General features: G+C 38.5%; 2 protein-coding genes and 1 pseudogene across 8 annotated transcripts; all 3 read right to left on the bottom strand.

The window, feature by feature from the left end:
* Positions 1-237: 237 nt before the first annotated feature.
* GABRG3 (gamma-aminobutyric acid type A receptor subunit gamma3) lies at positions 238-596,350 on the bottom strand. Its single transcript, XM_070620833.1, has 10 exons — positions 596,002-596,350; positions 590,883-591,031; positions 561,621-561,688; positions 254,327-254,547; positions 252,203-252,285; positions 82,478-82,615; positions 25,081-25,233; positions 21,614-21,810; positions 21,252-21,311; positions 238-7,306 (listed from the first exon to the last, which is right to left on the bottom strand). Exons 1-10 carry the CDS (start codon positions 596,052-596,054, stop codon positions 7,025-7,027), a joined length of 1,404 nt encoding a protein of 467 aa, XP_070476934.1. The 5' UTR covers positions 596,055-596,350; the 3' UTR covers positions 238-7,024.
* LOC103543554 (glia-derived nexin-like) lies at positions 240,102-246,578 on the bottom strand (annotated as a pseudogene).
* Positions 596,351-612,459: 16,109 nt separating the features above from the next.
* Positions 612,460-685,177, bottom strand: GABRA5 (gamma-aminobutyric acid type A receptor subunit alpha5). Of its 7 annotated transcripts, none has more exons than XM_008539870.2 (11): positions 684,509-685,177; positions 682,850-682,909; positions 682,305-682,464; positions 668,609-668,730; positions 667,353-667,420; positions 666,965-667,185; positions 641,712-641,794; positions 622,387-622,530; positions 619,551-619,703; positions 616,662-616,873; positions 612,460-613,706 (listed from the first exon to the last, which is right to left on the bottom strand). In XM_008539870.2, exons 3-11 carry the CDS (start codon positions 682,388-682,390, stop codon positions 613,404-613,406), a joined length of 1,392 nt encoding a protein of 463 aa, XP_008538092.1. In that variant the 5' UTR covers positions 682,391-682,464; positions 682,850-682,909; positions 684,509-685,177; the 3' UTR covers positions 612,460-613,403. The 7 variants fall into 7 exon arrangements, with proteins under 7 accessions (XP_008538092.1, XP_070476885.1, XP_070476874.1 ...); XM_070620784.1 differs by having other exon boundaries at positions 684,188-684,887; XM_070620773.1 differs by having other exon boundaries at positions 684,221-684,524.
* Positions 685,178-846,796: the final 161,619 nt, after the last annotated feature.

Here is an 846,796-nt window from a genome sequence, read left to right as displayed (position 1 = left end):
CACATGTTACTGCATGTAAACACAAGATGGCCCCTTGCTCCTCACAAGACAATCCAGGCCCAATCCCTGAAAATTGTAACTCTCCTAGAATCTTCCATAGAAAATGCACTTGTGAGGAATGAACCTTTGCTCAGTCCAGGAGCTACTTGTAAAGAAAAATATATCACATAGTTGTACAAACGTATGCATGTAAACATTGTACACTAGCACAAAATTAGTCATTTTGAAGGTCCAGAATAATTTAAAGTGTCTTTTAAAGTGTTTTAATAGTTATTCTAAACATAGATAATACAATAGTAAAGACTATAAAGTTCATCAATATATTTTGCCTGTGTCTATTTCTATCCAAAAGTAAAAATCCCAAGATAAATTGGAGGAATCAAAGCCTAGACCCAAATTGTATAATAAGAAGCATATTGATTATCCTTTTGGGCTAACAAAATCTGCTATGTCCACGGATGCATCCATTGTATAGAAAAGAGAGAGTTCTTAGCCAATTCAAATGTTATCTTCATGACAAGGAATAAAAAAGCCACGTGAGGTAAAAACTAAACAAAACATAAGCAAGCAACAAACAAAAACTAGGTAGAGTGTTCTCCTAAGGAATAATTTCAAATTCTGATTGAGGCAGAGCAGACAGATAAGACTGCTGGGACAAAGAGCACTTCTGGAAAGGTTTTAAGCAAGCAAAATTTCGAACTATGATATGCGTATTTAATATTTAAACTAAAATGAACCTTTTCCATTTTCTCCTTAATTTAAGTTCTAATTTTGCTATAGTTTGGAAAAGACACTAAACGTTTGTGTTGAATCAATAGCTAAAGACTAGTATGGAATATGAAAAAGGATATAGATGATGATGGAAATGAGAGTGATGATGATGATGGTGAGGATGATGATGATGGTGATGATGATGATGGTGGTGATGATAGTGATGATGGTGTTGATGGTGACAATAGTAATAATGATGATGATGTGATGATGATGATGATTGTGGTGATGGTGATGAAGCATAGTTTATTTCTACTAAAATCCTATCATCATATCCAGCTTGCAATTTGAAAATTTTAGTCAGCAAGTGATGTGAATTTTCTATCATTACTTATCTTTTAATTACATTGAAAGTCACTTCAGAATGCAGGGTTTTTTCTTTTTTCTTTCTGTCCTTTTTTTTTTTAACCTCTCTATAGTTTCCAGGGCCACCCTGCACTAGCCAGTGCTGGACTCAATGAAAGGGGTAGGTTATCTGATTGGTAGATGGGTTGACTTGGACTGCCACTGCTAGCTAGAGGATGGGGTGGTCTGATCTCCCTATCAAAGTAACTGAAGTGCTGCTTTGTGCAGTGGGAGGTCTTCACTCATTGAAAAAACTGACCCAGAAAAATCCTTCCTGTTAGAAACATGAACAATATATGATCAAAGCCTGTTACAATAAATACCAACCAAATCAAAGCACATTTCTTCCTGAAAGTCAGAGTCTGACAGTGAGTTGACTTCTACTTTTTAACAGAAATGGGAACTTTAATACTTTTGTGAAAAAGTATTTAGTGGGACAAACAAAGAAGGAGCCCCAAAGAACTTGAAAAGAAGAAAATATAGCAGTTACCTTCTCAGTCTGGGGGATTTCATGACTGTCAATCAGTCTTCACTGTTCTTTCCAAACTGTTCCACTTAAACATTTCAGCAGATACAGAGGACACTCCTTCCCTGCAGGAGCCGTCATCACCTCCACACTGTGGAGCCCTCCCACTGGGCTTGGAAAACTTTGTGTTGTGTGTACAAACCAAAAAATGAAGTGGTGAAAGTAGTGATTATCTGAATAATTCAAGCAAGCAATTTACATTTCCCTCAATTACCTGAACGCTGCATTCAAATAGTATTTGCTCTGTGTGTGTGTGTGCATGTGAGTGTGTGTGTGTGCTTCTATGCATGCTCAAGTGTTATGTCTTCCTAACTATTTTCTAGCTATGCTCCTATGATACTATCTGAAAAACCCACTTGGTTAACTCAAAACATTGAAAACTTGTGACTGTTTAGTTTTTTAGCACTGATTTAAACTGGTCTAAAATTTTGTTTTTATGTGAGAAGAGTAATGAGATTTAAGGCATTTCACTGACAGCATTAAAAACCAAAGCATCATTTAACTGGAAGACGTTTTGAAAAAAAAGTAAGAAACGTTCTCTCTTTTGACCATAATAGAACTAGACTAGGCTCATATCCTGGAATTGCTAACTTGTAATCAGAAGAAATTTTAAAAGAAAGAATGGAAATGCCCTAGTCTCTAGTTGCAAAACCATCAGACATTAAAAAAAGAGTCAAATTTTTATTCTTCCAGAGATATGAATGGCTGAGTTGTTATCCAATTATCTCAACATATACATGTTTTCTCCCTATAACGATAGGAATCTATTTTTTTATAGTAAAAAGTAAGTCCACAAGGAATACAAGAAAAGTTCTGTCATTCAGCCTGAACTGTTATTTTTTGGTTCTTTGGATGTGATTGTACAATCTGGAAGTACTGCTAAACTTTGTGGACCCGAATGTTTACTACAGGAAAATTTGAGGAAAAAGCATGTACAGATTACACACTGCCTCAGTTTTGGGCAATTTGAATGAGCCCCAACAGGACTGTGAATTTCACATTTACAATGTATCCACAATCTGGTTCTTTCCCCCTTATTTTCAGACACCTTTCTGAATGTTTTAAAAATGATAGTGTTCTGAAGCCCAAGACTGATAGTAAACATTTCGATGTATATTTACATCCAATATATTTATCCCAAGTCATTCACTAACTTTTTTTTACAGAAATTGACGATGAAATTTCATATATGTATAGTTATAAACTCTCAGAAAAAGCACTCAGCTGCAAGATAGTGGAGAGAATTCAAAGTGCTTTGTGTCTTGAGAGCACTAATCTGATATATAAGTATATATAAGTAAAACGGTTGGAGATCAGCTATAGTTCTCCAAATCGGCAAAGGAAATCACGGAAAGTTTTCAGTTACTGGCAGCCAAGATAAAAATGACCAAGGAAGGGGCCAGCCGGTGGTTCAGCGGTTAAGTTTGCACGTTCCGCTTCGGCAGCCTAGGGTTCGCGGGTTTGGATCCCGGGTGCGGACATGGCACTGCTTGGCGAGCCATGCTGTGGCAGGTGTACCACATATAAAGTAGAGGAAGATGGGCATGGATGTTAGCTCAGGGCCAGTCTTCCTCAGCAAAAAGAGGAGGATTGGCAGCAGGTGTTAGCTCAGGGCTAGTCTTCCTAAAAAAACAAATGATCAAGGAAGAAAACATTTGATTTGGCTTGTTTTCTAGCCCTTTGGGTAGAGTGCCCACTGCTTCCTAGCTGTGGCAAGCATTTGTCAGTGCAAAATGGGGTTATAGATTTGCGCCCTTTTGCTTTGAGAGTGTGATATTTTGCAGAGCAGCAAAACATATGCCTAAACATTTTTACAGCAACAAGCTAAGGCCAGGTAAAATTATGCGGTGTGAAGATTCTACGTGGACACTCCCATCCCATTACAAGCACTATGTCGGTGACTTTTACATTGGACCCAATTTCCCAAATGTAGCCTGAAAATGCTTTGCTATGTAGGACAAGCATTTCTTCAATTGAAGAACCCACAAAAACTTTGTTCTTAACTGATTTGTTATAAAATTAAGGATAAGACAGTTTGGCGTGTAAAGAAATGAAGTCTTGTCTCCATCAGTTCATAAAAGATAAATAAAACCTAGCATGAAATATAGCTGATCACAGGAAATGAAAAATATACAAGATGTGTATTATTTGAGCTTTATGTGTTATTTTAAGGCATATATTGGGTAAATTTGGGGCAGTATTGGCTGGGTCCAGAGAAAATTATAGCAACATCGTCCTTCTCTGTTCAGTATCTGAGTCTCTGTTCTGGTCAGTGACAGTGAGACTTTGCAGAAACAGAAACTTTCTAGGCTCTGAAGACACTTTTCCCTCTAATTCCATTAAAGTGAAATGCCTTTTCTTCTCTCTCCCTTTCTGTCTGGATGCAGCTTAAAAGAGAGACAGTCACAGCTGTAAGTATGATCAATAATGGTCAGAAATTTGGAATCCTTGCCAAAATGTGGAACGTCATCTCCTCAATTTAGAGTTATTTCTGAAAATGAGGAACACAGTAGCACCTTTGGCATGCAGATCACTCAGGCAACTTCCCTGCAGTTGCCACACAATCACCAAAAATATTTCCTAATTCTACATGCAAAGCAAGCTGGGCAGAGCTGTAATGGTGCAGGGTCTGTGTGGAACAGCCTCACACCCGTGTACCCCACACATATGCCTACTAACCAAGCATACTGGTGAAAGACAGTCTTTCGATTAAAGAGTGATGCGTTTCCCTCACCCTGTCTCTGTGCTCCTCCCCTTCCTTCTTCCAAAAAGTAACCTCAAACATACTTCACAAGCCCCTGAGCTCTACACCCGTATGAGGTGCACATGACTCTTCTTTACTGTGGACTGAAAAAGCTCATCTCAGGAGCTGAGGCTGATGAGAACATGAATAGGCAAGCCTGCAGAGAAACAGGCATTGGCATGCTTTTGGGGATGCTTTAGTTCTGTTTAGTCAGGCCCAATGGTGGGGAGATTGTTCTATGTGCAAGAATCTATTTTATGCTCTAGGAATGAACATCTGTTAGACTTTGTTGAGTGAAGGTTCTCCTTCATGAAAAGGGAGCCATGAACTAGCACGTATAGGTCAGCAGGACAACTGAGCTTGAAGAGAAGAGAATGGTTGGATGCAGAAAACAGAGGTTATAGCTATATACATCCTATACATATAATTTCATGAGAGTTGCTAATGATGCCCAAATATTTCGTGGCTTTGAAACAAGAGGCATCAGTAAAAAAATTTTAAGGTAAAATTGGACCAAATCTATATCATAAAAATACTTTTAGGTTATTTTCCTCCCAAGAAGAATTTCATTGAAAATTTAGCTCCATCCAGAACTTCTTTTAAGACATATTGAAATTCTTCATATTGTTAGAGATTATAAATTCATGAAGCTGGAAATTGTGTTTGAAGAAGACCAACCTTGGGCCACCTTCCCTGGGTGCTCAGTGCTCTGGTGTGACATGGTGGGATTCTCTTGGTCAGGGTGCCTTCAGACTGCCTCTCCCAAGCGTGGGAGGGCAGTTTACGCATAAGAGACAAAACGAGGCTGCAAGAAGGTGAAATTCTCCAATACAGCAGAAATTTCATTTAAGCCAATAGGTTCAAACTGTTTTGCCACAAATATTTATCATTATTTTATTTTTAAAATTGAATTTGCTAAACAGAAGCCAATTGGCTTGTGGCCTATCTAACAACTGTCAAACCAAAGGCAGGGAGCTGACAGCAAAAAGAGCAATGGGCTTAAATATCTCACACTATATAGACTCAATCCTTGAAAATTGGGTCACAGCATACACTTGATATGTAATGATGTTCATAAAAATAAACAGACTCATCTGATTTCAACTTTTTTGGCCTCTTGCAATCCCATCCCCTTCTGTGTCTGGTCTGCGTGCAGTAAATTGTGTGAAATTAGCACTTGTATATACTTTCTCTGCATAATGTTTTATCTTTTTTCTGAGTGATAATACGTAGAATAGATAATTAAAATAAAATTTTATGGTTTCCAGTAAAATTAATTCAAGTTTTTGAGTCAGACAGGTGAGAAGCACAGAGATTCTGGTACCAAAATTTTACTACAAAATTTCTAATAATGCCAAAGCATTATTAACCAACTAGTAGGACATTATTTTCCTATCGATGGCAGGAAGCTTCTGAAAAGTCTTGTGAAGTACATACTGGCATCCAGTTATAACAAATAACTAACATCAAGAAGCAAGTTGGTTTTGTGTTATAAAAATATCAAAAGAGTAATAACTTCAGGGATTTTTTTTCTTTGGGGTTTTCTATGTATTCCTATTTCAAAGTATAAAATAATTTCTGTTCATCAAAATATATCATGATATGATAGCCATTACCTTTTTTTTAATCTAAAGTTGATTTGACTTGAAAGCTAATATTCATTAAGAAATTTTAAAACTCTATCTACATTTCTTTCACACTCTGGAAAACATTTTCAAGACAAAGACTTGTGAATGCTCTATACCTTTCTTTGCAAGATGAAGATAATAATTGAACCCATAATACCATAATATACTCTGGGGTTGCACCTTGGTTGAATAAAACACAACTCTGAAGGTAAAGTGTTGAACTCAAGCTGAACTAGTCCAAGAACCTAAAGTTCAAATGCTGATTTTCAGTAGTTTGGAATAAAGTAATAACCATCTGATGTTCAGAGATAGTCAACATAGTTGACTTCAACAACACAAGAATTTTGAAATCACAGGTTTTCCTCAATCAGAAACTTGTGGATGATGCATGCACACCCTCCTGAGCCAAGGGTCAGGTTATCAGATAAAGTAATGCTAGCTAACGACAGTGGTGCCAGAGCAAAAGAGGCCACAGCAAGAGGAAACTGGATCTAAACTCACTGAAGTTCACACTTGAACTCAGGCTGCTAAGTACCACAGGGCTGAAGTCAGTATGAGAGTCTTGGACATTGCACACATGGACAATGACTCTGCACACATGGGCACTGGTGCTGCTGAGGGCTGCAAAGGAAAGATACAGAAGAGGTCTGGGCCCAAGAGAGCTTCTCAGATATTTGCTTGCATGTTTTGTAGATTTCTTTGCAAGCATAATGGGCAGGTGCTTCCAATATCCAAAAACCATTCATAAATATCACCAAGCTATAGATTCAGTAAGGGATTAACAAGAATATCACTTTAAAACTCAATTAACTTGTGTGTTTGCATGTGCACGCGTGTGTGTGAGTGTGAAATACATGATAGAAATATTTGCCAAATACTCCTGCGCTGCTCAAAGATAATGTATAAACTTCAGATAAACTGAGCAGTGTCCTCCACTTGGTCACTACTGGTCTGGGGAGAGTGGAAGGTAAAGAGGAGAATTTTTAGCTTTTCACTCATCAGGAACAACATTTAGAGATACAGGTATCCAACCCAATAGACCAAGTTGAAGAGCAGGAATGATGTAGGGAAAAAGACCCGGGAATATGAGTCCAGCTCCAAGATGTCTATGTGAATACGCCCTTTTCTCCATGATCCTGATTTGCATTCTTCATAGCAGCAGAAGAAGCTTTGACAGTCTTTGCCGTCCAGACACTCATAGACACAGGTATCCTCAAAATCTTGCCAGTACACGGAATTGTTTAAAGTGATCATCGCAGGTGGTGGTGGCCTCATGTCGAGGAGAGAATAGTTCTGCAGGCAACAAAAACAATACAACAATCATCTTGAAATGCAGTAAGAACAGGCCGAGGTGCATAAAGTAATAGGCACAGCCTAAGTCTGTCCACGAGATAAAGAGGACAATGCCGTGCCCTTCCTCTGTACCTCCCTACACTGGAGTATCCACTGGGTCCATTTTTGCAAATACAATGCAAGAAACAGTACAGTGCAGTTTTCAAAACTTGCATCTCTCAGATTATTGGTCAGGGAGACTGAAGCACATTTTCAAATGTGTATTAACCATTTCAAGTCCCTGTTCTGCCCACTTTTCTGTTGATTTGGAGTAAGTATGTACATATTAAATATTATCCCTTAAATGTTAAACAGTACATATATTGATGTGTGGAGAGATAAGTTTCATATTTTTTCCAGTTGGAAAATAGTAAAAAAATAGAAATGATGAGAGAATCTTCTTGTTCCATGTCATTCAATGAAAAAATAAGCTTTTAATGTGTGGCAGCCGGATGAAGCTTGTTATCTCAAGAGGCATAACCAACCACGTGTACGATTGGAATGTTTTATTTTCTATTTCCCAAGTTCTCCTTTTGATGTGGAAAAGTCAATGTGAGGTAAACAAAGGAGAGAGGACAACTCATGTTCACTCATGTGAGGGGAATCATTCTCAACCCTGAGAAGTGGCCTCAAGTAGACTTGTCAATTCTTCAGGTAGCAGTGCTTGGAGAGAGGCCTTCCATAATTCATTAGAAAGCATCATGAGTACCCTTTACATATTTACCAAAAACTATTCTTACAAGGAAACATGGCACTCCTTTTCCTTCTACTTTTGGATGTTAGTTTGAGTAATTTAATATGTTCAGAGCTATGTTAAAAAGGGGACAAGAGACCCCAAATGGAGTCACCTGTGCCAAACCCCACATTAGCAAACCAAGACTTTGACGAATAAAATTGGCAAGCAATAGGATATATTGGAGTATATGAGGAAACCATTTGGTATAAACCTAATTTGAGCTGACTTTGTTTTTTCCAAAAGGGCCTGACCATGGCCATTGAGTGCGCATTGCATATCTGCTTTAAAACATTTCCTATGGCAAGAACAAAGGCCCTTGAGACAAAGCTGCAACTTCCCCCCCACATTGGCATTTCCTTAAGGATAAGAATCTTTCCTTAGGCTAGGAACTGATTGCTGTGCTCACCTGTGACCACCCAGCTCGAGACAACAGACCTGCCACCCTACCGTGTTCATCGAGACAGCAGACCTACCTGCTATGTCCATCAATCGCTGTACCGACAGAGCAGTCTCATGACTATTGTAAAAGGGACATTTCAATCATATGTGAAACATCCTGTTTGGGGGTATATAACCACTCTGTGCACCCCACTTCTTCGGTGCCCTTTCTTCCTTCGGGAAGAAAGGCCCCGGGCCATGGTCCTCAGATTTTAGCTCAGAATAAACTCTCCCAAATTTTCATTTATAGATTGGTTATGGATTATTTTCGTCGACAACTTAATACCTAACCCAGCTGCAGTTTCAGCTTCCCAGGAATGTGACTTTTAACCAGTCAACATGGAATTACCGAGTCAGCACTAGTGAGACAATCCACACAATAGGCACTTCCATTCCCCTTAGGTGGGCAACCTTGCCTGAAACAACAGCATTATTTGCTAATAATTTCCTTTTTTTCCACCCCTCTCTGACTTTAAAAACTTTCCCTTTTCTGTAGCTCTTTGGAACTCCTTTCTATTTGCTAGATGGCATGCTGCCTGATTTGTGAATCATCGAATAAAGCCAATTTGATCTTTAAATTTATTCAGTTGAATTTTGTTTTTTAACAGATTTGGTGGCAGCAGCAGGACTGAAAGAGATGTCCAACAGCTTTAGGCACAATGAGCAACACAGGTGTGGTACCCGCAAATCCTTTTTTGGAGTTCATTGTCTTTCTCACTGTTTCTGAGGGCTGTGGGTAAGTTTCCTTGGTTCAGAGCTCCACTCTCTTTGTGTTGCACTCCTGATCTAATTGGCCTTCCAGTCCAGGGCTTAGCGTTGTGGCTCAGCTTGAGCTGACAGATGGTCCCATCTGGAATGTGAGTCCCTAAGCCTTGCTTCAGTCCACAATTCCCCAGGTTTTTGGAATCCCTTTCCCCAGTTCCAGTCCACAGTCCCCATTTACTGGGGTTTGCTGGTTTAATCCTTTCCCCAGTCCCAGTCCACTGTCCCCAATCACTGGGGTTTGCTAGTTTAGTCCATACTGGGAATTGCTTGTGGTGCACATGACCTTCTCTTGGCTAGTCCACAGTAACATCTCTTGGTTACTGCTGGAGTGATAAGGTGCACGTGTTTGTCTGTCCTGTTTTGTGTAGATAAAGGCTATCGCTGATGAGGATCTCAGCTGTCAAAAAAGAAAAAAAAAGCCACACAAAAAAATTGGTGGGCACAGGTCACACATTTAAAGGCTGTTAGAGCACTCACCACCTAACTCAAAGACTCTCATGTTAGGATAAGTTGGTCATGGAATGGATTAGATTGACTCTAGGTCACCTGTCAACCTCAAGAAAATTTCTGTGCAATGAAGTACACTGTAAAACACCACACAACTCCCAACTGAGTGATGCATCCCTTTCAGGTATTAGTTCAGCTCCAAGAGACCTAATGTCTTGGCTAATGGGATCCTTAAACTCTAAAGAGTCAAGTGCACCACCTTCCAGCACACCTGCTTATTTTATGTTTAAAAACTACAGTCCCAGAAGCTATAAACATTTACAAAAATGGCAAAATTTTACTAAAAACAGTATAGAACTGCAACAGTCATTAATGGGAACATTCTAATTAGACAAGGATCACCCATTTAAGAAATGCACTTGAAAGCAAGAGTTCCTGAATTAAACGAACAGAATGGGATACCTATTTTAATGGGTATGCATGAGCTTTCAAAAGGCTTCAAGATTCCAAAATAGTTTCAATGAAAGACTTGTTACAGAAGGCTAATGAAAAATTAAAGACATAAGAGATACCTAAAACAGAAGACAGTAGGACTGACATAACTCCTATTCCTCCCCTCTATCCTTCTTTAGTAGAGTAGAGTATTCACACTCTACTCATTTTCTGTCTGAACTGCCTTTCCACTCTGAAGAGACTATTAAATAGTTACCTTTTAAAACAAAACCACTGAAGTTTGCAAGTGATGCTCCTCAGATATTTTTACTCCTTGGTCAAAGACTGAACGAAGGGCCATAGTTAAGGAATTTCCTAAACCCAGGGAAGATCCCCAAAAGTTTTTAAAAAAATTTAGAATCCTTATCAGGACCTGTGACCCTGGGCTGTCAGATCTTCATCAGCTTGTGCATGTGTTGGCAGGACCTGGGGAAGACCATAGATGAATCTGGATGCAGAATGGTATAATCTTGAAGATGATATTTGAGTTCCTGAATCTCCAACATGGTCTTCTTATGGACCAGAAAACTTGTAAAATAGCAGTTGACCTTAAAAGCCATTCCTAGAGTCTTCCCTGCCTACACGGATAGGTCTGTTATTCAAACATGCAAACAAAATAAAGATGAATCCATGGCCGACTTTAAAGCTCATTTGGAAGCACTCTTCTTATGGCATTCTGGATTCCATAAAGTAAATGAGGTCACCTAACCTGCTCTAGCTGCCCTATTTGTAAATAAATTATCCCCTGAGATAGCCAGTTGATAAAAAGGCATAAAATAGGATGAGAGGCACTGGCCTCACTGAACTCATGACCATAGCTTAACACTTTTAAAGACTTTAGACCAAGATCATAAACAAAGGTCTGCCAAACTAATGACCTTACAGCTTCAAGGCGAGAGACCTAAAATAGCACCTGGGCCTCCCACATGACACTCCTGCTAGGGGTCCATCATCAAAGGCTGGCCCAGGGGTCGATGTCTCATTTGTAATCAGTTGGGAACACAAAAATATTGTCTTCAAAATTCCTCAACCTTCCGTGGAATGCCCTCAAGGGAGGGTCCCCAAATGGGCCCCTCCCCAAACTGACAGGGCTCCAAGGGACCCTTGGATAAACTGCTACCAGTAACCCCCTTAAACAGCCAAGGGGAAACTAAACTTAGAACTAATGGGAAATCTTGCCAAATTCTGGTAGATAACAGGCTATGATTTCTACACTACACCCCACTCTCATAGGACAACAAATCTATCATAGTGAAAAAAGTTTCCATTGTGGGGATATCTAATAACTTTCAGGTAAAATTTCTTTCTCAATCAGTACAAATGAATTTGGGACCTTTTAATGAAAAATGTCCTTTTTTGCCACGTGAGACAACCCCAGTCAATCTATTAGGTAGAGATCTCCTTTCTAAATTAAAAGGGCTAATACATTTTGCCTCCAACAGAGATCTCACCTTAGAATTCCTGACCAAACTTGACCTGATCTTTCTTTTTGGTGAGGAAGATTGGCCCTGAGCTAACATCTGTTGCAGTCTTCCTCTATTTTGTATGTGGGACGACATCACAGCATGGCTTGATGAGGAGTGCATAGGTCTGCACCACAGATCTGCGAACCCCAGGCTGCCTACACAGAGTGCACGAACTTAACTACTACACCACCAGGCCAGCCCCTCAACCTGATCTTTTATGTTCCCTACAATCTGTCCCTGACATGGAAGAGAAGGGATTCTAACCAAGTTCCCCTAATTCAACCAACATGCCCCCAAATCTGTGGGCTACTTCTAATACTGACATTGGGAGAATACAAAGCGCAGAGCCTATAAAAATTCTAAAACTATCTCCTTCTCAAACTGACTCAGTATCCATTCAACCTAAGGTCATACAAGGCCTCACACCCATAGTAGAAGACTCAATTGCCTAGGGGCTGATCTTTCCCCGTACCATCCCCAGTAACACGCTGATCTTGCCAGTCTGGAAACCTAACCGGAGGGGATGGCGATTTGTCCAGGACTGGAGGGCTATTAACAAAATAGTTATTTCTTATTCCCCAGTTTTTCAGAACCAAATTACCTTTTTACCACTAGTCCCACCTGACTTCAAACAGTTCCCTGTTGTAAACTGTTTTTCAACCTTTATCGCTCCCTATAGACCCCAACAGCCAAAGCTACTTGCCTTTACTTAGACCAATCAACCACACACCTGGACAGTAAAGAGTTCACTGAGGCCTCTTCTTATTTCTCCCAAGCACCCCACCAAGATTTAAGCACCCTCCAGTCCCCTGGGAAGTTGATTCTTTTACAATAAGGAGATGACTTCTTGCTATACTCAGTTACCAAAGAGGTGTCAATAAAACATTTTATTTATTTGCCACAACAATTCGCTGAAAAAGAACATAAAGTCTCTAAGGAGAAATTACAATTATCTCTGGACACTGTTTATTACCTAGGTTATAATCTAAGTGCTGAAGGAATCCAGTTATCTCTGAAAAGAATTAAGATAATCCAAGAATTTCCTAGCCCACAACTAAGAGACAGCTTGGGGATGCCTAGGCCTGGCTGGCTATTGCAGACAATGGGTCCCTAATTTTTCTCTATTGTATTCCTAACTCTGTGAACTTACTAAAATTTCAGTCCCTGAGCCCTTTCCTTGGGAAGATAAACATGAGCACTCCTGTATAAGACGAAACAAGCACTGCAGGAACTGCCTGCCTCAGAGCTACCTAACTGTTGAAAATCTTTTACTTTATTTGTGCATGGAAGAAATAACCAAGCCCTGGGAACACTCATGAAACAATGTGGTAATACACACAGATCTTTTGCCTATTATAGCATACCACTTGATTCAGTTGCTTGTGCCTATGCCTGCTGTCTTAAGGCTATAGCCACAGCTGCAAAGTCAGTAGAAGCCTCAGTGGATTGAACCCTAGGAAATGACATTTATTTACAAACTCCAAATGCTGTCCAAAGTTTTCTTAATTCTGAATTGACTCAGCATTTCTCCTGTCAGATCCTTGTGCTCTCACCACCTAACCTGCACCTTAAAGGGTTGTAACATTTTTAATCCCATTACATTTCTACTTCTGCCTGATGAAAGCGAGCCTCATGATGGTGAGGTAATAACATCCCATTTCATGACACCACTCCCTGATTTACAAGTCATTCTTCTGACTAATCCTGATCTAATTTGTTTTATTGATGGGTCAAAAATGAAAAAGAGAATTTCCAAACTGATTACGCTGTTACTACCCAATGTGAAGTACTTGAGAAGGGAAACCTCCCACAAGCAAAATCAACCCAAGAAGTAGAGCTCCACTCCCTTACCTGAGCATGCTAGATATTAAAGAGTAAATTGTTAATATTCATACTAATCACCAATATGCCTTTGGAGTCATCCGTGATTTGGGGACTCTGTGGAAACAAAGGGGTTTTCTTAAGTCCACTGGGAACCCAATCAAAAATGGACAACAAATAAACAATATTTTTGCTGCTATTCTCTTACTTTCCAAAATTTCTGTCATCAAAATTGAGGCTCATACTTAAAGGCCTGAACCTGAGTATCAGGAAAATGCCCTCACTGACTTTCATGCAAAAGCAGCAGCAACAGCATCAGTAAAGTGTGTAGCACATGTGGATGAAGTCCATTCTGCTTCTGCAAAAATTGACCCCTTGTTGCCGGAGTTTTGTCATCCTGATGTTCTTGTGACATGGTAACAGCCTGCTCCCAAATCAGAGAATTGAAGATGGGCAAACGATGGTTGTAAATTCATTAAAGAGTCAGGGCTATAGGAAACCTAAGAAGGCCACTTGGTTCTTCCCAGCTCCCTGGCAAACTCCATTTTTTGATTTTTACATTCCTTCACCCACTACGGTACATTTAAGATGACTCAAATTATAAATAAACATTGGTGAGCAGACTTTCATAAAATTGCAAAACTAGTTTACCATCAATGTCTGATCTGCCAGGTCCATAATCCTGGAAAAACGATTTTTGTCCGCAGAGGCCTCAAACCTCCTGCCTCTGTACCCTTTGAACTCCTGCAACTGGACTTCATTCAATTGCCACTTGGTATGGGTTATCAATATGTTCTTGTTATTGTATGTATGTTTTCTGGATGAGTTGAAGCCTTCCCCTGCCACAAGGCTGATGCTCTCATACTGACAAATAAACTGTTACAAAATGTGTTTCCCACTCGGGGTATAGCTTTCATAATTTCCAGTGATTGAGGCAACCACTTCACTGGGAAATCACACAAGCCTTAATAAAAGCCTTGCAAACCTCTTGAAATTATCACTGTCTCTATCACCCTCAATCATTAGGCAAGGTCCAGAGAACTAATGAGATCCTCAAACTTAAAATCTCTATATTTGCTGAAACTACTGGACTCCCTTGGCCTAAGGTGTTGCCTCTGGCCTTACTGACTATTTACAGAACCAGCTTTGGGAAACATAAACTAACTCCACATGAGATAGTCACCAGTAGATGAATGTCCATCAGAATACAACTTTCTGCAGATTCCTTGTTATCCCATGTTAGTATGACCAGTTACTGTAAATCTTTAATGTCTTATGCTAAAGTCTATCATAAATAGGTTAAAGAAGCTCCCCAGATTTCCAATCCAAAGGATCCTGTTGGTCATAGTCTGGAGACTGGTGATTGGGTATTCTGGAAGTGTCATCAGAGAAAAACAGCCTTCAAGCCCCATGGGAAAGAAACTTATCAAGTGCTCCTGACCACTGACACTGCTGCAAAACTAGAAGGCATTGAGTCTTGGGAACACATCTTACAGCTGAAGAAGCCTCTACCTGACATCTGATCCTATGCACATGCTAGAGACCACCAAATCAAACTGATGAGGAAGAGAAATAGCTGACCTTAGGGTAGCATGCTTCCATCCAAAACTCTGGATCAAGACTTCATACTTTAACTAAAATGAAACTCTTTCTTCTTTTCTTTCTTTCCTTTACTTTGGCATTGGCCTGGAAAGATAACGCCATCATCTGTGTCTCCCAGGCCATTGCTAAGGGGGTAACCTTTCTGACTGCCGGATTTGTCATCAAAGAGTCCAATCTATCCTTGATGCTAGAGACCTCCTGGTGCTCCTTATGACCAATTTCTCTTCTATTCCCAATGCCACTGCAAACTACAACCAACTCCCCCTTAAAAGTCTCTGACCAAGTTCAACTTTTACAGCCAGAACAACCTGAGCCTTGTTTCTACCTTTCTCTGTTTATAATTGTACATGCCTAATTAAACACAAATACCTAGGCAAATCTTAGTACACTTGCACCCCCACATTCCCATGATTATCTAGATCAGATCCGCCCCCAACTCAATAAGAGATCTCTTTATTTCATGTTAGGAGATTTACTTTCTGAATGCACCAAAAATATAACTGACCCCTGGCTTGAATGGGTAAACTCAGCAATCCCAACAAATGAATCTATTATCTGTACCATCTTAGTGGAAATAGTTTTTGCCTGGCAGGGCTTGTCATTTTCTGTGGTGGTTATCACTCTCCTTGGGCCTGGATAGCTGGTGCATAGCTGGGCAATCCCTCTTAGGTTATCTAACTGTGCCCCTAACTTTCCACAAATGATGTAAGATACCTCATTTGTTGACTCCTCTGGATTTACAACATTGAGTTAGAAAGGGATTACTAGCAGGCATTCATGACTCAGGATTAACTTCTTTTGGGCAGGGCCATACTTCCCTGGTTAGAGTAATCGTAAATGAGAATATGGTCAGGAACCTCTCCTTAAACTCTTCAAAGTATTTCAGAATCTGGTGCTAAAGCAGTAGTTACCTAACAAAGCTCCTTAGACTCTCTGGCCAAAGTTGTTCTTGGTAATAGGATAGCCTTTGATTATCCTTTACCTGAATAAGGAGGCTTATGTGCTGTGATTGACATCATCTGCTGCACCTGGATAAACACTTCTTGGGAGATTAAAACTCAGTTACACAGGATCCCTTAGCAAGCCACTTGGCTTAGAAAGGTAACTCTTTCAACCAGGTCTTTATTTGGTGTAATGATTTTGATTGGTTTGGGTCTTGGAGACCTTGGCTCTGAGGGGCAGTCTAAACATTGGAAATTACCCTGCTTATTATAATCATAATAATCCCCCTGGTGGATTGTATCCTCCCAAAAGTTTTAAATGCATGTTGATAGCTGCTAACCCCTAAGCAAATGAGCTCCCTAAGACTGGAACATCAGAAAAGGAACAAAGAGAATGACTAACTTCAAAATTATGAACCTGAAGTCATGGCCTGTGAATATCACACAGATTAAGCAAAAAACATTATGCCCTGTGAACACCATACAATCGGTCAACAAAAGCTGTGGCACCTTCAGAGCAGTAGCTGGGAGTGGCACTAATACCTTCAATCTGATCACATCTCTCAATTAGGCTGAAAGTCTGATCAAAAGGAGAAGTTGTGAAAAAGGAGACAGCAGGCCCAAAATGGAGTCACCTGTGCCAAGCCAACATCTAGCAGACCAAGACTTAATACCTACTCTACTTACAGTTTCAGCTTCCCAGGGATGTGACCTTTAACCAGTCAACACAGAATTACCAGGTCAGCCCTAGTGAGAAAATCCACCTAATAGGCCCTTCCGTTCCCCTTAGGTGGGCAACCTTGCCTGAAACAATGCATTCTGTGCTAATAATTTCCTTTCTTCTGCTCCCTACCTGCCTTTGAAAGCTTTTCATTTTCTGTAGATCTTTGAAGCTCCTTTCTATTTACTAGATGGTATGCTGCCTGCTTCATGAATCACTGAAGAAAGCCAATTTGACTTGTATTTACCCAGTTGAATTTTCTTTTTTAACAGCTTTGTGGAGTCATAAACCAGAAAGAAGCAGGTAGAAGTGCTCACTCCAAGTCACTACTGGTAATCTTTTGGGGCATTCTTTTAAATGGGAAGCATCTGTGTGTGAGGACCCACCTAAAGCGAGATGTCCTGGACCATGTGTTCACTAACCATTTCCTCCTCTGCACATGCCAATGGCCAGTCAGGGGCATCATGGTAGAGCCATCTACCTTCCTCCACAGTTCTGGACAATGGCAAAAATGAAAGTCTTGATGTCCTTGTGGCTTTAATGTGGACACATCTCTTGGGTTAATGGTTCTTAGACCTGAGTAGATATAAAAATCACCAGTGGGGTTTGATAAAAAAAAGTAGATTCCTGCCTCTACTCCAGTGCACTTGAGGAATCTGCATCTTTTTGACAAGCTCTAACTGGAAAAATCTACCTTTATTAACTAATAATTGCATGTGTATTTTAACAATGTTCAACCTGATATTCATCTGTTCATTTCTTCAATCCTGTGTACCTGTGTAGTGCCACACAGAACAGCAGACTGGCCATTACAGGCATGGCAGACCCAAAGGCAGCTGCACACTCAGGATGGGCATCAGAAGGCTCTGCAGGGATGAGGACAGTTCACTAGCCATCTAAAGGGTGAGTTGAGGAGCCCACAGGCAAAGACGCAGTAAAATTTCTGGGGGCAAGACAAATCTCCATTTCACTTCTTCATTTAGAGAAATAAAAACTCATAATGATTGAAACACATATAAACCTGATACAACAATTGAGAGCTCTACTTACGTCTCTATAGCTCACTGTTTTGAAATGAAACTAATTCTATTTTACAATATTGAAATAAAACTTAGGATGTTAAAAGCCCTAAACAGCCATACACTGTATTGCTTTTAAACAATATTTCTTTAAATATTTAAGGAATATTTAAATATTAAATATTTCAATATTTAAATACTTCTTTAAATGCATCCCTCTCATTTTCATGCAAATTTCAAACTGTGCCTGCAATGGAGATTTTAATTAATGAATCTCCAAGGCTATCTTCAGCCAAGCTGACTCACTCCTGCTTTGCCTGTGTGTATAACGCAGCCCCAGGACATCCCTGAAACCGCTGTGCTTCCCGGGTGGTAGGCATTACTTAACATGTGAGGTGGATTAGCCTCACTTTGTTTGGGTTAGGAAACTGAGGCACAGCCCAAAGCCTACATATGCGATCGTTAGCGGGGCCTGGCTCCTGCCCTCCTTGCTCTGAGGCTGCTCATTTTTGTTTCTTCTTGGTAATAGTGGCCCCTTAACTAGCCCAACACTGTGGATCCTTCAGAATAGAGTTGAAGCTGTTGACAATTATCATCCAGGCTTTGAAACACTCTGCTTCTTTGTCTACCTTATGTACTCTTGTGGAATATCTCTGATTGTGTCTTTTCACTTGGCCTGGCACCCTTTCTGTCTGTGAATTATTTTTCTCCATACTTTTCCCAAGGTCATTACTTTAAAAAAAATTGGGGGGCCGGCCCTGTGGCCGAGTGTTTAAGTTTGCGTGCTCAGCTTCGGTGGCCCAGGGTTTCGCCGGTTCTGATCCTGGGCGCGGACATGGCACCGCTCATCAGGCCATGCTGAGGCAGCATCCCACATAGCACAACCAGAGGCACTCACAACTAGAATATACAACTATGTACTGGGGGCCTTTGGGGAGAAGAAGAAAAAAAAAGATTGGCAACAGATGTTAGTGCAGGTGCCAATCTTTAAAATAAACAAACAGGGGCCAGCTCCGTCGCCGAGCGGTTAAGTTCCTGTGCTCCACTGCAGAGGCCCAGGGTTCGGACCATGGGCGCGGACATGGCACCGCTCGTCAGGCCACATTGAGGCGGAGTCCCACATCCCACAATTAGAAGGACCTGCAACTAAGATATACAACTATGTACAGGGGAGTTCTGGGGAGATAAAGCAGAAAAAAGAAAAAAAAAAGATTGGCAACAGTTGTTAGCCCAGGTGCCAATCTTTAAAAAAAAAAAGGAAGATTGGCAACAGTTGTTAGCCCAAGTGCCAATCTTTAAGAAAAACAAACAAACAAACAAATTTCTTCTGGTTTTGTGGAAATTTCTTTTTTCTCTCTGTTGAAGGATTCTTTCTTTCTTTTGGCAGTTTCATTTCTATACCAAAAGTGTCAATATTTCTTCCTCGACTCCCAGCCCCCTGGCTGTGTGTGATAATGTGCTCTCTGGGTCTCAGGCTATCCATTCTGACTTGTCTCTGTTATTCAGCACCCTCACCCCTCACCCTTTCCCATTACTTTTCAGTCTGTTGCTATTTGGAAACATTTCCTGGCAAAATTTGTGTGTTCACTGTGGCTTCCCACAATTGTAAAAGTCGCTGCACCACTTGCCTTCTGTCAGAACTGCCATGATACACATTTGCAGAGTATACATAACCAAGCAGTCTCCTTATGAAAAAGGGCTGAAATGCACTAAACATAAAGTGCTGACTTGCAGTTAGAAAACCACCTATGGTGTAGGGGCAGGCATAAAACTCTGTGTAATTAGTGAATTGATATGTATAAAGGAATATAAGTAATGACTACATACCAAAATTGTTATATGATAAAAGAGGTAGTTCACATCAGTGATGTAAAGACATTTTTCAATTTTTCGGTAAAGTTAGATTCTAACCTCAAGCCATGTATGACAAATTCAGATGCATTAATAATTAAACGTAACAATTTTTTTTTAAAAAAATTGTCAAACCTTGGTCAATATCGTTAGGTCTTAATTTCTCCAGATTTCAGTTTCCTTATCTGTAGAATGGCTATTGTAAGGGATAAAATGATTTAATACACCAAAGTACTTAGAACATAGTGTCCAACAGAATAAGTGCTTAAAAGAAAGTGAAGGGGAGTTAGGTCATTCTGAGGGTGGAGAAGACTTTCCCAAGTGGAACATAGGAAGCAGAGACCACAAAAGGAAAGGCTGATAGGTTGGACAACAGGAGACTTGAAACAATGCATGTGGAAAAAGGCACAAGAAATGACAGTGACAATGTTGCCAATGAAAGCTGAAGTAAAAATTACATAACAAAAAATGGATTAATATGCCTAATATATTCTACATGGGACTATATAAATTTTGTGTTATATAACATGCAATATACATAACATATAACATAAAAAATTGTCAGATTGCTGGGGCCGGCCTGGTGGTGTGGTGGTTAAGTTCAAGCACGCCGCTTCGGTGGCCTGGGGTTCACAGGGTTGAATCTTGGACAGGGACATATGCATGGCTCATCAAGCCATGCTATCGCATCATCCCACATAGAAAATAGAGGAAGATTGGCACAGATGTTAGCTCAGCAACAATCTTCCTCAAGCAAAAAAGGGGAAGATTGGCAACAGATGTTAGCTCAGGGCCAATCAAAAAAAAAAAAACTGTCAGATTGCTACTTTAAAAAAGCTAAAACACATAAAAATGTTATAAAAGTTATGTATACATAAAACTTTTATAAAAGTTAGAAGACATAAAAAGTAATTCACAAAAACAGAAATGAAAATCAAAAGTAAACATGTGGAAAATATTAAGCTTTGTCAACAAAGAACTGCCAATGGGAACAGTTTGCAAGAGCCGTTTTTCTGTTTGGCTATCAAACTGAATGTAGGGAGAGTTCTGAGAGGGGAGTTCCCACACTGCTAACGGAGCTGGTGGAATATGATTTGACAAAGATCTTGCAACTCCTTTGACCCAGGCATTCTGCTTCTAGGAATTTATACTAAGTAGTCACAGGTGTATAGAAAACTGTAGTGATAAGAATATGTATAGAGGGGAAAATGTGTGGATTATCCCAGTGTCCAGACAAGATTGTCTGTGCATTGATCTTGAACATATGATGCAATCATTAAAATGATCCTACAAAATAATATTTATGATACAGAAACTTATTCATAGCATATTTTTGAGTTACAAAACTCATAACATATTTTTGAGCTACAAAACAGAAATATGTAACCTATACACTAATACCGGGGTAGAAAGATTATGACTATTTTTTTTCATTTATTTTCTAAATTTTCTAAGTTGAATATTAAAAAAATGTAAACACATTTTTGAAGGGAGTACATGCATTACTCATTGTTATTCAGTACATGCATAATAAACAATAACATATCTTTCAATCTTAGTTTAGTAAGAGTTCTCAGAAACATTTGCACCTGCAATGCTATACATACAGAGGGAGCTTGTAGGCTTATTCGCTCATGAATCCATCTTGAGGATTCTGGACGTAATAACTGCAAGAAAAGAAAAAAAACGAAAAAAATTAGAAAATAGCTACTAAAATCTTCATCACAATCCCTTAGTTAAGAAAAATCTTTAAGGTATGATTACATCAATCCACGTCACTGGTAGGTGAAGCTGAAGAGGTGCTTGGGGGTCACATTCATATGTTAAGAATACCTGTCTTGTCTTTTGAAAGTCATGATGAATTAGTTATTTATATCATGTTGTATAAAGTCCTTAGGACTAAGCATCATTTATTTCAAACTATCCTCCCACTAAACTTCCCCAGAAAATCTTTGCTACTGCAACTCACTGATGTTTTCTTCTTAGTGGTGGTTGGTTTTCTACAACTTGAATAATAGTTGAGGGTAGCATACTCCATGAGAGCAGCAAAGACAAATAAGAAGCACACAGTCACGAAGAGGTCCATGGCAGTCACATAGGACACACGGGGCAAGGACTTCCTGGCTATGGTGCTGAGCGTGGTCATGGTCAACACTGTGGTGATGCCTGCACAGGGAACAGGTATCAAGTTGTAAAAGGAGCCACAAAGAATCCCTCTACTCCAACACAAAATGTTTTACTTTTACATGAATCCTTCTTGACATTGCAGAAATGTAATAATACTTTTCATTTTAATGTCTATACAATTTTGTAAGCAATGTTTCCATAAAAGTTGTTATCAAAGTCTTCACAATAACCTTAAATTACCTGAATTAAGTTGACACCTTTCAGGTCATTCAGTAATTCTCTCGTTGTTTGAGATTTTGTCTTTTAAATATTCTTAATGAAGGTACAGTTTGCACTCCCCCTATACATTCTATGCTGTTCCACATCTCATACTTTTCTTCTTCACAGATAAACTCTTTTCCTTCTTACTTCTCCCTCCCTATGCAATTTGTAAACGCATACCTTTCTTCAGGATTCAGCTGAACCATCACTCTGTTTGAGGTGCCTTCACATATGGCACCCCAGGCAGAATTGATAACGTGCACATCTGCACTAGCCCTGTACCTTCTAGGCACCTTGTTTTTTCATTATCACTGTGAATTGCATATGTTTTGGCAGTCTTTGCATGCCTGTATCCTTGAATTAATTGTGTTATATTTAAGAGCAAAACTGTATCTTGCTCATCTGTGATAGCCTGTCAACATCTTGCCTAGCACATTTTAGGCATTTCAATGAATGTTTGCACTGAATGCATTAATTCACTTATTAACTATTTACTAATAATATTGAGTGTTGGTATGACTTTTACTAATTCATATACATGGGTTAATACTAAAGATTTAATCAAAGATTGTGGAAAATATTTAGAAAAGAGACCTATGTGAAGGATAGTTTAACAGGAAAATCAACTAAAAATAGGAATGGAATCTACTGAACATGAAGGGGAACAAAATGACTAGATGCTTATCATATGAAATGAGATAAGGCTGACCCTCCCCTGGATGAGCTCCTGGAGAATCAGAACCTATTAGAGTTGCTGGACAGGTAGGCTAATGCCACGAAATCTCAGAATCATAGGAATCTGGAATTTAATGACTCACTACCTCTGTGATTCAAAGGGAATAAAATAAGATATCTGCTTGGCAGTACTACTCAAGGATTAAGTGGACACTCCAGATGAATGCACATTAGTTCTCACCTTTGCTGGAGCATCACCATTCCTGTTTAGTTCCTCTCTGTAACTGCGCAGGGTGATCAGTCAGGGCCAGGTGTAAAGGATGTTGACCGGGAAGTCAAAACCCTCAGCCTTGCTCTGGGCCTTCTGAAGTATTTGGTCATGTGATGCCACTTACCTTCTTTGAATGGGTTTCTTTAACAATACAGTGAAACAAGAATACCAGACTCTCCTCACTGTAGGTAGGAGAGTGGTGAAACTTCATGTAAAAATGCTATGTAAATTGAGAACATCTACACTGATGTCAGGTGCATTTTCATGACAATAGATTTTGTAATGAATATCCAATTTAGCTTTTAAGAAACTGTGGTGACCATAGTGTCATGTCTACAGAATCTGTAGATAGGTATTTTTCACTAAATTTGGGGATTTTAACCTATTTCTTCACAAAACTTTTTTAATTCATTATGTTTTCTGTTTCATTCTGGAACCTCAGTTACAGTTATGTTATACCTCTTCATATTGTCACACAGATCATTGAGGCTCTGTTCATTCTTTTAAATCTTTTTATCCCTCTCTTCTTCAGATTAGATACATTTTACATGATGGTCTTCAATTATACATGACCTTTTTTTACTGCCATCTTCAATCTGCTCTTAAGCCCATTTAGTGACTATTTCAATTCAGCTCTTATGTATTTCATTCTAGAATTTCGCTTTTAATATACTCAATCTGCTGAGATTATCCATCTGTTCACTCATTCTCATCATATTTTCCTTTAAGTCCTTGGACATTATTATAATAGCTGCTTTAATGCACATGTCTGCTGATTTAACATCAGAGTTGTCTTTTTATATTGACTCTTTTTTTGCTTGATCATGGGTCACATTTTCCTGCTTCTTAGAATTTCTAGTAGTATTTTATTGTATACTCAGTCTTGTGGATGATAGACTGTAAAGAGTCTGGGCTATGGTATCTTTTTTAAAAGCATGTTGAATGTTTTCTTAGGACAGACAGTTAATTTGCTGGAGGTTCTAGATCTTGTCAAGGTTGGGTTTGAGCTTTATTTAGAGGAAGTCTAGAGTACCCCTTTTATTTCTGGGCATAGCCTATCTGGTGTCTCAACAAAATATCCTGGTGTTAATGACATTTCCCCACTCTTCTGTGCTGTAAATCTAACTGCCATCACTGTGTATATCTAGTATCATTGTCCTCTTAATCCCACAACAGCTACTCTTTGATAGGACTTTCATAGTCTCAAGTTGTGGAAACATAAGTACATATTATATTGTTTTGAAGCTGATCTTTAAAGTCAGGCTCACTATGATATCCAGAATTTGAATTGTGAGGTCATAACCCCAAGAATAGTTACTAAATTTGGGTTATATCTTTGCTTGCTGATTTACCAATTCCATCTTGTATTTAGAGAAAGCATGATGTAATATGAGAGGCTTTGCAGGGATTTTGAAATTGAGACAACTTCCTCTTTTCTGAAAGAAACTTTTGGGAAAAACAACCTCTATATTCAGTTGTATACATTACCTATCTTCACAAATCAAAACACTGAAAATTAGGCAAAATTCATATCTTAAAGAAAAACTGATATAAAACATGTTGCACAATTCTAAAACCACTGAATTTTAATGTTTTATTAAGAGGACTTTGGGCATCAGAGGAAAATTCATGAAAAGACTTTGAGCTTACTGAGTAGATCATTCTGAAGAGAATGATTATTTTCTTGTTTTCTGATAAAGTTGATATACACAAGCAGAACTTCTTTTATTGAGAGACTATTTTACCAATATTGTGTTTTCAGTTCTCAAAGTTGTGTGCTAAGTTCTGTTTCCTTCTACTGACATAATGAGATTTTGAGTATGGTAGGTTCTGGGACATGACTACATTTTTATGATCACATTATCCTTAGAGGATAGTATCAGATGACACATTTGATTCATCCTGGATACTTAATCCCATCTTAATTTAAGTGGTACATGAGATTCTATTGTCAGAAAGAACAATCTAACTTGGCTACTTAAGAATATCTAAGCATGGTTCAATTAGCCCTCAGATTAAATCAATTACAACATTTAACTCTCTTTCACTGAAGATATTTTTATGCATACTTGAAATAGTGGGAGAGTTACTTTGAAACTCACCTAATGCTGTTCTGGCCGGTGTAGCATCTTTTTTGATCCAAAAGGAGACCCAAGACAAAACCACAGTCAGAATACAGGGGATGTATGTTTGAATAGTGAAGTATCCCATTCTTCTACTCAATTCAAAATATATAGTCATGACAACATAATCTCCTGTAATAAAAGATTGTCAAAATTGAGACAACTTTCTTGGGTTAAAAAATAATTCAGGGAAATCATTTATAATTTGTTTTGTTAAATGGATGACTTGGAACAAAATGTACAACTATAACAATACCAAACTGGGGACAGGATCAAAATGTTGTTTTTCTTAAACTTAATTTTTATAGTATCCATGGCTGTGCAAGGCATTTTACTGTTCACAGTAAAGAACACATAAACATATTAATTTATAGAGGAGATAGACATGCACATCGATTCCATGACAGACCATTACTTAATGAGCTATTATTGCTTGAGTCTCTCTGTATGTTGCATGTTTAAAATCAAGGGTAAAAGGTAATAAACTCAATCCTCCAACAGATTCATAGTCATTTTATTTTTTCAATAATAATAGTTATACATAAGCTTTCATACATGCACTTGTGTAATTATTTTATATTTTTATTTTGTTATAGCATGAATTTTAGCTTATTAACCTTGTAGTTTGTTTTATTTAATATATATATTATTTGTCTTTGCCATCTGAAGTTTATTTTTAGTTTTCTAATTTTTATTTTTTTTAGTCTTTTTTTATTTCAGTAACATTTGATTATAACATTATATAGCTTTCAGATGTACGCCATAATATATTTTGAATTCTGTGTAGATTACATCATGTTCACCACCCGAAAACTAATTATAGTCCATCACCTCACGTGTGAACCTAATCACCCCTTTTTCCCACTCCCCTGTCCCCTTCCCCTGTGGTAACCACCAATCCAATTTCTGTCGCTAAAAGGAAACCATGAACAAAACAAAGACAACCTAACAATTGGGATAAGATATTTGCAAACCGTATATCAGATAAGGGGTTAATATCCAAAATACACAGAGAACTCATACATCTCAACAACAAAAAAACTAACAACCCAGTTAAAAAATGGGCAAAAGATCTGAACAGAGATTTCTCCAAAGAAGATATACGGATGGCCAACAGGCATATGAAAAGATGTTCAACAACATTAGTTATCAGGGAAATGGAAATCAAAACTACAAGAAGATATCACATCACTCCAGTCAGAATGGCTGTAATTAATGACAGGAAACAAGTGTTGGAGAGGATGTGGAGAGAAGGGAACCCTGGTACACTGCTGGTGGGAGTGCAAACTGGTGCAGCCACTATGAAAAGTAGGATGGAGTAGCCTCAGAAAATTAAGAATAGATCTATCATATGATCCAGCTATCCCACTGCTGGGTATTTATCCAAAGAACTTGAAAACACAAATGCATAAAGATACATGCACCTTTATGTTCATTGCAGCATTATTGACAATAGCCAAGACTTGAAAGTAACCTAGGTGCCCATCAAGGGCCAAACAGATAAATAAGATGTGGTATATATACACAATGGAATACTACTCATCCATAAGAAATGATGAAATCCGGCCATTTGTGACAACATGGATGGACCCTGAGGGTATTATGCTAAGTGAAATAAGTCAGAAGGAGAAAGTCAAATACCATATGAGCTCACTCATAAGTAGAAAATAAAAATAATGACAAACACATAGCAATAGAGATTGGATTGGTGTTTTATTTAATATTTCTATATTTATCTTATCCTTTCATAACTCTGGCACTTAGGCTGTGCCAACCTAGAAACAAGCAGAAGTAATCATTTTATGATATTCTGCTCCTACTACTAAAGAAAACCACATCATACATGATTTGAGAGCAATATAGATGTTACTAGCCAGCCCTGCTGGTCTAGTGGTTAAGATTTGCACTCTCACTGCTACTGCCTGTGTTTGTTTCTCAGTTAGGGAACACCACCACCCATCTATCAGTTGTCATACTGTGGTGGCTGCTTGTTGCTGTGATGGTGAAAGCTATACCACTGCTATTTCAAATACCAGTGGGGTCACCCATAATGAACAGGTTTCAGCAGAACTTCCAGGCTAGACAGACTAAGAAGAAGGACCTGGCCACCCACTTCCAAAAAAACTGGCCATGAAAGCCCTATGAAAAGCAGCAAAGCATTGTGTGATACAGTGCCAGAAGATGAGAGGATGGCACAAAAAGACCGGGCAGAGTTCCCTTTGCTGTACACAGGGTTGCTGGGAGCTGGAATCAACTTGATGGCACTAACAAAAACAAATAGACATTACTAGAGATTCTGTAAGATTTCCTGGGGGATTAGGAAAGGGCACAAGTACACTCTACATTTTATTCCAGAATTATCTCTATTCATGTCTTTTCTAGGTGATCGCCTGAGAATATGTCTTTCCCCATCTTCCCATTTGACCTCCACCCTTAAGCCTGCTGGATTCAGCCTTCTGGATGATAGTCTAGAATTGAACTGTCATCTCCACCACACTGATTCCTGCTGTTCATTCAGGTCCTTCTCTCACTTCCTCCTGGCAGAAACCCAGGAACCATGTCTGACTTCTCCTTTTCCCTTCTTCAATTCCTGCATCCTTCTTAACTCTTTTCTCCAACAAGCCCAAGCACCATCATTTATCATGAGGGTAGCTTGTCACATTCTGACAACCACTTGTCTACTCCATTCTATGTCCTGCCACCAAAACGATCTTTCTAAAGCATAAATATCATTATATCACTCTCCTTATAACCCTTCATCAGCATCTTGCTGTCATTGTACAATTGTTACATTTTTATTAAGGTTGACACCATTCTACATGAAATGCCCCTTGCCCTGTACTCTCTGCACTCTGGGCACTGGGGTCTCCCCAGGTCCTCAGACATGCCATATCCTTCTCTAGAGGCCACCGAATCCCTCCCCTTCTTCCTAGGATGCTCTTCTCTTCCTTTCTCTGACATCCCGATAGTACCCACTCATCTCTGAATCTCAGCTTAGAAATCACTTAGTTCCCCAAGAAGTCCTCCCAACAACTGTAATTAACTTGTTTCTATAATTACTAATATAACATCTGTCTTCAAACCAATAAACTGGTTGGCTTATATAATATTTCTCTGTTGTTCAGCAGTGCTGTTTAATGATAAGCAATCAGTTAGTATTTGTTGAATAAAAAGATCGTCATGAAAAAGACTCAGCAAATATCAAAAAGATATTTGCTGAATAAAAGATTAAGATCATTTTACTTAAAAGATTGACAAGGAGACTATATTGAGTCTACATGAAAACTATGCCTTCAATAAATTAGAATTTCTTTTGAAGGATGTGGTGTTCTGTTATAGCAATATTGAGGATGGTTGATAGAAACAACAATTTTGAAATCATTTCCCAAGACACATTTAAAATTTTAAGCAAATTAGCACTGCAGTACAAAGGAATCAGAACGACTAACCTGAAGCAATCAAAGAACACAAAAATATCTTTCTAAGTAACATGAATGACAAGTTACATAATTTTCTGGGGAAATATTGAATTATGTGTGATATTTAATTGCCTATTAATTTTTACATAAAATTTAAATTAAAAAAACAAGCAGAAAACCAAACAGCAAACAGAAGAATAAAACATAATAAATCACCCCAGCAGTTATGAACACAGCTCAAATAGAATATCCAAAGAGTTGAATAATTTCTTCAACCTCCAATGTAGGTTCCTGAGTAAGACAAACAGAGGAGCAACTCGAGAATACAATCATTTAAGCAGATCCATCTGCTTTCTCCCAGCCTGAAGTGATGGGCTCCCCACACCTGTGCTCAGCATGTCCCTTTGCCTAACTTGGAGGTCTGCCCAGAGGTCCTCATCAGGTGTGAAAGTGAGGTGAGCTGTCAGGGCCACATTCTGGCACCTGATTCTGTAACTGAGCTGGCTTTTGGTGAGGTTCTAAGACACACCCCAAGAAGTGGTTCCAGAGAGCGCTATGGTTCTCATTTTCCCGCTTCCACAGGGAGTAAACAGCTGGTGAAGCAGTGGCAGGATAAATTGTAGGTTCCAGCTCCACTGCCCCACATAGGAAGACCAACGCATAGCCAATGTGCCATTAATCCTAAATTGAAAAGAAGAGACCATGGGGTACTCATTTTCAGATGCATCACATATTTATGTAGGCCAGAGGTAAAACAAGTCCTCATAGAAGGCAAAAGCCCTTTCTGTTTCTGAAAACACATGACCCAAAAGTTTCTCAGACAGTCCAAGCCCATGCCTAGATTACATTTTCCATTAGTTCTAGGACTCTTGACCGAAAACGAAGTGTTATTGCTTTCTATCTGCTCCCCCTCTGCAAGTATACACATACCCACACACAGACATACATCCACACACACAGACACTCACACCCTTGTGGACCTGGCCAGCTCCAATTTGGGTGTGAGGTCTCAGCTCCAGGTGCTTGCTTCTTGGAGGTTCTTCCTTCCCTCCTTGAGGTCTTTTAGCTCTTCACCCTGATCGATGGGCAGCTTTTCCTAATGTAGTTCACAAACTGGACTGGTTTGGATTTTCTGTGGTCAGTGCTTTCCAAACCAGAGAGACCTGGGATTCTAGTTCACTCTTATGGCAGGTAACAGGGATCAGTGATTCTGGAATCCATAGACGCCATCAGAGTCCACCTTTGAAAGTGACTGATGCCCACTTCCCAGGGGAAAGACGGAATGGAAACAGTTGAGGAGGCAATGAGAAGCTTCTCTTTGATCCATTAAGGTAGAAAAGTCATCTTGGGCCTAGTGAAATTGTAAGAACAAGTTGCTTTTTGCCAATTATTCATTTTTGTGATTTTTTTTTCCTGAGCCAATGTAAAAAAAAGATATATGAAAGCACTGAAGACTTTTTAGAAGAGCAATGTGTAGTACTACTTTTTAACATAATGGCACAGAGTAAGCAGTCAATAAATATTTATGAAATAAAAATCTCATTTATTGAATGAAGTAAAATTTCATTTCATTTAGCTGATACTAAGTTCCATGAAGTTGGGACTAACAGGTTAATAAGATCCAGAAAGTTCCCTCAGGGTTAAAGACTAGCACATATTCCATAATGTACCCCAGTATTGTTCCCAGGGAATACTATTATAAGTTATTATTTACTCCATGTCATAGATACCTTCATTTCTTTATTGTTCCTCAGGTACCAAAAACTTTCTTTGAATCTCCTTTAAACATTATTGTTATTTCCCCAGATTTCTTCTCATTCTGATGGCCATCTCTTTTCTCCCCGTCACAGAGGTAACTGCACTTGATCTCCTTTCAAAATATTCTGAGGTTAATACTCTTCAAAAACCAACCAAGTCCTGGTAATTAGTAAGCAATGCTCAGCACAGCAAAAGCCTAATCTTCTCCATCCTATTCTTCAAGTTTTCCCTGGAACACTTGTCCTTTTATTGTCTTTAGGACATCCATTCATGAAAAGGAGTTCTTCATTTTAAGAAAATTAAATTTATCAACGTTTTATTTTATTGTTGGTGCTGTTCATGTCATCTTTGAGAATTTGTTTCCTAACCTATGGTCATAAAGATATTGTACTGTTTTTTTCTATGAGTTTTGCTTTTCTACCCCACATAATTTTATATGCAGGTTATTTTTCTTCAGATTAAGTTTTTAAAGGTGATAAGCTGTCTCAACATCATTTATTGCCACCCCTAGTCATCTGCAATGCCACCTCACTTATCCATATTTGTATGGATCTATTTTATTCATTTGACTCTGTGTACATGGATCTATTTCTGCATGTCAATTCCTGCCCAAGTACCAGACTATCTTAATCATTAAAACTGGCAGAGACATCCTAAAATGATTCCCAATTGTACAATTCTCTCCTCTTAAGTGTGGGAAGAACCTATGATTTGTTTTTAACCAACAGAAAATAACCTACCACTTCCTTGATTAGGTTACTTTATATGGCAAAGGTGAATGGATTTTGAAGATCTGTTGATTTGAAGTTAATCCAGAGAGAGATTATCATGGATGGGCCTGACATAATCAGGTGAAAACCCTTAAAAGAAGGATTGGGCTTTCATGAAAAGAGATTCTCCTTCTTGTCTTGAAGAAGTAAGCCACCATTAGCTTTACAGCTATAAATAATAAGTTCTGCCAACAAGCTAATGAGTTTAGAAGTAGATTCTTCCCTAGTTAAGCTCTTGGATGAGAATGAAGCTCAGCCAATACCTCAATTTCAGCCTTATGAAAGCCTGAACAAAGAAAGTACCTAAGCCATACCCATACTCTTTACTCACAGAAAGTGTTGGATTATAAATGCATGTTTTGTTTTTAGCCACTAAATTTGTGGTAGTTTGTTACACAGAAATGGAAAAATAAAGGAGAGTGACATTAGCAAGATGGCCAAATAAGACATCCCTTGGATTCTTCCTTCAACAACACCAATTTGGCATCTAACCATGAACAAAAGTGCCTTTGTGGGAGCTGTGGGATCCAGGTAGGACATTGTGAAACCCTGATGCAGTCCAAGAATGAAGTGAGCCATTTTGAGGAAACAGACCTGTACCCAGGTGGCTGACTCATCAACTATGGTCCAAGCAGCATACTTGAAAACAGCTGTTTGCCTGAAGACTTTTGTTCTGTCACCAGCACCATGTGCCAAGAGACTCATGAGGAGTCATACCTACTGTGTGTCAGGTAATAGACATAAAGAACTTTGTCCCAGTTGTGGACCATGAAGTGGCCATGGATCAGCTCCAGCCCCTCTTGGACATGATCTGGGAGCCCCTGAAGAACACAGATTAGACAATCACTCATGGAGGGAAGAGACTTTGTGGAAGTTCAGGAGTCAAGTGGACAAGTTAAAGCACACCACTAGAGGAAAGAAATCTGAGGTTGGACCCATTGAAGAGGGTGAGAGGAACAATTTGACTTTAGCTACATCCAGCATCCCCTAAGGCAGCACAGCTCAGTGCCAAGAGAGGTCTTCTTGGCTTGTACTTTCTCCCATGGGGGAAAGTGAGTATGTTGGTGAGTATTTGGATTCCTCAACTCTGTGGGATGTTGTCAATGAGGCCCATTTCTCTTTCTCCTTACCTGGAGCACTGAGTCCTGAGCTGAATGCCTGGGTTGTAGTGAGCACTGGAGAGCAGCAGCCAGAGCTTGTAATGGAACTTAACAAAGAGACACAGATCCTACTAACTGCCTCATGGACTCAATCAGGAGGTCTGCCCTCAAGTTGCTGGGGCCACCTCACCTGTGGATCTTCCCACTGGCCCACAGGTACTTCCAGCACTCTGCATGCTGCAATGTTGCTCCCCTCCCCTCCACCCAACAAATCTGGGGCTGGCTCCCTATGCGTGCTCCCAATGGTGGTGAGAGAAAGCCTTAGCAGATGGCTAGTGAGCACACACAGAAAGCTGGCCTAAATCTGTGGGCTTGGGAGAAACCACTTGAGCATTCAGCAAAGCTGTAGGGAAAGCAAAAGAAAGGATGTCAGTACCCACTATGGCTTTGCAGGATTGAGAGAAGGAATACAACTTTAATTATTCTTCTATAAGAGGGAACAAGAAGTGGAGCAGGAGTTTCCATAGAAAGGTCTGAGAAAGCCTCAAAATCCCTATCGGGGCTGCTGGAAGGTATTTCTCTGCAAAAGTCAATATGTAAAGACTGGAGGAGCTGACTGATACTTCAAATACAGCAATGCAAGACTTCAAGGAATATGAAAAATCAAGGAAATATGACAAAAGAACACAATAATTTTCCAGTAACCAACCCCAAAGGGAAATCTGTGATTTACCCAATAAAAGTTCAAAACAGCTTTTTAAAGAAGCTTAGTGAGCTATAAGAAAAGAGAAAGACAATTCAATGAAATCACAAAACCAAGATACAAAAAAATAAGATTTACAAAGAGACAGAAATCACAAAAGAACCCACAAAATATCTAGAGATGAAGAATACAATGAATGAAATGGAAAAAAAAAAAAAACAGCAATAGAAAGCATCAACAGCAGACTAGATCAAGGAGACGAAAGAATTTGTGAAGTAGAAGAATAAGACTTCTGAAATTATTCAGCTGAAGGAGAGAATGGAAAAAGGAAAAAGAGTGAAGAAGAGCACAGAAAGCCTGTGAGAACTATGGGATATTATTCATAGGAACAATCTGCAAATTATTGGAGTCCCAGAAAGAGAAGAGAGACAGAAGGGGGCAGAAAGCTTATGTAAAGTGACAAAGGCTGAGAATTTCCCAAATCTACAGAAAGATTTGGACATCCAGGATCGTGAAGCTAAAAGGTAATCCCCAAATTTCTATCTAAAATGATCTTCTCCAAAATACAGTATAATAGAACTGACTAAAATATAATACAAAAAGAGAAGACTGAAAGCAGCAAGAGTAAAAATATCTCTTATACAAGGGAACTCCCACAAGGCAATCAGCATATTTCTCAGCAGAGACCTTGCAGGCCAGGAGACAGTGGGATGATATATTCAAAGTACTGAAGAAGAAAAATCTGCCACCAAGAATACTTTACCCAGAAAAGTTGTCCTACAGAAATGAAGGCAAGATAAAGACTTTATCAAACAAACAAAAGCTGAGGAAGTTAATCACTACTAGACCCACCTTACAAGAAATCGTGAAAGGAGTTCAAGCTGAAACAAAGGGTGTGATTAGCAATATGAAAATATACAATGCACTGGTAGAGATAAGTATATACTCAAATTCATAATACTCCAATACTGTAATATGATGTGTGTTAACCAATTAACTCTAGTATAAAAGTTAAAGGAAAAAAGTATTAAAAATAATTATAGCTTGAGGCCGGCCCCACGGCCGAGTGGTTGGATCCGCGTGCTCCGCTGTGGCGGCCTGGGGTTTTGCCAGTTTGGATCCTGGGCGCAGACATGGCGTTGCTCGTGGGGCTACATTGAGGAGGCATCCCATGTGACACAGCTGGAAGGATGTGCAACTAAGATATACAACTATGTACGGGGGGGATTTGGGGAGATAAAGCAGAAAAAAATAATAATTATAGCTACAACAATTTGTTAATGGATACAAAATATAAAAAGAGGTAAATTATGACTTCAAAACATAAAAAAGGGGACATAAAAGGATAGCACCTTTTGTGGAATAGAAGTTAAATTGTTAACAGAGTAAAATAGACTGTTATATCTACATGATGTTTTGTTTAAGCCTCATGGTAACCACAAAGCAAAAACTTACAGTAGACACACAAAAGATAAAAAGAAGGAAATGGAAGCATCCCACTATGGAAAATCATCCATTTACAGAGCAAGACAGCAAGAGAGGAAGAAAAGAAACAGGGAAGTACAAAACAGCCAGAAAACAATGAATAAGATGACATTAGTACATCCATACTTATCAATAATTACTTTAAATGTAAATAGATTAAATTCTCCAATCCAAAGTCATAGAGTGGCTGAATGGACTTAAAAAAAAAAAGACCCACCTATATCCTGCCTACAGAAGACTCACTTCAGCTTTAAAGACACACATGGGCTCAAAGTGAAGGGGTAAAAGAATACATTCCTTGCAACTGGAAACCAAAAGAGAGCAGGAGTACTTTTGTTAGAAAAATTAGACTTTTAAGGCAAAAGGTGTAACCAGAGGGGCCAGCCCGGTGGCATACTGGTTAAGTTCACAAACTCTGCATCAGCAGCCCAGGGTTCATGGGTTCAGATCCCAGGCACAGACCTACAAACTGCCCATCAAGCTATGCTGTAGTAGCATCTCACATACAAAATAGAGGAAGATTGGCACAGATGTTAGCTCAGCAACCATCTTCCTCAAGCAAAAAGAGGAAGATTGGCAACAGGTGTTAGCTCAGGGCTAATCTTCCTCATCAAAAAAAAAAAGTGTAACAAGAGACAAAGAAGGCCATTATATAATGACAAAGAGGTCAGTTCATATATCTTCTTGATGAATAAGTGTACTTATCATATATTAAGCAGATACTAACATGTCTGAAGAGAGAAATTAAACAATAATATAAATGGAGTAGGAGCCTTCAACACTCCACTTTCAACAAGAGAGAGATAATTCAGAGAATCAATAGGGAAATATTGGACTTGAACTATACATATGACCAAATGGACCTAAAAGATATATTCAGAATAATCCATCAAACAGCAGCAAGAATACACTTTCTTCTCAAGTACACAGAGAACATACTCCAGTATAGAACATATGTTAGGTCACAAAACAAGTCTTAACAAGTTTAAGAATATTGAAATCATATCAAGAATCTTTCCCAAACACAATGGTATAAAACCAGCAATCAACAACAGAAAAAAAGGGGAAAATTCACGAATATGTGGAAACTAAACAAAACATTCATGAACAACCAATGGTCAAAGAAGAAATCAAAAGCAAAATAAAAAATTCTTGAAACAAATAAAAATAGAAAAATAATATACCAAAACCAATGGGATGCAGCAAAAGCTATTCTAAGAGAGAGCTTTATAGCAAAAATTGCCTACATCAAGAAAAAAGAAACATTTCAAATAAACAAAGTAACTCACAGCTCAAGGAACTAGAAAAAGAACAAACTAAGCCCAGAGTTACCAGGAGAAAGGAAATAAAGATCAGAGAAAAAATAAATGAAATAGAGACCAGAAAAACAACAGAAAAACTCAATAAAAGTTTGAGCTGTTTTTTAAAAAAGAAACCTTTAGCTACATTAACTAAGAAAAAAAGAGAGACGACTCAAATAAATAAGATTAGCAATGAAAGAGAAGACATTACAACTGATACTGCCAAAGTACAAAGGATAATAAGAGAATAACATGAATGATTATGTGCCAAGAAACTGGATAACCTAGAAGAAATAGATAAATGTCTAGAAACATACAATCTACCAAGACTGAAACATGAATAAGTAGAAAATCTGAATGGATCAGTAATAGGTAAGGAGATTGAATCAGTAATTAAAATCCTCCCAATGAATAAAAGCTCAATATTAAATGGTTTCACTGATGAATTCTATCAAACATTTAAAAATGAATTAATGCCAATTCTTCTCAAACTCTTTCCAAAAACTGAAGAGGAAGGAATACTCTCAAACTCATTTTACAAGGCCAGCTGATACCAAAGCTGGATAAGAACAATGCAAGACAAGACAATTACAGGCCCATATCTCTGATGAATATAGATGCAAGTATTCTCAACAAAACACTAGCAAACCAAATTCAATGCACATTAAAAGAATGATACACCATGATCACGTATTGTTTATCTGTGGGATGCAAGAATGGTTCAACATATGCAAATTAATAAATGTGATATACCACATTAATAGAGTAAAAGCTAAAAATCACAATCATCTCAATAGATTCAGAAAAAGCATTTAACAAAACCCAACGTCATTTCATAATAAAAAACTGGGTATAGAAGAAAGGTACCTCAACATAATGAACACTGTATATGACAAGGGGAAAGCTAACATCATACTCAGTGGCAAAAGGTTGAAAACTTTCCCCTAAGATCAAGCACAAAACAAGGGAGTCCACTCTCACCACTCTTATTCAGCATAATAGTGGAAGTCCTAGCCAGGGCAATTAAGCAAGAAAAAGAAATAAAAGGCAAGCAAATTGGAAAGGAAGAAGTAAAATTTTCTCTGTTTGCAGGCAATATGATCTTATATGTAGAAAATCCTAAAGACTCCACCAAAAAACTATTAGTGCTAATAAATGAATTCAGTAAAGTTGCAGGATAAAAAAAAAATCAACATTCAGAAATCAGCTGCATTTCTATACAAGAATGAATTATCTGAAAAAATACAGATAAAACAATTCCATTTACAATAGCAACAAAAAATACTTAGGAATAAATTTAACCAAGGAGGTGAAAAATCTGTACACTGAAAACTACGAGCTATTGATGAAAGAAATGGAAGAAGATACAGTGTTCATGGATTGGGAAAATTAATATTGTTAAGATGTCCATATTACCCAAAGCAATCTGTAGTTTCAATGCAATCTCTATCAAAATTCCAATGGCATTTTTCACAGAAATAGAAAAAAATTCTAACATTTATATGGTACCACAAAAGACCCCAAACAGCCAAAGAAATCTTGAAGAATAAAAGCTGGAGGCATCACACTTCCTGATTTCAAATTATATTACAAACCTATAGAAATCAAAACAGTGTGGTACTGGCATAAAAACAGATACATAGACAAATGGTACAGAATAGAGAGCCCAGGCATAAGCCCTCACATATATGGTCAACCAGTATTTAACAAGAAAGCCAAGAATATTCAATGAGGGAGATGATAGTTTCCTCAATGAATGGGAAAGCTGGATAACCACATGCAAAGAATAAACTTGGACCCCTATCTTACACCACTCACAAAAATTAACTCGAAGTGGATTAAAGACTTAAATGTAGTCTCCTACAATATAAAACACCTAGAAAAAAATAGGAAAAAAAGTTCCCTGACACTGGTCTGGGCAACAATTTTTTTGGATACGACTCCAGAAGCACAAGTGACAAAAGAAAAAATAAACAAGTAGGACTACATCAAACTAAGAAGTGTCTGCACAGCAAAAGAAACAATTAGCAAATGAAAATGTGACCGACAGAATGAGAGAAAATATTTGCAAACCATATATGTGATAACAAGTTAATATCCAAAATGTATAAGGAACTTTAGAACTCAATAGCAAAAGAGAAAAAAATGATTAAAAATGGGCTGAGGACCAAAATAGATATTTTCCCAAAGAAGACATACAAATGACCAAAAGGTAGATGAAAAGATGCTCAAGATCACTAACATCAGGGAAATGCAAAGCAAAACATAACATCACCTCACACCTGTTAGAATAGCTAACATCAAAATGACAAGAGATAAAATTATTGGTGAGGACATAGAGAAAAAAAGAAACTTTGTGCACTCTTGGTGAGACTATAAGTTGGTACAGCCACTATGGTAAACACTATGGAAGTTTCTTAGAAAATTGAAAATAGAACTACCATAATATCCAGAAATCCCACTTCTGGGTATATATCCAAAGGAAATAAAATCAGTATCTCAAAGAGATATCTGTATCCTATGTTCACTGCAGCATTATTCACAATAGCCAAGATACAGAAACAACCAAAGCGTCCATCTACAGATGAATGGATAAAGAAGATGTGAGATATATACACACACACACGGAATGGAATATTGGAATATTCCGATACAACACTCTTCAGCCATGAGTAAAAAGGAAATCCTGACACTTGCAACAAAGTGAATGGACCTTGAGGGCATTATTCTGAGTGAAATAAGTCAGACTCTCTTATAAATGGAGTCTAAAAATGCAAAACTCACAGGAGCAGAGGGTAGAATGGTGGTTGCCAGGGGCAGAGGTGAGGAGGATGAGGGAAATGGGGAGATGTCGGTCAAAGGTTACAAACTTCCAGTTATAAGAATAATAAGTTCTGGGGATCTAATGTACAGCAGCATGGCGACTATAGTTAGTACCGTAGTATATACTTGAAAGTTGCTAAAAGTGTAGATGTTAAATGTTCTCACCATAAAAAAGGATAACTGTATAAGGTGACAGAGGTGTTAACTAACCCTATTGTGGTAATCATTTTGCAATATATACATTTATCACCACGTTGTACACCTTAAATTTACACAATGTTATATGTCAATTATATTTCAATAAAACTTGAAAAAAGAGAAATAGAAAACTAATATGATAGCATTGTTCACTAATACAATATATTGGACAAAAGTCTCCAGTCTTAGTATTCTTCTCCAAGCATGTCTAGGCTAGTCTTGGGTCTTTATATTTCCATATAAATTATACAATCAGTTTGAAAAGTTCCTCAACAAGCACTTTTGGTATTTTGATTGGAATAAATCAATAAATCAATGTATCTTCATTTGTCTGGCCATCTGAATGTAGAGCTCTTAAGAAAACAAAATTTGTTCCCTCGTAAAGTGTTAGTTATTTCAATTTGAACCTCCTTCAATAAACTATTGGATTTCTTCCCTAGAGCATTGGCATGTGTTTTGTTACATTTAGTTCTTGATGGATTTATATTTCTGTTATCATGGACAATGATATACCTAAATTAAATATAAACTATATTTCCATCTAAATTACATTATATGATTCTTTATTGCTGGTATACAGAAATGAAAATTTTTTACTATTGATCTTATATATAACTATGTTTTAAAATCTTATTAATTTTAATAATATTTTTCTATAGATCCTTTTGGGTTTTCTATGTAGAATATCTTAACTTTATACTGTCAAGGACCTCTAGTAATATATTGAATAGAAGGAATCATCTTGAGTATGCTTTCCTTGTTTTAATTTTTTTCTTTCTTCCTGATTCATTGTAACTTTATTGACATGTTTCATATCCTGTTTTCTGGGGAACTAGTCTCCAGATTCATGTCTTCTTTCATTTAGGGATTTTTTTCAATATTATCTTTAAATGTTTTATTTTATTTGCTTTGTTCTTTTCTCTTCCTCAGGAACATCAATTACGTGTTTATGAATAATCTTTGTTTGATTTACATACCTATTATCTTCTTCTCACTAACTTTTCCCTCTTTTGGTGTACTCCTCAGTATTTCTAAATCTGTTTTTCATGTCCCTGACAATGTTACTGGCAGATTAGCTTCTATTATTGTACTTCTAAAGTGGCTTTCATTTATTATAATCTTATTTCCTCTTCTGTTTTTTTCCCTGACCTCTCTCACTCTGCTTTATATTTCCTCTCTTGTCTTATTTCTTTCCAGTTTTCTTTTATCTCCCTTTGGGCTATTTTAATTTTGAGCTCAAAATTTTTTTAAATTATTCTAAGATCTTAAGGAAGTATTTATTTGGAATATCCTTAGGATACCTATCCGACATCTGCATTTGTAGTGTTTTATGTTTTGTCTTGTTCTCCGATATGTTGGTATAGGTCCCATTTGTACTTCTAACTCGACATTGATTGGAGATACTTCTTTGGGGGTTAGCCCTACTGGAAGAATAATGCCACCAAGGGTCAACTTAACATAAGTAGTTGTCTCTGCATCCTTCAGAAGCCCTCAACTGCCTACTCTCCCCATCGCTCTGTCCTTGAGCAGTGTCTATATTTCTCTCTATCTCTCTGCAACCTCTGTATGCGAGCACGCCCAAGCTCAGCCCTAAGATTTCCCTCCTATTCTTTATTTTTCTAGAGGATGTCATTCAATTTCAGGAGTTTAAATACTATCAACATCTCACACAGTCTTGTACACTTTCTGGAACTACAGACACATATATCCTAATATCATCTTAATATGTCCATGCAGATGTTTAAAAAGCTTTTCAAACGCAGTGTGCCTCTGACTTCTGTTTCTTTTGCTTCCTACCCTGGAATAAGCAGTTCTGTCTGCAGTATACCCACCTTAGAAATGTCAACTGTGTCCTTGTTTGTTGCTCAGTCCTAAAACATCAGTGTCATCCTTGATTTCTCCCTTCCCATCACACTATATGTTCAATCCATTAAAAAAATCCACAAAAATATACTCAGATTCCAACGACGTATTACCACCTTCAATGTACCAGTCATATTCCATCTGATTATTATAATAGTTGCCTAACTTGCCTTTCTACAGACTATTCTTCATGCAACATCAACACAATTGTTTTAAAATAGGGAACAGATCAAGCCTTGGCCAAGCTCCATCCAGTAACTCTTCATCTCATTCAGAATAACATTAAGATCTTGGGTTGGGCTACAAAGTCCTCCATGGTTTGAGCTCCCTCTCCATTACTGACCCCATGCCTGCCATGCTGACCCCTGTATTATCCCTCAAACAGCCCAGTCTTGCTCCCCTTGCTCTTGCATTTCCAATTCCCAGACTGCTCTTCCTGTAGATATCTGTGTTGCTTACCTCCTCACCGCCTTCAGATTTTGCCCAAATATTATCCTATTAGGTCCTTGACTACTCGGTATAAGATAAGAATGGTTTGCCATAAACAGTAGAAATCCATTCCTCCTCTGTTTTATTTCTCTCTATAGCACTTATCACCATCAAATATATGAGATGTCTATATGTTTGTTTACCATCTATTCCTCCCACCCCCTGTAATGCAAGGTCTATAAGAGCAAACACTTTGTCTATTTTCCTTGCTTCCTGAGCTCTTCTAGGCCCTCCATGTTTGTTGAATGATCAATTAATCTTTTCAGCATTATGCATCCCATGATTTTTCATTGAGCAGCTTATCAGTGGGGAATTCTAAAAGGTCTTTGTAAGACATGAGGCTAGGTGCAGTGATTTAGGGTTTCTCTTTTGTTAGCAGTATGGCTGCTCTCTTTTTTACTGATATATCAATAGTCTGTTCCATAGAACATGGCCTGTCTCTATGAGGCCTTCTTCAGTGTCACCACCTTCACTCTCAGTCTGAACCATGTTCAGGGATGCATCTCCAGACTGCTACCTCCTTACCCCAACTGATTCACACACACATACACACAGTATTGGTCCAAGTCAGAAGTTTCTGGCCTGCAAATTTTTGCAAAACTCTGAACCTTAAAAAAGAATTGTAGATATGTACATGTTCTTTTGGTGTTCTAATTTCATCACCATTTCACTATAGCTTCTTTTCTTTCTGGTGTTGGCAGACTTACTGTTGCTTCCTACTTTTCATGATTTTTAAAAAATTTTTGCTTTTCCCTTAACATCCCATTGCTTCCAAAGAGGAATGAGTGCTAAAAATATCTTTACTTTCCCATATTACGTCATTTTTAAAAGTAGGATCACACATAGATTTCTATTTAAATGAGTTAAATTCATACCCATATTCTTATAATTCACTGTTCATGATCACTGAAATAAAAATGTTTGTAAGTATTACATATTCTACAACAGAAATACATGGTCTTTTTTTGATTAAAATTAGTTTTTACTTCGCATCCATTGCCACGTTTAATCATTGAGTAATGAACAATTTTTAGAACAAGCAAGTTTTGCAAAATTTGATGTATACTAATTCCGTAAAAAGGTAATCTGTTAATATAATTGTCTGCAAATGAAGTGCTGGGGAAATCTTTGGAATAATTACCTTATGTAGGTCACTAAACTCTGAAAAATGAAAAATACAATTCAATATTTTAAATGTAAATAGAGTATTTTCCTTCATATGCATCCCTATATAGTCCATGTAGATTGATCCAGTTAATTGCATTCTTAACTTTCAGTTTTTTCCTCTTAGCATTGAATTTTTAGTAGGTACACATCTCCCATTGGTTCCTAATCAGGTGAAGAATCAGGAGCATGGGCAAGACAGTATATGAAAACAGCATAGACTTTTGGTTTCAGCTTCAAAATATAAAGAACTAGGAAGTTGTTACTCTTGTCTTTACAACAAAAAGAGACATACAAACTAAAAATTATCTTTTTTCACCCAATAGAGAAATGAGGTCACAGGGCAAACCATAATCCAAGAATCTGGAGAATCAGGTGTATCCAGAGAGATATAACACACAGAATTTTCTTACGTGGAACAGAAGTTGATGGATGCCATAAGCCAGCAGAAAAACTAAAATGGTAATTTTGACAAATTTCTTGAAGTTGAATGTACACTAGCATGAAAGTGAAGAGCCCTTCAGAGCTGCAGACACAGGGGTTCGCCAGGACATTTGCAGACTTTTCCTCCAACTACCCCCTAGGTTCTCATGAGGAGAATCTGAGAAAATTCCCAAAGTGGCCCTAGCAGGAGCAGAAGAATGTAGCTAACATGAAATCTTCCAAGACCTTTGGCCTAACAAAGGCCTGAATTCCAGGCTGAAAGGACTTCACCAGATGGCAATTCTGAAACCTTACTCCAGATGAGGGAAGGGAAATCCACCCTATTCCAGTCTGCTCCAGCTTTCCTATCTCATCTACAGGGGAAAAAAATTCATAGTCAACAGGGACAGGGATTCAAGGAAGCAGACTGGAAAAGCTATAGCCAGAGATAAAATAAAATCATATAAACTGCTCAGTTAGAGCCAAAGAAGGTAGAAAAAAGGGGGGAAAAGAAACAAAAATACAACAAACAGAAAAGAATTACAAAGATAGTAAATTCAATCTAGCTATACCAATAATTACTTTAAATGTGAATGGTCTAACCATACTAGTTAAAAGATAGAGACTGTAAGAATGGATTAGAAGAAAAGAAAACAAACAAACTTCAACCACACACTTTCTACAAGAGAACCACTTTAAATATAAAGATTCAAGTGAAATAAAGGGATAGAAAAAATACCATCCTAACATTAATTGAAAGGAAGCTGGAGTAGCTTTATTAATTTGAGACAAATCAGACTTCAAAACAACGAAGAATACCTGGGATAAAGAGAGATATCACACAAAGGAAAAGATGTCAATTCTACAAAAAGTTCTAACTAGTTCAGTAAGACAAGAAAAAGAGATAAAAGATATACAGATAGGAAAGGAAGAAATAATTTCTCTTTATTCACAAATAACATGATTGTCCATGAAGAGTCTACAAATAAATGTCCTGTAGGTAAGAAGTAGGTTTAGCAAGGTCACAGGATACCAGACTTTTATACAAAATTAACTGCTTTCCTATATATTAGCAATGAACACTTGGAATTTTAAATAAATAAAAACCAATACCATTTATAATAAATAGCACTCCCCAAAATTAAGTAGTTAGGTTGCACACCTAACAATATATATACAGGATCTGTATGTGGAAAACAACAAAGTACTGATGAAAGAAATCAAATAATATCTAAATAAAAGCAGAGCTATTCCACGTTCACTGATTGGAAGGTTCAGCATTGGTAAGATGTCAGTTCTTCCCAATTTGTTCTATAGATTCAATATAATATCAATCCAATTGCCAGTATTTTTTGGAGATATGACAATCTGATTCTAAAATTAATATAAAAAAGCAAAGGAATAAGAATAACTAAAATGACTTGATAAAGAAGCATAAAATCAGAGGACACACATTACCTGATTTCAGGACTTGCTGTAAAGCTACACTAATTCCAGACAGTGTGGCATTGCCTAAAGAATAGATATGTAGAGGAAGAAAACAGAATAGGAAACCCACACTATATAATGAAGAAGTAAATCCACATTACTACAGTCAACTGATTTTTACAAATGTGGAAAGGCAAGTCAAAATATAAAGAATAGTCTTTTCAACAAATGATGCTGAAAATATTTGAAGTCCACACGCAAAAAATTGGATCCAGACACAGATATAACACTTTGAACAAAAATTAAGTCAAAATGAATCATAGAATCAACTAGGAGAGCAAGGGATTCCAAGATGGAATGCAAAATGTGACAAACTAACTACATGAAAAGTGTGTGACATAACTTTACTAAAGGAGGTGAGGAAAATTAGGTCTTGATCTAAGTGATTTTGGTAATAACTGGTCATTGTAAGAGAAAATCCCAAAAGAAATATAAATAGCACTGTAGTTGGCACAATTGTTTCTCCTGATGATTTAGGTTAACAATTCTGAAACCAATGCATGTGTATACTGGAATTGAACAAAAAAATAAATGATGGCAATGGTGGAAGCCAGGTTTCTCATTGCTGGAATGACAGATAACAATTCAACAAAGTGGAAGGCTAGAGTGAACCATATGCTGTAAGATTAGTGCTATAGACATCAATAGGTTTAGCTTAATATAGATGGATGGAGTGTATATGGATGGGGTGTATTTATATACACATTAATAGATTGTGTGCATTCAAATGTTAGTATACATACATATACTTCCTTACTCTGTGGAGAAGGCCGATGAGTAACGATACTCCACTAGCAATGAGCTAACCCAGCACCAAGATCTTAGTTTATAATACTATTCTCCAAGGAAAGGAACCAGGGCTCCTTGAAGAAATCTCTGATTCTTTGGTTAGGGCAAGAAATATATAAGATGAACTTGGAGCATCTATAGTGACCAAAGTAAAGATGTGTTAAAGAAAATCAAATGATAAAGGAGTATATCAAAGGGAAATAGGGCCAACTCAAAGAGCTCCTTAATGCTCAAAGCTGGAACAATTTGAGAAGCAAAATAAATAGAACGGTATTGAATTATGACCTAAGTATAAACTAAATATCCATGAATCCATCCTGATATAAATAAATGATTGATTAAATAAATAAATGCTAGATAAGGGACAAATCTCCCATGAAAAATATTACCAAATAATTTATGTAGATACTTTCTCCTCAAGGAGGTCAAACATACCTTCCCATCCCGAAGGTAAGTGCTGTACTTAATAACTTGCTTCCAAAAAGTACACTACAAAAAGAGGGAGAGGAAGTAATTTTACAGTGAGGATACTTAGCACACACTATCTTATCTTCAGCAACAAGTAATGTTGATGTACCCTTAATGTGATGTGTTGAGAATGACATCTCATCTCTATAGTCTTTCTCCCAAAACTCCTAATACCAGTCTAACTATGAGAAAAACATCAGAGAAATGCAAATTCAGACACATTTTATAAAATGACTGAATAGTACTCTCAAAACTGTCAAATTTACTAAAAACAAAGAAAGTCTGAGAAACTTTCGCAGCCAAGAAAACCTCAGGAGATATGATGACTAAATGTAATGTGGTATCCTGGATGGGATCCTTGAATAGAAAAATGATATTATGGAAAAAAAACTAATGAATCTGAATACTTGGAGTTCACTTAATAATAAGGTATCAATATTGGTTCATTTGTTTTGACTAATGTACTATATAAATTGAAAGAGCTGTTAACAGAGAGACCTGGGTGTGGAGTGTACAGGAACTGTCTATATTGTCTTGGTAACTTAAAACTATTCTAAAATAAAATGTTTATTTAACTTTTAAAAATAACATGATTCAGAGACAAGCAATCAGGTTTATGTTAAATGTACTGAAGTAAATATTTTTATAATTTATCAAGGTATGAATAAAGCATTTATTGTAGTGGAGGTATATGGTTTTTCTATCTCTCATTCTGTCGTATGGGAAACTGCTCTCTCTCACTTCATTCAGTCCTGGTGAGGCTGTTAATTATTGTCTTTGGCCCTCTCCTACAATGATTATGTAATCCACTCCTGGCCAATTGGGGCAATCTATTCCTTTGTCTGTAGTGATTGCAAACTAATAACTTTTATTGAAGCTATCTAAGATATAAGGTTTCAGGGCAAATGAGTAGTCAAAAATTTGGAGAAACACAGGCACTGGTAGGCATTTGCTTATTCAAGCATCTGCTTACTTGAGACAGACACCAGCAAACACTATCTAAGCCAGCAAGACTATTCAGCAAGAAATGTTTGCCAAATTGCTAAGTGCTAAATGTGGGGTAGCATGAAAGTTTGAAGTGTCTGGGGGCTACAGATATAAGATCTTCTCATCCTCCTGCAGGTTTTTTCATCCAGGAACTCCACCAGGCTTTCAAAGAGAAGATCAGGAAGAATCCTGAGAAAGCCTCTCTGGTGGTGCAACCTGTGGGGGGGCATCAGTATCCACTTCCAAAACTCTACCCAGGCCCATATTGCTAGGTACCCTATAAAACAAATGCATTGGTATACAGGGAGAAGGGCAACAACAGCTGTTAGATTAGGCCACCTGTGGAAACTACTGCATCTGTGGGAGGGGAACTGGAAAATAACAAAAGCTCTACCACTAAGAGAGAGGCAGGAATACTGGCTAGGCCCACCACTACATCTGGAGGAAGCACAGGAACACTTGTGAAGGTCACGTCTGAAGAACTAATTTCACAAACTCTGCCTAAGACTGGGTCTTAGTCAAAACATCAGATAACACTCCACCCTTCCCTGTTTCAACCATCAACATACTAATAAGCACTGAGTAAGAACAATAGTGTAATCCAGGTGGAGCTGCAAGAGGCAGATTATCCCTAGGCAGAGTGAAAAGGGAAGACCCAAAGCCAAATCATAAGACTCAAAGTCTAGCAGGAAGAAAATTTCAAACCTGGCCCAACTTCCAACTAGATAAGCAAAAACTCTCACCCTAAAGGCCTAGGAGGATGAAAGGCAAGCTCATGTCCAAGTATACAAAACATTTACCTTAGTTTCTACTATTATATACAATGTTTGGCTTCCAAATAAAATGGCAAGTCTTATAATAAACTAAGAATAGCAGTCTGAAGAGACAAAACAGTCATTAGAAAGAGAACCAGAGATGAAAGAGGGTGTTTAAAATAATCATTTATATTTTAAATTCTGTAATGGAGAAGGTAGACAACATGCAAGACCAGATAGGTGATTTCAGTGAATCACTGGAAACTATAAGAATGAATCTTGCACAACCAGAAGGACCTACAACTAGAATATACAACTATGTGCTTGGGGGCTTTGGGGAGAAGAAAAGGAAGAAGGAAAAAAAAGAAGATTGGCAACAGATGTTAGCTCAGGTGCTAATCTTAAAAAAAAATTCCTTTAAAAAAAAAGAATGAATCTAATAGAAATGCAAGAAATCGAAAGCCCAGTAGGAGAGAAGAAGCATGTCTTTGATGGGTATATCATTAAATTCATCACAGCCAAAGAAAGAACCAGTGAGCTTGACAACAGGTGAACAGAAATTATCCAATCTGAAACACAGAGAAAAGTGAGTTAAAAAATTAGAACAGAGAAACCAAGAGCTGTGGAACAATAACACACTGTCTAACATTTGCCATATTGCCAATTCTGTATTCAAGCCAGCAAAAGCATGTCAAATCCTTCTAGTGTCTCAAATCTCTGAATTCCCCTTTTAGAACCAGCCAGAGAAAACTCTCCACTTTTAAAAGCCTCATGTGATTACAAAGGCCCACTCAGATAACTTCCATATTTTAAATTCAACTGTGCCATATAAAATAACCTAGTCATGGGAGTAAAATACATCAGATTCATGGTGCGGAAGATTATGTAGAGGGTGGAAAATTTTGGAGGCCATCATAGACTTCTCCCTACCACAACTGAAAAAACTCTCATGGGCTGGTGAAGGAAAAGGATACGACACAAACAATCAAATCAGGAATAAAAGAGGGGCACAACATTACTTGGTGATAAAAGAATTAAATCAAAAATGCTATGCCAATAATTCTACAACTTAGGTGAAATGAACATATTCCATGAAAAACAAAAACTACCAAAACTTACTCAAAAAGAAATAGATAACCTGAATAAACTTGTATGTATTAAAGAAGTTAAATTTTTATTTAAAGACCTTCTGAAAATATAACTCTAATCACAGTTTCACCACCAAATTCTATCAGGCATCTAAGAAAGAAACAGCACCGATTCTAAACAAACTTTTCCAAAAAATAGAACAAAAGGAAACTTTTCCCAACTCATTCTATGAGGCCTGACTTACCAATAGCAAAACCAGACATAGATTTTAGAAGAAAAGAAAAGAAAGCTAATGAAGGCTAGTATCCCTTATTAATGTTACACAAAAATCGTCAACAAAATAAGAGCAAATTTAATTCAGCAAAAAACACATATAAAACACACAAGAGGACAAGAAGCAGTCATTCCAAGAATGCAAGGTTGGTTCACATTCAAAAATCGATGTACTTCAGCATATTAACAGGCTAAACAGAAAAAAATATATGATCATTTAGGAAATGTAGAAAAATAATTTGATGAAAGAAAACGTCCATTTATGATAACAACTTCCAGAAAACTAGGGATAGAAGGGAACTTCATTAATCTATAAAGGACATCTACAAAAAAAACCACACACACACACGAACACAACTGCTAACATAATTCCCTCTAATTGAACATAGGCTATTCTTAATGACTTCTAATGGGTAGAAAATTGAAAGGGATAAATTTGTAACTTTACAGTGGAGAAATCTGCCAGAAAGCACCCTAACCAAGTGAAGAAGGTTAACATCCCCTGTAATAAGTAATGTTGATATCATGTAATCCCTGATGTTACGTGATGAAAAATGTCTAATTTCATCATGAGAAAACGTCAGGAACAGCTAAGCTGATGACATTAGACAAAGTATTTTACAAGTAGTGTTAAAAAGTGTCAAGGTCAATCTGTTTTTCATAAAGCAAATTGTCACAGATTGGAAGAGACTAAGGAGACATGAAAACTAAATGTGACATGATGTCTTGGACTGGGTCTTAGAATAGGAAAAAGACATTAATGGAAAAATTGGTGAAATCTTAATAAAGGCTCTAGTTTAGCTAACAGAGTTTTGCCTATGTAAATGTCTTAGTTTTAATAACCTTGCCATAGCTATGTAGGATGTTAACAGTAAGGGAGAGTGAGCAAAAGGTAAATGAGATGTTTCCATATTAACTTTACAATTCTTTTGTAAACCTCAAAGTTTTTCAAATGAGAAATAAAAAAACAAAACCCCTGTGAATTTATAATCCCATACCTGCAAAAATAGCTTCCAAGAGTAAAGGCAAAATACTTCCTCAGACATATAAAAGAATTCATCACCCACAGACTTGCACTACAAGAAATGTTAGAGAAAATCTTTCACACAGAAAATTAATAAAAGATAATAAATGGACACACGGGTTTACACAAATTAAATGGCCAGCCCTGGAAACGGAAACCATATAGGTAAACGTAAGATTTATTTGCTTGGTATTTAAATCTCTTTAAACAAAAAAAAAATAATAATGTAGTATACGGTATACAACAGATGTAAAAGTAAAATGTATGACAACAATAGCACAAAGTATTGGAGTGGAGAAATAGAAGTATACATTTGTAAGATTCTTATACTGTACATAAAGTGTTGAAACATCATTTAAAGATAGCCTGTGATAAATTCAAGATGTATACTATAAGCCCTAAAATAAACTTCTAAAGCAAGTCAAAGAGTTATATCTAGAAAGTTAACAATGGAGATAAAATAGAATCACAAAATATGTTCAATTAATACAAAAGAAGGCAGAAGAAGAGAAAAATAATGAACAAAAATAGATTGGACAAATGGAATAAAAGAGCAAAATGATAAATTTAAAACTAAACATGTCAACAATCACACTCAATGTGAATGGTATAAATACACCAATTAAGGCAGACTTGAATAATTATCTTGAAATCGAAAAGATAATTAAAAACACTATCAAAGAATAAATCAAAAAATAAATTAGAAAGTATTTTAACTGAATTAAAATTATATTGAATATAAATGTTGAATGAAAATGAACTTAGCGAAAATTATCAATGGTTCAGATTCAGACTTTGTGCTAAATTTGATGAACTTCATTTATCAAAACTATCTGATTTTTATTAAATACAAGTCATATGCTGGCCCAACCTTGAGCTTGGCCTTTGTTTTAGAGTGCTCTGTTGCTGGTGCTTGTGCACCAGACCCATGCTACCTCACCTTGTTACTACTGGGCTCCTATGGATCCGTGTCGTCTAAAGTCAATGCCTCAGAGTGCTTCAGCATGGGCAAGAATGTGGGTAGTAAAATCATCTTCTAAAAATGTCATCTTTGTCATCTTCTAAAAGTGGGCATTTTCTCAACATACCATCACACTCGATTCTCTTACTTGTAGGTGACTCAGTATAGTAAATCAGAGATATAACTAAAATTAAAACTTCTAGTTTCTCATTCCCAGGTCTTCCAAGATACTTTCACATTGCCAATCAATACAGAGCTTGGGAACAGCTACAAAGCCTGAAGAATGCAGATGAGGAGAGTTGAGCTGGGATATTTCATAAGTATATTTTACTTTGCATAAAATCTTTTCAAAGCCTGTGTCCTAAAAGGCTTTGGGAATTTTCACAGCTGATGGAATCCCTTCAAATTCAGTGTCAGAGAAGAATTATCAGTTAGGAAGCCTGATTTAAATATATCACAGAAGAATGAGCCTCTTTTGGGATAGAACTCATTACATCTGTGATGAGGGTTTAAAATGGATTTGAGGTGACTGATTTTGAGACTCTAAAAAGCAGCCTCAAGGAATAGCCTCATGAGCAGTCCATAACAGTCTGCAGGGAATATTTAGGGAGGATTTCTGGGACTTGCTTTGAATAAGAGAATCTCTGTTCCTGGCACATCATTGTAGTTGTTGTCTGCACTTTTCAGAGACAAACATGCTATCATCCCTTTCAACATTTAGAAACAGGCGTCGATTCTTATTTTGATCAGACAGCTTCCCCAAACTAAATCTAAGGTCCCATTTTACATTTTCAACCTAATGTATTATAATATTTTAATTTTTTAATAGCAAATACGAATGAAGGCTGCAAGTTATCAAAAATGATGGACAGGGTGATATTATTAATGCAGACAATCAGACTGTGGTACTGAACTCCATAGATTTTGCACACTATTACCTTAGCTTGATAAAACAAATGAATGTATTGTAAAATAAAAATAAATGAGATCATGGAGTAAGCTGGGAAGATTCTTAGGATTTCAACTGACAGGTGAGACTTAACAGAGAAGATGCTTCCAGGAAGGGCAGATTTTAGGGAGTTGGAATTTAAGGAGCTCTTTATTTAACACATGTTTATGTTATATCTGTGCTGGCCCTTGGGCCTCTGTCCACAGATCTACTAATGGCTGAGTAGGTTAACCAAGTTACTTCCCTGGTAGGAACTGTTGTGGACTCTGTTCCTCCCCTGCCTCGCTTACTTTTTTGGTCATATTCTCAACACCTGCCAACTTTGTGATGTACTTTTTAACAGTTTTGTTCTCTGTGCTTATCAGAATTGCTGGTATATTTACTCATCCATCATCAGAACTCTTACTTTGTAGAGAAGTAGTATAGCATGATATTTAAGAGCACAGCCACAGAAACTGTACCGCCTGGATTTTGGCTAGGTGGCTCATCTCTCTGTGCCTTATTTTCCTTATCTGTGAAATGGGAATAATAATGGTATCTATCTCTTATGGTTGTTGGGAGGATTAAATAAGTTAATAATTGTAAAGCACTCAGAACAGGGCCTAGCAGAAGGAAGCTGTCAGCACATGTCAGCTGAGTTTCTAAAGTATGATGATGTTGTAGACACTATGTGTCATTTTTGGTCTTTTTCAGAATAAAGGTGGAGGGAAATTCATAATTTTTATCTAATTTCTTCAATAAAGGTTACAAGCTTAATTGATGCTAACACTCACTACTTTTCAAAAGTCTAAGAAGACTTACCACTTCTTACATGGAAATAAACATTTCCATTAAAACAAAATTTTATATCAAAAGGGAATTAGCTTTTGAAAACAAATGTAAGACTAATCCTCAGATTGGAGCTGAACATTTTTTTGTTTCTGTGTGTGAGTGTGCTACTCATCAATGACCATGGTGTTTATAGTCAGTGACTTATATTTAGAATTAGAGCTATGGTTTCAATACCGGAGGATATGAAGACAAAATTGAGTATTAGGGAGCCAATCTCCCCTGTGGTCTGTATCTTGTTTCCTGAGACTCCTTCTCAGGAATTTTCTATCTGTGATCAATTAGTGCTTAAAATGGGAACAAGCAACGACTTCATCAAATCTGGGTTCTCAATATTTTAGAATTATTCTTATATCTTGGTATCAAATTAAATCCTGAAAATTCTAAAAATTGTCATAATGTGCAATTATAGATATGAAAAAAGTATATTTCAAGCCATATGAGGCTAGTAATCTTGGGATGATGAAAGCATTGTGCTCAGTACCATTATAACTGACCAGACTTGTTTGATAATATAGGGGAAAAGGGATAATTTCACCGGCCCTTCCCTCTGATTCTTATGGCTGGTCAAATAATTAAAAAGTCAGGTTAGCTGGAGAAAATAAAATAAAGTTTACTAACATGTATACATGGGAGAAACCCAGGAACACTGAACAACTCACCACAATGGCCAAAGTTGCTGCCGTAAATATCATATTCAGCTAAAGACAAAGGAGGATACTGAGGGTAGTGGTTTGGGACTTCAAAGGGGAGGAAGGCAATTCACATAGAGATGTAAAAGCAAATATTTGTTAGATAACTTCTACTGAGTCACCTGTAGAGAATGTAACCCAAGGGACAGAATTTTGAGAAGATGGGTTTTGGTGCCTTTCTTATCACACCTATTTTACATTTTACTATAGTTATCTTGTGATATTACCTCCTTCCTGGATCAGGCATTCTATGTTAAATTCCTATAGACAATTTGGAGGAAGGCCAAATTTTCTCCTGAGTCTTCTGAGCCTTCATAGTCTTCAGCACGAAATAATCCGCATATCAGAGTGGCACATCTTGGGGTGGCCTGACTTGAACCCCATCAATAAGAAAGTCCTAATGGGCAGATATCATTTTCCTAAATGATAATCAAAGGCTAGACCAAGCCCAGCCATATCTCAAAAAGGTGATGATGCCTGTCATATGAACCAGTAGACAAGTCAGGTGGATGGAATACTGGAAATCCATAATGATCCCATGAAAACTATAAGGCTGCCATCTTTCTGATACTGTATATGCTTCTAAGGGAAAAGCATTAGATTGCTCTTAGATTTCTCCAAAGCAACAGTTAAGGGCATAAGACAATGGAACAGTGACTACAACGTTCTGAGGGAAAGAAACTGTGACTCAGCCAAGATAAAATTAAAGAATAAAGGTATGGTCAAACATTCTTAAACATGAAAGAAATCAAGAAATACAGAACTCATGGGTCTTTCATGGAAGAAATAACTTAAAAATAAAATCCACTCAATTAAGAATTGGCTCAAATTAAGAACTCAGGGAGGAAGGGAATATTATATCATGGAGCTTGGTAATCACTGAATTTACTTCAATATAGAAATGCAAAACAACTTTGGAAAATATCATTCAACAAGATAAGTTGAAATGTATAGACTCTAACAGTGTAAAAAATCACAATGTAAGCAATGTGTATCCAATATGGGATATTAATGAGAGGAGATCTTAGAATGATAGTGTCTCTGAGAAAGAGAAAAACAGTCTCTGACTTTTGGGAGCTGGCCTGGTACTACTGGCCAGGGCTTGGTGTTGCCAGGAGCTGGCCTGACACTCACAGATGGGCATATGGTAGCATCCAAATCAGAGCCAAGCTCTACTCCCTCAAACCTTCCCCCAAACTCTTAGATCCTATAATAATTCCTTTATCTCCTTTTTACTGAGACGTACCATGGTTCCCATAGTGTGTGTTTTTCCTCACTACAATGGGTAATAACCACAACTGTTCAACTGTAGTTGTGTCTTGATGACCTCTGGATGGAGAGTATTGACACCAGCTCGTTTATCATAGTGTCAGGCCTATTGATTCTATCTAACATTGGAGCATATAGCTAATAATTAGTCTAACTCTGAAACTTTAACAAAAATATTTTTCTTAATTCTAGAGAGACATTTTAGAAAATAATATATTTGGTAATGAAAAAGCATTTATTTGAAGTTTTAATTTCTCTGTGTCCTCTTTGATAAATAAATGACAAGCAATAGGATATATTGGAGTAGATGAGGAAGCCATTTGGTGTAAAACTAATTTGGCCTGAATTTGTTTTTCCAAAAGGGCCTGACGTGGCCATTGAGCATGCATTGTATATCTGCTTTAAGTATTTACTGTGTCTCAAAGACAAGAACAATGACCCTAAAGATAAAGATGTAACTTTCTCTGCATCTGCATTTCCTTAAAGATAAACATCTCTCCCTAGGCTAGGGGCTGATTGCTGACCTGCTGTGTTCATAGAATTGAAGAAATGTGTGACTGTTGTAAAAGGGACAGTCCAATCATATATGATACATGTTCTTTGATGGTATATAACCACTCTGTGCACTCCCACTTCTTTGGAGTGCTCCATTCATTTATGAAAGCACCTTCTTGGGCTGTATGGACCTCAGATCCAGCTCATAATTAACTCACTCCAATTTTGATTTATAGATTGGTTATGGATTATTTGCATCAACATCTCTAATTACCTATTTTCTACTAGAATCAAGGAAAATTAAATTACTACTTAATTTTGAAAATAGAATTGAGACTATAAAATTGTTATAAAACATATCTACATTTCTATGTCCACATATTGGTCTACTAATCTACCTGTGTGATTCATCAAACACTGCTTTGGAAGACATCTACTTAATATTAGCCATGGCTTTTACTAGGAGATAAAACTGAATTTTTAAAGAAACTCTCTTCTTTGTACTTTTCTTCAATTTTGAGGACTTTTAAAAAATATGACAACAAATTTACAGATGAAAAGAATATGTCTTATGTTAAAAAAAAACCCTAAAAAATCTGGAAACACACTTAACAAAATATTAACAATTGGTGGAGGATGGAGATTTATTCCTTTATTTTACATATTTTCCTGTGTTTTTTAAGTTATTTAAAATAACAATATTTTAAAACGTGTGGAACATGCACAAATAACTTAAGAAGAAAAGGAAAATATGCTAATAATGAGAGCAAAACCACCATTATGATTTTGTTATATCTGATTTCAGAACACATCCATGCCCCAACAAACACATGAGGGGTCACAGAGGATTTTATACAATTATTTTTGCCTATCATTTTATTGTAAGCAATTTTACATATTCAAAATACTAATTGTTCAAAATACTTATACAATACAAATAACTCTTTCTCTTTGGAGCCATTGAACAGTTTGTGAATAGAAGACACAGAATCTCATTGATATCAGACACTTCAAATAGCAGGTGTGGTGCCAAAGGCCAGTCTTTATACGAAAAAATTAAATGCAGACATATTTTTGCCAGTGGTCCCTTCATCAACACAAAGAACAATATAAGTATCCATCTTAAACAAATAGCTGTTCTACTTTAGCAAAACACATTTCTTTATAAAGCAAACAATATCATTCCATTGAATCTGTGGGGGATCAGAATTGGCCACCTCAAAATGTGTCTCTTTGGCTTCATTATTTTTAAGAACAAAGACCCTGAAACAAACTTTGATCTTCCCCCTAACTGCCTAAAACAAATTTAAGATAAAAGGCCTCTCCCCAGGACAGGCCATCACCATAGATAACTCTGGGTATTGGTAGACTGTGAGGGTCCTTGCTAAGCCCATTCTTATCTACCAAACATTTGCTTTTCCATCTCCATGTGAATTGCCGTTCTCTCCTTTGAAACCACAAACCGCTATCCCAACACCTTCTTTTGTGTTTAGCTGAAGATAATATTTAACGGAATAGCCTCTGCCATTTTGGTGAGTTGCTCAGTTTTCCTGGGTTTCTCCCACGTGTACATGTTATAAAGTTTTGTTTGACTTTTCTCTTGTTATTCTGTCTCATGCCAATTTAATTCATAGCCCAGCCAGAGGACCTAGAGTGGGTAGAGGAAATATTTTTTCTCCCCTAAGTTTGATGACTTGGATGGGATAAAACTTCATTGGCTGGATGCTGCTTGCTCCTAGACTACTGCAGCTGAGAGATCCTGGACCCCTGACAAGAGCTGGCAGGAGGTAAGAGTTCTTACCACATCAGTCTCCCAGATCTCTGCCTGCAGGGTCCACTAGAAGGGGAAGTGGTGAGTTTTTTTGCTTTTCTAAATTTGGATTAGCAGGAGGAAATGTTGGTGAAGCTAGCATCTTGGACTCAGTGACTCTAGGATTTGGTTGAGTACTCATTTTTTATTGATCCTTTTACTCCCAGAGACGGTCACTATTTTTCCTTGTCTCTGTCTTTCTGTCATTTGTCATAAAAAGGAAAAATCATAGGGCAAGATGCAGGCATCTCTATAAGCCTGTTGTCTCTATAAGCCAGTGAAGTTTTATCCCATCCAAGTCATCAAACTGTAGGGGAGAAAAATCATTTCCCCTACAGGTCCCCTAGGTCCCTCTGGCTGGGCTATGAATTAAATTGGCATGAGAGAGAATAACAGCCAGTTTGTGGGTTATGAGGTTTTTTCTTTTGTCTTGTTCTGTGTCTTGAGAGCTTGGCTTTGTGGCCTTTCTGGTCTCTGCTATCTGGAGAATGCGTGTACCAGCACACATCTTGGCAGGCAGTCAAGTAGACTGTGGTTCTGGGACACACTCTTTGTCAGTCTGTGTCAGCTCTCAGGAGAGTTTGTCATAAGGGGTCCCAATTGCTTTCATAAGAGGTCTGTGTCATCTTAACCTTCATTGCCTGTTGTGAAGTGAAGGCCTTTGCTTTCCTTGACTATTTTCGGGAGTGAACTTTCTGGATCTCTTTTGGGGATGCCTCTTGCATTAAGATTCTACTCATCAATGTGGCTAGATGATGGACTATTTAAATTTGAAAAACTTCTAGGCCGGGGAAAAATTTTGTGAGAACTTTCATCATAATTTTTATTGGGGTCTATGAAAAGGCCACAGTAAAAAGGAATACATGAAAATAATGACTAGCCTTAAGTCCCTGACTCAGGTTACAATTAAATTGAGAAAATACAAAAGTATAAATGTTGATAAGATCATAAAATTTGGAATGTTTGAGCTGATTTTATATAAAGAGTTTATATAGACTGTTACTGTACCAGTTCATTTTTGCTCACTGCTTGAAAGTCAATCAATGAGACAATGAGATTGCAGTAGAGAAAGGGTTTTAATCACAAGGCAGCCATGCAAGGAAGCAAGAGCATGAGTCTCAAATTTGCTTCCCCAAAAATGGGGACTCAGGGATATTTATGGGGTAGGGGGACAACGTGGTCTGAAATGTGGAGATAGATGATTGGAGGTCATGGCTCTTCATAGAATGAATGCTCACAAAATGGTGATGTTAGTACAACCTGAGGGTGGGTTTTTTGGCCTCTTGTGGTCAAAAGGTTGCTTATCATACGTCTGCTGGGCCCAGTTGATGAGTTGGTTGTCTCAACTGGCCTGGAGTGGACAAAGGGGTTTTAATTCCTGAAATGGTAATGGTGACCCAGGCTCCATGGAGAGGTTGTTTATAGGAACCTAGTAGGAGTCAGACAGCATATTGCATAATCAGCACAGTTAACAATGAGTGGGTTAAACAGCTAAAAGCTATAATCAGTAACTGCAAAAAGGAAAAAACACTTTAGTTCCTAGCTACTTAATCATCAATGGCTAACTGTTTTCAGGTTTCAATCCCCCTATCCCTTGGTCATTCCTTATTCTTGAGGGATTTGGGGGTGGTAACCAATCTAGCTACTTCCTGCTAAACTGGGGCATAGATCTGTTTTAGAGGAATGAAACCGTTCAGCACTCATTTGGAAATATTCTCTTGTTCCTGGATTCAGGTTGACATTTTCATTATTAGAATTTGTACCTTGCTCAACAGTTTTGGAACAACATCAAAGGTGTATTTTATAATCAAGTATCTGATCAGAAGGATGAGAAGTACAGACAACCCAAATTTTAACAGTCCTTGAAAAATAGACCTAATCCCAGTGGGGCCTCCATCTGATCTCCAGGTCAGGGCAGACATCTGGTCTTAGTTTATGATAGTCTTTTGTTTTACTGGACATGCATCAGAGACCAGAGCAATGCCCTATATCCTGACCTTTCAGTTGTCATTGATGATGGCTATCAGCATAGACTCTCTGCCTAGGGGTCATCACAATCCTAAGGAACTCAAAAGAACTAAGTTATCAACTTACAGCAGCTGGGAGGAGCCATAAAATTTACAGAGCACGTCTGAGTTAGTTAATCAGAGATCATTCAAAGTTACAGTTTGGTTTCTTTTCTACAAAAATGTCTGGCTGAGAATGCTTTCCCTATGCAAAATTACAAGACAAAGACCTATCGATAAATTCCTAATGAAAGCTATGATTAGAAGTGTAAGAGTTGATGGAATTCAGATGAAATTTTGTAAAAAAAACTTGATATATTTTTGGGCTTTATGTGAAGTGATTGCATCTCTCTTTGCATGAATGTATCGTAGATTCTATTGTAGGGATAAACATTATGACCTATTGGGGAATGTTTTTCCCCTGCCTGACTGTAAGACAACATATGTCTCCCCTTCAGACAGTGTTAATTAAACTTACAAAAGGCGAATCAATACAGGTGCCTGAGCCCCCATAGTGTGAGATTAAAAACTAGAGGCTAATGTCAGGTACTAAGAAAAAGGATAGTAAAAACTCCCTCCCAAAAGGTAAATTGGTCTGAGGTTAAATTGTACACTTAGAAAGAAAAGGACCTTTGTTAAATTCTTTGGGCAGAATTTTAAAGGTGTGATACATTGTCCTGAAAGTTTTAGAACTTACGAATCTTTGATTCATCTCTAAAGTTAAAAAATTCCCTGATATAAAGAAACAATTGGATGGGTGTAACTGGAGGGATGAGTCAGCTTTTTGGTCAAACTGTAATCCAGTTCTTTGGGGAACTGGAGGCAACCTTTTTTGTCTTGCAAATCTCTACAAGGCTGTAGGTATGGCTCTGGAAGCAGTTCAAAGTTCACCTGTTTTATGCCAATCCAAAAGCCTCCCCTCTTCCTCAAAATGCTCCTAGATATTGATTGAGACAAATATTGAGACATTAGAAACAGATAAGCCAAATATGCACCAGAAATTCCATCTTGAAGAAAACTTAACTGCTTTCTCTGTGCCTTTATGAGGTAGATTTTCTACTCCCATCTTCTCTAGGACCTAAGAGCCATTCTTTGAAATGCAAATGTTTCTCAGATACTAGTGAGTTTTGTATTGCATCTCATTCATAACAAAAAATTTAATGTCTCTGTCTGTGTCTACCTGTGTGTTTATTTGTGTCTATATGTATGTTACATATACATACATATATGTGTAACATTTTACCTCCAGATGGTGTGCCCAAAATTAAGAATTCTGTTTAATTGACTTAAAGTAAGTGCTTACACATCTTTCAAGTTAACGTAATATGAGATAATCTTTGGTAAGTGAAAAGCTTGTTTAAGTTTATTGGTTTGATTAAAATAGTCATGTCCTCAGGATTATCAACATTAGATATGATGCAGACATGCAGCCTGGGTTTAGTAGTTAAATAAGCTCATGTTGTCCCTGTTACAAATTTGTCAGCATAATAACTTAAAATGATTTAATAACTTCCAAAATCTCTTTGGTAATTTGAAACTTTGAAGTTTTGCTAGGTTAATTTAAATGATAAAAATTCATTGATTATTTAGATCATTTTAAAATAAGATAAGATATTAGACATTAATTACTAAATATAAGTTTATCTACCTTTGGCTTCTTATTACAGAAAAACTGAAAGGTGTTTTGGATTTATTGGTATACATGTCTTGTGTTTTATTAAAGGATTGTACTATAAAGTAACATGTTTCTTGCTGGGAGCCGTGGCTACATCATTTGATCGGCTGTTTGACAGGGTCCAGCCCATTAACGCCGAGGGGTGCAGGGTCACCCCTTGGTGAAGAATAACTGGCCAGCCCCTCACATAGTTCTGAAACCTGTGCTGCTTCTAATTGCCCTTCATTTCTTTTCCTTTCTTAACCTCCAGTTTTCACTCCTTTGGGTGGCTGCTTGGGAGGGACTACCTCCCGGGAAAATTAAATATAGTAAGAGAATGTGACCACCTACAGGTAACTTTCAAGATATTTTTCAGTTAATTAATGGAGGAGCACACAGTCCCATTTGAGACAATCAGAAAGGAATCCTGCCCAGATAAGATGTCGAATTAGGTTTATGGCCTCCATCTGGTTAATGTTTCCTTCTCCCTCCAGTTCTTTGTCTAAATATATATATATGCATCGTCCTTCTAAGTTTGGTGGTTAATTGGATGATCAAGAAGTATCTATATATTATTCTTGACCTTCTGCTTTCTGTTAAAATGTTATAGAGGTTTTCTCCTAAAAGCAATAAATAATAAATAATTGATGAGTAGAAGGGCCGAGGGGTGCAGGGATGCCCCTCGGTGAAGAATGGCCAGCCGACACCCCTGATATTTTCTGAATTATATGCATGCTTTCTAGCAAGGTTATGTCTATACTTATTTCTGTTTTTCATTCTTGAAGATATATAGTTTAGCTTAGCTTTTCAGCCCTTTACTTTACTAACAAAGTGATACTTTCTCCGGCAGTGTACTTAAGGGACTGTTAGCTCTACAATCTAAAAGACAAAGGAATGCTTCCACCCCCTAAAGGGCGTGAAAAAGTAAAGATGTTTAACTGCCCGCTGAGAATGCAGATAGCCCTGGGGATAAGACACCCTGGAGTCGCCTTTTGTTCCCATTAACCATCTACACTAATGGCGTAAATGATTGAGGGAGGCAGGGATGGCTCCACCAGGATGTAACCAGACAGACTGCTGTCCTGTCCGGAGGCCTGGACCTTCTCTCTTTGATTTAACTTTACCATGAATTACAACAGATGCCTAGGTACCTATCTCCTTTAGCTTAGAGACAACAAACACTAGTTAATTGCAGAGAAGACTACCATTAACCTTATGCTCTATAGAACAGAATGCTAATAAATATTCTTGTGCTCGTTTTTTACTTCCTTATCTCTCTGAGAATATTTGTAGAACTATTTCTGTATTAATCCTGAAAAATATATAAACGACACTTGTGCACGGTAAAGTCGGACTTGCTAACACCAACCCAAGTCTCACGTCCCCTTTATTTCCCCCTCAGTCATCGCACCATGCCGTCCATCCCTCAGGAACCTGGACTCCGACCGGGGCGGGACCCTGGCAGTTTCTAAAATTATAAAAAGTATTTATAAGTTTGTCAAGCCACAGAATGGCAATGTAAAAGAAAGTATATAATTGCTTACTTAGTTTTTACTTAGAAATTAAGGTTTCTAAGGGTTAAAAATTCTAATATGTGATTAAAGCTACTAAAACTTGAGGAAAACATGTTTGTATTCAAGGAAAGTGAGATATATTTTCAGTAAAGAAGTTTATATCTTTGTTTTGTTAAGAAAGATAAATTTGTCCTGAAGTGCTAGGAAAAAAAGGAGGCATGGGACAAATTCTGAAGATAAAAACAAACTTATAGAAGGTTTTGGAAAGAGAAATTCTGAAATGAGTTTTGTGCATGCTCAAGCTGGCAAAAATTAAAATTAATTTAATTAAGTAAATAAGTTTTAATATCAGAAGTAAGCTGATGCAAAATTAGTCTTTTCCCCCTCTCTTAACAGGATAATTTTCTTGAACTTTTAGTCTGCTTTTGGTAAAGAGATTATGAAAGGTTTTTTCTTTGAGTAGTCTACCAGAAGGGTAGGGATTTTGTTTTTATTCAAAATAAATTTTCTATATTATTTTAATCAGTTCTTTAATAGCAGGTGCTAAGGTTTTTCTTACAGCTATTTAATTCTCTATGTTCACCTAAAATTTTTTAACTGCCATCACGATTAAATGGATAAGTAAGCATTGTTTTATAGGGACCTATGATATTGTGTGGGTAAATTTTATTGATGTAAGTGTGTTAAAAATTATGACATTCCAAAAAAGTCTAATCTGTCCTGATTGTTGGTCATACTTCTAGTTATTGTCTTGAAGTGTTTTATGTCACAGAATTAACCAAATTGTCATTTTTAAGTCTTTTATAATTTTCAGACTGATATTGTTTTACTCTGATGCTTTTGAAAATATGTCTCATCTTCAGAGAGATCCATGGAAAGTACCCTGATATTTACTCTAGAATACAGGCTTCTGATAAACTTTCCAATTATAAAACTTAATTAGTAAGAAATTACAGAACTCTAGCAGAGAAAGTGATGACCTCATAAAACTCCTAACAGAAGATTAAGATCAAGAATCAATTATATGGGACTGAGTGAACTGATGAAGATGATTACAAATTTTATGACTTTCATTTGAAATATTGCTGATTTTTAAAAATGTTTTGTTTTTTCATCTTTAAGGAAAACTTTTTCTCTTAAGCTAACTATGACTTATAGCAATTTGGTAAATTATATTTTTGTAAACATAATTGAAATATTTATCTTTTTCTCCCTGCCTGATCCCTCCAGAATTTGGAAACTCTTCATCAGTGAGTATTATTATTTTCATGGCAATATAGCTATTTACATAAGTTCAATAGGAATCTGTTCTCTTCATAATAGGACACAATTGGAAACATTGGTTATATTACCAAAGTTTTGACTGGAATGTCATATTTGAGAGAAACATGAATAGACTCTCATATGACCAGACAGCTTTTGAGAAACAAAGATCAGACCTTATGAAATAGAGCTGCTTGGGAATATTGGCCTGGTACCTTGTTTACAGGGTTCCCAGAAACCTTACTGGGTAAGTAAATAAGATCACTTATCTGACAGGTGCAAGTAACCTCAATATTTTGGGGAACCTCAAAAGAGGAGAGGAATTCGCCCAAATCTGTAGGTATTGCAGGCAAAGTGTACTGACAAAGTCCTTGGCCTGGCTTTTCTGGCCTCAATAGGCCTTTAAAATTCAATCAGAGATTCCTTATAAAAAGTTCCAGCAAAGCAGATTTAAAAGATTTAAAATCAATGGCTATTCTTGTTGTGCTCACATAAATAATTGGGCCAAGATTACTGGCAAACCAGTTAGTCTTAATTTGGCTGTCTTTTACAAGAACTGAGGGTGATTTTAGACAGAAAAATTATGTTTCAATAGAAACTATAGTACACATTCATGGATATTAGGTACTCGTTCTGACAATTGCCTTTGAGATTTTGTTTTATATCTCTTAAGTTAACTGGATCCTGAATACGTCTAGTCTCCTGAAATATCTGGCTATAAATCTCCAAACTAATGTTTTCATTTTTTTTCCATCATTTTCATTTGGAATCATTGAGAATTGAACTTGCCCTTTTTTCCTGAAGCCTTGCAAACTGTAGCTGGACAACTTGATATAAGCTTGAGAGATTCACGTCTGTTGCTGTGTAAGCCACTCAGAAAGATACCTGAACACCTGATGACATCAACAGGGACATTTCAAACCAAAAAAGATACTTTGACCCTGACATCTAGAAATCTTTTCCTTTTTTTTTTTTAAGATTGGCACCTGGGTAACAACTGTTGCCAATCTTTTTTTTCCTGCTTTTTCTCCCCAAACCCCCCCTGTACACAGATGTATATCTTAGTTGCAGGTCCTTCTAGTTGTGGGATGTGGGATGCCACCTCAACATTGCCTGATGAGTGGTGCCATGTCCGCACCCAGGATCTGAACCCTGGGCTGCCACAGTGGAGCCCGCGAACTTAACCACTTGGCCATGGAGCTGGCCCCTAGAAATCTTTACTGAGTGGCTCCTGGACTCAGAAACTAGTTTATAATTTGCTCCAACCATTAACCTTGTTTCTCTTTTTGTTTCCATAGGAATACTTATTAAACACCTGATTGCTTGTTCCCACAGTGTAGGCCTAGCTTTGGGGGCCAAACTGCATCCCTGCCTCCTAAAATGAATTTAACAAGACTGATCTATTACCAGGACTAAGAAACATGTTCAGTGAGATGGAATAATCTACCAATTCAGCTTCTGCACTATGAAACTTCTTGAAGTTTCAAAAGGACTGAAGAACTTCTTAAAGTTTCAAAGGCAGGACTGTGGGGGATAAGAATTGGCCACCTCAAAATGTATCTCTTTGGCTTGATCATTTTTAAGAAGAAAAGACTCTGAAAAAACTTTCACCTTCCCCCTTTCTGATTAACAAGAAATTTAAGACAAAAGCCCTCTCCCCAAGACAAGCCATCACCATAGATAACCCTGGGTATTAGTAGACTGTGAGGGTCTTTGCTAAGCCCATTCTTATCTACCAAACATTTGCTTTTCCATCTCCACTTGAATTACCTATTTCTTCTTTGAAGCCCCAAGCCACTACCTGCAACATCCTCCTTTGTTTTTAGCTGGAGATAGTGTTCAAGGGAACAGTCTCTGCCATTTTGGAGAGTTGCTCAGTTTTCCTGGATTTCTCCAATGTATACACAATACAAAGCTGTGTTTGATTTTTCTCCTGTTATTCTGTCTCATGTCAATTTAATTTATAGCCAAGCCAGAAGGACCTACAGTGGGTAGAGGAAAAGTTCTTCCTCCCCTACACTTCCAGGTGTTACTTTGAAGATTCACTCCCTAGAAAATATTCTGGCTTTCAGTAATAAAAATGGCATAAAGAAAAAAGAAACCCTGCGCTAGGAAGGAGCTGGGATGGGACATCTGAGACAACAAATCTGTCTATTCCAGACTTACTCTTCACCCCACTAACTAGCCTTAATATTTCCGATTTGTTCAGGGATTCAACTTGGGCCACAGGGTTAACAACTTTATGATGTTCTAGGAGCCAGTAACGTTAATTTCAAACCATCCTCAAGTCCTTTTGAAGTGAAACTTAAACCAAGACCAAAGCAGGTTTTTTTTTTTTCACTTCTTTTATCTATGACTTTATTACAGAAGAAATAAAAAGCTCTGGGAATGCGACATATCCTTTTACTTAAGATATATTTGGGAAGTGATGATGAATTCTTAGCCAAGTCTGCATCTTTAAGTCCTCACTAAAATTTTGGGCTTGCTACCTACTTTTTGAAAAAGAGACTTTATTCTAACTTCAGTGTAATTAGGCCTGACAAAGGGATTAGTCACAACACTGCAATTCTGGGTAAAGTCCAAACCTCTGGAGTTTTATTTATTGATAAAACAAAGACTTTCAGTATAAAGACAATAAATTACCCCAGGATGGTCTGATAGCAATGTTTTGACACACAAAATTACAGAAATCATATGAGATATAATTTTAAAAATTAATAAAAAAGGAAACAATGATAACATTGGTGTATATATAAGTAATGGATAAGAAAATTTAGAGGTATGCAAACTGGCAACTTTGTCCATTCATTTGACATAAGAACACAGGGAGTAACAGAGTAATTTCTAAATGTCTATGTAATTATTACTTCATGTAAGCTTTTCCTCAGGCTGTGTAGCTTCTTAAATCGTGTTCGTTACTTTCTTAGGAAGAGTAAGCTACCTGAGGTTGACTAAATAACAGTTTTCATGCTCTCTAAGATGACTGACAGCAGGTCATCAATGAATCAATGGCATGGGCTACATTGAGGAGCTGATGCTGATGTGTCTCCCAGAACAGAGTGGGACTGGGTTCACATGAATTATCTGCCTAGACCAGTGAGGGTATCTAGGCAGCAGAGCACAGCATAGAGGGTATGAGAAGGGCACTGCGGAGGACCAGACAGTCAGAAAACCACTGCAATACTGCTGAAACTGTATAGTGTTCTGATAAGTTAAATGTCTCCCCTTGGTTTAGAGCAAATCAAAGGATAAGGTGGACTACTAAATCCAAAGGAGCATGACTCTGACCTCAGACCTCTTCAATGGCCATGGAGACAGATATAGGGATGAGACAAGGGCCACATGAAGAGGGCCACATGACAGGGAGGGGTGATAGGGAAAGTGGTGCCACAGCAAGCATTCTCATTCTCCTCTCTCAATAAGTTGTGGAGAGTAGAGTGGGGAAAAAAAAACAACATCCGAAGAACAGGGTTATTGTCTGGGGATGTTGGGATCTGTAAGGAACTACTTCTTGCACTGAAGTGTTGGTTCAGTGACAACTAGTACAAATAGAACTAGTAATAAAAGTGTCACTGGACAGAAGAAATGCTGCCCAGGTTAGCTAATTGATGGCCTATTTTGCTAATAACATCTCATCATGGTGAAGAAAGATTGACTCTGGCAGGCAAACCTCTAGTTGTCTTGGGAAACAGCCCTGTATTTCCCCAGATTCTATGCTGATTAAGTCCGAAAATGAAAGTCAGACCAAAATCTTCAGATGACTTAGATGTATTATCTTCTGGATGGACATTAACAACTGAAGCTCCTTACTCTCTAAGGGACTCCTAATTAAGGAATTAATTCCCCACCTAGGAAGCCAGCCTCCAGAGAGGTCCCAGGCCATAAGCAGTGTAGACTTCTTAAATTTGAATCCTTAAATAAATCTGTTAAGATTAAATCTCTGAATGCCAAAAGCATTCAGGGTTTTCATGGAAAATGAAACTGTGGTAAACCACATGCTTGAGTGGGTCTGTAAACATATATATCAAAGAATTAAATAAATGAATCTGCTATATCCCTTTTACAAATTTCAGTTCAGATATTTGTATCCATACACCAAAGTAAGTGTTATCTTTAAAGTGCAAATTAGATAAAAGTGTCCCTTAAGTCAATTTTAAATCATGAAACTACGAACAAGAGTGAAGTATACTACTAAAATTTCAAAACGCATTTCTAATACCATATCACCTTAATGTTCCAACGTCAATATTTCTAAGATGACAACTAAATGTTTGCAAAGTGGACTATTTATCTTTTTGACTTGTTTGCTAAACAAATTAATGATTATTTTCTCTTCCAAACATTCACATATCTATCAAGTACTTTCATTGAGCTAATTACATTGCTAGATCCCTAGGATACAAACAGATCAATCTAATGAGAAACACACATAAAATTAATGCTAGGCAATAATTACTGGCTGCTTTCAAGCTCATCTAATGCTCACAAGATCCTTATCTATGAAGCAGGCACTAGGACTGTCCTCCCCATTTTACAGATGAGAAGACTGAGTCTCAGAGATGTAAGATAACTGTCCAAGATGACACACTTGTAAGTATAGGCCTGGAATTTAAACCCACTCAGAATGACTCCAAAGTTCTTCTTCTCAACTATGTCTCATATTTCCTCTTTGGTACAATCACAATACAATGTGACGTGATAAGTGTTACTCTGGCAAGATCAGGACATTGTGGAAGTAAATAGCTGTCCTACTTTACCTGGTCTTTGAGAGATTCTTAACAATGGCTTCCTTCTGGAAGATATTGATGCTTAAGAATATAGGAATGATTGAAGTTAACCAGACTGTTGTGGGAGGGAATAGGAAGGAGAGTGGTCTGAAGTGCTTGCTAGGACATAAACAGGAAAAGTATTCCAGGTGGATTTAGCACAGGACTAGGAGAGTTGTTTGACTTCTATTCTGAGCAGGACTCTCCCAGCACTTTCTAGAGTAATGCATTCAACAGAAGCACTCAAGAGCTCTCTTGAGGCTAGAACCAGGATGGCTTGCCATTGGTTTTCATGAAGAAAGTCACTTTTAAGACTTTAAGACACTTTTTAGGCTACCACCCGTATAATGGGGATAATAACATAATTACCTTAAAGGGTTATTGTAGCATCAAAAAAAGCATATAAAACAGTAAATGTTATTTAGCATTTTAAACATAGGAATATACTAGAGCATTCTCTGCCAGAGTTCTAAATTTCAACAATAATGCAATTATTTTTTAATTTTTTTCCTACCCATATCCCCCTAGTACACAGCTGTATATTTTAGTTGTGGGTCCCCCTAGTTGTGATATGTGGGACACCATCTCAGTGTGGCCTGACCAGTGGTGCCTTGTCTGTGCCAGGATCTGAACTAGAGAAACCCCCAGCTGCCAAAGCGGAGTGCACGAACTTAACCACTGGACCATGAGGACAGCCCCAATGCAATTATTTTTATAGATAATTTCAAATTATCATGCTTTCTTATGCCAGTGTACAGATTTAAGACTTTTCTTCTGATCAAATGACTGGAAGCAGTAATGTAACTCCATATTGGCAAAAAAGGTATATAATACCCATGCCAGAGAATATTCCAAACAATGATGCTTAACCCAATGCTGGACCAGAAAAAACAAAAGATTCTGAAAACCAAGAGTTACAGGGAGTAAAGTTGCCTCTTTGTAGCAGTGATATCATGGAAAAGCCACTGGCCTCACAGTGAGAGAGTCTAGCATTAGCTGGAGCACATATTGGGTGCATTGCTCTTGGCCATCCCTGCTCTTTCTGAGATTCAGTCCCTCATCTGTTAATCAAGATATTGGCACTTGTCCTACCTCCCTCAAAGAGCAAGACAAGAGGCAAATGGAAACCTTATAATGCTACATGTATAATTACCACCTTCACCATTTATTAATGCTATGATTTGTTCAAGTCTTATGGAAAGATAATTTTGTTTTTAAGGAGTAATAAAATCTGGTTTTAAAAGAATAGACATAGTTATATTGGGTTTTGATACCAGTTTAACACAAGGTTGACATAGGGAAGCCATATTGTAGAAAAGAAACCATATTGTAACTTTGAATGACTTCTGATTAACTAGCCCAGACATACTCTGTAGATTTTATAGCCCCTCCTAGCTGCTTTAAGTTGACAACTTTGTTCTTTTGAGTTCCTTAGGAATGTGAACACCTCCAGGCAGAGTGTCTATGCTGATAGCCATCATCAATGACAACTGAAAGATCAGGGTATAGGGCATTGCTTCAGTCTCTGATGCATATCGAGTAAAACAAAAAACTATCAAAAACTAAGACCAGATGTCTGCCCCAACTGGGAAACCAGCTGCCTCCCTGACCCAGAGACCAGCCCCCTATATAACTGGTCTGTAGTCTTTGTTCTGTAAGATGGTTCTTTTGGACATTAATAGTGTGGGGGACTGGTATTGCCCACCCCAAGATATGTCTCTTTGGCATGAGGATTATTTGGGGCTGGTTACTTTTGAAAACTGCAGACAGGAAAGAGACTCTGAAAAGTGGAATTTACTTACCCTTTGTTAAGAGGCATTTACATTGTAAAGTAAATCTCCATCTGTAAAGGTGTCTCCTTCTCTGTACCAGGAAGAAGGGGGGATAAATTTATCTCTAGAAACTCTTAATCAATGCAGAAGACAAGGACTTAAATCTGCATCTTGTTTACTGTACTTGTCTGGTAACCTCCTGTAACTGACTCCCCCCACCGCCAACATCCTCCTTTGTCTTTAGCTGAAGATGATATTTAAGGTGGTAGCTTTGGCTATTTTGAGGAGTTGCTCAGGTTGCCTGAGCCTCTCCCACGTATCCATGTTATAAAGCTTTGTTTCATTTTCTCCTGTTATTCTGTCTCATGTGAATTTAATTTGTTTTCCAGCCAGAAGAACTCAGAGAGGATAGAGGAAATGTCTTCCTCCCCAACATAGGCCATCTTCCCTCTTGCTAGCAAGCTATAATAAAAAACCTTCTCTCCTACCACCTTGCCTCTTGGCTACTGGCATGTCTTGTGGCAGGCAGTTGACTCCTCTCGGGTGCTAACAATTTATACCATAGAATTTCACTTTTCTTAGTGGATAAGCAGTTGGTTCAACCAAGCAGAGCTTTTTCCTCATTTCCTCTCTAAATCAGAGTTGGAGGGTGAGCACAGTGGGCTTGAAAGATTTTTCACTTAATCTCGTGAACAAAGACTGTTGCTATTTTTGAAATTCTGACTCTGAAACTCAGACTGATTTATTACTCAGATTGCACTCAGACAAAAATGACAAAAAGCCAAAAGATACTACTTTTAGAATTTCTTCTGCAGGAGCTATTTTAAACATATATTCCTATTTGCATTCAAGATACAATTCTCACTATAGGGCCCTGGTAAAGCATGTCTCATTAAATAAAATGCTAACAGCTGACAACGGACTATTTATTAAATAAAGTGAATGTGTGAACCTCACAGGAAGTACATTAAGGCAATAATAACACATAATGTTTATAAAGACGCATGGCAATTATGCACTTTATATATGTTAGTCTACTGAAATTCACAACAGCACTATAAAAGAGAAGGCAATTTCCTTCTCATTTATGAGAGGTGCACATGGAGGGGTCACAGAAGTTGTCCAAGGTCAGACAGCAGGTGAGCGGTGCTGCTGCATTCACACCTAGGCAGTCTGACTCCAGCACTTCTAACCACTGTGCTCGCTCTTTGCCACTGGCACTGTTGGAGAAAACATTTTTAAAAAATAAGCTGGAGCATAAGCTACATATTGAACACTGAAAATATATAAAACTTCATATACCAAAGAATTTTTTTGGAGTTTGGAGAATTACTTACAGAAGCTGCTAAACTTAAAGTTTGAATAAACTTCAAAAAGATCAGATATTCACATCAAGCTATGTTGCTTTTGCCGTAGTCATGGAAGAGCAGCTCTTTCTCATGGTTACTTTGACTATAAAAACTTTATTCCCTTGGGGGGGCCTATTTGGGGCTTTGTAATAAAACAGGTACTAGGGGAAAAGCTACTAGTGCAATTAATTTGGGGGCCCCAGGTTTCTGACTTGATCTTCCCCTTTGATGTCATGGGGCCTTTGCTAGGGCTGCCTCAACTACAAAGCTACTTCTAAGCCTGCTCTGAGCATGCCTTAAGCTTTCCAGTAAGTATGCCCACTACAGATCATGTTTCACATTTCTGGCCCATTTCACAAAGCTTACTGTAGATGCCTTCATATGCACAATAAAAAGTACTGTGTGTCCTGCCAAGTGATTTTAGACAACTGGACTTAGGTTCAAATGGACATTATGGGTAGCCTTGATGTGGCAAAGAAATGAATTAGCATACAAATATCTGAAAGGTTTCACACAAGAGAGAGGAGCAGCAGCTTGCTGCAGAGATCACAAAATCAAACTCTTTTCCTCCCTATTTTCCCTTAGACTGAAAACATTATTTTGCCTTTATTTTTATTGGCTATTTCGTTGGCTATAAAATTCCCTGTCTCTTTTCACACTTCAAAGTCCATTGTGTTTTGGTTGCCATGACTTCTGGTGAAGAGTCAGACATCTGTGTTAATTTTGCTTCTTTGAAACTAAGGTGTCTTTTTTCCTCTAGACACTTAAAGACACACTTTCTGCCTTTGGTCTTTCGCAGATCAGGGTTTCCTTTGATTACCCATCCTTAATCAAGTATTCTTGAGTGCGTGATTTCACCTATCTAGGTTAATTCTAAGCCACTATTTCTTCAGATATTGCTTCTAACCCATTTTCTATGGCCTACATTTCTGAGATTCCAATGACACTTAGTTTTTAATTTTTTTCTTTACCAATTCCACTTATGTTAGAACTTTATATCATATCCCACACATTTATTGCACTCTTAACTTTTTCATTATGTTTTCCTCTGTATTTTCTTCAGTTTTGCTATTTTCCATTGATCTATTCTATAGTTAATTGATTATATATTTTCCTTCATCAAATAATTTGTTATTAAATTTATCTTTTGTGTTTGTAATTAAAATTCTTGAATTTTCTTTTTAAAATTTCCATGTGAATGTTTGGCTTTTTACAAATTCCTGTTCTCTGGTGAAATTATCCATCTTTTCATTAATTTTCTCTCTTCCTCTGTCCTCTTAAAAATATTAGTTCTATCCAAACTAAAGTCTTGCTGGCTAGCTCTGGTATCTGAACCAGCTGTGCATCTGTGTCTATCCTCTATTATTTTTCCTTTCAGTTGTGTTCATTTGGTAACAGCACACACTTTATATGGAAATTTGTATGACAATTTTTGTTATCCTTCAAAGAGAGTTCATCATTTTCATTTTTGCTCAGTAAATTTGGGGCTCATCACTTTAATACAACCAGGGGCTGGGGTAACTCAGGCTGAGTTGTAATTTGATGAGTTCTTTCCTATCTATTGCACACGTGCTCTAGGGATTCTAACTCAGAGCTTGGTGTGCTCATCGTGGCCTCTCCTCCTGGTGCATCCTCAGCGATAATTCTTGTCTTCCCAACACTGAAGGGCTTTTAGACATTACTCTGCTTCTCAGAGGCTTTTCCCTTGCCTTCTTAACCTCCATTTCTTCACAGTTTCAGAAAATTTCTAGGGCATGGAGTTCACTTCCTTTTTCTACCTGTTTCCCTGGGATTCTGGCCTGTGGGGCCTTTAATTATTGAATCTTACTGATGCTCCAGTCCAAGGAGATATATTTTCATAGCAACTTTCTTTCCAGGGTCTTTACTTAGATTCATTGATTACATTCTATTTCCTGATGCTCAGAAAATGTCCTGAAGGATAATGCCACAGCAGAATTTGGGTTTACCTCTCTGTGTGGTGTCTGCTTCTCCAAGATTTTGTTCCCTCAAGTCATGGTTGCTTCAGCACCTACCTGATGTCCTCAAACAGATTTCAATGCTATTTTATCCATTTTTATCCCAGTCTATCTCAGTGAGATTGTTGGTATATGGCAAGCCACTCAATAATAATTGGGAGCAGAAGTTCACCATTATGATTCAGTTTCTTTTTTTTTAAATAAGGTTTTTATCTTAGAACACTTTTAGATTTACAGAAAAATTGAGCAGAGAGTACATGAGTTCCCATATTTCCTAACTCCCATTTCCCCTATTATTATCATATTACATTGCTATGGTTCATTTGCTACAATTACTGAGCCAATATTGATATATCATTATTAACTAAAGTCTATATTTTATTCAGATTTCCTTAGTTTTTTCCTGATGTCCTTTTTCTGTTCCAGGATCCCAATCAGGACACTATACTGACTTTAAGTGGTTGTGACAGTTTCTCAGGCTTCCCTTGTTTGTGAGGATCTTAACACTTTTAAGGAGTTCTAGTAAGGTGTTTTATAGAATATCTCTCGACTGTGACTTGTCTGTTTTCCTCCTTATTATACTGGAGTTACGTGATTTGGAGAGGAAGACACCAGAAGTCCAGTAACATTTTCATCATATCATATCAAGGGTCATGCCACCAACATTATATGACTATTGATCTCCCGGCTCAGGCAGTGTTTGTCAGATGTCTGCTCTGTAAAATTATTCTTTTTCCTTCCTTTCCACACTGTACTCTTTGGAAGGAAGCCACTGTGTGTAGCTCACACTTGAGGAATAGGAGTTAGACTCCACCTCTTTGAGGCATAATGTCTAAGTAAATTACTTGGAATTCTTATGTACAAAGGATTAGTCTATTTTCTCCTATTTATTTATTCAATCAGTTTTTTACATCAGTGGACACTCATGGATACTTAGTTTATCTATGTGTTATAATCCAATATTACTTCATATGGTTGCTCAAATGTTTCAGCTTTGACAATTGTGACATCTTTTAGTTGACTCTGTGTCCCTCTGATGTATCCCCATCATTGTGTGTGTGTGTGTGTGTGTGTGTGTGTGTGTGTGTGTGTTTTAACATTTTCTTTCTTTTCAGCACAACAAGATGCTCCAGGCTCATCTTGTACCTCTTCTGCCCCAGTCCTACAACCAGCCATTTTCCCAAGGAGCCCTGGATCCTTTCACTGGAGAATGGCATTAGAAACCAAGACCTGGGCTCATTGATACCGGGCTGTTGTTGTTTATAGGCCCCCTAAGCTGACAGAGCAAGGCAATACATGTGTGCCTACTAACTTGTGCATGTACACATATCTATAAATATTTGGCTTCTTTTGGATTAATAAAATTTATTGAAAACTCAAGCCAAATATCTTGCCACTGATCTAATTCCAAAATATATTTCCTTGAATTCCATGCAGGTTTTTCTCATTGAAGTTATTGAGATACCATTTTAAATTGTCAGAATGACAATCTAGTAGGCTTATTTCTTCTACATTTGGTAGATTTTATATATATATATAGACATGCAGTTTCTGATTTTCTATATGCAAGGTGGCTTTTAGCTAATACAGATGAAAAGATCTGCTGCAGCCATCCTTGGAGGAATAGTTGAGGAAGGGGTAAAGAGTGTATTAAACTGTTGAATAGCATCAGTAACCTCAAGAATAAAGCATACTGTTGAGCCAGTCAGAAGGCATAGAGAGAGATTATTCTTCATTGGCTGTGATTCCACAGGAATACAGTTTTTATACCATCTACAAACTATAGTCTGTACAGGCCCACCTGTTGTATACCAAACTTCAATATTATCAGAGTCACTTGTAGAAGTTGTGAAATGCAGAGTCTTGGGCTCCTCCCTGAAAGATTCTCATCCAGAATGTTTGAGGTGAGGTCCAGGAATTTCAGTTTCTTACTAGCTCCCAGGTGATGCCAAGGTTGCCAGTTAGCAGGCCACACACATGCTAAGTGTCCTGGCCTATGGTCTGTTTTCTTTACAGTAAAGTCAGGCAGTCCACTTGGGAGGGGACACTGACCATGAAAGGCACTAGCGAACCCAAGTATAAAGAACGCATCTGGGACAATGAGAAAGTCTCACTTCCAAATGCTGTCAGAACACTAATCCTCAGAGTGTGTGATACTTTCTGGGTTACTGTTATGGGTTGGATTGTGTTCCCCAAAAGATACTGAAGTCCTAACACCCGGTACCTCAGACTGTGACCTTATTTGGAAATATGGTCATTGCAGATTTAACTAGTTAAGATGAGGTCAAATTGAAGTAGAGTGGACCCCTAACTAATATGACTGATGTCTTTCTACAAAAGGAGAAATTTGGACACAGAGACAGACACACACAGAGGGAATTCGATATGAAGACACAGAGAGAACACCATCTACAAGCCATGGAGAGAGGCCTGAGATAGAGCCTTCCCTTGTGGCCCTCAGAAGGAGCCAATCCCGGTAACACCTTGATTTTGGACTTCCCACTTTCAGAACTGTGAGATAATAAATTTCTGTTGTTTAACCATCCAGTTTGTGGTATTGTTACTGCAGCCCAGAATTTAATACAGTCACTCATGCTCTTGAAGAGTCTTTAGGAGTGTTAAACAAACATTTCCCCTATATTACATCAAAGTCTCAGAGTGATATAAGTAATATTTTTGATATTCTTATTATCCCAGCAGAGAGAAGTAGGACCAGTCAAATAAAAGTGGCTGTCCAGGACATGCCCCAAGGATGTCATTGTTAGAGTGAGGACAGTGCTTACACAGGTTCTGTAATGATGCTGTGAGGCATAGTGAAGATAGTCCACCTCAAAGTACCCGCTCTTGGCAACACACTTAGAGGCTGGACGGCTGGCCTCATGATTCTGAGAGTTTTCAATGTTTTCCATAGTTTTATAATAGAATTATTTACATGTTTAAAAACATGGAATAATAATATCCATCCTCTTCACAATGGTTTGTGAATACTGGTTAGATATGCTTTAATCTCCTTGTGAGTACTGGTTAGAAATGCTTTGATCTTTAAGTGCTTTAATCTTCTGGGAAAAAAGCAATTATGTAAGTACATATTATTGCCATCATCATTTTGAGTTGGGAGATTGAAAGCAAGGATAACGTTTGTCTATAAAAGGACGTTTATCTAACAAGGATCCTCTAAAATGCCATCGGAACACTCTGTGTGACCCTCCACATTGCAAAATGCCAGCCATACTTAGTACTCAATTGTGTTTCATGAATATTCATTAAACTGTATTAACTGTTGACATCTAAATTCATGCTGGATGTGGCCAGAAAAACACGTACAGAACAACACAACTCAGTGTGCAGGCATGGCATGGTTTCTCATCTTGGAGGCTCCAGCTATCACTCTTCCATCTCACTTTACCTTGAGTCCACAGCAATGCTGTACAGTTATATATAGGAAATAGTCTCATTGATCCCTGCTGTACTTTCCTGCAAGCCTTAATTGTGACCAGAGGTTTAACTTTCCCCTCTTCAAATTGGGCTTTAGATAAATGAACAACTATAATAAAAATGTTTTATTTACTTTAAAAGGATTATGAAACAGCTCATCAACAAGGCAAAGTTGGACATTTGTCATAATGCTGCTTTAGGGCTTCAAGGGGCTCATAGTACTTCTTTTTCAGATCCGTCAGGTCTGGTCACAAGTTTTATTAACCTTGAGTTTCTACACAGAGAGGAATTCCCTCAGTAAGAAGCTGGGCATCACGTCAGATCTCTCCACACTGATATTTTTAAGGCCACTCTGGGGATCCTATAAAGATGATGTGAAGCTAAGAATGGTGTGGAGAAACATACTGAATGACATGAAACCCACTTGGACTATGTTGATCTTAAGAGTTTAAAAGCCAAATATTTCTTATCAGTAGATGAACTCCCATAGGAACAGGTTTTTTTTTTTTTGTTCTTGTCTTTGTTTTCAGACTTGGAGACATTACAACATAAGAATGTGATCACTAAATAAAGAAATACCTAAAAGAGTTCTTTTTATATTTTACTTTATTTATTTTATAAGCACACATTGTGCTAATGAATCTATTTCTTGGTTCGTGTAATCAGGATACTGCCAATAATCAACAACTATTTGCTTGTGAAAATTGTGTGGATGTTGTGATTAATGCCCATCAGTGGCTACCAGTTCATACAAAGATTATTAATTAGGGAACATATGGTTTGTTTTTTTTTTTATCATCCAAAGGATGGTTTCCTTACAAGTGTAATTATATAAAAGATTGACAATGGTTGTAAAACTTTTAAAAAGTGTGAACTCAGATACTTTCTAATTTTCTTATGGGTCATAGTATTGGTAGGACTAGATCAATTCACTTGAAGGAAATTATTATTCTCCATAATAAGAATTTAAATAAGAAATAAATCTGTAAACTTCTCTGTGGCAGAATGCAATTCTTCTTTTCCTCTATCACAGTACTTGTGAGAGGCATATGTAAATGTTTGATATTTGTCCAAGAAATAGGCTTAATTATTGATGAGCATGCTGATTTTGTGGGGTATTTTTTGGTGCGCATTTTGCCTCAAACAGGGCACTTAATACTCAACGTCTTCTAAATCTAGAAAACAATATTATTATACATACGTAACACCCAGAGTAATGTTTTGCAGACTAATAATGCCAACCAGAATGTTATTGGATATTCCACAAGTAAGTATTTTTTAGTGCAAAGAATTTAAGAAGTGCTGGATTAAACACAGACTGATTTATTTAACACATTTTTTCCTTGTGTTTGACACATTAGGCATCTTCAGGAGGAGAATGAAGTATGTAGTGTTTCCTGATTGATTGCTGTGGTTAGGAAACAATTCTGCGAACACTGACATTGATATCTCGTAGAATACTGGTGACCTCTATGAAACAGTGGGGAGATGCTGAGACCCCTGACCACACGTGAACTCTTCCCTGAAGTGGCAACAATGAGGCCTTGCCTCACCTCTTCGCTCTTGCAGCAGTTGGTGGGACACATTTATATGGATGAGTCTCTCACTAAATTCTAATTCCTTGCATTCCCTTCTAGCCTGGAGATTACTTAAGATCAAGAAATGTCCATATTCCAGCTTTTCTGAAAACTCTTTTGCAAGTAAATGATTTAATAGATGATTGAATCTAAGACCAGTGGTTGAAAGTACTTTTGAGGGCATAGCAAAGTTTGTATAGAAAATACTAAAAAAAAATCAGTACATCATGAGCATTTCCACAACTTCTTAAATATTTTAGATTGCTCTATCATGGCATTTTAACAAAAATTCACTTTGCTCATATTTAACATCCTTTAGCAACATAATCCTTCCATGTCCATAAGCTTAACTTGGGTTCTATGACAAAGGTAGTCTGAGGAGAGCAGGCTTCAGAGCACTCCAGTTTCACCAATAACTTGCATTGGGCACATTACTTTACCTTGATGAGCTTTGAGTGTCCTAACACCAATCATGTGTGGGCATTGTGAAGTTTAAATGAGTTTGTTCATGTAAAACATTTAAAACAGCAACTGGCATATTATACATTAGCTGGAATTACTGTAGTCAAGGTCATCCAGCTCACGGTGCTGAATTTGAGATGGCATAATCACCAAAGAGCTTTACAGATTTTGGGGAAAGTATTTTACTCACAGCCCCACAGCTAGCTGCCTGAATGGATCTTGCATAATCTAAGATCCTAGGACTCTCCCTGGAAATGCAGGTGAACTTCAGTAGCTGGATCCCCTTCAGGCAAAGAACTTCACAGGTCTAGGACAATCAGGAGAGGGATCCAATCTCAGGAAGGTATTCCAAACACTGTCTTACCTAGGTTTGTTCTTGTGGGTCTCACCTTCTGGGCACATCTGGCCGTAGGGACCCTGCCAGCATGATTCTACTGCAGGAGCATGGATATCAACTTGTTCAGCCCCAATGTTACAGCTGGTAGATGGATACAGCTGTGTTAGTTTCCTGTTGCTGTTATAACAAATGACCACAAACTTAGTGGTTTAAAACAACAAAAAATTATTATCTTACAGTTCCTTAAATTAGAAGTCTGGCATGTATCTTGCTTGGCTAAAATCAAGGTATCAGTAGGGCTGTGTTCCTTTTGAGGGTCAAAAGGCTGTACCTTTTGAGAGACTCTAGAATTAATTTCCTTGCTCTTTATAATGTCTAAAGCCACTGAATTCCTTGGCTGGTGGCCCCCTTCCACCATCTTCAAAGCCAGCAATGTTGCACCTCTCTGTGCCTTTCTTCTGGAGTCACATCTCCTTATGACTCTCTTCTTCTGCCTCCCTTTTCCACATTGTGCCCACCTAGATAATCCAGGATAATCTCTCTATCTGAAGGTCAGCTGACAAGCAACTTTAATTCTACCTACAAGCTGAATTTCCCTTTACCATGTAACATGATGTACTCACAAGTTCTGGGAATTAGAACATGGACATTTTTGGGGGCCATTAGTCTGCCTAACACAATGACTTATTGCAATATGCCCTAAGAACTGCCAGCAGGATTGTAAATATTTTCTTCTCTATATTAATTTCTTCTTAATTACCTAGTTTGTGTGTGCCCTTTGTTGCCTGCTGGAAACCTGACTGAAATAATCTTTTTTTTTCTTTGAAGATCAGGGAAATAACAACTAGTTTTTAAGTTGATGGCTATAATGATCCAGTAGAAATTAATTAAAAAAATATGGTGTAAGAGAGAGGGTGATGTGCTGAAGAAATCCCCGTGTAGTGGAGAACAAACAGGACATAGAGCACACATGGATAAGCAATAGGAGTTCACCTGCAATACTATGGGACAGCAATTGCAAGAGGTGAGAAAACGTGTTGGAAGTTTTCTGATTGCTTCAGCATTCTAGGGATGGTGAGGAGCAAGGTCCCCAGTGGAAAGTCAGGGAGAAGGTGGAGCTGTCAGAGGTTGAGACTGAGAACAAAATAGGAACTAGCCATCTAGGAGAGAGGGAGAATAAATAGACTAGAATGCGCATTTTAATGGAAGTCATATTGCCTCTAACAGGTTAAAAATGTGTTTTTGGTGGGAAGGTGAAAAATCTTGGATATTACCATGTGTAGCCCTCCAAAAGGCCATGGTACATGAGAAAATATACAAGCATATCTGTAGCATCACTATTTCAAGGCAAGGTGACAATGAAAAAAAATATCCAAAAAGACTCCTTAGCAGAGGTGATAATGAATAAAAGGTTGAGAAATATTGGGCTAGCACAACATAGTATGTTTACTTTAAGGCTCACCTGAAATTCATGGCCAAGGACTTCAAATGAGACCAGTGATGGAAGTTGTGTGTTTTTATTTATTTATTTGTTTGTTTGCTTATTTGCCTCATAATGCTGCATGAGTGCAGTGTGTACTGGGTAGTGGGCTAGATTTAATAAGGTTAGGTTTTGTGCAAAAGAAAGGGGAAAGGGAGCTGAAGGAGTATGCAAAAGAGTGATCATGGTGATGGCTCAAGTCCTCTCCACTGGAGAACAGGATCTAGGGCACTCTGGCCTGTTGCAGACAGGTATGGGGCAGTGGTGACCACCTTGAACCCCTGGAAGCACTAGAAACAAAGAGTGAAAATCCATCATTTACATCTCAGTCCTGTCTTCAAACAGCATCTGATTTCTTGGAAGCAAGTGAGTTCAATTTCTTTAATGCAGATTTACTTCTTTAGAATATATTTTTTGCTTATTTTCTAGAGAAGCCACAGTGATTTATAAGATTCAATATGATGTGAAGTTTCATATATAAATAGGAGAAGCCATATAAGAAGAGCAGATAGAGAACATCCTTCCATCAATGCCAATACATTCACTGACTTCACGGAATGATGTCTTTGCCTTGAACGAGAAAACAAATTTCAGGGAAAGTCAGTTCTTGTTGGTAATAGACTGCCCTCAACTTTGCTTCTGTCTTCCGTAAAGTTGAGCATGATATATCTATTTGTTATGCTGGTGTATAAATTCCTAGTTTGTTCATTAATCTCTCTTGTCTACCATGCTTTCCTAGTGAGACTGAGAGCTCCTTGCTGCCAGTGAATATTTTTCATACTTTTTTTTTTTTTTACCACAATAACACTTAACACAATAATTGCTGAGACCATTCCTTCTACTCCACATCTCCCTACATTTGCCACTTCCCTGGGCTCCTCTTCTCCTACCATCAATTTCAAACCCCCTGAGCCAGTGTGTTCAACTCGCCTTTGTGTTTCCTTTCCTTTAACATCTTCTGAAGAACTCCAGGAAAGGAAAAGCTTGTCATGTCTGACATTTAAATGCTAGAACTATCCTCCCTGTTTGATGAGCCCCCCTTTGGGCTGCCTTACACACTAAAGGTCTGCTAGCTCATTTCAACAATCAGAGAGCAGAATTACATATTAATGGAGGTGACTCATAATTGAGAAAATCATTTTCCTTTATGCCGCCTCCACAGTTCATTTAAATAACTTAAAATCTCCCATTCCTTTAACTTTATTCCTGTTTGATATTTAAACACAGATGCCATTTCTCACCTTTACCACCAGGAACCTATAGGGAAGTTTTGCTTTTCTCCATTGATCAAATAGCTTTTAAGACCTTTCTTAACATGTAAATAGTCCTCTATTTTACAATTCTATCAAGAATTTGACCCATTCTTTAAAGATATTTACCGCTAACTATGAAACTTTACATCTTAATTCAATCATCCATGAAACAAATTATTATGGAGTTTTTAAGAGCCAATAAATCATTTATATCAACAAATAATAAGATCAATAGAAAAGCTGATTCCAATCTCATCTGCACCCCATATCCTGCCAGAAGAAAACCAGTTGCAAAATAGTGGATTGTAGGTATAAGTAAATACCAAAAAACAAACAAGAAACCTATTAAAATAAAAAAAAATTCAAAGACATTAATAGGTAAAGCATCTCTTTTAACTTAATTATATGCTTTATAATAGGCATATAATAATCACTTAATAAAATCAAATTGGTGGATAATTACTATCTTCAATATATTCTAAAAGAAACTCTAAATTTAAAATAGAGTTGCTAGCAAAGGAAAGGAGGAAGCTAGAAATTAAAATTCAAAAGACATTTCACACCAGTTTCTTTTATTTGTGGATTCTCAGTAATTTGTGTGTATGTGTGAGGAAGATTAGCGCTGAGCTAACATCTGTGCCCATCCTTCTCTATTTTATCTGTGGGATGCCATCACAGCGTAGGTCCGCGCCCAGGATCCCAACTAGCGTCCCCTGGGCCGCCGAAGAGGAACGCACGAACTTAACCACTATGCAGCTAGGCTGGCCTAGATTCTCCACAATATTTGATGCTTATTATGTGTGTGGAAAGTTGTAGAACTCTCATTAGAAAACTGTTATATAAATATGGTCAGTAGTGACTAATCTTAGTTGGGTTTACAGACATAGTACAAACAATCTCAATTCAAAAACATAAGGCAATTCTAATCACCCTTTTCCCATCCCAACTAAAACATTTTTAAAAAAACATTTTCACTTTTGAATCAGTTGTTTTACCTCAAATATTACTTACAAATCAGTTGCCTGAATATAATTGGTTAAAAACAAACACATGAAGGAATTCTACATGAAAGGTATGACTATACAGAGCCTTAGGCATCAGTGGAAAAAAAGTTGGATTTTTTTTTTTGAGAGGTACACTTCCTTGAGTTAATTCCTACCTGCAGATGTTGTCACAATTTCTGTGGTGTTTTTGAGGCCCATGAAGTCAAACTGATAAAGTCGCCAGGATTTCTGATCAGCGGCTTCAACTGAATTTTTTCTCCATCTATAAATCATTTCTTCTTTGGGGTAGCCATCTAAAATATAGAATAAATATTAACACTTAATGATGTAGGTTTATAAAACGTTAATGTCAAAATTATAATTCTGATCACTTAGGAGTTAAAATTTTAGGTCATATTTATTGTCCAAATTTTCCTCAAACACACAGAACTCCAAAAATAAATAGGCAAAGGCCACCTAACCCAGAAGGTTTCTGTTGCAGATCTTCATGATCAGCAGGAGATTCCTAGCCACAAGCCTCACCATTGTCTGTGTGGACACAGCACATGGGGAGGCAGTGGTCTTTATTTCTTTCGTCTTGGAGAGCCACAGCTGTAATCAACCTTCATAGAGTAGAGATGCTCGTCAGAGTCTCACTAGCACCCAGACACCGAGATCTAACTGCCTGGCCCATTCCTATCACACCTTCCACCCTTCCTCAGAACTTAGTCCATCCAGAACTCAGGAAAGATGAATTTAATAAGGCAATCACTCTAGGATTCCATAGGTCAACTGACTCTTAGTCTGACATTATCTGCGAATTTTGGTCTTTTCCAGAGACCATTTCCCATCTGGTTAATTACTCCAGGAAGCAAGATGCTTTAGTGTTTCTGCTGCCTTAGGCCCAGTGTTGGCAACCTGCCCAGAGCCAAGTGTCATGGATAGGGGCTCTGCCCCACTCCTGCTGGTGCTGTTACCAGGGGTCTGTGGGCTCCGTGAGCCCAAGCCAGAGATTGACCTGATGCTTGCTTCTCCACTCCTGGATCCCCTCTTCTGAACAGTGCTTGGGACCATATCATTAACTCTGAGCTGGAGCTCCCTGGGCTGGTAGAAGGGCAGACCTGGAACCCTTGCTTTCTGTGGTTCTGTCCCGTCTCCAGGCCCTGCAGTGAGGTGTACCCCACGGGGCATACCATACTCAAGAGCAGGACTAGATCTCATTTTGTCACTCAACACATGACAGCATTGGCATTATTAGCCCTTTACTGACTCACAGCAGACACAGGCATGACTCTGGAAGGAGGAAACATATGCACCACCTTGATGAGTTATAGTGAGTACAAAAAGCACTGAACTGACAAACATATACTTTTGCAAATATGTTAATAAAGTGGTTGAAAATTGCTAATTAAACATTTAGATCAGCTTGCAAAAACTCATAGACAATCCGCCTTCTCCATTTTTTTCCTTTTTGCCCATCATTGCTAGCTTGGCTCATTTTTTCAAAGACGAAAATAGAGGGGCCAGCCTGGTGGCTGAGTTCTGTGTGCTCTGCTTTAGTAGCCCAGGTTTGTGGGTTTGGATCCCGGGTGAGGACTTACTCTACTCAGCAGTCATGCTGTGGTGGCAGCCCACATACAAAATAGAGTAAGACTGGCAAAGACGTTAGCTCAAGGCTAATCTTCCTGGAGCAAAAAGAGCAAGATTGCCTATGATTTTAGCCCAGGGCTGATCTTCCTTATCAAAAAAAAAAGAAAGAAAAGAAAGAAAGACTGAAATAGAGGAGAGGTGTGCCTCCTGCTTTCTGATTGTGGATTGCTCTGTGAAATTACTGTCAACATCGCAGGGACACTTGCTCTCTGCTAACTTGACAACGTTGATGTTAAGGCACTTAGACTCAGCCTGAACAGACCAAACATATTACTTGGCCATTAGCTGCTGTCTCAATTGCCTCATCTCCTTGTTAGACTGTCATAATTAGAAAAGGTACATTATTTTATAATTCTTTCTTTTTAACTTTGTTTTGCTAAACAGTTTTATTGCGATATAAAACTTACTTAATATGCACAGTTTAGTGGTTTTTAGTATATTCTCAGAGTTGTGCAACTGTCACCATGATCTACTTTTAGAAAATTTTCAACATCTCAAAATGAAATCCCACAGTCATCAGCAGTCATTCCCCATTCTCCCTCCTTGCATGCACCACCTGTATTATTCAGTCCTAGGCAGCCACTAATATATTTTCTGTCTATTGTTTGCCTATTCTGGGCATTTCATATAAACAGAATCATGCAACATATCTTTTATAACTGTCTACCTTTACTTAGCATAATTTGTTTAAGGTTCACTCATTGTAGCTCATGTCAATACTTCATTCCCATTTATTGCTCAATAATATTCCATTGTATGGATATACTATATTTTGTTTAGCTGTTTGTCATTTGATAGACATTTTGGTTGAGTCTACTTTTATACTATTATGGATAATGTGATAATGAACATTTGTGTACAAGATCTTGTGTCAACCTATGTTTTCTATTTTGGGGGGTATATACCTAGGAGTGGAATTGTTGAGTCATGGGGTAACTCCATGTTTAATATCCTGAGGAATTGCCAGATTCTTTTCCAAAGTGGCTAGACCTTAAAGTCCCACCAGCAAAGTATGAGGGTTCCAATTTCTCCAGATTTTCTCGATATTTGTGAGTGTCTGACTTTTTAGTTATAATAGTCGTAGTGGGTATGAGTGGTATCTTTTTTTTTTTTGAGGAAGATTATCCCCGAGCTAACTGCTGCCAATATTCTTCTTTTTGCTAAGGAAGACTGGCCCTGAGCCAACATTTGTGCCCATCTTCCTCTACTTTATATGTGAGACGCCTGCCACAGCATGGCATGCCAAGCAGTGCCATGTCCGCACCTGGGATCTGAACCTGCGAACCCCAGGCCACCAAAGCCAAACTTGTGCACTTAACCGCTGTGCCACCAGGCTGGTCCAGTATCTTACTGTTTTAATTTGCATTTCCCAAATGACTAATGATATTCAGCATCTTTTCATGGATTTATTGGCCATATATATGTCTTGTTTGGTGAGGTGCCCATTCAGATCTTTTGCTCACTTTTCAATTGGGTTGTTTTCACATTGTTGAGTTTTAAGAGTTATTTACACATTTTGGGTGCAAGTCCTTTATCAAACATATATATTTTACAAACATTTTCTGCCATTCTGTGACTTGTCTTGATTCTCTCTGCTTCATTTTTCAAGGAGAGTTTTGCTAGTTATAGAATTATTGATTGACAGTCTTTTTCCTTCAGAACTTTGAAGATGTCACCTAATCGTCTTCTGCACTTCATGATTTCTGGTGATAAATCTGTTATTAAATGTATTGAAACTTACTTTAAAATGTTACATTGTTTTTCTCTTTCTGCTTTCAAAACCTTCCCTTCTCTTTCTCTTTGACTTTTCTCAGTTTGATTATGATGTGATAGGAGTGGATCTCTGAGTTTGTTGGAGTTGGCTGATCATCTTGGATGTATAGACTAATGTGGGTTTTTTTGGTCACTTTTTTGGCTGTTATTTCTTCAAATAGTTTTGGCTCTATTTATTTACTCTTCTCCTCTGGGACTCCCATTAAGTGTGTGCTGGTAATCTTCATGATGTGCCACAGGTCTATGCATTTCAGTATGTTTTTCTCCATCCATTTTTCATTTTGTTCTTCTCACTGGATAAACTCTATTGGCCTTTCATCAAGTTTTCTGATCCTTTGTTCTGTCTACTCAAATCTATGGTTGTAGCTGACTACCGATTTTTTAATTTATGTCATTGTCCTTTTCAACTTCAGAATTTTTATTGGGTTCTTTTTAGTAATTTCGATCTTTTCACTTCTATTCTCTATTTGGAGAGATCTAGTTGTCACACTTTCCTTTAATTCTTTGGACATGGTTTACTTTAATTCTCTGAATGTATTTAAAATAGCTGAATTCAACTCTTTGTCTAGTACATCCAGCATCTGGGATTCTTCAAGGGTAATTTCTACTGATGGCTTTTGTTCCTGTATATGTGTCATGGTTTCCCGTTTCTTTGCAGGTTTTATAATTTTTTCTTGGAAACCAGACATTTTAGATAATATATTGTAACAACTCTGGTACCAGAACCCTCTGTCTACTCCAGGGTTTGTTGTTGTTTCTGGTCTTTTTGGCTTTGTTGTTGTTTTTCTTCTTTCTGCTTATTTGTTAGTGACACTTCTGAACTAATTTAGTAGATCTATATTCCCTACAATGTTTGACCACTGAGTTCTCTGTTAGCTTTTTGTTATTGTTGCTTTTATGCTCTTGTTTTTATTTTAAACCCTTGCCTTCTGGGATTCACCTTTGGTTCATTAAAATTTAGTGGTCAGTCAATCATCTGTCAGACTATTTCCTTACATGCCTTACCTGTATTTCCTCCTATGTTTTCCAAGGGGAACAGTGTGTGAAGGCATGACTTCAAACTTCAAACAGTTTATGAGATGGGCTTAGCTATAATTTCCAGCTTGCATATATCCTCAAGACCAGAGGTAAGTGACTTGGGCCTTCTCCTTTCCCTAGTCTTTCCTTGGCATGCACACAGCTCTGCACATGTGTACAGCATTCTTCTGGATCTCCAGGAATTCACCGATACTTTTCGAACTTCTCTGTGATCACCTAGTTCTCTAGGACTTCCTTTTACTTTTTTCTTTTCTTTTTTTTTTTTGCCTGGACCCTTGTTTGCACCAATTGATATTACAATCTTAGGCAGATGCAATTTTTCCAGAAGATTTCTATTTTTTTCTATGATTCCCTGGGGATACTGCTCTTTTTGCTGAGCTGAGCTCTTAGTTAAATCAAATAGCCACAACATCCTGGGAATGGAGATTTCCCAAGTACTGCTAGTTTTGACAAAATATTGACTGTGCTCTGAACAGAGTTCTTAACAGAGTCCCAAAAGAGGTCAATCTTCTACTTTCATTATGAGACTGCAGGTCTTTCACAGCTACCATGTCACTGAGCTGGGGAGGCAAGGAGAAAGGGAATAGCCCCAAGTTGACATACACAGGTTCCACTGACTTTCTGAGGTCCAGAAATTTTTCCTGGATAGGTAACTTTCAGTCTTATTGGTGACTTTGGTTAATTCATTAGCATTCTGAAATGGTTGATTTTAGTTTCTTTGTCAGTATTTTCACTGCTTTTGTGGGAAAGTGGTCTTTGAGGTTTTCACACCACCATTCCAAGATCAATCTCCCTATGCCATAATTCTAATAATAATAATAACAATAGCAAATGATGGCTACTACTTATTGAGAACCAATAGGCTCAATAGAATTTTTACCTGCATTTTCTATTTAATCTTCTTATCCTTTTCTAGACTGATCTGAGCACTGTAATGTTAAATAACTTACCCAGTGCCAAACAGCTCAAAATTGACAAAATTGCATAACAAAACTGGGTCTGTGCAAACCCAAAAGCTTCTCTCAACTTCATCCTACCTGACTTCTCCTTTTATAAAACCTCCATTCCTTTTTTAGCTTGTGAGGACTCCCTTTGCATCTTCCTTTCCACAAAAAAAATCAATACTAATGTCCTAATAAATTAATATGCAACATTTTCTTTAAAACATATTTAAATTTGAATTAACTGTAGTCCTCTGAAGATGCATGCATTAACTTAAAAGAAAAATTATAGTTGAGATTTCAGAGACAAGGTTAATGGGGAGGAGAATTTCAGTACCTTACTTAGCCACTGAATTCTAAGTCTCCTCTTCCTACTCATCACCACCATCATCCCCCATCACCATCACCACCACCATCATCATCATCATATTGCTCTCACATGTAACTGTAATCATGTGCTAAGCAATGTTCAGGGCCTTTGTGTATAGTCAGTCCCATAGTGATCCTAATGATGTAAATATTGCTCTACCCATTTTGCAGATGAGAAAGCTGAGGCACAGAGACACTGAGTAATGCACCTAATGTAGAGCTAGAGAACAAACCAAGATCATCTGGCTTTAAAGTCCATGCCTTCACTCACTGTACTACAGTGGTCTCCACTTGTTCTGATTGTCCACATTCCCCAAATCCAAGTTCCTCAACTTATAAGAGTTCCCTCAAAAATACATACTGTAGGGGCTGGCCTGGTTGCATAGTGGTTAAGTTCATGTGCTCCACTTCGGTGGCCTAGGGTTCACAGTTACAGATCCCAGGTGTGGACCTACACACCGCTCATCAAGCCATGCTGGGGCAGCATCCCACATACAAAACAGAGGAAGATTTGCACAGATGTTAGCTCAGGGACAATCTTCCTCAAGCAAAAGAGGAAGATTGGCAACAGATGTTGTCTCAGGGCCAAGCTTCCTCATCAAAAAAAAAAAAAAAATACTCTATCATGGAAAACACCAGCCACCCTTTTAACAAATCCACTTTTCTCGAGTAGAAAGGTGATTGCTTTCCAAACTACTTGCTGCCTTGATCTTTGTGGAGATGCAGATAGTGATGGTTCTTTCATAAAAACATCAGTAAGAATTATCAACACTTTAAACAACAACCTATCAGCTGCAATTTTCCCAAAGACCTGATATTAACATCCCTGTTCTTTGGGGGGCATTTTATTAAACACTTCCTACCCTTGAGAAGGCTTCACAGCCATTGATGAGCCCCACCACCATGGTAGCGGTAGTGAATGACTTGAGCAGAGGTAGATGATGAGCCATGATGCTAACAGGAGTGGAACCATGGGGCCCCCACTTGCAGGGGCCCACCCAAATCTTAGCAAGCTTACAACGACCTTTTTGAGATGTAATTTTGAATTATTTGCAGAAGGCCTCCTACTCCCTCTTGTTTCCTCTCTTTTAATATTTTTGTTATAAGTTTGACATACTGAACTTAACAATTTTTCATTTTTAAATCCATCAGTCATTTCTATATTTACTTTTATATTGATATTTAAGTAATCCTTCCTTAAACCATGCTCAGATAACTATTTCCAAAATTTGATTATAATCATTTTATAGTTTTATTTTTATATCTAATTTATTAGTCATTCTAAATTATTTTGGTCAGTGCCTGTCTACTTGAGTGTCAGTTCTCTGTGTTTGTGTGACATATTAACAAATACTAGTTTATGTCAATTTTTTAAGGAAAAATGCCCTATGGTTATAAAAATGAAGTTTTCATATCAGCAAAGTTAATTCCTAATCTTGTACATCAATCTGTCTATCTGGTCTCATGTTGTGGCGATGTCACTGAAGTTCGCACCATGAGGCATGGCCATGGTAGATGAGCCTGCTCTCCACGCTCATTCCTTGGCTGCCATGATAAAGAAGCCCCTCTTCAGGCCTTCTGCGTGGAACCTATGAAACAATGTAGTTTCTAATTTTTGAAGCTAGAAAACAATATTAAGAAAACTCTGAGACATACACGACAAAATCTTTAAGCTTTACAAGCTTTTTCTGCTAACTTAGTGGTTGTCTTGTTCTTTCATTAAAATGAAGATACTTTGTTTTCAGCTATCATTTCTTACACATACCTCAAGAGATCCAGCCTAAGACCTATATTATCAGTTTGGGTATAGTATTCACTACAGTATCCTAAAAAAATCACAAGCCTAGCCATAATGATATATTCCTTTGGAAACCAAATCTGATCAATCTCATTCATTTCTCACCGGACATGTTTTATCTACCTATGGTGAAAACATGAAAATCATTTTTTTCTTAAACAATAATAAAATATACAAAATTAGGCACTTGAAAGAAGAAAAGTAAAAACTGATCAATCAACTTATTATATTGAATAGTTCATTTGTTAAATAAAAATATCAATAATTCATGGACCAGATATTTACAACATCAGTGGCTGGTCAAATTTGTCATGATTGTTTCTAGCACAATCAAATGTTAACAAACAACAATATTTCCCAACTAGATAGCATTTTCCTCTGTAAAAATTTCAGGTTATGAGAGTGCTAATTGTCCTTAGATTGTTAAATATTATAAAAACTATACTAAATACGATTTTGCATTTGTGCATGACTGGCCAAGGGGACAGGATAGATGCGAATTCCCTTGGATTAGTATATGATAAAGGCAGCAACTTAAAGTAGCAGAGGGGAGAATGAGTATATGATCTGTGTAAGCCGTATAAGAAAAAGACAAATTTGGATCCACTTCTGTACCATACACCAGAGTAAATTCCAATAGTTCTGAAATGTAAACATGAAAAAGAAACAAGGAAACCACAGAAGTACTAGCATAGGAGAAATATGAATGAAATCCTTTATAACTTTGGATTTGGGGAAATTTTCCTAATGATGACTCAAAATCCAGAAGCAGTTAAAAAAACCTCACACATTTCTAAAATTGGCAACATGAAAAACATTATTTAAAAAGTGTTATCACAAAAAAGTACTCTTTAAGGAAAGTAAAAATGACAAATGCCAAATTGGGGAAAATATAGTTAATATATTACAGAATAAGACTAATTACACTAATAAACAAAAAACATATGGGCTGGCCCCATAGCCTAGTGGTTAAGCTCAGTGCACTCCATTTTGGTGGCCCAGGTTCAGTTCCCAGGCGTGGACTTATACCATTCATTGGTGGCCATGCTGTGGCGGCAACCCACGCACAAAATAGAGGAAGATTGGCACAGATGTTAGCTCAGGGCAAATGTTCCTCAGCCCAAAAAAAAACAAAAAGGAGAGAGAGTGAGAAAGGTATAAAAGTGAGAAAAAGACCAAAAATACAATAGTAAAAACTGGATAAACAGTTAACAATAAAAATGGACCTTAAATTGATAAAAAGACACCAAGCCTCACCAACAATGAGAGAAAGAACTAGAAGGCATTGGGCACCAACATATTATACTGAAATTTATAGCATTTGTCCTGACCGTCCTATACAGACTGAATTTCAGGCTAAATAAATATTGATTATGGAAGGTTCTTTTCTGTAGGTAAAACACAGCTAACAAACACAGGAGAAAAGATATAATTATAATATGCCCCTCTGCAGCCTCTGAGGGATGTGGAAGTCCATCTTATCATTGCTAAAGCAGGACAACCAGACATTATGTTCCTTCTGTGGTGATGTGCTCAGAATTCCACAAGACTGTCTAAGAAGTATTCTTCTCAGAAGAGTTGAACCTGAAGCTAACCAAAGCTTGAGAGCTAACTGCAAGTTTACGGGAAATGTGAAGAATGCATGACACCATGAGAATATAATCAGCCAAATCTAGGATGTGTAAAATTTGACAGGCAATATGGCCTAGTTTCCATCCGGATAACTAGAGGAAAGTTTTATTGATTAAAAGAGACTTAAGAGAAACATTAACCAAATGTGATGTGTAGACCTTGATTGATACTGATTTGAACAAGCAGTCTGTAAAAAAGACAACTGGAGAAACTGGTCATGAGTGGAGTGTCCTCTGTTATGAATGGATCAATATTAACCTTGTGTGATAACGACCTTGGATTAACAGAGGTGCATGTCTGTTAGAAGCACCTAATGAGGTATTTGTAGGAAAAGCCATATGATGTCTAACATCTACTTTAAAGTATTCTTTAACAAATATAGAGAGGAGGTACCCAAAGCCAAAATAACAAAAAGTCGATGTGGGTAACTGGCACATGGGGTTTCATTGCACTTTTTAATCTATAAAAAAATTAAAATACTGGTAAAATGTTCATACAGTTTGCAAATTAAAGCCCATATTTAGCTGATAAAATAGCTATTTTAAAGCTCAAAAGGCTTATCAAAATAAAAGCATATAATGTCCAAAACAGCAGTACCAACAACCGTAGGGTCTGGATTCAGACTCTGCCATTTACACACTCTAACACTTTGATCCCAGGAAGTAATTAAAATGCTTTTCAGGTCTCAGACTCCTAATGTGTGAAACGTGGATGGGAATCTTACTTCCTAATGGTGTAGTGGCACCAAAGGTTGCACACAATTGTATGTTCCGGACTGAATCGCCCCCTTCCCACGAGTCCAAATGTTGAAGCCCTAGCTCCCAGTGTTTCGGCATCTGGAGGTGGGGCCTTTGGAAAGCAAGTAGGTCACGAAGGTGGAGCCCTCATTATGGGATTAGTGTCCTTATAAGAAGAGACATGAAAGAGATAATTTCTCTTTCCACCAGGTGAGGACATAGCAAGAAGTTCTGCGGTCCTGGAAGAGGACCCTAGCTAGATGCCGAACCTGCCAGCACCTTCATCTTGAACTTCCAACCTCCAGAACTGTGAGAAATAAATGTTCGCTTTTTAAGCCAGCCAGTCTGTGGTATTTTGTTATAGCAGCCCACACTGGTTAAGACATGATATACTGTGCTTGGCAGTGTTCCAGGCCACAGTAATTGCTGAGTTAATGTTAACTGTAATTTTTATTGTAGTACCAAAAAAATATAAAATTACATGCCTCACTCAAAATACTGGATTGAAAAGTTCTTCCCTCTTTGAGCCGGGCTCTCTGGATGGCTCTCCTCTGTGGGCTCCCAGTCCCTTGGAGCTAAAAGCACGGAGCGGGAGGGAGGCTCACTGCCACTGTCAACACGAATGACTTTGGAGGATCCTCTCCTGCACACTGTTCTGCACACCCTGTCTTTTCAGCTTAGGATACAACAGGTCCAGAGGCAGCAGCCTTAAGAGAAGAATTACACTCTGTGCAGTGATTTGTCTAGAGAAAAGTGGTATTTGTTTTGAATGAGAGTTAAGCTCCTTGTCTGTTGCCTTTGACCTACTTGTTTAGAGGAAAAAGAGGAAAGTGGAGAGCATTGATTTAAAAGATGCAGTACGAAGCTGTTTCCAAATGTATTCTTGTTTCTATGCAAGAAAAAGTAAATGCTGCTTTGGTAACTGTGATCAGTTTGTTGTCTGCAGTTGTTAATGTGCCCAAGTATAATAATAATTTTCCTGATTTTATCAGAAAAGTTATGTTCTCAATGCAAATGTGACACAAATGCCCCAGAGCTTGTGAGCAGCTTCAGGCATCAATGACAAATTATCATTGTTGGGGTAGGAGGCCACAGTGTTTAAGAGATATTGTAGAGTCTACAGGACATTGTAGGGGTTACTCGATACTGTAGGAGCTCCTGGATATTGCAGGGTCTACTGCCAGGTCACAAAATCTTTGTTCACTGTTTAGAAACCATGCCAGTGTCTTCCTTAAAATTCTTTACTCAGCGATTTCTCAACTCAATGTAGTACAGCATTCAATGGTCCTTTATTATTAAATAAAGGCCCCTGAATAGGAGCCTACTGGTTGTTGCTTAGTTTTAACACATTGGTTACCTGGTTTCTAGATAGTAGAAAGCCTCTCTTGGGACTTTATCTTTTTAAATAAGATGGGGTGGTCTAGAACAATGTTTTTAAAACACTGGGTCTTTGGAATCAATGTAGTGGATCATATCCAGGATTTTAAAATAAAATACAAAAGAATAAAAAAGAAAATATCAGAAAGCATCATACACAGTCCAAGTAAATATTATTTTGTATTATTTTCAGTATGCGCATATACGTATATGTGTCCTGATTCTGGAATGGGAAATGTATTTCCCGAGGAGACTTAGTGTGAGAAATTTGAAAGCTACCATCTAGAGGTGAATTTGAGAATTCAGTGCCTTCAGGAACAGGGAAGACAAATGAGAGAGGCCAGGGGATGAACTGGAATGAGGGGGATAAAGGTGAAAATGACCTGCAGCACATAGCCTTGTCCACAGCAGTGTCCCCCACCCCCGCAAGAATCTGCCCAGTCACCAAATACTTTGGCCTTTCCAAAAATGGCAGAAATGGAATTTTGTGTAAAATTTCCTTTTATTTATTTATTTTTTGTGAGGAAGATTGGCCCTGACTTAACATCTGTTGCCAATCTTCTTCTTTCTGCTTGAAGAAGATTGTTACTGAGCTAACATTTGTGCCAATCTTCCTCTATTTTATGGCTTGACAAGCGGTGTTAGGTCTGTGCCCAGGATCTGAACCAGCAAACCCTGGGCCACTGAAGTGGAGCACGTCAACTTAACCACTACATTATCGGGCCAACCCCCTAAAATTTCCTTTTAAATGTTGATAGCTAACTCAACTTATTTTTTTTAACAAGCAAAGTATGCCCATACGACAGATTCCACTGTAGGGCATCTGTTGGTACAAGGTGAAGGTTTAAAATTGTGATTCCCTTGGGCAACAGCAGTCAGATTGGTAGGAAGGTAGGAGTCAACCAGAGATCTTTGGCCTAAGTTTACTTTTGAGTTACCTTTCAGGGTATCACAGCTTTAAAAAAGGTGAAAACACAAGCCTAGATGTGATTACATCTTATTCTCTTTAGTAACTCTAAGAAGAGTATCCTCGATTCTTGATCCCACCAAGTGGAAGAAAAATGAGACTAGTTGAGGCAAGTAAAGGCTAGCATGGCAGCTTGAGGTTGGCACCTCGCTCACCAAGTGCCTGAGACATCATCCTCTGGTCATCCTTGCTTAGTGCAGTCTGGGAGGACACTCACAGTCTCGGTGCTTGGGCATGTGTGTGTGTGTGTGGCTTCCTAAGTCTTCTGAGGTTTAATCTCCTTACTAGTTATAAAAATTAAACTATCCACAAAGAATGACCCATTCATAAATTTGAAATCATTAGCTTTGTACAATTTTAATAACCGAGATTTAAAAATTTTTAAATGAAAATTTAAGAGTGCTGGCATGGCATGGGAGAAAATATTTGCAAATTGTGAACCTGATAGGAGAATTTTATCTAGACTATGTAAGAACTTTTACATCTCAACAATAAAAAGGGAAGTAATCCAATTAAAAATAGGCAAAGGATTTGAACAGATGCTTTTTCAAGGAACATATACATATGGCTAATAAGTACATGAAAAGATGCTCAATGTTATTAGTCATTGGAAACATACAAATCAAAACTGAAATGATATACCACTTCATTCCCACTAGGATGGCCAGAATTAAAAAAAAAAAAAAGAAAATAGTAAACATTTGAGAGGACATGGAAAAAATCCTCATAAACTATTGGTGGGAATATAAAATAGGATAGTCACTTTGGAAAGCAGTTTGGCAGTTCCCCAAAATGCTAAACATATATACCACTCTTAGGTATATACCCAAGAGAAAAGAAAACATACATTCACACCAAAACTTGAATACTAAGGTTTATAGCAGCAATAGTCATAATAGCCAAAAAGTAGAAACAACCCAATGTGTACCAACTGATGAACAGAAAAACAAAACCATTTATTGTATGACTCCATTTATATGAAATATCCAGAAAGGGAAAATCTAGAGAGACAGAAAATAGATTAGTGGTTGCCTAGGGCTAGGGGCAGGGGTATGGGGAGTGACTGCTTAATGGGTACAGGGTTTCATGTTGAGGTGATGAAAACGTTATAAAATTAGATTGTGATGAGGCATGATTCTATGAATACACTAAAGACCACTGAAATGTACACTTCAAACTGGTGAATTTTATAGTATGTGAAATGTACCTCAATAAGGTGGTTTAAAAAAAATCCTAGAGTACGGTAAAAATACAGTGTGCTGGTAACCCCAATAGCTGTTTGAGGGGCAACAATGAGCGCGTGAAACTGGCCCCCTTTCTCACTTACAGGTAGCTGGTTGTACTGCACACGCGTGATGTGAACAAAAGCACACAGCTCTCAAGTCCTCCATATGGGGAGGGGTCCCTGGATTTGGTGATCCTGTCAAAACTGAGCCCTATCCCTGAGAGAAGGGATGGGAGAGGGCAGTTTGAGCGATGTAGTGAGCACCTAGCTTTTCAGGAGCAGTGGAGCTGTCAGCTATTACTCTCAACTTTTCATCTCACTTCCCTGCACAGAGCTTCTAAGGTGCAAAGCCGCCCCTAGCAACCCCAAGAAGAAGTTCAGGAGCAGTGCATAAAATTGGCAGCACGTCTCAAGAAGATCACACAGGGGTGATGACAGAAACCTCTGACCTCTGTCAATTTCCCCAGCTGCTGTCTAAAAGTGGCCACCACCTTGCCCAATGCCCCCTCCAAAGTGCTGGGGAAGCAAAGCGGAAAGTGGCAGGCATGGTCACGTAGCATGGTTTAAATACCTTACTTTTGCACATTTTCCCAGGACCTCTTCCAGGAGCTTCAAAGGAGCCTGTGCAAATGAGGGCCAGGCAGTTGAAGCTTATCGTCTTCGCAGTAATCTGCCTCTGGCTCATTGTTAAAATTAAGATTTGTTCTCCAGTTATAGTAGTAATTAACACAAATAATTATACAGAAAAACTCACACCATTTGAATTCTGATTGAAATATCTTAATTTTCAAATTAATTATGGAAGGACCAACATCTTTGCAATGTCGCATCTTTCCTTTTAGGAACATATGCATGTCTTGAAGGACTTGTTTTAAGTTCTTCAATAGAATTTTAATAATTTTCTTCATATATGTATTATACCTTTAATGGTAAAAATATTCCTAGAGTGTATGTTTTCTTTTGCTTTCATTTTTTTTGTCTAATGTAAAGAGGTATTTTTCATTTACAGTTTTACACAGATATTGATAATGTTAATAAAAGCTATTAAACCTTACGTATTTATTTTGTATTAAGCTCATTTCAAAACATATTATTTTAATCATTCCAGGTGAATGCATTATTTTTTTAAAATATATGATCATATCATCTGGAAATAATGAGAATAACAACTTTTCCAATATTCCTGATGCTTATTTTTATTTCCATCATACAATTCCCTGAAGTGATGATAATATCCCTGATGCTTGTTTTGTGTGTGGCATCTAGTATTTCTTCCTTTAACACATGCTCAGTGTTTTTACTGAAATATGCTACTGAATCATGTTTTTAAAACTTTAATATGTTCATTTAATGAATTATTTTCAAAGATATTCTAATGTTGCACCAGCATCACATTTCTGGAGTAAATTCTAATCAGTTGTATTGCTCCATTTTTTAAATAAATTGCTGAAGTAGGTTTGCCAGTATATTATTTAGAGTCTTTGCAGGTTTAGTAAGATGTTAAATTGTGGTATGCCATGATTTCAACATTTTAGCACAAAGATTACTTAAAAACTGTCTCTATTGTGTGATAGCAGAAGTAACATTGGAATAAAACACATTATTCCAACAGTACGATTTTAATTAGAATAATGAACATTGGTTTCTTGAAAGTTTTATAGACTTCATCTCTAATACTATATATAAGACTAGGGTCTTAAAATAACATTTTATTGAAGTAAACTAATATACAGAGAAGAACACATCAAAAATTCTCAGTCTGATGGATTTACAAAATTTAATATGCCCATATTCCCAGTGCTCTAATCAGGAGACAGAATATTGCAGATCCCAAAAGCCCCTAATGACAACCTCATCCCAAGGGAAACCAAAATCTTTATTCCCACCACATTAACTACCTAATCACAGCTCTACTCCAACACTGACACCCCAATTTATAATCCATTGCCTACCCTTTCACAGCACAAACATGGTAGGCCCTCAGGGCTTCCTCTGTCTCCATTTAATTGTTCCCTTGTTTAAATTGTAGCCAACAGCATGACTTCTGACAGGAGCAATTAATTTCCCCTGCTTTTGCAACTTACGTAAAAAGAATTAGTCAGTGCATTCACCTTGTGGCTTCTTTTTAACACTTAAAAATAGTAGCTCTTTATGAATCACTTGATTTACTTTTCTTCAGTTATTAGTCCTTTAGTGTTTTCTGAGTCTTGAATCAATTTTTGGCATTTATTTTTTGCTAGAAAATTATGCATGGTTCCTCCATTTTCAAATATATGTTCTAAATTTCTCATACATTTCTTTCAGAGTTTTAAAGTAAGTTATCATTTCTGTTTTCCTCCATAGTTTTAGATATTTTTGTTTTATTTTTTTCTGTATCAAATCTGTTGGGATTTGTCTCTTTTATTTAGTTTTCTTCCAAACTCAGTTTTGGTTTACTTGTTGATTCTACTCTAAGTGCTGCAGAAACAACAGGGAATGTGGCAAAGGCCCTGCTCTCCCAGGCTTATATTCCCTGAGGGATGAGACCTCAACCAGATGGAGGTAGGTTTAGTGAGAGGAAAGGAAGGTGAGGGGATTGGGAGTGCTAGGCGGACTTGGGATGAGAGCTCATCAGGAAGTTCTCTTTTCTAAGACACCTGAAGCGGGGAAGGAGGAGGCTGGGGGATTTGTGGGGCAGCCAGTGTCAAGACTGTGAGGACAGGCTTGGTGTGCTTCAGAAAGAACAAGAAAGACAGCAGGAGAAGGACAGATCAGGGAGGGGAGAGGAATAGGGGAAGTGGTTGGGGGAGCAGTGACTGGCCAGTAAACATGGCAGAAGATGATCAGTTCACCAAGACTTAGGGAAATAAAAATAGAAACAATTGAGATTTTCTTTTCTCATGAGATAGGCAAGATATATTTTTTAAAAAGCAACTCAGTACAACAGGTATCATAACATCCAGTGCTGGCAGAGGTGGTGAAGAAGAGGTCACTTATGCACTATTAAGTAATATGATATCATAGAATGAATGTGGCACTATTTGTTAACGTAGTAAATGTTCATAATTTTTGGCTTGTGAGTTTATTTGACAGAAATACAGTGCCAGCAAAAAAAAATAGTAATAAAATAAAAACAAAATAGACACACACAAATGTTTATGTCCATGCTATTTTTTAAACAACTTGAATGGTGGAGGAAATTATGTTCCATCCACATTCTTGATTACAATGCAGCCATTAAAAAGAATGAAGTAGCACAATACATACCGAATTGTAAGTAAGCTTGCAGCACTTTATAAAATGCGACATCCAGAATGGTATGTTGATATGTTTATTTTAGCAAAAACCCCAAAATGTTCATGTGTGTGTGCCTGAACGTGTGCTTGCGTATGTTTGCATAGAAAACACAAATGTATGGGACAAGCACAAAATGTGCCAACTGTGGTTCAGCGTTAGTAGGGATAGGGTGCCACGAGGAGGGATGAAATGACTTTTACTTTATTCTAGACATTGTTTGAATTGTTGTAGGATGCAACTTATCACCAAAAAGTCAACCTTGAAATATTGTTTTTTTGTGTGTGTTTGCCTAAGAGTATAATATGAAAACCAGAAACTAAAAATAAATAAAAGAAAATATTCTCTGAGGAAATTGTGGGCAAAAATATTAGCAAGAGTAATACATTTGACTTTTCTGGTTGTAATAATATTACAATTCCCTAATTTATCTGATACTCTTTTTTTTTTTTTTTTTTTGAGGAAGATTAGCCCTGAGCTAACTACTGCCAGTCCTCCTCTCTTTTGCTGAGGAGGCCTGGCCCTGAGCCAACATCCGTGTCCATCTTCCTCTACTCCACACGTGAGATGCCTACCACAGCATGGTGTGCCAAGCGGTGCCATGTCTGCACCTGGGATCTGAACCTGTGAACCCCGGGCCGCCGAGAAGCGGAATGTGCGAACTCAACCACTGCGCCACTGGGCCGGCCCCTCCAATACTCTTATAATACCTAAATTTATCCAATTCTATTATAATACCTAAATTTATCCAAAGGTCACTCAGTTAGTAAGCTCAAACCTTTTTGGACACAGCTATGACTCGAGAGGTATGGTTTCTGAGTGACTACAAAAACAGTAACATGGTCTAATTCCATAGAATAGACTCTGATTCAGAGATTTTTAGACTCCCCAGGATTCAGCCAGCCATAGTCACATTGCCCTCACTCCCCACAAATCAGAAACAACAAATTAGAAATAAATGCAGAAATATGCAAGCATCAGTCTTGAATAATAACAGAAAATTACACCTGATATCAAGAAAGGAAAGAGAAAATCTCTGAAAATTGGCACAAAAGAAAATAAGTATCAGTATGAGGAATGTAATTACGGTTTCAAGGAAACTTGAATCCATGAAATTGCAAAGGACTGTCCAGAGTACCACGTTCAGATCATCACCCTGATTGTTCACGTTTCATTATGCTAATTGTAATTTGTTTTCCAGTATCTTTTTGTGGAAGATGACATCTTTTGTTTGACAACACTCTTGAAAGGGGTTTTCTCTTCCTTTTGGAAATCTCCCATTTTGTCACCTGTGTCATATGAGGCACACCAGCAGGTCACGTGCACTCACGTTGATGTTCTAGGGACTCACATCAGATACGAGGATGCAGGACCAAGGCAAAAGGAGAACAAACCACTACTGTGTAGGCACCAACTTTGAAGGTGCCTTTGTTTCACCAGGAGAACAGCATTTTCTGAAAGAGAATAGTCTTCTCTTTCATATTTTCACATTGACACATTTTCAGTGATTATCACATGCTACATCTAAAAACTGTTGAGACAGAGGACCAGAAACAGCAGCTTTTGAGATTTGTGAATGTGTTCAAGGGTGGGGTATAGGTTTGGTAAGTGGTAGACAAGGAAGAAAAGTCTTACAGGAGAGGACGTTGGTGGAATCAAGCAATGAGACTATGAAGAGGATGGGTATAGGGCCCTGGATCCAGACAGAAGGAACAGAAACATGTCAGAGATAGGACAGTCAAAAAGGATGAGGTCCTGGGGAAGTGACATTTTCTGCTTCCTCCTGGAGAGCCACTCATTCATGCCTGGTGCCACACAAACCAAGAGCTCCTCTGAAAGACTATGAGCCTGGTCACTGCATCCTCTGTTGTAGGTGACCTGCCATAATTTTCACCCATTTAGCTCACAAAAAAATAACCTCTGAGAGAGACAAATACCCTTTGATCTCTCTTATGTGTGGAATCTAAACAAAATAAAATTTAAAAATAAAAAACAAGCTCATAGATAGAGAGAATAGACTGGTGGTTTCCAGAGGTGGGGGTGGCAGGTGGAAGAAATGGATAAAAGGAGTCAAGAGGTTAAAATGAAAGAAAAAAAAAAGAAACGACCTTGGGAAAATAAGTCTGGATTGTTTTCCTTTTGGTTATTTTTTGTCAGAGGCAAAAGGAGAAAGTGAGCCCTGCTAAGATCATAGAGACTCCCTTGAGAGGCACATTTTATTGCCACGCAGTCTCTCATCCAAGGAACCACAACGCGTTGATTGCCTCTCAGCCAGATAATGAGATTGAGCTTACATTTCTTCAAATCATGAGACAGCTGTGGAACACCTCTTAAGACTTGATGAGTATGTGAATGGGGATACAATCTCAGGGAAAAATTACATTCCCAGTAACCAAGCCTGTATTAAATTACACAATTTCAACTATTTTAATCAGGGTGAGAATTGGCCAGACAAAGTCACATCACCAGTCAAAAAGTACTATTAGTAAATGGCCCTGTAGTGTTTTCCCCCAAATTGTAATGGAGATAAAAGCATGAATGTCAATGTGATTCACAAGAATGGCAAATTATAATATTATGAGTCATTTAGTTGCATTTGAAGAATAAGGGAAACTTTTCTTCTAAAACCTGCCTTCCAGTGGACTTGTGACCTGCATTCACTTGTCCTGAAAATGCCTGCACTGTACTCTTTGGGTGCCTCAGGCTGAGCACATGGGCCAGTGTCCAGTATGTGCCAGCAAAATAAGTGTAGCAATGCACCCATGCTCTTGGAATTCGCTAGTCTTCCCATGTTCCTTGCCATCCTGCAGCAACTGGCTTGATAGAATGGTGGAATGACCTTTTGAAGACTCAGGGGCAGTGCCAACTAGGTGGCAATACCTTGTAGGGCTAAAGCAAGGTTCTCTAGGAGGTTGTATATGCTCTGAATCAGCATTCGGTAAATGGTGCTGTTTCTCTGATAGCCAGGATTTAAGACTTTGGGAATCAAGGGATGAAAATAGCAGTGGTGCCACTCACTATTACCCCTAGTGACCCACTAGCAAAATCTCCGCTTCCCGTTTTCAAGACTTTATGCTCTACTGGCCTAGAAGTCTTTGTTTCAAAAGGAGGAATGCTTCTACCAGGAGACACACAATGATTCCATTGAACTGGAAGTTAGAACTGTCACTGGCTACTTTGGGTTCCCCATGCCTCTGAATCAACAGGCAAGGAAGGAAGTTACTGTGCTGGCTGGGGAAATTGGTCCTGACTATCAAGGGTAAATTGGATGATACTACTCCACAAGATAGTCAAGGAGGAGTGTGTCTGGAAGACAGGCAATCCCTTAAGATATCTCTTAGTATTACCATGCCCTGTGGTTAAGGTCAATAGAAAACTATAACAATCCAATTCAGACAGGACTACTAATGGACCAGAAGCTTCAGGAATGAAAGTTTGGATCACCCCACCAGCTAAAGAACATGAACAGTTGAGGCACTTGCTGAAGGCAAAGGGAATATGGAAGGTGCAGTGGAAGAAGGTAGTTATAAATACCAGCTATGAATACATGAATAGTTACAGAAACCAGGACTGTAATTGTCATGAGTATTCTTCCTTATTTTGTTATGAATATGTTTGTGTGTGTGTGTATAGCAAATATCTTTTTATCCTTACTTCTTTTATTCCCTTATATAACATAAGATGTATTGACTTTACATAGAGGTATTTAAGTTACAGAATATCAAGGAGAAGAGTAAACATCATTCAAGAACTTTACCTCTTCTTCTAGGAAAGAAGTCGTCAATGTGTTTTTGGTTGCACGCAGTATAGTTTTATCATGTTAGGCAGAATTATGATCTCATTATTGTCTTTATTTGGAGATTAAGTATGGTTTAAGGCGATGTGTATAGGTGTCAAGTTCTCAAGAAGATTCGTGATGCTTAATTTTATGTGTCAACTTGACTAAGTTAAACGATGCCCAGAGAAAACATTATTTCTAGATGTGTCTGCGAGGAATGTCTTCAGGTGAGATTAGCATTTGAATCAGTGGACTCAGTCAAGAAGATAGCCTTCCCCAATGTGGGTGGGCATCATCCAATCCATTAGGGGTCTGAATAGAACAAAAAGGTAGAGGAAGGGGGAATTTGTTGCTTTTTTCCTGCCTCGTTGCTTGTGCTGGGACATGTCACTTCATCTTCTCCTGTCCTCAGATTGTGATTTGCATCATCAGCTCCCCTGGTTCTCAGGGCTTTGTACTCAGACTGAATTTCACCACCAGGAAATTGCCTCCATAACCATGTGACCCAATTCCTATAACAAATTTCCTTTATTCTGTTGGTTCTGTTTCCCTGGAGATCCCTGGCTGATACAGATGGAGATTGAGATGCAGTGGGGTATCAAAAGGCAAGGACCCTGGAGAGTGGATTTGGATATTATTTCTGCACTTTCCTGGAAGTGCATGATAGAGGGAAAAGCACCTTGTCATCAGCCCTGCTTCTGCCTCTTCCGCCAAGCTACACCTAATAATGTCCTATGAGAGAGCCCCAAAGCTCTGGAGCTTGGAAGCTTTGCTTAGTGGTCTGGAATCAAAGTACTCAGCACCTTCAGATTAGTTTCACACACAAAGACACACACACACAATGTGCACATACTGACATATACATCACACATACAAGCCTCCACCCACACGTATACCACCAGACACATAGTCACATGCATACACTCACACATACACATACAAGAATGTTCTTTAGCTACTTACACTGATTTGCTTCCTTGGTCTGTTTATCAGCTCCATATTCTGCCAGCTCAAATAATGGGGATAACCAGGAATATTAGCAGGATATCACCTTATAAGATCTTAAAAATTTAAGATTCCAGTAAGGGAGAAAGGTTCCAGTGAAAAGCAAAATTCTCTTTGGATGGTTTCAGGCTTCAGGCAGTGCATTATTAAGATGATGATGGAAAATGTTTACTGAACTACCATGAGATATTGCGGTAGATGGAAATGATGCCTATGTTTATTGAAGTGAAAGAAAATACGTTTAATGCTAACTGCCTGAAGGGAGAAAGACAAGATTAATAATGACCATGTAACATTCCAGGTATCGCCATTTATACACGATTTAGTGTAGAATTGGATGAACTCATTATTACTTCCTGCAAGATGTACTGCTTGCAATTTTCCACTTTGTGAATATATGTATATGTTGATACAAAAGCTGCTTTGCAAGAGGCAGAAATGAGCACTTTTCTAATTGTGGACAAAGATGATTTGCTAAGGACTGTAGCACATGAATGGAGGAATGTAATACAGATCATAATACAATAGCCACTTTGCCACTATGATCTGAACGCTCCAGGCAGATAAGCAACAGAATCTGATGCGTGGGTTTCATCTTTCTGTGTTCTCCTAGCATGAAAGAAATACGATTACATTAGCAGCACTACGTGTCAGGATGGTGGCAGCATTACCACCAGGAGCCTTGGGCCCTCGGACCGTGTCATTCCCTCTATTTGAGAAACATTAACACCAATAGCACAAGTGTGATCAATTACCCTTCTGAAAAGTTCTTCAACTTAGAAACAAAGTTATTAGAAATCCATTACTCAACTTTCATGTGTTTAGATACCTAGTAAAACATTCTCAGGAAAGCTTTGCAAATGTCTAGATAAGACATGCACTGACAAGGCAGCATGCTCTTTCTCCCATTTCTGTGCAGGCACAGGCACAGATCACAGACTCTGTTTATGCGCATGCCATACTACATGTGTTTAATTTTTCTAAGGTGCTCAAGGAAGTGGTGTGTTGTTCTTGTGAAAACATTAAAGCTCAAAATGTTAAAACTCAAAAACGCGTCTTCAATATAGACATCCTAGAGTTGCATAAACAAAGGTACATCCTCAAATTGACCTTGTACAAGATTTTTTTCTCTAGCTTCTGCTCGAGCTTGTTCAGCATGGCAGTACCTCCATGGACGTATCGCTTCCAAAATAGACTTTGAATAGACTGCAGAACTCTTGACCCTTAAAAACAGGACCATAGGGGGAAGTACACAGACACATGCAAGAAACAGAGGTCACATATGTTGTTGGAAAAGGAAGACTAGAAGCAAATGACATGCAGGACAAAGGAAGGAGTAGGGGAAGCTTAAGAATAAGATCAGTATCTCTAAAAAAAAAGACATCCAAATGACCAAGAGGTACATGAAAATGTGCTCATCATCAATAATCATCAGGAAAATGCAAATCAAAACCACAACGAGATATCACCTCACATCTGATAGAATGGCTATTATCAAGAAAACAAGAGATAACAAGTGTTGAAGAGGATATGGAGAAAAGTGAACTCTCCTGCATTGTTGGTGGGAATGTAAATTGGTGCGGCCACTATGGAAAAAAGTATGGAGTTTCCTCAAAAAATTATAAATAGAACTTTCATATGATCTAGCAGTACCAATTCTGGGTATGTATTCAAAGGAAATGAAGTCAGGATCTCAAAGAGATATCTGACCCCCGTGTTCATTACAGCATTATTTGCAATAGCCAAAATATCCTAACAACCTGTGTCCATCAACAGATGAATGGATAAAGAAGATATGATATATATACACAATGGACTATTATTCAGCTATGAGAAAGAAGGAAATTCTCCATTTGTGAGAACGTGAGTAGATGTGGAGGGTACTATGGTAAGAGAAATAAGCCAGACAGGGAAAGACAAATACTGTATGAGATCATTTCTATATGGAATTAAAAAAAATGGTCAAACTTCTAGAAGTAGAAAATAGAATGGTGGTTACCAGGGGCTGGCAGGGTAGGGGAAATGAGGAGATGGTGGTGAAAGGGTACAAAGTTTCAGGAAAAAAGAGATCATTGCCATTATGCATTTAAAATGGTTTGAGAGATTTTTGTGAGATTTCAAAGGTTACTGATATGATTAAATGACTATCTCCTACTCTTGGGTATGCGAATAACTTACATTATTTTGAGGCAGCATATGTAGCGGATTAAAACTGAAAAGAATGCCAGAAGGAGAGGAAGTTGCAAAAGATATATTTTTGGCAAGCCTATGAAAATCTACACTCAAATGTGTATGTCTGCCAGAAAATAGCTTTGGTCTTCTCATGGGGCAGGAAAAATTTTTCCAGAATCTCCATTTATGGACCAGACATCCATTTAGGCTATCTCCAGTGCAAAATGTCTCATAGCAGGGTGAATTTGCAAAATCATGTTTCAAATGTTTTGAGTATTTTAAAAGACTTACATATATACAGTGATAGACGAAGTACAAAATCAAAGTCACCAGCACCTTCACATACCTCAGGAGAGCACCTCACTTCCTACTGAGAGAGTCTGGCAAGCATTTGAGGACATTCAATTCTTTCAAATGGAACTTCACACAAACTTAAAATTAAGTTGATGATTACAGCACAACTCACTATGCAGGTGTTTAAACATTCTTAGTGTCAGCTCTTATTGTCATAACTCTTGTGACACCCCAGCAAAGTGTAGGTACCTTTACCTGTATGACCCACACAAATGGACTCATTCTCTTAGAGTTGGAGCCCACAGAGCCAATTACATAGTTCTTATTTTGTTTTTCACTATTTTAAACCAGATTATCTGATTTCCTTTAGGAAAAATGTAGGAATCTCAAAGTAACAAAACTATTTCCTTTTTATGTAATAGCAAGAAATATAAACATTCTGCATTTTACTATTTTCATGGATTTATCATCTTAACTTTTCAAAATCAATTTTTTTATAGATCAGATCTCATTGTTACAGACTTTTAGGATGGTTTGTCTCGAATTTGGTAAGATGATAAGAAAGTCTTCTTTTGCAGAGCTGGGCTCTTGCTGATTCAGTTCTGTGAGCTCCTCCAGCCTTCCTGAGTAACCACAGGGAAGGAATGCTGCTGGGGAGGTGCCTGAACATGGGAGGTGGCCCAGCCTGAGCTTGAGGACATCTGGGGAGCTGTAGTATTCCAATAAATGTATGCAGAGGCAGAGCTCTGTTTGAAAGGTTACAGCTCCCATAACCTTCCTTTCCTTCACCTTCTGGTGCAGGAGACACCTGTTGGAGAAGATCAGGGCAAGGATGAAGGATTAGCACAAAAAGGAAGCCAGATCATCACGTGTCTGTCACAGAAACATTGGGCATGGCACACAGTCTTCTCCCCTCTTGGAGATGATGAACGCATTAGAGGTTCTTAAAAGGTTGATGTTAAACATACTGAGTTCTTTTCTCAGAGATTTCCTGAGTCTGTCTGAAAGAACCTCAAAAGACACACAGTTTGAAAAACCCCTGGCCTAGACCATACATGATAGCAACTGCTTTTAGAGAATTTTTGTTTTCTAATAGTTTTGCAAGTGTGTGTGCATGTGGGCATGTGTGCACGTGAGTATGTGTGTGTGTTTGAGTGGGCATAGCACACCTGTGTGAAGTCTTGCATTTTTCTGAAATTGTGTAGGCTTTTGAGGACAATAATTTCAACCAAAATTTTTTCCTGAAAACCTACCGTATGGAATCTACGCATATGGGACACATCAGTGAACCTAACAGAGATCCCTCTTTTTCTTTGTACTTCTTTCCCCGATAGGGATTGTGTAGTGTGCATTCATCATAGCTTCCCAAACTGATTTGAATCAGTGTTCTTTGAAGCATATGAGAGTATAATCAAATCCTAGTGCTAAGAAAGTGTGCTCAAACTATATTTTCAGGCATAATTATGTAGATAATTATGTCATAACTGGCATTCAAATGAAAATGAGCTGCATTTACAAGCGAGACTCCTACATGCTCCTCCCCCTTCCCTGCTGACATCTTCCACTTCCCAAGAATTGTTGCCTTCCAGATCTATACTCCAGCCCCATTCACCTGAATTCCAGGTGGATTTGTGCTGTCTATTTCCATTCCTATGTCAATGTGTCTAAAACCAAATTCATTCTCTTTTACAATAAATTTCCATTTCTTCTCACTATCCCTTTCCTTGGATAAAAGATATTACAATTTCCCCAGACATGCAGGCAAAAGACTATCAGAGTCATTTCCCATTTGTCCTTTATTTAATCATCAGGAGGTATAGTCTGTGTTAGTCTGTTCCCATGTGCTCAACCAGAGCAGAACTTTTCCACTTGAATCCTTCAGCCACAAAGATTCCAGAGTGATTTTGTTCTGTCCTTTTAACCTTCAGTGACTCCCCATTTCCCATGGCATAAAAGTCCCCTGGAAAGTGGAGCCCCCCCACACCCACCACAGTCTCCCTGACCTACACTTCCAGTCTTGTACAAGCTCCACTCCCTTCGCTGGGTGCCACAGATGTGTTCCCTGCTCTTGGAGTGCACTTTTCTCTTATGATTCTTGTTTTGCCCATGATTTGCTCTCTGCTTAGAATGGGAACCTTCTTCCCAAGGCCTTCCTTTAATCCTCCACATGGAATTAATTGTTTTTCTCTCTATTGCTATTGTATTTTGCACACATCTAGATTATGGCCCTTGTCAAGTGCAATTTAACATTTTATAGATGTGTCTTCCCATGCAGGTTTTTGCTTTTTATGAGGGCGGGAATGTGTGTCTGATTCATTTCTATCACCTCAATGCACAGCATTGTCTCTAGTGCATAAGAGGAACAACATCTATGTTTGTTGAAGAAGAAAGGAATCTCCTCTGCCTAGTTGGAGGTATAGGAAGCTCACTGGCCCCAGAATGCTTAACAACCTGGGTACTATCTATGAGCAGAGCGAACCCCCCCACCATTGGTAATGAGTCTTAGGTGAGGATGTACTTTTAACAACATGCTTCCTTGACACATCCAGGAGTGTGACAAGGACCTAAGGACAGTGCAAAGGCAAAAATGTCATAGTCTCAGTAAGCAGGGCATAACACAAACCCTCATACACACATACACATGTAACATATACGCTCAAACACTATATGCACGCCATAGTCACTCATACACTCACACACACCACACACACTCACATATACATACAGACTGATACACATACACACACCACTCACATACACATACACACATGCCACACTCATACACATATACCACACTCATTCATACACACACACACACACACATATGCTACGGTGGTTTCTAGGAATAAGCAAAGCACAAGATGAAAGCCAACCCCAATCATGGATTTTGATTCCACCTTCTGCATTTTCATGTCCATAATTAGCAATAACTAGAATGACAACTCAGAGTTGCACCCTGATAAACAAGTGAATTTTAAGCATTGACGGATTTTAAGCATTACTCCCTTCTGCAGCCATAACAATAAAAGTGTCAAGAAGTTGGCAATAACTTCTTCTTCTCCTATTAAAATATTATGACTTTGACAACAGTAAAAAAATTGTTTCACTGTGCCCCAATACAGTTTCAGACAGAGCCCCGTAGTCTCAAAGTTCTGAACTTTACTCCAGCAATAGATGGTGGTTCTCAGTGCAGGCAGGCATCTCAAGAAGATGTCTAGAAATGTGTGGTGGTCCCAAGGGTGGGGGCACCAGTGTTATTTATTAGGAGAAAGAAGGATTGCTAGGCATTCTTCAGTCCCGGGTACAATTGTCCAGCCTCCTGCACAACTTTCACACGCTCCCAGGCCACTCAGGTAAGTTAAAAAAAAAACGCAAAAGTGTTTGTCTAACATTCAAATGTCTAGTCTACACATTCAAAAAAGTTCTTTCTGCACATTGATAATATACATTGACTTTCTCAGAAATATGGCTGATGTATAAACAGGGGAAGATTTTACTACAACCTGTTTTGAAATTAACCAAGAATTATTCACCATTTTGATAAGTCGCATCACTGAGTAAAAGTTGCTTGTGGGTCTGAGCCACCAGGTCAGCACACGTGAATCACTGTGTTTGTCCCTATTGTTTTCACAGAGATCTAGCTAGATAAATGTGTCTCTTCCCTGTGTCTTCTCATGAAGCCTAAATGTATACAAAGTGAAATACCTATTATTTTATTTTAAATTACTTTCTTTTTCCTTGATGTGACAAAGCATTATGCTAATTTTGGGGAAAATTTTGTGTGTAAGTAGGTTAAATTACTTACAGTTTTTATTTCAGGAAAGTAAGAGACATTATCAAGTGTTTGTTGTAAAAAAAAGAGGCATGGGTATTACAGTCGCTGTGGGTTGAATTGTTTCCTCAAAAATTTCATAAGTTGAGATGCTAACCCCCAGTGTCTGTGAATGTGACCTCATTTGGAAGTAGAGTCTTTACAGAGGTAATCAAGTCAAAATGAGGTCATTAGGGTAGGCCTTAATCCAATATGACTTATTAAAAGGGAAATTCGGACACAGAGACATACATAGGAGGAAGACAATATGAAGAGACAGAGGGAGAAGATGGCCACCTGCAAGCCAAGGAGAGAAACTTCCCTTATGGCCCTGAGAAGGAGCTTTCCTTGCCGACACCTTGATTTGGGGCTTCCAGCCTCCAGAACTGTGAGTCAGTAAATTTTTGTGATTTGAGCCACCAAGTCTGTGGTACTTTGTTATGACAGCCTGTCTTAGTCTGTTTGGGCTGCTGTAACAAATGCCACAGACTGGGTAGCTTTTAAACAACAGAAATTTATTGCTCACAGTTCTAGAGGTTCAAAAGTCCACAATTAAGATGCCAGTATGGGCACCTTTCTAGTGACAGTCCCCTTCCTGGTTCATAGTGAGAGCCTTCTCACTGTGTCCTCGCATGGTAGGCTAGGGGTATCTCAGAGCCTTTTGTATAAAGCGCTAATCCCATTCATGAGGGTTCCACCCTCATGATTTAAGCACCACCCAAAGACTCCACCTACTAATACCATCACCTTTGAGGGTTAGGATTTCAACACATGAACTTTAGGAACACAAATATTCAGGCCATAGCACAGCTTTAGCAAATACAATGGGAATTTTACAATAATACAATGGCACTGCAAATCATAGACCTACACTAACTGCTATGGATTGAACTGTGTCCTCATCAAATTCATATGTGGAAGTTGTAACCCCCAATGTGGTTGTATTTGGAAATGGGGTCTTCAGGAAATAATTAGGTTTAGATGAGGTCATGAGAACAGGGCATCATGATGGGGTTACGCCCTTGTAAGAGGAGATACCAGAGAGCTTGCTCTCTCTCTCTGTCATGTGAGGACATAGCGAGAAGGTGGCCATCTGCAAGCAAGGAAGAGAGTCCTCGCCAGAAACAGAATTGGTCAGCACCATTATCTTGGACATTCTAGCCTCCAGAACTGTGAGAAATTAACTTTCTGTTATTTAAATACCCAGTTTATGATATTTTGTTATAACAGCCTGAGCAGACAAAGATACCAATCTGTATCTAGAAACATTTCACCGGATGAGGATATTTCTGCTCACATTGGAAAAGAGGTGGTCTAACTGCCTTTCGCCATGTCATCCATCTCTCAGAGAGAGTTCCGTCTGTCATATTGTGGTAAGATTACAACGCGGGGAGACCTCTTCTCTGACCACGCTGGGGAGCCACTCAATGGACAACTCAGTGGACCCCTGGCTTTTATGCAATATTTCAAATACTAGACTAAATGCACATCATGTCTTAGCAATGAAGAATGTTCTGTGAAGTTTTAAATATGCCCAGGCCTCATCTGTACTAACTGAAAAAAAATAAACCAAGTACTGTTAGATTCAAATGAATGTACTGCTGCTCTGTTGAAAACTAAGACACTTGAGAGTGGAGTAACACTTAAGCACACACACACACACACTACCCCACTGACACAAGTCGCAAAGCTTCACATTTTCTAGTTAAATATTCAAAACCATCACCATGAGCTGTAAAAGAAGATAGAATGAGAACAAGGAGAACTTCACATTCATGCCAGGATTGTGGTTTGACTGCTTTGTTGGTGCCATATTACAAGTTTCCCACATTTCTCCCTGAAACATCAAGATGGAACAGTTCTCTAACTTAAAGTCACACACAGCTCACGTGACAGCATTGCATGCAGAACGTATTTCAAGAGTCCATGCTGCACAGCATGACCATTCCACCCACATTTCCTCCATCTTTACATCTGCCCTAAACACGTCTGTTCATTTTAGCGGACCAATGACCAGCAAGAGGAATATTCAGAGTGTGTTGAGGTCTTCACTCTATCACTCAGAAAATCAATCTAGCAGGAATAACAGCAGGGTGCAAGAGAATGAGCTTTAGGTCTAGGAATACCTGTTCTGCAGATCATAAGACCATGGAGGAAAGGCAGCCTGGGCATAGGAGGAGGTGAGGCATCCGTAATAGGTATGCACCAGAATTTAGCAGCATGTTGCTTGCAGTGACCATCAATGCCTTTTGTGACATTATGAAGAAAGTGGTTGCCCTTCTTGTGTAATCCATAGACTCTATCCCCAGCATTTTCATTTAAGCACTTCCTTTTCCCTAGCAGTTATTATAGTTTTTCCGGACAGCTTGCTTCTGAGTACCAATTAATATTTCTTAAGTGTCTACTACAGAAAAAAGCGATTGTGCTGAAAAATAGCATTCTTTAAGATGAAACAAAGAAAGATATGTCCATCCAGGCATGGAGGCTACGGGAACGGGAAGGGGAGGAATGACATAAGCAAAAGTCAAAAAACATATGGGAGGGATAGGTCCTATTAATGTTTTCCTCTCTTCTTTCCAAGCTGACGTTTGGCGTTGGCACAGCCAAACGAGCTTCTAAATTGTTGAAATCCTTCCATATCAGTTAGTAAGTTATTGCTCCTGGAATAACCAACTCGCCAAGTCCCTGTGCCCTTCTACCACCCTAGATATTTTAATTCCCTCCCAAGGACTCTGTGGACTTCATGGTGATTCAGTAATCATGAAGCCACCCCTGGCATGAGAAGGACTGTGGATCCACTCAAGTACTACTAACTGGCATCTTTGAAACACCAGTTGTTCAGTCTTGTGAAAACCACTTCATGCCTGTGATCTTGTGGTGGATTTCTATCTTGGAGGGAAAGTCTCACTGATAAATGATATTCCTCCTTTAATGGCTGTCAACTTTGCAGAAGTAGAGATACATGCCCCTAGTTAAAGAGATTCCCCCAGTGGCCCTTTTGAGGTGCCTTAGTAGTTGAGTATATAACAGCCTGCAGCCTTGAGAGAAGCGGCAGGTGCCTGAGGCATCTGGTCTGAATGTTCAGACCACAGAGGGCACAGCAGTGGTGTGGCAGTGTGGAGTCCAGTGAGGTCAAATCCACCTCGCCTTTGTACTAAGAGATAACTACATGGCTAACTCACTGCCAGACAAGCCCCTTGGCACTGTGGAAGGAAAAGAGAGATGAAATAAGCAAGCTTGAATTCAAGCTATCAGAAAATGAATTTTTTGGCTTTGACACAGGTGTGAAAGCTTTGAAATATTTCCCACATTCACTGCAATTGTGAAGGGAATAAATAAACAAGCACCAAAATCTCTGTGGAACTCAGACTATTTTGCATTATTTATTAATTAATTACCTGCCCTGGGAACCTCACTTGAAATTAATGCAATCCCACTAAGGCTCTTTAGAATTCTAGCTCCTCTGTACTTTCAAAGGGCTATAAGGTAAAAGATTTGGGGATTCTTGCTGATCCCACTGGACAAGTGAGCTCAGGCATGGCTAAGACCATCTTCCTGGGGAGAGAAAGACCCTCTGAATCCCAGGGAATCAGTGGATCTACACTGGGGCTCAGTTAGAAAATGTACAGAGAAAGCTAGAAGTGAAGCATTGTGTGGGACCATATGGGTTTATTCCTTAGTTTTATTACCCGATGTAACTTTCAAGATGTTCTATGAGTACTGTTTCTTTGAACCTACCAAGAGAGGTGTCATAGAATTCTAAGATGGGACCCATGATCTCTATATCTATTGTTAACTCCCATGATGATGCTACTTTACATGGAAAAGGGAGTTTGAAGATATAATTAAGATTACTAATCAGTTGATCTTAAAATAGGGAGATTATTGGGTGGATTTAACCTAATCATACAAGCCCTTTGAAAGTACGTTTTTTTTCTAACCGATCACAGATTTTAGTCAGAGGTATTACAATTGGAGAGAAAATTGACATGAGGAAGGCTCTCTGTCCTTGGCTTTAACATGGAGGTGGTCATGGAGCAAGAACCTGAGAGCCACATCTATGAGTTTAGAGATATCTCCAGCTGACAGCCAGGAAGAAAATAGGACTTCAGTCCTACAACCACAAGAAACTGAATTCTGTCAACAACAGGCATCAGCTTGGAAGAGGACCCCAAGCTCCAGATGAGTACATAATTGGCTGACTCCTTGATTTCAACCTGAGCACATAACCCAGCCACACTATGTCAAATGTTGGCCTACAGAGTTCTGAGCTAATAAATAGGTGCAATTATCCACTAAGTGTGTGATAATTTATTATGCACTGACAGAAAAATAATATAAGAAATTTTAGCAAAGTCCCTTCTATGAGTCTGTTTTTTCTTGGTGCTGACAGCTTGACACAGGGGTTGAGAACCAGTAACATTAATGACAGTGATGATAATGATGACAATACCATTCATGGACTCCTTGAATATGCAATGTGTCTCAACAAGTGGTTTACCCACAGTAATTCATTTATTCAGCCTGTCACAAAGTGGCAGATACGAATCAAGACTTCCACATGAGTTTGACAAGTGAAGAGGTCTAAAGTATTCCCAACTTTGTCTTGCCCAATGAATGCCAAAAGAAATGGAAAAAACAATCTCTCTGGAGTAAAACATCTGGACTCTCAAAATTTCACAGGAAAAGATTAAGCAAATATTAGTTCACAATCAAAAAGCACACAAAACACAAGGAAATAAGCCACCCAGGAAAAAATACTCTCAAGGAAAACCAGAAGGTAGTACAAAAGGGGGATTAGGTAGGAAACGAGGCAAAAGAGGTGTGAGGTACCAGGCAAAATCCCACATAAAGCGACTCTGTCAATCCTGAAGAAATAAATGTGATTAAAAGTCAGCACCCTGGGGTCAGCCCAGTGGTGCAGCAGATAAGTTCACATTTTCTTCTTCCCCTGCCCCAGGGTTGGCTGGTTTGGACCCTGGGTGCAGATCTACACACTGCTTGTCAAGCCATGCTGTGGCAGGCATCCCACATATAAAGTAGAGGAAGATGGGCACGGATGTTAGCTCAGGGCCAGTCTTTCTCAGCAAAAAGAGGAAGATTGATGGTGGATGTTAGCTCAGGGCTAATCTTCCTCAAAAAAACAAAGACAGACAGAAGCCCTTGTAGGCACTGAAGACCACCTGCAAATCATCTCATGCCCCCAGATGCCTGCAAAAAGCAAATTTAACTGACTCTGACGAATGAACTATATCTGTGGGTGAACATTATCTCAAGAAATTTTTATATACAATATCCAGTACATACTAAAAACATCAGAAATTATTTGCAATGATAATTGCACAAGAAGAGAGGAGAAGAAATAGAGGAATATAGAAGTAATATTTCTATATCACTCTGGAGTTAACTTAGAGATGAATGAAAAATAGGGAACAATTTAACAAAACTTACAGGATGCAACTAAAGTAGTGCTTAGAGAAAAATTTATAGTAGCATACATCCATATTATAAAAGAGAAGAAATATAAAAGAAATAACCTAACGTTCCACCTTAAGACACTGGAATAATAAAAACGAATTAAACCTAAAGTAAGTAGAAGTAAGAAAACTAAAGATTAGGGCATAAATTAGTTAAATAAAAAATTGAAGATATGAAGAAAATTAAAAAGTTAAAAGATAGCTTTTTGAAATGATCAACAAAATTGACAAACCTTCATAGACTTTCCAAGAAAAAATAGAAAAGACTCAAACTACTAAAATTAGTTATGAAAGAAGGGATATTGCTGTGAAACTTACACAGAAATAAAAAGGATGATAGGGGAATAATATGAACAACTGCATGTCCACAAATTAGATTACTTAGATTAAATAGAAAAACTACTAGAAAGATACAAACTACCAAAACTGAAACAAAGAAGAAATATAAAATCTGAATAGATCTATAAAAAATTAAGTTACTGAGGGTCTGGCCCCGTGGCCGAGTGGTTAAGTTCGCGCACTCCGCTGCAGGCGGCCCAGTGTTTCGTTGGTTCGAATCCTGGGCGCGGACATGGCACTGCTCATCAGACCACGCTGAGGCAGCGTCCCACATACCACAACTAGAAGAACCCACAACGAAGAATATACAACTATGTACCGGGGGGCTTTGGGGAGAAAAAGGAAATAATAAAAAAAAAAATCTTTAAAAAAAAAAAATTAAGTTACTGAATCAGTATTTTGAAACTTCCCACAAAGAAAACTCCAGGCCCATGTGCATCCACTGGCAAATTCTACCAAACATTTAAAAGTGTGTTCATACCAGTCCTTTAGGAACTCTTCCATAAATAAAAGAGAAGGAAACACTGCCTAACTTATTCTGAGGTCAGTATTACCTGGATACTAAACCCAGATAGCACATCATTAGTTAAGAAACTCCAGAAAAGTATCTCTTAAGAAATAGATGAAAATATCATCAATAAAATACTAGCAAACCAAATCCAGCAACATATAACAGTGGATTATATAACATAACTAAGTGGTATTTATCCTGGGTATGCAAGGACAATTTTAACCTCCAAATTTCAATTAAGGTAATACACCATATTAATATGATAAAGGACAAGAAACAGATGATCCTTTCAATAGATGCAGAAAAAGAATTTCACAAAAACCCACATCACTGCATGATAAAAAAAAAAACACTCTAAAAAACAAAAACAAAAAGGAGCTTCCTCATAAAACTCAACACCAAAAAAACCAAAGAATTCCAGTTAAAAAATGGGCAACGGATCTGAATAGACATTTTTCCAAAAAGACATACAGCTTGCCAATAGGTACATGAAAGATGCTCAACATCACTACTCAGCAGGGAAATGCAAATCAAAACTACAATGAGATTACATTTCACACCTGTTAGAATGGCTATTATCAAAACCTTTGTGTACTGTTGGTGGGAATGAAAATTGGCACCACCACTATGGAACAGTCAGACAGAAAATGATAAATATCATACGATCTCACTTATACGTGGAATCTAAAAACAAACAAACAAATGAAAAAATCAAACAGGTTGGTGTTTGTCTGAGGTGGGGGGTGGTGGTGGGAAAAATGGGTGAAGGGAGTCAAAAGGCACAAATTTGCAGTTATAAAATGAGTAAGTCATGGAAATGTAATGTACAGCATGGTGATTACAGTTAAAAATACTGTATCGTATATTTGAAAGTAGCTAGGAGAGTGGATCTTGAAAGTTCACATCACAAGAAAAAAAACGTGTAACTAGGTATGGTGACAGACGTTAACTAGACTTATTGTGGTGATCATCTTGCAATATACACAAATATCAAATCATTACATGGTACACCTGAAACTAATATAATGATATGTTAATTATATCGAAAAAAAGAAAGGAACTTCCTCAAGGTGATAAAGAGCACTTATGAAAAACCCATGGCTAACATCATACTTTCAGGTGAAAGACTGAATACCTTTCCTGTAGGATTAGTAAGAAGACCAGTATGGCCAATCTTACCAGTTCTATTCAATATTGTGCTGGAGGTTGAAAGCATGTAATTAGAAAAGAAAATGAAATAAATGGGACCTAGATTGGAAAGAAATATGTAAAACCAACTCTGTTTGAAGAGAAATGATCACGTTCATAGAAAATACTAAGAAATTCAAAGGAAAAAAATTATTCAAAGTAATAAAGTCTAGTAAAGTTGCAGAATATGAGATCAATATACAAAAATAAATTATATTACCATCTACTAATAATGAACACTCTGGAAATGAAATTAAGAAAATAATTCCAGTTACAATAGCATCAAAAATAATAAAATACTTAGAAATAAATTTAACAAAATAAGTGTAAAACATAGTCTCTGAAAACTAGAAAATATTGTCAAAAGAAATTAAAGAAGACCTAAGTAAATGGAAAGACATCCCATGTCCATGGGCCAGGAGATTTAATATTGTTAAGATGACAATACTCCCAAAATTGGTCTGTAGATACAATGCAATCCCTATCAAAATATTAGCTGGCTCTATTGCCTAAATGGACAAGGTAATTCTAAAATTCATATGGAAATTCAAGATACCCAGAATACCCACAACAGTCTTGAAAAATAAAAGCAAAGTTGGAGGACTGACACTTCTCCTATTTCCAAAGTCATAATAATCCAGAAAACGTCATAGTGGAATAAAAATAGAAATATAGATCAATGGAATAAAATTATGAGTCCACAAATAAATTCTCATATTTACTATCAATTAGCTTTTGACCAAACAATGGGGAAAGAAAGATACTTTCCAACAAATAGTGCTCGCATAACTGGATATCCACATGCAAAAAAATGAAGTTGGATGACTCTCTCTCTCACCATACACAAACATTAACTCAAAATAGAACATAGCTAAAGTTATCAAATTCTTATAAGAAAACCTAGGAGTAAATCTTGGGTTAGGAAAACCTTCTTTGATATGACAACAAAAGTATAAGTCAAAAAGGAAAAATAGATTTCATCAAATTTAAAACTTTTGCATCTTAAAACTTACCTTTATGTAAGTAAAATTACAATGTACAGAAAGGAAGCAAATGTTTGCTGATCTTATAATCTGGTAAGGCATTTATAGCTAGAATAGATTTTTAAAAACTACAACTTAATAATAAAAAACAAACTGATTGAAAAACGGATAACAGATCTGAAGACATTTCTCTAAAGAAAATATACAAATGGCCAATAAAAACATGAGAACATGCTCCACATCAATGAAGGAAATTTAAATCAAAACCACAATGTGACATTACTTCACACTTAGTGGGATGCCTATAATAAAAAAGACAGACAACAAAAAGTGTTAGGGAGGATGTAGAAAAACAGCTGGTGGTTATGTAAAATGGTATCGCTCCTTAGAAAAAGGTCTGGCAGTTCTTCAAAAAGTTAAACAAAATGGTACTATATGACCCAGCAATTTCATTCCTAACTATATACCAAAGTGAAATGAAAACATTTATGCAAAATTTTGTATATGAATGTTCATAGCAGCATTATTCATAATAGAATAAAAACTGGGCTGGGAAATGTATATCAACTGATAAATATATAATCAAAAGTGGTATATCGGCACAATGTAATATTACTTGTCAATGAAATGGCATACAATACTAAAACAGGCTACAACATGGATGAACCTTGAAAACACGCTAAGTGGAAGAAGCCAATCGCAAAAGACCACATATTGTATAATTACATTTATGTGAATGTTCAGAAGACGTAAATTTATAGAGACAGAAATAGACTAGTGTTTGTCTAGGGATGGACTAGAGAGTTGGGGGTAATGGGAAGTGACTGCTCATAAGTTGGAGTTTTGGGGAGAATGATGAGATTTTTCTAAAATTGGTCATGGTGACGGTTGCCCAATTCTCTGAACATGCTAAACATCATAGAATTGTTCACATTAAATGGGCAAACTGTGTGGCATATAAATTATATCTTGATAATGCTATTATATAAAAATAAATTATCAGATACATGTGGAGAAAAAATGCTAATGAAATCAAAATACTTAGCAGACAATAGACAGACATCACAGGATCTAAATAATGGGACTCTCAGACATAGATGCTTATACTTATCTTTAATATATTTAAGAAGATAGACAATAAGAACAATTTTGGTAAAACACTGGAAATCATGTACAAAAAATGCTAGAACCAAAATATACAAAATCAAAATTAAGAACTCGGTGGATGGATTTGATAGCCAATTGTACAACGGTCAAATAACACAATAATGAATGGTAAGATAGCTCAGGAAAAAGATATCCAGAATTAGTCATTGGGAACCAAAGGGAGCTAGAACTAACAAAGAAATGGGAGCTACAGTGGAAAAGTTTAACAGGTATGTATTTGGAGCCAAAGAAGAAAAGCAGAAGGATGGGGAAGAATCAATACTTGCCAGAGTAATGGCTAAGTATTTTCTAAAACTAAAGAAATGTACAAAGCCATGGATTTAATAAGCTGTATGAGCCACAGGTAAAATTGATAAATAAATATACACGCAAACCACACATCATAACATCCCTGTTGAAAACAAACGACAGAGAAAACCTTAAAAGCAGTGAGAGAAAATGACTGATGTTTTCAAATCAGCAACAACTAGACTGACAGCTGTCTTCTTGACAGAAAAATGAAAATCACAACAAAACTGTAAAATCTTCAAAGTGATGGAAGAAAATATTTATAAACCTAGAATTTTATACTGAGCAAAATATCCTACAAAAATAAAGACTTTTCAGACAAACAGAAACCAAGAAAATTTATCTGTGTATCTGAACAATAATATTCTTGGATAGGCAGAAAGAAATTATCCTAGAGGGAAGCATTGAAATGCAGCTAAGATCTTGCTAAAGGGTAAATATGTTGCTGATACTGACCATATAAAATAACAATAATGCACTATGGTAATTCAAGTATATGCAGAATTAAAGTGCACAACTACAGTACCAAATAAAGTAAATGGGAATAAATGAGGTTAAAGTGTTCTAAAGTCTTTATTATCTGGAAATAATGAAAGCATACATAGCAAGCATCATTAATTCTTATGAGACAGTGAAACTGGTAGCAATTCATAAGATAGATTCTAAAACAACAAAAAATAGCGTATACTCACCAAGATAACAGAAAGGGGAAGTAGTATGATGAAATATAATTCATTAAAAAAAATATAAGAAGAAGAGAATAAAGAGGGAGGGAATGCAAATGTGGGCTAATTAAAAATTAAACAATAAGTGGGTGGATTCAATCAAACATATCATGATTTATATAATAAAGAACTAACAACTACACTTAAAAGACAATAAGATTGGACTTTAAGAAATCCTGAAAATCAACTGTATACTATTTTCAACAAACATATCTAAAACATAAAGATACAGAAAGTTGCAAATCAAGTGATACTAAATAATATATCATGAAATCATTAACCAAAATAAAGCATGTGTAGCCATATTAGCATTAGAATATGTAGACCTTAAGATAAAATGAGGAACATTTAAAAGTGGTAAAAATTCCAGTTTGGGAGAGGTATAACAATTCTAAATTTGCATAAACCTAATAATATAGCCTCATGAGGTTCAAAGCCTCAATGGACAGAACCAGATGTAAAAATGGAGGAATTCTCAATCATTTGGAAGATTTTAATATAACTGTGGTGGTTTATTGGTTCTGTTTCTCTGGAAAACCACAACTAGTAAGTGACTAATGGACAAAAAAATTCAGTAAGTAGTAAGAAGATTTGGACAACATGGTGACAAAGCTGATCTAATTTGTTAAGAATTTAGAGAAAGAACAGTAATTCTTTCACAAGGTAAATATGAAAAAAGTCTATTGTTCCCAACTCTTTTTATGAGGCCAGCTTTACACTGATACTCCTGATAATACCAAAACTAAAAATATTTCAAGAAAAGAAGTTGGACATGGACACTTGAACAAAATATTAGCTATTTGAATCTAGCAATATATAAAAAGGATAACATATCATGATCAAGCGGAGTTTCTTCCAGAAATACAAAATTACTTTTTCATTTGAATATCAATTAGTGCACTGTCATATTAATAGAAGATAAAACAATATGATCATTTCAATGGATGAAGTAAAGACATTTAATATAATTCAACACCAATTCATGATAAAAGAATACATATATCATAAATGAATTCATGATAAAGCCTCCCAGAAAATTTGAATAGAAGGAATTCCTTCAGCTTGATAAATGGCATCTACAAAAAATCTACAGCTAACACAAGACTTAATGGTGAAGGACTAACAACTTTCCTTCTAAGATCTGGAACAAGAGAAGGACATATTTTCTTGCCACTCCTATTCATTGTGGTTCTGGACATTCTAGCAGGTGCAATCAGATAAGCAGGAAAAATTAAAATCATGCTAATTGTAGAATAAGAAAGAAAACATGATTCTGTATGGAAAAAAATACTAATGAATCTACAAAAAAAATCTATTTAAACTTATATGTCCATTTAGCAAAGTCATGGGTACAATAACAAGAAACAAAAATAAATTGCACTTCTATATGAGCAATAAACAATTAAAAATGAAATTTAAAATATAATACCGGACTAGCCTTAGTGACCTAGTGGTTAAGTTTAGCATGCTCCACTTTGATGGCCTGGATTCACTTCCTGGGCATGGACCTACACCACTTGTTAGTGGCCATGCTGTGTTGGCAGCTCACATACCAAACAGAGGAAGATTGGGAACAGATCTTAGCTCAGGGCAAATCTTCCTCAGCAAAAATAAATAAATAAATAAAATAGAATAAAATAGAATACCACTTATAATTGCATTAAAATATGAGACCCTTATGAATAGTTTTAACAAAATATGTGGTACAATATGTGGTGTGAGAGATCAGAGAAGACCAAAGTGAAGAGATATACCAACTTAATGCACTGAAGGACTCATTGCTCTTAAAAAGTTAGTTACCAGGGCCAGCTCCATGGCTGAGTGGTTAAAATTCCATGCACTCCACTTCAGTGGCCTGGGTTCACAGGTTCGGATCCTGGAGTGGACCTACACCACTCATCAGCCATCCTGTGGAGGCATCCCACATATAAAGTAGAGGAAGATTGGCACAGATGTTAGCTCAGGGCTAATCTTACTCAGGCAAAAAAAAAAGAGGAGGATTGGCAATGGATATTAGCTCAGGGTGAATCTTCCTCACACACACACAAAAAGTTAATTACCTGAAAATTTATCTGTAGATTTAACACCATCCCTATCAAAATCCTAGCAGGCATTTTTATAGAAATTGACAAGCTAATTCCAAAATTACATGGAATTCAATGGACCTGGAACAGCCAAAACAATTTTTGAAAAGATCAAAGTTCTATTTCAAGTCTTACTGTAAATCTAGAGTAATAAAGACCTGGAGTAAGGATAGAAAAATTGATCAGTAGAACACAAGAGAATCAAGAAATAGACTCACACTGATTTTTAACTAAAGGGGCAAAGACAATTCAATAGGAAATGGATAGTCTTTTCAACAAAAGTAATGCTCAGTCTTTATCTCACACCACATATAAAATTTAACTAGAAAATTTTTAATGTAATTTAATGTAGATTTGAATGTAAAAGCGAAAGAGATAAATCTCCAGGAAGAAAATACAGGAGAAATTTTCACCAACTTGAAGCAGGTCAAGATTACTTATCACAGAACACAAAAATCAACAATCATCAATGAAAAATTTGACAAATTGGACTTTCCCAGATTAATAACTTCTACTCTGAAAGGAACTGGTAAAAAAATTGAGAAAGCAAGCCACTACATATCTACTTGAATGTCTATAATTTAAAAGACATACAATGTCAAGTGGAGCGACTTGAACTTTCATACATTCCTGGTGGAATGAAAAATAGTACAGTCATTTTACAAAACTATACCCTTACAAATGACCAAATAATTTCACTCTCAGCTATTTAACAAAGAGAACTGTGAAGTTGTGTCCATGCAAACACTTGCACATGCATGCTCACAGTAGCATTGTTCCTCATGGCACAAAACTGGAAACAAGCCAGTCTCCATTAACCAGTGAATGGATCAACAAATTGTGGTACATCTATACTAGAGAATATTATTCAGTAAGAAAAAGGGAATGGGTTAATTTCCCATGCAATAACATGGTAAATTTAATAAAACATTAACCTGAGTGATAAAAGCCAAGTTCAAAATAGTCTACACTTACTGTTCCATTTGTGTAAAATTCTAGAACAGGCAGAATTAATATGGAGAGACAGAAGTGAATAAAATTGATAATAAATAAATAAACAAAACTTTTCTTTTTAAAGAGAAACAACCTATTAGCTTTTCATGTATTAATAGTCAATAATTTGGGGAAAAACTTTAAAGATATTTCCAATATAATCAAAAAGGTAAACTTTTTATTACTAAATTAATGAACGCTGTTCAAAAAGAGTATACAGAAACATATGGAGAGGGAATAAAAAGAATTTAATCATTCCACATTCCATATTCCATATCCATGTATGGGAAAGCCACTTTGTTTTTTTTGTGTGTGTGTGTGTGTGTGTGTGTGTGTTTTGGTTTTTTTGCTGGGGAAGATTGCCCTGAGCTAACATCTGTTACCAATATTCTTCTTTTAGTTTATATGATTCGCCACCACAGCATGGCCACTGACAGACAAGTGGTATGGTTCCATGCCTGGGAACTGAACCAGGTCGTGGAAGCAGAAGGTGTCAAACTTCAACCACTAGGCCATTGAGGCTGGCCCAGGGAGGTCACTTTTGTGCAGACATCAATTGTAGTTATCTGTTGGTACCTCCCTCATGTTCCCTCACCCCACCACTTTAGGACATGTGGCCTAATCTTCTGATGCCTGCTCATTTCCTTGAACTATTTTTTTGGTGGCCAGAGGTTTAGGAGATTATTGTCCCCTGGGGGACAGCTCTCAAGCCATAACTGTGGATTGCTGTATGAATGCTGCAGTGGGATACTTCTGAGGCATGTGAGCTGTGCTGGTTCTCAGAGTTTCCCTGCAAGATTGGAGACTCACTTAATTATACACCTCTGTTAGCTGCATCCTTCCCTTCGCAATAGTGTTCCTTTACTAGTGTTTCTTTCACCTCTCAAATTACTGTTTGCACTTGTCTTAGGTTTGCTGCTGGGTAAACCTAATCTAAAACATAAATTCCCACCAAATTTATCTATAAACTCAATGTCATTCTAAATAAGATGCCAATTTTGTGTGTGTGAATAAACTGACAAAATGACAGTGTAAGATGCCTTGTCCTAGGCTGTTCAGCAGCAAGCAGACCCTCGGACAAGTATTGAAGCAGAAATGACGTCTTAGGAAGTGTTGCTGGAGAACTGGCAGGGATGGGGTGGGGAACAGGGCTCAAGTAGGGAAGGGGTCTAAGAGAGAGTCATTGTGGACCACTCAGAGTTGCCCCATCAGGCAAAGGGGCAGAACTGGTATAATTCCATAGCAGTCAGTCCATGGAAGGGGTGGCACTTGAAGGACACACACTTCCTGTTACTCTGGACCTCCACGTGAGCAGACAGCATGGGTACTGGTAGCCCCTCATTAAATGTGCTGGCAGTCAGAGTGAAAGTACGCCTGAAGGAGGTGCCCCGGAATATCAGTGGTATCTGAGAGCAGCTGGGGAGCACAGAGAGCATGCACTGCTTTCAGAACATTTAGAGGAGACAAAAGCATCCTCCCTGAGAGCCGCCACTGACTGAAGACCCAGTGGTGATACCAGAAACTCTTGGCTGGCAAAGCTACTGTCAAGACATCACCACCACAAAGTACACAGCTATCAGGAGGGACTTCTGATAGAGGATATGTTTCTAGAAGATAATGCTGTCTCTTAGAACTGCTGCCATAAACAATTGCTGATGGACGCCTCTCTTGGGAGCTTCCCTGGCTAGCACATCAAATGTCCTATCAAGCTACAAATGCTCTGATTTATCAGAGGCCTTAGTGTCACTGTGAGTGTCCCTTGGCATTTTTGTGAAATTGCAATCTGTCAGTGTTTCTGGCTCTGAACCATGGGCACATCACTAACCAAACTAAGGCTTAATTGGTTTTCAGGTAGGAGGATAATAATATCTTCATCAAAAGTTGTTCATGAGGGTTAAAAGAGGTAATATTTAATTGTCTATCAGAGTCCTCCAATCTCGTGCATTCTCAACAAATATTTCTTAAAGCTTATTTGTAGAATAGCTAGATTTCTCACTGAAGCAAGAGAATAAATTCCCCCTTGGGAATATGGGTGGTTTAATTGCAGAATTCTCATCAACTGGCTGATGATTGTGAGTTCAGTGGGCAAGGCCTGAGGAAAGAGGGTGACTGCAGTTCACCTCACCATAGTCCAAATGCCACCTGTATTAGGTGAGCCTCAAGAACAACTGAGCACTCACTCAGTCTCCTCCCCAAACTGCCTGGCTTTAAAAAACAGTAAGAAATAGGAAAGAAAAAAGCTGACAATTTTTATTTTGTGTAAGGAAGATTGTCCCTGAGCTAACATCTGTGTCAATCTTCCTCTATTTTGTATGTGGGATGCCGCCACAGTTTGTCTTTATGAGTGGTGTATTGGTCTGTGCCCAGGATCCAACCTGAAAACCCCTGGCAGCTAAAGTGGAGTGCACAAACTTAACCACTATGCCACCAGACCAGTCCCCAAAACTGACAAATTTTTTAACAAATTCTAGCCAGCTTAGTTGAAAAAGTTTTCTGATTTCATAACTAAGATTTATATGGTTATGACTAAAACTTTGTTCCTATTTCATAGTTATTTAGAAAGCAAATAAATGAAAATACGTCAGTTCAGAGTAATTTCATTTTACTCTAAATTTTCTGGGGGGATGTGAATTGAAAGTGAAATGAAAGCATGAGCAATCCTACCTAACACAGAAAAGGTTACCAAAGGCAGCAGTGATTAAAAACTAAAAACTGAGGGGATCCAGAATGTCATGTGTCACAGTCACTCCACTGGATGCTCTACAGAAAGGACATTGTATGAGTTTGCTTGGGCTGCCATAACGAAGTACCACAGACCGAGTGGTTTAAACAACAGAAATTAGTACATCGTTTCACAGTTCTTGAGGCTGGAAGCCTGACATCAAGTTCTCAGCAGATTGTTTCTTCTGAAGCCTCGATCCTAAGCTTGCAGATGGTCATCTTCTCCCTGTGTCCTCACATGGTCATCCCTCTATGTGTGTCTGTGTTCTAATCTCCTCTTCTTACAAGGACACCAGCCCACCCTATTGACCTCATTTTACATTAAGCACCTCTTTAAAGACCCTGTCTTTAAACACAGTCACATTCTGAGGTAGTGGGAGTTAGGATGCCAACTAATGAATTTCAGGGGGACACAATTCAGCCCATAGCAGACTTCATCTAGTGAGGGCCAGGTTCTGGCTTGCTGGGAGAGCACTGTCTACTCTGGCAACATGCAGGGCAGCCTTACTAGAGAGAAACATTCTTCATGCCTTTGATGTTTGACAACTCTAATTTGCTTTGAGGAGCTGATCCCTCTGACTTCGTTCAGTTTACCACTTGGAAGAAAACAATTGCATTTATAGAATAATTCCCTATATTTCTCTCTCTGAGATATAAAAATGTTAGGATTTACAGCCTTACCAGTTCAACTTTCCTATATAAAAAGGCACAATGTTGTGGAAAAATAAGTTGAAGAAATTATTCTGGAGTTCCTTGTGGGAGGTTGAAAACTAGAACCCAACGCAGAACATACACACGAGCTCTCAACTGGCTTCCAAAGTGCATTTTGTATAAAGGACCTATCTGTATGGTCTAGCTTCCAGGGTGTCTGAGTGTGTCTGAGGTGGCTTGTTTACACAGACACCTTAATTAAGAAACACGTGTGTTGGCTTCCCTTAGTGAATTCCTTCTCCCAGTGGTTTTGCCAGGAGGAGAAGCTGAGCTGTGGCGTACTCATTTGTGCATGTTACAAAGTGGACGTGTGCACATGAGTGCAGTCCATTGCTCATTTGGTCCGTCTTCCTACCACCACCTACTCAGCACTGCCTATGCATTGGCCACTGTTCTGAGGCTGTAGTTACAGAGAAGGTCACTGTTCTGGTGCACTCACAGAATAGTGATGACTATAAATCACTATGAGATGAAGGGAAGCTCTGGCAGCAGAGAGAGGGGATCTGACTGAATCCATGTTTTGGGGAGCAAAGGACTGCAGGAGGCTAAGATCAAGAGGCCTGCCTAGTGCTTCAGCTGTGAGTTCTTCCAAGGCTGGGAGAGGAGTCACTCTGCCCTCCTGGGAGCTCTATGGAGGGACAATTAGTGGAGAGCAGGTTTCTCTGGGCCTGACCTTGCTGCTGCAGGACTCACACTTTGGCCCACGATTTCCCCTAATGTAAGCTCAACTGCCGCTTCTTTGAAAAATAGGTTTGTGGCAAAATAATTTGGTAAATGCTACATATCATGCTCTTTTTGATATTCACAATTGATGGGAGTAGAATCCTGTAGAAGTAAACCTCATTGAAATGTGTTTAATTAAGTGGGTTCCAAACATGAAACAAACTTTTCTGTTTAATAACCTTAAATCTATGAATTTAAGAATTAATCTCTGGGAACGGCTGCTCTAGAATTTGTGGGCATAGCTGTTTCTTCCCAGGATATCATAGGCACAGAGAAAGAGACACAAGGAGAGGGGGCTCAATGATAGCTCCTGACTGGCTTGGTTCATGAACAAGGGATTGCAAAATGTTCATGAACAAGGGATATCTTTCCACTTATTCGTGTCTTCTTCAATTTCTTCCATCAATATCTTACAGTTTTTGATATACAGATCTTTCACTACTTTGATTAAATTTATTTATGAGTATTTTACAGTTTGTGATGCTATTGTAAATGGGATTGTTTTATTTCATTTTCACATAGTTAACTGTTACTGTATAGAAATGCAACTGATATTTGTATGTTGATTTCGTTTCCTGAAACTTTACTAAATTCATTTATTAGTTCTAACAGTTTTTTGGTGGAGTCTTTAGAATTCTCCATTTACAAAATTACGTCATCAGCAAAAAGAGACAATTGTACTTCTTCCTTACTGATTTGGATATTTTATTTCTTTTTCTTGCCTAATTCCTCCAATGAGGACTTCCAGTACTATGATGAATAGGAACGGTGAGAGTGGACATGCTTATCCTGTTCCTGATCTTAGTAGAGAGAAAGCTTTCAACATTTCATCGAGTATGATGTTAGCTGTGGGCTTGTCATACATGGAAATTATTATGTTGAACTATATTCTTCCTATAACCAAGTTATTGAGAGTGTTTTTTAATAAAGGATGTTGAATTTTGTCAAATGCTTTTGCTTCATCTATTGAGATGATCATACGATTTTTGTCTTTTATTCTATTAATGTGATGGATCATATTTATTAATTTGTGTAGGTTAAACCATCCTTGTATCCAAGGTATAAATCCCACTTGGTCATGGTATATGATGTACTTTTGAACTCAGTTTTGCTAATATTTTCTTGAGAACTTTTGCAAATATACTAGGCCTGTAGTTTTCTTTTATTGTATTATCTTTATTTGGCTTCTGTATCAGGGTAATGCTTCAGTTTTTTGGAAGAGTTTGTGAAGGAATGGCATTAATTCCTCCTTAAATTTTTGATAGAATTAACCCATGAAGCCATCTTGTTCTGGGCTTTTCTTTGTTGGGAGGTTTTCGAATACTGATTTGATCTCCTACTTGTTATTGGTCTGTTCATATTTTCTATTTCTTTATGATTCAGACTTGGTATGCTGCATGTTTCTAGCAATAATCTCCTTCTAGATTATTCAATTTATTGGCCTATAATTGTTTAAGTAGTCTCTTATGATCCTTTGCATATCTGTGATATCGGTTTTAATGTCTCTTCTTCCTTTACAATTTTATTTATTTGAGTACTCTCTTTTTCTTAGTAAGTCTAAATAAAGGTTTGTCAATTTTATTAGCTTATTAAAAATAGTCAACTCAGTTTCACTGATCTTTTCTATTATCTTTCTGATCTCAATTTCATTTACTTCTGCTCAATCTTTATTATCTCCTTTTTTTTTTCTTGCTAACTTTGGCTTTACTTTGTTCTTCTTTTGTCAGTTCCTTGAGGTAAAAATTTGCATTCATTATTGGAGATAGTTCCTTTTCTCTAATGTAGACATTTATCATTATAAACTTCCTTCTTAGCACTGCTTCTGCAGCATCCCATAGGTTTTGGTGTGTTTTGTTTCCATTTTTGTTTGTTTCAAAATTTTCTTAATTTCCCTTTTGGTTTCTTCTTTGACCCATTGGTTGTTCAAGAGTGTGTGGTCAGGGCCAGCCAAGTGGTGCAGCAGTTAAGTGCACACATTCCACTTCGGTGGCCTGGGGTTCACCGGTTCAGATCCCAGGTGCAGACATGGCACTACTTGTCAAGCCATGCTGTGGCAGGCGTCCCACATATAAAGTAGAGGAAGATGGGCATGGATGTTAGCTCAGGGCAAGTCTTCCTCAGAAAAAAGAGGAAGATTGGCAGCAGATGTTAGCTTAGGGCTAATCTTCCTCAAAGAAAAAAAAAAGCATGTGTTGTCTAATTTCCACATATTTGTGAATCTTCCAGTTATCCTCCTGTTACTGATTTCTATTTTCATACGATTGTGGATAGAAAAGATACTTGGTACAATTTCAATCTTCTTACATTTGTTAGGTTTGTTTTGTAACTGAAGATATGATCAATCCTGGAGAATGTTTCATGTGCATGTGTGAAGAACGTGTATTCTGCTGCTGTTATATGGAAGGTTCTGTATATGTCTGTTACGTCCATTTGGTCTAATGTGTAGTTCAAGTCCAATGTTTTCTTCTTGATTTTCTGGCTGTATGATATAGTCAATGTTGAAAGCAGGACATTAAAGTCCTCTATTATTATTGTATTGTCTATTGCTGTCTTAAGATTTGCTAGTATTTGTTTAATATATTTAGGTACTCCCCCATGTTGGGATATATATTTTCAATTGTTATAACCTCTTGATGAGTTGACCATTCATCATTATGTAATGACTTTTTTTGTCTTTTGTTGCTGTTTTTGACTTATAGTCCACTTTACATGATACAAGTATAGCTACTGTTGCCAGCTCTTAGTTAATATCAGCTGTGATACTGGTTCCCCTAGCATATATGGGTTAATACTAAAGGCACACATTTCCAGTTCCCTGGTTCTTTAGTTACACTCGTATGTGTATGTTTATTTCTTTAACCTCTGACTTCCTGAACTATAGAGCCAAATAGAGGTTACAAATTGTTAAAGTCCAGATGACCTCACTCTGGGCTCCCACTAAAGTTGTGGGTAATCACAGGACCTTGAGGTTCTTTTACAGAGACACTACTGTCCAGAGAATATCAGGAAACTGAACCTTCCCAGGCCCAACTCCTTGGGTTCCTGACATCAGAGTCTACCTTCCACCATGGAGATAAACAGCCAAGGACACTCATCTGACAAATCCTTTGTCTCTTCTGCTGCAAGCAGCCCCAGACACAGGCCAAAGGGAAAATGCTGACCAAGAAGTCCATGCCCCCCTCCCCTGCCTAAAACCCCAGATAAACACAATTACCCATTTCTTAACAGAAAGCAAGCAATTTGGGGGGCACTGGCCCTTGCTTAGCTCCCTCTGCCTGGCAAAGTAAAGCTTTCCTTTTTCAACCAATACTCTGTTCTCGTTATGTGGATTGGCATTGGCATCAGAGATCGAACTTTCAGTAACACTACCTCTGCTCTTCTTTGGCTTCCATTTGCATGGAGTATCTTTCCCCTTACCTTCACTTTGAGCCCATGTGTGTTCTTGCAGCTCAGTTGAGTCTCTCGTAGGAAGCGTACAGTTGGGTATTGTTATTTTATCCATTCAGCCACTCTGTGCCTTTTTATTGGAGAATTTAATCTATTTACTTTTAAAGTAATTATTGATAGGAAAGGAATTACTATTACCATCTTGTTAATTATTTTCTGACTGTTTTGTTCTTTTCTCCCTCTTTTGCTATCTTCCTTTGTGAATTGATGATTTTCTTTAATGGTATGATTTGATTCACTTCTCTTTATCTTGTGTGTATCAACTATAGGTTTTTGTTTTGTTGTTATCCTGAAGCTTATTGAAAAGACTTATAGACATAAAAGTCTATTTTAAGCTAACAACTTAACTTCAATCACATACAAATCTCTATGTTTTTACTCTTCCTCCCAGATTTTATGGAGTTTTTGGGAGTTTTCAGGTGTGTTTTTGTTTTTTAGATTTTATGTTTGTGATGTCACAACTTACATCTTTTTCTATTGTGCATACATTAACAAATTATTGTAGCTATGGAGAGTGCTATTTATAAGAAATTATTTTTGATACTTCTGTCCTTTAATCTTTACACGAGAGTTAAGTGGTTAACACACCACGTATTACCCTATTGCGGTATTCTGAATCTGACAGTAGACTTACTTTTACCAGTGTGTTATATATTTTCATGTTACTAATTAGTATCCCTTTATTTCAGCTTTAAAAACTCCTTTCAGCATTTCTTTTAAGGCACGGTGGTGATAAACTCCCTCAGCTTTTGTTTGGTAGAGACAGCCTTTATATCACCTTCATATCTGAAAAACTACTTTGCTGGTTAAAGTATTCCTGATTGGCAGGGTTTTTTCTTTTAGTATTTTGAATATATTATATCATTCTCTCCTGACTTGCAAAGTTTCTGCTGAGATATTCATTGACAGACTTATGGGGTTTCTCTTGTGTGAGAGAATTTTTATTCTCTTCGTGCTTTTAAATTCTCTCTTCATCTTTTGATTTTAGACAGTTTTATTATAATGTATCTTGAAGAAGATTATTTGGATTGAAATTTTGAGATGACCTATTAGCTTCATGAAATAGTTCTCAGCCATTATCTTTAAAAATAAGTTTTCTGCCCCTTTCTCCCTCTCTTCTCCTTCTGGGACTCCAATGATGCATAGATTATTTCTTTTAATAGTGCCCCATAAGTCCTATAGGCTTTCATCATTCCTTTTCATTCCTTTTTGTTTTTGTTCCTCTGACTGGATAATTTCAAATGATCTGTGTTTGAGCTCAATGATTCTTTCTTCTGCTTGGTCCAGTCTGTTGTTGAAGCTCTCTATTGAATTCTTCAGTTCAGTCATTGTATTATTCAGCTCAAAATTTCTGTTTGGTTCTTTTTTATGTTTTCTATCTCTTTATTCAACTTCTCATGTTGTTCTTGTATTATTTTCCTGATTTTATTAACTAGTTTATCTGTGTTCTCCTGTAGCTCTCTAAGCCTCTTTAGAACAATTGTCTCTAATTATTTGTCAGGCAATTCATGTAGCTCTGTTTCTTTGGAGTCAGTTACTGGAAGTTTATTGTGTTCCTTTGTTGGTGTCATTTTTCCCTGATTCTTCATGATCCCTGTAGCCTTTCATAAATGTTTGTGTCTTTGAAAAAACAGTCACCTCTTCCAGACGTTATGGACTGACTTTAGTAAGGAAAGATCTTCACCTGTGGATGGTGGCCTGCTGGATCATGCTATGACCCTGGGTCTAGTGTGGCAGGCATCCAAGTGTGGGTCCAGAAAGGCATGATGTCTCCATAGCTCATGCCACTGGGGGCTACAACATCAACAACTGCATGGTGTTTGGCAAGTGCTACAGGGATCTGAAGAAGTTGCAAGGGTTGTTGGAATCCTCAATGGTGCCTCCAGGTCCAGCTGCTAGAGACCAGGGCAGGCAGCGGTGGTGGCTAGAGCTGGTGGCATGAATAATTCGGGGGCAAGCTGCAAGTGCCTGTGTGTGGCTGATTGCAGACACGCACAAAGTCATGAGGGCCAGAGCATGTAGCAAGGGCTGTGGCCAACTGTGGGTGCACTTACAAAAACTAACTCAAAGTTGATTAAGGACTTGGACATAAGACTTGAAACCATACAATTCCTAGAAAAAAATTTAGGGAAAACCTCCTTTACATTGTTCTTGGCAATGATTTTTTGGTTAGGATACCAAAAGCACAAGCGTCAAAAGCAAAAATCAAGTTTCACTACATCAAACTAAAAAGCTTCTGCATAGCAAAAGAAACATTCAACAAAATGAAAAGGTAACCTATGAAATGGGAGAAACTTTTTTTTTCTACCTTTATTGAGATGTAATTGATGTATAATTTTGTGTTAAGATTAGCTTTGCTCACACGAAGGGGCACTTCATAAATCACATCCAGCCGCCCAAGGATTTTCACATGGAGTTCTTGGTGATTTGGAACACCTGGTGGTTTGTGGAGAGCTTCACCCTTCTACTCCCCCAGCAAGGCTGCTCTCACTCACTGACAGAATCCACAACTCCCACGTTATGATCTCAGGAGCTCCAACAGATATGCTCCCCACCTCTACCCCCACTCTTCCTTTTGGAAAGAAAAAAGAAGTTCCTTTACACAAGTACAGGGATATCTAATCTCAGGCCCTCATGACAGTAAACTCTATGGTTTACTCCATGGTTATGCTATTTACATTATCACTTATCTTCCATTTTATGATAGCTTCAAGTAATTGAATAATTAGGTAAATAATATTATAATAGTCTATTTTTAAGCATGTTACATTTATATTTCCTTTAAAGAGTAGCTCTTGGTCCACAGCTTGCCTTGGACAAAATACTGAATCTCTCATCTCTGCTTCCTTAATGGTAAAATGGGGACTAAATGTTAAAAATGCCTATTTCATGGTTCTGATGTGTTAAGTGTGCTTTCCAGTGCCTGGCACAGGAAAAACCCTGCATCAACATTAGTTTTTATATTAATACAGATTAACAGGAATCTCTTAATATCCAGCAAAGAGAAGTGATGTCGACAGATGGATTTTGCTATTCCTGATGGAACCAAGTATATTGCAATGCAGATGCTATAGCTAGGGATGAACATTACTGTAAAGGAATAATTTTGGAGCCAGAAGGCAAGAATAGTTCACCAAATTTCTGGCCTGATGGAAAAAATATATATATTAATGAATATCTCGAACACACACATAAGACTCTCAGAGGCCATAAAATTGTTGTCTGAGCAGGTATTGATTCTTAAAAATAAAGGATCAAAATGGCTCAGAAATATCTTCTACTATTTATTTGTTTTTGTTTATAGTGATGAAAGGTCTTTTGTGGTTAGCTTTTCAGATAAGACAGGGCATTGCTCTGCCAGGGAATGACCAGAGAAATTCTTGAAATAATTTTGGAATGGCAGAAAGGCTGGGTAGAGCAGGTGTCTGAAAAGATCTCAGCTTGGAGCAGTGCAGCGTGCTGACACCCAAGATGGGGCATGGATCCTGAGAGAAGTGGGAGGAGGAGACAAAGTTCACAAAATTCACAATTTAGTGAGGTTCACATAGGCTGCAGACATGCACAATTCATATACAGCCAAGATCTCACACCTATGCTATCACCACATGCAGCTGGAAATGTTGAAATGTAGGAAATATAAAAGGATCCCTGGTGTCCATCATAAACATTAATAACTTGGAAATAAGATTATGCCTGGGGGTTAAACTAGTGCAAACTCCACCTAAATGAAGAGATTTATTGCCTGAAGTGACACCCCAAGGATTGGCCTGGAAATAAGAATTAGAGAACCCCAAACTAGGCAGCAATATCAGAGAAGCAAAGAATGGAATGTGATACCAACTATGAGGCTGAGCTCTTGTTGAGTGTTGTGTGTGCTGTCTTGAGGAGGACCACGCTGAAACACTGCAGTCAGTGGAAGGTATGAGTCCTAGAGGAAGAGTCTCCCATTGTCTACCCAACACTTCCTAGGCTCTGAGATGATCATGAGCCACGAGTATGAGCAACTAGCCGGTGCAATCACTATTTTCAGTGCAAATTCATAAAAACACATTATTCTGTTATATATGCTCTAACAGGCTGGAAGTGCTTGTCTGGAAGGCTGTGGAGGCAGTGTTTGGGCTCAGTGGGCTAGGTTACCAACATTAATTTGTGGTAATATTACTTACATTTTAATTTCTTATTTCAAATAGTACTGGGAAATGACAGTTTATACTTTAGCCATTAATCGTGTAATTGACTATTTTCAATGATACTTTCTCCACCACCATCCACCTACACTCATCTCTCCTTTGTCTAGTTTTGCTTGTAAATCACAAAATGTAGGTTTTTTTCCTCAGACTGTCATAAGCCTATCCTCCAGCTGTTCCACAACCTGACATGGAGAGGATTGTGCTTCATTCCTTATTTGAATGTATCTTGGTTAGCACTGAGATCAACCTGAGAGGAAATGGAAGCAGCTGCTTCTGATCATGGAGGGTAATTTCATTAGGTGATGCTGGGAAAAGGAGGAGGGAGTTAAAATCTATAAATAAGGCTTTTCCTGTTTGCTTTTTACCCCCAGTATATTTAGATCTTCCTGGATTTTCTCCACATGATTCTGTGTGCATTCTGAACATGTTCTCAGCACTCAGTCTTTAATTCTAGCTCTCAGCTGGTGAGGGCAGTGTGGGCGGCCACCAGGGAGAGCACAGACACATGAAAGCTGCCTAGTAGACTGAGGATCTCATCCTAGCTGAGCATCATGTTCTACTAGTTATAGAAAACTGTAACATGCCAATGATAATTTCTAATGTTCTATAGTGAATCTCTTGAAGAAAAATGTAGGTCTCTGCTTATGGTGATTCATCTTCCAGAAGTTGATAATCAGGCAGTAAAAAGATATTTCCAAGGCATGTGATCACCTGGAGTGAGCAAGAGGTGGCCTCCTTGGGTAGCCTCCTGCTCTGAGGATGTTTTCACAAATGTAAGCCCTGGGCAGTCAGTGGTGCTCCCCCTGCATTCCACTAGAGATATGGAGCAACCGTTCCAAATCTGGACACATTTCACGGGATTCCGGTGTATTCTGACTTTGTAGGCAATGCTGGTCTTAATGTATTGTCTTTGGAAAGCAAGCCCAGGATTTCAAGTATTATGTATTTTTTATAAAATGTCTTCATAAAAATGTGATATACAAGTAAAATTAGTAGAAAGCAGCTTTACATTTAGCTAAGCTATTGAGGAAACACTGAATAGGTCTCCAGTGCATGATACATTTATTGGAAGTGAAAAAATCTAATGTCAGTTAAACAGTCACCGTTATTTTCAATTAATAGACTCTGGATGATTTTTGACTTAACATACTAAACTGAGTAATGTCTTATTCACACAGGAGGCCCATCTTGGGTCTGATGAGCTCTTCCTCTCTCCTTGCTTCTCTGCCCCAATGAGAATGCTCACCGCAGATACATTAGCACCCAGGCTTCTTCTGGTTCTGTTCTTAGCTTAAGCATCATTTCCATAGGGAGCCTCCCAGGCCAGCTTCCTGAGGCAGAGCCTCCCCTTGATTGTAGCAGATGTATCCTGCCTGCTCTGTTAGATGTGGATACTGTACTCATTTCTGCATTTTCCCTGGAATGGTAAGCTTCACTGGGAGGCTGCCAGGTCTCCTTTTCCTCCACTGAATGTCAAGTTTTTGTTGAGGGTCTGGACATAGTGGGAGTTCTACAAATATTTGCAGAATGAGGGATGAGAGGAAGAAAATGCCTCCACTCAAGTAAAAAGTGGGGTGAGGAGTAGAGGGAAGTTGAGAGTATAAAAAGATTTTCAGAGAAAGGGGCGGAGCAAAATGGCGGGGTGAGCTGACCCGGGATTCTCTCCCCTCGGAAATACAACAAAGGATTGGAAAAACTGAATTTCAGAGAATAAATCTAATGCCAACGCATTAGAGACCTACAATACCAAGAAGGTGGAGATCATAAACCCTACTCATGGCCTCAGAGGTGCTGGAACGGTAGGAGAGAACATCGCTCCATCCCCTAGAGTCTGTAATCGCTGCTTGTGGGTCAGGAAGGGTCGGGGGAGGGGCCACGTGACCAGGGGATCATCCAGGACTCCTGCCGCTGGTTCAATGGAAACCCACTGATGGGGGGAAAGCTTCCGTGCACGGGTACCCCATAAACCCAGGGCCTTGGGAGACCAGAGAACAGAACTGATCTGAATCCAGATCGGCACGTGAGAATAGCAGCCCCTCCCTCCTGGCAAAGCCACTGGGCGCAGCCATCTTGCCCAAAGGCGGAGAGCTCATAACACGGGGCTCTCAACCCCCATCTAGTGGCGACAGGCTGTAACTGCAACTGAATTCTACCACCATGCGAAAAAACCGCTTCTCTACTATCCAGCAATTTATAAAAGCCCCAGACCAGAAGGAAAACAATAAAAACACAGAATTAAGTCCTGAGGACTTGGAATTAGGTAAACTAAGTGATAATGAGTTCAGAGCAGCTATAATCAAAAAACTCAATGAGGTAGAGAGAAAGAGAAACAAGCTGAGTTCTGGAGTTACTTCACAAAAGAGATTGAAATCATAAAGAAGAATCAAACAGAATTACTAGAGATGAAAAACACAATGGACCAGATAAAACAGAATACGGATTCCCTGAATGCCCGTGTAGACACCATAGAGGAGAAAATCAGCATAATCGAGGACAGACAGGCTGAATGGCGCCAGACAGAGGTAGAAAGAGAACTAAGAATTAAAAAAAAACGAGGAAAATCTCCAAGAGATAGTGGATTCAATGAGGAGTAAGAACATAAGGATCATAGGAATTCCTGAGAATGTGGAAAAGGAAAATGGAGCAGAAAGTGTACTTAACGAAATTATTGAAGTGAACTTCCCAAATCCAGGGATTGACGGAGAAATGTGTGTAGAGGAAGGTTTCAGATCTCCTAGATTTGTCAATGTAAAAAGACCTACTGCAAGGCACAACAGTAGTAAAATTGGCAAGAAGGAAAGATAAGGAAACAATACTCAGGGAAGTAAGAAAAAAGAAGAGAATAACCTATAAAGGAGCCCCTATCAGACTGTCAGCAGATTTCTCTACAGAAACCTTACAAGCTAGGAGAGAATGGAGTGGCATATTCAAAGCTTTAAAAGATAAAAATCTTCAGCCAAGAATACTCTATCCAGCAAGAATTTTCTTCAGATATGAGGGAGAAATTAAATATTTTCCAGACAAACAAAAGTTAAGGGAATTTGTAACTCAAAGCCCTCCACTACAAGAAATCCTCAAGAAGGCTCTCATACCTGAAAAAAGAAAAAAGAGAGAAAGGGGTCACAACCCACAGACTAGGGAGACCGATGGATAGAACCAGAATAGGATAGCAAATATTCAACTATAGCATTAGGGTAAAGGTAAGGAAACTACCAAAGCAAGGATGATCTTATCACTCTAACTATAAATTCATAACACGAGTTGGAATAAGAAATGAAAATAATTATTTAGGAGGGGAAGAGCAAAGGGTCTAAATCAGTATTGGTCAAGTAAGTAAGAGACCACCAGAGAATAGACTATCTTATACATGAGATTCTAAATACAAACCTTAAGGTAGACACTAAAATAAAGTACAGAACAGAGTCACAAATCATAAATAAGGAAAAATCTAAGAAACCTAGCATAAGAAATTGCAGTATTAAATGGGTAGTCTAAAGCACACAGGAAAAGAAACACAGGAAAACAAGATAATGAGAGACAGATTGACAGCATTAAGTCCACATGCATCAATAATCACTCTCAACGTAAACGGATTGAACTCTCCAATAAAAAGAAACAGAGTGGCAAAATGGATTAAAGAACAAGATCCAACAATTTGTTGCCTCCAGGAAACACACCTCAGCCCCAAGGACAAACACAGACTCAGGGTGAAGGGGTGGAGGACAATACTTCAAGCTAATAGCAAGGAAAAAAAGGAAGGTGTTGCAATTCTTATATCAGACCAAGTGGATTTCAAAATAAAACAGGTAAAGAGAGACACAGAGGGACAATATATAATGATCAAAGCGACACTTCATCAAGAAGAAATAATGCTTATAAATATCTATGCACCCAACGCAGGAGCACCAAGATTCATAAAGCAACTATTAACAGACCTAAAGGAAGATGTTAAAAACAACACAATAATAGTAGGGGACCTCAACACCCCACTCACATCAATTGACAGATCATCCAGACAGAAAATCAACAAGGAAATAATGGAGCTGAATGAAAAACTAAAACAATTGGACTTAATAGACATATATAGATCACTCCACCCTAAAAGAGCTGAATACACATTCTTCTCAAGTGCACATGGAACATTCTCAAGGATAGACCATATGTTGGGAAACAAGGCAAGCCTCTACAAATTTTAAAAAATTGAAATAGTAACAAGCATCTTCTCTGATCATAGTGCTATAAGGCTAGAAATTAATTACAAGTAAAAAGCTGAGAAAGGCACAAAGATGTGGAGACTAAACAATACACTACTGAACAAGCAATGAATCATTGAAGAAATTAAAGAAGAAATAAAAAAATACCTGGAAACAAATGAAAATGATAGCATGCCATACCAACTCATATGGGATACAGCAAAAGCTGTATTAAGAGGAAAATTCATCACAATACAGGCACATCTTAACAAACAAGAAAAATCCCAAATAAGCAATCTTAAAGTACACCTAACTGAACTAGAGAAAAAAGAACAAATAAAGCCCAAAGTCAGCAGAAGGAGAGAAATAATAAAAATCAGAGCAGAAATAAATACTATTGAAACAAAAAAGGCAGTCGAAAGGATCAATGAAACAAAGAGCTGTTTTTTTGAGAAGATAAATAAAATTGACAAACCACTAGCCAGACTTACAAAGAAAAAAAAGGAGAAAGCTCAAATAAACAAAATCAGAAATGAGAGAGGAGAAATAACAACAGACTCTGCAGAAATACAACGGATTATAAGAGAATACTACAAAAAACTATATGCCAACAGAATGGATAACCTAGAGGAAATGGATAAATTCTTGGACTCCTACAATCTCCCAAAGCTCACTCAAGAAGAGGCAGACAATTTGAACAGACTAATCACAAGGAAAGAGATTGAAACAGCAATCAAAAACATCCCAAAGAATAAAACCCCAGGCCCAGATGGCTTTCCTGGGGAATTATGCCAAACTTTCAGAGAGGATTAATACTTATCCTTTTCAAGCTATTCCAAAAAATTAGGGAAGATGGAACACTTCCTAACACATTCTATAAGGCCAACATCACGCTGATACCAAAACCAGACAAGTACACCACGAAAAAAGAGAACTACAGGCCAATATCACTGATGAACATAGATGCAAAAATTCTAAACAAAATTTTGGCAACCACAATTCAGCAATTCATCAAAAGAATCATACATCAGGATCAGGGGGGATTCATACCAGGGACACAGGGATGGTTCAACATCCAAAAATCAATCAACGTGATACACCACATCAACAAACTGAGGAATAAAAACCACAAGATCATCTCAATAGATGCTGAGAAGGCATTTGACAAGATCCAACAGCCATTTATGATAAAAACTCTGAACAAAATGGGCATAGAAGGAAACTACCTCAACATAATAAGGGCCATATATGACAAGCCCACAGCCAACATCATACTCAATGGGCAAAAACTGAGCACCATCCCCCTGAAAACAGAAACGAGACAAGGATGCCCTCTATCACCACTCTTATTTAACATAGTACTGGAGGTCCTGGCCAGAGCAATCAGGCAAGAAAAAGGAATAAAAGGAATCCAAATAGGGAGGGAAGAAGTGAAACTCTTGCTGTTTGCAGACGACATGATCTTATATGTAGAAAACCCCAAAGAATCCATTGGAAAACTCTTAGAAGTAATCAACAACTACAGCAAAGTTGCAGGGTACAAAATCAATTTGCATAAATCAGTAGCATTTCTATACTCCAATAACGAACTAACAGAAAAAGAACTCAAGAACACAATACCATTCACAAGTGCAACAAAAAGAATAAAATACCTTGGGGTAAATTTAACTAAGGAAGTGAAGGACCTATATAATGAAAATTACAAGGCCTTTCTGAGAGAATTGGATGACAACATAAGGAGGTGGAAAGACATTCCATGTACATGGATTGGAAGAATAAACATAGTTAAAATGGCCGTTCTACCTAAAGTAATCTACAGATTCAATGCCAACCCAATCAGAATCCCAATGACATTCTTTACAGAATTAGAACAAAGAATCCTAAAATTCATATGGGGCAACAGAAGACCCCGAATTTCTAAAGCAATCCTGAGAAAAAAGAACAAAATGGGAGGCATCACAATCCCTGACTTCAAAACATACTACAAAGCTACAGTAATCAAAACAGCATGGTACTGGTACAGAAACAGGTGCACAGATCAATGGAACAGAATTGAAAGCCCAGAAATAAAACCACACATCTATGGACAGCTTATCTTTGACAAAGGAGCTGAGGGCATGCAATGGAGAAAAGAAAGTCTTTTCAACAAACGGTGCTGGGAAAACTGGAAAGCCACATGTAAAAGAATGAAAATTGACCATTCTTTTTCACCATTCACCAAAATAAACTCAAAATGGATCAAAGACCTAAAGGTGAGACCTGAAACCATAAGGCTTCTAGAAGAAAACGTAGGCAGCACACTCTTTGACATCAGTATTAAAAGGATCTTTTCGGACACCATGCCTTCTCAGAGAAGGGAAACAATAGAAAGAATAAACAAATGGGACTTCAGCAGACTAAAGAGCTTCGTCAAGGTAAATGAAAACAGGATTGAAACAAAAAAACAACCCACTAACTGGGAAAAAATATTTGCAAGTCATATACCTGACAAAGGCTTAATATCCTTAATATATAAAGAACTCTCACAACTCAACAACAAAAAATCAAACAACCCGATCAAAAAATGGGCTGGAGACATGAACAGACATTTCTCCAAAGAAGATATACTGATGGCCAATAGGCACATGAAAAGATGCTCATCATCGCTGATCATCAGGGAAATGCAAATCAAAACTACACTAAGATATCACCTTACACCCGTTAGAATGACAAAAATATCTAAAACTAATAGTAACAAATGTTGGAGAGGTTGTTGAGAAAAAGGAACCCTCATACACTGCTGGTGGGAATGCAAACTGGTGCAGCCACTATGGAAAACAGTATGGAGATTCCTCAAAAAATTAAAAATAGAACTACCATACGACCCAGCTATCCCACTACTGGGTATTTATCCAAAGAGCTTGAAGTCAGCAATCCCAAAAGTACTATGCACTCCAATGTTCATTGCAGCATTATTTACAATAGCCAAGACATGGAAGCAACCTAAGTGCCCATCAACAGATGAATGGATAAAGAAGATGTGGTACATATATACAATGGAATACTACTCAGCTTTAAAACAGGACAAAATCATTCCATTTGCAATAACATGGATGGACCTTGAGGGAATTATGTTAAGTGAAATAAGCCAGTGAGAGAAGGATAATCTATCTATGACTCCACTCATATGAGGAATTTAAAATTATGGACTAAGAACAGTTTAGTGGATACCAGGGGAAAGGTGGGGTGGGGGGTGGGCACAAAGGGTGAAGTGGTGCACCTACAACACGAATGACAAACATTAATGTACAACTGAAATTTCACAAGATTGTAACCTATCATTAACTCAATAAAAAAAAAAAGGAAAAAAAAGATTTGCAAAAAAGCCATTTTCTTCTAAGTCAGGTAGAATTCCAACTAATCTATTTCCCAGATAATAAAGAAAATTTCTATTTCTACCAAAAATCCAATATAAAATAAAATTTAATTATACTCCATTTGTTAACCAGGGACACAGTTAGAGTTTCTGTGTTCAGTAAGCCTACAACTTGCAACCTCTTCGCTTTATATGCTGAATAAATTGCATCATGTCAGCAGTTTGTCTGAAAAGTTTTGATGTTTTTTTCAATCTTTCTAGGAAGCCACAATTTTAGAACAGTCTGGCATGTGTGTAACAAATTAAAAAATGATTGATGATAATCAACATTATCAAAGCTAAGCAAATAGAACATAGAAGCCAATAAATATCATTGCTGACATTCTGATGAGGTTGTGTACTGCCCCCTGGTTTTTCTCCTAACCCCCTGGAAGTTCTTGCTGTCCTTTTCATGTTCATTACCCCTCTTTCTGGTCAGTCTAGGCTGAGGAGCCGAGCCCTCAGTCCTGGACCACTGATCTATGCTTTCTCTCTAGAGGACTGATGAGGATTATTTTAGACTGGTTACTTTTAAAAACTGCAGACGGGAAAGAGGCTCTGAGGAGTGGAATTTGCTTGCCCTTTGATGAGAGACATTTGCATTTGTCAAGGAAGTCTCCAACTGTAGGGGTGTCTCCCTCTCTCCACCAGGAGGAAGAGGGGATGACCTTATCTCTAGAAACTCTTAATCAATGCCAAAGGCAAGGACTTACATCCGCATCTTGTTTACTGTACTTGTGTGGTAATCTCCCATGATCACTCCCCCTCCGTCCCCCAACATCCAACTTTGTCTGTAGCTAAAAATAATATTTAAGGTGGTGGCTTCAGCTATTTACTTAATCTGGTTTGATTCTTATCTAAAGTTATAGGACCGCCCAGTAACCAGACCCCACCTGCACTGATACCATTTTAATAACATTTTTTACATATTCTTTCCTTTGTCTTGTAAAGAGATAACTCACATACCTATGCCTTAAATTTAGCCCTACCCTCAACCCATGTTTGCAGCAGCAGCTCTTACTGCCCATGGGTCCTGTCCCCATGCTATTCCACACTATTCTCTAAACAAAAGATCATTACTGCCAGACCTTGAGAGTCCAAGAAACCTTTCTTTTGACTCCTCAGCTCATCAACCCTGCATCAGGACCACATTCAGTCCCATGACTTTAAATACAAAGGACATGCAGACAATTGTCACATTTATATCTCAGGGAGTTCAGACTCTCCCTGCCTTCAAGGCTCATCTACCAAGTGAACAACTCAGAATTTCTACTTGAATTTTTAACAAGAATCCCAATTGTATCTTTCCATGTCCAAAATGCTTCAGATTGCCCCCAAACCTATTCCTCAGCTCAGTGAATGGTAACTCCACATGCTCAGTGTTTAAGCCTAAAATTAAGGTGAAGTATTTTATTCATTCCTTCTGTAATGTCCTCATCCTATTAATCAGCAATTGCCATTAGCATTAATCCCCACACATATCTTGAATATATTACTTCTCTCCACCTTCACTGCAATGTGCCATCATCTGTAGTGGGAACCCCTGTCATGGCCTCTCCCAGCCCACGCCCATTACCAGAGCTCATAGGAATTGGGCAGTCAGAGGGCATGCTGGATTCTGCTCTCCCTGAATCATACCTGATATATAGGAGGTGTCAAAGGACTATTTATGGAATGTTTGCTAAATGATTAAAGAATGGCAAGTGGACAACTGGTTTAGAGCTATGAAGTCTATGAACTCTGGACTCTGGCTCATCTTCAGGTTTAGACATTTTACTTTAGTAGGACTTGGTGGTGATTCTAATACTACAAAGAAATTATTCAACAGAGATGATAAGAAAAGAAGAGACTAGCATCAACCATTCAATGTTTCAGGTATACTCTCTTCATTCCTTTACATTCAGTATATTTATTGAACACATATTCTGGCGGCGAGAGACTGATAATAAATAAGCAACATTTGTCCAGTGGTACAAAGTGCTACCTCTGGAGCAGAGGCTGGCATAGTATGGCTGCAGGCAATATCTGGCCCCCAACTATTTTTGTAAATAAAGCTTTACTGAAGCACAATAACACGGATTTACTTACATATTGTCTATGTGCCATAATGGCAAAGTTGAGTAGTTGCAAGACAGATCATATGTCACCAAAAGCCTAAAATATTTACTATTTTGCCCTTTATAGATGAAATTTGCTAGCGAGAATAAAGCTAGAGAGAACTCTGCTAGAGAGAATAATGGAGCAGTGTCAAGGGGGAAGAGAAAATAGGGGTGGGGTCATGACAGGATATCAATATATTATATAGGCTGGGAAGGCCCTTAGGACAAGGAAACTTTTTAACAGAGACCTAAAAATGTGAGATCACAGACCCTGCACATGCATGAGAAGAGTGTGCAAGCAGAGTGGGAAGTGTGTACAAAAGACCAACACAGAACAGAGCTTGGCATTTGGAGGGCCAGCCTAGGACCTGGGCTGGGTGACCTGGGAGGAGTGGAAACAGATAAGGGCAGAAAGAAAACTAAAATAAATGCACAAATGGACACACAGCTGACACTGAATTGGCTCCAGATGTTCCCCAAACAGGGATCTGGTAGGGCAGGAGGCAGGAAGATTTCCCTTCACCTGTTGGACATCAGAGCGATACCTTCCAAACCAACACCACTGGAAAGGAGTGACTCTCCCCTGTGGTCTCCCCTGGAGCCTGTCCTACTATCTGGTCTGGTGTCCACTGTCCTCAGCAACAAGTGACACTGGCTCTGATGGTGTACGAGAGAACTGTTGTCATTTCTACAGACTTACACTTTAGTTGCGTTAGGCTATAGTATGTATTATCATTTGTTTTAACTTTAGGAGGTATTCAACATGAATAAGATTACTTCTCCATTTTGGATTTGGCAGTTATACATATAATACAAATTACATAATAATTTATCTGAGTTATTTCATGTAAAGAAATGGATTTTTTTCAAATCTGTCACTGTTCACTACCTATTATAAAAGTGATAAAAGATGACAAGATGGGACCCAGGTCACATATACTACCTATACTGTACTATTCTATCTATCTATCTATCTATCTATCTATCTTCTATCTATTCTGTCTGTATCTTATCTATCCATCCATCCATTCATGTATTTATCTTTCGGTCTGTCTCTATACAAATCACCCTGTATAATTTAAATGTTTCTTTTTATCTGTGCTTGAATTCTATTGTTATTCAAAGGAGAAGTTATTTCTTATCATTTTATTTGACAAAATGATTATTCATAAGTGCTCATTGTCCTCATATTTTTCATAGACACAAACGCAAATTTAAATCATTCTAAATGAATCTGTCATTAACATCTGCATAAATATGCCATAAATTATTCTGGGCTGCTTATAATGTGTGCAACCTATATTGTCACGCTACCATTTTTCATGTTTATCAAAAAGCTTATTCAAGCCAAAAATCAATGGTCTTCAATTTGCTATACAAATATGTTTTCTGGGTCAGATCAAAGGCTTCACATAGTTGCATTGACATGGATAACTAACGAAGAAAAATGCTATAAATAAAAAGGCTCGAGTAAAGCCCGTAAGAATTATTTTGCCTAAACCTTTAGTGGGAAATAAACATTTGGCAGAAAATCATTAACCTTATCTTTTTAGTGTTTGTGCAGAAGACAGAAGTTGAGCTTGAAATTTACATTTTTCAGGACATTTGAGAATTTGGTCACTGACTTATGATCTTTGTTCCCAGAAAGTTCTGAATTAGCATCTACCAAAGCAGGGAGCTCTTGAGGATTTGCATACACACTGCATTGTCCTATTAAGCAGCTGCTTTCAATACTGATGAAGGAAACTTTTGCCATGTGAACTACACCCAAACACATGTAATGGCACCTCTAAAACGAAGAAGGGCTACACAGCATATGTTGATCTGGGGCTGCTAAAATAATTAATGAAGTCATTTTGATAAACTAATTGATTAGACTTAAAATAGCCACCAAAGAGGAAACTCTTCCAGAATGATAGAGTAAGGACTTCTGCAAAGCCACTCCTCCATGAAAGCGAGCAGAACATTAGCAAAATACTATCAAAACAAACCTTTTCAGAACTCAGGAAATTAACCAAAACCTTGCAATAACCCAAGGAGAATTGATTCAGACAAATGCTGGGAGTTCAGTAAGAACAGAGAGCTTTGCGGTGTTGTAACTTGCCCAATTCATCTCCCCATATCTGTAGTGACTTTGAAAACCAAAAGCTTCTCAACCACAGTAGCTGAGAAAACCAGCAGCTCAGAAGCCACAGAAAGGGTCAAAATATTTTGCGAGTTCCTCAGTATGGCTTAAAGCCATAGAATTTTCACTGTTTAACCCATTTGGCAGTGTCAGTAAAATGAATAATGGTCCCCAAAGATGCCCACGTCCTAAATTCCCAGAACTTGTGCATAGGTTACTTTACATGGCAAAAGGGCTTTATAGATGTGATTAAGGATCTTGAGGTGGGAAGAATATCTTGCACTGTTCAGGTGTGCTCAATGTAAACAACAATCCTCATTAGAAAGAAGCAAGAGGACCAGACTCAAAGAAAGATGTGATGATGGAAGTAAAGGTTGGAGGATGCAGCCAAGAAGAAAGGGATGTGGATAGCCTTAAGAAGCTGGGAAAGGGAGGAAATGGAATCTCCTAGAGCCTGTGGAAGCAAGACATAGATGCTGACACTTTGATTTTAGTCCTATAACATCTATTTTAGAATTCTGACTACCAGAACTGCAAGATAAATTTATGTTGTTTTAAGCCACTAAATTTATAGTAACTTGTTACAGCAGCAATAGGAAACTAAGGCAGATTCTGGTACTTGGGAGTAGGGTCCTGGCTTTTGGCAGTGGGCAGTGGGCAGTGCGCAATGGACAGAGGCTAGAATCATTATAAGGGCCATGATAGAAAAAGCCTAGATTGCCTTGAAAAGATTGTTAGTACAAACGTGGATATTAACAACTCTGCTAGTGAGGATTCAGAGGAATTGAAGACCATGGTAGAGAAAATCTTTATCACATTAGAGAATATGTAAATCACCATAAACACTGTTGATAGAAATCTTGATATTAAGGATACTACGGGTGAGAGCTCAGAAGGAAATGAGGAACTTGCTATTGGAGGAAAGGGGTTTCCTGTTATACAGCAGAAGAAAGTTGAGCAGAATTGTGTTCTACAATTATGTGGAATGCAGAACTTGTAAATAGTAAGTTATATATTTAGTTGAAGAAATTTCCAAGAAAAGTGTTGAAGGTACAACCTGGTTTCTTCTTTCTGCCTATAGTAAGATATGATAGGAAAGAGATAAATTGTTAAGCATAAAAGGACCAGGATTTCATGACATGAGAAATTCTCAGCCTATCCAGATTGCTAAAGATGCTAAATTTAGGAATTCACTGTCTGGAAAGTGTATTCTGAAGAAAAAGCCAAGAGTGTGGCTAGACTATCTTTTATTCCTTCTAAGGATCAAAAGGAGGACTATTCAATCACATGGAATGCTTTTTGAAGAGATTAGGCATGTGAATCTTGGATCCACTTAGCCATCTCAGCAAATGGAAGAACACTAGACAATAAGTCAAATCCACACAGAACACCAAAGAAATTAACTACATTTGTAAATATGAAAGACAATATAAATGCAATTTGTTTATAACACTTTTCTTCTTCTGTCTAACTTAGAAGACAGCTATATAAATCAATAGGTATATAAATGTGTTAATGGGCTAATAATGTATAGATAAGTAATTTTGATATAATTAATAGCACAAAGGTGGGGTGAAAGAAAATTGCTATATTGGAACAGAGCTTTTATACACTATTGAAAATTGTCAGTATCAACCTAACCTTTATTAAGTTGTTAATTAAACTAAGAGACATCTATAGAAATCTCTACCAAACAGTACTAACAGAATACACATTCTTCTCAAGTATACATGCAATATTTTCCAAGATAAACTATAGACTAGGCCACAAAACAAACCTCAAAAAATTTAAAATTATTGAAACCATCCAAAGTATGTTATCCAACCACAATGGAATAAAGTTAGAAAACAATAACATGAACAAATTTGGGAAATCCCCAAATATTTGGAAATGACACAACACATGTCTAAGTAATGAAAAGATCAAAGAAGAGATCACAAGGGAAATGATAAAATACTTTGAGATGAGTGCAGGAATGCAAAGTTAGTTCAATATAGAAAAATCCACCAATATAATACACATTATTAATAGAATAAAGGACAAAAATATCATGATGGTCTCAAGAGATCCAGAAAAGAACATTTACCAAACCAATACTCTTTCATGATAAGAGCAGTCCACAAACATAGAGAAAATCCCAAGAAATCCACAGAAGAACTATTAGACATAATGAAGATCATTGAACTTGCTGTTTGCAAGATCCATATACAAAAATAAATGTGTTTCTATACACTAGCAATGAACAATCCAGAAGGAAATTCCAAAAATAATTCAATTTTAAAAACTTCCAGATGGCATTTTCCAGAAATTTACAACTTGATCCCAAAATTCATATGGAAGGTCAAAGGACCTAGAATATCTAAAATAATCTTGGAAAAGAAGAACACAGTTGAAGGGCTCACCTATCCCTATTTCAAAACCTACTATAAAGCTTCAGGAATCAAGACAATGTGATACTGTCATAAAGATATACATTAAGACCAATGAAACAGAATTGAAAGTCCAGAAAGAAACCTCCATATATATGGTCAATTAATTTTTGACAAAGGTGGTAAGACAAATCATTGAGTGAAAGAACAGTCTTTTGAACACATCGTGGTGGGACAACCAGATATGCACGTGCAAAAGAATAAAGTTAGATTCCTTCTTCTCGCCATATACAAAAATTAATTCAAAGTGGATCATTGGCCTAGATGTCAGAGCTAATTTTATAAAACACTTAGAAGAAAATTTAGAAATAAAACTTCATGACCTTCATTAGGCAATTTTTTTTAGATATTACACCAAAAACACAAGCAAGAAAAGAAAAAAAAGAATAAATTAGATTTAATCAAAACAATTTTTGTGTTTCAAAGGATACTATTAAATAAGTGGAAAGACAACCCACAGAATGCAAGAAGATATCTGCATGGCATGTAACATGATAAGGGACTTATATTCAGAATATTTAAAGGAATCTCATAATTCAACAATAAAAAGACAAATAATTCAATTGAAAAATGGCAGAAGAATTGAGTAGAAATATCTTCAAAGCAGATATACAAATGACCAATAAGCACCTGAACAGATGCTCAACATCATCAATCATTAGAGAAATGGAATCAAATCACCATGAAATATCCCTTCACACACACTAGGATAACTAAAATAAAAAAAGACAGACAATATCAAAGTGTTTGTGAGAATGTGGAGAATTGGAATGCTCTTACATTGCTAGTGGGATTGTAAACTGGTGAAGTCACTGTGGAAAACTGTTTGGCAATTCCTAAAAATGTAAACATAGAGTTACCATCCGACACAGCAATTCCACTCCTAGGTACATGCCAAGGGTATTGAAAATGTAAGTCAAAACTTATTCATGAATTTTAAAAGAAGAATTATTCATATAGCCAAAACGTAGAAATAACCCAAATGTCTATCAGCCAAAGACTGGATCATCAATTTGTGGTACATCCACGGTGGACTATGACTCAGCAACCAAAAAGAATGCAGTACTAATACATGCTACAATATAGACAAACCATGAAAATGTTATTCTGAATGAAAGAAGCCAGTCACAGATAGCCACATATCATATCATATCATCCATTTACATGAAATATCCCGAATAAAAAAATCCAGGTACAGAAAGTGGTTGCCAGGAGCTGAGGGAAAGAGAAAATGGGAAGTGATTGCTAATGTGTACAGGGTTTACTTTGGGGTTGATGAAAATATTCTAAAATTAGATAGTGGTGACAGTTGCACAATTCTGTGAATATACTAAAAAACTATTGAATTGCATACTTTAAAAGAAGAAATTTAAGGTATGTGGATTATATTTCATTAAAGTTGTTATTTAAAAATTAGCCATCAGAGCATTAGGTTATAGGAGACTTGAGTCCAAGTCTAGCTCTGCTGCTAACTGTAGGATTCACTACAATGGCGGCAACCCAAAGTCAAACATGGGTAAATCATCTTCATCTAGAAAATGAAAAAGTTGGACAAAGTGCTCTCTATTCCTTCCGTTTCTCAATAATATGATGACACGAATGATTTAGCTCCAAATCCAGTTTTGTTTCGAAAATGTTAACGTGATCAAATAAATCTCAAGTCTAGATTTCAATTTCTAGATAATCAAAGCAAACACATTAGGAGACTCAGTGAGATCTGTCATTCTGGATTGCAAAACTCTTGCTGAACCTCATCTAAGTTTGAAAGTGAAACTATATATCTTTTTCTGTCCATGAAAATGTTTTCTGAACTTTGTAGAAAGAGTAGCTTCACAGATTCACATTCAATTTTCCTCCCTAAATTGTTGTAAGCTTTGAGAGATTTAGACAAAAAGTCTGCAAGTAGCCATTTTAGTTTTAGGAAATCCGTTTGTGAACTGACACAAAATTTAAATGATTATTTTTTTCTTCAGTTTCAGATTCTTTGCTTGTTTGTTTGTTTGCTTATTCAGTCAAAACACCTAAAATCACAAGCCATCGCTCTTCCTTGTCCAGGAGTATTAAGTGGAATATGGTAAAGCAAGACTTTCTACCGTTAAATTTGTCTCTGGTTGCTTCATTCATGTCTGGTGACCAATTCGGAAAGAGTAGGCTAAATAGGTAGATCCAACTCACATAAAAATGAACAAGAAAGATTCAGGTTCATGTACATTTTATTTTTGAAAATTATACAAATCCCCAAAACAACAACAAAGAGTCACCAGATTGGCAGAAGACAATGCATTGTCTCATTTTAAAGTCCCTCCTCCTTCTGCTCTCCCCTTAATTATAATTCCTTGGAAAACAGATGGGGGCTAAGCCTCAACTTAGATTTTGTTAAATCATCCCAGACAGGAAAATAATACACCCAGAGTGAAAATAACCCTTGGCAACATATCTCTGGTGTGAATTACATAGCAGTACACTTAATCTTACATCTCAGCTGTATTTTCATGCTTAGTGGGAGCAACACATAATATATTGTCACATTCCTGGTAGTAGTCTTCAAATTGAAGCCCTACTCACCATCCTAAAATTCACATTTTAAGGATTTATTTGCTCATCTTTTAAATTTCAGAGAAGTTGAATGTAACAAGCCACTACAGGGGATGGAATAGATATATCTTTACTTAGGAAGATATTCAGGGATACATTTATATATAAAGATTAGAAAAGGAGGGAATCAAAAGCAAATGAGTGGAATCAAATTACTCTTCCATCTATACAAGAAAAAAGATTAAATTTAATTAACTACTGAGTCACTGTGCGTGGTCCCAATTTGTTCATGCAAGAACCTGTTTTTTTAACAAACGATGAAATGAGAATTAGATATAAAGCTAGGGTTTTGAATCAAAATCTTGTAAATGACAATTGTTGGATACAGATCTGGGGCCAGTCACTTACCACATGCCTAGTAATAATAATGAAATAACATAAATATAACATTATTATGTACTTCCTCTGTCTCAAGCCTACATAAAGCTTATTATATGCTTGACTTTGCTTAAACTACAACACAGCCCTAAGAAGGAGGCAGTATAATTATTCTCATTTTACAATTGAGGAAACAGGCTTAGAAGAGTGAAATATCTGGCCCAAATGGGGTAGACAGGACTTGAACACAGGCTATCTGATAGCAAACTCTTGGCCACTATGCTGCACTGCCCATTGCTAATCTCACTAAACTTTAGTTTCCTTATCTGAGAAATGGATTGGAAAATACATGTCTCAAATTATTTACATAAGGATCAGGTAAGATTGTGTATATGTAAATTACTTGAATGTGGATAAATTAAGATAAGGCATTTAAAACTATGACACATTAAATATTAAGAGATTAAAAATCACTATGCACCACAATTATAAAATGATACTGTTTTAAACATCATCATAAATCTTATATAAAAGAACATATGTAGTAACACATATTTGGATCATTTCCCAGAAAAAAGAGTGTTGAAATAACAGAATTTTATTGGGTAAAGCCCAAACATCAGATGTTTGGTTGTCATTCAGAGTTTCTTCGAGAACATGATACTCCTAAGGCTAATATGACAGGCCTGATTCCAGATGGCCCTGGAAAATCTATGGGACCAAAAGCACTACTAGCACAAGTCACAGCCAGAGGAGCAGCAGGGGAATTCTCAAGGAAGACTTTCTTTTGCTGTCTTTTCAAGACCTAGACGTAGCTCACGCATGTTTTGCACCTCATTTTAGTTGAGTCCGTGACTGCATTCCCATCAGCACTAACCCAGCAAAAGTCCTTGACTCGAATACAGGCTCCTCAAGGGCTACATCTGTCAAGTGTTGAAATATCTCTTTTTCTGCTTCATGTCCTTCTGTACGGGCAAACCAAGCCATTCACATTTATTAGGTATGCAGGGCCAAAGGAGATGGCTTATCTCTTTTCTTCCAATCCTCATTTTCAATTATCATCTGCTTTTCCTCTGGGAAGGATGTACTTAGCAAGAGAGTCTCCATCTTGGATCATAACTCAGATGTCCCTAGTCCTTTGCAGAAACTCTAAAGTTTTTACTCTAGGAGAGGAGTCATCAGGTTTACCTGAGTATTTGAATTTAGTATTCAAGTGGCTACAAACTCAGCCTGAGGTAAAGGGTGATTATTTTAATAATATCCTCCATTACTGCTGTTGCCAGAGTGAGAGTTTACTTATCACAGATCTATTAACTTCTTCAGATAAAGAAGTGAGCCACTTCCTTATTTGTTTAGCAAATCAAAGTTTCAAAAATTGAATAAAAGAAGAAAATTAAGAGCCATTTCACTTTACCTGAGTAATCTAACTGAAAGGCTATTTAGAAGAAAACTGAGAATGGATTTGAGAGAAGGAATATTCTAAACGAAAATGAATTTACAGGGAGGTGTCCACCATCTATTGAAGTACTTCATTGAAGTAGTGTACTATTATTTCTTTTCTGAAAATGAAAGTTTTCAAGGGTAGGAAACCTTGCTTGGCATTCTGTACCACCTCGGCTATTATATTCAGAATGATAACACTCCAACGTTTAGGTTAACTGAAAAATTGATTATCTTCAAGAATTTTCTTAAAAAATCAAATACTTAAAATGTATGACTCTTGGAGTGTTTTAAATACATCAAGGAAACTTTGTTCTTCAAGTCTATCCCATAAATTTTTGTCAGCAAGTTTCCAACTTATTTGTCAGAAAAGCAACATGACATGTTGCAATTCTAAACACCAGTGATCAAAGCCCCTCTTCTGCAATGCAGCTGTGATATGGGGTGAAATCTTGCTGACTCTCTGCCAACCGTCTCTTCTTACCTTAAAGCTGCATTTTCCCCTTTAGTGCAGATAACTCTGGGCCAGGCAGGCGAGGATGAAGGGCACAGGATATAGAGACCATGTTGAACCATTTATTCCTTAGTGTTCATAACAGTAAAGCATATACTAGATAACTGAGAAAGCCTGAATGGAATAAGGTACAGAGAGATGAACGTCAGAAGAAGCAAAGGTCAAAGTGTTGATAGGCCTGAGGTCAGGTGGATGTGAAAGCTTAGTGAGTGCTAAGCTGTGAGGCTCTGGAAAGTAGGGAGCTTGTCAAGCATCAGGATCCTGGAAGCAAAGGAGAAGGCACATGGGACATTGTCAGCCCAGAGCTGGGCGATGAGGACATTGCAATGGCACCTCATGTTTAGGCAAAAGGCAAATCAGCCTGTGATTAATCAAGGCATTTTTCATTTCCAACGAGGAAGGCTCACCATACTGATGGGCTGGTGAAAAGCTAATGACAACATAATGAGAGATATGTGCATTATGAGAAGTGTAGTTTCTGTGTGTTTAGAATCTGAAGTGCATGTGTAACATTTGTGTCCATAGAGGTGTCTCATGCAACAGCCCCTTGGACCTGAGCTGGAGCCTGGCTTCTGGAACAGCCCCAAATTGTCATGGCAACTGCTTCCCTGAGCACTGACATCCATGTCTATTGTCCATGGGCTCTGTCTTAAATGGTTTGATTTTTTCTTTTAACATAAATTGATAGTGCAATAAAACTTAAAGACTGCTGCAATCTGTTTCATAGTTATTCTGGAAGTTTCTCCCTCTAGGTTGAAAAAGGAAAAATGTTTTATTTTAGGTAAAAGCCATGTTTTTAAAAAATTATCATTTGTGTGTTTATTCACTTATTCCTTAATGTACTCCTTCTCAAAGTCTACTAGGGGCCCAGGACTCTTTGGGGCTCACTCTGACTTGAGGCTAAAGACCGTCCAGTGGGGACCCTCAGAGTGTTCTTGGTGGCCAGAGGGTGGCTCTGCCACATAGGGGCATGGTGCAGTGGGAGCTGGTTGTATCCACTGCATCCTGGAGTCAGGGCTGGGTGCCTGTCTCTGCAGAAAGCATACTTTCTGCTTTCTTGCTTTTAGGTAACTCTCTCTCACTGTGGATGGACAAGCTCTGCAGCAAAGTGTCAAGGAAAAGCCCTTGTGTCCAGGCTTGCTTCCTGAGGCTTTGTCTTTTCCTCTGGACTGCTGCTTTCTGCACTCTGTCTTTTGGTGTAAAATTGGTTTCCAGGAGATTGCTCCTTCGATTTCAATTTTTCCCTTACTAGATCAGAGAAAACCCATAAAAACACCACCATCTTCCAGCTCTACCAAGGTGGCCTGGAAGTGCCTCATGAGGGAGCCAGAGATGGGCTCAGAGGGTCTCCAACCTCAGGATCTCCTCCTTGCACATCTGTGGGGTGGGGAGGCTGTCACACTTCCTCCACCTGTTTTGTGAGTGTGCAATGCTTTGTAGCAAAGAAAGCTATTTTTGCTCACAAACTTGATCTGTCTTCATTTGGGAGCAATCCACATGATCTCAGGATAAAATTACTTAGAAGTTATTTCATGAGTTAATTACTGCCTCCTCCCCCTGGCACCAAGGGCCTTGTCCTTCTTGTCAAGCCATTGTCACTGTGCCACTTGACTTCAGGTTGAGCTAGAGATGCTGATATTTAGCGCCAGACACCTTGCTTAAACTTACCATGGCTCCAAAGAGGTGTACTTTGTAGTATCCCATTTTGCATATGAGAACGGATATTAAGAGAAGAAAGGGAAGAGGCAGGATTGGAACTCACATTGACCAAGTGTCAAAGCGGCTCCTCATTGCTGCCTTCTACAGCACTTTGCAAGTTTTGGTGAGCCAACGCTCCTTTTAGAAGGTAAATGACAGCACAGTGGAGGAAGGGAAATGAGGGCAGCAAGGAGTTGAAGAGGCTCTTCCTAGGAATTATAAACAGTTGGTGCCACAACAACGCATTTTCTCCCCAACTATTTAAGCCCTTCCTCTTCAAGAGTATCACCTATAGCTAGCGATACTGTTTTCTTTTAGAAGGGGCACTACTATCGCAGCAGAGCATACCAAAAAGAGGGATCCGTGACGGGTTGCTGTGATTTGAAGTCCATTGTCTGAGAAAAGAAACAAAGAAGGTTCCTTCTGGAAAGAAAAATGACCTCAAAGTAAAGGAAGTGCACCTGTAGCCTGCTGAGACTCACCAGATTGTGAGGAGCAGTAAGGAATGAAGTGGCAGACTGAGCAGGAGGGAGGGTGTTCTGTTCATCTTCTGTGTGCCTGAGTATGAAGACCTTTCACATTCACTGTATCGTCTCATCCTCTTGAAGCCCTACAGGAAATTGAACAACTTGAAATTGTAGGCAAGGGAGTTAAAGAACGAGCCCAGGAGCAAACATCTAGGAAATGGGGAGACAGATTTTGCTTTATGCCCACTGCTTGTCAAGCTCATGCCTGGCTCACCAGTCACACTGCTTCAGTGACAAACACCAGTGGAGTCTGACAGGAGAGGAAACCTCTACCCAGTCCTTGGCGATTGAGAAGAAGAAAAAAGGCCACTTTTTTTAGTGAGAGGACAGAGGTAGTAGGTCCATTGGAGACAGTGGCAGTAACAGTAGTGAATGAGAGCTCCAGGAAGCTACAGGCACCGGTGGGAAATGGGAATGGAGAAAGAAGGAAGGGATGGCCCAGGAACAAGACTGTTGATGTTTATGATAAGTTGAATGTGAATAGATGAAAATGAAAGAGAAGGGAGAAACCCTATGAAGTTCAGCGAGCCTGTGGAATTAAAGGGCTGGGTCTTAATGTGATGGAAAATTGTACATGAGGAGAACAAGAACTGGCTTTTAGGGATAGAAAACACTACCCACTAAAAGAACATTCCATCCAGCCCAAGCTTTAGAGCTCAAGAAACATAATCAGGGGCAAGAATAGTGGATTTGGGGGCTATCAGTGAACTAAAGATCATTGAAAATGTATATGAGAGGTGCTGTCTACTTTCAGAGGGCTAGGTGTCTCCTCAAGGAGAATTTCAATTCAGGAGAAGTTTCCTGATGGGTCCAGAAATCTCAACTTTAGGATGTTTAGCAGCATCCCTGGCCTCTACCCACTAAGTATGAGTAGTACTACCCTCCTAGCTGTGACAATCAAAATGTCTCCAGACATTTCCAAATGTCCTCTGGGAGAGCAATATCACCTCCAGATGAGAACCACTGCAGTAGAGAATTCCATTAAATGGCTGAACTATTATTTTATTGAACAACCACATTTATAGCTCATCGAAGTCATTTCCAATATTTCTCTGTGGTTAGCAGGTTTGACTATACATACCTCTTATTATTTAGACAAATTCCTAGAAGGGAAATTGCTGTTATTTTGAAGACTTTGAAACTCTTTTCCAAACAGCAAGGAAGGAAGGGTTCAGTTGGAGAGGATGCCCAAGTGTCTGAAAAACACAAGGCAGGAAAATGATTTGAAAGTAAAGGAATTTTGTGAGCTCAAGAATGTCACAGCCCTTATAGTGAATAGTTGGTCAAAGTCTCTGAGGTGGGATGTAACTACTCAAGAGAGTTGTCTCTGTGATGCTGATAACTGGGTCACAGTTATCCAGGCATGAGATGCTGTGGAGAACAAGTCAATGGATTCAAGGTATTAATGGGATGAAACGGATGCTTTATCTTCTGAGTAATAATTCCTCTCTAGTCCCTAGATTTCCTTATCTCTAAGTGTTTGTTTTGTTTGTTTAAAACAAATGGCAGGACCCTGCTCTTTAAAGCATCACAGTAAGTGTAAACTTGTCCTCTTCCAGACTTGGAAGGAGCACTTCTTCAGATGAAACTCCTCTGAGATTTCAAACTTTAGGCTGCTTGAAAATAAAAATTTAGTTCAGTATAGGCTACACAGCATTTAAATCACTGAATTCCACATAAGCACTGAAATAACTACCATTCTTTACAATTAACAAGAAGATTCTGAGCATTAATATTTCTCTTTAAAAAAAAAAAATTGGTACCTGAGCTAACAACTGTGGCCAATCGTTTTTGTTTTTTGGGTTTTTTTTTTCTACTTTATCTCCCTAAATCCACCCCGGACATAGTTGTATATCTTAGTTGCAGGTCCTTCTAATTGTGGCATGTGGGACGCCGCCTCAATGTGGCCTGACTAGTTGTGCCATGCCGGCGCCCAGGATCTGAACCAGTGAAACCCTGGGCCGCCGCAGCTGAGCGCGCGAACTTAACCACTCGGCCACGGGCCGGCCCCTGAGCATTAATATTTCTAAGCCAATCCACCTTGCACATTTTATCCATGTAAATTTAATTTCCTAGAATAAATCAGAGAACTGGAAGATGCTTGGTAGAAGTGTTATTCAAATTAGTCCTTTTAAACATGAACATTAAGTGAAAATATTGAGGAGAAATATAGAAAAATTGGCATCTCATTCTTTCTTTCCACTCCCCAGAAACGGTTATGGGAAAGATGAAAAGGGGACATCTTTAGTTAAGCATGAGTGCAAAATTATAGCCGTTGGATAAAGAAATAATTTTATTCTGTCTGCAAGCTTCAGCAATTGGGTCCACATTCTCAACTCCCTCTGTAATTCTCCATCTTAAAATCAACCACAACCTATCCACATTGATCTGAATGAACTTTTAAAGATAAGGGTCCAATAGATATGAAAGTGAGCATTTAAATTATCTATTCAAATGTGATTTAAACCCTAACCACAACTTGAAGATAAGGATTTCCTTGTGCCACATAAAGCACAGGTGAGAGCTTATTTCCAATGTTAGCACAAAGGTTAATTGCTTTGTCTTTTTAAAAAAATAAGTTTTTCCTTCACAACTGTGCATTCTTCATATTAATTGTAAATCCCTGTATAAAATCTTTAAACTGCAAGAAAGTTGGCTATTCCCTACTGACTTTATTAATTTCAGCCAAGGTCTGCTTCTATATTTTTTTGCTTTAATTAATAAAGGTATAGGATTAACATAAAAATTATATGGCAAACTTGTAATTATTTCACTCACAAGACTTTAAACATGAATTATGGTAAACACAAATCTCCTGTAAGTGTACAGTATTATCTACAAAACTGTTTTTTTCTAAACATTGCCAAAATGGATGTTATGATTTATTAGCTATTTATTGGCTCATTTACTGTTTGTTCTCAAGGAGTTTATGCATCCTTTAACTTTGTTTGGATGCTTTGACTTGAAAGGAATAATGCAAAACAAATTTAGATAAAACATTAAAAATAACTTTACAATTAATAATATTCATTTTCATAATGACTTGCAATAAACAGGAAACAAGGAATAATTATCCTACTGTAAGGTTTTTCTTAAAAGCAAATATATCATTTGTAACTGGACATGTAAGATTGAATTTAGAGTAATAAACACTGAACAAAAGACCACTTTAATTTTTATTTCCTTAAAGAGTCATAATATTTGCTTTTTCCTTCAAAGAAATGATTTGTGATACAAAGTCCTACTCCTTAACTGAACCAGTGCATGGGGAAAGATGAAAGCTTACATCAGTTCACAGTGATGCAGAACGGCACTGTGTCACAATGCTCAACAAATGGACCAAAGCCCATTCCTTTCTCTTCCATGTTCTAGTGTATGAGAGGTTCAAAGAACATCAAATTTCTGCTTCTCTTTTTTCCTACCCACCTCAAATTCGTGAATTTAGTTCTTTGACATGTTATGTGAATGGATAATACAGTATAAACATGCTTTATTTGATAAGGACACAGCCCTGCAACAAACTGGATGTATTTCAGAGAAGTATGCTGATTGATAAAAAGCCAATCCAAAAAGGTTACACCCTGTATGATACCATTTATATAAACTTGAAATGACAAAATTATACAGAGAACAATTATTGATTGCCAGGGGTTAAGGATGGGAGGAAAGTGAATGTGGCTATAAAAGAGCTGCATGATGGATCCTTATGAGGATAGAAATGATTTGTATCTTGACTGCATCAAATGCAATATCCTGGTTTTGGCATTGTACCATACTTTTACAAGATTTACTATTGGAGGAAAATGGCTAAACGGTCCATGGAGACTTTCTACATTATTTCTTACAACTGCATGTGAATCTACACTTATCTCAAAATAAAAAAATTAATTAAAAGATTTAGTATGACAGAGAAAATGAAGGAGAAATAAAGAAATAAGAAACACACTCTTAACATAGAGGCTTAGATAGATTAAAAATAAAAAGATGGGGAGACAGTTCTGCAAGGCTGAGTAAGAAATTCCAAAATTCTGTTTGTCCATAAAAGCAATAAGAATATTGGCCAAAAAAAAATCACAATCAAATTTTCCAGAACTCTGACAATAAACTCAAGGTTTGCAAAAATCTATGCCATGTTTATTCAAGAAAAAAGGTAACACAAGCAAACTATGTGGCATTTTAACTTGGCAAGTTCCCTTCCCACACTCCTGCTCTCACTAGTAGGTTTGAAATCAAGCAGCTTTGGAATTACAGTAACTGTGAAAAACAACACCTGGTGGCAAGTAGAAGGGGCAGAATGGGCTAGGAGATCCACAGAATTGCCTGGTCTTTTTAATCTGTCAGACACCTGTATGGAATACCCCATTCATAAAGTTTGTATTTATTTGACCTAACTTAGAGCTTGCTCAGGCAAGAAAGCCCTATGTGTACAGTGTTTGTCTGAAACTATTAGCCACAATTGTTTAACATCCAAGCTGCCTAGGTGGTAATACCAGTTGTAGAAAAAAGAAGCTGACAAAAATCCTTAAAAGAAAAATATAGAGAATGAGATATTCACACAGTTCTTTGAAAAGCTCTAACATATCCCTGGGGATCTAAAGAACATGCTTATGTGCAGGACTGTGGGCATGCCCAGGGAAGACCTGAGAAGATCCTAATGTCTCACCTCTGGCTAACCTTCAAGCTATGTGCAAGCAGGAAGTAAAGACTGAAGATTAGGCAGAGTTGTAAACTTTTGAAGCATTAAAAGCACACACAAACACACACACACCCTCTCTCTCTCTCTCTCTCTCTCTCACACACAGAGCTGCTCAGCAAATGCTAGGATACTTATTGGTTGAAGGCATTAAGGAGATCTTGAACTATTTGACCACTAGCCTAACCAAATGGAGACTTCATAGGCTGCACATGACAAATAATACAGACCTTATAGAATTAGTCTAGGAAATTCATTAAACAAACAAACAGCAGAAGAGGCAACAACACACCCTGGAAGTCAGGATGTGGAGGGATCTGATATTCCAAGATACCACATTAAATTATGAAAATATAAGAAATGTAAAGAAATAGGAAATTAAGGGCTACACATAAGGGGAAAAAAGTCAATAGGAACTATCCTTGATGGAGCCCAGATAGTGATCCCACTAGAAAAGACTTTTAACAAGCTGTTATAAATACGTTCCAAAAACCTGAAAGAAATCATGCCTAAAGATTAAAGGAAAGTATGACAAAAATGTCTCACTAAATAGAGGATATCAATAAAAGTATATAAATAATTAAAAAAGAAAGAGAGACAGAGAGAGAACCAAATAGAAATTCTGATCTGAAAAGTACAAACTGCTGTGAAAAAATCACCATGGGGGCATTAGAGAAGATTTGAGCTTGCAGAAGAAATAACTAGTGAACTTGGTGATAAATTTATTAAATTTTTCCAAGATGGAGAAGAAAAAAAATAGAACAAAGAAAAGTGAACAGAGCTCAGAGGCCTGTGGGATACCATTAAGCATATCAACATATGCATAATTAGAGTCCCCAAAGTAGAAGAGATAGAGAAAGGGGCAGTAAGATCATGTGAAAAAATAACGGTCAAAAATTTCCCTGATTTGAAGAAAAATCTTAATTGACACATCCAAGAAGCACAATGAATGTCAAGTAGGATGAGCAAAACTCATGTATGATAAAATCAAAGAAATCCACAACTAGACACATTATAGTTAAAATGGTAAAAGCTAAAGACCAACAGAGAATCTTGGAAGCAGCAAGAAAAAAGCAACTCATCATGAACAAGAGATTCTAAACAAGATTCACAGCCAACTTCTCATGAGAAACCACAGAGGCCAGAATGACATGAGATGACATATTCAAAGTGCTGAAGGAAAAAGACTGCCAACTAAGAATTCTATATCCAGCAAAAATATCCTTGAAAAAATAAAGAAGAAATTAAGAAATTCCAGAGAAACTCAAACTGAGAGAGTGAGTCATTGGCAAACCTGTCCTGCAAGAAATAATAAAGTTTAAAATAAAAGGATACTAGAGAGTAACTCAGATCCACAAAAAGAGAGAAACTGTGAGAAGTCACCCAGTATAAAATAGGTAATCTGAATAGTGCTATAACTATTACAGAAATTAAATCCATAACTTTAAAATTTTCTGGAACAGAAAACTCCATGCACTAATGGCTTTAATGAAGATTTTACCAAATATTACCACCAATTATATACAATATCTTTTGAAAATTGAGCATGAAATAGTTTCCAGATGATTTTATGAGGCCAATATCACCTACATCCCAAAACCCATAAAAAAGCAAAATACAGAAGAATATTCTTACAAGCTGAGATGCAAAAGTGATTAAAAAGTAATAGCAAGGATGTGGAGAAATTAAAACTCTTGTGCACTGGTTGGTGAAAATGTAAAAAGGTGCAGTTGCCCTGGAAAACAGTATGAGTTGTTGTTTAACGGGTATAGAGTTTAGTTTCTTAAGATGAAGAGAGTTGTGGAGATTGGTTGGACAACAATGTGAATGTACTTAATGCCACTGAACTGCACACTTAAAAATGATTAACATGGTAAATTTTATGTCATGTATATTTTACCACAATTTTTTAAAATAGCAAATTAAACAATAATTTATGCAAAAATGACTATAATAGTTCAACATTTGAAAACCAACCAATGTAATCCATCATATCAACAGGCTAAAGAAGAAAAATCACGTGATCATATCGACACAGAAAAACATATCTACTTGACAGCTAAAAGAAAAATGGTGATATTATCAAATATTAGCCAGGTTGTGGAGAACCTGGATCTCTCATACATTGCTGGTAGGCATCTAAAATGGTATAGACACTCTGGAAACTAATAGAAGTTTTTTATAAAAGTAAATACATATTTTTCAACAAATCGTCCTGGGACAACAGGTTAGCCACAAACAAAAAGAATGAAGTTGGATGCTTACCTCACATCATATACAAAATTTAACTCAAAATAGATCAGTGAACCAAAACTATAAAATTGTTAAAATGTCATAGCAGAAAATCTTCATGACCTTGGATGTGGCAAAGATTCTTAGATATGACACTGATCGTTTTGTTGGTTAACAAAATAAAATATACGTAAATTGGACTTCATTAAAATAATTTTTTTTAAAGTTTGTGATTTAAAGGACACCATCAAAAACTGTACAAAGGCAACCCATAGAATGGCAGAAAATATTTACAAATCATATCTACAATGAGGCTTGTGTCTAGAATATTTAAAGAACTGCTAAAACTTAATAATAAAAATGCAAATATTCCAATTAAAATGTAGAAATAATCTCAATAGACATTTCTCCAAGGAAGATATACAAAAGACCATTAAGTAAACGAAGGAAGATAAATACCATTGCTCATCAAAGAAATGCAAACCAAAACTAAAATGAGACACCACTTCACATCCACTAGGATGGCTAGAATAAAAAAGTGAGATAATGACAAGTGTTGACAAGGATGTGGAGATAACGGAAATCTCATACACTACTGGCAGAAATGTAAAATGATGCAGCTGCTTTGGAAAACAGTTTGGCAGTTCCACAGATGATTAGAGTTATAATAAACATATGATCCATCCATTTCACTTTTAAGTATATACCCAAGAAAATTGAAAACAGGTGTCCACAAAAAAAATATTTATAGCAGCATTATTCATAATAGCAAAAAAGTGAACACAATCTAAATATCAATTAACAGGTAAATTGATAAACAAAAGTGAGTTCCTTTGAAGAGCTGGAACACTTTTATATCCTGAGTGTGGTAGAGGTTACATATATCTGTGTATGTGACCAAATTGCATAGAAATACACAAACACACACACAAGTGAGTTGATAAAAAAGGTGAAAACTGAATAAGTTTGTAGTCTAGTTACCAATATTGCATTTTTCTGATTTGGTTATTTTACTATAGTTACATGAGATGTCACCTCAGGGGCAACTGTGGGAAGACTACATGGGAATCTATGTGGAATTTTTAAAATATATAATCATTTCAAAGTACAAAATTTAAAATATGGGATGAGGAACAATCCATACTTGTAGTAGTTGCTTCAACTCAATGCCTGCCTACCTGTGACTTGCCTTCCCTTTGTCCCACTCCATGTGGCACCATGTGTGTCCAACATTTTGTAGCTCATGTTTCCTTCTAGCGCATTAGCAGACTGCTGCCAGTTTTCCACTCTTCCCTGCCCCATGCCCTACACTTTTAGAATTTTGTTTCTGTGCTTTTTAATTATAATTCTGTGTTTTCTGGGACAGTGTGCTGAGGTGTCTTGCCCTGAGGATCAACCCAATGGGAGACAGGGTGTCTAGTTCCTCTGTCCTACACCTTTTGATTTGCTTTCATGGTCTCCTTGAGCCTCAGATCTGTCAGATAAAACTGAAAATACTTGAATTACCTAAACAAAGAGGCTGCACTCTAACAAATGAGAATGAAAGAGGAGAAATTGAGTGGTTTCACTTTTTCCTATAGTAAAATGCATGCCATGTTTTAAGATTTGTTTGAAGTAGAGACTTTCTCTTTTCTCATTATTCCCAGAAATAAACACCCTATTCTCTATTGGCTGAAAGAAATGAACGTAGTCCAATAAGATAAAAGCTAGTGGGAGGGAGTTTGAGGACAGGCAGAGGACTTCCGATATCCTCAAGTCTTTATATAGAGAGTTGCTAACTTTACCTGGTGTAAGGTCCTGGACGCAGTTCTCTCTAAATTATTAATTTACTACAGAAGAAGATTCTGCATTTTAAGGTAGAACTTGATTCAGAGCAGTGGCTATATCCAGAAATAGTCAAATTAAACAAAATGGCTCAGATAGAGACCAACGGTAAATTTTTCTCAGCCTCTGTGCTCCCTATTTGCAGAAGCTGGATGAAGGCTACATGGGAATCTGGGTAGCACCTTCACATTTAGAATGGAAATTGGGAGACAGCAAACAGACTAGAGTCTTGAAATATAGATGTTGAGTCAATAGCCTTGCTGACAGAATATTGAACATCACAGCTTAGCAAAGATCACTCCATTACCCAGGGATCATAGCTGCCATTCCTAAGGTCACCATATTTCAAAATTGAGGAGGAAGATAAAAGTGTGCTGACAAGATTTGGAGAGGAATCATGGCACCAGAAGATGATGGTAGAAAGCCATTAAACCATGAAAACTTCTCATAAAAGGACGTGGGCTTGTCACGTTATCAACATAGCTAAGTCAAAGGGCATAGTTTTAAAAGTTGGGGGGGAAAAATCATAGAATTGTGGGACTTGTAGATATCATAAGGTAATCTAAGAGGAGAAAGGCAAAAATCAGGTTAACAAATCATTTGCTTGTAATAAAGTTTGTTTTTTTAAAAAATGCTGTCTTGGCTCAATTTTCAGGTCCTGATTAGAAGCCAGTCAGTTCCCTTTCTTGAAGAGCTGATGAAGTACACACCCTAAACACTTACCGTAACAAGACATCACAAGCAGAGCCACTATGCACCCACCATAATCGCCCCAGGGCCAGACAACTAGGGATAGCCCTATACTTTGGTGTCTGAAAAATTATTCAAATTAGCCAATCCACAGGGAGCCCACCAAACCTAGCCAACCCTACCCCACTTGTCATGCACAAGCACCCCCTAGAATCCAGTTTGCTGTTACCCTGTCTCAGGTGCAATCCCACATTTGACCCTGCCTGGCAGCCTTCTCTTGTTTGAAACTATAAGTTATAAAAAAAAAAAAAAAGTTCTGCTTTTCATCCAAGTGTCACTGTGTTGTGTCCTACCATCAAAACAATCTGTAAAATTATAAAACATTGCCCAAAGCTATATTCTGATTCAAACAATGATATTAGTTAATGACCGAGCAGTGCCAAGACTCTAATGTAAGGTACACATTCCTCTCACCATCCACAAAGCCTGCAGGCCCTGTGAGGCAGAAGCACCTCAGTGGTTAACTTTCTGATGGTTAGATTTGTCTCCTTGAGAGCAAGAGAACAGCCATTTTTAATCCCATTGCCTAATATGGTGCCTGCAATTTTGTATATGCTTACCTAGTGCTTTTCTCATAAAATAAATGAATAATTAGATGAATAAATGTTATTCGGTAATGTTGTATGAAATTAAATAGCAAGATATTTAATACCAAATGTTTTAGATTAGATTGTCCCTAGACAAAAACTGTAAGGCATAAGGTTTTATCTTCTAAGCTTTCCCATGCCTTTGCTGTTCCTCCAAGCCTAAACTTTCCTATACACAATTTTCCTGTACACAAATACTCTCAGCTCAAACAAATACTCCCAGTGTTGCAGCAGAGAAAAGAAATTTCCATGTAAAATCCATAAGGTTTGATAACCATCTGGATGAAGGTACAGATAGCATCCCCACTGCAATGAAAAGCAGAGAAGGAGCAGTTTTGGAATGCGGGATGCAAACCTGGTGGGTAATGATGAGTGAGACTTGCAGCATGTTGACTTTGAAGCACACGGTATCCTGTGGTAGTGGACGAATCCATCTGTAGCTGGGATAGAAGTTTTGGTAGGAGGTAGGTGTATGGAATGCATTAATATAAAGAGAGTAATAGAAAACATGATGGTGGCTCTTCCAGAATCTTAACACTAAAAAAAGAAGAATTTCCAACTGGGACACCAACAGCTCCAGGATAGAAAGATAAAGAGAAGAGAGCTGGAGAAAGGGCTAAGAAGTAACTCAAGCTGCAGGTGCAGTGGGTGACAGATAATTCAGAGAGCTAATCTGGAAGCCAAGGGAGAAACAAATTTGAAGAAGGGGAGAGTAAACCTTGCCCAATGTTGCAGAAAGAATGTTCTATCTGGAGGCAGATCCAGAAAAGTTTCTATTGTGTGGAAATTCATTTAATTGTCTCAATATTTTGAGTTGTTTCTGAAAAGCTGTATAACGCACACTGTACAAGATGATTTACAGAACCTTGAACTACCTTCCATCTTGACCACAGGAAAAAATCACTGCATGACTCACGGTCTCAAAATGTGTTACCAAGAGAAGCTGAAAAGAAAGCCATGGTTCCAGCTTCCTGTCTGATTGGAGTATTTATCTTATACTACGTGGAGGTAAAGAGACTTAGTGACACCTGAAAGTCAGAAAACAATTAGAGCCCAGCAGGTGCTATGATGAGGAAAAATGCCTTCCTCAGCTGTCATCCTGAAGTAGAATAATGCCACACTGGAATTCTCAGAAACTTTTCAAAATGTGGCAGGCACTGTGGCTCTCACAGCTGTTACTGCTTCATTTCTTACCTTCCACCCTCCTGGGCACCAGGTTGTCTTGTATTAATCTTCAGTTTAACAGTGATAATAGAATGCATAAACCCTTTAATGTTCATAAATCATTTCAGAACTATGAAGCAGCCATTTGTGACTCTCCTAGGGAATTCGGAGACCTGATTTCTAGTTGTAGCTCAGTAATCAAATAGCTATGTAACCACTGGTCATTCATTGGCTACAGGGACATTCTCAACTATATTCTTATTTATGCATGCCACTAATATCAGACTAACTTGGTGCTCTTGTTAAAATACAGATTCCAGGGTCCTAGCCCAGATCTCTTAGAATCTCTGTAACTGGAGCAATGGAATCAGCATTTCGTAATCTTCTAGGTGTTTCTGATGCTTACTCTAGTTACAGAACCACGGATCTAGAAGTTCCATCCAAACCTACCAGCCTGTGATTTTTTTTTTTAATTCTTCTTCTCCTCAAAGCCCCACAGTACATGGTTGTATATTCTAGTTGTAGATCCTTCTGGTTTTGCTATGTGGCATGCAGCCTCAGCATGGCTTGATGAGTGGTGCCATGTCTGCACCCGAGATCAGAACTGGCAGAACCTCAGGCTGCCAAAGTGGAGTGCGAGAACTTTACTTGGCCATGAGGCCAGCCCCAGCCTATGATTTTTAAATAAACATTTACTTTAGAATAATTTTAGGATATTTTACAGAAAATTTCAAAGATAGAACAGAGAGTTCCTGTATACCTTTCACTCATTTTCCCTATTGTTCATCTTATATGACCATGGTGCACTGACAAAACTAAGAAAGTGCATTGGTCTACGACTGTTTACTAACTCCAGACTTATTTATTCATTGTCTAACCATGCGTTTGAAGGATCTTTGAAGTGTCCAGGCGTCAACTTTCCTGTTCAGGCCCAGGAAACATCTCTCTGAGTTCTTTATTGTCAAATTTCCCATTCTTAACTAATTTCTTATCTCCCACCAGAAGAAAAATGTGGGAACACTCTAATTACTCACAAAGGCATAGCTCTTTGGAACCTGTTTGTATAGAAACAGAACATATCTTCTTGTCTCTTGCAGCTCCCTAATACTATTGATCTGTTGTTGGTTACATCATTACTCATGATTCTGTTTCATCCATTGGGTTGCCTGTATGTATGGTTCCTAATGACCCTTTCAGAGGTGTTTTTTGTTTCTTTTATAATGGTCACAAATATGTCTCAATTAGAATATACATGAAAAAATGTTAATTCATGTTCAGGTCATATTAAATTTACTATTTGGAATTTTACAGCATTAAGCAAAGAGCAACACATTCTCCGGTCATGTCTTTTCTTGAACTTTTAGGTCATAATAACCAAATTCCTAGAATATGATCTGTTTTGATGTGGACCTGACCCCTGACCTCCAAGAACACTTCCAGTGGGAAGGATGGAAAAGCTGAGCAAGAACAGCCATACCATTTACACAAAGGATGAGCATCGCTCACCCAACATGGCTGATACAGACCCAAAAGCACAATGACACCTTGTTAATCACAATCAAGAGAGGAAATTGATGGGGAGAGTTGGTTGCTTTTGCTGAGCAACAATCCCCCAAGCCTTCATAGAAGACGGGTGTGGCCACCCTTGGATGACTGACTGTCACGTGGTGCAGAGTGAAGTGATTATCCAGAGGGCCAGTGGTAGTCGGTGCATAGAGTGAAGAATGCCTACTGCTATCCCTGCTGCCCTTGGTTATTGTAAACTGGAGGCAGCACTGTAGTCAGAACACAGCTGGGACTCATGTCATGCTTGTTAATAACTCACAAAGATCTCTGAATGCTTCTTGTGTCCAACATGAGTGAGAGTCACCAAACATCAGCACATCAGCACCATTCTTGTGGCCCAAGCTCACATCCATGAGCAGGAGCGATTCATTGACTAGGCTGCCCTCCCAGCCCCAGGCCTTGCCACTGGACCCCAAGATGATCCCATAAGAACAAGTTCCAAAGCTACATGCAGCCGTTGGTTGACCTCATGTGTAGAACAGGGTAGTCAGAAAGCACCCTAAAGGAAAGAAACAAGAACAAGGGCTAGATGTGTGTGACTTGGGCTCAGGTTGCCAAACCAACCGGTCAACCCCACTGGTCACAGCTACCACAGGGGAAGTTAGACAATTTCAAGCTAGGCAACTCCAGCAACTGAGATCCATGGAGGACCTAGTCTCTGCTGGAGGTGCCCTGCCTGGATGCACCGGCAGCCCTGGCTATCTCAAGCACAACAGAGACTTAAAAGTTTTTAAGGAATGTAGTCCAAAGTAGGGGTACCCCTGAAGCGAAGACCCTGATGTCAGTTATTTTTTTAAAGTATTTTGAGGAGTTCACTCTATTGTCTTCTGAATTCCATCTTCTCAATTGAGAAGTCAACTTTCAATCTAACGAATGCACCTTTGTATAAAGTGAGTGCTTTTTAAGATTTTTCTGTTTGGTCTGATTTGTAGCTGATTATCTTGATGTGTTTAAGTATTTTTTTAATCACTTTCTTATTCATCCTGATTGGAGTTTATAGGAGATTTTGAATTTTCGATTTGATATCTTCCATCAGTTTTGAAAATTTCTTAGCTCTTATTATTCAAATATTGCCTCTGTCTCATTTTCTTTCTCTTCTTTTGTTAGGACTCTAATTATATACATGTGTTTGGCTTTTTACTGCATTACATAGTCTCTATTTCTGCTTATGTATTTTGCATCCTTTAGTTTATCAACATTTTCTTTTGGTAGTTTTATTCTGACATATATTCTAGTTTACTAATTCTCTCCTCAGAGTTCTTAAATTTCACTTATGATGCATTTTTTTCTTTTAGAACTTACTTTCTCGTTATTGTTTTTAGTTCATTGAAATTACACATATTTTATTTTAATTCTTGAACATTATATGGAGAGCTCTTTGGTAGTCTGTTTGAGATGTGCATTATTCAAAACCCCTACTGAGTCTATTTTCTGCTTTCCTCTTGTTTGTCGTTTATTGTATATTTTCTCCTTCAATGACTGTTCATTTCTTATTAACTCCAGATATTACATATGAACATTTATAAACACAACTTGAGACCTGAGACAAGAGTACTTTGGACAGGGTTTGTATTTGATTCTGGAAGATAAGCAGGAGCACAGCAATCCTGGATCCACTTAATCCGATTTTAGGATTGACATGATTTGGTGCTGGGCTTCAGATTCCAGAAGGGACAGACTATATTTAGTTTTTACTTACTCCTAGCATATGTTTTTTTGGGATCCATATCCAAAATAAAGAGTATTTACCAGGCTGACCCCTTGATGGGCTTAGACTCATTTTGTCTTTAGACTCATGAGACTGTAAAAAGATCTCCTTTGCTTCTAAACCTCTCAGATGCTTCTTCAAAAACTTCTGATATCCATAGAAGAATAGCCCCAAAAGACCATCTTTCTGGGTTTGTCCCTTACCCTGAACTTGGCCTCTGAAGTCGTCAATCTCTTGTTAGCGCCCCAAAATGTTCAAGCAATTTTTTTTTAGTTTGTCTTCAGAGAAATTCATCTGAATTATATTGTCCACCATTACCACATTCAGAAATCCCAACATATCTACAATGTTTCTTTGGTTAGATGGTGGTAAATAGACTGGAAGAGAAATTAGCTTTAATATTATTATTTCAATAGTAAGCACTTAATTTAATGACAAATTCCCCCACTGCATTTTTTTCCTTCTTTCTTAAGCATTGCCCTTTATCTGTACTACTATTTTAAAATAGAATTGCTAGTGTAATAATGAGATTATTAGCTATTTTTTAAAATCCCTGACATTGCCAACATTCTTCCTTCTCAGTGTTTGGGCTTGTGGCCAATTGTTTGAGTTAAGGCAGACACAGATATTTTGGGAGTTCATTCAAGGGAATGAATGCAATCTGTGGACAAGACACAATTCTCTTATTTAGTTTTAAAAAATACTCAATTACCTTTTGTTTATTTGTTGGTCATTTATGAGCACAAAATAATGGGCATTATTTGTAAAATTCATATTGACTGCTTCCTCACATTAAGCTTTATGTATCTTGGCATTGTATAGCTCTTTGTAGAACATAATTAATCTACGGTCCAGCTGAGCAGTCCTGAAATGGCTGCTAGAGCAATGAAGAAGGGCAAGATGTGGATCTAGCATTACTTACAAAGAGATATAAAATAAGAAGATAGGAATATCATGGGGTGAGTGGAGGGAGATCTGCAGGAGAGGGAGAGATTTAAGCATCCACATAATTATCTGTAAACTGATCAGATTGCCAAAGAACCCCTAGTTTTTAAAGGAATAATATAAAATAATATGGTTATAAGGAAACCAATTATATTGATGATATTAGTAATAAACTCCAATCTAGCAACGTACGTACCTCTCCAGTAACGCGTTAAATAACGAGATCTAGCAGTGAGTCCAATATCTACAGCAATTCTGATGTAGTGAGGAGTGAAAATGCCTTTCTGAGATTCTTGTAGTCAGTGTACTGTGATGTGAGAATCTCTATGAATTTTATTAATGAATTACTGTAGCTTATGCCTTCACTCCAAATTGAAAGACATTACATTTCAATTGAAGGCAGTGGAAATAAAGATGAAATTCTTTCTCTATTCACATTCAAAGATCTTACCAAATTCTGTGCATGGATTACTTGTGGAAGAGGGGATCCATGAATCCCAGGAAAGAAATCTCTGTTTTAGAGGGATAGATGCAGAATGTTCCATGATCAATGAAAGTCCTTACTCGGAGCCAAGATGGCTAAAGTAGGACCAGTGCTGCTAGAACAGAGTAGGGTAAGCATGATGAATGCTCCTTGGGCTTCCCTGAAGTGTGTGCCAGCTGCTGGTGAGACTGGCAAGGATCCATGAGAGGTGAATTTGGCCATGATACAGGATGAAACGGACAGCAATCATATCATTTGGGCAAAATTAAAGTAGTTCGTCATGCTTACAGGCCTGGGAAAGCAGAACAGGAAGTTTATAGAATGCTCTTTCTCCAGCATGAATGAAAATGCAGCGTGTATGAAAGATTTCATGTTATGAATTGATTTAGATCCATGTGTTTCATTATAACGTAGTGAATCCAAGAATTTTGTTCATGTGGTTGTTCATCTGAAAACAAATTGATAACTATTCTAAAGCCACAGATTTCAAGCTTGATAAATAAACTCTCCTTCCATGGTACCTAGGAGTAAAGTTTAATGTATCCTTTAAAAATTGTAAACTCCTCTGCAAAGACTGGGTGTTTATAATGCTCTTTTTAAAAATATACTCTCAGCAGTATTTGTCTGATTCTACTAGGAGCTGAAAAGATAAGATATGTTAATTAAAATAAAACAACCTAACAAGGACAAGAGTATTCTAGAAGAACGGATGAGAACCCTGTGGCAACAAAGAGACAGAGAGAAGATAGGAGGTCAGATCTGCAGAATATAAACAGATGTGTCTCCACAAGAAGAAACTGGTCAGTGCATGCACAAGGACAGCAGGGGGTGGCTGATGATGATAACGACTTTCTGTCCTCACAATCCCAACCCAGGTTTTCTGATGAGCCAAAGGTCTCTCCAGTGTCTCTTGCACAACTGCTTCCTAGGGAGTAGATGGCACCTGTCAGCCTCCTGCCCTCCTGAGCAGGGAGAGGTCAGTGATTCAGCTCGAATGGACAGGTGGACCAAAATTTTTGGTGTTATCAAACAACGGTTCAATCTCCACATCATCCATTTTTTCATGTTTTCCTGTTTTTTTCCATCCAACAATTTGTCAGTGACTGACAGCTCCTTCAATCAACAATCCCCTTCAGGTGATTACCTTTCAGCAACCCCTTGCTGGGTGTCTCACATGGGCATGGTACGGTGTAACCTCTGAGAAGGAACCACAATATTTGAGTTTTGAGGTCAATAAGGAAATATGTAAACTTGGTAGGGTTGCACTTCCAATTTTTATCACAATAAAAAATCACCAAAAATCTTCTGTGAATGAACACACTTCTGTGTTTGGGAGGGTTTGAAAAACTGGAGAGAGAAAGAAAATCTTTAATTTCCCTTTGGACATTGTGATTTTCCCAGGGATGTACCTCTAATGAGAAAGATGAAAGACAAAAGGACTATCTTGTCTGTGATTATCCATTCTGTAGGTGGGTTAGCCAGCTCTGACACCAAATCCACCTTCTCGGCTTACTGCTTACAAAACACACCTTTCTACACTAAATGCACTTTGAACCAACCATAGACTGAAGTAAAATGACAACAATCCTAATGAAATTTAGGAAAAGAAGTTTTCTTTGAGCCAACTGATTTCTTCTGAGTCTAATAAGCTCATCTTGGATTTGGAATATTTCAAAAGAGAACTACTTCAAGAGAGAATAAAATTTGCACATTCTTATCTAATGATAAGAAATATAGAGTTTAAAGTTATATATACATTTAAAATTATGGATTTGTTTGCCCTACATGATTTAGTTCTAAGAAAATCAAGTGCTTTCCTAATTACCATTTAAAACAAGTAAACAAACGTGAATGGAAGAAGAATAAAGCAAAAGGAACTAATCAATTGTTATTATGCAAAAACATCAAATAATATCATCTTAGTAATGGGTAAGGAAGGCAGCATTTTAGTTACTTTGAGATAATATTTTAAAGTAGAAAAATTAGGTGCTGGCCCCATGGCCGAGTGGTTAAGTTCACGCACTCCGCTGCAGGCAGCCCAGTGTTTCGTTGGTTCGAATCCTGGGCGCGGATGTGGCACTGCTTATCAAACCACGCTGAGGCAGTGTCCCACATGCCACAACTAGAAGGACCCACAATGAAGAATATACAGCTATGTACCGGGGGGCTTTGGGGAGAAAAAGGAAAAAAAAATACCTTTTTAAAGTTGAAAAATTAATTTGAAAAATTCCTAATTAATTGCAGAATGCTTTGCAAAATCACAACAAAATAAACATAAATGTGAGGTATCTTGTTAAAAATCTTAAATTGGAAAAGTCCAAAATAAACTTATTTATTTCCAAAGTATAGTTTAAGGAAAAAGAATTTGAAAAGATATTTTAAAAATATGATGGTGACTATTCATTTTAGTGTTTCAACAACTACCAATTGTTTAGAGGAGGAGAAATAAGTGTTAAAACTCTAAATATCTGGCTTTATAAAAAAGGGAAAACATCATCTAAGAAACAGATATTTGCTTTAAAAAAACTCTGACAACAAATTGAAAAAGATTTAAATTTTATTTGTAACCTTGAAAATATGGAATAAAAATTTTAAAAAGCACGTAATAGACACAAGCTTTAATTATCTGCATAGAGTGTTATATATATACTTGGAGATCTGCTTATATTTCACCAAGAAACAAATCCAAATGCTTCTGTTCTTTTCCTGAGTATCCAAAGAGCATGTTAGTAAAATGAAGATATTTAACTTCTGATTCAGCTTTGACCTTTTTTGTCTTTGTGTGAAGATCTGAGTCTACTGTCATCAGTCAGAGGAATTAAGTTTAATTGTTCTGAGGTAGAAAATTGAAGATATTTTAACAAAATGGACCAAACACTCAGAGTCAGCCATTCAAATTGCAAGTACAGATAATTCTTTAAGTTGAATCTAAAATAAAACTCTGTCCTTCCTCCACTAAGGGTGGTGAGGTCAAGCACAGGAGTGAGTCTCTTTAGATAAAATACTTCCATGTCAAAGGTTTCACGTCAAATACTTTCAGAGTCAAATGTCAAAGCTTAAACTAGTGCCTTTTGATACACTAATTGAAAATACACTATGGTTCAAATAAAGGTTACTAGGTGTGTCTAGGGAAAGCAAAAGGGTTACAAAGAAACTGTTGCTATGTAATGAAACAAGGCACTTGAATATTAATTAACTGCAGAGATTGGAAACTATTGTTAAGCATCTTAAGCACAGGTCTGAGTCTGACAGAGTGCTTGTTCATCTATGCAGCAACTACCTAGAGAACCCTTTCTCTCCTGTTTCGATGGACAGAATTGACATGCATTTATTTGTCCATTTTTGGTTTAACTATTCAATCCTGTTTGTAGGCTCTTCTCAAAGTTTCTGAATGGACTCAGAGGAAGTCTGCAGTAGAGTCTATGATTACTAAACTAACTTCCTGAAATTTTAGGTAATAAATAACAAATTTTAGCTAAACAGAGACTATGTCATTCTTTTAGCTTTTTAAGCAATTCTGTTCTCATACGGATTTGTAAATAGGAGGAAAGACCTCATTTTACATGTTCAAAGTTAAGACTAAAACTCATGAATGACTGCTTTGATGATAGGAAGGTTCTGCTCATGATGCAGAAAACAAATCCCTGCCTTGCTGTCAGGTGTCCAAACATGCCCAGCTCTTGCACATTCTAACCCCACCTTCATGCTTTACTTTCCCTGCTGGAACTGGCTTTCTTGTGCACGTCTGACAATGCAGATTTTATCTGTGGTTCAAGAACTACTGTATTCTCTCTTCTGAAAAATTCAGCCAATAGTTGGGTCCCTGTTGGCCTCTCAGAAAGCCCTTTCCTAAGCTCAAATATTATTTAATTATACAGTGCCTTCCACTGTGCTATGATTTGGATGTGTGTGTATGTGAGTCATTTTCCCAAAAAAATGGCAAAACTTCTTTGAATTCTGGAGTCTTTATCTTATAGATTTCTACTACACCATACTGGCAGGAAATCAGTAAGTATTTGTAATTTCCAGATCAATTTTTTTTTAAACAAGTTAGATATAAATGAATATTTCCTTCACAACTCTTACCATAATTTGCATACACGCACTCACAAACACATGTACACATGAATGCATATAAATACATACATTCATAATGGCAATTGCCCAATAGATATTTAGAAAGTTAAAAATGTATACATCATATAAGAGAGAAAATAATTCAATTTAGTGAGTATGATTTTGAGAATGGCAGTAAAATTTTACCTATTCCTTCATCTCCACATTCCAAAAACTTACAACACTAGAAGTCCATGCAACCCCAAACATATCACCTTAAGATAAAAAAAAAATCATCTTAAATATCAGGTACTAAGAAAGGCCTTGCCATCTGGAAACTTCTTTTCCTGCAAAGGTGTGATACTGCAACCACCAAGAACAAATACCTGCACATAAAAAACCCTCTATTTGTAAAGGCTACATGTAGTCATGGTCAGTTTGAGTAGGAGGTTGGAGAGAGTGTAGGAATGAGCTTGGAAAGGACATACAGAAGCAGAGGATGCGAAAAAATTAAAAGCAAGGAGCATTGAAAAATCAGAGGGAAATATGTCCTCTACATGGCAGGGGAAGTGTGCTGTGGTATGTAAGGGGGCCAACATGAGTGCAATGAGAGAGGAAGGTTACCAGGGAGTTTGAAAGAGATGAACTACTTAGGAGGGACCTCATGGAGATGCATATTGCCTGAAAGCCAGGTGGAGAACTTTGGGCATGATAAAACAGAAAATATGGAAAAATTACATAATAATGAATTGTGAAAGCATTTAACATTAGTTTTCATTTCCTTATACACTGGGATTGGAATTATAGAGGCTAAGGAAATAAACATGATAGTCAAAATTAAAATTGCAGTTTTTTTTACCTTTAGCCTCATAGGATCATGTCAAAACCTCATGACATGTGTCAGCTCCCCCACCGCTTTCAGTGCGGTGAAGTGACATATTGCACTTGCGATGCATTTGTCAGAGCATGAATTTCATCTTTGCTCCCCTATCCTCCTGGTTTTTAAAAATGTGTATACAGTAACAATTTACTTTTGTTGGAGCACAATTCTACTGAATTCTACAAATGCATAGCCTTATGCTCACCACCACAATTCTATCACTCCCCAAATTTCCTCATGCCACCTCTTTATTCACAATACCTTCCCCGACTCCCTAACCCTAGGCAACCACCAAATCTTTTTCCTTCTATAAATTTGCTTTACTCAGAGTAATATAAACGATATCACACAACATGCAGCCTTAAAGACTGACTTCTTTCACTTTAAGATTTGTCTATATTACTGCATGAATCAATAGTTTACCTGTTTTCTAAAAACAATCCTGAGTAGTATCTCATTATACAGTTGTATAGCAGCTTGTTTATCAATTAACCAGTTGAAGGAAATCAGAGTTGTCTTCAAATTTTGTTAATTATGGATAAAGCAGTTATAAATTTTCATGTACAGGTTATGTGGGTGGTGTGTGAATATTTTTTCCATTTCCTAGAAGTGAAAATGCTGATAATAACATGGTAGGTGTATGTTTAACTTTATGTAAACCAATAATCTATTTTCTAAAGTAGCTGTACCAGTTTGCTTTCCAGAGGAAATGTGTAAGAGTCCTGGTAGCTCCACATCCTCACCAGCACTTAGTATGCCGTTTTTAAAAACACATTCTAATAGGTATGTATCCATCTTTCAACATAGTTTTCTTCTCTTATTGAGGTAAAATTGGTTTATAACATTATATAAATTTCAGTTGTACATCATTATATTTTGACTTCTGTAAGCCAAATAAATCAGATGAGAAAGACAAATACCATATGATTTCACTCATGTGGAAGATAAAAGAAAACAAACACAGATACAGAGAGTAGATTAACAGTTATCAATGCAGTTTTAATTTATAATTCTGTAATTATTAGTGATATTGAACATCTTTTCATATACACAATTGATGTCATATACCTTTTTTTGGTGAAGTGTTTGTTTAAATATTTTATCTATTTTTATTGGGCTGCTTGTTTTCTTATTGTTCACTTTTGAGTGTTCTTCATATATTCTAGATATCAGCCCTTTGTTCAAACGTGATTTGTAAATATCTTCTCTCAGTTCGTAGCTTGTCTTTTCATTCTTTTAATCGTATCTAATTGCAGACCAATGTATTTTAAGTCCAATTTGTCCATTGTTTTTTTTTCTTTTATAGGCCATGCTTTTGATGTAGTATCTAAGAAACACTTTTGGCTAACCCCAAATGAGGCAAAATTTATCCCATGCTTTCTCCTAGAAATATTCAAGTTTTACATTTTACATTTACATCAATGATCCATTTTAGTTACTTTTGTGTAAGGTGTTAGGTGTGTGTCTAGGTTCATTATTTTGCTTATGGATGTCCAATTTTTCCAGCAGTATTTAAAAGATAATCCAGATTAACTTTTCTCTTGCACTTTTGTCAAAATTCAGTTGACTACGCTAGTGTGGATTTATTTCTAGACTCAATTGTGTTCCATAGATCTATGTGTCTATACAGTAGTCCCCCTTATCTGCGGTTTCAGATTCTACAGTTTCAGTTACCCATGGTCAACCGTGATCTGAAAATATTAAATGGAAAATTCCAAAATTATGTGCCATTTTGAGTATCATGATGAAATCTCAGACCATCCTGCTCTATCCCACTTGGGATATGAATCATCACTTTGTCCGTTGTAGCTGCATTATATACACTATCTGGCTGTTAGTCACTTAATAACCATCTCAGTTATCAGGTCGACTGTTGAGGCATCACAGTGCTTGTGTCCAGGTAACCCTTATTTTACTTAAAAATAGCCCCAAAGTGCAAGAGTGATGCTCATAATTCAGACATGCCAAAGAGATGTCATGAAGTGATTCCTTAAAGTGAAAAGGTGAAAGTTCTCAACTTAATAAGGAAAGAAAAAAATAACATGCTGAGGTTGCTAAGATCTATGGTAAGAATGAATCTTCTATCTGTGAAATTATGAAGAAGGAAAAAGAAATTCATGCTAGTTTTGCTGTTGTACCTCAAACTGCAAAGGTTACGGCCACAGTGTGTGATAAGTACTTAGTATAGGAGTAAACACAGTATATTTTGGTGGGTACGATCTGTGGTTTCAGGCATCCAGTGGGGGTTTGGAGCATACCCCCCATGGATAAGGGGGTACTACTGAACTTTTGACAATAACTCTGTTTTTGTTTCTTTTTGTGTGTGTAGATTGGCACCTGAGCTAACACTGATTGCCAATCTTCTTTTTTTTCCCCTTCTTCTTCTCCCCAAAGCCCCCCCAGTACATGGCTGCATATTCTAGTTGTGAATGCCTCTGGTTGTGCTATGTGGGATGCTGCCTTAGCATGGCTTGATGAGCAGTGCCATATCTGTGCCCTGGATCTGAACCCATGAAACCCTGGGCCGCCAAAGCAGAATGTGCAAACTTAACCACTCAGGCATGAGGCAAGCCCCAATAACTCTGTTTTGGTTGCTATAGCTTTATAGTAATATACAATGTCAGACAATGTAACTTTCAAACTTTGTTCTTTTCCAAAATTGATTAGATATTACTGTTCCTTTCCTTTTTCATCTAAATTTTAGAATTAGCTTATCAATATCTACAAGTCCTTAAGTTTCACCAAATATAGAATAACAATAAAGAGAAAGAAATGACATACAAGAACAAAATAGACATTCTGGGATTGAAAAGTACAATAAGGAAAATAAAAAACACACTAAAGAGACTCAACAGCAGATTTGAGGTGGTGACAGAAAGAACCAGGAAACTTTAAGATAAGTCAATTGAGATTATCCAGTCTGAGAAACTGAAAAATAAAATCAAGGAAAATGAACAGAGCCTCAGAGACTAAGAGATGCCATCAAATGTATCAACACATGCATAGTGGGAGCCTCTGAAGGAAAGGGCAGAGGGAAAGGGACAAAAAGCTAATCTGAAGAAGTAATTTCCTCAAACTCTCCAAATTTAATTTAAAACGTTAATCTATGTATCCAAGAAGCTCAATAAATTCCAAATAGAATAAACTCAATGAGTTCCACATCTAAATATATTATAGTCAAATTGACAAAAGACAATGACAAAGAGATAATCTCAGAAACAACAAGAGGAGAATATCTCATGGTGTACAAGGAATAGCCAATAAGATTAAAAGATGATTTCCATGAGAATTAATAGAGATCAGAAGGCAGTGGGATGACATATTTGACATTGATGTAGGAAATAGATTATCAACCAGGATTCTATATTCAGTAAAACTATCCTTAAAAAATTAAGGAGAAAATAAGACAGTCCTAGATTTTAAAAAATTGAGAGGATCAGTTGTTAGCATATGTGCCTTACAAGAAATTCTAAAGGGACTTCAAGGCTGAAATGAAAAGATAAAACAAACAAGCCATACAAAGAGTGGTGGTAAATGTAACTACATAGGTAAATGTAAAAGGCAGTATCAATCTGTTTTTATAAAAGCTTTCCATTCCCATATAATCTGAAACACAACTGTATAAATCAAGAGTTACTAAACTGTGTTCATGGGCTTATAATGTACAAACATGTAATTTATATGACCACAACAGTAACAATGAGGGGGAGACAAAGGAGCTATATATTATAGAAACTTTAAAGCAAAATTTCTGTAAAGTATTAAACTTAAGTTAGTATTAATTTGAACTAGATTGTTTTAAAGTTAAGATGTCAATTGTAATCTCCAGGGAAAACACTAAGGACATAACTTTTGAAACTGCAGAAAAGGAGGGAATTAAAGTGGTATACCTGAAAATGCACATTTAACACAAAAGACGGCAGTAGTGAAGAAATAGAGGAACAAAAAACACATTAGACATATAGAGAACAAATAGAAAATGCCAACTGTAAATCCTACCTTATCAGTAATTACATTAAACGTCAAAATCACTAAACAATCCAATTAAAAGGCAGAAATTGACAGAATGGATTAAAGAGGAAAAAAAAAAATACGTGATCCAATCATTTGCTGTCTCTTGAATATAGGCCAGGATTGGGATTGCCAAGTCATAGGGGAGGTGCATATTTAAGTTTAGGATATAGCTTTAAACAGTTTTCTAAGATAGTTGAGTCATTCAGTTGTGGGTGTATCTGCATTTCTAATATTTCCTAGAAGATATCATTTCCTCCACATTGCTCATTTTCTCCATTGAGAAAACCAAAGTATTACATAATTAAGTATCAATACTGACAAACTAGTTTTCCCCTTCAGGTCCCTGTTTTTCAGCATCATGTGATAAAATTAGAGCCAGTGAGAGGGAACCTAAAATTCAAATTGTTCAAATAAATTTTAGGCCAAACAAAAAACACTTAAATGCTTTCAATAAAACTCCTCAATTGGTAAGCTCTAGAAGTATGGTTAACAAAACAGGAGTGAGTGAAACTCCAACCCAGCATAGTAATAGATTCTCAAGCCTGAGCAAGAGCTACTCCCTGTCTCTTTTTTATTTTTATTCTCAATAAATCTAGGTTTGTGTTTAATTTTTGAGAATGATAATCATGTATGCAGAAAATAATGCCTTCATACATTAATTTATATTAATTCTTCTAACTGGATAGTTCGTTAGTTTTTTTGTTGTTATTGTTTGATATACAATAATGCAAAATATCTCCAGAGCTAAATAGGCATTGTCAAACAGTATTCCTTGTAAAAGTAATGTTGTGGTTCCAGCAAGATAAGTCATGTTATAACAATGATTTGGGGCATGCATGTTATCTCATTACCTTTTCTTCCATTGACCAAAAACAAGCACAGGTAGTTACAAACCTAAAACATGTATTTAAACATTAGCCTCTCCTCAGGCAATTAGGTTTTCCTCCTTCTTATGCCCTCCTCCAACTCTAGAGATCTCAGGATTTCAGACAGAAAAATCATTTGGTGGTGGTGTCATGTGCTGGGGAGATGCTGCTGCTCAGCATTGTAGCTTCTGTGTTATGCTCCCACTTGATATGGTTACTGGGAACAAAGTCCTCTACACCAGTTAACTTTCCCAGACATCATTTCCTTTAAAAACCTGCCCATTTCTCAAACCATTGATATTTCTGAGAAGGAGGCCAGCATCTTTTCCTCATAGTATCTTTGATAAACACTGTGAGTATCCTCAGCATTCAAATTTGGGTGACATTCTCAAGAATGTATGTATTTGGCTCCATTTCCCAGAAGCTTGGCAAAAAGTCTGACTGTTAAGTTTAGGAAAAAATGATCAACTGTTTTAAACTATAGAGAAACAATTCAGATGCAAACTTTCCCTGCTGTACTGAACGTAGTTCTTAGATTCAAGAAAGTTTCATATGCCTGCTACATACCAACTTGCTGCTCAGGAATGACTGAAACAGAGGAGAGCACCTGGATCAATAAAATATAAAAGTCACAGAACACAAAGAAAAGAATTCATTAGAAGGAGACGAAATCTGCAATTGCATAGGGAAATTACGAGTTATCATTTTGTATTCAATAAAATCAGAAAACTTGCTGGACAATAAATAGAAATGGTTTGGCTCTTTTGGCAAGTCTGGTTATCAGCGCAAAAGCAAGTGATTCAGTTCTGTTAAGTGACATCGGAGGTACTTTTCAACAAAGCTTAGCTGCCATACACATTGAGAGAACTGATGACAACTCGTAGTACGTTAATCAGAGAACCTTTACACCAACCTCAAGAAAGTTCTCACCAAGTTTTTTCTAACCAAATTAAGAGTGTGATTCTGCTAATATATACACACAAAAGCATAATGGAAGTGGAGGGCATGAATATCTTTGTTATTTTTCATGCTCTTTGCACTGTATGACTGAAATGTACAGATTTCTAGAGGACAGAAATGTATTTCATTTTCAGCACTAGGCACGTGGTTAAATGTTTAATGTAAAATGTGAATATGTTGTCACTTTAGAGGACCCATGTGCAAAAATGAAAATATATGGGTGCAGACCTATAAATTACACATACATTCTTATATACTTATTCTATGTTCATAGTCCATTCAAATTAGAGACACTATTCAAGATTTCTTTGATAAGAAATGTCACTAAGGTAACTTATGCACTTCCTCTGGACTCCTCATTAAATGGATGAAATAAAAGCATAAATGAATGAAATAAATTAGGGCATCTTTCTCATTCAAAACAAAAACAGCTTCAATTCTGAATGTGAAGGGTAAACAAACGTAACTCAAAATGCATAAAAAATAGCTCCATCAAGCACAATTTAGTTGTTGTCATTGATTTCTTCTATGTATGCCATCACCTCCACTAGGATTGGAAGCAGAGATGGGAAAAACATTAACCGTTCTTTCATATTCTTGGCAGTTCTTGATTTCCTGATCTCTCTCTCTCTCCATAGAGCTCTCTAAAGAAAAATATGAGGCTTTACTCAGGGTTTCTATGCTCCATAGACTGAGTGCATTCTACCAAGTACACTGAAATAAAGTAAACAATTTTATTTCCTTTAGAAAATGTATCCTATATCTAAAATAAATAACCATAGAAGCTTCCAAGAAAAACTGCCAAATTTCCAAGAAAAATTTTGGGAGAAACTTTATTTAGTATTAGATTCATATACTTATCTTTCTCTGAGTAAATAGGACTTTTTGTTTCCTCAAGCTTCTCTTTAATTTGGAAATGAAAGGCATCAATCAGATCAATGACAAAAGGCAAAGAGAGTAGCTGACGGTCCTGGGCTCCAAGTCACACGTGTTCATAATTGATTTACATTGCAAGCAGCCATGGTATTTCTTGAGAATCTCCCTTGTCTAACAGATCTATGGCTATCTCAAACCTGCTGCTGCTTTTTAATAGAAATAAAGGTGAGAAGCCAAAACCAAGTAAAGCAATCCCCAAATTTACTGAACAGGAAGCTCAAGGAACATAACCTGATTTTATTCCCTATCTGCATCAGTTTCATTGGATCATTCTTTTTTTTAAACTTTTTTTCTTTTCTTTCTTTCTTTCTTTTTTTTCTTTTGAGGAAGATTAGCCCTGAGCTAACTGCTGCCAATCCTCCTCTTTTTGCTGAGGAAGAATGGCCCTGAGCTAACATCCATGCCCATCTGCCTCTACTTTATATGTGGGACACCTAAGACAGCATGGCTTGCCAAGCAGTGCCATATCTGAACTGGCGAACCACGGGCCGCCAAAGTGGAACATGAGCACTTAACCAGTGAACCACCGGGTGGCCCCTGGCTCATTCTTATAGTGATCAAATCTAGAGATGTGGATAACGTCCTTCCAGAGGAAAGTAAGGAAATCCAGAACATTCATTGCTTTATTTGCAAGGATGGTATATTCTTCACAGACATAAATCTATCCAAGGATTATAAAATAGCTTTCTCCTTAAAAAATAAAAAGAAAGAAAACAAACACATCTGACTATAGTCCTAAAAACACATATAATAGAAGGAATCTGCATTTTTATCAGATTTGAAACACACTATTCAGGACATGTACTGTCATGGGGGAGTCTATTTTTCTGACTGAATATCATTAAAATGCCTTCACTCTCTTCTTCCATTAAGTGTAGAAATATGAAAAATAAAAATCAAAGATGTGTTTCTGTAGAAACTTCCCACCACAATTGAGTCTTTTTCTTTGCTTTTGCTCTGAGCAATTCTTTTTTTCTGTATAAAACTATTTATAATATTTGAGGTACATGTGATGTGTCTACAATATGGAGAAAAGATTCGGTTGCTTGGAAAACACTACCTGGCCATGACTATCGCATTCCCTGCCCCAGATGCCTGTTTCCCTAGTGGGTCAACTGGCAGGCCAGCCCCTTCAATGCCCCTCCTGAGGAAGGGCACTGACTCTACCATTGCCCACCATAGGGACCTTCTGTCGGTGTCTGGTGTCCTCATTCCTAAACAGGGTTAGCACAGGAAATGTTCATGACTACTATTCTTCACAGCTACCTTCCCTGTTATATTCCTGTAGAGACTTGATGTGTATTTTGGGAATGTGCATATATTCTGGCCAAATGTACTAATACACTAATATGAAAACTCATTCTAGGCATTGTCAAATAAAAATGGCAAGTAATAGGATATATTGGAATATATGAGGAAGCCATTTTGGTGTAAACCTAATTCGGCCTGACCTTGTCTTTCCAAAAGGGCCTGACCGAGGCCATTGAGCATGCATTGTATATCTGCTTTAGAGATTCCCTATGGCAAGAGCAAAAGGCCCTTGAGATAAAGGTGCAACTTCCCTCCCCCTCCCAACATTGGTGTCTCCTTAAGGATTAAGCATCTTTCCTTAGGCTAGAAACTGATTGCTGCGCTCACCTGTGACCGCCCAGCTCGAGACAATAGACGTGCCTCCTGCTACGCCCACGAAGATAGCAGACCCACTACTTGCTGTGTCCATCAAGTGCTGTGCCGACAGGGCAATCTTGTGACTATTGTGGGAGGGACATTTCAATCATATGTGAAACACCCTCTTTGAGGGTATATAACCGCCCTATGTACCCCCACTTCTTTGGAGTGCTCTGTTCCTTTGTGGAAAGACTCTCCCGGGTTATAATCCTCGGATTTCGGCTCAGAGTAAACTCACCCAAATTTTCATTTACAGATTGGTTATGGATTATTTTCGTCGACAGCATCTTCACTTTAAATGTGATGAATCTAGGTTTAATCAAACAACTCAGGAAGAATGTACCAAGTCACTGTTTAAAATATATGTCTTTCCTAAACACCACTTCTCTGTTTATTCCCCAAACCTAAAATAATACAAGTTAGGGCCCTCCTCATTGCCCAGGCTGATGGAGGGAGCATATTTACTCATGAATCTTCTTTTATACAGCCTTTTGATTGACACACAGCATATATGCAGAAAGTAGATGTGGTTATAACATCCCTCATCTATTTGTTGGCGGCAATCATTAGCATGCCAATTCTCATTCAGCTATAAAGGACTGAATGTGGACATAGTTTGCAAGGGGGTTCGGAGTGAAGACCCAAGCACTGTATAAATAAAACTTTTATTTAAAAAAATAAGAAAATTTCTTTCCCTTAAATATTAACTGTTGCAGTCCAATACATAAAGAACTTGGAATTTGACACTCCAGTCTATATAACAGGAAAAAGCAGGACAAACTGAAAATCAATGACCTTTTTTGGACCCATCAGAGAATTGAAGTTGCTGGGCAAACCCCGGGGGATCCTGAAATCTGGAGAGACAGGTACATCCAAGGGAAAAACGCTGAGATCGGTTTACCTGGAGCAGAAGCTGCTAGAGCCATAAAATAGTAGGAACACTTAAATGGTGATTTTGAGGAAATGCTAGAGGCCAAGTTGGGATAGAGTAAAAGTTGGAAGTCACAGCCCAGTATTAGGGGAGTCCAGCACTTTGTGGGGTTCACCTCCGGGAGCTCATAAAGTTCTCACAGTGAACATCCAAGAAGATACCCTCTAGATTTTGGGGCAGGAAGTGGTGAGTTGGGGAGGTACCATGAAGTAGGGTGTAGTAATCATTGTGAAATATGCACAGAATCTTCTCCATAACAAAGACCAACAATGCAGGACAAAAAGGTGTGCTTAGAGCCTTATCCCAGTTGGGAAAAGGGCATTCCTCTCATTCCAGCCACCTCTTGCCTTCTCATTTCACCTAAGAAGGCATGGGAAGAGAGTCAACAGGGTCAGGGCTTCAAGGAGATAGATGGGGACATTGCAGCCAGGGAAGGAATAGAGGTCAGGAAGTAGAAAAGCTGTACCAACACTTGTGAAGGTCACAGTTCTGAGACACAATCCCACTGAAAGACTGAGGTTTAGTCAGAAGATTACAGGAAGGCCTTCTTCATCCATAGTTTACCACCTCCCAAACAGAACTCCAATATAATTACAATGTATTGTAGCTTTAACTGCTATAAGAAACAGACTGTCTCTCAGGAGCAGTAAATAAGGAAATCCAGAATCAAGAGGGGAGACAAAAACAAGGCCATTTCAGGAATCTGAAGCATCCTGCACATACAGCTACAAAGAACAAGAAACACAGCTTGACTCCTAGCCAGATTAACATAAATATTCATACCAAGGCCTAGTTAACTCAGTTCCCATGATCTCATACAACACTCAGCTTTCCACAAAAAATGATCAGGCAGGTCAAAAGGCAAGAAAAAAACATAGTCTGAAGAGAGAAAGCAATCATCAGAACCCAGACCCAGATATGAAACAAATGTTGGAGTTATCAGAAAAGAAATGAAATTTAAAGCAACTATTATTAATATTTGAAGGATCTAAAACAAAAAAGTAGAAAACATGTAAGAACAGATGGGTAATGCAAGCAGAGAGAAGGAAACTCTAAGACAGTATCGAAAGGAAATGCTAGAAGTCCAAACCATGGTAACATAAAGAAGAATGCCTTCAATGGGCTCATCAGTGGACTTGACATGGCCAAGGAAAGAATCAATGAACTTGAAAATGGGTCAATAGAAACTTCCCAAACTGAAATGCAAAGAGAAAAAAGAACTTAAAAATAAACACGACAGAACATCCAAGAATTATGAAATAATTTCAAAAGGTGTAACAGATATAATTGGAATACTAGGAAAAGATGAAAGAGAGAACAGACCAGAAGCAAGATTTGAAGTGATAATGTATAAGAGCTTTCTCCTTATTGATGTACAGCAAACAACAGATCCAGGAAACTCAGAGTTGTGCAGGATAAACAGAAATAGACAGACAAACAAACAATCCTGCACATAGGCATATCATATTCAAACTGCAGAAAATCAAAGTGAGAGTGAAAATCTTGAAAGAAGCTGGGGTTGTGGAACACCTTATCTACAAAGAAACAAGTATAAGATTTACAGTGGATAAACCATGCAAACAATAAGAGAGTGGAGTGAAACATTTAAAGTATTGGAAGAAAAAACCCACTAACTTAGAATTCTAAGTGCAGAGAAATTATCCTTCAAAAGGGAAGAATGAAGATTTTCTCAGAAGAGCAAATACTAAGGGATTTCATTGCCAGGAGACCTGTTTTGCAAGAAAGGCTTAAAAAAAGTTCTTCAGGGAGAAGGAAAATGATAAAGTCAGAAACTTAGATCTACAAAATGAAAAAGAGCACATCAGAGTAGGAAAAAGTGAAAGCAAAATAAATTCTTTCATTTTTCTAATTGTCAAAAATCCAAAAGAAAAATTTATGTAAAGTAATAACAGTAATTATTTGGTGGGTGATTATAACATATGGATAAGTGAAATGTAGGATAGCAATCTCACAGGGATGAAAGTGTGGAACTTACTTGAAATGGTGTACTCTTATTTGAAGGCGTACTTAGCTTACTTAAAAATGTACATTGAAAAACTGGGCCAGCCCCTGTGGCCTAGTGGTTAAGTTCAGCATGCTCCACTTTGGCACCCCAGGTTCAGTTCCTGGGCGCAAACCTCCACCACTTGTCTGTCAGGGGCCATGATATGGTGGCAGCTCACATACAAAAAGAGGAAGATCAGCAACAAATGTCAGCTCAGGGTGAATCCTCCCCAGGAAAAAATAAAAAGGTATATTGCAAACTCTAAGGCTACCATTCAAATTTTTAAAGAATCATAATGGCATACAAATAGAACAGTTAATACGGAATCATATAAATTGCTAAATTAAAATCAGAGAAGGTAGAAAATGAGGATGGGAGAGGAACAAAAAATAAAGGCATTGAAAAGAGAGCAGTTACAGTATATTAAATAGTAATCCAACTATACCAATAATCACTTTAATAGTGAGTAGTCTAAATGCATCAAATATCAAATAGAGATTGTTCGAGTAGAACAAGAAACTCTAAACATAAAGACTCAGATAGGTTAAAAGCAAGGAGATGGAGAAAGATACTACGTCTTAACAGTAACAAAAATTAGCTGGAATGTCTTTATTAATTTTTAGAGAAATCATATTTCAGAAGAAGGAAATTTATCAGGCATAAAGAGAGGCGTTACATAAGGATAAAGAGATGGATTCTCCAAGAAGAATAAGAATCCTAAACATGCATGCACCTTCAAAGAAAGCATCAAAATACATGCGGCAAAAACTGAAAGAAGAAAAAAGTCTTCTATTACAGTTGGAGACTTTGACACCCCTCTGTTAAGTAATTGATACATCAGGCAGGACATCAGCATGCAAATGTTTATAGCAGCTTAATCATAATTGCCAAAAACTGGTAGCAACCAAGATATACTTCAATAAGTGAGTCAGTAAATAATGGTAATCCATATAGTAGAATACTTTTCAATGATAAGAAAGAATAAACTATCAAGCCTCATAAAGGCATAGATGAATCTTAAATGCATATTGCTAAGTCAAAAAAGCTCATCTAGAAAAGGCTACATATTGGATGATTCTATTTATATGACATTCTGGAAAAAGGCCAAACTACAGAGATGTAGAGAGATCAGTGATAACCAAGTATTCAGCGGGAGGGAGTTGAATAAGTAAAACATAGGTGATTTTTTAGGGTGGTGAAATTATTCTGTGTGATACTGTAGGGTACATGCATTATGTGTTTGTGAAAATCGACAGAAGTTTCAGTACAAGGAGTGAACTTTAACGCCTGCAAATTTTTGAAGAATCATTTAGGAGCTTAAGGGGATCCCAGAAAGGAATACAGAATATGACAAAAGAATCTTTGTTACAAATGTATGCAACAACTTCACTGATGGTGATTGAGGGATAAATGCGTCGACTTAAGTAACTTGGGATATTGGTGGAGTCTGCAAGTCTAAAGAAAAAAAGAAACTGTACTTAAGTACTGTGCTCTAGTTAACGAGGTTGTTTCCATATGGGTATGGGTTATCAATTCTAAAACCACTACACATGCGTACTGGAATTGAGGAATTAAGCGAATGGATGGTGGATGGGAAGCCAAGATTCTAACTGTTGAAATGAGAGTTTACAGATAAGCTAGGGGAGAAGGCTAGAATGGTTCATGTTGTAATTGATTAGAACTGGAGACCTCAGTATGAACTCCTGTTTAGCCATATATATATATATGTAGGTATATATTTATGTACAGAAACATTTATAGATATGTGTATACACATTTTTCCAGAATGCCATGTAAACGGAATCACACAGTATGTAACTTTTTATAGATGAGCTTCTTTTATTTAACAATATGCACTTAAGATTAATCTATTCATCTAGTTATCATACATACATAAGTTTTCTTGTTCTATCAGCTGAGAGGACATAGAGCTGAAAGGACCCCAGTACAAAAGAGCACATCTCACACCCAGATCTTGATTTCTATTACTATTCTCTAATAAAAGGAACCAGGGCTTTTTGAGAAGTGGCTAATTTTAGGACTTCAGCAAGAAATATACAAGATGAGCCTGGAGCATCTTGTAGTGTCAAGAAGTAAGAAAGAAAGAGTTAAAAAAAATAATAGTAATGCTGGGTATGTCAAAGGGACGAAGGAGCTAACTGAAAGAGCTCCCAATGGCCAAAGCTGTAGCAATTTGTGTAGCAAAATAAAGTAATATTGGGTTATAACCCAAAGTACAAAATCAATATCCATGAGGCTAAACTGATATAAATAAATGATTGAATCAATCAGTAAATAGGAGAATAAACTTCTCTTGCAGGAGAATTCCATATAATATATGTAGATACTCTGCCTTCAAGGAGATATAGCTTAATTCCACACTTCTTACTCCACACACTTGTGTGTGTGAGCTGCACATGGTGACTTCCTTCCAACAAGGACAGAGTACCATATGAAAAGCTGGGGAATTACCTTTACAGTGGAGAAAACTACCGACAGCAGAGGGCACCACCTCAGCCAGGTGATCAAGGTTAAAATCAACAGTGAAAAGTCATGTTGACAGTACAACATGATGAGAATTGTACTTTACCTCTGTGGTCCTCCTCTCGTAAACCCATAACCCTAGTCTAACCATGAGAGAACATCATACAATTTGCAATTGAGGGACCATTCTAAAAAAAATCCTTGACCGATACTCCCTGAAAATGTCAAGGACATCAAAAACAATGAAAGTCTGAGAAAACTGTCACAGGCAAACAGAGCCTAAGGAGACATGATAACTAAATGAAAGATGGCATTCTGGCTGAACTCCTAGAACAGAGGAAAGATAGTAGGTAAGTAAAATCCAAGGAAATCTGAATAAACTGTGGACGTTAGTTAATAATACATCAATATTGGCTTATTAATTTTGATAAATGTATGGTGTTAATAATAGGGATACTGGGGATTGGGTATTGGGGACTATCTGTACTATCTTCACAATTTTTCTGTAAATCTAAAACTATCCTAAAATAAAAACCTTGTTTGAAAGAAATAAAAAAGCAATAGTATACCTCACAGTGTATGTACTAGGACTGGGAATTAACTGTTACACCAGATTTTAGCATGTTATTCTTATCTAAGCTTGTATAGTTATGTGGAGCAAATACTTGGACAATGTCTTACCATTTGCCTGTTCCTTCCCCAGGGCCACTCTGGTCTAGCTACCTGATTAATGCACAACATTGCCAAACAAATAGGCTGAGATTTTATCAGTACATTTTAAACAAAGATTTAAAAACAATTCCTGTGGGCATGAAAACAGGGGTCATTTTCCTCTTTTACAAAGGCTGATGATTTGTTCTCTGTTTCTATGAGTTTGTTTCTGGTTTTTTTTGTTTGTTCTTTTGTGTTTTTTTTTAGATTCCACATATAAGTGAAATCATATGATATTCTTCTTGCTCTGTCTGGCTTTTTTCACTTAGCATAATGCCCTCTAGATCCATCCACGTTGTCACAAATGGGAGAAGTTCATTTGTTTTATTGCTGAATAATATTCCATTGTATAATAATGTGTATATATATATATAACACACACACCACATCTTTTTTATCCATTCATCTACTGATGGATAATTAGGTTGCTTCCATACCTGGGCTATTAAAAAAATGCTGCAATTAACATAGGGCTGCATATATCTTTTTGAGTTAGTGTTTTTATTTTCTTTGGATAAATACCCTGAAGTGGTATTGCTGGATCACATGGTCATTCTATCTTTAATTTTTTGGAGGGATGGGAGGAAGGGCTAAATAAGTGAAGGGGATAAGAGGTACAAACTTCCAGTCATAAAATAAATAAGCCTAGGATGTAACATACAGAATAGGGAATATAGTCAACAATATTGTAATAACTTTGTATGATGACACATGGTTACTAGTCCTATCAGGGTGATGATTTTGCAATGTAAATAAATGTCAAATCACTATGTTGTATCCCTGGAACTAATGCAATAAACAAAAGAAGACTTCAAAAAAAAAGAAGACTGTTGATAAGTTGTGTGAACATTTGGTCCCCACCCTGTGTTAGGTGCTGATTTTTACCTGAGGGGTTTTTGATTGCATCATCTGATCAGAACACTATGGACTTTCTGGAAGTGGAGAGAAACTCCAGACAGACCCTAAAGACCCAACATAGGAATACTTTAGGTCTACTTCTTGACTTAGCCAGAAGGCAAAAGATGGAGTGAACCCCTAGTTCTGACCTGACTCACTGTGGGTCACCAGCATATATGAGCAGGGATGGGAGTGAAGACAACAGGTGCCCTGGGGGCATCAGGGTTCATTGGTGCCAGTACAAGGATGATGAGAAGGGAGGTGACTTCCCTTCACAAGGACCATGAAATGTACTTGTATTTTGGGCACTTTGGGTTTATTGGACATCCTGGTGTGTATCATATCGCTAAATACAAATCTGATAAGTTCATGCTTATGACATTAAAATTAATAAAATCATGTTAACAGTTTGAAATCTACAGCTTCAAAGAGAAAAACTATCAAACTTTATTTTTCAGTTTGTTCATTCTTAACTTGTATATTGTAAAGTACAAGCTGTTCACAATTTATAATCTATTTCTGGTGAAGTCAAATCTAATTTGTAAGGAGCAAATAATGTTAACAACAAACAGTAGTGGTTTGTTTTATCAATTTCCAATTGGGGTAACCTATCAAAGAAGCAAAATCAATTTGTGGTATTATTTGTGAAGCATTATTAATTAAAGGATTTATTGCTCTATATTTTTTTCTATCTGATTTTACCACGATGTGTATTTGATTTCTAAAAGTTTACAGTAATAAAAATAGCAAACACCTCACTTGGAGCATCATGTGAAATTTAAACTTTTAACAATGACATTTATGTTTTTATACATTCTTTAGAATATTCCCACCACAGAATAAGTTAGCATAAGAGGTGAGATAGATTACATTCTTCGTCCTTAAATAATTATTTGCCTATTTCCTTTACTTTACGACAGTTTTATACCCTGCAGGCAGTTTTATGCCTGGATATTTTGCACTGCTTTTACATTTAACTATAAAGAAGGATACATCACAACACGTTCTTTTTGATTATTTTATTTTACTTTTTATGTTTACTAAAGGAAATGTGGAAACCAAATATTTGGTCAGTTGTTAAGCATTTTACCAAATTACATTTGACTTTTCAGCCTGAGAGAGAATTTGGATAGCATGTTCTGAGTAGGTGTGTCTGTAGGGTGCTACTCTGTATATTTTACCAATCAGAGTTGGATTGTGGGATGAGGTAAAAGCAAGAAGACATTACTTTAAAAGGTCAGGAGTATATGTTGAGTGATGAAATGTAGGTGGTAGACACCATTGATCTGAGGAGTACACATAAACCAATACTATATATTATTTATCAAAATAACCCATGTACCTTAAATCCATTTGACTTCAGACAATGGTAGTCAGATTGGCACAAAATTTGGCTGAATAGGCTTTCACTTACATGAGCATCTGGCCTGTTCTCTGTGGTACAGGGAGCATTCTCCCACTTAGAAGTGGGATTGCAGGTTTAAATGAAACCTGCATTGAACATCAAGTTACTTTGAAGATGATTGTATTGATTTATGCTATAAATCTTCTCTTTTCCACACATACTCACCATTAGACACTTTCAAACAGCTTAATTTGTGTTAATCTCATAGTTTAAAATGGCAACTCATAGTTGTTTTCATTTATTTTCTATTTTATGTTATGGCAATTATTTTTTGTGTTAAATTGCTATTTGCAATTTTTCCTTTGTGAATTTCCTGTTTATATCTTATGCACACTTTTCTATTGCATTGTGGGTCTTATTTATTTATGTTTTGGTAGTGATTTATGGGACTGCTCCATTTAAGAAGGATATATATTTTTAAGATTTTATTTTTTCCTTTTTCTCCCCAAAGCCCCCGCAGTACATAGTTGTATATTCTTTGTTGTGGGTCCTTCTAGTTGTGGCATGTGGGATGCTGCCTCAGCGTGGTTTGATGAGCAGTGCCATGTCTGCACCCAGGATTCGAACCAACAAAACACTGGGCTGCCTGCAGCAGAGCACACACACTTAACCACTCGGCCACAGGGCCAGCCCCTAGGAAGGATATTATACAACTCAAGATTCTTTCAGTTGCAAGTCATAAAGTCAAATGCAAAGTAACTTAAGGAAAAAAGTAATTTACTGGATGTGTAACTGGAAACAATGGAGCCAGTTATGGTTTAAGAAAAGGATGAATGTAGGTACCCAAAAAATGCATAAGCATCAGGAATCAATCAATTTTATGGCATTTTTCTCACCCTTGTCCCACCCCTGACTGGTGGGGTGTGGTGTAGTTGAGAAGAAGGAGACCAATTTCTCGTTCTTTCCCTTGGAATGGAAAGAGCAGAGTGGAAATTATTTGCAATGTCCTAATCTGTCTGCGGGCTGCCCAAGGGACTGATATCTGTCTCACCTGACTTCAAGCTCAGACAGAAATGGGAGTATAGTTTGGACCTCAGGCTGAAAGCCAAGGAAGGCAGTGGCAAACACAGTGGTGTATGAAAACTACAGGGGAGTGAAGACTTGTGGATGCCTGGGGACAAGAGATTATAGGCAGAGAAATACAACAGAACACCTAAGTTCCATAGAAGAAACTGAGATGAATTTTTTTTTTTTTTTTGGAAATTAAGGCATTTTAAAGCAGTGAGACAAAATTGGAGGGGGAGGGGAACACACACACACACACACACAGATGGGACACATACCCATATAAGATCTGAGATCACCTTAAGCCTTCACCTTCAGCTGATCTCTAGGCTCAGAAACCTGCTAATTAGTAAAAATCTTCCACACTGGTCTGCAAAGATGCAGACTATGGCTTTATTTTCCAATGCCTAACTTTCAACAAAAGATCACATACAAAGAAACAGGAAAATGTGACACATTTAAAAGAACAAAATAAATCTCCAGGAACAGTCTCTGAAGGAAGCAGATGCACTGGATTTACTATACAAAGACCTTAAAACAACTATCTTAAATATACTCAAAGAACTAAAGGAAAACCTGGATAGAGAACTAAAGGAAATTATGAAAATAACCTGTGAACAAAATGAGGATAGAAACATAGATAGAAATTATACAATAAAACCAAACAGAAATTTTAGAGCTGAAAATCATAACTGAATCAAAGAATATTCACTAGAGGGGTTAACATCAGACTCTAACAGGAAGAAGAAAGAATCAGTGAACATGGAGATATGTCATGAAATTATCAAGTCTGAAGAGTAAGAAGAAAAACAAATGAAGAAAAGTGAACAGAGCCTAACGGACTTATGTGATATCATAAAACTGACCAATATGTGTATTATGGGAGTCTCAGAAGGGGAAGAGAGAGAAAAAAGTTCACGGAAGTTATTTGAAGAAATAATGGCTGAAAATTTCTCAAATTTGATTAAAAAAAGACATGGGTATACAAATACAAGACAATCAATGAACTCCAAGTAGGATAAATCAAGAAGATAAACACAGAGATAAATAAACTGTTGAAAGCCAAATACAAAGACAGAATCTTGAAAGAAACAAAAGAAAAGCAACTTGTCACATACAAACACTCACAAATAGAAAATCATTGGATTTCTCAGCAGAAACCTTGCAGGCCAGAAGGCAGCGTCCTTTTATTGCTTAGATGAGTAAGGTTTCTGTTAATATAAACAATTTTGGTTCACCTATTTCCCTGTGAAATATGTAAAAATTCCTTTCATTCTTGGATTTTATAAATGTTATCATTATGCACTGGCTGTGGGTTTTGGGTGGGAGACAAAAGAATAGACTTAAAGGCACTGAGAAGACATCTATGAAGATCATCTGCTTAAAGATGATTTCTCCTAGTTTTTTTATTTTAAAATTATTATTTCCCTGCTAAACTCTATTGTCTTTCCCTTTCCTTTCTCTCTCCCTCTCTTCTACTCTCTTTTTATTTCTTTCTCAATCCCTTTTTTCTGTAATTTCAGTTTTTATTTCCTGTAGGTAACTCTGTCATTGGTGTTGCTTTTTTCCCCTATATTTTGTAATAATTTTTCAGCTTCATTTACCAGATCATAGTGTTGTCTAATTACTATTCTGTCTTTTTAATGAATCTTAATTCTGGAAAGTTTAGCATTCATGTATTTAATTCTCCAGAAATCTGCTGCCTTCTTTTTTTATACAGTATTTACTATTGCTTTAGAGATGTAACAACCTCTCAAGTCTCTAAGAGATTATTAATTATTCTAAGCCTTTCTATTTTTGCCTTAATTCTGTTTTCTTAGAGTCCATAATATCCAATTGGTGCACTCTCCACTGAGTCAGTCAAGACTCCACACTTACTCAGCTCACTTCTACTGCAGATACTATATTTACAGATGTGTTTTCATAGTGTTATGTGGAATAAGGACACCACAGACAACAACCTAAGACTGAAGTATTATTGCAACCCCCCCAGAGCCCTTCAAGTCATTTCCCCTAAACATTGCCAAGGACTGGTCCTGCTCTTGCACAGTGCTAGGAAGAGTACTGAGGCTTTTCTAAGACCTTGTTGGAAATGAGTCATCTTAGCCTTGCCTGTGCTGAAGATCTCTCAACAATGCTTGAATCACAGTTAACACAATCTCATCTGTGATTACTTTTTATCCCTTCCTTCCTCCCTCTCTTTCTTCTTTATTTATTTCTCTTAAGGATCTTGGGTGCGTATAATTGGATGAGTCATAGTGCTTATTTTATGATATACAGTTACCATTGGTCCATTCAAAGCCTCTTTTTATTCATTTACTCAACTAGATATTTTTAACAGCATAATAAACTGTTACACTGAAAAACTACGACCTGAAGTAAAAGTTAAGACTTTGATAACAATTCACATCTACATAGGCAGTCTCTCCAAAACCCACTCATTTGCATACCTACAATGGAATAATCTTGGTGTTCAATCTTCCCTAGACTTCCTTTTGTATAGTTTTACTGCATCTATATGTATTCATATATAGACATTATATTTATGATTTGTTTTTTTCACTTTCTATAAAGGTTATCATTATGCAAACAATCTACAATGCAAATAATTTTCTGAGACTTTACTGGATGTCACCGTAGTTCAATTATCTTTACTAGTGTATACTTTTCCAGTGACTTATTCTCCATATATTCTTCAATAGTCTATTCTAATGATGATACCCTGCCTGAATTTTTTGTGACTCTATGAAATTATTTTATTTTTGTATGTTTTCTGTAATGTTAGTAGAATTATGGGATGGAAAAGAAGGAAGTGCTATGTTTAGTCAGCTATTTGGAACTAAAAGTACCATTGTTTTATCAAAACTGATGTTACTTTCTATAATCCAGATCTGAAACTTCAAAAGCTCAAGGAAAAAACCCTATTATCCAGCATCATTTGATTATTCTCACTTAAGTAAAAATATATATTCCCTGTGACCCAATATTTCCATTTATCTAAGAGAAATAAAAATATATGCTTGAAAAATTAAACAAAAGTGTTTATGGCAGTCTTTTAATAGCATAAAAATCATTGAAAACAACCTAAATGTCCATTTACAAGAGAAGGGAGAACAAATTTTGGAATATTCATACAAGAGAATAATACCCATCAAAAAAAATCCAGATAAGATGGAGTAAGCACATTCTACCCTGCCCCTCCTGCTGATTACAACTCAAAACCCTGAAACAGTATGTATGAAGGAACTATTAGAAGACTCTGGCAGGTGGAGAAAAGAAGGTAGAATGGCTAGGGACTTTGAGACTCAGCAGAAGACATGGTGGTAATTTTCCAGAGATTTTGTATTAATATTTCTTTATGGGAAAATGAACAGCCTGCAAATTGAAAATGCCAATGACACAAATACACACATGTCCATGTATTTACACACACACACACACAAGAAAACCCCACTCAAGAGAAAAAGAAGAGGGTGGCCCTGCAAAATGAAAACCCTTGGGATATGCTGCCTTACTCGAGGTGAAAACCATGAAAAAAAGCCGTGCTCTTCACTCTCCACCAAGTGGTGTAGTGATTGTGGGGTGGAGCACTGTAAAGTCCACCAAGTGCACTATCATGAGCAGAGGTAATGCTCATTCAACTCCCCAAGGGGGTCTGTGGAGACTGGGAAATAGAGATCTGCCAGCCATCCCCACTATGCACTAAGAAAACAACAGTAAAGATTTGGCTTCCCATCTCCTCCACCAAAAGAGAAGAAAGCTGGAAAAGTACTTTATATCCATGTATTAAGTTCTGGTCACACACTAAATTGGTGCATGAATGAAATCAACCAGAATTAACAGAGAAAAAGCTTTAAGAAATGAACTAGAATATGATATATGTGATTACAAATGGCTTCTGGATAGTACAAAGTAAGGCAGGCCAGAATAGTGCTGAATAAGCTTTGAAAATAAAATTAATGTTCAAATGACAGCCCACAAATGTGAGGCACAGCGTGCACTTGGAAACCAACTGATTTATTTGTTCCTAAACTAATAGATTTAAATAGGTACAGGAATCTCATAGTTTCATACTCAAAATGTCCAGAATATAATCTAAAATTACTCATCATATCAAAAATAGTGAAATCAAAATTGGAATGAGAAAAGAATCACCAGATATCAAAATGAAGAGAACACATGTGGTGGACTTATCTGAGAAGGATTTTAAAGCAGTGCTCAAAATAATGCTTCAATAAATAGAAGCAATAAGTGCTTCAATAAATAGAGCCCTCTTCAAACTTATGGGAGGAGAGAAAATCTAAGCAAATAAATACATACATACAAAAGAACTAAATGAAAATTTTAGAACTGAGAAATGCAGTAACTAAAATAAAACACTTAGATGGGCTCAAAGTGGAATAGATATGACAGAGAAAGAATTGGTGGATTGAAAATAGAAGGATAGAAACTTTCCAATCTGAACAAGAAAATGAAAATCAATTATAAAAATAGAAGAGCCTCAGCCTATGAAATATAACAAGAGAACGAATATCTGTTTTATGGATGTTCCAGAAGGAGAGAAGTAAAAGTGTAGTGTGGAAAAAATGTTTGAAGAAATAATGGGTGAAATCTTCCCAATATTGGGGAAAGACATAAACCTACAGATTTAACAAACTAAGAAAATCCCAAAAATATAAACCCAAAGAAATCCACACCTAGACACATCATAATTAAATTTCTGAAAACTTAAAAAAAAAAAAAGAAGAAAACCTTGAATGCACGCAGAGAGACATGGAGCATTACCTACAGTGGAACAGCTATTCAGACAACAGATTTTTCATCAGATATCATGGAGGTCAAAAGGAAGTGGCATAAAATTTGCTACTTGCTGAGAGAAAATTGTCAACCCAGAATTATATATCTAGGAAAAATATCCTTCAAGGATGAAGGTGAAAAAAACATTCTTAGATGAAGGAAAACTAAGAGAACTTGTTGCTCTCAGACCCACTCTAAAGGCATTGCTAAAGGAAGTGATTCATACAGAAAGAAATGACAACAGAAGGAAACATGAAATATCAGGAATTAAGAAAAAACAATGGAAATGGTAAATACCTGAGTTATTATAATACACTATTCTTCTCTAGAGTTTTAAAAAATTATATTTTACTTTTTAATAAAAAATAACATTGTCTAATTTAGTTCTCAATATTGTAGCAGAAATATGTAAGACAATTATATCATAAAAGACAGAGGGATAGGTCAAGGAATATAAGTGCTTGTGAGGTTTCTAGAGTCCACTTAAAGTGGTAAAATGTTCACATTGTCAGACTATGTTAAATATGTATACTGTAATTCCTGGAGCAATCACTGACACTATACCATTCCAATCAAAATCCCAAGAGGATTTTTTGGTAATTATAGAAGAGCTGTTTCAAAATCTTATTTATAGAGGAAAAGGTAGTAGAATAGGTAAAACAATTTTGAAAAAGAGTAATAAAGTTGGAGGAATCACACTACCTAATTTAAAGACTTACTATATGGATACAAGATAAATATAGTGTGGAATTAGTACATGAATAAGCTGAGATCAATGAAATAAAATAGAGAGTCTGGAAACAGACCCACACAAGTATAGCCAACTAACTTTTTACAAAGATGCAAATGCAAAAGTAATTCAATAGAGAGTTGACAATATTTTCAGCACATGGTGTTAAAACAACAATAGGCCAAACTGAAATTTAACCTATACCTTATACTGTATATGATGCAAATATTAACTCAAAATGGATCATAGACGCATATGTAAAACAAAATTATAATATTTTCAGAGAAGAACATAGGAAAAACATTCATGATCTAGGATTAACTGAAAAGTTCTTAGATGTGACATAAAATTAAGATCCATGAAAGAAGAACTGGATATCTCTTACACTGCTGGTGAGAATGTGGAATGATATAGCCACTCTAAAAACTATTTTGGCAGTTTCTTATAATGTTTAAACATAATACTAAACTAAAATTAAACTTACCCTTTCCACGTGATTTATCTATCCTACACCTGGTTATTTACCCTACAAAAATAAAAAGTTACGTTCACAAATTTTGTGCACAAATTTTCACTGTAGTTTTCTTTGTAAGAGCTAAAAATTAGAAACAATCCACATGTCATTCAATGAGTGGATACATATACAAACTATACTAAATCCATACAATAGAACACTACCCAGCAATAAAGGAAGAAACTATTGATGCATGCAACAATTTGGATGGCATTATTCCTAGTGAAAAAAGTCTCAAAATGTTTAATATTCTATGGTTCTACTTGTATAACATTCTTGAAATGATAAAATTAATCATGGAGAACAGATCAGCGGTTGTGACTGGTTAGATTTAGGTAGAGGACAAATTCTAAATGGGACAGATGGTTGGGAAACAAGTATAAATCAGATTTGCTTTGGGCAGCTAGATGAATGGTCACTTTCAGCTAGGGAAACTGAGGGATAAATAATTTGCCCAACCATCTGTCCCACTTAGAATTTGTCCAATTTTTTTTCATTTTTCAATGAAATACAACATTATATGAAATATTTCTAGACACCCTGTCAACTATGCCAAGTAAGCCAGGATACAAGGTTATCCAGTATATATGAGAGGAAGAAACAACATCTGAAGGAGAAGTGACTCTTGCCTTATAAAATCTCACTGAATGTGAAGCACTATACAAATGTGCATATTATTCTCTTCATCATTTATTTTTATTTTATTTATTTAATTTAATTTAATTTAATTAATTTTGCTTACCCTAAGTAAGATTTCCTTCACAAGTAAGGTGTACTCTCACTGGTAGCTTTGTTCTTGCCAAATGCCTGACTATCTATTAGTCACTGTTGGTCTTCATTATCTAACAGATGGCCCAGGAAAACTGGCCAAATCTAGCCACATCATATCTGTGCCTCGTGCAGCCCATGTCAGGAGCTGAGGAGGAGATTGAGGGCTTTGGGGAAGCTTGGTAAGGGAGAGATGGTCAGTTGTTTAAAAGGAAGTAGAAGAACACCAGACAACTTCCCTACCTCATAACATTTGCTTGGAGCCTATGATCATATTATGACTTCAGTAGAACAGTTCATTTTTTAGGAAGAGATATCACATGTGGTACAAGAGCTTACCACTCGCCAACTGGGTATTTTGGGGCAAGTTACTCAATCATCTGTAAAGTTAAGGGGTACATTAAATGGTTTCCAAGGCCCCTTTCCTAACTCCTTACACTGGTCAAGATTATATAATCATTTAATTGCTATTTGAATTCTCCACAACTTGTTTTACCACAAAAAGTCTCAAAAAGGATTTCAGAACTGGTAAAGGCCAACTACATTTTGGTTGAACGAGACATTAAAAACCGATACTAGATAGTACATCAAAGACTCCATAGATAAGCTTTACAAAAAGCTGTGTTCACCCAAGGCTCTTTTAATGACATGTCCATGGGGATGATGTTGGCCCCTTTGGCACTCACAGCTCCAGTAAGTGTCCTACAGCAGCTCCTGCAACTCTCCACCTGAAAGCTTACTCCAACCTTAGACAAGTGACAGGATCTTAGCCAGTGATGAATGAAGTTGGAGGATAAACCCCTAGCTTCCTCACTCACAGTCAGGACAACTCTTGAGGTATGTTCCATCCCAGGCACCCACAGTGATAACTTGCTCCACAAACACCTTTGATTGGCCGCCTTGATCTCTGCACCCCCTACCAGAGCTTCATGAGGTCTCTCCCAAATACACCGCTGGTCCTAAGTGCTCCTTAGAGGCTCTGCTTTGGGGCAGACCCACCCTGAGGCAATAGAAGTACACAGCCAACACAACGAGGTTGTATGGATAAAGAATTTGTTAGTGAATAACAGGAACAAACTTGAAAATAGACTAAATATTAGATGGATTCCTAAACTTCAAAATGCACATATATTAATAGAAAATTATAGGATACATAAGGCTGAACTCCTTTTGACAAAAATAATTTAAATGACATTTATGAAATCTAAGGAATTCAAGAAGGCTTTGGCATCCCCACTCAGGTGAGAAAGTAAATAACAAAATAAAGACATATGAAGAAGATATTAGATAGTAACATATTAATATTACACTGGACTGTGGCCAGCACATGATAGTGATTCAAGAAACCAAAAGTGGGGCCAGCCCAGTGGCACAGCAAAGTTCGCACATTCCGCTTCTCGGCAGCCCGGAGTTCACCGGTTCGAATCCTGGGTGTGGACATGGCACTGCTTGGCAAAAGGCATCCCTCTTATAAAGTAGAGGAAGATGGGCATGGACGTTAGCTCAAGGCCAGTCTTCCTCAGAAGAAAGAGGAGGATTGGCAGTAGTTAGCTCAGGGCTAATCTTCCTCAAAAAAAAAAAGAAACCAAAATAAATCAGGTGACCTGATCAGGAGAGGGAACTAGTGAAGAGTCTCTATCACTGATGTGTTCATTATTATTGAGTGTTTATAAATAAAATTATCCATGTTTTAATCATAAATTCTTAGGAGAGAAAAATTATTTTCCTGTAATACTGAGGGTTATCAGAAACAAACAGTAAAGTTACTATCAGCAGCTGAGAAAGCTATTATTTCCAAAGCAAACTTTTTAGTAACTGTGAATTACCACTAATATAATTAAATATTATTAATATTGATTCATAAAATTTTAGAATTGCAAGAGTCCTTTTAATGAACATTGTCAAGATTATTGGTTAAATGCCCTAGTCATACTGAAATTGCTAACTTGCAGGTTCTTGTTCAGGAGAGATGCAAATACTAATTTCTCCCTGGTAGAAAAAATAACCTAAAGATTATGGTTTATTTCCTTGCAGGAATTTACTAGTTCGGTATCTAGCATGACGATCTTTTTTCTAACATTTCTTTAACAAATTGCCTATAAATATCTAGAATCTCTAGTACTCTTTAACTGGTGTCAACATCTTATTGATTTCCTCATTTATTAATGAATTGATTAAAACGTTGGACGTGTTCATTTTATATCTGTAAGTCATCTTTTTAACTTTTTGAAAGTTATACTTTAGCAGTATACAGTTCAAATTATTCATTTCATAGGTAGAGACACGGAGAAAGATTAAGCAAATTTTCCTGACTCAGAATTGAAACCCAGGGCCTGCCCATGGCCGAGTGGTTAAGTTTGTGCACTCCGCTTCAGTGGCCTGGGATTTGCCTGGTTCAGATCCTGGGCGCAGACCTACACATCGCTCATCAGGCCATGCTGTGGTGGCATCCCACATAGAAGAACTAGAATAACTTATGCACAGCTATGTACTGGGTCTTTGGGAGAGGAAAAAAAAAAGAGGAAGATTGGCAATAGATGTTAGCTCAGGATCAATCTTCCTCACCAAAAAAGCATACTTAAAAAAAAAAAGAATTGAAACCCAGCCATCCTAAATTCCAGACGGGGCCCTTTCTGGTATAGCTCATCTGTCTCCTGCTATATTTTACCTGACATCTGTATGTCCCTTCACTTTTACAGTACTATAAGTTAGGAAGGTTATTCACCAGCATTTTGTAGATGGAGAAAACTGAACCCAGCTGGGATAATATCTTGCTTGAGGCCACAAACCTAAACACCGTCAGATCAATATATGGCTGATGCCTCCAATGAGTTCTCAGTTACTGCAAGGACCACTCAAGGTAGAATGACTTGGGACCCACAGACGTCCGGCTCAGTGAATGTTGTTGGGGCTGGAAGGGAGGGAATCGGGTATGGAGAGGCAGTGAAGGATTCAAAGAGCAGGCAGCCTTTGAGCTGAACCATTTGAACAGGCTCAATGATGGCAGAATTTTACGTTTAGTGGTGGACTTAAACTTTAAGACCTAGACTAATGCTGTAAGGAGCTCTTTCTTATGCATAAAGTGTGGTGGTTGATCAAACTAGGCTATAATAATAAAACTGAGGGAAAAAAACATAAAAACATCATCAGAAAATCAGCCCCCAGCTCAGATTCTGACATTTTAGCTATTGCTTTTTCCTAAAATAAGAATCAATCCTAATAACAATGACATATATCCTATAAAGTGGGCACAGATAAAAGCTTGAAGCTGAGTTAATATTTGAATATAATTTTATGCAATATCGTAGTTTTTTATTAACTTAATAAAATATAACTAACTATATCCTAAGTCAATTAAAACTGAACAGTATGTGCTTAAAAGCCATTAAGGCACACATTACAGTGGTGTTTATTAAGACTATTTTTTGCTATTAAAAAAAAGATCCAGAATATTTTTTGATCTTAGTCAATCAAAATGAATTAGCATTACTAAACTGCATGTTCCCCATCACATTTATGTTCTATTCTAAGATATTAATATAATACTTTGATATATTTAGCATTATTTACTTTTTCTAAAGTATATGAAGTAAAATATTAATATTGGTGGGATGAGAAATTCATTAAAATTAGCTTCACAGAACTGAGATTTAGGGAAATAGATCCTCTCTCTCTAATTCTTTTTCTTTTCCTCACATATACAAGGGCTTGTTGGATATAAATAAAAGAGAGTCCAAAGCCATAGAAACATGTTGTGTTTACAGGTTGCCTCTGGCACCTGTTCATCAACAGCCTTGGAAATCATTGAACGTAACTGTAAATAGTGCTCTTGTATTGTGATTTGCATTATTAACTAGCTATCACCAACATTATTATCTTAAACTACAAGGAAAGAGATAAGCAGTAATAAAAGTGTCAGATTTTCCTTCTAACAGAGCAGATTCCTGTTTCTAAATTATTTTCCTTTTGTAGAAAACTATCAGGAATCTCCTTAATGAGTCTACTTGCATTTTCCGACCTAAGCTGAAAGAGATTAGTGTTTAATTCACAAGTGGGGAATTGCAGGCATGTTTGTAAAACATCCCAAAATGTTCAGTTTCAGGAAAAAGAGAGGCAGAAAAATGTTGACATAATTCTATCAATGGTTAATCAGTAATCTAGCCCCTGGGCAAACATGTTCAAAGGACATGGTCTAAATAGTGTATATTTTCTCACAAAACGCTTTCTGTTTCCAATTGCATTGGGAGTTTCAGACAATGGCACTGGGTGCACTGGCCTCAAAAGCTGGTTAATATGGGATGATCATGTAATTGCACAGATAAATGAAGGCACCTGAGTCACTTCAGAGCTCAATAGCAGACATACTGTGCTTTTATATTTGTTTTTTCCTATTATCTTGACCTCGTAAATGAGACAGAACACAGGGAGCAGTGAGTGTCACAGATGTGCAGTGCAGAACCAATGACACGTTTGTCAGTATAGATAACGTATACATGGGTTTGCACCCATTTTTGAACACTGCTGGAATAACAACTAATACCTTTCTAGTAGCCACTGGTAGCATCTTCATGCATGGGAAACCCAGATATTTGCTATATTAAATATAGCAGGGGAGTAACGTGCCAGACTGCTCACTTCATTTTGCCGTTCCTAGTTATTTTCCACAGAATTAAAATTTGTTGTGAGCTTGTGTCATTGAAATGTAACTGATGAGGAAAAGACCCTGCAATTGCTTTAAACAAGCAGCTAATGAAGCAGGAGGCACCTGTTTCTCTTCTGAAGTGGCCTCTTGAGATTTCAGGGCAAAAACAAGTCCATGTCACAATGCGTGAAGTCAGCTGGACAAAGAACAATGGGTGGTCCCAGACTCTGCTGCTCAGATCCTAAATGGAGTGACAGAAATGCTTTGCCAAGTAATCTCGAGATTTTCCAAACATGTAGGATACTGGTAACTTTAGGTTGCCTGATGTTGACACCAAAAATAAAGCAAGGAAAAGCTGCAAAATGTTTACTGCAGGCTTTGTTTGAGCAGGATAAGTAGCTAGCTGGCATCTGGTTAGCAATTCTTTCCTGGTGACCTGTATATTGCATTGTTCTCCTCAGATTCCTTTATACTCTGTAAAATGCCTAACACAATCCTCATGATTGTTAAGGCTGAAGATCCTCAAGATTACCCAGGCAAATACCTCATTTAACAGATGTGGAAACTGAGGCCTTCAGATGATGAGTGACTATCCCAATGTTTAGTTCCACTTAAGCACGTTGTTTTCAATTCATTGCCTGCTGACTTCCATTAAAGGCATATTTTAAAGAACGGCTTTGTTTTTCAAGAACTGAAGGTTTACTTGATCAGGATGTGCCAAAGGAGTGTGCAGTCAGCATCCAAGGGTTGTTATTATGCTTCCACATTGGAATCGATGGGCCACATACGCGTATCTGAAGAATAAGGAGGCAGAGGGAACATCCCACGCTCGACCTTCACGTGATGAAAGAAGAGGACCAGTGAGATTTTGTCCATACCCACATCTGAAAGGTTTTTCTTGTGTACTATAACTTCATAACGGTAGGATCTATGTTCATACACCAAAGATATTCCTAGAATCTCATCCAACTTTTAGGCAGAATAGCTGTACCATTTCATGTTGAGGCAGCACCGTCTATACTGGTGTTGTCTGCATGCTTATTCAACCATCATTCCCAGCAGAGCTTTTTGGCCAGGCAATTTTCCTCCATTTCCATTAATTGAAAGATCTTACAAATGACATCTGGCCTGGGGTATCTCCTTATTTCTGTATTATTTCACCATTAAGTTATCTTGCTGAACATATGGGTTATCTAGAACTTTCTGCTGACTGGCACTCCGCACATCTATGGTGTAATGCCTCCTGATGTCAGATAACATGACTTCTGAGGCTTTATAAAATTTAGAAATCATTCCAATCATCAATATAAGATTAAGTTGTTTAGTACATTTTTAGTATTAACATAAGCAAGGTAAAATACAATTAAAAAGCATAATTACTAGAATGGATGTCAAACATAAAACCTTTTAAAATAATGAAAGAAAAAAAGACGAATTAAAGTTAAGTCTGAGAAAATGTAGACAGTTTATTATCTGACCCTTGCCTGACTATCCAGGATCATTTCAAGATGTTGGGCTCCTCCAACTTTGAGCTTCATCAGTAGAGAACTTAGTTCATAAATTTTCCATCAAGCCTTTCCACCATGCTGGCTTCTGTTGATGCATTTCCTCCTATAGCCTTTCCACCCAGAAAATCTCCATTCACTCAGTGTCTCTACTCTGAAGACTCCCAGACTCCTAAGCTGATGTATTTTTCCTTCTCCAGTGTTTCTACTTTTCATTTTCAGTAACTGAGGGAGTATGCACCAGTTCAGAGTGTTTTTGGGATTGACCTCGTGTGACCTCAGTGAGTAACTCTATATCCCTGTGCTTCACATTCTATAAAATTGGAGTAAGTGGTAACAAATCCATCCTAAACAGTGTTGTAAGGGTTAAATGAGACACTGCCATATAGCACTGGGACAATGATGGGGACAGTGGCAGTGACAGTATGCATGTTGGATAGGGTCACCATTATTGTTAGTATCATCATAATTATTTGTGTTATGCAATAATCTTATTGAAATGTCATTGTTTTCTGAGAGAGACAGTAGGTATTGTGAGGACAGTCCATGTCCCTTTTCATATTCCTCATATCTAGACCTACTACACTGCCACATTTTTGACCACCCATCCTAGCATACCGTGTGTGCAGGGGCATCCATCAGGTTCCCTGGTGCTAAGCCTTATGAATGAGTTTAAACCTAGACGAGAGGTGGCCAAAGTGTCTCCTTGTTTCCAGGCCCTGAAACTCACACCATAATCTAAGTCATTGAGCTTTGAGCTTACTCCACTATGGAAGGAATTAAATGAAGAAAAGGAAGAGTCCTTCTCTCCAAGCGCTAAAGCTGAGTGGCTCATCCCTTCAGTCCTTTTCCTATCTCATTCCTGGCCATGCTGGGGCCTGGGGAGATGGTGGAGTCTAGAACCCAATGAGATGAAAGGGAGGGAGGCAGGACAGTGTGCTAAGAAAAGGAAGAAACAGAGAAGAGAGAGATCTAGGAGAAGGACCTCGCATTTACCCTAATCTCTTTCCACTTCTCCTCCTATGAAAATATTCCTTATTACAGTGTTCTTATTTCCCTTATCCTACACCTGGATTTCTTTTGTCTGGTAAACAGCAGGAAAACAGAAGCAACTCATGAAGGTTAATCAGTGGAGACTACGTGGCATAGAGTAGTGCTACGTAGTATGTAGTACATAGAATAGTACTACATAGTAGGTACTACGATTAATGTATGACTAGGTGACTAAAGGTCAAATGACAAACAAGCCTCATACAGTTTATAAAAGATGCCACATGTGTTGTGCATAAAATGATTCAATTTTGCTATAATATTTACAGATACCCCTACTGTATTTGAAGTATTTCAAAAGTTGTTTGAAAGTACAGTTTTTTCCCAATTCCGTCTCTTTCTCTTTTTCTGTCTCTCTTTCTCTGTCTCTCTCTCACTCTCTCTCATCATGCATCTGTAGTTGCTGCAGGTATGGATTTGCAGAGATGCGGGATGCACAGAAACAGTGAGTGTCGTTAGTGAGGACCTGGGTGCCAGGCTCTATTCTGGCAGAGAGCAGAATACAGGTATTAGCAGCCACGCAGATCAGAAGTGGATACAGGAGGAGCCTTGTGATGAGGTGAGAAAAGGGTAATGGCTACAGAGATGAGAAAAGATCTTGTGTTCCAGGACCTGCATGAGGACTAGGATGTGCAGATACACCTTAGCTAGGAGAACAGGGCTGGGAGAAGAATCTTGAAAGACTGAGCATTTAACTCAAGACAGCTAGCTAAGGCAGAACAAGATGGCTGAACAAGTACACCAGAGGCGGCTTACTTTTAATTGGTAAGTCTGAGGCCTGTTCCCAACACAAAAGAATCAATGGGACTGATCCCAGAAGGAAAGGGGATCATTACACTTTCCTGTTTTCATTTTCTCCTTATTCTCTGATGCTACTGAAAGGGGAATCTTCTTCCGTTTAGGACTACAAAAACTCAAACTCTATTATTTTAGTAAATTTGATGAATAACAACAGACCTCATAAATCAGTACAAAATAAAACTTTTTAAAATTTTATGCTCTTTTTGTTCATAACAGAGTGAAAAGAACTTAAACTTTGGCATGAGACCTGGATCTGTATCCCCAACAGAATACGTGGCTTGGACAAGTTACATAGCTTCTGAGCCTCTGACTCTTTATTTTCAGTTACAGTGATCATTCCATCCTCACAGGAATGTTTTGCAGACAGCCTTCATAGGAATAATTAATTTCAGAGAGAAAAATAACTTTGTAGGGAGGAAATCTGGCAACCAGTCTTAACAAGTAATCAAAGTTAACGTCACCAGTTATATAATGACAAAAATTCAGTTTCTTAAATGTTTAGTGGGGTCACCATAAACATGATTTTCATGCACAGTTATCCACACATGATACCTTGTGCTTGGGTAGTGACCAGTCTGTCACTATTTCTCTCTTTTTTGGTGCAAACATTAGTTCCATGCTAATCTAAAGGAAAGTCCATTTGGTTATTTAGACCTCATATATGTACCCATGAGATCCCACACTCTGTGCCCAAACAGAAGGGCTCCAGAAGGCAGGCCATGTGTCAGAACGACACAGGCTGTCCCCCTGCCAGAGAGATGTTCAAGCACCAATGCAACCTTGCTGTTCCTCTTCATTGTCTCATATCTAAATTTCACAGGTGGTTCAACTCTTTCCATTTTAGTCTAGGTCAGAGCTTTAAAAGCTGATATCCCTTAGAAGAATGAATGATAACTCACACATTGTGATTGATTTGAGAACTGGATAGGTGCAGAAATGGCAGAGAGGAGAGGGGAAAACACCTCAAGAGGTGGGAAATCAATGGAGAAAGGTAAAGTGCAATTGCTTCACTGATGGATGGTGGGTTTACGTCAAACAAAGAGGATAGTCGCAACTGACAACATGCTTGTCTTCAAATGACACAGTCCCTACTGTGTGGCCATACTCAATTGGCATGTCCAGGAATGAGAAGCATTCCCACTGCAGGGGAGAGAGGCAGGTGTGTACCTTCCCTACTGGCTCAGGACCTCTGCCAGAAGCAACTCAAGTCTTCAGACCTGATCAGAATCCGGACTGAGTCCTGGAGGATGAGAAATACTATAAACATGTCTCACCTCTGATATTCACATGGCCTTGTAGCCCTCCCCCTCTCCCTTTCCTGAGATGTCATTTTGGCTTCCTCCCTTACTGCCTCCATCTTGTCTCACTCCCCATCTATCCTGCCTTTACAGCATTGATGAAGAGGTTCCCCTCAGCTAGAAAAAAATGCACCCTAGCACTATTCCAAGTTTCCAATCCTTCTGTATTATTCTCAACCCTGAACACACTTCAGAAAGAGAATGTAATCCATCTTGTTATATCATTGCTTTAGCGATGACCGACCTCAGGTTTGCAACACCAGCCTGCTTTTGTGTCGCTACATCTCCAGAGTAGGTCCCATAACCTTCTTCTCTCCTAGTTTGGGTGTCTCTGCTTTTATTCTACAGCTTCTTCAAAGTACATCCTCATCTGCATCCTAAGTGTTTGTGGTCATTCTTAAAGACAGTTATTAGGGGCTTCCTAAAGCATCCAGAAGGGGGTGCCCCCCAAGGGGACCCTCCATGAATAATGCTTCTGGTTGTCTTTGGCCATCTTTGTCTGGCCTGGTTGGCTCTTCTAATCAGAACATCTGCTTCAACACAACCAGTGCCCATAGGAAGCATGGCTTTCTCCATCCCGGTCATTGCCCTGTAGATTGGCTGGTGTAGAAAAATAGGTACAGGCCCTGGGAGCAGAGGATGACGAAGACCTGTGAGTGGCCATCCTGCTCTCACAGGCCTGTCTAAAATAAAGGAACTATGTGGTGGTACTCAGAGACGTACTAACACTTAGTAAGACTCTAAGTCCACCAGTTTAGAGAATGTTTGTCCCCATTCCTCTAACTTGGTTGATGATTTTTTCTTTGAACAGAACTAGCTTCCTTAAAGTCACCCAACCACTGAGCCAAAGGTCCTCAATTCAGTGACTTGACAATTTGCTCCATCTTGTCCAGCCTAATATCTGGAACACTCATCCCCAGGTCTTCACACAGGTCCCTCTTTCGTACTTTCAGGTCAGCTCATTTGTCACCACCTCAAAGAAGTCTCCCTTTGTCACCAAGAGTCACATAACCCCACACCAGGCATTACCTGAGTTTCGTCATAGTACTTCTCTTGTCCTAAAAGTTTAAATTTTCTAAACCAATTTTCCTATGTGCTTCCCTGATTGCTGGTGGCCTGCCTCTCTTTACTGGAATGCTATGATCGTGAGGTCAGGCTCTGCATCAGCCATGCTTATCTCAGTTTCCCCCATACCGAGAGCCTTGACATGTGCATGATCAGCACTTAGTAAATATCTACTGAATGAATGACTCTACTCATGCCTTTCACACTCTCTTACTCTTGGTTTCCAGAGTAGATATCCTGCTACTCCATCCCAGATCTCCTCTTCATGGTGGATGTGCTGGAACCCCAGCTGCTGAGAACATCAGCTCACAGCTGCACCTTTCACTGAGAATCACCCACAAGTGCAAGGGCTGCTGCAACCAAGGTTATGCCCCCTCTTTGGGGTACCTATGGCCAATGACTTGCCAATATGGAGATACAAAGACTTGGCCAAATTGCCACAATTTTGGACCCATTTGAAGGGCTATCACAGCTCCAGAACTTGCAGTGGCAAACATATTGTCAATTTTTCCCCTTTCCTAGTCCTGCCTTCCTCACTTCCCTAAAGGGGCTACTCCAGAGAGGACTCCCCAGCCACCTTCTGTGTGGAGCTCTTCAACTCTGTTTTCAGGGAATTCAATCTAACTCAACTCTGTCTCTCTGGCTGTACCACGTCTTTTTTGCATCTACTTTTGATCTGAATTCTCTTTATTTGCTCTGTACTCTAGTTTTAAGATTTGGGTGATGTCTTGTGCCCAGCTGGATCTGGAATCCTATGGGGTAGAACTTCCTGGTGGAAGGGACCGGCCTTCCTCCACATTTTTCACCCCTTAAGATGTAGAAATCTTCTCAGGGTACACAAGGAGAAATTCTGCATACTCCTGCTGATTTTATCTTGCAAGAAGGAGGGGAGATTCCTTTATGCTAAGTGGAAATGTGAAGGAAGTCTGAAATATGGAGATGTGGAGTCTTCTCCCCCCAAACAAAGACAATCTTTGGTGGTGGCCAGAAAGATTACGAAAAAATGAAGAGGACGTAAATTGTTAATGAATTATGTACCAGTTTTATAAGCCCTTAGAATTGGAGTTGCTGAAAATGTTTCTAAAATTTGTAACAATACATGATGTCATATTACTTTCACAAGCTGTGGCTTATCAATATAATTACCTGTTTTACTCTTACATACTTTCTGGTCCCTGAAAGTCCTGAAGAACAAAGTGTTACATCTAGCATTTTAACAGCTTCTGGTGCATCAGAAGATGCACCATTCTTTGGAGAGATGCTCATTTAAAATACCAATGCCTGGCTCTCAAATCTGAGACGGACTGGTAAGCCCTAGCTAGTTGGAAGCAGTGACAATAACCTAGAGCTGAACATGAAGTTGGCATCAAATAAGGCATCTAGCTGAATGTCAACACATACAGAACAATGTCCTTTCAGCAAAACTCCCATTTCCTGTTATACAGTGAAATCACAAAAAGGGAAACATTTTCACCATGCGTCTGTTTTTCATCTTTTAAATACTAGATCTAAATGCTACGTCAAAGGGCTCTGAATATGTACTGAAAAACAAAAACCAGAAAACAATTTAACAATTGAAATAGGCATTAGTCAGTTTTTAGTACTTCCTTAGCCAATAAGCAGTCCTTTGAAAACCTCTACTTTTGCAGAATTAAAGGTCACAATATTTTTGCTTTTCATTCTTGACTTCTTCCAAAGAGCATCTTCACACATCTTTAACATTATCTTCAATTCTAAGACTGAGCCTCACAGATTAATCCCCCTGGGGCACTTGCTGTGTGCAAAAGTCTCCCCTGGTGGAACCTACTATCTATATTTTACATTTTAGCCTAATTCTGCCATTGAAGTGAAACCAGCTTCTGGGCATTCCTGATAAAGAGCAAAACAGAAAGATGATAGTAGAAGGTGTCGTTTTGACACTTGTGTTTCTGTCCTTTTTAATATTCCATAAGTTCATTTAATTGAACCAGTTTGAACTCTTGAAAGACCTTCAACAGCTTGGAAGAGCATCCAATCTAACACTAAGTACATGTGAGCAAATAGCAAATCATTTTGGATGATCAACATTTGTGGTCATCGTTAAATACAAGGAGTCCAGAGGCAGGCAAATAATGTAAGTGTATGCGTGTGTGTGTGTGTGTGTGTGTATAAAATATACATTTGTACAAAAGTAAATAAAACGGGGGTTATTGGAGTATCCTCAAAGGGGTTATTGAACATCAGCTAAATAAGTCTTAATATTTAAAGATGCGTGATAACAATCATTTGGGAAATGATGAAATCACAGATTGAATGGGAAATCTTGTAATTTGACTTAATTGATACATCATCTTCTGTTAGCCTGTCTCCAGGTGATGTCTAATTTCAGGAACATAACAGAAAGCGAGCAACATATATATAAGAACAGATTAGCCTGGAAGAGCAGCCCACCCTTTCATCCTCTCAGTCTGTTGATCCCTTACTCTCATTAAAGGCTGTGTGCTTGTGCCCAATTGTAGGAAAATCCTTTGGGATTCTCACCTAGGAGGAGAGGTCTCCTATCTTCTCCTGCCAGAGAGTTCATGAGGGTGATAAGCAGACCAAACAGCTCACACCTCTGGTGGTTGCTAGATTCAATTTCATGGAAGTTTATCCAGGAAAATGCTATTCCCTCCATCCTTTCCTCCAGAACAGAATGGTGTTGAGGGAAAGCACCAATCCAGTCCTTAGTATCATCCTCAGAACCAGTTAATTCAGAGCCCAGCACATTGCATTGGCCTTTTCCAGCCTCTAGGGTACCATTTAGTTAAGCAGACTTCAGCATCCAAGACCCAGAAATGGGCTGTTCTGGGAAAAGGTGAGGACCCCTGGGGAAGGTTTCTTAGAGTGCCATGCTGGATCACGCTACAAGTCCAAGTGTTCTGCTGAACCCCCTAGCTCAACATGCCACACAGACATGCTCCTTCAGAGCCCTGGAGCCCTAGTCAATGAGAAGAAGAGACTGCTCTCCTGTGCCCTCACCTTGGGAGAGAGGCCACAGTCATAACAGACCATGAGTATTGGTTTGCTCTTTGCCAGGCACAATGCTACAGCGTTTACATAGGTGACTATTTCACCCTCACCAGGTCACATTGAGATAAATTATTTATCATCTCTCTTTCCCAGTTGAGGAGACTGAGGGCTTTAGTCTGTCCAAGCTAAGGAGAGGTGGAGCTTGGCTCTGAATGCATGAGCTGGACTCCAGAGTCACCTGACTCATGGCCACCCAGCACCATCTGGAAGCATGAAGGGCACCGTATCACACGGATGGAGGGAGTATCCCACACACTCCACTGGGAGTCAGAGAAACTTGGGCTCCTCATCCTAGAAGAGACAAGAGTTTAGCATTGTCATAGCAACCTTTGAATATCTGAGGGGTCATCTTTGCAGCAGGGGAGTCTGGTTTTGGCAGAAAGGGGCTCCACCTTGCAGGGCTTATGGAGTAACTGCAGGCGGAGTGAGCAGGCAGGAGGGGCTTATCCAAGGGCAGAATGGGTAGGTCCTCATCCAGGTCACATGCCAGGACTGGACACTGCTCCTGGGGTCTCAGACTGCCATGGCTTTTCAATTAAGAATTATTCTTCACTGGTATTTCATGTTAATAAAATCTCCTTTTGGTACATTCTCACAGAAGGAAACACACATTCTGAGGAAAGTGTTTCCCAGGTAAAATATTTTCCAATTGACTTAAGAGGTCTTTGTCCAGAGCAGGTTAACATCCAGACAAAGGAATGCTGGTTCCCTTGCCCTGGGGCTCTCTGACACAAGCCAGGATCATGTCCCATTAGACACCAGTCCTCGAGTCCTCCTTTCTATTCATTCTCAGAATCGTACTCTCCAGGCAGGGCAGGGCTACCAGAGAGGCTGCCTGAGGAAAAGCATCAGGGTTTGGATCTAAGTCTGTTTTCACCCCTCACAGTCACTGGAGAAACATGTGTATCCCACCATGGTTGCCACCCAAGACATCAACTCCTCCAGTTAGGTTAGAAATGTCTGGTGATCTCCTAAGTATTTGCTCCCCTTGCACAGCACTCTTGACACCACGCATCGTGGTCTGGAAATGCTCCAGGTCTCAGTTCCAACAGGTAGGGAGGCAGGTTCCCTCTGTCTCCAGACCCTACGATAGAGTCCAGCGTGTGGTCAGCATTCAAAAACTACGTGACAAACTGAGGAATGAAGTAGACAAGCTTACAGAAAAAAAAAAAAAAAAAACCAAGAAGAAAAACACATGCGAACATATTTGTATTGGAACTAAATCAGAGAGCTTGAAGGTTTCAGAAAGATATTCAGATAATCTTGGCATGACTGCTCTGGCTTACATAAGCTCTGCTTCAAATCTGTCTTACAGAAAGGAAAGGTCTGGATGACAGCTTAAGATAAACAGGCACAGAAATAGCAGAAATTATCTACTAAATGTTCAGAAAATGCAACGTATCATTTGTCTATAGTGACTTCATAGAAAGGTTTACAAAAAATGTAGATGGGAGTGCTTATAAGGAGTATGTCCAGCCATAAAGACTCTTCCCCGTTTATTCTATATTTTATTATGTTTTTAACCTTGGGGGATAGATCGCAAATGCTTGTTTCCTCGGCTTCACAGGGGAGTTTATAACAACTTGGTTGATATATAATTATATTAATTATCCCAGCTTTTGTTTTATATTTAATTTGATTATCTGCAAAAATAAATAGCCAAATAAATATGACTCTTCTCATAAAATTAACTTTTAATTACAAGCCACTGTAGAAAATATTAAAATCTGATTAAAATTGAACATACCAAAGAAAAAAGGCGGAGAGGGAGGTATAATAATAAAAAGGAATATACTTTACTTTTGATTATGTAACATTTTAAACAAAGCATCTCTGACTGTGAGGGAGCTGAGGGAGTAGACAGACACAGACAGTTGTCTCTGCTGGGCTACTGAGCACCCCACAAGCCAATTCAACCTCAGGCAGGCTCAGCTCATGCTGTATTTGGGGCTCCTCCTTGAAGTGAGGTTAGCCTGTGGCCTGGAGGCCTCTGGGATGTCCTGGATGGGAGGAGTGAGGGCCAGGACATCTCGGGCCTCCCTCCTGCCCCCTGTGCCTCTGTACCACTTCACCCCCAAACTTCAGCGTCTGTAAAAGGAGCCTGCAGTGCATCGTAGACATCAGAAGGTGTCACTGCGGTTCTTGGCTCTAAGAACGTGTCCGCCCTCCCAAAGCACAGCCCAGTGCAGAAATCGCCAGACATTCTGACCAGGGACACCTTGGAGAAGTAGCCGTCTGCACTGCATAACTCTGTGAACTAGGGCTGAGACTTAGCCATTCACGGAGCTTCTGAGAGCACAGACCAACTAGCTCCCAGGGCATGCGGCAACCAGGGCCTCCTGCGTTTCTGAGTGCTTCAAAAGAAAAACAAAAAGAACCCTTGCCTTTTTTTTTTTTAATTGAGGTCATAATAGTTTATAACACCGTGAAATTTCAGGTGTACATTATTATTTGTCAGTTACCACATAAATGTGCCCCTTTATCCCTTGCGCCCACCCCCAAACCCCTTCCCTTCTGGGAACCAGTAAACTCTTCTTTTTGTCCATGTGTTAGTTTATCTTCCACATATGCATGAAATCACATGACAACCCTTGCTTTTTGATTGCTCATTTACCTGATATATGTGTTTGAATATGGAATAAATCTTTTTTATGCATACTTTCTTTTTGCATTCTTTAAATGTTTCTCCAGTGTCTCATTTATCACATGTCCTGTGCTCCTATACTGTTTTCCTTTTCTGATTTCAGTGGACCCCTGCAGGGATAACAGAATAAAGAGCTTCAGGCAGACCTGAGAGCTCAAGGGCAGCTTCCCACTGGGGAGGCCCATGGAGGGTGTCACTTCTTACCTTAGCCTTGAATGATTTACTGATTGCTTTGCTACCAACATGGCACTTCTCTACCTTCCCTGCCCCATCTCCACTCAGCTTGATTTGCACAGGACTACCATTTCCTAGATCTGGGAAGGCGATCTCTTCCTTATAAAGCAGCTCTCAGAAAGGATTTAAAATGAATCTACAATATTCATCTACAATCAACCTTAAATCCAGGGTGCTGAAGGCAAAACTTTTCTCATGAAATGGCATTTTTACTTGTAAGAACAACTGGCAGACAAATTATGGTTATTTTCAGACTTGGGTGTTTGGTAGACATTTTCTTGAAAATGAATGAAAGGAGTCTGTCACTTCTAGGAAAACATTGACAATATTTGTTGCCAAATATTGAGCATAAAATTTGAGATTTCAAGTGGAAATTAGAATTTGGGAAAACTTGTATACATCATCATGAAGTTGACAGCTTTCTGATACTTGCATATTGTTCTAATGAGATTGGAGAGAATATTGACCAATGTGATCTTAGTGATATTGCGTCAACATCTGGGTGATCTGCATAACTCTGTGAACCAAAAACTTCTAAAGAACTAATGCATGATGTTACAAAATCATGCATAGGTAAAGGATATATGCAAAGTGCAAGACAGACCAATGGATTGTAAGTTTTCAGAGAAGGAATAGTTTATTGATACTGTATCAGGTTCCACATTGTAACCAAACCCTAAGAAATCACTATTCATTGAATTTTGTGATATCAAGGAAGAATATCCACGATTATCTGAAACGTCTAATAAAATACTCATCCATTTTAGAACTACAAATATGATCTCGTCAAGATGGCGGTGTGAGCAGATGTTGAACTCGTCTCCTCCTATGAACACAACCAGGTTACAAATATTTGTGGAAAAATTACCCTGGCTTGAAAACTGAAAACTGGATAAAAAGAACCCCTACAACAAGGGACAGTCCTGACGAAGGCAGAGGATGCAGAAATTCCTGCTGGAGAGGAAAAAAGCCACCTTTGAGAGCAGCAGAGCTTCTCAACTGGCCAGGCGGGAGCCACCATAAGGTACGCAACCCTTCCTGGAGGAGTGAGGTCCAGAGCAGGGGCCAATACTGCTATAAGAATCCTTTGGACTCAGCCCAACTGAGACAGGGGTCTTACTGTCTGCCTTTGCTGACCATTAACTGCAGCGAGGATACACTCAGAAAAGCTATCAGCTGAAAGCCGAAAAGACCCAGGTCTTGGAGGGCCCACGCACAAACTCACTCACTGCAGCAAACTAAAATCACTAGAGAGAAGGCTGACAGTCCTTTGGTCAAACAAGACTCACCTGGTGGCTCTGGGGGCACCTTGGTGAGAGGAGGCACCTCTCCAGAGACTGAGACATTGGTGGTGGCCATTGTTCTGCACTGGTCCAGGCATGCTGACACGATCCTGGTGGGTGCCATTGAGGTTCATCCCTTGGCCTGTTAGCCCAGGGGTCTGCCTCGCCCACCAGAGCACAGATTTAATCCAGTTCAGCTGGAGCAGGCAGCCCCCCTAGGGACTGGGCCCACCTAACAGCAAGCCTTCAGGCTACTTTTCAGCCTGCATTGACTGGGTGTCTTGATCCTCTACAGGCAGGCAAGGGTGTCTGCCTCTGTCGGGCAGGGGCTGTGTGAGGACCAGGTGAACTGTGGGGGTCATTGGTGGAGAGGTGGGGGCCTCTGCAGTGAGGCATCGGGGTCAACTCCAGGGGGTTGAGAAGTGTGCACAGACCAGGACTGTGTTGACAGTGTATGTGGTCCTGTAGGGGATGAGGCTAATCAGAAGTAGAAGACCTGTGCTACACAAATAGCCATGAAAAGGATCAGCCCCACCTTCCAAAGCCTGCAACAATTGAGTGCCCCCGGGCCAAGGGTCAGCCCCACTCAGCAGCACTCCTAAGAGAACTGACAACAGCCTTGTGGGCCTGAGACCTATCTCAAGCCTAGCAACCTGAGTTTAGCAACCAGCAACTCTGGGTACCAACCCAGTTAAGGGGAAAACTGCAATAGGAGTGTGCTGACAGACTGTAGCCAACAGTGCTGAGGCTCCCCAATCAGATTTACAAACAGCTGGCCAGGGAAGGAAAGACTAGACTCCCTGGGTACCTGCAGTGGGAGCAACCCTGCCACAGCAGGATGACACAAGTAGCTCACAAAGAGGTCACTCCTGGTTCCTATGGACTGGTGATGAGAGGGAAGCACACTGCTGGGCATCATAAGGCATCTCATACATAAGGCCACTTCTCCAAGATGAGGAGACATAGCAGACTCACCTAATACATAGGAACAAGCACAGAGAAAGAGGCATAATGAGGAGACAAAGGAATACTTTCCAAGCAAGGGAACAGTACAAAACCCCAGAAAAAGGACTAAATGAAACAGAAACAAGCGACCTACTTGACAAAGAGTTCAAACAAAATATCATGAGGATGCTCACAGATATGAGGAGAAGAATGGATGAACACAGTGAGCAAATCAGCAAAGAACTGGAAAATATTAAAAAAAATCAGAAATGAAGAATACAATATTGGAAATGAGAAATTCACTAGAGGGATTCAATAGCAGAGTAGAGAAGGCAGAAGAACAGATCAGTGAGCTAGAGGAAAGACTAGAGGAAATCACCCAAGCAGAAAAGAAAAGAGAAAAAGAATTAGACAGGATGAGAACAGTCTAAGGGAACTCTGGGACAATATCAAACATGCTAACATCCTCACTATAGGTGTCCCAGAAGGAGAAGAGAGAGACAAAGGGGCAGAAAATTTATTTGTAGAAATAGTAGATGAAGATTTTCGTAACTGGAGGAAGGAAACAGATATCCAAGTTCAGGAAGCACAGAGAGCTCCAAACAAGAGAAGCCCAAAGAGGCCCACACAAACACATATTACAATTAAAATGTCCAAAATTAAAGACAAAGAGATAATCCTAAAAGCAGCAAGAGAAAGGCCACAAGTGACATATAAAGGAAAGCCCACCAAGCTATTGGCAGACTTCTCAGCTGAGACCCAGGCAAGAAGAGAATGGCATGATGTATTTAAAGTGCTAAAAGGAAAAAACCCACAGCCAAGGATACTCTGTCCATCTGACATCAAGGTTGTCATTCAGAATGGAAGGAGACACAAAGAGCTTCCTAGACAAGCGAAAATTAAAGGAGTTTATCAGCAAGAAACCAGTTCTGCAAGAAATGCTGAAGGGACTTATTTTAGTGGGAAAATGATGAACACAAATAGAGTAAAAATATATATATCAAAAAACAAAACAACAACAACAAAAACCAGGCAATAAAATCACTTGTAAGGTAAAAACATAGTAAAGGTTGCAGATCAACTACCTGTGAAGATAATATGTAGCTTAAACGACAAATGTACTAAAATATCCTATTTCAATTATAAGAGGGTAATGGATAGACACACACTAAGGAAGAGACTATATATGATTTGAAAAACATATAATGTGGGAGGAGGGGAGTGATGAAGTAGAGCTTTTAGAAAGAGGTCAAGCTAAAGAGTCTATCAACTCAATATAGACTGTTACATGCATACTATATTAAATAGGATCCCCATGGTAATCACAAATAAGAAAACTATAACAAGCAAGAAAAATAGTAAGAGAGAAGAAATCAAACATATTACTAAAGATAGCCATCAAACTACAAGGGAAGAGAGCAAGAGAAAAAGAAAGGAACAAAAAAGAAATACTAAAACACCCAGGAAAAAAAAAGGGACAAAATGGCAATAAATGCATATTTATCAATAGCTACTTTAAATGTCAATGGACTAAATGCTCCAATCAAATGTCACAGGGTGGCCAACTGGATAAAAAAAAAACAAGATCCATGTATATGCTGCATACAAGAGACACACTTCAGTTCTAAAGACACTCACAAACTGAAAATGAAAGGATGGAAAAAGATATTCCATGCAAATGGCAAAGAAATGAAAGCAGGGGTAGCAATACTTATATGAGACAAAATAGACTTTAAAACAAAAACTGTAACAAGAGACAAAGACGGGCAATACATAATGATAAAGGGAACACTCCAACAGGAAAATATAACACTTTAAATATTTATGCACCCCACACAGGAGCGCCTAAATATACAAAGCAAGTCTTAACAGACATAAAAGGAGAAATAGACAGTAACACAATAGTAGTAGGGGACTTTAACACTCCACTTAGGCCAATGGATAGATCATCCAAACAGAAGTTGAATAAGGAAACACTGGGCTTAAAGGACACATTAGACCAGATGGACTTAGTAGATATATACAGAACATTCCATCCCAAACCACAGAATACACATTCTTTTCAAATGCCCATGGAACATTCCCCAGGATTGATCACATATTAGGTCACAAGACAAGTCTCAATAAATTTAAGAAGATAGAAATAATACCATGCATCTTTTCTGACCACAAAGGTATGAAACTGGAAATGAACTACAGGAAGAAAACCAGAAAAGCCACAAAAATGTGGAGATTAAACAAAACGCTACTGAACAACGATTGGGTCAATGAAGAAATCAAAAAATTCCTGGAGACAAATGAAAATGAAAACACGACATGCCAAAATCTGTGGGATACAGCAAAAGCGGTTGTAAGAGGGAAGTTTATAGCAATTCTGGCCTATGGCCTACCTCAACAAAGAAGAAAAATCCAAAATAGACAATCTAAAAGCTCATCTAAAGGTACTGGAAAAAGAACAACAAACAAAGCCCAAAATCAGCAGAAGGAAGGAAATAATAAAAATCAGAGTAGAAATAAATGATATAAAGACTAAAAAAAAAAGTAGAAAAAAATAATGAAACCAAGAGCTGGTTCTTTGAAAAGATAAACAAAATTGACAAACTCTTAGCTGGACTCACCAGGAATAAAAGAGAGAAGACTCAAATAAATAAAATCAGAACTGAACGAGGAGAGATTACAATGGACGCCTCAGAAATACAAAAGATAATAAGAGAATACTATGCCGAGCTATATGCCAACAAATTGGATAATCTAGCAGAACTGGATAAATTCTTAGAAACATACAACCTTCCAAAACTGCACCAAGAAGAAGTAGAAAATTTGAATAGACCGATCACCAGTAAGCAGATCAAAACAGCAATCAAAAACCTCCCAAGAAATACAAGTCCAGGACCAGAGGGCTTCCCTGGTGAATTCTACCAAAAATTCAAAGACTTAATACCTACCCATCTCAAACTCTTCCAAAAAATTGAAGAGGCGGGGAGGCTTCCTAACTCATTCTACAAAGCCAACATTATCCTGCTACCAAAAGCAGACAAGGACAACACAAAAAAAGAAAATTACAGGCCAAGATCACTCATGAACATCGATGCAAAAATCCTCAACAAAATACTAGCAAATCGAATACCACAATACATTAAAAAGATCATACATCATGATCAAGTGGGTTTCATTCCAGGGATGCAGGGATGGTTCAACATCCACAAATCTATAAACGTGATACACCACATTAACAAAATGAAGAATAAAAATCACATGATCATCTCAATAGATGCAGAGAAACCATTTGACAAGATACAGCATCCATTTATGATAAAACCTCTAAATAAAATGGGTATAGAAGGAAAATACCTCAACGTAATAAAGGCCATATACAACAAACCCACAGCAAATATCATTCTCAATGGAGAAAAACTGAAAGCTATCCCTCTAGGAACAGGAACAAGACAAGGATGCCCACTGTCACCACTCTTATTTAAAACAGTATTGGAAGTCCTAGCCAGAGTAATCAGGCAAGACAAAGAAATAAAAGGGATCCACATTGGAAAAGAAGAAGTGAAACTGTCACTCTTTGCAGATGACATGATTTTATATCTAGAAAACCCTAAAAATTCCACTAAAAAAGCTTTAGAAACAATAAAGGAATACAGTCAAGTCGCGGGATACAAAATCAACGTACAAAAATCGGTTGCGTTTCTATACACTAACAACGAAGTAGCAGAAAGAGAAATTAAGAATACAATCCCATTTACAATTGCAACAGAAAGAATAAAATACCTAGGAATAAACTTAACCAAAGAGGTGAAAAATCTGTACACTGAAAACTATAAAACATTGTTGAAAGAAATCGAAGAAGACACAAAGAAATGGAAAGATATTCCATGCCTTTGGGTTGGAAGAATTAACACCGTTAAAATGTCCATACTTCCTAAAGCAATCTATAGATTCAATGCAATCCCTATCAAAGTTCCAACAACAGTTTTCACAGGAATAGAACAAACAATCCTAAAATTTATATGGAACAAGAAAAGACCCCGAATAGCCAAAGGATTTCTGAGAAATAAGGACAAAGCTGGAGGTATCACACTCCCCGATTTCAAAATATACTACAAAGCCATAGTAACCAAAACAGCATGGTACTGGCACAAATACAGACACACAGGTCAATGGAACAGAATTGAGAGCCAAGAAGTAAACCCACACATTTATGGACGGCTAATATTTGACAAGGGAGCCAAGAGCATACGATGGTGAAAGGAGAGTCTCTTTAATAAATGGTGTTTGGAAAACTGGACAGCCACATGCAAAATAATGAAAGTAGACCATTCCCTTACACATGCACAAAAATCAACTCAAAATGGATTAAAGACTTGACTGTAAGACCCAAAACCATGAAGCTTCTAGAAGAATACATAGGCAGTATGCTCTTTGACATTGGTCTGAGAAGCATATTTTCAAGTCCCATGTCTGACTGGGCAAGGGAAACAAAAGAAAAAATGAACACATGGGACTACATCATTCTAAAAAGCTTCTGCACAGCAAAGGAAACCATCAACAAAACAAAAAGACAACCTAACAGTTGGGAGAAGATATTTGCAAACCATATATCAGATAAGGGGTTAATATCCAAAATATGCAAAGAACTAATACAGCTCAACAACAAAAAAACCAACAATCCATTTAAAAAATGGGCAAAAGATCTGAACAGAGATTTCTCCAAAGAAGATATACAGATGGCCAACAGGCGTATGAAAAGATGCTCAACATCGTTAGCTATCAGGGAATTGCAAATCAAAACTACAATGAGGTATCACCTCACTCTGGTCAGAATGGCTATAATTAACAAGACAGGAAACAATAAGTGTTGGAGAGGATGAGGAGAGAAGGGAACCCTTGTTCACTGCTGGTGCGAGTACAAACTGGTGCAACCACTATGGACAGCAGTATGGATATCCTCAGAAAATTAAGGATAGATTTACCATATGATCCAGCTATCCCACTGGTGGGTATTTATCCAAAGAATTTGAAAACACAAAGGCATAAAGATACTTGCACCCCTATGTTCATTGCAGCGTTATACACAATAGCCAAGACTTGGAAGCAACCTAGGTGCCCATCAAGGGAAGAATGGATAAAGAAGATGTGGTACTTATACATGATGGACTGCTACTCAGCCATAAGAAATGATGAAATCTGGCCATTTATGACAACATGGATGGACCTTGAGGGTATTATGCTGAGTGAAATAAGTCAGAGGAAGAAAGCCAAATACCATACGATCTCACTCATAAGTAGAAGATAAAAACAGCGACAAACAAACACATAGCATTGGAGATTGGATTGGTGGTTACCATAGGGGAGGGCGGGGAGGGCAAAAGGGGTGATTAGGCTCACACGTGAGGGGATGGACTATAATTAGTTTTCGGGTGTTGAACATGATGTAATCTACACAGAATTCAAAATATATTATGATGTACATCTGAAAATAAATTAATTTAAAAAAGAAATAATTATATACAAAAAAAAGAACTATAAATCTCTCTCAGACTGGATTTTCTTCAATCAAAATTACACATCATGAAAGACTGAAGGCAGAAGCAGATATAAAAATCATCTAGCTTTCATTAAGCCAGGCATTATAGAGATTTGCAAAAATGTATAACAATGTCACTGTCCTCCCTAAATTCTGTGGTTTGAAAAACATAGTTTTATAGAAATATGTTACTTATGTGGGCTTTTTTTGTTATTTTTAAATGAATTCATAAATGCATATGTTAAAATGCCTCAGTTTTCATTTCTAATACAGTAAACATTAATAGAGATAATCCATATCAATAAAAGTATTTTGGGTTCTTCAATAATTTTTTAGAGTTTTTCATAAAACTGAGAGCACCTTTGCTGTATTAGTGTGCCCATGGACTGGTAGTTTTATATCTTATGCTATGTCAGTTTATGCATTTAAATTTCATGGCTGCTGACATAGGTTCCACTGAGATTCGGCGGATCTTAAGAGATTCAAGTTACTCATTAGGAATGATTTCATAGGCAGAATGGGAAGAATGCTCATGAAGGGCGAGTCTCTGCTCAGTATTAGGGAAGATGGAATGAGAGGATGGAGGTTAAACACAATGAAGACTCTCCTGACTGCAAGGGAAATTTTTACGTTGGAGTACATCTCTGTGCAATCCTTAGAAGTCTAAAAAGCTGGATAAATGTCCTACTCTGGAGGATAATTTATTCTTATTATGAAAATTTCAAACATAGAAAAAACTGAAAGGATTTTAAAATGAATATCCATATATCTACCAAGATTCTACAATTAACATTACACTATACTTAGTTTCACACTTATCTGTATACATTAAATAAATCCATGGGGTTATAGGACTCCTTCTGTGGTCTAAATGCATTTATCACTCAACATGATATTAGGAAATTCCTTCCATGTTGATGACTTCAAAGCCTTAGCATCATGTTCAAAGTGTGCAGCCTGTTCTTGTACAGACATGCCGTGTTGAATATAGCAGGCATAGCCACTGACTTCTGCGAGTTTTCACAGAGTTAATGAGAGTCTTAGGTAAAACTGTGATAGAGTTTGAGATTGTGGGAACTGAATCATGCTTTAATGCATGTGAGACATTCACCCATGTAACAGAACCCTGCAGTGAACGTTAACAATGTCATTTCTCAGTAGTTTCCTTGGTTGCAGCATACTGCTACTGCAACCCACAAAATATAAAAAAGTGAATTAGCATTTCTTAGAGTCTTCTTCTGGTACTTCCCCACACAGTGAAGCATTCCTGCCCTTCCTCTGGCACCTGATGAGTGCTGAGCCATAAGGCACCCATCTACGTGGGGTGGGTGGAACCATAAACAGTCCTTATTGGTGTGGGTAGTGTTGTGATTTCATTGCAGTGTGAGGTGTGGCCCAAGATATATTCATTAATGGTAGTCAAAATACTGGACAAGGATATGCTTTTGTTAATTAGAAAAGATTCAAGGTTATGGCAATAATGGCTCTCCACTGAATTCCATCCAGCTCTTATGAGGAGAGAAAGAGATGGGCAGGGACTTGCATTATTCTCATGCTGAATAAATTCACAAATGATAACTTGCACCTGCTGTTGGCTTTCTTGTCACCAAGAGCTAAGCTCACCATTCTACACAGTTATCTGACTTCATCCTCCTATTATTACCATAATTTTTCAGACTGTGAAACTAAGGCTTAGAAAGATACAGTAATTGCTAAGGTCATCCAGCTTATCAGTGCAAGCTTGGATTTGAGCCAAAGCAATCTGACTGCCGAGTTAGCCAGCTACCTGATCAACCTTTTCTTTCTTCTTTCCTCCAAAAACACTTGAGTCCTTACAATGCTAAGTGCTGCCTTAAGGGCTAGAGGTGCATGAGAAAGCAGAGCAAACTCTTGCACTTCAGATGCTCACTGGGGTGGGAGAGGCAGGCGACACAGAAACAAGAACATGCATGTGTCTCAGAGAAAATGAAACAGAATCTGAGGGTGGTGCTGGGTACTGCTATACAGAGGAGAATCTGGGAGGGTTTCTTCAATATGGTGAGCTTTACACCAAGACCTGGAGAAAGTAAGAAAAAAAACTACGCACATGTCTATGGGAAGAGGATTCTCATCTGAGAGAAGAGACAATGCAGGGTTCTGAAGCAGGTGTGCCTGGTATGTGGAGGACACAGGTGTCCAATGTGGCTGAGCCCCTGGAGGAGCCAGCAGAGTGTCTGGGTGGGAGTTGGAGAAGCCTTTGGAACATGGCGAGGACCTGGCCTTTATTCTGAGTGAGTTGGAGAGTGATTGTAATGACACAGCTGACCAGTCTGGCTGCTCTGACAGGACAGAGGGTAAGTGCCCAGGTGGTGACAAAAGGCATCTGCCAGCATCTCCACAGAGAATGCCTCTGGGCCAGGTGGAAGCTTCACAGATGCTGAGAGTGGATTATAGACCCTCAGAGCTGTGGTAACTGGGTGTGAGGGAGAGAGAGAAGTCAAGGACGACTCCAAGGTCTGCCAAAATGGAAACCACACATTCATGGTGGTTCGTAGATGTTACATTTGAAATACCTGATGGACATCCAACCATCAGACTGTCCACCACCTTGCAAAGCCTCTTTGAAGACAATAGTAAAATTAAATAAGAAGATACAGATGTTGATTACTTACCAAGTGAGTATGTGTTGGGGCCTTTCCTGGGCATGTTGCATAGGTGGTTTACTATATTTTATCCCCACAATCCTGTGAGTTAGGTGTCGTTATCCCCAGGTCGTCTACTGGACCCTACGACTTCCACCATGTCACCCCATTTCCATGTCATGCATGGGGCAGGTGGAAGACACTGAGAATGTGGCTTGGCCTTGATTCTCAAGCTCAACTATAGTGATTAAGGGCTGACCTGATTTTGACCTGTGGCCTATGGCCTGTGGCCTTGAGCAAGTCACACTTGTAGCCTGCATGCCCCCATCCCCTGGCAGAGTGGGATGGTGTGAGCACTTGCTGCATGGGCCAGTGAGAAATACAATACATGGTGTAGTCCCTAATCCAAATTGCATTCCTTGTTACTGGTACTCTCATTCTTAGAATTTAATGCCCCAATATTTTTAGCCCTAATTTGAAAACTATCAACCTGTTTGGTTCGCCTTGGGTTTACGTCTTGTGGGATTTTCTGTGTTATTTTTCCTAGTTTTTAGTTAAATGAAAAAGAGAAATTGGCAAAGCTCCCCCCACCTCCGCCTTTGGTGTAAGAGGGCTGAATGCACTCTCCCTTGGTCCTCTACCTCTCAGTGTTGGTCTTGATTTATTAGGTAAAGAGTGACAGTGAGTTGGATATTAAATGGCTGAATGGTTTGACAGAATCCCTATGTGTCATGCAGTCTTAAAGTATCTAAGATGACAAAAAAACAAAACAAAACAAACTCACTCACAAGGAGGATAAGGATACCCGGCTTGTCTAGACCTTGTGTTTCAGCTGCAAAGGAATGAACATGAGATCTCTTATGGAAACTCTGCGACCTCCCAAAGCCACACAGCCTAGATCTTCCCTCTTAGCACTGGTCACAGGCCAATCCCAGGTGTTGGCATGATCTAGGGCTCCTTTCTCCATCCTAAAAAGGCTTCTGGAGCCTTCCTCACCAGTCTTCCTCCTTTTGTTGGGCCCATTGGCAGCATCTGTCCTCCAGTTCTGGCTGTGGTGGTACTGACAAGCTGAGCTGACCTAGGTCCCTCCAGGCTCCCTGAACATAAGGATCAACGGAGTTTCTACAATTCATTTGGTAATCAATTGGTAACCTCTCTCTTATGTTGATCTCATCTGCCCTACCTCCAACTATACTGCATGATAAGTGCTCTTAAGTGCTAGCTACTATTTTTACCTCTTAGTTAGATACATGACACTCTCGACATCCTGTTGGTCTTTGAAGGCAAGGACCAAGCATCTTGAATGCTTCATTGCACCAGCACTGAGATTCTTATAAACTCCAACAATGAAGGGAGGGTATGACATTTATTTAACTCTGCAATCTTTCATTTCAAGTTTTAATGTAGCAGTCTTTAAAATTCTTGGCTCTTAAGCATTAACAGTAACCAAAATAGCACATGGAGGGACTTCTGGATTCAGCTCCAATGTGAAAAGAGCTTGGAAGTCATTATACTCGTCTTTACAATGAGAGAAAGATGGACTAACTGAAACTCAATGACTTTTCTTGGACTCATCAGAGAACTGAGATCACAGGGCAACCACCACCAGGAATCTAGAGAGACCAATGAATATAGAGAGTTATGGTGGAGGTCTGTTTATCTGGAGGAAAAGTCATTGAAGCTGTAAACCGGTAGGAATACTTAAATAATAATTTTGGTTATTGCTGGAGGCTTATTGTGAACTAGTATGAGACCAAGAATCTTCTGGGTGCAACAACCTCAGGGGGTCCTCCAATGCTTTCCTGTGCCTTACCTCCTTCAATCCTATAAGGTTCTCAAAGTGAAGATCCAAGAAGGATCCCCTTTTTCTCTCTGGCAGAGGAAGATTAGTCATTATGAAATACACCCAGAGCATTTGCCATAACAAAGACATACTCTAGAGAGGAAAAGATTTTACCAGAGCCTATCCCAGTTCGAAGAAGGGCATTCCTCTCACTCCAGGACCCTCTAGCCTTCCTGACTCACCTAAGAGGATAAGGCACAGTTAACAGGGACTAGGAAATAGACTGGGAACATTGTAGCCAGGGAAGGGAGTAGGTGTAGGAGGAAAAACCTATGCCACCAAAGAAGCATTCATGAAGGTCACAGCCAGAAACTCAGGCCTACTTAAAGACTGAGATGTAAATAAGATTATAGAAAGCTCTCCTCCCCAACCTCTCTCCACAAACCAACAGGGCTCTAGTATAAGAAGAGTGGATTAGAGCTGAGAGAGCTGCAAGGTGCAGACTCTCTCTGAGGAGGCATACCCAGGAAGCCCAAATTAAGAGGGAGATAAACACAAGGACACTGGGGGATTTTTAGCTTCCAGTACCTACCAGCCCAACTCCTTGCCAGATAAAGATAAATGGTCACACAAAGGCCTGTTTAACAGAACCTATTAACCAATACAACTTGCCTGGCTTTCAAAAAAAATTATAAGGCATGTATAAAGGCAACAAACAAAAGAATCTGAGACACAAAGCCATCAACAGAACCACATGCACAGATGCCATGCATTTTGGAGTTGTCAGACAAGAAATTTAAAATATCTATGTTTAATACATTAAGGGTTCTATTGAAAAAATAGACAACATGTAAGAACAGTTGGCTTATATAAGCAGAAAGCTGAAAACACTGAGAAAGAATTAAAAGAAAATGTTATAAACCAAAACCACTGTAACAGAAATGAAGAATTTCTGGGCTCATCAATAGGCTTGACATAGATGAGGAAATAATCAATGAGCTTGAAGCTAGGTCAATAGAAACTTCTACCACAACTGAAAAGAAAGAAAAGGGGGTTGGCCCTGTGGCTGTGTGGTTAAGTTTGTGCACTTGACTTCAGTGGCCCAGGGTTTCTCTGGTTTGGATCCTGGGCATGGACCTAGCACTGCTCATCAAGCCATGCTGAGGTGTCATCCCACACAGCAGAATTAGAAGGACCTACAGCTAGAATATACAACTAGGTACTGGGGGTCTTTGGGGAGAAGAAGAAGAAAAAAAAGAAAAGATTTGCCACAGATATTAGCTCAGGGCAAAAGAAAAGGAATAAATGAAGGAAGGAAGGAACGAAGGGAGGGAGGAAGGAAGGAAAGGAGAATAATAATAAAAGACCATAGCATCAAAGAACTGTGGGGCAATTACAAAAGGTTTAACATATATGTAATTGAAATACCAAAAGGATGCAAAAGAGAGAAAGGAGGAGATGAAATATATGAAGTAATAAAATAATGACTAAGAACTTTCCGATATTGACAGACACCAAACCACAGATCCAAGAAACTCAGGGAACACCAAGGAGGATTAAAAAAACCAACAAAAAACCCCATCACCTAGACATACCATATTCAAACTGCAGAAAACCAAAGACAAACAGTAAATTTTGGAAAAAGCCAAGAGTTTGGTGACAGGCTGGGAGGGGGTTTGAAAATCCTAACATTAGAGAAACAGGGATAAGAATTCCAGTGCACTTATCAGAAACCATGTCGGTACATACACCTTGGAAAACAGTTTGTCAGCTTCTTACAAAACTAAACATAATCTAACTATACAGTTCAGCAAGCACAATCTTTGGTTTTTACCCAAAGTACTGAAAACTTAGGTCCACACAAAAACCTGCACACAGATTCCTACAGCAGCTTTATTCCTAACTGCCAAACTTGCAAGCAACCAAGGTGTCCTTCAGTAGATGAACGCATAAATAAACTGTGGTGCAGCCAGACTGTGGAATGTTATCCAGCACTAAAAAGAAATGAGTTATCAAGCCATGAAAAAAAAAATGGATGAACCTTAAATCCATATTACTAAATGAAAAAAGCCAATCTGAAGAGGCTATAGACTGTATTATGCCAACTGTATGACATTCTAGGAAAGGCAAAACTATGGAAACAGTGAGAAGATCAGTGGTTGCCATGAGTTGAGGGCAGGGTGTAGGGATGAATAGGCTGAGCACAGAGTTTCAGGGCAGTGAAGGCATTCTGTATGACATGATAATTGTGAATATATATCATTATACATTTTTCTAAACCCATAGAATATACAACACCAAGAGTGAACTCTGATGTAAACTATGACAGTTTGATTCTGATGTGTCAATGTAGGTTCATCAATTGTAACAAATGTACCACTCTGGTGGGAAATGTTGATAATGGGGGAGGCTCTGTATGTGTGGGAGCAGGAAGTATATGAGAAATATCTGTACCTTCCTCTCAGTTTTGCTGTGAACCTTATAATAAAGTCTTAAAAAAAGAGAAAGAAATCATGCAAGCAAGAGACTGGAGTTAGGATTTAAAATGTTAAAAGAAAGAATAAAACACCAACCTGGAATCCAACATCCGGATAAATTATCCTTCAAAAATTAAGGAAAATAGATTCATACATACAAACAAACTAAACTACAAACAAAAACTAAGAGAATTTGTCAACAGCAGACTTGCCTTGCAAGAAATGTTAAAATATAATAATCAGGCAGAAGAAAAATTATCTAAGTCAGAAACTCGGATCTACATAAAGAAAGAATTAGAGGAAAAAATAAAGAGGAAATAAAATATTTTACTTATTTTTAATTGATGTAAAATATAATTACTTAAAGTAATAATACTAACACTGTAGTCACAGCATATGGATAAGTGAAATGAAGGACAGCAATGTCATAGGAATAGAAAAAAGAAAACAGGAATTCTCTATGAAGGAACCTGAACTACACACAAAGCAATATCATATTTTTTGACATTAGACTTGGATTTATTAAAAATGTAAACTGTAAACTTAAAGGCAATTAACAAAAATTTTTTAAAGGAAGTATAATTGATATGCTAACAGAGTTAAATGGATTCACATAAACTCACATGGAATGCTCAGTTAAAACCAGAGAAGGTAGAAGAAAGGGGAGGAGAACCAAAGAACAAATGTGAGGAATAGAAAACAATTATAAACATGGTAGATATTAACCCAGTTATATCAATGTTCATTTTAAATGTAAATGCTCTAAATACCTGGAGTAAAAAACAGAGATTGTCAGAGCAGATTTTAAAAAGTCTCATATGTTGTCCATAAGAAACCCACTTTAAAAATAAAGACTCAGTCAGGTTAATAATAAAAGGATGGAGAAAGATATACTAACATTAATCAAATTTCAAACAAGGCTGACACCAGAACAAGGAAGCTAATCACGAGTAAAAACTATGTTACGTAATGATAGAAGTGTTAACTTTCCAAGGAGACAAAGCAATCCTCTATGTGTATGTGCTAACAAGACCAACATCAAAATACATGAGGCAGAACCGAAAAAACTGAAAGGAGAAATACATAAATGCTCTGTTTAGTTAGAGACTTCAACACCTCTTTCTCAGTGAACACAGAAATTTAAGTGCTAGAGATAAGACTCAAATCTAAATCAAAAACAATGTTTTATCAATTGGTAATTTTCTAGTTAGTTCATAAACCTATGATCAAAGATAGCACCAATTTATGGCTTGACATGTTTTAATAAATGTTTACAGAATTTGAAATAAAATTTTATCATAAAAATTACATTGCCTTTCAAAGGTTAACAGTATTTAATTCAGCTAAATTGAGAATGTTTCAGATACTCAATTCTGTCCAATATTAACTTTTCACTATGAGACTTTAATCAAAATTCTTTAGAAAGACTAGTAATGGAATAAGCTCTGTGGAGATACACACTAAGATACACACTAAGTAGCAAAATATATTTGCATTGACATTCATAGTCTGCATCCGATCTGTAAGAATAAAAATAAATTATCACCTAACATTGCTAAGGCATTAAGATTATTAAGGAAATCCATCATCAACACCAGAGAGTCTGCCCCATGTTTCATGCATGCAAATACAAAAATGTGCGTTAGATCAGAACAAGCCTAGTAAGTTGAGAACAGACATGATGCTCTGCACTCCCAGTCCCCTCAGAGCAGATCACATTATTCCAAAGACGATGACCTAAGATCCCTAAGTTCTCATGAAATAACACTCAATATAAGCTATGTGTCAAACACAATAATAGAATCCTGAGACAAGATATTCCCCTTTATCCACAACTGTTTTTCACTTTATTCAAGCTCAAAGGATGTGCATCGTCCTCAAATCCACAACTTCTGCATGGTGGGCATGGCTCCAACAAAATGGATGAAAAAGTATATAGAGTTACCTGATTTTCTCCAGCTTTTGGTCACCCAAAGATAGGAAAGGTGTCTAAAAGTATAGAATGTAGTCCACCTGGTACTTAAACATTATCCAAATCTGCTGTTCATGCTACCATAAAGAATAACTGGATTGTTTTGGCTATATTCCAGATAATGAAAATCAATCAAGAATGAAATTCTACTTTCATTTCTCTCTCTTTCCTGTTTTCCTGCCTTCTTTCTTTCTCATCTTTTCTTCTTTTCTTTCTTCCTTCCTTTCGTTTTTTTTTTGTTTGTTTTTGCTGCATAAATAAATTTTAAGTTTATTTATGAACAATGAGTGATGTTTAAAGACTTTTAAAGAAGAAGAGTGATTCAGAATTCTTGGTTAGGTAGGTCCTTCAGTTGAATCAGTGCAGAACAGACTTTAAATCTGGGTGGTAGTGAAAGTTTAAAGAATAACAATGATAGAGGAAAGGGTAATACACAAATTCAAGATATACTTAAAACAATATGCATTTGACAGTTATTCTCACTTAGAAATGTAATGCCTCACACCTCCAAATTCACCCTTTATTACCTATTCTGTGATAATAAAGGTAGACCCTTGTCAATATTTCTCCTTTATAGCTGGCCTCATGGTAAGCGGTGTCAGTAGAGGGCATAGGAAGGAAACTGAAAAAGGATGAGACTTCTCTTCCTAGTTTGAGTGTGCTTACCTTGGGTTTTCTTCCTCTTGCCGTACAGCTGCACACCTGGTGCATGCAGTCCCTTGGTAAGTTCGTAGCCTCAGTTCTGACCTGCTTACCTCACCACAGTGCTCCCAATAGGAACACTGTGCACCCCAGGTCTTGTGCTACCTGTTCAGTGAGCGACTCCTGATACTTTGACTCCCTCTATGCACCATCCATGTGCCTTAGTCTAGCTGCACCCCATAGGTGTGTCAAGAAACGCCTGACACAGATACCACACACCTCAGCCCTCATACCACCCAGCCACTTAGCAGCACCTCCCTCTTTGGTCTTTCCCACTGGGCTTGGTCACCTACACCCAGAGGGTTGCTTCCTGCTTGAAAATCCTAGCCAAGATTTTTACTCATCTGGACTCTGGCTAGGTATTTCCTGCTTGCCTGCCAACTGTAAACCAGCACTGGCCCAGTTCAACCCAGAGAGTTTTCTCCACCCTCTGGTGAGGTGCCACCACATCTGCTCCAACAAGGTCTCAATGCAATTCTTGGGAAGACGTTCTGCTTCCAGTTTGTTTCTTCCTTGGATATTCTCCCTCAGCCCTAGGTTGCTTTTTAATAGATTTCATTTTTTTGGAGCAGTTTTAGATTCATAGCAAAAATGAGCAGAAAGTACAGAGATTCCCACGTTTTTCTTTGAGATGCAATTTTAGAATTTGTTGGCGGACAATGTTCTTGAATAAGAACAGCATATATTCTCATTAATGAGCTAAGCACCCACTTACTCAAATGGCATTCCCCAAAATGAGGCAGTACATAAGCTGCATTATCTTGAGCTGTTCATACAAATGGTCCGCCTTAGGCAGCCATCTATAAATAATAAATATCTACTAAGCACCTACTGTGAACTGGCATAAGGAACCCATAGAAGATATGTTCCCTAACCTCCAAAAATCAACAGGCCCAAACTTTTTTGAAAATATTAAGTGTACAGAAAGAGCAATTTATAATCAAAATGCATTGATAGACTTTCTTCCCAATTATATTATGGCTTCATTGGCCCAGCAAGGAAATTATTTGGTTTATAGATGTCTTATTTTCATCGTTTCACGCTGCTAAGGTAAGAACAAGGCACATATACCAGATGTTCTTTTGGTTCATCACTGAAGAACACAGGGTCTTTTGCACCCCATGACCTTCTTACACTAATTAAACAGGTCCATCAGCAGACAAGCGCAGCTTCTAAATAACGGAAAGGCTAAGCTCTCAGTCCACATTTCTCCTTCCTTTCTCGTATCCATCCCTGAATAGATATCAGGTAAGCCAGGGACACCAAGCAATACTGTCGTTGGGCAGCTGAGAGGGGCAGTGGAGCTTAAAGTGGGAAATAGATAACTTTTATAGTAGACAGGCAGGGTCTTTAAAATACTTTCGGTAGAATTTCTGTGTTCACAGACAATTTACTATATTTTGCTGTTGCTTGCTAAGTGTACCCACCTTAGCATTGCTCACACAGTCCTGGAACCATCCCCATACTCTTGCTGAGATGTGCTTTAACCTCTGAGTAGAGTGAGGAACAATGTGAAGCTTCCTAAGAACCCAGACAACAGGCCAGAGGCATGTGAGTCAGAAACATTTCTCTGTGACCAGGTCCTCTCTAGTTCAGTCAGAACCCTCTGAATCAGGATCCAGGAGGCAAGCTTTCCCCTTCTCCTTGGTTCATTCAATGGAACAAATGCAAAGCACAGGGAAGAGAAACTCCAAGATTTCCTAGTGTCGTTTAATAAGCTGTTTACAAATGATGTCCACAATGCTTTGATGAAGATTGAGGCAGGTTCTCCCCTTAAAGATGCATCCTCTCTTTAGTAATCTCTTGAGAATTGGCATTTCCAAGTTTCTTTTCCATCTGGAAGGTTTGGGGGAAGAGAAGCAGTAGCTCTGTCCTGTTCTGTATGTAGGTCCATGCTTTAATTTAATTGTTCATCTAGGAGGCAGTGGTCAGAGAATAGATGGAAGTGATGGAGAAAACATTTCTAGAATGCCCTATAAGGGGTAATTTGGCTTGACATTGGCTCTCTTTAGTTAATAACTGCCAAGATAAAGGCTGGTGTGGTAGAGAAAATGTTGGACTTGGAGAAGCAAGAGCTGAGTTCACATTGTCTACCATGCACTAGTTGTGTGACCTTGCACTGGTGTTTGCATTCTTCCTCTAAGACTCAGTTTTCTCATCTGTAAAAGGGGGATGGTAGGTGGGAATAAGGGTCAGAATGTGTTTCTCTGCACATTGACAGGAACACACACACAGACAAGGGACCCTCAGTGGTCTCTGGCCCCCGCTGGTGCTGGGTGTGGTCTCAGTCCAGAGGGAGAACCAGTGGGCCCTTGGGACTGCTGTAACTTTGCAGAGGCAGGACTCAGATGTGCTGACACTGAGATTTACTAACTGGCACTTATTCCTCTTCCAAATTAATTATCCTAGAAGAATGGAGCATTGCCTTTTAAAATTCTGAAAATGAGCCAACATTCTCAGACACCTTTGACATCACTGTAACAGCACTGATATTTCCCTAATAATTTCTCCAGTTCCAGGCAGTTACAGCTGGCACAGGTGTCAAAGATAAAGAGCACCATGTGGGTTTTTCTTTTCCACCTTCAGTGGTTTACTTGGGCGGAGAGCTAGGCTGCAGCAAAGTACATCTAATATATTATGGGCTGAGCATCTCTTTTCACTCCAACTGTCCTCCTCCAACAACAGTAAAAATGATAGTGATAACAATAATCAAAAGCACAGACCCAAAAGCCATCCTTCTTGGTGCAAACCAGTTGTCCTTGCTTCCTGGAGTGATGTGGGCAGATGACCTCACCACTACACTCTGGGGTCCCCAGCTGTGAAAGACGTTGAGAAAAACCTGGCCTTCCAAGGTCGTCATAAAAATCAAATGGGTTGGGGCTGGCCCCGTGGCTGAGTGGTTAAGTTCGCGCACTCTGCTGCAGGCGGCCCAGTGTTTCGTTGGTTCGAATCCTGGGCGCGGACATGGCACTGCTCATCAAGCCACGCTGAGGCAGCGTCCCACATGCCACAACTGGGGGGACCCACAACGAAGAATATACAACTATGTACTGGGGGGCCTTGGGGAGAAAAAGGAAAAAAATAAAAATCTTAAAAAAAAAAAAATCAAGTGGGTTGATGATTGCAAGTGCTCAGGAAGGTGCCACGTACTAAATACCTCTATGTAACCGTTAGAAGGAAGCTGAGGATTTCCAGATTCTGGCACTGAGCCCTGTGCTTAACATTAAACCCCAGCTCTCTGCCACCACACAAATACACCTCCAGCCTGTGAGTAGGTCTGAGCAGGGAGGGGGCTGTCTGAGGGCCTCCCGGCCACTCAGCATAGTTCACACTTTATTTTTAAAGTTCCAAAAAGTTTTTAAACTTTATTTTAGTGAATGTATGTGTTATATAAAACAACAACAAAAACACACAAAAAGGCTAGAGATTTCACTATTTCTACTCCCCAATATAGTGTTTACTATCAAGACTTTGGATGGGAGAAAATAATCAAAAAGGCAAATAACACTTTTTTCCATAAAAAATGAAAGTGATCATTAAATGCCCCCCCACACACACACACACATCACACTGATTCAATTTCTTCTGGAAAACCACTCAGAAAAACAAAACAAAACAAAACAAAAAGCCTACACTGGACAGTAAATACTCAAGTGGATTGTTAGCCTAGGTAACATTTGGTAGTTTAAAGAATCATTTAGGCATTTTGAAGTCTTCCTCTTCATTTCTTAGTATGGTGTTCCAGCCATCCTGCCCTTCTTTCTCTCCAAACAAATCCCAGAGCAGATATGCTTCTATCACTGAGTCTCTGTTTCTAAGAACTAGTTTTCAAAAAGAAAATACTGCATAAAAATATGTAACAGAACTATGAAAAGGTAGGGAAGGAGTCTTTCCTTCATGGCCAATCTGTCTTTGCTTTGCATGGTTTCTTTTGTAGATTCTTCAGAGTTTGTCTGCCCCTGAGTAAGACAGCACTTGTGGGATTATGTAGGATGAAAGATAAAAAAGTTCTGTCTTCTATAAACCAAGGTGATGCTCTTGTGATTAGATTCCTAGTTGTTGCTGCTGAAGCTTTGGTTCTGTCTACATTGACTTCAACCTTTGCTTTCTGCAAGACATGAGAAACATGAAGGTTTTCTGACCTTGTTATCTTTGCAAAATTTGCCTTTGATAGATTAAGTATCTCAGTAACACCAAGAACTTTCAGCGGCTCCTTCAAATCAGTTTGTTCTATGGCTGTGAACTTGGGCAGGATCAGCTGTGTGCTCTTGGTGCCATGGTGCTCACGTCAGTGGTCTATGGTTTGCATGCTGATGTGGCGGGTGATGGCCGACAGTGGAGTGGAGGTGGGTAGCAGAATCAGCATACTGATATTTTCCCCACGGTAGGGCATTCAATGAAGTTGTACCATAAATCATCAGGGGTGCTTGCTGCCCCCCACCAGAACATGCAGAGCTGAACTAGCATCAGCACTGATAGGATTTTCTATCAGCTGTCAAAAACGTATATTTCTTTGTGTTCTCAGGTTGAAACTTTGATTTCTCTAAACCTTTAAAATGCACTGCACTGACAAGGACCAGTCCAGTGAACACACCATTGATAAGATCCAGGGAAAGGAGATTGTTAATCAAATCCCTGTTTCATTTTTAACATAGTCAAAGAGCCTGTGTGTGCAAGCAATCCTTATCCAGAAGTATGTACATTGTTGGTTCCTCTAAGTGGGTGAGGTTAAGCCCAGTATGAAAGGCCAAGGGCTAGTGAGGGTTTGGCTGTTTTCTCTTCCCTAGGAGATCTTCCCTATGCAAAGTGTGTTTACCATTCCTTGGGGAATCCAAGAGCAAAAGAGAAACTGTGGAAATAGTCCCCACACCTGCTCCTGCCACCCCATTCTCATTGACATCTGCATCCTTAGCTAAATCAACTAAAAATTTATAAAGGGTGTGTTTCTAGTCCCTTCCATCATTTTGTAACTTGCTTCCAATTCCACCTTGTAGAATAGGGGGAGGAAGATTTGGAGGAATTTCAAGAGGTGAAGAAAGTTTCCTGATGTACTATAGTGAATAAAGAGGCAGCTGGGACTCCAGTCAGGAAGCCTTTCTTCATGGCCTCAGTTTCCCCATGCAGACTACCCCTCCCAACACTCTCTGCAGCAGCAGGGTTATTCACAGTAGTGACAATCAAATGACTCCTTTTTGATCATTAAATGCACATTCTTTCATTTAATTTAATCTTCATAGTGACAGATGAGGTGGGTATTATTATCCTCATTTCATGGATGAGAAAACTAAGGCTCAGAGAGGTTCAACAATATGCAAACACCTACACAGTGATAAAGTTGTGGTAGCAGGATGAGATCCCACTCCTGTTTCACTCCAGACCCTCTGACACTTCTTCTTGCTTGTTTTTAGTTTTCAGGCTTGTTTTCATTCCCTCCAGTGCAAGAGTTGCAAATCACACCCTTATCCTTGTGACCCAGCCTTCAACACAAGCACATCCACAAGTCCACTTGCTGCATAGCCTCTCAATGGCAAGAGTAGGGGTCTTGCTATTATGTGATAAGAGATGAGAGATGCCAAAAAAATTGCCTTCTCCAGCACCTCCTGATATTCCTGCCACTGCACTGACCTACCTCCCCCACTTGCTGTTGGATGTTTGAGAAAGGGGCATGATACCTGCAGAGATCCACCATGACAGAGCACCCAGGGTCACCTAGCTAAAGTGAGACTACATCAAACAAAAGGTTTCTGCACAGCAAAGAAAGAAATCAACAAAATTAAAAGACAATCTACAGAATGGGAGAAAATATTTGCAAACTATATATCTGATAAGAGATTAATATCCAAAATACATAAAGAACTCAGACAACTCAATAGCAAAAAACCAAATAATTAATTATTAATAATTAATAAAGGATTAATAAATGGTCAAAGGATCTGAATAGACAATTTTCCAAAAAAGACATACAGATGGCCAACAGGTATTCAACATCACTGATTATCAGGGAAATGCAAATCAAAACCACAATGAGATATCACCTCATACCTTTTTGAATGGCTATCATCAAAAAGGCAAGAGATGATAACAAGTGTTGGCGAGGATATGCAGAAAAGGGAAGCACTACTGCTGGGATTGCGAATTGGTACAGCCACTATGGAAAACAGTATGGAGGTTCTTTAAAAAATTAAAAATAAAACTACTATATGATCCTGCCCTTTCACTTCTGGGTATGTATCCAAAGGAAACAAAATAACATCTCAAAAAGATATTTGCACCCCCACATCCATTGCAGCATTATTCATAATAGCCAAGACATGAAAACTATCTAAATGCCCATTAATGGATGAATGTATAAAAAAGATGTGGTATATATATATATATACATATATACAATGGAATATTATACAGTCTTAAAAAAGGGGAAATCCTGCCATTTGAAACAACACAGATGAACCCTGAAGACATCATGCTAAGTGAAATAAGCCTATCGCAGGGAGACAAATACTGCATGATCTCACTTACATGTGGAATCTGAAATAGTCAAACACAAAGCAGAGAGTACAACTGTGGCTGCCAGGGTCTGGAGGCAGGGAGGATAGGGAGGTGATGGTCAAAGGGTACAAAGTTTCAGTTATACAAGATAAATAAGTTCTGGAGATCCACTATACAGCATAGTGACTGTAGCTAACAATACCGTACTGTATATTCAAAACTTGCTAAGAAGGTAGATTGTACACTGTGTTGTTACTACAACAGAAAAATAATAATAATAACAAAGGAAGCAAGAGGGAACTTTGGGAGGTGATGGATGTGTTTATGGCCTTGATGGTGATGATGGTTTCATGGGTGTATACTTATCCCCAAACTCATTCCCCAATGTGTGCATGTCTACAGTAATGGTAAGTCAGGGACAGGGCAGAGCTGAAGAGGCCAGAAATCTAGGAATATGTGGGAAGACAACTTAGCCAGCAGATGAGGTGTGAACACCTTGAAGAGTGTGGAACAGGCAAAGAGAGGAGTGCAAAGTCCACCTCATCCACTGCACTGGTCTGCCTGGTGTGGTCCCTGATGGGAAACATGATTCCCATGCAACCAACTCGATTTTCACTCAAAGGTCTCAGCTGCTAGATTCTACTGTGTCTCCCAGACATGCCAGAAGCTCCCTCCAGCTGCATTCAAAGCAGATGGATTCAAGCAGATGCTGGAGCACCTAGGACCTTATTGTCCACATCTCTGGTAGGTTGGGAGGGTGGGAAATTCCCTGCCTGTGTTAGTCAGGGTTCTCCAGAGAAGTAGAGCCAATAGAAGAGATATATATAGAGAGATGATAGGAATAGAGACAGAGATAGAGAGAAAGATAGAGAGATGGAGATACAAGAGATTTATTACAGGAGTTGCTTCATGCAATTATGGAGGCTGAGAAGTCCCATGATCTGATATCTGCAAGCTGGAAACCCAGGAAAACTAGAGGTGTAATTCAGTCCAAGTTCAAAGGCCCAAGAATTGGGAGGGCCATATTGAAAGTCCTGGTCCAAGTCCGAAGGCCTGAGACCCAGGAGCACCAACATCTGAGGGCAGGAGAACACAGATGCCCCAGCTGACGCAAAGAGAGAAAATTCTTCTTTCCTTCACCTTTTTCTTGTTGGGGTGGGCCCTGAATGGTTTCCATGATGCCTGTCTGCATTGATGAGGGTGATCTTCTTTACTCAGTCTACTGATTCAAATGCTAATCTCTTTTGGAGACAGTCTCACAGACACACTCAGAAATAATGTTTTACTGGCTATCAGGGGCATCCTTAGCCCAGTCACGTTGACACATAAAAATTACCATTGCACTCCCCTTGGATGACAGGCTTCCTTTTGTAAGTCTTACACCTGAGCATTGGGTTCAGAGGACACAGGGCCACTGCTGGCATTTCACAGCATCTGCTATTTGGTGATTAACTCCTCCAACAGAGAGAAAAGGACTTTCAAGGAGCTGTGTGATTCCTTTCCTGCCAAAGCAAAAGGCATGGGAGAGAGGATCTGCCTGGCAGGATGCTCCACCTGGCAAAAGGCCCGCTTCATTAATGCACTTGGGCAGCAGGCCAGGAATAGGCAATTTTGACTCAGCTTATTTTAAGACATGCACCAGTTATGAAGCATCTGGATGAACCAAGAGTACTCAGTTGCCTCTCTAGGTCAACAAGGATTTAGACTGAAATATATATGGCTGTACTCTGCATGCACACACAGAAAGAAAGGAGGTATTAGTGGCTCCTAAAAAAAAAATCTTTCTGGTTTGTTTGTACCTCTGCACGGTCAGATGTTGCTGGAGCCTGATAGTGATGACGCTAAATGCAGCCTTCCAATCCTGTTCAGCCTGCCTCCTGCCTTGAGGGGGCAAAACTCAACTTACCATGAGGCACAGATGGTGCCCTTCCTCTGGGCACTGAGCACCTATCTTGCAGCATGAGCCTCCTGGAATGCCTTGAGAAACTTCTTCCAAGTCCGGATTTGTCAGAGACCCTGTGGCCACGAAGGGATGTGAACACACTGAATTGGTATCCAAATCAAATTCAGTAGCAATGACTCTAACCTCAGAGTCACAGAACTGCTACAGCTGGAGAATTTGATCAGCTTAAGTGGTTTCCATTGCCCTTTGATTTTCTGGCATCTTAGCACGGCAGGAATGTTTTAAAAGGAAGATAGAAAGGATGCTTAGGGGCATCACTGAAGGGTAATGAGCAACAAGCAAAGCTCTTTCCACCATGTTCCTGGTTAACTGCATGTCCACAAGAATTGTGTTAAGTGAATAATATTCTATGGTACCAGTATCAAAAGCAACAACAGGTGATGCTGACATCTATTCACATTCCTGGAGACAGGCAGGGCTCATTCTCAGATGACCTCCTTGAGGGCAGCCTGCAGCTGGCTCTATGATCATGAGCAGCACACACAGGGAGTAGGTATGTGGAGTAGTCTCAGAATCTCCCCAAAGAGAGCGAAAATAGGAAATGAATGACTAGTATTTCTTAGTTTTAAGACTTTTCCGACTATATTTTAGTGCTGAATTTTTGGTGACCACTGTGTCTGATCCCTAGTAGAGATTAGTATCTAATGGTCATTGAAAGTATAATATGTCAATTTTCATGATATTCACAGAGAACACCATCACATTCATACATGGTTGCATTTGAACCTATTTTCTTCCACTCCTTTAGCAAGTATCCCCAACAGTGAATGCATAGACTGGGGCTTAGCAAAGGCATTTGGGTGATTCAGAGCTACTTGAATCATGAGACTTATTTTTCTGAGTGTGAGATTTTAGATTGTGTATACACACATACATGCATATTTGCACAGGGTTTTTGGAATTTCTACGTTATTCAAAACCAATATGTTTGGATTTCAAATCTAGAATTGAGAGAGTAAAGCACATAGACGATGTATCAAAAACTGATGGAAATAAACAGGGAACAAAGTTTGGGGAAAGGGGAATTGAGAACATCACTGATATTTAACAAAACGCACAGTTTTAAAGGAGATGAACAGCTGGTTTGAAGACCTCTGAAAGTGACTAAGACTGCTTTCCAACAACAGTTGGCTATGAGCCGTGGGTAAGCTGCTGAGCACTCGAATTGTGGCTATGCCAAATTGAGATATGCTGTTAGCATAAAATACACACTGAATGTCACAGACAGTATGAAATTAACCCACACTAATTTATTAAAACATCTCCTTAATAATTTTTCATATTGATTACATTTTAAAATGATAATACCTTAGTTTGTGTTAAAATATAGTAATAAAGTTAATTTCACTCATTTCTTCAACTTTTTAAAATGTGAATCCTAGAAAATTTAAATTATACCTGTGGTTTGTATTATATTTATACTGGACAGCACTTCTAAAGGTAGAGTAAAAGAAGAACAAGAAGTGTCAAGTGGAAAATGAAGACTTTTGGAAATGAAGAGACTACAATGCTACTCGAAACATTTGTATGGTTTGAAAGAAAAGTAAAACAGAGGAAGACTACTACAGAGATTGTGCTGCTGTATATGGATTGAAACCAGCTCATGGGCGTGTTTTATCTCACCGGTATAATCTTGATCTTCAAAATGTTTTATTTATATATTCAAGTGTATATTAATTTGTTGTCAACTTATAAAAATACTTGAAGTTTTCATATAAAAATTCAAATCTCCTGCCTCTCTTGAAAAATAAAAATATCTAGCAAAAACTTTCCTGTGTTCCATCAAAGCAGGATATGGTCAGCATTGAGAAGCAGCTGCTTCGCAGATGCTACATGTAGTTTGCCTCAGTCCTCACCATGCCCTGTTGTCTCCTGGAGCCTGAAATTAAATGGTGGCTGCTGTTTACTACCATCAAGCATGCAGTCATGCTTCTTGTTGTATACTTATGAGGAAAAAAAAATACAAACGACAGCAAGAGTCATTCAATGAATGTCTCTGTGACTCTTTTGGTCATTAGAGTTTGCAGAACTAAGAAGCACTAAGAGTAAATCTTATCATTTATGTAAAATAAAAGTTTATGGGAGTTAGTGTGAGCACTAGATAAGGACAAATAGAGACAGAAGACTTTCTGTCATATCAGACTAGAACGGGGAAAACAATACTGAAGGATGATAAAAAATGACTATTTCTCTGGGTCCGAAAGTATCTTTTTGGTTTGTCTTCATAAAAGCAATTTACAAATAATCCATAAACCAGAAATAGAAACCAAAATCCCTCATAATATGATAGGACAAAGGTTCTAGATATTAAAAGAGATGTGGGAAGAGGTATCAGATCTCAACATCAGACAGAAGCAGAGCATATCAGCAGGTGGAAGCTCATGGAAATTGGAGGGGTTGGTTTGAAGGCCATTTTGGTACATGTGAGGTAACCGTTATTGAGTAGATAACCAAATTCTTGGCAAAACAATGGGTTAGTGTACCCTCTTCTTCATAGAAACTTCTCATGAAACTGAATAAAGTTGGAGCACAACAGACATTAGCCACCAGATGTCATTTCTCACCAGGCACACAGCTGTCCTGCCATTGAGGGGCTCACAGTGTGATGGGAGAGCTAGCACACATCCCTCCTCATCAAGTGCCCAGAGAAGAGTATGGAGGATGATACTATGGTGGGGATGAGTATAAATTTCTCTAGATTCCTGCATTCTGCTCACAGCGACTATGTTTTACTCCTTTCATATGTGTTATCCTACTTCTGGAATATCACTAAACATATAACTAAAAACTGTACCATAAACTATTTTTAGTAGGGTATATGCATTTAAAATGGTATGAGTAAAATCCCTAAATAATAGCTGTGTTTGAACTGATGTATACACAAACTACTGAAGATATCTTTAGTTTATAATTTGAGTGATAAAATGAAAATATGAAAGACATAAGTTAGTGTTGTCTAGACCTATATTTTGAGTGAAAAAGAGGAAAACATCCACAAAAGAAACAATAAGGCATGCACTTTCAAGAGAGAGAGTGGAAAGAGATGAAGTTGGAGAGGGAGGAAGGGTTCTCGTAGGCTATGGTAAAACATTCAAGGTTGATGTTAATCACCAGGGGAAAGAATTTATGAATGATTATAAGCATAGGATTGAAAGACAGATATATAATATATTTTAGTAAGCCAATGACAGGATATATGTATATAATGGACTTGAAAAGATAAGAGTGGGAGCAGGAAATCCTAACAGGTGGAAACAGTAAGCAGTGAACAAGTTCAGGGACATATTTTGGGGGCAGAGTAGCTGGCTTGATCCAGCAGAAGAAGCACTTTCTAGGAGTCATAAGATCCTACAATGGCAGCATCTGTTTCTGTTTCCTCACCTACAAAATGAGTGAGATAGACTAGATGAGGAGTTTTTAAACTCTGGGCTACAGATCATGTAGCTGTCAGATGCAAAATACCATGTGAAAGTGTCAAAGTGTGCAAATGAGTGACCCTAGCTTTGTTCAGACTTTCAAAGTGGTATGTGAGCCCAAAATATATAAGAACCATTGCAGGAGATTATCTATCACTGAGACCTCTAAGCTGGATCTTTTGGCCGAGGATCTCCAGAAATTTCCACATAGTAACTTAGAGGTTTATTTACTTGAATTGAATGAAGAGGCATGGGTTTCTTGATCTGAGATTTTCACCTGATTATTTCACTTGAAGCCTAGATATATTTATTTATGAGAAACTTGGGCTAATTTTGTATGTAAATTGGGAACTATGAAATTACTCATAGTTCTATCTTTAAAAAAGTAAAGTTTTTAATTTAGGATAAGTTTAGATGTACAGAAAAATTGTAAAGATTTTACAGAGAGTTCCCAATACATCACACCCAGTTTCACCCTATTATTTATAGCTTATATTAATATGGTACATTTGTCACAATTAATGAACCAACATATTGATGCATTATTATTAACTAGTGTTCATACTTCTTTTTATAGATTTCATCAGTTTTCTCCTAATGCTCTTTTTCTGTTCCAGGATGCTATCCAGGATAACACATTGGCTATGACGGTTTCACAGACATTCCTCATTCTCAATAGCATTGACAGTTCTGAGGAGCACTGGTTAGGTTTTTGTAGAATGTACTTCAGTTGGGATTTGTCTGGTGTTTTTCTCATGGCTCCACAGGGGTTATGGATTTTCAGGAGGGAGACCGCAGAGGTAAAGCGCCATCTTCATCACATCATATCAAGAGTACATACTATCAACATGACTTATCACTGTTTATGTTGACCTTGGTCACCTGGCTGAAGTGGTGTTTGCCAGGTTTCTTCACTATAAAGTAGCTCTTTCTTCACCCTTCCTATAATATAATTTTTGGAATGCAGTCACTTGACTGCTCAGCCTTGACTTGAGGGGTGGGGAGTTATGCTCTACCTCTTTAGGGGAGAAATAGCTACATAAATTATTTGAAATTCTTCTGCATCGGAGATTTTCCTTTTCTCTCCATTAATTAAGGCAAAATGATATTCTGTTCTTTGACTATACCACATTTAGTTTATCTATTCATCATTTGGGCTATTTCTACTTTTTCGGTACTATAAATAATGATACTATGTACAGTCATGTAAAAATGATTTCAATTTTCTTGGGTATATATCTAAGAATAGAATTACGGGGTCATATGGCAACTTTATATTTAACTTTTGAGGAATTGTCAAACTCTTTTCCATACCAGCTGCACCATTTTACATTCTCACCAACAATTTATGAGTGTCCTAATTTCTCTACGTCCTTGCCAATAGTTATTATTGCCTGTTTTTTTTTTAAATAGCCATCCTAGTGGGTGTGAAATGGTATTTAATTGTGATTTTGATTTGCATTTCCCTAATGGGCTAAATATGTTGAGAATTTTTCATGCACGTCTTGGCCGTTTGTATATCTTCTTTCAAGAAATGCCCTTTGTCTATTTTTAAAATTGGGTTGTCTTTTTATTGTTGATTTATAAGAATTATTTATACATTCTGGATACTAGACCCTTATGCAAATATGATTTACATTTTCTCCCATTCTAGGTATTGTCTTTCACTCTCTTTTTTCTTTCTATTTTTTTTTTTGAGGAAGATTAGCCTGAGCTAACATCTGCTGCCAATCCTCCTCTATTTTGCTTAGGAAGACTGGCCCTGAGCTGACATCCATGCCCATCTTCCTCTACTTTATCTGTGGGACACCTACTGCAGCATGGCGTGCCAAGCAATGTCATGTCTGCACTCAGGATCTGAATTGGTGAACCCCAGGCCGCCGAAGCAGAACATGCGAACTTAATCGCTGCACCACCAGGCCCGCCCTGTCTTTCACTCTCTTAATAGTGTCCTTTAAAGTACAAAAGTTTTTCATTTTGATAATGTCCAGTTTATTTTTTTTATTGTTGTTGCTTGTGCTTTTGGTGTAATATCTAAGAAACTATGAACTAACCCAAGGTCACAAGAATGTACACATACCATCTTCAAAATGTTTTATAATTTAGCCCTTGTATATATGTCTTTCATTCATTTTGAGTTAATTTTTGTATATAGTGTGACATAGAAGTGTAACTTCGTTCTTTTGTATATGGATATCTTGTTGTCTCAACACCATTTGTTGAAAAGACTATTCTTTCCAACTGAATTATTTTGGCACACTTGTCAAAGATCAATTGAGTACAAATGTATGGGTTTGTTTTTGGAATTTCAATTTTATTCCATTGATCTATATGTCTATCTTTATAGCAGCACCATACCACCCTGTCTTGTTTATTGTAGCTTAGTAGTACATTTTGAAATCAGAAGTGTGAGCTCATTAAACTTGTTCTTCGTTCAAGACTGTTGTCGCTATTCTGGATTTCTTGAATTTCCATATAAATTTTAGGATTAGCTTGTCAATTTCTGGAAAAAAAGGACAGCTGAGGCTTTGATAGGGATTGCATTGAATCTGTATATCACTTTAGAGTGTGTTGCCATCTTGACCATGTTAAGTTTTTCAGTTCATGAATACAGGATGCCCATCTATTTCTTTAGGTGTTCTTTCATTCCTTTTAACAATGTTTTCGTGGTTTTCAGTGTGCAGATCTTGCACTTCTTTTGCTAAATTCATTCTTAAGTATTATATTCTTTTTGATACTATTGTAATTGCAATTGCTTTGTAAATTCTATTTTTAGATTTTTCATTTCCAGTGTATAGAAATACAAAGGATTTTTGTATATTGATTTTGTATCCTGCAAGCTTATTTAAGTCCTTTTAAATTTATTGACTTGTTTCCTGGCCAAACATTGGCTTACTGAAAAGGAAAGTAAGCAAATTACCATGAGACTGAGTAAAATGAAACAAATTCTGCAAATTATTCCCAGAAAGATATCAGAATGTTCAGGAAATTTAATCAAATAGAAGATGACATTGAACATTTGGTGAATAAATAACAGGTTGTCAAAACTGTGTAAGAAATTTTCAAAAAGAAACAACATAGAAATGTCTAATAATGAGAAATAACCAATGAAATTATAAACACAATGCTTGAGTTAACAGCATATCAGACCATTGTAAGGATCAATATAACCACAGTGGGTTCACTGGGAAGACTAATAAACAGTGAAATGCACAAATCACTAGGAAAAAGTATATACGTATATACCAAACTGATTCACAAGGAGCCAGACAATTTGAACACTTCTCTAACTTTCAAAGTAATTAAATAAACAAAGAACGACAGGCCCAAATGAATCTACAGACAAGTTTACCAGACATTCACAGACATTAGCCATCTACTTTCTAGGTTTTGAAAATTTAATGGTTTCTTGGCATGTACTAAGTTTATAGAAAACCAATAAAGTTAATTGAATTCTTACGAGTCATACTTGAATAGTGTGGGCAATGCCATGAAAATGAACCTTCATAAATTCTACAGCTATATTTCTATATTGACCTTTACTTAAAAACTTTACTTTATAAATAAGCAAATAAATTTGCTATTTCCTTTTATATATATGAATTTTTACTTAGCATTAGTTGTCTTTAAGAATTTGTAAATGATTACTTGTTGGCTATAATATCAATCATAAGTAAAATATTAGAAGATAAACTATTGTGAAAAATTACATCCTACTATAGCACGAGACAAATATAAGTACATTTAAATAAAAATTTATATCTTTCTATTTAGAAGACAAATCACCTTTAAAAAATATCACAAATTAATTGTGTATATTTCCAAATAATATGCACAGCTCATTAGCAATGAGAGTCTTTGGCAAGTCGACTGTTCATCAATTTTGGGATCGTTCAGTATTATAAGGAATGGCTGAGTTGCTAACACTTTTATCAAAGCTACCTATTCTGTAACATGAGTCCTATGTAATAAAATCTAGGTGAAAAAACCCAGGTGTCCAATACTAAAAGCGTTCTCTGGTTCTACAGTGATTCTGTAATCAATCACATGACTGTTTGACCATTTAGCAAAAGTCAGCAGAGGCTAGACATCCCTTTACACAGCATTCATACCACTTATGGTACTCACAGCTGGAGAAAATCAGCGGGCAAGAGTGTTCATCCATGGGGAAGTTGTGTAGCTGCAGCTGGCACTCTGCATTTATGGTGAGCCTGTGGGAGAGCCAAGCATCACTCTTGAGGTCAGCCAGTAACAACCCAGCAAAATCTCCAGGCAAGGCCAGGGGGTGCCCATGTTACCACAATGTGGTTGGAGGTAGGGGGAATGACCACTGGCATAGCACATGTAACTCACTCTTGGTGGTGGCACCATTCATTCAGTGGCACCATTTGTAGCTCTTGTGTTGTGTTATTTTGTTTTGCTTTTGACTACCATTAGCAGGGAAAATTTAAAGTTAGTAAAATTCCAAACTATGTCTAGAAAAAAAAGCCAAGTTAGAAAGGAGACAAAAATAACTGTTCTTTTATATATCCTTGTTTTCAATCTTTTTGACTGAATTAAATCCTTCCTCCATTTTGAAACTGGTGTATTCGTCTAAATGGGTAAAATGTCAAATCAATCCACTTGGAGGGGGATTTCATATTTGGACAAGTCTCCCATTTTGACCAGGTAGGTGGTGGCTGCATCTTTCCAGAGCAGACGGCCCTGGAGTCAGAGTTTCTATAAAGGATCCCAGGACCGGCCATGTCTCTGCTCTGTTTTGTTGAGGCTCACCTTCACTTCAGAGTCTCATTCACATTTCTTTAAGATTGATGAGGAAACAGCTAGTACAAACTCCAACTCTCTAACTGTAACTTGTCAGCAGAATTCCCTGCTGTGGCTTTTCTGTTGTTCTTTCCAGCCTGCCAAAATTATAATTTTCCTGAAACTTTAAAATTCTCTAATCTTCTGCTTATTTTGATGTTAACCTGTGCCTTTATTTATGCTACGAATACTTGTTCACCATATGAGTTACAGATTTCTCTTTTGTGGCCTCAAATCACCTGCAATTAGAAGCTCATGATACTGGATGAGAGAGGAGGGAGGAGGAGCACTCAGGGGCTGGTGATGGAGTTCACTGAGCCGGGAGGATGCAGGGACATAGGTCAGAGGAACTAGAGAAGTCACCTTCCCCAGAGGCACGCTGAATTTGAGATGCCTTTTAGACTTTGAGGAAGCAATATCACACAGGCAGGTGGCTCCAAGAATCTGGAGTCCAGGAAGGAAGTTCTGGGTTGGAAATAGGCACATGGGATTCCTCAGCATAGATATGCCTTTTAAAGTGGTGGGAATGAATGAGCTAAGCCAGCAGGAAAGTGGAAAGTGAGTAAAGTGATGGGAAAGTCTTGTGGCAGTAGGAGCAGAACAAGGAGAGGCAGCATCAGGAGCAGGGCAGGAGGCACAGAAAGGAGCCGCAGTGCTGCAAACCCAGTGAGAGAGAGTGTGCTGGAACAGGGTAGGTGCATCCAGTCCTCCCAAGAGGTCATGGATGATGGAAAGGCCATTCTTCAAGGGTACTGTCCAGATCCTAATGTGAGACAAGCAGAAAAGCTGGCTGAGGCACAGGGCATTGCTATGGTATGTTGCAGCCTTGTGTTCAAGTACACTCAGACCACTCTAGTAGAGATTTTTGGAGAGATTTTTGAGAGACACCAACCCAGGCTCAAACTCTTGTAACACTAGTTCCTACTGGAGTCTTTGGGCAGGTCGGTTCAATGGTTCACTTCTTTGAAACACAGTTTCTTTTACCTTACTGGACTTCTGTGAGTACTGCCCAGACCCCAGGAGGGCTCATTACACAGTAGCTGCCACTTCCATTAGAGATGCTTCGGAGATGCCCTCTGTGCTCTTTTTCCCCTCGTGGTCTCAAATTTGGCTATAATTACATTTGTTAATTAGTATGCCAAGACATCTTTATTTTCCTAGCTGAGTGGACCTGTAGGCTAAATATATAAAAGATAATTTCCACAGACCACTTCCAGCAGAAATGGACTCTGATTAAAGAATGAGTTTACATTCATTGCAGATTGTTTGTATGTCTTTATTTTTACACACGTGGCATAAGGAAGAACTCTTTCAGGTATCATGCAGTAGCATGTCAAACATGAGAAGCAATAGAACTTAGCAAAGAAAATAGGCTTCCATCCCTATGATGATCTAAGTTAAGGACCCCAGATTAGACCATCAGCGATCAAAGATCTACCAGCATCTTACCTTAAGGTGTAAAGGATTTTCCCATCATTCCAAATTCTGAGGAGCTGATTGGGGGTGGTAATCCAGTGAGCCTCTGCAGTTTTAGAATTGCGGAAGATTGTATCTGGAATCCATATTAATCCCACCATGTTGCTATTCAAAGTAAGTATTTTCATTGTGCTGTTGAATCGAAGACGACTGTCTGTCCAGGTCTGAGCAAAAAATATATCAATTTGGTATTCCTGAAACAGAGCAAAAAGAGAGGCAAAGCAATTTTATTAGTGAGTGTTCTGTATGCATCATTTTCTTTGTCAAAACCTTTGATTTCCTCCATGTGTACATCCTTATCTCTCCACTTCCCTTTCTGTTAGTGCTTAATATAGTACCTGGCTCAACATGGTAAACACTCAACAAATGATAATCAATATTATTAGTCAATAGTGTGATAACATATGTGAAAATGCTCTGTAAACTTTAAATTGCAATAAACACATAAAGTATGATGAGGGGTCAAGAGTTGGCACAATATGATTCAGAGCAGGGATGCAGACTCTGCACTCAAAAGTCTAAGCTTGACAGGTGGCATGACCCATGGCAGCCCCCACTCTCTGATTTGTAAAGTGGGGAAAAGTAGTGCCCACCTCATAAAGGGTCAGAAAGAGGAAAGGAAATGATCAAATGAGAAACTCTTAGTGCCTGACATAGAACAAGTGATCCATAAGTATTAGTTTACATAAGAACTGTTATCTTACTCAAGAGTCTTCTCAAACAACACAACCCAAATAAAAAAGAAAAGTAAGAAAAAAGCAGCAACACAGATCTATAGAACTGAGAGCAACCCAAGCCAAAGGCTGATTCCAATAAGAAGGCTGACAGGGTGCAAAATACAGAGGCAAAGCCCCAGCATTGGAAGCCATTCCAGTGTTCACAGCACAGAGCAAGACTTTCTGTGACCATGAGATATTAGGACAGGACTGATACCACCATTACACCTAAAGAAGTCTCAAGACTGGATCACTTCAGAGGCCCTTCCCCTAATAAAAGTTTAAAAGATTATCATCAGGTCCTTAGTAAGGAGGATCTGAAGGCTGACTATTAGAGATTTTTATATTTTTCATAGTTTCCTTTATGTATTATATTATATTATAAATGTATTACTTTTGCAGAGTGTGAATTCAGTAATTATCAACAAATCCTATATTTATCATTTCCATTGAGTTTCCAGTTAAAGAACCATCCTGGGATTGGTCATTCAACTGACCGGACTCTGCCTTTTATTAATTAATCCATTCATTTATCTTCTTTTTGTTGGACTGTGCCAAGTTCTGCAAACAACTGAAGACCCAGTACTGTGCCACTGTGCCAATATAACTCTCTGCCCCTGTGGAGCTTATATTCTAGTCAGGGAAGACCAGCTTAAACAAAGAACTAAGGTGAAAAAACACAGCATGCCTAATTGTCACATATACGACGTAGAAAAATAAGGTCAGTGTGTTACTTAGGATTCTAGCTAGGAAAAAACAAAAGGGACCCAAGTATTCAACACAGGAAGAATTATTATGTACAGGAAATTTGAGTCTTGCACAAGCATTTGGGCAGTGGGGGGAGCAAATGCCAGAGAGACAGCAGCTGGGGGCAGGTACCATAGGAGCTTCCAGAGCTGTGTGACATCTCAGCATTCAGAATCCCACTTGCTCTGTCTGCCTCAACTGGTCTCTTGGGAGTCATAGCCTCTGCCTCTTTTCCACCTTCCAAAACTTGTGCACATGTCTCCCAGTGACAGAGTCTAAACCTAGAGCACAGAGAGTGTCAGAAGTTTGTGTGCATGTGTGTGTTATTCCCTGTCTTATAACCTAGTGCATACTGACAGATATAAAAATGGGTTTCATTCAGTACTGAAACAAGTGAAATAAATCAGACATAAAAAGACAAATACTATATAACCACACTTGTATGTGGAATCTAGAAACAAACTGAACTCACAGATACAGAGAATAAATTGGTGATTGCCAGAGGCAGGGGGTAAAGGTGGGGAAAACTGGGTGAAGGCGGTCAAAAAGTACAAACTTCCAGCTGTCAGATGTCTAAGTCCCGGGGATTTAATACACAGCATGGTGACTGTAGTTTACACTGCTGTGTTTGAAAGTTGCTAAGAGAGGAGATCTTAAAAGTTCTCATCACAAGAAAAAATACTGGTAACTATGTGAGGTGATGGATGTTAACTAGACTTATTATGGTGATCATTTCACAATATATACATATATCAAATCATCATCATGTTGTACACTTAAGCTAATCTAATGTTATATGTCGATTATATCTCAGTAAAAAATAAAATTTAAAAAAGGAAATCAATCAGTATAATCCAAAAAAAAAGTGTGCTGAAACAAAACTAAAACAGGTAGTGTTGGCTTAGGAGTCAAGAATGTGAGACTGGAGGCTGGGAGCAAGGTGGCTCATGTCACGCATGGGTGAAATGTTTGGCAAAATTGACACTTGTGGAAGACAGAGCATGTCTAATGAGTGAGTGGGTGCCCTCTCTGGGCGGAGGTTTCTGCACTGACTGTGCGGGTAAGTTAACACAAGAAATTATGTCAGAGGATAATTGGCCAGTTTGAAAGCAATTACAAAGAGAAAAGAAAGATAAAGCAAATGCAGGGTTTTTCTGGGGTTGGAGGAGGCAAATGATTCTCATCCCCATCAGTAAATCATAAAATTGAGAAATTCTTTGAGTGTCAAAAGCCTATTGAAACTCAGCTTTGCAGAAATAATCAGACGAAAGGCTAAAAACCTCTAAATGGATTAAGTTGTTACCAGATTTTAATTAATGATTAAAATGTTTAATTGTCCAAACATGGCTCCAGGATAAGAGACTAAGGTATGAGTCTTCCACTGAAGGCTGAGAGGGCCAAGGTACCTGTACTTAATTTAAGAAACAGTGAGTGAGAGGGAAAGCAAGGGATAGGGAGAGGCAGTGGGTTGCAAAAGCAAAGGCACGTGGTGGATCTCAGAGTTGTGCTGACAAAAGATCTGTGAATGTGGCTAGGCACGCATGAAACTGACCTAATAAGTAAGACGCTAGCTAGGTTTTAAGTCAGAATGAAAAGTCTGTGACTATTTAAGACCTAGATAGACTTTTGCATTTCTGTCTATAATGGGCAGGTTGTGGTCTGGAAAAACTGATTGGACTCCAAAGGAGGCTTACTCTCCAATGCCTACTTTCCTGTGGCCAAAACAGTTCATGGGAAAGGAATAAACTCCCAGTCAGTGGAGTCAAGAGCTGAGGAGAAGAGTGCTTGGGAGCCATACCCTATGAACACAATCAGAGCTTAGTCACAGAAGACCCCCTCCTCCCAGGGAACAAAGCCCACTTGGAATCTGCCCAGTGGAGTCTCAGAATTGCTGCTCCAGTGAGCTGACTGTGACTATCTTGCCCTTCTCTATCCTTATATATATATATTGCTTATGTGGGGGTGGGTTAGATATCTTTTCTTTTTAGTTTAGAGGTTGGCGGACCAAAACAGCCATGTACAGACTTGATGTGAAGACTGCACGCATACACTCAACCTTGACCTTGGGGCTGGGGCTGGGTTGACCTTTTCAGCTGCTTCAACTAAAGAAGGGAGGAGTGTATCTTCCCTGATGAGGGAGAGACAGACAAAATATTTGTCAGATCATGGTGGTCATTGGTGCTATTCACCAAATATTGCAACTTCCCTTCCTGTGGGCACATGGCAGAATTGCACCCCTACTCTCACTGGGGAGCTGTGTGTGAACACCTCATTTGTGGTAAAATATGGCCAGAGTGGTGTATGCCATTCCTGGGAGGGTGTTTGAAGAGGCTCTTCACACACCCCCTTCTCAGGCCCTGCTAGACTGTGTAGAGCAGAGCCCCTATTCATTCAGGCTAGGCATGTACTGTGGGTGCAAAATTACCCAGAGCAGTTTGTAAGAGTAGCAATCCCAGCCACTCCCAACTAGTACCACGGAGAAGGCGGTAAGGGAGTGGGATGCAGGGTGAGGGGCTGTGTTCCTCACTGTGAAGTTGACTTACAGCCAAGACCACGGCGAGGAGCAGGAGTGAGCCACACAGAGAGAGAGAGCAGGAGAGCTGTGAGTGGAGAGAGCAGCAAGTTCAAAATCACGACTGCTGAGACAGTAACAAGTCTGCTGTGCAGAACAGACTGGATGAGGCAGGCAGCCCTCTTCCCTCCTTGATGGCAGGATTTGGGCCTAACAATGATGATTTTGGACTGAATTTGTAAAAGGCCAGATTTGCACAGAGAAGACACTCAGTATTTCAAAATAAAACAGTATGTGAGAATTCAGTGTGGCACACACAGATACACGTGTCTGTCACTTCTTTTTTTCCTTTAACATTGATTTATTTGATAAAAGAATGAGGATAGAAGGATGAAAATATTCTCCAGCAGGGCCAAGGGCTACCAGTGTGGAGAAGGATGTCAAATAAAGAATGCTCTCTATAGAGGCCCAAGTGTATTCTGGAAACAACCTAAAATCATCCAAAATTATTTAATCTCAATATTATATCAGGGATATTGAAACTAAGAAAACTTGAACACTTTTGCCAATATTACTCAATGTGTCAAAATTAATTTGAATTCTGGGACCCCAAGCAAGAATTTCCAAGTGGGTCATTTATCGTGTAATAATGGCAAAGCAAAAGTTCTCCTGCGGATGGGGCCCTCCTCTCTGCCGTTTCTCTCCTTAACTTCTCTGCCTTCCATCTTGTTAATGCACAGATCATGTACCTTCACAATAAAACATCTTAAATGCAGATTTGAAATCAGTAGATCCTAGAGGAGTGACTTTAGGTAATGCCATCTATCTTGCTTTACCTAAAGTCGCTCCTACAAGGCACAGATGCTTCTGTACCTACCAGGCACTGGTGATTGAGACAGATAATTTGACTCTTCCTTCCGGGGGTAAACTGAGGCCTAAGAGATTAAGAAACTTTCATCAAGTCACATAGCTGCTAAGTACCAACTGTTCTAAACTATACAGACACAATCTGCTCCCCTGGGTGTGACTGAGAGCCTTGTGGCAGCTGAAATCTGGTTGTTAGATGTAGAAACCACCATGACATGTGACAGAGAGAACCTCCACATCTGCCCTATTTATAAACCATGTGGAGTCATTTACCTTCCTTGGCCTCAGTTTCCTTACTTGTAAAATGGGATAGGTGGGTTAGGTTAAATATAATGACTCTTCCAGCTCCAACATTTTATGTTTCCATATTCCTTTCCTTCACTATTGAATGTAATTTTCTGTTTCACTCATTTCTGTCTTACTTTTGCAATAAAGTTGTGATACAATCACTTCTTCACATGTTCCATCTTCCTCCCCCGGAAGGAACTTTTCTATGTTTGAATTCTGCGTGAAATATTCAGACACCATTGTGAGGCAGCAGCTTGTAGAGTGAGGCATGAATTCCTTCCCCCACCACAACACGATTTCCTGTAAGGAAAGGGAGCATGCTAGGATGTCCTGGGGTGAGGGTGGGGTTTGGGAGGGTGATGCTATTCTTTATTCTGAAGTTTTGCCACAAACTCCAACTCAAGAGGACGCAATGTGAATGGTGTGCCCTGTGCATGGTGTGGACGTTTTATTATGTCTACATTTGACTAAATGTTGGAGAAACACTTCCCACCACAGAGAAATATTTTTATGTCTCTCATAAACTTTCTTTGTAAAGGAATTAATCATCTTTCCTTTCTGCAGAGGGAAAAAATCATTCTTACAATGTCTATCTAAAAATAAATGACATTTTATATAATTCATAGATAGCTGTGGGATTAATGTGTCTGAAATACTAATAAATGTACCAGGTGAAAAATGTGCAGAATCCCTCAATTTAAGCCATCATGCAAGTGGAGACCCTCTGTTCATAACTTGTTTTTATAATTGGAGAACTTAATGATTCCTAAATATGCCAGTAATTACTGCAGCATGTTCAGCATTTTGACAAAACAGAAGAAAAATTGTTTCTTAATGATATCCACCTGAAACTTCTGAAAAATTAGACCCAGCACTTGTCTCCTTTTCTTTACCAAAGAAAAGGGCCAAATGGAAAGATGATTGATTAATAAAGGACAGGGACTTGGAGACGCGGGTTGCTAGAGACACACATTCCCGGGAGGCAGAGGCTCTCTGCTGTCAGCTTCCCAGCACGTTAGCACATTGTCTAGAGCGCAATGGCTAAGTACTTGGTTAAGGGAAGTCACTGGCAGTTTTCTTCATGAAACGGTAATCACAGACCCATGCAGGTAGAAGACTGCTCAATGTCTCATCTAAAAATGTATAATACGTAGTGATGATTAGAATAAAACCATTTTTATTTCTTCCTTATCAAGTATGGGAGCATAAGAGAAATATATCTCTTTTTGGTGCTATTTTCTGAAATTGGTCTTGGGGAACATGGCTGCACAGTCAGCCTCCATTTCTTCCCCAGAGACCCGTGGACCCCTGCCTCCAGACCTGCTGCCTCCAGATTTGCTGTCCTCAGACCTACTGCCTCCAGGGGCCATGCCTGCCCCCTCACAGCACTGGGTTTCCCTGTGGCAGGACCTCCTGCCCTAAACACTCTCCCTGCCTACCAGGCTCCTCCAGCTGTTGAGAACAATTTACCCACTCCACCATTTGAGTCCTACTCAGTGCTGGGCACAGATGCAACCCTCTGCCTCCAGGAGCTTGGGTCCACAGCACGTGGAGAGGGGTGTGATGCCACATCTGGAACTCATACAAGGTGAGGTCAGGCCCTCAGAAGACAGCGAGGCTGGCCTGGGCACTGCAGGGGGCTCTTCACAGGCCAGGGTCTCCATCTAGTCCTCAGATCACCAGGCAGAAGGTGGACAGGAAAAGAGGTGTATCAATCAGGGAGGACTGTATCCAAACTGAGAGGAGCAAGACCACTTTAGGTGCTGTCACCAGCTACCTACCCCAAGTTGCTTAAAGAGTTACTCAGCCTTAAAGAGTTGCTTAGTTGCTTAAAAAAGAAAAGTCCCATCAACAGTTAGTAGTTCCCCAAAGTAGTTGGGAAGGCCTTAAAACAACTTTCTATACCTAGAACTTCATTTTGAAGTTAAGCTTGCTAACAGGAACTAAGGCAGCACAGTGAAACAGAACATTGTCAGATGGCCAAACCAAAGAACCAGCTCAAACCAGAAAGATCCAAGATGGCGATGGGGTGCCAAGTGCAAAAGGAGACATGTGCAGAAGCTGCCGCATGCAAGAAGGGAGATCTGCACATACCCCAAGATAAAGCTTCCTCTATGCATATCCCCTACCCCAAATAAAAGGCACCCACTCTCCTTGTTTGGGGAGCCATAGCTTTGTGAAATTATTCCCTATAGTCTCCATTTTATTTTCTGCATACTGTAAATAAAATTTATGCTTTGTGTGACAGCTACTTCTGGTGTAGTTTAATCACCACACCAAGGAGAGGACTCATTTTGGTCTGTTGACAGTGTGACAAGTTGTAAAGGATTAGTTACAAGGCCTGCCCCTAGGGGCAGTAGAAAAATGGGTGACCCCCAGAAGCAATGGGGTGACACTGTGCTCTCCTGAGCAGGTCCAGGATTTGTCACCTGATGTTAATACAGCCCAGGGCCGTTTTTACAAAAAGAACATAAATATGTAACTACAAATATAAATTTTTGAATGAGAAAAAACACATTATAAACATTCAAAAACTGCAAATACCACAAAAATAACAAAATCCAGAAAAAATAGAACTTCTTTTTATTAATTTGCTAACTGGCCCACCTTCATTACACTCACGTGTTCTACATCTTTTGGCTGCTGGCCTTTTGATCACACATTTCCTTGACACGGATTTTATGACATTATTCTTTTGTAAGAGAGAATAAAAATATATTATTTCCTCTGGTATGGCAAAACAAAATGTTTCATTAAAATATTTTTTAAAGTTTATTTTGCCTCATAACTGATTATTAGAAATAGCATGTGCACATTTGGGAGTCTGATAAATTGGGGAAACCCTCAAGTTTCTTACATATAAAACATGGGGATTCCACATGTGAACTTGGGGCCTAGGTTTCTCTTGCACACCACCCACACTTTGGGAGCCTGGGACCTTGAGAAACAATCACATCAGGATAGAGACCGGGTCCTGCCCATCCAGTGAATTTCATCATATATGGAGATGACGGTGAACCCTATCCATTAACCACAGTCTTAAAACTCCCCCAACCCCACCTCCTCCTAACTGGGTCTGCAATTGCCTGCACCCAATCAGAGGAACTTGTGATGGGAAATCAGAGGAGAAAGACACTCAGTCTTGTTAAAATGCTTTGCACCTGCAAATTTCACACACTGCTATGATCTTCACCAGGTTATGGGAAGGAGCTTCTGTTAGTGAGGCGTCTTGAGGTTTAAGTTTTACAAGCTTAATGGTAAATTTTCCTCTGGTTGGGAGGACCCAGAGACCACCTGGTGTTTGTGGATCTGGACCAGGATTTACTGGTGGGCCCATCCAGGATGAGCAAGAGTGTGGAAGAAACAGAATCACTACTGGAGACGATGCTAAACATCCAGAGAAAAGGAGGGAAATGCCCTGGGATCTCCTTCCACCCTACCCTTCATTTTCCCAAGTACCTAAATTGGCTGAACCCAGGAGGCCAGCTGACCAGGGATCTGGAAAGGCAGGCTGTGAGGTCAGTCCAGTGAAGGGGAATAGTGCAAGGGGAGGATGGAAAATGGATGGAGGGCCAGCAGGATTATGAGAGGTTTGGGAACGGCATGCAGCAGGAAGGAGGCTCCCCTCTTACACTCCTGTGCACATTTTCCTCATCCCCCTGCTCACCTTCCAATATCCCCTCCCTTGAACAGCTGTTTTGTCTCTGGTACCCAGCTTCTCATCTCCTGCTTTCAGATTAAATTATTTAAAGCATTCCACTGGATATTAAATGCTCTAACTACTGTTACTCAAAAACGTATAATGGTCACTCAAAGTCCACAGAATTAAGTTTAAACTCCTTTGCACAATACTCAAGGCTCTTTTCTTTATAATCCAAGTTCACCCACACTGGGCCATGCTGTGGAACAACACCCCTGCACACACCTCCTTCCTCCCTGTCCCACTTGTGCTGTCCCCACACCTGGATGCCCTCTTATCATCTTCCCTCACCTTGTCTTCTCAGTCCCCCCATCTCCCATCTTCCTGAGGCACGGATCCGCAGCTTTAAATATTTGGCTGTAGACGGCCCCTTCTTATAGTGTTACTCATCATTTTATTTTCTTCCTTATGTCAATGTCCTATTTCTTTAATTCGTATATCTCATCACTATCTGCATCTGCAGCATATAGGACTGTCACATGACCCTAAAGTCCCTTTCTGAGGCACTAACACTCTCTTCCCACCACTGAGAAAGCAGTGTTGTTTAAGGGCACTTTATTTCCTTGGCCACTGATTAGTGAAGATCCAGGCCTTAGTTACAAAGCTTCCTGTTAAACTGTGACCATAATTTTACAGCTGTGCTGGGAGCTAATGCCACTCACGAGATGGAAAAGAGTGATTTGCTGTGTGCTTTTAAATGAGAGGTGCCTGGGGAGCTCAGCCCCTAAATGCCTGAGCCCTCTCAGTGAGTGCCCATCCCAACTGCACTGACTTGGTCCCCAAACAGAGAGAGCTCCCTGCCCTCCCTCCTCTCTCCAGAGTGACCTAGAGTAACAAGACACTGCCTGGCCAGTGTCCCCCAAGGGCACCTGGTGAGAGTCTCCTGCCCAGCAGACCAGGACAAATCCAGTCCCTCTGGATGTAGCAAGCTCCTAGGACTCCACTCCTCCTCTGCTCCCAGATGATGTGCTCACTTTAGCCAGCAAACCTGCTCATTCTAATCCTTCCACCTCTGGAGGGTAGGAGGCCACAGCGAACCTTGCTTTTGCTTCTCTCATGCTACTGAAATCTAGACCCTTTATGTGACTACTCCCACATTCAAAGGGAAAAATCTATGTTCCTGGTTCCTTTCCAAGCAGGCAGGAGCCCATCATAGAGGTGTACACAGAGGTTGCTATGGAAAACTCAAGGAGACTCTTATGGGCTGAATTGTGTCACCCCAAAATTTGTGTACTGACGCTCTCAACCCCAGTACATCAGGATGGGACTGTATTTGGAGAAAGGGCCTTTCAAGAAGTAATTAACATAAAATGAGGTCATATATGTGGACCCTAATCTAATCTGACTGGTGTCCTTTTAAGAAGAGGAGATCAGGACACACATATGCACAGAGGGACAACCATGTGAAGACATAGCAAGAAATCAGCCATAGACAAGCCAAGGAGAGAGGCCTCAGAAGGAACCAACCCTGCCAGCACCAAGATCTTGGACTTCCAGCCTCCAGAACTGTGAGAAAGTACGTTTCTGTTGTTTCAGCGACCTGTTCTGTGGTACTTTGCTATGGTAACCCTTGCCAAGTAATGTAGAGACACGGTGGAAACTAAGGAGAACTATAACACTAATTAGAGATTAACTTGTAGACATTAACGAATTAGAGATTAACTTGTAGACACTAATGAATTAGAGATTAACTTGTAGACACTTTGAAGTCTCTGCCCATATGCAATTATATGAAAGAGAGCCATGCTAACATGGCTATTTGTAAGAGGCTATATTTACCTCATATTCTTACTCTATCCATGGCCAGGCATGCTTTTTCATAAATTAGTATACAGATACAATAGCTTTATATATTTGTTAGTTATGTATGTATTTAACATACATTTGTGTTAATTGTATTTTGTATATATAATAAACTTCCAAGTAGTTTTTTAGGATGTTATGAAGATGACTAAATAATATTTCCTAAGGACAAATAGCCCTAATGAAAAGTGTTACTTGTATAATAAATGTATTTTATAAAAATGGTAAATATCACCAAAGTTATTTTAAAATACAAGATTTCACAGGACAAAAGGATTTCTGTGCATAAAAGTAATATTGCTTGTACCTGTCATCAGAAGAGGAAGAGAAAGAATGTTTTTGATGAGAATGCTTGGTATTCAGATTCCAATTTGCCAATAACCCAAGACTAGTAGGAACATTTCTGTGTAACAGATTTTGCTGAAATGTCTCCAAACACACCAATATGTTTGGAAGCAGCTCCTCCTACAGTAGTATTTACTTTTGCATAAAAGGTAAGATATTTCAAAAACTGCAATGAGTCTTCCAGATCTGTAGTTCTGTATTAAGTATGTATATTTTAACCTGCTCAGAAGTGTTCTGACTTGTCTTATTGCTAAAGGTATTGCATATTTAATCTGTGATTCATCTAGACACTGAAAAATAAGCATTTGCCACAATTTTGAAATAGTTCATTAAAATTCTTTTCTATTGTAGGCTGATGTCTACTGTAGCTTATAGGTGTTGCATATAATTTCACCTGTGCTGTAGGTTGCCTGTCACTCTCTTAATTCTCTTTTTGATAAAAGACATTCTCAATTTTAACAAAGTCCAATTTCCCATTCACTTTATAAGTAGTGTTTTTTAAGTCCTATTAAATTCTTTTTATCTCTAATATCATAGCAGTATCCCCATTTATTTATGTTCACAAGTTTTATTGAAATCTGTAATTTACCAGAATTGGTTTTTGTGTGAGGCAGAGGTCAAGTTTTCTTCTCTTCTCATGCGGGCATACAATTATGCCAACACTACTGATTGAGAGGGCTGCCAAACATGTCATAAAATTAATGTCCGTATCTACTGTGGCATTTTTCTAGACTCTCGATCTGTTCCACCGACCTATTAGTGTACCTCTGCACAAATACCACTATCCTAATTATTATAGCTCTCTAATAAATAATGCTCCAGTGGAGCAAGTCCTTCAAACTTGTTCTTTTTATTCCAAAGTATATTGGCCTTTTCTGGTCATGTGCATATTATATACATTTTAGAATCAGCTTGTAAATTTTCACAAAAATAAAAACTAGTGGGGTTTTGATAGGGATGGTATTGACTCTACAGATTAATTTATAGACAATTGCCTTGTTTCCAATATCTTTTGTTAGGATTTGCTTAGGTATTTGACATTTTTGATGTGATTGAAGACAGTCTTTTAAATTTTATTTCTACATTATCAATGAATAACTTTTTTCTGTGCGTGTGCAGTTCCTTGAAATTTAAACACATGTATATTATTTGCGTAACCATCAACATAATCAGGATACAGAAAACTTCTATAACCCTAAAATCTCCTTTCTGCTACCCTTTTGTGGTCACCTCCTCCCCAACCCATAAATCCTAATCAGTTCTCCATCTCTATAATTTTGGTTTTTTGAGAATGAGATATAAATACAGTATCTAACATTTTGAGTCTGGCTTCTATCACTCAGCATAATGCCTTTGAGATTTATCCAACCTGTTACATGTATCAAAGGTTCCTTCTTTTTTTATAAATATTACCCCCTTATAAGGATGTACCACACTTTGGTCATCCATTCACCAATTGAAGGACATTTGGGTGGTATCCAGTTTTTAGAAATTTTTTAAATTTTATTTTTAATTGTTTGTAACTTTTTATTGAGATTATGATAGTTTACAACCTTGTGAAATTTCAGTTGTACATTATTGTTTGTCAATCGTGTTGTAGGTGCACCACTTCATCCTTTGTGCCCACCCCCCACCCCCCTTTCCCCTGGTAACCACTAATCTGTGCTCTTTGTCTACATGTTTAACTTCCACATATGAGTGGAGTTGTACAGAGATTGTCTTTCTCTATCTGGCTTATTTCACTTAACATAATACCTTCAAGGTTCATCCATGTTGTTGTGAATGGGACGATTTTATACTTTTTTATGGCTGAGTAGTATTCCATTGTGTTATATATATATATATATATATATACACCATATCTTCTTTATCCATTCATCTGTTGATCTGTTGATGGGCACTTAGGTTGATTCCACGTCTTGGCTATTGTAAACAATGCAGCAATGAACATAGTGGTGCATGGGACTTTTGGAATTGCTGATTTCAAGTTCTTTGGATAGATACCCAGTAGTGGGATGGCTGGGTCATAAGGTATTTCTATTTTTAATTTTTTGAGAAATCTCCATACTGTTTTCCATAGTGGCTGCACAAGTTTGCATTCCCACCAGCAGTATATGGGGATTCCTTTTTCTCCACAACCTCTCCAACATTTATTACTTTTTGCTTTGGTTATTTTTGCCATTCTAACGGGTGTAAGGTGATATCTTAGTGTAGTTTTGATTTGCATTTCCCTGATGATCAGTGATGATGAACGTCTTTTCATGTGCCTATTGGCCATCCATATATCTTCTTTGGAGAAATGTCTGTTCATGTCCCCTGCCCATTTTTTGATCAGGTTGTTTGATTTTTTGTTGTTGAATTGTGTGAGTTCTTTATACAGTATGGAGATTAACCCTTTGTTGGATATATGACCTGCAAATATTTTTTCCCAATTGGTGGGCTGTTTTTTTTTCAATCCTGTTTTCCCTTGCCTTGAAGAAGCTCTTTAGTCTGATGAAGTCCCATTTGTTTATTCTTTCTATTGTTTCCCTTGTCTGAGAAGACATGGTGTCCAAAAAGATCCTTTGATACTGATGTCAAAGAGTGTACTGCCTATATTTTCTTCTAGAAGCCTTATGGTTTCAGGTCTTACCTTTAGGTCTTTGATCCATTTTGAGTTTAGTCTTGTGAATGGTGAAAAAGAATGGTCAATTTTCATTCTTTTACATGTGGCTTTTCAGTTTTCCCAGCACCATTTATTTAAGAGACTTTCTTTTCTACATTGTATGCCCTCAGCTCCTTTGTTGAAGATTAGCTGTCCATAGATGTGTGGTTTTATTTCTGGGCTTTCAATTCTGTTCCATTGGTCTGTGCATCTGTTTTTGTACCAGTACCATGTTGGTTTGATTACTGTAGCTTTGTAGTATGTTTTGAAGTCAGGGATTGTGATGCTTCCAGCTTTGTTCTTTTTTCTCAGGATTGCTTTAGCAATTTGGGGTCTTTTGTTGCCCCATATGAATTTTAGGATTCTTTGTTCTATGTCTGTAAAGAATGTAATTGGGATTCTTATTGGAATTGCATTGAATCTGTAGATTGTTTTAGGTAGTATGGCCATTTTAACTATGTTTATTCTTCCAATCCATGTGCATGGAATGTCTTTCCATCTCTTTACGTCATCATCAATTTCTTTCAGGAAAGTCTTGTAGTTTTGGTTGTATAGGTCTTTTATTTGCTTGGTTAAATTTACCCCAAGGTATTTTGGTATATTGTTGCAATTGTGAATGGTATTGTGTTCTTGAGTTCTTTTTCTGTTAGTTCATTATTAGAATATAGAATTGCTACTGATTTATGTAAGTTGAGTTCATACCCTGCAACTTTGCTGTAGTTGTTGATTACTTCTAATAGTTTTCCGATGGATTCTTTGGGGGTTTTCTATATATAAGACCATGTCATCTGCAAACAGCAAGAGTTTCACTTCTTCTTTGCCTATTTAGATTCCTTTTATTTCTTTTTCCTGCCAAATTGCTCTAGCCAAAACCTCCAGTGCTATGTTGAATAAGAGTGGTGAGAGTGGGCACCCCTGTCTTGTTCCTGTTCTCAGAGGGATGGCTTTCAGTCTTTGCCCATTGAGTGTGATGTTGGCTGTGGGCTTGTCATACACGGCCTTTATTATGTTGAGGTATTTTCCTTCTATACCCGTTTTATTGATAGTTTTCATCATAAATGGATCTTGTTGAATGCTTTCTCTGCGTCTGTTGAGATGATCATGAGTTTTTTTACCCCATTTTGTGTGGTGTATCACGTTGATTGACTTGCGGATGTTGAACCATCCCTGTGTCCCTGGTATAAATCCCACTTGAGCATGGTGTATGATCTTTTAATGTATTGCTGTATTCAGTTTACCAATATTTTGTTGAGGATTTTTGCATCTATGCTCATCAGTGATATTGGTCTGTAGTTTTCCTTCTTTGTGTTGTCCTTGTCTGGTTTTGGGATCAGGGTGACGTTGGCTTCATAGAATGTGTTAGAAAGTGCTCCTTCTTCCTCAGTTTTCTGGAATAGTTGGATAAGGATCAGTATTAAATCTTCTTGGAATGTTTGGTAGAATTCTCCAGAGAAGCTGGTCCTGGACTTTTCTTTGTGGGGAGGTTTTTGATTACCATTTCAATTTCTTCACTTGCCATTGGTCTATTCAGATTCTCTATTTCTTCCTGATTTAGTTTTGGGAGGTTGTAAGAGTCTAAGAATTTATCCATTTCTTCTAGGTTGTCCAATTTGTTGCCATATATTTTTTCATAGTATTCTCTTATAATCTTTTGTATTTCCGTGGTATCCATTTTTATTTCTCCTCTTTCATTTCTAATTTTATTTATTTGAGTCTTCTCTATTTTTTTCTTAGTGAGCCTGGCTAAGGTTTGTCAATTGTGTTTATTTTCTCAAAGAACCAACTCTTTGTTTCATTGATCTTTTCTGCTGTCGTTTTTGTTTCAATTTCACTTATTTCTGTTCTAATTTTTATTAATTCCCTCCTTTACTGACTTTGGGGTTTGTTTGTTCTTCTTTTTCTAATTCTGTTAGGTGTAGTTTGAGATTGCTTATCTGAGATTTTTCTTGTTTATTGATGTGAGCCGGTATTGCAATTAATTTCCCTCTTAGGACTGCCTTTGCTGCATCCCAAATGAGTTGCTATGGCATGTTTTCATTTTCATTTGTCACCACCTAATATTTGATTACTCCTCCAATTTCTTCAGTGATCCATTGGTTGTTCTGTAGCATGTTGTCTAATCTCCAAATTTTTGCCCCTTTCCCAGGTTTATTCTTGTAGTTGATTTCTAGTTTCATAGCATTATGGTCAGAAAAGATGCTTGATATTATTTCAATCCTCTTGAATCTGTTGAGGCTTGCTTTGTCTCCCTACATATGGGCTATGCTTGAGAATATTCCATGCACACTTGAGAAGAATGTGTAACCTGCTGTTTTTGGATGGAGTGTTCTATATATGTCTATTAAGTCCATCTGGTCTAGTTTTTCATTTAATTCTACAATTTCCCTGTTGACTTTCTGTCTGGATGATCTACCCATTGGTGTTAGTGGGGTGTTGCAGTCCCCTACTATTATTTCATTGTTGTTGATATCTCCTTTTAGTTTTGTTAATAGTTGCTTTATGTACTTTGGTGCTCCTGTGTTGAGTGCATATATATTTATAAGTTTTATGTCTTCTTGGTGGAGTATCCGTTTTATCATTATAAACTGCCCCCCTTTGTCTCTCTTTACCTGTTTTGCTTTGAAGTCTACTTTGTCTGATATAAGTATGGCAACACCTGCTTTCTTATGTTCATCATTAGCTTGGAGTATCTTCTTCCATCCCTTCACTCTGAGTCTGTGTTTGTCTTTAGGGCTGAGGTGTGTTTCCTGGAGGCAGCATATTTTGGGTCTTGTTCTTTAATCCATCCTGCCACTCAGTGTCTTTTTATTCAGAGGTCAATCCATTTACATTTAGAGTGATTATTGAAATGTGGGGGCCTAATGCTGCCATTTTATTGCTTGTTTTCTGGTTCTCCTGCATTTCCTTTGTTTCTCATCCCATGATTTTTGGACTACCAATTCAGGTAGGTAGTTTTCTATTTTGGCTTTCTTCTTATTTGTAATTTGTGTCTCTATTCTTGTCATTTGTTTAGTGGTTACAATGCTGTTTGTATAAAACATCTCATAGATGAGATAGTCCATTGTCTGATAGCCTCTTATTTCCTTAGATTAAGCTATTCCATCCTTTTCCTCTTCCTCTTCTAGGTTGTTATGGCTGTATCTTTTTTTTTTTTTTTTTTTGCTTCCTTCTTGTGTTGTGAGTTTGTGGTTAAAATGACAAGATTATACTTATCCTTGGTTTTTCCCTTCCTTTTATCTTTAATGTTATATTTAGCATTTGCTAACCTGTACCGATGGAGAGCTGCAATTTTCTGATTTTGTCTTTCTACTTATCTCCTTTGCTCTGGCTTGTGTAACCCCTTTCCTTTTTCAGATATGAGGGCCTTCCTGAGCATTTCTTATAGGAAGGGTCTTGTGGCAATGAACTCCCATAATTTTTGTTTATCTGGGAAAGTTTTTATTTCTCCATCATATTTGAAGGATATTTTTGCTGGATAGAGTATTCTTGGCTGCAAGTTTTAGACTCACAGCTCTGCTACCATCAGGTCCAGGAGGATCTCACTTGTCCACTAAGGGCTGCAGCAGAGCGATGGGTATCTAATGCAGCCTGTGGTTAGCTCACCTAGCCATGCCACTTCTGCCCCAGGGCCTCCCAGCCTTTGTGTTTGCTGGGCAGGGCTTCTCCACTAAGGCCAAGTAGAGTAGAGGCTTTCCCTGTGGGTGCTGTGGGATGCGGATTTTCCCCATGGACCAAGGAGCAGTCATGCTGGGGCTCCAGATTGTCACCGCCCACTCATGGGGTCCTGCTGTGTCTCCCTTACCCCCTCGGGGAGTCAGCAGGGCTGTGTGTGTTAAATAGGGCTGGCAGGTTGCTCAACAGGCCAAGCCCCCTTTGCCCCAGGGCGTCCCAGCCTTGTGATTGCTGGGTGGGGCCTCTCAGCTAAGACTGAGTAGAGGCTTTCCCTGTGGCTGCTGTGGGACTGTGGATTATCCCCCTGGACTGAGAAGCAGTCACCCTAGGGCTCAGAATTATCACTGCCCGCTCACATGGTCCCACTGGGTCTCTGTTGCCCCCTCAGGGCCACAGCATGGCTGTGTGCTAAATGCAGCCCACAGGTTGCTGAGCTGGCTGAGCCCCTTTGGACCCAGGGCCTCCCAGCCTTGTGATTGCTGGGCGGGGCCTCTCTGCTAAGGTCGAGTAGAGATTTGCCCTGCAGCTGCTGTGGGACTGTGGATTTTCCCACTGGCCTAAGGAGCAATCACGGGGGCTTAGGGCTGTAGTCATCTGTTTCCACAGTCACGCTGCCAATGTGTGCACATGCCCACCCTCAGTGCTGTGATGAAGCTATGAGCATGTTAGCCTGGAGAGAGTCACTTGCAGGTACTGGGTTGTCTTGGATTTGGGGAATTTTCACCTATCATCTCCACCTCCTCCCAGGGGGAAGTCCGTCCACCTTCTGAGGTACAGCAGCATGGGTCTCTCAGGCATCCTGAGGTGCTGTGTGGATATCCTTTGTAGAATGAGGAATGTCCAATTAGTTGTAGTTCAAAGAGGGAGAGACAAAGAAAACTGCTTACTCTCCATGTTGCTGACATCATTCCTCAGCTTTTAGCAATTTTTAATAAAGCTGCTATAAATATTAATATATGGGTTTTTATATGGAAGTAAAATTTCACCACTCTAGCATGAATAGCCAGAAGTGGACTGCTGGGTTACATTACAGAACATAAGAAACTGCCAAAATATTTCCCAGAGTAGCTGTACAATTTTCTATTTACATCAGCAATTTACAAAAGTTTCAATTACTCCATGTTCCCCACAGTCCTGGCTGTTGTCCTCACTTTTTATTTTAACCATTCTATAGTTGAGTTAAAATAGGTGTGCAGCAGTGTCTCATCATAGTTTTAATTTAATTTCCCTAATACCTAAGGACATTGAACATCTTTTAATGTGCCTATTTGCCTTCTTTATATTCTCTTTGGTGAAGTGTCTGTTCCTATCTTTTACCCATTTTTAAATTGAAGTTTTTCTTTTTCTTACACTTTGAAGAATTCTTAAATACTCAATACAAGTCTTTTGACAGATGGGTTGTTAACATATACTCTCTCCCAGTCTGTAGCTTGTCTTCTCATTTTTTATTTTATGCATCATACTTTTGGTACCACATTTAACAACTCATTACCAAACCCTAGATCTTGCAGATTTTCTCCTGTATTTTCATTACAAAATTATATAGTTTGTTATTTCACATGATGATCTATGATCCACTTTGACTTATTTTATGTTTAAGGTACTCATGACATCTCATTTTTTACATATGGATGTCCAGTTGTTCCAACACTACCATCCTTTCTCCAGCAAATTGCTTTTGCACATTTGACAAAAATAAATTGGCTACAGTTGTGTTTTTTTTTTCTGGACTCTCTAGTCATTTCCTTGGATCCATCTGTCTATCACTTCACCACCACCACACTGTACTGATAACTGTAGCATTGTAGTACACCTTAAAACTGAGCAATGTGATTACTAAAATGTCATCTTTCTTTTTCAAAGTTGTTTTGGATAGTCTAGTTCTTCCACCTTTCCAAATAAATTGTAGAATCACTTTTCCATATCTACAAAAGTTCTTCTGGGATTTGGATTGGTTTTAAACTAAATCTACACATCAATTTGCAGAGAATTTTCCTGTTTCCTATTTGAGTCTTCCACTCCATGAGCGATTTCCTGTGTCCTCTTTCATTTGCTATAAGTATTTTTAGTTTTCTGCAGATTGACACTGTACATATTTTGTTACATTTATACCTAAGTATTTCAAACTTAGGACTTTGTGTAGACTTGTGAATTTTATGTAGACAGTCGTATCTTCTGCAAATGGAGTGTTTTATTTCTTCTATTCCAATTGATATATTTTTTTCCTTGTTTTTTACACTGACTTCTACAGTGATATTGAATAGGAGTGCTGAAATCTTCTTCCTAAGCTTAAAGGGAAAGCATTCAGTCTTTCATAATTAAATGTGATCTCAGCTATAGATTTTTCCTAGAGGCTGCCCTTGAGTTGAGGAAGTTCCCTTCTATCCTAGTTTGCTTTGAGATTTTATCATGAATGTATACTGTATTTTTGTCTAATATTTTTCTGTATATATTTCTATGATCAAGTAGCTTTTCTTATTTAGATTGTTAATATGGTAAATTGCATTGATTAATTTCAGGATATTAAACCTACCTTGGATTCCTAATATAAATCCCACTGGTGTTTTATATTATTATTTTACATATTGCTTGAATCTAGTAATATTTTGGTAGGTATATTTGCATTTATATTGTAGCCACCTCTGACACAGGAAGGGTTACTAATCACTGGAAAAGGCTTGCCAACAAACTGTGACCCAGAGGTGAGAAGGTCGGTTAGTAAGAGCTCCAGGGGGAGGCAACCTAAGCCAGGCACAGTCGCCCAGGGGCACAGATGGAGACACGATATTGAGAGCAGGACAAGCCATTGCCTAGGAGGCCTTGCATGCTCTGAGAAAAAAATATATGAGCACAGCAAAAACATAATATCAAAACAGAGGGCGAGGGAGGGCTCCTTGAGAAATCACTAAGAATTCTTGGCATCTGCTAATTACATTGTCCAGAACACCTGTGTATGTTTAACAGATGTAAGCTATGTATATATTGAAATGCTGATTATAATAAACTCAGAGTGGCCATCAGCCCTCTCCGCATCTATCCTGGTGTGTACATTGGATCGCGACACCGACATATATCCATGGAAGATAGCATGTAATTTTCTTTTCAGGTTTTGGTATAAGATTAATGCTGGCTTCATAAAGTGAGTTGGGATCTATTCCTCTTTCTTTGACTTTCTGGAAGAGGGTATATAGAATTGGTTAATTTCTTCTTTAAATGTCTGGTAGAAGTCACTAGAGAAACTATTTGGGTCTCGAGATTTCTTTTTCACAGTTTTTTCCATGTTTTTAAACTATAAAATCAATTGCTTTAACATTTATAAGACCATTCTGGTTCTCTGTTTCATCTTGGGTAGGTTTTAAGTTTGTATTTTTGGAAGAATTGTTCTGTTACATCTAAGTTGTTAAAATCATACCCATAGACTTGTTTCTCATATTCATTTATTTTCCTGAGATTCTTATGGTCCCCATTTCATTTCAATTCCTGATATTGGTAATTTGCATTTCCTCTATTTGTACTTTGTCAGTCTTGCTAAAAGTTTATGAATTTTATCAATATTTCCAAAGAGTTAGCTTTTGGCTTAATTGATTTCTTCTATTTTCCGTTTTCAATTTCATTGATTACTCTTATCATTTTTATATCCTTTATTTGGCTTTCTTTGGGTTTGTTTTGCTCCTTGTTCTCCGTTCTTCAACTGGAAGCTTAGATTAATGATTTGAGGGTTTTCTTCTTTTCTAATATAAATTTCCTCTAAGCCTTGTTTTAGCTGACTCCAACAAATTTTATTATGTCATAATTTTATTTTTACTCAGGTAAAAACATTTTCTACGGGCTAGCCCTGTGGCCAAGTGGTTAAAGTTCTGTGCACTCTGCTTTGGTAGCCTGCGTTCATGGGTTTGGATCTCAGCACGGAACTGCTCCACTTGTCAGCCATTCTGTGGAGGCATCCCACATACAAAATAGAGGAAGACTGGCATAGATGTTAGCCCACGGCTGGTCTTCCTCAATCAAAAAATAAAGAGAAAGATTATTAACTGACGTTAGCTCAGGGTGAATCTTCCTCACACACACACAAAAAATTTTCTAATTTCCCTTGAGACTTCCTTTTTGATCCATGGCATATTTAAAGGTATGATGTTTAATTTCCAAGGATTTGGACAATTTCCTGTTATCTTTGTGATATTGATTTGTAGTTTAATTGCATTATAGTTTGAGGATATACTTCAAATACTTTCAAATGTTTTAAACTGTTGCTCTTCCTTCATTCCTGATGTTTCATGTTTCCTTCTGGTATAATTCCCTTTCCACCATAATAACTTATTTTAGTAATGTTTTTAAAGAGCAGGTCTATTGGCAACAAATTTCTAATTTTCCTTCATTTGAGAATGTCTTTGTTTCTGAAAGGTATTCTCACTAGATATAGGATTCTAGGTTGACAATTCCATTCTTTCAACATTTGAAAATTTCATCACTTTTCTTTCTGGACTCCGTGGTTTCTCATAAGAAACTCATTGTGATTGAATCATTGTTCCCCTATAGGCAATATGTCATTTTTATCTGGCTGCTTTCAAATGTCTGTGTCTTTAGTGTTTAGCAGTTTGATATTGATGTACCTGTGCATGTATTTCTCTGGGGTTGCCATGTTAAGGTTTGCTCAGCTTCTTAAATCTAGAGGTTTATATCATTTGCCAAAGTTGGGAAGTTGGTAGTCATTATTTATTCAGTCATTTTTAGCATCAGATTCTTTCTTCTCTGATTCCTCAATGACAAGAATTTTACATTCATTTTCGCATAGATCCATCTATCTCCATTGTTTTTTCATCATTTTTTTCTTCCCTGTTGTTAATTTTGGATAATTTCTACTGATCTATCTGAAAGTTGACTCATTTTATCATCTGTCATCTCCATCCAGCCATAAAAGTCATCCAGTGAAGGTTTTTTTTTTTTTTTTTTTTGGTGCTAGTTGTTGTTGTTATTGTATTTCTCAGTTCTAAAATTCCCAGTTGAGGGGCTGGCCCTGTGACCAAGTGGTTGAGTTCATGCACTCTGTGTCAGCGTCTTAGGGTTTCACCAGTTTGAATCCTGGGTACTGACATTGCACCACTCATTAAGGCATCCCACATACCACAACTAGAAGGACCCACAACTAAAAATACACAACTGTGTACTGGGAGGCTTTGGGAGAAAAAGGAAAAGTAAAATCTTTAAAATTCACAGTTGATTCTTCTCTTTATCTTCTAATTATGCTGGTCACTTTTATTTTAACATGTGTTAAAAGACTAATCATATTGCTTCTTTGAGTGTTAAAAAAAATACCTGCTTTAGTCATTGTAAGATAGATTCAACATCTATTTCATAGTGGCATGAGTGTCTGTTGATTGTCTTTCTTGTAGGAGGTGAAACGTTCATGGTTCTTCATACACCAAGTAATTTTGGACTGTATTATTTATATTTTAAATTTTATGTTGATACTCTACATCTTTCTTGAATTCTATAGAAAACGTTGATATTTTTGTTTTTAGCAAACAACTGACCTGGCTCAGGCTACAAGTTCCAAGTGGTTCTCTGTGTTGTGTGATTCCAACACAAATAGTATGTAAGAGTTTTAAGCCTTTATAATGCTCTTCAGAACTACTCCACATGTGTCTGGAACCTAGGTAGTGGTATATCAATTAGTTCGGTTCTCAAAGTCTGTGATATGCTAATTATGACCAGATCCATGCATACAGAGGTCAAGATAAGTCCTGGAATATATAAATAATTTTATGGGGTGCCATTTTCTTGACCATTTCACACCCTACAATCTATTCAATACTTTTTGAGTCTCTGGAGTTCTCTTTTTGTGCCTTTGCCCAGAAACTTGGGGGTCTAGTTACCCTTTTCTATCATACACTTCTATGTCCTTTCCTAAGTTGAGAGAGAATAGGGAGAAGAGAAAGTGGGACACGGATCTAGGAATGCAGCTCCATCACATGGAGAGGAAGGTCTCTCTCTGTCAGAGTTTTGGTTCTTCTGGGTTCCAAAAGCTGTCACAGTCATTACTTAAGTGGAATTTCTGTAGGGCTCAAATGTGAGAGATTGGAAAAATAGGGGAGCAAATGGGATATTTCTATTGTCTCTAAGAACTAGGACTTCTTTTCCAACTCCTCAAGGCAGAACTGGAAGGCTGATTTTAGCACTCTCATTGTCTGCAAAACAGTGCTGACTTCCAGATTTCGAGTGCTGAATTCAAGTTGAGAGATCCTGAAGGAAAAAGAATGGTAAATTCCTTGACCCTCTGATAGTATCTCAAATTCTGGCATTCGTTCCCAATTCACTTGCTACTATTTAATTTTCAATGTTTTTAAATAACTACTCCAGGCATTCTGCTCATGTTTTATGCCTTCATGTACTGAGAGAGAAAGTGTGAATCCTGTTTACCTCATCTAACCCAGAACATTAATTTATAAGTGGTTTCTTTATAACAATTTTAATTTTAATTCATTTTTTACTGGTAGATAAAAAACAGCTGATTTTGCAATATTGACCTCATGGCCAGGAGCCATGGAAAACTCACACATTACTTTTAAAAAGTAGATTATATTGGATTTTCTATGTATACAATTATTAATTTCTAATTTAAGTCTATTGTATTTGAAGATTATGCATTACATGATTTCAATTCTTTTAAATTTATTGATGCAGTCCAGCACTTGGTTTTTTCTGAAGAACGGTGCATGGGGACATGAAAAGAATGGGCATTTTGCTGTTGTTGAATGAGGGTTCTGGAGATAACTGTTAGGTTTAATTGGTTTATAATGTTGTTCAAGTCTCCTTTTGCCCTGTTGATTTCTGTTTATTCTATCCATTATTGAAAGTGAGCACTGAAATCTCTAAATATTAGTGTTGAATTGTCTATTTCTCCTTTTAATTTCCTCGGTTTCTGCTTCACATATTTTGAGGCTGTGTTCTTGGGTTCATGTATTTCTATATCCTCCTGATGGGTAAACCCTTTTATCATGAATAGTATCCTTATTTATCTACAACATTTGTTTTTCTTAAAATCAATTTTGTCTGATATTAGTACAGTCACTTCAGCTCTCTAATGTTGGCTATTTGCATGGTATATCATTTTCCATCTTTTTACTTTCAACCTATTTGTATCCCTGAATCTAAAGTGTGTCTTCAGTGTACAACATAGAGAAGAGTCTTTTTCTTTTTATCCAATTTGACAATCTCCACCTTTGGTTGGACTGTTTAATCACATTTAACGTTATTGATATGATTGGATTTACATCTGCTATTTGTTTTTTATATCACGTCACTTTATTCTTTTGTTCCTTGTATATTTACTTCTTTTGTATTAAGCAGATGTTTTCTAATGTAACACTTGATTTTCTGTAATGATTTTTAATTGTATTTTAAAAGTTATATTCTTGGTTGTTCTTAGGCTTACAATATACATCTTAACTTATTAAAATATATTTCAGATTTATGCTAACTTATTTCAGTGAAATATAGAAACCTTGCTCATACATAGTTCTATTTCCTCCCCCAGTTTTTTATGCTATTATTGTTATGTATATATGACACTAATATATGCTAGAACTCAACACATTGCTATAATTATTATTTTATAAAACCTTAAACATTTTATGCAGGCTGAAAGATGAAAGAAGAGCAGGTATATATTTATAATTATAGGGTTTGTTATATTAATCATCTTATTTATCATTTCTGATTCTTTTCATTGTTTCCTGTGAATTCAAGTTAGCATCTGGTGTCAATAACCTTCCTCTAATACAGTTTTGTGCCCACTCACCTCCTTTGTGCTATTATTGTTAAGGAATTACATTTATATATGCTGTAAGCACAATAATGCTATTTTATATATATATATATATATATATAGCTTCATGAAATTGCTTTTTAAATCAGTTAAGAGAAGAAATATGAGTGGTTCCAGTTCAAGATGGTGATGTAGGAAGATCCTGAACCCCCCTCCTCCCAATACAGCAAATCTACAGCTATATATGGAACAATTTCCCCTGAAAAAAACTTAAAAAACTGGCAGAGAGACCCCTTCACATTAGGCAAATGAGAGGGAAACCACATCCAAGTGTTTACTGCAAGGGACACCTCTACATTGCCTGGCTTTAGTGACTAGCTTATTTTCATGGATCCCATAGGACTGTTACTAATGGAGCAAGAGTTCTTAAACAGCTACCACTCCCAGGGCACAGCAAGAGGCATAAGTCTTAGGATCTCAATCTTTCTGTGAAAAAGAACTATTAGCTCATCATCACAGCTGGAGCTTGAGGGTCAAGCTTCTAATTAAACACTCATCTAAGGGCAGAGTGTAAATCTTTCCTGAGACCTTGGAGAGAGGGCATTATCTTCATGCTATCCCTTTGCCATGCTCCAGGGCACCAGTACCTTTGGAAAGGAGTTCTTAAATATGTCTGGTACCCCTGTTTTTATATCTGGTGCCCTGGCTTTTGCAACTGATGCCCAGAGGATACCTCTTGATTGCCTGGCTGTGGTGGCCAGAGGTCTTGTGTTCCTGCATCTCATGGGACTGTAACAATCAGACAGACAATTCTTGGCAGACTACCACTCCTAGGGCACTGCCCAGACAGCAGACTAAAATACACCCCCACCCTTTCTGTGAAAGAGGCCTACTTGCTTGTCCTGGAGCTTTGGACATAGAGGTAGGCTTCAGGGTTGGCACACATTTAGAGGCTAAGGAGGAGCTCTCAGGGAACATAAGCCAGTAGATGCATTTTTTTGTGTTCTTGCTCTACCTCGCTACAGCTTTCTGTTATGTCCCAGAAAAGGAGCTTATACACTCATCTGGAGCCCTGTTTTTGCAACTGCCACACAGGGTACACCTACAAATTGTGTGGCTCTGGTGGCCAGTGGGGCTTATGCTTGAGATCCCAAAGGACTATATATATTTGCATTATTAAAGGCTGCTGCTTGAAGGTCTGGCTTCAAATCAGCTTACATGTAGGTACTGACTGAGATCCTCCCCTTTGGGACATTGATTGGTCTTGGCACACCCTCGACTACTGGAAATATTAAAAATAAAATAGGCTGCTTGAACAATCACAACAATTTGAGATACAACCAAGATCCAGAGCAGAGTTGAACAATAAGCTTCATCTCCTAAGTAAGGCCAACAATTCAAGACTGGGAGAGGAGACTGTTTCATCTAAGGCATAGAGACTAATACTGAGATTCAAACAAAATGAAGAAACTAAGGAATATGTTCCAAATCTAAAAACAAGATGAAACCTTAATGAAACAAAGACAAATAATTTACCTGATAAAAAGTTCAAAGTAATGGTCAAAAAGATGCTCAATGATCTAGGGAGAAGAAGTGATGAACACAGTGAGAATGTCAATAAAGAGAGAGAAAATATAAGAACGTGCCAAACAAAAGTCACAGAGCTGAAGAATACAATAATTGACTGAAAAAAATACACTAGAGGGGCTCAACAGTAGACTAGATAAAGCAGAAGGAAGGATCAGTGAACTTGAAGACAGGGCAGAGGAACTCACCTAAAGAGAGCACTGAAAAGAAAACATAATGAAGAAAAAAGTGAAGATAGCGTAAAGGACTTATAGGACAACATTAAAAGGACTAACACTCACATTAAAGATGTGTAAAAAGGAGAAAAGAGTGAAAAAGGGGCAGAAAATTTATTTGAAGAAATAGTGGTGGAAAACTCCCCTAGCCTGGGGCATGAAAATCACATTCAGATCCAGGAAGCCTGAGAGAGTTCCAAATAAGATGAAACCAAAGAGAACCACACCAAAACATATTATAATTAAAATGTCAAAAGTTAAAAACAAGGAAAGAAGCTTAAAAGCAGCAAGAGAAAAAGAACTTGTTATGTACAACAGAACCCCCATAAGATTATCAGCAGAATTTTGAACACAACATTTGCAGGACAGAAGGGAGTGGCATGATATATTCAAAGTGCTGAAAGGAAAAAAATCTTCCAACGAAGACTATTCTACCTGGGAAAGTTATCATTCAGAATTGAAAGAGAGAACAAGAGTTTTCCAAAGAAGCAAGAGCTAAAGGAATTCCTTACCCCTAAACCTTACAAGAAATGTTAAAAGAATTTCTTTAAGCTGAAAAGAAAGGGAAAAATTAGTAAGAAGAAAACATGAAAATGTAAATCTCATTGGTAAAGGGAAATATATAGTAAAGATAATGGATTAATCACTTTAAAGCTAGTGTGAAAGTTAAAAGACAAAAGTAGTAAAAGCAACTGTAACTATAATAATTAGTTAAGGGGTACACAAAATAAAAAGATGCAAAATGTGACATCAAAACATAGAACATCAGGAAAGAGTAAAAATGTAGAGTTTAAGAATGCATCCAAACTTAAGTTATTATCAACTTAAAGTAGATTGTTATAAATATAAGTTGTTATATGTAAGCCTCATGGTAACCAACAAAGAAAACTCTACACCATATATACAAAAGATAATAAGAAAGTAAACTAAGCATACTGCTAAAAAATGTCATCAAACCACAAAGGGAGAGAGCAAGAGAAGAAATAAGGAACAGAGGAAATACAAAATAGCCAGAAAACAATGAACAAAAATACAAGCACATACCCATCAAAAATTACTTTAAATGTAAGTGCATTAAATTCTCCAATCAAAAGACATAGAGTGGCTGAATGTATTTAAAGAGAAAAGATCCTCTATATACTGCCTACAAGAGACTCACTTCAGACATAAGGACACATACAGATTGAAAGTGAAGGGTTAGAAAAAGATGTTCCATGCAAATAGAAACTAAAAGAAAGTTGAGGTAGCTATACTTACATCAGATAAAATAGACTTTAAGACAAAGACTATAATAAGAGACAAACATGATCCTTACATAATGATAAAGGGGTCAATTCAACAAGATATAACATTTGTAAATATTATGCACCTAATAGAGAAGCTTGTAAATATATAAAGCAAAGATTAGCAGACCTTAAGAAATAAATAGCAATACAATAATAGTAGAGGACATTAATACCCCACCTACCTCAAAGGATAGGTCATCCAGACAAAAAAATCTGTAAGAAAACATTCACCTTAAATGACATGTTAGACCAGATGAACCTAACAATATATACAGAACATTCCATCCCAAAGCAACAGAACACATTCTTCCCAAGTGCACATGGAACATTCTCCATGATAGATCATAAGTAAGGCTACAAAACAAGTCTTAAACTTAAGAATACTGAAATAATATCAAGCATCTTTTCAAGCCACAATGGTGTGAAAGTAGAAATCAATTGAAGAAAACAGAAATATTAATGGATATGTGGAGATTAAACAACATGTTGCTAAAGGACCAATGGGTCAATGAAGACATCTAAAGATAAATCAGAAAACATCTTGAGACAAATGAAAATGGAAAGACAACATACCAAAACTTATGAGATGCAGCTAAAGCAGTTCTAAGATGAAACTCGATAGCAATAAATGTCTATCTCAAGAAATAAGAAAAGTCTCAAATAACCTAACTTTGCAGCTCAAGGAAGTAGGAAAAGGAGGACAGATGAAGCTCAAAGTTAGTAGAAGGAAGGAAATAAAGATCAGAGCAGAAATAAATTAAACAGAGACTAAAAAGATAATAGAAAAGATCAACAAAACCAAAAGCTTTTCTTTGAAAAGATAAACAAAATTGACAAGCGTTTATTTAGATTCATCAAGATAAAAAGAGAGAGGACTCAAATAAATAAAATTAGAAATGAAAGAGGAGACAATACGACTGATATCACAGAAATACAGAAGACTATAAACGACTATTCAAACAATTATACACCAACAAATTGAACAACCTAGAAAAAATAGATAAATTCCTAGAAACATATAACTTATCAAGAGTAAATTATGAAGAAATAGAAAATCTGAACAAGGGGGCTGGCCCAGTGGCGCAGTGGTTGAGTGTGCACGTTCTGCTTTGGCATCCCCCTATTCACCAGTTTGGATCCCGGGTGTGGACATGGCACTGCTTGGCACGCCATGCTGTGGTATGCATCCCACATACAAAGTAGAGGAAGATGGGCATGGATGTTAGCTCAGGGCCAGTCTTCCTCAGCGAAAAGAGGAGGATTTGTGGCGGATGTTATCTCAGGGCTAATCTTGCTCAAAAAGAATAGTAAAAAATTCAGCATCCATTTATGATGAAAACTCTCAACAAAGTTGATATCGAGGGAACATATCTCAACATAATAAAGGTCATATATGACAAGCCCATAGCTAACATCATACTCAGTGGTGAAAAGCTGCAAGCTTTCCCTCTAAGATCAGAAACAAGACAAGGATGCTCACTCTCACCATGTTTACTTGACAGAGTGCTAGAAGTCCTAGCCAGAGCAATTAGGCAAAAAAAAGAAATAAAGGCCTTCAAATGGGAAAGGAAGAAGTAAAACTGTCACTATTTGTAGATGACATATTATACATATAAAACCCTAAAGACTCCACCAAATCCTCTTAGAACTAATCAATGAGTTTGGTAAAGTTGAAGGATACAAAATCAATATACAGAAATCTGCTGTGTTTCTATACATGAATAATGAACTATCAGAAAGAGAAATGAAGAAAACAATTCCATTTACAATTGCATCAAAAAGAATAAAATACCTAGGAATAAATTTAACCAAAGAGGTGAAAGGGCTGTACACTGAAAACTATAAGAGATTAATGAAAATAATCGAGGAAGGTGCAAATCAATGGAAAAATATTCTGTGCTCATGAACTGGAAGATATTGTTAAAATGTCCATACTACCCAAAGCAATCTACAGATTCAATACAATCCCTATCAAAATTCCAATGTCATTTTCACAGAAATAGAACAAAGAATCCTAAGATTTGTAAGAAACCACAAAAGGCCCCAAATAGCCAAAGAAATCTTGAGAAAGAAGAACAAAGCTAAAGTCATCAAGTCCCCTGATATCAGACTATATTACAGAGCTGCAGTAATCAAAACAGTATGATTTTGGCATAAAAGCAGACAAACGAAACAATTAAACAGAACAGAAAGAGCCCAGAAATAAATCCACATATATATTGTCAATTAACTTATGACAAAGGAGCCAAGAAAATACGCTGGGGAAAGGACAGTCACTACAAGAAATGATGAAAAAACTGAACAGCCACATGCAAAAGAATGAAACTGGATCACTATCTTACACCATACACAAAAATTCACTCAAAATGGATTAAAGACTTGAAAGTAAGACTTGAAACCATAAAATCCCTAAAAGAAAACATAGGTGGTCAGTTCCTTGACATTGGTCTTGCCAATTTGACACCAAAAGCAAATGCAACAAAAGCAAAAATAAACAAGTGGAACTACATCAAATCAAAAGCTTCTGCACAGCAAAGGAAGCCATCAACCAAACGAAAAGGTGATCTACTGAATGGAAGAAAATATTTGCAAATCATATATTTGATAAGGGGTTAATATCCAAAATATATAAAGAATTCATACAACTCAATAGCAAAAAAACAAATATACTGATTAAAAAATGGGCAGAGTATCTGAATAGACATCTTTCCAAAGAAGACATACAGATAGCCAACAGGTACATGAAAGGGTGCTCAACATCACTAATCATCAGGGAAATGCAAATCAAAACCAGAATGAGATATCACCTCACACTTGTTAGAATGGCTATTATCAAAAGGACAAGAAATAAAGTGTTGGTGAGGATGTGGAGAAAAGGGAATCCTAGTGCACTCTTGGTGGGAATGTAAATTGGTGTACCCTCCATGGGAAACAGCATGGAGGTTCCTCAAAAAATTTAAACTAGAACTACCATATGATCCAACAATTCCACTTCTAGGTATTTATCCAAAGAAAATGAAAACACTAACTCAGAAAGATATCTGCACACCCATGTTCATTTCAGCATTATATACAATAGTCAAGATATGGAAACAACTTAAATGTCCATTCATAGATGAATGGATAAAGAACATGTGGTACACAAGGGAAAAAAAAGAGAAAATAAACAAATTAGAGTTGGGGTTCAACTTGGTTCAAAACCTAATGAATACTAAGGATATTTTAGACAAGTTAAAGTGAGAGGAGTAGAAAGATACAAGGCATCCATGTACTTACCTATCTCAAGTTGGAGTGTGTTCTAATAGTAAGTAATGGAAAGGAAGAAAAAATAACAAAATTTAATTGAAAATTTACCCTGCCCCCTATTTGGGTGAAAATTGACCCAACAGTGACTTTATTTATTTATTTATTTTTTTGGCTGAGGAAGGTTTGCACTGAGCTAACATCTGTTGCCAATCTTCCTCTTTTTGCTTGAGGAAGTTTCACCCTGGGCTAAGATCTGTGCTCATCTTCCTCTATTTTGTATGTAGGATGCTGCCACAGCATGGCTGCTGACAAGTGGTGTATGTCTACACCTGGGAACCAAACCTGAGGTGCCAAAGTGGAGTGTGCTGAATTTAACCACTAGGCCACGAGGCCAGCTCTAACCCAACAGTGACTTTTGATGGGTTCCTCTTTCCAGGGGCACTTTGCTTTAAGATTGGTTCTAGAAAATCCTTTCTCTCTCCATGAATGGGACTCCTTTCACCCAGAATTTCCTCAAGATTGGGTGAGCTGGTGCCCAGAACCTGGCTGTCCCTACATTTATCCTTTTTTAGGATAGTGCCAGGCCAGCCCATCACTTTTGGACATCCATTCTTTCCTCACTGAGTTCTGATTGGGGTTCATTGAAGGTATGGCTTCTCCATTATGGAACAACTAGTGTTGAACATTCCCTTCTTACAAAAACCAAACTGGGGTAAAGGAAGGCTGGAATAGTGGTTGATAAATTGGGACTCATTTATGAAAGATATCACAGACCCCAGAGTCAGAAGTGAGAGAGGTCACTGAAGAGGATGTGCAATGATGTATAAAGTGGCTGTCAGAGTTATCTGAGAGGCTTGTTATGACACAAACTGCTGAGCCCTACCTCCAGAGTGTTTGATTCAATATGTCTTTGGGTGGAGCCTGAGAATGTGCATTTCTAACAAGCTTTTAGCTGATGCTGATGCTGCTGGTCCAAGGACAACCCTTTGAGAACCGCTGCATTAGAATAACTGAACAGGAAATTATATTGGTGGACAATTGTTTAAGATGGAGGAACAGAGAAGACAACGGGATACAGAGGACAAGGCACTGAGTTCTGGTCCTGACCTGCCATTATCTGAGCTGTAATATGGTCAAGATGGTCCTCTTCTTTCTAACTGGGATGCTTTTCTTTAAGAGAGAACTAATTCCCTCAAATGTTGCCTACTCAATGAGGCCAACCCTGGTACTCCATCTTGAATGGTAATTTCACCCTCATCCTGCTCATTTTGCTTTACTTTATAGTATTTGTCATACACACAGACACACATGCATGCCCACGCACACAATTTCTCATTTATTATCCTTATTTTTTATTGTCTATGTTTTCCCTTGAGAATGTAGCTCACGAAGACAGAGCTTCTTGTCTGTTTAAATCAGTGATGGACTCCAAGTACTCAAAATAGTATCTGGTGTATGATAGAGGCTCAATAAACATGTGCATGAATGAGTGCCTTTTAACATTTCATCTGCAAATTGAGTGTGCATAACCCTAAAGTGCTTTCCAGCTCTTGAAATCTCGTCTTTCCTCTCTCCAGCAATAAGTACTCTCATGTTGCTATAGCAACTACATTTTTCTCTTTTTTATCAAATCTTTGCTAAGTAAGGTTTCAATTCTACTCAGATTTTGTCCACACATTCTAAATCTAATTCTATTGACATCGTTTTTCTAATGTCTACTTATTCTATATCTTGTACCCATTCCCCTCACACAGTCTTTGGTACAAATATATTAAGGAAATTTTCTCTGAATTTTGTAGGAAAAAATGACATTAGTAGCAGTCAGTAATCCCTTAGCTTCCATAAGTGTCAGTCAATGAAAGCAGTTTCTGTATATTATGCTTTAGGTCATTAGCTCAGGATCAAGGTTTTCTATATTTCTATTCCTGTAGAATTAGTAATGACTAATATCAATATTATTAGTTACAGAAAAGTATAATCCACGCATATCAGTAGATCTCTCTGTTGCTATGGAAATAGCCTCGTTTGTTTTTCCTTTGTCTCTTATCTGAAAGCACTTGTTTGCAGCTGTTATAGAAATAGTCTGCATCCTGGTAGCTATAGTAACAGCTTGCCTAAAGTTGCTTTTCATATCTTTTCTTCTCTCCCATCTTTGCACACCAAGACACAGTCCTTATTTCAGCTAATTGACATGGATTGTTATGTAGGAAACAATTAGGGTCAGATAATCTGTTCTAGTCTCAGTGTGCTGATGCTTCAACGACACTCAAAGTGTCAGTTACATGGGAGGCAGCACCACACCTCTCTCTCTCTCTCACACACACACACACACACACACACACATCTAATGCATACCAAATTTATGAGACATATAAAGAGGACAATGGAAAAGAAAGAGCACAGGTTCTTCTCTCTATTGGAGTGCTGTCCCCACAGTACACAGATCTGTTTGTGTGTAGTGGAATGAAGTGAGGTCACAATTTCAACTCTGTCCCCAAACATGTATTTGTTTGTTCTTAAGTTCACCTAAAAGGAGTTCAATGATTTTGACAAAATTTGGAATACTACAAAGGGACAAGATATTCATTTTCCATAGAATGTTTGCATCAAGTAAGAAACTTCTGGAATGGACTGCATAATTCAGTTTTTCATCTTTAAATTAAATGGACTCTGGTGTTTTAAAATAACATCATCCACTGCCATGTTGATGGATTTCACTGGGATTCAATTATATGGGTAAAGATCATAGAAGAGAATGATTTTAATGATTGATGGTGAGCACAAAAGCCAAGGTTAAGCTAGTATGTCATCCAGGTATAGCACAGATATTAACATATAAAGCATTAAGATTCCTAACAACCTACAACGAAGTTAAGATAACATGAAAATATAAATGATATCTAAAATTATATGGAAAGCAATACTGATGCTGGAATCCAAAGCCATTAATCATGGATCTACTTTCATAAGTATGGATAATGGCTAACCTTAGAATAATCAATTATGGAAGGTTGCCAAATACCTTGAGGATTTTAGTACAAACAGCTTGTCAACAAATACTGTGTGCGTATACATACATATGTGTATATATATATACACACACACACACACATACATATTTATGTATATATATTTCTAGAAACACCTATAAAACTTACAGATTCCCTGTGAATATCATTCTTTCTATAATTACTGAGAAAAGTGCTATAAGAAAATAAGGGAACTTCTGTTGTTATTGGGGCGCCTATAATTTACTGTACAATTCAACAAACTATAAATGTACTTTTTCATGTTTTATTATTTATTTACCTAGTAATTTTTTGGGGGGGAGGACAATTAGCCCTGAACTAACTACTGCCAGTCCTCCTCTTTTTTGCTGAGGAAGACTGGCCCTGAGTTAACATCCGTGCCCATCTTCCTTTACTTTATATGTGGGACACCTACCACAGCATGGTGTGCCAAGCGGTGCCATGTCCGCACCCAGGATCTGAACCGGCAAACCCCAGGCCTCTGAGAAGCAGAACATGCAAACTTAACCGCTGCACCACCAGGCCAGCCCCTGCCTAGTAATTTTTAATTTAAGGACAGTTTTAAACTTACAGAAAAACTGCAAATGCAGTACAAAGTTCTCATACACCCTTAACTGAGTTTTTCCTATTATTACCATATTCCATTAGTATGGGATATTTGTTAGAATTAATGGACCAATATTGATATGTAATTGTTAACTAAAGTCCATATTTATTTATATTTCCTTAGTGTTTAGCTGGTATCCCTTTTTTTATTCCAGGATGCCATCCAGGGTACCACATCACTTTTAGTCATCACATCTTCTTAGGCTCCTCTTGGTTGTGACAGTTACAGACTTCCCTTGCTTTTGATGACCTTGACAATTTTGAGGAGTGCTAGTTAGGAATTGTGTGGAATGTTTTTTCAGTTGTGACTTGTCTCATGTTTCTTTCATGATTACACTTGGGTTATAGTTTTTGGAAGGAAGATCACAGAGGTATAGTTCTCTTCTCAATACATCATATTAAGGGTACATGCTATCAACATGGCTTACCACTGGTGATGTTGACCTTGATCACCTGGATGACGTCATATTTGTCAGGTTTCTTCACGGTGAAGTTACTTTTTTGCCCTCTTTCCATATTCTATTTTTTGGAAGAAAATCATTAAGCCCAGCTCACAGTTAGCAGGTGGGAGGAGGGTTGAGCTCTACCTCCTACTGGGGAATGTCTACATAAATTATTTGGAATTCTTCTGTAAGGAAAGTTTTTCTCTTCTTCCACATTTATTTATTTCTTCAGTCTTTCACTTATATCATTGTGGGCTCACAGATATTTATTTTATACTTTAGTTTATAATCCAGTTCCACTTTAGGTATTTTTGGCTCAAATTCTTCCAGTTTGGGCCATGGGGAGCTCTTTCAGTTGGCTCATGTGCATTTCTCACATACCTCCGTCAATGTGTGTTTTATTTTAGAAGTTCCTTGCTTTCTGGCACTAGAAGGTATACTCAGAACTCATTTACATATTTACTTCCCAAGTCCTAGAATCAGCCATTTTTCCAAGAAGCCCTGATTTGGAGCCTTTGTATTAGAGATTGGTGTCAGAAATCACTATCTCGATACTAGCGATGTTGGTTCCTACTGGGGTGTCATCTTTGCTAAACAAGGGAAATATGTTTGTGTACCAGTCTATGTATACACACTTATCTATAAATATTTCTATACGTAACCATCTGTGTCCATATGAAAATAAACATGAGTTCCTCCTGAGCTAAATCATCACCAACTCTAAATCATTGCCACATAGATCATTCCAGCCTCCTCCCTGTGCTTATCTGTAAACTCTCACTCCAACCATGAGAAACCTGACACCACTATCTGCCATCCATTTACTTAATTGTTCAATTCTAGTACACTACAGAGTGGTATCAGAATTTTAAACCACACTCTCTTAGGACACAATTTTATCTAGTTCCGTGCTTTATCTAGTACAATGCTATGCATAGTTTTTTTGCCTTTAGTCTTACAGTCTACTCATTTACAAAGTCAGTTAGGTCAGTAGGTTTTTCCCCTGCCCCTTTCATTTCATGCATTTGTAATGTAGTTACGTTGTTTTTTCATACTATGCATTCAACTTTGTTGTTACTGCTGCTGAGTCAATTCTGACTCCCAACCACCCTGTGTCGATGGAACCATGCTTGGTCTTTCTGCACCATCCTCTCACCTTCCGATGCTATATCAGATGATGCTTCACTGCTATTCTTTCAGAAGTGGGTGGTCTAGTCCTTCTTCCTAGTTTGTCTCAGACTGGAAGCTCTGTAGAAACCTGTCAACCATGGATGACTCTGCTGCTATTTGAAATACTGGTGGCATAGCTTTCAGCATCACAGCAACATGCAACCACCACAGTGTGATAACTGACAGACGAATGGTATGGTTCCCTAACCAGGAAACAATCCTGGGCTGTGGAGGTGAGAATGCTGAATCTTAACCACTATACCACCAGGGCTGGCTCCGCCTTCAATACAGGGTGTTAAGTCCATCACTGGATGAACTGAACAGAATAATACAGATGACAGAGAAAAGCACCAGTGGATGCAAAGATAGATTATCCAGACTGAAAAATAAAGAAAATAATTTAAAATAAAAACATATAAAGATTTAGGGACTTGTTAGATTCCAACATTTGTATAATTTGAGTCTCAGAAACAAAAAAGGAGAGAGGTAGAATGGGCAGAAAAAATTTAAAGAAATAATATACAAATAGCCGAACTGGACAAAAGAAAAAAATACATTCTTAAGATGCATAGGAAACTCCAAGCGTGATAAATATGAAAAAGGTCTTGTGTAGGTACATCAGAATCAAACGGGTAAAAGCTGCAGATAAAGAAAAAATCTTGAGCATTGTAAGAAATAAAAGACATTACAGTCATACATTTCTTAACGACAGGGATACATTCTGAGAAATGTGTCATTAGATGATTTCATCACTGTGTGAACATCACAGAGTGTACTAACACACACCTAGATGGTAAAGCCCAAAACACACCTAGGCTCTATTGTACTAATCTTATGGGACCATGGTTGTATATGTGGTCTGTCATTGACTGAAATGTCATTGAGTGGCACATGGCTGTATATACAGGGGAACAATGATTTCACTGAATGCTGATTTCACCTCAAAACTATGGTGGCAAGAGAATAGCAGAACATCTTTCAAGTACTGCAAGAAAACTGTTAACCAAGAATTCTATATAAGAGAAAATAGCCTTCAGAAACTAATCTAAAGTAAAGACATTTTCAGATAAAGAAAACTGAAAGAATTAATTGCCAACAGATCTGCACTACAAGATATGATAATGGAAGTTCTTCAGGCTCAAGAAAAACCATATTATATGAAAACTTGGAAGAGCTTCAGAAATGTTACACATCTTTGTAAATAAAAACAATGATGTTTTACATTTTTCCTCTTAATGTCTTTATAAAACATATGACAGTTTTGAGTGAAAATTATGCCTTCCCATGTATAATATATGCAGATATAATACATATAACTATTGTAGCATAAAGTACAGGGGAGGGAAGTAAACAGACTTATACAGTCTTGAGATTTCTACATTTTGTGTGTAGAACAAATTTAATTATAAATAGATTGTGAGAAATTTAAGGATGCTTATTTTAACTTCTAGAGCAAACACTAAAATATCCCGCAAAATATTATACATGAAACAATCTAAAAACTAAAGTGTTGCTTTTTTTTTTGATTGGCACCTGAGCTAACATCTGTTGCCAATCTTCGTTTTTTTCTTTCTTCTTCTCCCCAAACTGCCCCAGTACATAGTTGTATATTTTAGTTGTGAGTGCCTCTGGTTGTGCTATGTGGGGTGCTGCCTCTGCATGGCTTGATGAGCGGTGCCATGTCTGTGCCCAGAATCTGAACTGGTGAAACCCTGCGCCACCGAAGTGAACTTAACCACTCAGCCATGGGCTGGCCTCTAAAGTGTATTTTCTATTATTATTATTAAATTATTTAAATTTTAAATTGAAATTAAATTTTTAAAATTTTTTTAAAATTTAAAATTATTTTAAAAGTATTTAAAATTTAAATTATTTAAATTATGAAATTATTTAATATTATTAAAATAATCCAGAAAAGATAGGAAGGGAGAAATAGAAGAACAAAAATCAGAAGGAGTAATAAGAAAAATAATAAAATTGTAGACAAACTCAGACTTATCAAAGATGTTCAAAGTCATTATTTATCAGGGGAAAAGAAAATCAAACCTCCATAAGATCCGCCATGCACCTACTAGAATGGCTATAACTAAAGAGAATCAGAAAAGTAAGTGTTGCTGAAGATGAGAAGTAACTAGAAATCTTCTCTATTACTTGCGTCAACACTAAATGGTATAGTCACTTTGGAAAATAATTTGTCAGCATCTTATAAAGTTAAGCATGCACTTATCATTCAAACTCAGGAGGCCTATACCTCAGAATTTACCCAAAAGAAATGAAAACATATATCTATATAAAGACTACATTGCATGCAGTGATCAGAGAGGCATTATTCACAATAGCCAAATACTGGAAACTACCCAAATGTATATCAAATGGTGAATGGATAAACACATTACAGTATGTCTATGTTATAAAGTATTAATTACAAAGAAAAGTAAATTATTGACATACACAACAATGTGAATAAACCTTAAAAGCATGACATGAAGTAAAAGCTGCAAGTATAAATGACTACATGTTGTATCATTCTATTTATATAAATTTTTAGGCTAGGCGAAACTAGGAAGCATCAGTGATTGCTTGGGGCTAGGGGTCAATGGAGCAGATTGATTGTAGAGGACACATGGCAGTAATGGAAATGTTCAACATCTTGCTTGTAGTAAAAGTTATATGACTGCATACAATTGTTAAATACCAATAAACTGAATACTTAGAATTACCAAATTTTACTGTCTGTAAATTATACCTGAATAGAGCTAGAAAAAAAGAGACACAAAAAAAATTAAAGAAGAGCCTGAATAAAATTAAAATAACTTCAAGAGGATTAATTTAGAGAAGAAAAGAAAGCATGGATAAAAACTATTATGAATAAAAGAAAGAGTATAATCACAAATGTAGCATATGTTTTAAGAATAACAAAAGAATACTACAAGCAACGTAGTGTGAGTAAATTGTAGATGAGACAGAAAACTCTCTACAAAATTCTTAATTATCAAAATTGACGTAAGAAAAAACTGAAAACATGATGTCATCCTTTGCAATTAAGGGAACTGAAATTATTTTAAAACATCTTGCCCATGCCTTCCCCCGCTTCCCACCCAGACACAAAATATCCATGGCCCAGGTAGTTTCAAAGACATTCTTTATCAAATCTTGAATTGAATGGATGATTTCTCTCTTTTTCAAACTGATTCAAAGAATTCAAAAAAAACTCGAAAAGCTATTTAACTGATTTTATGAAGCAAAAATAAGCTTGATAATAAACAAAACAAAGAAAATACAAGAAAAATATCAATCCAGTGAAAGAAATTGTATTAGTTTCTTATTGCTGTAGCACGTTGCCACAAACACAGTGACACAAATCGCAGCCCTGCTGTTCTGGTGGCTGGAAGTCTGAAATGGGATGCAGGGCTGCATCTCTCTGTGGAGGCTCCAGGGGAGAATCATTTCCTTGCCTTTTCCAGTTTCTACAGGCTGCAGCATTCCTTGGCTCTTGTTTGGCATCACTTTGACGGCTGCCTCCTTGTCAAGCCTCCTTTTCTGACTTGTGTTCTGCCTCCCTCTCATGGGGACCCTCGTGATTAGACTGGGCACACCAGATACCAGAAGAATCTCCCCGTCTCAAGATTCCTAATCACATCTGCACAGTCCTTTTCTTATGTAAGGCAACATTCACAAGTTCCGGGTATTCTGATGCTGCTGATATCTTTTGGGGCTATTATTCTGCTTCCCCAAATGAAGGTACAAAAATTCTAAATAAAATACTTGTATCAAAACTAACAGTGCATGAAAAAAAATTCATCTTGAACAAACAGATGTTATGCCAGGAACACAAGGTTGGCTCAACATCAGAATTACATTATAAAGGAGAAAAGCTGTAGGATTGAATCAATAGTTGAAGAAAAATCTTCCTTGATTCATAGTAAATATTCATGCATAATAAGAAATCTTTTAATAATTGAGAGGCATAACTGTAAATGTGTACATATTTAGTTCATTTCAAAATGAATAACTACTATAAAATTATTCTGCAAAGTAATTTAACGATTTTAACTTCCTTCAGAAAGATACAGGAGTTCCTGTTTTGGCACATCCTCACTGATATCTGGTATTGTCTGACTTTTTAAGATTTGCAGTCTAAAGAATGCAAATATGATTTCACTGTTTACCTTTGAATGTTCCTGCTTACTAAGGTATTTCTTTACCTCTTTCTTTTTTGTAAATTGGTAATTGTTGATTCAAGTTCTCTCTCCTGCAAATTTCCCATTCATAGCTTTGGTCTGTTTTCCTAGTGTGTTGTCCTTTTGTTTTCCTGGTTGATGTACAGTTATTTATGTTTTCTGAATGATAATCCTCATTATGCAAGTTGTACGTGAATTCTCTAGAAATTGCGTCATACATGAGAATGGGAAACATGGATGAGATTGTTCACTGATGCATTATTTTAATCCTGAAACTGGAAAGTTGAAAAGTACCTAATTGATCTGTGATTCAGGCAAACAGTAGAATACTGCACAGCAGTTAAATGAATGAAGGAAACCTATACATATCGACATGGCTAGCTTTCAGAAACATAAAGGTGAGTGTGACAGTTGCAAGTTAAAAGGCCTCACGGACTATCATATCATTTGTGTAAATTTGAAGACATACCAAGTAAAACTAAAGGTTTTATGGATAATAGCGCTAGTTAATGGAAGCAAAAATGTAGTGCTTGGAAGAAGACACACCAAATTCACGAGTGGGGTTGATTCTGGGTGGAGCTGTGTAGATAGGTATTAGGAGGCAAACAAAAGTGATTTTAGTTTTAAGTATTCTATTTGTCATTGTTTAAAGAAAACATAAATTAATAAAAAGAAACAAATACCTCTCACCTCATTAACAGCCCTATCAACAACTTAAAGGTTCTTGAAATGACTGACATATTTCATTCCTAAAGACCTTTCCAAAAATAAAACAAAATTTTCATAATTAACCAAATTAAAAACCTAAGTAGATAGGCTTTGACCCAGGGTATCATTGGAAATAAACATACAAGAGAGCTATTTTCAAGGTCCAAGAAATATATTTCTTATTAGCAACATTTCAGCTCCATATAACAGAAAAGGTTATAGAGATTACACACACATACAAACATATTCACCATTCGTGACAAAGCCCATAGAGACCTGGGCGAAAAAGGGGTTCTTTCAGTGTTGTTCCGTATTAATATTTTCTTTCTCTATTTCCTATGTCATAGATCAAGCTTCCTCCTGTTTTGAAAAACTATTTGGAAAGAGGTCCCTATTTGAGCAGGCTGCACTTTTCAAGTCTGCCAGAAAATGAAGGCACGTAAAGAAGTGACACTCGTACCACAACCAACTCACCTTTCCTTCTCTGTATTATAAAACACTACTGTTTATCAAAAACACTGTTTAACTTGAGGCCTTTTAAAATATTCTTCATTTAGCTGAGGAAACGTCAGCAATTTTTTAAATGATCCTTTTTTTCACTTCCAACAGATAATGAATAAATATAGGGTGATGGCCAAAGATGTTGATGAACATAACACTCATTAAATGATTGAGAAGTTGTTAACATTGAACAGCTGCTCCTCATGATACTGAAAAAAATAAAATGAGGACCTGTTGGAGAATTTTATTAAGGTTATCATTGTTGAATTTCAGAAGGAAATAAATAAAAAAGTTGTGAAGTCTGTTTATCAAATCAAAGCAGTTAAGATGGTAGATTGTTCAGGGCTGGCCTGGGGGTGCAGCGGTTAAGATCACACGTTCCGCTTCTCGGCAGCCTGGGGTTCACCGGTTCGAATCCAGGGAGTGGACATGGCACCGCTTGGCACGCCATGCTGTGGTAGGCATCCCACATATAAAGTAGAGGAAGATGGGTGCGGATGTTAGCTCAGGGCCAGTCTTCCCCAGCAAAAAAGAGGAGGACTGGCAGTAGTTAGTTCTGGGCTAATCTTCCTCAAAAAAAAAAAAAAAAAAGACGGTAGATTGTTCAAAAGTGAGGAAAGAATTGATAAATGCACTTCATAAGAAAGAGTAAATAATTTCTAACATTACTCAAATACACCTGAAAGTTCATATTTGTTCACATTTAATTGGAACTTGACATTCAATAGGGAGTATAATATCTAAAGACTTCAATTAGCCCCTCATCTGCTAATGTAAATCCTCAGGGCTGAAAACAACTGAGAGACCTATCCTAGTGTCCCATGTGATGTAGTACTTTTATAATATGTATTCTAGACTTAAATCTATTACAAGATAAGGTAAATCCCTTACTCTTAGCCTGTCTCTTGCAATCATGGTCATTGCTACCTAGCTTCATGTAGATTCTCCCTTCTCTAACGATTGTCTTAACCCCCAAATTGTGCTAAATGTTTGCATATTTAAATACATCACTGACTCAGACATTGCTTTCTGGCTGATCAAGTCCTTGTGTCTAATTGTGCTGACTCAATAATTCTAATTTTACTGTTAACATATGAGACACATTTTTTGCAAACATGTCCAGTGCATATGATCTAAGCAAGACTTTCATTCCATTCTTAATATGATAAATCTCCCAAGAGAGGCGACTTGTAATGGATCAGTGTATTCCAGAGGTAGAATTAAAATATTTACTGTTCCCAGAAGAAATAAGTCATTTGAATTCTCAAATTCAAGAGATTTAGTCATTAAATACTACGAATTTCCTTACAGGAGTTGGCTCTGTGTGCAGTTACTGATAGAACAACACAACAGCTGTTGATTTATAGTTTGTGTCCAATCTAAGCCACTATCTTTCAAACAGAATTAACTTTAAGATTAAAATTAAAACTACAAACCACTTGTAAGTGCTCTTAAAAACAGATTTTACTGATTCCAATTTTATTACTTATTTGTCTTTTAGTTGCAGTAGAATTTTTTCTTTTTTCAATTTTGCAAGGGATAAAATCGTTTTATTCTCCTAACAAGTTTTTCAACATACTCTTTCAGAATTCAATTCTTTCTATCCTTTTCTATTATTTCATTTATCATAGTTTCTCAATCCACAGAATGGTAAATTCTTCATATTATTAACAATATTACTTTAAAGAGATAATAAAAATACAATAAAAATTAAATGATGTTCCCCTTGTATGTTTTCCTAGGAGACATCTTGTGGGGCTAAGATGCCCCAGCCCATCCACCCTTAGGTAGCATTCTCAGTCAGCTCTCCTCGCTGGGCACCAGCTCCACCTGTACAAAATTAGAGGCTGGAAAAGACAACCTCAAAGATTCCTTCCAGACCTATCATTCTCTAATTCTGTAATTGATTAGCTCCCAGATAATTAGCTGTCGATGATGTGACAGTCACTCATTTTACTACTTTTAGTGTGAATGCTGACAATACACAATATGGAATACAGCTTATGATGAAAATATCTTGATTCCTTGAAGGCAACACAAATTCATTAACCTTTAATCCATTAAATACTGAATACATTTTTCTTGAAGCACTGATGCCAAAAAGAAAAATGCAATTATTGACAAACAAAATATGCATTTTGTTAAATTAAACCTTCATATTTAAAAGTCAGTTTTAATTTAGTTCCTGATTAAAAGAGATCTGTTTGTTTGTTTATTGGTCAACTTGCTGAAACCAATTTTACTCATGGTTTTACATCAAAGCTTTTAGATTTTTTGGAATGTGTAACTTCCAGACATGCTATAATAGTTCTTAAGGAGAATAACTGTGTGTAAAGCAAGAAAGGAAAACGCCATCCCATGGATTACTTCATTTGCTCACTCAGTCCATATTTGCTCAGGCCACACCAGGCCAGGATTTAAATTACAGTTACTAAGAATAATGTCTCATGTTTTTATCTCTTGTGTCCACTCTTGTAAGATTTCCAGCTCCCTACAAGATCCCCTCCTCTGTATTGTCTCTTTCTTGGGAGAGGAATAGTTTTCTGTACAAACAAACTCGTGGGTACTGTCAGTTATCCTATGAAATCAGCTTTTCTCTTTCTCCTCTCTCCTGGCCTCAAATCATGACACCAACTGCGGTAAGTGACACCACAGCATGATGCAGCCCTGGGGCCTCACTGAGCTAGGGACACAACCACACCACCTTCCTGAAGGAGTGAGGAACAGAGCTCCTTATACAGTGAATCAGAGAGATTTAGAAAGGATCATTCTTTAACAATGGATAAAATAGATTTAAGAGCAAAGATAATTATCAGGAACAAAGAAGCATATTACATAATGGTAAAAAAGATAAATCTACCAAGAAGACAGTGATCCTAAACATACATGTAACAAAATACATGCAACGAAAGAGCTAAAGGGATAAATTCACAAATCCACAATTACAGTTGTGGGCTTCAACACCCCACTCTCAAGAACTGATAGAACTAGTAGGCAGAAAAATGAAGAAGATGTAGAATAACTGAATACTACCATCAACCAAAAAGATTTAATTGATATTTATAGGACACTCCACTCAACAACAGTAGAATACAATGCTATGGAGTTCTATATCATGGAGCCATTGATAATTTTAGCTACAAATTACATGCCTAGTTCTAGAATGACAGTGAGCAATAGTCTGACAGGAGAGAGCATTACTCCCTATTATGCTATTCTACTTCCAGACAAACCAGTCAGCTGCAGAAGAAAATGTTCCAGAGTCAGAAGCTTCAACCAGGCAGAACCATCACTGGTTTTGTCCTTGGGAGGAGTGACTATTTCATTTGACTTTGTATATCCTAAAGCAAGTATAACAGTGCCCCGCGTATAAGAGGTAGATGTCCCATATATATCAGGTTAACTCAATGGAAGATTTTAGTAAATGCTTGATGAGTGAATGAAAGTTGAATGCAAAGATCATTTTGTTTGCACTTTAACCTGATGTGTAAAGAATAAGATTAGTTTTGTGTTCTATGATCTCTTATGACTGCCTATTTTTAAAATGGGTGATTTATAAGCAAAGTAGTTTCCCAAATGAATTTATTAATTTATCAGGTATTTATCAACATACTACCATGTGCCAACTAAAGTGTAGTTGACACAAATTCTCAGCCATCTGCGAGCTTCAGTCTAATGCCAGAAGCAGACCATGAAAAATAATTAGAAGACTGTGTATGAATGCAGTGATACAGAAAGGTAGGAAATGCCGCTAGAGAAGAAATATGGCAGGAGGTTTACTGATGTAAAAACTGACCTCTTGCCAAATATGAGCCAATATGTCTTGAGGCAAACACAGTGGAATCCATTCTCCCCTCAAACTCCTTCACTCTATTGAAGAAGATGAAGATTCTGTAGCTAGAAATAGAACCAGAAAAGAAAAAGCCTGAATGTCTGTTCATTCTCCAACTGCATCACCTCTGTTGTCATAATATTAATAGCTTATGCTAATTAGTAAACTATATATCTAAATTACATGTTACTAAATGTCTTATATTTTTTATGTAGTAATAACTAATATATTTATCTTTCTATTTGTTCTAATTTTTAAGTTGCATATCTTTGGGAATTCAAATCATGATTTAGAATTTCAGATATTTTAAAAAACACAATAAACTCTGACAAAATTTTTGTCAGGAAAATTAGCCCATTTCTCTGGTGAAATAGTGAGGTCCAGGGAAATTAAATGAGTTTTCCTCTCTCTGTTATTGGTTACAGAGCCTGTCTTCTACTTCCCCCTTGCATACTATACTACAGGTAACACACACACACACACACACACACACACACACACAAACACACACGCCCCCCAAAAAAGCTCAGCAAACTGCAGCTACCACATTATAGAAAACACATTATAGAAAAATTTTAGTCTCTAAAATTCTTGAATTAAATATCTACAGAGCTAGGTAGGGAGGAACAGTTTGACCTGCTCTGACATTTACATGTAGCAAAATCTCCAAGGCAACTACAACTCATAGTTCTTTATGGATTAGTGGAAACAGTCTTTATTGTACACAAAAAAAATAAGTCATCAGGGAAAATTTAAGGATCAAACGCAGAAGTTAAAACAAAGTCCTGAGATTCTTCACTAACCAAATGTAGTCTCTGCTTTCAACAGGTTGAAAAGTCACCTACTAAAGAGGAAAACAGACACATACAATTTCTGTAATAAATTGATTTCTTTCCTGAGCAGTCTCTCTTCTCAAAGACATCAGAACTGAAAGTATAAGTGCTTTTGTTTTCATTGTCATGGACAGTAGCAAAGCAGAGGAAGGACACAGCAGTGCTTTCTGGGTAGATCACTAGTCAAATAATCTGGAGTCTGTAGTCTAGTGATGAGTTACAGTCTGTCTCCATGGAAACTCCAGTCACACTTGATTATCCCAAGTATGTGAGGATTTTCAGATTTTTCCAATGTCCACAGTGTTCTCCTCTGTCTATCCTGCTTAGTTCCAGGTTCTCCCAGGAAGAAAAAGAGTGAGGATGCTGCTTCCTCTGGCACTACAGATTCGGTGTGTGTGTGAGGGGTGTGTGTGTGTGTGATAGAGAAAGAGAAAAAGAGAGAGAAAGAGAGAGAGAGATGTCACACATAGAGAGAGTCCTGGTATCTGTTCTTAAATACATAGATGATATTTTATTTATTTTTCTTATCTATCATATCTTACAGAGTTTCTTACATATCATATCCTATATCTTATAGATAAGAAAAATTGACCATAAGTCTATTTTGTCATGACTTGGATTTCAAGAGTCACTTGGAAAATATTTGGAGAATTTTTTGATGAATCCTAGAGTTTTGCAAACAAGGTTAATTCCCATAGAAGCAGGTCCTGAACTTGCTTCTAAATACATATTTACATAATTCATGACATTGAATAAGATGACTGACTTTTTATGATAAACCCCAATTGTTAATAACAAGGAAGAGAATACTTGTGGATCTATTCATGTATACTGCTTAGTTTGTCCTCTGATTTTCTGAGACCACAAAAATGACTTGACTGAGAACTTTTAGTTCTGAAAAAGATGAACTAGACTTAGAGACTTATTTATTTTTATCTCCCTTACTGAATACAGCTAAAAACCTTGGAATGAGTATATATATACACACACATATACATATACTCATATATATATTATATATATATGAGTATACTCAGAGTATATATGTCAGTATATTCAGAGTATATACTCTGAAAGGTAGGGAGAAGAAAGTAGGTCAGCTAGGGATCCCAAGACTCAAGAACTAGCATGTTGGTGAATTTTGCGAGTTTCTTTTGCTTCATATATCCCAAACAGGATGCTTCAAAAACCTGCATCCTGGAAATGCCAATGGGCATAGACAAAAATACCCCTAAGAAAAGCCTCCTCCCTTTTGCCAAAAGAACAGGGAAAGGAGTAGCCTAGTAAGATAGAAACCTTTTTGATAAGAAACATCCTGCTCCATCAAAACGCTAGGGAAAAATTCATGCCCTGCTCCTAACCCTATCAACAAACCTCTAGTAACAACGAAGTGTGTCAACTCCTCTAAGGTGCTAGCAGAGGCCAAGTGAGAATCCTGGACCTCCTCCCCTACCCAGAAGGAGGTGCAGCCCATCTGCCTCCCCAACAGGATGATATTGGTGGAGGCTAAATGGCCTCCAAGGGACTTCCACTGCAACTCAATCATACAAAGCTCCCCCCCGCCCCCCCACCCAGCTCCCTGACTGAGGTATTGGAGGGAGCCATACAGGCAGCCTAGACTTTCACTGCCACCCACTGATAACAAAGTGACTCTGCCCACCAGGGGGTCAGTGAAGATGAGTGTAGAGCCTGATTTCCATCCCCACCCATCCATGTTCCCTTTTGCCTGATGCATGGTTTCAGTGAAGGACTGATAAAAGAAAGGATCCAGAGTTTCATAACATAATTAATAAGTAGGATAAAACTGAGAATCACTCATAATACCAAGAACAAGAAAACATTTCAACTTGAATGGGAAAAGACAATAGAAACCAGCAACCAGATGACAAGATGTTGGAATTATCTGACAAAAATTTGGATGCAGCCATCATAAAAATGCTTCTATGAGCAATTAAGAACACAGTCAACACAAATTAAAAAAATAGAAAATCACAAAACAAGAAATAGATGATAAAAATAGAACCAAATGGAAATTTTAGAACTAAAAAATATAATAAATAATATAGAAAACTCATTGGTAGGGCTTAATAGATGAATAGAGATGACAGAGTAAGGAATCAGTAAACTTGAAGATAGATCACCAGAAATTACCTGATCTGAACAACAGAGAGAATGCATTGAAAAAGAGGAACAGGGCCTTGGGGACATGTGTACTATAACAAAAGATGTGACATTCATGTTATTAGAGTCAGGAAAGGAGAGAAGAAAGAGAACAGGGCAGAAAAATTACCAAAACAAATAATGAATCAAACTTCCTAAATTAGGCAAATGTCATTAACTTACAAATTAAAGAAGCTGAGCAATCCCAAACAGGATAAATCCAAAGTAATCCATACTGAGACAAATTATAACTAAACTTTTGACAACCAAAGTCAAAGAAGAAAAATGAAAGCAGCTAGCGAGAAAAGAGCATTATGTATACCAGCAATGATCTGAATGACAGTAGATTTCTCATCAGAAACTTGAAAGCCAGAAGGAAAAGGCAAAGTATTTTCAAGACATATCATGCAAACATTAATCAAAAGAAAGCATTAGATAAAGTAGACTTCAAAGCAAAGAAAATTACCAGGGACAAAGAGAGACATTACCTAATAATAAAATGACCAACTTCCCAAGAAGACATAGTGATCTAAATGTGTATGCACAGCAAACACAGATTCAAAATACATAAAACAAAAACTGAAAGGAGAAATAGACACATTCACCGCTATAATTGGAGACTTCAACAACCCTCTCTCAGTGTTAATAGACACTAGTCAAAAAATTAGTATGGATATAAAAAGATAGAACAACACCATCAATCAACAGTACTGAACTGGCATTTGCAGAACTCACCACCACCGTCAACAAAATACATATTCTTTCCAAGTAGCCATCAAACATTCACCTTCATAGGTCATATCCTGAACCACAAAATGAACCTCAACAAATTTAAAAGGTCTTAAATATAGAATTTTTCTGACCACAATGGACTCAAACTAAAATGTAATAACAGAAAGACAATAGGAAAGTCTCCAAACGTTTGGAAATTATGTAATATACTTCTATATAATCCATGGGTCAGAGAGGAAGTCACAAGAGAAATAAAATATACATTCAAGTGAGTGAAAGTAGAAATAAAATATATCAAAATTTGTAGGATGCTGCTAAAGCAGAGCTAAGAGGGAAATTTATAGCATGAAATGTTTACATTAAAAAAGAGGAAAGGTCTCAAATCAATAACCTAAACTCTCACCTTAAGAAATTTGAAAAACTACAGCAAAATATTCCCAAAGATAGCATAAAGAAAGGAAAAAATAAAAACAATAGCTGAAATCAATGAAATTAAAAGAGAAAATCAATACAGAAAATTGATTTAAAAAATTTGTTCTTTGAAAAGATCAACAAAGTTGACAAACACCTAGAAAAACTGACAAAGAAAAGAAGAAAGAAGGCACAAATTAGCATTTGTGAGATGAAAAAGTGACCACCATTACAGATCCCCAGATATTAAGGGGATAATAAGGGACTACTATAAACTTGACACAGAAATTCAATAGCCATACAAATGGATCATTTCCTCAAAAAGCAAAAAATACCAAAAATCAACTAATACTAAATAGATAACTTAAATATCCTTATAACTGTTAAAGCCAATCAAATTTGTAGTTTAAAATCTCCTGAGGAAAAAAAACTCCATGCCTCTATGGTTTCAGTGGTAAATTCTACCAAATATTTAAAGAATTAAGCTCAGACTACCCAATCTCTTATAGATAACAGAAGAGTATGGAACACTTCATAAATCATGTTTTATCTAATATAAAAACCACACGAAGAGTATAAACACAAAGGGAAAATACCAATATCCTTCATGATCATAAATGCAATAATCCTCAACAAAATATTAGGAAATCAAACCTAGCAATATATAAAAAGAATTATATATCACAACCAAGCAAATTTTATTTCAGGGATGCAGTGTAAATTAAAAACACATTACAATTTATAATCACTAAAAATGAAATACATAGGTATAAATCTAACAAAACCTATCTGGGACTTGCACGTTGAAAAGCACAAAACACTGATGGAAGAAATCAAAGATCTGAATAAATTAAGAGACATACTGCATTCGTGCATGAGAAGATTTTCTATTTTCAGATGTCAATTCCCTCCAAATTGATCTGTAAGTTTAATATAATTTCTATCAAAATCCAATAGGTACAGTAAACTTTATTCTAAGTTTATATGGAAAGGCAAAGACACCAGAATATTTAAAGCATTTTTAAAAATGAAGAAGAATGGTCGGAATCACTCTACCTGATTTCAAGTCTTACTATACAGCTACAGTAATCAAGGCAGTGTGGTACCGGCAGAAAAACAGAAACACAGATCAAGGGAACAGATTAGAGAACCCAGAAACAACCCCACAAATGTATGACCAACTGATTCTTTTTACAAAAGTACATAAGCAATTCATTTGAGGAAGGATAATCTTTTCCATTTACAGTCCTGGAGTAATTAGATATCTATAAGAAAGAAAAACAAAAACCTAAAGCAAAGTCTCACACTTTATACAAAAATTAATTGAAACATGATCATGGATTTAAAAACAAAACTACAAAGCTATTAGAAAAAAACGTAAGAGAAAATCTTCAAGACCTATACCAAGGTGAAGAGTTCTTAGACATGACACCAAAAGCACAATCCACAAAAGAAAAAAAAATTAATAAATTGGACTTCACCAAAATATAAAACTTTTGTTCTGCAAAACCCTATTAAGAGGATGGAAAGGCAATCTACAGACTTAGAGAAAATATTGTCAAACTACATATCTGACAGAGGACTTCTATCTAGAATATATGAAGAACTCTCAAAACAACAGTACAAAACAATCCAATTAGAAAATAAGCAAAAGACACTGACAGACATTTCACTGAAGAAGATATACACATGGCAAATGAGCATATGAAAAGATGTTCATCATTATTAACCAGTAGGGAAAAGAAAATTAATGCCATGATAATATATGAACGCACCTATTAAAATAGCTAAAATTACACTTAAAAACATAGTAACAACACCAAATGCTGGAGAAGATGCAGAGAAACTAGATCTCTCGTACATTCCCCATGGGCTTGTAAAATGGTACAGCCACACTGGGAAATAGTTTAGTGGCTTCTTTAAAAAACAAATTAATTAAACATACCCTTACCATATGATCCAGAAATCGCATTAATAGGCTTTCATCTCAGAGGAATGAAAACTTAGGCTCATGTACATAACTGTACAAGAATGTCCATGGCAGCTCCCTTTCTAATAGTCAAAAATTGGAAATAATCCAAATATCTTTCAATGAGTCCATGGTCAAACTCTAGTACATTCATACCATGAAATACTAGTCATGAATAAAAAGACCAAACTATTGATACAAACAAGTTGGATGAATCTCAAGAGAAATATGCTGAGTGAAAAAAAGACAATCATTCCATTCCATTCCATATTATCTCATTCATAAAACATTCCATATGGTTACATTCCATACGATCCCATTCATAAAACATTCTTGGAGAACATATTAGTGCTTTCCAGGGGTTACAATGAGAGAGGGATGGGTGTGGTTATCAAGGAGAAGCAAGAGGAGATCTCCTCATGATATCTTTGTGGTTATGGAACAGTCCTGTATCTTCACTGTGGTGGTAATTACAGACACCTACACATGTAACAAAATTGCTTAAAACTATACACAGACACACACAAATTAGTGCCTGTTGATCTGGTGAAATCTGAACAAGATCTATGGGTTGTACCAATGTCAATGTCCTGGTCTTGCTATTGCCCTATGGTTATGCGTAATGTTTCCCCTGGGAGAAATGGGGTAAAGGGTACCCAGGCCTTTCTGTTCTATTTCTGTGATTTCCTCTTAATCTAAAACAATCTCAAAATAAAAAGAAAAAATAAATTAAAACAATGGCTTAATTGCCTTTACATTTCTTCTTTTTCATTGTTTAACAATAGTAAATTTAGATTGCAATTACACAAAATTATAGTAGTTAAGATGGAAGCATTTCGTAATCATTATAACTAGTGTTGTGAAGCAGAAAATAAGGAGAAAAAGCAGAGAAAAGGCTAAATGCATTACAGAAACCAATGTCAAGTTATCAATAGATCATTATATAACTAGGAGTTTATATGTCCTGGAACAATGAAAGTCCAGGAATATTTTTGTACTTATTCCTCTAATTACGCCATCAATCTCTTCCAGTTAGGCACCAGGACTGAGTCTCAGAGTCAACAAGGAATTTATAGTGACTAATTACAATTTCTGTCTTCATAATTATACTATAGGAACTAATTTGCACTCAAATGTCCATACCCTGCAATATTACACAGTGATTAGGAAAAAATAAAAACAGTGAACAATGGGGACGAGGGCAAGAAGGTTTTAAAACAACAGGTGGTCCATCTGTCATACTTTTATATAACTACGCGTAGACAGCTTCTTCTGAAAGCATTTCATTTACTCTGCCTCCTTCTCAAAGAATGGCCTTTCTGGACTTCACCAAGGGAAAAAAAAAAAAAAAGAAATTGCAGAGCATCTCTGATTTTTTGCTGGTCTGAACCTTGACCCACTGTTTTTCCCAACCCTCATCAAAGGAGTTGCCTCCTTCCCTGCTACAGTCAACGATGTCAACCCTGGGCCTCAGAGACTCATCTCACCCTGACTTTCCCTTTCTTGAGCATCTTATTTGCCAGGTTCTGATTTTTTCTTCCTTCTCTTTCATCTAAACAAACTACAAACTTCTCCCAGACAGCCAGTCAACCAAACAAACTTCTGTTTCTATTTTACCTGGGGAAAAAAATAGTATAGAATAGAACAACCCAAGTAACACTAATACAACCCCAGCAAAAGACGTTATTCCAATTACATGGAGTGACATCTACACAGGGATGTATAAAATATATGTCTCACAATCTGAATTCAGAGCCTGCTTTGTCTTTCCTGTTCTGAGATGCTACAACCAAGATGGCAATGCAGGCCTGCATCACACCACATTTGTTCACTGTAGAACGAAATTCCTAAAACAAAATTTGCATCATTCCCATATTCAAGTCTCTTGGTAATTAAGCTCAGCCTTATTTCTTAATATTTAAAAATCATAATATGATCCACTGAAGCTTTAATGCACATGAGGTGATATGCTGGGAGCTTGATGACATCTCACTTAATCCATGCAATAGCACATTCTGAAAGACTGAACCTACAGATGGACAATGGTCGGATGACATATGACAATGGAGCTCTACCTCACAATCTCTGCAGCCAACAGTCCAGAAAGCTAAACTCAACCTTTGCAACCATTGGCTAAGAATGGTCAAGACTTGGTGGGTAACTGCCAGCTTCCTTAATTTTTGCCCCTACTTCTAATTCAGGGGAAAGCCAAATATGCTCCCTAAACCAATCACGTACAGTGCCTAACTTTAATTAGCCCACTTCCAGCTTCTCCATGCCATCAACTTCCAATCAGGGCACACCTGAAGCCATCCCTTTTTCCACCATAAAATTCTCCCACTGCCCTGCCTGCTTTTGAGTCTCTGCCAAACTCAAGTGACTGTGGCTGACTCCCTGGCTATAGCAAGCTCTGAATAAACAGCTTTGCTTGTCCGTGTTTGAGTGGTCTTATTTATTTCCACAAGTTCTGCAATCCAGCAGGATCATCTGCATCATTTGCAGACACAGAGAGCATGACCTGGAGTGGACAGAAGCTTGCCGAATGTCATTATTGCCTAACTTGATGCCCAACCATTCTAGTCTCAGAGCCCCTTACTTTCTCTGACATCTCTGTGCTCATTATCACTTGCTCTCACTATTAAATGATACCATGAGACTTCTTGTCAGCCCTGCAATCACAGAAATCAGTGGCTAATTACTACATTTCTATTAACGACCTAATTTAAATGTTCAGAGTTTTTCTGTTTGTCATAAGAAAAGTTATACCAAAACCTGGCCACAAACTGAGGACAACTGACCATTTGCCTAGTGGCATTTGTAAGAAGGTAACATTCTCTTTTACATCTCAACAAGGAGAGCAAGAGTGATGAGCACTGGGAACTATCAGAAATTGAAGCCAATCCCATTGGGAGCAGACCTGGCTGGTCTGGTTGTTGTCGTTTGAGGCAATTTCCCAATGAGGGCTGTACTTTCCTGGACATTGCTCGTAAAACACCATTTCTTCATGCAGTTCACAAAGGTTATTTGATTCAATAGGACCACTTACAAAGCTCCATCTCAACACAATGTTTACGATACTAAAAATCTTGTTATTTTAGGATATTTAAAATATTTGTTATATGCAAAGCTGGTCCTACCACCCAGGGTGGGGGTGGGGCTGCATGTATAGCTCAAAGGGATAATAGGTAGATTTAGAAAGAGCTGTAAGATTTTAACAGTAACACTCAAGTATAAGACAAAAGCTCAAGGTTACTTGCTGACAACCTTAAAATGCATGACTGCACACTTCCCTAACATCTCTGATTGTAACAAGCATGGTTGAGTTCACTAGTACACTTATCGAGGTGGGACTCCTTAAGTTTTTCTGCTGCTGTAACTCAGAGGTCACAGATGCACAGACTCATCGTGCTGCTGCAGCACACCGTGGCCCAAGTTCAGGAAATGTTGAGCTTACTACAGGCCTTACCCTGTCCTCTTGCCCTTGTTAGACTTCAGTTCCTAACACTTGGCATTTCTATGGCTTTTGCCTTCACATCTACCACAAACATTTTAGTAATTCAAGGACTTGTAGGGGAATGTACAATATTTAGATAAAAGATTAAAAGTTGGGGCATTTAAGACTAATTTATTCTTTCATGAAAATGATATTACTTGTCATGACTAACTGCAATGTTGTTTTAGATAGGATGATATAATAGTTGTTCAGGCACTAAAAGTAAGAAAAACACCATCCATACATAAGATCTATGCTTTATAAGAAGGCAGGATGGCAAACAGGATTAGGTGATTTGCTTCCCTGGATGAGGAGGTGAGTCTTTGAGGACCAACACCACACTCTTTGGGTAGTTAACCAGCATGACAAGTAGATGTACCACGTAATGCACATGAATTGTCACTTCAGATAATTACTCTATCCTTGACACTATACACAGTCAGGGCTGTGTCCTCTCAGAGTATTCATGTATCTTTCTCCAGAGCTGTTTTTCTCTGAATCTTATTCCATAAAATAATTTCTATGAAATGATAACACAAGTTCCATGAAAAATGTGTCTATTGTCTAATAACTTTGGGCTACAATGCCCACCAGATGCTCCAACCCCACCAAGATTCACAGGAATTTTGGTATATCAAAGACTCCACGGAGTCGTGAGATTACAAAACAAACAAGAAGTTTTACTTTGTTTAATTCAGTGCTTCACAAATATCTCCACATGCAAACTTTTCTCATAGACCACATGTTTATGTGGACCACTCATTGCATGGCACTAGCATGTCTCAGAAGGTGTTCTAGACACGATGCCAATGTGTGATATATGGTGCTTTCTGGCATTGGACGAGAAGCAGTAGGCAGATATCAGAACGGCCCCTATTGATCGTTGTCTTTTATTATTCACAGCCTTGTAAAGTCCCCTCCCACATTCTACCAGGGCTGGTCTGTGTGACCAACAGAATACATCACAAGTATCACACTATAAAAGGCTGTGGCTCTCATATTAGACTTGCCCTTTCTTGGATCTCTTGCTCTGAGGCAAATTGGCTACGACGTTGTGAGGAAGCTCAGGAAGCCTATGGAAGCGTTCGTCCACTCAGTGAGGAGCCAAGGCCTCATGTCAACAGCCATGTGAGAGAATTTGGAAGGTGATCCTCCTTTAGTTAAACCTTCAGATTGCTTGGTTGTAACGTCTTGAGAGACCTTGAACTGGAACTTCCAAGCTAAGCCTCTCATGAATTCTTGATCCTCAGAAATTATGATCCTAAATGTTTGTTCTTTTAAGCTGCTGAATTTGGGGGCAATTTGTCATGGAGCAATAGATATCTAATATACCAGATGATTAAGAAAGGCTGAGGAATATTTTTAGGGTTCTACCACGGGGGAAGGGGCATGCTCATTCATTCAAATCAAACGTGTATTACCCTAACACCAGGAGCCAGGCACTGCTCCAGCACTGAAATACAGCAATGAATTAAGCAGACAATCCCTTCCTATATCTTACAATCAGGTGTCCCTTTACTTACAGATATCATTAGTTGTCCTTCAGAATCTCTCAGTTCTGCAGTACTTGCACTCCTAGTTGCTGGGGCCCAGCTGATCCCACTTCCCTGTCTCCCATGCAGCACAGTGTGGAGGGGCGACTGATTCACCAGTGAACTGGAAGCAGCCCATGCAACTTTTGTGTCTTGGGCCATCAGCTCCCTCCTCTATGCTTCCTTTTTTCTTTCTACCAACTGAAACTCAGACAGACAAGTAAAGCAATAACAATGCCCTTGGATATGATGAATCGAAACATGGAAGGACCCCGGGTCCCTGAATGATTGCGTGGAACAGAGTCACCCCACTGACCCGATGGCTCAAGTCAAAGCCATTACATGAAAGAGGAATAAAAATAAACCTCTATGCTTTTTAAGCTCCCAACTATTTGATTTCTTTGTTATAGCAGTACAGATTGCACTTTATTGATACAATTTATGATCACAAAGTATAGAGTATTAATCACATAATTGAGCTAAACCGTATATAAAGAAATGTGCTCCAAGTATCACACAGCATTCCAAGAAAACACTATCTTGGGTTTAGGAGACACATTTCTCTTTCTGTCATTCTCCCTTGCTCACTTCTTGTCTATTTTTTATGAGGGTAAAGCAAGGGTTAAGGGTCAGCAAACTTTGGCCTGTGGCCAAATCTAGCCCATCTGAAGTTTTACTGGAACACAGCCACGCCCCTTTGTTTACCCCTAGTCCATGGCTGCTTTTGCACTACAAATGCAGGGGTACATAGTTTGGACAGATCATCTGACCTCCTGGCCTAAAATATTTACTCTCTGGTGCTTTACACAAAAAGTCTTTCAATCTCTATGGTAGAGTATATGGTTAGTTAAATACTTTGTTGAAAACATTACACTATTAACATATTATTAAAAACCGCAATGTCTAAAATTTCACTTGCCTTGATTCCATTTTGGATCTCCAAGCAGCCAGTTTCTTCTGTTAGTTTTTTAAGGGAGAAAAACAAAATGTGCAATGTTTTTCTGAAGCACCTTCTTCCTGAATGAGACTGAAGCAAGACCCCCTCTGGTGCTCAGCGGCTGTCACAGAAGTCACTGGATGCTGCACTGTGGGCCACAGCTGCTCTAATTCATCTCCTTCCCCAGTCTTGAGATGCACGATTCAGCCCTGACTCAGCAGTCAGACTTTTTAAAAAGAGCTTAGAGTAGGTACAATCATAGATCTATCTCTTTGCAGAGGTGTTGGAAAATATACAAAAAGGATCCTTATGTAAATTGAGCTATATCCATTAAGATTAGAGGGAAATTTCAAAGCTAGTTATTATGATGAAAAAGGCAGGCTTTACTGGCAAAGCTTACATGAGCGTTATTCTTCAAGACCTCCCTGGAGCCTGCACATATGTCCTCTGCCCTCTCTCTCTTAGCTCTTGATCTCCTACGATGCTGCACGTGGCTGCATCACATCCTACGAAGGTGCATCACTCAGGTGGGCTCCCCGGCCACCTACACATCCCCACTTCAATACATTGTTACTAACAGAGGATTACAGAGTGTCTTGTTTTCTTACCATGTTTGTGACTGACATGCTTGGTCACCTGCCACCCAACCCTCTTGGTGGCAGCCTCCCCAAGGGTGAGGCCTGGGCCTCATTTACCCCCATGTCCAGTGCCTGGCACATGGCATGCCACAGCTCCCAGCTTATGACCCATGCGAACAGTGAGCACATGGGAGCCTGGGTGATGGCAGTGAGAGGCTCATATAGGGAGGCATTTCTGGTGGAAAAGCCAAACACATCTCAAAGGGCTGCCTAGTCTGTTTGGAGAACTGGGCTCAGATGTCAGGACCAGTAATTTTAATGGGTAGGGCTACAGGGAGAGCACTAAACCTGTGGAAGAGCCCTTCTCCTCTGTCCTCTCATCTACTCCTTGGTGTCTTGAGGACCTCACTGGCATGGAAGGAGGGACATAGAGATGAACTTCTATAGGTTCAGTGTTTCCCCTCTCTGCTCAAGCTCTATCTCAGTATTCACAGCATTTATTATAACGATATATAGTTATATAATATATATATTATAAAACATAGATAATATGTAATAACAAATTATAACTATAATATATATTATAAATATTTTATATATACTTTAATAAATTATAAATATAATAAAATAGCAACAAATAACCATCCTCATCACCCAGCACCTTGAATTCACCCTTTGAATTTCCTTTGCAGCTTCCTCCTGGGACAGTTCCCGGCCACCCATCTCCCCAAAAGAACAGCCAAGTTAATCCATTCCCCTTACACATTTTGGTATTGGATAATGACTTCATGGTACATCATCTGTAAGTGGCATTTTGCCTCTCCAACCACCTGGCTATGGTTTCTGTGTTGAAGAAGCAGAGCTGCACGACCAGGTGCCAACAGACTCTGCTAAACAAAACTGGGGGGGCCAAGCACCATGCCCACACTAGCACCTGTGTTCTAAAAACATAAGACAAAACTCAATTAGTAGGTATCTGCATACATCCTTTGTATAGCTCTTCCCTCTTGTAATAGATATGTTTACAGATCTTAGCCTAAATGCAGTCATTCATAATATTAACAGAGGCAAAATGGATTCATTTTTTCTGAGTGGTCTGTTTTCATTTTTTTAATACTGTTCTATACCACTGCTATTTTGGATTCTATCTGGAATATTCATTATTTGTCCCTGACAATAGCTCCCTTTTAGGTAATGGATTTTTGAATTTCTATAAATTTTGAGTGTTACAGGAGTGACTTTTATAAAAGAGGTAGTAGTGGAAGTATTCAAATTTAAATGTTTAAGAACCATTCTCCCTTGGCTTTCAGGCTATAGTTAATATTATAACTAACATTAGTTAGTATTAGTAACACATTTTTCAACATACTTAAATACGCATGTATCGTTATAACAGATATATTAATCAGGAAATAAATAAAAAAGGATCACTTAATTGCCCTTCACCAGACCTTCAGAGGTGTCTTATGATACATCGTCCTCAGGCTGATTTCAGGCTGAATCATTCTTTCAGTCTATAAGCATATCTATCACCTCTTAGTGTCAGGACTATGCAAGTCCTGGAACACAAAAAAGGAAATACAATTGGTAAAGCTGTACCTTCAAGAGTTTTAGAGACTTGCAGTAAGACAGATATGCAAAACTTCGTTTAAAATATGATGCTTGCCTGGGGTGAGGTTGTACAAAATGCTGTAGAAGCATAAGAGGGAGAACACCCAAGTTAGTGGGAGTGGAGGTGCTGGTTATTAGAAGATGCGACTTCAGGCTGATGCTTGAAATAAGAGCAGGAATTTTCTGGAGAAACCTAGAGACAGAAGGCATGCCAGGAAAACAACAGCATGTACAAGAGAACAAGGTTATAAGAACCACATGTGGCTTAGAATTGTTAAATCGGGCAAGGGTGTGCAGGGCAAGGGAGCCTAAGCGGGGAGCAGGATGAAGCATGCTAGCAGGAAGATCAAGAAAGCTGTTGGCTCCAAATTAAAGATGCTTAGATTTTACACTGAAATCATGGAGGAGACCATTGAGGAACTCTGGGTGAGAGAAGCTGTTCTGGCAGAGGATGAAAGATCAGGGAAGCAGAAGAATGGGCATTGCAGTAGCCCAGTTGAGAGACTATGAGCAATGGAAGGTGGTAGAAGTGAGGACACACTCACTTCCAGTGTTTGAAAGACACTGGGCATCAGCGAATGAAGTTTAGTGATCCCTGAGAAAGGGAATCAAAAGAGATGACTCCTATGGTTGTCCTAAATGACTGCCTTAGAAGATTTTCCAGGCCTTGGGGCAAGGAAGGGAAACCTTGAGTTGAGGAGATTCAGCTGAGAGTCTGGAAGACTCAGCTGGCTAGAGTTTGCAGGACAGAGTTCTAGAAGAGAGAATTGCACAGGGAGAACATATTTAAAATGAATAAAAATGAAAACACAACATAGCAAAACATGTGGGATGTACCTAAAACAGAACTGGATTTTATTATTTATTGCACTAAGTGTATTGCACTAAAGGCAATATTAGAAGAGAGATGTCAAACCAATCACCTTAGCTTTCCCCTTAAGAAACTGGTAAAGGAATAGCAAATTAACATCCTCTCCCCGACAAAAAAATAGAATAAAAAAAATTATAAAGTTCAGGGTGGAAATCAATGAAATAAAAAACAGAGAAACAATGAGAAAATCAACTGAACCAAAAGCTGGTTCTTGGAGAAGATTAATAAAATTGACAAACTTGTAGTCAGACTGATCAGGAAAGAGAGAAGACACAAATTATCAGTATCAAAAATGAGAGGGGTGATATCATCACATATTTTCTTTAACATTATTTATGTTAAAAGGGAAATAAGAGAAGATTAAAAACAACTTTGCGCCAATAAATTGACATCTGAGATGAAATGGGAAAATTCCTTAAAATTTTAAAATTCAATTTTCAGTTAAATCCTTCCCAGAAAAAAACTCCAGGGCCCTGCTCCATGGCCTAGTGGCTAAGTTCAGTGCTCTCTGCTTCAGCAACCTGGGTTCAGTTCCTGGGCATGGACCTACACTACTTGTTGGCAGCCATGCTGTGGCAGCAACCCACATGACAAAATAGAAGATTGGCACAGATGGTAGCTCAGGGCAAATCTTCCTCAGCAAAAAATAAAATAAAACCTCCAAGCCCAGATGGCTTCACTGGTGAATTTACTCAACATAAAAATAAAAAATAAACTACCTATAGAATTGGTTTTACACACACACACACACACACAATATATATATGTACATATATACACCTTCCAAGAAAACTTCAGAGAAGGGAATACTTCCCAATTCATTATACAAGGCCAGAATTATCCTGATATCAAAACCAGAAAAAGACATTACAAGAAAAGAAAATTACACAGCGATATTTCTCATGGAAATAGACACAAAAATTTTAAACACATTTTTAGCACATTGAATCCAATAATACATAAAAAGGAAAATGAAGCATGATCAAATGGTGTTTAATCTAGAAATGTAATGTTGGTTTAACATCAGGAAGTCAATTAATGCAATTCACCATATTAACAAACTAAACAATAGCATAGTTATATCAGCAAATGCAGAAAAAGAGTTTGTCAAAATCCACTTATTCCTGACTTAAAAAAAAAGCTCTCAGTAAACTAGAAATAGAACTTCCTTAATTTGATAAACAACATATATAAATCCTTGAGTTAACATCATACTAATTAAGAAAGACTAGATGCTTTCTCCCTAAGACCTTGAACAGCATAAGGATATCTGCTACCACCATTTCCATTGAACTTCATACTGGGGGTTCTAGCCAGTGCAATAACACAGACCCAGTAGATAAATAGAAGACACACAGACTGGGTAAGAAGAAGTAAAAGTGTCATTATTTATAGATAACATAATTATCTATGGAAGATTATACAAAAGCATATTAGCAAGGTTGCAAGATACAAGATCAATGTCCAAAAATAAATTGCATTTTTACACACTAGCTACAATTGAAAATTCAAATAAAAACAATGTCATTTACAATACCATCAAAAATATGAAATAAATGGTCATAAATCTGACAAAAAAATGTGAAATACATGTATATTGAAAACCACAAAGCAATACTGGGAGAAATTAGAGAAGACTTGAATAACTGAAGAAATACATTGTGTTTATGCCTCAGAAGACTCCATATTAAGATGTTAATTCTCCCAATGGGTCTTTTGGATGCAAATTGACTTGATGCATTCGTAATCAAAATCCAGGAGGATATATCTATATGTTTTTTTCCCCAAAATTGACAAACTATTTCTAAAGTTCATTTGGGAATACAAAGCACCTATAACAGCCAATATAACTTTGAAAGAGAAGAACAAAGGTGCAAGATTAAGATGCGATTTCAGGTTTATTTTCAAGCTATAGTAATCGAGACAGTGTGATAAAGACAAATAGACTGATCGAGGGAACAGGACAGAGAGTCCAGATATAGACTCATACGTATATTGATAACTGATTTTTTGGTAAACATAAAAAGACAATGCAGTAGATAATCTTTTTCAGCAAATGATGGGGGAAAGTCAGATATTCATAAGCAAAAAAAAACTAATCATAATAATGCCAATTCATACTTCACATCACTTAAAAACATAACCTCAAAATGGATCGTTCACCTAAATATAGCACCTAAACCTCTGCAACTTCTACAAGAAATCATAGGAGAAAACCCGCATGACCTTGGATTTGGTGATGTGTTTTTAGATAAAACACAGAAAGCACCATCTGTGAAAGAAAAAATTAAATAAACTGGATTTTATCAAAATTAAAAACATCTGCTCTTCACAAGACACTGTTAAGAAAATGAATGACAAGCCACAGGGAGAAACACTTGCAATGCACATATTTTATAAATGGCATGTACCTAGAATTAAAGTGCTTTTATTCTCTCAAATCTTTTCTCCTAATTGGGGACAGAATGGTCCCTTTAAAATGCATATCTGTTCATGTAATGCCCCTGCCTAATGCCTCCAACATTTCCCTTTGCTCTGGGCATAAAGCCTGAACTCCTGGTGGTTCCCGAGCTCTGGGTGCCTTGGTTGTCATCCAGCTGTTACTCCTGTTATGTCTCAGGTGCTCACCCTTTACTCTCTAACCATTAGGCTTTGCTGGCTTTTCTCAGTTTTTCCAAAGGTCCTGTGTCTCTGTTTTTCCACACCTCTAGATCCTCCTTCCACTGTCACCTCCAAATAGAATGCTGCCCCCGTCTGTACTCCTCCCTTGCCCAATGGCTTATTCACCTCTCAGCCCACAGCTCAGACTTTACTCCCCACAAGAGATCCTTGTTAATCCTTTACTGGACCAGGACATGGGTTCTCACAGCATGCTGTGCTTCTCTTTTCCAGTACTTGTTACCATTGTAATATATGAAGCAACAGTATGTTCAGTGTTTGTGTACTCAACGTGCAGACCATGTTCACTGTCTCAGCATGTAGCATGGCCCAACATATAAAAAGAATTAATACGTATTTGTTTAAGAAAATCATAACCGAACACTATTAACTTGGCAGAAATGAATCCTAGGCATAGAATTTTTGGTTTATAAATTTAAAACAAAAATAATTCCCACAGATAGAAAGAAAATGAATGTTTTAAGTATTTCATTTTCCATCTATTCATCAGATGTTCCATATACTCCTAAAATGGCAAACAACAGGCTTCAGTGGCTTGTTTGAAAAAGTGTTTGACAAGTTCAAATCTCTTAATGTGGGGAAATATCTGACTATGAGTCACAGTAGCATTTCTGTCATAGACTGAATGGCTACCGGAAGTTAGGACCTGGTAGCTTAAGCAGAATAGCATCACACATTTTAGGTTAATTTTCTTGGGACTTAATACAGCCTACAGATGACTGACCCCTGGGATTGAGATCAATGTCTCACTAAACTCAAGGAAACAAGATTCTGGCTATGACCCCACATTTCCATTTCTCTGTATAAGCCTTAGTAGTACATTTCTCAATGACGCTCTCTTTCAGGAAAGTGTATGGTCACTGCCAATCTGGTCCTCACCACTGAGGCACCACTGGCATTCTGCACCATCTGGGAGAGGCCCTAGCTTTGATGTGAGCAGGATCTGATGATTCCATTTCCAAAGAGCAGTTCACTTAATATGTATCCACGGCTATGATGGAATGAGAGCCCAGTTGACTCAAAACTAGTAGCTCTCACCTGTGCCAAACTGATACAATAATCAACTGAGGAACTGTATGTTTCTTTTGTGTAGAAAATAGCACTAGGCATAGTGAAGAAAGAGAGAAAAGACATAATTTGGTGGACTCTTTTTTCTCAAAATTATTTACTAATTTTAAAAGGAAGAAATACCTGTCTCTTTTGTGTAGAAAATAGTACTAGGCAGAATGCAGGAATAGAGAAAAGACAAATAATTTAGTGGACTCTATATTTTCTCAAAATTATTTGCTAATTTTAAAAAGACTGCTCAATAAATTAATTTCTTAGTAAGTCACTTAACTGTCTATTGGTTCTACATGTGCACCCCTAGAAAATTCCCAAATTGTTGAAGACAATGCTTAAATCAGGTAAGGATATTTGTCCCACCTTGAATAATTAAGAATGACAAACATGTGAGTAAAACTCAAAAACTTCCCCAATACTCGGTTGAGTGTATATGATGGGGGTGGGGAAAGGAGGATACGTAGATGTCATCTCCCTGACAAGGCAGAACTAGAGCCTAAAAAGAAATCATTCATTTAATGGGGGATGTGGAGATCTGGAAAAGATCCATTATGGATCTACAAATCCCCTTGCATCCTTGCTTTGAAAATAGTCTTCTTATAAGCAAGAGATATGTTGATGGCTCTGGTTAAAGGCACCCAGCATCACCGGAAAGAAGATTCCACCAACTACCTCCAGCTCTGACCTCAAAAGAGAAAACAGATGACAACATTGGAAGGGTCCCCTGAAACTCTGAGATGCTCAGCTCTCTCACTTGGCACACATTAGCTTTTCCCTTGCTCAAAAGACACACAGGTCTCTTGCCGCTGCCTAAGTGGGATGCACATATATGGGACTTTGATCATTGACTGCTACTGTAATGTGGGAAGTTTGGAAAGGAAAGAATTTGAGAGAGAATGGCTGGCTATACAGGTGGTCTCAAAAATGAATTTCGATTTGTTGTATTTTCATAGAATAGAAAGGCAAGATGTACTCTGGTACGGGATTTGTTGGAAAGGAGGGAGAAAGCAACAATCAAGAGCAAAGCCATTTAGTAAAGAGACTCTAAATATAAGACAGAAGAGGTGGGACCTAGAAGGTCACAGGGAAAAGTAAGGGAAGAAATGATAATATTATTGGCCTCAACTCTGAATACGTAAATTTAGAGAATGAAAAAACGTGGACTCCAAAAGGTAGTCACTCATAGAATGAAGGCTTTTTTATTTAGATAGAAAGGTGACAATTTAATAGCATGCCTTGTTGAAGTGAAGTAAATTTTTCAATAATTTTGCAAGTTAAGAAGATGCTCCCAACAGACAGAAATACACTGGAGAAGGTTTGTATAAAGAGGAAAGGAAAGGAAAGGGTAGTTTCTACTTATAAGTCTCTGTTAATTAAATGTCAATGTGATAAACATCAAATATATTTAATCACATGCATTCTATATACTTATTTAATTAAATACATATATATTAAAAAATAGAATGGGGCAAGTGACGGGGTGGGGAGAGATTAGTTCTTTCAGTCTTTCTCACTCTCTTTGTTAATTCCAGCTCTCTAGATAATGCTTTTGCCACTGAAGCTTCTATTGCTTTATCAAATTTAGACTCCAATATATGAAAACTAATTCTTCCAATATAGCTCTAAGACTTACTGATTCCCATATTAGTTACCATTGTAGCTTTAAATCATCTGCTTCCACTGTTTCCTTCCTCCACAGGTAAGACATCTGGATTTGCAGTGCCATAGAATAAGTTTACATCTCAGCTCTCAGCTCCTAATTTCTGCCATCTAAGAACATAATTAAAGTTTTCAGGTGATTCTAAAAGATGAAAGTCAATAAGGAATTCTTAGTACTTTGACTATTCAATATGTACTTTCTTCTTTTTTTTTTTTGCCAGAGAGATAGGTAAGTATTATGTCCTTTTAATTATGCACATCTCATGGTTTTCCTCATGATTATTTTTCTTTCATCCTTGTGTTCTTGGCCCATGTTACATCATTCAGTGCACACCTACTTTGTCCCAGTGCCCTTGCTCCTGACCCTCTGCTACCTCAGTCCATTTGGACTGGTGCTTTCAATACAGCATCACCCTGGAACCCCTTTCACCCATCTCCCATATTGGGCCCCCTATTTCCTGGATCCAGTATCTTTCTTGACATTTATTTTACCCTTTTTCTGGAAAGAGGCAAAGTGACATATATAAATGCCTTTATTTTACATCACACATGTCAAGGACTAAACTATGTTCCTCCAAAATTCATATATTGAAGCCCCAACCCCCAATGTGACTGTTCTTAGAGATAGGGCCTTTAAAGAAATAATTAAAGTTAAATGAGGTCATAGGATGGGGTGTCAATCTAAGTGGACTGGCATCCTTATAAGAAGGAGAGACACTAAGGATGCACCTGCACACAGAGAAAAGGCCATGTGAGGACACAGCTAGAAGGCAGACAGCTGTAAGCCAAGGAGAGAGGCCTCAGGAGAAGTCAAACCTGCCCACACCTTGATCTTGGACTTTCAGCCTCCAGACTGTGAGCAAATAAATGCCGGTTGTTTGTCACCCAGCCTGTGGTACTTTGTTATGGCAGCCCAAGCAGACTGAATACATCACAGATAGAGGAGTGCTCAGTACAAAAATTAAGAAAAATCGGCCTCTTCACCTGAGCGCCCTTCAGGCAAAGCTGAGGAGGCTCCGCCACTGCCTCCTCCGCCTTGCTCGCCACCAAGAGACTCTTTTAAAGAGGCCGTTAGTAAATCTCAGACAAATTTTGAACAAACGTCCTCAGACGATGACGATTTACCACTCCCCCCTCCTTTGGAGAGGCGTTTCGCCTTCAAGAACCCTCCTGCCTTGCCTACTGCTCCTCCTTGTACTCCACCAGTCCCGTATGCTAATTCCAGGCAGTATAGTGTGGTTCATAATTGCCTTCGGGGAAGGATTAAATCGTGGAGATCCTGATGTTTTTTTCCTGTGCCTTCCCCGTAGTGGTCAATCATGGGCGAAGAGAACATGAATCCCTTCCTTTTGAGGTGTTTAAGGAGCTGAAAAAGAGCATTAGAGAGAACGGAGTGCAGTCACCTTTCACTGTGGGGATGATAGAGGCACTGAGAGCCAGTTATCGTATGCTACCCTGTGATTGGCTTTTGCTCGCAAAGACTCTTTTGTCGCATGCTGAATATACTCTTTTCAGGTCTGAGTATAACCAGATATCTGTATCCTGATCTATGGATAATCTATCTTTAAACCCCCCTCTCCCAATCAGTGCCGACATGTTACAGGGGGTCGGACAATATGCGACGCCTCAAGCACAGGCTGAGGCAAATGGAATGTTGCCTAGACAATGTTCAGAGGTGGCATTAGCAGCCTAGAAGGCAATTCCTCCTTCAGAGCAGACAGAGCCACCAATTCCTTTGTGAATGTCCGACAAGGGCCAAACGAGCCAAGCATAGAATTTATTGACTGTCTCCAGCAGGCAATTGAGAGACAAATAGCTCATCCTGAAGCGGCTCAAATTATCCTGTTGAAAATAGCCTTTGAAAATGCTAATGCTGATTGCCAGTCTGCTATGTCTCACCTTAAAGGGCGAATTCATACTTTAGGGGATATGCTGCCAGCCTGTCAGGAAGTAGGAACTCATAGTCATGTGGTCAAAGTAACAGCAGCAGCGTTTTCACAGCTGCCCAAAGGTGCTTTTGATAATGCCTGTTTTAAGTGCAGAAAACCTGGACACCATGCAAAACAATGCAAGTCCGGTCCAAAAGATATGCCTGGTAAAGGAGGGCCAGCCGATATTAAAAGGCCACCTTCTAAACCATGTCCTCTGTGCCGAAGGGGATTCCATTGGGCAAATCAATGTCGCTCTAAAACTGATGTAGATGGTAACCTAATCAACTGTGACTTGGCATCGGGAAACTCGAAACAGGGTACACTCCCCAGTGCCCCGAAAAATCAAGTTTGGGGAGCCCTCAATCAGCAGGCTGACTCTACGTGAATGGTTTAGTGGCAGCCTCGTCAGGAAGTACCGGAGTGGATTTCATGGCATCAGAGACATTCGTCATAGATTGTGCTGACGAAACTTTTCTTGTTCCTACCAAAGTATGGGGACCTTCACAAATCAGGATATTTTGGGTTATTAATGGGACCCTCTAATTCAGCTTTGAAGGGCTTAAACATCATTCCCGGGGTAATTGATGCTGACTATCTAGGTGAAATAAAAATCGTGGTCCGTTCATCTAGTTATTATGTGATAGAAGCTTTTACGAGGATAGCTCAGTTGATATTAATACCTTACTTGTCCCCTGCTCACGCCTCTGCTGCCAAGAGGGGGGCCAGTGGCTTCAGCCACACTGGTGACAGTGCTTTCTGGATACAGTCATTAACATTAAATCGGCCCATTCTTACAGTATACATACAGGAGATTCCCTTTGAAGGGCTCCTGGATACTGGGGCTGATAAAACCATTACAGCCCCGTCCACTTGGCCTCCCCATTGGCCTAAAAAACAAACCTCTGCATCTGTACAAGGTGTAGGGGGGCTTATGACGCCTGAGGTAAGTGATCACTTAGTCAAAGTCAGAGGACCTGAAAACAGAATTGCCTTAATTACACCCTACATTCTTCCAATTCCATACTCCCTATGGGGGCGAGATTTGCTCTCTCAGTGGAAACTATCTCTAAACATTAAGCCTTTTTCCTAGGGGCCGCTGATGTTATTAACATTCCTCCCATACCTATTCAATGGAAAACTACCATGCCTGTATGGATAGATCAATGGCCCCTTCCAAAAGAACAATTACACGCTTTAAAGATGCTAATACAGGAACAACTAAAATTAGGCCATATTGAACCCTCAACTAGTCCCTGGAACACCCCAGTATTTGTGACAAAAAGGAAATCTGTAAAACGGAGATTACTCCAGGACTTGAGGGCAATTAATGCTGTCATGCAGCCTATGGGGGCTTTGCAGAAGGGATTGCCAAACCCTTCTTTAATACCTGAGAATTGGCAAATTGTTGTTATTGACATTAAAGACTGTTTCTTTTCTCTACCTTTGTGCGCCGCTGATAGGGAAAAGCTCGCATTCACTGTCCCAGTTTATAACCATCAAGAGGTCCCCCAGAGATATCAGTGGAAGGTCTTGCCTAAGGGCATGAAAAACGGTCCTACCATATGCCAACAATTAGCAGGAGATGTGTTATTAACTTTTCGAAGCAAATACCCTACTATACAACTTTACCATTATATGGATGATATTTTATTAGTGGCGCCAACTAAAAATTTATCATTAACAGCATACCAACAATTAATTGAATTGCTAAAAGGCAAAGGCCTGCTTGTGGTGCAAGATAAGGTACAGTTTACCTCCCCCTGGAAATTTCTAGGATTAACATTGATAGACATCTGGTAAAGCCATGCATTCCCTCTATTTCCATATCCAATACTTTAACGTTAGTTACATTGCAACAGCTTTTAGGAAATATCAATTGGATACGTCCTTTTCTTGGCATCCCGACACATTCTCTGAGTCACTTGCTTTCCTGCTACATGGTGACTCTTCCCCCTCTTCTACGCGCACTCTTACCCCTGAGGCAAAACAAGAGGCAAAACAAGAACTAAGCCTAGTAAACAAGGCTCTAACCTCCCAATTTTTAAATCCCTTTGATCCGGAAATTCCCTTCTGCCTTTACGTGATAAACACACCTAAAAGTCCTACTGGTATCGTCTTTCAAAAAGCGGGCAAGGTTATAAAATGCTTGCAGTGGATATACTTGCCCCACACACCAGCTAAGGTACTCTATACACATTTTGATGGAATAGCGGAGGTTATTCAAAGGGGATGTTTATGGTATTTACAATTGCGAGGAGCTGACCCTCAGACCATTTTTTTACCTTGCACATCTTCTCAATTTGATCATGTTATGATGATCAGTTCACAAATACAAATGGGTTTGCAATCTTATATGGGCGAGATTTCTTTTATATCCCTGTCCCATCTGCTCTTTCAACCTATTCCTGATGCCTTAACCGTGTTCACTGATGGCTCCGGATAAACCGGAAAAGCCGATATAGCTTGGTTTGCTAATAACGACTGGCAGACCAAAGTCTCTCACAGACATTCAACTACTCAAATTGCAGAATTGGCAGCTGTGTGTCTAGCCATGTGCACCTTTCCTTCTGTTCCTTTGAATATTCTTACGGATCCCGCTTATGTAGCTAATACTGTCCCACTTTTGCCCTCCGTTTTAAACTTTCGTCCATAAAACTGGCATCCCCTATAATTCTATGAGACAAGCTATTACTGAGCGATATCATAGAATGCTAAAGGCTGCTTTACGAAAAATGAAAGGGGGAAATGAGTATTATAACAATCATCTGCAAGGTATTCTCAACCATGCCTTATTTACTTTAAATTTTTTTAATCTAGCGGAAGATGGCATATCCGCTGCAGAAAGATATATGGGTCAAACTCAGAACCATGTGGCCCAACAAAGGCCAGCATTACACACATCTGTTTCGACACAAATTCTTGGCAAAGTGTGGATTAAAACGTCCTTATATGGATATCTGGGAGGGCCGTTTTATGGTTAAATGTGGGAAGAGAGGAGCTCTTTGTGTTTTGACAGACAAAGGCATTGAGTGGATTCCATCAAAACGCGCATGGCCTGTTCTGGAATTACCGGAAAATGGACAAACGGATAAGTAAATCAGTTTTTTTCTTTTTCCTCTTTTCTTCTCTAATGCATGTTGAGGTGATTTCAGAGCATGAAAATCTCATATATTGGGCCTTTATTCCTAATCCTCCTCACTTTACTCTGGTTACTTGGTGGCATGCCGATCCCCCTTTGTCCTCTAACGATTCTGATTGGACAGGCGGAACCGGGGTACCCCCACAACAACATACAGGGCTGCACTAAAAGGGAGAAGAACCTCTGGTGATGTATGCTAATGATTTACCTTTTTGTATGATTTATCAAAACAAAAGCACAACATGTGTCACCTTTCAGGAACAAATATATTTGTATTACCAACCTAAGAAAGGACAACAGGCAGCCAATGTGACATACATTACTGCTATATCAACATCTTTTGAAGACAAAAGTAATGTCACACAAGTTCGTTCCGTCCCAATTTAACGTCCAAAAACTGATTGGCATTACAAACATTACTCAGTACAGTGGTCCCCTTGCCGTACAGCATATCCAAGGCGGAGCAACATCTTTGGGGCCAATGTGCTGGATTGGGGACCTCACGGACATCTTTTGAGTGACAATCACACTTGGGCCTTCAACAGATCAAGTCAGAAACCTATAACATGGAGCGAACACAGCCTGTCTGGACCCCTTTCACAACTATCTCACAATGAGACAGTGTTCAGCTGCCTCACAAAGGAATATGGAGGGTCGGGTTGCCTTTTATATCATGACAATTGTCCCATGGCAAGTATGGGAATGAAACTGGCGATTATTTACTAACATTGGTCAAAAATGTTTCTGATACCTTTATGATTTGTACCACCCATCCTTATGTGTTATTATGGGAAACAGTGTCCCTGCTATCCAAGAATCTTCTGGTATGTATGTGGTTAATATTTCTCCCCCTTACTGGTATTCTGATTGTTTAACACATTATAATGTAACTTCATTGAATGTGACCTATGTAATGGTGTGAAAAACAAGAGCACATATTTGGTTACCTGTTTCTCTAAATCAGACATGGTACAAAGAGCATGCTCTACATATCCTCCTTGAGTCCATGAGAAAATTACTCCCTAAGCGGTTTTCGGTTGCACTAATCACGTTCATTGTGTCTGTGGTCATTATCATTGCATCAGCCACTACAGCTACTACTGCCTTGGTTAACAGTGTTCAAACAGCCCATCAGGTGGAGTCCGTCTTGGTAAATGTCACTCAAGAATTACAGACACAGGCAGATATTGATAAAGGGCTAATGTCACGATTGCAGGCATTAGAGGCAGCAGTAGAGTGGCTGGAGAGCAGCAAAATGCATTAAATATGCATAGGAAACTAAAATGTGACTGGCAATTTACCATGCAATGCGTTAACCCCCTACTGTATAATAGTTTGCTGACATCTTGGCAAGAAATAAAAAAAACATTTACAGGGGCCATTTAATACCTCCCTGGCCAATGACATCACTGGGCTACAAGCTCGGTTAGAGAGACAGTTACAAGAAGTACATAAGGTGTTCTCTCAACAAATATTTCAAGACATTGAAAATGGGTTACACTGGCTAGAGCCCTCCAATTGGTTCTCGGGCCTCAATTTACGCATATTTGTGATTTTGATATTATCCACGTTAATAGTTTATGTTTTACGTCTGCTGTGCTCCCTGAAAAAACAACAAAGGCAACAAGAGCAAGCATTGGTTATGATGGGCATTCTGGCCTCAGCACAACATGAAACCTTCCTTGCTTTAAAAAACAAAAAAGGGGGAAATGTAACTGCCCCTGATGCAGGAAGGGTTAATTATCACTGGAAAAGGCTTGCCAACAAACTGTGACCTGGAGGTGAGAAGGCTGGTTAGCCAAAGACGGGTAAGATCTCCAGTGGGAGGCAACCTAAGCCAGGCATGGCTGCCCAGGAGCACAGATGGAGACACGATATCAGGAGCAGGAGGGCCGTTGCCTAGGAGGACTTGCATGCTCTGAGATAAAAATATATGAGCACAGCAATAACATGATAATATCAAAACAGAGGCTGAGGGAGGGCTCCTTGAGAAATCACTAAGAATTCTTGGCATCTGCTAACTACATTGTCTGGAACACCTGTGTATGTTTAACAGATGTAAGCTATGTATATATTGAAACGCTGGTTATAATAAACTCAGAGTGGCCATCAGCCCTGTCCGCATCTATCCTGGTGTGTACATTGGATCGCGACACCGACATCTGTGTCCTTACCTACACTTACATTTACTATCCCTTCATGTTCTATTTTTTAGGAAATTTCCTCTACCCTGTCTCCCAATTTTTTTACCAAATTTTATTCCCTTAACATAAAGAGCTCTATACTATTCCCTAGTTTTGACTCCATCATAAGATCCTGTTTTGTTTTATTTTTTCACATTTGCCTCACCTAAAATCTCTTTCTATCAGTGTTGGGTTTTTTTTTTTTAAGATTTTATTCTTTTCCTTTTTCTCCCCAAAGCCCCCCAGTACATAGTTGTATATTCTTCATTGTGGTCCTTCTAGTTGTGGCATGTGGAACGCTGCCTCAGCACGGTTTGATGAGCAGTGCCATGTCCGCACCCAGGATTCGAACCAACGAAACACTGGGCCGCCTGCAGCAGAGTGCACGAACTTAACCACTCAGGCATGTGGCCAGCCCCAGTGTTGGCTTTTTTTAATGGTATCATCTGTTTCCTGAATTCTCTTCTCTGAACTATTATATAATGTTTTGTGTGTGCGTGTTTGTGTGTGTGTGTTTATCAAGGTCTTTCCCACTTATGTTTCAGGTCTCCTTTACCGTGTGGTGACGTGGTTGGTTGTCCATTCATACTTACACGTGAAGCAACAGAAAAGAGGACCATGAGCCTAAGTAGGTGGCAAGGCTTGTAGACAGGGAAGGTAAACTCTAGGGTAAGCAGACTGAACCCCAAGTAGAAAAATGCCCAGGACCCACCTCTCACGACCTGCCTCATTAACTCCTATAGTGTGTTCAGCTCTCTTGGAAAACAGCTTTTGGGTGTTCGCTAGTGGCAGACATCTCACTTCTAGTGTGATGCTCCTAGGGACAGGAAAAGTCATGCTCTATTTACGCAGCTTGATGGCTGCTGTTTCCAGCTCCACACATCCAAGGCCCAGCCTCTCCTGGTTCTGCGGGACAGAGCAGGCCCCTTTGTCTGCAGCCTCTGGGTGGGTTCTGTGCCACAGCTCCCCACTAAGATTCTCCATTCCTCCACTTGCTTTCCTTCTTCCAAGATATTTGACATCACCAGCAATGAAGAAGCTCCTCCTCTTGTCTTCTTTGTAAATGTGTGTCATTTTATTCCTCACAGTTATGGAAATTGGTGGTTCCCACCCTGTCCCAGGGAAGGAGACTTACTGACAAGTTAACCCAGGAAGGCAGGTGGAGAAGCTTCTCTGAACTTCTCTCTTACTACCAACAGGCAGGATTTGAGGGGTGGGAACTTGAGGAGAGTAGGAGCATGCTGTCTTAGAACTCTTGAAAGGAAAGAAAAGAGTCTTTGTGTCTTAGGCGGACACATTCCTATGGTCTGGGGACACTAGAAGACTTTAAGAAAGTTAAGGACTGACTATAACAAATAGAAAAATAAGGCTCTGCAGAAAGCCATCTGCTGTGTTTACCGTATCCAAGGACACACTGGAATAGAGGAAGGAGCTTAACAGCATTGAGGCTGATAGCACCATGGGACTGAGAGGGGAGTGGGAGGTGTCAGAAAGCCAAAACCTCCAAGAGACTAAGATATTCAGGAATGCTAAGGAATAGAAAAGGGGCCTCCTCTGGGAGTGGCACCAGGGCCATCCATACTGGGCACGTGGGCATGGCACTCCTGGAGATGGCCAGCAGGGGATGTGCAGCACACCAAGGGTGCAGAACCTCTGGAAAATTATCTCTAGCACAGCCTGGGGTCACTCAGAGCTTGGGGTTATAAAGGAGCCATTTCTCAGGCTATGGACACAGTGATCCAGGAGATGGCAGAGAAAGAGAGAGAGAGGTGGATGGTGCAACTGCTTTTTAAGAGGTCATACTTTGGTGGACATTTAGGTTGTTTCCATGTCTTGGCTATTGTGAATAATGCTGCAATGAGCATGGGAGTGCAGATATCTCTTTGATATCTTGTTTTAATTTCCTTTGGGTCAGGGTTTAACAGATAAAGAAAATGTGACCTATGGGGAAATTAGGGAGATGTTGGTCAAAGGGTATTGACAAGAGATTTTCACATATTGAGGTATATGGGGTAAATATTCAAGTTCAAAACTGATTCAGCTTGAACTGAAAAGCGTGACTTCTGGCCTATCAAACATACATTGCACATCTGCTTAACCATTAAAGTAAATCATGTACTCTCTTAAGATAAGAAGGCTTACTTCCCCTCCTACTCCCTATTGGTAACGCACAGATTAGTCCCTTTCCTGGCATCATGGTCACGTTGACCTGCTAATTTGCAACTGAATACCTTTTTGAAAATGTATCCTTGGTGTGTTTAATGTATCTTCTTTGTTCTAAGAAGACATAAGTCTGTACTGAAACCCATGCTTCTCTGGAATGTCTTCTAAGTCCTTGCCAGGTTACAATCCTCACTCTGGCTCATAATAAACTCACCTCAGTTTTGATTTGTAGGTTGGTTATGGATTATTTGCATCGACATTTCTTGACATAGTCTTAGCAGGATTTCAGAGAAACCCACCGGAGACCACCTGGAATCTACACTGAACCAGCATTTGGTACCAACAGGGGCCTATTGAGCCCTCCTGGATCACTGCATTCTTCAGGTGACCCTGGTGAGTTTTCCTAAAACCGAGAGAACCTTATTTTAAGTCAATGGTCCAGAGTTTATATAAGCTGTTTCAAACCTTAAGACTAGGTGTCTAAAATGGATACCGGTACACACCCTAGGTAAGAAGAACCTAGGGGGAATTTCCTAGGCCAGGGAATTTCCTAGGAGCCTAGAGGGAACTTTGGAGTGAATGATTCAGGCTGGCCTTTTAAATTGTAAAGAATTGTGTTTATATAAAGTCTGATCAAACTACTTCGTAGAAAAATGAGAGACTGAATGCGTTCAGCTCCAAAGAAAAGGGACATTGCTCCTCCTGGCCAAAATGCATTCTCAGGTGACTGAGGACCTAAGCAGGAGTGTTGGAGGATCCAATGCCTCAGGATGTGTAGCAGTCCCGTAGGGAACTACACTCTCTTTCATGTTAATTAATTAAAGGCTCATCCAGGGAAGCTCATATAAGGGTTGGCCACCAGAGCTCCTAGTGCCCACAGTGGTTTTAGGCTGCTGGCAGGAGAAACCGAGGTATGTAAGAGAGTATTTATGACCTTTCTTTAGGGAGTAACACTCACAAGCAGTACACTTCCGACCCACGACACTATCCATAGGAATTGTTCAGACTTTATAGCAAAAGAAAACTAAAATAAAAACAGGAAATCGAGCTTCTAAAAGCCCACCAGTTCCCAAATGGGCAGCCTCACCTCTGAACTCCAGCTGGCTTCATGCTGTGACTTGCAAGTGCTTAACAAAATAAGGATAGCTGTAAATGACTGGCAAGACAACCTGGGATAATTTGAAATTACAGTGGCCACTGTGGGGCACCTTTTTAAGAGCCAGGTAACAGACAAATTTTTTTTTTCTTTCCACCCACTTCCCCCAGTAACCACTAATTTGTTCTCTTTGTCTGTAAGTTTGTCTTCCACATATGAGTGAAATCACATGGTGTTTGTCTTTCTCTGTCTGGCTTATTTCACTTAACTTGATGCCTTCAAGGTCTATGCAGGTGGTTGTGTATGGGACAATTTCATCTTTATTTATGGTGAGTAGTATTCCATTGTATTTATATACCACATCTTTATCCAATCATCAGTCGATGGGCACTTGGGTTGCTGTCATGTCTTGGCTATTGTGCATAATGCTGCAATGAACATAGGGGTGCATAAGTCTCTTTGAATTGTTGATTTCAAGTTCTTTGGGTAAATACCCTGTAGTGAGATAGCCAGGTTATATGGTATTTCTATTTTTAATTTTTTGATAAATCTCCATACTGTTTTCCACAGTGGCTGCACCAGTTTGCATTCCCACCAGCCGTGTATGCATTCCCTTTTCTCCACATCCTCTCCAACATTGGTTGGTTTTTGTCTTGGTGATTATAGCCATTCTAATGGGTGTAAGTTGATATGTAAGTGTAGTTTTGATTTGCATTTCCATGATGATTAGTGATGTGGAACATCTTTTCATATGCCTATTGGCCATCTTTGTATCATCTTTGGAAAAATGTCTATTCATATCTTCTGCCCACTTTTTGATTGGGTTATTCATTTTTTTTTGTAGTTCACTTGTGTGAGTTCTTTGTTATTATTATATGAGTTACTATGGAGATTAACCCCTTATCAGATATATGATTTGCAAATATTTTCTCCCAGTTGGTGGGTTGTTTTTTCATTTTGTTCTTGGTTTCCTTTGCCTTCCAGAAGCTCTTTAATCTGATGAAGTCCCACTTGTTTATTTTTTCTTTTGTTTCCCTTGTCTGAGTAGACATGGTATTCGAAAAGAACCTTTTAAGTCTGACGTCAAAGAGTGTACTGCCTATACTCTCTTCCAAAAGTTTTATGGTTTCAGGTCTACGTTCAAGCCTTTGGTCCATTTTGAGTCTATTTTTATGTAATGGGGAAAGATAATGGTCTGCTGTCATTCTTTTTCATGTGGCTGTCTAGTTTTCATAGCACCATTTATTGAAGAGGATTTCCTTTCTCCATTGTGTGTTCTTGGCTCCTTTATCGAAGACTAGCTGTACATAGATGTGTGGTTTTATCTCTGGGCTTTCATTTCTGTTTTATTGATCTGTGTGTCTGTTCTTGTACTAGTACCATGCTGTTTTGATTACCATCGTTTTGTAATATATTTTGAAGTCAGGGATTGTGATGCCACCAACTTTGTTCTTATCTTCCAGTATTGCTTTGGCTATTTGGGGTCTTTTGTTGCCCCATATGAATTTTAAGATTCTTTGTTCTATTTCTGTAAAGAATGTCATTGGGATTCTGATTGGGATTGTGTTGAATCTGTAGATTGTTTTAGGTAGTATGGACATTTTAACTATGTTTATTCTTCCAATCCATGTGCATGGAATGTCTTTCCATCTCTTTATGTCATTATTGATTTCTTTCAGTAATGTCTTGTAGTTTTCTTTGTATAGGTCTTTCACCTCCTTGGTTAAATTTATTCCTAGATATTTTATTCTTTTTGTTGCAATTGTAGATTGGATTGCATTCTTGAGTTCTTGTTCTGTTAGTTCATTATTAGAGTATAGAAATGCCACTGATTTTTGAAAGTTGACTTTGTAACCTGCAACTTTGCTGTCATTGTTGATTATTTCTAATAACTTTTCTGATGGATTCTTTAGGGTTTTCTATATATAAAATCATGTCATCTGCAAACAGCAAGATTTTCAATTCTTCATTGCCTATTTGGATTCCTTTTATTTCTCTTTCTTGCTTAATTGCTCTGGATAAAATCTCTAGTACTGTGTTGAATAAGGGTGGTGACAGTGGGCACCCTTGTCTTGTTCCTCTTCTCAGATGGATGGCTTTCAGTTTTTCCCCATTGAGTATTATGTTGGCTGTGGGTTTGTCATATATGGCCTTTATCATGTTGAGGCACTTTCCTTCTATAGCCATTTTATTGATAGTTTTTATCATGAATAGATGTTGAATCTTGTCAAATGCTTTCTCTGCATCTATGGAGGTTATCATGTGGTTTTTGTTCCTCATTTTGTTAATGTGGTGTATCACGTTGATTGATTTATGAATGTTGAACCATCCCTGTGTGCCTGGTATGAATCCCACTTGATCATGGTGTATGATCTTTTTAATGTATTGCTGTATTTGGCTTGCCAATATTTTGTTGAGGATTTTTGCATCTATATTCATCAGTGATATTGTCCTGTGATTTTCCTTCTTTGTGTTGCCCTTATCTGGTTTGGGTAATCAGGGTGATTTTGGCCTTGTAGAATGTGTTAGGAATATTTCCGTCTTGCTCAACTTTTTGGAATAGTTTGAGAAGAATATGTAATGAATCTTCTTTCAATGTTTGGTAGAATTCTCCTGAAAAGCCATCTTGTCCTGGAATTTGGTTTTTGGGGAGGTTTTTGATAACTGTTTCAATCTTTTTACTCAGATTGTCTATTTATTCTTGATTCAGTTTTGGGAGGTTTCAGAGTTTAAGAATTTACCCATTTCTTCTAGATTGTCCCATTTTTTGGCATATAGTTTTTCATAATATTCTCTTATGATCTTTTGTATTTCTGTGGTATCAGTTGTAATTTCTCCTCTTTCATTTCTAATTTTATATATTTGAGCCTTCCTTCTTTTTTTCTTAGTGAGTCTAGTTAAGGGTGTGTCAATTTTGTTTATCTTCTCAAAGAACAAGCTCCTCGTTTCCTTGATCCTTTATACAATCTTTTTTTTTGTTTCCATTTCATTTATTTCTGCTCTAATTTTTATTATTTCCTGGCTTCTGCTGACTTTGGGCTTTGGTTGTTCTTCTTTTTCTAATTCTGTTAGGTGTAGTTTAAGATTGTTTATTTGAGCTTTCTCTTGTTTGCTAATGTGGGCCTGTATTGCTGTTAACTGCCCTCTTAGGACTGCTTTTGCTGCGTTCCATGTGAGTTGGTGTGGTGTGTTTTCGTTCTCATTTGTCTCCAAATATTTTTTGAGTTCTTTTGTTTCTTTGACTACTTAATTTTATTAATGTTCAGTAGCATGTTGTTTAGTCTCCACATTTTTGTTCCTTTCCCTGATTTTTTCTTGTAGTTGATTTTTAGTTTCATAGCATTATGGTCAGAGATGATAGTAGACAGAATTTTAATCTTCTTAAATTTATTGAGGTTTGCCTTGTTTCCCAGTATATGGCCTAACCTTGAGAATGTTCCATGTGTGCTTGAGAAGAATGTATGCTCGGCTGTTTTGGGATGGAATACTCTCTATATATCTATTAAGTTCATCTGGTCTAGTTTTCCATTTAATTCCACTATCTCTTCATAGACTTTTTGTCTGGATGATCTATCCATTGAAGTAAGTGGGGTGTTAAGGTCCCCTACTATTTTTGTGTTGTTGGTAATATCTCCTTTTAGGTTTGGTAACAGTTGCTTTATGTACTTTGGTGCTCCTCTGTTGGATGCATAGGTGTTTATAAGTGTTATGTCTTCTTGGTGGAAAGTCCATTTTATCATTATATACTGACCCTCTATGTCTCTCTTTACCTGTTTTATTTTGAAGTCCACTTTGTCTGATATAAGTATGGCAATGCCTGCTTTCTTTTTTGTTTGCATGAGCTAGGAGTATCGTCTTCTATCCCTTCACTCTGAGCCTGTGTTTGTCTTTAGAGCTGAGATGTGTTTCCTGGAGGTAGCATATTGTTCTTTAATCCATCCTGCCATTCTGTGTCTTTTGATTGGAGAATTCAGTCTATTTACATTTACAGTGATTATTGATAGGTTAGGGCTTAATGCTGCCATCCTATCACACGTTTTCCAGTTCTTCTGCATATCCTTTGTTTCTTGTCCCAGGTATATCGGACTACCGATTTGATTAGGTAGTTTTCTATGTTGGTTTTCTTCATTTTCTCCTTGTTTATTGTATATGTCTCTGTTATAACTATTTGTTTAGGGGTTACCATCAGGTTCATATAAAAAGTCTTGTAGATGAGATAGTCCATTTCCTGATTGCCTGTTATTTCCTTAGACTATACTGGTTTCATCCCTTTCCTCTTCCCTCTAAGTTATTTTTGTCATATCTTATTCCATCTTGTGTTGTGAGTTTGTGTTTAAGGTGATGATATAATTTTTACTTTGGTGTTTTCCTTTTCTTTATCCTTGATGTAAGAGTTAAGTGTTTACCAACCTGATCTGATACAGAGATGCCATTTTCTGATTATTGCTTATCTACTCATCTCTTTGCTCAGGGCTTTATAGCCCCTTTCCTGTTTTTTTTTTTTTTTTCTTCCTTTCAGGTATGAGGGCCTTCTTAAGGAATTCTTGTGTGTGTGTGTTGGGGGGGGGGGGTCTTGTGGCAATGAACTCCCTTAGCTTTTGTTTATCTGGGAAAATTTCCATTTCTCTGTCATATCTGAAGGAGATTTTCACTGGATAGAGTATTCTTGGCTGGAAGTTTTTGTCTTTCAGGACTTTGAATATATCATTCCACTCTCTCCTAGCCTGCAAGGTTTCTGCTGAGAAATCTACTGTAAGCCTGATAGGGGTTCCTTTGTAGGTTATTTTCTTCTGCCTTGCTGCCCTTAATATTTTTTCTTTGTCATTGACTTTTTCCAGCTTTATTACCACATGCCTTGCAGTAGTTCTTTTTACATTAATACAGTTGGGAATTCTGATAGCCTAATTCACAAGGATTTCCATCTCCTTCCCCAGGTTTTGGAAATTCTCTGCTATTATTTCTTTGAACAAGCTTTCTGCTCCATTCCCCTTCCCTTCTCCCTCTGGAATACCTATAATCCTTATATCACATTTTCTGATTGAGTCAGATATTTCTCTGAGAGCCTCTTCATTTCTTTTTAGTCTTAGGTCTCTCTTCTCCCTTTGAAGCATTTCTATAGTATTGTCTTCTAAATTACTAATTCATTCTTCCAAATTGTCAGTTTTGATGTTTAGGGAGTCCAGATTTTTTAAAACATCATCCATTGTGTTTTTCATCTCCAACAATTCTGATTGGCTGTTCTTTAAAGTTTCAATCTCTTTTGTAAAGAAGCTCCTGAATTTGTTAATTTGCCTGTCTGTGTTTTCTTGTAACTCATTGAGCTTTTTTATGATAGGTATTTTGAATTCTTTGTCATTTAGGTTATGGTTTTTTGAGTCTTCAGGGTTGGTTTCTGGGTACTTGTCATTTTCCTTCTGGTCTGGAGATTTAATATACTTTCTCATACTGCTTGATTGTGTGGACTTTTGCCTCCACATGGTGTTATTATCTGCTTGTTGCTCCCATGTTCCTCTACTAGGTGAGGATCAGGTGCTGTGTACTTTGGGCCCAGCATGATCCAGGGTTCCACAGCTCTGGCCACTGACCACTTTTCTCACTGTGGGATGCTCTGGCTGATGGCAGATCTGGAGTACTTGGGCAGGTGGAGGGATGCTCTCCTTCCCCTTTGCTACCCCCAGCCTCAGCTTCTCTTTCTGTGTGGAGCTCTGGGCAATCACAGGACGGGAGTGCCAGTCAGGGGAAGGGGCACTTTCTTATACCTGTGTGCCTCTCTCAACTGCTGCCTTTCTGCATGGTGCTCTGGGCACTCACGGGACTCCACCTGCCACTGCTTCTCTCTCTATGCTGTGATCCTAGCAATCCTGGGGCTGGACTGAGGGGCTGGAGCACCAGGCAGGACCGGGGTGCCTCTCCCCAGCTGTTCACATCCTCCAGCCGATCTCTCCCTCACTGTGCTGCTCTCCAGGTGAATGTGGGTCTAGAGTGCAGGGCTGGAGAACTGGGTGGGAATGGAGCACCTCTCCCAGACTGTGCACCTCCCCTAGCTGGCCCCTCTCTCACTGCACTGCTCTCCCGGTGAACGTGGGGCTAGAGTGCTGGACAGGGATGGGGTGCCTCTCCTCAGCTGCTCACCTCCTTCAGCTGTGGCCCCTCTCTCGCTGCAGAGCTCCTACCAATCAGCCTCAACTTCCTCTGGAGGATCCAGTCCCACCACCACCTTCACGTATATGGCTGTATGGGTCTCCTGTGTTGTGTATATGTACTTTGTTGGTGTTTGAATGTCCTTTTGGCTGTATTTTAGAAGGGAGAGCCTGAGGGAAGAGCTCACTCCACCATGACGCTGATGTCACCTCCCAGGGAAATTTTTAAAGAGTTGAGCTCACCAACTTCCAGCACAATTGCTTAAACTAAAGGTTCTGGAAGCTGTAAATATTTACAAAGAATAGCAAAAAATATTTTACCAAGCTTATTTCATGTCCTGACGGCTTGGATTAATACTTGTCAGGTTAGAGGTCCAGATAAATGGTCAAACAAAATGTGATTACATGCCAGATAGTCAGAGAGAAATGTGGATTGCACTCCATTCGTGGCTAGGGGTCCTACCACCTACTATGCTAAAGATTAATGGAACTGTAACACTGCCAGGTACTTACTCTTTGTCCTGGCTGAAACCAACAAGGTATTTGAAAGGATTTAAGCAACATAGGATCAGAAATTTGGCCAAACTGGAAGCTGATATTCCAAGTCTGATAGGAATTTTCTTTCCAGGCCCTCTTCCCTAAGTTAAATTAAAACTAAGCACCCAGAGGGGAAAAAAGCAAATTAGAGTGATGGAGTTGGACACGTGTCCTCAACTCACAAATCCCTGTAAGACTGAAAAAGCGGTTCTAGAGGCAGTTCAGATTCCAGCTAGTTCCTTTATCTCAAAAAGAATTACGGCCTCACCTCTCTGGGAACTATTTCCTAGCTCATCACCAATTCCTAGAACTAAAGAAAAAAAAGAGAAAAGGCCAGAAAAACAGCCATAAGAGAGCAGCCTCACACAAAATCTAGCATCTTTAGTGTCTTCTCCACAAATATCAATAAAAAGGCTTAAAAACAAAATTGGATTCATAACTAGTGAGCTTTATATTACTGTACCTGGTTCATGGTAGTAATTTTAAAACAATAACTATGGAGACTCTGTGTGTCTATATGTTTGTATATTTTGTATATATATGTCTATATGTGTGAAATTTTACCTCTGGATGGTATGGATAAAACTAAGAGCTCTATTTAATTGGCTTAAAGTAAGCACTTACAAAAATTCTAAATGTAATAGAAATTAACCCAAATGTCTTTCATGTTAACATGAGATAAACTAATCTTTGGTAAATGAAAGCTTGTTTTAAGTTTGTTGGTTTGATTAAAATGAACGTGTTTTCAGAAGTATCAGCATTGGATATGATGCAGACATGCAGCCTTTATTCTATGTCTGTTGGTCAAATAAGCTGATGATATCTCTATTACAAAACTGGTTAACAAAAATAGTAACTTAAAATGATGGCTAATTTTGTCAAATGTCTCATGAAGTATTGTGGGCAATCTGAATAAATGAGAATGAATAAACGAAATAGATGTAAAATGATAAAAAGTGTTGGGTGAACTTTTCAAAATACGTGTTATGGCATGTATATTTAAAATAATTTCAAAACCTTTTGGTGACTTGAAACTTTAGAGTTTTATTAAATTAGTTCAAATGATAGAAATTTATTGATCACCTAGGTTATTTTCAAATAAGATATAATGATAAAATGTTATCAATAAACATGTATAAGTTTATTCACTTTGGCTCCTTATTACAGAGAAACCAAAAGGTTTTTGGGTCTATTAGTAAACATGTCTTCTATTTTATTGAAAAAGATTGTACTACAAAGGTAACATGTTTCTGGAAATTATAAAAGGTATTTATAAATTTACCCCAAAATGTTAATGTAAAAGAAAGTTTATAATTGCTTACTTAGTTTTTACTTAGAAACTAAGGTCTGTAAGGGTTAAAAGTTCTAACTGATATATGTAATTAAAGCTACTAAAAATTAATAAGGAAAACAGCTCTGTATACAAGGAAGGCAAAATATGTTTTCAGTAAAGAAGGTATAAAGAATGGAAGTATTTTTCTTTGTTGGGTTAAGAAAGATAGATAAATTTGTCCTAAGGTACTAGAAGGGAAGAACAAAAGCATGGGACAAATTCTAAATGTAAAAAGAAGGTTATAGAAGGTTCATTAAAAAGAAAGTCTGAGAGTTTTATGCCTGCTCAAGTTGGCTAAAAGTAAACTAAATCCAACTAAGTAAATGAGTTTTAATACAAAAAGTTAGCTGGTACAAGAATTAGAATTTGGCTTTCTCTCTCAAAAGGGAGATGCTCTGTTTGCCCGTGACTGTTTCACAGCAGACACTTGATCTTGTTTGACCAAGTGTTTTAAAATCTTTTGATATTTTTGACAAGCTCCTCCTCCCCCCAAAAAATATTCAAATCCTGAATAAAGGCTTTCTTTTGACCTGGAAGAAGGAAGAGAATTTCTCTGAGGATTTTCAGAGGGCCCCGAGACTTCTTAAAGAAATTTGTTCTCTCTTCCCATAAAGGGGGGGATATTAATTAGGCTTCTTTGGTATGCTTAATTGCATGGGAAGCATTGTCAAGTAAATGATGACAAACATTCTTAGGTTATATTGTGTAGGTAAAGATTATTCACTATTTTAACCTTGCTACCTTGCTTCCGACATCAAAAGGGAAAAAAACCATGACTGCACTCTATTATTTAATTGATTTACAGATGGGTCTTGCTTAAACCATAAGCAAGGATGTTATCAAGCTAGATATGCTGTCCAGTCTCAAGAATGCCTGCTACTTTCTATTAACTCTGATAATCCAGTAAAAGGTTTCCTTCTATAGGCTCAAGAAATCACCATGGAAGAAAAGATATAAAGGTGGCAACAAAAGAGGGAAAGCAATACTTTTGGGAACTTTCTCCCACAGCAGCTCATAAGTCCTATATTCATCGTGCTATATGCCCAAAATATAATCTAGGGAAATGATTTCATGAGTCACAAGGCCACTTTCCCCTCCCTAAGGGACCCTTTGAGGTATGAAAATTTTACTTTGTCCAAATGCTACCATCTCCAGGATAAGTATATCTTGTAATGATCTGTACATTCTCATGTTGGGTTGAGGCCTTTCCTTCAGAAGAGCAACCGCTTTAGATAAATTGTTATTGAAAAGGATAATTTGTGTTTGAAGAATTCCTGCTGAGTTACACAGTGACTGGGGAAGTCATTTCACCAGACAAATAATTAAATTTACTTGTAACATTTGGCCAACAAGGCAGCATTTCCACTGCACTCACTACCCCTGATCCTCAGGATTGGTGGAAAGAACTAACAGCATAATAAAAATTTAATTGGCAAAGCTTTCAGAAGTACTTAATCTCTCATGGCCAAAAGCTCTTCAGTCTTGTATCTACACCTTTTGGTAAGCATTGGCTGTCTCCTTTAGAGATAATAACTGGATGCCCTATGCAATTAGACAAGGGAATATTTGCTTAAGGCAGATATTACATTGTTATCAGCGTCCCATTGAGATGCTTAAATGAAAGGTTGGTAGCTGATTCTTTTCACAGAGCTCCCAGACCTTAAGGATCAGGGACTATAATTTATTTATCAGAAGAGGCATCAAATAAAAGATTCTTTGCAGCCCTGTTGGAATGGACCACATGAGGTATTTTTAGTGAACTCATGTGTTGCAGAATCAAAAGGCCTAGACTCATGGATTCACATTTCTTCTTCAAGAAAAAGGCCCTCTCCACTTGAGTCTGTTTCAGCCCCTATTCCTGATACCTGACTTTAACTGACCAAGACAAGCATCTCCAAACCAGGAGAAGAAGACAGTATCTGCTGTAGACAGCTGTCCCAAGACTCCAGACCAGGCCTGTATTTGCAACATGTATCTTCACATTTAAACCTTTGTTATGCTTAAACTGTATACCTATTTTATATTGATCGATTTAATCTTTCAAAATCCTGTCATACTTGAAGAAAGTGACTGATTTGGAACAGAGTCATCTCAAAGACCAGGCATTTATCAGGTGGCTGCTAATGGAACTCAGTGGTTATGTGAAACAAATCTCTGGCCTTGGCTACTGCCTGGATGGCTAAAACATTGCACCCTGAGTTTCCCTTGGATGCAGGAAGGATTCAGACTGAGCTAACACCTGTTGCCAACCTCCCTCTCTTTAAGGCCAGATGGGCTCATTCAGTGTTCCACTGGTATGATCAGTGAGCAGCTAGCTATATTGTTCCTTCTTTGGTGCTAGAGGATGTCATATCACATACAGAAGCCCTTAACAGTAGTCAAGCATGAATAGCCTCATTAGATACTAAAATGTCTTTAATGAGAAAGTCTGTCCTTGAAAATAGAATGGGCTTAGATGGTCTGACAGCATCCCAAGGTGGTACATATATATCATTCAAACTGAATGCTGTGTTTTTATATCTAAGTCCTCTAATGTATCACTTCTGCTAAAGCACATGAAAAAAAAAGTGCAAGTGAATGCGTTAAGCAATCCTATACCTAGTCTTGATTTGTTTAGTTGGTTCCCTTCCAGTCTTGGCTTCCATTTGTGACCTGAATTCCTATTCCTATTTCTATTACTCCTTGGAATTCTTCTATTAGTCATAATATTAAAACTAATTACTGTTTTCTCAGTGTTGTATGACTGGCATGCAAGCTAGAGTAATGATTTCTCAGCCACTTGAGATGGTTGCTGGATCCTACAACCCTGAATGAATCCCTTTTTATTAAGACTATGGCTAGGAATTCATTTTTAAGCTAATCATTTCAATTATTGGATTATCTGTCCTATAATTGTTATAAACACAGTAACTATAGGAAGTCATGTAAAAGTAAGCATATGTACAATGTTTGTGTGATAATCTAAAAATAATTGCCTAGTTACACAGCCTATGAAACACTTCCCCTGTTAATATACCTCTGAGGTAGTCCACTATATTTATTTTCCCCCAATGTGGATAACTGGGCAAATCAATAAAATAAAACCTTAGCACTGAGAAACATGATGGACCCAGGGCAGGCAGCAACCACTCTAGCACCAAAGGACAATATTTTGATCAGCAATGCTTTCTATAGAAAGACTATTGATCAAAAGGGGAAAATGACAAGAGATTTTCACATATTGAGGTATATGGGGTAACTATTTGAGTTCAAAACTGATTCATCTTGAACTGAAAAGCCTGACTTCTGGCCTATCAAACATACATTGCACATCTGCTTAACCATTAAAGTAAAGCATGTACTCTCTTAAGATAAGAAGGCATACTTCCCCTCCTACTCCCTATTGGTAACACCCTATTGGTAAAGCCCAGATTAGTCCCTTTCCTGGCATCATAGTCATGTTGACCTGCTAATTTGCAACTGAATACCTCTTTGAAAATGTATCCTGGGTGTGTTTAATGTATCTTCTTTATTCTAAGAAGATATAAGAAAGACTGTACTGAAACCCATGCTTCTCTGGAATGCCTTCTAAGGCCTTCCTGGGTTTTAATCCTCACTCTGGCTTATAATAAACTCACCTCAATTTTGATTTCTAGGTTGGTTATGGAGTATTTGTGTCAATAGCATAAACTTGCAAGTAGAACACGAATAAGTTCTGGGGATCTAATGCACAGCATAGTGATTATAGTCCACAATACTGTATTGTGACTCATATGATGACATGGGGCATACCCAGATAATCCAGGATCATGTCCCCATCTTAAGGCCCTTAACTTAATCATAGCTGCAAAGTCCCTTTTGCATTTTAACATAACATATTCAAGGTTCCAGGAATTAGGACCCAGACATATTTGGTGGAGGGAAGGGGGCCATTATGCTGCCTTCCCCACTCACTAATAACCCACAAAAAGTAACCAAATATGTTTCAGTTTCTTGGGAGTTTCAACATCTTCAAAGCCAATTTAGGAGAAAGGGTGCTGTGAAGCCCCCAGAACCCATCACCTTGAAGGCAACAGACCTGAACCCCAGCCTGGTCTGATCCTTAGCACATGTTGGCTCAGTCACGGAACCCCTCAAGGTCCAGGAAGATTAATGAGATAAACATGTGAACTGCTCCAAGGAGCCTAATTCATGATACTGAATGATACTACTTGTAATAGGATTTGACAGAGTGAGGTACAATAGAGCTATAATACATTTCCAAAGATAAAAACATGCAAATGGAATAAAAATTTCAGTTTGAAAGGACTTTATGTCCTCTCCATCACCTAAGGTGTGGTCTGAAGTGGAATGGTAATGTGTGAGACCAGGAGACACGCCAGTGCTCATTTAGTTCAGTGTTATACATAAATTAACTAATAGCTTGTTAAAGTAAAGTAGGAAATGGAGACCAAATTTGATAATTCCCTGAACAGATAAAGCCATTTAAGCCAGGTAAGCAAAAATTAATCTAGCCTATTTCATTGACATAGACAAATCTTGACAGTTTCTTGCAAATGGCTCTGATAATTATGAAACTTAAGTCATCTTCCTAAAAATGCCGTAATCACTTTTAACCAATCCCCTGCAACCTGGAATCCTCCACCGCAATACGCAATCATCACAAAGCTTGAATAACTTCCCCATTTTCACTTTATAAGCCATCCTGGAATATCATGCCTATGAGCTTCATATCAGTTTTGGATTTGAAGGATCCCAGTTCATGAACTGTTTTTATGTACAAATGAAACTCTTACTAATTACTATTTTACTAATCTGGTGGTTTTAATTTTGCTATTTCCAGATTTTTGACATGACAAACAAGACATGAGTAGCCTGAAGTCTCTGAATTGCTCGTTGCTGTGGTCTGACTTCTCCAACAGCTGCATGCAGCAAAAGTGACGATGAGCTACTGACCTATTAGAGAGTAACCTGAGGGAACAAGGAGGGGACAGACAGAGCATGCTGACAGAGATTGCCAACCACAGATTGGTGCCCGCAGCCCCGGAGTCTTGATTTCACAGCACATTTCCAAAGAGGAAGCCTAGCTAGCAGGGAAGAGGCAAAGGGTGGATCTGCAGGCTCATGCTGATCAAAAGCTTGCCCAGAGGACAAGCCATTGTGGGAGGAATGCTACCTTCCCCTGCTCAGCATCAATAGAGAAGTCAGGCAGGACACTGGCACTTGGGGCAGCCTGGGGAGCTGGTAAGAGCATGCACAGAGCTGGTCCGTGCATATGCTGGGCCTGGACAAGCCACCAAAAGCCAGAGCAGAGGGTTGGAGGCCCAGAGTGGCCGTGAGCAGTGTCTGGCCCAGGAGGGACCAGGACCAGTGCTTGTGTGCCTCCTGCCCTGTGTTAGTGGCAGCCAGGGAGCTCACCTCTCATTCCACCTCTCTCCTTTCCATCTCTCTCTCCACAAGAGCATTGGATTACTTCTTCCTGTGACCTGGGTTCCGCTCTTGTCCTACTGCGATCTAATCCCATAGAGAGGAGTGGCCATGGAGAAGATCCCTAAATCAAAACCAGACAATGTAATTTCCTTGATTAAAATGACATGGAGGCTTACTTAGAAAAACATTTGAGAATCCTCCATGAGATGTGTTTCATCCTATAGCATCTCTCCACTGTGCTCAGGCTGCCCTGCCTTCTCATGGGTCCCACGCTGCTGCTGAGCACCTTTCTGCTTCAAACACTTGCCTTTGCTCTACCCATAGGGTCTGCATGCAAACCCCTCCCTTCATGTGATCTCTGCTTGAATGTGGCCTCTCAGAGAGACCCTTCTTCCCCTCTTGCATCCCCTCGCCCTGCTCCTTCCTTCCTAGGCCTTTATCTCCACCTAACGCCATTCCCTTAGGTACCTGTTAGTGAGTTCCTGGCATGTCTCTGCAGTTATTAGAAGGATCAGAGAACTCAGAAAAACAAGTTCCCCACAGAAACCTGAAGATTCTTCAAAGCAAGATGATTATAGTCAGCAATTTGGAAAATTAATTTCAAGCGTTGGACTGGGTCACATCTCTCATTATAGGGGAAAAAAGTAAATTGGAAAATGACACAGCCTCTGAGAATGATTCTATTTAAAGCAGGAAATTTAAACCATTAGCAGCCGGTCACTTATTCCTCTCCCCAAAGTGAAACTGAGCTACCTGGAGAAGTTGGAAATAAAAGAACAATAACTCAGCCGAAGGTAGAATGGGAATTATTCCTTCCCATTATATGACAAAAGACAACCCTGATACACAGTGGCAGATTGAGTCCTGGGCCCGAGGCTTGTCAAGGACATTAGAAAGAGGGCTTCTGCCTTTCTCGCCAGAGGTGAGCTCCTGAAGTACTGCAAAGGTAGGCGTGGGCGCCTGGGCTCACTGAACCTCAAAGGGTCACTCTCCTGTTCTCCATCCCTTGTGATGCTGAGCACGATGCCAGGTGTCAGGGTCCTTCATGGTCTTCTCAGAGGAAGCTTCCACCAGAGGGAGGCTCCTGACTTTAAAAATGCATTTTTCTAACCACAACAAAAGGAATCAGTGCACACAGGGACAGGAAACCCTTGGGTAAGTTTCACCTTGTGTGGATTCCTCCCATGGTCAGATTTTCAAAGCCTACAGCACGACAATGGTGGAGAAGTCTGAGGGAGGAAAGATCATGAGCTATCCCTGGGGGTAGGAGAGCATTGGCCAGGACAGGCTCAGAGGGCTCCAGTGCAATCACCTCTCTTTGCCCTCTCCAGCACCCAGGAGAGCATTGCTCTGGGCTTTCTCAACAGAAATCAATCACTTCGCTAAATGTCAAACCCATCCATTTAGAAAATACAGTAATCTATGTTTTGAATTGTGCTGCCCTTGCAATGCCTCCTTCCCAGGGGTCCTTTCTTGACACTCTGTCACACACTCTGTGAGTGGGCCCAAAGCCCTATGAATAGATCAGAGACCCCAGAAGTATTTCATGTTAGTTCAGTGAATCTGCCATAGCCAGCATTTGGTGTGTATTGTCTACATGTGTAAGGTAAAGCGTCAAGGAAATAACTCGATAACATGACCTCGAATCATCCAAGCCCCAAAGCCAGTGTCAGGGCCCAAGCTCTTATTCAGCACAACAAAAGGACCTCAATGCAAAAGCAAATGTCACAGTCCTTGAAGACACATGACCAGGTGTCAGAGACGAACAAATGATTACAGATGAAAATTTCAAGTTGCTAGGCAGTGTTCTGTGATATTATTTATAATGAAATCCTCTGAACATGGATCTTTCAGATTCTGAGTTTCTTTATCCAGAAGATGATGAGATTAAATTATCTCAGAAATCTCTTCTAGATTTAATATTCCATCTGCACTGTCTGGTGTGAGTTCTGCAGGAGGGGAGGGTCCTCTGTTATAGAGTCAAATTTTCACATCCAAAAGAACCTGCCCCATGTACCCTGCTGACGTCTTTAATTTCCACTATTGAACAGAGTCCTGAGGCTTAAGAAAGTGGGACACATTCCTCAGAGACCCAAAGGGTTTGCCCAAGAAACAGAAGGCACCAGTTTCCCCTGGTAGGGGAAGGGAAGTAGGCAGATCAGTTCTGCCAGTTGGGGGTAATCTCATCTGTGTTGAGTGCTCAGTACCTATAGGACAAGCGCTCGTCTTCTGAGGTCCACATATAGGAGAGGATGGTCCTGCTTGGAGCTGGGGAATTAGTGTTGTGTTGACACAGAGCTGGGGCTGGTGAGGACCCAGGGGAGATGGGGCTGGGCTGGCCTGTCCTGACCAAGAGTGTGGGACCCAGTTCTTAGGGGGCTCTGGAGCCATCTGGCCAGATCAATGGAAACCAGAGCGTGTGAAGGATGGACTGACAGAGGAGACCAAGGAGAAGGTCTGTCAAGGCATCCACTCTCTGATCTCTCAATAATCATCTCCCACGTTCACCAATGGAACAAACAGCCGGTTATATTACCCATGACAGGGTAAAGGGGTGGGGGTCAGGGGCTCACTAGAGAAGAGGAGGGAAGACAGCAAGTGAGGAGGGAGACAGCAAGTCTCACTTTAGCAATGATAAATTTCCTCAGCACATGTCTTCTTCAAGAAGACTCATCTGTATTGGGTTGGCAGGCATCATTTCAACCCTCAAAGCCCTGGCAGGGTGCAGTGCACCCAGGCTCTCATAGGCTTATACTGAGCAGCCTTTCACTGGCAGCCCCATCTGTCAGTGACAAGACAGACACTGACTTGCCGGTGGGGTAAGTGATGGCAGAGGGAGGGGGTGATGGGATACAGCAAAAAATAACCTGCAGCCAACTCTGTCCCCCAGTTTTGCTTTTTACCTGAGCCCTTGTCTTCCTCTCAGTCATCCTGGACTAGACTTCCATAGAGAATCACCTCTATGTGTGAACTAGAGAAAAGGAATATAGTTACCTTCTTAGAATAAATCGAAACCTCACACAAATGCTTGAGTTATGGAAAAAAAAAAGCCCATACAAATGATCTTAAGTAATATTTAATATTTTAAATATTGATATTAAAATATTTCAGATTTTATTAGGATTTTTTTAAAAACACTGTAATTTACATGTAGGTTTCAAATCAAAATGTTACTACTTTTTTTAATTTGTATTTTTAAATTCTCTTTTTAAATAGTATACAGCGAAAAATAAATATGCCTTCTCATCTACCAGTCAAGATTGGTCCTCCCTCTGCAGGGGATCTTGTCACCTCCTTACAGACATGCCTCTGGTTCCAAAACCTCCCCATGACCTCCCCCAAACCTGTCCCCCTTACTCTCCCTGTCTTCCACAGTGATGAGGCCTCAGAAATGGCAGTGAACCTCCCTGAACTGTCAAATCTGAGTGGGGCAAAGAGCACTCCCACCAACAAGCAGAGAATGGGGATGTTCAGAGATGAATTAGGTGGAAGTGAAGTTACGGGCACTCTTGGAATTCGGGAACTTCAGGTTGCTAAAGCCCATAGAAAGAGCTTAGTCATGCGCTTCTGATCCCAGGGAGGATGAAAGGACAGTGACTCATATCACATAACTCAACCTTCATATCTCAGACCATGGGCTCAGAACATGGGGCTCTGGGTAGAAAAACAAAATGCTACTACTTATGTTTATTATGAATACAATTTTTTAAATCAAACAACCAATGAAAGAAAACAAATATACAAACACATGAAAAGATTTTATTCTCCAAATATTCCATTTTCCAAGTTTCCCTTATTCTCTTTGCTTTGAGGAGGATGCCAGGTGGGAGTGTGGCACTGTCTCCTGAGGAGCGCTCCCCTTCTTTTAACCTTTCTAGAGAAACCATCCCTGACTGTCACCTTGGCAATAAGAAATACAAAACTGTCCAGAGCAGGACTTTCTGCAATGCTAGAAATGTTCATATAAAATGGAGGACTGTTTAGCACTTGAAATGTGGCTAGTGCCACTGAGGAAGTGAATTTTTAACTTTATTTACATTTCAGATTTAAATGTCAACAGCCTCCTGTGACCAGTGGCTATGGTACCAGACAGCAGTGTTCTGAAGGTAACCAGAAGTTATGCTGCAAGGCAGGGAGCAGACCAGCTTTGAGGGGAAAAGCAGACAGATGATCCTCCATGGGCTGAAGATGGTGAAGTGTGGCCAGGTGCACAGAGAGATGCCCTGTGTCCAGTGACACAGGCATCCCTGTTCTTAAACTCAGAGTTGGCCAACCAGGCCAATGAAGTGATGGAGATGTGGTGGAGGTGGGGGTTGGGTTAGATCAGTGTGGAAGGAGCAGAGAGGAGGATGGAGAGGAGGACAGAAAGATGAGGAAACTGTGTGTGCACTGGTGACACTCCCCACCCCACCCCCCACCTTGGGCAGTCTGTGCCAGGCCATTATCTGCCCCCACCCTATGGACAGCAGCATATTCACCACCCTGGACTGACAGTCAGATCTGAGGATTCCAGGTCTCCCTTGTCCCTTGACACTCAATCTGCTCAGTTTCCACAAACTATGAAAATGTCGTAATTTAAAGCACCAAATAGAATTATGCAGAAACCTTTTTCTGCATGGCTTGCTAAATGAAGCATCATTTCTTTCTTTTTGCCACTCCTTCCCACAGCACCTGGGAAAAGGCTTTGAAGCTTGGGTTGAAAGAGTTGAATAATTAATCGTGTTAGTATCCTTTAAAGTCACATTCTTTAATTAATACACATACTCACTCATCCAACACAGGCCATTGAAATCACACTGTTACACAGTTGAAGGTGCTTGGGGCCAGCAGTTCCCACTTACATCCATGCACAAGCCCTAGGCATTTTCCACTTCACTGCCCTCCTTGCACTACCTATTGATCCCAAAGTGCCCCTGGGCATTGATCACCACATTCCTACCTGTGTACATGTACATAAGAATAGATACCCTAGGAAGGGGCACCTACCCACTTAATGGGCCACGTGTGCTCTCTGAAAATCTAAGAAGATGCTTTATCTTCATCAATGCAAGAGAGATAGTCTCATTTGAGATTCTGTGGTCCTGCACAATACCAAATTGCACTTTCCTCTGACTGCAGGGAACAAGAAGAAAACTGGCTATTGTACCATCAGGAAAAAATAAATGCCTCACATCTTTGCTGGTATGAGCTGCCTTTGTCATTTGACTGCTGCCCACCATAAACCAGATATTTCAGCTTCTTCATTATCTGCTGAGAACATTTGCTCCACGTGTCGAGCTTGGCTCTATATACCAATTCACACCTGTTGGCACTCAAAGGGTAGGCCCTGCTTTCTGGCAGGAAACTTCTGACAGTAATAGAGTTTGTACAGCCATGCTGAGTTGGCACAAGGTAATAATGCAGGTTTGGACAGTTAGACTCCCTGTGATGCTGTGGCCCAGAGGGCAGGGCAGGGCTCTGGGATGGGTTCAGGGAAGTCCTGAGCAGGTGCACATGGTAGGGTTTGAAGGGGAAATGTGGGAGCTTCTGCCCTGATGAATGAGTAACATGTGACTGAGCCAAGGCCCTGAGCCCTGATTTTGTATGACAACTGTCTAGTTTTGGTCCAAGGGTGTGTTTTTGACCACATCAGGAAGAAACTTCCGAGGAGCATTGCACAGGACTCTGAGAAACCCTAACAGTTATGGAAGCTGCCTGTAGACCAGGACATTCAGGTTCAATCATTTCTCCTAACCTTCTTCGCAAATGTGTCTACTTGAAGAATTTGGAGGTCATGTCTCTTTTACAACCCACCTCACACCTGTCATGTGCCCCAAGTAGACTTCCTTATGGGTTGTCCCTGGTTATTCCAATCATTTAATTGCATTCTACTTTGTCACTCCTTGCAGGCAAACAGCATATGTCCTTTGCTCGATGTACCACCCAGGTGGAAGACTTGTCTGTCAATCCTCAAAGTTACCATGCTTCACTCTTTCACTAATGTGCTCCCTAACTATTGAGACACAGGGCCTCTGGGGTTCCAACAGCCCTTCCTTTCTCCAAGATCTGCAGAAGCCATTCGCCTTTTTTTCTTCTTTCACACTTAAAGCTCTTCTGTTCTTACCTGTCATTACTGAGATATCAAAAATACTTTACTCATCACTGATTTGAATATTTTAACTTGTTCTTGGTGCTGACAATGTGACTAGAACCATATGCCAGAACTTTATGTGGCAATACAGCTCGGGTACAGAAATTGAGACAGGATTTGTACCAATATTGGGAAATACTCATGTTTTCTTTCTTGGATATATATGTAATTTTCTGGAATTATACTTTAGTTCTTTGTCTTGCCTTGTGATATCAGTGGGATAAGTAATAACTCAATCACTGCACAATGTTGATTTAATTCTAACACATGATAGACAGTACTGGGTGGGAAACTAAAGGCCGGTTAGCCTGTCTACCTAGAGACCACACCAGATTCCGTGGTTACCAATAGACAACGACAGCAGGACCTCACCAAAACAGAGTCATGGAACCTGTTCCTAATAGCATGGGATTTTTTTTAAAGCAGTGAGATTGAAAAAGAATTTTGAGAAGCAGCTTTGCCTGGTGAGGGAAACTGTAGACAACACAGGACACCTATCTGGAGTACTTCAATGATGATGACCAAGAAAATAAGGAGGCGGAAACTGCTTTTCCAAATACATGAAGAACTATTCTGCATAGTTAATAGGAAGAAAAATAAGTATAAATGCATACAAATGACAGGGGAGTCCCTCCTGTCTGTGTTCTGTCTGTGTTTCAGACTTTGTTAGTGATCATCTGCTTACAGGTAGCCATGTGAGAGTTGGGGAAGGGGTTCTTTTCTACCTCTTAAAATACACAGCTCTTTCTTTCATGGCAAGGTTGGGCTAGTATTTTAAGAAAACTTCTCAGAAATAAGAATGAAAGTCAAGGGTTTTCAGTATCAGATGGCATTTGGAAATGGTACAGAGGCTAGTAAGGCTGAAGCCATATCAGGTCAAGACTGTGGTTCTTGGAGGTTGGGAGTGAGAAAACCCAATCAGTGGTGGAAGACTGAGATTTGTTCAAGGTGTACCTCTGCTGTGGGGATGAATGGTCTGATGGAGGTGACAGGAGCAGTAAGATCAAGAATTAGAGGAGGACAGTGGAGGATTTTACTGAGCGATGCATGCTCCAGGGCTCATGAGAAGAGCTTTATATAAAATAATGTAAAAGACATGAGTGTGTATGTGTATATATTTATTTGTATGTAAGTACACACACACAACATGCAATCAGCAAGCCAAAGAAACATCTGTAAATCTCAATGCTACTTCACATCATCTTGTATTTGGGCTACACTGCTTTTGTCACCCTGCTGCCTTTCAGTCTGTATAAAACCAGAAGAAACGTACTTTCATGGTAGGTCTTTGCAAATTGCTGCTTATTAATCAGATCATGGTAACCACAATATTTGTCTAATTAGGTCTGTTATTCTACTTCAAGGCAATTAATGATGCTAGATTTGGAATCCTATTGCTTTGAGCCAGAGTTATGCCCTAATTAGAACATTTACCCAAATTTAATATTACTTAAAGCCAATTTAAAAATAAAAAAGCTAAGACAGCCTTGCTAGGTAGTTTCCTTAAAATAAAAGTTTTATAGATAATATTTTACTTTTTTTAATTTTATTTAATTTTATTATTATTTTTTTTTAAGATTAGCACCTGAGCTAACAACTGTTGCAATTTTTTTTTTCTGCTTTATCTCCCCAAACCCCGCTGTGCATAGTTGTATATCTTAGTTGTGGCTCCTTCTAGTTGTGGCATGTGGGACGCCGCCTGAATGTGATCTGACAAGCGGTGCCTTGTCCGTGCCCAGGATCCAAACCCTGGGCCGCCGCAGCGGAGCGGGCAAACTTAACCACTCAGCCACAGGGCCAGCCCCTAGATAATATTTTATTAATATTAATGTCTTCTACACTTATAACCAAATGATACCCAAACTTTGGGGAATGACAACTACCTTATCCCAGATATATCTGCTTATCTCTGTACATTGATCTGTTTATAAACAAAACAAGTACATATTTAGAAAATAATTATTCATAAAGTGATTACATGATTCAGCTACATTCATCTATTCTAGTTCATTTTCATTGCGTAAAGAGTATGCTGTATCATTTTGGAATTAAACTTTCCTAAATATATTAACATTGATATATTTATTTTAAAGAAAAAAAGAGAGACTGCATCCACACTGAATCAGATTCTTGAATATCCAAGGCATATTTTGGCAGCCTTTTGAAGATAGCTTTTAGGAAAATCTAATTTTTAGCTAAATGATTCTCAATAACTTCAACAACTTATTAAAATATTTGCTCACATATAAGCAATAGTCATTGAGAGTTAATTAAGTGCTAGACAATTGGGTTACAATATTATCTATGTTATTTCATTTAAGTCACACTATCCCATGAGGTCTTTCACAAGTAAGGAGATAGGCCTCTTGAAAAATATGTCATTTACAAATGGTTGGGATGTTTCAAGCAGATTAAGAACTTATGTCTTCTATTTCCTCTGAATTTCTCCACAGTGACCAGAAACCAGCCCTCATATGTTCCATACTCAATCAGTATTTTAAGCTCTTTTCTTTCCAACTTCCTTAGCCCCCTATCGATTTCAGATTCGACAAAGCCAAAAGAAATAAACACATAGAGACAACGAACAGCAAGCGTTGGTACTTTGTTTTCCTGGAAAATCCATTTGTTTAACTGGGTTATCTTTACTTATGGGGTTCTATGGCCCTAAACATGAATGCACTTTCAACAGTAAACTCCAGTATATGTATTTAATAAAATCTACTTGACAGCTTCTGAAACACATGCCCTAAGGACACACATATAAGCTTCTGAAAAACTTCCATTAAATAAAACCATGATTTGGAGTTCTTTTTTTTTTTTTGCCTTAAAATGTTCTGTCATATTTAAGAGGATGGCCTTTAAGACTTATTAGTATTAACTGATGTTGAATTGGTATTACTAGACTAAATAAGCAATGGACAATGATCAGACCATATTTAAAAATAGAACTCTGAGCCATAACCTTTGCAATAACCACCCCAGGAAACCAAACAGCAGCAACTTGCCCAAAATGTTCTCAATTTGGTCAACAGCTACCAGCTTCCCTAATTTTTGTCCCTGCTTCCAACTTAAGAACAACCAGAGAAAATGCACCCCTAACCAATTACAAAGGATGTCCCTGCTTTCAGTTAACCCACCTCCAGTCTCCCAAGGCCAATAGCCTCCAATCAGGGTACCCGTGAAGCTTTCCCTTTTTCTACTATAAAGTTCTTCCACTGCCCTGCCTGATTTCGAGTCTCTCCCAATTGCAAGCGATGGTGGCTGAGTCCCTCACTATAGCAAGATCTAAATAAAAACAGCCTTCACTTGTTCTCTTTTGGGTAGTCTTGTTTATTTCCACAGTATTAATGATGGTAGAATTAGAGTGTCTTCCTTCTTGTATCTGAATGGAAAGCATGCACCCTGCTTCTTCCAAGTATTTATCCTTCTAGTTATTAGAAGAAGGAAATTGTATTATGAATATTTCTTATCACAGTGGAAGAGTATCTGGTAGGGATCCAGAAAACATCTGGAAAATTGACATGATTGGCTCCTGAAGTCTGTAATCCCTAACAGACTTCAACATGCTGTAGCTCACAATAATTTACGGTGATTCTCACCATTCCATCTTCTCCTTGAATTGATGCAGCTGCAATGTCTCTTATTTCTTAATGGATGTTGAGAAGAAGTAGGAATCAATCTTAAGTGCCTCGATTCATTTATTTATTCTCTCAAAGAAATATTTATAATCTAGCTAATGCTTATGTGCCAAGCTATCTGAGAGACACGTAAAATAAGATTGCTCATTTTGAATTATTGAGAATAATCTGATAGTTAACAAACAGCAAATTACCCCAAATTAAATACTTATCATCCATACATTTTTCTGTTGAGGGTTTTTCTTCAGTCCTTAGCAAATACTGGCCCAAACTGCCATTGCTGTTAATTTTATTCTGTTGAATGAAGACCTAATATATACCAACTCTCAGTTCCAACTAAATAGAAGTAATTTGAGCATAGGTTTGATAAATACATTGAAATCTTCAAGTATCTTTCAAGCAAATTGGGGATTGCTAGCAACAAAACATTTCAAAGGAAATGAGATGTAGAGCTCATATTTTTAACCAAAGCAATATGACTAAATTTTAATTTCTATGTACATTAGAGTCCACTTAGTCAGGATCTAACTGGATTGTCCCTAGTTAATTAATAATTAAGACTGTCTTAATTACAAATACTCAAAGATTTAAAAAATGACTATTCTAGGCCCAAAGAAATACTAACATTGCAATATCATGGAGATATGCAGTTGTCTGCTGTTGACCCTTGTCCTCTCTAGTCCCTACAAAAGAAACTTGGGAAATGTGTCCAGCTTAAAGAGCAACATTTCTAGCCTCTCTTGCAGCTCAGTGTAGTCACAAGTATAGGTTTTAGCTAAAAAGATTGTGCGTTATACAGGACTTGTTCAAGTCATTTTCACACCTTCTCTCATTCCTGAAATGCTAGAGCAGCATTTGGTCCAGGCAAGCCATCCATTATGTGCCTGAAGGATGAAAGCAACCCAGGATGGAGCAGAGCCAAGAGGGAGGAGCCTGGGTGCCTGGAGATTTTATGAAGCCACAAAATCAGCTCTGGATTGCCTACCTCCAGAATAATCCCTCTTATGCTTAACCCATTGATGTTGAGGCTGCATTACTATTAGTCAAACTCAGTTCCTAACTGATATGTAGAATTGCTGATATAATATGGAATCCCGTTTTAACTTTTGTCCAAAATGGATCCTCGTGAGGAAAAACTAACCAAAAAACATTCAAACTCTGTAATGCCATTCACTTCAGAGGAAGTGACATATTAAAAGAAGAAATCTGGCTCACTTTGATTAATTACCTTGGAAAAGACAGATATTCAATTTAATTTACAATGCTCACAGACTGTTAACTAAGCACTAAGATAGGTAGTAGTCAATGTGACAAGAATCAAATAGTGCGAGAACGAGAACATTTAAGAGGAGATTTAAAAAGTGAGATTTTTAGATGCAGCATCCAAACATTCTCAAATAAAACACAGTCCTGTCACCAAATATCCAATGGGCATGCTAAAAGGGAAGATGTGCTGGAAACCATAAAGTGCCACCTGCTACTCTAGAGGTGTGACTTGCAGTTGCAGAAACAGTGTACTTATTAAAAAGTATCCCATTCTTTTACCCAAAATTAGGATGGAAATAAGGTCTTGATGGCTGTAAATCATTTACTACCTTCTATATCATTTCTAGTAAGTATTATCAAATGTCTAAACTTGACAAATATAGAAGGAATCAAAGGAGATAATGCTGCCACCAACTTTCCTTCTATGTAAAAGAGTAAGAAATCCCACTCACTCACTCTAACTGCTGACACAAAGCCTCCTAAGAAATAACCTGTAGTGACTTCAAGTATCCCATAATATGCATGAAGTCTTTGATCCTGAAATGACTTTAAAAAGCACGGTTCATATTTGCCTCACCAGGAAGACTGAATCCAATTATTGTAGTGTGTATTAAAATAGTTACTCTGACACCATTCCCAGTAGATTCCTGGGACATCTGGAGCTACCTCAGGGGTTACCTGGGCTGGCGGGGAGGCAGAGCTTGATGGACATGGAAGGGCTTGGTCTTGCCCCAACTTCAGAAAGAGCATCTCAGCTTTTATCAGGATTCCTTATAAAATTTTATTTGATGAAAAGTTTCAAGGCCTAAAGTAAATAAATAAAAAACAAAGAAACACTCTTTTCCTGGTCATTTACAGTGGTAAAAAAATGCTACTTAACCATGTTCAGTGCAGCATTGAAATCAACATTTTTACACATAATTTTATCATGATAGGAAATATAACTATGCTGAAGTCTGCATAAAAGTAATTCATAAGACCTAAAACAAAAATTAAAAATTTCAGGGCTCTATTTGAAAATATCTGTTACCTAAGCTTGGACTCATCTTAATGCCTTTGAATAGATGTTTTGTTGTTCTTTGTCAATACAATTTAGTCATAATTCCCACTTACTTCCTAAAACATTAAGAATATTGTCAGGAATATTAGAAATTATCTGTTTAGATAATCCAAAGGGAAGTAAAAACATTCAGTTATTCATGTGCACATTTTTTGAAATGGTATAAGATTCTTAACGCATTAACTGATTATGAAGTAACTTCCCAAAATCACGTAATTAGTCATGGGCAGACATCCTCACCTACAGAACTCACTGTCTTACCTTGTTAGGAAACAAGCTCCTACCTTCTATGACTAGTCTTCCCACTTAGTGAAGGAGGGTCTCTCAGCATCTGTATGTACACTGGCCCTGCTCTTTGCTCTGAGGGCTCTGCTGGCTGCTTTCACCACCTCGTTAGCAAGATGATTAGCTGTGTCCAGCTCATTCTTTTTTAAGAACAGAATGATATACATAACAAAATGTAGAGGGCTCAGAAAGTCAAAGATGACAAAATCATAGAGCAAGTGGGAGATCCCAGTGGGTTTGTATGGGCTGCCACTCTGAAGTTTAATTTCAGAAAAATTACTAAGTAATTCATAGCACTAATTCATTAGGAGTTTTCATAAAGGTTTCAAAGCATCAATACTAAATGATTGAATTTAACATCGATTGAACAACTAATCATTATAAGTATTATAATAAGTATATGGTAATTTATCACAATACAACTAGCTGAAAGTCCAAGTATACACATTAGTACTACTTTATAATGTTAAGAGATCTTCGACAACTTCTGCAAAAGCTTGGGACAATGAGAATTTTTATATAAGAGCAATTTATGAATGACTAAAGACTATCATTTAGTTTTGAAGATATCTGAGAAAACATTTTTAGATAATATGTGGAAACCGATATACTTAAGCTGATGGGGAAATTGTTCATCTTTTAGAACTAAATGCATTTCTATACAACTTAGGCAAAATTTTTATCAATAAGATACATTATTTCTGAAGTCTCATGAACTTTAATATACGTTTATCGTTTAAATAAAGGCCCTAAGTTTAGTATTAGAAAAAGAAATATTTAAAATTAGCTCACCAAATTCAAGCATATCTTTTCCCTTGAAAATATAGAGGTGTTCAGATGTACAAGGCTAGAAAAATGCAAAGGTGTCAAATTTCATAAAGTACTTTTATTTGTAAAGAGCTTATGCTCTTTTTGAAAGAATCATTATTTAACAAATATTGTTCTAAATTTAGAATTTTAGTTTTTGTTTGTGTGACCACGGGGGTGCATGTGAAGCGATCCTAACCTCTCCAGGTTAATACAGTCCACGCCGTGCTCGTTGTTCTTTGGATCTTCAGATGAATTAAACCCACATTCATTGAACCTCCTAACTCTAGGTGACCTTACTTGGCCTTGTCATGGCAAACAAATTCTTTTAGTGTTAAAAAAATCCAAAAATTCTCAACTTATTTGCCAACAAAGAGGAGAATATATATAACATAAACAATAAGTATTATTCAGTTCAATTATGTGTAATACATGGAGGTTGGGGCTTTAATCTATGCTTACTTTCCTCATACTACAGTTTAGAGAAGGAAGAAAATGGCAAAACAATTTAATAAAATTCTCATCCAGATCTTTGTAACTTTATGATATCATTTCACGTCTTCCTACGTTGTTGCCCTGATGTGAAGTAACACGTGTGATGATGAAATATTCTCCCCTGGGTCTCCCTCAGGCAGCACTGAGTGGAAGGAAGGTGGAGAGCAGACAGGCGGAAGCTTCACTCCTCCTGCAATGGTTGTTCTGAAGAGCCGTCTTAGAGAACGCTGTCTCTCCCAGCTTTTATTAATTTAAGCGCATTAAACAAATGTAAATTTTGTTACCGCCTCTCTATGAAGTGTAAGTGCTGCAGTTCCTGAGGTCTCCTTTACCACATATCTAATAAGCAACAAAAACAAAAGAAAAAAGAAGAGGCAAATCCACCACCACTGCTGTGTTCTGGGCATGGAGCCCACATTACTAGATGTAAGGTGATCCACCCATCCTGAGGATCGAGTGCCTCTCCTCCCAAACCGTAACTGATGCAGGGTCTGAGTTCACTCTTCTTTCACTCTCTCCTTCCTTCCTCCCTCCCTCCCTTCCTCCAGGTATAATAACAATGTTCTAGTGTTCACTAGGAGCACACACAGTTTATGCACACAGTATAAAGGAAATTAAATACACACAGACTCACATAATTCACCTACTCCTCCCAGAGACTCTCTAAATTAGGGGCATTGTTACCCTTGCTTTACTGATGAGGAATCTACTTGCCCAGTTCAAACAGTCAGTTGAATGGGCTGTGATATCTGCCTTAGTCCATTCAGGCTGCTGTAACAAAATACCACAGACTGGATGGTCTATAAACAACAGAAATTTTTTTTCTCTCAGTTCTAGAGGCTGGAAGTCTGAGATCAGAGTTCCAGCCTGGTTGGCTTCTGATGATGGCTCTCTTGCTGGTTGGCTACCTTCTCATTGTATCCTCACATGGGTCTTCACCTGTGTGTGTGTGTGTGTGTGTGTGTGTGTGTGCAGAGAAAGGCAGATCTCTCTCTCTCTCTCTCTTCCTCTTCTTTAAGGCCACTAGTCATAGCAGATTAAGAGCACTCCCCTACCTTATGACCTCATTTAACCTTAATTACTTCCTGAAAGTCCTATCTCCAAATAAGGCTAGTTGTGCTAAAATCTATTAGATAAACAACACAACAGTCACATTGTGGGCTAGGGTCTCAACACAGGAATTGGGGTCGACACAATTCACTCCATTGCACACCTCCTGTGTGAACATGAGAGCATCAACTAGACATCAACTAGCCTTCAGAAGGACTGAGCTCATTCATGCGGCTCAGTACATCAGAGTCCCCATAGGAATTAGCGAGTTTTCTGTTGTGATGCTTATGCTTCCATGCACACTAAAGCAACTGATGGGGTTCAGGGCAGGCTGAAGACAACAAAAGCTCAGAAGACTCAGGAAGAACATTTGACCTTCCTTCAAACTGCCTAAAAGAATTTAACATAGAAGGCCTGTTCCAGAAAGGAGCTAAAACCATAAGATAGCTATAGTATAATGTAAAATAGGTGTGATAAAAAGGCACCAACAAGTCCATTTTTGGCCCAGTAAAAGTTGTTCAACAAGCATTTGCATTTCGACTTCCATGTAAATTTTCTTCCCCCGCTCTGAAATCCCAAACCACTACCCCCAACATCCTCCTTTGCCTTTAGCTGAAGATAATATTTAAGGTGACAGCTTTGGCCATTCTGGTGAGTTGCTCAGTTTTCCTGGGTTTCTCGCATGTATACATGTTAGAAAGCTTTGTTTGATTTTCTCCTGTTATTCTGTCTCATGTGAATTTAATTTGTAGCCCAGCCAGAAGGAGCTAGAGGGTAGAGGATTTGTCTCCCTCCCCTACACATCTTACAAACAAGTTTTCTGAGTCTCTGCCATGGATCTTTATAAACATGTTACAATGCCATTCTTCAGGCATTGTGAACAAACCGTCACATCTAGAACAGGGATGGGGCTGTGTTCATTCAAATGCTGCCGCTTTACACTCAGTTCTGTGAGTAGGAAGTTGTCAGCTTTGTCACTGCCACAAGTTACTTCCAATTTATTTCATAGACTCAATTTCATCTGAGTGTATCATTAATTCTCCTGAATTATATCAGTTTATAAGTCTTTTTAATAGCCTAGAAAGATCATTCAATTCAGCAATTATTCAATCTAATAAGTACCTTCGACATGCTTAGAAGCTAGTTGTGCTAAAATCTGTTAGATAACACAAATATTTGATCCAATGTCAGTTCTCACTGAACTTATAATTTTAATGGGAAGATATGATAGGAAAACCAGTAAGAACAGATTCCCTCTGCATATAGCAGCTTCTTTCATTCTCCCATTTATAACAATCCCTAGTAAGGGAAGAGAAGCAGTGCACCTCTGTGGGAGCAAGACAGATAGGGATCAATTGGCAGCCTCTGAGGGTCCCAGCAGACCCTAGAAACCATGTATTAGAGAATCAGGGACTGCAGCCATTAATATTTTCGGAACTCTGAAATAATCATTTGACTTAAAACCATTTATCTACCTTCTTTTAGAAATGTTATAATTATGTAATGAAATGGGGGAGGAGATTCTATACATTACCTTGTAGATATTTCAATTCAAACACATCAAATGAATTGGTTGATTTTCACCAACAGAAATACGTGGGCACAGTCATTGGTGATGAGGATTTTTAGGCTCGTGAATTTTAAAACGGTTTATGATGAGGATTTTTAGCCTGGTTAATTTTAAAACTACAGATGAGAAGCAGGCTCCTAGGAGTGGAATTTGCTTGTTCCTGTGTTGGGAAACATTTACATTTCTAAGGCAAACCTCTATCTGTAAAGATGCCTCCCTCTCTGTGCCAGGAAGAAGGGGGATGGCCTTATCTCTAGAAACTCTTAATCAATGCCAGAGGCAAGGACTTCAGTTGTTTACTGTCCGGCAACCTCATGTAACTGACCACCGCCCCCCCCCCCACAAATCCTCCTTTGTCTTTAGCTGAGGATAATATTCAAGTGGTTACTTCTGCCATTTACTCAATCCAGTTTGATTCTTATCTAAAAGTTGTGGGACCACCAAATGGCTGGACCCTATGGGCACTGATACCATTTTAACTGTTTTACATATTCCTTTGTCTTGTAAAGAGATAACTCACATACCTATGCCTTAAATTTAACTCTAACCATCAACTTGGGGCAGCAGAAGCGGCAGCAGCAACATGCCAGCAGCAGCTCTGCCTGCCCATGGGTCCTGTCCCCATGGCAGCAGCAGAAGCTCTGACTGCCCATGGGTCCTGTCCCCATGCTATTCTATTCTCTAAATAAAAGAGCACTACTGCCAGATCTTAAGAGTCTAAGAAATCTTTCTTTCGACTCCTTGGCTCACCTACCCCGCATCAATTGGGACTCAATGATTTTGAGGTTTTTAGTTAATTTACTTTTAATTTGGTGCAACTCCTGCAAATCACTAACCAGCGAGCAGGGAGACAAGAAGGTACGTAATTCCCATTCCAAATGCAGAACATGTAGAAGCCATAGAACAGTGATAAATCCTGGGGGGCTGCCTGGATACTAGTGTGGAATGGTAGATGGGTGTGAAGGAATTCAGTTACTTTAATTGTTTTAGTAAAAAGTAAAATAAAATAAAAATTTTAACCTGGAAATACCAACAACCTAAAACATTTAAATCCTTGCAATTCTGTGGTAGGATTGAGCTGTAGCCAAGGAGAGAAGCAAGCTGCCAGGCAGATTTCCCAAACATTGTCATACAAACAGCCTCTGAGCTCAGCCTTCTCTTAAATTTTTCTCCTTACAATGGCATTTTCACATCTCTTGTCTCTTATCAGCCATTTGTCTGTTAACAGAAGTAATTCACCAAAAACTAGAGCCCTAATTCCTGACCTCTGAGTTCGCCTTTGAAAAGAAAGCAGAGCTCCATGGCATTAGGGAAGAGCACAGGAAGAGAGGAAGGCAGATTAATTGCTTTTCAACTAATCCTAACTGTTTGCTGCTAAACATTTTGTTTATCTTTTCACATTAAGAACAACGTGGATAACTGTGTTATTAAGGAAACATGAAAATGTTCCTGATGCCATCGAAACCCTGTGTTCAACAGAATGACAGAGGACATGCCCAGAATATGAACTCTCTCTGCAGGTCTCAATAATCGCCCTGAAATACACATACAAAGTGACCAATTTTCCAAAGTCGTTCACCTTGGGGTGCATTTGGTGAACTACGACAACTTCAAAGTCAAATACGCAGTCATTAGGAAGGAGAAAAAAAATGTAGGGGAACGGGGGAGGGCTGGGGAAGGGATTAACCTTCTCTTACATAAAAGGTTTTCTTTGAACGTTAGTTTGTTAGCACTGGATAGCAGAATTTTTTTTTCAGCAAAAATCTTAAATACCACCAATCAAGCCTCTGACTAAGGCATCCCATCTTATTTAAAAAAATAAAAGGTAGAACAGAATTTGAAAATAAAATGAAGTCAAAAGTAAATAAATCACCCACATGCATCCTCTTTCTCCCTTGTAGCCACTTACTGCTCTCCAGGATGATACAGGTGTCACTAGCCCCCACCTGCATTTCCCCTAGAGCTCTGAAATGTGTCCCAACTGTATCCCATGACAGGTTAATCAGGACTCTCCTCTGCACTTTCTTACTGCATTTCCAATCACCTAGAATCCTGTATTCCTATTTGCTTCTAATCCACATTAAGAGAACATCAACTCGACTTCTTATATGCTTCTCTTCCACTTTCGTCCTTTCTAAATGTCTAGTACAGTTTTTCAAGGAGTTTGTGGACTCTCTGGTGGAACTAACACAAATGTAAGATACCTTACATTAGTACAAGTGACAGAGACTCTCTTTGATCAAACTTTACTCAGGCTCCTCTGAGCCCTCTTCTCAACTATACCTCTACCTTGGCCTTCTGTGTCCCTCCTGTCCTTACTGGGCCTGCCAACCCAGTTTTAGCAAGAATTCTAAATCAGTTTTTCGAGAATCCCCTCACCCTTCCTATCTGATCACCTTTGATATCTGGTCAAGCTCCTCATCCCCACCTCAGAAGTCTTGACTTGCCATCAGCAGAAATCCTGTTAGGTCAGTTTAGTGAGAATCTCACCACCCTTGATACCTAACCAAGTTCCTCTTAGTAATTTCCCATCCACTGACCCCCTCACTGCCTATTGGCAACAAATCTCCACTTGTCCCTGTTACGTTAGGATTTGAGTTCAGTTTCTCCCACGTATTGCAATAGTTTTGAATAAAATCTGTCTTGCAATTTTTAACAAATGCCTGGTGAGCAATTTCTCTTTAATATGTCACAGATTGCTCTACTGTACCATAAAATTGTTGAACTGTAGCATGGCTTCCAATTTGGGTTACCCACTCCCCATGGTTTAGGGTGGTAACTTGGACCAATTGGGGGTAGGGTAGAATGAGCATATTTGAAGAGGGCTCTGGGACTCTCATCCTTGCTTTCACCTGCTTTATATTATGAGTTTTTGCTGTAGATCTCACTTAAGAAAAAAACCCCTAAAAGTATTGAAAATTGCTGCATGAGTGATATCCAAACCCACTGCTGGATTATTAGAATCACTCAGAGTATGAGTTTATGCTGTTAATTTTATTTTCATTGTTAAAATTACTTAGAGAGTAGTATATGTATGTGACAGAAATAAAATAAGCCAAATACAAGTCACAACATTCATCCTTCTCCCTGTAGCCCCAAATCCAACTTCCCGAGGCTTTCAGAGATACTAACCTGTGGTGTCCCCTCTCATGGGTTTCTCCATCTACCTGCCATGTTAGCAAGTGATGTTGCCAGTTTTTTTGATGATTTTTTAATAGCCTCCTATAACACATATGACTCTAGAATTCACTTTTTGTTTTCCAATTTTAAATTGTGAATACAACATGCACTCAAAAGAATGTATAAAATAGGTTGAATGTAGCAGTTCTCTTTAATGCAAACCCCTCATAACTGCTCCCCACCCCCAGGTTAAGAAGTAGAATGTTGCAGGAGCCCCAAGCCCTTGTGTGCTCAGCTGTCTTCTCTAGGGGCATTCCCTGCTCTGAGTTTATGCTAATAGTTCTCTTATATTTCATTGTACGCTTATCACCTATCTATGCCATTCTAAATAATGAAGTTTAGTCTTGTCTATTTTACTTAGCAGTCCCCCAATTTCTCATGAGGTTGAGCATCTTTCAAATGTTTACTGACTATTTGGATTTCTTTTCTGTGAACTTTTTAAAGCATTTTGCCCACCTTTCTCATGGGTTGTTTGCCTTTTTCCATTTTATAGGCATCTTTTACACTGCTTTTTGTTAAGTTTGTACCTTTTGACCACCTTCACCCATTTCACCCACCATCCCACCACCCCCAGCTCTGGTAATCACCAATCTATTCTCTGTATCTATGAGTTCAGTTTTTCTTGTTTGTTTGTTTAGATTCCACGTGAAATGAGATCACACAGTATTTGTCTGTGTGATCAGACTATCTCTGTCTGACATATATCACTTAGCATAATGTCCTCAAGGTCCATCCATGTTGTTGCAAATGACAAGATATCCTTCCTTTTCTATGGCTAAATAATATTCCATTGTATATATATATATACAAATAATATTCCATTATATATATATATATATATAATATAAATATGAATGCCACATCTTTTTTATCCCTTCCTAAACCACAATGAGATACCCCTTCACACCCACTAGGATGCCTATAAACTTTTTTAAAAATGTAAAATAACAAGTGTTGATGATGATGTGGAGAAATTGGAACTCTCATATGTTGGCTGGTGGAAATGTAAAACGGTGTAGCCCTTGTAGGAAACAGTTTGGCAGTTCCTTAATAACTTAAAGAGAGTTGCCATATTTCCAAGCAATTTCTCTCTGGGGTATATATCCAAATGAACTGAAAACAGATGCTCAACCAAATACTTTACACAAATATTCATAGTAGTAATCTTTATTATAGTCAAAAACTGGAAACAATCCAAATGCACATCAACAGATGAATGGATAAACAAAATGTGGCATATCCATACAATGCAACATTATCCAGCTTAAAAAGGAATGAAGCACATCCAGTTCATGAGCACGGAATATCTCTCAATTTATTTGTGTCTTCTTCACTTTCTTTCATCAATGTTTTATGGTTTTTAGTGTAAAGGTGTTTCATCTCCTTGGTTAAATTTATCCCTAGGTATTTTATTCTTTTTGATGCAATTGTAAATGGGACTGTTTTCTTAATTTCTCTTTCTGATAGTTTGTTATTAGAATACAGAAATGCAACAGATTTTTTATATTGATTTTGTATCCTGCAACTTTATTGAATTTGTTTATTCTGAGACTTTTTGGTGGAGTTAGGGTTTTCTATATATAATATCTTGTCTGCTGCACATAGTATTACTTCTTCCTTTTGATTTGGATGTCTTTTATGTCTTTTTCTTGCCTAATTGTTTTGGCTAGGACTTTGAATACTATGTGGAATAAAAATGGTAAGAGTGAGCATCCTTGTCTTGTTCCTGATGTTAGAGAAAAAGCTTTTGACTTTTCACCATTGAGTATGATATTAGCTGTGGGCTTGTTATATGGTCTTTATTATGTTGAAGTACATTCCCTCTACATGCACTTTGTTGAGAATTTTTTGTCATAAATGGATGTTGAATTTTGTCAAATGCTTTTTCTGCATCTATTGAGATGATCACATGATTTTTATCCTTCATTTTGTGAGTGTGGTTTATCACATCAACAGATTTGTGTATGTTGAACCATCCTTGCATCCCTGAAATAAATCCCAGTTGATCATGGTGCATGATCCTTTCCAGGTGCTGTTGAATTTGCCTTGCTAATATTTTATTGAGGATTTTTGCCTCTATGTTCATCAGGGATATTGACCTGTAATTTTCTTTTCTTGTGGTGTCCTTATCTGGTTTTGCTATCAGGGTAATGCTGGCCTTGTAAAATGAGTTTGAAAGTGTTCCCCCCATGTTCTATTTTTTGGAAGGACTGATACTAATTCTTCTCTAAATATTTGGTAGAATTCAGCATTGAAGCCATCTGGTTCTGGACTGTTGTTTGTTTGGAGGTCTTTGTTTTATTTATATTTATATATTCTATTTATCTATTCATCCTTTTGTTTGACTTAGAATCTACAGTATCAACCTTGCAGAGGAGTAAAACTTTAAACGTAGAATATAAAGTGCCATGCCAACAGGAATTGCGGTTGATAGAAAAGCAAAGCTAAAAAGTATATAATTACAAACACCTTTAAGACTTGTATTTATAGAGTTTTCACAGAGAAAAATGTCCCAGCGGCAGTACCTAAAGGTTAAATATGACTGGGTCATGGTTTGATAACCTCACTAATCCAGGTAACGGCCATTTCACCATGCTGGGGAGCAGAGAACAGGAAGCCACAGGTGACACACTGTTTGCAGAATAAGCCCATTTGAATCCTAGGCAGCCGTGGATTTTCCACATGACCAGTGAGATGTGAGCTTCAGCCCTTCACTCCCATCCACCACTTCCGACAGCCTGAAGGACCACTGCAGTGTGTCTGCATGCACTTGTGTTCTATGAAATTTGTCTTAGTTTTCCTGAGGTGGGGGCATGCCTGACATAACCGGGATCACACCCTGAACCTAGGATATGTCTTTATGGTCCAAGTGAAGCTGAAAAGTGATTCATAACAAATGTGAACCTGGAGTGAGAGACACAATGGAAAATGTCACAAAATAATACAAAGAAGAGTCATTTGGGAGGCTGTGACTGCCACCACATTTTCCACCTACTAGGGGGAGTTCTCACCTCAGTAGAAATACAACACATCAGAGGATGTGAGGTGCAGGAATTGCTTGTAGAAATTGTTTTTCAAAGGGATAAAGTATCAAAATATCAAGTTCTATCTCTGTGTGCTAAATAAGAACCAACCTGCCTGTTCTCCGTTGACTTTATATCTTAATCTGAATTAACATAGAACTTATAAATATCTCCTCTCTGTCATGTACTTTTGCCACATACAATTCATTTACTATGTTCATATAACAAAAAGAAACTGGTGGGTCTTTTTTTTTCTAAACCCAGTCCCAGGAAGACTAAATTCCCACCAGTACCTCAGCTTTCCACATGCCAGTTTGAAGACACAACTGTAAACTGAACTATGATTTATAAGGATAAGAACATAATCTCACAAATATGCTGAGTCAGGTGGAGAAAATTCAAGTGACAAAGAGATAATCCAGTCATCAGCCCGGTTAGAAAAACTTCAGCATTGATGGGCTATGGGGGATGGTCCAGGAAGGGCTGTCAATTCGTGTCTCTCAAAGGCAAGCCTCACCTGCTGTGCAGGACCAAGGACAATAACTAGACCTGATTCTGGAGCATGATTTTGAAAGATTTGGAGACATTTATTTCATTCAACAAATGTGAAAGCAGTTTAAACTAGAATTTAAAAATTTTACAAGTTTCTAAGATAAAACAAAAAAACTTCAAGAATATCTATAACTTCCAGAGGGGGCCTCTTTGAGTAACAACAACTAGACTCTCCGGGTGAACAAAGACCACTTTCTCTGCTATCATACGAGGAGAGAGGAGACCAAAACATGCTCCCACCAAGCAAACAGGCTGGAAATGTGGCTGTCTGGAGAGTGTGCCTGGTCACAGAAGGACATTTTATCCACCTCCCTGCTGATCCAATGATGCCCTCTTTCCCTCACGCTGGTCACCTTGGTGCTTCTTCGTAGGATTATGGCTGAGGGCAGGGTTTATGACTGCTCTCAAAGAGGACCTACACATTCCAGCAGCTGGAGTCAAGGGAATCTCTCTCAAGGTTCCGGAAGCAGGAGTTAATAATGCAAGCATTCTTTGGAATGGGTCACTTTGTTTCTTTTTTTTTTTTTTAAGATTTTATTTATTTTTTTTTCCTTTTTCTCCCCAAAGCCCCTCAGTACATAGTTGTATATTCTTTGTTGTGGGTCCTTCTAGTTGTGGCATGTGGGATGCTGCCTCAGCGTGGTTTGATGAGCAGTGCCATGTCTGCGCCCAGGATTCGAACCAACGAAACACTGGGCCGCCTGCAGCGGAGCGCGCGACACTTAACCACTCGGCCACGGGGCCAGCCCCGGGTCGCTTTGTTTCTTAATTGTTACATTACTCACAAGAGAGGTCCACTGTACATGGGTCAGGATTTTTATTCATCAATAAGATAAGCTGAAAAGCCTCAACATAAAGACTTCAGGAAAGACCAAACGAAAAATTCTCTGAAAGAGACACCACTTAGTAACTACAAATGATTACCCTAGAACACATTATCCTAGCACCATGACCCAATGGCTTGGTGGCCCAGAATTCAGTGAGCTCCAGAACCAAGGATGGATGCCCTCCTTCCCCTCTGTAATGCATGAGGAAGAGGAGGAGCACAAAGCACATGCACACAGCCTGCTTGTTATGGAGCAGGCAGGGAGTTAAGTTTGACATGCGCTAATACATCTAATCCTCATAGCCACCCTAGGAAGAAAGTATTCCCATTTTACAAATGAGAAGACTGAAGCCCAGAGAAGCTAAACTCATGTCCAAATGTCATACAGCAAGGATATGGCGGGTCTGGGATGAGGGCCCCCAGACATGTGGCTGCAGAGCCATGCCCTTGTCCACATACAATGGCCATGAGGCTGGGGAGCCTCCTCTGGGAGAATGTGGCATTAGTTCCTGTGGGTTCCAAAGCTTATTTTTGTTTTTTACATAATTATAGGCTTTCTCAGCCCATTATTCCATCAACCAAATGTCACAGGACAAGACAGCATAGAAGAGAATGGAATTAGAATAGAAGTAGCTGGTTCTAAATAATCTTTGGTTTCTTTTTTCACATAACTATAGAATTTTATTCCTTATTTTTTAATTGCTTATATTAACAGGGAAAAAAAGGAAAGAAGACATAAGGATATTCCTCTCTAAAGCTCTGTGGTCTGGAGGTGTTTCTCTAAATTACAAAAGTTTGTTTCATGGTATGTAAAGACAGGAAAAAAAGTCACATTGTAAATTGAAATAAATTTACCCATTTAATTGAGTATAAAAAAATAATTTACATAGAACATATGCATATTTCATACTATGTCTAACAACTTCACAATTTATATGAAACTGAATGGGGGCATAATTTAACCCTATTTTCTATCAACAGCCCGGGTCAGGCTCCTTAGTGGTTTGTGTAGGTGTCTGGTGTATTTTGTGGAAAAATGTTAGTGAAGTGAGTTCACTTATTCACGTATCCGGCTATGGACTGAATGACTGTGTCCTTCCAAAATTCCTATGTTGACATTCCAACCCCCAGTGGGATGGTATTTGGACGTAAGCCCTTTGAGATATCATTAGGGTTAGATGAGGTCATAAGGTGGGGCCCCAGAAAGGGATTAGTGCCCATATAAAAAGAGGAAGAGAAATGAGATCTCTCTCTGCTATGTGAAGACACAGAGAGCCAGGTGACTGCCTGTAAACCAGGAAGAGTGCTCTCACCAGAACCCGACCACGCTGGCACCCCGGTCCCAGACTTCCAGTCTCCAGAATTGTGAGAAACAAACAGCTGTCATTAAAGCCAGCCTGTCTACAGTATTTTGTTATAGCAGCATGAGCCAACTGAGTCACATACCCTATTCTGCTTCTCTGTGCTTGCTCGCAAGGCTCAGCTAAATAAAACAGCCAGGAATTTAAAGAAAAGAGAAGCCTAACAACCAGGTTTGTGGGTATAAAGCAGAAGTTAAACACTGCCCATCAACCAGCAGCCCTATCTCCTCGACACAGACAGAAATGAAAGGCTGTCACATTCCCAGGCATGCTACCCAGTGGGATGGGTGCAGCTTCCAGAACAACTGATTGCTTCTCTTCAACCCAGGCTCCCATCTCTCCCCCTCCAGGGACAAGAGATGCTGCTACAGGGGCAGAGCATCATTTAAATGGACTGATGCTCACAGAGGAGTGTCTGCTTCCAGCTGTGCTTTCCCTGCAGGACAGATGGCCCAGGACAGATGGCCCCTCCTGACTGACACAGGCCCCTCTTGAGGCCACTGCATCAGAAGTGAGGAAGCTGGCTTCTTATCATCTAATTTCTTCTAGACATGAAGTAGAAGAGAGTGAGCCCAACCACTATGGACCTAACTATTCTATCTTATTTGGGGAGGAACATTTAATATTATGTCATTTTTCCACTGAAAATGTTTATTAGCAGAAAATGATTTGGACTCATAATGTATTCTGTGTTAAAACATATTCATCAAACAAGAGAGAATAATGGGCCTTCCTTTTTCATCTATGTCTCTTTGCCTTCTGCCCCCAAGTCAAGGTTGAATGATAAACAGAATTTTCGGGAATATCCTCTACAAGTCTCAGCACTGAGAACATGGCTTAGCAGGAGAAGAGCTGCCACAATTTGTTCCCAAGGCAGCCAGTCACCACTTGTATACTCTGGATCTCGTCCTTTGTCCACCACATTGCCAATCCATCCTTTTATTCCCCACTCACAGCCTGCCGAGGTTCATGATCCTATCCAGTAATTGGCCATGTCCTAATTCTGTCCAGGAAGACCTCGGTTCTTGAAAGAGGCAAGAAAGAGGCTCCAGCTGAACCCAGATGAAATGACAACTGCTTGGACCACACTCACCTCTATTGCATTTCAGGCCAAAGGCATGAAGAAGACAATGGGTTAAGTATTTATTGAATTCAATATAAATCAGATTCACTCTCTATTAATTTATTGAGCTATTTTAAGTTTGAAGAATCTGCCCTCAATTCATATTCTAGATGGTTAAACACCATTTTCAAGCTCAAAGTCAGACTGAATTATGACATACAGTTTACCGCAAATAAATTGGATTTTACTCCATTTAACAGCACAATTATTATCATAAAGCATCTGATGTTTCCATTTTTCCTCAGAAAACTAAAATGGTTTTACTTCTTATAGATCATTTTCACATATTAAAAACTTATTTTTACCTGAATTGTAAGAGGCCTAATACGATTTACTGGGCAGTCAGCTTTATTATTTACTAGCATAATAATTGGATTTTTGTATGAGAAACTCTTATGAACCTCAGGTAAACAAGAGTAGCATTACAGTTTGCCCATCTACTATTTAGATCAGTTGATGAAGCAGAAAAAAACTCTTTGTTAAGTTAAAAAAAAATTTTAATATGTTTTTTGCAAAGTTTAGATAATTGGATCATTCTTTCCTTTATGTAACTGTGGAAGAGTCAATACAATTTAGATATTCTCTCCTTACCGAACAAAACATAAAAGTGTTACCATGTCAACCAAATGAATTAATAAAAAAGACAGTGACAATAAGCTTAAATGTCTATTTTCACTTCCACAGCTGGGATAGTGGGGAGGGTTCTAGGATGGCAGCCATGCCCAGCCCCTGCTTCTCTTCTCAAAAAGATATTTTCTAAAAGAAAAGTCACCAAATTTGGGTTTTCAGCCCCACATTCATGAATTATAGCAGATAAACCTATGACATTTAGAAATTGACAGCTGATTTCATTCAAGTCTAAAATCTCCTTGAAATAGGACCCAGCCTTCCTCTTCTCCTGCCTCTGAAGTCCTCTTCTCCCATCCCATTTCACAACACCATTCACAGATGAACCTCAAGGAACATTCTAAAATCAAAGAAAAAGTTACTGCTCAAGCAGCCTCCGAAGAACGGCTGGTCAGGAGAGACACGGCCCCATTGTAGCAAGAAAGTGTCCTGGCCTTAGGGTTCCATGGGACTCTGGCTAAGTCTTTCCTTTTCTATTTTTTTGTTTGGAATCTAGTTATCGCTAGTTTAATTATAATTATATTGCTCCATTGAGCACATATCACTGAACGTACAAGATTTTTTTTCATATAGGATTTAAAAAAATTTAGATGTTTGGAAAAATATCCCTTTAGTCATACAAATACATGTAGCAGCAGTATGTATGTAACATGGGTTTGAGACTTGATATTTGATAATTCATGTACAATGTTTAAGTGTATTAAAGGGCTCTCTATTTCTTTTAATCTTAAGAAGAAAGTAGACGCACACAAAAAGATGTTATGATGTTTTAAATTTGGTCCAATCACTTAAAATACAGTTCCCTATTCAAAGAACCAAAACAATGACCCAGAGTTTAGCTGCTGTACTGCCTCCTGAGAAGTACTTTATAGTCAGTTGTTAATGACAGGCTACAACAGCATGGTACATTCAGGTCTATAATTTGAAAAATTTATTTTTAGGACATTTTAAAAAATTTTCAGCACCAAGTCATTTAACCGCTTAATACCAAAAGCAAAAATAAATAAATAAGAAGACCACTAAAAAAGTGTTTCTAATTTTATTTCTGTTTCTTTGAAAGAACTTTTTTTTTTAAGATTGGCACCTAAACTAACATCTGCTGCCAATCTTTCTTTTTTTCTTTCTTCTTCTTCTTCTCCTCAAAGCCCCCAGCACATAGTTGTATATTCTAGTGGTGAGTGCCTCTGAGTGTACTATGTGGGACGCTGCCTCAGCATGGCCTGATGAGCGGTGCCATGTCTGCACCCAGGATCCGAACCAGCGAAACCCTGGGCCGCCGCAGCGGCGAATCAGTGCCACATTCTAATGGAGGCCTTCTCCGAAAAGATCCAGAGCAGATACAGCCAGCCTGTTGAAGTGCAATGGGTAATTCCAGATGCATTTACCAGATAGGCTGTAGACTCCATCATGCTGTTTCTGAAGGCTTAGTACTGGAACATGGCAGTCCTCAACAAAGCGGTGTTAGTTGGAGGATGATGGTTCCCATACTTTAATCTTCATCCCTCTGGATGGGACACAGGTTGCAAGGGTGGAGGGAATCTTGACAACCCACAAGCCCAGTATTTTGGTTTAGTTTATTCTTCCTCAGTCAGGAATGAAAAACAGAAATTTTTTAATGAATCTTCATCTACAAGTAACGTATTCAGACTTTAGAAGTAAAATCGTAGACTGAAGAATTGGGTAGTGGGGAAAGGCCAGACTCCCACAAAGCCAGAGAAACCTGCTTGGAGTCCACTTCCAAAATGCTCTGCCCATCCTCCAGGTGGGGGGCGGTGATTCTGTCACCTGCAGGGCAGTGTCCAGGGGGCCCAAGTGCCTGCGCTGTCAGTTATGGGCACTGTCAGGAAGGACAGTAAGAGGGGACTTTCAGGTACATCTTTTGTCTCTAGCTCAAAGTATAAAAAGCCTATAAGCTAAAATGTGATTGTTTTAACACAATGGAATTAAGACAATAGAATTAGGAAGAATAAAACATTTGATTCTGAATGACTAGATAAATGTGCTGGTGACCATACCCTGGAGGAAGAAAGGAAAAGCCTTAGTCTTTGTGAAAGCAGTGGAGTGGGGGGTCAGGAGCAGGGGCGAGAGAACCGTCTTCCTCATCCCCACAGGAGCAGTTCACACGGGGGAGCATGGCCATTCCCACCTACTGAAGGAGAATGCTCTACTCCTCGATGAGAAGGAAACTTATGATCACATTGAATAATGCTTCCTACAAAGATGGCTATGAAATCTTTGCTTTGTGAATGGAAAAGGAGCTCCATTAAGTTCATGAATAACACTGCTAAAACAATATATGGAATTCACAAAAACCACTCCTAAATCCACAGCATGAGTGAATTTTACACTTGTAGGGACATAGAAATAATCTAGTCTGTTACTTCTTAACCTTTTCTTTACACCTTAAATACCTTGGAGATAGAACACATTCTCATCATAACGAGAGTAAAGTAGTGGTTGCCACGGGCTGGAAATGGAAAAAATGGGAAGATTTTGGTCAAAGGGCACAAATTTCCAGTTAGAAGATGAATAAGTTCTGGGGATCTAATGGTGATTAGTTAATAATATTGTATTATATACACGAAAGTTGCTAAGAGTGTAGATCTTAAATGTTCTCACCACAGAGAAAAAATAGTAGTTATGTGATGAGATGGAGGTGTTAGCTAACACTATGGTGGCAATCATATCACAATATATACGTGTATCGAATCAATGCATTGTGCACCTTAAACTTACACAATGTATGTCAACTACATCTCAATTAAGCTGGGAAAATATACATTCTCATCAATTACTTTTGCAGTGAATCTTTGTGAGGGAAGGGCATTGCAATTACTGTTGATGTCTAGGCCACTCACATTCAGATGAGGAAACTGAGACACAGATGGGAAGCAGCGTCCTTGCATGGTGTCACCCCGGGCTTTAATACAGACAACTCAATGCTGCCCCCTTCAAAGAAAGGTCAGGCTCAGGTGAGGACCCACTTCCTAGCCTAGGGGGTAAAACTATTCACTAGTTAGCTTCTCTAAGAACTACTTTCGAAGCAGCTCTTAAGGTGGGGTAACGACCTAATATTACAGGGTTTCTAAGAAAATGATTCTGCAGTTAGAGGAACTAAAGTCCAATTTTGAATTTAATAGCTGGGCTGAAACATGATTTTTCTGAGTTTTACTTCTCTAGGTGCTGACAAAGTGGGGTGCAAACATGGCCCAGTACCAACCCCCTTCCCTAATTAAGGCACATGTTAACAACTAATCATTCTCCCTGGGCACTGGGGGTCCAGCAGTGCGAGGGTGAGCACACTCTGAGCTCTGACCCTCCATGCACCCTGTTCCAGATGCCTAGCCCCCTCCAGCAGGGGGTAAGGCAACAAAGGTGGAGCAGATTTAATATTTTAGGAAACATCCAATCTTAAACCCTCATAGGTTCTGGGAACTTATCTAAAAGAAGTGGTTCTAAATATAGAAAAAATTATATATAGAAGTGTTCTGTAACATGAAAAAGAGGGTAATCCACATGACCTGCAGTGAGGAATGGGCCTAGTGGATTTGGGGGCAGCCACTCACTGGAGTCGATTGAGCATTATCCAGCAGGGCAAGACTGCATGGCCCTCTGAGCATGCAGCAGAGAGCTGTGGGTAACATGTCTAAACGTCATTTTGTATCTATTCAGCTATCTAGCAATAGAGATGTGTGTGTAACATATGTATTTATGTATCCTGTCAACCTAAAAAGTAAATCAGCCAGTTGTTTTACCAGCAAAACGAATTCATTCAGGAACAGTTGAAAGAATTGAATTTCAGGATGTATATTCTATGACAGACCGTAGGCAAATCAGAGAAACAAAGGAAGGGGCTTGCTTTTACAGAGGAAAAGGAGGAGTAGGGAAGGGTTTGTTTTGTTTTGTTTTGTTTTCGCTGAGGAAGATCAGCCCTGAATTAACATCTATTGCTAATCTTCCTCTTCTTTTGCTTGAGGAAGATTACCTTGAGCTAACATCTATGCCCATCTTCCTCTACTTTATATGTAGGTTGCTGCCACAGCATGGCTGACAAATGGTGTAGGTCTGCACTTGGGATCCAAAGACACGAACCCCGGCCCCCAAAGTGGAGTGTGCCGAACTAAACCACTATGCCACAGGGCCCTGCCCCAGGGGCTGTTCTTAATGAAAGTTCATTGGAGGAAAGTAAGAGTTCAGCATGGCAACAGCTCCTCATTGGCTGAGCTGTGGCACTTTCATTGGCTGGGCTCCTGCTAGGCAGGAAGAGAAATCTTCCTTCCTTCTGCCATGTAGTAAAATAGTAAGTGCTTTCCTGTTGGAGATGCAAGAATACAAGAGTCTATCATCTCTTCCTGTTTGGAGTAACTGATGAGTATGATAGGGCGTGAGACCTCCCATGCAGGCCTTCCCAGACTCCAATTTGGTTGAGGTTTCTCTTACTCATTTCATAATACACATAATATTTAAAGATGTAATATCCATTTCTTTCTTTCTTTCCTTCTTACTCTATATATCCATCTATCTATTTATTTATCTAGTATTTTAAATATTAAAAAAAAATACTACCAAAATGCTAAAAGTGGCTGTGCTAGGGTGGTAGGATTGTGAATCTTTTTAAACATTTTTCTTCCTCTTCTGATGTCTTGGAATGCTTTTCTATTACTCTAGTAAGAAAAAGTCATTTAATTATAACCTGTTCTCAAATTTCTGCACAATAAAAAAAATACGTTTTAGTTGTTTATAAGAGAATTTTGTCAGGGCCCCCCATATCAATGTTGGATTGAAAATAAATGCTATAAAGATACAAACGGATGTTACATCTTTAAATTATTTGCAGCCTCCCACTTCTCTGCTTCTAAAGAGGATGAACCACAAATTTCAATTACTTCAAATATACCCTTAAGAAAGTAAATAAGAATCGAGCAGAAGAGGCAAACAAATGAAGAAAAACGGGATGATCTCTTAAGCTTGGCAGTGAATTGTTTTTAATTCCACTCTGGGTGCCCAAGTGTAGCAAGGACGCTGAAGCAAGACTACAGAGAATTAATGCAAGGCTCTCTCTGTGTGCTCTTGGCTGGAACTATTACCAGGACAGGGTAGCCACTGAAAAGTCCTAACTTTGGTCCATGGCTACCCAGGGCCATCACTGCAGCCACTGACAATCAGTCTCTGATCTGTAGGGGATGATGGGGTCATCTAATTGAACACAAGAATTTACTCTAATACCTCCCATGGGCCTTAAAATCCTGAACACATTTGGGCTTGGGGCACCCCTATCTTTCAGGGTAGTGAGTTCTGTCATTTAACACTTCTAATTCTTAGATCATTGTTTCCACCAAGAGACTCTATATTCAATATACACTCATATTGTACTCAAGGACTCCCAGATCCCCAAGTCCTGTCCTCACTAAGTTACCTTAGAAAATCAGGTCTTTGCTGTTGGATCTTTTGCTGGAAGTTCCAGCATGAAATCCAGGGAAAGAGGTGGGTATAATAGGAATCATATCAGTAATAATCACTGATAACACTTATTTGGCACAAATTATCTCCTGGGTTCTTTCCTAAGCACTGTGCACATGATCCTCAAACATCCCTGCAAACAAGTTTTTCCATTATCTCCATTTTACGTATGGGGGTACCCTACCTGAGATGACATCGCCCGTAAATGAGGGAGCCAGCACTCAAGCCTACACACCTGCCTGGACCTCTCGCACTACTGACTCTCAACATTGAAGGGGGTGGGCGGTTTGATTCCAACTAGGGGGGTAGTACTCAAAAATCAGAGAGCAGTTTGGGGAGTCTTCTGTTGAAGAATGTGCTGGAGTCTTAGGATTAGCTAAGGTTCCTCAGGAAGAGAATGAGAAAGGAAAAGAGAGAAGAATTGAGGCCAGAACTATAGGGAAATCTGCATTTGAAAGGCAGAAACAATATATTGAAAAGGATTTTTAAAAAAATGTAGAGCCAGCTCAGGAAAACAAAAAGCACCTGCTATCCTCCAACTAAATGGATTTCAATCATGTAACCCATTTGGGGGCAATCATAAAAATGCCCGGTGCATGGCTTTACTCATAAAAGAAGATATAAAACAACATCTTCATCATCTTTATTTGCCATCTGGACAGGCAAGGTCAGTTGGCTGACCTCAAATTTTGAGTAGCTGAGAAACAGAGGCAAGCAGCATTTTATGAAGCTAAAACAAGCTGCATTTATCCGGGAGAAATTAGGAAGAGCCATTTAGACATTCTTGAAAACAGTTATAATAAGATAAAAAATTACAGAGGCATCTGGAAATGTAATTTAGGTCAAAGGTGTGATGGATGACCCCGTGGGAGCCCACTGAAGCCTGCGTAAACATGGGAGGGACTCTCTTGCCCCCTAGGGCTTCTGAGAGGCCCCCTTGAAAACAGCATCACTTACAAAAGGCTCCTTTTCTGCTTTCTTTAAAACTAAAAATTAACATCCACTCAGTCACTCTGCCTCAATCTTGGCTTTTATTGTTTTTTTGTTTGTCTGTTTTTTTTTTATAACTTCCTCGACTCTTTTTCATACCATGTTGTCACTGATTTTGTGATTTAAGGTTGTAAAGTACAGTAACCTAAACTAATATTGCACCAGAAATTGATGGTCTTCCGACTCCTCTCCAAGCAAATGGGAAGAAAGGAGGCTTCCCTCTATAGCACGTATTGGAGGCACAGCAAGCGTCCAAAAACAAAGGTCACTGAAAAAAGGAGAAGAATCATGTTTCTGCAGTCCTCAGGAGACAGATTTCCCTCAAATATCTTATATGACTTTAATCATCTATTTCATAACAGGCTTCATCTATGTATAGTATGTTCTGATTCCCCTTAATTAATCCTGTAAGCCTGAGTGATTCTCTTCCCTGAGTGTGGCTCAGTACATGCACCTCAATATTTGTTGAGTGAAAGGAAAAAGAAAAGAAAAAATAACAATCCCAGGTTCAACCAACTGAATGGTTTAACAATGCCTTGCATATAAAGTATTGCCAATTTTAAAGACTGAAATGAATTCTTGATCTGTGATTTTTTGATTATGGATTAGCGAGAACAAGAAACACCCCGTACTGAGTAGTAAAATGAGCACTTTGCATGATTGCTGCTGGACATATAATCAGGAATAGTTCTTGGGGAAAAATAGTTGCACAAGTCATGGCAAACACAGACGTTGACCCAATGATTGCATTTCCGAAAATCTGTTTTAAATAAATCATATTAACTGTACGGAAATGTTTCATAAACAAAGCAGGGGAGGAACAGGCATTAAGTTTCCCCAGCTCTGTATCTGCTGTATCCTTTGGTGTTCCAGTCTCTTGTAGTGGAACCCAGCAGTGGCCAGCCAGCACGAGCCTTGAGAACGCAGTCTGCAAGGTGGGGCTGCTGTCTGCCTGCTGGGCACAGAGCTGCTGGGCAGAGGCCAGGAACATGGAGGGTGGGGGAGACAACCCTGTGCGGGGATCCCACACCTAGGCCTTCACGGCCACAAAATCCACAGATGTGAATGCCATGCCATCCGTCATCCTGCTCCTTCCCTGATTTGTCCCATCATCTGCTGTGGGAGTTGAGTGTGGGGTGGGGAGGGCAGAGCCATTGCAGGTGCTCTAGCTCCCCAGTTCAGAGGCCAGAAAGGGGACAGAAATTCTCTCATCCAAATCTTATGTGACTAATAATAGGGAAGAGGTTTCACCCAAATCAGACCCTTTCCTAGCCCTTGGGGCAATACTGCAGCCTGGGAGGAGAACCAGTCATTGTCTCAAACTGAAACGCATGCCCACCTCTAGGCCATGAGTGCTGTGTAGACAAACCAATGGCTGTACCCTATGGGTAGAGTGATGCCATCCACTTGAAATAGAAAAAGATTTGGCATAGGTTTCCCTTGGACTCCTGTGGTCCCTGAAGGGACTTAAAATCTAGGAGGAAAAATGATAAACAACCAGTGAAGGGGAGGCTCCAGGGCAGATTCCAAAATCTCAGAGAAGGGTGTTAGTACTTGGAATGCAACCAAAAGGAGAAGGCCCAGGTCAGAGCAGGCCAAAGGTAAATTGTGAGAATAGCAGAGAGAAGGCCCTGGAGTGGCCAGGGTCCTCACGGAGAGAGGAAACCACAGGGTTTGCATTCATTACTCATTACTCCAAGAATTAGAATAATGGTAGCTGGCTTTCTCTCTGTGTGTTAACGTGGATGGACATAGAATCTTTACCTTACTGTGGAGGTGGAGAAATGGAGTCTCATTTGGAAGCTGACCTGGCCAAGGTCACCCACCTGTTAGCATCAGTCCCAGCCTTCAAACACAATGATGTCTGATTGCTGAGTCCTATTCTAAACCCTGCTCCCTTCTGTGAAACACACAGGATATAAGATTTGCAGTGAAGGTAGGGATAAGACGTGAAAGTCACCCTCAGAGCTTGGCCTTAGAGTTGATAGAGGAGTTGAGAGAGTTGAGACGGGAGACATTTGGGCAGGACTGCCACACTCAGCCAAGTCAGACAGACAGAAACTGGGTGGTCATGTTGAGGAGCCTGAAACACTGGGAGTGGCAGCCTGGGGATGTAAGTGTTCATCATTGTTGAGTGAGGGGGATCAGAAGAACCCACCCTATAATACAGCACTTTGGCTATGGATTATTTTGAACTGAAAGTCATTGAGACTCAATAGATGCAGAACGAGTCTTCCTTAGAGCTTCCCTTATCTAAGAAGAGAAACTTCTGAGAAACAAGAACTGCCATAAATCCCCTCTCCTACGGGAGTTTTATGGCCACAAAGAACAGGGAAAGGCACCCCTGAGATGGGCTTGCACAAATTAACATGACTAAATAACACTTATCTTCCATGAGTTTCCCCATATACTTACTTTCTCACAATTTACCACCCCGGAAGCTCAAAATCCTTTTCCTTTGTCTTGTTACTTCTCCACAAACGTATTTCCCCTTGTCAAAATGGTATATTAACCTCTAGGTCTCACTGCTTCTTTGGGGTTTTCATTTGGTTTCTGCGAGCCCTGCCATATGCACAGGAAATAAACATTTTTAGCCTGTTAATCTGTCTTTTGTCAGTTCAATTTGCAGGGGCCCAAGCACTGAACCTAAGAGGATAGAGGAAAATTTTTGTTTCCCTTCTTGTCGTGAGGGAGAATTGGGGCTACTTTGCATGCCCTGGATGCCAGGAAGACAGAGAACCCCCAGAAGTCCAGAGGAATGGTGAGACTTCCAAGGTCCAGTCACTTCAGAGTGCTCAGACCCTCTGGCCCTGGTTCGTGTCTTCCTTCCCCACCCTGTCCCTGGGCTGCATATGTGGCTCATCCTCTTCCCCTCAGCGCCTGCCTCAGGGAGAGGCAGGAGAGCTCTGCCTCCTGGGAGGCAGTGTCTGTAGGTCACCTGGCCAGTCCAGACTACAAGGAGTGCCCTGTAGACCACCACGGAAGGAGAGAATGGCCCAGGCCCTCTTTCTGGTGTTACATGTGTCTATCTTAATAGCAGGATGTTTTGCTTTCCTTTGCGTCCCTCAGAACATGACACAGTGATTATCAGATTGTGAGTGGGTGTGTGATCACTTCTACACTTTATAGTTTACAAAACACTTCATGTGCACAAGCACCACATGAGGCACACAGGAGCGATCTGCAAAATTTTGAGACCTAGTGTAGCCACAACCTGCAGTAGCATCCTAGTGGATTTCTGCTGGCCTGAGTGGAGCCTTCCATTTCTGGAGCCTAGGGTACAGCGAAGGAGGCTGTTCCAGGAGGTCCCAGGTAGGGCTGAGAGGCCAGGGGAGAGGACCTCTAGGGAACTCAGGGCAGTGGGTATTACTCAGCTGTACAGCAGTCTCTCAGAACCAGGATACCCCCAGGTGGGTGAAAAGAAGCTGAGAAATGCTGAGCTCTCAGCCACATGCATGGAGCCGTGGCAGCTGGGCATTCACTTCTAATTCACTGACCATATTATTGTCAGCCATAGCAGACACTGAAACATCCTTTCATTGAAAGGAACTGGTCAAATGCAACGGCAAGTTTAAAGTTTGGAAGATCACACTGCAGAAATAGGAAATGCATCAGTCACGGCAGGAGCCCAGCTCCGAGTACAGTTGAGCATTGTTGCTTCATAAGTGATTCCCAGGAAGAGGTCTGGGAAATGTGCAGTGGATTCTCCTTGAAAACACACTGGTGGAGGTAAATGTCAGAATAAGTGATCCTCAGTAATAAAGTAGCTTTTGCCTCTGGAACTGCACCCAGCACAATGGTTGCTAGTGTGGCTGTGGAATGCCCACCAATCTGGGCTCTGGCTTGCTCTGCAGAAGAACCCTGCACTCCCAGGTGGCAGGACTGAGCTGGCAGCCCATCTCTAGTTTTCACTGTTTCCAAAGTTTTCTGCTTGTTGCAGAGCCTCCCTTTTTTCCTTCAGAATCTAGGTAAACTTTATCTTTGTGCATCATTAGATTGTATCACCGACTCCACGGTTTCATCTGCATTTCCAACCCGAGCGTGCAGAGATCTGCACCCATATTTCGTCCGCAATGTCCTCTCACTCCAGTCTCCACCTCCCCTAGTTTTTGCCATCTACAAGATGGCCAGCCTCTACTGGTCTTATTTGTAACATGCCGCAAATGAGCAAACAGCACATTAGAACATCAGTAAAGCAGAGATCCTCAGATAATCTTCATACAATGCAGGTTTATCCTAGCCAATTCTCTCAGTTCATTAAGCCGCATGTAAATGAGACTGAGGACACATTTTCATCTCTTCTGGGGCCAGTAAGCTCAGCTCAGGAAAAAAAAAAAAAATTCACATATAAATTATTTTTAATTTGCACCACTAATCCTAGATAATGACATGCAGATATTCACCAGCACATAGAAGAGGGACCAGGATAGGGAGGACGTGGCCCAGCAGAATCCATCCCCAGGACTAGAAAAGCCACAACAAACCACAGGTCCTCACAGAGGGTCACTGCCCACGTTCATCCATCATGGACCAGTCATTGCACGTGCACAGTCCTGACCCAACTGACTCAGAATACTCTGGTCTTCACCTGTGAGTCATGCCGGAGAAGTGGACCCCAATTCTCCCATACAGGTTTTGTAAATGTGTTTAATAATACGGGATCAGATAAGGAGAGGCAAACTCTGCCTTTGCCAGTTAATAATAATGAAAGGATCTGGGTCCTTGCCATGTGTGTGAGGAGGCTAGAAGAATCTGTTAAATTAGACTTAGGAGCTCGATGTGGTTAAAGCTGACAGAATGTTGAACTGTAGGGAAGCACAGGAAATGGCAAGAATGAGGTGCATCCAGGAGAGCTCCCTCCTTCTTTCTAATCCTGGCCCTTAACATACACAGTGCCGAAGCGCATGAGAAGGACTGGCCTTTATGAGGCTCAGGCAGGAGGAGACAGAGAGTAGAGAAGGCAGACAGATGACCTTCTGCCCTCAGGCTGAGAGCAGCCCCTCCCCACAGTGCCTTTTGGAATCTGACGCTGGGTGGGGTGCATCTCACATTCCTAACATGCTGAGTCCTGTCAGGCCTTGTCAAGGTGGCCTGGGGAGCTGCAGCACCTTTGTGTTTGCAAGACCAACACAGTCAGAGAGAGTGCCCAATAACAAACTAGGGAAAGAAAGTGAAGCCAAGGAGGTCAGAGGCCAAGGGGAGCATGCGAGCTCTGAATCACCTGCCAAGCAGCCTGGCTGAGGACTCTTCCTCTTTCAAGATTCTCAACCTATCATTGAAAGGAGTTACGTAAAACTGCTGGTTACTTCTTTTTAAAGGTATTCCTTGCCATTGAGTAAACTTTACATAGAGTAAACATTAGCTAGGAGAAAACTGGCAGACTTATCTAGGAAAAAAAATGGAGTAAATGGAATGAAAGGCAGAACACATATCTGAGACTTGCCATGCCATCAATGTGCATATATATCGACACGATACCTATGATGTAACTAAAATAGCTACGTTTAAATGTAACTCATTCTAATATCCAACCGCAGCATTTGGACTTGTTCTTGTGTTGTTAGAAGAGGCAGCAGGCACAGAGGGCACTTCACTCTGAAGCTCTCCTACTGACCAGCCCTTCCTTCCTCAGAGAGAAGGTGGGGCATCTCACCTTGCCTGCAAGGCCTGCACAAGCCTGTCATGCACACCTGATGGGATCCCAATGCCAGTGACCAGGGATTCCGAAGCCTTTTTTTTTTCTCTCTTTTTTTTTTTTGAGGAAGATTAGCCCTAACATATGCCAATCCTCCTCTTTTTCTGAGGAAGACTGGCCCTGAACTAACATCCATGCCCATCTTCCTCTGCTTTAAACATGGGATACCTACCACAGCATGGCTTTTGCCAAGCGGTGCCATGTCCTCACCCGGGATCCGAAGCGGCGAACCTCAGGCCGCTGAGAAGCAGAACCTGCGAACTTAACCGCTGAGCCACTGGGGCGGCCCCCTCGAAGGCTTTTTGATGAAACAAGGCAGGGGCCTCCCACCAAAAAATGTGGGTGTGAGTGTTTCAACTGGATTCAATGTTAAATCTGTTTGGAAAATTAAATTAAATCAAATCTGTTTGGACCAAATGAAGCTGTTTTAAAGGCTGAAAACTCTGTGTTTAATCTTCTAATTCATTTACCTAGAAAGTATACAAAATGTTTTTTTTCATTAAGATTTTTTTCTAGAGCATTGTAAGGTTCACAACAAAACTGAGAGGAAAGTACAGAGATTTCCCATATACCCCCTCCCCCACACATGCACAGCCTCCCCTATTATCAACATTCTCCATCACAGTGGTACATTTATTATAATTGATGAACCTACATTGACACAGAGTAATCACCCAAAGTCTGTAGTTCACATGAGGGTTCACTCTTGGTGTTCTACATTCTATGGGTTTGGACAAATGTGTAATGACATGTATTCACCATTATAGTATTATACAGAATAGTTTCAACATCCTAAAAATCCTCTATGCTCCATTCTCCATTCCTCCCCACCCTTCCCAATCCCTGGCAACTACTGATCTTTTTGCTGTCTCCATAGTTTAGCCTTTCCCAGAATGTCATAGTTGGTATCATACAGTGTGTAGCCTTTTCAGATTGGCTTGTTTCACTTACTAATATGCATTGAAGATTCCTCATGTCTTTTCATGGCTTGAGAGCTCATTTCATTTTAGCACTGAATCATTTCCCACTGTCTGGAAGCACCACAGTTTGTTTATCCATTCACCTACTGAAGGACATCTTGGCTGCTTCCTAGTTTTGGCAATCATGAATAAAGCTGCTATAAAAATCCATGTGCAGGTTTCTGTGTTTACATAAGTTTTCAGATCCTTTGGGTAAATATCAAGGAGCACAATTGCTGGACTGTATGGTAAGAATATGTTTAGTTTTGTAAGAAACCACCCAACCATCTTCCAAAGAGTCTATACCAATTTGCATTTCCATCATCAATGAATGAGAGTTCCTGATGCTCCACATCCTCATCAGCATTTGGTGTTATCAATGTTCCAGATTTTGGCCATTTTAATACATGTGTAGTGGTATCTCATTATCATTTTAATTTGCATTTCCCTGATGCCATATGATGTGGAGCATCTTTTCATAAGCTTATTTGCCACCTGTATATCTTCTTTGGCAAGGTGTCATTTAAGGTCCTTGGCCCATTTTTAAATTGGGTTGTTTTCTTATTGTTGAGTTTTAAGAGGTCTTTATATATTTTGGATAACAGTCCTTTATTAGATGGGTGTTTTGCAAATATTTTCTTCCAGTCTGTTATCTGTCTTCTCATTCTCTTGATGTTGTCTTTCATAAAGCAGAAGTTTTAATTTTAATGAAGTCTAGCTTATCAATTATTTCTTTCATGGATCGTGCCTTTGGTGTTGTATCTAAAAAGTCATTGCCATATCCCAGGTCATCTAGGTTTTCTCCTATGTTATCTTTTAGGAGTTTTTTGGTTTTGCAGTTTACATTTATGTCTGATCCATTTTGAGTTAATTTTTGTGAAGGGTGTAAGGTCTGTGTCTAGATTCATTCTTTTGCATATGGATGTCTAGTTATTCCAGAACATTTGCTGAAAAGATTATCTCTGCTCCATTGCATTGCCTTAGCTCCTCTGTCAAAGATCAGTTATATGTATGTAATTTATATATTTTGTATATAGTGTATATATAAGTACATAGAATATAATTTCTGGAATATTTATTCTGTTCCACTCATCTATTTGCTTATTTTTTCACCAATACCACACTGTCTTGATTACTGTAGCTTTATAATACATCTTGAAGTTGGGTAGCATCAGTCCTCCAACTTTGTTCTTCTTCAATATCATACTGGCTATGCTGGGTCTTTTGCCCCTTCATATAAACTTTAGAATCAGTTTGTCAATAGCCACAAACTAACTTTCTGGGATTTAGATTGAGATTGCATTGACTCTATGGATCAAGTTGGGAAGAACTGACATCTTGATTGTATTGAGTCTTTTTATCCATGAACATGGAATATCCCTCCATTTATTTATTTCATTCATCAGAGTTTTGTAGTTTTCCTTATATAGATATTGTACTTGTTTTGTTAGATTTATACCTAAATATGTCATTTTTGGGGGGGTGCTAATATACATGGTATTATGTGTTTAATTTCAAATTTCACTTATTTGCTGCTGGTATATAAGAAAAGAATTGGCTTTTGTATATTAACATTGTATCATTCAACCTTGCTACAATTACAAACTTCAAGAATGAAGTTTGAATATTTAAAGCTAAACTTTGCCCTTAGAAAAGGAGGTCAGGGCTCATCCCTGTCCCCTATGTCCTATGCCCCATCATGGTTACCTATGGGCACCGCCATCCGGATCATAATGGCCATATAGTTGAGTAACTAATCCTGAATATGCATCTTTCACTTAATTGGAATGTTCTTTAATTGATTATCATTTCACATCTCACAGTTAATATTACTACCTATTATGACTAATATCACTAGATAACTAGCACTGTCCACTTGTTTTACAAGCAATAACAATGCATTTAATCTTCACAGAAAACTTATAGGGTGTGTTCTTATATTTAGCCCATAGGAGATAAGTTGGTTCTGAGAGGTTAGGTGACTTCTCCAGATTGCCTCACTTGTTAAGTGATAGACTGATTCAAAAAAACACCTTAGTGACACCAAAGCCCATGTTTTTAACTGCTAAAAAATACTGCTGTATCTCACCAAATAAATGACCAGTAACAGACTGTCTCCTTAGAAAGCCATCAGTAAGCACTCAATAAATTGTGAAATAAACTGTGGAAACGGGGTTGGTCCCATGGCTGAGTGGTTAAGTTCGAATGCTCCACTGCAGGCGGCCCAGTGTTTTGTCGGTTCGAATCCTGGGCGCAATCATGGCACCACTGCCATGCTAAGGTGGCATCCCACATACCACAATTAGAAGAACCCACAACTAAGAATACACAACTATGTACCTGGGGGCTTTGGGGAGAAAAAAATAATAAAAAAAAAAACAACTGTGGAAACTTTGAGGTTCCACCTTGGTTGAAACTGTCTTCCATTCTATGTTAAAAACAAGCAAACAAACATCTCTGTATTCCTCTACTGCCAACACAGCTTGCACCATGAGTGTAGAAATAGATACTTACAGTAACTGAGTTTGAAGGTAGGCACTGTTGTGAAACATTACAAGATTGAGATGAAGTTTTAAAAGGTGCCCAAGGTTTGATCTTTGGAAATAGAACTTTATGGTATTGATTTCCTTAAGAATTTTTGTTCATAACCAGGAAGATGTACCCCAATAAAAAGAAGTTAAAATTACATGAAGCCTCTTACTAACTGTGGCCCATCATCATTATAGTGGTTGTTCTACTTCTCCTTCCCTTTGTTGAGGAAGTTTAGAAGCCTCCTCATGCTAAACAAATGACTTCATCAGACATTTGGTCTAAAATATTTTTCCTTATGTAATACTGACATTAAATGATGACATTAAATGGATTACATTGAAGTGAAGAGAGTGATAAAATTATAAGGGAATTAAAACACATGAATTAAAATGGGCAAGAGGAATCAAAGGAGGAATGGATAAACAAAATGTGTTAAATTGATACAACGCAATATTATTCAGTCTTAAAAAGGAAGGAAATTCTACACATATTACAACATGAATGAACCTTAAGGACGTTATGCTAAAAAAGATAAGCCAGTCACAAAAAGACAAATAGCATATGATTCCACTTATATGAAGTTCCTAAAGTAGTAAAATTCAGAGAGACAGAAAGTAGAACGTGGTTGCCAACAGCTGGAGGGAGGGCCAAATAGAGAGTTAGAGTTCCAGTTTGGGGAAGATGCAAATGTTCTAGAGATAGACGGTGGTGATGGTTGCCCAACAACGTGACTGTGCTTAACACTACTGAACTGTACACATGAAAGTGCTTAACATGTTCTTTAAAATTCCATTATGATAGCAGACAATAACACCTCAAAAGAAATGCTGCTATAAATATATTTTCTATAAGAAGAAACTCATCCTATAACTAGGATTCCAGTCATTTCTTTCCCCAAATTTTTAGTGGATATTCTGTAAACAAAGCTAATATTTTAACAAATCATTTCTGCTCACTTAAAGAGAGGTGAAGAGCTGAGGGAACCAGCCCAGAATTTCAGGTACCTGCTAATCTAAACAACTGACGACTAAGCTGAAACATTAGCTGAACAATGTCAAAGTACTCAATTCCAACTGGTATATACCATTATGCCATTTTGATGTCCCACTGGTTCCTCAGGTGGCTGTTGCTGCTGGAATTACTTTTCTTTCTCTCTGGGACCTTGGAAGGCAGGGTCTACAGAGTGGCATGGGTTTATTTTTTCTATAATTGACATTAGCTTGAGAAAAACTGCATTTTACAGATCAATTTTCCTCTCATCCCTTGGGTGTAGCCCCTAAAGCCTTCTGTTCTATTTTTCAAAAGAAACCCAGGGCCGAGACTGAAGGGATCTTCTGAGCCCAACAAGAAGTGCCACCTTTGCCACTGATGGGTCAGTCTCCAGGATCTTACAAAGACCTCTGAACAGTCTGTGATGATAAAAATGAATTAGCTTCTCATGGGTTTGCCATGGCAAATCATCCAGAAGAAAGTCCAATGCAGGCAGCCCTGTAGGAGAACATCCTCAGTGTGGTGGTTTAGGCAGATAGATGATAGATGCTTGCTTATGATCAGTGGGAGGCATGGAGCTTGGAAGACACAGGGCTGGGTTGGGTCCCTGTTCTGTGCTTACCGTTTATGTGACTAGACAAGTTCATTAAACTCACTAAGCCTCAATTTTCTTGTTTTTAGGATGGGTAAATAAACATCCCAATATCATAGGGTTGGTATGTGTATTTAACGAGAGAATTCATGCAAATTCATGAATAGTTATTAAGTCATTCAAATAAGTACAAAGGCAAATTTTAGATGGGAAAGCAGGAGAGGCTGGACAGTGGGGTGGAGTTGAATGTATCTAACTTGTATCATTCTGCACAGAAGGCATGGGGATATTTAACTGGTCGGTCTCACTAGTCTTACAGAAAAAATGTCACTCTAAATTGTACTCTCAACTCAATAATAAGAGGAAAAATATTTTAGGATAAGCTGTTAGTCATTTTTCAATGTGTCTGTGTATAGTTACAGAGCAATACCCTTCAGACTTGATTCAACATGACTACACTATGAAGAGATACATCTAAAGAATTGTATTCTAGTTTAGGAGTATCTAAACCCTTTGAAGTGTGTTTATTTTTAGGACAGGAGCTCCTTTTGCTTCATGCATTATTTGTTTCCTAAGCAGTATTTCTCTCTTACATCAAAAGGCTTATTTATCACACAGTAAATGACTTTCCAGCTACAGTTGAAGTGTCTCATTTTTATATTAATTTTTTGTAGGTTGTTAAATAATGAATCATGGCACCGCTTCTCTGATCTAGTAAGTGAGGGCGAAGAGCAGGGAATCTAGAGGCAGATTCACTCCTGGGAAGCCTCGGGACTCCCTTGAGCATGCGGAGCCTCAGTTTCCTACTCTGCAAGAACAGTTTCCTAATACTTCTCCCCTTGGAACTATTCCATGGATGTGGTCTGTGTGGCGCCGGCCGAATGGCCACTCATGTAAACCTCTGAGGAGCCAGATCTAAGCTGGAGATTCTGTGAACTTAAATTGCTCAAGTTTTGATTTAATTTAACTTTTGTTTTCTGAGTTTCAAACTCCTAGAAACTTAGAAACACCAAATAGAAATAGAGTTGCAATAGACAATATTGCCAATGGCATCAAAATGTTATGAGAGCGTAAGAGCAGGCAGCAGACAGAATGAGATAACAAGAAGATGCAAGACATCAGAGAGCTCCCACCTCGGGAGCCATTGGCACTGAGGCCAGCACCACAGCCATGCCGGAGGACCCTTCAGGCACCACAGGGCGCCACAGGGCACCACTTAGCCCCAACCAGCCCTCTGTTCAAGGACCACAGAGCAATTTATAGTCAATGATCTGTTTTTGAGAGGGCAGAATTGCAAAATACATTTTAGAAAGAGGGCTACCAAAAGGGTAGAATTAAATCTATCAATGTAGCTTGGAGACAATGTGTATTACAGTGTACTACCTGGTTCCTTGTGATTCTGGAGCTTGGCTCCATTCTTCCTTGGTTTCCGTGGAAGGCTCCGTGTTTCACAGATCTGGTGAAGAGCTGACAGAAGCAAGATGAGGCACTGACCATATGTATGTGATCAGACACTAAAGACGCAATATCTTTCCTCTCAGTGGGCTCATGTGCAGATTCGTGTGACTGGAAAATCCACATGCAGGCATGCCCGGCCTTGGTGTTCCCTCACTGGCTCACTTCCGTCTGTGTCCTTTTCTACCTCTGGCTTCCACAGTAACAAAAATATATTCCCTGACAGGCTCAGAGATGGCCTGGGGTACTTCTCCAACCCTTCTTTTATTTCTACTTTCTGGTACACAGGAAAATGGTCCCTAAGGAGATACTTTAATCATGGATCTTGGAGAGATCAGTGTGAGAGAAAATAGGGCATATTTACCTAGAAACCTGACCTTCTGGTCTGCTCTGATGAATGACCCTCATCAAACAAAGTGCTCAGGCCAGCGCTGTCTCCACCTAGGCCCTCCATGAATCCCTGGGGAGTGGGTGCAGGATCTGCATGGATCCTTTCTGGGCGGCAGGAGTCTCATTCCTCCTGATCTGCTGTCACTTGACTTCAAAAATGTCAAAATTTAAACTTTGAAGCCGAACCATGTTCTATTGCAATCATATTTTCTGAGAATGAGCAGTAAGTGTTAGTAATATTCTCTATTATGCTTACCTATTATCAAAGGAAATACAAGAGTGGCATCCTTCATAGGTGACAACTCATTAGAAGTGCAATTCTGCATCACCCTAGATTGTGAGTGTGAGAGTGAGCATATACTCGTGCCTGTGTTTGTGTGTGCAGGGGTGTGCATGTGATGGAAAAAGAATGCATACAACTGCAGGCAGCGCAAAGCTGGGAGGAATCCCTGGCTGGGAGAAGACAGGGAGATGTACCACTGAACGCTATGGGAACCAGAAAGTTTAAAGTCTCCTGTGTGGGGGAAAATGTGTTCAAGAATACTCTTCCTACTAAAATCTTTTTTTTTTTTTTTTTTTTTGGCATTCATGAAATAGAGACCATCTGTGTGGTCTGCAATTTGGAGAGAAAAGTTCAAAAAGAATTACAGGTGTTTCTGGAGGCTGAGGAGAGAAGGAGGAAACCTTTCCCTTGCTTTAGCTACCTGTCAACATTCACCTCAATTCTGGCTCCTTCCTGGGGCTCACGTGGCCTCTGTCTGGTGGCCTTCAAAGAGAGGCTCTCCTAGGCAGGTTTGGTCAGCCCATGGTCACCTGAGCCTGATGTCCAGCCCCTACAGAGGAACTTGGTGGAACCCACAGATTGGACCTTTTCCTTATCCTAAGAGTCATCCCTGACCAACGTTTCCAAGCCTCAAAGATGCAAAGTTACTTATATAGACCAAAACTGTCAAGAAGATACAGTTCCAAGTATTTAAAAACACTCTAACAAGTGCTGGTGATGATGTGGAGAAAAGGGAACCCTTGTGCACAGTTGATGGGAATGTAAATTGGAGCAGCCACTTTGGAAAACAGTACGGAAGTCCTTCAAGAAAATTAGAAATAGAACTACCATTCAGTCCAGCAATTTCACTCTTGGGTATTTACCTGAAGAAAAAAAATATTAATTCAAAAAGACATATGCACCCCTATGCTCATTGCAGCATTATTTACAGTAGCCAAGATATGGAAGTAACCTGTGTCCATTAATAGGAGAGTGGATAGAGAAGGTGTGGAGTATTATTACACAGCCATAAAAAGTGAAATCTTGCCTGAGGTTCTCGTCAAGATGGCGCTGTGAACAGCCGTTGAACTCGCCTCCTCCCACAAACACAACCAGGTTACAACAATTTTAGGAAGAATAACCCTGGATTGAAAACTGAAAACTGGATAAAAAGAACCCCCACAACAAGGGACAGTCCTGACAAAAGCAGAAGAGGCAGTAACTCCTGCCAGAGAGGAAAAAAGCCACCTTTGGGAGCAGTGGAGCTTCTCAGCTGGCCAGGCGGGAGCCAACCTAAGGTACGCAGCCCTCCCTGGAGGAGTGAGGTCCAGAGTGGGGGCAATACTGCTATAACCATCCTTCGGACTCAGCCCAACTGAGAGGGGGGTCTTACTGTCTGGCTTTGCTGGCTATTAACTGCAGCGAGGACACCGCAGAAAAGCTATTGGCCGAAAGCCAAAAAGATCCGGGTCTTAAAGGACCCACACACAAACTCACTCATTGCAACAACCTAGAATCACCAGAGAGAAGGCTGACTGTCCTTTGGTGAAACGAGACTCACCTGGTGGGCTCTGGGGGCATCTTGGTGAGAGGAGGATCCTCTCCTGAGATTGAGACATTGGTGGGGCCCGTTGTTCTGAGCTGGTCCAGGCGTGCTGATACGGACACAGGTGGGGGCTATTGAGGTGCGTCTCCTGGGCTGTTAGCCCAGGGGTCTGCCAAGCCCACTAGAGCACAGATTTAATCCAGTTCAGCCAGGGCAGGCAACCCGCCCTAGGGACTGGCCCCACCTAACAGCAAGCCCTCAGGCTACTTTTCAGCCTGCATTGACTGAGTGCCTTGATCCTCTACAGGCAGGCAAAGGTGTCTGCCTCTGTGGGGCAGCGCTTGTGTGAGGACCAGATGAACTGTGGGGGGCAGTGGGGCAGAGGTGGGGGCCTCTGCAGTGTGGTGGTGGGGTATGCTCCAGGGGGTTGAGAAGTGTGCACGGACCAGGACTGTGCTGACAGTGTATGTGGTCCAGTGGGGGGTGAGGCTTATCAGCGGCAGAAGACTTGTGTTTCACAAATAGCCATAAAAAGTATCAGCCCCACCTTCCAAAGCCTGAAACAACTGAGTGCCTCCATGCCAAGGGATAGCCCTACTCAGCTGCACTCCTAAGAGAACTGACATCAGCCTTGTTGGCCTGAGGCCTATCACAACTGTACGCCCCTGAGCCTAGCAACCAGCTACACTGGGTACCAACCCAATTAAGAGGACAATTGCAATAAGAGTGTGCTAATAGGCAGGACCAAGATGGCGGAGTGAGTGGTCTTCTTCGTCTCTCCCTCATCGAATCTACAACTAATTGGACATTCACCGATTAACAAAGGATATCCAGATAGCATCTCAAGACACCTAAGAGTCTCATGCTACTATACATCGGAAGGCGGATAGACTTCCCCCCAGGAGGAGGTGGAAATAGGTGAAAACTCTCCGACCACCAACCCCCGGACAGCCTAGTTCCTGCAGGAGGCTCTCTTCCAGCGGACTCCCCCATAGCATTGCCACACACCGAGGGTGGGAGTGTGCACTCACCAATGGAAAGACGGTGGAAACAGGTGACAACAGCCCTACTCAAGGCCCCCGCGATTACACCTAAGCCCAGGGGTATCCCCAGGGTCCCGCACCCACTGGCAGGGAAGGCCTCTGCTCGCCATTAGCAGGGAGGCTCCGCCCAGAATCCAGAACAAAGGGAAGCTCCCGTGGGCGGATTCCACGGCATGGCACCCGACCGGAAGCTGCTGCTGGGCCCACAGTCTCTGGCGCACGGGTCAGTGCAGGGGGCGTCCGGACTGCCTGTGGACATGCTTGGGGACATGGTTGGAGGTCCAGTGCCTGGCTCTGCAGCCTGGGGGAAGGCTCCAGGGTCCTGCACCTCCCCAGCAGGGAAAGCCTCTGCTCACCATTAGCAGGGAGGCTCCACCCAGAATCCAGAACAAAGGGAAGCTCCCGCTGGGCGGATTCCCTGGCACTGCACCAGACCGCCAGCTGCTGCTGGGCCCACGGTCTCTGGCGCACGGGTTGGGGCAGGTGGTTCCCGGACTTCCCGTGGATGTGCTTGGGGACTGGGGGGAGCTCCAACACCCGGCTCTGTGGCCCAGGGGGATGCTCCAGGGTCCCGCAACACCCAAGCAGGGAGGGCCTCTGCTCGCCATTGGCAGGGAGGTCCTGCCCAGCATTCGGAACACCAGGAAGCTCCCTAGAGCAGAATTCCCCACAAGGCAGCAGCTTACAAGCCACCGCGAGGCCCACAGACTCTGGCCATGTCCCAGATGAGGCAAGGGGCTCCCAGAGATCCCGTGAGAGTGGAGTGGGGCAGAGTGGAGCTCCGATGAAACAGCTACGTAGCCCAGGGGGGATCTCCAGGTTCCTACAGCAGCCTCAGCGAAAGCCTCTGCACAGCACTAGTGGAGAGGTCCCAACTGGCAATCGCAAGGTGGGAAGGCACTGGGGCAAAAGTAGCACAGCTAGGTGAGCTAACAACAGACTGCAGAAGATACCCATAGCTCTGCTGGGACCTATAGTGGACAAGTGTGTTCTTGTGGGCTCTGTTAGAGACAAAGCAGCGATTATAGGTGATCCTGCTCCTGGCTGCTGGGAAAGCCTACAACACTGCGGCAGACCACAAGGAGGGAGTGCGTCTAAGTGGGATGCAACAGTAGGCACCAGCAGCCTGAGGCCCCCTTGCGATTGCCGCCACAACCGACGAGGGACCCCACAGGACCACTGTGACAATGAGGAGGGGTCCAGGTCCAGTCAGTAACAGCTGACAGGGTTCCTTGTTGGTGCAGTCTAAACAGCCACCCCGCCACACACCACTCACAACAAGTGGAATCAGCGACTAAACTCTATCTCTATGCGGAGACACAAATCCACGCCATCAAGCAGTATGAAAAAATATATTAAATCTCCAGAGCAGAAGGAAAATGATAAGCACCCAGAAAACAATCCCAAAGACAATGAAATCTATAACCTAAATGATGATTTCAAAACTGCCATTACTAAAAAACTCAACAAGTTAAAACAGAATTCACATAGACAACTCAATGAGTTCAGGAGCTATGTCACAAAAGAGATTGATGCTATAAAGAAGAACCAATTAGAAATACTGGAGATGAAGAACAAAATGGAGGAGATTAAGAAAAATCTGGACTCTCTGAACAGCAGGGTCAATAATATGGAGGAGAGAATTAGCAATTTGGAGGATAGGAATATAGAAATGCTGCAGACAGAGGGGGAGAGAGAAGTAAGACTAAAAAGAAATGAAGAAACTCTCTGAGAATTATCTGACTAAATTAGGATATGCAACATAAGGATTATAGGTATACCAGAGGGAGAAGAGAAGGAGAAGGGGGCAGAAGGCCTGTTCAAAGAAATAATAGCTGAGAACTTTCCAAACTTGGGAAGAGAAATGGAACTCCATGTGACAGAAGCCAATAGATCTCCAAACTTTATTAATGCAAGAAGACCAACCCCAAGGCATATAGTAGTGAAACTAGCAAAAGTCAACAACAAAGAGAAAATACTAAGGGCAGCCAGGCAGAAGAAAATAGCTTACAAAGGAAACCCCATAAGGCTATCAGCAGATTTCTCAGGAGAGACCTTACAGGCTAGAAGAGATTGGAATGAAATATTCAAAACTCTGAAGGACAAAAATCTGCAGCCAAGAATACTCTACCCAGCGGAAATATCCTTCAAATATGATGGAAAAATAAAAACTTTCCCAATAAACAAAAGTTAAGGGAGTTCATCGCCACAAAACCTCCTCTCCAAGAAAAGCTCAGGAAGAACCTCATTCCTGAAAAATCAAAAAAAGGAAAGGGGTTACAAAATCCAGAGCAAAGGAGATAATCAGAAGGACAATAACACAAAGTAACAGCTCTCCATCAGGACAAAATGCAAAAGAACTGGAAAACAAGTGATGAAATGGCAACAGTAGGCCCCCACGTTTCAATAATCACTCTAAACGTGAATGGATTGAACTCTCCAATCAAAAGGCACAGAGTGGCACGATGGATCAAATAACAAGATCCAACAATATGCTGCCCCCAGGAAACACACCTCAGCCCAAAAGACAAACACAGACTCAAAGTGAAGGGATGGAAGACAATACTCTAATAATGATCAAAAGAAAGCAGGTGTTGCCATACTTATATCAGACAAAGTAGACTTCAAAGTAAAACAGATAAAGAAAGACAAAGAGGGGCAGTATATAGTGATAAAAGGGAAGCTCCACCAAGATGACATAACACTTATAAATATATACACACCTAACACAGGAGGACCAAAATTCGTAAAGAAACTATTAAAAAAACTAAAAGGAGACATCAACAGCAATACAATAATAGTAGGGGAACTCAACACCCCACTAACACCAATGGACAGATCATCCAGACAGAAAATCAACAAGGAAATTATAGAATTTAATGAAAAATTAGATCAGATGGACCTAATAGATATATATAAGACACTTCATCCAAAAACAACAGGTTACACATTCTTCTCAAGCGTGCATGGAACATTCTCAAGGATAGACCATATCTTGGGAAGCAAAGCAAGCATCAATAAGTTCAAGAGGGTTGAAATAATATCAACTATCTTTTCTGATCATAATGCTATGAAACTAGAAATCAACTACAAGAATAAAGCTGGGAGAGGGCCAAAAATGTGGAGACTAAACAACATGCTACTGAACAAACAATGGATGATTGAAGAAATTAAAGAAGAAATCAAATATTATCTGGAGACAAATGAAAATGAAAACACACCGTACCAAATCATTTGGGACGAGGCAAAGGCAGTCCTAAGAGGGAAATTCATTGCAATACAGGCTCACCTCAATAAGCAAGAAAAATCTTACATAAACAACCTCAAATGACACCTAACAGAATTAGAAAAAGAAGAACAAACAAAGCCCAAAGTCAGTAGAAAGAGAGAAACAATAAAAATTAGAGCAGAAATAAACGATATTGAAACAAAAAAGACAGTAGAAAGGATCAATGAAACAAAGAGTTTGTTCTTCAAAAAACTTAACAAAATTGACAAACCCTTAGCCAGACTCACTAAGAAAAAAAAGAGAGAAGTAAATAAATAAATAAATAAATAAATAAATAAATAAATAAATAAAATTAGAAACGAGAGAGGAGAAATCACAACAGATACCAAAGAAACAGAAAGGATCATAAGAGAATACTATGAAAAACTATATGCCAACAAATTGAACAACCTAGAAGAAATGGATAAATTCATAGACTCATACAACCTACCCAAACTGAATCAGGAAGAAATAGAGAATCTGAATAGACTAATCACAAGTAAAGAGATAGAAACAGTAATCAAAAACCTCCCCAAAAATAAGAGTCCAGGACCAGATGGCTTCTCTGGAGAATTCTACCAAACATTCAAAGAAGATTTAATACCTATCCTTCTCAAACTATTTCAGAAAATAGAGGAACATGGAGCACTCCCTAATACATTCTATGAAGCCAACATCACCCTGATCCCCAAACCTGAGAAGAACAACACAAAGAAGGAAAACTACAGGCCATTATCACTGATGAATATAGATGCAAAAATCCTCAACAAAACTTTGGCAAACCAAATACAACAATATATCAAAAAGATTATACACCATGATCAAGTGGGATTTATACCAGGGACACAGGGATGGTTCAACATCCACAAGTCAATCAACGTGATTCACTACATTAACAAAATGAGAAATAAAAACCACATGATCGTCTCAACAGATGCTGAGAAAGCATTCAACAAGATCCAACATCCATTTATGATAAAAACCCTCAATAAAATAGGTATAGAAGGAAAGTACCTCAACATAATAAAGGCCATATATGACAAATCCACAGCCAACATCATACTCAATGGACAAAAACTGAAACCCATCCCTCTCAGAACAGGAACAAGACAAGGGTGCCCACTTTCACCACTCTTATTCAACATAGTACTGGAGGTTTTGGCCAGAGCAATTCAGCAGGAAAAAGAAATAAAAGGAATCCAAATAGGCAATGAAGAAGTAAAACTCTTGCTGTTTGCAGACGACATGATCTTACATATAGAAAACCCCAAAGAATCCATCAAAAAACTATTAGAAACAATCAACAACTACAGCAAAGTTGCAGGGTATAAAATCAACATACATAAATCAGTAGCATTTCTATAGCCTAACAATGAACTAACAGAAAAAGATCTCAAGAACTCAATCCCATTCACGATCGCAACAAAAAGAATAAAATTCCTTGGGATAAATTTAACCAAGGGAGTGAAAGATCTATACAACAACAACTACAAGACCTTCTTGAAAGAAATCGATGACGACATAAAGAGATGGAAAGACATTCCATGCACATGGATTGGAAGAATAAACATAGTTAAAATGTCCATACTGCCTAAAGCAATCTACAGATTCAACGCTATCCCAATCAGAATTCCAATGTCATTCTTTAGAGAATCCTAAAATTCATATGGGGCAAGAAAAGACCCCGAATTGCTAAAGCAATCCTGAGAAAGAAGAACAAAGCTGGAGGCATCACAATCCCTGACTTCAAAACACACTACAAAGCTACAGTAATCAAAGCAGCATGGTACTGGTACAAAAACAGATGCACAGACCAATGGAACAGAATTGAAAGCCCAGAAATAAAACCACACATCTATGGACAGCTAATCTTTGACAAAGGAGCTGAGGGCCTACAATGGAGGAAAGAAAGTCTCTTCAACAAATGGTGCTGGGAAAACTGGACAGCCACATGTAAAAGAATGAAAGCCAACCATTCTTTTTCATCATTTACTAAAATAAACTCAAAATGGATCAAAGACCTAAAGATTAGGCCTGAAACAATAAGTCTTCTAGAAGAGAATATAGGCAGTACACTCTTTTACAGCAGCTTCAAAAGAATCTTTTCGGACACCATAACCCCTCACATGAGGGAAACAATAGAAAGAATAAACAAATGGGACTTCATCAGACTAAAGACCTTCTTCAAGGCAAGGGAAAACAGGATAGAAACAAAAAAAAAAGCCCACTAATTGGGAAAAAATATTCACAAGTTATTTATCCGACAAAGGGTTAATCTCCATAATATACAAAGAACTCACACAACTCAACAATAAAAACTCAAACAACCCAATTACAAAATGGGCAGGGGACATGAACAGACATTTCTCCAAAGAAGATATACGGATGGCCAACAGACACATGAAAAGATGCTCATCATCACTAATCATCAGGGAAATGCAAATCAAAACTACACTAAAATATCACCTTACACCTGTTAGAATGGCAAAAATATCCAAAACCAAGAGTGAGAAATGTTGGAGAGGCTGTGGAGAAAAGGGAACCCTCATACACTGTTGGTGGGAATGCAAACTGGTGCAGCCACTATGGAAAACAGTATGGAGATTCCTCAAAAAGTTAAGAATAGAAAATACCTTATGACCCAGCCATCCCACTACTGGGTATCTATCCTAAGAACCTGAAATCAACAATTCCAAAAGTTCCATGCACCCCTATGTTTATCACAGCATTATTCACAATAGCCAAGTCATGGAACTAACCTAAGTGCCCAGCAACTGATGATTGGATAAAGAAGATGTGGTATATATATACAATGGAATACTACTCAGCCATATAAAAGGACATGGTCGTCCCATTCACAACAACATGGATAGACCTTGAGGGTATTATGTTGAGCGAAATAAGTCAGACAGAGAAAGACGAACTCTGTATGACTCCACTCATAGGTGGTAGTTAACATATGGTCAAAGAGAGCTGATCGGTGGTTGCCATGGGAAAGAGGGGTGGGGGTAGGGCACTAGGAGTGAAGTGGTGTACGTACAACATGACTAATAATGATGTACAACTGTAATTTCATAAGGATGTTAACTTTCATAACCTTAATAAAAAAAAAAGTGAAATCTTGCCATTTGTGACAACACAGATGGACCTACCAGGTGTTATGCTAAGTGAAATAAGTCAGACAGAGAAAGACAAACGTAATATGATATCACTTATATGCAGAACCTAAAAAACAAAACAAACAAAAAAAGATACAAAACAGCACAGACACAGAGAAAAAATCGGAGATTGCTGGGGGCAGGTGGGGTGTGGGGATCAGATGAAACTTGTGAAGGGGATTAAGAGGTACAAACTTCCAGTTATAAAGTAAATAAACCAGGAGCCAGCCCAGTGGCATAATGGTTAAGTTCGCGCACTCGGCCTCGTTGGCCTGGAGTTCACAGGTTCCGATCCCAGGCACAGACCTAGCACCACTCGTCAAGCCACGCTGTGGCAGCATCCCACATAAAATGGAGGAAGATTGTCACAGATGTTAGCTCAGGGCCAATTTTCCTCACAATAAATAAAAATAAATAAATAAATAAATAAAATAAACCAAGGAGATATAATACACAGCACAGGGAAGATAGTCAACAATACTGTGACAAACTTAAAGGGGGACAGAGGGTAACTAGACTTATTGTGATGATCATTTTGTAATGTTTATAAATATCTCATCACTGTTGTATACCTGAAACTAACATAACGTTGTACGTCAATAATACTTCAATAAAATAAATACCTATAAATAAATAAATACATAAATAAAAACACTATGGCCCACTGTCCTGTGGCAGGTGGCCATCTGTTTGTTGATAAGAACAGCTGTTCTTTTTGTTTGGCCTAAATTTCTTTTTCTCTCTCTCTCCCTCCATCCTTCTCCCCACTGTCTTCCTTTCTCTATCACTCTCTCTTTTTTCTCTGTCCTACTTTCTGTGTTTCTTCTGTGTTGCTTCCTCCCTCTCTCTTCCCATCTCCCTTTCTCACTCACACACACACAAATACACATACACTAGCTGGTTAGATGCTCAACCCCTGTACTCCATTGACATCTTATATTGTGTTCTGTCAGCTGACCTCACTATGCCCGAGTCTGCCTGGGTGTTTGCTTGTCTAACTCTCTTCCTGACATGTCCACATTTATGGGTCAGTAGCCATGCCCTGCAGCTGTACATCCAAAGGACACAACACACTGCCAGAGACCCAACAGGTACTCAATAAGAACAATTTCTTTTTAATCTCTTCTTTAGAAATCAAAGCAGATGCAGTTAGCCAAGCAGCAGCCAGGAGCTAAAGACAAATATTCTGCTCTATTTCTCCTCTCCACTTTATATTTGTTTGGATTAGTGGGGATTATTCCAGGGGAGATGTGTAGAGATCGCTGGGTATATATACAGAATGTGGAAGATGCTGCTCTCTGTGTTTCATAAAGTATGGATGAGCTAAAAAGCTGGAGACAGTTAAAAGGAGTAGGAAATGTAGGCAACATCAATAAAAAATTTAAAATGAAGTAAATCTCCAAGCCCTAAATGAGGACTTTTGTGAGGAGTGATGGATATAGCCCAGGGGTAGCACACTAGGGCTCTCGGGTCAAGTACACCCTGAGGGCTATTTTTGTAAATAAAGTTTCACTGCGACACAGCCATGCCCACAATTTACACATGGTCCATGGCTGCTTTCACTACAAGGGCACAGATGAGCAGTGGCAACAGAGATCCAATGGTCTACAAATCCTAAAGCACTTACTGTCTGGACCTTTCCAGGAAACTTTTCTTACTCCCCCCTTTAAGAGGTAAAAAGGGTCACTCCTTTGCCTTCTCTTGCCAGAATGCAAGCTCCTTGAAGGAGGGGTCTGCATCTGCTGTGTTCAGTGATGTGTTTCGAGCTAGAGAAGTGATGCCACATATGAAGCACTTGACAGACAGCAGATACACTCTGAACACTTGATTAACATGCCACTGTCTGGAAATACATACATGATTTTCTCATTTGTTTCATGTAAAATTCCCAAAAGGGAGCATATATTTTAAGAGTGAAGAGTGATGAGACAGTGTTTCTAGTTTGGCTCATAGAATTCAACCTCATAGTATAGTCAGATGATTTATAGTGAGAGGGAAAGCCATACCAGCTCCATATGAATTAAATTTAAATGTAACATATCAATAGTCTCACACAGACCATGTCAGCCAATAAACCTTACTGAATTATATCTGCTCCAACTTCTTTGTTTTAGGGTCACAGAGAAGCTGGTAAACATTCGTCCCACTCTTCCTTTGCTTTGTTTTTGTTTGGGAGAGGTGGAGGAAATGCCCTAGGATTAGAGAGAATGAAAGAAAGATGTGAAGGAGAGAGGGAGGAGGGATTGAGGGAGGGAAGAAGAGAGAAAGAGAGGAAGGAAGGAAGAAAAAGAAGAAAGGAAAGAGGAAGGGAGGGAAGGAAGGGAGAAATAAAGGAGAAAAAACCAAAGTTGAAGTGGTGGGTATTTCAGTTGGGGCAGTAGTCTTCACTCTCCCAGTGGAAGACACATTCTCTTTCACTCAAGTACCATCAGAAGAGATTCAAGTTAATCTTGGCATTGACATCTGGCCTGGAAAATCTTGCTTTGTTGCAGTAAGAAAGAAATTCAGTTTAAAACAAAAGTGTATCACCTCCAGGACCAGACTAATATAATTGTTGTTGTAGGGGAGGGAGAACATTTCCTCTACTCTTCTTCTTGTTTTTTGTTTTTTTTTTTTGAGGAAGATTAGCCCTGAGCTAACTACTGCCAGTCTTCCTCTTTTTTGCTGAAGAAGCCTGGCCCTGAGCTAACATCCGTTCCCATCTTCCTCTACTTTATATGTGGGACACCTACCACAGCATGGCATGCCAAGGGGTGCCACGTCTGCACCCAGGATCTGAAGCGGTGAACCCTGGGCCACCGAGGAGCAGAATGTGCAAACTTAACCACTGCACCACTGGACCGCCCCATCTTCTACTCTTCTAAGTTTTTCTGGCTGGTCCAAGAATTAAATTGACATGAGACAGAATAACAGAAAAAAATCAAACAAAGTTTAATGACATGTACCTCCCATATACACGGTAGAAATGCAGGAAAATTAAGTAACTTTCCAAAATGACTGAAGCCAACACCTTAAATACCATCTTCAAGGAAAGACAAAGGAGGATGTTGAGGGTGTGGTTTGGGACTTTGAAGGGGAGGAAGGCAATTCACATGGAGAGGGAAAAGCAAATGTTTTGTAAACAAATGTCTGCCATGCCTTGTAGATACGATAGGATGTGGAGAGGACTCTGATCTCTAGGACCCGTTGAGTCTCTCCCCCACAACACTTAGACAATATTCTAAGACCACATCTCTGGTGATAGCTCTGTTCCTATTATAGACCATCTATCTAACTTATTCTTAGGCAATTAAGGGGAAGGTGAAAGAAAAACTTCCTGAGTCTTTTGTTTCTTAAAAATAATCATCCTAATACAATCCTCATGCTACAGAGACACATTTTGGGTGGCAATTTTGTTACCCTTCCCTGTCACTTTAACTACACAATTGAAAACCAAAGCAGTGGGTCAATACGTGGTGCTTTTGTTCTGATAAGCATTAGCTCCATCTATCCTTTCTTTTGAGACAGCTTCCATATGCATATGTGGCATTTAATTCTATGTGCTCTACTGGACACCAGCCTCAAGCATAAGCATGAACTTTGCTGCTCTGTTTCTTGACAGCATCACCTGTGAGGGTCTCTCCTTCCAGGGTATACTCAGCTGCCCCTTCATCTGAATCACCTTGAAGATCACGTAAATACTCACTTAAAGAAAATAACAATTAAAGAAAAGAAGTGGCTACTTATTTTGCTGAGAGTGGCATCAGTATTCTCTTCAACAAGCCCTCCTATAAATACCAACTTCTTCTTGCTTACATAATGGAACAAAGAGGCCAGTTTCACCATGAAAGCTGTTTGTGGTAGAAGCAGGTAGCTAACATTGAATTTTATGTGGAATGGATTTTTCATTCTTTCTGGAGTTTCATATAAGTAGATAACTTGAAGAAACCAAGAATATTCATTCCATCCACTCTTCCCACCCCATGCTTCCTATTGGAGAGACACCTGCCTTTTACCATGTAACAGCTGTGTGTTCTTGGGATACTCGTCTCATCTCACTTTAAAGAATAGCAATAACACTAAAACCAGCAACAACAATAGCTAAAACACTTATGGAATGCTCACTGTACTCAACACCTCATGCTGAGAGCTTTTGTGCATCACCTCCTTTAAGCTTCACAACAACCTTGAGAGTATTGCTCATATTTCATGGATGAAGTGCTACAGTCCAGAGGGTCAAGGACTAGGCTGAGCTGGGACTTGTACCCAGGGCTGACTCCTCCATAACTTTGGGGGTCTTCATCTCTTCATATGCCTGTTGCCTCTTTGGATTATTATGAGGATTAAATGAGATGATGCATTTTAGGACATAACGCAGAGCCTGGAACAGAGTAGCCAGGTAGACATTATTATTAAATTAAATAATAAGATCATCTTATGAACATACTGAACTGTGAGATTTTCAGTTTAGGAAGAGAGAAGGTGGAGAGGCAGTTTGGAGCACATTTCAGAAACAGGAGCCTTTAATTCCCTGGGGAGGAGGTTATACATAATTTGATAGACAAAAGGAAGACAATGAAGCATTTTGAGCAAAGAAATGGCAAGAAGGGCACTCTGCTTCCAGCAAGGAGCTGGCTGTGCTGGGAGCTTTTTATGGAGTAGAGTTTGAGCAGACAGCAGGTGGGCATGGCAGATGGGGCCTGGAGGAAGGAAAGTAGAAACAAGAGGGCTCTGGCCCAAGCAGGGGAAGTATGGCTTCGGCAATAGCTCAAACGTTAAGGGCCTTTACAACCGGTATAGCTAATAGGGTGCCATTTATAAGAAGAGGAAAATCAGACAAGAGAGCTGACCAGGAAGGTGTACACAAGGCTAGGAGAGAGCTAAAATCCCACTCCACCCATCTGCAATGAGGCATTTGGGTCAGCACTCTGCTTTTGCCAGCGTAGTGTCAGTGTGCCAAAGGGAAGCTAAACATACATTGCAACCTGGCTTTTGCACTACACCTCCACAGGGGAATGCTTGCTAAAAGAAATTAAACAGGCTACAGAGTTTCATAATGTAATATCCAAAGTTTCCAGACTATGACAAAAAATTACTCATCATACTAAGAACCAGAAAATCACAAGATGTATGAGAAAAGATGATCAACAAATGCCAACATTGAGATGAATCAGATGTTAGAATTATCTGATGAGGATTTTAAAGCAGTCATCATAAAAATGCTTCGACAAGCAATTATAAATTCTCTTGGAAGAAATTTTTTTAAAAAACAGAAAAGCTCAGTAAATAACCAAATGGAAATTATTATAAAATACAATAAACAAAATTTTAAAAATTTACTGAATGGGTTCAATAGTAGAGTGGAGATGACAGAAGGTAGACTCTGTATGACTGAGGAGAGATTAAAAAAAAATTACCAGTCTAAACAACAGAGAGAGGGAGAGAGAGAGAAAAGAGAACAGAGTCTCAGGGAACAATATGTTAATTACAAAGGCGTTAACAATCAGAGTCTCAGAAGAAGAAAGAGAGAGTGCACTGAAAAAAAGTAATGGAAGAGATAATGAGCGAAAACTTCCAAAATTTGAGGAAAAACATAAGCTTCCAGATTCAAGAGGCTGAGCAAATCCCAAATAAAATAAGTTCAAATAATCCATACCCAGATACATCATTATAAAATTAACGAAAATGAAAATAAAGAAAAAAAACTTGAAAGCAGCTAGAGAGAAACAACACATTACATGTAGGTAAACACCAAGGAAATAACAACACATTTATCATCTGAAACCATGGATGCTAGAAGGATCTTTCACAACATATTTCAAGTGCTGAAGAAAAGAACTATCTATCGTGACAGTTCTATATATGCAGTGAAAACACCACTATAAGGAGAGGATAGATAAAAACATTCTCAAACAAAAATTCAGCAAATTTGTCCCTAGCAAACCTCCCTTAAGGAATGGCTAAAGGAAGTTCTATAAACAGAAGGTAAATGATAATAAAAGAAGGCCTGGAACTTCAGAAAAGAAAGAGGAGCAGAAAAATGGGTAAAAGTAGTGATAAAAATATAATTAACAGTCTTTCTTCTTATGAGTTTCTTAAATAGTATTTGATGGTTGAATCAGAACACTATCTGATGTGGAGCTGAATGTATGAATAGGAAATCCCTAACACATTTATATTTAAAAGTAAGGAGAGAAGGGGCCAGCCTGGTGACATAGTGGTTACGTTCATATGTTGACCTACACATTGCTCACCAAGCCATGCTGTGGCAATGTCCCACATAAAAAATAGAGGAAGAGTGACACAGATGTTAGCTCAGTGAAAATTTTCCTCAAGCAAAAAACAGGAAGATTGGCAACATAAGTTAGCTCAGGGACATCTTCCTCACCAAAAACAAAAAGTAACAACAGTATAGGAAACTAAACAGAAGTAGGGTTTCTATACTTCATTCAATGTGGTCAAATACTGAGACTGTTATAACTTAATTATGTATGCTGTGATTCCAAGAATGACCATGAAGAAAACCATATAAAGCAATGTATTCAAAAACATTAAACAAGCATACCTTGGAGATATTGCAGGTTCACTTCCAGACCACCACAATAAAACGAATATTGCAATAAGGTGAGTCACACTAATCTTTTGGTTTCCCAGTGCATATAAAAGTTATGTTTACACTATATTGTAGTATATTAAGTGTGCAAGAGCATTATGTCTAAAAAAAAGTACATACCTTAATTAAAAAATACTTTATTGCTAAAAACTGCTAACCATCACCTGAGCCTTCAGCAAGTCATAATCTTTTTGCTGGTGGAAGGTCTTGCAAAAAAAATGCAATATCTCAAAGAGCAACAAAGTGAAGCATGCCTGTAAATAAGTCTGGGTGAAATTCTAAAAATTGTTCAAGTAACCCAAATGAAGACCATTAAAGAGAAACAAAAATGAGAGAAAAATGAAATGAAGGGATATAAAATATCACAACGGCAGACTTAAATACTAATATCTCCTAATATATCAATAATTTTCTGAAATGTAAATGGTTTTGACACAAAAATTAAAATGCAGAAACTGACAGAGTTGATTAAAAAAAGCAGGATCCAACTATATGCTGTCTACAAGAAATTCACTTCAAAATCAACAACAGCAGTAAGATGAAAGTAAAAATATGGGGAAAGATATACTGTGAAAACAGTAATTTTAAGAGAAAGCAGAAGCAGTCATATTAATATCTCATGAAGCAGATTTCAGAGAAAAGAAAATTACAGTAACACAAAGGGACATTAAATAATGATAAAAAGACCATCTCATCAGGAAAATATAACAATGTGTTATGTACAATACGTTATGAACATCAAATATGTATGAAGCAAACAACAATATCTTATGAGAATCAAAATACATGAAGCAAAAACTTTCAGATCTGAAGGAGAAGTACACAAATTCAGAACTATTATTGGGGACTTCAAAATCCCACCCAAATCATTGACAAGAATATCAGATATAAATCATCAAACTTAACAACTCAATCTATAAACAGATGCCAACTCACATATAAAGAAAACTCTACCCAAAACAGTAGAATACACATTTTTTTATCCAACACCTGTGAAGTATTTACCAAGATAGACCATATCCTAGGCCATAAAATAAACCTCAAGAAATTTCAAGTAACTGGAAACATCCAGAGTTGGTTCTATGACCACAATGAAATTAAAGTAGAAATAAAAAAGAGAAAGACAGCAGGAAAATCTTCAATCTTGTGGAAATTAAACAACATACTTCTAAATAGTTTATGGGTGAAGAATATAAGTGAAAGAAATTTTTTAAATGCATAAAATTGAATGAAAGTGAAAATACAACATATCAAAATATGTAGGATACAGCTAAAACAGTGCTGAGAGGACAATTTATAGCACTGAATGCTTACATTAGAAAAGAAGAAAGGTCTCAAAATCAAGACTCTAAAGTATTACCTCAAAAGACCTGGAAAAGAAGAGCAAAATAAACCCAAAGAAAGCAAAAGGAAAAAAATAATAAAGACAATAGTGGAAATTAATGAAACTGACAATAGGAAAACAATAGAGATAAATCAAAGAAACGAAAAGCTGGTTCTTCAAGTTAATAAAAGTGATAAACTTCTAGCAAGTATGACAAAGAAAAATAGAGAGAACACACAAATCATCAACATCAGGAGTGAAACAGAGGATATCCCTACAGACCATACAGTCATTAAGAAGACATGATGGAGACTATGGAAAACATTACGTTAATAAATTTGCCAATTAAGAAGAAGTGGACCAATTCCCCAAAATCCACAAACTGCCAAAATTCAACCCAGATTAGATAGACAACCTGGATAGTCCTATAACCATTAAATAAACTGGATTCATAATTTAAAAGTTCATCCAAAATAAATCTTCAGACCCAGATGGTTTCACTGGAGGATTTTTATCAACATTTCAAAACTAATTAACACCAATTTTATACGATCCCTTTCATTATTTCTGTTTGCTGCTTCCCGTTAAAAAATTTTCTGTCTCCTCCACTGTAGTGTAAGCTCTTTGAGAGCAGTGACCACATTTGTATTTCAGAAGCCAGCACCGTTCCTTGGCATAGAGTAAGTGATTAATATATAATGAGATGAATGAGTAATCGCAAATAGGAAAATCCCTTAGAGTACATTGTAGAATAATAGGTGTGCACACAGATGTACAAAATACATATATTAAACTTACATTTAAATCGTCTGATTGATATAACTTCAAACTATTAACTGAGCTTACCCTTAGGAATAGAAGAAGGATTATGTGATGAATGGTAGGTGGGAAAATCCTCTTTTTTGTATAACATACTTCTCTACTCTATACACTTATTTTCCAATTGAATGCATATGTTAACACATTGCTTTTGGAAAGCAAATATTTGTTTTTTGAATAAACCAAAGAATAAAATAATGCATGCTTCACTAGTCAAATAAAACATACTTCAGTTTTTTTAAGGAGAAAAGGGAATCCTTGTGCACTTTTGGTGGGAATGTAAACTGGGGTAGTCACTATGGACAAGAGTATACAAGTTCCTCCAAAAATTAAAAATTGAGCTGCAATATTATCCAGCAATTCCACTTCTGGCTATATATCTGAAGGAAATGAAATCACTATTTGAAGAAATATCTGCATGCCTATGTTCACTGCAGTATTATTCACAATAGGCAAGATACAGAAACAACCTAATGTCCACCAATGGATGAAAAGATAAAGAAAACGTGGCATATAAACACAATGGAATACTATTCAGCCATAAAAAAGAAGGAAATCCTGCCATTTTTGACAACATGGATGAACCTTGAGGGCATTATCCTAAGTGACATAAGTCAGACAGGGATGGACAAATACTGCTTGGTATCACTTATATGTGGAATCTACAAAAACAAACTCATAGATAGAACAGATTGCTGGTTGTCAGAGATGTGGAGTGGAAGTTGAGGGAAATGAGCAAAAGTGGTCAAAAGGTACAAATTTCCAGTTATAAGATTAATAAGATCTAGACATGTAATGTACAGTATGGTGACTACAGTTAACAACACCATACTGTATGTTTGAAAGTTGCTAAGAAAGTAGATCTCAAAAGTTCTCATCACAAGAAAAAAAATTGTAACCATATGAGGTGATAAATAACTAAACATTGGGTAATTATTTTGCTATATTATATATATATATATATATATAATATATATATATATATATATATCTCAAACCATCATGCTGTACATCTAAAACTAATATGATGTCATATGTCAGTTATATCTCAATAAAACTAGGGGAAAAAAAACACACTTTGACAGTTTTTTAAAGGCCCAGAGCCATTTCAATCATCTCTTCGCCTCCTTCAAAATAGCACTTTTGTTAATTAAATATTCCGTGTATCAGATATAATCAGGGAATTGGGAACCAAACTGTTGGCTTTCAATCCATCTCTCCCTCTCCTTAGCTGTGCACCCTCAGACACCTACTTCATCACTAGTTCTCATTGTCATCATCTCATGATCAGGAGATAAATTCGAGTTGCAAAGCCAAGTCTAACGTTTTGTTTTCTACTTTCCACTCTTTCTGTGGCCCCGCGGGAAGAGTAAAACGACTTTTTAAAAAATATTTTATCATTCAGAAATACAGCAACATGATCAGATACACATTAGAAAGAAAATGGAGCGCGTTTGTCACCCATGTTAAACATCAGCTGATTGTTTTACTGCTCATCAGCAGCAAAAATTGAAAAAAGAAAATCTGTCATCTATAAAACAATATTTCACAATGTAGAAATCAATGATTTGAAGAAAACCACCACCTAAGGCTCTTTCTTCTCTTTAAGATAAATTTATCAATCTTCATTGAAAACTAAAAATAAATCATAAAATCAGAAGTTTTAGTTTCTTGTTGGGACTTGGGACTTGACATGGGGCAGCACAGGTGTGTTGATTTTAGACTCCTTACAGACAATGCACCCCAAATTGCCCATGTGGTATGGGCAGCTCTCATGGCACTTGCCCTGTGGCACAGCCCTAAAGGATAAAGGCTGGTCTTAACAAACCATCCGTCCTGAGAGGTGCTTGCTTGCAATGTCTCCATCCTCAAATGTTGAGAGATAAGTAGATTGATCGTGAGATATGAAGGAGTTTATCTCTCAACATTTGAGGATGGAGACATGAAATAAATTGAGACACGGAATCTGAGTTGGAGTCAAGTTAACGAGGTAAGTCATTACGTGGTTGGAACACTGAGTTGAGCCTGAGGGCATGAAAGCAGTAGGGGTTGGCTAAGGGAAGTGTGGTGATGAGTGAATCATGAGAAGATGAATGCAAGGCATGGTGTAAAAGAAGAGTCTAGTGCATGACTAGGGAGGCACTGGTACACCTGAAGATGGAAATGCACCACTTAAAAGTAACTTACAATAATGATCCAGAAACCCTTACAGTTGCCCTTCTTGTTCAGTATCATTTTCTTTTCTTTCACTCAGGCCATTGGCCCGTCTAGTCTCAGTTGCTGTTGAAGTGTGTAAATCTACTCAGTCTTCTAAACCAACCCTTCCCAAACCTTTCCCTAGACAGTGCTGTGGTTCTTCAGAGAGAAGTGTATGTTCCTGATGGACATGCTCTATCTACCTCTGTCACCCCCAGGTTCCAGTGAACACCTTAGTGAGCTCTGTGAAAAGAAAACAAGTGCATGATGCCCATTATTTCCTGAGGAAAGCTGAGGACCCACAAATGTTCAACCAGGCAGTTTACACTTCCACACAAATGACCAGCATATAAAACACACTGCAAGACAGAAGCTTTCTGACACCTCAGAGCTGCCTTCAGTTACATCTAAAAGATGATGAACTTCCTGTGAACCAAGAGAACAATTTGGTAATGGAGAGAAAAAATAGATGAGTTGTTCTGAAGCTTATGAGGCTGAAGATGGAAAACTCCTTCCTTCTCACCTTAAATTATCACATTGTTTCCTTTTTCAAACACCCAGTGCTTCTTCTGGCCTCCATTTACTGTAGTGTTTAAAATTCATACCATGAAAAAATGAAGAACAGATGGCAACAAATAGGGAATCAAACTAACGTCCTGAAAACATAAAACAAATGGGTCCCAGACAGGGCAATAGAAGCTTAGGGTGCTGCGTTTCTTTGTATTTCGGAAATGGATGAATTCTGAACATTTCGAAACTGGAAACTGCTCACTTGGGTAGTTCTTTTTTTTATTGAGGTCACATTGGTTTATAATAGTATATAAATTTCACGTGCACATCATTATATTTCAATTTCTGTATAGACTGCATCATGTTCACCACCAAAAGTCTACTTGCCATCCTTCACGGTACACATGTGCCCCTTTTACCCCTTTTGCCCTCCCCCATCCTCCATCCCCTCTGGTAACCTCCAATCTTCTCTCGGTATCTATGTTTGTTTGTTTGTTTGTTTGTTTATCTTCTACATATGAGTGAAATCATATGGTAATTGACTTTCCCGTCTGACTTATTTTGCTTAGCATAATTCCCTCAGGGTCCATCCATGTTGTCACAAATGGCAAGATTTCATCTTTCTTTTTTTACAACTGAGTAGTATTCCATTGTGTATTTATGCCACATCTTCTTTACCCATTCACCTGTCTATGGGCATGTAGGTTGTTTCCAAGTCTTGGTTATTGTGAATAATGCCGCAATAAATGGTGCCGGGAAAATTGGACAGCCACATGCAAAAGAATGAAAGTAGACCACTATCTTATGCCACACACAAAAATTAACTCAAAATGAATTAAAGACTTGAATATAAGACCTGATACCATAAAACTCCTAGAAGAAAACACAGGTAGTACACTCTTTCACATCAGCTTTAGCAGTATCTTTTTAAATATCATGTCTCCCCAGGCAAGGGAAACAAAAGAAAAAACAAACAAATGAGACTAAATCAAACTAAAAAGCTTTTGCAGTTGGGTAGTTCTTCTTTAAAGTTCTTGTACTATAGCAGAATGGAAAATGATAAATTTCTTAGAGTCAGACAAAGCATAAAGCCATCAGGATTTCATCACAAAACTCAAAGGAACTGACACCAGCCATGGACTCCAAACTGCTTCTCTTGTCTTGCCTAACCTCTAAACTTTTTTCTTTTCTTGTTTCATCTGATTCTCTTGCCTTGTTGAAAGGTGCAGATGTTCCTTTCTCCAATGACTTTGGGGTCTTTGAGCTTATATACTTTCAGCTACTTTCCAGGAAGAAGCTCTAAGCTACAACCATCCTGGATCCAACCACTCTGAACCAGACCAGACTGGTCCAGACCATAAGCACAACTACAAGAATGACTGCATAAACAGGCAGAGACTTACACTAAAGTAACCTGCCCTCATTAACATCATAAATTCCCCCCTCTGGTAGGGGCAAAGCAGCCATTTTTAGATCATGTGATGTATGTAAAAACACAATTTCTAACCATTCAAGTGCAAGCTTATGCCTACCTCTACAAGTGATGATGAAACTTCCCCTTTGAATATTCATTCCCTACCCCAAGTAAAGGTACCCACCTCTCATGCTTGGGAAGCCATAGCTTTGTGCAATTATTCTCTATGGTTTCCTTTTTTTTTTTTTTTTTTTTTTTTGCTGCATGCTGCAAATAAAATTTCTGCTTTGTGTGACAACTACTTCTGGTGTAGTTTGATTAACTCGCCAAGAAGGGGACTCACATTTGGTCTGGTAACAGAATTTTTTATGCAGAAAAGTTATTAGACTGAAAGGAAGTAATTAAAACACTAGAGGCGTCATTATCAACAGAAATGGAAAAAGCATACCCTGCCTTGAAGGCGGCCAATGCACTATTATCTTGGACACATGATAAATGCACAGTGATCATGCAAGGGACATTGTTGCAACCTGCTCTTGGAGGGAAGACTGACAATACTGAATCACTAGATTGCTGAACTGGACATGTTTCAAAATGGGAAATTGTGGCATTTCATTGATGCTACTATTTTCATTTGAAAAATAAATAATATTTCTGATTCTGGCATTGATTTAAATTTCTGAAGAAGACTTTCACAATTTCTCACTTTTAGCTCATATGAGTTGCAGATTTTTTACCAAGACCAAGAATTAAACCAGTCAATAATACTTATCATCACTTTTGCAGGATCCATGAGACGTCAAGTATCATTTTCCATGGTTTGTTTAAGCTAGCACTTTTGGTAGCCATGAAAAGTTTTTTAAAGAGAATGAAATGCATGTTGGAACCCTTAAGGAACATCCCATTGCTAATAAACTGCAGAAATGAGATACACTCAGGTAGGTCTGACACACAGAAGCCAAACCACCAACTCTTTCACATGATACTCCATTAATCCAAGAGTCACAACCTGGGCACTGTCACTGATACTCTTTGCTATATTATTTAAAATCAGGCATTGAGTTCAGCATCTCTTTCCTAGCATTTTCAAAGCTTTTCCTCCTTCCAGTGGAAGAGCACACAATGGTAATTTGACATATCCAGTCTAGACATTCCCAACTCCTTCAGCTCTCCATCATACAAGTTCTCAGACTTGGACCCTCTAGCCACCTCTTCTGGGAAGCCTTCCTGGTTTTCTAAGGCAGAGTCAATCACCAGTGTTAAAGTAATTAAACAAGGAAGCCATTAGACTGAGGTGGCTCTTATGCCTTGGTAGTTAAGCAAGCAAACCAAACCATAGCCAGAGTTAATTCCTGTGAATGCAGTGATATCTCAGGAAATGAAATTTTAGAACAACCAATCACAAACAGGCTTTCCCAAATAAGGAAAAGGCTCAGCTACAGCCAATCAAATCATTTCCTTTCTTTGCTTCTGTGTCTTTTTATAAAAGCTTCTCCTTTCGCTCCTGTTGGTGGAGTGCTCCTAACCACTTGTGGCTTGGTGCTGTTCAATTAGAATCAACATTTGTTCAAACAACTCTTGAAAATTTTAATGTGCCTTGGTTTATCTTTTAACACTGGAAATGAACTAGAAGTGCTTAAAATAACAACTGAATTATTCTTAGCACAAAGATCACTTGCTCGTTTACTTACAGCACCTTACGCTCCGTAAATGTTGTTCTTGTCATGTTCTGTCCTAATGGTTTATTAACACCCTTGACTCCTGGAGAGCAGGAACCTAAGTGTAAGGTCCTTTGGCATAACTAGCATGACCCAGAACAACACCAAGCTATTCAGTAAACACTGGTTCATGAAATGAGTTGTTAAAGAATACATACTGTTACCTTTCTTAAGCCCACAGTACTTTTTGGCACTCATAGGCACTATAGCCCCTGCAGCCCCCATTCTGCAGCTGTGTTTCTTGGAAACACAGATTTAGAACAAGGTGGATCTGAACTGTAATAATATAATGAAAGGGCTGGTGGTCAGTTATCCTCAGAAATGCTGATTTCTAGCTCTTTCTTCAAGAAATTCATTATTATATGTACATATATTACATTAGCATACTGAAGGGTGTGTTGATCAATTAAAGGTAAAAAGATGGAAGAGATATAATTTTATTTAGCAATCAAATTTGAGCTACAGAATATATTTTTTGCTTGTTTGTTGTTTTTTCAGCATACTTATTTACATAGGCCAGCATAAGTTCCCCTAACACAGTACCAGCTTTGTGCACCATGCCCGTTCGACACAAGGTTGCTAAGAGGTGACTCTAAGCCTTTCTTGGTGCAGGACTGGCTCAGGCCTACTGCCCCAGACCACTCTGAGGGTGGTTCTGCGAGTGCGCTCAGAGGAAGGGACAACGGCTCCTTTCTTTCACTGTACCCAGCAGTGATCTAGAAATGTTAAGCAACAACTGAATTATTCTCACATAAAGATCAGGATGCATCCTGAGAAATGAAGGCTTCCCCTCTCTAGGACAGTCCTGAGGGTGTCTCACTCACAAGGAGCCCATCTGCCACACATTCTGGCATTGCTTTGTTTTACCTTCTCTACTGGAACACACTGGTAATTCTTCATAAGAGGCATATGTTTAGGTCATGTCTAATCACAGACTGATCTTAATTTAAAACATTATTGGGCAGTGGAATCAGGGTGCATGCATAGTTTCTGGATTTCTCCAGATTTACACTGCAAGCCAAACAGATCAAAAAGGATAACATATGAAAAACCCATGGACAATGTCTTTAAAACAAACAAACAGGTGTCAGGGAATGGCCTGAGCCCCAAATATTGGTAACGGATCACACTGGTAGGTAGGGTTACATTGGGACTCAGGGCCTCAGCATTGTGAATGATGTAAGGGGCACGTGAAGCCCACTGGATGCTCACAGCATCCACCCACCACAGAAGAGGATCTGGCTCTAGGTAGAAACCTAGGCAACTGGTTGGCAAACGATGACAAAAGTGGGAGAAGTCCTTGCCGGCCCCGAGTTGCAGGTGAGTGCAGAAACTGTGGCTGGAAGAGGGACCAAAGGATCACAAAGCACCAGAGAGCTCTGTGATGGTCACAAACAGGAAGGAAGATGCAGGAGCAGCATGTGGCTCCAGCAGGGCTCCTGGTGGTGGTGGTCGGGGGGATGGGGGGGTGCGGCAGAGGAAGCAGATCCCAAAGAGACAGAGGAACTGCAAAATCCACCATCCCCAGGGAAAGGCCCAGTGGAAGGCCAGTGAACATGTGGCTAGCCCTTGGTCCAGACTCCTTTCTTTAAACACTGTGTATTTCTTAGCTCTGAACAATGGCAGGTTCTAGAAACTGTGACAACCTAATAGTAATGCCCACCTCTAGGTGTCTGATGGTGTCTTCTAAGCCATTCCCCACTGAGAAGGGGCAGACCTTCATAGAGGAGTGGCTGATTCCAGGGCTTGGGAAAGAAATGTAAAAAGAGACCCTGGGAGGCTGTGTGACAACTGAGGAGGGTCATGTCAAAAGTTATAGAAGCCATCTTGCAAGGGCTTGCATTCACCGAAGATAAGAAAATGTGAGACTTGGAAAGAGTTATTACTATAATTGATTAAAATCCATCAAATATATAAGGATTTATGAGTTTATAATGATATTCAATAAAGTGCAAGAGAGAGAGAGAAAGGGTAAGAGAGGGAGAGACAAAAGGAGGGAGAGAAAGAGAGAGAGAGAGAGAGAGAGAAAGGGAGAGGGAGGGAGAAAGAGGAGAGCAGTCTGCTCAATACTAGACATGACTATAGTACCACCCACTCTGCATATTGGCAATTAAAGGGAAAGATCTCAGCGTTTACCTGCCTTTCCTGTGTGATGGTCCTTCCAGTAACCAAATAGCTCTAATTGATGAGGGAAAGTAGTTCTGTACTGAAGAATTCTAGCTATTAAAAGTAGAGGAAATTGCACTGTATGAAATGCAGAAGATGTGGGTAATAGGACAAGTTAAATGGCACCACGAGAAAGAAAGCAGCCAAATTTCTTCAAGAAATCAATGCTCTGGAAAAACAAGAAGTGGGGGTCCCACTGGAGAATGAAGGACATTCAACAGAGGTGTGGGTATTTCCAAATGTGGGCACTGGACAGTCTGATCCTGCTTTAAACAAGACAGCCACACAAGTATGTTTGAATGTGATACTGGGAATTTTCTTGGTAGTATAATAGGATTGTCATTAGTTTTTAAAAGTCAATATCTGTTAGCAATGAATTCTCAAGTATGCAGGGGCGAACGGATGAGAAGCCTTGTTTTGAATTCAAATATTTCACCATCAAAAATAACAAGAAGTGTGAGGAAATCTTGATAATTATTGAATTGGGTTTTGGGCATACAGAGTTTCATTATACTCTTATTTCTGGTTTTGTATATGTCTAAATATTTCATAAGAAAATTTTATTACATATGTTATTGTGAGAGAAAAGACCCACAAATATACATTTTTATAGTTAATTACAAGCAAAAGATAAAGTCTTACAGTATTTGGAGCAAGGGATGCTATTCAGAGTCTGCACACTAGGTTCCCTCCCCTCCCCTTGCCCTGCCCCGCACTCTCCCCACTCCCTCTCTCCCTCTCTCTCATAAAACCATACCAATCCATATCTAGATGTCCTGAAATTTCTAACCGAAGGAGCAGACGTAATGTGCATTTGTGTCTGGGTTATATTCTCAGCACTGCTAGAATGCAGACAATTCCCTGCTGAACTGCTAATGGGACCCTAACTGCATACAACATTTCCCTCTATCAATAAAAAGGATCACATCCAGAACATTTTGAAATGAAGCAGGTAGTTAAAATGAAAGAAGAAGAAATCTCTGACATGTCAACTTTAGAGCTGGCAAATGATTATAGACTTTTAGAATGGAGTGTTCTATGCCTCTGTCACGAGAGATGAGTCTAACGGTTTGATGGGGTGTTGCTCTCCTAATCTCGGAGTGAGGCTTGCAAGCAGGAGTGTTTCTTTAGGTGCATTCACAGATGGATGAGTAGATTCAGACCACCCAGATGACGACAGGGTACACATTGCTACTGGCAGCTTGACAAATCCCTCATCTGCATGGTGCACTCAGGGTTGCTAGATATTTTTCCCAGCATTTCCAGACTCGCCAGTTAATCCTGAGACCACAGCTTGCCCCAGAGGAACAAGTCTGCGCCTTCCAGGTGCAGAGACCTGGACTGTGAGGCTGTCTGCAGACTAGAAGTCCTGCTCCGAAGATCTGAGTACCATGGAAATCCCTGGATCCTTGGAGGGGGAGAGAGGCACCTGTCCAGGTACCTTGATGAATGAGATTAAACTGGGTGATGGGGCTTGCAGTCATATTTAACTTGACCAACAAGGATTCAACGGACATTTCTGCCTCACAGAGGTCTGGGACTGCAGGTGCACATCTGCTGCATGCATTAACTAAATGAAGTGACACTGAAGAAGTCAATGTCCAGGTCTGCCTGTCCTGCTGAACCATGGCAGCTAGAGAAGGACAGAGGGAATCCTGTGGAAGTGGTTATGAGAGTGTCAGAGAGGAATTCAATATGCAAAAGTGCAGGATAATGATTTTGGGATAAATTATCTAAGACATACATATCATGGCTCTGAGCCACGGGTTTCAAAGGAGGAAAGACACGTGAGGGTGAGTGTAGACCCAGCCCTGATGATCCCCAAAGAAACTCTAAAGCCAAGAAAGCCATCATGCTGAGAATTAAGGGATCTTCCATGATTTCACAGGGGCAACTCCAAGGACCTGAGGGAAGTTTCACTTCTCAGCACCAACACTTTCTCCCATATCGCTGTTCACACTGTCCTAGCCCCATTATGCTATAATTTTTGCTCTGCTTATACACGTTTCTCCTGTGAGCAGCTTGGAAGCTAAGATCACTCTTATTCATATTTCCTCCCTTGACCCAGAACAACACTGCCTGACACAGGTAGGCACCAGACACATGGATTTTGGTTGGCCTAGAATCTGTGTAACCTATCTAAGAATGTGCACGAACACTAGACAGAAACAGACACAAATTGTACTAGGTGCAAGAGGGAAACATTCTCTCTCTCTCCCTTTCTCTCCATATACTACACACACATACACACAATTTGGGGAGAAAGTGATGACATGGCAGGTACCTTTGGGTGCTTCCACCAGGAGTAATGACTTGAGAACATCTCTGTGCAGCATTGTTAGCTTATTTCTAGCTGCTACATTGGTAGGCCAAGGGAAAGAAAAACAATTTTCATTTAATATTAAAAGACATAGCTAACTCAAGTCAAGGAGTTTCATGATTTAAGATTTGATTCAGAATTTCAAAGCTATAACCTATTTCTTAATTTAGGGACACAGATTCTAAAATTTTATCAGTCCTACCAGAGTATGCATTATATTTTTAGGAGAAACGTTTAATGATCTGGCTCTAACATCAAACCCACCCAACCCACTGCTGAGCAGTGTCATCCACGCATCTACTGTCGGAGACTCTGGGCCTCTCTTCCAATCCCCTCCTCCCTCACCCCAGCACCAGACCATGCCCAGCTCCTGCTTTTTTGTCACCCGCTCTGGTGAACAGTCTGAGTCAGCTACAGAGAGACAGCTAAAAGACCAATTTGGAAGGGACAGACTTGAAAGTAGCAATTATATATTTTCAATTTGAAAATTGCTTGAGTTGAGAGATTCAAAATCTATTTGGGGAATGCATAAATAATATACTGATAATTGGCACATTTTTTACATCAGCCTTCCCATTTAAACACTCATTTAGGACAACTAGCAAAAACCAAATGCTAACAAAATAAAAATGAGATACTATTTCTTGTGCAAGTCTTACTTGTCACATTCTTTACATGATTCCACTGTCATAATTTCAAAATAATCAAGAACGCTAATACCAACATTGAAGAATGAACTTATTGGGTTATTAATTGGAGTATTTGGTGCATTTACATTTGATGTAATTATTGATATATTTCTGTTTGTCTTCCATCCTGCTATTTGTTTTCTATTTGTTCCATCTGTCCTTTTCTTCCTCGTGTTTTTCTTTTCTGTCTTCTTTTGGATCAACTAAGTGTTTTTTTTTGTATTCTCCTCATCTCTCTTTTGTTTTTAACCTACACCTTTTTGTGTTATTTATAATGGTGGTTCTATGGTTTACAATATGCATCTTTTAATTTATCAATGTCTACTATAAGTTAATATTATATTATTTATATATCATCTGATATAAGAAACTTATAAGAGTATATACTTCCAATTACCCTCTCTTCTGAGTCCTTTGTGCTATTATTTTCACATGTTATTTCCATATATGTTATAAACTTGACTATATATTGTTATTTTTGCTTTAAAAGGCCAATTGTCTGTTGAAGAAATTAATAAATGAGAAAAAGTGTTTTAAATTTGCCTACATATCTACATTTATCTGAGCTCTTCAATCCTTCAGTAGACCTCAGTTTCTGTCAGTATAATTTTCCTTCAACCTGAAGAAATTCCCTTAAAGTTTCTTGTGGTGCACCCCTGCTGGTGATTATTCTCTTACTCATTAATCATGTAATATCTTTCTTTCACTTTCACTTTTGAAGCATATTTCCCTTGGATATAGAATTTTTATAAGATTCTCTCTCTCTCATCAATACCTTAAAGATATTGGTCCATTTTTTTATTTTTTTTTTGGTTTATATTATTTCAAATGAGAAGTCAGCACATTTGATGAACATTCGCCTCTGTGTAATATGCCATTTATCCCTCTGGTTGCTTTTAAGTTTTTTTTACTTTATCTTTTGTTTCAGCAATTTGATAATGAATTATCTTGGTGTGAATTTTCAGCGTTGGGTTAGGTAAACTTCTTTTTTCTGTAGGTTTATATTTTTCATTAAATTTGGAAAAAACTCAGTCGTTCTTTTTTTTTCGTTTTTCATTTATTTATTTTTGGATGTACATCATAATATATTTCTAATTCTGTGTAGATTATATTATGTTCACCACCCGAAAACTAATTATAGTCCATCCCCTCACATGTGAGCCTAATCACCCCTTTTTCCCTCCATCCTCCCCCCTTCTCCTATGGTAACCACCAATCCAATCTCCAGTGCTATGTGTTTGTTTGTCGTTGTTATCTTCTACTTATGAGTGAAATCATATGGCATTTGGGGCTGGCCCCGTGGCCGAGTGGTTACGTTCGCGCGCTCCGCTGCAGGCGGCCCAGTGTTTCGTTAGTTCGAATCCTGGGCGCGGACATGGCCCTGCTCATCAGACCACGCTGAGGCAGCGTCCCACATGCCACAACTAGAAGAACCCACAACGAAGAATACACAACTATGTACTGGGGGGCTTTGGGGAGAAAAAGGAAAAAATAAAATCTTTAAAAAAAAAAAAAAAAAAAAAAATCATATGGCATTTGACTTTCTCCCTCTGACTTATTTCACTCAGCAAAATACCCTCAAGGTCCATCCATGTTGTCACAAATGGCCAGATTTCATCAATTCTTAGGGCTGAGTAGTAGTCCATTGTGTATAAATACCACATCTTCTTTATCCATTCTTCCCTTGATGGGCACCTAGGTTGCTTCCAAGTCTTGGCTATTGTGTATAACGCTGCAATGAACATAGGGGTGCAAGTATCTTTATGTCTTTGTGTTTTCAAGTTCTTTGGATAAATACCCACCAGTGGGATAGCTGGGTCATATGGTAGATCTATCCTTAATTTTCTGAGGATATCCATAATGCTTTCCATAGTGGTTGCACCAGTTTGTACTCGCACCAGCAGTGAACAAGGATTCCCTTCTCTCCACACTCTCTCCAACACTTGCTGTTTCCTGTCTTGTTAATTATAGCCATTCTGACCAGAGTGAGGTGATACCTCATTATAGTTTTGATTTGCAATTCCCTGATAGCTAACAATGTTGAGCATCTTTTCATATGCTTATTGGCCATCCGTGTATCTTTTTTGGAGAAAACTCTGTTCAGATCTTTTGCCCATTTTTTAATCGGATTGTTGGTTTTTTTTGTTGTTGAGCTGTGTTAGTTCTCTGCATATTTTGGATATTAACCCCTTATCTGATATATGGTTTGCAAATATCTTCTTCCAATTGTTAGGTTGTCTTTTCGTTTTGTTGATGGTTTCCTTTCCTATGCAGAAGCTTTTTAGTTTGATGTAGTCCCATTTGTTCATTTTTTCTTTTGTTTCCCTTGCCCAGTCAGACGTGGGACTTGAAAATATGCTGCTCAGACCGATGTCAAAGGGCGTACTGCCTATGTATTCTTCTAGAAGCTTCATGGTTTCGGGTCTTACATTCAAGTCTTTAATCCATTTTGATCTGATTTTTGTGCATGAGTAAGGGAATGGTCTACTTTCATTCTTTTGCACGTGGCTGTCCAGTTTTCCAAACACCATTTATTAAAGAGACTCTCCCTTGTCCATCATATGCTCTTGGCTTCCTTGTGGAATATTAGCTGTCCATAAATGTGTAGGTTTACTTCTGGGCTCTCAATTCTGTTTCATTGATTTGTGTGTCTGTTTTTGTGCCACTACCATGCTGTTTTGGTTACTATGTCTTTGTAGTATATTTTGAAATCAGGGAGTGTGATACCTCCAGCTTTGTTCTTCTTTCTCCGGAATCCTTTGGCTATTCGGGGTCTATTGTTGTTCCATATAAATTTTAGGATTGTTTGTTCTATTTCTGTGAAAAATGTTGGAACTTTGATAGGGATTTCTTTGAATCTGTAGATTGCTTTAGGAAGTATGGACATTTTAACGATTTTACTTCTTCCAAACCAAGAGCATGGAATCTCTTTCCATTTCTTGGTGTCTTCTTCGATTTCTTTCAACAATGTTGTATAGTTTTCGGTGTACAAATCTTTCACCTCTTTGGTTAATTTTATTTCTAGGTATTTTATTCTTTTTGTTGCAATTGTAAATGGGATTGTATTCTTAATTTCTCTTTCTGCTACTTCGTTGTTAGGGTATAGAAAGGCAACTGATTTTTGCACATTGATTTTGTATCCTGCAACTTTACTGCATTCCTTTATTGTTTCTAAAAGTTTTTTAGTGGAATATTTAGGGTTTTCTAGATATAAAATCATGTCATCTGCAAAGAGTGACAGTTTCACTTCTTCTTTTCCAATGTGGATCCCTTTTATTTCTTTTTCTTGCCTGATTGCTCTGGCTAGGACTTCCAATACTATGTTAAATAAGAGAGGTGAAAGTGGGCATCCTTGTCCAGTTCCTGTTCTTTAGAGGGATAGCTTTCATTGAGAATGATATTTGCTGTGAGTTTGTCATATATGGCCTTTATTATGTTGAGGTATTTTCCTTCTACACCCATTTTATTTAGAGTTTTTATCATAAATGGATGCTGTATCTTGTCAAATGCTTTTTCTGCATCTATTGAGATGATCATGTGATTTTTATTCTTCATTTTGTTACTGTGGTGTATCACATTGATAGATTTGTGGATGTTGAACCATCCCTGCATCCCCAGAATGAAACCCACTTGATCATGATGTATGATCTTTTTAATGTATGGTTGTATTTGATTTGCTAGAATTTTGTTGAGGAGTTTTGCATCAATGTTCATCAGTGATATTGGCCTGTAATTTTCTTTTTTTGCGTTGCCCTTGTCTGGTTTTGGTACCAGGATAATGTTGGCTTCGTAGAATGAGTTAGGAAGCCTCCCCTCCTCTTCAATTTTTTGGAAGAGTTTGAGAAGGATAGGTATTAAGTCTTCTTTGAATGTTTGGTAGAATTCACCAGGGAAGCCATCTTGTCCTGGACTCGTATTTTTTGGGAGGTTTTGATTGCTGTTTTGATCTCCTTACTGGTGATTGGTCTATTCCAATTTTCTACTTCTCCTTGGTCCAGTTTTGGAAGGTTGTATGTTTCTAAGAATTTATCCATTTCTGCTCGATTATCCAATTTGTTGGCATATAGCTTGGCATAGTATTCTCTTATTATCTTTTGTATTTCTGAGGTGTCCGTTGTAATCTCTACTCTTTCATTTCTGATTTTATTTATTTGAGCCTTCTCTCTTTTTTCCTGGTGAGTCAAGCTAAGCGTTTGTCAATTTTGTTTATCTTTTCAAAGAACCAGCTCTTGGTTTCATTAATTTTTCCTATTGTTTTTTTAGTCTCTCTATCATCTATTTCTGCTCTGATTTTTATTATTTCCTTCCTTCTGCTGATTTTGGGCTTTGTTTGTTGTTCTTTTTCCAGTATCTTTAGATGTGCTTTTAGCTTGTGTATTTGGGATTTTTCTTCTTTGTTGCGGTAGGCGTGAATTGCTATAAACTTCCCTCTTACAACCACTTTTGCTGTATCCCACAGATTATGGCATGTCGTGTTTTCACTTTCATTTGTCTCCACAAACTTTTTGATTTCTTCATTGAACCAATTGTTGTTCAGTAGCATTTTGTTTAATCTTCACATTTTTGTGGCTTTTCTGGTTTTCTTCTTGTAGTTTATTTTTAGTTTCATACCTTTGTGGTCAGACAAGATGCATGGTACTATTTCGATCTTAAATTTATTGAGACTTGTTTTGTGGTCTAATATGTGATCAATCCTGGAGAATGTTCCATGGGCATTTGAAAAGAATGTGTATTCTGTGTTTTTTGGATGGAATGTTCTGTATATATCTACTAAGTCCATCTGGTCTAATGTGTCCTTTAAGGCCAGTGTTTCCTTATGGATCTTCTGTTTGGATGATCTATCCTTTGGTGTAAGTGGAGTGTTAAAGTCCCCTACTATTATTGTGCTACTATTTCTCCTTTTATGCCTGTTAAGAATTGCTTTATATATTTAGGTGCTCCTATGTTGGGTGCATAGTTATTTAAAGTGTTATATTTTCTTGTTGGATTGTTCCCTTTATCATTATGTAGTGCACGTCTTTGTCTCTTGTTACAGCTTTTGTTTTAAAGTTTATTTTGTCTGATATAAGTATTGCTACCCCTGCTTTCTTTTCTTTGCCATTCACATGGAATATCTTTTTCCATCCTTTCACTTTCAGTTTGTGAGTGTCTTTAGGTCTGAAATGTGTCTCTTGTATGCAGCGTATACATGGGTCTTGGGTTTTTTATCCAATTGGCCACCCTATGGCATTTGATTGGAGCATTTAGTCCATTGACATTTAAAGTACCTATTGATAAATATGTATTTATTGCCATTTGTCACTTTTTTTCTGGGTGTTTTAGTAGTTCTTCTCTGTTCCTTTCTTTTTCTCTTGCTCTTTCCCCTTGTGGTTTGCTAGCTATCTTTAGTAATATGTTTGATTTCTTTTGTGTTACTTTGTTTCTTGCTTGTTATAGGGTTCTGATTTGTGATTACCCTGAGGATCCTATTTAATATACTATGCATATAACAGTCTATATTGAGTTGATAGACTCTTTAGCTTGACCTCTTTCTAAAAGCGCTACTTTTTCACTCCCCTCCTCCCACATTATGTTTTTCAAATCATACATATTCTCTTGTTTAGTGTGTGTCTATCCATTACCCACTTATCATTGAAATTGGTTATTTTAGTACATTTGTCTTTTAACCTTCATATTATCTTCACAGGTAGTTGATCTGCTGCCTTTACTATATTTTTACCTTACAAGTGATTTTATTGCCTGGTTTGTTGTTGTTGTTATTTTGGTTTTTTTCAATAATCGTTTTTTTAATCTCTATTTGTGATCATTGCTTTCCCACTTAAATAAGTCCCTTCAGCATTTCTTGCAGAGCTGGTTTCTTGGTGATAAACTACTTTAATTTTTGCTCGTCTGGAAACTACTTTATCTCTCCTTCCATTCTGAATGACAGCCTTGATGGATAGAGTATTCTTGGCTGTAGGTTTTTTCCTTTTAGCACTTTAAATATGTCGTGCCATTCTCTTCTCACCTGTAGGGTCTCGGCTGAGAAGTCTACTGATAGCCTGATGGGCTTCCCTTTATATGCCACTTGTGGCCTTTCTCTTGCTGCTTTTAGGATTCTCTCTTTGTCTTTAATTTTGAACATTTTAATTATAATATGTGTTGGTGTGGTCCTCTTTGGGCTTGTCTTGTTTGTAGCTCTCTGTGCTTCCTGAACTTGGATGTCCGTTTCCTTCCTCCAGTTAGGAAAATTTTCCTCTATTATTTCTACAAATAAATTTTCTGCCCCTTTGTCTCTCTCTTCTCCTTCTGGGACACCTATAATCTGAATGTTAGCATGCTTGATATTGTCCCAGAGTTCTCTTAGACTGTTCGCATTCTGTCTAATTCTTTTTTCTCTTTTCTGTTCTGCTAGGGTGATTTCCTCTACTCTTTCGTCTAGCTCACTGATCCATTCTTCTGCTTCCTCTACTCTGCTTTTGAGTCCATCTAGTGAATTTCTCATTTCCAGTATTGTATTCTTCATTTCTGATTGTTTTTTTCATATATTCCAGTTCTTTGCTGATGTGCTCACTGTGTTCACCCATTCTTCTCCCCATATCTGTGAGCATCCTCATGATATTTTGTTTGAACTCTTTGTCTAGTAGGTTGCTAGTTTCTGTTTCATTTAGTCCTTTTTCTGGGGTTTTGTCCTGTTCCCCTGCTTGGAAAGTATTACTTTGCTTCCTGATTATGCCTCTTTCTCTGTGCTTATTTCTATGTACTGGTGAGTCTGCTATATCTCCTGATCTTGGAGAATTGGCCTTTTGTATGAGATGCCTTATGAGGCCCAGAAGTGCGCCTCCCTCTCATCACCAGTCCATAAGAACCAGGGGTGACCCCTTTGTCTGCTACTTGTGTCCTCCTGCTGTGGCAGGGCTGCTCCCACTGCAGGTACCCATGGAGTCTAATCTTTCCTTCCCTGGACAGCTGTCTGTAAATCCAGTTTGAGGAGCCTCAGCACTGTTGGCTACAAAGTCTATCAGCACACTCCTATTGCAGTTTTCCTCTTAATTGGGTTGGTACCCGGTGTAGCTTGTTGCTAGGCTCAGGGACTTACATTTGTGATAGGCCTCAGGCCTACAAGGCTGTTGTCCATTCTCTTAGGAGTGCAGCTGAGTGGGGAAGGCTCTAGGCATGCGCTCACTCAACTGTTGCAGGCTTTGGAAGGTGGGGCTGATATTTTTATGGCTATTTGTGAAGCACAAGTCTTCTGCTGCTGATAAGCCTCACCCCCACAGGACCACATATATCGTCAACATAGTCTTGGTCCGTGCACACTTCTCAACCCCCTGGAGTATACCCTGATGCCGCACTGCAGGGGCCCTCACTTCTCCACCAACGCCCCCCACAGTTCACCTGGTCCTCACATAGGCCCTGCCACACAGAGGCAGACACCCTTGCCTGCCCTTAGAGGATCAAGGCACCCAGTCAATGGAGGCTGAAAAGTAGCCTGAGGGCTTGGTGTTAGGTGGGGCCGGACACTAGGGCCGGTTGCCTGCCCTGGCTGAACTGGATTAAATCTGTGCTCTAGTGGGCTTGGCAGACCCCTGGGCTAACAGGCCAAGGGAAGAACCTCAACAGCACCCACCTGGGTCCGTGTGAGCACTCCTGGACCAGCTCAGAACAATGGCCCCCACCAATCTCCCAGTCTCTGGAGAGGTCCCTCCTCTCACCAAGATGCCCCCAGAGCCCACCAGGTGAGTCTCATTTCACCAAAGGACAGTCAGCCTTCTCTCCGGTGATTTTAGATTGCTCCAATGAGTGAGTTTGTGCGTGTGCCCTTTAAGACCTGGGTCTTTTTGCCTTTGGCTGATAGCTTTTCTGGGGGTATCCTCACTGTAATTAATGACCAGCAAAGCCAGACAGTAAGACCCCCGTCTCAGTTGGGCTGAGTCTGATGGACGCTTATCGCAGTATTGCCCCCCCTTCAGACCTCACTCGTCCAGGGAGGGCTGCGTACCTTAGGGTGCTCCTGCCTGGCCAGCTGAGAAGCTCTGCTCCTCCCAAAGGTGGCTTTTTTATCCAGTTTTCAGTTTTCAATCTGGGATAATTTTTCCAAAAATTGTTGTAACTTGGTTGCGTTTGTGGGAGGAGGCAAGTTCAACGTCCGCTCACACCGCCGTCTTGACAAAATATCCCCAGTCATTCTTTCTTAAAGTATTGTCCCCTTACTTCTCTCTTTCCTCTCCTTCAGAGGCTGCTATTACACATTTGTCTCACAGGACACTGAGGTGCTTCTCATTCTTTTAGCCCTTTTCCCTCAGCAGTTTAGCTTAAATAGTTTCTATTATCTTGAAGTTCAATTATCTTTTCTTCTGTAATATATGCAATATTAAATCTCCTGTTGAGGCCATATATTAATTTTTTTAATTTTATATGTTCTCTTTTTTAGTTCTAGCATTATCGTTTGACTTTTCTGATAGTTTTCATTCTTTACTAGAATTCCACATCTCTTCTTTCATTTTTTCATGTTTTCCTTTAAGCCTTTACAATATTTATAATGACTCTGTTTGTGTCCTTGTCTACTATTTTCACCATTACTGTTATGTATGAGTCTTCTCCTTGGTGTCTGAATTTTCTCTTGGTTATAGTCACATTTTCCTGCCTATTTCCATATCTAGTAATTTTTTATTGCATTATGGACACTGTGGATGCTATCCTGTTTAGGGTCTAGATTTTGTTGTCTTCTTTCAAGGTATGTTGAATTTTGTTCTGGTGGTTAACTTATTTGTGCATCAGCTTGACCCTTTTGAAGCTTGTTTTTAATCTTTTTTAAGGCATGTCTAGACTAGTTCTTACTCTAATATCAGACTAGCCCTATCCATAAAGCATTGTTTTCCTCAGGTTTCCACTGAATCACTAGGGTCTCTCCACTTTGTCTAGTCTGATTTCCAATGTCTCTGAATCCTGTACAATTTCTAAAACTGCTATTGAACTCAGAGCTTCCCAGTAATTGTTACCTACCTGGCCTGGTGAGCATTGCCTCATAGAGGTACAGCTTTTTATTTGGTCAGAGGGGACTCCTGCACAGATTTCTGAAGCTCTTCTTCTGTATGTTCTGCCCTGCATCTTCCAGCCGCCTCAGCATTGCAGAACTCTGATGCCTATCTCTTCAGCTCAGTGAGACCAACGTGCTCTGTCTGGGCTCTATCTCACTGCACCACAGACCAGAAGGTGTGTTTAGACAGAAAGTCAGTGTGATAATGAGGCTTACCTCATGTGCTTGCTTTCTTTTGAAAAGTATGGTCCTATGCTCCCTGTTACCCATCATTTGAAAACAATTGTTTCACATATTTCATCCAATTACACAGTTATCTATAATAGAAGGGCCAGCTTGATACATAACTTCATCATGACTAAAAGAGGAAATCAGTACAGATTTTTGAAAGTCAAGACCATAAATTGTAGGAATAGAAGTTGGTTTTGGGGCCAGCCTGGTGGTGCAGCAGTTAAGTCACATGTTCTGCTTTGGTAGCCTGGGGTTCGCCAGTTCAGAACCGTGGTGTGGACCTATGCACCACTTGCCAAACACGCTGTGGCAGGCATCCCACATATAAAGTAGAAGCAGATGGGCATGGATGTTAGCTCAGGGCCAGCCTTCCTCAGCAAAACTGAGGAGGATTGGTGGCAGATGTTAGTTCAGAGATAATTTTCCTTGAAACAAAAAAACAGAAGTTGGTTTTAACAATCCTACCAAGGCACTGAACCAGCACCATGGTTGCTTCCTTTTCTGAGAAAGTAATGCAGTAAAAGTGACAAAATACCCTGATAGCTTTGAGAAACCCTGAGACTGAATTGAGCGGTGTGGATGGTGGTTTGAGCTAAGTGAAGAAGACAGACTAATTTAGCTGTGGAAGGGTGAAACCAGATGTGAACTGTAGGAGCTCTGCTTTTGGTGTGTCTCATCAGTAAGACGCCTGTGCTGACCACATCTGAGGCAACTCAGACCTTGGCCCAGGTGCTCTCAAAACTGAGAAAAACATTGAAACTAACTAACAAGGTGGCATTTTCTCTACCCCAAAACATAACTAAACCAAATGGGTGAACGATACAACCCTACAGTGTCCACTCAGGGGGACAAAGGATGAAGTCTGAATTATATTTTTGAGTGGAGAGTGATTGACAGGTCATTTTCTGGGGTCTGGGGTCTCTGTCCTAAGGTTCATCCTGCAAACCCCAAACCACCCTTGTGCACACTTTGGGGTTGTCATATAATGGGGTTTGGTCTTTCACTTAGACATTTCTTGAGAAAGTCATGCATACACATAGAAGAATATTACCTAATAGGCCAAAAAAACAACATATTGGATTACAGATTCTATAGAAGCAGACACATTAGAATAAATGAATTAAAAAATTTATACTGACCTGATAAACATACAAAAAACTAAGGAAATACATTATCAATATTTGATATGAAAAACATATTAAAATAAATAATGCATTAAATGGGATGAATAACAACAGATGCAGCTGAAGAACCACTTAAAATTCAAAGACTAGATTGAACAAATGCCAAGGAAGAAGAAAGGGTAAAGTCATAAAAAATATAAAAGTTAAGAAAGATATATGCAAGATACAGGCTGAAGTGCCACCATCCAGATAACAGGAATCCTAGAAAGAGACAAAGATTAAAACGGATTGGGAGAAATATGTAAGTAAAGAATGGTGATCAAAAAAATTTTAGATTCAGATATAGGTAATACGTACATGATAGGAGTAGAGGGGAGATGAAAAGATGTGAAAGCTTATGAAATTCTTGCCTTTTTTCAGTCTTACAGTCCATTTTACCTGAAATTAATACAGATGCTTCTGCTTTCTTTTGATAGTATTTGCCCTGTTATATTTTTCATCCTTTTATGGTCAACTTCTGCTTTCCCTGATGCTTTTATGTGTCAATCTTAAAGAGTAAATATTTGTACGTAGTTTTTTCGGTCTAAGCTGTTTTCTTCTACCTGGAGAATTTTATCTACTTACATTTTAAACTTCTGTATGTTTGGAACCATTTCTCCCTTCATATCCTAGTAGTTTGTCCTGCATTATCTATTTTTCTTTTTAGTCATGTCTTATCTTCTTTTTTATAATTGATGGATCTATCAATTCTGTAGAAAACAAGCATTTAGAATATTCTCACAATTGTCAGTAAGCCTTATTCTATGAATGAAGCACTGCTGTAGGTACTAGAGATAGAACAGTAAATGGGACTCAAGATCCTCCCTCAAGATGCTTAGTGTCAGACAACAAGCAATACAGAATCAGTTTCCATATTTCTGGTATAAAAGATGCCGCTAGCAAACTGGTGAATAGAGGCCTCTTCATAAGAAATAATTTTTAAAAAGAAAAAGAAAAAATAATAGTTGATATATTGATGGAAGGAAAGAAACAAAAGAATGTCAGATAATAAAAAAAATATATAACATTGACTATTGAAATTATTCTTTTATGCATTTTTTTCACAAAAGTATATGAAGTACCATGGCAGAGATATAACTTTTAAAAATGACAATTGAAAATTAGAATGCTCTTAATTCATGTGAGTTACTTCTGCATTATTACTGCTGCCATGTCTGTAACTGAGGATGAAGGTTGCCTTCCCAAATAGCAAGGTAACCATCAAAAAACTTTTAATCCAGTTGTCTTTCAAAAGTAATGACTCACAGGTTACTCATAAGAAGGAAAAAAGGATTTAGGAGGTCAACATTTTCCCACTAAGAGTCAAAAGAGATTTGGGAATCTGAGTTTCTATACTGACTTGACTTCTGGTTCCTAGTCAAGTCACATCACTTTTCACCTTTTCAGTCTGCTATCTACTAAAGTTTCAGAAGTCATGTGTGAAGAACACCTGGAATAACATCTATGAACCTATTTGAAAAACATAAATTTCTATTGCTTTACTTTATGGAATGGAAGACATTATAAGCAGAGAAATACTATGAGTTCTTCACCGCTATACCAGGCAGTATGTCTGTTAGCGTCATCAACAGGAAGCTAGCCCCTTCTGAAGGGATGGTATGTTAGAAAACAGAAGTGCTCAAACATTGTCACTGATTATTTAAAAGAGCAAAACAGATAGGCATTTCCAAGATCCACAGTCACATTTAAAACAATCCAACTAGAAAATGGGTAAAAAAAAACCCACAAGGAGACATTTTACCACAGAGGATATTTGGATGGAAAATAAGCATGTGAAAAGATGTTTAACATCAGAAGCCATTAAGGAAATGCAAATTAAGACCAAAATGAGCTGTCACTACACAACAATTAGAATGGCTAAAATAAAAAATAATGACAAATGCTGGTGAGGATGTGGAGAAACTGAATCTCTCACACATTGATGGTGGGAGAGTACAAAAGCACAGCTACTCTGGAAAACAGTTTGGCACCTTCTTAAAAAACTAAACATGTACTTCCATACAACCCAGCAATTACACTCTTAGGCATTTATCTCAGAGAAGTGAAAATTTACGACCACAAAAAAGTTGTACACTAATTGTTATGGACTGAATTATGTCCCTCCCAAATTCCTAACCTCCAATGACTGTATTTAGAGACAGGTCCCTTAAAGATGTAATTAAGATAAAATGAGGTCATACGGTTGGCCTTTATCCAATAGGACTAGTGTCATAAGAAGAGAAGGAGACACTGGAACGCTCGCTCACTCTCTATCTCTCTCTCTTCTGGAGTGTGCAAAGAGGAAAGGCCATGTGAGGACACAGAAAGAAGGCACAAATGAGGAAGAGAGTCCTTATCAGAAACCAACACTGACAGCACTCTGATCCGGCTCTTATGGCCTCCAGAACTGTGAGAAAATAAAATTTGCAATTGGAGTCACCCAGCCTGTGGTACTTTGTTATGGAGGCTCTAGTAGGCTAATACACTGATGTTCAATGCTCCAGTAATTGTAATAGCCAAAAACTGGAGACAACTAAAGTTTCTCTCAGTAAGTGAGTAGTTAAACAAACTGTGGTACACTCATACCATGGAACATTACTCAGCAGTAAAAAGGAATGAACTATTGGTTCACACCACAACTTGAATGGTTCTTAAGGACTTTATGCTGAACAAACAAAGCCAATCTCATAAGGTCACATACTGTGTGATTCCATTTACATAACATTTTCAAAAAGGAAAAAAAGTACAGAGATGGAAAACAGATTAGTAGTTGCTAGAGGTTAAGGATGTTGGGTGGGACTACAATAGGGCAGGGAGAGAAATCTTTGTGGAGATAGAACCGTTCTGTATCTTAATGGAGGTGGAGGTTACGGAAATCTAGATGTGTGATAAAATGGCATTGTACTATGTCCACACCCTATACCAACGTCAATTTGCCAGTTTTGATATCGCACTGTGGTTACATAAATTGTAACCATTGGGGAAACTGGGTGAGGGGCACAGGGGACTTCTCTATGCTACCTTTGTAATTTCCCACAATTATTTCAAAATAAATCTGTTTATTTTCCAAATAATTATTTATTTGAATAAATTTTATAATTATGTCAGAATAAAAAGTTTAAAAAATTCACGAAACAAAACTTCAAAATTATTGCTGCCCTGATGATTTTGAAGTTACCTCTCATAGCTCTAAAATTCATGAAAAAGCAGCAGTCTATCCTAAACACATCATGTTCATTTTAATATAAACTGACACTTTACATAACTTATGTTAGAGTAACATAAAAGCCCTGTGCCAATCCCAGGGTTTTCTGCTTTCTCAGCCACACTTCAGGATCCCCCAGTTTGATAAGGTTTAGATTCAGCCATCACTGTGTTGAAGCTGGGCTCTGTCACCTCTCAGTTATGTGACCCCCAAATAATAATCACTCTCAACCTCAGTTTCCTAATCTGAAAAACACAGACAAAATTTCTTGTGTTTGAAGGGTCAGATAGTCTGAGACATCTAGTAGGGCTCAAAAGTTGTAGCTAGGCACCCATAAAGTGGATACACAATAGATAGGTATGCATGCTATTTATTTCAAATCACATACAACATCACATAAAGACAATTTAACCAAAAACATTTTATTTCAGGGTAAAATATATTTTTCTACTCTTCCAAAAATGGAAATTCCTAATCAAAAGGAAAAGAAAAAAAGCAGCTCAAGTATCACAGAGAAGTAAAAAGTAACAAAGGATTGTGAATTCACTGTTTTTTTAAGAGACATGAAAATTTTCTTTAGTGTATAAAACATTTACAATAATATTCAAACTTATATCTTAATAATCAAAAGCAAGAGGAGACAAGAAGTAAAAAATGAGCAGGAAAAGAAAAGTTAAAGATGAAAAGAGTTTCCAAAGAAAAAAAAGAATGAGAGTGAAAATACCTGTGGAAGAAAAGAAAGGGAGACATGAGATGAGGTATAATGATGCAGAGAAAACACACGGATAAAGAGGAATTATTTAGACCTCCATAAAATTTTGAAAATGAAAAAATGTCCTTCTCACATGGTACCTTCCTTGGGCCAATGGACTTAGAAACTTTCGCCTCATCTTATGCTCTCTGAAATTCTCTATAAGCTCTCTAATCATTCCTCATGGTTCCTTACCTGTTTTCTATCTAAGAGATAGCATACAATCCACCTAATAGGAGAGTCATCACAAGAAAAAAAAAAAAACATTGTCTAGTTTCCTACAGTAAACCTAAGGAATATCTCACACAAACACACACACAGTGAAATAAAGCCAAAATCCAGAATTTCACCATCTCTAATTTAATTCCAGCCTTGGAAACAGCTGAAAAGAATTACCTGTCTCTAGCCATTAGGTTTCTACTTTCCAGAGTTTAATGCTATTTCAAATATTATTTATACCTTTTCTATCAAAAGGAATTATTTTGGATGGGAAAGGGTAGAATGATGATGATGAATAATGAATATCATTTGAGTGTTCACTACATGCCAATTTTGCTACGGACACTATGTATATTGTTCCATTTAATTATCATTTATAATAATGTACCAAATATCACTAGCATTTATTGAGAGCCAGATATGTTTCAGCATTCTTCTTTATTTACATGCATTATCTCACTTGACCTCTACTCTTTTACATGAAAAAAATTAAAATTGAGAGAGGTCAAGAGACTTCTTCAAGTTCACTTAGGTAGAAAGAGATAGTGCTGGGATCTGATTCATATTTCTTAGACCATTGTCAAGATTCCATCCATTCGATAATTCTTTTTTAACTGTCTGTAAGGCATTGTGCTAAGAAGATGTGAAAACCAGACTCCTGTAACTAACCATAAATAATTGTCCTTGGGTCATAGAACAAGTAAGTGGCTGAGCTGAGTCTCAAACCCAAGTCTGAGTGCAAAGCCACATTCTTTATCCTCCTGACACTGCCTTCAAATGTGCCATATGATCTAGGGAAATGTTGATAAAGGGCAGACTTCATTCACATGGAGGAGTTGAATAAATGTCACTAATGTGTCCTAAAGCCTGCATACCACTTCAAAACAACAATGACACTAGTTAATAGAACCAATCATCTCCTCTTTTCAATGAGATAACTGAGGCTCATTGGAATTGTTACAGTACTTAAAATAACAAACACATCAACCCCTAAACGAGGTATCCAAACACATGCATTTATGTAGCAAGTGTTAATCATATTCTGGACACTGTTTTCAGGACTCCCAGTCACTTTTTACAATCCTACTAATATTTGATAATGAGTATTTCCATTCTGTTGATAAGGGAAATGAGTTTCAGGCAGATGTCCGGGCTGAGAATCTGAACCCAAGCTTCTTGCTGCCTCCCTCACTTGGGCTTTTTCAGCACAACTTCACTGTCTGCATGGAGCCAATAAACAAAGCTGACCAGTAGAACGGCCATAGGAGAATACAGGTGAAAACGGAATTGAGTCATAAAGCTCAGTCCAACAACACCTAAAGAATGTGAAGTGAACAATGGAATGAAGATTTTAATGAGGATTTAATGCACTTTGGCCATGAAGGGGCAAGAAAGTAAGGGTTGATTCCACAGGAAATGGAGTCTTTGAAAGGTTTTGAAAAGGAAAGCACCAGGATAAAATTAGCACCTAGCAAAGTGGATCTACAGCAACATTGGGGACCAAAGGCAAGGGACAGGAGCAGGAGATGCTGGGAATGCCCCAGGCAAGAGGGCATGAGAATTTAATTAGATCATAGGGTTTAAAAGGAGGGTACAGCTGCCAGATAGGTAGTGGTAGCATTAGCAGGTCTTAGAACTTGGTTGGGTATAAAAGTAGAATCTAAAGATAGCAATACGTTTTAATGCTAAATGAAGCCCAGAAAAGCAAAAAGGTGCACTCTCAGAGGGAGGAGAATTTTGGAACAGGAGATGGTGCTCTCCAGTGAGCTTTAGAAAGAATGAGAGATCCAGGGGACGCTAATATCTGGCAAATGGAAGCATTAAAATGGACTTCCAGGAGGCTGGAGCTGTGAAAGGTGACATTAGTTGTTACAATTAAGTTTAAAGTTTCAGGTTCAGGTAAATTACCTCCCATATAGATGTGACTGCAAACTGCTGGAAGTGCAAAGAACATAGTGGTTATAGAGTGGAGGAAACTGGCACAGGATGTTACGATTTTCATAAGAAGGAAATGGTAGGATTAGGACAGACTAGTAAACCTGCCAATCTTTCCTCAAAGGCAAGGATAAATAATTACTGGGTAGTTGGTAAGCTTTTAGAAAAGGATACTCTAATCTCTAGGAGTTAAGATGAAATTAAAAATAAGTCTTGGCAAACAATGCCAAGTCCTTTCAAGAGAGAGCTATCAGAATTGCAGGTCAGGGGAATGCCAAGGAAACCCTGTACTGCCTTGATTTCCAGCAGGCGTCTGTGGACACTGGACACTGCAGTCAACACAGAGATGTGGAGACTGTATGCTGAGCAGTGCAGCAGGTTTAAACAGCACTGAGGAGCCACACTCAGGGAATAGAAGTTAATACCAGCTGAGAACATGCTTTGCAGCATTATAAAGATTTGTTCACATTTTAAAATGTGAGTGAAGATGTAGAAGATATCATGACATCATGAGCATTCCGTGTAATGAGGTAAATATCGTAGATGATATCAATACCCAAAATATTCTTTCCAGGTTATTGTGATCAATTTAAACTAAAAAGAACAATTTTAAAGCAATAAAAGTAAAAATTAGGTACATAAGAGCTGAATAAGGAGAGATCATTTAGCAGAAATTAATTTGAGAAAAGGAGTAAGAGTTTGGGTTGCAAACAAACTTTAAGCTAGCAAAAAAACCAAGTGTTATTACAACCTTACACTGCATAAATAGTGTATTTATCCCTATTAAGGGCAGCAAAGGTGGCCCAGCACTGGGCACTGAATTGACTACGTGTAGAGTTAATTCATGATTGGGAAACATATTCTTAAAAATTCATTTCTGAACTGAAAAATTTCCAGTAGAAATCAGCAGGGCTGAATATTCTGAGAAATGAGATGTCTAAAAACACTTAGGTCCAGTGGAGGACAACCAGGCCAAGGAAGGGAATCTCACTAGAAGAAGAGAACAGAGGAAGGATGTTAACCTTGAAAATGGAAGACTTATTGGTAATGGAATTATATTCTCAAATATCTTGATCATCACAGAGTTTTAGGTATTCCATGTAAAACCAAGAGGTAGAATTAGGAGTACTGGTTTGACACATCTTAATGAGTGTCTAGGAATATGCTAATGTGGGAGAAGTTTGAGCAAGAAGTATGAATTGAAGACTGTTCTGGCAAAAATACATCCATTCTTGGACACCCAGGCAAAGGTCAAGGCCAAAATAACACGCATTTATTCCACAAATATTTATTAAGCATTACAATGATCCACACACTAGATTTGGTGCTATAGATGAATTGGTAAACAAGAGAGACAGTCCCTGACCCATAAGTATGGGGGTAGTCATAGAGGTGACTTACGCAGGACTTTCCCACGGAGGTGACCTCTGGGAAGAAAGTGCTAGTTAAGAATCTGAACTGCTGAGACAAGACCTAGCTTGTAACCAAGGAAGGAAAAAGGCAGGGTGGGGTGTGGATTAGGGAGGCTGGGTGTTTGGTTAACCAAGATCCCATACAGACGAACTGAAGCAGAATAATTTTGCAACATCACTTTCACAGAGGACTGTTGGAGTTTTTCTTGACAGTCCTGGAGGCGGAGTGTTATGCACTGAATATTTGTGTCTCCCCAGAATTCAAATATTGAAGCTCTAACCCTACAATGTGACGATATTTGGAGGAGGGGTCTTTGAGAGGCAATTAGGGTTAGATGAGGTCATGAGGGTGGAGGCCTCATGATAGGATTAGGGTTCTTAGAAGAAGAGGAAGAGAGAACAGACGCGTGAGGACACAGAAAGAAGGCAGGGATCTGCAAGCCAGGAAGTGGGCCCTCATTTGGCAATTGCACTGGACAGACAGCACTTTGATCTTGGACTTCTCAGCCTTCAGAACTGCAAGAAAATAAATGTCTTTTTTAAGCAACCCAGTCTATGGTATTCTGTCATAGCAGCCTGAGCTAAGATAGAGAGGTGGGGGGAGCTGTTATCAAAGGCAGCTGAACTATCTAACTGGGTGGGGGAAGTACATGTTATTCTTGGTCACCCAGCAGCAGTTCCTCTTGAGCAGGAACCATCAAGTGAAAGGAAACTGTCACACAATCTTGATCACATTCCCATTACCACATCCTCCATTCCAATGGCTTTTCACAGCTCTTGGCATTTACAAGCCCTGGATGAGCTATCCTCAGCCCACTTCTCCAGGCCCATCCAGCAACATGCTCCTCTTCACCTCCTTCCTAGACTCACTGGCCTTTGACTGGTTCCTCCAATGGGCCATGCTACCTCCAGCTCTCATGCCCTTGTCATGTTATTCCCTCTGCATGACATGCTCTTCCATTCCCTTTCACATCCAGCACTTGTCCATCAAAATCTCCTCTGCCTTTCCTGATCAGATAAATTCTCCTATTGTACGTTTCATGACACTGTCTATAGCACTTACCAACATTTGTAAACATGTTTTATATGCATACGAGATTAATGGCTTTTCCTCCATTCTTTTCCCCTTACTCCACAAGGACAAAGGCCCCATGTCTACTTTGTTCACCATTGCATCCCCAATCATCAGCACAGTATTTGGCACATATCTAATGTGCACACAACTTATCTATTATTTTCTTTTTTTTATTGAGGTAACATTAGTTTATAACATTATATAAATTCCAGGTATACATCATTATATTTGGAATTCTGTGTAGACTACATCATGTTCACCACCCAAAGACTGATTATCATCCATTATCATACACATGTGCCCTATTACCCCTTTTGCCCTTCTTCCTCCCCTCTTCCCCTCTGGTAACCACCAATCTAATCTAATCTAATCTCTGTATCTATGTGTTTGTTTCTTGTTGTTTTTACCTTTTACTTATGAGTGAAGTTACATGATATTTGACTTTCTCCATCTGACTTATTTTGCTTAGCGAAAGACCCTAAAGTCTATCCATGTTGCCACAAATTACAAGAGTTCATCTTTTTTTAAATACCTAAGTAGTAGTCCATTGTGTATACATATGTGTGTGTGTGTGTATACCATGTCTTTATTCATTCATCCATTGATGGATACTTAGGCTTTTTCCAAGTCTTGGCTATTGCGAATAATGCTGCAACAAAGACAGGGGTGCAAATATTGTTACACATTCGTGTTCTTTGGATAAATACCCAGAAGTGGAATAGCTGGATCATATGGTAGCTCTATTCTTAATTATTTGAGGAATCTCCATACTCTTTTCCATAGTGGCTGCACCAGTTTGCATTCCCACGAACTGCATATGAGAGTTCCCTTTTCTCCACATCCTCTCCAACACATTTTATTAATTACAGCCATTCTGATGGGTATGAGGTGATATCTCTTGGTAGTTTTGATTTGCATTTCCCTGATAATCAGTGATGCTGAACATCTTTTCACATTCCTGTTGGCCGTCTGCATGTCTTCTTTGGAAAAATGTTTGTTCAGATCCTTTGCCCACTTTTTATTTAGGTTGTGTGTTTCTTTGTTGCTGAGTTGTATGAATTCTTTATATATTTTGGATATTAAGCCCTTATCAGATCTATCATTTGCAAATATCTTCTCCCAATTATTAGGTTGTTTTTTTGATTTACTGATGGTTTCTTTTGCTGTGAAGAAGCTTTTTAGCTTGATGTAGTCACATTTGTTTATTTTTTTTCTGTTGTTCCCCTTGCCTGGGGAGACATGGTATTTGAAAAGATGCTGCTAAGACTGCTGTCAGAGAACTTCTGCGTATGTTTTCTTCTAGGAGTTTTATGGTTTCAGGTCTTACATTCAAGTCTTTAATCCACCTTGAGTTAATTTTTGGGTATGGTGAAAGATAATGGTCTACTTTTATTATTTTGCATGTGGCTGTCCAGTTTTCAAAGCACAATTTATTGAAGAGACCTTCCTTTCTCCAGTGTATGTTCTTGGTTTCCTTGACGAAAGTAAGCTGTCCATAGATGTGTGGGCTTCTTTCTGGGCACTTGATTTGTTCCTTGATCTGTGTGTCTGTTTTTGTGCTAGTACCATGCTGTTTTGGTTACTATGTCTTTGTAGTATATTTTGAAATCAGGGAGTGTGATACCTCTTTGTTCTTTTTTCTCAACATTGCTTTGGCTATTCGGGGTCTTCTGTTGTTCCATATTAATGCTAGGATTCTTTGTTCTATTTCTGTGAAAAAAATGGTTGGGATTTTGATAGGGATTGCACTGAATCTGTAGATTCCTTTAGGTAGTATGGAGACTTTAACTGTTAATTCTTCCAAGCCATGAGCATGGAATATCTTTCTATTTCTTTGTGTCTTCAATTTCTTTCAACAATATTTTATAGTTTTCAGTGTACAGGTCTTTCATCTCTTTGTTTAAATTTATTCCTAGGTATTATGTTGTGATTGTAAAAGGGACTGAATTCTTAATTTCTCCTTCTGTTATTTTGTTGTTAGTGTATAGAAACATGACTGATTTTTGTATAATAATTTTGTACCCTGCAAGTTTACAGTATTCATTTACTATTTCTAATTGTTTTTTGGTGGATTTCTTAGAATTTTCTACATAGAAAATCATGCCATCTGTAAATAGCGACAGTTTCACATCTTCCTTTCCAATTTGGATCCATTTTACTTCTTTTTTCTCACCTAATTGCTTTGGGTAGGACTTCCAATACTATGTTAAACAGGAATAGCAAAAGAGGGCATCCATGTCTTGTTCCTGTCTGTAAAGAGATAGTTTTAAGTTTTTCACCATTGAGTATGGTATCAGCTGTGGGTTTGTCATATATAGCCTTTATTATGTTGAGGTACTTTCCTTTTATGCCCATTTAGAGTTTTTATCATAAATCGATACTGTATCTTGTCAAATGCTTTCTCTGCATCTATATTGAGATGATCATGTGACTTTTATTCTTCATTTTGTTAATGTAGTGTATCACACTGATTGCTTTGTGGTTGTTGAACCATCTCTATATCCCTGGAATAAATCCTACTTGGTCGAGGTGTATGATCTTTTTAATGTATTGTTGTATTTGATTTGCTAGTATTTTGTTGAGGACTTTTGCATCGATGTTCATCAGTGACATTGGCCTATAATTTTCTTTTTTTTGTGTTGTCCTCATCTGGTTTTGGTATCAGGGTACTGTTGGCCTCACAGAATGGGTTAGGAAGCTTCCTGTCCTCTTCGATTTTTTGGAAGAGTTTGAGAAGGATAGGTATTAAGTCTGAATGTTTGGTAGAATTCACCAGGGAAGCCGTCTGGTCCTGGACTTTTGTTTCTGGGGAGGTTTTGATTACTGTTTTGATCTCCTAACTGGTGACTGGTGTATTCAAATTCTTTATTTCTTCTTGATTCAGTTTTGGAAGCGTGTATGATTCTAAGAATTTATCCATTTCTTCTAGATTATCCAATTTTTTAGCATATAGCTTTTCATGGTATTCTCTTATAATCCTTTGTATTTCTGAGGTGTCCATTGCAATTTCTCCTCTTTCATTTCTGATTTTATTTATTTGAGCCTCCTCTCTTTTTTGATTTGTGAGTCTAGCTAAAGGTTCTCAATTTTGTTTACCTTTGCAAAGAACCAGCTCTTAGATTAACTAATTTTTCCTACTGATTTTTAATCTCTATTTCATTAATTTCCACTCTGATTTTTATTATTTCCTTCCTTCTACTGTTCTTTTTCTAGTTCCTTTAAGTACACTATTAGATTGTTTATTTGAGTTTTTCTTGTTTCTTGAGGTAGGCCTGTATGGCTATAAACTTCCGTCTTAGTATTGTTTATGCTGTATTTCATAAATTTTGGCATGTCATATTTTCATTTTCTCCAGGTATTTTCATTTGTCTCCAGGTATTTTTTGATTTATCATTTAATTTCTTCATTGACCCAATCGTTCAGTAGCATTTTGTTTAATTTCCAAATAGTTGTGGCTTTTCCAGTTTTCTTCTTGTAGTATATTTCTGGTTTCATTCTGCTGTGGTCAGAAAAGATGCTTGGTATTATTTCAGTCTTCCTAAATTTAGTGAGACTTGTTTTATGGCCTAATATGTGATCTATCCTGGAGAATGTTTGAAGTGCTTTCAAAAAGAACACTTAATTTGTGGTTTTTGGATGGAATGTTCTGCATGTATCCACAAAGCCCAACTGTCCATTGTGTCATTTAAGGCCAATGTTTCCTTATTAACCTTCTGTGGATGATCTATCCATTGATGTAAGCAGAGTGTTAAAGTCCCCTACAATTATTGTGTTACTGTCTATTTCTCCTTTCATGTCTATTAATAATTGCTTTAGATATTTAAGTGCTCCTATGTTGGGTGCATAGATATTTACAAGTGTTATGTCCTCTTGTTGGATTGTTCCCCATATCATTATGTAATGCCCTTCTTTGTCTCATTACAGTATTTGTTTCAAAGTCTATTGTCTCTGATATAAGTATCACTACCCAAGCTTTCTTTTCATTGCCATTTGCATGGAATATCTTTTTCCATCCCTTCACTTTCAGTTTGTGTCTATAGGTCTGAAGTGTGTCTCATGCATGCAGAATATATATATTGTTCTTTTTGCATCCATTCAGTAACCCTAAGTCTTTTGATTTGGGTACCCAGTTCATTAACATTTAAAGTAGCTATTGATAAATATGACCTATGCCGTTTTCTTACTTTTTTCCCTAGGTGTTTCAGTAGTTCTTCTCTGTTCCTTTCTTCTTCTCTTGCTCTCTTCCCTTTGGATTTGATGGCTTTCTTCAGTATTATGTTTGGGTTCTTTTCTCTTAATTTTTTTCATATATTAGTTATAGGTTTCTGGTTTGTGATTACCACAAGGTTCATATATATTTACCTATACAAATAGCAATCTATATTATGTTGATGGTGTCTTAAGTTTGACCTCTTACTAAAGGTCCCATACTTTTACTCCCCTTTTCCCGATATTTTATGTTTTTGACATCATATTTAACCTCTTTTGTGTGTGTGTATATCCTTTAACTTCTTACCATGGAGATAATTTTAGGACTTTCATCTTTTGACCTTCGTATTAGTTTTATAGGTGGTTGATCTGCTATTTTTACTGTGTATTTGCTTTTACCAGTGGTTTGTTTTTTCTTTGATAATTTTCATTCCTATTTGCGGTCTTTTCTTTTCCTCTTAAATAATTCCCTTTAACATTTCTTGTAAGGCTGATTTATTGGCAACAAATTCCTTTAGTTTTTGCTTGTCTTCAAAAGGCTTTATCTCCCCTCTCATGCTGAATCATAATCTTGCTGGGTAGAATATTCATGGGTTTATGTTTTTTCCTTTAAGCACTATGAATATATTGTGCCACTCCCTTCTAGCCTGTAAGGTTTCTGTTGAGAAGTCAGCTGATAACCTTATGGGATTTCCTTTGTAGGTAACTTGTTGCCTTTCTCTTGCAGCTTTTAGGATTCTCTCTTTATCTTTGATTTTAGTGATAAGGTGTCTTGTGCAGGCCTCTGGCTTCAACTTGTTTTGTCCTCTCTGTGCTTCCTGTACCTGGATGTCTGTTTCCTTCCTTAGGTTAGAAAAGTTTTCAGCTATTCTTTCTTCAGATAGTTCTATGCCCCTTTGTCTCTCTCTTATCCTTCTGGGAGACCTATAATATGGATGTCTGTAAGCTTGATGTTGTCCCAAAGGTCTCTCAGACTGTCTTCATTTTTATAAATTCTTTTTTCTTTCTTCTGTTCAGCTCAGGTGATTTCCTCTACTCTTTCATCCAGCTCGCTAATCTGTTCTTCCACATCTTTTACTCTGCTATTAATTCCCTCTAGTGAATTTTCATTTACATTATTGTATTCTTCAGTTCTGATTGGCTCTTTTTATCTTTTCCAATTCTTTGCTGAAGTTCTGTGTTCATCTATTCTTCTACCAAGATCAGTGAGCATCCTTATGACTATTAGTTTGTACTCAATCAGGTAGATTGTTTATCTCTGTTTTATTTAGTTATTTTTCTTAGGACTTGTCTTTTTCTCTTATTTGGAACATACTCCTTTGTCTCCTCATTTTGCCTACTTCTATGTGCTTACATCTATGTATTAGGTAAATCAGCCACACCTCTCAATCTTGGAAAAGTGGTGTTATGTAAGAGATGCCTTATGGGGCCCAGCAATGTTCCCCTCTTTTGCTGCCAGTTCCAAATGTTCCAGGAGTGTCCCCTGTGTGGGTTAATATTTCAAGAATAAGAAAGACGCTTTGGAAATTAAAAAAAAAGTCAGTAGATTAGCAATACAGGAATCTAGCCTGCAATGAATCAATGCTTGCACAACTCTGACAGGCAATTATTTCCAACCCAGGAGAGTGAAGGTAAAAGATTTCCAGATATTCAGGGTTTCCAAAAAGTTACCCTCCATGTAACATTCCTCAGGAAGTTCCTGGAGAATATGCTTCACCAAAGTAAGAGAATGCTTAAGACCAGGAAGATCTTATCTGGAGACATGGAAGTCAACACAGGGAAGAGAGGAAGAGGCTTCCTAGGATGAAAGTGCAGGGGGGGCTCCAGGTCTACAGCTGGCAGGTGGGCAGCTCCATGAGCAGATGGAGAGAGAGCAATCAGAAGGATATGGCCAAGAAAGATTGTCTGAAGCAGTCAAACCAATGGAGAAGATTTTATGGTTCTATCAGAGTTGCCGATAAAACACTGCAGTTCTAAGACATAAGACATTACATTTAAAAGAAGAAACTACCTCCTGCAAACAGAATTTACACCCCTCTCTCCCCCAAAAAGTAAGCAAATCACACTAGGACATTCTGCAAAGTTCAGTAATGACATGATTATAACATTTTAAGCAGGGAATGTGTATTTAAGAACATTTTGTTTTGTAACTGTTTTGGGGAGTAGAGTACACGTAGGGGAGGGTGAATAGTAGAAGAAAACTAAATTCTAGACTTCTCCAATAAGCATCAGTATGTATATCTTTACAATGACCAATCCATAAGTTTTCATGTAAGCATATTACCAGAAATCTGAAGGCAAGTAAAAGAAGCGATTCCTTAAAGAATGGAAAATGGACCCAAGTCAGGCAGGGTGGAGTGTAAGGCGGCTCTATTTTTCTGTTTGAAGTCGTTTAGTATTATTTTTATCTTTAAAGCATAAAAATTAAATTCCAGTAGTGAACATAAATTTTAAAATGAAGAAGATGACAAATAAGAATGAAAAGAAGAAGAAGAAGAGAAGGAAGCGGAGGAGGAGGGGACAAGAAGGAAGAGAAGGGAAGGGGGAGGAGGGGAAGTCAGAGGAGGAGGAGTAAAATGACACGAAAAAGAAAGTCCTTGGTAGGCACATAAGCAACGTGAGCAAACTTCACATGACGTCATTACTCAAATGACACACATAATGAAGGAAAGTATTATGGTGTGAACAGGTGGGTAGTGTGTGTGAAGGAGAGATGTACAGGTTATGAGGACGGGGGCTTTCAAACCAGAGAGAAACCAAAGACCATTATCAAAATAAATTAATATTCAGGTGATATTTCTACAAATGAAAAATTTTATTAGTAAAATATCCTCATCTAATAAAGGAGGTATTCCCCAAATGACATGGTTTATCAGGGAAATGATGAAGGTTTTATTTTCTTCTTTTTCTTCATATCTGACAAGAATGCCATGTACTTGTTATTAAATTTTTAATAGATAAATAGTGGTTATTCTAACCTTTGGCACATTATTTAAAAGGGAACTCAGCGCAGGTCAAGTCTAAGATAAAATAGTATATGACAGTCAGAATCCTTAGGGCAATAGGTATGAGGGTGTAATTCCTTTTTATTACTGCTATAAATAGACAAAACCTTTAATATAAAGCAAATTTAAACAGTATTTGTAGGTATAAATTGAAAGTAAATAAAAAATCACATTGAAGAGAGCAAGGAATAAAGGGAAATAAAGAGCCTTTAACAGTATTATTTCTTCATGAACTCCCAGGTGAAGGATCTACTGGGCTCTGCTTAATATGTGCTCAGCACCAAATTACAGGAATGAAATCCACTGTTACTGTGGGAGCTGTTCCCCCACTGCATCACAGCAACCTTCAATGTCGAATTTATGCTTTTATGTATATTTTCTCTTCCTATTTCTCTGTTCTCATGTAATTTACCCCAAATTAACCACACCATTTTCCATATGGGCTGTTAACCCAGGTCTTATTCCTCATAGCTGTATTCCCCATTCCACTTGCATTCCAGATGCTCCTGTCCACATGCAAATCTCACCTGACTCAACATGGCAGAGGAAAAGACCCGGAGAGCCAGCCTACAGGTCCGTTTCACTGCTTTATACCCAGGGGCCAGAGCCTGCTTGCACAAAGTAGATGCTCAGTAAGCACTTGTGAGCTAAGAACATAAGAATTCCACACACTTTATCCAGGAAAGTAGCAGGGATTCCAAGTAGTGTGGGTGAATAAAGATAGAGGAAGCAGGTAGTGATTCATACTCAGCAAGAGAGCTCTATGCACAGGAAATATGAGGAGCCATGATGAAACATGAGAAATTCTGACACTGAACACACAGTCTTATATATTCTGCTTAGTATGTTGTGATATCTTACTATAGTAATAGTTATAATGATCAGCAGAAATGCATGAGATATTGGAATATGCCTATATAAGAATTATTACTATTATAAGGCAGGTAATATTATTATCCCTAGTTTATAAGTAAGGAAGTAGAAAGGCAGTAAGACTAATAACTTACCCAAGCATCGCACAGGCAGTAATGGCCAAACTAGAGTTTGAGCCCAGGTCTGTCTGCTCAACTTCTAAGCGCAGGATTTACTTGAACACAGGAGCAAGGGTTTCAAGGGCTTTCAAAGTTCAGGTTGATGACAAAAACATGTGAAACCCAGAGGCACAGATATCAAGGGACATAGAAGTTATGATGCACCAGAAAATTCAGGATGAACCTAAAGGAACTCAAACCTATTATGTTTAATCCACTGTGCTATCAAATGAAAAACTCTTGCTGGTTTTTCTTCAGCTTATGATCCCTGTGTTCAAATCTCGAAAAACTTGCACTTGATATGCTAGTAACTCTTAGGGGGAAAACTGTCACAATGAAATAAAAATTTTAGTGCCATAAGGGTGAGATATTTTTTAACCCTGGATAAACCACATAATTTTACAAGCTATAATTCTTGAAAAGTATTTGTAATCTTTTTATCTAAAATATAAAATTGACCATCTTCCCCTCCAAGCACACAGCAATTGAATTCCAGTTATCATATTTCTGAAGTGGAACAGAAGCATATATTATTGGCAAAATTATTTTTTTAATAGTGCAGTATTTCCTAACCACAAGCACAAGTAAGTTTGCCAATAATATGCGCTTCTCTTCCACTTCAGAAATACGATTCTTTCTCTGTTGGAGTGGGGAATGGGGAAGTGAGATTTTGTCATCTCCTACAGCTTCTGCATTTGGAAAAGAATGTCATTCCACACATGAATAAGAGGCAGGTAGGAAAATGGTGAGATGGAATTACTTCTCAAGTATGGACTTTTTTCTTTTTTTTAAATTTTTAAATTTTATTATTTTTCATTGAGGTAACATTGGTTTATAACATTATATAAATGCAGGTGTATATTATTATATTTCAATTTCTGTGTAGATTACATCATGTTTACCACCGAAAGACTAATTACCATCCATAACTATACACACGTGCGAATCACCCCTTTCACCCTCCTCCCTTCCCACTTCCCCTCTGGTAACCAGCAGTTCAATCTCTGTCTCTATGTGTTTGTTTGTTGTTGTTTTTACCTTCTATTTATGCGTAAGATCATACGGTATTTGACTTTCTCCTTCTGATTTGTTTCACTTAGAATAATACCCTCAAGGTCCATCCACGTTGTTGCAAATGGTAAGAATTCATCTTTTTTTAATGGCTAAGTAGTAATCCATTGTGTATGTATACCACATCTCCTTTATCCATTTGTCCCTTGATGGGCACCTAGGTTGTTTCCAAGTCTCGGCTATTGTGAATAATGGCGCCATGAACATAGGGGTGCATATACCATTATGCATTCGTGTTTTCATGTTCTTTGGATAAATATCCAGAAGTGGAATAGTTGGATCATATGGTAGTTTTATTCTTAATTTTTTGAGGAATCTCCATAATCTCTTCCATAGTGGCTGCACCAGTTTGCACTCCTACCAGCAGCATATGAGAGTTCCCTTCTCTCCACATCCTTTCCAGCACTTGTTATTTCTTGTCTTGATAATTATAGCCATTCTGGCCGGTGTGAAGTAATATCTTATTGTAGTTTTGATTTGCATTTCCCTAATAATTACTGATGTTGAACATCTTTTCATGTGCCTGTTGGCCACGTGTACATCTTTGGAGAAATGTCTGTTCAGATCTTTTGCCCATTTTTTAATTGGGTTGTTAGATTTTTGTTGTTCAGAAGTATGAGTTCTTTATATATTTTGCATTACAACCCCTTATTGGGGGTTATATGGTTTGCAAATATGATTTCCCAATTATTAGGTTGTCTTTTCATTTTGTTGATGGTTTCCTTTGCTGTGTAGAAGCTTTTTAGTCTGATGTAGTCCCATTTGTTTATTTTTTCTATTGTTTAAGCATGGACTTATTTAATAGACAAACTACTTAAAGCTATAATAGGAAGGAAAACACCCCACACCTTAAAATTTTATCTGTAAGCCACAGTTTCAAATGCGTATAGTTCTACTCTTGCACAAAATTTTGACTTCTGGTCATAGACTAAAAGGAGAAAACAAATAAATTTTCTACCAAAACCAAAGCTTCTCTTGATGAGAAAAGAGTGGGCTGAGAAAAAAACTCCATCACAGAGATTTCACTTCTGGGAAGATGCAAGAGACATACTTATCCATATTTCTCTCACTAGGTACAACTAAAATTCATGGATATTATATATAAAACAAACATAATAAGACTGTGAAAAGTAGAGGGAATAAAGCAGATCCTCTGGAGATCAGGATCCAAGGAATGCCTTGGTGGTAAGTTCCTTGGATTGTCTTTTTGCTTCATATAGCCCACATTTGGAGCTGAAGAAGCCAGCAACTCAGAAACATCGAAAACACCTCAAACGCCTACTTCTTCTAGCTAAAGGAGCAGTAAAGGGGCAGCCTAGCAGGACAGAACAGTTTTTTTTTTTTTTTAACAGTAATTGCTCTGTTTTAGCCAAACACAGTAGGTAAAACTGCGGACCCAGTCTCAACCATGACAACAAAGATGAGTGGGTAGCCTTGACTTCCAACCTTGCCAGGCAAAAATATGGTACCTAAACCTTGACTTAAGGTGATTTCAGGGAAGGCTGACAGGGAGCCAGAACACTCATTCTTGTTGCACAGTAATGAGCCTCCCCTCCCAGTGATACGATTGGAGACCACATGGGGAGTAGGCACTCCTACCCCTCCAGCCAGTATCAGTAGACGTCTAGTAGGCAGCCAGAACTCCCACCCCTACCTTGCAGTAATTAGGAGACTCAGCCTTCAGGTGTCAAGAAATGCTGAGTAGGGAACCTAGACTTCTACCACCTGGAAGTAATGAGATGACATCCCAACACCTCCTTTGCTTAAGTGGTGTCCGAGAAAGCCAGCTAAAACAAAAAGTTTAATAAGATACACAGTTGCACAACACAATGCCTGAAATGTCTAGGTTTCAACTAAAAAACACTCATCATAGGGGCTGGCCCTGTGGAAGAGTGGTTGGGTTCAACACAGTCCACCTTGGCGGCACCCATTCATAGGTTCAGATCCCAGATGTGGACTTATACCACTCATCAGCCATGCTGTGGCAGCAACCCACATATAAAGTGGAGGAAGATTGGTACAGGTGTTAACTCGGAGCTGATCTTCCTCAAGCAAAAGAAGGAGATTGGCAACAGATGTTAGCTCAGAGTCAATCTTCCTTAGCAAAAAACAAACAAAGAAAACACTCATCACACCAAAGACCAGGAGGATGTCAAACTGAAATTTAAAAATATCAATAGATGCCAAAACCAAGAAGTCAGAGATGCTAAAATTACCTGACAAGTATTTAGTCAGATGAGAGCAGTCATCATAAAAATGCTTCATTGAGCAGTTATGAATATACCTGAGAAAAATGAAAACACCAAAAGGTTAAGCAAAGAGGGAGATGAAATAAAAGATATAAGGAAGACTCGAATAAAAATCTTAGAACTGAAAAATAAAATAGTTAAAATTTTTTAAAAACTCATTGATGGGTTCAACAACAGAATGGAGGAGAAAGAGGAAAGAATCACAAAATTGAATATAGTACAATAGAAATTGTGCAATCTGAAAAAAACAGAACCAGACAAAAAAAAAGATCAAATTTTCAGGACTTTCAAATTTGTAGTACTATAACAAATGATCTAGCATTCATGTCATTGGAGTCCAGGAAGTAGAGGAGAAATAGAGTGGAAACAAAACAGTATTCAAAAAAATATTGGCTGAAAACTTCTCAATTAGGCAAAACACATAAACTTACAGAATAAGAAGCTGAGCAAACCAAAAGCAGGATAAATGCAAAGAAATGCATACTAAGACACATCATAGTAAAATTTCTGAAAACTGAAGACACAAAAATCTTGAAAATAGTGAAAGAGAAATGATACTTCATCTATAGGGGGAAATCAATTTGAGTGACAGTGGATTTCTCATCAGATATCATGGAGGTCAGACATAAGTGGCACATGTTTTTCAAATGCTGAGTAAAACTAAGTATATAACTCTGTATTCAGTAAAAATTACCTTCAAGAATGAAGAAGAAATCAAGATATTTTCTGATGAAGAAATACTAAGAAAATTTGTCACCAGTAGACCTACCCTAAAACAAATGGCTGAAGGAAGATCTCTAAACAGAAAGAAAACTATAAAAGAAGAAATCTTAGAACACCAGGAAGAAAGGAAAGACATGGTTAAGAAAAATATGGAAAAATACAGTATATTTTCCTTTTCCTCATTAGTTTTCTAAACTATGTTTGATGGTGGATGCAAAAGTTATAATACCGTCTGATGTGGTTCTAAATGTGTAGAGGAAACATTCATAAAATTTTATTATAAACTTGGGAGAATAAAGGGATGTAAAGGAGGTATGATGGCTATACTTCATTTAAACTGGTAAAACAAAAGGAGTAAAGTGTAATAAGTTATGCATATAAAATGTAAGACTTAGAGCAACCGCTGGATACATACAAAAGCAATACATACAAACACTACAGATAAGTCAAAGTGGAATTCTAAAAAACTTCAAGTAACCTGCAGAAAGGGAGAAAACAGAAAAAACAAATAAAACGAAATGTAAAATGGCAGTCCTAAGCCTTAAAATATTAATTAATTACATGAAATGCAAATGGTCTAAAGATATTAATTAAAAGGTAAAGATTAGCAGAGTGCATTAAAAAACATGAACAATTACGTTTCACTTACAACAATTCGACAACACAGGTAGGTTGAAAAAATGATGGACAAGATACATCATGCAAAAGTTAATCAAACGAAAGCAGGAATGTCTAAATTAACATCAGATAGAGTTCACTTCAGAGTGAAGAAAATTATCAGAGGCAGGGTATGACATTATATAATGATATGTTTCAATCTACCAAGAAGACACAGCAATTTTAAATGTGAATGCACCAAACAACAGAGCTATAAAACATGTAAAGTAAAAACTAATAGAACTGAAAGGAGACATAAATAAAATCACTATTATAGTAGTGACTTCAACATCCCTCTCTCAAGTATTAATAAAATGCTAGGCAGAAAATCACCAAGGATATAGACAAACTCAACAATATCACCAATCAGCAAGATCTCATCAACATTAACATAACAAGCCACCCAATACAAGAAGGATGCACATTGTTTTCAAGTTCCCACAGAATATATGCCAAGAGACCAAATCCTGTTTGATAAAACAAACTCAACAAAGATAAAAGAATAGAAACTATGCAGAGTATGTTCTATAATCACAATAGAATCAAACCAGAAATCAATAAGAGAAAGATAATAGGAAAATCTCCACACATTTGGAAACTAAATAACACACATCTAAGTAATCCAGGAGTCAAAGAGGAAGTCTGAAGTGAAATAAAACAAAATACATAGGTATAAATAAAAATAAAAATACAATATCAAAATGTGTGAGATACAGTTAGACCATATCTAAGAGGAAATTTATACTATTAAATGCATCAATTACAAAATAGGAAAAGGTGATAAAATTGATTATCTACACTCCCAATTTAAAACCCTATAAAAAGAAGAAAAAGTAAGCATAAAACAAGCAGAAGGAAGAATATAGGAAAAGGAGCCGAAATCAATGGAATAGAACACATACACACACACACACACAAATAGATAAAATCAATTGAAATAAAGAGCTTTGTAAGGATAGCAAAATTGACAACCTCTAGCAAGGTTGATAAAGAAATCAAACACTAATTACAAAAATGGGGACAATCACTACAGACTCTGCAGACATCAAAAACATAATGACACTACTATGAACAACCCTTCATACATATATTTGACAACTTAGATAAATGGATAAATAGTTCAAAAAACACAAACAACTACAACTCACCCAATATGAAATCGATAAATTGAATAGCTCTGTAACTATTAAGAACATTGGATCCATGTTCAAATTTTTTCTCTGTATTTAAAAATATATTACTTTTATAATCAGAATAAAAAATAAATCCTATGATAAAACAATAAAGAGAGTTAATCTTACCTCAAGAGAAATCTAAATAATGGTGATATCACATCTGGACTCCCAAGGAAGAAGGAGTAAGGGGTAGTTATTGATTTTCAGACATTATCTCAGGTTACCCATGGAAGAAAGATATTATACTCACTTTACACATGACAAATAAAAATTCAAAGAGGTTAATTAACCTGTCCAAGATCACACAGCAGCAATAAAGATGTTAAATTCTGAGCCAAGTGTTTAAAAATTCCTTTTGAATACTTAGACCGCTCTGTGAGGTATTACCCCTGTTTGAAAGGAAACTAAAGCCCAGAATGAAGCCAAACTATTCTTTTCTCCATTGAATTATCTTGTAACCCTTGTCAAAAATCAATGACTGAAAATGTAAGAGGTCATTTCTGGATGCTTAGTTATACTTCATTTACGTGTACGTCTGTCCTTATACCAGTACCAGGTTGTCTTGATTAGTATAGTTTTGTAGTATATTCAGAAGTTGGGAACTGTCAGTCCTCCAAATTTGTTCTTCCTTTTCAAGATTATTTTTCGCTCTTCTGGGTTGCTTGCAATTTCAATATGAATTTTTGGAGCAGCTTATCAACTTCTGCAAAAAGGAGGCAGGAATTTTTATAGAGATTGTATTGAATCTGTAGATCAGTTTGGAGATATTGTCTTCTTAAAAATGTTAAGCCATCCAATTCATAAACATGAGTTATCTTCCCATTTATTTAAATTTGTAATTTTTTTAAAAAGGTTTTGTAGTTCACAGTATACAAGTCTGGCACTTATGTTGTTAAATTTATTTCCAAATATGTTATTCTTTTTGATACTACTGTAAATGGAATCATTTTCTTAATTTAATCTTCAGATTATTCATTACGAATGTATAATTTTCAATTGATTTTTGTATATTGATCATGTACCCTGTGACCTTCCTGAACTTGTGTATTAGTTCTAATAGGTTTTTTTTTTGGATTCGTTTGATTTTCTATAGACAAAAGCATTATCATCTACAAATAGAGATAGTTTTGTTTCTTTCTTTCCAGTAAGATGCCTTTTATTATTTTTATTATTCATAGATGGCTAACTGCTCTGGGTAGAACATCCAGTGCAATTTGAATACAAATTGTGAGAGTGAGCATCTTTGTCTTGTTCCTGCTCTTAGGGTGGAAGCTTTCAGTCTTTTATACTAAGGATGATGTTAGCTGTGAGTTGTTCATAGATTGCCTTTAATAAGTTGAAGAATATTTCTTCTATTCCTAGTTTGTTGAGTGTTTTCATCATGAAAGTATCCTTGAGTTTGACAAATGCCTTTTCTGCATCTATTCAGATGATCACGTGATTTTTTTGTCTATTCTAAAAATATGGAATATTACATTCAATGACTTTTCTATCTTGAACTATCCTTATATTCCCAGGATAAATGCTACTTGGTCACTGATATATAATCTAATTTAAATGTTATTAGATTCAGTTTGCTACTATTTTGTTGAGGATCTTTGTACAGATATTCATAAGGGATACTGATCTGTAGTTTTCATCATCTTGTGATGTCTTTGTCTGGTTTTGGTATCAAGATAATATTGTCCTCACAGAATGAATTTAGAAGTATTCCCTTCTATTTTACTCTTTTTTTTTTTTTGAGGAAGATTAGCCCTGAGCCAACTGCTGCCAATCCTCCTCTTTTTGCTTTGGAAGACTGGCCCTGAGCTAACATCCATGCCCATCTTCCTCTACTTTATACGTGGGACGCCTACCACAGCATGGCGTGCCCGGCAGTGCCATGTCCGCACCCGGGATCCAGGCCGGCAAATCCCAGGCCACTGAAGCAGAACGTGTGCACTTAACCGCTGCGCCACCGGGCCGGCCCCAGAAATATTCCCTTCTATTCAATGTTTTGAAGAGGTTGTGAAAGAATAGTGTTAATTCTTCTTTAAGTGTTTGATAGAATTCACTAGCAAAGCCATCCAGGTATACACTTTTCTTGATGGGAAGGCTTTTGATTACTAATTAAATCTCTACACGTTATAAGTCTATTCAGATTTTACCTTTTAAAAAAAAAGTTAGGGGCCAGCCCTGTGGCCGAGTGGTTATGTTTGAGCGCTCTGCTTCGGTGGCCCAGGGTTTCACTGGTTCAGATCCTGTTCGTGGACATGCCACCGCTCATCAAGCCATGCTGAGGCAGCATCCCACATGCCACAACTAGAAGGACTCACAACTTAAGAAAAAAAATACACAACTATGTGCTGGGGGGCTTTGGGGAGAAAAAGAAAAAATAAAATCTTTAAAAAAAGTTATTGATATGCATTCAATATACAAAAACTTTTACGTATTTAATGTATACATTTTGATGAGTTTGGACATATGCATGTATGTGTGATCGTACCATCACAAACAAGGTCATAAACATATCCATCACCTCCAAAATATTTCTTGTGTCCATTTGATTTTTTTTGGTGGTTAAAACACTCAGTATAAGATCTACCCTCTTAAATTTTTAAGTTCACAACACAGTATTGTTAACTATAGGCTCTATGTTGTACAGAGATCTCTAAACGTATTCATGTCGTATACCTGTAACTTTATACCCATTGAACAACTCCTCATTTTACCCTCCCCCCATCCTCTGGCAACCACCATTCTATTCTCTGCTTCTGTAAGTTTGACTATTTTGGATACCTCATATAAGTGGGATCACTGAGTATTTGTCCTTCTGTGTCTGACTTATTTCACTTAGCATAATGTCTTCCAGTCCATCTATGTTGTCACAAATGGTAGGATTTTCCCTCTTTTTTAAGGCTGAATAATATTCCAGTGTACATATATATATATATGTCTCACATTTTCTTTATCCATTTGTCCACAGGTGGGTGAATTCACATAGGTTATTGTGAATAATGCTTCAATAAATATAAGACTGTAGATATCTCCTTGAGATTCTGATTTCAATTCAATTTTGATATATACCCAGGAGTGGGATTGCTGGATCATATGATAGTTCCATTTTTAATTTTTTGAGGAACTTCCATACTGTTTTCCATAACAGCAGCACCATTTTACATTACCACTGCAGTGTGCATCCAGATCCTCGCCAATATATAGCTTTTTTTGTGGGGGGGGGGGGGGGGCAGATAATAGCCATCCTAACTGGTATGAATCTTTAGTCAGTTTTGGTCACTTGTCTTGCTAGGAATTTGTTTATTGCATCTAGGTTATTTAATTCATTGAAATACAATTGTTCATAGTATTTCTTTATAATCCTTTTTTTCCTAAGAGGTCAGTAGGAATGTCCTCTTTTGAATTCCCTAATTTGGTAATTTGCATGTTCTCTCTTTTTTTCCTTGGTCAATGTAGCTAAGAGTTTGTCAATTTTGTTCATCTTTTCAAAGAACTAACTTTTGGTTTTGTTAACTTTCTCTATTGCTTTTCAGTCCTTTTTTCATTTATTTTTGATGTAATATTTACAATTTCCTTTCTTCTTCTTTGTGATCATTTTCCTCTTCTTTCTTAACTTCATAAGATAAAAGGTTAAGTTATCTATTTGAGATATTTCTTCTTTTACAAAATAGGCATTTGCAGCTATCCATTTCCCTCCAAGCACTGTTGGTGCAGCATCTCACAAGATCTGGAATGTTGTGCCTCTGTTTCTTTATCTCAAAGTATTTTCCAATTTCCTTATGATTTCTTATTTGATCGATTTGTTATTTAGAAGTGTATTGTTTAAATTCCACGTATTTGTGATTACTCAAATTTCTTTCTGTTATTGATTTCCAATTTAATTCCATTATGAGGGGAGAATATACTTTGTATGATTTTGAATCTTTTAAAATTTTTTAAACTTATTCAATGAACCAACATGGTTTTTTTTCCCTGGAGAATGGAGAATGGTCCATGCGTACTTGAGGAAGAGTATGTATTCTGCTGTTGTTGAGTTCTATAGATGTCTGTTAGGTCTAGATGGTTTGGCGTGAAGTCTTCTATTTTCTTGTTAATCTTCTTTCTAGTTGTTTAATCCATTATGGAAAGCAAGACATTGAAGGCTCCAGCCATTATTGTTGAATTACGTATTTCTCCCTTCAATTCTGTCAATTTTTGCTTCGTATATTTTGGAACTCTCTTGACAGGTACATGTACACTTATAATTGTTATATCTTCTTGGTGAATTGACCCTCTTATCATCATAAAATGTCCTTTTTGCCTGTAATAATTTTTGTCTGGAAGTCTATTTTGTCTGATATTAACATAGCCACTTTAGCTCTTATTTCTTACTGTTTGCATGGTATATCTTATTTCCTTCCTTTCACTTACAATCTACTTGTGTCTTTGAATCTAAACTGTGTTTCTTATAGATGGCACCTATTTGGATAGTATTTTTTTAAACCTATTCCACAAATCTCTGCCTTTTGATTAGAGTGTTTAAACCACTTAGATTTAATCTAATTATTGATAAGGTAAAATTTGCGTGTGCCATTTTGCTGTTTGTTTATATATATATCTATCTATCTTGTCTTTTTGGTTCCTCTATTCTTCCAGTACTGTCTTTTTTGACGTTAAATTAGTTTCTAGTGTACCATTTTAATTCCCTTGTCCTTTCTTTTACTAGGTTTCTTGAGATATTTTCTTAGTCATTGCCCTGGGGACTACAATTGACAACTTACCTTATAATCATCTAGCTCATTCAATGCCAACTTGATTTCAATAATATATAAAAACTATGCACCTATATATACCTTTATTCCTTCCCCCCATTTGTGCTATTATTGTCATACTAATTGAATATTTTTACATTATTATATCCATTAACACAGATGTATTACTATTTTACACAGTTGCCTTTTAATTTAGATAGGAGAAAAATATTATAAAAAAGGATACATTTATATATTTTTTTGTATTTACCTATTTAGTTACCTTTAGCAGTACTCTTTATTTCTTCATCTGGATTTCAATTACTCTTTAGTGTTTTTTCATTTAAGCCCTGTATTATTTTTTATAGGCAGGTCTACTAATGATGAATTTTCTGTTTTTGTTTATCTGGGAATGTCTGAATTTCTCCTTCATTTTTAAGGATAATTTTGTTGGATATAAAATTCTTGTGTGACAGTCTTTTTTTCTCAGCACTTTCTATATATTTTTCCACTACCTTCTAACCTCCATGGTTTCTGAAGAGAAATTAACTGGTAAGCTTACTGAGGATCCCTTGTACAACATGAGTTGCTTCTTTTCACTGCTTTTAAGTTTCTTTCTCTTTGGCTTTAGTCGGATGGACTAAGTTGTGTCTGGTATGAAGCTCTGAGTTTTCCTACCTAGAATTCATTGAGCTTCCTGGATGTGTAGATTAATTGTTTTCATCAGATTTTGGAGGTCTTCAGCCATTAATTTTTCAAATATTCTTTCTCCTCCCCCTCCCTTTCTGGGACATCCGTAACGTATATGCTTATGCTAAGTAAATAGTGAGTCACGAATCTCTGAGGCTCTATTGATTTTTCCACACTTTCTAAAATTTCTGTTCTTCAGATTGAATAGTCTCAACTGAACTATCTTCATTCATTGATAACTTTCTTCTATCAATTTAAATCTGTTGTTGAATGCCCCTAGTGATTTTTTCATCTCAATTATAGTACTTTTCAACTAGAATTTTGCTTTAATTCATTTTTTTAAATAAACTGTATCTCCTTTTTTACATTCTCTATTTGGTGAAATATCTTTCTTACTTTCCTTTAATATGTTTTTTTTTTTTATTTAAGACTTTAGACCTGATTTCCTTTAGTTCTTTGAACATATATTTAAAATAAATAATTTAAAGCCCTTGTCTACTAAGTCCAATGACTGGACTTCTTCAGGGACAGTTTCCATTGACTACTTTTTTCCCTGAGTATGGTCCATTCTTTCTTGTTCCTTTCCATGTCTCATAATTTATTTGTTGGAAAAAGGACAGTTAAAATAACATAGCAATGTAAATCTGGAAATAAAATTCCATCTCCTTCTGAGGACTGTTGTTCCTGTTTCTTGTTGCTATATTTGTTATTGTATTCTTTATTGTATGTAGCCGCTAACATCTCTGTTCAGTTAGCTTAGTGGTCCAACTTAGGGGTTGGACAGAGATTTCCTTAAATGCCTAGAGATGATAAATATCCCAGTCTTTGCCAAAAGACTCTAGGTCTGTGTTGGGGTACGCCTTCTATGCTCAGGAAGACATATTAAAACTCTGCCTTACCCTTCATTTCCTGCTTATGCATAGCCTCAAGATGAGTCAGAGGTAAGACTTCAGGGCCTAGACTACGTATGCTCAAAGCCCTGCACATATGCCATACTTGTGCCCTTCTAGAGTCCCAGGAATATATTGGATCTTTTCAAAGTCCCCTATGAACATCTCATTCCTCAGCTTTTCCTTTAAATATTTGGTCAGCTTTGTTTGCCCCAACTTTTATTGTCATCTCAGGCAGGTGTCACAATAAACAGTTGTTTTCAACAAGTATCCCTGGAGAAAAGGCTATTTGCAACGACAGAACTCTGAGATCTAATAAACACAAATCCTGTGAATGATGGCTTCCTGGGAGTAGCCAGACAGTCTGAATAATGACAATTCTCCAAGAGTGTTGCTTTAGAGTAACTCCAAACCCATTTTGCTTTTTTCTAGTGGCCGCTAGGCTGCTGGTTTTCACTGAGATTTGGGGGCTGTTGTTTTACAAGGCTACCACAGAGCTGGGGCAGGGCACATGGGAATGGGGCAAGGTGAAATGCCACAAATTCACTCTTCCCATCAAGATGGAGCCATTTTACCTAAATAAATGCTATTCACACTATTTCAAGCCTTTGGTTAATTTCTGGATTTCTGATAAAGTTGATTTTCAGTATTCTTACTGCTTTCATAGAGGAGTGAATTGTTAGAGGTCCTGACTCCACCATTCCCTTTAACGTCACTTAGGGTTCATAATATTTCACAAGCTCTATTAAAGACAAGCATCTGGGCTGTGTTTAAGTGTCTTCAAAAAAGTAGTAAGACACTGTCTTGTATTTTCCTTAAAAAAATAGATTTGTCTTTTTGGTTACTTCCCTACACTATGAAAGTCTATTTATCTTCATCAAACCAAGGTTTCTGGCCAATAAATTTATGAATTGATCAAGATGGGGATAAACAAACATCCAAATCAGCTTTTTAAAAAAAGCCAATGCCAGTTGGCAAGCCAACTTATCTTTTAGACACAGTTATTTCAAAACAAGTCATCTAACACTTTACATTGTTATTTTGGTCACTCCTCCAAAAACATCCTTCCAGTATTAATAGAATGTCAGTCATTTCTCAGGTCTGTAGGAAAGATATACTCACAGCTTTCCACACCATTATCTCAAATGCTGCTGTGAAATCATGTCACTTCGGCCTTTCCTTTTACCGAGAATGCACAATTTTTCTTATTCTTATCTATTAGCCTGAAATATTCTTTAGTAAAATTCTCATTTGATAAATAAAATTCATTTCATCCTGTGAGAATAATCAACAAGAATTCATCAGACTAATGGGTTGAACTGGAGGTTCTCCTGCTGCTTCTTTTCCTGAGAAACCCAATAACCCTTCTTGGTGGTAATGAAGAGGTGGACTGAAGTGAGAAACAGACTGGTATGGAGGGAAAACTGGCTTATCCAAAACATTGACTATCTAGCCATGAGAATTTGATCAAGAGAGAAAAGACATGTACAATAGAAGCATTTAAGTGACCAAGATGTGACTTGTCTTAAATAGAATATTTACCAGTGTAAAATATAGTAAATGAATAAGTTATCAAAGGAAAAATAGCAAAATTATGTGTATTTTCTAGAATTAAGACAAATTCCATTGTGAAATTATAAATTGTAAAAGGCTGATTCAAATTAAAAAGAAGTAACTTGATAGTTTAAAAATCCAGGTGGAAGTGTAAAAGCATTTTCACTCACTTCTTTTTCAAAAAACATCAAAAAGGAAAATAAACAGGTTTATAAACTCTATATTTAACAAAACTAGAGATATTCAAAACCCATTCAATTATATGAAGACAGAAAGCAAGGGGACAAATGAGAGACAACTGAGCAGTGAGCAGAGAGACTAAACATAAGTCCATGAAAGGCAGTGGACTGGTGAAAACAAGTCTTAAAAAGAGGAAAATGGATCTATTCTGTAGTACCCCTGTTGGGTTTTTAATATTATCTTTATTAATTGTATCCTGAATGTGCACACATGTTGTTCAGCATCAAAGGAATGTTCCTTACTAAATGCTTCACAGTAAATAATAAGTGTGTACAGCTTGCCCCCTTTGTCCTAGGCCTTATCTTGAGTGATATGATTAGAGCCAAGTCAATTGTTCTATGCCAGTAGCTTCACCTTATAGGTGAATGACAAGGAAAAATGTTTTGTCTCTGCTTATGAAGGGGAAAGAAGCATCTTTTCCTTGCCCCTCCCTGCCAAGATCTCCTTGGAAAGGTAATGGGTATGAGTCCTAATTCCAAACTTTTGGTATGTCAAGAAAATCTCTCCAGAAGCCTGAGAGCCCTAGAGATATCTCCAAGGCTTACTCTTTCTCAAAATGTAAATGCCTAGGAAGATAGTCACTCCAGTGTTCCTGGAACCCAAGAGTTTAACCTGGTATCAGCTGTAACTATTTTGTCCTTTTGTGGAGGTAAGAGATGTTTTATTGCCCTTTCAGATCAAGAGCAATTAACTAGATAAATGGCTAGAGATCTAATTCTCAAGGTGTATGAGAGCTGGGGCTTAGAGGGCTAGGGCTTTTCATAGAAACAATAAGAATTCCAGGAGAGGTTTATTTTCCCGCAATTCCAAAGGCTGAATATGTCAGCTGTCAGAGGCTAAGCTAATATCCACTACTACTCTACCCCACAACACCCACTCCAAGGCAGGGCACACAAGCCTGCTTTTCTGGATGATAATCACAGAGAAATAATAACAACAACAAGAAATAATGCAAAAAATGCTGACAATTATTGGCCCCAAAGGAAAAATATGAGAGACCACCCAATAACCCTACAGTGAAGCTTTTTGGTCTATACATCCCACCTCACCTGCATGCACACACAGATATATTAATCAACTTTTAGTGCCTCACTCTTAAATATAAATGGCAGTCAAAAATCAGGGAACTAAAACTATGAAACAAACAACAAATTAAACAAATAATGCTGAAGAAAATATTGAAGTAACTATAATTAATATCCTCAGAGAGATAAAAAGTCACTCCATCCATAAAACAAAAATAAGATGCTTTTATAAAGGAACATTCAGAGAACAAGCACAATAAATCTTAGAAAATATATGATAAGATAATTTATAAAAATTCAATGGAAATTTGTAAATTAAAATTAGGGAAATTTCCAAGAAGGGAAAACAAAAAGATAAAGGTAAAGGAGTAATGAAAAGAATATTAGATGATTGGCCTAATGCTCAGTTAATATCAGTTCCAGAAGAGGAGGCCGAAGAAACAGTGGCAATAAATTTGTCAACTAAATACCACAAAACAAGAAATTTCAGAATGGAAAGAAAAATACCCAAGACTGAAAAGGTCCTCCCAAATTCTTAAGACAGGAAATGAAAAAAGATCCATTTCTAGTCATAACAGTAAAATTTCAGAACACCAGGAGTGAAAGGAATTTCCCAAAGCCCCCAAAGAGGAAAACTCCATTACAAAGCATAATTAATCAGAATGATATAGAACTCCTTACCAAGCAAAACTGAAAGACAGCAGAACAATGCCTTCAGAATCCTAAGAGATCATGATTTTCAACCCCACAGTAGACCTTAACCAAGGAAGAGAAAGGCCTGGGCTCCTTGAAAAGGGTATTCAATGCCAAAGGAAGGTGAAGTCCTTCAAATGATATTCAAGAAAGATCCTAGAATAAAAGGTGTCCGTCAGGGTTACAGCACTCCCAAGTCTACATGAAGGGCAAGGCTGGGGCTCTAAGAGGTGGGGAACAGGTAAATCATCAGACAGAACTGACTGCGTGGAAAACTCTTCTGAGAGGTATTTTACAAATTGTTGGTGAGTACAGGAAGATTTAGTGATATGTTCCAAGAAAATTGAGCCTACAGTAGGAAAAAAAGTCATTTTTTGATTCCAAGGAAAAACAAAGAGTTTGATGACAAAGCACATATAATTGCAGTAGCCCAAGAGTGTACAGAACATACGTGGTCAAAAGAATGAAAACTCTTTTCGTGTGTTTGCCCAGTTGAGCTGCAGTTACACAGGGAGGGCAGAGGTTGTGGAGAGGGTTATGAGTTACCCACAATCCTCAGCAGCCATTACAGGAAGTCAACAGCCTTTGTCTAAAATTGAATTGAAGAAGTAGAATATGCAGATTACTGTGAACTACAGAGATAAATATCAGAAAAAAACAGCTGAAAAATTTTAAAGTGGTTGCCTCTGGAAGATAGGATCAAGAAGGGAGACAAGATTTTTTGTTATGTTTTAAAGTATTTACAAACAATATAAGGCTAGGAATAACAATTCAATTAAATGAGCACAAACTGAAATTTAGAAAAGTAAAGACATCTTCAAAAGTGCTTTTGCACTGTCTCCTTGTACAGGGGCAGAAGCTGTTGCGTCAAATTCTAATGAAAGACTTCGTCACAGACCCTGGATCTGCAGATCAACAAATAGAAAGCAAAAGATGCATTTGTCTTAAACAAAAACAAAAGCAACCTTCTCTACCTCCCACTACCATAAAAAGGAGAGAAAGACAAGATGAAAAAGTAACCTAAGCACAGCTCACTTGTCACAGAATACCTATGGCTTTATAAAAGGGAAAACCATATGTGTGCTAGATGCAGTCACAAAGTCCTCCAAAAAGAGGAGATCAACTCCTGTGAACTCTGAAAAAAGAGAAAAACTGGGGAGTTTGTATTACAAAACGATTAGTCACAGGACTCTTCAGCTGTATTTGCCCCAGTATAGTATACATTAGGCCCAGAGACTATGCGAAAAGAGCCTTTAGAATACCTAATATTAAATGCACATTGATGTAATTATTAAGTCAACAGAAAAATCACATAACTTTGCTCTTATGCCAGTGAAGCTTTCGGTAATCACAACAGCATAACATGTTTCTTCAGCAACATCTCCTCTTTCAGCATGGGGAATCCTAAGAAAAACCACAGAGCAACAATGTGGTACTGGGGCCAGCCCAGTGGCCGAGTGATTAAGTTCGCTCGCTCCGCTTTGGTGGCCCAGGGTTTTGCCGGTTTGGATCATGGGCCCTAACATAGCACCACTCATCAAGCCATGCTGAGGTGGCATCCCACATAACACAACCAGAAGGATCTACAACTAGAATATACAACTATGTACTGGGGGGCTTTGGGAGAAGAAGAAGAAAAGAAAAGAAAAAAAAGATAGGCAATAGATGTTAGCTCAGGTGCAAATCTTTAAAAAAAAATAATAACAATGTGGTGCTGATTGTTGTTTTCTACTTAGCCTTCAGCCTTGTATTTATCTCCCCTTAGACCGTCCAGAATTCCATTTGGAGTTACTGAACTGAGTGAAACTTTGCTTTAATATTCCAAAATATGTGCTCCCAGGTATATTGTCGTTTAGGAAGGGGAATATTTTCAGGACAGAGCCTGGGGCTTTCCTCTCACCTCTGCTGCAGGGACCTGGCTCCTCATCTTCCCATGCTACTTCACTCCACATTCCTTCCCCCTGAATTCATTTGAACATTTTTGTCTTGGCATTTATTTGGAGACTTTCCATCAATTGCTTTGCTTCATCACAATCCTCTCATGAGTTTCCTCAAAATTTCCATCATAACAGGGAAAGGATCATTCATTTACCTACAAACCTTTATGTAGCACACAGTGGGCTAAGCAATGTGCCCTTGATTGGAAATAGCCATAGGAATGAATCTAGTTTATTGTCCACTGCAGGAGTTGGCAAAGGCAACTATTATAAACCAGTATAATAAATGCTATGAAAGATTTTTAAAAGACTAATCTTGGGTTGTGGGGCCAGAGCTCAGAATAGGATTCCTGGGTGTTGATTACTGAATCTGGGGGACCGTAGGCAGAAAGGCTGCCCAGACAGAGGCCAAGAATGTTAAGATAACAGAGAACCTTTTATAGACAGTTTTGTGTTTACCTGCACTGAGAGATGTTGCAGGGAGAATAGTAAGACCTGAGGCTCGATTCAGGGAATGGGGCATCTTGTACATCCCAGGAGGTCACTGGGCCTTTCTCTTAAAGAGGCAAGTGGGAGTCGTTGCAGTATTTTAATCAGAGGAGTGATACAGAGGAAACAGAGTCTAGAGTCAGCCCCATCGACAGTCATCCCAGAGAGAAACGGCAAGCGCCAGAACTGAGGGGAGGAAAGGTGGAATGTGGAGGGTGGTCTGCACTTGAGAGAATTCAGGTGATGCCAATTGGGAGACCTTGTGACCCAGTGACTGAGTTGGATGAACCTAGGATTAATTCACATTTTCTAGACTTGGAAATAAACTTAGAACATTATATCCAAGAGAACATATATGGAAAACGCCATTTTTTAATTTTTTAAAAGAATTTATGGGGCCGGCTCTGTGGCCGAGTGGTTAAGTTTGCAAACTCCGCTATGGTGGCCTGGGGTTTTGCTGGTTCGGATCCTGGGCACGGACATGGGACTGTTCATCAGGCCACGTTGAGGTGGTGTCCCACGTATCATAACTAGAAGGACCCACAACTAAAATCTACAACTATATACTGGGGGGGGTTGGGGAGAAAAAGCAGAAAAAAAAAAGAAGATTGGCAACAGTTGTTAGCTCAGGTGCCAATCTTGACCAAAAAAAAAAGAGAGAATTTAAACCAATTTCCACATAATAAGAGCATGAGGCAGCTAACCTATAATCACATTGTAAGAGATCATTTGACTGAGAAATGATCTCTATTATGTATGACTGATCCCATCCCTTTAACATCACTTCAATTTTCAAAATTTTAACCAGAAGCTGACAAAACACAGGAAAAACATGGATTAGCACAGCCACAGTCCAAGCCCTAAAGTTAAAAGCTACACTTTATCTGAAACTGTTTTCAATTCTACTCAAATATAATTCAGGAGCATTAGAACATATAGTTAAAAAATTTTCTCCTGAAAATCATTCTATCAAAACTTATATACGTCAATTTCACATTCCATATCTGCCATTATAAAATTCAATTCCAGATTTTCACTCTTTCAAGACTAATCTAAATGATTCCCTTACGCAGAATTCATTTTGTCAAATATAACTTCGCAGAGCCTTTCAAAGTATAAAATGTTTAATCATTATATTCATATTGAATTCATGATCATAGCATCCTTTTCACATACATGGCATGGCTAGAACTAAAAGGATGGAGCCTGCCATTTCTTTTGCTTCAGACATTATATGGCTGTGCATGCCACCTCGCACTGCCCCACTCCCTGCCCTGCCCCAGTGGTGCGGTCAGCTCTACATGACTCCGAGTTAGAGGGAAGAAAGGAAGGAACTGAGGCTTACTGAGCATCAACTCAGGGCTCAACACTGCACTTTCTCTTCTTTATCTCCTTTAGCTCTCATGAGAAACCTAAAGTCAGTGCTGGAATGTTTGACATTACTTGCCCTGGATCACACAATTAGCATGTGTGAGACATGGTTTTCCTGCTCCATCAAAATGATCTTCCTTGAATGTCTAGACCAAGTATGGACAGCTGGAGATACAGGGAAGGAGCTGCTAAACAAATTAAGACAGTGTACGGAATTTCCCTCATTGCTTACGAGAACAGACTGTCTTCAAGTACGTAAGAACAGCCACTTAGGAAAACAGCCCTTATCCAAACATTCAAAGAAGCTCTACCTGGCCACACATTCTGTTGCTGTCAAAGTTATTTAATGCTTTCCCTAATTAAGATCAGTTGTAATTTCATTGTTTATTTAAGTAGGAACATGCTCGCGTGCGCGCGCGCGCACACACACACACACACCACGTCTGGACAAGCTCAGAGATGTGAAATTGGCTTTTCCTTAGGTTGTGGGAGGTAAAAAGCAAAGTATTTAGTTATAGGGAGGCCTTAAGAATCAGAAACAAACAGTGCTATATAATAATTCCTTTGGTTCCTGAGTAAATAAATATTGACTTTCTGCAAATAAATGCTTAAAATGCAAGTAGCTTAAAGAATTTCAAATGTTTGGTATTTTGTGAGAACTTTTAAGCTGCTGAGGTAGATGGGCCTTGCTGAAAGTGAAATCTGGCAAATGTGTGCTATAAGATGAACCTGGATATTTACATTAACAAAAATCATTAATCATGTTCAAGTTAACAGCCCAATTGCATTTGCAGCTTTTAACAACTGGCTAACCAACTTTGCAGGTGACAGATTCAAATAATTCATCACAAATTGCTTGAGAAAGACTCCATTCTCCTAAGAATTAATAGAAAGCTCTCCCAAAGAGGTTTATTTTTGTATTTCTGAAAGCAAATTAAATACTTGGAATCAGAGAAATTAGCCTTTGTCGACATGAAAGCATTTCATTAGGAGTCTGTTCCAAGGGGAGAAGGCATTGAGAGGAGGGGAAAAATTCCTAACTTGGAATTGCGACATAAGCAATCTATAGGCTGTCCCAGGAGCCCCTTGTGCGATGACTACAAGAAGTGACCCTATGACTCTGAAACTGGGGGCACAACACCCCCCAGGGGCAGGAGTTTGCAGAAATAATCAATGGTCAACAAAAAAGGAGTTTAGCATGGAGAACCTTGGAATTTGTAGGCATTAATTCAGGATACACACTAAAAAATAATGAATTCATTATTTTAAAACATCTTAATTGCTCAACAGTCATGCAGAAAGGGTAGCATTTCCTAACAGAAAGCCAGTTTTATGTTAAGATTAAAGCATGGCCATAGTTACTCTTCTATTCTTCACAGCTTAGGGGAAGGCACCTCAACAATTGGAATGAAACTAGAAATCAGTAGAAGGAAACTTGGAACATTGACAAATACATATAAGTTAAATAATACACTCTTAACAACCAATAAGTCAAAGAAGAAATCAAAAGGGAAATTTTAAAATATCTTGAAACTAATGAAAATGCTAATATCACATACAAAAACCTACAGAATGCAGCCAAAGCAGGGCTGTGGGGGCAATTTAGAGCTATAAATGCTTATCTTAAAAAAAAGATTTCAAATCAGCAACTTAACTTTACACTTTAACAAACTAGATAAACAAAAACAAACTAAGCCCAATGCTGGCATAAGGAAGGAAATAAAGATTAGAGCAGAGATAAATAGAATAGAGAATAGAAAAACAATAAGGAAAATCAATAAAACCAGTAGTCAGTTCTTTGAAAAGATCAACAAAATTGGCAAACCTTTAGCTAGATTGACTAAGAAAAAAGTAAAGAAAACACAAATAACTAAAAAAAACAAGAAAAGAAAAAAAAAGGGGAGCTATTTTACTGAAATAAAAAGGATTACATGAAAGTACTATGAAAAATTGTATACCAACAAATTGGATAACCAAGATGAAATGAAAAAAATTCCTAGAAACACAACCTATGAGGACTAAATATTGAAGAAATAGAAACTCTGAACAGATCTATAACTATTAAGGAGATTAAATCAGTAATCTAAAATTCCCAACAAAGAAAAGCCCAGGACCACATGGCTTCACTGGAGTATTCTACCAAACATTTAATGAAGAATCAACACCAATCCTCCCCAGGCTCTTCCAAAAAATTGAAGAGGCGGGAACACTTCCAAACTCATTCTATGAGACCAGCACTGTCCTGATACCAAAACCAGATAAACACACTACAAGAAAAGAAAACTAAAGGCCAATACCCCTTATGAATATTGATACAAAAATCCTCAATGATATAGTATCAAACACGATTCAACAGCACATTAAAAGGACTATAGGGGCCAGCTCAGTGCCATAGTGGTTAAGTTCACATGCTCTGCGTTGGCAGCCTGGGCTTCACTGCTTTGGATCCTGGGTGTGGACCTGCACACTGCTTACCAAGCCATGCTGTGGAGGCATCCCACATACAAAATAGAGCAAGATCTGCACAGATATTAGCTCAGGGCCGCTCTCCTCAAGCAAAAAGAGGAAGATTGACAACAGGCGTTAGCTCAGGGCCAATCTTCCTCACAAAAAAAAAAAGAGAGAGAGAGAGAGGATTATAGACCATGACCAAGTGGGATTTATTCTGGGAAAACAAGGATGGTTCAACACATGAAAATCAATGTAACGCACTGTATTAACAGAATGAAGGAAAAAGAAAACACATGATCATCTAAACTGATGCGGAAAAAACATTTGACAAAATTCAACATCCTTTTATGAAAAAAACACTCAATAGACTAGGAATAGAAGGGAACTACCTCAACATAATAAAGGCTGTATATGTAAAGATCACAGACAACATCATTCTCAGTAATGAATGACTAAAATCTTTTCTTCTAAGATCAAGAACAAGACAAGGATGCCCACTTTACCACATCTATTTACTGCAGTACCAACAGTCCTAACCAGAGCAATTAGAAAAGAAAAAGAAATTTAAAGGCAGCCAAACTGGAAAGGAAAGAAGTAAAATTATCCCTGTTCACTGACATGATCTTATATGTAGAAAACCCTAAAGATTCCACAAAAAACTGTTAGAACTATAAATAAATTTAGCAAAGCTACAGGATACAAAATCAACACCCCCAAATCAGTTATGTTTCTATACACTAGCAATATACTATCTGAAATGGAAATTAAGAAAACAATTTCATTTACAATAGTATCAAAAAGGGCCAGGGCTAGGGCCAGGGTTAGGGGTTAGGGTTAGGGTTAGGGTTAGGGTTTAGGGTTTAGGGTTGGAAGGCTTATGGGGTGCCATTTTTCATCTAGGAAGTAAGATGATAATAATATATCTTATTTCACACTGTTGTTCTGATAAGCATACGGAGTACTATATATGAAGCACCTAATGCAGTATCCGGCACATAAATGTTTGTATCTATATTATTTATCCAAAGCAGATCTTATATACTATGCACTTTAGGATTATATATACTATAACAGTGGAATCAGACTGCCTGAATTCATACTTTGGCTCAACTATTTTCTAGCTTTGTGACCTTGGGCAAATTACATAACCTTCCTAAATATGTAAAGTGCTTAGAACAGTAGGTGGCACGGAATTTACCACAGTGCCCAGTATTACTGCGGTAATGGTTGGCTCAGCAGCTCCATGCTGCAGCTTCTACAATAGTCTCTTTCAGTCACATTAGCTGCACAACTCTGAAACCATTCAGTACTTATACATATAGTGTTGATTGAATAACTTAGGTACCAGCTGCGCAAAGGGAAATTAGAGATGATGGAACCAGGATGGGTATCACCAAAGGGAAGCTGAGCCAGTGTTTAAGATTCTGACTTCTTGAAGCTGTGAGATACAAATCTGAGTATTCTCCACGGGCAACGACATCTGTAGTCTATGAGCATCTTCTTTAAAGCAATCATGAATATCTCAGTTCAGCTCCAAACACTGAACCAAAATGCAAGCTCCATTTTACTGCAGAGAAAGTTAACCAGCTTCCAGAATAAGTAGACATTTGGTTCCTTATGTAGTTGCCACCATGGGTCTGATGCTTGCAGTGCACCAGAAATGTAAGATACTCTGTAAGAGCATCATCCTCCTGTTGCCTCTAAGAATTGTGCTACTTAGAGATGATAAATGAGGTGAAAATGTAATACAAAACTGAAAAACCATCCTTCCACAAGGCAGTATATTCTCCGAATTCTAGGCTATGGATGACCTCAGACTATTTAATTTGTTTTTGATGGCCATCTGAGTGATCAGTTTGGCATAAGCTTGAGGGAAAACCAATTAAAAAAATGAGTAGAGCTTCCCACGAGTATTAATATATTGACAACTGGGGAGGTTAAACTGACATTTTTATGTCAATGAAGCTATAACCTAAGTTACCTTTGACCAAAGTGAATAGATATACTATGTGAGACACACTCAAAGAAGTTAGAGATTTTAAGAGGTTTCCTGCAAGTCAACATTCTGATAACAGCAAGATGTGGCTTCAGGATTTGACCTCAGCAAAGGAGTTTAGTTGGCAATGACAACCAGCAGTCTGAACACTGGGAATTGATAAGCACAAAGCCTATCAATGTTTAGAAATTGCTTTTCAGTGGTCAAAACTAGAATATCATGATTCCTATAATCTTTGGCATGAAATGATGGCCAGAATTCCACAAGTGGTGAGAGCAGTCAAAGAGTGCATGCATCCCTAAGGAATGAAAGAAGTAACATCACTTATTTAGACCAAGAGTTATAAAAACTCAAATGCCAACAGAGTCCAGCCAGGTAACACAAATAATTGAAGTGCCTAGATGTAAGAAATACAACCTCACAAGCATGATGAGAAACAGCAATATACAATAAGGAGAAGGGGAGACTGCGAGGAAAGGAGGAGCTATCCATCTGTTCAAAGAAAGTAGCTATTTCTCAGCTGACACTGACACTTGCCATGTAAAAACACACCAAGTATTAGGCTCCTTAAAATCTGGAAACACCTGATTTTTAATATATAATTTCTTAACATTTAAATGGTAGCAATGAATTTAGTCATTTAAAATTATGTGTCTCAGTCAGACTCGAGGTGTTCCCACCTCCTAGTGTTCACACCTTTGTTTAATCTCCTCTTCTTGAGTGTAAGCAGAGCCAATGACTTCTGTCTCACCAAGAAAACAGGGCAAGGTGATGGGGTGTCACCCTCATGATTCTGTCACGATGTACAAGACTCTGCTTTGTGAGTAGACTCACTCTAGAGACTCTCCTTGTTGATGGATGAAGTGAGCAGCCAAGTAGGAAAAGCCCATGTGCCAAGGAACTGCAGGTAGCCTCTAGGAACTGAAAGGTCAGAATAATGCACCAACTCTAATGATAGACACAATTTTAGGATTAAATTTAAAACTCTCATTTTAGGTTGAAAACCACAAACTACACACAGATTAAATGGGGTATATATGGTGGCAAAAATGGAAAGGGCTTATATCTTGGGCTGCATTTCTATTCTTTGTTAATTGAAAGAAATGCGCTATTAGTTAATGCCATCACTGTTACTGCATTTATTGTATAATACAGTCATACATCGCTTAACGACAGGGATAGCTTCTAAGAAATACGTCGTTAGACTAATCATTGTGCAGACATCACAGAGTGTACTTACACAAACCTAGATGGTATAGCCTACTCACACCTAGGCTCTATGGTACTAATCTTATGGGACCACCATTGTATATGCAGCCCGTTGTTGAACGAAAAGTCATCATGTGGTGCAAGACAGCATACGCACACACACAAGCTGTAGGCAATTCATTCCAGCTCAATTCCAAGTCTTGGAGAATCATGTTCAATTTTGACAAGTATCACCAACTAGAGCCCATTTAGAACAGTCAACCAAGCATGGCAGCAGGTGCCTCGTATATGGCTGACACCCAATAAATGTTTACTCAAAAACTACATTATGGATTAAGTGAATGAATAATCTGTAAACTAAAGCCATGAGAAACAGTTTGGAAAAATGAAGTGTTCAAACTAGTAGGAGAAGGTATAGTAGGGGTTTCAGTTTGTAATTTCAATTTGTAGGAGGTTCAGGACACATTACCCCAAAATATGTTACCTTGGCATATTTAGTATTTCAAGCTGAAGGAATTTGAGACATGGCATGTGCAGGAAGGACTTTGTGATCTTCCTCTGAAAGCAGGTCATAAAACCCTCATGTGAGAGGTCCCCTCCCTATACCAGGAGGTAAGGAGCATCCTTGCCTCTGAAGACAGAGGGACAGAGAGTGGAATCCGAATGAACAGGCCTTGCTGAGCTTCCCCCAGCTCTCACTACCCTTAGCTCACAGCCTTCTGTCCTATCATATCTTTCCATGCCACTCCACCCTTCATCAAATCTGGCACAAAAACACTCAGGTTTAATGATTTCTTTAGGTCTTCATTTCCTTACGAAGCCTCCATGTCAACAACAAGAAATTTTCACATATTGAGGTACATGGGGTAACTATTCTGACCTGAACTAAAGCCTGACTAATGGCCTATCAAACATACATTGTACATATGCTTCAACCATTAAAGTAAAGAATGTATTAAACATTATCTCTAAGCAAAAGAATGCACCGTTTGAAGATAAGAATGCATACTTCCTCTTTACAACGCCAGTATAACACCTGTATCAATACTCCTGAAGATAAGTTCCTTTTCCCTGACAGCAGGGTCATGTTTGCCTTATTTTTAATACTAAGATCTCTTCACGAGGAACTTAGGCCTTATTACTGTAACCTGCAGTGTATGTGGAAGCATGTTTTCCAACTGAGCCTGTGCAAGCAAATATCCACCTTTCTCTTTTGAATATTCATCCCCCATTTGAAATAAATATCCCTGCTTCCCTTTGTTCGGGGGCACCATGACTTCGGAAATGATTCCTCATGGTTTCCTATTTGCTGCAAATATACTTTACTTTGTGAGACAACTACTTCTGGCATAGAGTCTGATTTAACTCACAAGGAGGGAACCTACTTTGGTTTCGGTAACAGGAATATGTCTACTGAACCAGCAGAATATAAAATATCCTGACCAAGATTCAATTTTGAGCATCTAGACCCAAGGTGTTCTGTGCACGTGTCAGCAATTCCTGGTCTGAGACAATGAGTGTTTCCATATGGTGCCTGACCTCTCTGGATCTTCAAGGGGCCTTTGACTGGCACGTACATCCTTTCTTTCATGCTGCAGCTACACTGAACCCTTTTCCTACAATAAACAATAGCTTTGTAGGCATGGCCATTTTGGGTCCTGTGAACCTTCTTAGCAATCGAGCTCTGTCTGTCACTGTTAGTGAAAAAGTGTATCACACTTACAAAAAAAAAAGAAATTGTACAGAGGTAGCTCACTGCTTCTATTTATTTCCTTTTAATTTTTTTTTAAAGATTTTACTTTTTTCTTTTTCTCCCCAAAGCCCCCCGGTACATAGTTGTACATTCTTCATTGTGGGTCCTTGTAGTTGTGGCATGTGGGACACTGCCTCAGCGTGATTTGATGAGCAGTGTCATGTCCGCGCCCAGGATTCGAACCAACGAAACACTGGGCCGCCTGCAGCGGAGCGCACGAACTTAACCACTCGGCCACGGGGTCAGCCCCTCCTTTTAATTTTTTAAGTATGTCCTGGCTCTGATAATATGAAAGCAAACTAAAGACCAATTTTAAATTAGGGAAGCTATATACAGTTATCCAAAAATTAATATTCCTAGAATTCAAAAGATCAACATCTTTCTAGAGACTTATCCCATGTAATAACGATAACAAATTTCTTTGCAATGAAGCCTGTAAATGCTGATTACACCTGTGAGTTCAGTGTGAGAGTACATTTCCATGGGAAAACAGAATAATCCTTTTGGGTAAATATTCCCTTATTCTCTCAACAAATCTGTACCTTATATTATCTAGTCAATTAACATTATCTTCTATTTTCATTTTTAAATCATTATCTTCATTCATCAACTAAAACTATCCTGGAAACTTGTAGAATAATGTTTATTCATGCTCACTCAGCTACTTTCATAACCATATTTTTTAAATCAAAACATTTTTTGAGAAGAGTAGAACAAGGAGCCCTTAAAAATGTACTAATTCTCATTGTTGGTATTGTTGTGCTGGGACTGTTATGTATGTGTTGCAAAATAAAGCAAATGAAAAATTAAGTCAAGGAACTGAGATTTTCAACCTTTGGAGAGAGAATATAAGATTATAACTTTATAAGTTATATGATTGATGAAGTTAAGTAAAGTCATATAGTCCTAACTTTAAATTAAATGTATCAGTGTAAACCCATGCTATATTTTAGCTTAAAAAATACATATTTTCTAGATTGCTCCACTGAAAAAGCCTACAATGTCCAATCCAGTAGCAATAAGTACCCTTAGAAGCTGGATAGTAGTCTATAAATACTATTTAGTAATAAAAAGAACCAGGGCTCCAGGAAGAAATGGTTATTTTAGATTTGAGGCAGAAAATGTATAAGATAAGGCTAGAATATCTTGTTATAACAGAATACAAATAATCTGCTAAAGACTATTGAAAGTATATTCAAAGGAGTTAAGAGGAAATTCCAATATCTTCCCAGTGGCTAAAGAAAAGACTGTTTGAGTTTCACTAAGAATAATTACCATGGATTGAAATATATCAGATATGTTTATCTTGTCTTTAGAGAGATATTTTTAAAATTTAGTGTTCATTTTTGCAGAATAATGAGCTGGTTCCATAGCATCTTTCAAAACAATAAGTAAAGGTGAAAAAAATGAAGCACTTATCTGTCTTTTTCTGCACAAACTGCACCTCAGGGCATCCAGGCAATCAAATAGTTGATAAGAAGAAGTTTATTTTCATAGAATATCATATTCCCTGCTGCTGTTACACATATTTCATTCGTGTAGAAGGTTATATTCTAAATCATATTTCTAATTTTGACGAAACTAGTCTTTCCTGGAAGTCATACTAAACAGATCCACTTCTCAAGGAAGAAAGGAGAAATCTCTAGGTTTAAGGCTCAAAGGACTGATCAACTAAGAAGCTAGGGGCACACACTTCTGTGGAAATGCACTACGACTTTGATTGTCTAACCCACCCATGTCTGAATTCTCTGCCCAGATCTAGAAACTCAAGAAATATCTCCTCCAAATGCATGAACCCCACCTCCACCCCGCCAGATTACAGCCAGAACATCCCCCATCCTCCCCCTCCACCTTGGGCCGGTTAGGTACACACACTGGCCTGTGCTTACGCAATAAATCTCCCAATCACTCCCTGCCTCGTATTCTATGCAACAAAATGGTTTGGATCCATTTGTCACATGCTAATCTGGTCTATGAGCCGACAAGGAAGGGTCACTAGAGATTTTTTCAAAAAGCTAACACAAACATACAGAAATCAAAACAAACAAGAAGAAAAAGGAATTTGGAGGAAGCAGAAACAATGCACAGACAAATAACACACAATAAATTGACATTCATCTCAGAAAGAATTCTTGCATCCAGGAGACAAAAAGAAACACTTAGAGGTGTAGGCCCGGTGGCACAGTGGTTGAGTTTGGTGTGCTCCACTTCAGCAGCCTGGGTTTGTGGGTTCAGATCCTCAGTGTGGACCTATGCCACTCACCAAGCCACGCTGTGGCGGCAACCCACATATAAAATGGAGGAGGATGGGCATAGATGTTAGCTCAAGGCCACTCTTCCTCAAACAAAAAGAGGAAGATTGGAGACAGGTGTTAGCTCAGGGACACTCTTCTTTACAAAAAAAAAAAAAGAACGATTTAGAAAACAAAAAAGAACTCTTGGAAAAAAAAGATAGGCAGGTACACAAAGAAGGAATGGGAGATACAGTTGAGGCAATCTATGACCAAATATTAGAAAAACAAAGAGACGAAAAGAGCAGAAAAAATATGTACAAAATAGAGGATCACTCCAGAAGTTATCTAAATTGTAGGAATTCTAAAAGGTAAGGAGGAAATATATTAGAGGAAGTTATCAAAGAAATATTTCAAGACTTTATTCCTAGACCTGAAGGATAGAGTTTCCACATTGGAAAGGATTACTGACTATATATAAAATAGAATAGATGAAAAGGTCCCCAAATAAATCACATTGCTGTGAAGTAGCAAACTAGTTAGCTAATTACTCATAAGGGATTAGTTGACTAATTACTCACGTGTTCATACAATGGAAAATTAACACATCACAACATTGTGTTTCCAAAAAAAAAAATTAATGATGTAAGGGGCCGGCCCCATGGCACAGCAGTTAATTTTGTACATTCTGCTTCGGTAGCTCAGGCTTTGCCGGTTCAGATCCTGGGTGCAGACATGGCACCGCTTGTCAAGCCATGCTGTGGTAGGCGTCCCACATATAACGTAGAGGAAGATGGGAGCTCAGGGCCAGTCTTCCTCCACAAAAAGATGAGGATTGGCAGCAGATGTTGTTAGCTCAGGGCTAATCTTCCTCAAAAAATAAAAAAAAATAATAATGACACAAGAAAATGCTCAAGATACAGAGTGAAATGGGAAGAATTTTTTCAAAATAGGACATCCAGATTATTTCCTACATATACAGAGGGCTTAGAAGTTGTCACTCCTGCTTTAGGGCATGAAAAAGCTGGACAAATTGAAAATCAAGGACCTTTCTTGGATGCATCAGAGAACTGCCACTCCAAAATCTGGAGAGATGGGCACATTCTGAGAGATAAGCAATGGAGATCTTCTTGCTTGGGGCAGAAGCTACCAGAACGATAAAATGCTAGGAACGATGAAATGGTGACCCACTGGAGGCTGCCTGAGACAAGCATAACAGTGAGAAAATCCTGGACCCCATCTAAGGGACAGCCCACACTTTCCCAAACTTTTCTTCAGGAACTCCACTGGATTCTCTGATATTGTGATTTATAGTAAGATGCACATTTGGTCTTGGTCCCTGTCTTTGACACAGAGGTCCTAAAACTCTTGGAATTTCCTGAGTGCTAAGAGCAACTAAGGTGTCTTTTGTTATGTTAATGAGGCGACTATTTGACCCACCTACGGATGGGGGCTGGTTGCCAAGAGAACCAACCATGTGATTGGAGGGTTAAAACTTTCAGTCCCACCTGCCTGACCTTTGGGGAAGGGCTGGAAGTTGAATCAATCACCAAGGGCCAATGATTTAATCAATCACATCTACGTAATGAAGCCTTCATAAAAACCCCAAAGGACAGAGGGATTTGGAGTGCTTCCAGGTTGATGAACACATGGAGATGTGAGGACAGTGGCACTTAGAGACGGATGGAAGCTTTGTCCCCTTTTCCCATACCCTGGCTCTATGCATCTCTTCCATTTGGCTGTTACTGAGTTACACACTTTTATAATAAACCAGTGATCTAGTAAGCAAAATACTTCTCTGAGTTCTCTGAGCTGCTCTAGCAAATTAATTGATCCTGAGGAGAGGTTCTCTGGAACCCCTGATTTATAGCCAGGTGACAAACTGGACTTGTGATTGGCATCTGAAGTAGGGGGCAGTCTTGTGGGACCAAATCCTTACTTGTGGGATCTGATGCTATCTCCAGGTAGATAGTGTCAGAATAGAGTTGAATTGCAAGACATTCAACTGGTGTCAGGGAATTGCTTATTGGTACAGAACCACCCCCGTACTCCCACCACCCCCCCCCCCCCCCCACACACACACATACATTGGAATTGGTGATCAGAATCCTTAGATTTTCACGGTGAGAATCCAAAATAGATCCCCTCAAGGTTCTAATAGGGTAAAGGAGAGAGTAACTGTTATGAAATATTCATAGGCTCTTCTCCACAACAAAGGCCTACTCTCCAGGGGAAATAACTTTGCAAGAATAGAATTCTGAAACTTTATCTCACCTGGGGTAATAGGGATAGAGAGGATAAATTATATCACTGGAGTAGGGAAAGAAACACCTGTGAAGCCCAGAGCCCTGAGATACATGCCCATTAAAAGACAGCCTTCATCAGAAAAGCATAGAACACTCCTCTACCCCATATACAACCACCACACCAAGGATGCTCCAGTGTGATAACAGTAGGTTACAGCTGAAATAACTAGAAGACACAGACTCAGAGAATTCGCTGATTCTAGGGCTAGGGCATGGAATAAACAAGATGAGACTAGAGCACCTTGTAGTGCCACAAAGCACAAACAAACAAACAAATCCTGAATAGAGACATAACAACTAAATATTATGTGGTATCCTGAATGGAATCCTGGAACAGAAAAATGACATAGAACTCACTGTTCTATATATTTTATAAAGAAATATAAATTACAGACTTCAGTTAATAATAATATATCAATACTTGCTCATTACTTGTGACAAATGTGCCATATCGATGTAAGACACTAACAACAGTGGAAACCAGGTGTGGGATACGTGGGAACTCACTGTACTATCTCCATGACATTTGGGTAAATCTAAAACTGATCTAAAATTAAAACTTATTTTTTAACAAGGCATAAAAATTGGAGATAATATGACCCTAATTCTATTTTCTAAAAGAAATTGTGTAAAATTGAAGAGATTGTATGGAATTGCTTAGTGAAATCACCTGCACCAAGAGATTTATTTTGGGGAGCTCTGTAATTACAAATTAAATTCCTTTAATGGCTGTAGGGAAATTCAGATTGTCTATTTAATTCTACTTGAGTTTTGATAGTTTGTAGTTTTCCAGGTATTGGTCCATTTCTTAAAGTCGTTGAACTTATGAGCATAAAGTTGTTCACAGTATTTCCTTATTATCCCTTTAGCTGCAGGATCTGTAGTGCTATATCTCATTTCATTCCTTATAAAAGTGATCTGAATCATTTATCTTGTTCTTTTTGTAGGTCTTGCTTATCAATTTTATTGATTTATTTTTTTTAAGAATCAGCTCCTTATTTCATTGATTTCCTCTATTTCCCTACTTTCAATATCATTGATTTCTGCTCTTATGGTTAGTATTGTCTACTTTCTGCTCGCTTTAGGTTTATTTTGCTTTTCTTTTTCTGATTTCTTGTAGTAGAAATTTAGATTACTGATTTGAAATCTTTCCTCATTTCTAGTGTAAGTATTTCTTGTATGAACTTCCCACTCAGCATTGCTGTAGCTTCATCCCACATATTTTGAGATGTGTTTTCATATTCATTCAGTTTTACGTATTTTTTTCTTTGAAACTTTTTTGACAGAAGGATTATTTAGAAGTGTGTTATCATTTGCTTAAGAGATTTTCTTATTGTCTTTCTGTTGTTGGTATGTAGTCTGATTGCATTATAGTCACAGAACAAACTCCGTATAATTTCAATTCTCTTAAATTTTTTGAGGTTTGCTTTATGACCCAGTACATAGTTATCTTGGTAAAGGTCCCATAAGAACTTGAAAAAAATGTGTATTCTGTTGTTGGGTGGAGTGTTCAATAATATCAACCAGATTCTGTTAGCTGATTGTGTTGATCAGATCCACTATATACTTCCTGAAGTACTATACATACTTCTGAAGTATAGGCTACTATCTTCTTCCCAAGTATAACTGTGGATTTACATTTTTTCTTTCAACTTGATCAATTTGCTTCACGTATTTTGTGGTGCTACTGCTTGAGGCACACATCACTAGGATCATTCCATCTTCCTGGTGGATTAATTCTTTTATCATTATGTAACGTCTCTCTTTATCTGTCGTAGTTTTCTTGTTCTGAATTCTACTTCATCTGATATTAACATATCTCTCCTGCTTTTTATATTTTAATTTAATATTTGTGTGGTATAACTTTTTCCATTCTTTTACTTTCAGCCGTCTTGTATATGATTCTTGTAAGTCGCATTTAGTTGGATTGTTTAAATTAAAAAAAAAAATAATCCACTCTGCTATATCTGTCTTTTGATCGGTATATTTTGATCATTTACATTTAAGTTCATTATTGATATATTAGGGCATAAGCCTGCCATTTTATATTAAATCTTCTATTTATTTCTTCTGATTCTTCTAATTCTATTTTAAAAATTTAAATATTTTATATTTATACATTGATAACATTGGAAGGAAACTCACTGGTTTGTTACAATGACTTTCTCTTTACCGTGTGGTTCCAGTTAGCTGTATTTCAGCATATTGCATTTTCCATCTGCCATTCCACTGAGGAGATGGAGAGCACCTGGATGCTTGCTCCTACCTTGACAGACTGGCTCAAAGCATTTTGAGGCAGTGGAATGTTATGGGTGAGGCCCCTGCTGAGGCTAGTTTAACATCTCACAGGAAACATAAGCTGTGTCAAATTGGTGTGTATATAATGAATGTATAATACAGCACCAGGCGTATGGTCAGCTCTCAATATTTCCTCTGTGAGGGAATAAGTGAGTAAATGAGAAAAAAGACCCAATAGAACCATAAACAAAACTATGACAAACCCACAAATTTAAAAACTCTTAAAATTCACATACTCCTGAGACTGCCTGAGCAGCATCCAAATTCATACTCATCTTGGCCATTATTAGATCATGTTTGTGACCCTAGAAAAGCCGCTGGAAGGCAACAGCACCTGGCCAGATTGAATTAGTTTATTCTTGCTCACACATTTGATTGAGTCAAGTGCCATGGGAAAGAAGTTAGAAAATAAGATATCATATAGAAAGAAAACTACTGAAATCCTTGTTCTGAGGTAGAACAAACAGCTGAACACTCCACAAACAGGAGCTAACAATGGTTATTTTTCATGTGACTTCATGTTTCATTAGGAGTAGATTTTTTCCTTCCCCAAATACCATAAGGCAACGGACATTGCATTCTGAGACCTCTATAAGCAGGAAAGCTGCAGCGAAACCACCTCAACTTGGTAACTTCCACATACTGAGTGGCACAGTTCCATAGGCAAGGGAAACAAGAGAAAAAATAAACAAATGGGACTACATCAAATTAAAAAGCTTCTGCACAGTAAAGGAAACTATTAACAAAATGAAAAGACAACTTAACAACTGGGAGAAGATATTTGCAAACCATGTATCAGATAAGGCATTAATATCCAAAATATACAAAGAACTAATACATCTCAACAACAAAAAACTAACAACCAAATTAAAAGCTGGGCGAAAGAGCAAAACAGGATTTCTCCCAAAGGTGATATATGGATGGCCAACAGGCATATGAAAAGATGATCAACATCATTAGCTATCAGGGAAATGTAAATCAAAACTACAATGAGGTATCACTTCACTCCCATCAGAATAGCTAAAAATTAACAAGACTGGTAACAATAAGTGTTGGAGAGGATGTGGAGAGAAGGGAACACTGGTACACTGCTGACAGGAGTACAAACTGGTGCAGCCACTATGGAAAGCAGTGTGGAGTTATCTCAGAAAATTAAGAATAGATCTACCATATGATCCAGCTATTCCACTGCTGGGTATTTATCAAAAGAACTTGAAAACACAAATGCATAAAGATACACGCACCCCTATGTTCATTGCAGCATTATTCACAATAGGCAAGACTTGGAAGCAACCTACCTAGGTGCCTATCAAGGGACGAAAGGTAAAGAAGATGTGATATGTCGTATAAAGTAGAGGAAGATGGGGATGGATGTCAGTTCAGGGCCGTTTTCCTCAGCAAAAAGAGGATTGGCAGTAGTTAGCTCAGGGCTAATCTTCCTCAAAAAAAATTAAATAAATAAAAATGAATAAAATATAAAGTCTTAAAAAAAAAAAGATGTGGTAGGTATACACAATGGAATACTACTCAGCCATAAGAAATGATGAAATCTGGCCATTTGTGACAACCATGGATGGACCTTGAGGGTATTATGCTGAGTGAAATAAGTCAGAGGGAGAAAGTCAAATACAATATCATCTCATTCATAAGTAGAAGATAAAAACAACTACAAACAAGTAGCAACAGAGATTGGATTGGTGATTACCAGAGGGGAAGTAGGGAGGGAAGAGGGGGAAAGGGGTGATTAGGCACATGTTTGTGGGGATGGATTTGTAAGCAGTCTTTGGGTGGTGAACATGAGGTAATTCTACACAGAATTCAAAATATATGATGATGTACACCTGAAAGTTATACAATGTTATAAACCAATGTTACTGCAATAAAAAAAATAAATTAAAAAAAATCTTCTTTTTGCCACCTGTATATCTTCTTTGGTGAAATGTCTCTTCGTGTCTTGCTCATTTCCCAGTTGGATTGTTTGTTTGGTTGTTTTTTTAATTAGGTTTTGAGATTCTTTTATATGTCCTAGATACTAGTCTTCTGTTGGGTATGTGGTTTGCAAATATTTTCTCTCAGTCTGTAGCTTGTCATTTCACCTTCTTTAAAAGGTCTTTGGTAGGATCTTAATGTTAACAGGGTCAGTTTACCAATTTTTCCTTTTATGAACGTGGGTCAAGTCTAAGAATTATTTTGACTAGCTCTAGGTCCTAAGAATTTCTCCATTTTAAAAATAAGACCTTATAGTTTTATATTTTATTTTGAGTTAATTTTTATATAAAGTGTTGATTTAATGTTGAGATTTTGTTTTGTTTGCTTATTTGTCTGTTTGCCTACAGATGACCAACTTTGTCAAAAATCAGTTGAGCATAATTGTATGGGTCTATATCTGGATTCTCTGCTTTCTTCCGTTGACCTCTCTCTGTTCCCACGCTGTCTTAACTATTGTAGCTATATAAAAAGTCAGGAAATCAGGTAGATTAATTCCTCAAACTTTATTCCTCTTTTTCCAAATTGTTTCAGCTATTCTAGGGTCTGTTTCATTCCATAAAAATTTTTAAATAAGCTTGTCTGTAACCTCCAAAAACCCTGCTGGTATTTTGACAGGAATTACATTGAAACCATAGATCAAGTAGGAGAAAATTGATATCTTTATTATTTTGAGTCTTCCAATTCAGGAACAAAATATCTCTCTATTAGGATTTCTCTGACTTATTTCACCAGCATTTTGTAATTTTCAGCATATAGAATCTGTACATGTTTTGTTAGATTTATACATAATTATTTCTTTTTTTTTTGCAGCAACTGTAAATGTTATTGGTTTTTGTTTGTTTGTTTTCGCTTTTTCTCCCCAAATCCCCCCAGTAGATAATTGTATACTTTTTAGTGGTGGGTCCTTCTAGTTGTGGCATGTGGGATGCTGCCTCAACATGGATGGCCTGATGAGCGGTGCCATGTCTGCGCCCAGGATCAAAACTGGTGAAACCCTGGACTGCCCAAGAGGAGCGTGCGAACTTAGCCACTCGGCCACAGGGCCGGCCCCTGCTATTGTTTTTTTAATTTTGGTCTCCACATGTTCTTTGTTATTACAGTCAAATGTGTCTAAATTTGTGTGATGATCTGTTGTCCTAAGTCCTTGCCGACCTCATTAGTTCTAGGAGTATTTTGTAGATTCCTTGTGATTTTTACATAGACAATCAGGTTACCTATAAACTGGTACATTTTTATTTTACTCTTTCCAATCTGTATGCCTTTTATTTCTTATTCTTGCCAGACTGCAGTGGCTAGGACTTCCAGCATTATGGTGAATAAAACTAGTAAAAGCATACACCCTTGCCTTGTTCCTGATCTTCAATCTTTCACCTTCAAGTATGATGTTAGCTGCAGGTTCGTTGGTTGGTTTGAATTTTGTAGATGTTCTGTATTAAGTTGAGGAAGTTTCCCTCTATTCCTGGTTTGCTAAGAGTTTTCATCATGAATAGTTGTTGGGTTTTGTCACATACATTTTCTGCATCAAATGATATGATCATACGATTTTTTTCCTTTAGTCTACTGATTTACTGAATTGCATCATTTCTGAAAGTTGAACCAGCCTCTCATACCAGGTATAAATCCCACCTGATCATGGTGTATAATTCTTTATATTTCGTTGGATTCTACTTGCTAATATTTGTGGAAGATTTTTACATCTAAGTTCATAAAAGAAACTAGTGTGTAGTTTTCCTTTTTTGTACTGTCTTCATTTGGTTTTGCTGTCAGAAAACACTAGCTTCATAAAAAGAGTTAAGGAATGTTCCCTCCTTTTCTATTTTCTGAAAGAGTTTGTGTAAAACTGGTGTTAATTCTTCTTTAACTGTTTGGCAAAATTCTCCAGTATAATGATATGGACTCACGGTTTCTTTTTTGGGAGCTGTTAATTACTAATTCAGTTACTTAATGGTTATAAGAATATTCAAGTGTTCTATTTCATCTTGGTTTTGTTTTTGGTGGGTAGGTATTTTTTAAATGGTCCATTTATTCTAATTTTAGAATAATATCAAATTTATGAGTTTAAGGTTGATTACAGTATTACCTTTTTATCCCTTTAATGACTATAGGGATCTATAGTGATATAGTTTGCTTCGTTCCTAATATTGGTGATTTGTGGGGTTTTTTCTCGTTTTATTTTTCCTCTGTTTCTCATTCTTGTGTCTCTTTATTATCTTTCTAGGGGTTCTTGAACATTTTCAAGGATGCCTGCTTATTTAGTTCTTGGGTTTTTTTTTTTTTTTTTTAGTATATCACCTGTATAGTTTTCTCTGTAGTTGTTCTATTTATTACGATATGCATACACAACTATGATGGGCTAAATTATGTCCCATCTAAAATTTATATATTCATGTCCTAACCCCCAGTACTTCAGAATGTGACTGTGATTGAAGACAGAGCCTTTAAAGAGGTGATCGAGTTAAAATGAGGTCATTAGGGTGGGCCCTAATCCAATATGACTGATGCCCTTATAAGAAGAGGAGAATAGGACACAGACATGCACAGCGAGAAGCCCACATGAATACACATGAAGAAGACTGACGTCTCCAAGCCAAGGAGAGAGACCTCAGGAGAACCAAACCTGCAGACATTCTATCTTGGACTTCTACTCTCCAGAACTGTGAGAAAATCAATTTCTGTTGTTTAAGTCCCCCAGTCTGTGGCACTTTGTTGTGGCAGCTCCAGCAGGCTAATGCAGGAACTTACCACAGTCTACAGTCCATTGGTATTGACATGTTATCGCTTTGAGAGAAGCATAGAGATCTTATTCCATTTAGGTCCTTTTATGTTTCCCACTTTTAAAAAATAAGTGTCTAAGTATTTCCTCTACGTACTACATACTTTGCTGATAATTACAATATCTTATTTATCTCGGTGTTGACATCTGTTCATTTTCTCTTCTCATTCAAGTGGCGATTTTCCTGTTTCGCTGTATGATGAGTGAGTTTTGATTGTATCCAGGACATTCCTGACGTCATATTATGACACTGGGGCTAACTCACCGCTGTCTTGTTCATTAAGTCTTCAAGTCTCAAGGCTATTTGCCTTCTTCTTTCCATTTTTCAGTCTTCCTACATGTGTGTTTTGTGTGTGTTATATCCAGGGACTTTTAGTCCTAAGAAGAAGGACCTGAGAGTGATAGAGATACTCCATCTTGACTGGAACAGAAGTCTCTCTGATTATGTTTAAACATTTTGCCTAGTACATTGAAAGTTTCTACTTTTTGGTCATTTATTTTTGCCATTTTCCATATGGAAATTTGCCATATCTGAATTTCATAAGAATTTCTAATTTAATGAGTAGAGACTCTGCTTGTCCTATCAGACTTGGGAGAGTTTCAGTCCTAAATCTTAGAAACAGGCTTGGGAAATGCTCAAATTATTTAAAGAATAATATACATGATAATTATATCAAATCTCTTACTTAAAATCTAATAACGTACTTTCTCTTCCTGATGTCTGATTCAGGTGGCCAAAAAAAAATGGGAGGGTGTTTTCTAAGTAAGTCCCTGTGATATTAACATTCAGTTTTTTTTTTAAAAGACTCAATCTTCTGTTGTTTTGTTCTTAGAGCATATTTATAAAAATTCAACATGGTAAAATTGTGACAACTCCAAATTATTCAGGCCTAACACTACCTGTGTGTTATCCAGGACTTCATCCTTACTGTTTTGTTTTTTAATTCCAGTATCTCTTCTTGTAACATCTCTGACAACAAATAAAAATAGAGTTAAGAAAGAAAGAATTTTTAGCTAATAATGACAATAGGTTTGGAATATAATCGTGATGTCCTTTATTCACGATATCCTTATTCTCCAGGACAAGATTTCTTAAAATCTTGGCACTATTGACATTTGGGCCAGATAATTTTTTATTTAGGGTGGGGTGGGGGCTTTCTTGTGCATTGTAGGATATCTAGCAGCATGCCTGGCCTCTGCTCACTCAATGCCAGTAGCACAACCCCTACACACTGTACCAAAAAAAAGTCTCCAAACATTGCCAAATGTCCTGGGACTGGGGGAGCGGGGAGGAGGTAAAATCGCTTGGTTGAGCATCACTGTTGTAGAGTGAACAGACAATTTAGAGAATGTTAAAGTTAAAGCCAGAGCCCTGAAAGAAAGACAGATTTGGGAGAGGGAAAAGGAATGGAGGGAGAGAGGGAGAGAGGGAGGGACAAAGGGGAGAGAAAAAAGGCTCAAAATAACTGGAAATTTTTTTCTATGTCCTGGGAAAACTTGCGAACGAGGCAAGCTTTGTCTACAAGGAAGATGCTCTTTCCTCCTAACACTTTCCACCCATGTGGCTATGCCCCAGGTAAATAAGTCCTTCTTACTAAGCCCCATGTACCCAAGGCTCCCACTAGCCCACACCTCTTGCCTGAGACCACTTTGTCCCACTCATCCAAGGCTTTCTCTGTGCAGCTTTCCCCATCATTCATATTTCTTACGTGCCAGGCTGCAGGCCAGAGCCTCCAAGTATCTGGCCACCAGAGCTCAGACTCTAGTAGAAGGAACTGATGCAGATACACCAGCAAATGGTTCACAAATGTATTAAAATAGAGATGGACACAATACAGCAATAGAAAAACAAAAACAAACCCAAAAAGGAGGTGGACACCATGTTCTTTTTCTGATCCAGCTCAAATTTATGGATTATCTGGAAAGTGGTTCCAGATTTGAAAAATAAATTTACAAAGAGAAATTAATAATAACTCATGATTATTTGTCCTTTTCAGAAAACATATGAATGAAATGTGTGCACAGACCTTCTAACAAATGGAAGGTAAATGCTGGTTATAACTTCATGCTTTGTCTAGAGTTGACTATTCTTGTCTTAACACAGATAAGCTTGCAGCCCTGCAGCTCTTCCTTCAAAGTCCAAAGACCCAAGAACACTGAGCATGCAAGAGATGAGTCATTAATCCATCATCTCTCTGCTGAAAGATCCAATTTTTCCTGATCTCCAAAATACAACAGAGGCATATCTCATTGGTTTACCAGATGTTTGCATGCACATTTTAGCCACTCACTAGACTAGATACTCATGAAGGGAAGAGACTTTCTCTGACCAACCTCGGTACCCTCAACAACGCTGAGCCCAAGGCCTCTACACGGTTGTGCCCAATAAATATTTGTTAGACTGAATACTAAACATGAGGAAAAAACACATGGAAACCAGAACCCTGCTTTGTGTGATGGCATCTACTGTGAATCAGTGAAGGAGCAGTTTGTCATAATTTAGTATGAGCTGATAGTCTACATTTTGCTGGGAACTATACATGATGAATTGGAGCATTTCTGAATGCAAGAATCCACAGCCTGCCAGACTGACCATATGGTGGCTGATTATCAGATGTGATAATCCAGGTCAAGCTGAACTGCTGGAAAACGAAGGGCTGTTGTGGGCACAGAGGAAGGGAAGTGGGCCTCTGGGGAAACTCTGCAACCAGGAGGAATTCAGTCTCAAAATGCAGGAAAGATATCAATCAGGCATCTGTGTCCAAGGACTGGGGTGGTATGAAGAGTAAGGCAGGAGAGCAGAGAGATCCAGAGGAGTACGTGTCCTTTTTAGCTTCCAGTTGAGGTAGTGCAGAAGGAAGAGGTATATACACACACACATCCATACACATATACATATACATAATCCATTCTTACAATCTTATAAAATCCATACGCATTAGCCAAAACCACATTAATGCCCTCAATCAACAGAATCACTGACAGCCAGCTACACAGAGGCCTGAGCCAGAGACTGCTGATATCACGGCAACAAGAAAGGCTACTTTCCAGTCCTTGCAGAATTTGTTAAATGACATTTCATTTTTTCAGTAATTGACAATGGGAGAGATCAATGTGGCAGACAACCCAGCACAGGTATACCCTGTTTTATTGCACTTCACTTTATTGTGCTTTGCAGATATTACATTTTTTACAAATTGAAAGTTTGTAGCAACCTTGTGTCAAGCAAGTCTATAGGTGCCATTTTCCAAACAGCATTTGCTCACTTAGTGTCTGTATCATATTTTGGTATTTCTTGCAATATTTCAAAGTTTTTCATTATTATTATATTTTTTATGATCTGTGATCAGTTATCTTTGATGTTACTAACGTAATTGTTTTAAGGCACCAAGAACCATGCCCATATAAGATGGTGTACTTAAGAAATATTGTGTGTGTTCTGACTGCTCCATCAACCTCTGTTCCCCCATTTCTCTCCCTTTCCTTGGGCTTCCCTATTCCCTGAGATACAGCAGTATTGAAATTAGGCCAGTTAATAACCTCACAATGGCCTCTAAGTATTCAAGTCAAAGGAAGAGTCGCATGTCTCTCACTTTAAATCAAAAGCTAAAAATGATTAAACCTTGTGAGGAAGGAATGTTGAAAGCCAAGATAAGCAGAAAAGCTAGGCCTCTTGCACCAGACAATTAGCCATATTATGAATGCAAAGGAAAAGTTCTTGCAGGAAATTGAAAGTGTTACTCCAGTGAACAAAGAAATCATAAGGAAGCCAAATGATTTTATTGTTGATATGGAGAAAGTTTTAGTGGTCTGGATAGAGGCCACAATGTCTAATCTAGAGCAAGGCCCTAACTCTCTTCAATTCTGTGGAGGCTGAGAGGTGAGGAAGCTGCAGAAGAACAGTTGGAAACTAGCAGAGGTTGGTTCATGAGGTTTAAGGAAAGAAGCCATAATATAACAAAAAAGTGCAAGGTGAAGCAGCAAGTGCTGGTGCAGAAGCTGCAGCAAGTTCTCCAGAGGATCTAGCTAAGATATTAATGAAGGTGGCTACACTAAACAACAGACTTTCGATGTAGACAAAACAGCCTTACATTGGAAGAAGATGCCATCTAGGACCTTCATAGCTAGAGAGGAGAAGTCAATGCCTGGCTTCAAAGCTTCAAAGGACAAGCTAACTCTCTTGCTAGGGGCTAATGTAGCTGGTGACTTTAAGTTGAAGCCAATGTGCATTTACTATTCTGAAAATCCTAGGGCCATTAAGAATTTTGCTAAATCTACTCTGCTTGTGCTCTATACATGAAACAACAAAGCCTGGATGACAGCACATCTGTTTACAACATGGTTTGCTGAATATTTTAAGCCCACTGTCAAGACCGACTTTTCAGAAAAAAGATACCTTTCAAAACATTGCTGCTCATTGACAATGCATCTGGTCACCCAAGATCTCTGATAGAGATGTACAAGATTAATGCTGTTTTCACGCCTACTAACACAACATCCTTTCTGCAGTCCACAGATGAAGGGCTAATTTCAACTTTCAAGTCTTACTATTTAAGAAAAACATTTGATAAGACTAGTAACTCTTCTGATAGGTCTGGGCAAAGTAAATTAAAAACCTTCTAGAAAGGATTCGTCATTCTAGATGCCACTAGGGACATTCTTGATTCATGAAAAGGGATAAAAATATCAACATTAATAGGAGTTTGGAAAAAGTTGATTCCAACAATCATGGACGACTTTGAGGGGTTCAAGACTTCAGTGGAGGAAGTAACTGCATTGTGGTGGAAATAGCAAGAGAATTAGAATTAGATGTGGAGCCTAAAGATATAATTGCCTCAATCTCATGATTAAACTTTAATGGATAAAGAGTTACTTCTTATGGATGAGGAAGGAAAGTGGTTTCTTGAGATAAAATCTACTCTTAGTGAAGATGCTGTGAAGATTGTTGAAAGGGCAACAGAGGATTTAGAATATGACATGAACTTAGTTGATAGAGCAGCAGCAGGGTTTGAGAGGATTGGCTCCAATTTTGAAAGAAGTTCTACTGTGAGTAAAATGCTATCAAACACCATTGCATGCTACAGGGAAATTATCTGTGAAAGGAAGAGTCAATTGATGCAGGAAACTTCATTGTTGTCTTATTTTAAGAAATTGCCACAGACACTCCAAAATTCAGCAACCATCACCCTGATCAGTCAGCAGTCATCAACAAGGCAAGACCCTCCACCAACAAAAAGATTACGAATCACCGAAGCCTCAGATGATGCTTAGCATTTTTTAGTAACAAGTTTTTTTGTTTTTTGGGTTTTTTTTTTTTTTGAGGAAGTTTAGCCCTGAGCTAACATCTGCTGCCAATCCTCCTCTTTTGGCTGAGGAAGACTGGCCCTGAGCTAACATCCGTGCCCATCTTCCTTTACTTTATATGTGGGACGCCTGCCACAGCATGGCTTGCTGAGCAGTGCCATGTCCACACCCAGGATCCAAACAGGCAAACCCCAGGCCACCGAAGTGGAACGTGGGAACTTAACCTCTGCGCCACTGGGCCAGCCCATAGAAGTCTTTTTTAATTAAGATGTGTACATTATTTTTTCAAACCTAATGCTATTGTACACTTGACTACAGTATAGTGTAAACATAACTTTCATATGCACTGGGAAACCAAAAAATTTGTGTGACTCATTTTATTGCAAGATTTGTTTTACTGTGACGGTCTGGAACTGAACTCATAGAATCTCCAAGATATGCCTGTACCGTATTGTTCATTTGTAGAGATTCTGCCTCTCAGGGTGGAGAGTATATTAAGGTCATACACAGAGGTCAAAGTTTTCACTCATGGCTGTAATGAACCCTGGTGTGGAAGAAGTTAACTGCACAGCTACTTATGATGTGCTTTGTGTAAAAAGCCAGGCTGTAAAATGATACTTTCAGTATAAACTGTGTGGATGTATGTGTGTGTGTATGTTGTCATAATGTATATATTTGTAAAACTATATACTAAAATGTAAATGGTGATATTTAGGATTTTTTTCTTCTGTATGCTTCTCTATATTTTCAAATTTCAACAGTGAACATCTATTACTTTTGTGTAAAAGAAAAAGTCTTCATGGTACATTTTTTTAAATGACCACTTGTATGTAGAATAAACAACAGGGGATAAAAATGCTCTTAGGCCTTACTGCATCAAGATAAGCAGGCTTCTGACTCGCCTTGCTCACTGCAGAAGTACTACCATCTGCCTATGTGCTCTGGGTCCCTAGAATCTGGGCTTCCTCTTCCCAGGGCCAGAGGCTTTCCCTAGAACCCAGAAAGCGCAATCCTATCTGTATGGTCACAACCCAATCATCTATTTTCCTTGGTTGAGATTGGGAGACACTGCCTTCTGGACTAAGCAAGTTACTAATATGACGGCAGACAACTTTTCAAGAAGGTAGTCCGGTGCTGTGAAAAGTTTTAGACAGTCCTTATTTGGAATCCTATGTCCTCCCACATTTCTTGGGCAATGCTCTCAGAGTCTCTGCGCTCTGGTTTCCAAAGAAATAACAGGGAAATAACAGTAACCCTTGCAGTCTCTGAATACTTGATCACTCAATTGAAACGGGAAGAGTAAGTGCCTGAGTCCTTGGCTCAGAGTCCAGGGTGGGGCACATGGAGGCAGCCAGTTTAATAAAGGTCTCCTGAGTGTATTGAGTAAATGTTTGCAATCACTAATGCTAATTATATATGTTTACTATGTGCCAAGCACTTTGCGCTACATGAATTACATGCATAAAACCAATTCTGTTGTCAGAACACGGTTAGGAGGAATTTATTATTATTATGATCCTCAATTTTTAATGAGGAGGCCTGGTGTTCATGAAGTTATACAGTTGCTCATGATCCCACAGAATCGGCCTTGGAACCAAGTAATCTGACCAAACTTTGAGCCACTATGTTCTGCCGCATCCCTCCATGAAGGAAGACATCATGAACACATTAACACACTGAAGGGAACTCATATTTCAAAGGTGCAATAGTGTTGATACCATCTGGAGCTCCTTCTCTATGGCCCTTTGGGCCATTCTCTGACTTTTTGAGCCTCTGTAATATGGAAAATTTGATTTTATTTTCCATGTCCAAGCATTGTTGTCAAAACTGTGCAGCCTGGTATCTTTCTAAAATTAAAAAAAGATGTTCTAAAGGGCTTTCTTTTCACAAAAACTGGTATCAGCATATGTAATCTTTCTCTGCATCCAATAGAAAAGCCAAGAGTAGAGATGACGAGAAAGCACACAGGACAGGGCCTTGTGTGTAGTGAAATGCAGATTCCCTCTATCCGCCAGGGAACCACGGTGCTTAACACAAGTTTATGAACAGTAATTATGAGGCAATAACAGCTAACACTCAGAAAGTACTTAGTGTACTGTTATAAGCACTTGGTACATTTTTCTTATTAATCCATTCTATTATTATTATGCCCATTGTATGGTTGGGGAAACTGAGATGCAGAGCATGTAAGTGGTCTGCTCAAAGTCACACAGTAATAAGTGGGGAGGCAGGATTTGACCTGAGCCAGCCTGGCTGAGCCCCTCTCACTTTCCCACTGCTCTTCTGGCTCACCTATCTGACCACAATTGCCTTTGGTTTGATCCCCTTTTCACTTGCAAAGTCCTTTCCTTGCCTGCTTCAAGCGCCAGGTGCCAGGGTCTATTCCTCAAGCACTGATGCACTGAACTAACTGAATTAGTCACTCCTTCTGAGAAGACGCCCTCATTCATACCAACCACTACAGGTCTAGAGGAATGAACAGTGGTTGGATTTCAAGGACTAGGGAAAGATGCAAGGAAAACACATTAGGAGAAGAGGCACCTATGCAATTCCTTTTTATTGCACCACACAGGATCTGAAATTCCAGCTACTAGACCAGACTCAATGAAAACCTATGGAGACGGACCATCTAGATGAAGACACCAGCAATTGTGCAGCGCAGCAAGGGGTATGCTCTCCTGGGGTGGAGGGATCTGCTTGCTGATGGACTTTTGTGGATTCCATTCCCTAGTTTGTAAAGTGAAGACACTGAACAGATGATTTCAAAGGTCCCTTTCTCTTTTGAAAAATCTGTAATTCAACCTGCATACAAAGGAAATAAATATTTAATGAATACATCTTCTCTTTTTCAATGGCAGCCTGTCTGTTGTTTTCACCAGCAGTGAATCTTCAGAGATTGAGTACAACAAGCCCACATGGACCAGGAAACACTATGCTGAACCTCCAGAACATCATATGGTTGCTGGTGAAAACAAGAAAAACCATGAAGTGAGAGTGTTATGGATGCTTACACAGCAGCTATAGGCTAGTAACAGCTGTCAAAGGCAGGAGTGGCAAGACAGAATGAAAACTCAGAAAACGGAAGGGGAAAGCAGAGAGATGTACACGTACGTTCCAGGATCTGTAAAAATATGATAACAGAAACCAAATGAGAAAGACATTCCATGTTGCACTTGGACACAGAGAATTTGCATACACAAAAAAATATTCTTTATAAGACTCAAATCTGAGGGACCATGTCCCCTAAAGTAAAGATTCCCAATTTCTGTCAGAAAAGAAATGAAAAGCTAATAAACCAAGTCTCACAAAGATAAAATAGCTGGTTTGTTAGCTGATGTAATGTGACCCAGACACAAAAGCCATGGGTTAATGGATGTAATAGAGTGCTTCCAGCAGAGGGCGTATATAAGATAGCAAAATGATGAGAATGTTGACAATTCCAGATTAGGGGTTGGCCCGATGGCGTAGGGGTTGGGTTCACACTCTCCACTTCGGTGGCATGGGGTTCATGGGTTCAGATCTGGGGTGCAGATCTAGTACTGCTTGTCAAGCCACACTGTGGTGGCATCCCACATAAAATAGAGGAAGATTGGCACAGATGTTAGCTCAGTGACAATATTCCCCAAGCAAAAAGAGGAAGATTGCAGTAGATCTTAGCCCAGGGCCAATCTTCCTCACAAAAGAAAAAAAATTTCCAGATTAAAAAAACTGATGTTTGAGAAAACAGTGACTACATATCAAAAGTTTATTTGATAGTATCAACATCAGCAAAAATGGCAGAGTACAGACCTTTGCAATGTCCATCCCAAAAAACAGAAAAATTTGGCAAAAATTGTCAGAATCAACCTTATCAGAACTCATACAGCTAGTGAAAGGTTTATAGTAACCAAGTAAACTCTGAGCCAGGAGAAAGTCCATTGAAACAGGGTAGGAGAGTACTGTGACATTTTAACTTATCTAGGCTGACCCTCCTACGCAATGCAGCATCTTGAAGATAGTAGCCCACATTCCTCATGTAAGTATCTGGTTCCCGGAGACAGCAGAGCAGACCTTCTTCCCAGGAAACTGTGTTCGTTGATTTTGACCTGACAGAGGCTTCCCTAAAGGACTGATGAAGGGACTGATTCACCAAGAAAATAGAAAATCTGAATAGACCCATAACAAGTAAAGAGGTTGAATAAGCAATCAAAACCTCCCAGCAAAGAAAAGCCCGGGATCAGATGACTTCACTGGTGAATTCTGCTAAATCTTTAGAGAAGAATTAACACTAACTCTTTTTCGAACTTTTCCAAAAATAAAAGAGGAGGGAATACTTCCTAACTCATCCTATAAGGTCATCATTACAAAGCCAGACAAAGACATCATAAAAAACCAAAGAACAATATCCCTTATGAATATAATTCAAAAGTCCTTAACAAAATACTAGCAAACCAAATGCAGCAGCATATTAAAGGGATTATATCTCATGACCAACTTGGATTTATCACAGAAATGCAACAGAGGTCAACATACAAAAATTAATGTAATGCACCACATTAATAGAATGAAGAAGAAACCTACACAATCATCTCAAATGATGTAGCAAAAGCAATTGATAAAACACTCAATAAACTAGAAATAGAAGAGAACTTCCTCAAAGGTATAAAAGGCATATATTAAAAACTCACAGCTAACATCGAACTCAACGACAAAAGACTGAAAGCTTTCTCCTTAAGATCAAGAAGCAACAAGGATCAAGGATGCCCACTTTTGCCACGTCAATCAACACTGTAATGGAAGTTCTAGCTAGAGTAATTAAGCAAGAAAAATACATAAAAAGCCGTCCAAATTGGAAACAAAGAAGTAAAACTATCTCTATTTGCAGGTGATATGACCTTATATGTAGAAAATCCTAAAGAATACACATACACACGCACACACATAATGTTAGAGCCAATAAACAATTTCAGCAATGGTGCAGGATGCAAGATCAACTCATCAAAAATTAGTTGTATTTCTGTACAATAGCAGTGAACAATATGAAGAGGAAATTAAGAAAATAATTCTGTTTACAATAGCATCAAAAAGAATAAAATATTTAAGAATAGATTTAACCAAGGAATAAATTTAATCAAGGAGATCCAAGTCTTGTACACTGAAAACTATAAAACATTGCTGAAATAACTTACAGAAGACCCAGAAAAAATGGAAAGGCATCCCATGTTCACTTATTGGAACACTTAATATTGTTAAGATGGCAATACTATGCAAAACAACCTACAGATTCCATGCAATCCTTAACGAAATCCCAAGGGGCCTTTTTTGCAAAAACAGAAAATCTGATCCCCAAATGCATATGGAATTTCAAGGGACTCCAAATAGCCAAAACATTCATGTAAAAGAAGAACAAATTTGGAGTTCTCATGCTTCCTGATTTCAAAACTTACTACAAAGTACAATAATCAAGGGTGTAGTACTGGCTTGCATAAGGACAGATATATAGGTTAACAGAATAGAATCTAGAGTCCAAGAGTAAACCCATATATCTATCATCAATTGACTTTCAATAAGCATACCAAGACCACTCAATGGGGAATGAATAGTCTTCAACAAATGGTCCTGGGACAACTGAATAGACACATGTGCAGGAACAAAGTTGGACCCTTAACTCATATCTTATACAAAAATTAACTTAAAATGGATCAGATACAAAATTTAAGAGCTATAACTATCAAACCTCTAGAAGAAAAGACAGAAGTAAACCTTCATGACCCTGGATTTGGCAATAATTTCTTAAATATAACATCAAAAGCACAAACAACAAAATAAAAAATATGCATATAAATCTAGTTTTATCAAAACAAAAAACTTGTGCAGCAAAGGATGTTATCAAGAGAGTGAAAACACACGACACAGAATGGGAGAAAATATTTTCAAATCATGATTTTGATAAGGGTCTAGTATCCAGAATATATTTTTTAAAAAATTCTTACAACTCAACATTAAAAAGACAACCCAATTTAAAAAATGATTGAAGGATTTGAATAGATATTTCTCCGAAAAAGATATACAGATAGCCAACAAGCACCTGAAAAGATGCTCAATATCATCAGTCATTAAGAAAATACAAGTCGAAAACACAGTAAGAGAGGAGATTCTGGGAAGATGGAATAGTAGGAAGCACCAAGAATCTGTCTCCTCACATAGACAACAATTTCACTGTCAGAATCTGATGTGACTATTTTGGAACTCTAGGATATACTGATGGCTTGCAACTTCTAAGGGAAGAGTTGGATAGCAAATTTGGTTAATTTCAGTCAATTTCAGATGGGTAGCAGCTACCCATCCCTCACCCCAGCCTCACCTGTGCATATGCTTCTGGAGCAGCCTACACATAGCTTATGGGAACCAGGATGGAAAAAAAGGTTCTGTCTTCCAAATATTAGAGATCTGTGCAAACATTAGAGATCACCGATTGCTGTTCCTGATCACAGAAGTTCAAAGAAAGAGGTAGGCAGGCATTGTTGTGTAGAGAGATATCCTCCTCAGACTACTAGTTTGAATGAAAATTGGAACAGGCTGTTAAAATACTGGTTATCTAAAACAGGAGAAGATAAAAGCTTACTCGCCTTCATGAGTATGTGCTCACATGCAACATGGATCTGTTGCAACTCCCTCATTGTTGCAAGCCCTTCCCTCTCTGGCTGAAATGACTTCAAGGGGATTTAAAAGGCCAGCACTCTTTTTTCCCCACCTTCATGTTCTCATTTTCCCTTTTTGGAGAGCCAGATATTAAAGATTAGGACATTCAAAAACAACTGCATATACAAGGAAAATTTGAAAGTGATTGTGTATGTACAGGGAAAGGATCAGAAGAGACCTGAGAAGACCTGAAGTTTACACATTAGGCTGATCTTCACCATAGAGACAACCTAGAACAATAGAAAAAACAAGGACAGTAAACAAAACAATGACAAAAAGCAGCAAACCCTGGGGAAGGGGAAGAATCTGGTTTCCAGAGTAACTACATTATTATATTGAAATATCCAGTTTTCAACCAAGAAGTCACAGGAATACAAAGAAACAGAATAGTATAGTCCATTCAAAGGAAAAAAATAAATCAACAGAGACTGTCCCTGAAAAACCTCTGGCAGATATGCCAGACAAAACCTTTAAAACTATCATAAAGATGCTCAAAGAACTAAAGGAAATTGTGAAGAAAGTCAAGAAAACAATATGTGGGCAAAATGGAAATATAAATAAAGAGATAGAAAACCCAAAAAGAGTTACAAAATGTACACTGGAGCCAAAAAGTACATTAATTGAAATAAAACAGTAGTAGAGAAATTCAAAGGCAGATTTGAGCAAGCAGAGAAAGAAATATCAGAGTTGAAGACAGGACAACAGAAACTATTGTCTGAGGAACAGAAAGCTATTGGAGGAAAGGAAACAGAGCCTAAGAGACCTCTGGGACACCATCAAGTGGGGCATTATACACATTTTGGGCGTCCCAGAAGGAAAAGAGAGAGAGATTATATGAGGAAATAATGGCTGAAAACTTTCCAAATTTGGTGAAAGACAGAAATCTAAATATCAAAGAAGCTCAATGAACTCCAAGTAAGATCAACACAAAGAGACCCAAACTGTGACACATTATAATTGAACTTCCAAAATACAAAGACAAAGAAAGAATATTGAAAGCAGCAGGAGAGAAGTGAATCCTCACATATAAGAGACGTTCAATGAGATTAACAGCAGATATCTCATCAGAAACTTTGGAGGCCAGAAGGTTGTGTGCCAAGATATTCAAAGTGCTAAAAGAAAAAAAAATGTCAACCAAGAATTCTATATCTAGCAAAACTGTCCTTCAAAAATGAGGGAGCATACACCTAAAACTAATACAATATTATATGTGAGTTACATCTCAATAAAACTGAGAAAGAAAAGTGAGGGAGAAATTTAAACATTTTCACATAAACCAAATCTGAGGGAGGTCCTTACCACTAGACTTACCTGCAAGAAATACTCAAGACAATCCTGCAAGGTGAAATGAAATGACACTGTACAGCAACTCGAAGCTGTATGGAGAAATAAAGTTCTCAATAAAGGTAAATATACGGGCAATTATAGAAGCTAGTATTATTGTAACAATGGTCTGTAACTGCACTTTTGTTTTCCACATGATTTAAGAGATTAACACATTTAAAGAAAAGAAAAAACAATTATTAATCTAAAGGCTAGTCTCACTGTACCCTTGATTGGTAACTCCAAATCTTGTTTCCTACATAATTTAAGAGACTAATGAATTTAAAAGAATTAATAGTTTATGTTTTGGGACACACAACATATGAAGAGGCAGTTTTGCGACATCAACAACCAAAAGGTGTGGGAACAGAGCTGCAAAGGAGTAGAGTTTTTATGTTATTGACGTCAAGTTAATATAAATTCAAATTAGAGTTTTTATAACTTTAGGATGTTAAATGTAATCACCATGGTAACTACACAGAAAATAGCCTTAGAACATACACAAAAGGAAATGAGAAAGGAATTTAAACATTTTACTACAAAAAAATCAACTAAACACAAAAGAAGACTAATGAAGGAAACGAGGGTGAAAAGAGCTATAAAGCATAAAGAAAGCAAAGAGCAAAATGACAGGAGTCCCTCCTTATCAGCAATGACTTTAAATGCAAATAATTAAATTCTCCAATAAAAAGACAGAGACTGTCAGAATGGATAAAAACACATGATCTAACTCTTGCTGTCTAGATGAGACTCACTTTAGATCCAAAGATATTAATAGATTGAAAATGGAAAGATGGAAAAAGATATTCCAGGCAAATAGTAAACAAAAAAGAGTAGAAGTTGTTATACTATTACCAGACCAAAGAGACTTTATATCAAAATAGGTTACAAAAGACAAAGGACATTATATATTAATAAAAAGTTCAATAGAGCAAGATGATATAAAAATTATAACCATTTATGCAACTGAATAATTATCAAAATATATGAAAAAAACTGACAATTAAAGAGAGAGAGTTCTATAATAGCAATTTGAGACTCAGCCCCACTCACACGAATGAAAAGAACAATTTGACAGAAGATAAGTAATGAAACAGAGGACTTCAATAACACAATAAACCAGCTACATCAAACAGACACATACAGAACACTCTACACGACAGCAGCAGACACATCCTTCTTGAGCACACATAGGACATGTCCCAGGATAAACCTTATGTTAGGCCACAAATTAAGTCTCAATAGATTTTAAAAGTTAGATATCACACAAAGTATCATCTCCAACCACAATGGGATGAAGTTAAAAGTCAAGAACAGAAGGAAAACTGGAAAATTTACAAAATTGTGGAAATTAAACAACATACTTTTAAACAACCAATGGATCAAAGGAAAATCATGAAGGAAATTAGAAAATACTTAGAGACAAATAAAAACAAAAACACAACACACCAAAACTTATGGGACACAGTAAAAGCAGTGCTGAGGGGGAAAGTATAGCTATACACACTTACATTAAAAAATAATAAAGATCTCAAATCAACAACCTAACTTTACAACTTAAAGAGCTAGAAAAAGAAGAACAAATTAAAACCACAGCTAACATAAGGAAGGTAATAAGATTATAGCAGAGATAAATGAAAGAGAGAACAGAAAAACAATGGAGGAAGTCAATGAAGTCAAAATTTGGTCCCTTGAAAAGATTTTAAAAAATATTTAGCTAGATGAACAAAGAAAAAAAAAGACTCAAATTATTAAAATCAGAAATGAAAGTTGGGACCTTGTTACTGATTCTATAGAAATCAAAAAGATTATAAGAGAGTGCTATGAATAATTGTACAGGGACAAACTGGACAACCTAGATAAGATGGACAAATTCCTAGAAACACAAAGCCTATAAAGACTAAACATGAAGAATTAGAAAATCCAAACAACCTACGACTAGCAAGGAGATTTAATCAGTAGTCAAAAAAAATCTGACAAAGAAAAGCTTGGACCTGATGGCTTCACTGGTAAATTCTATAAAACATTTAAAGAAGAATTAACCCCAATCCCGCTCAAATTTTTCCAAAACATGCAAAATGAGTGAACATTTCCTAATTTACTTTATGAGGCCAGCATTATCCTGGTACCAACAAATTACAAACCAATATCCCTTATGAACATTGATGCAAAACTCATCAACAAAGTATTAGCAAACCAAATACAGCAGCATGGCAAAAGGATTACACATTGTGACCAGGGGGAATTCATTCCTGGAAAATAAGGATGATTCAACATGAGAACTTGGTCCATGTAAAACACTGTGTTAAGAGAATAAAGAAAAAAAGACACATGATCATCTCAATTGATGCATAAAAAGCATTTGACAAAATTCAACACCCTTTCATGACAAAAAATACCCAAAAAACTAGGAACAAAAGGAAAGTATCTCAATATAATAAAAGTCATATATAAAAAACCCACAGCAAACATCATACTCTTTGGTGAAAGAGAGAAAGCTTTTCCTCTGTGATCAGGAACAAGGCAAAGATGCCCACTTTCACTCCTTTTAACATCGTACTTGAAGTTCTAGCCAGAGCACTCAGGCAAGAAAAAGAAAGAAAAGGCATCCAAACTGGAAGGGAAGAAGTAAAATTGTTTCTGTTTGCAAATGATACGATCTTACGTGTAGAAAATCAGATTCCACAAAAAAACCTGTTAGAATTATCAAAGTAGCAAGATACTAAATCAACAGACAAAAATCAGTTCCAATTCTACATACTAAAAATGAACCATCTGAAAAGGAAATTTAGCAAACAATTCTATTTGCAGTAGCATCAAAAGGAATAAAATACTTAGTAATCACTTAACCAAGGAGGTGAAAGACTTATACACTGACACTACTACAAAACAGTACTGAAAGAAATTAAAGAACACACAAATAAATGGAAAGACATTGCATGCTTATGGATTGAAAGACTTAATATTGTTAAAATGTCCATGCTACTCAAAGTGGTCTACAGACCCAGTGCTATCCCTGTCAAAATCTCAATTGGCTATTTTTGCAGAAATAAAAAAACCCATCCTAAAATTCATATAGAATCTCAAGGGACCCTGAATAGCCAAAATCTTGAAAAGAAGAACAAAGTTGGAGGTTTCGCACATCCTGATTTCAAAACTTGCTATGAAGCTACAGTAATCAAAAATAGTGTTGTATTGGCAAAGAGATCAGTGGAATAGACATACACACAACAGACACATAGACCAATGAAATAGAGTAGAGACAGTAGAATAGAGTAAACCCACACATATATTGTCAAATGATTTTTGACAAAGGCGCCAAGACCATTAAATGAGGAAAAGGGTAGTGAACCAGCCTGAGACTGGCCCCCAACACAAGCCCTCTAGTCTGCTCATCAGCCTCCACTGCCTCGGACCCCTCCATGGTCTTTCCCTCCCTCCCTAGTGGAGGTCAGGGTCCCTCCCTTCACATCCCCCTTAATCACCTGCCCCTCTCTCTCTTCTTTGTCCTCAGCTACAGAATGCAACACTGCTTAATCGGAAGTTCCCAGCCTTCTCCTGCCTTGCACACTGCACCCGAGCGGTCAGAGGGAAACCCTCAGTCTGCAGAACCCCTACCCACCTGCCCACAGAGAGTTTTTCCTCATAGATGGTGCACAGCGTCTCTCCTCGCAGGTTTTCACCAGAGCCCTGGAGGCCCCCAAGATGAAGACCGCTCCTCTAACCACAGCTATCCTGCTCCTTTGCCCCTTTCCTCCACTCACACACGTCCCCTTGCTGTTCTGGAACACTCCAGGGTTCCTGCCTCAGAAACTTGTTCTCACCTGGAATGCCATTTCTCCAGAGTCACACAGCTGTCCCTCAGCCACGTCAGGTCTCTCTACACACACACACACACACACAAATACACTTACAAACACACAAACATACACACAAAGATACACACTCACAAACACCCACATACAAACACACACACAGACACATACAAACATATGCTCACATACATACACACACACCCGCCCCAGGCCTTCCTTATTCCCTTTCCCTGCTTTACTTTTCCCCATAGCATTTATCACCACTTGGCATATCATATATTTGCTACTTTTAAACTGCCTCATCACCTACCTTAGAATGTCTCTGTGAGTGCAATGAGCTCTGTGAGTGCAAAGATATTGTCAATTGCTTCATGTCCAGCACCCTGAGAAATGCATGGCACAACTAGGTTCCCAGTAAACATTTACTGAATAAAGCAGCTCAGGAAATAAAAGCATCCTGGACCTGGTCTGGAGTGCGGAGGTTGGGATTTGACTCAGGCATCCCTCTGTAGCCCACCTTGACCTCACCCTACAGAGCCCACCTCTCACTTCAGCAAGGTTTTCCTGCCCGGACTTTACTGAGAAGTGTTTGTTCCACTCTACCACATTGCAACTTCACCTGAGGTCAAATCTAGACGTGATCAGCTCAAACTGCATCACTCAGGTTGGGAGGAACCGCTGAGGTCACCTTAGCCATGTCTGCCTGCAGTCGAAACAATCCGTGAAGGGCAGCAGGGAACCAGAGCGCAACATGCTACTAGAGGATGCATTGCTCTGTCAAGTCATGCCCACAGCATATTTTAGGCACCAGCTGGTTTTCTATTGCCTGTGGAACCTTTCTGGGAACGGAAGTCCTTGCTTCCTGAAAGGGTGGAATGTTCCCAGGGCCTCCATTTGTCCTGGATACCTGGGTATGGACAGAGGTCTGCAGAGATGGCATGGGGACAAGAATGCCACCTAGCAGGGCTCTGAGAACCCAGCACAGACTTCCCAGACCCAGTCGCAAGAGCTCTAACACTGCAAATGGGAGATCGGCACAAAGATTACATTTTAAATATGTCAAACATAAATCAGCAAATCCAAACCAAACTGAAATATTTTTTTCATGCTTTACTTAGGAAGTAGCAATTTAAATCAATTGTCTATTGAAAAGGTATTTGTCCAACAAATCTGTTTATGTTAAAAAGTTGTCATATAATAGTACAGTTTTCAAGTTACCTTTCAAAGTTAAAACGTATTACAGTTTTAACACCCTTCTGCATGGGATTTTCCAATCTGAAACACGCTTTTACTCATATTATTCCTTGCATTTTCAGTAAATCCCAGTAAGGCAGGCCAGGTAATTATTGCCCTCCTCTTCAGAGGAAGAAGCTGGGACTTAAGCTCAGTAGTTTCCATGAGATATGTCTTCCAGCCCTCAGTCCAGTGCTCCATGCCCACGCCGCCTTCCAACCAGCTCAGTGACAGCTCACCCCAGGCCCCTCCCCAAACTGGAGAGGCAGCTTACAGGAAGGGGTCCTCCTTCCATAGCTGGCTCCCTCTCCTAGGGAACATTTAATAAAGCATTGCTTGGAGTGGTGACAGACATGTAGAGATCCACAAACATTCATTAATCTGATTCCCCACCCCCACGTGCTTTATGGAAGAAAGGGAATTGTCAAAATTCCAAAAAGTTCACTTTTTGAAAATTATATGTAATGTTTAATCTCAGCAATATTGTATTGCACACTTAAAATTCTGTAAGAGGGTAGATCTCATGAAGTGTTCTTACCACCATAAAATAAAAATTTAAAAGGGGAATGAAGGAAGATGAAGAAACTGGGAGAACAGTAAGCTGTTAGTGTGAGTTCTGCCATTTATAATATTCATTTGGAGTCAGTTTTAAGTTCTTTAATAAAATGTTTATTGTTGGTTACTATAAAGTACATGAGTCACTATCCTCCATCTAAAAAGCACCGTATGTTCAAATAGTACAAATTTTTATTTTAGATTTAGGAGAAGAGAGTAAAATCGTAAAGTTTACAACCTCATAGGAAGGTCTTACACTGTTAATATGCCCGGTATAAAAACTAGCTAAAGAACTTTAATATTTTTAAATTACCATTTCAATATTTTAAAGTTAACTGAGGCTTGCTGCCAGCCACCCCTAATGTACACATATATGCTACCTCACTTAATCTCTCCTTGGCAGACATCATTTTAAAAAATCATTACTAATCATTAGATTAGCAATTTTTAAGTTAAAATGGTTAAGACTCAGTGCTTCTGAGAGGGAAAAAAGCAACTTTGTACACTAATGGTGGTAATAATTTGGGACATCTTGAAATTTTTTCTAGTAAAATTTGGCAATAACTATACCAATTTAAGTGCAGAGATCTTGAAAACAGCAAGTGCATTTCTAGGTATGTATCCTACAGAAATACCCGACATGTATGTATGAGTAAATGTATAAACATACTTATTTCCAACTGATTTGTTTAGAGAAAAACTAGGCACACTGTCAATAGCATATTAGTTAACAGACCAGACCATGTATCCATACTATAGGATACTTTGCACCAATGAAACAGAACGTGGACAACCTGTTAAATTTATGTAGTTATGCACCTATGTACATATGTACCATATGTACCTTTATGTAAAAGGTAATCTGTTGTTTTAGAATGAAATGAGCCTTAAACATTATTTGATGAAAACATCTACAGCAAACAAAATTACAGCCTCAAGATGCGGCACCCCAAGGGGTCAGACCACACTCCTCTCCAACTTTCTCTTCAGGGTTCTCAGGATCATGTGATACTGACCACCCAAATCAGCCTCAAAATGCAGTCTCTATTTTCCCTCTTACACGGCACGCCCTGCTCGCGTTCAAAAATGCTCCTGCCAACCACGCAACAACCTTGAAACAGTTCTCGACAGATTCTAACACAAACCACTTACGTCACTTGGCTGTGATTAGAGAACCTCTTTCCTGTGAAAGAGGCTCCAAGTGCTGAACAGTCAAAGAGATGTTTAGAAAACACCAAAGTCAAAATAGGAAGCACATTTTTTGGTAATCCTATATGCTCAGGAAGCAAAGGAAGGAGCTCTTCAGAGAGGGTGACCCTCTCCTTGGAGACGCTCAGCCTTCGAGATTTCACCGGTGATGGACACGGTTGCTTACTGAGTCCAGTTGTAATGAGTTTAGTGTCTGCTTCATAAAACTGAGAATTTTTTGCCCATGTTCTATCCAAATTTGTTAACTAATTCTTTGGTTTCCATGATCTAAAACACACAATTCTTGATGAGCATTTATCAGGTTTACCTTAAATTTTCCAGAGGCTTCCCGGACTGTCACCGCCAGCCTTAGGCTAACCTAAAGAGGACTGCGTTCATCTTCATTGTTACGGGATGGTCCTGCCTTCTAAGTGTCTCCTCATTCTTCTCAATACAAAAGCTCCTTGGGTTAAAGACCAAGCTAAGTTCTATTATATGCGAATGTCCTAGCACACAGCCAGGACAGAACAGACACAGTTTCCGTTCTGAAGGGTCTGTAGAAGGCATCCTGCCAGGTGCGGTGGTGACATGGACATTCAGGATCCTTCCCTGAATTTCGTCCTATCCAGAGAATGAGAAACGTGCATGGGAAACTGAAAAAAAAAAAAAAAGGGGGGTGCAACAAAATATCTAAGGCAGGCACAAAGAACTGCAGGAATTCAGAGACATCTGGGGTAGTTCAGAAAGGCTCAAGGACAAGACAGCATTTGAATTTGAACTGAATGAGCCGTTTCAGGGAGATTGGTTTATTTGGACAGGTTTTCAGTGGGAGGGGGAAGTATCAATACAGCGGCTGAGGTCAGACAGGGGTGAATTACACAGATAAAACATGGTCCTACTGGGATCCAGGGTCCTCAGGGTGGGGGTCGGGGCAGAAAGTGACTTTCTCCACTGCATCCAGAAACCAAATCAGGCTCCCTCCACACCCTCTGCTGTGGACTATGTAATACACAAGTTATTAGTAAATGGATTTGTGATGGTGCAGACAGAAAAGGTTAGCAGTTTACTTTCATACCACGTTGAAAAACATGAGGCTTGTTGCATATATACAATGCAAAGTCTAGAAAACAAACATTTAAAACTCAGAAAGCACCCACACTCCACATACATGGTGAAACGATACTGCAGACAGGGTCTGCGGCCTGGAGCGCCATTTGGGAAAAACCCATATGTGGACTTTGCTGTGTGCTGGGGAGAGACTCCCCCTTACTGAAGCCCTGTTTGTTGGCATTTAACTGTATGCAGCGGAAAGTGATGAAACTTTCTCGAAAAACACTCAATGGTTCTTTTTTTCAGTAATTCAAATTCTGCCATCAGTTCAGATGCCTAAAATTTTCACATAGTTATGTAACTTTCTTTGTGAATAAAAGTCAGGAAAAATGATATTAGCCTTTGTTAAAGGGGATTAGCTTGCTTGCCTGCAAGTGCTATTTTAGTAATGAAAAGTGTCTTTTATTTTTCCCTGCCTTGTTTATGTAATGCTAACAAGCCCAGATTGTAAGTTACCATTAAAACCATGACAAATATATTTTACATAGGTTAGGCTGGTTTGATCTTTTCCTCATATTATAAGGTCATGATGATAAAACCTAAATTACACTACACATACACACAAAGGCTTTTTCAAGCATAGAAAATGGTTAATGGAGAAAATGCAGGAGGTGCAGAGATCCGGGGAGCGCAGCAGGACTCTGGTAGATGAGGCGCAAGGAACAGAGTGGGTGGAGCAGGTGCTGCAGGGAGTGGAGCTCCACCAAGCTCACCACCATTCCTAATGCTGTCCTAGCTGGTCTTTATTCACTAAGCCAGGGGTCTCCAGTGGCTTTTATTGCAGAGGACTTTAAAAGGCAAATAAATAAAAAGTTATTTCTCATCCTTCTGTTTGTAAGCTAAATAAGCTCCCTTTCTGTGTCTTTTCCACATAAATCACATTTTCTGCCAACTACTTAATGACACTATGGTTTCCCTTGATCTAAATTCTCTGTGACATCCTTATTCACTTGTGGGGATCAGAGGCAGGCCCAGCCATTGCATTAGTAATTTTGAATCAGGTTCCATTTATGGCAGTGCACCCATTCATCGTGATTCCTCTTAAAACAACATTTCTGATCTGGAAACTTGCCAATAGAAGTTTTTGTTTTGTTTTCGTTAACAGTCCTGATGAATGTCATACAAGCTCATGTATTCCCCCAGATAGATGAAAGGTTATACATTCAAGGCTGGATTCTTTCTTCTCTGGTTATAATTATACCTGCACCTTCACTTCCTTTGACTGAAAGCAGGATAGAGGTATCGACTTCATTTGAGAATTGTGCAGGTTGCTGGATCAGAAGCCAAATGCCCTGTGACTTACTTTCCAGAAGTCTTTTCCTGCCTGATACCATCCGCCATGGTGAGGAAGCAGACAGGATTGCTTTCATCATCCCGGGGGAGAACATTGCAGCAGGTGTAAGTATCCTATCTGGATACACCTCAACCAGAAGTGGACACAGGAAATCCTCATAATCAGAGAGAAAGACTGAGCTTTTCTTGAGGATAGCTAGATATTTTATTTGCAATGTGGTATAACTGTTTGCCTTGCCTCACAACTAAAAATTCCACCATGTATCCCGACATCCATTTGGGGACCAGCCCCCTCTGGTCCACGCATACTCTGAAGGTCCATTTAAAGCACAACTGTGGGGGCAAAGAATGCTAGTGAACGTATTTCTTGATAAATGATTACACTACTATTTTAATTTTAGAATCAACAAATGAGTGAATATTTAATGAATTTAAAATGAATTTTTTATAAAGGTACAGTAGTTAAAGAAACCACCAACTCTACCAGAATGTGTGTTCTAATTCATCAGTTTCCCAACCCAAAGCTGCCTGATGAAGTAAGAGAAGCCCTCAACGAAACATCAGAATAAGTAGGCCCTGGTTCTATCACTGTGCATCTAGCATTCTTCTGGGCCTCCGTTTCCTAATTTGCAAACTGTTTGTCAGGATTAGCATGTATATCTGTTAGTTTTTGCTATAACCAACACTTAATGGCTTAAAACAACAACTATTTATTATTGCCTATTAGTCCACTGGGTGGTCCTGCTGATGTGGGCCAGGCTTAGCTAATTTTGGCTGAGCCTACTCACGTGGGTTCCACTGGTCCCTAGAAGGGGCTGTCTCACCTAAAATGGCCTCAGCTGGGATGGCCCATCTCCACTCCACATCTTCTCTCACCCTCCAGCACGCTAGTATGCCTGGTTTTCATGATGGCTGGGAAGGCTTCCAAGTAAGTAAGTGGAAACCACAAGGCCTCTTGCCTCCCAGGCTTGGAACTGAGGGGTAACTTCTACCACCTTCTATGGCTCAAAGTAAGTCCCAAGACCAGGCCTGATGCAAAGGATGGAGAAAGAGACTCCATCTCTGATTGCAGACTTTGAAAAGTCACACTACAGAGGGAGACGGACGCAGAGTGGGGCATAAATATTCCCAGTGCTTATAAGCAATCATTCAAGGTGTCTATTGAGCTTTAAAATGCTGTCATTTTTCGTGCACTCCCCAGTGGGCTTTCCTATGGCTTTGGGGGTGGGATGACTCTAAAGTGGATGCGTCTTTTCTATAGAGATTACTTTCTTCCAAATAGACTCGATTCCTTTGAAATGCTGATATATCACCTCACTTTTCACCTGATCCTAGAGATTAACCTTAGCTAAAAGGCGGTCTCTCAAAAAATCAACCTCTGCATGCAGAGAGTGTACCAGGAATTATTTTGGGAGGATAACTTTCTGCCAAGAATATGATCAAGAGAAGAATAAACCTTAGAAGATGAGAATTGACTTTTGTTTAATTCTCCAACAACCCATCCTTTGCCATTAAAGTCTTGATGACACTGTGTCTGAGTCTGGCACAAGCCAGTTCTTGGAGCTGTTTTGGGACTGTGTTGGAGGAGGTATGTTCAACTTACCTTGCTCTCCAGCAAGGTGATGGAAGTGTTAGTTATTTTTTAATAACATTTATTAATAGTGAACCCTGGGCCTGGTCCCACTGGCTAAGAAAGCCAAGTTGCTGCCAAACTCCCACAAGGCCTCTTCATGAAACTGCTGAGCTGCCGTCTTGTTTCCTTTTATCCCAGCCACTTGACTGATTGTTGGCCCTTGCCAAGATTTAAATCCAGCTTCCAGTGAAATCTCACACACTCACAATACACCACCCTATGCAGCATCTTCTGAATTTACTCTATTTACAGGTTTCATTCTCATATTCTAATGAGGACTTGTTTTTCCAAACACCTATGCTTCCCTGCTCCCATTTTATTTTAAATTGCATTTCATTTTTAAAAGTATCATTCTAACTCAAAACAGTTCTTCAATTTTGTAGAACACGTTTTTTGTGCCTTTCTTGGTAATTTCTTATTGCCTCTCTATCCTTTGCCTTGGCATTTTCTTGTAGTAACTACCAGATCTTTGCTTAGGGATATTAATGAACATCTTTACCGTTCACCAGGCCTATCTCCCGAGGCGCCACAGCCATGAGCACACCTGGTCCTGCCTACAGTCTGAAATCAAGGTGTCAGCTGAGCCATGCACTCTTTGAATGCTCTAGAGGAGAATCATTTTTCAGCTTCTGGTGTTGCCAGCAATCCTTGGCATTCCTTGGCTTGTAGACACATCACTCCAATCTCTGCCTCCATCATCACATGGCGTTTTCCCTGTGTGTCTCTCCTCTTCTTATATGGACACCAGTCACATTGGATTAAGGGCCCCCTCTACGATTACAGTATGACCTTATCTTAACTAATTACATCTGCAACAACCCTATTTCCAAATAAGGTCATATTCTGAGGTTCCAAGAAAGACATGAATTGGGGGAGGGACACAATCCAACCTATTACAGGCCTCTTTATTTGAACAACTGATGTTTATTGAACCTGTAATAAGGTTGCCATGCAAAAGACATTTCAACATGGTTTCCTTTTATCCTGAAAATAATGGTTTCGGGAAGAGACTATGATAATTCCCACCTTACAGATGAGAAGACCCTGGGCAATGACCCAGTGATGCTGGTGTTACATCCTCCAGAAGCAGTATTTTCCCTTTTGCAACTTCCGTATTCTGTGTATGGATTGTGTTCCAGTTTTTCTACTGTAGTCTCATAAGATTTCTTAATGTGTTATGATTTCTATAATGTGTTATGGTTAAAGTATATTTTTCCTTCCATAAATATGGGTCTTAGTAAAGCACAGAGAATAGCTAAGAACTTGGTTTTCCAAAGTTATAAATATTGTGAGAAGAATGAATAAATGATCAAAGTCCCAAATGATAAGATAAAACAGGTGTATCAGGGTTATCCAGAGAAACAGAACCAATAGGACATATAAATAGTGAGATTTATTATAAGGAACTGACTCATGGGATTATGAAGGGTGGCAAGTCCCAAGATCTGCAGAGTGAGTCAGCAAGATGGAGACCAGGAGAGCCAGTCTTAGTCCAAAAACCTGAGAACCAGTAGAAACAATGAGTAGTTCTCATCTGAAGGCTGGCAGGCTCAAGGCATCACGACTCAATGTTTCAGTTTGAATCCAAAGGCAGGAAAAAAATTGATATTACAGTTTGAGGGCCACCAGGCAGGAAGAATTCTCTCTTACTCAGGGGAGGGTCAGCCTTTGTGTTCTATTCAGGTCTTCAACTGATTGGACGAGGCCCACCCACATTAGGAAGGGCAATCTGTTTTACTCAGTCTACCAATTCAAATGTTAACTTCATCCAAAAATTCCCTCACAGACACACCTAGAATAATGTTTGCCAAATATCTGGGCATCCCATGGCTCACTCAAGTTGACACATAAAATTAATCATCACACAAGGAAAAGCGACATTCTATGTGTTCAGCATCCCTGAGAGCCCCAGGGAAATATGAGCATGACACATGTTTAAAGTGTCTGATGTGACCTGACCTGAAAACTGGGCTGAGGAGGCCTTAGCCAGCTGCAGGGACCAAGGTATAGCCAGTGCTGCTAGGTTTACTGTACGAGTGTTTGCTGGGCTATTGTAATACTCAAAACTGGCCTCCAGAGTGATCCATTCTTAGCCTTCTCTTTCTCTCTGGTCCTCGCAGTCCTCAGCCTTAAACACTGGTTAGGACAAAAGAGAAAAGGCCCTTCCTTTGATTTCCAGAGTGATCTGCAGCTGAATAAGAGGAGACATCAGCTGATCATGACAAAGCCTAGAAAATCACTGGCCATCTCAGGAAATGGTTTCTCTCATCTATACTCAATTTCCTCAAAGTATTTCAGAAATTGACAGGACAACAGGGAAGGAGGCTTGTGGAGGATGTGAGGAGATGTTCATTTTCCTGCTGGCTGCCACTTTCCCACAAAGGTCAGTGCAGGAACAATCAATTAAGCCATAAGGGGCGTTTGCAAATTAGTCCCCATTTGTCCTGGTATTTCTAAAATTAATGCCACCCAGAATAGAACAGAATAGAAAAAAATAATAATGAGAGAATGAGAATCCAGCTGCTCTGGAAAATGCAGCAGGGCTGGAATGAATCTAACAAGCCAGTGTGTGGCTACATGGGCCCACAGGTGCATGTGGGGCTTTCAGTCCTAATCATCATTAGAAGAAAGCCCTTATGGAACAGAGAGATGAGAGCACATTTGAAACTGCACAGCTGATGGAACATACAACACACACAGTGACTGCCCAGCATGGTGGAAATCAGAGTGCTTTCGAGAAACTGTCTCTCTCCGGTGATACTGCTCCACTACCATCCAGTCACAATCCTGCTAACGATGCCCACTGTTCAGCCTCCTGGGATGGTCTGTTCTGGAAAACGGCAGAGGAAGACATACATGACAGGTTAGAAATCATGGCAGAATCACAGAATCCAAACTCAAAGAGCTGTGTATGGATTCACCAAGGGTAGGCCTGGGGTCAGAGCAGATCACCTGAAGTCTCCAAAATCAGTTGTTTCATCTGTCAATAAGGAAGCTTCCTGGGGCTGCCATAACAAAAGACCACACACTTGTTGGCTTAGAGCAACAGGAATTTTTCTCTCACACTCCCGGAGGTCAGAAGTCTGAAATCCAGGTGTTGGCAGGGCCTCACTCTCTCCAGAGGCCCTAGAGGAAAATCCTTCCTTGCCTCTTCCAGCTTCTGGTGGGTGCCACATTCTTTGGCTTGTGGCCACATCACTGCAATCTGCCTCTGCCTTCACACCCCCTTCTCCTCTTTTGTCTGTGTCTTCTTCCTTCTGTCTGTCTCAAATCTCCCTCTGCCTTTCTCTTATAAGGACACTTCTCATTGGATTTAGGACCCTCGCAGATAATGAGATGAACTCATCTCAAGATTGTGATTTAATCTCATCAGCAAAGGCCCTTTTCACAAATAAGACCACATTCACAGGTCTCAGGGATTTGATGTGGATATCTTTTGCAGAGCCATTCTTCAGCCTCTCGGAGAAAGGCTGGGTGAGATAATCTGTAAGACCCATGCAATTTTGACAGTCTGTGAAGCAATGAAAACAAAGTGATATGGTCCCAGCACTCTTGTGAAACCAAGACAGATGAAAAGGCATTCAGAGTCTGCAAGAAGGGTATCCAAGGGTTAAAGTCTAGCAAGCTCAGGAGTGTGAAGAAGCCCTGAAAGTAGAAACAAGTCTTCAACATTCAATGCAGAAACTCTACACGCTAAATAAATAGTAAGAGCACTTACTCTCTCTGAGTCTCATTTCATTCTTGAAGGGATAAGCAGATGGCAGATCAGACATACATAACATCGGGGTGGCAGTTCCCTGCATCAGGACCTTCATGCTGTGGTTCCTCTGGACTAGAATCCCTCATACCTCTCATTGTCTGACAGACAAGAGACTTATCCTTTCAGCACAAATATCATCTCCACTAGGAAGCCAACCTCGCTCTCCCAAGGAACATTAAGCTCTTCCTCAACAAAACGATTTGTAAATTCTTTGAATGGCGACGATCATATTTCCCTATCATGTGACTTAAAAAAATGTTCTAAGTTATATAACTTTGAACATCGTTTCTAGCTTGCCTTCTGTATTTCAAATTGTTTCACTCTTTCAGGTTCAATAAATTACTCAGAGGGCAGAATGGATTTCTTATACAAACACCATCAGAAGAGTTCTTTGCTGGCTGCCCATAGCTGTCAGCTCCTGGGAGCTGCCTTCATTTTTGCACTAGTTTGAGGATGAATTATATACCTCGTTTTTCTACAAACTGGCATTGGGCACCTGCTATGTTGTGGCAACTCTCCTTGGTGCTGGGTTGCCAAAATAAACAAGATTCAGTTTCTTTCCTCAAGAATCCATAGTGTAGTTCAATCAAGATAGAGCCTGCACACTTAACCATTTGCAAGTAAAATGTATGTTTTCAAACTTCTAATATGTCTTAAAGTTAACATAAAACTATCCCACTAACTACTTTGAGATATTTTCTCAATAAAAGAGGGGAGTCTTTCTGTTCAATACTTTTCACATAACCTCAAATACTAGTAATAGTCAGTGATAGTACTCCAAACAAATGAGAAGAAACAGTAACCAAAATAGCCAACCAAACTTTTAAAAAATCGTTTTAAAAATCATGTTTATACTTACCTTGAAGTTGATTATTTAAGATTCACATATGGGTATCAGTAAGAATTATCTTTTTCCACCATCAACTTTGAACATAAGCCTGAATATTGGGTGGCCAGAGGGGCAGGCTGCTGCAGGGAAGGCTGACCACCCACCAGAAGCCCATGTTTTCCACTCTGCAGGGTAAAACTCTTTCTGGGAATCAAGCCTGTCACCTGAGAGATATGACTATTTCTTAAAACTAACTGAATGGTCTACATACTCTCAATCCTTCAAACACAATGGTTCCTCCTAGAACTTCAGGATAAAGCGTCAGTATGACATTCAAGCTCTTTACAAACAAACCCCAACCTATCTTCTCAGCTTCACTTCCTTCCACTCACTTTCTACCTGTCACTTCCATTTATTCCATACACAAATGTACATGCTGTATGCGTGCACACACACACATTCACACATACACATGCACACACTCCTAAATGTTTTGCACTAAATACTAAAAATTGAACACTTGATACACTACTATCAGGTTACTAATTGATCTGAACTTCAATTGTCTTATATGTGAGATAAGGACAATGATAATTGCCTCAATTTTTGTTGTAAAAAGTAAATGCTATAGTATATACTCACAAATAGATTTTCAGTAAAGATTCTAAGATGGCCTGAAATTATACCCACCTCCTAGTCCTCAAGCCCTTGTGCAATTCCTTGGCCCTGAGTGTGGGCAGAATCTGTGACTTGCTTCTAACCAATCGCATGCAGTGACCAGATGACACTTCTATGATTGTGATTGCAATATCCATGCTTGCTAGGACGATCTCTCTCTGGCTGGCTCTGATGAAGTAAACAGCCATGTTGGGTGGACCCATGTGGCAGAGATTGAGGGTAGCCTCTGGCCACAGTCAGTAACAAACTGGAGCCCTCAGTTCATTCGCCCATGAGAACAATAACCACATGAGCTTGGGGTGAGAACACAGCTCTGGCCGACACCTTGATCTGCAAGCCATGGCTAGACTTTTCTGCCTCAGAATATGTGAAATAACAAGTATATGTTGTTCTAAGTCACTGAATTTGTGGTAATATAATTACACAGCAATAGCTAACTAGTTGACGTGGTATGAGCTCAATCAAATATTGGCTTGTGCAAAACCAGAAATAAATGGTAGAAGAGAAAGAGAATCTAGAAATTTGGGGCCTTTAGGGATGGTGAAATTGCTTCTAGAGTCAATGACATGAAGTAAAATTATACAATATGTTGAGCAGCAAAAGCCCATTAAGAATTCTCAGTCAATCCTGGTGACTGCACACTTCATAACCATCAGGTAATGCTGTCTTTAAACCAAGCTTGTTGCATATGGCGTCAGTGTGGCCACCACAAAGCGGAAGCAAACTGCACATGCTGTGCCGCCTCCAAGGAAGGCACCCTGCTGATGCCCACCTCACTTGAGGCCACAGAGGATTGTGGACAAGAGAGGACGTCCAGAAGGCAGAGCCAGTGCCAGGGTCTTCCTGCTCTGCCAGGGCAGAGATTCTGCTCAACATCTGCCAGGTGAGACTTCATGAGGTTGGATTACTGAAGGTTGCAAGCACCCTTTTCCTCTCTTCCTCAGAAGGAAGTTTTTATGACATAATTCTTTCTGTGCTTCCACACCATGTATTGAATAGGTGTACAGGGAACCAGACATCTTGCAGTTCAAAATCACTGGACAGAGGAATCACACCAGAGTGGACAGACTGACCCACACGTGTTGGTCATTTAACTGGACACAGTCCTGGACAGGAATGCAGCTATCTGCTGAGGACAGTGATGAATGTGATTGTTCTACATTTAAAAAATAGGGTGAGCCTGAATATTGGGTGGCCAGAGGGGCAGGCTGCTGCAGGGAAGGCTGACCACCCACCAGAAGCCCATGTTTTCCACTCTGCAGGGTAAAACTCTTTCTGGGAATCAAGCCTGTCACCTGAGAGATGTGATTTTTGGGCTGTTTTGAGTGCCTTCTAGAACCTTATAATAAGATGAATACCTGGGTGGTTGTGAATGAGTTTCCAAGAATAAGAAGAATGCTTCAAAGGGAAGGTGATAAGACACTAAACACAAACTTTATCCACTTGACAATATTAGAAAACGGACTGGGGCCACAGAGAGGAATTCCATTTATAAATGAAAAATAAATCATATCTTTCCTTGCAGGTAAGAGTCTTCAGATCATGAGAAGGCTTACATGGAGAGTGTCCAGCCTTTCAGGACCCAGAAGGATGGATAGGGAGCTGTTGCCGCAAACAGCACGATAGGAGGTGGGGCGTTGTAACAGGTTCTCATTTCTAAGGATAGGATGAGAAAAGCAGGGCTATATGAACTGAGGTCCAGCTTTGCAGGTGGCTTAAATATCGTCCTTATTTATTAGACTCGACTCAGATATCTTGTCCCTTCCCTGAGGCTGGCCAACTGGCAGAGAAGATTCTGTGAGGTTTCATTTGCATGAATAAGTACAGCCTGAGAGGAGGTGTCAAGACTATTTCTTCTTATTCTCACAACTGTGAAAGAGGAAAGTAATTAGTATTCCCCAGAAAATTTGTCCCAGAACTCCTGAACAAAATGTTCAAGCTCTAAGATACACTCTAAGAAGGTAACATCTTAACAACCAAAATTCAGAGTAAATACCCCTATCTGACTGCAAACATGACAATTTTGGCATCTCTGGAAAATAGGTCCTCAGCATATTTAGAGTGAGTTCTGCATCATCACTGAGAGAGGAAAACCCCACTCTCACCATACTAAACCCAGAGGAGAGAGACGCTAGCAAGGTTTAATGTGTTTGTCCTGGTATTCCCAAGTTTGCAGATTGCCCAATTAATGAACAGCAATCATGTTTTTGGAGATAGTACTGAAAGTCAGAGATTTATCAAGCTACAGCACCAAATCAGGTCTGGTAAATAGGCTTCCCTAATTAAGAATACTCAGGTTTGCAGTATCCTCAGTGTATTCACCAGCAAAGACAAAAAGCAGAGATTGGGCAGTATGTTAGTAACTGTGTAATTAGCACAGCACCTCCTTCTTTCTCCCTTCTTAGCAATTCTGTCCAAGCAGACCAGACTAAGAGAAAAAGAGGGGAGGAGAGGGTGGAGGTGGTAAAAGGATAGAAGTGTTCCTTCCTTGGCCTCTAAGCCCAATCCAGTACCTCCAAATGCTGCTGGCTACTGGCAGCTTTGACCCCAAAGGGTCAAAATGACACTAACAAGATGGTGACTATTAGTTGGGACTAGGGGTTGTGACAGAAACACACAGCAAGCCTCTCACTTTGGATTATCTCTGCTCCAAATGGTTGCCTAGGATACAAGGGAGCCCAGATTTTGAAAAACAACACAGACACTGAATGCAAGATCAGACATCTTTCAAACTAGTCAGATGGAAGAAAAATTAGAACACAGCAGCCAAGCTGATTCTCAATTCTCCCAGTGCCACAGGAGGTCGTTAAGTGGGAGAGGGCCTTGCAGTGCCTTTGCATTTGCAAAGCGGATCTGGTTTTCACCCGCCAGTGGGAGATTCTGAGTGACTATGTTTGAACACCAATAATCTAAATTGCGTAGTTCTCTTTTTCTAAACTCAGAATAAAATGTGGCCATTTATCATTGAGACATGTACTTCAATGCCTTACTTCAAAGATTCCTTTTAATAAATAAACACATCCTACCAGTTCACTCCATTTCTGACTTCCCAGGATGCCTCTACTGTCACAAGCTTGCTCAGGGCCAACCTGAAACAGGTTCCAGGTTCCTCATTTATACCAATTATTATGAGCCTTAGAAATCTCATCAAATTCACTACTTCAATCTCTAACACAAGGACAAGGATATGAACTGACAAACAACTCTTCAGACTGTTGGTACCAAGCATAATTCCATTCTTAAAGATGCAACAGAAGATATTTTGTTAATCTGAAATTTACGTTTACAAGACTTTTCTTTGAAACATGTTTCGCTCATGCTTGCGGATGCAGTCTGATTGTACAGAGGAAGAAAGTAGGACACAGTGACAGGTCATATGTGTCCACAGTCACCCTCAGGATGAAAAACAGATACTCACAATTTGACAGATGGGCATAACTACTTGATGCTGTTCCAGAACAGCCCCTGTGCCACATCAAATGTAGTGATATCTTATCAGTGGGAAGCAATACCCCAAAGCAATTCTCTCTTTTCACACTGGCACTAAAGATGCAAAGCAAGGTTTGAACTGCATTTAGGATGTTGAAATAACATTTTGTTTTACAGAGAAGATGGTATAAGAGGAAACTGGAGACCTCCCCCTTTCCTCAACTGGGAGACGATCTCCCTCCAGGGAGTCTGGACATCCACCCTCTGCCTCCTTGCTTTCTTGTTTCTCCAACACGCTTACAAAACTCTTCCTCTTTTCTAACTCGATTCTCTTTCTGCTTCTTCTGGGAAGTGCAGCTTGGATCATCTTCAAACAATGGAATTACCAGTGTGATCAGAAACAGTTGAGGATGTTCGAAAACGGGCTTCTGTCCAGCAGACAGAAGAGCATTTGGAGAGAGAAGCACAAATGCATAGGCACTGTCACAAGCTCACTGTTCTAACCCTCCAGTGAGTGCGGATTACAGAGGCATTTCATTTTTGCACACGTGTAACACTGGCATATGTCTTCTACAAAACGACGAGGTGAATATCACTTCTAGATAAGAGCTACTTTTCCTGATTACAACTGTGATGCATTGAGATCGTGTAACATTTGGAAGACTTGGTAAAGTAGGAAGAAGGAAATTTAAAGCATCTGTAATCCTACCTCTCGGATTAACAACAGTTACCATTGTAGTCTATACCCTACCAGTCTTTTCTTCATATATTCACATATGAACACACTCAGACACATGTACATACATGGAGAGAAGTGAAAGGGAAGAGACAGTTGGGAGTGCACAGTTTTGATTCCTGCACCAGTCTAAGAGAATATAACTCTTTGATACACAGTAGAACTGTAGAAGCACGTGATATGTTAGAGCCTTTAAATGCAACTCACTCATTTTATGGATGCAGCAACTGAGACAGGAGACCCTGAGTGGCTGTTCACAGTGACCCAGCTACGTATGGAGGGAGACAGCCTGCCTCTGAGTGCAGCAATCTCTCCACTATGCCATGAAAATCCAGGACAAATGTCTCACCCAGTGAAATCACAAGCACAAAAATCCAGAAATATTACACACTGTTAAAAAGCATCGAGCTGCTTAAGGGTTCTTTGAGCAGACCTACGGCTCAGCGGCACACTGCATCCCTTTAGCTGTTTCTGTGACATTCGAGGCACAGACCGCAAGTTTGTGAGCACAGGAACAGAAGCAAAATGATTTGATCCACAGACTGTGCAGGCTTCTTCTCGGTCATCTCTTTACCTTGGGATTTGGAGTCCCATTTGCCAGAGGGGAAAACAATGTCCTATTTAAAGTGAGGAGTTTCTGCAATAATGCCTGAACTATGTGCTTGCCGGAAAACAGTGAAATGTGGCACTCAGACCCCTTGGTATCATCTATCTCAGAAGATTCAGAGAGCCTAGCAGAGTGAGAGATTAGGCAGCTCCAATTAAATAAAATGCTCTTACTATAGTTCGGAGGTAAATGCTTTTCACTTTCCACTTTGAAAGGCTTATAATTCATCCTCTTCAGTGTCTTACCCTTTCACAATTCCACTGCATATTCACCACACACTCCCTAGCCAACCCATGACTAGGAAAAGAGTTCCTGCCAGTCAGTCTGGCATGTGAGGAAATAGGACGCTGTTCCAGTTGTTATCAATTTATTGCCTCTCAGTTTTGAATTTGTCCTTCATCGCCTGATTCATTGAAATGGATATGCACCCTATAAGTATGTTTCCTTGGCCAACTGCCAGAAAGTCTCGTCAGCAGGGCATGCTGAGCAAACAATGCAAAGAGTTTGCTTCTTTGTTCTGGAGTTTTCTGATCAGGCTCCTGCAGTGTGTGCTGCTTCTCCAGCATATAGCTCCTGCAACATGGTGGCATCTCCAGGGCACAGCTCTCGAAGCATGCATGACTCTTCCAGCTCCAGCCCCATGCAGCAGATACAGTTTCCCCAGTGCCCAGCTCCTGCAGTGTGGGTGGCTTCTCCAGCTCCTGGCTCCTCACTGTCCCCAGTAGAGTCAATGGCACCCAGTGCCAGCAGCCTCCCCAGCACCCACCTGGGGTGGTTTTGTAGTGGAGTGACTGCCTAGTTGGCCACCTCTCAGTAAACAGATTTTCCTAGCAACTTGGAGGGTGGATTTCTGGCAAGGTTCACTGGTGCAGGACCACAGTGACTCCTCTGTCATCCAGCAAGTCACAGCCACGCTCCTCCTACAATTCCATATCTCATCCCAGGGGCCTCTTCTTTGCATGTCTGTCTCCTTTTATCTGCTATTGTATTTTTCAGTGTTCTCTTTACTTCTTACTAACCAATCCCTCTTTACTCCAATCCTCTGTTAGGGTTAGTAAGTCTTTATATTAAGCTTTCCTTGTTGAAACCACTATGTAGCTTCTCTTTCCTGACCTGACCCTGACAGATACAGGCATCAAGCTGCTGGAGCTCTGCAGCTGTAAACACTATACAACAACTCTACCCAACTAAGAACAGAAAAGAGATTCGTGGAGGATATTTGGCAGTTTACAGAATGAATGGGACGCCTAGAGGCCAGTCTTGTGAAGGAGGGGATACTCAGGGTATCTAGGGTTCTACGTGCTAACGCTGGTGGGAAGTCCCTGACTTGGGTCAGTCTCCCTAAAAGAAGAGCTGAAATGAGGCTGTTTGGCAGGTGATATACTGAGAAAGTGCCCTCAGGAGCAGGAGAGTAAGGGAAGCAGGGTAAGGCAGGAAGAAAAAGACAAGAAAAGAGGTCTAAGTTGGAAGCAAGTTGGCCCCAAGGGAGTACTCTGGAGCATGGACCTTATTACAGAATTACTCCACCTGTGGCAAAGAAGCCAGCCTCTTGTACCAGTGTCAGTCACTGCCTGTCCTGGGGAGGGTAGTACAAAACCTCCCAGGGAGTGTGGCTCTCCTCAGCCAAGGAATGCTCTCTGGAAAGGGGCAGCTGTGAGCCATCAGTCAGCAACACAACAGCAGCTTCCTCCATGTGACATCATCAGAGAAGTAAGGAAAGAAATAGGAGCCTCAATTGGACAGGGACGGACATGTGAATGGGTACTTGGGCAAACTTTACCTAATTCACAACCCTGCCAACAGCCAGCCCTGAAGGGAAACATGAGATGTCAGGAGAATGCAAAGAGCTGAAACGCTTCCTAGCCTTCTTTCCTGCTTTCATCCAGATGAATCCAGGTCCATCCAACTCCAAAACACATCATATCTTCACTAATCAGATCCCCTTGTTTTGCAGGACCAGAGAATAGCATACTACAACATGCTCCCTTGATTTGGAAAGGGTAGCTGTTGGGAGGATAGTAGTGGGCTTATAATATGTTCTGATCTGTTTTTGGGATTTAGAAACCTAGGAATTTTTCATGTACATATATATCAATGCTTTCATTTTTCATGAGAGAAGATAGTCAAATTAGTCCCCCATTTCCCCTAAAGTCGAGAACTTATTGAAGATGTCTCTGTGTTGGTTCATTGCTTGTTTTTTATTTTGTTTGTTTCACTGACCCTTGATATGCTGTTACCTAACGTTTCAGCACAAAGTAGAAGTTTAGCTACGAAACATTTTAAAGAAACATTATCAATTTCTTCACTCCTAACTTGGAATGTAGAATTAACAGGATAAAATCAGGACAGGGATTATTCTGGAAACATGCACATGAAAATGATGCTATTTTCCCAAATGAAGTGGGGAGGGAATCCAGGAAAAGTGGACCAGGTGCCGTCTCTTGCCTCTCCCAGCTGTCACAGCTGCTCCTCTGTCTGTGACAGCTCTAATACCTACTCTGAGGTTAAGACGTCTTTCCTGTTTTTTTGATAAGGATTTTCTTCATTATGTTTTCCACACAGATAGAAGTTTTTTTTGATGAAAAAATGTCATAACAAAGACAATCTATAATTCAATCAGTAAAAAAATTTAGCTTTAAATGAGTCGAGTATTCTGTATTGAAGTTAAATTTCACAAACATTCAAGATTAGTGAATTTGGTAAGGAAAAAAAGACTAGCAGAAAGGAAAGAGACACCTTTTCAATTGACAGTAAATTATAATTTTTTTTTTAATTGCTTGGGGAAAACACACAGTATAGCCATCCAAGAAAAGGCATTTAAGGAGGACTTAAGTGCTTCAAGTTGAGTGGGTTTCAGACCGAAAACTATGGTAAAATTGCCAAGAAACTGAAGTCTTTCCAGGCAAGCGTGGACAACACTAAACTTTTCTGCAAGTCTTTCAGATGGCCTGGAGTCTACTTCTGAATGCTTCCATTTTGATGGCACCTGTCCTTCTTCTCCCAGGAACACCGCATCACAGAATAAAACATGTATTATCATCTCATCAAAAACATTCTCAGTTGTTCCAGAATGTCAGTGAGGTGCTTTATCTCGTCTAAAGTTTGAGCCCGCTGGTCCAGACAACATGGTGGCAAAGTTTAAGCAACACTATACCTCTAAAAGCCATAAACACAGAAAAAAGGCCACTAGGACGTCAAGAGTATGCAGAAAATAATGAAATAAATAAAACTGATGGTAACTTTGGTGATTAAAAGATATATAGTTAGTATTAGGCAAGGTTTGTGTGAACATCTATATATCGCCCCAAGACTTGCTAGCTCTGTCAGGGGTTAGAAAAAAAGGGAAATCTCAGGGAAGTCTGAAATATCATGACTATAAATGACCAAAGGATTTTTCCAGAAACCTAATTTTTAATCTTTGCAAACAGCCAGTGCCACTTTAGTTCATTTATTTCTGCTATCATTGAGCAACATAATAGAAGTACAATCACGCAAACTTCATCATTTTCTCAGAAGGCACACAGGAGGTAAATGCCATCTTCCCGCAGAGAAGGCTTTTCCCTTTAAAAGTATAAATCCAACTTGACATTTCTAAATTGACCAGGATTTTGTCTACATGAGAAAAGAAGTCCACATGATGCTATAGCTGTCTAGTTAAATTCCCCACAGAGGATTCCAGTGGAGATAAAAGCTGAAAGTAAGTTTGGGTTATTTTTCTATTGTTTCTCAAAAAGGAGTATGTGAAGTGCTGTGATCTTTCAGGTTGTATTCTGGCCCCAGCGACTTCCCAGCTCTTACTCAGCAGATAGCTCAGTTCTGTTTTGTCTTCTCTTTTCTCATTACTTCCCCAGAAAAAAAAAATCTCATCCTACATATGGAAACAACAAAAAGCAGGTAAAGATAATTTGAGATGACTCTCAATTTCCATGTAAAACCACTGGTCTAAACCCATGGATGTCACAGATGGGAGGAATAGACACCTCTCTGTTCTACAGAAAAGCTGCCAGGGGATCTACAGAAAAGAGCGAAGTTGGCTGCCTGTGTCCTTACCAGTAAAAAACATCACTGACCAACCAGAGGCAAACTCACACATTCCTGGAATTCCACCTCTAATTTTTCCTATTGTAATGAAACAACTGCATATCAAGTTTTCAGAAAAATAAATATAGGCATGTTTTCAGAAATATAGATCTATGTCTAGGAGCAGGTTTCTGATGAATCTAATCCCCACTCAGTTAACTGAAAGCCCCAGGCCAGAGACAATAGCAAAGACTCACTTAAGAATTCTCTTGTAAAATAAAATAAAGAATCAAATCCATGTATCCATTTATTCATTGAGTCGCACTGATTTGTTCATTTGTTGCTCCATTCAGTGTGCTAAGTGCAAGGTAAACAGCTAAATGAACCTTTCCTCACCGAGTGTTGGCAGGTGGAGTGGTAGGCACTAGGAAACACAGGCACCAATGATTGTAAACGACAGAAGAAACAATAGGAAGCCTCAGAGAAGCCATGCAGGAACCTACCCTAAACAACACGGTACGTAGACCTTCTCAGAAGAGATGACAATGCAAGCTTCTGTTATTGGTGACTCTTTTCAAGGAATCAAGTTTACTGGTTAAACTGATTAAAATTAGTGTCTCAATTTTACATTGATTAAAAATAGAAATATTGTTTGATAAACTTTTATGATCAACATAAAGAGAAGGTGGGAATGAGGACTGATTTGTAATGCGGCAGGCCCAGTGGCATAGTGGTTAAGTTCACATGCTTCACTTTGGCAGCCTGTGGTTCATGGGTTCAGATCCTGGGCACGGACCCACACACTGCTCATCAAGCCATGCTGTGGTGGCTTCCCACATACAAAATGGAGGAAGATTAGCACAGATGTTCACTCAGGGCCAGTCTTCTTCACCAAAAAATAAAAATAATTTCTTATGGTTAGAAAATCATATAATATTGCAACCATACCAAAATGGTGTACAGAGGTGATTATTTCTGGAATTGCCTTTGAACATTATGTTCTGGTGAGAAGGGCCAAAATGAAGGCCCCTGTTAGCCACATCCTCCACTTTCTGTTTTTAAAGAAGTGAGGTGAATGCTTTGAATTTCTAGCTGAAATGAAAAGAGAAGTGAATCGGGGATAATCAAAATAACCAGGAAGCAATGCCCTCCGTTATTTGGCACACTTTCCAAAACACTAGGGTGAAAGGACACTGCTGACCCGAGTCCTAGCTCATCCCAACAGGCCATGTGGCAGCTGGTCACCAAGACAGTCCACCAAGTCAGGCAAAAGCCAAAGACGAGTGCTCCCTTTCTCCCAGAAGCAGTGAGCTGGGGCTCCTGAGAATGGGGGCATTCATGGGTTAAGGAGAAGGATAAGAAAAGCTGTGTCAACCTACCAGTTTTAGACAAAGCCTCCAGAGAATGTGACTTGCATGACTGGACCCCTCAAACTTGATGGTCAAGTCAAAACCTAATTCATCGTACAAATTTCATTTTTATAAATAGCGAAACTTGATTAATGGCCACCTTCTTTTTGCAAAACTCACACTAGTCAAAACTGCAAGTGAGGAAATCTTGTTTTCATCACCTTTGCCTTCCATTTTAGAGAACATTTGCCTCCTCTATGCTTCCACCCTCCACTCCCTGACACACACACACTCCATGCATCTGATCCTTTCCATTTTTCTCTCCTGAAACCCAAGGCATCAATTGCCTCTTGAAGTAAACATATTAAACTGGTTTATTGTTTCTCCAAACGATACCTTGGTTGGTCACCTCTCTGATCAGGGACAGACAAGTTCTCTTATCTGTCAAAATGGCTTTTTGTCCCAAGAGAGCAGTCAAAGATAGAATCTGTGGGTTTCACATCAACCTGAAATTATACCCCTCGGTGGGAAAAAGGACGTAAAGAAGAAGGGGTGCAGAGAGGGAGACGAGCGGGCAGGGTGGCCAGTCCACACCCGCACATCTCCCCACCTTCCAGATCAGCTGAAATTTCATGAGGTCAGATCTGGAGGGCTGTCCATCGGGGTCGCCTCTGTGCTCATTAAAAGGAAAGCAATGACGCTGAGCCGCTCAGCAGCACCACCGAGGCTGTGCTCGCTGATTTCTGAAGCACTGCACAAGGTTTCCCAAAGGCCCCTGAATATTTGGGTTTCCCATCTGAAAAAGTATACTTTAAGACAACAACATGTTGTCTTTGCTGTTGCATAGACATTTGACAACATTTAAATACAAAACTTATTTTTTTAAGTTTCCATTTTGCCATGCTTTGCAACTTTGCCTCTGCCTTGCAACACTTGAGCCAGGCTTAGGGAAGTGACTAATTAAAAGAATATATTTCACCCTTTGAGTTTGCCCCTCATTAGGGAGGACGAAAGAGTAATGTGCCACCTGCTGTTTATATTTTGCAGTGCAAAATATGACTTCTCATGAGACTGAACTACAATATATGAATTCCTTTTAAATGTAAGTCATCAGCGAATATTAGAGCCGAAAGGGATCTCAGATACATTTCAGCTGAATCTACTTTAAAAATAAAATAATCTCAAAGAGTTTAATTTAAGTTTCTCTTTTAGGGTTTACTTTTTCTTTAAAAAAACCCTCCTCAGTTCAATAAATATTAATCAGCATTAACTAGTAAATAGTAACTGAACGTAACTGGTCCTCATGGGGCCTACAAATGAGTATAAAATATCTGACTAAACCATTTATACAAGTCTAGTCAAAAATATCTATTCTTACTCTCAAGCCAAAGACTGAAATATTCCTAGGTTTTTAAAAGTGGCCAAATTCAATCACAGGCACCCACACAATCACACACGAACATTTACACAGGCATTTTTCTTCCCCAGTGACTCCATGCTACTTGACTGGATCTGTGCGAAGAGACAAACTCATGCCTGTCCGGAGAAGACAGCAGGGTGGGAAACTCCCTCAGCTGACAGGGGGGAAGGAAGCTGAGGACGTGCAGGTGGGGCAGGGAGACTCAGGGAACAGGACTACTGCCTTCAAGGGTTTGAGATGCAGCCCATGGGTGATGGGTTAGATTTATTCTGTGACCCCAGAAGGCAAAATGAAGGGACAGTGGACAGAAGTAAAAAGGAAGCACATTTTAGCTTCATGAGAGGAATTTTTTAGGAATTAGAATTGTTCAAAAATGGAAGCGCCTCCTTCTCAACATGTTAGAGCAGAGGGTAGGTGATCCCTCTCAGGAAGACTTTCCTCCCAGGGAGGAGCATTGATTCTGAGGCTCCACCAGGTCCCAGCTACCCTATAAAAACAGGCTTGCTGCCGACAAGCAATTTACTCGAGGTTATGGACTAAGCTGTGGTCAGCGCTGGAGTTTCAGTCAGAAGGAGAAACCTTTTTTCTTTTAGGTGGGAGGGGGAGGCAGCAAGATAGAAGATAGGGAGACTGCTTCCATTCATCAATCTGAGCGTTTCCTCTGACACCAGTGCTGACCATAAATCTTTAGCTGCACCTGACTGGCCTGTAGGAACAGACTCATAAGCACCTGGATTAAATTTGGGAGAGCTATGGTCATAAGAGGTTTTATGCAGCTGAAAGTTTTTATGCAGCCTAACAGTTTATTTTCTAGCTAAATGGTAAAATCTGATGTTTAACAACAACAACAAGAGAGTAGTTACCTCAATGCAACATTGTTTTGATATCATAGTCTTATTAGATGGCCAGAGTTCAGAATCCCTCAGCCCAGTATGAGGTCAAATGATGTGGCGTTTTGCTGCAATTAACCATTCCAGGCTTCCTTGAGGGACCCAGGAAACCAAAGAGTTCATTGCACCAGCAATAGAAGATCATACGATGGGGCTGGCCCGGAGGCTGAGTGAGTAAAGCTCCATGTGCTCTGCTTCAGTGGCCCAGGATTCACAGGTTCGGATCCTGGAGCAGACCTACTCCACTCACCAGCCATGCTGTGGAGGCATCCCACATACAAAGTAGAGGAAGACTAGCACAGATGTTAGCTCAGGGGTAATCTTCCTCAAGCAAAAAAAAAAAAAGAGGAAGATCCACAACAGTTGTTAGCTCAGGGCGAATCTTCCTCACAAAAAAATAAAATAAGAACATATGTTTGGTGAAAGCTCCCATTATCATTCTCCACAAAGTGGCCTTTCATTTCTTGCCAACAGACAAATTTGTCCATATATTATTGACCTTTATTGGGAGAATAACATATTCAACACAGGAGAGCAATACCAAGTTGCAATACCAACACTCATTCCTAATATATTCCTACTTGTATCATGACTTTCTCATCTATTAAACTTGAAATGTCTTATTTACAGCTTCACTTTCTTTAATTGCATTGAGGCATTATCCATTGCCTTATTAAGTAAATTACAGAGTATTTAACAGCATTAAGTGGCTTCCCCAGAAACTCAAAGTCCTATTAGGACCACATAGGAGAAATAATGGAACTCTAGTCAGAACTGATAGAAGACAGAAGAGCTGAGGAGAGAAATACGAAAACAAGGCCCTCTACAGAGGGAGGAAGTTTTGGGGCTTTCAGGTCAGTCTATTTTCAAGTGCTGAGTAATCCATGAGATTGGCAGAGTGGAGCCCACAAAGGAAGAAACTTTCTCCTTTCTCACAACCTCACAGCCCAGTACACACAATTCTCATTAGCAAGAGCTGCTGCTGCCTCATCGCTCCGTGCTCCTTTTGGGCAGGCACTCACCAGGAATGGTCTTGGCATCATCCTCACCCCGCTTAACGCTGAACACAGACTAATTCCACAGAGCTCAATAAATTGCATTGCTTGTTAATGCACAGATCTGTTGGCATTCCAGAAATCTCAGGGATCTTCCGAAGATGAGTTGAACCTTTGTGGGCAGGGACTGTTTTGCAACATGTGGCAAGGACTCACTCAGCTCTAAGGCCTGCGGGGCTGCCAGCTGTTTGCTGAAGAGCAGTTTTCCAAAGCAGCATGCCATGACTTTGAAGAACCAGCAAAGTGGAGCTGCAGCCCTGCCCAGGGTCCCATCAGCCAATGAGCAAGCGCACCGAAAGGCCATGGGTGCCTTCAGATAGGTAACACCCCACCCCTCCTGGAGGGTTTATGTTTGAAGAAGGTTCAGATGGTCAGGTTCTCCTCTCATGAAAGTTCATGGCCACACTGGAAATTAGAAAAACCGCCTGGATTTTAAATTCTTCTTAATGCCAGGTAAATTGAAGTACACACTTAAAAAACATGTACTTTCTACTATTCTTCATCTCTTGGTTTATAACCACAATGCATTGTCAATATTCTAGCATTTAACTTTATATTATAATATTGACCAATTTTAATTAATATTACAATATTTGTTCACATATATTTTAGGGAAAAAACTAGAAGGAGGAACATTGTTCTTTCTCCAATAAGCTTTGACTGCGCAGAAGTACTAGGAATGACCAAATTTTGCTGCTGTGAAACACAGAGACTTAAGCAAAGAGCGAACCCTCGCCCTGATGATTGGTGTAGATATTTACGCTCTCTGTGGCGCTACCTGGTGGTTCAATAATCTAACTGCATCTTAGTACACAAACTGAGGGAATCATCCACAGGGGAGCTGAATGCTATGCATATGGTTGTAAATTCATAACATAGCTCACTTCCTGTTCAATAGTTTCTTAGAACTTAGTCAAATTGAGATATTAGATGACTCAGAGCTCTGCTAAATTTCTGACCCTAAGGAGTGCATCTAAAACTTAAAATGAAAAGCATACCCAAAAGTCTTTACCTTCATCCATAGTCAGTAAGATTCTGCCATCTGTAACTCCACGGAGCTGAGGACAGCTCTGCCGAGAGAGCTGGCTGTGCACTCTTGTCTGCTTCATTCTCAGAGGCGGGGTAACCCTGAATACGTGAAATTCCTGGGAGAAATTAGTATTTCTCTCCTTTTATTCTGGCATATTGAAGATCTGCGTGGTTTGATGTCTTATCATTGTGAGTCGTGGGAATTAAATAAGATAGAACTTGAAATGCAAAGGCTGTCTTTGCAGATAGAGGAGATTAGCACACTCTTCAACACAAGTCCACAGACTCACCATCCAATTGTTTGCAAAAATCTGCAAACCTCTTCAGCTTTGGGAAATATCCCTGAGATTCTTTGTCCCCAGGATTTCTTTTAGGGAAGTAAATCTGGCTTTTCCATGTTTAGATTAAATGGCAAATGTCCTGAACTACATTGTCTTACACCTACCAGCACTGTAAGTTTCCAAAGAACAAGTACATGATTGAGAATCCTCTAAAACAACACCACATTCTACATATGAAATTCATGAAGGGCATGCACAAAGGGAGCTCTGAGGATTAACCCGGTGACCAAGACTCACTTTCTCCATCACCAGTGCCTTCCACCTTCCCCAGTCTTTCTAGGCAGCACAGATGCATCTTGCAGAACTGTGCAGCCTGTAGATGTGCAAGGCACAGACAATTGAGCAAGCCTCAAATGACTCCATGACACAGCCTCTGGAATTCTTTTGTTTTAATAAATCTCAGACATTCTATTTATTTGTCATTTGCCATTTTCTCCTAAAAACCAAAGCATAAATAACCATAGTCATTGAAGCCTTCTAGTTAATTGGATTCAAAAAACATTCTCTACTGGAACTGCAAGAGCAGAAATGGTTTAACCCCATGAAAACCGTGTGCCTGAAGACTTGTTCTGATCCAGCTTGTGAAAAAGACCCAATTAGAAAACGTCTTTATTGAAGTTCTCAGTGGCTGGGGGGATCAGAAAGCTGCAGGGTTTCTCCTGGTTCAGCTGGGATCCGTGTGCTCCCAAGTAGGAAGGAAGAACTGCCCTTGGAAAGAATACCAGCTGAAAACCTCATGATCAAAAAAATGGAATCAACAACTGAATGCTTCAAGACAGGAGGGTTCCGGGCTTCTGGCCCCTTGCTGGAGGGTTTTATTTTTCCATCTGGACAATGGATAGAGAACAGTACTGTCTACTCTAAACTCTATTTAACCCTTTGAAATGCACAGGGAAGAGTACAGAGTATGGAAGAAGGGAGAAAATGGACATTTTATGACGTGTTTCTTTGAAGAAGTTTCGAGCATTTGTTGTATACATAGGAACTGGGTGACCTGCTGTTGCTTTTTCTTGATCAAAGTCTTGGGTCTTAGGAGGAATCAGTGAAGGAATCCAGAAAAAATGTGCTAGACTCATCCTTAAAAATCCACTGTAGAAATGAATTTCATTTATTGCAGAATAAATATGACAGATATAACAAAAAGAAACCTCATTGGCCCACCTCTGCCATGTTGCCTATCTATTGGTTTTCTGTTCACAGTGGGTGTTGCTGTGGTGGGGCTCAGGGCTTCCCACTTAGCCTGAGAGACATGCTAGCGGACATGACATGACATATGATGAGGATTATTTTGGGCTGGTTACTTTTAAAAACTGCAGACAGCAAGGAGGCTCTGAGGAGTGGAATTTGCTTGCCCTTTGTTGGGAGACATTTACATTTGTAAGGGAGATCTCCATCTGTCAGGGTGTCTCCCTCTCTGCACCAGGAGGAAGGGGGATGACCTTATCTCTAGAAACTCTTAATGGGGACGGCAAGAACCTAAGTCTGCATAGTGATCTCGCTCTTGTTTATTGTGCTTGTCTGGTAACCTCAGGTAGCTTACTCCGCCCCACCCCCACCAACATCCTCCAGGAAGCATAGGACATCCTGACTTAATCCGATCTGATTCTTATCTAAATTTATAGGACCACCCAGTAACCAGAACTCACCTGCATTGATACCATCTTAATGACTTTTTTTTTAACATATTCTTTCCTTTGTCTTGTAAAGAGATAACTCACATACCTATGCCTTAAATTTAGTCCTACCCTCAACCCATGTTTGCAACTCTTTACTGCCCATGGGTCCTGTCCCCATGCTATTCCATACCATTATCTGAATAAAAGAGCACTACTGCCAGACCTTGATAGTCCACGAAATCTTTCTTTCAACTCCTCGACTCACCGAGCCCACATCAACATACTTCCAGGCAGAGCTTCTTAAAACCGTGCTCCACAAGTCCCAGAAGTATTCTCCCATCAACACTAGGTGACACATCTCACCTCTCCCCAGAACCCATTCCAGGACTGCATTACCACCTTTGAGAATATCTTTGCCAATTCCCTCGGTGAATTTTTGGTGTTAATTTTTATTTCAGCAGCTAACACAATGCCTGACCCAGAGAAGGCACTCAAAATGTACTTGTTAAAACATCTGTTGCCAATCTTTTTTTTTCTCTCTTTCTTCTTCTTCTCCCCAAAGCCCCCCAGTACATAGTTGTACATTCTGGTTGTGCTATGTTGGACGCCCCTCAGCATGGCCTAATGAGAGCTGCCATGTCCATACCCAGGATCTGAACTGACGAAACCCTGGGCTGCTGAAGTGGAGCGCGTGCACTTAACCACTTGGCCATGGGGCTGGCCCCTTATTGACTTTTGAGAACTCATTTATCTTTGTTCTCAAACTTTTAATAATCTCTATCATTATCCAATATTTTCAATGTCTTTTTTCAGTTTCCTAAATATATAATCATATCTTTAGCAAATAATTTTAGAAAAAATTTCCCCAAGTTATGTCTCCTCTAGTTCATGTTACTCTTTGTACTGATTGATCTTAACATCCAAAAAAGTGTTATATTATAAAGATAGAGAGGTAGGGATGCCCCTAGAGCAGGCGTCAGCAAACTTTTTCTATAAAGGCCCAGAGAACAAAAATTTCAGGCTTTGTGGGACATGTTTTTCAGAAAAACCTGAATGTCAATCTGACATTGACATCAGACAATGTCAGAGCCATCTGACTTTGTTTGAAGGAAATTCTTTGACAACCTTCTATGTCACATATTTTTCTTTTTGGTGTGTGTGGGGGGTTGTTGTTTCTGCTGTTTTACAATCTTTTAAAAATGTAAAGATTTTTCTTAGCTGACGGGCCATTTAAAAAAGGCAACAGGGGCCGGCCCTGTGGCGCAGTGGTTAAGCGCACACATTCTGCTTCTTGGAGGCCCAGGGTTCGCCGGTTCGGATCCCGGGTGCAGACGTGGCACGGCTTGGCACACCATGCTGTGGTAGGCGTCCCACATATAAAGTAGAGGATTATGGGCACGGATGTTAGCTCAGGGCCAGGCTTCTTCAGCAAAAAGAGGAGGACTGGCAGTAGTTAGCTCAGGGCTAATCTTCCTCCAAAAAAAAAAGGCAACAAAAACAAGCCTTGGCCCCCACGTGGCCCAGGGGCTGTAATTTCCCGAACCTTGACCAGTTTTGTGCCTAGGTTTGATGCTCTTGCTTTAAGGCCAACACTCATCCCACCAGGGGTTCATCTCAGGGTCCACATGGAAAGGGGACAGTGTTTATCACTTGAGTTTTTGTAATTAGGCTGAATGATGACAAGTGTTTCCTTCTTGGTCTCACAGCTGTGATGTCTGCACAGCTGCTGCTCCTCCTCCTTCAATGCAGAACCACCTTACAACCTATCCCCGGGATCCTCAGAAGGTTCTTTCAATGTAATATGGAGTTTTCTTTGCAAGCATTGCTATTTGCATTGAGATTCATCTATATTCATTATATTTAACTGATCTGCAATACCCTATTGTTCTTGGAGCTTTCTGAATTAAGATCACAGTAGCACCACAAATAAACAGTGCACTACAAGGACATTTCCCCTCTCTTTGTAATGCCCAGTCCTGTTTTATAGTTTTGGGAGTACTGATTCTGAGAAAAATCTGAAAAACATGAATTTGGCGCTGACATTGTTTAGAGGAAATTCTTTAACAACTTTCACAATTTTTCCCAATGTTATTTCTTTCCATCTTGGGTCCAGGTTTTACTGGACAAATTATCTGCTTCATCTAGATTTTAAAAACTATTAGCAAAGCTGCACAGCAAGTACTATTTTCTTATCGGCTAATCTGTTTGCTAAATATTTTTTGCACACTTATTTTTGTTGTTGATATTAGATTTCTTGTCTTCTGAAAGCAGTGAAAAGGAAGCAGTCTACTATCATGGAGACTTCGGGGCATTAAGGAGTTACTGGAAGAATAATGTGATCCACCAGGCTTTATACTCCACAATTGGACCACAGAACTCAGAGTTTTTCCCCCCTCCCTTGGCACCACTCCCCGAGGTCCCAGGGCCTGTCTGAGTCCTTCCTCATGGCCTGGTCTCCACATGAGGCAAGGAAGTGAGAAACCTCCCTTCAAGACAGCCAGAGGTGTCACGATCAAGGTAACTCCTGCCCCCAGAGACAAAGAGCAAGGCTGGTCCAAGTCAGGAGTTTCATGAGAGTGGGACAAGGGAAAAATTGGGAGATCTCATTCCTACCAGACATGACATTTTCATGCCCTTCGCTCCTATCAGCAAAGGAAATAAGGCAATGTGACAGATATTATTCAAGAAAACAGCATTAATTCATTATAAACAAATAATGGCCAATTCACTGTGGTTTGCATTTTGGACAGATATATGTACTTTTGGATGACACTGCCTCAATAAAAAATAAAATCAATAAAACACTGTGTTGGGTAATTTATGGGTCAATTTGACTGGGCTCACAGATGCCCAGGCATCTAGTAAAACATTATTTCTGGGTAGGACTGTGAGAGTGTTTCTAGAAGAAAGTAGCACTGGAGTCAGTATACTGACTAAAGAAGATCACCCTCCTCAAGGTGGGCGACACCCTCCAACTCACTGAGGACCTGAACAGAACAAACAGGTGGAGGGAGGCAAATGTGTTCCCCGCTTGAGCTGGGACATCCACCTCCTGCCCTCAGACGTATGCACTCCTGGTTCTCGGGTTTGGACTGGAACCACACCATCAGCTCTCCTGGGCCTCCAGCTCGCAGACAGCAGATCGCGGGACTTCTCAGCCTCCATAATCGTGTGAGCCAATCCCTCACAGTAAATCTCTTCCTATATGGCTATGTATATCCTATTGGCTTTGTTTTTCTGGAGAACCCTGACTAATATAAACAGATTTCCTCTGAAGTTCTAAAATGACAAGTAAATTTAGGAACGGAGGCCACAGGTCTAATCACTACCTAAAATGATGAAAGTCGAGAGGATCAACAATTGTAGCTTGTTTCTAGATTTCTTGGCTTTGGAATGCAAGCCCATAGAACTAAGGGGACAGGTAGTAAAAAAAAAGTGCACTATAGACCTATAATAAGGATACAAAATGTGTAGATTTCATCCTCCTGCCTAAACGCCTCTGGATACACCTAGACTTTGTGCAGCACTTCCATGCTAGGGCTGATCAAAGGCTGAACACAGAAATTTAAAAATATTTGAGTCATTTTTATTTCACCCTACAAAGTAAACAAATCTCCTTGTTTCTCATATGAATTAAGAAACTACCAAATTTAGAAGAGTGGGATCACTATATTAAACATTATATTGTAAGGAAACTACTTATGTACAGCCATTAGTAATATTAAATACATAATTCATTAACAGTAATATTTTAGTGCCATAGTAGATTACAATTTCATTATAATTATAAATAACTAGTTTATAATTTGTTAAAGTGAATAGTTAATAAAATATTATGATTAAATAGAAAAATCTTATAAAATGATATATTGTCATCAATTTGGAAAAAAAAAACACACAAGTACGAAAATAACCAACTCCAGGAAGTGTGAATCTTAGAGTTTTAACTCAGCAGAATCTAAATTACTTTGTTTACTGATCTGAGGAAATCTTGCTCTCCTTGGCTAGCAACGGTTTTGCTGTTAGTAAAATCCATACATCCTCCTAAGATCCACCTGAGGATGGTGCTTTATTCCAAGAACAGCAGGAGGACAGAAGGATGTGTCCCCTCTAAGGAGCCAGGCAGAGGCAGCAGTGCGCTTTCAGAGCCCAGGGGGAGGCAGCCTGCCAGCCCTGGCTGGAGCCCTGGGGGCTTACGTTGTAGCCCAGCCTGCCCCCGCCCTAGAGGACAGGAGTGAAGCGCCATGTGAAGCCAACACCGCTGATCCAAGGGGCTGAGAGACGGACTTTCAGATGCAAGAGCACAAGGAGAAGAAAACAGTCCAATGCAAATGCATTCTTTCACGCAGGAAATAAAATCGTGTGTTTTTTTTCCTAAAGTTAATCTCCTTGTATGTCATCCAAACACAAGTGGATGCCATTTGAGTCCACGTCCATTATAGAGACTAAATCTCACTTAAGAATCTGCATATATTCATATGCACAGGTATTGAAATGAGCGAATGTACTAAAAATTACCTTTAAACCTTCTTCTGCAGAAAGACTCTTGCTTTGTCTCTGCTTTTGGAAAGGCCCATCTCAGAACAGGCGAAAGGAACTCACTTGTAATAGGTCTTATTCAACATTTGTCAGACAGCATCACAAGCTCTTGGTGTAATTATCACATTAACCCACGATCCACCCTTCTATAATAGGGTTTAACAAATATAAAATGGAGGCTCAAGGAGGGCACACAGTGTCCTGGTGTGTCACAGGACTAGACATGGTCACTCCTGGACTCCTCGCCTTTCATCTCCTCCCAATGCTCCCCCATCCTCCCAACTAAAACTCTCATGTACCCCACTCTTGTTTGTTCTAGCAAATAGCAAATTTCACTCATCCTTTTTATTTAATCTTCTTTGAGGGAGTAACTATACATATTTATGTACATATTACATATATCTGATGTAATTCTAAGTTTATTTGATAGATGTTTTATTGTACCCACTTTTCAAATATGGGAAATGAGAAGTGTGATATTCCACAATTCGGAGTTAGAATTTGAGCCCAGATTCGTCTCATCCCATGACCAATGCTTGCTCTCATCTCAGTGTCTCTGCAGCACACTGTGCAGGTATCCTGACTGACCACTTGTGTGCCTCTAAATTATTAGTTGGTCCCCAATTTGGGTGAGTGATTAGGAAGGCTCCTGGGAAGGAAACGAGCTGCTAGGTTAGTAGCTGTAATATTACAAATTGGAGGACACTGATACAAATGGTGTGAATAGCAGAAACGAGTGGGTCCTCCTAGAAGTCTTTGAAATTGTATGACTGCATAAGAGTTTGCCTAAATGATGCTCCAATTTGTGTGATTACAGGCTGAGTAACCAAGTCAAGTGAAACAAAGCACTACTTGAATGTACAGATCCATTAGAAACTGGACTGCCTACATAGTTTGTGGGGCCCAATGCAAAATAAAAATGTGGGGTTCCTTGGTCAAAAATTATTAAGAACCAGAAGAGAGAGACACCAGAGCATTGAACCCATGGGGGCCCCGTGTGCCTGCACAGGACACTCACCCATGCAGCTGCCGTGCTGACGGTAGCTGGGCATTTCTCATCAGTCTGACCTCTCAAAGCTGCATCCTTTCTCTAGTGTCTAGAGCAGACTTCCTCCAAGAGGTTGTGCAACCCAGGGAGGCAACCCAGGGAGGCAAACAGACTCTGGGCTGTGGTGAACAGTGCAAGGTGCAAGGGGCCCCAAGGCTCATGGAGGAAAGTCAGGGACTGGCTCTACCAGAAGAATCCCAAGTGTCATGAAGTAAAACAGAGGAGGAGGGAGATGGGGGTTCAGGGAAGACATCCCATAAAGGGGCCATTTCAGAAAGGATTTTCAGGAGGTGACAATACAAACTGTGTACATATATGGGAGGCTAATTCAGGCAGAGGGTCAGAAGGACCAAGTCCTGAGGGGGGTGTGCCTGGGCATGGCAGAGCTGAGGGGCAGGGGGGTAAAATTAGAGTAGGTAGGTGTTGAGGGGACAGAACCGGGTGCCCTGGGCCATTCTCAGACCTTGAGCTTGGCATGGCTGGAGGATTCTGAGCCCAGGAGTGCCATGACCTGGCTGAGAACACAAGTCACATCATGGTGACAATATATAACCCCCCACATCTCTGGGGGGAGATTTAAATTCAAGGTAACTTCTAGAATGTCATTTAAGAGGAACACATCTTTCTTTTTAAAGTTGAATCACAATGATGGCTCTTAGGGAGCTGACTGAAGTTATGTTTTTATGCTATAAATGGCATAAACAGCAGTCTCAGAACACTGAAACCTGAACATTTTTCTCAGTCAGCTAAAATCTTCATGTTTACTACCACAGGAAATTGTGTGGAGGAGCAGACAAAAGCAGGACCCTGGCTGCCCCGCTGGCAGCCTCCACGGAGGGGCCATGCTCGCTCAGGCCCCAGGGTCTGTGGGCTCCTGTGTTCTCCAGGGCACAGTCCCAGAGGGCTCCAGGGCTCCAGGGCGGGGGGCCACATTAACTCCCTGCGGCCTTTCTAAACATATCTCTGTCTAGGCATCTGCTCATGAGGTCCACTGTGGGCCTGGCACCTGGAGTTTATAAGCGTTTCCCTGGAGATTCTGAAGTCTACCTGGTCCAATTCCAAAGGCTCTGGATCCGAGGGTGGCCTAGCCCAGAAGCTGTGTCAATGGCCCTTCTCAGCAAGAGAGAGAGAGACTGGGCCTCCAGACCCTCAGAAGAGTAATGAGCACATGGGAGGCATAAAGCCATGCTGGAAAGCCTACTTCCAGGGGCAGTGGGGACGCAGCTGTTGGATGGGACACTGGGACCCTCTGCCCCATCCCTGCAGGGCTCCTTGCCAGAGCCTCCCCCCAGGCTGGAACAGGACCCCTATTCCTTCAGATGGAGCCTCCTCTGTCCATACCCTCCCTGAGTCACAGGAGTCCTCCCAGGGAGTCCTCTCACCCCTCTCTCACCAACTGTGTTATCACTTTACTAAATATAGCTATTCCCAATTCATTTCCTTGGTCCCCTATCCATCTGATCCTCTCATTTTCTGTACTTCAGTTGTTTCACAAATTAAATTCTTATCCAGATTCAAAACATTTAGCCAAAAGACCTCTGATTAAAACCTAATAGATCCAAATAAAGATAAAGTATACGATTAAAAGTTGTCTCCTCAACTGACATAATCCATCTTGACTTCATTTTTAGTGCGGAAACAGATTCACAATGCTTCTCCCAGATAAGCGATGTCAGTAGCAGCACAATAGAGCCTGACAGAGCCTGACCATGATTCTCAGTACCTAAAAACTGTTTTTTAAGGATGCTTGCAAAGTTTACATTTGAAAAACTTAAAACTGTGCATTGGCAAATATGTCTCAAGTATTGAAAATTCTCTTTTCCTTATTCAATAAATGGAACATTGATACAAACAGAACTGCCCTTGTCTTTTAGCTGAACTTTTTCACATGCAACAGACATATCAGAATATAGGAGAATCATGAACACATATCTGACTTGTATAATTATGATATGACCTTGGGGTGTCCTCTAAGCCAGTCCATGGGCACATCTTTGTTCATCAAAATGCGAGTCAGTGCATCAGCATTACAGCGCTGGAGGACCTGGGCCTGCTTCTTCAGTGAGTCTACAGATGATGACGACCAGTGAGAGTGATCTGTATCCTTTGCATCACACGCACCCCTGGACTAACCACAAGACTGAAAAGTCTGAGTGAGGATAAGAAGACTTGACCAGAATGTTCCTTCAGAGCAGAGCTGTCTAATGACAGCCAGCATGTTGGATTTTAAATGGATGTGTGATGGATTATCTCTGGAAAGGAAGTGAGCATGAAAAATTATGCAACAACAAGCTAAGTAAGCAACTGATGCCATATGGTTCCACTACAGACATTATCTATGTTGTCTTTCGCCGTCTCAGAGTGTCAAAGAGAAGACTCACTAAGAAAAGATTTTAAATAAATAATAAAACGTGTAAAACAAGAAAGACACATAGGTATAACCATGATAATAGCTGCATTTGGATACAATTTTTCCTGACGACATCAAATCATTCTAAGCATCTGTGACTACAGATGTGCCTGGTCATATTCTACCTCCACCAGGAGAAGGCTAGAAGACAAAAGTGTAATGAAGATTCTTTTCCACTCTCAGACTGGAATAATATTTTTAAAACACGAGCCTATTTTCAGACCTCTAAAAAACATTCCTCCTATATCCAAGAGCAACGAAACACCAAGATGCAGTGACTTTGAAATTGGAGTTCAAAGAATTTCCTATCAATATATTAAAAGCAAAAGAAGGCTGAAGGATAAGCTTTCTCCTGTAACACAGAGCTGCCAACCAAAGACTGAAAAGGAAATATGGCGTGGATAAAGATGCAAGAGATGGACAACACAGAGTGCACAGTGCAAAGGATGTTCCATGGCTGTTTTCACATTGCTAGAGAATACAGCAATGAGCTAGGGAGACACTGAGGAAGAAGAGTAATCCTAAGAGGTGTATAAGATCTCAGGCATGCTTGCCTGCTCCCCGTCACCACTCCAAACTCTGAAGTCTCTACACTTCTCAAGTCAAGCTAACATCCACCACCAACTTTGACACAACAAACAAAATTAACACCATCATTTACAGATGAAGAGATGGAAACTCTGAATGGAAGTTAGCCAGGGTTTCTCTGTGCCTTTAGAATTAATTGGTCCGTCTGGTGGGAATTTGGTGTGTCTGTAAGGTGAAGACAAGCCTCGCTGCAGAGCGCACACTGCTCTACAGCGGACAGACCTGGGCATGGGCCTTGGGCCAGTGTCAACCTGCACTTAGTTCTCTGTCCTTGAAAAGATGCTGGAAATACCGACTTCGTGGGATTCTGTGAGGACTAACAGAGATAACATGGGTAAATTCTTTGGCGTGTGTTGGGAACTCAGCAGATGCTAGTTCCTTTCTCTTTCTCCTTCACTGAATAGACATTTGCTTTTGATAAAGCCAAGTAGTGTGACTGCTCACGTCCCTTGATACCCAGCAATTTCAGCAGATTTATGGTTTCATGATCTAGCCAAAAGCTGCTTAAATTGATTGTTGCGAAAATGTATACCATTTCATTCATTCTGGATAGTTTATCTTGCAGTAGATGTTAGGTGTTTTCCTGAAAGAGGACATGGATGAAGAGACACTGTGTGCAAATCAATAAGGATGGAACATAAGGGACTGACTTTCTAAAGTTTGTTCCCCTGGTCAGAGCTGGTGGGATACACTGCCCTTCTCTTAGTGTCTGGGATGTGCTGTGCAGCACTCAGCACGAGGTCTTTGCATCTGCTGTTCCCTCCTGTCCAGGATGCCCCGATGCCACTGGCAAGCCTCCCACCACCCCTCTGCCTGGTTAACTTCAATTCATCCCTTCAGCTCTCACAAGTTCCTAAAGGAATCCTCCATGATCTCCGATCTAGGTCAAGCTCTGTCATCCTCGCTTCAAAGCTGCTCACTCCATTTCTTCAAACAACTCATCTAAACTTGTATAATTATCTACTTCAGTGGTTATGTGAATTAATGACTACCGTGTCTTCTAAGCTTTATCACTTGGGTTTCAGAGACTGTGTCTAAATTTGCTCCTAGCATAGTGACTGCACACAACACGTGTGGTCATCAGCTTCTAAACGACTCCCAAATATCTCTTCCTCCTGACATTTCAGCCCTTGAGAATATCCTCCCCTTTCCTGTGGGGGTTGGACCTAGTGACATGCTCCTGACAAGGAGAATATGGCAGAAGTGATGAGGGTATCATTCCCAGAGTAGATGATAAAAACTTGGCTCTTCCTCCTCCTCTCCTCTCCTCCTTCTTCCTGTCAGTCTGTCTGTCTATCTGTCTCTCTCTCCTTCTCTCTCAGGCCTCTGATAAAACCAGCTGCCCTGTGGAGAGGCCCACATGGCAGGAACTGAGGGAGGCTCCAGGCAAAGGCCAGGAAGGAACTGAGACTATCAGTCCAACAGCTGATGAAGAACTGATTCCTGGCAACAGCTGCCTGAGTGGTCTTAGAAGCAGCAGATTCACCTCTAGTCAAGCCATGAGATGCCCACAGCCCCATCCTCATTTGCAGCCTGTGAGAGACCTCGGAGTAGAGATGTCAGCGAACCCTTGCTCAGATTTCTGACCACACAGACCAGGAAATAAGAAATGCGTCATTTTAAGCCACTGAGTGTTGGGATAATACATTACGCAGCATCAGATAACTAATTCATACTTAATTGTACACTCCTAACCTGATGGAGAAATATGTTCTGGGGGAGAAATGCATACTGATGGAGAAATACATATTTACATCTAAGCAACAGGGAAAAAAAGTGGTACTTTTCTGAGTTGTAGAGAAATGAAGTGTCCCACAAAATTCAATTTCATCAACAATTTTGCCTGGGCTTTGCTAAAGAAAGCTTTTACTAAAGAGGTGGTAGATAGTAGAGTTGGGCTAGAAAGATGGAAATAATTACCCTAGGCGGGGAAGAGCCTGAAGGCAGCAGAAGGAGCACACACAAGTTGGTCAGATTCAGCTGGAACAAAAGACAGTTACTGGGCATCTGCTAAGGGCCAGTCACTGAGTGGGTGGCTGGTGACACAAATGCCAGACCCCAACCCTAGACGACTTGTGACTGAGTGTAATACACAAATCTACAGAGAGAAAGGCGGCAACAACATCTGATATGTGTCTAACATATGTGAGGACAGGGCTCTGTGCTCACACAGGGAAGAGGCCCTGCTCAGCCTGGAATGATGGCTGAAGACTCGTGAGTGGAAGGACAGTAAGAGTTATATCGCCGGCGAAGGCAATGGCACCAGCTAAGGGGCAAAGTCTCAAGGACCTTAGAGGAAGCCTGACATCCATGGCAAGGAGTTTGGAGTTCAGCCCGGAAGTAGTGGACACTATTCGGAGGATGTGAACAGGCGGCCATGAGGATTGGCGGGGAGCTCCCAGGTCAGGGAGCTCCTACAGTACCATGCCAGCAAGACTTGGTGATGAGTTGGGCAGGTGGACGAGAAGGGGAGGAGCGGGGATGTTGCCCAGTGAAGGTGAGCCAGCTGCAATCACACAACCACATGAAAGGAGCAATGGGGCTTCCTTAAAAGTTTTTTAGCAGAGGGCTGCCAGGCTCACTTTGCCCATTCTGGAAGGTGACATGGCAGCCATGTCAAGGAGGGAGGGAAGAGGAAGTGGCTGAAGTCAGGAGCAGCAGGAGGGGCCTTCAGCGTTCAAAGTCGGGAGTTTTCAGACTAGGTTCCATGGGCCCCTGGAGGGGGCTCCCTGAGGTGGAGGGAGGCGAGAGGTGGCACAGCTTCAGCTCCCTCCTCCTACTTGCATCAGAGAAGCTCCAACTTTCATCAGTTTCATATACCTGGGTTCAGTGTAAGAATTTATGAAAAAGCTGGCAGGGTGGTAGAACTACTCTACTGAAATTCTCTGGTCTAGGTAAAAATCAATGGGGAATGAGGTCTTCCATCAGCAGGTGAGAGTGGGGATGTAGAGGGAACCCACAAGGGTAGTCCTTTGAATTAAGCTAGGCCACCAAGGTACCGTGTCTTCACACACAGACCTGGTGTTTGAGAACCTGGTTCACTGAGGTCAGCTTTGGCTCTCTGCCTTAGTTTCCTCTAAAGAAATAAAACATCACAAAAGAAGACTCAAAACAGGAGACCTGCCTTGCATGTAGAACAGGGATATTTTGAAGGAGGCCATCCTTCCTTCATCCATATGAGGACCTGTCAGAAAAGTTCTTGCACCACGTCAAGTACAGGATGGCTTTACCAGAGAGGGACTACAGTGACCTAAGTCTTGGAACTGATGGCAACTCTCCTTGTGCTATGTCTTCCTGTAGGTGCAAAGACAAGTTTGGAGCTCGAACTTCATGCTGGTAGCATCACCTGGCCAGCACACTTGGTGACAAGACATATGCAGACAGTAAAAGACAGAAGATCAAAGATAATTCTGACTTTGCCAGTTTGTTTTGATTGGCCAATTTTGTAAATGAATGTGTTTCTAATAATATTGAAACCAAGAAGGGGAAGTTTGGATGGACAAGGTGGGATGTTCAGTTTAGAGCTTGTTGAGTGAGGAGTAGTTACTGGATAGCCACATGAAATCTAGGAAGAAGTCAGAAATCATGTCTGCAGCTCAAGTTAAAAAAACTCAAAAGATGCTCAAATTATAGAATTTTTTAAATAAGAAGCATTGTGTATGGTGCATTTAGCATCTAAAGTTCTCTATCCTCAGTGGCTTTTAGTCCATCCAACACTGTTAGATAGAGAGAGAGATTTTCAGTAAATATAGTTTACAAATGCCTCTTGAAAATTGGATACTGGATGCATTTTCACCCACCAGGGCACCTCATAGAAAGGCCAGCTCCTCACAGAGGCAGGGTCTTGCTGGTTAATTTCATCAGGACAGATTTTGCCAGAGAAAGCTGAACAACGTCAGACGGAGAAAAAAAAGGGGACTGAATTCAGAGGGTCACTTTTTATATCATGTAAATTCCTTCCAAATGCTTAAACCTTAATTGCTTTCCTCATTCAAATGTCTTTCTCAACATCTCTTTTAACTTTGAAGCCAAAAAAAAAGGAAAACAGTATTTTACTGCTTTCTTTGATAACTCCAATTCATTTTCATTTCCTTGCATAGCTCCAAGGACAAGCCTATCTTTAGACTTCACTATTATGACAGAGAAGGATGGGGAAGATTATGGAGTCTAAAAACAAAAGGTAAGTGATTGCAAATCACTAGCAAAATTAATTGTTGGTAGGAAATTTTTAAAAGTTTCTTCAGCACCACGGTTTCCACCAGGCACCCCCTGTTACCTGGGAGCAGTTGGCTCTGCCCTATGGGAGCAAAGGTGCAACCTGCCTCCTCCAAGGCCCAGCCATTAGTTTTGTTCCAGTTCTGTCATCTCACAGAATTTCAAGTGCTCTTGGATGGACAAAGAAATAGAGGGAAGTGTGGTTTATGAGACTGGAATGTATCTCAGGATCCTTGCAGCCCCTGGTTCCTGGTAGCCTGAGAGCAGTGAGCTCAGCAAATGGCAGTGGATCAGCAAGACTCCCATCTGCCCAGGACGCACGCCTCATCCTGACAGGTCCAGCCCTGCTATGCTGTCAAGAGCTGCAGGGCAACACCAAGCACAGAGACATGGGCAGTGGGGTAGCTGCACCAACCAGAGCAAAGCCTTGGCAGAGGCAAAGAAAAGATAATCAGGCCAAACAAAGTGAGGACGGCAGGAGCAGAAAAGGGAAGGAAAGTGTCTAAACAAGGATGAACTTCTGGGAAGATAAAACAAGAAGCAGATGCTCTCAGGTGAGAAGCTCAGTAAGTCTAAGGGAACTCCATAGTGGGATTTTAGGGGTGGGTTTAAGCCTCAGCAGCAGCAGCATTGAACCATTGAACCATCAATGCATCAATGGCAGCCCCCTAGGAGATGTGTGTGAAAGTCAGCACTCCTTCATGCCTATGACATCTGATATATATTTTTAAAAAGGCCTCAGGAATATGGGTCTGCCTCCTAAAAGACTATAAATAGCTGACAAAAGAAAAATCTATACTTTTCCTGAGAGATGCAATGCATTATTATTAAACAGTGGGCCTTGCTTAGAATTGAGTTAGAAAATTGATTTGGAGGTTGAAGAGTCAAAGCTAATGCGGTGAAGGGCTCCTTTTGACATCTTCATAACATCTTCATGTTCATGGAGCTGGAGGTTGCTGGATTAGGCCCCCTGTCTGGTGCAGTAGTTCCTTATATACAACTACTGAGCAGCAAGAGGACCTGGGGCCCTTTCATGGTGCTGGCCAGCAAGGAAGTAGCTGGGCTGTCAGGTACATCTCTACATGAGGGTCACCTCCCCTCCTGTACCTTCCTGTCTCATTCAAGACAAGAATTCCAATTTCTGTAACAGGTATGCCCTGTGGTCCAGCTCCTGTCCTTAGAGTTGTCTCTCCAAAAAGAAGAGGGTTACAGACACCAGACTGGCTTCAGGAAACCACCACTTTCCAATCATAAAAAAGCTACTGAATTATATAAGAAGCATCATCAAGAATCACTAAACTTTGGAGGAGAATGACATCAGCATCACGGTGGAGTGAGCTTTCCCAATAATCTCTCCACTCCATGATACAATGAAAAAGAACATTCATACTCCAACAGAGGACATCCAAACACAACACACAAAAACATTGGAGAGACCCGTGCAGCCATAGGATGGAGGGTGGAGAGGCTGGAGTCCCCCTCAGAGGAAGGGGCACTGGGTAAGAGAAAATTTTGCTCCCTCCCCTAAAGACTGATCCAGGACCATGGGCAGCCTCTGAGAGGGAAGGAAGGGGAGAGGGGACGTTTGTTCGCAGGAACATCAAGGATCCCCGAGGGCCATTGCAGCCTAGAGGGAAGGCCTCTACCTAGGCAAAAGCTTACGCAGGGGCTGACCTGATCAAGCCAACACTTGAGAAGAGCAGATAGTGAGAGCAAAGAGGTTAATCGCCATAATATATAAGGAACTCATATAACTGAACAACAAGAAAACAAACAGCCCGATCAAAAATTGGGCAGAGGATATGAACAAGCATTTTTCCAAAGAAGATATACAGATGGCCAGTAAACACATGAAAAGATGTGCAACATCATTAATCATCAGGGAAATGCAAATCAAAACTACACTAAGATACCACCTTATACTTGTTAAAATGGCTATAATCACTAAGACTAAAAATGAAAAATGTTGGAGAGGGTGTGGAGAAAAGGGAAGCCTCATACACTGCTGGTGGGAATGCAAACTGGTGCAGCCACTGTGGAAAACAGTATGCAGATTCATCAAAAAACTAAAAATAGAAATACCATATGACCCAGCTATCCCACTACTGGGTATCTACCCAAACAACTTGAAATCAACAATCCAAAGTAACATATGTGCCTCTATGTTCATTACAGCACTATTCACAACAGCAAAGACATGGAAGCAACCCAAGTGCCCAATGACTGATAATTGGATAAAGAAGATGTGCTATATATATACAATGGAATACTACTCAGCCATAAAAATGTCAAAATCATCCCATTTGCAACAACACGGAAGGACCTGGAGGGAATTATGCTAAGCAAAATAAGCCAGACTGAGAAAGACAAACACCGGATGATTTCACTCATATGTGGAATATAAACAAACACATGGACAAAGAAAACAGCTCAGTGGTTAGCAAGGGAAGGGGGCTTGGGGGTGGGCACAGGGAGTGAAGGGGAGCACTTATGTGGTGACAGACAAGAAATAATGTACAACTGAAATTTCACAATGATGTAAACTATTATGAGTTCAAATAAAAAACATTATAAAAAATATTAGCAACCAAATACAGCAATATATAAAAAGGATTATACACCATGACCTAGTGGGATTTATCCCAGAAATGCAACAGCTGAAGCATTGCATTGGTTTAACATCTGAAAATCAATTAATGTAACATGATACTAAAAGAATAAATTTTAAAATCACACAATCATCTCAACGGATGTAGAAGAAGCATTTGACAAAACTCAACACTCATTCATGATAAGAACAAACAAGGAATAGGAGGGAACTTCCTCAACCTGTTAAAGAGCCTGCACAAAAAACTGCATGTCTAACATCATACTTAATGGTGAAAGACAGAATGCTTTGGACCAAGACAGGGAACAAGACAAGAATGTCCACTCTCACCACCTCTATTCAACATTGTACTAGAGGTCCTAGCTAGTGCAATTAGTCAATAAAAAGAACTAAAACACATCCAGATGGGAAAAGAAGAGGGAAAAACTGTCTTAAGTCACATTTGACTTAAATTTGTATGTAGAAAATTTTAAGTCTCTCTGTGGGGAAAAAAGAATAGGAGGACCCCAGCAACCATCATTGCTGAGGACTCCAACAGCCCTTAAGCTGCTGCAGATACACACATTGGCTACCAAGGACCCCACCGTCTTCACCAACGGTGACCTCAACTGATGGAGCTGCACAGAGACTAGGCCACTGTGCCTCCCCAGAGCCAGAACCGACTGCTGCACCCGACCCAGTCGATGCCCCAGCATCCACCCATAGGTCAAAGTCTTTCCCTACTGAAGCTAGCTTATAAAGTCTGGAAGAAATGACTGCTCTCTCAAATGTGCAGATATCAATGCAAGGTTACAAGAAACACAAAAATGAAGGACACGTAACACCACCAAAAGAATACAATAATTTTCTAGCAATCGACCTCAAAGAAAATTCTAAGGAATCCACAAATAACTACTAGGATTAATGAGTCCAGCAATACTGCAGAATGCAAGATCAGTATACAAAACTCAATTTGTATTTCTATACACTAGCAATGAACAATCCAAAAATGAAATTAAGAAAATTATTCAATTCACAATAGGATTAAAAAGAATAAAGTAAACAAAATAAGTAATAAATTACAAGACTGTACAATGAAAACTATGAATCACTCCTGAAAGAATTTAAAGATCTAAACAAATGGAGTGATATCCCATGTTCATAGATTGGAAAACTCAGTGTTATTAAGATGACGATACTCTCCAAATTGATCTAAAGATTTGATTCAATCTCTATAAAAACCCCAGCTGGCTTAATTTTTGCATAAATTGGCAAGCTGGTTCTAAAATTCACGTGGAAATGCAAAGGATTTAGAATAGCCAAACAGTCTTGCAAAAGTAGAACAAAATTGGAGGACTTACAATTCACAATTTCCAACCTTGCTCCTGATTATAAAGCTGCAGAAATCAAGACAGTGTGGTACTGACGTAAGGATAGACATATCAATGGAAGAGAACTGACAGTCCAGAAATAAACTCTTATATTTATGGTTAATTGATTTTTGACAAAGGTGGCAAGAAAATTCAAAAGGGGAAGAAGATTCTTCTCAACAGATGGTGGTGGGACAATTGGATATCTACATGCAAAAGGATGAATTTGGACCCTTACCTTAAGAATTAACCTACACAAAAATTAACTCAAAATGATCACAGACATGATAGGTAAAACTATAAGGCTCTTAGAAGAAAATAAAGGAGGAAATCTTCATGACCTTGGGTTAGGTAATGATTTCTTAGCTATAACATCACAAGCATAAGCAATAAAATTTTTTAAATGATAAAAAAAAGAATCACCAAACTTTGATTTTTCTTACTGATCTTTCTCTCCTTTTTGAAACTCAAGGCAATATTTACCCATACTCATCCAGAATCTGTCTTATTTTCTATAATTTATCAAATATCATGGATACTGGCTTTGTGCTCACATTGATAAACCTTTTCAGGCTCCTAGAGTCAGGATTGGTCTGAAGTAGGACACCTGTACTTAAAAATTAAAAAAAACTTCTCAATTTCAGAGTTGAATTAATTCTTAATACTTATTACATATTTTCCAGTTTGAAGATTATTTTCTTACAACTGAACTTCACAAACCTGTATGCATTTATTAATCTGTGTGCACAAACCCCAGGAAATCACAAGAAGAGACAAAAAAGGACAGTTCCTGAGCACTGGCCTCCAGGAGCAGTTTAAAATATTAGGGATCAGACACACATTCAGCTAATAAGGACATGGGGAAGTGTGACATGACTGCCACTATCGAGGGGTTTTGTTTTTTATTACAACAGGAGCTGAGAAAAGGAGTCGTTTGAAGGGAAGGAGTGGGTGTCTTCTGGAGTGAGGGAAGACATCAATGTGAGCCTTAAAGAGTGAACATAATCTTTATAGAAAGTAAAACTGCACAGTCATTCCAGGAGAGGAACAGGATGAGCAGAGGCATGGAAGAGGAAAGGGAATTGGGGCAATGCTGTCAGCTCATCACACCCACAGCATCACGTTTCTGAGGGCGTGGTAGGCGGTGAGGCTGAAAGACAGGCTGGAGGCAAACCCAGACCGACAGTGCTGGCCAAGGAGCCTTTATGCTACAGGCACCCAGGACCCACACAGGTTTTCAAGCAGAGGAGCAATGAACTCAGACCACCTCCAGAAAGACACTGCGGCACCTGTGTGAAGGCACTATGGGAGGGAAAGAATAATTCACACAGGAAAGCCAATTAGGAAACTGAAGTAGCCCAGGCTAAACATGATGCAAGCCTAAAGAGGCAGCAGAAAAAATTAAAGATAGAAACAAAGAAAACAGCTCCTGAAGCAAAGTTCCAAGGGAGCAGAAGGCAGAGCCACCAGTGTTGGAGAGAGGACAGGAGGTGGTTGAGGTAGCCCATGAGGACCCTCCGCAGGGCAAGGCTAGTGGGAAGGTGATGGACCAGGGCAAGAGAGGCCTGACAAAGGCTGCCGGAGCCGGATGGTCAGGGAGTGTGAATCGCTGACAGCCCCCAGCAGCCCCCAAGAGAACAAAGCCTTCTCCCTTACCACCCACAGTCCCTACAGCACAGAGGGAAAGCTTGGCATCTTCCCCAAAGGCCGGCCTCCCTTGCTCATTCCTCATATCAAAAGAAGAGAAAATATCTTTCACTCTTCCTCTTGAACGGTCATGGTCATTGTTTTCCTTACTTGTTCTTTGCCTACGTTCCCATCTCAGCCTTGAGCCTTCCTGATGTTGCTCTGAAACTTCCTTCTCCTTCTGCATCTGTGCTCTGTCCTCTCAAGGATGAGGCTCTGCACCCTGTCGTATACCTCACACCCCCCGATACTGGGGGAAGCACAGTAGTCGTTCTGATAGTGGGAGAGTTATTGACAGGTTTCACACAGCTGCTGCTGTCCAGGCCATTCTGTCAACCCTACCACAGGGACTAGGTGAAGCCAGCAGTGTCCAGAGTGGTCAGTTCAATGAAAGTGGGAAGGCAGTGATGTAGCACCATAGCACCCTGGCAGAGGCACATCTGTAGTGAGAACAGGACCACCTAGGAGGAGGACCCCGTAATAGTGGCCATGCCATTATTCATCGTACTCCTTCACCACCAAGGGACATCTAGGGTTGGAGAGCAAAAAGACCTGATTACAGAGCACCCTGGTTGATCACAGCGCTGAGAAGCTGATATCACCCCAGGCGGTTTCTGTACATGTCAGGACAGTCAACGCAGGTATTTGGTGTTCTGGGCCCAGCACTGTGCAGACAACTAGGATGTATTAGTGAACAAGATGCTAAAGGTTCTGCTCTCCAGAACTCACATCCTTAAATATTACCCGCCCCCAATTCTGTTAAATTGCTTCATTCCTTCCTTGCTTCCCCATTCATTGACTGGAAGTCTGCTGAGTCACATATCTGTGCTGGATTGAAGGATGGAAGAGAAGCACAAATCTGTGCCCTGAGGGACTTCAGAGTCTCATGGGAGACACAGATTTGAAAACAAGTGGTTATTACTCATGTGGAGATGTATACAGAGGTTATAGAGGAGGGGCCATAATTCATGGGGCCCATCTTGACATGGGACTCAGAGCCCCTGCAGACCTCACTTAGGTATGAAATGGACTGCAGTGGCCAGGAGAGGCTGACACCAGTGGGTGTCTTCCTGGGAGGTACTGCTATTCTCTCTTCTCCAGAAGCCCTTCACAGCCTGGAGTCATGTCCAGTGTCCAACCCCAGCACTTCCTTACCTTCCTAGGGAGCCTCACTGCTTGTGAGCTGAGAATGGCTGCCTGCCTGGTCACAGGCTCCAGCTATGGTTCCTTCAGTGAACAGGTTGGCTTCTCAGGATGGGGTATTCAGGAAGGATGACTCACACCCCTAGGACCAGCCTGGGATTCAAGTCCTGCTTCTGTTTACTCTCTGTGGGAGAGTCTCATGTTCTTGATTTTTAAGTGGAATGGTGATCCCTCACCCAGAGGGCCGTAGAGAGATTAGTGATACAATATGAATCAGAATCTAACTACGTGAGCAGCTGTACAAAAAGGGAGTTGATCCCATCGACCTGTCAATCAGAACCTGCTGTGATGCTGAGAGAGGGGTAAGGGTTGCTGGGTGAACTGCAGCCTCTTTGGCCAGTAGGAAGACAGTGTCATAGGGAAAGTGACAATCTCTTATAAATGAACAGAACCTGAAAAATAGGGGATGGGCCCTGTATTAGTTTGTTAGGGCTGCCATAATGAAGTACCACAAACTGGGTGGCTCAAATAACAGAAACGTATTGTCTCACAGTTCTGGAGGCTAGAAGTCTGAGATCAAGGTGTCAGCAGGGTTGTTTTTATCTAGGGGCTGTGAGGGAGAATCTGTTCCCGGACTCTCTCTTAGCTGCTGGCCATCTTTGACATCCCTTGGCTTGTAGATCTCCACCTTCATCTTTGCATGGTGTTCTCCTTGTATGCATGTCTGTCTTCAAACTTCCCCTTTTTATAAGGACACCAGTCTTATGGATTAGGGCCCACCCCACTCCAGTAGGACCTCATCTTAACTAATTACACCTGCAATGACTCTGTTTCCAAATAGGGTTTCATTCTAATGTACTAGGGAAAGGATTTCAACATGTGATTTGGAGGGAATGGGTGGGACACAATTCAACCCATGACAGGCCACACAACAGGACTTGTAGATGCTGTCTGCTGCCTCCAGGGAGCTGGGTGGGATAAGGCTGGCCGTTCAATCCTTTGCATAATCAAGATAGAGAATTATTTTTGAAAGATAAATGACATTACATAATTTACCTGTTTAGTACCTTTTGTAGGTTTCCTCTCGAACCTAGAATAAAATCCAAACACCTCGCCTTGGTCTATAAGGCCCTGTTATGATCTGATATCTATGAGCTCTCGTATCTAAGCTCCTTCCACTCTCGCGCAGGGAAACCTTGACTATGCGGTCTCATCTATGCATTTAATTTCTTCATGGATCTGTCCACAAATTGAAACAATGGTGTTTGTGTTTGTTCAATCTTTTATGCCACAAGAAGTGAAGCCACATACACACTGTGGGCTTATCCATTTTATTCACCACTATGTTCCCATTACCTGCCTCAGCATCTAGCACACAGCAGGTGCTCAGTCGTATTTATTGGATTAACAAACTCTGTGGGTCACCCTTGACTTCTCCCATTCCTTAAGGCCTACATGCAGTCAATCATCATGTCTTGGAAGTTACATTTCTCAAATCCACACCCTCTTCTACAGTCCACTGCCACTACTCAGGTTCATGATTCACCATTTCTCACACTAAATTTCCACGACAATCCTAATGCACCTCCCTAACTCAGTCTTGCCAGCCCCTACCGTCTTCCCACACAATGCTACAAGAGGGATTTCTCTGAAAGATGTGTGTGACCAACCACCTTAGGATCCTATAATGGTACCCCACCACCTGTGGCAACACCTCAGCATGGCATACCTGTCCTTCCATGCTCCAATCCAGAGATGCACACCCCAGCTGTAGGAAACTACATGTGGTTTCCTGTCTCTACGCAAGCTGGACCTGTGTGAAGCCTTGTGAGAACCTCATCAAGGTGAAATGGGAGAGCTTCTTCGACCCTCTAATAGGAAATCCCAATCCAATGGCCCTCCAGTTCAGAAAAAGCTTTTTACATACAATATAAAGAAGGTGCTCTTTTCAGAGGTACATAATGTAGCCCATATTGTGAAGAATAAGGGATATCAATGGTGAAATATCCCTTAGAAATGGAAAAGTTCAAGATAAAAAGAAAACCAAGGAGCTATGCATACATTTGAAGGAGTTAGTGTTCAAGAAAAGACCACTGCTCACAAAGGACAGATGCTTTATTATTATTTCAGATATCTCAGTGTTCTTAAACAGCTGAAAAGTTCATATCCATTCCCACAATGGGCATTAATGCCCCAGCCTAGCAGGCAGCATCTCTAATGACATTTTATATAAAAGGCAAAAAGTTCCAAGACACGAGGCGAAAAGAAAAGATGACATCCAGTGTAAGTTTAAAATGTATTGTTTTTACATTTAAGACGTGTCTGTTAGCACAGCTCCCACTGATTTCCTTTCACTTTAGAGCGTGAATGGTGTTCTGCCACCTTCCAGACAATATGAGGGCCTAAAGCCTTGGCTCCATTAGCCATAAGCTTGGGTGGTGATATCAACAACCTCATAAGTTTATTGTCAGAATTAAATTTTTGAAAGAGTGGAAGCACTGAGTGAGTGAGTGTTAATATTATTAGAGCAAGAGAAGTGAATCTACTAACTAATGAAATTGGGTCCTGAAGACATAGCAAAGTGTAGGGTATGCAGGAACTGTGTGTGTTCATACACAAAGATACACTAATGGATATGAATGCGGAGAGGCAGAGGGTGAAGATGGTTTTTATTCATTCACTCAACAAACATTTATCAGGGCCTCTGGACTGAATCCTAGGGGTATCAGTAAGAGATGTGGCTGTTGGCCTCAAGGACTCCTAGTCAAATGGGCATCTGCTACAGACTGACATCCTCTGGATCTCAGGTTTAAAGACATTAAAAGCCTTTAAATGTCTTCTTTCTCATCCTTGGAGATTTTTTTTTTTAAGTTCCAGAAAGCATTCCCATTTACACTGGGTGGCTCTTCCAGTGTGTATTCTATTGATTTCTTTAATATGCATATTTTAGATATTATTATTATTTCTACTGCTGTTATCTTGGAGCAGGTTTTCTGTCTAGTGGTGAATTAAATCTCGAACACAAAAGCTTTATGTGCAAAAGTATTATTTTCCATTTCTTAAAGGAATATTAAAACTACATACAAGATCATCCTTTTAAACAACTGATAACGGACAAGTGCTCTGTTCCTCTAAAGCTAATATTGCTGGAAGAAATACATAATTACTTCCTTTAGGTTGCCTCAAAGAACTATTATTTATAGGGAAAAACTGGACACACTGGACTCTAGAAAATTCTCTCCTCTTTGCTACTCCAAGGCATTTGGGAAGGTTACTGAAGCAAGAAAGAAATTCAGTAAAGTTTCATAGGGCTTTACTCTTGGCCCCAAATAACTCCTTGCTGACTATTGGTAATCAAACCTTATTCCATCTAAACGTAACATTTCAAACCAAAGGTACATGGCTATGATGAGATAGCTTATCGTAGACCAACACTCCCACTAAGAACAAATAGAAAAGCTAGATAAAATATACATTTAAAATATCTATTTGAAGAGTCTGAATACCGACAAGGCAGGGTCCCCATGGTAGACCACATTTCCCACATATGGCTTTCTTCCCAGAACTTATCTGCTAGTGGGGTAGGTACAGGATATGGAGAAGCTGGGGGGAGGGCATCTTGAGGCTAAAACTGGAGTTTGGGGCAGCCAAGGAGTTCTACTAAATAGGAGAGGCCAAGGCTTCAGAGAATACAAATGATGGGGAAGTGAGCCAAACAACAGTGGTTTTCCCTCAATGCCTTTACTGACTAAACTGCATAGAGAAGAGGTTAAAAGCAGTTAAAGAAACAGTTTAAAAAGAGCAGAATTTTCAGCCATTTCATGGTGCCAGAAATACAAAAATTAGAGTTCAGGACTCTTTTGGAGTGGAAGCATTCCAGGCCCTCCATTGAGATTCCTGGGGAGCCGTCCCCAAGAAGAGGGGGGCACAGAGCCCAAGTGAGCCTCAGCAAAACTGGAGACCAGCCCCACCCCTGCTCTGACCTCCAGACACAAGAGGGAACATCCACTGAAGCTTCTATCAGTTTTTATAGACAATCAAAATTACCAGGCATATCCAAAAATGGGGCCAAGCAATAAAGCAGACAATAGAAATGGTACCACAGATGGCCCAGATACTGCAGCTATCAGCCGTGAATTTAATGATTGATGTGTTCAAGAAAAATAGATTGCAAGATGGAGAATTCACCAGAGAACTGACAGCTATTAGAAACAATCAAACTAAAATTTTAGAAATGAAAAATACAGTAATTGAAATTAAGAACTCAACAGATGGCTCTAACGTGTAACTGGACACAGACGAGGAGTGACTTAGTTTGCTCAATGGTAAGCTGGAAGGTTTTGCACTGAGTGAAGCACGGACAGCAAAGGGATGGAAAGAAGACCCCAAGCAGTAGAGACAAATGGGACATGGGAGAAATGCTTAACATTCATGTGATTGGAGTCCTAGAAAGTAAAAAGAGAGAGAATAGTACAAAAGCAATACTTTAAGAAATAATGGCCAACATTTTTCAAAAGCTGATGAATGGTATCGAACTACAGATGTGAAAGCTGCTATGACCCTTTAGCAGGACAAATGTAAAGAAAACCAAAACAAGCTAGCACCATGGCGTGCAGCCTTCTCTTCTTTCTGACTTGCCTGAGCTTAGATGCCTTCAGAAAAGTTTTACAAAGCAATGGACATCTTCTAGTAATAATAGACCTTTTTGGAATGGAATTTACTTTCCTTCCCCTGGCCTTCTGTGATTTGACAGGGTTGCCTGACTTTACCTCTTAAAACTGCAGCCAAAAGTGAGAGGAGCAGGGATGAGGTTCACAGGTGTCACAAAAAGCTTCCCCAATGCCACTTCTAGCTGCAGGTCATCCCACAAGCTTTATATTCTTAGGTTAGGTATCATTCAATGGACCATTCTGATAATGTTTAACCTGTCCCCATGACCTACACAGCTGCCCCTTAATTTCTGGGTAACACAGAGTAACAGCCAGCTATTGCAGTAACATCATGTTGCCTCAATCACTACATGTTTTGGATTTCCTCAGATGACGTAGTACCACTTCTCGTAAAATCAAAGGAAAAGAAAGAAGCCAGTCTGAGAAGCCTACATAATATAGAGTTCCAAATGTATGACTTTCTGGAAAAGGCAAAACTCTGGAGATAGTAAAAAGATCAGTGGTAGCAAGGGCTTAGAGAGGAGGGATGAATGGGTGGAACACAGAGGATTTTCAGGGCAGTGAAAACATTCAGTATGATACCAAAATGACGGATACATATCATTATACATTTGTCAAAACCCACAAAATGTACAGCACCAAAAATTAACCCTAATGTAAATTATGGTCTTCAGTTAATAATAATGTATCAATACTCATTCATCAAATGTAACAGACGTACCACAACACAAGATGTTAATAATAGGAGAAATGGGGTGGGTGGGTGGGTGTGTGTGTGTGTGTGTGTGTGAGAGGTATATGGGAACCATCTGTTATTTCTCCCCAATTTTTCTATAACTTAAAATTATGCTACTTGAAATAAGTCAGAGAGAGAAAGACAAATAATACTGTATGATTTCATTTATAAGTGGAATCTAAAAGAACCGAAATCATAGAAACAGAGTGGATTGGTAGTTGCCAGGGGTGGGGTGGGAAGGGGATGGGTGAAGGTGGTCAAAAGGTACAAATTTCCAGTTATGAGATGAATGAGTTTTGAGGGTGTAACATACAGCATGAAGACTATGGTTAACAATCCTGTAAAGTTGCTAAGAGAGTAAACTTTAAAAGTTTTCACCACACACACAAAAAGGTAACTATGTGAGGTGATGGACATGTTAACTAACGTTATTGTGGTAATCATTTCACAATATACATGTATATCTAATCATCACACTGTACACCTTAAACCTACAGGTTGTATGTCAATTATATCTTAATAAAACTGGAAAAACATTTTAATTGCTCTAAAAAATAAAGTCTACTAATTTATTTTTTTAAAAGGAAAGCAACCCTAACACTAGACTCCCCCTGAGCTCTTCTCTTCTCAAGTTCCATGTTAAAGCTGTCACTCTCTAGGTGCTGCTGCTGCCTTTCCTTACTCATTGCAGAAACACAGGGAGTCATAGCAAGAATCATTGCTCTGGGGTCTCCATCTTCATGAGCTTCAGCTTACTCATCAGAAATAAGTGGAAAGGGGCAATATCTTCTCCACTGGGATCTTGTGAAGATCAAATGAGATGAGATCAGTAGCACAGAATAGGTATAAAAGCACTAGTTCTCTTTGTTCATTTCCTAAATGGTTGTTTAAAGCAAATAGTCTCAGAAGTAAACTTACAAGCTCCCCTGTACGGAGCTTCCATGGTCCTGGAACAAACCATGAACAATTTCTGTGAAGAACCTGTTCATGTTTAGATATGCTGTAATGACAAAGACAGAGAAGGTGGTAAAATCTTCGTAGAAGAACGTTCTCTTAGACCCAGCTAAACCAATTCTAATCTCCTCAATAACTAGAAAAAGCATAAACAACCCCAGTATAAACAAGACAAAGAAAATCAATCTATGAAACAATAGATTGAAATGCAACTTCATTTTTATTTAAGAGGGAAAATGTCTGAAACTGAATCTTCAATATTAATAATATCAATAAAAGAAGCAGAGAAATGGAGAGGAGGAGAGGAGGATAAAGAAGAAATTGTTGTTTTCTCTCTTTCAGTGATCCTTAAATTAATATTTGGGAAAAAGTGATAATTTGATCAGGCTTTAGCTTTATAATTAAAATCTCAATAACAATTTATAACCTTAAATCCTGTACATCTCTCTAAATTGTGCCTTTTCCCCATAATAGATTCTTTAATTTGATTATTTTAGTCTGTTTCATATTCATCTCTTTTTATTATTGTTGCCAACTCAACTCCCAATATCCGCTCACATAGTCTTTTCTCTACTTTGAAATTGCTTTTATTTCTCATGAGGTTCACTCTGAAGCACGTTAAATTCTTTTGAAACTGTGTAGTTTGGTTTCATAGATATAGTGGGTATGTGTGATGGATTCAGCAATGGCAGAATAAATCCTTTATCATTTTGACTTCCAAGAAAAGTGTTCAGAGCACAAAGGTTAGAAATACTCATCCCTCAAGAAGCAGCTCTGCACAGAAAACTTTTAGGGCAATGAAACTGCTTTGTATGATACTATGATGGTGTACATATGTCATTACATATTTGTTCAAACCCATACATGTACAATACCAGCGTGAACCCTACTGTAAACCATGGATTTGAGGTGACAATGTGTCAATGTAGCTTCATCAGTTGTAACAAACCTACCACTCAGGTGGGAGAAGTTCATCATGGGGGGATTATACATGCATGGGAACAGAGGGTATATGGGAAATCTCTCTACCTTCCTCTCAGCTTTGCCGTGAGTCTAAAACCGCTCTGAAAAAATAGTCTTTAAAAAATAAAAATTTAAATTAAAAAAAAAAAGCAACAGCTTGGAAGTGTCTGCCTCGTGATGCCTTCAAAACCTCCCTCAGGGCTGTTGGCTATTCCCTCCTCTGGGTTCCCTGGCAAGGGATCCATCTCTGCTCTGCCTCCTGTGTACCATAATGATTTGTTTATGAGTTTGGAGTTGCTCTCCTAGAACAAGAAGTGAGACTTGATTCATCTTTGTCTTACCCACATCCAGCACAGGGCATGACATACAATGGTCATATGACAAATGTTTACTGAACGAACAGAGACAGAAATAGAGAAATCCACCCCCCATAGAACATACACAGCAGCTAAACATTTAGATATGTGTGTGTGTGCATCTAGATCTAGACGCATTTTTTTTTTTAAGATTGGCACATGAGCTAACAACTGTTGCCAATCTTTTTTTTTTCTGCTTTATCTCCCCAAACCCCCCAGTACATAGTTGTATATCTTAATTGCAGGTCCTTCTAGTTGTGGGATGTGGGACGCCACCTCAGCGTGGCCTGACGAGCAGTGCCATGTCCGTGCCCCTAGACAAATTTTTTTAAACAAACCCTTGCCTGCCCCTATGCTTCGCTTAGCTCAGGTAAGTTAGCAGCACATTTTCTCTTCCTCATGGAATTAGACACGGGAACAGCCTAGACAACTGAAGCTCTGCTGAGACCTGACTATCAATATGTCACTATTTCCAGAGTAAAGCATCTCCTCTCATTCAGCTTGCCCACTGTTGCCTGCATACTGGCTTCAGTTTCACAAAATAAAAGGCAACCAACATTTATTGGTCCACCCTCTCACTACAACAGAGATATCTCTTAAGAAGAAAAAAATTTGAATCAAATGAATTTTCAAGATATTCAAGGCAATTATTCTCCTCAGTCCCAGTTACTAAAAATCTAACACTTGATAACTTGTTGAAACTTCCTCAGGACATATACAACACTGATGCTCACGCATGTTTCTCAGGTGATGGAGGTCTTACAATGCCTCAGACCATTTTGATTACAATCATTCCTTACCTGTTAATGGAGGGGTCAGAACTAACGATTTTAAATCACAACATCAGCTCTGTGTCATAAGGGAAAAAGGGGATCTGACTGGAGATCTTGCTGAACTTGAACTAGTCTCAAGAAATTCGACCTGCACATACCTCAGATGGAGATGGGTCTGCACACTTCCCAAGTGCTGGGATCAGCTAAATCTAAGGATGACGTCTGACTATTCAGCGAGGCTTCAAGTTCTCAGTCCCTGGCAGGTCCAGGGTGCTGCCCAGCTGCACTCAGCCCCTTGGCATTTGAACATCACCTCAGTCCTCACCCCCTAGTAAGCCACATACCCTGTCATCCTGCCTTTTATAGAGGATCCTCATACATTGTTCCACCTGGCAAACTCCTGCCTACAAGTCAAGTTTCAGATTGAGATGACCTCATCAGAGAAGTCTACTCCAATGGCTGCCAACTTGCCTGTGGAGAGTGCCTGCCATCAGCAGTACCTATCACCTGTGGATGACTACTCCAATGGCTGCCAACTTGCCTGTGGAGAGTGCCTGCCATCAGCAGTACCTATCACCTGTGGATGACTACTCCAATGGCTGCCAACTTGCCTGTGGAGAGTGCCTGCCATCAGCAGTACCTATCACCTGTGGATGACTGTCACTTACTTAGTCTCCTTCTCTGCAGCCTATGATTTCCACCAGAAATTTCCATTAGTTCCAATAGCAAAGCTTAGTACTGGGCACAAAGTAGATCTCAAAGTTATAGGAATTCATGAAAATCCCCAGATACACGAATGTAAGCATCTGCTCCTAAAATAATTTTGTAACTATATATCTATGCAGGCAGTTCTTTTTTTAGTGTTAGACTTAAATTAGCGTTAGACATAAAGGTGCTGAATAAAGTGTCGTGGAACAAATGTAAGAAAATAAAACTCCAGAATAAGAAACAAATAAATTAAGAAGTGATGACTGTCTCTATGTGGTCAGCTGAATCACTATTTATCAGGGAAAGGGAACACTGTATTTACAATTTACATTTTACTACCTGCAGCCCATAGGTCATATGAAGGGAATTCTCTTTGATCCATTTCACCTCTTTGTTAGTGCCCCATCTTCATTCAGTTCATGGAGGACCTGAGCGATTTTTTTGAGTCACCCATAAATATAATTTTACCCCTCATGGAAACTTTATATCATCAGAGAAAAGACGAACACTTTATATCATCAAAGAAAAGATGAACAATTTTAAAATCTGGCAATGAAAAGAAATGATTTTGCTACTAATTTTGGAGGGATTATTTCCATCCACAGAACACTGCAATGAAAGAAAGGCATCTAAGTCAGCATTTTGGCAATTCCCCACCCTCAGCATCACATGTCCCCCAAATCCAGGAGCAAACATGCAGCCATGAGCACAGAGAAGGCCCCAGCCACAGGACTTCCTGATACCACTGGGTCTGCAAAGGCACGTGCTGCTCCTGGAACCCTGTACACTGCCCTCTTGGAGGCCCACCATGGCCCATGGACACATCTACACTAATGTCCTCCAACACTCCAGCACTTTCCTAATGCCTCAAACTAAAAACCAGCAAAGGCCTCCTTCTACATGGAAACAGTTACTTTAGGAGCTCATTTTGCTTATAAGCCTGTGGAAATACCCTACTGGGGAAATCACATATTTGGCCCCATACTTTCTCCTGTGGACAACAAAAAAGGCAGTTTATTTATCCTCAGAGTTCAAATTGAAGACCAAAGTATAAACTAGGTAATCTCAGATCCTTTCCTGAGAAACACTAAAAGTCAGGTCCCTTGGATCTTGAAAAAATGAACTAAAAGTCAAAAAGCTGTCATTTACATTCTTCCCAAGGATTAATGAGGTCAGATGTAACCAATAATGCATAATTACAAATAATACCATCTGAAAATCTACACGTGTGTGGCGATGGGTGGTGAGATGATTCTTAATCATGAGAGCAATGCCTCAATGCTAGCGTCACAGGTTCACCCTCTTGACTTTTACCGTTTTCAATATTTAAACTACCAATAAACACCACAGATTTAAGAAGTCAATTGTGAGTTTTAAATCTGTATGATAAATCTCAAACAGAAATCTACAATGAGAATGTAAGAAAGAACTGATACAAAGTCCATCGGATCAGAAAAGAAAATAGCTTCTTACCATGTTTATTGAGGACACAGGACCAATGCTGTTAACATAGATGTCAACATCAATTACGGTTGGTTTTACTGTGGAGAAAAACACATGTGTGTCAATACTTTGTGCCAGAGACACCAAGGAGAGCACTATTCAACTGCCTTTGACTCAGGCACTAACACCTCAAGAGTATGTTGGAAAGGGGTGGATTTTTCTTTGGGACTTGCCTTGTAGTTACAATTCAGACCCTGACTGTCTCTCTCTTCTTAAAATTGTCAAGGGATGAGAGATTTCTATTTGTATTTAATAAGTTCTAGGAAAACAAGATATTTCTATGCTGCAAGTTGCCAGTGATAGACGACTATAACGATATTCTGTAATATGAATTATGCTGATTACACGGCAAAAAAAAATACAAAAAGATAAAATATAAGACACTGCATAAGTAATTTAATGTTACAGTTTTGCTGTGAAGCCAAACCCAAGTTATCGGCAATATCAGGGATGCCCTCAGATTATCTATCCATCACATGGCTGCCTAGCTACCATCCCAAAGCAGAGCAACTCAAAGTAAAGATCTAGAGAGTAGTACAAACACCAAAGGGGAATGAAAAACATTGTATATTGTTATTATTAAGATTTAAAGACACATAACACACATTTATCACAGACTTAAAATCAAGTAATCCAAAAAAGAGTAACACTTTAGTATGTCAAGGAATTACAGTTTCAACTATTATGGCATAAAATTTATATAATTAGAAATTGAAATATCTAACATTGTGCATCAGAGGTAAAACTGGCTCATTTCACCTTAAAGAAAACTAATTTCTCTTTCCTCGGCAGCAATAGAATTTGAGAGACCAGTAACGAGGATGTTGAAATGACCAACCTCTGGGTCAGGGGCCCATGTCCTATGAGCAGAAAAGGTTTCCTTTCCTCAGCACTCAACAACTGATGAAAGGGAGGACAGCACCAATTTCATAATATTTCTGCCCGGGAGGAACATGAACAACACTCCTGAACCTTTGCACATGAAATGGATTGTTTCCATGGAAACAAGAGTGTTTGTATCTGCAATTATTTCAATAAGCTTCCTTCAATTTCACTAAATAACTAATCATTCACAGATGGACTTCTGCATTCTACTTTTGGAACTACAAGTGGCACTTCTGAGCTCACAGTCCCTTGTTAGACTGTACATCCAGCAGTCTTTAGCCTGAGCCATGATTTCCAGACCTCCATAAAATAAAAACAATGATTATGAATTTGAACCAACAACTGTAACATCTGTCAGTACAACCAAGTCATGTTAGCTTCAAAGAGCTGTGGGCATTTTGGAAAACACGCCAACCGAATTTTGTATACTATGTATATAGTGCTAAAATTTCATAAATGGACTGTTCTTCATTTTAGACTGAGATTTGCTAACTATTATGAATAGTAAGTAGCATCTTTCTTCAACCTAACTGAATTCAGCAGGTCTTCTGTCTCCAAACACTGCATAACCTGTCTTAAGTCAGTCAATTGAGGACCTACTTTTTGCAAGAGACTTTTCTGGTTGTTTTATGGTATTTATTAAGTTTCCAGAGCTTTTAATCTCATTAAATATAAGGACATACAGACATAAAGGCTTAACAACTTCAAGTGGGAAGTGCAAATGAGTATTAAGTGCAACAGTGCAATAAAGGTTTTAGGAGAAAAGAGTTTGGAATAAACATGCACATACATATGCACACACACGTGCACAAAACCTGGGGGAAATCAACCGTTTTAAGCAAACCCTCTTTTCAGCAGCCTCATGCTAAAGTAAAGGCGTATTTAGGAAAGTGCCTCTAAGAGTGGCACAAGTGGCTCAAGTTTTATAACTCAAAGACTCGAGATTAAGCCCTGACAAATAATCTTTGACAAGGGTGCCAAGACCACTCGATGGGGAAAAGGATGGTCTTTTCAACAAATGGTGCTGGGAAAACTGGATATTCACATGCAAGAGAATGAAGTTGGACCATTACCTTATATCATATATAAAATTCACTCAAAATGGATCAAATCTAAACATAAAAACTAAAAATATAAAACTCTGAGAAAAACACGTAGGGGGAAAGCTTCATGACATTGGATTTGGCAATAATTTCTTGGATATGGCATCAAAAGCACAAGGGACAAAAGAAAAAATTAAATAAATTGGACTACATCAAAATTATAACTTCTGTGCATCAAAGTCGAAAGGCAATCCACAGAACGAGAGAAAACATTTGCAAATCATATATCTGATAAGTGGTTAGCATCCAGAATATAAAAAAAAAACTCCTACAACTCAACAACAAATAAGAAAACAAAGGGCCAGCCCAGTGGAGTAGTGGTTAAGTTCATGCACTCCACTTTGGTGGCCCAGGGTTCACTGGTTCTGATCCTCGGCGCTGACCTACACACTGCTTATTAAGCCATGCTGTGGCAAGCGTCCCACATATAAAGTAGAGGAAGATGGGCACAGATGTTAGCTCAGGGCCAAGCTTCCTCAGCAAAAAGAGGAGGATTGGCGGCAGATGTTAGCTCAAGGTTAATTTCCCTCAAAAAACAAAACAAATAAGCAAACAACCTGATTTAAAAATGGGAAAAGGACTGAGACATTTCTCCCAAGAAGATATACATATGACCAATAAGCACATGAAAAGATGCTCAACATCATTAGCCTTTAGGGAAACGCAAATCAAAAGCACAATGAAATACCACTTCACACGCATTATGATGGCTACTATTTAAAAAATAACACGTGTTGGTCAAGATGTGAAGAAACTGGAACATTTGGGCATTGTTGGTGGGAACATAAAATGAGGCAGCCACTATGGAAAACAGTACGGCGATTCCTCCAAAAATTAAACATAGAATTACCATATGATCCAGCAATTCTACTTATGGGGATATACCCAAAAGAATTAAAAGCAGGGATCCAAACATATACTTGCACACCCATATTCATAGCAGCATTTTTCATAACAGCTGAAAGGTGGAAGAAACCCAAGTGCTCACGGAAAAATAAGTGGATAAACTAATGTAGTATTACACATGGTATATTATTCAGACCTACAAAGGAAGTAAATTCTGAGTGATTCATATTCTTTTACATGATGGTCAGTCAGGTACAGCCACAAGACGAGAGGCTCAGGAAAACAAAGTTTATTATACTCACAGGTCCCAGAGGCAAGAGGTTTGGCTGCCTTGAAGGGCCACATAGGCAAGACACCAGGGTGGTCAGGAGTCAGAAGACAGGGCAAGGGGGGTGGGCAGTGCTTAGGCCATGATCTTAATTGGGGTTTCCGAGGGAAAGGCACAGCAGGGCAGGGTAAACAGCTAGGACTGGCTAGTTTGAATAGTTCCATGGGCTTTGGGCTATTGGGTTGGTCTCTAGTGGCCTGGTACCTGGCCCTGGGATGATTAAGGCATAAGAATACTGCCTTCTGGGGTGCATGGGGCAGATAGAGGAGGTATGGTTTTGGATTGGTTGGTTTGCATGTCAAAGGCATTCTCCTGGATGGACCCTTTGCTATCTCTAAGAATTGGCTAGCTCTGGGAAGGGCAGTCTCTCTCCAGCCAGAAAGAATTTTTAAAATATAAAAACATCATAATATATAAAAAATTTAAAAGATACATATATGTATGTATTTGTATATACGATAACTGACTCATATTACAACATGGATGAACCTTGAGGACATCAGGCTAAGTGAAATAAGCCAGTCACAAAAAGACAGATACTGTATGATCCCATTTCTATGAGGTACCTAGAGTTGTCAAATTCATAGGGACAGAAAGAATGGCGGGTGCCAGGGGCTGGGAAGAGGGGAGAAAGGGAAGTTGTTTAATGGGTACAGAGTTGCAACTCTGCAAGATGAAAAGAGTTCTAGAGATGGATGTGGTCATAGTTGCACAAGAACGTGAATGTACCACTGAACTGTACACTTAAAAATGGCTAAAATAGGGGTTGGCCCTGTGGACACATGGGTAAGTTCGCGTGCTCTGCTGCAGGCGGCCGAGTGTTTCGTTGGTTTGAGTCCTGGGAGCAGACGCGGCACTGCTCATCAAGCCACGCTGGGGCAGCGTCCCACATGCCACAACTAGAACGATCCACAACGAAGAATATACAACTATGTACCCGGGGAAAAAAATTTTTTTAAATCTTAAAAAAAAAATGGCTAAAATAGTGAATTTTATGTCATGCATATTCACCACAATAAAAAAAAGAAACCATTAAGCTTTGGGTAGTTGGGAGAAGGACGAGGAGTTACACAGAGATGGAAAAGCCAGGAACAGGGAGAGAGGGGATGGTAATTTACTGAGTGAAAGGGGGCAGATTCTATTGAAAAAGAATGTAAAATAGAGCTGATGGAATTGACTCCCATATGTTTAGTTCAAAAATGGATTCACATTTCAATTTTCATTTGAATTCTACCTTATCTGTTTGGATCTCATTATTTCCTAAAAATTCAGAATCAGTATATTTGAGAAGAGTCATAAACTCATAAATTGTGCAGCATAAATGAACACTGCAAAGACGCACTAGGTAAGTCTTGATAAGCATCAACCACAATTGTTCCCTTGAAAGACTGAGGTGGTTCTAAGGGGAGTTATATAAACAGCACTTTCTACTTGCCTCTGTCACAAAACCAATGCAAATACCTGTTTGGTTATTTTTCTCCAGCCTGCCATGGGCTTCCTCATCCTAGAACAAGATCCGAGGACTATTTGAACTACGAGTCATAAGCTGGGGAATTGACCCAGACATACAGACAAGTGATGGCACCCTTCAGAGTGGCCTTGTTGGGGTAAGGATGTAGGGCCAGGGTGGGTCTGTTCACTGATGGATCTAGAGGCACATGGCTGAACTTTGAACTCCAAAATGCTATTTAAAGCCTGGAGGTGAACAGATTCTTTGTCTGGTTTATTCTAGACACAAAAAGAATACTGTCATGAGAAAAAGTAAATAAATTACATTTTAATGAAAGAAAGTTCCTGATGTCAATCTCTTTGGACCTTGACATCCAAAACCACATTTAATATATAGTTCAAGGTTCCTGTTAAACAAACTTCAGCCTCTCTTGTGAAAATAAAATAAATCAATTTTTATCTCCAAAATGCCCAAGAAGTTATCTGTTAAGGGGCCCCACTTAAGTGTCATAAATGTTTACTTCCTGCCACATGCCTAAAATGCGAACCCTGAATAAAACAGGCAATAAAAACATTTCTGTGTTACCTGCCACCAGTTTACTGTTTCCCAATTTGGTGGTATTTAAACCTCCACAAGTATTTTTCATTTTCTTGCCTGACCAAGTTTGGTGGTTACTTTTTGTCCCTGGCCCCCAGAGGTGGGCACCAACGTCGCTCAGTGAATCGACTAAGGCATGCCCCCCAAAACAAAGTTGACTCTGAGCTTCTCTCCTAACAATCAGCCTAGCTGACCCGACTCCAGATCTTCTCCTAACTTTCCCAAGGTGGAATGGAAAGTTGTACCCAGCTGGCTTCTCAAAACTCCCAAAAGTTTCTCTCTAAAATCACAGAATTATGATGGCATATTTTACTTTACAAAAATTAGGGAAGATAAGTAAAAAGACAGTAGAAAACAGAAGAGTTATGCTTGGTGCACTGTGGATTCATGGGGCCCTAGGGCTGCATTAATCCTCTATGGAAGGCAGAGGGCAGGAGTCCACCCGTGAAAGAATGAGGCTACAGATTAACAAAAACACCCAGGCCTCAAAGGCCACAGGACTAGTACTAATAGTCTTTTGGTTGTTCTTGAGTCATTTGATTAATATCTCTTACAAAAGATAGTCTCACAAATTTCAGATAAGTGTCTGGAGTCTTTTAGGAAAATGTATTTTACCTGTAGCAACTGAGAAGAAAAGATGTACAGCCTTTCTCTGAAGCTCCATATTATTAGATCACTTTCCATTGTTAGGTCATGAGCACCCCTTAACATCCCCGATGATAAGGATTGGCCCTTGGAAAGGAGGGTCTACATGAGGTCTACGTCCCTCCCCACAGCATCTGCCACAGTTCCTGCCACACAGAAGGCACTCACAGAATGTTCCACAACTATGGTTCCTGAAAATGGTGGTTTTAAGTTATTATATTTACTTGGATTTTACATGTTAACTGTTCACATGAGATAACAAACTGAAACATGAAGAAGAAGAATTTTTAAATGTTCCCCAGAAGCTGATGATGACTATGAGCTGACCCAAGTAGTCAAGTGGGCAAAGAGCTAATAAAAGATCATCCAAGACAAGACTACTCCCGAAAATAGGCATCTGTTACAACAGAAATCATATTAAATCCCTGGGAGAGCAAAAAGCTGAGACTGGCACTGGGAGAGCAAATGAAACCATTTATAGTCATTCACAAGCCAGAGAGAAACAGACAATGACAGAAATGCAGGTTAGAATAGATGGGATATGGGACTGGTGAGTGTTGACAGGGACAGAAACTGTGGAGTGGGAGAAAGGTCCAGGTGTTTATAGCTATCCACAGAAGGCAATCCTTAATGAGCTTCCCCCAGACTGGTAGCAATAGCGATGAGGAATGGAGACCCCAAAGAACATTGAGCAGATGTGCCAAGTGAGGTGACATAAGGTGGAGCATGCTGTCTGGCTGCAGAGTGACTCCGCCGCTCACCAGTTCTGTAATCTGTTTAAAATCTCTGTGCCTCAGTCGCCTGAGCATAAGATGAGCTGATAAATGAAACTAATTCACGATGGGAGCTGGGAAGGAGGTGGTGACACTGCTGTGAAGTAAGTAGCAGGTGCTCAGTACATTTTTTGCTATAGCTGCTGGGGTCTCTGGAGTTAAGACACAGAAAAGAATGCCAAAATCGTGCATTTGCTGCCTTTTTAAACAATATTTAGATCCAAAAGTCACCCTGGTCACTTGAATTTCTGCTTTTTCACGAAAAGTTTAATTATATTGATAGAAACATTAAATATCAGCAAATGAATAGAAAAAAGAGGAACAAATAATACCAACTCTCATGCTCTTGAGGGTTAAACAGAAGGGCTCTTTCAATAGCTGGGCACCTCCCTTCCAATCTTCCCTGCCTTCGGGGAAAGGGAGTGGGGGCTCGTCTGCTATTAGCCCCTCCGGCTCACTGCCCCTTCCTTTACCTGAACTAAGAGTCCCGCTGGGCAAGATGATACACTAGGTAGACTGCTCCCCACTTCATTGCCAACTGCCCTTTAAGTACTGCCCACAAACAAAAGTATTGCTGACATTTATTAAATAGCACTGTAATAAGAATTTAATCAGTATGTAATACCATTTCCATTCCCATTTTACAGACAGGAAGTCAAAACATGATTGAGGAGGTGACTTATCCAGGATTCTGCAGCCTCACCAGAGCCAAATCCCAGGGTTCTGCCTTCAATCTCCCAGAGATTTAACTTTGGTAATGAGGCTTAAGACAATTCTGGGGAACAATGAGTTTAGTGGAAGTTTATCATCATCATCATCATCACTGCAAAAAAAAAAATCTTTCCAGGGGCCAGCCCCAGTGGCCTAGTGGTTAAGTTCAGTGCACTCCACTTCAGTGGCCCAGGTTCAGTTCCCAGGTGCAGACCTACACAAATCGTTTGTCAGTGGCCATGCTGTGGCAGAGGCTCACATACAAAAAAAGGAAGATTGTCAACAGATGTTAGTTCAGGCGAATCTTCCAGAAAGAAAATCTAGGGGCCAGCCTGGTGGCACAGAAGTTAAGTTTGCACATTCCGCTTTGGTGGCCTGGGGTTCACCAGTTCTGATCCTGGGTGCACCGCTATCAAGCCATGCTGTGGCAGGTGCCCCACATGTAAAGTAGAAGGAGATGGGCATGGACGTTAGCTCAGGGCCAGTCTTCCTCAGCAAAAAGAGGAGGATTGGCATCACATTTTAGCTCAGGGCTAATCTTCCTCGAAATAAAATCTTTCCAGGATCTTCTTAAAATGTAAATACTTTGTCTTTGAGGCTTATCAACAGAGATTTGTTTTAAAATGCTTTTCTCTAGCTTGGAGAATACTAAGTTTTGGGGGATAAACGAAGGGATTTGGGTTAGAGGTACATGGAATCAGCAAATTTAGTTAATATAGTTGTGCCAAGAACCTAAGTCCATGCAAAAATGTTTGACATAACTTAGTACTGCAGCATTGAGATGATGAAGCCACTATTATGGGTCCCCTTTCAGCTCCGTTAGGGTTCTATTTGGCCAGTTAACTTGGTTCTCACATTTGATTATAGGGTTTACAGCTAACCCCATCTCCATTAATCCTAGAACTATGGATGTAAACTCTAAAGTCCTCACTTCTTTCCCAATCATCCTTTCAGTATGTGATCTCAAGTGAGCCAACAAGAGTTTAAAAAGATCAAGATAAAGTTGTCATCACTTCAAACCTGGCTAAGACTTAACACGTAATATGGAAGAAGGGAAAGAGTGAGATTCTGCATTTGTATACACTCATATAAAAGTTCATTACTAAAGCAGACAGCTTAAGAATGCATATTCTCCAAAGAATGAAAAGAGCAACGGTGTTAAAGTTCAGAACCACAAATCCTTCAGAGGTCCAATGGGTAGGTGCTTAAAAGCTCATACTTAAATTTCTACCTCTTGAAAGAGTTTGGTGGTAAGAATATAAAACAACTGAGAAAACCATCTGTGGGTATGAAGTCCTATAATCTTACGAATTTGACTCTGACATATGACATGAAACTAACTTAAATTTCCTGGGACTCATTTTCTCCACCTGTAAACTGAATGTTTGAAGTACGTTTTCCTTCCAACCATGAACTCTATTAGTTATCACAGGAAAGATAACTTTTAACAACTGCCTTCTCCTTTCTACTACCTGACAGGGAATATCCAACTGCATTCACCAACAGAATTTTCAGTAACTGCATTTCTTTTTCCTGAGGAGGATTCACCCCAAGCTAACATCTGTTGCCAGTCTTCCTTTATTTTGTATGTGGGTTGCCATCAAAGTTTGGCCAGTGACACACGAGTGGTGTAGGTCTACACCCAGGAACCAAACCTGGACCACCAAAGCAGGGCACGCCAAACTTAACCACCAGGCCACCAGGGCTGGCCCCTTACATTATATCATTAAACAATGAAAAGATTGCAAATGGTATGAGAGGGCTTGTATTTGACAGATCTTATTGTACTTTACAATGCGATAACAGAGTGACATCAGCAAGATGGTAGAATAGGAAGCCCCAGATCCTTCTTCCCCACAGAGACACCAACTTAACAACAATACATGGACCAAGTGCCTTTGTGAGAAATCCAGAAGCCAGTTAAGAGGTTCGTGCACTCCAGTTTGTGCAGCAGTTAAGAGGTTGGCTAGCTTCGGGGCTGGCCCCATGGCCGAGTGGTTAAGTTCACACGCTCCGCTGCAGGCGGCCCAGTGTTTCGTTCGTTCGAATCCTGGGCGCGGACATGGCACTGCTCATCAAACCATGCTGGGGCAGCATCCCACATGCCACAACTGGAAGGACCCACAACGAAGAATATACAACTATGTACCAGGGAGCTTTGGGGAGAAAAAGGAAAAAAATAAAAATCTTTAAAAAAAAAAAAAAGAGGTTGGCTAGCTTGAAACCAACCATGTGAAAACCCAGTAGGCAAATTCATAGCACACACTTGCCAGGGCCCCTCCCAGCATAGCATGGGCTATCATAGGCAGAAAACTCCCAGCTCCTGATTTCCTCCTGAAAAAGGAAAGAGAAGACTGGAACATACACCAGACATTCTGACTTTTGGGGAGACTGCCCAAGAAACTAATTTCTGTGTCACCTGAATTTAACTACTGACAGGAAGAGGGCACCAGGTTGGGGATTACTAAGAATAAAAGCCATCAATATGTTTTGGTCTATCAGCAGAGTCTGCAGTACCACAAAGAGACATTAGGGAGAGCTCCAGTACCATGACTTGCTACAGGCACTGAGAGAGTCCTCAGCACCATAGACACCAGAGGGAGCTGCTGGGTAGAAACCAGCAAACCTCTTCAATAAAATTTACACATAGGAGTCAAGAGAGGATGCATCCCCCCTAGAAAAGGTTTGAAGTCTCCAGAACCTCTAGCCAGGAAGATTGGTGAAAGTCCTCCATGTACAAAACCAGATCATAAAGAGCGAGAGAAGTGGCTAATTTTTCAAATGCCAAAGTCCCACAGAAGATAGCAAGGCATACAAGCCAGAGAAACATGGTCCAATCAAAGAACAAATTAAATCTCCAGAAACTGACCCTAAAGAAACAGAAATATAAGAATCATCAAACAAAGAATTCAAAATAATCATCACAAGGATGCTCAATGAATTAAGAGAGAGCACAGATAAACAACTAAATGAAATCAGGAAAACAATACATGAACAAACTGAGAATATTAAAAAAGAGAGAAATTATGAAGAGAATCCAAATGGAAATTCTGGAGCTGAAGAATACAATAACTGAATTGAAAAAGTCACTAGAGAGGCTTAACCAAGTGGAAGAAAGAATTAGTGAACTCAAACACAGAACATTCGAAATTACCAAGATAGAGGACCAAAAAGAAAAAAAAAAAATGAAGAAAAGTGAAGAAAGGCTAAGGGACTTGTAGGATACCATTAAGCAGAATAACATATGGACATGGGAGTTCCAGAAGGAGAAGAAAGAGAGAAAGGGCAGACAGCCTATTTGAAATAATGGCCAAAATTTTCCCAATTTGGAGGAGAGAAATGGACATAGAAATTCAAGAAGCCTAAAAACCTCCAAGTAGAATAAATTTAAAGTGATCTACACAGACACACATCATAATCAAACTGTCAAAAATCATCAAGAGAGAATCTTGAAAACAGAATTAGTAGAGTGACTCATCACGTAAAAGGGAGCTCCTATTAGGCAATCACTGCATTTCTCAGCAGAAACCTCGAAGGCTGAATAATAAAAAAGTAAAAAATCTGAACAGACTAGTAACTAGTAAGGAGATTGAATCAGTAATAAAAACCTTCTAACACAAAAGAGCCCAGGACCAGATGGCTTCACTGGCAATTTCCACCAAATTTTTAAAGAATAAGTAAACACAATCCTCCTCAAATTTTCCCAAAAAATTGTAGAGGAAACACTTCCAAATTGATTCTATGATGCCAGCACTATCACTCTGATACTAAAGCTAGAAAAGGCATTACAAGAAAAGAAAAGTAAAGACCACATCTTTGATGAATTCTATGAAAAATCCTCAACAGAATACTAGCAAACAGAATTCAGCAGCAAATTAAAAGTATCATATACCACGACCTAGTGAAATTTACTTCTGGAATGCAGGGTGGTTCAACATATGAAAAGCAGTTAATATAATACATAATGTTAACAGAATGAAGGAAAAAAACACATGATAATCTCGATTGATAGAAAGCATTTGACAAAATTTAACCTCCTTTCATGATAAAAAAAAAATCCAATGAACTAGCAACAGAGGGAAAGTACTTCAACATAATAAAGGCCATACTTGAAAAGCCCACAGCTTACAAGAAAAAGAATTAAAAGGAATCCAAATTGTAAAAAAAAGAAAAATATTATCTCCGTTTACATAAACGTTAGTTTATAAGTAGAAAATTATAGAGATTATACACACACACCTTGTTATCACTAATAAACAGACTCATCAAAGCTGCAGGATATAAAACAAACAAAAATCAGTTACGCTTCCATACCAACAATGAAAAATTTGAAAAAGATATTAAGAAAATAGTTCAACTTACAATAGCATCAAAAAGAATAAAATACTTAGGAATAAATTCAAACAAGGCAGCAAAGAACTGATACACTGAAAACTACAAAACATGGCTGATAGAAATTAAGGAAGACACCGATAAATGGAAAGACATGCTACGTTCACGGACTGGAAGTCAATATTTTTAAGATGCTCATACTACCCAAAGTGATCTGCAGATTCAATGCGATCCCTATCAAAATACCAATGGCATTTTTGGCAGAAATAGAAAAACCTATCCTAAAGTTCACATGCAGAATCTCAAAGGACGTTGAAGATCAAATTAATCTTAAAATAAAAAAGAGTGAAGTTAGCAGTCTTACACTTCCTGATTTCAAAACACACCACAAAGCAACAGTAACCAAGACAGTGTGGTAGCAGCATAAAGACAGATATACAAACCAATGGAGCAAAACAGAGAACCTAGAAATACACCTTTGTGTACAAGGCCAAATGCTGTTTGACAAGAGTGACAGGACTACATAATGGGGAAAGGACAGTCTCTTCAACAAACAATGTTAGAAAAACTGGATATCTATATGCAAAAGGATGAAGCTAGATCCTTACCTTACCATATATACAGAAATTAATTCAAAATGTATCAACGATTGTAATGTAAGACCTAAAACTTTAAGAATCCTAGAAAACCCCTAAAACTGTTGGGAAAAGCTTCATGACACTGGATTTGGCAATGATTTTTTGGATACAATATCAAAAGCCCAGGTAACAAAGGCAAAGATAGATAAATGGGACTACATCAAACTTAAAAACCTCTGCACATCACAATAGCCAAGAGGTGGAAGGAACCTAAATGTCCAGCAACGTATGAGTGAATAAACAAAGTGTGGTATATACACACAGTGGAATACTACTCAGCCTTAGAAATGAAGGAAATTCTTCATATGCTACAAAGAATGAACCTTCACGACATTATGTTAAGTGAAATAAGCCAGTCACAACAGGACAAATCCTGTATTATTTCACTTATATGAAGTATCTTTTTATGAAATATCTAAAGTAGTCAAAAAGCCAGCTGAGAAATCTTATGATTCTATTATGGCTGGTTAGGCCTAAATAGTACAAAATACTTTTCACTGAATTAATTCAAATTTATTTCACTTTTCAATCTACTTTTACAATTCAATTTTCCAGTATTACAAATTAATGGTTTTATTAATACTGTTAGTAGCCTCCTTTCTAGGAATACAGGGTTAAACCTTATCCTTGCCTTCCTACTCATCATTCTTCACTCATTCAACAAATAATCAGTGGGTGATTACAGAGCTAGACAGAGTTCTAGAAGCTGAGGATAGACCATAATCAAAACATAAAGCTCCTACTTTCATAGAGTTAAATCATAGTGGGTTAAATAGATATGAAACAAGTAAACTAATCAATGCACCAGATGTTTTGATAGTGATGAATACTAATGAGGGAATAAACCTAAGTACTGAGATAAAGAGGGACTATGGTGGGGGGATGAGAGCCTAATTTGAACACAGTAGCTTACCGCCCTACAGCCATTATACTCTATACAGTTGATATAGGCTTGAGTGCAATTGATTTTGAGTAAACATATAGTCCGATTACATCTAATGAGCTTTGAAGAGAATATATATTATATATATATAATTGGTGTCCCAGAAAAAAAGACAGTAGGATAAAAAACATTTTTTGAAGAGATTAAGAGACTATAGTCAAGAATCTCCCAAAACTGATAGAAGGCATCAAATCACAGATCTAAGCAATTCATCAAACTCCAAGAATGATCAATATAAAGAAAACTATACTTAGATGCATCATTATTAAGCTGCTAAAAATCAGTAAAGAAAAAAATCTTAAAAGTAGCCAAATAAAGGTACAATATATAAATAAGGAAAATGATGGCTGATATAGAACAAGAAATAATACAGGCCAGAAAATAATGATGCAAGATTTTTTAAGTAATGAAAGAAAAAATAAAATAATAACCTATATAATTCTACACCCAGAAACATATCCTTTGAAAATCAAAGGGAAATAAACAGAGCTTCAGCCAAAGTTTGAGAGAATTCATCTGCAGCAGATCAACACTATAAGAATAATTAAAAGAAATTCCTCACACAATTAATAAATTACAACATATAGAAAACTAAATCTGCAAGAAGGAATGAAGAGCACCAGAAAAGGATGGCTACACAGTTATAGACAATATTTGATTTAATTCAATCAAAATTTGTTATGGCCCTACCATGAAAAACCTTTAGACCAAGGGGAAAATAAGGACAAATTAGACTGCATTGGAGTTTCCCAGAGTGAAGTAAAGAAAATAAGATGTACATGACTGAGTAGAAAACAAAGTTGAAAGTAATATTACGCATGTACTATAGAGTTTACTGTGCATTGCAGAGAAAACTCAGTGGAGAAAGAGACCTTTTGGAGTGAGGCTACACTGATAGAAACAGGTAAGCCAGCGGGTCAGAACAGTAGGAGCAGCTGTGTAGAATGTGGAAATCACTAAACACATACAAGATCTTTAGGTAGCTCCTTTATCTTTAACTGGTTTTGAGCATGCATGAAGGAAGGGAAAATATGTCTGGAAGAAAGATTGGTTATTGTAAAAATTATTATAAAAGTTTATTGACAGAATAAGAAGTTTGACTTTAATGTTAAAGAATTTTAACAAGGAAAGGCTTTGCGTCACAACTGACTTTATCCAAATGGTTCTGCCAACAGTGGAAAGCTCTAAGGATGATACGGATAAGTGCCAGTCCAGTTGGGACCTATTTTAAAATGTTTCAGGGGCTGGCCCGGTGGCCCAGTTAAGTTTGCATGTCCCACTTTGGCAGCCTGGGGTTCACCAGTTTGGATTCCAGGTGCGGACCTATGCACCGCTTGTCAAGCCATGCTGTGGCAGGCGTCCCTGCCACATGTATATAAAGTAGAGGAAGACGGGCACGGATGTTAGTTCAGGGCCAGTCTTCCTCAGCAAAAAGAGGAAGATTGGCAGCAGATGTTAGCTCAGGGCTAATCTTCCTCAAAAAAAAAGAAAGTTTCACATATGTGAAGTTAAAGAGTCTGACATAACAGCCATGCATCGCAAGTATCCAGAAGTAAATTACAAATGTAGATCTAAGTAGTAAAGTGTTCTAAGCCAAAGTAATAGATTTTGGAAAATACATATTAATACATGGGGATGGCAGTTGAAGCCACAAATGTCGATATTACTATCAAATTAAAGATGACTGTGTACAAAGAAGAGAGTAAAAGATAACATACTGAAGGGCCAGGAATCTAGGGGTGGGAGGAGGAAGAGATGCCAGACAGGGGACATCAAGAGAGGGGAAGGTATTTCACTGAAGCAAACAAAGAGACATGTTGCTATGAAGTACATGTAAAGGTTCTACAGAAAGCCAGTGAAGAGAAAGAATATTTTTGAAAGGGCTAAGAGAGTCAGAGAATTGAAAAGAGTAGATGCTGCAGTCAGAATTTAAAATAAGAGTAAGAATTTCAGTGTTTAAGCAGTTTTGAGTTATGTCAAGAACCAAATCTTGGGATAGTGGAATGGGAAACAGAATGGAGATTAAGATCTTTAAAAGTGAATAGGTCCTGGATCTACCACAACAAGGCATTTGGGACATTGGTGTATTGTTAAAAAGAGGGCAACAGAGATGAGAAAAAAGAAGAGGATAAAATGGATCAGAGTGAATATGAAGGGAGGGAAGTCAGTGAGAGAGAGAAGGTAGAACATGGTGTGGAAATGATTCAAGAGCATGGAGCTTGCCAAACCTAATTTAATCTAACTACGTTATTTCCCAAAATCTAAACTGATGTTACCATAGAGCTCCTTTTAATTTCAGAATGTCTGGGGATATTATTTTGACCACAGTGAAACTGCCTCAGTTTTTGTAGGTAAAAGGACCTAGAAAGGTAACATATTTCTAGAATATTTAATCAGCTGCTTACTCTCGGTGCTGAAGGTAGGACCCTCTCTATCCTTGTAGCCTGGGCATTCCATGATGAAGAATCTTCCAGGGCAATGAATTAACAGAGGGAGGACAAGGTTCCTGGTTAGATCTTTGTATGTGTATAAGCATAGGTAGTGATGGTCCTAGCTATCCAACACTAGGTATGGAACATATCAGCCTTGGTTTCCAACATTTCAGCCTAGATATCCAATGTTTCACCCTAAATTTCCAACATCCTAGTCTAGGTATCCAGTATTTATCCAGTATTTGATACAACATATCAGCCTAGGTATGCAACATATCAGGCACTGTTAGCCTTTCAAGGTTAAGAGATGCTGGCTGGAGAATACAGGACTCCCACTCTCAGAATGCTTTACATCTTTGGAGAAAGGGTCAGTTCTGTGCTGGAGCATGCATGTGATCACTGGAGCAGGTCTGACTCTTCTTGGCTGCCCATTCCAATCTAGCCCCAACTTTGGATGGATGAGTCCATGTTTGGAACATTGCACCTCAAAAGGCTCTGCCTTGAGGATGAGGACTGTCTTAACCGTAAGACAATGCTAGTCAGCATTTCCTGAGCATTTATAACACGATCATGGTTTGGGCAGAAAGCTCACTAGGTAAAGTCTTAGGCGAGTGAACGCATATCAGAAGTTGAAGAACACTGGCAACATTCCCTGTCTTCCTCGGATTTCTTTCTTACCTGGCTAGAGCTTTTCTTGGTTTTCTTTTTTATCTATCTACTTATGTAGATATGTATATATGCATGCCCATAATGAAATCTCAGTTTTTTCAATCTTCATTTGTCATCTGATAAAATACAAATGCCTTCGTAGGATTAGAATTTTCCAATATATATATAAACAGCTTGGGAAGGGACAATCTGGACAAAACTGAGAGCAAAAGTGAGAAGACTCCAAAGACCAACACACTAGCCTTCAACAAACTTTATTACAGTTATGGATTGAGTGATATAATGGCAGGAAGATTTTGAATATTTGAGTAAAATATTGATTATTTTTGAAATGTGTGTTGTTGGAAGAAAATTGAGTTTACTGGTGGAAATATTTTAAAAGCTGAAGCTTTTTCATTGTTATGGTTGACATGGATAAAAATAAGTGGTTTCCTATGTAATCATTGTAAAAAGATACATAACTCTCATACCCAATAGTTATCACACGATATTTGCCACCAGCTAATATCCAAACACTTCCTAAAGAATCCACTTTGCCTGGACCAGATCCTAAAAGGCTGATCATGGGCACCTCCCTTTGGGAGAAATCTCCTTCTTCTACTGCTCCTAAGCCAGGCAACGATCAATTGATTCATCCAGATTCAGGGACCGTTTCAGAGAAAAAGGAAAAAATCACTGGGGAATGGACATATTTCCTCACTTTTCCTATTCTTCCCACAACCTCCTAGAAACCAGTTTGGGAAGACAGTGTGGTGTATATAAAACCAGTATGAGTATAACTACACTCCTAACTACTGCCCATCCCTGCCTTGTGGCAAATATGACATAATAAGGAATACCCCAGTAAGAAAGTGGCTAAAAAGCACACAAACCTCTGCTACCCCCAATTTAAGTAGTAGCTGCCCTAATCAGGTGGCTAGAAGAAATCTGAGGTCCACAAATATTAACCTACAGAGAAGTAATAGGCTTGTAACATTAAACTCAGCCAGGAAGATGGACACTTCTGTTTCCACCCAAGATGGAGCAACAGGAATTGGATTTACTCTCTCACCTGAAATTATAAATCAGACAAAATATATGAAACAATTGTTTTCATGACACTGGCCTTCAAGTAATGAAGGACAGTGGCCATTGAGACTGGAAACAAGCAAGATTAGCCCTACAATTCTCCCAGCCTACTATCTCGAAAGATTCCAAGCTGTGGCTCATGGCAAGTCACCTAGGCAGAGCTCAGTGAGTTCCCTGAGCTGAGATGAAGCTGAGAGTCTAAGGAAACCAAAGCAATTAGAGTTCACAGAACACACCCAGAAGAAGGAATAGCTGTGTGAGAATTCTGGAGATCTAGAGAGGGCCCCTTTTGGTGTCCAGCTGAGCACTTAGTGCCTGTGTGTGAGGAAAACCATCTGAAACCAGGCTAAGAACCATCCATAAGGATTAAAGAATGGTTTCCTGTGCTCCCATATGACTGGGAACAGTGCCTGTTCTCAAAAGCAAGAGTGGAAAATTTCAAAATTCATGGGGCCTTTAGTAGAGTATGCAGGAAAGTCTTGACTCAATAGTAAAGAATACTTAGCCCTAGAACCTGCACTTTTCCAGATCTGCCTAACAAATCAGAAAAGCAAGATTTAAAGGATCATATTGTTTCCAGGTAACTTAACTGTACCCCAGAATGACACTCAACAATATTTATAGGAATACAAAAATATTGAGCAATCAATAAGGTAAAATTCACAATGTCTGAAATGCCAACAAAGATTAACAGGCATGTGAAGAAGCTGGAAACACAATACATCATGAGAATAATCAATCAACAGAAATTAACCCAGACTCATACAAATGTTAGAATTAGAGGCAAGGATACTATAATAGTTATTAACTGTATTCTATATATTCAAAAAAACAAGCATATTCAAAAAATTAAGTAGAGACATCAAAGATATAAATGATACAAATCAAACTTCTATAAGTGAAGACTATGATATCTAAGATGAAAAATACATAGGAAAAGATTAATGGTAGATTAGACATGGCAGTAGAAAAGACTAGCGAACTTGAAGATACAGCAATAGACACAGAAAATAAGTTTATAATAAAATGAAATAAAATAAAACTTAAAAAAAGAAAAATTTTTAATGGAAAGTACATCAGTGAGCTGTGGAACAACTTCAAGCAGCCTTAATATGTGTAATTAAAGTCCCTGGAGAGGAGAGAGGTGGGGGAATCAGAAAAAAAACCTAAATTCTTGAAGAAATAATGGCCGAAATTTTTAAAATTTAATAGAAAGTATGAACCCACAAATCCAAGAAGCTCAAGAAGACTCAAGCATGAGTGAGATGCAACACAGCAAAAAATAATCAAATTGCTTAGATCTTGTAATAAAGAGAAAATCAGAGTAATCCATAAGGGGGAAAGCATACAAAATATAAAGGAACAAAGATAAGTATGACAGTATGTTTCTCATCAGAAAACAATGAAAGTGAGAAGACAGTAGAGCAATGTCTTTCAACTACTGAAAGGAAAAACAAGCAAAAAAAATGACTTTTAACCCAGAATCCTCTATCAAAAATGAAAGCAAGAGACAGGACTCCCAGAATGGCAAAATGAGGAGCTCAGTAAGCCCTCTCCCAAATGAAATAGCCATTTAACTGGAGAAAATTCTTTGGATCTAATGTATAACATGGTGACTATAGCTGATAACAATGTATTGTATAAGTGAAATTTGCTAAGAGGCAGAATTTGAATGTTCTCATCAAAATATGTAAATCATGGATGTATTAATTAACTAGATGGGAGGAATCACATCAAAACCTATATGCATAACAAATCATCATGAAGTACACTTTAAACATCTTATTTTATTTAACAATTATATTTCAATAAACTGAAAAAGGTATTGAAATTTCCTAGAAATTGTCCTAAGGTCATACAGCAAATGGAAAAACATTTATTCAAGAAATTCTGCTCAATATCAGTGAGAACAGTGAGAGTCTGTGGGGTTTTAGCCACCAAATGCTCTCTCTGCCCCATCCCCAGATCCATTCCACAAAACCTCTACTCTGGCCCTCTATGCTGGTGGGCTTGGCCAAGACAGCAGAGGCTCCCACTCCTCCAGGCTCTGAGTCAAGGATTATGATGGTACCCTGGGAAGGGGAGATCACCAGTGTTCCTCACTCCCCAGCTTCACTTCTCAGATGTCCTGTTTCAGGTAGGCATGGTCTAGAGGACTGGTGTTCCTTTCTCCACCAAAGCTTTCCTCATAGTGGGGAGCTTATTCCAGGTGTCTGAGGGAGCTCAGGCAACGGAGCTGTCTGCAGGGCTCTGTTCCACTACTTATAAACCAAACCGAAACAGCATGCAAGACAGAGCGTGGGTCTGGGAACACAGTGGATGGAAGCACCTGACATTTTCAGTCTGCTCGCTACGGGGTGGGTGTTATAATCTGTAATTCCTATAACAGGACTCAGATGTAGTTTTAATTATTTGATTTAGAGATGGAAACCTACAGGTCAGTGAGGTTCTTTCTTTCTCTCAGTGAATCTGTTGGTAACTGGTAGAAGAACCCATTATTTGCATCCAGATCTTTTCTCACTCACAAACTCTAATACACACGAAGCTATTTTGCTCAGTTCCTGGAGCATTAATGAATAAACATAAGTAACATCATTTGTTATTCTTTGAATGGAACTGAATATTCAGATCAAGTCCAGTCATTAGATTACTCCTAGGGACATATGACCCAAGTTATTTACTAAATTACCTACAGGAAAAAATCAAATATTTATGCATTGAAACCTCATTATACGTTCCTTACAAGAAAAAATATAGCCCAGTAAAAATCTTTTTAATTAAGTGAACGACATGCAAAGACTCTAATGCAGCCTTGCCTTACACAGAATTCTGCCTCAGGTAAAAGAGCACCATGGTGAAAGCCTAAGTGCTAAGGTATGTGTGCAAAATGGATCATTGCCCCAAATGGTGGGGAATACATGGGGAAGGGGCACAGACCAATATACGTTGAGCTGAAGTAATGGGTCTTAACCCAACGTCCTCTGGATGCCTAATTAGTCTCTCATAGAGACAACAGGTATAATTTCTCCACAAAGCTTGTTCTCAACCTCCCTTATGCATTTGAATTAACTTTGTGAGAGAATCAGTTAACTAAGTCTACAGTAATAGCTTTTACTTCAAGAACAGCAATTAAGAATGTCTGTTTCCTCTCCTCCTACTTCTGTTCCAAGAGTGGAGTGAATACATTTGAATTATTTTCTGGATATATGGTAATAGCCAGAAAATGATAACTCACCTGTCTGTAGAGTAGGTTGTGGTTTTTAGGTAAGGACTAGCCAAACTAACCTAAACGTACAGTTGAGACAGTTATCTGAGGTCATCTGATCTGCATTAAGAAATGAAAAGAGGGCCAGCTCCAGTGGCCTAATGGTAAAGTTCAGTGCTCTCTGCTTTGGCAGCCCAGGTTCGGTTCCTGGACGTGGACCTACACCACTCCTCAGTGGCCATGCTGTGGCAGCAGATCACACACACAAAAAAGGAAGACTGGCAACAGATGTTAACTCAGGGCAAATCTTCCTCAGCAAAAAAAAAAAAAAAAAGGAAATGGAAAGATAGTCTGACTCGAGTTAGTGAGGGGTTGTCCAAAAATCACTACCCATGCTGCATTCCATCAGTGCACTATGCTTTGAAGGACCCCAAAATATCCCACACAATACCTCCAACTCCCTCTTCCTCTGACATACAAGCACGTACACTTCATTATCTGTACTTCATCCCTTTGTTTTAAAACATATATTTTATTTTTCTTAAATTATGAAGACCATCAGGATAAGAGACAACTGTACACACCCATTATAAATCATAATATCTTAATAATACCTTAATAATAATATCATAATATATTAATCAATAATTTGATTCTTTGTACAGCCCTTCACACATTTCAAAATTCTCTCAAATTCAGCGATCCAATTTGAACTCTCAAAACCTGTAACAGGGTGTAGCAGGAGTGGTCGCGTTTACACACACCAGGAACCAGCTCACAAATAGGTGGAGCTCTCTGAATTTCTACTGGCTAATCCAGGCCTCTCTCAGAGATATCACATCTATAAGCAACAGTCTTTAAGCACTCATTTTATAGCTTTATGGTGACTCAATTATGCTCATAAGTTTTCACTGAAAGATATTAAGAAGCAGCATAATAAGGCTTGCTTTAAAAATTATACTATAAGGCCCACTTGTTATTTCTTATCATTGTTTAAAAATATATTATCTGCAACAAAACTAACTGCAGACTTATTTGGGTCATATTCCTACTATTTAGTCATTTCTCTTTCCTTATCCTCACCCGGAACAAGACCCTAGAACGAGCAGGCGCTTCTCCTGTGGCACCCAGCTGAGAATTGTTTGGGTTACTTCAGTCCCCCTGAGTCAGTGCCCAGTGCCATGTGCAGCTCTGGCAAGCCTGAAGGAAAGAAGCTCTAGGTGGCATCTTATCCAGTGCTCCCCCTCAGGTGGGGCGTGGGGGCGTGCCCCCTTGAGGAGACCAGAGTTTCCGCCTTTTGCCACAGAATTACAGCAGTAGCACAGCTCACCTCCTCACCCCTGCAATCAGCTTCCTCTTGTACTGGATGTTTGTCATTCCACATTTAGAAGAAGTTTTAACTAAACTGGGAAAATAAACTTTAGAAAAGCCTGCAAAAGAAGTCCAGAAATGCAAACACCTGAAGAAGAGGAACAGAAAATCAATCCCTTTAGCCATGAAAACAGTCAAGGGGAGATTATTCAGGTGCTCTGCCTGAATTAAATGAACCGGTCATTTCTATGCAGTGCACATGTTTTCACAGTGTCCATTCATCTTTAAGAGCCAACATGTAGCCTTTACTGTTCCCAAGAAAAATCATATTTGGCACAGATTGTCCATATTATGGAGAGGGAATTTGTATTCTGTAATAATCTATTTTCAGGAGAATGGTTCAAATTTCCTGAAACCCTGAAGGGAGAGAAATTCAGTCAGGTGATTTCCCTTCTTTTTCACAATGCTCTTACTAAAAGGTTTATCCTCCTCCAGCCTTTTCAAGCTCACATGACAATATCTGTTCCTGTGATAAATTACACCCTGCCTAACCCAGAAGTAGTAAAGGACATAGCTGAAGTATTACTTAGAATGATGGATAGTTAAAGACAAGGAACTAAAACAGATATATCCATAATTTAGAAGTTAGTTTAGGAGAGTTAATAGCTAGGAAAGCAGTGAGTATTTTTAAAACATAATGATCACAATTTGTATTACGAAAACTAATTAGACGATTCTATTTGGATATGCTACTTCTATGCAACATAAATGAGTCTGTTCGATTCCATCTCTTTATTGTTGACAATAACAGTGATGAGCCATTTAATTTATTTCCTGATGTTGGATCTTTGTGGATGCAACTGAAATACGTATGTTGGGAGATGCCAATGGGAACTGATGCATCTATAGTTAGGAATTGAAAACTGTGTCCCAGGGAAAACAAAGATCAATTCTCAGCTGTAGAATTGTGGAAAGTACACAACAATGGTGCAGAAACTGTTTCATGGTCACACCACATCACGTCATCCTCAAGACAGCCCTTCAAAATCTATTATCCCCATTTTAAAGATGAAAAATTGATGCTGGAAGAAACTCAGGGGAAACACTTGATCCACCACAGCAGGTAGGCGAAGGGGGTGCAAGTCATGGAAGAAGGCTCCTCATAGGACATGACATCAAGGCTCGAAGAAACGTAGGGTGATCTTAGTGCAGAAGTGGAAGAAAGGAGTTAAGAGAATCCTAAGCTAGAATGAGAAAACAGCAAAAGCAAGGGCCCAGATGGGGAAACAGAAGGTTTGGTATCCCCAAAGGGTATAACATGTGAGGGGCAGAGTATCAGGAAAAGAAAGTAGAGGTGGAGGCAAGGGCCAGAGAGTGGCTTACCTCTTTACGTCATTTTAAGGGGCTTGGACTTTATCCTAGAAGAAAGTGGAGTTTTCAAGAAATTTAAGCCAGGGAGTGTCTTGAATAGGCTCGCTTTACTCCAAAGTGGGACTACCAATATCCACCCCTAATTGCTCTTTGAAGATCCCTTCTCCTCTCCCTCCCCATCAGAAGAACACAAATGTGGATAGTATCTATGTTGCTGGCCGCATGTCCATGGCCCAGGGCTTGGAACAGAGTGAATGGTCAGTAAATATGCGCTGACTGGCTGAGAGAGGGAGACAGTGATAAGGGAGGTGAGCAAATACACTGGTAATTGCAATAAACTGATAAATCCATGTGCAGCACTATGTTATGTACATATAAGTCGATTGTGCCGTGATGAGGAGGCATGATGGTTATAACAACTAAAACAGGCTACATGTGAAAAAACTAGGGAGAAAAGAAAAGGAATTCATATTTTTACAGAAAATTATCCTTTAAATCAGAGACGTTCTAAACTATGAAGAAAATGGTGTCTAACTCAGTATCTTCTACCAGGAGAGCTGTTCTTGGGCAGTTATTCTGATTGAATGTGAGTGAGTTGCTGGATTCTACCAATGAGGCATTTTTTAGCACTTAAATGAGACAGGAAGAGGAATCCTATGATGCCCCAGTAAACCTGGGGACTTTTATCAGTTCACTCTGCTGTCCCAAGGACCATGACAATGTGCATGGTGGAATTCTAAAGTCATCACACCCAAAAGGAGTATCCTGCTTTATGGTTTTATATTTCATTGTTTTCTTAAATCTCCTTTACTCAAAAACCACAGAGCTCTTCTGATATATGATAATGATTTCTGAGGAGCAAATGACATGAGACGTTAGAGTAGCTGCCTTCTAAAAAAGAAGCCTTCATTCTTAGTGTGTACTACTCTGTTTCATTTAGAGAATTCACAATTCCTTATGTACATGATGGAAAAGTAAAATCCTTAGAATTGTGAATTCTGCTCGCCTGTCGCATGTAACAAAGCCTTACTATATCCCCTTCCAGGTTACGTGTGGGTGAAAGACGAGTGTCCTGTTTTGGAATAAGCTTGTCTTGTATTTTCTATAAACAGTGCAGTGGCTAAGTAATCTAGCTATAGTCAGAGAGATCTGGGTTGGAAGCCGAGCTTACCCACTTTCTACCCATGTTCAATTTTCAGTCTCAGAGGACGAGTGTGGTACCAAATAATACCATGGATAAAAGGTGCTTTGCTGTGTTCTAGTACAGGATAAGGAAAGGACCAATTGGACCAAATTCCAAGAAGGGCAAGTAGGAAGTCTTACTTATCTTTGCTCTAAGGTCAAGCACGGTGTCTAACAATTAATGAGAAAATCAGCAATACTTTCTCAATTTTCTCTTTCCATATAAATGCAGAATTGTTGCCACTCTTCACCCTGGAGGGACCTTTTATCTAATTATGACAGGAAGACTTTGGTGACAAGTGAATTTAGCTTGTGCAATGATAATTTAAATGTATACTCACTGAATAAATATCTTAAAGCTGGAAGGAAGTTTAAGAGTAATTTGGTCACCCTCCTTTATTGTATGGAAGAGGCAACTGAGACATAGAAAAATAATATGACTGCTCAAATATTGCACTGGTCCTGCATCTCCAAACCTTCTTGCATACTACACCACAAGGATTTTGAAATTCTAGACCTACTGGAACCAGTATAATTCTACGTCATGCTACAGATAAATTGGAGACCTGAGCCTCAAACTTGGGAAAAGAGATGAACAGGGTGGCTGGGGTAGAGTGAGAGACGGCAAGCCATTGGGCTCTACAAGAAATTGAGCTCCACAGAAAAGAGGAAATAAGTCACAGCCTGGGTGCATCGTATGAAAAACATGTCTCCTGCAATCTCCATGTTCTCTGACCACAACCATGAATACAATGCAGGCCTGTGCCAGCAATTGTATATATTTCTCTCTTGGCCAAACACACGCTTGTCTCAATCTTGGATCAGCTTTTTAACCCACTGATTTTTAATCTATCATAACAACTCATAGAAAAACTAGACAGAAAAGTTAGCAAAGATATAAAAGAACTCAACAATATTGTCAAACAGGAGGATCCAAACCATCTATCAACAGCAGAATATACATTCTTTTCAAGTGCCCATAGAGCATTCACCATAACAGACAACATCCTGGGACATAAATCAAACACTAACAAATTTAAAAGAACTGAACTCATACAAAGTATGTTCTCAAATCACAATGGAAGCAAACTAGAAATCAGTAACAGATAACAGGAAAACTTCCAAACACTTGGAAACTAAAAACACATTTCCAAATAATCCATGAGCTAAGGACAAAAATCTAAAGGGATATAAAAAATACATTGAACTGAAAGAAAAATGAAAATGCAACATATCAAAATCTGTGAGATGCAGCTAAAGCAGTGCAGAGAGGGCAATTTAGAGCACTAAATGCTTGCATTAGAAAAGAAGAATAGTCTGAAGTCAAGACTCTAACTGCTACCTCAAAGAAGAACAAAATAAACCCAAAGCAAGCAGAAGAAAGAAAATAATAAAAATAAAGGCAAAATTTAATTAAATTGAAAAGAGAAAAACAATGAAACAAAGGGTTGATTCTTTGAAAAGGTCAATGAAACAAACTTCTAGCAAGATGACAAAGAAAAAAGAAAGACGACACAAAGTACCAATAGCAGAAATGAGGCAGAGGATATTATTATAGGACCTACAGTACTAAAACCATCCTAATATTACAATATTCCTATCATGAACACTTCTACACACATAAATTTAACATTTCAAAAGAAATGGGCCAATTCCTTGAAAAGCAAAACCATCACAACTCACCTAATATGCAACTGACAATTTGAAAAGACTTACAACTACTAAGGAAATGAATTTGTAATGAAGAAAATCCCAGAAAATAAATCTCCTGACCCAGAAGTATCATTGGAGAATTCTATGAAATATTTAAAGAAGAGTTAGCACAAACTCTTACACAACCTCTTCTGGAAAACAAAGATAAGGAAGCCTTCCCAACTCATTTTATGAAGCTAGTATTACCTGACACCAAAACCAAAGATTGCTAAAAAGCAAAAAAAAAAAGGAAAAAGAAAACTACAGACCAGCGTCCCTCATGAATGGAGATACAAACATCCTTAAAAAAATACTAGTAAAAGAAATTCAGCAATACGTAAAAAGAGTTTAAAAAAAATAGCATCTTTATGGATTGACCTGGTGGCATAATGGTTAAGTTTGCGCACTCTGCTTCAGTAGCCAAGGGTTCACATGTTTGGATCCTGCCACAGGCCTAACACTGCTTGTCAAGCCATGCTGTGGCGGTATCCCACATAAAACAGAGGATTACTGGCACAGATGTTAGCTCAGTGACAATCTTCCTCAAGCAAAAGTGGGAAGATTGGCAACATGTTAGCTCAGGGCCAATCTTCCTCACACACATACAAAAAATAGTATCATTAAACATGACAACTAAGTGAGGTTTATTCTAGGATGGAAGGCTGCTTCAACATTTTAAAATCAATCAATCTAGTCCATTCTATTAACTGGCCAAAAAACAACTGCATGATCATATCAACTGACCCAGAAAAAGCATTTAGCAAAATTCAACACCCTTTCAAGATAAAAAAAAATTCTCTCAGAAAACTAGGACTAGAAGGAACTTTCTCAACTTGATAAAGAATATATACAAAATACCTCTAGTTAACATCACACTTAATGGTGAAAGACTGATTACTTTTCCTCTAAGATCTGGAACAAGGCAAGATGTCCACTGACACTCCTGTTATTCAATGTGGTGTTGGAAGTTCTAGCTGATGCAATAAGGCAAGAAAAGGAAATAAACATTATACAGATTGGAAAGCAAGACATAAAACTGTCATTTACAAATGACATGATGGCGTCCACAGAAAATTCTAAGGAACCTATCAAAACATTCTAAAATTAGTAAGTGAATTCAGCAAGTCAGAGGACACAACAGCAACTTACAAAAATCAATTGGATTTCTGTATACTGGCAATGAATACAGGTAAAAAGGGATTTTAAAATACAGTACCACCTACAATCACTCCAAAAACATTAAATACTTAGGCGCAGATCTAACAAAATATGTTCAAAACCTGTACACTAAAAACTGTAAAACACTGGATGTAAGAAATTAAAGACCTAAATAAATGGAAAAATGTCATATTTATGGATTGGAATACTCAACATAGTAAAGATGTCTTCCCAAATTGATACAAAAATTTAACACAAGATTTTTTGTAGATATAGACAAGATAATCCTAAAATTCATATATACAATAAATGGATTATAAAAGTTAAAATAATTTTGAAACAGGGGAATAAAGAGGTTGAATTACTCTATGCAATTTCAAGGCTTATTATATAGCTATAGTAATCAAAACTGATTTCTGACATATGTGCAAATGCAATTTGACAGATGAAGGAAGGACAGTCTTTTCAACAAATGGTGATAGAGTAACTGGATATACATAAACCAAAAAAAAAAAAAAAAGGAACTTAGCTCTAAATCTTCACTTTGATTTTATATAAAAGTTAACTTAAAATAGATACTGAATTAAATGTAAAACATAAAATTATAAAACTTTTAGAAGAAAATAGAGGAGGAAATCATCAGGAACCAGGGTTTCATGAAGAGTTCTTAGACATTACTCCAAAAGCATGTTCCATAAAAGATTAAAACTCAATAAATTAGAGTCCATCAATATTAAAAACTTAGTCGGTGAAAGATCTCGTTGAAAGAATGAAAAGACAAGCTACACACTGAGAGAAAAAGATCTGCAAACTACCTTTGACAAAGGAATCATATCTAGAATATAGGAAGAACTCAATATGAATAGAAAAAATAAAACAAAATAATCCAATTTTTACAGGGTCAACTAATATGAAGAGATATTTCAATGAAGAGGGTATACTTTTGGCAAATAAGCACATAAATCAGTTCCATATCACTCACCATTAGGGAAATGCAAATTAAGACCACAATGAGATATCAGCCCATTAGACATAACACTTATTAGAGTAACTAAAATAAAAAAATAGGAACAACACCATTAGCTGGTAAGAATACAGAGAAACTCGATCTCTCATACATTGCTGGTGGGAGTAGAAAATGGTACAGCCACTTTAGAAAAGAGTTTGACAGTTTCTTTAAAAACTAAACAAACATTAATCATCTGACCTGGAATTAGATTCCTAGGCATTTATCCCAGAGAACAAAAATCTCATCCACATAAGAACCTGTATACAAATGCACACAATCATTTTATTTGTCACAGACAAAAACTAGAAACAACCAAAATGTTCCTCAATAGGTAAATGGATAAACAAACTGTGGTACATTTGTACCATGGAAGATTACTCAGCATTGAGAAAGAATAAACTATTCATACGCACAATAACTTGAATGAATCCCAAAATCATTTTGCTGAGTAAAGAAAAGCTAGTCTCAAATGACCGACTGCATGTATGTAATATTCTCAAAATGACGAAAATAGAGAAGTGGAAAACAAATTAGTGGCTGACAGGGGTTAGGACTTTTGGAGGAGGGAAGTGGGTCAGACTATAAAGGAGTAGCAGAAGGGGGATCAGTATGGCAATGAAACAGTTCTGTATCACGACTGCAGTGACTGCTACACAAATCTACACATGATAAGATGACAGAGAACCATGTACACACATTTTACCAAAGTCAACTTCCTGGTTTTGATATCACGTGATAGGCATGAACTGTGTGATGATGCACTATCTTTGCAACGTCCTGTGAATTTATAATTATTTAAAGATAAAAACAAAAAATACATCATAGTAGAGGAAATAAAAGGAAACAGTGTATTTTCTATAGGAATAACAAACATCAACACTCACTTCCAATGTCCGGCCTCAGTTTTTTATCATATTCTCTTAGCAACTTGTTGAGAATAAGTGTTACATCAGTATCTTGGGATTTTGGAGCCAAGACCCACTTTTGGTTTGACGATGAATCTTCATATTCATCCTCTTCCATCTTTCTGGATCTGTAATTATGGCACAAAGTGTGACACATAAGTTGGAGGATCGGCTCCAGGGCACCAAGGAAATAAGCAGAAAGTCCCCCATACCCTCAGCCCAATCAATGGATTACCTCTAAAATTAAAAAATAAAATGAAACACAAATTAGAAAGGATTCAACAGGAAGGATGCTACTGCCATTAATATGACATAATATTTTCATTAAATGTCACAAAATGTTCCATGTCCAAGTTAAACTACAGACACTGTGATAAGTAAATCAATGTGAGAAGATTAAGCAGCAGGCAATCAGCCTTCCTTGGATCCACCTTGAGAACCTCTGAAAGTCAAGGCACAAACCTTCCAGATGTTCGCAAAATGGTGTCTCCATCATGTCACCTTCCCACTGCCAAGACCTCAATTACTTGAGAAGAGCTTTTGCAGAATGTGCTCACTAAGAAGAGTTGAGTCTGACTTCTGTGCTTCTCATAGAGATTGGAACCTCTGGTCTAGGCAGATATGGAGACATGATAAAATGGTCCTCCTGGGCAGCACTCATGTGGGTAACAAGGAACAGAGATGTTGGCTGGCGAACATCTTCTGGCTATCTTACATGCCTCCTACTACACAAAGTGATTCACCTCTTACAGAGCAGGCTAATACAGACATTAAAAATTAAAATATTTCTAATATGTCTTGATCATTCGGCCCCTTAATAAACAGATCTAAACGAACACTTGAGCATCTCTGAGCTTGTCTCGTGCAGGGCTGAGCATAACAGCAGCCTCTCCTGGGAGATACACACTGACAGGAGTACTTGAATGGAGATGCCTCGAAATGACAAGCTAGTTTTCTTAGCGAGTGAGGCCGTCTCAACAACACAGCCATTCGGGTTTGAAAAGAGGAGAGTCCTCTTTTGCCTTAAAGCAGCATTTCCAGGTAGACTGCCATTTACCAGGGCAAGAAAGCTCGTAAAACAAACCAACAAACTTTCTCCTTTATAGTATGTCAGTGTGCGTGCCTTAATGGCTTTTCCTCAGGTAAAAGTACAATATGCAATAGAAAATTTCATTGAGTTTTATTTGTCCTGATTGGATATGAGCTCATTTCTGTTTGGCTTCCGAGACAGGAGCCAAAATGTTAATACCATCTCAGGGCAGCTGTACTCTGGATCGAAGTTTACTGAAGTTAATTTCTGGAATTTTCTAAATTATCTATAATGAGCATGAAATAAATGAAAAGAATAAACTTTTTAAAGTTATTATCTCTACTTTGTTTAAAACTTCAGAATCATAAATATTATATTGTTACAATAATAGTTATATAACATATAATTATATATAATCATATGTTTATATCATATATTATATACATGAATCTTTTTATGAGTGTCAACTAGCCTTAACATAGACTAGAGCAGTGTCAGTCTAGTTCTGGATGAATACACACATGTTTATAAGATTCTGATAATGAGTACTTGGCATATACCTCACAGATTGCCTTAAGGTTTTCCTAGGCTGATCTTACACTGTTATTCTATTTCTTAAATACCTATTGGGCAGAATGCTACAATAAGTCATCCATAGAAACTATAAAAAAGGCCGTGGACTTTTATTTGCCATCAACAGGAACGTACAAAATTTGGGACAGATATTTATTTCATTATTTGTCAAACCGGACTTTTACAAAAATAACACTACAGAATTTAAAATGTCACTGTAGAATATTTTATTTTGTCAGGAATATTAATTTTATCATCTTGCAAAAAAAAAAGTAGGTTGAAGCAGGTTCTGTAGGACATGGATAGCTGGAGCCAATCACTGCACACAGGACCTGGTAATTCATTCTAGAGCAAAAGCATTTGGGGGATTGTGGACATAGGGCCAGTCTGCCCCCAAGGAATCACATACACCATTCTTAGGACATGTTCCAATTCAGCCACTGTGCTTTCCTCTCTCCCTCTGCTGTGTGTCTCTTTCCCTCCCTCCTCTCTTCTCCTGCCCTCCCCTACTCTCCCCTTCTCCCTTAACCTCTTTTTTTCTCCCCTCCTCCATGCCCAAAGACAGCTCACCAGCACAGACCAGCATGCTCTCCATGCTGTTATTTTCTATTGCCCCAGTGGTCATATGGACACAGACTGAGCACCCTAACTCTTCATCAGTTCTCCGTATACACAGCCTTAGCTTCTGAAAACTGCTTTGAGCTACTTCAGTAACAGGTATTACACTGAGCCTAATTCTCCCTCTAGTGGTGATGCGAGTGTTTTCCTGAAATTTCAAAAGCTTTTTCCTTAGAGGCCAGGGTAGGTGAGAGTGAGGTAGAAGAGAAAGGAAAAGAAGCAGTGCTCTCTTCCATCCCTTTAGGAGGCAAAACGGGACCCTGGCTGGGTTGGGGTGGACAGTGGGCAGAGATGCTCTTGGCCCCTCAGTGGCCAACACTGGGCTCTCCCAATCCTGATCCCATGTCAGTTTGCTGCAGGACTTCAGAGAAGGAAATAGAAGCAGCATCCCACACAGCACAACCAGAAGGACCTGCAACTAGAATATACAACTATGTACTGGGGGCTTTGGGAAGAAGAAGAAGAAAAAGAAAATAAGATTGGCAACAGATGTTAGCTCAGGCGCCAATCTTTAAAAAAAAAAAAAAGCTACTCAACCCTCAGATGTTATTTTCATGTCTTACACTTTCTCTTCAACTAGAAGGACAGAAACAAAGTCTGAAGTATTTTTAAACAATAAGAGGAGCTCCTAAACTTTAGAAAGCAGTTAAGCATCTTCCAAGTATTACCAAGGTCCAGGTGTGACTTAGCGCATTTAATGTACAATAAGCTCATCCATGGGTATCAGAATGGGGCACTTTTCCCTCCAGGGAGTTGCCAAGCCATCACCATAGAGTACAACTCTCAGAACCTTTTCCAGGGCACTTCAACACGAGGAAGACATTCTGAAGTGCAAATGAAAATCCTCTGAGAATTAACAACAGTTTTGGAAGATGACACTAGACATCAGATTATTTCACATGTGTGTAAAAACTCATTCAAAGAACAAAGACACTTTCAAAGGAGAGGCATACAGCAATAAAATTAGTTTAAAATTTGGATTTTTTTCAACTGATATGCAACCTCTGTTTTGAAGGCCAGGGAACCAACCCAGACATAGGACATATTATAATCATTATATCTGCCTTGGCAAAATGGAAAGATGAAGAATCCCAAGAGACTGGGTGTGTTTTTGGGAATCTCTAGAAAACTGTTTCAAGTTAGATACTACGATATCTTCCTACTAAGCACATAAAGTAATGAGGACAATAGGTAGTTTTCCTCCTAGCATGTTAAGTATCTACAGATCTAAACAGGTGATTATCCAACCCTTAACCGCAGGTCACTTCCTCCAGTCAGTGGCAATAGAAAGGTCATGCAGACACGACTTCAGATCTAGATACGACTTCAGACCTCCATGTTATGCCTGGTGCTGTCTGTCTCTAAACAGAGATACATCCAGACAGAATCAGCCTCAGAAAGTACACTTCCATTGCCCTTCCTAGTTCTCTCCTTAGACAGGAAGAAATTTAAGTTGAAAGGCCCAAGGAGTGCTCTGCCTAGTTGAGAGAGGTGCCTGTGAGTCACCCTCGAGTCTGCCATCCCTGGCACACACCGCCTGCCTTTCACACTCTCAACTCATAGTGAAGACAAGTGGTATGGAGGGGAGGGTCAGGGCTTTATTCCTCAGGGCCAAATACCCCTGTTGAAGGTGGAGAGTGAGAATTGAAATTTGTAAATGTGCCTTCCTAGTTCCTTGGTACTTCACAAATATGAATGAAAATGCAAGACTTCCTAGCATTTCTTGCTGACACCTGCAGGGCTGATGGCCCACAGGGACGCTCTCTCGTTCTCTAGCTCCCAGATCCAGCAAATGAAGAAGTGTCAAAACAAGAGTGTTCTGGGGGTTGGGGTGCCCTGAGATTCTTGGGGTGGCGATGGGGGGAGAGGAAGGGAGCTGCTCTAATTTTGAAAGCACAGGACAATCTGCAGGCTCTGGGCCAGAGATCTAGTCTGGGAGACAAAATTAAAGAAACCAAACCCAGAATCTCCAGTTGTATTTACAGCAACAGGGTTTAACCCTTCTGGTCCCACTACCCTTCAATCCTCATGAGCCCTCTTCTTCTCTTCCTGGAGTCTTTCTAAGCTCCCATTAGATGGTTGGTGTTCTGGGAGGAAGGTTAGGGTATTTATGGTGAGATAATTTCTTACAGTTAGTAGGCAGAAGCCTTGTTAATTTCAACACGCTTGTTTCATGGGGGTAGGTGTTGTATGTTCTTGAGTGTGAAAAGTGGCTCATCTAGAAGGGACGCATGTGTGCGTGTGCGTGTGTGTGTGTGTGTGTGTGTGTGTGTATTTGCAGGACCTGGGAAGGGAAATCCTTGCTGAGAACCAGGGCCCCAGCCGCCCACCTTGTCCCAGTTCTCCTCCACTTGCCTTCAGCCCGGTTGCTCTACAGACCGGACTAAAGTGGACAGCTAGGAAACCGTGACTCCTGGGTCCTGGGAAATTTCAGAGTGATAGAAACGATACATAATTGTCTGCTCAATGTGTGTGTGTGTGAGCCCCTGAAACACTTTGACGGGAGGGATATGGGGTAGACACGGAAGTAGACACCAACGCTCCCCTATAATATTGATTTTCAAAACCCCGAAAAACCACCAGACCCTAAAAGATTCAGGAGAAGAGCCCATTCACCTCACAGCCCCCATATTCCTGGCTGCAGATAAGGCTGCAGCCGCCCAGCTGGGAGACGCAGATGGTCGCGTCCAGGGGGAGATGGGACAGGTGAGATGCAGGCCGACTTCCCCGAGGCTCCTGCTCGCCGGCCTGGCGGGCTGTGCCGCAGCACAGCCGACGGCAGGGTGCGCCGGGACTCCCGGCCGGCGGACAGCGCCCCCCGCCGCCCTCCAGCCTGGCTCGGAGCCTCCGGGGATGCGGAGCCCCGGCGCCACTTACCGCGCGTGCAAGCCGGAGAACAGGCATAGGAGGAGCAGCAGCTTCCGGGCCATGATGCGGTGGAGCTCGGGCCGCGGGGTCCGAGGCCTCCGGCCAGGCGCAGCTTCCTCCGGAGGGCGGGCCTCGCCTCCGGCGGCTGCCTTCGCCCTCGCTGCCTCCTATGCCGCTGACTGCGGCGCGACACGGGCTCCGGGCAGCCGCGGCCGGACAGGTGTGGGCTCAGGCGGCCGGCCGCGCCCCCGACGGCCGAGGGGTCTGCGCGCTGCTCCGCGGGGTGCACGCGGGATGCTCTGCCACCGTGGCGCGCCGCCCCCGCCCGCGCACCGGCGCTGGGTCCGCGCGGCGGGGCGGCGGGAACCCGTGGGCGCGGCGGTCCCGGGCCACGCAGCCCCGCGGCCGGGCGCAGCGCAGCCCACCCTGCCGCCAGCCGCCAGCCGCGCGCCGGTGCCGTGCGATGGGGTCTGCGTGGTGGGCGGCCCCCGCGCGTTCGGAGGTTGGGGCAGCTAAGGGGCCGCTCCTCTGGCAGCGCCTCCGATGCGGTCCCGGCGGGGAGGAGTTTCCCCAATTACACGCTCGGCAACGCGCGAGGCGAAGAAAGCCAGGTTTGAATGGACTCAGAGCTTGAGGCTGGGAAGGGGGCAGGGCTCCGCAGGGGCGGGGAGGCTTGGGGATCCCGCAGGGAGCCTGAAGTAGGGTCCCAGGGAGCGGCGCCTCGTCGTCGAGAGAGAGCCCCCGAGTCCGACGAGATGGTTCCTCCTGTCATTTCAACACGACATAGTGGTTCTCCAGGGCTCTCTGACCTGTTGCCGGCCCCTCCGGCGCGTCTTCAACTAGGTACGCCATAGCGAAGGAGTGAGATGGTTTGCTGAAAGCAGCCCTTCCATCGCACACGTCTTGCTAAGTCTACTGAACTCCTCCTATGCACTACCAAGATTACATGCTTGGAAAAGTGGCTTCCTGGGGAGTATTTGGAAAAGGCACCCCCGATGTGTACCTTTCCCACGGAAAAAAAGAGACTAACATACCAATAAACAGTAGCGGTGAAAATGAATGTTAAATGTAGGAGACAGACCCTAAGTCAAAAAGCGAAAGACCTTCTGTTGGATTGAACCATGAAGAGCGCTTCATTCAAGGTATTTTCATACTCCAAAAACTGTTGAAAATTGCGTTTGTTTTCATTTGTAATAATCACTCAGAAAGCTAGTCTTTCACCTTAGTGGATTTATTCTAAGCTATGCTGATATTGTAATAGGGGCACAGGGTTGATGTGAAGGCTTTACATAGATTAACTCATTTTAACTCTCACACATCATTCCCATTTCAAAGATGGAGAAAAAGCACAGAGAAGTTAACTCATTTCCCCAAGATCACACAGCTAGGAGGTTGAGGACTGGGGGTTAAAACCCAGACAGTCAGCTTTAATGGCTCAGTCTTAATGAGTGTGCCACACTGCCTCTTAGGTGAGTAGGAGCTCAGTAAACATTTGTTTTCTTCTTTGACTTAGCGAAATCTTAGACTCCATGCTGTATTCTTTATTATTTGAGCATGAATACAAATGCTTACAAGTTGTTTATAATAAAAACAGACCAATACTTGAGTGTTTTTGTAAAATATCAGTATAATGAGAAGTGTCCTGTGAAGTTTTTGCAATTTAACCAATGAAAAAGAAAATGTGATGCTCTTTTTACATCCCTGTGTGGTTTATTCTTTTATTTTCTTTCATATATTCAATGTGTTATTATTATGAATGAATGCAACATGGTATCTTCTGGCATTTGGAATGCTTTGCTCTACTTATTGGACTTAATGGGTCAGCTTGGTAGATTTGAACATTTTACCTTGGAAAGCCCCTCTGCCCATGTTGCAGTGCAGAACAAGATTTTTTTTTCTTCTTTTTAAACCTAAATGAGTTGAAGGGAAGGGAAAATCCAAAGTAAGCTTTCTGGGCATAAGTGCAAAAGCAAAATGCAAGGCCAACAGTCTAGAATCTTCAAAGGACAAGCTTTCCAGCTTTGATTTTCCTCCTTTGCCCAGCTTGACCTGCGGGGATGGGGGCAGGAGAGAAAGACGGGGAGAAGGAGGGGAGGTGCTTTATGGAGCATGCGCAGTGCACACTCTCCATAGGTTTGTTATTGTTGTTTTGTTTTGTTTTGTTGTCTTTTTGCCTCAGCTTTCTACGTCTTCAGCCCCAGAAAAGCTGAGAGTTCCACTGGGGCATGCGGGATTTGCATTCCATTCCCCAAGTTCGCAAGAAAAGAAAGGGAAATAAAAAGTGACATAAGAGGTAAGCGTTGGGGATCGATCCACCCAACTGAAGCACAAGCACTTCTGTGAATATCGACCATCCTCTAGCGATGCGTGTGGTTTGTTTCGAGTGTTGGCATCAGGTCCAGGCTCAAGGTTTCCGAGGAAAACCCGGGCTGGTCCACGCAGCGTGTGGGTTGAGCGGCGTCTCGGCAGGAGGCGGGAAGGAAACCTAGGGGGCGGCGAGACTGGCTGCCTTGGCTAGGGATCCTCTTGCAGCGTCTCGGAGAAACACCTCCCAGGAATCCTTTCATGGCCTCGCTTTTCCTCCTACAGGCGCGGAGGAGCAGAGCGAGCCATGCTGCTGAATGTAACCGGGCCGCTGCATCCGTTGGTCTTATTCTTTATTGCTTCTGGGTTTCTTGTTTGAATAAAATCTCTCACACTCTCAAAATGATACCTCTGAATTGCATTATGAAGTTAAAAAAAAACACAAAACTTTCCGTCTTTAAGTTTTTAAAAAATTTATGATCAAGGGATAATACACATACAACAAAATGCACTCATCTTAAGAGTATGGCACAATGAATTTTTACACATGTATGTATCATCTGTATAAGGATAGCAGGTGTATATCATCCAGGCTAAGATATAAAACATTTTTCCGGTGCCTCTTCCCAGTCGCTGGGCCATCTTCGCTGTCAATACCAACCCTAGGTAACCACTGTTCTGTCTTCTGTCACGATAGACTGATTTTGCCTGCTCTTGAATCTCGCATAGAATCGTGTAGTATCTTCTATTTCATATCTGATTCCTCTCACCCAATATATTGCCTGCGAGATATATCCCTGTCGGTGCACGTGGCAGCTCTTTATTAGTTTTTATTGCTGCACATGGTACTTCATTGTAGTATTCAGTATACCATACATTATTCGTGACGTGAACATATTTCTATATGTTTGGTGGACAAATGCGCTCATTTCTCTTAGTTGTCCCACTAAAAGTGGAATTTTTAGACCACAGAGAAGGCATATGTTTACTGGTAGTGAGTATTACTAAAGAGATTTCCAGAGTAGTTCTATCAATTTACCAGCTTTGGCTATGTATGAATTCCATACGTAGCTCATCATGAAATGCAGGCCATCATTCTTTTCGGTTATAGCCATTCTGATATTTCATTCAGGTTTTAATTTCACAGAGCTCCTTTCAACTTCTCAGCCATTGGAGTATCTTTTTATATGAGGTGTCATTCAAGCCTTTTGCTCATTTTTAAACTAGCCTGTTTGTCTTCTTTTTGTTTGTAGGAGCTTCTTATGTACTTTTGATATGAGTCCTTTAATGTGTGTGAGATGAATATCTTCTTTCAGTTCAATGACTAGCCTTTACATTCTCCAAATAATGTTTTATGAATGTTATTGCTTGGTGTCCTGTTTAAGAAATCATGACTTACCCAGAGGTAATAAAGATAGTCTACTGTTTTCTTCTAAAAGCTTTATAAGAAAGCTCCTCTTTTAGGTCTAGGTTTCATTTGTAATTAATTTCAGTATATGATTTTATTTATGTCAGGTTTTTTATTCAAACAGATAGCTAATTGATCTAGCATGATTTATTTAAAGCACCATCTTTTTACCCATTGAATATGCATAAATCAGGTGACCATATATGAATGCATCTTTTTCTGGGCTCTGTTGTCTTGATCTATTTGTCTATATTTGTATCAATAGCACACCTTTTTTTATTACTATAGCTTTAAAATTGTTCTTAACATTATTTTTAGTACTCTGAATTTATTCTTTTGACTGTTCTAAGCCATTTGCATTTCTATATGTTAGTTTATAAATTTTCCTAAACTTTTTTAACTCTTTACTGTGAAATAGTCACAAGCTTAAAAACATTATAAGAATAATGCAAACATTTCCGTATAATATAACACAACCTACAGTCCCGAGTCTAATTTTGTTAATTGTTCCAATAACATCTGCAATATCGTTTTCCCCCAATGGTCCCAGACCCTATTCAGAGCCACACAATACATCCCTTGTGTCCCTTTAGTATGTTTTCAATCTACAAAAGTTCCGTCACCTTTCGTAGTCTTTCATAACATCAATAATTTCAGTAGAGACAAGTGATTTTGTAGAATGCAGCTCAGTTTAGATCTATCTGCTGTTTCCTCATGAGCAGGTTCAGGTTATGTATTTTTGGCAGAAATCCAGCATAAGGAATCCTGCTTTTTTCAGAGCTTTGCATCAGAGGCACACAAGGATGGTTTGTTTTATGACGAGTCACACTGATCACTTGGTTAAGTTGGTATCTGCTAGGTTTCTCCTCTGTGAAATTACTTTTTTCTTTTGAAATTATTGACTATTCTTTGGGGAAAATTCTTTGAGAATATTAGATTATTTTAGTTTTAGCTTGCATTGGTGATTCTTGCCTGCAGGTTGTAAAATAGTAATTTTCTAATTTTGTGGTTTCTTTGACGTTTATGAGTTGGTATTATACTTTAAGGAAGCACTTTGCCTCTTCCTCTATTATTGCTTTCAGTGTGGGCTGTGGTTTCTTGTTTTATTCAGTGCATTTTAATCCATTATTTTCATTATTTATTGTTATTCACAAATTATCCAAGGTTTAGACAGTAAGAGCCTCAAGCTGACTCCTGACTCCTTTTAGCCTGTCCCCAATATACTTTTGGGCACTTCCTTACTTTCTGGGGCAGGAAGATTTTCTAGGCTCACTCATAATTTCCTTTTTCCAGTCCTTGAAGCCACAAATTCTCCTTGGTTCCTTTTAATCAGGAATTATATTTAGAAAAGAAGATCGTAGTGTTCTGAAATGTCATTGCTCTGAGGCTTTCTAGAGGACTGAACTAGGATATATGTGGCCTATACATATATACTACACTAAATTATACTATACTATTATAGTATATCATATTATATCGTATATCATATTACATACATCTATCATATCATATTATGTACTAGAATTACTGAGTATATAATATTTCCCTTAGGATTTTCCCTTGTCTTTGCACTTTCCCTATTTGTAACTTTTCTTCCACAGTGAGAATCCCAATTCTCAACAAAATTAATATATTTATTAGTTTGTTCAACCCTACAATGCAGGCAATGTAGTTTCAGAATTACTGTAACCAAACCACAATGTAAAGCAGATTTATAGACTGAATTTAGGATTTCATTCCAAATCTTAGTCTTCTCCTCTCTAAGCTAAGAATACAAGAAGATAATCAAAATGCTGTGTTCAAAAGTTATTTGGTTTAGGGTTTTTTTCTGCAATGTGGTTACGCTATTAATTTAAACTGGAGCTGAGTTCATTTGTTTCTATTTGTACTCAACTTTAGAGTTTTTCCTCTTCATGGTAGATTTAAATTTATTTTTTAATGTGTAAAATATTAACATGATTCCAAAAGTCAAAACTTACAAAAAGAATAAGAAATACCCAGAATAGTGTCACTCCCTTCATTCTTTCCATTTGCCCCCACCACACATACCCCTCCTAGAAATAATCCAATCCAAGAATTTATGCTTTATTTTTTCTTTTTTACAAAAATAAATAGCTGCATTGCTATTTTCTTATATCCTTTTGGATTTTTTTTTTTTTTGAGGAAGATTAGCCCTGAGCTAACTACGGCCAGTCCTCCTCTTTTTGCTGAGGAAGCCTGGCCCTGAGCTAACATCTGTGCCCATCTTCCTCTACGTTATATGTGGGACGCCTACCACAGCATGGCGTGCCAAGGGGTGCCATGTCCGCAACTGGGATCCGAACGGGTGAACCCCGTGCCGCCGAGAAGCAGAACGTGCAAATTTAACCGCTGCGCCACCAGGCTGGCCCCTAGAACTTTTCTTTTAGTTGTGGCTTATCATGTTTAGTAATTTCATGCCTGAATGCTGCCTTGCCTGATATCAGGATTTCAAACCCTGCTTTCTTATAATTTTTGTTTGCTGGCATGTCTTTGCTGATACCTCCATATTTAGCCTTTTTGGACCACTGGGTTTTGCATATTTCTTCCATATAGCATAGAATTGGGTTCTGCTTTATAAGCCTATTTTAAAATATTTTCCTTTTGATAGAAGCGGTAAACCTCTCAGTTTTGTGATAAGATTCACTTTGGTACCAGGTCTCAACTTTCTTTATGTAGGGTGTCTTCTTTGCTGTTTTTGGAATTCATTTTTTAATACAAGGTATTTCATATTTTTATTCTAGTTCTTGTAATCTTCCTTTTTCTTGTTTATCTTTTACTCTCTGTTTTGAATGCCCTAATCTGACTACTACCTATTACCTCTATAACAATCAATGAGCTGGTTCTTTTTTCCCCTTTCCGTCTCCTTCTTCCTCTTAATTTTTAGCTTTATTCTTTCTGCTTTGTCACCATATTTAATATTTGTGCACTACACTTCTGCCCTCAATTTAGATCCACAATTAAATATATTAAATGCTCACTATCAGTTCTTCTAATGAAGGTTCCCAGAGGCTTGACAGGATTAAAACTAAAAAGAATCCTTACTTGATCAAAAATAATATAAGTACAGAGTGGAGTGGTTAAAGTTCCACACTTTCCACTTCGGCGGCCTGGGTTCGTAGGTTCAGATCCCAGGCACAGACCTGCTCCATTCATCAGCCATGCTGTGGAGGCATCCCCCATACAAAGTAGAGGAAGATTGGCACGGATGTTAGCTCAGGTCTAATCTTCTTCAGGCAAAAACAAAAAAGAGGAAGTTTGGCAACAGATGTTAGCTCAGGACGAATCTTCCTCACTAACAATAATAATAATAATAATGATGATATAAGTACATAGAATATTTTAACACCAGAGAGTCTCTTCCTGCTGTATCGCATGCTATAATTGTCCAGGACTTCATTTTTATCTTTTATCTTCTTCCCACACATTAGGCAATTTTTTTAATTGTTTTGTGTGTTCAGTGGGAGTTTAGATTTGTCAATGTTTGCAACATTTTTCCTCACATTTCTTTCTTTGATATCAAAACTTCCTTATAGGATCTTTTTTATTTCCTAGACTTTCCTTTAGTGTGGATCATTTGGCATTAAAAATCTCAAGTTTTATTAACCTAAAGATGCCTCCATTATATTCTCTTTCTTAAAATGTAGTTGTCCTGGGTATAGAATTTCAATTTGAAAGTTTTTTTTCTCTTAACTGTCACTATCCTCTGGTTTCTCTTCTGCTGTGGAGAAAAGAAGTATCTATTTAACTTTCATTTGGTCTGTTGTTCTCTGCATTTAAAAAAAAATAGAAATCATCATAATTTTGTTAATAAAACTTTTGTATATTTGTATAATTGTAGATTCACAAGTATTTGTAAAAAATAATACACAGAAATCCCATGTACCCTTTACTAAGTTTCGTCCAAAGATAACAACTCACAAAACTATGGCATAATACCATGGCTAAGATATTGACATTGATACAATCAAGATTTCCATCACCACTAGGATCCCTCATATTGCCCTTTTATAGTCACACCCACTCACTACCACATCCACCCTCTCCTGAACCCCTGGCATACCAACTCTTTAGCCTTATGTCATAATTTAGTCCATAGAAACCTCAATTGCCTTTCCCTTCCAAAAGAGGGAGTGATTCAAATGCCCATGGCCCTGCTCTTGCTACATTATATTCATTCTCTCAGCACACAGTTATGTCCACCTAGAGAGTTCCCTAGCACCAGTTGATCAAAGAAGAAAAAACTCCAGCCTGGTTTACAGATGGTTCTTTACAATATGCAGGCACCACCTGAAAGTGGATAGCAGCAGCTCTATAACCTTGCTCTGAGATACCCCTGAGGGACGAGGAGGAAGGGAAATCCTTTCAGTGAGCAGAAATTTAACAAATGTACCCTGCTGCCCATTTTGCCTGGAATGAAAGATGTCCAGAGGTATGACTCTATTCTATTTCATGAGCTGTGGCCAATGGTGTGCCTGGATGGTCAGAGACTGGGAGGGAACACAGTTGAAATATTGGTGACAGGGTGGTCTGGGGAAGAGGTATGTGGATAGAACTTTCTGCATATGCACAGAAGGAAAATGTCTATGTCCCATGTGAATGCTCGCCAACATATGACCTCAGAATTCGTGATTTTAATAATTAGGTGGACAGTATGACCTACTCTTGGGATACTAGTCAGCCTCTTTCCTCAGCTAGCCCTGTCATTGCCTAATGGAGTATGAACAAAGGGGCCATGGTGGCAGAGATGGAGGCTGTGTACATAGGCTCAGCAACATGGACTTCCACTCGAAAAGGCTGAACTGGCTATAACCACTGCTGAGAGACCAATCTGCCAGCAGCAGAGACCAACACTGAGTCCCTGATATGGCACCATTTTCCTAGGTGATTAGCCTTCTTCCGGTATGGAAGGGGCAGTATTTTGTTCTTATTGGAATAGACACTTGGTCTGGATATGAAGTTGCCCTCCCTGTCCATAAGGCTTTGGCCTAAACCACGTTCTGTAGACTTAGAGAATGCTTTATCCACCAGAATGGTATTCCACACAGCATTGTTTCTGATCACAGAACTCACATTACAACAAATAAAGTGTGACAATGGGCCCACACTCATGGAATTCACTAGTCTTACTATGTTCCCCATTATTTTAAAGCAGCTGGCTTGATAAAATGGTGGAATAGCAACATATACTGACTTGTTCGTGTTCGCCCAAAATTCATATATTGAAATACTAACCCTCAGTGTGATGGTATTAGGAGGTGGGGCCTTTGGGAAGTGATTAGATCATGAGGGTGGAGACTTCATCATGGGGTTAGTACCCTTATACAAAAGACTTGTAAGAGCTTACTTGCTCTGTTTCTCTCTGCTCTCCACTATGTGAGGATACAACAAGAAGACAGCCATTTGCAAACTAGGAAGTGGGCTCACACAAGACACCAGATCTGCCAGTGCTTTGATTTTGGACTCCCATCCTCCAGAACTGTGAGAAATAAATGTTTGTTGTTTCAGCCACCCACCCTATGGTAATTTGTTGTAGAAGTCAGAACTGACCAACACAAATACCCTTTTAAAGACTCAGCTATGACACCGATTAGGAGGCAATATCTAGTAAAATTTTACTTCTCATCTCCTTGATCTTAGACTGCTGTTCTAGAGGTCTCAGTTCCAAAGGAAAGAATGCTTCCACCAAGGGTGGTTAATACTGATTACCAAGGGGAAATTGGACTGCTACCCCACAATGGAGGTAAAGAAGACTATGTCTGGAATATAAGTGATACCTTAGGGAGTTTCTTAGAACTGCCATCTTCTGTGATTAAACCCAATGAAAAACTTCAATAATCTAATTCAGGCAGGACTGCTAATAGCTGACACTTATCAGAAATGGATTTTTAGGTTACTCCAGCAGACAAAGCACCATGACCAATCGAAATGCTTTCTGAAGGCAAGTGGAATATGTAATGATTAATATAAGGAGGTACTTATAAATACCAGCTATAACCATGTGGCCAGTTTCAGAAATTAGGACTCTAATAGTTATTTCTTTATTTTGTTATGAATATGTGTATATACAAATTTTTTTCTTCCCTCTATTATCTCTTTATCTAATATAAAATGTGTTAATAGTTAATTTTATGTCTCATTATTTAAGTTAATTACAAGGTATTAAAGGATGAGAGTGAACATCACCCAAAGACTTTTCCATCTGTTTACTTGAAATCTATTTCTATATTTCAATCTAAAACACGCCTCTTATTGACAACATATAATTGAATCTTTTTTTTAAACCCAGTCAGCAATCTCTGCCTTTTGACTGGAGTACTTAATTCATTTCCTTTAATGTAATTATTAATATGGTGGATTTACACCTGCCGTTTTGCAATTTGTTTTCTATATCCTCTTTGTCCCTATGTTATTCCTTTTCTTCTTTCTTTTGTGTTAGATATTTTCCAGTATATCACTTTAATTCTTTTGTTAGATTGCTTACTATGTTTGCTTTTATTTATTTTTTTAGTGGTTGCTCTGGGGATTACAAACTATAGAAATGATCCCAGAAAATAATCCCCTTACTCTGGGGATTAAATATGCATATTACCTTAAAGCAATATAGTTTAGATAATTACTGTCCTAGTTTCAATAGTATATAGAAATTTTGCTCCAATATAGTGCCCTGTCCCCCATGGTAATATTATTGTCGTACAAATTACTGCTTATAAACTCAACAATAGTGTTCTAATTAAAATATATTTATATTTTCTATTATATTTACCTGTGTAATTTCCTTTACTGGTGTTCTTCCTTTCTTTGTGTGGTTTAAGTTACCTAAGTCTAATGCCATTTCTTTTCAGCTTGAAATACTTCCTTTGATATTTCTCATAGAGTAGGTCTGCTGTAGATTAATTCTCTCTGTTTTTATTTACCTTGGAGTATATTTATTTCACTTGCCTTTTTGGAGGATGACTTTGCTCAATAGTTTTGGTTGACAGAATGTTTTTCCTCCTTTCTTTCAGCATTTTGAATATGTCATCCCACTGCCTTTTAGCCTCTGTGGTTTCTGATTAGAAGTCAGCTGTTGATCTTGTTGAGGATCCCTTGTACATGATGTGTCTCTTTTCTCTTGTTGCTTTCAAAATTCTCTTTGTGTCTTTGGTTTTCAGTAGCTTAATTATAATGTCTCCAGTTGTGGATCTCTTCAGGTTTACTGTACTTAGAGTTAGTTGAGCCTCTTCAGTGTGTAGATTAGTGTTTTTAATCAATTCGGGGAAGTTTTGACCATTATTTCCTCAAATATTTTTCTTTTCCTTTATCTCTCTTCTCCCCTTCTGGTACTCCTATTATGCATACATTGGTGCACTTGATTGTGTTTCACATTCTGGGACTCCTGTTATGCATATGTTGGGCCACTTGATGGTGTTTCACAGTCTCTTAACTCTATTCATTTTCTTCATTCTTTTTTCTTTCTGTTCCTCAGCCTGAATAATCTATATTGACCTATCTTTAAGTTTGCTAGATCTTTCTTCTGCCTGCTCAAATCTGATGTCGAGGACCTCTAGTGAATTTTTTATTTCAGTTTTCATACTTTTTCACTACAGAATTTCAATTTGACTCTTTTGAAAAATGATTGGTATCTCTTTGTTGCTATTATCTCTTTGGTGAGACACTGCTGTCCTACTTTTCTTTAATTCTTTAAACGTGGTTTTCTTTAGTTCTTTGAACATATTTAAAAATCTGATTTAGGGGCCTGCCCAGTGGTGCAGTGGTTAAGTTTGCACGTTTTTCTTTGGTGGCCCAGGATTCACTGGTTCAGATACCAGGTGTGGACATGGCATCGCTTGGCAAGCCATAATGTGGCAGGCGTCCCACATATAAAGTAGACAAAGATGGGCATGGATGTTAGCTCAGGGCCAGTCTTCCTCAGCAAAAAGAGGAGGATTGGCAGCAGATGTTAGCTCGGGCTAATCTTCGCCCCCAAATAAAGAAAAAAGCTGACTTAAAGTCTACCTACTAAGTCCAACATAACATCTGGGCACCCTCAGGGTTGGTTTCTTTTGATTGTTTTGTCTCCTGTATATGGGCTATTCTTCCCTGTTTCTTTGCATATCTCCTAGTATTTGTGGAAAACTGAACATATTAGATATATATTTTAGTAACTTTGAAACCCCATTATCCCTCCCCCTTTCTCCTGTTTGTTGTTGTTGTGCTTTTTTTTGTTGTTGGAGGTTAGATTTGGTTTTTGTTTAGTGACTTTCCTGGACCAGCTCTGTAGTGCTTGTATTCCCTGTAGTGTGAAGTCTCTGTTCATTTTAATTCTTATTTAATTTTTAGTCCTGGGTTCCTAAGGTCATTCCTGAATCAGCATAGCTCTTTCTGCTCTTTCATGACTGTCCACACAGCCTTGACCATGCACACAGCCTTCCAGATCCCTAAGAATATGTCAGAGGTTTTCACAGCCCACTATGGACTGTTTATAAACAGTCCATATTTTTATATTTATATAAAATATAAAATTATATTTTATAAATATATTTATAAAAATATAAATATTTTTGAATCACAAGTTTCTGAAGAACCCATGCTCATTTCAAAATAGGCTACAGAACACATGAGTTTGGGGTTGAGATTGTCTATTGAAAATGACAGTGAGAAACAGATAATCATGCAAATCGTTGATGAAATGAACCTTTTAGTACACTTGAAAAGCACTACCTTATATCACTGCAAACCTGGCAAGTAATTGAAATGATCAGAGCAATTCATATTCAAATACTCACCATGTTTGCTATTCCCTAGATCTTCCATTTTAAATTTTGGGGCTGGGTTCTTTCTTGCCCCAGTGATATCACAGGACTTAAGAAGCTGTAATGTTTACCTTCACTGACTGCTAGTGAATTCTGTTGTCATCAACAATGCTGTGGGAATAAAGCTTTTCCATGGAGCTCCAAGCCAAGTCAAATAGTGGCAAAGCCCTGAGGTTGGAGCTTTCTGTGGAGTTCCAAATCAAGTCAGCCCCTTCTGGTGTCATCAAGGCTGCTGGTCCTCCTGGTACTATGCCAGAGAGCTTGGAGTACCCCTAAGTTAAAATGTCCTTGACCTCAGTTCTAACTGAGGTTCACCTGTTTTTCTTCAATAAGTTAACTTGTGTACCTTTGGTTAAATTTCCAGAGTTGTGAAACGGTTGCTTTTGATAATCTTGCCAGTGTTGTCATTACTTTTTGGGGGGATACAATTTACTAAGGTACTCACTCCACCATCTGGATGTCACACCTCTGAATAATAAATTATATGGTCACTCTACTTAAAGGGTCAGCCTGTTACTCAGGCCAAGCCACTTGTCACCACGTGGGGATGGGTTCCCAGTGTTATATCGCATATGGATAGGTTTGTAAAAACTCTGAAATTTTTATTTCATAAACTCTTTTTTATTATAACATGATAATTTATAGAATTCTTAATAGACCAACACAATCAATATACCAGAGCGATTGCCATTTCTATATGTTACATACATATTTCTGTATATTTCAAAGTATTTTCCTTATTTCATAAACTCTTAATGAAATATTTTCTTTGAGTGGGATACAACCACCCCTACCCAAAGAGATTTCATCACATTCAGTCCACCCACTTTCTAGTGTCCATTTCCTCCATCAGTTCACATTCACTGAGCACCTGTCACTGGCCTGGATAGTGCAGGCTGCTAGGGAGACAGTGGTAGCAACACGAAGAATGTAGAATAAATTGGACATAAATTAGTATGTTAAGTCAATTAGAGCTCATTTCAAATTTTCCTTTCTAAGGTTGTTCATTACAAAATATAGTATCTAATCTTTGGTTTTATTTGTCTTTCAATTTGAACTTAGAAAAGCTAAGGAAGCCCATTTCTTCAGACTATCTTATTAGGGAAATTCTAAGCAGTAAATATTTTTGAATCACAAGTTTCTGAAGAACCCATGCTCATTTCAAAATAGGCTACAGAACACATGAGTTTGGGGTTGAGATTGTCTATTGAAAATGACAGTGAGAAACAGATAATCATGCAAATCATTGATGAAATGAACCTTTTAGTACACTTGAAAAGCACTACCTTATATCACTGCAAACCTGGCAAGTAATTGAAATGATCAGAGCAATTCATATTCAAATACTCACCATGTTTGCTCATGACATTGATTGTTCCAGATGTGCTAGAATTGTAAAAACGACATTAAGACTAATTCTTAAATATTTAAAATACTGTTTTCAGTGAGAGAACTATGGCATTTCCAATTTTCAAAAAGAAATAGTTCTTTTTGATGTGAAGCTAGTTCTCACAATCGAGGCTAATGTTGATTGAAGATTGGATGTCATCACTGTAGTTCTGCTTTCCCCTTGAGGTAGGCCCCACCCAACACAGTAACCGTCATTATTTACATTGGTGCTTTGGAAGGAGCAATCACATCAAGACACTGGGCTCTAGTCAATCAGTGCTTCTCTCTCTCCCCTCCCTACATTTTACCTCCCTGCATTCTCCCTCTCTTCTTCTCTCCCTCTCTCTCTTTCAGATGGGGATGGGTGATGGAGGGTGCTACCTGACAGGTCCATTGTATCAAGAGGAGTTTCTAAAATCACAGAAGCACAGAATTTTTATATAAGAAGGAACAGACTTAAAGGTCGTGTTTTCAGTGCAAAAACATTCTCTAGGGCATTCTTAATAGATAATCATTCAACCAGGGCTTGAAGCAAGATTTTCCATTTTAGGTTACATTTTCGTTCTAAATCAACTTCCACCTGGAAGTAGTTGCATGTTGTTGTGAACCCAGAGTTAGAAACTATGAGAACTGAAATCTAGGCCTGCATTTTCTCCTAACGCATGATATGATTTGAGCCAATGGATTAACCTCTTTGGGTTTCAGTATCCCTGTTTATAACATAGAGATTTTCATTTACTGTACCTATTTCCCATAACTTGCTCCATAAGAGACACAGAGCACTATTTCTAAGGCATTAACCTCAAAAATAGGTTAGAAGACTTACAACCTCCCTGTCAATCTTCAGTAGAGAGGGTTTACTGTACCATTTTAACTTTGACAGTTACTCTAGAAGCATTTGAACCCAATTATTGTACACAAGCGTTTAGGCCAACTTTAGCCAAAGCCTGCCCTACATAGACACATAGATTCCTGAGAAATACAGAAGTAATACTGATTGCTGTCTTATTAGAATATTCTGTATTTCTATTTATGGTGATATCAAATGAGATACATTTAAATACTCTGGTTCTAAAAATAGGGCACTGTAATTTATAATTATTTTCAAAAAAATTTATTCCTTGGCTTGTTATCGTTTTTCCCAAGGTGATTCTTTATTATGTCCTTGTTAAAAATAACAAACACTGAAATATCTACAATACAAATTCAGAGAGCAGAAAACTAATGAGATCTTTTTCACTGCATATTCATCAGATTTAAGACTGAGCAGCATGCAAATGCAGTAGGCTTACTTTAAACTGGAATTTACCCAGCAGAGCTCCTAGGGTTTTCTGTAACAAAGGCTGGAACTTGTCAGGAAAACTATTTCACCTGATATGGAAGACATCATTCTCCATTAGGATTGAGATGTTAAAAGTGAGTGAGTGTATGTGTAGCCATTTAGACCTCATTTATAGTATATTTTTATCCAAACTACAATGCAAAGTTAAACTGTAATTATGATATAGGGTAAATGTAACTAAACAGTAAATTAAAACAGAAGCTTTTTATTGAGCCTTGGGTTTGACTTTTCTTTTGGCAGATTTTATGCTGTGATATAATGGAAAGCACACACATTATTCTACAAATATAGCATCATTTGTAATAGAGAAATTCTTCTTGTGTGAAGATGTAAGAGCATCCTTTTTGTTGACCTTTACCCTCCTATTTGTGAGATCCTAGAACCAGGCGTAGAAGGGGCAATGGAATCTCTGCATATTTAATGAACTGGGGATGCCAAAAATTGGGCACCTGCCTTTTTGAAGAACATAGTAGTTCTATGGCTCTCTCCCACTACTCTGATAAAATATGATAACTTACCTTGAATCTTATGAAAAGGTTTCTCAGGATAAATACTTGGAGTTTTCACTGAATGGATGCTGTGGGCATTTGCAAGATTTTTCAATGTGAAAGACACTGCCGAATATCTGCCTATGCATGTGTCCATGGCCATAGCTATGCCTGTGTCTACCAAACACGAGGTGGATGGGTTTTAAATAACTGTGTACCATTAAGTAATAAATTAGGCAGCCCTAACTTTGATACCATTTGCTAAGAGTCATAATTCGCCTTTTATAATTTCAAGTGAATCACAGAGGAGGTAGAAAGTGTTCCTTTCAGTAAGTAGATGGTCCAAATGCAGTACTTTTCATCACTGTTCACAAACTGCAAAAGGAAGGCATGGACCAAGGACTGAGCAGTCACCTTGTGCATAGCAAGCACTCACCTTGGGAACACCCCCAGGTAGGGTTCTATCAAGTAGAGACCCACTGTACTGTGAAGATGTATGTGATGAGAAAGAACTTCTGGTTTTACCTATTTACCTTTACTGTGGTTGAAATCAGCCTTATCTCTACATCCTACTCCAGGGAATTAGATTGGAACAGAAGTGAACTGCCAAGTAAAAGGTTTTTCTCCAAGCAATTTCATGATGAATTTCCTTTATGTCGCCTTTTGGAAAAGAGTCCACCAATATATGAAATTTTTTTCAAAAATGACTTTTTATCCACAAGATCAGTTCATTTTTTTATTTTTTAGTGAACAACAAAGGTTCATATACAAAAACTAACAGAGCAATAAGTCAATCATGAAATACATACAAGGAAATAAAAAGGAAAATAACTCACAGTTTCTCGCCACTCAAGCACAACATACTGGCTGCAGTGAGAGCTGGTCAATGTTTCAGACAGTGAACACAAAGGCCAAATGCCAAGACTGTCATCACACCACTTTCTGTTTTAACATCTCCTTTTCTTTCTTGGTCATTGTTCAGTTAGTGGGGGGAGTTGGGCGGGGGGAAAGAAGTTTATTTTAAGCAGTTGAATTTTTCCTTGGGCAAATATTTTGTCTGTTAATCTAACATATTATATATTCCTGTTATTAAATCTGTCCACATAGATGTTTGTCTATTCTATTTTATAATGTAAGATCATGCAGTACTTTCTAATTTCAGAACAGTAAGAATTATCAAAGGCAATTAATTTTGTACATAAATGCGCAGTTTCCTTCTTAATGAAAAATGTGCTCTTTGTGATCTTTGTTTCTTGAGAGAGTTGGTCAAGTAATAATCATGGAGCATTTCCTAAAATATTTATTTGCTGGGAAAATTTGTATGAAATGACACTTGAAATATAAAAAACATTGTTAGGTAACACTTGGAACAGTTAAAAATATACTTGTTTGTAAACTATCAATGTAAGATACTGAGCATCTGAGTGTCAGAGCCATTGTCTCCTGTTTTTCTAGAAAGTTGTTTGCTTTGTTTACCAATGTTACATCTTTGAAACATCTAACGTTATATATAGAAACATCAAGGCAATATTATTTGTACATATTATTAAACATGCAAAAATTTCCTGAAAGATAGCCCAAATATGGAAAGTTCCTCTACGCTCCACCTCTCCTCGGTACCATTCCACTGGGAGTATGGCTCTCTTGGAATGTGGGAGTGTGGTGGGCTATTTTGGAGAGGCAGCCCCTTTAATTACTGGCTCCCTATTCAAATATGTTGCCCAGTAAACTAAGTTGAAGGTGCCAAACAAGACTGGGAATACAATTCGGGACATTTTGTCGATCTTGCTGATGCTGTTGTAAGTCTTTTTGTTTTCAGAAGTCTTCTCTTCAGAAGGTTTTACTGAGACTGAAGATGCATTCAAAGTCCCTGCCGGGGTCTGTTCTTTTGGGATGTTGGGGGCGTGGGTCATCTTCCCAGTAGTATAAGCATTTGTTGACTTATTTAGTATGAGTTCTCGCTCCTTTTTCTGCAAAACATAATAAGAATGTAAGGGTATGCCATTTGCAGGTAATTTTAGCTCAATTCTAAAGGTTCTAAAGGTGTGTTCTCAAAAGAGAGACAGAGAAACATCAGCTTAGCTCTGGCCAAGGGCAGTCCTCCACAGACTTCTAAGCCTATAACCTCACATGGCCAGTTTTAGATATAAAACTCCCCAACAGACAAAGTAATTTATGGTGGAAAAACTTGGAATAGTTGTTAACTTTGTTGAAGCAGGGATGGGAACTGACTGGGAAGTGGCAATGGTGAACTACCTGGAGTGCTGGCGATGTTTTCTATCTTGATAAGGATTTGGGTTACACAGGTGAACATGTTCATTAGACACAGTAAATGTACCCTTAGTATCTGTGCATTTCGTGCTATGTAAATTTTGCTTTGTAAGAATCAAACAGTAAACAAAAAGTGAACTCTAGTTAATTATATGCAGGCTCAAATATTTAGTGGAAAATGTACTGTCATCTGAAATTTACTCTGAATGCATCAAAAAATAAGATGGATTTACAGATGGATTGAGTGTGGGTGGATGGATGGATAGATGCATAGATAGAGATGACACAAGCATAACAAATGTTAATTATAGACAGATTTTCATTGTAAAATTCTTTAAACATTGCTATGTGTTTGAAAATTTGTGTAATAAAATGTTGGAAAAAACTCTATTCCATTACCAAAGTAAAATATAGTATCATTAAATAAAATATGGAAAACAGAAGAGAGTAAATAAAGAAAATATATCACTGTATCAAAAAAAGGTATCTGCACCCCCATATTCACTGCAGCATTATTCACAACAGCCAAGACAGGGAAATAACCTAAGTGTCCATCAGCAAATAAATGGGTAAAGAAAATAAGGTTTGTATATACATAATGGAATATTATACAACCATAAAAAGAAGGAAATCCTGCCATTTGTGACAACACGAATGGACCCTTAAGGCATTACGCTAAATGAAATAAGTCAGACAGAGAAAAACAAATACTGTGTGATCTCATTTATATGTGGAATCTGAAAATAAAAGCAATACCAAAACTCACAGATACAGAAAAGAGAATGGTGGTTGCCAGAAGTGGGGGGGTGGGGTATGAGAGAAATGGATGAAGGTGGTCAAAAGGTACAAACTTCCAGTTCTAAGATAAGAAAGTCCTGAGGATGTAATGTACAGCATGGTGACTACAGTTTATATATATGTACATATATATACACACACATATGTATATATATATATACATATATACATATATACATATATATATATCATATCTATGGGAAGTAGTAATAACAGTGGGGCTGAGTGTGAACATGATAGCTGACCATGATGACGAGCCCATCTGACATTTTAGGGCTCTCTATTGAGCCCAGGGTTTCACCCTCCTCCTGGACTCACAGTCATGGGCCTGATAGCCTCAATTTCTGCAACAGAGACCCATCTGCTCTCCCACTACAGACCTGGCTATCATCAGTCTACCATCACATGGCCATCCAAGACCTAGTCCCTTAGCAAAGATTAACCTCCCAACAACACAACTGCTGGGTGTTGGGAAGCCCCCTCTCCTCAGACTCTATTCTTGCTCCTCCCCCCAACAAACATCCTTCATGGCCCCATCTGTTGGCATAATCAAGCCCAGGCGCTTCTGTCAAGAACTCCCATAGTCTGAGGATACCCTGCCTCTACAGATGTTTTCCCAGCTCCCCACCAATGGTCCACTGCAGTCAGCTCACTCCTGTTCAACCACCCCGACCCCTCAAAACGCACCCACTCTTGAGGTTTCTACTTGTCAAGACCCTCTCCTCCCTCCCCTTCTCCTCAAGAGGGCCCAGAATGGGTCCCGCTAGACCTTTCTCCAAGTGAGTAAGCTGGACTTGGAAGTGGGTCTTCCGTGACTGAACTTGGGCATGGAAGCAGAGTCACGGTGCTTGGAGGTGGCAAGAATCAGGTGGGCCAGATCAAGTCAGAACCTCTGACTTTTCATAAGAAAGGAAACAGCAGTATTAAATGCAAAAAGCAAGCATGAGGCCATGGATGAGACAGAGCTGAGAGCCCTCAACGGAAATGGAGTGTCTTGGGTTGCCATTACTGGTCTGTGGCCCTGCTTAGGAGGTCAGGACATATAACTCCAGACTTCCGTAATGCCTTATAGCACTCCCTTCATGCTGATTTTTCAAAGGACAAATTAAGTTTTACCTTCAAGTCTAAACTGATAACTCTGGCCTGCTCTTCTCTCAGAGCAAAGGATTTGTTTATTTGTTTCATGCATGGTATAATGAGCAGTTTATCATGTGATGTTTTATTTTCTATTCCACGTATGTTATTCTCATCTCCTCAAGGACATAGTTCATCTTGGAATGTTTTGCAACATTTTTCTTCAAATATTTCTTAGATTTAGTCACTAATCACCCTCTAAATACTCACTAATTTAATTGCTTGGAACAGAGTAATGCTTCCAGAATAACTCATGTGAGTTATTTAAACAAGCCAGCTCATCTTGCCAATGGAACTGGGTCTGTTTTGTTCATGTGCTGCTTCCAATAAGTCACTTCCTCTCTTCCTGACCTTAAAGCCACCTTGCAAAAGGGACACTACATGATGAAGTGGCAAAAGAGCAAGCAGAAGAATGGGCTGTACAATTCAAAACTGGACAAGTAGTCCCTGAACAGACAGGAGGTACTTTAGCAAAAATAACAGGCCTGAATATAAACAAGCACATTCACATGACATCAGACCTTTCACTTGAATGAAGCTGGTGATTCAAAATAAAGTGGTTATGAGTAAGACTTTGTAAGGACCTTGAACATAAGGGAAGGGATCATTTTGGGGGGAGAGAGGAGAAACACCCTGCCTTATATTTGGACATAGAATCAGGCACATTTTCTCAGAAATGAGAATCTGGAAGAATGAAATAAGGAGGAAAATGAAGTCAGTACCTTGACCTTAGCTGCTTCCGAGGCTTTTTTGCCATCCCAGGCCCAACCTCTCTTTGTGAAATAGTTGACTGTGGCAAACTCAATCAGCGCAGAGAACACAAAAGCGTAGCACACGGCTATGAACCAGTCCATGGCTGTCGCATAAGCCACTTTGGGCAGAGAGTTCCGGGCACTGATGCTGAGGGTCGTCATGGTCAGCACTGTGGTCACCCCTGGGTTGTCAGTGATGGGGGTGAGAGGGGAATGGAAACAGGGGTCAGTACCAGCACCCAGACCCCAGTATGACACCCCTGAACATGACAGACAAAGACAGAGAAGGAACTGGTCACTTTTATTCCCAGCCCGGTGGACCCCTCTCTCTACACTTTTCATAACACTTAACATGTTCATAGCATTTAAAATATGCTTATTTTATTTATCTTGTTGATTGTCTCCTTCTTCTAGAATATAAACTCAAGAGCACAGGGATGTGGGTCTAATTTATACGCATCCCCTAACTATGTCCCCACTGCCCTGAATCAAGCCCAGCAAACACCTGGCACTCAACACAGATGTGTCAAGTGAATGGTATTTCTTTGTGGTTGAGAGGCAATATCCAATTGAGAAAGGGCAATGACATTCAGGCAGCATCTAGTGAAGAGCTTCACAAAGATTTCTGTGCACCTTCAAAGCAGTGGGCTCGAAGCAAATCAGTGACACAGACTTTCTCAACCTGCAGACTTATAGGAGCCGGGGTGCAATAGAAGCACCAGGTCTGAATCTGGGTCTTGGCACTTCACTCCCTCCAAGAGGAATCAATGTCCCCATGAGGCTGCTGTGTAAGGTGCCTGTGGCCATCTACCTTGCCTTTTGGGAAACTTTGCAGAGACTATCCAGCAAGGCCGGATCCCTTAAAGGGGACCTTCTCTAGGACCGGCAGATTATGATGACATACAGGACACTGGCTAAGTACAGATTCTGATCTAAGCTACATTCTGGATGGTGTCATTATCCCCATTTTACAGGTGAGGAGCTTAAAGACTTAAATATAGTTAGCAATGTACCCAAATTCACCAGCTGGCAAGTGAGAACCTATATCCGGCCCAAGTCTTCTGGACCCTGTAGCCCACATGGCTTCCACATACTCTGCGCCTTCTTTCTTACCATGTTTTGTCTGCAGGGGGCTGCGCCTGTGTGTGTGGGGTGTGAGTGCAGTGCACCTGTATGGGTTGAATTGTGACCCTTCAAATTCATATGCTGAAGTCCTAACCTCAGAACCTCTGAATGTGACCTTACTTGAAAATACAGCCTTTACAGAAGAAATCAAGCTAAAATGAGGGCGTTAGGGTGGGCCCCAATCCAATATGACTAGTGTCTCAGACCCACACAGGGAGAACCCCACATGAAGATTAGATTTATGCTGCCACAAGCCAAGGAACCACCAGAAGCTAGGAGAGAGACCTGGAACAGATTCTTCCCTCACAGCCCTCAGAAGGAACCAGCTCTGCTGACACCTTGATTTTAGACTTGTAGCCTCCAGAACTGTGAGTAATTAATGCTGTTGTTTAGGCCCCCCTGAGCTCTGTTGTGCCCACCCTAGGAAACCCATACAGCACCAAAAGACTGTAATGTAGCTAGTGGTCATAGCAGCTTAGTTTTCATCCAAAGTCATTTTTCAAAGGTATTTATAAATATTCATTGAACATGGTACCATGCATGAGATTAATGCTTAATGAGAAATCACTAGGTATCTTTGATTTTTCTTAGAAATCCAGTTAATCATTGTGCTGGGGGAAAGTGTTCTGTGCATGACCATGAACAGGATTCTTGTGTCTTCTTGGGTCCTTTAACATCCTGGACATGCATTGGGAATCTTCAAGAGGAAACAGATAGTAATATGCAGCATTTTCCAAACTAAATTTTTTTCTCTGCCTGCCTACTAATATTCCCCCAAAGAGCTGGGAGACTGCCTGGCCGCGAGCCAACATTCACACCTCCTGAAAACATTCCTGAAGCTAAATCTAGTGAGGCAAGCAAAGCTGAGGATGTAGTTAGAGCTAGAGAGATCGTCCCACAGGAACAATCCTGGGCCACTCCCTGGAAACTCCCCACCCTCTGGCTCTCTGGCATCGGCCACACTACAGGAACATTAACATAAAATGCAGGCCACAGTTTCCTTCTTTGGAAGGGAAAGTGCAATAGTAAGAGCTGAGGAGAGAATTGCACTTTACAGTTTAGAATCATCCATCATCACAACTGACTTGCAAAACTATCTTTAGTATCGCTACTCGAATTTGACAAAATGAGCTTCAAAGTAGGAATCAACACTGACTATGTGCGCTGTGCCAGGGTATCTCCTGAGCTAAACTTAATTTATGTCTCAGGGAAGTCAAATTATGTAGTTCTAGATTCTTTTCATATATGTTTGATATCATATATCCATATGTATCTTATATATGTGTATATATACATATATATGATATCATATATACAGTTTATTACTATCATATCACATATGACATATCGATTACCACTTGGGGCTTAATTTTAAAGCTGCATGCACATTTCAAAGGAAACTGCCTGATAAAATACAAAGTAGTTCTTTAAGAGAACTGTGAAAATACTGTAGCAAAATCACAAGACAGACAATTTCAAACTTCAAAAAAAGGCTACCAGCGAAAGGCTTTTCAAAACAGAAACAATGATCAAGTAGACCATGCATTATTCCCCAGCCCTAGTTCATAGAGCAATCCTAAATCCTAATCATTAACACTGAATTCGTAACTAATTGGTCCCTTGCTTTTGTGGGTCACAGAATAAAGGCAGCGCCAGGAGTTCAGGGGCTTTTGTTTGGGGATGGCTGGAAGCAGTCACAAAACACCAGTCCTGGCCTGGCTTGGGGACACTCACCAAACACTGTCCTGGCTGGGACGGATTCTCGGTTCAGCCAAAAGGACACCTGAGACAAGATCACAGTCATGATGCAGGGAAGGTAGGTCTGGATGACGAAGTACCCGATCTTCCTCTTTAGATGGAAATGAGCCGTCATGATTGTATATTCACCTGCACATAGGAAATCAATGCAGTCAGCCACCTAAAGTCCTTCACTCCTGCCCTGTGGCTCCTGCCCCTTGGTCAGAGGTGGTCAGGGAGCCTCACTTCTCTCCACCTTCCTGTTGGACAAGTATTTATTTGTATTGTTTGGGCGACAGAGAGGACGGAGGATGCATGGATTTCTTAACAGTCATTTTATAGTAAGTCTTTTGACCCCCAGCCTCTGAAGAGTCTTTGCTGGCAGATGCCTTTCCTCGGTCAAATCAGATTTGTGTGTTTCCTAATCCCTGCTCACAATCTGTGCTACTCTCCACCCTCCCCCTTGCTGCTACTGCCATCAGGATTTCAGGATTTAGCCTCTCTAGATATAACTCGACATCACAGAGCCCTGTTGTGCATGGAGGGTTTTCTCCCTATTTCCCAACCAGGGTTGGCTCAAAGGAGCTGGGGACAACCACTCCTCCACAGGCTCCCTGCTCACTTGCCAGGCCTAAGAGGAGAGTGAGGAATAGCAGCTTCAGGAGCCACAGGTCCTGGCAACTCATCCTTTCCGCCACCCTCCAAGGACATTGGTGGCATTTCCTTGGCAATGCTCCAGTGCCTTCTCTGGATCTGCCTGGCTGTGTGGGAGGTGAGCGGGGACCTCCCATTCTTTGCTGAGAACGATGCTGCCCTGATGGTGAACTGGTAAGGAGCTGGGGCAGGCTGCCATGGGAGGGTGTGGGAAGGGGTGTGAAACTGAGAGTCACCACTGCTACCTGAATTTGCATCTCCCTGGGGAGATGAGAAGGATGCCTTGAGGAGCAGAGGCAGAGTTCAGGTGATCTGAGCACAAGAGTTCTTTGGCTGAATTGCAAAGAGTACATGGTGTGGCCAGGGAACTGTGAACAGAGGCTTGGGGCCTCCACTAAAACATACCCCAGGTGGGGCCAACTATTAATACAGGTGTGGTCTGCCAGCTGCTTGGGCAAAGTGTTGGGACCTTTGCAACTGATAACAGGGCTCAGATGCTTGCTGTTGGATTTGAACCCCAGAGCGCAGTAAGGCGAGCTGTGGATGTGTCCCTCTGTGACTTTTCTCATGGCACACTGTTCCTCAGACATGGAACGAACCACTAACATCACATGTGGTCAAAGGAGACCAAATTTCTCAGCAGTAGATGCAGACACACCTTCCCCATGGCCCCAGGCAAGTGAGACCTGGTGAGAGGGCCCAGCAGGCTTTACCACAGCAGAAAGAAACAGGGACAGAGAGCATGGGAGTAAGAGAGATTTAGTAGCAAAGACTGGCTCTTTGTAACGATCTACTTTTGCCTTTCCTAACACCTGAAGAGGAGAATTGCCTTTCTGTTTCTTTGCAGTAGGGTTTCAAATTACTCTCCTACTTTTAATTCTTTTTTGTTGTTGCTGTTCTTTTGTTTTTGTTTTATTTTTGAGTTGAGGGTAGCAATATCAGACAATGTTAAAGAAAAAAAAATAAAGACCATCTTTCTAGAATGCAAATAGAGGAAGAAAGCTCATTTATAAAATTTTAAAGAACTATATGAAACAACTCCAAACAGTAGCACCCTTCATTAACATCACAATTCTTTAACCAAAATTCCCGCATTGCCATCTTTTAACTTGTTCCCATAAAATCGGGTCTATTTCCTCTTCTTTTCCCTTTAATGTGGCGACCACAGGTGAAGCCGCCATCCTCCCAGTCCTGCCAGGCTCTCTCTCCTCTCCCCAGGAAGTCCAGTACGCTGCCTGCTGGCAGGCACTGAGCACCTGTGCAGGGGAGACATGTACTGAAAGTCCTCGTGCTTCCTGCCAGCTCCAAGGGCTGACAAAACAGACAAAGAGGGATGCTGATCAGGGGCTCCCCTGAGGGTATCCTCTGGGGATTCGAACTCATGCTGCAATCAGGGCTCACTCCATCCCTGTTATGCTTTTCTCCCCTGCCATGTGGAGACTCTCTCGAGCCATGAAGTCCCCTCTCCTGCTCACAGCCATGACTCGTGACAGTGACCACTAGAGCTGGACCTCCCGTGGCTGGAGGTGTCTGAGGACACACTTTGCAGGCTGAGGAAGGGGAATGGATTTTGTTTCTTTGGACATGCTGCCCATTTTGCACCAGGTGAAGCCAGGCTGGTACTGCCCCTGTGGGGCTCAGGCCAGCTCTATACATATGGAAGTGAGAGCACTTGCTTTCTTCTTGGTAAGGGCTCAGCTATTTCTATGCTGCTTGGTTGTGCTTTCCAAAATTTAACCCCAGGGAAATCTTCTCTGAGATGTTCAAAGCATGAGGTAGAGGGGCAGGTAAATGGGAGTATCTGCAGGAAGCCATCTACCTTCCCTGCAGAGACTGATGTCTGTGTGCTCAGTGCTCCAGCAGGGCTGTGTTATATAAGCAGGTTCATGCGGCCTCTGGGCAGGGCCTTCGGTCACCAGGGCCGGCTCACATGGGGGCAAATGCACCGCAGATTAATGCCCGGCATGGCCCTTAATGCTGCAGGCCCCGGCAGCTGGTGCCTCCCAGTGCAGCTGCAGGGAGGGGAGCCTAACGTGGAGGGTTCCTTGATGCAAGCACTGCACAACAGCTGTGCCCCAGATGGAAAGGAGAGTGCAGTTGGACAGGGTGAGGTGTGCTAGGGTGGTCCTCCAGTGTGGCATCTCCCAGAGTGTGGCATCCTGTGTGCGCCGGGTCTCACCTGTGCTGGTACTGATGTTCTCGGTGCCCACTGTCTGCCCTATCAGGTGATACTGGTTCAGCCTGGAGCCGTCTTCTGCCACCACCACTGACTTGGTGGTACCATTGGTCCAAACATAGACGACTTCAGAATTAGGGTACGCATCTGAATGGGGGGCAGAAAGCGGTATAAACATGGAATCATTTACAGCCTGATACAACCAAGGATGTTTATAAAAGAAGCAAGAGAGATGATCAGAAAGTCAAATTTAAACAACCTAAAGAGTGTACAGGATTGTCAGACCAGGGCAGAGGCCACTGCAGTTCAGGTCCTGCCCATTTCAAAGGTCTGAACGCTCAGAAACCAGTTCCCAGCACTTCCTGATATGTATTTTCTCTTCAGGGTGCATTATCGCACAGGCTCTGAGACCACAATACTGGGGCTTCCCAGCTCTTTGGCCTTGGGCAAGTCCCTTATGCTCTGTGCTTCAGTTCTTCCATCTGTAGAATGGGGTAGTAACAGCACCTACTTCTTAGGGCTCCTGCTATCATGACGTGACCTCCATGATGACATGATGTGTACAGCGCTTAGAGCAGCACCTTGCTGCATTGATTCCTATAAAGGTTCCACTTTGCAACAGCCACTTGTCCTGCTGTCCCATGCTGTCCTGGTGGGAGGATGTCCTAGGCAGGATCTTTGCCCTCTGGTGTCACACTTGTGAATGTTATGCCTATGAATGTTACCTTACATGACAAAAGGCACAGTGCAGATGAAATTAAAGCTATGGGCCTTAAAATCAGAAGATTATCCTGGATTATCCCAGTGGGCCCAGTACAATCACTTGAGCCATTAAAAAAAGAGAACTTTCTTCAGTGGGAGGTAGAGACACCCAGCTCAGAGATATCTGAAGCACAAATAAAGGACTTGACTTGCCATTGCTGGCTTTGCAGATGGAGGAAGGGGGCCACGAGCCAAGGAGTGAAGGGGAGAATGGCATCCAGGTGACAGGTAGCAAGGAAACAGGGACCTCAACCCTTCAGTCACATGGAACTGAGTCCTGCCAGCAACCTAAATGAGCCTAGAAGTGGACTCACCCCTAGAGCCTCCAGAAAGGAACACAATTCTGCCAACACCATGATTCTGGTCTTGTGAGACCCAGAGCAGAGACATCAGGCAAACCCCCTGTGTTGTGACCTAGAGAACTATAAGATAATAAAGGTGTCTTTTTATTTTTAAATTTTTTCCAGCTTTATTGACATATAATTGACATGTAACATTGTGTAAATTTAAGGTGTATAATGTAATGATTTGATATATGTACATACAGTGAAAGGACTACCACAATAAGATTAGTTAATAAATTTGTTTTAAACTGCTAAGTTTATGCTAATTTGTCATGGCAGCAATAGAAAACTAGAACAGGTAGATGGAGAACAAACAGACAGAAGTGTCTCTCCTGGACGAGGGAGATAAATATCATATGTAAAATATGAAATATGTGAGGTGGTGGTAAATGCAATAGAGAAATACAAGCTATGAAGCAAGAGGATGAAGCAAATGGAGTAGTCTGAGAAGGCCTGACTTAGGAGATGCAAGGGATGTGCAGGAGCTGGCCATGTGGCTCTTAGGAGGAAGAACATCCCAGCAAAGGGTGCTGCATGTGCAAGGGTCGTGAGGCAGGCACGTGCCTGCAATGCCCTAGGAGAAGCCAGGTGGGCAGTGTGGCTGGACGGAGAAGAAGGCAGAGGGCAGAGGGAAAAAAACAGATAAAACAGGGCCTCAAGGCCATTTTAAGGCCTTTGATTTTTACTCTGAGCTAGCCAAGAAGACACTGGGAGTTTAAGCAAATAAGTGACATATTCTAATTTATGCTTTAGAAGGATCCCTCTGGCTAAGATGAGAGAATAGAACGTAGGTGGGAAAGGGAAAACAAAACAAGAGACTACTTAGGGCAATATTAAAATAATCCAGGTGAAAGAAGATAGTGGTTGGAAGTGGAGAAAAGAGGAGAAATTAGGGATACATTTTAAAGGAAAAGCTCATCCAATTGGCTATTGAATTGGGTGTGAGCTGTGAGAGGAAGAAGACGGCCAGGCTGACATCTGGACAGGTCATTTGCACTTACTAGGATGGCAAAAATTCTGGAAGGACCTGGCTTCTGGTGAAAGAGCGGCAGTTCAGGTGCTGATGTGTCGGAGTAGAGAGGCCTCCCAAGGGTCTACTTGGGGATGCTGAACAGACAGTTGGCTATGTAAGTCAGTAGTGCACAGGAATAGTCCCGGAAGAGGATGTGACTTCTTGAGTCACCAGCATACAGATGTCAGCTGAAGCACAGTTGGTGACATCATCTGGGGAGTGGGTGTTGGTGGAGGAAAGAAGAGAGTGGAGGCTGATTTCCTAAGTGCTGCAGGGTCCAAAGTTGAAGAAGGTGGGGAGGGAACAGTAGAGCCACCCGAGCAGCGGCCACTGTGGTGGGAGGGCATAGAGAATGTGCTATCCCGGAGGACTGTGCCACAAGTTTCAGATGATGGCTGAGGAGAGGCCATGGGACCAAGCAGGATCTGCCACCAAGGCAAGCGGGTTCTGTAGAGCGGTGAGGCCAAAACTCAGTTTGCTTTAAGGAACCGGCAGACTCATCTGCTGGAGTTGTGTTGAGGCTCCTGAAGGTAAACCAGCACACCGGCTCAGAGTCCAGCCTGGGAATCTACACGGACGCCACATCTAGCACTTGGACACCTTCCAAACAAGTCGGTATGCTTCCCTCCCAGCTACCTAGGCAGATCACAACCCCAACTCCAGACTGAATAGAACTGGGCACCCTCCCAGGTGAGAAATCTGCAGACGTCTCAGGACACAGGGATGAGCTGCGGAGATCTGCAGCCAGTGCTGGCAGGGAAGGCATCTGTAAGCACACAGCATGAGACTCTCCAGCAGGTGGGGCTGGCCCCCTGCACTGTGAATGAGCCCCTGGAACAGCCATTCTGTTAGGTCTTACAAGCAAAACTGTGCTTGGATTGGAGGTTTCCATGGGTAGAAGCCAGAAGAATGGTCTCTTGAATGATCAAGAATGCTACTAAAGTGTGGAAGTTTCTTTGCACATCACTATCCTTATTCTTGCTTTAAGTGCAAAAGAGTATTCATAACAGTTGAAAAAATAATAAAACTGGCATGTATGCAGCAAACACTAAGGTTAATACAGAGGAAGACACCAGAACTTTCAAGGCCCTCCATGCATGACTCATTGAAAGCTCTCCTTCTCCCCACAAGCTGATATTCAGAAATTTATAATAATCGTTGCATTGTTTGCTTTGTAGTCTTACCTTCTGGAAAAGAGTCATTAAACAAAGTCCTTTTTGGCTTTGCCTATGTCTTCTTTGTGAAATGTGCTCATGTTTTTTACCCATTTGAATCATGTTTCTTTATATATTCTAGTACACATTCTTCTTGTTCTATTTGTTGCAAATATCTTCTTCAAGTTCATGGCTATTCCACTTGGTTTGGGTTTTTTTCTTTTTTGATAAACATTAATTTTAATTAGCCAAATTTATAAAACTTTTAATCTTTCTGTGTCTTATTTCAAAGGGCTTCCCTGTTCCAAGGTCAAGATACATCACACATGCATTATAAGTTGGAATGCATCATCTTTCTGTCAGGGCCTTAATCACCAGGAGTTGACTTCTGTATACATTTTCCCACAGAAGCATCCAATCACATTTTCTCCACGTGGTTTTCTGTGTTGCCATGGAAATCATTAAGCCATCCTTCCCACCCACTCACTTGCAGGGCCTGCTCTGCCAAATAAGGTTTCCATCAGGCACAGATTTTCTCTTTGCTGGGTTCTCTGCTCCACTGCATTTTTCTATCCAAGTTTCAGTCCACCCTGTCTTAATTGAACAGATTTTAAAAGACAACAACAGCTGGAAAGGTGAGGTCCCCCTTTTGTTCTTCAGGGGGCCCTGCTGTTCTTGGCCCTCTGCTCATCCATATACATGCTAGAATCAGCTTATCAGGCTTCCTTAAAAATACTCTGATGAGACTTTATATTGGAATCAAATTGGATCTACAGGTTATAGACTGGCGAGACATGATATCTTATGGCACTGACTCTTTGTAATCATGGATATGACATGTCTCCCCATGTATGTAGGTCTTTGAAGTCTAAGTGCCAGACATTAAGCTCTTGATTACAGACACATTCATTTCAAAGATATCCATCTTAAATAAACACATTGCCAGCTACACAACTAGATAAAGAGCCAGGGTGCCCCACCCCTGAAGTTCCCCTTTTAGAAAACCCATGGAGACCTAGACTACTGACCACGTGAGTGACCCTGCTTTTCTCTTCTCGTGCACTAATTTCCTCTATTGTGTTTTAAATTTGCCAATAAAGACTGAATCTGTGCAACCCTAGGCACCCCACCCTCAACTCTAATAAAGGCAGAACCCAGGTCTGCACTTTCTCTTCTCTCTCTCTACCCTCTACCTGCAGCCTCACTGTGTGGTCCCGGGTGTGCCCTGTACTCTCTGAGACTTGTGAGTAATAAACCTTGTTTTTTCAAAGTTCCCTGATGGTTGTTGCTTAGGTGCATCCTACAATCATAATAAGAACCCTAAGAGTTGGTCCAGCCACAACACTTGCTCTCCTAGGGGAAATGTCTGCGGGGGCTCATGGCGAGTAGTATGGCTCCAGATGAGTGTCTCAGGTATCATTTTCAATAGGCTGAGACGGACACAAAACAGTCTTCTATATTAAAATAAAGCTGTATCATCTTCTATCTTTTGCTAGATGTTCTTCCCCTAGATGTATGATACTCAACACTCTTTTCCAATACCCAGTGCACCCCATCCCTGAGCAAAAGGCCATATGGGAGGCCAACTTATCAAAAGGCTGCTTGGTGAAGGTGGGGTCAAAACCATGAGAATTAGTGATATAATTCTCATAGTTATCTACACATTAGTAAGGTATGAAATAGAGGTAAGTAGAGTAGACCCTGTGACAGCAATGGATGAGATACCATGGATGCTATATTCATATTGCAGGGGAATGTTGAGTGGTAACCTTGTCATTTTTTAAAAATTAATAGGACCTTCTGTTTTCAAGTTTTAGGTAATGCAGAAGTGTGTTTTTCACAAGTATAGCATGGAGCTCTCCTGACACAAGTGCATTCTGTTGTAATTTCCCTTCTTTACTGGGGAGACATGCAGCCCATGTGATGAAGGCAGAGGGGCTGAGGTTGCTCTCCACCTTGGAAAGCTGCTTTGTAAATGTCTGGTCACAGGCACTGCTGGGCATATGCTGAGACTCTGATGACTCCTTGAGTTCCACATAAATGACAGTGGGATTTCTATCTTCTTCCTATTATGTAAACGCTACAAGACCCTGAATATGGAACAGCCATGGCGCTCACACACAGATGTGAGCAGAGCAGCCCGCTGGATTCTGGCCAGGGTGAGCATGGAGTAAGTGGTAGATGGTAATGAGGCAGTGTCCCCTGGCTTCTTCTTGCTGTCCCCAGACTGGCTCAGGCAGCTTCCAAGTGCACCTGTCTGCATCTTCTCCCAGCTCATCTGCCTTGTCCCAAGGAGAGCTGCTGTGCTGTGAGACTAGCCTCCCTCAATGACCATGCTTGCAGTCAGGAGGGCTGCAGACATCCTGTTAACACCCCCTATTCCATTTCCCAATCCATAGGGAGCTGTGAGTCTGACCCTGGCCAAATGAAGTAAGGGGATCCCCACGACCCTTGGAAGATGCAAGTAGGTTGGAAAACGTAAATCTTGAAGCTCAGAAAGGAGCTCAAACCTCGGGGCAATAGGTCTTAGTGGCCACGGTCAGTTCTGAGAGTCAGGAAACATCTGGAAACATGCACATATGTGTAAAGGGAGTACAGAGCACAGGAAACAAACTTCCCTCATAGAGCTGTTTACTTAGTGCCAGGTCTGCTCACGGAAGAAAAGCAAAGCGGCGAAGAGCGGGTGAGATGGAGGAGAGGGAGGACATCAGGACACCTGCAGTGTTCTGGAGAGTGGCAGAGGTCTGGGGCTGTACGTGCCTTCTCTGGAGTTCTGGAGGGAGGCCGAGTGCAGACGTGAGACTGCAGATGGAAGTCGTGGGGTGGTGGAGGCACAGAGGTGGGTGTGGAGGTTAGGACAGCCCTGTAGAGGACATGGACACCCACTTCATCTGCTCTCCAGACTTCAGGGCTGGGCATCACTTTCCACAGTGGCATTGGAGATGGCACACAGTTAGAGATGGCTCTCCTTGGGCCCTGAGGCTAAGTGGCAAGTTGACCAGGGAAGCATGCAGATGCTGCAGGGATTGCTGGCTGGGGAGGAGGCTGGCTCTGTTACCTGTGGGATCCCTGGGCACAAGTACTCCAATCCTCTTTCTCCATTGTTAGGGGTAGAGTGAGTAACAATACTTATCTTACAGTAAGGACCCAATCAAATAATAATTGTAACTAGATAAAAGTTACTTGAAATCACAAAGCCATGTATGAATGTCACCTGCAATGTGTAATAAAAATTCATATGATCTTGATTTTCAAACTGTTAGTGAGTATGAAACGACTTATTTATATCATTAACATTAGTAGCATTAATAATTGCAACAAGAGATACTGAGGCCTCCAGCGTGTCAGTTCAATATTGCTGAGTTCTGCTGTCATCCAATTAAGGGTGGGAATAAATGACCGCTCATGCATTTCAGCATGGGCATTTAGCAGCACTAAATTCTTCTCTTTGTATCAGGAGCATGGCATTCAATCTCTTAGCTAGGACAACAATAAACGAGGCAATCAGGTTTGCCGTGCTACCATTTGTCATGATTTAGAGCTCCGGAAACATAATGCTCACCCTCCTCAGACTGTACATCAGTGGAGCCTGGCAAGAAGGTTTGAAACGTTTTCACTTACAAGCAACTCGGGAATTCATCACCAATTTCCAAAGGGTTCCTTCCCGTCAGCTGACACTTGCTGTCTGTCCTCTTCTAATATTGCAAATCCTGAATAGGAGGCGTCAGTGGCACTATTAACCTCTTATTTACAAGGCCTTTCAGAAGTGATGAGTTTTTGCCTAACTATGAGAGAACTATGATGGCATGACGCTGACCTTCAATAACATCTTTTGCTCTAAGCCTCTATTTCCCCATCTCTAGGTTGGGGGAAACAACACCGGTCTCCTAGGGGTGCTGTGAGGGCAAAGTGTATTCATGAATGGCTAGTATTTAGCATGTGTCTGACATGCAGTAACTGCTTAATAAATAGTAGCTACAAGAAATATAACCATATGTTGGGAAGGATTTCTGCTTGATGCCAAATCCAGTCTTAGGAAAAGATCTTTCTACTTGAATTCACTTTCTAATTGTTGTTCAAAAGCAAACCCAGTGTGTAAGGACCATTGGTCAGCCTTCTCTGACAGGCTGCATGGACACCCAGGAACTGTCAATAACCAGTTAGGAAATCCGTTGTTCTCTGTGTGTTCACATTACCTATGGTGTTAGAAGAAATGCAGATTAGGATGCAATGGATAACTGGAATTTTGGTGATTTGAAAACGTAAAGGATTTGAGTTCTCTGACACCCGTGTCTTTAGCCTTCCTCTCTTCTAAAACCGAGGGCCAGCAGAGCCTCAGAAGGCCTCACCACCCATTGCCCGTGGGACCTTCTGCAGGTCCCTGAACCTCCCTGAGCCTCAGTCCCCTGAGCTGAAAACCAAGCCAACACCCGACACATCGAGTGCATAATCTAGATTAGAAACTTTGTGAAAGATAAATGTATGTAGATATATTATCTCTAAAGGCCTATTGGACACTGAATATCCCTGCTCTAAATTCAGCAGGTAAAAATTAGATTGATGGGGCTTTGTCACACCATTTTCCTTGCCCAGAATCAACTGAGAGGTTAAATGCAGCTCTCAGCAAATGGAGATGAACAGATAACATTTCTGCCCTGTTACCAATGAAGCTACACTGGAAGACTGACGTTTGCTAGTCAAATGGCCCATCACTACCCGCAGTTAAGCCCTTGTAAAATTATGTTAGGTCACTGCCTCACTGGTCTGAGTGAAAGTGAGTCAGAGATCAGGCCCTCTGCATCTATGGACTTAACTGAGACCAAATCAGGAAAGAAAGACAAAGGACTGTCACCCTCCCAGCAGAAAAAGTACTCCTCCTGTGGAGAGGAGCGAGAAGCAGAGCAAAAGGCTAGATGTGTTAAAAGGACGTCCCTCCATGTAATTTCCCATCCTCTCATAAACTGATTAGTTTTCTTAACTCCAAACCAGCACTTCTTCCCAATTACTTCCAATTTCCTCATGGAAAATAGTATTTCCCAAGTCACCTGGTATTAAAATCATGATGCCCTCTTTGACTCATGTCCTTCTTTGATCCTATATATCTACCTGTCACATCTGGCCACCACTCTGCTCTCAGCGCTCATCACTTCTTGTCTTCACAGCAATCCTTAGCCCTTGGTTTCACCCCCATAATAGGGATTTCAGCATACCCTCCCCTTGCTCTGCAAATATCACCGTTCTACCTACTACTTTACACTTTCATATTTAAGGGTCTTCCTGTTTGGGTTGTAATGTCATCCTGTCACTTTCCCACCTCCACTAATTGATCCTTACCATTTGTGCTTTGCCCTCATTTCCAGTATGCTTTCTATTCAAATCCTTCCAGGTTTAGTTCAAAATATCATCCCCATGATGAGCTTCCCTGTCTGTGAATTCCAAGTGGCTTTCAGCTGCACAAGTGTATGTAACCTGATTACCTAAGGTGTCCATCATCAAGTCCTTGGGAGTAGAGCACCATTCATGCTTCTGTGTTTCTCACTGCACCTAGCAGAATGCAGAACACACCCAACGTATCTATTAAATAGTAATCAAGGTTAACTAATGTATCTCAACTCAGAAACAACAGAGACAAAGCTTCGGTGTGTTTCTAAGACCTCACAGACTGTAACATTTGCACATCAGGCCCTCTAACACCTGTGTTCTAGATCATGCACACTCAGGCTGAGTGGCTACCTGCTGGGCATGACAAATGCAGTCAGAGAGACATAATTCCACAGTTCAAATGTACCCATAGCTTACCACAGTGAGATTTACCCCGAGTTTCTGAAATTCTTTCCACTGGATGTCTATCAAAGAGGTGCCCATGTCTAATTTAGTATATATTTTTATGAATCCAGATGTTGTCTCATGACTTAATCTAATATTTAACGCATCACTCCACAAATAAAATGAACAAAAAACATTAAAGTTTTTTTCTTTTCTAAATAGTCTTGATTTGTTTAAGCACCTGCTTCCAAATATAAGCCATGCCATTATATTTAAGGAAATCCTTACAGACCAGGAAAAATCCCTCTATAAGCGAAGGCCAATTTCCACATTTGTTTGAATTCTTGAGAGTAGAGATAGCAATAACAGAAATGTCTCTTGATTCAGCTCTCCATTAGAGAAGCCAGAGCATGTGGCTCATTACAATAATGACACCTATTTGCATTCTTTTGTCTCCTAATAGCAGGGGACTGCTGGACTGGGTAATTTGAAACCCATTATACTATCACATTTAGCCTCTGCACACTCAGATGGCCATAGTACAAGTGAACTACTTGGCCAAGCAGCTATTTTTAGTGAATCCAAAAGATGAAAGAGAAGTAAGAAAAACACTTAATTGAACATCATTTCTTCTCTGAAAATTATTATGTTCTCAGCTGAAACTATAGAAGGCGAGCAAAGATGAAGTTTGCAGTTTTCTAGCTCTTGGTCAATTATTTACAAACATGATATATGAATAAAATCCTTCTAATTGCTTTTTATGTCATAGTAATGACATTAACAGCAAATATAAAGAAACAATCAACATCTAAATCAAATCCATCTTCACAATATCAGTCAGATGAAAAGAAATTTGGCATGAAAGGTCAAAATCTCAAGAAATATGTATATACACTAATTGATCTTATTTGGCTTGATTGAATGTAGAAGTGAAGAGATCCTATCAGATGCGTATTTTAGCTTTGAATATAATAAATGATTTAACTGCAGTTGATGGGTTGTTGACTATGAGATAATTTAGTTAAGAAGGATTAGAAGGTCACATATTTCCCTTTACCAGAACTGCTTTTGTGTTGCCTGCCCTGCACACCATTATCACCATCAAATCCATATATCACATTGACTTGAACTTATTTAACTAACGATAGAAAAAATAACGACCTGTGATGTTTACTGTTTTATCTTTGATCAAATCAAGAGAATAATTTTCATGTACAAAGAGCAGCATAATTTTAAGTTACACAACTCGTTTTCCTCTTGGGAACATGAATAATTCATTTTCCTTCAGGAACATGATTCAGTGATTCCCAAATAAGATGCCTTAGGGATCTTTTGAAGGTTTTGTCCCAAGTACCAAAGTGCACAGCCACCCCATGACAGCAAGTGATTTAAATAAATCCTGGTGAGAGTCCCTTTCTAATACACTGCTTCCCTGAAATAAATGTATAGTTTATCTCTCCATGGCATTTGAAGATCATAGTTTGAAAAAAAATGAATTATTTTCATCCAACCTAACGTTTGGCTCATCCCACAAGCTTACCTCTCCTAATCCCTTAGGAATGACAGAAGTAATATAAAGGAAGCCCTTGGAACCAAAGACGTTCCTCTGCCGGTAATGGCACTGTTCTTAGGTAACAACTACGAACACTGGACACCATATAAAAACAACTCCCTGAAGGCACTGGAGAATGAACAATACAGGAGGAGACTGGAAGGGAGTTGGCACTCGGATAAAGGAAATACCTTTTCACTTAAAAGCTGTGAGTCAGAGCAACGAGATGGCCAGGGTTCAGCTAGATCCCTCAGTCTTCCTGGTTTGAAGAACCAAAAGAAAGAGTCTGGAAGCTGTCAAAGCAGCAGCTGGAAAGTGAGGTGTAAAGTCCTAAAAGGAAAGTGCCACAGAGAGGGAGACCCAAATATGACATAAACACATGTATGTAAACTCTACCCAGATATCTAACTTACTAAGTAAACCAAAGTAAAAGAACCGCCTGACATTTCAGCTGTTGCCACCACAGAAAAGATGGAGTGTGGAGTTTGAGCTCAGTCAAATTAACCAGATTAAAAAAAATTTAACCCTCTAAATTTAGCATAATCCAGAGTCTCTGCAGTATAACACAGAAACATCCAGGAAAAAATTCAAAAGTATTAAATGTAAAAAAAAAAAAAAAGAGATACATACTCAAGAGAAATACAATCAATGCAGAAGGACCCCCAGAGGATTAGATGCTGGATTTAGCATACAAGGATTTTTAAAGTAGCTATTATGGCTATGCTTAAGGGTATAAACAAAAATAATGTAATGTTTTGTAATGAAGAAACTAGGAGTAAATCTTAGCAGAGACATTGAAACTGTTTAAAAGAACCAAATACAAATTCTAAAACTGACACATATAATATACTAAATAAAAAGCTTACTGTATAAGTTTAACAGCAAATTGGAAGTGACAGAAGTCAATGAACTTGAAGACAGAGCAATAGAAATTATCTAATATAAAGAACAAGAAGGAAAATAATTTTTTAAAAAAGGAAGAGACTCCTAGGGATCTGAGATATTATATCAAAAGTTACAATACATATAATTAGAACTCCAGATGGAAAAGAGAGGATTGCACAGAAAAATATTAGACAGAATAATGGTCAAAATGCCATAAATTTGGTGAAAGACAAATTTAGAGATTATAGAGGCTCAGCAAACACCAGGAAGTACACATAATAATAAAAAATACATCCAGGAGAACATCTGGCTCCAGGAAATGGAAATGTATTTCCCCCTATTCATCCCAGTACATATAACTAGAAACACTGCATATTACATATGAAATAAATATAGGAAGAATCTGAAAGAGAGAGAGAATAAGGCAGACAGACTTTGGGACCAGGGACCCAAGGGATGACCCAGTGGTGAGTTCTCTGGTTTTCTTCTTGCCTTTTACATTTCAGACTTGGAACCAAAGACTGGCAACCAAGAAATGCCAATGGGCACAGAAAAAAACAGTAACACTAAGAGAAGCCTGTGTGCTCTCTATCCAAAGGACCAGGAAAGGATCAGCCTATCAAGGCAGATAACTTTTAGACATAACTGCTCTACTCCAGTCAAATACCACAGAAAAATCATGCTCCCCCCCATCCCTCCCAGCAAAGAGAGTGGAGACCCTAGACTTTCACCCTTAGCAGGTGCCCCAACCCACCAATGGAGTGTCATCAGAGAAGGTCAGGTACAGAGAGAGCCAGGACCTTCATCCCTGCTAGGCAGTAAAGATGCTTATTCCCCATAGTGTGCTGGAGGCCATGTGGGGAGCCAGGAGTTCCACCTTAATCCAGGAGTAACAAGTCCATCCTGCTCCTTGCTGGTGTTGTGTCAGAGGAAGATTAGTGGAAATTTAGATTTTTGCCACTGCTAAGTGGTAACGAGGCCATCCTACCCCACATGGTGTCAGTGGAGGCCTAGTATGGAGCTGAAAGCCAGCACCCACCCAGCAGGAACAAGGAGCCCCAGGCACCCTTGTATAGATAGATGCTGAGTGGGGAACCTGGACTTCTACCCCAATATGCATGCAGGCTGTGCTGCATCTTTTCCTGCCAGAGCATTGTAAAAAATACCCCAGCAAAAACAGAAGTAAATAAGATCTAGAGTCTCATCACACAATACACAAAATGTCCAGGTTCCAGTAGAAAATTGTTTGCCATACCAAGACCCAGGAAGATCAAACTAAATCAAAAAAACCATAGATGCCAAAACAGATATGACAGACATATTAGAATTACCTGACAAAGAATTTTTGAAGCAGCCATCATAAAATGCTGCAGTGAGCACTTAAAACATGCTTGAAACAAATGAAAAATCAGGAAATCTCAGCAAAGAAACTGAAGAGATAAAGAAAATCAAACAGAAGTTTTAGAACTTATGTTGGTCCATTCAGGCTACCGTGACAAAATACTGGTTGGCTTAAATGACCAAGATTTTTTTTTTCACAGATCTGGACGCTGAGAAGTCCAAGATCCAGTGCCAGCAGAATCAGTTTCTGCTTCTCTTGCTGGCTCGTAGCCTTCTTTCTGTGTGCTCACATGGCCTTTCCTTACTGCATGTGTTTGAAATCTCTCTCTTTCTCTTCTTATAAGGGCACCAATCCTATCAGATCAGGGTTCCATCTTTATGACTTCATTTCACCTTAATTACAAAGGCCCCATCTCCAAATACAGTAACATAGGTGATTAAGATTTCAACATAAGAATCTGGGAGGACGTAATTCAGTTCATAGCATCCTGCCACTGGCCTCCCAAAATTCATGTCCTTCTTGCGTGCAAAATACATTCATTCCATCCCAATAGCACCAAAAGGCCTATCTCATTCCAGCATCAACTCTAACTTCTAAAATCGAAAGTCTCATCTTAACATGATGTAAATATTAGATGTGGTTGAGACGTGATTCATCCTGAGGCAAAATTCTTCTCCAGTTGTGAACCTGTGAAACCAAAAAAGTCATATGCTTCCAATATCCAGTGGTGGGACAGACATAGGATAGACATTCCCATTCCAAAAGAGAGGTCAGAAGAAAGAAAGGGGTGAGTAAGCAAGTCCACTACCTAGCAAGGCAAATTCCATAAGATCTTAAGGCTCAAAAATAATCCTCTTTGATTCGATGCTCTGCCCTCCAGGGCCCCTGGGGCAGCAGTGTCACCCCAATTGCTGTAAGGCTTGCTGCTGCCAAGGATCTCTGCAAGGACCCTGCCCACACAGCTCTGCTGGATGGCAATCCTGCCCTTCAAAAGTGAGGTGGAGGCAGCCACCTCATAGAGTAGTAGAGTAGCCCTGATGATGTCTGAATTGCCTTCGGAGTCATTCTTCCCACCTTCTGTTGAGATGGCTGATCAACATCATGGGTAACCTTTATATGGAGTAATTGTCCAGTCACACCCTTCTATTCTCTCCAGAACAAGCTTCCTCATTTTTCACAATATAGATAGGCTAATTTTTTCCAAATCTTTAAGTTCTGGTTCCTTTCTGCTTAACAATTCTTTCTTTAATTCATGTCTTGCTTCTCGCATTTTACTATAAGCAGTTAGGAGGAACCAAGGCACTCCCTCATCACTTTGTTCAGAAATCTCCTCAACTAAATATCCAATTTTATGGCTTACAAGTTCTACCTTCCAGAAAACACTACAACACAATTTAGCCAAGTGATTTGCCAATTTATAAAAGGATCACTCTTCCTCCAGTTTCCAATAACCTGTCCCTCATCTCTGCCTGAAATCTCACCTGAAGACCTTTAAATCCATATTTCTACCAACATTCTGTTCATGATTATTTATGTATTTTCCAAGAAGATGGAGGTTTTCTCTCTAGCTCTCTTTTTTTTTCTTTCTGAGCCCTCACCAGTATCACCAACAGTCTTTTCACAGCAATCTTGGCTTTTTCTAGTATGCACCACAAAACTTTCCAGCCTTTACCCATTACCCAGTTCTAAAGTCATATCCAAATTTTTAGGTATTTGTTACAGCAGCACCCCACTTCTCAAAACCAAAATCTGTATTAGTCAGGGTTCTCCAGAGAAACAGAATTAATAGGATATATTTATATCCTATCATATATATGTATTTGAACAATATAGCCAGAGCAGGGCAAGAGGGAAATTTAAGGCTCCAAACACATACATTAAAATAGAGGAAAAGCCCCAAATCAATAATCTAAGTTTCTATCTCAAGAATCTAGAAAAAGAAAAGCAAACTAAATCCAAAGTAATCATGAGGAAGAAAATTAGAAAGATGAAAAGAGAAATAAGCAAAATAGAAAAAAAATAGAGAAAATCATTGAAACAAAAAGCTGGTTAATGGAAAGATCAAAAAAAATGATAAACTTCTAGCGTGACAAACACAAAAAGAGAGAAAATACAAATTACCAACATCAGGGATGAAGCAAGGGCTATTACTACAGACTCTGCAGACTTCAAACAGATAATAAAGAATACTATGAACAATCCTATAAATATAAATTTGACAACTTAGGTGAAAGAAATCAATTTCTCAAAAAATAAAAATTAACCAACCTCATCCATTATGAAATAGATAATTTGAATAGCCCTGTAATTCTTAAGGAAGTTTAAATCATAACTGAAAATCTCCTGAAACAGAAATTTTCAGGCCCAGATAGCTTTAATGGAGAATTCTAAGAACTATGTAAAAGAACGAATACCAATTCTACACAGTATTTTCCAGAAAACAGAAAAGAATACTTCCCAATTCATTTTATAAGGCCAGGATTATCTGGCACCAAAATCAAAGATATTGCCAAAAAACACAAAAGTTCAGACCAATATCCTTCGTGAATAGAGACATAAAATATCCTTAACAAAATATTAGTACACTGGATTCAACAACACATAAAATGAATTACACACAGTGACCAAGTAGTTTATCCCAGGGATGCAAGGCACAGATGTAATCCACAAAGTTAACATGCTAAAGAAAACTCACGTGATAATATCAATTGCTACTGGAAAAGTATTTGATAATATTAACATCTATTCATGATAACAATTCTTAGAAAACTAGTAATAGATGAGAACTTCCTCAATTTGATAAAGCACTTCCACAGAAAACAAAAATCTATAACTAACATTACACTTAATGGTGAAAGACTGAGTGCTTTCCCAAGAGTAGGAATAATGCAAGGATGTCTGCTTTCGCCACTTTTATTGAACTTAGTGCTGGGAATTCCAGCCTGTGCAATAAGGGAAGAGAAGAAAAGTGCAAAGACAAAGAAAGAAAGAAAGAGGGTCAGCCGGTGGCATAGTGATTAAGTTCACACAATCCACTTCAGCAGCCCAGTGTTTGCAGGTTTGGATCCCAGGCACAGACCTACACTCTGCTCATCATACATACAAAAAATATGAAGATTGGTACAGATGTTAGCTCAGTGACAATCTTCCTCAAGCAAAAAGAGGAAGATTGGCAACAGGTGTTAGCTCAGGGCCAGTCTTCCTCGCAAAACAAAGAAAAGGAAAAAGAAAAAGAAAGAAAGAAGGAAAGAAAGACAGAAAATTCCCCCTATTTTCAGATGGCATTATTGTCTATGTAGAAAATCCAAGATAATGCAAACAACAAAAAAAAAGGCCCTCCTAGAACTAATAAGTAAGTTCAGCAAGGAAACAGGATATACAATAAACATACGAAAGAAACTTTTTCCTATATAATAGCAATGAACATGTGGACCCTAAAATTAAAACTACAATATCATTTTCATTCCCTTAAAAATATATAAATGCTTGCGTATAAATCAAACAAGTATGCACAAGACTTCTATAATATGCTCATAATGGAAATCATAGATCATAATAAACAGAGAGACAAACTGTCTTTATGGTTGGAAATTCATCATAGTAAAGATGTAAGATTCCCCTCAAGTTGTTATACAGGTTTAGCCTATTTCCTATGAAAATTCCAGCAACATATTTTATAGATATAGAAAATATTATTCTAAAATTTATATGGAAAGAAAATAAACTAGAAAAGCTAAAAAAATTCTGACAAAGAATAAATTGGGAGAAATCAGTCTACCCAATTTTAATATTTATTGTATAGCTACAGCAAGCAAGATGAAGAGGTACTGAAGGAGGGATAAACAATCAATGCTACAGATTAGGGAAGCTAAATATACATACATAAAAATATGCCTAATTTTTGACAAAAATGCAAAAGGAATTCCATGGAAGAAAAATAATTTTTTCAACAGAAGGTGCAAAAGGAATTGTAAATCACAGAAAAAAAAAAAAAAGAACTTTGATCTAGATGTTTTTCCACTAAGATAAGCAGCAAGGCAAGGATGCCCTCTCTCACCACGTCTTTTCAACATTGTACTGGAAGTCCTAGCTAATGCAATAAGACAAGAAAAAGAAGTAAAAGGTACAAAGATTGAGAAGGAAGAAATAAAACTGGCTTTGTTCACAGATGACATGATTGTCTATGTAGAAAATATGAAAGAATTAACAGAAAACCTCCTGGAAATAATTTGTAATTATAGCAAGGTTGCAAGATCTAAGTTAATATACAAAAGTCAATTATTTTCTTATATACCAGCAATGAACACTTGGAATTTGAAATTAAAAACACAGTGTCATTTACATTAGCACCCCAAAAATGAAATACTTAGGTACAAATCTAATAAAATATGTACAAGATCTAGATAAGGAAAAGTACAAAACTCTGATGAAAGAAAAACTGAACAAATGGAGAGCTATTTCAAGTTCATGAACTAATGTTTATGAGACTAAATGTTAAGATATCAGTTTTTCCCAACTTGGTTTATAAATTCAAAGCAATTCCAGTAGAAATTTCAGCAAGTTATTTTGTGGATATTGACAAACCAATTCTAAATTTATGTGGAGAGAAAAATGACCAAAAGTAGCCAGCACAATATTGAAGAAGTACAAAGTCAAAGAACTGACATTACCCAATCTCGACTTACTATAAAGCTACAGTACTTAAGACAGTGTGGTATTGGCAAAAGAATAGACAAATAGATCAATGGAAGAGAATAGAGAGCCCAAAAATATATCCACACAAACAGAGTTGAGTGATCTTTAACAAAGGCAAAAGGCCATACAATGGATAAGATAGTTTTTTAAACAAACGGTGCTGGAACAACTAGACATCCACATGAACAAAAACAATGAATCTAGACACAGGCCTTCCACTCTTCACAAAAATTAACTCAAAATGGATCATAGACATAAAAGTAAAATGCAAAACTAAAAAACTCCTAGAAGATAACATAGGAGAAAACCTAGATAACCTTGAGTTTGGCAATGACTTTTTAGACACAAAACCAGAGACATGATCCATGAAAGAAATAATTGAGAAGCTAGACTTCATTAAAATTAAAAACTTCCGCTATGTGAAAAACATTGTCAAAAGAATGAGAAGACAAGCTGTAGATTTGGACAAAATCTTTGCAAATCACATAGTTAATAAAAAATTGGTATAGAAAATAGACAAAGAATTCTTTAAACACTAAGAAAATGAACAACCTGATTGAAAATGGGCAAAAGCCCTGAACAGCAACTTCACCAAAGAAGATATGCAGATGGTAAAAAAACATATGAACAGATCACGACGATGATGATTATGACGGACATTTCTTGAGCACTTTTTTTTTTTTTGAGGACGATTAGCCCTGAGCTAACATCTGCTGCCAATCCTCCTTTTTTTGCTGAGGAAGGCTGGCCCTGAGCTAACATCCATGCCCATCTTTCTCTACTTTTATATGTGGGACGCCTACCACAGCATGGCTTGACAAGCAGTGCCATGTCCGCACCCAGGATCTGAACCGGCGGATCCCCAGGAACCCCAGGCCACCGAAGTGGAACATGCGCACTTAACCCCTGCGCCACTGGGCTGGCCCCTCTTGAACGCTTTAATTGGTGTTATTCTGCCACTTTAAAACTTTATCTCACAGCAATTTCACAAGTGAGGGAAAAAAGCTTAGAGAGGCTACTAATTGGGCCACAGTTACTCAGCAAAGGAGTGGGATTGTCAGGATTCAGACCCAGGCAGCCTGCTGCTCAGTCTCAAAGAGACCATCCTTCTGCTTTCAAAAATGAAAACTTCACATAGCATGAGCACAAATGGATAGTGTAAAGAAAGAAGGAAATAGTCTATCAGTTCCAACCCTGCCTCCCAATATCTCTGAAGTGAGGACGAGGCTGCAGGCATTCTTTTGGGGCCAATGTTACCACTCTATGTCTGGAATGGCTGGAATCCAGGAATTTGGACTAGAATCAGACGTGTGCCCCTAATAAATAATTTATTTGTTGAAGCAACACATATTTCCTAATATGCGTGCAGGGTAAGCAGTGACAGTGAACATGACAATGTCATTGCTCTTATGGAACATTTAGAAGTGAGTTAACATAGCAATGACTACAATGCAATAAAAAAATTACTGGCTGGGTGGTGGAAATTGGGTTTTGAAGGTTGGCCTCTTGGAGGAAGTGACCTGCAATCTGAGAAGTGAAAACCAGAAAGAACTGCTAGTTGAAGGTCTGGAGTGAAACATGTCTCCAGGAGCATATTCTAGATGGTACGTGCCTCCACTCGCATTCTCTCAGTTACAAACAAGAAAACTGGTCTGTGAGGACACAGGTGTGTGTACCCTGGAGCATTCTCCAGTCTTCTCAAGCAGACTGCAGCTCATATCATGCTTATTGACATACAGAACCTAAATTCTTCTGAATGAATGTGGAAATAACCCCAAAAGTATATCCATGCTTCTTACTTGTGAAAATAACTTACAGCTGCCAAATTTCAGAGGGCAAGCATGGGCATCCATCGGGAAGTCCTCAAGTTGCATTGGGCACTCGGCAGAGATAGTCAAGCTGAAAAATAAGAGATGCAGATCTTTAAATTACTCATAACTCTGGCTATTTACTGAGCAACCACTATGTTCCAGAAATCGATATTAAGTACTTCGCTCATTATTTTAATTGCTATTTTTAATGAAATTGTCTAAACTGTTCCACCAAATTACACAGGTTTGCATTGTAGATGAATATCATTTATAAATAAAGCTTAAATCAAATGTGTTCGGGAGTTCTGTGGCTGGATGTGTGTGTCTGTACACATATTATCACTTGTAAAGCAATTTGAGATGCCTTTAAAAATAATTTATGCTTTGTTTCCCATCCCTTACTCAGAGTAATCAAAAAACTTCCCTTGACAATGCTGAAAATATATGTATTTTCTCAAGTAATTTATAAGCTCAGAAAACATAAATATGGAATAAATACACAGTGCAAATTTTGACCAGAAGCTGGCTGTTAAACATTGGGTACTGGACTGATGTCATGAAAATGTAGAGTAGGTGAAATTGTCTTATGATAGCAATCTTCTAGTACAACCTAAATTATTGTTTTTAATCCAAGTCTGGTCTTCCAAATAATAATACCACCATCTACTTCCACTGTCACCAATGACTGAAACAGCCATGGTCATAATAGCTACCATGTGTATGCCAGGCACTGTGATAAAGGCTTTACCTGCATTAACATATCTAATCAGAATAGCTTGATGAGGTTTGTTGCTATTAACATCCCAGTTTATGGGATCCAAGTTTAAGGTAGGATTAAGGGATCAGGACAAGAATGCAGAGCTATTAAGTCTGGAGCCGTGACTGAGCCCAGGCTGCCAGCCCCTCTCACTGCAGTGGCTCCCTAATGGCACGTCCGTCCACCACACGCTGCATGGTCCTGGGTTCTGTCCACTTCCAAAGTTGCCACACTGTGACGCTGTTATTTCTCTACAGACTTTACTAATTAGGTAGTGAATCTAAATTCCATTAATGAGTTAATCTTCTGTTTCTTAGTTTCTTATTCTAATATTTAACATGAAATGAAATTACATAAAATGAAATCAAAATATAAAAGTTTCACCTTTAAACAGATGTCATAATTCTATTTTTTAGACAAATAATAATTCAGCATTATATTAGCATTATTGTTCCTTCCCTGTTATATTGAGTCTGGGTCTTGCTTATGTACCTGGGGTAAGAATCAAAATGTAAAAACATTCATTTTTGCCTGTACTACTTCCTTTTGTTAAAACAGATTACCTTTTGCTATTAAATTTGGCATATAATTCACACTTGACCATTGCAGATGGAATAATCAATATATATATTCTCTGAATGAAACTAAAGTACATGTCAGTGCAAGGGAGTTCTGAGCCTATCAAAGAGAGGGAATCCTTGCTGCCTCTGCTTCGAGGGACCATTGCCCAAAGGATGGAGTGATTTCAAGAAAGTGTGAATACACATGGCCGAGAAGATACCACAGAAGTCTCACATTCATGCAGGCAGACGGTATTTAAAATGCTATGCCACATATGTACATAGGAGGATATGGGAAAATGCAGAAAATCTGTAAAGGAGAAAATTACAAACATATATTATCTCACATATAATTTGACCTGGTACATTTTTTCCAGATTTTTTCTACCTGTACATATATTTTGTTTTTGTTCTTGATATATAAAATTCAGTCTTTTGTATACCAAACATTAGAGCAGGAGTATTTCCCACACTAAAGTCTCTACATAACCATAACTTTGAAAGGTGAAATATTTACTAGCATGCAGGCGTGTGTGTGTGTGCATTTTTTAAACTTTTTTTTGAAGAAGATTAGCCCTGAGCTAGCTACTGCCAATCCTCCTCCTTTTGGTGAGGAAGACAGGCCCTGCGCTAACATCCATGCCCATCTTCTTCTTATGTTTATGTATATATGTATATGTATGTGTGTGTGGGGGTGTGTGTGTGTATGTATTAAACCAATTAGCTATTCTTAGACTTTTAGATTATTTTACATGATAAATAATCTGCAGTGGATCTCCTCAAGCATAAACTATGTAAAAGGACAGTTGTTAGAGACTATGAAATAAGGTAAATGAAGATTTACTTATCAGAATTAAGAAAATTAGGATTTGAAAAACACAGCCGGGGGGCCAGCCCAGTGGCACAGCCGTTAAGTGTGCACGTTCGGCTTCTTGGCAGACAGGAGTTCGCCGGTTCGGATCCCGAGTGCAGACATGGCACCGCTTGGCAAATGCCATGCTGTGTTTGGCATCCCATGTATAAAGCAGAGGAAGATGGGCATGGATGTTAGCTCAGGGCCAGCCTTCCTCAGCAAAAAGAGGAGGATTGGCAGTACTTACCTCAGGGCTAATCTTCCTAAAATAAATAAAATTAAATAAAAAACACAGCTTGTGAGGAGGACTCTCAGCCAACACAAAGGAAGATAATGTTGCTTTATCTGGTAGCAACAGAAGGACGGAGAACCTGAATGAGTCAAGTATGTCCTAGAGGATAAAGTGAGCTCAGAAAGTCTAGAATTTCCTTAAGAAGTAAATTTTTAGTAGGGAAATAGGAAATATATAAAGCTATAATGCCAGGTACAAAACACTAAATGTGAAAATAAGCTCATGAAAAAGCAGTGCTGTAGGAGCATAGAGGAGAACACTTCTGATTTGGGGAGTTCATCTTGGTGTTGGTTATGGCCTCTGTTCTAACAGTTTATGGACGTAGGTGTAAGGAAGACCCTAAGCTCAGTCAGTGGGAGCAGTGTGAGGTGGGGTGTGGGAGTGAAAGCTTCGGGTGATCCTGCCTGTCTTAGCCCTGCCACAGGTACTTCAGACTTCAATCAGCAGACCCAACTCTGCAGGCTTCAAGTTGCCCCCAACAATGTTAACAACTTTATGGGCCCCACTCCCACCATCATGGTGATGTGGAGGTGGTCCCTCTATGGCAGAATCTTCTCTCTCTAGACACTGCCATGTCTGCCAGCTCACATAACTGGGCTTCTGCCCTGCCAGAAAACACTCTATTGCCCACTGAGTCTAGAGGCTACCTTGAATCCAGATCTGTTGGCTGCATTCTTAAAAACATGATGTATCATGGTTAATTCCTCTTTCCCCTTGCTCTGTGCTGGGTCTCTGTTTCAATCCCCAGGGCCACTGGAGGTACTGCCACCTGGCATGTCTGTTGTTTCCCCTATTTGTCAGAGAAGACCTCCTCAAGGAGACTTGACCTCCCACCTTGAGCCCTGTTCCCACTCCTGGCTTTTTCTCCTTTTCCTCATGTCCTCCTTTCTTAGCCAACACCATGTGTTCATAAGAGGAATGAGAAGTCTTCCTTTCTGCCATGGTGGTCTCAGCTCTTATTAAAGATAGCATCTCATGTAATGTATTATTGTGATAAATAACCAAATAGCAAATATTTCAGCCTCAGTAAAAGAGAAACATTTAAATTTTTGATCCCTTTAAACATTTCAAAAATGGCCTATGCTTTTATAATTCTCAAAAAATATCTCTGGATAAGAGGGAGACTTCCATTCATGGGGTCCTTGAAATGTAGAGTGCCTTGATATATAACCAACCTCCTTCACACAGAATTGAGATTAAAGGACTCTGGAATGGTGGATTATCATAGCTCAAAGGAGCCAGCCAAGCCACTTACTAGAAACTCTCACTTTTCAGATAAAGTAAACGGAGCCCAAAAGGTTAAGGAACATGCCTATGAAAAAACTTCACTGAATTACTGGTAGATCCAAGAATCCAGCACTTTTTCCAAAGGTCAAATTTCTGTTTCACTTCCAATTTCTGTTAAGACATTCAGGCATTAACTTATTGGAACAAAATGCCTCATTTTTTAACAACATCTTAATTTTAGGGTCAGGAAAAGGGCATTTTGTGAGTTAAGCTATTTACTTTGACTTAGATTTATATCATCCTAATTGAGAGTTTGGCATCCTACACTTATTAGAAAGCTGTCTGCTTGACCTGGGGCAGCTCACAGTAGAGAGCACTTTAAGATGGTTAACACGGCCAAATTCCAACTGTGTGACCTTTGTAAAATTGCCTAACCTCTCTGGTCTAGTCTTCCCATTTGAAAAAGAGAGATGATAACAGTTACATTTATTCTCCAAAAAAAATAGTTGATAAGTGTGAAAAGAGGGTTAGTCTCACGATTGCTACCCAATATTCTCTTCAGATTTCAGCCTTCTTCATTTACATGAAAACATTGCATCAATGCATAGAAGATGTGGTGGTGGTAGGCAGAATAATGGTCCTCCTAAGATGTCCATGTCCTAATCCCCAAAGCCCCCAAACCTGTGAATACGTACTTTAAATAGCAAAAGGGATTTGCACATATGATTAAATCAAGGTTTTTGGCATAAGAGAGATTATCCTGGATTATCCAGATGGGCCCAGTATAATCACGAGGGTGCTTATGAGAGGAAAGCAGGAGTGTCAGTCAGAAAAGGAAATGTGATGACAGAAGCAGAGGTCACAGTAATGTGGCCATGAGCCCAGGACTGCAGGCAGCCTCTAGAAGCTGGAAGAGGCAAGGAACAGTTTCTCTCCTAGAGAATCTATAAGGAACACAATCCTACGTACAGCTTGATTTTAGCCTTGTAAGACTCTTTTTTGGATATCTGGCCTCCAGAACTGGAAGACAATTGGTTGTGTTTTAGCCAATAAATTGGTGATAATTTGTAACAGCATCAATAGGAAAATAATGCAAACTTTGGTACTTGGAAGTGGGATGCTACTGTATCAAATACATAAAAATGTGGAAATGACTTTGGAATCGGGCAGTGGGCAGAGGCTAGAAGAATTTTGAGATACATAATAGAAAAAGCCTAGACTCAGACTGTTAATTGAAATGCAGATGTTAATGATTCTGTAGTGAAGCCTTCAAGAAGTGAGGAGCAGGGTGGAGAAAATATACATTATATGGTCATAAACATTCTGTTGGTAGAAATATGGACATCAAAGGCCTTGCTGATGAGGGCTCAGAAGGAAAGAAGGAACACCTTATTCGAAATTGGAGTAAAGGAGAGCCTTGCTATATAGTGACAGAAAGCTTAGCTGAATTATGTCTGCAATAATGTGGAAAGTAGAACTTGCAATTGATTGCAGTGGGCTAAATGATGGCCCCCAAATAGATCAGGTCCTAATCCCTGGAAGTTATAAACATTACCTTATATGGAAAAAGGGTCTTTGCAGATGTGATTAAGTGAAGAGTCTTGAGATGGGGAGATTATACAGGCGGGCACTAAATGCAGTCACAAGGATCCTTATAAGAGAGAGGCAAAACGAGACAACACATAGATAGAAGAATGAAGGTAATGTGATGAAAGCAAAGCGATATTTGAAGATGCTATCCTGCTGGCTTTGAAGATGTAGGAAGGTGCCCCGAGCCAAGGAATGTAAGGCTTGCAGCTCTAGAAACTAGAAACTGTAAGCAAACTGATTCTTCCCTGGAGACTCTAGAGGGAGTATGGCCCTGCCAACACCTTGATTCGGCCTCAGTTTCAGACTCATGGCCTCCAAAAGTGTAAGAGAATAAATGCATGTTATTTTAAGCCACAAAGTTTGTGGTAATTTGTTATAGCAGCCATAGGAAACTACTACAACGATGGAATTGGATATTTAGATGAGGAGATTTCCAAGCAAAATATTGAAGTTGTGGCCTGTTTTCTTCCTGCTGCTTATAGTAAAATGTGAGAAGAGATAGACTGAGGGAAGAACTGCCAACAAAGAAGGTACTAGGACTTGATGATTTAGGAAATTCTCAGTTTATCCAGGTTGCAAAAGATGTTAAAATTAAGAGAGTCACTGTCAGGAAAGCATCCTCTTAAGAGAAAGTCAAGGATGTGGCTGCACAACCTTTTGCTAGTGCCTCAAAAGTAGCAAAAGGTCAGAGTATTCAGTCACACAGACGACTCTTTGAGGAGATTAGGTGTGTGAATCACGAGTCCCCTCGGCCATGTAACCAAAAGCCAGGCATAGAGAGTGGATTATCTGTGGAAGATTTATGGAGGATCTCTTGTCTCATGGTGTGAATTCTTGAGACACACATAGAAGACCTACAAGATGTTTAAGAATTTTATACCAACAGAAACACTGCCCATTTGGACTGAAAGGGACAGAGAAAGGGAAGAGTACTCCCTTTTTGCCTATTATTTTCTCTCCTTTCAAATGGGAATATGTATAACTGTTATGATATGCCTTTCCCACCACTGTATTGTGGGAGCAGATAATTTCTTTCTTGAGTTCCACAAATTCGCAGATGAGACAAATTGTGTCTCAGGGTAGCTCATACGCAGATCCTCATGCACAGCTGATTTAGATGATTCAGAGGATGAGATTTGGAACTTGTGAGCTGATGAGATTTAGCTGAGATTATGAACTTTGATGCTATAATGAGTTGAGACTTTTGGAGATATTGGAATGGGGTTAATATATTTTGCATATGGGACAAAGTTGAATTTGGGGAGGCCACTACACAGTTTGTGGTAGGCAAAATAATCATCTTCCAAAGATGTTCTGTCATAATCCTTCCCACCAATGAAGATGTTACCTACCAGGGAAAAGGCATTTTTCAGAAGGGATTAAGTTAAGGCTATTGAGATGAGGAGATTATACCAGATTATCTGGGTGGGCCCAATGTAATCACAAGGCTGCTTATAAGGAAGAGGCAGGAGTGTTAAGAGTTAGAGAAAGAGATTTAATGATGGAAGCAGTGATGATGGAAGGAGTAATGCAGGGTCATGAGCCAACGAATGCAGGCATCCTCCAGAAGCTGGAAAAGGCAAAGAAATAGATTCTCCTCTAGAGAATCCAGAAGAGACACAATCCTGCCAACAGCTTGATTTTAGCCGTGAAAGACCTGTTTCAGACTTCTGATCTCCAGAGTAGTGAGATAATAAATCTGTGTTGTTTTAAGCCACTAAATTTGTGTAATGTTTTACAGTAGCCAGATGAAATTAATACAGTAGTTTCCTTAAAATAAAAAGTAGTAATATTACTCATCAAATGACCAGTTGTTAGTGTCTGAACAGCAGCCTCATGTATATTTTGAAATCATTTTCACAAAGTTAACAAAGTAATTCGGCAATATTAGCTCATTTATAAATATCTTACAAAGTGTTCACTGCAACGAAAATTCAGACCTTGATAATCAAACAGACATCTCATGCAAGGTGTCCTGGCTTGGTCAGTTATTGAGCTGCACACCAAGCTTCAGCTAGCTTCACTCAGTGGAAACATGACCTCTTTGTAAAGATAGTACAGTGACTCTCAGGTAAAACATGAAATTTATTTGGGGACTCTTGAAATTCAATATCAACACAGATCTAATGATTTTATGTTATGGGAAATAAACAAGGTTTAATTTGGTTGTGAGACTTTTCTAGTCCTATGAGTCCTTGTAAATAACAGATGAATGCTTAATGTAGATAACTTTCTATTTCCCACAGTTGAGCTCATCTGAAAGGCTGCAGGGTCTGGAGAAGGAGTAAGGCTGGCACTGTTCACCTGCTGTTGCTGTAGGCAACATCTTTACCATGCTGTAGCCTCACTGGGCTATCCCGGGCTTATACTCACTGATTTGGGGCTGTGCAGGACTTTTTCAGCACTCCAGCAAGGATGCTGTTGGAGAATTCTCCTTGCTTTATGCCTGAGTCACATTATTAGAGATGCTGGAACTGGTTCACACAGTGCATGAGGAGTCCCTTTTGTGCTGTGGGGAGGTTGGAGGGGGGGTCTCTGAAGGAAGTCCAGCTCTGAGGATTATATGCCTGTTTTTCCTATATTTGACTCATCTCTAGATTGGCAAAGGGAGGTTCAATCATATATTCAATTACTGAGAATTGGCCTTTTTATCAATATATGTGTCTATTGAAATGTCCACACTTTTATATTTAATAAGGTACTGGTATCAGGAATACGAACAGCCCTGCTCCTCCTTCAGAAACTTTCTCACGAGCCCTGCCTGAGGTCAAAACCCTGCCCTAATGGAATTTTCTCTCTTGTACACTTGAGCTCAGAAAGAACTGCAAACTAGTTCATTAAATAAAAGAATGAATGAATGCATTTGTCTTCATATAAACAATCACAACATGATGTAGCATGCATATTACTTGTCAGTTGGGCGTTGCTGGTTTTCTTGGGAACCTAACTACAATTTATAATAATAATTCCAGGAAAAAATGCATTCTAAAGCTCAGTCACCTACATGAAAAACTGAACTTTTTGAATTTAAACATTGATAAGTTGGGAACAGTGTGTGTTGGAACCCAAAGTCCATTGCCAGGCTCAGCCATCCCCCTATCTTTTCACTAACTGTGACATGTGTGTCCTGGTCCCTTCTGTGACAGTTATAGATCTACTGCAATTGTGTTTGATCCAAAACAGAACTACAAGCCTAGTTTCTCTCAGGGCCTGGCCACTGTGCTTGTCCTGGTTAGTCAACCTCCTAAAGGATTAACCTAAAGGATTAGACCTTAACACTAACTCTGGCCCTACCCAAATCTAAAGCAGGGGTTTTGCCTGTGATAAAGAAGAGATGAGATACCAAGTTCAGCAGGGGTTGCTGAGGTATGGAAATGAGGATTAGTCAGTGGAGAGCTAGAAGAATAAAGTGTGCAATGACCTGTTTAAAATGTAATAAAATTTAAATTCAGTGAAGGGCAACCTTGCAAAAAGCAGAATTTAGGACATTATCTGAAAGTTCAAATGAGACTACACTAAATTGATGCACATTTTGGTTTATACAATTGCAGAGTTCCATGTTTTAAAAAAATCTGTTATTGAGATAACAGTATGAATGTCTTCTTTTTAGCAATGGAGCCAAATTCTGTAACTTCAGGCCTGAGTTACAGATATCATAAATCAGTCTAAGGCTAACTGATTCATTTTGTACACTTCAATGTAATAGGGATGTACAGGAGACCAACCATCAGAATTACACTGGGTTAAAAGTTCTCTCTGAACTTTGCAGTATTTATTAGGATTCTCATTCCTCTTCAGCTGTTGGAAAGAAGATGTCAGCAATTCTTATTTATGCTGTGAAAACTAGCATACATACGATAATTTTGCAAAGGTAGTATATTTCTTATCAAAAATGGATATAAACTTTATTGTTCTATTTTGATTAACACGGCTGGCTTTTTTCCTAATATTTGTGTTTCTCAGGAAGGCATTGTAATGATTGATGTGAGAGTGGATATATTTTGTTTAATTTTTTATGTGTATCCACATGTCCAGCAATAAACCTTCTTAATAGAGCAAATGTAGGAAAATAAACACAAGCCTGAACAATAAACAATGCTGCAAAAAAAGGAATTTCATAAATATGCAAAGAAGTTCCTTTCTCAAAATGAAATTCAAGTATGTCTTTAATCATAAATCATTAGCAATCAATAGTATAATGAGGATGAAAGCAGACAGAAGAGACAGTGGAATCAAACAGACCAGCTCCAACTCTCAGCTCAGTATTCATGTATTTGCTGTGTTAACATTTCTGAGCCAAAATTTCGCTTTAAAGGGGATTATAAAGCCTATCTGATAGTGTTAAGTCCTGACATCCAAATATAAATATGTAGTACAATTCCTGACACATAGTAAATGCTTTAAAAATTCTAGGGAAAAAGTAAAGGTGACATCAGCAAAAGTGGCGGATTAGAGAACATCCACAAAAGCAGTAGCTAAGCTGCAAAGACTGTCAGCATCGACTTTTTCTGGAACTCTGGAATCTAATAAAAAACTTACAACAACCAAGAGAATGCTTAATGAAGAAAAATATTAAGGACTGAAAAGATCCCACATATTCCAGAGAATCTAGGAGGACATGCGCATGCCCAGGACCAGATGCATGCTCAGAAAAGACCCAAGAAGATCCTAAGTTCTCATCTCCAGCTGACCTATAGGCACTGCACAAGCAGTAAGTAAAAGCAATGGCAAAATTTAAACTGCCTGGCTAAGCACTGAAGGAGCACCCTAACACACACAGAGCCTATCTGCAAAGACTCTCTTAGTTTTCCTTTTTTGGGTTTCATTCCAGATTTTAACAACACAGGTAAATAGAAAAGCCAGTGTTACTGTATTTTTAGTTTGTAACCCCTCTTTTATCCAATATGATTTAAAAGACAGATGCATAAAAAGATAATTATAAATCTATGTTACAGGGCACCCCATGTATAAAGATGTAATATGTGACAACAACATAAGAGGGAAACAGAGCTATAGAAACAAAGTTTTTATATACTATTGAAACTAAGTTAGTATTAATTCAAACTAGATTGTTACAAATTTAGTTGTTAATTTAAATCTCCAGAGTAACCACTAAGAAAATAACTAAAAAATATATAGTAAAAGATACAAGATGGAATTGAAATGGCACATTATAAAAAAGTCAATTACACACAAAAGAAGGAACTATGAAAGAATTAATGAACAAAAACGCAATAAAACATTTAGAAAGCAAACAGAAAAAAAGCAAAGTTCTTCCTTGTCAGTAATTATATTAAATATAAATGGAATAGTCACTTCAATTAAAAGGCAGAGACTGGCAGAATTGATAAAGAAATACAAACTTACTACGAGAGACTCACTTTAGTTTCAAAAGCACAAATAAGTTGAAAGTGAAAGGACAGAAAAGGGCATTCCATTCAAACCATAACCAAAAGCGAGCTTTAAGACAAAATCTGTTACAAGAGACAAAGAAGTATACTATATAATGATAAAAAGCTCAAATCATCAAGAATATGTAGAAATTATAAACATATAAGAATGTAACAACAGAACTCCAAAAATATATGAGCCAGAAACAGACAGATTTCAGAGAAAAACAGATAGTTCTACAATAATAGTTGGGGACTTCAATACCTCACTTTCAAAAATGATTAGGAAAACTAGACAGAATATTACCAAGAAAATAGAAGACTTAAACTATACCATCAACCAACTAGATCAAACAGACAGACAGAACACTCTATCCCACAAGAGCAGAATACACATTCTTTTCAAGGACACGTGGAGCATTGTCTAGGATAGGCCATGTGTTGGGCCACAAAATAAGTCACAATAAATTTTAAAATATTGAAATTGTACAAAACATCTCCTCTGGCTGCAATGGAATGAAACTAGAAATCAATAACTTAGGAAAGCTGAAAATTTCACAAATCTGTGGAATTTCAGCAACACATTCCTAAATAACAAATGTGTCAAAGTATAAATCACAAAAGAAATCAGAAAATAACTGAGATGAACAAAAATGAAAACACAGCATATCAAAACTTATGGGATGCAGCAAAAGCAGCCCTCAGAGTTTAGAGTTGTAAATACCTACATTAAAAATGAATAAAGATCTCAAATCAATAACCTAACTTCACATATTAAGGAACTTGAAAAAGAAGAGCAAACTAAACTCAAAGCTAATTGAAGGAAGGAAATAATAAAGACTCAATAAATGAAATAGATAATAGAAAAACAATAGCCCACTGGGCTTACAGATAGATCACAGGGCATAAGGCATGCTGACTAGTGACAGGAAAGTCCACAGGGTCCCTGACCCCAATGCCAGTCCTTCACACTATAGATGCTGGATTTCAATTCCTGAATCCTTTCTTCCAAAATTCTGAATGCTATAGATACTGAATTGACAATCTGAGCAGGTTTTATGTTAACGTGTTTTATTTTGTTTTTGTTTTTTTTGCTGAGGAAGATTCACCCTGAACTAACATCTGTGCCAATCTTCCTCTATTTTGTATGTGGGTCACCACCACAGCATGGCCACCAACGAGTGATGTAGGTCCACACTCGAGATTCACACCCAGGCCACCAAAGCAGAGCACGCCAAACCTAACCACTAGTCCACAGGGCTGGCCCCTAACATGTTTTGTTTTAACAACCCAGAGTCTTTCAAATGATGACAGAACATCCTTCTTTTGTGGAGCTAATGGAAAGGGTGGTGTTGAAGCACGTGGGTGAGTAGACAGATGTATTGGGTGATGCTGAGAAGACTGAGCCTGAGGACAGCTTCACCAGAGCAGCAGCCTGCATCCTCTGTGATACAAGGCCTTGGGCTGTCTTCTGTTGGCCTTTACTCACTGGACAGAGGAGATTTCTTTTTCATACTCAGAGACTTGACAGTGATTTTCTACCTAGAACTTCCAATCAGTATCATTTCTCTCAATTTCCATCATTGAGGTCAGACTCCTAATCTCTCCTTTTCACTTGACATTTCAAAATGCTCTATTTTATACTATGGCAACTCATTTTGTGGTAGTCAATCATTCCCACTAAGTGACCAGACAAATATTCGGGAACTATCTGGAGTTTCTGTAAATCAGGAAAGGTTTCACATTCTTCTCATTATTTAAATTAGTGATTTCAAGGCTACCAGTCCCCAAGGGTCATCAACTTAGAAAAGGTGCATTAGTTTTAGAAGACAGTGTGATAAAATGTGCACTAAAAAACCCCTGCGCAAGGGTCAGCCGTGTTCCCAGTTCACAATGGACACTCTGTAAGAGAGTTGACTTGTCTGCACCGTGCAAATTAGTACAGCAAAGAATCAGATACTTGTAGAGGAGGAATTGAGCATAAAACAGAGAAAGTGACAAGAGGAATTGGGTTCCACTCTCCTTATAATTAAGAGACATCTGAATTATGAAACTTTAAATTTTATCTATGTGCCCACTGTATTTCTGTCAAGTTTGTAAAGAAACAGACAGATACCTTGAATGTGAAGCTGATGGAGTTATCCATAGGGGGTTAGGACTGTTTGTACAGCATTGTAGCTTTTTGTTAATATCTGTGTTAGTCTGCTACAGCTGCCAAAACACAGTAACACAGACGAGGAGACTTAGACAACAGAAATAAATTTTCTCACAGATCTGGAGGCCAGAAGTTCAAGATCAGGGTGCCAGCAGAATTGATTTCTCCTGAGGCCTCTCTCTTTGGCTTACAGATAGCCACCTTCTCCCTGTGTCTCCACAGGGTCTTCCCTCTGGGTCTGATTGTGTCCAAATCTTCTCTTCTTATAAGGACACTAGTCATAGTGGATTAGGGCCCACCCCAATGACCTCATTTTAACATAATCACCTCTTTAAAAGACTTATCTCCAAATACAGTCACATTCTGAAGTTATGGAGGTTAGGACTTCAACATACAAATTTGGGGGTACAAAATTCAGCCCATAACAAGGGAAATTCAGACAGTATTTTAAATTGCCTTGGCTTCTATGTTTAGAATGAATAACAGGACAGAGGCACTGAGAGCAAGGAGTCAGCCACTGACTCACTTTTTGGATTAAAAAACAAGGCCCATTTATATAAAGCCTATAAGAGACTCATGTTAACTTTAAGGACACAACTTGCTCAAAGTGAAGGGATGGGAAAAGATATTCCATGCAAATGGAAACCAAAAGAGAGCAGGGGTAGCTGTACTTATATCAGACAAAATGGATTTTAAGCCCAAAACTGTAACAAGAGACAAAGAAGGCCATGATAAGGATAAGAGAGTCAATACATCAAGAAGACATAACAATTCTAAATATTTATGCATCCAGCATCAAAGCACCTAAATACATTAAGCAAATACTAACATATCTGAAGGGAGAAATAGACAATAATACAATAATAGCAGGGGACTTTGATACCCTGCTTTCAACAATGGAGAGATCATCCAGACAGAAAATCAACATGAAGTGTTGAACTTGAACCCTCCTTTAGACAGAATAGACCAAACAGACATATACAGAACATTCCATCCAAAAGCAGCAGAATATACATTATTCTTCTCAAGCATACACAGAACATCCTCCAGGATAGATCATATGATGGATCACAAAACAACTCTTAACAAATTCAAGAAGACTGACATCCTACCAAGTATCTCTTCTGACCACAGTGATATGAAACTAGAAATCAATTACCTGAAAAAAACTGGAAAATTCATAATTATTGGGAAACTCAACAACATACTCCTGAATAACCAATAGGACAAGGAAGAAATCAAAACAGAGATAAAAAAATATCTTGAGACAAATGAAAATAGAAATACAATATACAAAAACTTATGTGATGCAGCAAAAGCAATTATAAGAGGGAAGTTTGAGATAAATATTATACTAAGAAAAAAGAAAGATCTCAAATAAACACTCTAACTTTTCACCTCAAGGAAGTAGAAAAAGAAAAACAAACTAAACCCAAAGTTAGCAAGAGAATGAAATAACAGAGATCAGAGAAGAAATTTTAACAAGAGAGAGCAGAAAAACAATATAAAACATTTACAAAACTAAGAGCTGTTTTTTTTTGAAAAGATAAACAAAATTTACAAACTTTTGGCTAGACTAAGAAAAAAGAGAGCAGTCTCAAATAAATAAAATCAGAAACAAAAGAGGAGACATGACAACTGATATCACAAAAATACAAAGGATCAAAAGAGACTACTCGGAACAACTATATGCCAACAAATTAGACACCTTAGAATAAATGGGTAAATTCCTAGAAACATACAACCTACCAAGACTGAATCAGGAAGAAACAGAAAATATGAACAGATGAATAACGAGTAAGGAGACTGAACCAATTATCAAAAGCCTCCCAGCAAAGAAATGCCTGGGACCAGATGCTTTCACTGGTGAAATCTACCAAACATTAAAACAAGAATTAACACCAATCTTTCTCAAACTCTTCCAAAAAACTGTAGGGAACATTCCCAAACGCATTTTACAAGGCCAGCATTACCTTGATACCAAAGCCAGATAAGGGCACTATGAGAAAACTACAGACCAATATCCATGATCAATTTAAATGCAAAAATTCATAACAAAATATTAGCAAACTGAATTCAAGAGCATATTAAAAAGATCATATACCATAATCAGGTGGGATGTATTCCAGGGATGCAAGGATGTTTCAACCTCCACAAATCAATAAAAATGATACACCACATGAATAGAATGAAAGATAAAAATCATACTACTCTCTCAATAGATGCAGAAAACGTATTCATCCTTTCATGAGAAAAACAACATCTTTTCATGATAAAAAACATCCAACAAATTGGATACCAAAAGGAACATGCCTCAACATAAGAAAGGCCCTATATGACAAGACCACAGCTAACGTAATACTCAACAGTGAAAGGTTGAAAGCTCTTCCTCAAAGATTAGGAATAAGATGAAGATGCCCACTCTCACCACTCCTATTCAACATTGTACTGGATGTCCCAGCTAGAGCAATTAGACAAGAAAAAATAAATAAAAAGCTTCCACATTAGAATGAAAGAAGTAAAACTGTCTTTGTTTGCAGGTGATATGATTTTATAGGAAGAAAATCCTAAAGACTCCACCAAAAACCCGTTAGAACTAATCAATAAATACAGTAAATACAAAACAACATACAGAAACCAGTTGCATTTCTTTACATTAACAAGAAAACATCTTAAAAAAGAAATAAAGAAAACAATCCTATTCATAATAGCACCAAAAACAATAAAAGAGGTGAAAGAACTATACACTGAAAACTACATGACTTTGATAAAAGAAACTGAAGACAAACAAATGCAAAGCTACCCCATGTTCACAGATCAGAAGAATCAATATTGTTAAAATGTCCATATTACCCAAAGCCGTCTATAGGTTCAATACAATCCCTATCAGAATTCCAAAGACATTTTCCACAGAAAAATAAAAACCAATCCTAAAATTTCTATGGAATCACAAAACACCCCAAATAGCCAAAGCAATCCGGAGAAAGAACAAAGCTTGAAGTATCATACTTCCAGATTTCAACTAGACTATGATGCTATAGCGAGCAAAGCAGTATGATACTAACTTAAAAATAGACGCATAGACAAATGGAACAGAATTGAGAGCCCAGAAAGAAACCCTCACACGTACAGTCAATTAACATCTGACAAAGGAGCCAAGAATACTCACTGGGAAAAGGATAGTCTAAAAATGGTGTTGGGGAAACTGGATAACCACATGCAGGAGAAATAAATTGGATGCATACCTTACACTACTCAACTCACAAAAATTAACTCAAAATGAATCAATGACTTCAACATAAGACCTGATACCATAAAACTTTCAGAAGAAAACATAGGAAAACCTCCCTGACAGCGGTCTTGGCAACAATTTTTTGGATACTACAACAAGAAAAGCACAAGCAAGAAAAGCAAAACTTAACAAGTGGGGCTACATCAAATTAAAAAGCTTCTGTCTATCAAAAAAACCAATCACCAAAATGAAAAAGCAATTTATGGAATGGGAAAAATATTTGCAAATCTTATATCTGATAAGAGATTATTTTCCAAAATATATAAAGAACTCATACAACTCAATAGCAAAAACCAAACGATACATTAAAGAATGGGCAGAGGAACTGAAAAGACACTTCTCCAAAGATACAAATAGCCAACAAGTACATGAAAAGATGGTCAAGATCACTAATCATCAGGGAAATGCAAATCAAAACCGCAATGAGATATCACCTCACATGTGTTAAAATGGCTATCATCAAAAAGACATGAAATAATGTGTTGTCAAGGATGTGGAGAAAAGGAAACCCTTGTGCACTCTTGGTGGGAATGTAAATTGCCACAGCCACTATGGAAAACAGTCTGGAAGTTCCTCAAAAAATTAAAAATAGAACTACCATACAACCCAGAAATCCCATTTCTGGGTATACATCCAAAGGAAATGAAACGTTAACTTGAAGAGATATCTGCACCCCGTGTTCACTGCAGCATTATTCACAACAGCCAAGACATGGAAACAACCTAAGTGTCCTTCTGTGGATGAATGAAGAAAGAAGATGCACTATAAATATATCATATATGTTGTATATGCATTGTATATTTTGTATATATATTCTATATATATGCACAATGTATTGTATATATATTCCATTGTAAATATATATATATATATACAATATTATTTACAATGGAATATTATTCAGCCATGAGAAAGAAGAAAATCCTGCCATTTGCAACAACATGGACGAATCTTGAAGGCATTACGCTAAATGAAATAAGTCAACAGAGAAAGACAAATTTTAAACCACATCACTTAAACATGGAATCTAAAAATGCTGAATTCATAGAAACAGAGAGTAGACTGGTGCTTACCAGAGGCTAGGGGGAGGGGGAAATGGGGAGATGTTGGTCAAAATGTACAAACTTCCAGTTAAAAGATGAATAAGTTTGGGGTATCTGAAGTACAGCAGGGTGTCTATAGTTAACAACATTGTACTATATACCTGAAAGTTGCTAAGAGAGTAAATCTTAAATGTTCTCAACACAAAAAAGGAATGGTAATTAGGTAATGTGAAGGAGGTGCTGGCTAAAGCTATGGTGGTAATCACTTCACAATATGTAAGTGTATCAAATCAACAAATTATACACCTTAAACTTACACAATGTTATATGTCAATTGCATGTCAATAAAGCCGGAAAATAAATATATAAAAAACATAATAACATAAATGCTTTAACTTTCATTAAACTATTTTAAAATTTTATTGAAAGTCCGAGGATTTCTGGTGTCCTCTGACTGTCATCCTTCTTCATATGAGTCACAGTAGAAAGCAGCTGGCTATGGCTGGTCTACACATTGTGTGTGCAACTATGATCAGGGCCAATAGAAAAATATGACCTCCAAGAAACATTTCTGCTTCTCTTGGATTAGGCTGGATTTGCAATAGAACTTTCTGTGATGACATGAATGTCCTACATCTGTGCTGTCCAATACTGAACTCAGTCTTCACATCTAGCTATTGACCACTTGAAATGTGGCTAGTACGACTGAGAAACTGAATTTTTAATTTTAACATGGTTTTAATGTGCCATATATGCTGAGTGGCTACTGTATTGGACAGCAGAGATTACAGGAATAACAAAACCAAAAAACTCATGATTCCAGGCCATATGAGAAATATTTTGAGCGTGGAGGGCTCTGCCACTTCCTTCTTCATAAGCATCAGACACATGCATAATTATATTCAGGGTAAATACAGAAATCCTCACTGCATTAGCCACATTACAAAGGGCAATGACCCCTCCGAATTTTACACTACCCAAGGCACTTGGCTGGTATTTATGGATCATCTCACACTCCAAGCATGGATAGAGTATGCATGAGATGAGATGACCAATTTCAGCATACTAAAAGGACCGTTCACTTTCTCCAGGGGAAGTGAGGGGAGGACTTCTTCGGCAACCCTTTGACACTGAGTCAGCACCCTGGTGTCCCAATGGCTTGGTGGCAGGTGCAGGCTGGTTGCAAGCTGGGGAAAGTGTGGGGCTGACAGATTTCCTGACTCTGGGAAACCTCAGGTTGGTTGCAGACATGTCAAGTGCATCTCCTGGGAACACTCTCCAGGCATGCAACACTCTACTTTCCCTGAAAGCGTTTCAGTGAAACCAGTGCTTTCCTGGGCCTGATGCAGTAGCATGAGCTCGAGCCTATTTCCCCTAAATGTAAGTGGGCACGGCGCCACCTGGTGGAGACTATTTTCACCTGTGTTGGCCAAATAGAGTGCGTAGCTTCCTGCTGTTTTCCTGCTTCTTATATTAAAACATGTATAAGCAGGTGTGTGTTGGGCTTTTGGGCTTTATTGACTAATTCCTGTGTATCCATTTTCACCTGCTTCATTTGCCTCATCTACAAATAGGGATAATGACGGTACCAAATTCTTAGGGTATTATGAAGATTAGATGAGTCTATTTCTAAAGCATCTGGCATATAATAAAGGCCACATAAGTTTTTGAAAAGTAACTAACAGACCAGCTCAAGTGGTTCTTTCCACTTGACATTACTGAGGACCTGGACCTTACCTTTGTGAGGTTGGGACTTGGGGCCTGGGGCTGAGACCCCAGCCAGCAGCTGCCTGAAGCTTTCCACCCAGCACCTCACATCCGGCATCGCCAAGGAGAGATTACTAAAGATTCCTGGAAAACTTGTAGGAGATGTGGCCCTTAGCTTCCAGGTGGCTCCTTTCCAAGATGGTCCCTGCCTGGAGAGGGAAGCCCAAGACTTCAACCTGGCCAAGAACTGCACCAGAAGCCTGGATCCTCTCTCACCAGGACCAAGAGTGTGTGACAGCCTTTGTGGGGTCAGGGCATAAGATGACAAAAATGTACTGTCGATGCCCATTTGCAAAGGATGAGGTGGTCTTTTGTGAAATATGTGTCTAACATTCCAAAAGTGTGGCCTGACTAGATTGAATTGACCAGTCATGTTTTTGAACCAAATATGCAAAAAATCTGTATTAAAGTGTCCTCATTTGTATACCACAAGGACAATTTGTTAGCCAAATATAAACATGAATCTTTACAAAACTGGCAGTAACCTAAGCCATGAGTGTGTTTGTGAACAATACATTTTCTACGTTTCCCTTCTAAATCCCTCAAATTGAGGTCTGAGTAGTGAGATGGCCTAGATTAAGAAAAGGTGGTCTCACTCGTTCCATTTATCATTTATTCCTTCACAAACATGCAGTAAATTCCTCGAGGGCCAGCCCAGGAGCCAGGCGCTAGGACTACACCTGGAAAGAATTACACAGGACCATGCATGATCAAGACTCAGTTCCTTCCCAAAGACACTCAGAAGTTCAACTTAGAAATCAAATGCAGCACAGCCAATGCTCTGACCAAGATTACTCAGGGTGCTGCAAAGCACAGAGGACCCAGAGCTGGGTCAGGGTGACAGAAGGCCTACGAGGAGCAGGAGACTTCAGGAAGAGGTCTTGGAGAAGTCTGAGTTTTCAGGGATTGAGGAAACTGAGAGGGTATGAATGCATGCCTGACAGGGAGACAGAGATGAGAGCAGTGGTGTGCAAGCTGGGTTCCATGCCCCCAAATTTAGGAACAAAGGTCATTCTCAGTCGAGTCAGTGCACAAGATGTTTTGTGAGACTCATTTCCCAAAGGGAAAGAAGAAAGCTGATGTTACTGAAATCTCGGGATGAGAAACTGTTACACATGAATTTTTCTAATAGATTGGTGGCTAATCACATCTCATGTAGCAAAATGGGTGAATATTTCATTTTCATTTTCACATATGAAATGTCAGGAAGGAAGTAATAGAGACTATCTCTATTCCCACTGTTAGTGGGAGGGAAATTGCTAGTTTTTCTAGAGAACAACTTGGAAATATGTATCAAAGCCTTACTTTTGGCCAATTTCTGGAATTTATCCAAAGAATATAATTATATGCTTGCATCACAATGTTGTTTATCACAGAGAAAAAAATGGAAATGACATAAATTTTTGTTAGAGACTGTGTAATGACAGGATATCCACATGTGATGGATCATGAAGTTTCAGAACAACGCTTAACGATAAGGGAAAAGGCTTTCAATATATTTTAAATTATAAAGCTACTTACAAACCAGTTTTCAGAAAATGAGACCACTCAAAAACTATAGGAGAGTACTGCGGATACACACTGATATACACATGTATACACATGTGCCTACACACAGGGACACATGTACGTGATACACATCAAACTATTAACAGTGATTCCCTTTGGTCTGGGCATTATCATAAACTGTATTGCATACTCAGTGATATTCTATGTTTTACAAATTTTTTAATCATATTTTGAATCTTGTGATTAAAATAAATGAAATCTGAAAAATGGCAAGATTTAGCCAATATATCCATTGGTGTCGTTTTCAATTAGACATGTATGTGTGTTTGTATAGATATAGACGCTTGTATTTGTATACAGACACACATACACATACGAGTGCCTAGTTAAAAGCTTCTAGTTGTATACATACACTTTCTTTCAAATATATTACCCACAAATCAAACATGTATAACACATATATGATTTCCTTCAAGTAAGTTATTTATTATACTATATAATTATACAGTACTATATACAGGATACTAATAACAATGCTGCCAGCCAATCACTATGCAAAAATGTGACTATGCTGCCGCCAAGTGGCCATTCAAGGAATATGTGCATACACTATCAGTTTTCAAAAAGAAACATTCTCAGACCCTGCAGCTATACTGCATTGAAAGAAAAGAAATGAAAAAAAAACAAACAAAAGGTGGCTCTAAGAGATTAAAGTAAAATGACCAAGGTCTCATGACTACTAAAGATAGCATCTGTACTTGAACTTGTCAGCCTAACTCCAAAGTCCATGCTCTTTTCACATCATATTCTAACAACTCAAAGCAGTGTTTTCCATTAATGATGAAAATCTAAATGGAGTGTAAACAATCATAAAAATATGCCTTTATCAAAATAAAAATAGTACAGGGAAAACACACTGTGCCAAAGGGACAATGCAGAGTGGCATACAGCACCCTGCACTGTCCAGCGCTCCTTCCCCCAGTGCAGGTGCACTCTACCACCCACAATGGCACCAACGTCAGCACTCTAAAATGCCTGCCCGCGTCTCTCTATCACACAGGATGGGCACAGTCATCTTGAGTGGAACAGCAGCCAGGTTCCTGAGACAGGCAGAATGGTGTGGGACTAGCAGAGCCTGCCTTCCCTCAGGTTCTTTCTTGCCTGTTGTGATTTCCTACACAAAAGACCAAGCGAGACTTGTTCTTCTGCCAGGGGTCCAAAGACCAGGGGAATGTGCCACAGGTGGTCCTCACCGTGCATTCTCACAGGAGTTGGCACTTTTAGAGGGTGTGAGAGACAGGGAGGTGTGAAGTCGCCATTGTCTCCCAGCTCATTTGTTCATAAAGGAAAATGTAACAACAGATTTGGCACGTCCCCTGAGAGATGTGGTCACTCTGTACTGTGTGGGTTTGTCAGGGAATGGAATCGGGATCTGCTGTGATGATGACCACAAGTTCTACCCAGGAAAAAACAATTAGTGAGGCTGGCCAGAGGGACAGTCCTTCAGCTCCTAGGTGGACTGCCATCAAGCTCTGGGTTCTGCACCTCTTCCTCCCCAGCCCTACAAAAGAAGGCCTGGGGAAGACTGCTGTGTTGAGGTTCCCTCTGAGGTTCCCCAGGCGCCTGTCTAATGTCTGAAGCACAACTCTGGGGACGGTTCTGTGAAACATATCCCTCTGTCTGCTGAAAGACTGTCCTCAAAGAAATTGTTCAGTGCTCTCTAAGTGTCTTCTCCTTGAGGATCCAACAGGAAATGTTTGTTGCTCTTCTTGGGCTTATCCTGAGCAGCTAGTGATTTTTAGCGTTAGGTCCTGTAAACAGATGACTCACTGGTGGTAAAAAGTTCTTCCGAAATCGAAATCATAGATTACTATCACAAAAGCACCTAAAGCTTTTTGGCAGACACTTTGGAAGCAAATGGCATCAATGGCTTACGTTCCCTCGGCTTCTTTGGAATCGCCTATTTAAACAATTCCATCCTTCTGAACTGTGTGTATCTGTGAATACTACTTCAAATGATCCCTGGAGCATGGCGGGATTTTACATAAATAAATCGTATCCACGTACAATAATCTCTATGGAGGTACTTCTTAGAAGCTGGTAACAGTGCTTTTTCTAGATATTTCTAGACATTTGTCTCAGGTTAAAAGCTCATGATGTGAACCCTAATTTGTTCTACATTTTCGTGTTTTATCTTTTTAATTAGGCCCAAAGTCTGAATAAAAATGTTTAAATACAGTTTTAATTGAAAAACATACCGAATTTTTATATTCCTTTCAGTGTTTGCTATCAAAAGTAACATAATATAAACCTTTGTGCATAAAGCTAGTCCTTATTCCTAATTACTTCCTTAAGATGGACATTACGTGGGAATCACTGGATCAAAGCACTGATTTCACAAGGCTTGACAGGAGTGACCCAAGTGCTAACAGAAAGGCCATGCCACCAGAACGCTCAGTGATGGGTGTGGGCGCCGGACACCGCCGGCTGTGTGATGAGTCTCATCACCAGGAAGTCATATTGCAATTTTACCATCTTTGCTAAATCAATAGGTAAAAATGCTATCAAATTATAGCTGTAGCTCTATCACATTGAAATTCATAACTTTCAAGCGGAACTAGTTTCACTTTCTAAACGTTGTATATGACTGAAAAATGAACACTCATTATCAACTTTCCACTCATTCGCAGACTTCCTCTGCATAAACAAGGACAAATTATTGCTGACAGGGGGCCAGCCCCATGGCCGAGTGGTTAAGTTCCCGTGCTCTGCTTCGGCGGCCCAGGGTTTACCAGTTGATATCCTGGGCACAGATCTAAACACTGCTACTCAGGCCATGGTGTGGCAGTGTCCCACACAGAAGAACTAGAATGACCTAGAACTGGGATACACAACTATGTACTTGGGCTTAGAGGAGAAAAAAAAAAAAAAAAAGAGTAAGATTGGCAACAGATATTTAGCTCAGGGCCAATCTTCCTCACCAAAGAAGGGTACTTTAAAAAAAAGATTATTGGGGGCAAATTGCTCTGGTTCTACCATCTTCCTTCTGGGCACAACACTTTGACAAGGGTAAGAAGGAGGCCATTATATGTCTACTAATCCTGCATAACTCCAATTTTCAAATGTGGTGGATTAAACAAGGAAATTGCTTAGACCCGAGTTCAAATTCCTGCTGTCCCTCACACTAGCTGTGTGACCTTGGGCTGATTACTGAACATCTCTGGGCTTCACTTTCTTTGTTGGCTAATGGAAATGGTGTCACCTAGCTGGCCAGGCTGTCTGAGGACTGAAGGATTCCATGTTTGTGAAGATAGCTGGTACACAGACACTCAGTGAGAGGCCCCTCTGCTGCCTCTTTCCCTTCTAAACAAAGGGCCTACCTCGCCACCCTGTCCAAGCAATCATAAACCAGATGGAACCTTCCCAACGTCTTAGGCCATGGACCTAACTACAGTCTCTCAGTGATGGGAACCTGGTGTGAATCAAGGAAAAGAATCTGTGGGGACCGTGGGCACTTTTATTCTATGAACAGAATGCAGGTGCCCAGCAGACCCACAGAATGCCCCACAATAGCAGCATCCAATCATTCATCCTAACCCTGCACGGAGCCTCCAGCATCCTCCAAGACCTGGGAGTCATCTCCACACCTGCTCTCTGCTCACAGCGCTGAACAAAGGGCACTTGGTTTCTCTGCACAGCCTTCCTTTCTCATAGAATGATAACCAAGGACTAATTTTCAACCCTTGTGATATTTCTTAGCTTTTCAACATACGTCTCTACATAGAGAAGGCACTGCCCCGGGCACTGACGTGATGTTCACAACTCATGTCTCCATCTATGGGTGAAACAAGTTCAAGATCAATGCAAGGAAAAGGAAAGAGTGAGGAGGAAAGCAAAATGCCAAGGGGTGTGTTATACGCTCATGGATCAGAATTCCTTAATCAGCTGTTACTAGAAAAACTGAATCCTGCTCTTAAATAGGTTTGGAATACAGTGTGTCAAAGGGTTCCTCAGAACATGTTACGACATGCAGCCTCTGAAGATAACAGTATTAATGTTATTTTCCACTATGATTACTTCTTTTAAATACAAAGTTTATTGTGAAGAATTTAAGTAACGTAGAGAGAGAGAAATTCCATAACACCTATACAAATGCATGTGCTTTTGTAAAAACTTGGCTTTAGTGCTTTAAAAAAATTATCTTAAAAAATCTTTTTCAAAGTCTACTCACACTACAGAATTTTAGTGTTTTTAAAATTAGAAACACTAAAACTGAACCTCAGCATTGGAATGTTGACAGCACAGGAGAAATGGGCTTTTAAAGGTTCAAAAGGGTTGCACACTGCAACAAAAAGAGTTCTGTTTAGATTTTTTTAAATAAAATTTTTATGAAACAAATTTTCCCTAACTTACATTATCTGGGTCACTGTTCCAAAGATGCTCTTGATCTTGAACCAAATAAATAAGTATAACTAACAAATACTATGCATCTATAGCAAGTCAGAAGGTGAAAACTATCCACAATAGAAACACAGGCACACACACACACACACATGAGGCAATCCTCAAACCCATTAGGAGGCAGGGTCCTTGGCGCTGGACGGGCGGCTATGTCTGCCCTGCGCTGCACTACCCGCCCCACCCGATGCCTCCCTTTGCCAGCCCTGTCCTGGGCTGCGCCCCCGCCCTGCGCTGCCCGCCCCCACCCGTGATGCTCCTCACTTCACCTCCTCCACTCTCCCGTGATGCCCCGCACCGCCCCTTCACCTCCCCTCCGTGCCCGCACGCCCTGGGCGCACGTGGCAGGCGTGCGCTCTGCTCACCGCATGGTGTAGAGCAGCGTGCCATCGTCTTCCAGCCGCAGTAGCTTGTTGGGCGTAGTCATGTTGTGGGCGATGGACTTCTTCCCGTTGTGGAAGAACGTGTCTGGGGTCCAGATTTTGCTGGCAAGAAGGTTGTTGAGAGGGAGGCGCTGCATGGGCCCTTTAAACCGAAGCCTTTCATCTTTCCAGCTTTGTCGGAAAAACACATCTATGGTATATTCCTAATACAAAGGAAGGCAACCAGGTGAGGTCTCGTAGGGGAGGCTCTTAGCGGAGTTCTTTCAGTGTTATTTAGAATGATCTGGTGGGGCCGTATGGATGGTGATTTTATGTTAATAATTGTAGTAATGAAATTAATGGCACCAAAAATTGAGCCCCTGGGACGTACCATTTCCGTGTCGGACACTGGGCCGAAGCTGGTGACATAGATGTCCGTCCTCACCTGAGTGATTCGCTCTGAAACACAGACACAGGTTCCTTGCCTGGGCTGGAGCTTACCATGAACCACCCACCACAGCATACTTACGTCCTTAGTCCTGTAACCAGTTTCACTCTTGGCAATCAGAGGCTTCTATAATGTGTTTGGTTGTTTTGGAGGACTTGACAAACACCAAATGAAACCAAGCTGCTCCAAACTATAACACGAATAAAACACCCCTCATAGGAAAAAGGGGCTTGGCTCTCACTGTACTTCTGGTCCTGGGGAGTAGTCTGAAGAGAGGGGCTGAGTCCTGGCGATAGGACTCAGTCCCGGCTACTGACAGCAGCTCACTGGATCACTAGATGCATTGACCTTTGGTGTGTTCAAAGGGACAGGGACGGGGGCTGCTGGACGTAGAGGCCCCAGGACATAACTCAGAGGGTGGAGGAAGATGGTGTCAAGGAACCTCTATGTGCTTTTCTTGCCCAAAAAGCAGAGAATGGCAATTCATGTTTTAAGTGAATCTCCCTATGAAAAATGTAAATACGGGAGAAGAACTAAGCTTTTCCCTCTGAGAATGTATTTGCTGGAGAGTTTCCACCTTACCTAATGGAGCAAGTTCAAAGGGACCACATCTGAATTGGCTAGAGACAAAGGCATCCCACAGGCGTGGAAAAGGCACACGATTCTCAGCACATAATTAATTTTGTGCTGTGCCGGTTGTTCCCTGAAAGCACATTTTGCTATCCATTTATTTTTATCAACTTCTATAGGGTCAAAGTAAATACTATATTACAGCCCTAGAGAGAAATTAAATATATAATATGTAAAGATGTAAAGAACAATTGCATTAACAGTGGATTTCTGAAAAGGACTTGCATAGATACTAGAGTATGAAGTTGATGACAAATTATTTCTTAACATAGGGTAATCTCAAATTTAGTAACACCTTGAAACTGGTTCTTCCTTAAGTGAACCAGAGTGGATGTTAGGATTATCTGGGGAAAAGGGAGTTTGCAGGGAGACCACTTACCCCAGCTTCCTGCATCGGGAAAATGATAATAAAGCATGCAGGAGCCTTGGCAACAACCATCACTTCAAACTCCCAGCAGAAAAGCTCTTTGAGGAATTGTTTGAATCACAGCAAACATGAGCTTGAGACTAGGTTTAAGCAAAAATTTTCCTGGGGCCTCACAGGCCTCAGCCAAGGAAAACACACTCACCTCCCAGCCCCGGCCGCAGTCTGTTGTCATAGCCGTCCAAGAGCCCGTCCAAGATCCTGGTAAATATGGTGATGTTGTCATTGGTCTCATCTTTCACTGAACTAGTTGGCATTTGTGAAAAGCTTTAAGAGAAAAACAAAAGAAAGAGGTCAAACTTGTGTTAATTAGTTCTAACAAAGTTTTCTCAAGGTATAAAAACCAAGGAATAATATGGTGACTTGTCTTTGAGGGAGGGCATCTGAAAACCATCTCCAATACTATTTAGCTTATGGTTTTGCATAGATAAGTCTTAATACTTGAATATCAGGAGAGTGCTGGCTTTGGGCTGGTCGTGCATCAACCTAAGACAATGCTCAAAATCCATCCCTTCCTGATTCTGAGGAGCTGTTTATGTCAATATTGTAGCCATTTTAAAACCAAATTAGCCACTGCATAGGACTAGCAGAATCTAATCCATTCACAGGGGATTTCAGGAGATTGGCTTAAACACAGAAAAACTGACTTTTCATTTTGTTAGTGAGTCACCTGCAATGGGTGATGGGGTGTGGAGGGGATGTTTAAAAACTTAATCCATGTTGAAAGATAAGATTAGTGTGCCCAAATTTCACTGCATCCTTAATTGGGAACATTTGTGCTGTGAGCATTATGCCAGAATCAGAGCATGTGGTGAAAGAAATGATCGAGTTTGTGAAATCTGTCTGGGCTTCTGCATCCATCAGCACCGCTTAGTTGCTGGCATATTCAGCTCAAGCCAAAGCACATGACCTGGGGGGCATGGATTGTCAAGTCCAGTCTGAAAACCCTTACAAGCTTTACTCAACGCCACCTCTGATCAGAGACTTGGAAACACAGTGTTCTGTTGACCCAACTTGTCAGACTTACAGTAAAGCCCCAACAAGAGCACGCTGAACCTTCCAGGAAGAAACAAGAGCAGTCTTGGTTTGTCCAATTCACTAAAGTTATCCAGGCCCCCAAAATTTATGTAGAAGGAGCAGATGGAAATGAGAAACTGCCCTGAGCAGATTTAGACAAACGGGTAAGTCATGTGGGAGGAAAGAAAGTCACAAGTCTAGAAGATGGGAACACAACTGAAGAGCATGGATCTCACGCAGGTTTCCATAGGTGCTTTCAGATGTGCAAATAGCAAGATGTTTGGAATTATTAAGAATTTGGCCTACACATCTGGCTTGCTTCAAGGGGAACTTACACAGCTGAAAGCCAGATGTGGGTTCCAAGACATCAGCATCCTTGGTACTTCGGAGAAGAACAGGCGAATCCTGGAACTTCCCTGAAGTGCCTGGCTATGGAGCCCCAGTGCTGCTTACAGCACTTTCTCTTCCATGAATCAGCTGAAATGAGAGCTGAGACCATCAGTGGATGGATGCTGAGGACAGAAGCAATGTGCACCTTCCCCACTCGGTCCTTGAACGTCGGTCATTTTGAATGATTGCATCTAAACAGATAAATTCCTTCCTGGCCTAAAGCTACTCTCTTCTGAATGAGACAGTCTAAAGTTCTCTTGATCTAATTTTCACATCACCACTAAAATGCATGGAGTGTAAGCTCTAACAAGCTAAAATTCAGTCCTGCTAATATGGAGCCCACAGACACAATTTTTATTCTTAGTATTTAAAAATATGAAATTCTCTTTTCTCCAACATCCATTGTAGTTTTACATTTTAGAAAGACGTAGCACTCAGCCTCACAGACTTCGAACCAGGATGAAAGGCCTTAACATTGGTCCCCTGGATTTGTGAAAGAAAGAAACAGTGATATTTTGTACTTTCCCAGTTGAGTAACTATTAGTCAAACTAAGTCTGACCTCACTGTCCATTCTCATGGTTTTTGTAAATCTTATCAGTCTATTCATTCAGTTCTAGGCTGTGCCCAAGTGTCAAAATGTTGGAAGGTCCTCACTGGGTCTTTAACTCAGAATAGAGGTGAAAGTATACACACTAGCATCAAAAACATAACACTTGTATGTGGAATCGCAAAAAGCTGAACTTGTGAAAACAGAGTAGAGTGGTGGTTACCAGGGCAGGGTTGGGGGAACTGGGGAGATGTTGGTCAAAGGGTACAAATTTGCAACTAGAAGATGAATAAGTTCTGGGAATGTAATGCACAGCATAGTGATTACAGTCCACCATATTGTATTATAAACCTCAAAGTTGCTAAGAGATTAGATCTTAAATGTTCTCACCACAAAAAAGAAATGATAAGTAGGTGACGTGATAGAGGTGTTACCTAACATTACGGGTGCTAATCGTATTGCGATATATCAATGTATCAAATCAACACATTACATACCTTAAACTTATACAATGTTATATATCAATTATATCTCAATGAAAAATAATAAAAAATTTTTAAAAACAATACTATGAATCAGAAAAGAATAAAAAAGCATATTTCATGTTTCAAATACATTTTTCTAAGCTATTTCATTATCTGTTATGAAAGTGTTCTTAAATTACATTAGATCTGAATAGCCCTGGCTGTTAGGAGACAAAAACTTGATTATATCATTGACCATTTGAGATGTTCTGAACACCGTGCAGTCATACTGTCTGTCTCCATGAGCACTGACTCCCTTGGCCCTCTGGTGCACTGCTCCACCACAGTTTCAGAGAAACACCATCCCACTTGTCTCTGAATCCCATTTCACATATGCCCAATTCATTGCTGACAGCAATGGGATAGGAAGTAATACTTGAGAATTCCAAAGCTCACCTTCTACTTCTTGGTGAAAATTTAAAACAAAACAAAAAAAAAGGAGTTTAAACATACCCACACCGGTTTACAGATAATTATACTTTTCTTGGAGGAATTTCAATATCTTCCCTCTTCTGCCATAACTGCGTCTTGTATTTATCTGTGGATCTTTTTATGATAGAGGCCATGGCTTGGGGTTTGCAGTGATTTCTTCTCTGTATTTACTGAAGATAGGACCTAGGAGGTAGGAAACAGATTCTAAAAAAGTCCCTGAAAATGCCTATCAGGGCAGGAGTGAGGCTTCTCTCATGGACAACTGGGAAATCTTCCTCAGTTCATAGATCAACCTCAAAAATGATTCATCTTCAGCTCATGGTTATGAAATGCACCCTTTTCACAACCATGGAGATGAAGGCCCTTCCCTTATCACAGAAAGCAAATGCTGTGCCTGCATACAGGAGAACCTCACAAGTGTTTAGTGAACTCGCTAGTGCCTTTCTCAAGGTGCATAATCTTTAAGGATTGCCTCGAAGGGAAAGAATAACTTCAGCTTGCTTTGTTCCATTTTGGTCAGTTGACGCTACTTTAAAAACAAAATTATACAAAAACATTGGGCTATGCCTTCAGAGAGCAATAATGCACAGAGTTACATCTATGAGGGCTCCAGGTGGAAACACAAGATGCCCTCATCCCTTTGTACACTTACTCCATGTAGGTTCTGAAGGCACCCTCGTCCCTTTGTACACTTACTCCATGTAGGTTCTGAAGGCAGCCCTGACCTTGCCAACATTCCAATTCAGCTTTTCTTAACTGCTTTGGGCATAACCAAGGAGCTCTGCTGATCCTCATGTCAATTGTGAGTATACAACTGCTTCAAGGACAAGCTGAAGGCTCAGTTCTTTTGGGGAACAGATTTTTGTGAGCTGAGATTAGATCCATTATTACTGACAGGAGCCTTAGATATATTAGAAATACTTGAAAATTTTGGTGACTTACTCTTCAGTATTAGTCATGTTTAATTAACTACGTTCTCTTAAAATATGAACTGTTTCCTCATATTTAGTGCATATTTTCTACAAAGACTTGCCACATTTAGTCCATGGGAATGGTTCCAACATTTTCAGATTATTGATGTTCCAGAAAAGGGATCATAAAGGAAATGGAAAACTATCCTTGTTAAAACATCATTTTTCATATTTCCTTGTCTCAGTATTGGTCTATACAAAAGATGCAAGGACCTGATCCCTAAACTTGAACTCTTTTCCAAAGATTTTAGTTTGAAAAATAAGGAAACAAGGTCACTGAGCCCCATATTCCAGCTTAAAGAAGGAAGGTGGTGGGGGCTGGCCCCGTGGCCGAGTGGTTAAGTTCGCGCGCTCCGCTGCAGGCGGCCCAGTGTTTCGTTGGTTCGAATCCTGGGCGCGGACATGGCACTGCTCGTCAGACCACGCTGAGGCAGCGTCCCACATGCCACAACTAGAAGAACCCACAACGAAGAATACACAACTATGTACCGGGGGGCTTTGGGGAGAAAAAGGAAAAAATAAAATCTTTAAAAAAAAAAAAAAAAAAAGAAGGAAGGTGGTGGTTGTGAAATGGGCAGGGATGGGGGTAGGGCAAGGCAGGACAGCAGCAATGCTACTCGATGGTATGCTGCCAGACTTGAAGTACTAGGTCATTCAGAGATTTCTAATGAGGTGGAGTAGGGAATGAGTAGCCCTTGAAATTTGATCCACTAATGGGTTTATTTCACCAGCATAGTGTTTAGGAAGAATAAACATGACTGTCTTTAGAAAGGGTAAACACCTGCAATTGTGCACATTTCCCACCTCTCCCTGTCATTTTACATCTGGACTCTTCAAGGCTTTTGATTCTGGGACTCCTGCATTAGTCTTTTTCTGATTTCTCAGTCCTACAGACTTGGTTCTAATTGATCCAAGAGAACAGGCACTAATAATTTTTTTAAGGTCCTCAAGTGATCCTCATGTGCAGCCATGGTGGAGTGACTGCTCTAGGCCTGTCTAGGTTGGAAATGGAAGGCCTACTCTGTGAGCCAACTGCCAGAATGACTCCAAACAAACCCAGAGCTTCTCTCCTCCATTAAAACTTCAGAGAGGCCACGTAACGGGGCTCAGGATTATTCCAATAGCTTGATAAATGTATCTTGCAAGTCTACCATGTATGCATGTTGTGGTGAGTAGTGGAGATAAGAAGATTACAAAGATGGCCTCCCCAGCCTAGAGCACACAACTGTGTTCTAAAGAATTGGTTGTGTTTGCAGAGGATTTCAATAGAGCATGGTAGGTATAGGAATCCATGCAACATGCAAGACATTCTAGGAACCCAAAGGAGAGAGACGGAGCTTCATCTAGAGCCAGAGGAGAGGAAAACCAACCTGAGCTTTCAAGCATGAAGATTGGGTCTCAAGCCAAAAAAGGGGGTGTTGAAGGGTGTTATGAGAAGTGACCCCAAAAAAGGAAACAAAGATTGCAGAGGGCATACAAGAACTCTAGTAAGAAGAGTGACGTATACTGGAGGCGAGATGGCACACATCAATCCATAAAGGACTTTGCTACACTCCGAGGCTCTGTCTGGAAGGTGGCAGGAGCCCCAGATCATTTAAGCAGTGACACTTTCCATCATTGCAGCCCTTGGGCATCTTGTGGATGATGGACTTGGCAGAAGCAAGACTGGAGACATAGAGGCTAGTTGCTAAGGCAATGGCAGTGGAGAGACAGGCGGGATGGATGGGACCATCAGCAGGGTTTATGATGATGGTGGGGGTGGGGGGAGTCTGAATACAGCAGGACAGGGAATCCCAAAGACACCATCTCCAAAATCAGCCAGTTACCAACACAGAGTTAACCCTGCCGTAGAACTATGCATTCGTCTGAAAGGGAGCGAGCAAGGGGTTGTATTATTAGTCCAATCTAAGAGTATCTTTCTTTTTGAGGAACAGTAAAGGAGTTTCCTCCAACATAACTTTATCCATTTATCTATCAGTATTATAATCTCTAATAATAATAACAATACGCTATAGATTCCATCTTTAAAGGTGATTCTTTTACTGAGTGATGCCTGATGATATCTCCTATTTTTAATGTTTTAAAGGGTACAAGTTCAACAGCTATGTCATAGTTTCTAGGGAAGAGAAATAGTTTGAGTATTGTACCACAAATGGTGCTATTTAAGGCAATGTGTGACCCATTTATCTCTGCTTAAGTTATCTCTACTTCTGTTGACAGCCATTTTTTATTTACATAAAATTAGATTGATAATGGCAAGTGCAGACCCGTTTTAATGTGAACTTACTTTGGGAATTGAACTGGATTGCTTTTAAGTGGCAGTTTATCTGCCTTCTTAAATTGCATTTCTTTTTGCAATCTTTCCCCAGTACTTAATTACTTCTGAGAAATGTATCTTCAGTTTGTCTGCTTGTTACTTTAGGCTCATTAAATAAGCACCTCTAAATGGCACCATTTTTGATGTTTTCCTCAAATTTTCATTGCATACCACTTTAGGTAACCATGTAAAAAAAAGAAAAAAGAGTGTGGGCAGGAGTTAGACAGTGAAAGCCAACCCCACAGACTTGTAACATGTATTTCCTGTGGATAAAGTCATGGCCATGAAACATTATGCCAGAACTCTTGGATTGCTGCCACTCCCTTGGGCCTCATATCAAAGGTGCTCCCAGGCCTGCAGGTCAGCTCCCTCAAATAGCGCTCAAGCCTACCCCTGCTCGCCACCCTTCACATAGACTCTTCACTCTTGTCTCACCACTGTAGCGGGCTTAGAATCCTGCTACCTACAAGGGAAAACCCAGGTCCTCCATCTGAAAGGCCACACCCCCTTCATCTAACCCAACTCACTTCCAATGTTGAGGCCCCCTTCTCTCTCCCCAACCACACTGGGAGCCCCGTACATGTGATGATGCAGTGCATGAAGCATGCTGGTGTTCATCACACACAGTCTTCCCTCCCTAACTATTCACATCAGCAGTTACATCTGTGTAACATATCAGGTCTTTAAAATGTCTTTCATTCACCCTATATTCTCTTCCAGTTATTGTTCCATTCTTTGCCTCTCTTCTCATCAAACTCACTGAGGAGTTGTCTACACTAGAAATCCCCGCTGTATCTCCTCCCTTCTCTTGCTCCCACTCCAGTCGGGCTTTTACTACCCACATGCTAAGTGAAGCCTCTCTTCTGGGGGCCAGGAAGGCACTCCACATCACCAAACCCACCAATCGAGTCTCAGTCCTCATCTGACTGCGTCTCCTTATAGCACTGTCTCCACTTGGCCTCAGAAAGTCACTCTCTCTGTTCTTCTCCTCAGTGGCCTCTTTATCCCAGACTTGCTTGTCCCTCTGTTACCTTCCTGATCTTAAACACTGGAATGTTCCAGGGCACAGTCCAGGGATCTCTTTTCAGTCTATATTCAATCTCTAATTGATCTCATCCAATCAATGGCTTTAAATCTCTCCCATACATGGAAGACTCTCAGGTTCATGTCTCCAGTCCCAATCTTTCTCTGACCTCTGAACCTAAACATCAAATGGCCTGCCTGACCTCTCTTCTTGGATATCTAACACACATCTCACAGGGCTTAACATGTCCTTATCTGCACTCATGGTTTTCTCTACAACCTCTTCTCGAGCTCAGTAACAGGCAACTGAATCTATCAGGTTTTCAGGTCAAATACTGGGGAGGGGGGTCATCCTTGACTCCTCTTTCACGCCCACAACCACCCATCAACAAATCCTGCTGGCTGAAATAGCCCCTCCCCCGGGTCAGTGCATTCTCCTCCTCACCACCCTTACTCCTCCCTTCTTTACTACCAGATTCTACTGTATTCTCCACTCAGCAGCCAGCATGAGCTTTAAAGTTTATCACATTACTGTCACATCTCAACTGGATCATATCTTACTTCTACTCAAAACCACTCAATGGGCCTCCCTGACCTACAAAATAATAGTCAACTGTTATTCCTGATACCACCTAGCATGGCCTACATGGTCCTTCGGGATCCAGCCCCTCTCCCCTCTGCACTTCCTCTTTGATTATGCCTCCTGCCAATCTCCTCCTTCCTCACCCTGGCCTCCAGGCTGTCCTAATACACCAAGCATGCCCCTGCTTTGGCTGCTCCTCTCACCCGTTCACTCTTCTCCACAAACAGCACTGCTCGAGTCCTCACTTTTCTCAGACATCTGCTCTAGCATCTGTCTCCAGCACACTCACTATCTCCTACTCTGAATCATTCTTCATAGCAGTTGCTGTGACCCAATTGATACACATTTGTTTATTGCACACCAAAATGTGCCCTCCTTGAAGGCAGGCTCTACTTTGCCTGTCTTGGATCTCAGCACCTAGAACAGTGCCTGGCACATAGTGAGAACTCAATAAACACAGCGCAGCAGGGCAGTGTCCCCCAGATCACATCCTGATCCCCAGAGCCTGTGACCATGAATGTGCAAGCTTACACAGCAGAGGAGGGAGACTCTGCAGATGGGATTAAGATTATGGACTTCGGGTGCTCAGGCGAGGCCCAGGGCTGTGCTCACCCGCTAGCTCCAGCAAACCTCAGTATCTCCTGGTCACAACACCCGGAAGGACAGCTAGTCTGCACTTATACCCCTCTCTCTCCCTGGCCTTGTCTCAGCATTTAGCATGCATTCAGCACTTTATCCTTCACATCAGCTCTGTGACGTGGGATCCATTATTAACTCCACTTTGAGATTAGGAAACTGAGTTAGGCAGGTTTAGTGATTCTTCCGATGCCACAGAAGGAGTGTGAGCAACAGAGATCAGAGCAGCTTGACCGCCCTCTGTCAAAATGAGACTTAACACTCTCCCTCAACTCTCCAGGGGTCCTGATACAGGAACCAAAGGGACTGTTGAGTGATGGTTCAATATTTTTTTTATTTAACTGAAAATGAACTCATCCTGGGTTTCATTTGTTTTTGGTTTTGCATTTCAATTTTGAAATAAATTGTTAAATAAAATAAAATAAAATAGAGTTTTCAATGAACTCCTAAAGCCTATTTCAAAGCATATCTTACTTTTCTTATCATATGAGCCCTTCCCTATAACATTATATTTCATAGTACATATAGTGTGTTTGATTTTATTCAGGCTGCGGTAGACCCACTATCTTTAGAGAGGTATTATTTGAGTTCTAGATTAGGATATTCCTTTGTTTGAATATGGAGACTTCCTCTATTCTTTCCCTTTTTCACTGCACCATAAATATTAGGACATTCTGGAGAAGGTCCTGCAGTGAAGAGCCCTACCGAGGCCCTGGGCCCTGAAAGGGACTCTGATTCTGCCACTTTCTGATGATGAAACTTGAGACACTTCTTTAAGTTCTAAAGCCTCAAATCTTTTCACCTAAAAGAGAGGGTTTTGTGAAAATTAAATGCTACATTTTTTTGAAAATGCATTCTGGAAATAAAGAAGATACACCCACATAAACACTGATAATTATTGTTACCAAAAGAAATCTGTGATAAGATTTCTTTTACTTTTGATTTAATATTTTCCACTGAAATTTCACATCAATTAAAATATGCATGTTATGCAATTGCACCTTTGTAAAAATACAAAAGTCCACATTCTCCTTCTCCCCTTGAATCGAGCCAGTGACTCATCTTGGAGCTGACAGCCAGAGGAGATCGGCTGGGGCGGCACTGGCTGACTGTCCTTCTGAGCTTTGTTTAGCTCACTGCCTGTTGGCATGACGAACATGCTAAAAGTTTCCTTTATAAAGCGAGTAATTTGGAAATATTTTCTTTTGGTTCCTTTCAAAAAATGCTGGGCATTACTCTGCAGTGGAGTCTTAGACACCTAAAATTTTTGCAATATGTGAGAACTCTCTTTCAGATCTCTGGCCATCCCTGCAGCCTCCACTTAGATATCCCATTGCCATGTGTGCCCTGCTTTGGCGGCGCTTCCGTGTGTTTTTATAACTGTTACAATGACCGTTTGTCCCAGTCCTCACGAACCTGCAGCTACAGTGCAGGAAGAACTTACCATATGGGGATTCACAAGAGGGAACTTGCCATTTAAAAAGACATTGTGAGCACTGGAATGATTCAGAGAGAATGTACTTTCTGCTCTAGTTAAAAGAAAAGAACAGTCCTTGAGAATGTGCATGATAAAGCCCTCTTCATGAAACCAGAGGTCCAGGTTAGCACACTCGTGTAGACAGATAAAGAAGAACCTTATGTGGTCATGTTCATAAGTTATTTCTACAAGAATCTGCTTTTAATTGCCAATTATAAAATATTCTTTTCCAAAGTCTATTTGAATTGCAGCTCCCACGTACTAAAATTCTAACTCATATTTTCTTTTCCAATAGACAAACCTCTAAAATATGTTTAATACAATTAAATGAATGGAATCAGATTTTACCTTATAATTGAGTTGATAATCTTCAAATTTATCTTACAGTTATCACAGGTCTATTATTTTTCAAATGATGATAAATTAATTCTCGTTTAAATTTGTTATTACATGTTTTACATTACATTGATTCAACTATTGTTTCTGTGCTAGTTTTTCTACACTATGTACTTTTGATTACTGGCCTTGTTAAAATAATTATAATGCCTCAAATAATACATGTCTTCAAATATGACATTGCATAAGGCTGACTGTCACATAAGGCCTCTATTCTGTTATACACTTGACTCATGCTCTGTTATATAATTTAAAACTAATAGAAGAATTATAAAGGCTATTGAAAATGAGCTGCAGGTGACTAATCAAATTTAGAATATGAATGGGAGAAAGAGAAGAAACAATACTCATATATTTTCAAAGCAATTTCACATTAATTATCTTATCTAATCACCAAATGTATTTTTCTTATCATACTTACACATTTTCTGATTGCCAAATCCACATGCTTTCACAAACACTGCCTGTAGCTTTGTCCGTGCACACAAGCTTACCCTTGCCTGTTTCCTTCTGCTCCCTGGCTGGTTTTCTGTAACTCTCCTTACCCTCCACTGGTTGTCTTGCTTTTTAAATGTGTTTACAGACATCAGCATTTCTCTTGTCCAAGAATGTTCAAATTAGGGCTTTCATGCTTCCCCCTTCACCTTCCTTTGGAACCCAATCACATAAACTCTTTCTCTGGGATAAAAAAAACAGAGCTTACACAAACTCTTTTGTCCCCCTAATCTCAGAACAGAAAACTCTCTCTACCCTGATGCAGAGAACACCTTTCAGAATTACGTCCCCTTCCTCTATAGATTGGTCTCACTTAGACCCGCCCTGCAAACTATGTGTAGTCCAGTTGGGAGCCCAAGGACTAGCCGGGCAGAACTGCTATGAGGAGTACTGAGTAAGGAATCCCAGCAGTGCTGGGCTTGGTGAACTTCCCCAGTTAGCTATCCATCACTCTCACCTCCCCCAACTATTAAGTCAGAACTAATGATACTTAGCTCATAAGGTTCCTCTTAGGATTTACCTAAAACAGGTAACATAACAATAGGGGCTCCATATTGCAATAGCTATTATTTTGTCAATATTTTAAGTCAAATAAGTGTTATGAAACTTTCTTTGCAATTTAACAAAATCATTCTTAGGTACGCTTCAAGTAATAAGCAAGTGACAGGAGCCTTTTATCAGAAGGGAAATAAATAAGGACTTGTGCTGGCAGATGTCAAGATGTTTTTTGTGGCTATTGGAAACCACACCCTGCTGGCCAGGGCATGTGAGATCCAGCTTCTCACCCTACTAGACACTCTGCTTCATCGAAAGCAACTGGGCACAGAGGGTCAAGAGTTGAAAGCACAGAGAACCTGATATAAAATGCCACTTACAGAAATATCTACTAGAAATGATCTCAAGTACTTAAAATGATTGTAAGCCAAATATGTTCATCGTAGCAAAATTTATAACAGCACAATCAGAAACAATGTAAGCATCCCAAGTTAGGAAGTAGCTGATGGTGAAGCATTTATGCACTGTAATAATATTCACCCATTTTTAAGTCATACATTTTAAAGAGTTTGTAATAACAAAGTATTAGGCATGAAAAAGGCACAGCACAAAATTGAAGATACAGTATGATCCCAACTGTATGAAAATATGCACAGAAGGAAGAGGAAGGAAATACACCAAAATATGAAGGATGATTGTTTCTGTGTAGTGGAATTAAGGATATTTTCCCCTTTCATACACTATTCCGTCTCTCACATATTTTCTGCAGTTAGTAGGTATTGTTTTAGGATGGACTATTGATCTTACATCTAAAAGATTCAAAACTTTTCCAACAGCTAATTCTCTAGGGAGATTAAGAACTATTCTGCCACTTGTTCAGTGCTAGTTTCTAGAAACTAACAGGTATCTCTCCATTTTGAAGATGACCTCAGAAAGACACCAAATTAAGTAAGAAATAAAGAACAGTGGCTTCTAATGGCTGAACTCCATATGCACATTACTTCATATTTCAGACTTGCACCTACCAGGGAGTGTAATGACTTCATGCATATAGAATGAAAATTCACAAGACTATATTTGACCAAAATCTTAAAAAGAAAATATATGTTTCCAACAGTAGCATATTCCTCACCTCTGAAATATTGCTAAGACTATGAAGTATAGCAGCAAATCAACTACCTATCTGATATATTAACTTGGAAATTTCAATATTGTGTATGATTTCACTTACATATACACTTTTCATTCAGAGGAACACTGGGAATATCATGGTTTATAGGATTTAACAACTGGGAGAGACCTTGCAAAGGAAACATTTCATTGAACAGATAAGGACACCAAAGGCCTGGGAGGGGAGATGTGAATAACTCTGAGAATGCTCTGTCCCAAAGGGATACTCTGAATAGCTGCAAGGCCTGCAACACAGGCATGTGCCATATATGGTTCACATGTCTGCAACTGCCCCCCTATGGTGCTGAGAGGCTGACCTGGACCACAGTTCCAGTGCCGTCATTTACCAGTGATGGCACCTGGGGACAGTCACAAGCCTCTCTCTTTCTCAGTTTCCTCCTCTGTACAGACTTGGAAAGGTCAGAAGGGCAGAAAACGCCCAGAAGACAAACAGAGAATATGGTGGACCTAGGAGGGTTCTCACTACTGTCCAGGCTGTGGCAGAGCCAGTGTTCTCAAGACCCCTCCAGGATTCACATAAGTGCAGAGTACTGTGTAACCTCTGAAGCCAGTTTTTACAGAACAAGTGTTTGGCAACTTTTGTCCTGAAACTTAGCTTTCTTAATTATACTCTATCAACTTCAAGTTAGAATCCTTTTGATTACCTAGAACAATTTTGGAGAGGACGGTGAAGAGGAAGAACATCTGCACCTCATATGAACATTTATCTGGATTGTTCGTTATCACTAGTTTGATGAAAAAAGATTAGACTCAGTACACCGATGCTAAAGGCCAGGATGAAAGAGCTTAAAGCAATTAATGATGCTGGACCTCCAGGGGTGTCTTGCAGATCTTCAGACACATGTAATTTCAGATATCTGCGCCTGCATCGAGATGGCCACAGGTCAAAGCCTTTCGCTCAGGCCAGGACCACTGTGAGTGCTGGTCAATGCCACATAGTGTGGGCTTGGCTTTAAAGACAAATTCCTTTGCACAATGGAACCAAGGAAGACAATCAAAATGTTAAACACTGTCTTCTCTAACAAACAGCAGATGTCCTTTATGTATGTGGACTTATGAATCTTATCTTAACCTGAGTAGGAGGAAACATGGCTAACTCTGAAACCATCTTCTGCTTCTATTTCTGAAAACGTAATCTGCCTCTTTTCTCTAACTCACTTCAGAGACCCCACTCTTGGAGTAGCCTTGCTCAGGAAGAAATCGTGGGGTAGGACAAAGACTCTTTTATTTATTTACAAAAAATCGAAGGTGGCAAGCGCAGAGTTGCTGCTGTACTGCTGAGCAAAGGTCCTGGAAGGCATTTGTGCCCCGAAAATTGTAAAATACAAGCATAGATAATAACTTACCCAAAGTGACTGGCTAAATTCATGGAAATACAAAAGAGAAGGAGGTTTTTGATCATGATAAGGCTAGAGAACATTCCATTGTCCATTCCCAATAAGAATAACAGTTGAAGCAGACGAATTTGGGCGAATAACTGTTCCTTTCTCCAACTTGATCTTGAAGCTAAAAGGTACACAAAGAGGAAAAGCATACAAACATAAATGTTTTCATGTCACAGTTCCTGGAATCAAATCATACTGCTAACACGCAATTTACAGAAAAGGAACCTGGCTGTCCTTCTCCGGCACAGCTCCACATGAGGTGTTATCTATGTCCACTGGGCAGTAAGTTGGGGCATAAAAAGAAGTTACAACACGGCTTAATTTTCACTTTTACTCAGAGTGCAGAATCATTCTCCTAATTTATTTTTTCCATGTTTAAAATACTTTGTTTTACTTTTTAGCATGTTATCAAATGACTCATTAGTCCTATCATTAGAATAAATGCTTGAAGTTATCTGAGTAACTGTATTTTGCATCTGTCAAATCCACAAGTGTAATAATTTTACCTTTCTGAAATATTTGCCACGAGTTCAAAGCCAGCAAGCTACTCCTTGTTCTGCAAGGTGCTGAGAGAAAGTATGTGGAAAAAGGGGGAAAAAAGGCACATTTAAGAAACTGGTCTTTACAGGAGCACGATAATACAAGAAATGTATATGAGAGGGTTGCCACTTTCTCAGCATTCTGTCCCCATGACCAAATAACGTAATAATCACTGCATTTGGGGAAATTTCTCAGCTTGTGCTGGGCTCTCATCAATGCATTTGAAATTCAGTCCCTGGGCTCTGCAACTAACCTTAGCGAAGAGACACATTTCTCGATATGCGCATAACACAAATAGGTGCACATGATATAGGAAAACCTCGTGTTCAAAAGGACTATTCTCCCAAGGAGACCCCAAGCAAACTCAGGAACTGGGAAACACACAACAGGTACTTCCACCTCAGATGCGAAGGCCCTCTGTCAAGAAGGGCAGGGTGCCACGCGGTGGTCGCCTGGGCGCGTCCTGGGGTTTATCTCCTGACAGGGCCGGAATAGAGCACGCGGCAAGGCATGCGGGAAAGCCCGGAGGCGCCTCCTGCTGCCCTCAGCCCGGGCCAGAACCCTCGAAAAGAGAGGCTGCACTCCCACAGTCCCCGGACCGCCAGGGGGGCTTGCGGGCGCAGGTGGGCACGGGGGCGGCACTGCGGAGCTGCAGCCTCGGCCGCCTGCGCGCCCGCGGCCCGGCAGGATCGGCCTCCCGCGCGGTCCGCAGCGGCACGCCGAGCGCCTCCCGCTCGCCGGCCCCCTCGGTTCTTTTCTGGCCCTCGCAGACCTCCCCCCGCTGCTGCCCAGATCCTAGCCAAGAGCCCCGCAGGGTGGCGCCTTCCTCCTTGGCGAGGAGCGCGCGGTGCCGCGGCGGTCCTGAGGCCTCGAGCAGCCCGGGCGATCCCCCCGCGACACTCCCGCGGAGCCCGCGCCCACCCCGCCAGCGGCGCCGGCACGCCGCGCGCTTCACAGCCGCCTGGCCGGCGGGGTCCTCCAGGTGGGCGATTGCGCCCTTCCGATTTCAGTGACGGCGGCAGCCGGTGCCCGCACGCCCCAGTTTCCACCAGCAGGCCGGTGGGCGCTGCGCCCTGGTGCCGTGTGTGGCAGGGCTGCGCTGCCCAGGACACCCCGGTCCTCCCGCGCGGCTTTGCACCCGCAGGCGCCGGGGGAAAGTTTGCGCTCCCTGCCGCCATCGGCGCCCCGGCTGCTCTCCACCTCCCCTCCTGGACCATGCAGCCTGCAGCTCGGGCGCCCCGAGAAGAGGGGTGCCGGCTGAGCGGGGGCCGCCCGTCCTCTCACCCTTGCCCGTGTCTTCTTACCCCACTGCCCCGGCCCGGCGCGCCCGGGCTTACCCCGCGCGCCGGGCCCGGGAGGCGAGCCGTCGGCGAGGGTGCATCCTCCTCCGCTGCTGCCGCTGCCGCTGCCGCCGTTCTCGCCCGGGTAGCAGGCGCGGAAGGCCGGTGCGGCGTCACCACCCCATGCTGCCAGCGCGAACTTCCCCAGTCCTCCCGGGCCGAGCGGATTGGGCGCCCCGCGCTCCCGCCGCCGCCCTGTGGCTCCGCTCTGCGCGGCACCCCGAGCCGCGCCGCCCCGCTGCAGATCCCCCCGCGCCCCCAGCGCACTCGCGCGCTCGCTCTCACCTCTCCTGAGCGCCACATGTCGTCTCTGGGTTTGAGGAACGTTCCTCTGCAGAGGCGCTCCGATAGAGGCCGCCAGACTCTCACTTAATGCGCCCTCGGGCAGGCTCAGCGAGGGGGGAGGGCTTAGGGCCCGCGGCGTGGCCTGGTTTGGGATAGGCCATATTTCTGCTGAAGTTTCCTGAAGGTCTTCAGGAGCATCATATCCCGTGTCTCCTGTCCTAACCACTGGTCCCTCTTTTTAGAGCAGAAATGGAAACGGAGTGTCACTAGGCAGCAAGCAGGAGACCATTGCTCTGAGAGTTCTCTTCTAGAGCCAACCGGAGCACTTTCCTAAGCCAGCCTCAGTCCATCCTTCCTCAGTCCTCAACACCCGCCTCAGTGTTCACATCTCCTATTCTCTTTAGAAAGGAACCAGTCTGTGAGATTTCTTTTTATCTGTAATTCATTGCTAGGGAGGGCAAACCAGAGTAAAATCGGATTTGATTAACATTAAACCCTTACCTAATTGCAGTATACATTTGGTGGTTTTCTAAAGTTCTATTTCTTGACAAGAAGCCGCGATGTCAATAGCAAGGGGCCCCGGGGTCTGCAGACGTAAGTGCGAGTCCTGAGTTGAGTGGCAGGAGCTTCCCCAGGAGCGCTTCTCTGGCCTAGACATTAGTGCACTGTACTGCCTTCAGGACCCGCGCACATGGGGGGGCAGGTTCCATTATTGGGATTATATCTGTCTTTGTGTCAGTGGTGAGATCCTGAGTAGTGAGGGTAGCACTAATGACAGCTGCGCAGAAATAGGGTCCTCTTCAAGCAGCGTAAACAAGATGGTGGTAAAACCAAGCGTATTCCTTAATTTTAAGATTGCAGGCATCTTGTTTCCTCAGAGGTGGATGCCTCTTGACTACGAGAACACCCAGGGGAAAATGTTCAAGATTTAAAGTAAAACCGCTAAGAACGTGATGAGATCAATACTATTATTTCTCATCTTTTGTGACACTGCATTTTTTTTTTTTTTTTTTTTTGAGAACGATTAGCCCTGAGCTAACTACTGCCAATCCTCCTCTTTTTGCTGAGGAAGACTGGCCCTGAGCTCACATCCGTGCCCGTCTTCCTCTACTTTATACGTGGAACGCCTACCACAGCATGGCTTTGCCAAGCGGAGCCATGTCGGCACCGGGATCCGAAAGGTGAACCCCCAGCCGCTGAAGCAGAACGCGGGAACTTAACCGCTACACCACTGGCGGGCCCCTGACACAGCATTCTTTATAGTCACATTTAACAAAATAATTGTGAGAAAAGGCAAATTTCTAACTCTCCTCCAGAAAGGATTTTTCATCTTTCAGTGTATGAAGTTGCTCTATTCAGTTTTGTCTAATACCATGTATTCCAAATCTCAGCTGGTACTTTTCCACATTCCAAAAATTCTGAGATTTCCAAAAATGGGAAATTGTAAATATATTTCAGGAACAGGGCATAAAAACATTTAAATGTTGCAAATATATAGGAAGTGTTACTCTGAATATACATTTAGTCACAGTATTAAATAACTGAGTCTAGTAGTTCGACATCAAATATAAATTAGATGAGATGCTCCTTTGAAAGGCTTTTCTGATTCTAAGATGGATAGACAGAACACATGCATTTCTTCCTTTTCTAATTTCTCAAAAGACCTATCACAAAGACAAGTTCACTGAGAGTCAAAATCATTAAATTAAAAACAATCAGAATCAACTTAATATAATTTTTCACCTGTTAGGTGTTAGAATACTAGGTTTAGAGATACCAGTGGCAGCTGCTGCTCTCTCTCTTTTCCCCTTTACTGAATGAGGTAAAACAAAGTAGTTATAGTTCTGGAAAGCAGTAGAGGGCACCCCAGTTCCACATAACCTCAGTGTTGGACCTGTCTCAATTAGAATTTAGTTTCCAGCATGAAAACCTAAAATAACTGAACTTGGGGAAGCTGGGCAATGGGCGAAACACTTGTCCTGAGAACACCCACTCTCTACCTCATCCAGAGCAGAGGCAGAGAAGGGAGGCTGTGTTTGTGTGGGTGGGTGGAGTAAGACGGCTAAAGCATGAAAAGCAATGAGGAAGCAGAGCTGGGCAAGAAGTTGAATGAAGGGTGTTCTAAGCTGAGGGCCCACTTGTGTAAAGTAAGGCATTTTTGTGGAACTCTGTGTTATTTTGTGTTTATGAAGAATTAAGTACAGGGTGAAGATAGCGAGAGCTGAGGTGAGACCAATATGCAGAGGCCAGGTGCAAGAAGACAGGCAATGTGGACCCAAGGAGTTAAGTTCCTTCTGCAAGCAGGAAGGAGTTATTGAATAGTTTTGTTGGTCGGGGTAAGGATCTGATGCCGGAAAAGATTCTTCCTAACAACTGTATGCAGAAAAAATGTTGGGAGGAGGCAAATCCTGGCTAAAAGCAAGTAAGAACATCACAGGGCCAGCCCATGGAGGGAATTTAATAAATGCTGGAGTTATTTCATTAATGGAATAGTAAACTCATTGATTCATATGGATTGAAAGCAGGGTTAGGAGTACTTTGGCCAAACAGAAACCAGAGGGTCTTAGTGGTTAAGGAAACAGAGATGCCAAGTCTGACTGGAAGAAAAATGAAAATTCCTGGGAAAAGATAACAGTTGATTTGGACTCCAAAAAAGAAGTTGGACAGAAAATATCAGAAAAGGGAAAACAAAGAGCAGAGACCAAGATAGGAAGCGACAGGGTGCACTGAGTAAAAAATGCTCAATTCACGGAGAGTATACTCTGTGTATTTTTAATTTTTAATTTATTTCTTTTATTTTTCATCTTATTTAAATTAGAGCTCTCATGTTACTCATCTGAAGGGTACATATAGATTACAGACATGTTTTAATTAGCTGGCATGATTTTAAAATAAATTAGAGACAACATTAAAATCCAGAAGATTTCACATAAATAAATGAGTAAGTAAGTGAATGATTGAGTAAATTAATACTCTAGATTTATGGCTTTTCTTAAAAAAGAAAAAGCAGATTTAGCAACAATGGGCTTACATTCCCACCCTATTACCCATCCCTGCCCACTTATACTGGGCCTGGTCTCCTAACAGCAGCACACCCTATTCTTTTTATGATTAACCTCCTGCCCCTCACTTGTGTTACCTGGCAAATAGAAGCAACCGAGGTTTTTAAAGAGATTTAAGTTTTGTTGTCTGATTCCATTTGTCTCCATGTTGGTTTGTTAATTATATTATTTTATTTTGTGTTTACTAGTTGCTCTTGGGTTTAAAATAGAGGTCTTTAAATTACTATGTATACCTTTAAGTAACATTATGCCATTTCATGCATAGTATATGAATCTAACAACAATATATTCTATTTTTTCCTGTCCTATTTGTTGTTGTTGTCACACATGTTACTTCTACATAGGTTAGTTAGTCAATTATCTTTTACTTTAACAGTCAATTACCTTTTCTAAAAAGTTGTAGTAAAATATACATAACATAAATTTTACTTATAATTTCCCTGTTCAAGTGTACAGTTCAATAACATTAAGAACACTCACATTGTTGTGCAAGCATCACCACTATCCATCTCCAGAATTGTTTCACTATCCACGACTGAAACTCTGTAACTATTAAATAATAACTCACCATTCTCCCCCGACTCTTCCTCAGCTTCTGGTAACCGCTGCTATACTTTCTGTCACTAAGAATTTGACTGTTCTCGGTACATCATATAAATGAAATCATATAATAATTTTCCCTTTGTGTGTGGCTTATTTTACTTAGCATAATGTTTTCAAGGTTCATACATGCTGTGGCATGTAGTAGTACTTCATTCCTTTTTAAGGCAGAATAACATTCTGTTGTATGTATATGCCACAATTTATCCATTCATGTACGTATGGACATTTGGGTTGTTTCCACCTTTTGGCTATTGGGAATAATGCAGCTATGAACATTGGTGTACAAATATTTGTTCGAGTCCCTGCTTTCAGTTCTTTTCTATGTATACCCAGAAGAGGAATTGCTGGATCACTTGGTAATTCTATGTGTAACTTTTTGTGGAACTGTCATACTGTTTTCCACAGTGGCTGCATCACTTTACATTCCCAAGAACAAGGATTCTAATTTCCTCACATCTTTGCCAACGCTCACTTTTTGTTTGTAGTCTGTTTTGCTTTTTATAATAGCCATCCTAATGGGTTTACAGAGGTATCTCATTGTTTTTTGGTTTGTTTGTTTGGTTGTGTTTTGTGAGGAAGATTGTCCCTGAGCTAAGATTTTGCCAATCTTCCTCCTTTTGCTTGAGGAAGATTGTTGCTGAACTAACATCTGTGCCAATCTTCCTCTATTTTGTATGGGATGCTTCCACAGCATGGCTTGACAAGCGGTGCTTGGTCTGTGCTGGGGATCCAAACCTGCAGACTTCTGGGCTGCAGAGGCAGAGCATGAGAACTTAACCACTATGCCACCAGGTCAGCCCCCTATCTCATTGTTTTGATTTGCATTTCCCCAGTGATAGCGATGTGGAGCATCAAATTATGTGCTTATTGCCTATTTGTATATCTTTTTTCAACAAATCTTTATTTAGGTGCTTTGCCTGTTTTTGAAATGGGTTATTTGGTTTTATTGTTGTCAACAACAATATAATAGGAGTTTTCATATGTTCTGGATATTAGTACCTTTTCAGGTATACGATTTGAAAATATTTCCTCCCGTACTGTGGGTTTTCCTTCTATTCAGTTGATAGCGTCCTTTGATGCACAAAATTTTTAATTTTGATGCAGTCAAATCTGTCTATTTTTCTTTTGTTGACTGTGCTTTTGTTGTCATATTCAGTAATCATTGCCAAATTCAAAGTCGTGAAGCTTTCCCTTATGTTTTCCTCTAAGAGTTTTATAGTTTTGGCTCTTGTGTTTATGTCTTGGATCCATCCTGAGTTCATTTGTGCATATGGTATTAGGTAAGGGTTCAACTTTATTCTTTTGCATATGAATGTCCAGTTTTCCCACCACCATTTATTGAAAAGATTATTCTTTCAATCAGTGAGTAGTCTTGGCACCCTTTTGTAAGTTATTTGACCATATGTGCCAGGATTTATTTCTGGACTCTTTAGTCTGCCTTTTATGCCAGTACCACACTGTTTAGATTACTATAGCTTTGTAGTAAGTTCACAAATCAGTAAGTATGAGTCTCTAACTTTTTTCTTATTTCTGAAAATTGTTTAGCTGTTCAGATTTTCTTGAGATTCACGTGAATTTGAGAAAGGGTTTTTCTATTTCTGAAAAAGAAAAAAATCATTGGTATTTTGATAAGGATTGCATTTATCTGTAAATCCCTCTGGGTAGAACTGATGTCTTAACAATATTAAGTCTTCCAATCATTGAACATGGAGTGTTTTTCCATTTATTTACATCTTCTTTCATTTATTTCAGCAGTTTTCAAGTTTTCATTGTACAAGTCTTTCACCTTCTTGGTTAAGTTCATTCCTAAGTATTTAATCTTTTTGATGCTATTGTAAATGGAATTGTTTCTTACTTTCCTTTCCAGGTTGTTCATTGTTCTTGTTTAGAAATGCAGGTGATGTTTGAGTGTTGAATTTTATATCGAGAAACTTGCTGAATTTATTTGTTAGTTTATCAGAGTTTTTGTGGAATCTTTAGGGTTTCTATATGTAAGATCATATCATCTGTGAACAGAGACAATTTTACTTCTTTTTCATTTGAATGCCTTTTATTTCTTTTATTTCCTAATTTCTCTGTCTATATCTTCCAATACTACTGTGTTGAATAGAAGTGGCAAAAGTGAGCATTGGTATCTTGTTTCTAATCTTAGAGGAAAAGCTTTTAGTCTTTCATCACTGAGTGTGATGGTAACTGTGGGTTTTCATATATGGCTATTATTATGTTGAGATAGTTTCCTTCTATTCCTAGTTTGTTGAGTGTTTTTATCTCAAAAATGTGTTGAATTTTGTCAAATGCTTTTTCTCAGCAATTGAGATGATCATGTGGGTTTCTTTTTTCTCATTCTCATAATTTGGTATATCACATTGATTGATTTTCATATGTTGAATCATCCTTGCATTCCAGGAATAAATCACACTTGGTCATGGTGTATAATTCTTTTAATTGGCAGTTGATTTTGGTTTGCTAGTATTGTGTTGAAGATTTTTACTTCAATGTTCGTAAAGCTTATTGATCTGCAGTTTATTTTCTTTTAGAGACTTTATCTGACTTTGGTAAAGCTCACTATATAGAATGAGTTAGGAAGTGTTCCTTCATCTCCAATTTTTGGGAACATTTTTAAAAGGATTATTGTTAATTCTTCTTTAAGTTTGTTACAATTCACCAGAGTAGCCATCTGATGCTGAGCTTTTGTTTTGAATTTTTTATTACTGATCCAGTATCCTCACTAGTTATAGATCTATTCAGATTTTCTAATTCTTTGTGATTCAGTCTTGGTAGGTTTTGTTTCTAGGAATTTCTCCATTTCATTTAAGTTATCCATTTGTTGGTGTACATTAGCACATAGTACTGTCTTATAATTCTTTTTATTTCTGTAGAACCAGTAGTAATGTCCTCATTTCTTTCTGATTTTAGAAATTTGAGTCTTTTCACTCCCATTTTTTTAGTCCATATAGCCATAGTTTGTCAAATTTGTTGATCTTTTCAAAGAACCAAGTTTTTGTTGTGTTGATTTTCTCTATTGTTTTTCTATTCTCTGTCTCTGCTCTAATGTTTATTATTTCCTTCCTTCTGCTACCTTTGGGTTTAGTTTGTTCTTCTTTTTCTAGTTCTTTAAGCTATAGATTTAAGTTGATTTGAGATCTTTCTCCTTTTTTAAAGTAAGCATGTACAGTTATAAATTTCCCTCTTAACGCTGCCTTCACTGCATCCAATACATTTTTGGGATCTTGTGTTTTCAATTTCATTCACTTCTATTTTATAACTTCCTTTGTGATTTCTTTTTTTATTTCTTTGTTGTTTAAGGGTGTGTTGCTTAATTTCCATAAATTTCTGACTTTTCCAATTTTCCTTCTGTAACTGACTTCAAATTTCACTTAATTGTGGTCACAGAAGATATTTTTTATGACATCTATCTTTTTAGTATCTATTTAGAATTGATTTTTTGCCCAACATATGGTCTATCCTGGAGAATATTCCATGTCCTACTTGTTCTATCTGTTATTAGAATGGAGTATTAAAATGTCTAAGTATTGTTGCACAACTGTCTTTTTCTCCCTTTGGTACTATCAATTTTTCTTCAGATCCTTTGAGGATCTGTTCATAGGTCCACAAATGTTTGTAATTGTTGTCTTTTTGTTGTATTTAACCTTTTATTAAAACATAATGTCCTTCTTTGTCTCTTACATATTTTTGACTTAAAATCTATGTTGTCTGATATCGGTATAGCCACTTCTACTCTCCTTTGGTTACTATTTACATGAAATATCTTTATCCATCCTTTCACTTTTAACCTATTCAGTTAATCTAAAGTGTGTCCATTGTAGACAGGATATAGTTGGATCATTTTTTAATCCATTCTGCCAATTTCTGTCTTTTGATTGGAGAATTTATTTACATAGAGAAAATAATCATTGACAGAGGAAAAATTATTTCTATTGATATTTGCATTCTATATGCTCTCTGGTTTTCTTTGTCCCTTGTTTGCTGCATTACTGTCTTTTTTTGAGTTTGATTTTTTTTTTTTTGCAGTGAAATGTTTTAATTCCCTTCTCTTTTCCTTTAGTCTATATTTGATAGCTATTTCCTTTGTGATAACCATGGTGATTACACTTAAAATCCTAAAATTGTAGCAGTCTAATTTGAGTTTATTCCAGCTTAACTTTAATAGCATATAAAACCTCTGCTCCAATACAGCTCAGTTCCCACCTGTTTTCAGTTATCAATGTCACAAATTACATATTTATATATTGTGTGCCCAAAATCTTTTATTATGAATTTTTGTTTTAAGTCATGTAGAAAATAAAAAGTTTACAAACTAAAATTACAATAATACTAGATTTTATAATTGCTGACATGTTCGCCTTTACTTGAGATATTTATTTCTTCATGTGGCTTTGGGTTAATGTCCAGTGTCCTTTTATTTCAGCCTGATGGGTTCCTTTTAGAATTTCCTACAGAGCGGGGCTGGTAGTGTCAAACTTCCTAAGTTTTAGCTTATTGGGAATGTCTTAATTTCCCCTCAATTTTTAAAGACAACTTTGCTGACATAGAATTATTGCTTTACAGTTATTTTCTTTCAGTAATTTGAATATATAAACCTACTGTCTTCTGTCCTTGAGGGTGTCTGAGGAGAAATCTCCTGATAATATTATTGAAGATCCTTTGAATTGATGAGTAGCTTTTCTCTTACTGTTTTCAAAAACTTCACTTTGTCTTTGGTTTTTGAAAGCTGATTATACTTTTTCTTGGTGTGAATCTCTTTAAGTTTATTCTTTGAGTTTATTGAGCTTCTTGGGTTTTCAGATTCATATGTTGTATTGACTTTGGGAAGTTTCCCCCCATTATTTCCTGAAATAATATCTCTACCCCTTTCTTTCTCTCTTCTCCTGTGGGACTCCCACAATACTTATGTCAGTCGGCCTCATGGTATCTCACAGTTCTCTGAGGTTTTGTTTACTTTTCTTCAGATTTTTCTCCTTCTGTTCCTTAGACTCAATAATTTTAATTGTCCTATCTTTGAGTTTGCTGATTCTTTCTTCCTCCTACTTAGATCTTTCTTTTAATCTCTTTGTTTTGTTTCAAGTATTGTACTTTTCAGCTTCAGAACTTCATTTTGACTCATTTTCATGTTTTCTATCTTAGTACTGATATTTTCATTTTGTTCATATATTGTTATCTTGACTTTGTCCATGTCTTCCTTTAGCTCTTTGAGCAACTTTAAAACAGTTGTTTTAAAGTGTTTCTCTAGAAATTCTCCCATGTGATGTTCTTCAGGAATGTTTTCTGTCAATTTATTTTTTCTTTGAATAGCTTTTACTTTCCTATTTCTTTGTATGCTTTGTGATTTTTTTTTTTAAATCAGACGTTTGGATCTTATAATATGATAACTCTGAAATCAGATTCTCCCTTTTCCCTTGGTTTGCCTGTTTTTGGTTTTTGTTTTTCAATAATGTAGAGAATCTCTGTGCTAGAGACCAGACCAGCTAGAGACCAAACTTAAGGTCTTCTCAGTTTTATCTAAGCCTGTGTCTCTCTCTGGAATGCATGGTAACTTTCTAATTTCCCCTGGGTATGTGGTTGCTTTGAATTCCCTAATTCTTTTTTTAAATTATATTTTATTCAGGTCATAATAGTTTATAACAGGGTGAAACTTCAGTTATACAATATTATTTGTCAGTCACCATATATATGTGCCCCTTTAACCCTTATACCCACCCCAACCTCCTTCCCATCTGGTAACCATTAATCTGTTCTCTTTGTTCATGTGTTTGTCTATCTTCCACATATGAGTGAAATCAAGCAGTGTTTGTCTTTCTCTGTTGGCTTATTTTGCTTAACCTAATACCCTCAAGGTCCATCCATGTTGCAAATGGGACAATTTTGTATTTTTTATGCCTGAGTGGTATTCCATTATATATATGTAAACTGAATCTTCTTTATCCATTCATCGGTCAATAGGTACTTGGATTGCTGCATGTCTTGGCTATTATGAATAATGCTGTGATGAACATGGGGGTGCATAAGTCTGTTTGAATTGTTGACTTCAAATTCTTTGAATAAATACTCAGAAGTGGGATAGCTGGGTTGTATGATATTTCTATTTTTAATTTTTTGAGAAATCTCCAGGGACCGGCCCCATGGCTAAGTGGTTAAGTCTGCGTGCTCTGCTTTGGCAGCCCATGGTTTCACTGTCTTGGATCCTGGGTGGGGACTTGGCACCACTTGTCAAGCCATGGTGAGGTGGCATCCCACATAGTACAACGAGCATGACATACAACTAGAATATACAACTATGTGTTGGACAGGCTTTGGTAAGAAGAGGAAGAAAACAAAAGAAGACTGGCAACAGATGTTAGCTCAGGTGCCAATCTTTATAAAAAAAAGAAAAGAAAAAAAAGAAATCTCCATACTGTTTTCCGTAGTGGTTGCACCAGTTTGCATTCCCACCAGCAGTGTATTAGGGTTCCCTTTTCTCCACATCCTCTCCAACATTTGTTATTTTTGTCTTGGTGATTATAGCCATTCTAACAGATGTAAGGTGATATCTTGTTGTAGTTTTGATTTGCATTTCCCTAATGATTAGGGATGTTGAGCATCTTTTCATATGCCTATTGGCCATCTGTATATCTTCTTTGGAAAAATGTCTGTTCAAATCCTTTGCCCATTTTTTGATTGTTTTGTTTTTTTCTTGTTGAGTTGTGTGAGATTTTATATATTTTGGGAATAAGCACCTTGTCAGATATATCATTTGCAAATATTTTCTGCCATTTGGTGGGTTGTCTTTTCATTTTGCTCCTGGTTTCCTTTGCCTTGCAGAAGCTCTTTAGTCTGATGAACTCCCATTTGTTTATTTTTTCTTTTGTTTCTCTTACCCAAGTAGAGATGGTATTTAAAAAGATGCCTCTATGACTGATGTCAAAGAGTGTACTGCCTATATTTTCTCCCAGGAGTTTTATGGTTTCAGATCTTACCTTCAAGTCTTTAATGCATTTTGTGTTAATTTTTGTGTATGGTGAAAGATAATGGTCTACTTTGGCATGTGGCTGTCCAGTTTTCCCAACTCCATTTATTGAAGAGACTTTCCTTTCTCCATTGTATGTTCTTTGCTCCTTTGTTCAAGGTTAGCAGTCCGTAGATGCATGGTTTTACCTCTGCACTTTCAACTCTGCTCCATTGATCTGTGTGTCTGTTTTTGTACTAATCCCATGCTCACATGTTTTGATTACTATAGCTTTGTAGTATATTTTGAAGTCAAGGATTGTGATACTCCCAGCTTTGCTCTTTTTTCTCAGGATTCCTTTAGCTATTCGAAGTTTTTTGTTGTCACATATGAATTTTAGGACTCTTTGTTTTCTTTCTGAAGAATGTCATTGGGATTCTGATTGATATTACATGGAATCTGTAGGTTGCTTTAGGTAGTATGGATACTTTAACTATGTTTATTTTTCCATTCCATGTGCATGGAATATCATTCCATTTCTTTATGTCATCCTCAATTTGTTTATTAGAGTATAGAAATGCAACTGATTTTTGTAAGGTGATTTTGTACCCTGCAACTTTTCTATAGTAGTTGATTATTTCTACAAGTTTTTCGATAGATTATTTAGGGTTTTCTATATAGAAAAACATACCGTCTGCAAACAGTGAGAGTTTCACTTCTTTACTGAGGTTTTTATAAAAGAGCTCATGGTTGAGGTAGGCCATTTTCTGATAGCCTCTTATTTCCTTAGTCTACGAGATTTCCATCCCTTTCCTCTTCCCCATCTATATTTTGCTTTCACAACTTATTCCATTTTGTGTTGTGAGTTTGTGATTAAAATGAAGTTTGGATACCTTTTATTTCTCTTTCTTGCCTAATTGCTCTGGCCAAAACCTCCAGTACCATGTTGAATAAGAGTGGGCACCCTTGTCTTGTTCCTATTCTCAGAGGGATGGCTTTCACTTTTCCCCTGTTGAGTATGATGTTGACTGTGGGTTTGTCATATTGGCCTTTATTATGTTGAGATACTTTCCTTCTATAACCATTTTATTGAGCATTTTTATCATAAATGGATGTTGAATCTTGTCAAGTGCTTTCTCTGCATTTGTTAAGATAACTATGTGGGTTTTTTTCCTCATTTCATTAATGCGATGTATCACATTGATTGATGTGGATGTTGAATCATCCCTGAATCTCTGGCATAAATCCCACTTGATCATGGTGTATGATCCCTTTAATGTATTGCTGTGTTTGGTTTGCCAATATTTTGTTGAGGATTTTTTCATGTATGTTCATCAGCAATATTGGCTTGTAATTTACCTTCTTTGTGTTGTCCTTGTCTGGCTTTGGGATCATGATAATATTGGCCTTGTTGAATGAGTTAGCAAGTGTTCCGTCTTCTTCAATTTTTTGGAATAGTTTGAGAAGAGGTATTAAATCTTCTTCGAATGTTTGGTAGAATTCTCTAGAGAAGCCATCTGGTCCTGGGCTTTCATTTTTTGGGAGGTTTTTGATTACTGCTTGAATCCCTTTACTTGTGATTGGTCTATTCAGATTCTCTATTTCTTCTTGAATCAGTTTTGGCAGATTTTATGAGTCTAAGAATTATCTACTTCTTCTGCTTGTCCAATTTGTTGGCATATAGTTTTTTATAGAATTCTCTTATAATCCTTTATATTTCTGTGGTATCCATTGTAATTTCTCCTCCTTCATTTCTAATTTTATTTATTTGAGCTTTCTTTCTCTTTCCTTGGTGAGTCTGGCTAAGGATTTATCAATATTTTTTTTTGTCTTCTCAAAGAACAAGTTGTTAGTTTCATTGATCCTTTCTACTGTTTTTTTTTTTTTTTGCTTTCTATTTTATTTATTTCTGCTCTAATTTTTATTATTTCCCTCTTTCTGCTGACTTTGGACTTTGCTGTTTTTCTTTTCTGAGTTCTGCTAGGTGTGGTTAATGTTGCTTATTTGATATTTTTCTTGTTTGTTAAGATGGGCCTGAATTTCCCTCTTAGGACCACTTTTGCTGCATCACATATGAATTGGTATTGTGTATATTCATTTTCGTTTTTCTTCAGATATTTTTAAATTTCTCATTTAATTTCTTCAATGATCTGTTGGTTATTCAGTAGCACATTGTTTATAGTCTCCACATCTTTGTCCTTTTCCCAGCTTTTTTCTTGTAGCTGATTTCTAGTTTCACAGCATTATGATCAGAAAAGATGCTTGGTATGATTTCAATCTCCTTAAATTCATTGAGGCTAGCCTTTGTTCAAACATATGGTCTATCTTTGAGAATGTTCCATGTACAACTGAGGAGAATGTGTATTCTGCTGATTTTGCATGGAGTGTTCTTTTTATATATATATATATATATACGAAGTCCATCTGGTCTAGTTTTTCATTTAATTCCACTATGTCCTTGTTTACTTTGTCTGGATGATCTATCCATTGATGTAAGAGGGTACTTTGTCTGGATGATCTATCCATTGATGTAAGAGGGGTGTTGAGGTACCCTACTATTATTTTGTTGCTTTTAATTTCTCCTTTTAGGTTTATTCCTAGTTGCTTTATGTACTTTGGTGTTCCTGTGTTAGGTGGATTTATATTTATAAGTGTTATGTCCTCTTGGTGGAGTATCCCTTTTATCACTATATCCTGCCCCTCTTTGACTCCCATTGCCCTTTTTATCTTGAAGTCTACTCTGTCTGATATAAGTATGGCAACATCTTCTTTTTTGGTTTGCCATTAGCTTGCAGTATCGTCTTCCATCCCTTCACTCTGAGCCTGTGTTTCTCTTTAGACCTGAGATGTGTTTCTTCGAGGCAGCATATTGTTGGATCTTTGTTTTGACTCCATCTAGCCACTCCGTGTTTTTTCACTGGAGAATTCAATTTATTTAGATTTAGGGTGATTATTGACTTGTAAGGGCTTGATGATGCCATTTTATCACTTGTTTTCTAGTTGTTCTGTATTTCCCTTGTTTCTTGTCCTATGAATTTCTGACTGCCAGTTCAGTTTGGTGTTTCTCTATGATGGTTTTCTCTTTATTTATCACTTGTGTCTTTGTTCTGATTTTTTGTTCAGTGTTTACTGTGAGGTTTTTATAAAAGATCTCAAGGATGAGGTAGGCCATTTTCTGATAGCCTTTTATTTCCTTAGTCTACGAGATTTCCATCCCTTTCCTCTTCCCCATCTATGTTTTGCTTTCACAACTTATTCCATTTTGTGTTGTGAGTTTGTGATTAAAATGAAGTGATTATAGTTATTTTTGATGTTTTCCTTCCCTTTATCATTAATGTTATAATTGTGTCTGCTAACCCGTTCTGATAGAGAGCTGCAATTTTCTGATTTTGTCTGTCTATTTGTCTCCTTGATCAAGGCTTTGTAAAACCTTTCTGTTTTTTCTTCAGGTATGAGGGCCAATGATTTCTTGTAGTGTTTTCCTGTAGCACTGAACTCCCTTAGCTTTTGTTTATCTGTGAAAGTTTTTATTTCTCCATTGTATCTGAAGGATATTTTTGCTGGATATAGTCTTCTTGGCTGAAAGCTTTTGTCTTTCATAATTTTGAATATATCATTCTACTCTCTCTTAGTCTGTAAGATTTCTGATGAGAAATCCACTGACAGCTTGATAGGGGTTCCTTTGTAGGTTATTTTCTGCTGTCTTGTTGCCCTTAATATTTTTTCTGTCATTCACTTTTGCCAGTTTTACTAATATATGCTTTGGAGAAGGTCTTTTTACATTTATGTAATTAGGAGTTCTATTAGCTTCATTTACATGTAATTCCACCTCCTTCTCCTGGTTTGGTAAGCTCTCAGCTATTATTTCTTTGAACAAGCCTTCTTCTCCTTTCTCTCTCTCTTTTCCCTCTTGAACACCTATAATCCTTATCTTGCATTTCCTAGTTAAGTAAGATATTTCTCACAGAATATCTTCATTTCTTTTTAGTCTTAGTTCTCTCTCCTCCATCTGCAGCATTTCTATATTTCTGTCCTCTAAATTACTGATTCTGTCCTCCATAATATCACCTCTGTTTTTTAAGGACTCCAGGTTTTTCTTTATCTCATTCATTGTTTTTTTCATCTCCAACATTTATGATTCGTTTTTATAGTTTCAATCTCTTTTGTGAAGAATTCCCTCTGTTCATTAATTTTATTCTTGAGATCATTAAACTGTCTCTCTGAGTTTTCTTGTAACTCATTGAGTTTCTTTATGATAGCTATTTTGAATTCTCTGTCACTTAGACGTAAATTTCTGTGACTTCAGGATTAATTTCTGGGTACTTGTCATTTTCTTTCCGGTCTGTAGTGTTAATATACCTCTTCATGCTATTTGATGATGTGGACTTCTGCCATCATGTAGTGGTAGTGCCTGATCGCAGATTCCACCTGCTGCCACTTGGGGGGCAGGCGTTGTTTTTTTGTGAGCCCTCTGCAACCCCTGGGATATGTGCCTGTCTGTTCAAAGCTGTGCCATCAGAGCCCAACTGTGTTTGCCTCCTGGCCACTCTGCTTTGTACATATATGTGCAGAGACTCTGTGGTGATCTCCTGCTCTGTCTGACTGGCCAAGCGAGTGCTCCAAGTGGGAGAGGCGGGTGGGTGCTTTCTTCCACATGTGCAACCCCATGTGCCTCCACTCTGCACTCACTGTCTGCCCACCTGGGCTGCTTGGCTTGGTGTGAATGCCACTGCAATTGCTTAGCCACTTTGGTGTGGAGTGTTCCCACGGGCTGGGAGGCAACACTGAGAGAGCCAAAATTCTTGTGGAGGACTGCCTTTTCCCCCTTCTCCTCTCACAGTCACACACCAGCCACTACATAAGGTCCCATGCCCTAGGTTCCTGCCCTCCAGGAGGGAAAGGAGATCCCCTTAACTCCTTCCACTGCCTGCTGGGGGTGTTCAGCACCCCCACTTTCAAATGCATGGCTATGTGGATCTCTCAGAGGTCTACTGTGTTATGTGTGATTGTCCTCTGTTGGGTTATGAATGTCCTTTTCATTGTATCTTAGTGGGGGGAGACTAAGGGAAGAGCTCACACCACCATGATGCCAACATCGCTGAAATTAGGCTGTTTTTTACCCCTGGATAAGCAGAAGCTGCACATACGTCAAAGATCAAAGGATATAGCTTCAGGGGCTCTCCAGGCACAGGAAAAGTAAAACACTCACTCCTAGGCTCTCACCTTCAAGGATTTGTGCAGGGGCTCAGGTGTTCCTGCCTTTGACACCAGGGACATACCTTACCATGAACACCTGGGGTTAACAGAAACACAAAGCAAGAGTTGCCCCAGATTTCAGAGCCAGTGCCTGGGAGTCCCTCTGAACTTCTTTTTCCCACCCCCTCCCATGCCCAAAGCCAGAGACACCTTCATCCTCACTGCCTCTGAACACCCTAATTCTTAAATGTCTGGGTCCAAAAGGAGGGAAAGTTAGAAAAAGGCCCTCTCTCTTTAAATTTCCTGGAAACTGCTTGAGCCAGTGCGATTTGCAACAATGGTGGCCCACCTCTGTATCTGTACTTCTGTGATCAGAATCCACAATTATTGATCATAACACAGATCCCTGACACTTGGAGGACAACATTCTCATTGTTCACTCCGACTTCTGCAAGTCACTGCAGGAATGCAAGCTTGGCTGCCTGTCATGGGAGCATGTGTAGTCATTAGTGCACTAAGAGGTGAAACCAGAGTTAACCACCTCTTACCAGCCAAGTTTACCCTGGAAATTACAGATTTTCAAATAGACTCCATAGTTCCAAAATAGTTAGACAGATTCTGCCAGTAAAATTGTTGTCCTGGTGAAGAGACAGATTCTTGTTGCTTTCTACTCTGCCATATTTCCTCGATTACCTTTTAAATACATTTTCAAATGAGGAAAAAGTTCCATTGGGTATCATTATCATTCTGCTTGAAGAAATTCCTTTAACATTTTTTGTAGCTTGGGTCAACTGTGATAAATTCTATACACATTTGTTTATTTGAAAAAGATTTTATTTCATCTACACTTTTGAAAGGTATTTTTGCTTGGTATACAATTATGGACTAACATATTTTTGTACGTACTTTTAATCTTGTTTCACTGTCTTATGGCTTGCATTGTTTCTAACAAGAAGTCTGTTGTCAGCTTTCTCTTTATTCCTCTGTACATAATGTGTCTCTCTACTTTTGGCTGATTTTAAGATTTTTTCTTTATCACTGGGTTTCAGAATTTTTATCTGTAGAAAATTCTCAAAAGGACATAGTCATAGAAATGGAGAACAGATTGTTGTCAGGGGAGTATGGGGCAGGGGGTTAAGACAACACAACTATAAAGTGGTAGCATAGGGAGTTTTTTCAAAGTGATAGAATAGTTCTGCATCTTGATGAGTGTGTGATTACACAAATACATAGATGTGATAAAATTGCATTGAACTACATACGCACACACACAAATAAGTCAATGTAAAAACTGGTGAAATCTGAACAAGGTCTGAAGATTTCCTGGTTTTGATTTTTGCTATAGTTATGCTAGACATTACCTTTGGGAGAAGTTGAGTGAAGGCTACATAGGACTTCTCTGTAGTACATTTACAACTTCCTGTGAATCCATAATTCCTTTAAAATTAAATTTTTTAAAAAACATCTATGAGTCTATATTGCTTTTTGAATGGATTTTTCCACCATGCGTGATTTGTAATATTGGTCATTTGAAAACTATTAGTTCAGGAGCTGGGCCTGTGGCTGAGTAGTTAAGTTCATGCACTCTGCTTTGGCAGCCCAGGGTTCCACTAGTTCTTATCCCTGGTCATGGACCTAGCACTGCTCATCAAGCCATGCTAAGGTGGTGCCCTACATAACTCAACCAGAAGGACCTAAAACTAGAATATATAACTATGTCCGGGGTGGGGGGGCTTTGGGGAGAAGAAAAAAAAAAGAGGAAGATTGGCAACAGATATTAGTTCAGGGCCAATCTTTAGAAAAAAATTATTAGTTCATTGCTTTATACATGTATTCCTTGTTAACACAGTTCTTTATACTATAGCAAAAATCACACTCACTGTTATCCCCACCAATATCATTAGAAAGATCTTTTAACTATTGGAAGCTGTCAATCTCACAGACATAGCTACATGTTTTCCAAAATTTTAATATTTGCTTAGAAGCTTGAATTTTATCATTGACAGCAAATACTCTCAGTTTTTTTTCCTTGAAATCATAGACTCCCTTTATTAATTTTCAAGAAAATGTCTGCTAAATACACAGCTCTGAATAACTACTGTTTGTCAATCATTTTTTCAAATAAAAATGGTATTCCATGAACAAAGTGGCTGCTTCAGATTACAAATCAAATAATTCCACAAGTGCTTTCTTCTTTTGAGGCAATTGTATCGTATATCAGTATGCAGCAGGAGTGCTTTATGTACACTTCTCATTTTGTTACATAGGATTTTAAAAGTCCTACACACATGGGTCAAGATTTAATACAACTAATAATATTTATTGCTTTATTAAGGACATGCATAAGTGAAACTGTGAGAAGGTGGGGTGATGAACAATACAATGACTACAAGTACAGTTTGATGCTGCCACTTGATTTGTGCTAAGGCACCAGCAATTTTATGCACCATTGCTTTTGCATCATTAGTGCAAATGTCAACATAGTGAAAAAGGTGACTAATGCCTTAGTACTATTATGAAAATAGCTTAACTTGGATCCCTTGAAAATGTCTCAGGGAGACCCAGGGGTCCACAAACACCACTTTGATCTAACACACGTACTAGGAGTACATTGGTGGAATTGCATTTCATAATCACGTTCAAATGTACAATTGTTTTCTAGACTGATTGTAAACATTCCCGTTGCCAACAACATTGTCTAAAACTTGTTGCCTACATCCTTATCAATACTTGATTTTGTCAGGCAATTTAATTTTGCAAAAATGATGAGCTCAAAATGGTATTGCATAATGTTTTACTTTACATGTCCCTAATTACTAATGAGGTTGGACATATTTCACACATTTGTTCACCATTCATGTTTTATTTTGTGGGAAGTGGCTGTTCATATATTTTGTCTATTTGTCTTTTTGGCTATCTTATCCTTATCCTAATTACTTAAATATATTAATAGTCTTACTAATGGGGTTAAGTTTTTCTTCTATATGTATTAGATAATTACAGTAATTTTCCTCTCTTTTAGAAACAAATGGTGAACACATTCCTTGGATATACTCAATTCAGTCATGAAGATTGCATCATTTAAATATTGTTGGATTTTTTTGCTTAAAATCTGTTTAGGATTTTTGCATCTAAGTTTATGAATAAAAGTGGTCTGTAGTTTTCATTCCTTTATCATCTTCATTTGTTTTTTTACCTTTAAAATTTTTAATTCTGGTAAAATACATGTAACATAATGTTTTTATTTGGTTTTGGTATCAAGATTATACTAGCCTCATTAAACGATTTAAGAGATTTCCCTTATTTTTATATTCTCTGAAAGAATTTTCACATAATTGCAAACTCCTTTTCTTCCAAATTTTGATAGAGTTTATGTGCAAAACTGTCTGGACCTGTGTAGTTTGTTTGTTTATCTATGTGTTTTGTTTTTTTCACTTTGTCGTTTTTCTTTTTCCTGAAGGATTGGAGAGTGGCACTGATCTAGCTTCATCTTTTGTATATGGTACTTGTCAAGTTTTCTGTTTCTTCCTAAATCAATTTACTGATTTATATTTCATTATATTTCACCATTTCATCTAAAATTTCAAATTTATTTAGCATAAAGTTGTTCCTGGTTTCTTCTTCTTTGTAGTAATATCCTTCTTTCATTCCTAATATTGTTGTATTTGTCACTTCTCTGTCCTTCTTTTTCCTCTCTTTTTTCTTTGTGGAGATTATTTTGGGATGAAATTATTTGTCTTTACAAAGAATCAACCTTTGGGTTTGTTGATACTGTTTTCTATTTCATTCATTTTTGATCTTACTTTTGTTATCACATTCCTTATAGTTTTCTCCACTGTGAAGTTACCCCTCTCGCTCCCCTTTCCAGCTGCATTCTTTGGAAGGAAATCGCTATGTGCAGCCCACACGGAAGAGGCAGGGAGCTTTGTTCCACCTCCTTCAGGGCAGAGTAGCTAAACAAATTATTTGGAATTCTTCATAGAGATTTTCTCTTTTTTCTCCCTTTATTTGTTCAATCATTTTTTATACCACTGTATACTTAAAGATATTTATTTTATACTTTGGGTTATAATCCAATACTACTCTATTTATTTTCTAAAATTATTCTGCCTTTGGATGTTGGAAGCTCTTTCAGTGGGCTTCTGTGTCCCTTTGATAAATCCCCATCCCTGTGAGGTGTATGTGTGTTTCTTTTGAGTACATCTTTATTTTCTGGCAATACAAGATGCCCTGAATATCTTATGTATTTCCTGTCCCATTATTATTATTTTTTTTTGGAGGAAGATTACCCCTGAGCTGACATCTGCTGACAATCCTCCTCTTTTTGCTGAGGAAGTCTGGCCATGAGCTAACATGTGTGCCCATCTTCCTCTACTTTATATGGGGGACACCTGCCACAACATGGCGTGCCAGGAGGTGCCATGTCCGTACCTGGCATCTGAACTGGCAAACCCTGGACAGCCAAAGCGGAACTTAACTGCTGTGGCACCGGGCTGGCCCCTTTCCTGTCCCATTCTTAATATTAGCCATTTCTTCAAGGAGCTCTGGCCCCTTTTATTGAACTATGCTATTAGAAACCTAGATCTGGGCATTAAGAGTGCTCATTGCTACAGGATTTCATGCTTCTAGACCCTCTCAGATGATAGATTAAGGAAATATATGTGTGTATACTAACTTGTGTATATACACATATCTATAAATATTTCTATATGTGACCAACTCTATCTATATTAAGCTAAATATGAGTTCATGCTAAGGTTTCCAATTGTTATAGACTCAATGTTTATGTACCCCCAAAATTCACATGTTGAATCTCTAACTGTTAATGTAGCTATATTTGGAGATGGGGCCTCTAAGGTAGTAATTAAGGTTGAATGAGGTCATACAGATGTGACCCTGGTATGATGGGATCAATGTCCTCATAAAAAGAGACAGCAGAGAGCTCACTTGCTATCATGAGTACACACTGAGGAAAGGCCTTGTGAGGATAGGGTAAGAAGGCAGCTATCTACAAGCCAAGAAGAATCCTCACCAGAAACCAAATCAGCTGGAACCTTAATCTTGGACTTGTAGCTTCCAGAAATATGAGAAAATAAATTTCTCTTGTTTAAACCACCCAGTCTATGGTATTTTGTTATGGTAGCTTTAGCAGACTGATACACATCAGCTTTAAATCATTACCACATGGTAGCCTCTTCCCCATTGCCTATCTGTAAACTCACACTCCAACAGTGAGAAAACTAGCTCCCACCATCTTGCTCCAGTTTGATTAATTGTTCACTTTCAGTATAAATGTGTAACAGTATCAGAATTGTTAACCTATGCCCCTGTGGTATAAAACTTTATTAAGTAGAGTACAATACTTATGTGTAACTTCTTTTGCCTTTAGTCTTACACACTCTACTTATTTCCAAAGTTACTTAAGTCAGCACTGGTGCCTTTACCTTGTTTGTGAGGTTGTTTCATGCACTTGTAATACAATTAGATTTTTTTGTGTTACATTGAGCACTTCATCTTGGGATTCCCCAACTACCTAAATGGTTCTTAAAATTTTTGCATACATTAAAGTTTATTCCTTGTAGTGTACAATTCTATAGGTTTTGACAAGTACATAGCGTCACATATTCACCATTAAAATGTCATATGGAATAAATTGACTGCTCTAAAAAATCCCCTTGTTTTATCTATCCAAACCTCCCCTCTCCCTCTGAACTCCTAGCAACTATTGAGCTTTTTATCATCTCTGTAGTTTTGCCTTTTTCAGAATGTCATATAATTGGAATAATAGACTGGCTTCTTAAACTTCTTAAACTTTTTGTTGCTTGGTAGTGGATTCCTTTTCATTACATCCATTGTATATTTGTAACATATATTGTTTGTCCATTCCCCTTATTGAGGTACATCTTAGTTGATTCCATTTTTTTGCGATTATGAATAGAGCTGTGTAAACATTCACATGCATGGTTTTATGTAGACATAAGTTTCAACTTATTTGGGTAAATACCTAGGAACCTGATGGCTGGAACTTATGGTAAGACTATGTTAAACTTTGTAAGAAATTTCCAGATTGCCTTCCAAACTAGCTGTACCATTTTGCATTCTCACCGGATATGAGAGTTCTTGTGGTCCATATTTTTGCCAGCAACTAATCTTGATCTAGTCAGTTTTCAGAATTTTAGCCAGTGTACTGGGTGTATATTGGCCTCTCAAGTCCTCAATGACAAATGATACTGAGTATCTTTTCATATACACTTTGCTATTTGTATATCTGTTTGGTGAAATATCTGTTCAGTTCTTTAACTTATTTTTTAAGTTGCATTGTTTGTTTCTTATTTTTGAGCTTTTATGAGTTCTTTGTATAATTTGGATACAAGTCTTTATAAGGTAGGCATTTTGGAAATATTTTCTCCCAGTCTGTACCTTGTCTTTTAGTTCACTTAACAGTGTCTTTCACTGAGCAGATGTTTTTAATTTTAATCAAATTCAACTTATCATTTTTTTCTTTCCTGTATCTTGCTCTTGGTTTTGTATCTAAAACTCATTTCTAAACCTAAAGTTACATAAATTTTCTCTTGTTATCTTCTAAAAGTTTTATAGTTCTGTATTTTACATTTAGATCTATGATCATTTCGTGTAATTTTGAGGAAAAACGTAAGATGTGTGCAAAGACTTCTTTTTTTTTTTTGGCATGTGACTGTCCAGTTTTTCCAGCATCGTTAGTTACAAACTAGCCCTTCCTTCATTGAATTGATTTTGCTCCTTTTTCAAAAACCAGTTGACTACATTTGTGTGCGTCTTTTTCTGAGCCCGTTGTCTGTTACATTGATCTATATTTCTATTCTTTTGCCAAAACCGTGCTGTTTTGATTATTGTAGCCTTGTAATAAGTCTTGACACTGGGTAATGTCATTCCTCCAACTTTGTTCTTCTTCTTCAGTGTTGTGTTGGTGCTGCCTATTCTCGGTCCTTTGCTATTCCATATAAATTCTAGAATCAGTTTGTCAATATCTACAAAATAGCCTTGCTTGGATTGCATTTGAATTTATAGATCAAATTGGGGAGAACTGACATCTTGACAATATTGATAGTTCCAATCCTTGAATATATAATATCTCTCCATTTATTTAGATATTTGATTTCTTCCAATAGAATTTTCCAGTTTTTTGAATGTAGATGCTGTACATATTTGTTGGATTTATGTCTAAGTATTTCAATATTTTTGGTGCTATTGTAAATAGCATTTTTTAAAATTCCAAAACTCCAGTTATTCATTACTGATATACAGGAAAGCATCCTTGTATCTTATGACTTGCTACACTTGTTTATTAGTTCCAGAAGGGGTTTTTTTGGTCAGTTCTTTGTGATTTTCTTCCTTAACTATCATGTCACCCTCAAAGACAGCTTTATTTTTTTCCTTGCCAATTTATATACTTTTTTCTTCCTTGTCTTATTGCACTAGCTAGGACTTTTAGTAGGATCTTAAGTAGAAGTGGTAAGAGAGAACATTCTTGCTTTGTTCTCAACTTTAACCTCTGTGTTTTTAATTGGTAAGGTTAGACTATGAGTCAGTAAACCATGGCCCATGGTCCAAACCCAGCCTACCACTCATTTTTATAAAAAATTTTATTGGAAAACAGTCATTCACTTACGTGTTCTCCATGGATGCTTTCTTCCCACTACAACAAAATTGAGTAATTGTGACAGTACTATGAGTAATTTGGCTCACAAAACTAAAACTATTTATTTCCTGGCCCTTTAAAGAAAAATTTTGCTGACTTTGGTTTCGACCAGTTAGAATGATGATGAATAATTACATTTTTAGATTCATTTTTACACTTTCTCTTATCTTATTTTTAAGTTTTATTCCTCTTTCCTGTTATACTTCTTTCTTCCTTTCTTGTCTTTGAGAGTCTAAAATTAATTAAAAGATTCAATCCTCTGTCTGTAAACTCAAGTGCTCTATAAAATTTGATAGCTATCTATTGTCTCCTATTGGATGTACATGTCTTTTCTATTCATTATTTTAAATCTCTCTTATTAATAACACGATAGATTAGAATTTATTATCACTGTAATATTTTATACAGAAGATATTTGTTTAGGTTTATGTGAACTTTTACCATTTTTTCCTCATTATTTACTTTTGCCTTTCAGATCTTTCTCCTAGAGTCCTGTTTCTTCCTTTCCTCCTGTGAATTTTGTTTAGTATATCTGTGCTGAGCTAACTCCCTCAGTCTGTGTGTGTGTGTGTGTGTGTTTTCCAATCTGAAAAATGTCTTGATGTTTTACTCTTCAAAGTTAATTTTTCTAAGGGTATAATTCCATACTGGCAGTTATTGTCTCTCTGCACCTTGAAGATAATTTACCATAGACTTATCTCTTGCATTGCTGCAATTTGAAAACATTGCTTCCCTTCTTTTTAAGTACCTTTTGCTCTGATGTCTTTTGAGATCTCCTTTCTACGTATGTTTCTGTCTCTATCTATCTCTGTCCATCTGTTTCTCTCTCTCACTTAGTGTTGCTCAAGTCTACTCAATGTGTCTAGGTGTATATTTAAAGATTTTTTCCAATGTGGAATGTGTTGTGTGCTTTTTGTGTCTTTTGCATATTTCATAAGATTTCCTATTTTTCATAAATTAATAAAAATATTTTCCTGTCCCTTGTTCTACTTATTTTCTCATTCTGGAATTTTAATGAACTGTTATTAGACTTCTCACTCAGTCATCTTTCTGTCTTAATGTTGCATGTTTTCAAGTGCTTGCTTTCCTGTGCCACATTTATTTTTATTTGTTGCTTTGATATTTTCCCCTCCTGATGTCTCATTTATTTGTCATGTGTAAGAATTTAATCTTAATGAAGACATATTTATTTTCGAAAAGTTGTATTTGGTTTATTTGTTAAATCTGCCTTGAATGCTGTTGAATCTCTCATTTTGATAGTTTCTTGTTCCTTGCTAACCTTTTTATTCTATTATTTATACATATTCCTACATAATTATTGTATTTAGAAAGGATAGTAATGACTGTATGTTTATTTTATAGAGATGTATGAAAATTCTACTATCTGACATCCTTGTGGGTCTAATTTTTTTCCCAATGAATCTTCCTCTCTCTCATTGTGTCTTATTTACTTGGTGTTTGGTAATTGGCTGTATTTATCAATGTAAATCCTGCTGTTGTAATTGGGAATGCTCTTCTCTGGTAAGAACTTTCCTTTTTTCCACTTGTGTTGGGTTTACCAATCTGGGTTTATGTTATTCTAACTTTTGTTTTTGTCGTTTTGGACTTTTCCTGACCAAACGGGTAGCACAAAGTTGATTTCCAAACCCCAAGGCAGTACTATGGCCTAATATTACCATGATAGAATCTTCTTCTTCTTCCCCTCTCTCCTCCTCCTTCTTGTTCTCGCTCTTCTTCTTCTTCTTCTCCCCGTCCTTCTCCTCCTTCTTCTTATAATCTTCAGAAGCCAAAGAAGAAACTGTTTTCCTAAAACATTGCTTCTGCTGGAAAGCAACTTTTTATCTGGCCCTCTCCTTCACTAAGTTTGTAGGAGTTTACCATTTAACATTTCATTTCTCCAAGGTAGCTAATAAGGTCTTTTAGCTTACTGTTTTCTTCAGTTTTTTTCCCTTGGGTATTTCTCTTACTTTTTAATAAGCACATCAATACATTAGAACAGGTTGTTATAATTTATTCTTGATTTATCTTGTGCAGGTAGACAGTGAAAGAATTCAGCTATAGTCCTGGAAGTAGAAGTCTGTATTCTAGTTTTATCCCTCTGTTAACGTAGCTTACATTTAGAAATACTTTAATTTTTATCTTTGTCTGGATGGAAGATTATCAAAGGCAAAGAATGAATGTTTAAGCCAAAGCAATCTTGAGAAAGAAGAACAAAGCCAGAAGCATCACACTTGCTAACTTCAAACTATATTACAAAGCTATAGTAATCAAAACAGTATGATACTGGCATGAAAACAGACACACAGATCAATGGAACAGAATAGAGAGTCCAGAAATAAACCCATGCATATATAGTCAATTAATTTACAACAAAGCAGCCAAGAATATACAATGTGTAAGGGACATCTCTTCAATAAATGATCTTGGGAAAACCGGACAGCCACATGCAAAAGAGTGAAACTGAACCACTATCTTACACCATATACAAAAGTTAACTCAAAATGGGAGCTGGCCCCGTGGCCGAGTGGTTAAGTTTGCGCGCTCCGCTGTAGGTGGCCCAGTGTTTCATTGGTTTGGGTCCTGGGCGCAGACATGGCACTAGTCATTGAACCACTCTGAGGCAGCATCCTGCATGCCACAACTAGATGGACCCACAACAAAGAATATACAACTATGTACCAGGGGGCTTCGGGGAGAAAAAGGAAAAAAATAAAATCTTTAAAAATTAACTCAAAATGGATTAAAGACTTGAATACAAAATCTGAAAGCATAAACTCCTAGATATCAGACTTATCAATGATTTTTTGGATCTGACACCGAAAGCAAAGGCAACAAAATCAAAAATAAACAAATGGGACTACATCAAACTGAAAAGCTTCTGCACAGCAAAGGAAACCATCAACAAAATGGGAAAAGGTAATCTGCTGAATGGGAGAAAATATTTGCAAATCATATAGCTGATAAGGGGTTAATATCCAAAATATACAAAGAACTCATACAACTCAATAGCAAAAAACAATCTGAGTAAAAACACAGAGAATCTGAATAAACAGTTTTCCAAAGAAAACATACAGATGGCCAACAGGTATGTGAAAAGATGCTCAACGTTAGTAATCATCAGGGAAATGCAAATCAAAACCACAATGAGATATCACCTCACACCTGTTAGAATGGCTATTATCAAAAAGACAAGAGATAACAAATGCTGCCCAGGATTTGGAGAAAAGGAAACTCTTGTGCACTGTTGGTGGGAATGTAAATTGGTGCAGCCACTACAGAAAACATTATGGAGGCTCCCCAAAAAATTATAAATAGAAGTACCATATGATTCAGCAATTCCACTTCTGGGTATTTATCAGAAGAAAATGAACAAACTAAAAACAAGGTAACTGCACCCCCATATTCACTGAAGTATTATTTACAATATCCAAGATATGGAAACAGTGTCCATTAATGAATCCATGGATGAAGAAAATGTGGTATATATATACAATGGTTTATTATACAGCCATAAAAATGAGGGAAATCTTGCCATTTGCAACAACATGGATGGACCTCAGGGGCATTGTGCTAAGTGAAATAAGTCAGACAGAGAAAGACAAATACTGTATGATTTCACTCCTATGTGGAGTCTCGAAAAAAAAATGAAGCAAAAATCCTAAGCTCATAGATACAGAGAACAGATTGATAGTTTCCAGAGACAGGGGGTAGAGGTCGGTATAACAGGTGATTAAAAGGTGGTTAAAAGTTATAAAATAAACCAGTCATAGGGATGTAATGTACAGCATGGTGACTATAATTAATAATACTGTATCACATCTTTGAAAGTTGCTGAGAGTAGATTTTAAAAGTTCTCATCACAAGAAAACAAATTCTGTTTCTATGTATGGTGACAAATATTAACTAGACTTAGTGTGGTGATCATTTTGCAATATATACAAATATCAAATCATTATGTTGTACACCTGAAACTATTGTTGTATGTCAATTATACCTCAATAAAAAGTAAAATGTTAAAAATGGACATTTAATAAGTGCATCAATATTTTAATGGTAAATCAGGAGTTTGCACAAAAAACAACTCTGTTTTGTGAGCTCCAATTGGTCAATACTGTGTAAAGCTGGTGAAAATTCGTGTTTTAGCTATGAATAAGAAACATATGGGGGCCGGCCTGGTCATGGAGCAGTTAAGTTCGCACATTCCGCTTTGGCAGCCCGGGGTACGCCAATTTGGATCCCAGGTGCAGACATGGCATTGCTTGGCAAGCCATGCTGTGGTAGGTGTCCTACATATAAAGTAGAGGAAGATGGGCATGGATGTTAGTTCAGGGCCAGTCTTCCTCAGCAAAAAGAGGAGGATTGGCAGCAGATGTTAGCTCAGGGCTAATCTTCCTCAAAATCAAAAAAAGAAAGAAAGAAACATAGGAAGCTCATTTAGCTCAAAAGAAAGCTTAGTAGAAGCTAAGTCATGATCACTCTCTAAATGCAAAGGTAGTTGTCAATTACATAAAAAAGTTACACTCCTACAAACTGGAAAGGAGGAATGTGAACTAGGGTTACATATTAGGGTCAGAGCTAATTCTTTTGGGAAAAGTAAGACAAACTACAAGTTTATCAACATTTGTCTAGGAAGTAGTAATTTATCTTAGATTTTGATATGGCAGGATATAAACTCAAAGACACTAAAGATAACTGCCATATGTGCTACTAAAAGAAAAACACATTAAAAACAAGCATATAGAAAGTTTGAAATTAAAGGATGGAAAAAGATAGACTATATAAACATGAACCAAAAGAACCAGTACACATAGTCATATTAACATCAGATAAAGTAGACTTTAAGGCAAAAATCTAGAGACAAAGACAGGTTAATTTACTAGGAAGATATAACAATCACAAATTTTTAGTACCTTAAAAAATTAGACTCAAATGTATTTAAGTTGTCAGAATTGCCAGAACTAAAGAGTGAAACAGAAAAATCTCCAGTTATTGTGGGAGATTTTCACTCACTCATCTCAGTAACTGATAGAAAAAGCAACTGAAAAGAATCGGTAAATATACAAAGGATTTAAATAATTCACTTTTAAAATTTATTAAATTTACACAACCACATACAAATATTCAAAACCACCTCACAGGAAACTAGGAAACTTTATTGAGTGAAATTAATAAATACCTACATAAATGAAGGGCTGTATGATGCCCATTGATTGAAAGACACACAATGTTAGTTCTCCACCAACCTGATCAAATAAAAATCTTTGCAATCTCCATGAAAATCTTAGCAGGTTTTCTAAAAGTGAAATCTTCCAAGCTGGTTCTAAAACTTATATATAAATGTAAAAGGTCAAAAATAGCCGACATAATCTTAAAGAAGCACTTACTCTTCTAAATATTAACACTTATGATAAAGGTATGGTAATTTAATAATGAGATATTGACACAAGGACAGAAAAATGGGAACAGAAATACGCAATCACCTGGTATAAAGCAAAGGGGCACCGTGGTGCAGTGGAGAAAAGATGTTCTTTATCAATAAGTGGTGCTGGTTCAATTTGACATTCATATTGAAAGAAGCTTGCTCCAGCTTCACATCACTCACAAAAATCAATTCCAGGTGAATCATAAATCAAAAGGCACAACGGAAAAGACTGATAAATTGAACGATATTAACATTTAGACCATTTGTTCATCAAAAGGCAAAGTGTGGGAAAAGTATTTGCAACAAGTTTAGCCATAAAAGGCCTTATGCTGAAAGTATATAAAGGATTCTTAACAATCAATATGAAAAAATCAGCAACAGTTTTAAACAGATATTTCACCAAAACTGGAATCCAAATGTGAAGTAAAGAGCTGATAAGATGCTCTGTGCCACTAGTCACCAGGGAAATACACATGAAACCACAGAGAGGGCCCACTCTTTAGCCTGAGAATGACGTGAACTGAAAAGACTGACAACCCCGAGCATTGACAAGGATGTGGATTAAATGGAACTATTGTATACTAACAGGAATATAAATTAATAAAACTACTTTGGAAAACTGCTTGACACTCTCTACTAAAATTGAACAACCATGTATTCTAACACCCAATATTTTCAATACTAGGAACATAGAATAAATGGGTGCAGTTGTTCTCCAAAGGACAGGTACAAAATATTCCTGATAGCATTATTCAGAATAGACAAAATCTGGAAACAAATATCCATCTATAATAGGTTGAATAAATAAATTATGGTATACTGATACAATCAAATAGCATACGGAAATGAAAAGCAAAGAATGTCTCCTCCGTGTAACAACATGCAAAATGTCCTAAACAAATACCAAAACAATATTTATTGTGTGATGCCATTTACATAAAGTTCAAAAACAGGCAAACATAGTACACAATTTTAAAAGTCGCTATGATGATTTCCTTTGGGGAGAAGGAAGGATTAGTGATTGGGAAAGGCACATGAGGACTTTTTGCAGGCTTTTAATAATCTGTCTGGTTCCATGGTATTTTTTATTTTGTGATGTCATCACCCTGTATGCTTAAGATTTGCACACTTTTCTCTCTTGTGATTATACATCTATATAAACGTTTAAAGATGTTAGACTGTGACATTTGAGCTTTCGAAGGGTATTCTTGCACGTTCATAAAGGCCGACTCTCGTTGAATTTTCTCCAGTACGTGCCCGTTACATTCAGGGGTTATGACTAGTAGTCAGCTTTGCTGCTGAATTCTCCAGTGGATTTTGCAAATACATTTTAAAATGCAGATAAATATGAAAGTATAAAAAGAAAAAGTGGTGAGTGATAGACTTGCCAAAACTTTGGCTCAGAAAGTCTGTTTGGGAGGATCAGTATCCAGGGCAGTGGTGAATCTGGTGCATGTGCTCTGGCCTGATTCGTGGTTGACATCCTCCCCAAGGGGTCTGTTTCTTTCTCAGACTCCATCACTTTCCCAGTGCCTCCAATTTGCATCAAAGCCCGGCACACTTAGATTTCAGAGTCTGGATCTGCCACAGGGACTGTGAGTCTGTCCCCACAGGAGCGTGAGCCAGGAGGGAAGGACTCCCAAGCCAGCGACAGGTATGTGCCTTGGGGCAGGTAGTCTTACCCCTTCAAATTCTTGAGTCACTTTGTTAAATTGGATTAATTGCATTTCACCATCAGGTGCTTGGAAGGATTAAATGCATTCATGTCCAGTACAAACACCAGATAAATTCTATGTTTTTCTTTTAATACTTGAAGTTTAAGTTTGAACTGTTAAGGAGGACAGCTTTTTGTGGAATGCCAAATTTGAAAATTTCACATAATGTGCTATGTGTGGGAAAGGAAAAAAAAAGAAAATTTCACAATTGCCTCAAAAGGACCAGGGCAGTCTGCATCTGCAAACCTCTGGAATACAATTTTAAGTCCAGAGACTACATTTATGAACACTATGCCATAGAAAACTAGAAAAGGGAAACTTTCTTTTCTACTCTATTTAGTGAGAATACAGCTGGTGAACATTTAAGTCTTGTTGTTTTATCCCCCAGTCAAACTGGCTAATCAAAAGAATAAACCACAGAATTAAAACAAAATTCTACCTGCATGCCCATGGGGTGGGGGTGAGCTTGACTTTGAACTGATCGGTAGATAAAAATTTATAAATATTTGTCCCGTGCTGTATTGGATTCATCTCTGATATTACCCAGAAATTCTGGGAGAAATACCAAATCTTTGATGATCCTCATCTAATTACATAAAATATTCAATATTTATTTTTCTTGGCTTCTTTAAGGGGTCTGCAAATAAAATGCGTATTTTGTGAAATCAGAATGCTGTATACTAAACTAATTAAGGTAGCATTTCCATTATATCTAGTCTGAAGAAGTCATTTAAAATGAGGCACCAGAGAGAGCACTTGATTTACAAAGATAAACCTGGGTTTTAATGCAGACTTTTCCCCTGTAATTAACCTCAGAAACTTGAACACATTGCTTAGTTTTCCTATATTTCCACTACCTCCTCTGTAAAAATGAAAGGTATACCTGTTCCACACAGGTTGGTAGAGGATCAAATGCAATGTTACCTATGAATGCCATTTGACGGATCTAAAGCAAAACATAAATATGAAGACATTACCATGAAACTCAAAGCACCCATTCACATTCAAAGACCATTTTATCTTGGATTATTTAGGGATTTTCATACCTAGGAACTTGATTTAGTATTCAAAATGATGAAACACAACTGTGAATTTAGACTACTGGTCATCAAGAATGTACTCTGTTCATTTATTATTTTGTTGTAGTTTGAGTGTTGTCCGATCGCCAAAAGTCACAGTCACACTTGACAAGCAAAGAGCGGCCCCAGCGTGGACCTTCTGTGAAGAGCACTGATCACCTGGGTTCTTTTGCTCTCGTGTGTCATCCATTCTGTGCCCAAATACCTAACAATTCTGTCACTGTCCACGGGCTGACAATTAGCAGAGAGCACACAGATTCAGTTTGCTGCTTGTTGGCCTATAACATATGCTAATTTAAAACAGAAACAAAGAAGATGAAAAAAACCCCAAACTATGTTTCTGTTTTGCACAGAAACCAGCATTTTATTTGGGGTCATTCTCAGATGTAGAATGCCAGTTCTAACAACGAATTACCCAGGAATTAGTAGTAATATTTTGAATCTTACTGGAGGTCACTCTCCATCTGTATATAGTGTAGCTAGAGTTCTGAACCCTTTCAATATAAATGCCACAAAAATAACTAAATGGATTATAAAATGTTTACCTTGTAAGTGAAAATACATATTTTATTTAATGACTAGTTCTGCAAATTTTGTGACTTCCTGTTACTTCGATAAATATTTGAATAAATTTTTAAAAATCTGTCAAGTGGTTGCTAAGGGAATCTGCAAGTTCCCAATGACCTCATAGGAACTCAGAAAATACCCAAAATAGAAGAAACTGGAAGACTTGGGGAAGTTGTGATGGGAGTCAACGTGTCAGCCTGGTTTCCATGTGTGTCTTTAGTGTGTATTTGGTCACCTTTCTCTGAAGTGTGCATCTTTTGAAATCTGAATAAAAGATGCCTGTACTGATCTGTTTATGTTACTCACCTATTTAAAGGAGAAGCATTGTTGACTTTCAAATACTTATTTGTTGGAATTGGAAAAACACAGAATAAGATCCATTAAGCATGATAAAGGTATTATAGAGTATCATAGATGAAATCTTACTTATGACGTAAAGATGACCAAGATTCAATGAGAATTTCTATGAGAATTTGAGCCTGGCTCAAAATATTTGCTGGGACAGGGAAAGTCTAAAGGTAAACAAACAGGTAAGTGTGACAAAGGTATAAAGCTAACAGTGAAATCAAGCTCCAGTGAACTTTGTGTAGTTCTGGCTGGAAAGGGGTTTAAGTGTTCAGAACAGGGCAGCAGTCTCTAAGGAAAAATCGTCATAGATCACCCTATTTCATCATGCCTCTTTATGGAAGTAGGCTGCTGCTGTATCTCAATGTCTACTGACAGTGGTATAATAAATAGCTTTCATTCCTGCCTAAATTCTATATAAGCCCATTGATGTGAAGCTGTGTTTAAAAAATAACAGTATTTGGAATATTTGTAAACCCTTAATTTTTCAAGCACTACACATACCTGGGCAGAGGTTAGTTACTTGTCAGGCACAAGAGGACAAGATTCATGTGACAAAGAGTAGTTATCTCCTTGTTCTAATTCAGAGCTCCTTCTCGCTTGAAGAGTCTATTCTTTGATATTCCTTCAAAAAAAAACAGCCATTTGTTCACTTATTATTGGAAATAATTATATATAGCTATAATCACGTAGAAGCCATGCAATTCTCTGCTAAAAATTATAGTAATTTCAACAAAATTGTAAATGCACAGTGAGAAGTAAATTGAAAACAAAAACCTAAAAGACAAAAGACCTTGTTATTTTTGAACAAAATATATAGTAAGAAAATTAGTTGCGCCTCATTATGTAGAAAAGCTACATGCTGAAATGGTTCTTTTATGCCCTTCCAAGAATTATACTTCTTTGAAAATTACATTATAATTGACTTATTATTGAGTACTGGCCAGGTAGAAGTGGTATACTCTTGAAAGAGTCCTTGCGTGTTCTCAGGTTGTAGAGCTAGCATGGTGAATAAGTTTCATCTCTCAGCTAAGAGTCTTTACAGCTCTAATATCATCTACCTTCTCAGATCTTCTGTTTTCAGGGGCAAGGGAGGAGCAGCAGCAACAAAGTCATGTAGGAAGAGGCAGTCGAGGGCAGAAGCCATTTCCCCATCTCATTTCATCAGAAAAACTTTGCTGTGACAGAGCACTCTCCTGGTGTTGCTCAGCCATCCAAGACTGATGTTGCCTCTTTTACAGAAAGTTCAGATCTTTGCTTCCTGAGAATAGTTCTATGCCCTATTTTTAATTTAGTTCTATTTTGGAAGAAAATTATTTTATTCTGATTCACCTTATTTTTCTGCTTAAAATTGTTTTGCTTAAAGGTTGTACAGAGTAGTTCTCCTTCATTAAAATAAAAAATTTCTCAAAGGTTGCAAAAAGCAAACAAACTGTTTCACAGTTTCAAAGCATATTTTCTTTCTCAATTAAGAAGATAAATTGTCAGCTTCCTAAACCATCTTATGCAAAAGTAGTATGGGAGTATAAAATAAATTGTTATTTCAATTATCAAATTAAGGTAAAAAAGATAATGTATTTGGAAGGTTCTGAGAAGTGTGACACACCATAGAAAACATTCAACAACTGGCACCTATCATTAAAATCACTATTTTCATTATTAAAAAGATGAGCCTTGTTCATACACATGCATGCACATGCACACACACACACACGCATGCACATGCCTAAATAAGAGCCCCTTGTGCATAACAGAATTACTTTAAGGAGCTGGATAGACAACCACAGGATAAAATAGCATGCAATAAGTTACTTAATAGTGCAGTAATAGTGCAGCAAAACTAAAGCAGGTAAAGAAAAGAAGAATTGAGGCATGATACCTCAGTGGTGACCTAGGCTTCATGTGGACATTGTAAGTTTCTTTCGTTAAGATTGATATAGAAACAATCATTACAAAGAATTGAAGAAAAGAATAGCTGTTGGTCCCCGTGACTAAGCTTGCAGGGCAATTATGAGGAAGAAGAGTGTCTTTGCCTGAGGAGGGTAATATGCTGTTAATAATCTCAGTGGGCGCAGAAGTCATGTTAGTCCATGAAAATGAATATTTCCCTAGTTAAGTTTTACATGATACTTCACGCTTCATAACGTTAAAAGACATCATCTTTATTGAAAATTTAGGAAAAAGAATACAATAAAAGCATGAACTGTTTTAATGTGTTGGTAGGATTTTGAGTAATTTTAAAGCAAATATTGGTAATGGAAATTCTTTTCATGTAAATATTCTAGAATAAATGTCATTGCAAATTAATTAAATATTGCCTCTCAGAACTTTGGTAAAGGTCAGGATTTTGTCTTTCACTCTGATTGTTCAGTTGAAAAATAAACTCACCCAAGAATCCTCTGCGATGTATTAATAGATTTGAATAAACTTGGGGTCAAGGAACTGAAAGCCTAAATGGAATAAGAAAGAGAGTAAAGAGTGACTGGAGAGATATCCACTTCTAGTAATAGCAACTTAGATAACCTTAACCAACTCTTTCACTGAATAGAACTGGAAAAGCTGTAGAGATAATAGATGTTTGAAAATCTGCCTAAAAGTATCAGAGACTAACAAGATACTGAAGAATAACAAGGTCAATCCAGGGAAGGAGAGAGGCCCATGGAGCTCAGCCTGGAAAAGAGTAAATATACCAATTATTACTAGACTTTGATAACTCAGGATAATGCATAATGGCTAAAATTTATTTAAAGGACTCAAGCTAGGCATAACATTTAAAAATCAATCAATATAGTTCACTTAATAGTAGAGAAAATGAAGAAATATATGATTGTCTCAATGAACAGAGGAAACATAAAAAGAAATTTACTTAATGTGAAAAGAACTCTTAAAAAACCTGTAGCAAACTTTATGTTTAGATGAAATATTTCCTGTAAGATGAGGGGCAAAAAAAAAAGGGATTCTCGCTATCCTCACTTCTATTTAGCATTGTACAATAACCAAGAATATGAAGTCAATATATTAGAAAATAAGAAATAAATCTGTAATAATTATATTATATTATGTCCATAGAAAATCCAAACTATCTACAGATAAATTATTAGAATTAACACATGTTTAGAAATTTGCTGAATACAAGATAAACCAGCTTTCATTTCCATATACTAGCAACACACAATTTAAAACACCAAATTTAAAAGGAAACTTTCTTAGAACACAGTCAAAATGCCAAATACCCAACAATCAGCTTAGCAAAAGATGTACAAATCCTTCATGTGGAAACTATAAAATATTACTCCTATAAATTTCAGATACCTAAATAAGTGGAGGAACAAACCATGTTTATGGATTGGAAGATTCAACATTGTAAAAGAGTAATTCTACCCAAAGTACTCTAGAGTTCTAGGCAATCTCAATCAAAATCCCAACAGGGTTGTGTATTTGTATGTGACTTTAGAATTGATTCTAAAAGATTCAGGTAATGGAAGAGGATTCTGGGAAGATGGCAGAATAGGAAGCACTGGAAATCTGTCTTCCCACCTAGACAACAATTCAACAGCCAGAATATGTCTGATGTAACTATTTTGGAACTCTGGAGTCTATTGAAGGCTTACAATTTCAGGGAAAGTCTTGGATGGTAAATTGGTTAGTTTGGGTCAATTCAACTCTTAGCACGGTAGCAGCTACCCATCACCCACTCCTTAGCCCCATGGCAGGCAGAGGTTTCCCTGGTCCTGGAGCAGCTTGAACACAGATTGTGGGAGCCTGAGTGGGCAGAAAATACTCTGTCCTCCAAATATTGAGGATCTGTGCTCTAATTATTGTTTGTTGCTTCTGATCACAGAGGTGCATACAAAGAGGTAGAGGCCATTGTTGTTGCACTGCCCCCATTGTTGCAAGCCCCTCCTCCTCTGGCTGAATTTGAAGGGTCAGGACCCTTTCCCCCCCTTCATTTTTCCCTTTTTCCCCTTTTGGGAGCCAAGCATTGAAGCCTAGGAACTTCAAAAGCAACTGCACATACAGGGGACATTAGAAAGTGACTACACATGCCTAAGGAAAGGCACCAGCTCAGAAAAGACCAGAATAGGTCTTAAGTTTACACCTCAGGCTGAGCCTTGGCACAGAAATATCCTAAAATAATAAGAGACAAAACAAAATTAAAACAAAACAAGGAAAAAAGCAAACCTTGGGGAAGGAGAAGGATCTTATTTTCCAGAGTTACTACATTATCATATTCAAATGTGCAGTTTGCAAGAAAAAATTGCAAGCCATACAAAGAAAGAGGAAAGATGACCTGATAAAAGGAAAGAAAGAAATGGGCAGAAATTGTCCCTAAAAAAGAACTGATAATGGATTTACTAGACAAAGTCTTCAAAACAGCTGTCTTAAAAATGCTCAAAAAGCTAAAGGAAAATGTAGAGAAAGTCAAGAAAACATGTATGAATGGAAAGGAATTATTAATAAAGAGATAGAAAAGCTGAAAAGAAACCAAAATAAATTCTGAAGCTGAAAAGTACTATAACTGAAATAAAAAAATTAATAGAGGGATTAATACGGTAGATTTGAGCAGACAGAAAAAAGAATTAGTGAACTTGAAGTAAGACAATGGAAATTATCAAGCCTATGGAACAGAAAACAAAGATTTAAGAAAAATGAACATTTTGCAGGACCTATGGGATACCATCAAGCAGAGCAACATATGCATTTTAGGAGTCCCAGAAGAAGAGCCATAGAAGGGGGTAAAGAGACTATTTGAAGAAATAATGACAGAAAACTTCCCAAAATTGAAAAAAGACATGACTATAAGCATCCAAGAAGCTCAATAATCCCCAAGTAAGATTACTTTCTAGAGACCCACAGCAACACATTATAATCACACTATCAAAAGCCAAAGATGGAGATAATTTTGAAAGCAGCAATAGAGAAGCAAATCATTGTATACAAAGAATCCTCAATAAGATTACCAGCAGATTTCTCATCCTAAACTTTGGAGGCAGATATATTCAAAGCATTAAAAGAAAAAACCCTGTCAATCAAAAATCCTATATCCCACAAAATTACCCTTCAAAAGTGAGAGAGAAATTAAGAGATACCCATATAAACAAAAGCTGAGGTAATTTGTTATCACAAGACTTGCCCTGCAAGAAATGCTAAAGTGAGTTCTTTAGGCTGAAATGAAATGACACTAGAAGCTGTATGAAGAAATAAAGATATAAAAAAATTGAATATCTCTGTTAAGGTAAATACATGTACCATTATAAAAGGTAGTATTATTGTAACAATGGAGAGCAACTCTACTTCTTGTTTTCTATATAATTTAAGAGACTAATGTATTAAAAATACATTAGTTTATGTTTTTTAACACACAATCTATAAGGATGTTATTCTATGACATCAATAACTGAAAGATATGGGATGGATTTATTAAATTAGTGGAGTTTTTGTATGTTATTGAAGTTAAGTTGGTATAAATTCAAATTAGAATGTTATAAATTTAGGATGTAATCCCCTTGGTAACCACAAAGAAAATGCTGAAGAATATACAAAAAAGGAAAGCAGACAGGATTTTAAGTGCTTCATTTAAAAAATCAATTAAATAAAAAAGAGGACAGTAATGCAGAAAATGAAGAACAAAAAAAGCTATAAGGCATATGAGAAACAAACAGCAATATGACAGAAGTAAATCCCTCCTTAACAGGAATTACTTTAAATGTAAATAGATTAAACTCTCCACTCAAAGATGTAAATTGGCAGAATAGATTTTTAAAATATGATATAACTATATGTGATAAGAGACAAACTTTAGATACAAAGATACAAATAAGTTGAAAGTACAAGGATGGAAAAAGATATTCCATGCGAATATTAATCAGAAGAGAACGGGAATCGCTCTACTAATATCAGAGAGCATAGATTTTAAATCAAAAAATGTTACAAGAGCCAAAGAAGGATATTAGATATTAATGAAAAGTTACATACAATAAGAAGATATAATAATTATAAAAATTTATGAATCTAATAACAGACCCTCAGCAGGTCTGAATGAAGAAAAAATTGACTGCATTGAAATGGGAGAAATAGTCCTATAATAATAGTTGGAGATTTCAATATCCCACTTTCAATAATGGATAGAAGAACTAGACAGAAGATAATGAAATACTTATCTTCTTTACACAAGGACAGTTTTTTCAACACATGTTGCTGAGAAAACTGAATACCCACACACAAAAGAATGAAGTTTAGCCCTTATCTAATGTTATATACAAAAATTGACTCAAAATGCATCCATGACCTAAATCTGTAAGACTCTTTAAAAAATAGGGTAAAATCTTCACAATATTGATTCTTTTCAATGATTTCTTGGATATGACACCAAAGGCATAAGCAACAAAGAAAAAATAGGCAAATTTGACTTCATAAAAATAAAAAAATTTGTCAACAGGCAACTTATAGAATGGGAGAAAATATTTCAAATCATATATCTGATAAGCCATTAATATACAGAATATGAAGTGAACACTTAAAACTCAACAATAAAAAAAAACACCTCATTCAAAAATAGGCAAAGTATGTGAATAGATATTTCTCCAAAGAAGATATACAAATTGTCAATAAGCACATGAAAAGTGTCCAACATCACCAATCATTAGGGAAATGCAAATCAAAACTACAATGAGATACAACTTCATACCCAGTAAGATGGTGGCTATAAAAAAACCCCCAGAAAATAACAAGTCTTTGTGAGGGTGTCAAAAATTGCAACACTTTTGTACTATTGGTGGGAATATGAAATGGAACAGCCACTGTGGAACACAGTGTTTTGGTATCTCAAAAAATTAAAGATCAAATTACTATATGGTCTGGATATATACTCAAAAAAATTGAAAGCAGGGTATCAAAGAGATATTTGTATGGCCATGTCCATAGCAGTATTCACAATAGTTAAAACTTGGAAGCAATGTGACTGTCCATTGACAGTTGAATGGGTAAGCAAAATGTGATTTATACAGACAATGGAATATTATTCAGCCTTGGAAAGAAGGAAATTACAACATATACTACAACATGGATGAATCTTGAGGACAGTATGCTAAGTAAAATAAGCCAGGCACAAAGGACAAGCCCTGTTGATTACACTTATATGAGGTTCTTACAGTAGTCAAAATAATAGACACAGAAGAAAGAAGGGTGGTTGCCAGATGATGGACGGTGAGACGAATCGGGAGTTATTTTTTCACTGGTATAGAATTTTAATTTTGCAAGATGAAGAGAGTTCTGGAGATGAATGGTGGTGATGATTGCACAACAATTTGAATATAGTTAATACCACTGTACTGTACATTTAAAAATGGCCAAGATAGTAAATTTTTCATTATATGTGTTTTACCATAATAAAAAATTTGGAAAAAAAATTAGATAAATTAAAGTTTCTCATTTAAAAATATAGGAAGAATGCGGGAAGAAAAAAAGAAAATATGCTCATTGCAACATTATTCATAATAGAAAAACTTAGAAGCAACCTAAATGTTGAACTACATGAAAATGATTAAATACATTAGGGTACAACCATATGCTGGAATATACTCTTCAAAATATTAAGTGGGAAAAATAAAACAAATTGTATATATCCATAATCTGATAAATGTAAAGATTACATAGAAAAATGGCTTGAAATAAATAAACCAAAATGGTAACAGTGAAAAGAAAAAGTTTCCAGTAGGAGGACTCAAGCTATCAGACAGTAAACTTTATTATAAAGCTCTGAAGTTAAGATGGCGTGGTACTCATCCAAGGAATACAGAATAGAATTAACATCCCAGAAAGCAACTCATTTAGATATGGCCTCTCAATTTATAACAAAAAGTAGTAGAAACAATAGTATTTTTAAATAAATTGTGCTGGGATAACAGGATATTCATATAAAAATGAAATTGAATCATACAATGCAAAAGTCAATTCCAGGTGAATTGGAGATCTAAATATGAAAAGCCGAGCGAAAAAGCTCTAGAACATGATATCTCAACCTCAGCACTTTTGACATTTTGAATTGGAGAATTATTTATCATGGGAATTACCCTATACATTGTAGGATGTTCAGCAGCATCCCTGGTCTCTACTCACTAGATACCAGTAGGAAGCCCCAGTTGTGACTATCAACTGTATCTCTAGATGCTGCCAAATCCCTGGTTGGCAAATTCATTCTTGCTGAGAACCACTGTTCTAGAAGATAACAGAGGAGAATATCTTCAGGACTTCAGGTAGAGAAAGAATTCTCAAATCAAAACAAAAAGATTGGAAATTTGATTTATAAATTATTAACTATGGGTATTTATCAAAAGACATCATTAAGAGAGGGAAAGGCGTGCCATAGAGCAGTGGAAAATATTTTTAAACATAACCAACAAAAGGCTTGTATCCCAAATATATAAATAATTCCTTTTTATTTTGATCTTCAATAAGAAAAAGACAACCTAAGAGAAAATAATAAAAATATATTTAAAGAGACACTTCACGAGAGAAGATATCCAAAGGACAACACACATTTGAGAAGATGCTCAACCTCATTAATAGTTAGGGAAATGAAATGTGAAACCACGATAAAATAACAATACATATTTACCTGAATGGCTAAAATTAAAAATACTGATAATACCAAGTGTTGACAAGGCTATGGATCCTTCCATGCATTTTTGGTAAGAGTGAATATTGGTATGACTACTTTGGAAAAATGGTTATTGTCATCAACTAAAGTTGAACCTATGCATACTCTGTAACACAGAAACTCTTGTTCTGGGCATATATCCCGGTGAAATAAGTACATATGTGCATGGAAAATGTATAATGATCTTCATAGCAATGTTATTTGAAATAGTTAAAACCTGAAAAAATGTTCATTTGCTGGAAAGGCACACATAAAGTTGTGGTATATTTGTAAATTTGACTAGTATACACCAGTGAGAATGAACAAACCACAGCTATAAGCAAAAATGTGGGAAATTATAAAAATAATTTTAAATGAGAGTAACCAGACACTAAATAATATATACTGTAAGGTATCATTTAATTAAAGATCAAAAATAGGTAAAAATGTAATATTTAGAGATGCAAAACCTGGAAAATTATTTCCATAGAAGGCAGAGTGTATGTTATGTTGGGATGAGAAGGATAAAGGTGATGACTGGGGAACGGTAGAGGGATTACAGAAGAGGGGTTGGCAATGAACTGCTTTTGGGCAAAAATTCTAATTCTTTCAATAGCCAAGTAGCTCCTATCATACCAAACCTCCCACAGGAAATAACTATAAACTCTTGACAAAATCTAAAGAACATGCTGGCATTTTAGAGTAAACCAAAAGAAGGTAAATACTAGAGAGGCATCAATGCTTAAAATAAGAGAACAGCATTGGATCTTTTAATCTGATGACAGGCTCAGTCTACATCATGTAGAGCAGCTAAAACTCCAAAAGAAAACTAGTGTCTTACTGGCTTGAAGAACCAAAGAAAGAGTTCAGGATAATCACAGCCGCTGGAAATTGAGGGGCGTATCCCAGAAATGAGAGAGTCAAAGAGAATGAGGCCCAAATTCTGTATGTAATCCTTGCACAAATTTCTTGCTGATCCCTGAACCAAACATGCATGGGTAGATTTCAAGCTTCTCTTCTAAAAATAAAAGAACTTAACTCCAATTTAAATTGCCATTCACCACAGGGAAAACCGAATCTGTAGTTTGCATCTCCTAAGGTTAATTGCAGACTCAAATAAACAGACAAAAAGCAGCATTCTTTGGAGGAATATAAAAGAAACCAGAGTCTCTAACATTGCATCATTCACAAAGTCCAGGACACAATTCATGATTACTCAACAACAAAGAAACAGAAAAGTGTGCCCCATTCTTAAGAGAGATGATAAATGGTGACAGATGACAAAATGACTCAGATGTTGAAATTAGAAAAACAAGGATTGTAAAGCAGCTATAACAACTAAGTTCAAGGGCATGAAGGAAAATGTACTCACAATGAGTGAAAAATTAGGAAAATATCATTAGAGAAATAGATTATTTGAAAAAAGAATGAAATGAAAATTGAAAAATTGAAAAACATAGTATCAAAATTTTTAAAATTAAAATTCAGTGAAGTGCAGAATACAGCTGTAAGATGGACAAGGAGGCGTCAGCCAATTGAAGGCAGATCAGTAGAAATTATCTAAACTGAAGAACAGGAAAAAATCGAGAGGAAGTAAATAAGCCCTCAGGATATGGGGGGAAATATCGAAACATTGACATATGTGTAATTGAAGTACCACAGTCAATAAAAGAGTGGGTTTGAAAAAAATTGAGAAATAATGGCCAAAATTTTCCCAATTTAGTAGAAAAGAGAAATTAACATATTCAAGAATCTCAGAAAATCTCAGTGAGATTACAAAGAACATCAAACCTAGACACATGATAGTCTAACTATTGAAAACCAAATGTGAAGAGAAAATTTTAAAAGCAGCCAGAGAAATGACATATAGCATATAGGAGAATAATGATTCAAATTACCGTTGACCTCTCAACAGAAGTAATGGAAGCCAGAACATAGTGGGACTTCTTTAAAGAGTTGAAAGAAGAAAAACAACCTTTAAAGAGTTGAAAGGAAAAAAAAAACCCTGTGAATCCAGAATCTTATAGTCAATAAAAGTATATTTCATGAATTTAGTAAAATACAGTTATTTTCAGATTTTAAAAAATAGAATTTGGCATCAATTAAATCTACACTATGTGAAGTACTAAAAGAAGTTCTTTGGCTAAAGAGAAATAATTCTAGATAAGAAGTTAGATATTCAGGAAAAGAGCAACACAAATGGAAATATATAGATAAATACAAAATATTATTGTTTATTTCTTGGTTTTTTGAAATGCAACATTACAATATTTTTGTGAGCCATATGACATCTATAAATGTGCTAAATATGATTACTATAGCAAAAAACAAGGGGGTGTGACAAATGGACAGAGGCATTTGTGAGGATTCTACATTTTATGTCAAGTCATACAATATAAATCTAAGAGGATTATGAAAAATTAATAGTGCTTTAATGGTCCAAGTGCCCACTAAAAAAAAAATGCAGAGAAGTTTTCCTGAAAAGCCAACAGATACACAGAAGTGGAATTCTAAAATATATTTGATTAATCAAAAAGAGGCAGGAAAGGAAGAATGAAGAAGTAAACTGAACACCAGCACCAAAAGAGGGACATATAGTAAAATGGCAGACCTTGACCCAACTCCATCAGTAACTATCTTTAATTTTAATGGTATAAACACTCCAACAAAAGGACCTAAATTATCTGAATGGATAAAATTAAAGGAGCAGGAGTATATGGTACTTTCACAAAAATAGAGCACATGCTGGACCCTTAAACAAGTCTCAATAATTTAAAAGAATTGAATCAGACAGAGTATGTTCTCCAAGCACATAAAATTAAATTAGAAATTAATGACCAAAGCTTTCTGAAAATTCCTCAAGTATCTGGAGTTTAATGACACATTTTTATATTATCCACAGGTCAAAAAAAGAAATCACAAGGAAAATTAGAAAATATTTTAAACTGAATGATAATGAAAATACAATATATCAAAAATTGCAGGGTGAAGATAAAGCTGTGCTTAGAGGAAAATTTATAACTTTTAACACTTCTATTGGGTAAGAAAAAGTATTGAAATTTGATGTCCCAAGATGTCACCTGAAGAAACTGGCTAGAACAAAACAAAACAAATCATAGTATCTGTGAAGGAAGCAGAAAGACAATAATAAGCATAAGGGAAGAATTAATGAAATAGAAAAACAGTAAAGTAGAACAATTAAATCAAAAGTTGTTTCTGAGAAAAGATCAGTATCAGTTGCTAAAGCCATAGTTGCAAGAGATAGCAAGAATATGTTACCACTTTTTCTTGACAGATGTTTGCTTTATGATAAATTGTTGAACTAAATAGTTGTTTTGTGCATTCTTCTGTATGTATGATCATACATATGCACAAAGATATCTATATGAAGATGTACCTGATAGTCTTGGTAATAGCACAAAATATCGCCCAGCTTCAACTGCTGTCAGCTTATGGCCATTCTTGTTCCATCTCTACCCTCACTCACTTATTCCCTGCTTCTCCCAGAATTCCTTTAAGCAAATCCAAGATATGATACCCTTTTATTAATTAATAATTCCATTTGTTTTCATTGCGTATATTCTCAAATGAAAAAAAAGCAAGTTGCATGACAATGCTTATTCTATGATGCTATTTTTAAAGGTATATGTGATTACATACTTCTTCATATTTGTTGGCTGTACATGTAGAAAGAGTCCTGGAAACTTACACAAGTCAGCATATAGATGTACTTGCCTCTCAAAAGTCAAGTAGAAGGTGGTTTTCTTGCAGGATATAGTGCTTCACACTCTGTTTGCTGCTTCCAGACACACTTGTTGTACCCCCTTGATAGTCATCTCAGCCTGTATTAAAAAACAGGAATGCAAATCCATCTAGAGATGACCAGATCTTTTGGCAATAAGGAAAGGAGATATCTGTGGCAGCTTAAACACACACACACACACACACACACACACATATCCGAAATAGTTTATTGTAAATAAGGTAATAGGTAAGTGGGTAAAGGGGCTGGGGAGGACAGAGACATGTCCAATGTAAAAATTCAACCTACCTTGAGCACACAGCAAAGGTAGGGCTCAGAACAAGTAACCAAGGAAGGTATGGAAATAAAAAATTGTGGTCCTCTCTTAGAAGCATCTGCTGTATGAAGGATAACCATTCTCAACAGCCACACAGTTGACATCTCACAAAGAATCAACATAACTCTGAAAAAACACCCAGATTTAACGAAGGACCCCAGAGCAATCCTGCAGAGGAACTTCAATCACATCATTGTGAAACTCAGCTTCATTGACCAGAAAAACAAGCTACTCTAGGCTGACAAATGGTAGGGAAAAACAAAGAAATTAGCTACTGTTTGCACTATCTATTGTGATGTACAGAAAGGGATCAAGAGTTTTCCTGGGGCCTCCATTACAGGGTGAGTTCTGCCCCCCTCACTTTCCCAACAAGGTTATTATTCAGGAGAGTACATGTTTCACTGACATCCGCAGTTTCTTGGGTGAAAATATATCTGCAGAGTTTGAATGAGGTCGGGTGTTGCTTGCTTAATATTTCAAGCCCAGAAAAATGAGTTAATTTCTGAAAGAAATGACATTGAGCTTATACCAAATTCAGTGGCATTGATTCATGAAACCATGAAAGTGAAAAAAAAAAAAAAAGAATAACAGAAAATTTGGAATGGTATCTATTTCTGTGAGAAAGCAAACTGATGAATAACATACAGGGGTTGTTCAGCTGTAGAAACAAGATGTGGGATGATACCTAAGACGTATTTGCAATATTTTCATTAAACACAATAAAATTATTTTACTGATCAAAGAAAGACCTGACACATATTTTTTCCCCCAACTTTATGGAGATATAATTGACATAAAATGTTGGGTAGGGGCCGGCCTGGTGGCGCAGGGGTTAAGTGAGCACGTTCCCCTTCAGTGGCCCGGGGTTCATCGGTTCGGATCCCAGGTGCGGACGTGGCACCGCTTGTCAAACCATGCTGTGGCAGGCATCCCAAACATAAAGAAGACGAAGATTGACACGGATGTTAGCTCAGGGCCAGTCTTCCTGAGGAAAAAAAAGAGGAGGATTGGCAGATGTTAGCTCAGGGCTAATCTTCCTCAAAAAAAAACCCCAAAAACAAACAAAAAAAATTGTGTAGGTTTAAGGTGTCTGAAGTGTTGATTTGATACACTCATATATTGCAAAATGACTACCACCTTAGCATTAGCTAGCACCTGCATTATGTCACATAATTACCATTTCTTTTCTGTGGTGAGAACATTTAAACTCTACTCTCTTAGCAACTTTCAAGTGTATAATACAATGTTAACTATAATCACCATGCTGTACATTAGATCCTCAGAAATTATTCATTTCATAACTGGAAGTTTGTGCTCTTTGACCAGCATCACCCCATTTCCTCCCAGACCCCAATGTCTGGTAACCACTATTATACTCTGTTTGGCTTTGTTAGGTTCCACATATAAGATCATACAGAACTTGTCTGTGAATTATTTAACTTAGCATAACACCCTCAAACCTCATCCATGTTGTTGCGAGGCAGGATGTCCTCCTTTCTCATGGCTGAATAGTATTCCACTGTACATACATACATCACATTTTCTTTATCTATTCACCTATTGAGAGACACTTGGGTTGTTTCTATATCTTGGCTATTGTGGATAATGTTACGATGAGCATGGGGGTGTAGATCTCTCTTTGAGATCTTGTTTCATTTCCCTTGGGTAAATACCCAGAAGTGGGACTGCAAGATCATATGGTAGTTCTATTTTTAATTTTTTGAGGAACTTCCATACTGTTTTACATAGTGGCCGTACTAATTTACATTCCCACTAACAGTGCACAGGGTTTCCTTTTCTCCACATACTGGCCAACACTTGTTATTTTTTCTCATTTTGGTGATATCTATTCTACCTATGCATCTACATCATCAGGGATATTGACCTGTGATTTTCTTCTGATACATGTTCTTAAGGAACCTACAGTATCTTCAGGTGGAAAAGATGGAAAAAAGTCCTGATAACAAATCTGAACATGATGAACGCTACAAAAGAAGTATAAAATGCCAAGGGAATGTGGTTTCACACTAAACTCTCTCGATTTCATTTAAATATTTCACATTCACAGGCTCCATATACTTCACGATATCTAAATGTGGCTAAAATTCCCACTTTGTCATTGTGACAGAGGTATCTATGGATTGGTGCATATCTGCAGGATATTTCACCTTTCTCAAAGGAAAGGTACTACCTACTCCCATGTTACCTCTGTTAGTTTCTGATTTTGTTTTGATTGGATGATTTCCACACTTCAAAATTCTGAATTACTATCATCTTTTGAAATAATACCATGCTAATTCAAATGCCAGCATAAATTAAAATACTTCTTAAGTGCTTGGAAGAAATTAACATCAAAGTGCTGCACAGTTAAAAAGTCAACAAGGAAGCCTTTCGACACACACAATCTCTGTGGAACACCCGAAACATAACTACAATGAAGTGACCCTGAAAATTGAGATTCCCTGGACTGTTCTACAAAAACCAGAATAGAGTCAAACTGAGAGTAGTAGTTAGGAGTGCAGGTGTTGGGGCCAGACAAGTTTGGGTCCAAGTGCTGACATTGCAGCTTCCTAGGTGGGTGACCCTGCACAAGTAATTTGGGTGCTTTGATCCATCATCTCTAAATGGGGCCATGACAGTTGCCTCATAGGAAAGGAGTTTAGGAGGAAATGAGATAATGTATGTGAAAACAGCGGGCCCACACAGCACAAGTTCTCTGTAACTATCTGCTCTTCTGAGACCACTATCTTGCTTGCTTCTCATTCCATGTTCATCTAGGTCACAGGCCTATGCAACAGGGATACACTTGAACACAAAGGGGGAGAGATCCAGGCAAACAACTAAAAGAAACAGCCCTCCCTTCTGCCAAAAAGTGCTGGAATTACTGTTACAAAGCAGCATTTTTGTAATGTCCCCTAAAAACTGCCTCTCATTTCCCATGTTTCCAGATCTAAGAATGTTCCATTCAGTTTTCCATCTCATACCTAAAGCATCTCCTGTTCGTGGAAATCCCAGAAAGCTCATCATTTGGACCCAGGTGATTTCACTCACTAGCCCTGGAATGTAGTTCAAATCATTTTATCTCCGTATGTCTCAGCTTCTTCATTTGTAAAATGGAAAACAATGCTTACCTTATGGAGATTGCAATCTAGGGTCGAGATATTTAAAAAAAAAGAAAAAACAGTTGCATATATAGTATTTTAGCTAGTGATAAAGGCTAAGGAAAAAAAGAAAGCAAAGAAGGTAGATAGGAAGTGTTGGGGGTGAAGCAGTTTGAAATTTTAGATACGATGTCCAGGGAAAATAACATTCGAGTCATGACTTGAAGAAAGTGAAGGAATGAGTTCTGCAGAAATCTGGGAAGATCACTGAGGTGAAGGGCACTGCAAGCACAAAGCTCCAGGCAGTAGTGCACCAAGTATATTCAGGGGTCAGGAAGGAGGCAAATGTGGCTGGAGAGGCGGATGTTGGAGGTGTGAGGCAATGAGATAGAGAACTCTCAGGGCTGGTTGTGTGAACTTGTAGGTCATAGCAAGACCTTTGGTTATTTATTCTCTGTGAGAAGTGAAGTTACTGGAAGGTTTTGGGCAGAGTAGTAGCGTGATTTGACTTTCTTACAGCAAGACCTGTGCTGAGAAGGGAATGCATGGAGCAAGAACAGAAGCATGGAGTCCAGCTGCAGTAATTTAGACAAGAGATAGTGATAGTGTGAGCCAAAGTGGTAGCAGTTGAGGTGTTGGAAATGGTTGAAGGTAGAGTCACAGACTATGCTGGAGTTCAGCTATGGGGTGTGAGAGAGACAGAGAAGTCCTGAACAAGTGAAAGGATTGCTAGTTACCTAAAATGCGTAGAACTGTGGGAAGATCTATTTTTGAGAAGGTAAAGAAATATCAGGAGCTTGGTTTTAGGCATTTTCGCTTTGAAATGCCTATTAAAATGAGCATTGAGTTATTGAGAAATATCTGAGGTGGAGATACACATTTGGGAGATGCACATCTTCCACCCAACAAATATTGTCTATAGATGTGGAAGTCCTGGTAAGAAAAGGTGACACAAGCAAAGGGGTAATTGAAGAAAAGTCCATGAAGGGCACCAACAGGGATCACCATCAGCACTCACAGAATAAAAACAGAGTAGGCTGTTGTAGGAATCCAGGAAGGGCTGTAACCACAGAAGCAGCATCACCCAAAAGGAGAGTTTGCCTTAGGTAAAGGGACAATATCAGTGACAGACTACAACCTGCCAGTACAGGAGCCGGGCCATTAATTTTCCCAGAGTTTCTCTCCACCTGCTCTCTAACTTCCTGCAGGTGCTTCCCATTCACTGGACCATTCCCAGAATCCAGAGGCAAAGGAGCTCGTGGGTACAGTCCATGGAAGTCAGCCCTCCAGGCATGGAGAAAGTTGGGGAAGGGTGGAGATGGAATATGGAAGGGCAAACTGAGAACATTAGAAACCATAGAATTGGGTAGACAGCATATAAATAGAAGAAAGAATTGAGCCTGGGCATTTCAACAATCAAAAGAAGAGGAGAAAAGAAGACTAGCAGAGGAGACTATAAGGGTCAGAGAGAGGAAGGTGGAATAGCTGGTTAGGGTGGAGAGGTGGCTGGAGGAGCTGCTGATTTGTTCTAGACTCAGACTAGCCAATTTTCTGTTTGCAAATTCACAGATCATTTAAGGTCACTGGGTCTCATTTTCCCCATTTATGAAAAGATAACATTAAACTGGATTATCTCTATCGTTCTCATCATTTATTTAATACGCCATTTGGGTCTGTATTCTACTTGGGCACTCATGGTCCTGAAGAGTTGGTACCTCCTCTCTGGAGGGCCCTTTCTTCCGACATATTTCCAGTATATAAGACAGATGTAACTTTGATAGACTCAGTGTTTCTTCATCATGCCAGTCATCAGTTGAAGAATCCCCCCTGTCTATGATTAGCTACAGTGAAATCAATATAAGGTGACGAGAAACAGGTTCCTAAAGGAGGTCCGCACCTGAGTGAGCTTGCAAAGTTACCGAAGCTCTCTCTGTAGCTTCTTCCAGTGGAAGGAAAATGTCTGTTCTGTAAAGATGAGCAAGTGCATAGTAATTTGTTCGGAAATCTTTAAATGTGATATAGGTGAAAGGTATCATGATGCAATTAGTTCAGCGTGTCATCCCTTCTACTGACACATTAGTAAAAGTTTTATTTAGGACAAAACCAGCATACAAAGTAAAATCAATGGATTTTTCAAATGCTAGTTTAAAAAGACGCATTATTTTGAGACTTCTCAGAGCTCTTAATATGCTGAGTATTATGAAAATCTAAAATAGAAATAAAACGTAGCGTGATTCCCAAAGTAACTTAGCACTGAAATTTCCTTTTCAAGGGTCATTTCACAGGCCAGATGGTCCAAACAACACCTGTAGAAACATGTCATTAGGGGTGTTTTTGCTGTATTCCCAACAGAAACACTAGGTTAATATGGTCATAATCCTATTAGCAATAGTTAGATCATACTGACTACATGTCCTGGACCAGGCAAGGTGCTGAGGGTCTCACATGTGGGGTGTGAATGGTGGTTAGGAGCAGGCCTCAGAGCCTGAGCAGGGGTCAGCTGTGTGTGTAAGCTTCCATTCTCTTTTTACATTGGAGGTAATACCAGGGCATAATGCTTAGGGTGCAATGGAGAGTCTATGACTTAAAGTATCTGAAGCAATTATACAAGTGCCTACTACACAAGGAATGCTATGCAGCAGTCATCGTTCTCATTAGTCATCCACAAACCCCTTCCAAGGTGGGTGCTATAATTATTCCATTTTACGTACAAGAAAAGGCAAGGAGAGTGCTTAACCAACCTGAAAGCATGGTCTCACGGCTAGCAAGCAGAAGATCAGAGATTTGTATGTGTTAGTGGGAATCTACTCTGTAAAATAAGTCCACTGCTAACTTTGATCCTCACTGGGGGGGTAAGCTTTGGAGAGGGGTGGATGTGCCATTGCCCTGGGCTAGGTATTGTGACCCATGCCAAAGGGTGTGCAGCCATTTGATGTGCATGTTAGAAGAGACTCAGACAATATTTCACACTTTGGATAGTATTGGATTAGAATATTTTTAAGTGGAAATACCAGCATAATGTGACAAGAATACTGTTAGCAGTAGCTCACATTTATTGATTACTGTGGGTTTTAATTGGGGTCTTTTACCCTCTGTTTTTGATCTTCTTTCCATTATTTATTTCTCCTTATTCCTCTTACCCAGATTGTTCTTTCCAAGGGAATATTTATCCATTAATGTGTTGCAATTCCCCATGATGTTGTGCAACATGGAAAGAAAGCCAAAAGAAATACTTTATAATGGTAGAATTTAATGTATTTGTGATGTCTAACTAAGGGCATAGACTTATTTTTAGGTGGTAGGTCTTTCTTGAAGTCACCAAACCATAAGGGGAGTTGGCCTTTATTTTTTTCTACCTCGCTGTTCACACGTGATGTGGAAATTCACATCAACCTCTAAGCCTGTGGAATTAGATTTTTAAGGCATTTATTTTCTTTTTTAGCTAATGCAAACTTAATTCTATGAATTTTCTTCTGGTAGTTACTCTATATTCCACATGTTGTATCCCTTTGATTCTCATATGTCATTTTTTCACCACTGTAATTTTCTAAATGTTTTGTATTTTCTCTTTAAACCAAGACTTTTTTAATAGAGAGACTATTCAGGTACAGGTAGATACTTCTTTGTTGCTTTTTGGTTATCTAATTCTTTTCTAGTTTTATTGCATGATACATTCTTTCTTTGTGATTTACAGAGATTTTTCTTTGTGGACTAATATATTACTAATTTTTACAAATTTGTATGTGCACATAAAAAGAAGATGTATTCTCTAATGACAGAGTTTTGAGGTGAATATTTACATCTTAGAGTATTTTTATTAATTGATTTTAAATCTTTTAAATCCTAATGTTTCAACTATGTAATCTGGCTTTGTCTGATTGAGGTGTGTTATTGTGTCTTATTATTAGCTTCTATTTCTCCTAGCATTTCTTTAATTTTCTGCTGTTTAAAGAGCTGTTTCTTTTCATTTGGTGCAGAGATAATAATTTTTATAAATACTTAAGCAATTGTAACCTTTATATAAAATGTCCTTGTTTTTCTCATTTAGTATTTTTTATTATATTACGTATCTTTCTTGAAATCAAGATCATAATTCCTACATTTTTTAAATTGATAGACTTTATTTTTTATAGCAGTTTCAGGTTAACGTATACATTGAGCAGAAAGTACGGAACATCCTCATGTACCCCTTCTCCCTCTCAACAGTTGCTCCTATTATTAACATATTGCATTAGTGTTGCATATACTGATCTCTCTTACCTGTCTCCTACATGTATAACTTTCTCTCATGCCCTTTCTATCTTTTCTGTATTTATGCTTGATAATTTCAGTCTTCTATCCACTTTGTATTTCTCTTATGGTATTTACCATGTTATTTATCAATCGTAGGGGTTTTTCATTTTAAATACTATGTTAGAATTTTTTTCTTTAGCTTGAGTTTTCCCAGAAGAAAACCATGAGAAGAGGATTCAGGTAAAGTAGTTTATTTGAAAGGTGGAGGAAACACAGGTAGGGATGATGGAAGTAAGCGAGGCAAGAAAGGGCAGCTAGATAATTAAGAGTGCATTATCAAGAAAGTTGCCTTTCTGCATAACTGGAGCATATTCTCCCTGAGGAACTCTGGAAGCTAAAGCAAAGATGCTTTCCAGAATGATCCACCCAAAGGGTGAGGTAGGGATTTATCAACTGCCATCATTGGTTGAGGGTTGCTCCAGGAAGGCTTTCATTCTAAGGCTTCCACTGGCTCTGGAAGTAGGACAGCAGGGCTCTAGCAGCCAGAAAATGCCCTTGGCAAAGATGTGGAGATGCTGAAAGTGGGGCAGGCAGACATCAAACATGGAGGGGAAGGGACACGCACAGTGTCACAGTTTTCATCTTTATATTTCTTTTTGCCACTTTTTTATAGTAAGTTTCATTATTTGTTGGAGTATTGTTCAGTTAATATAAACATTTTCCCAAGTCCTTACTTTGATTTTAACCCCTTTTGTTTTATTAGGAGAACTCTGTGTGGGAGCAGCAATGGTCCAGGGTAGCTCTCTGACCTTCATGGCTCACGGCTGCACTCTTAAAAAGAACAGTATCTTAAAAGTATCAAAAATGCTCTTTGTGTATCCACTTCTCTGTTCCTCAGAATATTGTCTGATTCAAGAAGGCATCTAATCTTTGTCTCTGTGTGGGTCAGAGTTCTAAATCACTGCATTTTCCTTTTACAGTACTGGTTAGGATCTGCTTATGCTGTCCCCTTCTAATCCCCACATCTTCCAACTTTTTTTTTTAGACTGGCACCTGAGCTAACATCTGTTGCCAATTTTTTTTCTTTCTCTCTCTCTCTCTTTCTTTCTCTCTATTTCTTTCTTTCTTTCTTCCTTCCTTCCTTCCTTTCTTCCTTTCTTCCCTTCTTTCTTCCTCCCTCCCTCCCTCCTTTCCTTTTCTTCTCCCAAAAGCCCAGTACATAGCTGTGCGTTATAGTTACAGGTCCTTCTGGTTGTGCTATGTGGGACACCACCTCAACATGGCCTGATGAGTGGTGCCACATCTGTGCCCAGGATCCGAACCGGTGAAACCCTGGGCCACCAAAGTCCAGCGGGCAAACTTAACCACTCGGCCATGGGGCTGGCCCCTCTTCCCAACTTCTGAACCTTCTTTTTCCTGTGATCCCACAATGCTCAATTTAGGCTTTGTTACCATTAGTGGTATTTTTAAATTGTTATAAAATTGGTATATAAACATCATATAAATTTCAGGTGTACAACATTATAGTTCGACATCTGTATACACTACAAAGTGATCACCATCAAAAGTCTAGTTACTATTGATCACCATACAGTTGACCCCCTTCACTCACTTTGCCCAGCCCCCAACCATTACCTTTTCTTCAGAGTAGACATTTGTCTTTTGGAAAGGAAATCTTTGTTTGCTCCTTCTCAGATGCTAAGTGGTTTGAGCTGCTTCAGTAGGGCTTCTCATTTAATGTTTTCTCATAAATCATACTTACTCAGAAGCCTGTGAGCAATACTAGTTTTTCTCAGATTTGCTCATCAAGTTATTGCTTAGTTTGCAGTTTTCTTATGGTGGGGATAAGTATTTGTCGTTTTGCATTCCGTGACTCCTAGGGTAATTCCATACTTCAATTTTCGTTTCCTCTACTGAGAAGCCCCTGGTCCCGTGTGGGGCCTGTGGCCCTTTTGTGTTTGGCCATGCCTTCCCCTATTCTGGGATTCATAAGGATTCCTTGTCCCCTAGTTGGGTTGAAAATATTGCGCATTTTCCACTCTCCCAGCCCTCACCTTTGTTATTCTAACTGCTTTCTTTGATTTTCATGAATATATTTGGAGACATCTAAAGCTCAAACAAATAAACAAAAAGCATATGATGTTACTATATTCTTGCTGCCAGAAGTTCTCTATTTCTTTTTGAGTCTGTTTTGGTAAGATCAATTTTTTTAAGAAAGTATTAATTTCATCTAAATTTTCAGAGAATTAAAACAAAGATTTTCATAACATCTTCTTATTTCTTTTAAATTTCTGCAGTATTTGTAGTCATGCCTCATGTTTTATTTCTAACATTGATTATGTCTGGTATCTTTTTATTGTTATTGGAATTTCACCAGGATGTCATTCTTTTCTATTTGTCTTTTGAAAGAGTCAACTTTTGTCCTTGTTAATTATCTTTATTATATGTTTGTTTTCTATTTCTTTAATCTATCCTATAATATTTATTCATTGTTCTTGTACTTTAATTTTTTGATCTCTTTTCTTTATCTACCTTCATGGAATATTAATTTAGTTCATCAATTTTTAGCCATTTTTCCTTTTCAAATGTAACCATCTATGGCTATAAATTTTCTCCTCATAATTTTTACCTGTATCCCACAAGTCTAATATATAGATTTTTTTATAGTTTATTTCAAAATTTTTTAAAAATCCTTATGATTTCTTCTCTGATCCATAGGTTAATTTCCAAGAAAATAGTAATTTTGTATTTCTCTATGCCATTGATCTCTAATTAATTGCATTATTCTTAAGAACATTTTATACTATTTTATTCCTTTGAAATTTGTTGAGATAAGCTTTAAGACAGAATTACATTTATAAATATTCCACATGACTTTGCAAAGAACATGTCTTCTGTATTTATTGGGTGAAGTGTTCTACTAATGTCCATAGGTCAATTTTGTTAATAACAGTGCTCAAGTTTTCTATAGCCTCACTGATTATTGTGTCTGTTTGTTTGTGCTTTTTGATAAATAAGAGACATGTTTTAAAATTCTCCCACTGTTATTGTAGGTTAGTCTGTTTTCCCTCATAATCTGTATGTGTTTGCTTTATATCTTTTTAGAATACATTATTATATGACTACATATTTCAAAGGGTTTCTGAGTGAATTGGACTACTTTTTATTCTAAAGTATCCATTTGATCCCAAGTAAAGATATTGCCTTAAAGTCTATTAAAGTTTAGTTTATTTGATTAGATTAAAATATAGCTACATAGTTTCCTTTTGGGTTATTTCAGATATATCTTTATTTTTTATTTCTAACCTTTCTATAGAAATGGATCACATTGGAAATTGCCATTTTTGTGAGTAAAAAGGTTCAAGATTGTAAAAAAATGTAAGAACAGATTAGTGGTTACCAGAGGGGAATAGGGTTGGAGCGTGGGTGAAAGGGACAAAGGGGCACGTATGTATGGTGATGGATAAAAATTAGACTACTGAGGGTGAGCACGATGAAGTGTATTCAGGAATTGATAAACCATAATGTACACCCAAAATTACACAATGCTATAAACCAATCTAATCCAAAAAGATTACTAAAAATAAAATTTGCAAAGATGGCTAGCTACCTACTTAATATGTGTTCTAATGGAAGCCTTTTAAATAATCAAGAAGCATGTAAAAATACAAACAGAATAATCTCCTTCTTAGTAGGCATACAATTAATAAAACACCTTGGAGTAAACATAAGTACTCTGTAGGATCTTAATGAATATAAACACAAATGTCATTAAATGATGTAAAAGACAAGACTTGAATAAAAGGAGAGAGAATACATATATCTGAATAGAAAAAGCACGTTGCAAATATATCAGTTTTCATAGGTCTTATTTTACTATGTCCAAATAGATGAGCAAGCACTAAATTGTGGCACCTTACAACACTTTCTGCTTTCATCTACAAGGTATGTGACACACTCTGCAATAAGTTATAGCATATATTAGACAGAACATTAATTCAAAAGGGAGAAAGTTCTGCCTTTAATTTTGTGAACTGCAAACCCTTACTGAAGCATTAACATTGGAGCTTTCATATATGTGTATGTTTGTACTTTGCCATGGTTTTTGACATTTATTATAACAAAACATAAAAAGGAAGGTAAAGGAGAAAATACTCATAGGCATACAGAAATATTGTTTTTATTGGAGAATGAATTGAAGTTGCAAAGTTTCACCTTCTGCTCTTTTTAATTAACTTACATTCAGAGGATTTGAATACACTATTTAATCCTAGTTCTAGCCCTCTTATATACTGCTTTATTACCTCTTATACTTCACCATGCAAACAATCTCTTCTCCCTGGAGAATCCAGTGTGATCTTTTAAAAACAAAGCATAATCGAGGCTGGCCCTGTGGCTGAGTTGCTAAGTTCACGTATTCCTCTTTGGTGGCTCGGGGTTCACTGGTTCGATCCTAGGTGTGGACCTATGCACCACTCATCAAGCCATGCTGTGGCAGCATCCCACATAGAATGACTTAAAACTAGGATGTACAACTATGTAGCCACTGGGGCTTTGAGGAGAAAAAAAAAAAGGAAGATTGGTAACAGATATTAGCTCAGGGTCAACCTTCCTCACCAAAAAGCATAAAAAAAAGGTTTCCAACTCTAGAAAAAAATAAATAAATAAAAAAAGAAAAAGAAATATCGTCATTCCCTAGCTCAATGTCTTCCCTTCACAGTTAGAATAAAATGAAAACTATATGTAAGACCCCCAAATGCTGTATGTGAACTAGCCAGTTTCGTCCTCTCTTTCTACAATAGTTATCCTTTTTCATCTCAACCAACATTGTCCCATAATCAAGAGACTCAGTGCTAGTAAAGGAGACACAGGAGAGATGTCCTGGGCCTTCCATAAGGTAATGGTGAAATCTGGGATCCATCTTGTGACCCTGAGGAGAACTAGCCTGAAGATGGCTTGGACCCTGCTGTTACCAGATGGAAAGATGCAAGAACTTTCAATGAACCAACCCTGGAACCACTTTGCTCCAATCTTCTTGTTATGTGAAATAGAAACTCCTACTCTATACGCCAAAAGAGCTTAACTGAGACAGTTGGGTATCATAAAACATATCAAATAGAAAAATTTGAATAAAATAAAATACGTGTAGACTTTTGAGTGATGAAACAGTAGAAGAAGCAACCGTCTAGGCTGGATACTGAGAGGTTGCAAGAGTGTGGGAGCTGACTGGTGAATACCAAGTGAGATTCCACACTCAGGAAGCAGAAACAACAAAAGGCAGGAGTGAGAACGGAGGCAGAAATTGGGAGATTTGCTGAGTTATGTATACGAAAAAGTGAATATTACCCTCTTTTCTCCCATAGCTCGTGCTCAATTAATCAACAGCCAGCCTTTATTTTCAAAAAGGCAAAAACTAGGAGGATCTTTTTCTGAGGAAAATAAATGAAAAGGTACAAATAGACACCTAGTAAACATTTATAGAAAGGATGGATAAGCATGTCCTAAAATTGATCACTTGCTGCACCATAAAGCACAGTAACTGATAGAAGCAGCCAAAAAAGTCAGGAAGAATATATCAAATTTCAAGAAGAATGACAAGATTGACATATATAGAACACTGCATGTGGTAATTTCATAATATACATTCTTTTCTGGTACACATAAAACATTTACTAAAATTGACCATATCGTGAGAGATAAGGAAAGTATTATCACATTTCAAATAATTGAAACCACATCTCTGGTATTTTTTTTTTCACCACAGTGGAATTAAATTAGACATCAACACTCCTCTCCCTACCTCCCCACAATCCACAAATGACTAGAAAATAGTTACATATTTGGGAAATATGACAATGCTTTTAAATAATATATGAGGGAAATAAAAAAATAACAATGGAATTTTCAGAAATACCATGAACCAAATAATAATACAAATGGAGTATCAAATTTGAGATATGCAGCTAAAGCCACACTGATAAAGAAATCTATCATTTGAAATGCATAACTTTAAAAACAAGGAAGGTTAAAGATCAGTAATCTAATCAGGGAACTTCTGCTTTAAGTCAAGATAGAGTTTCAGAGACTGGATTTAACCTCCTACCTAAAACAAAGAAAAATCAGTCGTAAGTCTGCTTTTAAGACCTCAGTCGGCTGTTAAGACATTGGAAGAAGATAATGAAGGACAGTGATTCCTGAGAGAAGGAACAAAACAGTGATCTCTGTGATTGCCCCAGGTCATACCTGGACAGAGTTTCCATGCTGTGGCACAGAGTGAAGGAGCCCAGGCAGAACCTGGAAGACTGAGCTGAGGAGATGGAGATGAGTATCTGGAGAGACCAAAGCAGAGGAACTAGCAATATGGAGTCTACGGATGCTAAAGGACAATAAGAACGTATTACAACAATTTCGTCCTGATAAATTTGGTATTTTAAATTCTTTGAAAGACATACATTTACAAGGCTAACTCAAGATAAAATGGATTACATGAATAGTCTTTTCCCTATTTAAAGAAAAAGGGTTAGTAGTTAAAAACTTTCCAAAAAGGAAGACTCCTTGTCCAGATAATATCACTGGTGAATTTTATCAACAATTTAAAAAATAAATAATACAAATTCTACACAAAATCTTTCAGAAATTGGGGAGCAGGGAATGTTTCTCAAATTATTCTAAAAGGTCAGCCTTGCCAGGATAAGAAAACTGGGGAAAACCATTAAAACATAAGAAAACTATACACCAATATTGCTCATTAATACAAAGGCAAATGTCCTAAACTAAATTTTAGCAAATTATATTTGGCAATGTATAAAGAGAATAATATATCATTACCAAGTAGAGCTTATTCTAGAAATGCAAGGTTGATTTAATATTCGAAATAAGGGATCAGCAAATTATGTTTTAAAAAGGCCAGCTAATAAATATTTTAGGTTATGGCCATATAGTGTTTGTCACAACTACTCAACTTTTCCATTGTAGCATGAAAGCAGCCATAGACAATACACAAATTGATGGACATGGCTGTGTCCCTGAAAAAACTTTATTCACAAAAACATGGATCTTGGGCTATAGTTGACTGACCACTGTTCTAAATCAATCAATTTAAATCATCATATTAAGAAATACAAATAGACAACAACATGATCATCTCAATGGACGGGGGAAAAGCATTTGAATAAATTCAACACCCACTCCTGCTGAAAATTTCAACAAAACAAAAAAAGAATTGAAGGGAATTTCCTCCTTTTAAAAACAGGCATCTACCAAAAACCTACAGCTCACATCATACTTAATGGTGAGAGACTGAACGTTTGTCACCTAATATTATGATAAATTCAAGGCTATCCACTGTAACCATTTCTGTTCAATAATTTAGTGAAGGGTCTAGTCAGTTACAATAAGGTTAAAAAATGAAAGGTAGGGCAACAAAACTAGAAAGGAAGAAGTAAAACCATCATTACACAGACAAAAGGATTATTTATGTAGAAAACTCAGTGTGATCTACAAAAGCTACTAGACATGTTAAGTGAATTTAGTGAGGTTGAAAGATACTTTATCGATGTACAAAAATCAATTGTATTTCTATATAATAATAATGACAAATTAAAGACTGATATTGATAAAATGAAACCCAACTTAAAAATACTATCAAAAACTATGAAATAGTGTTAAATCTGACAAAAGACGGGAAAGAGATGTACACTGAAAACTGCAAACATTGTTGAGAAAAATCTTAAAAGAACTAAATAAAGGAGGCATAAGTCTCCTAAAATTGATTCATAGAATGAATGCAATCCCAGGGAGAATTTCCTCATGGTCTTTATAGAAATTGACAAAGTAATACTAAATTTCCTATGAAATGCACAGCCAATAATTCTGAAACAGAAGATTAAAGTGGGAGGACTAATATTACTTGATTTCAAGCCTTATTATAAAACTTTAATGATGAAGACAAGGTGAAATTAGTGTAATGATAGAAAAATGCATCAAAGGAATGGAATAGAAAGTCCACAAATAGAGACGTACATATATGGACAAATGAATCTCAGTGAAAGCACAAAGCCATATGAGTAGAGAAAGGATTATCTTTTCAAAATTGATGTAAACCAATTAGGCATCCAAGTGCAAAAACAAATAAACTTGCACCCATACTTCATGCTATATATGAAAGTTAACTCAGAATGAATCATAGATCTAAACGTGAAACCTAAAACTATAAAACTTATGGGAGAAAACTTCTGTTGTGACCGTGGTTTTGGCAAAAATATCTTAGATATGACATTAAAAGCATGATTTCTAATAGGAAGAAATTGATAAATTGGGTTTTATCAAAATCAAAAGCTTCTTTTTGAAAGACACTTTTGGGAAAATTAAAAGACAAGCCACAGAATTGAACAAAATATTTTCAAAGCTTATATCTTATAAAGGACTTATAGCAAGAATATAAAGACCTTTCAAAATTCAATAATAAGAAAACAGTCAAAGGTGGAAGAGGGAAAAATTCCTGCTGGAGAGAAAAAAAAAAATACCTTCAGGGACAGCGGAGTTTCTCAGCCAGCCAGGGAGTAGCCACCCTAAGGTATGCAGCCCTCCCTAGAGGAGTGAAGTCTGGAGCGGGGACCAATACTGCTATAAATATCCTTCAGACTCAGCACAACTGAGACAAGAGTCTTACTATCTGGTTTTGCTAGCTACTAACTGCGGTCGGGGTACCCCAATAGAAGCTATTGGAGGAAAGCCAAAAAGACCTGTGTCTAAAGGGCCCATGCACAAACTCATCCATCTTGGGAACCTAAAATCACCAGAGAGAAGGTTGACAGTCCTTTGGTGAAGACACTCACCTGCTGCCCTCTGGTGGTATCTCAGTGAGAGGAGAGACCTCTCCAGAGACTGAGACATTGGTGGGGGCCATTGTTTTGACCTGGTCCAGGTGTATTGACACTGACCCCAGTGGATGCCATTGAGGTTTTTCCCCTGGTCTGTTAATGCAGGGGTCTGTCACACACACTAGAGCACAGATTTATTCCAATTCAGCCAGGGCAGGCAGCCTGCCCTAGGGACAAGCCCAACCCAACAGTAACCCTCAAGCTACCTGTCAGCCTGCATTGACTGAGTGCCTTTATCCTCTAAAGGCAGGCAAGTGTGTCTTCCTCTGTGGGGCAGGGCCTGTGTGAGGACCAGGTGAACTGTGGGGGACATTGGTGGAGACATGGGGGCCTCTTCAATGGGGCATCAAGGTATGATCCAGGGGTTGGGAAGTGTGCACAGACCAGGGCAATGCTGACAGTGTGGGTGGTGAGGCTTATCAACGGCAGTAGACCTGTGCTTCACAAATAACCATAAAAAGGATCACCCCACTTTCCAAAGCCTGAAACAATTGAGTGCTCCCATGTCTGGGGCCAGCCCCACACATCTGCACTCTTAAAAGAACTGACAACAGCCTTGTAAGCCTGAGGCCAATAGCAACTGTAAGCCCCTGAGCCTAGCAACCAGCTACACTGGGTTGCTGCAACAGCAGTGTGCTGTTATACCTTGTAACGAATGGTGCTGAGGCTCCCCAAACCGATTTACAAACAGCTGGCCAGGGAAGGAAAGACTAGACTCCCTCAGTACCTGCAGTAAGAGCAACCCTGCCACAGCAGGAAGACACAAGCAGCCCACAAAGTCACTCCTGGATCACTTTGACTGGTGATGAGAGGGAAGCACACTGCTGGGCCTCAAAAGGCATCTCTTACATAAGGCCACTTCTCCAAGATCAGGAGACATAGCCAACTCACCTAATACATAGGAATAACACAGAGAAAGTGGCATAATGAGGAGACAAAGGAATACATTACAAGCAAGGGAACAGGACAAAACCCCAGAAAAAGGACTAAATGAAACAGGAATAAGCAACCTATCTGACAAAGAGATCAAATAAAAACTAATAAGGATGCTCACAGATATTGGGAGAAGACTGGATGAACACAGTGAGCTCATCAACAAAGAACTGAAAAATATAAAAGTGAACCAATCAGAAATGAAGAATACAATACTGGAAATGAAAAATTAACTACAGGAACTCGATAGCAGAGTACAGGATGCAGAAGAATAGATCAGTGAGCAGGACAAAGGAGTAGAGGAAATTACCCAAGTTGAAGAGAAGAAGAAAAAGAATTAGACGGAATGAGAACAGTCTAAGGGAACTCTAGGACAATATCAAGCTCACTAACATTCTCACTATAGCTGTCTGAGAAGGAGAAAAGAGAGACAAACGGGCAGAAAATTTATTTGAAGAAATAACTGAAAATTTTCCTAACCTAAGGAAGGAAACAGACATTCAAATACAGTAAGCACAGAGAGCTCCAAACAAGATAAGACCAAAGAAGCCCACACCAAGACAGATTATAATTAAAATATCCAAAATTAAAGATAAAGAGAGAATTCTAAAAGCAGCAAGAGAAAGGCAATTAGTGACATACAAAGGAAAGCCATAAAGCTATCAGCGGACTTCTCAGCTGAGACCCTACAGGCGAGAAGAGAATGGTACTATGTATTTAAAGTGCTGAAAGGAAAGAAACTAAAGCCAAGAATACTCTATCCATCAATGTTGTCATTCAGAATGGAAGGAGAGATAAAGAGCTTCCTAGACAAACAAAAATTAAAGGAGTTTATCACCAAGAAACCAGTTCTACAAGAAATGCTGAAGAGACTTACTTAAGTGGGAAGACGATGACCACAAACAGGGATAAAAAAATTATCAACCTCCCCCCTCAAAAAAACCAGGCAATAAAATCACTGGTAAAGTTAAAAATATAGTAAAGGTAGCAGATCAACCACCTGTGAAGATAATATGAAGGTTAAAAGACAAAAGTACTAAAATTACCTATTTCAGTGATAAGAGGGTAATGGATAGACACACACAAAACAAGAGATTAGATATTATTTCCAAAAACATAAAACGTGGGAGGAGGGGAGTGAAAAAGTAGAGCTTTTAGAAAGAGTTCAAGCTAAAGAGTCTATCAACTAGATATAGACTGTTATATACATAGAATATTACAATAAGATCCTCATGGTAATCACAAATCAGAAACTTATAATAAGTGAGCAAATAAGTAAGACAAAAGAAATCAAACATATTACTAGAGAAAGACATCAAACCGCAAGAGAAGAGAGCAAGAGAAAAAGAAAGGAACAGAAAAGAACTACTAAAACACACAGAAAAAAGCAACAAAATGCTACTTTTTTCAAAAAATATCAGTAGCTACTTTAAATGTCAATGGACTAAATGCTCCGATCAAAGGTATAGGGTGGCTAATTGGATAAAAAACAGGACCCATATATTTGCTGCATATAAGAGACACACTTCAGACCTAAAGACAATCACAAACTGAAAGTGAAAGGATGGAAAAAGATATCCCAAGCAAATTGCAAAGAAAATAAAGAGGGGATAACAGTACTTATATCAGACAAAATAGACTTTAAAACAAAAGCTATAACAAGAGACAAAGAAGGGCACTACGTAAGGATAAAGGGAACAATCCAACAACTAGAAATAACACTTGTAAATCTCAATGCACCCAACATAGGAGAACCTAAATATATAAAGCAATTATTAACAGACATAAAAGGAAAAATTGACAATGACACAATAAGCATAGGCGACTTTAACACTCCACTTACACCAATGGATAGAACATCCAAACAGAAGATCAATAAGGAAACAATGGCCTTAAAGGACACATTAGACCAGATGGACTTAGTAGATACATATAGAACATTCCAGCCAAAAACCACAGAATATACATTCTTTTCAAATGCACATAGAACATTCTCCAGGATTGATCACATATTAGGCCATGAAACAAGTCTCAATAAATTTAAGAAAATCGAAATAATGCCATGCATCTTTTCTGACCACAAAGGTATGAAACTGGAAATCAACTACAGAAAGAAAACCAGAAAAGCCACAAAAATGTGGAGATTGAACAAAATGCTACTGAACAATGATTGGGTCAATGAAGAAATCAAAGAAGAAATAAAAAAATTCCTGGTGACAAATGAAAATGAAAACACGACATGCCAAAATCTGTGGGATACAGCAAAAGCAGTTATACAAGGGAAGTTTATAGCAATTCAGGCCTACCTCAACAAAGAAGAAAAATCCCAAATAGACAATCTAAAAGTGCACCTAAGGTACAGGAAAAAGAACAACAAACAAAGCCCAAAATCAGCAGAAGGAAGGAAATAATAAAAATCAGAGCAGAATTAAACGAAATAGAGACTAAAAAAACAATAGAAAAAATTAATGAAACCAAGAGCCAGTTCTTCGAAAAGATAAACAAAATTGACAAATCCTTAGCTAGACTCACCAAGAAAAAGAGAGAAGTCTCAAATAAATAAAATCAGAAACGAAAGAGTAGAGATTACAACGGACACCTCACAAATACAAAAGATAATAAGAGAATACTATGAAAAGCTATATGCCAACAAATTAGATAATCTAGAAGAAATGGATAAATTCTTAGAAACATACAACCTTCCAAAACTGGACCGAGAAGATGCAGAAAATTTGAATAGACCAATCACCAGTAAGGAGATCGAAACAGCAATTAAAAACCTCCCAAAAAATAAAAGTCCAGGACCAGATGGCTTCCCTGGTGAATTCTACCAAACATTCAAAGAAGACTTAATACCTATCCTTCTCAAAGTCTTCCAAAAAATTGAAGAGGAGGGGAGGCTTCCTAACTCCTTCTACGAAGCAAACATTATCCTGATACAAAAACCAGACAAGGACAACACAAAAAAAGAAAATTACAGGCCAATATCACTGATGAACATTGATGCAAAAATCCTCAACAAAATACTAGCAAATCGAATACAACAATACATTAAAAAGATCATACATCATGATCGAGTGGGTTTCATTCTGGGGATACAGGGAGGGTTCAACATGTGCAAATCTATCAACGTGATACACCACATTAACAAAATGAAGAATAAAAATCACGTGATCATTTCAAGAGATGCAGAGAAAGCATTTGACAAGATACAGCATCCATTTATGATAAAAACTCTAAATAAATTGGGTATAGAAGAAAAATACCACAACATAATAAAGGCCATATATGACAAACCCACAGCAAATATCATTCTCAATGGAGAAAAACTGAAAGCTATCCCTGTAAGAACAGGAACCAGACAAGGATGCCCAGTGTCACCACTCTTATTTAACATAGTATTGGAAGTCCTAGCCAGAGCAATCAGGCAAGAAAAAGAAATAAAAGGGATCCACATTGGAAAAGAAGAAGTGAAACTGTCACTCTTTGCAGATGACATGATTTTATATCTAGAAAACCCTAAAGAGTCCACTAAAAAACTTTTAGAAACAATAAAGGAATACAGTCAAGTTGCGGGATGCAAAATCAATGTACAAAAATCCGTTGTGTTTCTATACACTAACAACGAAGTAGCAGAAAGAGAAATTAAGAATACAATCCCATTTACAATTGCAACAAAAAGAATAAAATACCTAGGAATAAAATTAACCAAAGAGGTGAAAGATCTGTACACTGAAAACTATAAAACATTATTGAAAGAAATCAAAGAAGACACAAAGAAATGGAAAGATATTCCATGCTCTTGGATTGGAAGAATTAACATTGTTAAAATGTCCATACTTCCTAAAGCAATCTATAGATTCAACGCAATCCCTATCAAAGTTCCAACAACACTTTTTACAGAAATAGAACAAAGAATCCTAAAATTTATATGGAACAACAAAAGACCCTGAATAGCAAAAGGACTCCTGAGAAAAAAGAACAAAGCAGGAGGTATCACACTCCCCAATTTCAAATTATACTACAAAGCCATAGTAACCAAAACAGCATGGTACTGGCACCAAAACAGACACACAGATCAATGGAACAAAATTGAGAACCCAGAAGTAAACCCACACGTTTATGGACAGCTAATATTCGACAAGGGAGCCAAGAGCATACGATGGAGAAAGGAGAGTCTCTTCAATAAATGGTGTTGGGAAAACTGGACAGCCACATGCAAAAGAATGAAAGTAGACCATTCCCTTACACCATGCACAAAAATCAACTCAAAATGGATTATAGACTTTAACATAAGACCTGAAACCGTGAGACTTCCAGAAGAAAACATAGGCAGTACGCTCTATGACATTGGTCTGAGCAGCATATTTTCAAGTCCCTTGTCTGACTGGGAAGGGAAACAAAAGAAAAAATGAACAAATGGGACTACATCAAACTAAAAAGTTTCTGCACAGCAAAGGAAACCATCAACAAAATGAAAAGACAACCTAACAATTGGGAGAAGATATTTGCAAACCACATATCAGATAAGGGGTTAATATCCAAAATATACAAAGAACTCATACAGCTCAAGAACAAAAAAAACAACAATCCAATTAGAAAATGGGCAAAAGATCTGAACAGAGATTTCTCCAAAGAAGAAATACAGATGGCCAACGGGCATATGAAAAGATGCTCAACATCATTCGCTATCAGGGAAATGCAAATCAGAACTACAATGAGGTATCACCTCACTCTGGTCAGAATGGCTATAACTAATAAGACAGGAAACAACAAATGTTGGAGAGGGTGTGGAGAGAAGGGAACACTTGTTCACTGCTGGTGGCAGTGCAAACTGGTGCAGCCACTATGGAAAGCAGTTTGGAGTATCCTCAGAAAATTAAGGATAGATCTACCATATGATCCAGCTATCCCACTGCTTGGTATTTATCCAAAGAACTTGAAAACACAAAGGCATAAAGATACTTGCACCCCTATGTTCATTGCAGCGTTATACACAATAGCCAAGACTTGGAAGCAACGTAGGTACCCATCAAGGGGCGAATGGATAAAGAAGATGTGGTATTTATACACGAAGGACTACTACTCAGCCATAAGAAATGACGAAATCCAGCCACTTGTGACAACATGGATGGACCTTCAGGGTATTATGCTGAGTGAAATAAGTCAGAGGGCAAAAGTCAAATACCATATGATCTCACTCATAAGTAGAAGATAAAAATGACAAAAAAAAACCCCACAGAGCATTGGAGATTGGACGGGTGTTACCATTGGGGAAGGGGGGAGGGGGGAGGGCAAAAGGGGTGATTAGGGTCACATGTGAGGGAATGCACTACAATTAGTGTTCAGGTGGTGAACATGATGCAATGTATCCAGAATTTGAAATATGATGTACATCCGAAAAAAATAAAAATTAAAAATAATGAAAATAAAAATAAAGACATTAACTCAAGCACAGAGGAAAAAAAAACAAAAACAACCCAAAGAAACACATAATAAAATATTGCATAATTCAAGGGGGAGATGAAAGCACACAGGATGAGAAACAAAGGAAATGCAGGAAACCAGGAAATGAGTGATCTAATGACAGCATTAAGCCCTCATACATCAATAATCACCCTCAAGGTAAATGGATTGAACTCTCCAATAAAAAGACACAGAGAGGCAAAATGGATTAAGGAACAAGATCCAACAATTTGTTGCCTCCAGGAAACACAATCAGCTCCAATGACAAACACAGGCTCAGAGTGAAGGGATGGAATTCGATACTCCAAGTTAACAGCAAACAAAAGAAAGCAGGTGTCACAATACTTATATCAGACAAAGTAGACTTCAAGATAAGGCAGGTAAAGAGAGACAAAGAAGGGTAATCTATAATGATCAAAGGGACACTCCATCAAGAAGAAATAACGCTTATAAATATCCATGCAATGAACACAGGGGAACAAACGTTCATAAAGCAACTATTAACAACCCTAAAAGAAGATGTTAAAAACAACACAATAATAGTAGGGGACCTCACCACCCCACTCACATCATTGGCAAGAACACCCAGACAGAAAATCAATGAGGAAACAGTGGAAGCAAATGAAAAGCTAAACCAGTTGGATGTAGACATATATAGAACACTCCATCCAAAAAAGGCAGATTACACATTCTTCTCAAGTGTGCATGGAACATTCTCATGGATAGACCATATGTTGGGGAAAAAGGCAAGACTCTATAACTTTTAACAAAATAGAAATAATAACAAGCATCTTCTCCAATCACAATGCTATAAAACTAGAAATTAATTACAAGAAAAAATCTGAGAAAGGGACAAAGATGTGGAGAGTAAACAATATGCTATTGAACATGCAACGGATCAGTGAAGAAATTAAAGAAGAAATAAAAAAAATCTCGAGACAAATGAAAATGACAACATGCCTTACCAACTCATATGGGATGCACCAAAAGCCGTATTAAGAGGGAAATTCATTTCAGTGCAGGCACACCTTAACAAACAAGAAAAATCCCAAATAAGCATTTTCAAATTACAGCTAACTGAATTGGAAAAAAAGAACAAAGTCCTAAGTCAGCAGAAGGAGAGAAATAATAAATATCAGAGAATAAATAAATGCTACTGAAACAAAAAAGGCAGTAGGAAGGATCAATGAAAGAAAGAGATGGTTCATTGAGAAGATACATAAAATTGGCAAACCCCTAGCCAGACTTACAAAGAACAAAAGAGAGAAAGCTCAAATAAACAAAATCAGAAATGAGCGAGGAGAGATTACAACAGACTCCACAGAAATACAATGGATTATAAGAGAATACTATGAAAAACTATATGTGAACAAAATGGATAATCTAGAGGAAATGGATCAATATTTAGACTCGTACAATCTCCCAAGAATCCGAATAGACAAATCACAAGGAAAGAGATTGAAACAGCAATCAAAAACATCCCAAAGAATAAAACCCCAGGACCAGATGGCTTTCCTGGGGAATTCCAGCAAACTTTCAGAGAGGATTTAATACAAATCCTTTTCAAGGTATTCCAAAAACTTAGGGAGGATGGAACACTCCCTAACACATTCTACGAGGCCTACATCACTCTGATATCAAAGCCTGACAAGGACAGCACAAAAAAGGAGAATTACAGGCCAATATTGCTGATGAACAGAGATGCAAAAATTCTCCACAAAATTTTGGCAACAAGAATTCAATGATACATCAAAAGGATGATATGTCATGATCAAGTGGGGTTCATACCAGGGACATAGGGATGGTTCAATATCCACAAATCAATCAACGTTATACACCACATCAACAAATTGAGGAATAAAAACCACATGATCATCTTAATAGATGCAGAGAAATCACAAGATCCAAAAGCCATTTATGATAAAATATCTTAACAAAATGGCGTTAGAAGGAAAGTACCTCAACAAAATAAAGTCCATATATGACAAACCCATAGCCAACATCATACTCAATGGGCAAAAAATGAGCACTATCCCTCTGAGAATAGGAACAAGACAAGGATGCCCTCTATCACCACTCTTATTCAACATAGTACTGGAGGTTTTGGCCAGAGCAATTAGGCAAGAGAAAGGAATAAAATGAATCCAAATAGGGAGTGAAGATGTGAAACTCTTGCTGTTTTCAGATGACATGACCTTATATATAGAAAACCCAAAAAAATCCATTGGAGAACTAGTGGAAATAATAACAACTACGGTAAAGTTTCAGGGTACAGAATCAACTTACAAAAATCAGTTTCTTTTCTATACTGCAATAACAAACTTACAGAAAGAAAACTCAGGAATATAATTCCATTTGCAATTGCAACTAAAAAAAAAAGTACCTAGGAATAAATTTAACCAAGGAGGTGAAGGACTTAACAATGAAAACTATAAGACATTACTAAGAGAATGTGATAATGACTTAAAGAGATGGAAAGAGATTCCTTGCTCATGGATTGGAAGAAATAAACATAGTTAAAATGTCCAAACTACAAAAAGCAATCTACAGATTCAGTGCAATCCCTATCAGAATCCCAATGCTATTCTTCACGGAAATAGAGCAAAGAATACTAAAATTCATATGGGGCAACCGAAGACCCGGAATTGCTAATCCTGAGAAAAAAAGAACAAAGCTGGAGGTATCACAATCCCTGACTTCAAAATGTACTACAAAGCCATGGTGACCAAAATGGCTTGCTAGTGGTACAAAGATCAATGGCACACAGATCAATGGAACAGAGCTGAAAGCCCAGAAATAAAACCACACATCTACGGATAGCTAATCTTTGACAAAATTGCCAAGAACATACAATGGAGAAAAGATAGTCTTTTCAATAAATGGTGTTGGGAAAACTGGACAGCCACACGCAAAAGAATGAAGGTAGACCACTATCTCACACCATACACAAAAATAAACTCAAAATGGCTCAAAGACTTGAAGATACGTCCTGAAACTATGAAACTCCTGGAAGATAGTATTAGTAGTACACTCTTTGACATCAAACTAAAAAGGATCTTTTCAAATACCATGTCCTCTCAGACAAGGCAAACCAAAGAAAAAATAAACAAGTGGGAATTCATCAGATTAAAGTGCTTCTGCAATGCAAAAGAAACTAGGATCAAAACAAAGAGACAATCCACCAACTGGGAGAAAATATTTGCAAATCATATATCTGACAAGGGGTTAATCTCCATAATATATAAGGAACTGACACAGCTGAACAATAATAAAGCAAACAACCTGATCAAAAAGTGGGCCTAGGAGATGACCAGACATTTTTCCAAAGAAGATAGATAGAGAGATGGCTAAAAAACACATGAAAAGGTGTTCAACATCACTAATCATCAAGGAAATGCAAATTGAAATTACACTAAGATACTACCTTATGCCTGTCAAAATGGCTAGAATCAATAAGACTAAAAATAACAAATTCTGGAGCGGGTGTGGAGAGAAGAGAACCCTCACACTCTGCTGGTGGTAAGGCAAACTGGTGCAACAACTGTGGAAAACAGTATGAAAATTTCTCAAAAATGTAAAAATAGAACTACCATATGACCCAGTTATCCCACTACTGGATATCTACCCAAGCAATTTGAAATGAAAAATCCAAAGTAACATATACATCCCTATGTCCATTGAAGCACTATTCACAATAGCCAAGACATGGAAGCAATCTAATTGCCCATTGACTGATGATTGAATAAAGAAGATGTGGTATATATACACAATGGAATACTACTCAGCCAGGAAAAAAGATGAATTCATCCCATTAGTAATAACATGGAAGGACCTAGATGGAATTATGCTAAGTGAAATAAGCCAGTCTGAGAAAGACAAACACCAAACGATTTCACTCATATCTGGAATATATACAAGTACTGGGACAAAGAATACAGTTCAGTGGTTACCAAAGTGGTGGGGGGAAGAGAGGGAAGGGGAGCACTTATGTGGTGGCAGTCAAGAAATAATATACAACTGAAATCTCACATGATGTAAACTATTATGAACTCAATAAAAAAATGACAAGATTATATTTGTTTTTGGTGTTTTCCTTCCTTTTATCTTTAATGTTATACTTGAGTGTTTGCTAACCTATTCTGATGGATACATACAATTTTCTGATTATATCTACATCTTTATCTCCTTACTCAGGGTTGTGATCTTGAGGATTTCTTATGGGGGGGTCTTGTGGCGATGAACTCCCTTAGATTTAGTTTTCTAGGAAAGTTTTTGTTTATCCTTCATATCTGAGGGATATTTTAATTGGATAGAGTATTCTTGGTTGAAAGTTTTTGTCTTTCAAAGATTTGAATATTTCATTCCACTCTCATCTAACCTGTAAGGTTCCTTCTGAGAAATCTGCTGAAAACCTGATAGTGGTTCCTTTGTAAGTTATTTTCTTCTGCTTTGTTGCCCTTAGTATTTTTTCTTTTCCCAGCTTCACAGCTATATGCCTTTCAGTAGGTCTTTTTAGATTGATATAGTTAGGAGATCTGCTGGGCTCTTTCACTTTCATTTCCATCTCACTCCTAGGTCTGGGAAGTTCTCCACTATTAATTCTTTGAACAAACTTTCTGACTCTTTCTCTTTCTCTTCTCCCTCTGGAATACCTAAAATCCTTATGTTGCATTTTCTAATTTCTTTTTAGTATTAGTTCTCTCTCCTCCATCTGAAGCATTTCTATATTTCTGTCCTAAAAATTTCTGGTTTTTTCCCCCATAACACCAGCTCTATTGTTCAGGGAATCCATATTCTTCTTTATCTCATCCGTTGTGTTTTGCATCTCCAATATTTCTGATGGGTTCTTCTTTATAGTTTCAATCTCTTTTGTGAAGTAGGTCCTGAATTCATTGAACTGTCTATCTGCATTCTCTTGTTACTCATTAAGTTAATTTATGATAGCTTTTTTGAATTCTCTGTCATTTAGATTATAGATTTCTGTGCTTTCACAACCGATTTCTGGGTACTTGTAATTTTCCCTCTTGTCTGGAGATTTAATGTATTTTTTCATAGTACTAGATGTTGTACTTTTGTGCTTCTGCATTGTGGTAGTATTTGATCATTGCTTTCACCTGCTGTCACTGGGTGGTGTTCAAGAGCTGCCTATTCTGAGCCTGCTGCAATTCACAGCACAGCTCCCAGGTGCTGAACTGGGGCACTGGGCAGGGGAGAGCGGCACTTTCTTTATTCTGTGTGATCTCTGGGATTTCTTTCTCTCCCATCACTATCTGCTTTCCTGGAGTGTTACCTTGATTGAAACACCCCCGCAATAGCTAGTCCTCTCTATGTGGGGCTATCACCTCTACTGTGAGGGACCTCGGAGATTGATATTATTCCTATGGAGGGCTGCCACCCCCCCCCCCTTTCCTCTCAGAGCTATGATCTGTCCCTGGATTGCTGCCCTTCAGGGAGAAAGAGAAGCTCTCTCTTACCTCATTCTTCTTCCTTGGGCAGGGGGATCCAACACCTCCACCCCCTGGCATATGGATGCATGGGTCTATCAGGCATCTTTTGTGTTGTGTGTATGTCCTCTGTTGCAATATGAATGTCCTTTTTGTTGTATCTTTGAGGAGAGAATTTATGAGGAAAACTCACTCTGCCATGATTCTGACATCACTCTCCCTAATTCTATTTTGAGTTAATTTTTGTGAGTGGTGTAAGATAGGGGTTCAATTTCATTCTTTTACATGTGGCTATCCAGTTTTCCCAGTGCCATTTATTAAAGAGACTATCTTTTCTCCATTGAGTATTCTTGGCTCCCTTGTTAAATATTAGTTAACTATGTATGTGTGGGTTTATTTCTGGGCTCTCAGTTGTGTTCCATTTTTCTATATGTCAGTTTTTAAGCCAGTGCTGTACTGCTTTGACTACTATAGTTTTTGTAATATGTTTGAATCAGGAAACGTGATGCTTCCAGATTTGTTTTTTCTCAAGATTACATTGACTATTCAAGTTCCTTTGTGGTTTCATATAAATTTTAAAATTGTTTTTTCTATTTCTATGAAATACATCTTTGGAATTTTTATACAGATTGCATTGACTCTGTAGATTGCTTTCAGTAGCATGAACATTTTAACAATATTAACTCTTCTGATCCATGACTATAGGATATCTTTCCACTCTTTTGTGTATTCTTTAACTTCTTTTATCAATGTCTTATAGTTTTCACTTCTTTGGTTAATTTTATTCTTAGGTATTTTACTGGTTTTGGTGTTGTTGTAAATGAGATTGTTTCTTTATTTCTTTTTCAGATACTTCATTATTGGTATATAGAAATGCAACTGATTTTTGTATGCTGAGTTTATGTCCTGTAAATTTACTGAATTCATTTATTAGTTCTAACAGATATTTTTGGTAGAATCCTTAAGATTTTCTGTATATAAGACCACATCTTCAGCCAATGGAGAAAGTTTACTTATTCTGTTCTGTTATGAATGATTTTCATTTCTTTGTCTTGCTTGATCGCTCTAAGACTTCCAGTAATATGTTGAAAATGAGTGGTGAGAGTGGGCATCCTTGTCTTATTTCTGATCTTAGAAGGAAAATTGTCAACTATTCATCACTGAGTATGATGTTAGCTGTGGGTTTGTCATATATGGCTTTTATTATGTTAAGGTAAGTTCCTCCACAGCCAATTTGTTGAGAGTTTTTATCATGAAAGAATGTTGAATTTTGTCAAATGCTTTTTCTGCATCTGTTGGAATGATGGTATAATTTTTCTTTCACTCCATTAATATGGTGTATCACATATATTGATTTCCTGTATATTGAACCATGCTTGCATCCCAGGGATAAATCCTCCTTGAACATAGTGTATATTTTTAATGTGCTGTTGAGTTCAATTTGTTAGTATTTTTTTTTTAGAACATTTGCATGTATACTCATCAGGGACATTGACCTATAGTTTTCTTTTCTTGTAGTATCCTTATCTGGCTTTGATATCAAGCTAATCTTGGCCTTATAAAATGAATTTGAGAGTGTTCCCTCATTTTCAATTTGGAAGAGTTTGAGAAGAATTGGCATTAGTTCTTCTTTAAATGTTTGGTAGAACTCACCCATGAAGCCATCTGGTCCTGGAGTTTTCTTTGTTATGAGGTTTTTGATTACTAATTTAATCTCCTTGCTCATTTTTGGTTTGTTCAGATTTGTGTTTCTTCCTGATTGAAATTTGATAGGTTGCATGTTTCTAGGAATTTATCCATTTCTTCTAGGTTGTCCAACTTATTGGTATATAATTGTTCATAGTAGTCTCTTATAAGTCTTTGAACTTCTGTGCTTTCACTTGTAATCTCTCCTCTTTTATTTACTTTGAGTCCTCTCTCTTTTTTTTCTTGGAAAACTACCTAAGGTTTGCTAACTTTACCTTTTCAAAACACCAACTTTTAGTTTATTCATCTTTTCTATTGTTTTCCTATTCTCTATTTCATTAACTTCTGCTATGGTCCTTGTTATCCCCTTCCTTATCCTAACTTTCGGCTTAGTTTGGTCTTGTTTTTCTAGATCCTTGAGATGTAAGTTTAGAGTGTTTACTTGAGATCTTTTTTTTTCTTAATGTAGACATTCATCACTATAAACTTCCCTCTTAGCCTGCTATGGCTGCATCCCGTATGTTTTAATTTGTTTCAAGATATTTTTAAATTTCCCTTTTGATTTCATCTTTGACCAATTGTATGTTCAGGAGTGTGTTGTTTAGTTTCCACATATTTGTGAATTTTCCAGTTTTCTTGTGTTATTGATTTCTAGTTTAATACAGTTGTGGTCAGAAAAGATACTTGGTATGACTTCAACCTTTTTAAATTTTCCCAGATTAGTTTTGTGACTTATCATATAATCTATCCTGGAGAATGTTCTGTTTGTTCTTGAGAAAAATGTGTATTCTGCTACTGTTGGGTGGAATGTTCTGTTATCTTTTTTAGGTCTATTTGGTCTATAGTATATTTCAAGTCCAATGTTTCCTTATTGATTTTCTGTCTGGATGATCTATGCATTGTTGAAAGTGTATTATTGAAGTCTCCTCCTATTATTATATTGTTGTCTAGTTCTCCCTTCAGATCTGTTAGTACTTATTTAATATATTTAGGTGCTCTGAGGTTGGGTGCATATACACTTATGATTGTTATGTGTTCTTGATGAATTGACATCTTCATCATTATATAATGACCTTCTTTGTCTCTTGTTACCATTTTTCACTTAAAGTCTATTGTGTATGTGATAAGTGTGGTTACCCCTGCTCTCTTTTTGTGTCCATTTGCATGGAACATTTTTCTCTGTCCTTTCATTCTGAGCCTGTATGTGTTCTTAAAGCTGAAGCGAGTCTTTTGTAGATAGTATATAATTGAGTCTCATTTTTTTTATCCATCCAGCCATTCTCTTCCTTTTGATTGAAGAACTTAATCCATTTACATTTACTTCAAGTAACTATTGATAGGTAATTGCCATCTTGCTAATTTTTTTCTGGCTATTTTGTGGTTTCTTTTTTCCTTTCTTCTTCTCCTACTTTCTTCTTTTGTGAATTGATGATTTTCCATAGGGTATAATTTGATTTCACACTTTTCATCTTGTATGTATCTACTATAGGTTTTTATTTTCTGGTTACCCTGAGGCTTCCTATAAGCATCTTATAGATATAACAGTCTACTTTAAGCTGATAACAACTTAACTTTGATTACATACAAATGCTCTACCCTTTTAGCCCCATGGTATAGTGGTTAATTTCATGTGCTTAGCTTTGGCTGCTCGGGGTTTGTGGGTTCAGATCCCAGGCATGGACCTACACACCATTCATCAAGCCATGCTGTGGTAGCATCCCACATATGAAATAGAGGAAGATTGGAACAGATGTTGCCTCAGGGACACTCTTCCTCAAGCAAAAAGAGGAAGATTGGCCATAGATGTTAGCTCAGGGTCAATCTTCATCATAAAACAAAACAAAACAAAACAGAGAGAGAGAAAAAAAACACTCTTCCCTTTTACTCCCCCCATTTTATGTTTTTGATGTCATAATTTACCTCTTTTTTATTGTCTATCCATTAACAAATTATTGCATCTATAGCTGTTTTAAATACTTTTGTCCATTAACCTTTATACTCGTATTGAGTTTTAACACCCCATGATATTACAGTATTAGAGTATTCTGAATATGACTGTATACTTATCTTTACTAGTGTATTGTATGTTTTTATGTTATTAGTGTACCATCATTTCAGCTTGAAGAAGTCTTTTCAGATTTCTTATAAGGCAAGTCTTATGACAATGAACTCTCTCAGGTTGTGTTTGTTTGACAAATTTTTATCTTGCCTTCATTTCTGAAGGACAACTTTGCTGGGTAATGTATTCTTGGCTGGAAGTTTCTTTCAGCACTTTGAATAATCCCATTCTTTCTGACCTGAAAGGTCTCTGCTAAGAAATCCAATGATAGACTTATAGGGGTTTCCTTATATGAGAGAAATTTTTTTCTCTTGCTGCTTTAAAATTTTCTCTCTCTTTTTTTTTTTAAAGATTGGCACCTGAGCTAACAACTCTTGCCAATCTTTTTTTTTTCTGCTTTTTCTTCCCAAATCCCCCATTATATAGTTCTGTATTTTAGTTGTGGGTCCTTCTAATTGTGGCATGTGGGATGCCACCTCAGCAGGGCCTAATGAGTGGTGTCATGTTTGCACCCAGGATCCAATATGAATTGGCAGAACCCTGGGCTACTGAAGCAGAGCATGCGAACTTAACCAGTTGGCCATTGGGCTGGCCCCTATTTCTCTTTGATTTTAGTTAGTTTTGCTATAGTGCGATTTGAAGAAGATCTTTTTTGATTAAAATTTTAGGGTGACCTATTAGCCTCATGAGCTTGCATGTCCAAATCTCTCACCAGGTTTGGGAAGTTCTCAGTAATTCTCTCTTTAAATAAGCTTTCCATTTCTTTTTCCCTTTGTTCTCCTTCTGGGACTCTAATGATACACACATTGTTGTCTTAATAGTGTCCAATAAGTGCTGTAGGTTTTCTTCATTCCTTTTCATTCTTTTTGTTCCTCTGATTGGATAATTTCAATTGATATATCTTTGAGTTCACTGATTCTTTCCTCTGCTTGGTCAAGTTTGTTGTCGAAGCTCTCTATTGAATTCTTCAGCTCAAAAATTTATTTGGTTCTTTTTCATATTTTCTATCTCTTTGTTGAACTTCTCATTTTGTTCTTGCATTTTTTCCTTGATATCATTAAGTTATTATCTGTGTTCTCTTGGGCACATGACAGCTCTCTGAGCATCTTTAGAACAATTATTTTGAATTCACTATTAGGCAATTAATATATCTCCACTTCATTGGGGTCAGTTACTGGAGGTTTATTGTGTTCCTTTGGTGATATCATGTTTCTCTGATTCTACATGGTCCCTATGGACTTGTATAGGTGTCTGTACATTTGAAGAAGTTGTCTCTTCTAGGTTTTATGTACTTACTTTGATAAGGAAAGACCTTCAACTACAGGTGAGGGCTTACTGGAGTATGCTGTGACCCTGGGCCTAATGGTGCACAGTGCCAAGTGCAAGGGGATATGGCAGCTCTAGGTCCAGGAGAGCATGATGTCACCTTGGCTCAGGCCTCTCAAGTCCACAGCATTGACAAGTGTATGATCTGTCCCTAGCACAATAAGGAATCCACAGTGACGGCAAGGACTATTGGAGTCCTCCTCAGTGTCTCCAGGCCCAGTGCTTAGGGACCAGAGAAGGCATCGGTGGTGGCTAGAACCAATGGTGTGCACACACTTGGCTGCAAGGGCCAGCAGTAGGTTTCTATGTAATGGCAGGGGCTAGTTGCAGACACACATGCAATAGTGTGGGTCAGGACAAACAGCAAGGGCTGGGCCAACTGCAGGCACACTGCCAGCTGTGATGGTCTAGCTGTGTGGCAACTGTGGTTGCTGGGTCTTATCACAAGTGCATAGCAGTGGAGGCCAACATCTAGAGTCAGGCCAGAGGCATGTAGGTGCCCAGGTGGAGATACTAGTTGCAAGTGAGATCCATCATGCTGGCCAGTGACAGGAGACAAGGCTAGATCTGAGCCACAAGCAGCTGTGGTGATTCTCGCTGTGGCATGTATCTTATGGCTGCATGGTCTCTCCATGGGCACACAGCAGTGGAGGCCAGAGGTGTGTAGGTACATAGCTGGAGGGGCTGGCCTTCAATGCACACTCATTGGTAGGGGATAGCTGCTGGGGTCTAGGCTGGTGTCTTGCACTCACACTGCTGCAGATGCCTGGGTTGGCTGCTATTGTGGGTCCCAGCTCTTGCAGGGGTAAGGAGAGGAAGCCAGAAGGAAGCTGGGTAGTTGCTGTTTGTGAGCACGAATAACTCTGAGGCAAAAAATTATGATATCTTCAGGGTGTCCATGGTAGCTGTTCTGGCCATTGGTTTCTCCGGTGGTGAAAGCTGTGGGGTCATCGGTACAGCAGGTCACTATGAACTGCTCTTATTCCTGCTGTGCGGCTACTACTAGTAATCCCTGCCCTTCTTCCTTGTTCCTGGCCATCTCTATACATCTCAGCTTTTCCAGTCTCTGGGTGGGGTGAAACTGAAGTGGGTCCCTTATGTGGTGCCCCAAAAGTCTGAGAAAGCTGGTTTCTTACTCAACTTTTCCTTTTCTGGTGAAGGAAACTTTTTCTAGCCAGGAAATTCTCTCTTGGCATTGAGGAGTGCTGGCCTGGGGGATGGGATAAAGCAGGCAAGAATGAAGCTGTCTTCCTTCTCTTCTTGTGCAGTTATTCTTAGATTTGTTGTTCCACTGTGTTGCCGAAGTTTCTTAAGTGGACTCCAGAGCTCTTCCAGAGCTATTTTTGTTTGTGAATAGTTGTCTAATTGTTGATCTTTGTGGGAGGATGAAGGGGTCTCCTATGCTGCCATTTTGGATTTGGTTAATTGATGTTTGACACTGGTGCCAAGAGAATTCAGTGAGGAAAGAATAGTCTTTTCAAAAAATGGTGCTGGAAAAAATGAATGCCATATTTAAAAGACTGAATTTGGACCACACTAGATACTAAACTAAGTCAAAATGTATTAAACCTAAATCTAGGAGATAAAACTATAAAACTAGAAGGAAACATAGCTCTAAATATTCATTACCTTGAATTAGGCAAAAGTTTCTTGAATGTAAAACTGAAAGCACAAGCAACGAAAGGAAAGAAGAATAAATTGGACTTCATCAAAATGAGAAACTTTTGTGCATCAAAGTACACTATCAAGAAAGTGAAAGGACAATCCATTGAATAGGAGTAAATATCAGCAAATCATATATTTGGTAAGGGTCTAGCATCCAGAATATATAAAGAACCTTTGCAGCTCAACAATAAAAAGATGAATAACCCAATTTTTATAGAGGGTTAAGGAATTAAATAGACATTTCTCCAAAGAATTTGTACAAATGGACAAGAAGCACATAAAAAGATGCTCAATATTATTAGTCATTAAGGAGATGAAATCAAACTGCAATGATATACCACCTCACACCCATTGAGATATCTGTAATAACATAAAAAAGACAAATAACAAGTTCTAGTTAGAACAAACAGAAATTGGAACTCTTATACATTACCAGCAGAAATGTAAATTTGTGTAGCCACTGTGGAAAACAGTTTGACACTTCTTCAAAAAATTAAAAATAGAGTTAGCATATGACCCAGCAACTCCACTCATAGGTATACATCCAAAAGAATTGAAAACTTATGTCCATACAAAAACATGTATATGACTATTCATAGCAGAATTATTCATAATAGCCAAAGAGTAGAAACAACCTAAATGGCTGCCAACTGATGAATAGGTAAATGAAATGTGGTATATTCATACAATGAAACATTATTCAGCCACAAAAAGCAATGAAGTACTAATACATACTACAATAAGATGAATTGTGGCAAGATTATGTTAAGTGAAAGAAGCTGGATACAAAAAGACACATGTTGTATGATTCCACTTATATGAAATGTTCAGGATAGGCAAATCCATAGAAATAGGAAATAGATTAATGGTTTCCAGGGGGCGTGACAGGGAGAAATTGATAAGTTTGGGTTTATTTTGTGGATGTGGAAGTATTCTGGATTAGATAATAGTGATGGTTATACAACATTGTGAAAACACTAAAAACTACTGAATTGCATAGTTTAAAATAGTTAAAATGATAAATTTTATGTTGCATGAATATTATGTGTATAAAAAAACAGATAAACAGATATAAAACCATTAGAAACCTAGGAATAGAAGGGCATCTCCTTAACCTGATCAAGGGCATCTGCAAAAGACCCATGGCTGACATCAACCTTAATCATGACAAAATTCATGCTTCCACCCTTAGAGCTGAAAGATGGCAAGAAGATACATTTACCGTAGGCCTAATCAACATTGTCCTGGTACTCCTAATCAGTGTAATAAGTCAAGAACAGGCCCACATATTATAAATGAAAAAATAAATCATGTGATATCATTGTCCAGAAAACGTGGAGGAATCTCCAAAATCTTTGGGAATGAGTTTATCAACATCTCAAGAATTAAGGGCAATATACAAAAGTCAATATTATTTCTATAGAATAGCAATTAACAATTATATTTTTAAATTAAAAAAAATCATTTTCAATATAGCAAAAAATGACCTAGGTAAATAACTAACAAAATATATGCAGAATCTATGTATGCTTATAAAACACTGATGGAAGAAATAAAAGAATACTTAAATAAATGGAGATATATCATGTTCATGGATTAGAAGACGTGATATTACTGAAATGTCAATTCTCCTCAATTTGACCAGTAGATGCAGTGTAACTCCAATCAAAATCTGAGCAAGGTTTGTGGTAGATACTGACAAGCTTAATCTAAAATATTTGGAAAATCAAAGGAAACAGAATAGCCAAGATGCTTTTGCAAAAGAACAAATTTGGAGTATTCACTCTACCCGATTTCAAGATTTATAATAAAGCTACTATACATAAGAGTGTTGAATTGATGAAAATTTAGACACATAGATCAGTGAAACAGAATAGAGAGTCTAAAAATATACCAACACAAGTCAGGTCAACTAACTTTTGACAAAAGTGAAAAAGCAATTCAATTGAGAACAGTATTTCATGTAAATGGTGCTTGAACACTAGGACATCTATATGCAAAAAAAATGAACCTTGACACATATTTCACATCTTATACAAAATTAATTCAGAATGGATCATTGATCGAAATGTAAAACAAAATAAGAAAACTTCTAGAAGAAGTAAGGAGAATGTTGTATGTTCAGTTTTGGAAAAATAAATTTTAGACATGACATTAAAGGCATAATTTCTAAAAGGAAAATTTGATAAACTGGCCTTCAGGAAGAATAAAAATTTATACTCCTAGAAAGACGCTGTTAAAAATAACAAAAAGACAAGCCACAGCTGATAAGTTGGAAGAAAATATTTTTAAATCACAAATTTGATAAAATACTTTATCAGATACAGAGTATATAAAGAACTCTCAAAACTTAACAATAAGAAAGCAAACAACTCGATTTTTTAAAGTGGGAAAATTATCTGACTAGAAATTTTACCAAATAAGATATATGAACGGCCAATAGCATATAGAAAGATGCTTGACATCATTGGTCTTTAGAAAAATACACAATAAGTCACACTGTGATACAACTGCATGTCTATCAAATTGACTAAAATTAAAAAAAAAACACTGAAAATAACAAGTCCTAGTGAGGATGCAGAGAAACTACATCTTTCATACATTACAGTTTAGAAGGCAAATTATACAGCCAATTTGGAAGGTAGTTTGGCAGAGTCTTATAAAATTAAATATATATTTACAATATAACCTAGGAATCTCATTTCTAGGTATTTATGCAAGTGGAACAAAAACTTATATTCATACAAAGTCCTGTACGTGAATGTTTATAGAAGCTTTATTCATGCTTGCCAAAGATGGAAACAACCCAGATATCCTTCAATAGATGAATGGATAAACAACCTGTGATACATCCATAAAATGGAACACTATTCAGTCATAAAAAGGGATGATGTATTGATTCATACAACATAAATGAATCTTTAGTGAATTTTGCTAAGTGAAAGAAACCAACCCCAAAAGACTACATATTGTTTGTTTCAACTTAAATGACACTTTGGAAGAGGCAAAACTATAGCATCAGAGAACAGATCAGTTGTTGGCTGGGGTTGGAGATGGGGGAGAGGTTGTAAACAAAGAAATTTGGGGGAGTGATTTGTCTGTTCTATATGGTACTTTGCTGGTGGATATATAACCCTATGCATCTGCAAAAAACCCCATAGAACTATACACCACAAAGAGTGAATTTTTATTTTACTTGAAATTTTAAAAATCAACCAGGATGTTGATGGAAGCCAAGAGTGAAAGCAGACTGTGACAAATGAATCTAAATCTATTACAAACAAATAACATGATCACATTGAAAGGAGTGGGGAAGAAAGGAGCACGTTCCCTCATCTGGCTGCATTGATTGACTCAGGCATGAGGGCCTTCAGAAAGGATGAGACTTTCTTAGTCTCCTTCATGATGGGGAGATGTAGATATATGAAGCCTGGAGTGTTTCACTCAGTCTACTCCCGTAAGGACAGTTAGCCTGAAAATAGAAACATTTGATTGGGGTGGAATAGAGAGCATCTCAGAGGGACTGTGCCAGGTTCCAATCAAATGTGTCTCCCACCTACCCCCTCATACACTCTTTAGGTAAATAATTATTAAATTCTCCTTTTTTCGTCAAACAAAGTTTGTTACTAGTAATCTAAACCATCCTATCAGGTACACCTTTCATATGTCATTTTGAGGAATTTCCTCAAGCTTGTTCTTCTGTAAAATTGGTGAGTAAATAAAGAAAAAAGAAACCTGAGATTTGGGTAACTGTATCTAACTCAAAAATGCAATGACAGGAAGTTCTGTGATCCCAGCTTCCCAGTAGGCATGAAAAACAACCAGTCCAGAATGGAGTAAGAGGGAGCTATCTGGACAAGGTAGGATGTTTATATATATATATATGTTAGATGTTATATCTCAGGGTTTCAGAACGGCAAAAACAAAAAATGCAGAATAAGGAAAAGATTATATTCATTAGGAGCCAAATGTTTTGCAGAAGATGCCTAAAAACCTTCCCATGAGGTCACATTGACAAAATCTGGGTCATTTGCCTTTATCTAAACCAGCTACAGTCAAAGGGATCCAATTCCTAAAGAGAAGCCTACCTCTTTTGAACACCCTAAAACATCTAGCTTCTACCATCAGAAAAGTAAGTGAAGGAAGTGCTGTTTTGCCAACAGTCAACATTTCTGCTGCAGCGTTTTGCCAACCTGTGAGAAAGGAGACTGTTACCTTGGGCCCAGAGTCTCATCCTCCCACAATACCAGGACAGTACAACCCCCACAATCTCAGGCCACCCCAGGAGCCAGAAAGGAGAAAGGAAAGAGCCCACTCAAAACAAATTGTGTTTACATTCTGATTGAAAACTGGGAGTCACTGAGGGGATTAAATGGAGACTATGAATTGTCTGCATTTGACAGACTGGGGTTTAGGGTGGGAAATTAATTTGAATTGCATAAATAAAGCTTCATGTTTGCACACCAGAATTTTCTGTTACTGTAAAATTCATATATACTACTTCTGTTATGGGTGCAAATTAATTTTATAATAAGAAAAACAATAAAGACTATTAAAAGAGGGTGGCAGAGGGGATGCAGAAAGAAGTAGAGCTGGTGATAGAAATGGAGAGAGAAAATTGCTTTTCACATATGAAAATGGAAAGCAATCATGTACTTCCATAAAATGTGTTGTGAGAAGGGTTACACGCATTTGATCAGCTGTAGAAATTTCCATGGCAATAAGCTCTAGTTTGATTTTACAACAAATATTTCCATACCAGGATTGATTTTGTAGCTTTCTTTTTTGGTGTGAGGATTACTCACTGAGCCAGACTTTTGATGGCAGCTTCCACTTACATGGGAATTGATTGCATTAAAAGGGCTTTGCTATGCAGAGAAATTCAATTGGCTAGCCATTTACTCCAAAAATATTTTTCTTAGGGGAAAACACAGGTTTCTCATCACTGAGAAGATTAAGAAAGCTTCAGAGCCTGAGGAGAAAATGTAAGGTGAGGCTGGACAAAGAATCAGAAACTACACTGAAGAGCAGTTCTGTACCAGTTGCTGAGACTTTCTCTTTTCCTAATCACTGTTGATTGTCTGACACTGCTAAAGACTCCACAGGTCCTGAGGAAAAGAAATAGCAGCGTGACTGCTAACATACATGTTTTAGGCTACACTCCTTTTTTTCATACAATTATTATACAACATATATCTTCCTGAATGTTTAAATTTTTCTGAATTTACATTTTGCTAAAAAGCCAGGATTTTAAAAAATTTCTGGAAGAATTTATTCTTGTAATAAATTCAGTTTTGTCCAGTTTATCTATAATTTATAGTCACTCTATTATTATGAAATTATTTATGCATTTGGAAACTGCAGAGAACTGAAAAATCAGCGCATTATTCCAATGCTCAGGGTTGTACATTTTCTAAGATTGATATATTACTAAGCCATACATATGCAAGGTTTTTTATCATGATGTCATTTACTATTATATCATGAGCATTTTCTTATGTCATTAAAGGTTATTCAAATAGATATTGTGCCTGAATTATATTTTTTTAACAATTTCTGTATACTGTTGGACATAGATTGTTTCTAATATTTTACTAATGAAAGTATTTAGATCAATACCATTGGCAACTAGCCTTTTTTGTAATCAGAAATTAGCTCAGATTATTTCCTAAGGACAGATTCCCACATTTGTACTTACTGGTTCAAAGTGCATGAAATTTCTTGAGGTTCAAGTAGATATGTGGAAATTAATAGTATTTATCACCAGAATGCATTAGAAGGCTTGTGTTGCTTGGCAATATTAAGTAAATTTTTTTCAAATTGGTTCATAAAAATGTTATCTCATTATTTTAATTCATATTTGCATCAAAATTAGCAAAAAAATGCTAACATTTTTGGCACATGCAGCTTTTAAAACTTTATAAAATGTTTATTACTCATTTATTTTTGTCATTTCAATCAGTTTTTTTCCTCAGAAGATCTTTTTCCACTTCAAAATTCAATAGTTAAATTTTCTTCTAAAATGTTGTTTATGGGCTTAATTTTTCAAAGAAAACTTTTTATTTGATGTAATTTTGATTCACTTGTGGCTGTAATAAGTAGTACAGAGAGATCCTATGTGCCCTTTACCCATTGGCCTCAAAAGTAATATCTTGAACATTACACTACAGTATCACAATCAGGATAGTGACATTGACATGGTCAAGATACAGCATTTACATCACCATAAGGGTCCCTCATGTTGCCTCCTTGAACCCTGGTGTCTCATAGCCAATCTCCCCATCTCAAGTCTCTTTAAACTCTGGCAACCTCTAATCTGTTCTCCATTTCTATAATTTTGTCATTTTCAGCAATGTTATGTAAATGGAATAATCCAGTAAGTAATCTTTTTGGATTAGCTCTTTTCAGTGAGCATTTTCCCCAGAGTTTCATCAGATGGCATGTACCTTTTTCATGGCTGAGAAGTATTCCATTGCATAGCTTAATTAAAGTCTGTTCAAATGTTTGTTTACTGAAGAACATCTGGGCCATTCCATTTTGGCTCCCAGGAACAAAACTGCTACAAACACCTGTGCACAGATCCCTGTGTAAACATAAGTCTTAATTTCTCTGGAATAAATGCCAGGAATACAATTGGCAGGTTGTACAGTATTTTATGCTTAGGTTTTTTAGAAACTGCCAAATTATTTTCTAGAGTGGCTGTGTTTTATCATATTTTCATCAGCAATGTGTCAATGACCAAGTTTCTCTGCATCCTCGACAGCATTTGATGTTGTTAGATTCTTTTCAGTTGAGATGAAATTGCTATATAACATGATAGAAGTGTCAGGTGTACAACATTATAATTCGACATCTGTATACACTACAAAGTCATCACGACCAAAACTCTAGTTGCCATCCATCAGCATGCAATTGACTCCCTTCACCCATTTTGCTCCTACTCCAACATCCTTCCCCTCAGGTAACCACCAATCTGTTCTCTGTATCTGTGAAGTTGTTTTTGTTTTGTTTGTTCATTTGTTTTATTTTTTTAGATTCCACATATGAGTGAAATCATATGGTATTTGCCTTTCTTTGTCTGACTTATGTTGCTTAGCCTAATACCCTCAGGGTCCATCCATGTTGTTGCAAATGGCAAGATTTCATTCTTTTTGTGGCTAAGTAGTATTCCATTGTATATATACACCACATCATCTTTATACAATCATCCATCGATGGACATTCAGGTTGTTTCCATATTTTGGCTATTGTAAATAATGCTGCAATGAAAATAGAGGTGCATATATCTTTTCAAATTAGTGTTTTTGTATTCTTTGGATAAGTACCCAGAGGCAGACAGACTGGATAGTGCTGTAGTTGTATTCTTAATTTTTTGAGTAATCCTCAAACTGTTTTCTATAGTGGTTACAACAATTTAAATTTCCACCAACAGTGTATGAGAGTTTCCTTTTCTCCACATCCTCTCCAATGCTTGTTATTTCTTGTCTTTTTGATAATAGGCATTGTTAGTGATAATAGCCAATAGGATGTGATAACCTCACATTCTAACAGGTGTGAGGTGATATATCTCATTGTGATTTTGACTTGCATTTCCCTAATAATTAGTGATACTGAACATCTTTTCATGTGCCTGTTGGCTTTCTGTATGCATTCTTTGGAAAAATGTCTATTCAAGTCCTCTGCCCATTTTTTAATTGGGTTATGTGTTTCTTTTTCATTGAGTTGTATGAGTTCTTTATATATTTTGGATATTAACTCCTCGTTGGTTATATGACTTGCAAATATCTTCCTCCATTTAGTAGGTTGCCTTTTCATTTTGGTGATGGTTTCCTTTGATATGCAAAAGCTTTTTAGTTTGAGGTAGTCCCATTTGTTTATTTCGCTTTTGTTTCCATTGTCTTTGGAGTCAGAGCCTCAGAAGATATCGATAAGACTGATGTCAAGAAGCTTACTGCCTATGTTTTCTTCTAGGGATTTTATGGTCTCATGTCTTACATTCAAGTCCTTACATTTTGAGTTAATTTTTGTTTATGGTGTAAGTGGTCTACTTTCATGCTTTTGTATGTAACTGTCCAGTTTTCTCAGCAACACTTATTGAAGAGACTGTCCTTTATTCATTGTTTGTTCTTGCCTCCTTTGTCATAAATTAATTGTCCATATATGCTTTGTTTTAGTTCTAGCATCTCAGTTCTGTTCCATTGATCTATGTGTCTGTTTTTATGTCAATACCATACTGTTTTGTTTACTGTAGCTTTGTAGTACAGTTTGTAATCAGGGAGCGTGACGCCTGCAACTTTGTTCTTCTTTCCCAAATTTTCTTTGGCTTTTCAAGATCTTTTGTGGTTCTATACAAGTTTTATAATTATTTGTTCTATTTCTGTGAAAAATTTCATTGGAATTTTGACAGGGCTTGCTTGTGCTAAATCTGAAGATTGCTTTTGGTACTATGGACATTTTAACAATATTAATTCTTCCAATCCATAAGCACAAAATATCTTTCCATTTATTTGTGTTGTCTTCAAATTTTTCATCAGTGTCGTAGTTTTCAGTGTACAGGTCTTTTGTCTCTTTGGTTAAATTTATTCCTAGGTATTTTATTCTTTTTGATACAGTTGTAAATGGGGTTATTTTCTTAATTTCTCTTTCTGATAGCCATTATTAGCATATAGAAAAGCCACAGATTTCTGTATATTGAGTTTGCATCCTGCTACTTTACTGAATTTATTTATTAGTTTAACAGTTTGTTTGATGGGGTCTTTTTGGATTCTATATATACCATCATATCATCTGCAAATAATGATAGTTTTTGAGTTCCTTTCCAGTTTGAATACCTTATTTCTCTTTCTTGTCTAATTGCCATGGCTAGGACTTTTGATAATTTGTTGAATAAAAGTCACAAGAGTGCCATCCTTGTGTTGTTCTTGATCTTAGAGGGGAAGCTTTCAGCTTTTCACTGCTGAATATGATGTTAGCTGTGGGTTTTTCATAGATGGCCTTTATTATGATGAGGTATGTTCCCTCTCTATCCACTTTGTTGAGAGTTTTTATCATAAGTGAATGCTAAATTTTGTGAAATACTTTTTCTGCATCTATTGAAAGGATCATATGATTTTTATCCTTCACTTTGTTAATGTTGTGTATTAGATTGATTTGCAGATTATGAACTATTCTTGTATTCCTCGAATAAATATCAGTAGATCATGGTGTATGATCCTTTTAATGTATCATTGAATTTGGTTTGCTAATATTTTGTTGAGGATTTTTGCATCTATGTTCATCAGTGATATTGGCGTGTAATTTTTTGTAGTGTCCTTGTCTGGTTTTGGTATCAGGGTAATGCTGGCCTTATAAAATGAGTTTGGGAGCATTCCCTTCTCTTCGGTTTTTGGAAGTGTTTGAGAAGGATATGTATTAAATCTTTCAATGTCTGGTAGAATTCATCAGTGAAGCTCTCTGGTCCTGGACTTTTGTATTTTGGGGGAGATTTTTGATTACTGATTCAAACTCCTTACCTGTAATCAGTCTATTGAGATGTTCTTTCTTCATTATTCAGTCTTGGAAGATTTTTTATTTCTAGGAATTTGTGCGTTTCTTCTAAGTTGTCCAGTTTATTGGCATATAATTGACCATAGAAGTCTCATGATCCTTTGTGTCTGTGGTATCAGTTGTAATTTCTCCTCTTTCATTTCTGATTTTGTTTACTAGAGCCCTGTGTTTTTCTTGGTTAGTCTACTAGAGGTTTGCCAATTTTATCTTTTCAAAGAACAACTCTTAGTTTCATTGATCCTTTCTATTATCTTTTTAGTCTATTTTACTTATTTATGCTTTGATTTTTCTATTTCCTTCCTTGTATTGAATTTGGACTTTGTTTATTCTTATTTTTCTAGCTCCTTTAGATGCAAAGTTAGATTGTTTATTTGAGATTTTTCTTATTTCTTAGAGTAGGTCTCTATTGCTGCGAACTTCTCTCTTAGAACTGCTTTGGCTGTATCCCAAAGATTTTGATACATTGTATTTCTGTTTTTATTAATCTCTATGTATTTTTTTATTTCTTCTTTGATTTCTTCAATGATTCATTGGTTGTTCAGTAGCATGTTGTTTAATCTTTACATTTTTGTGTTTTTTCCAATTGTCTTCTTCTTCTTCATTTCTAGTCTCATACCATTGGGGTTGGAAAAGATGGTTGATGTGACTTAAATCTTCTTGAATTTATTGAGAATTGTTTTGTGACCTAACATGTTATCTGTCCTGGAGAATGTTCCATGCACACCTGAGAAGAATGTGTATTCTGTTGCTTTTTGATGGAATGTTCTGTATGTATTTATTAAATCAATCTGGTTTAATATGTTATTTGAAGTCAATGCTTCCTTATTAATTTTTCATCTGGATGACCTATCCATTGATGTAAGTAGAGGGTTACAGTCCCTTACTATTATTGTATTGCAGTTAATTTTTCCCTTTAGGTTTGTTAATATTTTCTTTATAGATCTTGGTGCTCCTATGTTGCGTGCATATATATTTATAAATATTATATCTACTTGTTGGATTGGCCCCTTTGTTATTATCTAATGTTTTTCTTTGTCTTTTATTACAGTCCCTTTTTTAAAAGGCCATTTTGTCTGTTGTGAGTATAGCTACACTAGCTTTCTTTTTGTTTGATTTGCATGGAATATCTTTCTCCATTCCTTCACTTTCAGTCCATGTGTGTCCTTCTGAAGTGAGTCTCTCATAGGCAGCACATAGATGGGTCTTGTTTTTTAATACACTCAGGCAGTCTATGCCTTTTGATTGGAGAGTTTAGTCCATTTACATTTAAAGTAATTGGTGCTATTTTGTTAATTGTTTTCTGGCTATTTTTGTAGTTCCTTTCTGCTACTTTCCTCTTCTCTCTCTCTTCCCTTGTGGTTTGATGGATTTCTTTAGCATTATGTTTAGATTCATTTCTAGTTGTCTTTTATGTATTTACTATTTCAAAACACAAAGTGGACAGTGACTTAAATTTGAACACATTCTAAAACTTTACATTTTCTATCCTCATTACATTTTATATTTTTGATGTCACACTTTACATCTTTTTATTCTGTGCATACCTTAACTAATTATTGTAGTTTCAGTTAATTTTATTTTTTTTTTGTCTTTAACCTTCATACTTGCTTTACAAATGATGATCTACTACCTTTACTATATATTTACCTTTTCCGGTGAGATTTTTTACTTTCATATGTTTTCTTGCTATTAATTAGTGCCATTTTCTGTCAGTTTACAGAAGTCTCTTTAACATTTCTGATAAGGCCAGTTTAGTGGTGATAAATTCCTTTAAATTTGCTTATCTGGAAAACTCTTCATGTCTCCTTCAATCCTGAATGATAACCTTGACAGGTAGAGAATTCTTGGTTGCAAATATTTTCCTTTCAGCGCTTTGAATATGTCATGACACTCTCTTCTGACCTGCAAAGTTTCTGCTAAAAAATCTGCTGATTGCCTTATAGACTTCCCTTCTGTATAATAAGTTGTTTTCTCTTGCTACTTTTAAGATTCTCTCTTTATTTAAATTTTACTAGTTTAATTCTAATGTGTCGTGGGGTGGATCTCTTTGGATTCATCTTCTTTGGAACTCTCTGGGTTTCCTGGACCTGTATGTCTGTTTCCTTCCCAAGATTAGGAAAGTTTTCAGTGATATTTCTTCAGATAAGTTTTCTGGCCCTTTCTCTCTTCTTCTTCTGGGACCCCTTTAGTGTGAATTTTATTCTGCTTGAAATTGTTCCAATGGTCCTTCAAGTTGGCATCATTTTTTAAAATTCTTTTCTATTTTTGCGGCTCTTTCCAGGTGAGTTCTTTTTCTTTGTCATCCAGCCTGCTTATCCATTCTTCAGCTTCATGCAGTCTTCTGTTGAACCCCTTTTGTGTATTTTTAAGTTCAGCTATTTTATTCTTCAGCTCTATACATTCTGTTTGGGAATTTCTTATATTTTCTGTCTCTTTGTTGAAGATCTCATTGTGTTTATCCATTCTTCTGAGTGCAGTGAGGATCTTTATGACCATTACTTTGAACTCTTTATCCGGAAGATTGCTTATCTCTCTTTCATTAATATCTTTTTCTGTTGTTTTGTCTTGTTCTTTTGTTAAAAGCATATTCCTATATCTCATTTTGCCTGACTCTCCATGTTTGTCTCTATGTATTAGGGAAATCAACTACCTCTCCAAGTTTTGAAAGAGCAGACTTGTGTAGGAGATGTCATGTGGGGCCCAGAAGCACAATCTCCTCTGACTACCAGAGCTAGCTGCTCAAAGGGCATCCCCTCTGTGGGCTGTGCACACCCAGTGGCTCTTGTGGGGTCATGCAAGTGATGTATGGTGGTAGGGCTTCTTGTCTTCTGTGTCTGTTACTGCTGCATGTGAGTGGCATGGGGTGAGGAGACAGGGCTGCCTGCCTGCCACATCAGGCAGTGCCATGTACAAGCAGTGCAGGGCTGCTCACTTGGTGCTGTTACCAGATTTGAATGAGGGTGAATAAATGGTACCCACCAGCTGTGGCACCAGCAAGGTAGAGAGAGCCTATAAAAATGGCATATACCAGTGTTCCATCCCCAGAGAGAGTCCTAGCAGACTTCTGCTTCTCTGGCAGACATTTTAAGATTAACAAGTTAATCTCTTTCACATGTGATCTAGGCTCTTTCCAAACTGCTGCTTTTTGTGCTAGATCCCAAGGCAAGTGGGTGTGCACACAAGCCCTTTAAGAATGGAATCTTCATTCCCTCCAGTGCTATGTTTCTCCTGAATGTAAGCCCTGTTGGTTTTCAAAACCAGACATTTGGGAGACTTGTCTCTCTGATGCAGGACCCAAGAGTTGGGGTGCCTGATGTGTGGTAAAAGCCGTTTGCTCTTCAGGTAGAAGATTTTGTTGTTTGTTTATTTTTGAGATCACTCCTAATTGTGGGTCACTGCACCAGGCATGGAGCTTTTGGTGAGAGTGCCTACATCTCTCCTACCCACCTTGATGTAGCTCTTTTATCCTTTGTTGTGGAGCAGGTGCTCAGCTAGTTCTCAGGTTCTTTTCCGAGGGATTTGTTCCATACGTAGTTGTATATTTGTTGTATCCATGAGAGGAGGTGAGTTCAGGATCTTCCTACATCACTGCCTTGAACCTCCCTCCCTCTAGATTTTTAATTTTAGCCCTTGTGATAGACGTGCAGTGATATCTCATTTTAGTTTCAATTTGCACCTAACCAATAGTTAATGACATGTTTTTATGTGCTCACTCATGATGTATACATCTTGTTTAGTGAGATGTCTCTTCATGGCTTCTGTCCATGTTCTAATTGGGTTATTGGATTTTTTTACTGTTGAGTTTTGATAGTTATGCATACAAAATAGATACCAGTGTCGGGGCTGGCCCCGTGGCCGAGTGGTTAAGTTCGCGCGCTCTGCTGCAGGCGGCCCAGTGTTTCGTTGGTTCGAATCCTGGGCGTGGACATGGCACTGCTCATCAGACCATGCTGAGGAAGCGTCTCACATGCCACAACTAGAAGGACCCACAATGAAGAATATACAACTATGTACAGGGGGGCTTTGGGGAGAAAAAGGAAAAAATAAAATCTTTAAAAAAAAAAAAAAGATACCAGTGTCCCACTGGATATTTGTTTTCCAAACACTTTTCCCCACTCCATAGCCTGTCCTTCAACCCTCCAACTAGAGCCCTCAAAGGACAAAAAAATTCAATTTTCACATAGTCCAATTTATCAACCTTCCATGATATGGATTGTGCTTTTGTTATCATGTCAAGGAACTCTTTGATGTGCACTAGATTCCAAAGATTCTTTTCTAAGTTTTCTTCCAAAATATTTTATAACCATATGTTTTAAACCTAAGTCAATGATCCACCCTTATTTAATTTTTTAACAGACTTTATTTTTTAGAGCCATTTAAGGTTCGCAGAAAAATTGAGAAGAAGGTGCGGAGATCCCCCATATACTCCTTGATTCCACACATGCATAGCTCCCTTCATGATCAACATCCCCACAAAGTGGTACATTTGTTACAACTGATGAACCTAAATTAACCCATCACTATTACTCTAAGGCTATATTTTACATTAGAGTTCACTCTTGGTGTTGTACATTCTAAGGGTTTGGACAAACATACAATGACATATATCGACCGTTATAGTAACTAACAGAATAGTTTCACTTCCTTAAAACTCCTCTGTGCTCTGCCTGTTCATACTTGCCTCCTATCTAATCCCTTGCAACCACTGATCTTTTCACTGCCTCTATGGTTTGCATTTTCTAGAATGTCATATAATTGAAATCATACAGTATGTAGCCTTCTCAGATTAGGTTGTTTTACTTGGTAATATGCATGTAAGATTCCTCCATTTCTTTTCATGGCTTGATAGTTAATTTCTTTCTTTTCTCCATTATCTTCCATTGTATTGATGTACTACAGTTTATTTATCCATTCGCATAATGAAGGGCATCTTGGTTGCTTCCAAGTTCTTGCAATTATGAATAAAGCTGCTATAAACATCAGTGTGCTGGTTTTTGTATGGACATAATTTTCAATTCATTTGGGTAATTATGAAGAACTGCAACTGCTGAGTCACATGCTAAGAGTTTTTTCAGTTTTGTAGAAAGCTACCAAAATGTTTGCCAAAGTGTCTGTACCATGTTGCATTCCCACGAGCAATGAATGAGAGTTCCTTTTACATCCTTACCAGCATTTGATGTTATGGGTGTTTTGGATTTGGGCCATTTTAATAGGTGTGTATTGGTATCTCATTATTGTTTTAATTTGCATTTCCCTAGTGACATATGACATTAAACATCTTTTCATATGCTTATCTGCTATCTTTGTATTTTCTTTGGAGAGAAGTCTGTTGAGGCCTTTGGCCCATTCTTTAATTGGGTTATTCATTTTCTTGTTGATTTTTAAGAGTTCTTTGTATACTGTGGATAACACTTCTTTATCAGATATGTTTTTTGCAAGTATTTTCTGCCAGTCTGTGCCTTGTCTTTCATTCTCTTGACAGTGTCTCTCAAATATAAATTATTAATTTTAATAAATCACAGTTTATCAATTGTTTCTTTCATAGATCATGCCTTTCATGTCGTATCTAAAAAGTCACTGCCAAACCCAAGGTCATCTAGATTTTCTCCTATGTTGTCTTCTAGGGGTTTTGATAGTTTTGTGCTTTACATTTAGATCTTTGTTCCTTTGTGAGTTAATTTTTGTGAAATGTGCAAGTTCTTTGCCCAGATTTATTTTTTGTGTATGGATGTCCAGTTGTTCCAGAACCATTTGTTAAAAATACTATCTTTTATCCACTGTATTGCCTTTGTTCCTTTGGCAAAGATTAGTTGATCTATATCTATTTCTGGGCTCTGTATTCCATTTCATTGATTTTTTTTATTCTTTCACCAATGCTACGCTGTCTTGATTACTGTAGATTTATTGTAAGTCTTGAAATTGGGTAGTGTCAATCTTCCAAGTTTGTTCTTCTCCTTCAATATTGTGTTGGCTATTCTGAGTCTTTAGTTTCTGCATATAAACTTTAGAATCAATTTCTCAGTGCCCAAAAAACAACTTACTGGGATTTTTATTGGGATGTGTTGAATCTATAGATCAAGCTGAGAAGAACTGATATCTTGACAATATTCAGTCTTCCTATTCATGAGCATAGAATATCTTTTCATTTATTTAGTTCTTTGATTGCATTCATCAGAGTTTTATAGTTTTCCTTATATAGATCTCATACATATTTTGTTATACTTATACCTAAATATTTTGGCTTTGGCTGCCAACATAAATGGTAATATATTTTTAATTTCAAATTCCATGTGTTAATTACTAGTATATATGAAAACCATCAACTTTTGTATATTAACCTTATGTCCTACAACCTTGTTATAATCATTCATTAGTTCAAGAAGTTTTTTTGTCAATTCTTTTGGATTTTTCCATATAGACAGTGTTATCATCTGAGAACAAAGACATTTTTACTTTTCCTTCCCAATTTATATATTTGTATTTCCTTTTCTTATCTTTTTGCATTAGCTAGTACTTCCAGTATGATGTTGAAAAGGAGTAGTGAGAGGTGAAATCCTTGCCTTCTTAGGATCTCATTGGGGAAGATGTTTCTTACCATTGTTTGATGTTAGATAGATGTTTTTTGCAGATTTTCTTTATCTAGTTGAGGGAGTTCCCCTCTATTCCTGCTGAGAGTTTTTATCATGAACGGCTGTTGATTTTCTAAAATGTTTTATGCATTTATTGATATCGTCATGTGATGTTTCTGTTTCAGTCTGCTGATGCATTGGATTATATTAATTAACTTTCAAATATTGAACCACTCTTGCATATCTGGGATAAATCACACTTGGTCATGGTGTATAATTCTTTTTATAGATTGTTGGACTCAGTCTGCTGAAGATTTTTGCACATGGAACATTCTACTGATATACCATAATGTTAGGCTCCAAGTCAAGTCAACAGATTTAAAAACACTTAAATCATACAAAGTAGATTCTCCAAGCCAAGTGGAATAATATTAGAAATCAAAAACAGAAGGAAATTTGTGAAAATTAAACAACATACTTCTAAATAACCAATGGGTCAAAGAAGAAATTGCAAGAGAAATTAGAAAATACTTTAAATAAATGTAAACGAAAACACAACAGTCTAAAACTATGGGATAGCTTTAACCAGTACTTAGAGGGAAATTTAAAGCTATAAATGTTTCTTTTAAAAAAGAAAGATTTTAATCAATAACCTGACCTACAGCCTGTAAAAACTGGAAAGAGAATAAACTAAAGCCAGGGCAAGCAGATGGAAAGAAATAATAAATGTTAGAGCAGAAATAAATAAATAGATGAGAGAAAAACTATGGAGAAAAACAAAGAAACCAGCATATAGTTTTCTGAAAAGATCAATGGCATGCATAAACCTTTGCCTAGAGTGACCAGAAGAAAAAAAGAAGATTCAAATACAAAAATCAGGAATGGAAGAAAGAGCATTATTACTAAGTACTAACCTAAAAGAAAGAAAAATGATTGTAAGGAAATTCTAGAAACAACTATAACTTAGCTAATTGAGGTGAAATTAAGAAATTTCTATAAAGACAAAAACAAGTAAGACTAATTTAAGAAATAGACAATCTTTTTGTTTAACATTTAGGTTTTTAATCTATCTAAAGCCAACTGCTATATAGAGTTATTGAAAGAGACATAATTATATTTTCTTCATGTAGTGACCCAGTTTTTCCAAAACTTTATGCTAAAATGTTCTTTGGCCATTGAATTTTAGTGCCAGCTTTATTAGATTTTCCAAGTATATGTGACCATATATACTTGCGTCTCTCATTGAGATCTCCACTCCATTGCATTAATCTTTTTGTTTCTTTTTATGCCAGCATCATACTGATCTTATTATTGAAATTTTGTAATATCAGTATATAATATGTTTAATGATTCCTTTTGCTATTTCTTTTGGAAAAATATCTTAGCTATCAAAAGACATTCTTTCTTTCATAAATTTTTAAATAAATGACTGAGTTTCTAAAAAATTCTGAAATTCCAGCAGGAAATTGATTGGGATTGCATAGATATAATCGATTAACTTAGGAATAATTAACATGTTTATATTATTAAAATATCCTAATTATATGTGTGGTATGTCTTTCATGTTTGAAAACCTTCTTAATGTCACTTTAAAAAGCTAATTATTTTCAATAGGGATTTTGTATTACTTTTTTTTTGCTGTTTGTAGTAAAGACTTTGATTCCATTTTTTTGATGTTTGACTACCTGACAACTTTAATGCTTCATCCCTTCCTCTTACCCTTGTGCCCCCCATCTGGGCAAGCTGATGAGAAACTCTAGTGCTCACTCCTTTGGCACTACTTGAAGTTTTAAACCATTCCAACCTCTGTCCATGTGCAGGAATATTTACCCAGACCCCACTCCCTAATCACAGTAATCCAATCCAATCTTCTTTCTCCACTCTCTCAAGCCATTTTCAGACCAGCTTGGTAAGCCTGCCCTGCTATCCCTGAAAGCCTCATTATGTGAGTCATCAACTTTTTCATACCTTCTTAGTGTATGAATATGACGAAGTCTGGACCAAATTTTGGGTGGGGAGCTTGTCCATCTTCTTTCTGCAGGGTGAAGTAACATTGCTCTTAATGGTCTTTTATTTTTATTACAGTGTTGTATTTTGTAAATTATTATGTTTTCTAGCAGTTTTGCATTGTAGAGAAATAGCTTTCTTTGAAAATTGGCTGTATAGCTGATTTTTTTCCAAACTCTATTATTTTAATAGTTTCTGTCTTAATTCTCTTGGACTTTCTATTTAAATTATCATGTGATCTACACATAATAAAAGTTTGAACTCTTCCCTTCTAATCCTGACACTTGAGAATTTTGGTTCTTTCCTCAGAGTATTTTCTAGAATTTCCAACACCACATCAAAAAATTATGATACTTGTGGGCATTTTCATGTCATTCTGATCTTAAAGAGAAGACATCTAAATATTCTCTGTTAAGTATAATGTATGCTGTAGATTTTTGGAATGTAACATTCATCAAGCTAAGGAAAATTCCTTCTATATATAATTTTCTAACAGTTACCATTTGCTATCATAAATAAATAGATGTTGAATTTTTATGAAGCTCTCTCTGAATCTATTGAGATAAGCGTCATATTTTTTTTCTGTCTACCAATTTGGTAAATTATACTGACATATTTTCAAATGTTTAATTATCCATGTAGTTCTTGGTTAAATCAAATTTTGGGGTGCAGTCTATTAATTGTCATCCAATTCTAAGTATTTTATAATCTCTCTAAGATTTTATTTAACACATGGACTATTTATTTTTCAAAAATATAGGAAATTTTGAGGCCAGCCTGGTGGTGCAGTTGTTAAATTCTCATATTCCATTTTGGTGGCCTGGGATTCACTCGTTCAAATCCCGGGTGTGGACCTATGCACTGCTTATCAAGCCATGCTGTAGCAGGCATCCCACATATAAAATAGAAGAAGATGGGCATGGATATTAGTTCAGAGCAAATCTTCCTCAGCAAAAAGATAAATAAATAAGTAAATTGAATCTGAAATTGTTCTGTCCCTGAATTTTTAGTTTTAATCCATTTAGATATCTTAATATTTTTTTAAAATTATCGCTAAGTAAAAATGACTTATTGATATAAATTCTATGAAATTTCATACATTTATAGATTCAGGTAACCATCACCACAATTAGAATACAGTATAATTCCATCATTGCCTGGTATGGATTGAAAGTTTCTGTCCCCCCCAAAATTAATATGTTAAAACCCTAACTTGATATGTGATATATTTGGAGATGGGTCCTCAAAGGAAGTAATTGAGGTTAGTGAGGTCATAAGGGGGATCCATGATGTGGTAGGGTCAGTGTTCTTATAAGAAGAGACACCAGAGAGCTCGCACTCCTTTTCCATCTTTGGGCATACACCAAGGAAAGACCATGTGAGGACACAAGTAAAAAGGTGGTCATTGGAGAAATAAATGAAATTGAAACAAAAAAGACTGTAGAAATGATCGATGAAACAAGGAGCTGGTTCTTTGAGAAGATAAACAAACTTGACAAACCTTTAGCCAAACTCACCAAGAAAAAAGAGACAAGGCTCAAAGAAGTAAAGTTAGAAATTAAAAAGGAAAAATTACAATGGATACCACAGAAATACAAAAGTTTATAAGAGAATATTATGAAAAACTATATGTCAACAAACTGGACAATCTAGAAGAAATGGGTAAATTCTTAGACTCTTACAACCTCCCAAAACTGAATCAAGAAGAAATAGAGAATCTGAGAAGACCAATCACAAGTAAAGAGATTGAAACAGTAATAAAAACATCACCCAAAATAAAAGCCCAGGACCGGATGGCTTCTCTGGAGAATTCTATCAAACATTAAAACAAGATTTATTACCTTTCCTTCTCAAACTATTCCAAAAAGTTGAGGAAGACAGAAATATTCCTAACACATTCTATGAGGCCAACATCATCCTGATACTACAGCCAGACAAGGACAACGCAAAGAAGGTAAATTACAAGCCAAGGTCACTGATTAACATAGATGCAAAAGTCCTTAACAAAATATTGGCAACCCAAATACAGCAATACATTAAAAAAATCATATATCATGATCAAGTGGGATTTATACCAAGGACACAGGGATGGTTCAACATCCCCAAATCAGTGTGGTTCACCACATTAACAAATTGAGGAATAAATACCACATGATCATCTCAATAGATGCAGAGAAAGCATTTGCCATGGTCCAAAGTGCATTTACAATAAAAATTCTTAACAAAACAGGGTTAGAAGGAAACTTAAACATAATAAAGGCCATATATGACAAACCCACAGCCAATATCATACTCAATGGGGAAAAACTGAAAGCCATCCCTCTGAGAACAGGAATAAGACAAGTTTTCCCACTCTCACCGCTCTTATTCAACATAGGTCTAGAGGTTTTGGCCAGAGCAATTAGGCAATGAACAGAAATAAAAGGAATCCAATAGAATAACTTATAGAACAAGAGTTTAAGAATATAATCCCATTTACAATTGCAACAAAAAGAATAAGATATCTGGGAATAAATTTAACCAAGGGAATGAAAGACCTATACAAGGAAAACTGTAAGATGTTACTGAAAGAAATTGATAATGACATAAAGAAATGGAAAGATATTTCATGTACATGGATTGGAATAATAAAGATAGGTAAAATACCACCTAAAGCAATCTACAGATTCAATGCGATCCCAATCAGAATCTCAATGACATTCATAACAGAAATAGAACAAAGGATCTTAAAATTCATATGGGACACCAAAGACGCAGAATAGCCAGAACAATCCTGAGAAACAATAATAAAGCTGGTAGTGTCACAATCCCTAATGTAAAAATATATTACAAAGCTATAGTAATCAAAACAGCTTGGTACTGGTACAAAAACAGACACACAGATCAATGGAACAGAATTGAAAAACCAGAAATAAAACAACACATCTACAGACAGCTAATCTTCGACAAGGGGCCAAGAACCGACAACTGAGAAAGGAAAGCCTCTTCAATAAATGGTGCTGGGAAAACTGGACAGCCACATGCAAAAGAATGAAAGTAGACGATTCTCATTCTCCATACACAAAAATAGACTAAAAATAGACCAAAGACTTGAAGGTAAGATCTGAAACCATAAAACTTCTGGAAGAAAATATAGGCAGTACACTCTTTGACATCAGATTTAAAAGGATCTTTTCAAATACCATATCTACTCAGACAAGGGAAACAAAAGAAAAAATAAACAAGTGGAACTTCATTAGACTAAAGAGCTTCTGCAAGGCAAAGGAAACTTGGAACAAAATGAAAAAACAACCCACCCAATAGGAGAATATATTTCAAATCATGTCTGATAAGGGGTTAATCTCCACAATATTTAAAGAACTCACACAAATGAATTATAAAAAAACAAACAATCTTATCAAAAAGTGGGCAGAGGATATGAACAGGCATTTTTCCAGAGAAGATATACAGATAGCCAATAGGCACATGAAAAGATAAATATCAGTAATCACCAGGGAAACGCAAATCAAACCTACAATGAGATATCATCTTACGCCTGTTAGAATGGCTGTAATCACCAAGACAAAAACCAAGAAATATTGGAGTGGTTGTGGAGAAAAGGGAACCCTCATTTACTGCTGATGGGAATGCAAACTGGTGCAGCCACTGTGGAAAAAATTATAGAAATTTGTCAAAAAAATAAAAATAGAAATACTACATGACCCAGCTATCCCACTACTGGGTATTTATCCAAAGAACTTGAAATCAACCATACAAAGAAACTTATGTACCCCTATGTTCATTGCAGCATTATTCACAATAGCCAAGACGTAAAAGCAACCCAAGTTCCCATCGACTGATGATTGGATAAAGAAGATGTGGTATATATATACAATGGAATACTGCTCAGCCATAATAAAAGCACATTCATCCCATTCACAACCACATGGATGCACTTTGAGGACATTTTTGTTAAGCAAAATAAGCCAGACAGAGAAAGACAAACACTATATGATTTCACTCATATGTTGAATATAAACAAACTTATGTACAAAGAAAACAATTTAGTGGTTACCAGGGGGAAGAAGGGTGGAGGATGGGCACAAGAGGTGAAGGGGCACACATATATTGTGTCTGACAAATGTTAACATACAACTGAAATTGCAAAATGTTATAAACTATTATGACCACCATAAGAATAAATAAGTAAATAAGTAAAAAAAGAAAGTGGCCAACAGCAAGCCAAGAAGAGAGGTCTCACCAGAAAGCTGACCCTGCCAGACTTTGATCATTGACTTATAGCCTCCAAAACTGTGGGAAAATAAAATTCTTTTGTTTAGGCCGCATAGTCTATGGTATTTTTTTATGACATCAGGAGCAGACTAGTACAGATTTTGGTACTGAGAAGTGGGGTGCTGCTATAACAAACATCTAAATATGTAGAAGTCGCTTTGGAACTGGGTAATAGGTAGACGCTAAGGGAGTTTAGAGGTTCACACTAGAAAAAGCCTGGATTGTCATGAAGGACTGTTGGCAGAAATATGGACATTAAAGGCAAATCTGGTGAGAGCTCATAAAGAAAAAAGGAGAGCTAGAGAGACAGCCTCCATCTTCTTAGAGAACACATAAATGATCATGAACAGAATGTTGGTAGAAATACAGACATTAAAGATCATTCTGGTGAGATTCCAGATAGAAATGAGGAACAGGTTATTGGAAATTGGAAGAAAGGCAATCATTGTTACTATAACATGGCAAAGAACTTGGCTAAATTGTGATGTAGTGCTTTGTAGAAGATAAAACTTGTTGATAATGAAATAGGACGTTTAGCTGATGAGATTTCTTTTTTTTTTTATTGCAGTAACATTGGATTATAACATTATATAGCTTTCAGATGTACATGGTAATATATTTCGAATTCTGTGTAGATTACATCATGTTCACCACTCAAAAAATAATTATAGTCAGTCACCACACATGTGAGCCTAATCACCCCTTTTGCCCTCCCCCTCCCCACCTTCCCCTATGGTAACTGTCAATGCAATCTCTGTTGCTATGTGTTAGTTTGTCGTCATTTTTATCTTTTACTTATGAGTGAGATCATATGGTATTTGATTTTCTCCCTCTGACTTATTTAACTTAGCATAATGTCCTCAAGGTCCATCTATGTTGTCACAAATGGCCAGATTTCATCATTTCTTATGGCTGAGTAGTATTCCATTGTGTATATATACCACATCTTTATCCATTCACCCCTTGATGGGCACCTAGTTTGCTTACAAGTCTTGGTTATTGTGAATAATGCTGCAATGAACATGGGGTGCATGTATCTTTATGCACTTGTGTTTTCAAGTTCTTTGGATAAATACCCAGAAGTGGGATAGCTGTATCATATGGTAGATCTATTCTTAATTTTCTTAGGATACTCCACCCTGCTTTCCATAGTGGCTGCACCAGAACAGAGATTTCTCTAAAGAAGATATATGGATGGCCAACAGGCATATGAAAATATGTTCAACATCATTAGCTATCAGGGAAATGCAAATAAAAGCTACAATGAGATATAACCTCACTCCAGTCAGAATTATAATTAACAAGACTATAATTAACTATAATTAACAAGACAGGAAACAACATATGTTGGAGAGGATGTGGAGCTGATGAGATTTCTATGGAAAATGTTGAAGGTGCTGGGTTCTGCTGAGGGCTTATAGTAAAACGTGAGAGGAGAGAGACTAATTAAAGAAGGAATTTTAAGCAAGAACAACCAGAATTTGAAGACTTGGGAAATTTATTGTCTATCTATATTGCAAAAAATGAGGAAGCATGTTTTGAAGAGACCACTAAGTATGTGACTGAACAACGATTTAGTAAGGAGATTAGTATGGATATTAACTATGGATCTGATAAGAAGTCAGAAGTCAGGAATAGACATGGGATTATACCAGCAGAGACACTGTCAGCTGGGACTAAAGGAAACAGAGAAAAAAGCGTGGAATGAAGGAAAGCTGAGAACATGTGTTACCCTTAAAGAAAAGGGTAGAATAACCCTGAAGGCACTTCATAGATCATCAGAGCTGCCAATTCTTACCAAGACCAAGGGACAAGGCTGACTCTTCCTCAGTTTCAGAGGGTAAGGCACTTTCCTCAGTTTCAGTGAGCCAAGAAGCCACCTCAGAGAACCACATGGATAGGGCTTTCACAGAATGCCATGGGAATGTGGCCCTCACATAGAGTCAAAAGGTGAAGGCTACCCCAAAGGGCAGTAGAGGTGATGCTGCTGCCCCAGTGGTTCTGGAAGGCAAAGCATCAAACCAAAGAGGATTATTCTCAAACATTAAGACCTAATGGAGGAGATCTCGTCAAGATGGTGGCATAAGCAGACTCTGAGCTCATCTCCTCCCATGAACAAAACCAAGTTAGAACTATTTTTGGAAAAAATACCCTGGATAGAAAACTGAATACTAGATAAAAAGAACACCCACAACAAGGGACAGTCCTGACTAACGCAGAAGAGGCAGAAATTCCTGCTGGAGAGGAAAAAAGCCACCTTTGGGAGCAGCAGAGCTTCTCAACTGGCCAGTTGGGAGCCATCCTAAGGTACACAGCCCTCCCTGGAAGAGTGAGGTCCAGAGAGGGGGCTGATACTGTTATAAGCATCCTTCAGACTCAGCCCAACTGAGACTAGGGTCTTATTGTCTGGCTTCACTGGCTATTAACTGCAGCGAGGATACCCCTAGAAAAGCTGTGGGCCAAAAGCTGAAAAGACCCAGGTCTTAAATGGCCCATGCACAAACTCATTCATTGCAGCAACCTAAAATCAGCAGAGAGAAGGCTGTCAGTCCTGTGGTGAAACAAGACTCACCTGGGGGGCTCTGGGAGCATCTTGGTGAGAGGAGGGACCTCTCCTGAGACTGAGACATTGGTGGGGGCCATTGTTCCGACTTGGTCCAACATGCTGACACAGACCCCAGTGGGCAGCATTGAGGTTCCTCCCTAGGCCTGTTAGTCCAGGAGTCTGCCACACCCACTAGAGCACAGATTTAATCCTAGGGACAGGCCAGCCACACCCAAGAGCAAGCCCTCAGGCCGGCATTGACTGGGTGATTTGATCCTCTACAGGCAGGCAAGTGTGTCCGGCTCTGTGGGGCAGGGCCTGTGTGAAGACCAGGTGAACTGTGGGGAGCACTGGTGGATAGGTAGGGACCTCTGCAGTGTGGCATCAGGGTATGCTCCAGGGAGTTGGGAAGTGTGCACGACCAGGACTGTGTTGACAGTGTGTGTGGTCCTGTGGAGGGTGAGGCCTATCAGTGCAGTAGACCTGTGCTTTACAAATAGCCATTAAAAGGATCAGCCCCACCTTCCAGAGTCTGAAACAATTGAGTGTTCTCATGCCTAGGGCGAGCCCCACTCAGTTGCTCTCCTAAGTGAACTGACAACAGCCATGTAGGCCTGAGGCCTATTGCAACAGTAAGCCCCTGAGCCTAGCAACCAGCTATACTGGGTACCAATCCAATTAAGAGGAAAACTGCAATAGGAGTGTGCTGATAGACTTTGTAGCCAATGGTGCTGAGGCTCCTCAAACAGGATTTAGAAACTACTGGCCAGGGAAGGAAAGACTAGACTCCCTGGGTACCTGCAATAAGTGCAACCCTGCCACAGCAGAAAGACACAAGCAGCCCACAAAGTGGTCACTCCTAGATCACTTTGACTGATGACAAGAGGGAAGCACACTACTGGGCCTCAAAAGGCATCTCTTACATAAGGCCACTTCTCCAAGATCAGGAGACATAGCCAACTCACCTAATACATAGAAATAAGCACAGAGAAAGAGGCATAAGGAGGAGACAAAGGAATACATTCCAAGCAAGGGAACAGGACAAAACCCCAGGAAAAGGACTAAATGAAACAGAAACAAGCAACCTACTCAATAAAGAGTTCAAACAAAATATCATAAAGATGCTCACAGATATTGGAAGAAGACTGGATGAACGCAGCAAAGAACTGGAAGATATAAAAAAGAGCCAATCAGAAATGAAGAGTACAATACTGGAAATGAAAAATTCACTAGAGGGACTCAATAGCAGAGTAGAGGATGCAGAAGAAAGGATCGGTGAGCTAGATGAAAGACTAGAGGAAATCACCCAAGCTGAAGAGAAAAACAAAAAAAGAATTAGACTGAATGAGAACAGTCTAAGGGAATTGTGGGACAATATTAAGCATGCTAACATTCAGATTATAGGTGTCCCAGAAGGATAAGAGAAAGACAAAGGGGCAGAAAATTTATTTGAAGAAATAATAGCTGAAAATTTTCCTACCTCAAGGAAGGAAACCGACATCCAAGTACAGGAAGCAAAGAGAGCTCAAAACAGGATAAGCCCAAAGAGGTCCACACCAAGACATATTATAATTAAAATGTCCAAAACTAAAGATAAAGAGAGAATCCTAAAAGCAGCAAGAGAAAGGCCACAAGTGACATATAAAGGGAAGCCCATAAGTCTATTAGCAGACTTCTCAGCCGAGACCCTACAGGCAAGAAGAGCCTGGCATGACATATGCAAAGTGCTAAAAGGAAAAAACCTACAGCCAATAATACTCTATCCATCAAGGTTGTCATTCAGAATGGAAGGAGAAATAAAGAACTTCCTAAACAAGCAAAAATTAAAGGAGTTTACCAGCAAGAAACCAGTTCTGCAAGAAAAGCTGAAGGGACTTATTTAAGAGGGAAAGTGATGAACACAAATAGAGAGAAAAAAATTAAAAAAAAAAACCCAGGGAATAAAATCACTTGTAAAGATAAAAATATAATAAAGGTAGCAGATCAACTACCTGTGAAGATAATATGAAGGTTAAAAGACAAATGTACTAAAGTCACCTATTTCAATGATAAGAGGGTAACGGATAGACACACACTAAACAGGAGACTATATATGATTTGAAAAACATAAAACGTAGGAGGAGGGGAGTGAAAAAGTAGAGCTTTTAGAAAGAGTTCAAGCTAAAGAGTCTATCAACTAGATACAGACTGTTATATACATAGAATGTTACATAGGATCCTCATGGTAATCACAAACTAGAAACTTACAATAAGTAAGAAAAAAAGTAAGAAAAAAAATCAAACATATTACTAAAGATAACCATCAAACAACAAGGGAAGAGAGCAAGAGAAAAAGAAAGAAACAGAGAAGAAGTACTAAAACACACAGGAAAAAAGTAACAAAATGGCAATAAATACATATTTACTTATTTAAACATCAATGGACTAAATGCTATTTTAAACATCAATGGACTAACTGCTCCAATCAAATGCCATAGGGTGGCCAATTGGATAAAAAACTAGACCCAAGTATAGGCTGCATACAAGAGACACACTTCAGACCTAAAGACACTCACAAACTGAAAGTGAATGACTGGTAAAAGATATTCTATGCAAATGGCAAAGAAAAGAAAGAGGAGGTAGCAATACTTATATCAAACAAAATTAGATTTTAAAGCAAAAACTGTAACAAGAGACAAAGACAGGTACTACATAATGATAAAGGGAACAATCCAACAAGAAAATATAACACTTGTAAATATCTATGCGACCAACATAGGATCACCTAAATATATAAAAGAATTATTAACAGACAGAAAAGGATAAATAGACAGTAACAAAATAATTGTAGGGGAATTTAACACTCCACTTACACCAATGGATAGATCATCCAAACAGAAGATCAATAAGGAAACAATGGCCTTAAAGGACACATTAGACCAGATGGACTTAGTAGATATATATATAGAACATTCCAGCCAAAAACCACAGAATACACATTCTTTTCAAATGCACATAGAACATTCTCCAGGATTGATCACATATTAGGGTACAAAACAAGTCTCAATAAGTTTAAGAAGATCGAAATAATACCATGCATCTTTTTTGACCAAAAAGATATGAAACTAGAAATCAACTACAGGAAGAAAACCAGGAAAGCCACAAAAACGTGGACATTAAACAAAATGCTACTGAACAATAATTGGGCCAATGAGGAAATCAAAGGAGAAATAAAAAAATTCATGGAGACAAATGAAAAATGACAATACTACATGCCAACATCTGTGGGATACAGCAAAAGCAGTTCTAAGAGGGAAGTTTATAGCAATTCAGGCCTACCTCAAAAAAGAAGAAAAATCCTAAATAGACAATCAAAAAGTGCATCTAAAGGTACTGGAAAAAGAACAACAAACAAAGCCCAAAATCAGCATAAGGAAGGAAATAATAAAAATCAGAGTAGAAATAAACAAAATAGAGACTAAAAAAAACAACAGAAAGAATTAATGAAACCAAGAGCTGGTTCTTTGAAAAGACAAACAAAACTGACAAACCCTTAGCTACACTGACCCGGAAAAATTGAGAGAAGGCTCAAATAAATAAAGTCAGAAATGGAAGAGGAGAAATTACAATGGACACCTCATAAATATGAAATATAATAAGACAATACTATGAAAAGCCATGTGCCAACAAATTGGATAACCTAGAAGAAATGGATAAATTCTTAGACGATACAACCTTCCAAAACTGGACCAAGAAGAAGTAGATCAATAGATCAATCACCAGTAAGGAGATTGAAACAGCAATCAAAAACCTCCCAAAAAATACAAGTCCAGGACCAGATGGCTTCCTTGGTGAATTCTACCAAACATTCAAAGAAGACTTATACTTATCCTTCTCAAACTCTTCCAAAAAACCAAAGAGGAGGCAAGTCTTCCTAACTCATTCTACGAAGCCAACATTATCTTGATACTAAAACCAGACAAGGACAACACAAAAAAAGAAAATTACAGGCCAATATCACTGATGAACATTGATGCAGAAATCCTCAACAAAATACTAGCAAATTGAATACAACAATACATTAAAAAGATCACACATCATGATCAAGTGGATTTCATTCCAGGGATGCAGGGATGGTTCAACTTCTGCAAATCTATCAACGTGATACATCACATTAACAAAATGAAGAATAAAAATCACATGATCATCTCAATAGATGCAGAGAAAGCATTTGACAAGATACAGCATCCATTTATGATAAAAACTCTAAATAAAACGGGTATAGAAGGAAAACACCTCAAAATAATAAATGCCATACATGTCAAACCCACAGCAAATATCATTCTCAACATAGAAAAAGTGAAAGCTATCCCTCTAAGAACAGGAACCTCACAAGGATGCCCACTGTCAGCGCTTTTATTTAAAATAGTATTGGAAGTCCTAGCCAGAACAATCGGGCAAGAAAAAGAAATAAAAGGGATCCACATTGGGAAAGAAGAAATGAAACTGTCACTCATTGCAGATGACATGATTTTATATCTAGAAGATCCTAAAGAATCCACTAAAAAACTTTTAGAAACAATAAAGGAATACAGTCAAGTTGCAGGATGCAAAATCAACGTACAAATATTGCTTGCATTTCTATACACTAACAACGAAGTAGCAAAAAGAGAAATTAAGAATACAATCCCATTTACAATTGCAACAAAAAGAATAAAACACTCAGGAATAAACTTAACCAAAGAGGTGAAAGATCTGTACACTGAAAACTATAAAACATTGTTGAAAGAAATCGAAGAAGATACAAAGAAATGGAAAGATATTCCATGTTCTTGGATTGGAAGAATTAACATCGTTAAAATGTCCATACTTCCTAAAGCAATCTATAGATTCAATGCAATCCCTATCAAAGTTCCAACATTTTCACAGAAATAGAACAAAGAATCCTAAAATTTATATGGAACAACAAAAGAGTCTGAATAGTCAAAGGATTCCTGAGAAAAAAGAACAGAGCTGGAGGTATCACACTCCCGGAGATCAAAATACACTACAAAGCCATAGTAAGCAAAACAGCATGGTAGTGTCATAAAAACAGATACACAGATCAATGGAACAGAATCGAGAGTCCAGAAGTAAACCCACACATTTATGGACAGCTAATATTCGACAAGGGAGCCCAGAGCATACGATGGAGAAAGGAAAGTCTCTTCAATAAATGGTGTTGGGAAAACTGGACAGTCACGTGCAAAAGAATGAAAGTAGACCATTACCTTACACTGTGCACAGAAATCAACTCAAGGTGCCGGCCGGGTGACACAGCAGTTAAGTGTGCAAGTTCTGCTTTGATGGCCTGGGGTTCACTGGTTCAGATCCCGGGTGCAGACATAGCACTGCTTGTCAAGCCATGCTGTGGTAGGTGTGCCACATATAAAGTAGAGGAAGGTGGGCATGAATGTAACCTCAGGATCAGTCTTCCTCAGCAAAAAGAAAAGGATTGGCAGCAGTTAGCTCAGGGCTAATCTTCCTCAAAAATAAAAAATCAACTCAAAATGTATTAATGACTTGAATGTAAGACCCAAATGATGAAACTTCTAGAAGAAAACATAGGCAGTATGCTCCTTGACATCAGTCTTAGCATGATATTTTCAAGTACCATGTCTCACAGGGCAAGGGAAACAAAAGAAAAAATGAACAAATGGGAATACATCAAACTAAAAAGCTTCTGCATAGCAAACAAAACGAAAAGGCAACCTAACAATTGGGAGAAGATATTTGCAAACTATATATCAGATAAGGGGTTAATATCCAAAATAGACAAAGAACTCATACAGCTCAACAACCAAAACCCCAACAATCCAATTAAACAACGGGAAAAAGATCTGAACAGAGATTTCTCCCAAGAAGATATATGGATTGCCAACAGGCTTATGAAAAGATGCTCAATATTATTAGCTATCAGGGAAATGCAAATCAAAACTACAATGAGACATCACCTCACTCCGGTCAGAATGACTATAATTAACAAGGCAGGAAACAACAAATGTTGGAGAGGATGTGGAGGGAAGGGAACCCTTGTACACTGCTGGTGGGAGTGCAAACTGGTGCAGCCACTATGGAAAGCAGTATGGAGTATCCTCAGAAAATTAAGAATTGATCTACAGTATGATCCAGCTATCCCACTGCTGGGTATTTATCCAAAGAACTTGAAAACAAATGCATAAAGATACCTGCACCCCTATGTTCATTGCAGCCTTATTCACAATAGCCAAGACTTGTAAGCAACCTAGGTGCCCATCAAGGGACGAATGGCTAAAGATGCGGTATTTATACACAATGGAATACTACTCAGCCATAAGAAATGATGAAATCTGGCCATTTGTGACAACATGGACGGTCCTTGAGGGTATTATGCTGAGTGAAATTAGTCAGAGGGAGAAAGTCAAATACCGTATGATCTCACTCATAAGTAGAAGATAAAAACGACAAACAAACACATAGCAATGGAGATTGGATTGGTGGCTACCACAAGGGAAGTAGGGGGATGTCAAAAGGGGTGATTAGCCTCACATGTGAGGGGATGGTCTATAATTATTTTTTGAGTGGTGAACATGATGTAATCTACACAGAATTTGAAATATATTATGATGTACATCCGAAAGCTATATAATGTTATAATCCAATATTACTGCAATTAAAAAAATTTTTAAAAATAATTAATTTCTAAAAGTGTTAATGAATAGCTTAAAATATAGATTGTTATGTAAGCTTATTGGAAAGAAAATGCCTAAACTTAAGAAATAATCTGGAAAAAGAAAGACCTAATGGAATTTGTCTTGCTGGATTTTGGACTTACTTATGACCCATTACCCCTCCTGCCTTCTCTTTTCTTCCTTTTTGAATGACAATGTCTATCTGTGCCTATTCCACCATTGCATTTTGGAAGCACGTAATTTCTCAGGTTTCACAGATTCACAGCTGAAGAGGAATTTTACCTTGGGATGAACTGTATCTCAAGTTTCACTCATCTCTAATTTGGATGAGGCTGGACTTTAGAGTTGATGCTAGGATGAGTTAAAGCTTTGGAGGCAGTTGGATGGAATGAATGTGTTTTGGATGACAGAAGTAAATGAATTTGGAGGTGCCAGGGGTAGAATGTTATCGACTAAATATCTGTGTGTCCCCAAAGTTCATATGTGGAGACCTCACCCCCCAGTGCATCTGTATTTGAAGATGTGACCTCTAAGGAAGCAATTAAGGTTAAACGTGTTCCTAAAGGTGGGACCTTGATCTGATAGGATTATTGTTCTTGTAAGAAGAAATACCACTGAGGAAAGGCTATGTGAGGACATGGTGAGAAGTGACTGTTGGCAAGCCAAGAAGAGATCCCTCACCAGAAACTGAGCCTACTGGACCTTGGCTTAGTACTTCTAGCCCTGAGAACTGTGAGAACATAAATTTATGTTGTTTATGCCACATAGTCTGTGGTATTTTATTATGGCAGCCTGAGAAGACTAATACACTACCCAAAATTCCTGTGCTGTTCTCCATCTCTGATCCCCAGGAACTACTGATTTGATCTCAATTACTATAGTTTTCTGTTTTTGAGGATGTTGTGGAAATGAAGTCATGTATTGTATAAAATTTGGGCCAGCCCGGTGGTGTAGTGGTTAAGTTTGCTTGCTCCGCTTTAGTGGCCCGGGGTTCATGGGTTTGGATCATCAAGCCATGCTGTGGCAACATCCCACGTATAAAATAGAGGAAGATTGGCACAATGTTAGCTCAGGGTCAATCTTCCTCAAGGAAAAAAGAGGAAGATTGGCAGCAAATGATATCTCAGGGCCAATCTTCCTCACACACACACACAAAAAAAATTAGGCTTGCATCTTTTACTCAGCAGAGTGCTTTTCAGATTCATCAAAGTTGTTTTGTGTATCAATAGCTTTCTCCTTTTGTTATTGCTGAGTAGTATACCATGGAATGAATGTAGCCTAGTTTGTTCATTCACTTGTTGAAAAAATGAGTTGATGCTAGATTTTGTTGATTATGAATAGAGCTACTATCAATGTGTTCTGTGTAAAAATACACTTATTTCTGTAAATACCCAAAAGTGGGATTGCTGATTATATAGTAAGTGTATCTTTAACTTCATAAGAAACTGCCCGACTTTTTTGCACCGTAGCTATAGCATTTTGCATAGTCACTGTAATGTATGATAGACCCAGTTGCTCTTCGTCATCAGTAGTTTCTTTTTTATCTTAGAGTTTCTGATTGTTGGATAGTGACATCACAATATAATTTTAATTTGCATTTCTCCAATGACTAATTTTGTTGCACATCTTTTTGTGTGTCATCTGTGTACACTACTTGCTGAAGTGTCTGTTCATGTCTTTTCCTCGATATTAATTGAGTTTTTTTGATTTATTACTGCTAAAATTTGAGAGTTCTTTATATATTCTGGATTGAAGTTCTTTGTCATACATGTGATTTGAAAATATTTTCTGCCAATGAGTAGTTTGTCATTTCACTTTCTTAAACATTTCATTTGTTGAACTACTGTTTTAAATTTTTGTTAAGCACAGTTGTCCATTGTATAATGGATTGTGCTTTTGGTGCCATGTTTAAGAAGTCTTTGCCTAATGTTAGGTTGTGAAGATTTTTTCCTATGTTTTTTCCTAAAAGTTTCTAAAATCAAAAATCTTAGATATATGATTAATGTTGATATAGTTTTTTTTTTTTGGTATAAGATATGAGGTTTAGGTGGAAATTTAATTTTGCATATGAATATCCAGTTGTTCCAACACCATTTGCTGAAAAGCTTGTCCTTGGTCAACAATCGTTTGACCAGATTTTGGGTTTTTTTTGTATATTTCGGGAGTTTCTATTCTGTTTACTTGATCTATGTGTCTACCCCTTCACTAATACCATACTGTCTAGATTAGAATATGATGGCTTTCTGGTAATTCTAAAAAGGCAGTGGGATTTCTCCTATTTAGTCTAAAATATTTCTTATTTAATTCTAGGAAATGTGTTCTCATTTTATCAAGTAATTTATTTCCTGATTTATTTCCCTCCACCTCTGGCACCTGCTATTATCCAGAGTTCGGCACCTGTACTTGCACATTCCATTTCTGTTTGCTCCTCCTTTCCCTGTTGTTCCCTTATCCTTTAATCCTGCCTTTGACAGCTCTTCAATATGACCTTCCAACTCACCAATGTTTTTCTTCAGTCATGTAAATTTTATTTATCCCTTTATTTATTTATGTATTGGTGAGGAAGATTGTTTCTGGGCTAAAAATCTGTGCCAATCTTCCTCTATTTTATATGTGAGACACTGCCACAGCATGACTTGATGAGCGTTGCATATGTCCATGCTCAGGATCCGAACCTGCGAACCCTGGGCCACTGAAGCATGGCACGTGAACTTAACCATTACACCAATGGGCCAGCCCCTTTATATCCTTGTAAACATATTCTTTCTTAAAACTGTTATATATTTATTAGCTAAGAGCCTACCAGATTCTTTTTTATATCTTTTTCCTTTTCCGTGCTGCTATTATTCTCTTGCCTCTTTGAGATATTTATTTTGTTTATTTTATTTTCTTGCTCCATCTTTTTCAATACTTCCATATCACATGGAAAATGTTGTGTAGCTTTTTCTTCTTGATTCTGAATGTACTTCTCAGACGTCCAGTGATTTTGTCTGTGAGCTCATGTTCCGCTGAGGTGGCAGCTCACTAGGCTGGTGACGGATGAGAGGAAGGTTAAAGACCAGGCCTTAGGTTTTCTGCTCCTCTCACATCACTGTTACATTGTTTTTCATTGTCAGTTTTCATTGAATTATGGATTTCACCTCCATTGGTTTACTTCAATTATTTTTCTTTTAAATAACTCTTTCATATGTGAAATACAGTGCCTTGTACATAGTAATCAACATATACCTATTATTTTTCTCACCATTGGATGGTGATGATGGTGATGATGATGATGATGACAAAGAAGATGATGACTTTTCTCAAACACATCAGGCTCATTTTCATCTTAGAAACTTTGAACTTTATATTGCTTCTGTTACCTGCAATTCTCATGGTTAACTTCTTCCATGATTTAGATTTTAATTAAAAATTCGTTTCCTAGAATAAGCTTTTCTTGCCATCCTATTTAATACAGCTTCTCTCAAGTCATTTTCTCTTATGTTACCTTGTTTTATTTATCACTGCACATACCACTGTTTGAAATTATCCTATTTTTTAATTGTTTTTTTCTGTCTTCTTCACTAAAATTTAAGCTGTGCTTCAGTAGTTCCAGCTACTATCAGAGCAGCAACCAAAGCCTAAGCTTATCTAATGTGATGGGTATTACTTTTTTAAATGTATGCATATTTCTTTAAATAGTATTTCTTGAATTTCACAAAAAGCTAATGGACGTATTTCAACAAATAGTCACAATTTGAAAACATGCTTATCGAAGGAATTTCAGATCTTAGCAATATATTTGAGGCTTATATTTTATCCTTCTTTTATTTTTTTTCAGGAATGCAGTCAAAGAACACAGAAAACTTTACACCATTTATGAAACTCGGTGAGTCCATGATATCTTCAACTGATCTGTTAAAGCTTCCACCTTTTGCTAATGATACAAGTATTAATAGTCTTTCTAATATGAGCTTATAACTTATTTGATGTATTTTGTGTTTGAAATATCTACCAAAATTATTGTAAAGCATATATAGAAACTAAATAATAATAATAGTGAAATAGTATCATATTAATTTATCTCATGTAATTTTGCTGTAATTTTAAATACAATTTTTATTTAATACTAATGGAGCATCTAATTCTAGGACTATGTGCTTCCAAGTTAAAAACAGAGCATTTTAGCACTGGAAGGAACTTCAAACATCATCATTTTACATGTTTGGAAAGACAGCCCAGAAAGGTTAGGCTTGTCTAAGATCACACAGCTATTCAGATGCAGAATTTAGAAAATAAAACATATTAATTTCATCATCCTGCTTTCAGATTGCTCCCCACATCCTAGCGAAAAAATCCCTATCTAGCAATTTTGTGTGTATAAAAGCATGTTCTCCAGATGATGTTCTCTTAGAAAAAAAGGGCCCAACAACAAAATTTTGCAGTAGATCTTTTCAAGACACATATATAATGGAAACTAATCTCTGAACAGTTCGTATCTTCAACATTTCAGCTACAACATAACTTTAGTGTTAAAACTTCTCTAGATCCCAACCACCTCCAACCTTCAAACTCAATCAGTATCCCAGAAGAAGTCCCTCTTCCTCTGGGCCCACTGTTTCTTTTCGTTTAAAGCTTTTCTATGTAAAGGGCTCATAATTTGTTCCTTCATTCCTTTTTTCCTTCTTTCCATATATCCAGATTCTAAGTACTGTAATTTGAACTAGAGTAGTTGTTCTATATTTTTGGTTAAAGTAAAGATTTATTATTAAATATTATTTTAGTTTATTATATATTGGGTACATATAATTTTATTTACACACTCAAATATTTCCTCAGGACAAATTCTTAAAAGCAGAATTCTATGGTGAAAGAGTACTGCATTTAAACACTTTTTAATTTCCATGTAATTTGTACAGAAGTTCGCATAAGTCATAAGTATAAAGCATAAATATTCACAAGTGAACACAACCTTGTAATCACCAATCAGATTGGGAAATAGAACATTAGAGAACATCCTGCCCCAGTCACTCTCTTCTCCTCAGCAAAGGTCACCAATGTCATGACCTTTACCAACATCTGTCTCTGGTTGGATTCTCTAGAAGAAAGATCCTTCTCAAGAAGACATTCTTTTGCCAGTGATTTATTGAAGGAGTGCCATCAGGAAAGAAAAACATGTGTGAGTGATTAATAAGTAAGACGTAGGAGGTAAAGAAGATACAAAAACTGTTGTTGAGATCTCTAGCCTCTACCTGATCCCGTGGGTACTGTAACATCAATTATAGAACAGAGGCTGTCCATCTAGAAGCTAGTGGTTATACACCTGCATCAAAGGACTTTAGCAAAGGACTGTCCCTGGGGGACAGGCATGATTTCCCACACATTTCCAGGTGAGGCAGCACCTGGGCAATGTTGTGAAAAATGGTGCAGGTTTGAGTGATTAATAGACAACATTGCATCTGGGAAATAACAAAAGAAGTCTAGTATCAATAGCATATGCTGTAATCCATGCTTTGCACCATGAAGATCCATTTTCTTCTCACATTAAGTTCATGCTAGCTAGTCACAGTTTTTCAAGGATTTTTATTGGTCATAATTTCTTAGGAAGCTTACCAGAAGAGGTTTCTGGCATAGTCCACACTGCTCCAGTTCTTCCAAAGGCCATGATTGATAAGCATCTCATCCATGCCCCACACTACCATTCTGGGCATCCTCAGCTACCATGTCTTCTGGGCCAGTTAGCATGCCTGGTGGGATGACCAAGACCCTCATCACTGAGCACCTTATTTTCATGACACTTTCAGACCACTTTTCATGTCCACGTCATTTGACAATTGAAACTTAGCATGTAATTATCAAGAAATGCTCTAAATTGAAAAGCTGAAAGCTTTTCCTCTAATATCAGTAACAAGACGTGGATGCCCTTTCTTGCCACTTTCCTTCAACATAGTATTGGAAGTCCCAGCCACAGTAATTAGGCTATAAAAAGAAATAAAAAGCATCCAAATTGGAAAGAAGGAAGTAAAACTGTCACTATTTGCAGATGACATAGTATTACCTACAAAAAATCCTAAAGACTCCATCGGAAATCTCTTAGAACTAATAAATAAATTCAGTAATGTTGCAGAATACAAAATCAGTACACAAAAATCTGTTGCATCTACACACTAATAACAAACTATCAGAAAGAGAAATTAAGGAAACAATCTCATTTACAATTTCATCAAAAAGAATAAAATACCTAGGAATAAATTTAACCAGAAGGTGAAAGATCTGTATACTGAAAACATTACTTGAGAGAAGTTGAATACAAACAAATGGCAAGGTATTTTGTGCTCATGGATTGGAAGATTTGATATTGTTAAAATTTCCATAATACCCAAAGGAATCCACAGATTCAGGGCAATATCTATCAAAATTCCAATGACATTTTTCATAGAAATAGAACAAACAATGCTAAAATTTGTATGGAACTACAAAACATTCCAAATAGACAAAGCAGTCTTTAGGAAGAAGAACAAAGCTGGAGGCATCATATTCCCTGATTTCAAAGCTGTGGTAATCAAGACAGTATGGTGTTGGCATAAAAATGCATACATAGTTCTATGACACAAATTAGAGAGCTCAAAAATAAACCCAAGTATATATGGTCAGTTAATTTACAACAAATGAGCTAAGAATATACAATGGAGAAAGGACAGTCTCCTCAATAAATGGTGCTGGGAAAACTGGACAGTATATAAAAGAATGAAACTGGACCACTATCTTATACCACACATGCAAATTAACTCAAAATTGATTAAAGACTTGAATGTGAGACCTAAGCCATAAAATTTCTAGAAGAAAACAGGCAGTAAGCTCCTTAAGATCGATCTTGGCAATGATCTTTTGGATCTGACTCTAAAAGAAAAGGCAACAAAAGCAAAAATAAACAAGTAGAACTACATCAAACTAAAAAGCTTCTGCACAGCACAGGAAATCATCAACAAAATTAAAAGGCAACCTACTGAATTAAAGAAAATATATGCAAATCATATATCTGATAAGGGATTAATATCCAAAATGTATGAAGAACTCATACAACTCAATAGCAAAAAAAATTCAGAATCAGTTTTTCAATACCAACAAAATAATTTTCTGAAATTTTGTTGGGATTTCATTGAGTCTATAGATGAAGTTGGGAAGAACTGACATCTTGACAATATTGAGTTTTCCTATTTGTGCACATAGACTATCTCTCCTTTTACTTATATCTTTTTTGATTTTTTTCATCAGAGTTGTAGTTTTGCTCATACAGACCTTGTTCGTATCTGGTTAGATTTGTCCTTAAGTATCTCAATTTATTTTTGAGGAAGACTAGCCCTGAGCTAATATCCACCAGCAATCCTCCTCTTTTTGTTGCGGAAGATTGGCCCTGAGCTAACATCCATGCCCATCTTTCTCTACTTTATATGTGGGATGCCTACCCACAGCATGCTTGATAAGCTGTGCATGGGTCCATGCCTGGGATCCAAACTGGTGAACCCCGGGCCACTGAAGCAGAGTACACAAACTGAACTGCTGCACCACCATGCCGGCCCCAAGTACCTCAATTTTTGATGCTACCAATCTAATAGATTTTTAGCTATACTATTCTTTTATTGATTACCATAGAAGTTGCAATAGGCATTACTTATTAGCGTCTAATGTGGATTATTATTTTCCACTTTCCAGACAATTATTATTCTCATTTATTTAATTTCTACACACATTATTAACCTCACAAGTGATTATTGTTACATTACTGTTATTGCAAGTAGTATGTTTTATACATTCAATATTAATTCAAATTTACTTATATATTTACCATTAATGTAGCTCTTCATTCCATCCTACATTACCATGCTGCTCTCAAGAATTATATTCTGTCTACTGGAAGGATTTCTTTTAGTATATCTCTTAATGCAAGTGTTGTAGCAACAACTTCTCTAAGTTTTCTGTCTGACATATCTTTATCTTACCTTCAAAAGTGAAGAATGTTTTCAATGAGTAGAGAATTCTTTGTTGTCAACTATTTTTCTTTCATCACTCTAAAGTTGTTATTTCATTATCTTCTTTGTTTTCTTTTTTCTGTTGAGACGTCTACTGTCAGTCTTATTGTTGCTCTTTGGAGTTAACTTTTACATTTTTGAACATGGGTTTAAAGTATTTTTCTTTGATTCTTATTTCTAAAAGTTTTATTATGATGTGTTCAAGTGCTGTTTTCTTTTTGTTTATCTCACTTTGGTTTCATAGTTTTTGTGAATATGTGGCTTAGTCTCTTCTTATCAATTAGAAATGTCTCAGCCATCTCTACAAATATTGTTTTCACACCATTATATCTGTTGTCCCATTCTATGACTTTAATTACAATTATGTATACCCTTTTACTGTTGTCTTATGTCTTTTATTCTCTTTTCTGCTTTTCCCATACATTTTTTTTCTCTCCATGTTTTGGTCTGGCTATTCCCAAATAACATTTCTTCCAGTTAATGATTCCTCTCTTCAGCTATATCTCATCTGCTCTTTGATGAACTCTTAACACGTTATTATATTTTTCAGTTCTAGAGTTTCCATTTAATTTTCTTATAAAGATTTTGATTCTCTGAGGTATTTCTCCATCTTGTCATCTATTTCTTAAGCATATTAATCAAAGTTTTGTTAAAGTGTTCAACTGATAACCCCAATATATGGATCAACAAGGTTATATTTTTAGTATTCATTTTTTTATTGGTTCTAGATCTTGACATACATTTTAAATTTGATTAAATTCCAAACATGTTTTAAAATGTAAAAGCTCTACATCATCACTATACAATATAACTCTCTGTGAAGATGGAAATATTTTATATGTATACTGTCTGACATGATATGTAGTTTTGAGGACTTAAACTATGAGTAGTGTGACTGAGGAAGTAATTTTTAAATTTTATTTACTTTTAATAAACTTAAATGTAAATCACCACATGTGACTTGTGGCTAAAATATTTGACAGAACAGCTCTGGATAAAGTTTATTACCTGACATTGTGTATTAAATGTCACAAGTACTCTGTTTGATATTTCTTCCACCAGAAAGGATATTCTTTAGCTCCTTACAAGTAGCTAGAGCTCCTTACAAGTAGCTAGGGTAGGAAGAGATCATTTTAATTCAGTCAGGCATGTGACTGAGTTTCATTATCTTTATTTCTGGGTCACCCTTTCTCTTAGTTTGTTATTCTCAAGGGTCACAAATGAAAGGCTAATGTATTTACTCGGGCCTCCCCACTTGAGCTGGCTCTGAACTCCAATTTTTGTCTCCTCAGGGAGAGTGCTGGTAGCTCTTCTTAGCCTTCCAGCCTGTTATTATCTATTATTTGCTCAGTTTCTCTGCCTCTTGCTTCTCCTGTGCTGCTTATGAATTGATAAATGTCTTAGGGCAATAACAGGTCAAATTCTTGGAATCACTTTTCTGTGCTTCTCCTTTTTCCAGGATCTTGATCTCTCAGGTACTGACTGTTTTGTAGCTGTGAACCTCAATTTTTATCTCATTAGCCCTGTAAGACGTCTGAAAGTTCTTTTCAGCTTCTCTGCCTCTTAACAGCTGGTTTCTGTTCAGCTTCATGGCCTCTGTCTCCACACAGCTTATGAATCATCAATTGGGCTGCCTCAAACCCTAAGTTAAGTATTAAAGTAAAAGTAATTTATTTGGGGGATACAGGGAACACTGGTAGTGGCATGGGGAAATGATACAGAGAAGGGAAATTAGCTAATAAAAGTTAAGTCATTAAGCCAGTTACCGTAGTGGACAACTGGGGCTGAATTCTTCAGGAAAAGTTTGTAAAATTGTGCAAAACACATATCTCAGATTTATTGTACCCAGTAGTTTAGGGATCTGGAGTGTTTTTGTACCAACTCTCAAGGGCTGTTTTAGGAAGGAGGTAGTGTCAGTAACACACTCTCCTCCCCTGCCCATGTATAGCCTGCCACTATTTAGAGCAACATTCTGAGGTTCCAGGAAAAAAACAGGTCATCAGGCTTGGAGATGCACATGCTGGCAATGGGAAGTCTGTTGGACCACAACAAAAGGATGGAGAAGAACAAACATGATATAGAAGGTCATGTTCACCTCAATGCACTTGTTTCCTTTCCATGATTTTCGCTTCTCAAGTCCTGGCTACCTTAAAAGCTCTCTGGTACCTTTGTATATATTGTTTTCTATTTTTATCCATTTTTTTTCTGCTTGTTGTAAGTAGGAAAAATGGTCTCCTGTAAGTTAGTCAGTCATACCTGACAGTGCAAAGCTGGTCACTATATTTTGGACACTAAAAAGTATTTTACTGAGTGATGTATGGGCCTGGATACTAAATATCTTTTTATTGATCTGGAAGGTGGATAATTGTCATCCAATTTGTACCAGTTAAATTGAAGTAATTTTAAAAACCATTGAGCAATTTTTAACAAACACGGACCCAGTCATAACTTGTTTCCTTATCTGAGTGACATATGGATGTATGCTCTTTCCAGTTAAAATGGTCTGGGTTCTACATTTGCTTGTTATTTTTTCATATGTGATTATGTATGAAAGATTAAAGAGACAGAGTAAAATTTTTCTTCAATATCATCCTTCCACAAAATTCCCTGATGGAATTACTTTAAAAATAAAATGGAAAATGCTAAGTGGAAGGTGTCTCCCCGATCTGTGTTGTTTATGCTTGCAGAATTTTAATGCTCTGGACTTATTCCAGGTGGCAGTAGTGCCCTATTGTTGAAGGATCCTGACCTCTAACTAGCTGAGAGCTCAGTTTCCTTTTCTGGTACTGCTGTTATTGTCAATTCTCATGTTCCCTGAATTATTGCCTTGTCGTGGCTGAGTTTGCCAGTGAGTGACAAGTGTCAATACATGTCTTGTGGTCCCTGAAATTTGCCATTCAGCTACTTGCTTGTTCCCCAAAAGGGCTACTCACCATGTGGCACAATGCTATCAGCACGGAGCATGCCCAGCAATAGGATGCAGATCACGGACTCAAAACAGTTTCTGTAGACTGTCAAGGGCCACTGTGCAGCAGACAAGCACTTGTCACGGCAAGTTCAGGGAATGTGGATTAAGGAAAGAATTTGGTAGAACAGTTGTCACCAAGCATTTTTGATCACACATACTAACAGTAAAAACAATTCAATACAACCATTATATGCATTATATTCTTTATAAAATACGTTAATGCAGATGAGATTTTTTAAATGTCGAAAAAAGCCCTCTAATTTCCGCCCTGCAGTAGAGCATCTTGCTGACTTCCTGTGGAAACCATTGATATAGACAAGAAGAGAGCCAGTGACCAGGAAGCACAGAAACACTGCCACTGGAAGAGTGCCATTGCCAGAGCAGTCCAAGGTCAGTCCTTGGGATACAAGCAACAGCAGGCAGAGGGATCAGTGCATGCCAAGTTCCATAGGATGTGATCACCGAACTAGATTCTCCTAGGACAGAATCCAATGTCAGAGGAGTTTAACTAAGCCCTGTAAGCAGAATGGTTAATGAGCAGCTTCGAACTGAAGTGGGATATTGAAAGAATCAGAGCTCCTAGCGAGCAAATCTAAATAAATCCTGAGATGATACTGAGAGGTTTTTTTTGCCTTCAAAACCTCACATTCTATGTGATATATCTTTGGCTCTGCAGATATATTTGTATCTGTTGTACAACATGGAACAACATAAGGGTGAATTTTTTTATCTGTTGTGCTGCAATTCAATCTAATTTTACTTAGAGCAGAAATGAAGTATAACATGACTTTATATTACATTGTTTGGATTGAATGAGCCAAAATCTGATATTGGCTTTTACAGTTAATGTTACATTGAGAGAAAAATAAAGCTATGGATGGTAGCTATAAATACTCAGATTTCCAAGGGAAGTTTGTTTTTAAGCTTTTCCTGTCCAGTGCTCCTTTCATCTTCCATGCTCAGCAGCAATTATACCAACACGACTAATACTGCAAAGATGCCACCAATATTTGTGCTCCATTTGACCACAGGCAGACTCCAATGCAGGATCTCCTGTATTTATCAAGGCTTCTTATAAATATCTGTTAAAATGAAAAGCACAGTGATGCCCTTTGTCCCTTGATCTTTTCTTATTAAATGATTATGAGGTAGCTCCTGACTCATTTATCTTTTTTTTTAATACCATACTTGGGACAGTTTGACATTGCCAAGATCATAGAATGAGAACACCAACAGTTATTCTCAAACGAGGGCACTGGGGCATCGGGAAAGTAGCCTCTGCTCCATTCACAGCTTGTGTGTGTCTAACAAACCATGACAAGATCTGGGTGAATGTCTAGTCTCAACTTAGAGGCATGCATTTTATCCTTGGAGTGTTTGCTCACTTCTAACTTGAAAGTTTGTATGTGTATGTTGTTGAGATTAAGCAAAAAATTTGTGATTATCCTGATTTTACTACGTGACTTTTTTCCACTGCCTGTCCAACTGTAAACTTTGCACCAAAAAGTTTGAAAATAGGAGTTGTGCTTAGGATCATATATTTAAGAGGATTAGGAAACTAGTCACAAAAATGTAAGGTGTGGGGGCCGGCCCCATGGCCGACCCCATGGCTGTGTGGTTAAGTTCTCAAGCTCTGCTGGGCGGCCCAGGGTTTCACCGGTTCGGACCCTGGGCATGGACATGGCACTGCTCATAAGACCACGGTGAGGCGGCGTCCCACATGCCACAGCTAGAAAGACCAACAACTAAAATATACAACTATATACTGGGGGGATCTTGGGAGTAAAAAAGCAGGAAAAAAAAAGTAAGGTGTTTTGTGATCCCACAACTAGAGTCTCCCTATATTACTGGGTCTGTATCATCTCAGGGATGTATGGGAAGAATGGACAAAGCATTTCCCATGCAGCAGCAGCCAGGGCTGTGCTGAGCAGCAATTTGTCTGTGCGTTCCACCTAGGGGCTTTATGGGCTCAGAGCTGAGATCCCTGAGAGAGGAGAAGCAAACGAGGTGACTTCTATGATCACCCAAATTTCTACCTGGAGATAATTTCCAGAACTTGATGCAGGAAAGGGTAATTCAAAGAGAGTCTGGGAGCCTTGCTGAGTTGAGGAGCAGGAAGTGGAATTCTGATAGTCCAAGCTTACCATCATTTGGGGACAAGAGTCTCAGAGCAGAGGCAGGTACACAGAGAAAGAGCTTCAGAGATGTGTGGACAGGGGTACATTTGAGTCTAGTTGAATGTCATTCCACACATGCATAGGGTAAAATTCTACATGGCCAGGCAAAGAAAAATTTGCAGGAAAGATTAATTACTTCAACAATCTCTGAGGTTACTCCAACAATCCTCAGAGATCACACACAGCCAAGAATCATTTGAATTTCCAATATCCAGTGTGGAGAAAACTCCTTGAATACATGAGATACTCAGTAGACTCCAGAAAGATAATGTCTTAGTAATGGGGCTGAACTAGACCCAGAAGAAATTGTACCCTAGATCCATCATTATAAAGGCTTAAAAGCAAGTCCTGAAAACATCAAATATATCCACTGAAGCCAGCCAGAACAAAGTACACTGATCTTTATAGGAATATAACAAAGCTAGAACTCAAAAATTTAAAATTCACACTGCGGTGTGTTACTGTGTGTAAATTATAACTCAGTAAAAATTAGCTTTCAAGAAAAAAGTAAAGTATCTTTAAAGTATTTTGTAAAATTTAATACTAGCTCATTAAAAAAAGAATATTTAGCAATCTAGTAACAGGAGATAGCTTCCTAAACAGGAGTGGATCACATATCTCTACTAACATCACAGTTAATACTGAAGCACTAGACACATTCCCATTAAGCAATTAATACCTGCTATCAGCTTTTGTATTTCATAGAATGGTAGAGTTTCTAACTAACACAATAAAATAATAGAAAAAAATTAAGGATCAAAGGACATAAAACATGAATTAAAACTCTCATTTTTCACATGTAATCATTGTGTACATGTAAAGTCACACATGAGTAATAGCAAAGCATGGATTCAAATCAGAGAGTATAGTTCCAGAGTATTCGAATTCTTCAGCAACAATTTATTAAGAAATACAATTTTTAAGAAAAGCTACAATTTATAGTAACAAAAACCCCCACCATATCTTGTGCTGAGGAGTACCTTTTTTACAAAGGTAATGAGAAATACATTTGTAGTAAGCAAATATGAAGAACTTGGGGGGAAAGATTAAAATTTTATTGAAAGGAATAAAGGAAGACCTGAATAAATGGGGAGATATGTTATGTTCATAGATGGCAATATCATAAAAGTGGCTTTTCTTTTCAACATCATCTATAAATTCAATGAAATTCTAGATACTCAGCAGGGCTCTTTGTGAAACTTGACCTGGTAATAAAATTTATATTGAGAAGTTCAGAATCAAAAAAAGATAAGACAAATGAAGAAGAGGTATAGTAAGTAAGGATCCATCCTAACCATATTGGGTGTTAGAACAAAGCTATGGTAAACAAAAATGTGGTACAGGGAAGTCAAACTAGCCAATGGCCCAGAACAGAAATCCTAAAAATGAAGTGACAAGAATACACATATATGGAACACGAGAGAGGTGGAATTATAAATCAGAGAGGAAAGTTTGGACTGATTAACACATGATGCTAGGCCAACTGGCTACACATCTGGAAAATAATAAAGCTGGATCTTTATCTCACACCTTACACAAAACTAGATGGACTAAGGACATAAAAATGAGGAAAGAAAGTTCTATCTAAGTCTTAAGTAGAAGGAAACGTAGGGGAATATCTTGAGGATAGTGGTAGAAGATATATGAGTTTCTTAAACTAGACACACACACAAAAGCACAAACTATAGAAGAAAAGACAGATCAATTAGAATTTAATATTTAATTAATTTAATTTAATTAGTATTTACTATTAATTTAAATTTAATAGAAAAAATTTTAACTTTTCTATGAAAATATTATAAAAAATGTAAACGATAAGTCCTAAATTGGAAGAAGATATGTACAACCTTTAGTAAGACATAAATAATAGTATCCAGGATATATATATATTTAAAACTCCTTTTGTGTTAAAACAGGCAATGGATATAAAGGATGAGTCCGCAAATTAAAAAAAATCCTAATAGCCAATAAGCATATAAAAATTATTAAATTTTACTAATAAAGTGCAAATTGAACAGTAATGTGTTACAAGTTCATAGATATTATATTTATAGAAATTAATAACTCTGACATAATTTGCCAAGAGTGATAATGATGTGGGGAAATGAGGAGTCTTAGATAGAGCTGGTGAGAGTACAAATGATTACAACCATTTTGGAAAGCAATTTGCCACCGATACTAGTAAATTTGGAGATACACATAATCAGTGATTCCATTTCTAGAGAAATTTTCATCCGCTAAGATTTGTGTACAGGATGCTTGTTTCAGCAGTGTGTAATAGTGAAAAGTTTTTTAAAACTAGCCTTTCTTCTGTAAGGACATGGATAAACTATGGGGGGAAATTAACATCTTTATATTACTGAATCTTCCTAGTCAGGAATAGAATATGTTATTTTATATCATTCCCTTTAGCTTTTCCGTTATATAAGCTAGAACACTGTAAGTTTATTCCAAGGAATTTTATAGTTTTCATAGTTATTATTAGTGACATTGTTTTCCATTACATTTTCTAGCAGTGTTTAGGAAATATTTTTTTTTATATTGACTTTCAACTACTTTCCCTCGTTCTGTCCTTCCCGCCTTGCTTTCTTCCTTCCTTCTTCCTTCCTTTCTTCCTTTTGTCCTTTCTTCTACTTCATTTAGTTTAATTTTGTTTCTCTTTTAAAAAAATTATTGACTTGAATATTTACTTCTCAAGTTTAATTCTTTCTTATTTTCTGATAAATTGATTTAAAGCAACAACTTCTATATAAGTGGAAGCTGAGGGGGGCATAATTTTATGATATTCTCTTGTTTCTAAATATATGGTTATTTTAGTTTTAGTTTCTCCTAGGGACTTAATATTTAAGTGAAGAGATATTTTGGCTATCCGTTAGCTGTTAATTTGGAATTGTATTACATTGTTTAAATTACTGCACATTAATTTCTACTTTTAAAAATTTCTTGACATTTTTCTTTTATATAACACATACTCAATTTCTGTGACTGGTCCGTATGTGTTTGAAAAGATTGTGTTGGTTATATTTACACATATAATCGTATTATGTTGTATTTTCTCCAAGATACTTAAATTTATTATTCAAATCTCCTATATTCATACTTCTTCTGAGTGAACACTATTATTATATCCCTCTAATTTTGTGGATTTGTCAATTTCTTCTTGCATCAATATTTATCTTTATTATTTACTTTATGCATACACTATATTAACATCATTAGAGAAATAAAAGAAGAAGTAGAAACTATTTTACAAAAATATGTTGCAAATTACTTTTTTCCAAGATATCTACGTGTTGCTTATTTTTTAGACAAATAACTAGTGAACTTGGAAATAAGCATACAATTATCCAAATTAAAAAATAGTAAAGGTAGTAAATAGACTAAGAAGGAGAGAGGTCACAACTAAAGAGTGAGATGTATGTATATTATGTATATTGGGTTAGCAAAAATTCGTGACATATTTTTACCTTTCATAAATGTTAAAAATTTACTTTTCTTCAGACAAAGAGCCTGATGAGAATATGCATATAAATAGTTAAGATATTGGTTGTCTGAGAAGATGTGATCCAGTGATTAGGAGGAACATCAGGGTTCCCAGTGGTGGTCCAGCAGCATGCACCTCTTCAAACCTCAGGTTGCTCATAGGTAGCATGGGTGTTATAAATGCAGCCCCCTTTACACATTACTGGATAGTCTAAGTGAGGTGAAGACTGCAGGAAGAGCAGTTGTCTCAGGGCTGGACACACAGGAAGCACTTAATAACTGTTAATCATCAATCCCACAAACTATGTAAAGCATATATGACAGAGATCTCATTGTCTTAAAAGGTTCCTACAGATCAATAAAAAAATAAAAACATCAATAGAAAAATGAACAAATAGTAATTCACAAATGAAGAACAATAGAGTATAAGCACGTGGATAAATGTGTAAATAATAAACATGTAATAACAAGTGAATAAATAAACAATAAAAGTAGTAATAAAAAACCACTCTCAAACTATAGTTAAAGTCCATATATTGCCTAAAATAATATATGGAATATACACTGACAAAAAATGTAATCTCTTTGGTTCAGATGTGAGCAAAAGACACATTCGCTCCTGTCTGAAAGAGAGAAATATGTCAGTTATTCTCTGAGAAAAAGAGTCAGTACTTTCTGGAAACCTTAGCAAGGGGTATGCCATTTGAACTGGTAATTCCATTTTTAAAACTTCATTTCAAGGAGACATGTGGACAAGAAGAAAGTGATGTTTTAGAAGTAACTACATCATAATGCTGTTATAGAGAAAAATTGGAAATTAATTCTATATCTATCAATTGTTGTTAGTGCCATCAAGTCAATTCAGACTCCTACTGACTCTGTGTACAGCAGAGCAGAACCCTGCCCAGTCCTTTTGGGCCAGCCTATCACCTTCTGGTGATTATTGATGGTGAAAATGATAACAGTATTACTGTTCATTGGGAATAAGGGAGATTTTATGTTCTTTATTATTTTCGTACAGTGATATTTATAATTTGCATAATTAAAAAAGACTAAAGGAAAAGATTGTGCAAAAAGGAAATGATTATATAAAAAAAGAGGGGATATATATACATGGTTAATTATTGGTTTTAACATATAACATTTTGCATTTCATTTCTTGTCATTCAATTACCAATAAAATGACACATATTTTAAAGTTTGACCATGCTTAGGTCACTGGCATAAAGTGCATAATGACTACTATGGTAACATTAAATAATCATATTGTTACAGAATATTTTGGTTACCATTCCCCAAGACATAACAATCAATGTCAGTGAATCAATGCCTTATATTAAAAATATATAATTTAAGGAGCTCACTTGGGATTATACTAAGATCTAAAAATATCAGAAGGATATCTTTAGACAAGTATAAGCAAATTTTTAGATTACTTTTAATTAAGAAATATATTTCAGACTTTCAATTTTAGCCCCGAAATATAAGGAGCTTGGAAGTAGTCACTGCCATCCTTATAACAAGAAAAATCTGAACACAGTGAAAGTTAACAGCTTCTTTTGGATCCATCATAGAACTGAAGTCGCAGGACAAGCCACCATCCCTAAAACTGGAGATAAAGGAGAGTACAGGGAGAAACAGCTGAGATCTGCTTACAGGAGCAGAAGCCACTGGAATCATACACTGGTTGGGACTTTCAGATTGCTGGAATACTTATGGAATACTTGAGAGTGAGGGATTGCTTGGGGGACCACAGTCTTGGGGTGACCTACAGTTTTGTGGGTTTTACCTCCAGAAACAACACCCGGTTCTCATAGTGAAGGTCTGAGAAAGATTCCCTGGTGGCAAGGGGAGAATTAACGGAGATGAATTATTCCCACGGCCTCCTCTCTAACAAAGGAAGGCCTACTGTCCAAGGAAAAGATTTTATCTAAGCCTTATCCCAGGTGGTGAAAGGTACGCATCCCACCAGACCCCTCTAGCTTTCTTGTGTCACAAACAGTGGGAAAATAAATAAAAGGCTTTGTCACTGGGAAAAAAAACCTAATTGTGAAGGTCAAAGCCCAGAGGCACAGCCTGGTAAAACACTGAGATTAATCATGATATTGTAGAGGGCTTTCCTTCCCTTACACCTGACCATCATGTTAACAGGGCTGCAACAGAAGAACAGTGAACTTCAGGGGAAAAATCTGAAAAACACAAACTCTGTCTAAGGAAGAGCAAACAGGAAACCCAAAATCACAGGGGAGACAAAAACAGAGACACTAGAGAGGTTTGAAAGCCTGGCACCCACCTACAGTGAGAGCACATATTAAATACAAGCCAACTTCTGTCCAGATCAACATAAATTCTCACCCCTGCGCCTAGTTACTTCTGTTCCTATTACCTGAAACAAGCCCAGCTTTCAATAAAAAAGTACAAGGAATGCCAAAAAGTAAGAATAAAAGCAACAGAACCAGGCCCAGATAGGAGACAGATGTTGGACTTACCAGAAAGGACAAAAATATGATTAATATGTCAAGAATTCTAATGGAAATAGTAGAAATATGTGACAGCAGATGGACACTATAAGCAGAAAGATGGAAATTCTAAGAAAAAATCTAAAAGAAATACTAGAAATCTAAAACATAGGAACAAAATTGCAGAATGCTTTTGATGGATTTACTAGTATCCTGGGCATGGCCAAAGAAAGAGTCAATGAGTTTGAAGGGAGGACAATGGAAACTTCTCAAACTGAGAAGCAAAGAGAATGATAATAAAGAGCAGAAGAAATGTTTGAAGTGAAGATGTCTGAGAAGATTCCAAAATTAGTGACAGACACACCAAACAACAGATTCTAGAAGCTTAGAGAACACCGAAACAGATAAATGCCAAAAAACCAGAAGATAAACTCCACCTGGGCATATCACAGTCAAACTACCGTAATCAAAAGGAAAATCTTGAAAGAAACCAGAGAAGGGGAAAAACCTTAGCTATAGAGGAGAAAGATTAAGAATTACAGTGTAGTTCTAGTCAGAAATCATGCAAGCAAGAGAGTGGAATAAAATATTTAACATGCTGAAAGAAAAAAATCAGCCCAGAATTCTATATCCAGTGAAATTGCCCTTCAAATATGAAGGAGAAGTAAATATTTTTGAGGCAAACAAAAACTGAGAGAATTCATCACCAGCAGACCTGCCATGCCAGAAACGTTAGAAGCTAAGTTCTTCAGGGAGAAGGAAAATTATCTAGATCAGAAATTCAGAATGACAAGAAGAAAGGAAGAGCATCAGAAGAGTTATAAATGAAGACAAAATAAAATATTTTATTTTTATTATCCTTAATTGATCTAAAAGATAATTATTTCTTTAAAGTAGTGATGGTAATAGTGTATTAAGTGATTATAGCATTTGGATAAGTGACAGGAATGACAGCAATGTCATAAGGAAATTGTGAATATTCAGTTATAAGATACCTGCATTATTTGTAAGGTAGTATATTGTTGTTTGAAGATGAATTTAGATTAGTTAAAATATATGTTCTAAACTCTAAGGAAACCCATAAAAAGATTTTTAAAATAAATATAATTGCTATGTTAGGAAAGGAGTTAGATGGAATCATATAAAATGCTGAAAACATAGGGATAAAAAATAAATGTATTGAACAGAAAATGGTTACAAAGATCATAGATATTAATCCAACCATATAAATAATAGCTATAAATGAGACTAGTATAAATATATCAATACTATACTATATACCAATATACCAATACAGAAAAATCCAGATTGGATTAAAAAAAACAGTACCCAACCATGTGTTGTCTACAAGAAACCCACTATAAAAATAGAATCACAAGTTAAAAGATGAGGAAAGATATACCATGCTGTGCTGAGTCTAATAGTGTCCTCCTGAAATTCACGTCCACATAGAACCTCAGAATGTGGCCTTGATTGGAAATAGGCTCTATGCAGATGTATTAGTTAAGATGAGGATGCGTTGTATTAGGGCAGATTAAACCCTAACTCCAAGACTGGTGTCCTTATAAGAAGGACATGTGAAGACACAGGACACACAGATACACAGGAAGAAGGCCATGTGAAGATGGAGGCAGAGATTGAACTGATGCAGCTGAAAGTGAAGGATTGCTGGCAATCACCAGGAGCCAGGAAGAGGCTAGGAAAAGTTCTTCCCTTGAGCCTTCAGATTGAGCACAGCCATGCCTACATCTTGATTTCAGATTTCAGTCTCCAGAAGTGTGAGAGAATAAATTTTAAACCACCAGTTTGTGGTAATTTGTTACAGCAGCCCTAGGAAACTGACACCTGTGCTAACAATCTTCAGAATAAAGTGGGAGCAGCTGTAGTAATTTCGGACAAAGTAGACTTCTGAAGAAGGAAAATTATCAGAGATAAAGAGAGGGATTAAATGATAACAAAGGGATGATTTTTCCAAGATATAACAATCCCTGCCATTAAAGCCAAGAATAGTCTACAGAGACATGACGACTAACTATGACGTGGTCTTCTGAATGGGTTTCTGAGACAGAAAAAAGACATTTGATAACACTAAGAAAATCTGAGTAAAAGATGGATTTGATTTATATACCATATTAATATTGGTTCACTAATTGTGAAAAATACACCTAGTATGTAATATGTTAATAGGGGAAACGGTGTGGTTTACATGGGAACTTTCTGTACCCTATACACAATCTTTCTGTGAATCTAAAACTTTTTAAAATAAATATTGTATGTGGATGTATCCCTTAGGGGAAGCACATGACTAGATAATTTAAGAAAAATTAGAAATGTTTCCTGTCATTTTACGTTAATAAAAATGTTGCATTAAAAAGAAAACCTGGGGCCAGCCCCAGTGGACTAGTGGTTAAATTCAGCACCCTCTGCTTAAGTGGCCTGGGTTTGGTTCCTGGGTGCAGACCTACATTGCTTTGTTAGTGGCCATGTTGTGCTGGCAACCCACATACTGAAAACTAGGGGAAGATTAGCATGCATGTTAGCTCAGGGCAAATCTTCCTCAGCACAAAACAAAAACAAAAAAAAACCCAAAAAACCACACCACCAAAAATCTGTTACTGTTTTTCACTCACCAAATGCTCACAGATTAGACAATGAAACTAACATCTATGTGGGTGTTATGAATTGGTCACTGTCATACTCTGCTTACCTGACGCAAATTGTACAACCTTTGGAAAAATAATTAGCAACATTTACAGAGCTTTTTAAATATTATCCATACCATTTGAGTAAGTAATTCCATTTCTTGAAATGTTTCAGAAGGAAAGTGTCAAAATGGAAACAAAAATTTGGACCCAAGATGTCAGAAATGAGACTTACTTATATTATTAAATATGACGTGTCTTATATAACATCTCAACAGCTAGCGTTTTCTTAGTAGAAGGCCACTTGGTTTTTAATATCCTATCTTTATAGGATATTTGTCAAGAGCTGAACAGAGCTGGAAAGAGCTGAGTTTCTAGTTTTTAGAGTGGCTGATTAAGACACGTCAAAGTGAAAGTAACCATCAAGCCTTGAACCGCAAACTGCAATTGATCACAGAAGCAAGAGGAAGAACAAAAGGAAGTGCCATCTCTCTTGTTTTACCCAAAGCAGTGCCAGGTGAGGGCCAGATCTATCAGCTCAGATGTGCAATCATCTTTCTGCCAAAAGAGCCCCAAACCAAAGGTTCCTGACATTTTCTATACCCAGAGGCAGGACAACAGAGAGTGGGAAGACGAGGAGTGGAAAAATACTGAGCCCCGAGTCAGAGTGGAGAAAAGTGGCCTCAACCTCCCTCACCCCTGATAAGAAGGAGAAGCACCAGGGGAAGACCTTGGCTGAGGGGCGCAATAAAGAGACCTCCAAAAGGAGGTGCCTGGGCTAGGAAGGCAGGTATACATAAGGGCAGGCTGGGCAGGGGCCTGAGTCCTGGACTGCAGCTCCCTCAAGAGACTGCAGTGCCTTGGCTGTCACCAAGCCTGGTGTGAGGAAGGAAGCTCCTGTGAGACCTGCCAGGTAGAGCTTTGTGATTGCCTGTGATCAGCCTGAAATTCCACACATGGGATTTTGGCCTGGAGCTGGAGACCTCAGCATACTTATCTCTTAAAAGAATGCTTTTCTGGTGCTGTTTGCATGGGAAAATATATTTATCTTTCCAAGCATAGTACATTTTTTAACAAAATGATGTGTGGTAAAATTGAGTGACATTCCAGTCACAGTGGACACAACACTGGAATCACATAGAGATGTTTTGAAAAGAGTGTCAAGAATCAAAAGGGGGGTGGGTATCAGAGAGATGTCATGTTCCTGAGTGCAAAGCAGCTGCTAGTTAAAAACTATACTGTTTGGTGCACTAGAAGTGATGTCCTAAGTATTTTACATCCTCATTTGAGAGTTACATACAGTTACATATAATTAATTGGGGGTTTCAGGTGGATATGTACTATAGTATAATCTCTACCATTTAAAAATAATCGGAAAGAGGCTCCTGGTTATGATGTTTTAGTCAAACATATAAAATTCAGGAACAGGTTACTGACCTGAAGTGGGAGATGCTTATATATGGATAATTAGGAGAATTTATTAACTCATGGATTTAGTTAATGACTATTTATTGAATGAATACTAGGTCAAATGGTAAAACATACTATTTTACATTCAAATTATTGATGAACTAGAGATTAGATCAAGAAAATTACTCCTAATGCAGCACAGAGAGAAAATGACATGGACTATTTTGGATTTCACAGTCAGTGTTAACTGTAGGACATGAATAAGGTGAACCTTGATGTCCAACCTAAGAATTCAAAAAGGAGATATTAGAGAGGAGAGGGTCAGGGAGAGCAGAAAAGGAAATATTATAAGTGATATGTTTTCTAGAACTTATTACATGCGTGGCTTCTCAGATTGAATATTCACAAAAGTAAGAAGAAGAAAAGGAAATCCATACCCAGGCTCTCCATGGTAAATATGCAGAGCATCACACTTTCCATGAATCTGAGTAGATTCCAAATAGGATAAGCTCAAAGAAATCCATGGAAAAACACAAAGAGAAACAACAATGTAATTGATATCAATTTTCAAAAAAAAACAAAACGGAGGCCTGAAAGCAATAAGCCACTATCATCAAACTACTAATAGAAAATGTTAGCTGTCAAGACATTAGACAAGTCATGTCATGTTTAATATTCAATATTATAAGTATGTTTCACTTCTGACATCTTGGGCTCTAAACCTTTGTTGCCATTTTGATACCCTAGCACCCTAGAATTCTATAATTCTAAATAGCAGTCCAAAATAAGGACAAAATAAATGTTTCAAATAAACACAAATGAATGAGCTTACCACTTACAGGGTCTCATGGAAAGGTAAGAAATCAAGAAGAGAGAAGTCAAGTGAGAAGAAAAGAGTGAGAATGAAGAAATAGAAAGAAACAGGTAAACATGACAGTACTTCTGACAAATATTGCCTTCAAAATTAATAATAATGAAAATTATCTTGATATATGAGGCACAAATTGCAATAAAGTAATATACTATGAGCAATTACAGTTTTATCTCAGAAATGCAAGAATGATATAACACTGGGGAATTTACTAGTGGGACTCAGAGTCAAACATGGCTGATTAAATATAGTCATTTATCTTTCCTACTTAGTGTCTACTTTTACTAGCTGAAATGATAGAAAAAGTTTAAAATGTTGTACAAAAATAATAAGGGAAGGGAGTAAATGTACTCTTTACGATGGAGCAAGGTGGTATTTCGTATTCCTCCTGCTAAGTATAGCTAAAAATATTGGATATTATGTTTTAAAAAAGCAAACATAGGAAGACATTAAAAGATAGCGAGGAAAATGCAGATGGCCTAGGAAGCTCAGGAGTGACACAGCAGGGAGTTACCTAGGTTTTCTTTTTGTCTCAAAAATCTCAGACTGCTTCTGTAGAAGCCAGCAATCTGGAAATCCCAGCAAACACAGACAAAAGAAAAGAAGGAACCTCAAGAGAACTGCCCTTTCTAGCCAAATGACCAAGAAAGGGTAGCAGAGAAAAACAGAAAATATTTAGTCAATTAGATCTTCATGCCAGCCAAACACCACTGATAAAACCATGGCTTTGCCCACTCCTGCCTTCAAAGGATGAACAGCTGTCTAGCATAATATCTCTGCCAGGCATTGGAAGGAACCCAGTGCCCCTACATGGGTGGTGTCAAAGAAAGTGAGTGGGAAGTCAGGACTTTCATTCCTACCAGATGGTAACAAAAGCTCCCTAGACCCTATGGTGTCATTGGAGACCATGTAGGGAGCTTAGACTTCCTACTACAAAGGAATAATTAGACACCCTCCATTCCCCACTGGTGTGGTGCCCTGAGAGGCTTAGTGAGAATAAGGTCTTTCCCAACAACTCAGATGTGATGAATCCACCACTTGCAGTGTCTGTGGAAACCACAAGAGGAGCAGTGACAAGACAATCCTCCCTCTCCCTCCAGGTATAACCAGTGGACGACTACTAGGGAGCCTGAATCCCACCTCCACCAGCAAGGGATCCCTCCCTCCCTGAGCAGAGCAGCTCAGCCAAACTACCTGTGTACACAGAACTGGCCCATGTTTGAAAGAAAGTGACCCTCCCCTACCACCTATAGCACCAGCTTGGCCAGTCCCCTGCCAAGTACAGCAGTCCTGCCTGCATGAGAGTGATTCACCAGTGGAGCACAGAGGCCTTGTCTGCATGTGTGGCCCACCAACTGGCTGCAGCCAGTGGGCAAATGTAGAGCAACCCTTCTGGTACAACTTCCAGTAGATGGGGCAGGATCAGAAAACACAGCTCCAGCCCCCCTCCCTCCCACAGCAGTGGTAGGTGGAATCTGTGGCCTTATATGCCATGCACCAGTAAAGGATCAATTCATCAAATACCATGAAGAACTACAGTAACCCTTCAAAGCAGAAGGAAAATAACAAGTCTCCAGAAACCAATCATGAATTCAGAGAAATTTACAACCTAAATGACAGAGAATCCAAAATAGTTGTCATAAAGAAACTCAATGAGTTACAAGAAAACTCAGGAAGACAGTTAAAAGAGCTCATTAATAAAATAAATGAGCAGAAGGAATACTTCAACACAGAGCTTGAAGGTCTAAAAAGAAAACCAAACAGAAATTCTGGATATGAAGGACAAGTAATGGGATAAAGAAGAAGATGATACTCCAAGCAAATCACAATCAACAGAAAGCAGCTGCTGCCATAATTATATCAGATAAAGCAGACTTCAAGACAAAAAAAGACAATGAGAGACAAAGAAGGGCATTATGTAATGATAAAATGGACATTCTACCAAGAGGACATAACAGTTATGAATATATATGCACCTAACACAGGAGCACCAAGGTATATAAAGCAACTATCAACACATATAAATGGAGAAATTGACAACAACACAATAGTAGGATACTCAAATACCCCACTTACATCAATGGATAGGTCATCCAGAAGAAAGTCTACAAGGAAACACTGGCCTTAAATGACATGCTAGACCAGATTGACTTAGTAGATGTATATAGAACATTCTATCCCCAAATGGCAGAATACACATTCTTCTCAAGTGCACATGGAACATTCTCAAAGATATACCATAGGCTTGGAAACAAGGCAAGTACAAGAAATTTAAGAAGATTGAAATCATATCAAGCATCTTTTTGGACCACAATACTATGAAACTAGAAATCAACCACAAGAAAAAGACTGACAAATATGTGAGGACTAAACAACATGCTACTGAGCAATCATTGGATCAATGATGCGACCAAAGGAGAAATCAAAAAATACCTTGAGACAACTGGAAATAAAAACAAAACGTACCAACTCTTATGGGATGGTACTGAGAAGGAATACAGCCCCCCTCAACAAACAATAAAAATCTCAAATAAGTATTTTAAACTACCCATAACAAAACTAGAAAAAGAACAAACAAAGCCCAAAGTCAGCAGAAGGAGGGAAATAAAAATTAGAGCAGAAATAAATGAAATATAAACTAAAAAATCGATAGAAAGGATCAATGAAAATAAGAGCTAGTTCTTTGAGAAGATAAGCAAAATGGACAAACCCTTAGCCAGACTCACTAAGGAAAAAAGAGAAGGCTCAACTACACAAAATTAAAAGTGAAAGAGGAGAAATTACAATGGATACCACAGAAATACAAAGGATTACAAGAGACTACTACAAAAACTATATGCCAACAAATTGGGTAAGCTATAAGAAATGGAATAATTCTTAGACTCATACAATCATACAATCTCCCACAACTGAGTCAAGAAGAAATACAGAATTTGAATAGACTAATCACAAGTAAAAAGATTGAAGCAATAATCAAAGACCTCCCAAAAAACTAAAGTTCAGGACCAGATGTCTTCTCTGGAGAAGTTTACCAAACACTCAAGTTTTAAAACCTATGCTTTTCAAACTATTTTGAAAAATTGAAGATGATGAGATGTTTCCTAACTCATTCTATGAGGCCAACATTACCCTCACACCAAAAATCAGACAAGGACAACACAAAGAAGGAAAATTACAGGTCAATAATGCTGATGAGCATAGATGCAAAAGTCCTCCACAAAGTATTGGCAAATCAAATACAGCAACACAATAAAAAGATCATACACCATGACCAACTGGGATTTATACCAAGGAACCAGGGATGGTTCAACATCCGCAAATCAAACAATGTGACACACCACACTACCAAACTACAGAATAAAAACCACATGACAATTGCAATAGATGCAGAGAAAATATTTGACAAGATCCAACATCCATTTATGATAAAAACTCTCAATAAACTGGAGATAGAAGGAAAGTACCTCAACATAATAAAATCCAAATATGACAAACCCACAGCCAACATCATATTAACTGGGGAAAAACAAAAAGCCATCCCTCTGAGAACAGGAACAAAATAAGTGTGCCCACTCTCACCACTCCTATTCAACATAGTACTGGAAGTTTTGGCCAGAGCAATTAGGCAAGAGAAAGAAATAAATGGCATCCAAATCAGAAAGAAAGAAGTGAAACTGTCACTGTTTGCGAATGATATGATTCTATATATAGAAAACCCTAAAGAATCCACAAGAAAACTGTTAGAGATAATCAAAAACTACAACAAAGTTGCAGGGTACAAAATCAACCTACAAAAATCAGTGATATTTCTATAAACTAAGAACAGACTAATAGAAAGAGAAGTCAAGATTAGAATCCTATTTATAATCACAATTAATAGAACAAAATATCTAGCAATGAACTTAACCAAGGAGGTGAAAGATTTCTACATTGAAAAGTATACGACATTGAAAGAAATTGAAGAAGATATAGAGAAATGGAAAGATATTCTGTGCTCATGGATTGGTAGGATAAACATGGTTAAAATGTCCTTACTACCTAAAACAATCTACAGACTCGATGCAATCTCCATCAGAATCCACATGATATTTTTCATGGAAATAGAACAAAGAATCCTAAAATTTATATGGAAGAAAAAAAGACCCCAAATAGCCAAAGCAATCCTAAGAAAAAGAACAAAGCTGGAGGCATCACAATGCCTGACTTCAAAATATGATCCAAAGCTACAGTAAACAGAACATCATGGTAGTGGCACAAAAACATACACACAGATCAATGGAACAGAATTGAAAGCCCAAAAATAACACTGCACATCTATGGACATCTAATCTTTGACAAAGGAGCCTAGAACATAGAATGGAGAAAGGAAAGTCTTTTCAATAAATGTTGTTGGGAAAACTGGACAGTCAAATGCAAAAGAATGAAAGTAGACCACTCTCTTTCACCATACACAAACATTAACTTAAAATGTTAAAGATTTGAATGTAAGACCTAAAACCATAAAACTCCTAGAAGAAAACATAGGCAGTACACTCTTTGACATTGGTCTTAGCAACATCTTTTCTTTTACCATGTCTATTCAGGCAAGGGAAACCAAAGAAAAAACAAATAAATGGGATTACATCAGACTAAATAGCTTCTGCAAGGCAAAGGAAACAACGGACAAAACGAAAAGACACCCCACCAACTGTGGTAAAATCGTTGCAAATCATACATCTCACAAAGGGTTAATTTCCAAAATATATAAAGAATTCATACAACTCAGCATGCGAAAAACAAACAATCTGATCAAAAAACAGGCAGAGAGTATGAACAGACATTTTTCCAAAAAAGATCTACAGATGGCCAATAGGCACGTGAAAAGATGTTTGGCATCACTAATCATTAGGGAAATGCAAATCAAAACTACAATGAGATATCGTTGTAGCCTGGCAAAATGGCTGTTATTAAAAAGACAAGAAATAAATATTGGAGAGGATGTGGAGAAAAGGGAACACTCATACACTGCTGGTGGGAATACAATTTGGTTCAGCCACTATGGAAAAAGTATGGAGAGTTCTCAAAGGATTAAAAATAGAAATACTGTACAATCTAGCTATTCCACTACTGGGTATTTATCCAGGGAACATGAAATCAACAATACAAAGTGATCTGTGCACCTTTATGATCATTGCAGCATTATTCACAATAGCCAAGAGGTGGCAGCAACTCAAGTGCCCATTGGCTAATGAATGGATAAAGATGATGTGTTACATGTATACAATGGAATACTAGTCGGACATAAAAAAAGACAAAATTGTTCCATTTGCGACAACATGGATGGACCTTGAGGGTATTATGCTAAGCTTAATAAAACCAGCCTCAGAAAGACAAACACCATATTATTTCATTCGTATGTGGAAGACAAACAAACACACAGATAAAGAGAACAGATTAGTGGCTAGAGGGGAGTGGGGATAAGGGAAAAGGGTTAAAAGTTCACAAATATATGGTGATGGATAAAAACTAGACTACTGGTGGAGAGCACAATGCAGTCTATACAGAAACTGATATGTAATAATGCACACCTGAAATTACACAATGTTATAAACCAATATGACCTCAATAAAATAATTTGTTTAACAAAGTATTATTAAGGTAGATTTCAGAAAAAAAGAAAATTTCCAGGGACAGAGAGAGACTTTACAAAATGACAAATTTTATACCGCCAGATGCTTACATGATAGAAGAGAAAAAATCTCAAAGCAATAATCTAAGCTGTCACCTCTAGAAATTAGAGCAAGAGCAAAATAAACCCAAAGCAAGCAGAAGGAAGAAAATAATACAGATGATAGCAGAAATCAATGAAATTAAAAACACAAAACAATAGAAAAAAGTCAATGAAATAAAAAGCTGATTCTTTGGAATGATAAATAAAATGACGAACCTGTAGCTATAATGACAAAAATAAAGAGACCAGACAGAAATTAATAATATGCAGACTGGATCAGAGGATATCATTACAGATTCTGCATACAGCAAAAGGATTAAAATAGAATGCTATGAAAAACTCTTCATACAATTTGAGACCTTAGATGAAATGGGCCAATTCCTTGAAAAACACAAAATACCACAATTCACTGAAACAGATAATTGAGCAGCCTTATAAGTATAAAGAGAATTGAATTTGTAATTTTAAAATTCTCTAAAAAGAAATATCCAGATCCACATGGTTTCACTGGAGAATTCTATCAAACATTTAAAGAAAGAATTAACAGCAATTCTATACAATCTCCTCCAGAAATATAGAAGAGGAGAGAACAGTTTCCACCTCAATTCATGAGGTCAATGGTACACTGATATTTAATCCAAACAAAGACAGCACAACAGACAAACAAAACAAAACAACTAGACTTCAATATCCTTCATAAATATAAATGCAAAAATTAACAAATTATTAGCAAATGGAGTTCAACAATTATACACCATGACCGAGTAGGGGTTATTTCAGAGATGGAAGGCTGGTTCAGTATTTGAAAATTAATCAACATGATCCATGATATTAACAAATTAAGGAAGAAATTTATATTATCATATGCATTGATGCAGAAAATCATTTGAAAAATAATCAAAGCTACTTCGTGATAAAATCTCTTTGAAAATTATGAATAAAGGGAAACATCTTCAACTTGATAAAGAACACTTACAAAAAATCTAAAGCTAACGTCATACATAATAGTGAAACGTGGAATGTTTTCCCCCGTGATCAGGAACACAGCAGGTATAGCAACATTCACTACATCTATTCAGCATTGTGCTAGCAGTTCTAGCCAGGGCAATAAGCAAGAAATGGAAATAAAAGGAATACACATCAAAACAGAAGAAATAAAATTGTCCATGTTTTCAGATGATATAATCATAAATAATCCCAGGAATCAACAACAAAAAATATCAAAACTAATCGGCCTCAGAATGCCAGTCTCACAAAATAAGATCAACCCACAAAACTGAATTTCATTTTTATATAATAACAATAAACACATCGAAGCCAAAATGTAAAATATACCACCATTTAGAATTGCTCCTCAAAATGTAATACTTAGGTATAGTCTAACACAATATATTCAGCACTTATATGCTGAAAATCACAAAACATTGATGAACAAAATGAAAAAGATCTAAATTAATGGAATTATATTCCTTGTATATACTAGCAAACTCAACATATTAGAAATATCAATTTCCTCAAGTTGATGTAAATATTTAATGCAATTCCAATCAAAATCCATGCAAGACTTTTTGTAGCTATAGACAAGATTATTCTAAAATTTATATGACAGTTAAAGGAATGAGAAAACCTAAAAGAATTCAGAAAAGGAAGCATAATGGGAAAATTCATTTTGCTCAATTTTAAGGCTTATTTTGTAGTTACAATAATCAAGGCATAGATCAATGCCACAGATTAGAGAATTCAGAAACAGACATACCAAGGTGATCAACTTATTTTTGATAAAAATGCATAAGCTATGCAATGGAGAAAGAATAATATTTTAAACAAATGGTGCTGGAGCAATTGGACATCTGTTGTCAAAAATATGAGCCTTGACCTAAGTCTCATATCTTATACAAAAATTAACTCAAAGTTAGTCAGAGACTTAAATGTAATATGTAAAACCATAAAACTTATAGGAGATAGCATAGGAGAAAATCTTCAGAAAGTAGGGATTGGTGAGTTCTTAAACATGACAACAAAAGCATAATCCATTAAAAAATTGATAAATTCAATTTCATAGAAATATTTAAAATTTCTTTTGTGAAATAATTTCTGTAAATGAAAGACTAGCTACATACTTGGAAAATATATTTGCAAATCATATGTTTGACCAAGGGCCATTATTTATAATATATAAAGAATTTTGAAAATTCAACATTAAGAAAAAACTAATTCAATCAGAAAATACACAGAAGACATGAAGAGACATTTCACCAAATGGATGGAAAATACCTTAAAAGATATTTAACATCACTATCCATTTAAAAAATGCAAATTAAGAACACAATGAGATATCACTACTTACCTGTGAGAACGGCTAAAATGAAAAATAGTGACAATACTAAATGCTAGAGAGGATGTGGAACAACGGGCTCTTTCACACATTGTTAAATGGGACAGCCACTTTGGAAAGAAATGTGGCATTTCTTCTAAAGCTAAACATACACTTTATAATCCAGCAATTTCACACCTAGTCATTGATGCCTAAGAAAGAAAAACTTATCTCTACACAAAACCTGTACAGGAATGTTCATAGCAGCTTTATTTGTAGTAGCAAAAACCCGGGAGCAACCAAAATGTCCCTCAACACAAGAAGGATTAAACTGTACTACGTCCATACCATGGAATACTACCCAGCAACAAAAAGGAAAAAAATAGGGTAGATAATGCATAACACTTAATTATAACATAAAAGATAAAGGGAAGAAAAACATCAAAAATAAATATAATCTCATTATTTTAACCACAAACTCACAAAACAAGATGAAATATGTTGTGACAATAACACCTTAGAAGGAGAAGAGGATAGGGATGGAATTGGCTTAGTCTAAGGAAATAAGAGGCTATTGAAAAATAGACTATCTCATCTATGAGATTTTTTAAACAAACCTCATGGTAACTACTAAACAAATAATCAGAAGAGAGACACAAATGAAAAATAAGGAGAAAATTGAGAAAACCATCATAGAAAACTATCTAACTGAATTGGTAGTCTGAAATACACAGGATGAGAAAGAAAGGAAATGCAGAAGAACTGGAAAATGAATGATAAAATGGCAGTATTAAGCCCTCATATATCAACAATCACTCTAACTGTAAATGGATTGAATTCTCCAATAAGAAAAGACACAAAGTAGCAGGATGGATTAAAAACCAAGACCCAACAATATGCTGCCTCCAGGAAACACATCTCAGCTCCAATGACAAACACAGGCTCAGAGTGAGGGATGAAAGATGATACTCCAAGCTAATGGCAAACAAAAGAAAGTAGACGATGCTAGACTTATGCCAGACAAAGTAGACTTCAAGATAAAACAGGTAATGAGAGACAAAGAAGGCAGTATAGAATGATAAAAAGGGACACTTCACCAAGAAGACATAACACTTATAAATATCTATGCACCCAACAAAGGAGCACTGAAGTACATAAAGCAACTATTAAAAAACGCAAAAGGAAATATTAACAAAAACACAATAATGGTAAGGGACTTTAATACCCTACTTACATCAATCCAGGCAGAAAGTCAACAAGGAAATAGTGGATTTAAACAAAAACCTAGACCAGATGGACTTTAGATATATATATAGAACACTCCATCCAAAACCAGCACAATACACTTTCTTCTCAAGTGCACAGGGAACATTTCCAAAAATACACCATATATTGGGAAACAAGGCAAGCTTCAATAAATTTAAGAAGGGTGAAATCATATCTAGCATCTTTTGTGACCATAATGGTATGCAACTAGAAATCAACTACAAGAATAAAGCTGAAAAAGGGACAAAGAAGTGGGCACTAAACATACTACTGAACAATCAATGGATCATTGAAGAAATTTAAGGAGAAATAAAAAATTATCTGGAGACAAGTGAAACTGAAAATACACCATACCAACTCATATGGAATGCAGAAAAATTGATCCTAAAAGGGAAATTCATAGCAATACAGGCCCACCTTAATAAACAAGAAAAATATCAAATAGGCAACCTTAAACTACACCTAACAGAATTAGAAAAAGAAGAACAAATAAAGCCCAAAGTCAGCAGAAGGAGGGAAATAATAAAAATTAGAGCAGAAATAAATGTAATTGAAACAAAAAAAAAATCAGTAGAAAGGATCAATGAAACTAAGAGCTGGTTCTTTAAGAACATAAACAAAATTGGGAAACTAAGAAAAAAAAGAGAGAAAGCTCAAATAAAATTAGAAATGAAAGAGGAAAAATTACAATGGATACCACAGAAATACAAAGGATTATAAGATAATAGAAAGAAAAACTAAATGCCAAAAAATTGGACAATCTAGAAGAAATGAGTAAATTCTTGGACTCTTACAACCTCCCAAAACTGAATCAAGAATAAATAAAGAATCTGAAAAGACCAATCACAAGTAAAGAGATTGAAACAGTAATCAAAAACCTCCCCCAAAATAAAAGTCCTGGACCAGATGGGTTCCCTGGGGAATTCTACCAAACATTCAAAGAAGACTTAATACCTATCCTTTTCAAACTACTCGAAAAATTTAGGGAAGACAGAACACTTTGTAACACATTATATGAGGCCAAAATCACCCTGATACCAAAGCCAGACAAGGACAACACAAAGAAGGTAAATTACAAGCCAAGATTACTGATGAACATAGATGCAAAAATCCTTAACAAAATATTGCCAACCCGAATACAGTAATGTGTTAAGATCACACACCATGATCAAGTGTGATTTATACCAGGGACACAGGGATGGTTCAACATCTGCAAATCAATCAGTGTGATACACCAAATTTGCAAAATGAGGAATAAATACCACATGATCATCTCACTAGATGCAGAGAAAGCATTTGACATGATCCAACATCCATTTATAATAAAGACTTAACAAAACAGGGTTAGAAGGAAACCTCAACATGATAAAGGCCATATATGACAAACCCACAGCAGACAACATACTCAACAGGGAAAAACTGAAAGCCACCCCTCTGAGAACAAGAACAAGACAAGGATGCCCACTCTTGACACTCTTATTTAACATAGTACTGGAAGTTTTGGCCAGAGCTATTAGGCAAGAAAAAGAAAGAAAAGGAATCCAAATATGACTGAAGAAGTGAAACTCTCACTCTTTGCTGATGACATGATTTTATATATAGAAAACTCTAAATAATCCATTGGAAAACTGTTAGAAATAATCAACTACAGCAAAGTTTCAGGGTACAAAAATCAACTTAGAAAAATCAGTTGCATTTCTATATTTTAATAACAAACTAACAGAAAGAGAACTCAAGAAAACAATCCTATTTACAATTGCAACAAAAAGAGTAAAATATCTAGGAATAAGTTTAACCAAGGAGGTGAAAGACCTATATAATGAAAACTCCAAGACTTTCCTGAAAGAAATTGATGATGACAAAAGAAATGGAAAGATGTTCCAAGCACATGGATTGAAAGAATAAACAGTTTCAATGTCCATACTACCTAAAGCAACCTACAGAGTCAATGCAATCTCAATCAGAATCTCAATGACATTCTTTACAGAAATAGAACAAAGAATTCTAAAATTCATGTGGGGAAACAAAAGACCCCCAAATAGCTAAAGCAATCATGAGAAAAAAGAACAAACCTGGAGGCATCACAATCCCTGACTTCAAAACATACTGCAAAGCTACAGTAATCAAAACAGCATGGCATTGGTACAAAAACAGGTGCACAGATCAATGGAACAGAATTGAAAGCCCAGAACAAAACCCCACGTATCTATGGATAGCTAATCTTTGACAAAGGAGCTGAGGACATACATGGAGAAAGCAAAGTCTCTTCAACAAATGGTGTCTTGGAAAACTGGACAGCCATAATTAAAAGAATGAAAATTGACTAATCTTTTTCACCATTCACAAGAATAAACTCAAAATAGATCAAAGACCTAAAGGTAAGACCTGAGACCATAAGGCTTCTAGAAGAAAATATAGGCAGTACACTCTGTGACATCAATATCAAAAGGATTTTTTGGACACCATGTCTTCTCAGACAAGGGAAACAATAGAAAGAATGAATAAATGGGACTTCATCAGACTAAAGAGCTCCTTCAAGGCAAGGGAAAACAGGATTGAAACAAAAAAACAAGGCACCCATTGGGAAAAAATATTTGCAAGTCATGTATCTGACAAAGGCTTAATATCCACACTATATAAAGAACTCACAGAACTCAACAACAAAAAATCAAACAACTCGATCAAAAAATGGGCAGGGGACGTGAACAGACATTTCTCCAAAGAAGTGATATGGATGTCCAATAGACACATGAAAAGACACGCATCATCACTGATCATCAGGGAAATGCAAATTAAAACTACACTAGGATATCACCTTACATCTGTTAGAATGGCAAAAATAACCAAAACAAAAAGTAATAAATGTTGGAGAGGTTGTGGAGTAAAAGGAACCCTCATACACTGCTGGTAGGAATGCAAACTGGTGCAGCCACTATGGAAAACAGTGTGGATATTTCTCAAAAAATTAAAAGTAGAAGTACCATATGACCCAACTATCACACTACTGAGTATCTATCCAAAGAACTTGAAATCAGCAATTCCAAAAGTCCCATGCACCCCTATGTTCATTGCAGCACTATTTACAATAGCCAAGACATGGAAGCAACCTAAGTGCCCGTCAACTGATGATTGGATAAAGAAAATCTGGTGTATATACATACAATGGACTACTACTCAGCCATAAAAAGGATAAAATCATCCCATTCACAACAACGTGGATGAACCTTGAGGGTATTACGCTAAGTGAAATAAGCCAGATAAAGAAAGATGATCACTGTATGACTCCATTCATATGTGGAACTTAAACATGTAGACAAAGAGAACAGAGTAGTTACCAGGGGAAAGGGGTGGTGGGGGGGTGGGCACAAAGGGTGAAGTGGTGCACCTACAACATAACTGACAAACAATAATGTACAATTGAAATTTCACAAGGTTGTAAACTACCATAATCTCAATAAAAAACTAAAAAAAAAATAGTTCTCACTCTTCTACGAGAATTATTTCTAGATTTCTATCTTCAGTAGTTCTCTTATCCATATGGTTTGTTTTATTTCCAATTCTTTCTATGTTATTTGTCTCATTTATTGAGTTTTTCAACTCCACAATTTCTGTTTCCTTCTCTTTTGGAGTTTAAATCTTTTTGGTGAAGTACTCCTTCTGTTTGTTAATTTTTTTCTGACCTCACTGAACTGCCTTTCTTTCTTGTAACTTGTTGAGTTTCTTCATGACAGAAATTTTGAATTCTCTGTCAGTTAGATTGCAATCTTCTGTGATTCATTTGGTTTCTGGAGAGTTGTCATTTTCTTTCTGTGGTACTATGTTACTATAGTTCTTTGTGGTGTTCAATGAGCTGTTCCTCTGCTTGTGCATTTGTGGCAGCAAACATCTTTCTTATTTGGCTAAGTCTTTGTTCACTTTGATTCTGAGCTGCTTTTGGCTGTGTCTGAGAGCTTGCACTTTCCACCCTCCACTGCCTCTGTCAGAGGTGTCATCAATGCCCTCTTTGTGCTGTTTGTGACTCCAAGATTGCTGGTACTTTGTTGCTTATGTTGCCACTGCAATCATGGACATCACACAGGGGTCACCAGGCTGGCATCACCTCTACTGTTTCCAGGGTCACTTGGCTCATGGGATTCCACACTACAACGAGTGGAGGGAAAGAGTGGGGCAGGAGCTGGGGTCATGGACATCTCTGCCATGTCCAGGTTTGTTGGGTCTTCAGGCCCTATTGTAATGGGTGAGTGGACTGAAGTTGCAGGAGTCACTTAAGCTAGAGGGGTGCAGGGTTGTGAGATTTCCTATTGCTGTTACCTGGCTCTCCATGAGCTCTCCACAGGTTCGGGTGATACTGTCACATGCACCACTTGTGTTGCTGCTCCTTGTTTTTGGGGGGTGCTGGTACTGCTACTGCCAGGGGCATTGCTTTTGTGAGTGTCACTACTTCTGCCAGCTGGTCTGAGGTTGTGAGCAAGACCTCCACCACCATGCGGGGCAGTACCTGGATTTTTTTTTTTAAAGATTTTATTTTTTCCTTTTTCTCCCCAAAGCCCCCCAGTACATAGTTGTATATTCTTCGTTGTGGGTCCTTCTAGTTGTGGCATGTGGGACGCTGCCTCAGCGTGGTCTGACGAGCAGTGCCATGTCCACGCCCAGGATTCGAACCAACGAAACAGTGGGCCGCCTGCAGCGGAGCGCGCGAGCTTAACCACTCGGCCACGGGGCCAGCCCCAACAGTACCTGGATTTTGAGCACTGCTGAGGTTCCTGGAGCCGCAGGTCATGGTCACCACCCGCCACTGCTGCTGGGAGAGGAGAGAGGCTGAGTCACAAGTGCCACTGCAAATCCTGGATCCTCTGGTCTCAGGCACCACTGTGATTCCTGGAACCTCAGGTCACAGGTCCTGCCACTGCTCCCTGGGTTATTGGGGTCTCGGATGCAGTCCTTACTGCTGGGAGGGTGATGGTTGGAAAGGCCACCGCTGGAGGAGAGGGAGGGCACTAGGTCATGGGCACCATTGCCATTCCTGGAGCCTCTAGTAGCTTGGGCTGCCTCAGTTCCTAGGGCCTCTGTTTGCAGGAGTTACTTCAATTCCTGGAGCCTCTGGTCTTTGGAGCTGCTGCTGCTGCTCCCCTGTTATACCACCTCCATGAGGTCCAGTCCACCCACCACCGGATGTATAGATGTATGAATCTCTCTGGCCTTCTGGTGTGCTGTGCAGAGAGTCCTTTGAGACTCCTTTTTTGGTCAATGGATGTCCTAGTGGCTGTAACCTAACGGGGAGAGAACAAGGGAACAACTCACTCCTCCACGATGCTGATGTCACTCCCTCTCCATAAAATTAGAAGGCAGAGAAAGGGCCAGCCTGGTGGCACAATGGTTAAGTTTGCATGTTCTGCTTCGGCAGCCGGGGTTCACCAGTTCCGATCCCGGGTGCGGACATGGCGCCGCTTATCAAGCCATGCTGTGGCAGGCGTCCCACGTATAAATTAGAGGAAGATGGGCACAGATGTTAGCTCAGGGCCAGTCTTCCTCAGCAAAAAGAGGAGGATTGGTGGCAGACGTTATCTCAGGACTAAACTTCCTCAAAAGAAAAAAAGTTACAAGGCAGTGAAGATAATCATACTGCCAAAATCAAAAATAAGATTCAAGATTCATCACAGATTTTAAAAAAATGTGAAGTTTGAATTGAACGATAATTGCTTAATATGTTAAATATCTATTCTTTTATTTATTATAATAATATGATCTTAATATGAGGAATTATCTTTTTTGTGTTGTATTTGGTAATGAACGAGTTATCAAGTAACCATTGAAGAGAGCTGACAAGAGTGTGTATAATTATCTCTTATGCTTAACATTGTTCTGAATATCTGAGGCAGTTCCATGAGAAGAACTAAATGAACATGACATACAACAATTGAAAAAAGTGCGCATTTGTCTTATTTCAGATGTTATAAATATTCTCCCAAAATCTGAAAATGAATAAATTTTAAAAATATTTAAAGCTAAAAGAAAAAATGCAGTAAGTTCTGGGTTTCAAAATTAATACATAGCAAATAGCTTTCTTGTACACGTCCAATGGTCATTTAAAATATATACCAGGTGAGCGGCCAGCCTAATGGTTGAGTGGTTAAATTTTCATGCACTCTGCTTTGGGAGCCTGAGTTTGCAGGTTTGGATCCTGGGACTGGACATCAGCCATGCTGTGGAGGCATCTCACATACAAAAAAGAGGAAGATTGGCCCAAATGTTAGCTCAGGGACAATCTTCCTCAAGGGAAAAAAGAGGAAGGTTGGCAACAGATGTTAGCTCAGGGTGAATCTTCTTTCCCCCTGAAAATAAACATACTGGTTGAGCTTACAGCTGGGAAGGGATGTGTAGAGCCAGTGGTTAATGGGGATGGGATTGACTGCTAATGGGTACAGGGTTTCTTTTAGATAGATGAAAATGTTTTAAAAGGATTGTGGTGGAGCACTCCTGGTGGGGTCTGCCTGGTAGCATAGCAGTTAAGTTCGTGAGCTTCACTTCGGCAGCCTGAGGTTGGCAGGTTTGGAGCCTGGGCACGGATCCATGCACCTCTTATCAAGCCACTCTATGGCAGGCATCCCACATATAAAATAGAGGAGGAACAGCACAGATGCTATCTCAGGGCCTATCTTCCTCATTAAAAAAAAAAAAAAGACCCAGATGTTAGGTCAGGGCTAATCTTCTCCAAAAATAAAATAAAAGATTGTACTGTTGGTTGTGAAAACCTGAGAATAAGCAAAATTAAAAGAGAATGAATGCAGAGTAACATAGGAAAAGTGAGAGGTAGAGATATAAAGCATTCTTAGCTTTATATTCGTAGCATATAAAGCATTCTTACAAGAAATTAATTAGCACATGACCTTTTATAACCTTTTATATTTCAGTGAGAAAAAGAAAATGTTTTTACTTGTTTGAGGGTACAAACAGATATAAATGACCAATAAATATGAAAGGATGCTTAATGTTGTGAGTAAACAGAAAATTTCAAATTTTTACCACACTAATATCCATTTTATAGTGGATGGCAAAAATGTAAGTCTCATACTGCAGAGAATTGGTGAATATATAGATCAAAGAGAACCTTTGATCCCTGTTATTGTGATTATAAATTGATAGAGTCAATTTGGAAAGGAATTTGTCACTATTTAGTAAATGTGAAGATGCACTTGCTCTTTGACATGATACAGTATATGTGTGTGCTTGTGTAAATTCACTGGAGCTACCTTTATCAGTAGCGATAAATGTAAAAATCATAATCTTAAGGGATAAAAGCAAGTTACACAGAATATGAGGTTTAACAACATGTACAACCATTCAGTTATTTGGGACTCATCCCTACAATGTTGGGTGGAAGACATTTGTACAAGGAGAGGACGTTCTTCCCTCTTCCACTTACCTCTCTCTTCTTGATGTTACTAGTCATTTAACTAGCACATTGTACTTGAATCTTCAGCTGATAAACTGAGGCTACTATATAGCAAGGGTATTTTTTGTGGTTTTATGAACTCCTCTAATTCATAGTCAGGAACACAAATGAAGAAGTGTGGGATAGATGTAATGTTTGCTATCCTGATTCTCTGCAAGTTAAGTTCACCTTATCTGGCTGAATAAAGCTCATATTTCCTTCCTCCATCACTGCTTCATGACTTTTCCTGGCAAGTAAGTGACTGTCTTCATTAACAGGTATGGGAGTTCTCAAGTTCTACTTATGTGGGCCATCAGATAAATCTTCCCTGTGTGTTCCTTGGTAGGGTCCTAAAGTCAGTGCTTCCCTGAAGGGGCTCCCACTTCTTTCTCAATTCAGCCCTATGCTGCCTTCATCTCTTTCTCTTGTTCTTTATCAAGGAAGGAAATACTCTTTTCAAGGTCTGATACAGTCTTTGTTATGCTTACATATTACACATTACTAGAGAGCAAGAACTGTGTTTCACTCATACTTTTCTCTGATACATTTGGTAGCAGAATGCCTACAATAAGGTAGTCCTCAAAAATTAATTGCTTAACTTAAATTGATGATTAAAATTAAAAGAAGAGAGAAATCTGAAACAAAACATCCTCAGTCTTGCCCTTAATTAAAAACTTCAGATAATATAAATAAATTTTTTAAATCATAGACATTCTGTAGTTTTCAACACTCTACACTATTATATATTAAAAGACTAACAAATTATGAAACAGTATAATTTATGCTCTTAGTATATATTATATGTTATATTGTATATATCTGTATATTAAGAACTTAGTCTATGTTAAGTTTCACAATTTATTGATATTTTATCTAATAATATAGAATGTCAAAATCCAGTGTTTATAATGTATATATAACATAGGTATTTATATTTAATATAACATATAACAGATAGTACATATTATTAATATATATGTTAATAAATGCTAGAAGATATTCATTTCAAACTAAAGGGGTTACCCAAAAGTTCAAATGTATTGAAATCATGTGGGATTTTTTTCTATATTTTTTACCTGTTGTTTTAATTTGTACTTTTCATTGAGATGCAGCCATACTTTGAGGTTGAACATTAAAACTATATCAATTTCATATTTTTGTGGTCTTAAAACATTAAAACAATGCTTAATTTACCTGTCTCTCATTGCACCTAATTTATACTAGTGAATATTTGGCCATCTCTTCCATATGTTCAGACTGCATTGGTACACAATCAAGGTTAGAAAGTTGACTCACATGAAGAAATCAAAGATGCTTTTGAGAAAGACAATTGATTGGTAGACTTTTAGGAGCATTGTTATTGATTATGTTATATTCTGAAGTAAAATCTCGGAAATGTACATGATATCCTCAGTAATTGAAGATCTTTCCATTTGGCATTTCTGGTGTAAATAGATTACCTCTGGTAATCTTAGGTAGTCAAAGGCTTCAGGAATATGAGTACAACACTAATCATTTAGTGTATTATTTATTGGGTAAAATAATGTATTGGGTAAAAAAATGTACTATTTATTGTGTAAAAAATATTTTGCGTTATCACTGATGATCATTTTTTCCAGCACAATTTCTTGTCTTCTATTTCTTCAGTTAATTAAAAACCGCGAAAGTTTACCTTTGTGCTTCTTGTCACATTTTTTTCCCCCTCTTCCCAGTGGCATTTCAGGAACTACCACTGCTAGTACAGGATTTTTATAGTAGTATTTCTGATTGGGATTTTACCATAGGTGTAAATGTACTTGCTAAAATATATAAACGTATTTTTCTAGTAAGCTTATTTAGTGGACTAAATACATAATGGATATTACGTGGACAAGTGTTCTTCTCACTGAGATAAGAACATTTGCTGCTTTCAGATCACTGGACCTGTCTTGAGAGTAATCATGATTTAATTTTCAATTGTCATTTTCCTAAAATTAAAATCAGCTGAAGACTTATTCTGTCAAGAATGAAGTAAATGTGACTGGGCTGCCACCATAAACAGCTAGCAAAGCTGAACAGAATATGTGAAGCAACTGTATTTAGATATTGAACAACAGGCAGTGCATACTTTGATCCTTTAGGGAAGAGAAACAAGAGCCCTACATCTGACCTGGCTTTTTGCCTGGAGACCTTTATGGAACAGAGTATAGTGAGAGGAAACTCAAGCAGAACATGGCAAGATCGCTGGGTTAAGAAGACAGTTTTGAGTTGTGAGAGACTGCAGCAACTTATATCTTCGGAATACAGAATGGGAAAGAAAGATGCTGTGCAAAGAAAGAGCTCCAGACATTTGGGTCATCTTTCATCTGTTGATGAGTACTAAGCTGTACACTCATAGGATGCATAAACCACAAATGTAAGCAAAGGATTAGCAAGGATTTACAAGATGTATGATTTTCAGAGATTATACAGGACTGGGAGATATTCGAATTTTAACTAGCCAGAGTGAAAGGTCATTGTTGAACACCTGGAACATTCACTAGGTCCCAGAAAGATAATGCTTTAGTAGTATGTTCAAAATAGCTTTAGATTAACACATTTTTTTTTGGTGAGGGAGATTGGCCCTAAGGTAACATCCATTACCATTTTTCCTCTTTTTGCTTGAGGAAGATTGTCACTGGGCTAACGTCTGTGCCAAACTCCCTCTATTTTGTATATGGGATGCCACTACAGCGTGGTTTGATGAGTGGCGTGTAGATCCATGCCAGGGATCCAAACCCGTGAGCCCTGGGCTGCCAAAGTGGAGCATACCAACTTCACCACTACACACCACTGGGCCAGCCCCATAGCCTTAGAGTAAAGACTACCTTAGATCTGACCTAAATAACGTTTTTAAATTATCCTTGAAAAGATTAAACTGATCAGCAAATAACTGCCAGAAGAAAGCCCAACAGTCATTAAAAGAAGATAACAAAATACCACACAGAGCAACATAAAATTTACAATATGTTGAGTCCAAACAAGAGTTATTAGCCTACTAAGAATCAGGAAAATATGACACATAACTAGAAAAAAGCAATTCATTAAAAATAGTCTCAGAAATGAGAGAGATGTTTGAATAAGCAGATAAAAAATTAACAGCTTATTAATAAGTAGTTCAAGGATTCAAAGGAAAAGTGAACATAATGTGGCAATAATGGAATATTTAAAAAAGAGCCAAATGAAACTCTTAGAGCTGAAATGAAATTTCTGAAACAATCATGTCACTGGACATGACTAAAGGCAGATTTGACACTGCAGAAGAAAAGATAAGAGAACTTGAAGACGTAGAAAAGTAACTTATCCAAACTAAAGAATAGTGGGCAAATAGGCTGAGAAACAAGTGATTCAGTGACCTATGGGATTATACCAAAGTGTTAAGCATATGTGTAATTAGTGTTCCAGAGGGAACAGGAGAAATAGGTTTTTAAAATATTAGCCAAACATTGTCCAAATTACATGAAAGCTATAAATACATAGATGCAAGAAGCTCAATGAATCCCCAACAAGAATAAACAAAATGAAAAGCATACATAAGAACATCATACTAAAATTGCTGATGAGCATTGATAGAAGAGAAAAATCTTAAAAGCAACCAAATGGTGTATATAAAGATATTACATATGTGAAAACAGAAATAAGAAATGTTATTAATTTCTTGTCAGAAATAAGTAAGCCAAAACAATAGTGGAATACTGTTTTTAAATGACTACAAAAAGAACACTGTCAATTAGAAGTTTATAAATAACAAAGTAGTCTGTGAATATGTAGCCAAACTAAAGATTTTCAGACAAACAAAAGCTAAGAGAATTTCCAGCTAGCAGATATGCACTAGAATGTTTTAGTAAGCTCTTTAGGTGAAAAGAAAATGACATCAGATAGAAATTCAATCTGCACAAAGGAATAAAGAGTGCTAGAAACAGAAATATGCAGGCAAATATAAAATAATTATTTTCTTTTAAAAATATTTCTTAAAAGAGTATTTATAGCAATAACAATGTGTTGTGGTATTTATAACATATGTATAAGTAAAATATAGGAAAACAGCACACTGGTTGTGGTGGAATTGCACTGTTGTAAGATTCTTGCATTAAACATTAAGTGGTATTGTAGCATCTGATTACAGCTTGGATATATAAACAGGAATGCTGTAAGCCCTAAACAATAAAACAAAAAGGTATAACAAATAAGCCTACAGTAAAGGGAGAACTGAATGCTAAAAAATGATCAATTGATTTTTAAAAAGGCAGGAAAAGGTACGTAACATCAATGAACATATTGTACAAATCAAAAACAAACAAAATGGTGTTAAGTTTAAATTCAATCATTTCAATAATTCCATTAAATATAAATAGTCCAGACTTTCACTGTGCAAAACGGTAGCCACCAGCCACTTGTGGCTATAGAGCACCCGAAGTGTGATTAAGCCAAATCAAAATGTATTCCAATCATTAAAAATGTACCAGATTTCAAGTACTTTGTATTTAAAAATAATTTATTCATATTTTTATCTTGATTACAGGTTGAAATATAATATTTTATTTATTGGGTTAAATAAAAATATTACTAAAATTAATTTCAAGTATTTCCTTTTAGTTTTTAATATGGCTCCTAGAAATTTAAAACTTTTTTGAGTGGCTTACATTATATTTCTATTGGACAGCTCTGATATGGATGCTCCAATTAAAAGGGAGAGATCATTAGACTTAATTAAGGAGCATGACTTGACTAAATGAAGATCATAAGAGTCACATTTTAACTATAAGCACACAGATAGGTTGAAGTAAAAGGAAAAATTATTAAAAAGCTAGGGTATTTTATTATTTATTTATTTATTTATTTTATTTTTTTTTTTTGGAAAATTAGCCCTGAGCTAACATCTGCCACCAATCTTCCTCTTTTTTTGCTATGGAAGACTGGCCCTCAGCTAACATCCGTGCCCATCTTCCTCTACTTTATATGTGGGATTCCTGCCACAGCATGGCTTGACAAGTGATAAGTAGGTCTGCTCTTAGCTCTTAGGATCTGAATCAGCAAACCCTGGGCCACTGAAGCAGAACATGTGAACTTAACTGCTCTGCCACTGGGCTAGCCCCTGGAGTAGTTATTTTAAAATAAGAGAAAGCAGACTTCAGTCAAGGAATGCTGCCAGTAATAAATAAGGACATTTCAAATATTATAAGAGGAAATTCATGAAAAAGACCCAACAATCCTGAATGTTGCAAAACCATAGAAAGTATGTTTTCTGATTATAAGAGAATTAGAAATAAATAACAGAATGATATCTGGAAAATTCCAAAATATTTGGAAATTAAATAACATACTTCTAAATAGCACATGGTTAAAGAAGAAATCAAATTAAAATTGAGAAAATGCTATGCACTAAATAAAAATGAAAATACAACATATTAAAACTTTTGGAATACCACTAAAGCTGAAAATTTTATAGCTTTAAATGCTCATATGGGAAAAGAAGATCTAAAATCAATAATCTAACTTTCCATCTTAAGAAGCTAGAAAAGGATGAGTGAAGTAAACTCAAAGTAATTAAAGGAAGTGAATAATTAGGGTAAGAGCAGAAATCAACAAAATACAAAACAGATAAATGATAAAGAAAAATCAGTAAAACCTAAAGCAGATTATTTGAAAAGATTAAGAAAAACAATAAACCTCTAGCATGACTTGACAAGGAAAAACAAGAAGACACAAACTAACAATATCAGGAAAGAAAGAAAAAGGCAGCATAACTACATATACACCAAACTTTAAAATCATAAGGGAATATCGTACGAATTTTTTGCTAATGAATTTGACAGCTTAGGTCAGATGGACAAACATCTTAAAATACATAAATTAGCAAAACTGTCACCAGAAGAAGTAGAAATGTAAATAGGATTATGCCTGTTAAAAAAAATTATATTTATCATGAAAAATTAAGGAAAACTTCAAGTGCAGGTGGCTTCATTGATGAAATCTAGAAAATGTTTAAGAATGAAATGATAACAATCCTACAAAAAATCTTTCAAAACTTAGAAGAGGAAGCATGTTGTAGCCTCATTTTTCGCTGAAACAAAAAACAGACAAGAAAAGGCAATTATACACCAAAACACTCATGAACATAGAGAAATCCTTAACAAAAATATTAGAAGTCAAATCCATTGATATATTAAAAACACAAGCAACATGACCATGTGATGTTTATCCTGGGAAAACAAAGATTGCTTAACATTTGAAAATCAATGTCATTTAACAGATTAAAACAATAAAGGAGAAAATCCATATGATTATCTCCATGGATACTACAACAAACACATCCAAAAAAAATTTCACTCCATTCTTGATAAAACTTTCCTCAAACTGGGAATGGAATACAATTTTCTTAATCTGATTACTGGTACCTACAGAAAAATTTTTTTCTTTAGCTATGTAAAAAAATTTGAGGGGTTATCAGTCATGTGGCATAGTGGTTAAGTCTGATGCACTCTGCTTTGGTGGTCTGGGTTCGTGGATTTGGATCCCAGGTGTGGACCTACACCACTTATCAAGCCATGTTGTGGTGGCGACCCACACACAAAATAGAGGAAGACTGACACAGATGTTAGCTCAGAACAAATCTTCCTCACACACACACCAAAAAATTGAGAGGCTGGCCCAGTGGGTTAGTGGTTGGGTTTGCATGCTCCATTTCATTGGCCTAGAGTTTGCAGGTTCGGATTCTGGGCATAGGCCTACCACACTGCTCACCAAGCAATGCTGTGGTGGCATCTGAAATGCAAAATAGAGGAGGCCTACCAACAGGTGTCATTTGATCTTTTGAATCATTTGTGCATAAGAAACCAAGCTGATGACTGTTATACTCAAATATCTGAGTGTTTTTCATTCATAAAAGGAGACTCTTCTATGTTATTACAATACAATCATCAAAATCAGGAAATAAACATTAAATTACAACCATGCCATCTTCAGATCCTATTCAAGATCCATCAATTGCCCCATCCCTATCTTTTACAGCAAAATGATCCAGTTCAGAATAACATGTGTATTAAGATTCCTTGGCTCTTTATTTTCCTTCAGTTTGGGGCAGAGTCTTTCCTGGACTTTGATGACTTTGGCAATTTTGCATATTGAAGAACCATTATGTTGTAATTGAAGTCTCTCAATTTGGATTTGTCTGATCTTTCCTCATGATTACATTCAGGTTATACATCTTTGTTAGGAATGTCATAGAGCTGATACAATATTCTTCTCATTGCATTCTATCATGAGACACATTATTCTGGTTTATTCTATTCTTTAATTTATTCATATTGATCACTTGATTAAGGTGGTGTCTGCCAGCTATACTGTAAAGTTTCCTGTTTATAATTAGTATTTTGTGGGGAATGTACCTAACAGCTATGTAAATATACCATTTGTGGTCAAAGATTTAATTACTTGATTAATTGATTAATGTGCATGATCTCACGTTTTCCTATTTTCTTCTATAAGTTGTAGGTCATTATTGTAACTATACATTTTTATGCTCAAATTTTCCCAGAGTTTGGCAATGCAAACATATTCAAGCTGGATTTTATATCTCTTTGACATGTCTCCTTCATTCTTTGAACACTTCCTTGTTCTCTGACACAAGATGTTCCAGCCTCACCGTATAGTTTCCTAGCCGATCTGGTGAATCACCTATTATTCCAAGAAGCTGTCACTCCTTTTAGCAGAAAATGATACATAGAAGCCAGGGTACAGAGGATGCTGATTGCTATTGGTTTGTCACTGTTTCCAGGCCTTCTTGCTGGATAGAACTAAAGAATACATGTACATATTTGTATATATATGGTAAATAAATATACATATATGTGTGTACATATTTGAATTTATATATTTTAAAAATTGTTAGTTCACATTAATACACTCAATTCTAATCTCACACTACAGGAAATGTTTCTCCCTTTTTCATATTTGTAACTTTCATTTCCAATGGAGAGAAACATGACTTCCATTACCCTTTATATACTCATTTGACCAATGCCTTACTATGTAACCAATCTCCTGTTGCTGCCACCACCTCTATTCCCTGTATACATTCTCCTCTTCCTATTCAGGTTCTGAGTTCTCATTTTGGGCCATCCCAGCATGTGGATGTCCTCCTCATTCTTCTTGGGCTCTGAGTTTCCATGACAGGTCACCTTAGCACATGGATGCCCACATCATATTCTCACCGTGCAAATGCCCATCTGTGGGATGGCATTTTTCTCAGAAAATTTGATACTATTTAAAAAGACAAGTTGGTTCTCTATAAGTAAGAGGTAACCATGACTGAACAAAGCACAGCCCCGTGAAAGGCATTTGGGTCTGCCAAATCGTGCAAACATGGGCTGTGTAAAGTGATCATGTGATGTTCTTCGCCTATCTCCTTCCTCTCCTTCTTCCTATCTTAATGACCTTCAAACATTATCCTAGCCTGTTTAAGACCACTCTACTATGAACAAAATGAAATTTGTCTCCTTGTTCTTCTGACATGAAAATTTAGCCATTGTGGGACTCCTAGAGCCTTTTTCTCTTTCAGTAGAAAATAAGTGCAAGTAAGAACTGAATCAATAATTTCCTGCTGATATGGCTAATACTTTAGCATCATGTAGTAAAGGTATGGAAATATCCTTGGTTTCAGAGTCCTGGCCAGAGAGTTGAAAGGATGGGGTGCTTGGGGTTCAGTGCTCATCCAACTCTCTGAGATGCCTGTCTGTGTGTGAGGGAACTGAGGCAGGAGGCTGGATGAGGGGCGGCATATCCAGCCTTTGTTGCTCTGGTAGGTGCAAGTTAGGCAGTGACTCTGATGAGCCTTATAGCTCCATGTCTCTTGATTACACCTGTGCATACTTACCATGATGGTTCTCTTTGATTTAGCCTTCATATGTAAAAAGACTGCATTTTAGGTGACACTTTTAATGATTTGCCAACGGATTGATGACTTAGCTTGAGTTGCCCAGAAAAAATATCCTGAGGTAAAATTTAAATACTACCGTTTTACTGTGGTGTGTAATACCAGTGAAAACAGGAGTGAAGGAAAAGGGGATTGAGGCATGAAATGGAAGGGAACAGATAGGATCATCTAGTGCATCTCAGAACCGTAGGGGGGCAATAAAGGGGGTATCATTTATCTACTGGCTCTCATCTTCCATTTGCCAAAGGTCCACCTGTGGATGGCTAACTCTCCCTCAATATCAAATTGTACATATGTGGGTACTGAGCAGGTCTTGTGGCATCTTGGACCTCACTGTCAACCGAGAAGCCTGAAGGTGGGAGGTGAGAGACAAGCAATGTGGACATGAGGTGAGGCTGTGGGCTTGCTCCTATGTATAGCTGATCAGAGCTCTTGTGGTAATGTGTGCTGAGGCAGGAACTGGGATGAAAAATAAGGCCAAGAACCTCGGAGACTGTTGAAAGCAAGATCTGAGGTGGTACACGGTTGGATAATAATAACATTTATAATGTGGTTTTGCAAGTTTTAGAACACATAAAGTAGTAGAAAGGAGGATAATTCTTGCTATGTTGTTGGCTTTACTCAAATGCATTATTGTCGTTGTTTACTTTCTATAGCCATGATCCCCAGCAGGGTATTTCTCTAAGAGAGCTACATGCAGATAGGAGAAACAGACTGAAACATGAATGTGGAGGGGAAGACATGATAATACAAGATCTCGTTTTCCTGATAATTCCATTGCTCATCAGTGAGGCACAGAATACAAAGTAGTTGTGAATAGACTTTCCCAGAAAATAATTAGGGA

The sequence above is a fragment of the Equus przewalskii genome, chromosome 1 (assembly GCF_037783145.1).
Source record: "Equus przewalskii isolate Varuska chromosome 1, EquPr2, whole genome shotgun sequence".
NCBI classification, from domain to species: Eukaryota; Metazoa; Chordata; class Mammalia; order Perissodactyla; family Equidae; genus Equus; species Equus przewalskii.
Note: the sequence above shows the minus strand (reverse complement) of the source record. Positions and strands in the feature narration are given on the sequence as shown.

Bases quoted from the DNA above. Each gene is read 5' to 3' on its own strand.
- GABRA5 (XM_008539870.2), bottom strand. From the start codon at position 682,390: ATGGACAATGGAATGTTCTCTAGCCTTATCATGATCAAAAACCTCCTT. The intron at 616,874-619,550 runs GTGAGTGTCCCC...CTGACAACCCAG, and splicing joins CCCAGCCAGGACAGTGTTTG to GGGTGACCACAGTGCTGACC. The intron at 613,707-616,661 runs GTACTGACTTCA...TATGTTTTGCAG, and splicing joins CGGAAGCAGCTAAGGTCAAG to AAAAAGGAGCGAGAACTCAT.
- GABRG3 (XM_070620833.1), bottom strand. From the start codon at position 596,054: ATGGCCCGGAAGCTGCTGCTCCTCCTATGCCTGTTCTCCGGCTTGCAC. The intron at 561,689-590,882 runs GTGAGTGTTGAT...TTTTCTCCACAG, and splicing joins ACTGAGGCCGGACATTGGAA to TAAAACCAACCGTAATTGAT. The intron at 21,811-25,080 runs GTGAGTTTCAAA...TTCCCTGTGCAG, and splicing joins ACCGGCCAGAACAGCATTAG to GCATCACCACAGTGTTGACC.